At 44.8% G+C, this 1,153,433-nt stretch overlaps 12 protein-coding genes and 9 long non-coding RNA genes across 25 annotated transcripts; 12 read left to right on the plus strand and 9 right to left on the minus strand.

The window, feature by feature from the left end:
• Positions 1–2,756: 2,756 nt before the first annotated feature.
• On the plus strand, positions 2,757–26,960 carry LOC120999675 (gastrula zinc finger protein XlCGF57.1-like). The gene is made up of 5 exons (XM_040430689.1): positions 2,757–2,909; positions 3,344–3,480; positions 4,203–4,300; positions 23,047–23,104; positions 24,552–26,960. The coding sequence occupies exons 1-5, from the start codon at positions 2,899–2,901 to the stop codon at positions 26,024–26,026; spliced, it is 1,779 nt and encodes a 592-aa protein (XP_040286623.1). The 5' UTR covers positions 2,757–2,898; the 3' UTR covers positions 26,027–26,960.
• A 48,638-nt stretch (positions 26,961–75,598) lies between these two features.
• LOC120999667 (zinc finger protein 84-like) lies at positions 75,599–103,256 on the plus strand. Its single transcript, XM_040430675.1, has 5 exons — positions 75,599–75,694; positions 76,294–76,417; positions 77,516–77,613; positions 100,138–100,195; positions 101,363–103,256. Exons 2-5 carry the CDS (start codon positions 76,333–76,335, stop codon positions 103,063–103,065), a joined length of 1,944 nt encoding a protein of 647 aa, XP_040286609.1. The 5' UTR covers positions 75,599–75,694; positions 76,294–76,332; the 3' UTR covers positions 103,066–103,256.
• A 46,081-nt stretch (positions 103,257–149,337) lies between these two features.
• Positions 149,338–159,184, plus strand: LOC120999735. The gene is made up of 3 exons (XR_005778595.1): positions 149,338–149,379; positions 158,898–159,042; positions 159,155–159,184. It is a non-coding gene; the product is annotated as an uncharacterized LOC120999735 (long non-coding RNA).
• Positions 159,185–217,333: 58,149 nt separating this feature from the next.
• Positions 217,334–241,224, plus strand: LOC120999709 (oocyte zinc finger protein XlCOF6.1-like). 2 transcript variants are annotated; one of them, XM_040430730.1, is made up of 4 exons: positions 217,334–217,421; positions 218,568–218,665; positions 237,764–237,821; positions 239,262–241,224. In XM_040430730.1, exons 1-4 carry the CDS (start codon positions 217,337–217,339, stop codon positions 240,314–240,316), a joined length of 1,296 nt encoding a protein of 431 aa, XP_040286664.1. In that variant the 5' UTR covers positions 217,334–217,336; the 3' UTR covers positions 240,317–241,224. The 2 variants fall into 2 exon arrangements, with proteins under 2 accessions (XP_040286664.1, XP_040286665.1); XM_040430731.1 differs by lacking the exon at positions 217,334–217,421 and adding an exon at positions 218,289–218,444.
• A 42,318-nt stretch (positions 241,225–283,542) lies between these two features.
• On the plus strand, positions 283,543–304,074 carry LOC120999661 (oocyte zinc finger protein XlCOF6-like). The gene is made up of 5 exons (XM_040430662.1): positions 283,543–283,579; positions 284,179–284,302; positions 285,449–285,546; positions 300,739–300,796; positions 301,929–304,074. Exons 2-5 carry the CDS (start codon positions 284,218–284,220, stop codon positions 303,821–303,823), a joined length of 2,136 nt encoding a protein of 711 aa, XP_040286596.1. The 5' UTR covers positions 283,543–283,579; positions 284,179–284,217; the 3' UTR covers positions 303,824–304,074.
• Positions 304,075–330,272: 26,198 nt separating this feature from the next.
• Positions 330,273–352,612, plus strand: LOC120999382 (gastrula zinc finger protein XlCGF8.2DB-like). The gene is made up of 2 exons (XM_040430251.1): positions 330,273–331,251; positions 352,584–352,612. The coding sequence occupies exons 1-2, from the start codon at positions 330,273–330,275 to the stop codon at positions 352,610–352,612; spliced, it is 1,008 nt and encodes a 335-aa protein (XP_040286185.1).
• A 50,792-nt stretch (positions 352,613–403,404) lies between these two features.
• On the minus strand, positions 403,405–423,416 carry LOC120999686 (gastrula zinc finger protein XlCGF57.1-like). The gene is made up of 5 exons (XM_040430704.1): positions 423,332–423,416; positions 423,118–423,215; positions 422,468–422,525; positions 413,591–415,087; positions 403,405–403,415 (listed from the first exon to the last, which is right to left on the minus strand). Exons 1-4 carry the CDS (start codon positions 423,414–423,416, stop codon positions 413,670–413,672), a joined length of 1,659 nt encoding a protein of 552 aa, XP_040286638.1. The 3' UTR covers positions 403,405–403,415; positions 413,591–413,669.
• Positions 423,417–444,456: 21,040 nt separating this feature from the next.
• On the plus strand, positions 444,457–798,557 carry LOC120999677 (gastrula zinc finger protein XlCGF57.1-like). Its single transcript, XM_040430692.1, has 7 exons — positions 444,457–444,493; positions 444,568–444,720; positions 444,833–445,000; positions 446,092–446,215; positions 632,087–632,184; positions 796,555–796,612; positions 797,334–798,557. The coding sequence occupies exons 2-7, from the start codon at positions 444,607–444,609 to the stop codon at positions 798,542–798,544; spliced, it is 1,773 nt and encodes a 590-aa protein (XP_040286626.1). The 5' UTR covers positions 444,457–444,493; positions 444,568–444,606; the 3' UTR covers positions 798,545–798,557.
• On the plus strand, positions 506,559–514,481 carry LOC120999773. Of its 2 annotated transcripts, none has more exons than XR_005778638.1 (3): positions 506,559–506,611; positions 514,170–514,314; positions 514,427–514,481. It is a non-coding gene; the product is annotated as an uncharacterized LOC120999773 (long non-coding RNA). The 2 variants fall into 2 exon arrangements; XR_005778637.1 differs by having other exon boundaries at positions 506,574–506,611; positions 514,151–514,314.
• LOC120999674 (gastrula zinc finger protein XlCGF57.1-like) lies at positions 575,627–586,483 on the minus strand. The gene is made up of 3 exons (XM_040430688.1): positions 586,285–586,483; positions 584,895–585,011; positions 575,627–577,847 (listed from the first exon to the last, which is right to left on the minus strand). The coding sequence occupies exons 1-3, from the start codon at positions 586,430–586,432 to the stop codon at positions 576,292–576,294; spliced, it is 1,821 nt and encodes a 606-aa protein (XP_040286622.1). The 5' UTR covers positions 586,433–586,483; the 3' UTR covers positions 575,627–576,291.
• Positions 625,015–625,402, minus strand: LOC120999746. The gene is made up of 3 exons (XR_005778606.1): positions 625,371–625,402; positions 625,164–625,287; positions 625,015–625,053 (listed from the first exon to the last, which is right to left on the minus strand). It is a non-coding gene; the product is annotated as an uncharacterized LOC120999746 (long non-coding RNA).
• On the plus strand, positions 664,755–674,378 carry LOC120999774. The gene is made up of 3 exons (XR_005778639.1): positions 664,755–664,792; positions 674,102–674,214; positions 674,327–674,378. It is a non-coding gene; the product is annotated as an uncharacterized LOC120999774 (long non-coding RNA).
• LOC120999684 (gastrula zinc finger protein XlCGF57.1-like) lies at positions 674,634–753,550 on the plus strand. The gene is made up of 4 exons (XM_040430701.1): positions 674,634–674,704; positions 726,670–726,767; positions 727,691–727,745; positions 751,712–753,550. The coding sequence occupies exons 1-4, from the start codon at positions 674,671–674,673 to the stop codon at positions 753,193–753,195; spliced, it is 1,671 nt and encodes a 556-aa protein (XP_040286635.1). The 5' UTR covers positions 674,634–674,670; the 3' UTR covers positions 753,196–753,550.
• LOC120999749 lies at positions 699,512–704,670 on the minus strand. Of its 3 annotated transcripts, XR_005778611.1 has the most exons (4): positions 704,216–704,670; positions 700,342–700,469; positions 699,711–699,838; positions 699,512–699,615 (listed from the first exon to the last, which is right to left on the minus strand). It is a non-coding gene; the product is annotated as an uncharacterized LOC120999749 (long non-coding RNA). The 3 variants fall into 3 exon arrangements; XR_005778609.1 differs by lacking the exons at positions 700,342–700,469; positions 704,216–704,670 and adding an exon at positions 699,922–699,963; XR_005778610.1 differs by lacking the exons at positions 699,512–699,615; positions 699,711–699,838 and adding an exon at positions 700,153–700,259.
• LOC120999777 lies at positions 787,359–787,909 on the plus strand. Its single transcript, XR_005778642.1, has 3 exons — positions 787,359–787,483; positions 787,614–787,758; positions 787,871–787,909. It is a non-coding gene; the product is annotated as an uncharacterized LOC120999777 (long non-coding RNA).
• Positions 787,991–788,423, plus strand: LOC120999755. The gene is made up of 3 exons (XR_005778617.1): positions 787,991–788,038; positions 788,122–788,274; positions 788,387–788,423. It is a non-coding gene; the product is annotated as an uncharacterized LOC120999755 (long non-coding RNA).
• A 555-nt stretch (positions 798,558–799,112) lies between the features above and the next one.
• Positions 799,113–880,208, minus strand: LOC120999383 (oocyte zinc finger protein XlCOF8.4-like). The gene is made up of 8 exons (XM_040430252.1): positions 880,168–880,208; positions 866,763–866,919; positions 866,483–866,650; positions 866,276–866,399; positions 826,469–826,566; positions 826,168–826,225; positions 815,664–815,924; positions 799,113–799,165 (listed from the first exon to the last, which is right to left on the minus strand). The coding sequence occupies exons 2-8, from the start codon at positions 866,868–866,870 to the stop codon at positions 799,113–799,115; spliced, it is 870 nt and encodes a 289-aa protein (XP_040286186.1). The 5' UTR covers positions 866,871–866,919; positions 880,168–880,208.
• An 11,567-nt stretch (positions 880,209–891,775) lies between these two features.
• On the minus strand, positions 891,776–924,372 carry LOC120999384 (gastrula zinc finger protein XlCGF57.1-like). Its single transcript, XM_040430253.1, has 3 exons — positions 924,351–924,372; positions 903,772–903,895; positions 891,776–893,506 (listed from the first exon to the last, which is right to left on the minus strand). The coding sequence occupies exons 2-3, from the start codon at positions 903,854–903,856 to the stop codon at positions 891,948–891,950; spliced, it is 1,644 nt and encodes a 547-aa protein (XP_040286187.1). The 5' UTR covers positions 903,857–903,895; positions 924,351–924,372; the 3' UTR covers positions 891,776–891,947.
• A 94-nt stretch (positions 924,373–924,466) lies between these two features.
• On the minus strand, positions 924,467–951,102 carry LOC120999769. Its single transcript, XR_005778632.1, has 3 exons — positions 951,066–951,102; positions 924,631–924,775; positions 924,467–924,518 (listed from the first exon to the last, which is right to left on the minus strand). It is a non-coding gene; the product is annotated as an uncharacterized LOC120999769 (long non-coding RNA).
• Positions 951,103–1,025,064: 73,962 nt separating this feature from the next.
• Positions 1,025,065–1,025,947, minus strand: LOC120999783. The gene is made up of 2 exons (XR_005778648.1): positions 1,025,783–1,025,947; positions 1,025,065–1,025,409 (listed from the first exon to the last, which is right to left on the minus strand). It is a non-coding gene; the product is annotated as an uncharacterized LOC120999783 (long non-coding RNA).
• Positions 1,025,948–1,101,669: 75,722 nt separating this feature from the next.
• On the minus strand, positions 1,101,670–1,119,874 carry LOC120999385 (zinc finger protein OZF-like). Its single transcript, XM_040430254.1, has 6 exons — positions 1,119,839–1,119,874; positions 1,110,051–1,110,195; positions 1,109,771–1,109,938; positions 1,109,564–1,109,687; positions 1,102,042–1,103,219; positions 1,101,670–1,101,777 (listed from the first exon to the last, which is right to left on the minus strand). Exons 2-6 carry the CDS (start codon positions 1,110,126–1,110,128, stop codon positions 1,101,670–1,101,672), a joined length of 1,656 nt encoding a protein of 551 aa, XP_040286188.1. The 5' UTR covers positions 1,110,129–1,110,195; positions 1,119,839–1,119,874.
• Positions 1,119,875–1,153,433: the final 33,559 nt, after the last annotated feature.

Below are 1,153,433 nucleotides of genomic sequence, written 5' to 3' on the forward strand. Positions count from 1 at the left end.
CCCCCTCACAATAGTGCTGCCCTTTAGTGCCCCCTCACAATAGTGCTGCCCTTTAGTGCCCCCTCACAATAGTGCTGCCCTTTAGTGCCCCCTCACAATAGTGCTGTCCCCTTAGTGCCCCCTCACAATAGTGCTGTCCCCTTAGTGCCCCCTCACAATAGTGCTGTCCCCTTAGTGCCCCCTCACAATAGTGCTGTCCCCTTAGTAGTGCCCCTCACAATAGAGCTGTCCCCTTAGTAGTGCCCCTCACAATAGAGCTGTCCCCTTAGTAGTGCCCCCTCACAATAGAGCTGTCCCCTTAGTAGTGCCCCCTCACAATAGTGCTGTCCCCTTAGTGCCCCCTCACAATAGTGCTGTCCCCTTAGTGCCCCCTCACAATAGTGCTGTCCCCTTAGTGCCCCCTCACAATAGTGCTGCCCTTTAGTGCCCCCTCACAATAGTGCTGCCCTTTAGTGCCCCCTCACAATAGTGCTGTCCCCTTAGTGCCCCCTCACAATAGTGCTGTCCCCTTAGTGCCCCCTCACAATAGTGCTGTCCCCTTAGTGCCCCCTCACAATAGTGCTATCCCCTTAGTGCCCCCTCACAATAGTGCTGTCCCCTTAGTGCCCCCTCACAATAGTGCTGTCCCCTTAGTGCCCCCTCACAATAGTGCTGCCCTTTAGTGCCCCCTCACAATAGTGCTGCCCCTTAGTGCCCCCTCACAATGGTGCTGTCCCCTTAGTGCCGCCTCCTCTATAAACAGCTGATCAGCGGGGGTGCCAGGTGTCGGACCCCCACCGATCAGATGTTGAGGACCTATCCTGAGGATAGGTCATCAGTATATACTGCCTGCACAACTACTTTAACTTCAACTGTAAAATGACCAAGACTGATCCGGCACTAAAACCATTGTAAGGCATCCTTTTTCTTTTGTGTATGAGAAAACGGACACAGCACCATTGACTTACATTGTGTTTCATGCTGGATCCATCTTGATCGGTATCCCATGACCACACAAAAACTTGTGTCCGGCACGGGGATGCAACCAAAAGGAACGGAATGCACTCCATTCCGTTAAGTTCCATTTTTTCCCCATTGATAATGAATGGGGACAAAACTGAAGCGTTTTCCTCCGGTTTTGAGATCCTATGACGGATCTCAATACCGGAAAGGAAAATACTGATGTGAAAGTAGCCTTAGTTTAGTTCTACACATCAATTGAAACAAAGTTGCTTATAACGTTCATCAAAAAAATGTTGAGTTAAAAAAAAATTAAGCAACGGATTGTGATATTGACTGCAAGTGAATATTTTCAGATGTTGAGGTTTATGAGGAAAATTGCATGTCTCGTGTGTTTAAGGGGCACAAAAGATGGCAGCTTAGAGGATGGAGAACATGATGAACCACTAGGATTCTCCTCCATATCATAAACGACTCTAGAATCAATGTCCAAACAATGGCAAAAATAGTAAATATCGAATCAGAAATTTTGGACAATGATTTTCATATGAGAAAATTTTTCGCTGTGACCGTTCCAAGACTTCTCACTCCTCACCAGAAATGATTGCACATTTGTGCAGACATTGTGAAGCGAATAGAAACAGATCCAAATTTTTATTTCACATTACCCAATTTTAAAATAAGTTGCAGTCCACTTTCTGTTGTCAGACAAGATCCGTCCCTGGTAAAAACAGACCCAGAAGACGGATGAGAGGAAGTGGGGGGTGTCAGAGCCGGCTGAGATCCTGACCCTGATAAAATAACTGCTTCTACAAAACTTCTGAAGATCACAGGAGCCTCCTGCCTTTCTGTAAGTGTGATTTATCCCTCTTTATCAGCTTTCTGAGCTCCTTAGAAAAAAAACTGTGGGAAGTGAGGTCACTGCATACAGTATCTGTAGAAGGGAGACACCCCCTGCTTCTGAGTGACATGCATCTAGCTGTGCAGCTGAAATGAGATAATATGGCTGAAAGAGACTTTAGGTATGGCCAAACATAACAGTTCCTTTGCAGACTATACAAAGACGCACTGCCATTATCCAAACCTTTTTGAAAACTCAGGTACATTTTAAACACAATCATGAGAACAAATGCAAGTTATTACATTGGAAAACTTTCAGATTCTTAAAGGCTGCAGAAAGCATGTCAGATCAAGTGTCTGTGAACTTCCTATCAGTCATCAAATTAATAAAGACATTTACAGTCAAAAAAAGATGAGAAATGTCTGCTGTATGTGGTAGACTGCGATGTGTATCCTGTGTAACACTGTATTCACTGTATAGCAGGAGGCCGGCTGACTGATTTATTATGGTCACCAGTCTGGTATGTATAAGACACCTCAATAGAGAAGTTAATCTTAATTTGTGAGACACTTTACTTGATGTAAGATGTTCTTCCAGATGTGATTTTGCTCTCAGTCCTCCATGTTTCCTTCAGGTTTCTTAGGTTCAGGACTCTCTTCTTTTGAAAGACCATGGTCCTTTCCATCAATGACCCACCAAGGATGGACAAGGACCGAGACCGCATGGCTGCAAGGATATTAGACCTCACCCTGGAGATCATCTCCTTGATAACTGGAGAGGTGAGAGTCTCCCATAACATCACTCTTATCTCTAGTAATAAACCAGGGAAATGACTGGAAAGGTGAAGGATTCTTAGAATCTCTGTAGTGATCGGCGTCTCCCCATACACAGGATTACACAGTAGTGAAGAAGTCGTCTGGTGAGTGTGTGACACCCCGTGTGTCAGGAGGATGGAGCAGGACCCAGAGCCCCATCACCGAGCCTCCACCTCATTCCCTGATACATGAGCAGAAGATCCTAGAACTTACCACCAGGATCACTGAGCTGCTGAGCGGAGAGGTGAGCGCTGCTGGGAATGCTGGGACATTATACAATAACGCCAAGGGAGGGGTCTGGTAATGACTGTATCCTTGTGTTATGAACATGTTCTCTCAAGAAGGAGCAGAAAAACGAAAGCGCGCTGCTCTGCTATCTATAAAATTATTTATTAAAAACATACATAAAACACTATAAATAAAAGGCTAGCTATGCGTTTCACCTTGACACCACTGAAACGCGTAGCTAGCCTTTTATTTATAGTGTTGTATGTATGTTTTTAATAATTTTATAGATAGCAGAGCAGCGCGCTTTAGGTTTTCTTTCTCTGCTCCTTCTTGAGTGAACATGTTCCTATGCGTATTCCGGATTCCATCTGGAGGATCCTGGCGAACAAGCGGAGCAGCCTGACCTATCCTCTCTACAGGAGAGACCATGCCATTTCCTAATGTTGTGCCTGGATTTGCACAACATTATTCGGTAAGGTATTCTCACCTTGAGTCCCCCTATTGTTTTTGATTTTGTATCCTTGTGTTGTCAGGTTCCTATAAGGTGTCAGGATGTCGCTGTCTATTTCTCCATGGAGGAGTGGGAGTATTTAGAAGGACAAAAGGATCTGTACAAGGACGCCATGATGGAGAATCACCAGTCCTTCACATCACCGGGTAAGAGGAGACCTTCCATGACTGTAGAGGGGAGAACAGTTTTGAATTAGAGTGCGGATTTAGATCTACATACCACAGATTTGGCTGGGGCTACTGCTAAAGGAGCACTTGCCCTTTAATCCATATGGACGTCACTGCAGGGGAACCACCAGACCACTACCTTTGGAAGTAGTCTCTGTTCAGTGGCTGCTGACCAATTAGGATCAAGAGAAACCATTGAAAACCACAGGGATCAGTCAGAACTGTAGGTACGAGACAAGCAAAGGCAGGGAGCGTTTGCACAATGCAGTAAACGGTGCAAAGATCAAGGCAGGCAGCACAGGGTCAGTATTACGAACAGACAGAGGTGAGTAAATGTGCAACTGAACTTAAGAGTGCAGCTCCTTGGCCGGAAACTAGCAACTAGAACTATCCCAGGGAGGCTAGCCATAGAGTGGACAGATTAGGGCCACACATGCTGGCCCTTTAAAAACCAGAGGAAGCACATGCCCTACAGGAGGACAAAGCCACTGCAGCCAAAGAGCTGGCCACAGATGAGCACACAGTGGACAGAACATTGAAATGTCAACAACTATGGACTACAGGAGCGGAAAATCAGGTAAGCGCTCTAACGGCCGTCAAGGAACAAGGAGATGTCAGCAGCCACGGACCGGCCACCATCACAGATTCACTCATCACTGGACATAGACAATGTATTCAGTCGCTGTGTGTTTTTCCTACAGATGGATCCAGTCAGAGAAATCCACCAGAGAGATGTCCCAGTCCTCAGTATTCCCAGGACTGTCCAGAGGAGAAACCAAATATCCCACTGGATCATCAGGTAGGTGAAGCTGAGGTTTCTACAAATCCTCTATAGACTGATGTAATGGAGCTTTCTACTGCCCCCCCCCCCCCCCCAGCAGCAGTGGAGTATACTGTACTCTGTATTTCATGTTATTGTTGTTTGCAAATGGTTTCTGGTGTCATAAAAGATTGTATTAACCTCTTCCTGACCAGGGCTGCACTAGTACGGCGCTGGCCCGGTCTTTAAAGATGGAGCCCGCTCTTGAGCAAAGCGGGCGCCATAGTCGCGGGGTGCCTGCAGTTCCATACAGCAGACATACGGTCTAATGTCTGTGATCAGTGATAATGCCGTTCACAGACATTAATCCCCTCAGATGCTGTGTTCAAATGTGACCGCGGCGTCTGAGAGGTAAAAAACCCAGAAGCACGCGCTTTCTGGGCAGGAACACTTTTCCCTGGCTGAAATCAGGGAAGGCGTCCCATAGTAGTAATAGGCCAAAACGGCGGCTCGGATGCGGACCCAAACGGTTGTGTGCATGAGGCCTAAGACGCACGTTTTAGAGGAGGAAAATAAGAATAAAAATATTTTTCATCAGACCTCAGATCAGACCCCCATGTCACTAAGATCCCCATTCAGACCTCATATGAGACCCCAATGTTAATAAGGCAAAAAAAAATATATCAACTCACCTCTCCTGCTCTGGATGCCGCTACTGCTCCTATGATTCAGTGCTTTTCCTGCTGCACTGTGCTTTGACCCGACGTCGCACAGCGTTAGGTCACAGAGTATGTTGACGTCCTCACGCTGTGCGCAGGTCACAGCACAGCGCGCAGAGCCTTCAGGAGAAGACCAGGAAGCGGGGAGTACAGAGCAATTACAGGAAGAGCTGTATTCACCGCTCCCCGATCATCCTGTAGTAATCGGTGCATCTATAACTTTTCCAGCTTCCCACTACATCATATGCAATATTAAATAGTGCCACTAGAAAGTACAACTTGTTCCACAAAAAAAACAAGCCCTCATACGGCTCTGTGAACAAAAAATAAAGAAGTTATCGCTCCGGAAAGGCAGGGAGTGAAAAATGAAAACGGAAAATCTCTGTGTCCGAAAGGGGTTAAGCCGTTCAACACAGCACAGTGTGTTTGTTATGCAATCGGGTGTGGACCCACTGCGCCACTGACTGGCTGTACTCTGCAGGGACGTAACTACCTGGTCTTCACTAGAGCCTCTGATGGTGAGGATAGGCTTAAGCCGTTTGGATAGTTGTCAGGTGCCACTCCAGAGCAGTCCCCGAGTCAGTGGCAGCTGACCAGGAAGTCAGAGTACCCGGTGCGAGCACCGAGGGGACGTGCGTGGCCAGGAGGATCCGGGACTAGACAGACAGCGATCAAGAAAGATCAGTAAGCGAAGTCTGAGGTCAGAGGCAGGCGGCAAACAGGCAAAGTCCATAAACGAGATGCGAGGTCAGAAGCAGGCCGCAAACCGGCAAAATCCAGGAGTTCAAAAAACAGATTTTCGATACTGAGCTATTCATATCATCATATCTGTCTCCTTTATTTAATTAAAAATATACTAGTTTTACCCCTGCCTGTCCTTTCATTTTTTTAATAAAAATCGCTCTTATTTATCTGCTAATTACCTTCATAACGTGCCCAAGGGGCTGTCCCTCCGGCCGTTGGTGCCCAGCCGCTCTCCTTCTCTTGGATCCCAGCGCCGCCCCGCTGTTAATTATTCACTCCTCTCCTTGGCTTTTTTTTTTTTCGCTGTGCACTGTAATCTCGTGCATGCGCCGATGTTACACACGTCCTGGCAGCAACCACACGTCCTGGCAGCAACCACGTTGACAAGTCGTTTTTTTTTTTTACACAATAAAAGCACACAGAGCTATGGGGACTGGGTATTGTGGATGTGCTAGCGGCCATCTAGCAACCCATGTCCTCAGCTCTATACACAAAATCCCGTTGACAGGTTCCCTTTAACGCGTTGTACTGCATCAATATATAATATCAATTTACTCAATGCATTTTACTGCGTTGATATGCCATTGTATATTGTCAATACCAGTGTGCAGTGTTTTTGTAGAAGGTAAAGGATGTTTAATTGCACCTCTGTCAGTTAATAATGAGGCACATGGAAGTCTAAATTCATAAAACCATGTGCTTCACATTAGGGCTGCAGTAAACGATTATTTTAGAAAGCGAGTAGTCTATCGATTATTCTAGTAATCTAATAAGAAAAAATGAATTAATAGACTGTTTTCCTTAAAAACTCATCAGACCCCCTGCCATCAGTCCCCAACACCCTTACCCCCCCCGTGCGATCAGCCCAAGTGCATAAGCTCCGTTCCCCCAGTTCCCTTTGGCGCTGCCCCCCCAGTGCCATCAGCTTCCCCCCCCCCTGGTGCCATCAGCTTCCTCCCCCCCTTGGTGCCATCAGATTCCTCCCCCCCCCCTTCGGTGCCATCAGCTTCCTCCTCCCCCCCGGTGCCATCAGCTTCCTCCCCACCCGGTGCCACCAGCTTCCCCCCCCCCCATCCAGTGCCATCAGCTTCCTCCCCCCCCCCCCCCGGCGGTGCCACCAACTTCCTCCTCCCCCCCGGAGGTGCCTTCAGCTTCACCCCCCCCCCCCCAGCGGTGTCACCAGCTTCCTCCCCCCCCCCGGCGGTGCCAGCACCTTCCTCCCCCCCCCCCGCGGCGGTGCCAGCAGCTTTCCCCCCTTCCTGGCGGTGCCACCAGCTTCCTCCCCCCCCCCCCTTCTGGCAGCAGTCAGCCAATAGCAGGCCACAACGGGAATGAGCCTCCCTAGCCTTAGGGTAAGTATAACCTGTATGTGGTGCCCAGGCATTATGGGGGTCGGCTAAACCCCTTTAATAGTAAATGATCCCATCATGTACCTCGTCTACACCCTATGTTGTCCATTATGTAAATAGGTACAACGAGTTAATGTTAATGTGAGGTACATGGCGTTATTAATTTCAACGTCCATGTGCCTCATATTAATAGTAAGTAATCCCATCATGTACCTCACATTAACCCCATGTTGTCCATTATGTGAGTATGTTCATAGTAGGGTTACTAATAATGTGAGGCACGTGGCATTATTAATTTTGAACCTCCATGTAGCCCATTATATGAGGTACATGATGGGGCCACTGTTACTACAGTCCTGATCAAAAGTTTAAGACCACTTGAAAAATGGCAAAAAATCATATTTTACATTGTTAAATCTTAACAAGGTTCCAAGTAGAACTTCAACATGCAACAAGAAGAAATGGGAGTGAGACAAAACATTTTTTTTAACATTCAATTAATTGAAAATAACGATTAAACTGAAACAGGCTGTTTTTCAGCTGATCCAAATTTTTGGACGTCATGCCTTTAAAAGGCCAAATCTGTGCAAAGATGTGGATTCATTGTCATGTTCTGTCAGGTAGTCACACGTTGTGATGGCAAAGGCCAAAAAAACTCTCCCTTTTTGAACGTGGTCGGGTTGTTGAACTGCATAAGCAGGGTCTCTCACAGCGCGCCATCGCTGCCGAGGTGGGACGCAGTAAGACAGTCATTTGGAATTTCTTAAATGATCCTGAGGGTCATGGAACAAAAAAGTCAAGTGGAAGACCCAAAAAAATGTAATCAGCACTGAGCCGGAGGATCCAATTGGCTGTCCGTCAAGATACTGGACGATCCTCGACCCAAATTAAGGCCCTTACTGGTGCTGACTGCAGCCCCATAATCATCAGACGACATCTGAGACTGAAGGGCTTCAAAAACAAAAAACGTCTTCAAAGACCTCGTCTCCTTGAACGCCACAGAACTGCTCGTTTGGACTTTGCAAGAGAGCACCAAACATGGGACATTCAAAGGTGGAAGAAAGTTTTAATCTCTGATGATTTTTTTTTTAACCTTGATGGTCCTGATGGTTTCCAACATTACTGGCATGACAAGCAGATCCCACCTGAGATGTTTTCTATGCGCCACAGTGGAGGGGGCGCCATAATGGTCTGGGGTGCTTTTTCCTTCAGTGGAACAATGGAGCTTCAGGAAGTGCAGGGGCGTCAAACGGTCACTGGCTATGTCCAGATGTTGCAGAGAGCATTCCTCATGACTGAGGGCCCTTGTCTGTGTGGTAACGACTGGGTTTTTCAACAGGACAACGCTACAGTACACAATGCCCGCAGGACAAGGGACTTCTTTCAGGAGAAACACATCACTCTTTTGGCCCATCCTGCGTGTTCCCCTGATCTAAATCCAATTGAGAACCTTTGGGGATGGATGGCAAGGGAAGTTTACAAAAATGGACAACAGTTCCAGACAGTAGATGGCTTTTGTGCGGCCGTCTTCACCACTTGGAGAAATGTTCCCACTCGCCTCATGGAAATGCTTGCATCAAGCATGCCGAAACTAATTTTGGAAGTGATAAACAACGGCGGAGCTACTCATTACTGAGTTCATGTTTGGAAGTTGGATTTCTGTTTTGGGGGGGGTTTAGTTTTTTTTTTGAGGTGTGGTCCTAAACTTTTGATCAGCTGAAAAACAGCCTGTTTCAGTTTATTCGTTGTTTTCATTAAACTGAATGCTCAAAAATGTTTTGTCTCACTCCCATTTCTTCTTGTTGCATGTTGAAGCTCTACTTGGAACCTTGTTAAGATCCAGCCATGCTAAATAGGATTTTTTGCCATTTTTTCAAGTGGTCTTAAACTTTTGATCAGGACTGTATTAATGTGAGGCACATAGAAGTACTAAGGTAATAAGACCCTACTTACATTAATACGGGCACACAGCATGAGGCACTTACATGTAAAAACAGCAGGAAACTTCTCCTGCATAAAGATCCTCCTGGCTGTTTTAGGTTAAACGAGCTCTGATGATGTCATCACCCCATGAACAGTAACAAGTGGATGTTTCTCAGTCACATAGAGATGACGTCATCAAAGGTCCTTTAACTTATCAGCATTGAGGACCAAGGTGAGTTTATCTCTCTCCTGCCCTCCTATTCGTCCCCCTCCCTCTCTCCCTGGCTCTCCCCCATCGGGCCACCGAATCTCTTTATTGGTGGCTGTGGCTGACCGTGTCACAGTGAGGAGGGAGGGACGTTCTCCCTTCTTCTCCACTGTGCAGCTGCTTATGAGAACATGGTGTGCGCTGATTTTTGCGCGCACCATGTTCACTGATAGTGACAAATACTAAGCTGGACAATAGCGAAAAAATGCCAATCCCGGTATCGAATCAGGTACCAAACTATCGAAGAAGTATAGAGACTTCGATACTTGGTGCAACCCTGCTGGGGGCACTATAAGGGGGCGTGTGTCCTACTGGCACACATGAGGGCTTTACTACAACTAGGGCTTTATAGGCAGGCATTATTAGTTCTGTGGCACATAAGGGGGCACATTTACTACTGGAGCACACTGGGGGCTTTAATACTACTGGGGCATTATGGTGGGCTTTAAAACTACTGAAGGACACTATGGAGGGCTTTATCACTACTGGAGCACAATAGGGGGCATTAGTACTACTGGAGACTTTATAGGCGAGCATTTTGGTGTGCTTTATTACTACTTGGGGAACATGATTATTAGTATGGGCACTATGGGGGCATTATTACTTCTGGAGCACAATGTAGGACATTTAACTTTGGGGTACTATTACTACAAAGGGCAATGTGGGAGAGAATTATTATTATTGGTGGAACTTTTGGGTGCACTGTTACTGTGAGGGGCACCGTGGCACAGTATTGGCTTAGCACAATTATTTTTGGGAGACACTATGTTTACGGCACTATTATTGTCAGGGGAATTATCTGCTGGGTGCAATCATTTTTTAGGTCACTTTGTGTGGCAATAATTATTTAATGGGGCTCTCTCTGTGTGGTACTAGTATTTTCAGTGGGACTATCTGTTTCTGTAGTATAGTATTGGGGAGCATAGCAGGTAGTGAGGGTGGCAGAATAGGGTGTTGAGAAGGTGAGAGGATGATGGAAAAGTAGGAATCTAAGATTTCCGTGTGACAAACTATGAGAACGTCAGAGGAGACATCTGTGGATGTAAGAGGTATGTGGTGCTGTATTCTCCTGTAAGTTTGGTAGGGCGAAATGTAATTTAAAACGTAACGACCACCCATCATGGATCCTAATGTGGTGTCTGTCATTTTGACAGGAAGATTAGTGTTGCATGATGCACTATTCTTTCTGTCAAATCTGAAGGAATTGCTGACAGAGGCTCAGAACAGATCCTGCTTGAGAACAGCCTTATTTGGTTACCATTTATGACAATTCGCTTCCTTGGGGGCACTCGGCTCAAACTTCTTGACACTACAGGGTACTTGACAAGAAAAGGTTGAGAACCACTAATTTAAAGTGACCTTTCGGTCTACTAAAAGCTGTCACAGGCCGAACAAATGCAAATCCATGACTCACAGGTGACGTCCCCACTGATTTTAGTTGTTCACTTTCCTTTTCTTCTCCATTTGGTCCAGACCAACACGTGCAGACATCTTTGGCCAGGGGTGTGCAGCCTTCGCTTCCACATTAGAAGACACCAATATTAATAAATTGCACACGGTAGATGGTGGGCCTATTTCATATTCCGCATTAGATTCACGTTACACCTCTGACTGATTCATTCCATACCCACCCTCTATAGCAAACAAATCCCCTGTCCAGCTTCTCCTATAAAACTGCCATCCTGTAGCTTCTACCAATACTGTGCCTGCTGCTGCTTCATGTGCCCACATTATGTTTTCTTTTAAACTGCTTAGAATGTCATAAAATTGGTGCCAGGGCCAGATCTACTTCTGTTTTGATGAGCTCGGGAACTGGTGATGCCACTGAAAACAAGTTTGGCTGCCGCTAGCTCTGTGCGAGCAACTCATGTATGGCTGTTTTTCTCCACAAGGCCAACACACAAAACTGATCTGCAAGATTAGGGTTTTCCTCATGGCAGATGGCATTTTCACACCCAAGAAGGCAAAATTGTCCTACACAAGTTTACAAAACATTAGCTTTCTCAAAATAAATCGGGCACATGAATCACACATGTGGTGGTAAACTGCTGTATGGGCACACGGCAGGGCGCAGAAGAAAAAGAGCGCTGCATGGTTTTTGGAAGGCAGATTTTGCTGGACTGATTTTTAGACATGTCCCATTTGAAGCCCCCCTGATGCACCCCTACAGTAGAAACTTTTAAAAAGTGACCCCATTTTGGAAACTACAGGATAAGGGGACAGTTTATTGGTATTATTTTAGGATACATATGATTTTTAATTGCTCTATATATAATGTTTTTTGTGAGGCAAGGTAGCCAAAAAATGGCTGTTCTGGCACCGTTTTTATTTTTTGTTTTTTACAATGTTCATCTGAGAGGTTAGATCATGTGCTATTTTTATAGAGCAGGTTGTTACAGATGCAACAATATCAAATATGACTACTTTGTTTGTTTCAGTTTTACATAATAAAGCATTTTTGAAAAAATATATATTTTTAGTGTCTCAATATTCTGAGAGCAATAGTTTTATTTTGTGGGCGATTGTCTTATGTAGGGGATCATTTTTTCCAGGATGAGATGACTGTTTTATTGGTACTATTTTGGGTTGCATATAACTTTTTAATCGCTTGGTATTACTCTTTTTGTGATGTAAGGTGATAAAAAATAGCTTTTTTGGCTTTTCTTTTTTTTTTACGGTGTTCATCTGAGGGGTTAGGTTATGTGATATTTTTATAGAGCAGGTCGTTATGGATGTGGCAATAACTAATATGTATAAATTTTTTCATTTAAGTTTTGCACAACAGTGCTCGAGATGGCGACCAAAATGGTCACCAATGCGCCTTAAAATTTGCAGATGGCGACAAGACTTTTTAGTCTTGTTGCTATTTGCGACAGGGCTGCCACGCTGTAGCTGAATATTGCGGCAGGGCATGGGAGCCAATAATTCCTTGCCCCGCCGCCCCAGTGCAGGCGTTCGCTCAGCAGCACAGGTGAGAAGGAAGCAGTCTCTCCCTCTTATGCCACTGCCACCAATGAAAAGACAGGGGGGAAGAGGAGAGGAGGGGCTGTGGCCACTGCGCCACCAATGATGTTAACTCACCCATTAATTCAATACCGAAGGCGGGTGCTGGCTGCAGAATCACATAGCCGCAACCCGACCTCTATGACAGGTAGCAGCGATCCGCGGCAGTTAACCCCTCAGGGGTGCTGACTATGTGATTCTGCAACCAGCACCCGCCCCCCAACCCCAGTATTAAAAACATTGGTGGGGCAGTGCGCCCCCCCCCCCCCCCCCCAAGTAATAGTCATTAGTGGCAGTGGCCACAGGGTCCCCTCCCCTCCTCTTCATTGGTGGTGCAGTGGCAGTTGTGATCGGAGCCCCAGCAGTGTAATCCTGGGGCTCCGATCAGTTACCAGGATGCTACTAAAGCCCTGGCTGCCATGGTAATCTCCCTGCTGCTGTGTGCACAAAGCACAGGGCAGCAGGAAGAGTGGGAAGTCCTATTCACCCTAATAGATCTCTATTAGGGTGAATAGGACAAGGGTTGTAGCCCCTAAGGGGGCTAATAATTAGTAAATAAAAAGTGTAAAAAAAAAAAAAAAAGTTTCAAAAAACACAAACACCAAAATATTAAGTATAAATCGCCCCATTTCCCAATTTTACTTACATAATATATAAACCATAAATAAACATATTACATATCGCCACGTCCGAAAAGTCCAAACTATTAAAATATTAAAAATATCTCCTATGCTGTAAACGTCGTAAAAGAAAAAAAAAAATAACCGTGTCACCTTGTCCCCCCAAAACATAGGATAGGACTGTTCTATTATGGGCTGGACGTTCCATAAAATGCGGAATGGTGTTTCTTTTTTTTTTTTTTTCGAATAAAAATGTTGGTATCGTGACACCCCTAATATGTAGTGCCTGCTCATTACTGTCTTTTTTTTAAATTATAATTATAAATATTTTCAAATTTTTCAGTTTAGGAGCCTGTTTATTTTTTTTAGTCTGGAGCACTGCACAATAAAAGTATTTTTGAAACAAAAAAATGTTTTAGTGTCCCTACATTCTGAGAGAAATGTTTTTTGTTTTTTTTTGGGCGATTGTCTTATGTAAGGGCTCATTTTTTGTGGGATGAGGCGACTGTTTGTTACTATTTGGGGGGCATACACTTTTTTGATTGCTTGGTGTTGCACTTTTTGTGACGTAAGGTGACAAAAAAATTTTGGGACCGTTTTTATTTACTTATTTTTTTACGGTGTTTATCTGATGGGGTAGATTATGTGAAATATTTATAGAGCTGGTAGTTACGGATGCGGTGATACCTAATATGTATGTGTTTGTTTGTTTTTTTTCTATTTTTCATTATAAAATCAGGGGAAATATGCATTTTTTTTTTACTTAAAATTAAAAAAAATTATAATTATAAATAGGGATGAGCAAATCGACTTCAGATGCTTCATCCGAAGTCAAGTCGCATAAAACTTAGTTTTAATACTCTGGTTCCTTGGAACCAAACCCGACTTCTGTATCAAGGTAAAAATGAATTACCAAAGTTATTACACAAAGTCTCGCGAGACTTCGCAAAGTGCTAACTTCGGCTCATTAGAGCCAATATATTCTAATACTCCCGCTCCGTACAGTAATAAAGCGAAGTTTTATGCAAATTGACTTTGGATAAGGCATCCAAAGTCGATTCGCTCATCCCTTATTATAAACACTTTTTTTTTTTTTTACTTTATTTCTGTCTCACTCTGGGACTGCAACTTTTGGGGGTCTGAACCCCTCTGGAATGCATTACAACACATCTGTATTGTAATTGCATTGCCTGTTAGTGTATTACACTGTGTAATATAATAACATTTGCCTAGGAGACCCCGCCTGGGACTGAATCTCTTAGGCTTCCACAGAAGGCAGGTCCCGATGTCTCTGCAAGGCATCGGGCTGCCTTCTCACCCATAGGGTCCCCGTCACCACAGCATAGGGACCTGATGAGATCCCTCACCCGCCTCAAACACGATCTATGACCACTGCCTAGAAAGGGTTAGTTCGGCAGCATCAGCGTTTACAGCGATGCCGGTTGATACAGCAGGGGCCCAGCTGTCAGTGACTGCCGGGTTGCCGTCCTATCAGCATGACATAATAGTACGTCAAATGGTCACTTGCCGCTATGATGTATTATTACATCATATGTCAGGAAGGGGTTCAAAAGACTGTTTCTTAACACCATCAATAATGCATTTACCCATAGCTATATATACACTACTCACAAAAGGTTAGGGCTATTTGGCTTGTGAGAATGCACTCTAACCTTTACAGCTGAACTTAATATGACCTTCCCTACACTTCTGAATGCACATGTCCAACTGTTCAATGTTTCAGTGCTTTTTGCACAACTTGCTGTTCTCTAACAAGGAGCTTAACGGCAAAATTCACAGCAGGTGTTTGATCCATGAATAGCCCAATAAATTTCCTGCTTCAATTAGAATTGGTATGTAAACAGTCCTCCTCATCATGCTGTAAACATTTTGACATAATGAGACCAAGATTACACCTAACAATTCATCAACAGTACCTCGCCATTGCGAGGCTTCAAGCGGGATGTTCTGAGGTGGAAGTGGCCACTGAGCTTAGAGTGTCACAGAGTGTCATCAGAAGGCTGCAACAGAAATACAGAGAGAATGGAAGAGTCACAGAAAGTCATAGAAGTGGATGTCCTTTGGCCACATCCCACACTGATGACCACTTGATTGTGAACAATGCCTTGCGGAACCAGATGATGAATGCCACACAATTCCAGGCATAGTTAAGAGAGGTGAGAGATAATTAAGTGTCATGTCAGACCATTTAAAACTGTTTACATAAGCATGGTCTGCGTGCTGGGCGACCTGCAAGGGTACCTGACTACACCACCAGGCACAGGCGTCATCGTCTTGCATGGGCCAGGTAGCATCTACGCTGGACGAGGGACCAGTGGGCTTCAGTGCTGTTCACTGATGAAAGTCAATTCACGCTGAGCAGAAATGATTGCCACCAACGATGTTGGAGACGTCAAGGAGAGCGCCATGCATCAGCCACAGATGAGCCTTTGGTGATGGTGGTGTTACAGTGTGGGCAGGTGTGTCTAGTCAATATAGAACTGCCCTACACTTTGTGAATAGTAAAGTGACAAGCCCATACTACTTGAAGAACATCATTAATCCAGTCATTGTGCCTCTGCATGAACAACACAGGACCTCTGTCGCTGATCTATGCTGGATAAGGGACTAGTGGGACTTGGTGCTGTTCACTGATGAAAGTTGATTCACGCTGAGCAGAAATGATGTCCGCCAACGATGTTGAAGACGTCAAGGAGAGTGCTATGCATCAGCCACTGTTGTCACCAGGCGAGCCACTGGTGTTAGTGTGGGCAGGTGTGTCTAGTCAATACAGAACTGCCCTACACTTTGTCAATGGTCCAGTGACAAGCCCATACTACTTGAATAACATCATTAATCCAGTAATTGTGCCTCTGCATAAACAACACAGGCCTAATGTCATCTTCATGGAGGACAATGCACCAGCTCATCGAGGTTGTATCATTAGGGAACGGCTGCTGGAGACTGGGGGACCTCAAATGGAGTGGCCTGCACTTTCTCCAGACCTAAATCCCTTGAAAACCTATGGGATAAGCTGAGTTGCCGTGTAGAGGCTCGTAACTGTGTACCCCAGAACCTCAATGACCTAAGGGCCGTGCTTCATGAAGAGTGGGATGCCATGCCTCAGCAGACAAAAAGTCGCCGTGTGAACAGCATGAGACGTCGTTGTCAAGCTGTAATTGATGCTGAAGGCCACGTGATAAGTTTTTGAGACATTTGTAAGACATTTTTATATATAAATATATACTATATATAATACACCCTCTTATTGGGTCTGATTTGAAGGTTTGATGCAATAAATGAGACACAAGAGTGAGCGTATAAAAAAAAAAAGAAATATTGTATAGTGTGAAAAATGTATACTACAGTTGTTAATATTGATGAGTATATATGGAGTTACAGTGGAACAAAGACAAATAAATATTACATATAGAGAGATTACAACCAGCGAGGCTTATACACATAAGAATAACTACAGTTACAAATTCCGGGATACAATATAATATGCTACTTTAACTCAACATTAAAATTCCGTACAATGCAAATTCCTTAAAATATAATTTATAGTTACCACACATGGGCCTCCAATCCTCGTCTCTCCTCTGCCCTCTCCTGTCCTCTCTTCCTCCATCTTCCCCCTAGGCCCAAAGCATGGATCTTTTATCCCTTGAAAGCTGTTAACGCCCCATATCGGTTATCCAAGAATCTGTGGGCTTTCCCAGAAACAGAATCTTGGTTAACCAGTTAATTTACCATTTTATGACACTTCGTCCCTATTCACACATTTTGGGCACCTTTTGATCTTTACCAATCAGCATATGTAAAGATATGAGTATTACACTCACCGGTAATCCGGTTTCCTGGAAGTCTCCATGACAGCACAAACTGAGATTGCCTTCCTCTAATAGGACAGGAAAAGACCACACAGAGAGGTTAAAAACCCCACCCCACCCCTCATCGCCAGTGTATTATAACAGGACTAGGACAAGGGGTAGAACGTCGAAATAGTCTATTGACAAAGAAAAAACAAGGGCGGGACAAAGTTGTGCTGTCATGGAGACTTCCATGAAACCGGATTACCGGTGGGTGTAATACTCATTTCCCCAGTCGTCTCCATGACAGCACAAACTGAGAACTAACAAAGTAACTTAGGGGGGGACTACAGCACCTAGGACCTTACGTCCAAAGGCCAAGTCCTCGTCAGCAAACACATCCACCCTATAATGCTTGGTGAAGGTGTGGGCCCTCTTCCAGGTAGCTGCCCTGCAGATCTGTTCTAACGAAGCAGAGGCTCTCTCAGCCCAAGAAGTGGAGACCGATCTAACTGAGTGGGCTCTAAGGGATGGAGGAGACTCCTTTCTGGAGGCTTTATAGGCCTCGGAGATGGTGCATCTAATCCAGCGGGATATAGAGCTCTTAGCTGCCTTCTTACCCCTATTTGGACCTGCAAACTGGATAAATACATTTTTGTCGATACGCCACTCCTCTGTGGCGTGTAAATAATGAAGACCTGAACGCCTAACGTCTAAATTGTGGAATCTAGATTCCTGCTCGTCTTTAGGGTTAGGAAAGAAAGACGGGATAACTATATATTGCGACCTATGAAAGGAGGAGACCACTTTGGGGAGAAAACAGGGGTCTAATTTGAAAACTAGCTTGTCGTCTAGCACCTTGAGGAAGGATTCCTGTATGGACAGAGCCTGGAGCTCGCAAACCCTCCGTGCGGAGGATATGGCCACTAGGAAGATGGTTTTCAGAGTGAGCCACTTAATAGATAGGGAGAGAAGAGGCTCAAAGGGAACATCTGACAGTCCTAAAAGGACGGTGTTGAGGTTCCATGGTGCGACCATATTCCTGACTCTGGGATTTAGTCGATCTGCCGCTTTCAGGAATCTACCCAGGGGACCTCATAAAGGCTGGTATTATAGAGGGCCCCCAAGGCCGACACCTGAACTCGCAATGTGTTAGGAGCAAGACCCAAATCCAACCCATCCTGGAGGAATTCCAGGATAAGAGGGATATTAGGGGTGGACTGGTTGAACCTGACTCCGCCCCAGGAGGCTAACTTTCTCCAAACCTTGAGGTACGCTTTGGAGGTGTTGGACTTCCTACTGAGTAAGAGAGTCTTAACTACTCTTTCAGAGAGCCCTAGCCCTAGCAAGAGGGATTGCTCAGAATCCAGGCGGACAGCTTGAGGAGGTTGGTATTGGGGTGCGGTATGGGACCCTGGGTTAGAAGACCCTCCTACGGCAGGAAAAAGATGGGATCTTCCGGGCTGAGGGACCTGAGGAGCCCGAACCAGCTTCTCCTGGGCCAGAATGGGACCACCAGAATCAGTCTGCACCTTTCGGACTGAAACTTTTGGAGCACTCTTGGGATTACTGGTATCGGGGGAAAGGCGTAGACTAGGCCAGTCATCCAGCTCTGGGTAAAGGCGTCTATTGCCACACATGGGTCTCTTCGATTGAGGGAGAAGAAATCCTGAACCTTGCGATTCTTTGCTGATGCGAACAGGTCTAGGATGGGATTCCCCCAACGATCCCGAATCTGTTGGAAGGCGGTTTGGGACAAAGACCATTCGCCTGGATCCAGACTTTGCCGACTGAGGTAATCCGCCTGGAGATTCAGGGATCCCTTCAGATGTACTGCCGCAATGGATTGTAGATTCTTTTCTGCCCAAAGGAAGATTCGGTCTGAGAGCCTCTGGAGGTGACAGTGTCTTGTTCCTCCCTGGTGCTGGATAAACGCCACCACTGTAGAATTGGCGATTTTTGGCGTGTATTTGGATGGACCTGAGGCCTTCCCAAACCGCACGGAGTTCTCTGTAGTTGGAGGACATCCTTCTCTGGTCCTCGGACCAAATCCCCTGAAAAGTCTCTGAGGCCGTGAGGGCCCCCCAGCCCCAAGAGCTGGCGTCCGTTGTGAGGGAAAGCACATCCTCCTGCCTCCATGGGACTCTCGTTTCCAGGTTCTTGGTCTTGAGCCACTAGCCCAGTGAAGCCATTACCTCCCGGGACACTGACAACCCTTGGTCCAGGGAAGATCGATACCTGTTCCATTGTTTTAGAACCAGCTTCTGTAAGGGTCTCATATGGAATTGGGCCCAGGCCACCGCAGGGATACAGCAGGTGAGATGGCCCAGCATTTCCATGCCCTGCCTTATTGAGCAATGGGACTGCTTGGTAAAGTGGAGGACCCTTGACCTCAGCTTCTGTACCGTTAGCGGAGGGAGAAAGGATTTTTGAAGAGCTGAATCCAAGAGAATACCCAGGAATACCTTCCGATGGTCTGGGAACATGTCGGACTTCTCCCGGTTGACCAACCAGCCCAAGTTCTGGAGACGCAAGAGGACCACTTGGATGTGTCTGTGAAGGAGATCTGAGATTTCCGCTACTATTAGCAGGTCGTCTAGGTAAGGGACGATTATTAACCCCTCCTTGCTTAGGGAGGCTACGACATCCGCCATAACCTTGGTGAATATGTGGGGTGCCGATGATATGCCGAACGGGAGGCACTTGAACTGATAGTGGAGGACTGTCCCACCTTGCTCCACCGCGAACCTCAGATATCTTCTGGAACGAACCTGTATTGGGATATGGAAGTATGCATCGGAGAGGTCTATTGTAGCCATCATAGACCCCCTTTTGATGAGCTTCACCGCTGACTTGACGGTCTCCATCCTGAACTTGTGGTAGGTGATGTGTTTGTTCAGGGGTTTTAAATTTATGATCGTCCGAAAATTGCCATTCGATTTCCAGACCAGGAATAAGGGGGAATAGTGACCCCTCCCCAATTCTCCGTCAGGGACCCTTTCTACTGCCCCCAGGCGTAATAAGTTTCTTACGCCCTCGGATAAGGGAGACTCGAGGCCCCTGGTGAGCTTGGTCAGGACGAACCTCTGTGGAGGAAGGGAATCCAGTTCTATAGTGTAGCCATGTTCTACGATGCCTAATATATACGGATCCGTGATGGTTTGTTCCCAAACCCCTAGAAAGGAGCTGAGCCTTCCTCCGACCGGGATGATGTCATTGTTTTGATGAAGAGGGAGAGGGATCTCCCCTGTTGGGATTAAGGAAAAAAACTTTTCCTCTCCCGCCTCTCGTAAATCCGTGACCCTCGCGGCTCCTCATATCGGCCCTGGGATCCTGCTGGGGCCTCCGAAAAAACTGTCTCCTGGACTTGGATTTGTCCTCTGGAAAGCCCTTCTTACGGTCCGTGGCGTTCTCAAGGAGCTTGTCCAGGTCGGACCCGAACACGTATTGACCGTGAAAGGGTAGAGATATCAGCCTGTTTTTTGATACGGTGTCGCCCGACCAGGCCTTAAGCCACAGTACCCGTCTGGTTGTATTGGACAGGACCGCCGTGCGGGCAGATAGCCTAACCGATTCTGCAGCGGCATCTGCAAGGAAGAAAGTGGCCTTCTTCAGAAGGGGAATACTGTCCAGGATCTCCTCCCGAGGGGCCTTATTCACTATATGGTGCTCTAGTTGTTCAAGCCACACTGTGAGTGTACGAGCCACACACGTCGCTGCTACCCCCAGTTTTAGGAGAGCTGCTGTAGCTTCCCAGGTTCTCTTGAGCAGACTCTCGGCTTTCCTATCTAGAGGGTCCTTGAGCTGCGCTGCGTCCTCAAACGGAAGAACCGTTAATTTTGCAACTTTAGCAACGGGAGCGTCCACCCTGGGAATGGCCTCCCAGTCGGCACAGTCCGCTTTGTCGAAGGGGTATCTCCTTTTGAGGCCCCGTGGGATAAAGGAACCCTTCTCCGGCTTCTCCCATTCTGCCCGTATCATCTTCTGGACGTTGATCGGGAACACCAATTTGTGCCTAAACCCCCGAAAATCCCCTCCTGGACTGACTTGGATCTCTTAGGGACCTCCATCTTAATAGTGGCCCTGATGGTTCGGATCAATTCTTCGATATCCTCTGGGTTAAAGAGGAATCTCCTGTACTCACTACTTTCCTCCAATTCCTGAGATCTAGTAGAAGTCCCCACATCTGACAAAACAGAGTCGGCCGAGTCCAGAGTAGTCAAGGCTTCTGGAAGAGGGTGGTCTGTGGCCCTGACAGGGCTGGGGTATAGGGGAGGCAGGGGGGTCCCTAGCGGCCAACACTGATTGGACCTCCGTTCTGATCAGAGTCTTGATCTCCTCCATAAAACTAGAGGACTCCGCCTTCACCAAGGTAGAGGTGCAGTCTTTACACAGTAACTTGGACCCTGAGGAAGGAAGGCGCTTAGAACAGACCCCGCACTTCCTGGGTCTGGATTTAACAGAGGAGGTAGACTCCTTTTCTCCCTGCAACACGCAAGGGAGGAAAGGGTCAACCACTGCAGGGAAAATATGCAGACTACTCACACCGCCCAGAGTGGTAGGGGGCTCAGGACCCGAGCCAGTGGTGGTAGGGGCGCTCATCTTCTCAGCTCCTGTCCACTTGCATTGCTGTAAGCAGGTAAGGTGAACCGTGGAGGCCTCAGAGCGGTCCGAAACGGCGTCCCTTTTTGAATTTGGCGCCGGCCGCGGCCTACGTGTCGTCACAATGCTGGCCACGCCTCCTGGCTTCCGACATCATCACCTGGCGACTGGAGGGAAGCGCGTCATAGCGTCGCTCCAGCCGCCCTACCGCACTGCTTCTAGCCCTCCTGGGCCGCCGCAGAGGGAACTTCGCCGGGATCACCATGAATGAGGGTGACCCGGGCATAGACCGCACCTGGAAGAGGGAAGAGCCGGACCCCGGAACCGACCTCCGGTCTAACAGATGACACCCCACCGTAGCAGGGTGCAAAGAAAAAGGTGAAAAAAATTTTAAAAAAAGGACTAGGGAACCCAGAAGAGCTCCCAGCACCTCTCTGGCATTCCTTCTTTGACAGGACAGGAAAAACACTGGCGATGAGGGGGTGGGGGTGGGGTTTTCACCTCTCTGTGTGCTTTTTTTCCTGTCCTATCAGAAGTAGGTAATCTCAGTTTGTGCTGTCATAGAGACAACTGGGGAAATATAGGATATTTCAAGACCTTTATCTGTAAGAATCGGAGTAAGACAAAAGGATCTAGATACATACTAATGAAGAACAATACATACAATCACCTACCCTTCTCTGATTCACACAAATAAATCCCTCATAATCTATACAATATTAAGCCCCATTCTTATCAGCAGTGACGGAATGGGGTGCCTAGGGCCCACCAGTAAAATTTATTTTGGGGGCCCACCATACAGATACATTAAAATATTACCTGCTCACACAGCAGAAATACGCTACCAGATGATTGAATATGGGGGTCCCTGCAGGTAGGTCTTGGAGAGAAGAGGACACTGGTGGCTTTCCTCTATACCTAGAAGTCATCTCAGCTCTGATCGTGTCTATAATAATAAACTGGGGAGTTTCTTTAATAATCAAGTTTTTTTTATATGTGCCACTTGTGTAGTGGGTGGCAGACTAGGGGCCCACCGGGGGATTTGCCTTTACACCTGTGGGCCAGTCCAAGCCTGCTTATCAGTAAGATAAGAACTGAGCTATAATGAGTTTTTATAATGTCAGAGACCAGAGATAAGGAGTCCGTCAGCTCCCCAAATGACGGAAAAGACAGAAAATCCAAAGGATACTTCTAGAGCATGTCAGCCCTGTACAGAAGACCAATTTTTAAAATGTATTTTTAAAATGTATTTTTAGCTCAAAATGAGTACAATGCAAAAAGTAAAAAAATTGCCCCCAAGGGTGTACATGGCCTTTAAAGCACTACTTCATGATATAATATCACTGAAGTGTGAACTTTTTAAGTTTTCCATAAATTTCACCTGAAACCCAAATATCCCTAACTGTTTGTGACTAGTCACAATCAGTGTCACTCTGACATTATTTAATATTAACAGACTTAAAAGGCAGAGGAGAGAGAAAAAAGACTAAAAAAAGAAAAACAAGAGAAGGAGACCTTAGAGTGTGATATACCAGTTTTCAGGCCAGTTCAAATACTTTTAAATGAGGTAGAATCGATTCAGACCCAAATAGAATACTTGGAGTGATTTGTTCGAATTAGACCCTAAACGAATTTCAAGAAATTAGCTCATCTCTAATTCATGTCTGTAGAAGTGTTTGATTTTCGCCTGGACATAAGAAAAACTAGCAGCGGGGTATATTTTTCTCATGTCTTTCATCTTGCAGGAAAGTTCTGGTGAAACGACGAGTGGACTTGAAAAGCCCATCTCAGTGACTGTGAAAGGTAAGAGCCTTTCATCAATCTTTTCTGATTGTGAATGTCTTTATTAATGGGACAATTGATAGGAAGTTTAATCATTAATGATACAATTAATATTAATAATTAATGTAATGCCATAATATCCCTTGATCTTCATTGGCACTGGTAAAATGTGACACAATGTGGACAGATAAAATCACAAACACAAAAATGATTGGAAAGTAAATGACGCTTCAGAATGAACCTGTGGTATGTGCACCCATGGGATACATGTTGTGTAGGGGGTATTAGCACTGTTCTTGCTTTAGTGCGAACATAGGAATTGACATGGGAAACTGAAGGTGGCACATTGACTTCTATGGAAGAGTGATGTGGGCATGCTCTGTGACCTGTGCAGTGGGGGGCTGAAGGTGGTGAGCTGTCACATCACATGAAAAATGCAACAAAACATTAAAAGTCTCAGGACTCTTGAGTGTTTGCTGCTATAGGCACAACACTATTTCTTGCAACAAAAGTGCTCGAGTCAGAGTGCTCCAGCTGTTCATATGACCTTGCAGCCAGGTTCCCACCTCTCAGTGGAGATCAGAAGTACAGGATGTAAGCATTCAGTCAGATTAGGGCCTGGTCCTAAAGATGAACTGTAGATAGCCGTTGAAATAATAACTGGAAAAGTGAAGGCATGTAATGATAATAAGAGAAATAAGGGGAGAAGGAAACTTGCAAACTAGCTAGTAAAAACGGCCATAACCGAACCAAACCTGCTTGGATGAGAGTACTTGTAACTTTAAAAAATTGGTTTCCATATCACGAGACCATCAACAATAATGAACAGGTAGAACTTATCTAAAGACCGATCAAATGCAATTTAAAATGGGAGAACCTCTTAGACAAGAGGGAGGGTTGCAAAAAAAAAGTTAACTAGTCCTCGGTCAGTGCTAGCCAGAATCACAGGAGATGTTGCAGCAAGTTCAGCTGGTGAGGACAGTTTAGCAGATCTCAGGAGGCCAAAGGATTTCTAGAGTGATGAGATCCAGCTAAGAAGGAAATTGCCAACAAGGGCCAGGCAGCCAAGATCACAGGTAGATCTTGATCCTGAAGGAATCCTGGATCTGAGAATAGATGAGCCTCGCCTATTTCCGACAATAAGGGCAAGGGGAATCCTAAAACAAGTCAACAAGTAGTTTTAGAATGACCCGTTGCACCAATAGGTGGTGGGGAAAATGTTGTAGGACATGAAACTTTGCTCCATTATAGGGCGTTTTGCAGAATCTGTCCTTTGGTATAGAAATATATCTAGCACCTTGAACATCTGGTTTAGGAGGACAGAGGGCTCTGTTAGCTCAGTTTAGCTCAATGTGTTTATGCAAGCAATACCCCAATAGGTTATTTAAGATGGTAGTTATCACATTTCCTAGCTTGCAATTGTCTCAGTAAAGCTGGGAAAATAATATAATTTTGTTTCATTTTCCAGTGGAAGACTGGATGAGCGACTCCTATGGATATCTCCATTTATCTTCCTATCATGAAGTAGAAGATAACAATACCACACAATATGATTCAATAACTCCTAATGTACCCTCAGTCTTTCACAGCAGAGATCTATCCACCAATACCACTGGTCACAAGAAACCTTCATCTAAGAAATTACTGATTGGCAAAGCAAGAACTAAGCAGAAATGTGGGAAAAAGATTTCTTGTGAGAAACATTTTAAAAAGAAATCTAATCTTTTTTTGCATGAGAGAAATCGCAGAGATAACAGGTCATTTTCATGCTTGACATGTGGAAAATCTTTTAGCATGAAATCCATTCTAGTTAGACATCAGAGAACTCACACAGGGGAGAAGCCTTATTCGTGTCCTGAATGTGGGAAATGCTTTAATCAGCAATCATCTCTTCTTTATCATCGGAGAGCTCACGAAAGAGTGAAGCCATTTCCGTGTCCAGATTGTGGAAAATGTTTTAGACAGAAATCAGATCTTTGTAGACATAAGAAAACTCACACAGGGGAGAAGCCATTTTCATGTCCTGAATGTGGGAAGTCTTTTAGTCAGAAATCACATGTTGTGGAACATCAAAGAATCCACTTAGAGGAGAAGCCATTTTTATGTCCACAATGTGGGAAATGCTTTAACAGTCAATCAAGTTTTTTTCGGCATCAGAGAACTCATACAGGGGAGAAACCATTTTCATGTCTTGAATGTGGGAAGTGTTTTAGTGAGAAATCAAATCTTGTTGCACATCAGAGAGCTCACACAGGAGAGAAGCCATTTATGTGTCCTGAATGTGGGAAGTATTTTAGGGTGAGATCAATGCTTAACAAACATCTAAGAAGTCACACAGGAGAGAAACCATTTTCATGTCTTGAATGCGGGAAATGTTTTAGTCAGAAAACAAATCTTGTTAGACATCAGAGAACTCACACAGGGGAGAAGCCATTTATGTGTCCTGAATGTGGTAAGTATTTTGGTGTGAAATCAATGCTTCTAAAACATCTAAGAAGTCACACAGGAGAGAAGCCGTTTTCATGTTCAGAATGTGGGAAATGTTTTAGCCAGAAATCACATCTTGTGAAACATCTAAGAACCCACTTAGGAAAGAAGCCATTTTCATGTGTTGAATGTGGAAAGTTCTTTAGTCAGGAATCAAATCTTGTTACACATCAGAGAACTCACACAGGGGAGAAGCCATTTATGTGTCCTGAATGTGGGAAGTATTTTGATGTGAAGTCATTGCTTATACAACATCAAAGAATTCACACAGGAGAGAAGTCATTTTCATGTTCAGAATGTGGGAAATGTTTTACCTGTCAAGCAAGTGTTGTTCGACATCAGAGAACTCACACAGGTGAGAAGCCATATTTATGTGCAAAATGTGGAAAGTCTTTTAGTCAGAAATCAAGTCTAGCTAAACATGAGAGAATTCACGCAGAAGAGAAGCCATTGTAATGTTCAAATTGTAAGACATGTGAGAGATGTGGAGCTTCATTGTGGGACCTGCTGCCTACTCCTTTCTTCTGTAGTATAACTTAAAGTGGTTGTCCAGTTTTCCATATTGATCACCTATACGGATAGGTCATCAATATTAGATCAGCAGGGGTCTGACTCACGGAAACCTAGACGATAAGCTACAAGCACTGCGGTCCCTTCATTGTTTGCATGCCATTGACACTGCAGGGATTGCGCAGTGCAATAATAGCTGCTTCATTCCATTCACTTGAATGGAGCGGAGCAGTGGTAGTTACACTGCACTTAATGCTGCAGTGTCTATGGCATGCATGTAAGAGCGAAGGGTCTGCAGCACTCGTATGGGAGACTCGCCAGGAGTCGGACCCCCAATGATCATATATCAATGACCTACCCTGAGTATAGGTCATCAATAAGGTAAACCAGACAACTCCATGAGGATCTGTGTTGTATTTGTACAGTACAGAAGTGAACTTAGAAGACCTGCACCAAACTATTGTGATATTGCAATCGCATTGGCACTGGCATTGTGCTCTCAAGAACAGGACCACAGCTGTACTACTGCTTGAACAACAGAGATCACTGATCACTGTTTAACTCCCTGTGAGCTATGATTAAAGGTGATGAGGGAAAGCAGTGGATCATTCTGTTTGACTTCATTTACACATCATAATGGAAATACTGAAGCAAAACTGTCATCTTACAGGTCAAAAGGGCGGAACATATTGTTTTAGGTTGTGGTCAATTTCTCAGTATGATTTCATAAGGAGAAAAAGGTTTTATTAAATAAAAAATTGTGTCTTCCAAAACCACAATAAATCCTTTCCCTGCCATGGACGTAACACAGGCTTACTACAAATAGCAGGATTTCAGCCTGTGTAGGAGCTACAGATGTAAACCAAGAGATGTAAGCTTTTGCTTTAACCCCTTAAGGACTCAGCCCTATTTCACCTTAAGGACTTTTTGCAAATCTGACCAGTGTCACTTTAAGTGCTGATAACTTTAAAACGCTTTGACTTATCCAGGCCGTTCTGAGATTGGTTTTTCGTCACATATTGTACTTCATGACACTGCTAAAATTGGGTCAAAAAAGTTAATTTTTTTGCATAAAAAAATACCATATTTACCCAAAAATTTGAAAAATTAGCAAATTTCAAAGTTTCAGTTTCTCTATTTCTGTAATACATAGTAATACCCCCAAAAATTGTGATGACTTTACATTCCCCATATGTCTACTTCATGTTTGTAGCATTTTGGGAATTATATCTTATTTTTTAGGGATGTTACAAGGCTTAGAAGTTTAGAAGCAAATCTTGAAATTTTTCAGAAATTTACAAAAAACCCATTTTTAGGGACCACTACAGGTCTGAAGTCACTTTGCGAGGCTTACATAATAGAAACTGCCCAAAAATGACCCCATTCTATAAACTACACCCCTCAAGGTATTCAAAACTGATTTTACAAACTTCGTTAACCCTTTAGGTGTTGCACAAGAGTTATTGGCAAATGGGGATGAAATTTGAGAATTTCATTTTTTTGCCTAATTTTCCATTTTAACCAATTTTTTCCACTAACAAAGCAAGGGTTAACAGCCAAACAAGACTGTATCTTTATTGACCTGACTCTGCCGTTTACAGAAACACCCCATATGTGGCCGTAAACTACTGTACGGGCACACAGTAGGGCATAGAGGGAAAGGTGCGCCGTATGGTTTTTGGAAGCCAGATTTTGCTGGACTGGTTTTTTGACACCATGTCCCATTTGAAGCCCCCATGATGCACCCCTAGAGTAGAAACTCCATAAAAGTGACCCCATCTAAGAAAATACACCCCTCAAGGTATTCAAAACTGATTTTACAAACTTTGTTAGCCCTTTAAGTGTTGCACAAGATTTAATGGAAAATAGAGATACAATTTCAAAATTTCACTTTTTTGGCAGATTTTAAATTTTAATATTTTTTTTCCAGTTACAAAGCAAGGGTTAACAGCCAAACAAAACTCAATATTTATGGCCCTGATTCTGTAGTTTACAGAAACACCCCATATGTGGTCATAAACCGCTATACGGGCACATGGCAGGGCGCAGAAGGATAGGAATGCCATACGGTTTTTGGAAGGCAGATTTTGCTGGACTGTTTTTTTTGACACCATGTCCCATTTGAAGCCCCCCTGATGCACCCTAGAGTAGAAACTCCAAAAAAGTGATCCCATTTTAGAAACTACGGGATAGGGTGGCAGTTTTGTTGGTACTAGTTTAGGGTACATATGATTTTTGGTTGCTCTATATTACACTTTTTTGTGCGGCAAGGTAACAAGAAATAGATTTTTTGGCTTTTTTTTTTTATTTACAACATTCATCTGACAGGTTAAATCATGTGGTAATTTTATAGAGCAGGTTGTCACGAACGCGGCAATACCTAATATGTATACAATTTTTTTTATTTATGTAAGTTTTACACAATGATTTCATTTTTAAAACAAAAAAAATGTTTTAGTGTCTCCATAGTCTAAGAGCCATAGTTTTTTCAGTTTTTGGGCGATTATCTTGGGTAGGGTATGATTTTTGCGGGATGAGATGACGGTTTGATTGCTACTATTTTGGCGTACATGCGACTTTTTTGATCACTTTTATTACCTTTTTTGGGAAGTAAGGTGGGCAAAATTTCAATTTCCTAATAGTTTTTATTTTTTTATTTTTATGGCGTTCACTGTGCGGGGAAAGTAACATAAACGTTTTATAGATCGTTACGGACGCGACGATACCAAACATGTGTAGGGAATTTTATTTTTTTCATTTTTAATCAGTGATAAATGTGTTTTTTGATTTTTACTTTTTTTTCACTTTTTTTCACTTTTTTTTTTTTACCCAGACCCACTTGGTTCTTGAAGATCCAATGGGTCTGATGTCTGTATAATACAGTACAGTACACCGTATAGTGTTTTGTACTGTATTTTACTTACACTTTGTCTGAACAGATCTATGCCTTTAGCGCAGATCTGTTCAGCACCATGGACAGCAGGATGCCTGAGACGGCGTCCTGTTGCCATGGGAACCTTCCCCGTCTGCTCAGTAGTGGTCAGAACTTTGCAGATGGGGAATGGTAAGGACGGGGCTGTCTGGGGGCTCTCTCCCTCTCCATCGGGGGGCTGCAAAGGCACAGCAGCCCCCCGATGGGAGAGGGAGCTCCCTCTTACTGTTAATTTTTTCCATACAGCGGTCCGTACGGACCGCGGTATGGAAAGGGTTAAATGGCTGACATCTGCACAGATGTCAGCCGTTTATGCCAGGGTGTCAGAAATGTGCTGACACCCTGGTATACCCACTGTACACCAACGAATTTTCAAGAGGAGGCGGGCGGGGGATCGCGATCCCGCCTGCCGCACCGCCCCCACCGCCCACAACTCCCCCCCCCTCTGCACCACCCGCCGGCAAAAAATCATGCAGGGGTGCAAAATCTTTATTTTAGGGACACTAAAGTTTCTGATCGCGGGGATCAGAAACTGCAGAAAGCGCAGCAAACCGCAGGTCTGAATTGACCTGCGGTTTGCGGCGATCGCCGATACGGCGTTGTGACAGGATGCCGGCTGAATGATTTCAGCCGGCATCCCGTTCCAATTAACCCCCGCGCGCCGGAATAACGATTTAAAGTTAGGACGTACCAGTACGCCCTGAGTCCTTAAGGACTCGGGAAATAGGGCGTACAGGTACGCCCTGCGTCCTTAAGGGGTTAAAGCTGACAATCTAAGCTTAAAAAAGGCCGAGGTGCTAGCTACCATATATCTCAAGTTACAGCCCCTAGAAACAGGTCCCAGCTGTCACTCCCAGCCCAATTTTATATAGGGTATGTCTCCCAATGAAGAACAGCTAGCAATCATGGTTTTGATTTAAAGCTTAGATTGCTAACTTTTAAACAAGACATGGTTTACATCTCTATCTGCTACACAGTTCGAGATATTCCTGGATAAAATAGCCCTCCCTCTCTTCTTCAGCCAGCTGTGATCTCAACCAGTGTGGGGGAGGAGAGGGGGGCCAGTGGGGGACGTACTGACATACTGCAGAAGGAGAGACATTGCCACTCTCTCCCTGTGTAACTGTACATGGCTCCAGAGGGATGGTATCATGGACGTCTTCCACCATCAAAAGAGCATACTTGCAAAATGGTTAAAAGGAACTCTATGGACAATATTGAACCTATGAGGTCTGGACTAATGGAAATGCAGCCAGTGGGGATGCTGTATGTGGTCCTGAAGTGAACTGAGCATACACTATAAACCCTCCCAATGTGTTGATTTCTGCTAAATGTGGTGTCATCATGGTCATAACAGATGACCGTCACAAATTCTTGTACTGGATGTGACTTATCAGTGGCTACTTAAAATGTTGATATGATCTCTAGAGCTGAAGATGAAGAGAACCATCAGAATATAAATTATTTTCTGAGTAAACTGAAATAAGAAAACCTCTACTAAAGGGAGATATTACTGGTGTAATATGGATCACTTTTCACTTCTAATCTGTCAAAAAATATTCTTAAATTTTGCTAACTACTACCATGGAATGTACAAACTCTAGGATTCAGTTTGCCTATTAATGTGCCTTATAGTGTGGATTGTTCACTATTAATAATAGAGCTTCACTCTGCAATAATCATCCTGTTCTCTTCCTATGGCACAATAAGTTCAAAATATGTTATATCTTGAGGTCAGGTTTCTTAACCACCTCAGCCCCCAGTGCTTAAACACCCTTAATGACCAGACCACTTTTTACAATTCTGCACTACACTACTTTCACGGTTTATTGCTCGGTCATACAACTTACCACCCAAATGAATTTTACCTCCTTTTCTTCTCACTAATAGAGATTTTATTTGGTGGTATTTCATTGCTGCTGACATTTTTACTTTTTTTGTTCTTAATCGAAATTGACCGAAATTTTTGCAAAAAAATGAAATTTTTCACTTTTAGTTGTAAAATTTTTTAAATAAAACTACATTTCTATATAAATTTTTCTCTAAATTTATTGTTCAACATGTTTTTGATTAAAAAAATGCAATAAGTGTATATTTATTGGTTTGCGCAAAAGTTATAGCGTTTACAAACTATGGTACAAAAATGTGAATTTCCGCATTTTGAAGCAGCTCTGACTTTCTGAGCACCTGTCATGTTTCCTGAGGTTCTACAATGCCCAGACAGTAAAAACACCCCAAAAATGACCCTATTTCGGAAAGTAGACACCCTAAGGTATTCGCTGATGGGCATAGTGAGTTCATAGAAGTTTTTATTTTTTGTCACAAGTTAGCGGAAAATTATGATTTTTTTCTTACAAAGTCTCATATTCCACTAACTTGTGACTAAAAATAAAAACTTCCATGAACTCACTTTGTCTATCACGAAATACCTTGGGGTGTCTTCTTTCCAAAATGGGGTCACTTGTGGGGTATTTATACTGCCCTGGCATTTTAGGGGACCTAAAGTGTGAGAAGAAGTCTGGAATCGAAATGCCTAAAAAATGCCCTGTGAAATCCTAAAGGTGCTCTTTAGAATTTGGGCCTCTTTGGGCACCTAGGCTGCAAAAAAGTGTCACACATGTGGTATCGCCGTACTCAGAAGAAGTAGGGCAATGTGTTTTGGGGTGTATTTTTACATATACCCATGCTGGGTGAAAGAAATGTTTCTCTAAAAGTCAACTTTTCCCATTTTTTTTATACAAAGTTGTAATTTTAGAGAGATATTTCTCTCAACCAGCATGGGTATATGTAAAAATACACCCCAAAACCCATTGCCCTACTTCTCCTGAGTACAGCGATACCACATGTGTGACACTTTTTTGCAGCCTAGGTGCGCAAAGGGGCCCAAATTCCAATGAGTACCTTTTAGGAGGGCCTTTTTAGGCATTTGGATTCCAGACTTCTTCTCACGCTTTAGGGCCCCTAAAATGCCAGGGCAGTATAAATATCCCACAAGTGACCCCATTTTGGAAAGAAGACACCCCAAGGTATTCCGTGAGGGGCATGGCGAGTTCATCAAAGTTTTTTTTTTTTGGCACAAGTTAGCGGAAATTGATTTTTTATTTATTTTTCTCACAAAGTCTCCCTTTCCGCTAACTTGTGACAAAAAGTTCAATCTTTCATGGACTCAATATCCCCCTCAGCGAATACCTTGGGGTGTCTACTTTCCGAAATGGGGTCATTTGTGGGGTGTGTTTACTGTTCTGGCATTTTGGGGGGGTCTAAATTGTGAGCAACCCTGTAAAGCCTAAAGGTACTCGTTGGACTTTCGGGCCCTTTACGCACCTAGACTGCAAAAAAGTGTCACACATGTGGTATCGCCGTACTCAGGAGAAGTAGGGCAATGTGTTTTGGGGTGTATTTTTACATATACCCATGCTGGGTGATAGGAATATCTCTGTAAATTGTCAACTTTGTATAAAAAAAATTAAAAAGTTGTCATTTACAGAGATATTTCTCACACACAGTATGGGTATATGTAAAAATACACCCCAAAACACATTGCCATACTTCTCCTGAGTACAGCGATACCACATGTGTTACACTTTTTTTGCAGCCTAGGTGCGCAAAGGGGGCCAAATTCCAATGAGAATCTTTACGATTTCACAGGGCATGTTTTACGCATTTGGATTCCAAACTACTTCTCACGCTTTAGATCCCCTAAAATGCCAGGGCAGTATAAATACCCCACAAGTGACCCCATTTTGGAAAGAAGACACCCCAAGGTATTCCGTGAGGGGCATGGTGAGTTCCTAGAATTTTTTTTTTTTGCCACAAGTTAGGCTACTTTCACACTAGCGTTCGGGACTCCGCTTGTGAGCTCCGTTTAAAGGGTCTCACAAGCAGCCCCGAACGCATCCGTACTGCCCCAATGCATTCTGAGTGGATGCGGATCCGCTCAGAATGCATCAGTCTGGCAGCGTTCAGCCTCCGCTCCGCTCAGCAAGCGGACACCCGAACGCTGCTTGCAGCGTTCGGGTGTCCGCCTGGCCGTGCGGAGGCAAACGGATCCGTCCAGACTTACAATGTAAGTCAATGGGGACGGATCCGTTTGAAGTTGACACAATATGGCTTAATTTTCAAACGGATCCGTCCCCCATTGACTTTTAATGTAATGTCTGGACGGATCCGTCTGAACTACTTTCACACTTAGAATTTTTTTTAAACTATAATGCAGACGGATCCGTTCTGAACGGATCCAAACGTCTGCATTATAGGAGTGGATCCGTCTGTGCAGACACCAGATGAACCCGCTCTGAACGAAAGTGTGAAAGTAGCCTTAGCGGAAAATTATTATTATAATTTTTTTATTTTTCTCTTTCTCTTACAAAGTCTCATATTCCACTAACTTGTGACAAAAAATAAAATTTTACATGAACTCGCCATGCCCCTCACGAAATACCTTGGGGTGTCTTCTTTCCAAAATGGGGTCACATGTGGGGTATTTATACTGCCCTGGCATTTTAGGGGCCCTAAAGCGTGAGAAGAAGTCTGGAATATAAATGTCTAAAAATTTTTACGCATTTGGATTCCGTGAGGGGTATGGTGAGTTCATGTGAGATTTTATTTTTTGTCACAAGTTAGTGGAATATGAGACTTTGTAAGAAAAAAAAAAATAAAAAATCCATTTCCGCTAACTTGTGACAAAAAAAAATAAAAATCTTCTAAGAACTCACCATGCCCCTCAAAAGTGATCTTTTTATAGCGCCGCATTGATTTTACGGTGTTTTTGCAGTGATCAGAAAAAAAATTATTTCTGTCACTGCGGTGGGGCGGACTGAACGCAAGTGTGCGCACAAGATCAGGCCTGATCGGGCGAACACTGCGTTTTTTATAGAGCCTATAGAACATGTCCTATTCTTGTCCGCAATTGCGGACAAGAAAAGGCATTTTCTATATAATTCTGGCACTGTGCGAATCCGCAAAATGCGGAAAGCACATTGCCGATGTCCGTGTTTTGTCCGCGGTGTCCGTGTTTTGTCCGCGGTGTCCGTGTTTTGCGGATCCGTGCATCCGCAAAACACATACGGACGTCTGAATGGAGCCTTACAGGGGGGTGATCAATGACAGGGGGGTGATCAGGGAGTCTATATGGGGTGATCACCCCCTGTCATTGATCACCCCCCTGTAAGGCTCCATTCAGACGTCCGTATGTTTTGCGGATCCGCAAAACACATACGGACGTCTGAATGGAGCCTTACAGGAGGGTGATCAGGGAGTTTATATGGGGTGATCAGGGGTTAATAAGTGACAGGGGGGGGGTGTAGTGGTGTTTGGTGCTACTTTACAGAGCTGCCTGTGTCCTCTGGTGGTCGATCCAAGCAAGGGGTTAAAAAAATTACATCTACAGCCTGCCAGCGAATGATCGCCGCTGGCAGGCTGTAGATGTACTCGTTTACCTCCGGTTCCTGTGAACGCGCGCTCCTGTGTGCGCGCGTTCACAGGAAATCTCGCCTCTCGCGAGAGGACGCGCCGGCGCGTCCAGGAGGAATAACAGGGCCGCCGCCAGGACGGAATCCTTCGTACGGCGGTCCTGAGCTGGTTAAAGAAAATATTAAAATAAAATGCCCTTATAACTGTGGTGAAATTGTAGTAGTAATTGTGGTGAAGCATCAGATATAATATAGAACTGACCAGCCATATATGTCCATAGGAGTGTAACAATCAGTGGGTGTGGAACCACTATGTCCACTAACTGGTTTGTCTTTGGGCTAAGCCCATGATTGTTTTTCTCTTCATCCACGACAGCACCGCGAGATAGAGGATCCGCCCCCAAAAAAACGGAAAACTGTAGTACAAAAAGGCAGAGGCTCTCCTCCCACTTCAGTATGGTTTCCTGTCTCTGAGGAAAGCCTGTAGTGCTTGTGTGGCTTCTCCCCCGTGGGTGCCTTTCCTCTGGGTATGCGGCATGTATGGAGTGCACAGTGGTGGTCCTACAGAGACACGGCAGCCCTGAAGGAGGGCTTAAAGCGTTGGGGACATGGTGCTTGGTGGCGTTGGTTGGCACACTAGCGCGTTTTCTTAGCAGCCCGGGGGAAGGAGCAGTAACTAACTGAGCACCATTACAGGAAGCAGCGTGTCAGGCAAGGAGGCCTGAAACGCAGGGACATGAAGTATGTCAACAACGCTGTGCGTGTGACATCATGGGAATACGCATATGAGGATGCGATACCAGGAAATAACTGCAGACGGGTTACATGGGAACATTGGAAGAACTGGTAGCGTACTCCTACTACTGAAATGTGCCAGTCCGCGGGGGTAGAACGCGTGAGATTCACGGTGGGCCGAAGCGTACAAACAGTTCATCGGGTACTCACGGTTAGCAGATGCCTCCCTGGGCCAGCAGTGCAGTGAAGGGGAGAACAGCACAGCATTCTCCGGGGCACACTCTATTACAGGGGACACCTGCCAGGTGGTGATTGAGGTGCCCTTGATGGTGATTGGGTTTCTGAGTGCTTATGAAGCTGGCCCCTGACTTAGGTATTGTCGTCACGCCAGCACCTTGATGGTGCAAAATGTTGAGAGTGGTAGTAGTATGAAGTTAGAAGAATGAGGCAGGTTGAAATCCAACTGGGAACTTTACTATAACCAGGTTCTTGATAACAGTTTAAATCCAGCAATAAACCAGTCTTTGCTACACATGCAATATGCAAGTTGTATGTAAAGAATCCCAGTAACAGGCTGTACTTGTAGTAATGTGTCAGGCTAGGGTAGTTAGTTATGTACTCACTGATATTCAGCTCATAATCTGGTTCTCTTTCTCCAGCCTATTTATGGTGAGGCTGCCAGAAGCTAATAAGTCCTTCACCTTGAATCCAAAGGTCCTTAAAGCCCGGTAAAATGGCTGTTGTCCTTTGTGTCTTTATCCACTCTTTTTGGCAGTGCCCACATACGCTAGTAAGATGCTGCACTACAAGAATGCCAAACCTTCCCGGCAGAAAAAGACATGGAGGAGGAGAAAAGGCGGGACAATACTGAGGATCCTGCTTCCACTCTGACCCTGGTACCTGGCAAAGGGGGGATGAGTGCCTCTGGCCAAATCAAACATGAGATTATGTGTTCTGATATGTGTTGGTGTGTATATACACTGCGTGCAGAATTATTAGGTAAATGAGTATTTTGACCACATCATCCTCTTTATGCATGTTGTCTTACTCCAAGCTGTATAGGCTCGAAAGCCTACTACCAATTAAGCATATTAGGTGATGTGCATCTCTGTAATGAGAAGGGGTGTGGTCTAATGACATCAACACCCTATATTAGGTGTGCATAATTATTAGGCAACTTCCTTTCCTTTGGCAAAATGGGTCAAAAGAAGGACTTGACAGGCTCAGAAAAGTCAAAAATAGTGAGATATCTTGCAGAGGGATGCAGCACTCTTAAAATTGCAAAGCTTCTGAAGCGTGATCATTGAACAATCAAGCGTTTCATTCAAAATAGTCAACAGGGTCGCAAGAAGCGTGTGGAAAAACCAAGGCGCAAAATAACTGCCCATGAACTGAGAAAAGTCAAGCGTGCAGCTGCCAAGATGCCACTTGCCACCAGTTTGGCCATATTTCAGAGCTGCAACATCACTGGAGTGCCCAAAAGCACAAGGTGTGCAATACTCAGAGGCATGGCCAAGGTAAGAAAGGCTCAAAGATGACCACCACTGAACAAGACACACAATCTGAAACGTCAAGACTGGGCCAAGAAATATCTCAAGACTGATTTTTCTAAGGTTTTATGGACTGATGAAATGAGAGTGAGTCTTGATGGGCCAGATGGATGGGCCCGTGGCTGGATTGGTAAAGGGCAGAGAGCTCCAGTCCGACTCAGACGCCAGCAAGGTGGAGGTGGAGTACTGGTTTGGGCTGGTATCATCAAAGATGAGCATGTGGGGCCTTTTCGGGTTGAGGATGGAGTCAAGCTCAACTCCCAGTACTACTGCCAGTTTCTGGAAGACACCTTCTTCAAGCAGTGGTACAGGAAGAAGTCTGCATCCTTCAAGAAAAACATGATTTTCATGCAGGACAATGCTCCATCACACGCATCCAAGTACTCCACAGCGTGGCTGGCAAGAAAGGGTATAAAAGAAGAAAATCTAATGACATGGCCTCCTTGTTCACCTGATCTGAACCCCATTGAGAACCTGTGGTCCATCATCAAATGTGAGATTTACAAGGAGGGAAAACAGTACACCTCTCTGAACAGTGTCTGGGAGGCTGTGGTTGCTGCTGCACGCAATGTTGATGGTGAACAGATCAAAACACTGACAGAATCCATGGATGGCAGGCTTTTGAGTGTCCTTACAAAGAAAGGTGGCTATATTGGTCACTGATTTGTTTTTGTTTTGTTTTTTAATGTCAGAAATGTATATTTGTGAATGTTGAGATGTTATATTGGTTTCACTGGTAAAAATAAATAATTGAAATGGGTATATATTTGTTTTTTGTTAAGTTGCCTAATAATTATGCACAGTAATAGTCACCTGCACACACAGATATCCCCCTAAAATAGCTAAAACTAAAAACAAACTAAAAACTACTTCCAAAAATATTCAGCTTTGATATTAATGAGTTTTTTGGGTTCATTGAGAACATGGTTGTTGTTCAATAATAAAATTAATCCTCAAAAATACAACTTGCCTAATAATTCTGCACTCCCTGTATATATATATATATATATATATATATATATATATATATATATATATATAAAAAAAGGGAAAGTAGCGGCGGCACTGGAAACAAGCAATATGGGTGCTATGTCCAGGGATATTGCAGCTTACCCCAGATGTACAGGAACGAAGAAAGGACAGCACTCCAAGTACTTGGAGTGCTGTCCTTTCTTCGTTCCTATATATATATATATATATATATATATATATATATATATATATGTAAAGTGGATATAAAAAGTCTACACACCCCTGTTAAAATGTCAGGTTTCTGTGATGTAAAAAAATGAGACAAAGATAAATCATTTCAGAACTTTTTCCACCTTTTTAATGTGACCTATAAACTGTACAACTCAATTGAAAAACAAACTGAAATCTTTTAGGTGGAGGGAAGAAAACAAAAACAAAACTAAAATAATGTGGTTGAATAAGTGTGCACACCCTCTTATAACTGGGGATGTAGCTGTGCTCAGAATTAAGCAATCACATTCAAAATCCTGTTAGCTAGGAGTCAGCATACACCGGCCATCATTTAAAGTGCCTCTGATTAACCCCAAATAAAGTTCAGCTGCTCTAGTTGGTCTTTCCTGAAATTTTCTTAGTCGCATCCCACAGCAGAAGCCACGGTCCACAGAGAGCTTCCAAAGCATCAGAGGGATCTCATTGTTAAAAGGTATCAGTCAGGAGAAGGGTACAAAAGAATATCCAAGGCATTAGATATACCATGGAACACAGTGAAGACATCATCAAGTGGAGAAAATATGGCACAACAGTGACATTACCAAGAACTGGACGTCCCTCCAAAATTGATGAAAAGAGGAGAAGAAAACTAGTCTGGGAGGCTACCAAGAGGCCTACAGCAACATTAAAGGTGCTGCAGGAATATCTGGCAAGTACTGGCTGTGTGGTACATGTGACAACAATCTCCCATATTCTTCATATGTCTGGGCTATGGGGTAGAGTGGCAAGACGAAAGCCTTTATACATAACAAACAAATGTGAAACAACTGAAAATATGTCATATTCTAGGTTCTTTAAAGTAGCCACCTTTTGCTTTGATTACTGCTTTGCACACTCTTGGCATTCTCTTGATGAGCTTCAAGAGCTAGTCACCTGAAATGGTCTTCCAACAGTCTTGAAAGAGTTCCCAGAGATGCTTAGCACTTGTTGGCCCTTTTGCCTTCACTCTGCGGTCCAGCTCACCCCAAACCATCTCGATTGGGTTCAGGTCCGGTGACTGTGGAGGCCAGGTCATCTGGCGCAGCACCCCATCACTCTCCTTCATGGTCAAATAGCCCTTACTTTCAAAGTTTTCCCAATTTTTCGGCTGACTGACTGACCTTCATTTCTTAAAGTAATGATGGCCACTCGTTTTTCTTTACTTAGCTGATTTTTTCTTGCCATAATACAAATTCTAACAGTCTATTCAGTAGGACTATCAGCTGTGTATCCACCTGACTTCTCCTCAACGCAACTGATGGTCCCAACCTTATTTATAAGGCAAGAAATACCACTTATTAAACCTGACAGGGCACACCTGTGAAGTGAAAACCATTTCAGGGGACTACCTCTTGAAGCTCATCAAGAGAATGCCAAGAGTGTGCAAAGCAGTAATCAAAGCAAAAGGTGGCTACTTTGAAGAACCTAGAATATGACATATTTTCAGTTATTTCACACTTGTTTGTTATGTACATAATTCCACATGTGTTAATTCATAGTTTTGATGCCTTCATAGTCATGAAAATAAAGAAAACTCTTTGAATGAGAAGGTGTGTCCAAACTTTTGGTCTGTACTGTAGATATAGGGGGTCATTTATCATCTTAATTACGCCTATATTAGGCTTATTTCTGGCGCAGATTGCAGAGCAAAGGTTAGATGCACCACAATCTGCAACTTTTCCCCGCTCACGCCAGGTCTAAAAAAGTGGGCGTGGTGTGAGAAGGGGACAGGTCAGCAGGCCCATCTCATTCATCATTTTCTATGCTTGTTTTAGGCGTAGAAAATGGTCTAAATGTAAGACATCAAGGAAGGCGTCTTATATTTAGAATCAGCGGTGGATACGCCGAAGTTATGGAGAGGCCGGCGCTTCTACATAACTTTGGCGGATCCACCACCAGCGCAGAAGCTTATGAATGCCGGCATCTAAAACGCTGGTCTTAATAAATAACCCCCATAGACTTGTATGGAAATACATTATTTTATTTATTTTTAGTTTAAGGCCATCTTCTATTTATGACCAAATGGTCTGTGAAGATTTTATCCCATAAATCTATATGATGACCAGAAGGAATAGATAACTTTAACACATTTCCACAGGATTATCGCAGTGGCTTTCGGTTCAGTCCCGGGGTTAAGCCTTGTTCACACTTCAGTGTTTTGGTCAGTGATTTCCATGAGTGACTAAGAGCCAAAACCAGGTGCAGGTCAAAAACACAGAACAGGGGCAGATCTTTCCCTTATACCTTATGTCTGTGTAGGCTTCCATCACTGAAGTGTGAACTAAGTGGGATGTGAACCCACGCCTCCATTTTGAGACCAGAAGTAGTGAAGACTTACAAGCCCTGGATTTCAGTTTATTTTCTGAATAAACGCCAGGATTAGAATGACAGATGAGACAAGATCCACCATTCACACTGGGTGATTGTCAGAGCTTATCTATTCTTTCCCTGTACAATGACCTCTGCACAGGTCACAGAGCCCAGAAAACATTCTCATAGAAGTCAACGAGGTCCCCTCCTGACCATTGAGTCTATGGACCATGGGGCTGCCGTAAAGCAGTTTCCTTAATGCTTTCTAAATGCTGTTAAGAACATCTTAGGCAAGATGGCCACCGCATAATCATGTTCAAGATGGCCGCCCCATAATCATGTTCAGGAAATAGAATTAAAAAAATCTATAATCAGAAAAAAAACATTAAAAACAGAATATGTGTTGTTATCTAGTTTTAACTGGCAGATAGCATTTTGGTGACACCTTTCCTTTAATTTGACCAGAAACACCTTCCTGTGCTCTTAATGGCACCTCCAACGAGGTATCAGCATTTTGAGAGGCAATATAACCTGAGAAATGGAGGGTAAATGCTGAGGTCTAGGAGCAGAGTGTTCCACAGAGGCTCTCTGTCTATCTATGTAGATTCCTCCTCAGCACAATGTCCGCTTTCTCTCAGGGAAGATGACCTCAGAGTCCAGGGTAATCCATGAGATTCTGGAGCTCTCCATTCCCCAGCGGCTCCTGGTTTCTATAATAAGGATAACTTGCTCCTAGAATAGGGTGGCCACTGGTTTCACCCAAGAAAGCCAGAACTCCCCCGGTCATGCCCCCAAATGATAAGCCACGCCCCACCTCCACGAAGCCACGCCCCCATCGCCAGCCAGGGAAAGAAACTGGGGGAGGAGAGGGAAGACGTTTGAGGGGAAGGTGAGCTGGGGGCAGCCAGGGTGCCATGTTTGCGGCTATAGTGACTGGGACTGACTGGGGGTGAGAGAAGCCTCAGTCAGTTGCTGCATCTCACGCTCACAACACGCAGTGCTGCTGTCTGAGCGTGAGCTACTGAAAGGGTGGAAATCCCTGTGTCAGTCCAGGCCCTGCATCGGACGGAGGACAGGGAGCCAGAAAACCGGACTGTCCGGCCTAAAACCGGATGTCTGGCCACCCTATCCTAGAACAATATAGGGTTGCCACCTTTCCCAACAAAAAATACCGGCCAAGTTAAGCCACACCGACAGGGGGTGTGGTTGTGGGGGCGTGGCTTAACACGGGGTGGAAAGTCGCTGTCACACTGTGGCTCCCAATAATATTAATGACCCCATTAGTGCCCCCAGCATTAATAATGCCCCCATTACTGCACCCTAGCTTTAATAATGCCCCATTAGTGCCCCCAGTAAGAATAATTCCCCCATTAGTGTGCCCCAGAAGAAAAATTTCCCCATTCCTGCCCCCCAGTAGGAATAATGCCCCCATTAGTGCCACTCAGAATTAAGAATGCCCCCATTACTGCCTCCTAGCATTAATAATGCCCCCATTAGTGCCCCCCAGCATTAATAATGCCTCCATTAGTGCCACTCAGAATTAATAATGCCATTAGTGCCCCCTAGCATTAATAATGCCCCTATTAGTTTGCCCCAGAAGAATAATGCCCTCAGGAAGAATATGCCCCCCATTAGAGCAGCCTTTACCTCCCCCCACTTGTGTTAATAATAATAAATTTAAAAAAAAAACTCACCTCATTCGTTTGATCGCACCGCTGTCAGACATCCCAACCTGCAAAAACTCATTTCAGGGAGGTTTTGTTTTTTTTCTTTCACAAACTTTTTATTACATTTTCCAGACATCTGCAGTATCTGCACACTGTGCTCTATGGTGTGGAGGACGGGGCTCATTACCCTGCCCCAAATTATCCTATTTATGTATATGATGAAAGGGATTCTGTCACCACCTATAAGCCCTGTGAGCTAACCATCTGCTCATGTCCAGGGCAGCATTCTGATTTCTAAGGTGGCCTTATAAAAGCTTTTTGGGGCTTTATTCTGCGGAAAAACAGGTTTTACTAACCTGTCAATCATTGAATTAAGGTGCCCAAGCAGGGGAGGTCTGTGGATGCATGGTGCCCGGCCGCGCGCATCGCCGTTCGTGCCCAGCGCCGCCTTCTACTCCTCAGTGCCGCCTCTCCCTCCCTCCCCCTCCTCCCGCTTTGAGATCCCGCGCGTGCGCACAGGCTCAGCCTGATGCGCCGTTGCGGACTGCTGGCATCGGCTTCTTCTTGCACTGTGCGCACGCGCCGAGAAGGGGACACTGCTACAGGTTGCCGGAAAGGTTTACTGCGAGTAAACTAGAGATGGGAAGTTCGGATCTTTCACATTATTCGGTTGATTCGCTGAGCTGACAAGAAGCAAGTGAACCGGAGCTTAGGTTGCGTAATGCGCATGCGCGGATGCTTCGATTCTCTTGCTGACTCGCTGAGTCGGCTCTTGGTCTGAGTCAGGAAGTTTATTCTTTAAAACCCTGTGTGTAATTATCTGCCCCACTGTAGGAAAAAAACAAGCATCCGGGGGGGTGAATTTAACACTGGGGTAAATAATATAATTAAAATGGAGGGTTAAATGTGTAAATGTATTTTAAAAAAATACATCTCTCTCAATAGTTCTATAGCTACTGAATGAGACAGAAGAAGGGATGCCTTTAACATATATATCTCCTTGAGAAGCCAATTTGACCCTAAAGGGTTAATTCAAACCTTTCCGGGATATATTGTTTCACATGCGGGTGTCAGGGATCTAATAGCGGGAGACTCCCTGAACCTTCGGGAGACTTGAGATCCCTGCGCTGTGAACGCTCCCTACTGACTGGAGGCTCAGGACAAGATCTGTGTGATGACGTCTCGCAGGTCCTGTCCTCCAGTCAGCAGTGCGAGCAAATGGAGGAGAGGCTTTTTTTTCTTTTTATTAATTAAGTGTGTGAGTGTGAAGGGAGTAGGTAAAGGCTGCACTAATGAGCGCTCCGCAATGCAGTTATTATTGCCAGTAGAAAAAAGTTAACCAGCACCTGCAGGGCCACTAAAATAGCGGTCTTGCCAGTGAGATAGCGGTCGGGTGACAACCCTAGAACAATATGGTGAAGAGATATCTCCGCTGACGTGTCTGGGCCCTTTCATGTTATCTGTGGAGACGTCTCCATAGAAAATGGACGCTGATAACAAGCGAGTGCCTGCCTGAAATGGGAGGGAATAAAGGGAACGATGCTCCTAGTGCTTGCCAAGGACCATCAGCACCCCACTCGAAACCATAACCACCGCAAACCTCACGAACCGCCGTAGCTTGGTTTGGGGTTTCACTGTAATCCACCCACCCTGGACCCAAGGCCGGGCTCCAGCTTCCAGTGGGTGAACCTCTCCTTAGTCCAGAGAGCGAAACAGGAACACCTCTTACAAGAGCTATGGGATTATACTCTGGAGAGTATAATGATTATAACAATCCCCAGAGTGTAGTTCTACAATCCCCCAAACATGAGCCCAGACTTCATGAAGGGTAGAACAGGACACTTTAAATGGGCAACATGTCAGCCTTTTATGCAGGTCTTCCAGCAACTGACACTCCAATGGGGGACCTTGTGGAAGACTGAGACAGTTTCTTACATAAACCAATCACATGCAGTTACAGGCCGAAAACACACACATGTGATACAATTAACCAACACAATGGGATAACGTAATCACTCACAGGCAGAAGCTACACAAGTAACACCCCAGTTGTATTACTACACTCCTCTACCCCGCTACTATCTTCTAAGAGCCTTAAGGGTCCATTCACACATCCGCAATTCTGCTCCGCATTTTGCGGAACGGAATTGCGGACCCATTCATTTCCGGGTCTGCAATTCCGATCCCGAAAAAAATAGAAAACGTCCTATTCTTGTCCACAATAGCGGACAAGAATAGACATATTCTATTAGTGCCGGCGATGTGCGGTCCGCAAAATGCACATTGCCGGTTTCTGTGTTTTGCGGATCCGCAAAACACACACGGATGTGTGAATGAACCCTTATACTGTCATTAGATATGATTATGGGCAGCACGGTGGCTCAGTGGTTAGCACTGGTGTATTGCAGATAAGGCAACATCTGCATGGAGTTTGTATGTTCTCCCCGCGTTTGCGTGGGTTTCCTCCGGGTACTCCGGTTTCCTCCCACACTCCAAAGACAGACTGATAGGGACCTTAGATTGTGAGCCCCATTGGGGACAGTTGGATGCTAATGTCTGTAACGTGCTGCGGAATATAGTAGCGCTAATGTCTTCCACAAATGTGCATATAAATCTATGTTAAATGCAATTGTTCATGTAATTAGCCTGGTTACCAGTAGGTGGCAGCAACTCATTGGCAGGTACAAGTTACAGTTTAGTGTATCTGAGCTGGAATGGTTTATTCCAGCTTAGCTCCCCCTCTGTGGAGAGGTGGGCAGGACCCACATCCTGCAGTATGGGTGGAGAAGGAAGTTAGTGAAGAGTACCAGCCACCCCTGCTAGGGGAAGGCTGTGTGATAGTGTTCAGGAGAACCCCTTCTAAGGGAGGACAGCAAGCACATAGTCTCGGCTGAGACATGTCCATATATATCCCAGCTAGAGCACCTAGAGCTCTGCTGGATGAAGAGAGCAGAAGCTATATCAAACTCCAGAGATCCAGAAAGAAAGCATCCCCTGAGAATCCATCTGTGAGATAAGTCCAGAGTCCTAGGAGAAGCCATTCCTCCTCAGCTAGTCTGTTCCCACACAGCAGAAGTTACAGATAAGTGCAGAAGCTAATCCTGCCACAATTACAGAGCTACCAAGCAGACGTTTATTCTGCAAGCTCCACAATTAAAGCAGAAGTACTCATTCCTGCCAATCATTGCCAAAACCTGCTGGGACCAAGAGACCAAAGCTGTATACCGCTTGGATGCAAGTTATTTCAAGTAAAGCAACGTTTGAACTTCATCTAAAGGTCTGGACATCATTTATTCTGCAAAGTTCCTCTATTACTCCTACTATCACTACACTCAAATTTATTGCAAATGAGCCAGGAGCCAGGAGTCCGGCCGTATCCAGGTAGGAGACACCGTGACACAACTACCACAACACTACAGAGACATTATAGGCCATTAGACCACTCTGACATTCCTAATCTGGGACGGGCGTTATAACACCTTGGAAGGGCAGTGGAACAGTACCCTGCGCACGCTGCAATTGGGAGGGGCGTTGGTCGAACTAATAAAACATAACATGGCCTATAATACTCCACACATAAATCAGGGTTAATAGTTCCTTATCAGCCCAAGAGACTGAGGGGTGGGGGGATCTCCATAGTTCTGGGTCCATAGTCCGTAGGAAGGAGGCTAGCCCTCAGGCCTCTCCAGCAGCCCCAGTGACGGTTCAGTCCGTCACAGGGGACACCTCCCTGATCTGTCTGGGGCCCTTTTATGCGCCGCGGAGACGTCCTCAGAGGGAAAGGACGGCGCTACAATCCATTCATGTCTCCGCCAGAAAAACTCTGAGGGAAGAACTCGCTCTGTGAGACTTCCCAGAGATCTCGCTCTTTCCCGACGGCAGAGAGAGGCGGCCGCCTATACCCAACAGCTGGCGCTAGGCGACTGCACCCCGAAGAGCAAATACTAATTACTAAGAATAATCATTGGGGGAGGATTGTCAAATTGGAGTAAAGGAAAACTGGGTTAGTTGCCCCTAGCAACCAATCACATTCCACCTTTCAGATTGGAGAGCTCCTTTGGAAAATGAAAGGTGGAATCTGATTGGTTGCTTTGGTCAACTGAGCCAGTTTTCCTTTACATCCCATTTATCAAGTTGGTGCATTGTGTGTTACTGTGAGCTGCTTGGTGAGATTGGGATCGTGACCTCGTCTGAAGGTCCTTACAGCTCACAGAGTGTAGATACTACCGACATTATATCCTAGTGACTTCAGGACCTTTGATGATGTCATGATCATGTGATCAGTCACATGAGGGGAGGTCTTTCACTGTGCAGCACTTCCTGTCATGTGACCAGTGTGACGTCATCGCAGGTCCTGCAGCCCCAGGAGGTGAGATCTGCAGGTCAGTTATTGGTCTTGGTTCTGGGTTTATTAGAATGGAGCGGTTCTATAGGTGACATATAGCAGGTCCAGCCAGCAGGGGGCAGCACCGGCCATAGAGAGTCTCTGCTCACACAGTCTGGAGGTCAGGAGGGGAGTTCTCCTCAGACATGTCTGCTCTCCCCCTGGAATATTAGGAGACCCCCAGACCCCTGTAAGAGGGGCTGTTCTCCTGGATTAGAGGGGTCTTCCATCACACACTGTTCTGTGATGTCACTAGGATATGGAGTCAGTGTGTGGTCGGTGGGGACAACCTCTTCTAGATGAAGGGGCTGCAGCGCTGTGTCCTCTCCTCACTGTCCCTGCACAGCGGAGGCCGGAGCTCTAATGAGCAGGGACTGTGGAGGAGATTCAGCAGTAAAGCAGCTCTGCAGCCCCTCCACTCCCAGGATTAGTGGGGTCCTGATAGAGACGAGCCCCCACCTACCGCACACTGATGACCAGTAGGGTCGCCCCCCGGCCGGTAATTTACTGCCTCTGCCGCTGCCGGTGATATTTTCTACCAGCAATAATAATTACCGGTATTTTTCTATATGAACAAAAATCACAAAAAAATTTAAACCAAGATCAAAACATTCTGCGCGATGTAATAAATAAATGTGCGGATGTCGCTGGCATTATATATGGACTAAGCCCTCACTCTGATGTGGGCTGTTACTAATGAGCGCTGCCATTGTGGGGGGCTCAATAGCACAGCCTTTAACCCCCCCCCCCCACATTTGTGTTAAAGGGAACCTGTCACCTCAAAATCGCATATAAAACCGCCAGCATTACCTTATAGTGGCCCCCAGTCTGTTATTAATGATGTGTTTGATCCGGTAATCGGATGCTCCATACATGACAAAAACAATGTTTTAATCGCCATCAGCGCTATCTCGCCGGTCAGTCTGAAGTCAAGGGGGCAGCGCCCTAACCTAATTTTTGTCGGGGCAAGGTGACAAAAAAATTGCAAATTGAACGTTTTAAATTTTTTTGTTCTTTTACGGCATTCACCGCATAGGAGATATTTTTAAATATTTTAATAGTTCGCACTTTTTCGGGCGTGGCGATATGTAATTTTTTTTATTGTTTATATATTTTATATGTAAAATTGGGCAAGGGAGTGATTTAAACTTAATATTTTGGTGTTTTTTTTTTTTTTTACTTTTTATTTAATAACTATTTCCCCCCTTAGGGGCTAGAACCTTGGATCTTTCATCCCTTGTCCTATTCACCCTGATGGAGCTCTATCAGGGTGAATAGGACTTCACACTCTCCCTGCTGCTCTGTGCTTTGTGCACCCAGCAGCAGGGAGCCGACAATGGCAGCCAGGACTTCAGCAGCGTCCTGGCTGCCATGGTAACCGATCGGAGCCCCAGGCTTACACTGCTGGGGCTCCGATCGGAAATACCACTGCCACCAATGAGGGGGAGGGGAGAGGGCACCCTCTGGCCACTGCCACTAATGATTATAATATTTGCGGCACCTGAGGGGTTAATAGCGGCGGATCGCAGCGCGCAATCATAGAGGCTGGGTGCCGGCTATGGGATATGGCCGGCACCCACAGCGCAGCCTGCCTTTGTATTAAGCATAAACTATATTCATTGGTGGCGCAGTGGCCACAGCCCCTCCCCTCCTCCTCCCTGCTATCAGCCCATTGGTGGCAGCGGCACAGGGGGGAGGGACTGCCTCCTTCTCCCCTGTGCTGTTGAGAAGAACATGGCGCGCGCTGACAGCAGCGCGTCCCATGTCAGTTCCTCGCGCGTGAGAGGCAGAGCAGCGGAGGGTCTAGGCGCAAATGGCGACAAGACTACAAAGTTTTGTCGCCATTTAGCAATTCTAAGTCTCATTGGCGACCATTTTGTTTGCCATCTGGAGCCCTGCCCCTTAGTGCCCCCTCACAATACTGCTGTCCCCTTAGTAGTGCCCCCTCACAATAGTGCTGTCCCCTTAGTGCCCCCTCACAATAGTGCTGTCCCCTTAGTGCCCCCTCACAATAGTGCTGTCCCCTTAGTGCCCCCTCACAATTGTGCTGTCTCCTTAGTAGTGCCCCTGAAAATAGTGCTGTCCCCTTAGTAGTGCCCCCTCACAATAGTGCTGTCCCCTTAGTGCCCCCTCACAATAGTGCTGTCCCCTTAGTGCCCCCTCACAATAGCGCTGTCCCCTTAGTGCCACCTCACAATAGTGCTGTCCCCTTAGTAGTGCCCCCTCACAATAGTGCTGTCCCCTTAGTGCCCCCTCACAATAGTGCTGTCCCCTTAGTGCCCCCTCACAATAGTGCTGTCCCCTTAGTGCCACCTCACAATAGTGCTGTCCCCTTAGTAGTGCCCCCTCACAATAGCGCTGTCCCCTTAGTGCCCCCTCACAATAGTGCTGTCCCCTTAGTGCCCCCTCACAATAGTGCTGTCCCCTTAGTGCCCCCTCACAATAGTGCTGTCCCCTTAGTGCCCCCTCACAATTGTGCTGTCTCCTTAGTAGTGCCCCTGAAAATAGTGCTGTCCCCTTAGTAGTGCCCCCTCACAATAGCGCTGTCCCCTTAGTGCCCCCTCACAATAGTGCTGTCCCCTTAGTGCCCCCTCACAATAGCGCTGTCCCCTTAGTGCCACCTCACAATAGTGCTGTCCCCTTAGTAGTGCCCCCTCACAATAGTGCTGTCCCCTTAGTGCCCCCTCACAATAGTGCTGTCCCCTTAGTGCCCCCTCACAATAGTGCTGTCCCCTTAGTGCCCCCTCACAATAGTGCTGTCCCCTTAGTGCCCCCTCACAATAGTGCTGTCCCCTTAGTGCCCCCTCACAATTGTGCTGTCTCCTTAGTAGTGCCCCTGAAAATAGTGCTGTCCCCTTAGTAGTGCCCCCTCACAATAGCGCTGTCCCCTTAGTGCCCCCTCACAATAGTGCTGTCCCCTTAGTGCCACCTCACAATAGTGCTGTCCCCTTAGTAGTGCCCCCTCACAATAGTGCTGTCCCCTTAGTGCCCCCTCACAATAGTGCTGTCCCCTTAGTGCCCCCTCACAATAGTGCTGTCCCCTTAGTGCCACCTCACAATAGTGCTGTCCCCTTAGTAGTTCCCCCTCACAATAGCGCTGTCCCCTTAGTGCCCCCTCACAATAGTGCTGTCCCCTTAGTGCCCCCTCACAATAGTGCTGTCCCCTTAGTGCCCCCTCACAATAGTGTTGTCCCCTTAGTGCCCCCCCACAATAGGGCTGTCCCATTAGTTGCCCCTCACAATAGTGCTGTCCCCTTAGTGCCCCCTCACAATAGTGCTGTCCCCTTAGTGCCCCCTCACAATAGTGCTGTCCCCTTAGTGCCCCCTCACAATAGTGCTGTCTCCTTAGTAGTGCCCCTGAAAATAGTGCTGTCCCCTTAGTAGTGCCCCTCACAATAGTGCTGTCCCCTTAGTGCCCCCTCACAATAGTGCTGTCCCCTTAGTGCCCCCTCACAATAGTGCTGTCCCCTTAGTGCCCCCTCACAATAGTGCTGTCCCCTTAGTGCCCCCTCACAATAGTGCTGTCTCCTTAGTAGTGCCCTTGAAAATAGTGCTGTCCCCTTAGTAGTGCCCCTCACAATAGTGCTGTCCCCTTAGTGCCCCCTCACAATAGTGCTGTCCCCTTAGTGCCCCCTCACAATAGTGCTGTCCCCTTAGTGCCCCCTCACAATAGTGCTGTCCCCTTAGTAGTGCCCCCTCACAATAGTGCTGTCCCCTTAGTAGTGCCCCCTCACAATAGTGCTGTCCCCTTAGTAGTGCCCCCTCACAATAGTGCTGTCCCCTTAGTGCCCCCTCACAATAGTGCTGTCCCCTTAGTGCCCCCTCACGATAGTGCTGTCCCCTTAGTGCCCCTCACAATAGTGCTGTCCCCTTAGTGCCCCCTCACAATAGTGCTGTCCCCTTAGTGCCCCCTCACAATAGTGCTGTCCTGTTAGTTCCCCCTCACAATAGTGCTGTCCCCTTAGTTCCCCCTCACAATAGTGCTGCCCCCTTAGTGCCCCCTCACAATAGTGCTGCCCCCTTAGTGCCCCCTCACAATAGTGCTGCCCCCTTAGTGCCCCCTCACAATAGTTCTGTCCCCTTAGTGCCCCCTCACAATAGTGCTGTCCCCTTAGTGCCCCCTCACAATAGTGCTGTCCCCTTAGTAGTGCCCCCTCACAATAGTGCTGTCCCCTTAGTGTCCCCTCACAATAGCGCTGTTTCCTTAGTGCCCTCTCACAATAGTGCTGTCCCCTTAGTGCCCCCTCACAATAGTGCTGTCCCCTTAGTGCCCCCTCACAATAGTGCTGTCCCCTTAGTGCCCTCTCACAATAGTGCTGTCCCCTCAGTGCCCCCTCACAATAGTGCTGTCCCCTTAGTGCCCCCTTACAATAGTGCTGTCCCCTTAGTAGTGCCCCCTCACAATAGTGCTGTCCCCTTAGTGCCCCCACACAATAGTGCTGTCCCCTTAGTGCCCCCTCACAATAGTGCTGTCCCCTTAGTGCCCCCTCACAATAGTGCTGTCCCCTTAGTGCCCCCTCACAATAGTGCTGTCCCTTTAGTGCCCCCTCACAATAGTGCTGTCCCCTTAGTAGTGCCCCCTCACAATAGCGCTGTCCCCTTAGTGTCCCCTCACAATAGCGCTGTCCCCTTAGTGCCCTCTCACAATAGTGCTGTCCCCTTAGTGCCCCCTCACAATAGTGCTGTCCCCTTAGTGCCCCCTCACAATAGTGCTGTCCCCTTAGTGCCCCCTCACAATAGTGCTGTCCCCTTAGTGCCCCCTCACAATAGTGCTGTCCCCTCAGTGCCCCCTCACAATAGTGCTGTCCCCTTAGTGCCCCCTCACAATAGTGCTGTCCCCTTAGTAGTGCCCCCTCACAATAGTGCTGTCCCCTTAGTGCCCCCACACAATAGTGCTGTCCCCTTAGTGCCCCCTCACAATAGTGCTGTCCCCTTAGTGCCTCCTCACAATAGTGCTGTCCCCTTAGTGCCCCCTCACAATAGTGCTGTCCCCTTAGTGCCCCCTCACAATAGTGCTGTCCCCTTAGTGCCCCCTCACAATAGTGCTGTCCCCTTAGTGCCCCCTCACAATAGTGCTGTCCCCTTAGTGCCCCCTCACAATAGTGCTGTCCCCTTAGTGCCCCCTCACAATAGTGCTGTCCCTTTAGTGCCCCCTCACAATAGTGCTGTCCCCTTAGTAGTGCCCCCTCACAATAGTGCTGTCCCCTTAGTGTCCCCTCACAATAGCGCTGTCCCCTTAGTGCCCTCTCACAATAGTGCTGTCCCCTTAGTGCCCCCTCACAATAGTGCTGTCCCCTTAGTGCCCCCTCACAATAGTGCTGTCCCCTTAGTGCCCCCTCACAATAGTGCTGTCCCCTTAGTGCCCCCTCACAATAGTGCTGTCCCCTTAGTGCCGCCTCACAATAGTGCTGTCCCCTCAGTGCCCCCTCACAATAGTGCTGTCCCCTTAGTAGTGCCCCCTCACAATAGTGCTGTCCCCTTAGTAGTGCCCCCTCACAATAGTGCTGTCCCCTTAGTGCCCCCACACAATAGTGCTGTCCCCTTAGTGCCCCCTCACAATAGTGCTGTCCCCTTAGTGCCCCCTCACAATAGTGCTGTCTCCTTAGTGCCCCCTCACAATAGTGCTGTCCCCTTAGTGCCCCCTCACAATAGTGCTGTCCCCTTAGTGCCCCCTCACAATAGTGCTGTCCCCTTAGTGCCCCCTCACAATAGTGCTGTCCCCTTAGTGCCCCCTCACAATAGTGCTGTCCCCTTAGTGCCCCCTCACAATAGTGCTGTCCCCTTAGTGCCCCCTCACAATAGTGCTGTCCCCTTAGTGCCCCCTCACAATAGTGCTGTCCCCTTAGTGCCCCCTCACAATAGTGCTGTCCCCTTAGTGCCCCCTCACAATAGTGCTGTCCCCTTAGTGCCCCCTCACAATAGTGCTGTCCCCTTAGTGCCCCCTCACAATAGTGCTGTCCCCTTAGTGCCCCCTCACAATAGTGCTGTCCCCTTAGTGCCCCCTCACAATAGTGCTGTCCCCTTAAAATAATGTTGCCTTGTTGGGGTTTTTTGGGAGGATTATTGGATTACTTCATGAGAGGGAGAATAAAGCGTATGAGTTGCGGCTATTAAATAAGACCATCCTTCTGGAATAAAGAGAACGCCGCTGGAGTTGAATGATGACATTTCCATCTTAAAGGGGTTGTGCAGGGGTTTTATATGGATGACCGATCCTCGGGTAGTATAATCCCAAATGATGACAGCCCTCAGCAGTAGTCTGTGTTATTTGAGGGTGCTCGTCAAGGTTCTGTTCTGACTCCACCTCAGGATCCCCACTTGTAGTATTTGTACAATTAGACAGCACTCCAACCGGTAGATATGATAATTAGTGTATTTATTCAGCCGGACACGACGGTGCACAACAATACAACGTTTCGGGCTAGAGGAAAGCCCTTCATCAGGCTGGTGTACAAAAGAGAAAATAGGAGGCAAATCAGTCCACGATTTGGAGACATAACACATATATGAATATAGGTATCACGCCAGTAATTTCATATATAAACAATGGTGATACCAGGAATCAATACATAGACCATGATCATATCAACAATACGTGATGGTAAGTACTAGAACAAAAGATCATAATACATAGAGCGCACCAGTTCAAATCACTGTGCAAACACAAGGGGGCTGAATAGAGACAAAAAACAAAGAACAATAGTGGAGAGTGAGATGAACAAGAGTTGCATCCACAAACTGGGACAGCTAGTGTCGCATTGGATCGGGAAAATGAAGGTGCGGTGGGGAACGCAATACAGCCGTGCGCAGGCGCATTAAACCTGGAGGGACGCAAGAGAGCGGGGTAGGAGAGGCTTGAGTACAACAGGCGCACTGAGCCTGGGGGGGAGCCATTTTGGTTAGGGGCAAAGTTGCCAGGATAGAAAAATGCTGAATGACTAATTAGGGGACCTAAGAGCCAGTTTATATATGGGTGTGACAATGGGGAAAAAATCCCTGTTTTTTAGGGAACTGGCATGGTGATCTATAAACCCTCAAGTTACAGCACATGAGGGTAGCCCTGGACTAGGGTGACCACGTGTCCCGGTTTGCCCGGGATCGTCCCGTAATTTACGTTTTTGTCCCGTGTCCCGGGAGCCTTCAAACCGGGACAATAGAGAGTCCCGGAATCAACTGCCTGCCAGTCTGCAACATTCACTGCCGCTGCTGCCGCAGTGCTGTTGTAATTAATTCATCCTAAATCACTGGTTGCTACGGCTGCCCCGCTTGGCGTGTAGCAACCAGTGACGTCACCATGTCCCGCTCTCTCTGCGGCTCCGACTCCACCCCCACCTCCCAGTGCAGCCCCTACAGATGCAGGTAGCTGTGCAGATAGGGAGTTGCAGTATAACGGGGGAATTGCCATGTGAGCCGTTCCCTCCTCACCCAGGCCGGAGAGGTATTTCAGCAGTCCACAGACTACATGAGGCGTTTACAGGCTGTCTGCTCCCGGCCCAGCGTCAGGCAGCGGTTACCAGGCCGGGCTGCTCTCACTGGCGGCCCCGGGTGATTACTTTCGAAAAGAACTTTTACTATTCGCCGCCTCTGGAGTTTGAATGGAATGCGCATGCGCAGTGCCGCCACTCTCCACACTGACGTTACAAGCAGCCCGGTTCTGTCACCCGACTCTGTCATCCACACTGCACGGCAGAAAGACGCTGCGGCCCCGAGGTAAGGACCTTGTGTTCTGATACTGAGCCCACCGAGAAGACAGTGCTGCTCCAGTGTCCTAATACTACCGGAGAGAAACTTCTATCTATAGACTCCATGTGCAGTGCCAGCAATGATACATGGACTCCAGCTGTTGTGGAACTACAACGCCCAGCAGGATGCGGGCTGTATTGGGCACACTGGCATTTGATGGCGCACAGTAGCGACAATTTATGGGCACACTGGCATTTGATGGGGCACAATAGCGACAATTCATGGGCACACTGGCAGCATCTGATGGGGGCACAGTAGCGACAATTCATGGGCACACTGGCATTTGATGGGGGCACAGTAGCGACAATTCATGGGCACACTGGCATTTGATGGACTGTGCCCCATCAAATGCCAGTGTGCTAATGAATTGTCGCTACTGTGCCCCCATCAGATGCTGCCAGTGTTCCCATGAATTGTCGCTACTGTGCCTAGCAACAATTTATGGGCACACTGGCATTTGATGGGGCACAGTAGCGACAATTCATGGGAACACTGGCAGCATCTGATGGGGGCACAGTAGCGACAATTCATTAGCACACTGGCAGCATTTGATGGGGCACAGTAGTGACAATTAATTGACACACTAGCAGCATCTGATCTGATGGGCACAGTAGCGGCAATTGATAGGCACACTGGCAGCATCTGATGAGGCACAGTTTGCGACAATTCATGGGCACACTGGCAGCATCTGATGGGGGCACAGTAGCGACAATTCATGGGCACACTGGCATTTGATGGGGGCACAGTAGCGACAATTCATGGGCACACTGGCATTTGATGGACTGTGCCCCATCAAATGCCAGTGTGCTAATGAATTGTCGCTACTGTGCCCCCATCAGATGCTGCCAGTGTTCCCATGAATTGTCGCTACTGTGCCTAGCAACAATTTATGGGCACACTGGCATTTGATGGGGCACAGTAGTGACAATTTACGTGCACACTGGCATTTGATGGGGCACAGTAGCGACAATTCATGGGAACACTGGCAGCATCTGATGGGGGCACAGTAGCGACAATTCATTAGCACACTGGCAGCATTTGATGGGGCACAGTAGTGACAATTAATTGACACACTAGCAGCATCTGATCTGATGGGCACAGTAGCGGCAATTGATAGGCACACTGGCAGCATCTGATGAGGCACAGTTTGCGACAATTCATGGGCACACTGGCAGCATCTGATGGGGCACAGTAGCATCAATTGATCGGCACACTGGCAGCATCTGATGGGGCACAGTAGCATCAATTGATCTGTTTTAGGTAGCCAGTGACCTGTTTTAGGTAGCCAGTGATTGTGTGCAGGGCACAATCACAAATTACTGAACAATGCACAGGCAGTTATGTTTATAGCAATCTCAAGCATAACTTCGATGCAATGAACTTGCCAGCGTAAGTACAAAGTACGCCGCTGTCACTAAGTGACTTAATTTTTTTTAAAAAGTATCAAAAATCATATTTTTTGGGGAGTGGACATAGGTGCGGGGGGGCCGGGGCGGGTGTCCCTGAATGGCAGTTTGGAAATGTGGTCACCCTACCCTGGACGTGATAACAACCTGGTCGTGGGAAAATAACAGTGCCACCTAGGCCGAAATGCTAGAACAATTGGACCATGGGGGGTGCTTCACGAATGTCTCCACTCGCTATTGGACGACTCCGGCCCTACGGAGAGAAGGAGAATAAAACATTAGGACATGGTAGCTAAAAACTGTAACGTATAAGAACAAAAGCATAGGAACGTAATTAAAGGGATTCTGTCATGAGATTTTACCCCTATAACCTAAACATAGGCCCATGTCCGTACTAGTAAGAAGAATCCTAAGCTGGCCTTATTAAACCTCCCTGTGGCTCTATTAGCCCATAACCTGTCAATCACTTACTTAAGGTGCCCAAGGGGATGTCCGTTAATACAGGGTGCCCAGCCGCACCCCTCGCCGTCCGGTGCCCAGCGCCGCCTTCCCTGTCTTCAGCGCCGCCTCCGCAATCCTCCCGTCCCTCTGCCAGATCCCGTGCCTGCGCACTAGGCTCAGCCTGATGCGCCCGTGCGGACTCCTGGCAGAGGCTTCGTTGAGCGAAGTACGCATGCGCCGGCCTGATGCGCACTTCACTCAACCCTGCTATGACCTGCAGATTGGCGCCAACCTCTCACAGCCCGGGAAAAGCTGTCAGGAGCCGGATCACGCCCACAAACAGCTGGAGACAGAGGCTTCCTTCTGATCCCATTTCACTCAATAAGGTATACGCAGCAAGAAATAAGATTTATCAATAATAATAAGGCAGTGTATATATATATATACCATCAGGGGGACAATACTGCCAAAACAACAAATATATATATATTTACTCAACACCATGGGTACACTATTGATAGTGCCAGATAAAAATATTTGGGCAGAATATATATAAGCCACCATGGTGATACTATAGATAAGGCTGTATATATATGTATATTTTTTACATTTTTTTCCCATCATGGCCATAATAATTATAAGGCAGTATATATATATATATATACACACACCACCATGGTGATACTATTATTATATATATATAAAAAAAGAAAAAAAGATGGCAGCACCATCACAGATAAAAAATGGATGAAGGGTGCAAAAAGCCCAGTATGGATATAAGCCAATCCAGTAAAATGCAAGCGATGAAAAAAGGGCAGCACTCCAATAAATAAAAATGAAAAAAACTTTATTTACCCATAAGGCTGTAGCGACGTTTCGGCTCTTACACAGGAGCCTTCCTCAAGCAGTGTGTACAAACCAAGCTCTGAACATATGTAGTGTTACAGCTAACCATAGCCAATTACATGTCAAGTGAACATAATTAATAAAAAATCCAAATACATGATACATCATAAATGTAGAAACAGATAAAACCAACAATACAGCATAATCCAATCGTGATACACCTAATTGCATAAAAATTATTTCCGTGGGTATAAGGTATAGTAAAATATCTATACAGGTACATAATTGGTAATATTATCAGTGCCAACTGTAGGCAATTACATAAAGTGATAAGTGCTTACTCGTACAGGTGATGTGTGCAGAGAATGCAGGATGAAGGACGGTTGTGATCCATGCGGACATGTGCGATCCGGTCGTGCTAGACACCCATAAATATATTGCCGAAATCATGCGGCAATTGGGTGACAAAACCGTCTATAGTCACATTGATTTTGACCCAAGGTTCAAAATTGCTGAGTTGATTGATAATGTATTGACAGAGGCTCTACATGCGGGGGTCATTGACGAGGGGCTTGTGGATTTTCTTACTGTAACACATCCTGTCACTCTGGTGCTTTATGTGTTGCCTAAGGTCCACAAGTCCCTCGTCGATCCACCTGGCCGCCCCATCGTTTCGGGCTCTGATTCAATCTTCAGTCATGTTGCCATCTTCCTTGATAAGGTTTTGTGCAGTTTTGCTTGTGGAGGCAGCTCATATATCCGTGACACCAGTGATTTCTTGCTCAAACTGCAGGGGGTCGATCTTATTGATGTACCTGGTGTGATACTTGCATCATTTGATGTAACCTCACTTTATACATCAATAGATCATCAAAAGGGACTGGCTGCGGTTGGTTCAATGTTGGAGAAATCCACACTCACTGATGGCTCCCAACATTTTACATAGTAACATAGTACATAAGGCCGAAAAAAGACATTTGTCCATCCAGTTCGGTCTGTCATCCTGCAAGTTGATCCAGAGGAAGGCAAAAAACCCTGTGAGGTAGAAGCCAATTTTCTCCACTTTAGGGGGAAAAAAATTCCTTCCCGACTCCAATCAGAATAACTCCCTGGATGAACGACCCCTCTCTAGTAGCTATAGCCTGTAATATTATTACACTCCAGAAATACATCCAGGCCCCTCCTGAATTCCTTTATTGTACTCACCTTTATTTCTTTGTTGGAAATTGTGCTCAGGCACAATTAATTTTTATTCCAAGATTCATACTACGTACAGGAACAGGGTGTGGCGATGGGGTCCAATGTGGCCCCAACTTACGCCAATATCTTTATGCGTCGATTTGAGGAAGACGTTGTCTATGGAAGCCACCACTTCCAACATGTTAGGGCGTGGTGGCGGTACATAGACGACGTTTTCCTCATCTGGACAGGTGATGCCCAACAACTTTTTGATTTCCATGGATTCCTTAATGGAATCGATAGGGCATTGCAGTTTACTTTGGTGCACTCCTGTGTCGAAATGCAATTTCTGGACACTCGCGTGATCCTGTCGGCTGGTAAATTACAGACAGAACTGTTCACTAAGCCAACCGACGGGAACACGCTACTGACATACAGTAGTAACCACCCTAGGTCTATGGTAAAATCCCTTCCATACTCCCAGTTTTTGAGGGTTAAACGTATCGTTTCAGATCCTGTGGTATCTAATAATACGCTAGACACATTGTTACACAAATTTGAGAAACGGGGGTATCCAACCAAATTACTACAAGAACAAAAGAAACTGGTTAGTCAGCTTAATAGGGATGACACTCTAAAAAGAAAAGTACAACAAACACAGATGACTAGGATCCCCTTCATCTCTACTCATTGTGAACAAAGCGTTGATATAAGTAATATTATTCGACGTCACTGGGGCATACTGGGTGGTTGCCTTAATACAGTTAAGGAATTCCATTCTCCTCCAATCATGTCCTACCGTAGATCCAAGAGCCTCAAGGACCAACTGGTAAGGGCTGACGTGGGAACTCTGAAGACGGCAAGACAACTGACATTGACAGGTGCCAGTGTCGGCTGTTTTCCTTGTTTATCCTGCGTAAACTGTAAATACATTCTTAAGGGTAGGTCTTTCACACACCCACAAACTGGGGTTTCACATCAGATAAGGCATTATCTGACTTGTGATTCCAGCTATGTTGTGTATGTGATCGTTTGTCCATGTAATCTGCTGTACGTTGGAGAAACAACAACTGATTTCAAGACACGATTCAATAACCATCGACTTAGTGTCAGGAAAAAACGACTGGATTTACCAGTCTCTAAACACTTTGCCAACCAGAAGCACACTGAGAAAGATCTGAGGTGTTGCATTATTGATTATGTACCAATGCCCAGGAGAGGTGGCAACAGGATTGGCCTTCTAAAAAAGAGAGAGCTAAAATGGATTTACACGCTAGACTCCCTTCAACCGCATGGTCTAAATGTGGACTACAAGGTTGGGGTCGGTTAGATGCGTGTCTTGCCCTCTGTTCATGCAGTTTAATGTCGATTGCCCCAGTGTAAATTATGTGACTTGTGTGTATAAAACATAAATCTCCGTTTACTCTAAAAGTCCCTTTTTTTAAAAAATTTTTGTTTTGGATTCACTTTTGTGTATTTATGTTCTCATTTTATTGTTCTTACAGATGGTATGCTGCCGAGTCTGGGGTGAGGATAAGCGGTGTGGCATTCATGTGGGCTGTGCGATCGCGGTATTTGGATACCATTGTCCATGCAGAATACGGCCTATGTACTTCTGTGTTCTCTCAAAAAAATTGCCTTTGTTCTTTTTATTGTCCGTTACATGTGCGGCGGGGTGTTATGAGGAGAACCCTCTGAGTGGGGTGGTGATAGGTGGGTTTTGATCATTGTGGCGGTGCGACCCTGTATTCACATGCAGATGCGCAGCCGCGCTTTGGTCACGGCTGGCGGTTCCACTTCCATCTGTAGGTGTAGCCCTCACCCGAGCCCACTTGGCCACTGTGACACTCTGGCATTTCTCTATGCCAGTGTCATCCTGATTCTACACTGTACCGGACGTAATTGTCGTTATGAGTGTCAGCGCAACATAATGGGCTGTTTGCCCTTATCCAAAATGGCCGTTTCAGTGCTGCGTCATGTGATGAGGTTAGTACTGGCCGGGAACACGCATTATACGTCATAGGGACATGCGCAGTGGTGATCCAGGCACGCCGGATCGCACATGTCCGCATGGATCACAGCCGTCCTTCATCCTGCATTCTTTGCACACATCACCTGTACGAGTAAGCACTTATCACTTTATGTAATTGTCTACAGTTGGCACTGATAATATTACCAATTATGTACCTGTATAGATATTTTACTATACCTTATACCCACGGAAATAATTTTTATGCAATTAGGTGTATCACGATTGGATTATGCTGTATTGTTGGTTTTATCTGTTTCTACATTTATGATGTATCATGTATTTGGATTTTTTATTAATTATGTTCACTTGACATGTAATTGGTTATGGTTAGCTGTAACACTACATATGTTCAGAGCTTGGTTTGTACACACTGCTTGAGGAAGGCTCCTGTGTAAGAGCCGAAACGTCGCTACAGCCTTATGGGTAAATAAAGTTTTTTTCATTAGTATCTATTGGAGTGCTGCCCTTTTTTCATCGCTTATATATATATATATGACCCTGTGGACATGCATCCCCGCGTTATTGTAAAAGTCACATGGACTCAGTGGTCACGCGGACATGCATCCCCGCGTTATGGTAAAAGTCACAGGCACTCTTGGTTCACGCGGACATGCATACCCGCATTTTGGTAAAAGTCACATGCACTCTTGATTCATGCGGACATGCATACCCACGTTATGGTAAAAGTCACATGCACTCTTGGTTCACGCGGACATGCATACCCACGTTTTGGTAAAAGTCACATGCACTCTTAGTTCACGCGGACATGCATACCCACGTTATGGTAAAAGTCACATGCACTCTTGGTTCACGCGGACATGCATACCCACGTTTTGGTAAAAGTCACAGGCACTCTTGGTTCACGCGGACATGCATACCCACGTTTTGGTAAAAGTCACAGGCACTCTTGGTTCACGCGGACATACATCCCCGCATTTTTGTAAAAGTCACAGGCACTCTTGGTTCACACGGACATGCATACCCACGTTTTGGTAAAAGCCACATGCACTCTTGGTTCACGCGGACATGCATACCCACGTTTTGGTAAAAGTCACATGCACTCTTGGTTCACGCGGACATGCATACCCACGTTTTGGTAAAAGTCACATGCACTCTTGGTTCACGCGGACATGCATACCCACGTTTTGGTAAAAGTCACATGCACTCTTGGTTCACGCGGACATGCATACCCACGTTTTGGTAAAAGTCACATGCACTCTTGGTTCACGCGGACATGCATACCCGCGTTTTGGTAAAAGTCACATGCACTCTTGGTTCACGCGGAAAGTGTCACAAAGACATGTTCAAGTGTTGAATTAATATAACAAAATATAATGTAATTGGCTCAAATAATTTTGTACAAAATGATTTGCTAAGTATCTCTAACTTATTAGTTCAGCATTTGCTATTAGGATGCAATTTTGATTTGCAGTGAGCTGTTGCATTGCTTATTTTGTTTAACAAAATTGTAATGTATACAGTGATATATTGTTCATAATTTTAATCAATCTCTGGTTTTATTTAGTATTCAGGTTGGCATTAGTGCACTTTTGCGTTGGATTTTACGGAGACTACAACATTACAAAGAACTAAATTTTTATTCAAGAGTTGTCTGCATTGAGTTTGGCCAGGTAAGCTAAAAAAGACGGTTCCAGCCATACTCTCTGCGTAATCAGACATTCATTTTTAGTAATTTGTACTTTTTAATTTTTTAAATCTTTTCTTTTATTTAGATTGAAAATGCCAACTTGCCTTATGAATCATTGTCTGAGCAAAACTGGAAAAAAGGGCCAGGATGAGGACATACAACTCCACCGTTTTCCGAAAGACCTTTCCAGGATTACATTGTGGTTGGAGAATATGAATCAGTCTTTTGACAATATTCACAGTTTGGCTGAAAGAATTTTGGAAGGAACACTTAAAAACAAATATAGAATTTGCTCATTGCATTTTTCGGATGATTCATATATTATAGATGCAAGAGGCAGAACTCTGAGAGCAGATGCTGTTCCTACAATATTCCCACTGACCAATGACGGGGAAAAAGTAATACAGGAAAATTTACAGAAGCTCCGCCCAACGACACGAAAACGAACACGAAAGTTTGAAAAAACGACACGAAAGTTCGAAAAAATGAACCCTGAGTTTGTCGTAGAAGAAAATCTCTCCAGTGCAGCAGATTTTGAAAAAATTACCCCTCAGTTTGTCGTAGAAGAAAATCTCTCCAGTGCAGCAGAGGACATATCTGAAGACCCAACCGTTGTAAAATTCTGCGAAATCGGAACACAAACTGACTTGTCACTTTTAAATATGCTTATTACAATTAAAAATGGTGAGGTTATCTGTCAGGATCTTCACACCGAAAATCAAACCCCTGGAAAGTACATAATCATTGACTAATAATTTAAATTTTTTGTTTGAACATGGGTGCAAGAAATTATCGCGCGACAAATGTCATCGTGTAGGACTAACCTAATGCTGAAATAATAGAAGGACTTACAGAATCAGGTGGTGCCGCGGTGGCTGCTTCCATCCCCTCAAAGTCAGACATGGTTTGGATATTAATCCCTGAGAAATCCTAGGTTGTACAAAGTTGAGAGTTACCCAAAAAAATTAAAATTTCAATATACATTTTGAGAAATCCAGATTTAAATTAATCGTTTTTAAATTTTAACAAAATAGGCAATTCTAATCAAATCTTTTTTTTGTGTGCTTCATCTTAGTATGTCGACATAAATTTTTTTTTGTTCAATATCCACGACCAACCATAGAACCAAACAATTTATATTCACCGTGGATATAGATGCATGTCTGTGTGAACCAAGAGTGCATGTGACGTTTACCAAAACGTGGGTATGCATGTCCACGTGAACCAAGAGTGCATGTGACTTTTACCTTAACGTGGGTATGCATGTCCACGTGAACCAAGAGTGCATGTGACTTTTACCAAAATGTGGGGATGCATGTCCACGTGAACCAAGAGTGCATGTGACTTTTACCAAAACGTGGGTATGCATGTCCGCGTGAACCAAGAGTGCATGTGACTTTTACCATAACGTGGGTATACATGTCCGCGTGAACCATGAGTGCATGTGACTTTTACCATAACGTGGGTATGCATGTCCGCGTGAACCATGAGTGCATGTGACTTTTAGCAAAACGTGGGTATGCATGTCCGTGTGAACCAAGAGTGCATGTGACTTTTAGAAAAACGCGGGGAGGCATGTCCGCGTGAACCAAGAGTGCATGTGACTTTTACCAAAACGTCGGGATGCATGTCCGCGTGAACCAAGAGTGCATGTGACTTTTACCAAAACGTCGGGATGCATGTCCGCGTGAACCAAGAGTGCATGTGACTTTTACCAAAACGTCGGGATGCATGTCCGCGTGAACCAAGAGTGCATGTGACTTTTACCAAAACGCGGGGAGGCATGTCCGCATGAACCAAGAGTGCATGTGACTTTTACCAAAACGCGGGGAGGCATGTCCACAGGGTGATATATGTGTATATATATATATATATATATATATATATAATAGTGTCCCCCATGGTGGTGTGTGTGTACATATATATATATATATATATATATATATAATACAAAGAAAGGGCAGCAGCACTACTTGCAGATGAAGCCGGGTGCAAAATCCTCTGACCTTAGGCTGTTCGGTCAAAATGGTTGTAGGTATCTCAAAGAAGAGGCAGCACTCCAGGATAAAGTAAAAAAAACGACCTGCTTTATTTCCCCTGTGCAACGTTTCAACTGCTCATTACAGTCTTTCTCAAGCATCCAAACTTTTGGTCTGTACTGTATATATATATATATATATATATATATATACAGTACAGACCAAAAGTTTGGACACACCTTCTCATTCAAAGAGTTTTCTTTATTTTCATGACTATGAAAATTGTAGATTCACACTGAAGGCATCAAAACTATGAATTAACACATGTGGAATTATATACATAACAAACAAGTGTGAAACAACTGAAAATATGTCATATTCTAAGTTCTTCAAAGTAGCCACCTTTTGCTTTGATTACTGCTTTGCACACTCTTGGCATTCTCTTGATGAGCTTCAAGAGGTAGTCCCCTGAAATGGTCTTCACTTCACAGGTGTGCCCTGTCAGGTTTAATAAGTGGGATTTCTTGCCTTATAAATGAGGTTGGGACCATCAGTTGCGTTGAGGAGAAGTCAGGTGGATACACAGCTGATAGTCCTACTGAATAGACTGTTAGAATTTGTATTATGGCAAGAAAAAAGCAGCTAACAGTCTATTCAGTAGGACTATCAGCTGTGTATCCACCTGACTTCTCCTCAACGCAACTGATGGTCCCAACCTCATTTATAAGGCAAGAAATCCCACTTATTAAACCTGACAGGGCACACCTGTGAAGTGAAAACCATTTCAGGGGACTACCTCTTGAAGCTCATCAAGAGAATGCCAAGAGTGTGCAAAGCAGTAATCAAAGCAAAAGGTGGCTACTTTGAAGAACTTAGAATATGACATATTTTCAGTTGTTTCACACTTGTTTGTTATGTATATAATTCCACATGTGTTACTTCATAGTTTTGATGCCTTCAGTGTGAATCTACAATTTTCATAGTCATGAAAATAAAGAAAACTCTTTGAATGAGAAGGTGTGTCCAAACTTTTGGTCTGTACTGTATACAGTGGGATGCGAAAGTTTGGGCAACCTTGTTAATCGTCATGATTTTCCTGTATAAATCGTTGGTTGTTACGATAAAAAAAAGTCAGTTAAATATATCATATAGGAGACACACACAGTGATATTTGAGAAGTGAAATGAAGTTTATTGGATTTACAGAAAGTGTGCTATAATTGTTTATACAGAATTAGGCAGGTGCATAAATTTGGGCACCACAAAAAAGAAATGAAATCAATATTTAGTAGATCCTCCTTTTGCAGAAATTACAGCCTCTAAACGCTTCCTGTAGGTTCCAATGAGAGTCTGGATTCTGGTTGAAGGTATTTTGGACCATTCCTCTTTACAAAACATCTTTAGTTCATTCAGGTTTGATGGCTTCCGAGCATGGACAGCTCTCTTTAAGTCACACCACAGATTTTCTATTATATTCAGGTCTGGGGACTGAGATGGCCATTCCAGAACGTTGTACTTGTTCCTCTGCATAAATGCCTTAGTGGATTTTGAGCAGAGTTTAGGGTCGTTGTCTTGTTGAAAGATCCAGCCCCGGCGCAGCTTCAGCTTTGTCACTGATTCTTGGACATTGGTCTCCAGAATCTGCTGATACTGAGTGGAATCCATGCGTCCCTCAACTTTGACAAGATTCCCAGTCCCTGCACTGGCCACACAGCCCCACAGCATGATGGAACCACCACTATATTTTACTGTAGGTAGCAGGTGTTTTTCTTGGAATGCTGTGTTCTTTTTCCTCCATGCATAACGCCCCTTGTTATGGCCAAATAACTCCATTTTAGTTTCATCAGTCCACAGCACCTTATTCCAAAATGAAGCTGGCTTGTCCAAATGTGCTTTAGCCCACCTCAAGCGGCACTTTTTGTGCTGTGGGGGGAGAAAAGGCTTCCTCTGCATCCCTCTCGCATACAGCATCTCCTTGTATAAAGTGCCCCGAATGGTTGAACAATGCACAGTGAATCCATCTGCAGCAAGACGATGTTGTAGGTCTTTGGTGCTGGTCTGTGGGTTGACTCTGACTGTTCTCACCATTCGTCGCTTCTGTCTATCCGAGATTTTTCTTGGTCTGCCACTTCGAGCCTTAACTTTAACTGAGCCTGTGGTCTTCCATTTCCTCAATATGTTCCTAACTGTGGAACCAGACAGCTGAAATCTCTGAGACAGCTTTCTGTATCCTTCCCCTAAACCATGATGGTGAACAATCATTGCCTTCAGGTGTAATGACCGGCGTCACGCACAGGGAGGGAAAAGGGAAAGCCCTGATCAAGGGAGAGGGAAAGGTGGTGACCCCTGACTCACCTTGCGGCTGGCACCTGACGTCCCTAGACGGGTTCCTCACCCGTGCGGCGATCACGTGCCTAAACCCTGGCTTTCCCTAAAATGAGCCCTAGATAGTGAACGGGCCGGTAGGATCGCTAGTCCGCACCACTGACACTAAGAGGGAAACACCAGGGAGAGGACAGACAATACAGACAAACACATACACCCAGGTGGGTGACCACAGCAGACCACAAAGGTCCAACAGGGATCAGGAGGGTAGCGTTCTGGACCAACAACCAAAGAACGCAGCAACACAGCTCCAGAGGGTCAGAATAGGAGTCCAGGCAGGAAGCTCTATATCTGGCAACCAGAGAAGTGTGAGAGGGGAATATAAGGAGGTTGGGAGTGCTGGACAAGGAACAGCTGAGGAGAAAGAGCTACGGATCCCTGAGTGATCCAAAAGGGTTGCAAAGCAAACCCAGAAAGCTACCATAAGGAAACAGCCCTATCTTACATAGAGCGCGCAGACTTCCTGACCCCGGGTATAACGGAGTCAGGCGTGGTTCTTGACACCCTCGTGACATCAGGTCATTTGAGAGTTGTTTTGAGACCCCCATCTTGCTACTCTTCAGAGAAAATTAAAAGAGGAGGGAAACTTACAATTGACCCCCTTAAATACTCTTTCTCATAATTGGATTCACCTGTGTATGTAGGTTAGGGGTCACTGAGCTTACCAAGCCAATTTGAGTTCCAATAATTAGTTCTAAAGGTTTTGACAACAGTGCCCAAATTTATGCACCTGCCTAATTTTGTTTAAACAATTATAGCACACTTTCTGTAAATCCAATAAACTATATTTCACTTCTCAGATATCACTGTGTGTGTCTCCTATATGATATATTTAACTGACATTTTTTATCGTAACAACCAACGATTTATACAGGAAAATCATGACGATTAACAAGGTTGCCCAAACTTTCGCATCCCACTGTATATATATAAATAGTGTCCCCATGGTGTTGAGTATATATATATATATATTTGTTGTCTTGGCAGTATTGTCCCCCTGATGGTATGTATATATACACTCACCTAAAGAATTATTAGGAACACCATACTAATACGGTGTTGGACCCCCTTTAGCCTTCAGAACTGCCTTAATTCTACGTGGCATTGATTCCACAAGGTGCTGATAGCATTCTTTAGAAATGTTGGCCCATATTGATAGGATAGCATCTTGCAGTTGATGGAGATTTGAGGGATGCACATCCAGGGCACGAAGCTCCCGTTCCCCCACATCCCAAAGATGCTCTATTGGGTTGAGATCTGGTGACTGTGGGGGCCATTTTAGTACAGTGAACTTATTGTCATGTTCAAGAAACCAATTTGAGATGATTCGAGCTTTGTGACATGGTGCATTATCCTGCTGGAAGTAGCCATCAGAGGATGGATACATGTTCTCATTCTGTTTACGCCAAATTGGACTCTACCATTTGAATGTCTCAACAGAAATCGAGACTCATCAGACCAGGCAACATTTTTCCAGTCTTCAACAGTTCAATTTTGGTGAGCTCGTGCAAATTGTAGCCTCTTTTTCCTATTTGTAGCGGAGATGAGTGGTACCGGTTGGGGTCTTCTGCTGTTGTAGCCCATCCGCCTCAAGGTTGTGCGTGTTGTGGCTTCACAAATGCTTTGCTGCATACCTCACACCATTCTTTGTAAACCCTAGAAATGGTTGTGCGTGAAAATCCCAGTAACTGAGCAGATTGTGAAATACTCAGACCGGCCCGTCTGGCACAAACAACCATGCCACGCTCAAAATTGCTTAAATCACCTTTCTTTCCCATTCTGACATTCAGTTTGGAGTTCAGGAGATTGTCTTGACGAGGACCACCCCCCTAAATGCATTGAAGCAACTGCCATGTGATTGGTTGACTAGATAATTGCATTAATGAGAAATAGAACAGGTGTTCCTAATAATTATTTAGGTGAGTGTATACACTGCCTTATTCTTATTGATAAATCTTATTTCTTGCTGCGTATACCTTATTGAGTGAAACAGGATCAGAAGGAAGCCTCTGTCTCCAGCTGTCTGTGGGCGTGATCCGGCTCCTGACAGCTTTTCCTGGGCTGTAAGAGGTTGGCGCCAATCTGCAGGTCATAGCAGGGTTGAGTGAAGTGCGCATCAGGCCGGCGCATGCGCACTTCGCTCAATGAAGCCTCTGCCAGGAGTCCGCACGGGCGCATCAGGCTGAGCCTAGTGCGCTGGCGCGTGATCTGGCAGAGGGACTGGAGGATTGCGGAGGCTGCGCTGAGCTGAAGAAGGCGGCGCTGAAGACAGGGAGGGCGGCACTCGGGACCGGGCGGCGTGGGGTGCAGCCGGGGACCCTGTATTAACGGACGTCCCCTTGGACACCTTAAGTAAGTGATTGACAGGTTATAAAAAACAGTTTTTTTGGGCTAATAGAGCCACAGGGAGGTTTAATAAGGCTAGCTTAGGATTCTTATTATTAGTACGGACATGAGCATATGTTTAGGTTATAGGGGTAAAATCTCATGACAGAATCCCTTTATTCCCAACAATATTCTCTGTTGAGTTTAGACGGTTGTAATGTGTTCAAGCGGCGGATCTACGCCATCTCTCTCTCTCCTCAAGCAGCATTTCACGGTTGCCCCCTCTCCGCAGAGGGGGGATCCAGTCAATAACCTGAAAACGCAATTGACTAACAGACTGTTTGTACGTAGTTTAGTGTTCCACTAAAGGGGCATCCATCTTTTTCGTACATATGTTAGATTTGTGTTGGCAAATCCGTTCTTTAATTTTTTGGATAGTTTCGCCGACATACCCCAAACCGAACGTGCATTTTAAGAGGTATATAACTCGTGAGGCAAGAGAAATGTCCCCGAATGTTAAATATTTGTGACATTACCACATTGGGCACATGTCAAGCATGGGTATGTGCCCTAATGGGAGTACCCGCAATGGTGGTTTGTATACTGTTCACTCTATTAGAGCCAAGGTCAGATCTCACTAGAATGTCTCTAATATTCCTCGCCCTTTTATAGGACATCAGAGGTTTCTTGGCATACGGTAGATGTTAGGAAAATTCCTTATCAGGATATGCCAATGTTTGTTGATGATTCTCTTGATGTCATTGCTCAAATGAGAGAATGTCGTTACACATGGTATACGTTTGTTCTGAGAATCAGGGGTAGGTGGCCTAGAGGACAACAAATTGGTTCTAGGGAGGTCCCATACTTCATGTATACGATTCTGAAGTATGTTCCTGGGGAAGCCTCTCCTGAGGAATTTATTTGACATTTCGGAGAATCTGGAGTCCATAGTGGTAGTGTTGGACACAATACGTTTAACCCTCATAAGTTGTGACCGGGGTAGGGACCGAATCAAACCTGGGTGATGGTAACTGTTAAATCTGAGTAGGCTATTTTTATCCGTAGGTTTTGTGTACAAATCAGTCACTAGGGTACCATCTCTTACCTCAAGATGGACGTTTAGGAAAGGAATCTCTCTTTTGCTGAAGTTAAGGGAGAGAGAGATGGAGTCCACACTTGAATTAATAATCTCATAAAAGTTAATTAAATCTTCTTCTGGTCCCTGCCAAACACAGAAAACATCATTAATATACCTAACCCAACATCGGACATGCTTTTGAAACAAATAATGTGTGTATACCACTTTTTCTTCAAAGTGGTTCATATAAAGGACGGCAAAGGTGGGCACAACGTTAAAACCCATCGCTGTCCCAGATACCTGTAGGTAGAAAAAAGAAAATAGTTGTGCTTGAGTACAAAAGACAATAAAGACAGAATAAAGTGTTGTTCACTGGATGAGAACTCATCTTCTTGGTGTAAAGATTCTTGGACGCATTCAATACCTTCTAGTGCCGGGATATTGGTATATAAACTGGTCACATCCATCGTGACTAGGAGACAATCTTTCCAGTCTAGATGGATGTTGTGAATTTGATTTACGAAGTCTGTGGTGTCCTGAATAAAGGATTTACCTTTCTGAGCATAGGGTCTTAGTAGTAATCTAACATCTTAGCAGCTGGTTGGAATATGGAATCACAACCGGAAACTATAGGTCTCCCTGGGGGATGTTCCCTATTTTTATGAACTTTGGGTAATGTGTATATTACCGGAACACATGGGTGTTTTGAGGTGAGGTAATCGGCTACTTTTTTATTGATTACACCATCATTGAGAGCTTCATTGATAATTACTGACAGTTCATTTGAAAACTCCTTGGTAGGGTCATAGTCTATGGGTAAATAGGTATTGTGGTCCATCAATTGGCATAGGATCTCTTCCCTGTAGTGAGTTCTGTTCATTACTGCTATACCCGAGCCCTTGTCCACTGGCTTTATGACTATACCTCTATCCTTACTTAAATTTGCCAGAGCACATGATAGTTCATTGGACTTATTGTGTTCTACCTTCTTGGTGAGTGTCTTTTTTTCTAAGATCTTGAGGTCATGTTGTACTCGAGAGATGTAAGACTCCACAACGTCATATTTTTTCGGAGGTTTAAAGTTACTTTGGGGTTTGCAGCTTTTGTTGCGATCCTGGAAGGAAGATGGAGTATTGTTGTTCCCGGTGGTCCAGGTGGGTTTTTCAATTTCGATATATGCTCGTAGTCTAATTGATCTGAAGAATCTAGACATTTCCTTGTCTAGTAGATACGGGTTGGTGAAGTTGGTTGGTACGAATCCTAAACCTAAATTCAATGCGGACATTTTTCGTCATTCGTCAGGGATTTATCGAATAGATTGGTTACAAGAGTGTTGGTGTCTTCTTGGTTTTCGTTAGTATTCATATCTGATCTCTGTTGGTGGATCTGGTCCTGATGGGTTCTCTCGATTGTTGATAGTAGCTTTGTCCGCTTCCTCTTGTATTTCTTCCCCGCCCTCCTTGGCGGCCTCTTCATCTGGTTCTCACAGAATCTCTGTCTAAAAAATCTACTTCACCACTGGCGCTAAAGGAGCCTGATGATCTGGTGGTGGCTGGTGTTGGGTAGTTCTGAGATACAGTACAGTACACTTGATTGTTTGCGTACTCTTGTACGTCTCTTTGGAACTTAGATCTGTTGCGATCCTCAAGGTTACGTCTGAAAAAATTGTTTTTTTGTGAGATGTAATGTCTGATAGATGTAGCTTCTCTGCAGATAATTCGTGCAAAAAGCTCTGTTCTAGGGTATTAATTTCTTTGGTTTTCTTCATTTCTATACTGGCACATACAAGAATGAGTAGGATAATGTCAAATGATGCTTTATTCAGTATCCTTTCGAACTGAAGACAGAACTCTGGATCTTCAGAAAATAATGTCGGTCGTAAGTTAGACCGTAGGCCTCTAGGTATAATTTTCCTTTTATAATATTCCGCCAGAGTAACCATATGTAATTCCAATGATAAGCCCTTCATCAGGCTGGTGTACAAAAGAGAAAATAGGAGGCAAATCAGTCCATGATTTGGAGACATAATACATATATGAATATAGGTATCACGCCAGTAATTTCATATATAAATAATCAAACAATGGTGATACCAGGAATCAATACATAGACCATGATCATATTAATAATACATGATGGTAAGTACTAAAACAAAAGTTTATAATACATTGAGCATAGGATAGGTCATCAGTATCAGATCTGTGAAGGTCCGACACCCGGCACCCCCGCCGATCAGCTGTTTGAAGAGGAGGCAGCGCTCCATGTGAGTGTTACTTCCTCTTCATTAGACTGCCCGCTGTCTCGGAGGAGCAGTATAATTACTAGAACTCGCTCCATAGACTTGAATGAAGCAAGTAATTGTAATCGCACTACACCGCCGCTACAGGGGGGAGGATGGGCAGTGTAATACAGAGGAAGCAGGGCTCGCATGGGGCACAGCCCCCTCTATAAACAGCTGATCAGCGGGGGGCCAGGTGTCGGACCCCCACCGGTCAGATATTGATGTCAATAAAAAAAATATGTAAAAGAAAATAAGAGTTTAGTATAATACTCTGAGGGTGAAACTCAGAGAGGGGGAGGGGAGAAGGGCGCCAACAGGATAGAATAAGGTACCTGGAGGAGGATGGATGTGGAAACTTTAAGCAATCTCTTATAGATGTAAAATAATTACAAAAGATATAATAATAATGTAAATATTAAAAAAAAAAGTAAAAAAAAAGAGGAGGCAACGGCAGCAAAAATTCTGGTGGTTTAAATAAAACTAAATAAAGGAGGTGAACAGTAAGTATCAAGAAAAAAAATCTATAATAAAACAATAATTTGGGGGAAGGCGCCTGAACTCTCCCTAATCACACACAGGGAATGTACATAGAACGGATATACCAGGACATTTTGCACAGGTGCTTGATGGGGACCCAACACTTCTTTGTCTGACTCCAGTTGAGTGGGGGCCACAATCTTATCAGCGCCTCTGTAGAAAAGAGATGGATTGGATCTTCCGGTTTATCTCCCTGACACCGCAGGGTCTGAATGAATCTCTGAAATATACTAGTTATTAGGGGTTGTCTCACTTCAGTAAGTAGCATTTATCATGTAGAGAAAGTTAATACAAGCCACTTACTAATGTATTGTTATTATCCATATTGCCTCCTTTGCTGGCTGGATTCATTTTTCCATCACATTATATACTGCTCATTTCCATAGTTACAGACCACCCTGCAATCCATTAATGGTGGTCGTGCTTCCAGAATATAGGATATAGCACTAGCCTATGTGCGCTCCCATGGTCCCGGCCACCAGAGAGGCTGACGCTTTTTCTTATAGTGTGCAAGCACGACCACCACTGATGGATTGCAGGGTGGGCTGTAACCATGGAAATGAGCAGTGTATAATGTGATGGAAAAATGAATCCAGCCAGCAAAGGAGGCAATATGGATAATAACAATATATTAGTAAGTGGCTTGTATTCATTTTGTCTACATGATAAATGCCACTTGCTGAAGTGAGACAACCTGTAGCCGCTGTGCTCCGCTGTTCCCCTGCTTACCACCATGGTCCCGGGCGCCGTGATCAGCGGTGATCGCTGGCCAGAGCTTCCCAGTCACCACTGCAGTCCTGGGCTCTGTCTGTGTAGGTGCTGTTGCTCTGGGATCTGCTCCACAGCTTCCTCTCAGCCCTGGACACAGCATGCTTGCTGTTTGTTCTTGCTACACTCCCCTAGGGGTGGCGCTTCCTGGGCTGTATGGATTGGGTTATGTGACCTCGCTGACCAACCCTGGCCCTCCTACACATATGAAAGTGACTCAGCCCTCTTCCCAGATGCCTCAGTGTCAAGGTCCTTGTGTTTGCTAAGTTCCTGATACTCATGTGTGTTCCTGACTTCTACTTCATTCCTGGACTCCACTAACCGTCTGATCCCTGCCTGCTTGCCTTGACTCTCCTGTTGCCGTTCCGGATTGCCTGACCTGTGCCGCCTGCCCTGACCTTTTGCCTGTCTGACTACGCCTCTGCCTCATCTTTCCGTCCTGCACTGTTGCTCCTTGTAACGACTCCACCTGCCTGACTGCACTTGTACTTGTAGTCTGCCTGGACCAGCTGCCTCGTGTGCCTGCCCTCCTCAAGAGGTAGCGACCTGGTGTTCCCCTCGGGAAAGTCTGTCCCCACCATCAGGGGTACTGTAAAGAACAAGGGGTTCACTTAGACAACACCCTTAGAGGTGGTAGGACACGTGGCACAGTGGGTTCACACTCGCTGGTTTGTGACACAACCCCTTTAATCCAATTACTTTACATTAAATCCCAGTGATCGAGATACAATCAAAGAAATTAGGAGTCATCATACAGAAACATTACCCAGACCCAGAAGACGGATGAGAGGAAGTGGGGGGTGTCAGAGCCGGCTGAGGGACTGACCCGGATAAAATAACTGCTTCTACAAAGCTTCTGAAGATCACAGGAGCCTCCTGTCTTTCTGTAAGTGTGATTTATCCCTCTTTATCAGCTTTCTGAGCTCCTTAGAAAAAAACATAGTGGAAAGTAAGGGAAGTGAGGTCACTGCGTACAGTACCTGTAGAAGGGAGACACCCCCTGCTTCTGAGTGAAATGCATCTAGCTGTGCAGCTGAAACTAAATAATAATATGGCTGAAATAAACTTAAGGTAAGCCAAAACATAACAGTTCCTTCACAGACTGTACAAAGAAGCACTGCCATTATGCAAACCTTTTTTGAAGACTCAGGTACACTTTAAACACAGTCCTGAGACCAAATGTGAGTCATTACACTGGAAAACATTCAAATTCTCAAAGGCTGCAGAAAGCATGTCAGATCAAGTGTCTGTGAACTTCCTATCAGTCGTCCCATTAATAAAGACATTTACAGTAAAAATAAGATGAGAACCGTCTGCTGTATGTGGTAGACTGCGATGTGTATCCTGTGTAACACTGTATTCACTGTATAGCAGGAGGCCGACTGACTGATTTATTATGATCACCAGTCTGGTATGTATAAGACACCTGTGGCAATGTGAACATTGAGGTGTGCAGTAAAGTCACAGGGAAGCAGGATAAAAGGGGTGTTGTGTGCACCGGGAGCGTGTCACCAAGGGGCCCAGCCTTGGTGGAGTAAAAGCCCTAGTTTAGGTGTCCACTAAAGTAGTTGGGGGACACCATATAGATAGTGTAGCTGATTCAGCTATTTCAGGGCGGGCTTTTACTGGGAACTGGCAATGTGTTGGGTGGGAGCCTGTTCCCCATGCTCCAGTCCTGGACTTAGGGCATGCTCATGTCCAGGGATCCTATTTAATCGTGCTACTGGATCTTGGGTGTGGCTCACTCTGGAGTGTTTGGTGAAGCAGAGTCCTGGTGAGGCTCTGTGTGAGTGGTCTCAGCCGTGTGGGCTGAGGGTCCACGAGGCTAGGGACTAGCCTGAACTTTGGGGGAGTGTGTTGCCTGTGGACAGAGGCCTGGAGGCTCTGTGTGGTCCAAGCCCGGAGGGCTGAGAGACCACTATTCCCCAAGAGACACTGGACTGGAGACAGTGGGCGTACTGTGCTCTGTACAGCCAGGAGGCTGTGGGACATTGGCTGAGAAAGCTGCATGTGTTCACAGGGTGTGAACAGGGACTTAGGTGAGTCAGGAATATTATGTTTAGTTAGAGCCTGGACGGGCGAGTGTTTATTATTTTTGTCATTTTGCTTGTGCTGGTGTATCATAATAAATGCACTGTTTGGACCTGAAACCTGGTGTCCTGAAGCCGTATCAGTGTGAATGATCCCCTAAAAGAAAGATACCCCTCACAACCCAAATAGCTAAGTCATCTCCATTGTACAATATTGGTAGACTTTTGTCATTCTTAATTTTTGAGACACTTTAGTTCATGTAAGATGTAATTTTGCTCACAATCCTCCTTGTTTCCCTCAGGTTCCTTAGGTGCAGGACTCTCTTCTTTTTAGAGCCAATGGTCCATTCCATCAAGGCCCCACCAAGGATGGAGAAGGACAGAGACCACAGGGCTGCGAGGATATTAGACCTCACCCTGGAGATCATCTCCTTGATAACTGGAGAGGTGAGAGTCTCACGTGACATCACTCTTATCTCTAGCAATAAAACAGGGAAATGTCTGGAAAGGTGAAGGATTCTTAGAATCTCTGTAGTGAACGGTGTCTCCCCATACACAGGATTACACAGTAGTGAAGAGGTCGTCTGGTGAGTGTGTGACACCCCGTGTGTCAGGAGGATGGAGCAGGACCCAGAGCCCCATCACCGAGCCTCCACCTCATTCCCTGATACCTGAGCAGAAGATCCAAGAACTTACCACCAGGATCACTGAGCTGCTGAGCGGAGAGGTGAGCGCTGCTGGGAATGCTGGGACATTATACAATAACGCCAAGGGAGGGGTCTGGTAATGACTGTGTCCTTGTGTTGTCAGGTTCCTCTAAGGTGTCAGGATGTCGCTGTCTATTTCACCATGGAAGAGTGGGAATATTTAGAAGAACACAAGGATCTGTACAAGGACAGAAACCACATGGCTGCAAGGATATTAGACCTCACCCTGGAGATCATCTCCTTGATAACTGGAGAGGTGAGCGTTTCACATGACATCACTGTTATCTCTAGTAATAAACCAGGGAAATGACTGGAAAGGTAAAGGATTCTTAGACTATCTGTAGTGATCGGCGTCTCCCCATACACAGGATTACACAGTAGTGAAGAAGTTGTCTGGTGAGTGTGTGACACCCCGTGTGTCAGGAGGATGGAGCAGGACCCAGAGCCCCATCACCGAGCCTCCACCTCATTCCCTGATACATGAGCAGAAGATCCTAGAACTTACCACCAGGATCACTGAGCTGCTGAGCGGAGAGGTGAGCGCTGCTGGGAATGCTGGGACATTATACAATAACGCCAAGGGAGGGGTCTGGTAATGACTGTGTCCTTGTGTTGTCAGGTTCCTATAAGGTGTCAGGATGTCGCTGTCTATTTCTCTATGGAGGAGTGGGAGTATTTAGAAGAACACAAGGATCTGTACAAGGACGTCATGATGGAGAATCACCAGCCCCTCACATCACTGGGTAAGAGGAGACCTTCCATGACTGTAGAGGAGAGAACAGTTTTGAATCAGAGTGCGGATGTAGATTTGCTGTGCCACAGATTTGGCTGGGGCTACTGCTAAAGGAGCAGCTAGATTACCCCCGCCCCCCCAGTCCTTACCCTTTAATCCATATGGACATCACTGCAGGGGAACCACCAGGCCACTACCTTTGGAAGTAGTCTCTGTTCAGTGGCTGCTGACCCACTGGGATCAAGAGATACCAATGAAAAGCACCAAGGGATCAGTCAGAACTGTAGCCACAAGACAAGCAAAGACAGGGAGCGTTTGTGTAATGCAGTAAACAGTGCAAAGATCAGAGTAGGCAGCACAGGGTCAATACTAGAAACAGGCAGAGGTCAGGTCAGGCAGCAATAAGTTAAATCCCGTTAACAGGCAGAGGTGAATCTGGCCACTTTCAGACAAGCAAGTGTCACACTCTGGACTCGCAGCTCAGCACCCGTCCTGACCTCCCAGCACTGCCGGGGTCACATTATACTGATTTATGACGCTATGTAACGCTTACAGTTCTGGAACGTATTGGATAACACTTACAGCATTATGTCAGTGTTATCCAATACATTCCAGACATCTAAGGGTTACATAGCATCATAAATCCATATAATGCTATGCGACCCAGAAATCACACTCGCTCATCTGAAAGCAGTGTAAATGTGCAACTGAACTCAAGAGTGGATCTCCTTGGTAGGAAACTAGCAACTAGAACCTCTTACTCAGGCTCCATTCCACAGGGGAGGGTGCCTTAAGTATCGCAGGGAGGCTAGACATAGAATGGACAGATTAGGGCCACACATGCTGGCCCTTTAAAAACCAGAAGAAGCACATGCCCTACAGGTGGACAAAGCCACTGCAGGCCAAGAGCTGGCCACAGATCAGCACGCTGTGGACAGAACAATGAAATGTCAACAGGTATGGACCACCGGAGCAGGGAATTGGGTAAGAGCTCCAAAGGCCTTCAAGGAACAAGGAGATGTCAGCAGCCACGGACCGGCCGGCATCACAGATTCACTCATCATTGGATATAGACAATGTATTCAGTTACTGTGTGTTTTTCCTACAGATGGATCCAGTCAGAGAAATCCACCAGAGAGATGTCCCAGTCCTCAGTATTCCCAGGACTGCCCAGAGGAGAAACTAAATATCCCACTGGATCATCAGGTAGGTGAAGCTGAGGTTTCTACAAATCCTCCACAGACTGATGTAAAGGAGCTTTCTACTGACCTCCCCCAGCAGCAGTGGAGTATACTGTACTCTGTATTTCATGTTATTGTTGTTTGCAACTGGTTTCTGGTGTCATAAAAGATTGTATTAATTGTAATTAAATGGAACTTGTCAGCAACAAAATGGCCCCTAAACTGCCCCCTTTAACCTTTTCCTGACATCCGCCATACATGTACGGCGGATGTCGGGTCTCTAAAGATGGTGTCTGCTCCGAGACAAGTGTCTTAGCCGCCGGGTGCTTGCAGTTCCATACAGCAGACATACGGGGCTAATGTCTGCGATCAGTGATAATGCCGTTCACAGACATTAATCCCCTCAGATGCTGTGTTCAAATGTGACTGCGGCATCTGAGAGGTAAAAACCCCCAGAAGCACGCGCTTTCTGGGCAGGAACACTATTTCCTGGCTGAAATCAGGGAAGGCGTCCCATAGTAGTAATAGGCCAGAAGCTGTAGAAGGCTTTTAGGACTATTACATGTATAATCCAATGCAGGTGGCAGCATGTATTGTAATATACTGATCTTTGTATTCTGTAATGGCTAAAATTCCAATACTTAATATAAAAGGCAATCTAATGATTGCATGTTGGGAGCCAAAAAAAAAAAGTCAAAAAAAGTTTTTTTAAATTGCAAAAATTCTAATTGCCCCCCTTTACCCCAAATTAAAATAAAAGTAAATAATAAAAAATATAGACATCATTGCATCCGATAACACCTCTACTATTTAAAACTATTTAAATATTGATCCCTTACGGCAAATGGTGTAATGGAAAAAAACATACCACAAAATGGTCTCAATAAAAACTACAGATCGTCCCGCAAAACATTAGCTCTTACACAGCTCTGTAGACATAACTGAAAATGTTATGGGGGTCAGAATATGGAGATGAAAAGAAAGTTATTTTTTAACTTCATTTTTTTTTTTCAGTATTAAAAAAAATTGAAAAACTGAATACAGTATTATTCGACCTATAAGACGCACCTGCCCATGAGACGCACCTAGGTTGTAGTGTCACGGATGGTGTACAGGAAACAAGATGATACAAATACAAACGATGACTCACTGGATCCACAACTAAGGAACAAAAAGGGAGACCCCTGCAATCGACCTGCCGCTCTCCCTTATTGCTCAGCCTATGCGACCATTCCAAAGGTGAATGGGCGCATATCCACGTACCTCGGCTATCTTAACCTGAAGGCCCTACAATAGTGAGGGGACACGACCACCGGCTCCCTACACAGACACGGAGGGAGTCAGGGTCACCTGGATCCAGACAACAGAAAATAATACATACATAAACAGAACTTATCTGCAGACGACTGTGGAGAGGGAACTGGTAGCTGGGAGCTGAGAACAGCATGCACACACATTCCAGGAAGTTGTATTAGCCGCACCCTACTACCTTATGGGGAGGAATTTAAAGGAAGGTAATGAGTCTGACTGCATGACAGCTGAGATAGCCTAACGAGGTGAGGAACAGAAACCAAAACAAAGAAACTCAAGGAGGAGGAGGATCTGGACGGCTCCTGTCAGAGCTTCTCAGCTGTCTGGTTGTGACAGTACCCCTCCCTCTAGGAGTGGACTCCGGACACTCAGGGCCCACCTTCTCAGGATGGGACCTATGGAAAGCCCTGATGAGACGAGAGGCCTTAATGTCCGTCACTGGGACCCACATCCTCTCCTCAGGACCATAACCCTCCCAATGAACGAGGTACTGGAGGGAACCGCGGACAAGACGAGAATCCACAATCCTAGATACCTGAAATTCAAGATTTCCATCAACAACAATCGGAGGAGGAGGCAAAGGCGAGGGTACAATCGGTTGAACATAAGGTTTCAATAAGGACTTATGGAAAACGTTATGGATCTTCCAAGTCTGAGGAAGATCAAGACGGTAGGCAACAGGATTGATGACAGACAGGATCTTGTAAGGCCCAATAAACCTAGGACCCAACTTCCAGGAGGGAACTTTCAATTTGATATTCTTGGTAGACAGCCACACCAAATCATCAACATTCAGGTCCGGACCAGGCACACGTCTCTTATCCGCCACACGCTTATATCTCTCACTCATGTTCTTTAGATTATCCTGAATCTTTTGCCAAATAGATGACAAAGAGGAGGAGAATCTGTCCTCATCAGGCAAACCAGAAGAGCCCTCTCCAGAGAAAGTCCCAAACTGCGGATGAAACCCATATGCACCAAAAAATGGTGACTTATCAGAGGACTCCTGACGACGGTTATTTAAAGCAAACTCAGCAAGGGACAAAAAAGAACACCAATCCTCCTGATTCTCCGCCACAAAACAGCGCAGATATGTCTCCAGATTCTGATTGACACGCTCTGTCTGGCCATTCGACTGCGGATGGAAAGCAGAAGAGAATGACAAGCGAACCCCCAAGCGAGAACAGAAAGCCTTCCAGAATCTGGAAACAAACTGCGTGCCCCTATCAGAGACTATGTCTGAAGGAATCCCATGCAATTTGACAATGTGGTCAACAAATGCCTGCGCCAGCGTCTTAGCATTGGGCAAACCAGGAAAAGGGATAAAATGCACCATTTTGCTAAAACGGTCCACCACCACCAGAATCACAGACTTCCCCGAGGAACGAGGCAAGTCCGTTATGAAGTCCATGGACAGATGTGTCCAAGGACGGGAAGGAATGGGCAAAGGAAGGAGAGGACCTGATGGCCGTGAATGAGGGACCTTGGCACGAGCGCAAGTCTCGCAAGCTGCCACAAAACCCTCAACCGACTTACGAAGCGCAGGCCACCAGAATCTCCGAGCAATGAGATCCAGTGTGGCTCTTGTCCCCGGGTGCCCAGCAAGGACCGTATCGTGGTGTTCCTTAAAAATCTTGTGTCTCAAAGCGAGAGGCACAAACAACCTCCCAGGAGGACAAAGATCAGGAGCTTCTGACTGGGATGCCTGTACCTCTGCCTCCAATTCAGGAAAAAGGGCAGAGACCACCACACCTTCAGCCAAAATGGGACCCGGGTCTTCAAAATTCCCACCTCCCGGGAAACAGCGTGATAGGGCATCTGCCTTCACATTCTTAACCCCAGGGCGGAACGTAACAACAAAATTAAACCTTGAAAAGAACAAAGACCATCTGGCCTGTCTCGGGTTCAGACGCTTGGCTGACTCCAAGTAGGCCAGATTTTTATGATCAGTAAACACGGTAATAGGGTGTCTGGCTCCCTCTAGCCAATGGCGCCATTCCTCAAAAGCCAACTTGATGGCCAACAATTCCCTATCTCCCACATCATAATTTCTCTCTGCGGAGGAGAGCTTCTTTGAGAAAAAGGCACACGGTTGCCATTTGGCAGGAGAGGAACCCTGAGACAAGACCGCACCCACCCCTACCTCAGAAGCATCAACCTCAACTATGAAGGGTAACGAAACATCAGGTTGTACTAGGATGGGAGCGGAAGCAAAACTCTCCTTGATATTAGAAAAGGCCTTACGCGCCTCGACCGACCAGGAAGAAAAATCTACCCCCTTTCTGGTCATATCAGTGAGTGGTTTAACAACAGAGGAATAATTCAAAATAAATTTCCTGTAATAATTAGCAAAGCCCAAAAAACGCATCAGCGCCTTCTGATTCTCAGGAAGCTCCCACTCAAGCACAGCGCGAACCTTCTCGGGGTCCATGCGAAAACCAGAAGCGGAAACAAGAAACCCCAGAAATTGGATCTCTGGAACCGCAAACACACATTTTTCCAGTTTCGCGTATAATTTATTCTCCCGCAGGATGAGTAAGACCTGACATAAGTGTTCCTTATGAGTCTTGAAATCAGGAGAAAAAATCAAAATGTCATCCAAATACACTAATACAAATTTTCCCATTAAATGATAAAAAATGCTGTTGACGAAATGCTGAAAAACGGCTGGGGCATTCATCAAACCAAAAGGCATAACTAAATTCTCAAAATGGCCCTCAGGGGTATTGAAAGCCGTCTTCCATTCGTCTCCTTCTCTGACCCTAACCAGGTTGTATGCCCCTCTTAGGTCTAATTTGGAAAAGACTTTCGCCCCAACAACCTGGTTAAACAAATCCGGAATTAGAGGAAGCGGATAAGGATCACGAATAGTGATACTGTTCAGCTCCCTGAAATCCAGACAAGGTCTTAAAGAACCATCTTTTTTCTTAACAAAGAAAAAACCAGCGGCAACAGGTGACTTCGAGGGTCGTATGTGTCCTTTTCTCAGACTCTCAGAGATATAAGCACGCATAGCGACCCTCTCAGGTTGGGAAAGATTGTATAAACGAGATTTAGGCAGCTTGGCACCTGGGATGAGATCAATAGGGCAATCATACTCCCTGTGCGGAGGTAAACCCTGAACTCCACTCTCAGAGAAAACATCCAAAAATTCAGAGAGGAAAGGTGGTACAGTCTTAGTAGAAACCTCAGAAATAGATGTTATGAGGCAATTCTCTCTGCAAAAGTTACTCCAACCATTTATTTGCCTCGCTTGCCAATCAATGGTGGGGTTATGTTTAGTGAGCCAGGGTAGCCCCAACACTAGAGGAGTAGGCAAACCGCTAAGGACGAAACATGACACATCCTCAACATGAGCATCATTCACAATTAAACGGATATTGTGAACTATGCCCTTTAATGATTTCTGAGAAAGTGGAGCTGAATCAATAGAAAAAACAGGAATATGTTTTCCCAAAGTGCATACCTGGAAACCATGAGTTATTGCAAATTGGTTATCAATGAGGTTGACAGCTGCTCCACTATCCACAAAAATCTCACAAAAAATGCTCTTGCTCTCTAGCGCCACCCTAGCAGGCAGGACAAAACGGGAACTACAAGCAAAAGGAAAACCTTCAATTTCCGCCTCAACCCTGCCAATAGTAACAGACGGAACATTCTTAAAAGATTTCTTCCTTTTTGTCTCTTTATTACTCCCAGAAAACTGCCTGAATCTCCTAGAGGGACAAACATTTGCCAGATGATTTATACCTCCACAACAAAAACAAACCCTCCCCTGCGGGCTGAATCCTCTATTGTCAGAGGCAATCAACCCCAGCTGCATGGGCTCCTGCTCAGAAGGGGCTGACAGCGACTGAGACCCCTGTGCACAGAATGAGACCGCTGCACTGTCCCGGGACTGAGTATGACAGGAAGGAGAGATCTCTCCTCTCTCTCTAAGACGCCTGTCAATACGAACAGCCTGAGACATAGCAGAATTCAAGGAGGTAGGTCTTTCATGAAAGGCAAATGCATCTCTCAATCCCTCTGAAAGACCATAGCAAAATTGACTTCGGAGTGCAGCATCATTCCAACCCGTATCTGCTGCCCATCTCCGAAATTCTGAGCAGTATATCTCTGCGGATTGTTTACCCTGGCATAACAGACGTAGTCTAGACTCAGCCAGAGCAATACGATCCGGATCATCATATATCTGACCCAGGGCTAAAAAGAATTCATCCACTGAACGGAGGGGCCGTGCCCCCTCCGGCAGCGAAAAGGCCCAGGACTGAGCATTACCCCTGAGCAGCGATATAATGATGCCCACCCTTCGTTCTTCATCACCGGAAGAATGGGGAAGAAGGCGAAAATGGAGTTTGCAAGCCTCTCTAAAACGTACAAAATTCTCACTACCCCCGGAAAACGTATCCGGGAGCGAAATCTTAGGCTCAGCACAAACTCCATGAACGCAAGCTGAACCGGTCACTTGAAACTGAGAAAAAGTCTTACGGAGATCAGCTACCTCCAAAGCAAGACCCTGAAAGCGTTCAGCCAAAAGTGTAACCGGATCCATGCTTGAGACGGTTTTGGCGGCTAATAATGTCACGGATGGTGTACAGGAAACAAGATGATACAAATACAAACGATGACTCACTGGATCCACAACTAAGGAACAAAAAGGGAGACCCCTGCAATCGACCTGCCGCTCTCCCTTATTGCTCAGCCTATGCGACCATTCCAAAGGTGAATGGGCGCATATCCACGTACCTCGGCTATCTTAACCTGAAGGCCCTACAATAGTGAGGGGACACGACCACCGGCTCCCTACACAGACACGGAGGGAGTCAGGGTCACCTGGATCCAGACAACAGAAAATAATACATACATAAACAGAACTTATCTGCAGACGACTGTGGAGAGGGAACTGGTAGCTGGGAGCTGAGAACAGCATGCACACACATTCCAGGAAGTTGTATTAGCCGCACCCTACTACCTTATGGGGAGGAATTTAAAGGAAGGTAATGAGTCTGACTGCATGACAGCTGAGATAGCCTAACGAGGTGAGGAACAGAAACCAAAACAAAGAAACTCAAGGAGGAGGAGGATCTGGACGGCTCCTGTCAGAGCTTCTCAGCTGTCTGGTTGTGACATGTAGAGGGGGAAAACAAGAGTAATAATATTTTCTATCAGACCTCAGCTCAGACCCCCAATGTTTATAAGACCTCCCCCAATCAGGCATCAGATCAGACACCATGTTACTAACACACCCATTCAGACCTCAAAAAGACCGCCATGTTAATAAAACCTCCAAGTTAATCAGTCCTCAGATCAGACCAAAAAAAATAAAAAATCAACTCTCCTGTTCCGGACGCCCCTCCTGAGATTCAGTGCTCTTCCTGCTGTGCTGTGACCCGACGTTGCACAGCGCGCCGAGCCTGCAGAAGAAGACCAAGGAGCGGGGAGTACAGAGCTAGCACGGGGAGAGCTGTATTCACCGCTCCCTGGTCCTCCTGTACTAATTAGCGCTTCCATAATTTTTTTTCTAGCTTTCCACTACATCGTATGCAATATTAAATAGTGCCACTAGAAAGTACAACTTGTTCCCCAAAAGACAAGCCCTCATGTGGCTCTGTGAGCAAAACATAAAGAAGTTATGGCTCCAGGAAGGCAGGGAGGGAAAAATAAAAAATCTGTCAGAAAGGGGTTAAGCCGTTCAGCACATTTTACCAGTGTGTTTATAGCAGGGCACGTTTATATGTACCTCTGTTAATTGCCAAATAGTTTCAGTTTAACTACTGATTGTAATTCTGCATTTTAGCTTATTTGAGGGCCTCAGTATAAAAGTTTAATATAATGCATTGTATAGCATCATTATACCGTGCAGTTTAATATAATGCATTGTACTACTGCATCAATATACCAGTTATTTAACGTGTTGTACTGCATCAATCTACGCATTTATTCTACACGTTTTCCTGCATTGATATGTACAGTATATTGTCAATACCAGTGTGCAGTGTTTTTGTAGAAGGGGAGGGATGTATAATTGCAGCTTTGTCAGTTATTACCAAAATATATGTGAGTATATATAAGGGGAATTTTTTTTTTCTACTAGCAGAACTTTAAGGTGACAATTAGTACTACTGCAAACTAGAGTTTGATACCAAGTAAAAGTATTGCAATACTCTATACCAGGCATGCTCATCCTGTGGCCCACCAGCTGTTGCAAAACTACAACTCCCATCATTCCCTGACAGCCTATAGCTATCATCCTACAGAAGGGCATCGCGGGAGTTGTAGTTTTACAACAGCTGGAGGGCCGCAGGTTGAGCATCCCTGCTCTATACCATTCGATGCAACACAAAAAATACACAACATGAGGTTAATGTGTATTTTTTGTGGGGTTTTTTGTGCAAAATATCGATTGCCCATTATGTGAGGAACATGATTAGCACATAGAAGTTTAAGTTCATAAACCATATGCCTCACATTAGTAGTAACCTCATCAACTTACTCTTCACATACTGGGCAACATGGTGGGGTACATGTGAGGTACATGAAGAGGTTAATCACTATTAATGTGAAGCACACAGGGGTTCATTTACTAACAGATATACACCACTTTTTGGCCCGTCTCATGTGTCATTTTCTATGCCTGTTTTAGGTGTAGAAAATTGTCTAAGTCTATATCAGCAAGGGAGCTGGCATATATTTAGACAGGCGGTGGATCCTACGAAGTTATGTAGAGTCCGGCTGTGAGGAATATGCGGAGTGATGATTCAATGCCTGCCATCTGCTGAGGGTGAGGGGTAGTTGGGCAGAGGAAATCGGGCTCCACAGTTGGACCTACTTCAAAACAGGGGGAGGGATGGTGTGACTGACTAAGGGGTTAAAATGCCCGCGCAGGGCACAGGCCTTGGTCCTTTTCTGAAGGGGGTCACGTGGTATAACGTGTTTGGGGGAACCTTGGAAAAACTTGATTTTTGTATTCACCGTAAAATCAGTTTCTCTTCCGTTCATTGGGGGTCACAGGTTTGACCATGGGTATAGCTGTTGGTACTAGGAGGCGGACACTAAGCAAAAAAAGTGTGAGCTCCTCCCCTTCAGCTATATCCTTCCTACAGGGACTAAGCTAAATCAGTTAGTGCAAAAGCAGTAGGAGAAGCAAGACAATGAAAAAAAAACACATTATGTACAAACCCAAAACCACACAGGCACCCCCCATGAACGGAAGAGAAACAGATTTTACAGTTAGTACAAAAATCTAGTTTTCTCATCCGTATCATTGGGGGACACAGGCTTGACCATGGGACGTCACAGAGCAGTCCCCAAGGGTGGGCATAACTAGAACCCCCCTATCAATCAGAGAACCGCCGTCTGCAAAACTCTACGCCCCAAAGAAGCGTCAGACGACGCAAAGGTGTGTACCTTGTAAAACGTAGAAAAGGTGTGTAAAGTCGACCAAGTCGCCGTCTTACACACCTGAAGGGCCGAAGCCCAGTGATGCACTGCCCGAGCAGAATGAGCAGTCAAGGGAACCAACTCGCTACCCGAGTTGGTTCTTGACCCGATATAATCCCGTTAACGGAGCGGGCTTATATCTAACGAGAAACTGGTGACAGTCTACTGGGCTGGCAGTGCTCTGTTTTACTGGGGCAGTGAAAAGGCTCTCTCAGCTTGTCAGGGTTTTGAGCGATAATTGTAACACAGTGAAGGTAGCGTGGATCACCCTCTGTCACTCCCCGTGCCTTCCTGTGCCCATGCGTGCAGGAGGTATCTGTGAAAACTGTGACCTTATGTACTCCCAGGGAGGGTGTAACATCACATTTTGGTAACCAGTGACAAAACTGTATCGCGTGATCCTAGAGACGCCATACGGGGCTGCGAGGTCTTTTGCAGGACAGGTTGCATTTTCTAATTCCACCATTTATTAATGCATAGGATGTAGTGCGGAGCTGGAATTTTTTTTTCAGATGGGGTGAAATTGGAAAAATAACACAATTCCGCAACAGTTTTATGGGTTTTGTTTTTACGGCGTTCCCCATACCGTATAACTGACCTGTTACTTTCATTCTCTAAGTCAGTAAGATTACGGTGATACCACATGTGTATAGTTTTTCTTGCATTTAAAAAAAAACGGATCCTATTCCTTATCCAATTACATTAGATAGTTATTTAGCTCATATGTGTGTATATAATGCAGATAGTTAGTGGGAGATAGTCAGTGTAGGTTAGATCGTGATATAGTGTAGCTGATAGGTTCCAGTGCAGGGTGTTAGGTAGTGTGATAGGGATTACTGTTTCTCTGCTGTCCATACATACGGTTGTAGCAGGGTTAACACACATGCTTTTTGAGACATGTTATCTAAACTAAATGCAACTAAATGCGTTAAGCAATTGCTTTTCAATGGCTTTTGTTTCAAGATAACGCGATGAGTTAAGAAACTTGAGTTAAATGTGTGTGTGTTTCCCCTGCTACATCTGTACATGCTACAGACATAGTGCTGTAATGTCACAACAATACTTAGTGCACCAATCAGTAATATCTACTCAGACCTAATAAAATGTAAAGTTGCACGTATTGCGCATCATTGGTGCTAATTTGCGCAATCGCGAAAATAATGACTGGAGTTCGCGAATTTATTGTGAATATTATGCGAAAAATTTGCTAAATATCGTGAAAACGTATATTGCCTATGCCGCTCATCACTATTCATACCTATAGGCATGAGTGCTACAGGGCGATTGTCATTCAGGCGCATTGGTGATGAGTGTTTCGGCACTGGCACAATAGAGGTGGTCTTGAAGCATGCTGGTTCTACTGCCTGGGCAAGCGACAGGTTGAATATGTCAGTAAAAACCCTTGCAAGCTGCTCAGCACATGCTCGAAGCACATGTCCAGCAATGCCGTCAGGGTCAGCAGCCTTGTGAGCGTTGATGCTACTCAGTGCGTTATGGACATCTGTAATAGTGAGAGTGAAGGTATGGCAGTCATCAGAGGGTAGGGTTTAGGCAGACTTTTCCTTATTGTCCTTGTCAAAACGAGCGTAAAAGTCATTTAGCTTATTGAGGGAGGACACATTCATGGCTGTCTGTGTGGAATTACTGGGCTTATAGTCAGAGATGGCCTGAATGCCCAGCCACATGCAGCTTGGGTCGGAGTTGACAAAGTGTCAACTTGTAGCTGTGCTTGGCCTTCTTGATGCCCCTCTTCAGGTCTGCCCTCGACGTACTATAGGCCTGAGCTTCCCCTTTAGTAGAAGCCACACTTCCTTGTTCATCCATATTTTCTGATTTGGGTACATTGTGATCTGCTTTTCTGTGGTAACATTGTCAATTGTGGTGTTAATGTATTCCAGTACTGAGTACGTGTAAGAGTCGATGTTAGTGTGAGAGTCACAGGTGGCCTGAGAAGCAAACATGCTCCAGTCCGTGTCTTTAAACCTGTCATGGAGTACAGAATCTACCCCCGCTGGCCACACTTTAATTGTTTTCACAGATGATTTCACACGGTTGATAAGCGGTGTGGCAGGCGCAGCACTATGAAGTGCCTTTTGCGCTGTGGCGTTCTATGGAAACAGTAGGTTTAAAGAGCACACTAAATGCTTGAAATAACTTCTTTATTAACTTCAACTTTTCTTCATATATAACACTGCGGCCTCCGCAGCAGATAGTCCATGTACAAAATACGTGTTGAATAAAGTATCACAAAATGGTGGTTCAACTGTTTAATCTTGTCATTCAACATATAAAATGGTGGATATATTTCTCTATTCAGTATCTGTACTCTCCCTTTAAGTTTATGATCTCTCTGAGAGGTATATCTGAGGTTTAACCAGTTTGGTCTATACAATTGTTTTGAGCAGTTTGGTGGAACTGTAAGTAAACAGATATAACTGGTTCAGTATACAGTTCTAATCACTACATTATCAATAGGAACATTATATAACTGTTCTAAATACCTATTTTGGCCTCTTTGCTTCCATAAAACTCAGCTCTGACTGGAACTGTGTGTCTGTTTAGCTCCTCGCTCTGATGAATAATGATTTTAGCAGGGGATATCCCACACAGGCTGAGTGTGATGCTGGCTGTGATTGGTCAAGACTCCTGCTCAGTGTGAGGCTGGCTATGATTGTTCAAGACTCCTGCTCAGTGTGAGGCTGGCTGTGATTGGTCAAGACTCCTGCTCAGTAACTACAGTTTAAGGCCCCTTGCAGACGAGCGTGTCAAGATTAGGTCCGGATGCGTTGCGATCAGGGATCATGCGAGTACGTACGCAATTTCAGTCAGTTTTGACTGCAATTGCAGATTGCACCACGTGGTAAGCGCGATTACGTCATCAAAGGTCCTTTAGCAGGTTCTGAAAGAAGAAGATGCCGGCTGCGCGAACAAGTGGATGAGGTGAGTTAATTTTTATTTATTAACCCCTGATGCCACATTTTAGAAAGCATTCTGTATTAAGAATGCCATTTTTCCTTATAACCATGTTATAAGGGAAAATATTACAGTAAATTGACTTGAATCAATTTACTAACATCATCTCCTAGCAACCATGCGTGAAAATCGCATTGCATCCGCACTTACTTGCAGATGCTTGCGATTTTCACACATCCCCATTCATTTCTATGGGGCCTGCGTTGCATGAAAACCACAGAATATAGAACATGCTGCAATTTTTCACGCAAAGCACAAGTGATGCGGGAAAATCACCGCTCATCTGCACAGCCCCATTGAAGTGAATGGGTCCGGATTCAGTGCGGTGCAATGCGTTCACGTCACGCATTGCACTCGCGCGGAATTCGAATATTCGTTATATTCTACGATTTTTTTTTACTCAAATAAATCGGCAAGGTAATGATCGTGTAATATGCAAATTTTCGTATTCGAATTTTCTTTTTTTTTTGGGCGAATTTTTCAACTTTTAGACAAAGAATAATATAGCACTATATTAGCTAAATTGCTCTATATTCGTTTTTTTTCTCGAATATTCGCTATATTGCTATAACTTCGTTTTTTCGTATATTCGTAATATTCTAAAACAAGAATATTTAGCAATATAGCGAATATTCGAAAAAAACTAATATAGCGCAATTTAGCTAATATAGTGCTATAATCTTCTTTGTCTAGGGTTATTTGTAGTGATGTGCGGCAGGAGCTATATTCGAATTTGCGATATTTCACAAATATTTTGTAGAATATTCATCATATATTTGCGAATTTCGAGAATTAGAGATTATTTTATTGAATGCGAAAAATAGGCAATATAAAAATCGCGTAATGCGAATTCGCAACGTGAAATACTGGCGTGGGTTACTTTGGCTATATTTTTCAAGTTTCCTGAGACTGGAGAAAATGGTTGGCACGGCAGAACATTAGAATAGCTTTATATGCAGATAGAGTCAAGTGCTCCAATATATTCGCAATTGCGCTAATCGGCAGTGATTAGAATATTTTATAGCACTATGTGCAACTTCATATTTTTGCAGGTCTGACTACAGATTACTGATTGGTGCACTAAGTATTGTTGTGAACTTGACATTGCTTCCTTCTCATTGGCCCACAAGCAAGAAGCAGAGAGGAATCATGTATAACGAATATATAGCACTGTATTCTAAATATTTGCAAATTCTTGAAATGGCGATATTCGCGATAAAAATTCGCTATTAGAATATTCGTGCTCAACACTAGTTATTTGGCAGACGAGGTGGTTCTCTAAAAGGTAAGGGAATTTCAAGATGACCTTGTTGATTCTGCTGAATACTTTCTTCTAGAGTGTGTACGAACTTTATGTCTTCTTGGGATACACTCTTTTCTTTAGAACTTATGTCTGCAAAGTCGGATTCAAGGAACTTTTGCTGGACTTACAGTTGGTAATTCTTGGACAGATATTTGATGACGCAATCCTGTCACCTGTCTTGAGATTGCAATCTGCTGTTTTCCTCAAACAACACCCCATCTTAGATTAGTTTGAAAAGCGTAGGGTTCACCTTTTCCTCCTGTGATTACCTTTCATGGTACCAAGGCTTCGGGACAATCGAAACCTATCAACAGTCCAACACCAAACTCCTTCAGCGGGGACATTTCATGAGATATGACAGATAGGTGCTCCCATTTATTGGCTGTTTCACTGGTAGGTATGCGATCTCGATCTAGTAGTTTATCGTCTTTTGTATAAGCTAGAGGTAGATCTAATGTGCAGTTTGAATGAAGTCCTCTAACTCTCAGTCCTTTGACCCTTTGACTGTTCACTAATGTGTCTCTCCCAGTCATTGTGGTGAGTTTGAGCTTCACTGGTTCTGTAGCCACTTGTAATTTCTTGCAGATTTCTTGATCAATGAAGGTGACGTCACTCTGGGCATCCAGTAGCGCTTAGGGGCATACCTTCTTGTTCCTTCTTTTACGATTTGTAATGCACACTGGTACAACCATTGATGTGCCATTGCTTTCTCCTTCCCTCACTCTGCAAGAGAATACAGATACTTTATTTTCTTCCTCAGTATCTTTAGGTATTGAGGATTTATCTTTCTTTGGACGTTCTTCATGTAGTGGTGTTGGATGGCGTCCTTTACAAATGCTGCATGTGGCCTTTTTCTTACACTCCTTAGTAACATGGCCTTTTCTTTGACGACCGAAACAATTGGTTCTCAAGTACAAACCTTTTCTTTTCATCTGGGGATTTCTCCTTCAATTGTTGGCACTTGTGTATGGAGTGGTTTTCTCCACAGAACATACATTTGAAGGTAGTCTGAAGATTTCTGTCTCTCTACTGATTCCAGTAGTGACTTTAAACTTGCTCTCGTAGGTATATGGACCTTTAGCTGCTGCGTTGTTTGCAAAGCTAGTTGCTCTTGCGTATCTTATCTCTCTTGCAGGCCTTTCTTCTAAGGATTTTAAGACGTACGATGCTGTTACTGTATTACATGCTATCCGTGCTTCCTTATTGAGGAACTCAGAGAACTCTTTAAAACTTGGTAAGTCCTTGCCTAGATCTAGCTGTTCAGTCACATAGCGATTCCATCTAGAAGCCACTTTCTCAGGTAGCTTAGATAGTCGTTCAGTACTTCCAGTCCTTGAACATGTGGGATGGCATTGCTGCATGCTTGCAGGGAGTCACAATACTTTTGGAGTCTGAAGTGTTCTTTAGGACCTATTTTAGGCCAGTTATTCAGTTTCTCTCTAAAGGCTCTTTGTACTAAGAAAGGATGACCATATCTTGCATTCACTTTTTCCCAGGTTTGCTTGTAGGCTTATTCGTCTTTTCTATAGAAGTTACCTTCAAGAACTTCCTTTGCTTCCCCTCCAACATATCTTTGGAGGTAGAATAACTTGTCGTCTGGACTGAAGCAATGATGCTCAATGATCATTTCAAAACTTCCACTCTATGAACAGCAGTACGTCTCCTGAAAATACAGTAGGTTCCGGAACGGGACGTCTAGCGAAGACTGATCTCTATTGTCTTGCTGGAACAATGGTTGTAACACTCTCCTGAGCATTGCCGTGACATCTAGGAATAGAATCATCCGGTAAATTCACACATCCTTTTCCTAACACTGGACTAGGCCTCTCTTTGTCTTTCTGAGCAGGGATGGAAGGATAATGACTTATTTATTAACTACAAGCTGGAGATTTCCTTCCATTCTCCTGGGCGTATGAAGGAAAGTAGGAGTCTGCTTCTTCACTTGGTATAGATTTGAACCTATGACTGCTATGATTCATATCCTCTTCGTGTACTCTGAGTCTGGCTTCTATGATCTTAACTTCTTTCTGCCTTTCCAGACTTTTCATCTGTTGGCGCTGCACCTCGATGGCAGCTTCCATCTCAATTTAGGTACTTGAGGACTCTGATATGTGGCTGGCACTTCTGTTAGGGAAGGAAGTCCCACGCGAGATTGTGGTTCCACCTAAGGATTTAGCATATTCTCTCATAAAAAGCTTGTTCATTCTACTTCTTGCTTTAACTTCATCATAGTTAGCTACTGATGATAGTTCTCTCATGAGCTTTACTAAATCTTTAGTGACTGCAGTACATGTGTCCATGTTCCTTACAATATCCTGGGAAGGTGTCGTAGATGACCGCAGGTTGATATATGCTGCCATAAGCTCTGATTCAGATTCTTATACCGTCTCTACCATATCACTCAAGTTCCTTTTTATACTTTCTTGCTTTAGCTTTCTACGAATGTCTTTAATGTATAATTTCCACCTCTCATACATTCGGGCGAACCTTTTCTCTTTTAATGCTGCTTCTTGCTCCAAATTTTCCAGCATCTTTGAGGTCGATTTTCTGGCACGTGATAAACATCTTAGTTCATCTGTTTTGGCTATATTTGTTTGAGGCAAGACTAGTGCTGCATTAGACTCTTCTAACTCAGAAAGGTTCTTTTGCTTTTCTCCTTCTATCCTATCTATCTTTGTACCCTCTAACAGTGGCATGGTAATACTAGGCTCAGACATTTTACTTTAAATACTATAACAATTAACATGAATAATAAGATGTCTTTCACTTTAAATGCTATATTGACAAATGCAGAAAAATAAAGTTTTATTCCTGAATACGAAAATGTCTCTTTATGCCAAAACCTATGTGCATTGATAAGTAATATAAGGAAAGCTCTGACCTTATTCTGAAGAGAAGGAACAAATGTCAGTCTTAAAGGAGACGTGTCTTTTCTTGATGTGTTGCGATGCTTGTGCTGACTTGCGATGCTCTGTGCTGATTTGCGATGCTCTGTGCTGACTTGCGATACTCTGTGATGGCGATGATTGTGATGCGCTGGCTTGAATACGCTGCTTGCAGGCTTTGGGTTTAGTGGCGGGAAACTAGTTGGCTGCAGTACGTGGCCTCTTCGTGGGTAGCGGTGAGGGCACTCTAGCTCTGGACTCTGGCCTCCCACCATGCGTCTCTTTCTCTCTCTAGGGATCGCAGGAGGGTTGGCGCTCTTTCTCTGACTATCTCGCCTTTGCCGTTTTGCCACTTTAAGAGTAGGCTGCAGTTTGACTAATGCACACATTCTATGGCCTCTATGTTGGGTCCACTGAGATGTCTTTGCTTGCTCACTCAGGGAACAGTTGCTGCGCGGCGGTATATGCTGGCGCTCCGCTGCTCTAATGCGCTCTTTACTGTGCAAGTTGAGGAGTGCTATCGCTTTGCCCTCTGAGGGTAATAGTTCCACTGTGGCAGGTGCAGCACTATGAAGTGCCTTTTGTGCTGTGGCATTAGAATTTTGATATCTCTTACTTTTTAGTCCAACCAGACTGTCTGTTACTCTGTAATTCTTCTAGCGCCGTTCTATGGAAACAGTAGGTTTAAAGAGCACACCAAATGCTTGAAATAACTTCTTTATTAACTTCAACTTTTCTTCATATAAAACACTGCCGCCTCCGCAGCAGATAGTCCATGAACAAAACACGTGTTGAAAAAGTATAACAAAATGGCGGTATGCATAAGAGGGTGGTTCAACTGTTCAATCTTGTCATTCAACATAAAATGGTGGATATATTTCTCTCTTCAGTATCTGTATTCTCACTTTAAGTTATTTAAGCACTTTATGATCTCTCTGAGAGGTATATCTGAGGTTTAACCAATAGTTCTACTTGATCTACTTGGTTTGCAGTTTGGTCTATACAGTTGTTTTGAGCAGTTTGGTGGAACTATAACTAAACACATATAACTAGTTCAGTATGCAGTTCTAATCACTATATTAACAATAGGAACATTATATAACTGTTCTAAATACCTATTTTGGCCTCTTTGCTTCCATAAAACTCAGCTCTGACTGGAACTCTGTGTCTGTTCAGCTCCTCTCTTTGGTGAATAATGATTTTAGCAGAGGATTTCCCACACAGGTTGAGTGTGAGGCTGGCTGTGATTGGTCAAAACTCCTGCTCAGTGTGAGGCTGGCTGTGATTGGTCAAGACTCCTGTTCAGTACCAACAGTTTAACTCTATGCTTTCTGTTGTGTCTGCTGTGTCATTGAGCTTACCTTACATTCATATAATGAATCTTAAAGGCATATTATCTTTTCTGCTTCTGTAAACACAATATACACTGCTCAAAAAAATAAAGGGAACACTTAAACAACACAATGTAACTCCAAGTCAATCACACTTCTGTGAAATCAAACTGTCCACTTAGGAAGCAACACTGAGTGACAATCAATTTCACATGCTGTTGTGCAAATGGGATAGACAACAGATGGAAATTATAGGCAATTAGCAAGACACCCCTAATAAAGGAGTGGTTCTGCAGGTGGTGACCACAGACCACTTCTCAGTTCCTATGCTTCCTGGCTGATGTTTTGGTCACTTTTGAATGCTGGCGGTGCTTTCACTCTAGTGGTAGCATGAGACGGAGTCTACAACCCACACAAGTGGCTCAGGTAGTGCAGCTTATCCAGGATGGCACATCAATGCGAGCTGTGGCAAGAAGGTTTGCTGTGTCTGTCAGCGTAGTGTCCAGAGCATGGAGGCGCTACCATGAGACAGGCCAGTACATCAGGAGACATGAAGGAGGCCGTAGGAGGGCAAAAACCCAGCAGCAGGACCGCTACCTTCGCCTTTGTGCAAGGAGGAACAGGAGGAGCACTGCCAGAGCCCTGCAAAATGACCTCTAGCAGGCCACAAATGTGCATGTGTCTGCTCAAACGGTCAGAAACAGACTCCATGAGGGTGATATCAGGGCCCGACGTCCACAGGTGGAGGTTGTGCTTACAGCCCAACACCGTGCAGGACGTTTGGCATTTGCCAGAGAACACCAAGATTGGCAAATTCGCCACTGGCGCCCTGTGCTCTTCACAGATGAAAGCAGGTTCACACTGAGCACATGTGACAGACGTGACAGAGTCTGGAGACGCCGTGGAGAACGTTCTGCTGCCTGCAACATCCTCCAGCATGACCGGTTTGGCATTGGGTCAGTAATGGTGTGGGGTGGCATTTCTTTGGCTCGCCAGAGGTAGCCTGACTGCCATTAGGTACCGAGATGAGATCCTCAGACCCCTTGTGAGACCATATGCTGGTGTGGTTGGCCCTGGGTTCCTCCTAATGCAAGACAATGCTAGACCTCATGTGGCTGGAGTGTGTCAGCAGTTCCTGCAAGACGAAGGCATTGATGCTATGGACTGGCCCGCCCGTTCCCCAGACCTGAATCCAATTGAGCACATCTGGGACATCATGTCTCGCTCTATCCACCAACGTCACATTGCACCACATACTGTCCAGGAGTTGGCAGATGCTTTAGTCCAGGTCTGGGAGGAGATCCCTCAGGAGACCGTCCACCACCTCATCAGGAGCATGCACAGGCGTTGTAGGGAGGTCATACAGGCACGTGGAGGCCACACACACTACTGAGCCTCATTTTGACTTGTTTTAAGGACATTACATCAAAGTTGGATCAGCCTGTAGTGTGTTTTTCCACTTTAATTTTGAGTGTGACTCCAAATCCAGACCTCCATGGGTTGAAAAATTTGATTTCCATTTTTAAATTTTTGTGTGATTTTGTTGTCAGCACATTCAACTATGTAAAGAACAAAGTATTTCAGAAGAATATTTAATTAACTCAGATCTAGGATGTGTTATTTTTGTGTTCCCTTTATTTTTTTGAGCAGTGTATAACTGTTACATGACATTCAAAAACATGAAGTCACAGTAAATAACTCTGCTTTTGTCTTTAACATATAAACATAGGAACTGTATTAAGGTTATTGGCAGGTCTAGCTGTATTAGCAACCTAGGACAGGTCTTAGTTGCTTTGTAGGATAAAATAATGTTTGTATAGACGTGGTCCAAGGTTTTATCCCATCTGGTATGGCAGGAGACATGTTAATTAAATTTTAGTAGCACTGACCTTAAGTTGGAGTGGTTAAAGTCACCCACTATAATAAATGCAGATTGTTGTTTGCTGATGACCGCATGGCGTTCGTTCATAGCAAGCTTGGAATTAGCATCCGGTAGGATATATGCAGCTGTTATTATAGTGGAGGTGAACTCCCTCGGCAGATAGAACGGTCTACACTTAACCATGAGATACTCTAGGTCAGCTGAGCAGTATTTTCCAACAATGACAGAGTTCGTACACCAAGCCTTATTAACATAAATGCACAGTCCTCCGCCTCTTGTCTTACCGAAATCGTCTGCTATTCTGTCTGCCCGGAGAGTGTGGCGTTCGACTAGCTCGATAGCATTTTCAAATATTCTGCTGTGTAGCCATGTTTCCGTGAGTATCATGACATTACAATCCATACGTATCCTGTTGTCAGTGATCGAAAGTCGTAACTCATCTATTTTCTTCACCAGGGACCGCACATTAGCAAGGAAGCTGGGTAAAGAAAATAGTGTGGTGTTAGCCTTAGCTTAGCTGTTGGCTTGCTGCGTTTCTCCCGCCTTTGTTTGCGGTTCCTGCGCCGTCTTCAAGCACTTCCGGTTGGCCAAGTAGCCTGCGAAGCGTCGGGTGTTCTTCTTATTTCAGGGATGAGTCGAAGGTTGCTGATAAAACAGTCGGAGTTGTATAGTCCTATATCTAAAAGCTCTTGTTGGGTGTAAAATATAAAAGCGAAGCTGTTCTGAACGAACAGACCCGAAATGAGCAGAAATAACACTGCTAACATGGAAAATCTGAGGAGACACTGGGCCTTGCGTGGTGCACGCGCCGCCGTCTTAATCGATCAATCAGTCAATGAATCAATCAATACAGTGACCTTATCATCATCATCAGTTTCTTCTTCTCCTGCCCATATTCCTCCTCCTCCTTGTCTTCTGTTCCATCATGAGATATCGATAACTGAATGTGCACGCATGTGAAATATATTCGCAACCAGCAATTAGCTTGTGTGCAAAGTGAACTCCCACGTGGCCAAGTTGCTGGCAGTGCAGTTGCTGCCGTACCACTTAGTTGTGGTAATTGCAGTGCAGTTCCATTCCTTAACCAAAATGTAAGTCACCACTCTTCCGCTGTCTCTGCTACAACAAGTAGCAGAAGCTGCTGCCCTATCCTGGTGCAGTAAACGGACATGCACTGTCTGAACAGCTAGGTTCAGTTGTACTTAGACTATGCCCTTTCTCTGGCACACACCCTGTTCCTTGACCCTATGGATTTCTGGGAATGCAGATTGGAACAGTGGCTGGGAGTAGCCAAGTTTGATATCACAGTACTATGTTTTATAGCCTCTTGTGTCATCTTAGGGAGGGTTTTCCTCATGGCAAGTGGCATTTTTCCACCCAAGCAGGCAAAATTGTCCTACGTGTTTGCAAAACATTAGCTTTGTCAAAATAATTCAGGCACATGGATCCTTGAGGATTTTCACACATTTCCAGCAGATGACAATGAATAGATCTGCCATTACTAGCTATTTATGATCAGCCCAGTGATGCGACTGCCTGCCTGTTCATGGTGTTCCATACTGTACTGCAGCTGCTGCTCTGCCTGGTGCCATTACTACTACCCCTAAATGGCTTCACATTGCCTGCCTTTTTTTGTGAGGTTTCTCATTGCACTGCTGCTCCCAAAAAGCATCTGCCTCCAATACGGGCAATTATTGTAATGTTTTTAATTTTAAAAAGCATAACACATGTGACGTCACAGTGTCATTTTAAACAGGCTGCTTCTTAACACTGTCAATAATGCGTTTCCCCAGAGCTATACATATCAGTGTCATTCTGACATTATTTATTGTTAAAGGGCTTTAAAAGGGGAGAGGAGAGAAGAAAATAAAAAAGAAACACAAGAGAAATATTAGGCCTAATGCCCGTGTGACGGCTGTCTAAGTAACAGCCGTCACACGGCCATTTTTAGCACCAATAAAAGTCTATGGGGCTATTCACATGGCCCTTTTTTTAACGGCCAGTGAATAGCGTCCGTCCAAAAATAGGACATGTCCTATTTTTGGCCGTTTTCTTGGTCAGATGGACCCATTGAAATCAATGGGACCGTTTTTAATGGCCGATTGACAGGAGTGCACCTGTCTAACGGCCGTTAAAAACTGGTACACTTTACCCAGGCCATTTAAGGGTTAAAAAAAACTCACCTCATCCACTTGCTTGTGGTGCGGCAGTCTCTTTTCTCTTCATTGAGCAGGACCTGCCGAAGGACCTGCAATATATGTGGTGACGTAACCACGTGGGAGCGCGCAGTGACGTCATTGCGCACCTTTGGCAGGTCCCGTTCTTTGAAGAGAGAAGAGACTGCTGCAGCGCGAGCAAGTGGATAAGGTGAGGGGTTTAAAAAAAAAATAAACAGTGGTGGGTCACTATGGGGGCATTATTTGAACGATGGGGGAAATTATTTAAGATGGTGCCCTACATTGGGGGAATTATTAAAGCTGGGGACATAAAAAAAAAATTCCTACACTGTGGGGGACATTATTTAAGAGGGGGGCCTACATTGGGGGCATTATTAAAGCTGGGGACATTAAAAAAAAATCCTACACTATTGGGGACATGTTTTTAGCTGTGGGCCTACAATCCTGTGGGTGTTCTCAGAGGGGTGGGTCTAGAAATAACTGCCAATCAAAGTCATCCATTTTTCATGTCAGTTTTTAACAGACATGAAAAACTGATGCAAAAAAAGACATTAAAAACGGACACACAGCCAGAAAATGGATGCACACACTGGTGCAAAATGGCCATGAAAAACTGACAGTCTGTCGTGTGCATGTAGCCTTAGAGTGGGATATACCAGTTCTCAGGTCAATTGAAGCACTTGTATTTGAGGTAGAATCTAATTCTTGGAGGGATTCGTTCAAATTGGACCCAAAACAAATTTCAAGAAATTCACTCATTTCTATGGTTACTTTCACTTCTGCGCTTTCCCTTTCTGCTATTGAGATCCGTCATAGGATCTCAATAGTGGGGGAAAACGCTTCTGTTTTGTCCCTATTCATTATCAATGGGGACAAAACTGAACGAAACGGAATGCACCAGAATGCAAGCAGCGTTTTTCTGCCCGCAATGTGGTGCGGAGCAAGACGGATCCGTCATGGCTCACACTGTAAGTCACTAGGGACGGATCAGTTTTCTTGGACACAATAGAAAATGGTTCCGTCCCCCATTAACTTTCAATAGTGTTCATGATAGATCCGTCATGGATATTTTAAAGATGATAAAACCGGATCCAGATGCAGACAGTTGTATTATCATGATATGATGGATGCAAAAACGCTGGTGTGAAAGTAGCCTAATTCATGTCTTGTAGAAGTGTTTCATTTTCGCCTGGACATAAGAAAAACTAGCAGTGGAGTATATTTTTCTCATGTCTTTCATCTTGCAGGAAAGTTCTGGTGAAACGACGAGTGGACTTGAAAAACCCATCTCAGTGTCTGTGAATGGTAAGAGCCTTTCATCAATCTTTTTTGATTGTAAATGTCTTTATGAATGGGACAATTGATAGGAAGTTCAGAGAAACCTCCTCTTCATCATCATCATTAATGATACAATTAATATTAATAATTAATTTAATGCCATAATATCCCTTGATCTTCATTGGCATCGGTAAAATGTGACACAATGTAAATAGATTCAATCACAAACACAAAAATTATTGGAGGGTAAATGACGATTCAGAATAAAGGTCACATGATACGATAGGCCAAAGAAGCTGTAGTATGTGGACCCATGGGGTCCTTCTCGAGTCAGAGTGCTCCAGTTGTCCATATGCCCTCTCAGACAGGTTCCCACCTTGCACGGGAGATCAGTAGTACAGGATGTAAGCATTCAGTCAGATTAGGGCCTGGTCCTAAAGATGAAGGGTAAATTGCCTAGAAATAATAACTGTAAAAGTGAAGGCATCTAATGATGATAAGAGAAATAAGGGAAGGAGGACACTTGCAAATTAGCTGGCAAAAACTGATAAAACCAAACCTGCTGAGATTAGAGCACTTGTAATTTAAAAAAACTGGTTTCCATATCACAAGACCATCAATGATAAGGACAAGGTAGCAGTTATCTAAAGACAATTTAAAATAGGTGAACCTTTTAGACAAGAGGGAGGCTCTGCAAAAAAAATAAGTAAATGTGTAAAGTACTTTTACCAAACTAGTCTTCAGTCAGTACAGCCCAGCATCACAGGAGATGTTGCAGGAAGCCCAGCAGGGTAGCAGGGGAAGGTGGGGGAGGGCAGTTTTGCAGATCCGAGGAGACCGAAGGATTTCTATACTGATGGGATCCAGCTAAGAAGGAATTTGCCAAGGGGGGCCAGGCAGCCAAGATCATAGGAGGTAGATCTTGATCCTGAAGGAATCCTGGGTCTGAGAATAGATGAGCCTCACCTTTTTCTGACAAAAAGGGCAAAGGGAACTGCCAGTGATAGGAGATCCCTCAATCCTGAAACAAGTCAACCAGTGGTTTTACACCAATATGTGGTGGGGGAAAGTTTATATCAGCGTGTTTATGCAGGGGATTCTACAAGTTATTGAAGATGGTAGTGATCACATTCCCTGGCTTGCAATTCTCTCAATAAAGCTGCAAAAATAATATAATTTTGTTTCATTTTCCAGTGGAAGACTGGATGAGCGACTCCTATGGACATCTCCATTTATTTTCCTATCATGAAGTAGAAGATAACAATACAACACAAGATGATTCAATAACTCCTAATGTAACCTCAGTCCTTCACAGCAGAGATCTATCCACTAATACCGCTAGTCACAAGAAACCTTCATCTAAGCAATTACTGATTGGCAAAACAAGAACTAAACAGAAATGTGGCAACATTTTTTCTAGAGAGAGCAACTGCAGAGATAATGGGTCATTTTCATGCTTGACATGTGGAAAATCTTTTAGCATGAAATCCATTCTAGTTAGACATCAGAGAACTCACATAGGGGAGAAACCGTATTCATGTCCTGAATGTAGGAAAGTCTTTAACAATCAATCAAGTTTTATTCGGCATCAGAGAACTCATACAGGGGAGAAGCCATTTTCATGTCTTGAATGTGGAAAGTGCTTTAGTCAGAAATCCATTCTAGTTACACATCAGAGAACTCACACAGGGGAGAATCCATATTCATGTCCTGAATGTGGGAAAGGCTTTAACGATCAATCAAATTTTATTCGGCATCAGAGAACTCATACAGGGGAGAAGTCATTTTCATGTCTTGAATGTGGAAAATCTTTTAGCATGAAAGCCATTCTAATTAGACATCAGAGAACTCACACAGGGGAGAAGCCATATTCATGCCCAGAATGTGGGAAGTCTTTTAGTGTGAAAATGTGTCTTATTAGACATCAGAGAACTCACACAGGGGAGAAGCCATATTCATGCTCAGAATGTGGGAAATCTTTTAGTCTGAAAACGGGTCTTGTTAGACATCAGAGAACTCACACGGGGGAGAATTCGTATTTGTGTCCTGAATGTGGGAAAGGCTTTAACAATCAATCAAGTTGTATTCGGCATCAAAGAACTCATACAGGGGAGAAGCCATTTTCATGTCTTGAATGTGGAAAGTGCTTTAGTCAGAAATCCATTCTAGTTACACATCAGAGAACTCACACAGGGGAGAATCCATATTCATGTCCTGAATGTGGGAAAGGCTTTAACAGTCAATCAAGTTGTATTCGGCATCAGAGAACTCATACAGGGGAGAAGCCATTTTCATGTCTTGAATGTGGAAAGTGCTTTAGTCAGAAATCCATTCTAGTTACACATCAGAGAACTCACACAGGGGAGAATCCATATTCATGTCCTGAATGTGGGAAAGGCTTTAATAAACAATCAAATTTTATTCGGCATCAGAGAACTCACACAGGCGAGAAGCCATGTATGTGTCTTGAATGCGGTAAGTATTTTGGTGCGAAATCAATGCTTATAAAACATGTAATAAGTCACATAGGAGAGAAGCCATTTTCATCTTCAGAATGTGTGAAACCTTTTAGCCAGAAATCACATGTTGAGGAACATGAAAAACTCCACTTAGAGGAGAACCCTCTCCTTTCATGTTCACAATGTGGGAAATGCTTTAAGACTCAAACAAATTTTATTCGGCATCAGAGAACTCACACAGGAGAGAAGCCATTTGTGTGTCCTGAATGTGGGAAGTGCTTTGATGTGAAGTCATTTCTTATACAACATCAAAGAATTCACATAGGAGAGAAGCCATTTTCATGTTCAGAATGTGGGAAATGTTTTAGTAAGAAATCAAATCTTGTTAGACATCAGAGAACTCACACAGGGGTGAAGCCGTTTTCATGTTCAGAATGAGGGAAATGATTTAATAGTCAATCAAATTTTTCTAAGCCATTTGTGTGTCCTGAATGTGGGAAGTGTTTTGATATGAAGTCATTTCTTATACGACATCAAAGAATTCACATAGGAGAGAAGCCATTTTCATGTTCAGAATGTGGGAAATGTTTTAGTAAGAAATCAAATCTTGTTAGACATTAGAGATCTCATACAGGAGAGAAGCCATTTTCATGTCTTCAATGTGGAAAATGCTTTAGTTCAAAATTAAATCTTGTTACACATCAGAGAACTCACACAGGAGAAAAGCCATTTGTGTGTCCTGAATGTGGGAAGTGTTTTGATGTGAAGTCATTTCTTATACGACATCAAAAAATTCACACAGGGGAGAAGCCATTTTCTTGTTCTGAATGTGGGAAATATTTTATTCAGAAATCAAATCTTTTTCGGCATGAGAGAACTCATACAGGGGAGAAGCCATTCATGTGTCTTAATTGTGGTAAGTATTTTGGTGTGAAATGTGTGAAACCTTTTTTTATCCAGAAATCACATATTGTGGAACATGAAAGACTCCACTTAGAGGAGAAGCTATTTTTTATGTTCACAATGTGGGAAATGCTTTAAGACTCAAACAAGTTTTTTTCGGCATCAGAGAACTCACACGGGAGAAGCCATTTTCATGTCTTGAATGTGGTAAGTGCTTTAGTCAGAAATCACATCTTGTTACATATCAGAGAACTGAAATAGAAGAGAAGCTATTTATGTGTCCTGAATGTGGGAAGTATTTTACAGTGAGATCAAGGTTTAACTATCATCTAATAAGTCACACAGGGGAAAAGCCATTTCCACGTCTTGAATGCAGGAAATGTTTTAGTCAGAAATTACATCTTGTTAGACATCAGAGAAGTCACACAGGGGAGAAGCCATTTATGTGTTCTGAATGTGGGAAGTGTTTTGTTGTGAAATCAGTTCTTATAAAACATCTAAGAAGTCGCACAAGATGGAATCCATTTTAATGCTCAGAATGTGTGAAACGTTTTAGCCAGAAATCAAATATTGTGAAACATCTAAGAACCCACTTAGGAGAGAAGCCATTTTCATGTTCACAATGTGGGAAATGCTTTAAGACTCAAACAAGTTTTTTTTTGGCATAAGAGAACTCACACGGGAGAAGCCATTTTCATGTCTTGAATGTGGAAAGTACTTTAGTCAGAAATCACATCTTGTTACATATCAGAGAACTGAAATAGAAGAGAAGCCATTTATGTGTCCTGAATGTGGGAAGTATTTTACAGTGAGATGAAGGCTTAACTATCATCTAAGAAGTCACACAGGGGAAAAGCCATTTCTACATCTTGAATGCAGGAAATGTTTTGGTCAGAAATTACATCTTGTTAGACATCAGAGAAGTCGCACAGGGGAGAAACCATTTATGTGTCCTGAATGTTGGAAATGCACCTGTCAAGCAAACGTTGTTCGACATTACAGAACTCACACATATGAGAAGCCATATTTATGTGGGAAGTCTTTTATTCAGAAATGAAGTCTTGCTAAACATGAGAGAATTCATTTAGAAGAGAAGCCATTGTAATGTTCAGATTGCAAGACATGTGAGAGATATGGAGCTTCATTGTGGGACCTGCTGCCTAATCAAGGGCCAAATGAAGGAAGAGGGCCAAATGAAGGAATGGCGATGAAAAGAGGTCCTCGGAATATCCGAGTGAGGGATCACTTGTTTGCCCAGACTCTCCAGGGTGGGAGGAAGGAGGATCAGGGTGAGGATTGTGTTGAACAGACTCTTCGCTACTGAGACTGGACTTGGTGGAAGACAGGGTGGTGCTTAACCGACTGGAAGCATTATCTACTGCAATTCAACCGACCACCTGGTCGCACTGGTCTGACTTCAAGAGTGGTGTCCTGCGCCGCCCTGCAAACTGGGACATGAAGCTAGGTATCGTGAATTATAGTTTTTCTTGTGCTTTGGCAGCAGGCACAGTTTCAACGCGCCCAGGGCCACGGCCTCTGTGTGCACCATCAGCATCACGGCCACTTCCCTGTCCCTTACTGCTCGCTTCATATTAAATGTTATATAGGCTTGAAAGTATGTCACACATACAGTAGCGTAGCATTTGGAAGTGTATGCGCAAAAAAATTTAAGAAGGTATTTGGGATGTGGAAACGTCACCCAGGAGATATCCCGCACATAATGCCAATGCTGTCACCAGTGGCTAATAAAAATTACAGGGAATGTAACAGGTATTTGGGATGAGGAAAACGTTATACAGGAGAGGTACCACCGGTAATGTTACTGTCCGCAGCATCTACGGAAAAAGTACACTATATGTCACAGATAAAAATTTTATTCGCACACGTTACACTGGAGACGTGGCACTGGTAATGTCACTGTCAGAAGCGGACACCGTCTATTGACAAAGTACACTGTATGTCACAGATACATTTTTTCAGCGCACATGTTACACTGCAGATGTGGCCCTGGTAATGTCACTGTCTGCAGCAGACACCGTCTACAGAAAAAGTACACTGGATGTCACAGATATTTTTTGGATGTGCACACTTTACACAGGAGATGTGGCGCGGCTAATGTCACTGTCCGCAGCGGACACGGTCTACAGAAAAAGTACACTGGATGTCACAGATATTTTTTGGATGTGCACACTTTACACTGGAGATGTGGCGCAGCTAATGTCACTGTCTGCCGCAGCCTAACTATTGCACGCTATTTAGCGCAGGATGTGCTAAAAATAGATATTGCTGCCACACACAATAGTCCTTGAAATGACTTTTTGGGTCTGTGAAGTTTTTGCAATTTAGCGCAGGTTGCGCGAAAAATATAGATTGCTGCTGCCACACATAATAGTCATTAAAAGGACTTTCGGGTCTCTGAAGTGTTTGTAATAAAAATATTCTCCCTCCCTACACTGTCTGACCCTTCCTCAGCACAGCTCTCCCTGACTAAGACTGAGCCGAACATGCATCATCAGGTGCTATATATAGCACCCGATGACGCATTCCGGCCAGCCAATCACTGTAATGCCAGCAACCAACATGGCTACTGCATTACAGTGAGCGCAGTACCCACCTGCCGTTTATTGGCTGCGCAGCAGCCAAGAAACGTGCGGGGAGGAGACTCGAGCACATGCGATATTTGGCCGCATACCACCATGTGCCGAGCATCAAGATGCTCGAGTTGAACTGGTGTTTGACCGAGCATGCTCTATCAACACTAGTGCCCAGTACTGACAGACTGCAGAAGGAGAGACATTGCTACTCTCTCTCTCTGTGTTAACTGTGCATGGCTTCAGAGGGAGGGTATCATGGACATCTTTGCATGTGATCATACCCCCTTCCACCATCAGTCAGGCAGCATACTTGCAAAACAGTAAAAAGGAACTTTATGGGCAATATTGAACCTATGAGGTTTGGACTAAAGGAAATGCAGCTGGTGGGGATGCTGTATGTGGTCCAGAAGTGAACTGAGCCAGGCTCAGACTAACCTACAGGGGTACAGGTAAATCCACCGGTGGGCCCCTGAGCAAGGTGGGCCCCTAGTCTCCCACCCCTTGCACAAGTGGCACATAACACAGTAGACTTGCTGCACTACATACATACAGTCCTGATCAAAAGTTTAAGAACACTTGAAAAATGGTAAACAATCATATTTAGCATGGCTGGATCTTAACAAGGTTCCAAGTAGAGCTTCAACATGCAACAAGAAGAAATGGGAAACATGTTTTGATCATTGAATTTAATGAAAACAATGAATAAACGGAAACAGGCTGTTTTTCAGCTGATCAAAAGTTTAGGACCACACCTTAAAAAAAAAAATAACCCCCCCAAAACAGAAATCCAACTTCCAAACATGAACTCAGTAATTAGTAGCTCCGCCGTTATTGTTTATCACTTCAAAAATTCATTTCGGCATGCTTGATGCAAGCGTTTCCATGAGGTGAGTGGGAACATTTCTCCAAGTGGTGAAGACTGTCGCACGAAGGCCATCTACTGTCTGGAACTGTTGTCCATTTTTGTAAACTTCCCTTGTCATCCATCCCCAAAGGTTCTCAATTGGATTTAGATCAGGGGAACACGCAGGATGGGCCAAAAGAGTGATGTTATTCTCCTGGAAGAAGTCCCTTGTCCTGCGGGCATTGTGTACTGTAGCGTTGTCCTGTTGAAAAACCCAGTCGTTACCACACAGACGAGGGCCCTCAGTCATGAGGAATGCTCTCTGCAACATCTGGACATAGCCAGCGGCCGTTTGACGCCCCTGCACTTCCTGAAGCTCCATTGTTCCACTGAAGGAAAAAGCACCCCAGACCATTATGGCGCCCCCTTCACTGTGGCACGTAGAAAACATCTCAGGTGGGATCTGCTTGTCATGCCAGTAACGTTGGAAATAAAACTTTCTTCCACCTTTGAATGTCCCATGTTTGGTGCTCTCTTGCAAAGTCCAAACGAGCAGTTCTATGGCATTCAAGGAGATGAGGTCTTTGAAGACCTTTTTTGTTTTTGAAGCCCTTCAGTCTCAGATGCCGTCTGATGGTTATGGGGCTGCAGTCAGCACCAGTAAGGGCCTTAATTTGGGTCGAGGATCGTCCAGTGTCTTGACAGACAGCCAATTGGATCCTCCGGCTCAGTGCTGATGAATTTTTTTGGGGTCTTTCACTTGACTTTTTTGTTCCATAACCCTCAGGATCATTTAAGAAATTCCAAATCACTGTCTTACTGCGTCCCACCTCAGCAGCGATGGCGCGCTGTGAGAGACCCTGCTTATGCAGTTCAACAACCCGACCACGTTCAAAAAGGGAGAGTTTTTTTGCCTTTGCCATCACAACGTGTGACTACCTGACAGAAAATGACAATGAATCCACATCTTTGCACAGATTTGGCCTTTTAAAGGCATGTGGTCCTAAAATTTGGATCAGCTGAAAAACAGCCTGTTTCATTTTAATCGTTATTTTCAATTAATTGAATGTTAAAAAAATGTTTTGTCTCACTCATTTCTTCTTGTTTCATGTTGAAGCTCTACTTGGAACCTTGTTAAGATCCAGCCATGATAAATATGATTTTTTGCCATTTTTCAACTAGACAAACTATTGATCAGGACTGTATATTCACTGCACAGCACTTTAACCAGCCTATGTTCATATAACAAACTTCATAGATAATTAAAGAAACTCCCTAGTTTATTATTCTAGAAAGGATCAGATAGCTGAGATGTCTTCTAGGTTTAAAGGAAAGCTAGCCAGTATCCTCTTTTCCCCAGGATTTACAGTCAGGTCCATAAATATTGGGACATCAACACAATTCTAACATTTTTGGCTCTATACACCACCACAATGGATTTGAAATGAACAAGGTGTGCTTTATCTGCAGACTGTCCGCTTTAATTTGAGGTTATTTACATCCAAATCAGGTGAACGGTGTAGGAATTACAACAGTTTGCATATGTGCCTCCCACTTGTAAAGGGACCAAAAGTAATGGGACAATTGGCTTCTCAGCTGTTCCATGGCCAGGTGTGCATTATTCCCTCATTATCCCAATTACAATGAGCAGATAAAAGGTCCAGAGTTCATTTCCAGTGTGCTATTTGCATTTGGAATCTGTTGCTGTCAACTCTCAAGATGAGATCCAAAGAGCTGTCGCTATCAGTGAAGCAAGCCATCATTAGGCTGAAAAAAACAAAACAAACCCATCAGAGAGATAGCAAAAACATTAGGCGTGGCCAAAACAACTGTTTGGAACATTCTTAAAAAGAAGGAAAGCACCGATGAGCTCAGCAACACCAAAAGACCCGGAAGACCACGGAAAACAACTGTGGTGGATGAGCGAAGAATTCTTTCCCTGGTGAAGAAAACACCCTTCACAACAGTTGGCTAGAACAAGAACACTCTCCAGGAGGTAGGTGTATGTGTTTCAAAGTCAACAATCAAGAGAAGACTTTACTAGAGTAAATACAGAGGGTTCACCACAAGATGTAAACCATTGGTGAGCCTCAAAAACAGGAAGGCCAGATTAGAGTTTGCCAAACGACATCTAAAAAAAGCCTTCACAGTTCTCGAACAACATCCTATGGACAGATGAGACCAAGATCAACTTGTACCAGAGTGATGGGAAGAGAAGAGTATGGAGAAGGAAAGGAACTGCTCATGATCCTAAGCATACCACCTTATCAGTGAAGCATGGTGGTGGTAGTGTCATGGCGTGGGCATGTATGGCTGCCAATGGAACTGATATACAAGAAGTACTAAGCAGGTGGCTCATTCTGATTTGACACGACAGGTGCACAGGTTCAAAGAAACACCCCCTTGATTCTAATAGGTATAGTATAGATTGGATAGAACCGGCACTCAAACCATTCGGAATACACGTGGAAATTGAATAAAAATATTTATTAAACAATAAACACTATATCCTGTGTACACCAGGGTAAACTTCATAAAAAAGACATAAAAAGCATATATAACATATGTGTAAACCAGAGAAATATATATCTCTAAGGCCAAAAGATCTGACTGCTAGGCACAGCAGGCTGCATCCGTGTCCCCCCGTTTGGGTAAGGCTGTTGGATCACAGTCGTCTGCGACAAAGCAAATCAGAGCTAGTGGATATTATACTTCAAATATATTTGATAGCATGTATCCTCATGCAATAGTAATTGACATGCTTCAGGTGTGTTCAACAATACATATTCTCATACAAAATCTCACATAGTCCTAAATGCGTACAATTAAGATCTTATGCCACCGTATAGGATGTGAGATAAAGAATAGTCAAGGATAATCTGTATTTTAGACCATGATTAGATTGTCCATCATCTATAGTGGTCTCAGGGTCTGAATACGCTGTATATACAGAGTCAATTGTCCAGCACGTCTGTTATCACAGTGCTAATGCCGCTTCTCGTGCAGCAATTCGGTATATTTTCACTTAAATTTGTATTACTCACTGCGTCCTGTGTAGGCTCACTCGGTTAGGTCTGCGGAAGGACTTCTGCCGTGGCGTCTCACGCTTCAGCCTTTCTCCGCTGCGCTTGTGTCGGGTCCGGTCTTTGCTTGGATCCCGTCTCTACGCTCGTGAGAGACCTGAGTTAGGCTATACCCACTGAGGAAGAGATAAGATATCTCGAAACGCGTCTGGGCGTATTACCTGTGAAAGAATCATCTCAGCGGTACATGGCCATGTACTAAAGGACGGAGAATATATCCACTTACTCACGAAAGATAACGAAGTGTTGTAAGACTCACGCAAGCGAAATAGCCAACTCAGGTCTCTCACGAGAGTAGAGACGGGATCCAAGCAAAGACCGGACCCGACACAAGCAGTGAGTAATACAAATTTAAGTGGAAATATACCAAATTGCTGCACGAGAAGCGGCATTAGCACTGTGATAACAGACGTGCTGTGATAACAGCGTATTCAGACCCTGAGACCGCTATAGATGATGGACAATCTAATCATGGTCTAAAATACAGATTATCCTTGACTATTCTTTATCTCACATCCTATACGGTGGCATAAGATCTTAATTGTACGCATTTAGGACTATGTGAGATTTTGTATGAGAATATGTATTGTTGAACACACCTGAAGCATGTCAATTACTATTGCATGAGGATACATGCTATCGAATATATTTGAAGTATAATATCCACTAGCTCTGATTTGCTTTGTCGCAGACGACTGTGATCCAACAGCCTTACCCAACCGGGGGGACACGGATGCAGCCTGCTGTGCCTAGCAGTCAGATCTTTTGGCCTTAGAGATATATATTTCTCTGGTTTACACATATGTTATATATGCTTTTTATGTCTTTTTTATGAAGTTTACCCTGGTGTACACAGGATATAGTGTTTATTGTTTAATAAATATTTTTATTCAATTTTCACGTGTATTCCGAATGGTTTGAGTGCCGGTTCTATCCAATCTATACTATGCCAATGGAACTGGTTCTCTTGTATTTATTGATGATGTGACTGCTGACAAAAGCAGCAGGATGAATTGTGAAGTGTTTCGGGCAATATTATCTGCCCATATTCAGCCAAATGCTTCAGAACTCATTGGACGGAGCTTCACAGTGCAGATGGACAATGACCCAAAGCATACTGCAAAAGCAACCAAAGAGTTTTTTAAGGGAAAGAAGTGGAATGTTATGCAATGGCCAAGTCAATCACCGGACCTGAATCCGATTGAGCATGCATTTCACTTGCTGAAGACAAAACTGAAGGGAAAATGCCCCAAGAACAAGCAGGAACTGAAGACAGTTTCCGTAGAGGCCTGGCAGAGCATTACCAGGGATGAAACCCAGCGTCTGGTGATGTCTATGCGTTCCAGACTTCAGGCTGTAATTGACTGCAAAGGATTTGCAACCAAGTATTAAAAAGTGAAAGTTTGATTTATGATTATTATTCTGTCCCATTACTTTTGGTTCCTTAACAAGTGGGAGGCACATATGCAAACTGTTGTAATTCCTACACCGTTCACCTGATTTGGATGTAAATCCCCTCAAATTACAGCTGACAGTCTGCAGGTAAAGCACATCTTGTTCTTTTCATTTCAAATCCATTGTGGTGGTGTATAGAGCCAAAAATGTTAGAATTGTGTCCGTGTCCCAATATTTATGGACCTGACTGTACCTTCTCAAAGTTGCAGCAGGGACTCCCATATTCAAGCATCTGGTAGCATCTTGCTGCTGTGTGAGAAGGTAATATTTGAATGTATCCGTACGGTGGACCTCAGGCACCCCAGCCCGACATTGAACTGTGCGTACACTATAAACCCTCCCAATGTGTTGATTGCTGGTAAATGCGGTGTCATCATGGCCATAACAGATGACAGTCACAAATACTTGTGCTGGATGTGATTTATCAGTTGCTACTTGAAATGTGGATATGATCCTTAGAGCTAAAGATGAGGAGAAGATAGCCCAAGAGTGTTGTTAAAGGGGGATATTACTGCTGTAATATGGGTCACTTTTCACTTTTAATCTTTCATAAAATATACTTACATTTACAAACCTAATATGGAAATTAATTTGCTGAGTTGCAAACTATTTCCATGGAATGGACAAACTCTAGGATTCAGTTTGCCTATTAATCTGCCTTAGGCCTCTTTCACACTACCGTTTTTCCTTTCCGTTTTGCGGGCCGTTTTTGGCATTCCATATACGGTCCTTATAAGGAACCATTCATTTCAATGGTTCTGCAAAAAAAACGGAATGTACTCAGTATGCATTCCGTTTCAGTTTTTCCGTTCCGTTGAAAGATAGACCATGTCCTATTATTGCCCGCAAATCACGTTCCGTGGCTCCATTCAAGTCAATGGGTCAGCAAAAAAAATGGAACACATACGCAAATGCATCCGTATGTCTTCCGTATTCGTTCCGTTTTTGCGGAACCATCTATTGAAAATGTTATGCCCAGCCCAATTTTTTCTATGTAATTACTGTATACTGTATATGCCATATGGAAAAACGGAACGGAAGCGGAAACACAACGGAAACAAAAAAATGGAACAACGGATCCGTGAAAAACGGACCGCAAAACACTGAAATAGCCATACGGTCGTGTGAAAGAGGCCTTATAGTGTGGATTGTTCGCTATTAATAACAGAGCTTCACTCTGCATTAATCATCCTGTTCTCTTCCTATGGCATATCATAATGGGCAGCACGGTGGCTCAGTGGTTAGCACTGGTGCCTTGCAGAGCTGGGGTCCTAGGTTCAAATTTGACCACGGACAACATCTGCATGGAGTTTGTACATTCTCCCCGCGTTTGCGTGGGTTTCCTCCAGGTAAAGTGGGATGATAATGTCTGTAAAGCGCTGCGGAATACACTGCGTGCAGAATTATTAGGCAAATGAGTATTTTGACCACATCATCCTCTTTATGCATGTTGTCTTACTCCAAGCTGTATAGGCTCGAAAGCCTACTACCAATTAAGCATATTAGGTGATGTGCATCTCTGTAATGAGAAGGGGTGTGGTCTAATGACATCAACACCCTATATTAGGTGTGCATAATTATTAGGCAACTTTCTTTCCTTTGGCAAAATGGGTCAAAAGAAGGACTTGATAGGCTCAGAAAAGTCAAAAATAGTGAGATATCTTGCAGAGGGATGCAGCACTCTTAAAATTGCAAAGCTTCTGAAGCGTGATCATCGAACAATGAAGCGTTTCATTCAAAATAGTCAACAGGGTCGCAAGAAGCGTGTGGAAAAACCAAGGCGCAAAATAACTGCCCATGAACTGAGAAAAATCAAGCGTGCAGCTGCCAAGATGCCACTTGCCACCAGTTTGGCCATATTTCAGAGCTGCAACATCACTGGAGTGCCCAAAATCACAAGGTGTGCAATACTCGGAGACATGGCCAAGGTAAGAAAGGCTGAAAGACGACCACCACTGAACAAGACACACAAGCTGAAACGTCAAGACTAGGCCAAGAAATATCTCAAGACTGATTTTTCTAAGGTTTTATGGACTGATGAAATGAGAGTGAGTCTTGATGGGCCAGATGGATGGGCCCGTGGCTGGATTGGTAAAGGGCAGAGAGCTCCAGTCCGACTCAGACGCCAGCAAGGTGGAGGTGGAGTACTGGTTTGGGCTAGTATCATCAAAGATGAGCTTGTGGGGCCTTTTCGGGTTGAGGATGGAGTCAAGCTCAACTCCCAGTCCTACTGCCAGTTTCTGGAAGACACCTTCTTCAAGCAGTGGTACAGGAAGAAGTCTGCATCCTTCAAGAAAAACATGATTTTCATGCAGGACAATGCTCCATCACACGCGTCCAAGTACTCCACAGCGTGGCTGGCAAGAAAGGGTATAAAAGAAGAAAATCTAATGACATGGCCTCCTTGTTCACCTGATCTGAACCCCATTGAGAACCTGTGGTCCATCATCAAATGTGAGATTTACAAGGAGGGAAAACAGTACACCTCTCTGAACAGTGTCTGGGAGGCTGTGGTTGCTGCTGCACGCAATGTTGATGGTGAACAGACAGAATCCATGGATGGCAGGCTTTTGAGTGTCCTTGCAAAGAAAGGTGGCTATATTGGTCACTGATTTGTTTTTGTTTTGTTTTTGAATGTCAGAAATGTATATTTGTGAATTTTGAGATGTTATATTGGTTTCACTGGTAAAAATAAATAATTGAAATGGGTATATATTTGTTTTTTGTTAAGTTGCCTAATAATTATGCACAGTAATAGTCACCTGCACACACAGATATCCCCCTAAAATAGCTAAAACTAAAAACAAACTAAAAACTACTTCCAAAAATATTCAGCTTTGATATTAATGAGTTTTTTGGGTTCATTGAGAACATGGTTGTTGTTCAATAATAAAATTAATCCTCAAAAATACAACTTGCCTAATAATTCTGCACTCCCTGTATAGTAGCGCTATATAAGTGCATAAAATAAATAAATAATTATGTATACATAATGTATATCTTATAGTCAGGTTTCTTAAAGAAAATATTTTTTAAAAAATGTCCTTGAAACTTCAAAAATAATATAGAACTGACCAGCCAGATCTGTCCATAGCAGTGCAACAATCAGTGGGTGTGGATCTACTGTGTCCACCAAACGGTTTGTCTTTGGGCTAAGCCTACAATTGTTATCCTGGCAGTCCCCTGGTATTCACACTTTAACCCTTATATAGGGATCTGGAATTCACTATAGGGGTGCCACCAGGCTGCTATCTCCTGAAGTAGTCCTGTTTGGTAGACAGCTGACCCACAGGAGTCAGAAACACCGGTGCGTGGCAGTGAGGGATCAGGCAAAACTTTTAACAGGCCAAGGTCAGGGCAGCAGAGTTTGTGAAAATCTGAGAAACAAGTCCAAAAGTTAGGCAGGCCACTCAGAGTCGATATGTTGATTAGGCATAGATCGGGCGTCAGAGGGTCAGAATCCGGGAATCAAGTAAAGTTTGAACCTGGACAGACAAGCAGATTATAGCACAGACACTGGGAAACCCTCTGTCCGCTCAAAGTAACAAGAAAGCAGCAGACATAACAAGAAGGAAAGATCCATAGAGGCGCATGGACCTACAGTTTGTCTTGATACTTGCTCAGAGAAGTTTGAACCCCAAAATTAATAGAGATATTAGTTTTACAAATTAGCATGTATAAGAGTAGGTTTAGGTAAAGTCTAGGAGGCACATAGGCCTCATGAAATGGCAGTAGGCTGTGAGACAAGCTTTAGCTGATGCCAGCAGTGGACTGTCCCAGTCCACGACGTAGTCTTGGATTGGCAGTGGTCGCTCTAAAACATGTGTCAAACACAAGGCCCGCAGCCTTGTTTTTTGTGGCCCACCAGTGATATGAGCGGCTGTCGAGAAATAAGACCCGTAATATGTGTAAGTAGTGCTGCAACAGTGGGACTACTGTGAGCAGCACGCTGTTGCAGTGTAGTCACTATGCTCACGTATATGTACACTCACCAATCCTATCTCGGCCGCTTAACAATTACATCGACTCAGCGCTCCGCGGCTCCACCTCCATATTTAGTGGTGCCAGAGCCGGTCGACATGATTGCTGAGTGGCCGGGACAGGGTCGATGAGCAGATATCATTGCCAGGCGCTATTTTCTTTTTGTGCCCGCATTGAGCAGGAATGGAGAAGGTAAATACAACTGGTAGCAGCTAGCTCTCTGGGGGCAAAATGGCAGCAGGCTATTTGGGGCCGGTGTGGTAGCAGGATCTTTGTGTGTGTGTGGGGGGGTCCGATGACAACCTCCATGCTGTTTTATGGATTGCTACAATCTTCTTGCTTAATCTTCGCCAGTCAATGGCTGGCTAACGTGGGGTTCTTAAGGCACCTTCCCCTGAGGGAAAATACCTAAGCATTAGGAACTGCAAAGTCAGCAGGTCAACTGTAAACTTACCTACAAAGGAATCAACATTATGGAGTGGATACCTGAGGAGGAATCCACATTCCAGACCTTCAAGCAGACCTCCTCAGCCTCGATTTTGCATTGCCTGTATATCTGTCAGCAGATCTTCTTAAAGGAACACAACCCAAATGAGGTGCAAGCTTATGACAATCAAAATGAGTATACGCTCATATATATCTGCAGCACGCCAGACCTGCAGGGTATTGCGATAGTGAGGTCACGGTTATGGGCAATCGAGGGTTACTCACTTTTTAGAGGAGAACCCTGGGCAGGCATGCGGCAGTGAAGGAGAGGTAGACACAAGTTCCTCTGGGGCACACTCTGGATGTAGGGACCAGACCTGATGGTGTGTGAGGTGCCCTAGATGTTGCAGGTATTTTGAGTGCCTGAGGCAAGGTCCCTTTAAGGATCGTGACGCCAGTGCCTGTAACGGTGGCACACTGATTTATAGGAGCAGTAATGGAGGTACACAGATGGTATGGTGAACCAAACGTTGCTTTACTTGGAAAACAGTCCAAACTTTATACAGACAGTAGATAATGATGATGCAGTCCCTTATAACAATATTCCACAAGCAGGCTTACTTCTTAATATGGCAGGTATAATCTTGCAAGATACTTGTGGGCTGCTGCACTGGCCTGAGTACCGCCGCTGCAAGCGGTTCTGTAGGTTCAGGGATGACCGACTCTACGCGGCGGGATACGGTATAAGAGGGCCTCCTTGGGGGCCTTAATCCGGCTGCAGACACTATAGGTGGCCGAACGGCAGGGACAGGTACCCTTACCTCAGACCCCGCGATGTCCGAGTACTGGAGCCGAACCTCTTATTTTCTAGGTGGATTCCGGATCCTAGCAGCCGCAATCTGGCGCAGTCCACGCAGCTGTTCCTCCAGACGGACAATTTGATCATCCAGGCTCTCTGATTCGGGATCGCTGTCTTCTGGGGTTACCGCTGGTACAGGTAGGGAAGTTGCATCATGCGCAGCCGCTGCCGATTCAGGTGCCGCGTCGGGTCTTTTACCCTTTCGGATGTTATCCAGGGTGGCATGGAATCGCTCCAAGTTTTCTAATTTCTTTATGGTCTTTTCCCGGCGGGGCAGCTCAGGGGACGGATACGGGCTCACCCACTTTTCTACCACTGTTGGTTGCCAAAAGACGTTCGAGCCAATGAAGGAGCCCCGCTCTTGAAAGGCATGATGGGCCGGTTCTGGAGAGCGCGCTGGTTCACGCTCGCAGCCAGTGTAGTGCTCATCAGTTTCCCAGTCCTCCGATTTTTTCCTTGGATGGGTCACAGCAGTGGCGTAGGGGCCTCGCAGGCCCTCGGCAGGGGTGAACTCCACTTCCTCTCCCTCGCGGAGGTTATGCAGGTGCTCCGGGAGGTAGCTCCGCTTGAGGGACCTCCGGTTAACATACAAGTCTCTGCCGGTAATGTAGTTTTGAATAAAACCGAAGCCTCAGTCCTTGTCGAATGCCACCACCAACCCCATTCTCCTTTCCAGGCGGGGTTGGGTATCAGTGTGGCGCTCATGAACGGTCTTTGCCAGTTCCTCATAGTAGATTTTAGTCTTGGTTGTTTTCTTTATTGCGGCCTCCCGTATCTCCGCCATCAGCGCCAACCATTTAAATGAGGGTTGTAAAAAGTCTCTCCAGGAGCCATAATAGGTCTCCAGTTGCGTCCTCGGTGGCGGGCAGATGGGTCTCTCCGGTCCCGGAAAGTAGGCCGGTGGAGCGTCCTCTTGCTCCATAGTATTAGGATCCATTTGTAATCCAACAGGTGCCGACATAATATCAGAGCAGTCCTCACTCTTCAACATGCTCGATCCTTCTCTGGAGAGCGACAGGGCGGCACCAATAATTGTAGTCAGATCCTCCCATTGCTCTGGGAGGCCGCCCCCCAGGTACTCCAGCATAGGGGAGGCGGAGTCCATTAGAGCAGACATGCTAATTTGTAGACAGGGCGGTGGCGCGGACATACAGCCTTTTCCGCACTTTCAGCAGAAGGCGCCAATTTTTCCCGCCAGCAAAGTGTGAAGATGACGCAGCAAGAAATCCAGTCAAGCTAAGCGGCCATCTTTGAGCAAAAAAACGCTGTCTATTCACTGACAGCAAGCGGTGGCTTTACAACAGCAAAACAGTCCATAAAATGCACAGTTTCACACCGCAAATTGGTACAGTTCTCTGGCCCAGCAATTTTCAATAAACAGTAGGGCTTAGTCACTTTTTAGGTGGATAATGGCACACAGTTTTGTAATCCAACAATGGCGCGGATATGATCGTATCCTGTTCGTGACGCCAATTTATGCAGCATGCCAGACCTGCAGGGTATTGCGATAGTGAGGTCACGGTTATGGGCAATCGAGGGTTACTCACTTTTTAGAGGAGAACCCTGGGCAGGCATGCGGCAGTGAAGGAGAGGTAGACACAAGTTCCTCTGGGGCACACTCTGTATGTAGGGACCAGACCTGATGGTGTGTGAGGTGCCCTGGATGTTGCAGGTGTTTTGAGTGCCTGAGGCAAGGTCCCTTTAAGGATCGTTACGCCAGTGCCTGTAACGGTGGTACACCGATTTATAGGAGCAGTAATGGAGGTACACAGATGGTATGGTGAACCAAACGTTGCTTTACTTGGAAAACAGTCCAAACTTTATACAGACAGTAGATAATGATGATGCAGTCCCTTATAACAATATTCCACAAGCAGGCTTACTTCTTAATATGGCAGGTATAATTCTGCAAGATACTTGGAGGGTATACAATTAATGCTTTGCAGAACTATGCTGCACTATCCCCTTCAGCTATTCTAGCTGGCTGGATCCCAAGGCCCGGATGCCTAAATGCTGGCTTTAATCCTTGGTAGAAATTCTTCCTCCAGTATTGACCCTTGCTTTTATCTTATAGTACCTCTGCCCATCAGGTTACTTATCTGAGCTGGTTGTATGGTTCCTGTTGTGAGGGAAGCTGCAGGTTTCCCCCAGGAGGTTCATTCCTACTACTGAGGTAATCTTCTGAGCTAACTGAGGCTCACTTTATCAACAGGCAGGCTAGAGTTCTTCACTAGCCTCCTGGTAGCAACTAGCAGCCTGGACTATCCAGCTGCATGCCAGGAGGAGGCCCTGAGCAGATCACTGGCTAAGATGCCTTCTCACTTCTGTGTCCACAGACTCCTGACTACAGACTAACTCCTCCCTGTCTGGGCCTGAACATTTATACTAGGGGCTCCCTATCTCCCTCTAGTGTCTAGGATGCCTAACTACACCCTCATAGGCCTGCTATGCATGACACAGGGGAAACATTGCATGTAAAAGCACACAGAAAATACATTAAAGTACATAGTTAAATATAATATTACTGTCCCTTAGGAGTAGAAGTAACACGTGAACCAATTGACCCTTGTGTAGTGCCCACCCCTACCTAGTGGGACACTACATATGTCTATGGTAGAACACATTACAAGTCCCTATAAAGAACTACCAGACTGCATAGAGTTATTGGTCAATTTTAGGCCTCATGCACACGACTGTATTTTTTTGCGGTCCGCAAAACGGGGTTCCGTTTTTCCGTGATCCGTGACCGTTTTTTCGTCCGTGGGTCTTCCTTGATTTTTGGAGGATCCACGGACATGAAAAAAAAGTTGTTTTGGTGTCCGCCTGGCCGTGCGGAGCCAAACGGATCCGTCCTGAATTACAATGCAAGTCAATGGGGACGGATCCGTTTGACGTTGACACAATATGGTGCAATTTCAAACGGATCCGTCCCCCATTGACTTTCAATGTAAAGTCAGGAGTTAATATACCATCGGATCAGAGTTTTCTCCAATCCGATGGTATATTTTAACTTGAAGCGTCCCCATCACCATGGGAACGCCTCTATGTTAGAATATACTGTCGGATTTGAGTTACATCGTGAAACTCAAATCCGACAGTATATTCTAACACAGAGGCGTTCCCATGGTGATGGGGACGCTTCAGGTTAGAATATACTAAAAGAACTGTGTACATGACTGCCCCCTGCTGTCTGGCAGGTGCTGCCAGGCAGCAGGGGGCAGCCCCCCCTGTAGTTAACACATTGGTGGCCAGTGTGGCCGCCCCCCCCTCCCTCCCCTGTAGTTAACTCATTGGTGGCCAGTGCGGCCGCCCCCCCCCCCCTCCCCTGTAGTTAACTCATTGGTGGCCAGTGTGGCCCCCCCCCCCTCCCCTGTAGTTAACTCATTGGTGGCCAGTGCGGCCGGCCCCCCTCCCTCCCCTGTAGTTAACTCGTTGGTGGCCAGTGGCCCCCGCTCCCTCCCCTGTAGTTAACTCGTTGGTGGCCAGTGGGCCTTCTCCCCTCCCTCCCCCTCCTAATTAAAATCTCCCCCCTATCATTGGTGGCAGTGGAGTGTACCGATCGGAGTCCCAGTTTAATCGCTGGGGCTCCGATCGGTAACCATGGCAACCAGGACGCTACTGCAGTCCCGGTTGCCATGGTTACTTAGCAATTTGTAGAACCATTATACTTACCTGCGAGCTGCGATCTCTGCATCCTGCCGGGAGCTCCTCCTACTGGTAAGTGACAGGTCCGGCCGGGAGCTCCTCCTACTGGTAAGTGACATGACCTGTCACTTACCAGTAGGAGGAGCTCCCAGCCGGACGCAGAGATCGCAGCTCGCAGGTAAGTATAATGGTTCTACAAATTGCTAAGTTGCCATGGCAACCGGGACTGCAGTAGAGTCCTGGTTGCCATGGTTACCGATCGGAGCCCCAGCAATTAAACTGGGACTCCGATCGGTACACTCCGCTGCCACCAATGATAGGGGGGAGATTTTAATTAGGAGGGGGAGGGAGGGGAGAAGGCCCACTGGCCACCAACGAGTTAACTACAGGGGAGGGAGGGGGGGGGCCCACTGGCCACCAACGAGTTAACTACAGGGGAGGGAGGGGGGGCCCACTGGCCACCAACGAGTTAACTACAGGGGAGGGAGGGGGGCCGGCCGCACTGGCCACCAATGAGTTAACTACAGGGGAGGGGGGGGCCCACTGGCCACCAATGAGTTAACTATAGGGGAGGGGGGGGCCCACTGGCCACCAATGAGTTAACTACAGGGGGGGGGGGGCCGGCCGCACTGGCCACCAATGAGTTAACTACAGGGGAGGGAGCGGCCACACTGGCCACCAATGTGTTAACTACAGGGGGGGGGGCTGCCCCCTGCTGCCTGGCAGCACCTTCCAGGCAGCAGGGGGCAGTCATGTACACAGTTTTGTTAGTATATTCTAACCTGAAGCGTCCCCATCACCATGGGAACGCCTCTGTGTTAGAATATACTGTCGGTTCTGAGTTTTCACGAAGTGAAAACTCAGCTATGAAAAAGCTTTTATGCAGACGGATCTTCGGATCCGTCTGTATAAAAACTAACCTACGGCCACGGATCACGGACACGGATGCCAATCTTGTGTGCATCCGTGTTCTTTCACGGACCCATTGACTTGAATGGGTCCGTGAACCGTTGGCCGTGAAAAAAATAGGACAGGTCCTATTTTTTTCACGGCCAGGAAACACGGATCACGGATGCGGCTGCAAAACGGTGCATTTTCGGATTTTTCCACGGACCCATTGAAAGTCAATGGGTCCGCGAAAAAAAAAGGAAAACGGCACAACGGCCACGGGTGCACACAACGGTCGTGTGCATGAGACCTTATTAGCAAAATTCATAAAGGAACAATCCATATATTAAAACCAAGTACAGGGAAAAGGCGGGATCCACCGGAGAAAGGGTGATGATTCAAAGAATATACCACAAGTAAATACTCATCAAAGTTACAGTGCAAAAAAAATATTATGAATACATATGCAGATCCGCAAAAAACGGATGCCACCCGTGTGCCTTCCGCAATTTGCGGAACGGAACAGGAGGCCCATTATAGAGATGCCTATTCTTGTCTGCAAAACGGACAAGAATAGGACATGTCTCATAATTTTTGCGGGGTCACGGAACGGAGCAACGGATGTGGACAGCACACAGAGTGCTATCCGCATCTTTTGCGGACCCATTGAAATGAATGGTTCCGTATATACGCACCGTATACGGAATCAAAACAGAACGCAAAATACTGTCGTGTGCATGAGCCCTTACTCATGACTATCATACATGGGAAACAGCACGGTCTATGTAGGGGCTATACCCCCACCCCCCATCATCATCAGGTGCAGATGAATTAATACATAGATGCAAGTGGTAACATTGTATTCCACAAAGAACAACTGATCCATACAAACAGAAGTAAATGAAAACCAATGCAATAAAAATATATGTGGGACATGATGTCGATAGTATGACATACCAAATTATAACCAATTCCAGTGGAATGGTATTTAGTTTGCATAGAATGTCACCATATTTTATGTAACCCAGATTCAATAATAATAAAGTAACATCAGTAATGTAGCATCATTTCTCGTTTTAAATTGAAATCATGGGGTACGCGGGAGCCGCAGTGGAAGATCCAGTTCACCTCACGGTTCTGCAGCAGCTGCTGTCTGTCACCACCTCGGGGGGGTTTGAAGACCCTCTCTGTGCCCATAACTCTGAACACTTTAGTTGATCTGCCATGTGCCTGAACAAAACGGCGAGATATATTAGATATATTCCTTTTTGGGTTATTCTGATTAGAAATGTCATTTAAATGTTCCAGGATACAGTTTTTTTTATTTTCTGGGGGTGGACCCTGTGTAGCATTTCTGACAGTCCACACACATAATTACAAAAAACAAAATGGCTGCACACCGTTATATAAAAAAAATAGAGCTAAGAAATGGGGGTCATTCTAGATAAAAGTGGTACAATACCGACTATAAATGAGTAATGGAAGCTCTTAGCGCACATACGTGTCGGGCCCATCTACCAGGCGTCAAGGTGGCTTCCGCAGATGGGTCCCTATCACTAAATATACTGCCTCACTTTGGACTTACTTAAGCCTACAATATTCAGGGCAGTGTAGGAACCAGCTACAAACGTACTCTGCTCAGAAGTCCCAGGTAGATGGGCGTGTTCAGTCTAAAAGAGGCGCTACCCTCAATATATTGCAAGAAAATTTAGACTAGAACCTTCAGAATCACAGGTGCATATCCATGAAGCAAACATAATTACAAAAAACAAAATGGCTGCACACCGTTATATATACAAACAATAGAGCTAAGAAGTGGGGGTCATTCTAGATAAAAGTGGTACAATACCGACTGTAAAGGAATAATGGAAGCTCTCAGCGCACATACGTGTCGGGCCCATCTACCACCTCTTTTAGACTGAACACGCCCATCTACCTGGGACTTCTGAGCAGAGTACGTTTGTAGCTGGTTCCTACACTGCCCTGAATATTGTAGGCTTAACCCCTTAAGGACTCAGCCCTATTTCACCTTAAGGACTTGGCCATTTTTTGCAAATCTGACCAGTGTCACTTTAAGTGCTGATAACTTTAAAACGCTTTGACTTATCCAGGCCGTTCTGAGATTGTTTTTTCGTCACATATTGTACTTCATGACACTGCTAAAATTGGGTCAAAAAAGTTAATTTTTTTGCATAAAAAAATACCATATTTACCAAAAATTTTGAAAAATTTGCAAATTTCAAAGTTTCAGTTTCTCTACTTCTGTAATACATAGTGATACCCCCAAAAATTTTGATGACTTTACATTCCCCATATGTCTACTTCATGTTTGTAGCATTTTGGGATTGATATTTTATTTTTTGGGGAAGGCTTAGAAGTTTAGAAGCAAATCTTGAAATTTTTCAGAAATTTACAAAAACCAAATTTTTAGGGACCACTACAGGTCTGAAGTCACTTTGCGAGGCTTACATAATAGAAACCGCCCAAAAATGACCCCATTCTATAAACTACACCCCTCAAGGTATTCAAAACTGATTTTACAAGCTTTGTTAACCCTTTAGGTATTGCACAAGAGTTATTGGCAAATGGGGATGAAATTTGAGAATTTCATTTTTTTGCCTAATTTTCCATTTTAACCCATTTTTTCCACTAACAAAGCAAGGGTTAACAGCTAAACAAGACTGTATCTTTATTGCCCTGACTCTGCCGTTTACAGAAACACCCCATATGTGGCCGTAAACTACTGTACGGGCACACAGTAGGGCGTAGAGTGAAAGGTGCGCCGTTTGGTTTTTGGAGGGCTGATTTTGCTGGACTGTTTTTTTGACACCATGTCCCATTTGAAGCCCCCTGATGCACCCCTAGAGTAGAAACTCCATAAAAGTGACCCCATCTAAGAAACTACACCCCTCAAGGTATTCAAAACTGATTTTACAAACTTTGTTAACCCTTTAGGTGTTGCACAAGATTTAATGGAAAATAGAGATACAATTTCAAAATTTCACTTTTTTGGCAGATTTTCCATTTTAATATTTTTTTTCCAGTAACAAAGCAAGGGTTAACAGCCAAACAAAACTCATTATTTATGGCCCTTATTCTGTAGTTTACAGAAACACCCCATATGTGGTCGTAAACCGCACACGGCAGGGCGCAGAAGGAAAGGAATGCCATACGGTTTTTGGAAGGCAGGTTTTGCTGGACTGGTTTTTTTGACACCATGTCCCATTTGAAGCCCCCCTGATGCACCCCTAGAGTAGAAACTCCAAAAAAGTGACCCCATTTTAGAAAGTACGGAATAAGGTGGCAGCTTTGTTGGTACTAGTTTAGGGTACATATGATTTTTGGTTGCTCTATATTACACTTTTTGTGCGGCAAGGTAACAAGAAATAGCTTTTTTGGCACGTTTTTTTTTTTTTTGTTATTTACAACATTCATCTGACAGGTTAGATCATGTGGTAATTTTATAGAGCAGGTTGTCACGGACGCGGTGATACCTAATATGTATACCTTTTTTTTTATTTATGTAAGTTTTATACAATAACTTCATTTTTAAAACCAAAAAAAGTTTTAGTGTCTCCATAGTCTAAGAGCCATAGTTTTTTCAGTTTTTGGGCGATTATCTTGAGTAGGGTCTCATTTTTTGCGGGATGAGATGACGGTTTAATTGGCACTATTTTGGGGTGCATATGACTTTTTGATCGCTTGTTATTACACTTTTTGTGACGTAAGATGACAAAAAATGGCTTTTTTTACACCGTTTTTATTTTTTATTTTTTACGGTGGTCACCTGAGGGGTTAGATCATGTGATATTCTTATAGAGCCGGTCGATACGGACGCGGCGATACCTAATATGTATACTTTATTTTTATTTATGTAAGTTTTACACAATGATTTCATTTTTGAAACAAAAAAAATCATGTTTTAGTGTTTCTTTAGTCTGAGAGCCATAGTTTTTTCAGTTTTTGGGCGATTATCTTGGGTAAGGTATGATTTTTGCGGGATGAGATGACGGTTTGATTGGTACTATTTTGGCGTACATGTGACTTTTTTGATCACTTTTATTACCTTTTTTGGGAAGTAAGGTGGGCAAAATTTCAATTTTCTCATAGTTTTTATTTTTTTATTTCTATGGTGTTCACCGTGCGGGGAAAGTAACATGACCGTTTTATAGATCAGGTCGTTACGGACGCGGCGATACCTAATATGTGTAGTGTATTTTAATTTTTTTTTTTTTTTATTCAGTGATGAATGTTTTTTTTTTATCTTAACTTTTTTCACTTTTTTTAACTTTTTTTTTGACCCAGACCCACTTGGTTCTGGAAGATCCAGTGGGTCTGATGTCTGTATAATACAGTACAGTACAATATATATTGTTCTATACTGTATTTTACTTACACTGAACAGATCTATGCTTTCAGCATAGATCTGTTCAGCACCATGGACAGCAGGACGCCTGAGCAGGCGTCCTGTTGCCATGGGAACCCTCCCCGTCTGCTCAGAACTTCGCAGACGGGGAAGGGTAAGCACAGGGCTGAGGGGGGCTCTCTGGGGGCTCTCTCCCTCTCCATCGGGGGGCTGCAAAGGCACAGCAGCCCCCCGATGGAGAGGGAGGGAGCTCCCTGACCGACGACAGTTAACTTTTTCCATACAGCGGTCCGTACGGACCGCGGTATGGAAAGGGTTAAACGGCTGACATCTGCACAGATGTCAGCCGTTTATACCAGGGTGCCAGCAATGTGCTGGCACCCTGGTACAACCACTAGAAGCCAACGATCGTTCATGGGGAGGCGGGCGGGGGATCGCGATCCCGCCTGCCGCACCGCCCGCCTCCCGCACCGCCCCCACCGCATGCGACACCCCCCCCCCCGCACCACCCGCCGGCATAAAATCGTGCAGGGGTGCAGGGGGGGGGTGAAAAATATTGATTATAGGCACTCAAAAGTTTCTGATCCCCGCGGTCAGGGACCGCGGGCATCAGAAACTGCAAAAAGCGCAGCAAACCGCAGGTCTGAATTGACCTGCGGTTTGCTGCGATCGCCGACACGGGGGGGTCACATGACCCCCCCTGGCGTTGTCACAGGATGCCGGCTGAAGGATTTCAGCCGAAATCCCGTTCCGTTTAACCCCTCGGGCGCCGGAATACTGAGTTCAAGCTAGGACGTACCGGTACGCCCTGAGTCCTTAAGGACTCGGGAAATAGGGCGTACCGATACGCCCTGCGTCCTTAAGGGGTTAAGTAAGTCCAAAGTAAGGCAGTATATTTAGTGATAGGGACCCATCTGCGAAAGCCACCTTGACGCCTGGTAGATGGGCCCGACACGTATGTGCTCTAAGAGCTTCCATTATTCATTTACAGTCGGTATTGTACCACTTTTATCTAGAATGACCCCCATTTCTTAGCTCTATTTTTTGTATATATAACGGTGTGCAGCCATTTTGTTTTTTGTAATTATGTTTGCTTCATGGATATGCACCTGTGATTCTGAAGGTTCTAGTCTAAATTTTCTTGCAGTCCACACACATAATCATATATATCACATATTCAGAATTGCAATTGATATATGACTTTATAGGAAAAGTAACCGATGTTTGTAAACAGGCAGACTCTGAATGGGTGTAAACCACACCTAAAAAAAAAAACACTTTTTGCTTCAACCACATGGCAGATCTATTGCGACTTTTATTGGGAGGGAAGGTCATTGTCACTACCTGATAAATAATTAGTGCCGAAATCTGTGACTTTTCCCCTCTAATGTCAGGTCTAAAAAAGTGAGCGGGTAAGTGGATGGGCCGCAGCCGTTAGCGTAGAAAATGGTCTAAATGTAAGCCAGCAGTGATGGTCAGTTCGCATTGTTCGCCCGCGGGCTGCTATCTTTTTTCACAAGTCTGGCGAGGCACAGGTAAGCCCTTACCTGTGCCTGTGCGCGAGCCGGTCTGAACAGCCACCGGGGGCCTTCATCGGGCTGTTCTCAGAACTGCCTGCTCCCGCTGACCGCACTTGTTTTCAGACCGGCTCGGGCACAGGCACAGGTAAGGGCTTTTAAGGGGGATTTAAAGGGATGCAATCAGTGCAACTAGATGACAGCTGAGAGAGGGAAACGAGATGACAAAACGAAAGCAAAACAAAAGAACCTCAAGCAGGAGGTTCTGAAAAACGTCTGTCAGAGCTTCTCAGATGTCTGGCGGTGACATTCATGAGGTCAGATCACTGGTCCACATATAATACAACATTCAACACATAATGGAACAAACATGAAGGGCCCATGTTACACAAGCATCTGAGTTATTTGACATCATAAATCCCTTGGAGCTCCAATAAAACAAAACACCCATGCACATTACACACAAAACATCATACATTGACATTCCCTTGCTGCAGCTGTCATATTCACATCTGTTCATAGCCACACAGAATTGCAAGAAAGAGAGAGAGATATTACAGTCCTGATCAAAAGTTTAAGACCACTTGAAAAATGGCAAAAAATCATATTTTACATTGTTGGATCTTAACAAGGTTCCAAGTAGAGCTTCAACATGCAACAAGAAGAAATGGGAGTGAGACAAAACATTTTTTAAGCATTCAATTAATTGAAAATAACGATTAAACTGAAACAGGCTGTTTTTCAGCTGATCCTAATTTTAGGACCACATGCCTTTAAAAGGCCAAATCTGTGCAAAGATGTGGATTCATTGTCATTTTCTGTCAGGTAGTCACACGTTGTGATGGCAAAGGCAAAAAAAAACTCTCCCTTTTTGAACGTGGTTGGGTTGTTGAACTGCATAAGCAGGGTCTCTCACAGCGCGCCATCGCTGCTGAGGTGGGACGCAGTAAGACAGTGATTTGGAATTTCTTAAATGATCCTGAGGGTTATGGAACAAAAAAGTCAAGTGGAAGACCAAAAAAAATTTTCATCAGCACTGAGCCGGAGGATCCAATTGGCTGTCCGTCAAGACACTGGACGATCCTCGACCCAAATTAAGGCCCTTACTGGTGCTGACTGCAGCCCCATAACCATCAGACGGCATCTGAGACTGAAGGGCTTCAAAAACAAAAAACGTCTTCAAAGACCTCGTCTCCTTGAACGCCACAGAACTGCTCGTTTGGACTTTGCAAGAGAGCACCAAACATGGGACATTCAAAGGTGGAAGAAAGTTTTATTTCAAACGTTACTGGCATGACAAGCAGATCCCACCTGAGATGTTTTCTACGTGCCACAGTGAAGGGGGCGCCATAATGGTCTGGGGTGCTTTTTCCTTCAGTGGAACAATGGAGCTTCAGGAAGTGCAGGGGCGTCAAACGGCCGCTGGCTATGTCCAGATGTTGCAGAGAGCATTCCTCATGACTGAGGGCCCTCGTCTGTGTGGTAACGACTGGGTTTTTCAACAGGACAACGCTACAGTACACAATGCCCGCAGGACAAGGGACTTCTTCCAGGAGAATAACATCACTCTTTTGGCCCATCCTGCGTGTTCCCCTGATCTAAATCCAATTGAGAACCTTTGGGGATGGATGGCAAAGGAAGTTTACAAAAATGGACAACAGTTCCAGACAGTAGATGGCCTTCGTGCAGCCGTCTTCACCACTTGGAGAAAAGTTCCCACTCACCTCATGGAAACGCTTGCATCAAGCATGCCGAAACAAATTTTTGAAGTGATAAACAATAACGGCGGAGCTACTCATTACTGAGTTCATGTTTGGAAGTTGAATTTCTGTTTTGGGGGTTTAGTTTTTTTTGGGAGGTGTGGTCCTAAACTTTTGATCAGCTGAAAAACAGCCTGTTTCAGTTTATTCGTTGTTTTCATCAAATTGAATGCTCCAAAAATGTTTTGTCTCACTCCCATTTCTTCTTGTTGCATGTTGAAGCTCTACTTGGAACCTTATTAAGATCCAGCCATGCTAAATATGATTTTTTGCCATTTTTCAAGTGGTCTTAAACTTTTGATCAGGACTGTATAAACTCAGTTACTCATTTCTAGAGAATAATGCACATTCTTCTTCTCTCCTGCAAACTGAAACTTATACAAACAGATGCAAACCCAATTATTTAAGACAGAACGTAAAAAGTGCATATAACAGAATAACAAAATCAATACAATGCCACATGAATGAAATCATTATATAAGGGATATCTCGTATCATATATAATCATCCTTAAAACACTTATTATGTAAGTACAAGGGTAATACACATCTAAGAACAGTTCTGCTTCTCTCTTCTGCTCAGTTACGCTGCACATCCTCCCGAAAAGATAAAAATTTAGCTCTTGCCATTGAAATAGAGGAAACTAAATGACTGATTAAACTATAGGTAGATCAAGAAATATGACGGCACTACTCCGGCACTCCTCAACAAACATAAAGGGAACATTCCATATGGCGGTGACTCCGCGGCTTGCAACAGACTTCAGCTCAGTCTCAGTACAGTCCAAAGAGTATGAAATATGAAGATAAGAGACGGCACTCACTAATGTAGTTCAAATCTTACTTTATTGCTCCACATCAGTGTAAAAACAGGTAAGAAAGCGGTAGGGGCGCAGGACACCACGCAGGCACCATAAGGCGATGGTCGTTTCACGTGGATCACGCTTGTTAAGCAAATTAAGCAGGGAGGAATCATGACTTCAGATGGAAAAAATGACGAATATTCTAAAAAAACGAATATATAGCACTATATTAAAAATATTTGCGAATTCTCGAAGTGCCAATATTCGCGATTAAAATTTGTAATTCTAATATTCGCGCTCAACACTACTGCTAACAGCTCAATGGCTATAGCAAAGAGTAGAGGCGATAGCGGACAGCCTTGTCTAGTTCCCCTAGCCAATTCTAATTAACATGGTAACACTTAATTATTTGTGTATTATTAGTTTAAGCAGACTGTGATTGTCTATTGTTGTAACTTAGGTGTAGATCAGATCACATTTTATGACCAATTTGTGCAGAAATCCTTCTCATTCCAAAGGGTTCACATACTTTTTCTTGTAACTGTAGTTAGACACTCCCCCATTAGCCTGAATCCGCGCCTTCGGTTTAGAGTATAGGTGTCACCGCCAGTTCTGTGAGAAGCTCTGGCAGACGTTCTTCTCTACCTCTTGTATGATGTTCTTTGTTTTGGTTTAACTTTCTCATCTCCTTTCCTTCTGCCAGGTGTCACTTACATAATCGTCTTCCTTTATATTCCCTCCCATACTGCCTCACTTTGCGGTTTATACTACTTCCTGGATGAAGTGTTCACTGCTGGAGGCTGCGTCTGCTGTTTGCTCAGATAAGTCCTTTACTTTATTGTGTTTGCTTGCTGGCTTGATTCTAGGGGACCCTGACTCCCTCCGTATTAAGTGCAGGGAGCCGGTGGTCGTATCCCCTCACTATTATAGGGTTTTCAGGTGTCACACAGGCTTAGGTACGTGGGCATGCAATCGTCTACCATCGAGACCCTTGTATGTGCATAACAGTCAGGAAGAGCTCTTAGGGTTTTATAGGGCTCACCTATAAGCTCCTTAGTTTGGGATCAAGCCAGTCGCTTGTTTATTTATTAGTTCCAGCTATCTGTAAATCTCATCCATGACATTATAAACCGCCATAACCGTCTTAAGCATGGATCCGGTTTCAGCCTTGATTGACCGCATGCAAGGTCTTTCGCTGGAGGTAGCAGATCTCCGTAAAACTGTGTCTTAGTTTCAGGTAACCGATTCTGTTGGAGTTCATGGAGTTTGTTCCGAGCCTAAGATCTCGCTTCCGGATATGTTCTCCGGGGGTAGTGAGAATTTTGTTCGCTTTAGAGAGGCTTGCAAACTCCATTTTCACCTACTTCCCCATTCCTCTGGTGATGAGGAGCAGAGGGTGGGGATCATCATCTCGCTGCTCAGGGATAATTCTCAGTCTTGGGGCTTTTCGCTGCCAGTGGGGGCTCGGCCCCTCCGGTTGGTGGATTAATTTTTTGTAGCCCTGGGGCTGATATATGATGACCCGGATCGTATTGCTCTGGCTGAATCTAAACTGCGTATTTTATGCCAGGGTAAACAGTCCGCAGAGATATATTGTTCTGAATTTCGGAGATAGGCAGCTGATACTGGTTGGAATGATGCTGCACTCCGAAGTCATTTTTGCCATGGTCTTTCGGAAAGATTGAAAGATGCATTCGCTTTTCATGAGAGACCAGCGTCCTTAGAGTCAGCCACGGCGTCTTAGAGAGAGAGAGGAGACTACTCTTTCCTGTCATATTCAGCCCAAGGACAGTGGGGCTGTCTCATTCAGTGCGCAGGGGTCTCACTCTGTCTCAATCCCCTCTGAGGAGGAGGCCATGCAGCTGGGTTTGCTTGCCTTTGATAGTAGAGGATTCAGCTCTCAGAGCATGGTTTGTTTCTGCTGTGGGGGTATAAATCATTTAGCTAATGTTTGCCCCTCTAGGAGATTCATGAAGTTTTCTGAGGGTAATAAAAAAAAAAAAAAAAACTCAAAACACTTTCCATTTGCTACTATTGGCAAGGTTGATGCGGAAATTGAAGGTTTGCCGTTTGCTTGTAGTTCCCCTTTTCTCCTACCTGCCAGGGTGGCGCTAGACAGCAAGAACATTGTTTGTGAGATTTTTGTAGATAGTGGAGCAGCTGTCAATCTCATTGATAATCAATTTGCAACAAAGCATGGTTTCCAGGTATGCACTTTGGAAAAGGATATACCTGTTTTTGCTATCGATTCCGCTCCACTTTCCCAAAGATCGTTAAAGGGCATAGTTCACAATATCCGTTTGACTGTGGGTGACGCTCATGTTGAGGATATGTCATTTTTCGTCTTAAAGGGAATCTGTCACTAGCATATTAGCAAATTTTCTTTTTAATGAATCCATGTGTAATAAAGTACCTTATATCCATATGTCTTGTTCTTTTTATTCTGTGTCTTGTCATTTCTTCAAAAAAACGCTTCTTATGATATGCAAATGAAGCTGTAAGGAGCCCAGAGGGGCGCTATTCTTTCTCCACGGTGCCCAGGAACGCCCCTCTGAAGTGCCGTGCCCGCCTAAATTTGAAAACTAATAACTCCTCCAAGTTCAGCTAAATCGCCTCCCAGAGGCGAGGCTAATGCTCCCCCCCTCCACGCTCAGCGGCAAACACCCCGATCCTCCTCTCGCCCGCATCCGAAATCCCGCGCAGGCGCAGTGCCGGCGATTTCCTGCGCTATGATAAGACGACTGAGGGCAACAGCTTCAACAGCGTCACTGGGCATGCGCGGGATTTCGGATGCGGGTGAGAGGAGGATCGGGGTGTTTGCCGCTGAGCGCGGCGCTGGGGGGGGGAGCACTTAACCTCGTCTCTGGGAGGCGATTTAGCTGAACTTGGAGGAGTTATTAGTTTTCAAATTTAGGCGGGCACGGCACTTCAGAGGGGCGTTCCTGGGCACCGTGGAGAAAGATAACGCCCCTCTGGGCTCCTTACAGCTTCATTTGCATATCATAAGAAGCGTTTTTTTGAAGAAATGACAAGACTCACAATAAAAAGAACAAGACATATGGATATAAGGTACTTTATTACACATGGATTCATAAAACAAAAAAATTGCTAATATGCTAGTGACAGATTCCCTTTAAGCGAATTACCTACTCCTCTAGTGTTGGGGCTACCCTGGCTCACTAAACATAATCCCACCATTGATTGGCAAGCAAGGCAAATAAATGGTTGGAGTGAGTTTTGCAGAGAGAATTGCCTCACGGCATCTCTTTCAGAGGTTTATACCAAGACTGTACCATCTTTTCTCTCTGAATTTTTGGATGTGTTTTCCGAGAGTCGTGTCCAGGATTTGGCCCCTCACCGGAAGTACTACTGCCCTATTAATCTCATCCCAGGCGCCAAACTGCCAAAATCACGTCTATACAATCTCTCCCAACCTGAAAGGGTCGCTATGCTTACTTATATCTCTGAGAGCCTGAGAAAGGGACACATCCGACCCTCGAAGTCACCTGTTGCCGCTGGGTTTTTGTTAAGAAAAAATATGCTTCTTTAAGACCTTGTCTGGATTTCAGGGAGCTGAACCGTATCACGATTCGTGACCCATATCCGCTTCCTCTGATCCCGGACCTGTTTAACCAGATTGTTGGAGCTAAAGTTTTTTCTAAGTTGAATTTAAGAGGGGCATACAACCTAGTCAGGGTCATGCAAGGGGACGAATGGAAGACGGCCTTCAATACCCCTGAGGGTCACTTCGAAAATTTGGTTATGCCCTTTGGTTTGATGAATGCTCCGGCCGTCTTCCAACATTTTGTGAACAGCATTTTTTATCATTTAATGGGGAAATTTGTACTGGTGTATCTAGATGACATATAGATTTTTTCTCCTGATTTCAAGACTCATCAAGACCACCTATGTCAGGTCTTGCTGATTCTGTGGGAGAATAAATTGTACGCTAAACTGGAAAAATGTGTGTTTGGGGTACCGGAGATTCAATTTCTTGGTTTTCTTCTCTCTGCTTCTGGTTTTCGGATGGACCCTGAGAAGGTCCACGCTGTGCTTGATTGGGAGCTTCCTGAGAATCAGAAAGTTTTATTACAGAAAGTTCATTTTGAATTATTCCTCTGTTGTTAAGCCACTCACTGATATGACTAAAAAGGGGGTGGATTTTTCCTCGTGGTCGGTAGATGCGCTTAAAGCCTTTTCTAGTATTAAAGAGAGTTTTGCTTCCGCTCCCATTTTGGTACAACCTGATGTCTCTCTACCTTTTATTGTTGAGGTGGATGCTTCTGAGGTGGGTGTGGGTGCGGTCTTGTCTCAGGGTCCCTCTCCTGCCAAATGGCGACTGTGTGCCTTTTTCTCAAGGAAACTATCATCTGCAGAGAGAAATTACGATGTGGGAGATAGGGAGTTGTTGGCCATCAAATTAGCTTTTGAGGAATGGCGACATTGGTTAGAGGAAGCCAGACACCCTATTACCGTGTTTACCGACCATAAGAATCTGGCCTACTTGGAATCGGCCAAGCGTCTGACCCAGAGACAGGCCAGATGGTCTTTGTTCTTTTCTAGGTTTAATTTTGTTGTCACGTTCCGCCCTGGGGTTAAAAATGTTAAGGCGGATGCCCTGTCATGTTGTTTTCCGGGAGGGGGGAACTTTGAAGACCCGGGTCCCATTTTGGCTGAAGGGGTGGTCGTCTCTGCTCTTTATCCTGATTTGGAGGCAGAGGTTCAGGCAGCCCAGGCAGAGGCTTCTGATCTTTGTACTCCTGGGAGGTTGTTTGTGCCTCTCGCTTTACGACACAAGGTTTTTAAGGAGCACCACAATACTGTCCTTGCTGGGCACCCAGTAGAGCCACAGTGGATCTCATTGCTCTGAGATTCTGGTGGCCGGCTCTTCGTAAGACGGTTGAGGGTTTTGTGGCAGCCTGCGAGACCTGCCAAGGTCCCTCATTCACGGCCATCGGATTCTCTCCTCCCGTTACCCATTCCTTCCCGTCCTTGGACGCATCTGTCCATGGACTTCATTACGGACCTGCCTCGTTCCTCGGGGAAGACTGATTCTGGTGGTAGTGGACCGTTTTAGCAAAATGGCACATTTCATTCCTTTCCTGGGTTACCCAATGCTAAGACGCTGGCGCAAGCGTTTGTTGATCATATTGTTAAATTGCATGGCATCCCTTCAGACATCATTTCTGATAGGGGCATGCAATTTGTTTCCAGATTCTGGAAGGCCTTCTGTTCTCGCTTGGGGGTTCGGTTGTCGTTCTCTTCTGCTTTTCACCCGCAGTCGAATGGTCAGACCGAACGTGTCAATCAGAATCTGGAGACATATCTGCGCTGTTTTGTGGCGGAGAATCAGGAGGATTGGTATTCTTTTTTGTCCCTTGCTGAGTTTGCTTTAAATAACCGTCGCCAGGAGTCCTCTGATAAGTCACCATTTTTTGGTGCATATGGGTTTCATCCGCAGTTTGGGACATTCTCTGGAAAGGGGTCTTCTGGTTTACCTGATGAGGAGAGATTTTCCTTGTCTTTGTCATTTATTTGGCAAAAGATTCAGGGTAAACTGAAGAGGATGAGTGAGAGATATAGGTCACCTCCTAGCAAATCCCTAACAGCTTTCCCTATTCTGCTTTGCCCACATTGAGACCCTGAAGGTGGGAATAATGTGTCCTCGTGCCTGGGCTGAAAATACCCTAGAATCCCTGAGATGGTGAAAGGGGAAAAGGGGCAGCCTGCTCCCTCAGAACCTGGAGGGGACAGACGTCACTCAAACACCCAAGACAGCAAACCAAAGAAATCAGAAACCAACTTATTTTTATCTGAGCAGGAACAGCCAATTCCTCCTTGCTTGCTTCCACAGTCTGACAGAAGCTATAGCCTGCACGGTACACTGGGAGTGAGAGTAATTTAAACCCACGACCCCACCGTGCACCTGAAGGGAGGCAGATCCAGCACGACTCCAAAACAAAACAAATGACTAGACACGTGCTGCTAATCTGGCAGACCTCCGCACATAGTCTGAGCAGGGCATGACAGAGACGTGTGCCTGGTCCGGACCTGAATGTGGGTGATCTGGTGTGGTTGTCTACAAAGAATATCAATCCGAAGGTTCCCTCCTGGAAGTTGGGTCCTGTTTATTGGACCTTACAAGATCTTGTCCGACATCAATCCCGTTGCCTTCCCTCTTGATCTTCCTCAGACTTGGAAGATCCATAATGTTTTTCACAAGTCCCTATTAAAACCTTATGTCCAACCCACTGTACCCTCCTCTTTGCCTCCTCCTCCGATTATTGTTGATGGTAATCTTGAATTTCAGGTCACTAGGATTGTGGATTCTCGCATTATCAGCGGTTCTCTTCAGTACCTCGTTCATTGGGAGGGTTATGGTCCTGAGGAGTGGATGTGGGTCCCAGTGGCGGACATTAAGGCCACTCGTCTCATCAGGGCTTTCCATAGGTTTCATCCTGAGAAGGTGGGCTCTGGTGTTCGGAGTCCACCCGTAGAGGGAGGGGTACTGTCACCGCCAGTTCTGTGAGAAGCTCTGGCAGACATTCTTCTCTACCTCTTGCATGATGTTCTTTGTTTTGGTTTCACTTTCTCATCTCCTTTCCTTCTGCCAGGTGTCACTTATTTAGACATAATCGTCTTCCTTTATATTCCCTCCCATACTGCCTCACTTTGTTGTTTATACTACTTCCTGGATGAAGTGTTCACTGCTGGAGGCTGTGTCTGCTGTTTGCTCAGATAAGTCCTTTACTTTATTGTGCTTGCTTGCTGGCTTGATTCTAGGTGACCCTGACTCCCTCCGTATTAAGTGCAGGGAGCCGGTGGTCGTGTCCCCTCACTATTATAGGGTTTTCAGGTGTCACACAGGCTTAGGTACATGGGCATGCAATCGTCTACCATCGAGACCCCTGTATGTGCATAGCAGTCAGGGAGAGCTCTTAGGGTTTTATAGGGCTCACCTATAAGCTCCTTAGTTTGGGATCAAGCCAGTCGCTCGTTTATTTATTGGTTCCAGCTATCTGCAAATCTCATCCATGACAATAGGACCTTAACCCATTTAATAAATCGCTGTCCAAATCACATACATTTCAACTTACCCCAAAGATATCCCCACTCCACACTATCAAAGGCCTTGGCAGCATCAAGTCACAGAATTGCCCTATCTCCATAGTTATCTGCCGCGATCTGTATACTGGTATATACTCTACGAATATTAATAGCCGTAGATTTCTGGGGCATTAAGCCTGTCTGATCTGGATAAATAATATTCAAAATCACTTTAGACAGACATTTGCCAAGACCTTTGACAATATTTTAACATCTGCCGTTAGGGATATCTGCTTGTCCGAGTCGGTATATCTCGGTTCCTTTTCTGGCTTTGGAATCACTACTATTAGGGCCTCCTGCATAGAAGACGGGAGAGAGCCTACCTCCAACGAGTAATTGAAAACCCTTAACAGTTCTAGGAACATCACTCCCTTAAAGCTCTTGTATATTTCTACTGGGATACTATCCGAACCCGGGGCTTTGTCATTAGCCATATTTTTAAGGGCCTCCTCCAACTCCTCCAGAGCAATAGGCTCCTCTAACATTTTATTTATCTTCTACCGTCAGTGAAGATGGGTCTGCCTCCTCAAGAAATCTTAATAACTCTTCCTCCAATTCAGAGGCTCTAGAGGTATAGAGTGAGGAATAGAATCCCTCAAGCACTCCCAAGATATCTCCCGAATCTATGCATGACTTCCTTGGGGGATCCAACAATTCGGTTATACATGATGACCCTTTCTGAGCCCTAGAAATACCAGATAGCATATGTCCCACTTTTTCGCCTTCAGCAAACAAGCGTTGCTTATAAAAGCTTTGTTTCCTGTCTGCAACCTTTAATAGATGACATCTCAGTTGTTCCTGTGCCATTCTCAATGCCTCACTATAGGCCTGGGAGGGTGTAACCCCAAATGCCTCTTCCGCCACCGTTTTATGCGCCCTATCAACCGCTTCCCTAGATCTGGTTTTATGTGCGCTAATAGACTTGATCAATAGCCCCCTTAGATATGCTTTCATAGCATCCCATATAGCATGCGGGGACGCCGTACCCACATTAAACGTAAGGTATTCTTTAATGGAGTCAGCCATACCTGAAAGGTCACCTAAGATTTGTAGCCAAAATGCATTACACTTCCATAATGTCTCCTCCGGTCTGGTCCCCCCAAGCTTTAGCTCCACTTTCACTTCATCCAATTGTAATGTGGATACCCTCAAATGAAAGCTAAAAGACTTTATGTTCATATCCATTATATAACTATAACTTGAATATGTTTTAGTAAACAAATAATAAAAACTAAATTTGTGTCAGTGTCCAAATATATATGGACCTAACTGTATATTGGGAGGTTATGAAAAAGATAAGGAAGCCGTGGAAGTTCCACCATTTTAACTAAATTGGCTACTACTAAGTATGATAGAGTCAAATCTTTCCATTTACCTAATGTGGATTCCAGGTTATTAATATAGAGATTGATGATGAATCTATATAATTTAGCCGGGTGTCTCGTTATGAATGTTCCCAGGTACTTTAAAGAGTCAGTTTTCCACTGACAGGGAAAGGCTAAGGACCATAGTGATTTGGAAGGGCCGCGGAGTAGCAGTACCTCTGTCTTGTCCCAATTAATAGTGGAGCCCGACAGACTCCCTGTGATTTCCAGTTCTCGTATGAGGCCATGCTTGACTTGTTTGGGGTTGGTGACTACAAGCAAGATATCATCAGCAAATGCCGCTACCTTCAGTTCTCTAGCACCCACCCAGAGTCCCTCAAAAGCCGGAGTTCACAATAAGTGACGCAGAAGGGGGTCTATGGAGAGATTAAACAATAGGGGCGACAAAGGACAACCTTGACTGGTGCCTCTAAATAGATCTATCATTGGTGATTTACACCCATTGACCTCCACACAGGTCGTTGCATTCATATGAAGGTATTCAATATACCGTAAGTATTGATAGTTATGTCTGGCAACACAATAAAGAAGCAGATTAAAGACTCAGGGGGAGATTTATTAAATTGGTGTAAAGTAGAACTGGCTTAGTTCCCCCTAACAACCAATACTATTCCACCTTTCAGTTTGCAAAGGAGCTGTGAAAAATGATTGGTTGCTATGGGGAACTAAGCCGGTTCTACTTTACTGCAGTTTGATAAATCTCCCCCTTATTGTCCCACCGCTGGCCTCCCTATAAGGCTGTCTGTGGTCGTCAGATACACACTTTCTATGGTCGGAGGGTGTTCTGCAGATGTCATTACTTTGAACCATTTTACTGTGATGACCATAAAGGTGGATTTTGTTCTATCCAAAGGGAACCAGTGGCGAATCCAGGGGGGGCAACGGGGCAATTTCCCCCCCCGAGCTGGCGGCGGCGGGGCACAGGGAGATGAGCGCTTCCATTGTGGAAGCGCTCACCTCCATAGTCATCTGTATCGCCGTCCTCAGGACAGCGATATAGATGGCTGTGCTGAGACAGGGGAGGGAGAGGCGTGTCCCTTTCCCTTCCTCGGATAGGCTGCAGGCATGAGGCCGGCAGCCTATCAGAGGCTGGTGCAGGCGGCGCGATGACGTCATCGCGCCGCCGCCTGAGCCGTACAGCGTGGGACACAGGCCGGAAGAGGCCTGCATCGCATCGCTGACATGGAGGTCAGTATGTGTTTTTTTTTATTTTTATATATACAATACTTTTACCGGCACAGGAGGGCTGTTGTTACTGGCACAGGGGGGCTGTTATTACTGGCACAGGGGGGGCTGTTATTACTGGCACAGGGGGGGCTGTTATTACTGGCACAGGGGGGGCTGTTATTACTGGCACAGGGGGGCTGTTATTACTGGCACAGGGGGGCTGTTATTACTGGCACTGGGGGGCTGTTATTAATACTGGCACATCGGGGGGCTGTTATTAATACTGGCACATGGGGGGCTGTTAATACTGGCACATGGGGGGGTGTTATTAATACTGGCACATGGGGGGGCTGTTATTAATACTGGCACATGGGGGGGGCTGTTATTAATACTGGCACATGGGGGGCTGTTAATACTGGCACATGAGGGGGCTGTTAATACTGGCACATAATTGGGGGCACTATAGGGGCATATACTGAGGCCACAAAGAAGGGGTGTTTTATATGGGGGGCTCTGTACAGTACAATTTTATACTGGGACACATTATGGTGGGTACTATAGGGAAGGGGGGAGAGGGGTACTATGGGGTCATCTATGGGGGGCACTAAGAAGGGGTATTTTATACTTTGGGGGACAATTTTATAATTATGGGGGACACTGAGGGCATCTACTGGAGCATTTTATACTGGTACATTATTGGGGGCACTAGGAGGAAGGAGGGTGTGGAGCACTATGGGGGCATTTACTGGGGGCACTATATAGGGGTATTTTATACTGGCACATTATGGGGACATTAGCTCACCTGGGGGCATTACAAGGGGGTATTTTTTGCACTGTCACATTATAAGGAGAATTATTTCTACTGGGGGGGGGCATTATGGTGGGCTTTATTACTCCCCCATGGTATGACCCCCTAGTAGCAGCACCAGCTTCTCCCTGCTCTGCTATCCCTCTGCCCCTTCTCCAAATCCTTATTATGAAATCTTTCTCATTAGGATAAAACACAACATCAGCTCCACCGAGCCCCCGGCCAAAGTGGTGAAGTGGTGTCCGAGATCCCCAAGGGCCAAGTCAAGTAATTGTACGTTTTCATGTGAAATATGTTTGTTATACACATATAGCCTACACTGTGCCACGCAATATACAGTATACCGCTACACTGTGCCACACAATATACAGTATACCTCTACACTGTGCCACACAATATACAGTATACCTCTACACTCTGCCCCACAATATACAGTATACCGCTACACTGTGCCACACAATATACAGTATACCTCTACACTGTGCCACACAATATACAGTATACCGCTACACTGTGCCACACAATATACAGTATACCTCTACACTGTGCCACACAATATACAGTATACCTCTACACTGTGCCACACAATATACAGTATACCTCTACACTGTGCCACACAATATACAGTATACCTCTACACTGTGCCACACAATATACAGTATACCTCTACACTGTGCCACACAATATACAGTATACCTCTACACTGTGCCACACAATATACAGTATACCTCTACACTGTGCCACACAATATACAGTATACCTCTACACTGTGCCACACAATATACAGTATACCTCTACACTGTGCCCCACAATATACAGTATACCTCTACACTGTGCCACGCAATGTACAGTATACCTCTACACTGTGCCACACAATATACAGTATACCTCTACACTGTGCCCCACAATATACAGTATACCTCTACACTGTGCCCCACAATATACAGTATACCTCTACACTGTGCCCCACAATATACAGTATACCTCTACACTGTGCCACGCAATGTACAGTATACCTCTACACTGTGTCACACAATATACAGTATACCTCTACACTGTGCCACACAATATACAGTATACCTCTACACTGTGTAGTCTGTTCTATAAGCACCATTGTTTTGTGGCGGCGGACAGAAAATAATCTGAAAGTGCCCCTCCCGAGACCAGGCTCTGGATCCGCCACTGAAGGGAACCTTAGAAATGTTCGGCCCGTTGTAGGGACAAGTATAAATTTTGTTCTGGTTATAACATTTCTGCTTCCGCAAAGATTAGAATTTCCCTTTGATTTAGGGCTGATACACATGAAAGTGTGCCGGCTGTGCCCATATTGGGGACTGCAAACAGCAGGTCAGCAATGTACGGACACCGGCCGTGTGTGCCACATATCATGGATGCGGACCCAATAACTCGAATGGGTCTGCAATCTGGAAATATGGAGCAGAAGGCCACGGAAGCACTACTGAGTGCTTCTGTGGCATTTCAGTCCGTGTCTTTGCACCTAAAAACAATAGAACATGCTCTGTTTTTTTCCGGTGCGGGTGGATCACGAGCTATTTAAGTTGGATGGGTCTGCATCTGACAACGCCGGCCACTAGGATGGTGCCCATGCATTGGGGATCGCAATTTGTGGTCCCCAGTGCATGGCGCGGGTGGCACATGTTCATGTGCATGAGGCCTTAAAGGGATTCTGTCAACTGTTTTTACCCTATAGAGATGCGGACATGCACGGCTAGATCGCCGCTAGCATGTCCGCAATATACCTGTCCCATATCTCTGAGTGATTTTATTTAGGGGGGAAAATGATTTTATATATATGTAAATCAGCCTGGTAAGGAGCCCAAGGGGCTGCACTAACCGTTCTGGAGCCCAGCATCGGCTGTAACCAGCAATCTCCTCAGATCGCTGTCATCTCACGGTGCGCGAGCTCGCACATGTGCAGTTCGTTCCCTTAGGCTGATGCCAGCACAGGGAAGGAACACTATGCCGACACAGCGCATGCGCGAGCTCGAGCATCGCAAGATTGCGGCGATCTGACTTCGTAAGCAAGGAAGAGATTGCTGGTTACAGCCGATGCTGGGCTCCTTAACAGGGGGGCTGTCACGACCATGGTCATGGTCGTGACTCTTAACTGCATGCTGTTGCCTGCAGTCTCGTCTGGTTGTTTCAACCACAGGTGAGGGCCGCTTGTATGTTGCCTCACTTGTGATTGCCGTTGGCAACATGCTCTATTTATGTACTTGGCAGCATAGCAGCCTGAGCTGTTGCTTGGCAGCTTGCTGCAATCTGCATGCGGTTGCACCTGGCAACCTGTCTTTGTAGGTGTGCCTTTTTATAGGTTTGGTGTGCACGAGGTTTGTGTGTGTGCACTGACACTTCCCTTCGCCTGTGGCTGCCCGTGGCAACGTGTTGTATTGTTTACATGTGCTGGTAGTGTCTCGGCCTTCTGGCCGACTCCCAGGACACGGTTGCCACGCATGTCGTTGCCTGCGGTAACAGCTGCAGGGTAATTGTGTGCGTATTTCCCTTTAAGTTGTGGTCTTCCCTTCCCTGGTGTGAGAAGGGTTAATTCCCTTCTTTCTGTGTGAACACTGGGTGTGTCTGAGTATGGGTGTGGCTACTTTGGGCTATAAAGCCTTTCTGGAGACCAGAAGCTGAGGGGTACTCCAGCCTTGTTTGTAAGCTGGAGGCACCCTCCTGGTCCCTTATATCATCTGCCAGTGAGGGCCACCCTTGTGGTCATAAACCTATGTTAGACATTTATTGTTCTTTTTATATTATAGGTCTAGTGGTGTCTCTATCGTTATTGCAGCGTATGGTCCTGGGTTCCTGTCTGATGTGTGGTGTGTGCTGTGTCCGTCTATGTTGTTGTGGACTGCAGCATTTTTGCACGGGTTCCAGTCTGTGTGTCTGTGGCAGGTAGGTGTGATACTAGTTTCAACTACCTGCCATTGCCATATGTCTGTATATGTTTCCCTTCTCCTTTATAGCTTGGCCAGTGAGACTCCTGTTGCTCCGTGTCTAGGAGGAACAGGTCGTCTTACCCTGCATCTAGTCCAGGGTCACCCTGAGGGCTAGTAGGAATTACAGGTTCCAGTGTATGAGCCCTCCCACCATCAGGGTTGGCTCATACGGCTAGGAGACAGGGTCAGAAGTAGGGATGTGATAGGAGGTGACCGGCTCCCTGATTCCTGTCCTGGCCTAACAGCTATACTTCTTATGGACATCGCACGGCTGAGGGTTTCCCCCATCCTCAGCCATGACAGGGGCATGGCTGGGCTCCAGAACGGTTAGTACAGCCCCTTGGGCTCCTTACCAGGCTGATATAAATATATATAAAATCTTTTTTTCCCCTAAATAAAACCACTCAGAGATATAGGACAGGTATATTGCGGACATGCTAGCGGCGATCTAGCCGTGCATGTCCGCATCTCTATAGGCTAAAAAGAGGTGACAGAATCACTTTAATAGGACTAGCATGACCCCAAGAAAGACTAGGAGACCGCCTGCATATACCATGAGTGTTATTCCAGATATTCTCAACATAGAGATTATAACCTTCATTACATGTGTGAATGTGTAAGGTAACCGGAGACGGCAAACACCGCGCCATTCCAATAAAAATCTCTCCTCTGCATTTGGACTGCAGCAAACATTTGTGTTCTAAGCTTTGTATATAACCTACCAAGACAGCCAGACCTTAATACCGGCTGACCGATCCATTCGGTTTAGGACTAAAACATTTAGATTCGTCTATCCTTACTTGTTTAGTCTGGTTTTGGATAAATTGACCTGAATATAGACATAGGGGGTCATTTATTATCTTAATTATGCCTATATTAGGCGTATTTCTGGCGCAGATTGCAGAGCAAAGGTTAGATGCACCACAATCTGCAACTTTTCCCCGCTCACACCAGGTCTAAAAAAGTGGGCATGGTGTGGGAAGGGGACAGGTCGGCAGGCCCATCTCATTCATCATTTTCTATGCCTGTTTTAGGCGTTTGGGATCATGACCTCATCTGAAGGTCCCGACAGCTCACAGAGTTTAGATACTACCGATATTCGTTAATTTCTAACGATAATTTGTTTTGCCTTAGTCCTAACAGTGGCACAGATGGGTATTCTGCCCCTGTGGACTGGTTAGGACAGGTGGAAGTTTTAATGAAATAAAAGAACTGAACATATACATGCCCTCCCTGCCCCCAATAAAGAGGGGCGTGACCCTCAGGACATCGTGTAATTACAAGTAGACAAAAATAACCACAATTACGATAAAACTAAAAAGGGGGGGAAATTTGTGTGCCACTGTTAGGACTAAGGGAAAACAAATTATCGTTAGAAATTAATGATTCCCTTACGTTCTAACCAGTGGCACAGATGGGGATTTAGCAAGTAGAAACCCCCATGGGAGGGTCCTCATGCCTGGCGGAAGATAACACTGTCCGGCCAAATGAGGAATAACTATGTATTCTAGCATCCACTCTATAGTGTGAGATAAAAGTGGAGTGAGAACTCCAAGAAGCTGACTTACAGATCACGTCCAATGGGATCAAGCTTCTCTCGGCAAAAGAAGTGGCCACTGCTCGAGTAGAGTGGGCCCTTACAAATTCAGAGGGCTCCGAGCCCTGAGACATATAAGACTCCCGAATTGCCTCTTTAATCCAACGACTGATGGAGGGCTTAGAGGCTTTCCTCCCCTTATGGGTACCGGAAAAAAGGATAAGAAGGTTTTCATCCTTCCTAAATACCTTGGAGCGTTCCAGGTAAATCCTAAGACATCTCGAAATGTAGAGGGTATGGAGCCCTCTTTCCTCAGAGGAGGGGGGTGGAGCCAAAGTTGGCAGGGAGATCACCTGGTTGATATTGTCAAAGGAAGGAACCTTTGGAATGAAAGTAGGCCAAAATTTGAGAAGTACCCGATCCTGCAGGAACTTTGTATAAGGCTCAAAGGCAGAAAAAGCCTGGAGTTCCCCAACTCGCTTTGCAGAGGTAACAGCCAACAAGAAGGTGATCTTCCAGGTCAGGAACTTGAATCTCGCCTCCTCTAGGGGCTCAAAGGGGGGAGATGATAACCCCCTGAGCACGACCGATAAATCCCAAACAGGGATAGGTCTGATTACTGTAGGCTTTAATCTTGAGGCTCCCTTCAGGAATCTCTTGATAAGGGGGTCTTGAGAAACAGCTCTGTTGAGACAAGCAGAGATTGCTGAAATCTGCACTTTAAGGGTAGCGGGTGATAGCCCCTTGTCCAGACCGTCTTGTAGAAATTGGAGATTATCAGGATGGAAGCTTCAGTGGATGTTTCCTGATGCCTAGTACACCAGGATGAAAAAATCTTCCAGATTCTGAAGTAGGCCTTATTGGTAGCTTCTGATCTGGAGTGCTCTAAGGTTCTCAAGACAGACCCTGATAGCCCTTCTATCCTTGGAAAGGGACTGATCAACCTCCAGGCCGTCAGGTTGAACATTTGAAGATTTGAGGAGATCTGGGTGTCCCCCGACACCAGTACTCTCTCTGGGGAAAGCCTCAGAAATTGACCCAGACTCATCTGTAAGAGTTGGGTAAACCAAGCTCTTTTCGGCCAGTATGGGATAATGGCAATGACTGACGCTTGGTCCTGCCTGATTTTCATCAAGACCCTTGGTGTCAAGGAAATTGGAGGGAAGATGTAGGCCAGCCTGAACCTCCATGGGATTGACAGAGCATCTATAGCCACCGGGTTGTCCTCCCTGTAAAGGGAGCAATACCTCTCCACCGTTATCTCCTTGAAGACCTCTGGATGAAGTGACCATTCTCCGGTTGGAAGACCTCGGCTCAGGCGGTCCGCGATCACATTGTGAACTCCGCAGATGTGAACGGCTGACAAGTGGGTGAGGTTCATTTCTGCCCAATCCAGTATCACCCCTATCTCTCTCAGGAGACTTTGTGACCTCGTGCCTCCCTGCTTGTTGATATATAGTACAGCGGTGATGCTGTCTGATTGTATCTTCACGGCCTTCCCTCGAATGGAGGGAGCAAAAGAAAAAGAGCTAGTCTGATCGCTCTGATCTCCAGGAGATTCGATGACAATAACATTAGACATTAGTCCCAACATCTTCATCCATGTTCGAATCGTTACCTGTTTTGGTACCTGTTCGTTGCACGGATTGCCTTCTTTCGTGAGTGAGAAGAATCGTCATCCTGACTGAATCCACCATGAACCCCAGGAACCTTACCAAGGTGGCCGGTTGAAGTTGGGATTTGTCCCAATTGATTATCCATCCCAACTGATGCAGGAATGTAACAGCCTGTTGGATGTGTTGGGACAGGATCGCTTGGGAAGGAGCTCTGAGGAGCCAGTCGTCCAGGTATGGAACTATACTCAGGCCCTGAAGCCTTAGAGCGGCCACCACAGAGACCACCACCTTGGTGAAAGCATGTGGGGCTGAAGAAATCCCAAACGGGAGGGCTACAAACTGAAAATGTCTTAGGGCCCCCCCGATGTTTACCGCGATCCTTAAGAATCTTCTGGACCCAGGATGGATGGGAATATGGAGATAAGCATCCTTGAGGTCTAAGGTTGCCAAGAAATCTCCCGGCAAAAGAAGATTGGTCACCGACTGGATAGTTTCCATACGGAACTTCTTTTGTTTTATGAAACGGTTGAAGAACCTCAAATCTATAATCATCCTCCAACCTCCGGTATTCTTGGGTACCAGAAAAACTGGGGAGTAGATACCTGTTCCCCTCTCTTGGAGAGGAACCTCTTCTAAGGCCCCCTTCTGAAAGTATTCTAGCACGTAATTCTCTAGAATCTCTTGCTTGTTGCTGGGAAGAAGCCTTGTTTGGACGAACTTGTCCGGAGGTAGCCCTGAGAAATTATGCACAGGACCCAACTGTCCTGGATATGATCCTGCCAACAAGGTAGAAAATGCTGTAGGCGACCGCTTACGGGAATGTGGGGAGAAGGGAGCCTGGGATTTCCAGTCAGACCGGCTAAATACCAAGAGCCTCGGGGAGGCCCGTAATCAGAGCACCGAGGACTTCTTGGGGGGTCTAGAACCCCGAGAGGATTTTCCTCCTCTACGGGAGCCCCAATCCCACTGGGCTCTGGGTTGAGGTTCCGACCTGGAACCAAACCTTTTGCCCCGACCACGAAAGGACTGCTGGGGAAAGGACTTGCCCTTCTTGTCCGACAGCCCTTCCATTATTTGGTCAAGCTCTGCACCAAAGAGTTTGCCGGGTTCGTATGCCATGGCACAAAGATTGTGCTTCGAGGTCGTATCAGCCTTCCATGGTTTCATCCAAAGCGGACACCTGCCCGCGGTTGAGAGAGCCATGGACTTAGATGCCAGCTTAAACTGTTGTGGAGCTGCATCACACAGGAAGTCTATGGCAACGCTGGCCGTTTTACATGAGGCCAGAATGTCGTCCCTAGAGACCCCCTGGTCTAGGTCAGATTGAATCTGGGCGAATCTTGTCTTTAGGAAATTCGCCACTTCAGAAGAAGAAATCGCGACTGAGGCTGAGGAATAAGCGCGTCTAAGGGCGCAATCCGCAATCCGCCTTTTGGGACAGGCCCCCAGGAAGATACCTGATCCTCTTTGACCGGAAATACTGCCTTAAATCTTTTGGTCAACACTGGACCTTTCTCCGGATTTCTCCATTCCGTCTTCATCAGAGACAGGAGAGAACTATCTGCTTTAAAGGCCCTAGGCCCCTTAGAGGCAGAAGATGAGGCTTCCCCCGGATCAACGTCCTGGTCCCCCGACCGGATGGATCTTAGTAGCCGCTGGGCTTTTTCCGGCGGAAAAAAATACGAAAAACCGTCCTCCTCCTCAGAGGAGGAAGAGGCTGAACTGTCTCTCGCATCCTGAAGGGGAGAGGAGGGACGACGGCGTTTAGAAACCAGGGCATATTTCAACTCTTCTATGGAAGCGTTCACTTGGTTCATATTGGTCTCCATATAGCCCCTTACCCAATCGACAACGTCGTGGACCGTCGGCTCCTGCTGGGGGAGTGTCTTGGCCCTACAGGGTGGGCACCGGGAAAAGGCGTAGGTGTCCTCCAGCACGATCTGGCAGTCATGGCACTGCAGGTGGCATCTCTTGCCAGTGGTCTTCCTGCTGGGCTCTGGCTCACCGTCCCCGGTAGAAGACATGGCTGAAAATAGAAGAGATATGAATTAAGCATAAATTCAAAGAAAAAAAGACCTTTAACAGCAAGCTTCAGGATCTTTACCCAGAAGATCCTAGCAAGGTCAAAGAAAAAAGGCTTATTAGCAATAACAGAGGATTGCAAGTAAACAGCACTAGCAAACCAGCACACACGGACAATCTCAAGGTTGACAGAAATCTGCGCTCCAGGAGACTGAACCTGGAGCCTCACCACGTTTAAATAGAGTGTTTGGGCGCCAAAACAGAAGCTTCGCCCACTAAAGGGGCGGGGTAAACCTTTAAAGCCTACTTCCTTAGACTTATATAAAAACATCCTCTGGGACCCCAGAGAGGGCCCCCCAAATCTGGCAAAGGCGCAAAAAAGCCCTACAACCACCCAAAACACAGAAACTACTCCCCGGCCGAAGCTGCTGCAATCGGCCGGAGAAAACCGGAAGTGACGTCACCTGACGTCACTTCAGCAAGATGGCGGCGCCCAGCAGAACATGCGGGACGCCGTTACCGCCGCTTCAGTCCTCGGAACGAGGTAGGGCTGAACGCTTCAGAGACTAAGGGAGCCTTAGACCTCAGGCGGCATGGAAGGAGCGGAAAAAGCGCTCCCAAAGGGAAATAAAAACACTCTCTCCACCGCTAGGAATGGAGGAGTAGACCACCCGTCCTGTCTTGTCCGCAGGACAGAAAAAAACACGATGTCCTGAGGGTCACGCCCCTCTTTATTGGGAGCAGGGAGGGCGTGTATATGTTCAGTTCTTTTATTTCATTAAAACTTCCACTTGTCCTAACCAGTCCACAGGGGCAGAATACCCATCTGTGCCACTGGTTAGGACGTAAGGGAATATATCATTATATCCTAGTGACTTCAGGACCTTTGATGATGTCATGGTCATGTGATCGGTCACATGAGAGGTGGAGTAAAGCAGTGGAGGTTTTTCACTGTGCAGCACTTCCTGTCATGTGACCAGTGTGACGTCATCGCAGGTCCTGCAGCCCCAGGAGGAGAGATCTGCAGGTCAGTTATTGGACTTGGTTCTGGGTTTATTAGAATGGAGCGGTTCTATAGGTGACATATAGCAGGTCCAGCCAGCAGGGGGCAGCACCGGCCATAGAGAGTCTCTGCTCACACGGTCAGGAGGGGAGTTCTCCTCAGACATGTCTGCTCTCCCCCTGGAATATTAGGAGACCCCCAGACCCCTGTAAGAGGGGCTGTTCTCCTGGATTAGAGGGGTCTTCCATCACACACTGTCCTGTGATGTCACTAGGATATGGAGTCAGTGTGTGGTCGGTGGGGACAACCTCTTCTAGATGAAGGGGCTGCAGCGCTGTGTCCTCTCCTCACTGTCCCTGCACAGCGGAGGCCGGAGCTCTAATGAGCAGGGACTGTGGAGGAGATTCAGCAGTAAAGCAGCTCTGCAGCCCCTCCATTCTCAGGATTAGTGGGGTCCTGATAGAGGCGAGCCCCCACCTACCGCACACTGATGACCAGTAGGGTCGCCCCCCGGCCGGTAATTTACTGCCTCTGCCGGTGATATTTTCTACCAGCAATAATAATTTCCGGTATTTTTCTATATGGGCTGTTACTAATGAGCGCTGCCATTGTGGGGGCCAATAGCACAGCCTTTAAACCCCCCACCAACTTGTGTTAAGAACAGAACTCCCCTCCTCCATTTGATGGCGCTGCTGGGAACACTCGCTGCTCACTGGTAGCTCAGGACAGGACCGGCCGGACGCCATCATGCTGGAGGAGCACATAGAAGAGAAGGGAGCATTAGTAATTCTGGGGGCACTAATGGGGGCATTAATGTTACTGGGGGACTCTTATGGGGACATTATTAATTCTGGTGGGCAATAATGGATTAATATTATTGGGGCACTTTTATTAATGAGACATTAGTGTATCTGGAGGCACTAATGAGGACACTTAATTTGGACGGGCACTAATGGGGGCATTAATAATTCTGGGGGCCACTAATGGGGGCACTATTAATACTGGGAACCACATTATGACGATGTGGCTCTACTTGGCCGGTATGTTTTGTTGGGAAAGGTGGCAACCGTAATGTTACAGTGCGACACCATAGACTAGAAGTACAAACTATGTTCGGCAACAAAGGTCGTCATGTAGACGGAATGGGGCTTTTTGTTTTTTCTCAACATTCATGTTGATTAATGATGGATGAAAACATGTGTGCCCCCTCACAATAGTGCTGACCCCTTAGTGCCCCCTCACAATAGTGCTGTCCCCTTAGTGCCCCCTCACAATAGTGCTGTCCCCTTAGTGCCCCCTCACAATAGTTCTGTCCCCTTAGTGCCCCCTCACAATAGTGCTGTCCCCTTAGTGCCCCCTGACAATAGTGCTGTCCCCTTAGTGCCTCCTCACAATAGTGCTGCCCCCTTAGTGCCCCCTCACAATAGTGCTGTCCCCTTAGTGCCCCCTCACAATAGTGCTGTCCCCTTAGTGCCCCCTGACAATAGTGCTGTCCCCTTAGTGCCTCCTCACAATAGTGCTGCCCCCTTAGTGCCCCCTCACAATAGTGCTGTCCCCTTAGTGCCCCCTCACAATAGTGCTGTCCCCTTAGTGCCCCCTCACATTAGTGCTGTCCCCTTAGCTGTCCCCTGTCTCGGAGGAGCAGTATAATTACTAGAACTCGCTCCATAAACTTGAATGAAGCAAGTAATTGTAATCGCACTACACCGCCGCTACAGGGGGGACGATGGGCAGTGTAATACAGAGGAAGCAGGGCTCGCAGGGGGCACAGCCTCCTCTATAAACAGCTGATCAGCGGGGGGGCCAAGCAGTGATGGCCAGTTCGCAGTGTTCGCCCGCGAACACATGCGATCTTCCATCTTAACTGACAATTCCGGCGAGGCACAGGTAAGTCCTTACAGGTAAGTCCTTACCTGTGCCTGTGCGCGAGCCGGTCTGAATTGAAATGCGGTCTCTGGGAGCAGGCAGTTCCGAGAACGGCCGCCGGAGGCCATTCTCGGAACTGCCTGCTTCCGGAGACCGCATTTCATCTCAGATCGGCTCGCGCACAGGCACAGGTAAGGACTTACCTGTGCCTCGCTGGACTTGTCAGTTAAGATGGCAGATCGCATGTGTTCGCGGGCGAACACTGCGAACCGGCCATCTCTAGTGCCAAGTGTCGGACCTCCACCGATTAGATATTAATGTCAATAAAAAAAATATAAAAAAGATATTAGGAGTTTAGTAGGATACCCTGTGGGTAAAACTCAGAGAGTGGGGGGAGGGGAGAAGGGCGCCAACAAGATAGAATAAGGTACCTGGAGGAGGATGGATGTGGAAACTGTAAGCAATCGCTTATAGATGTAAAATAATTACAAAAGATATAATAATAATATAAATATCTAAAAAAAATAAAAATAGAGAGGAGGCAACGGCAGCACTTACCCAAAAACTCTGGCGGTTTTAAAAAAAACTAAATAAAGGAGGTGAACAGTAAGTATCAAGATTTTTTTTATAATAAAACAATAATTTGGGGGAAGGCGCCTGAACTCTCCCTAATCACACACAGGGAATGTACATAGAACGGATATACCAGGACATTTTGCACAGGTGCTTGATGGGGACCCAACACTTCTTTGTCTGACTCCAGTTGAGTGGGGGCCACAATCTTATCAGCGCCTCTGTAGAAAAGAGATGGATTGGATCTTCCAGTTTATCTCCCTGACACCGCAGGGTCTGAATGAATCCCTGGAATATACTAGTTATTAGGGGTTGTCTCACTTCAGTAAGTGGCATTTATCATGTAGAGAAAGTTAATACAAGGCACTTACTAATGTATTGTTATTATCCATATTGCCTCCTTTGCTGTCTGCTATCAGTTTTCCATCACATTATACAGCACACTTATTGTTTCCATGGTTACAGACCACCCTGCAATCCATCAGTGGTGGTCGTGCTTCCACAATATAGGAAATAGCACTAGCCTTTGTGTGTATAATGTGATGGAAAAATGAATCCAGCCAGCAAAGGAGGCAATATGGAGAATAACAATACATTAGTAAGTGCCTTGTATTAATTTTGTCTACATGATAAATGCAACTTACTGAAGTGAGACAACCTGTAACTGCTGTGCTCCGCTGTTTCCCTGCTTACCACCATTGTCCCGGTTGCCGTGCTCAGTGGTGATCGCTGGCCAGTGCTTCCCAGTCACCACTGCAGTCCTGGGCTCTGTCTGTGTAGGTGCTGTTGCTCTGGGATCTGTTCCACAGCTTCCTCACAGGCCTTGCCACATGCTTGCTGTTTGTTCTTGCTACACTCCCCTAGGGGTGGCGCGTGTCCCTTCCTGGGCTGTATGGGTTGGAGTCATGTGACCTCGCTCACCAACCCTGGCCCTCCTGCACATATTTAAGTGTCTCAGCCCTCTTCCCAGATACCTCAGTGTCAAGGTCCTTGTGTTTGCTAAGTTCCTGATACTCACATGTGTTCCTGACTTATACCTCGTTCCTGGGTTCTGCTAACCGTCTGATCCCTGCCTGCTTGCCTTGACTCTCCTGTTGCCGACCCGAATTGCCTGACCTGTACCTGTGCCGCCTGCTCTGACGTTTTGCCTGTCTGACTACGCCTCTGTCTCATCCTTCAGTCCTGCACTGTTGCTCCTGGTAACGACTTCACCTGCCTGACTATGCTTGTACTTCTAGTCCACCTGGACCAGCTGCCTCGTGTGCCTGCCCTCCTCAAGAGGTAGTAACCTGGTTTTCCCCTCGGGAAAGTCTATCCCCACCATCAGGGGTACTGTGAAGAACGAGGGGTTCACTTAGACAACACCCTTAGAGGAGGTAGGACATGTGGCACAGTGGGCTCACACCCGCTGATTCGTGACAGTATACTGACGCCATGGACTCCACTGGTCATCCCAAGTCTGTCGTTCATGGACTGTTACATGAAGTAAAGCGCCAGAGCGAACGTCAGGATGTCTTGATGCAGTTCATGCAAAATGTTGCTGCTCGTCTGGATGACATTTCTTCTCCAGCTACTGCAGGGTCGCCAGTCGCTGCTACCCCTGCAATGTCCACACTGGTGATTCCGGATCTGCGTGTCGCTGGTGTGGAACTCCCTCTGCAGAAACCTGTCATGGATTCCTGAACCAGTGCCTGATCCACCTCGAGTTGCAAGGGCAGAAGTTTCCCACTTTCTGGTCTAAGGTTGCCATCATTGTGTCCCTGCTGTCTGATGAGGCCCTTGCTTGGGAAAATCCTATTTGTCAACATGGAGGTCCAGAAACCACTAATCTGCAGTTTTTTTCTGGCTACCTTCTAGCTGGTCTTTGAAGAGCCCAGACCTCAGCTGCATCAGCTCTGCTGCATCTATGACAAGGTTCCTCATCTGTGGGTCAGTACGCCATCCAGTTTGGTACCCTGGCTGCCGAACTTGCATGGAACTATGAGGCTCAACTGGCGGTGTTCTGGGAGGGTATTTCTGACCGGATTAAGGATGAATTAGCTAGTCGTGACCATCTGTCTACTCTGAATGACCTGATCACCTTGGCCACAATGATTGATATGCGTTTCATGGAACGTTTTAAGCAGGTCACATGCACCAGAAGACCACCTCGTTTGGCTCCATACTTCCCGAGGCCGGTCCTTCCTCTAGTGCCCACCCCACTTGAAGAGCCCATGCAAATAGAGCACCTTCAACTGTCTGACCAGGAACGCTTATGTCGCAAAGCAGAGAACCTGTGTCTGTATTGTGAAAGCAAAGCCCACTTTGTGTATAATTGTCCACAGAAGCCGGGAAACGCCAATGTCTAGGATCAGTTGGAGAGGTGGTCCTTCAGAAGGAGAAGTCCTCTCAGAAACGTTCAGTTCCGGTGACTCTCCCTCACAAGGGAGTCACACTGTCTATGCCTGCATTCTTGGACTCTGGGTCAGTCGGTAACTTCATTCAGCAAGCTCTGGTCCATTAGTACCGGCTTCCCACCATCCGTCTAGAAAAGCCATTGTCAGTGGCTTCCGTAAATAGACTACCGCACCATGAACCAGTACTCTCTATTACTATGCCCCATAAGTTACAAATTGGGGATCTACATTCAGAGTTGATCTCATTCTATGTGCTGCCAGCCTCCATGAATCCGGTGATCCTTGATCTACCTTAGCTGCGTCAGCACACTCCAGTTGTGGACTGGCACTCTGGTCAGATTCTGCGTTGGGGATCATCTTGTCACTCCACCCGCTTAGCGGCAGTCCAACCTGCTTCCTCGCCTACTGTATCTGTAGACCTGCCTGGACTTCCACAGCAGTATGCCAGTTTTGTGGACATCTTTAGTAAGAAAGAGGCCGAGACCCTGCCTCCTCATGGTCCATATGATTATCCGATTGACCTTTTGCCTGGTGCCACTCCTCCTTGTGGTCGAGTCTACCCAGTCTCACTTCCAGAGACTCAAGCGATGTCTGACTACATCAAGGAGAATCTCGAGAGGGGGTTTATCTGGAAATCCACTTCACCTGCCGGTGCCGGGTTCCTCTTTGTGCAGAAAAAAGATGGATCCTTACGGCCCTGTATTGACTATCGAGGTCTGAATAAGGACACAGTCAAAAATCAATACCCTCTTCCACTAATCTCCGAACTCTTTGACAGGATCCGGGGAGCTAAGATCTTCACCAAATTCGACCTGCCCGGCGCATGTAACCTTATCCGCATTTGAAAGGGCGATGAGTGGAAGACAGCTTTCAACACTCGTGATGGACACTACCAGTATCTCGTCATGCCCTTCGGTCTGTGCAATGCTCCCGTGGTATTCCGGGAGTTGGTTGACGATATCTTCTGGAACCTGCTCTATGTCAGCGTAATAGTGTACCTGGATGATATACTGATCTATTCTCCAGATTTGACCACTCACCGGAAGCATGTACGTTTAGTGTTACAGCAGTTGAGAGAAAATCGACTTCATGCCAAACTCGAGAAATGCACCTTTGAAAAATCTACCGTACCGTTCCTCGGATACATCATCTCGGATGCTGAGTTGCAGATGGATTCTGAAAAATTGAATACAGTAATGGACTGGCCCCGCCCACAGGATCTTCTTGCTATACAGCGCTTCCTTGGAATCGCCAATTTCTATCGCAAGTTCATCCCAAAGTTTTCATCCCTTATGTCTCCAATCTCCGCACCTACTAAGAAAGGAGTGAATGCCAAAGACTGGACTCCTGAAGAAGAGGCCGCTTTTGTCCAATTAAAGAGGTCCTTTGCTTCTGCACCTGTTCTGCGTCATCCCGATGTCTCCCGCCAATTCGTTTTGGAAGTGGACGCCTCCTCTGTAGGAGCTGGTGCTGTTTTACTACAGAAAGGGTCCAAGGACAAGATGTTTACATGTGGATTCTTCTCCAAACTCTTTTCTCCTGCTGAGAGGAATTACTGTATAGGAGATCGGGAGCTTCTGGCCATAAAACTTGCCTTGGAAGAGTGGTGTTATCTATTGGAGGAGTCTCAGCATCCAGTATTCTTCACTGATCACAAGAACCTCATATATCTGCAGACCCCTCACCAAGCAAGATGGGCTCTCTTCTTCTCCCGTTTTGATTTTGAGCTGCGCTTTCGACTGGCTGAGAAGAACATCAAGGCAAATGCTGTCTAGATCATTTGACTTCTCCGACCAGCCGGAGGAGCTCCAGTACATTGTTGATTCTGCTCGCTTGATCACAATGGCTCCTGTCCTAGTAAAATACATTCCTCCCGGGAGAACATTCGTGCCATCTGCCAAAAGGAGAAGTATTTTAGCTTGGGGGCACAACTCCAAACTGGCCGGTCACCCAGGGATCCACAAGACCACAAAACCTTTGTCTCGCCACTACTGGTAGCCCACACTGTCCAAGGATGTGCGTGATTATCTCTCTGCCTGTACTGTCTGTGCTAAAAAAAAAGTCTCCAGGACCAAACCACCCGGGCTGTTGTTACGCCTTCTTGTTCCTGACGCCCAATGGCAACACATTGCCATGGACTTTGTTACTGATCTGCCCTCTTCTGCCAGATGTACAGCTATATGGGTGGTCGTAGACCACTTCTCCAAAATGGGACACTTCGTTCCTTTGGCTGGTCTGCCCTCGGCTGCTGAACTTGCTAACCTGTTCGTGAGACACATATTCTGCTTGCATGGTCTACCTGGGCATATTGTTTCCGATCGCGGAATCCAGTTTACCTCTAAGCTCTGGAGAGATCTTTGCCGGCTGCTCAAAATTGAGTTGATCTTCTCTTCCGGTTACCATCCCCAGACCAGCGGGCAAGTAGAGAGGGTCATTCAAATATTAGAGAACTATCTCTGACATTTTGTTTCTGCCCAACATGACAACTTGGTACAATTGCTACCTTGGGCTGAATTCTCCTATAACAACTACTCTAGTGAGTCTACTGGATCCTCTCCTTTCTTTGTCGTTTATGGACAACACCCTCGTACTCCTCTTCCTGTTCCTACATCTTCTGCGGTACCAGCTGCGGATTCTTCTTTTAGGGATTTTTTTTAAAGATTTGGTGTGTCACTAAGGACTGCAGATAAGATATGGCTCTCCTCTAGAAACATTAGCTTAAAGGTTCCCAGTTTCAAGTTTGCTCCTAGGTTCCTTGGACCTTGGAAGTTTTGAGGAGGATCAACGAGGTGACATATAATTTACGTTTGCCTCCCTCTCTGCGTATTCCCAATGCCTTACACGTGTCCTTACTGAAACCAGTGGTCCTTAATCACTTCTCGATGGCTCCTCCTACTCCCACTCTGGTATCAGAGAATGCTGACGAGGTATTTGAGGTCAAGGACATCTTGGACATCAAGAAACCTGGCAAGAAGACCTACTATCTTGTGGACTGGAAGGGCTTTGGTCCTGAGGAGGGCTATTGGGAGCTGCAAGATAATATTCATGCTCCCGATCTGATAAAAAGCTTTATGTCTTGTCGTAGACTCAAGAAGAGGGGGCGTAAGGTGGGGGGTACTGTAACAGCAACTGCTGTGCGCAGTTGTTTCCCTGCTTACCTCCAGGGTGCCGTGCTCAGCGGTGATCGCTGGCCAGTGATTCCCAGTCACTGTATAGGTGCTGTTGCTCTGGGATCTGCTCCACAGCTTCCTCTCAGCCCTGGCCACAGCATGATTGCTGTTTGTTCTTGCTACACTCTGCTAAGGGTGGCGCGTGTCCCTTCCTGGGCTGTATGGGTTGGGTCATGTGACCTCACTGACCAACCCTGGCCCTCCTGCACATATTTCAGTAGTTCTGCCCTCCTCCCAGATGCCTCAGTGTCAAGGTCCGTGTGTTTGCTAGTTCCTGATACTCGCGTTTATTCCTGACTTCTACTTCGTTCCTGGACTCATCTGATTCCTGTCTGCTTGCCTTGACTCTTCTGTTGCTGACCCAGATTGCCTGCCCTGTACCTGTGCCGCCTGCCCTGACATTTTGCCTGTCTGACTACGCCTCTGCCTCATCCTTCGGTCCTGCACTGTTGCTCCTGTTAACGACTCTGCCTGCCTGACTAAGCTTGTACTTCTAGTCTGCCTGGACCAGCTGCCTCGTCTGCCTGCCATCCTCGAGAGGTAGTGACCTGTTGTTCCCCTCGGGAAAGTCTATCCCCACCATCAGGGGTACTGTGAAGAACGAGTGGTTCACTTAGACAACGCCCTAAAGAGGCAGTAGGACACATGGCACAGTGGGTTCACACCAGCTGGTTCATGACACAACTCCTTTAATCCAATTACTTCACATTAAATACCAGTGACCGAAATACAATCAAAGAAATTAGGAGTCATTATACAGAAACATTACCCAGACCCAGAAGACAGATGAGAGGAAGTGGGGGGGGGGGGGGGGTGTCAGAGCTAGCTGAGATCCTGACCCTGGTAAAATAACTGCTTATACAAAGCTTCTGAAGATCACAGGAGCCTCCTGTCTTTCTGTAAGTGTGATTTATCCCTCTTTATCAGCTTTCTGAGCTCCTTAGAAAAAAACATAGTGGAAAGTAAGGGAAAAAAGGTTACTGCGTACAATACCTGTAGAAGGGAGACACCCCCTGCTTGTGATTGAAATGCATCTAGCTGTGCAGCTTAAAAGAGATAATATGGCTAAAATAAATGTAAGGTAAGCCCAAACATAACAGTTCCTTCACAGACTGTACAAAGATGCACTGCCATTATGCAGTTTTTTGAAAACTAAGGTACACTTTAAACACAGTCCTGAGACCAAATGTGAGTCATTACATTGGAAAACGTTCAAATTCTCAAAGGCTGCAGAAAGCATATCAAATCAAGTTTCTGTGAACTTCCTATCAGTCATCCCATTAATGAAGACATTTATAGTTTAAAAAAAGATAAGCTCTGGCTGCTGTATGTGCGGTGTGCATCCTGTGTAACACTGTATTCACTATATAGCAGGAGGCCGGCTGACTGATTTATTATGGTCACCAGTCTGGTATGTATAAGACACCTCAATAGCTAAGTCACCTCCGTTGTACAATATTGGTACATTCTTAATTTTTTAGACACTTTAGTTCATGTAAAATGTGATTTTTTTCACAATCCTCCTTCTTTCCCTCAGATTTCTTAGGTGCAGGACTCTCTTCTTTTTAGAGCCAATGGTCCTTTCCATCAAGGACCCACCAAGGATGGAGAAGGACAGAGACCACATGGCTGCAAGGATATTAGACCTCACCCTGGAGATCATCTCCTTGATAACGGGAGAGGTGAGAGTCTTGCGTAACATCACTCTTATCTCTAGTAATAAAACACGGAAATGTCTGGAAAGGTGAAGGATTCTTAGAATCTCTGTAGTGATCGACGTCTCCCCATACACAGGATTACACAGTAGTGAAGAAGTCGTCTGTTGAGTGTGTGACACCCCGTGTGTCAGGAGGATGGAGCAGGACCCAGAGCCCTATCACCGAGCCTCCACCTCATTCCCTGATACATGAGCAGAAGATCCTAGAACTTACCACCAGGATCATTGAGCTGCTGAGCGGAGAGGTGAGCGCTGCTGGGACATTATACAATAACGCCAAGGTAGTGGTCTGGTAATGACTATCCTTGTGTTGTCAGGTTCCTATAAGGTGTCAGGATGTGGCTGTCTATTTCTCCATGGAGGAGTGGGAGTATTTAGAAGGACAAAAGGATCTGTACAAGGAATTCTTGATGGAGAATCACCAGTCCCTCACATCACTGGGTAAGAGGAGCCTTTCCATGACCGTAGAGGAGAGAATAGTTTTGAATTACAGTGCGGATGTAGATGTGCTGTGCCACAGATTTGGCTTGGGCTATTTCTAAAGGAGCAGCTAGATTACCCCCTCCCCCCCAGTACTTGCCCTTTAATCCATATGGACATCACTGCAGGGGAACCACCAGGCCACTACCTTTGGCAGCAGTCTCTGTTCAGTGGCTGCTGACCCTCAGGGATCAAGAAATACCAAAGAAAAGCACCAAGGGATCAGTCAGAACTGTAGAAAAAAGACAGGGAGCGTTTGCGCAATGCAGTAAACAGTGCAAAGATCAGAGTAGGCAGCACAGGGTCAATACTAGAAACAGGCACAGGTCAGGTAGCAATACGTTAAATCCAGTTAACAGGCAGAGGTGAATAAGGCCGCTTTCAGATGAGCAAGTGTCACGCTTCAGACTCGCAGCGGAGCACCCGTCCTGACCTCCCAGCACTGCCGGGGTCACATTATACTGATTTATGACGCTATGTAACGCTTACAGTTTTGGAACGTATTGAATAACACTGACATCATTATGTCATTCTTATCCAATACATTCCAGACCTCTAATGGTTACATGGCATCATAAATCAATATAATGCTATGTGACCCTAGCAGTGCTGGAAGTTCAGGACGGGTACTGCGCTGTGAGTCCGCAGTGTAAATGTGCAACTGAACTCAAGAGTGGATCTCCTTGTCAGGAAACTAGCAACTAGAACCTTTTACTCAGGCACCATTCCACAGGGGAGGGTGCCTTAAATATCCCAGGGAGGCTAGCCATAGAGTGGACAGATAAGGGCCACACATGCTGGCCCTTTAAGAACCAGAAGAAGCACATGCCCTACAGGCGGACAAAGCCACTGCAGGCCAAGAGCTGGCCACAGATCAGCACGCTGTGGACAGAACAATGAAATGTCAACAGGTATGGACCACCGGAGCAGAGAATTGGGTAGACGCTCCAACGGCCTTCAAGGAACAAGGAGATGTCAGCAGCCACGGACCGGCCGGCATCACAGATTCACTCATCATTGGATATAGACAATGTATTCAGTCACCGTGTGTTTTCCTACAGATGGATCCAGTCAGAGAAATCCACCAGAGAGATGCCCCAGTCCTCTACATTCCCAGGACTGTCCAGAGGAGAAACCGAATATCCCACTGGATCATCAGGTAGGTGAAGCTGAGGTTTCTACAAATCCTCTACAGACTGATGTAATGGAGCTTTCTACTGACCTCCCCCAGCAGCAGTGGAGTATACTGTACTCTGTATTTCATGTTATTGTTGTTTGCAAATTGTTTCTGGTGTCATAAAAGATTGTATTAATTGTAATTAAATGGAACTTGTCAGCAGCAAAATGGCCCCTAAACTGTCCCCTTTAACCCTTTCCAGACATCCGCCATACATGTACGGCGGATGTTGGGTCTCTAAAGATGGTGTCTTCTCCGGAACAAGTGCCTGAGCCGTCGGTTGCTTGCAGTTCCATGCAGCAGACATACAGTCTAATGTCTGTGATCAGTGATAATGCCGTTCACAGACATTAATCCCCTCAGATTCTGTGTTCAAATGTGACCGCGGCGTCTGAAAGGTAAAAAAAAAAACAGAAGCACGCGCTTTCTGGGCAGGAACACTTTTCCCTGGCTGAAATCAGGGAAGGCGTCCCATAGTAGTAGAAGGCTTTTAGGACTATTACTTGTATATTCCAATGCAGGTGGCAGCATGTATTGTAATATACTGTTCTTTATATTCTGTAATTCCTTAAATTCCAATACTTAATATAAAAGGCAATCTATTGATTGCATGTTGGGAGCCAAAATTATTATTTTTTAAATACAAAAATTCTAATTGCCCCATTTAGCCAAAATTAAAATAAAAGTAAATAATCAAAAATAAAGACATCATTGCATCCGATAACACCTCTAGTATTTAAAGCTAAAAATATTGATCCCTTACTACAAATGTTGTAAAGGAAAAAAAACATACCACAAAATGGTTTCAATAAAAACTACAGGTCGTCCCGCAATAAATGAGCTCTTACACAGTTTTATAGACATAACTGAAAATGTTATGGGGGTCAGAATATGGAGATGAAAAGAAAGTTACGTTTTAACTTAAAAATTTTTTTTGCAGTATTAAAAAAAATAGAAAAACTGTATACAGTATTATTCGACCTATAAGACGCACCTAGGTTGTAGAGGAGGAAAACAAGAGTAATAATATTTTTTATCAGACCTCAGCTCAGACCCCCAATGTTTATAAGACTCCCCCCCAATCAGGCATCAGATCAGACACCATGTTAATAAAACCTCCAAGTTAATCAGTCCTCAGATCAGACAAAAAGAAATAGAAAATCAACTCGCCTCTCCTGTTCCGGACGCCCCTCCTGAGATTCAGTGCTCTTCCTGCTGTGCTGTGACCCGACGTTGCACAGTGCGAGATCACAAAGTACGCCGACATCCTCACGCTGTGCGCAGAACACAGCACAGCGCGCAGAGCCTGCAGAAGAAGACCAAGCAGCGGGGAGTACAGAGCTAGCGCGGGGAGAGCTGTATTCACCGCTCCCTAGTCCTCCTGTGCTTCCATAATTTTTTTTTTCTAGCTTCTCACTACATCATATACAATATTAAATAGTGCAACTAGAAGGTACAACTTGTTCCACAAAAAAACAAGCCCTCATGTGGCTCTGTGAACAAAAAATAAATAAGTTATGGCTCCAGGAAGGCAGGGAGTGAAAAAGGAAAATGGTAAATTTGTGTCAGAAAGGGGTTAAGCCGTTCAGCGCATTTTACCAGTGTGTTCATAGCAGGGCACGTTTATATGTACCTCGGTTAATTGCCAAATAGTTTCAGTTTAACTAACGATTGTAATTCGCATTTTAGCTTATTTGAGGGCCTCAGTATAAAGGTTTAATATAATGTATTGTATAGCATCATTATACCGTGCAGTTTAATATAAAGCATTGTACAACTGCATCAATATACCAGTTATTTAACGTGTTGTACTGCATTGATTTGCCATTGTATATTGTCAATACCAGTGTGTGGTGTTTTTGTAGAAGGGGAGGGATGTTTAATTGCAGCTTTGTCACTTAATTACCAAAATATATGTGAGTATATATAAGGGAACACTTTTTTTCTACTGGCACAAATAAGGGGACATTTTTTTTTTCTACTAGCAGAACTATAAGGGGGCAATTAGTACTACTGCAGACTAGAGTTTGATACCAAGTAAAAGTATTGCAATACTCTATACCATTTGATGCAACACAAAACACAAAAAATACACAACATGAGGTTAAGGTTTTTTGTGGGTGTTTTTTTAGTTTTTTTTGTGTGTGTGCAAAATATCGATTGCCCATTATGTGAGGAACATGATTAGCACATGGAAGTTTAAGTTCATAAACCATATGCCTCACATTTGTAGTAACCTCATCAACTTACTCTTCACATACTGGGCAATTTGGTGGGGTACATGTGAGGTACGTGAAGGGGTTAATTACTATTAATGTGAAGCACACAGCGGTTCATTTACTAACAGATATACGCCACTTTTTGGCCCGTCTCATGTGTCATTTTCTATGCCTAAGTCTATATCAGCAAGGGAGGTGACATAGATTTAGACAGGCGGTGAATCCGCCAAAGTTATGTAGAGGCCGGCTGTAAGGAATATGTGGAGTGATGATTTAATGCCTGCCATCTGCTCAGGGTGAGGGGTAGTTGGGCAGAGGAAATCAGGCTCCACAGGTGGCCCTGCTTCAAAACAGGGGGAGGGAGGGCGTGACTAAGGGTTAAAATGCCCGCACAGGGCACAGAAATCTATTCACAACGAGCAATTAGCTTGTGTGCAAACTGAACTCACACGTGGCCAGGTTGCGGTTAGTGCATTTGCTGCTGTACCACTTAGTTATGGTAATTGCAGTGCAGTTTCATTCCTTCACCAAAATTTAAGTCACCACTCTCCCGGTGTCTCTGCTACAACACCTAGCAGAAGCTGCTGCCCCATCCTGATGCAGTAAACGGACATGCACTGAACAGCTGTTGTACCTGGACTATGAAAAAAACTAGAGGGCCGAGCGTGCAAATAAAAGGGCTCGGCCAATTACTCCCAAAATGAAAATACAAAAGTACTGATCCCCTAGGAGACAGAGGGGGTAAAACTTAACATTTAATAATAAAGATAATAAAATGTCCGTGCTGAAACACGGGTAGAACCTACAAAATCAATTAATAGAACAGCCCAAGGTGGGCCTATACAAACATACACTGAATGGTTGCAGTATGTGTAAAAAAAGGAACGCTCTCACCCATCAATGGCTGGTGGTCAGATCTCTTCTAATGTGATGGGCTTCAAGGAGACGGATATCCTTAATTTGATGGAGATAAAAAAATCACATAGATGGTAGTACCATTCATGAAAAATGCCAATGATGAACTTCAGCGTAGATAGGAAACGGGAGAATACATCCCTGATACACCCTGTCCAGAAGGAAGGGGCTAGTATCACCCTGCCTATCTATATGAAGTACTTGCCCCGCAAAGAGCGACCCCGTCCGGATACCTTTCCCTATTCCCGGGCAGTATCCCTAGTACACCCTACTGGAGGTGAACTCCTGACGTGTCACGTTTCGTTCCACATGAACTCTTCAGGGAAGATGTACAACAATAGTAGCAAACACAAACAGAGCTTGCTAAAAAAAAAAAAAGGGGGAAAACATAGATAATATATTGGCAGTTGTTGGAGCTTACACCAAAAAGCGGGAAACTAAAAAACTCATAGGGAAGAGCCACGCCAGTGGGACCCAGGCCACCCAAAATACCACTAATCGCCAGTATGCCGGTACACCAGGGGGTGATGACGGCTTAGGCAATTATAAGTTGCGGACCAAAGTCAGAATGGTAAGGCTGTCAGCACGAGGCATCTACCCACCAGCGCTTTTAAAGGCATTCAAAATCGCACCGCTAGTCCAGGACCGCCCTATCCCGGTCACGTGATGCAAAGTGATGCAAATCACGTGAGAGGTGGAACGCAGGCGGCGGACGCAACACACGTCGGCGCAGAGCTCCACAGGCCCGAACAAGGGGGGGGGGACATGGAGGAGCCACGGACCACGTGACAAGGCCGTGGAGTCGCAGTGCTGAATGACTCCGCACCCGAACAGCCCACAAAGAGGGCCGGCAGGTATACAATCTGGAGGCAGACGAGGTGCCTAGCAACCAGGACGCCTTAGGAGACTATCTGGGCATCCTGAAAAATAAGGAGACTCACAGTGGCGTGAGCCTCTAGTAACCAATACAATACTATTTATACAGAGACAGAGCTATAAGTTAAGCTAAAATTAAGCTGCTCATTCAAACCTAATGGGGCCATGGTTTTGAGATAATAAATCCAGCGGGTCTCACGCTGGAGAATGGCCCGATCCCAATTCCCCCCATGCCGTGGGGGAAGGACTCTGTCTATGCCCAATACAGAAATACGAGCTCTGCCATTATGGTGATATGAATATGGTTGGCCACTGGTGTATCTTTGGCCTTGGAAATGTCATTTAAATGTTCACCAATTCTTCTGCGGAACTCGCGGATGGTCTTACCCACATATTCCTTGCCACATTCGCAAGTCAAGAGATAGCTCACCCCACGCATACGGCAGTTGATATAATGATGAATGGCATATTCTTTACCAGTGATGTTACTTGACCCTTGACATTTGTTTTTAACCAAGAGCAGCCAGGATGGGAAGGGGGTATGTACTCGCTGGAAACTAATCTGTCACAGAGACTACGTCCACGGCGATAGGTGAGGTGTGGGTATTCACTTACAACTTCCTTCAGATCAGGGTCCATCAAAAAAGTACCCCAGTTCCTGTGAATAACCTCACGGATCTCAGGCGCTGCCCTATCAAATGTGGTGATAAGGCAGATTAGCTTCTGGGTCGGTGTGTGAGGGAATCTTGGAGTAAGGAGATTAATTCTGTTTTCGTGTAACGCTGACCTAAAAGCTCTCCGCAGGACCTTGTCTGGGTATTCTCAATGCCGAAACCTAATACGTAGGTCATCAGCCTGCCTTCTAAATTCACGTTGAGTAGAGCAATTCCTCCTTAAACTGAGGTATTTCCCCTTGGGAATACCTCTCAAGTGGGAGAGGATGACTTCTCTCTCACCAAAGTAGGGTGTTGGTGGATGTGGGGTTTCTGTAAGCTCACCTCCTTGAGTTTTTGAGATAAGGACATCGAGGAAAGGCAGGCGTTCGCTATCAGACTCACACGTGAATCTTACCCGAATTGTATTATCATTAAGCGTCTCCACCAAGGATCGAAATGAAGCATCACTACCATTCCAAATAATGAAAATGTCGTCAATGTAACGCACCCACAGTCCCACATGGTCCTTTAGCACAGATCGTTCCTCCGTGAAAACCAGGGTCGCCTCCTACCAGCCCAGGAACAAGTTGGCATATAATGGGGCACAGGAACTCCCCATCGCAGTGCCCCTGAGCTGGTGGTAGACCCTACCACTAAAGTAGAATACGATTCGGGTCAACGTGAATTCTAATAAACGGAGGACGAAGAGACTGTGGGCGCGGTACTGACAACCACGAATACTCAGAAAATACTCGACCGTCTTGATGCTCAGGGAGTGAGGAATGCTAGAGTACGGCGCCTCAACATCAATGCTGGCCAGCAGACTACCTTCCTCAATGTGAATCCCCTCTAGCTGTTTTAACAAATCTGTGGTGTCACGGGTATAAGAGAGAAGTGCCTGGACTATGCCCTTTCTCTGACACACACCCTGTTCCTTGACCCTATGGACTTCTCGGAACGCAGAATGGACCAGTGGCTGGAAATGGCCAAGTTTGCTATCACAGTACTATGTTTTCCAGCCTCTTGTGTCATCTCAGGGAGGGGTTTCCTCATCATAGGTGGCATTTTCCCACCCAAGCAGGCAAAATTGTCCTATGCGTTTGCATAACATTAGCTTTGTCAAAATAATTCAGGCACATGGATCCTTGAAGATTTTCACACATTTCCAGCATTTGACAATAAATAGATCTGCCATTGCTGGCTATTGATAATCAGCCCAGTGATGTGACTGCCTGCCTGTTCATGGTGTTCCATACTGTACTGCAGCTGCTGCTCCGCCTGGTGCCATTACTACTACCCCTAAATGGCTGCACATTGCCTGCCTTTTTTGTGAGGTTTCTCATTGCACTGCTGCTCCCAAAAAAGGGAGAATTTTTGGGCAAGCACCTGCCTCTAATACGGGACAATTATTGTAATGTTTTTAATTTTAAAAAGCATAACACATGCGACGGCACAGTGTCTTTTTAAACAGGCTGCTTCTTAACACTGTCAATAATGCATCCAATTGTGTGAAAGGGTTAAAAAGACACTGTCCATCGCATGTGTTGTGCTTTTTAAAATTAAAAACATTCCAATAATTGTCCCATATTGGAGGCAGATGCCTGCCCATATACATAGAGCTAAGAAAGAAGAAAATAAAAAAGAAACACAAGAGAAATATTATGAGTCCTAGGAGATCTTAGAGTGTGATATACCAGTTCTCAGGCCAATTGGAGCACTTGTAATTGAGGTAGAATCGATTCAGATCCAAATCGAATTCTTGGAGTGATTCGTTCGAATTGGACCCAAAACAAATTTCAAGAAATTCGCTCAACTCTAAGGCTACTTTCACTTCTCCCCATCCGTCATAGGATCTCAATAGCGGGGGAAAACGCTTCCGTTTTGTCCCCATTCATTGTCAATGGGGACAAAACTGAACGAAACGGAGAGCACCAGAATGCATTCCGTTCCGTTTGGTTGCATCCCCATTGCGGACAGAATAACACTGCAAGCAGCGCTTTTCTGTCCGCGATGTGGTGCGAAGCAAGACAGATCCGTCATGGACACAATAGACAAGGGATCCATCCCCCATTGACTTTTAATGAAGTTTATGACGGATCAGTCATGGCTATTTTAAAGATAATACAACCGGATCCAGATGCAGACGGTTGTATTATCATGACGGAAGTGTTTTGCTGATCCATGACGGATGCAGCAAAACCGCTGGTGTGAAAGTAGCCAAATTCATGTCTTGTAGAAGTGTTTCATTTTCGCCTAGACATAAGAAAAACTAGCAGCGGGGTATATTTTTCTCATGTCTTTCATCTTGCAGAAAAGTTCTGGTGAAACGACGAGTGGACTTGAAAAACCCATCTCAGTGTCTGTGATAGGTAAGAGCCTTTCATCAATCTTTTCTGATTGTAAATGTCTTTATTAATGGGACAATTGATAGGAAGTTCAGAGAAACCTCCTCTTCATCATCATTAATGATACAATTCATATTAATAATTGATTTAATGCCATAATATTCCTTGATCTTCATTGGCACCGGTAAAATGTGACACAATGTGAATAGATTCAATCACAAACACTAAAATTATTGGAGGGTAAATGTCGATAGGCCAAAGAACCTGTAGTATGTGGACCCATGGGGTCCTTCTCGAGTCAGAGTGCTCCGTTTGTCCATATGCCCTCTCAAACAGGTTCCCACCTTGCAGGAGAGATCAGTATTATAGGATGTAAGCATTCAGTCAGATTAGTAAATGTGTAAAGTACTTTTACTAAACTAGTCTTCGTTCAGTACATGCCAGCATCACAGGAGATGTTTCACGAAGCCCAGCAGGGTAGCAGGGGAAGGTGGTGGTAGAGGGCAGTTTTGCAGATCCGAGGAGACCAAAGGATTTCTAGACTAATGGGATCCAGCTAAGAAGGAAATTGCCAAGGAGGGCCAGGCAGCTAAGATCACAGGAGGTAGATCTTGATCCTGAAGAAATCCTGGGTCTGAGAATAGATGAGCCTCACCTATTTCTGACAAAAAGGGCAAAGGGAATCGCCAGTGAAACAAGTCAACCAGTGGTTTTAGAATGACACGTTGCACCAATATGTGGTGGGGAAAAGTTTATATCAGTGTGTTCATGAAGGGGATTCTACAGATTATTGAAGATGGTAGTGATCACATTTCCTGGCTTGCAATTCTCTCAATAAAGCTGCGAAAATAATTAATTTAGTTTCATTTTCCAGTGGAAGACGGGATAAGCGACTCCTATGGACATCTCCACTTATCTTCCCATCATGAAGCAGAAGATAACAATACCACACAAGATGATTCAATAACTCCTAATGTACCCTCAGTCCTTCACAGCAGAGATCTATCCACTGATACCGCTGGTCACAAGAAATCTTCATCCAAGCAATTACTGATTGGTAAAACAAGAACTAAACATAAATGTGGGAACATTTTTTCTAGTGAGAAAAGTTTTAAAAATAAATCTAATCTTTTTTTGTATGAGAGAAATTGCAAAGATAGCGGGTCATTTTCATGCTTGACATGTGGAAAATCTTTTAGCATGAAATCCATGCTAGTTAGACATCAGAGAACTCATACAGGGGAGAAGCCATATTCATGTCCTGAATGTGGAAAGTGCTTTAGTCAGAGATCCATTCTAGTTACACATAAGAGAACTCACACAGGGGAGAAGCCATTTTCTTGTCTTGAATGTGGAAAGTTCTTTAGTCAGAAATCAAATCTTGTTGCACATCAGAGAACTCACACAGGGGAGAAGTCATTTTCATGTCTTGAATGTGGAAAGTGCTTTAGTCGGAAATCAAGTCTTGTTGCCCATCAGAGAAATCACACAGGAGAGAAGAAGCCATTTTCATGTTCAGAATGTGGGAAGTGTTTTGAAGTGAAATCATTGCTTATAAAACATCTAAGAAGTCACACAAGAGGGAATCCATTTTAATGCACAGAATGTGGGAAACGTTTTAGCCAGAAATCAAATCTTGTGAAACATCTAAGAACCTACTTAGGAAAGAAGACATTATTATGTCTTGAAAGCGGTAAATCTTTTGGTATAAAGCAAATATTGTTAGACATCAGAGAACTCACACAAGGGAGAAGCCATTTTCATGTTCAGAATGTGGGAAATGTTTCACCTCTCAAGCAAGTGTTTATCGACATCACAGAACTCACACAGATGAGAAAGCCATATTTATGTGGAAAATGTGGGAAGTCTTTTATTCAGAAATCAAGTCTTGCTAAACATGAGAGAATTCACTTAGAAGAGAACCCATTGTAATGTTCAGATTGTAAGACATGTGAGAGATATGGAGCTTCATTGTGAGACCTGCTGCCTAATCATGTATTTTGTGTAACTCAAAACAGTTGTCCAGTTTCCCATATTAATGACCTATCCTCAAGAAAGTGAGTCGATCAGTATGCACCGACATTGAGAACGTGTAGAAGAGATCTGGGAACAGATTTCAGTCGAGACATGCTTGAATTTGATGAATAATGTACCCAGTACTGACAGACTGCAGAAGAAGAGACATTGCTTCTCTCTCCCTGTTAACTGTACATGGCTCCAGAGGGAGAGTATCATGGACATCTTTGCATGTGTTCAAACCCCCTTCTACCATCAATCGGACAGCATACTGTCACGATCAGTGGGGGGGGGGAATCTCCACACTGAACACAGGAGGGAAGTGGAACAGTAACTGGGCCTGGAAACTAGGCAAGGAACAGGTCACCTCCTAAACAACCGTAATCCGGGCCCTAACTACCCATCAATATGAATAGACCTTGATGGTAGGAATATTCATAAACTGTATACCTAGGCCCTTATATCCCTATAAGGCCCTGGAATGAGGTTAGGACCAGAAACAACCCATTCCTCCCCAGATGGACGAATGGAAGTCTCTCTCTCAGGCCCAGATACAGACAACAGGGAATATAACAAACACAATACAATAAGAAAATACAAGACTTATCTGAAAGTAGAAAACTGGCAACTCCAGAAACACCACAGAGTACAACCGACCAGCTAGTTAGAAGACAGTGATAAGCGGCTACTTATGGGAAAGGTAAATTACCAACAAGCAGCACCTGAAGCAAGGGGTGTGGCATTCACCAAAACACAGACACAATAAGATCCACAGGGAACTTGTCAATTTAACCCACGAGCTGCCAGTCTCTCAGATTTCCTGGTACCTGCCACTGGAACGTCCGTGACACATACTTGCAAAACGGTAAAAAGGAACTCTGGTGGCAATATTGAATCTATGAGGTCTGGACTAAAGGAAATGCAGCCAGTGGGGATGCTGTATGTGGTCCTGAAGTGAACTGAGCCAGGCTAGGACTGGCCCACAGGGGTACAGGTGAATCCACCTGTGGGCCCCTGAGCAAGGTGGACCCCTAGTCTCCCACCCCTTGCATAAGTGGCACATAACACAGTAGACTTGCTGCATTATATATATATATATATATACAGTACAGACCAAAAGTTTGGACACACCTTCTCATTCAAAGAGTTTTCTTTATTTTCATTACTATGAAAATTGTAGATTCACACTGAAGGCATCAAAACTATGAATTAACACATGTGGAATTATATACATAACAAACAAGTGTGAAACAACTAAAAATATGTCATATTCTAGGTTCTTCAAAGTAGCCACCTTTTGCTTTGATTACTGCTTTGCACACTCTTGGCATTCTCTTGATGAGCTTCAAGAGGTAGTCCCCTGAAATGGTTTTCACTTCACAGGTGTGCCCTGTCAGGTTTAATAAGTGGGATTTCTTCCCTTATAAATGGGGTTGGGACCATCAGTGGCGTTGAGGAGAAGTCAGGTGGATACACAGCTGATAGTCCTACTGAATAGACTGTTAGAATTTGTATTATGGCAAGAAAAAAGCAGTAAAGAAAAACGAGTGGCCATCATTACTTTAAAAAAATGAAGGTCAGTCAGTCAGCCGAAAAATTGGGAAAACTTTGAAAGTAAGGGCTATTTGACCATAAAGGAGAGTGATGGGGTGCTGCGCCAGATGACCTGGCCTCCACAGTCACCGGACCTGAACCCAATCGAGATGGTTTGGGGTGAGCTGGACCGCAGAGTGAAGGCAAAAGGGCCAACAAGTGCTAAGCATCTCTGGGAACTCCTTCAAGACTGTTGGAAGACCATTTCAGGTGACTACCTCTTGAAGCTCATCAAAAGAATGCCAAGAGTGTGCAAAGCAGTAATCAAAGCAAAAGGTGGCTACTTTGAAGAACCTAGAATATGACATTTTCAGTTGTTTCACACTTGTTTGTTATGTATATAATTCCACATGTGTTAATTCATAGTTTTGATGCCTTCATAGTCATAAAAATAAAGAAAACTCTTTGAATGAGAAGGTGTGTCCAAACTTTTGGTCTGTACTGTATATATATATATATATATACACACTCACCTAAAGAATTATTAGGAACACCTGTTCTATTTCTCATTAATGCAATTATCTAGTCAACCAATCACATGGCAGTTGCTTCAATGCATTTAGGGGTGTGGTCCTGGTCAAGACAATCTCCTGAACTCCAAATTGAATGTCAGAATGGGAAAGAAAGGTGATTTAAGCAATTTTGAGCGTGGCATGGTTGTTGGTGCCAGACGGGCCGGTCTGAGTATTTCACAATCTGCTCAGTTACTGGGATTTTCACGCACAACCATTTCTAGGGTTTACAAAGAATGGTGTGAAAAGGGAAAAACATCCAGTATGCAGCAGTCCTGTGGGCAAAAATGCCTTGTGGATGCTAGAGGTCAGAGGAGAATAAGCCGACTGATTCAAGCTGATAGAAGAGCAACATTGACTGAAATAACCACTCGTTACAACCGAGGTATGCAGCAAAGCATTTGTGAAGCCACAACACGCACAACCTTGAGGCGGATGGGCTACAACAGCAGAAGACCCCACCGGGTACCACTCATCTCCACTACAAATAGGAAAAAGAGGCTACAATTTGCACGAGCTCACCAAAATTGGACTGTTGAAGACTGGAAAAATGTTGCCTGGTCTGATGAGTCTCGATTTCTGTTGAGACATTTAAATGGTAGAGTCCGAATTTGGCGTAAACAGAATGAGAACCATCCTCTGATGGCTACTTCCAGCAGGATAATGCACCATGTCACAAAGCTCGAATCATTTCAAATTGGTTTCTTGAACATGACAATGAGATCACTGTACTAAAATGGCCCCCACAGTCACCAGATCTCAACCCAATAGAGCATCTTTGGGATGTGGTGGAACGGGAGCTTCGTGCCCTGGATGTGCATCCCTCAAATCTCCATCAACTGCAAGATGCTATCCTATCAATATGGGCCAACATTTCTAAAGAATGCTATCAGCACCTTGTTGAATCAATGCCACGTAGAAATAAGGCAGTTCTGAAGGCAAAAGGGGGTCCAACACCGTATTAGTATGGTGTTCCTAATAATTCTTTAGGTGAGTGTATATATATATATATATACAGTTAGATCCATATATATTTTGACAGAGACAACATTTTTCTAATTTTTGTTCTGTACATTACCACAATGGATTTTGAACAAAACAATATAGATGCAGTTGAAGTTTAGACTTTCAGCTTTAATTCAGTGGGTTAGATTGCATAAAAATGTGAGGATCTAAAGCATTTTTTTAAACTCAATCCCTTCATTTCCGGGACTCAAAAGTAATTGGACAAATTAAATCATTGTTAATAAAATGTTAATTTCTAATACTGAGGGTAGAAATGGTTAAAAACCCTTTGTTGGCAATGACTGCCTGAAGTCTTGAACTCATGGATATCACCAGACGCTCTGTTTCTCCTTTTTAATGCTTGGCCCGGCCTTTACTGCAGCGGTTTTCAGTTGCTGTTTGTTTGTGGGCCTTTCTGTCTGAAGTTTAGTCTTTAACAAGTGAAATGCTCTATTGGGTTTAGATCCGGTGACTGACTCGGCCATTCAAGAATATATTCCACTTCTTTGCTTTAATAAACTCCTGGGTTGCTTTGGCTTTATGTTTTGGGTCATTGTCCATCTGTATTATGAAACACCGACCAATCAGTTTGGCTGGATTTGAGCGCACAGTATGTCTCTGAAAACCCCAGAATTCATCTGGCTGCTTCTGTCCTGTGTCACATTATCAATAAACACTAGGGACCCAGTGCCACTGGCAGCCATGCATGCCCAAGCCATCACACTGCCTCCACCGTGTTTTACAGATGATGTGGTATGCTTTGGATCATGAGCTGTACCTTGCCTTCGCCATATTTTCTTCTTTCCATCATTCTGGTAGAGGTTGATCTTGGTTTCATCTGTTCAAAGAATGTTCTTCCAGAAGTGTGCTGTCTTTTTAAGATGCTTTTTTTTTTTTTAGCAAAGTCCAATCTAGCCTTCTTTGTCTTGAGGCTTATGAGTGGCTTCCACCGTACAGTGAACCCTCTGTATTTACTTTCATGCAGGCTTCTCTTTATGGTAGATTTGGATATTGATACGCCTATATCCTGGAGAGTGTTGTTCAGTTGGTTGGATGTTGTGAAGGGGTTTCTCTTCACCATAGTAATTATTCTGCGATCATCCACCACTGTTGTCTTCCGTGGGCGTCCAGGTCTTTTTGCATTGTTGAGGTCACCAGTGCTTTCTTTATTTCTCAGGATGTACCAAACTGTAGATTTTCTCACTCCTAATAATGTAGCAATTTCTCGGATGGGTTTTTTCTGTTTTTGCATGGAGAGCTCCTTTGACTGCATGTTTACTTTTCAGCAAAATCTTCAAAATGCAAGCACCACACCTCAAATCAACTCCAGGCCTTTTATGTGCTTAATTGAGAATAAAATAATGAAGGAATTGCCCACACCTCCCACAAAACAGCCTTTGAATCAATTGTCCAATTACTTTTGGTCCCTTTAAAAACAGGGTGCCACATGTAAAGCAGCTGAAACTCCTAAACCCTTCATCCAATTATTTTTTTAATCAAATCTTTTTTATTAGTATTAACAAAGATATTTTACCTGTATACAAAATGTACAATATAACCTATCAAGAAAAATAAAGCTCTTGTTACATTCTATTTGCATTGTCAGCTTCTTTTTTCACTAGGATATTTGAAATATAATTATCTCTCACAGCCCTCCCGCCCCATCTAACACCTCCTCCCCTCCCCACTCACTCCGGCATGTATCTCCACTCCTACTCTGTAATATGCCTCCAAATATAAAATATTTATGTATGAAAAATGTATCAACCTGATTTGGTAATCCTCTCCAAATCTAGTGTATGCTTATTTGGAGTAAAGAACACCTGGAGGACTCATCACTAGGATTCAACAAGAGTTATATAAAAAAAAATAATAATGTGATTTATTTTCAGTCCTCATAAGAGTTGATTACTTACAGAAATAGGTTAGGAAAAGTCTTAGTCTAATTGTCCTTCAGTGAATGTTGGTAGTCCTTGAGGTATCATTGTTGAAGGTCAGGAATCCTCTTCTCAAGACTCCATGTGTCTTCTCTTCTAGCCATCGTAAAACAACCCCCAACAGAGTGTAAGAGTGAGTGAAAGAAGACCACCTCTTGTCTGTCCCTTTCAGTCATTTATACCATAGATACAGGCGTGTCTTTACTAATGTATGGGCTTATACATTGTCATATATGGTAGACTTCAAATATAGTTCTTGACGTCCTCATACAGACCTCCCATTGCCAAGTGTATTACTATAAATGGTGTGTAATGTGTAATGTAATACATACTTTATATTAAATATCAATTAATATTCTATCACATATTATTTAACATTTTCCCCTCTTGAGGGTGACCTAATCTTTTCGAACCCACAACATCAAATTTTACATTTACCTTGTACTCTTCATTCTTCTTTTCTTTTTTATAAATTAATTAATTGTCCATCAATTATTTATTTGACAATAAAACAATACTATTTGCTGAACATATGGTAAACTGTGATTGAACACCAATGAAATAAATTTAGAAACTAATCTAATCTGATTAGGCATCTTTTTCTCTTCATCATCTTCCTCTGGTCTCGTCATGATCTTGATTCTGTAATTTCACTTATTCTTCTTAAATTTGAATCACATAAAGTCTATGATAGGATTGATAGAATTGTATGTAGATGATGTGCAGTCCTTAAATTGAATTGTATCATATTTTCCAATGATGATCGTGTACAAGATTTATCACCTTTTGCTATTTGTGGTAACACAGCTTTCCTGGACACAGATTTTATATTGCATACCAAGAATTCCTTGGTCTTCAGAAGCATCTGTGAACAGCTGTGAATTCTTTGTCATTCCCCTTTCTTTCTTACCAGGTTTAACATGGTAGAACATTATAAGGAATTTAGAGTAACTGTCCATTCAGTCTCATTTAACTTGATTGTCAACAATCATGCTGAGAGCGTGAAATTCTTCATATGAATGTAGTCCTTTAACAAAGCATTTAGCTTTAGCATCATAAGTAGCAGATTCCTAAGCTTCGCAGAGGTGTGTATGGAAATCCAATGGAACAGCTTTTTCAGAAAAAAACTAAGAACCTAAGCCGTACATAGGCGCTAAATAACTCACTTCTAAAAACCCAAGCTAAACTAACTCTAAATCACTTTCTGAAGCTCTTCAGCACTCGCTCAATTCTCCATTTTGGATGCTGTCCTTCTGTCACAGACCTCCTTTCTGTGTGGAACTTTACCTCTGGAGTTGTCTATGGACAGGTGTGCTTCAGGTCTTGGGTTACTCTCCAGTGCCCTCTATCTTCACCCCTTTATTCCTGAATATATAACACAGATTTGTTACCTCCAAGTCTTTTCCTGGGACTATAGACTTCATGAATATCACAGTCTCTAGAAAACATTACATTTCCTGTTGACTTTAGTCTTGTTTGAAGATATTTTCTTCTTTCCTATTACTACACCAAAGTTGGTGATTATAGCTAACCAATATTATCACAGTGTACCATACCATTAATTTATTACCATATTATATTTCAACATAATATAGATGTTTATATATTATTGAAAATATTATCCTAATAAAAAATCCTTTATGTAAGTGTAGCCTTTTTATCTTTATTCCTTCAGTCATATATCTTTGTGTATTTTTGTGGAATATTTTATAAATAAAAATTATATTGATTAATTTAATTGACCATACAAAATATTTCTTTCTACAGTAAAACCAAATCTTTACCTTTTTAATAAAGTAATATTCTGCATGAGATATGATATATGATATTAAATATCATTGTATTCTTCTTTTTTAAAATATAACTGTAGTTATAAACCTTTGTTTAGAAAAGCAACAAATCTGTATTAACATAATCCCTATATCTGAAATGCTTTCCAATATACAGTAGTTGACCTTTCTATTTAAATGACCATTTATGAGATTCAACTCCTATCACTGATCCAGGATTAACTCCTTTTATATTTGGAACCTCTCTAGAATACAATATCCCAAATAACAATTACAATAACTCCATGATCACCATGTAGTTCATGTATGTCATACTCACATATCCTGATTAGATGATTCATACAATTGTGTAATAGATATCTACATAATATTTCAATATACCCTTGTATTTGCATATTTTCTTCCATATACCAATACTTATTGACTCAAATTAACTAAATTTGACTATTATCCTTAGACTTTAACTCTTGAGAGACACGAGTCTGCCTTGACCATCTGTTATAACAATATAACAAAAATAGTAGCAAAGACAGGTGCACTCTGCGGTCTTACTAAACCCTCAAACTGATTTTAAATTGAGAGATTAGTCGACATGTCCTACGGTGTAGGGCATGTCTAAGCCCGGGCACCACGCCAAGGTTTCTCAAGTAGCCCGGGACCTAACACTCTCCTAACTGAGCCGTATGGGCAATACCAGGAGCCAGTGGGCAAATTACAGGAGCATGAGGCCGACTCACAAACAACTCACCAGTTACCTCCAGCATGTAACCATGCTTGCAGTGGGAGGAGGGAGGAGTCTGCGAGTCCCACTCAAGACTGGCTGATATAGCCCAGGCCTCACAGGTGCACCTAAATGTGGCCTGTAGATGGAAAACAGGCACATTTAAATAGGAGTTTATACACCTCCAGGAATCTCTATATATACAAACTGAAAGGACTAGCGTGGCATTAGCAGGAGGTGCTCAAACCCACATGCAGTTGTGCATATATATAAGGGAGCAAATCCTGCACTTGTGGCCCGTTGCTAATGGCGATCCCCAGCAAAAATGCATACGGTGGAGGATGCCCGCAGCGAACCACAAGTACCACAATAGACATCCTGCACAAGGTAGCAATTGTGTGGATGTCATAATCAATATAACAAAAATAGTAGCAAAAACAGGTGCACTCTGCGGTCTTACTAAACCCTCAAACTGATTTTGAAATTGAGAGATTAGTCAACATGTCCTACGGTGTAGGGCATGTCTAAGCCCGGGCACCACGCCAAGGTTTCTCAAGTAGCCCGGGACCTAACACTCTCCTAACTGAGCCGTATGGGCAATACCAGGAGCCAGTGGGCAAATTACAGGAGCATGAGGCCGTCTCACAAACAACTCACCAGTTACCTCCAGCATGTAATCATGCTTGCAGTGGGAGGAGGGAGGAGTCTGCGGGCTACTTGAGAAACCTTGGCGTGGTGCCCGGGCTTAGAAATGCCCTACACCGTAGGACATGTTGACTAATCTCTCAATTTTAAAATCAGTTTGAGGGTTTAGTAAGACCGCAGAGTGCACCTGTCTTTGCTACTATTTTTGTTATATTGTTATATTGATTATGACATCCACACAATTGCTACCTTGTGCAGGATGTCTATTGTGGTACTTATGGTTCGCTGCGGGCATCCTCCACCGTATGCATTTTTGCTGGGGATCGCCATTAGCAACGGGCCACAAGTGCAGGATTTGCTCCCCTATATACACTCACCTAAAGAATTATTAGGAACACCTGTTCTATTTCTCATAAATGCAATTATCTAGTCAACCAGTCACATGGCAGTTGCTTCAATGCATTTAGGGGTGTGGTCCTGGTCAAGACAATCTCCTGAACTCCAAACTGAATGTCAGAATGGGAAAGAAAGGTGATTTAAGCAATTTTGAGCGTGGCATGGTTGTTGGTGCCAGACGGGCCGGTCTGAGTATTTCACAATCTGCTCAGTTACTGGGATTTTCACGCACAACCATTTCTAGGGTTTACAAAGAATGGTGTGAAAAGGGAAAAACATCCAGTATGCGGCAGTCCTGTGGGCAAAAATGCCTTGTGGATGCTAGAGGTCAGAGGAGAATGGGCCGACTGATTCAAGCTGATAGAAGAGCAACGTTGACTGAAAAAAGCACTCATTACAACCGAGGTATGCAGCAAAGCATTTGTGAAGCCACAACACGCACAACCTTGAGGCGGATGGGCTACAACAGCAGAAAACCCCACCGGGTACCACTCATCTCCACTACAAATAGGAAAAAGAGGCTACAATTTGCACGAGCTCACCAAAATTGGACTGTTGAAGACTGGAAAAATGTTGCCTGGTCTGATGAGTCTCGATTTCTGTTGAGACATTCAAATGGTAGAGTCCGAATTTGGCGTAAACAGAATGAGAACATGTATCCATCCTCTGATGGCTACTTCCAGCAGGATAATGCACCATGTCACAAAGCTCGAATCATTTCAAATTGGTTTCTTGAACATGACAATTAGTTCACTTTACTAAAATGGCCCAAACAGTCACCAGATCTCAACCCAATAGAGCATCATTGGGATGTGGTGTGTTGTGCCTTTTCATAATTGTAAACAGTTATATCTACTTATTTTAGTTATAATGGGTATTCATTGCCTTTAAGAGCAATGTTGATTTATATTCACTGTTTTGTATGGATTTTCATGTAGGCCAAAGTAAGTCCATGAGAAGATTACTGTGCTGTTCAAAAGCTAGTGTTATAGTAACAATAATTATACATTTAGAAAGTTAGAAGATACACCGCACCTGCAGATTCTAAGGCTTCATTGTTTTTCATATCTGAACATGAATTCCACAGTGTGAGAATTGTCTAGATGTTCCTCAAAGTATACATTCATGTATCCAAGTTTGTCCCTCGGCCCTGAGACAAGGCCTCTAGACGTCAGAGGTGTAGTAGTAAAAATATCAGGCATATATGAGTTAACCCTTAATGGTATGATGCCTATTGCTTACACAACAGTGCCACCTAGATATGAGCAGTTAATACTACATCAGTAGCAAAAGTGCATTCTGGGTAGTATTATGACGTCAGGCTCCTTATCAATGCACACACCCATCCAACAATGATTGGAAGTTCCAAACTCGGAGGGCGTGTTCATCTGATAAGTTTTGGGTTAAGAAACCAGTTACCAGAAAAAAAAAGGGAAAGAAAAAAAACAAACAAAGAAACATTGGGATTATAGATCTCTGGAGAATCATTTGGATTATCGGGAAAAACTCTCGAGAGCTGGCTGCCCCAAGATTCTGCACATCACTTGACCCTTGGGTAATGTATATTTTTGTTTTATGTAGTATTGATCTAAATTAATTGGCTTGATACTTAGTCAGATACCCGCTCATTTGCGGACGTGTAACGTTAGTTGCTACATCAGTATTGTCTCTGATTTCAGTTACGATGCATATAACTGAATAAAGGGGATAATATTGGAGAAACTCTCTGTTGGGAATCTTTATATTCCCTAGTTTTACATCAAGCCAATAATTTATAAGTTTTGTGCAATACTACCATACTACCCCATATCTGAGATTGGTCATAATTTTTTTGGGCGGAGCAAGGGCTCGTATCTGTCATCTTCTTGATTGAGTTTTCCGCATAATCCATTGATTGTATATCTCTCACAAATTTAAAGCTGTATTGCATAATATTGGTTGAGTATTGTTTTGTTCGCATCATATAGTGGTGAATTCTGGGTACTGCATATCATTGTATATTATTGAAATTTATGTTGATTCATTTTTGATTGTATATTAAACTATTGTATAATAAACCATTTATATTTTTGCATAGACGCTTGTACCCTGTTTTACTGATTGCACAAAATAATCAGGTTCTTGATCGAACTCGTGAGATGATTATGTCCATCTCCCGGATCAATATCGTTTGCATAATTTTTCTTTTGATCCGCTAAATTTTTTTCATCTTTATATAAAGCATTTGCTTTATATACCCGACAGGTGGAACGGGAGCTTCGTGCCCTGGATGTGCATCCCTCAAATCTCCATCAACTGCAAGATGCTATCCTATCAATATGGGCCAACATTTCTAAAGAATGCTATCAGCACCTTGTTGAATTAAGGCAGTTCTGAAGGCAAAAGGGGGTCCAACAACGTATTAGTATGGTGTTCCTAATAATTCTTTAGGTGAGTGTATATGCACGACTGCATGTGGGTTTGAGCACCTCCTGCTAATGCCACGGTAGTCTTTTCAGTTTGTGTATATATAGAGATTCCTGGAGGTGTATGAACTCCAATTTAAATGTGCCTGTTTTCAATATAACAATATAACAAAAATAGTAGCAAAGACAGGTGCACTCTGCGGTCTTACTAAACCCTCAAACTGATTTTAAAATTGAGAGATTAGTCAACATGTCCTACGGTGTAGGGCATGTCTAAGCCCGGGCACCACGCCAAGGTTTCTCAAGTAGCCCGCAGACTCCTCCCTCCTCCCACTGCAAGCATGATTACATATCAGGGATGATTTGAGGGATGATTATATATATGCACGACTGCATGTGGGTTTGAGCACCTCCTGCTAATGCCACGCTAGTCTTTTAAGTTTGACCATCTGTTACCATCACTTCTGTATAAACAAACTATGAGTGCTTTACCATAAAGTAGGAATCTTGAAAACCTTACAAATGTTCAGTTTGAGGATATATATATATATATATATATATATATATAGCATCAAAGAATGAGGCAGCACTCCAAATAAAGTGAAAGAATGGTGGATCTTTATTCCCCTTGCAACGTTTCAACCGCTCAATGCGGTCTTTCTCAAGCATACAACATAGTGTCATAACAAGGTATATATACCCACAATGCATAGCATAAAACAAAGTGATAATAATCCAATTACAAATAAAAAATCATATGTGGAATACAATAAACATTTCAAAATCGTGAAGATCATATTCATGGTGATTCGTATACTTCAATACAACATATGAAAAGACAATAACCATACTATAGGCAGAACAGTGCATCAATTAGTGATAATAGGACACATTACTATAATGTGATATCACCTGTGTATGAGTATAAAAGGTGATCATAATCAATAAAGTTTAAAAACAACTCACGCGGCAGTGCCAGGACCTAGGCGCCAGAAGTCCGCGTCCACACAATCAAACTGCGCATGCCCAGGATCCCAGCAACACCAACCCACACAGAAGTAGCCCAGCGACGTCAGCGGACATGTGAACAAGCACATGACCTGCCAGACCATCACGTGACCCATCCGGGGGAGGTGTCGGGCCGCATCATGCAGGCGGTGCAAGGCGAGCGTCGTCAAGGCAACGACGCCGGCATTACCGGCGTAGTTGCCCCAGCAACCGCCAGCCAAACAACGCCGGCAGCGACATGCTCATGCTAGAATGAATGGGCCCACGCAGCCAGATAAAAGGAGACAGGAGAGAACAAAAGGGGCATAGTAATCCTAAAATTGCAAAAAAGCAAACATAAGGGAGCATATACATCAGGGATGGCCAACCTGAGGCTCTCCAGCTGTTGCAAAACTACAACTCCCAGCATGCCCAGTCTGCCTACAGCTATCAACCTACAGCAGGGCATGGTGGGAGTTGTAGTTTTGCAACAGCTGGAGAGCCTCAGGTTGGCCATCCCTGATATACATACTCCCACATGGCGACTATTATACAGGTTTACATATCAGAGTGAACGTGGCATATATATATAACGGCACCAGGAAGGAGCGCCTTCAACTACTGTGCCATACTAGCATAAATAAGGTGGGGGGACAGGGGGCAGTGGTCCGGCCATTCTCATGGCACGACCACTGATCCATAGAGGGTGAAGGGTCAAGGACACGTCCATGCCCACAACCCCAAACCCAGAGACTGTCCCCTAAACCCCTAAATGAGGATAATTAGAGAAACCACCACTCATAAACAACCCTGTACAGTCAACCCACATGATATACAATGTATAGATTACTTCAGCGCCCCATTCTCCCCCATCACCAATATTTCAACCGAGGACCGTATAAAACTGTGCCCCCCATCCAAAAACAATGCCACTAGAGTGTAGATGACAAGAATCTAGAGAAAGAAAACAGAAAACGGAGGTATTAGTTAAAACAATAGATACAAAATTAGCTGTAAATCCAATCATCACAGTCAATTATATAATGAATGACACCAATCACGTTCACATACACCAGGGCCGGACAAGAAGAGGATCAAGCAGACATAATGAACGAGCCCTATCCTATATCACATTCCACACATTCCTATATGTATAAAATATATAACATTTTCCTGTATATGAGGATATAGTTCTGTATATGAAGATATAGTTGCATATGTGTGTGTGGAGTATCAATAATAAATCATCAGTATACATAAATAAAAGCACTTTTGAAAACCAAAATAAACAATCTTATAGAAAGTAAATCCCATAAAAATATTACCATAAAACATTTGTAAATTGAATTGAAAAATGTACCTATGAATCTTTATTATTCTATATACTGGATCATCAAATCTTTAACTTAATATAACTTATAATGTTATAGAACATTTAACACTAAGATCAAGTGTCTTCTTGGACATATGTGTCGCATTACTATTATAATGCCTCAAAATTATCCTTATTCTTAACAAAATTTAGACAAATTTCCTTTATCTCATTTCCTGTATAAATGTTAGATATATAATTGTCAACACAAATAATGGAATATGAATGATCTCCCAAAGTCAACCTATACACTCCACTTCCAATAATGATTGAAGAAGTGGAGTGTATAGGTTGACTATGGGAGATCATTCCTAGTACAGTTGTACTATACAGGACCACTGTACCATCACCGCATTGACAATTTCATCATCCTGTACTATTTATATATATTTTTATAAGATATATTAACCATTGTTGAACATATGATATCGTTTTATGATTTTACTAATTAATAATTCAATACCTGTATAATAAATCATCATTTTATATCCATTCTATATGATCCCTATATATTGAGTGTGCCTGGTTATACTTTTCCATTAGCCATTTACTCTGGGAGGAAGGGTGATTCCTCTTAAACCGTGTGCACCTCTATTTGGTTTGTGTGTCACTCCTGTGCGCCACATTATTCCTATTTTAAATAATGGAATATGTTGTATAATCCTACAATATATCTGACAAGTCATTATAAATAATATGACAATTTTTTAACTAATAATTGTTCATTCATTTCTAACTCATATTTTATGCTCAGTCTTAGAATAGCATTCATACATACTCACATAACACAGCAGCTGCTCACATCACTCTTACATCATCACATACTCATATAGCCAATTAACTTCAATTAATAAAATGATATAATAGAACCCATACGTATGTGTATTTTGTAATGTGCATTTTAAAATAACTTTTAGTTATAAACCTGAAATACTTCATTTGTGGACCACAAATAAACAATCCTTTGGTATTTTGCATAAACTTAATATCTTTGAATTTATAGAATTTGGGGTTTTCCATACCATTAACACATGATGACATTTGTGCTGTCTATCAACTGACCTCATGTTTTAATCACCATGGCTGCAAACAAGACCAACCATGCTTCATGCTTTTCCAAAAGTAAGTTACATCTTTTTAATATCTTACATTTAGTATTATTCTGTTAGTCAAACATTGTTACATAGATTAATAGTTTGGTTACTAGACATTCCATGCAATTATGAAACTTATTTAGTAATGTGGAGAAAATTGCTATGGAAGGAAGATTTTGCTCATTTCGGTCAAATGCTGCTTCTTAAGAAAATTTCTACTGGAGAAAATATAAAAATAGAAATATATTGAATACGACAGATTTCATCATATTTCCCAGCAATATTCTCTGTATAAAGAATATACAAAAATCTTATTCTTCTATTCTCTGACCTTCTATGGTTTAAAGAGAAATGTCTCTAGACTCAAGACATATGAGAATAGGATCCTGTTACTTTTACAACTATAGCTTCTGTCTCCTATACCAGGCATGCTCAAACTCTACATGTCCTTGTACAAAAATAGAAAAGAGAGGATGGAAACATAATCTAAGTACATGGTTTATCCTACAATATGCTGATCTTACAATAAGTATCACATTCCTCTGTATATACTTATGTATACCATATAATAATTATGTCATACATTGTCTCATAATTATTCAGAACTTTTACATAGCTAACTTTAATGGAAAAAACTAACTCTTATCCTTATCCATTACCAATATATCTGTCCTCAATAAACTTATTTCTAGCTAATACTTAACAGGATAGTCACATTTAAAACCCATCTGGTTCTGAATGTATATACCTTTGTCCTTTAGACTGGTATCTGCCTTAGAAATCTGATCTTTGTCCCTCTGTAGATCCTTCTCTGAAGTCGGTCTATTTATATCTACCTCAGAAATCTGTTCAATGACAATTGGTGTGTGTGGATTTGTGTGTGTGACTGATTTTATCATATGATAGGGTCTAAACATTACATGTAATTTTCTGCATTCCTCATAAAGGTTATCTTTGCTTCTTTTACATGTATATGATATTTTAGTCTTTTTAGGCCGGATTTTGTCTATTATTACATCTGCCTTTGTATGTGATGGAGATTGCTTAATATTTTTCCTCATAATGTCCAGAAACTTTGCAGGCTCAAATAATGTTTGTTTCTCTGATGCCAACACTAATATTGAAGGCTCTAAAAATGTGAACTTTCTTACAAACATGTGAATGATATGTGAAAGTTTGGCATTCTCAATAACCATTTTGTATGTCCCTTCAAACATGGACATAAATCCAAATGTGGATTCCTTTCTGCCAATTTTTAATTTCTTTAAGGCCTCTTTCACACTTGCGTTGTCCGGATCCGGCGTGTACTCCACTTGCCGGAATTACACTCCGGATCCGGAAAAACGCAAGTGTACTGAAAGCATTTGAAGACGGAACCGTCTTCCAAATGCTTTCAGTGTTACTATGGCACCCAGGACGCTATTAAAGTCCTGGTTGCCATAGTAGGAGCGGGGAGCGGGGGAGCGGTATACTTACAGTCCGTGCGGCTCCCGGGGCGCTCCAGAATGACGTCAGAGCGCCCCATGCGCATGGATGACGTGATCCATGCGATCACGTGATCCATGCGCTTGGGGCGCCCTGACGTCACTCTGGAGCGCCCGGGGAGCCGCACGGACGGTAAGTACACTGCTCCCCCGCTCCCCGCTACACTTACCATGGCTGTCAGGACTTTAGCGTCCCGGCAGCCATGGTAACCACTCTGAAAAAGCTAAATGTCGGCTCCGGTAATGCGCCGAAACGACGTTTAGCTTAAGGCCGGATCCGGATCAATGCCTTCCAATGGGCATTAATTCCGGATCCGGCCTTGCGGCAAGTGTTCCGGATTTTTGGCCGGAGCAAAAAGCGCAGCATGCTGCGGTATTTTCTCCGGCCAACAAACGTTCCGTACCGGAACTGAAGACATCCTGATGCATCCTGAACGGATTACTCTCCATTCAGAATGCATTAGGATAATCCTGATCAGGATTCTTCCGGCATAGAGCCCCGACGACGGAACTCTATGCCGGAAGACAATAACGCAGGTGTGAAAGAGCCCTAAAATGTAATATGTGGGCATGCTGTCACTTCTAGTGCACTAAATCAGCTCTTTTGATCTTTGTACATCATTATGAAAAATCTATTCTTTTGAATCATTATCATCAACCTGTTTAATTGCTAGACTCCGAAAAAAAATTCCCAGGAAGCCACAATCTGAATAATCTATTCCTTTGTTCATTTGATAATTCAAATCTGTCTGTGTGGTTCTCAAAAATCTCAGAATTCCTGCACACATGAAGGTTTGCATCATATGTGGGGATTTCTTTGCAAACAAGCGTTGCTTATAAAAGCTTCGTTTCCTGTCTGCAACCTGTAATAGATTATTATTATTATTATTCCTTATTAAAGCACCATTCATTCTATAGCGCTGTACATATGATAAGCGGTGCACATACATAATACAGAAGATTGCACTAAGCATAAACAAGACGAGTTACAAACTGGTACAGAAGGAGAGAGGGCCCTGCCCATGAGGGCTTACAATCTACATGGTATGGGAGAAGGACACAGTAGGTGCGGGTGAAGCTGGTCATGGAGGCAGCAGGGTCACTGGTTGGAGGCTTGTCTGAAGAGGTGGCTTTTCAGGTTTCTTTTGAAGGATTCCACTGTAGGTGAGAGTCTGATATGTTGGGGTAGCGAGTTCCAGAGTGTGAGGGATGCGCGGGAGCAGTGGCGACTCTAGGAACAATATATAGGGGGGGCACAAAGATACCACAGTCAAAAATGGGGGGACAAAAACAAATTAAGTATATATAAATAAGATTACAAAATATGAGAGAATTGCGGTATGCAGGGATACATTTATACTAAAACTATTTACTTACAAAAGAAGCTATTCAGTCGTCTGCTGTGCCGTCCTCTGCTTGCTTCTGCGGATTCTTTCCCCTTCTTTCTGTCTCTCGTCAGTGCGCAGGCGCACTGTTATGGTGGATCTGTGGAAGACGCACTGTTATGGGGGCATCTGTGGATGACACTGTTATTATGCCTCTTATTAGCCCCCATTATGCCTCTCATCACTCCCATATCAGCCCCCATGCCTCTCATTAGCCCCCATATCAGCCCTTATGCCTCATTAGCCCCCATATGCTGCCTCTCATCATTAGCCCCCATATGCTGCCTCTCATCATTAGCCCCATATGCTGCCTCTCATCATTAGCCCCCCATATGCCTCTCATCATTAGCCCCCATATGCCTCTCATCATTAGCCCCCATATGCTGCCTCTCATCATTAGCCCCCATATGCTGCCTCTTATCATTAGCCCCCATATGCCTCTCATCATTAGCCCCCATATGCCTCTCATCATTAGCCCCCATATGCTTCCTCTCATCATTAGCCCCATATGCCTCTCATCATTAGCCCCCATATGCTGCCTCTCATCATTAGCCCCCATATGCTGCCTCTCATCATTAGCCCCCTTATGCCTCTCATCATTAGCCCCCATATGCCTCTCATCATTAGCCCCCATATGCCTCTCATCATTAGCCCCCATATGCCTCTCATCATTAGCCCCCATATGCCTCTCATCATTAGCCCCCTTATGCCTCTCATCATTAGCCCCCCATATGCCTCTCATCATTAGCCCCCATATGCCTCTCATCATTAGCCCCCATATGCCTCTCATCATTAGCCCCCATATGCCTCTCATCATTAGCCCCCATATGCCTCTCATCATTAGCCCCCATATGCCTCTCATCATTAGCCCCCATATGCCTCTCATCATTAGCCCCCTTATGCCCCCAGCAGCCACATATTTTATAAAATAAAAAAACACTTACCTCTCCTGCTCCTGGACGCCGCCTGCCTCTCCTCAGTCGACTGTGCTCTGAACTGGCGCGCACAGCGTGAGGTAACAGAGCGCCCTCACGCTGTGCGCAGCCCTGCACAGCCGACAGCCGAGGGCCAGGAAGTGGTAAGTACAGAGCGTTCACCACTTCCTGGTCTCTCGGTTCTAATGAGCGCTTCCATAATGGAAGCGCTCATTAGTATTCACCTGGGGGAATCAGCGGGGGGGCAAAGGACAACATAGGGGGGGCGATTGCCCCCCCTCAACCCCCCCTAGCGACGCCACTGCACAGGAGAAATCTTGGAGGTGATTATGGGAATAGGTGATAAGAGAAGAGGAGAGAAGGAGGTCTTGTAAGGATTGGAGATTGCATGTGGGGATGTATCGGGAAAGTAGCTCAGAGATGTAGGGAGGGGATAGGTTGTGGATGGCCTTGTATGTATTTGTTAGTATTTTTAACTGAATTTGCTGGGCAATGGGGAGCCAGTGAAGGGATTGGCAGAGGGGAGAGGCCGAGGAGTAACGGGTGAGAGGTGGATTAGTCGGGCAGCAGAGTTGAGGATAGATTGGCTGAGTGCCAGAGTGCTAGAAGTAAGGCCACAGAAGAGAATGTTGCAGTAGTCTAGTTGGGAGATGATGAGGGCATGTACAAGCATTTTTGCAGATTCAAAGTTAAGGAAAGTGCGCATGCGGGAGATGTTTTTGAGTTGGAGGTGGCAGGTGGTGGAAAGGGCTTGGATGTGCGGTCGGAAGGAGAGGGCAGAATCCAAGGTCACTCCAAGGCAGCAGACTTGGTTGACCGGGGAGAGTGTGCAGCCATTGATCATGATAGATAGGTCTGTTGGGGGGGTTAAGCAAGATGGGGGAAAGATGATGAATTCTGTTTTATCCATGTTGAGTTTAGGAAAGCGAGAGGAGAAGAAGGATGATATAGAACATAGACATTGTGGGATTCTGGATAATAAGGTGGTGATGTCTAAACCAGAGAGGTAGAGTTGTGTGTCGTCAGCATAAGAGTGATACTGAAAGTCATGGGACTCTATGAGGATGTCCCAGGCCAAAAGTGTAAATAGAGAAGAGCAGGGGTCCTAGGACAGAGCCTTGCGGGATACCGACAGAGAGGGAATGAGATGAGGAGATGGTGTGAGAGTGGGAGGTGCTAAACGTCCGGTCTGTGAGGTATGATGTGATCCAGGAGAGGGCCAGGTCAGTGATGCCAAGAAATGAGAGAGTTTGCAACAGAAGGGAGGGGTCAACAGTGTCAAAGGCAGAGGACAGGTCAAGGAGAAGGAGGACAGAGTAATGTTTTTTGGTTTTGGCTGTTAGTAGATCATTGGTGACTTTGGTAAGGGCAGGCTTAGTCGAGCGGTGGGGTCAAAAGCCAGATTGTAGCCGGTCAAAGAGGGAGCAGGAGAAGAGGTGAGAGGACAGTTCCGAATGGACATGTTGTTCATGTAGCTTTGAGGCATATGGAAGAAGTGATATGGGGCGATAACTGGACAAAGAAGATGGGTCAAGTGAAGGCTTTTTGAGGATGGGTGTAATGGTAGCATGTTTAAAAGCAGAGGGGAATACACCAGAGGTTAGTGATAGGTTGAAGAGATGAGTTAGGGCTGGGATAAACACTGTGGTGAGGTTAGGGATGAGGTTGGATGGGATTGGGTCAAGTGCACAGGTGGTGAGATTCGATCTTGAGAGTAGAGTGGAGAGTTTTTCTTCTGTAATGGTGGAGAAGTGGGTTTGGGGAGAAGAGGACTGAGCAGTTGTGTAGAGGGTCTGTGGGGACTGTGTACTGAAGCTTTCTCTGATGTTGACTATCTTTTGTTTGAAGTATGTGGCAAAGTCCTCAGCTGAGATGAGAGGGTGGGGAGGATGGGAGACGGAGAAGGGAGTTAAAAGTGCTAAAAAGTTGTTTAGGGCTGTGGGCCAGGGAAGATATGAGAGATGAGAAGTAGGCCTGTTTTGCATCAGCGAGTGAGGATTTGAATATGAGGAGGGATTGCTTGTATGCGGTGAAGTGATCCTTAGAATGGGATTTCTTCCATTGCCGCTCAGCAGCCCTGGAAGCTTGTCTGAGTTTTTTGGTCAGGTTGGTGTGCCAGGGTTGTCTGATTTTTTGTGTTTTGTTGTGTGTGAGGCGGGCAACAGTGTCCAGAGCTGTACTTGTTGTGGTGTTATATAGGGTGGTGGCAGCATCTGGGTCTTGGAGGGAACAGATGGTAGAGAGTGGCAGAAGAGAGTCAGAAAGCAAGCGAAAGTCGAGATGTGGCTCCTGCGGGGGAGTGCTAGTGTGTGGGCTGGAGGAGCAGCAGAAGAGACCAATGAAGAGAAGGTGAGTAGGTTGTGGTCGGATAGGGGGAGAGGCGAATTAGAAAGGTTAGATAGGGAGCAGAGGCGGGTAAAGATCCAGCGTGTGACCATCTCTGTGGGTGGGAGCGGAAGACCACTGTGAGATGCCGAAGGAGGAAGAGAGTGATAGGAGTTTAGAGGCAGCTGAGTGGCAGGTGTCAATAGGAATGTTGAAGTCACCCATGATGATAGTGGGGATGTCGGCAGAAAGAAAGTGTAGTAGCCAGGTGTTAAAGTGGTCAAGAAAGATGGTGGCTGGGCCTGGGGGACGGTAAATGACAGCTACTTGAAGGTTGGAGGGAGAGTAGGTGCAAACAGAGTGTACTTCAAATTAGGTGAGCGTAATGGAGGGTGGCAGTGTAGTTGGGCTGTAGGAGCAGGTGTCTGATAGGAGAAGACCAACTCCTCCACTATGTTTGCAGCCAGGGCGGGGATGTGAGTGGAATGAAATCCACTATATGAAAGTGCAGCAGGGGAGGAGGTGTCAGAGGGGGTCAGACATATTTTTGTGAGACCCAGAAAGGAAAGTTTTTGAGAGTTAAAAAGATCATGAATGTAAAACAGTTTGCTACAGACAGAGCGTGCATTCTATAATGCTCCCGCAAGGTTGTGGAAAAGTGGGAAGAGTAAGATGAAAAAGTGAAACATTGTTTGCATTAACTATTTCTGTAATTACCTGTGGTTCCTTTCTGGTCCAATTCTGGTATAATTCGGTATGTGCACTTAAAGAGTTGAACTTGAAAGACGTTGCATTTGGAAAGACCAAGGTCTGAAAGACCTAAAGCCTTAGATTTATACTACTCAGTGTTCAATCAGGTGTGACCAAGAGGGGAGGGGGCTACATATGGCCTAATCAAGGAAGGACTAGATACAGGGTGAAATAGTCAATATAAACAAATACTTAATAAATCCAGCAGGAAAAGAAACATTAAAGTTCAGTGGAGACATACCAGGGATGAGAAGGAAAGATGAGAGGTGTGGAGAATATCAGACTGTGGAAAAGCTGGGTGCAGCAGTTAGCTTCAATGTAGACATACCAGGTATGAGAAGGAAAGATGAGAGGTGTGGACAATATCAGACTGTGGAAAAGCTGGGTGTGTAGCTGGCCAGCTAAGACCTGTCCTAGGTTGCTAGTATAGCCTTATATGTGTATACAGCTAAACCTGCCAATAGCCTTAATACAGTTCCTATGTTTATCTGTTAAAGACAAAAGCAGAGTTATTTACTGTGACATCATGTTTTGGGTGTCATAGAACTGTTATATTTTGTGTTCACAGAAGCAGAAAAAGATAATATGCCTTTAAGATTATTTGGTAATGTAAGGTAAGCTCAGTGACACAGCAGAAACAACAGAAAGTATAGTGTTAATCTGTTGTTACTGGGCAAAAGTCTAGACCAATCACAGCCAGCTTCTCACACAGCAAGAGTTTTCACCAATCACAGCCAGCCTCACACACAGCCTGTCTGAAAATTCCCCCAGCTCCTGCTACTAGAATCATTACTCACCAGAGAGAGGAGCTGAAGAAACATTCACTCCCCTGAGAGCTGAGTTTTATGGGAACAAGAGGCCAATATAGGTATTTAAAACAGTTATATAATGTTCATATTGTTAGTATTGTGTTTAGAACTGTATACTGAACTAGATATATATGTGTTTACTTACAGTTCCACCAAATACAAATTGCAAGCTGCAAATTGTAAGCATACAATTGCAAGCATTCAGATTTCATATTGCAATCCAAATTGCATACAACCATACCAGATCATACTCAACCAATCTGAAAATAGTCATTGCTAACTGCAAGCAGAACTATTAGTTAGACCTCAGATATACCTCTCAGATAGATCATAAAGTGCATAAATAACTTAAAGTGAGAGTACAGATACTCAAGAGAGAAATATATCCACCATTTTATGTTGAATGACAAGATTGAACAGTTGAACCAACATCTTATGCATATCACTGAAGGTTAGCCTACTTAAAAAGTAACTTTTATAATTCTCTTTCTAAAATAAGTCCCACAAAAAATGATAATTCATATGAATGACTGCATGGGTTATCTGGAAAAACATATAGAAGGAAAGAACCACATTGAATAAATAGCAAATGTAATTCTTTATGCTACATTCATAGCCACTCACGGTTTGGATGATGGTTGTATTCAGGATGAAGTGGTGGCTCTGGGCCTTGGAGAGAGAAGCGTCTTTGGTGGCGATTCCGTTACTAGTTTTTCCACCTTGTCTGTAACGCTTGATTGCTGGATCATCCACTGTAGAGAAGGTCCCAAAGATTTTTAATGTAAACAATAGTTCTTAGATATTAGGCTGGGTGATGGGAGATATGTCCCTACTTGGACTATTAAGCCCTGCCTAAAAGCGGAGGAATCTTATGCCTAATTGTGGAAGAGTCCCCCCCCCGAAAGGAGCGGCCCCACTTATCGGTGGCTGACCCTAACAATAGCTATCCCTGAATATATAGTACTCCCAGGCGATAACCATATTATTTTCCAGATATACCATCCCAATGCATTTCCTTTGTCAAAGTGGAAGACAGATTCATCAGGGGATAAAGATGATACACAAAACAATCTTAATAGATACAAAGCTTAGTAGCTACAATGATGTGCTGGCTGGATATAGGCAGTTCAGGTGAGTATCTGAAGACTGCTCCCTAATATACCCAATTTAATCGATAAAAGTTATTGCACCTGTTTCTTACGTGTTTCCATGGTGTGCGTTCCAGTTCGGTGCGCCTGCGCCAAGTGTCTTGTCAAGGCGCACGCGCCGGTATCCACTGTGGAACGCAAACGTCATGAGTATTAATGCATCACCGCGCAGATGCCAGAAAGATGTCAAGCGCCGGCGCAATGAGGCTAGATGGTGAACTCGGCGATCCCCAGGCGCAGGCACAGTAATCTCCCCACCTGTCAGCTTCCAAGCAAAATGCCAATGGGAAATTGTTGACCGGAGGGGAGTGATGTTATAGAGGCAATCGATCACCAAGTTTACAAGGCAAGCAACAATTTAAGACTGTCCCCTACATGTTCACAGAAGCAAAAATAAAAATAAATGTTATGACTATCCCCTATATGTAAAAGGTTTATTCACACATAGTAATAGAATATTTCCGTCATAATAAAGGAAGTGAAACTGATGATAAAAGAATCATAATAGATATGTATCCAATTGTAACACTTACTTTGGGTAATTTTCATTAGGGTCAAAAGGCAAAAAAAGGGGGAAGGGGGACAAACTGAGTAAAAGTTAGTTAGGGCTACTATATTCGTTCAAAAGAATGGACACATGCCCTATTTTGAATACATTTCCTCACCTAAATCTTGATAAATAGTAGTGTTCGACCTTTCTTGGTCTAAGACACTTATTCCTGACAGGTCTAAATATAAAAATATATGTTTGTCTGAGGCAGATAGCTAAGTATTATATATAACGCTTCAAATGAAGCAAGCAAAGGACAGCATCTCATTGAGGCCCAATGGATTCACCTGTGAGTCCATTCTGCCTCTTTTTGTAATATTTTTCTGTCTAGACCCCCCCCTTCCCCCGTGGTGAGGGGCGAACAACGTCAATCGCACAGAATTTTAGCGATTTTCTATCTCCTTCATGAAAGTCCTATATGTGCCTGGAGATTGTAGTGTCCCTTTTATGTCTGATGTCTCCTAAATGGTCCCCTATTCTCCTTCTAAGCTCTCTTTTAGTTTTGCCCACATATTGCAGTCGACAAATACATGTGCATAAATACACAACTCCAGTTGTTTTGCAATTTGCAAAGTCTCTAATGGTGTATATTTTTGGGGTCGTGTGGCTGGTAAAGGTCTTAGTTTGACAAATATATTAGCAAGCTATACAGAAACCACATCTAAAGGTCTCAACAGGTTTTCTGTCCAACCATGTACCTGGTTTCTTCGGTGATGTATAATGGCTATGGACAAACCTATCCCCCCAGGGATCTGCCTCTTCTGTATGTTATTGCAGGGTATAATGGGAGAATATCCTTAACATCTGGGTCTAACAGTAGCATTTTCCAGTATTTCTGCAGGATATTTCTCGCCTCCCTGTTACAATTGTCAAATGTTCCCACTATTCGGGCAATAGGACTATCTTCTGTGTGGTCTTGTTTGGTTCCTTTTCCGGACAGTAGGTCAGCCCTATCAATACTTAGGTTAGACCTAAATGCTGTTTGTAAGGTCCGGTTTGGGTACCCTCTCTGATTAAACCTCCTTTTCAGATTTCTGGCCTGGTTATAAAATTGGTACAATTTCTGCGGATGCAAAGGTACTGTCGCTTCGGGATCCCATGTTTTAAACTAAGTGGGTGATGACTTTCCCATCTTAACAAACTATTGGTTGCAGTTGGCTTCCTACAAGTCATAGTGGTAAGGAAACCATCAATCAAGGTGATATGCAGATCCAGAAAGGCCAAATTGTGATCACTGACCTCAGATCATACTCAACCAATCTGAAAATAGTCATTGCTAACTGCAAGTAGAACTATTAGTTAGACCTCAGATATACCTCTCAGAGAGATCATAAAGTGCATAAATAACTTAAAGTGACAGTACAGATACTCAAGAGAGAAATATATCCACCATTTTATGTTGAATGACAAGTTTGAACAGTTGAACCAACATCTTATGCATACCACCATTTTATGATACTTTATTCAACCCTCGTTTTGTACATGGACTATCTGCTGCGGAGGCGGCAGTGTTATATATGAAGAAAAGTTGAATTTAGTTATTTTCAAGCATTTGGTGTGCTCATTAAACCTGTTTCCATAGAGCGGCGCTAGAGGAATTACAGAGTCAGGTTAGACTAAAAGTCAGAGATATCAAAATTCTTCTAATGCCACACCGCAAAAGGCACTTCATAGTGCTGCGCCTGCCACAGTTGAACTATTGCCCTCAGAGGGAGAAGCAATGTCACTCCTCAACTTGCACAGGAAAGAGCGCATTAGAGCAGCGGAGCACCAGCATATACCGACGCGCAGCAACTGTTCCCTAAGTGAGCAAGCAAAGACATCTCAGCAGAGATACCATAAAGTCCATAGAACGTGTGCATTACTCAAACTGCAGCCAACTCTTAAAGTGGCAGAACGGCAAAGGCAAAATAGTCAGAGAAAGAGCGCCAACCCTCCTGCGGTCCCTAGAGAGAGAAAGAGACGCATGGTGGGAGGCCAAAGTTCAGAGCTAGAGTGCCTGCACCGCTATCCACGGAGAGACCATGTACTGCAGCCAGCTAGTTTCCCGCCACTAGGTCCATAGCCTGCAGCAGCATATCCAAGCCAGTGCATCACAAGTCAGTACAAAGCATCGCAAGTCATCACAGAGCATCGCAAGTCAGCGCAAGCATCGCATCATATCAAGAAAAGACATGTCTTCCTTAAGATTGACATTTGTTTCTGCTCTTCAGAATAAGGTCAGAGCTTTCCTTTTACTACCTATCATTGCATATAGGTTTTGGCATAAAGAGACATTTTTGTGTTCAGATAAAGACTTTAAATAAAAACAAAGGACAGTTTGTAGTACAAGGACTCTAAAGCATTTAAAGTGAAAGTCATTTATTGTCTGCATTTATCACTGTTGTATTTAAAGTGACAGTCATTTATTTCTGCATTTGTCAATATTGCATTTAAAGTGATTCCTAATATTTGTACTGATTGTTATAGCATTTAAAGTAAAATTCTGAACCTCTTATTACCATGCCACTGTTAGAGGATACAAGGATAGATAGAGTAGAGGGGGAAGAGCAAGGGAACCTGTCTGAGGTAGAAGAGTCTGATGCAGCATTAGTCTTGCCTCAAACAAATATAGCCCAAACAGATGAACTAAGACGTTCATCATGTGCCAGAAAACCGACCCCAAAGATACTGGAAAATTTGGAGCAAGAAGCAGCACTGCAAGGAAAAAAGTTCGCCAGAATGTATGATAAATGGAAATTATACATTAAAGACATTTGTAAAAACCTAAAGCAAGAAAGTATAAAAGGGAACTTGAGTGATATGGTAGAGACGGTAGAAGAATCTGAATCAGAGCTTATGGCAGCATATGTCAACCTGCGGTCGCTTTCGACACCTTCCCAGGATATTGTAAGGAACATGGACACATGTACTGCGGTCACTAAAGATTCGGTAAAGCTGATGAGAGAACTATCATCTGCAGAAAACTATGATGAAGTTAAAGCAAGAAGTAGAATGAATGAGCTTTTTATGAGAGACTATGCTAGGTCCTTAGGTGGCACCACAATCTCAAGTGTGACTTCCTTCGCTAGCAGAAGTGCCACCCATATATCAGAGTTCTCAAATACTTCAGCCAAAAGAAAGGAATTAGCTGAACAACTTGCTGTCAAGAGAGCAGAAATTGAAATTGAAGCTGCCATCGAGGCTCAGCGCCAACTGATGGCTGAAAAGAAAGCTGAAAAGGATGTACAACGCCATCAAATGGAAGCTGAAAAGAAAAGTCTGGAAAGGCAAAAAGAAGTTAAGATCATAGAAGCCAGACTCATAGTACACGAGGAGGATATGAATCAGAATGGTCATAGGTTCAAATCTGTACTAAGTGAAGAGGCAGACTCCTACTTTCCTACATACTCCCAGGAGAATGGAAGGAAATCTCCAGCACTTAGTGAGGAAATAAGTCATTATTCTTCCATCCCTGCTCAGAAAGACAAAAAGAGACCTAGTCCAGGTGTGTGGATTTACCCTCTATCTCTACCGGAAAAGATGAAGAAAAGGACTCACCTAATTCAGAAGTAAGTGAGAAAATAGAACCGAATGATTCTATTCCTAGATGCCATGGCAATGCTCAGGAGAATGTTACAACCATTGTCCCAGCAAGACCACAGAGAACAGTCATATTTAGACTTCCCTTTTCCGGAACCTACTGTATTTTCAGGGGACGTACTGAAGTTCATAGAGTAGAAGGCAAGTTTTGAGATGATCATTGAGCATCATTGCTTCAGTCCAGTTGACAAGTTATTCTACCTTCAGAGATATGTTGGTGGAGAAGCCAAGGAAGTTCTTGAAGCTAACTTCTATAGAAAAGATGAAGAAGCCTACAAACAAGCTTGGAAAAAATTGAATGCAAGATATGATCATCCTTTCTTAGTACAAAGAGCCTTTAGAGAGAAACTGAAAAACTGGCACAAAATAGGTCCAAAAGAACACTTCAAACTTCAAAAGTATGGTGACTTCCTGCAAGCATGCAGCAATGCCACCCCACATGTACGAGGACTAGAAGTACTGAACGATTATCTAGAAAACCACAGGATGCTAACTAAGCTACCTGAAGAAGTAGCTTCTAGATGGAATCGCTATGTGACTGAAAAGTTAGATCTAGGTAAGGACTTCCGAAGTTTTAAAGAGTTCTCTGAGTTAATCAATAAGGAAGCACGGATAGCATGTAATCCAGTAACAGCATCTTACATCTTAAAATCCTTAGAAGAAAGGCCTGTGAGAGATATAAGACATGCAAGAGCAACTAGCTTTGCAACCAACACAGCAGCTAAAGGTCCAGATACCTGCGAGAGCAAGTTCAAAGTCACTACTGGGATCAGTAGAGAGATAGAACTGACAAATCTTCAGACTACCTTCAAACGTATATTCTGTGGAGAGAACCACTACATACACAAGTGCCAACAATTGAAAGAGAAGTCCCCAGATAAAAAGATTAAATTTGTACCAGTGTGCATATTAAATCCTAAAAGGAGGAACAAGAAGATATACGCCTATGCGCTACTGGATGCCCAGAGTGATGTCACCTTCATTGATCAAGAAATCTGCAAGAAATTACAAGAAGCTACAGAACCAATGAAGCTCAAACTCGCCACAATGACGGGGAGAGACACATTAAAAAACAGTCAAAGGGTCAAAGGACTGAGAGTTAGAGGACTTCATTCAAACTGCACATTAGATCTACCTCCAGCTTATACAAAAGAAGATATACCTCTAGATCAAGATCGCATACCTACCTGGGAAACAGCCAATGAATGGGAGCACCTATCTGTCATATCTCATGAAATGTCACCGCTGAAGAAGTTTGGTGTTGGACTGTTGATAGGCTACAATTGTCCCGAAGCTTTGGTACCATGAAAGGTAATCACCAGGGGCGTACATAAAAATCACTGGGCCCCATAGCAGGAATCTAAATTGGGCCCCCATTCCCCTTTTATAGCCCCTCCTTTTGTTCCATGAACTATTCTTGCTGCTGCGTTTTATAATTTATGCCATCAGGGCCAGATTGGGATTACAAAACAGCCCTGGCACACAAAAGAGGTATAATAGATGCAGTGTGTACAGGTATATAGTATATTCCCTAGTGTTCTGATATGTGAGGTACAGGGTATAATATATGCAGTGTGTACAGGTATATAGTATATACAGCAGTGTACTGATATGTGAGGTACGGGGTATAATATATGCAGTGTATACAGGTATACAGTATATACAGTAGTGTAATATGTGAGGAACGAGGTATAATAGATGCAGTGTGTACAGGTATATAGTAAATACAGCAGTGTATTGACACCTCATACCTCACATATCAGTACACTGCTGTATATACTATATATCTGTACACACTGCATCTATTATACCTCGTACCTCACATATCAGTACACTGCTGTATATACTATATATCTGTACACACTGCATCTATTATACCTTGTACCTCACATATCAGTGCACTGCGGTATATACTATATATCTGTACATATTGCATGTATAATACTGTGTAATATATGCAGTGTGTGTGTATGTGTATATATATATATATATATATATATATATATATATACACACACACACACACACACACACACACACACAGAGCAGTGTATTGATGTGAGACAGAGAAGGTATAATACTGTAGATGCAGTGTTTACAGAAATATGTGGTCAGTTATACATTATAGTCACTGTGTGTGTGAAGTACATGAGGTAGTGGTCACTGTAACTGTCTGAAGTATTATACATGAGTGAGCAATGAGTAATAACAGGGCATGGAGGGGAAAAAATGATGAAAAGTGGAGGACCTCCTCTTACCACTCCATTCCAGTCTGTATGGATCAATGCAGAGCTGCTTGTGAACTTCTAATACTTGCTGTTAGGGGTTGAAGGACCTGTGATGATGTCATCACAGGTCCTGACAGATATACCTTTGAAACCTAGGAACTACACCATTTTTGGTGCAGTTCCTTTGCTAGATTCTGCAGGACCTGTGATGTTGAAGATGATGTCACCACAGGTCCTGGCAGATGCACTGTTCTAACCTGGGAACTACACTTTACACTGTGCAGTTCCCTTACAGGACCTCTGATGACATCATCAAAGGTCCTTTAGCTTTAGAAAGATAAACAGGAGCAATTAGGGGGCGGGGCCTCTCCTCCACTTCGGGCCCCTCTTTCTCACGAGCCCCATAGCAGCTGCTTGGTCTGCCTATATGGTAGGTACGCCACTGGTAATCACAGGAGGAAAGGGTGAACCTTACGCTGTTCAAACTGATCTAGGATGGGGTGTTGGAGGAAAAACAGCAGATCGCAAACTCAAGACAGGTGACAGGATTGTGTCATCGAATATCTGTCCAAGAGATACCAACTGTAAGTCCAGCAAAAGTAATCAAGATCCTTGAATCCGACTTTGCAGACATAAGTTCTAAAGAAAAGAGTGTGTCCCAAAAAGACATAAAGTTCGTACACACTCTAAAAGAAAGTATTCAGCAGAATCAACAAGGTCATCTTGAAATGCCCTTACCTTTTAGAGAACGACCTCATCTGCTAAATAACAGAAATATTGCCCTAGCAAGATTGAAATGTTTGAAGAAGAAGAAGATGGGAAGAGATCCCAAATTCAAGCAGGATTATTTGAAATTCATGGAAGGCATCTTCGAAGAAGGACATGCAGAGAAAGTTAATAACCAACCTAAAGAAGACGTGTGGTACATCCCACATCAAAAAGACAATGTATATAGCAATGAAAGATAAATACTGGTGCTCCCACTGGCAGTTTTGAAAATAACAGAAGTAATGAGGGAGCTTAAACTATAACTTTTACTAATATAGTTAAAACATAGCGCCACACACAAATAAATGGTGATAATGATAAATATGGCTTAAGAGATATGGAAAAGTCTTACCATTCCGACGCAACTCTGGTTAGGATCAACCGAGCGTGGTAAAGAGGATGCACCACGTCCAGGCTGGTATTTAGGTATGGTCATTGGTAATTGTTAGGTGTAGACAGTGCAGGGAACCGATGTCCCTAGAAATCCCTGGTTGGGGATGAGGCCATTGCTAATGCGGCCCTGCCTGTCTATACAGAGTTCCTACCCCCGCAAGGGGCAGCCCTGTCTGGATACCTTACCCTAAGGTAGGGAGGTGTCCCTATTAAGCCCTATAGGATAGTTCCCAGGGATTCAGAAAGTATCCCGTAGCGGTCATGTGTGACGTTGAAAAGATGTTCCACCAGTTTCATGTGAAGAATGAAGATAGAGACTTGTTTAGAGCAGCATCATCTCCAGGTTGCGCCAATTATGGTATGAAGTACCTGGCTAATCAGAATGAAAAGGATTGCCCATCAGCAGCACATTTTCTGAAGAAAAACTTTTATGTAGATGATGGTCTCATAAGTCTAGAGTCTACAGAATCTGCAATCAAACTAGTGAAAGAAAGCCAAGAGTTATGCGCAAGAGGAAATCTGCGCCTTCACAAATTCATCTCAAACAACAGCGAGGTACTGGAATCCATCAGTGACTCTAAACATGCAGCAACAATGAAGAATGTAGATCTCAATTATGATAATCTTCCAGTTCAGAACCGACTTGGATTGGGATGGAATGTAGAGAACGACAAGTTCTTCGTTGAAGTATCTATTGAAGAGAAAGTTGCAACTAGACAAACCATTCTTTCCACAGTGGCTTCTATAATTGATCCATTGGGATTCTTGGCCCCAGTAATCCTCAGAGCAAAATAAATACTTAAAGAATTATGCAGACAGTAGTTGGGATGGGATGAGCCCATACCAGAAAATTCAAGGCCAAGGTGGGATAGTTGGATAAGAGACTTGTAAGCAAGTTTCTGAGAGAAGAATTGGAATTGAATTTGAAGAATTTTTTTGGACAGACTCACAAGTTGTCCTAGGATACATAAACAACGAAGCTTGAAGATTCCATATCTTTGTCGCCAACAGAGTTGAGAAAATTCGAGAAATAACAAATCCAGAACATTGGCATCACATTGACACAAAGCATAACACAGCAGATCATGTTTCAAGAGGCCTGAATGTAAAAGAATTGAAAAATTCAAACTGTTTCACAGAGTTCCTTTGGGGGAAAAAAATCACGCCCAGTAAAGGTTACACAGAATTGTCTATGGGTGATCCAGAAGTAAAAGTTGTACAAACATTGAGCACTGCTGCCAAGTGTCAAGATGACATACTTGAAAGACTAGCCAGATGTTTAAAATGGAATACAGTCATAAATGTAGTAGCTCAAATTCATCGTTTGGAAAAGGGAATCAGAAAGAAGGAATTGTTGAATGTAGAAGAAAAAATGAAAGCTGAAGAAACAGTCATAAGACTCATTTAACATAGATTCTACAGTGAAGAGTTGAAGAGACTTAGTCAAGAACCTAAAAGGCTTCCAAACAACCACCCATTGTACAAGCCTAATCTTGTTCTGCAGGATAGTATACTGAAGGTGGGAGGGAGACTGGAAAATGCATCGTTACCTACCAGAGTGAAGCATCCAGAAATTCTACACAAAAACTCTACCTTCACAAGATTGATTATTGATCACAACCACAACATATCCTTGCATCAAGGAAAAAGCTTTACCCAAAGCTGCTTGAGAGAAGGTGGTTACTGGATTGTGAAAGGAAGCAAAGTTATAGCAAAGTATATAAGTAAATGTGTAGTCTGCAGAATGGCACGTAGACCTACAGAAGAACAAAGAATGGCAGATTTACCGGCAGATCGTGTAAACCCATCACCACCGTTTCTTTATAACGTAATGGATTGTTTTGGCCCATTCATCACTAAACAGAGACGCAAGGAGTACAAAAGATATGGACTAATATTAACATGTCTGAGCTCCAGAGCGATTCACCTGGAAATGTTAGAGGATATGTCAACTGACGCATTCATCAACGCCTTGAGATGTTTTATAGCCATTAGAGGTACCGTCAGAGAGCTTAGATCTGACCAAGGATCTAATTTAGTTGGAGCAAAGAAATAATTTAAGAAAGCTCTAAAAGAGATTAAGAAAGAAAAAGTAACAGAGTATTTGTTAGAGAAACAGTGTAATTTTCATATGAATGCTCCACATGCAAGCCATACAGGAGGAGATTGGGAAAGACAAATCAGAACTGTGAGAAATGTGTTAAGTTCAGTGTTGAAAAAGAACACCGGAAAAATAGATGATGCTTCACTTAGGACCCTATTCTATGAAGTAATGTCTATGTTAACAGTCGTCCACTTACAGTTGATAACATCAACGATCCAGCAAGTTTGGACCCTTTAACTCCCAACCATCTACTTCACCTTAAGTCGGATTACATACAGCCACCGCCTGGCAAGTTCACCAAAGAGGATTTATATGCTAAAAGGAGATGGCAAAGAGTTCAATATCTATCAGAACAGTTTTGGAATAGATGGAGGAAAGAGTACTTATCCAATCTGATGCTAATAAGTAAATGGCAAACACCCAGAAGAAATGTCCGAGTTGGTGACATAGTGTTAGTAAAATAAGAAGATTTACCTAGAAGTCAAAAGAAATTGGCCAAAGTTCAAGAAGTTCAAAAGGATGAAGACAAACTAGTAAGAAGAGTGTTGTTACAAATAGGAGACTCAAACCTTGACAAAAAAGTAAAACGTCTGACTACTCCACTCAAGTTGGAACGTCCTATACAGAAGTTAGTTGTTCTACTTGAGAGTGATAAAAGACACTTGGAAGTTGAGAACCTGATGGAAAATTCCTCAAATTCATGTTCAAGTCCTACCACTAAGAACATAGAATTATAGGTAATTTTGGTGGGAGTGCAGCTGGCCAGCTAAGACCTGTCCTAGGTTGCTAGTATAGCCTTATATGTGTATACAGCTAAACCTGCCAATAGCCTTAATACAGTTCCTATGTTTATGTGTTAAAGACAAAAGCAGAGTTATTTACTGTGACATCATGTTTTGGATGTCATATAACTGTTATATTTTGTGTTCACAGAAGCAGAAAAAGATAATATGCCTTTAAGATTCATTTGGTAATGTAAGGTAAGCTCAGTGACACAGCAGAAACAACAGAAAGTATAGTGTTAATCTGTTGTTACTGGGCAGAAGTCTAGACCAATCACAGCCAGCTTCTCACACAGCAAAAATTTTCATCAATCACAGCCAGCCTCACACACAGCCTGTCTGGGAATTCCCCCAGCTCCTGCTACTAGAATTATTACTCACCAGTGCAGACATACCAGGGGTTAGAAGGAAAGATGAGAGGTGTGGACAATATCAGACTGTGGAAAAGCTGGGTGCAGCAGTTAGCTTCAATGTAGACATACTGTACCTGGAGAGGAGAGAATTGGGTGATGGTCAGTAGGCAGTGATGACAAAGTGGATTCCATATCCACAATATTACATTCTGGTATAATTCGGTATGTGCTCTTAAAGAGTTGCACTTGAAAGATGTTGCATTTGGAAAGACATCTCAGTTGTTCCTGTGCCACTCTCAAAGCCTCACTATAGGCCTGGGAGGGTGTAACCCCAAATGCCTCCTCCACCACCGTTTTATGTGCCCTATCATCCGCTTCCCTAATTTTGGTTTTATGTGCGCGAATAGACTTGATCAATAGCCCCCTTAGATATGCTTTCATAGCATCCCATATAGCATGCGGGGATGCCGTGCCCACATTAAACTTAAGGTATTCTTTAATGGAGTCAGCCATACCTGAAAGGTCACCTAAGATTTGTAGCCAAAATGCATTACACTTCCATAATGTCACCTCCGGTCAGGTCCCTCCAAGCTTTATCTCCACTTTTCCTTCATCCAATTTTAATGTGGATACCCTCAAATGAAAGCTAAAAGTCTGGACTTTATGTCCATGTCCGTTATATAACTATAACTTGAATATGTTTTAGTAAACAAATAATAAAAACAAAATTAGTGTCCAAATATATATGGAACTAACTGTATATTAGGAGGGTATGAAAAACATAAAGAAGTCGTGGAAGTTCCACCATTTTAACTAAATTAACCACTACTAAGTATGATAGAGTGAAATCTTTCCACTTACCTAATGTGGATTCCAGGTTATTAATATAGAGATTGATGTTGAATCTATATAATTTAGCCGGGTGTCTCGTTACTAATATTCCCAGGTACTTTGAAGAGTCAGTTTTCCACTGACAGGGAAAGGCTAAGGACCATAGTGATTTTAAAGTGCCGCGGAGTAGAAGTACCTCTATCTTGCCCCAATTAATAATGGAGCCCGACAGACCCCCCGTGGTTTCCAGTTCTCCTATGAGGCCATGCATGACTTGTTTGGGGTTGGTGACTACAAGCAAGATATCATCAGCAAATGCCGCTACCTTCAGTTCTCTAGCGCCCACCCAGAGTCCCTCAAAAGCCGGAGTTCTCAATAAGTGACAGAGAAGACCCCCTATGGAGAGATTAAACAATAGGGGCAACAAAGGACAACCCTGACTGGTGCCTCCAAATAGATCTATCATTGGTGATTTACACCCATTGACCACCACACAGGTCGTTGCATTCATACGAAGGTATTCAATATGTCTGGCAACACAATAAAGAAGCAGATTGAAAACCCAGGGGGAGATTTATTAAACTGGTGTAAAGTAGAACTGGCTTAGTTCACCATAGCAACCAATCAGATTCCACCTTTCAATTTCCAAAGGAGCTGTGACAAATAAAATATGGAATCTGATTGGTTGCTAAGGGGAACTAAGCCGGTTCTACTTTACTGCAGTTTGATAAATCTCCCCCTTATTGTCCCACCTCTGGCCTCCCTATAAGGCTGTCTGTGGTCGTCAGATACACACTTTCTATGGTCGGAGGGTGTTCTGCAGATGTCATTACTTTGAACCATTTTACTGTGATGACCCTAAAGGTGGATTTTGTTCTATCCAAAGGGAACCTTAGAAATGTCCGGCCCTTTGTAGGGACAAGTATAAATTGTGTTCTGGTTATAACATTTCTGCTTCTGCAAAGATTAGAATTTTCCTCTGATTTAGGGCTGATACACACGAAAGTGTGCCGGCTGTGCCCATATTGTGGACTGCAAACAGCAGGTCAGCAATGTACGGACACCGGCCGTGTGCGCAACATATCACGGATGCGGACCCATTAACTTGAATGGGTCTGCAATCTGGCATTTCGGTACGTGACTTTGCACCTAAAAAAAATAGAACATGCTCTATTTTTTTCCGGTGCGGTTGGATCACGACCTGTTCAAGTTGGATGGGTCTGCATCTGACAGCGCCGGCCACGAGGATGGTGCCCATGCATTGGGGATCGCAATTGCGGTTCCTAGTGCACGGCATGGGCAGCACACGTTCATGTGCATGAGCCTTTTATAGGACTAGCATGACCCCAAGAAAGACTAGGAGACCGCCTGCATATACCATGAGTGTTATTCCAGATATTCTCAACATAGAGATTATAACCTGCATTACATGTGCAGGGATCTCAAGTCTCCCGGACGTTCAGGGAGTCTCCCTCTATTAGATAGCAGCTCCCTGACGCCCGCATGTGAGACTATATATCCCGGAAAGGTTTACTGATAGCAGAGCAGAGAGAAGAGAAGTGACAGGACACAGTTTAGATTACAGGTTGAATTAACCCTTTAGGGTCAAATTGGCTTCTCAAGGAGATCTATATGTTAAAGGCATCCCTCCATCTGTCTCATTCAGTAGCTATAGAACTATTGAGAGAAGCATCCGCGCATGCGCATTGCGCATTGCGCAACCCAAGCTTCAGTTCACTTGCTTCTTGTCAGCTCAGCGAATGAACCGATTCATGTAAAAGATCCGAACTTCCCATCTCTAGTTTACTCGCAGTAAACCTTTCCGGCGACCTGTAGCAGCGACCCCTTCTCGGCGCGTGCGCACAGTGCAAGAAGAGGCCGATGCCAGCAGTCTGCAACGGCGCATCAGGCTGAGCCTGTGCGCACGCGCAGGATCTCAAAGCGGGAGGAGGGGGAGGGAGGGAGAGGGAGAGGCGGCACTGAGGAGTAGAAGGCGGCGCTGGGCACGAACGGCGATGCGTGCGGCCGGGCACCAGGCATCCACAGACCTCCCCTGCTTGGGCACCTTAATTCAGTGATTGACAGGTTAGTAAAACCTGTTTTTCCGCAGAATAAAGCCACAAATAGCTTTTATAAGGCCACCTTAGAAATCAGAATGCCACCCTGGACATGAGCAGATGTTTAGCTCACAGGGCTTATAGGTGGTGACAGAATCCCTTTAATCATATACAGAAATATGATAATTTGGGTCAGGGTAATGAGCCCCGTCCTCCACACCATAGAGCACAGTGTGCAGATACTGCAGATGTCTGGAAAATGTAATAAAAAGTTTGTGAAAGAAAAAAAAAAAAAACTCCCTGAAATGAGTTTTTGCAGGTTCGGATGTTTGCATGTGTGAAAGTGTAAGGGAACCGGAGACGGCCAACACCGCGCCATTCCAATAAAAATCTCTCCTCTGCATTTGGACTGCAGCAAACATTTGTGTTCTAAGCTTTGTATATAACCTACCAAGACAGCCAGACCTTTATACCGGCTGACTGATCCATTCGGTTTAGGACTAAAACATTTAGACTTGTCTATCCTTACTTGTTTAGTCTGGTTTTAGATAAATTGACCTGAATATAGACATAGGGGGTCATTTATCATCTTAATTACGCCTATATTAGGTGTATTTCTGGCGCAGATTGCAGCGTAAAGGTTAGATGCACCACAATCTGCAACTTTTCCCCGTTTACACCAGGTCTAAAATAGTGGGCGCGGTGTGGGAAGGGGACAGGTCGGCAGGACCATCTCATTCATCATTTCCTATGCCTGTTTTAGGCATTTGGGATCGTGACCTCGTCTGAAGGTCCTTACAGCTCACAGAGTGTAGATACTACCGACATTATATCCTAGTGACTTCAGGACCTTTATGATGTCATGGTCATGTGATCAGTCACATGATAGGTGGAGCAAAGCAGTGGAGGTTTTCCACTGTGTGGTCCCTTCCTGTCATGTGACCAGTGTGACGTCATCGCAGGTCCTGCAGCCCCAGGAGGTGAGATCTGCAGGTCAGTTATTGGTCTTGGTTCTGGGTTTATTAGAATGGAGCGGTTCTATAGGTGACATATAGCAGGTCCAGCCAGCAGGGGGCAGCACCGGCCATAGAGAGTCTGCTCACACAGTCTGGAGGTCAGGAGGGGAGTTCTCCTCAGACATGTCTGCTCTCCCCCTGGAATATTAGGAGACCCCCAGACCCCTGTAAGAGGGGCTGTTCTCCTGGATTAGAGGGGTCTTCCATCACACACTGTTCTGTGATGTCACTAGGATATGGAGTCAGTGTGTGGTCGGTGGGGACAACCTCTTCTAGATGAAGGGGCTGCAGCGCTGTGTCCTCTCCTCACTGTCCCTGCACAGCGGAGGCCGGAGCTCTAATGAGCAGGGACTGTGGAGGAGATTCAGCAGTAAAGCAGCTCTGCAGCCCCTCCATTCTCAGGATTAGTGGGGTCCTGATAGAGACGAGCCCCCACCTACCGCACACTGATGACCAGTAGGGTTGCCCCCCGGCCGGTAATTTCCTGCCTCTGCTGGGAACACTCGCTGCTCACTGGTAGCTCAGGACAGGACCGGCCGGACGCCGGAGGAGCACATAGAAGAGAAGGGAGCATTAGTAATTCTGGTGGGTACAAATGGTGGCGTTAATATTACTGGGGGCTATTATGAAGACATTATTAATTCTGGTGGGCAATAATGCAGGTATTACTGTTTCTGGTGGCACTAATAGATTAATATTATTGGGGGCACTTTTATTAATGGGGCATTACTGTTACTGGAGGCACTAATGAGGACACTTAATTCGGATGGGCACTAATGGGGGCACTGTTAATACTGGGAGCCACATTATGACATAGCGACTTAACACCTTGTGGGATGTGGCTTAACTTGGCCGGTATGTTTTGTTGGGAAAGGTGGCAACCGTAATGTCACAGTGCGACACCATAGACTAGAAGTACAAACTATGTTCCGCCACATAGGTCGTCGTGTAGACGGAATGGGCCCTTTCGTTTTTTCTCAACATTCATGTTGATTAATAATGGATACAAACATGTGTGCCCCCTCACAATAGTGCTGTCCCCTTAGTGCCCCCTCACAATAGTGCTGTCCCCTTAGTGCCCCCTCACAATAGTGCTGTCCCCTTAGTGCCCCCTCACAATAGTGCTGTCCCCTTAGTGCCCTCTCACTATAGTGCTGTCCCCTTAGTGCCCCCTCACAATAGTGCTGTCCCCTTAGTGCCTCCTCACAATAGTGCTGTCCCCTTAGTGCCCCCTCACAATAGTGCTGTCCCCTTAGTGCCCCCTCACTATAGAGCTGTCCCCTTAGTGCCTCCTCACAACAGTGCTGTCCCCTTAGTGCCCCCTCACAATAGTGCTGTCCCCTTAGTGCCCCCTCCCAATAGTGCTGTCCCCTTAGTGCCCCCTCACAATAGTGCTGTCCTCTTAGTGCCCCCTCACAATAGTGCTGTCCCCTTAGTGCCCCCTCACAATAGTGCTGTCCCCTTTAAGTTCCCCGTCATGATAGTGCTGTCCCATTAAAATAACGTTGCCTGTTTTTGGGAGGGCGCCAGCAAGATAGAATAAGGTACCTGGAGGAGGATGGATGTGGAAAACTTTAAGCAATCGCTTATAGATGTAAAATAATTACAAAACATTTTATAATAATATAAATATTCAAAAAAAATAGAAAAAGAGGGGAGGCAACGGCAGAACTCACCCAAAAACTCAGCTGTTTCCCTGCTTACCACCACAGTCCTGGGAGCCGTGCTCAGCGTTGATCGCTGGTCAGTGCTTCCCAGGTACCGTTGCAGTCCTGGGCTCTGTCTGTGTAGATGCTGTTGCTCTGGGATCTGTTCCACAGCTTCCTCTCAGCCCTGGCCACATGCTTGCTGTTTGTTCTTGCTACACTCCCCTAGGGGCGTGTCACTTCCTGGGCTGTATGGGTTGGGTCATGTGACCTCGCTAACCAACCCTGGCCCTCCTGCACATATTTAAGTGGGTCAGCCCTCTTCCCAGATACCTCAGTGTCAAGTTCCTTGTGTTTGCTAAGTTCCTGATACTCACGTGTGTTCCTGACTTATACCTCGTTCCAGGATTCTTCTAACCGTCTGATGCCTGCCTGCTTTCCTTGACTCTCCTGTTGCCGACTCTGATTACGTGGCCTGTGCCTGACCTTTTGCCTGTCTAACTACGCCTCTGCCTCATCCTTCGGTCCTACACTGTTGCTCCTGGTAACGACTCTGTCTGCCTGACTATGCTTGTACTTCTAGTCCGCCTGGACCAGCTGCCTCGTTTGCCTGTCCTCCTCAAGAGGTAGTGACCTGGTGTTCCCCTCGGGAAAGTCTATCCCCACCATCGGGGTACTGTGAAGAACGAGGGGTTTACTTAGACAACGCCCTTAGAGGAGGTAGGACATGTGGCACAGTGGGTTCACACCCGCTGATTTGTGACAGTACACTGAGGCCATGGACCCCGCTGGTCATCCCAAGCCTGTCGTTCATGAACTGTTACATGAAGGAAAGCAATAGAGCGAACGTCAGGATGTCTTGATGCAGTTCATGCAAAATGTTGCTGCTCGTCTGGATGCCATCTCTTCTCCAGCTACTGCAGGGTTGTCAGTCGCTGCTACCCCAGCAATGTCCACACCAGTGAATCTGGATCTGCGTGTCGCTGATGTGGAATCCCTCTGCCATCCCGCTATGGTGGTGATCCAAAAACCTGTCATGGATTACTGAAACAGTGCCTGATCCACTTTGAGTTGCATGGGCAGAAGTTTCCCACTGAGCAGTCGAAGGTTGCCTTCATTGTGTCCTTGCTGATGAGGCCCTTGCTTGGGAAAATCCTATTTGGGAACATGGAGGTCCAGAAACTGCTAATCTGCAGTCTTTCCTGGCTACCTTCCGACTGGTCTTTGAAGAGCCCCGCTGCATCAGCTCTGCTGGATCTATGACAAGGTTCCTCATCTGTGGGTCAGTACGCCATCCAGTTTCCAGGATAAATTAGCTGGTCGTGACCGTCTGTCTACTCTGAATGACCTGGTCATTTTGGCCTCAAGGACTGATATGCTTTTCAGGGAACGTTTTAAGCAGGTCGCATGCACCAGAAGACCACCTCGTTTTGCTCCATCCTTCCAGAGGCCGGTCCTTCCTGTAGTGTCCACCCCACCTGAGGAGCCCATGCAAATAGAGCGCCTTCGACTGTCTGACCAGGAACGCTTATGTCGCAAAGCAGAGAACCTGTGTCTGTATTGTGAAAGCAAGGCCCACTTTGTAATTGTAATTGTCCACAGAAGCCGGGAAATGCCAATGTCTAGGATCAGTTGGAGAGGTGGTCCTACACAAGGAGAAGTCCTCTCAGAAACTTTCAGTTCCGGTGACTCTCTCACAAGAGAGTCACACTGTCTGTGCCTGCATTCTTGGACTCTGGGTCAGTCGGTAACTTCATTCAGCAAGCTGTCGTCCATCAGTATTGGCTTACCACCATCCATCTAGAAAAGCCTTTGTCAGTGGCTTCCGTAAATAGACTACCACTCCCTGAACCAGTACTCTCTGTTACTATGCCCCTTAAGTTACAAATTGGGGTTCTACATTCAGAGTTGATCTCCTTCTATGTGCTGCCAGCCTCCATGAATCCGGTGATCCTTGATCTACCTTGGCTGCGTCAGCACACTCCAGTTGTGGACTGGCACTCTAGTTAGATTCTGCGTTGGGGATCATCTTGTCACTCCACCTGCTTAGCGGCGGTCCAACATGCTTCCTCGCCTACTGTTCCTTTAGACCTGCCTGGACTTCCACAGCCGTATGCCAGTTTTGTGGACGTCTTTTGTAAGAAAGAGGCCGAGACCCTGCCTCCTCATCGTCCATATGATTGTCTAATTGACCTTTTGCCTGGTGTCACTCCTCCTCATGGTCGAGTCTACCCACTCTCACTTCCAGAGACTCAAGAGATGTCTGACTACTTCAAGGAGAATCTCGAGAGAGGGTTAATCCGGAAATCCACTTTACCTGCCGGTGCCGGGTTCTTCTTTGTGCAGAAAAAAGATGGATCTTTACGGCCCTGTATTGACTATCGAGGTTTGAATAAGGCACAGTCAAAAATCAATACCCTCTTCGGCTGAACTCCGAACTATTTGACAGGATCCGGGGAGCTAAGGTCTTCACCAAATTCGACCTGCTCGGCGCATGTAACCTTATCTGCATTTGAAAGGGCGATGAGTGGAAGACTGCTTTCAACTATCGTTATGGACACTACCAGCATCTCGTCATGTACTTCGGTCTGTGCAATGCTCCCACGGTATTCCAGGAGTTGGTTGACGATATATTCCGGGACATGCTCTATGTCTGCGTAATAGTGTACCTGGATGATCTACTGATCTATTCTCCAGATTTGACTACTCACCGGAAGCATGTACGTTTAGTGTCACAGCGGTTCAGAGAAAATGTATTTTATGCCAAACTCGAGAAATGCACCTTTGGAAAATCTACTGTACCATTTCTCGGATACATCATCTCGGATGCCGGGTTGCAGATGGATCCTGAAAATTTTTATGCAGTAATGGACTGGTCTCGCCCACAGGGTCTTCTTGATATACAGTGCTTTCTTGGATTCACGAATTTCTATTGTCAGTTCATCCTGAATTTTTTATCCCTTACGTCTCCAATTATCGCTCCTACTAAGAAAGGGGTGAATGGCAAAGACTGGACTCCTGAGGCAGAGGCCGCTTTCATCCAATTATAGAGGTCCTTTGCTTCTGCACCTGTTCTGCATCATTCTGATGTCTCCCGCCAGTTCGTTTTGGAAGTGGATGCCTCCTCTGTAGGAGTCGGTGCTGTTTTACTACAGAAAGGGTCCAAGGACAAGATGTTTACATGTGGATTCTTCTTCAAACTCTTCTCTCCTGCTGAGAGGAATTACTGTATAGGAGATCGGGAGCTTCTGGCCATAAAACTTGCCTTGGAAGAGTGGCATTATCTATTGGAGGAGGCTCAGCATCCAGTGATAATATTCACTGATCACAAGAACCTCATATCTGCAGACCGCCCAGTGTCTGAACCCTCGCCAAGCCAGGTGGGCTCTCTTCTTCTCCCGTTTTTAATTTGAGCTGAACTTTTGCCCGGCTGAGAAGAACATCAAGGCGAATGCTTTGTCTAGATCATTTCACTTCTCAGACCAGCCGGCGGAGCCCCAGTACATTGTAGATCCTGCTCGCTTCATCACAGTGGCTCCTGTCCTAGTAAAACACATTCCTACCGGGAGGACATTCATGCCATCTGCCAAAAGGGAGAAGTATTTTAGCTTGGGGGCACAACTCCAAACTGGCTGGTCACCCAGGGATCCACAAGACCGCAGAACTTTTGTCTCGCCACTACTAGTGGCCCACACTGTCCAATGATGTGCGTGCCTGCACTGTCTGTGCTCAAAATAAAGTCTCCAGGACCAAACCACCCGGGCTGTTGTTACCCCTTCCTGTTACTGACACCCAATAGCAACACATTGCCATGGACTTTGTTACAGTTCTGCCCTCTTCTGCCGGATGTACAGCTATAGTGGTGGTCAAGCACCGCTTCTCCAAGATGCCGCACTTCGTTCCTTTGGCTGGTCTGCCCTCGGCTGCTGAACTTGCTAAACTGTTTGTGAGACACATATTCTGCTTGCATGGTCTACCTGGGCATATTGTTTCTGATTGTGGAATCCAGTTTACCTCTAAGCTCTGGAGAGCTCTTTGCCAGCTGCTCGAAATTGAGTTGGACTTCTCTTTCGGTTACCATCCCCAGACCAGCGGGCAAGTAGAGAGGGTCAATCAAATATTAGAGAACTATCTCTGGCCTTTTGTTTCTGCCCAACACGACAACTGGGTACAATTGCTACCTTGGGCTGAATTCTCCTATAACAACCACTCTAGTGAGTCTACTGGATCCTCTCCTTTCTTTGTCGTTTATGGACAACACCCTCGAAATCCTCTTCCTGTACCTACATCTTCTGTGGTACCAGCTGCGCATTCTTCTTTTAGGGATTTTTTGAAGATTTGGTTTGACACTAAGGACTGCAGATAAGATATGGCTCTCCTCTAAAAACATTTGCTTAAAGGTTCCCAGTTTCAAGTTTGCTCCTCGGTTCCCTGGACCCTTTGGTGTTTTGAGGAGGATCAACGAGGTGACATATAATTTACGTCTGCCTCCCTTTCTGCGTATTCCCAATGCCTTCCACGTGTCCTTACTAATACCAGTGGTCCTTAATCGCTTCTCGACGGCTCCTTCTACTCCAACTCCGGTATCAGAGAATCCTGATGAGGTATTTGAGGTCAAGGACATCTTGGATATCAAGAAACGTGGCAAGAAAACCTACTATCTTGTGGACTGAAAGGGTTTTGGTCCTGAGGAGAGGTCTTGGAAGCCGCAATATAACATTCATGCTCCGGATCTGATAAAAAGCTTTCTGTCTTGTCGTGGACTTAAGAAGAGGGGGTGTAACAGCGACCGCTGTGCATAGTTGTTCCCCTGCTTACCACCATGGTCCCGGGTGGTGATTGCTGGCCAGTGCTTCCCAGTCACCACTGCAGTCCTGGGCTCTGTCTGTGTAGGTGCTGTTGCTCTGGGATCTGCTCCACAGCTTCCTCTCAGCCCTGGCCACAGCATGCTTGCTGTTTGTTCTTGCTACATTCTTCTATGGGTGGCGCTTGTCCCTTCCGGGGCTGCATGGGTTGGGTCATGTGACCTCACTGACCAACCCTGGCCCTCCTGCACATATTTAAGTGGCTCTGTCCTCTTTCCCGATGCCTCAGTGTCAAGGTCCTTGTGTTTGCTAGTTCCTGATACTCACGTGTATTCCTGACTTCTACTTCGTTCCTGGACTCTGCTAACCGTCTGATCTGATCCCTGCCTGCTTGCCTTGACTCTCCTGTTGCTGATCTGGATTGCCTGACCTGTACCTGTGCCACCTGCCCTGACATTTTGTCACGCTGGACAGGATACAAGATACACAGAATACAACCAAGCAAGTGTCTAGGCAAGAAGCTGGGGATAAAGGTCACCTCCTGACAAATCCCTACCAGCTCTCCCTAGACTTCTATGCCCACGTTCAGACCCTGAAGGTGGGAATGAACGTGTCCCCGTGCCTAGGCTGAAGATACCCTAAAATCCCTAAGATAGTGAAAGGGGGAAAGAGGCAGCCTGCTCCCTCAGGACCTGGAGGGGGCAGGTGTCTCTCTAACAGCCTAGACAGACAATCACAAGTAAAACAAAACCAACTTATCTTGTTAGTGAGCAGGAACAGCAAATCCTTCCTTCCTTCCTCTCAGCAAGACAGAAGCTATAACCCGCACAGGACACTGGGAGTGGGCATAATTTAAACTCATACCAACGACCCCACCCAGTGCACCTGAAGGGAGGCGGATACAGCTCAACTCCAAAACAAAAACAAAAGGCTACACACGTGCTGCTAGCCTGGCAGACCTCCGCACATAACCTGAACAGGACATGACACCTTTTGCCTGTCTGACTATGCCTCTGCCTCAACCTTCGGTCCTGCACTGTTGCTCCTGGCTGCACATGTCTGACTTTTCTGTTTTGGTTTAGGTTTGAGCTGGATCCACCTTCCCTCAGGTTTACTGGGTTTGATTGTTAGTGAGGCTATTTATCCCTCTTTCCCCCAGTGGCCTGTGTGGGTTATAGTTCTTTCCTGTGAGCTCTGGATGTGTGGTGGATCATCTGCTCCAGCTCTGCTCTAGATAAGTCCTCTCTGTTATTTCCCATTGTGTCTTATATCTAGGCCTCTAGGGAGACGCTTGCTTCCTCCGGGTTTGAAGAAGCAGGTTGCCTCTTCCCTTTTCCCTACAGCTTAGGGTTTGCCCAGGGTTTATAGGTTTAGGCACGAGGGCATGTGCATATCCACCATTAGGGTATGCACATGGGCACAGCAGTTTAGGGAAAACTTTTAGGGATCGCTAGGAGGTAACCCTTTTCTCCCTAGCTTTTGGGCCTAGTCATTTGTTCTGTTTGTTTTCCTGTGTTTGGTTATTTCCCCGCTTACCTACCTATCGTGACAGTAACGACTCCGCCTCCCTGACTAAGCTTGTACTTCTCGTCTGCCTGCCATCCTCAAGAGGTAGCGACCTGGTGTTCCCCTCGGGAAAGTCTATCCCCACCATCAGGGGTACTGTGAAGGACGAGGGGTTTACTTAGACAACGCCCTAAAGAGGAGATAGGACACGTGGCACAGTGGGTTCACACCTGCTGGTTTGTGACACAACCCCTTTAATCCAATTACTTCACATTAAATACCAGTGACCGAAATACAGTCAAAGAAATTAGGAGTCATCATACAGAAACATTACCCAGACCCAGAATACAGATGAGAGGAAGTGTGGGAGGGGGGAAGGGGTCAGAGCCGGCTGAGATCCTGACCCAGATAAAATAACTGCTTCTACAAAGCATCTGAAGATCACAGGAGCCTCCTGTCTTTCTATAAGTGTGATTTATCCCTCTTTATCAGCTTTCTGAGCGCCTTAGAAAAAAACATAGTGGAAAGTAAGGGAAGTGAGGTCACTGCGTACAGTACCTGTAGAAGGGAGACACCCCCTGCTTCTGAGTGAACTGCATCTAGCTGTGTAGCTGAAATTAGATAAAATGACTGAGATAAACGTAGGGTAAGCCCAAACATAACAGTTCCTTCACAGACTGTACAAAGAAGCACTGCCATTATGCAAACTTAAAAAAAAAAATATAAGGTACACTTTAAACACAGTACTGAGACCAAATATGAGTCATTACATTGGAAAACGTTTAAATTCTCAAAGGCTGCAGAAAGCATGTCAGATCAAGTGTCTGTGAACTTCCTATCCATCATCACATTAGTAAAGACATTTACAGTAAAAATAAGATGAGAACCGTCTGCTGTATGTGGTAGACTGCGATGTGTATCCTGTGTAACACTGTATTCACTGTATAGCAGGAGGCCGGCTGACTGATTTATTATGGTCACCAGTCTGGTATGTATAAGACACCTCAATAGCTAAGTCACCTCCATTGTACAATATTGGTAGACTTTTGTTATTCTTAGTTTGTGAGACACTTTAGTTCATGTAAGATGTGATTTTGCTCACAATCCTCCTTGTTTCCCTCAGGTTACTTAGGTTCAGGACTCTCTTGTTTTTAGAGCCAATGGTCCTTTCCATCAAGGACCCACCAGGGATGGAGAAGGACAGAGACCACATGGCTGCAAGGATATTAGACCTCACCCTGGAGATCATCTCCTTGATAACTGGAGAGGTGAGAGTCTCACGTGACATCACTCTTATCTCTAGTAATAAACCAGGGAAATGTCTGGAAAGATGAAGGACTCTTAGAATCTCTGTAGTGATCAGCGTCTCCCCATACACAGGATTACACAGTAGTGAAGAAGTCATCTGGTGAGTGTGTGACACCCCGTGTGTCAGGAGGACGGAGCAGGACCCAGATCCCCATCACCGAGCCTCCACCTCATTCCCTGATGCATGAGCAGATCCTAGAACTTACCACCAGGATCACTGAGCTGCTGTGCGGAGAGGTGAGTGCTGCTGGGAATGCTGGGACATTATACAATAACGCCAAGGGAGGGGTCTGGTAATGTCCTTGTGTTGTCAGGTTCCTATAAGGTGTCAGGATGTTGCTGTCTATTTCTCCATGGAGGAGTGGGAGTATTTAGAAGGACAAAAGGATCTGTACAAGGAATTCTTGAAGGAGAATCACCAGTCCCTCACATCACCGGGTAAGAGGAGACCTTCCATGACTGTAGAGGGGAGAACAGTTTTGAATTAGAGTGCGGATGTAGATGTGCTGTGCCACAGATTTGGCTGGGGCTACTTCTAAAGGAGCAGCTAGATTACCCCCCCCCCCCCAGTCCCCCCAGTCCTTACTCTTTAATCCATATGGACATCACTGCAGGGGAACCACCAGGCCACTACCTTTGGAAGTAGTCTCTGTTCAGTGGCTGCTGACCCACTGGGATCAAGAGATACTAATGAAAAGCACCAAGAGATCAGTCAGAACTGTAGCCACAAGACAAGCAAAGACAGGGAGCGTTTGTGCAATGCAGTAAACAGTGCAAAGATCAGAGTAGGCAGCACAGGGTTAATACTAGAAACAGGCAGAGGTCAGATCAGACAGCAATAAGTGAAATACAGTTAACAGGCAGAGGTGAGGCCGCTTTCAGATGAGCAAGTGTCACCCTTCGGACTCGCAGCACAGCACCCGTCCTGACTTCCCAGCACTGCCGAGGTCATATTATACTTATTTCTGATGCTATGTAACGCTTACAGTTCTGGAACGTATTGGATAACACTGACAGCATTATGTCAGTCTTATCCAATACATTCCAGACCTCTAAGGGTTACATAGCATCGTAAATCAATATAATGCTATGCGACCCTGGCAGTGCTGGAGGTTCAGGACGGGTGCTGCGATGTGAGTCCGCAGCATCACGCTCGCTCGTCTGAAAGCAGTCTAAATGTGTAACTGAATTCAAGAGTGGATCTCTTTGGTAGGAAACTAGCAACTAGAACCTCTTACTCAGGCACCATTCTACAGGGAATGGTGCCTTAAATATCCCAGGGAGGCTAGCCATAGAGTGGACAGATTAGGGCCACACATGCTGGGCCTTTAAGAACCAGAAGAAGCACATGTCCTACAGGCGGACAAAGCCACTGCAGGCCAAGAGCTGGCCACAGATCAGCACGCTGTGGACAGAACAATGAAATGTCAACAGGTATGGACCACCGGAGCAGGGAATTGGGTAAACGCTCCAACGGCCTTCAAGGAACAAGGAGATGTCAGCAGCCACGGACCGGCCGGCATCACAGATTCACTTATCATTGGATATAGACAATGTATTCAGTCGCTGTGTGTTTTCCTACAGATGGATCCAGTCAGAGAAATCCACCAGAGAGATGTCCCAGTCCTCAGTATTCCCAGGACTGTCCAGAGGAGAAACCAAATATCCCACTGGATCATCAGGTAGGTGAAGCTGAGGTTTCTACAAATCCTCTATAGACTGATGTAATGGAGCTTTCTACTGACCTCCCCCAGCAGCAGTGGAGTATACTGTACTCTGTATTTCATGTTATTATTGTTTGCAAATGGTAATTAAATGGAACTTGTCAGCAACAAAATGGCCCCTAAACTGTCCCATTTAACTCTTTCCGGACATCCGCCATACAAGTACGGCGGATGTCTGGTCTCTAAAGATGGTGTCTGCTCCGGACAAGCGCCTGAGCCACCGGGTGCTTACAGTTCTATACAGCAGACATACGGGGCTAATGTCTGTGATCAGTGATAATGCCGTTCACAGACATTAATCCCCTCAGATGCTGTGTTCAAATGTGACCGCGGCGTCTAAGAGTTAAAAAAAAAACAGAAGCACGCGCTTTCTGGGCAGGAACACTTTTCCCTGGCTGAAATCAGGAAAGGCGTCCCATAGTAGTAATAGGCCAGAAGCTGTAGAAGGCTTTTAGGACTATTACTTGTATATTCCAATGCAGGTGGCAGCATGTATTGTAATGTACTGATCTTTATATTCTGTAATGGCTAAAATTCCAATACTTAATATAAAAGGCAATCTAATGATTGCATGTTAGGAGCCAAAATTTTTTTTTTTAAATTACAAAAATTCTAATCACCCTATTTACCCCATATAGACATCACTGCATCCGATAACACCTCTAGTATTTAAATCTAAAAATATTGATCCCTTACTGCGAATGTTGTAATGGAAAAAAACCATACCACTAAATTGTATCCATAAAAGCTACAGATTGTAACGCAAAAAATTAGCTCTTACACAGCTTCGTAGACATAACTGAAATTGTTATGGGGTCAGGACATGGAGATGAAAAGAAAGTAACTTTTTAACTTTAAAAAAAATAATTCTGTAGTAGTTTATCTATTTGATAAACTGTATGCAGTATTATTCGACTTACAAGACGCATCTGCCCATGAGACGCATCTAGGTTGTAGAGGAGGAAAAGAAGAGTAATAATATTTTTTTATCAGACCTCAGCTCAGACCCCCAATGTTTATAAGACCCCCAATCAGGCATCAGATCAGACACCATGTTACTAACACACCCATTCAGACCTCAAATCAGACCGCCATGTTAATAAAACCTCCAAGTTAATCAGTCCTCAGATCAGACAATAAATAATAAAAAATCAACTCGCCTCTCCTGTTCCGGACCCCCTCCTGAGATTCAGTGCTCTTCCTGCTTTGCTGTGACCCGACTTTGCACAGTGCGAGGTCACAAAGTACGCCGACATCCTCACGCTGTGCGCAGGTCACAGCACAGCGCACCGAGCCTGCAGAAGACCAAGAAGCGGGGAGTTCAGAGCTAGCGCGGGGAGAGCTGTATTCACCGCTCCCTAGTCCTCCTGTACTAATTAATGCTTCCATAATTTTTTTTTTCTAGCTTCTCACTACATCGTATACAATATTAAATAGTGCCACTAGAAAGTACAACTTGTTCCACAAAAAACAAGCCCTCATGTGGCTCTGTGAACAAAAAATAAAGAAGTTATGGCCCCAGGAAGGCAGGGAGTGAAAAATGAAAAATCTCTGTGTCAGAAAGGGGTTAAGCTGCTCAGCACATTTTACCAGTGTGTTCATAGCAGGGCAGGTTTATATGTACCTCTGTTAATTGCCAAATAGTTTCAGTTTAACTACTGATTGTAATTCCACATTTTAGCTTATTTGAGGGCTTCAGTATAAGTTTAATATAATGTATTGTATAGCATCATTATACCGTGCAGTTTAATATAGTGTATTGTACTACTGCATCAATATACCAGTTATTTAATGTGTTATACTGCATCTATCTACACGTTTATTCAACGCGCTTTACTGCATTGATTTGCTATTGTATATTGTCAATACCAGTGTGCAGTGTTTTTGTAGAAGGGGAGGGATGTTTAATTGCAGCTTTGTCAGTTATTTACCAAAATATATGTGAGTATATATAAGAGGACACTTTTTTCTACTGGCAGAAATAAGGCAACATTATTTTTTTCTCTACTAGCAGAACTATAAGGAGGCAATTAGTACTACTGCAGACTAGAGTTTGATATCAAGTAAAAGTATTGCAATACTCTATACCATTCGATGCAACAGAAAACACAAAAAATACACAATATCAAGTTAATGTGTATTTTTCGTGTTTTTTTTGTGTGCAAAATATTGATTGCCCATTATATGAGGAACATGATTGGCACATGGAAGTTTAGGTTCATAAACCATATGCCTCACATTTGTAGTAACCTCATCAACTTACTGTTCACATACTGGGCAACATGGTGGGGTACATGTGAGGTACATGAAGGGGTTAATTACTATTAATGTGAAGCACACAGGGGTTCATTTACTAACAGATATACGCCACTTTTTGGCGCGTCTCATGTGTCATTTTCTATGCCTAAGTCTATATCAGCAAGGGAGGTGACATAGATTTAGACAGGCGGTGGATCCGCTGAAGTTAAGTAAAGGCCGGCTGTGAGGAATATGCGGAGTGATGATTTAATGCCTGCCATCTGCTCAGAGTGAGGGGTAGTTGGGCAGAGGAAATCGGGCTTCACAGGTGGCCCTGCTTCAAAACAGGGGGAGGGAGGGTGTGACTGACTAAGGGTTAAAATGCCTGTGCAGATCACAGGCCTTGGTCCTTCTCTGAAGGGGGTCATGTCGTGTAACGTGTTTGGAGGAACCTTGGAAAACCTGCTTATGTCACTGCCCCCGTGTGGCTACAGCATTCACCATCACAGCTAAAGTATTACGCCTTTATCCGGGAACTGACTTTCATTTGCTAATTGATAGTACCATCTGTATTTGCACATCTGACCATTGTATATATCTGTGTGTACAGTCGTGGCCAAAAGTTTTGAGAATGACACAAATATTAGTTTTCATAAAGTTTGCTGCTAAACTGCTTTTAGATCTTTGTTTCAGTTGTTTCTGTGATGTAGTGAAATATAATTACACGCACTTCATACGTTTCAAAGGCTTTTATCGACAATTAGATGACATTTATGCAAAGAGTCAGTATTTGCAGTGTTGGCCCTTCTTTTTCAGGACCTCTGCAATTCGACTGGGCATGCTCTCAATCAACTTCTGGGCCAATTCCTGACTGATAGCAACCCATTCTTTCATAATCACTTCTTGGAGTTTGTCAGAATTAGTGGTTTTTTGTTTGTCTACCCGCCTCTTGAGGATTGACCACAAGTTCTCAATGGGATTAAGATCTGGGGAGTTTCCAGGCCATGGACCCAAAATGTCAACGTTTTGGTCCCCGAGCCACTTAGTTATCACTTTTGCCTTATGGCCCGGTGCTCCATCGTGCTGGAAAATGCATTGTTCTTCACCAAACTGTTGTTGGATTGTTGGAAGAAGTTGCTGTTGGAGGGTGTTTTGGTACCATTCTTTATTCATGGCTGTGTTTTTGGGCAAAATTGTGAGTGAGCCCACTCCCTTGGATGAGAAGCAACCCCACACATGAATGGTCTCAGGATGCTCACCTTTTCTTCTCCGGACCAGCCTTTTTCCAGATGTCCCAAACAATCGGAAAGAGGCTTCATCGGAGAATAGGACTTTGCCCCAGTCCTCAGCAGTCCATTCACCATACTTTCTGCAGAAGATCAATCTGTCCCTGATGTTTTTTTTGGAGAGAAGTGGCTTCTTTGCTGCCCTTCTTGACACCAGGCCATCTTCCAAAAGTCTTCGCCTCTCTGTGCATGCAGATGCGCTCACACCTGCCTGCTGCCATTCCTGAGCAAGCTCTGCACTGGTGACACTCCGATCCCGCAGCTGAATCCTCTTTAGGAGACGATCCTGGCGCTTGCTGGACTTTCTTGGACGCCCTGAAGCCTTCTTACCAAGAATTGAACCTCTTTCCTTGAAGTTCTTGATGATCCTATAAATTGTTGATTGAGGTGCAATCTTAGTAGCCACAATATCCTTGCCTGTGAAGCCATTTTTATGCAACGCAATGATGGCTGCACGCGTTTCTTTGCAGGTCACCATGGTTAACAATGGAAGAGCAATGATTTCAAGCAACACCCTCCTTTTAACATGTCAAGTCTGCCATTTTAACCCATTCAGCCTGACATAATGATCTCCAGCCTTGTGCTCGTCAACATTCTCACCTGAGTTAACAAGACGATTACTGAAATGATCTCAGCAGGTCCTTTAATGACAGCAATCAAATGCAGTGGAAAGTTTTTCTGGGGATTAAGTTAATTTTCATGGCAAAGAAGGACTATGCAATTCATATGATCACTCTTCATAACATTCTGGAGTATATGCAAATTGCTATTATAAAAACTTAAGCAGCAACTTTTCCAATTTCCAATATTTATGTAATTCTCAAAACTTTTGGCAACGACTGTATATAGTGTTGTGTCTAGTGTGCCCTTAAGGCAATTAAATATATAAATTAATCTTGCACTGTTCTGCATCTCGATCCACAAATCCCTATGTCTGTGTTTCTGCATTATGTCAGGGTTGGTTCCTGACCCGATATAATCCCGTTAAAGGACCAAGCTTATATCTAACGAAGAACTGGTGACAGTCTTCCGGGCTGGCAGTGATCTGTTTCACTGGGGCAATGAAAAGGCTCTCTCAGCTTGTCAGGGTTGTGAGCGAGTGTTATATCATGCTGAAGGTAACGTGAATCACCCTCTCTCACTCCGCGTGCCTTCCTGTGCCCATGCGGACAAGAGGTATCTGTGTAAACTGTGCCAGGCTGACCTTACGTACTGCCAGGGAGGGCATAACATCACGTTTTGGCAACCAGTTACGAAACCGTATCGTGTAATCTCGATATACAGTGATGCCATGACAGGTTGCATTTTCTAATTCCACTCTTTATGCATAGGATGTAGTGCGGAGCTTGTAAAAAAATTAAATGGGGTGAAATTTGAAAAATAACACAATTCCGGAACAGTTTTATGGGTTTTGTTTTTACGGCGTTCCCCATACCGTATAACTGACCTGTTACTTTCATTCTCAAAGTCAGAAAGATTACGGTGATACGATGTGTATTGTTTTTTCTGCATTGTAATGCTGAATTTTTTAAAATTATTATTATTATTATTATTATTTTTATCTCCATATACTTTACTGAGCCCTATAACTTTTTTGTAGTTATAGTGCCTTGCAACAGTAGTCGCCCCCTTGACTTTTTTCATACTTTGTTGCCTCACAACCTGGAATTAACATGGATTGTTTGAGGATTCGCATCATGTTTTTTTTTTCTCTCTGCTTAATTAAGGCGAGTGCCCGGGGCAACCAGGTGCTATAAATTGACCCACTTACACTCTTCAGAGCCTGCTCTTTCTGAGGCTTGCTCTACTAAGTGGCTTCTTATTAAGTGGAGTTAAAAAACAAGGAGTTTAAGAAAAGGAGTTTGGAAACTAAGGTTGGATATAATTTCCTTGTGTGTTGTTGGCTTAATTTTTTGGTCCTTCTATTACAGCAGACAGGGTCTAAATCTAAATCATTTATACTGTTTAACTTTTTTACTGTTGTAATCCCCATTTAGTATGTGTTGCACAATTTACAACGCAGCCCAGTGCACATCTTGCATGATGTATGCAGTCCTGGAACAGGAGTTCAAGGGTGTATATCTTTGTTCTAGATGTGAGCAAATTACCCGTTTGGAATCGCAGATCGAGTCTCTAAATGGGCAAGTTGCAACACTGAGAGGCATTGATAATTTGCAAAAGAGTTTGCTTCTCACCGAGCAAGCACTCTTTGGGGTAGATGAGGGGGAGGGTGACAGAGAGGAGGCTGAGGAAAGTGAGGTAGCTAGCTGGGTAAAAGTTAGAAAGCGGGGTAGAGGGAAGAGTGCCAGGGAGGCTAGCCCTGATCTGACACACCCCAACAAGTTTGCACGTTTGGCAGATGAGGGGGATGTCAGTCCGGGGACGGCACTGCTGCAGCCAGACACTTCCTCTGCCAGTCAGGGGAATGTCAGCTCCAGTAAGCAGGGAACCAGGAGAGCAGGGCAGGCCAGACAGGTGCTGGTAGTGGGAGACTCCATTATTAGGGGAACAGATAGGGAAATCTGTCACAAAGACCGTGATCGCCGAACAGTGTGCTGTCTTCCTGGCGCTAGAGTTCGACACATCGTGGATCGGGTTGACAGATTACTGGGAGGGGCTGGAGACGATCCAGCGGTCATGGTCCATATCGGAATGACAAAGTTAGAGGTAGGTGGAGAGTCCTTAAAAATGATTTCAGGGATTTAGGTCAAAAGCTGAGGGCAAGGACCTCAAAGGTAGTATTTTCCGAAATACTGCCTGTACCACGAGCCACACAAGAAAGGCAATGGGAGATTAGGGAGATTAACAAGTGGCTCAAGAACTGGTGTAGGAAGGAGGGGTTTGGGTTCCTGGAGAACTGGGCCGATTTTTCTATCGGCTACAGGCTCTATCGTAGGGACGGGTTGCACCTCAATGAAGAAGGGGCAGCTGTGCTGGGGAGAAAGATGGCTAGAAGGTTGGAGGAGTGTTTAAACTAGGGACTGGGGGGGAGGGTAATTACGTTATAGGAGGGGAAGATAGTGCAGATAGAGACGGGGGGCAAGGTAATAAGAATGGGGGAGGAATGGAAGGAGGGACTAGAACATTTCAGAAGGAAAGGTGTAGGGTAAAAAATATACATAAACCTCTCAAATGTATGTATACTAATGCCAGAAGTCTGACTAATAAAACTGGTGAACTGGAATTAGTGATGTGTGAGGAGGACTATGACATAGTGGGAATAACTGAGACATGGCTGGATGATAGCTATGACTGGGCAGTTAATGTACAAGGTTACAGTCTGTTTAGAAAGGATCGTCAAAACCGGAGAGGGGGAGGGGTCTGCCTTTATATAAAGTCCTGTCTAAAGCCCACAGTCCGAGAAGATATAAGTGAGGGACATGAACATGTGGAGTCACTGTGGGTAGAGATACATGGAGCTAAAAACAACAATAAATTACTAATAGGAGTTTACTATAAACCACCTAATATACCAGAGTCCACAGAAAATCTACTACTAAACGAGATAGACGAGGCGGCAAATCATAATGAGGTGGTTATTATGGGGGACTTTAACTACCCAGATATAGACTGGGAAACTGAAACTTGTATATCTCATAAGGGAAACAGGTTCGTGGCAATAACCAAAGACAATTACCTCTCCCAACTGGTTCAGGACCCGACTAGAGGGACGGCCATACTAGACTTAGTATTAACCAATAGACCTGACAGAACAACAGACGTGCAGGTTGGGGGACACCTGGGAAATAGTGACCATAAAGTAATAACCTTTCAATTATCATTGAAAAGAGCGTTTCTACAGGGAGGAACAAAAATACCAAACTTCAAAAAAGCTAAATTTAGCCAACTAAGAGAGGCCATAGGCCAAACTAACTGGGACAAAGTACTCACAAATACAGACACAAAATGGGATATCTTTAAAAACATCCTAAAAACTCATTGTGAGAGGTACATACCGTATGGTAATAAAAGGTTAAGGAACAAAAAGAAACCAATGTGGATAAATAGAACTGTAAAGAAAGCAATAAATGACAAAAAGAAAGCATATAAAACACTAAAACAGGAGGGTAGCACGGAAGCACTGAAAAACTATAAGGAAAAAAATAGAACATGTAAAAAACAAATAAAAGCGGCCAAACTAGAGACCGAGAGATTAATTGCCAAAGAGAGTAAAACTAACCCTAAAATGTTCTTCAATTATATAAATGTTAAAAAGTATAAATCTGAAGGTGTTGGCCCTTTAAAGAGTAATGAGGGGGGAGTCGCAGAGAGCGACGAGGAGAAAGCAAAGCTGTTAAATATTTTTTTCTCCAATGTATTCACTGAGGAAAATAAATTGTCAGATGACATGCAGAATGCAAAAATAAATTCCCCATTAAAAGTGTCCTGTCTGACCCAGGAAGAAGTACATCAGCGACTTAAAAAGATTAAAATAGACAAATCACCAGGACCAGATGGCATACACCCCCGTATCCTAAAGGAATTAAGTAATGTCATAGCCAGACCCTTATTTCTGATATTTGCAGACTCTATACTGACAGGGAATGTCCCACAGGATTGGCGCGTGGCATATGTGGTGCCAATATTCAGAAAGGGGCCAAAAACAGAGCCTGGAAACTATAGGCCGGTAAGTTTAACATCTGTTGTGGGTAAACTGTTTAAAGGTTTTCTGAGAGATGCTATATTAGAGCATCTCAACGGAAATAAGAAAATAACGCCATATCAGCATGGCTTCGTGAGGGATCGGTCATGTCAGACTAATTTAATCAGTTTCTATGAGGAGGTAAGTTCTAGACTTGACAGCGGCGAATCAATGGATGTCGTATATCTGGACTTCTCCAAAGCATTTGACACTGTACCACATAAAAGGTTAGTATATAAAATGAGAATGCTCGGACTGGGAGAAAACATCTGTATGTGGGTAAGTAACTGGCTGAGTGATAGAAAACAGAGGGTGGTTATTAACGGTACACACTCAGATTGGGTCACTGTCACTAGTGGAGTACCTCAGGGGTCAGTATTGGGCCCTATTCTCTTCAATATATTTATTAATGATCTTGTAGAAGGCTTGCATAGTAAAGTATCAATTTTCGCAGATGACACTAAACTGTGTAAAGTAATTTACACTGATGAGGACAGTATACTACTACAGAGGGATCTGGATAGATTGGAGGCTTGGGCAGATAAGTGGCAGATGAGGTTTAACACTGATAAATGTAAAGTTATGCACATGGGAAGGAAAAATGCAAATCACCCGTACATACTAAATGGTAAAACACTCGGTAACACTGACATGGAAAAGGATCTAGGAATTTTAATAAACAGCAAACTAAGCAGCAAAAACCAGTGTCAGGCAGCTGCTGCCAAGGCCAATAAGATAATGGTTTGCATCAGAAGGGGCATAGATTCCCCAGATATGAACATAGTCCTACCACTTTACAAATCGCTAGTCAGACCACACATGGAGTACTGTGTATAGTTCTGGGCTCCTGTAAACAAGGCAGACATAGCAGAGCTGGAGAGGGTTCAGAGGAGGGCAACTAAAGTAATAACTGGAATGTGGCAACTACAGTACCCTGAAAGATTATCAAAATTAGGGTTATTCACTTTAGAAAAAAGACGACTGAGGGGAGATCTAATTAATATGTATTAATATATCAGGGGTCAGTACAGAGATCTATCCCATCAGCTATTTATCCCCAGGACTGTGACGAGGGGACATCCTCTGCGTCTGGAGGAAAGAAGGTTTGTACACAAACATAGAGGAGGATTCTTTACGGTAAGAGCAGTGAGACTATGGAGCTCTCTGCCTGAGGAGGTGGTGATGGTGAGTACAATACAGGAATTCAAGAGGGGCCTGGATGTGTTTCTGGAGCTTAATAATATTACAGGCTATAGCTACTAGAGCCAGGGAGTTATTCTGATGATCCAGGGAGTTATTCTGGTTGATCCAGGGAGTTATTCTGATGCCTGATTGGAGTCGGGAAGGAATTTTTTATTCCCCTAAAGTGGAGAAAATTGGCTTCTACCTCACAGGGTTTTTTGCCTTCCTCTGGATCAACTTGCAGGATAACAGGCCGAACTGGATGGACAAATGTCTTTTTTCGGCCTTATGTACTATGTTACTATGTTACTATGTAATTTACAGCACATGCCCACAACTATGAAGATTTTTTTATTTTTATTGTGAAGCAAACAACAAATAGGACAAAATAACAGAAAAAGTCAATGTGCATAACTATTCACCCCCCTAAAGTCAATACTTTGTAGAGCCACCTTTTGCGGCAATCACAGCTCCAAATCGCTTTGAATAAGTCTCTATGAGCTTGCCACATCTTACCACTGGGATTTTTGCCCATTCCTCCTTGCAAAACTGCTCCAGCTCCTTCACGTTGGATGGTTTGTGCTTGTGAACAGCAATCTTTAAGTCTGACCACAGATTTTCTATTGGATTGAGATCTGGACTGTGACTCGGCCATTCCAACACATTTACATGTTTCCCCTTAAACCACTCAAGTGTTGCTTTAGTTGTGTGTTTGGGGTCATTGTCCTGCTGGAAGGTGAACCTCCGTCCTAGCCTCAAATCACGCACAGAGTCGTACAGGTTTTGCTCAAGAATATCCCTGTATTTAGCACCATCCATCTTTTCCTCAACTCTGACCAGTTTCCCAGTCCCATCCCACCAGCATGATGCTGCCACCACTATGTTTCACTGTGGGGATGGTGTTCTTTGGGTGATGTGATGTGTTGGGTTTGCACCAGACATAGCATTTTCTTTAATGGCTGAAAATTTAAAAGTTTTAATTTTAAATTTTAGTCTCATCAGACCAGAGCACTTTCCTCCATACATTTTGGGAGTCTCCCACAGGCCTTTTTGCAAACTCACAACATGCTTTTTTGTTTTTATCTGAAAGTAATGGCTTTCTTCTGGCCACTCTGCGATAAAGCCCAACTCTATAGGGCTTATTCTTGAGATCTTCCCGCTTCTCTGGTGAAGTAGAATTTCGTCAGCTGCGGGTGCTTCATCACTCTTTTTTTTTCGCCCCGTCATGCTCAGATAGGGTTCCGTGACTGTTCCCTCCAGCTTTGGGTGGTTCACCGTGGAATTAGTCGCTGTATAAGTCGCTGGTTTGAAGTGCTATCTCCGGAGCTGCAGCACACTACATCCGCGCACCTCGGCAGACAGACCACGCCCCCCCCGGCGTACGGCTTATTGTCATCCTATGTACAGATCCTCCAGTCTCTGCTATGAACTCTGCAGCTCCTCCAGGGTTACCTTAGGTCTCTGTGCTGCCTCTCGGATTAATGCCCTCCTTGCCCGGTCCGTGAGTTTTGGTGGGCGGCCGTCTCTTTGCAGGTTTGCTGTTGTGCCATGTTCTTTCCATTTCGTTATGATAGATTTGATGGCGCTCCTGGGGATCATCAAAGATTTGGATATTTTTTTATAACCTAACCCTGACTTGCATTTTTCAACAACATTGTCCCTTACTTGTTTGGAGAGTTCATTGGTCTTTATGGGCGTGTTTGGTTAGTGATGCCTTCTTAGGTGTTGCAGCCTCTGGGGCCTTTCAAAATAGGTGTGTATATGTAATGACAGACCATGTGACACTTAAATTGCACACAGGTGACATCATTTCACTAATTATGTGACTTGTGAAGGCAATTGGTTGCACCAGAGCTTTTTATGGGCTTTCTAGCAAAGGGGGTGAATACATACGCACAGGGCAATTTTCTGCTTTCTATTTCTAAACAAAAGTTTTATTTATATATTTTTCTCATTTCACTTCACCAACTTAGACTATTGTGTTCTGATCCATCACATAAAATTCAGATTAACAAAACATTGAACTTAAGGCTGTAATGTAACAAAATATGAAAAAAGTCAAGGTGGGTGAATACTTTTGCAAGGCACTGTATGTGTACGGAGATGTTTGAGGGCTCATTTTTTGCGGGGCAATCTGTGCTTTTCATTGATACCATTCTGGGATGTGTAAGGCTTTTTTGATCAATTTATATTTAATTTTAATGGTACAGGCGTTTTCGCATGTGGCGATACCCATGATGTGTATTATATTTTTTTTATTGTTTACATTTTTATTTAAAGTACCTGGGGAAAGGGGGGGTGATTTGAATTTTTATACAAACCGGATTCCAAAAAAGTTGGGACACTATACAAATCGTGAATAAAAACTGAATGCAATGATGTGGAGGTGCCAACTTCTAATATTTTATTCAGAATAGAACATAAATCACGGAACAAAAGTTTAAACTGAGAAAATGTACCATTTTAAGGGAAAAATATGTTGAATGAGAATTTCATGGTGTCAACAAATCCCCAAAAAGTTGGGACAAGGCCATTTTCACCACTGTGTGGCATCTCCCCTTCTTCTTACAACACTCAACAGACGTCTGGGGACCAAGGAGACCAGTTTCTCAAGTTTAGAAATAGGAATGCTCTCCCATTCTTGTCTAATACAGGCCTCTAACTGTTCAATCGTCTTGGGCCTTCTTTGTTGCACCTTCCTCTTTATGATGCGCCAAATGTTCTCTATAGGTGAAAGATCTGGACTGCAGACTGGCCATTTCAGTACCCGGATCCTTCTCCTACGCAGCCATGATGTTGTGATTGATGCAGAATGTGGTCTGGCATTATCTTGTTGAAAAATGCAGGGTCTTCCCTGAAAGAGATGACGTCTGGATGGGAGCATATGTTGTTCTAGAACCTGAATATATTTTTCTGCATTGATGGTGCCTTTCCAGACATGCAAGCTGCCCATGCCACACACACTCATGCAACCCCATACCATCAGAGATGCAGGCTTCTGAACTGAGCGTTGATAACAACTTGGGTTGTCCTTGTCCTCTTTGGTCCGGATGACATGGCGTCCCAGATTTCCAAAAAGAACTTCGAATCGTGACTCGTCTGACCACTGAACAGTCTTCCATTTTGCCACACTCCATTTTAAATGATCCCTGGCCCAGTGAAAACGCCTGAGCTTGTGGATCTTGCTTAGAAATGGCTTCTTCTTTGCACTGTAGAGTTTCAGCTGGCAACGGCGGATGGCACGGTGGATTGTGTTCACTGACAATGGTTTCTGGAAGTATTCCTGAGCCCATTCTGTGATTTCCTTTACAGTAGCATTCCTGTTTGTGGTGCAGTGTCATTTAAGGGCCCGGAGATCACGGGCATCCAGTATGGTTTTACGGCCTTGACCCTTACGCACAGAGATTGTTCCAGATTCTCTGAATCTTCGGATGATGTTATGCACAGTTGATGATGATAGATGCAAAGTCTTTGCAATTTTTCGCTGGGTAACACCTTTCTGATATTGCTCCACTATCTTTCTGCGCAACATTGTGGGAATTGGTGATCCTCTACCCATCTTGGCTTCTGAGAGACACTGCCACTCTGAGAAGCTCTTTTTATACCCAATCATGTTGCCAATTGACCTAATTAGTGTTAATTGGTCTTCCAGCTCTTCGTTATGCTCAAATTTACTTTTTCCAGCCTCTTATTGCTACTTGTCCCAACTTTTTGGGGATTTGTTGACACCGTGAAAATTGGAATCAACGTATTTTTCCTTTAAAATGATACATTTACCCGGATTAAACGTTTGATCTGTCATCTACGTTCTATTACAAATAAAATATTGACATTTGCCATCTCCACATCATTGCATTCAGTTTTTATTCACAATTTGTTTAGTGTCCCAACTTTTTTGGAATCCGGTTTGTATTTAAAAAATATATATTTTTACTATTTTTCTTACACTATTTTATAGTTCCTATAACGGGAAGAACATCGTGTCAGCACTCTGTCAAGGAGGGCTAAGCCATGGGCCCTGCTTGGCACACGTGTTTAATCTGGTTATAAAGCAGTTCCCGAAGTCTTCCACCTATCTACAAGACATCCTGAAAATGGCCAGGAAACTGTGCATGCACTTCAGACACTCTTAACCTGCACAGAAGGGTGTTCTTCAACATCGGCTGATATGTGATGTTTCCACCCGTTGGAACTCCACCCTCCACATGTTGCACTGACTATATGAGCAGAGGAAGGCCGAAAATGATTTCCTAATGATGCAGGTGGATAGGAGTGCTCCACTATGTAACTTCAACATTAGCCAGTGGCAGCTCATGCATGACACCTGCTGTTTGCTTAGGCCCTTTGAAAAGGCCACTTTATTTGTCAGTCGCGAGGACTATGCGATGAACAACGTCATTCCACTGCTTCATGTCCTGGAGAAGATGCTGATAAATCGACGTGGCGCCACATTCATGCACAAGCAATGTATACATAAATGGGTGGTTTTTCTGCACAGGTGACAGGAGACCAGGCAGATGACCCCGAGACACAATGGCAGTATGCAGTGGAGATGGAGGCAGGGAGTCCCTCCGAGTCCCTTGCACAAATGGCCCGATGCATGCTCAGTTGCTTGTGTAGTGATAGCCGAAATGTCACAACTCAGCAGAGGGATAACTACTGGCTCTCCACCATGTTAGACCCTCGCTAACGGTCCAAAATGGGGGCCTTTTTTCCACCACTGAGAGGGAGGATAAACTAAACTACTATCGAGACATCCTATGTAGTAAGTTGGCCGCTGCCTATGTACGCCATCGCCCATCCTCACGAAGTTCTGACTGGGGGGCCCTCTGGTCATGTTCCACTACTATGGCTGCTGGAGGGGGTGGGCAGGAGCAGTACCAGCTCCATCAGCAGCAACTTAAGTCAAGAATCTCTGATGAGCAGTGTTCTTCACACACCTACTGAAGAAACCACCCACCCACCAGCAGCAGCAAGACATGGAGCAGAACCTGAACCAACAGCTAGTGGCTTACTTGGACTGCACCCTGCCACCCCACATCGACAAGCTTACCTGCCTGGCTAGTAGTGTAGCATCAGAGTGGCAGTTTAGTGTGGCTGAGGCCATAGTTACCCCAAGGAGAACTCGCCTTTTCACCCAAAATGTGGAGAGACAGACCTTTGTGAACATAAGTCAGGCATGGATCAGCCAGGATTTCCACACACCAGTGCCTGATGCATCAGGCTAAATTATTCTCGGTGCCACACCAAAACTTTGTCACCTGCTTCCCCTCTCCTCCTCCACTACCTGCTTCAGTCACTATTCTGATGCTGCCACCCGCCTGCTGCCATGCGCTCCTACTGCCACCCACCATCTTGTGCTGTTACCACCACTGCTTTTGCCCTCCACCTCCCCACTCTGTGACTGGGCCACAGTGTGGACCCCTCATGCTGTTGCCACCTCACCACTCTATGACGTGGCCTTTATTTTTCCTGTTTGGCCTTATTGACATCACCATTTATTTTACCCTTCTTCTGATCTGTCAGAATGATGGAAAAATGAGACACACAACGGATCCCGTCTTTGGAGCAGCTGTAAGGCTTGTATCACATGGTCCCTATTTTGCATCAGGATTGGTTCATGATTTCATATCACAAGACTATTAATGATAAGCAAAAGGTAGCAGTTATCTAAAGACCGATCAAAGGCCATTTAAAATAGGTGAACCTTTTAGACAAGAGGGAGGCTCTGCAAAAAAAAGTAAATGTGTAAAGTACTTTTACCAAACTAGTCTTTGGTCAGTACAGGCCAGCATCACAGGAGATGTTGCAGGAAGCCCAGCAGGGTAGCAGGGGAAGGTAGGCGGAGAGGGCAGTTTTGCAGATACGAGGAGATCAAAGGATTTCTAGACTGATGGGAGCAATACTGATGGATTACTGACCAAATGCTGACCGTGTGAAAGAGGATGCTTCACAGACAGGATCCGTTTTTTTGGGGTTGCTCTTATGACAGATCAGAAGAACGGCAAAATAACCAGTGACGTCAACACAAACTTACTGCTGACACCCGCTCGACTCTGTCGGGGGGGAGGGGAGGGGGGAGCAGGCTCTACTTGTATCGGTGTATAACAGAACAGGTTCTGTAGAAATCTGTGGAATCAGCTGATGACAGTGTAAAAGGAGTGCGCACTTTCACTCTATAGTAGAATCTTGGGCCACTGCACGGTTCTTCATACCAGGCGCCCAGGCGCTAACCTTGACCTGTAAGGCTGAGTTCACACTTGAGTTATTTGGTCAGTTTTGGCCCCGTAACTGACCAAATAAGTGAAATGTGAAGTGACGCCTGTCATCTGCGTGTCATCCTGACTCACAGTACTATTTCACTACCACAGCGGAGTCCCTATGCATCTTTCTGCAATGCACAGTGTCCTACACCAATATACAGGCTCTCTGCTGCCGGGAAATAGCAGTTTTTTAACGCGATTCGTCATGAATAAATTTGGATCTAATCATTTTTGGAAATTCGGCACCAGTCCGAATAATTTAAAAAAAAAAAGTGCTTATCTCTACTATCAACATTGAGGACCAAGGTGAGTTTATCTCTCTCCTGCCCTCCTATTCGTCTCTCTCTCCCTGGCACTCCCCCATCGGGCCACCCAGTTACTTTATTGGTGTCTGTGGCTGACCGCAGCATAGGGAGGGTGAGGGACGTTCTCCCTTCTTCTCCACTGTGCAGCTGCTTATGAGAAGTGACCGATACTAAGCTGCACAATAGCAAAATAATGCCAATCCCGGTATCGAATCAGGTACCAAACTATTGAAAAAGTATAAAGACTTCGGTACCTGGTGCAACCCTACAGGGTACACTATAAGAGGGCATTCTAATGTGGGTGGCTGTAGTAGTGCAAACAGTATTAGCAGCACCAGCCGCCCGGCTAGTAGTAGTAGTAGCAGACCACAGTTCTCCCTTGCTTCTAGTAGGCGCCAGAATATTATAGAGGACAAAGACGATGAGTTTGTGGATTGGATCTTTTACTCTCAGTCACATCAGGCTGATGTCAATTTTCACCTCTGAGTCTGACAATGTGCCATTGAGCCAGGAGTCACAGCATTCCTCCTGCTCTCCTCCTCGCGGCTCCAGAGAAGCTTTTCATTTGCATCATCTCTGTCTCTTAATTGCGCTCTTCTAATGAGGGACCTTCTTGTTTCCTAAGAAGCAACAAAACCCCATGTGCTGTGGAAGATAATCCAAATAGTCTTCCTGTTAATGACTTGTGTGAAAAGTGTCAGAGTTAGGACTGCCATAAGGAGGAGGTTCAGGCAGAGGCGGAGGACCCAATGCATAGCTGTTTTGGTGGTGATGGCAGTAGTAGTGACAGTAACAGCAATAGTATCTGTGGCAACAGTGTGACTTGGGTCAAATGGGCAAACCCAGAACAGGGAATCGGTGGGGGGGGGGGGAGGGGGGGGCAAGGATCCCATGATGACATATCACTTTCTAAAAAAAGTGATAGGAAGGGTTAGGACTATGAGGATAATGATTTTGTGGTGGACAGGACATGGGATCGGGATCTGTGTGCTGAGGAGGGGGCGGCATCAGAGGAGAAGGGTGATGGCGTGGCTGCAATAAAGAGTGGAGGCAATGTATGGCCAGAGCCAGATCTACTCCTATTTTGATGAGCTTGGGAACTGGTGATGCCACTGAAAACAAGTTTGGCTGCCGCTATATCTGTGCAAGCAACTCATGTATGGCTGTTTTTCTCCACAAGGCCAAGACACAAAACTGATCTGCAGGATTAAAATATGTCATTGACATTTAAACACAAGCATTGGCAACAGAGCTGTATTGCAGCACATGAGACGGCATCACCAAATCCAGTGGGAAAATAGAACTGGCCAGGATTCGATAAAGTCTGTCCTCTTTCTCCCAGTCTCCTTTGTGACAGCCAGGCCACATTCCCAAGCAGTACAGTGACCTTATCATCATCAGCTTCTTCTTCTCCTGCTCATACTCCTCCTTGTCTTTTGTTCCATCATGAGAAATCGATAACAGAATGTGCGGCCATGAGAAATCTATTCGCAACCAGCAATTAGCTTATGTGCAAACTGAACTCCCACTTGGCCAAGTTGCTGGCAGTGCAGTTGCTGCTGTACCACTTAGTTGTGGTAATTGCAGTGCAGTTCCATTCCTTCATCAAAATTTAAGTCATTACTCTCCCGCTGTCTCTGCTACAAAATGTAGCAGAAGCTGCTTCCCCAACCTGATGCAGTAAATGGACATGCATTGTCTGAACAGCTAGGTTCAGTTGTTCCTGGACTATGCCCTTTCTCTGGCACACACCCTGTTCCCTGACCCTATGGACTTCTGGAAATGCAGATTGGAACAGTGGCTGGAAATAGCCAAGTTTGCTATCACAGTACTATGTTTTCCAGCCTCTTGTGTCATTTCAGGGAAGGTTTTCCTCATGGCAGGTGGAATTTTCCCACCCAAACAGGCAAAATTGTCCTACGCGTTTGCAAAACATTAGCTTTGTCAAAATAATTCAGGCACATGGATCCTTGAGGATTTTCACACATTTCCAGCAGATGACAATGAATAGATCTGCCATTCCTGGCTATTTATGATCAGCCCAGTGATGTTACTGCCTGTTCATGGTGTTCCATACTGTACTGCAGTTGCTGCTCCGCCTGGTGCCATTACTACTACCCCTAAATGGCTGCACATTGCCTGCCATTTTTGTGAGGTTTCTCATTGCACTGCTGCTCCCAAAAAAGGGAGAATTTTTGGGCAGGCATCTGCCTCCAATACGGGACAACTATTGTAATGTTTTTACTTTTAAAAAGCATAACACATGCGACGGCACAGTGTCTTTTTAAACAGGCTGCTTCTTAACACTGTCAATAATGCATCCAATTGTGTGAAAGGGTTAAAAAGACACTGTGCCGTCGCATGTGTTATGCTTTTTAAAATGAAAAACATTCCAATAATTGTCCCATATTGGAGGCAGATGCCGGCCCATATACACAGAGCTAAGAAAGAAGAAAATAAAAAAGAAACACAAGAGAAATAATATGTGTCCTATGAGATCTTAGAGTGTGATATACCAGTTCTCAGGCCAATCGGAGCACTTGTAATTGAGGTAGAATCGATTCAGACCCAAATCAATTTCTTGGAGTGATTCGTTCGAATTGGACCCAAAACAAATTTAAAGAAATTCGCTCATCTCTAAGGCTACTTTCACTTCTGCCCTTTCCGCCTATTGAGATCCGTCATAGGATCTCAATAGCGGGGGTAAAATGCTTCCGTTTTGTCCCCATTCATTGTCAATGGGGACAAAACTGAACGAAACGGAGAGCACCAGAATGCATTCCGTTCCGTTTGGTTGCATCCCCATCGCGAACAGAATAACACTGCAAGCAGCACAATATAAGTCAATGGGGACGGATCAGTTTTCTTGGACATAATAGAAAACGGTTCTGTCCCCCATTGACTTTCAATGGAGTTCATGACGGATCCGTCATGGCTATTTTAAAGATAATACAACCGGATCTAGATGCAGACGGTTGTATTATCATGACGGAAGTGTTTTTGCTGATCCATGACGGATCCAGCAAAACCACTGGTGTGAAAGTAGCCGAATTCATGTCTTGTAGAAGTGTTTCATTTTTGCCTGGACATAAGAAGAACTAGCAGCGGGGTATATTTTTCTCATATCTTTCATCTTGCAGGAAAGTTCTGGTGAAACGACGAGTGGACTTGAAAAACCCATATCAGTGACTGTGAATGGTAAATCATAAATCTTTCATAAATCTTTTTGATTGTAAATGTCTTTATTAATGGGACAATTGATAGGAAGTTCAGAGAAAACTCCTCTTCATCATTATTAATGATACAATTAATATTAAGAATAAATGTAATGCCATAATACCCCTTGATCTTCATTGGCACCAGTAAAATGTGACAGTGTGAATAGATTCAGTCACAAATACAAAAATGATTGGAGGGTAAATGCTGATTCAGAATAAAGGTCACATGATACGATAGGCCAAAGAACCTGTAGTATGTGGACCCTACATACTGGGGTCCTTCTCCAGTCAGAGTGCTCCGGTTGTCCATATGCTCTCTCAGACAGGTTCCCACCTTGCAGGGAAGATCAGTAGTACAGGATGTAAGCTATCAGTCAGATTAATAAATGTGTAAAGTACTTTTACCAAACTAGTCTTCATTCAGTACAGGCCAGCATCACAGGAGATGTTGCAGGAAGCCCAGCAGGGTAGCAGGGGAAGTGTCACGGATGATGTTGCAGATAGCTGGAAGTTATGGATAAACATCCGACTGGCTTGATCCCAAACTAAGGAACATAAAGGTGACCCCTATAAAACCCTAAGAGCTCACCCTGACTGCTAAGCACATACAAGGGTCTCAGAGGTAGACGATTGCATGCCCTCTTACCTAGACTGTATGACACCTGAAAACCCTAAAATAGTGAGGGGACACGATCACCGGCTCCCTGCACTTAATACGGAGGGAGTCAGGGTCACCTAGAATCAAGCCAGCAAGTAAACACAATATATGAAAGGACTTATCTGAACAAGCAGCAACAGAAGTCTCCAGCAGTGAACACTTCAAATCCAGGAAGTAGTATAAACCGCAAAGTGAGGCAGTATGGGAGGGAATATAAAGGAAAGAGGATTAGTCTAAATAGGTGACACCTGGGCGAAGGAAATGAGATGACAAAGTGAAACCAAAACAAAGAACATCATGCAAGAGGTAGAAAAGGACGTCTGTCAGACCTTCTCACAGAAGTGGTGGTGACAGGAAGGTGCGGGGAGAGAGCAGTTTTGCAGATCCGAGGAGACCAAAGGATTTCTATACTGATGGGATCCAGTTAAGAAGGAAATTGCCAAGGAGGGCCAGGCAGCCAATATCAGAGGAGGTAGATCTTGATCGTTATGGAATCCTGAGTCTGAGAATAGAGCTTCACCTATTTCTGACAAAAAGGGCAAAGGGAATTGCCAGTGATAGGAGATCCCTCAATCCTGAAACAAGTCAACCAGTGGTTTTAGAATGACACATTGCACCAATATGTAGTGGGGAAAAGTTTATGGCAGTGTGTTTATGCAGGGGATGCTCCAGGTTATTGAAGATGGTAGTGATCACATTTTCCTGGCTTGCAATTGTCTCAATAAAGCTGTGAAAATAATATAATTTTGTTTCATTTTCCAGTGGAAGACGGGATGAGCGACTCCTATGAACATCTCCATTTATCTTCCCATCATGAAGCAGAAAATAACAATACCACACAGGATGATTCAATAACTCCTAATGTACCCTCAGTCCTTCACAGCAGAGATCTGTCTACTGATACTGCTGGTCACAAGAAACCTTTATCCAAGCAATTACTGATTAGAAAAACAAGAACTAAACAGAAAAGTGGGAATTTTTTTTCTAGTGAGAAACGTTTTAAAAAGAAATCTAATCTTTTTTTGGATGAGAGAAATTGCAGAGATAACAGGTCATTTTCATGCTTGACATGTGGAAAATCTTTTAGCATGAAATACATTCTAGTTAGACATCAGAGAACTCACACAGGGGAGAAGCGCTATTCATGTCCTGAATGTGGGAAAGGCTTTCACAAGCAATCAAATTTTATTCAGCATCAGAGAACTCACACAGGGGAGATCCCATATTCATGCCCAGAATGTGGGAAAGGCTTTAACGATCAATCAAATTTTATTCGTCATCAGAGAACTCATACAGGGGAGAAGTCATTTTCATGTCTTGAATGTGGAAAGTACTTTAGTCAGAAATCCATTCTAGTTACACATCAGAGAACTCACACAGGGGAGAAGCCATTTTCATGTCTTGAATGTGGAAAGTGCTTTAGTCAGAAATCAAATCTTGTTGCACATCAGAGAACTCATACAGGGGAGAAGTCATTTTCATGTCTTGAATGTGGAAAGTACTTTAGTCACAAATCCGTTCTAGTTACACATCAGAGAACTCACACAGGGGAGAAGTCATTTTCATGTCTTGAATGTGGAAAGTGCTTTAGTCACAAATCTGTTCTAGTTACACATCAGAGAACTCACACAGGGGAGAAGTCATTTTCATGTCTTGAATGTGGAAAGTGCTTTAGTCGGAAATCAAGTCTTGTTGCCCATCAGAGAACTCACACAGGGGAGAAGCCATTTCCATGTTCAGAATGTGGAAAGTGTTTTAGAGTGAAACCATTGCTTATACAACATCTAAGAAGTCACACAAGAGGGAATCCATTTTAATGCGCAGAATGTGGGAAACGTTTTAGCCAGAAATCAAATCTTGTGAAACATCTAAGAACCTACTTAGGAAAGAAGCCATTTTCATTTCTTGAATGCGATAAATCTTTTGGTATAAAGCAAATATTGTTAGACGTCAGAGAACTCACACAATAGAGAAGCTATTTTCATGTTCAGAATGTGTGAAATGTTTCACCTGTCAAGCAAGTGTTGCTCGATACTGCCGAACTCACTGCCATATTTATGTGGAAATGTGAGAAGTCGTTTATTCAGAAATCAAGTCTTGCTAAACATGAGAGAATTCACTTAGAAGAGAAGCCATTGTAATGTTCAGATTGTAAGACGTGAGAGATATGGAGTTTCATTGTGGAATCTGCTGCCTAATCATGTCTTCTTTATAACTTAAAATGGTTGTGCAGTTTCCCATATTAATAACCTATCCTCAAGAAAGTGAGTCGACCAGTATGCACCAACATTGAGAACGTGTGGAAGAGATCTGGGAACAGATTTCATTTGAGACATGCTTGAATTTGATCAATAGCTTGCCCAGTACTGACAGACTGCAGAAGGAGAGACATTGCTACTCTCTCCCTGTAAACTGTACATGGCTATCACGAGTAAGGAAGGTAGAGAGGAAGTGCACCCCCTTGACTGCCACCCTCAACCCTGTCCCTGCCTACTTGCACCACCCACCCTAGGTGATGGGGCGCCACTGGGCGATGGTCCCTTCCCTACGTAAGTGCAAAGTAGAGAGGATAGAGACAGAGAGGAACCGGAAAGCAAGGCAAAGAGCGGTATACGAGACGTAGGCGAACCGACAGACAGGGAAGGGGACAAGAGAAAGGTACCCAGTAATGGGAGAGGCAATGGCGGGTCAACTAGCCGAGGTCAGGTCCAGGAGGTCACGTCAATACAAGGGAGAAGGCAGGAGACAAATCCGAGAATGAGCAGAGGTTAAATCCTAGAGATAGCGTCAGTAACAAGGGAGCAGGCAGAAGGGAGGTCAGGAAACAATTAAGGTCAAATACCAGAGGTCAAGTAAGATGATACTATATAATACACACTGCCCAAGAGACTAAATCACAGGCAACCTGTGGCCAGCAGGTTGCCTGTTTAAATATTGGAGGAAAGGGGTCATGTGATGTGGCCAGTGTCACATGACCTTTCCTCCCTGACAGTAGCCGAGTGCCTAGCTCGGCGCTCAGCCCCACCTGGTTCCTATAGTGACGGGGAATGCCGGTCGCTCCTGCAGGAGGAGTGCGGCCGGATGTACCGCATCCCCCGTCACCATGACGACGGAGACGCCGTGAGCTGAGAAGAGCAGTCGGACGCAGCGAGCGTCCGGGCTGCCATGAGAACGGGGACCGCCGGCAGCGCAGGGGGACAGACGCCCGCTGCCTGAACCCAACAATCGCAGACAGGGCTTCTCAGGGTGTTCCCGGTGAAACGGAAGCATGCATCCTAGACAGCGGTACCCAGGACCTCTCCTCAGGTCCAAAACCTTTCCAGTGGACCAGGTATTGAAAGGAGTTTCTAACATCCATGATTCTAGAGATGACGAATTCCTCCTGACCTTCAACCTCCACAGTTGGGGGAGGTTTTTTAGAAGGAATGCACTGGTGACACATATCTCTTGAGTAAAGACTTATGAAACACATTATGTATACGAAGGGAGTCGGGTAGTTTTACTCTAAAAGACACCGGGTTAATAACCTCAATAATATCATATGGTCCTATGAAACGCGGAGAGAATTTCCTAGAACAATGTTTCAAAGAAAGATTCTTTGTCGACAACCTCACTTTATCGCTGAGTACAAAATTTACTCCCTTGGAACGTTTCTTATTGGCATGTTTACGCTGAATCTCCTGGGCCTTTTACAGGTTCGCTTGAACCTGTGCCCAGACTGTGCACAGTCTAGAGGTGAAAGAATCTGCCTGCGGGTTGAGTGAGAACGTGGATGAAAACCACTATTACAAAAAAAGGAGATACCCTCGTGGACAGATTAACCCGATAGTTGATGGCAAACTCTGCCAATGGGAGGTATCTCACCCATAAAAGCTGATTGTGCGATACATAACACCTCAGAAAAAGCTCCACTGCCTGATTTAACCGTTCCGTCTGCCCATTAGTCTCTGGATGGAAAGCAGACGAAAAGGATAAAGAGATGTCGCATCTTTGACAAAAAGCTCTCCAGAACCCAGAAACAAACTGAACGCCCCTATCAGAGACGATATTTTCAGGGACACCATGCAGGCGTACCACATGTTCAATAAACAAGGATGCTAAAGTTTTCGCATCAGGGAGCTTACTTAAGGGAACAAAATGCACCATCTTGCTAAAACGGTCAACCACTACCCACCCCACTGATTTCCACTCGGAGGGGGGCAGGACAGAAATAAAATCCATGGAAATGTGTGACCAAGGCTTGCAGGGAATGGGTAGTGGGTGTAGTTCACCGGCGGGATGTGTCCTCGGGGTTTTAGATCTGGCACATACCTCACAAGCCAAAACATAAGATCGTACATCTTTAGACAAAGTGGGCCACCAGAAAGACCTCAACAGCAATTCCTTAGTGGCAACGATGCCCGGATGACCACACAGAACGGAGTCATGGCACTCGCCCAATAATCGAAAACGAAAAAGCTCGGGAACGAACAACTTATGTAAAGGTGTTTGTGGAGGAGCAAGTTGCTGAGCCCGTTGAATCTTAGAGGAAAGATCCGAAGATATCGCTGCCACAAAGATGCTCGCCAGCAAGATAGGTTCAGGAGGGGTGTCAGGAGATTGGACGGCATTAAAACTCCGGGACAAGGAATCTGCTTTAATATTTTTACTTCCTGGTCTGAAAGTAACAGAGAAGTTAAAACGAGTAAAAAACAGGGCCCACCTGGCTTGCCTAGGATTAAGGCGTTTGGCCGCCTCAAGAAACACTAAATTCTTATGATCAGTGAGGAACGTAACACAGTGTTTAGCCCCTTCTAAAAAATGCCTCCATTCCTCAAATGCCCATTTTATGGCCAGCAACTCGCGGTTTCCAATATCGTAATTTCTCTCCGAAGGAGAGAACTTGCGAGAGAAGAAAGCACACTGTCTTAAATTTGTGAAGTTGGAAGACCCCTGGGAAAGGATGGCCCCCACGCCATCCTCCGAGGCATCTACCTCCACCACAAAAGGTTCCTCAGGATTAGGCTGAACCAAGACTGGGGCCATTTGAAAACAATTTTTCAGAGTCTCAAAGGCCTGACAGGCCTCCAATGACCAGTTGACAAGATCAAACCCTTTCTTAGTCAAATCAGTAAGAGGCTTGGCAATAACAGAATTTTTTTTTATGAATTTACGGTAAAAGTTGGCGAATCCTAAAAAAAGCGTTGAAACACCCCATATGTGGTCAAAAACTGCTGTATGGCCACACGGCAGGGCGCAGAAGGAACAGAACGCCATATGGTTTTTGGAGGGCAGATTTCACTGGGATAAGTTTAACTTGCCATGTCACATTTGAAGACCCTCTGATGCACCCCTAGAGTAGAAACTACAAAAAAGTGACCCCATTTTGGAAACTACGGGATAAGCTGGCAGTTTTGTTGGTACTATTTTAGTGTACAGATGATTTTTGGTTGCTCTATATTGTACTTTTTGTGAGGCAAGGTAACAAAAAAATAGCTGTTTTGCCACAGATTTAATTTTTTGTTATTTACAACGTTCATCTGACAGGTTAGATCATGAGCTATTTTTATAGAGCAGGTTGTTACGGACGCGACAATACCAAGTTCTCAAGGATTTTTTTGTGTCTCCATTTATTTATTTATTTTGGCGACTGTCATATGTAGGGGCTCATTTTTTTCAGTATGAGATGACGGTTTGATTGGTACAATTTCGGGGTGCATATGACTTTTTGATCGCTTGCTATTACACTTTTTGTGATGTAAGGTGACAAAATGGCTTTTTAATACTGTTTTTATTTTTTTTTAAAATTACGGTGTTCACCTGAGGGGTTTGATATTTTTCTAGAGAAGGTTGTTACGGATGCGGCGATACCTAATATGTATCATGATTTAGTGTCACCATAGTTTAACCCCTTCACGCAACATCACGTACATGTACGTGGGGGAATGTGGTGCCTCACCGCATCCCCACGTGCATGTACGTGATCGGCTTTCACTGTCAGTGCAGGGAGCGAAGCGCTGAAGCTTCAGTGAAGCCGGCGTGCTGGGGTTGCTAGGCAACCAGAGAAGCCGGCAGGAGCTGTATTGGAGCTCTGACCCGCCCGCGATCGCTGTGATTGGTCCATTACTGCAGAGGGACCAATCACAGCGCATCGGGGCAGGTAAGGGGGGGTTAGGGAGGGACTATGTGCTTCTCCTTCTCTGATCGCCCCAATTCCTGTCAGGGAAGCGATCAGAGAAGGAGAAAGTGTGAAAATCTTCCCCACCTATGACGAGTATACTCGTCATGGCGCACTGCTACTTAGCGCGCCATGATGAGTATACACGTCATGGCATAAACTGTCACCATGTCTGCAGACATGGTGACAGCGCTGAGATCCCGGCTGTCACACACAGCCGGGCACCTTAGGTCAATGCCGAGGGGGGTCCTGTGACCCTCCCATGTCGGCGATCGCTGCAAACCGCAGGTCAATTCAGACCTGCGGTTTGTAGCGCTTTCTGATCCGCGGGGATCAGAAACTTTAGTATGCCCAAAATAAAGATGTTTCACCCCCCCTGCACCCCTGAATGATGTTATGTGGGCGGGTGGTGCAGGGGGGGTGTCGCAGGCGGTGCCGGAGGTGCGGTAAGGTGCGGGAGGCGGGCGGTGAGGCAGGCGGGATCGCGATCCCCCGCCCGCCTCCCCTTCAATGATCGTTGGTGTCTAGTGGGTATACCAGGGTGCCAGCACATTGCTGGCACCCTGGTATAAACGGCTGACATCGGTGATGCGATGTCAGCCGTTTAACCCTTTCCATACAGCGGTCCGTACGGACCGCTGTATGGAAAAGGTTAACAGCGCAGGGAGCTCCCTCCCTCTCCCATCGGGGGGCTGCTGTGCCTTTGCAGCCCCCCGATGGGAGAGGGAGAGAGCCCCTCTCAGCCCTGTACTTACCCTTCCCCGTCTGCGCAGTTCTGACCAGTACTGAGCAGACGGGGAAGGTTCCCATGGCAACAGGACGCCTCTCAGCGTCCTGCTGTCCATGGTGCTGAACAGATCTGTGCTGAAGGCATAGATCTGTTCAGACAAGTGTAAAATACAGTACAGAACAATATATATTGTTCTGTACTGTATTATACAGACATCAGACCCACTGGATCTTCAAGAACCAAGTGGGTCTGGGTAAAAAAAAAAGTAAACAAAAAAAGTGAAAAAAGTAAAGTTTCAAAAAAACACATTTATCACTGGATAAAAAAAAAATAAAAAAAATACACCACACATATTAGGTATCGCCGCGTCCGTAACGACCTGATCTATAAAACGGTCATGTTACTTTCCCCGCACGGTGAACGCCATGAAAATCAAAAAATAAAAACTATGAGGAAATTGAAATTTTGCCCACCTTACTTCCCAAAAAAGGCAATAAAAGTGATCAAAAAAGTCGCATGTACGCCAAAAAAGTACCAATCAAACCGTCACCTCATCCCACAAAAAATGAGCCCTTACATGAGACAATGGCCCAAAAAATAAAAAAAACTATGGGTCTCAGACTATTGAGATACTAAAACATGATTTTTTTTTTGTTTCAAAAATATTATTGTGTAAAACCCTGATAAATTATAAAAAGGTAGACATATTAGGTATTGCCATGTCCGTAAGAACCTGATCTATAGAAATACCACATGACCTAACCCCTCAGGTGAACACTGTAAAAAAAATTAACTAAAAACGGTGTCAAAAAAGCTATTTTTTTGTTACCTTACATCACAAAAAGTGTAATAGCAAGCGATCAAAAAGTCATGTGCACCCCAAAATAGTACCAATCTAACCGTCATCTCATCCCGCAAAAATGATACCCAACCTGAGACAATCGCCAAAAAACTGAAAAAACTATGGCTCTCAGATTATGGAGACACTAAAACATGTTTTTTTTTGTGTCAAAAATGATATTATTGTGTAAAACCTAAATAAATAAAAAAGTATACATATTAGGTATCGTCACGTCCGTAAGAACCTGCTCTATAAAAATAGCACATGATCTAACCTGTCAGATGAACGTTGTAAATAATAAAAAATAAAATCAGTGCCAAAACAGCTATTTTTTGGCAAATTTTCCATTTTAATTCATTTTTTCCCATAACAAAGCAAGGGTTAACAGCCAAACAAAACTCAATATTTATTGCCCTGATTCTTTAGTTTATAGAAATGCCCCATATGTGGTCGTAAACTGCTGTATGGCCACACGGCAGGGCGCAGAAGGAAAGGAGCGCCATATGGTTTTTGGAAGGCAGTTTTTGCTGGACTGGTTTTTTGACACCATGTCCCATTTGAAGCCCCCCCGATGCACCCCTAGAGTATAAACTCCAAAAAATGACCCCATTTTGGTAACTACACCCCTCAAGGTATTCAAAACTGATTTTACAAACTTTGTTAACCCTTTAAGTGTTCCACAAGAGTTAATGGCAAATGGAGATGAAATTTCTGAATTTCTATTTTTTGTTACTTTGCCTCACAAAAAAGTGTAATATAGAGCAACCAAAAATCATATGTACCCTAAAATAGTACCAACAAAACTGCCACCTTATCCCGTAGTTTCCAAAATGGGGCCACTTTTTTGGAGTTTCTAACCTAGGGGTGCATCAGGGGGCTTTAAATGGGACATGGTGTCTAAAAACAATCCAGCAAAATCTGCCTTCCAGAAACCATATGGTGTTCCTTTCCTTTTGCGCCCTGCCGTGTGGCCATACAGCAGTTTACGACCACATATGGGGTGTTTCTGTAAACTACAGAATCAGGGCCATAAATAAAGAGTTTTGTTTGGCTGTTAACCCTTGCTTTGTTACTGGAAAAAAAATATTAAAATGGAAAATCTGCCGAAAAAGTGAAATTTTGAAATTTAATCTCTATTTTCCATTTATTCTTACGGAACACCTAAAGGGTTAACAACGTTTGTAAAATCAGTTTTGAATACCTTGAGGGGTGTAGTTTCTTAGATGGCGTCACTTTTATGGAATTTCTACTCTAGGGGTGCATCAGGGGGGCTTCAAATGGGACATGGTGTCAAAAAAAACAGTCCAGCAAAACCTGCCTTCCAAAAACCGTATGGCATTCCTTTCCTTCTGCGCCCTGCCGTGTGCCCGTACAGCGGTTTACGACCACATATGGGGTGCTTCTGTAAACTACAGAATCAGGGCCATAAATAATGAGTTTTGTTTGGCTGTTAACCCTTGCTTTGTAACTGGAAAAAAAATATTAAAATGGAAAATCTGCCAAAAATTGGAAATTTTGAAATTGTGTCTCTATTTTCCATTAAATCTACAGTCTTGTTTGGCTGTTAACCCTTGCTTTGTTAGTGGAAAAAATGGGTTAAAATGAAAAATTAGACAAAAAAATGAAATTCTCAAATTTCCTCCCCATTTGCCAATAACTCTTGTGCAACACCTAAAGGGTTAACAATGTATGCAAAATCAGTTTTGAATACCTTGAGGGGTGTAGTTTCTTAGATGGGGTCATTTTTGGGTGGTTTCTATTATGTAAGCCTCGCAAAGTGACTTCAGACCTGAACTGGTCCCTAAAAATTGAGTTTTTGTAAATTTCGGAAAAATTTCAAGATTTGCTTCTAAACTTCTAAGCCTTATAACATCCCCAAAAAATAAAATATCATTCCCAAAACAATTCAAGCATGAAGTAGACATATGGGGAATGTAAAGTCATCACAATTTTTTCTCCATAGTCAGAGCCATTTTTTTTAATTTTTTGGGCGATTGTCCTATGGAGGGGCTAATTTTTTGCGGGATGAGGTAACGGTTAGATTGGTACTATTTTATGGGGGATACGCTTTTTGATTGCTTGGTGTTGCACTTTTAGTGATGTAAGGCCTGGCCACCAATGAATGTAATACAGGGGAGGGAGGGGGGGCCGCACTGGCCACCAATGAATTTAAAACTGGGGAGGGAGGGGGGTCTGCCCCCTGCTGCCTGGCAGCACCTGATCTCTTACAGGGGGCTATGATACGCACAATTAACCCCTCAGGTGCGGCACCTGAGGGGTTAATTGTGCTGATCGAAGCCCCCTGTAAGAGATCGGGTGCTGCCAGGCAGCAGGGGGCAGTCATGTACACAGTTCTTAGTATATTCTAACTTGAAGCGTCCCCATCACTATGGGAACGCCTCTGTGTTAGAATATACTGCCTGCGGCTGGATCTCCTCGGCACCGGTAGAAGGCAGGTCCCGATGTCGTGCAAGGCATTGGGCAGCTTCTGCACGGCATCTGGCTACCTTGTCACGCATCAGGTACCCACCACAGCAGTGCGGGGACTCGACGCGCTGCTTCACCCACCGCAAACCACTTCTATGTCGCGGTCAGAGCGGACCGCGGCATAGAAGGGGTTAATCAGCCGGCATCGCTGTAAACAGTGATGCCAGCGGATACAGCAGGGGCCCGGTTACCAGGGACTGCTGGACCCCTGCAGTAATCGGGCGCACACCGCTCCGGTGCCCGCCCGATCATCCAGCCGTGCATGTACGGCGGAATGCATTCTGACAATGCATCCCCCGCCGTACATGCACGGCGTTCTGCGTTAAGCGGTTAAGGAATACGGCTTTTTCACAGATCAACATATTATTAACTTTTACCCTGAATTCCTCCAATGTTGGAGGATTTCCCTGTATCCAGTGTAGGGCTATCAGTTTTCGGGCTACGTATAACAGTCTACCCACCGCAACCTTTCTATAATCATCTGTCCCCACCTTAGAGACATATCCTAAAAGACATATTTTGGGATCCCTATCTACCCTCACTGACATTTTATCATGTATTATCTCCAATATACCTTTCCAATATCCGTCTAAGCTCTGACATTGCCACAGCATGTGGAATAAATCAGCTGGCTCAAAAGAGCACCACCTTGGGCATTTTGCATCTGTTCTGACGCCTATGTGCTTCAGAAGTATTGGAGTTTGGTACTCTCTATTGGCCAGATTTATTAATGGTCCTTTAATACTGTGATAAATGTGGTTTGACGGTAGCAGTTTATCCTTCAGTAAGCGGCTTTACAAAAGTCGCATGTCTTTACGAAAAATTTGCATGTTCTAATAAAAAGTCGCATAAGATAAGCATTTTTTTGCGACTTTTTAAATTGTCGCAATAGTAAATCTGTCTAGAGATTAATTAACGTAAAAAAATACGCCCACTTTCAGAAAACTGGCGAGCATAGGGCAGAGCCAATAAAATTCTCAAATTTTTGCGCAGTTTTAGCGATTGCGCAAAAATTTGCGACTTTTTCACTCATTATTTTGACTTGAGCTAATGATAAATCTGGCCCTATGGACAGTATGATAAAGAGTTGAGATAGTTTACCTTGTTCACTCAGTGAGGTCAGCGGGATCGCCTCTAAGATGTCTTCCCATTGATCTTGTCACAGCCCTCCCAGATCTCTCTCCCATTTTTTCATTCTACAGGGTGGGCCATTTATATGGATACACCTTAATAAAATGGGAATGGTTGGTGATATTAACTTCCTGTTTGTGGCACATTAGTATATGTGAGGGGGGAAACTTTTCAAGATGGGTGGTGACCATGGCGGCCATTTTGAAGTCGGCCATTTTGAATCCAACTTTTGTTTTTCAATAGGAAGAGGGTCATGTGAAACATCAAACTTATTGGGAATTTCACAAGAAAAACAATGGTGTGCTTGGTTTTGAAGTAACTTTATTCTTTCATGAGTTATTTACAAGTTTCTGACCACTTATAAAATGTGTTCAATGTGCTGCCCATTGTGTTGGATTGTCAATGCAACCCTCTTCTCCCACTCTTCACACACTGATAGCAACACCACAGGAGAAATGCTAGCACAGGCTTCCAGTATCCGTAGTTTCAGGTGCTGCACATCTCGTATCATCTGAAGGCAATCGTCTATGCTGTGAAGATACAAGATGTGCAGCACCTGAAACTACGGATACTGGAAGCCTGTGCTAGCATTTCTCCTGCGGTGTTGCTATGAGTGTGTGAAGAGTGGGAGAAGAGGGTTGCATTGACAATCCAACACAATGGGCAGCACATTGAACACATTTTATAAGTGGTCAGAAACTTGTAAATAACTCATGAAAGAATAAAGTTACGTTAAAACCAAGCACACCATTGTTTTTCTTGTGAAATTCCCAATAAGTTTGATGTGTCACATGACCCTCTTCCTATTGAAAAAACAAAAGTTGGATTCAAAATGGCCGACTTCAAAATGGCCGCCATGGTCACCACCCATCTTGAAAAGTTTCCCCCCTCACATATACTAATGTGCCACAAACAGGAAGTTAATATCACCAACCATTCCCATTTTATTAAGGTATATCCATATAAATGGTTAACGGATGAGAATCCAGGAACTTATCCAGTAATAAAGTATACAGCATAGATATCAGGCCTCTCCTTCCACCTCCTGTGAGAATTAGTTTTTGGCCTTTTTCTAATTTAATGATGCTAGTACCTTTTTTTTTAAAGTAGTATCATACGCGTGTCGCAATTAAAGATATTGATAAAAGCTAGTGCAAGAAATACAGAATCTCTCCTGTATATCCTTAAAGGACCTAAACACTCCATTGTCTAAAAGATCTCATATTCTAAGGGTCCCTTTGTTTTTCCATTCTTGAAGGCCAGACAGAGAGAGGAACTCTTGGAGTATGGGATTGTTCCATATGGGAAATATTTCACTAACGCCTTTGACCCCTCTCAGCTGCTTAACCTTATCTTAAACTTTTTTCATCATTTCAATTGAAGGCAACTTTTCCTCCAAGATATGAATTCCCATACCCTCCAAAATCCACACCAGGTCACTCTTACCTATTGTATGACGTAAAATCTGACTAGTCATATCTTTAAGCGTACACTCCATCCACCCCTTAAGATGCTGACTCTGCGCTGCTAAATAATAAATCCACGGATTTGGTACCGCCAATCCCCCCTCCGTTTTAGCATATTGCAAAATCTCCAGTTTAATGCTGGGCTGACCTCCTCTCCATATTAAGTCCCTAAATATTGCATTGATTTTATGAAATCTATCCAGTGGAAACCAGACCGGGGCATTATGGAGTATATATAACAGTTGTGGCATCATTATCATCTTCAGGAGGTTTACTCTGCCCACAATTGAGAGAAATAGTTTGCACCATGCTTTAACCAGCAGGGACAGATTTAGCTCTTAAAAGTCTCTAATCCTGGGTGAAATGTGGATACTTTAAGTATTTAATAATTTCCACACATGGAATATTATTAGCAATGGCCGTGGCAGATACATCCTGACCATCAATAGGCATCAGCGCTGATTTTTGCCAATTGATAGAAAGTCCTGACAGTCTACCAAACCGCTCTATAAGGAACATGGTGGCCGAAAGGGAGGTTGACGTGTCCCCCAAGAATAGGGGAGTATCGTCCGCATACAACACGATTTTATTGTGTATCTGTCCATATTGGAATCCCTTAATTTCTGTAGATTTCCTCACAGCTGTTGCTAATGGCTCAATGGCTATAGCAGAGTAGAGGCGATATTAGGCAGCCTTGTCTAGTTCCCCTAGCCAACTGAATATAGTTAGACGCTCCCCCATTAGCCCGAATCCGCACCTTCGGTTTAGAGTATAGGACCTGTACCCATATAATAAATCGCTGTCCAAATCTCATACATTTCAACGTACCCCAAAGATATCCCCACTCCACACTGTCAAAGGCCTTGGCAGCATCAAGTGACAGAATTGCCCTATCTCCATAGTTATCTGCCGCAATCTGTATACTGGTATATACTCTACGAATATTAAAAGCCTTAGATTTCTGGGGCATAAACAATAGTCGTTAACATCTGCCGTTAGAAGGGATATCGGCCTGGGCGAGTCGGGATATCTCGGGTCCTTTCCTTACTTTGGAATCACTACTATTAGGGCCTCCTGCATAGAAGACAGGAGAGAGCCTACCTCCAACGAGTAATTGAAAACCCTTAACAGTTCTGGTAACATCACTCCCTGAAAGCTCTTGTATACTTTTACTGTGATACCATCCGAACCCGGGGGCTTTGTCACTAGCCATATTTTTAATGGCCTCCTCCAACTCCTCCAGAGCAATAGGCTCCTCTAACATTTCTTTCTCTTCTACTGAAGATGGGTCTGCCTCCTCAAGAAATCTTAACTCTTCCTCCGATTCAAAGCCTCTAGAGGTATAGAGTGAGGAATAGAATCCCTCAAGCACTCCCAAGATATCCTACAAATCTATGCATGACTTCCCCTGGGGATCTAACAATTCAGTCATACATGATGACCCTTGCTGAGCCCTAGAAATAACAGATAGCATATGTCCCACTTTTTTGCCTTCAGCAAAAAAGTGTTGCTTATAAAAGTTTTGTTTGCTGTCTGCAACCTATAATAGATGACATCTCAGTTGTTCCTGTGTCATTCTCAATGCCTCACTATAGGCCTGGGATTTTATGCACCCTATCATCCGCTTCCCTAGATCTGGTTTTATGCACGCTAATAGACTTGGTCAATAGTCCCCTTAGATATGCTTTCATAGCATCCCATACAGCATGCGGGTGTCACCGCCAGTTCTGTGAGAAGGTCTGTTAGACGTTCTTCTCTACCTCTTGCATGACGTTCTTTGTTTTGGTTTCACTTTGTCATCTCCTTTCCTTCTCCCAGCTGTCACCTATTTACACTAATTGTCTCCCTTTATATTCCCTCCCATACTGCCTAACTTTGCGGTTTATACTTCTTCCTGGATAAGTTGTTCACTGCTGGAGCCTGCTACTGCTGATTCCTCAGATAAGTCTTTTTCCTTTATTTGTTTCTCCTTGCTGGCTTGATTCTAGGTGACCCTGACTCCGTCCGTATTAAGTGCATGGAGCCGGTGGTCGTGTCCCCTCACTATTATAGGGTTTTCAGGTGTCACACAGTATTAGGTACGAGGGCATGCAATCGTCTACCATAAAGACCTTTGCATGGGCATAGCAGTCAGGGAGAGCTCTAGGGGTTTTATAGGGCTCACCCATATGCTCCTTAGTTTGGGATCAAGCCAGTCGGATGTTTATTTATAAGTTCCAGCTTTCTGCAACACCATCCGTGACATTATAAACCGCCATAACCGTCTTATGCATGGATCCGGTTTCAGCCTTGATTGACCGCATGCAAGGTCTTTCGCTGGAGGTAGCAGATATCCATAAAACTGTGTCTCAGTTTCAGGTGACCGGTTCTGCTTGCGTTCATGGAGTATGTTCAGAGCCTAAGATCTCGCTTCCGGATACGTTCTCCAGGGGGTAGTGAGAATTTTGTTTGCTTTAGAGAGGCTTGCAAACTCAATTTTCGCCTACTTCCCCATTACTCTGGTGATGAGGAGCAGAGGGTGGGGATCATCATCTCGCTGCTCAGGGATAACGCTCAGTCTTGGGCCTTTTAACTGCCGATGGGGGCACGGCCCCTCCGATTGGTGGATGAATTTTTTGTAGCCCTGGGGCAGATATATGATGACCCGGATCATATTGCTCTGGCTGAATCTAAACTGCGTCTTTTATGCCAGGGTAAACAGTCCGCAGAGATATATTGTTCTGACTTTTGGAGATGGGCAGCTGATACTGGTTGGAATGATGCTGCACTCCAAAGTCAATTTTGCCATGGTCTTTCGGAAAGATTGAAGAATGCATTTGCTTTTCATGAGAGACCAGCCTCGTTAGAATCTGCCATGTCTCTAGCTGTTCATATTGACAGACGTCTTAGAGGGAGAGAGGAGACTACTCTTTCCTGTCATATTCAGATCAAGGACAGTGGGGCTGTTTCATTCAGTGCGCAGGGGTCTCAGTCTCTCCCAATCCCCTCTGAGGAGGAGGCCATGCAGCTGGGTTTGCTTGCCTCTGATAGTAGAGGATTCAGCTCTCAGAGGAGGGTTTGTTTCTGTTGTGGGGGTATAAATCATTTGGCTAATGTTTGCCCCTCTAGGAGATTCATGGAGTTTTCTGAGGGAAATAAAAGAAAAACAAAAAGAAAAAAAGCCTCTAAAAACTTTCCATTTGCTACTATTGGCAAGGTTGATGCGCAAATTGAAGGTTTGTCGTTTACTTGTAGTTCCCGTTTTCTCCTACCTGCCAGGGTGGCGCTAGACAGCAAGAACATTGTTTGTAAGATTTTTGTAGATAGTGGAGCAGCTGTCAATCTCATTGATAATCAATTTGCAACAACGCATGGTTTCCAGGTATGCACTTTGGAAAAGGATATACCTGTTTTTGCTATCGATTCCGCTCCACTTTCTCAAAGATCGTTAAAGGGCATAGTTCACAATATCCGTTTGACTGTGGGTGATGCTCATGTTGAGGATATGTGTTGGGGCTACTCTGGCTCACTAAACATAACCCGACTATTGATTGGCAAGCAAGGCAAATAAATGGTTGGAGTGAGTTTTGCAGAGAGAATTGCCTCACGGCGTCTTTTTCAGAGGTTTCTACCAAGACTGTGCCATATTTTCTCTCTGAATTTTCGGATGTGTTTTCCGAGAGTGGTGTCCAGGAGTTGCCCCCGCACCGGGAGTACGACTGCCCTATTAATCTCATCCCAGGCGCCAAACTGCCAAAATCACGTTTATACAATCTCTCCCAACCTGAAAGAGTCGCTATGCGTACTTATATCTCTGAGAGCCTGAGAAAGGGACACATCCAACCCTTGAAGTCACCTGTTGCCGCTGTTTTTTTTTTGGTTAAGAAAAAAGATGGTTCTTTAAGACCTTGTCTGGATTTCAGGGAGCTGAACTGTATCACGATTCGTGACCCATATCCGCTTCCTCTGATCCCGGACCTGTTTAACCAGATTGTTGGGGCTAAGGTTTTTTCTAAGTTGGATTTAATAGGGGCATACAACCTAGTCAGGGTCAGGGAAGGGGACGAATGGAAGACGGCCTTCAATACCCCTGAGGGTCATTTCGAGAATTTGGTTATGCCCTTTGGTTTGATGAATGCTCCGGCCGTCTACCAACATTTTGTGAACAGCATTTTTTTATCATTTAATTGTAGAAATTTGTACTGGTGTATCTAGATTACATTTTGATTTTTTCTCCTGATTTTAAGACTCATCGAGAACACCTACGTCAGGTCTCGCTGATTCTGCGGGATAATAAATTGTACGCTAAACTGGAAAAATGTGTGTTTGCGGTTCCGGAGATTTCTTGGTTTTCTTCTCTCCTCTTCTGGTTTTCGCATGGACCCTGAGAAGGTCAGCGCTGTGCTTGATTGGGAGCTTCCTGACATTCAGAAGGCGCTGATGCGGTTTTTGGGTTTTGCCAATTATTACAGAAAGTTCATTTTGAATTATTCCTCTGTTGTTAAGCCACTAACTGATATGACTAAAAAGGGGGTAGATTTTTCTTTGTGGTCGGTAGATGCGTTTAAAGCCTTTACTAGTATCAAAGAGAGTTTTGCTTCTCTCTACCTTTTATTGTTGAGGTGGACGCTTCTGAGGTGGGTGTTGGTGCGGTCTTATCTCAGGGTCCCTCTCCTGCCAAATGGCGACCGTGTGCCTTTTTCTCAAGGAAACTCTCCTCTGCAGAGAGAAATTCCGATGTGGGAGATAGGGAGCTGTTGGCCATCAAACTAGCTTTTGAGTAATGGCGCCATTGGTTAGAGGGAGCCAGACACCCTATTACCATGTTTACAGACCATAAGAATCTGGCCTACTTGGAATCGGCCAAGCGTCTGAACCCGAGACAGGCCAGATGGTCTTTGTTCTTTTCTAGGTTTAATTTTGTTGTTACATTCCGCCCTGGGGTTAAAAATGTGAAGGCGGATGCCCTGTCACGTTGTTTTCCGGGAGGGGGGATCTTTGAAGACCCGGGTCCCATTTTGGATGAAGGGGTGGTCGTCTCTGCTCTTTATCCTGATTTGGAGGCAGAGGTTCAGGCAGCCCAGGCAGAGGCTCCTGATCTTTGTCCCCCTGGGAGGTTGCTTGTGCCTCTCGCTTTACGACACAAAGTTTTTAAGGAGCACCACGATACTGTCCTTGCTGGGCACCCGGGGAGTAGAGCCACAGTGGATCTCATTGCTCGGAGATTCTGGTGGCCGGCTCTTTGTAAGACGGTTGAGGGTTTTGTGGCAGCCTGCGAGACCTGCTCTCGTGCCAAGGTCCCTCATTCACGGCCATCGGGTTCTCTCCTCCCGTTACCCATTGCTTCCCGTCCTTGGACGCATCTGTCCATGGACTTCATTACGAACCTGCCTCGTTCCTCGGGGAAGACTGTGATTCTGGTAGTAGTGGACCGTTTTAGCAAAATGGCGCATTTCATTCCCTTTCTGGCTTACCCAATGCTAAGACGCTGGCGCAAGCGTTTGTTGATCACATTGTTAAATTGCATGGCATTCCTTCAGACATCGTTTCTGATAGGGGCACGCAATTTGTTTCCAGATTCTGGAAGGCCTTCTGTTCTCGCTTGGGTGTTCGGTTGTCGTTCTCTTCTGCTTTTCACCCGCAGTCGAATGGTCAGACCGAACGCGTCAATCAGAATCTGGAGACATATTTGCGCTGTTTTGTGGCGGAGAATCAGGAGGATTGGTGTTCTTTTTTGTCCCTTGCCGAGTTTGCTTTAAATAACCGTCGACAGGAGTCCTATGATAAGTCACCATTTTTTGGTGCATATGGGTTTCATCCGCAGTTTGGGACATTCTCTGGAGAAGGGTCTTCTGGTTTACCTGATGAGGAGAGATTTTCCTTGTCTTTGTCATTTATTTGGCAAAAGATTCAGAGTAATCTGAAGAGGATGAGTGAGAGATATAAGCATGTGGTGGATAAGAGACGTGTGCCTGGTCCGGACCTGAATGTGGGTGATTTGGTGTGGATGTCTACAAAGAATATCAAACTGAAGGTTCCCTCCTGGAAGTTGGGTCCTAAGTTTATTGGGCCTTACAAGATCTTGTCTGTCATCAATTCCGTTCCTTCCGTCTTGATCTCCCTCAGACTTGGAAGATCCATAATGTTTTTCACAGGTCCCTATTAAAACCTTATGTCCAACTTCAGTACCTCGTTCATTGGGAGGGTTATGGTCCTGAGGAGAGGATGTGGGTCCCACTCGTGGACATTAAGGCCACTCGTCTCATCAGGGCTTTCCATAGGTCTCATCCTGAGAAGGTGGGCTGTGAGTGTCCGGAGTCCACCCGTAGAGGGAGGGGTACTGTCATCGCCAGTTCTGTGAGAAGGTCTGTTAGGCGTTCTTCTCTACCTCTTGCATGACGTTCTTTGTTTTGGTTTCACTTTGTCATCTCCTTTCATTTTCCCAGCTGTCACCTATTTACACTAATTGTCTCCCTTTATATTCCCTCCCATACTGCCTCACTTTGCGGTTTATACTTCTTCCTGGATGAGTTGTTCACTGCTGGAGCCTGCTACTGCTGATTCCTCAGATAAGTCTTTTTCCTTTATTTGTGTCTCCTTGCTGGCTTGATTCTAGGTGACCCTGACTCCGTCTATATTAAGTGCAGGGAGCCGGTGGTCGTGTCCCCTCACTATTATAAGGTTTTCAGGTGTCACACAGTATTAGGTACGAGGGCATGCAATCATCTACCATAAAGACCTTTGCATGGGCATAGCAGTTAGGGAGAGCTCTAGGGGTTTTATAGGGCTCACCCATATGCTCCTTAGTTTGGGATCAAGCCAGTCGGATGTTTATTTATAAGTTCCAGCTTTCTGCAACACCATCCGTGACAGCGGGGACGCCGTACCCACATTCATCTTGAAGTATTCTTTAATGGAGTCAGCCATATCTGAAAGGTCACCTAAGATTTGTAGCCAAAACGCATTACACTTCCATAATTTCACCGGTCTGGTCCCCCCAAGCTTTAGCTCCACTTTCCCTTCATCCAATTTTAATGTGGATACCCTCAAATGAAAGCTAAAAGACTTTATGTTCATGTCCATTATATAACTATAACTTGAATATGTTTTAGTAAACAAATAATAAAAAAAAAATTTGTGTCAGTATCCAAATATATATGGACCTAACTGTATATTGGGAGAGTATGAAAAAGATAAAGAAGCCGTGGAAGTTCCACTATTTTAACTAAATTGGCCACTACTAAGTATGATAGAGTGAAATCTTTCCATTTACCTAATGTGGATTCCAGGTTATTAATATAGAGATTGATGTTGAATCTATATAATTTAGCCGGGTGTCTCGTTACGAATATTCCCAGGTACTTTAAAGAGTCAGTTTTCCATTGACAGGGAAAGGCTAAGGACCATAGTGATTTGGAAGGGCCGCGGAGTAGCAGTACCTCTGTCTTGTCCCAATTAATAGTGGAGCCCGACAGACTCCCTGTGATTTCCAGTTCTCGTATGAGGCCATGCATGACTTGTTTGGGGTTGGTGACTACAAGCAAGATATCATCAGCAAATGCCGCTACCTTCAGTTCTCTAGCACCCACCCAGAGTCCCTCAAAAGCCGGAGTTCGCAATAAGTGACACAGAATGGGGTCTATGGAGAGATTAAACAATAGGGGCGACAAAGGACAACCCTGACTGGTGCCTCGAAATAGATCTATCATTGGTGATTTACACCCATTGACCACCACACAGGTCGTTGCATTCATATGAAGGTATTCCATATAGTATTGATAGTTATGTCTGGCAACACAATAAAGAAGCAGATTGAAGACTCAGGGGGAGATTTATTAAACTGCAGTAAAGTAGAACTGGCTTAGTTCCCCATAGCAACCAATACAATTTCACCTTTTAGTTTGCAAAGGAGCTGTGAAAAATGATTGGTTGCTATGGGGAACTAAGCCGGTTCTACTTTACTGCAGTTTGATAAATCTCCCCCTTATTGTCCCACCGCTGGCCTCCCTATAAGGCTGTCTGTGGTCAGGTCAGGTCCTGAACTGAAATAGTATATAGCCGGTTCACAGTGAATTGGCTAAATACGATACAGGTCCATAAGGAGAATAGGATTTAGCCAAGTCACTGGGAACCGGCTATATACTATTTCAGTTCAGGACCTGACCACTAGGGGGCAAAAAGGTCCTTCTCGGTGATAGGAAATAGCCAGCTCACACTAAGTTGCTATATACTATCACTGGTAAGGACCAGGTTCTTATGGAGTATAGTATTTAGTCACAACCCACAGTGAGTTGGCTAAATAATATACTCCGTAAGGAGTCCTACATATATACAGGACACTTGTTTACAAACCCCCAAATATATAGTATCACGGTCTCTACCTGTATATGTGGACGATCATTAAGTAGTTTAGTTCTAATGTTCCAAGTAGCGCTAACAGTTCGTCCAGAGCGCTTCTGGCTCTACTCACACTTCGCGCGCAGCTCCGGCCGGCAGCTAGCGCACGTGTGGAGGAGCCTGCAGGGATGAGTCCAGGAGCGTCTGGAAACATCAGCTGCAGAGAGAACAGCACGGCAGCGCAAGTGTCACTCACCACGTAAGTTTAGCTTATACTCCGTAAGGACCTGGTCCTCACCAGTGATAGGAAATAGCTGACTCTACAGGAGCTGTCTATTTCCCATCATTTGTAGGGACCTCTTCTTCTGCCTCGTTGATCCGGTTACTGAACTGTGTTAGGATTTAGTTGTTTCTCAATGACTTGGCTAAATCCCCTTGTCTATTAGGACCTGGTCATTACCTATGTCCAGTAACACAGCTTCAACATGGATACAGTGTTATAGTCTACAATAAAGGTATATAGGTGACTATTGTAGAATAAGCCTCTTTTATGTTTATTTCTGAAAAATTTACAATAAACAATAAAAAACTGTCATGTGACTTCTGAGCACTTGTATCTGAAGAACTCTCCGGTCCTGTGATATTCATGGTAAAGCACTTTACAGAAACATCTCTTCATGTGATCTCAGTACTTTCATAGAAGTTAAATGGGTAATCCGACACTGAAAATATCCCCGCCAATGCCCGGGCACCTTGTATGGATTATACTTACCTGCTCAGTGGCACCCGCATCGCTGCATCTCCCTGTCGCTCAGATCAAAACATCCAGTGCGGGGGGCATTTGGTGACGGGGGAGCAGCCAATAGCAGGCCGCAACGGTGACCAGACCCAAGGGGACTCGTCCCAGTCCCAGCCTGCTATTGCCTGCTCTTTCCGTCGCCAGATATTTTGATCCAAGTGACGGGGAGATGCAGCAGTGGCCATGCAGGGACCCGGAGTGACACCAGTGCCCTGAGCACGTATAATATATACAAGGGACCTGGGCATTGGCGGGGATACTTTCAAAATTAGAAATTTCCTATATTCTCAAAAGGACCTTTTCCATCTATTATATACTAGGAAGGATTCATACTGCTGAGGTCTTTTTCAGGGATAGGATTTAGAAGACTCACACTGAGGTGGCTATTTCCCGTACTCCAAAAGGACCCTTTCCCTCTATTATGGAGTATGGAGGATTCATATTCCTGAGCCTGAGGTCCTTTTTAGGGATAGGATTTGGCCGACTCACACTGAAGTGACTATGTTCCTTACCCCCAAAAGGACCTTTTCCATCTATTAACAAGGAAGTTGTTAAACAAACTTTATTCAGTGATCATGATCGTGGTTCAGAAATGAAGAAGCAGCTTTTTTTTAAATGGCCTTTCAAAATGCATCCCTTTAGGAGGGGCAGATCCTGGATGGAGCTGACACATTACTAGTGGACGGGGGCAGTGAAATGAGATGTCAGAATAGTAAGAAGAGGCAAAAAATGAGGGTGACGTCACTGTCAGAGGTAACATCATCCTGTTGTCAGATGATGTTGTTGATGGCTCAGTCGTCCTTTCCACATTTTCATCTCCTTTATCCATAATAACAGTCGCCCAACAGTTAGTGGAGTCACTGGTTAAGGCCTCATGCACATGACCGTTTTGGCGGCTCGGATGTGGACCCATTCACTTCAATGAAGCCGCAAAAGATGCGGACAGCCCTCCATGTGCTGTCCGCATCCGTGGCTCCGTTACACTGCCCCGTATGCTTGTTCACCCAAACATGTTTCGGAGCTTAAACTCGCTCCTTCCTCAGTGGTCCTCAGGAGCGAGTTTAAGCTCCGAAACATGTTTGGGTGAACAAGCATACGAATACTGAAATTACATCACTGGAGCGCTTCAGGAGGAATTGCATTTAAAGACACTCACGAATACCTTTAAAGCGGAACCCCGGCAGCTAAAAAAGTGATAAGGCGATCGGAACACTGAAGGGGCGTTGCAAACATTGAATAGAGACGCCGCCATACCATGTGGCACGCCGACTTTTGAAGTAAGCTATTACCGGAGGTCCCGAACTAGAAAGGTCAGTCTGTTCTCAGAACAAGAGCGGGACGCCGCTTCTATCCACAGCTGAACCGTGAGTAAAACATCCTAATGTGCACTATAAAAATGAGACTGCATCTTTTTGTATAAGAAGAGAAGAAAAAGACTAAAGAGTCACTCAGTGACTAATCACAGTTGCGCTCAAACAGCCAAAACTGAACACTGCTGCTATAATATATAGCCAATTGTTCATTGAACAAAAAGTGGATCACATTACATGGGGATTGCTATATTGAACTATATTCCACCAGTTTCATTTTAAAGGATAATCCTGCATTTTATATTTATATTTCTATTTATATAATACTAATGTTGCGTATATCTGCTATTATCCTTCAATCGTTATTTATCAATTGATTATACTGCTATTTATGAATTGTTATATATATTGATACTGCTACTGCTGCTAGAATATTTATATGAATTAATTGTATTCAATTGTGGCTATTTTGTGAGTTTTTATGCCTATTTTACTCCATTTTAATATTTAATAAAACTGCCTGCCATGAGCCCATAAATAGAGTGCCTGCTCATCTATACTTTATCTTAAATCTACTTTCAAAATTGACTAGGGTGAGTCAAATTGAGCAAGAGCACCTTCTCCAGAAAACCAGTGGAGAGCCGCCTCCTTCTGTTATATAATTTCTCTTCTGGCAACCTAGCTACCATGTTGTCGGAGTCCAACACAATACCTAAAAAGGTGATGACAGTGGAAGGGCCTTCGATTTTCTTAGGTGACAGGGGAACCCCAAGCTTGGAAAAGACTGCCAGCAAGGTGTCAAGGGCCTGCGGAGGTCTGTCAGGGGATTCGATCAATAAGAAGTCATCGAGGTAATGAATGAATGACGTGATCGCAGTGAAATTCTGTTTCTAAGATCCAGTGAAGGCTCTGTAAGAATTGGTCAAAAAGCCAGGGGCTACTCTTGGAACCAAAAGTAAGCTTGGTGGCAAAATAGTAAAGGTCCCGCCACTTGATGCCATGCCATGGCCACAGCGAAGGTATGATAGGGAGGAGTTTAAAAGCATCAGATATGTCGGCTTTAGACAAGTAGGTGCAGGGCCCACACTGCATTATGGTGGCTATAGCATGGTCAATGGTTGAGTATTTCATGCTCACTTCTTCGGAAGGGATTAGGGAATTGAGGCTGGGAATATGGGAACCGTGAGGGGCAGAGAGATCGTAAATTAATCTTTCTTCATTGCTGAACTTGCCCGTCACTACCCCTACCGGACTGACCCTCCAGCGATCGAACGGTAAGGTCACGAAAGGCCCTATAAGAAACCCTTTTCCGAGCTCGGTTTGAATCAATGTGTCTATAGCATTGGGTGCTTCAATGTGTCTATAGCATTGGGTGCTTTATTGGCCGACTGTAGGTTGCTGCATTTGTATGTCACCTCAGGAAGTGCGATCAAACCTGTATGGAAGCCCTTCTTGAACCCCGAGATGAGAAAAGTAACGAACTCAGTGTCGTGATGACCCTGCAGACAGTGCTGTAAATAATCAGTATCCACTACGCTCAGGTAGGATTTATCCGATTTTAATGTACACACCACCTTGGGGTGAGCCCGGAAACAATTGGTGCACACGTGGAGAAGGCGACATTGACCATAGTTACAGGCTGAGAAATTGTTATTTTTACATATTTGGGATCTACCTAGAAACTTGACAGGACGACCCAATTTGTCAACCGTGCCAAAGCCCTTGTTGGCCTCTGATGGGCTGGCAGCAGAGGTACTGGGTGTTATGTCCATACCTCCAGCTGCCAGGTGACACCAGTCGGTGGTGTGAAAAATAGATTGACACCGAGCACAAGATGGGCCTTTGAGGCCTGCAAAATGTCTATAGAAGAGCTTGGTTTCAATATTGGCCCAGTTAGTGGAGAACTGGAACTGACTAAGGGCTGCGGCGGCTTTTGCAGAAAAAGAGCAATGGTAATGTCACGGAAGGTGTACAGAAAACTAGAAGACACAAAATGAAGATCCGACTGACTGGATTCAAAACTAAGGAACCAAAGGGATAGCCCTGCAACAGACCTGGCTCTCTCCCTAACTGCTCAGCCTATGCAAAAATCTCAATGGTAGATGATCGCATATCCTCGTACCTCGACTGTATAACACCTGAACACCCTATAATAGTGAGGGGACACGACCACCGGCTCCCTACACTTGATACGGAGGGAGTCAGGGTCACCTGGGATCCAGCAAACAGGGAAATACAAATGAATGAACAAAACTTATCTGTAGAAGACTCAGTAGTAGCATCCAGCATGCATACACTCCAGGAAGTTGTATAAACCGCAAAGTGATGCAGTATGGGAAGGGATTTAAAGGGATGCAATCAGTTCAACTACATAACAGCTGAGAGAGGCTAACGAGATGAGAAAATGAAAGCAAAACAAAAGGAACCTCAAGGAGGAGGTTCTGAAGGACGTCTGTCAGAGCTTCTCAGATGTCTGGTGGTGACAGGTAATCATAAAATGCGGTACCGCCGTACTTATGCCCCAAGTCAATCACTCTGTAAAGATACAGATCCAGCTCTTCTCTTCTATCTGGGCGTACTGAGCAAATTAAATCTCGATACAGACTAAATGCCAGAACAAACTCAGGAATAGTGAGTTTCTTATTGAGCCTGTGGTTACGACTCCAGAGTACCACGGAAACGTCACCACAGGTGATGACCTTGTTGTCAGAAATATCCCTGGTGGCCATTAATAAAGATGCGAGATTCACATCTCTGCCCTCTAGAATGTCTTTCTTGATGTTAGCTGGGATGAAATGAGCCGGCATGATGACGGGCACAGAGGGTATAGTACTTGAGGAACCTGCGGCTGAGGTGGAGGCAACTGGAAGATACTGAGAGGGATTACTGGCGGGGACCTGCCGGGCCTCTCCAGTCTAACCGTGCTTGGATGTTATTAATCGTAGATGACAAGTTGTTGACCATTGCAATTGGGTAATAGAAGTCTGTAGAGTCGACATAGACTCCTCCTCTAGCTGTGGGCCTGTGGTACTGGCAACCATTAAGCGGTACAGTTCCGCCTTCCTAGCCGAAGCCGAGAAGGGGATACCCCTTTTCAATAACTCAGAAGTAAGCCTAGGAACAGTCCAACTCTGGAGTGACGGAATACTGCCTGCTTCAGAGATCCTTGTGACATTCTCATCCACCGAACCCTCCACGATATAAGACACATGCGACATTGCTGACTGTGGACAAACATCAGTATTTTAGAACGGTACAGCGTTAAGGTGCGCCGTCACCTGAGTGAACAACCATGCGCTGCCATCATGAGTGGGACGTGCATGCGCCAGCACGGAAGCAATTTGTAGAACCGTGATGTGAACCCACGCCCCTGACACAAGAACCACCTATATGACACTGAACTCGTGACGAGGCGAACACCGTGAAGCTGAAATCGAGGAAGCGTGGCAGAAGAAACTGACAGCAACCATGCCAACGTAGGTCATGGCGTGGACTTACCGAGACTTCAGAAAGAAAGAACTTATAACGAACATGATAACAGCAAAATGAAACAAAGAAGTAGTAACGACCCCTGCACCTGTACATGCATATATATATATATATATTCTCTTTTTTTTCTACCTGATCCAACGGAAAATGAAGCCACGGAAAAGGTGAAGCTGCAACCTAAAAGAAGATGATTGGCAATTACCTTGCGACACACGCTGCGAAACCTTAAATAGTCCCCTTGTATATGATATATCCTTTTTTTCTTTATTTTTTTTTTAACCCAAACTACCACTTTTTTTTTTAACAACCCAAACTCCCTTTTTTTTTTTTTAACCACTACCACCTGCTGCCTGGAGGCTCCAGCAGACCAGATGAATCAAGAGCCTACCAGAAGAAAAACAGCCTTGCATGCACCCCTGCCTCACTACGAGCACGGCGGCCCGTGCTATACATTACAATGTGTCGGGAGCGGAGTCGCGCTGACTCCTGCAACCTGAGAGTCTGCCGCATGGGGAGCCGATGCTGCCAGGCAGAAACGTTCTGGTGCGGTGGTGCTCCCTTAGCTAAAGGAGCCGACACACACCGCCGGCCGGAATGAGAGGACAAAAGACCGCCGTAAGTGACTTACCCAACCTGGATGCCGAGAGGCAAAAAGAAACACGTGAAGCAGAGCAGGTGAGCCTCCTCAAGCAGGACACACGTAGCACGCCGAATCCACACAGGACGAGGTAGCGTGGGTGCGCCTAGCTATATGAAGGCGTGGAGGAGGGGAGAGGCGCCCCTCCCACAAATACAGGCCAATAAATCAGCCTTAATACCTATCCCTAAATCTATCCAGCTAATATTTAAATAAATATTTGCTTGTATTCGCACACTAAATTGCTGACACTATCAACACTCACTTGGCTTGTGGGTGAAATATCAGGATGAACCTAAAATGCACTCTAACCTTTACTGGTGAACTTAATGCGATCTTCTCTAAACCTTTGAATGCACATGTCCAACTGTTTAGTGTTTTCAGGACTTTTTGCACAACTTGCTGTTCTCTAAGGCTACTTTCACACTAGCGTTTTTCTTTTCCGGAATAGAGTTCCATCACAGAGGATCTATACTGGAAAAGAACTGATCAGGCATATCCCCATGCATTCTGAATGGAGAGTAATCCGTTCTGGATGCATCAGGATGTCTTCAGTTCAGTCTTTTTGACTGATTAGGCAAAAGATAAAACCGTAGCATGCTACGGTTTTATCGCGGGCCAAAAAAAACTAAAGACATGCCTGAATGCCGGATCCGGCATTTTTTCCCATAGGAATGTATTAGTGCCAGATCCGGCATTCAAAATACCGGAATGCCGAATCCATCCTTCCCGCCTGCGCAGACCGGTAAAAATGTGAAAAAAGATACATGACAGATCCGTCTGTCCGCATGACAAGCGGAGAGACGGATCCGTCCTTGCAATGCATTTGTGAGACGGATCCGCCTCACAAATGCTTTCAGTCAGCGGCAGATCGGCGGACAGTTCCGATCATGCTGTTTAATTAGTATTTAAACAGTCCTCCTCATCATGCTGTTCACATTTTACCATCATGAGACCAAGACGAGACCTAGCCATTCATCAGCAGTACTTCGCCATTGTGAGGCTTCAAGCAGGATGTTCTCAGATGGAAGTGGCCACTGAGCTTAGTGTCACAGAGAGTCATCAGCAGGTTGTATCAGAGATACTGGAAGAGTCACAGAAAGGCAGAGAAGTGAACGTCCTTTGGCCACATCCCATACTGATGACCACTTTATTGTGAGCAATGCCCTGCGGAACCAGATGATGAATGCCATACAACTCCAGGCACAAGAGAGGTGAAAGGCAGCAAATTGTCACGTCATACCATTGGAAACTGTTTACATCAGCGTGGTTTGCGTGCTAGACGACCTGCAAGGGTACCTGACCACACCACCAGGCACAGGCATCATCGTCTTGCATGGGCCAGGGAGCATCTACGCTGGACGAAGGACCAGTGGGCCTCAGTGCTGTTCAATGATGAAAGTTGATTTACACTGAGCAGAAATGATGGCTACCAACGATGTTGCAGATATCAAGGAGAGCGCTAAGCTTTAGCCACTGTTGTCATCAGACGAGCCTTTGGTGGTGGTGGTGATACAGTGTGGGCAGATGTTTAGTCAATACAGAACCTCCCTAAACTTTTTGAATGGCCCATACTACTTGAACATCATTAATCCAGTCATTTTGCCTCAGCAGGAACAACACAGGCCTAATGTCATCTTCGTGGAGGACAATGCGCCAGTTCATCGAGGTCCATCATTAGGGAACGACTGCTGGAGACTGGGGGACCATGAAGAGGCTCGTACTCCAGAACCTCAATGTCCTGTGGGGCGCCCTTCAAGAAGAGTGGGATGCCATGCCTCAGAAGACAATAAGTCGACTTGTGAACAGCAGGAGACATCATTGTCAAGCTGTAATTGATGCTCAAGGTCACATGACAAGTTCTGGAGACATTGAAACAAACAATGGGACGGCACTGCGCTCTGTTAAGGTCTGGGTGCACGGTCAGTAGGTCGGATCCCTCTAGTAATATATTAGAAAGACCAGCACTCCGTTTTGCTGAGCTGAAAACTTCTTTATTCGTCACCCATGTGACGTACGTTTCGGCATAAAATTTGCCTTTCTCAAATACAGGTGATGATAGCTCAATACAACATATACAATGCACCATTTAAATACACCTTTTGAATAACCCGCCCCTCATCATGTGAGCGGTCATGTGGCTGTGATTGAAGGCATACGCCCCCAGCCACATGACCAGTCACCTGATCGCGGCGTCATGTTGCTATGTAACTCAGTATAAACAGAACTCAATCAATGGAAAAGAAACAAGATACGGCAGAGTATGTATCTACATTCATACATTACTACAGCGTCTGAGTTATCAATGATCCATTATAGAACCAAATACAAACAAACCTATTGTAATACATATATTTTTTTTTCACGTGAAACTGCTCAATGAATATTCTTTATTGAGGCCTTTGGGGGCAAGCATCTCGAGTCGATGGATCCAATATGCTTCACGCTGGTGGAGCATCTGGATACGATTTCCTCCACGTCGTGGTAGGGTCACTTCCTCTATAATTTGGAAACGTAATTGTGAGATGTGATGTTTTTTCTCAATGAAGTGTTGAGGGATAGGCAGCAAAATATTCTCTTTCCTGATTGTGGATTTGTGTTTTCCCACTCTATCTTTAATACGCATTGTTGTTTCTCCAACATAGCACAACCCACACGGACATTTTAGTAAGTAGATAACAAAGTAAAGTGACCCCGTACTGGAATTTATTGTCCTGTGTGTGGGTGTGATATGTTGGAGCCCTTAATGACATTGGAGCAGTGAACACAGTTCAGACAGGGAACTGTCTCTACTTTCTATTGTCCTACGACGTAACTACTTCTTATTTCAAGATACATTTTTCCAGCAGCGGTGTGGGACCGCGATGGGGTCCAATGCCGCACCGCCTTACGCAAATTGTTATATGGCATATTTTGAGAGAGAGTATATCTAACCAAATGTGCTATATCAAAACCATTGTATATTTTGGAAACGTTTTATCGACGATATTTTTTGCGTATGGCGGTGCGGCACTGAGACCCTTACGTCTTTTATAGATCACATCAACAGCATAAGACCTGAACTAAAATTTACACTGCATCAAGATCCACATCGTGTTTCTTTCCTTGATACATGGGTAATTAGGGGTATTAATAACAGGATTACAACTGATCTATATGTCAAAGAGACTGACAGAAATAGTCTGTTATTATTTCACAGCAATCATCCTGCAGCTGTAAAAAAATCACTACCCTTTTCGCAGTTTAAAAGAGTGGCCGACATTGTAACGGATCCTGATACACGTAGTTTGAGGATGCAGGAAATGACACAAAAATTTGTCAACAGAGGTTATCCATCTAAGCTGTTAGATGAACAAAGGTACAAGGAAGAAAATCCCACAATAACACAAAAAAAAGATGACAAAAACACAGAGAATACCACTCATTGTTAAATATCACCCCCGGATGGATCGAGTAAGAGCAATTGCCAATAAACACTGGCATATTTTACAAAGATCATACCCAACAATTCAGGAATATAGGGAGTTACCTATGATGTGTTATAAACGTAATCAAAATATTAGAGATAAGATCATCTGGGCGGACATAGGTAGTGACAGGACGTCATTGCGACAGCTCACTTTCTCCACAGTCAGAAAGGGAACATTTCCCTGTCTGAACTGTGTTCACTGCTCCAATGTCATTAAGGGCTCCAACATATCGCACCCACACACAGGACAATAAATTCCAGTACGGGGTCACTTTACTTTGTTATCTACTTACTAAAATGTCCGTGTGGGTTGTGCTATGTTGGAGAAACAACAATGCGTATTAAAGATAGAGTGGGAAAACACAAATCCACAATCAGGAAAGAGAATATTTTGCTGCCTATCCCTCAACATTTCATTGAGAAAAAACATCACATCTCACAATTACGTTTCCAAATTATAGAGGAAGTGACCCTACCACGACGTGGAGGAAATCGTATCCAGATGCTCCACCAGCGTGAAGCATATTGGATCCATCGGCTCGAGACGCTTGCCCCCAAAGGCCTCAATAAAGAATATTCACTGAGCAGCTTCACTTAAAAGAATATATATGTATTACAATAGGTTTGTTTGTATTTGGTTCTATAATGGATCATTGATAACTCAGACGCTGTAGTAATGTATGAATGTAGATACATACTCTGCCGTATCTTGTTTCTTTTCCATTGATTGAGTTCTGTTTATACTGAGTTACATAGCAACATGACGCCGCGATCAGGTGACTGGTCATGTGGCTGGGGGCGTATGCCTTCAATCACAGCCACATGACCGCTCACATGATGAGGGGCGGGTTATTCAAAAGGTGTATTTAAATGGTGCATTGTATATGTTGTATTGAGCTATCATCACCTGTATTTGAGAAAGGCAAATTTTATGCCGAAACGTACGTCACATGGGTGACGAATAAAGAAGTTTTCAGCTCAGCAAAACGGAGTGCTGGTCTTTCTAATATATAAAGTTCTGGAGACACTGACATTTTGTGGGGGTATACCCAGCACTGGTGTTGGCTTTTGTTTCAATAAATTGTTTGAGATGAGGAAATCGCCATTGATGCTTCTACTGCAATGCCCGACTTTCATGATATAATATCACTGGAGCCGGAGAGTTTACATTTTCTATAAATTTCACCTGAAAGCCAAATACCCCTAACTTTTTGTTAGTTGTGTATGTTTTTATTCTTTTTTTAGTACTTTGCTGGCAGATTAGCACATATATGATGCTGTCTAGTCTCTTTTTTCTTCCACACAAAATGGCACCGTTCTGGGCATCGTTGATCCTATCAGGAAACGCATTCAATGCTGCAACCAAACATGATTAAAGGGGTTATCCGAAAACAAAACAGCCCGGCACTAGTGGTAATGCTTACCTGGTCCTGGTTTGTATGACGTCACACATGACATAAGGGGAAGAGGTCACCGCCGAAGCCTGTGATTGGCGATGACACATGTTGATGCCGATGCAGAAGTGCCGGTCCAGGAGCCACACAGGCCGAATTCAGCAGCAGATGCCGGATGTAGGAGGGCTGTTTTTGTCTTGGATAACCCCTTTAACCCATTCAGGACAGGGCCATTTTCGTTTTTTAACTGCCATCGCCATATTCTGACCCCCATCATTTTTTTTTTTTTTATATGTACGGAGCTGTTTTTACTGATAACATATTCATTTTTTATAAAAAATTGTTGGGGAGGTGAAATAACAAAATAGTGACAAATCATTGATTTTGAAGGTTTTTTTCCCCATTACGCCATTCGCCGCATATGTTTTTATATTTTAATAGTACAGGCGGTTTCACATGCATCGATACCAATCATTAGACTGCGCCTCTCATAGACTCCAATGCACAGACAGGGTCTTCATAGGAACATAGCTGTGGCTTGGATCATTCAGGAGGATGAGGTTGCTGCACACACAATCCGCCTCCCCTGATCCTCGCTAGGGGGAGACAATGCTCAGGGCAGGGAGCAGGTTTTCATGGTTTTTCAGCTCCTAGATGCCATGGTCACACTTGCTGCTGTGTGAGATTGTATGGAGGGGGGCTGCTGTGTGAGATTGTATAGAGGGGGGAGGGGGGGCTGCCGTGTGAGATTGTATGGAGAGGGGGCTGCTGTGTGAGATTGTATGGAGGGGGGCTGCTGTGTGAGATTGTATGGAGGGGGGCTGCTGTGTGAGATTGTATGGAGGGGGGGCTGCCGTGTGAGATTGTATGGAGGGGGGGGGTGCTGTGTGAGATTGTATGGAGGGGGGGGGGTGCTGTGTGAGATTGTATGGAGGGGGGGGTGCTGTGTGAGATTGTATGAGGGGGGCCTGCTGTGTGAGATTGTATGATGGAGGGGGGGCTGCTGTGTGAGATTGTATGGAGGGGGGGCTGCTGTGTGAGATTGTATGGAGGGGGGGCTGCTGTGTGAGATTGTATGGAGGGGGGCTGCTGTGTGAGATTGTATGGAGGGGGGGCTGCCGTGTGAGATTGTATGGAGGGGGGAGGGGGGGCTGCTGTGTGAGATTTTATGATGGGGGCTGCTGTGTGAGATTGTATGGAGAGGGGGCTGCTGTGTGAGATTGTATGGAGGGGGGCTGCTGTGTGAGATTGTATGGAGGGGGGGCTGCTGTGTGAGAGTGTATGGAGGGGGGGCTGCCGTGTGAGATTGTATGGAGGGGGGGCTGCCGTGTGAGATTGTATGGAGGGGGGCTGCCGTGTGAGATTGTATGGAGGGGGGCTGCCGTGTGAGATTGTATGGAGGGGGGCTGCTGTGTGAGATTGTATGGAGGGGGGCTGCTGTGTGAGATTGTATGGAGGGGGGGCTGCTGTGTGAGATTGTATGGAGGGGGGCTGCCGTGTGAGATTGTATGGAGGGGGGGGCTGCTGTGTGAGATTGTATGGAGGGGGGCTGCTGTGTGAGATTGTATGGAGGGGGGGCTGCTGTGTGAGATTGTATGGAGGAGGGGGGCTGCTGTGTGAGATTGTATGGAGGGGGGGGCTGCTGTGTGAGATTGTATGGAGGGGGGGCTGCTGTGTGAGATTGTATGGAGGGGGGAGGGGGGCTGCTGTGTGAGATTGTATGGAGGGGGGGCTGCTGTGTGAGATTGTATGGAGGGGGGCTGCTGTGTGAGATTGTATGGAGGGGGGGCTGCTGTGTGAGATTGTATGGAGGGGGGGCTGCTGTGTGAGATTGTATGTATGGGGGGGCTGCTGTGTGAGATTGTATGGAGGGGGGCTGCTGTGTGAGATTGTATGTATGGGGGGGCTGCTGTGTGAGATTGTATGGAGGGGGGGGGGGGGTTGCTGTGTGAGATTGTATGGAGGGGGGGTTGCTGTGTGAGATTGCATGGAGGGGGGGTTGCTGTGTGAGATTGTATGGAGGGGGGGTTGCTGTGTGAGATTGTATGGAGGGGGGCTGCTGTGTGAGATTGTATGGAGGGGGGGCTGCTGTGTGAGATTGTATGGAGGGGGGGCTACTGTGTGAGATTGTATGGAGGAGGGGGGCTGCTGTGTGAGATTGTATGGAGGGGGGGGCTGCTGTGTGAGATTGTATGGAGGGGGGGCTGCTGTGTGAGATTGTATGGAGGGGGGAGGGGGGCTGCTGTGTGAGATTGTATGGAGGGGGGGCTGCTGTGTGAGATTGTATGGAGGGGGGCTGCTGTGTGAGATTGTATGGAGGGGGGGCTGCTGTGTGAGATTGTATGGAGGGGGGGCTGCTGTGTGAGATTGTATGGAGGGGGGGCTGCTGTGTGAGATTGTATGGAGGGGGGGTTGCTGTGTGAGATTGTATGGAGGAGGGGGGGCTGCTGTGTGAGATTGTATGGAGGAGGGGGGGCTGCTGTGTGAGATTGTATGGAGGGGGGGTTGCTGTGTGAGATTGTATGGAGGAGGGGGGGCTGCTGTGTGAGATTGTATGGAGGGGGGGTTGCTGTGTGAGATTGTATGGAGGGGGGGTTGCTGTGTGAGATTGTATGGAGGGGGGCTGCCGTGTGAGATTGTATGGAGGGGGGCTGCCGTGTGAGATTGTATGGAGGGGGGGCTGCCGTGTGAGATTGTATGGAGGAGGGGGGGCTGCTGTGTGAGATTGTATGGAGGGGGGGTTGCTGTGTGAGATTGTATGGAGAGGGGTGTCTTGTGGAAATCTGCTGAGACTCATATACATATTTATAAAATGCTGGATTTCTGTGCAGTTAGATTACTATGGGTATGAGGACATCCGCACAGCAGCCCCCACTGCATACAATTCCAATTCTCAACCCACCCCTCCCCCCATCTCTCCAGCGCTGTCACACTCTCTCCCCTCTCAGTGCTACAGACGCTGCTGAGCCGCCATCCCTGACCTTCCTACTCTACAAACAGTCGGTCTATTCTAGTGATAGAAGAGCGCTCCGGCTGCCGACCCACGTGACCTAAGGATGTCACGTCATATTGTGACGTCAGGAGGTCCTTACGGAGTATAGTATTTAGACATTACCGTTTAGAAAGATACTACCGATATTATATCCTAGTGACTTCAGGACCTTTGATGATGTCACAGTCATGTGATCAGTCACATGAGGGGAGGAGTAAAGCAGTGGAGGTCTTTCACTGTGCAGCACTTCCTGTCATGTGACCAGTGTGACGTCATCGCAGGTCCTGCAGCCCCAGGAGGTGAGATCTGCAGGTCAGTTATTGGTCTTGGTTCTGGGTTTATTAGAATGGAGCGGTTCTATAGGTGACATATAGCAGGTCCAGCCAGCAGGGGGCAGCACCGGCCATAGAGAGTCTCTGCTCACACAGTCTGGAGGTCAGGAGGGGAGTTCTCCTCAGACATGTCTGCTCTCCCCCTGGAATATTTGTAGAAAGTATACAAGTCCACCCGCGCTCCCAGATACACTCAAAACTACGTATCAGGCAGAGAATCGCTGCAGGTTCACTGCCACGGTCTGCTGCAGCGACCGTAATGTGAAAGTATTAACAAGGTCTGATTTGGACACAAATCAGAATCGGAACCTGCGCTGATTCAGATACGTTGCAGATTATTGGGTGGGTATGTAGAGGAGGGGGTATTCACAGTGTTAGGTGGGTGTGTAAGGGAAGAGATATTCACAGTGATCTTTGGTGCGGTTACCTTATTTTGCAGGTAGTCTATCCGTGGAGTGTCCGTCTTTCTGGATCCGGTGGGTAGGTTTCCCAGGTGCCTTCAGGTTCAACCTCTAGCGTAGGTGATGCTCCGGCCGGTAGCAGATCACTCACGCGAGGGAACCCCAGTTGAAGTCCGGGAACTTGGCGTGTGACGTCACCGCACTGAGTATGGAAGCCTTCAGGGGACAAATTCAATCCGACGCGTTTCTGACACGTCCTGTTTGAGCGTTTCTGAGTTTAGGCTCAGAAACGCGTCGGATTGAATTTGTCCCCTGAAGGCTTCCATACTCAGTGCGGTGACGTCACACGCCAAGTTCCCGGACTTCAACTGGGGTTCCCTCGCGTGAGTGATCTGCTACCGGCCGGAGCATCACCTACGCTAGAGGTTGAACCTGAAGGCACCTGGGAAACCTACCCACCGGATCCAGAAAGACGGACACTCCACGGATAGACTACCTGCAAAATAAGGTAACCGCACCAAAGATCACTGTGAATATCTCTTCCCTTACACACCCACCTAACACTGTGAATACCCCCTCCTCTACATACCCACCCAATAATCTGCAACGTATCTGAATCAGCGCAGGTTCCGATTCTGATTTGTGTCCAAATCAGACCTTGTTAATTCTCCCCCTGGAATATTAGGAGACCCCCAGACCCCTGTAAGAGGGGCTGTTCTCCTAGATTAGAGGGGTCTTCCATCACACACTGTTCTGTGATATCACTAGGATATGGAGTCAGTGTGTGGTCGGTGGGGACAACCTCTTCTGCTGTCCCCTTAGTGCCCCCTCACGATAGTGCTGCCCCCTCACGATAGTGCTGTCCCCTTAGTGCCCCCTCACGATAGTGCTGCCCCCTCACGATAGTGCTGTCCCCTTAGTGCCCCCTCACGAAAGTGCTGTCCCCTTAGTGCCCCCTCACGATAGTGCTGTCCCCTTAGTGCCCCCTCACGATAGGGCTGCCCCCTTAGTGCCCCCTCACGATAGGGCTGCCCCCTTAGTGCCCCCTTACGATAGGGCTGCCCCCTCACGATAGGGCTGCCCCCTTAGTGCCCCCTCACGATAGGGCTGCCCCCTCACGATAGGGCTGCCCCCTTAGTGCCCCCTCACGATAGGGCTGCCCCCTTAGTGCCCCCTCACGATAGGGCTGCCCCCTTAGTGCCCCCTCTTGATAGGGCTGCCCCCTTAGTGCCCCCTCACGATAGGGCTGCCCCCTTAGTGCCCCCTCACGATAGGGCTGCCCCCTTAGTGCCCCCTCACGATAGGGCTGCCCCCTCACGATAGGGCTGCCCCCTTAGTGCCCCCTCACGATAGGGCTGCCCCCTCACGATAGGGCTGCCCCCTTAGTGCCCCCTCACGATAGGGCTGCCCCCTTAGTGCCCCCTCACGATAGGGCTGCCCCCTTAGTGCCCCCTCACGATAGGGCTGCCCCCTTAGTGCCCCCTCACGATAGGGCTGCCCCCTTAGTGCCCCCTCACGATAGGGCTGCCCCCTTAGTGCCCCCTCACGATAGGGCTGCCCCCTTAGTGCCCCCTCACGATAGGGCTGCCCCCTTAGTGCCCCCTCACGATAGGGCTGCCCCCTTAGTGCCCCCTCACGATAGGGCTGCCCCCTTAGTGCCCCCTCACGATAGGGCTGCCCCCTTAGTGCCCCCTCACGATAGGGCTGCCCCCTTAGTGCCCCCTCACGATAGTGCTGCCCCCTTAGTGCCCCCTCACGATAGTGCTGTCCCCTTAGAGCCCCCTCACGATAGTGCTGTCCCCTTAGTGCCCCCTCACGATAGTGCTGTCCCCTTAGTGCCCCCTCACAATAGTGCTGTCCCCTTAGTGCCCCCTCACGATAGTGCTGTCCCCTTAGTGCCCCCTCACGATAGTGCTGTCCCCTTAGTGCCCCCTCACGATAGTGCTGTCCCCTTAGTGCCCCCTCACGATAGTGCTGTCCCCTTAGTGCCCCCTCACGATAGTGCTGTCCCCTTAGTGCTCCCTCACGATAGTGCTGTCCCCTTAGTGCCCCCTCACGATAGTGCTGTCCCCTTAGTGCCCCCTCACAATAGTGCTGTCCTCTTAGTGCCCTCTCACAATAGTGCTGTCCCCTTAGTGCCCCCTCACGATAGTGCTGTCCCCTTAGTGCTCCCTCACGATAGTGCTGTCCTCTTAGTGCCCCTGTAACGTTACATTACCCTACTTCGTGAGATTTCCCTACCTCCTAAGTTCCTGTCGCACCAGAAATTAAGTGTGGAGGCGTTCCTTAGTTTTGACGATCTGGTCATGCGCAAAAGGACAGTTTAGGGAAAATCTCACTGCGGAGTTCAGCAGCATATTGGGACACTGCGCATGCGGATAACTCCTGAAAAATTACGAGAGAAATTACATCTAAGTGCGCAAGCGCCGAGGGTAGTATAAATATCCATTTCGCAATCGCTGCTAACCCTTTGCTGGAGCTATTGATGGATTTTCACAAGTTATACGCGCTTGCGCAATGGGCCGTAATATTTCCCTACTTCGGCTCTCCTGCGCATGCACAGTGTCCCGGTGTGCTGCTGAACTCCGCAGTGAGATTTTCCCAAAACTGTCCTTTTGCGCATGCGCAGTTCGTCAAAACTAAGGAACGCCTCCACACATCATTTCCGGTGCGACAGGGAGTTAGGAGGTAGGAAAATCTCAGGAAGTAGGGTAATGTAACGTTACACCCCCTCACAATAGTACTTTCCCCTTAGTAGTGCCCCCTCACGATAGGGCTGCCCCCTTAGTGCCCCCTCACGATAGGGCTGCCCCCTTAGTGCCCCCTCACGATAGGGCTGCCCCCTTAGTGCCCCCTCACGATAGGGCTGCCCCCTTAGTGCCCCCTCACGATAGGGCTGCCCCCTTAGTGCCCCCTCACGATAGGGCTGCCCCCTTAGTGCCCCCTCACGATAGGGCTGCCCCCTTAGTGCCCCCTCATGATAGGGCTGCCCCCTTAGTGCCCCCTCACGAGTGCTGTCCCCTTAATAGTACCCCTCACAATAGTGCTGTCCGCTTTATAGTTGTAACAGTCCTACGGCTCACCTGAGTCAGAGGACAGCTGGCTGGAGGTAGGAGTGGAGCCCAGTGGCGAGGACCGCAGGCAGTTAGTAGGTGCAGGAAGTCTGGCAGAGGCGTAGTCGGTAGGCAGTAAGCGTGGTCAGACAATCCGGATGGCAACGGTGGTAGCAGTTCAGTAGGTAGGGACAAAGCAGAAGAGTAGTCGGTAGTCAATTCCTGGTCAGCAGTGGACTTCCAGTAGTAGCAAGAGCAGCAGATGAGGAGAAGCTTGATCAAGGCTCAGGAACTCAATAATCAGCAAACTGAAGTGCAAGGGGCTGGACTTATATAGGGAAGTAGCAGGTGTGGGGAATCAAGGGTGATGAGCAAGGCTTGGCAAGACTGAAGTTAACTAATAGGCTTCAGGGAGGAATGTCCAGAGAGGACGGTAGCCTAGTAAGGAGGGCTACCGCCTGGGATGTACTCCCCCCCCCTTCCAAGGTGACCTCCGGGCACCGCAGGGGCAGGCTTACCGGGGTGCCGTTGGTGGAACTCTTTTACCAGTCTGGGGGCATGGACATTGTCTTTTGGCTCCCAGGAGTTATCCTCGGGAGGGTAACCCTCCCACCCAATTAGGTATTGTAGTCTTCCCCGGTGGATCCTGGAGTCGAGGATCTTTGCGACAGCGTATTCTTCTTCACCCTGTACCCTCACGGGTGGTGGAGGGGGCGAGTGGCGGCCTGTGAAGGTGTTCTCCACGTATGGCTTGAGGAGTGAGCAATGGAAGACAGGGTGCACCCTAATGGAGTCCGGAAGGTCGAGCCGGAACGTGACCTCGTAGATTTGTGCGGTGATCCGGAACGGACCCATGTATCTTTGGGCCAACTTTTTGGAGGGGACCTTCAATCTGAGGTGCGAGCCTGTGTTAGCAAAGAAGGGGCTGTGCTTGGTTGAGCTGTGCTCAGCATTGTTGTAGGCGAACTCGGCCATGGGGAGATGATCAAGCCAGTCATCCTGCAGGTGGGAGCTGAAACAGCGTAGGTACTGCTCTAGGGTCTGATTAGTTCTCTCCGTCTGCCCGTTTGACTGAGGGTGGAAAGCGGAGGACAGGTTCACTTTAACCCCCGAGCTCCAGGCAGAAGTTCTTCCAGAACTTTGAGGCAAATTGTATGCCTCGGTCGGAGACCACGTCGTCCGGGATCCCATGCAGCCTGAAGACCTCTCTGAGAATAAGATCGGCCGTCTGTTTGGCGGTGGGTAGGCCTTTGTAGGGGATGAAATGGGCCATCTTGGTGAGACGGTCGACCACGACCAGGATGGTGTTCATCCCTTTTGAAGGAGGAAGGTCTACCACAAAGTCCATGGAGATCGAGCCCCAGGGGCGGGAGGGAATCGGGAGGGGTTGTAGCAGACCCACGGGAGAGGAACGAGGAGTCTTATTGCGGGCACAGACCGTGCACGAGGAGATGTACCTCTTGATGTCCTCCTTGTATGTTGGCCACCAGAAGGAGAGGGAGAGAAGCTCCTGGGTATTTCTTGTGCCAAAATGGCCGGCCACCTTGGAGTCATGGTTGAGTTTGAGCACTTCGAGCCGTGCGATTTCTGGTACATATAGTTGTAGGTCCTGATGAAACCAATGACCGTGCTTAAACGTAAGGCTGACATTCCCTGTGGGGTGGGCGAGGAAGGGGTCATTTTCATATCCTTCTTTGATTGTGCCCAGGAGTTCTTTAGAGTAGGTGGCCCCTACGACCCTTCTCTCGGGTAGGATGTTATTTTGGCCCTTGTTACTCTGTGAGGGCTCGGAAAACATTCTGGAGAGGGCATCAGCCTTGCCGTTTTTTGATCCGGGGCGATAGGTGATGAGAAAGTTGAAGCGGGAAAAGAATAGGCTCCATCTGGCCTGTCTGGCTGAGAGTCTCTTAGCGCTGCGGATGAACTCGAGGTTCTTGTGGTCAGTTATTACGATTATTGGGTTGGTGGCTCCCTCCAGCAGGTTCTCCACTCGGAGAAGGCATCCTTGATCACCAGTAGTTCTATGTTCCCGATGTCATAGTTCTTCTCGGAGGGGGACATCTGGCGGGAGAAATATGCGCACAGGTGTAATAGCATCCTCTCCCCTGTCCGTTGTGACAAAACTGCCCCCACCGCGGAGTCTGATGCATCTACTTCGACTGTAAATGGCAGCTCGGGGTTCAGGTGGATTAGGATTGGAGCAGAAGTGAAGAGGAGTTTCAACTTGGTGAAGGCCTCCTGGGCCTCGGGTGTCCAGGAGAAGGGGACTGCCTTCTTGGTGAGTTGGGTGATTGGTGCTATGACCTTGGAGAAGTTCCGGATAATATTTGTATCTCCTTCTCATTTCTCGGAACGGGCCAGTTCATCACAGCTTGGACCTTCCCCGGGTCCATACTTAGGCCCTCAGGGGAGATGATGTATCCGAGGAACTGAGTGGTGGTTCGCTCAAACTCGCATTTCTCTAGCTTGATATAGAGAGAGTTCTGTTGGAGTCTCTGCAGTACCCTGCGGACGTGTTCGCGGTGCTGCTCGAGGTCTTCAGAGAAGATCAAGATGTCGTCCAGGTAAACGACTACAAACAGATCCAGCATGTCCCTGAGGACGTCGTTAATGAAGTGCTGGAAGGTGGCGGGAGCATTGCAGAGTCCGAAAGGCATGACCAGGTACTCGAAATGACCATAACGTGTCCGGAAGGCGGTCTTCCATTCGTCCCCAGGGCGGATTCAGACGAGGTTGTAGGCCCCTCGAAGGTCGAGTTTAGTGAAGATCTTCGCTGCCCGGAGTCTCTCGAGGAGTTCTGAAATCAGTGGGAGCGGGTACAATAGCACTACCTACATTTAACCATGTTTGTCGTATAATGTGATTTACAATAAAGGATTTAATTCAGTACCAGCGGTCTGGCATCTTCTATGTAGGTGGTCTACCTACAATAGTGCTGTCCCCTTAGTGCCCCCTCACAATAGTGCTGTCCCCTTAGTGCCCCCTCACAATAGTGCTGTCCCCTTAGTGCCCCCTCACAATAGTGCTGTCCCATTAGTAGTGTCCCCTCACAAAAGGGCTGTCCCCTTAGTGCCCCCTCACAATAGTGGTATCCCCTTAGTGCTCCCTCACAATAATTAATTTTGTCTACATGATAAATGCCACTTGCTGAAGTGAGACAACCTGTAACAGCGACCGCTGTTTCCCTGCTTACCTCCACGGTCCCGGGCGCCGTGCTCAGCGGTGATCGCTGGCCAGTGCTTCCCAGTCACAGCTGCAGTCCTGGGCTCTGTCTGTGTAGGTGCTGTTGCTCTGGGATCCGCTCCACAGCTTCCTCTCAGCCCTGGCCACATGCTTGCTGTTTGTTCTTACTACACTCCCCTAGGGGCGGCGCGTGTCACTTCCTGGGCTGTATGGGTTGGGTCATGTGACCTCACTGACCAACCCTACCCCTCTTGCACATATTTTAGTGTCTCAGCCCTCTTCATAGATGCCTGTGTCAAGGTCCTTGTGTTTGCTAAGTTCCTGATACACACGTGTGTTCCTGACCAGTGATGGCCAGTTTGCAGTGTTCGACGGCGAACACATGCGAGCTGCCATCTTAAAGGGTTTCTACCACCTCATTTTGACCTAATTAGCTCTCAGACACTAGCGATCTGCTAGTGTCTGATCTACCTAACCATGCTATTCTCAGACCTGTGTGTGGATCCGTTTCACAAAAAAACAAACTTTTATTAATATGCTAATGAGCCTCTAGGTGCTATGGGGGCGTCTTTTCACCACCTAGAGGCTCGGTCTACTCACATTGTATGCCGCCCCGCTCGTCCGTTAAGCCCGCCCATCTCCTCTTGAATGCCATCCTCCATCTGAGCCAGCGGACGAATTCTCGCGCCTGCGCCGTGCGCGTCTGTATTCGGCGCAGGCGCAGTAAATGTCTGACCGCTGCCTGCACAGACATCTCGGTCATCGGCGCAGGCGCAGTGGAGATGTCTGTGCAGGGAGCGGTCAGACATTCACTGCGCCTGCACGGAATACAGACGCGCACGACGCAGGCGCGAGAGGCTCATTAGCATATTAATAAAAGTTTGGTATTTTTGTGAAACGGATACACACACAGGTCTGAGAATAGCATGGTTAGGTAGATCAGACACTAGCAGATCGCTAGTGTCTGAGAGCTAATTAGGTCAAAATGAGGTGGTAGAAACCCTTTAACTCACAAGTCCGGCGCTGCACAGTTAAGTCCTTACCTGTGTGCGAGCCGGTCTGAAACAAATGCGGTCACCGGGAGAAGGTATTTCCGTGAACAGCCGCCGGGGGGCCTTCATCTGGCTGTTCTCGGAACTGCCTGCTCCCGGTTACCTGTGCTTCGCCGGACTTGTGAGTTAAGATGGCAGCTCGCATGTGTTCGCTGGCGAACACTGCGAACTGGCCATCACTGTTCCTGACTTCTACTTCATTCCTGGACTCCGCTAACCGTCTGATCCCTGCCTGCTTGCCTTGACTCTCCTGTTGCTGATCCCGATTGCCTGACCTGTACCTTTGCTGCCTGCCCTGACCTTTTGCCTGTTTGTCTACGCCTCTGCCTCATCCTTCGGTCCTGCACTGTTGCTCGATGGTAACGACTCTGCCTGTCTGACTAAGATTGTACTTCTAGTCTGCCTGGACCAGGTGCTTCGTGTGCCTGCCCTCCTCAAGAGGTAGCGACCTGGTGTTCCCCTCGGGAAAGTCTATTCCCACCATCAGGGGTGCTGTGAAGAACGAGGGGTTCACTTAGACAACGCCCTGAAGAGGAGGTAAGACACGTGGCACATGGGTTTACAACCCCTTTAATCCAATTACTTCACATTAAATCCCAGTGACCGAAATACAATCAAAGAAATTAGGAGTCATTATACAGAAACATTACCCAGACCCAGAAGATGGACAAGAGGAAGTGGGGGATGTCAGAGCTGGCTGAGATCCTGACCCTGATAAAATAACTGCTTCTACAAAGCTTCTGAGCCTCCTGCCTTTCTGTAAGTGTGATTTATCCCTCTTTATCAGCTTTCTGAGCTTGTTAGAAAAAAACATAGTGGAAAGTAAGGGAAGTGAGATCACTGCATACAGTACCTGTAGAAGGGAAACACCCCCTGCTTGTGAGTGAAATGCATCTAGCTGTGCAGCTGAAATGAGATAATATGGCTGAAATAAACTTACGGTAAGCCCAAACATAACAGTTCCTTCACAGACTGTACAAAGACGCACTGCCATTATGCAAACCTTTTTTGAAAACTCAGGTACACTTTAAACACAGTCCTGAGACCAAATGTGGGTCATTACATTGGAAAACTTTCAAATTCTCAAAGGCTGCAGAAAGCATGTCAGATCAAGTGTCTGTGAACTTTCTATCAGTCGTCCCATTAATAAAGACATTTACAGTAAAAATAAAATGAGAACCGTCTGCTGTATGTGGTAGACTGCGATGTGTATCCTGTGTAACACTGTATTCACTGTATAGCAGGAGGCCGGCTGACTGATTTATTATGGTCACCAGTCTGGTATGTATAGGACACCTCAATAGCTAAGTCATCTCCGTTGTACAATATTGGTAGACTTTTGTCATTCCTAATTTTTGAGACACTTTACTTCATGTAAGATGTGATTTTGTTCACAATCCTCCTTCTTTCCCTCAGGTTTCTTAGGTACAGGACTCTCTTCTTTTTAAAGACAATGGTCCTTTCCATTAAGGACCCACCAAGGATGGAGAAGGACAGACACCACATGGCTGCAAGGATACTAGACCTCACCCTGGAGATCATCTCCTTGATAACCGGAGAGGTGAGAGTCTCACATGACACCACTCTTATCTCTAGTAATAAACCAGGGAAATGTCTGGAAAGGTGAAGGATTCTTAGAATCTCTGTAGTGATCGGCGTCTCCCCATACACAGGATTACACAGTAGTGAAGAAGTCGTCTGGTGAGTGTGTGACACCCCGTGTGTCAGGAAGATGGAGCAGGACCCAGAGCCCCATCACCGAGCCTCCACCTCATTCCCTGATACATGAGCAGAAGATCCTAGAACTTACCACCAGGATCACTGAGCTGCTGAGCGGAGAGGTGAGCGCTGCTGGGAATGCTGGGACATTATACTATAACGCCAAGGGAGGGGTCTGGTAATGACTGTGTCCTTGTGTTGTCAGGTTCCTATAAGGTGTCAGGATGTCGCTGTCTATTTCTCCATGGAAGAGTGGGAGTATTTAGAACAACACAAGGATCTGTACAAGGACATAAACCACATGTCTGCAAGGATATTAGACCTCACCCTGGAGCTCATCTCCTTGATAACTGGAGAGGTTAGAGTCTCACATGACATCACTTTTATCTCTAGTAATAAACCAGGGAAATGACTGGAAAGGTGAAGGATTCTTAGAATCTCTGTAGTGATCGGCGTCTCCCCATACACAGGATTACACAGTAGTGAAGAAGTCGTCTGGTGAGTGTGTGACACCCCGTGTGTCAGGAGGACGGAGCAGGACCCAGAGCCCCATCACCGAGCCTCCACCTCATTCCCTGATACATGAGCAGAAGATCCTAGAACTTACCACCAGGATCACTGAGCTGCTGAGCGGAGAGGTGAGCGCTGCTGGGAATGCTGGGACATTATACAATAACGCCAAGGGAGGGGTCTGGTAATGACTGTGTCCTTGTGTTGTCAGGTTCCTGTAAGGTGTCAGGATGTCGCTGTCTATTTCTCCATGGAGGAGTGGGAGTATTTAGAAGGACAAAAGGATCTGTACAAGGACCTCTTGATGGAGAATCACCAGTCCCTCACATCACCGGGTAAGAGGAGACCTTCCATGACTGTAGAGGAGAGAACAGTTTTGAATCAGAGTGCAGGTGTAGATGTGCTGTGCCACAGATTTGGCTGGGGCTACTGCTAAAGGAGCAGCTAGATTACCTTCCCCCCCATCCCCAGTCTTTACCCTTTAATCCATATGGACATCACTGCAGGGGAACCACTAGGCCACTACCTTTGGAAGTAGTCTCTGTTCAGTGGCTGCTGACCCTCTGGGATCAAGAGATACCAATGAAAAGCACCAAGGGATCAGTCAGAACTGTAGCCACAAGACAAGCAAAGACAAGGAGCGTTTGTGTAATGCAGTAAACAGTGCAAAGATCAGAGTAGGCAGCACAGGGTCAGTACTAGAAACAGGCAGAGGTCAGGTCAGGCAGCAATAAGTTAAATCCAGTTAACAGGCAGAGGTGAATAAGGCCGCTTTCAGATGAGCAAGTGTCACGCTCCAGACTCGCAGCACAGCACCCGTCCTGACCTCCCAGCACTGCCGGGGTCGCATTATACTGATTTATGGCGCTATGTAACGCTTACAGTTCTGGAACGTATTGGATAACACTGACATCATAATGTTTGTGTTATCCAATCCATTCCAGTCCTCTAAGGGTTACATAGCATCATAAATCAATATAATGCTATGCGACCCTAGCAGTGCTGGAAGTTCAGGACGGGTGCTGCGCTGCAAGTCTGCAGCGTCACACTCGCTCGTCTGAAAGCAGTGTAAATGTGCAACTGAACTCAAGAGTGGATCTCCTTGTCAGGAATCTAGCAACTAGAACCTCTTACTCAGGCTCCATTCCACAGGGGAGGGTGCCTTAAATATCCCAGGGAGGCTAGCCATAGAGTGGACAGATTAGGGCCACACATGCTGGCCCTTTAATAACCAGAGGAAGCACATGCCCTACAGGCGGTCAAAGCCACTGCAGGCCAAGAGCTGGCCACAGATCAGCACGCTGTGGACAGAACAATGAAATGTCAACAGGTATGGACCACCGGAGCAGGGAGTTGGGTAAGAGCTCCAACGACCTCCAAGGAACAAGGAGATGTCAGCAGCCACGGACCGGCCACCATCACAGATTCACTCATCACTGGATATAGACAATGTATTCAGTCACCGTGTGTTTTTCCTATAGATGGATCCAGTCAGAGAAATCCACCAGAGAGATGTCCCAGTCCTCAGTATTCCCAGGACTGTCCAGGGGAGAAACCAAATATCCCACTGGATCATCAGGTAGGTTTCTACAAAAGCCATTTTTTGTCATCTTACATCACAAAAAGTGTAATAGCAAGCGATCAAAAATTCATATGCACCCCAAAATAGTGCCAATCAAATCGTCATCTCATCCCGCAAAAAATGAGACCCTACCTAAGATAATCGCCTAAAAACTGAAAAAACTATGGCTCTCAGACTATGGAGACACAAAAATATGATTTATTTTTGTTTCAAAAATGAAATCATTGTGTAAAACTTTCATAAATATTTTTTTTTTATACATATTAGGTATTGCCGCGTCTGTGACAACCTGCTCTATAAAATTATCACATCATCTAACCTGTCAGATGAATGTTGTAAATAACAAAAAAAAAATAAAACTGTGCCAAAACAGCTATTTCTTGTTACCTTGCCTCACAAAAAGTGTAATATAGAGCAACCAAAAATCATATGTACCCTAAACTAGTACCAACAAAACTTCCACCCTATCCCGTAGTTTCTAAAATGGGGTCACTTTTTTGCAGTTTCTACTCTAGGGGTGCATCAGGGGAGCTTCAAATGGGACATGGTGTCAAAAAAACCAGTCCAGCAAAATTTGCCTTCCAAAAACCACACGCTCCTTTCCTTCTGCGCCCTGCCGTGTGCCCGTACAGCAGTTTACGACCACACATGGGCTGTTTCTGTAAACTACAGAATCAGGGCCATAAATATTGAGTTTTGTTTGGCTGTTAACCCTTGCTGTGTAACTGGAAAAAATATATTAAAATGGAAAATCTGCCAAAAAAGTGAAATTTTTAAATTGTATCTCTATTTTCCATTAATTCTTGTGGAACACCTAAAGGGTTAACGACTTTTGTAAACTCAGTTTTGAATACCTTTAGGGGTGTAGTTTTTTATATGGGGGTACTTTTATGGAGTTTCTACTCTAGGGGTGCATCAGGGGGGCTTCAAATGGGACATGGTGTCAAAAAAACCAGTCCAGCAAAATCTGCCTTCCAAAAACCGTATGGCATTCCTTTCCTTCTGCGCTCTGCCGTGTGCCCGTACAGCAGTTTACGACCACATATGGGGTGTGTCTGTAAACTACAGAATCAGGGCCATAAATATTGAGTTTTGTTTAGCTGTTAACCCTTGCTTTGTAACTGGAAAAAAAATATAAAAATGGAAAATCTGCCAAAAAAGTGAAATTTTGAAATTGTATCTCTATTTTCCATTCATTCTTGTGGAACACCTAAAGGGTTAACGACGTTTGTAAAATCAGTTTTGAATACCTTGAGGAGTGTAGTTTCTAGAATGGGGTAATTTTTGGGTGGTTTCTATTATGTAAGCCTCGCAAAGTGACTTCAGACCTGAACTGGTCCTTAAAAAGTTGGTTTTTGAAAAAAAAATATTTACTCCATTTTACCAGTGTCATGAAGTACAATATGTGACGAAAAAACAATCTCAGAACGGCCTGGATAAGTCAAAGCGTTTTAAAGTTATCACCACATAAAGTGACACTAGTCAGATTTGCAAAAAATGGCCAAGTCCTTAAGGTGCAATAGGGCTGTGTCCTTAAGGAGTTACTTACCGATTGTAATTCGCATTTTAGCTTATTTGAGGGCCTCAGTATAAAAGTTTAATATAATGTATTGTATAGCATCATTATACCGTGCAGTTTAATATAATGAATTGTACAACTGCATCAATATACCAGTTATTTCACGTGTTGTACTGCATCAATCTACGCTTTTATTCAACGCATTTTACTGCATTGATAGGACATTGTATATTGTCAATACCAGTGTGCAGTGTTTTTGTAGATGGGGAGGGATGTTTAATTGCAGCTTTGTCAGTTAATTACCAAAATATATGTGAGTATATATAGTGGAACACTTTTTTCTACTGGCACAAATAAGGGGACATTTTTTTTTCTACTAGCAGAACTATAAGGGGGCAATTGGAAAAGGATTTAGGAAAACTAGAGGAATGGTTAAAAATCTGGCAACTAAAATTTAATGTTGATAAGTGCAAGATAATGCACCTGGGGCGTAAAAACCCAAGAGCAGAATATACAATCAGTGATACAGTCCTAACCTCAGTATCTGAGGAAAGGGATTTAGGGGTCATTATTTCAGAAGACTTAAAGGTAGGCAGACAATGTCATAGAGCAGCAGGAAATGCTAGCAGAATGCTTGGGTGTATAGGGAGAGGCATTACCAGTAGAAAGAGGGAGGCGCTCATGCCGCTCTACAGAGCACTAGTGAGACCTCATCTGGAGTATTGTGCTCAGTACTGGAGACCATATCTCCAGAAGGATATTGATACTCTAGAGAGAGTTCAGAGAAGAGCTACTAAACTAGTACATGGATTGCAGGATAAAACTTACCAGGAAAGGTTAAAGGGCCTTAACATGTATAGCTTGGAAGAAAGACGAGACAGAGGGGATATGATGGAAACTTCTAGATACATAAAGGGAATCAACAAGGTAAAAGAGGAAAGAATATTTAAAAGAAGAAAAACTGCTACAAGAGGACATAGTTTTAAATTAGAGGGGCAAAGGTTTAAAAGTAATATCAGGAAGTATTACATTACTGAGAGAGTAGTGGATGCATGGAATAGCCTTCCTGCAGAAGTGGTAGCTGCAAATACAGTGAAGGAGTTTAAAGGGATTCTGTCATGAGATTTGAGCCCTATAAGCTAAACATATGGCCATCCCCGTACTAATAACATGAATCCTAAACTGCCCTTATTAAACCTGCTTGTGGCTCTATTAGCCCAAAAAATTGGTTTTTATAAGCTGTCACTCACCTACCTAAGGTGCCCAATGGGTTTTATGTTAACCCAGGGTGCCCGCCCCCGCACCCCTCGCCGTCTGGTGCTCAACGAAGCCGCTGCCAGGAGTCTGTGGTGCATCAGGCTGAGCCTAGTGCGCAGGCGCCGGATCTAGCAGAGGGACGGGAGGATTGCGGAGGCGGGGCTGAGGTGAGGAAGGCAGCGCTGGGCACCAGACGGTGAGGGGTGCGGGCGGGCACCCTGGGTTAACGTAAAACCCATTGGGCACCTTAGGTAGGTAAGTGACAGCTTATAAAAACCATTTTTTGGGGCTAATAGAGCCACAAGCAGGTTTAATAAGGGCAGTTTAGGATTCATGTTATTAGTATGGACCTGGCCATATGTTTAGCTTATAGGGCTCAAATCTCATGACAGAATCCCTTTAAGCATGCATGGGATAGGCATAAGGCCATCCTTCATATAAGATAGGGCCAGGGGCTATCCATAGTATTCAGTATATTGGGCAGACTAGATGGGCCAAATGGTTCTTATCTGCCGACACATTCTATGTTTCTATAAGTACTACTGCAGACTAGAGTTTGATACCAAGTAAAAGTATTGCAATACTCTATACCATTCGATGCAACACAAAACACAAAAAATACACAACATGAGGTTAATGTGTATTTTTTTATTTATTTTTATTTTTTGTGTGCAAAATATCGATTGCCCATTATGTGAGGAACTTGATTAGCACATGGAAGTTTAGGTTCATAAACCATATGCCTCACATTAGTAGTAACCTCATCAACTTACTCTTCACATACTGGGCAACATGGTGGGGTACATGTGAGGTACATGAAGGAGTTAATTACTATTGATGTGGTTCATTTAATAACATATATACGCCACTTTTTGACCCGTCTCATGTGTCATTTTCTATGCCTGTTTTAGGTGTAGAAAATGGTCTAAGTCTATATTATCAAGGGAGCTGGCATAGATTTAGACAGGCAGTGAATCCGCCAAAGTTATGTAGAGGCCGGCTGTGAGGAATATGCGGAGTGATGATTTAATGCCTGCCATCTGCTCAGGGTGAGGGGTAGTTGGGCAGAGGAAATCGGGCTCCACAGGTGGCCCTGCTTCAAAACAGGAGGGAGGGCGTCACTGACTGAGGGTTAAAATGACCGCGCAGGGCACAGGCCTTGGTCCTTCTCTGAAGGGGGTCACGTCGTGTAACGTGTTTGGAGGAACCTTGGAAAACCTGCTTATGTCACTGCCCCCCGTGTGGCTACAGCATTCACCATCTGTCACGACCATGGTTATGGTCGTGACTCAGGATCCGCATGCTGTTGCCTGCGGTTTGGTTTTATTTTCATCCACAGGTGAGGGCCGCTAGTTTGTTGCCTCACTTGTGGTTGCCGCTGGCAACATGTGGTTGTATTGCAGTTTGGCAGCCTGAGCTGGTGCTGGGCAGCTTGCTGCAATGTGCATGCGGTTGCACCTGGCAACCTGCCTTTATAGGTGTGCACAGGGTTTGAGTTGTGTGCACTTTCCCTTAAAGTTGCTGTCTTCCCTTCCCTGGTGTGTGAAGGGTTAATTCCCTTCCTAGTGTGTGTCCACTGGGTGTGTCTGATTGTGGGTGTGGCTACTTGGGCATATATAGCTTCTGTGGTGTTTCAGAAGCTGAGGGGTACTCCAGCCTTGTAGTGGGCTGGAGGCACCCTCCTGGTCTCAGATACCATCTGCCAGTAAGGGCCACCCTTGTGGTCATAGAATGTGATACCCGATGTTATGAAGATGTGTTTGTGTTATGCTTGATTATTACAGCGTATGGTTTCCTGGCTTCCTGTGTGGTGTGTGCTCTGTCTCTTGTGTTTGTGGACAGCAGCACTTATACTTGGGTTCCAGGCTCCTTTGTCTGTGGCAGGTAGGTGTGGTACTTGTTGCACTTACCTGCCATTGCCATATGTCTGTTTCTGTTCCCCTTTCTTTATAGCTTGGCCACTTTAGACTCCTGTTGCTCCGCGTCCAGGAGGAATGGGCTGTCTACCCAGCTCCTAGTTCAGGGTTCGGCGGAGGGTCAGTAGGGATCCGAGGTTCCTGAGCATGAGCCCTCCTACCTTCAAGGGCGGCTCATGCAGCTAGGAGTCAGGGTCAGATTAGGGAAGCTCTAGGAGGTGACCTGCTCCCTAATTCTGTGGTTCTGGCCAAGTAGCAACCTTTCCATCTTCTGGCATCGCACGGCTGAGGGTTTTCCCCATCCTCAGCCGTAACACCATCGCAGCTAAAGTATTACGCCTTTATCCGGGAACTGACTTTCATTTGCTAATTGATAGTACCATCTGTATTTGTACATCTGGCCATTGTATATATCTGTGTGTAGTAGGGCTGCACGATAAATCGAAAAAATTATCGAATCGCGATTATCGGCAAATGCGATATGGCAAATGCCGCGATTATATATTAAGGGGCTCCGCGCACATAACTGGCTTTGTGTGTAAAGTATTTTACTAGTGTGTGAAACAAGCTCTCTCCTATTGATAACATGGCAGCCTCTGTACTCACTGTCACTATGAACGCACGGCAGCGAGCGGGACCGGCGGCGTGTGACTGACGTCACTTAGTAACGCTCCTGCTTCCTGAAGTGGGAGGAGCGTTACCAAGTGACTCACACGCCGGCCGGCCCGCTCGCTGCAGTGCATTCATAGTGACAGTGAGTACAGAGGCTGGACCTGTTATCAATAGGAGAGAGATTTTTTCACACACTAGTAAAATACTTTACACACAAAGCCAGTTATGTGCGCAGTTTAGGACACATGAGGGGACACATAGGGCCATGAGCGGGGCCAGCATAAAACACACATATAGCATCTTATGCTGGCCCCCCTCATGGCCCTATGTGTCATAGCACACATCCCCCATAACAGCGTCCTCCACAGATCCCCCACAACAGCGTCCTCCACAGATCCCCCACAACAGCGTCCTCCACAGATCCCCCACAACAGCGTCCTCCACAGATCCCCCACAACAGCGTCCTCCACAGATCCCCCACAACAGCGTCCTCCACAGATCCCCCACAACAGCGTCCTCCACAGATCCCCCACAACAGCGTCCTCCACAGATCCCCCCACAACAGCGTCCTCCACTGATCCCCCACAACAGCGTCCTCCACTGATCCCCCCACAACAGCGTCCTCCACAGATCCCCCACAACAGCGTCCTCCACAGATCCCCCACAACAGCGTCCTCCACAGATCCCCCACAACAGCGTCCTCCACAGATCCCCCACAACAGCGTCCTCCACAGATCCCCCACAACAGCGTCCTCCACAGATCCCCCACAACAGCGTCCTCCACAGATCCCCCACAACAGCGTCCTCCACAGATCCCCCACAACAGCGTCCTCTACAGATCCCCCACAACAGCGTCCTCCACAGATCCCCCACAACAGCGTCCTCCACAGATCCCCCACAACAGCGTCCTCCACAGATCCCCCACAACAGCGTCCTCCACAGATCCCCCACAACAGCGTCCTCCACAGATCCCCCACAACAGCGTCCTCCACAGATCCCCCACAACAGCGTCCTCCACAGATCCCCCACAATAGCGTCCTCCACAGATCCCCCACAACAGCGTCCTCCACAGATCCCCCACAACAGCGTCCTCCACAGATCCCCCATAACTATGTCATACCCAGCCACGTCAGCGGCTCATATGGGAAAATCCAAGCAAATAGACCTCTAGCACAATTCCCTTAAAATATTGCATCGCACATCGTTATCGCAATTTTTAGGGCCCTAATCGCAATCGCACAAAATTCCCATATCGTGCAGCCCTAGTGTGTATAAAGTGTTGTGTCTAGTGCGCCCTTAAGGCAATTAAATATATAAATTAATCTTGCACTGTTCTGCATCTCGATCCACAAATCCCCATGTCCGTGTTTCCGCATTATGTCATACGCTACCCGGGTTGGTTCCAGACTCAATATAATCCCGTTAACGGACCGGGCTTATCTCTAACGAGGAACTGGTGACAGTCTACTGGGCTGGCAGTGCTCTGTTTCACTGGGGCAGTGGAAAGGCTCTCTCAGCTTGTCAGGGTTGTGAGCGAGTGTTGTATCATGCTGAAGGTAGCGTGGATCACCCTCTCTCACTCCCCGTGCCTTCCTGTGCCCATGCGGACAAGAGGTATCTGTGTAAACTGTGCCAGGCTGACCTTATGTACTCTCAGGGAGGGCGTAACATCACGTTTTTGGTAACCAGTGACAAAACCGTAACGTGTGACGCTATACGGGGCTGCGAGGTCTTTTGCAGGACAGTTGCATTTTCTAATTCCAACCTTTATTATGTGGAGCTGGAAAAAAAATTCTAATGGGGTGAAATTGGAAAAATTACACAATTCCGCAGCAGTTTTATGGGTTTTGTTTTTACAGCGTTCCCCATACCGTATAACGGTGATACCACATGTGTATAGTATTGCATTTTAATACTGAAAAAAATGTTTCCTCTTCATCTCCATATACTGATCCCTATAATGTTTTTGTAGTTATGTGTACGGAGATGCTCATTTTTTTGCGGGGCAATCTTTGCTTTTCATTGATACCAATCTGGGATGTGTAAGGCTTTTTGATCAATTTTATATATTTTTTTTTTTGTGGGACGTGAAGTTAAAAAAAACTGCGAATTGTCCATTTTTACTTTTTTCCATTTCGCCGTTTTCCATATGGGAAAAATATTTTTATATTTTAATGGTACAGGCGTTTTCGCATGTGGTGATACCCATGATGTGTATATTTTTTTTATTGTTTACATTTTTATTTAGAGTACATGGGGAAAGGGGGGTGATTTTGAATTTTTATATTTAAATTTTTTTATATTTTTTAGCATTTTTCTTACACTATTTTATAGTTCCCATAACGGGAAGAACATTGTGTCGGCACTGTGTCAAGAAGGGCTGAGCCATGCCCCCTGCTTGCCGCACGTGTTTAATCTGGTTATAAAGCAGTTCCTGAAGTCTTCCACCCATCTGCAAGACATCCTGAAAATGGCCAGGAAACTGTGCATGCACTTCAGCCACTCTTAAACTGCACAGCACACCCTTCTTGAGCTGCAAAGGCAGAATGGCATTCCCCAACATTGGCTGATATGCGATGTTTCCACCTGTTGGAACTCCACCCTCCACATGTTGCATCGACTATATGAGCAGAGGAAGGCCGAAAACGATTTCTTGATGATGCAGACAGATAGGAGTGCTGCACTGTGTAACTTTGACGTTAGCCAGTGGCAGCTCTTGCGTGACACCTGCTGTTTGCTCAGGCCCTTTGAGGAGGCCACTTTATTTGCCAGTCACGAGGACTATGGGATGAACAACGTCATTCCACTGCTTCATGTCCTGAAGAATATGCTGCTAAATCTGGCTGGCCAGGGGACAGGAGACGTGGCGCCTACATCTCACGGCCACATGAGCCCTGTGGGGGCTGTACTAGAGGAGGACATTCATGCACAAGCAATGGATACAGAAATGGGTGGTTTTTCTGCACAGGTGACAGGAGAGGAGGAGCAGGAGGAGCTACAGGGCAATGAGGGAGACCCGGCAGATGACCCCGAGACACTGTGGCAGTATGCAGTGGAGCAAGGGCGTACATAGAAATCATGGGGCCCCATAGCAAAACTTAGTATTAGGCCCCAACCCCCCCCCCCCCCTCCCCCGCCTCGCAGATATAAAGTACAACATTTGTAACTAATTTTATCTATCTATCTATATTCTGAATCCAACCCCCTCCCCCAGCTCTACTGTTAAAGACATGTGGATGGACATTACATACAGCACACATACCTCTTACATACAGTGATGTCTCATCTGATGTAGACGTTCTCATTTGTCATCTTCTACATTCAGACCAGACCTCCATGACAGATTATTTCAGCCGTGTCTCGTCTCTGCAGAGTTTGACAAAAACAACTTATATGCCTCACTATTCTAGCATCATCCTCCTTCTCCTGGTGCCCCAACATTGTCATCCTGCTGCTAACCCAATACTGTGCCCGCTGTCATCACCAGTGCTCCAAATGCTATACTGCAGAAATAATAGTGCCATTCAGATAGTTGACCCCATAGTAATAGTGCTCCCAGACTGCCCCCAGTAGTAACTGTGCCCCCTACAGTACCCTAAATAGCAACCCCGTTAGTAGTAATGCCCTCCATATTGTGGTCAATAATAATGCCCACAAAGTACCCACAATATAAAAAATTCCCCTATAGGGCCGGTAGTAGAAATATAGGCCCCTACAGTGCTCCAACAGTAGCAAGGTCCCTCTACAAGGCACCCCTATAGAGACCACAGTAGTCATAAAGCCCCCTATAGTGCCCCAGTATTTATAAAGCCCTGCTGCAGTGTCCACGGTAGTTATAATGAACCCCTGTATTATAATACCCCTGTAGTGCCACTACATATAATGCACCCCCTGTAGTGCCCATATGTATAATGTCCCCTGTAGGATAATGCCCCCTGTTGTGCTAGTATGTAAAATGCTGTCACAGACCCTCTCATAGTATAATGCAACTTCTGTATTCATAGTATATATAGAATGCCCCCCTCCCCCATAGTATATGCAATGGCCCCCTCTATAATATATATAATGCACCCCCCTCTACCCTTAGTATATACTATGGCGCCCTCTTTAGTATATATAATTCCCCCCTCCCCCTAGTATATTCAATGATCGCTTCTGCACTATATTTAATGCCCCCAATGTATTGTTATATATATATATATACACACTAGCAATACAGAGGGGTGCATCATATATATATATATATATATATATATATATATATATACAGTGGGGGAAATAATTATTTGACCCCTCACTGATTTTGTAAGTTTGTCCAATGACAAAGAAATGAAAAGTCTCAGAACAGTATCATTTCAATGGTAGGTTTATTGTAACAGTGGCAGATAGCACATCAAAAGGAAAATCGAAAAAATAACTTTAAATAAAAGATAGCAACTGATTTGCATTTCATTGAGTGAAATAAGTATTTGAACCCCTACCAACCATTAAGAGTTCTGGCTCCCACAGAGTGGTTAGACACTTCTACTCAATTAGTCACCCTCATTAAGGACACCTGTCTTAACTAGTCACCTGTATAAAAGACACCTGTCCACAGAATCAATCAATCAAGCAGACTCCAAACTCTCCAACATGGGAAAGACCAAAGAGCTGTCCAAGGATGTCAGAGACAAAATTGTAGACCTGCACAAGGCTGGAATGGGCTACAAAACCATTAGCAAGAAGCTGGGAGAGAAGGTGACAACTGTTGGTGCGATTGTTCGAAAATGGAAGGAGCACAAAATGACCATCAATCGACCTCGCTCTGGGGCTCCACGCAAGATCTCACCTCGTGGGGTGTCAATGGTTCTGAGAAAGGTGAAAAAGCATCCTAGAACTACACGGGAGGAGTTAGTTAATGACCTCAAATTAGCAGGGACCACAGTCACCAAGAAAACCATTGGAAACACATTACACCGCAATGGATTAAAATCCTGCAGGGCTCGCAAGGTCCCCCTGCTCAGGAAGGCACATGTGCAGGCCCGTCTGAAGTTTGCCAATGAACACCTGAATGATTCAGAGAGTGACTGGGAGAAGGTGCTGTGGTCTGATGAGACCAAAATAGAGCTCTTTGGCATTAACTCAACTCGCTGTGTTTGGAGGAAGAAAAATGCTGCCTATGACCCCCAAAACACCGTCCCCACCGTCAAGCATGGGGGTGGAAACATTTTGCTTTGGGGGTGTTTTTCTGCTAAGGGCACAGGACAACTTATTCGCATAAACGGGAAAATGGACGGAGCCATGTATCGTGAAATCCTGAGCGACAACCTCCTTCCCTCTGCCAGGAAACTGAAAATGGGTCGTGGATGGGTGTTCCAGCACGACAATGACCCAAAACATACAGCAAAGGCAACAAAGGAGTGGCTCAAGAAGAAGCACATTAAGGTCATGGAGTGGCCTAGTCAGTCTCCGGACCTTAATCCAATCGAAAACCTATGGAGGGAGCTCAAGCTCAGAGTTGCACAGAGACAGCCTCGAAACCTTAGGGATTTAGAGATGATCTGCAAAGAGGAGTGGACCAACATTCCTCCTAAAATGTGCGCAAACTTGGTCATCAATTACAAGAAACGTTTGACCTCTGTGCTTGCAAACAAGGGTTTTTCCACCAAGTATTAAGTCTTTTTTTGTTAGAGGGTTCAAATACTTATTTCACTCAATGAAATGCAAATCAGTTGCTATCTTTTATTTAAAGTTATTTTTTCGATTTTCCTTTTGATGTGCTATCTGCCACTGTTACAATAAACCTACCATTGAAATGATACTGTTCTGAGACTTTTCATTTCTTTGTCATTGGACAAACTTACAAAATCAGTGAGGGGTCAAATAATTATTTCCCCCACTGTATATATATACAGGGAGTGCAGAATTATTAGGCAAGTTGTATTTTTGAGGATTAATTTTATTATTGAACAACAACCATGTTCTCAATGAACCCAAAAAACTCATTAATATCAAAGCTGAATATTTTTGGAAGTAGTTTTTAGTTTGTTTTTAGTTTTAGCTATTTTAGGGGGATATCTGTGTGTGCAGGTGACTATTACTGTGCATAATTATTAGGCAACTTAACAAAAAACAAATATATACCCATTTCAATTATTTATTTTTACCAGTGAAACCAATATAACATCTCAACATTCACAAATATACATTTCTGACATTCAAAAACAAATCAGTGACCAATATAGCCACCTTTCTTTGCAAGGACACCACAGCCTCCCAGACACTGTTCAGAGAGGTGTACCGTTTTCCCTCCTTGTAAATCTCACATTTGATGATGGACCACAGGTTCTCAATGGGGTTCAGATCAGGTGAACAAGGAGGCCATGTCATTAGATTTTCTTCTTTTATACCCTTTCTTGCCAGCCACGCTGTGGAGTACTTGGACGCGTGTGATGGAGCATTGTCCTGCATGAAAATCATGTTTTTCTTGAAGGATGCAGACTTCTTCCTGTACCACTGCTTGAAGAAGGTGTCTTCCAGAAACTGGCAGTAGGACTGGGAGTTGAGCTTGACTCCATCCTCAACCCGAAAAGGCCCACAAGCTCATCTTTGATGATACCAGCCCAAACCAGTACTCCACCTCCACCTTGCTGGCGTCTGAGTCGGACTGGAGCTCTCTGCCCTTTACCAATCCAGCCACGGGCCCATCCATCTGGCCCATCAAGACTCACTCTCATTTCATCAGTCCATAAAACCTTAGAAAAATCAGTCTTGAGATATTTCTTGGCCCAGTCTTGACGTTTCAGCTTGTGTGTCTTGTTCAGTGGTGGTCGTCTTTCAGCCTTTCTTACCTTGGCCATGTCTCTGAGTATTGCACACCTTGTGCTTTTGGGCACTCCAGTGATGTTGCAGCTCTGAAATATGGCCAAACTGGTGGCAAGTGGTATCTTGGCAGCTGCACGCTTGACTTTTCTCAGTTCATGGGCAGTTATTTTGCGCCTTGGTTTTTCCACACGCTTCTTGCGACCCTGTTGACTATTTTGAATGAAACGCTTGATTGTTCGATGATCACGCTTCAGAAGCTTTGCAATTTTAAGAGTGCTGCATCCCTCTGCAAGATATCTCACTATTTTTGACTTTTCTGAGCCTGTCAAGTCCTTCTTTTGACCCATTTTGCCAAAGTAAAGGAAGTTGCCTAATAATTATGCACACCTCATATAGGGTGTTGATGTCATTAGACCACACCCCTTCTCATTACAGAGATGCACATCACCTAATATGCTTAATTGGTAGTAGGCTTTCGAGCCTATACAGCTTGGAGTAAGACAACATGCATAAAGAGGATGATGTGGTCAAAATACTCATTTGCCTAATAATTCTGCACGCACTGTATATATACTACATATATACGCTGCTGATGCTTTTATATAGGACATTGTGCGTCTCCCTAGCCTGCTGAGTCTGACAATGTGCCATTGAGCCAATAGTCACAGCATTCCTCCTGCTGCTCTCCTCCTTGCGGCTCCAGAGAAGCTTTTCATTTTCATCATCTCTGTCTCTTAATTGCGCTCTTCTAATGAGGGACCTTCTTGTTTCCTAAGAAGAGGCAACAAAACCCCATGTGCTGTGGAAGGTAATCCAAATAGTCTTCCTGTTAATGACTTGTGTGAGAAGTGTCAGAGTTAGGACTGACATAAGGAGGAGGTTCAGGCAGAGGCGGAGGACCCAATGCATAGCTGTGGTGGTGGTGGTAGTAGTGACGGTAACAGCAATAGTATCTGTGGCGACAGTGTGACTTGGGTCAAATGGGCAAACAAAGAACAGGGAATCGGTAGGGGGTGGGGTGGGGGCAAGGATCCCACTATGACATATCACTTACTAATAAAAGTGACGGGAAGGGTTAGGACTATGATGATGATTTTGTGGTGGACAGGACATGGGAGCGGGATCTGTGTGCTGAGGAGGAGGCGGCATCAGAGGAGAAGGGTGATGGCGTGGCTGCAATAAAGAGTGGAGGCAATGTATGGCCGGAGCCAGATCTACTTCTATTTTGATGAGCTCGGGAACTGGTGATGCCACTGAAAACAAGTTTGGCTGCCGCTAGCTCTGTGCGAGCGACTCATGTATGGCTGTTTTTCTCCACAAGGCCAACACACAAAACTGATCTGCAGGATTAAAATATGTCATTGACATTCAAACACAAGCATTGGCAACAGAGCTCTATTGCAGCACATGAGACAGCATCACCAAATCCAGTGGGAAAATAGAATTGGCCAGCATTCGATAAAGTCTGTCCTCTTTCTCCCAGTCTTCTTTGTGACAGCCAGGCCACATCCCCAAGCAGTACAGTGACTTTATCATCATCTGCTTCTTCTCCTGCTCATACTCCTTCTCCTTGTCTTCTGTTCCATTATGAGACATCGATAACAGAATGTGAGGCCATGGGAAATCTATTCGCAACCAGTAGTTAGCTTGTGTGCAAACTGAACTCCCACGTGGCCAAGTTGCTGGCAGTGCAGTTGCTGCTGTACCACTTAGTTGTGGTAATTGCAGTGCAGTTCCATTCCTTCACCAAAATTTAAGTCACCACTCTGAACAGCTAGGTTCAGTTGTACCTGGACTATGTCCTTCTCTGGCACACACCCTGTTCCCTGACCCTATGGACTTCTGGGAATGCAGATTGGAACAGTGGCTGGAAATGGCCAAGTTTGCTATCACAGTACTATGTTTTCCAGCTTCTTGTGTCATCTCAGGGAGGGTTTTCCTCATGGCAGGTGGCATTTTCCCACCCAAGCAGGCAAAATTGTCCTACGTGTTTGCAAAACATTAGCTTTGTCAAAATAATTCAGGCACATGGATCCTTGAGGATTTTCACTCATTTCCAGCAGATGACAATGAATAGATCTGCCATTGCTGGCTATTTATGATCAGCCAGTGATGCGACTGCCTGTTCATGGTGTTCCATACTGTACTGCAGCTGCTGCTCTGCCTGGTGCCATTACTAATACCAAATGTGTGAAAGGGTTAAAAAGACACCGTGCCGTCGCATGTGTTATGCTTTTTAAAATTAAAAACATTCCAAAAGTTGTCCCGTATTAGAGGCAGATGCCTGCCCAAATACCCAGAGCTATACATATCAGTGTCATTCTGACATTATTTAATGTTAAATGGCTTAAAAAGGGGGAGCGGAGAGAAGAAATGAAAAAGAGACACAAGAGAAATAATATGTGTCCTAGGAGATCTTAGAGTGTGATATACCAGATCTCAGGCCAATCGGAGCACTTGTAATTGAGGTAGAATCGATTCAGACCCAAATAGAATTCTTGAAGTGATTTGTTCGAATTGGACCCAAAGCAAATTTCAAGAAATTCGCTCATCTCTAAGTCTATTTTCACTTCTGCTCTTTCCCTTTCCGCTATTGAGATCCGGTTTGTCCCCATTCATTGTCAATGGGGACAAAACTGAACTGATGAAAATGGAGAGCACCAGAATGCATTCCATTCTATTTGGTTGCATCCCCATCGCGGACAGAATAACGCTGCAAGCAGCGTTTTTCTGTCCGCGATGTGGTGCGGAGCAAGACGGATCCGTCATGGCTCACAATATAAGTCAATGGGGACGGATCCATTTTCTTGGACACAATAGAAAACGGATCCTTCCCCCATTGACTTTCAATGGAGTTCTTGACGGATCCATCATGGCTATTTTAAAGATAATACAACCGGATCTAGATGCAGACGGTTGTATTATCATGACGGAACTGTTTTTGCTGATCCATGACGGATCCAGCAAAACCGCTGGTGTAAAAGTAGCCTAATTTATATCTTGTAGAAGTGTTTCATTTTTGCCTGGACATAAGAAAAACTAGCAGCAGGGTATATTTTTCTCATATCTTTCATATTGCAGGAAAGTTCTGGTGAAACGACGAGTGGACTTGAAAAACCCATATCAGTGACTGTGAATGGTAAATCATAAATCTTTCATGAATCTTTTTGATTGTAAATGTCTTTATCAATGGGACAATTGATAGGAAGTTCAGAGAAACCTCCTCTTCATCACCAGGAATGATGCAATTAATATTAAGAATTAATTTAATGCCATAATATTCCTTGATCTTCATTGGCACCAGTAAAATGTGACACAATGTGAATAGATTCAATCACAAACACGAAAATGATTGGAGGGTAAATGCCGATTCAGAATAAAGGTCACATGATATGATAGGCCAAAGAACCTGTAGTATGTGGAACCATGGGGTACATCTCGAGTCAGAGTGCTCCGGTTGTCCATATGCCCTCTCAAACAGGTTCCTACCTTGCAGGGGAGATCAGTACAGATTAGGGCCTGGTCCTAAGGATGAAGGGTAAATAGCTGTTGAAATAATAACTGGAAAAGTGAAGGCATCTAATGATAAGAGAAATAAGGGGAGGAGGACACCTGCAAATTAGCTAGTAAAAACTGATAAAACCAAACCTGCTGAGATGAAAGTACTTTTGATTTTCAAAAAACTGTTTTCCACATCACAAGACCATCAATGATAAGGACAAGATACCAGCTATATAAAGACCGATCAAAGACAGTTTAAAATAGGTGAACCTTTTAGACAAGACGGAGGCTCTGCAAAAAAAAGTTAATGTGTAAAGTACTTTTACCAAACTAGTCTCCGTTCAGTACAGGCCAGCATCACAGGAGATGTTGCAGGAAGCCCAGCAGGGGAAGGTGGGGGAGAGGGCAGTTTTGGAGATCCGAGGAAACCAAAGGATTTCTATACTGATAAGGTCCAGCCAAGAAGGAAGTAGCCAAGATCACAGGAGGTAGATCTTGATCCTGAAGGACTTGAATAGATGAGCCTCACCTATTTCTGACAAAAAGGGCAAAGGGAATCGCCAGTGATAGGAGATCCCTCAATCCTGAAACAAGTCAACCAGTGGTTTTAGAATGATACGTTGCACCAATATGTGGTAGGGAAAAGTTTATATCAGTGTGTTTATGCAGGGGATTCTACAGGTTACTGAAGATGGTAGTGATCACATTTCCTGGCTTGCAATTGTCTCAGTAAAGCTGCGAAAATAATATAATTTTGTTTCATTTTCCAGTGGAAGACTGGATGAGCGACTCCTATGGACATCTCCATTTATCTTCCCGTCATGAAGCTGAAGATAACAATACCACACAAGATGATTCAATAACTCCTAATGTACCCTCAGTCCTTCACAGCAGAGATCTATCCACTGATACTGCTGGTCACAAGAAACCTTCATCCAAGCAATTACTGATTGGTAAAACAAGAACTAAGCAGAAATGTGGGAACATTTTTTATAGTGAGAAACGTTTTAAAAAGAAATCTAATCTTTTTTTGCATGAGAGCAATTGCAGAGTTAATGGGTCATTTTCATGCTTGACATGTGGAAAATCTTTTAGCATGAAATCCATTCTAGTTAGACATCAGAGAACTCACATAGGGGAGAATCCGTATTCATGTCCTGAATGTGGGAAAGGCTTTAACGATCAATCAAATTTTATTCGGCATCAAAGAACTCATACAGGGGAGAAGCCATATTTATGTCCTGAATGTGGAAAGTGCTTTAGTCAGAAATCTATTTTAGTTACACATCAGAGAACTCACACTGGGGAGAATCCATATTCATGTCCTGAATGTGGGAAAGGCTTTAACAATCAATCAAATTTTATTCGGCATCAGAGAACTCATACAGGGGAGAAGCCATTTTCATGTCTTGAATGTGAAAAGTGCTTTAGTCAGAAATCCATTCTTGTTACACATCAGAGAACTCACACAGGGGAGAATCCATATTCATGTCCTGAATGTGGGAAACGCTTTAACAATCAATCAAATTTTATTCGGCATCAGAGAACTCATACAGGGGAGAAGTCATTTTTAGGTCTTCAATGTGGAAAATCTTTTAGCATGAAATCCATTCTAGTTAGACATCAGAGAACTCACTCAGAGGAAAAGCCATATTCATGCCCAGAATGTGGGAAATCTTTTAGTCTGAAAACGTGTCTTGTTAGACATCAGAGAACTCACATAAGGGAGAATCCATATTCATGTCCTGTATGTGGGAAAGGCTTTAACAATCAATCAAGTTTTACTAGGCATCAGAGAACTCATACAGGAGAGAAGCCATTTTCATGTCTTGAATGTGGAAAGTGCTTTAGTCAGAAATCCATTCTAGTTACACATCAGAGAACTCACACAGGGGAGAATCCATATTCATGTCCTAAATGTGGGAAAGGCTTTAACAATCAATCAAATTTTATTCGGCATCAGAGAGCTCACACAGGGGTGAAGCCATGTATGTGTCTTGAATGTGGTAAGTATTTTGATGCGAAATCAATGCTTATAAAACATGTAATAAGTCACACAGGAGAGAAGCCATTTTCATCTTCAAAATGTGTGAAACCTTTTAGCAAGAAATCACATGTTGAGGAACATGAAAAACTCCACTTAGAGGAGAAGCCATTTATATGTTCACAATGTGGGAAATGCTTTAAGACTCAAACAAGTTTTTTTCGGCATCAGAGAACTCACACAGGGGAGAAGCCCTTTTCATGTCTTGAATGTGGAAAGTGCTTTAGTCTGAAAACATGTCTTGTTAGACATAAGAGAACTCATACAGGGGAGAAGCTATTTTCATGTCTTGAATGTGGAAAGTGCTTTAGTCGGAAATCAAATCTTGTTGCACATCAGAGAACTCACACAGGGGAGAAGTCATTTTCATGTCTTGAATGTGGAAAGTGCTTTAGTCGGAAATCAAATCTTGTTGCCCATCAGAGAAGTCACACAGGGGAGAAGCCATTTTCATGTTCAGAATGTGGGAAATGTTTTGGTCAGAAATCAAATCTTGTTAAACATCAGAGAAGTCACACAGGGGAGAAGCCATTTATGTGTTCTGAATGTGGGAAGTGTTTTGGTGTGAAATCATTGCTTATACAACATCTAAGAAGTCACACAAGAGGGAATCCATTTTAATGCTCAGAATGTGGGAAACATTTTAGCCAGAAATCAAATCTTGTGAAACATCTAAGAACCCACTTAGGAGAGAAGCCATTTTCATGTCTTGAATGGGGTAAATCTTTTGGTATAAAGCAAATCTTGTCAGACATCAGAGAACTCACACAAATGAGAAGACATTTTCATGTTCAGAATGTGGGAAATGTTTCACCTGTCAAGCAACTGTTGGTCGACATCACAGAAGCCATATTTATGTGGAAAATGTGAGAAGTCTTTTATTCAGAAATCAAGTCTTGCTGAGACCTGCTGCCTAATCATGTCTTCTGTATAACTTAAAATGGTTGTCCAGTTTTCCATATTAATAACCTATCCTCAGGATAGTGAGTCGACCAGTATGCACCGACATTGAGAACGTGATTTCAGTTGAAACATGCTTGAATTTTATCAATAGCATGCCCAGTACTGACATTGCATGTGATCAAACCCTTTTCCACCATCAATCAGACAGCATACTTGCAAAACGGTAAAAAGGAACTCTGTGGGCAATATTGAACCTATGAGGTCTGGACTAAAGGAAATGCAGCCGGTTGGGATGCTGTATGTGGTCCTGAAGTGAACTGAGCCAAGCTCGGAGTGGCCCACAGGGGTACAGGTGAATCTACCGGTGGGCCCCTGAGCAAGGTGGACAACTAATCTCCCACCTCTTGCATAAGTGGCATATAACATTGTAGACTTGCTGCACTACATAAATATACAGTTAGGTCCATATATATTTGGACAGAGATGACATTTTTCTTATTTTTGTTCTGTACATTACCACAATGGATTTTGAACAAAACAATTCAGATGCAGTTGAAGTTCAGACTTTCAGCTTTAATTCAGTGGGTTAGATTTTAAACTCCATACCTTCATTTCAGGGGTTCAAAAGTAATTGGACAAATTAAATAATTGTCAATACAATTTAAAACCCTTTGTTGGCAATGACTGCCTGACGTCTTGAACTAATGGACATCACCAGACGCTGTGTTTCTTCCACTTTAATGCTCGGCCCGGCCTTTACTGCAGCGGTTTGTTAGTTGCTGTTTGTTTGTGGCCTTTCTGTCTGAAGTTTAGTCTTTAACAAGTGAACTGCTCTATTGGGTTCAGATCGGTGGCTCGGCCATTCAAGAATATTCCACTTCTTTGCTTTAATAAACTCCTGGGTTGCTTTGGCTTTATGTTTTCGGTCATTGTCCATCTTTATTATGAAAAACGCATACCAATCAGTTTGGCTGCATTTGAGCACACAGTGTGTCTCTGAAAACCCCAGAATTCATCCGGCTGCTTCTGTCCTGTGTCACATCATCAATAAACACGAGGGACCCAGTGCCACTGGCAGCCATGCATGCCCAAGCCATCACACTGCCTCCGCCGTGTTTTACAGATGATGTGGTATGCTTTGGATCATGAGCTGTACCGTGCCTTTGCCATACTTTTTTCTTTCCATCATTCTGGTAGAGGTTGATCTTGGTTTCATCTGTCCAAAGAATGTTCTTCCAGAAGTGTGCTGGTTTTTTAAGATGTTTTTTTTTATTTTTAGCAAAGTCCAATCTAGCCTTCTTATTCTTGAGGCTTATGAGTGGCTTTCACCGTGCAGTGGACCCTCTGTATTTACTTTCATGCAGTCTTCTCTTTATGGTAGATTTGGATATTGATACGCCTATATCCTGGAGAGTGTTGTTCACTTGGTTGGCTGTTGTGAAGGGGTTTCTCTTCACCATGGTAATTATTCTGCGTTCATCCACCCCTGTTGTCTTCCATGGGCGTCCAGGTCTTTTTGCATTGTTGAGGTCACCAATGGTTTCTTTCTTTCTCAGGATGTACCAAACTGTAGATTTTGCCCCTCCTAATAGTGTAGCAATTTCTCGGATGGGTTTTTTCTGTTTTCGCAGATAAAGGATGGCTTGTTTCATCTGCATGGAGAGCATCTTTGACCGCATGTTTACTTCTCAGTAAAATTTTCTAAATGCAAGCACCACACCTCAAATCAACTCCAGGCCTTTATGTGCTTAATTGAGAATAAAATAATAAAAGAATTGCCCACACCTGCCCATGAAACAGCATTTGAGTCAATTGTCCAATTACTTTTGGTCCCTTCAAACTCTTACGGACACAGGGCGTATCTGTACGCCCTGATGTCCCAGTCCTTAAGGATACAGGGCATAGAGGTACGGCCTGTGTATTTCCGATCACCGCAGCGTATCAGCGATCGCTGCAGTTTAACCCCTTCTATGCCGCTGTCTGCACTGACCACGACATAGAAGTTGTTTGTGGTTGAGGGAGCCCATTGAGTCCCCGCGCTGCTTTAGCGGGGACCTGATGGGTGAGAAGGCAGCCCGATTCGCTGTGTTCTACGGGAGCCAAGAAGATCCAGCCTCAGGCTGGGTCTCCTAGGCAACCTGTTAGTGTATGACTCAGTGTCATACACTAACGGGCAATGCATTACAATACAGACGTATTGTAATGCATTGCAGAGGGGATCAGACCCCCAAAAGTTGAAGTCCCAGAGTGGGACAGAAATAAGGTTTTAAAAAAAAAAAATGTGTTTTCAATAAAAAAATATAAAGTTTCAAGTTAAAAAAAGAAAAAACGCCCCTTTCCCTTAATTTTATAATAAAAAAATGAAGCACACATATTAGATATTGCCGCGTCCGTAACGGCCGGCTCTATAAATATATCACATGATCCACCCCTTCCAATAGACACCATAAAAAATTAAAAAAAAACAGTAAAAAAAATGCCATTTTTTTACCTTACATCACTAAAAGTGCAACACTAAGCGATCAAAAAGTGCAACACTAAGCGGTAAAATATTACTAATCTAACAGTCACCTCATCCCGCAAAAAATGAGCCCCTACATAGGACAATCGCCCAAAAAATTAAAAAAACTATGGCTCTCAGACTATTGAGACACAAAAACATGATTTTTTGGTTTGTTTCAAAAATATTAGTGTAAATAAAAAAAGTATACATATTTGGTATCGCCGCATCCGTAAAAACCTTCTCTATAAAAATATTACATGATCTAACCCCTCAGGTAAACACCATAAAATAAAACTGTCAAAAAAGCTAATTTTTTTGTTACCTTACATCACAAAATGTGTAAAACCAAGCGATCAAAAAGTCATATGCAACCTAAAATAGTACCAATCAAACCGTCATCTCATACCGAAAAAAATTACCCCCCCTTACATAAGACAGTCGCCCAAAAGCTAAAAAAAAACTATGGCTTTCAGAATATGGAGACACTAAAAAATTATTTTTTTCAAAAATACTTCATTATATAAAACTGAAACAAACAACAAAAAATGTTTTCATATTTGGTAATGTCGCGTCCGTAACAACCTGCTCTATAAAAATAGCTCATGATCTAACCTGTCAGATGAACGTTGTAAATAAAAAATAAAAACAGTGCCAAAACAGCTATTTTTTTGTTACCTTGCCTCACAAAAAGTGTAATATAGAGCAACCAAAAATCATCTGTACCCTAAAATAGTACCAACAAAACTGCCACCTTATCCCATAGTTTCCAAAATGAGGTTACTTTTTTGGAGTTTCTACTCTAGGGGTGCATCAGGGGGTCTTCAAATGTGACATGGCAAGTTAAAATTATCCCAGTGAAATCTGCCCTCCAAAAACCATATGGTGTTCCTTTCCTTTTGCGCCCTGCCAGGTGAAGTTTACGACCACAAATGGGGCATTTCTGTAAACTACAGAATCAGGGCAATAAATATTGAGTTCAGTTTGGCTGTTAATCCTTGATTTGTTAGCGGAAAAAAATTATTAAAATGGAAAATCTGCCAAAAAAGTAAAATTCTGAAATTTCATCTCCATTTTCCATTAATTCTTGTGGAACACCTAAAGGGTTAACAACGTTTGTAAAATCAGTTTTTAATACCTTGAGGGGTGTAGTTTCTAAAATGGGGTCATTTTTGGGTGGTTTCTATTATGTAAGCCTTATAAAGTGACTTCAGACCTGAACTGGTCCTTAAAAAGTGGGTTTTGGAAATTTTCTTAAAAATTTCAAGATTTGCTTCTAAACTTCTAAGCCTTGTAATGTCCCCAAAAAATTAAATGGCATTCCCAAAATGATCCAAACATGAACTAGACATATGGGGAATGTAAATTATTAACTATTTTTGGAGGTATTACTATGTATTATAGAAGTAGAGAAATTGAAACTTGGAAATTTGCTAATTTTTCCAAATTTTTGGTAAATTTTTTATTTATTTTTTTATAAATAAAAATTATTATTTTTTACTCCATTTTTCCAGTGTCATGAAGTACAATATGTGACGAAAAAACTATCTCAGAATGGCCTGGATAAGTAAAAGCGTTTTAAAGTTAAAGGGTCATATTTGCAAAAAAAATTGCCTGGTCCTTAAGGTGAAAATGAGCCCGGTCCTTAAGGGGTTAAAAACAGGGCGCCACATGTAAAGCAGCTGAAACTCCTAAACCCTTCATCCAATTTTAATGTGAATAATCTCAAATAAAAGCTAAACGTCTGGACTTTATGTCCATGTGCATTATATAACTATAACTTGAATATATTTTAGTAAACAGATAATAAAAACTAAATTTGTGTCCAAATATATATGGACCAAACTGTATTCAATGTACAGCACCTCAACCAGCCGATGTTCATATAACAAACTTCATAGATAATAAAGAAACTCCTCAGTTTATTATTATAGACAGGATCAGATAGCTGAGATGTCTTCTAGGTACAGAGGAAAGCTAGCCAGTATCCTCTTTTCCCCAGGACCTACCTTCTCAAAGTTGATGCAGGGACCTCCATATTCAAGCATCTGGTAGCATCTTGCTGCTGTGTGAGCAGGTAATATTTGAATGTATCCGTATGGTGGACCCCAGTCCGACATTGAACTGAGCGTACACTATAAACCCTCCCAATGTGTTGATTGCTGCTAAATGGGGGATATTACTGGTGTAATATGGGTCACTTTTCACTTCTAATCTTTCATAAAATATGCTTAAATTTTCAACCTAACGTGGAATTTAATTTGCTGAGTTGCAAACTATTACCGTGGAGTGGACAAACTCTAGGATTCAGTTTGCCTATTAATGTGCCTTAGGCCTTTTGCACACGAACGTGTGCGCCCCATTGCCGTATTGCGGAGCGCATTTGCGGATCCGCAATACACGGGTGCCGTTCCGTGGGCATTCCGCATCACGGATGCAGACCCATTCGTTTTAATGGGTCCGGAGATGCGGAATGGTGCAAAACCGAAGCATGGAACGGAAGCACTACGGAGTGCTTCCGTGGGGTTTTGTCCCGTACTTCCGTTCCGCAAAAAGATAGGACATGTTCTATCTTTTTGCGGAACGGCCGGATCGTGGACACATTAAAGGGAATGGGTCCACTGCGGCTGCCCCACGGACTGTGCTCGTGCATTGCGGCCAGGATTTTGCGGGCCGCAGCACGACCACGGGGCGCACACGTTCGTGTGCAAAAGGCCTTATAGTGTGGATTGTTCGCTATTAATAATAGATTATCCTGTTCTCTTCCTACTGCATAATATCATAATGGGCAGCACGGTGGCTCAGTGGTTAGAACTGGTGCCTTGCAGAGCTGGGTCCTAGGTTCGAATTTGACCAAGGACAGCATCTGCATGGAGTTTGTACGTTCTCCCTGCGTTTGCGTGGGTTTCCTCCAGGCAAAGCTTGATGATAATGTCTGTAAAGGGCTGCGGAATATAGTAGCGCTATATAAGGGCATAAAATAAATATGTATAATATATTGAGTGATCTTTTCATATTGTTCATTAAATTTCTTGTGTTTATACATAATGTATATCCTATAGTCAGGTTTCTTAAAATATAAAAAAATAAATGTCCTTGTAACTGTGTTGATATTGTAAGAGTAATTGTGGTGAAACATCAAAAATAATATAGACCTGACCAGCCACATCTGTCCATAAGAGTCGAACAATAAGTGGGCGTGGAACCACTGTGTCCACCAAACGGTTTGTCTTTGGGCTAAGCCTACGATTGTTATCCTGGCAGTCCCCTGGTATTCACATTTTAACACTTATACAGGGATCTGGAATTCACTATAGTGGTGCCACCAGGCTGCTATCTCCTGGAGTAGTCCTGTTTGGTAGACAGCTGACCCACAGGAGTCAGAAACACCGATGCGTGGCCGTGAGGGATCAGGTAAAACTTGTAACAGGCCAAGGTCAGGGCAGCAGAGTTTGTGTAAATCACATATTCAGAATTGCAATTGATATATGACTTTATAGGAAAAGTATGTTGTGGAAAATTATTGTTCGCCGTATAGTCGCCATCTATCCTATGGAGATGCGCAGATTTGTTTGCATTACGCAGAAACTTTCGCACGATAGTGTGGTCGTCCCGACCTGTAACTGATTTGTGCCCAGCCTGGTATTACTGCAGGATACCAGTGTCATGGCTGAGGCTGGAGGGATGGAGACCGTCGAACAAAAGTTTCTTCATCCGCGAGTATAAGCGCGGCAACGAAAAGGGCGCGAATAAGGGTGCGAACGCAAGTTTGCGCGATCATTCACATCTTCGCCAACCAATCACTTCACACCATAACCTGTCTCCCTATTGGTCATGATTGTAAGACCCCCTTCCAGCCAATCACCTGTCTCCCCATTGGTCATGATTGTAAGACCGCCTTCCATCTTCTGGTAAAAATAAACCTCGCCTAGCTGTTGGAAGCAGGCACATTATTGGATCCTACTTGAGAACGTCTCTGTGACGTTATTTTGGAGGAATTGCGCACACCTTGACGCACACTACACCAAGGATTTCCCGATTGTACTTCTGGCGGTCGTTTTCGGTTGTGAGAACGAGATAAAGGAGCAAACGGCGATCTCAGTTGGCGAGCACAGTTAGGGAGTTAATTTTTTCCCCCATTATCAGCAGAACTTAAAGGAGACACAGCTTCATTTTCAAAAAGCAAAAAAGGCCGGCATAAGGTGAGAAAATCCTTTTCCATACTCTCATTTTTGAGAAAGTTTTGCTCTTTGTGAATTGAAATCTGTGTACTCCAATCTGCTCATATCAGGAAAAAATCTACTGAAAGAACCTTTTGGTGTATGTGGTTGATGTTTTTCCAATAATCGCTGCCAAGATACTTGTTGTTGCTGTGGGGGTTTCTCAACTGTAAAGGGCTGTTCAGTGCCCTGCTGGGACAAGTGATCTATGGTGAGAGATCCAACAGAGGGCTTTGTGTGTAAGGTCAGGTGGTTAAAGTTTAACACCACAGCAGGCAGATATTGCCATCAGTATCCAAACAGGGGGTTTGTTATGTCTGTGATTAGTTTAGTTGTGCCCTAACTGTTGTATTGTTAAAAACTGTTCCGGAACATATTTTCCTCTCTCTCTCTCTCTCACCCTCTCTCTCTCTCTCTTTCCCTCTCTTTTTCCCCGCTCTTTTTCCCTCTCTTTCTTTTTCTCTCTCTTTCCCTCTCTTTTTCCCTCTCTTTCTTTCTCTCTCTCTTTCCCTCTCTTTTTCCCGCTCTTTTTCCCTCTCTCTCTCTTTCCCTCTCTTTTTCATGCTCTCTCTCTCTCTCTCTCTTTTTCCCTCTCTTTCTCCCTCTCTTTTTCTCTCTCTCTTTCCCTCTCTTTTTCCTGCTCTTTTTCTCTCTCTCTCTTCTCTGTAGATTTGGGGCTCTCGTGATATTGTGTGGGAACTACTGTCTGAATTCAAGGGTTGCTGCTGAGCGAGAGTTTTTTGATCAGTCACTGCAAAAAGGGCTTCGGCAAAGGAAAGTGAGTTGATGATTTTTTTTTTAAGGAGACAAGGTGGTATATATCACCCGGGCATACCAATAGCTGTGTGAGTAACCCCTTTCCCCACTGGAGTACTGTGTGTTTCCTGTATGCCCCTCGTCCCCACAGGGGTACTGTGTGTTCTCTGTGATGACTCCCCTTTTCCAACAGCTGGTATTGTGTGTTCTCTGTTGATCCTTCCCCCATGGGAGTACTGTGTGTTTCTTGTGTGCCCCTCATCCCCACAGAAGGTACTGTGTGTTCTCTGTGTGTACCCCGTCCCCACTGAGGGTACTGTGTGTTCTCTGTGCGCCACTTTTTCCACAGGAGTACTGTGTGTTTCCTGTGTGCACATTACACTCCAGGTCAATTGGAAGCCCTATCCTGTGGTCAGGTCACTATTTAGAGCCAAAACCGAGGCTGGTATATCTCATTAGGAGACTCTGAGGGCCGCTGTGTGTCAGCGAGAGCCCTTTTCCTCACGCTACTACTCCTTTTCCTGAGGTCTAACTAGGGTGAAAGGAGTCCGTGTGTCGGTGCCAGAAATCCTAGGGCAACTCAGAGGCAAACTAAGGGGAGTAGCAGGCGTGTGTCGCAGGACACTGTAGGTGGACGCACCTACTTTTAGAAGGCTCGAGCATGGGTGTAGGGAAATCTAGGGAACAGAAGGGTACCACTTCTGAGGATAGGACAGCCAAGCAGCACATAAAAATCCATCTATGGAGGAGAAGTTGTTAAGCCCCTCAAAGATTGGCACCAATGGACTGTAGGTTCAGAGTGGACCATCCCCAAAGAAGGGACCTTTGAGGTCTGGATTTGGGAAAAGTTCATCCATGAATTCCCCACTAGACTCCAATGCCATGGTTCCCTCCAGAAGGCAGAACTGTGGCTGCACGAATCCATCGAGCTCCAGCAACAGGGCATTCGAAAGTCCCAGACAGTGTGAACTAACACTGTCATGTACTCCCGTCCAACTAAAATCAGGGATGAGACCGAGCTGCAGGCAGGCTTAAACCTACTGGCTACTCAGGCCATACCAGCAGCCTCAGCCGCTCTGTCTCCATCACCAACTCAGGGAAACGGCAAACCAGTGTCAGCTCATGTCAATCTGTTTCTTGAGGAATTGCCATACCCTCTATCCTGCCTCATTGACACCAGTGCAGCCATAACTGTCCTAAAAACCCAAGACCTTAGAGGCAGGATTCCACTCTCTGGCAAGACTACCCCCACTGTTGGACTTACAGGTCAATCAGTGACTCTCAGAGAGACTAAACCATTGCACTGGAAGTTAGGCCAACACACAGAAGCAGTTAGATCTTTGTTGATCTCAGATGATGTCCCTATTAACCTTTTGGGGGCAGACATTCTGTTGGAAATTCAGGCCAAAATCTCCTATACCCCGGAGGATGTTGTGGTTACTAGTGCACTCACAGACGAGCTGCTGTGTGCAGTGGTGGCAGTTCCGTATACTGGAGAACCTGGCAACTTTGTGTCCCTGGACGTACTGGCCGAGGTAGATCCTAAACTTTGGGCTGTTGACAAGTATGACGTTGGCCTATTTCCAGTGCCTATTTCCAGTGCCTCCAGCCCCTGGTTGCGTATTACCAAGATTACCACAGTACCCAGATCGACAGGTATCTCCAAATCGGGGTCTTGACCCCAACTCAATCCCCATGTAACACTCCTCTATTCCCGGTGGCAAAGAAATCAGCCAAGGGCCAGGAAGTCACTTACCGACTGGTCCATGATCTCAGAGCCATTAAAAAAATCATTGTCTGTGATAGTGCCTAATCCTCACACATTACTTGCTTCCATCCCTCCTAAAGCTTTGTACTTTAGTGTCATCGACTTGTCCAATGCCTTTTTCTCTGTACCACTGGATCCCCAGTGTCAATATCGCTTTGCTTTATCATTCCAGGGTAAACAACTTACATGGACCCGGTTACCACAAGGGTCCATGACTAGCCCGTCGGAATACAGTTGAAAGCTAAAGGTGGTATTAGATCAGTGGGTGCCAGAGGATCTGGAGGTCGCCCTATTGCAATATGTGGACGATTTGTTGGTTTGTTGCCCGCATAAGGAGTCCTGCTATAGGCATACCATTTCGTTGCTTAACCATCTGGCATCCACTGGGAATAAGGCTAGCAAGGAGAAATTGCAGTTTTGTATGGAGAAGGTTACTTTTCTAGGTCACTGTATCTCAAAAGGAACCAGACATTTGACAATGCAACGGATGCAGACTCTCAAAGAATTTACTTGACCTCGTAATCCCTGACAGTTGAGAGTCCTTCTAGGTCTAATCAATTATAGCAGAGATTGGATCCCTTACATCTTATCCAAACTGGGTCCTCTCTATACTCTTCCGTCACAAACACCATTTCAATTAACTGATAAAAACTGGTCAACCCTCCAGGATCTGATCCAGGAACTTTCTAGAGCCTATTCCCAACCACAACCTACCCTTTTCCACGAAAGTAAAGGGCATGCCACTGGGGTACTGACCCAATTACACGGATCCAGGTATAGACCCATCATGTACATTTCAACTGAACTGGATCCGGGCATCAAAGGCTCACCTGGGTGCGCCCGAGCTGTAGCCGCCTGCGCTGTACTATTGCACAAAGTAGGTGATATAGTTTTAGATTCCTCTTTGACCCTTTTCACCTCACTCTCTGTCCAAGAGATCCTTAACTAGGTCCAAACCAAACATCTTTTGGCCACCCGTTTGACCAAATATAAAGTGGCTCTCCTCACCCCTATTAACCTTACACTAAGACAATGTAAAAATGAGATACACAAGGGGGGAGGTCAATTGAACGGAGTTCAACTGACCAAGGGAGATGGAGAAACGTACGAAAGCGCCAAACCATGGTGAGAGTGGGTGCAGAATGTAAGGGTATCATTCTTGCTCCTGATAAAGGGGAAACCTTGATCCCTGAAACGCGTTGAGCCATATATTATACAATAAAGGTGATTTGATCAGAAGCGCTATGCCTCGCTGCCATCATTCACTGAGATTCTACACACAATCCTGGCCAGGGGGGAACCGTCACAGGTGTCATGTGCTTCTCCTGCTGACGACCCCCCAGTGAAGTAAGGCCTCTTTCACACTTGCGTTGTCCGGATCCGGCGTGCACTCCATTTGCCGGAATTACACTCCGGATCCGGAAAAACGCAAGTGTACTGAAAGCATTTGAAGACGGAACCGTCTTCCAAATGCGTTCAGTGTTACTATGGCAGCCAGGACGCTATTAAAGTCCTGGCTGCCATAGTAGTAGTGGGGAGCGTTATACTTACAGTCCGTGCGGCTCCCCGGGCGCTCCAGAATGACGTCAGAGCGCCCCATGCGCATTGATGACGTGATCCATGCGATCACATGATCCATGCGCTTGGGGCGCCCTGACGTCACTCTGGAGCGCCCGGGGAGCCGCACGGACGGTAAGTATACTGCTCCCCCGCTCCCCGCTACACTTTACCATGGCTGCCAGGACTTTAGCGTCCCGGCAGCCATGGTAACCATTCAGAAAAAGCTAAATGTCGGGTCCGGCAATGCGCCGAAATGACGTTTAGCTTAAGGCCGGATCCGGATCAATGCCTTTCAATGGGCATTAATTCCGGATCCGGCCTTGCGGCAAGTGTTCCGGATTTTTGGCCGGAGCAAAAAGCGCAGCATGCTGCAGTATTTTCTCCGGCCAAAAAACGTTCTGTTCCGGAACTGAAGACATCCTGATGCATCCTGAACGGATTTCTCTCCATTCAGAATGCATTAGGATAATCCTGATCAGGATTCTTCCGGCATAGAGCCCCGACGACGGAACTCTATGCCGGAAGACAAGAACGCAAGTGTGAAAGAGCCCTAAGTGCCTAACTGGATGTTTCCCATCCATTTTATCTCATATTTCTTGTTTTAACCACTTGTTTTTAATCTCCTGCTGATACCGTTGCGGGAAGTGACCTTTGTCTGTCTGTCTGTTTTAATCTACCTTGTATTTTTTTATATATTATGTACTACTATACCACCAAGACATTACATTCTCCACCCACTCTCAGCTTGGTTTGGCGCTTTCGTACGTTTCTCCATCTCCCTTAGTCAGTTGAACTCCGTTCAATTGACACCCCCCCCCTTGTGTATGTAATTTTTACATAGAGTGCCTTCATTGGACACTTCTTCAGCTGCCTTCCTTGCGCTACTCGGACCTACTGTACCACCACTGTCGGCGCCTACTTTCACACACTCTGGGATTTTTCTAGATCCTTGAGTTGTTGAATAAACTTCCCTTTTTCTTCCTACTAAGACGATGTACCATCCTCAATCCTGCATCTCTTCTCCCGACCCAATCGGACTCGGAAGAAGAGAGGGGGGACGAAAGGATTGCGAGTGCGACCAATGCTAACACGACCATGACTGAAAACTCAGATGATCACAACTGTCTCGAGCTCATGGAGCTTGAGACAGAAGCAGTTAGCCCTGTGAAGGGAGCTCCCCTTTCTGGAAGCAATAGATATTTTTGTAGATGGTTCCAAGTATTTCACATTAGATAGTAAACCTCACACGGGCTACGCTGTAACAACAGTCGACAAAATAGTAGAAAAAGGCTCACTCAGCAGCCACATGTCGGGCCCAGAGGCCGAACTACGCGCATTGGCCAGAGCCTGTGAGAAACATGAAGGATTAAGTACGATCCTTTCTGAGGTTGTCTGTCGATGGGGAGTACCCGAAGCCATTAATCTGACCGGGGGACTCACTTTACGGGACAAGTTTTTAAGGAGATATATGAGGCTCTCCACATCAATCAGGGTCTCCATACTCCTTATCATCCCCAAAGCAGTGGTAAGGTGGAGAGACTAAACGGTACTATCAAGAACAAGATCTCTAAGCTCTCCGCCGACACGGGTAAACCGTGGCCCGAGTGTTTGTCCATTGCTCTCTACTCTGTGCGCAATGCACCAAGACGGCCCCATGGGCTGTCCCCATATGAGATTCTGTTCGGGAGTAGACCAAAGATAGGGTTGTACTTTCCCCAGCAACTGTCATCTTTACATTCTCAGCTGACGGGGTATGTGCAGTCTCTTCAACGGGAACTCCAAAAGATACACCAGAGAGTTTATGAATCTATTCCTGATCCAGAATCTATAACTGGTTTGCATTCCATACAACCAGGCGATTGGGTGGTCGATAAAAAACATCAGTACCAGGGACTGGAGGCGAGATATACCGGGCAGTACCAGGTTCTATTTACAACACCAACCTCCCTCAAGGTCGAGGAACGTGACAGGTGGATCCATGCCAGCTATTGCAAGAAGCTACTGGACCACAAAGCGCAATGATCAGGTACCTCGTATTCCTTTATTCTTTCTGTCTAATGCACTTTGGAAAATGTTATGAGGAGTCACATCCGAATTTGTTATTCAGAATGCATTTGCAGTTAGCAAAGACGGCAAATAGATCCAACTGCTGGGTGTGCTCCAAAGCACCTCCGGGTCAGAGCCTTCCGGCCACGGCGGCAGTTCATGCCCTTTATGACATCAGGGTGGGCATGAGGAAAATCAACCCTTTAGGTAAATCTGTTGAGTGTCACCTATCCATAGAGTTCAACCATACATTCTTAGATGGTAACGTCACTTATGGTCTTGATATCAGCCCTGAGACTTGTAGTAGGCTTAGTATGCCTTAGTACGTGTGGGTATCCGGTCAATTAGGGTGACCCCAGATTTGTTTTAATATCAGCTCTGGATTTGGAGCATGGGTCGGACTGAATGCCCCTCTGGGATCACTGTCCAGATCGACCATAGAATCCCTGACCATAACAACCTAACCACCAGACATGACTATATCTGCTGGGGGGGAGGGTGTGACATTCAGGACAGTGCAGCAATCCCTTTATCCATCCAGATGTTGCTCAACCGTAACCGGAACCCTAATGACCTTTGTGTCTCTCTAACCGGGCCCTATTCCTTCTTGTGTGGGCAGGCTGCTTACAGAGTCATTCCCACAAATGCTAGAGGGTCATGCTCTTTAGTCAAGTTAGTCCCCGCCTCCTATATTGCTGATGGTCACGAGGATCTGATGGTGCAGAGGAGGGTGAGTATGGGAAGAAGGACTAGGAGGGAGCTGTTCTCTGCAGGGGACCGTGCTTGGGCATGGTTTCCGGCATGGACCGGATGGGGTATAGAACTTATTAAGCGGCTGAACAAATTTTCTACCATAGTGGAGATGTTCAACGAGACAGTCGAAGCCATGAGAGAAGTCTCCTCCGAACAGTGACAGTTAAAAACTCTTCTCCTCCAGGAGAAGATAGCTCTCGACTATCTTTTAGCTGAAAAGGGGGGTTTCTGTGAATTCATTGGGGAGGATTGCTGCACCTGGGTGGAAGATACTGGTGACAAGGTTCAGGCCCATCTAGATGAGTTAAGGCGTTACAGGGGCAAGCACGTGTGATTGCAGATGAAGGTTGGAACCCCTTTTAAAGGTGATATGTTGTTTTCTATAGGATATTGGCTTAAGGAAATAGGAGTGTATGTCCTGTTACTGCTGTGCTTTCTATTTCTTTTCTATGTGGCGGTGAGAATGACCTGCTGCTTGATGAATCGAGTCGCGAGGAGCCATTCAGAGGACCACGTTATGATCACAGAGAACCATCGCCCGGAGCAACCAGATTCTTTCTTCAGGAGGACCGACCCAAGAAGAACCACCGCATTTTAAGGAACAGTCATGGAGAATAACTATTCCTTTTGAAGGCATTTCTTTAATAGAGACACTTTAGAGACTTTTCACTGTCACTACCCTTGCCGGACGTCGCTGTCAAGCAACCGAAGAGGCCCAAGAATGATAGGCCAGGTTCTTCTTGTTAGTTCATCTGTAGTGTAGCATGTTCCCCTTTACATGTTTATTCCCTTTAGAGGTCTGGTTTGAGTGATTGCAGTGTTAGGGAGCCGCTGAAATGACGACATATGGCGAAAAAGGGGGGAGCTGTTGTGGAAAAATTATTGTTCGCCGTATGGTCGCCATCCTATGGAAATGCGCAGATTCGTTCGCATCGCGCAGAAACTTTCGCATGATGGTCTGGTTGTCCCGACCTATAGCTGATTTGTGCCTGGCCTTGTATTACTGCAGGATACTAGTGTCATGGCGCTGGCTGAGGCGGGAGGGATGGGGAGTGTCGAACAAAGGTTTCTTCATCCACGAGGATAAGCGTGGCAACGAAAAGGGCGCAAATAAGTGTGCGCACGCGCGAACATAAGTTTGCGCTATCATTCATATCTTCGCCAGCCAATCACTTCATACCATAACCTGTCTCCCCATTGGTCATGATTGTAAGACCGCCTTCCAGCCAATCACCTGTCTCTCCATTGGTCATGATTATAAGACCGCCTTCCAGCCAATCACTTGTCTCCCCATTGGTCATGATTGTAAGACCGCCTTCCATCTTCTGGTATAAACCTCGCCTAGCTGTTGGAAGCAGGCACATTATTGGATCCTACTTGAGAACGTCTCTGTGACGTTATTTTGGAGGAATTGCGCACACATCGACACACACTATACCAAGGATTTCCCAATTGTACTTCCGGCGGTCGTTTTCGGTTGTGAGAACGAGACAAAGGAGCAAACGGTGTCAGTATAAATACGCAATAATGGCCACAAGATGAAGAGATTGTATCCTGCAATTGATTATTCTGATAACTGTAGGATTCATAGTTTCTTATTTTTTTTATATATATTTATAAATTCTTTAGGGAATATCCTTGCAGTTGGTGCAAATCCATAGCTATCAAAAAATATGTCCTTTTTTTCAGCACATAACACAATATATAATGGCTACCACTCTGACTTGAATTGTCATTGTGGTAAAATAAAATCACATGGGAACACATCTGCAAATATATGTCTAGTATAGGGATCTGATTTTAAAATATCTGTAATCTCAAGAGTATTTAGTAGTCAAATAAAAGTTCATGATGGTTCATGACGATATTTGTACATTTTCCATCCTGATAAAATGTGCAAATCAGCCAACAAATGAGTGATTCCTTGTTTATTGGCTGATCAGCACAATTTCAGCTGCCAGATATGAGCTTTCCTATGAAGACTTGTTCCCAGTAATTGTCTCAAATAATATGCTGCAGCATGGCCCCTGAAACCAAAGAGTTATACTTACCTGCTCCCCGCAGCTCCGATCCTCCGCACTGCCCCCACTGCCTCCATCTTTTGGTCCCTGTGCTGTTTACACCTGAGAGTGCATAGCCATGGTCACATGCACCTCTCCAGCCAATAGCGAGCTTCAGCGGTGATGTGGCCACAAGCAGCATGTCACTGCTGAAGCCAGCCATTAGCTGGAGAGATGCATGTGACCATGCACCAGTGCAGGGATCGGAAGATGGGGGCAGCGCAGAGGACCAGAGCGGCGGGAAGCAGGTGTCACTGTGGGGAGTGGGGGAAACTCCCCACCGTAATAACAAGATAGCAACTAGGCCAGTGACTGGGATAAGGTAGCTGGTCACCTCCTAAAGCATCCCTAATCTTCACCCTAACTCCTCACCGTATGAGCGGACCTAGATGGTAGGACAGCTCATACCCAGGAAACCTATGACCCTAAGTCACCCTGATAATCTTTCAAATAAAGAAAGGGCAGAGACGACCTGTTCATCCCAGACACGGATAAACAGGAGTCTGCAGCGGCTTAGCTGCAAGGAAAAAAAGGAGACTGTATACAGTAACTGGATCGGCAGGTAAGCACACCATACAACACACCTGTCGCAGCAACACCGACTGGAACCCGAGCATGAGTACTGATGCCCACACACCATACAGGACACAGTACAAACAAACACACCCAAGTATCCAGCACACCAGTTACTGCCTGGAAACCCCCATGCAAACAGGACGCATGGCGGCCCCAGGCAAAGCAGCATACAGACTTGTAGTTCCCCCTCCGGGGAACCCTGACACCCCCTTCTGGAGGCACACCACATAGGGAACATGTCTAGCAAACATGCTGGACTATAAACACCAACAGACCAGACATGTAACAACATCTAGACAATCCGCGCAAACATATGCAAGGGTAGTGAAGAGAAGGAGAACAATGGGAACATAGGAGAGAAATCATGGTGACCTTGATGTTCCACAAGGCGGCCCTCAAGCACTGGGCAGATAGTAGAGGCCTGGCAGGAGCACAGCTCCAGCACACAGCAAGGCTGGAGGAACACTGAACCCAGCCAACAGGCCACAGGCAATATAAACCTCGTATCCACACCCAGGACACACCTAAATCCCCACTAGCTAGATAATTAACCCCTCTGGCACCAGACAGGAACGGCCCCAGGAGAAAGGAGGAGGCATCTACATGCTGCAACCACAACACGTTGCCGCTGGCAACAGCATGCACGGCAACCGTGTCATGGCGCACACCAAAGGCCGTGACAGATGACAGCAGGTAAGTATGAATCTTTTGTTTCAGGGGCCATGCTGCAAGAACTTGTTAATAATCATTTTTACTGGAAAAGTGGCGACATTTCCTTCCATCCTGCCTCCTATTCATAAATCAGAGCTTTCCTTCACTGCAGAGGATGGCGTTCATTGGTTATTACCGCCTCCTGTCCCCCAGTTACAGGCACCATGCAATAATCAGTAATCACTTTACCTTACTAGCAGCGAAAGTGCTCATTGGTTAACACTTTAATTACCAGGTCTGAAAATGCCTTAATTACCACGTGGTGATTCAAACTGTTATAACTATCTTATTTGTTAAACTACCAAAATAATTTTTGCAGCAATTTTTTACGTGACACATAGGGCCTTATCATTTATTTTTTTAGTTTTATTTGGGGGAAATTGTACAAAACATTTATTTTTTTTTTTTAACTATAACTCCTTAGTCTTCAAATATGCAAATAAAATAGATTATAATAATATTTTGTGTTCTCTGTTTTGTTATATTATATGTATAGTTTCACATGAATGGGGTGATAATGGAGACGGTTTTGGTTGGTGTGGGTGCTTTTTCTTTTATGTATTTTATTTATTTTTATCTTTTTTTAACCTAATTTTTAATATATTTCTGCTACATATGTCCCTCAGAAGGTCATAAAAAGACCATTGGGGGACAATGACACATTAAAAAAAAAAAAAAAAATTGCACTTTTTTTTTCTTTCTTACTTTTATTTGTATTTAATTAATATTTTATTGTAATATTTTTTTTATAATTGGTTTATTTCTTATGTATTTCTATATTTTTGCCACATAATATGTCCCACAAGAGGTCATAAAAAGACTGCTGGAGGACAATGAACATTATTATTTTGCACTTTTTCCTTTTTAATTTTTAAATTTATTTATGGTATGAGATTCGGGGGTATAAACAGTTCTTTTTACTGGATCAAAACGTAGTTTGTAGATTTCGCTTGATATTTTCAAATTATCAATCCAATCGTTGATTTATTTTATAATATCACCAGCGCTCGAATAAAATCGTGACCTGATGTAATATTCTTTTATCTCCTCATCACGCTTTCCAATGAAAAAAAACTTTTTGGCTACCAACTGTGTACCAAGACCTCGGGTATGACATTTCTGTAAGACTGACCTCATAGGATCCATTAAGATAGACCGGTTTAGCTAATTTAGTGGTGTAGGTTGAAATTGTGTTTTCTGGGTACATTTTAGAAGATGCATTACTAGGCAGTGTTATATAGAATGAGCCCTCCTCCATAACTTAGATCTCAGTCAGCTGATCACCTTTAATCCAGCTATTAAATTTTTCAGGATATCCTAGCCACTTTACAAAATAAAAAGTTTGGCCGCCGCTATGTCTCTTTTTTAGTATGTTTTCTACCCTGTAGACACTGTTCTCATCAAGAGGTATCTTTTGTAACTCTTCGTTATAAAAGGATCCCTCTATAGGCTCTCCATCCAGATCACCAATTTTATACATTGGTTTCCTGAATCGTGTATTGACAGCTGAGATCACAAAAATTTCATCTGTGTAAGTTTGCTCGAGTCGTAACCTTTATCGAATGTCCCCTTATACTGAGAGATTCTCACATGGTTGCCGATTTTAAAAAAAGCCTTCATAGGTTTAGACAGATTTACTGCAAGTGATTCGCCATATTCTAACATAATAGCATAGAAACATAGTACATTAGGCCGAAAAAAGACATTTGTCCATCCAGTTCGGCCTGTTATCCTGCAAGTTGATCCAGAGGAAGGCAAAAAAACATCAACAGTGAGGTAGAAGCCAATTTTCCCCACTTTAGGGGAATAAAAAATTCCTTCCCGACTCCAATCAGGCAATCAGAATAACTCCCTGGATCAACGACCCCTCTCTAGTAACTATAGCCTGTAATATTATTACACTCCAGAAATACATCCAGGCCCCTCTTGAATTCCTTTATTGTACTCACCATCACCACCTCCTCAGGCAGAGAGTTCCATAGTCTCACTGCTCTTACCGTAAAGAATCCTCTTCTATGTTTGTGTACAAACCTTCTTTCCTCCAGACGCAGAGGATGTCCCCTCGTCACAGTCCTGGGGATAAATAGATGATGGGAGAGATCTCTGTACTGACCCCTGATATATTTATACATATTAATTAGATCTCCCCTCAGTCGTCTTTTTTCTAAAGTGAATAACCCTAATTTTGATAATCTTTCAGGGTACTGTAGTTGCCCCATTCCAGTTATTACTTTAGTTGCCCTCCTCTGGACCCTCTCCAGCTCTGCTATGTCTAACTTGTTTACAGGAGCCCAGAACTGTACACAGTCCTCCATGTGTGGTCTGACTAGCGATTTGTAAAGTGGTAGGACTATGTTCTTATCACGGGCATCTATGTCCCTTTTGATGCAACCCATTATCTTGTTGGCCTTGGCAGCAGCTGCCTGACACTGTTTTTTGCAGCTTAGTTTGCTGTTTATTAAAATTCCTTGATCTTTTTCCTTGTCAGTGTTACCGAGTGTTTTATCATTTAGTATGTACGGGTGACTTGCATTATTCCTTCCCATGTGCATAACTTTACATTTGTCAGTGTTAAACCTCATCTGCCACTTCTCTGCCCAAACCTCGAGTCTATCCAGATCCCTCTGTAGCAGTATACTGTCCTCTTCAGTGTTAATTACTTTACACAGTTTAGTGTCATCTGCGAAAATTGATACTTTACTATGCAAGCCTTCTACAAGATCATTAATAAATATATTGAAGAGAATAGGGCCCAATACTGACCCCTGAGGTACTCCACTAGTGACGGTGACCCAATCTGAGTGTGTACCGTTAATAACCACCCTCTGTTTTCTATCCCTCAGCCAGTTACTTACCCACATACAGACGTTTTCTCCCAGTCCGAGCATTCTCATTTTATATACTAACCTTTTATGTGGTACAGTGTCAAATGCTTTGGAGAAGTCCAGATATACGACATCCATTGATTCGCCGCTGTCAAGTCTAGAACTTACCTCCTCATAGAAACTGATTAAATTAGTCTGACATGACCGATCCCTCACGAAGCCATGCTGATATGGCGTTATTTGCTTATTTCCGTTGAGATGCTCTAAGATAGCATCTCTCAGAAAACCTTCAAACAGTTTACCCACAACAGATGTTAAACTTACCGGCCTATAGTTTCCAGGCTCTGTTTTTGGCACTTTTTGAATATTGGCACCACATTTGCCATGCGCCAATCCTGTGGGACATTCCCTGTCAGTAGAGAGTCCGCAAATTTCAGAAATAAGGGTCTGGCTATGACATTACTTAATTCCCTTAGGATACAGGGTTTATGCCATCCAGTCCTGGCGAATTGTCTATTTTAATCTTTTTAAGTCGCTGATGTACTTCTTCCTGGGTCAGACAGGACACTTTTAATGGGGAATTTATTTTTACATTCTGCATGTCATCTGACAGTTTATTTTCCTCAGTGAATACATTGGAGAAAAAAATATTTAACAGCTTTGCTTTCTCCTCGTCGCTCTCTGCGACTCCCCCCTCATTACTCTTTAAAGGGCTGACACCTTCAGATTTATACTTTTTAACATTTATATAATTGAAGAACATTTTAGGGTTAGTTTTACTCTCTTTGGCAATTAATCTCTCGGTCTCTAGTTTGGCCGCTTTTATTTGTTTTTTACATGTTCTATTTTTTCCTTATAGTTTTTCAGTGCTACCGTGCTACCCTCCTGTTTTAGTGATTTATATGCTTTCTTTTTGTCATTTATTGCTTTCTATACAGTTCTATTTATCTACATTGGTTTCTTTTTGTTCCTTAACCTTTTATTCCCATACGGAATTCTTAATGAGTTATGATTTGTTATTTCAGATGGCTTGCACTGAATTGTGGAGTGGTATGTATGATTATAGCTAGAGATGAGCAAATTTTTCAAAAATTCAATTTGACCGGTTCGCTGAATTTAAAAAAGATTCGGTTCGATACAAATTAATTTGCAGCGAATTGCGTTATAGTGGTATAGAGCCTTTATAGTGGTGTAGAACACTGTGCCTTGCAGTAACACACATAGGGAGTCTGCTGTTGTAGTGAAATAATACTGTGAGTCCGTATAGCATGCAGATGACAGGCATCGCTCTTAGAGTCACTGCACACTTCACTTATTTGGGCAGTCACGGGGTCAAAACTGACCAAATAAGTCACGTATGAACTCAGCCTTACTGGTCGATATTAGCGTCAAGAAGAAGCGCACTCCTTTTACACCGTCGTCAGCGGATTCCACATAGATGTCTACAGAACCTGTTCTATTAAACTCTTTTACAAGTAGAGTAGGTTGTGTTGACGTCACTGATTAATTTGCCCTTCCACTGATCCGTCAGAACAATAACCCCCAAAAAACGGATCCAGTCTGTGGAGCATACGCCTTCACTCGGTCAGTATTTGGTCAGTAATCCATCAGTATTGCTAATGCCAAAAAAAACAGGAGTGGATCCAAAACAGAGATGACACGTGAATGGAATATTTGTATGTCTTCTGTGTTTTATAACCACTCCTGCTTTTGGCTACCAAATCATAAGCCAATTCTGATGGGAACCATACAGGCCTTACAGCTGCTACACAGACAGGATCCATTGTGCGTCTCATTTTTCTTTCCTTCTGGCAGATCAGAAGAAGGATCAAATTAATGATGATGTCAGCCAGGCCAAAAGGCAAAATAGTGGCCCAGTCATGAAGTGGGGGTGGGGGGTGGGTACAGCATGAGAAGTCCACAGAGTGGCCCTATGACATAGTGGTGAGGTGGAAGCAGCATGAAGAGACCACAGAGTGGCCCAATGACAGAGTCTGGAGGTGGCATCAGAATCAGGAGGCAACAGAGTGGCACAATGACAGAGTATGGAGGTGGCGACCGCATAAGGAGACAAAAGAGCGCTACAATGACAGAGTGTGGAGGTGGTGGCAGCATCAGGAGGCCACAGGGTGGCACAATGACAGAGTCTGGAGGTGGCGTCAGCATCAGGAGGCCACAGAATGGCAAGGTGACATAGTGTGGAGGTGGCAGCAGCATCAGGAGACACAGAGTGGCAAGGTGACATAGTGTGGAGATGGCATCAGCATCAGGAGACCACAAAGTAGCAAGGTGACATAGTGTGGAGATGGCAGCAGCATCAGGAGACCACAGAGTGGCAAGGTGACATAGTGTGGAGGTGGTAGCAGCATGTGGAGACCACAGAATGGCAAGATGACATAGTGGGGAGATGGCACCAGCATCAGGAGACCATAGAGTGGCAAGGTGACAGTGTGGAGATGGCAGCAGCATCAGGAGACCTCAGAGTGGCAAGGTGACATGGTGTGGAGGTGGCAGCATCATGTGGAGACCACAGATTGGCAAAGTGACATAGTGTGAAGATGGTAGCAGCATCAGGAGACCACAGAGTGGCAAGGTGACATAGTATGGAGATGGCAGGAGCATGTGGAAACCACAGAGTGGCAAGGTGATATAGTGTGGAGATGGCAGCAGCATCAGGAGACCACAGAGTGGCAAGGTGACATAGTGGGGTGGTGGCCTCAGCATGTGGAGACCACAGAGTGACCCGGTGACAGAGTGAGGGGGTGGCACTACCAGTACCCGCTGATGAAGGTAGGTGTAAGAAGGAGCACTTGGCATCAGATGTGTGGCATCAGGCGGGTGGCAGCATCAGAGTAGTAGCTGAGGCAGGTAGCCAGAAGAAACCAGTCTCTTTTGTCAAGGTTTGGGTGAGTGTTAAAGGGAATATTAATTATGGATATTTTGGGTAATCTCAATAATTAATATTCATAAATAGGCGTGAGTCGTCTATTGATTACTCCACCTATTTATACCTTAAATAAATCTTCCTCTGTTGCCTCACTCTACACTGAACTATATGCGACTTACTACTGTGACGGCGGATACTGCTACTACAATAAATGACCACAAGCTGTACTTTGGATAATAAAAAGATTTTATTGAAACAATTACACGCTTACAGTCTAATTATTGCTATAAGTATACATATTTATATCAATGAACATATAAACATATATACCTTTAGTCGCACACAGTAATATATATTAACAACGCTACAATACAACCTAACTACACTACACACACAGTACAATATCTTACACAATTCCACCCCACACACTACCTAAATAGTATACAGAAGCACCCACCCAAACCGATCTACACACTGTCCCTATGGGGATTAACACAATCTGGCACTGCAAGGGTTGATTACAGAAAGGGTTAACACAGGGTAATGGCCAATGCAGGGATAGGGTACAGGGGAAGGCAGGGGTAAGCAGGGATATAGGCTATGGCAGGGGCAGTCCAGTCAGGGTAGGGGTTAATGGACAGCATGGGCTGTTTTATATTGGTGGTTCAGGGGTAGGGAAGGGTACTTAGCCATCAGCCTCTCCATGGTGCTGCTCCGTCCATCTTCTGAGTGCGCTTTCCTCCTGGGGCTGGGGGCTGTTTCCTGAGTGCTGCCTGCGCTCTCTTATGAGGGTGTCCAGACTTCTCTCCTGGAGCGCAGTGCCGCCAGGGAATTTAAACCCCGCGGCGCTCCCTCCCATCCTCCCGCACACGCCTGCAGCCAAGTCCACGTGGGCTAGCGCGGCGATATGACGTCACCACATAAGCCCGCGCGTCCTGGCGCGCGCTTTCAGGCGGGGGATGATTTGAATCTCCTGCCTGTGAAGCGCACGCATACCTCTGACATTGTAATTACAGCCCCGGAGGTATGTGACACACAGGGGCAGAGGAACTCCTTGTTCCCCTGTCCCTGTTATGCGAAGCATCTCCGCCCTTCCCGGAGATGCTATCAAAGGGCAGATGATCTGTATTGATTCTCTGTCCTTTAAAGTGGCCGAAACTGGATATAATTGTCCAGTTGTCGGCCTCCCCTCCTGCAGGGGCATTCTAGATGGTGGGGGGCACCCGCGCTGGGGGACATGTTGGCAATACAGGGGATATATTTCCCTATTGGCCATATAAGTGGTCAATATATATATATATATATATATATATATACTGTATATATATATATATATATATATATATATATATATACAGTTGTGTTCAAAATAATTGCAGTGTGTTTAAAAAAGTGAAACAAGCTCAAAATCCTTCTAATACCTTTTATTTAGATACACACATATGCATTGGGAACACTACACATTCTATTCCAAATCAAAACATGAAGAAAAATATATCACATTTATGTTGTTCCTCTAAATAAAAATGGAAAAAAAAGTGAATATTAGAGTGTTAAAAAAATAGCAGTGTTTGTATTCTTCTTTACAAACTCAAACATTCACTATATAAACTGAAGAATGTTTGAAGATTTTGCTTTCCTTTGAATCACTTCACTAATATTTAGTTGTATAACCACTGTTTACAAGAACTGCTGGACATCTGTGTTGCATGGAGTCAACCGACTTCTGGCCCCTGTGAACAGGTATTCCAGCCCAGGATGATTGGACTACATTTCACAGTTCTTCTCTATTTCTTGATTTTGCCTCAGAAACTGCATTTTTGATGTCACCCCACAAGTTTTCTATTGGATTAAGATCCGGGGATTGGGCTGACCACTCCATAACGTCAATCTTGTTGGTCTGGAACCAAGATGTTGCACGTTTACTGGTGTGTTTTGGGTCGTTGTCTTGTTGGAACACCCATTTCAAGGGCATTTCCTCTTCAGCATAAGGCAGCATGACCTCTTCAAGTATTCTGATGTATTCAGACTGATCCATGATCCCTGGTCTGCGATAAATAGGCCCAACACCGTAGTATGAGAAACATACCCATATCATGATGCTTGCGCCACCATGCTTCACGGTCTTCTCAGTGTACTGTGGCTTGAATTCAGTGTTTGGGGGCTGTCTGACAAACTGTCTCCAGCCACTAGACCCAAAAAGAACAATCTTACTTTCATCAGTCCACAAAATGTCTCTTTAGGCCGTCAATGTGCTCTTTGGCAAATTGTAACCTCTTCAGCACATGTCTTTTTTTCAACAGTGGGACTTTGCAGGGGCTTCTTGCAGATCGCTCGGCTTCACATAGGCGTCTTCTAATTGTAACAGTACTCACAGGTAACTTTAGACCTTCTTTGATCTTCCTGGAGCTGATTGTTGGCTGATTCCTTGCCATTTTGGCTATTCTTCTATCCATTTGAATGGTAGTTTTTCACTTTCTTCCACGTCTTTCAGGTTTTGGTTGCCATTTTAAAGCATTTACGATCAATTTAGCTGAGCAACATATCATTTTCTGCACTTCTTTATATGTTTTCCCCTCTCCAATCAACTTTTTAATCGAGGTACGCTGTTCTTCTGAACAATGTCTGGAACGACCCATTTTCCTCAGAATTTCAGAGAGAAATGCACTGTAACCAGCATGTACAACTTTTGCTGCCTTGCTTCCTTAAATAAGGGCAATTGCCACCTGTTTTTCAAAGAATGAATGACCTCACTAATTGAACTCCACGCTGCTATTATTTTGAACATGCCCCTTTCAATTAGTGATTCAATTACACAGAATCAGCAGCATGCATGTCATGACTGTTGGGTCTGTTGGATTTGTATTACTCTACTACACCTGCTAGTAAATTATTTGCCATGTAGAAATATAATTTCTACCAAAAACAGTGATTGATTAGGTTAGTGATGTCTGACTGCTATTATTTTGAACACAACTGTATATATTTTTTTTTATCCTTTTTTTTTTTTTTTTTTTTGGGCAATTAGTAGGACGCAGTACCAATTAATAAGCTTTATAAGTTTAGGTACACTTAAATTATATAGGTGACATACGCTATTGTAGAGCATATATTAGAGCCATACAGTGGGCGTATACACAGGTGGTGGGTAAATGTTCATGCTGAATTTGCTTCCACTCATTATAAGTATTATACATTTTTGGAAATCTTGTTTATTGACTTTGAACATATTATATTTTATGGTCTGGATAGAATTCCCTACAAGGGATTACATATATTCTGGGAGCTTTGCAGACAAGAAACTCATGAAAGCTATTATATTTTCTAAGATCTTTGTACATGTGATTTACTTATTGAAATTGTACACAGTCATTTTTTTCTTACATCTATTTACTTTGTTTCCAGGCTTGCTGTTGTCTCAATAAAGCTCGATTGGTTAATAGAAAAAAAAATATTGCTTTGGTAAAATAAGAAAATTTTGTTTCATTTTCCAGTGGAAGACTGGATGAGCAACTCCCATAAACATCTCCATTTATCTTCCCATCATGAAGCAGAAGATAACAATACCACACAAGCTAATTCAATAACTCCCAATGTATCCTCAGTCCTTCACAGCAGAGATCTATCCACCAATACTGCTGCTAACAAGAAGTCTTCATCTAGGCAATCACTGATTGTCAGAAAAAGAGCTAAACAGAAGCGTGGGAAACATTTTAAAAATAAATCTGATCTTTCTTTGCATGAAAGAAATCACAGAGACAAAAAGCCATTTTCATGCACAGAATGTGAAAAATCTTTTTCCAAGAAATGCCTTCTAGTTGAACATCAGAGAACTCACACAGGAGAGAAACCATATTCATGTTCAGAATGTGGGAAATGTTTTACTCGGAAATCCCTTCTCGGGAGCCATCTAAGAGTTCACACAGGGGAGAAGCCATTTTCATGTTCAGAATGTGGGAAATGTTTTACTCATAGGTCAAGTTTTATTCGGCATCAGACAACTCACACAGGGGAGAAGCCATTTTTATGTCCTGAATGTGGGAAATACTTTGCTAAGAAATCATTGCTCACAACCCATCTAAGAACTCACACAGGGGAGAAGTCATTTTCATGTTCAGAATGTGGGAAAAGTTTTACTCGGAAATCCCTTCTCGGGAGCCATCTAAGAGTTCACACAGGGGAGAAGCCATTTTCATGTTCAGAATGTGGGAAATGTTTTACTCATAGGTCAAGTTTTATTCGGCATCAGACAACTCACACAGGGGAGAAGCCATTTTTATGTCCTGAATGTGGGAAATATTTTTCTAAGAAATCATTGCTCACAACCCATCTAAGAACTCACCCAGGGGAGAAGCCATTTTCATGTTCCGAATGTGGGAAATGTTTTACTCAGAAAGTGGATCTTCATAGACATCAGAGAACTCACACAGGGGAGAAGCCATATTCATGTTCCAAATGTGGGAAATGTTTTGCTCTAAAATCAGGTCTTGATATACATCAGAAAAATCACACAGGAGAGAAGCCATTTTCATGTTCAGAATGTGGGAAATTTTTTACTGATAGGTCAAATTTTGTTCGGCATCAGACAACTCACACAGGGGAGAAGCCATTTGTATGTCCTGAATGTGGGAGATATTTTGCTAAGAAATCATTGCTCACAACCCATCTAAGAACTCACACAGGGAAGAATTCATTTTCATGTTCAGAATGTGGGAAATGTTTTACTCAGAAATCCCTTCTTGGGAGCCATCTAAGAGTTCACACAGGGGAGAACCCATTTCAATGTTAGAATGCGGGAAATGTTTTACTCAGAAAGTGGATCTTCATAGACATCAGAGAACTCACACAGGGGAGAAGACATTTTCATGTTCCGAATGTGGGAAATGTTTTGCTCTAAAATTAGGTCTTGTTATATATTAGAAAAATCAAACAGGAGAGAAGCCATTTTCATGTTCAGAATGTGGGAAATTTTTTACTCAGAAATCAAATCCTATGAGCCATTTAAGAACTCACACAGGGGAAAAGCCATTTTCATGCTCAGAATATGGGAAATGTTTTAGTCAGAAATCAGATCTTGTGTAGAATCTCAAAATCCATTTAAAGGAGAAGCCATTTTGATGTTCAGAATGTGGAAAAAGATTTACTTGTCAAGTAGGGCTTATTCAGCATCAGAGAACTCACACATTTCCTACAATTTTTAGATTGTAGGAAATGTGACAGATGTGGAGCCTTGTTGTAGGATATGCTGCCTAATGATGCCTTCTGATGTAGAACTTAACACCTTGAGAATTGGTGTTGTATTAGTACGGTATAGCCAAGAGTACTCATGCAGATCTATTATGATGTTCTGATCACATGGGCTCTGCCATTATGCCTGCAAGAGTGGGACCTTAGCTGCAATACATTTGCAGATAACACTAAACTGTGTAAAGTAATTAACACTGAAGAGGACACTATACTGCTACAGAGGGATCTGGATAGATTAGAGCAGTGGTGGCGAACCTATGGCCTGGGTGCCAGAGGCGGCACTCGGAGCCCTCTCTGTGGGCACCCGCTCCATGGAAAAGGTCTAAGGTGTACCAATATGCCATAGACTTTTCCTACCATTCATCAGCGCAGGGCGCACTATTAACAGCACAGGCAGCCAGGGCGCACTATGAACAGCACAGGCAGCGCACTGAATGTAGGCAGGATATTATACACTCACCTAAAGAATTATTAGGAACACCTGTTCTATTTCTCTTTAATGCAATTATCTAGTCAACCAATCACATGGCAGTTGCTTCAATGCATTTAGGGGTATTGTCCTGGTCAAGACAATCTCCTGAACTCCAAACTGAATTTTAGAATGGAAAAAAAAAGGTGATTTAAGCAATTTTGAGCGTGGCATGGTTGTTGGTGCCAGACGGGCCAGTCTGAGTATTTCACAATCTGCTCAGTTACTGGGATTTTCCACGCACAACCATTTCTAGGGTTTACAAAGAATGGTGTGAAAAGGGAAAAACATCCAGTATGCGGCAGTCCTGTTGGCGAAAATGCCTTGTGGATGCTAGAGGTCAGAGGAGAATGGGCCGACTGATTCAAGCTGATAGAAGAGCAACGTTGACTGAAATAACCACTCGTTACAACCAAGGTATGCAGCAAAGCATTTGTGAAGCCACAACACGCACAACCTTGAGGCGGATGGGCTACAACAGCAGAAGACCCCACCGGGTACCACTCATCTCCACTACAAATAGAAAAAAGAGGCTACAATTTGCACATGCTCACCAAAATTGGACTGTTGAAGACTAGAAAAATGTTGCCTGGTCTGATGAGTCTCGATTTCTGTTGAGACATTCAAATGGTAGAGTCCGAATTTGGCGTAAACAGAATGAGAACATGTATCCATCATGCCTTGTTACCACTGTGCAGGCTGGTTGTGGTGGTGTAATGGTGTGGGGGATGTTTTCTGGGCACACTTTAGGCCCCTTAGTGCCAATTGGGCATCGTTTAAATGCCACGGGCTACCTGAGCATTGTTTCTGACCATGTCCATCCCTTCATGACCACCATGTACCCATCCTCTGATGGCTACTTCCAGCACGATAATGCACCATGTCACAATGCTCGAATCATTTCAAATTGGTTTCTTGAACATGACAATGAGTTCACTGTACTAAAATGGCCCCCACAGTCACCAGATCTCAACCCAATAGAGCATCTTTGGGATGAGGTGGAACGGGAGCTTCGTGCCCTGGATGTGCATCCCTCAAATCTCCATCAACTGCAAGATGCTATCCTATCAATATGGGCCAACATTTCTAAAGAATGCTATCAGCACCTTGTGGAATCAATGCCACGTAGAATTAAGGCAGTTCTGAAGGCAAAAGGGGGTCCAACACCGTATTAGTATGGTGTTCCTAATAATTCTTTAGGTGAGTGTAGCTAAATGATAAAGTACATGGAAGATATACTATATTGGCATTCATATTGAATTGCAGTGTTGACACTTTGTGATAAAAAGTGGGTTTTGGGTTACAGTTTGGGCACTCGGTCTGTAAAAGGTTCACCACCACTGGATTAGAGGCTTGGGCAGAGAAGTGGCAGATGAGGTTTAACACTGACAAATGTAAGGTTATGCACATGGGAAGGAATAATGCAAATCACCTGTACATACTAAATGGTAAAACACTGGGTAACACTGACATGAAAAAGGACCTAGGAATTTTAATAAACAGAAAACTAAGCAGTTAAAACCAGTGTCAGGCAGCTGCTGCCAGGGCCAATAAGATAATGGGTTGCATCAAAAGGGGCACAGATGCCCGTGATGAGAACATAGTCCTACCACTTTACAAATTACTAGTCAGACCACACATGGAGTACTGTGTACAGTTCTGGGCTCCTGTAAACAAGGCAGACATAGCAGAGCTGGAGAGGGTCCAGAGGAGGGCAACTAAAGCAATAATTGGAATGGGGCAACTACAGTACCCTGAAAGATTATCAACATTAGGGTTATTCACTTTAGAAAAAAGACGACTGAGGGGAGATCTAATTACTATGTATAAATATATCAGGAGTCAGTACAGAGATCTATCCCATCATCTATTTATCCCCAGGACTGTGACGAGGGGACATCTTCTACGTCTGGAGGAAAGAAGGTTTGTACACAAACATAGAAGAGGATTCTTTACGGTAAGAGCAGTGAGACTATGGAGCTCTCTGCCTGAGGAGGTGGTGATGGTGAGTACAATAAAGGAATTCAGGAGGGGCCTGGATGTATTTCTGGAGCGTAATAATATTACAGGCTATAGCTACTAGAGAGGGGTCGTTGATCCAGGGAGTTATTCTGATGCCTGATTGGAGTCGGGAAGGAATTATTTTTTTCTACTTAAGTGGGGAAAATTGGCTTCTTTTTGTTTTTTTTTGCCTTCCTCTGGATCAACTTGCAGGATGACAGGCCGAACTGAATGGACAAATGTCTTTTTTCGGCCTTATATACTATGTTGTTACTATGTTACATAGCCATTATCCCGATTCACTGTTTAACTCTTTGTCTGCTGTGATTGAAGCTCATTGATGCATATGTACAGTAGGTGTTTGTGAGATTGTGTTTTCAGCACGACAGCGTCGCGCTGATACTCGGCGACGTGGTGCCGAGATCTCGCACTCACTGGGATAGCGACAGCACATCCCAGCAAGCGCGTCATAGAAGCGACGGGAGATCCGACTTGGATTCCCGCCAATTCTACACGTGTGCGGCGTTTGTTATGAATCCTGAGGGGGAAGTCCCCGCCGGATTTTAAATAAAAATCCGACCTGGGTCCCGCCCTCAGGAGCATACCGGGCCCTTAGGTCTGTTATGGGTTGTAAGGAGAGCCCCCCCTACGCCGAAAAAAACGGCGTAGGGGGTCCCCCTACAATCCATACCAGACCCGTATCCAAAGCACGCTACCCGGCCAGCCAGGAAGGGAGTGGGGACGAGCGAGCGCCCCCCCCCCCCCTCCTGAGCCGTACCAGGCTGCATGCCCTCAACATGGGGGGTTGGGTGCTCTGGGGCAGGGGGCGCACTGCGGCCCCCCCACCTCAGAGCACCCTGTCCCCATGTTGATGAGGACAGGGCCCCTTCCCGACAACCCTGGCCGTTGGTTGTCGGGGTATGCGGGCGGGAGGCTTATCGGAATCTGGGAGCCCCCTTTAATAAGGGGGCCCCCAGATACCGGCCCCCCACCCTAAGTGAATGAGTATGGGGTACATCGTACCCCTACCCATTCACCTGCAAGAAAAGTGGTAAAAACACAAATAAACCACACAGTGTATTAAAATATTTTATTTTTCTGCTCCGGAGGCCGCCCCCTGTCTTCTTTATTAGCTCTTTTACCAGGGGGGGTCTTCTCAACTCTCCGGGGTTCTCCTTCTGTCTTCTCCTTCTGTCTTCTGTCTCCGGGGGGGCTCTTCTTCTTCCGATATCCCGACGGGTCTTCTCCGCTATCCGGGGGGGTCTTCTCAACTCTCCGGGGTTCTCCTTCTGTCTTCTCCTTCTGTCTTCTCCTTCTGTCTTGTTGTCTCGGCGCACCCCGATTCTTCGTCTTCTCTTCTTGTTTTCGCCTCTCTCTGTTGTTGACTCACCGCACCCCGGTTCTTCGTCTCGCGAGACTCGGCGCACCCCGATTCTTCGTCTCGCGAGACTCGGCGCACCCCGATTCTTCGTCTCGCGAGACGAAGAACCGGGGTGCGCCGAGTCAACAACAGAGAGAGGCGAAAACAAGAAGAGAAGACGAAGAATCGGGGTGCGCCGAGACAACAAGACAGAAGGAGAAGACAGAAGGAGAAGACAGAAGGAGAACCCCGGAGAGTTGAGAAGACCCCCCCGGATAGCGGAGAAGACCCGTCGGGATATCGGAAGAAGAAGAGCCCCCCCCGGAGACAGAAGACAGAAGGAGACAACAAGACAGAAGGAGAAGACAGAAGGAGAACCCCGGAGAGTTGAGAAGACCCCCCTGGATAGCGGAGAAGACCCGTCGGGATATCGGAAGAAGAAGAGCCCCCCCCTGGTAAAAGAGCTAATAAAGAAGACAGGGGGCGGCCTCCGGAGCAGAAAAATAAAATATTTTAATACACTGTGTGGTTTATTTGTGTTTTTACCACTTTTCTTGCAGGTGAATGGGTAGGGGTACGATGTACCCCATACTCATTCACTTAGGGTGGGGGGCCGGTATCTGGGGGCCCCCTTATTAAAGGGGGCTCCCAGATTCCGATAAGCCTCCCGCCCGCATACCCCGACAACCAACGGCCAGGGTTGTCGGGAAGGGGCCCTGTCCTCATCAACATGGGGACAGGGTGCTCTGAGGTGGGGGGGCCGCAGTGCGCCCCCTGCCCCAGAGCACCCAACCCCCCATGTTGAGGGCATGCAGCCTGGTACGGCTCAGGAGGGGGGGGGGGGGGGGGCGCTCGCTCGTCCCCACTCCCTTCCTGGCTGGCCGGGTAGCGTGCTTTGGATACGGGTCTGGTATGGATTGTAGGGGGCCCCCCTACGCCGTTTTTTTCGGCGTAGGGGGGGCTCTCCTTACAACCCATAACAGACCTAAGGGCCCGGTATGCTCCTGAGGGCGGGACCCAGGCCGGATTTTTATTTAAAATCCGGCGGGGACTTCCCCCTCAGGATTCATAACAAACGCCGCACACGTGTAGAATTGGCGGGAATCCAAGTCGGATCTCCCGTCGCTTCTATGACGCGCTTGCTCTCCATCGCGGCAAGCCAGCTCGGCGCTGGCTCCCGCGATGGGGCTCGTATGTGCTCAATCTCGCCGAGAAATACAGCGAGATTGACACAAAATCGGGTTCACCTACTGTAGTGCCCTGAAGCAGGGAGTACTTCTATATTTGGACATTTGTGGACATTTGCCTATTTCCCCTATGCAAAGTTAAAACTTTTTACTTTATTTCACTTGAAAATGTTAACTTGCACTGTTTAAAACTGTGTAATTACATTTTATATGTGTGTTGTGATATACACTCACCTAAAGAATTATTAGGAACACCATACTAATACGGTATTGGACCCCCTTTTGCCTTCAGAACTGCCTTAATTCTATGTGGCATTGATTCAACAAGGTGCTGATAGCATTCTTTAGAAATGTTGGCCCATATTGATAGGATAGCATCTTGCAGTTGATGGAGATTTGAGGGATGCACATCCAGGGCACGAAGCTCCCTTTCCACCACATCCCAAAGATGCTCTATTGGGTTGAGATCTGGTGACTGTGGGGGCCGATTCGAGCTTTGTGACATGGTGCATTATCGTGCTGGAAGTAGCCATCAGAGGATGGATACATGTTCTCATTCTGTTTACGCCAAATTCGGACTCTACCATTTGAATTTCTCAACAGAAATCGAGACTCATCAGACCAGGCAACATTTTTCCAGTCTTCAACAGTCCAATTTTGGTGAGCTTGTGCAAATTGTAGCCTCTTTTTCCTATTTGTAGTGGAGATGAGTGGTACCCGGTGGGGTCTTCTGCTGTTGTAGCCCATCCGCCTCAAGGTTGTGCGTGTTGTGGCTTCACAAATGCTTTGCTGCATACCTCAGTTGTAACGAGTGGTTATTTCAGTCAACGTTGCTCTTCTATCAGCTTGAATCAGTCGGCCCATTCTCCTCTGACCTCTAGCATCCACAAGGCATTTTTGCCCACAGGACTGCCGCATAATGGATGTTTTCCCCTTTTCACACCATTCTTTATAAACCCTAGAAATGGTTGTGCGTGAAAATCCCAGTAACTGAGCAGATTGTGAAATACTCAGACTGGCCCTTCTGGCACCAACAACCATGCCACGCTCAAAATTGCTTAAATCACTGTCACGAGGGTATCAAGAGCCACGTCTGACTCCGTTATACCCGGGGTCAGGAAGTCGCAGCGGGTGGCTGCGCGCTCTATATCGAAAGATCACGTTGTTTCTTAGTGATTGTTTTCTGTGTTTGCCTTGCTATCCTTTTTGTCTCTCTCAGGGATCCGTAGCTTCTCCTCCTTAGCTGTTTCTTGTCTGCCACTCCCTACCTCCTTATATTCTCCCCTCACACTTCTCTAGTTGCCAGTTTTAGAGCTTCCTGCCTGGACATCTATACTGACCCACTGGAGTGGTTAATCCTGGTTGTCGTTCCTGAGTGCTACCCTCCGGATCCCTGTTGGGCTTATTGTTGTCTCCTATTGTCGCCCACCTGGGAATATATGTTGAGTCTGTGTTGTCTGTCCTCCCCTTGGTGTTTTCCCTTAGAGTTAGTGGTGCGGACTAGTGTTCCCATCACCCTGTTCACTACCTAGGGCTCAGCTCAGGGAAAGCCAGGGCTTTAGGCACGTGATCGGCGTACGGGTGAGGAACCCGTCTAGGGACGTCAGGGCAGCCAGGTGCCAGCCGCCAGGTGAGTCAGGGGTCACCATCTTCCCTCTCACTTGGGCAGGGCCTTCCTCGTTCCCTCCCTCTGTGTCACGTATGTGATAGCCACGCCGACCGTGATATTGGGTCACCATCTTCCCTCTCACTTGGGCAGGGCCTTCCTCGTTCCCTCCCTCTGTGTCACGTATGTGATAGCCACGCCGACCGTGATATTATAACTGGCCATACTTTTTGAGAAAAAATAAATAAATAAAAATTTATATAATTTTTTGTTTGTTGTTTTTTTTTTTCTCTCTCTACTTAGAATCCAATATGGATCCTATTGATGCCTTGGCAGAACAGCTTCAAAGCCTGTCTTTGGAGGTGGCAGGATTGAAGGCGTCTGTTCTCCAACAACAGCAGCAAATGCAGCAGACCGCACCCCCAGCGGTTGCTATGGGTAACCAGGTTGTCACTGAACCCAAGGTTGCTCTTCCCGACAGATTTTCTGGGGGAAGGGACAAATTTGCGACGTTCCGTGAGGCCTGCAAATTATATTTTAAGTTGCGCCCTTACTCCTCAGGTCATGAAGAACAGCGGGTAGGGATTGTCATTTCCCTGCTTCAGGGGGATCCGCAATCCTGGGCGTTCTCGTTACCCCCTGGTTCTCAGGCTCTTCGGTCAGTGGAGGGATTTTTTGGGGCTTTGGGTCTCATATATGATGACCCTGACCGAGTCGCCCTGGCTGAGTCGAAGTTACGGAGACTCCTACAGGGAGATCGGTCAGCAGAGGAATATTGCTCAGAGTTCCGTAGGTGGGCTACGGATACTCAGTGGAACGACCCGGCTCTCAGGAGTCAGTTCTGCTCTGGGTTATCTGAAAGGGTTAAGGATGCACTGGCGCTGTATGAGACCCCCCTTTCCCTTGATGCTGTTATGTCCCTCTCTATCAGAATAGATAGACGTCTTAGGGAGAGATCGAAAATTCCGGAGCAATTGGTTACCTCTCCCCAGCAACAGTCAGCCTGTACTGACTTAGATGAGCCTATGCAGCTAGGCGGAACTTCTCGTCAGGTCCGTCCTCCCGAGGTTCGCCGTAGGGGGGGGGCTTGTTTTTTCTGTGGGGGGAGGGGTCATTTCATTAATGTCTGTCCCTCCTTTCTCAAAAAAAAAAGACCGTCGGAAAACTACTAACCCCGGGCTGTGCGGAGGATGTCAGCTGGGGGGTATACGTTTCCTCCATACGAACATCTCAATTTGTGTTACCAGCGGTCATTGTTTTTGGTGTTAAGACGGAGTCTATTTCTGTTTTTCTAGACAGTGGAGCAGGGGTAAACTTGATTGATGCCCATTTTGCCCGCACTATGGGTTTGTCTCTCTGTACGCTGCAGAGACCTATTCCCGTATTCGCTATAGATTCTGCTCCTCTGTCTCAGAGAAACCTCACCCACATTGTTCGTAATTTACACCTTCGGGTAGGGGACCACCATAATGAGTGTCTTTCATGTTACGTTCTGGAGGGCCTTCCCTCTCCGGTGGTATTGGGTCTTCCCTGGTTGGTAGCGCACAATCCAGTGGTGGATTGGCAGGCCAGGGAGATATTGGAGTGGAGTGAGCATTGCAGAGAGAATTGCTTAAATAACAATTGCTTAATCGCCTCCATAGCTTCCCTACCTACATTTATTTCGGACTTTGAGGACGTTTTTTCTGAAAAGGGTTGTCAGAAACTACCACCTCATCGTCCTTATGATTGCCCGGTTAACCTGATTCCCGGGGCAAAATTACCCAAGTCCAGGTTGTATAATCTTTCGGGTCCCGAGAGACAAGCCATGAAAGATTATATCTCCGAGAGTCTGGCTAAGGGACACATCAGACCCTCTTCTTCACCCGTGGCTGCAGGGTTTTTCTTTGTTAAAAAGAAAGATGGGGGCCTGCGTCCTTGCTTAGATTTCCGTGAGTTAAACCAGATAACCATCCGTGACCCATACCCTCTTCCTCTCATTCCTGACCTTTTTAATCAGATTGCGGGTGCTAAGTGGTTCTCCAAACTTGATCTTAGGGGGGCCTACAATCTGATTCGTATCAGGGAAGGGGATGAGTGGAAGACAGCTTTTAACACCCCTGAGGGGCATTATGAAAATCTAGTTATGCCTTTCGGTCTGACCAATGCCGCTGCTGTCTTCCAACATTTCGTTAATGATATTTTTAGTCATCTCATCGGCAGGTTTGTAGTCATATACCTAGATGATATCTTAATTTATTCGGCTGATCTGAAAACACATGAGGTGCATGTCAGGCAAGTACTGCAGGTCCTACGGACGAATAAATTATATGCGAAAATTGAAAAATGTGTCTTCGCTGTTCAGGAATTACAGTTCCTGGGATATCTATTATCTGCTTCAGGTTTCCGCATGGATCCTGGGAAGGTCCAGGCAATTTTAGATTGGGATCTTCCTGATAACCTTAAAGCCCTACAACGGTTTTTGGGTTTCGCTAATTTCTATAGAAAGTTCATTAAAAATTATTCAGTGATCGTTAAACCCCTTACCGACATGACTAGGAAGGGGACGGATTTTTCCAAATGGTCTGACGCCGCTAAAGATGCATTTTCCTCTCTAAAGGAGAGGTTTACCTCGGCACCTGTTCTAATTCAACCTGATGTCTCCCAGCCTTTTATTGTCGAGGTAGATGCGTCAGAGGTGGGAGTGGGAGCTGTATTGTCTCAGGGTCCGTCTCCTGGCAAATGGCGTCCTTGCGCTTTCTTTTCCAAAAAATTATCTTCTGCGGAGAAGAATTATGATATTGGAAATAGGGAACTGTTGGCGATTAAACTGGCGCTTGAAGAGTGGCGTCACTTCTTAGAGGGAGCAATCCACCCCGTCACGGTGATTACGGATCACAAGAACCTTCTGTACCTAGAATCGGCTAAGCGTCTCACCCCTAGACAAGCTAGGTGGTCGCTATTCTTTACCAGATTTAACTTTGTAATCACCTATCGTCCTGGGGCAAAAAATACCAAGGCAGACGCATTATCTCGTAGTTTCCCTGGAGGGGGTAATGTTTGTGATCCGGTACCTATTTTACAAAGAGGAGTGGTTGTCTCTGCTGTACACTCTGTTCTAGAGGGAAAGGTGTTAGAGGCTCAGGGGGACGCCCCGGCCTCTTGCCCCTCAGAGAAATTGTTTGTACCGTTAAACCTGCGTCTTGAATTATTAAAAGAACATCATAATTCGGCACTTGCTGGACACCCGGGTAGTAAAGCAACCTTGGAGCTTTTATCTCGTCGTTTTTGGTGGCCAAGGTTGTGTCAGGATGTAATGGATTTCGTGTCTACTTGTTCTACTTGTGCACGCGCGAAAGTCTCTCATACACGTCCAGCAGGGTCTTTATTGCCACTTTTCATCCCCAATAGGCCATGGACACATCTGTCAATGGATTTCATCACTGACTTACCGTTGTCGGCGGGTAAAACTGTTATCTTGGTAGTAGTAGACAGGTTTAGCAAAATGGTACACTTTATTGCGCTACCCGCACTTCCTAATGCTAAAACTCTTGCTCAGGTGTTTATCAGTGAAATCGTGAAGCTTCACGGGGTCCCTTCCGATGTGGTTTCGGATCGGGGAACCCAGTTTATTTCTAAGTTTTGGAAAGCTTTTTGTTCCCGTTTGGGGGTTCACTTGTCCTTTTCCTCAGCTTTCCATCCTCAGTCGAATGGACAGACTGAGCGTACCAACCAAAACCTAGAAACATATTTAAGGTGTTTTGTGTCTGAAAACCAAGAGTTGTGGTCATCATATTTACCGTTAGCTGAGTTTGCCATAAATAATCATTATCAGGAGTCCACTGGCAAGTCACCATTCCTTGGTGCATACGGTTTTCATCCCCAATTTTGTACTTTCAAAGATGGGGGGTCTTCTGGGGTTCCCGAAGAGGAAAGGTTTTCTTCATCTCTTTCATCGGTATGGCAGAAGGTGCAAGTTAACTTGAAAAAGATGAGTGGTAAATATAAATGCATGGCCGATAAGAAACGGTCGCCAGGTCCGGACCTAGGAGTGAATGACTATGTGTGGTTGTCTACTAGGAATATTAAGTTGAAGGTTCCTTCTTGGAAACTGGGTCCTAGGTTCATTGGTCCCTATAAAATAGTAGCCGTCATTAACCCTGTGGCTTTTCGCCTGGAGCTACCTCAGACTTTTAAGATCCATAACGTCTTCCATAAATCGTTACTCAAGAAGTATGTTCCACCTCTAGAACCATCGCCGCTGCCACCTCCTCCTGTCATTGTGGCTGGTAATCTGGAGTTTCAAATAGCCAGAATTGTTGATTCTCGTCGGGTCCGCCGCTCTCTTCAGTATCTGGTGCATTGGAGGGGTTACGGTCCCGAGGAAAGAATGTGGGTTCCAGCGTCAGAGGTAAACGCCAACAGGTTAATTCAGACTATCCATCCCTCTCATCCGGAGAGACCTGGTCCTGAGTGTCCGGAGGCCCCTCGTGAAAGGGGGGGTACTGTCACGAGGGTATCAAGAGCCACGTCTGACTCCGTTATACCCAGGGTCAGGAAGTCGCAGCGGGTGGCTGCGCGCTCTATATCGAAAGATCACGCTGTTTCTTAGTGATTGTTTTCTGTGTTTGCCTTGCTATCCTTTTTGTCTCTCTCAGGGATCCGTAGCTTCTCCTCCTCAGCTGTTTCTTGTCTGCCACTCCCTACCTCCTTATATTCTATCCCTCACACTTCTCTAGTTGCCAGTTATAGAGCTTCCTGCCTGGACATCTATACTGACCCACTGGAGTGGTTAATCCTGGTTGTCGTTCCTGAGTGCTACCCTCCGGATCCCTGTTGGGCTTATTGTTGTCTCCTGTTGTCGCCCACCTGGGAATATATGTTGAGTCTGTGTTGTCTGTCCTCCCCTTGGTGTTTTCCCTTAGAGTTAGTGGTGCGGACTAGTGTTCCCATCGCCCTGTTCACTACCTAGGGCTCAGCTCAGGGAAAGCCAGGGCTTTAGGCACGTGATCGGCGTACGGGTGAGGAACCCATCTAGGGACGTCAGGGCAGCCAGGTGCCAGCCGCCAGGTGAGTCAGGGGTCACCATCTTCCCTCTCACTTGGGCAGGGCCTTCCTCGTTCCCTCCCTCTGTGTCACGTATGTGATAGCCACGCCGACCGTGATAATCACCTTTCTTTCCCATTCTGACATTCAGTTTGGAGTTCAGAAGATTGTCTTGACCAGGAACACACCCCTAAATGCATTGAAGCAACTGCCATGTGATTGGTTTACTAGATAATTGCATTAATCAGAAATAGAACATGTGTTCCTAATAATTCTTTAGGTGAGTGTATATCTTGTTCATTATCACTGTATTTACATGGCTATGTGGAAAGGGTTAATAAATACTGAGAGACTGCTAGGACTTTGAATGAGAAGCTGGTAATTTTCCACAGCTGCCATACAGTTTAAAGAAGACCATGTTTTGGAGGGTAAAAGCCAGACGTTGTTTACCACAAAACCCAGACTGACCTTTTGAATGTCTGGTTTAGCTATGTTGTTATGTCTGGAAACTTGTTTTTGTCTGGAAAGACTGCTATGTCATTAAGTGTCATTGAAGCTCTAATGTAAGTCTATGAGAGACAGAAAGTGTTACAATGTATCTGTGCTGGGCGTCTCCAACTCCACCCCTCCCAATAGAAGGTTCTGGTCTAGCTAAAACTGTATATAAGGAGAGCAGTCAGAGCCCCTAGTGTTCTGCAGTTAGGGACCAGTGCTTGGAGGGGAGTCTCTGCCAGACTACATGACTGACCAGATGAAGATGCTGAGATGGGGACACTGAGCCACAGACCATGGGTCACTAGCCCTGTGACCAAGGAGCAACCGGATTACTAAGCTACAGACAGTGGGCCCTTGACCAGGATGCCAGCCTTCTGAGAGAGAGAAGGACAGCTAGCTCGGGCCTTTCCTAAGCATCAAACCCTTCTTCTGCCAGGGAGGAGACTGGAGAAGCCAGCCCTATTCCTCGCTTGTATTGTTTTGCACCTGAATTCCTACAGTAAAGATGCACACTGGTTTACTGAAGACCCTGACTTTCTGGACTTATTTCCTGTTGGGGTGCACCACGCCTTACCATCCCTTCCGGAGAGCAGCAACAAGTGGTGACACCTCGATGGTGTGTGGGACCCGCCCCACACCGGCCACTGCAAGAACATAAAGGCTGGAAAATTGCAGCAGTGGCATGATGGACGCAGAAACAGCTGTATAGAACATGATGGTTGGCAGGCTGCAGCAGTGTCATGATTGTGGCAGTGCCGTGATGGAGGCGGCTGCAGCTGTACAGAGCTTGATGGTGGCGGTGGCATGATGGAGTGAGCAGCAGCTGTACAGAACATGACGGTTTGCAAGTCGCAGCAGTGACATGATGTTTGGCAGGCTACAGCAGTGGCATGATAGAGATAGCAGCAGCAGCCATACGGAACATGATGGTTGGCATATCACTTTTATCAGACTGTGAAATACCATGGTGGGCTCCGGGATCCCCCACCCCTGCGTTTTTCCCTAACTGCCACTGTCGCTGCCCCTACCGCCAATGTCGCGGATACAGATGCCACTATTACCACCTCCATTAACACATGGGGTCTCCAGCCTTCTCCCTTAGGGCAGCCTAAACGGTGACAGCTCGAACACAAGTCGTAAACTGGGAGACTCTCTTGACTATCTGCCGTAGGGCGTGGTGGGGTTTTCTTGCCACTTCTTAGGAAAAAGGGAGGTGCCCGTCTAGGAATGGGCATTGAAGACTGATAGGGCTCCACTAAATGCATTCTCTGGGGCTGCTCCACTGAACCGGGTCGGACTCCAAAGTCACATCCACGTCATCCTGCTGTGACTGAGAGGAGGAGTGAGCAATCCAATCCACAATCTTATCCTCTTTCTTCTCAACAATAATGTTGTGCCTTTCCAAAGCCAGCAGGAATAACGGTTGGAATACATGTTTTTTGGTATTGCTCAATTTAATGTGAAATGTTGAGTCAAGCCTGGCCCTCAATCATCCGTTTTTCATTTTGTTTTATATCCACACAGTTGGAACTTAGGGGCACATTTACTAAGACTGGCATGACACTATCATACGCCAGTCTTAATAACTCTATAGCTGGCGGTGGATCACAAAAGTTATGTAGATGCGATGTTCTCTACATGACTTCAACGGATCCACCGCTGCTTCTAAATGTAAGACAGCTTCCTAGCTATCTTACATTTGGACTATTTTCTACACCTAAACCAGGCGTGGAAAATGGTAAATCAGACGGTCCTACCAGCCCGTCCCCTTCTCCGCCAACTCCACACCCATTTTCTTAGACCTGGCATGAGCGGGGAAAAGTTGCAGATTCTGCTGCACCATGGTGTGCAACAGAATATGCGCCAGATGTATACCACAAAAGTGGCGTACATATGTTCGTAAACGACCATCTTAATTTTTTGGAGGATTGTTCTATTTAATTAAACCAGCATATATACGTTATTACTGCAATACACAGGGTAGCGCACAAAGTTATCTTTGAATGATAATGAATTCCATTTCCCTTTATTTCTGTCTTTACACGTTTCCATAAAAAAAATTGTGGGAAGTTGTTTATTATAGTCAAACCAGCATATATACAGTACATGATTACTGCATCAGTACACAGGGTAGTGCACACAGATGTCAGAGAGGGGGAACCATGGGGAGTGGTCTGTGTGAGAGAGGGGGAACAATGGGGAGCGGTCTGTGTGAGAGAGGGGGAACCATGGGGAGCAGTCTGTGTGAGAGAGGGGGAACCATGGGAAGCGGTCTGTGTGAGAGAGGGGGAACCATGGGGAGCGGTCTGTGTGAGAGAGGGGGAACAATGGGGAGCGGTCTGTGTGAGAGAGGGGGAACCATGGGGAGCAGTCTGTGTGAGAGAGGGGGAACAATGGGGAATGGTCTGTGTGAGAGAGGGGGAACAATGGGGAGCGGTCTGTGTGAGAGAGGGGGAACCATGGGGAGCAGTCTGTGTGAGAGAGAGGGGGAACCATGGGGAGCGGTCTGTGTGAGAGAGGGGGAACCATGGGGAGCAGTCTGTGTGAGAGAGGGGGAACCATGGGAAGCGGTCTGTGTGAGAGAGGGGGAACAATGGGGAGCGGTCTGTGTGAGAGAGGGGGAACCATGGGGAGCGGTCTGTGTGAGAGAGGGGGAACAATGGGGAATGGTCTGTGTGAGAGAGGGGGAACAATGGGGAGCGGTCTGTGGGAGAGAGGGGGAACCATGGGGAGCGGTCTGTGTGAGAGAGGGGGAACCATGGGGAGCGGTCTGTGTGAGAGAGGGGGAACCATGGGGAACGGTCTGTGTGAGAGAGGGGGAACCATGGGGAACAGTCTGTGTGAAAGAGGGGGAACAATGGGAAGCGGTCTGTGTGAGAGAGGGGGAACCATGGGGAACGGTCTGTGTGAGAGAGGGGGAACAATGGGGAGCGGTCTGTGTGAGAGAGGGGGAACCATGGGGAACGGTCTGTGTGAGAGAGGGGGAACCATGGGGAGCGGTCTGTGTGAGAGAGGGGGAACCATGGGGAGCGGTCTGTATAAGAGAGGGGGAACCATGGGAAGCAGTCTGTGTGAGAGGGGGGGAACCATGGGGAACGGTCTGTGTGAGAGAGGGAACCATGGGGAACGGTCTGTGTGAGAGAGGGGGAACGGTCTGTGTGAGAGAGGGAACCATGGGGAACGGTCTGTGTGAGAGAGGGGGAACCATGGGGAGCGGTCTGTGTGAGAGAGGGGGAACCATGGGGAGGGGTCTGTGTGAGAGAGGGGGAACGGTCTGTGTGAGAGAGGGGGAACCATGGGGAGCGGTCTGTGTGAGAGAGGGGGAACAATGGGGAGCGGTCTGTGTGAGAGAGGGGGAACCATGGGGAACGGTCTGTGTGAGAGAGGGGGAACCATGGGGAACGGTCTGTGTGAGAGAGGGGAAACCATGGGGAACGGTCTGTGTGAGAGAGGGGGAACCATGGGGAGCGGTCTGTGTGAGAGAGGGGAAACAATGGGGAGCGGTCTGTGTGAGAGAGGGGGAACCATGGGGAACGGTCTGTGTGAGAGAGGGGGAACAATGGGGAGCAGTCTGTGTGAGAGGGGGGGAACCATGGGGAACGGTCTGTGTGAGAGAGGGAACCATGGGGAACGGTCTGTGTGAGAGAGGGGGAACCATGGGGAACGGTCTGTGTGAGAGAGGGAACCATGGGGAACGGTCTGTGTGAGAGAGGGGGAACCATGGGGAGCGGTCTGTGTGAGAGAGGGGGAACCATGGGGAGGGGTCTGTGTGAGAGAGGGGGAACGGTCTGTGTGAGAGAGGGGGAACCATGGGGAGCGGTCTGTGTGAGAGAGGGGGAACAATGGGGAGCGGTCTGTGTGAGAGAGGGGGAACCATGGGGAACGGTCTGTGTGAGAGAGGGGGAACCATGGGGAACGGTCTGTGTGAGAGAGGGGAAACCATGGGGAACGGTCTGTGTGAGAGAGGGGGAACCATGGGGAGCGGTCTGTGTGAGAGAGGGGAAACAATGGGGAGCGGTCTGTGTGAGAGAGGGGGAACCATGGGGAACGGTCTGTGTGAGAGAGGGGGAACAATGGGGAGTGGTCTGTGTGAGAGAGGGGGAACCATGGGGAGCGGTCTGTGTGAGAGAGGGGGAACCATGGGGAACGGTCTGTGTGAGAGAGGGGGAACCATGGGGAGCGGTCTGTGTGAGAGAGGGGGAACCATGGGGAGCGGTCTGTGTGAGAGAGGGGAACCATGGGGAGCGGTCTGTGTGAGAGAGGGGGAACCATGGGGAGCGGTCTGTGTGAGAGAGGGGGAACAATGGGGAGCGGTCTGTGTGAGAGAGGGGGAACCATGGGGAACGGTCTGTGTGAGAGAGGGGGAACCATGGGGAACGGTCTGTGTGAGAGAGGAGGAACCATGGGGAGCGGTCTGTGTGAGAGAGGGGGAACCATGGGGAGCGGTCTGTGTGAGAGAGGGGAACCATGGGGAGCGGTCTGTGTGAGAGAGGGGAACCATGGGGAGCGGTCTGTGTGAGAGAGGGGGAACCATGGGGAGCGGTCTGTGTGAGAGAGGGGGAACCATGGGGAGCGGTCTGTGTGAGAGAGGGGGAACCATGGGGAGCGGTCTGTGTGAGAGAGGGGAAACCATGGGGAACGGTCTGTGTGAGAGAGGGGGAACCATGGGGAGCGGTCTGTGTGAGAGAGGGGGAACCATGGGGAGCGGTCTGTGTGAGAGAGGGGAACCATGGGGAGCGGTCTGTGTGAGAGAGGGGGAACCATGGGGAACGGTCTGTGTGAGAGAGGAGGAACCATGGGGAGCGGTCTGTGTGAGAGAGGGGGAACCATGGGGAGCGGTCTGTGTGAGAGAGGGGAAACCATGGGGAACGGTCTGTGTGAGAGAGGGGGAACCATGGGGAGCGGTCTGTGTGAGAGAGGAGGAACCATGGGGAGAGGTCTGTGTGAGAGAGGGGGAACCATGGGGAGCGGTCTGTGTGAGAGAGGGGGAACCATGGGGAGCGGTCTGTGTGAGAGAGGGGGAACAATGGGGAGCGGTCTGTGTGAGAGAGGGGGAACCATGGGGAACGGTCTGTGTGAGAGAGGGGGAACCATGGGGAACGGTCTGTGTGAGAGAGGAGGAACCATGGGGAGCGGTCTGTGTGAGAGAGGGGGAACCATGGGGAGCGGTCTGTGTGAGAGAGGAGGAACCATGGGGAGAGGTCTGTGTGAGAGAGGAGGAACCATGGGGAGAGGTCTGTGTGAGAGAGGGGGAACCATGGGGAGCGGTCTGTGTGAGAGAGGGGGAACCAAGGGGAGCGGTCTGTGTGAGAGAGGGGGAACCAAGGGGAGCGGTCTGTGTGAGAGAGGGGGAACCATGGGGAACGGTCTGTGTGAGAGAGGGGGAACCATGGGGAACGGTCTGTGTGAGAGAGGGGGAACAATGGGGAGCGGTCTGTGTGAGAGAGGGGGAACCATGGGGAACGGTCTGTGTGAGAGAGGGGGGACCATAGGGAGCGGTCTGTGTGAGAGAGGGGGAACCATGGGGAGCGGTCTGTGTGAGAGAGGGGGAACCATGGGGAACGGTCTGTGTGAGAGAGGGGGAACCATGGGGAACGGTCTGTGTGAGAGAGGAGGAACCATGGGGAGCGGTCTGTGTGAGAGAGGGGGAACAATGGGGAGCGGTCTGTGTGAGAGAGGGGGAACCATGGGGAACGGTCTGTGTGAGAGAGGGGGAACAATGGGGAGCGGTCTGTGTGAGAGAGGGGGAACCAAGGGGAGCGGTCTGTGTGAGAGAGGGGGAACCATGGGGAACGGTCTGTGTGAGAGAGGGGGAACCATGGGGAGCGGTCTGTGTGAGAGAGGGGGAACCATGGGGAGCGGTCTGTGTGAGAGAGGGGGAACCATGGAGAGTGGTCTGTGTGAGAGAGGGGGAACCATGGGGAGCGGTCTGTGTGAGAGAGGAGGAACCATGGGGAGCGGTCTGTGTGAGAGAGGGGGAACCATGGGGAGCGGTCTGTGTGAGAGAGGGGGAACCATGGGGAGCGGTCTGTGTGAGAGAGGGGGAACCATGGGGAGCGGTCTGTGTGAGAGAGGGGGAACCATGGGGAGCGGTCTGTGTGAGAGAGGGGGAACCATGGGGAGCGTTCTGTGTGAGAGAGGGGGAACCATGGGGAGTGGTCTGTGTGAGAGGGGGAACCATGGGGAGCGGTCTGTGTGAGAGAGGGGGAACAATGGGGAGCGGTCTGTGTGAGAGAGGGGGGACCATAGGGAGCGGTCTGTGTGAGAGAGGGGGAACCATGGGGAGCGGTCTGTGTGAGAGAGGGGGAACCATGGGGAACGGTCTGTGTGAGAGAGGAGGAACCATGGGGAGCGGTCTGTGTGAGAGAGGAGGAACCATGGGGAGCGGTCTGTGTGAGAGAGGGGGAACCATGGGGAGCGGTCTGTGTGAGAGAGGGGGAACCATGGGGAGTGGTCTGTGTGAGAGAGGGGGAACCATGGGGAGCGGTCTGTGTGAGAGAGGGGGAACCATGGGGAGTGGTCTGTGTGAGAGGGGGAACCATGGGGAGCGGTCTGTGTGAGAGAGGGGGAACAATGGGGAGCGGTCTGTGTGAGAGAGGGGGGACCATAGGGAGCGGTCTGTGTGAGAGAGGGGGAACCATGGGGAGCGGTCTGTGTGAGAGAGGGGGAACCATGGGGAACGGTCTGTGTGAGAGAGGAGGAACCATGGGGAGCGGTCTGTGTGAGAGAGGAGGAACCATGGGGAGTGGTCTGTGTGAGAGAGGGGGAACCATGGGGAACGGTCTGTGTGAGAGAGGGGGAACCATGGGGAGAGGTCTGTGTGAGAGGGGGAACCATGGGGAGAGGTTTTATCCATTGCTGTCTAGTTTCTGCAGCTTCACTAACTTATCTATAGAAGTTGTATCCTAGTGACTTCAGGACCTTTGATGATGTCATGGTCATGTGATCAGTCACATGAGGGGAGGAGTAAAGCAGTGGAGGTTTTTTTTCACTACTTAGCAATTCCTGTCAGGGGACTAATGTGATGTCATCAAAGGTCCTGCAGCTACTAATGCATCTATTTTAGAAAACTAATCACATGACTGTGACGTCATCGCAGGTCCTGCAGCCCCAGGAGGTGAGATCTGCAGGTCAGTTATTGGTCTTGGTTCTGGGTTTATTAGAATGGAGCGGTTCTATAGGTGACATATAGCAGGTCCAGCCAGCAGGGGGCAGCACCGGCCATAGAGAGTCTCTGCTCACACAGTCTGGAGGTCAGGAGGGGAGTTCTCCTCAGACATGTCTGCTCTCCCCCTGGAATATTAGGAGACCCCCAGACCCCTGTAAGAGGGGCTGTTCTCCTGGATTAGAGGGGTCTTCCATCACACACTGTCCTGTGATGTCACTAGGATATGGAGTCAGTGTGTGGTCGGTGGGGACAACCTCTTCTAGATGAAGGGGCTGCAGCGCTGTGTCCTCTCCTCACTGTCCCTGCACAGCGGAGGCCGGAGCTCTAATGAGCAGGGACTGTGGAGGAGATTCAGCAGTAAAGCAGCTCTGCAGCCCCTCCATTCCCAGGATTAGTGGGGTCCTGATACAGACGAGCCCCCACCTACCGAACACTGGTGACAACGTCCAAAGTGTTGTAAGATATTAATGTGATAAATGGAACTAATGAAAATGTCAAATAAAATATTAAAATAGGAAATATAAAAATTATTCCCATTAAAATCTGTTTGTGGTCTAAAAAACAAATAATTAAATAACATCACTGTGACCACTACAACCAAAACAATCAAATTATCGTGTTATTTAGGGGCTCATTCACATCATCGTTTTGTTTTCCATCAGAGGAAGGGAATAACAGAAAACTATCGGTTTTAATCCCCATTCGTTTGGATGAATTCTTTGCAAATCCTGTTGCTTTTGGTTCGTGTCACTTTCATCGGGTTTAAGATATTTTGGACGGAAGAAAAAGTCTTCTGCGCTTTATTCTGGAAAAATATCGGAAATAAGATTGAAAAATGTTTTATGTTTTTTTTTTTTTTAACATTGAAGTCAATTTCTGAATAGATACATAAGGCGTTCTGCTTGTGACCATCATTCAGTCGGTGAACGGATCATTTTATGTTTTGTTGTGTTTATGGAAAATACAAATCTGATGTGAACGGCATAAAATAAAAACCCAAAAGTAGTGCCAGGATTGCTGAGGGGTTTCTTTTCTCACTTTCCCTCCCAAAAATGGATAAAAGCAATACAAATGCTGCATGTACCCCATAGATGACTATTTACAGTACTCTGAGGGATAGTTGTCTGTGGTTATATGATACAGGTGTGTAGACCGCTATAGTGTAAGGGTCTATATACCTGTGTGTCTATAGAGGTGTAATGGGGCCGATTGCAGATGTTTTCTCAAATATGACTTTAATTCTCCTCGTTTCCCTCAGGTTCCCGGGTGCAAGATTGTCATACATGAAGTTTTCTGGGTCCTTTCCATCGATGACCCACCAAGGATGGAGAAGGACAGAGACCACATGGCTGCAAGGATATTAGACCTCACCCTGGAGATCATCTTCTTGATAACTGGAGAGGTGAGAGTCTCACATGACATCACTCTTATCTCTAGTAATAAAACAGGGAAATGTCTGGAAAGGTGAAGGATTCTTAGAATCTCTGTAGTGATCGGCGTCTCCCCATACACAGGATTACACAGTAGTGAAGAAGTCGCCTGGTGAGTGTGTGACACCCCGTGTGTCAGGAGGATGGAGCAGGACCCAGAGCCCCATCACCGAGCCTCCACCTCATTCCCTGATACATGAGCAGAAGATCCTAGAACTTACCACCAGGATCACTGAGCTGCTGAGCGGAGAGGTGAGCGCTGCTGGGAATGCTGGGACATTATACAATAACGCCAAGGGAGGCGTCTGGTAATGACTGTGTCCTTGTGTTGTCAGGTTCCTATAAGGTGTCAGGATGTCGCTGTCTATTTCTCCATGGAGGAGTGGGAGTATTTAGAAGAACATAAGGATCTGTACAAGGACGTCATGATGGAGAATCACCAGTCCCTCACATCACCGGGTAAGAGGAGACCTTCCATGATTGTAGAGAAGAGAACAGTCCTGAGAGTCAGATTCCCCCATCATCTGATCATCACATATAGACAATGTATTCAGTCACTGTGTGTATTTCTTATAGATGGATCCAGTCAGAGAAATCCACCAGAGAGATGTCCAAGTCCTCAGTATTCCCAGGACTGTCCAGAGGAGAAACCAAATATCCCACTGGATCATCAGGTAGGTGAAGCTGAGGTTTCTACAAATCCTCTATAGACTGATGTAATGAAGCTTTCCACTGACCTCCCCCAGCAGCAGTGGAGTATACTGTAGGCTCCATTACATCTTATTATTGTTGGCTGAAAATAGTTTCTAATGTCATAACACCAGAAATTCCGTTATGCATTCTGTCCTTGAATTGTGTTATAGTCCGTGGTCACGGGATCCATTACGCAATTCTGCGGTAAACTAAACTTCTAAAACAGAAGTTCGCTCACCCCTACTGATGAGTAGAATTCTTGGCTGAATGTGGATCCTGTCCGATCAACACTTTAGGAGTTCCTTGTCCTGTAGGACAGATTGGTTAATACCTTCTAGGGGTGTTTGATCTGTGCCTGGATATAAGATAAACTCGCAGTGGAGTATAGTTTTCTGTTTTCACCTGTCTTTAATGTTGGATCCTTGCAGGAAACTACTGGTGAAGTGAGGAGTGGACTCGAAAAACCCGGATCGGTGTCCGTGATTGGTAAGAACCTTTCACAAATCTCATTTTTACTGTAAATGTCTTTATTGATAGGAAAACTAATAGGAAGTTCAGAGAAACCTCCTCATTATTATTACTATCAGGGGCGGACACAGACAGCAGAGAGCCCCTGTGCAAAGAATGAGCCTGGACCCACCACCCACCCACCCTCCTTGCCAAATTCTCAACCTAACCTATTCCCTCCTAACATTACATAGAGCAATACAAAACATACAAGGTAAGGCTACTTTCACACCTGCGGCACTACAATCCGATCCGGAAGAGAATGCATGGAATCGGCCGGACACAAATTGCAGCATGCAACGGTTTGTGTTGATTCTCTGCATTTTTGCAAGATTGTGGTCGGATCTCTGCCGGACCCCATTATAGGTAATGGGACGGTGATTCCATCTGCATCCAGCAGTGCCAGATCCAGTGAGTTCCAGTAGGCTGTTCTCTGCAGATGTGACTTTTACATCCAGTGACGTCTCCTCTGATGTAGATGTTCTCTTTCCTCATCTTCTCCGTTAGGACCAGACCGCCATGATGATTTCTTTCAGCCATCTCTCGTCTCTGCAGAGTCTGACAAACAGACATCTTAGCTTCCTAGTATTCCATCCTCCTCCCCACCTTATGAACACCCCATCCTGCCTCCTCCAATACCGTGCCCGCTGTGCTCCCCAATACTATACTGCAGAAACAGTCCTCCTGAAAATACTGGTACCACACAGATAGTGCCCCTTCAATAATTATTGGCACACAGTGCCCTAAAAAATATGCACCCAGCAAATAGTGTCCCTGAAACTTATAGTGCCGTAAACAAGGTGTCCTCCAAAAATAATTGTGCTAAGCTGATACTGTGCCAGGGTGCCCACCACAGTAATAGTGCTCCCCAAAGTCCCACCAATAGTAATACTGTAGTTACCTGCCAGAGGGCACTTAGTAGTAATAGTGCTCCTACAGTAATAATGTCCCCACTATGTAATAAAGCTCACCATAATGCCCCAGGAGTAATAATTATTTTTAGAATATGCGCCAGTCAAGAAAATGCACCGTTGTGTGGCAGTAAAAAAAATACTGCCTCTTGGTGCCCCCAGTAGAGCCAATGTCCCTATAGTGCCCTCATAATGTGTGCCAATACCCCCTACTGTGTACAAAAAAAACTTTCTCAGTGCCCCTAGTTGAGCTAAGGTCCCCATAGTGCCCCCATAATTTGTGCCTTGATAAAATATTCCTATCTAGTGACCCCAGTAGATGCCCCCATAGTGCTCCTCCCCCTATCCCCATAGTGCCTCCCATAATGTGCCAGTATAAAATGCCCCTACAGAGTGCCCCAAGTAGATGCCCCCATAATGCTCCTCTTCCCGACAGTGGCCCAGACGTGTTTGCCAGTATAAAATGCCCCTATACATTAATTTTTCCTTATCGAATAGTTTATTAATCTCTGCAATGATTAACTCCTTCCCGACCGGCCAACGTAAATTTACGTAGGGAGTCGGGTAATTAGATATAGCGCCTGCTCGCGAGCGCAGCGGGAGCCATAGCCCCTGGGTGCCTGCTGTTTTAAACAGCAGACAACCGGAGTTAATGTATGCGATCGACGATAACGCGGATCACACACATTTAACTCCTCACAGCATCTGGGAGCTCAAAAACACTGGAGTGCGCAGGCTTGCAACGGGCGTACTACAGCCCCGCCCCAGCTGTGATTGGGGGAGCGGGATAGTGTGTGCGGCAGCCTCTGTCCTCCTGAATGATTCAAGGCTGCCGCAGGTAAGTTCCCGTGGACACCCTGTCATGCTTTGGGGTCAATGAGAGAAGCAATCAATTGATTGCCTATACAAGTTCCCTGGGGATCTGTTAAAAAGTGTAAACAAAATTTAAAAAAAGTTTTTAAAAATATATAAAAATTTAAATCACCCACTTTCCCCCCAAATTAAAATAAATAAAACATTAAAATAAACAAAATAAATGCCCAAACTATTAAAATATAAAAATTTTATCCCATATGGCAAAAATTTGCCATTTTTTTGTCACTTCACCTCCCCAAAATTTTTTAATAAAAAGTGATCAAAAAGTCATACGTACTCCAAAATTGTATCAATGAAATGAGCCATCACACAGCTCTGTAAACACTTAAAAAAATTTTTTATATGGCAATACAAAGAAATAATATTTATTTTTTTTCCAGATTTTTTTTCTTTTCAGTATTCAAAGGCAGAAAAAAAAACATATTGATGTGGTATCGTAACTGTACTGACCTGCAAAATGAAGGCCACAAGTCAGTTTTACCACATAGGAAACACTGTAAAAACAAAACCCGTAAAACTTTTCATAATTCCACCCTATTTAAAAAAAAAATTCCAGCTTCCCACTACATCATATGCAACAGTAAATGGTGCCATTAGAAAGTACAACTTGTCCCCCAAAAAGAAAGACCTCATCCGGCTGATATGAAGGAAAAAGTAAAATTATGGCTCTGGGAAGGCTGGGAGTAAAAAATAAAAACAAGAAAATGGCCCAGTCCTGAAGAGGTTAAAAGGGTTGTCCGCTTTATTTATATTAATCCTGATACTCAGGATAGGTCATCAATATCTGATCAGTGGGGGTCTGACTCCCAGCACCCCCGCCCCCGCAGATGAGCTGTTGGAAGAGAACAGGGCGCTGCCTTCTCGTCATTGTTCACTTGCTCGACGTCGACATCCCAGTGGTGAGCGGTGTAATTACAAGGAGCCGTCCCGTGCACTTCGATTGGATGGCTCCTTCCTGTCCAAGTGAATAGGATGGAGCCGTCCCATAGAAGTGAATGGGGCGGCTGAGATGCAATTACACCGCTCACCGTTGTGATGTCGACATTCAGCAAGGTAACAATGAAGAAAAGGCGGCGCTTGCACGAGCTTGTCCTCGGTGTATGCGCAGTGAAGCAGGGTGTATTTTTCTCAATCTAGAGCACATGCACAATACTCCACCGAAGCCATGGCAAATACATCCTGCTGCACCGGGCATGCGCGATGAATACGACCCAACGACATGTGAGATCTCCAAGGTCCGTCGATGACGTTCCCTTTTCTGTTAGGACGTCAATCAAGTCAATACTGATGGAGCAGGATTTGCGCGGAAAGAGCTTGGCTTCAGATCTCAACATCTCCACCTCCTTGACTCTAGGCCAATCATCTGTCTGCAGCATGAGCAGTGATTTCAGAGGATTTCTAGAAAAATGAAGTACTTTTTGTGGCAACTATGGATAGAACTGAGCACATGAGGAGCAGAGTGGTCAGGTACTACTGAGTGTACTCCAGCTGACAGGCGCCTGATTAATATATGGTCTAGTGTGAGGGAATCAGACCTGTTATGGGGTCAGTATTTCTTTAGGAGTCTGGTGGTATTTAGGGGGTTTGATCTGTACTTTTGTGGTATTTGTGAAGTGCATGTGATTACATTGTTTCTGGTTTTTCTACCACCTAGATTTTCTTCCTTGTGACAGCACATTACAACAGTCAGCAGAGTCTGAAGAGGAGAAGAGAGCAGTAACATGGACGGCGCCAGAGAGAGAGACAGAGTCCGATAATAGTGAGTATGTCTAGCTTCAGTATTGGCAGCAGGAAACCAATGGACACCCGCCATCCCTCCCCCTCCAAGTAAAATTTCTGGCTGCTCCTATGTGCAGGTCCCATTACTTGTGACATTATACACTATATGGACAACAGTAAACCTACAGGAACTTCTATGACATCCCATCCTAAATCCTTAAATTATTAATATGTAGTTGATCCCCCCTTTGGCCTTCTGGGAAGTCCTTCTACAAGATTTTGCAGGGTACGTGTGGGAATTTTTGCCCATTTATCTAAAAGAGCATTTGTGAGGTTAGACACTGATGTTGGAGGAGAGGCCCTGGCTGTCACGGATGAAGTTTGCAGATATCTGGAACTTATAAATAAACAAGTGACTCGCTTGATCCCAAACTAAGGAGCTTATAGGTGAGCCCTATAAAACCCTAAGAGCTCTCCCTGACTGCTATACACATGCAAGGGTCTCGATGGTAGACGATTGCATGCCCTCGTACCTAAGCCTGTGTGACACCTGAAAACCCTATAATAGTGAGGGGACACGACCACCGGCTCCCAGTACCCCTCCCTCTACGGGTGGACTCCGGAAACTCAGAGCCCACCTTCTCAGGATGAGACCTATGGAAAGCCCTGATTAGACGAGTGGCCTTAATGTCCGCCACTGGGACCCACATCCTCTCCTCAGGACCATAACCCTCCCAATGAACGAGGTACTGAAGAGAACTGCGGATAATGCGAGAATCCACAATCCTAGAGACCTGAAATTCAAGATTACCATCAACAATAATTGGAGGAGGAGGCAAAGAGGAGGGTACAGTGGGTTGGACATAAGGTTTTAATAGGGACATTATGGATCTTCCAAGTCTGAGGAAGATCAAGACGGAAGGCAACAGGATTGATGACGGACAAGATCTTGTAAGGCCCAATAAACTTAGGACCCAACTTCCAGGAGGGAACCTTCAGTTTGATATTCTTTGTAGACAACCACACCAGATCCCCCACATTCAGGTCCGGACCAGGCACACGTCTCTTATCCGCCACACGCTTATATCTCTCACTCAACCTCTTCAGATTACCCTGAATCTTTTGCCAAATAAATGACAAAGACGAGGAAAATCTCTCCTCATCAGGTAAACCAGAAGACCCCTCAGCAGAGAATGTCCCAAACTGCGGATGAAACCCATATGCACCAAAAAATTGTGACTTATCAGAGGACTCCTGGCGACGGTTATTTAAAGCAAACTCAGCAAGGGACAAAAAAGAATACCAATCCTCCTGATTCTCTGCCACAAAACAGCGCAGATATGTCTCCAGATTCTGATTGACGCGTTCGGTCTGACCATTCGACTGCGGGTGAAAAGCAGAAGAGAACGACAACCGAACCCCCAAGCGAGAACAGAAGGCCTTCCAGAATCTGGAAACAAATTGCGTGCCCCTATCAGAAACGATGTCTGAAGGAATGCCATGCAATTTAACAATATGATCAACAAACGCTTGCGCGAGCGTCTTTGCATTGGGTAACCCAGGAAAGAGAATGAAATGTGTCATTTTGCTAAAACGGTCCACTACCAACAGAATCACAGTCTTCCCTGAGGAACGAGGCAGGTCCATAATGAAGTCCATGGACAGATGCGTCCAAGGACGGGAAGGAATGGGTAACGGGAGGAGAGAACCCGATGGCCGTGAATGAGGGACCTTGGCACGAGCGCAGGTCTCGCAGGCTGCCACAAAACCCTAAACCGTCTTACGAAGAGCCGGCCACCAGAATCTCCGAGCAATGAGATCCACTGTGGCTCTACTCCCCAGGTGCCCAGCAAGGACAGTATCGTGGTGCTCCTTAAAAACCTTGTGTCGTAAAGGGAGAGGCACAAAAAACCTCCCAGGAGGACAAAGATCAGGAGCCTCTGCCTGGGCTGCCTGAACCTCTGCCTCCAAATCAGGATAAAGAGCAGAGACGACCACCCCTTCAGCCAAAATGGGACCCGGGTCTTCAAAGTTCCCCCCTCCCGGAAAACAACGTGACAGGGCATCCGCCTTCACATTTTTAACCCCAGGGCGGAACGTAACAACAAAATTAAACCTAGAAAAGAACAAAGACCATCTGGCCTGTCTCGGGTTCAGACGCTTGGCCGTTTCCAAGTAGGCCAGATTCTTATGGTCGGTAAACACAGTAATAGGGTGTCTGGCTCCCTCTAACCAATGGCGCCATTCCTCAAAAGCTAATTTCATGGCCAACAACTCCCTATCTCCCACATCGTAATTTCTCTCTGCAGAAGATAGTTTCCTTGAGAAAAAGGCACACGGTCGCCATTTGGCAAGAGAGGGACCCTGAGACAAGACCACACCCACACCCACCTCAGAAGCGTCCACCTCAACAATAAAAGGTAGAGAGACATCAGGTTGTACCAAAATGGGAGCGAAAGCAAAACTCTCTTTAATACTAGAAAAGGCTTTAAGCGCATCTACCGACCACGAGGAAAAATCCACCCCCTTTTTAGTCATATCAGTGAGTGGCTTAACAACAGAGGAATAATTCAAAACGAACTTTCTGTAATAATTGGCAAAACCCAAAAACCGCATCAGCGACTTCTGATTCTCTCAGGAAGCTCCCAATCAAGCACAGCGCGGACCTTCTCAGGGTCCATGCGAAAACCAGAAGCGCAGAGAAGAAAACAAGAAATTGAATCTCCGGAACCACAAACACACATTTTTCCAGTTTAGCGTACAATTTATTCTCCCGCAGAATCAGCAAGACCTGACATAGGTGGTCCCGATGAGTCTTGAAATCAGGAGAAAAAATCAAAATGTCATCTAGATACACCAGTACCAATTTCCCGATTAAAGGATAAAAAATGCTGTTCACAAAATGTTGGAAGACAGCCGGAGCATTCATCAAACCAAAGGGCATAACCAAATTCTCGAAATGACCCTCAGGGGTATTGAAGGCCGTCTCACAAACAATGTTCTTGCTGTCTAGCGCCACCCTGGCAGGTAGGAGAAAATGGGAACTACAAGGAAACGGCAAACCTTCAATTTCCGCATCAACCTTGCCAATAGTAGCAAATGGAAAGTTTTTAGAGGGTTTTTTTTTTGTTTTTGTTTTTATTACCCTCAGAAAACTTCATGAATCTCCTAGAGGGGCAAACATTAGCTAAAAAGCGAATGCATCTTTCAATCTTTCCGAGAGACCATGGCAAAATTTACTTCGGAGTGCAGCATCATTCCAACCAGTATCAGCTGCCCATCTCCGAAATTCAGAACAATATATCTCTGTGGACTGTTTACCCTGGCATAAAAAACGCAGTTTAGATTCAGCCAGAGCAATACGATCCGGGTCATCATATATCTGCCCCAGGGCTACAAAAAATTCATCCACCGATCGGAGGGGCCGTGCCCCCAACGGCAGCGAAAAGGCCCAAGACTGAGCGTTATCCCTGAGCAGCGAGATGATGATCCCCACCCTCTGCTCCTTAACACCAGAGGAATGGGGAAGTAGGCGAAAATTGAGTTTGCAAGCCTCTCTAAAGCGAACAAAATTCTCACTACCCCCGGAGAACGTATCCGGAAGCGAGATCTTAGGCTCGGAACAAACTCCATGAACGCCAGCAGAACCGGTCACCTAAAACTGAGACACAGTTTTACGGAGATCTGCTACCTCCAGCGAAAGACCTTGCATGCGGTCAATCAAGGCTGAAACCGGATCCATGCTTAAGACGGTTATGGCGGTTTATAATGTCATGGATGAAGTTTGCAGATAGCTGGAACTTATAAATAAATGAGTGACTGGCTTGATCCCAAACTAAGGAGCTTATAGGTGAGCCCTATAAAACCCTAAGAGCTCTCCCTGACTGCTATGCACATGCAAGGGTCTCGATGGTAGACGATTGCATGCCCTCGTACTTAAGCCTGTGTGACACCTGAAAACTCTATAATAATGAGGGGACACGACCACCGGCTCCCTGCACTTAATACGGACGGAGTCAGGGTCATCTAGAATCAAGCCAGCAAGGAATACACAATAAAGTAAAGGACTTATCTGAGCAAACAGCAGAATCAGCCTCCAGCAGTGAACACTTCATCCAGGAAGTAGTATAAACCGCAAAGTGAGGCAGTATGGGAGGAAATATAAAGGAAGACGATTAGTCTAAATAAGTGACACCTGGTAGAAGGAAAAGAGATGAGAAAGTGAAACCAAAACAAAGAACATCATACAAGAGGTAGAGAAGAATGTCTGCCAGACCTTCTCACAGAACTGGCGGTGACACTGTTCTCACAGTCTCCATTCTAGTTCATCCCAAAAGTGTTGGAGGAGGTTGAGGTCAGGGCTCTCTGTGGCTAGTCAAGTTCTTCCACAACAAACTCCTCCGGCTCCAACCATGCCTTTATGGAGCTTGCTTTGTGTACTGGGGCACAGCCATGCTGGAACATAAAAGTGCCTTCCCCAAACTGTTCGCACAAAGTTGGAAGCATTCCATTGTCCACAATGTCTTGGTTTGTTGAAGCATTAAGATTTTCCTTCACTGGAACTAAGGGGCTGAGGTCGACTTAATAGCATTATCCTTCCTCCACCAGGCTTTGAAGCTGGCACAATGCAGGTAACGTTCTTCTAGCATTCACAAGACTCATTCATCAGACTGCCAGATAGAGAAGTGTGATTGGTCGCCCCCCAGAAGACGTCTCCACAGCTCCAGAGTCCAATGGGGCAGTGTACTTTACATGACTCCATCTGACTCTTGGTAAGGCTTGCAAGCAGCTGCTTGGCCATTGAAACACAAGCCATGAAGCTTCCCGCAGAGCACAGTTTATGTTCTGATGTCAATGGTTCTGCAGTTATGGAGTCAGCAGAGCATTGGTGACTTTAACGCACTGTGCTCTTCATTACTCGGTGACCCCGCTTTGTATCTTGACGTGGTTTCCACTTCATGGCTGAGTTGCTTCTGCTTTACAATAGTGCCACTCACAGATAATGGTGGAATATCTAGGAGGGAGGAAAAGGATATTACAATGCCAGGCTTGAATTCAGTGAGCGCTTTAAAACAAGCAATTCTTTCACAAATGTTTGGAAAGGCGACTGCATGGCCGGGGGCTAGATTTTATACACCTGAATTCACTGATTAGGGGATGTGTCCCAATACTTTTTGTCCGTATAGGCAAAACCACACATGATGGATATGCAGATTTTTTTCCCCACAGCTTCTTACACTTTGATACAATGTACAGCAGTTGGTGTAACTTTGGTGTGTCCTCTAAATAACTCAACACACAGCCAATAATGTCTAGACCGCTGGCAACAAAAGTTGTTAAGTGAAAATGGCCAAATTGTGTCCAATTAGCCTTTTTCCCTCCCCGGTGTCATGTGACTCGTTAGTGTTACAAGGTCTCAGGTGTGATGGGGAGCAGGTGTGTTACATTTGGTGTTATCGCTCTCACACTATCTTATACTGCTCACTGGAAGTTCATCATGGCTCCTCATGGCAAAGAACTCTCTGAGGATCTGAAAAAAAGACTCGTTGCTGTACATAAATATGGCCGAGGCTATAAGAAGATTGCTAACACCCTAAAACTGAGCTGGAGCACGGTGGCCAAGACCATACAGCGATTTAACAAGACAGGTTCCACTCAGAACAGGCCGTGGTTGACCAAAGAAGTTGAGGGCACGTGCTAAGCGTCATATCCAGAGGTTGTAGGAGTGCTGCCAACATTGCTGCAAAGGTTACAAGGGTGGGGGGGTCAGCCTGTCAGTGCTCAGCGTCATATCAAAACAGTTAGCTGAAGACAAGCAGACTAAGGACGTGGATTACTGGAACCATGTCCTGGGGTCTGATGAGACCAAGAGAAACTTATTTGGTTCAGATGATGTCAAGTGTGTGTGTCGGCAACCAGGGAAGAAGTAGAAAGACAAGTGTGTCTTGCCTACAGTCAAGCATGGTGGTGCGAGTCTCATGGTTTGGGGCTGCATGAGTGCTGCCGGCTTATTGTGGAAACCATGAATGCCAATATGTACTGCAACGTATTGAAGCAGAGCAGGATCCCCCTCCTTTTGGATACTGGGCCGCATGGCAGTATTCCAACATAATAATGACCCCAAACACCTCCAAGACGACCACTGCCTTGCTAAAGAAATTGAGGGTAAACCTAAACCCTATTAAGCATCTGTGGGGAATCCTCAAACAGAAGGTCGAGGAGGACAAAGTCTCTAACATCCACCAGCTCCGTGATGTTGTCATGGAGGATGGAAGAGGATTCCAGTGGCAACCTGTGAAGCTCTAGTGACCTCCATGCCCAAGAGAGTGAAGGCAGTCTTGGAAAATAATGGTGTCTACACAAAATATTGACACTTTGGGCACGTGTATATATGAATAACCTTTTATAGGGTTATCTGAATATATATTATACATTTTTTGGGTTATCTGAATTTTGGAGCTTTTGTTGTCTGACATTGGGACAAATTATACTGTATGGTCTGGATAGAAACACCTGTCACTATCTCTACAAGGGATTATATTCTGAGAGCTTTGTAGACAAAAACTACAGACAACTGATATTTCTTATGAGTTTTTTATTTTATTTGCCTTTACACAAGCACATGTGATGTACTTACTAAAACTGTACATAATTCTGTTTTATCTTAATACATTATATTTCCTGGCTTGCTATTGTCTCAATAAAGTGGTTAATATAACTTAATTTTTTTGCTTTGGAAAAATAAGAAAATGTTTAATTTTCCAGGTGAAGACGAGATGAGAGACTCCCATCGACATCCTCATTTTTCTTCCCATGATGCAGAAGATAACAATGCCACACAAGCTAATTCAATAACTCTTAATGTACCCTCAGTCCTTCACAGAAAAGATCTATCCATCAATACCGCTGGTCACAAAAAAACTTCATTTAATCACTTCCTGCTGGACAGAACAAGAACTAAACAGAAATGTGGGAACATATTTACATGTGATGAACAGTTTAAAAACAAATGTAATCTTTCTTTCCATGAGAGAAATGACAGAGATAACAGGTCATTTTCCTGCTCTGAATGTGGAAAATGTTTTACGAGGAAGTTGAATCTGGTTAGACATCAGAGAAGTCACACAGAGGAGAAGCCGTATTCATGTTCAGAATGTGGGAAAAGTTTTATTCATAAATCAAATCTAGTAGACCATTTAGGAATTCACACAGGAGAGAAGCCATTCTCATGTCCTGAATGTGGAAAATGTTTTAGGTTGAAATCGTGTCTTGTTAGACATCAGAAAACTCACACAGGGGAGAAGCCGTACTCATGTTCTGAATGTGGGAAAGGTTTTATTCATAAATCAAATCTTGTGGAACATTTAAGAACTCACACAGGAAAGAAGACATTTTCATGTTCAGAATGTGGGAAATGTTTTACCCATCAATCAAGTTTTTTTCGGCATCAGAGAACTCACTCGGGGGAGAAACCAGTTTAATGTTTTTGTAGGAGATGTGACAGACATGTAGCGTTACTGTAGGACCTACTGCCAAATAATGCATTCAGATGTATAACTTAACGCCTTGCGAGTCGCGAGCCATATCTGTATGGTACAGGCAAGGTTACTCAAAAGACCTGCAGATCTATTGTGATGTTCTGATCACATGGACTGCCATTGTGCCCACAAGAGCAGGATTTCTGCTGTAATACTCAAGTAACATCCAGCTTGACCAACACCGATCACTGTTTAACTCCCTGTCTGCTGTGACCAAAGCTGATTGACGCCAAGACGGCATCTTGCTTGGCTTCATTCACACTTCATTGTGAAAACTCTGAAACAAAACAGTCATCTTACTGGTCAGAATTACATAATATTTTTTATTTTATTTAAAAAATTGCCCCTTCCACATAACTAAAAGGAAAATATGTGAACGACTAAGTCTGGACCAAAGAAAATGCAGCCAGTGGGAATGCTGTATGTGGTCCTGAAGTGAACTGAGCCTACACTATAAGGCCTCTTTCACACGACCGTATGGCTATTTCAGTGTTTTGCGGTCCATTTTTCACGGATCCTTTGTTCCGTTTTTTGTGTTTCCGTTCCCGTTCCGTTTTTCCGTATGGCATATACAGTATACAGTAATTACATAGAAAAAATTGGGCTGGGCATAACATTTTCAATTAATGGTTCCGCAAAAACGGAACGGATACGGAAGACATACGGATGCATTTCCGTATGTGTTCCGTTTTTTTTTGCGGACGCATTGACTTGAATGGAGCGATTTGCGGGCAATAATAGGACATGTTCTATCTTTCAATGGAACGGAAATACGGAAACGGAATGCATACGGAGTACATTCAGATTTTTTGCGGAACCATTGAAATGAATAGTTCCGTATACGGAACGCAAAAAACAGCCCGCAAAACGGAAAAAAAACGGTAGTGTGAAAGATGCCTAAACCCTCCCAATGTGTCGATTGCTGCTAAATGCGGTGTCATCATGGCCATAACAGATGACCAATGATAGAGAACTCCAGTAATGTGGTGCAAAAGGAATCATTTTTAATTGAAGATGCGGCATTTTTACACGGTAAACGTGTAAAATTGCCGCATCTTCAATAAAAAATGATTCCATTTGAACTGCATTACTGGAGTTCTCGATCATTGATACAACGGGGTGGGAACCCGACATCCAGTAGCGACATAACTAAGCAGGGCGCCACGACGCTATCTTGTAAATATACATAACAGATGACCGTCACAAATCCTTGTGCTGGATGTGATTTATCAGTGGCTACTGGAAGTGTGGATATGATCCCTAGAGCTGAAGATGAAGAGAACCCTACTATCTAATAGATAGTCCAAAAGGGTTGTCTTTGAGAAAACGGAAATAATAAAATCACTACTAAAGGGGGATATACCGTATATTACTGGGGTAGCAGCGATCAGTTTTCACCTATGATCTGTCATTGACTATCATTAAAATTTTCAACTTAACATGGAACTTCATTTATTGAGTTACACAGATCCAGAATGCCTATTAATGTGCCCAATTTTGTGGGTTTTTAACTATCAAAGGGCATCTATCAGCAGATTTGCACCTATGACACTGGCTGACCTATTGTTTTAATGATGTTTTAATATAGGCAACGGAGCCTCTAGGAGCAACGGGGGCGTTGCCATTACTCCTAGAGGCTCTGCCCTCTCTGTGCAACTGCCACTCCCTCTGCACTTTGATTTGACTGGGCCAGGCAGGCATGATGATGTTTACACTGCCAGGTCCTGTCCATCAAAGTGCAGCAGTTGCAGAGAGAGCAGAGCCTCTAGGTGTAATGGTAACGCCCCCGTTGCTCCTAGAGGCTCATTTGCATATATTAAAACCTCATTTTTCTCAGTAATGCGGACACACATGAACATGGGACCAACACAGATGCCTTCAGCTGCCAAGTGCACATGGAACAGGTCAGCCATTTTTTTTTATATGTCATGTTCCTCCTTACAACTTTTTCATTGATACCAAATTAAAATTACCCTACCGGGCCAGCACTGCACCCCTGATGTAATTAAGGCCCTTCCTGGGCCACATGCCATACAGGGATGCAGGTACCAACATGCATGCTGAGCCTACTCTTCTGTACCTCTCCTGGTGCCACATGGCTTCCAATAAATACAATGAGAGCAGCTACAGCTTTATACTTACTCTAATTAAAATCAGCCTATGGGGCAGACAGGATAGTCAGGGGTGCAAGACCAACTGGAGTCAGCTCCAGTACAACTGCAAAAAAGGGGGTCATCCCTGGATTTAATGGAGGCCGTTAAGGCACCAAAATGGTAAAAAGCAGAGTGGACCCAGCGTCCATGTGGAGCCTGCACTCCCTGAATTTTATGGCGGCCATTATGGCGCATAACAGGTAGGATTTAGTCTCAGGTTCCCGTCTTAGCCCTCTTTCACACGGGTGAGTTGAACGCATTGCACCCGCACTGAATCCCGACCCATTCATTTCTATGGGGCTGTTCACATGAGCGGTGATTTTCACGCATCACTTGTGCGTTGCGTGAAAATCGCAGCATGCTCCTCTTTGTGCGTTTTCCACGCAACGCAAGCCCCATAGAAGTGAATGGGGCCGCGTGAAAATCGCAAGCAAGTGCAGATGCAGTGTGATTATCACGCACGGTTGCTAGGAGACGATCGGGATGGGGACCCGATCATTATTATTTTGCCTTATAACATGGTTATAAGGGAAAATAATAGCATTCTTAATACAGAATGCATAGTACAGTAGCGCTGGAGGGGTTAAAAAAATAAAAATAAAATTAACTCACCTTAATCCACTTGATCGCGCAGCCGGCATCTCTTCTGTCTTCATCTTTGCTGTGCAGTAGGAAAAGGACCTGTGGTGACGTCACAACGCTCATCACATGGTCCGTCACATGATCCATTACCATGGTAAAAGAATATGTGATGAGCGCAGTGACGTCATCAAAAGGTCCTATTCCTCAAAGAAGAAGACAGAAGAGTGCAAAACATTGTAATGCGTTTTGCACGCGCTTGAGAAAAATCGGCTGGTTTGGTACCCAGACCCAAACCCGGTCTTCTTCACAGAAGTTCAGGTTTGGGTTCAGTGTTGTGTAGAGTGTATTAATTCCCCTTATAACATGGTTCTAAGGGAAAATAATAGTACAATAGGGCTGGAGGGGTTAAAAAAATTAAATAAAAATTGAACTCACCTTAATCCACTTGTTCGCTCAGCCGGCATCTCCTTCTGTCTTCTTCTTTGAGGAATAGGACCTTTGTGAAAATGCCTGAATAAAATGCCCGGAGCTCCAGAAAAAAAGTCCCATGGACTTTTAGCTAACATCTGAAGCTGTTGATTTTACTACAAAAAAAACACACCAAAAATTCAGGTGAGAAAAAAATAAAAAATAAAGTGCTCTCCAGGGCAGAATCCAAACTGATAAATGACTGCAGTTACCTCAGAGACCTGTTTGGAGCTTGATCCATAAGGGTAGGGCTACATGGTGACACTGGAGGCCAGGATCGCAGGGGCATTGCAGTGTAGCGGTGACCCCATAGAAATGTATGTAGTTGCACATGTGTCACAACTAGGGCTGCAGCTATCGACTATTTTTGTAATTTTGTATTCTATCAATTAATCCAGCGATTAATCGAGTAATCTAATAACAAGAAACTAATTAAAAGAACGTTTTCCTTTATAAAAACTTATCAGCTCCCCCCCAGTGCCATCAGCTGCCCCTTCAGGTGCTCCCCCCCAGTGCCATCAGGTGCTCCCCCCCAGTGCCATCAGGTGCTCCCCCCAGTGCCATCAGGTGCTCCCCCTCAGTGCCATCAGGTGCTCCCCCCCCCCCAGTGCCATCAGGTGCTCCCCCCCCCCCCAGTGCCATCAGCTGCCCCTTCAGGTGCTCCCCCCCCCCAGTGCCATCAGATGCTCTCCCCAGTGCCATCAGGTGCTCCCCCCCAGTGCCATCAGATGCTCCCCCCCAGTGCCATCAGGTGCTCCCCCCCAGTGCCATCAGCTGCCCCTTCAGGTGCTTCCCCCCAGTGCCATCAGATGCTATCCCCAGTGCCATCAGATGCTCTCCCCAGTGCCATCAGATGCTCTCCCCAGTGCCATCAGATGCTATCCCCAGTGCCATCAGCTTCCCCCCAGTGTGACCATCTCCCTCTCCTAGCCATGTTCCCAGCGCCAGTGATATAAAATACTTACCTTTCCTGTAGGGGCGCTGCCGACACTCAAGAAATCTTCCATCCTCTTCACGCGCTGCACTGGGACCTGACGTCACACAGCGTCAGGTCATAGTGCGCGCTTACGCTTACCATGGGGCGTTGAGTAATAGCAAGCACTTCACTCCAGTTCCGTCGTCACATGACACAAGCGAATCCTCGATGCAAACATTTTTAGATTTTTTTTGTGATTCAGGGGTCACAGTGGTGGCTGCGACCCCATTCATTTCTGCAGGATCACCTCGGCACTGCCATGCCTCTGCGATCCTGGCGGTGACAGCTGTGTTGTGCCACAAAGACCAATAGTTTCTACATGTTTTGCAATTTTAATGCTGTCAACAAGGGGACAGGACAAAGTCCCGATGGCCGGGGTCCCAACTGCCCATCCTGGCGAGTTCCCCCGTTGTAGGAAGGAGAGGGACAGATTGCTATTTACAAAGACACTGCAGAGACGAATCTGAGCCATTCTACAAGATTTATTACAATTATGAAACAAAAAACATATTCACCTTCTTCAGGAATAAAGGCTTTTTATCTGACGCCCGCAGCCTGCCTCCGCAAATAGAGGATTCCTACGTATCTGCTCCCCGCCGCTTCTGTCCTCTGCGCTGTCTCCCGCATGTCCATGTTCCGGTTCCCAGACTCTTTACATCTGGCGGTGTATGGTAGGGTTGCATGCTCGACTGCAGCCAAACTGGCTTCAGCAGTGATTTGCCGCTTATAACACCACCGTCTGCCCAGAAATTATAGACCTCCATATAACAGCTTTATTCTAGCCAGCTCAGTAGTCCCCAAGCTAGAATGGAGTTGCTGTATGGAGGACCTCCCAAGCTTGTCATAGCGGTCTGCCGGCAGAGCTTCACAGGCAGCCTGTCAGAGTCCCATAGACTGCTATATTGTATCGCCGTCTGTGGTACCAGTCCCCTAAGAGGACTAAAAATTACAGGGGAAAAATGTTTAAAAATACAATAAAAAATAAAAAAAATATTAAAACATTTAAATCAAACAATTTTACAAATAAAAATAAACCTAATGGGTTAATAATAAATCAGAATAATGGGTAAGGCTGTGTGAAAGGAAAAGTAAAAAAGTTATAGGGCCTGAAAAAAATGTTACGGGTTATTCCAGTTAAGACAAGTCCTGTGTATAGGGGATAATTAGCAGATTGGTGGGGCTCCTACTGCTGGGACCCAGTACCCTGTGAAGCCCCCTCATCTATCTCTGGCACGCATTTCCAACCAGCCACTCCGTCCATTTTCAGGTGGGCTCCACAGGGTATGGGGTCCCGTTCTCATGATGGGTGGGGGGTCCCCACCGATCTGATAGTTATCCCCTGTTCACCTTGTTAAAACCGGAATACCCGTTAAGTAACATGAAAATAAAAAAAAGTGTTAGATTTTTGATATTTCTATCACTATAAAATCAAGCCAAACCCCCAAAAAAGATAATAAACAGAAACAATAAAAAAAAAAACCTAAGAAAAAGACTGTGTGTGTGTGTGTGTGTACTCTATGGGTCTCATTTATCAAAACTGTGTAACAGGAAGACTTTTAGTTGCTCATAGCAACCAATCAGAGCTCACCTTTCATTTTTTCAGAACACTTTAAGAAATGAAAGGTGAGCGATGATAGGTTGCTATGGGCAACTAGAAGTTTTCCTGTTAAACAGTTTTGATAAATCTTTTACTATTAAAAAAAAAGTTGCAGGTAACTCTAATCTAGTCCTTTCTGCAGCGAGATGTCCAGACTGGAACTGCTCCTGGCAGTCTGGAAGAATTAGAGTGAGATGCTGTAGGAAGAACTTAGTGACTTAAGGACCTTTGATGATGTCATGGTCATGTGATCAGTCACATGAGGGGCGGAGTAAAGCAGTAGAGGATTATTGCCGTTTAACACTTCCTGTCATGTGATCAATGTGACGTCATGAAAGGTCATGCAGCCACAGTTACAAGGTCTCTCTCTAGTATGTAAGGGATCACATGACTATGATGTCATCAAAGGTCCTTCAGCCCCAGGAGGTGAGATCTGCAGGTCAGTTATTGGTCTTGGTTCTGGGTTTATTAGAATGGAGCGGTTCTATAGGTGACATATAGCAGGTCCAGCCAGCAGGGGGCAGCACCGGCCATAGAGAGTCTCTGCTCACACAGTCTGGAGGTCAGGAGGGGAGTTCTCCTCAGACATGTCTGCTCTCCCCCTGGAATATTAGGAGACCCCCAGACCCCTGTAAGAGGGGCTGTTCTCCTGGATTAGAGGGGTCTTCCATCACACACTGTCCTGTGATATCACTAGGATATGGAGTCAGTGTGTGGTCGGTGGGGACAACCTCTTCTAGATGAAGGGGCTGCAGCGCTGTGTCCTCTCCTCACTGTCCCTGCACAGCGGAGGCCGGAGCTCTAATGAGCAGGGACTGTGGAGGAGATTCAGCAGTAAAGCAGCTCTGCAGCCCCTCCATTCCCAGGATTAGTGGGGTCCTGATACAGACGAGCCCCCACCTACCGCACACTGATGACAACGACCAAAGTTGTAGGATTTTAACCCCTTAAGGACCGTGGGATTTTCCATTTTTGCGTTTTTCACTCCCCGCCTTCCCACTTTTTTTATTTTTCCATTCACATAGCCTTATGAGAGCTTATTTTTTGCGGGACAAGTTGTACTTTCTAATGGCTCCATTTACGGTTGCATACCATGTAGTAGGGAGAGGAAATAAAATTCCAAATGGGGCTTTTTCCGATTGTGATGTCTATATAGACACCATTGAACACTTCATTTGCACTATACCAATACAAGGCTGCCACCTAGTGGCTTATACTGGTATATTCCTGAAATAGGCACCGAAGCCTGCTTGAGGCTTCGAGCTATTTCAGTAATGCAACAGGTTCCCCGATCTCAGTCGGGAAACGCTGTTACTGGAGAGGAAGCGCGCGACCTCCGCTTCCGCGCTGATAAGATGCTGTGGTCACATTTGACCATGGCATCTGAAGGGTAAAATGTATGCGATCTGCCTTTTGGCTGATCGGATACATGTGCCGCGACTCTCTGCTATTTAAAATAGCAGAAACCAGGCGGCTTTGGCTCCTGCTGCACGTGCGAGCAGGCGCCATGTTTAGGAACCCGACTTGTACGGCGGAGGACCTTAAGGGGTTAAAGTGATAAATGGAACTAAAGAAGATGTCAGATAAAATATAAAAATATATATATATATATATATATATATATAATAATCAGCATTAAAAATTGTCTAAAAACAATAAAAAAAATTAAAATAACATCACTGTGACCACAACAACTCAAAGTATAAAATGATCGTGTTCGTTAATGGCTCGTTCACATCATCGTTGTGTTTTCCATTGGATGAATTATTCGGAGCACCAGTTTTGCTCGGTTTCTGTCACTTTCATTAGGTTTCAGTTATTTTTGATGGGAGAAAAAGTCTGCTGCGCTTTATTCTACAAAAAAACATGGAAACATGACTGAATGGAGCTTTCTGTTTTTGTGTTTTGTTTTTCTTTTAGTTTTTTTTATGTTGAAGTCAATGATGGATTCAAATGGAAAGTGTTCGGCTTGTAGCCATCAACCAGTCTGTTAACGGATGTATTTTTCTAATTTTTCTTCTGCTCATATATGTTCAACTAGAACGGAAATTTGGAAAAAATATGATGTGAAAAATAATGCCAGGATTGCTGTTGTTTGGTGGTCACCTCAATTGTTCAAACATAGTAAAAAAAAAAAAAAAACAGGCATAAATATGAATAAAAGAATAGAATAATCTAAGATTTCTTATGTAAATTGCAGATTCACATTTTTTTTTTTTGTCCTTCTTAAAAATAAAAATAAGATAAGCTAAGTTATATGAGGCCCAAAACTTGTCCTGCAAAAAACCAGACCCTTGAACAGCATCATACACCCAAAAAATAAATAAAAAGTTATGGCGAGTTCTGTGCTAGGATGAAAAAATTGACAGGTGTGTAACGTCCGAAATTGGTGTCCTTAGGGGGCAGGGTCGTGGTAGAAATTGGACTCGTATCCCGATTCTCGATACCAAATCAATACTTTGAAGAGCACAAAACAATTCCGACGCACTAACCCCATTATGTGAGGAGGTAGTTCATAGGTGACTAACCATTAATATGAGGCACGTGGAGGTCCAAATGGATAAAACTATGTTCTTCACAGTAATGGTAACTTACATAACGGACAACATGGGGTTGTGGCTTGTGAGGCACGTGGCTTCATCCATTTGGACCTCCATGTGTCTTATATTAATAGTAAACCTCATTGTGTACCTCACGTTAACCCCATGGTTGTGCTTTGTGTGTGGAGGTACTGGATGAGGTCACTTACTGTTACCGTGAGGCACAATGAGGTACTAAAGTCATAACGCCATATGCCTTCCATTAATAAGTGACCCCCATCCTTTAGCTCACAATGTTGGGGTTAATGTTAGTCACTCTCAGGGCTCATGCACACGACCGCGTGCTGGCCTTGCGCGCAAAGAGCGGGTCCGCAATCCAGAAGATACGGAGCTGAAGGCCGCGGAAGCACTACGGAGCGCTTCCGTGGGATTTTGTTTTGGTCAGTGCCTCTGCACTGCATACAAATAGAACATGCTCTATATGTTTGTGGTGAGGACAGATTGTGGACCCTTTCAAGTCGAACGGATCTCCAATCCGTCAGCAGCGGCCACGCAGACGTTGGCCGTGCTTTGGAGACCGCGGATGCACGGCACGGGCGGCACACATTCATGTGCATCAGCCCTAACCCCATAGTTCCTCTATGATTCTGGCTGGCTGTGGTGCAGGTCATCCGAAGCAAGTGGGACCTTCTGGTCACATGTGGAAGGTATATAGGCAGTGAACAGTCACTATATGTATGCAAAGTGATATATCGGTTAAATGACCTCGGGCGGATCGGTTTCTGTGTCGGGATTACTGTGCTATTCTCCATTTCTTCGCCTCCTGTTCTCATTGCTTACGTTAATCTTCATAGATCCCAGTACTCATTAGTTCACTCAGCGCGGACTTCTCTGGCCTCATCCCTCGTGTCGACTCCCCAGGTGTCATCCCTTATCTCTGCGCAGTGCTGTCTCTACCGGCTGTTCATCACAACATTCAGGTACTTTCTATGCAGAGTCTCGGACGTGGCCACCGTCCACCCATCCTGGTCACTAATCAGACAGGCCGGTGGACAGAGGATCTTCATGGGATCTCCTTCATTCTCCCCTGCCACAGACGTGCGGCCGCTGATAAGAACATGGTGTACGCCGCGTTGTGTGTGCGCTCCATGTTCTCCAATCAGAACTGCTGCTAATAAGCTACGCAATAGTGGAGACTAGTATCGTAAAACTGACAGAATCAGTGTGAAACTGAACCCGGTATCAAATTAATCGAAAAAGTACAGGTGTGTAGGCCGCTATACTGTAAGTATCTATATACCTGTGTGTCCATAGAGGCGTAATGGGGCTGATTGTTTGGAGATCTTCTTCGAAATGGGATTTTTCTCTCAGTCCTCCTTGTTTCCCCTCAGGTTCCTTAGGTCCAGGACTCTCTTCTTTTGAAAGACAATGGTCCTTTCCATTAATGACCCGCCAAGGATGGAGAAGGACAGAAAACACATGGCTGCAAGGATATTAGACCTCACCCTGGAGATCATCTCCTTGATAACTGGAGAGGTGAGAGTCTCACATGACATCTCTAGTAATAAACCAGGGAAATGTCTGGAAAGGTGAAGGATTCTTAGAATCCCTGTAGTGATCGGCGTCTCCCCATACACAGGATTACACAGTAGTGAAGAAGTCGTCTGGTGAGTGTGTGACACCCCATGTGTCTGGAGGATGGAGCAGGACCCAGAGCCCCATCACCGAGCCTCCACCTCATTCCCTGATACATGAGCAGAAGATCCTAGAACTTACCACCAGGATCACTGAGCTGCTGAGCGGAGAGGTGAGCGCTGCTGGGAATGCTGGGACATTATACAATAACGCCAAGGGAGGGGTCTGGTAATGACTGTGTCCTTGTGTTGTCAGGTTCCTATAAGGTGTCAGGATGTCGCTGTCTATTTCTCCATGGAGGAGTGGGAGTATTTAGAAGAACATAAGGATTTTTACAAGGACGTCATGATGGAGAATCACCAGTCCCTCACATCACCAGTTAAGAGGAGACCTTCCATGATTGTAGAGGAGAGAACAGGTTTGAGAGTCAGATTCTCCATCATCTGATCTTCACATATAGACAATGTATTCAGTCACTGTGTGTTTTTCCTATAGATGAATCCAGTCAGAGAAATCCACCAGAGAGATGTCCTAGTCCTCTATATTCCCAGGACTGTACAGAGGAAACACAGAATATCCCACTGGATCATCAGGTAGGTGAACCTGAGATTTCTACAAACGCTTTACAGACTGATGTAATGAAGCTTTCTACTGACCCCCCCACAGGAGTGGAATATACTGTAGGCTCTATTGCATCTTGTTGGCTACAGTTGGTTTCTGGTGTCATAAAAGATTGTAGTAAACGTCCTCCTGTTTTGACATTCATTTGGCAACTGAGATTCAATGTGAGTGAATGTAAAGTTTTGAGTTGCATTTTCAATTTTCTAAATTTGAATTTCATCACTTCTATGATACCTCATAAAATAGTTGTTAACATTCACCATATGTCTACTTTATGTTGGCCTCATTTTGTAACTGTTATTTCCCTGGCACCTCCACAGCTGCACTCTCAGGAGGATTCTCCCGCCTTTCAAGGGACATGACACAACATAGAAGCCACAGATAAAAAGCCTCTTCCCCTTTCACGATCAGTGTGGGGGGGAAACTCCACACTGAACACAGGGGGAAAGGGGAACAGTAACTGGGCCAGGAAACTAGGGAAGAAACAGGTCACCTCCTAAACAACCCTAATCCGGGCCCTAACTACTTATCAATATGAATAGACCTTGAAGGTAGGAATATTCATATGCAGAATACCTAGGCCCTTATTTCCCTATAAGGCCCTGGAATAAGGTTAGGACCAGAGACAACCCATTCCTCCACAGATGGACGAATGGAAGTCTCTGTCTCAGGCCCAGATACAAACAACAGGGAATATAACAAACACAAACAAACACGACACTTAACTTCTGTAGAGATGGATGAGCAGGAACACCAGAGATGACCTCACACCAGCTCAGCCAAACCCAAATGAGGCAATCTACCGCATAGTCAGAAGGGTGGGGTCAGACTATAAAGGGTAGAAGTGATGACCACTGAGCAACAGCTGAGAAAAAGGAAGGTGGTCATTAACCCTATCAACACTGAATCAAGAGAAATCAAGGAGGCTGTTAGATTCCTCCACACTCAGCCAGTCTCTTTGATCTCCTGACATCAGTCACCTGAGGGACCGTGACATCCCCATTATCTGCTTCAGTTTGTTTCCTGTTCCTTAGGGATGCATGGAAGCCTTCCTGCCAGGATTCTTTAGCAATAGTCGCTTAGCCTGTCTTCTTCCCCAGCTAGGCTGGGAGGGCTGAGTAGAGTACAGGGGCTTCGGGAGGAGTTTGCGCTCATCTTCCTTGTACTGGGCTTGATTCCTTCTAAGAAGGCAGCCCTGGGCTTTGATAGAAGGGATTGGCTGGTGTGTCTGCTGCCTTAGCAGATTGGGACTTCCTACAGGCAAGGGAATCCCATTTTCTTTTGGGGAAAATGTGGTCACATAATATTACACGCTGGAGCTACGCGAGTCCCGGAAATGGGGTGTTGCAGGGCGGATTGACTGCGTTTTTAACAGTTGGACTGTTGTTATCCACAGCTATGTCCGCACCAAGTGATTTCTCAGAACCTCCCTGCAAGATCCTTGCAGAGCTCTCAGCCTAGTAAATGTCCTCCCTATGGGGAAGTAAATGTTTTAGCTCATATGATGTTATGCTTGAAGAGGGTCTGTCTCCTCTGTTATTCTAGCAGTGCGAGTCACTTTTTATGGTGGTCTCCTTAAAGTAAGGACATAGGGTAACACCCCCCCCCCCCCACCCCCACCTCTGACCCTTAGTATAACAGTAGTGGGGCCCTCCTTCCAGATGGATTTTTGAGGAGTTTTTAATACGCTTCATTGCAATTTTCTCCAAAGCCTCTGGTAGTGAGAAGTAAAAAGTGTGCAAATTGCTAGAAGGCCTTATCTCCTCTGTGTACATATTGTGCGGAAAAAGTAGAGAAGGGAGAGTCTTTTTCCATTTTGGATAGCATGCGGACCCTCATTAGAGATGAAGTAAATTTGCAGTTGATCTTAGACTAACCTCTTCCTCCCCTCGCCCTTCTATGTGCAAATTCTGAACAGGACTAGATAAAGGGGAGCCGGCTATACAGTTGGAGCTAAATAACAGGGACTTCTTCTTGGAAGAGGACTCTGATTCATCTGAAGATGGCTTGGGTCAGACCACTATGAAGCTGGAAGAGATAAAGGAACCACAATCCATTCAGGAGCAGATGTTTCAGAAGAAGACTAAGAGAATCTTCCCTATCCATAGTAATGTTAAAAAACATATTTCTAAAGAATGGAAGCATCCAGATGGGAGATCCAGCATTTTCAGCGTACTCAAGAGGAAATACCAGTTTGCTGAAGAATACTCGGATGTAGGAAAAAATCCCCCAAAATTGACACCACGGTAGACTGTATCTCTTTGTAATTTATGGGCCTTTTAAGGGACCACATGAATAAAAAATTTGAGGGTCTCCTAAAGCAGGAATGCGAAACTAATACTGCTATGTTCCAGCCAGGGGTTGCTGCTACATGCACGGGCAGACCCCTTTCTCTTTGGATAAATCAACTGGTAAATGACTTAGTGACTGAAACCCTAAGAGAAGAGATCCTGTCTTCATTGCCGGTTTTGAAGCCAGCTTCAATTTTTTTGGCAGATGCCTTGGCGGACCTTGTAAGACTCTCAGCAAGGTCAGCAGTCTTATACAATGCCACATGTAGAGGAGTCTACTGGACGGGGGATGCAGGCTCTAAGAGCAAGTTGTGCTCCATAACCTGTGTGAGGGACAGGTTGTTTCAGCTCAGCACTAGATGACATCTTGGAAAAAGTGTCTGCAAAGAAGAAACGTTTTACTTCCGGGTCCAGTTTTTTTCCCTCGGCATCGTTCCTTTTGAAAACCTGCAAAGAATAGACAAGATCAAGAAAGGGAGGATGGGTTTGGGAAGTGGCAGTACTCCAAAGGAAAGGGTAAAGGATTTTTGTTTAATTCTGATAATGCCACCAAAAAAATGACGCCAGCTGTGAGATAGAGGGCAAGATTTTTTTTTATCAAGATTGGGAATGCAAGATAAGAGTCTGCCTCCCCTCCTCCCAAAAACATCTGGCGCTGAAGACAGAAAGTACTCACTCCAGTCCCTCTGTCTCAACAACAGGCCTCTACTTGCCAATCCTTCTGATTTAAAAAAAAGAATGACTGGCTCTGTCAGAACATTTTATCAGCTTAAGATCTCTAAACAGATATGTCCCCTACAAAAGATTCAAGATGGAGACTATAAAATCTACCAAGACTGATTTGTGGCGACCCTGAACCCAGCGGACGCCTATTATCATGTTACCATGCACAAGGGTTGCCAAAAGTTCCTGAGGATTGCGTTGTTCATAAAAGGGATCTTTGCCTCTTTCAATTTCAAGCTCTACCATGTGGACTATCAGCTGCGCCAAGAGTATTTGCGAACATCATGGCAGAGATCTCCAGTCATCTTCACCTAAAAACCCTTTTAATGTTTTACTCGACTTTCTGGTATTGCACATTTTGAGTTACTATATCTTACTGAAGAGGGTGTTGAACTTAACTCAACCTGATATGCCATCTCTTGCAATCGGCAGAGGTATGTTAGGCTAAAAAATCCACTAGAGGTCACTGTGTCTTTCAATAGTGCCGATTCAGTTCTCATCCATAGAGGAAGTCAGCAACAAGCAAAACACGTGGATTGTTTTTGGTGGAATTTTCAAAGGTAAGGATATTTTTTCAGTATATTATAGTTTCAGAGGTTTTGATGAACAGAATTATATAACTTTATACAACAAAAATAAGTCTAATAAGGGTAAAATAATTTTGGAAAAACATACGTTACCAAACGGTCTAATTGTCTCTTTAGGGTAAAGGTGGGTATGCTGCACTAATGTAATTAGAAATTACTTCTTGCTGTGAAATAAAAATCTCAATCTCAAAAATATCAGTGTGATTGTACTACTAAATACTGTAAATGTAGTAAATCTAGAATAAATATGTGTACTAGTAACAAACTGACATGTTGTACACTGCCTGTCCCAAAAAAAAGTCGCCACCTGAATTTAACTAAGCAAATAGTTATGAGCCTCCTATTGGATAATTATTGCATGGGCGATTATCTTTCAGCTGGCAACAAGTTATTTAACCCCAACTGGTGCAATGAGTTGCTTCTCATTTCTTAAACAACTATGTCGAAAGACACATCTCGTGGTCGTGGAAAAGATGTTAGTCTGTTTTGAGAAGGGTCAAATCATTGGCATGCATCAAGCAGAGAAAACATCTGAGGAGATTGCAGAAACTACTAAAATTGGGTTAAGAACTGTCCAACGCATTATTAAAAACTGGAAGGATAGTGGGGACCCATCGTATTCGAGGAAGAAATGTGGCGGGAAAAAAATCCTGAATGATCGTGATCGGCGATCACTTAAACGTTTAGTGAAATCAAATTGAAGAAAAACAACAGTAGAACTCAGGGCTATTTTTAATAGTGAAAGTAAGAGCATTTCCACACACACAATGCAAAGGGAACTCAAGGGATTGGGACTGAACAGCTGTGTAGCCGTAAGAAAACCACTAATCAGTGAGGCAAACCAGAAAAAAAAGGCTTCAATTTGCTAGGGAGCATAAAGATTGGATTCTGGAGCAATGGAAGAAGGTCATGTGGTCTGATGAGTCCAGATTTACCCTGCTCCAGAGTGATGGGCGCTTCAGGGTAAGAAGAGAGGCAGATGAAGTGATGCCCCCATCATGCCTAGTGCCTACTGTACAAGCCTGTGGGGGCAGTGCTATGATCTGGGGTTGCTGCAGTTGGTCAGGTCTAGGTTCAGCAGCAGTATGAGCTCCAAGAATGAGGTCAGCTGACTACCTGAACATACTGAATGACCAGGTTATTCCATCAATGGATTTTTTCTTCCATGATGGCACGGGCATATTCCAAGATGACAATGCCAGGATTCATCAGGCTCAAATTGTGACAGAGTGGTTCATGCAGCATGAGACATCATTTTCACACATGGATTGGCCACCACAGAGTCCAGACCTTAACCCCATTGAGAATCTTTGGGATGTGCTGGAGAAGGCTTTGCGCAGCAGTCAGACTCTACCATCATCAATGCAAGATCTTGGTGAAAAATGAATGCAACACTGGATGGAAATAAATCTTGTGACATTGCAAAAGCTTATCGAAACAATGCCACAGCGAATGTGTGCCGTAATCAAAGCTAAAGGCGGTCCAATGAAATATTTTTGGTGGCGACTTTTTTTTGGGACGGGCAGTGTATATTAAGTTATTACTAGACATGTTACAGATAACTAATAACACTTCAAGGTTTGTACATTTTTTGTGTTTGGTTTTACAAATAATAGATGGACACTAAAACATTTTATGGTACAAGACCACTGACTGTCCTGGCCCTCATACCAGAAAACCCTCAAGAATCTGATGTTGATTTGAGTGATGATGATGATGACCAAATAGAGGATCCTGATTTTCTGCCCACACAAGCAGAGGAATCTGGAGAAACATCTTGTGAATCCATGGATGATGAGAACATTGCCCCAACAAGTTAATCTTCTGAAGATGAAGACAAAATGGAAAAACTCCCTACAAACTGTTTCCGTAGAAGAGCCACAGGACACCAGTAACCTTACTTCACCCACAAGCCTAAACAAAAGAAGGAAGAAATCTGGAAACAAGAAGACATTGAGGCATTCCAGGTTCCTGATTCACGATTTGAGCCCCCTCATGGTGTAAATACACTCTTCCAGTACTTCAAAATACTCTTCACTGACAAGATGATTGAACATATTGCTCAACAGACCAATCTATACTCTGCCTAAGAGTTGGGGGATCTAATCAGGACTAGTCCACAAGAGATTGAAGATTTCTTGGCAATATTACTTTTCATGGGTGTTTTCAACTTCCCATCTATTGAAGACTAGTGGCACCTTGAGTCACGTTTCAGCATTATAGCTGATATCATGCCAAGGAGATGATTCAAGCTGTTCTGTCGGTTAACTCATTTCAACTATAATCAGCAGTGGAATGACAGTCCAGATCAAGCCTATCAATTGTCTTCTGTGACAACTGCTTCACAAGCTTCAAGTTGAACCTGAATGCAAACATGGGTGTCAAATGCATTGGCACTGTCCAATCAAGTGCAGAGGAACACCCTTGAAGACCAAAAGCTCAGAAAGAAAGGACATGGAGCTTTTGATAACAGGTCTTCCGATGGGGTGATTACAGTGAAATGGTTTGACAACAAATGTGTCAGCCTTTTGAGCAATGCCTGTGGGATCACCCTTCTTTCCACTGTCAAATGGTGGAACAAAGTTGACAAGACAAAGATTGTTGTCCCTTGCTCATCACTTATTTATGCCTACAATGAACATATGGGAGGCATTGATCTTTCGGACATGCTGGTGCACATGTACAAGACTCCTGCCAAGTCAAGGCGACTCAAACTCCTGGCTGGTCTACAAGAGAGACTGTAACCTACTGAATGAGAAACCAATGTGTCTGAAAAGTTTCTGCTTGTTAGTTGCCCATGCTTTGAAGCAAGTCAACAAGACGGCATCCAAGGTTGGCCGACCAGCATCCTCCTCTCCAACACCGATTTCTCAGAAGAAACCTCCCACGACCCTCGCAACCACAACCAGATGTGCGTTATGACAACTGTGGACACATGCCACTTCACAGTGTCAAGCGGGGGGTGGTGCAACTTCTGTCTAAAGGGTGTGTCAAGATGGAAATGTGAGAAATGCAAGTTAGCATGTCATGGCAATATTTTTTTGTATTTGTGGTTTATGTTCTGATTTTGCCACAAAGTGCCATCTCAACCGTTTGGTAGAGGTGTATATTTCAAAAACTGTGGGGGTCTTTAAAAAAATGTTTTTATTATTGCCCCAAACAAAAAATACAATAAAAAAATTTCCATAGCTTTTTTTCTTGCTGATGACATCCCATATATGGAAGATTTTTTGATGGCATCTGCCTCGATGGACTTGTTAACCACCCAGATACAGAATGTACTAAAAGTTCGATCTCCTTTAGGATAGCTGGTAGATCTAGGAAAGTCCAAACTTCTCCCGAGTCAATAAAATATATTTTTAGGAGATCTTATAGATTCTCATCTGCAATGAACAGGATTCCTTGGTCAGAAAAATGTATCTTTCCAGCATGCCAGGATGGCATCCATAATAGACATCATAGCAATCTGGGCCTGCAAACTTCCAGCATTCCCTCAGTCAAGTGGGCTCAGGCTCATTCAAGGGGACTTCAGACCTTCCTGTTGTCATCATGGGACAAAAATAGTCCTCCCTTGACAAGAAAGTAAAGGTTCCAAACCATGTGAAAATCTCTCTCTTAGCTGTTGGTTACTTAGGAAAAGCCTTCAGCATGGAATGCAGTGGCTTCAAGAGAAACAAATTGTAATTACCACTGATGCCAGAAGTTGGGGTTGGGAGAGTCACTCGGACCAGACTGGAGTCAGTAAATGAGTTTGGCCTCCTTAAATGTGCAAGAACTTACTGCAGTTTTTTAGATGCTAAAGATTTTAGAGTCCCTCATCAAGTTCAGACATGTAAAAATCTTGTCAGACAATGTGACTGTGGTATGTGTTACTTAAATAGCCAAGGGAGTACAAAAAGCAGAAAACTTGCATTAGTGGCAGCAAGAGAACAACTTAGACTCCTTATCTGCTGTTTATCTCAGGGGCAAGGAAAATTATCTGGCTGATTTTCTCATCAGGGAAACCCTGAGGGGGGGGGGGGGGTACTCTAACAAACCCCCCCTCCCCCCACCCCCCCACCCCCCCACCCCCAAAAAAAAAAATTCCCAAAATTTTGAGGAAATGGAGCACTCTTATACTCTATATACAAGTATATTGCTACAAGACAGAACCGGCAACTCCTAGCCTTTCACTCTCTGTCAGCACAGGACAGGTCGATGCAGGTGGATGCTCTTTCTCTCCCTTGTCCGAAGGGTCTACTCTATGGCCCCCTCCCCTTTTGCATCTGAGAGTACTAATGAAAGTGTGGCAATAAGGAGCACAAGTAATCCTGATAGCCACCTATTGGCACAAAAGAGCCTGGTTTCCTCTCCTCTTGAAACTGCCGGCATTGAAATTCTGGACTCTCCTGGCGACTGCCGACCTCCTAAGCCAGGGACCAGTTTTTCATCCCAATAGTCCTCAGTTGCAGCTGACAGCATGGTAGCTGAACTGGTTATATTGAAGGAAAGGGTGTTCTCAGATCAAGCAATTTTCACCTTGTTGCACGGCAGGAAAGAGTTAATATCAAAAATTTACCAAAGAGTATTGAAAAACGTCTTTTCCTTTGTCACTCGCAGATGAGATCCCTTTAAACCACCTGACTTGCTGGTAATCCTGGATTTCCTACAAGCAAGGTTGGATAAAGGTCTGAAAACCAGTACTCGTAAGGTGGAGATTGCCACCTTAAGTGCCTTCAAGGAGGTAAAACTACAGATTTTTGCGTAATTAAACGATTCATAAAAGGAGCTGGTAGACTATGTTCCTTCGTTCGATTGCTCCTTGGGATTTATATTTGGTTTTGTCAGTTCTCATCAATCTGCCATTTGAACCTATATCAGAAATCTCTCTCAGATTGCTCATTTACAGAACTACATTTTTATTGGCAATCACTATGGTCAGAAGGGTAGGGGAACCTCAAGCTTTTTCATGCAGACCACCATATCCCCGCAGGACTCAGAAATGAAGACGCCCCATATAGATTTAGGAGGACAGATTTCGCTAAAACGGTTTTCAGGTGCTATGTGGCATTTGAAAGGTCAGCCCTCCCATATGTATATTGTAGATCGGGATGCAGTCTGGCTTGGGGGTAGTGAGTACAGGGGCAGGGGAGCTGGTGTTACTGTGAACTTTGGTCAGTATAAGGACATCCATCTTATCCTTGTAATTAACCACTGATATGTTCTCATTCAGGAGAGCCCTGCTGTCGCCCATTATGAGTGGTTGTCCAAGCAGTGATCTAGGGAGGCCTCTCTAGGGACTTAAACAGGGTTACACTGTGTAATAGTTATCCACATAAAGGTAGTAACCCTGATCCTGCAGTGGGTGCACTAAGTGCCACACTGTTTTTCCTCTTACTCCTAGGACGGCGGCATTCTAAAGGTTCAGTCTGGCTGTCCTTTTCTTCATAAACCCGGAGCCATCTGGGTGCACCCAGAGGAACTTTTGCACAGCTTGTACGTTTTAATACCATACATTACCCTTTTGCTAAGCAGGTATTGGCAGAATCTTACCATCCCTTTAACAATTGTAAGTGACTTGTCTACATAGATGTTTTTTCGGGGATATACACCCCAGCAAACTTGATAAACGGTCAAATCTCGGGTCATCTTAGGGCGGGCATTGTGCATTATCATTGTAATGCTAAAATTTCAGAATCGATTCAAACTAATTCCGGATCAGGGCCATAATGTAAATAGGAGTCTGGTAAATAACATCTGCACTCCAAATCTGAATTATCCGTGACTCTTTTACAAGGCCGATATTTATCACAAGTCCCCAAAACGACATAAATTCAGCTGTGAGTAATAAATTGGTGGGCATATTTATTTATTACATTTACAAAGTCTTCAGAGAAAAAGATTTGGAAAAAAATACATTTCTGTGAAGTGCGCACCATGTCAACCAGGATTCCTGAGCTGCCCACAAAATCCGGAATCTGAGGCTGATCATCTTCAGGGGGTGGGATCCATATGGGATCACTCTGGGAGGTGGCCTCAGCAGCTGTCCTTCTGGATGATGAGGAGGAGGAGGAGTAGAGAAATTCGGGATCCTCTTCTCCCTTGCTGGCAGACTCTGTATCAGAGGTAATAATGGCTTATGCCTCCTCAGCGGAATGCAATCTTTGGGACGTTTTATATTTTCATTGGGTGGGTGTAATGTGCGCGATTTTATATATTGACAGGGGGGGTGTATGTAGTGATTTCACATGTGAAGGGGCTTGTAATAAATTTGAAAGAGAGAAAGAAAAAAATAAATAAAATTAAGCTAAAAATTTATTTTAAAGAGATCAGCGATCAGATTGGTACAACCTCTCAACCGGGACCCGTCACTGGGAGGGTAGCCATCTTAGCCGAGCCAACAGCTTTTTCGTAACTTCCCGTTACACTCTACATGTACAGCACCGGCTGCGAAGGGTTGTAACAGTCACTAATTCATTCATCAATACAGAATCTTACTACTTTTGCAAAACATTATTACCTCTTCATCTAGAATCAGATCACCACAAAGGACAAGAGCAAGTGGATATAAGGTTCAGTTTCCAGCAGCAATGACAGGCTCCTTACTAATTATAATAAATGTACCTATGTAAGAACTGGAGGTGATGAGCACAGAGTCTTCTCCAGGATAGGATCAGGTCATTTCATGCAGAAACCTTTCTGTTGATGTGTAAAATACTTGTCTGAATGTTGATCCTGTCTGATCACCACGTGAGGAGATCCTTCTCCTTTAGGACAGATTTTTGGGGTTTGATCTTCACCTGGATATAAGATAAACTAGCAGTGGAGTATAGTTTTCTTTTTTTTCTAACGTCTTTAATCTTGCAGGAATTTATTGATGGAACAACAAGTGAACTCGAAGAACCCATATCCGTGTCCATAATTGGTAAGAAACTGTCATAAATGCTATTTCAATGTAAATGTCGTCTATGGAAGAGTGATGTGTGCATGCTCTGTGACCTGTGCAGATATCACTGTGCAGGGAGGGAGAGGTGATGAGCTGTCATCACCATCACATGAAAATGCAACAAAATATCAGGAGGCTCAGCCTTGAGAGTTTTGCTGCTATAGGCACAACACTATTGTATACCAAAAAAAGTCCTTTTTGAGTCAGAGTGCTGCAATTGTCCATATTCCCAAATATATGATATAACTGTTTAGTCAGGTTGGGGCCGAGACCTAAAGATGAAGGGTAAATAGCCAGTTCCATGTAAATTCCCTATCATTTTAGGATGAGTGCTGAACTATGATAGTATTCTTCAGAGAGACTTGGATTTTCTTCTTGATGAGGAACTAGTCAGTAATCATTATCTAAAAGCTGCAGTAACTTTTTGATATTTTTTTTTACTTGGTCCAAGTTTGTTGCATTTGCTTTTTACAGTGTATGACAGTATTTTATGTAATATTTTATTTAAAGGAAACTTGTCTGATGGAAATTATCACCGAACTCAAAATAGAGAATGTTAGCGCCAGAACTTAATATGAAACCGTTCTTACATCCCAGCGGAAGCGATCCGGACTCTTCCTCCTCGAATGTCCACAATAAGTAATAGAGCCAGAATCCATCCATATTCAGGCCCCAGAATATCCTTTATTATGCCATAGCAGGTATACAGTAATCAGCGACGCTTCAACCCATAGTTACAGACTGGTCTTTATCAAGCTCACAGGTGAAATATACCCAGCGTTTATTTAAATCCACCTCCACCAATCACGTACAATAACCCATTATCCAATGATAATTGTCTACAACATGATGCATAATAATGCCCCCACATTACCCCCAGTAGTAATAATACCACCTCAGAGCTCCCTGTAGATATAAGCCCCTCCTTAATGCCCTCAGTAGTAATAAGGCCCCCTAAAGACACACAGTAGTTATATTGACACGTGCAGTTTCCACCGTATTTATAATGCCCCCGCAGACCCCCCTGTAGTAGTTATCCTTCCTTTATTGCCCCTAGAAATTATAATGACCCAGCCCCTCCAACATACAGTCCCATGTAAATAACATCACAACCCCTCCCTTCAGCCCCAACATACAGTTCCGTGTAAGAAACCATGCACTCCCTTCAGCCCCAACATACAGTCCTGTGTAAGAAACCATGCCCTCCCTTCAGCCCCAACATACAGTTCCGTGTAAGAAACCATGCCCTCCTTTCAGCCCCAACATACAGTCCTGTGTAAGAAACCATGCCCTCCCTTCAGCCCCAACATACAGTTCCGTGTAAGAAACCATACCCTCCCTTCAGCCCCAACATACAGTCCTGTGTAAGAAACCATGCCCTCCTTTCAGCCCCAACATAGAGTCCTGTGTAAGAAACCATGCCCTCCTTTCAGCCCCAACATAGAGTCCTGTGTAAGAAACCATGCCCTCCTTTCAGCCCCAACATACAGTCCTGTGTAAGAAACCATACCCTCCTTTCAGCCCCAACATACAGTCCTGTGTAAGAAACCATGCCCTCCTTTCAGTCCCAACATACAGTCCTGTGTAAGAAACCATGCCCTCCTTTCAGTCCCCTACAACGTACAGTCCCTTGTACTGTAAATAACATTGTTGTCCTCCCTCTAGCCCCTTTGAGAGTACAGTCCCATGTAAATATTCAAAAAAGAAAAAGTAGAATCTAGCTTCCCATAAATGAAAAAGCTTTATTTCCTTGTATAAAAATATCCAGACATCATGTACAAAACTTGTCTACGCGTTTCAGACCTTAGAAATAGTATGTCATGATGAAGGACCGCTATTTCTAAGGTCTGAAACGCGTGTTGATGTCTGGATATTTTTATACAAGGAAATAAAGCTTTTTCTTTTATGGGAAGCTGGATTCTACTTTTTCTTTTTGAATATTCACATGGTTGTGTCCGGGACTTCCTCCTTGCCTCCCAGAGAAAGCTCACAGGTGAGCGCTGCAGTTGGTGTTTTTGCATTGAGTCCCATGTAAATAACATCACTGACCTCCCTTCAACCCTTTCCAACATACATCCCATGTAAAGATCATCACTCCGTCCCTCAAACATACAGTGCCATGTAAATAACATCACTCCCTCCAGCCCCCTACAACGTACTGTGATGGTATACGCAAGTGGTGTGTACATGTTCATGATGAATTTTCTTCCACTCATGATATCTATTATATACATTTTTTTGGGATCTGTTGAATTTCTGGAGCTTTAGTTGTCTGTTCACATTGGAACGTATCATACTAAATGGTCTGGATAGAAACATCTGCCACCATTTCTATGGGAGTTTTGAAAAGAACTTATTTTCTATGATCTTTTTATGCTTTTGTACATGTGATTTACTTACTGAAATTGTACATTATCCTATTTTCTAACATCTCCTATTTACTTTATGTTTCCTGGCTTGCTATTGTCTCAACAAAGCTTGATTGATTAATAGAAAAAAATATATTTGCTTTGGGAAAATACAAAAATTTGGTTTAATTTTGCAGGTGAAGACGGGATGAGTGTCTCCCATGAATATCTCCGTATATCTTTATATGATGAAGCAGAAGATACCAATACCACAGAAGCTAATTCAGTATCTCCTAATGCACCCTCAGTCCATTACAGTGAAGATCTATTCACCGATACCGCTGGTCACGAGATTGTCAGAACAAGAATTAAACAGGAACATGAGGAAATATTTACATGTGAGAAACAGTTTAAAGAGGACTCTTATCTTTCTGTGCTTGATAGAAATCACGGAGATACGAGGTCATTGTGCTCTGAATGCGGGAAATATTTTATGCCGAATGTAATTCTAGTTGGAAATCAGAGAACTCACACAGGGGAGAAGCCATATTCATGTTCAGAATGTGGGAAATGTTTTATTCAGAAATCACATCTTGTGAGCCATCTAAAAATCCACACAGGGGACAAGCCACATTCATGTGTAGAATGTGGGAAATCTTTTCATCGTAAATCACATCTTGTGAGCCATCTAAGAACTCACACAGGGGAGAAGCCATATCCATGTTTAGAATGTGGAAGATCGTTTAGTCAGAAATTGTCCCTTGGTAGACATCAGAAAACTCACACAGGGGAGAAGCCATTTCCATGTACAGAATGCGAGAAATGTTTTAGTCATGAAACACAGCTCATTAGACATTTAAGAGTTCACACAGGGGAGAAGCCGTATTCATGTTCAGTATGTGGGAAATGTTTCACCTGTCAATCGAGTTTTATTCGGCATCGTAGAATTCACTCACGGCAGAAGTCATTTTAATGTTTAGATTGTAGTAAATGTGACAGATTGTGAGCATTATTGCAGGATTAGCGGCCTAATCATACTTACTGATGTATAACTTAACCCTTTGAGAATTAGTGTCAAAAGTACTCAAAAGACCAGCACTAAACTATTGCCATGTTCTTATCCCATGGGCACTGGCATTGGGCCGGCAAGAACAGGACTACAGCTGTAATACACAAGTATCATCCAGCTTAAACAGTAATTGTTGATCTGTTTTTTTCAACTCCCTGTCTGCTGTGATCGCAGCTGATTGATGCATAGAGGGGGGAATCAAAGGGGCATCTGGTTCGACTTCATTCACACTTCATTATGTAAATACTGAAGCAACGCTGTCATCCTTCTGATCAGGAGAACATTTACGATCAGTATATATTTCCTAATAAAGACAAAAAAGAAAAAGGCCCCATTCACACGACGGTATTTTTGATCTGCATCTGATCCGCATTTTTGGGGGATTAGATGTGGATCCTCTCATTTCAATGGGGCTGCAAAAAATGCGGAAGCTGTCCGCATCCATATATCTGTTCTGCAGTCCCCCCAAAAAAGAGAATATGTTCTAGTCTTTTCAATTTTGCTGACAAGAATAGGCATTGTGGCATTGTTACAATGGATCAGCAAAAAAAACAGATGCAACACAGACGTCATCCATATTTATAGCGGATTTGCATTTTTGCTGACCGTAAAATACATATGGCCATGTGAATGTACTCTTAAAAAAATTGCTCCTTCCATGTGATAATTTAACAGAACTCTGGACAATGTTGAATATTAGGTATGGACCTAAATATATATAACTGTCCCTATATATTGTAGAACCGCTCCTGACTGTCTCCCTGCCGTCTACGCTTACTGTCAGTAGTAAACGCTGACTGCCCGCTCTCCTGCATCTCCCAGTGGCTAGTTAGTTATCCACTGTGCCGGGAATACAGAAAATCATAGACTGTCAGAGTGGCACTTGCGGCTGAGATTGTAAAAATGGCAAGGAGACAACTCAGTTGGTCTTGATTAGAAATGTTTGGCCGTTTCTGAGATACAAGAGTTAACAAGTCAGTCTGTAAGCTGCCCTTTTGTGTTGTCTTTGAATCCCATCATCTGAAGGCTCATGTAGAGTCTATGATCTCTTTACTTCATAAACACTCATTATAGCTCAATTCTTATCAAACTGGTAAGAATGTGGCTTAAATAAGTATTTTTATGTCATTAGGTGAAAGATAAGTTCTACATAAGCCGTCAGCTGACGGGATTCAAAGAAAACACAAAGTGACAGCTTCCAAGCAGACTCATTTTTAACTTTTGTATCCCAGAAACTACTGAGTATTTTTAATAAAGACCAATTGGAAAAATTATTTGTAGTCCAAAATGACTATAATGCAATCGTAAAAAAATGCCTCCAAAAGGTGCACATAAGTAATAAGAGCCAGTTTTTTCATAGAAATGTACAAATTCACTTAATAAATTATATTACAAAAACATTCCTTGTCACTTCCCTTACACATTACAAAAAAAAATTCATGTGTAGAATGTGGGAAATCTTTTCATCGGAAATCACATCTTGTGAGCCATCTAAGAACTCACACAGGGGAGAAGCCATATCCATGTTTAGAATGTGGGAGATCGTTTAGTCAGAAATTGTCCCTTGGTAGACATCAGAAAACTCACACAGCCGGAGGTTAGCCATCACAGTTATAGGGCATGATCACACGGCATTGTGTGATTTACATGCAGCAAGTTCTTGTAGGGTAAAGCCACACGTGCCATAAATTCTGCAGATTTTCTCCACTGGAGTATAGTGCGCCAAATACTACATCATTTACAGTAGAAGTCAATGAGATTTCTCATCCTTGCACTGTCCACAGTAGAAACAGACTTTCACTGCACGTTTTCAATATGCAGTTTTGCCCTTTTTGGGAATTGTGCTTTGGATATTTTTGTTCAGGATGCTTTTATATTGATTTTAGCAAGAAAATGATTAGTTTGTATGTAGATAAGGTGCAGTTATATTCATCTCCTGGTACTGAATTGTGTTGTAGAAATAAAAATGTTGACATGCCAGTTCTTCGTGCGGTTTATGTGCGGGGGAACCACATGAGGATTAGTCCCACTGGTTGTGGATTATCTTCAGGCAAATTATGTGGTCGTACGAAATGTGACAGAAATCTGACGTTTAGCCTCGGATTTCTGGAGTTACACAGATAAAATGTTGTCGACATGGTTTGTATTTTTTTTTTTTGTGACATCGATTCACGTGTTAAAAATTTGTTCCATATGAACAGTGTCACAGATTCCTATTGATATCAATAGGTGGTGAATTATTCAAGGATTCCATGTTGATTTACAGGCCGTTCACAGAGTTTCCTGTATTTTTAGCTCCATAAAACGCACCAAGGATTTAGAGGAAGAAAAAAAAATATATATATATTATATATATATATATATATATATTTTTTTTTTTTTCATCAGAACTTAGATCAGACCCCCAATCTTTATCAGACCTCAGATCAGACCTCCAATCTTCATCAGACCCCCCCCAATCTTCATCAGACCTCAGATCAGACCCCCTAATCTTCATTAGTCCCCCAATCTTCATCAGACCTCAGATCAGACCCCCAATCTTCATCAGACCTCAGATCAGACCCCCAATCTTCATCAGACCCCCCAAACTTCATCAGACCTCAGATCAGACCTCAGATCAATCCCCCAAATGAGACCCTAATCCTCATCAGACCTTAGATTAAGCCCCTAATCTTCATCAGACCCCCCAATCCTCATCAGACTACAGATCGGAGCCTCATTCTTCATCAGACCCCAATTCCTCTTTAGATCTCAGATCGACCCCTATTCCTCACATCAGACCCCCATCGGACAGTAAATAAATGAACTTATCTCTCTTGCTCTGGACGGTATTGGCAGTCACATATCCAGCGGCTCTTTCTGCACTCGCTGCTTTCTGGTCTTCTCTGGGCACCTCACTGCACTATGTTCTGACACTTCAGAGTGAGGACAGTGCAGCACGGCTTCTATTATGTGTTTTCTATAAAACACATATAGCACTCACAGCATTAAAAACAAAAGTTAGACAGGGTGGTCCACAAAAAAGTGGCCCACCTCCAGCGATAATATGGCAAGATGAATGAGCAAGTGGATTGTTTTTTATTACCTGCAAGTCAGTAAAGATGCTGAAAGTGGTCCCCGTTCAGGTCTCTGCATCTTCGGGCACGTCGGATTATGTCGGCTGATACGGTTTGCAGCTCTTCAACAGTGATGCTGCAGTAGAAAAAATGTCCTGCTTTTGGGGCAACATGCCGCATCTCACAGAACTCACAGGACGGGTTCATGAACTGTTTACTGAGGAGCGAACTGTAAGCAAGGGGTTATGGCCACCACATTCCATAGACTTGTCCAAATTAGATTTTTATATGTGGGGATAATTAAAACAAAAAGTGTTCACTAACAATCCATATGGAGGAACTCAATACAGATGGAAGCGCTCATTGCTGGAGAGCCGGGATCTGCAGTCCTGTCACTCAGCTCCCCACCTTCTGTCTCTCCCGCACTGAATGATGAAGCAGGAAGACTTCTCCCTGTTCCACCATTCAGCCTGCAGGCACGGAACGCACTGCCGGCCTGTGTGGGAGGAGCCTGCACCCCGGGAATCTTCCTAAGCTCCGCCCACACAGTGCTGCAGAGTTATCTGTGTCTGCGGGGGAGAGAGGACTGTGAGCTTCAGGAACGGATAAGGTGAGTAGGTACTGTGTTTAGTTTTTTTTAACAGAGAGGGCATTTCTACTACAAAGGGGCACAGAGGGCATTACTACTACAAAGGGGGCACAGAGGGCATTACTACTACAAAGGGGGCACAGAGGGTATTACTACTACAAAGGGGGCACAGAGGGCATTACTACTAAAAAGGGGGCACAGGGCATTACTACTACAAAGGGGGCACAGAGGGCATTACTACTGTGGTGGTTGCACATGGGCATTATTACTATGGAGGGGGCACAGAGGGCAATACTATAAATAAATACTATAAGAGGGCATAACTACTGTGAGGGGGCATAACTTTTATGGCGGCACAAAGTGGGCTACTATGAAGGGGGCACAATGGGCATTTCTCCTGTGAAGGGGGTGGGCATAACTGTTATGGGGCACTGAGTCGGCTTTATTACTATGAAGGGGGGGGGGGGGGCACAATGGGATTTCAACTGTGAAGGGGCACAGATGTCATTATTACTGTTAGGGGGCACAGTGAGGGCATAACTACTCTAAAAGGGGCACAGAGAGGGCATTACAACTGTGAAGAGGGCACAGATAGAGCATAACTACTGTAAGGGGGACACAATGTGGGCATAACTACTGTTAAGGGGGCACAATGAAGGGATATGTACTTTAAGGGGGCACAATGTGTGAAAACTGTGAATGTTGTACAATGCAATGAGGGCAATACTACTGTGAGGAGGTACAATATTTTTTTTTAAGTATTGGGGGGGTGCCAGAGAAAGGACCCACCACAGGTGCCAAACACCCTAGGCACACCACTGCGCATGGGGTACACAGTTAAGTATTCCCTTGTGGTATATGTTTAACATATTTTACCACATATGTCAATGTTTGAAGTTAATCAGAATGCTAAAGAGCCACAAAAATTCACATCATTTCAAACAGTCCATAAACGATTGCGGACAAAGAACGCACCCTAAATGCTTGATTATGTGTGTGATGCCGTGTAGTCATACCCTAACAAAAAGCCTTGTGTGACATCACCCTCTGGGTGCATAATCCTCATTAAAATCAGCTGTAAAAAATTTTTAAAAAAAATTGACCATTTGTAAAGATGGCGTAAGCCTAGGCAGGCTGTCTAGACCTGCACCAGATTTATTATGGGGGCTCAGGCTGGATGATAATTGTGATGCAGGGATAAACCCTTTTCTCTGAGTCTATACCAATTTAAAAAATAAAAAATAACAGAAAACAAATAATAATGCACAATAGAGGCAAGCATTATATATGGACTAAGCCCTCATTCTGATATAATAAAATCTGAGATTTTTGCCACCCTAGGCAAAAGCTAATTTTGCCGCCCCCTTGACTCCGCCCATTGACCCGCCCCTTTTTGTCGGCCACGCAACATTTTACTTGACCAGCTGATTTTAGATATTCTACAGCAGTCCCGTTACAATCCCCCCAATCAGCCTTTCGACCAAATAATAAAAATAGTAAAATAGAACATTTAATTAAAACATTTTAATTGTAAACATTTTCTCATATGCGAAACATAAAATATCAGCATTGCACATATACAGCAGCACATACCTCTCACATCCAGGGCCTCCAGGTGACGTCTCCTCCAATGTAGATCTTCTCTGTCATCATCTCCATTCTGTCCGGACACGTCTCTCAGCCGCCTCGTCTCTGCAGAGTGTGACACACAGACATCTTAGTGTCCTCACTTTTCTATCATCATCCCCCAACCTGGAGTCCCCACAGTGTTATCCTGCTGCTCGCTGTGCTCCCCCAATACCTCCAAATACTGTCCTGAAGAAATAATAGTGCCCCCATATAAATAGTGCTCCTCATGATCCCACCAATAGTAATTCCCTTCTAGAATGCCCTAATTAGTAATTTGCCCCCCACACTGCTTCACATTTAGTAATTTGCCCCCCACACTGCCCCACATTAAGTAATTTGCCCCCACACTGCCCCACATTATGTAATTTGCCCCCCACACTGCCTCACATTAAGTAATGTGCCCCTACACTGCCCCACATTATGTAATTTGCCCCCACACTGCCTTACATTAATTTGCCCCCACACTGCCCCACATTATGTTGTTTGCCCCCCACACTGGCCTCCATTATGTAATTTGCCTCACACTAAGTAATTTTGCCCCCAGGTTGTCCTCCACTATGTAGTTTGATTCCCCCCCCCCCCCCCCCCCCATGCTTGTGTCGCTGATCCTGTACAGTCTGTACTTGCCGGCTGCGCGAGCATGAGTTCAGTTAAGTTCAGTGTCTTCAGCACGCAATCCCGTCCTGCGGCGCATTTTCCCGCGAGACCCACACTGAACTCATGCCCGCGCAGCCGGCAAGTACAGGATCAGATCAGCGACACAAATACAAGGGGGCGGGTGCTAGTGGTGTTGGAAACTCTTGGGTACGGCGGGTGACACCCATCAGACTGGTGTCACCCGGTGCGGCCCGCACCCGCCGCACCCACCTCGCAATGCCACTGGCGGCCATACTCCAGAGCGCCGGCGCCCTTAGCAAGAGTGCGCTCTACGCGATGGCCTACTCTGCTTATGGGTGGTCGCCGGCCCCGCTTAGCCAATATATTTTGAACAAAACACATTTGTGCCCGCCTACCCGCACAAAGGTGTTCTCAGTCAGGCAGGTCATACGCTAAACCTACCTATGCCGTTGGGCATCTATGTTCAGGAGAGCGGACTCTGCACATATAGTGTGCTGCTCCTAGTCACTTCAATGTTCATCCAGCAACCAATGAAAGGAAGAGCCCTCACACCTATATCTACCACTTAATCAAGGCAGCCTGTTAGATAGTAAAGGGCTACTCCCAGGATAAAATACGAGCACATTCACACTTGAAGGTGCCACTCCCTCAAGTAAAGATGACAAAAAAAAAGATAAAAAGCAAAGATCAAAACATCCTGCACTAAACGATAAATAAATATGTGGATGTCCATGGCTACATTTCTTTAAAAAAAACTAAAAAAAACGGTGATTTTAGGGTGGTACATACAGCTGTGCTTGCTCCTCCTCTCATCGGTTGCTGGATGCACATGGAGGTGACTAGGAGCAGCACACTATATGTGCAGGGTCTGCTCTCCTGAATATAAATGCCCATACGGCATAGGTAGGTTTACCTTGGCGTGGGTAGGTGGGCACGCAGGGGCAGACTGGGAACTTAAAGTGGCCCTGGAAAAAATACTAAAAGTGGCCCCGTTTTGTAGTTGGGTCCAAATTGATGGAAGGCGGGGCCAGCAATTCCATAATGTAGCACATTATACCGCCCCAACAGAGCCAAATACAGTCCATCACAAAATACTACCAGAAGCACAAAATACATCCCCAAAAACTTCCACTGGCCGGCCGTGAGGAGGGTTTAGTTGGCCCCCTGGGCATCAGCCCATCGGGAAATTTCCCTGTAAGGTCTATGGCAAATCCGCCCCTGCGGGCACAGATGTGTTTTGATCAAAATATATTGGCTAAGAGTCTCAGATTTTATCATATCAGAATGAGGGCTTAGTCCATATAATATGTTTGCATCTATTGTGTCAGTACATTATTATTTGTTTTCTGTGATTTATTTTTTCATAAATGTAGCCATGGACATCCGCATATTTAGTTATCGTATCGTGCAGGATGTTTTTATCTTTGCTTTTTATCTTTTTACTGTGATTTTTGTTTAGTTTATACCAATTACTTGTTGGCTTACTGTGACATAGATATTAATGGCACATCTTACTGGTCTTCACTTTCAATGTGTGTTATTTTCTGCCGGATTTTATATGTGGTGTTATGATCTATATTCCTAATAAAGCTTTGTGCATTTTCATAGTGTTTTGTACTTTGTTTTTGTTTTTTTACATGTGATAATTTACATGTTGCCAATAGATTCTGTGTAGCAAGGCATTTTAGTGGTTGTTTTCCCGTTAATTCCTTGTAATGTAGTTGGTTAGTGGTGCCATGTATCTGGCATTCTTGAAGTCTGAAGTAACGAGGAACCTTAAGGAGGGGCCAGGAGGCTAGAAAACATCTAGCTATGCAACAAACAGTTTAGCCCCATTGAGGACACCATCAGGGTAAGATGTGTCTTGCTACCACTACCTCTCTTTGTATCATATAGGCATCGGCCGGGTGCCATGTTGGGAACTGGCCGATTGTTCGTGGCTTTGGTGACTTACTTAACTCTGTATGTTATCTCTCTTGTATATATCTTTTATCATAGTCAAGTTGTGTTCTCTATTTTTTTCGCGAATCTCAAATTCACACGACCGTATGGCCGTAGTGCCTGTATTGAGGAGCGCAAATTGCGGTCTGCAATACACGGGCACAGGCCATGTGAACTCTGCTGTGGTGACTTGAATCGTGCTGCCGGCCTGTGTGGGAGGAGCCTGTAACCCCGGAATCTGCCTAAGCTGCAGAGCGGTCTGTGCCTGCAGGGAAAAGAGGACTGTGAGCTTCAGGAATGGGACAAGGTGAGTAGTTATTGTGTTTACTACTACAAAGGAGGCACAGAGTAGAGGGAATTACTACCACAAAGGGGGCACAGTGGGCATTACTACCATAAGGGGGCAGAGAGGGCATTACTACTACAAAGAGGGCACAGAGGGCATTACTACCATAAAGGGGGACAGAGGGCAATACTACTACAAAGGGGGCACAGTGGGCATTACTACTATAAAGGGGGCATAAAGCTGGCACAGAGGGCATTGCTACTATAAAGGGGGCACAGAGGGCATTGCTACTATAAACGTGTACAGAGGGCATTAAATCTATAAAGTGGACACAGAGGGCAAATATAAAGGGGGCACAGAGGGCTTTACTACTGTGAAGGGGGAACAATAAGCATTATTATTATGAAGGGGACACAATGGGCAATACTACTGTGAAGGGGCACAGTGGTCATTACTACTATGAAGAAGGCACAATGGGCATTACTACTGTCAAGGAGGCCAAGAGTGCATTATTAATGTGAAGGGGGCACAAAAAGGGCATAACTACTGTGAGAAAGCATAACTTTTATGGGGGCACAGAGTGGGCATTACTACTGTGAAGGGGGCGCAATGGGCATTACTAATGTGAAGGGGGCACAAAAAGGGCACAACTACTGTGAGGGAGCATAACTTTTATGGGGGCACAGAGTGGGCATTACTACTCTGAAGGGCGCACAGATGTGTCTGTCCCTGTGTTCCTATGTCTTGACATAGCTGCATTAGGACGTTCTGTGCGAGGCAAGAAGAAGAAGGAAGAGGAGGCAGCACCACCAGCATGGAATTCCGTGGGAGAGGCACTGGGAGGCACACTAAGGACGTAGGTAACACTACCACATCTAGACCAGTGTTATCTGTGGTTTTACATAGGACTGCAGGTAACACTACCGTATGACCTGCACTAATGTTATCTGTGTTGTTACATAGGACTGCATTTAACACTACCACATGACCTGCACTAATGTTATCTGTGTTCTTACATAGGACTGCATTTAACATTACCAGATGATCTGCAGTAATGTTATCTGTGGTTTTAGATGGACTGCAGGTAACACTACTACATTTTCTGTACTCAGATAGCCATTAGTGTTTGTCGAGCACCAAAGTGCTTGTGTGCTCTGGTGCTCGATTAGAACACTTCTACAGAGCACCAGAGCACAATGGAAGTCAATGGGAGAACCCGAGCATTAAACAAGGCACCCCCTGCTCTGAAGAGGGGAGGGTGTCGGGACTCTAGTTTCGCTTAGGAGTCCCTGCTCTGACTCCATATATAGCTATGTTCATATATGGAGTCAGTGCTTGGGGACACACTACTGTATTTAAATCTAATTTAACCTCTATTTTTGAAAAGTTTCTGATAGGAGTTGAACTCACAACCTTCTACATTACAGCCAAGAATCTTAACCACTACACTATAGAGCTGCATGGCCAGTTACTTAAAAAAAAAAAGAGACTTCTGCTTTATAGGAATACTTACTAGTAGTAAGTATTCCTATACAGCAGAAGTCTCATATTATTATTATTTTTTGTGACTGGCCATGCAGCACTATAGTTCAGTGGTTAAGATTTTGGGCTGTAATGTAGAAGGTTGTGAGTTTGAATCCCGTCAGAAACTTTTCAGAAATAGAGGCTAAATTTAATTTAAACATATATATAAGTTTTTAGCCATAATATATTTGCATATATTATTATATATTTAGAATATATAATATATTATAATATATGTAAATATAATATGCCTAAAACATCAGTAGTAGTTTCCCACGTTCTTATTATGCATTCATATACACTCACCTAAAGAATTATTAGGAACACCTGTTCTATTTCGAATTAATGCAATTATCTAGTCAACCAATCACATGACAGTTGCTTCAATGCATTTAGGGGTGTGGATCCGTTTGCAATTGCACCATATTGTGACAACGTCAAACGGATCCGTCCCCATTGACTTGCATTGTAAGTCAGGACGGATCCATAGTAAATGGGGGGGAATTTTAATTAGGAGGGGGGGAGACGGGAGGCCGCACTGGCCACCAATGAATGTAATACAGGTGAGGGAGGGGGGCCACACTGGCCACCAATGAATGAAATACAGGGGAGGGAGGGGGGCCGCACTAGCCACCAATGAATTTAAAACTGGGGAGGGAGGGGGGGGGGGGCGGCGCAGTTTTTATTTTTTGTTATTTACAGTGTTCATCTGACAGGTTAGATCATGTGCTATTTTTATAGAGCAGGTTGTTACAGACGCGAAAATACCAAATATGACAACTTTTTTGGGTTGTTTGTTTCAGTTTTACATAATAAAGCATTTTATTTTTTTGACTACTGTCTTATGTAGGGGCTTATATTTTGCGGGATGAGATGACGGTTTGATTAGTATTATTTTAGGGTGCATATGACTTTTTGATCGCTTGCTATTGCACTTTTTGTGATGTAAGGTGACAAAAAATGGCTTTTTTGACACAGTTTTTCTTTTCTTTACGGTGTTCACCTGAGGGGTTAGTACATGTGATATTATTTTACAGCAGGTTCTTACGGACACGGCGATACCTAATATGTATACTTTTATTTATTTATTTAGGTTTTACACAATAACAGCATTTTTGAATAAAAAAATAATGTTTCAGTGTCTCCATATTCTGAGAGCCATAGTTTTTTTTTTTTTGGGCGATTTTCTTAGGTATGGTCTAATTTTTTTAGACTTTTGGACCGCTTGCTATTACACTTTTTGTAATGTAAGGTGACCAAAAATGGCTTTTTTTACACTTTTTTTTTTTTTTTTACGGTGTTCATCTGAGGGGTTAGTTAATGTGAAATTTTTATAGAGAAGGTCGTTATGGACATGGAAATACCTAATATGTATACTTAAAAAAAAAAGTATTATGCAATGATATAATTTTTGAAACAAAAAAAAAATCATGTTTTAGTGTCTCCATAGTCTGAGAGTCATAGTTTTTTCCGTTTTTGGGCGATTGACTTAGGTAGGGTATAATTTTTGCAGGATGAGATAACGGTTTGATTGGCACTATTTTGGGGTGCATATGACTTTTTGATCACTTGGTATTACACTTTTTGTGATGTAAGGTGACAAAAAAAATAGCTTTTTTGACACAGTTTTAATTATTTTTTTTTACGGTGTTCACCTTAGGGGGTTAGGTCATGTGATATTTTTATAGAGAAGGTTGTTACGGACGCGGAGATACCTAATATGTCTACTTTTTCTTTTTTTTACATTTAACACTAAAAGCATTTTTTTAACAAAAAAAAAATCATGTTTTAGTGTCTCTATAGTCATAGACACTAGTTTTTTTATTTTTTGGGCGATTTTTTGCGGAATGAGGTGACGGTTAGATTGGTACTATTTTGGGGGGCATAAGCCTTTGTGATCGCTTGGTGTTGCACTTTTAGTGATGTAAGGTGACAATTTTTTTTTTTTTTTAGCACAGTTTTTATTTTATTTTTTTGACGGTAACCTGAGGGGTTAGGTCATGTCATATTTTTATAGAGCCGGTCGATACGGCTGCGGAGATACCTAATATGTCTACTTTTCTTTTTTTCCCTATTTTTTTTCAAAAAAAATGTAACTTTATTTCCTAAAAAGGACTCCTTTTTTCACTTTTTAACTTTTTTTTTCACTTTATTTTTTGTCCCACTCTGGGACTTCAACTTTTGTGGGTCTGATCCCCTTTACAATGCATTACAATACTTCTGTATTGTAATGCATTGGCTGTAAGTGTATTACTCACTGTAATACAGACCCCTGCCTCTGATCGGGCGGTCGCAGCTCATGATGCTAACATCGACCTGTAAGGCTGACTTTATACTTGAGTTATTTGGTCAGTGTTGGCCCCGTGACTGCCCAAAAAAGGACAGTTGTGCCGGGAAACGGTCCAGCAGGGCTCACCAGAGGCGTGGTGTAGGGACCGACAATTCGTGGTACCTTATCCGTTCAGGGCGGAGTTTTTGTGGATTGCGCACAAGATCCCGATGGCCAGATACCCAGGCGAGAGACGAAGCCACCCCTGGGGTGTCGGTCATCGAGTGTGTTGTGCGCTTCCAGGAAAAGGCGCAGGCCTTGTCACGGTTGGTGCCCGACAGTATGGGGCGGGCCCAGACCGTCCAGAAGCGGGGGTAGGACCAGATGGCTTGTGAGAGGACCCACCATGTGGGTCAGCAAGCCTGGATGCTGGTTACCTTATCTCAGGACAAGCTTCTGGCAGCCTGGGGGGGCCCGTACCTCAAGCACCAGCGACTCAATGCCAGGATGTACCTGGTCACCCTGGACCATGCCCGGGGAAGGCAGAAGGCCTTCCCCATGAAACTGATGCAGGCGCATTATGAGCAGGAGGCAGGTGCCCTCCCGGAATGCCGCCCCTTCCGGGAACTGTTCATCAAAACGCCAGGAAGGAAGGCGTCCACCGAGATGCCATTGGGCATGGAGTATGCCCCTGCCACTTCTAAGGGTATGAGGCCGCATACCTGGAGGTCATTGCCATCTTCAGTCCTACATGGGAGGATCCCCGAGAGCATCTGCCGCAGGCCTGCTCGGGCAGATCTGCCAGGCAGGCTTGACCCTTACACCAGGAAAGTGCCAGCTGGGCATAATCGAGGGGCACCGGGTAGGCGGGGAAGCTTTGGAACCAGAGCCTGGGAGAGTGGATGCCAGCGAATCCTGGCTCACCCTCCGGGACAAGCACCAGGTGATGTCCTTCCTGGGCACTGCTGGGTAATATAGAGGGTTTGCGCCCCACTATAATAGCCTGGCGAGGCCCCTGACAGACCACACCAGGAAGAAGCTGCCCTCCACAGTCGATTGGACAAATGACTGCGAGATGGCCTTCCAGTTTCCCGGTACTACAGGCAGCCAACTTCACGCGGCCGTTTATAGTACCGACTGATGCCAGTAATTGTGGCCTCAGTGTCGGGCTCAGTCCAGGTGACTCCACTAGTCAGGAACGAATGGGAGGTTGGTACGCGGGAGCCTGGCGCTCCAGCCGTACCACTTTGCCATTTGCCACCAGAGAGGGTGCAGATAAGTGCACGGGGAACCACAGGAGTGTGCTTCCCCTAGCGCCCTCTAAAGGGGGGAGGTGTCAGGAATATGGATTATCGTTTAATGGCAGCCATGATTTTCATTTAATTCACCTTGGTCAGTGTACATGCAAAATAAGTTCCCACACCAGCCATCAGCTGTCAGATAGCAGAGGTAGTGAACTCCACAGGAAGGGTCTGGCTTCAAAGCCCCAGCCATATGGCAGGGAACTTCTTGCAGGCCACCTTTGTTTACAATTCCACACCCCATTCAGACAGCATGGAACCTGCAGGATAACCTCCCTGCAGGGGGTTTAAGCCATTCCCCAGTTCAATCAAATCTAGCAGACAGCATGGAACCGGTGATTTATAAGGAATTATGAATCACCCGGCCATCGCAGGCGCAAATCGGATACCTATTTGTGTCCCGGTGGCCACGATGAACATGCCCATGGTCTTAGTTTGGTGGTGGGATGCCAGGGAAGGGAGATATACATCTTTCCCCCCAGAAACCCAATAACGGTACCATGCTTGGACTCTACTGGTAGCCGGAACCCAGGCGGATCCGTTGGTCCCACAACCATCTCCCTGTGACCTTCTGGCCTGGAGCTATGAACCCTTAAGGGTTTTGTGGGTCATTTGCTGCCAGCCCAGCAGAGGGGGGTGGACCCCTCCCAAAGGCCGGGAGGGGAGGGACCGGCTACAGGTTAAAAGGCTTGTGCCAGCAAGCGGGCGTGTCTTTTCTCTGAAGGAGGGTCACATTGTGCCATGTGTTTAGAGGGACCTGCAACCAGCTGACATCACTGCCCTCCATGTGAATACAGCAAAGGAACATTCATCTATCCGGTAACTGACTTGTGCTCTTTGTAATCCTGTTTGTACCATATTACCTGTATTTGTAACCTCAGACAACTGTATATATTCTTTGTGTATATTGTATTATCTGATGTCACATTTCATCCAACAGATGTCACGGTGCGAAAGCAAATGGATTTTTAGATTAAACAGCCTAGCCCCAAGGGGCTTAAATCAAGAATTGGAATTATTTGCTTTCTAAAATCATACACCTGACGGTCAATAAGACTGTAAACCTCTCTGTTAAACTTATGGACTATTGCACTATACCATCAATTCATCTAGGAATGCAGGCAGGATACATCACGAACGGAGGTGATAGCAGTAACCATGGGAACCGGTTACCTATTTATTTAACGGGACAGATTACAGCAGCCATCCCTGACAAAGAAGCCCGTAGGATGTTTTTTTGGTCCTTTGAAGTTTCTGTAGGACAGGTGTGACGTCACACTCCACGCTCCGGAATCCCTTACCAACACGCTCCTTCATGGGCACGACAGCTACCGGCCGGAGCGGCACGCGCTTTTTCGAAGTCGAGCAAGAAGCACTGCAACCTGCCCTGCATCATCGATGGTTTGAAGAATCTCCCTGCACTACAGCAGCATTGAGCAGCCATCCATCGGGACAGGTATTAACTATTATTTTCTGCGTTTCACTTTTCTCTATCCCAGCACTGGTACCGCAATTATCTTTATACATATATGCATGTTTATTTGGATCGGGGCAGCCATCATCCTTTAGGTATTTAGCAGCGGCTCTGTGCACTAATTGTTCACAGAGACAGGAAAGTGATTTATTGAGAGCGCAGGTACAATCACTTTATCTATTGTGTTATCTAGTGTGCCCTTAAGGCGATTAAATATATAATTTAATATTGTGCTGTCTTGTATCTCGATCGCGAATCCCCACGTCCGTGTTTCAGCCTAGTTATAAGCTACCGAGGGTTGGTTTCTCACCCTATATAATCCTGTTAGCGGACCGGGCTTATATCAAACGAAAAGCTAGTGGCAGATTACCCGGGCTGAGAAGGCGCTTTCACTGCAGCAGTGAAAAGGCTCTCTCAGCTTGTTGCGTCTCTGTGCCCGCGTGGACAGGAGGTGTCTGTGTAAACTGTATCAAGCTGACCTTACATGCTCCTCTGGGAGGGCGTAACATCACGCCTTGGTACCCAGGGTCCATACCGCGTCTCGTGAGCTCAACGTAGTTGACGTCAAGTGGGCACGAGGGGTTGGTATTCCTCACAGAAATAATCCCAACTAAAACTGGGCCCCCTCTTGCCCTGGGCCCCATAGCAGTCGCATAGTCTGCCGCTATGGTAGTTACGCCCCTGTTAAGGGCACAGGGCCTGCTCCCGGGCTATGCCAACTAAGGGTCATGTCTGACGAACCCACTGACTCTTGGCTGGGGGTGTCTGATGTCACTTGCGACGAAGTCGAAGATTGAGTCAACCACTCAAGAACCGCTGGGTTGCTGGTCACGACACAACCGCTAGCTGACACTGGGAGCTCAGGCCTCTTGAAGTGACCCTTGCTGCCACGGCCCCTTACTCTGCTGCGACCTTTGCCTGCGCCAAAAACATTTACGCCTCTGCCACTCCCCTGTGCAGAGCAAAGCACTTCTCTGTCTGACATACTGTTAGATCAAATACCCCCAAAAAAAGGAAATTAAAACACCCCAAAAAAGTCAGTAATTTTCTCACTTCACCACACAACGGCTAATAAGCCTTTTTTTCCCCCACTAATACACGCAAGACTTTAGAACAGATAACCACTGCTGAGCGGCAAATATATTTTTTCTTTTTCCGCTAATATTTTGGGTCAATATTAATAATTAATATTCATAAATAGGCGTAAAATCAAGCTATTGTTGACTCCGCCTATTTATTCCTTTATTCTACCTGTTGCTCTACCTTTTCCTGAACTACGTGCTTTTAATTACGACAGCGACAAAAGACTATAAACTGTATTAGAACAATAAAGTATTTATTAAACCAATAACACGTTTACAGTCAATTATTTACGCTATATCTACCGTATTTTCCGGCCTATAAGACAACCCCCAACTTTTCCAGTTAAAATATAGGGTTTGGGCTATACTCACCGTATAAGACTACCCCTCCAACGCTATTTACTTTGGCATCAAGATCTGCAGGTAATTGGTGTGCAATTTTCGTCTTTTGCCTCAGCACCATATTATGCCTTTCCAAGAATCTAGTACACCAGGATACAGTGGCCTTAAATCTGTTGCTGTGATCTGGGTTAGATTTGGCCACTGAAGTGCAAACAAATGTATTTTATTTAGTGTCACTACATAACCGTTTTGGCAATGCTCATTCACCATGTCTGCTACATGTTTTTCGAGTTCTGGCCAATGTGGGGTGCCTCTTTTTAATGCACACTTACCTCTTGGCATAATCTTTAATGCTTTTTCATTTGCTTTCCAGTCCCGAACCATCTTTTCTGTTACTCCATATTGTCTTGCAGCAGCGCAGTTATTATGTTTCATGGCAAAGTTTACAACTTTAAGTTTGAAACTGGTTTCATATTTCTTTCTTCTTGCTGGTAGAGCCATGATGGGGTCTTGACTGTTAGCCATTTGTATACTGTACTGTATGTACTGGTGCTGTACTGTATGTACTGGTGCTGTACTGTATTCACCACATGTATCTGCTCCACAGATAGACTCAGTTTTTTTACCACAGATAAGATGTACACCAAACTTCATTAGAGATCCGCCGTTCCAACATTAGAATTGGCTGAAGTGCAGATGCTCCTGCTTCCCCCTGCCTTCCCTCAGAATCGCCAATCCAACCCAGTATACAACAACCAGCCAATCACGGCAAGCGATGTACCAGTATTTTCTGTGCACACTGCATACAAAGCCTGCTTGGATTGGGTGGGTCATCTCTCCCTGCCTGCCCAGCCCTCCCTGTCTTCAAGACGATCTGAGCGGTAGTACGCAATGTTATACTGCCGGCATGAGAAAACCACTGAGAGCAGGGAGAGGGGGCTGCTTCAGGAGCTGCTGGCCGGGATGCAGTGCACGGTGGCTCAGCTAGAGGGCGCCTGTCCCTGAAGCTGGAGAAGGACAGCTTCTCCAGTCCGGCTAGGAAGTAAGTTTCAGCACGCCGTATACCGGCATATAAGACGACACCCGGCGTATAAGACGACCCCCGACTTTTGGGAAGATTTTCATGTGTTAAAAAGCAGTCTTATACGCAGGAAAATACAGGGTATATATATTTATATCAATGGTTATATAAATATATATACATATAGATGCACACGGTAATACACTAACAGCACTATAATAATACACACCTAACTATACTAACAACACAATCTACTATTCCACCCCACAATCTATCTACAGTCGTGGCCAAAAGTTTTGAGAATGACACAAATATTAGTTTTCACAAAGTTTGCTGCTAAACTGCTTTTAGATCTTTGCTTCAGTTGTTTCTGTGATGTAGTGAAATATAATTACACGCACTTCATACGTTTCAAAGGCTTTTATCGACAATTACATGACATTTATGCAAAGAGTCAGTATTTGCAGTGTTGGCCCTTCTTTTTCAGGACCTCTGCAATCCGACTGGGCATGCTCTCAATCAACTTCTGGGCCAATTCCTGACTGATAGCAACCCATTCTTTCATCATCACTTCTTGGAGTTTGTCAGAATTAGTGGGTTTTTGTTTGTCCACCCGCCTCTTGAGGATTGACCACAAGTTCTCAATGGGATTAAGATCTGGGGAGTTTCCAGGCCATGGACCCAAAATGTCAACGTTTTGGTCCCCGAGCCACTTAGTTATCACTTTTGCCTTATGGCACGGTGCTCCATCGTGCTGGAAAATGCATTGTTCTTCACCAAACTGTTGTTGGATTGTTGGAAGAAGTTGCTGTTGGAGGGTGTTTTGGTGCCATTCTTTATTCATGGCTGTGTTTTTGGGCAACATTGTGAGTGAGCCCACTCCCTTGGATGAGAAGCAACCCCACACATGAATGGTCTCAGGATGCTTTACTGTTGGCATGACACAGGACTGATGGGAGCGCTCACCTTTTCTTCTCCGGATAAGCCTTTTTCCAGATGCCCCAAACAATTGGAAAGAGGCTTCATCGGAGAATATGACTTTGCCCCAGTCCTCAGCAGTCCATTCACCATACTTTCTGCAGAAGATCAATCTGTCCCTGATGTTTTTTTTGGAGAGAAGTGGCTTCTTTGCTGCCCTTCTTGACACCAGGCCATCTTCCAAAAGTCTTTGCCTCACTGTGCGTGCAGATGCGCTCACACCTGCCTGCTGCCATTCCTGAGCAAGCTCGGCACTGGTGGCACTCCGATCCCGCAGCTGAATCCTCTTTAGGAGACGATCCTGGCGCTTGCTGGACTTTCTTGGACGCCCTGAAGCCTTCTTAACAAGAATTGAACCTCTTTCCTTTAAGTTCTTGATGATCCTATAAATTGTTGATTGAGGTGCAATCTTAGTAGCCACAATATCCTTGCCTGTGAAGCCATTTTTATGCAACGCAATGATGGCTGCACGCGTTTCTTTGCAGGCCACCATGGTTAACAATGGAAGAACAATGATTTCAAGCATCACCCTCCTTTTAACATGTCAAGTCTGCCATTTTAACCCAATCAGCCTGACATAATGATCTCCGGCCTTGTGCTCGTCAACATTCTCACCTGAGTTAACAAGACGATTACTGAAATGATCTCAGGAGGTCCTTTAACCCCTTAAGGACCGGGCTCATTTTCACCTTAAGGACCAGGCCATTTTTTGCAAATCTGACCAGTGTCACTTTAAGTGCTCATAACTTTAAAACGCTTTGACTTATCCAGGCCATTCTGAGATTGTTTTTTCGTCACATATTGTACTTCATGACACTGGTAAAATGAAGTCAAAAAAATTATTTTTTTTGCACAAAAAAATACCTAATTTACCAAAAATTTGAAAAAAATTAGCAAATTTCAAAGTTTCAGTTTCTCTACTTCTGTAATACATAGTAATACCCCAAAAAATTGTGATGACTTTACATTCCCCATATGTCTACTTCATGTTTGAATTGTTTTGGGAATGATATTTTATTTTTTGGGGATGTTATAAGGCTTAGAAGTTTAGAAGCAAATCTTGAAATTTTTCAGAAATTTACAAAAACTCAATTTTAGCGACCAGTTCAGGTCTGAAGTCACTTTGCGAGGCTTACATAATAGAAACCACCCAAAAATGACCCCATCTAAGAAACTACACCCCTCAAGGTATTCAAAACTGATTTTGCATACATTGTTAACCCTTTAGGTGTTGCACAAGAGTTATTGGCAAATGGGGAGGAAATTTGAGAATTTCATATTTTTGTCAAATTTTTCATTTTAACCCATTTTTTCCACTAACAAAGCAAGGGTTAACAGCCAAACAAGATTGTATCTTTATTGCCCTGACTCTGCCGTTTACAGAAACACCCAATATGTGACCGTAAACTGCTGTACGGCCACACAGCGGGGCGTAGAGTGAAAGGTGCGCCGTATGGTTTTTGGAAGGCAGATTTTTATGGACTGGTTTTTTGACACCATGTCCCATTTGAAGCCCCCTGATGCACCCCTAGAGGAGAAACTCCCTAAAAGTGACCCCATCTAAGAAACTACACCCCTCAAGGTATTCAAAACTGATTTTACATACGTCGTTAACCCTTTAGGTGTTGCACAAGAGTTATTGGCAAATGGGGATGAAATTTGAGAATTTCATTTTTTTGCCTAATTTTCAATTTTAACCCATTTTTTCCACTAACAAAGCAAGGGTTAACAGCCAAACAAGACTGTATCTTTATTGCCCTGACTCTGCCGTTTACAGAAACACCCCATATGTGGCCGTAAACTACTGTACGGGCACACAGTAGGGCGTAGAGTGAAAGGTGCGCGGTTTGGTTTTTGGAAGCCAGATTTTGCTGGACTGGTTTTTTGACACCATGTCCCATTTGAAGCCCCCCTGATGCACCCCTAGATTAGAAATTCCATAAAAGTGACCCCATCTAAGAAACTACACCCCTCAAGCTATTCAAAACTGATTTTACAAACGTTGTTAACCCTTTAGGTGTTGCACAAGATTTAATGGAAAATAGAGACACAATTTCAAAATTTCACATTTTTGGCAGATTTTCCATTTTAATATTTTTTTTCCAGTTACAAAGCAAGGGTTAACAGCCAAACAAAACTCAATATTTATGGCCCTTATTCTGTAGTTTACAGAAACACCCCATATGTGGTCGTAAACTGCTGTACGGGCACACGGCAGGGTGCAGAAGGAAAGGAATTCCATACGGTTTTTGGAAGGCAGGTTTTGCTGGACTGTTTTTTTTGACACCATGTCCCATTTGAAGCCCCCCTGATGCACCCCTAGAGTAAAAACTCCAAAAAAGTGACTCCATTTTAGAAACTACGGGATAGGGTGGCAGTTTTGTTGGTACTAGTTTAGGGTACATATGATTTTTGGTTGCTCTATATTACACTTTTTGTGCAGCAAGGTAACAAGAAATAGCTTTTTTGGCACGTTTTTTTTTTTTGTTATTTACAACATTCATCTGACAGGTTAGATCATGTGGTATTTTTATAGAGCAGGTTGTCGCGGACGCGGCGATACCTAATATGTATACATTTTTTTTTATTTATCTAAGTTTTATACAATAACTTCATTTTTAAAACCAAAAAAATGTTTTAGTGTCTCCATATTCTAAGAGCCATAGTTTTGTTCAGTTTTTGGGCGATTATCTTGAGTAGGGTCTCATTTTTTGCGGGATGAGATGACGGTTTGATTGGCACTATTTTGGGGTGCATATGACTTTTTGATCGCTTGCTATTACACTTTTTGTGACGTAAGATGGCAAAAAATGGCTTTTTTTACACTGTTTTTATTTTTATTTTTTTACGGTGGTCATCTGAGGGGTTAGGTCATGTGATATTTTTATAGAGCCGGTCGATACGGACGCGGCGATACCTAATATGTATACTTTTTTTTTATTTATGTAAGTTTTACAGAATGAGTTCATTTTAAAAAAAAAAAAAATCATGTTTTAGTGTCTCCATAGTCTAAGAGCCATAGTTTTTTCAGCTTTTGGGCGATTATCTTGAGTAGGGTCTCATTTTTTGCGGGATGAGATGACGGTTTGATTGGTACTATTTTGGCGTACATGCAACTTTTTTGATCACTTTTATTACCTTTTTTGGGAAGTAAGGTGGGCAAAATTTCAATTTTCTCATAGTTTTTATTTTTTTATTTTTATGGCGTTCACCGTGCGGGGAAAGTAACATGACCATTTTATAGATCAGGTCGTTACGGACGCGGCGATACCTAATATGTGTAGTTTATTTTATTTTTTTAATTTTTATTCAGTGATAAATGTTTTTTTTTTATCTTAACTTTTTTCACTTTTTTTTACATTTTTGTGACCCAGACCCACTTGGTTCTTGAAGATCCAGTGGGTCTGGTGTCTGTATAATACAGTACAGAACAATATATATTGTTCTGTACTGTATTTTACTTACACTGAACAGATCTGTGCTTTTAGCATAGATCTGTTCAGCACCATGGACAGCAGGACGCCTGAGCAGGCGTCCTGTTGCCATGGGAACCCTCCCCGTCTGCTCAGAACTTCGCAGACGGGGAAGGGTAAGCACGGGGCTGAGGGGGGTTCTCTGGGGGCTCTCTCCCTCTCCATCGGTGGGCTGCAAAGGCACAGCAGCCCCCCGATGGAGAGGGAGGGAGCTCCCTGACCGATGACAGTTAACTTTTTCCATACAGCGGTCCGTACGGACCGCGGTATGGAAAGGGTTAAACGGCTGACATCTTCACAGATGTCAGCCGTTTATACCAGGGTGCCAGCAATGTGCTGGCACCCTGGTACAACCACTAGAAGCCAACGATCGTTCATGGGGAGGCGGGCGGGGGATCGCGATTCCGCCTGCCGCACCGCCCGCCTCCCGCAACGCCCCCACCGCCTGCGCACCACCCTCCGGCATAAAATCGTGCAGGGGTGCAGGGGGGGGTGAAAAATATTTATTTTAGCCACTCTAAAGTTTCTGATCCCCGCGGTCAGGGACCGCGGCGATCAGAAACTGCAAAAAGCGCAGCAAACCGCAGGTCTGAATTGACCTGCGGTTTGCTGCGATCGCCGATACGGGGGGTCAAATGACCCCCCCCTGCATTGTTACGGGATGCCGGCTGAATGATTTCAGCCGAAATCCCGTTCCAATTAACCCCTGGGGCGCCGGAATACAGATTTTAAGTCAGGACGTACCGGTACGTCCTGGGTCCTTAAGGACTCGGGAAATAGGGCGTACCGGTACGTCCTAGGTCCTTAAGGGGTTAATGACAGCAATGAAATGCAGTGGAAAGTTTTTTTGGGGATTAAGTTAATTTTCATGGCAAAGAAGGACTATGCAATTCATCTGATCACTCTTCATAACATTCTGGAGTATATGCAAATTGCTATTATAAAAACTTAAGGGGCAACTTTTTCAATTTCCAATATTTATCTCATTCTCAAAACTTTTGGCCACGACTGTAGACATACACTTACATACACACACTATTAGTAGCGCCCACCCACCTGGCTTTACGCTGTCCCTATGGAGTATAAAGGGTTAATAGTGGCACTGCAAGGGTTAATATGCAGGCCAGGGATAAAGGCAGGGTAGATGTGGGATAGGGGTTAATGCAGGGGAGTTGTAGGCTACTTTCGGGGGAATGCAGGGGTGCAGTGGGATATTAAGGGGTTAATATTGCAGGGGTAAATATTGGTGGCAGTGGGATATTCTTGCAGGGGTAATTATTGGTGGCAGTGGGATTTTCAGGGTTTAATATTGTAGGGGTTAACTCATTGGTCTAGGGGGTAGGGAAAGGGTTACTCAGCCATATGCTCGTTTCCAGGGGTTAATGCCCGTCGTCCTGGGGCTGATCCTCCCTTCTATGCTCATCGTTCAGGGGTTAATCTTCATTTGGGGTTGCAGGGCTCAACTCATGTCCACTCTTCCATGTGTGAAGTCCTTCCTCTGTTTGTGGCGATGAGCCCAAGAGCGAGAGAGAGCCTTTGTCCTGGCGTGGGCTAATATAGGCCCATAGCAGCCCACCTCCCCCTCCTCAACCTAAGGCACAGGGATGTGACATCATTGTGTGTGTGACGGAATGCATGCACTCAGACTGTAAGGGTCTATTCACACGTCCATAATTTGGGTCCGTATTCGTTCCGCAATTCGCGGATGCATTCACTTTCAATGGGGCTGGAACGGATGCAAATCCACATTTCCTGGATCCGCATTTTCGGGATCCGCATCCGTTTTTTCAGGATCCGTTTTTTCGGGATCAGCAATTTCGTTCCTGGAAAAAGTAGAACATGTCCTATTCTTGTCCGCAATTGCGGACCAGAAAAGGCATTTTCTATTATAGTGTCTGTGATGTGCGGATCCGCAAATTGCGGATCGCACATTGCAGGTGTCCGTGTTTTACGGATCCGCAAAACACTTACGGACGTGTGAATGGACCCTAACAGATAACTGCCAATTGTCCCTCTGAGGCTCAGGATCTGTACAGACAAAGAAATCAAAGGAATTCCTGCCCAATGTGTAAATGAGAGCATCCCCCAGATACACCATGGCACCACACGCCCACCCATGTCATAAACAATCCCTAATCAGAAGGTGGGGGAGAGCATAATAACTAGGCTGATAATAACTAGGCTGCCATGCACCGTGATGCAGTACCTTTATAGCATGTGCTGATGTAGTCGTCTTTCCGCAGGGAAGTTGGGGGAAAATTTCTAAAGTATGTATTATGTGTTTTGGTATTTTATAAAAATCGATATAGCAATAATGACAAAATATGCAATATTTGTATTAAAGTAATACTTTATTATGCATTGACTCAGATATATGGATCAATGTACAAAAAATACTTTTTCTTTTTTCTCCAAAAAAAAATATACTTGATATATTTATATTTATATATTTTATATAAGTCATTAGGCAAAGGTCCTACAATGAAGCTCCACATCTGTCACATTTCCTACAATCTAAACATGAAAATGTCTTCCCCTGAGTAAGTTCTCTCATGTTTAGCAAGACTTGATTTCAGACTAAATGATTTCCCACATTCAAGATATATGGTTTCTCCCCTGTATGAGTGCTCTGATGCCGAATTAAACTTGACTGACGGGTAAAACATTTCTCACATTCTGAACACGAAAATGGCTTCTCTCCTGTGTGAGTTCTCTGATGTTTTCTAAGCAATGATTTCGAACCAAAGTGCTTCCCACATTCAGGACACATAAATGGCTTCTCTCCTGTGTGAATTCTTTGATGATCTATAAGCAATGATTTCACACCAAAATACTTCCCACATTCAGGACACATAAATGGCTTCTCTCCTGTGTGAGTTCTCAGATGTATATTAAGATTTGATTTCTGACTAAAACATTTCCCACATTCAAGACATGAAAATGGCTTTTTCCCTGTGTGACTTCTCTGATGCCGAATTAAACTTGATTGCCGACTAAAACATTTCCCACATTCTGAACACGAAAATGGCTTCTCCCCTGTGTGAGTTATCTGATGTTTTCTAAGCAATGATTTCGCACCAAAGTGCCTTCCACATTCAGAACACATATATGGCTTCTCTCCTGTGTGAATTCTTAGATGTTCTATAAGCGTTGATTTTGCACCAAAATACTTCCCACATTCAGGACACATAAATGGCTTCTCTCCTGTGTGAGTTCTCAGATGTATACCAAGATGTGATTTCAGACTAAAAAATTTCCCACATTCAAGACATGAAAATGGCTTCTTCCCTGTGTGATTTCTCTGATGCCGAGCAAAACTCGATTGCCGGTTAAAACATTTCCCACATTCTAAACATGAAAATGGTTTCTCTCCTGTGTGAATTCTTAGATGGTTCTCAAGATGAGATTTCTGACTAAAACATTTCCCACATTCGGGACATGAAAATGGCTTCTCTCTTGTGTGTGTTCTCAAATGTTTTCTAAGAAATGATTTAGCACCAAATTCCTTCCCACATTCAGGACAGATAAATGGCTTCTCCCCTGTGTGAGTTGTCTGATGCCGAATATAACTTGATTGACGGTTAAAACATTTCCCAGATTCCGAACATGAAAATGGCTTCTCCCCTGTGTGAGTTCTCTGATGTTCACCTAGACTGAATTGACTGGTACAAGATTTTCCACATTGAGAGCATGAAAATGACTTTTTATCTCTGTGATTTCTCTCATGCAAAGAACGATTGGATTCTTTTTTTAACTGTTTCTCACATGGAAATATTTTTCCACGTTTCTGTATAGTTCTTGTTCTGCCAACCAGTAATTGACTAGAAGAAGATTTCTTGTGATCAGCAGTATTGGTGGATAGATCTTCAATGTGAAGGACTGAGTCCACATTAGAAGCTATTAGATTAGCTTGTGTGGTATTGTTATCTTCTGCTTGATGATAGGAAGATAAATGGAGATGTCCATGGGAGTCACTCATCCCGTCTTCACCTGGAAAAAGAAACAAAAATTTCCTTATTTTCCCAAAGCTTTTTCATTTTTTATTAATGAATCAAGCTTTATTGAGACAACAGCAAGCCAGGAAACAAAGTAAATAGGAGATGCAAGAAAGCAGGATAATGTAAAATAAAGTAAATCACATGTACTTATATAACAGCAAAGAAAGATTATACTCTCAATACTGAACTTGCAGCACCAAGAAGGACAAGTTTTAAGTTAATGCAAATAGAGGAAGTAGCAGGTGTCGCTAAGATCTGCAAATGATCAAATGTTTAAGCACCTAACTTTAATCCGTGGTAGAGGCATAAAAGTCAGATTGAAAGCAAAGTTTCAAATCTTAAAAATCAGATCAAGTTGTGTGTGATAATTGTGCGATGCCTGGTGTTTGTCGACGTACCACTTATCAACACTTGTTTCAAGTTGAGAGGGACAGAACTGAGAGACCTTGGTTTATCACTCTGGCAGATCGTCACGCACCTAGCCCCAGATGTCAGCACTGTTCAACGTTCTGTTTCCCGGTGGTTGGGAGAACAATGACAAACTGGAATGACAACCTAAGGTGCACAGAGGGCAACCGAGATCTGCTTTTGTCTCAGACGAAATAATAGCCAAACATTGGTCTGGACCAAAAGCAACAATCCCTTTGCTTCGAGCATAGTTTTATATCTTACAAAATCTTTCCCACCATATATTGCTGCAACGTGCTAAAACCACTGCTAGACTGTTTTTTTGGATTGGGGGAGGAGGTGAGCTATCATCAGAACAACAGATCACTCATGATTCTTTCAAGATTAAGATCTATATCCTGTGATCTTAGCTAGATCTCATCACTCTAGATCTCCTTTGGCCCCCTCGGACCGTGTTTGAGGACTGGTAGTGTTCCTTCATCAGGATAAAAGAGGCAACGTGAAAAGGTACACACATCTGAAATAGTTGCTGACCACTGCTTTCAGTGCCCTTTCTTATTTCTAAACCCTTACATGAGTGTGCATTTTTTATGTTGTCTCTTGAAACCTTTTGGAGAGGCACTACTAGCCGAGAAACATGGTGTTTGATGGATAGATCCTCATGTGCTCTTCTGTGCCTGAAGGATGTCTGTCTGTGGAATGTGACTGAATGCTTATATCCTGTACTACTGATCTCCCCTGTGAGGTCATATGGACAATGGCGGCACTCTGACCCGAGAGAGACTTTTGTTGTATACAATAACCTTGTGCCTATAGCGCAATTCCTAAAGCTGAGCCTCTTGATTTTTCTGTTGCATTTTTGTGTATTGAACGTAATAACCCCTGTGGTGCATCTCTCCTGTTCTCCTGATAGCCCTGATTCTACTGCTAATAGAGAAGGGAAAATAGTCAAACCACTGTGAGCTGGCTGAATAGTACTTATACACTGCTCAAAAAAATAAAGGGAACACAAAAATAACACATTCTAGATCTGAGTTAATTAAATATTCTTCTGAAATACTTTGTTCTTTACATAGTTGAATGTGCTGACAACAAAATCACACAAAAATTTAAAAATGGAAATCAAATTTTTTAACCCATGGAGGTCTGGATTTGGAGTCACACTCAAAATTAAAGTGAAAAAACAAACTACAGGCTGATCCAACTTTCATGTAATGTCCTTAAAACAAGTCAAAATGAGGCTCAGTAGTGTGTGTGGCCTCCACGTGCCTGTATGACCTCCCTACAACGCCTGTGCATGCTCCTGATGAGGTGGCGGACGGTCTCCTGAGGGATCTCCTCCCAGACCTGGACTAAAGCATCTGCCAACTCCTGGACAGTCTGTGGTGCAACGCGACGTTGGTGGATAGAGCGAGACATGATGTCCCAGATGTGCTCAATTGGATTCAGGTCTGGGGAACGGACGGGCCAGTCCATAGCATCGATGCCTTCGTCTTGCAGGAACTGCTGACACACTCCAGCCACATGAGGTCTAGAATTGTCTTGCATTAGGAGGAACCCAGGGCCAACCGCACCAGCATATGGTCTCACAAGGGGTCTGAGGATCTCATCTCGGTACCTAATGGCAGTCAGGCTACCTCTGGCGAGCACATGGAGGGCTGCGTGGCCCTCCAAAGAAATGCCACCCCACACCATTACTGACCCAATGCCAAACCGGTCATGCTGGAGGATGTTGCAGGCAGCAGAACGTTCTCCACGGCGTCTCCAGACTCTGTCACGTCTGTCACATGTGCTCAGTGTGAACCTGCTTTCATCTGTGAAGAGCACAGGGCGCCAGTGGCGAATTTGCCAATCTTGGTGTTCTCTGGCAAATGCCAAACATCCTGCACGGTGTTGGGCTGTAAGCACAACCCCCACCTGTGGACGTCGGGCCCTCATATCACCCTCATGGAGTCTGTTTCTGACCGTTTGAGCAGACACATGCACATTTGTGGCCTGCTGGAGATCATTTTGCAGGGCTCTGGCAGTGCTCCTCCTGTTCCTCCATGCACAAAGGCGGAGGTAGCGGTCCTGCTGCTGGGTTGTTGCCCTCCTACGGCCTCCTCCACGTCTCCTGATGTACTGGCCTGTCTCCTGGTATCGCCTCCATGCTCTGGACACTACGCTGACAGACACAGCAAACCTTCTTGCCACAGCTTGCATTGATGTGCCATCCTGGATAAGCTGCACTACCTGAGCCACTTGTGTGGGTTGTAGACTCCGTCTCATGCTACCACTAGAGTGAAAGCACCACCAGCATTCAAAAGTGACTAAAACATCAGCCAGGAAGCATAGGAACTGAGAAGTGGTCTGTGGTCACCACCTGCAGAACCACTCCTTTATTGGGGGTGTCTTGCTAATTGCCTATAATTTCCACCTGTTGTCTATCCCATTTGCACAACAGCATGTGAAATTGATTGTCACTCAGTGTTGCTTCCTAAGTGGACAGTTTGATTTCACAGAAGTGTGACTGACTTGGAGTTACATTGTGTTGTTTAAGTGTTCCCTTTATTTTTTTGAGCAGTGTATTTAGGACTTAACAACTGAGGCTACTTTCACACTTGCGGTTGGAGCGGATCCGTCTGGTGTCTGCACAGACGGATCCGCTCCTATAATGCAAACACTTGCATCCGTTCAGAACGGATCCGTCTGCATAACTGGTTTTTACAGATCTGATTTTTCACTTTGTGAAAACTCAGATCCGACAGTATATTCTAACACAGAGGCGTTCCCATGGTGATGGGGACGCTTCAAGTTAGAATATACTAAAAGAACTGTGTACATGACTGCCCCCTGCTGCCTGGCAGCACCCGATCTCTTACAGGGGGCTGTGATCCGCACAATTATTGTGCGAATCATAGCCCCCTGTAAGAGATCAGGTGCTGCCAGGCAGGAGGGGGCAGACCCCCTCCCTCCCTAGTATTAATTGTGACCAGTGCGGCCCCCCTCCCTCTATATTCATTGGTGGCCAGTGCGGTCCCCCCTCCCTCTATATTCATTGGTGGCCAGTGCGGCCCCCCCCTCCCTCCCTCCCCAGTATTAAATGTGACCAGTGCGGCCCCCCTCCCTCTATATTCATTGGTGGCCAGTGCGGCCCCCCCCTCCCTCCCTCCCTCCCTCCCTCCCCAGTATTAAATGTGACCAGTGCGGCCCCCCTCCCTCTATATTCATTGGTGGCCAGTGCGGATTCCCAGTATTAAATGTGACCAGTGCGGCCTCCCCTCTCCCCCCCGTCCTAATTAAAATCACCCCCCCCCCCCAATCATTGGTGGCAGTGGAGAGTTCCGATCGGAGTCCCAATTTAATTGCTGGGGCTCCGATCGGTTACCATGGCAGCCAAGACGCTATTGCAGTCTTGGCTACCATGGTTACTTAGCAATAAATAGAAGCATTATACTTACCTGCGAGCTGCGATGTCTGCGACCGGCCGGGCGCTCCTCCTACTGGTAAGTGAAAGGTCTGTGCAGCGCATTGCCTATATTGCCATTTAATACTGGGGAGGGAGGGAGGGCGGGCCGCACTGGCCACCAATGAATATAGAGGGAGGGGGGCCGCACTGGCCACCAATAAATATAGAGGGAGGGAGGGGGGGCCGCACTGGTCACATTTAATACTGGGGAGGGAGGGAGGGGGGGCCGCACTGGCCACCAATGAGTTAAATACAGGGGGCAGTCATGTACACAGTTCTCAGTATATTCTAACTTGAAGCGTTCCCATCACCATGGGAACGCCTCTGTGTTAGAATATACTGTCGGATCTGAGTTTCACGATCTAACTCAAATCCGATGGTATATTCTAACATAGAGGCGTTCCCATGGTGATGGGGACGCTTCAAGTTAAAATATACCATCGGATTGGAGAAAACGCTGATCTGATGGTATATTAATAGGGACTCCTGACTTTACATTGAAAGTCAATGCGGGACGGATCCGTTTGAAATTGCACCATATTGTGTCAACGTCAAACCGATCCGTCCCCATTGACTTGCATTGTAAGTCTGGACGAATCCGTTTGGCTCCGCACGGCCAGGCGGACACAAAAACGCTGCAAGCTGCGTTCAGGTGTCCGCCTGCTGAGCGGAACGGAGGCCAAAAGGGGCCAAACTGATGCATTCTGAGCGGATCCGCATCCACTCAGAATACATTAGGGCAGTACGGATCTGTTCGGGGCCGCTTGTGAGAGCCTTCAAACGGAGCTCACAAACGGAACCCCGAACGCAAGTGTGAAAGTAGCCTGAGGAAGGGGACGATAAGTGCCTCCCAGTGATGAGAAATAAAATATCCAGCTGATGTACCGTTAGATGTTTCACTACCTGCCCCTTCCTGCACTGTATTCTCCGAACAGGTCACAGAGCATGCCCACAGCACTGTCCTATAGAAGTCAATGTGCCGTCATCTGTCTCCTATGTCCCAGTGGATGCTGAACTGTTCTTAACAAAACGGAGCAGCAGCGCAGGCAAGATGGCCGCCCCCAAAACCATCCCCAGAAAATATACAATCAAATATGGGGACAAGAAACTGCTACTTGTCACCATAGGGAATCACTGTTTCTGGGCAGCAGACCCATGTTTATTATACAGGACGATCTGCTGCCCAGAAATGATGATCTTTGGTACCACAGAAAGACACGATCACCCGGGGAACATTCATTTGCTCGTTCATCAGGTGGTCGCTGGCAGCTTTACATGGCCAATTATCGGGGATGAGAGTTCCTACTAACACTTGTCCCTGATAATTGTATTGTTGCTAACTGTCCCAAATTTGCTGGGACTGTGTCTGATTTTCAAGGGCAGTCCCGGCAAATTTTCACTGTCCCTGGCCGAAAATAGGAGAGGGCTAACATATACCCAAAAGTGGGTTTTTCTGTCTGTGCAGTGCATTGCTAATGTGCCACGGCGCACGTGAGTATAATGCTGCCATCGCAGCCAGGACTTTAGTAGCGTGACTCCTGGCTGCCATAGTAACCGATCGGAGCCCCAGCATTACACTGCTGGGACTCCGATTGGAACTGCCCACTGCCACTAATGATGGGGAGGAGGAGGGGGACCCTGTGGCCACTGCCACCAATGATTAATACTGGGGAGGGAGGGGGGGTGGGTTTGAGTTACCAGAGGGGGCTGATAAGAGGGAGAGGCTGGGGGGCTGATCAGAGGCTGGGGGGTGGATCAGGGGCTGGGGGGCACATGGGGGGCGGATCAGGGGCTGGGGGGCACATGAGAGGCTGGGGGGCGGATCAGGAGCTGGGGGCGGATCAGGGGCTGGGGGCACATGAGAGGCTGGGGGGCGGATCAGGAGCTGGGGGGCGGATCAGGGGCTTGGGGCACATGAGAGGCTGGGTGGCGGATCAGGGGCTGGGGGGCACATGAGAGGCTGGGGGGCGGATCAGGGGCTGGGGGGCACATGAGAGGCTGGGGGGCGGATTAGAGGCTGGGGGGCGGATCAGAGGCTGGGGGGTGGATCAGGGGCTGGGGGGCACATGGGGGGCGGATCAGGGGCTGGGGGGCACATGAGAGGCTGGGGGGCGGATCAGGAGCTGGGGGGCGGATCAGGGGCTGGGGGCACATGAGAGGCTGGGTGGCGGATCAGGGGCTGGGGGGCGGATCAGAGGCTGGGGGGCACATGAGAGGCTGGGGGGCGGATCAGGGGCTGGGGGGCACATGAGAGGCTGGGGGGCGGATTAGAGGCTGGGGGGTGGATCAGAGGCTGGGGGGCGGATCAGAGGCTGGGGGGCACATGAGAGGCTGGCTGCCACGGTCAGCTCCCTGCTGTTGTGTGCACTATGCACAGGGCAGCAGGGAGAGTGTAAAGTCCTATTCACCCTAATAGAGCTCTATTAGGGTGAATATGACAAGGGTTCTAGCCCTTAAGGAGGCTAATAGTTATTAAATAAAAAGTAAAAATAAAAAGTTTAAACACCCCCCCCCCCAAATATAGAAAACAATATATTGCATATCGCACATGCTTAAAATGATATTGCAATATAGATTTTAGGCCATATCGCCCACCCCTAGGTTCAGTCACACGTCCGTAGTGTATTGCGGATCTGCAATACACCCGGCCGGCACCCCCCATAGAACTGCCTATTCTTGTCCGCAATTGCGAACAAGAATAGGACATGTTCTATTTTTTTGCGGGGCCGGAAGTTCGGGGCCGCGCTCCGGAAATGCGGATGCGGAGAGCACATAGTGTGCTCTCCGCATCTCTTCCGGCCCCATAGAGAATGAATGGGTCCGCACCCATTCCCGATATTGCGGAACGAATGTGGACCCATTTGCGGACGTGTGAATGGACCCTAAGTATGTAATTAGCCCGATAATCAGTCCATATAAAAAGACCGTTTCTATCAGTGATGCCCAAAGGCTATTTGCTGACATGAGACAAGCATTTTAATGATATAACACAGGGATGCTCAACCTGCGGCCCTCCAGGTGTTGCAAAACTACAACTCCCAGCGTGCCTGGACAGCCTACAGCTATTAAGGCACGCTGGGAGTTGTAGTTTTGCAACAGCTGGAGGGCCGCAGGTTGAGCATCCCTGTGTTATATCATTAAAATGCTTGTCTCACTTCAGCAAATAGCCTTTATCATGTAGAGAAAATTTATACAAGCCACTTACTAATGTATTGTGATTGTCCATATTGCTTCCTTTGCTGGTTGGACTCATTTTTTCATCGCATTATACACTGCTCGTTTCCAGTGGTTACGACCACCCTGCAATCCATCAGTGATGGTCGTACCTACACTACAGCCTCTCTGTTGGCCAGAACTGTGAGAGTGCGCATAGTCCAGTACTTTTTCCAATATGTGCAAGCACGACCACCACCCTGGTATTAACTTTCTCTACATGATAATCGCCATTTGCTGAGGTTGGACAGCCCCTTTAATGAAGTAATTTACAGTCAAACAAGATTTATGAAAGGCTCTTACCATTCACGGACACTGGTATGGATTTTTCCAGTTCACTTGTTGTTCCATCGGACATTTCCTGCAAGATTAATGAAGATGGAACCTAGCTTATCTGAAGTCCAGGCGAAGATCAAAAACCTTTAGAACATATGAACCAATCTGCTCTGAAATGAGAAGGATCTCCTCAAGTGGTGATCAGACAGGATCCACGTTCTGCCATTTACTTTACACAATTCAAGTAAACGGGGCTGAGCTGCGCCTAGACCACGTGACCGATAGCCATGAAGTCAATGGTCTAGGGTATGTAGAAAACCAGATGTTAAGCCTTTTAAAACTACCCCAAAAGACTCTGGATCCATGTCAGTATTCTGCCTTAGATGAATTGTGCTGGTAATCTACAATTTACATCAATATACCACAACTTTCATTTATACACATTGACTATCTGTTGCTCAAGTGGACATACAAACTTTACAACAATCTTTTATGAAACCAGAAATCTTATGGATAACAATAATTAGATGTAATGGAGCCTACAGTATACTCCACTGCTGCTGGGGGAGGTCAGTAGACGGAGCGTACAGTATACTCCACTGCTGCTGGGGGAGGTCAGTAGAAAGCTCCATTACATCAGTCTGTAGAGGATTTGTAGAAACCTCAGCTTCACCTACCTGATGATCCAGTGGGATATTTGGTTTCTCCTCTGGACAGTCCTGGGAATACTGAGGACTGGGACATCTCTCTGGTGGATTTCTCTGACTGGATCCATCTGTAGGAAATACACACAGTGACTGAATACATTGTCTATATGTGATGATCAGATGATGGAGGATCTGACTCTCAGAACTGTTCTCTCCTCTACAGTCATGGAAGGTCTCCTCTTACCCGGTGATGTGAGGGACTGGTGATTCTCCATCATGACGTCCTTGTACAGATCCTTGTGTTCTTCTAAATACTCCCACTCCTCCATGGAGATATAGACAGCGACATCCTGACACCTTATAGGAACCTGACAACACAAGGACACAGTCATTACCAGACCCCTCCCTTGGCTTTATTGTATAATGTCCCAGCATTCCCAGCAGCGCTCACCTCTCCGCTCAGCAGCTCAGTGATCCTGGTGGTAAGTTCTAGGATCTTCTGCTCAGGTATCAGGGAATTAGGTGGAGGCTCGGTGATGGGGCTCTGGGTCCTGCTCCGTCCTCCTGACACACGGGGTGTCACACACTCACCAGACGACCTCTTCACTACAGTGTAATCCTGTGTATGGGGAGACGCCGATCACTACAGAGATTCTAAGAGTCCTTCACCTTTCCAGACATTTCCCTGAGTGATGTCATGTGAGACTCTCACCTCTCCAGTTATCAAGGAGACGATCTCCAGGGTGAGGTCTAATATCCTTGCAGCCATGTGGTCTCTGTCCTTGTCAATCCTTGGTGGGTCATCAATGGAAAAGTCCATCGTCTTTAAAAAGAAGAGAGTCCTGTTCATAGGAAAGCTGAGGTAAACAAGGAGGACTGAGAGAAAAATGACATCTGGAAGAACACCTTACATAAAAAAATGTGTCTCGGGAATTTAGAATTATAAAGTATTACCGATAGAGTACAAGGGAAGTCACTCAGCTATTGAAACATTGGAGTGACATTTTTATGACCAAAAGCTATTATCCAGAGTAACCACTGTTTGCAGCATGGACAGTAGCTAGATGGGCTGGGAAAGACTAAATAAGGTGCAGGTAGGTTGTCACAGGTATCTGGAGCCATGCTGACTGCAGTGCATCCCACAACTGCTGGAGAGGGAGCGAGGCAGGATTCACAAAGCGAACAAGACGATTGGAAGTCTTGGTCATGCTCTTCCAACCACTGTCGGACATTTCTAGAATGTGGCTAGTGTTGAGCGAACTTGTGTTTTAAGTTCGGCGTCTAAAGTTCTGGTTATCGAAGAATCGAGTTATGGATTCTAAATTCCGGTAGCGGAATCCATAACGCGATTCTTCGATAACCCGAACTTTAGACACCGAACTTAAAACACAAGTTCGCTCAACACTACCTGTGACATGTCGTATTGTCTTGCTAAAAAATGATCCCATTTGCTGCCCCAGAGAAGACAATCAGCATGTAGGGGTGGACATGATCTGCAAGGATGGATTGATACCCAAATTGGATGACAGTGCCTTCCAAATGGTTGGATGGGCCCAAAAAATGCCACAAAAACATCCCCCAGACCATAATGCAGCACGGTGGCACAGTGGTTAGCACTGGTGCCTTACCTTGCAGTACTGAGGTCCTGGGTTTGAAATATGACCAATGACAACTACTGCATTAAGTGTTCTCCCTGTGTTTGCATGGGTTTCCTCCGGGTTCTCCAGTGTTCTACGAACACTCCAAAGACATACTCATAGGAAACTTAGATTGTGAGCCCCATTGGGGACAGTGTGACGCTAATGTCTGTAAAGCGCTGCGGAATAGGTAACAACTATAAAAGTGCGCAAAATAAATAAATAATGCTGCCACCACCGGCTTGTGTTCTTCCACTAATGGTCGCAGGGTGTTTGTTCTCTGATGTTTCTCGCCTGACACGCCAACGTCCATCTGTTTGATGAAGCAGAAAGTTGCAACAGCAGTGAAAATGTAAGCCTTTTCTGCAGATGCAGCTTGGTTAGCGGAGGTGCAGTGACCATCCATTTTAGATACGCAGTAAGGTTCTGTAAACTGTCGTGTTAGCCCTGGTAGCCCCTGGTTCATTTTGTCGGTGAGCTGCTCCTCTGTAACGTGTCGGTCCACCCTCGTGCACCTTTGTAACCGACATTCCCCTCTGGCACGTGGTGCTCCGCAGTTTCCATGTCGCTTATTAATAATGGTGCCATTGTGTGTTCACTCACCCTACACTGTCACCACAGCAGAATAAATACAGTTCACACTGCGCAGTTTCAGAAATACAGCCACCCGGAACCAGAAAACCAATAATCATCCCTTCCTGCAATTTTGAAAAATCTCCCCTTTTTACCCATTACAGAATAGAGGGATATGTGTGCAGACAGCCTATCACACCTTATATACCCACCAAGGGTTATGTGAGCAGGCAGCCTATCAAACCCCTTATATACCCACTGAGGGATATGTGTGCAGACAGCCTATCAAACCCCTTATATACCCACCGAGGGATGTGTGTGCAGACAGCCTATCACAACTTATATACCCACCGAGGGATATGTGTGCAGACAGCCTATAACACCTTATATACCCACCGAGGGATATGTGTGCAGACAGCCTATAACACCTTATATACCCACCGAGGGATATGTGTGCAGACAGCCTATCACACACCTTATATACCCACCGAGGGATATGTGTGCAGACAGCCTATCACACACCTTATATACTCACCGAGGGATATGTGTGCAGACAGGCTATCACACCTTATATACCCACCGAGGGATATGTGAGCAGGCAGCCTATCAAACCCCTTATATACCCACCGAGGGATATGTGTGCAGACAGCCTATCAAACCCCTTATATACCCACCGAGGGATATGTGTGCAGACAGCCTATCACACCTTATATACCCACCGAGGGATATGTGAGCAGACAGCCTATCACACCCCTTATATACCCACCGAGGGATATGTGTGCAGACAGCCTATCACACCCCTTATATACCTACCGAGGGATATGTGTGCAGACAGCCTATCACACCCCTTATATACCTACCGAGGGATATGTGTGCAGACAGCCTATCACACACCTTATATACCCACCGAGGGCTATGTGTGCAGACAGCTTATCACACCTTATATACCCACCGAGGGATATGTGTGCAGACAGCCTATCACACACCTTATATACCCACCGAGGGATATGTGTGCAGACAGCCTATCACACCTTATATACCCGCCGAGGGCTATGTGTGCAGACAGCCTATCACACACCTTATATACCCACCGAGGGCTATGTGTGCAGACAGCCTATCACACCGTATATACCCACCGAGGGATATGTGTGCAGACAGCCTATCACACACCTTATATACCCATTAAGCCAGTTCAGGTGATGTCCTTCATGAGCTGGGCGATGCTGACCCTACAAATAGGAAGTGGTCAGAATAATGGGACCGGACTGTGTATATAGCAGATTGCTGATCACAGTATAATATATATATTCAAGTGAACGGGACGGAGCAGCTGTAATTACCCTGCAATGTCCACAGCGAGCAGCTAAACAGTGAGAAGAACCAACTAATATTCCAGAAATTACCATCCAGGGAGTCTGACCTCCAGACTGTGTGAGCAGAGACTCTCTATGGCCGGTGCTGCCCCCTGCTGGCTGGACCTGCTATATGTCACCTATAGAACCGCTCCATTCTAATAAACCCAGAACCAAGACCAATAACTGACCTGCAGATCTCACCTCCTGGGGCTGCAGGACCTGCGATGACATCACAGTCATGTGATCAGTTACATGAAATGGATGTAATGTTTAGTGGCTGTAGGACCTGTGATGATGTCACAGTCATGTGATCAGTTACATGAAATGGAGGTAATGTTTAGTGGCTGTAGGACCTTTGATGATGTCACAGTCATGTGATCCATTACATGAGATAGAGATAAACAGTGGCTACAGGACCTTCAATGATGTCACATTAGTCACATGACAGGAAGTGCTAAACTGTGGGGGGGGGGGGGGAACACTGCAGCGTTATGTTATTTCCCTTGTCATGTGACTACTCACATGAACGTGACCTCATCAAAGGTCCTTAAGTGATAAGTAGAGATTAGCAAATCAAGTTCGTATGGTACATCCGAAGTCAATTCGCTTAAAAACTTCTTCTAATACTCTATGGAGATCCTTCTCTGTACAGTATTAGAATGTATGGGCTCCGATGAACTGAAGTTATTTCTTTGCAATATCGCGTGAGACTTCGTAAAATAACTTTGGGAATTAATTATTACTGTAAAAAACCTTGGAACCAAACTCGGGTTCGTTACAAGGTTTTTTTTACAGTAATAATTAATTCCCAAAGTATTATACTAAGTCTCTTCGGAGCCCATACATTCTAATGCTGTATTGAGAAGAATCTCCGTACAGTATTAGAACAAATTTTTAAGTCTATCCCTAGTCAGAAGGATGGACTCCACTACCGGTTGCTCCTGGCAGCTGCTAATTGAAACTCCATTCTAGTCGACATCCGTATTTTCTGGATCCACATTTGCCGGCAAGAAGGATTCACTCTGACATGGAAGCTTCCACATATGTCCTAGGTCCTGACCATATAAATAAATATGCTTTATACTTAGACGCGTTTCGGAGCACCGGCTCCTTCCTCAGTGGCCATTCCCCGGTGAAGGAGTGGTAATTAATCAGTGGCCACTGAGGAAGAAGTGGGTGAAGGAGTGGCTAATTAATCAGTGGCCACTGAGGAAGGAGTCGGTGAAGGAGTGGCTAATTAATCAGTGGCCACTGAGGAAGGAGCGGGTGAAGGAGTGGTAATTAATCAGTGGCCACTGAGGAAGGAGTCGGTGAAGGAGTGGCTAATTAATCAGTGGCCACTGAGGAAGGAGCGGGTGAAGGAGTGGTAATTAATCAGTGGCCACTGAGGAAGGAGTCGGTGAAGGAGTGGCTAATTAATCAGCAGCCACTGAGGAAGGAGCATTTTAAGGAGTGGCTAATTAACCACTCCTTCACCGACTCCTTCCTCAGTGGCACTGATTAATTAGCCACTCCTTCACAGGCTCCTTCCTCAGTGTCAATGGGCTCCACCAGGGAAAGGCAGAAAGACAGTATCCGGCTATGCCAGACACGATTAGCTCCAGGAGGCTGTTACTTTAATGCTAGTGTGAAACTAGCCTTAATGAAGCATTAGCTAAAGCTTGTCTGATCACCTGCAGCAGTTTCATGGGGTTTTACGTCATTTCTCGACCCTACCTGGACCTACTCTTATACATGCTAAATTGCAAAACAAATTTCTTAGTTTTGAGAATCACACTTTGCTGTGCCAGTATCCCACTGTAACAAACTGCAGGTCCTTAAGCATCTCTATGGACTTGTTTCTTCAGCTGCCCCCAAGTCCACACACTAGCACATCTTGACTTCGTATGCTCTTTGACTCTCTTCTGCCACTCTGTACCATGTGTTCCCTCCATGATGCAAATGCCGCTGTCACTTAGTAGAACACCACAATAACTTCAGTTCTCGACTCTTCAATGTCTTAAAATCCCCAAAAAATATTTAACACTTAACTCTTCTCCATCTTCCAGTGCCCTCTCTCTCCTCTCACCAGGACGTTGCCCTATACTTAAACAAAAAATCGACAATATTAGAGAAAGCTTCTGCTAGCAGTCCCCACAGCCCCTCCACACAACTATTCAGTCCTCTTCCCCCAAAACCAGCATTTCCACCATTACAGAAGAAAAACTTTCCACCCTACTCCCGATCACATCTCACTACTTGTGCGCTTGAGACCTGTGCACTGTGCTATTGCCCCATATCAAGGCTCTCATACGGTTAAAAGTTACTTGAACAACATGTCTCCCTTGAACTGTCCTCCCACCTCTCTCCCTCTTCCCTATTTATACAATCTGGCTTCTGACCCCACCACTCCACTGAAACTGCTCTTACCAAAGTCACCAATGACCTGCCAACTGCCAAAGCCAAACAACATTACTGTGTCCTCCTCCTCCTTAAACTATCTTCTGCCTTCTACATTACTATGTCCTCCTCCTTGACTTATCCTCTGCCTGCCTTGACTTATCCATCCTTTGACACAGTTGACCTCTCCCTTCTGCTACAAACTCGCATCCCTTGGCATCAGGGAATTGGCCCTCTCCTGGATCATATCATACCTCACAGACTGGACATTTAGGGGTAAACTTATCAAAGTGGTGTAAACTAGAACTGGCTTAGTTGCCCATAGCAACCAGATTCCATCTTTCATTTTTCACAGCTCTTTTTGGAAAATGAAAGGGGCAATCTGATTGGTTGCTATGGGCAACTAAGCCAGTTCTACTTTATACCAGTTTGATAAATCTCCCCCATTATGTCTCCCACTCACACCACCTCCTCGCCACATCCTCTCTCTTTTGGTGTCCTTCAAGGCTCTGTCCTAGGACCCCTGCTCTTTTCAATCTACAGCTTCGACCTGGAATAGCTCATAGAGTCCCATGGCTTTCAGTATCACTTCTATGCTGATGACATGCATATTTACCTCTGTGCTCCAGATATCACCTCCTTACAGTATTCCACAATGTCTGTTTCTATATAATCCTTCTTGTCTCACTTTCTAAAATATAACACAGATGAAACAGAATTTATTATATCCCCCCATCTTATCACAGTCAATGGCTGCACACTCTCCCCGGGCAACCAAGTCCGCTGCCTTATGGTAACCTTCAATTCTTCTCTGTCCTTCTATTCACACATCCAAGCCCTTTCCACCTCCTGCTGCCCTCAACTTAAAAATATCTCTCGGATCTGCACATTCCTCAAACCAGAGTCTCTAAAAATAATTGTATATGCCCTCATCATTTCCCACCTAGACAACTGTAACATCCTCCGGTGTGACCTCCCATATAGCACTTTCACACTCCTTCAATCTATCATCAACTCTGCTGCCTCCCTAGTCCTCCTCTCGCCTCTGCCAATCCCTTCACTGGCTCCTCGTTACCCAGAGAATCCAGTACAAAACACTATCACATACAAGGCCATCCACGTGTCGCCTCCATACATCTGTGACCTGATGTCCTGAACCCTTGCCACACGCAATCTCTAATCCTCACAAGACCTTCTTCTCTACTTTCCTCTTATCTCCTCTTCCCACAATCGCCTCCCGTGCAGCCCCCGTACTTTCGAACTTTCTACAATATATCAGGCACTCCCCTCCCATGGAAACCTTCAAAAGAAACATGAAACCCTACCTTTTCAGACAAGCCTACAGTAACCTTGCTGCCACTACACCACCATTACCAGCTTTAACCTCAACCTATAGTATCCTTCTCCCATCCTTTGTAGATTGTAAGCCCTCGTGGGCAAGGTCCTCGTTCCTTCTGTACCAGTTTATAACTGGTCTTGCCTGTTATCCTTTTTTTTTTATTATTTATGTATACCTCCTTTTCCCTTTTTATATGTACAGTCGTGGGCAAAAGTTTTGAGAATTACATAAATATTGGAAATTGGAAAAGTTGCTGCTTAAGTTTTTATAATAGCAATTTGCATATACTCCAGAATGTTATGAAGAGTGATCAGATGAATTGCATAGTCCTTCTTTGCCATGCAAATTAACTTAATCCCCAAAAAACCTTTCCACTGCATTTCATTGCTGTCATTAAAGGACCTGCTGAGATCATTTCAGTAATCGTCTTGTTAACTCAGGTGAGAATGTTGACGAGCACAAGGCTGGAGATCATTATGTCAGGCTGATTGGGTTAAAATGGCAGACTTGACATGCTAAAAGGAGGGTGATGCTTGAAATCATTGTTCTTCCATTGTTAACCATGGTGACCTGCAAAGAAACGCGTGCAGCCATCATTGCGTTGCAAAAAAATGGCTTCACAGGCAAGGATATTGTGGCTACTAAGATTGCACCTCAATCAACAATTTATAGGATCATCAAGAACTTCTAGGAAATAGGTTCAATTCTTGTTAAGAAGGCTTCAGGGCGTCCAAGAAAGTCCAGCAAGCGCCAGGATCGTCTCCTAAAGAGGATTCAGCTGCAGGATCGGAGTGCCACCAGTGCAGAGCTTGCTCAGGAATGGCAGCAGGCAGGTGTGAGCGCATCTGCACGCACAGTGAGGCGAAGACTTTTGGAAGATGGCCTGGTGTCAAGAAGAGCAGCAAAGAAGCCACTTCTCTCCAAAAAAACCACCAGGGACAGATTGATCTTCTGCAGAAAGTTTGGTGAATGGACTGCTGAGGACTGGGGCAAAGTCATATTCTCCGATGAAGCCTCTTTCCGATTGTTTGGGGCATCTGGAAAAAGGCTTGTCCAGAGAAGAAAAGGTGAGCACTACCATCAGTCCTGTGTCATGCCAACAGTAAAGAGACCATTCATGTGTGGGGTTGCTTCTCATCCAAGGGAGTGGGCTCACTCACAATTTTGCCCAAAAACACAGCCATGAATAAAGAATGGTACCAAAACACCCTCCAACAACAACTTCTTCCAACAATCCAACAACAGTTTGGTGAAGAACAATGCATTTTCCAGCACGATGGAGCACCATGCCATAAGGCAAAAGTGATAACTAAGTGGCTCGGGGACCAAAACGTTGACATTTTGGGTCCATGGCCTGGAAACTTCCCAGATATTAATCCCATTGAGAACTTGTGGTCAATCCTCAAGAGGCGGGTGGACAAACAAAAACCCACTAATTCTGACAAACTCCAAGAAGTGATTATGAAAGAATGGGTTGCTATCAGTCAGGAATTGGCCCAGAAGTTGATTGAGAGCATGCCCAGTCGAATTGCAGAGGTCCTGAAAAAGAAGGGCCAACACTGCAAATACTGACTCTTTGCATAAATGTCATGTAATTGTCGATAAAAGCCTTTGAAACGTATGAAGTGCGTGTAATTATATTTCACTACATCACAGAAACAACTGAAACAAAGATCTAAAAGCAGTTTAGCAGCAAACTTTGTGAAAACTAATATTTGTGTCATTCTCAAAACTTTTGGCCACGACTGTAGATCAAATCTTGAAGCGCATCTTAAAACTCACTCATGGGAGAAGCCATTTTCATGTTCAGAATGTGGGAAATGTCAAGTTTATATCAGCATCGGAGAACTCACATAGAGGCGCAACGATGTCTTGAATGTGGGAAGTGTCTTAGACCAGTAAGCACAGACAGGGACGTTATATCTCCATGACAGCACACTGGGTAAATGCATTGGCGGCTGGGCCTGAGGCGGATAGCCGTTTGGCGCATGTCCTTCCACCACCGAGGAATGCAGGGTGCTTCAGTTTGCCTCCTGTTGCTTCCTCTTTCTACTCTGCTTCCTCATCCTCTACCGGCTCCTCATCCGATCAGCGTAACACCTTCACCACCAACTTCAGCACAGCCAGGGGTAAACGACAGCAGGCAGTTTTAAAACGTATCTGTTTGGGGGACAAACCCCACACCGCGCAGGAGCTGTGGACGGGCCTTGAACAACAGACTGATGAGTGGTTGGTGCCAGTGAGCCTCAAGCCCGGCCTGGTGGTGTGCGATAATGGGCGAAATCTCGTAGCAGTTCTGGGCCTGGCCGGTTTGACGCACATCTCTTGCCTGGCGCATGTGCTTAATTTGATGGTGCAGAGATTCCTTAAAAATTACCCCGACATGTCTGAGCTGCTGCAGAAAGTGCGGGCTGTCTGTGCGCGCTTTCGGTGTTCTCACCCTGCTGCTGTGCTCGCCTGTCAGTGCTGCAGCGTAACTTCGGCCTTCCCGCTCACCACCTCATATGCGACGTGCCCACAAGGTGAAACTCCACCTTGCACATGCGGGGACGTGCAACATGGTGGGGCAGTAAGTCTCCACACGCCTACAAGAACTGACTGACAGTGGTCAGCCCCTGCAACTTCTGGGTCTCCAAATTGGGCACATGGCCGGAGCTTGCCCTTTACGCCTTGGAGGTGCTGGCCTGCCCTGCAGCCGGTGTATTGTCTGAACGTGTATTTAGCACGGCAGGGGGCGTCATCACAGGTTATTTTTCCCAATGTTTTGGGGTGTACCCTAATTTTAAAAATAAAATTTAAAACCAAAAACCAGTGTAGGCTACCTCCTCCTCCTCATCCACCGCTTCCACCGCCTCCTCAACCTCCTACTCCATATGGACCTGGTCCTTCTAGACTAGAGCAAGATTATTATTTTTTATTTTTATGTATTTTATGTTATTTAAAGTCATTTCCCTATCCACATTTGTTTGCAGAGCACTTGCCATGCTCTTAACCACATTTTGCTGCCATTTGCAGCCCTCTAGCCCTTTCCTTTCCATGACATTTTTATAGCCATTTTAGTGCTCAAAAGTTCAGGTCCCCATTGACTTCAATGGGGTTCGGGGTCAAGTTCGGGTCCCGAACTCAAACTTTTTTCCGAAGTTCGGCCGAACCCGTCTAACCCGAACATCCAGGTGTCCGCTCAACTCTAGTTATGGGGGGTCAGAATATGGCGATGATAATAATTTATAAAAAATCAAGAAAAACAATATAAATCACTGTAATTGTACTGACCCGGAGAATGAAGGGAACAGGTCAGTTTTATCTCATAGGGAACAATGTAAAAACAAAACCCATAAAACTGTGGTGAAATTGACTTTTGTTTTACAATTCCACTCCATTTGTCATTTATTTTTCAGCTTCCCACATCATATGCAATATAAAATTACTAGAAAGTACAAATGTGAAAGAAAAAAAATAGTTAAACTAAAATGGAAAATGGCCCTGTACGGAATGGGTTAAAGGGGTTATCCAAGACAAAAACAGCCCTCCTAGATCTGGCATACCCGCACTGGAGATTATACTCACCTGGTCCCTGCTGCTGAATTCGGCGTATGTGGATCCATTCCCGACACGGCACTTCTGCATCGGCATCAACATGTGTCATCGGCAATCACAGGCTTCGGCGGTGACCTCTTTCCCTTTTTTATTTATTTATATTTTCAATATCGGATAACCCCTTTAACTTCTATGAAAGTACAGAGATCACATGACCAGATGTTCCTGCAAAGCGCTTTACCCTGAGTTGCACAGGACCGGAAAGTTCTGCTCAGAAGTCACATGATTTTTTTTTTATTGTTTATTGTAAAGATTTTTTAGAAATAAAAATAAACATAAAAGAGGCTTATTCTACAATAGTCACCTATATACCTTTATTGTATATTATAACACCGCATCCATGTGGAAGATGTGTTACTGGACATAGTTAATGACCAGGTCCTAATAGACAAGGGGATTTAGCCGAGTCATTGAGAAGCAACTAAATCCTAACACAGTTCAGTAACCAGATCAATGAGGCAGAAGAAGAGGTCCTTACAAATGATGGGAAATAGACAGTAGTAGAGTATTGTATTTAGCCTTTACCGTAGAGTCGGCTATTTCCTATCACTGGTGAGGACCAGGTCTTTATGGAGTGTAGGATTTAGCCAACTCCCTGTGAACTGGTTATATGCTATTTCAGTTCAGGACCTGACCACTAGGGGGCAAAAAGATCCTTACCAGTGATAGGAAATAGACAGATCACACTGAGTCCGCTATTTCCTATCATTGGTAAGGACCAGGTCTTTATGGAGTATATCCTAGTGACTTCAGGACCTTTGATGATGTCATGGTCATGTGATCAGTCACATGAGGGGAGGAGTGAAGCAGGGGAGGTTTTTCACTGTGTAGCACTTCCTGTCATGTGACCAGTGTGACGTCATCGCAGGTCCTGCAGCCCCAGGAGGTGAGATCTGCAGGTCAGTTATTGGTCTTGGTTCTGGGTTTATTAGAATGGAGCGGTTCTATAGGTGACATATAGCAGGTCCAGCCAGCAGGGGGCAGCACCGGCCATAGAGAGTCTCTGCTCACACAGTCTGGAGGTCAGGAGGGGAGTTCTCCTCAGACATGTCTGCTCTCCCCCTGGAATATTAGGAGACCCCCAGACCCCTGTAAGAGGGGCTGTTCTCCTGGATTAGAGGGGTCTTCCATCACACACTGTTCTGTGATGTCACTAGGATATGGAGTCAGTGTGTGGTCGGTGGGGACAACCTCTTCTAGATAAAGGGGCTGCAGCGCTGTGTCCTCTCCTCACTGTCCCTGCACAGCGGAGGCCGGAGCTCTAATGAGCAGGGACTGTGGAGGAGATTCAGCAGTAAAGCAGCTCTGCAGCCCCTCCATTCCCAGGATTAGTGGGGTCCTGATAGAGGCGAGCCCCCACCTACCGCACACTGGTGACCAGTCCTAGCGATAGAACATCTGGTTATTGCTTAAATGAAAGTATTTGTTCCTCGAAGTCCAAAGGCAGCACTGAATGGGTTAGCAGCTCTGGTTCTAATTAGGACAGAAGAAATAAATATCCATTAATCAATTAAAAACAGCCAATACTATAATAATGGGGGAAAAAAATTATTTGGAGGGGAAATCTAGTGCTGCTTTTGGCCTTCGATGAACAGATATTTTCAGGTTCGCAAAATCTAGATGTTCCTCTCGTCCTCCAGGCAGCACTGAAGACGGCAATGCCAAAGGCTGAGCCTGCAGAAGAGATGTCCAGCCTGAAGTGTTTAGAGTAGGGTTGTCACGATTCCAAAATTTTGATTCGATTTCGATACCATAAAATAGTATTTGAAGTCCAAACGAAAAGCAGAATCCAGCTCAGTCTCAGAGGTAAATTCGATACTTTATTGACGCGGTATAAAAATACATCCAGGAAAACCAGTCTTAGTCTCCATGTTTCAGGCTACTTAGAATGTGAGCCCTTACTCATGACATAAATAAAAAAGTATTGCAATACTCGATACCATTCGTTACCACGCAAATAAAATAAAAACACCAAAAAAGCTGCGTGCATTCCACATTTTATGCAACGTCTGGCTCATAATAGAACAGTCCTATCCTATTTTTTGGGGGGACAAGGTGATTAAAAAATGACGAATCGCACATTTTTTATTAATTCCAGTTTAATAGTTTGGAATTTTCGGAGGTGGCGATACGTAATATGTTTATTTATTGTTTATATATTTTATATGTTAAACTGGGAAAGGGGGTGATTTAAACTTAACCCCTTTAGGACATGGCCAAATTTCACCTTAACCTGTTCCGGTAACATTGTAGTTTTATTCGGTCTAAAACATAGCGGGTGCGGGTCACATAGCAGAAAGAAAGGCAACAGCCGTTTCGCGCTCCAACAGCGCTTTGTCGAGCCGCAGCGGCTCGTCAAAGCGCTGTTGGAGTGCGAAACGGCTGTTGCCTTTCTTTCTGCTATGTGACCCGCACCCGCTATGTTTTAGACCGAATAAAACTACAATGTTATGAAGATTCGGTGAGTGCCGCCTTGTTTTTCTTTTTTCCTCTACCATTGATGACATTCAGCTATTTATTGAGGCAGAGCAACACTTAAATTCTTGCATGGACGCTAAGAGATTATTCATACTTTACCGCAGAGTAGTGCCAACTGTGTTTCCTCTTTTTCCTTCATTCAATTATAAATTTAGTACTCCATGGAAGTGTGGTACTCCCTGAAGCAACCAATAATGCAGAGGCCCAGATAATCGGGGCACGTGTCACACTGAGTAGTGGTGTCCTTCCGTATCCCCCTCCTGTGACACACTCTGCACCTTTTTTGGGTCCGTCCCTTCTTTCCAGTATGGGGGACCACACCTGGAAAGTGTTGGCCAGGGACGATCTGGGCGCCTCCAGTTCCCGAGGTACTCCGGCCTGCTCTTTCCCGGTCAGAAAGGAGTCCTTGAGGACTGCCTCATAGAACTGGAGGAATGTCCCTGTGTTGCCAGCGCTCCGGGACATCACAAAAGAGTTGTACAAGGCAACCTGTACCAAGTAGACTGCAACTTTTTTGTACCATGCCCGGGTTTTGCGCATGGCGTTATATGGCATGAGGACTTGATCAGAGAGATCGACTCCTCCCATATACCGTTTGTAGTAGGGGTGCACCGAAATGAAAATTCTGGTCCGAAACCGAAAATTCAGGATGCCCTTGACCAAAAACCGAAACCGAAACTGCCTTTTTGCCCAAATACTTTAAAAAAAATTTTTTTTAATGATTTTATTAATAATTCTTTTTCATGAATTTAATAAATCATATTATATAACATGGTGCTTCCTCATACACAAGTGATTGTACAAAACTACAGTGCAAGAAACAGTTGTAAAACCAACCTCAAACTGTAAACAGACATAGCCTCAGGTCAAGAACAAATTTTTGCTGGGCTACACAATTTTTTTTAAATGTAAATAAAATAACTACACACAACTTGGACTGCTTTCTATTTAAGTAAAAGTGGCAGGTTTCTTTTCAAGAACAAAAGTTGCTCAGCTTTCTCGCATGTTATGGGGGGGGATCTGTGGATGACGGACACTGTTATGGGGGGGGATCTGTGGATGACGGACACTGTTATGGGGGGATCTGTGGATGACGGACACTGTTATGGGGGGATCTGTGGATGATGGACACTGTTATGGGGGGAATCTGTGGATGACGGACACTGTTATGGGGGATCTGTGGATGACGGACACTGTTATGGGGGGGATCTGTGGATGACGGTCACTGTTATGGGGGGGATCTGTGGATGACGGACACTGTTATGGGGGGATCTGTGGATGACGGACACTGTTATGGGGGGGATCTGTGGATGACGGACACTGTTATGGGGGATCTGTGGATGACGGACACTGTTATGGGGGGAATCTGTGGATGACGGACACTGTTATGGGGGGGATCTGTGGATGACGGACACTGTTACAGGGGGATCTGTGGCTGGCACTGTTACAGGAGGGGATCTGCGGATGGCACTGTTATGGGCTGGGGGGGTCTGTGGATGTCACTGTTATGGGCTGGGGGGGTCTGTGGATGGCACTGTTATGGGCTGGGGGGATCTGTGGGTGGCACTGTTATATATGTGCCATCCACAGACCCCCCCCCCAGCCCATAACAGTGCCATCCACAGACCCCCCCCAGCCCATAACAGTGCCACCCACAGACCCCCCCCCAGCCCATAACAGTGACATCCACAGACCCCCCCAGCCCATAACAGTGACATCCACAGACCCCCCCAGCCCAACCCTGTGCCATCCACAGATCGCCCCCCCCCCCCATACAAATATAAGATGTTATATTCATTTATTGGTTATTGAACATGCCCCCTCAGTCATATTACTACCTTACATCCTAATCGCTTCTGTAGAATTCAGGCAGCCCAAGCCGGGCGGCCGGCGCGTCTCTCACTGACGTCACTTGCCTGCGCCGCCGGCTTCATTCAGGCACATGACAAGAGTTACGCTGCCGCCCGCCTGGCTTGCCTGAATTCTACAGATGCGATTAGGATGTAAGGTAGTAATAGGACTGAGGGGGCATGTTCAATAACCAATAAATGAATATGACATCTTATATTAGTATACCGGAGCGGCGGGGCTATCATATTTTCTGCCTATATGTACCAATATCGGCCGAAATGGATTAGGCCTATTTTCGGCCGCCGGAATTTCGGTGCACCCCTAGTTTGTAGTCGACGATACAATCGGGCTTGAGGACCGTTGCCGCGGTACCTCGAACAGGGACAGGGGTGATGCTGTTACCGTGAATTGTGGACAGTACAAGGACATCCCTCTTGTCCTTATATCTGACCAGCAACAGGTTTCCACTGGTAAGGGCACGGGTCTCACCCCTGGGGATAGGTACCTGGAGAGGGTAGGTAGGGAGGCCGCGTTGATTTTTCCGCACGGTCCCACAAGCGGACGTGGATCTGGCGGCGAGGGACTGGAACAAGGGGATACTGGTATAAAAGTTATCCACGTACAGGTGGTAACCCTTATCTAGCAGTGGGTGCATAAGGTCCCACACAAGTTTCCCGCTAACACCCAGAGTGGGGGGACATTCTGGGGGTTCAATACGGGAATATCGCCCCTCGTACACACAAAACTTGTAAGTGTACCCTGAGGTACTCTCACAAAGTTTGTACAGCTTCACGCCATACCTCGCCCGCTTAGAGGGAACATACTGGCGGAAAATGAGTCTCCCCTTGAAAGCAATGAGAGACTCCTCAACCGCGACCTCCCTTCCAGGTACATAGGCCTCCAAAAATTTGGCCCCAAAGTGATCGATGACCGGCCTGATTTTGTACAGGCAGGCATAGGCAGGATCACCTTGGGGGGGACATGCTGCATTATCTGCATAATGTAGGCATTTCCGAATGGCCTCAAACCGGGTACGCGTCATGGCCGTACTGTAAAGTGGGGTCTGGTAGAGGACGTCCCCACTCAAGTAATGCCTGACACTAGGTTTTTTGACTAGGCCCATGTGCGGCACGAGGCCCCAAAACGTCCTCATCTCGGCTGCACTGACCGGAGTCCAGCCACCGGGCCTAGCTAAAAAGGAGCCCGGGTGTTGATCAATGAAGTGTTGGGCGAACAAGTTCGTTTGCCCCACCATCAGATTCACAAAGTTGTTGAAAAAAGACTAAATCAGTCATATTCAGTGAAGCCCACTGTGGAAATCTGGATTCCTGCTTGGCCAACAAAATCAGGAATCACAGGCTCAAAATCCTCTGGGGTACAATAGACAAGTTCACCGGTAGGAGGCTCAGGTGGACTTATCTGGTGGGCTAGAAAACTAGTACGAGCCCCAGAGATGCTCGTACTAGTGTGGGCCACAGGGTCTCTGTCATGGCGGTCCCCTTGCTCCGCCTGGCGGCGTCTTCGCCGCCTTGGGGGCTCATCATCATCGCTAGATGATGAGGAGGACGCGGATGACAAGAGGAAAGTGGGGTTATCCTCGTCCTCACTGGGGCTCTCTGAGTCGGAGGCAAGCTGGGCGTATGCCTCCTCGGCCAAAAACATCCAGCGGCCATAGGGGAGTGTATGTGTGCGTGCTTGTGTGTGTGCGTGGAAAACTTTATTTAGTGTGTGTGGGGGCACGGGTGTTTGCGGACTTTGCCCTAAACCTAACCGGAAAAAAAACGAAATAAAAAAAGTGAAAACCCCAAAAAAGGCCCCCAAAAAATAAAAGATTTAAACTGGCTGATCAGCCATCCGAAGTTGATCACCGGTGGGGTAGGCGATGCGCTAACAGTGGCCGGACGCTAAGAGTACCGGCCACAGTCAGCGTACGCAGAAAAAAACAAAAAACGCTTGCACCCAAAAAAAATTGTGTGGTGGGGGGAGGGGGGATCGGCGGTTGGGCAAGCTGCAGCACCCCTGGGGGGTCTAGGGTCACACAGCTGTGATGCAACAGTTAAAACTTCCCCCCCCCTAACCTTTCCCTGAATATTCCTGTCTAACCTAACCTTTCCTATGTACCTTTTAGTGCCAGATGGCACTGTGGACTTTCAGAAGGGGGGTGCTAGGCAGAGATGGGGGGTTGCTGGGCACAGATCCGACGCTGCTCCTCTCTCCACCGGCTCCGGACACAGAAAGGGAGAGGAGGCAGAGCCGCAGGAAGTTTAAGCCTCCCGCCCGCCCTGCAGCCAATCAGAAGCGATCCTGAGAGGTGATGTCACCATCACCTCTCAGGATCTAAGGATGGTGATTGGTGGTGTATTATCACACCACCGATCACCATCCTATTCCGGGATATCGGGTCACCAGAGACCCGAATAACCAGGAAACGCAGCAAACCGCAGGTCTGAATTGACCAACAGTTTACCGCGATCGCCGATACGGGGGGGTCACAGGACCCACCCCGCATTGTCCCAGGGTGACTGATGATTGATTTCAGCAGGCACCCAGTTCCGATCACCGCCTGCCGGATGGCAGTGATCGGAAATACACTTGACGTACCGGTATGTCATGTGTCCTTAATTACCTGGACACCGGTACATCATGTGTCCCCAACAGGTTAATATTTTTTTTTTTACTTCTTATTTAATAACTATTATCCCCCTTAGGGGCTAGAACCTGTGATCTTTTAATCCCTTGTCCTATTCACCCTGATATAGATCTGCCATGGTAACCGATCGGAGCCCCACAATTACACAGCTGAGGCTCCGATCAGAAGCTGCCACCAATGAGGAGGGGGGAGGAGACCCTGTGGCCACTGCCACCAATGTTTTTAATACTGGGAGGGGGACGCACTGCGCCACCAATGACAAAGCGCCTCCCCTTCTCTTCCCCTCTCACTTGTCATTGGTGGCAGCGGCAGCAGCGGCACAGGGGTGAGGAAGTGACTCCTTTCTTCTCCACTGTGCTGCTGAGGAGAACAAGGAGCGCGCTGGGAGTAGTGCAGTCTAGTGTCGGTAAAAGGCAAATCCCGGTATGGAATCGATCCGGGTACAAAAGTATCGATTGGTTTTCGATAATTCGATACCCGGTGCAACCCTAGTTTAGAGAAGGTATTGGATGATGTCCAAGAGGCTGCTTGACAGAGCTGATCCAGGGACATCAAGGCACTCTCTGCCCAGGAGGCAGCAGTAGATCCTGTGGAGTGCGGCTTTATTTGTGAAGGCCACAGCCGACCTGAGGCTTTGTAGGATGCTGAGATGACTGCCGGTTCATCCTGTGTCTAGATTTTTTTTTTACCCTGAGGAGTTTCGCCGGCCAACTGAAAACAGAAAAGAACATTACGGTTTGTCCAGAGAGGTGAGTATAGGGCCAGGAGAACAAGTTTACAATGCAAACGCATCTTAACTTCTGCAGGACTAAGCTACGCGGCAAGTGCAGGAGAGTCACTGAGCTAGGTACGTTTTAAATCGTCTGCCATGGAGCGAACCGCGCTGCGCCTGCACAGACCAGAATGTCAGGCGCCACCCCGCCCCAAAGTAGTTCAATCGGTGGCACCTACATGGCAGAGGGCGAAGCAGCTGAAGTCTTGCAATAGCTCCTCACACCTCACTCACTCCGGAAACTGAAGCTAAGGCAGGAATCACAACGCAGGCGCACTCCACCAGGAGCCTTGGGAGTGTACGGGGGATCAAACAGTAATATAACCAGTCAGGTAGTCGATACATCTAACACGATCAAACAGTGCTTCAACCTAAGCAGCATCTCTATCCAGACCGGAGGGAGCACAGACACATGGTAAAAACGGCAGCCATGCAGAAGACATAAAAACATGCCTCTTCCTTGTCTCTGGGGGGGGAGGTTTTTTTTATTGACACCTCCTGACGAGGGGGCTACCAAATTGTTACCGGACAGAAAAAATCGCAAAGAATTGCGGACCAACAAGGAGCCTTAACTATCACCAAAGAAATTGCACAAAAATCTTTGCATAGTAAATATAAATAAACTTTATTGACAATGTAAAATACATACATGAAGATAAAAAAAGGCAGCACAAAGGTGGAACACAAGGGAGAGGAATAGGACCCAAGGAGGGGCTGGGAGGTCAGCCCACCAGGAGTCAGGGAAAAATATATTAAGATAATCAGATGCTGGTCACCAAGACACCTCAAGACAATAAGCCCCAAGCAATGGCAAATGGAGACAAATGTGAGGATAAACAGACTTGGTGATTAAGAGAAAAGGATAAGCATACCCTGAGTGGTGTGACGATCTCTCAGCCACCTCCTGACCCAACGCCGTTTCGCCAGTCAATCTGGCTTCTTCTGGGGATGTGAAACAATGAACAAACACTCCCCTAATATACTGCCCACACAGGGACGAAGCCAGCAGATGAAATGCGCGTCGAGGTGGACTTTCCAGTCTAGCGGTGTGACGCCTCAATTCTATCCTGTTGCAGGGTATGTACCTTTTGGATTGATTTTGGTCCTGAGTTTTTTCTTTATTATATTTGGGGATATTGCTGATTTTCAAATTTCCAAAAATATTCTGTAAATTTTTGTGCATTTCTTGTATTGGGAGATGTGATATACTATTTATCTGCTGCTATTATACATCAGATTTTGGCAATATAGTCTTCCATTTATCACCTGATTTAGGTATATTTTTGCACATTTTTGACATTTTATTATTAGTTTTTCTTTATTTATATACATGCCCGTTGTGACATGATTTGTGGATCGCACCGCTGTGTGCACCCTGCATTATTGGGGTTGTCTTTAATAATATACAGCAACATATGTGATACTTTTATTTTTTGGCTCGCTCTCTTTTTCTTTGTTGTGGTTTATGTTAATTTGTAGAGCAAGGGTCTTTGTTAGATCAGTGTGGGCATATGTAGGTATTATTATTTCTTTACCACCAAAACCAGACAGTCTGACCTTTTTAGATCTGTTGTTATGTCTGGGAACTTGTTTATGTCTGGAAAAACTGCTGTGTCATTGCCATTGAGTATCATTGAAGCTCTAATGGAAGTCTATGAGAGACGGAATGTGTAACAATGTATCTGTTTGTGCTGAGCTTCTCCACCCCTCTTACTAGAAGGCTCCAGTCTAGCTAAAACTGGTATATAAGGAGATCAGTCAGGGCCCCTAGTGTGCTGCAGTTAGGGAACAGTGCCTGGAAGAGGAGACTACTGAGTGACCAGAAGAAGACGCTGAGACGGGGATACTCTGCCATGGACCCTGGATCACCAGCCTTTTGAAGAGATAGAGGGACAGCTAGCTCAGGCCTTTCCTCAGCTTCAAACCCTTCTTCTGCCAGGGAGAAGACTGGAGACGCCAGCCCTATGCCTCGCCTGTATTGTTTTGCACCTAAATCCCTCCAGTAAAGAACATAGTTTAGTAACATAGTTTATAAGGCTGAAAAAAGACATCTGTCCATCTAGTACAGCCTGAAAGAAGCACCCTGGTTTAGTGCAGACCCTGACTCTCTGGATTTATTTCCCATTGGGGTGCACCACACCTTACCATCCCTTCCAGACAGCAGCAACATGTTGTGACACCTTGATGGTGTCCAGGGGGCCCAGCATAGTGTTGGGGTCACCCCAAACCCGGCCACTGCAATAGGTCAATAGAAAAAGCCCGTACAACCTCTTTAATTGGTGTGACACTTTACTTTACGTCAGATGTTCTCACAAATATTATTTTGCTCTCAGTCCTCCATGTTTCCCTCAGGTTCCCTGTGTACAGGACACTCTTTTTATTAAAGACAATGGTCCTTTCCATCAAGGACTCACCAAGGATGGAGAAGGACAGAGACCACATGGCTGCAGAGATATTAGACCTCACCCTGGAGATCATCTACTTGATAACTGGAGAGGTGAGAGTTTCACATGACATCACTCTTATCTCTAGTAATAAAACGGAAATGTCTGGAAAGGTGAAGGATTCTTAGAATCTCTGTAGTGATCGGCGTCTCCCCATACACAGGATTACACATTAGTGAAGAAGTTGTCTGGTGAGTGTGTGACACCCCGTGTGTCAGGAGGACGGAGCAGGACCCAGAGCCCCATCACCGAGCCTCCACCTCCTTCCCTGATACATGAGCAGAAGATCCTAGAACTTACCATCAGGATCACTGAGCTGCTGAGCGGAGAGGTGAGCGCTGCTGGGAAATTATACAATAACGCCAAGGGAGGGGTCTGGTAATGACTGTGTCCTTGTGTTGTCAGGTTCCTATAAGGTGTCAGGATGTCGCTGTCTATTTCTCCATGGAGGAGTGGGAGTATTTAGAAGAACACAAGGATCTGTACAAGGACAGAGACCACATGGCTGTAAGGATATTGGACCTCACCCTGGAGATCATCTCCTTGATAACTGGAGAGGTGAGAGTCTCACATGACATCACTCTTATCTCTAGTAATAAAACAGGGAAATGACTGGAAAGGTGAAGGATTCTTAGAATCTCTGTAGTGATCGGCGTCTCCCCATACACAGGATTACACAGTAGTGAACAAGTCGTCTGGTAAGTATGTGACACCCCGTGTGTCAGGAGGGCGAAGCAGGATCCAGAGCCCCATCACCGAGCCTTTACTTCATTCCCTGATACATGAGCAGAAGATCCTAGAACTTACCACCAGGATCACTGAGCTGCTTATGGGAGAGGTAAGCGCTGCTGGGAATGCTGGGACATTATACAATAACGCCAACGGAGGGGTCTGGTAATGACTGTATCTATCACGGCGGGAAGTGGGGGAAACCCCCCACCGTGCGGTGTCAAAGGGAAAAGAGGATCAGCCTGGCCAAAAGGAGTAATAAGGGAGCAGGTCACCTCCTACAACATCCCTAATCCTCTCCCTGACTCACCGTATGAGCGGACCCCGATGGTGGGACGGCTCATACCCTGGATACCTAATATCCTGAGTCGCCCTGGAAATCCCTCACTTAGGAGCAGGGGAGAGACGACCTGTTCATGCCAGTCATGGAGGAACAGGAGTCTCTATCTGAGGCCAGGCTGCAAGGAGAGGGGAACACATACAGCTATTGAAATGGCAGGTTAGCAAAACCCATAACACACTTACCTGCCACAGACACACTGACTGGAACCCGTGCACAAGTGCTGGTGTCCACACGAACATTAGAGGACACAGCACACACCACAAACCACACTGGGACCCAGGACACCATAGCTGCAATAAACATGACAGGGGAATGTCTAGTAAACATGCACCCAACACCACCAGACATGTAACACCAAATAGACATACAAACACCCTGAACATAACCCACTCCATACAAATAAGGACAGGAAGAGAAGGAGACACTGGGATAACATTGAACATCTATGACCACAAGGGTGGCCCTCACTGGACAGATGGTAAAGCCAGGAGCAGTGAACCACCAGCACACACCAAGCCTGGAGGAACACAGAGCTTCAGGCATCCAGCAGAGGCTAAATAGCCCAAGCAGCCACACCCACACACACATAAACCCAGTGTTCACAAAACACTAGGAAGGGAGTTAACCCTTCCAACACCAGACAAGGGAAGGAAGCCACTTAAAGGGGAAGTGCAAACTAAGCCACACGTTACCACCGGCAACAGCATGCGAGGCAACCATGTGACGGCAATCACCCAGAAGGCCGAGACACTGCCACTGCATGCTCTAACAGCAACACGTTGCAGTGGGCAACCACAAGTGTGGCAACAGTGTCACAGCGTTCACCATAGGCCATGACAGTATCCTTGTGTTGTCAGGTTCCTATAAGGTGTCAGGATGTCGCTGTCTATTTCTCCATGGAGGAGTGGGAGTATTTAGAAGAACACAAGGATCTGTACAAGGACGTCATGATGGAGAATCACCAGTCCCTCACATCACTGGGTAAGAGGAGACCTTCCATGACTGTAGAGGAGAGAACAGTTCTGAGAGTCAGATTCCCATATCATCTGATCATCACATATAGACAATGTATTCAGTCACTGTGTGTATTTCCTATAGATGGATCCAGTCAGAGAAATCCACCAGAGAGATGTCCAAGTCCTCTGTATTCCCAGGACTGTCCAGAGGAAACGCAGAATGTCCCACTGGATCATCAGGTAGATGAAGCTGAGGTTTCTACAAATCCTCTATAGACTGATGTAATGAAGCTTTCTACTGACCTCCCCCAGCAGCAGTGGAATATACTGTACACTCTATTTCTTCTCGTTGTTGGCCACATATGATTTCTGGTTTCATAAAAGATTGTATTAAAGTATGGACATCCACTTAAGCTTCAATGTGGATAAATGAAACTTGTGCTGTAGAGATGTAAATCATAGACTAACAGCACAATGCCAGTCAGCTGCATCTAAGGAAGAATGATGACATGAATTCAGAGTCATTGGGGGTCATTTAAAAAGGCTTTACTTTTAGTTATCGGGTTGGAAAGAGTTGTAAAATTTGGCACAAAGGTTATTTTGTGCAAACATTTAACGACATTTTTAATTTCTTGCTTATATCACCCCTGTTCAATAAAGTCACCACAGTCCAACACACAACAGAAAACTGTACATTATATGTGAAATCTACTCCATCTCCGAGCTCGTGTAGACTTTAGTCTCTGGTGCACGGACAGCACTGATACAACAAATTTATTAAAGGGGTTATCCGACCATTTGTAACTGATGAGCTCTCCTCTGGATAGGGAATCAGCATTTGATTAGTGGGGGTCAAACACCTGGGACCCCACCTGATCAGTTGTTTGAGGAGGCCTGGTGCAGCTAGGTAGCTCAGCTCCATGTACTTGAATTGTGTAAAATACTTGGCTGAATGTGGATCCTTTCTGATCACCACTGGAGGAGATCCTTCTCTTTAGGGCCGAATGGCTCATGTTTTCTAGAGGTTTTTGCCCTACACCTGGAAATAAGATGAACTAGGTTCCCTCTTCTTTAATCTTACAGGAAAGTTCTGGTGGAATGACAAGTGGAACGGAAAAACCCGTATCAGCGTCCGTGAATGGTGAGAACCTTTCATAAATCTTGTTTGACTGTAAATTTCTTCATTAATGAGATAACTGATAGGAATGGTTTTATTATACGGACTGATTATCCATATATTGTTACAGCGGCCTGCTCTGCTCCCCAGCTCGTGGCTGCAGTCGCGCAGACTCACTGGCCGCTATCCCCTTCCACCCGGGGGGTCCAGCCACTGGAATAGCTCCCTGCACACAGTTTTCAGCCTGCTTCTTACCAGCCGGTCCCCTCTCTCTACTTGTAAGGCACATGCACACGCTCTCTTTAGCTCTTAAAGGGCCAGTGTGTGCACCCTGGTATTTACCAGGCAATGGCTGAGCCACTTAGATAACGCCCTTAGGAGTGGCCCCAAGACAAGTCTATTCAAGTGACAAAACAGGTTCACATCTGCTTTGTAACACCATTTCTGTGTATTGGATCCTAGTAGAGTCTTCTGTGCCTGAAGAATGTCTGTTTGTGGATTCTGACAAACTTTTCCTGTAACCATCATTATTAGGGCCTAGTCCTAGAGATGATGGGTAAATAACCAGTTCCCTGTAAATGTCCTATCATCTGAAGGACTATCTTGCCAGCAGGGCTGTGGAGTCGGAGTCGCAGCTAGTTTTGATTGGAGTTGGAGTCCGTAGAAATGTATAGACTCCGTCTTTAAGAAAATCTCTTATTAATATTATCATGTCTGATATGGCAGGTAACAGACGTGTGGCGCAAAGGGGAGGGAAGATGAGTACCCTTTCACTAGGGAGAGGGAGAAGTGGTTACCCCTATCTTACTTAGCACTGGCACCTGGCTGACCTGACGTCCCTAGACAGGCTGCTAACCCTTACGCCGATCACGTGCCTCGTCCCTGGCTTACCCTGAAATAAGCCCTAGGTAGTGAATAGGGCGGTGGGAGCACTAGTCCTCACCACTGACATCTAGGGTAACAACAGGGAAAGGACAAACAACACAAACAATCCCCAAAGGGAGACAACAACAGGAGTGAACCGGAGCTCCAGTTCCAGCAACTCTAACTCCACCAGAGGTCAGAATAGAAGATCTGGAAAGAAGGTCTATATCTGGCCACAAGGGAAGCAGAAAGGGAGAATATATAGTAGCTGGGAGTGGCTGACAGAGAACAGCTGAAAGGATAAGCTACAGATTCCTAAATGGGACAAAAAGGATAGCAAACCTAAGCAGAAAAACTTGGACCGGAATCCATTCCCACCACGCGCTGTGTTGTGCTGGAAATAAGAGACAGTCTGCAGGTAGGACATGCTGCTGCACTGAGGCAAGGTGAGAAAATTGGCCACTGCTGCTAGAACCCCTAAAGGTGACTCAATTTTGAGTAGACGTGCTGGAAAAGGGGCAATTATAGATCAAGCCACACGATGGGGCAGGACCTACTTAATGGTTCAACGCTTGGTTGACCTGAACCTCTTTCTTGTAGACATGGCTGACCCTCAATTGACACTAAATGAAAGTCAGTGGAAACAGGTGACTGAACTGGAAGAATTGCTACAGCACCCATTTACAGCGACTAAAAAATTACAAGCAGAGGACATAACTCCAGTTATTTTCTTGAAGGAGTGGAAGAACCTGATGTTTCACCTCTCCCAACGAGGAGGGTTAATTGCAAGTGGCATTGCTGCTTCAATGAAGAACGGAGAGAGGATCAACTGTTAGCAAAGAAGATTCTTTGGGCAGCTGCTTATGTAGACCCAGTGCATCGGATTCTTCTAGATGATCAACAGCTGGAGTGCCGAAAGATGCCTATACCTGTTCTGGATGATCAACCTCTGACTAAAGGAAAAGAAGCTCTGTTTGAAGTAGCATTTAGGATGAATGGGTTGCAGAACTGTGAGGAACAAGAAGAATTTGGTCTCGCTGCCACACCTTCACCCTCATAAACCGATGATCAATTTGATTTTGAAAAATATTTGGATCACAAGGACCTGTATAGAAAAAGAGTCATCCACATCGGAGAACACAGCGAGTAAATTTCAGCACAATTTTTCACGTCTACCAAAAGAATTGGAGCAATTTGACTGATCGTCAAAACTAACAGTGCAGCAAGCGATTGCTCTGTATCCTGAAATTGCCCAAGTCGTTACTGCTTTGCCACCAACCCAAGTTAGTGGAGAGAGGTTGTTCTCTGTCCTCAAAATAATTGGATCAGATTTTAGGGCATCCGTGAAAGAGGATCTGGCGGAGGCAATACTTTTTATGAGGATAAATTCGTAGACTTTCACACTCGCGTTTTGGCTTTCTGTTTTTGAGATCCGTTCAGGGCTCTCACAAAGGGTCCAAAACTGATCAGTTTGCATTCTGAATGGAAAAGGATCCGCTCAGAATACATCAGTTTGCATCAGTTCAGTCTCCATTCCGTCTGATGAAACTGAGCCAAACGGATCCGTCCTGGCACACAATGTAAGTCAATAAGGGCGGATCCATTTTCTCTGACACAATCTGGCACAATAGAAAACAGATCCGTCCTCCATTGACCTTCAATGGTGTTCAAGATGGATCCGTCTTGGCTATGTTAAAGATAATACAAATGGATCTGTTCTGAACGGATTCTGACGGATGTATTATCTGAACGGATCCGTCCATGACGGATCCGCACAAAACGCGAGTGTGGAAGTAGCCTAAGGGCTCGTTCACACGAACGTATTTTGCGTTCCGTATACGGAACCATTCATTTCAATGGGTCCGCAAAAGATGCGGACAGCACTCTGTGTGCTGTCCACATCCGTTGCTCCATTCCGTGGCCCCGCAAAAATTATGAGTCCTGTCCTATTCTTGTCCGTTTTGCGGACAAGAATAGGCATTTCTATGATAGGCCTGTCGTTCCGCAAATTGAAGAAGACACACGGGCGCCATCCATGCGGACCGCAAAAAATGGCACAGTCATGGGAACGAGCCCTAACAGTGTTTATTGTATATTTACTTACAATAGTTTAGAAAAGTTATTTGTTCAGAAATTGTATTCTAATAAATATGGTTTATGCTGTAAATGGTCTGATTACGTACACTACTCACAAAAAGTTAGGGATATTTGGCTTGTGGGTGAAATTTCAGGAGGAACCTAAAATACACTCTAAGGGTCCATTCACACGTCCGCAAGTGTTTTGCGGTCCGCAAATTGCGGATCCGAAAAACACGGACACCGGCCATGTGAGGACCGCACATGGCTGGCACTTTAAATAGAAATGGCTTTTCTTGTCCGTGTCTGCGGACAAGAATAGGACATGTTCTATTTTTTGCAGAAAGGAAGTGCACAATGTGTGCAACTTTGCAGAATGGATCCGGATCTATTTTGCGGACGTGTGAATGAACCCTAACCTTTACAGGTGAACTTAATGTGACCTTCTCTAAACTTTTGAATGCACATGTCCAACTCTTCAATGTTTCAGTACTTTTTGCGCAACTTGATGTTCTCTAACAAGGAGCTTAATGGCAAAATTCACAACAGGTGTTTGAGCCATGAATCGCCCAATACATTTCCTGGTTCAATTAGAATTGGTAGTTAAACGGTCCTCCTCATCATGCTGTTCACATTTTGACATCATGAAACAAAGACGACACCTAACAATTAAAGAACAGTACTTCGCTATTGCAAGGCTTCAAGCATGATCTTCAAGCATGATGGCCACTGAGCTTAGAGTGTCATCAGCAGGTTGCATCAGAGATACAGAGAGACTGGAAGAGTCACAGAAAAGCATAGAAGTGGATGTCCTTTGGCCACATCCCACGCTGATGACCGCTTCATTGTGAACAATGTCCTGCAGAACCGGGTGATAAATGCAACACAACTCCAGTCACATTTAAGGGAGGTGAGAGGCACCCAAATGTCACATCAGACCATTAGAAACCGTTTACATCAGCGTGGACTGCGTGCTAGATGACCTGCAAGGGTCCTTGACCACACCACCAGGCACTGGTGTCATCGTCTTTCATGGGCCAGTGAGCATCTAAGCTGGTCAAGGGACCAGTGGGTCTCAGTGCTGTTCACTGATGAAAGTTGATTCACGCTGATCAGAAATTATGGCCGCCAATAATGTTGGAGACGTCAAGGAGAGAGCTGTGCATCAGCCACTGTTGTCACCAGACGAGCCTTTGGTGGTGGTGGAGTTACAGTGTGGACAGGTGTGTCTAGTCAATACAAAACTGTCCTACACTTTGTGAATTGTACAGTGACAAGCCCATACTAAAATCATTAATTCAGTCATTGTGCCTCTGCACGAACAACACATCCATCTTAATGGAAGACAATGCGTCAGCTCTTTGAGGTTGCATCATTACAGACCGGTGTCCTCGAATGGAGTGGCCTGCACTTTCTCCAGAACTGAATCCCATTGAAAACCGTTAGGATCAGCTGAGTCACTCTGTAGAGGCTCATAACTCTGTAGCCCAGAACCTCAATGACCTGAGGGCCGCCCTTGAAGAAGAGTGGGATGCCATGCCTCAGCACACAGTAAGACAACTTGTGAACAGCATGAGACGTCATTGTCAAGCTGTAATTGATGCTCAAGACCACATGACAAGTTATTGAGACATTGACATTTTATGTGGGGGTATACCCAGCACTGGTGTTGGCTTTTGTTTCAATAAATTGTTTGAGATGAGGAAATCACCATTGCATGCTTCTACTTTAATTATATATTACTGTTGCATGAACTTTTTACATTTTCCATAAATTTCACCCGAAAGCCAAACTTCCCTAACTTTTGTGAGTAGTGTATATGATGGTGAGAAAAAGCCTGATGTTAATACTTTACTACAGTAAATATATTGTTACTAATTAGCCACTTATGAAAGAGTCGGAGTCTGATAAAATAGAGACTGTGGCTTACCGACTCCACAGCCCTGGTTGCCACTTGCCAGGTAGAAAAGTTGAATCTCCAATCCAGGAAACCCCCCAGGTGTACGTTCAGTGACAGTGGTGAAACCACACTTGGTGCAGCAACACAAACCAAAGGTAGACTTAAAACTGACACCAAAAACATAGAAAATGATAAATTCTCCCTTAATGTATAAAGAACTTTGACCAGACTAGTCCTCATGCAGTACAGGCCAGCATCACAACAAATGTTGCAGGATGCCCAGCAGGGCAACAAGAGGGGGAGACCATTTTGGAGATTGGAAGAGACCAAAGGAGATCTGGAGTGACAAGATCCAGCTAGGAAGGAAGCAGCTATCGAAGGCCACATAAATCCAGAAGGAATCGGGGGAGATTGTTCTCGGGATAGCTGAGCCTACCCCCCGCCCCCTATTTTTGACGAGAAGAGAAATCCCCCAGCGATATGAGATCCCTCAATCCTAAAACTAGTCTAGCAGTGGTTTTAGGAAGACATGATGAACAAGTATAGGGTTGGAAAGACCTTGTAGGATATGAAACTTGTACTCCCTTATGCTTTTTTTTGCAGAATAATGTTTTTATTGGTATCAAAATATATCCACCAGATTATAACTCTGAGTCATAAACCATCTAGGTTAGTAGTCTGGAGGGACCTGTTAGTTCAGTTTCTCTCAATGTGTTGATGCAGGGGATGCCCCATAAGATGGTGGTTATTAGGGATGAGTGAAGCAAGCTTCGAATCCTAGATCCATGTTCGCTTCACTCAAAACTTCATTTTAATGCATCTTATAAAGCCAATACTGTACCATTATGGAAGCAGGAGGTGTGGGGAGCAGTGAGTATAGTGCTGCGAGTGCTGGCTGTACTCACCCTTCCCTGGTCTTCTCCTGGCTCATGCAGATTGTCTTGTCTGCTTAATGCATCAGTTTGTAGTGCGTGCACTATGACCTGATGCTATGTGACGTCATGGCACAGTGCAGAGCGGGACCCAGGAAGACAAGAGATTGTTGAGTACAGCGCTCCCTCCGGAGAGGTAAGTCTATTTAGTTATTTTTCATGATGTTGGGGAGGTCTGATCTGATGTCTGATATCGGGTTCGATCAGAGGTCTGATATGGGTGTCTGATCTGAGGTCTGATGAAAAAAAAAAAAAAATTCTGATTTTTCTCCTCCAAAACCTAGGTGCGTCTTATAATCTCGTGTGTCTGATGCGAAAAATCCCCCAAGCTCACCACAAGCTCACATGAGTGCTTCATTCTCTTTATACAGAGGCTTAAGCAGAGAAGCCCTTTAGGGGGAGTGGTGAAGTGCAGGGTAGATGTGTGGTGAGGGTATGTATCTCACCCGGTTTTCCAGTTTATTTGGGTGAGGTAACCAAAATCCAGAGATGCACTTGCTTCAGCAAACATAGTTGCTGGAACTGTTTTGTTTAAATTTCATGGGCTGGATTTCTTTGGACTGGGAGACAGGTTGGTAGTGGGAGTCTCTCAATCCACACCCCTAGTTGACTACAGGTGTTCACCTGGCATGAGGTGAAGCCAACTGCGATAATCACTGAGGGATAAAGCAATCCTCTGTGTGTGTGGAATAAGGGAATTGAAAAGGAAGCCTGCAGAGGCTCCATGTGGTCCCAGCCAGGAGGGTTGGAGGGCCACAAGGCTGAGTAAAGCCTGTGTTTTGGGGGACCCAGTGACACATGAGGAAAAGAGGTGTCGCGCGGTCAGAGTTGGGAGGACTGCTGGACCATATCTCCCCAAGGTATTTTGTGGTCACCATCAGGAGGACTGGTGGTCCGGGACCCCAATGGGTTGCATTGGTCTCAGCTAGTAAGCTGTCTGACCGCATAGCTGAGTGAAGCCGAATACCACAGTGTGAACACTGAACAAGAGGTGAGTTAGAGAAAACCTCTGTATAGTGAGCGCCTAGACGGAAGTGGACTTATTGTTTTGGATTAATGTAACATGTTGTAATGTGAAGCTGCGACTTCTATGTGCCAAGTGATGCCAAACTTGGAAGTTTGATGTGCTGTGTGACAAATAAAGCATGGTTTGGACTTTAAAAAAACCCTATTTGTTGAGAAGACTGCCATTGCCAACCCCCTGTGAGAGAACAATCCCTTACACGGTATACAGGCTAAGAAGGAAAAAAGGATAGGTGTAGGTAAGAAATGAAAGACCTAGTCGTGCAATACGTAAAGCACAAAGAAAGAACAACTGCGTTGCAAACAGAAGAGATGTATCAAAACTTAATAAAAGGAAAATTAAGTTTTTGCCCATGACAACCAATGAAATCACTACTTTAGTATTCCAAAGGGTGCCTGAAAGATCATAGTTGGAATCAGATTGGTTGGTTGTCTGTTGACATTGGGATGTATTAAACTGGTCTGGATAGAAACGCCTTTCGCAATATCTACAAGGAATTATATTCTGAGAACCTTTGCAAAGAACTCGTGAAAACTACGATGTTTTCTACACTCCTCAATCTTGAAATTGCAACACCAAGGAAGGAGGAAGGAAAAGTTGTGGAATTGACAGATAATAAAAATCTTGATTTATTTGAGCGGCGCACGCAGAAATGCGTGCACATATACGCTTTGGCATGCTATCAGTGTGTTTATTATTGGCTGTCTGAGGATTGTTCTGCCACGCTAAATTACTTGGACACATCAGGACATGCTGTTGGCAGCTGCCTTCGCATTTGCCAACCAGCGAAGTCCCAGATGTGCTCAATGCAACGTTGCAGTTCATGCTAGCATGTTTAGGCAACGCAGGCTGCCCACAGTAGTAGGAACAATATGTGGCCCGAAAATGTCTTGTTGCGAAAGGTCTCCGGGGAAGCTTTGGAGAAATGGCTGTGCCACTGGTTCCATGACCAAATCAATGTAACGCCGAGCTGTTAGTGTACCTGAAATCAAGACTAGAGGGGTCCGGCTTCCATGCATTATGTCATCCCCACACCACAATCTCGGGAGTAGGACCAGTGTGCCATTCCTTTGTGATGGACTCTTCATAGCTTTGCTGTTGTAGTCTCCAGACAATCTTCAGCTATCATTGTGTCTGAGACAAAAGTGGAACTCGGTTGCCCTCTGTGCAACTCTTACTGGAACATGTACAATTTCAATAAGCACATCACATTAGCCTGTTTTCTTTCACCTCCTATTTACTTTAATAATAATAATGCAGCCAGCCAGTAGCGCAGGGGCAACACGTGAGGTGCACGGTGGACTGATGAGGGGCCAAATAACAACACAGTTCATCAGTTTACTCACGGTTAGCAGAAAGCCTCCCTGGGCTGGCAGCACAGTGTTGAGGTGGACAGCACGAAATCCTCCGGGGCACGCTCTGTGGTAGGGAAGCTTCAGCCAAGATGGTGGTTGAGGTGCTCTTGATGTTAGGGGTGCTTGTTGCGGCTGAGTCCCTTGATGGTATTTGTCGTGATGCCAGTACCGTTAATAGTGGTACAACCAATGGTAGTAATAATGAGGTAGACAATGGTAAGATACGACTCACAACTTTTACTGATGTTGGTTCCAGTTGCAGTAAGTACATCAATCAAAATGCAGTCCTTTGTTAGCAGTAGAGTTAATCTGTGAATCCACTGTTTATAGGCTTCCTTGGCTGGATTTAGCTTAGCCGGAAAATTCTGTATCAGTGTAATCTGATGAGGTTGCCGGAGGCTATGGTATCCTTCACCTGAATATCCAAAGGTCTTCAATGCCTGGTTGGTGGCTTTTATCCTTTGGCTGTTAATCCTTTCGTTCCTTTGTCCCTTTCTGGACTAGACTTTAACTGAGTAGAATTGCTAGATCTGCACTCTCTCACACTCAGCAGAATCACTTGAGATCAATGAACTATTCTGTCTGATCTCCACTGACTAACTAATCTGTCTGACTAGGTCTGACCTAAGTATTTATAGGACCTAAGTGTTATCCCCATCTAGGGGATACAACAAGTGTTTCAGTGCAAAATAACATACAATGTGAAAATGCATTTTTAAAGCTATTTTGCAGTTTCCATGTATTCCTGAGTGGGACGCTGCATACCCCCATGGTAAAACATGAGTCGACCTCGACACATTCTTGACTCGATGTTGTATCTTCCTGTAAGATATAAGAAAGAGAAAAACATGCATGCATAGAAAACATTACCATAACCTCATTCTTGTATTACTCGGACCTGCAAGTAAAATAGGTTAGACAAGCATATCTCAGGCAACAAAGAAATGTGACAAATGGGGTAGCAATTTTTCCTCTGAAGACTGATGATGTACCGGAAACCAAAATAGTCCACAATGATGATGAAAAATAAACATCTCAGGAGGCTCACAGGGTATGAGTCTGTTCCCTGGGCTTAGGGTAATATGAAAATAGTATATCACGGAGGCTTAGGTGCGTGAAAGTCTATCTCCGGGTGCAGGCTTGAACGTTGCAAAACGGATAAAAGGCAAATAGTCCCTTAAAAAGTCCTTTAAGGAAAATGGAACATGATAAACATAAGTCAGTCTTTTTCCTTGATCTCTGGAACTCCAGACACAGGTAAGGATATCCTCAACGTTGAATTGGCAGAGCTGGAAGTTATCATCTCGGCTGCTGGGGCAGAAAATCTCCATAACGGACAGGTGGTTGTCCTCTTGTAATCCTCCATCGGATTGAAGCGCGGTGGTGTTGGTCTTAACATGCACTAAGATATTGAGCCAGGGCGTTAAGAACCATTGCAACGGATCAGAGTTTAATAATGTTCTTCCAAAAGACTGTATTGGTTCTTCTGAATCAGACGATTTTTCAGGTTCTGGCTCTATGGATTGAGTTTCCTCTTGAACAGCCTCTTCTTGAAGAGTTTCTATTGGAGTATCTTCTTTGAGACACAATTTAAGGCGATTTCGATGCACTACCTGTAATTTGTCCTCCTGGGTAATCTCATACGTATCAGTCTCTGGATTGAGAATAGCGGAAATGGTGTAAAGTTCTCTCTCCCATTTGCTATCTAATTTGCTGGTCCGATGGTTGTTTTTTAACCACACACAATCACCAACTTTGAGAGGTTCTGCCTTGGCAGATTGATTGTAATCTTTCTGTTGTTTTTCATGAGCATGTCCCCTGCGTTGTTGAACAATTTCTTGTGCATCAATCAAACGTCTTTGGTGCTCACTCAGTTTTTTGGTAGAGGGTTGATTGCATCAGGCACTTGTACGCCCAAAGTGTGATCAGCAGGCAATGTACCTTGTCGTCCAAACATAAGGTAATAGGGTGTATACCCAGTAGAACAATGAATAGTGTTATTGTAGGTGTAAATCAATTGAGGCAATAGAGTAGGCCAATCATTTCTTGTAGCGGGTGGTACCGCTCTTAACATTTCAATTAGGGTTTGGTTCATCTTTTCACAAAGTCCATTCCCTTGGGGATGGTATGCTGTAGTCTTGATTTTCTGACAGTTGTGGAAGGTACACAGTTCTTTAAAGAGTTGTGATTCAAAGGCAGATCCTTGATCTGTAAGGATTCTTTCTGGGCATCCATATGGCAACAAGAAATGTTCCCAACAGCACAGGTGGAACATTCTCGACACCATTTTTCAATGTCTCCTCTCATCCCGATCCAATAGAATCTTCTACGGATGGTGGCTTCTGTTTTCTGCACGCCAAAGTGTCCTGATTGATCATGGTACATCTCCAGAACTATTCTTGCATCTCGGCGTGGTATTAGGATTTGATATAGACGATCCCAAGTAATTGGATCTAAGGTTCTTCTTAATAATAGGCCCTTCTGTAGAAAGAGGTGTTTTCTGTGTCTCCATAATTTTGACAATTCTGGATCAGCATAACTCCTGCGGATTCTTTCTGGTGTTCTTCCGCTGGTGAAGAAATCTTGCAGTTCACCTAACACTCTGCTTTCATTTTGCAGCTTGATCCATCTTTCTTTGTCTACTTGGGATTTTGGATCCACTTGTTGTTGAAGGTTAAGAATCTTTTTCCCTTTGACAGTGATGATGTCTTGGTGGTAGGGATCGACCGATATAGATTTTTTAGGGCCGATACCGATACCGATAATTTGTGAACTTTCAGGCCGATAGCCGATAATTTATACCGATATTCTGGGAATTTTCATTTTTGAGAAAAAAAAAATTTCCTACACAAATCTGCTGAAAATTAATATGTTTATTGTTAATGTGTATTTTTATTGTAAATCTTTTTCATTTATACTTAATATTTTTGTGTTTTTTTTTGTTTTACTAACTTTTAGCCCCCTTAGGGACTAGAACCCTTGTCCTATTCACCCTGATAGATCTCTATCAGGGTGAATAGGAGCTCACACTGTCCCTGCTGCTCTGTGCTTTGTACACACAGCAGCAGGGAGCTGAACATGGCAGCCAGGGCTTCAATAGCGTCCCGGCTGCCATTGTAACCGATCGGAGCCCCAGGCTTACACAGCTGGGGCTCCGATCGGAGGAGGAGGGGAGAGGGGATCCTGTGGCCACTGCCACCAATGATTAATACTGGGTGGGGGGGCGCACTGCGCCACCAATGTTTTTACTATTGGGATGGGGGTGGGGGGCGCACTGCGCCACCAATGATTAATACTGGGGGGCTTGGGGGGGGGGGGGGGGCGCACTGCGCCACCAATGAAGATAAGTCTCTCATTCATATACAGGAGGTGGGAGCTGGCTGCAGAATCATATAGCCGGCTCCCGACCTCTATGCAATCCGTGGCACCTAAGGGGTTAACTACCGCAGACCGCAGCTACCTTTCATAGAGGTCGGGAGTCGGCTATGTGATTCTGCAGCCAGCTCCCGCCTCCTGTAAATGAATTAATGAAAGACTCATCTTCATTGGTGCCGCAGCGGCCACAACCCCTCCCCTCCTCTTGTCTTCTCTCCTGTCATTGGCGGCAGCGGCAGCAGCACAGGGGGAGGGAGACACTGCTTCCTTCTCCCCTGTGCTGCTGAGGGAACACAGAGAGCGCTGAGAGCAGCGCGTTCTGTGTTCCCAATAGGTTATCGGTATATCGGCAAAATAGATGCCGATACCGATAACGTTCAAAATCCTGAATATCGGCCGATAATATCGGTAAAACCGATAATCGGTCGATCCTTACTTGGTGGGCAAGGTTTTTGTAGAAGGATGGCATCTCTACCTCTTCCCAAACATCTTCTTGTGAAGTAGGGTCTTTTTGGGTTGGCAGACGGCATAATGCATCCGCATTTTTATTTGCTTTTCCTGTTCTGTATTTCACAGTGAAGTTGTAGTTAGCAAGGCGTGAGGCCCATCTTTGTTCCAATGCTCCTAATTTGGCGGTGTTAAGATGCGCTAGTGGGTTGTTATCTGTGAAGGCCACAAAGGGTGTTGCAGCAAGGTAATCTTTAAATTTTCATGTAACAGCCCACAAGAGTGCGAGGAATTCCAATTTGAAAGAACTATAGTTTTGGTCGTTTCTTTCAGTACCTCTAAGGGATCTACTAGCGTAGGAAATGACCCTTTCTTTACCTTCTTGTATTTGTGACAAGACAGCTCCCAGGCCTTTCTTACTGGCATCTGTGTAAAGATGAAATGGTTGTTGGTAACCCGGATAGCCTAAGATTGGTGGCTCTGTTAACTTCTTTTTCAGTAGCTGGAAGGCAATTTCTCTTTCAGTGTTCCATTCAACTGGTATTGGAAATTTCACCTTTTAGGATGTCCTCTTAGAAGTTCTAATATTGGCTCTGCAATTTGGGCAAAATGAGGAATAAAGCGTCTGTAGTATCCTGCGAAACTGAGGAAACTTCTCACTTCTTTCACTGTAGTGGGAGTAGGCCAATTTCGGACCGTGGCTATCTTCTCTAGATCTGGTTTAACACCTTCAGAGCTGACAATATGCCCTAAGTATTTGACTTCTGGCTTCAGTAGATAACACTTAGATGGTTTGACTTTGAGTCCATGCTTAATGAGAACTTGAAAAACTTCGGCCAGATGTTTTAAATGGTCTTCTTAAGATTTGGATTAGATGATGACATCGTCTAAGTATAACAGGACAGTTTTTAAAATTTTTGTGGCCCAGACAATGCTCCATTAATCTCTGAAAAGTTCCAAGCGCATTGCAAAGTCCTAAAGGCATGCAGTTGAACTCAAATAGGCCCATAGGGGTGGTAAATGCAGTCTTCTCACGATCTTCAGGTGCCTTTGGTACTTGCCAGTTACCACTGGTTAAATCAAGAGTAGAGAAGTAGGCTGAAGATCCTAAAGCTGTCAAGGATTCCTCTATGCGTGGTAAAGGGTAAGCATCCTTGTGAGTAATTTGGTTGATTTTTCTGTAGTCCACACAGAATCTGATGTTGCCATCTTTTTTTCGGACAAGGACTAGTGGTGCAGCCCATGGACTGTGGCTGTCTTTGATGATGTTGGAGTCTTTCATCTCCTGGATCATTTGTTTGACGGATTGGTACATAGTTGGTGGTATAGGCCGATACCTTTCTTTGATCGGGGGGGGTGTGAACCTGTAGGGATGGAGTGTTTTATGATCTCTACTTCTCCATAATCTGTAGAATGCTTACTGAAGGCACGGTGATGCTCTTTCACGATTTTCAGTACTCCCTCCAATTGGTGTTCTGGTGTTGAAGCATCTCCGACATGAAGTTCTTTCCACCAGGGGGTGCTTAAATTTAGGGCCTGTGGGTGTTGTTTCTTAGTAAGTTGCTCTTTGGTATCTGTTGCCACACTGATGACATCTTGGAAGGTAACTTGGATCAGCTGTGCAATGGTACGATACTTTGTTAATGTTACACTCAAATTTAGGAGACGAATAGGCACTTTACCTTCAGAGACGGTTACTAGGCTTCTTGCGGCTCTAACCAGAGGATAGTCTTCCAAGGCAACTGGCTCTACCAAGGCTTGGTAATCTTGACCTTGAATTCCAACTACAGCTCGGCACCACAAGAGGGTTTCGGTGTTGGGTTTGAGAATCACAGGTGGATTATCTCGGATGCGGACACAGCATATTTCTCCTTTTTCATTGGCGAATCTCTGTTGTGCATTTAGTACGCGGATGGTTTGTTGGATCACCTTAGAAGCAGAAGAAGCAGTAGGCACTGACTGGTGCAAGGCTTCCAGCATTTCAACATAACGGTTCCTGAGGACGTTCATTCCTAGGACTATTGGATGGTTATTGTTATTTTCTTTGACTTGTACCACAATAATGCATTGTTGGGATAGTGTAGTTCTTCCTACTTGAATTGTAGGTTCCCAATAACCAAGTATTGGTACAGGTTTACCGTTACTGGCTATGAGACTCGGTCCCAGTTTTTTAAATGCTGTTTGTTGGATGGTAGTTACTTGGGATCCAGTGTCAACTAGGGCAACAAAAGAATCTCCATTTATCTGAAGTTTCACTTCTGGGCGGGATCCTACATATCTTGGCATCCAATAGGGATCCTCTGGACCTATTGATTTACCTCCCGAGGGGTGGTCCTTGGCCTCGGGGGTCGTCCGTTTAACTGCCAGCAGGTTGCTTCAGTATGACATGGCTTGTGACAGTATGTACAGATAGGCCGCTTAGGGGTACTAGTGCGGTCAGGTGGGCGTCCGCCTGAATTTCTGGAATAAGTCTCTTTATAGTCAGGGGAGAAGAGCCTTCTGGACACAAGTTTCTCATCCTCCAGCAATAATGTTTTTTCCCACTGTTCCAACTTTTTGTGAACTTTCTCCAGACTTTTAGTCAGGAGAGCAACTGCGTCAGGAATTGGGGCTTGGGTTGCCTGACTGACGACCAGGGCCGATCCTAGGGTCACAGGCGCCTGGGTGCAGAAATATTTCTGGCGCCCCCACATGGGCGTGGTTATCTTACTAACTCCTCCCCTTTACAATGTTTCTATGGCAACAACTTCAGCCCCCAACTTCAGCCCCACGAATCGGCGGCTCGGCTGCTCGGCTTAAAAAAAAAAAAAAGTAAAAAAAAAAAAAGTCCCGGCGGCTCGCTCGGCCAGGGCCGGACTGGGGATAAAAACCAGCCCTGGAAAAAGTTGCACACCAGCCCCACAGCATTGCGTCATTATTTACTTGTTTATAATAGGAGAAAGCATTCATTTTAAAACACGTGTGTAAACACGAATATGAACTTTGCCCCACGATAGCTCTTTTGTAGAACCCCCATAAAAACTTACAGTTACTTGACTTGGCCCTTGGGGATCTCGGACGCCACTTCAACACTTTGGCCGGGGGCTCGGCGGAGCTGATGTTGTGCTTTAACCTAATGAGAAAGATTTCATAATAAGGATTTGGAGAAAGGGCAGAGGGATAGCAGAGCAGGGAGAGGCTGGTGCTGCTACTAGGGGGTCATACCATGGGGGAGTAATAAAGCCCACCATAATGCCCCCCCAGTAGTAATAATTCTCCTTATAATATGCAAAACATTTGTAATGCCCCCAGTTGAGCTAATGTTCCCATAATGTGCCAATATAAAATACCCCTTCTCAGTGCCCCCGTAGATGACCCCCATAGTGCCCCCCCCTTCCCCATAGTACCCATCATAATGTGTCCCAGTATAAAATGCCCCTATACAGAGCCCCCATATAAAATATCTTCTTTTTTAGCCTCAGTAGATGCCCCTATAGTGCCCCCCAATAATCTGCAGTAAGATGTGCCCCCATAGATGCCCCCAATCATGTGCCAGTAATAAGAGCCCCCCCACCATCATGTGCCAGTAGCCAGAGCCCCCCCATATCATGTCAGTAGCCAGAGCCCCCCCATATCATGTGTCAGTAGCCAGAGCCCCCCATATCATGTGCCAGTAGCCAGAGTGCCCCCAATCATGTGCCAGAAATAAGAGCCCCCCCACCATCATGTGCCAGTAGCCAGAGCCCCCCATATCATATGCCAGTAGCCAGAGCCCCCCCATATCATGTGCCAGTAGCCCCCCTTATGTGCCAGTAGCCCCCCTATGTGCCAGTAGCCCTCCTTATCATGTGCCAGTAGCCCCCCTTATCATGTGCCAGTAGCCCCCTTATCATGTGCCAGTAGCCCCCCTTATCATGTGCCAGTAGCCCCCCATATCATGTGCCAGTAGCCAGAGCCCCCCCCCCATATCATGTGCCAGTAGCCAGATCCAACCCCATTATCATGTGCCAGTAGCCAGAGTGCCCCCATATCATGTGCCAGTAGCCAGAGTGCCCCCATATCATGTGCCAGTAGCCCCCCATATCATGTGCCAGTAGCCCCCCTTATCATGTGCCAGCCCAGTAGTCCCCCCTTATCATGTGCCAGCCCAGTAGTCCCCCCTTATCATGTGCCAGCCCAGTAGTCCCCCCTTATCATGTGCCAGCCCAGTAGCCCCCCTTATCATGTGCCAGCCCAGCCCAGTAGTCCCCCCTTATGTGCCAGCCCAGTAGCCCCCCTTATGTGCCAGCCCAGTAGCCCCCCTTATGTGCCAGCCCAGTAGCCCCCTTATCATGTGCCAGCTCAGTAGTCCCCCCTTATCATGTGCCAGCCCAGTAGCCCCCCTTATCATGTGCCAGCCCAGCCCAGTAGTCCCCCCTTATGTGCCAGCCCAGTAGCCCCCCTTATCATGTGCCAGCCCAGTATTGTACCTATATAAAAAAATAAAAAAAAATAATACACTTATACTTACCTCCAGCAATGCGATGCGATGCAGGCCGCCTCTTCCGTCTGTGTCCCTCGCTATACGGCTCAGGCGACGCGATGACGTCATCGCGCCATCACCGGCCTCTGATAGGCTGCCAGCACTAAGCCGGTAGCCTATCAGAGGAACAGGAGGGGACACACCTCTCCCTCCTCTGCCGCAGCACAGGCATCTGTATTGCCGTCCTGAGGACGGCAATACAGATGACTATGGAGATGAGCGCTTCCGCAATGGAGGCGCTCATCTCCTGCTCTGCCCTGCCGCCGGCCGCGGCCGCCCCCACTTGTCACCAGGGCCGCAGCGCTGGGGTGCGGGGCACCCACTGCACCCCGTGTAGGATCGGCCCTGCTGACGACAGGTAAAGGTTTTACAGGGGTGACCAGCTGTGTTGCTGGCACGCAGCGGATCCAACAGGTTCTGTTGGTGGACTCTTTCCCAGTATACTGATAGCTAATTCTTTAAAGTCTAAGAAGGCAGCACTTGGATGCTGAGCGGCTAACATTCTTAACTGGCTCTTCAAATTGTCTGTATTGACACCTTCAATAAATTGCTCTTTCAGTGTTTTTTCCTGATTCTCTGCCTCACGGCGGTCTTCTTGGACAACAGCTCTAAGGGCTTCCTGCAAAGATAATGCAAAGTCTCTGAGTGACTCACCCGATTGTTGTTTCTTGCTGAAGAACCTCATCTTGACCTCTGACACGGTCCTGGGTTCAAAGGTGGTGCAGAGACGTTCAAATATCTGCTCCAGTGTCGTCCTCTCTGAGCTTGGCCAGGATTTCACTTCCCTGAGAGCAGCTCCTTCCAATTACGCAAGGAGAATCTCCATCTGCTGTTCTGGGGATACAGGGTACAATCTAAACACAGCAAGAATTTTCTCTTTAAAGTCCCTTAAAGTATGAACCTCTCCAGAATACTGTGGGAACCAGGGGGCCCAAAAATAATAAGGCATGGTTAAAGGCATTAAACTTGGTGCTGCAGCAGTTGGTATTGCGCTGGGACCGGCTGCGGCTGCCGCAGGAGGTCCGCGAAGGTCAGACTGCGCGTTATCTTCTTGCACTTGTGAATTATAGTTAGGTAAGTTAATTGTGGCTGTAGACACTTTTTATGCAACGTTGCTATGGGTGACCGCTATTTTGCGGGTGTATGGCCCTTTAAGAAACTTGGTGCCGGCTGAATACAGTGTTTAAACATCACTGGTTTAAGTCTCTGACAGCGCTCCTGGCTATTGATGCTCCCTTAGGCTTAGTGCGGCAAATCGGTGTACTCACAGACTGTGTGCTCTATTTGGGGAACGGCAGGCAATGCGATCCTCTCCGTTAGCTCGCCTGTGAGAGATCTCGTGATATTTTGGGATATATACGCACGTCACACTCTCCTCCCGTGCACGGCGTCTCCCTTTGATGTGGCTACAGGCAGAGGAGGCGGCGCTGCATTTGCATACAGGGTTCGGCCTCTCAGAATTGACACAGCAAAGGTAGGATGGGCTTGACCAGTGATGGCGCAGTATTTTTTTTTTTCAAACAAGAACTCCGGCGGCCATCCTAAGTACATAGAAACAGTCTATTCAATGACAGCAAGCCGTTTTAGTGACACACAAATGTTTGCTTTTCTCACTTTTAACACTGCGATTCTTATGCTGGGGACTAGTATAGCACTTCCATGCAATTTTCAATCAGTTCAAACAGTTCTGTAGCGCAAAACAGCGCAGAATAAGCAAAAGTCTCTCAATAAAGCAAAGGGGCTTATTCACATGCGACAGTCTCTCAAATATGGCGCAAGGGTTAATATCCTGTTCGTGACGCCAAGAAAAGATATGCAGCCAGCCAGAACCGCAGGGGCGACACGTGAGGTGCACGGTGGACCGATGAGGGGCCAAATAATAACACACAGTTCATCGGTTTACTCACGGTTAGCAGAAAACCACCCTGGGCTGGCAGCACAGTGTTGAGGTGGACAGCACAAAATCCTCCGGGGCACGCTCTGTGGTAGGGAAGCATCAGCCAAGATGGTGGTTGAAGTGCCCTTGATGTCAGGGGTGCTTAGGGTGCTTGTTGCGGCTGAGTCCCTTGATGGTATTTGTCGTGACGCCAGTACCGTTAATGGTGGTACAACCAATGGTAGTAATAATGAGGTAGACAGTGGTAAGATACAACTCACAACTTTTACTGATGTTGGTTCCAGTTGCAGGAAGTGCAGTAATCAAAATGCAGTCCTTTGTTAGCAGTAGAGTTAATCTGTGAATCCACTGTTTATAGGCTTCCTTGGCTGGATTTAGCTTAGCCGGAAAATTCTGTATCAGTGTAATCTGGTGAGGTTGCCGGAGGCTATGGTATCCTTCACCTGAATATCCAAAGGTCTTCAATGCCTGGTTGGTGGCTTTTATCCCTTGGCTGTTAATCCTTTCCTTCCTTTGTCCCTTTCTGGACTAGACTTTAACTGAGTAGAATTGCTAGATCTGCACTCTCTCACACTCAGCAGAATCACTTGAGATCAATGAACTATTCTGTCTGCTCTCCACTGACTAGGCCTGACCTAAGTATTTATAGGACCTAAGTGTTATCCCCATCTAGTGGTGGGATATATAAATTACACCAGACCAGCCTATGAACGGGGATACAACAAGTGTTGCAGTGCAAAATAACATACAATGTGAAAATGCAGTTTTAAAGCTATTTTGCAGTTCCCACGTATTCTTGAGTGGGACGCTGCAATAACCTTTATTTATATAGCAACATATTCCGCAGCTCTTTACAATCATGGAGTTCATGTACAGTCCCTGACAAAAGTCTTGTCGCTTGTGTACAAATTGACCTGAAGTGCCGCTAAAATATATTTCTAATCAAGATTTTGTTACAAGAAATGGGGCATTTTAATCCCAACCGCTTTTGTAATAATGTTTCAGTGCAAAACGAAACTGACAAAAAGTATTCTAATATTCACAGCTTGGTAAAGCCCATTGAGTCCATTTTTGCCAAGACATAAATGTTGTCGCCTTGTCATATGAGCTTCACCTGTGACTAATAATGGATCAATTAGGTCTCAGGTGTGTATAAAAAGAACCCCAGTACACTAGACCTTCACATCAACTGCAACTAGACCTCTGCAAACATGCCTAAGATTCACCTGGAGACTAATGTGTTGATTATCAAGAGGCTGAAGACCAGATCCACTGCTGATGTGGCAGACACCTTCAATGTGTCTCAGCGTCAAGTTCAGAGGATAAAAAAAGATTTGAAGAGACTGGAGACGTTTTGGACAAGACCAGGTCAGGCCGACCCCGCAAGACAACTGCTCGAGAGGACCGTTTGTTGGCTCAGAAATCCAAGGCCAGCCCATTTTCCACTGCAACAGAGCTCCTCGAGACCTGGTCACCTGAAGTCCCTGTGTCAACCAGAACAGTTTGTCGGATTCTGTCTCGAAATGGCCTCCATGGTCGAATCAGTGCCATAAGCCAGCACTAAACAAAAGACAATTGAAAAACCGTGTGGCATTTTCCAAGGGCCACATCCTGCTAAAAGGTTGGACGCTGGAAAAGTGGCGGAAGGTGGATTTTTCAGATGAATCTTCTGTTGAATTACACCACAGTCGCCGCAAATATTGCAGGAGACCTACTGGAACCCGCATGGAGCAGAGATTTACCCAGAAAACAGTGAAGTTTGGTGGAGGCAAAATCATGGTCTGGGGTTACATCCAGTATGGGGGTGTGCGAGGAATCTGCAGGGTGGAAGGCAACATCAATAGTCTAAAATACCAAGAAATCTTAGCTACCTCTTATATTCCCAACCATAAAAAAGCACGGAGTAACTGCAGACTCGATCGTGCTTGAACACCAGTGGCTGAGAATTGCACAAAAGGAAAATCACTGGACATTCCAGAGACTTAGGGTGAATGAATAAGTGCATTCCCAGCATTATGCTCACCTAGGCAAACAAAGTAAAACTACTGCTGACAAAAGGAAAAAGTGGGACAAACGGATGCTATGGGGTTGATTATATGGGTGAAGTAACCCCTATCCCAGCCACTAGTGCCACTAGTGCCCTACCACACCTAGAATTTTAAACTATTCTTTGTTCTCCCGTTATGTTATGTTTCTAATAAATAAAATTGAATAAATGTTAAGTTTTATATCGACCAGAAACGGGAGTTTATTAGTCTAGGCAACTAGGCTATTTGAATTAAATTATAATTTGAGTATCCCGGGTCTAAAGGGTCTTTGAAAATTACCATCGCATACTTCCATCTCCACATCAAAGTTCCTTAAGGCGAATAAGATCAAGATGCTCCAGGATTGGCCAGCCCAGTCACCAGACATGAACATCATTGAGCATATGTGGTGTAGGATGAAAGAGGAAGCATGGAATACGAAACCAAAGAATATTGATGAACTCTGGGAGGCATGCAAGACTTTTTTCTTTGCTATTCCTGATGACTTCATCAATAAATTATATGAATCCTTGCCAAACCGCATGGATGCTGTCTTTCAAGCTCATGGAAGTCATACAAGATATAAAATTTGGATCTCACAGCACCTCTACTTAATTTGCTGACATATTTTTGGATTTGCAGTAAAGTTGTTCAATTTCTGTATAGGCGACAAAACTTTTATCTTGCCAAAATTTGACCTTTCTGTCTTGATTAAATGATAAATCTTTTTTCAGTCAAACTAATTTATTTCAGTGCATTAAACATCATTTGGGAGGGCTTTAGCTTTTCATATGAGCTATTTCTAACACCAATTGATTAATTAAAAGTCAGGTTATTAGCAGGACTTTCTACAAAATAGAGAAGCGACAAGACTTTTGTCAGGGACTTTACAAACAGTCATAATTAATATAGCAACAGACAAGTCAATAATTAGAACAAGAGGAATGTGGGCCCTGCTCGCAAGAGGTTACAATCTATTAGTGAAAAGGGGTGACACAAAAGGTAAATGTGCTTGTTTTGTGCAATGGTACAGCCATCTTGGTAAAATAGGGAAGTAGATATAAAGCTGCATGAGCCAGTCACCAGCTGATAAATGTGTTTTTAGGGAGCGCCTGAAACTGTGTATATTGTGATTTAACCTAATTTCTTGGAGTAGGGCATTCCAGAGAACTGGTACAGCTCGGGAGAAGTCTTGGGGCCAGGAGTAAGAGATTCGGATTATGGTGGATGTCAGTCGTAAATCGTTTGCAAAGCATAGAGCATGGGTAGGGTGGTAGACAGCGACGGGGGAAGAGATGTAGGGGGGTTCAGCACTGTGGAGAGCACATGAAGGGTGGTAGACAGAGATGAGGGAAGAGATGTGGGAGGGGGGGTTGCAGCACTGCAGAAAGCTTTGTCGGTGAGAACAAGCAGTTTAAATTGGATTCTATACTGTATGGACAACCAGCGCAATGACTAGAACATACTGGAGGCATCGGAGTAGCGGTTAGACAGTTGACCCTGGCTGCTGCACTATGATAGATTGGAGAGGTTAAGGTTTGGTGAGGGGGAGGCATAAAAATAGTGAGTTACAGTAATCGAGGCGGGAATGGATCAGGGCAACAATAAGAGTTTTTGTTGTTTCCATATTGAGAAATGCATGGATTCTAGAAATGTTTTTGAGGTGCAGGTGCAGGTAACAAGTGGGCAAGAGATTGAATATAGGGGGTGAAGGAAAGATCAGTGTCAAACATAACACCAAGACAGTGGGCGTGCTGCCTAGTTGTGATGGTGGTGCCACAAACTGAGAGGGAGATATCAGGTTTAGGTAGGTTAGTAGATGGAGAGAACACAAGAAGTTCAGTTTTTGATTCTATTTCAGATAGAGAGAGGAAATTATGTTATAGACGGCGGAAAGTCACTGATGTTCTGTAATACAGCAGGAGTGATGTTGGTGAAGTGTATAGTTGTGTGTCATCAGCATAGACATGGTATTGGAAACCAAATCTGCTAAAGGTCTGTCCAATTGGGGCTGTATAGAGAGAGAAGAGGAGAGGGCCTAGAACTGAACCCTGGGGAACACCAACAGCAAGAGGGAGCCAGCAAGAAGAAGTGGAGCCAGTGAATGATACACTGAAATAGCGGTTAGAGTGATATGAAGAAAACCAGGAGTGGGTAGTGTCCTTTAGGCCAATAGATTGGAGCATGGCGAGTAGGAGATGGTGGTCTACAGTATCAAAAGCTGCAGAGAGGTCAAGGAGAATGAGCAGAGAGTAGTCACCGTTGCATTTTGCTGTCAGGAGGTCATTTGTCACTTTGGTGAGGGGAGTTTCCGTAGAATGAAGGGTGTGGAAAACAGATTGTAATGGATCAAGGAGAGCGTGAGCAGAAAGATAGTGGATGAGGCGAGAGTACACCAGACACTCCAGGAGTTTAGAGATGAAGGAAAGATTAGAGACTGGTATGTAGTTAGTTGTGCAGGATGGGTCAAGAGAAGATTTTTTTTAAATAATGGAGTAATGATACAGTGTTTGAAAGAGGATGGGAAGATGCCAGAAGAGAGAAAGAGAGGTTGAAGATTTTTGTTAGGTGAAAGCCGGAGAGAGAGACTGGAGTAGTTGTGATGTAATGGGGTCATAAATGCATGTGGTAAGACGAGAAGCGCCTGGAAACTTCTTCCGTGACTGGGTCAAATGTGGACATTGAACCTGAGGAGATGCGAGGGGATTGTTTTCTATTTTCTCTGTGAAGTAGTTGCCTAGATCTTCAGCACAGAGGTCTGTGATAGGCGCCTGCACTTTAGGACTGAGGAGGGAGTAAAAGGTGTCAGAGGTTTTTTTGCATTGTTGGACAGTGAGGAGATTAGTGTGGTGCAATAGGTCTGTTTTGGCGAGGTAGAGGACAGAGTTACTTTGTTTCCTGGCTTGCTGTTGTCTCAATAAAGCTTAATTTGTTAATAAAAAAAATACTTTAGGAAAATAAGAAAATCTTTTTTAATTTTCCAGGTGAAGTCAGGATGATCAACTCCCATGAACATCACAATTTATATTCCAGTCAAGAAGCAGAAGATAGCAATACCACACAAGATAGTTCAACACCTCATAATGTATCCTCAGTCCTTCACAGTAGAGATCTATCCATCAATGCCGTTGCTCACAAGAAACCTTTATCTAATCAATCACTGATTGGCAGAAAAAGAGCTAAACAGAAATGTGGGAAAATCTTTCCTTGTGAGAAACAGTTAAAAAAGGATAGCAATCTGTCTTTGCATAAGAGAAATCGCAGAAAAAAAAGGCCATTTTCATGTTCTGAATGTGGAAAATCTTTTACCTATAAATTCTATCTAGTTGAACATCAGAGAACTCACACAGGAGAGAAGCCATTTTCATGTTCAGAATGTGGGAAATGTTTTTACCGTAAATCATGTCTTGTTATACATGAGAGAATACACACAGGAGAGAAGCAATTTTCATGTTCGGAATGTGGGAAATGTTTTGTCCAGAAATCATGTCTTATTAAACATCAGAGAACACACACAGGAGAGAAGCCATTTTTATGTTCAGAATGTGGGAGATGTTTTAGTCAGAAATCCTATCTTTTGAGCCATCTAAGAATCCACACAGGAGAAAAGCCATTTTCATGTTCAGAATGTGGAAAATGTTTTTCCCGTCAATCAAGTTTTATTTCGCATCAAAGAACTCACACAGGGGAGAAGCCATTTTCATGTTCAGAATGTGGAAAATGTTTTTCCCGTCAATCAAGTTTTATTTTGCATCAGAGAACTCACACAGGGGAGAAGCCATTTTCATGTTCAGAATGTGGAAAATGTTTTACCAGTCAATCAAGTTTATATCGGCATCGGAGAACTCACGTAGAGGAGCAACAATGTCTTGAATGTGGGAAGTGTTTTAGTCTGAAATCACATCTTGTTAGACATCAGACAACTCACACTGGGGAGAAAACATTTTCATGTTCAGAATGTGGAAAATGTTTTACCAGTCAATCAAGTTTTATTTTGCATCAGAGAACTCACACAGGGGAGAAGCCATTTTCATGTTCAGAATGTGGAAAATGTTTTACCAGTCAATCAAGTTTATATCGGCATCAGAGAACTCACATAGAGGAGCAACAATGTCTTGAATGTGGGAAGTGTTTTAGTCTGAAAACATATCTTGTTAGACATCAGAGAACTCACACTGGGGAGAAACCATTTATGTGTCCTGAATGTGGGAAGTGTTTTACCAATAAAACAAGTTTTATTCAGCATCAGATAATTCACACGGGGGAGAAGCTATTTACATGTTCAAAATGTGGGAAATCATTTAGTCTAAAAATATATCTTGGTAAACATCAGAGACGAGGCCATTGTAATGTTCAGATTGTAGGACATGTGACAGATATGGAGCTTCATTTTAAGACCTCTACCTAATGATTTGTGATGTATAACTTAACCCCTTGATCATTGTCATATTAATAAACTACAGACAGGAGTACTCAAAAGACATACACTAATCTGTTGTGTTATTATGATTGCACAGGCTTTGCCATGGTGCCTCGAGAGATCACCGACCACTGTTTAAAGGGAACCTTCCACCATGAAAATGCAATTTAAGCTACAGGCACCATACTGGAGCTGAGCAGATATATAGTTTTATGGGAAAAGATTCAGTAAAACCTGCAATTTAGTCATTTAAATTCCTGCTAATTTTGGGCTTTGATTTCAAGGAGGCCATCCTGTCAGTGATTGACAGTTATCTCTATATTCGGAGTCATAGAGGGAAGGCGGTCAAGCACTGATAGGACTGCCTCCTTAAAGTCAAAGCCCACAACGAGCAGAAACTTAAATGACTAAATTATAAGCTCAGACACCATGTTCAATGTGACAGGTGCCCTTTAACTCCCTGTCTGCTGTGATCAAAGCTGATTGATGCATAATGGGGGGCAGAACAAAGAGGCATCCCATTTGGCTTCATTCACACATCATTATGGAAATACTGAAGCAAAGCTGTTGTCTTACTGGTCAGGAGTACAGGACATTTCCCATCTGTAGGATTTCATAATAAAGATGACACAACGGACAATGGGGTTTTATTAACTTAGAAAAAATGGCCCCTTCCACACATGATAATGAAAAGGAAGAATTTGTGACCCTTTAGGTCTGGACTAAAGAAAATGCAGCCAGTGGAGATGCTATATGCAGCCGTAAACTGAACCTACACTATTGACTCTCCCAATGTGTCTTTTGCTGATAAATGTGGTGTCATCGAGACCATAACAAGCGACCATCTTATCAGCTGGAGTCAGAACCACTTGTGATTTATCAATGGCTACTGGAAATGTAGATATGATTCACAGAGCTGAGGATGAAGAGAACCCTACTATCAGAATATGACAGGTGTAGTAGGGGTCATTTTTCACCTCTGATCTCTCACTTCCAAATATGCTGGAAACAGACAGATTTGCATCGGATCCCATTATAATTAATGAGAAAACAAGGTTGCTACACAAACATAGAAGAAGATTATTTACGGTAAGAGCAGTAATACTATGGTACTCTGTGCCTTAGGAGAGTGGCTTTTACCTCAAAGTTTTTTTTGTGTCTTCCTCTGGATCAACTTGCAGGATAACAAACTGAACTGGATGGACGGATGTCTTTTGTTCTTCAGCCTTACAAACTATGTTACTATACATACAGTTAAAGGAAATATTCATTGTTAATATTTGGGATTAATATTCATAATTAATATTAATAAATAGGTGTAATCATCTATTGTTGACTCCGCCTATTTCCTAGCTTTGCTTGTTTCTCTACCCTTTCCTTAACTGCGTGCCCTGGACTATGGCGACAACAAAAGACTCTATGTTCTGTATTTTAACAATAAACTATGTTAAAACAAATACAAGTCTTACAATCTATTCCTTACAAGAATATACAAGTATATATGTAGTCGCACTCCACAGCACACTATACAAACACTACAACAAAGTGTATGTAAAATGAGGGGGCACACTCAAAAGGGAAACAGCTAGGTGGATGGTGAAATAGAATTTTATTACTCTAAAAACAAACCCCTAAAATATCACTAAAACATAAAAATTACATATAATAATGCAGCAATCCTATAGTACGTTACAAACAGTAATAGCACGATACTATATGATATCGCCCATGCAGCAGTCCTATAGTGCGTGACACGCTGATGACCCAATTGTATAGGTAAAGATGACAGTCCTATAGCAGTCTCGCAGACTGGCAAGATACAGGGGTATGATGTAGACCCTGCAGCGGTCCTATAGTGCGTGACACGCTGATAGCACAATTGTATAGGTAATGGTAACAGTCCTATAGCCGTCTCGCAGACTGTAACTATGTAACAGCACACCCGTGCAGCAGTGTCCCAATCAGATTTGGTGATGATAGTGCTATGCCCAAATCTTATTTGCACGGTGGTAATATAGCCTCACAGCCTATGTCCAATTCCAAAGGAGCAGTAGTGGTGCTTAAGTACCAATGTCCAATATTATGGATGTATAAAAGTGCATACACGTATTGAGTACTAGTCGCTATGAACTTACTGTATCACTGTATCATGCTGGTCTAGCAGCAAGAAGGGGAAGAGCGGAACACCACAAGCGGCGTGATACAGTAAGTTCATAGCGACTAGTACTCAATACGTGTATGCACTTTTATACATCCATAATATTGGACATTGGTACTTAAGCACCACTACTGCTCCTTTGGAATTGGACATAGGCTGTGAGGCTATATTACCACCGTGCAAATAAGATTTGGGCATAGCACTATCATCACCAAATCTGATTGGGACACTGCTGCACGGGTGTGCTGTTACATAGTTACAGTCTGCGAGACGGCTATAGGACTGTTACCATTACCTATACAATTGTGCTATCAGCGTGTCACGCACTATAGGACCGCTGCAGGGTCTACATCATACCCCTGTATCTTGCCAGTCTGCGAGACTGTTATAGGACTGTCATCTTTACCTATACAATTAGGTCATCAGCGTGTCACGCACTATAGGACCGCTGCAGGGTCTACATCATACCCCTGTATCTTGCCAGTCTGCGAGACTGCTATAGGACTGTCATCTTTACCTATACAATTAGGTCATCAGCGTGTCACGCACTATAGGACTGCTGCATGGGCGATATCATATAGTATCGTGCTATTACTGTTTGTAACGTACTATAGGATTGCTGCATTATTATATGTAATTTTTATGTATGTTTTAGTGATATTTTAGGGGTTTGTTTTTAGAGTAATAAAATTCTATTTCACCATCCACCTAGCTGTTTCCCTTTTGAGTGTGCCCCCTCATTTTACATACACTTTATTACCTCCTTTCAGTCCTGAGGGTAGGACTAGAGGGTGAGCACCTAATCCATACGAGACAGGGGTGAGCCGCTGGACCCTGTTCCAATTGGTTTTTTTCAAACACTACAACAACCCTCACTACACTACGCAAAATACACAATCCCTGCTAATTACTCCACCCCAAAATCTTGTTAAATTTACACATACACATAACAGTGCCCTCCCAACCTCTCTATTAGCTGTCCCTAAAGGGTAAAAAGGGTTAAATACAATGCCGGGGTCAGTGTGGCAATTCAGGGGTCACGGAGTGTATAGCAGGAAGATCACAGGGGTTAACGGCAGGGGATGGATTATGGATGGGGCAGTTTAGGGGTTAGAGGCAAGGGAATTTCATTGGTGGCAGTGGGATAGGTTATGGATGGCAATACAGGGGTATGGGGATATAAAGGGTTAATGCATAGATATGTGGTGGCAGTTCATGGGTTAATGCAGGGCAATTTCATTGGTGGCAGTGGGATAGGTTATGGCAATGCAGGGGTTATGGGGATATAATGGGTTAATGCAGGGGTATGTGGTGGCAGTTCAGGGGTTAATGCAGGGGTACTGGTCAATGCAGGGACACTGAAAGGGTTAATGATACTCAGCCAGCCAGATGAGGGGTTAGTGCTCGTCTCTAGGGGTTAATGCTCATTTTCAAGGGGATGATTCTTGCTTTGGCTGCATGGCTCAACATGGTGATATGACGTCACCGCACCAGCCTGCGCACCCTGACACTTCCAGGCGGAGGATTGCTGTAATTATAGCGCCGGTGGTACTCGGCACACAAGGACAGAGGATCTCTTTGTTCCCCTGTCCTTGTTATAACAAACATCTCCGGCCCTGCAGGAGGTGTTTAGCAAAAGGCGGAGGATCTCTTTGATTACTTATTGAAAGGAGCATGTTCAAAATAATAGCAGTGTGGAGTTCAAAGAGTGAGGTCATTTATTCTTTGAAAAACAGGTGGCAATTATTGCCCTTATTTAAGGAAAGAAGGCAGCAAATGTTGTACATGCTGGTTACAGTGCATTTCTATGGGTCGTTCCAGACATTGTTCAGAAGAACAGATAATCAAGTAATGATCAGCCGGCACTCTGTTCAAGAGGCGTGGTGCACGAGTCCGAGACAAAGATCCCACTAGTATAGACAAAAGAGACCGGCACTCACTTTTTCTTCTGCTGATTAAATCTCTTTATTCGTCACATATAGGATATTCTGTGACGCGCGTTTCGGCTCCAATACGAGCCTTTCTCAAACAGATGTAGCATACAAAATGACACAGTGTACACGGTTTAAATAGACTGCCTAAGCGGAAGTGACATCAAATAACCATAGTAATCAATCAAACAAAAGTGAAGCAACAGAAACACGTGAGAAGCGACCCAACTGCAGCAGCATCAATCGAAATAATAGTATTTGAAGATCATACGGAATTCTTTCAATGATTATGGCGACTTCTAATTCAGATGATGCGGTTGGGGGTTCCTCACGTTTTCTGAAAAAAATATACATAAAAAGACAAGTAAATACAATTTTTTTTATATATATACAATAAAATGGAGCTTGGAAAATTACAGGAAGCTATTCAGATCATACTCCCGTTTGTTCAGAAGAACAGCGTACCTTGATTAAAAAGTTGATTGGAGAGGGGAAAACATATAAAGAAGTGCAGACAATGATAGGCTGCTCAGCTAAAATGATTGCAAATGCTTTAAAATGGCAACCAAAACCTGAAAGATGTGGAAGAAAGCAAAAAACTACTATTAGAATGGGTAGAAGAATAGCCAAAATGGCAAGGACTCAGCCAACAATCAGCTCCAGGAAGATGAAAGAAGGTCTAAAGTTACCTGTGAGTACTGTTACAATTAGAAGACGCCTATGTGAAGCCAAGCTATCTGCCAGAAGCCCCCGCAAAGTCCCACTGTTGAAAGAAACGTGCTGAAGAGGTTACAAAGAGCACATTGACTGGCCTAAAGAGACATTTTGTGGACTGATGAAAGTAAGCTTGTTCTTTTTGGGTCTAGTAGCCGGAGACAGTTTTTCAGATGACCCCCAAACACTGAATTCAAGCCACAGTACACTGTGAAGACCGTGAAGCATGGTGGCGCAAGCATCATGATATGGGGATGTTTCTCATACTACGGTGTTGGGCCTATTTATCGCATACCAGGGATCATGGATCAGTCTGAATACATCAGAATACTTGAAGAGGTCATGCTGCCTTATGCTGAAGAGGAAATGCCCTTGAAATGGGTGTTCCAACAAGACAACGACCCCATACACACCAGTAAACATGCAACATCTTGGTTCCAGACCAACAAGATTGACGTTATGGAGTGGCCAGCCCAATCCCCGGATCTTAATCCAATAGAAAACTTGTGGGGTGACATCAAAAATGCAGTTTCTGAGGCAAAACCAAGAAATAGAGAAGGACTGTGGAATGTAGTCCAATCATCCTGGGCTGGAATACCTGTTCACAGGGGCCAGAAGTTGGTTGACTCCATACAACACAGATGTCCAGCAGTTCTCAGAAACAGCGGTCATACAACTAAATATTAGTTATTCAAAGGAAAGCAAAATCTTCAAACATTTTTCAGTTTATATAGTGAATGTTTGAGTTTGTAAAAAAGAATACAAACACTGCTATTTTTTTGAACAGTCTAATATTCACTTCTTAATTTTTTTTAGAGGAACAACACAAATTTGATATATTTTTCATGTTTTGATTTGGAATAGAATATGTAGTGTTCCCAATTAGAGTTGAGCGAACACCTGGATGTTCGGGTTCGAGAAGTTCGGCCGAACATCCGGGAAATGTTCGGGTTCGGGATCCGAACCCGACCCGAACTTCGTCCCGAACCCGAACCCCATTGAAGTCAATGGGGACCCGAACTTTTCGGCACTAAAAAGGCTGTAAAACAGCCCAGGAAAGAGCTAGAGGGCTGCAAAAGGCAGCAACATGTAGGTAAATCCCCTGCAAACAAATGTGGATAGGGAAATGAATTAAAATAAAAATAAAATAAATAAAAATTAACCAATATCAATTGGAGAGAGGTCCCATAGCAGAGAATCTGGCTTCATGTCAGCAGAGAATCAGTCTGCATGTCATAGCAGAGAATCAGGCTTCACGTCACCCACCATTGGAACAGTCCATTGTCAGATATTTAGGCCCAGGCACCCAGGCAGAGGAGAGAGGTCCCGTAACAGAGAATCTGGCTTCATGTCAGCAGAGAATCAGTCTGCATGTCATAGCAGAGAATCATGCTTTACGTCACCCAACACTGGAACAGTCCATTGTCAGATATTTAGGCCCAGGCACCCAGGCAGAGGAGAGAGGTCCCGTAACAGAGAATCTGGCTTCATGTCAGCAGAGAATCAGTCTGCATGTCATAGCAGAGAATCAGGCTTTACGTCACCCAACACTGGAACAGTCCATTGTCAGATATTTAGGCCCAGGCACCCAGGCAGAGGAGAGAGGTCCCGTAACAGAGAATCTGGCTTCATGTCAGCAGAGAATCAGTCTGCATGTCATAGCAGAGAATCAGGCTTTACGTCACCCAACACTGGAACAGTCCATTGTCAGATATTTAGGCCCAGGCACCCAGGCAGAGGAGAGAGGTCCCATAACAGAGATTCAGGCTTCATATCAGCAGAGAATCAGTCTTCATGTCATAGCAGAGAATCAGGCTTCACGTCACCCACCACTGGAACAGTCCATTGTCACATATTTAGGCCCAGGCAGAGGAGAGAGGTCCCATAACAGAGATTCAGGCTTCATGTCAGCAGAGAATCAGTCTTCATATCATAGCAGAGAATCAGGCTTCATGTCACCCACCACTGGAACAGGCCACTGTCACACATTTAGGCCCCGGCACCCAGACAGAGGAGAGGTTCATTTAACTTTGGGTTGCCCCGCAATATAATGGTAAAATGAAAATAAAAATAGGATTGAATGAGGAAGTGCCCTGGAGTACAATAATATATGGTTAAGGGGAGGTAGTTAATGTCTAATCTGCACAAGGGATGGACAGGTCCTGTGGGATCCATGCCTGGTTCATTTTTATGAACGTCAGCTTGTCCACATTGGCTGTAGACAGGCGGCTGCGTTTGTCTGTAATGACGCCCCCTGCCGTGCTGAATACACGTTCAGACAAAACGCTGGCCGCCGGGCAGGCCAGCACCTCCAAGGCATAAAAGGCTAGCTCTGGCCACGTGGACAATTTGGAGACCCAGAAGTTGAATGGCGCCGAACCATCAGTCAGTACGTGGAGGGGTGTGCACAGGTACTGTTCCACCATGTTATTGAAATGTTGCCTCCTGCTAACACGTTCCGTATCAGGTGGTGGTGCAGTTAGCTGTGGCGTGGTGACAAAACTTTTCCACATCTCTGCCATGCTAACCCTGCCCTCAGAGGAGCTGGCCGTGACACAGCTGCGTTGGCGACCTCTTGCTCCTCCTCTGCCTTCGCCTTGGGCTTCCACTGGTTCCCCTGTGACATTTGGGAATGCTCTCAGTAGCGCGTCTACCAACGTGCGCTTGTACTCGCGCATCTTACTATCACGCTCCAGTGCATGAAGTAAGGTGGGCACATTGTCTTTGTACCGTGGATCCAGCAGGGTGGCAACCCAGTAGTCCGCACACGTTAAAATGTGGGCAACTCTGCTGTCGTTGCGCAGGCACTGCAGCATGTAGTCGCTCATGTGTGCCAGGCTGCCCAGAGGTAAGGACAAGCTGTCCTCTGTGGGAGGCGTATCGTCACCGTCCTGCGTTTCCCCCCAGCCACGCACCAGTGATGGGCCCGAGCTGCGTTGGGTGCCAGCCCGCTGTGAACCTGCTTCATCCTCATCCTCCTCCACCTCCTCATCCTCGTCCTCCTCGTCCTCCAGTAGTGGACCCTGTCTGGCCACATTTGTACCTGGCCTCTGCTGTTGCAAAAAACCTCCCTCTGAGTCACTTCGAAGAGACTGGCCTGAAAGTGCTAAAAATGACCCCTCTTCCTCCTCCTCCTCCTGGGCCACCTCCTCTTCCATCATCGCCCTAAGTGTTTTCTCAAGGAGATATAGAAGTGGTATTGTAACGCTGATAACGGCGTCATCGCCACTGGCCATGTTGGTGGAGTACTCGAAACAGCGCAACAGGGCACACAGGTCTCGCATGGAGGCCCAGTCATTGGTGGTGAAGTGGGGCTGATCCGCAGTGCGACTGACCTGTGCGTGCTGCAGCTGAAACTCCACTATGGCCTGCTGCTGCTCGCACAGTCTGTCCAGCATGTGCAAGGTGGAGTTCCACCTGGTGGGCACGTCGCATATGAGGCGGTGAGCGGGAAGGCCGAAGTTACGCTGTAGCGCAGACAGGCGAGCAGCGGCAGGATGTGAACGCCGGAAGCGCGAACAGACGGGCCGCACTTTATGCAGCAGCTCTGACATGTCGGGGTAGTTGTGAATGAACTTCTGTACCACCAAATTCAGCACATGCGCCAGGCAAGGGATGTGCGTCAAACCGGCTAGTCCCAGAGCTGCAACGAGATTTCGCCCATTTTCGCACACCACCAGGCTAGGCTTGAGGCTTACCGGCAGCAACCACTCGTCGGTCTGTTGTTCTATACCCCCCACAACTCCTGTGCGGTGTGGGGCCTGTCCCTCAAACATGAGTTTCAGAACGGCCTGCTGACGTTTACCCCGGGCTGTGCTGAAGTTGGTGGTGAAGGTGTGTGGCTGACTGGATGAGCAGGTGGAAGAAGAGGAGGAGGAAGCTGAGTAGGAGGAGGAGGAGACAGGAGGCAAAGAATGTTGCCCTGCGATCCTTGGCGGCGGAAGAACGTGCGCCAAACAGCTCTCCGCCTGGGGCCCAGCCGCCACTACATTTACCCAGTGTGCAGTTAGGGAGATATAGCGTCCCTGGCCGTGCTTACTGGTCCACGTATCTGTGGTTAGGTGGACCTTGACACAGATGGCGTTGCGCAGTGCACACTTGATTGTGCAGGGAAGGCACGGCTCTCTTGGAGAAGTAGTGCCGGCTGGGAACAACATACTGTGGGACAGCAAGCGACATGAGCTGTTTGAAGCTGTCTGTGTCCACCAGCCTAAATGACAGCATTTCATAGGCCAGTAGTTTAGAAATGCTGGCATTTAGGGCCAGGGATCGAGGGTGGCTAGGTGGGAATTTACGCTTTCTCTCAAATGTTTGTGAGATGGAGAGCTGAACGCTGCCGTGTGACATGGTTGAGATGCTTGGTGACGCAGGTGGTGGTGTTGGTGGTACATCCCATGTTTGCTGGGCGGCAGGTGCCAACGTTCCTCCAGAGGCGGAGGAAGAGGCCGAGGCGGCGGCAGCAGCAGAAGAGGCGAGGCGGCAGCAGCAGAAGAGGTAGCAGGGGGAGCCTGAGTGACTTCCTTGTTTTTAAGGTGTTTACTCCACTGCAGTTCATGCTTTGCATGCAGGTGCCTGGTCATGCAGGTTGTGCTAAGGTTAAGAACGTTAATGCCTCGCTTCAGGCTCTGATGGCACAGCGTGCAAACCACTCGGGTCTTGTCGTCAGCACATTGTTTGAAGAAGTGCCATGCCAGGGAACTCCTTGAAGCTGCCTTTGCTGTGCTCGGTCCCAGATGGCGGCGGTCAGTAGCAGGCGGAGTGTCTTGGCGGCGGGTGTTCTGCTTTTGCCCACTGCTCCCTCTTTGTCTTTTGCTACGCTGTTGGCTCGGTCTCACCACTGCCTCTTCCTCCGAACTGTGAAAGTCAGTGGCACGACCTTCATTCCATGTGGGGTCTAGGACCTCATCGTCCCCTGAATCGTCTTCCACCCAGTCTTGATCCCTGACCTCCTGTTCAGTCTGCACACTACAGAAAGACCCAGCAGTTGGCACCTGTGTTTCGTCATCATCAGAGATGTGCTGAGGTGTTATTCCCATGTCCTCATCATCAGGAAACATAACTGGTTGTGCGTTAGTGCATTCTATCTCTTCCACCCCTGGGGAAGGGCTAGGTGGATGCCCTTGGGAAACCCTGCCAGCAGAGTCTTCAAACAGCAAAGGGACTGCTGCATAACTTGAGGCTCAGACAGTTTCCCTGATATGCATGGGGGGGATGTGACAGACTGATGGGCTTGGTTTTCATGCGCCATCTGTGCGCTTTCTGCAGAAGACTGGGTGGGAGATAATGTGAACGTGCTGGCTGCACTGTCGGCCACCCAGTTGACTAATGCCTGTACCTGCTCAGGCCTTACCATCCTTAGAACGGCATTGGGCCCCACCAAATATGGCTGTAAATTCTGGCGGCTACTGGGACCTGAGGTAGTTGGTACACTAGGACGTGTGGCTGTGGCAGAACGGCCACGTCCTCTCCCAGCACCAGAGGGTCCACTAACACCACCATGACCATGTCCGGGTCCCTTACTAGATGTTTTCCTCATTGTTACCGTTCACCACAATAAGAAAAATATTATTTGGGCCAATTTATTGAATTCAAATTCAGGCCTTTTTTTACAGACACCTAACACTGTCTGGCTATCTATTTAGGTACCGTATTACACTAATACAGGCACACCAGTAATGACAGATTTAGCTGAATACAAATTTGAGGCCTATTATTTAGGCGCTGGGTGACAGGTATACGTTTACGGACAGAATTAGACTTGGATCTGCACTGTAGCGTGTGTGTGAAGTTCTTGAGAATGACCCTATCAGCACCTTGAATCTAATCTACCCTTTTAGGGATAGATTTAAAGTAGGCCTGATACAGCAGAAACCACTAATTTTGAGAATTGCAAAATTGGGAATTGTTTTTCAACCCAGAACAAAAACTGTGCTTTGATGGACACTAAAAATAACTTGACCAGCTAAAACAGTAATGACAGATTTGGATGAATATAAGTGTGAGGCCTATTTTTTAGGCGCTGGGTGACAGGTATACGTTTAATCACAGAATTAGACTTGGATCTGCACTGTAGCGTGTGTGTGAAGTTCTTGAGAATTACCCTATCAGCACCTTGAATCTAATCTACCCTTTTAGGGATAGATTTAAAGTAGGCCTGATACAGCAGAAACCACTAATTTTGAGAATTGCAAAATTGGGAATTGTTTTTCAACCCAGAACAAAAACTGTGCTTTGATGGACACTAAATAACTTGACCAGCTAAAGCAGTAATGACAGATTTGGATGAAATATAAATGTGAGGCCTATTTTTTAGGCGCTGGATGACAGGCTCAACTTGCCCCTGATGTAGTATATGGCCAAAAAATAACCACACTATTGATGGTTAAATGCACTTTGTGACAGGCTCAACATCCCCTGATGTAGTATATGGCCAAAAAATAACCACACTATTGATGGTTAAATGCACTTGATGAAAGCTTGACCCTGATGTAGGATATGCAACCCTCTTCTCCCACTCTTCACACACTGATAGCAACACTGCAGGAGAAATGCTAGCACAGGCTTCCAGTATCCTAGTTTCAGGTGCTGCACATCTTGTATCATCTGAAGGCAATCGTCTATGCTGTGAAGATACGAGATGTGCAGCACCTGAAACTACGGATACTGGAAGCCTGTGCTAGCATTTCTCCTGCGATGTTGCTATCAGTTTGTGAAGAGTGGGAGAAGAGGGTTGCATTGACAATCCAACACAATGGGCAGCACATTGAACACATTTTATAAGTGGTCATAAACTTGTAAATAACTCATGAAAGAATAAAGTTACGTTAAAACCAAGCACACCATTGTTTTTCTTGTGAAATTCCCAATAGGTTTGATGTGTCACATGACCCTCTTCCTATTGAAAAAACAAAAGTTGGATTCAAAATGGCCGACTTCAAAATGGCCGCCATGGTCACCACCCATCTTGAAAAGTTTCCCCCCTCACATATACTAATGTGCCACAAACAGGAAGTTATTATCACCAACCATTCCCATTTTATTAAGGTGTATCCATATAAATGGCCCACCCTGTACATATATATGCACAAAATTCTGGCACTTCCCTCTACAATCCCCCTGGTGTCGAGAACACGACAATAAAATTTGAGGGAAGTGTTGTGTTAGGATGTATAAGGCTACTTTTACACTGGTGTTTTGGCTTTCCGTTTGTGAGATCCGTTCAGGGCTCTCACAAGTGCTTCAAAAAGGATAAGTTTTGCCCTAATGCATTCTGAATGGAAAAAGATCCGTTCAGAATGCATCAGTTTGCCTCCAATCAGTCACCAAAACGCTGCCTGCAGCCTTTTACTGTCCTGTTGACGAAACTAAGCCAAAGGCATCCGTCCTGTCACACAATGTAAGTCAATGGGGACGGATCCGTTTTCTCTGGTGCAATAGAAAACGGATCCATTGACTTTCAATAGAGTTCATGACGGATCCGTCTTTTGGCTATGTTACAGATAATACAAACTGATCCGTTCATGACGGATGCATACAGCTGTATTATTGTAACAGATCCGTTTTTGCGGATATGTCCAAAACACGAGTGTGAAAGTAGCCCTATTTGCCTCCTCAACCCCAATCATTATGGGTAATAGTGCAGGATGGACTGAAGTATAATCCTGGTCTTGGGTACCTAGACATCACCCCTCGTGGCTGTGACCTCTTCCCTTCCCATCACCAAACGTCTCCATCCACAGAATAAACCATTTTAGCCTTTCTTGACCCTTTCTCGTGTCAGGATTGAAGCTCTTTGCTCTTTTCTCTGCAGTCATTTCTACTTCCAATCAGAAAGTATCCACCTATCCCAAATCAAATTTTTTTTTCTGTTGAGACTCCGAAATGGTTTCTCCCTCACAGTTCATAGGTCAACCCACTCGGCACTTCAATCTTAGGGTACGGTATAGTGGGATGGCATCCTTTCAGCAGAGGCCTTCTTTCGCCAGATGCTTCTCTTTTCTCTTTGATTGAAGTGTGGATCGTCGACGAGGTTCCTCCATGGACAGAAATGTGGATCTTCACCAAGGCAGTTCAGAAGATGATATCATAGTACCTAAATTCTAACTACAGGAAAGAACATCGTCTGTCATAACTGACGTTCAGGCCATCCCTTATGAACTCCACCATTCTTAGGGTTGAGGTGGCAAATATCTTAGGGAATGAGGGGGCCTGTCCCTAGATTATCTTACTCTTGTCCCCATTCACACACAAAAAAAAAATCCAGTTTTCACCCCTCCCCGACCCAACACTCTTAAATACACGGAATAATACAAAGAAACAATATATACACAATACTATGGGGTTTCAGGACTGCACTGGAGTTAGGTCCTGAGCCTCCTTGGAGTCTTTTTCTAAAGCGGTAGCAATTGCAGTTATCTTTGTCATGAATAGTGGCCTGATTCTCAGTCTCTCGAAGATTCTTAAGTATCCCATCTTCTTTACTGAAATCTAGCAAGAGACACTTGAGTTTGATGTCAAAACTAAGGGGAATTTTCCAAAGTCTCACGGGAGTGTCAGGGCGGATGTTGATTCTCTTCTCCAGAGTGATCGGTGTTCTTCCCCGTTGTTCCGCAACGTCTAAACCTAGGACGGGACTAAGGGTGCAATATGCACATGGGAGGAGTTTTCCTCTTTCGGTGAAGTTAGTTCCATAAATTGCATATGACATATTTTGCCCTTGGTACCAACACCAATACCCCTGTCCTATGTATTTCAGATGGGAGGAGGGTATTGGGCTGGCCCTTATCTCACAGGACCCCTCGGTGTTCCAACACTGGTGTCTAAGCACCCGATCCTGACTACCTTGACAGAGTATAGCATCCTCTTTCCTCCAACATCACTCTGTGTCAAACAGATAAGGATGGCCTCCCTCATAGGTTAGAATGTCCGAGGGGAGCTGTGGATAAAGTACCGTCCGGTAATTCATAACTATTTCCAGGTTATTGGCACTGTATCCCTGTCTAAGATTGCCAGATACAGGTGCCACGCATGACGCAGTACAAGTAAGATTTAGACATCCATGCCACTGAATCACCCACCAGGTGGTGTGGTTTGCTGCAAAAGGGGATATCAGGGGACTTACCTATTGACGGAGGTTGAATGGGTAGTGGTCGTTGTACAAGGATGATACAATATGTTTAAGGTTGTTGGAGAGTTCACTTTGGACCTGCGTACACTCCAGGGCAAGCTGAGCTCTGTCCTGCTCCTCCAAGAGACCCACAACTAACCTTCTAAACTAGTGGTATTTATATGCAAATGCTGTAAACCCTCTAAGACGTGGTTTACATCAAGCTGGGATTTGAATCCTTCCCCGGCTTGTTGCGCAACATCCCCAAGTTTACTTCTCAGGACTTCCATATCCATAGTGTTCAAGGCGCCCACTCCCAATGCACCTCTGCCTAGACCCATGGCAACCAGATCTCTTCTCCCCCTGTATTTCCTGTGTCGAGGATCATCTTTCCTTACCTCTTGCACTGCCTCTGCCCAACCTTTTATCATATTAATTTGTTTTTTCAGAAACTCCTCCCATCTGTGATCCCAATGGTCTACTCTGAAGTCATCCACAGAAATTCTCCAGGTGTATAGGACCAATTTTGCTCCCATGATGATCTTCCATGGGCATGACAGTTTAAGAGTTAAAGGACCTGCCAATTGATGGATAGGGGCGTTGCAAGAGTCCAAATGCGGTTTCACAGGTTGGAAACCTTCTGATTCATAGGGGATCCTCACCACCGTTACACAGACTTGGCCTCTACCTCTGAACTGATATCATTGATCACTCTCTCCAGCCTGTAGAACTAGTTTTCCTACAAATTTGGATTTGGACAGATAGACCCACTGTGTAAATGTCCAGCACCCTTCATCCACTGCCTCGCAAAAAGGCCATTTAAACGAACCATCTATATTGATGTCAAAGTTAATATCCCTGCCTCTCGGGTCATTCCAATTGGAAGACACATATCTATTCCGGTATTTCTTGGCCATAGGGGTACCGTCCATCCATACATCAACTGTAGGGGTATCCAGCCCATTGCACACTAAATGTCACCTCCAGGGGTTAGTGCCCGACATCATCATCTGGGTATCCTGTTCCCAGTGGGCATAGATGACAGCAGTAAAGCATTCCATTGCCTTATTTTTTTGGGTGAAAAATGTCAAGTAAGTAATATTTTCATGGCTCTGTCATCTTTTGTAAAGTGCAAATATTTAATTAATAATTTATTTTTTATATATGCACATCTTCAAGTGATGCCGGGAGCTCTCTTCCTCGGCTAATAGAAAAGATCCAGAACCAAGGAAATGTAAAGCTTTGCGTTCCTTTATTACAGTGGTAAAATTAATGCAGCAAATCAACGACATCCAGTAATATCCATCTGTTAAGTCAACGCGTTTGAAACGCACATCACATTTAGTTTATCTGACACTGTTTAGCATATATGGATCCTGTTAAAACAGGAAGGATTCCTTCTTTTTTTTTTATAACTAAGCTGTTATTCTAAATAACCATACAAGATAGTGATATATATAATGCTGTACAGAAGTGTAGAGGTAAATAAAGTCCCTTTAGAGAAACTTGCAGCAAGACTTACTATTTCGCAGGTAGAGTTGAGCGAACCCGAACTGTAAAGTTCGGGGTTCGTACCGAACTTTAGGGTTTTCGGCACCTGGACCCGAACATTTACGTAAAAGTTTGGGTTCGTGTCGGCGATTTTTATGGTGCTTTTTGAAAGGCTGCAAAGCAGCCAATCAACAAGCGTCATACTACTTGCCCCAAAAGGCCATCACAGCCATGCCTACTATTGGCATGGCTGTGATTGGCCAACTGCAGCATGTGACCCAGCCTCTATTTAAGCTGGAGTCACTTAGCGCCACCCGTCACTCTGCTCGGATTAGTGTAGGGAGAGGCTGCAGCTGCTGTAAGGGAGAGATCAGGGAGCAATCTTATCAAGAACTGGTTTATGTACTCAACGATCTACAGAAAAAAAAATTGTGGGTGCAGTGCACAATTTTTTAAAGCCTGCCCTGAGCCAACTACTGCTGAAAACTAACTTTTTTTCTTCAGTTAGTGTGATGTTTGTGATAGATCACTGTGACCTTTACCCTCTTTCTCCTGATGCATGATGGGGGAGGAGGAGCTGTACCAGGAAGTCAGACAGTGTGTGAGGGGAACCAGAAGCAGACACATGAGGCTGAGAAGGGATTGCATCTGATAAGAACAGAAGCTGTTTGGAATAAGACTCCTCCATGTAAGAATGCCATAATGTTCTGGGTAATAAACCTTGCTCTGGTTAAGTAGTACATCGGCCTGTGTGTGTAACTTGCTGAGCAGATACTGGCAGCATTGCCAGCGGCACCTGAGAGACACAGAGTGTCCAGGGGACATAACAGTGGCGACGAGGATTGTGGATTTTAGCACACATGGCCTTCATAGGGTTTATTCAACCATTTGATCCTGCAGCCGAGTCATGGATCTCCTGGGTGGAGAGGCTGGAACAGTATATGGAAGCAAATAATGTGACTGTTGAAAAGAAAGTTGCAGTTTTTCTCACTGCATTGGGTCAAGCTGCATATGGAACCCTCAGAGACCTTGTTTCTCCAGACAAGCCAGCCTCTAAGTCCCTGCCTGAGTTAATTCAGACGCTACATACACACTACAACCCGAAGCCGTTAGAAATCGCAGAGCGGTTTAAATTCTACAGTAGAAGGCAGTAGGCCGGGGAGGATATAAAGACATATATCATTGCTTTACGTAAACTAGCTGCCACTTGTCAGTTTGGAGACTACCTACAGACGGCTCTCCGTGACATGTTCGTCATGGGACTCTGCGACCCAGCCATACAGAAACGTTTACTCACAGAACCCGACTTGACTCTGACGAAAGCCACTGACCTTGCTACGGTCATGGAGTTGGCAACACGGGACGCCACCCTACTGAAGGCACCACCTACAACTCCTGCAAGCCAGTGTGAGGAAATATTCCACACCGCTATCACTCAACGCTCGAGACGGCCGTCCCCTGCCACTCAGCTTAAACCTCGCCACCCTAATTCTTCTGTCTCTGGGACCCCGACTTGCTACCGTTGTGGTAACACTACTCACAGTGCGCCTGCTTGCAAGTTCAAGGATGTCGTTTGTTTTCGCTGTGGAAAGACTGGTCATATTGGGCGCGTTTGCCGCAGCTCTCGCTCCCCGAACACTACCACAAAAGATAGACGTAAACAGACATTCCGTGTGGATATGGACAATAACGGTTTTAGCTCTGATGAGGAGACATGTGTCCAGCATGTTGGACTGTTTCAAGTAGCTGGGAGTACTCCTGCGATTAAAGTGGATGTCACACTCAATGGCTGTCCTGTCTCCATGGATGTTGATACAGGGGCAGCTGTGTCTGTCATTTCATGGACTGATTTAAAGGCATCGGGTCTGTCCCTGCCGCTAAAACCTACAAAGCTCACACTACAAACCTACAGCAAGGAACTACTACAGCCCTTGGGTTATGTAAAACCCCTTGTTACATTAGGCAACCGCAGTCAAAGTCTACGCCTTTATGTTGTAAGGAATGGAGGTCCTCCGCTGTATGGAAGGGACTGGATCAAAGCCCTGGGCATGCCTCCTTTTACCATTGCCCAATGTACATTGCTTTCTAAAGTAGACCATTGGGTGGAATCCCTGAAGTCACGTTTTAAAGAGGTTTTTGAGGACTCTTTGGGCACCGTAAAAGGAAAGATGGCCCACCTCCTCTTGAAGCCTGGTGCTACACCTCGTTTTTGTAAGGCAAGATCAGTACCTTTTGCCTTGCGAAAAAAAGTGGAAGCAGAGCTGGACCACCTATTGGCTGAAAAGATCATAACGAAAGTGGATAGAAGTGAATGGGCATCACCAATTGTGCCTGTCAAGAAAAAGAATGGAGACATTAGGATTTGTGGTGATTTCAGGGTAGCTCTGAACAACCAACTTCTTGTGGATCAATACCCATTGCCTCGACTTGAAGATTTATTTGGCTCACTGGCTGGGGGGCAAAAGTTTACAAAAATAGACTTAAAGCAAGCTTACCTGCAACTGCAAGTACACCCAGATTCACGCCATCTGTTAACCATTAACACTCATAAAGGATTATTCCAGTATAACCGCATGGTTTTTGGCATAGCCCCAGCTCCAGCCATCTGGCAGCGGATCATGGATGAGGTACTGGCAGGAATACCTTTCACCCAATGTCTACTGGATGACATGCTCATCACTGGTCCCACTGATGAAGAACACAGAAAGAATGTTGAAGCTGTGCTAGAGAGACTCCAAAAGTATGGTTTGCATGTCAATCTTTCAAAATGCGAATTTCTCAAGTCTCAACTGGAGTTTTGTGCCCACACGGTGGACCGACATGGGTTACACACTACTGAAGAAAAGGTTAAAGCCCTTACCCATGCCCCTACCCCCCGGAATGTCACCCAGCTCAGGTCCTACCTTGGCCTCCTAAATTACTACCACCGTTTCTTGCCGAACCTAGCACACCAGCTCTACCCATTACATCGCTTACTGGATGCAAGAGCTAAATGGATATGGACAGACAAATGTTAAGAAGCTTTTCGGCTTTCTAAAGAACTCATTCTGTCTTCTCGAGTTCTGGTCCACTATGATTTAAAGAAACCCGTCATCCTGGCTTGTGATGCCTCGCCTTATGGACTGGGTGCCGTGCTTTCCCATGTCATGCCGGATGGCACGGAGCGCCCCATTTCTTTTGCCTCCAGGTCTTTAACCTCAGCAGAACAAAACTACTCCCAGATTGACAAGGAAGCTTTGGCCATTGTATGGGCCACAAAAAAAATTCACGCGTACATCTATGGTCGGGAGTTCACACTTATCACTGACCACAAACCTCTGTTGTCAATACTGAACCCTCAGAAAGGAATTTCTACAACAACCGCATCTCGCTTACAAAGGTACGCTTTATTTTTAGGAGCTTATGCTTATTCTATCAGATACCGCTCCCATGATACCCATGGAAATGCAGATGCATTTTCCAGATTGCCACTAAGAGATGACCACCCACTAAGAGAGGTATGTGTAGTGGAAGTACACAGGCCACAATCTTGCATGTCCACCTCCCTGATTGCCAGACATACAGCCACAGATCCTTTCCTGTCTCAGATATTCTCTTATGTTCAGACTGGATGGCCAGAGAGAGTTTCAGGTGAATTTCGTCCGTACTTTGCCAGAAAATGTGAGCTTGTGACTAATGCTGGTTGCCTACAATGGGGCAATAGAGTGATTGTACCCCAGTACTTGCAATCAACCATGCTAAGGATACTGCATGAAGGCCATCCTGGTGTGGTGCGCATGAAGCAGCGAGCCCGGAGCTATGTTTGGTGGCCACAAATGGATACAGCAATTGAAGATTATGTTGCTCAATGTCCTGGGTGCTGTCAAGCCCAGCGACCCCAAAAGAGAGGAACCCTGCAACCTTGGCCATGGCCAACAGAACCGTGGTCCAGACTCCATCTTGATTTTGCTGGCCCCATCCAGGGTAAAATGTATTTGATCGTGGTAGATGCGCATTCAAAATGGCCGGAGGTTTTTCAAATGCCTTCTATTACCTCAGCTGCTACCATTCTAGTCTTAAGGAAGCTCTTTGCTCAATATGGCTTGCCAACAGCCATAGTCTCCGACAATGGAACACAATTTACATCGCATGAGTTTCAATCCTTCCTTAGTGGCTTGGGCGTCCAACACTACAAAACAGCTCCTTATCATCCAGCTTCAAATGGGCTGGCAGAACGATTTGTGCAGACATTTAAGAAGCACTTACTGTCCACTCTGGACCAGGTTGGACTGTCAGAAGAGAAGCTGCTGGAATTCTTGATCATGTACCGTAACACGAAACACGCTACTACTGGGCTGTCACCGGCTTTTCTTATGTTTGGCAGGCATCTCCGCACCAAACTTGATTTAGTTCGTCCGCAGGAACAGTCACCAACACCTCCTCCGCCGGGCCGTCTGGGATTCCGTGCCGGTGATCTTGTATGGTCTCGGAATTACAGAGCTTTGCCTCCTTGGCTTCCTGGCGTTATTGATGGAACTCTTGGCAGAAGAATGTACCTTGTCCGCCTGGAGGAAGGCATTTGTGTTCGGCGACACCTTTCACAATTGAGGAAACGCATTTGCCGGCCACTAGTGACAAAACCGACCCCTCTTTCTAACCACCCACCAGAGTCTACTCTGAACTCTGCTGGTGACATATGGCATGGTGTCTGGCATGATCCCACAAGTTTACAACCAAACCCTAAACCGGTTGGTGACCATATTCCTGAGGAGCCCGGACATGTGCCTGGAGTTACAGAGACTGATTTGTCTGTGGGACGCCCACTGACCTCTCCAGAACCTTTGACTGACTCTATCCCTCCCGGTGCTGTGCCTCTGCGTAAGTCTACCCGTCAAAGACGTCAAACGCCGCGCTGGCAAAGTGCTGAAATCTTACGGGACACATTGGAGGTCAGGGAACAGAGACAAAGGGCTCATGAAGTGCTGCGGAAATCACAGAACTGAGTTGGAGATACTACTTGCTGAACTGATCTCGCTTGCCTTGTTATGTTATGTGTTCAACATTTGTTCTCTTGTTATGTTTTTGTTTTTTTTTTGGGAAGGAAAGGAGGTGTGATGTTTGTGATAGATCACTGTGACCTTTACCCTCTTTCTCCTGATGCATGATGGGGGAGGAGGAGCTGTACCAGGAAGTCAGACAGTGTGTGAGGGGAACCGGAAGCAGACACATGAGGCTGAGAAGGGATTGCATCTGATAAGGACAGAAGCTGTTTGGAATAAGACTCCTCCATGTAAGAATGCCATAATGTTCTGGGTAATAAACCTTGCTCTGGTTAAGTAGTACATCGGCCTGTGTGTGTAACTTGCTGAGCAGCTACTGGCAGCATTGCCAGCGGCACCTGAGAGACACAGAGTGTCCAGGGGACATAACAGTTAGTCAATATCAATACATAATCGGCAGCCATTTTATGCAACTGCACATATACAGTTGCAAGAAAAAGTATGTGAACCCTTTGGAATGATATAGATTTCTGCACAAATTGGTCATAAAATGTGATCTGATCTTCACCTAAGTCACAACAATAGACAATCACAGTCTGCTTAAACTAATAACACACAAAGAATTAAATGTTACCATGTTTTATTGAACACACCATGTAAACATTCACAGGGCAGGTAGAAAAAGTATGTGAACCCTTGGATTTAATAACAGGTTGAACCTCCTTTGGCAGCAATAACTTCAACCAAACATTTCCTGTAGTTGCAGATCAGACGTGCACAACGGTCAGGAGTAATTCTTGACCTTTCCTCTTTACAGAACTGTTTCAGTTCAGCAATATTCTTGGGATGTCTGGTGTGAATCGCTTTCTTAAGGTCATGCCACAGCATCTCAATCGGGTTGAGGTCAGGACTCTGACTGGGCCACTCCAGAAGGCGTATTTTCTTCTGTTTAAGCCATTTTGTTGTTGATTTACTTCTATGCTTTGGGTCGTTGTCCTGTTGCAACACCCATCTTCTGTTGAGCTTCAGCTGGTGGACAGATGGCCTTAAGTTATCCTGCAAAATGTCTTGATAAACTTGGGAATTCATTTTTCCTTCGATGATAGCAATCCATCCAGGCCCTGAGGCAACAAAGCAGCCCCAAACCATGATGCCCCCACCACCATACTTCACAGTTGGGATGAGGTTTTGATGTTGGTGTGCTGTGCCTCTTTTTCTCCAGACATAGTGTTGTGTGTTTCTTCCAAACAACTAAACTTTGGTTTCATCTGTCCACAGAATATTTTGCCAGTACTGCTGTGGAACATCCAGGTGCTCTTGTGCAAACTGTAAACGTGCAGCAATGTTTTTGTTTTTACAGCAGTGGCTTCCTCTGTGGTATCCTCCCATGAAATCCATTCTTGTTAAGTGTTTTACGTATCGTAGATTCGCTAACAGGGATGTTAGCAGATGCCAGAGACTTTTGTAAGTCTTTAGCTGACACTCTAGGATTCCCCTTCACCTCATTGAGCAGTCTGCGCTGTGCTCTTGCAGTCATCTTTACAGGACGGCCACTCCTAGGGAGAGTAGCAGCAGTACTGAACTTTCTCCATTTAGAGACATTTTTTCTTACCGTGGACTGATGAACAGCAAGGCTTTTGGAGATACTTTTACAACCCTTTCCAGCTTTATGCAAGTCAACAATTCTTAATCGTAGGTCTTCTTAGAGCTCTTTTGTGCGAGGCATCATTCACATCAGGCAATGCTTCTTGTGAAAAGCAAACCCAGAACTGGTGTGTGTTTTTTATAGGGCAGGGCAGTGGTAACCAACACCTCCAATCTCATCTCATTGATTGGACTCCAGTTGGCTGACACCTCACTCTAATTAGCTCTTGGAAATGTCATTAGTCTAGGGGTTCACATACTTTTTCCACCTGCACTGTGAATGTTTACATGGTGTGTTCAATAAAAACATGGTAACATTTAATTCTTTGTGTGTTATTAGTTTAAGCAGACTGTGATTGTCTATTGTTGTGACTTAGATGAAGATCAGTTCACATTTTATGACCAATTTGTGCAGAAATCCATATCATTCCAAAGGGTTCACATACTTTTTCTTGCAACTGTATACTGCACATCTGGGATTACACGTGCATAAGTGACTGTGACATTTAGGACAGATATACAGCTTTTTGGTTAGGGTGAAAAAGGCCTCTCATATACTGCACATCTGGGATTACACGTGCATAAGTCACTATCACATTTAGGCCATAAATATGGCTTTGGCATACTGGGGTGAAAAAAGCCTCTAATATACTGCACATCTGTGATTACACTTGCAAAAGTCACTGTCACATTTAGGACAGAAATACAGCTTTTTGGTTAGGGTGAAAAAACCCTCTAATATACTGCACATCTGTGATTACACGTGCATTGCCGTGAATGAACCCCTGCTGTGCATTGCTGACAGGGGCCTAAATCTCTCAAAATCCTCTGTTCTATTGCTGGGTGACATGATCCCTCTTTTGCCGTGAATGAACCCCTGCTGTGCCTGGGTGACAGGGGCCTAAATCTCTCAAAATCCTCTGTTGTATTGCTGGGTGACATGAACCCCCTTTTGCCGTGAATGAACCCCTGCTGTGCCTGGGTGACAGGGGCCTAAATCTCTCAAAATCCTCTGTTGTATTGCTGGGTGACATGAACCACCTTTTGCCGTGAATGAACCCCTGCTGTGCCTGGGTGACAGGGGCCTAAATCTCTCAAAATCCTCTGTTCTTTTGCTGGGTAACATGAACCCCCTTTTGCCGTGAATGAACCCCTGCTGTGCCTGGGTGACAGGGGCCTAAATCTCTCAAAATCCTCTGTTCTATTGCTGGGTGACCTGAACCCCCTTTTGCCGTGAATGAACCCCTGCTGTGCATTGCTGACAGGGGCCTAAATCTTTTAAAATCCTCTGTTGTATTGCTGGGTGACATGAACCCCCGTTTTGCCGTGAATGAACCCCTGCTGTGCCTGGGTGACAGGGGCCTAAATCTCTCAAAATCCTCTGTTCTATTGCTGGGTAACATAAACCCCCTTTTGCCGTGAATGAACCCCTGCTCTGCATTGCTGACAGGGAAGTAAATTTAGTGAAAACATCTGTTACTGATCGGAAGATGCGCGACTACAAGTGCACGCTGATCATAGCATTCCCACCTGAGAGCGGGGGCACAGTGGAAGCACAAGGCGAAGGCAGAGGAGGAGGAAGAGGTCGCCAACGCAGCTGGGGCACCGCCAGCACCTGAGAAGGCAGGGTTAGCATGGCCCAAATGTGGAAAAGCTTTGTCAGCCTTGGAGGTGCTGACCTGCCCTGCAGCCAGTGTATAGTGTGAACGTGTGTTTAGCACGGCAGGGAGCATTATCACAGGCCGCGGCCAATGTGGACAAGCTTACGTTTATTAAAATGAACCAGACATGGATCCCACAGGACTTGTCCGTACCTTGTGCAGAATAGACATTTATAACAGCCTCAACCATCCATTCTTGTACTCAAGTGCACTTATTCTTTGTTTTATTTTTTTTATATGTCCCAATATTTTGGGGATACCCCAATTTAAAAATAAAAAATAACACAAATCAGTGTTGGCTACCTATTCCTCCTTCACCGCCGCTTCCACCTACACCACCATGTGAACCTACACCGCCACGTCAACCTACACCGCCACATCCACCCATCCACCGCCTCCTCAACCTCCTACTCCTAGATCCAGATGGTTATTTTGAATTTTTCTGTATTTTATGTTATTTTAAGTAATTTTCCTATCCACATTTGTTTGCAGAACAGTTGCCATGCTCTTAAGCACATTTTGATGCCTTTTGCAGCCCTCTAGCCCTTTCCAGGACTATTTTAGAGCCATTTTAGTGCCTAAAAGTTCGGGTCCCCGTTGACTTCAATGGGGTTCGGGTTCGGGTCCCGAACCCAAACTTTTTTTTTCAAGTTCGGCCGAACCTGCTGAACCCAAACATCCAGGTGGCCGCTCAACTCTATTCGCAGGTATTATAAATACTTTACAAGTGATGTAAATGTAAAAGAACCTGGTTGGAGGTCATATGGAGGAAAGCAGAGAAGGAAGGGAAGGGGGGAGGAGAGGGAGGGGGAGGGGAAGAACAAGAACATTGAACAAAACAAAGTCACATGTGTTTTGTTATGACTAAAATTCTGTCTACGGGATTATCCTGTCACTCTAGATGTTTGTTTATTTTATCAGATGAAATGTAATCGTTCCATTTGGACAAAATCCTGAGGTACTTGTTATAATTCCCAAGAGACGACCATTTAATTTTTTCAAAGCTATTCGTTAGGTTAATGTCTGTTAACCAATGTTTAATGGACGGGGTTTCTTCAGTCATCCAGTACATTGGAATCAGAGCTTTGAAGGTGGTGATAAGAAAGGGAAAAAGTCTATCCCTTAGTATTAAACTGTTTGTATTGTATATTCCTAGTAGAATAAGGTCTTTATCAACCTTAATAGTGGAGCCATAGATTTCTGACAGTACCAAGTTAAACTTTTCCCACATAGGGGCAATTTTTACACAGTTAACCCATATGTGGGAATAGGTACCATCCGGTCCTCCGCACCTCCAGCAACTGGCAAAAATGTTCGCATTAATTCTAATAGGAGTTCTATACCATCTTGATACCAACTTAAAGTGTACCTCTTGGAGTCTCACTGAGGTAACCTTAGGTATTGACGAATGTAGTATTGTCTGTTTTTCTTTCTCGTTCAAAGATTTTTTGAGCTCTTTGGCACAGCTGTTGAGGTATGGAGGTGGGGGGGACCCCTCATTGGAAATCGCATAAATGAAGGAGATACCATGTGCAAGTGGGCGTCTGGATAAAGCTAATTTAATGAGTCCCTTATAGTTCAAGGGTTGGGTTATATAGCTTGAGAGAGACTGAATATGTTTCAGCAGTTGGGAATATTCTTTGTGCATAAAACTCACACAACGAGTGAGAGTTTTTAAAGGTCTCAAATTCTGGTAAAGTATCCCTTTCAAGGACATCTTTCAGAGTAATGTCGTTACCTGATTTGGTGTTGTTTATTTTTTGCCTAATTGACCTAAATTTCCTAGGAATAAGGACAAGTAAGGGGAGGTCTCTGAAACAAGGAGTTTGTGTGTTTTCTCTTCTTAGTGTCTTGTGCCATATTTTTAGAGTATAAATAGTGTAGGGATTATTTTTTAAAACTTTAAATAAGTCTTGATTAAATTTAGTTTTCCAAAGTACCAAATTGAGAAGAAAGGTGGCGCAGCCTTCTTCAAGGTCGACCCATAGTTTACGTTGAGGTCTTAGATTCCATTCTACCACTCTCGATATGATGGCTGCTTTTCCATACCTTTCAAAGTCTGTGAGGCCTATGCCACCTTTTCTCTTAGGTCTGGTTAGGACGTTATGGGCAATCCTGTATTGACCTCTGTTCCATATGAAGGAAAGAACAGTTTTCTTTGAAGTTTTGAAAAAACTACCCGGAATATGCATGGGAATACTTTGCAAGAAGTACAGAACTCTAGGGAGAGCGATCATTTTAATTAAGTTAACCCGACCGAACCAAGAGACATGCAAGTCGTTTCACTCCATTAGGTCAGCTTTAATATTCGCTTTGTAAAGGGAGAACATTTTAAGTGTATATTTCTTTTTGGGTGGAGGCAATTTTGACGCCTAAATATTTAAAATGGGTGGAGGATGGATTTAGGCAAGCCATTGTCTTTATATTATTCCAAATGTGGTCCTCAATGTTTACATAAATTTTTTTAGATTTTTTAAGATTTACTTTGAAGTAAGAGAGGTTATCGTATGACTCCAGTTCTTTCAATATATTAGGGATTGAAATAAGCAGATCCGTGACATAGAAAAGAATGTCGTCCGCGTAGGCAGCTGTCTTGTGGGACATGAGATGTTTCTAGTCCGTGGATATTTTTATTTTGTCAGATTTTGGCCAGGAAAGGTTTTAGTAAAATTATAAAAAGGGGGGGGGCGAAAATGGGCAGCCCTGTCTTGTGCCATTACGGATATAGAAGGGCTTTGAAGAAGTACCATTAACGATTACCGAAGCTGTGGGATTAGTATATAATGCCTTGACTTTTTGAATGAAGGCTTCAGGGAGACCAAACCTGGTCAGAGAGGCCATGAGAAAATTCCAATTTAGGCGATTGAACGCTTTTTCCGCGTCTGTTGAAACCAGAGCAGTTGGAATGCGATATTTTTTGCTGTATTCAATAGCGAATAAGGTTTTCATAATATTATCCTTGGCCTCTCTGCTGGGAGTAAATCCCACCTGCTCTAAGTTAATAATATCAGGCAAAACTTTCTGAAGTCTATTAGCAAGTACTTTTGTGAATATTTTTAAATCATTGTTTAACAAAGAGATCGGTCGGTAATTTGGGCACAATGTGGGATCCTTCTCTTCTTTAGGTATTACAGTGATGTTTGCCGATAGGGTCTCAGGTCTAAAGCCTAAGTCGTACCCAATGTGGTTGAAATATTTAGTTAAGTGGGGCGACAGAATCTTTTTATATTGCTTGTAATAAGTCAGACTGAAACCGTCCGGTCCGGGGCATTTTCCATTAGGTAGTGTATTTATGACTTCTTCTATTTCTTCTTGGTTTATGGGGGCAGAGAGTGAAGTCTTCTGTGAATTGTTAAGGCTAGGCAGTTTTATTTTATCAAGATAGTTGTTAATATCTTGGACTGAGACAGTATTAACTGAAAGGTTAGTTTCAAGGTTGTATAGTTTCTCATAATAGTTACGAAATGTGTCAGCTATCTTTCCTGGTGTAAGCTCTGTAAGTTTTCCTTTATCGTTTTAAATTTTGTGGACTAGTGTTTTATGTCTCTGCTTCTGCACGAATTTTCCTAGTTCTCTGCCACACTTTTTGGATTTAGGAAGGGTTTATACTTGTGATAAAAAAGATATCTTTCTGAGTCTTGGTTAAGGGTTTCCTTGAGATCATTTCTGAGCATTAACAGTTCTTTCTCTATATCCCTAGAGCACAAAATTTTATGTGACTTTTCTAATGTATGTATTTTGGCTGTTAAAGCCTCTATTTTGAGTCTTTTTTCCTTTTTCTTCCTAGAACCTAATTGCATAAGATTACTGTTTTGTGAGTTTCCCAAAGTGTTGACCACTTAACTTCATTAGGTTTATTTTTTTCGAAGAAATATTTTTTCTGGGAAGCAATATAGTTTATATCCACATCTAGTTTCAGTAAGTAGTCGTTCAGTCTCCAGATGAACCTCCTACATGAGTCCTGCGTTATGTTAAGTTTAACAATTAAAGGTGCATGGTCTGACTGTATGAATGAGTCATATTGCGCTTTTCGGACATATTCTAAGTTATTTTGTTGTATATAGATATGGTCTATTCTTGAGTATTGGTTGAGGGCGGAGGAGAAGTGGGAGTAGTCCCTCTCACCAGGGTTATCATATCTCCAGATATCTACGAGTTGTCTTTTATGGAGCATGTTTTTAATGGTTCTAATCCTTTAATGAGAATTCCTTCCTGGAATGTATCAATAATGTTGAAAACATGTTTCAGAAACCCTGTTTGGTTAGTGTTAGGTACATATAAGTTTACAATAGTGATAAGTTTGCCGTCCAGGCGGCCTTTGATGAGAATGTATCTCCCTTCTTCATCTTTGATTTTGTCTGTTTCAACAAAGTTTAGGTTTTTCTGGATCAAAATCGAAACTCCTTTTCTCCTTGTAAGGTGTGTGTTGGAGTTGTGCCAGTGTGTATAAAAGTTTTTATTTTATTTGGGGAGTATATATATTTTTTAAATGCGTTTCTTGAATGAGTGCGATTTCCACCTTTTCTTTCTTTAAGTAGCCCAGGATCTGAGTCCTTTGTTCAAACCGTTAACGTTGTAGGATACGATTATCAAATCCTGCATGGTAGTGAACATAGTGAAGGCATAGAGTTTAAGCATGTGACATAGATCAAAAAATCAACCGTTAAAACGAAACAAAGGAGAACATAACATAGTTTTGGTTGCTTAGGGCTGTACATCTCGCAAACAAGCCTAAGGTACAGCAGTGAAATGAACTAAGTCTACAGCAACTCGTGGGCTAGCCCTTACAGCCCAATGGGTGCTGGGTTGAATAAAGACTTGTAAAGAGGGGGTCCTCGGGAGGAAGAGGACAGGCCCCTGAAGTAGTAAGCAGAATGGTCTCTATGCCGTCGCCCAGGGTTAACTAGACGAGGGCAGAGGGGCCAGACGTAACTTTAGTGAATAAAAGAGCAAGCTAAGTAACAAGAGGACCTATAAGTCCCCGGCGCCTGCTATTTTAAGGCTGATGAGAAAATGTATTGGGCAAGTGCCTTAGAAAACTGACACTGGCAAAATTCTACACAACATTGCAATAACGCATAGATATATATAACCTGTCAAGCAATAACAAGGAGAGGATACTTATGAGTATGCATAATACAATCAGTCCCCGACCATCGTTCTCTGGTTCTTAGCTGGGGTCTTGGGGGATGCTTTCTCCACTGCTCTGTACCTTTTTGGTTGCATCGGTGTTACCGTGTTCCAAGAGTTACGAACTGGTAGAGCTGGAAATGGGAGATCACCTTCTTCCAAAAGAGTCCAGTCTTTTAGTTGAATGTGTGTAATATCTAGCTTATTGAAGACTGGCGTGAGGTCTTCTGGTGTCCTTATTGTGTAGGATCTGCCCTGATGAGTGATCAGTAGTGATGAGCGGGAGGTGCCATATCCGATTTCGACGAAATTTGCGAATATTCCCTTGAATATTCGTCTCATATTCGTCGAAATCGAATATTCGTCATTATTCTAGTTATCGCGATTAATATGCGATTTAAATAATCGCGTATTGCGATTTTAACTTAAGGTAACTTTCCTATTGGTTTGATATCTAGAATTAGCAAAGATGACGAATATGACGAATGTATTCGTCATATTCCTCAAAATGAAGATAGCAAAGTATTCTCCATCTTCGTTTGAGCTCCATATTCGTCAACTTCGCTAATTCTAGCAATCAAATAGGAAAGTTGACTATAGAGACAGCTGTGTTTAATTCGCTATGCGATTATATTACTTTGCTTTTTTAAATAAATAGAATAATTATAATAATTATCAAGTATTATAATTATTTTATTTATTTTAAAAAAAACTAAGTAATATTATCGCATAGCGAATTAAAAACTTAGCTGTCTCTAGTCAACTTTCCTATTTGATTGCTAGAATTAGCGAAGTTGACGAATATGGAGCTAAAACGAAGATGGAGAATACTTCGTTATCTTAGTTTTGAGGAATATGACGAATACATTCGTCATATTCGTTAACTTCGTTAATTCTAGCAAGCTGACCCATTACAAACACAGCTCTAAGTTGAAATCGCAATGCGATTACTTCAAGTTATATTAATCGAATTGCGATTTCAACTTAGAGCTGTGTTTCTAATGGGTCAGCTTGCTAGAATAAACAAAGTTAACGAATATGGAATATAGCAGTGCTAAGATGAAATCGCAATTCGATTACTTCAAGTTATATTAATCGCATTGCGATTTCAACTTAATTCTCACATCCGACAGTACATTCTAGTATGGAGGCGTTCCCATGGTAATGGGGACGCTCCATGAGCACGGAAGTCGGCAGAAGCGGCAACGGGCACTGACTGGAGCAGCCAGGAATCCTCAGGACAGGTAAGAACTACTTTTGGGAAGTGGGAAAGAAAAAAATATAACAATAAAAATAAAAAAAAACGAATATTCGAAATAGCGAATTTATAATGCTATATTCAAAATATTCGCAAATTAGCGAAGTGCCGATATTCGCGAAAAAAATTCGCTATTCGAATATTCGCACTCAACACTAGTGATCAGGAGGCCAACTGGAAATAGCCATCGATATTTAATACTTTTATTCCTCAGCTCTCTTTTCAGAGGTTGGAGTTGACTTCTGAACTGTAATGTGAACCGTGAGATGTCTTGGAATAGGGAAAGCTCGCTGTCTTCCCACACTATTTTTGTAGCTGTTGTAGCCTTTTGGAGGATGCTTTCCTTCGTTCTAAAGCTCTGAAGACAGCAGAGAGCGTCTCTAGGAGTATCTGTTTGAATATGCTTAAGTCTGTACAGTTTGTGGGCTCTTTCAATGTGTAGCTCCATGTTCTCGTCCTGTTGAAGCAGTTCATTAAAAAGTTGTGTCAACACAGCCCGAATATCTTTGTCAAGTACAGTTTCCTGGAGACCTTTAAGCCTAATGTTATCTACGTGACCTGTTTTCCAGGTCGTCCAGGTGTACTCTCATATTGTAAAGTTCTCTACGGTGGTTAAGAATGTTTTTTTCCACATTTTCCACGTGAACAATAAGCGCAGAGGTTGATTCTTCTATAGCGTTCGTTCTAGAAGAGATTTGACGGATGTCAGCTTTAATTTCAGAGAGTTCTTCCTTAATAGTAGAGGAAAAGTCTTTAAGTAGATCTTTGATGCATTCCTTGGAGGGAAGGGCTTTGATGTCATTTTTCACCTCCATTACGGTGTCATCCTCACTTTCTGAGCTGCTGGAGATAGCGTCAGTTGTTTTGATGACTATCTGTTTAGAAACCTCTGAAGATTTTTTAAGGGCTTTGAGGCCCTAGTGGCCTCCATTGTGACTTTACTTTTGCCCATTTTGATAGCTTACAGGCGGCGGGTACATAAAAGTCTTTGGATTTTCAGCTACATAACCGTGAGTGTTAAGCTAATTGAAGCACTGGGAGGTAGGTCTCACTGGTTATGCTATATAGAGTTACATCCCGCTGTTATCTTGATAAATGTCCGTTCTATGGGGGCACTATGTTTGGTTTTCCTGCTGTCATAAGCAGATTCAGATTCAAGTGCTGACTTTTCACTGTAACAGGCTCCGATCTCCGGAGAGCTCAGCAGCATCAACAATAAGTCTTTCAGACCAAGTCGTCCGTCTCCTGCAGCCTCGGGATAAACTGTAAGTCCCAGGCTATATGCCGGGCTCATCTGCTGCTGCGGTGCGACGGACCTTTGCCGGCCGGCTTCAGGCCCAGACCGGGAGTTCAGTGCCCTGCTCCTGCTAGTATATTAGGCCCCGATGCGATAGTTGCGCTTACCGGAGGTTCCTGTGTCACTTGTTGCGGGTCGCGGGTAGCGAATAGCAGATATCCGGCGGTTCAGGTGTCTGTCTTGTCACAGGTGGGCTCCGCTGCTGTAAAAATGCAGCACTCCTTTTCACTCCGGCGGCGGGATCTAGCCGGAAGTTCAGGTCCCGGCTCCCGACTCAATTTAGGCCGCGGTGTTAACGTGGCAATTACTGGCCCCACTTAGGTACCTTGTAAGGGGAGTCCTTATGGCTTTTGCCGGCCCGGGAATCTGCTTCAATCCCAGATAGCCTGCAGAGCCCTGCAGGTATAGTAGAGCGGCACTGTTTTCTTCTGGCCGTCACCGGCTCCCGGCCGGAACTATTTTCGCCGGTCTCAGCTTTAATTAAGGCTCCAGAGAGCGCAGCGATTGTACCCGCTGCAAAAATGTTAATATTTGGGTGCCTGGATGTCAGCACCTCTCTTCTCTGTCGAAAAAGCCCAAATTTTCTCAATAAATGCAGTCATGTATTTTTTTTTATTTTCTCACTGAGATAGGTTATTGTTTGTTCTTAAATTATTTATTTTTTTCCTTTTTAACCCCTTTAGGACACAGCCTTATTTCACCTTAAGGACCAGGCCATTTTTTGCAAATCTGACCAGTGTCACTTTAAGTGGTGATAACTTTAAAACGCTTTGACTTATCCAGGCCATTCTGAGATAGTTTTTTCGTCACATATTGTACTTCATGACACTGGTAAAATGAAGTAAAAAAAATATATTTTTATTTATAAAAAAAATACCAAATTTACCCCCAAAAAATTTTAAATTGCAAATTTCCAAGTTTCAATTTCTCTACTTCTATAATACATAGTAATACCTCCAAAAATAGTTATTACTTTACATTCCCCATATGTCTACTTTATGTTTGGATCATTTTGGGAATGATATTTTATTTTTTGGGGATGTTACAAGGCTTAGAAGTTTAGAAGCAAATCTTGAAATTTTTCAGAAATTTTCAAAAACCCAATTTTTAGGGACCAGTTCAGGACTGAAGTCACTTTGCGAGGCTTACATAATAGAAACCACCCAAAAAAGGCTTACATAATAGAAACTACACCCCTCAAGGTATTCAAAACTGATTTTACAAACTTTGTTAACCATTTAGGTGTTCCACAAGAATTAATGGTAAATAGACATACAATTTCAGAATTTCACTTTTTTGGCAGATTTTCCATTTTACTAATTTTTTTCCAGTTACAAAGCAAGGGTTAACAGCCAAACCAAACAAAATATTTATGGCTCTGATTCTGTAGTTTAAAGAAACACCCCATATGTGGCTGTAAACAGCTGTACGGGCACACGGCAGGGCGCAGAAGGAAAGGAATGCCATACGGTTTTTGGAAGGCAGGTTTTGCTGGACTGTTTGTTTTGACACCATGTCCCATTTGAAGCCTCCCTGATGCACCCCTAGAGTAGAAACTCCATAAAAATGACCCCATCTAAGAAACTGCACCCCTCAAGGAAAAGGGGGTGATTTGAACTTTTAGTTGTTTTTTTAAAATTATATTTGTAAAAACTTTTTTTTACTTTTTTTAAGTCAACTTGGGTGACTAACTGGCAATCATTGAAGACTTCATTTCCACTATATCAATACAAGGCTGCCACCTAGTGGCCTGTATTGATATATACATCTAATTGACTCTGAAGCTGGCTTGAGGCTTCGGTCAATTAGCGCAAGGTAACAGATTCCCCGATCTCAGCCGGGGAATGCTGTTTCCGGACCGGAAGCGCGTGACTTCCGGTTCCGGTCTGCGCAGATGCCGTGGTCACTTTTGCCCACGGCATTTGAAGGGTAAGATGTATGCGATCAGCCTTATGGCTGATTGCATACATGTGCCGCGGGTCTCTACTACACGTGCGAGCGGGCGCCATGTTTAGGGATCGGACCCATGACGTACAGCTACGTCATGGGTCCTTAAAGGGTTAAACGGGTTATCCAATATCTGAAATATCCCCCCCTATCTCCTCGGCATCAAAATATCTGGCGACGGGGAGAGCAGGCAATAGCAGGCCGCGACTGGCATGAGCTCCCGTTGGTTCCCCCCCCACACACACACACCAGAAGCCCCCGTCACTGGATGTTTTGATCCGAGCGATGGGGAGATGCAGCGGCAGCCATGCAGGGATCTGGAGCGACGTGGGTGCTGAGGAGCAGGTAAGTATAATCCGTACAAGGGGCCCGGGCATTGGCGGGCATATTTTCAATATCGGATAACCCCTTTAACTTCTATGAAAGTACAGAGATCACATGACCAGATGTTTCTGCAAAGCGCTTTACCCTGAGTAGCACAGGACCGGAAAGTTCTGCAGAGACAAGTGCTCAGAAGTCACATGATTTTTTTTAATTGTTTATTGTAAAGATTTTTTAGAATTAAAAATAAACATAAAAGAGGCTTATTCTACAATAGTCACCTATATAACTTTATTGTAGACTATAACACTGTATCCATGTGGAAGATGTGTTACTAGACATAGTTAATGACCAGGTCCTAATAGACAAGGGGATTTAGCCGAGTCATTGAGAAACAACTAAATCCTAACACAGTTCAGTAACCAGATCAACGAGGCAGAAGAAGAGGTCCCTACAAATGATGGGAAATAGACAGCTCCTGTAGAGTCGGCTATTTCCTATCACTGGTGAGGACCAGGTCTTTATGGAGTATAGGATTTAGCCAACTCCCTGTGAACCGGCTATATGCTATTTCAGTTCAGGACCTGACCACTAGGGGGCAAAAAGGTCCTTACCAGTGATAGGAAATAGACAGATCACACTGAGTCCGCTATTTCCTTTTACTGGTAAGGACCAGGTCCTTACCGAGTATATCCTAGTGATAGGACCTTTATGATGTCATGGTCATGTGATCAGTCATATGAGGGGAGGAGTAAAGTAGTGAAGGTTTTTCACTGTGCAGCACTTCCTGTCATGTGACCAGTGTGACGTCATCGCAGGTCCTGCAGCCCCAGGAGGTGAGATCTGCAGGTCAGTTATTGGTCTTGGTTCTGGGTTTATTAGAATAGAGCGGTCATATAGGTGACATATAGCAGGTCCAGCCAGCAGGGGGCAGCACCGGCCATAGAGAGTCTCTGCTCACACAGTCTGGAGGTCAGGAGGGGAGTTCTCCTCAGACATGTCTGCTCTCCCCCTGGAATATTAGGAGACCCCCAGACCCCTGTAAGAGGGGCTGTTCTCCTGGATTAGAGGGGTCTTCCATCACACACTGTTCTGTGATATCACTAGGATATGGAGTCAGTGTGTGGTCGGTGGGGACAACCTCTTCTAGATGAAGGGGCTGCAGCGCTGTGTCCTCTCCTCACTGTCCCTGCACAGCGGAGGCCGGAGCTCTAATGAGCAGGGACTGTGGAGGAGATTCAGCAGTAAAGCAGCTCTGCAGCCCCTCCATTCCCAGGATTAGTGGGGTCCTGATAGAGGCGAGCCCCCACCTACCGCACACTGGTGACCAGTCCTAGCGATAGAACATCTGGTTATTGCTTAAATGAAAGTATTTGTTCCTCGAAGTCCAAAGGCAGCACTGAATGGGTTAGCAGCTCTGGTTCTAATTAGGACAGAAGAAATAAATATCCATTAATCAATTAAAAACAGCCAATACTATAATAATGGGGGGAAATAATTATTTGGAGGGGAAATCTAGTGCTGCTTTTGGACTTCGAGGAGCAGATATTTTCAGGTTAGCAAAATCTAGATGTTTCTCTCGTCCTCCAGGCAGCACTGAAGACGGCAATGCCAAAGGCTGAGCCTGCAGAAGAGATGTCCAGCCTGTAGTGTTTAGAGTAGGGTTGTCACGATTCCAAAATTTTGATTCGTTTTCGATACCATAAAAAAGTATTTGAAGTCCAAACGAAAAGCAAAATCCAGCTCAGTCTCAGAGGTAAATTCGATACTTTATTGACGCGGTATAAAAATACATCCAGGAAAACCAGTCTTAGTCTCCATGTTTCAGGCTACTTAGAATGTGAGCCCTTACTCATGACATAAATAAAAAAGTATTGCAATACTCGATGCCATTCGATACCACGCAAAAAAATAAAAACACAAAAAAAGCCACGTGCATTCCACATTTTATGCAACGTCCGGCTCATAATAGAACAGTCCTATCCTATTTTTGGGCCCTCCCCTTTAACAGTGAGTTTCACAGCACCCAACTCCCTTGAGAGTGACCTCCATAGGGGCCCGCCCCCTTTAATGTGACCTTTACAGCACCCCGCCCCTTAACACTGACCTTTATAGGGGACCGTTCCCTTATGTCTGAACTCCACTGTTCCCTGCCCCCTTAACAGAGACCTCCACAGCACCCGTCCCTTTAACAGTGACTACCACAGTACCCCACTCCCTTAACAGTGACCTCCACAGCAGCTGCCCCATTAATAGTGGCCCTGACCCCTTTAACAGTGACCTCCACAGTGGCCTGCCCACTTAACAGTAACATCCACAGTGAACACCCCTTTAACAGTGACCTCCACAGTACCCGCCCCTTTAACAGATGACCTCCACAGCAGCTGTTCCTTTAATAGTAGCCCGTGCCCCCTTAACTGTGACCTTCACGGTGTCCTGCCCCTTTAAGGCTAGAGCTACATGACGACATGTGTAGCGCAACAATTTTTATAATAGAAACATAGAATGTGTCGGCAGATAAGAACCATTTGGCCCATCTAGTCTGCCCAATATACTGAGTACTATGGATAGCCCCCGGCCCTATCTTATATGAAGGATGGCCTTATGCCTATCCCATGCATGCTTAAACTCCTCCACTGTATTTGCAGCTACCACTTCTGCAGGAAGGCTATTCCATGCATCCACTACTCTCTCAGTAAAGTAATACTTCCTGATATTACTTTTAAACCTTTGCCCCTCTGATTTAAAACGATGTCCTCTTGTGGTAGTTTTTCTTCTTTTAAATCTTCTCTCCTCTTTTACCTTGTTGCTTCCCTTTATGTATTTAGCAGTTTCTATCATCTCCCCTCTGTCTCGTCTTTCTTCCAAGCTATACATGTTAAGGTCCTTTAATCTTTCCTGGTAAGTTTTACCCTGCAATCCATGTACCAGTTTAGTAGCTCTTCTCTGAACTCTCTCCAAAGTATCAATATCCTTCTGGAGATATGGTCTCCAGTACTGAGCACAATACTCCAAATGAGGTCTCACTAGTGCTCTGTAGAGCGGCATGAGCGCCCCCCTCTGTCTACTGGTAATGCCTCTCCCTATACACCCAAGCATTCTGCTAGCATCTCCTGCTGCTCTATGACATTGTCTGCCTACCTTTAAGTCTTCTGAAATAATGACCCCTAAATCCCTTTCCTTAGATACTGAGGTTAGGACTGTATCACTGATTTTATATTCTGCTCTTGGGTTTTTACGCCCCAGGTGCATTATCTTGCACTTATCAACATTGAATTTTAGTTGCCAGATTTTTGACCATTCCTCTAGTTTTCCTAAATCCTTTTCCATTTGGTGTATTCCTCCAGAAACATCAACCCTGTTACAAATCTTTGTGTCATCAGCAAAAAGACATGCCTTACCATCGAGGCCTTCTGCATTTTCACTGATGCAGATATTAAACAATATGGGTCCCAGAACAGATCCCTGAGGTACCCCACTGGTAAGAAGACCTTGGTCTGAATATACTCCATGGACTACAACCCTCTGTTGCCTGTCCCTCAGCCACTGCCTAATCCATTCAACAATATGGGAGTCCAAGCACAAAGACTGCAGTTTATTGATAAGCCTTCTATGTGGGACAGTATCAAAAGCCTTACTTAAGTCTAGATAAGCGATGTCTACTGCACCTCCGCCATCTATTATTTTAGTCACCCAATCAAAAAAATCAATAGGATTAGTTTGACATGATCTCCCTGAAGTAAACCCAAGCTGTTTTTCATCTTTCAATCCATGGGATTTTAGATGTTCCACAATCCTCTCCTTAAGTATGGTTTCCATTAATTTCCCCACTATTGATGTCAGGCTTACTGGCCTATAGTTGCCCGATTCCTCCCTACTACCTTTCTTGTGAATGGGCACAACATTTGCTCATTTCCAATCTTCTGGGATGACTCCTGTTGCCAGTGATTGGTTAAATAAATCTGTTAATGGTTTTGCTAGTTCATTGCTGAGCTCTTTTAATAGCTTTGGGTGTATCCCATCAGGCCCCTGTGACTTATTTGTATTAATTTTAGCAAGCTGACTTATAACCTCTTCCTCTGTAAAGACACATGCATCAAAAGATTCATTAGTCTTCTTTCCTAACTGAGTTCTTTTTGCTTCATTTTCCTTTGTAAAAACTGAACAGAAGTATTCATTGAGGCAGTCAGCTAGTTCTTTATCTTCTTCCATATACCTTCCTTCTTTTGTTTTTAATTTGGTAATTCCTTGTTTTAATTTCCTTTTTTCATTTATGTATCTGAAGAATGTCTTTTTTTCACTGACTGAGCTAATTTCTCTTCTGCCTGTGCTTTAGAAGCTCTTATAACTTGTTTGGTCTCTCTCTGCCTAATCTTATGAATTTGCCTGTCATCCTCGTTTTTTTTTGTTTTGTTTTTTTAATTACTAAATGCTATCTTTTTGTTTTTAATGATTTTGGCAATTTCTGCTGAGTACCACAGTGGTCTCTTCCTTTTTTTGCTTTTACTGACAAGTCTAATGCAATTATCTGTTGCCTTCAATAGTGCCACTTTTAAGTAGTCCCATTTCTCCTGGACTCCATTGAAACAGTTTCAATCTGATAGGGACTCGTGTACCACTAATCAAATTTTAGAAAAGTCAGTTTTTCTAAAATCTAAAACTTTTGTTTTTGTGTGATGTGACTCAGTCACTGTACTTATAGTAAACCACACTGACTGGTGATCACTAGATCCCAAGCTTTCACCTACAGTAATATCAGATACCAAATTCCCATTTGTAAAGACTAAATCTAAAATGGCCTCCTTCCGGGTTGGCTCCTCAACTACTTGCTGTAGAGATAATCCCAGTAGGGAATTTGGAATATCTGTACTCCTGGCAGAACTAGCTATTTTGGTTTTCCAGTTTACATCTGGAAGATTGAAGTCTCACATAATGATAACTTCCCCCTTCAATGTCATTTTAGCTATTTCCTCAACTAGTAGATCATCTAATTCTTTGACTTGGCTAGGTGGTCTATATATCACACCTACACGAGTTACCTTATGATTATCAAGCTGCAAGGTAACCCAATCTGACTCTAAATTGGTCTCGCTAACTTGTATTAGATTCGATTTTATGCTATCTTTCACATACAGAACCACCCCTCCCCCTTTCTTGCATTCTATATCTTTCATAATAGGCTATGGTGTCACACTGCTACATGCTGCGACTGCAACATGACAGTCGCAAAGAAAACATCCAAGATGGATGCATGTAGCAGTGTAGTTGTGCCCTATGTTTCATGCGACTTATTGTCGTCGTGTAGCCCTAGCCTAAAGCTGACCTACAGCAGTGGAGAAAAATGGCTGGGTTGTTATGGAAACCTGGAGTAAAGCTGTGTGTATGTGGAGACTAAGGGCCTGCGAGCTTCTATTGGCTGATAAGAGACATGTGACCGTGTGTATGGCAGTTAGGATATGAGTGAAAGACTTGCAGGCTTCTATTGGCTAATGCAGGAACGGTACGTCCTAGAGATATGAGACCCGGTCTAAAACCTTCCCGAACACCTGATGTACCTGCGTGCCAAAATTCTATTGGCTATCTCAGGAACGGTACGTCCTAGAGATATGAGACCCGGTCTAAAACCTTCCCGAACACCTGATGTACCTGTGTGCCAAATTTGGTGAAGGTCGGTCCAGTCGTTTGGTCGCATAAAGAACAGACAGACAGAAACTCCTTTTTATATACTGTATATAAGAGATATGTAAAATTGGGAAAGGGGGTGATTTAAACGTAATATTTTGGTGTTTTTTTTTTTTTACTTTTTTTTAAAACTTTTTATTTAATAACTATTAGCCCCCTTAGGGGCTAGAACCTGGGATCTTTTAACCACTTGTCCTATTCACCCTGATAGAGCTCTATTAGGGTGAATAGGATTTTACACTATCCTTGCTGCCCTGAGCTTTGTGCACTCAGTAGCAGGGAGCTTACCATGGCAGCCAGGGCTTCAGTAGCGTCCTGGCTGCCATGGTAACCGATCGGAGCCCCAGGATTACACTGCTGGGGCTGCGATCGGAAGCTCCCACTGCCAGTGCTCCACCAATGAACGGAGGGGACCCTGTGGCCACTGCCACCAATGACTTTAATACTGGGGGGTTGTTTATAATACTGCGGTTGGGAAATTTGAGGGGGGGGGCGCACTGCGCCACCAATGTTTTTAATACTAGTGGGGGGGGACGTACTGCGCCACCAATGAAGATAGCTAACCTTTTGATACAAATCTCCACTGTGCTGCTGAGGAGAACATGGAGCGCGCTGAAAGTAGTGCAGCCTAGTATCGGTATAAGGCAAATCCTGGTATCGAATCGATCCGGGAACAAAAGTATCGATTGGGTATTGATAATTTGATACCCGGTGCAACCCTAGTTTAGAGAAGGTATTGGATGATGTCCAAGAGGCTGCTTGACAGAGCTGATCCAGGGACAGCAAGGCACTCTCTGCCCAGGAGGCAGCAGTAGATCCTGTGGAGTGCGGCTTTATTTGTGAAGGCCACAGCCGACCTGAGGCTTTGTAGGATGCTGAGATGACTGCCGGTTCAACCTGTGTCTAGAATTTCTTTTTTACCCTGAGGAGAAACACCGGCCATCTGAAAGCAGAAAACATTACGGTTTGTACAGACATAGCATAACATTAGCGTAGGACCCGCCTTAACTGAGACCACCTTGTCGCTTGGTAGGTGGGCTTAGATGTGTTTTGATGAAAATGTATTGACCAAGTGTCTCAGATTTTATCAATATAGTGAGGGCTTAGTCCTTATGTTATGCTTGCATCTATTATTATTGTGCCATCAATCGATGGCACTTACATGGCAGAGGGCGAAGCAGAGGAAGTCTCGCTATAGCTCCTCACACCTCACTCACTCCAGAACTGAAGCTAAGGCAGGAATCACAACGCAGGCGCACTCCACCAGGAGCCTTGGGAGTGTGCGGGGGATCAGACAGTAATATAAAGAGTCAGGTAGTCGATACATCTCAGGCTAGTTTCACACTAGCGGCAGGGGACTACGGCAGGCTGTTTCGGCGGGTGAACAGCCTGTTGGATCCGTCCTGCCGCTAGTTCACGTGTGCCCCCGGACTGCCGCTCCGTCCCCATTGACTATAATGGGGGTGGGGGCAGAGTTCCGGCGGCAGCACACGCCGAGAGGCGACCGGACTAAAAGTACTGCATCCGGAACAGCCTGCCGGAGTCCCCTGCCGCTAGTTAGAAAGTACCCTTACATGATTAAACAGTGCTTCAACCTAGGTAGCATCTCTATCCAGACCGGAGGGAACACAGACACATGTTAAAAACGGCAGACAGCCAGGCTTCTAATTAGAGCAGAAGACATAAAAACATGCCTCTTCCTTGTTTCTGGGGGAGGGGTTTTTTATTGACACCTCCTGACGAAGCCAGCAGATGAAATGCGCGTCGAGGTGAACTATCCAGTCTAGCGGTGTGACGCCACAATTATATCCTGTTGCAGGGTATGTACCTTTTGGATTGATTTTGGTCCTGAGTTCTTTCTTTATTATATTAGGGGATATTGCTTATTTTCAAATTTCCAAAAATATTCTGTAAATTTTTGTGCATTTCTTGTATTGGGAGATGTGATATACTATTTATCTGCTGCTATTATACATCAGATTTTGGCAATATAGTCTTCCATTTATCACCTATTTTAGGTATATTTTTGCACATTTTTGACATATTATTAGTTTTTCTTTATTTATATACATGCCCGTTGTGACATGATTTGTGGATCGCACCGCTGTGTGCACCCTGCATTATTGGGGTTGTCTTCAATAATATACAGCAACATCAGATATTTAAATATATATGAGATTATGTACTAATAAAATATGTGATACTTTTATTTTTTGGCTCGCTCTTTTTTCCTATGTTGTGGTTTATGTTAATTTGTAGAGCAAGGGTCTTTGTTAGATCAGTGTGGGCATATGTAGGTATTATTATTTCTTTACCATCAAAACCAGACAGTCTGACCTTTTTAGCTCTGTTGTTATGTCTGGGAACTTGTTTATGTCTGGAAAAACTGCTGTGTCATTGCCATTGAGTATCATTGAAGCTCTAATGCTCTAGTACAGCCTGAAAGAAGCACCCTGGTTCCCTGCAGACCCTGACTCTCTGGCCTTATTTCCCATTGGGGTGCACCACATCTTGCCATCCCTTCCAGACAGCAACAACATGTGGTGACACCTTGACGGTGTCCAGGAGGCCCAGCATAGTTTTGGGGTCAACCCAAACCCGGCCACTGCAACAGGTCATCAATAGAAAAAGCCTGGACAACCTCTATAATTGGTGTGGCACTTTACTTTATGTCAGATGTTCTTACAAATATTATTTTGCTTTCAGTCCTCCATGTTTCCTTCAGGTTCCCTGGGTACAGGACTCTCTATTTATTAAAGACAATGGTCCTTTCCATCGATGACCCACCAAGAATTGAGAAGGACAGAAACTACATGGCTGCAAGGATACTAGACCTCACCCTGGAGATTATCTCCTTGATAACTGGAGAGGTGAGAGTCTCACATGACATCACTCTTATCTCTAGTAATAAACCAGGGAAATTACTGGAAAGGTGAAGGATTCTTAGAATCTCTGTAGTGATCGGCGTCTCCCCATACACAGGATTACACAGTAGTGAAGAAGTCGTCTGGTGAGTGTGTGACACCCCGTGTGTCAGGAGGATGGAGCAGGACCCAGAGCCCCATCACTGAGCCTCCACCTCATTCCCTGATACATGAGCAGAAGATCCTAGAACTTACCACCAGGATCACTGAGCTGCTGAGCGGAGAGGTGAGCGCTGCTGGGAATGCTGGGACATTATACAATAAAGCCAAGTGACGGGTCTGGTAATGACTGTGTCCTTGTGTTGTCAGGTTCCTATAAGGTGTCAGGATGTCGCTGTCTATTTCTCCATGGAGGAGTGGGAGTATTTAGAAGAACATAAGGATCTGTACAAGGATGTCATGATGGAGATTCATCAGTCCTTCACTTCACTAGGTAAGAGAAGTTCTTCCATAATTGTGGAGGAGAGAACAGTTTTAAGAGTCAGATTCCTCCTTCATCTTATCATCACATATAGACAATGTATTCAGTCACTGTGTGTATTTCCTATAGATGGATCCAGTCAGAGAAATCCACCAGAGAGATGTCCCAGTCCTCAGTATTCCCAGGACTGTCCAGAGGAAAAGCAGAATATCCCACTGGATCATCAGGTAGATGAAGCTGAGGTTTCTACAAATCCTTTATAGACTAATGTAATGGAGCTTTCTGCTGACCTCTCCCCACAGCAGTGGAATATACTGTACACTCTATTTCTTCTCGTTGTTGGCCACATATGATTTCTGGTTTTATAAAAGATTGTATTAAAGTATGGACATCCACTTAAGCTTCAATGTGGATAAATGAAACGTGTGCTGTAGAGATGTAAATCATAGACTAACAGCACAATGCCAGTCAGCTGCATCCAAGGAAAAATACTGACATGAATTCAGAGTCATTTGGGGTCATTTAAAAAGGCTTTACATTTAGTTATCGGGTTGGAAAGATTGTAAGATTTGGCACAAAGGTTATTTTGTGCAAACATTGGGCAACATTTTTTGTAATTTCTTGCTTCCATCACCCCTGTTCAACAGAGTCACCACTGTCTAACACACGACAAACATTTATGTTAGAAAATTGTACATTATATCTGAAATCTACTCCATCTCCGAGCTTGTGTAGACTTTAGTCTCTGGTGCACGGACAGCACAGATACAACAAATTTATTAAAGGGGTTATCCGACCATTTGTAACTGATGAGCTCTCCTCTGGATAGGGAATCAGCATTTTATTGGTGGGGGTCAAACACCTGGGACCTCACCTGATCAGTTGTTTGAGGAGGCCTGGTGCAGATAGGTAGCTCAGCTCCATGTACTTGAATTGTGTAAAATACTTGGCTGAATGTGGATCCTTTCTGATCACCACTGGAGGAGATCCTTCTCTTTAGGGCAGAATGGCTCATGTTTTCTAGAGGTTTTTGCCCTACACCTGGAAATAAGATGAACTAGGTTCCCTCTTCTTTAATCTTACAGGAAAGTTCTGGTGGAATGGAAGAACCCGTATCAGCGTCCGTGAATGGTGAGAACCTTTCATAAATCTTGTTTGACTCTAAATATTTTCATTAATAGGAATGGTCTTTTTATGTGGACTGATTATCCATATATTGTTACAGCGGCCTGCTCTCCTCCCCAGCTTGTGGCTGCAGTGGCGCAGACTCACTGGCCGCTCTCCCCTTCCACCCGGGGGGTCCAGCCACTGGAATAGCTCCCTGCACACAGTTTTCAGCCTGCTTCTTACCAGCCAGTCCCCTGTCTCTCCTTGTAAGGAACATGCACACGCTCTCTTTGGCTCTTAAAGGGCCAGTGTGTGCACCCTGGTATTCACCAGGCAATGGCTGAGCCACTTAGATAACGCCCTTAGGAGTGGCCCCAAGACAAGTCTATTCAAGTGACAAAACAGATTCACATCTGCTTTGTAACACCTTTGCTGTGTAAGTATTAGATCCTCGTGTAGTCTTCTGTGCCTGAAGAAAGTCTGTTTGTGGATTCTTACTAACTTTTCCTGTAAACTTTATTATTAGAGCCTAGTCCTAGAGATGATGGGTAAATAGCCAGTTCCATGTGAATTTCCCATCATCTGTAAGGACTATGTTGCCAGCAGGGTTGTGGAGTCAGAGTCAGAGTTTTTTTTGGTTGGAGTTGGAGTCTGTAGAAAGGTACCGACTCCAGATTTAAGAAAATCTCTTATTAATATTTCATAATTGAACTTATAAGAATTTTATAAATGTTACTCATAAATATATTTTATGTTCTATCAATCTAAGGCCCTTATCTATAAAAACCAGTGATCAGCAGGGTATTCTGCTGGTGGTAGAGACTCCTTTCTCACCTCTTGTGTGTTCTCCCCTATCCCCTGTATACTAGTTAACTTCATGCTGCCCCAAATCCCCTGCATACAATGTCTGAAACTGTGCTGCACATTGTAAGTAGTGAGCTCCTCCTGTAAAGACTAGAGGTTCACTAGGCGACTAGAAGAAGAACGTTCTGGGTTCAGAGAAAAATAAATGTTTGAAATGGAAGAACACAGTATGAATAGCAATGTAGCGGGGGCGCAGACCTAGCGGAATGCGTCTTGACTTGGGGGGGAGACTCCAGGCAAGGTAAGGGTTAAGTTTTGGGAGTATGGCAAGAGGGGGAGGTAGTTAAGGGGCGGAACTGGAGTATGGTTTTGGCGGGCTGTATAAAGGAAAGAGAGGGGAGGGGCTAGGGGCAGTTGAAGAGAGCGAGGAAGTTATGGCGGACCTGGAGGCTTTGATGGCGGCTTTGAGAGACGCGGCGCGGCAGCACGGGACGGCGTGGCTGCAGGATCACCTGTCTGGGGCTTTGAATGCGGTCCCGGTTACGAGTGGAGCGGTGGAAGTGAGGACCAGGACGCGCCGTTCGGTCCCCCCGGAGCGGCTCAGCCCTGAGGCGACTCCGCGTACCAGGAGGCGGGTGCGGAGTCCTTCCCGCGACCCACGGAGGAGAGAGGCGGTGTCGGCGACTCAAGCGGCACCTCGTCGCAGCGAGAGGTCAGTGGCGGCTCGGTCTGGGTCGGCGGGGGGGGCTCAAGCATCTGCTGGGTCTGCCCCCAGGTCCGTGAGGGAATCGCGAGGCGGTGTTAGGCCCCTGAGCGGAAGACAGAGGTCGGCGGACTCACCTGCTGATACGGGGGGAGTCCTGCAAGAGAGAGGTGATGCGGTCGGGCGGGAACCCGCTGCGGCCTTGCGCGGGGCAGTGCAGGAAGATGAAGCGCGACCGGAGGCCTCAGCCGGTAGGAGGGGACAGGCGCTGAGGGCTGCAGCAGGAAGCAATCGAGGCGGTGGCGCGTCGCGGCCTCTGGCTGAGGGCCGGCGACAGGACGATGGAGCTCTCTCTGGGGGTCCGGATGTGGTTCCGCCCCCGGGGCGGCGGTGTAGCAGGAGGAGAGCGGCAGAAAATGAAGGGGAGATGGCGATATGTGGGGCAGTGGGGAATGCGGTGGCCAGGGACAGGAGGTCCTTAGGCGCAGCGGTGCGGCAAGGAGGCAGGGACCAGGAATCAAGTTCCCACACCCTCGCTAGGAGCCATAGCGGTGGGTCATCATCTGGACGGAGCATGGAGGAAGGCGAGCTTGAAGCGGATCCTCCCCAGGCGGCAGGTGTCTTAGCAGAGGAAGAGGTGTCGGATGCTGTGCCATTAGCGTATGGAGGCCCGTCGGTGACATATGGTGGAGGAGCGACGGCTGCTGGGTCTTCTTCCCAGGGACGGCCAGGTGAGAGGACATCGGGGCCTGTTGTGGTGGGGGGGGGGAGTGGGGATGTTGTGCCTAGTCAGGTGGGGGGTGGGGGTCCTGCGTTGTTAGCACAGGAATTGTTGTCTGGAATGCTGACTTTGTTGAATAAATTGGGGCAGGGAGCAGCGGTGTCGCCGGCGACGGTTTGGGAGCCGTTGCAGGGTGCCAGTAGTACGGGAGTGGTGGCTGGGGCGGAGCGCTTGGGTTCTCAGCCTGGGTTGCCTGCGGGACCGGCAGCGGTGGAGTCAGGAAATCAGGGGAGTACGTTGGGTGATGGTGTGCGGTTGGCGGATGCGGCTAAGGGTGAAGTTTACGTTTGCTTTGAGGGTCCGTTGGGGGCGCATCTGAAGCAGGAGGTTAAGGAAAAAATATGGCGGGATGAATATGTGGAGATATTCTCCCTGCTTCCGTTAGAGAAGTTTAATCTGGATAGGGGAAAACCGGACGAAAGTAAGCGGGAGGAGGAAGAAAAACGGAGGTACAGGCTTATTCCGCGTACATTTCAGAATTGGCTTCAAGCGTTTGCCATTTTTGCTAGTGTGGTTGGGGAAAAGGCTCCGGAACATTGCTCGGCGTTGTTTGGTTATATGGGGGTGTGGCATGGCTCAGATATGATGAGCAGTTTAGGCAGAGGAAGGCGGTTAGACCAAGCATTAGATGGGATCATAAAGACATTAGTCTTTGGATGAAGTTGATGACGGCTCCGAAAGGGGGGTCTATGCCCTTTCGAGGGGGGGCCGGGGGATCCTCGGCCGGTGAGGGGCAAGGCGTGGGGAGGAAGGGCTGTTGCTGGCAGTACAATGAAGGCCACTGTCGGTTCATGGCCGAGTGCCGGTTCAGACATGAGTGCTCCGGTTGCGGAGGCTCCCATAGTCTGTCAAAATGCTTCAAGAGGGGGAGAGGCAAGGGATCCGAGGTTGGGCAAAAGAGGGGTGACACCGGTGAAGGTGGGAGAGATGGTGCCTTATTTAGAGAGGTACCCAAATAGAGAGGCGGCTGCATTGTTGTTGGCAGGTTTTCAGTGGGGTTTCAAAATTCCGTGTCAATTAGTTGGTGATGGTACCGTACCGCGGAACCTGGCATCGGCGTTGCGTTGTCCAGGGGTTGTGACGGAGAAGATTGGAAAAGAGGTTGCCGCGGGAAGGGTTGTTGGTCCTTTTGATTGTCAGCCGTTGCCAGATTTTTGGGTATCACCATTGGGGCTAGTGCCAAAAAAGGAGCACAATAAATTCCGTTTAATACATCACCTGTCCTTTCCGCCGGGTGGGGCGGTGAATGATGGGATAGCGGAGGAATTGTGTTCAGTTTCATACACTTCTTTTGACGCAGCAGTGCGGTGGGTCCGGCGTTTTGGGCAGGGGGCCTTGTTGGCCAAAACTGATATCGAGGCTGCATTTAGGTTATTGCCGATTCATCCAGAGAGTTTTCATTTGTTGGGTTTTCAGTGGGAGGGGAGTTTTTATGTAGATTGCTGTTTGCCGATGGGTTGTGCGATTTCCTGTTCGTTGTTTGAATGTTTTAGCACGTTTTTGGAGTGGGTAATTAAGATGGAATCTGGTTGGAATTCTGTGTTACACTATCTGGACGACTTTTTGTTCATCGGCCCCGCGGGATCACGGGTTTGCTCGGTTTTGTTGAGAACGATGGAACGGGTGGCGGCTCGGTTTGGAGTGCCATTGGCCCAGGAAAAGACGGAAGGCCCGGCAACGGTGCTTCGTTTTTTGGGGATTGAAATTGATAGTGTGGCCATGGAATGCCGGTTGCCGGTGGACAAGGTTAGGGATTTGTTGGAGGATTTGGCCTTTTTGGTGCGGGCCAGGCGAGTTCAGTTGCGGAAGGTCCAGTCGGTGCTGGGTAAGTTGAATTTCGCCTGCAGGATATTACCAATGGGTAGGGTGTTTTGTCGACGGCTGGCACAGGCCTCGGCGGGGGTAGTGGTTCCGTTTCACTATTTGCGTTTGTCCTCTGAGGTGAGGGAGGACTTACGGGTATGGCAAGCCTTTCTGGTGGGTTTCAACGGCCGGGCGATGTGGATGGAGGCGCCTGTCTCTAATGTGGACTTGGAGTTATTCTCGGATGCACCGGGTTCCGGTGGTTATGGAGTATATTGCGGTAGACAGTGGAGTGCGGGCCCCTGGCCAGTGGAATGGCAAGAAGCGGGTTTTCTTGGGAACTTGGTTTTGTTGGAACTGTTTCCGATAGTGTTGGCTACAATACTGTGGGGTGACAGGCTACGTAACAAACGAGTGCGTTTCTATTGTGACAACATGGGGGTGGTGCAGGTGATTAATAGTCAATCGGCTTCGTCTCCTCCGGTGTTGCGATTACTTAGGTTGTTAGTGTTACAGGGATTACGGTTGAATGCTTGTTTTGTTTCTGTTCATCTGCCGGGGGTTGAGAACGACATAGCTGATTCTCTTTCTCGTTTCCAGTGGGATCGTTTTCGAGGATTGGCACCGGAAGCAGAGGTTCAAGGGTTGTCCTGTCCCCAGTGGCTCTGGAGCGTGGCCTTGGGGTCTCGGCTGACTTGATTCGGCGGTCAGTGAGCAAAGGGACGTGGTCGTCCTACTCGGCAGTGTGGTCGCTTTGGGAAGGTTTGTTGGAAAGAGTGGGGGAGGCTGAGGTAGCGGATGAATGGCAGACCTTGTTGGTATATTGGTTGGGGGTGTCGTTTAGTGAGGGGTTGTCCTTCTCGGTTGCTTCCAAGAGGTTAGCTGCAGTGTCATTTTGGTTGCGTTTGCGTGGGATGGCGGACGTGACTAAGAGTTTTTTGGTGCGGCAGGCTCTAAAGGGCTATCGCCGTGGGGCAGTTAGCAGAGATTCGCGGCGCCCAGTGTCTTTTGATGTTTTGTTGCAGTTATGGGAGCAGGCTGGAGTGGTTTGTGCTTCGTTTTTTGAGATCGTGCTTTTTAGGGTGGCTTTTTCCTTAGCTTTCTTTGGGGCGTTCAGGATATCGGAGTTGGTGTCAGCTACTCAGAAAGTGTCCGGGGGTCTGTTGAGGGAAGATGTGAGTGTACAGGAGGGAATGCTGCGATGTAAGGTGCGCAGGTCCAAAACGGATCAGGTTGGTAAAGGGGCAGTGTTGTGGTTGCGGCCTTTGATAGGGTCCGTACTCTGTCCAGTGCGCTGTGTGGAAGAATTTTTGGCGGTGCGGCCACGTGGTTCTGGTTCGCTGCTGGTGCATCAAGACGGATCTAGTCTGTCGGTTTTTCAGTTTGTGGCTGTGTTTCGGTCTTGTTTGAAGGCGGCTGGGTTGCCGGCACAGGAATATGCGTCGCATTCGTTTCGGATTGGCGCTGCGACTGAAGCGGCGCGGTGGGGCCTGGGGGATAATGTCATTAAGAGGATTGGCAGGTGGGAGTCGTCATGTTTTCGGTCATACGTTCGGCCACAATTGTTGTAGGGCGGTCCTATGTAGGTTCGGCCTTAAGGAAAATTTTCTTTTGCTGGGGTTAATGTCAGTGGTTGTTGTTTTGTTTTGTTTTACAGAACCGGAGATTGGATTGGCGTGGATTTTCGGACACTCGTATGTCTACTGGGGTGCATTGCGGGCGGACGTACGGCGGAACGGTCGGCGTTTGGGTTTTTCTCCGGAGCAGTTGCAAGTACGGTGGATCGGGCTGCGTGGCCTCATGTGGGGTCGTGTGTTGCCGGAGTTTCAGACCTACGTAGCCTTGGATCGGGCTCCTGATATCGTGGTGTTGCATGTGGGGGGGAATGACCTGGGTGTCCGTAGGTCACGGGATGTTATTAGAGACATTAAGCTTGACATTCTTCGCTTGCTGTCACAATTCCCGGATCTGATCGTGGTATGGTCTGATGTAGTAGCCAGGAGATCTTGGCGATTCGCGCGGTCTGTCGACCGTATTAATAAGGCCCGGGCAAAATTAAATAAGGAGGTAGGGCGTTTTGTGCGTCGCCAGGGTGGGTTGGTGGTTCGGCATCAGGAGTTGGAGGCGGCTTCTCCTCAATTTCTGAGGTCGGATGGAGTACACCTGAATGATCTGGGTAGTGATATGTGGGCTTTGGGGATTCGAGATGGTTTAGAGATGGCTTTCAAGGTGTGGCGTGACTCACACAGGTGAGGTGTCACCGGTGATCGTTGGTGGCAGTTTCTGATTTGGGATCCTGGGGGGCAATTCATGGTTAAGAGATGCGCTAGATGGTGGAATGCGCGTCTATTGGAGTTAAATAAGTTGGTTAATGCGCTTCCTGTTCGGCCTAAGTTGGCCTAGGGGAGTTGTACACTTGGAATTGGTGGATTTGGTGTCCTTGGGTCGGTGAACGCGGCCAAGGGCAAGGAAAGTCAAAGAATAAAGGAGATCGGAAAAAGACGTGTTTTGGGGTTGCCTCCCAGGATCTCTTGGAGGGTTAACAGCGGATAATGTTAAGATAATGTGTGATATTATTGTAAAAGAATATACATGTTTGGAAAGTTGTAAGTTATATGTTAAATTAATAAAGGTGGCCTTGTACGGCCATATTTTACCAACAAAGATTGTGGTTGAGTATTATTAAAGGAGGAAGGGGATGTGGTAAGGGTATGGGGTAGCCGGAATGGTTCTTCCATCCCATTAAGTCAGAATAGCAATGTAGCGGGGGCGCAGACCTAGCGGAATGCGTCTTGACTTGGGGGGGAGACTCCAGGCAAGGTAAGGGTTAAGTTTTGGGAGTATGGCAAGAGGGGGAGGTAGTTAAGGGGCGGAACTGGAGTATGGTTTTGGCGGGCTGTATAAAGGAAAGAGAGGGGAGGGGCTAGGGGCAGTTGAAGAGAGCGAGGAAGTTCCCTCCCACCCTCCCTGGCTTAGGAAGTTTAGGTATTAGTGGGTTGATCAGGGGTGTGTGTCAAGGTAGGCGGGGCAGTTTCTGATTTGGGATCCTGGGGGGCAATTCATGGTTAAGAGATGCACTAGATGGTGGAATGCGCGTCTATTGGAGTTAAATAAGTTGGTTAATGCGCTTCCTGTTCGGCCTAAGTTGGCCTAGGGGAGTTGTACACTTGGAATTGGTGGATTTGGTGTCCTTGGGTCGGTGAACGCGGCCAAGGGCAAGGAAAGTCAAAGAATAAAGGAGATCGGAAAAAGACGTGTTTTGGGGTTGCCTCCCAGGATCTCTTGGAGGGTTAACAGCGGATAATGTTAAGATAATGTGTGATATTATTGTAAAAGAATATACATGTTTGGAAAGTTGTAAGTTATATGTTAAATTAATAAAGGTGGCCTTGTACGGCCATATTTTACCAACAAAGATTGTGGTTGAGTATTATTAAAGGAGGAAGGGGATGTGGTAAGGGTATGGGGTAGCCGGAATGGTTCTTCCATCCCATTAAGTCATGTGTTTGCGGAGCAAACTGAAGTTGCTTCAGAGCAACAGCAACATGATAGCTTAGATAATCTTGGTAAAGCTGTGTTTGTGTCAGTACGTTCTGACATTCATCATATACGCTGTGTTGTGCTGGGAATAAGAGACAGTCTGCAGGTAGGACATGCTGCTGCACTGAGGCAAGGTGAGAAAATTGGTCACTGCTGCAAGAACTCCTAAAGGTGACTCAATTTTAGGAGACGTGCTGGAAAAGGGGCAATTATAGATCAAGCCACACAATGGGGCAGGACCTACTTAATGATTCAACACTTGGTTGAACTGAACCCCTTTCTTGTAGACATGGCTGACCCTCAATTGACACTAAATGAAAGTCAGTGGAAACAGGTGACTGAACTGGAAGAATTGCTACAGCACCCATTTACAGCGACTTAAAAATTACAAGCAGAGGACATAACTCTAGTTATTTTCTTGAAGGAGTGGAAGAACCTGATGTTTCGCCTCTCCCAAAGAGGAGGGTTAATTGTAAGTGGCATTGCTGCTTCAATGAAGAACGGAGAGAAGAACAACTGTTAGCAAAGAAGATTCTTTGGGCAGCTGCTTATGTAGACCCAATGCATCAGATTCTTCCTAGATGATCAACATCTGACTAAAGGAAAAGAAGCTCTGTTTGAAGTAGCATTTAGGATGAATAAGTTGCAGAACTGTGAGGAACAAGAAGAATTTGTTCTTTCTGCCACATCGTCACCCTCATAAACCGATGATGAATTTGATTTTGAAAACTATTTGGATCACAAGGAGCTGTATAGAAAAAGAGTCATCCACATCGGAGAACACAGCACAATTTTTCACGTCTACCAAAAGAATTGGAGCAATTTGACGTCAAAACTAACAGTGCAGCAAGCGATTGCTCTGTATCCTGAAATTGCTCAAGTAGTTACTTCTTTTCCACCAACCCAAGTTAATGTAGAGAGGTTGTTCTCTGTCCTCAAAATAATTGGATAAGATTTTAGGGCATCTGTGAAAAAGGATCTGACGGAGGCAATATTTTTTCTGAGGACAAATTCATAGACTTCTTATTAAATGCATAACAATGTTTATTGTACAGTATATTTACTTACAAGAGTTTAGAAAAGTTATTTGTTAAGAAATTGTATTCTAATAAATATGGTTTATGCTCTAAATGGTCTGCAAAGCATAATTTGCTTTCCATCCTGGGACGGATCTGTTTTCTCTGACACAATAGAAAACGGATCTGTCCCCCATTGACTTTCAATGGAGTTAATGACGTATCCGTCTTGGCAATGTTAAAGATAATACAACCAGATCTGTTCATAACAGATACAGACGGTTATATTATCAGTAAAGGTAGCTCCGGATCTTGCTCCGGATCCAGCAAAAACGCTAGTGTGAAAGTAGCCTAAAATACATAGTAACATAGTACATAAGGCCGAAAAAAGACATTTGTCCATCCAGTTCGGCCTGTTATCCTGCAAGTTGATCCAGAGGAAGGCAAAAAAAAAACTGTGAGGTAGAAGCCAATTTTCCTCACTTTAGGGGAATAAAAAATTCCTTCCCGACTCCAATCAGGCAATCAGAATATCTCCCTGGATCAACGACCCCTCTCTAGTAGCTATAGCCTGTAGTATTATTACACTCCAGAAATACATCCAGGCCCCTCTTGAATTCCTTTATTGTACTCAGCATCACCACCTCCTCAGGCAGAGAGTTCCATAGTCTCACTGCTCTTACCGTAAAGTACATTCTAACTTTTACAGGTGAACTTAATGTGACCTCCTCTAAACTTGTGAATGCACATGTCCCATTGTTCAGTGTTTCAGTACTTTTTGCACAACTTTCTGTTCTCTAACAAGGAGCTTAATGGCAAAATTCACAGCAAGCGTTTGATCCATTAATAGCCCAATACATTTCCTAGTTCAATTAGAATTGGTAGTTAAACAGTCCTCCTCATCATGCTGTTCACATTTTGACATCATGAAACCAAGACGACACCTAACAATTGATGAACAGTACTTCGCTATTGCGAGGCTTCAAGCAGGATGTTCTCAGACTGAAGTGGCCACTGAGCTTAGAGTGTCACAGAGTGTCATCAGCAGGTTGAATCAGAGATACAGAGAGACTGGAAGAGTCACAGAAAAGCATTGAAGTGGATGTCTTTTGGCCACATCCCACACTAATGACCGATTTATTGTGAAGAATGCCCTGAGGAACCGGATGATGAATGCCACACAACTCCAGGCACATTTAAGGGAGGTTGGAGGCACCCAAGTGTCACGTCAGACTATTAGAAAAATTTACATTAGCGTGGTCTGCGTGCTAGACGATCTGCAAGGGTCCTTGACCACACCACCAGGCATCGGTGTCATCGTCTTGCATGGGCCAGTGAGCATCTACGCTGGTCGAGGGACAAGTGGGCCTCAGTGCTGTTCACTGATGAAAGTTGATTCACGCTGAGCAGAAAAAATAACCGCCAACAATGGAGACGTCAAGGAGAGAGCTATGCATCAGCCACTGTTGTCACTAGACAAGCCTTTGGTGGTGGTGGAGTTACAGTGTGGACAGGTGTGTTTAGTCAATACAAAACTGTCCTACACTTTGTGAATTGTACAGTACAAGCCCATACTACTTGAATAACACCATTAATCCAGTCATTGTGCCTCTGCACGAACAACACATCCATCTTCATGGAAGACAATGCGTCAGCTCTTTGAGGTCGCATCATTATGGAACGGGGACCTCAAATGGAGTGGCCTGCACTTTCTCCAGACCTGAATCCCATTTAAAACCTATGGGATCAGCGGAGTCACTCTGTAGAGGCTCGTAACTGTACCCCAGAACCTCAATGACCTGAGGGCCGCCCTTGAAGAAGAGTGGGATGCCATGCCTCAGCACACAGTAAGTCAACTTGTGAACAGCATGAGACGTCTTTGTCAAGCTGTAATTGATGCTCAAGACCACATTTTATTGAGACATTGACATTTTATGTGGGGGTATACCCAGCACTGGTGTTGGCTTTTGTTTCAATAGATTGTTTGAGATGAGGAAGTCACCATTGCATACTTCTACTTTGATTATATAATATCACTGTCGCATGAACTTTTTACGTTTTCCATAAATTTCAACCGAAAGCCAAACATCCCTAACCTTTTGTGAGTAGTGTATGTGATAGTGAGAAAAAGCCTGATGTTAATATTTTACTACGGTAAATATGTTGTTACTAATTGGCCATTTACGAAGGAGTCGGAGTCTGATAAAATAGAGGCTGTGGCTTACCGATTCCACAGCCCTAGTTGCCAGGTAAAAAAGTTGAATCTTCAATCCAGACAACCCCGCCGGTGTACGTTCAGTGACAGTGGTGAAACCACACTTGGTGTAGCAACACAAACCAAAGATAGACTTAAAACTGACACCAAAAACATAGTAAATTATAGATTTTCCCTTAATGTATAATGTACTTTGACCAGACTGGTCCTCAGGCAGTACAGGCCAGCATCACAGCAAATGTTGCAGGATGCCCAGCAGGCCAATGAGAGGGGGGAGTTCATTTTGGAGATTGGAAGAGAATAATGGAGATCTGGAATGACAAGATCCAGCTAGGAAGGAAGCAGCTATCGAAGGCCAGACAAATACTGATCCAGAAGGAATCGGGAGAAGATTGTTCTCAGGATAGCTGAGCCTACCCCCCCCCCCCCTATTTTTGACGAGAAGGGGAATCTCCCAGCGATAGGAGATCTCTCAATCCCAAAAGTAGTCTAGCAGTGGTTTTAGGATGACAAAATGTTGGAAACACCTTTTAGGATATGAAACTGTTCTCCCTTATGCTTTTTTTGCAGAATCATTTTTTAATGGTATCAAAATATATCCACCAGATTATGACTTTGAGTGTAAAACTATCAGAATACAAATAACATGAATAAGTATATAGCATAGCTAGCATGTACTGTAAAATTGGCATAACACAGAAGCACATGGTAAAATGGCTGCCTAACATAGGATTGCATACCTACCTAACAGTTATAACAACCTGAGTAACAATACAACTAACTGAACAGCTCTGCATAATGTCCCAGAAACAAAGATAGATCTCGCACCAGATATTATTTTACCAGGATGGTGGAGTTTAAGAAGGAGATATGCACCTCCTTTAAGAAGGAGATATGTGGGGTCACACTGTGTAACATTGTTACGACTAAGGGTCTAGTACCCGAAACGCGTCAACGCTTTGATTCCGTGTACCAAGTGGCTGTGTCTGCTGTCTATTCAATGCACTAATAAAGAAGAAGTTTTTAAAAAGGATCTCTATTTGTATCCGAGACCATTCCTTTCTAAGTTACTTTCTGGAGTCGGGATCATTTATTTGATCAGGAAGGTGAGCTGGATAAAGTGTCTTTGCAGGAGTACAGCTCAGAACTGTGTCCTGGAGACTTCTCTTTCCCAGGATGCTTTACACTCCACCCACAATGCAGCAGTCTTAGCAACAAGAAAAACAAGGTGCAATACAAACCCTGGCTGACATGATCTGTAATGATTTTCCCTAACTCTGCTAGGCAGAACACTGAGTCATAAACCATCCAGGTTAGTAGTCCAGAGGGCCCTGTTCAGTTTTTCTCAATGTGTTGATGCAGGGGATGCCCCATAAGATGGTGGTCATTAGGGATGAGTAAAGCAATCCTAGATCCATGTTCGCTTCGCTCATAACTTCATTTTAATGCCTCTTATAAAGCCAATACAGTACCATTATGGAAGCATTTACTAGTATGCAGGAGGTGTGGGGAGCAGTGAGTATAGTGCTGCGAGCGCTGGCTGTACTCAACATTCCCTGGTCTTCTCCGGGCTCATGCTGGATTGTCTTGTCTGCGTAAAGCATCAGGATGTAGTGCGTGCACTATGACCTGATGCTATGTGACGTCATGGACAAGTGCAGAGCGGGACCCAGGAAGACAAGAGATTGTTGAGTACAGTGCACCCGCCAGAGAGGTACGTCTATTTAGTTATTTTTCATGATGTTGGGGGGGGGGGGTCTGATCTGATGTCTTATATCTGGTTTGATCAGAGGTCTGATATGGGTGTCTGATCTGTGGTCTGATGAAAAATAATTTTCTGATTTTCCTCCTCCAAAACCTAGGTGCGTCTTATTATCTGGTGTGTCTGGTGCGAAGAATCCCCTAAGCTCACCACCAGCTCGCATGAGCGTTTCATTCTCTTTATACAGAGGCTTAAGCAGGGAACCCCTTTAGGGGGTGTAGTAAAGCGCACGGTAGATATGTGGTGGTGGGGGGGGGGGTGTATCTCAGACGGTTTTCCAGTTTATTTGGGTGAGGTAACCGAAATCCAGAGATGCACTTGCTTCAGCAAAAATACAGTTGCAAGAAAAAGTATGTGAACCCTTTGGAATTATATGGATTTCTGCACAAATTGGTCATAAAATGTGATCTGATCTTTATCTAAGTCACAACAGTAGACTGCTTAAACTAATAACACACAAAGAATTAAATGTTACCATGCTTTTATTGAACACACCATGTAAACATTCAAAGTGCAGGTGGAAAAAGTATGTTAACCCCTAGACTAATGACATCTCCAAGAGCTAATTGGAGTGAGGTGTCAGCCAACTGGAATCCAATCAATGAGATGAGATTGGAGGTGTTGGTTACAGCTTCCCTATAAAAAACACACACCAGTTCTGGGTTTGATTTTCACAAGAAGCATTGCCTGATGTGAATGATGCCTCACACAAAAGAGCTCTCAGAAGACCTACGATTAAGAATTGTTGACTTGCATAAAGCTGGAAAGGGTTATAAAAGTATCTCCAAAAGCCTTGCTGTTCATCAGTCCACAGTAAGACAAATTGTCTATAAATGGCGAAAGTTCAGCACTGCTGCTACTCTCCCTAGGAGTGTCCGTCCTGTAAAGATGACTGCAAGAGCACAGCGCAGACTGCTCAATGAGGTGAAGAAGAACCCTAGAGTGTCAGCTAAAGACTTACAAAAGTCTCTGGCATATGCTAACATCCCTGTTAGCGAATCTACGATACATAAAACACTAAACAAGAATGGATTTCATGGGAGGATACCACAGAGGAAGCCACTGCTGTCCAAAAAAACCATTGCTGCATGTTTACAGTTTGCACAAGAACACCTGGATGTTCCACAGCAGTATTGGCAAAATATTCTGTGGACAGATGAAACCAAAGTTGAGTTGTTTAGAAGAAACACACAACACTATGTGTGGAGAAAAAGAGGCACAGCACACCAACATCAAAACCTCATCCCAACTGTAAAGTATGGTGGTGGGGGCATCATGGTTTGGGGCTGCATTGCTGCGTCAGGGCCTGGACGGATTGCTATCATCGAAGGAAAAATGAAGTTTATCAAGACATTTTGCAGGAGAACTTAAGGCCATCTGTCCACCAGCTGAAGCTCAACAGAAGATGGGTTTTGCAACAGGACAACGACAGTAAATCAACAACAGAATGGCTTAAACAGAAGAAAATACGCCTTCTGGAGTGGCCCAGTCAGAGTCCTGACCTCAACCCGATTGAGATGCTGTGGGATGACCTCAAGAAAGCGATTTACACCAGACATCCCAAGAATATTGCTGAACTGAAACAGTTCTGTAAAGAGGAAGGGTCAAGAATTACTCCTGACCATTGGGCACGTCTGATCTGCAACTACAGGAAACGTTTGGTTGAAGTTATTGCTGCCAAAGGAGGTTTATCCAGTTATTAAATCCAAAGGTTCACATACTTTTTCCACCTGCACTGTGAATGTTTACATGGTGTGTTCAATAAAAACATGGTAACATTTAATTCTTTGTGTGTTATTATTTTAAGCAGACTGTGATTGTCTATTATGACTTAGATGAAGATCAGATCACATTTTATGACCAATTTGTGCAGAAATCCATATCATTCCAAAGGGTTCACATACTTTTTATTTCAACTGTAGTTGCTGGAACTGTTTTGTTTAAATTTCATGTAATCACAGAGTACCTTCACCAGTGTAAATGTCACGTCTGGTGTTGCAGAAAGCTGGAACTTATAAATAAACATCCGACTGGCTTGATCCCAAACTAAGGAGCATATGGGTGAGCCCTATAAAACCCCTAGCTCTCCCTGACTGCTATGCCCATGCAAAGATCTTTATGGTAGACGATTGCATGTTCACATACCTTATACTATCTGACACCTGAAAACCCTATAACAGTGAGGGGACACGACCATCGGCTCCCTGCACTTAATACGGACGGAGTCAGGGTCACCTACAATCAAGCCAGCAAGTAAACACAAATAAAGGAAACAGACTTATTTGAGGAATCAGAAGGAGCATCCAGCAGTGAACAACTCATCCAGGAAGAAGTATAAACCGCAAAGTGAGGCAGTATGGGAGGGAATATAAAGGGAGACAATCAGTGCAAATAGATGACAGCTGGGAGAAGGAAAGGAGATGACAAAGTGAAACCAAAACAAAGAACTTCATGCAAGAGGTAGAGAAGAACGTCTAACAGACCTTCTCACAGAGCTGGCGGTTACAGTAAAACGTAATCTTTACTGATGATCATTAAAACTCAACCAGATTGTGCCCATAAAAAGCAATTGACAATAAGACTGGGCGGGACAAGGAAAGGAAAATTATCTCACCCTCACACTTGCCCTATCAAACTTCAAGCCCTGCCTAGCAAAACGGAATGGCTGCCCCGATATGTCCCTGACAAGGGATAGATGCCGCCACCCGAGAAGAGACCTATTATGACTACAGTTGAACAGTAATGTCATTGGTCAATGCATATATCAGAAAATAATAAGGTTACAACATAAATAAATAGTCGCACATAATACACATAATACATATACTGTATGCTCCCAAATAACCCAGTGGCGTCTAAGTTCGATCACCAGTGAAAAAAAGGAGCACATACCATATGTCCCAGGAATGCAAACTTTGTCCCGACGCGTTTCTCTGAACCGTTCTCTGGGGTCAGTTCATCAGGGGACCACAAATAACTCAAAAAAACTCCAAAAAGCAAACAATACAAAAATGGAGGCAATGATATATGTGCGAATCAGATTAAACTATTGTAATAGTGCCCATATGATAATGGTTAATCTCATGGCCATAAAGAATAACAATTCCCACAAATTTGGGACCAAATATGATGCATCTGCTTCACACATCCAATGTCCACAAAGCTGGTACTAATAAGCCCCTTTTGAAAACATACCACTGACCAGTTAAATACTAAATAGTAATAATATGGCTTTATAAATAAAATTGGAAAAACAGCAGGAAAGGCTAATCAAAGTAATCAATCGATGTAACAGAAAGGGGGGAGAATATGGTCATACTTCCCTTAATCCCAATTGAAATGCCAAGCCTGGAGAGGGTAAGACAATTAGGTCATTCTGGGTCAGCACAGGAATATTGGTGGTGCAGTGGTGGCCATCTAGATGGAGAATCCGGTCTCTGCCCATACCTACATGCAGTCGGCGTCGCTCTAAATTTCCGTGCGCCGAAAACCGGAAGTCACGTGACCGGAAGTTGACGGTGGAATGCAAATACAGGAAGTGAATCACAGATTTACTGGTAATACAGGAGGACGGAAAGGATACCATTGGGCATAATATTTATGGTACATATGGCAAAGCCACTGTACCCTACTAACACAAGATGATTGTTTGACTATTGAAAAATCATTTTTTACCATTAACAAGTGTCACTTCATACCAGCTTATAGGACGGGGGATGGGGAGGTAAAATATGGGGAAGGTTACTATCCCACATCTTATAAGGTATATATATTGGGTTATAAGTAACACCTTACCTCACCCATGGATAAAAAATAACAAAAGACAGACTAGTCCAAAAAAATAATTATTTAAATGAAACACGCAAAATCAATATATTCATTAAGGCCACGAGGGGTGATAGTATATGTCCATCTGGCTTCTTTTTGTTTCAAAATGGTATCGAGATCTTCCCCTCTAATACCTGTCCTAATTGTCTCTAACACGCAAAATGTCAGAACTCTGGCATCACCATTATGTTTCAAGTCACATGTCTGGAGATAGGTTTTATCACGTTTATTTCTCACATCCCCCACGTGTTCCAAAATCCGTCTCTTAAATGCATGGCATGTTTTGCCTACATACATCAAATTGCACGTGCATTTACAGAGATATATCACACCCTCGGAGTTAGCAAAAGAGCGGGTATGGTATACCCTATGTCCACCAGAATCTGAAAACTGAGACCCTCTATCGATAAATTGGCAAGCTTTACAATGGCCGCAGCGAAAGGTACCAGTCTGTCTATTGGTCAGCCATGTCTCTTTTTTGTGAGTCTCAAAATGGCTGTGAACCAAGGTATCTCTTAAGTTGAGCCCACGTCTACACGTAATTGATGGAAAATCTGGGATGAATCCTGAGATGTCTGGATCAGTTTTCAGAAGTGACCAATATTTACCAAGGATATTTCTCACTTCCTATGCCAAGGAATCAAAAGTTCCAATAATACGTATAGTTTTCTCATCTTGTTTTCTGCTTTTGGGGGTTAATAGCTGTGTTCTGTTACATTTCCTTACAAATTCCCATGCCTGATTTAATGCTTTTCTCGGATATCCTTCTCTGATATAGAATGGTACCCTCTATCTCAAAATCCTCATCTCTCATGCAGTTCCTCCGTATTCTGATTAACTGTCCCTTTGGGATCCCCTCCTTTAGTGGCGTGGGATGAAAACTCCCCCATTGCAAAAAACTGTTAGTAGAGGTCTCTTTTCGATGTTAAGATGTCTGAATCATATTATCTTTTTTCCATAGCGAATATCTAGAAAAGCAATAGAATCTTTCTGTATCTCATGGGTAAAAAATAACCCAATATTGTTCTGATTCAGTGCCTCAAAATCTCGTTTCTCACCTGACCACAATATCAGAATGTCATCGATATATCTTACCCACAGTAAAATATGTGAGACCCAGTTATAAAATTGATCAAAAAAAGCTATTGTATCCTCCCACCAGCCCAGGAGAAAATTAGCATAAGTTGGGGCATAAGGGCTTCCCATAGCCGTGCCCCTGAGCTGGTGGTAATACTTAGAATCGAATACAAAATAGTTATGAGTCAAGATGTATTCCAACAAACGAAGAACAAAACTGTTGGTGGATGTATAGAGGGCCTCAACATCAATCAAGGCCAGCCACACATCCGCCTTAACCGCTATTCATTTGAGTTTTTTGAGTAGGTCCATCGTATCACGTATATACGAAGTAAGGGATAGAACAAAGGGACGTAGAATTCTATCAATATAAATACCAGCATTTTGATTCAAATTTCCAACCCCCGAAACTATTGGCCTCCCTTTTAGGGGGTGTAACCCCTTGTGGACTTTAGGAAGTCCATAGAAGGTAGCAATTTTTGAATGTTGGGGGAATAGGAATTCATACTCATTCCGATCAATCCAGTGATTATCTACAGCCTCCTTTAATAAAATCGAGAATGGCAATTGATACTGTGTGGTAGGATCCCGCACCAATATTTCATAGCTTTTTGTAACAGAGAGGAGGGAAAGGCAAATCTGTTTGTACTGTTTACAGTTTAATATCACAATATCCCCCCCCCCTTATCTGATGAGTTTAGAAATAGATCAATGTGATTCTCTGATCCTGTAGGTATCATCTTTCTACTTTTATTCCTCAAAGTGGTGAATGGTCCTTTGCCTCTCTCTCTATCATTTTCTTCAATCCAGTGGGCAAGATCCTCTACACCCTGAAGATCCTCTAGTTCTATTCCCAGTTCTAGACATTTTTTACAATTTGTTTGTGTGAACATTTTGTGCCAACCGATTTTTCTAATAAATACATGTAGATCTTTGATCCAATCATAAACATTAAACCTAGTAGTAGGTACAATCGATTGACCTTTAGATATCATTTTTAATTCAAAGTCTGTTAATGTAGTTCCCGACAGGTTCAAAATCAATGAGGGGTTATAAACCAAATTTGTATCTATTTGCGTTGGTCTTGTGTCCGTTTTCATAGGGTATATGAGTTCGGTTGTAAACTTTGCCCTAAAAAAGTAGAGGGTGACAACTAGAGATGAGCGAATCGAAGTTGACGAAGTGGAATTCGTTCCGTGCAGCAGCCATTTCCTAAAATGGCTGCTGCAAGTGTGAGGACATGTAGCAAGGAACTCTGGAAAGGCTGGATCGCCCATAATGCCATGCATGCAGCCAATCAACAGCCAGCCCTGTGATGTCACAGCCCTATAAATAGCCTCAGCCATCTTGGATTCTTCCATTTTCCAGTGTACTTAGTGCAGGCGCTAGGGACAGTGCTAGGAAAAACTTCATTGTGCTAAAAAAATGATTTACAAGTGCAGGGAAAGATTATTCAAGGTGTAGGAAAAGAATAGGGAGGAATCATTCCACAGCATTTATGTTGAACAGGGTTCAGTAGGGGAGGTTGCAGCCTGGGTAATAGGAACAATCCTATTACACCTTGCTGCACTGACTGCACTGAATTTGGGGACCCAAATTGCTATTATACAGCTCTGTAATTCCAGAAAACCGTTCTTGTTATTGGAGTGCAAGTGCTGTTTGATACCGCAATTAACAGGGTTTATTACAAGGAAATATTTTTACGTGTTATTTGCCCTTGTGCGGTGCAGTTATATGTTCTAAAGCATTTTTTGGCTTGTATTAGTGGGGAAAAAAGGGCTTATTAGCCATTGTTTGGTGAAGTGCGAAAATTACAACCTTTTTGTCGTGTATTAGTGGCAAAATAAAAATATATTTGCTGTTTAGTGGTGCAGTTATATGCTCTAAAGCAGGGGTGTCAAACTCAAATTCATCGGGGGCCGCATCAGCAGTTTGGTCCCCCTCAAAGGGCCGGTCCCGGCCTGACCTGCAAGCGCTGACTGGGGTCACATAGCATTATACTGATTCATGATGCTATGTGACCCTTACAGTTCTGGAACGTGTTGGATAACACTGACATAATGCTGTCAGTGTTATCCAACACATTCCAGAACTGTAAGGGTTACCGTATTTTTCGCCCTATAAGACGCACCGGCCCATAAGACGCACCTAGGTTTTTGAGGAGGAAAATAAGAAAAAAAAAATTTGAACCAAAAGGTGTGCTTTTGGTGGGTTTTGAACTAATTGTGGTCTGTGGGTGGCACTGTTATGGGGGATCTGTGGATGGCACTGTTATGGGGGATCTGTGGATAGCACTGTTATGGGGGATCTGTGGATGGCACTGTTATGGGGGATCTGTGGGTGACGCACTGTTATGGGGGATCTGTGGGTGACGCACTGTTATGGGGGATCTGTGGGTGACGCACTGGTATGGGGGATCTGTGGGTGACACACTGTTATGGGGGATCTGTGGGTGACACTTATGGGGGATCTGTGGTGACACTTATGGGGGATCTGTGGGTGACACTTATGGGGGATCTGTGGGTGACACTTATGGGGGATCTGTGGTGACACTTATGGGGGATCTGTGGTGACACTTATGGGGGATCTGTGGTGACACTTATGGGGGATCTGTGGTGACACTTATGGGGGATCTGTGGTGACACTTATGGGGGATCTGTGGTGACACTTATGGGGGATCTGTGGTGACACTTATGGAGGATCTGTGGTGACACTTATGGGGGATCTGTGGTGACACTTATGGGGGATCTGTGGTGACACTTATGGGGGATCTGTGGTGACACTAATGGGGGATCTGTGGTGACACTTATGGAGGATCTGTGGTGACACTTATGGAGGATCTGTGGTGACACTTATGGGGGATCTGTGGTGACACTTATGGGGGATCTGTGGTGACACTTATGGGGGATCTGAGGTGACACTTATGGGGGATCTGTGGGTGACACTTATGGGGGATCTGTGGGTGACACTTATGGGGGATCTGTGGGTGACACTTATGGGGGATCTGTGGGTGACACTTATGGGGGGGATCTGTGGGTGACACATATATAGCATCTTATGCTATGTGTCATCCACAGATCCCCTCCATAAGTGTCCCTGTAGTGTGAATGACCCCCAATACACGGGCTAGGGGCCGGCATCTGCTTTTATAATGACAGCGGGGCCCGTGCAGTGACTATTCTACTACACGGGCCCCGCTCACTGTATAATCCTATGTCTAATAGTTAATTGTAATTGTATGTAATCGCATAAGGAGCGCTGGGTATTACGGTACTTACAACTACAAGCGCTCGCCGCTCGGTAGGTAGCAGAGAGGAGGCAGGAGGCAGGCCAGGAGGAGAGGCGCTGGCAGCGTGAGTCATACGTCACGCGCCTGCTTCATTCATAAAGTGGGCGGCGCAGGCGCGTGACGTATGACTCACACTGCCAGCGCCCGTCCTCCCAGCCTGCCTCCTCTCGGCGAGCGCTTGTAGTTGTAAGTACCGGTAATACACAGCGCTCCTTATGCGATACACCCGATACAGGAGCCAGGAGGAGCGGGGGCCGCCTGCGGCTACGCGGGCCACATGACGAGGTCTGGCGGGCCGGATTCGGCCCGCGGGCCTTGTGTTTGACACCCGTGCTCTAAAGCCTTCTGTGGTGTATATAAGTGGAAAAAAATAAGGACCTATTTGCCGTTCAGCGGTGCAATTATATGTTCTAAAGCCCTTTTTGTCATGTATTATTGGGAAAATAAAATATACATATGCCGTTCAGCGGTGCAGTTATATGTTCTAAAGCTCTTTTTGTTGTGTATTAGTGGCAAAAGTAAAATATATTTGCCGTTTAGCGGTGCAGTTATATGTTCTAAAGCTCTTTTTTGTGTGTATTAGTGTGGGGGGGGGGCTTATTAGCTGTTGTGTGGTGAAGTGAGAAATTACAGCCTTTTTTGCTGTGTTTTAATTTCCTTTTTATTTATTTGATCTAACAGTATGTCAGACAGAGAAGTGCCAGGTCCTGCACAGGGGAGTGGCAGAGGCCTAAATGTTTCTGGCTCAGGCAGAGGTCGCAGCAGAGTAAGGGGCCGTGGCCTGAGCTCCCAGTGTCAGCTAGCAGTGGTGTCTTGACCAGCAACCCAGCGATTCTTGAATGGTTGACTCGATCTTTGACTTCATCGCAAGTGACATCAGACACCCCCAGCCAAGAGTCGGTGGGTTCGTCAGACACAACCCTTAGTTGGCATGTCCCGGGAACAGGCCGTGTGCCCTCACCTGTCCTCAACCTGCCTCTGTACTTTTCTATTTCCTCATCCAGAGAAGTATTGTATGGTGTGGGCTCGGCTCCACTATACAGTGAGGACGAGCTACTAGAAGACAGTCAGCAGCTACTGGCAAGCCAAGATGTGGAGGAGACATCCGCCGCTTCCTCAACTAGGCGGGCAAGTAGTGATGAGGAGAGTGGCGTGGGAGCTGGTGTTGTGAGCGGTCAGACCCAGAGACGGTTGAGGAGGACATCAGTGACGTGCAGACAGTACTCGATGATGATGATGTAGCTGATCGCACTTGGGAGCCGGGTGACGAAGGGGCTTCATCATCGGGAGAAGAGGGTGGCAGCTTGCCCGTGAGGCAGTGGCGGAGCCAGCAAATCGCAAGCGTGGCCGGGAGTCAGCAGGATGGCAGCAGTGGGAGGTCGTTAGCCAAATGTGTCCGGGGTAGACCACCAGCTTCGCAGGAGCCTACCTGCCCGAGAAGTAGCGGTGCACGGGTTCAATGAGGCAGCGGCGGTAGTAGTCAGTCAGTGCATAGTGTTGGGGGTAAAATCACCTACTCGGCGTTGTGACAGTTTTTTGTTAAGCCGGCGGAGGCTGTGAACATAGCCATTTGTAGAATCTGTGGGCAGAAGGTGTAGCGTGGCCAGGGTGCCAATGTTGGCACCACAGCCCTGTGTCAACATATGCAGGGTCACCATAAAGTGGCCTGGGAGAACCGTGGCTCCGATGTGGTGGTCCAGCCTGCCACAGCAACCGCTGCATCACCCAGTGGCACGCAGCCGATTTCAGGCAGTCAATGCTCCACCGCCTCAGCCGAAGAGAGCTGTCTGTCCTTCCCATCATCTACCGGTCCTGATGCTCCTGCTCTTCGTCCTCCTACTCCTTGTCACTCATTCCGTCAGCAATCGATCACCAAAGTGATTGCCAAGAGACAACAGTATGCGTGCACTCATCCAAGGGTGCAAAAGCTGAACGTGCTTCAGTCCAAGTTGCTGGTGCTGCAGTCCCTTCCTTTCCAAGTGGTGGACTCTGCACCTTTCAGAGAACTGATGGCTTGTGCCGAGGTGGAGAGTCCCAAGCTGGCAGTACCAGCCCTGCACACATATGTAGAACAGAAGATGGGCCAGTCCTTGAGCCTGTCGGTGTCTGCCAAAGTGCATGGCAGGGCCAACGTGTGGAGCTGTAACTACGGTCAGAGACGATACATGGCCCACTGGGTGAATGTGGTTCCTGCACAGCCACACCAGCAACTTGGCCAGGTGACGCCGCTTCCGCCTCCATGTTGTCACGCCGTTGGTCCTGCGACATGTCCGCTTCTGCCTCCTCATCCTCCACAGTGTCCTCAGCCTCCACTGCAGGGACAAATCACAGTGCCCCTCCAGCATACCATATGTGCAGGGCACGGCGGTGTCACGCTGTGCTGCACCTCGTTTGCCTGGGCTCCGCGTCCTTCATCAAGAAATCTAATCCTGGCTTTCTTCTCGACAACTTCTCGACAAGTTGTTGGCTGTGTGTCAGAATCTATGCCCCTGACCGTAATTGCTCATATGGCACAGGTAGGTTAGCGTTAGGTCCCGTGCCACTTTGGGAGACCTTGACGGGGTGCGCGGGCTCTGGTATGTTGTTGATATAAGAATATATTGGCGAAAGTCTCATTTTAATATCAGTCTGATGGTTTAGCCATATATTGTGAATTGCATTTTCCATTGTAGTGCACCATTTTTTCTTTGTAAATCTATGTAGAATCAGCTGACGACGGTGCTAACATTGACCTGTAAGGCTGAGTTCATACCTGAGTCATTTAGTTAGTTTTGGCCCCGGGACTACCAAAATTAGTGAAGTGTGCAGTGATTCTAAGAGCGACTCCTGTCATCTGCATGTCATAATTACTCACAGTATTATTTCACTACCACAGCAGACTCCTTATGCGTGTTACTGCAAGGCACAGTGTTCTACACTACTATAAAGGCTCTCTGCAGCCAGGAAATAGCCGTTTTTTAAAATAAATTTGTATCGAACCAAATTTTCAAAACATTCGGCGAACTGGCCGAATCAATTTTTTTTTAATTCACTCATCACTAGTGACAACAGATTTGAGGCATTATGAGAAGAAGAGGAGGTAGAGGAACATAAAGATAAATTGGAACCTCCTAATGGTGGACTCCCCTAATAAAGATAGTCAGGTGGTCTGTGGTGTATTGGTGTCTCTCCATGTCTCTTGGTTGGTAGAGTTTGATGCAGGGAAGATATTATTATTCCTTTTCCTATCTCCCTTTTGGTATCTCCTACCCCCTCTTACACGACCAAGTCCTCTATAACCGCCTCTTCCACCCCTGGTGTGTTCTAATTTAGGGGTGTCATGGTCTAAACTGCCTGCTTCAGATATAGTGGTTTCAATGTTGGACCCTATATTGGTCTGTTGAGGATTAATTTAGCCTGTCTTATGTCTAAATTCAACGAGATCTCTGACAAATTGTCTATATTTATGATCAACCAGAATAGATATATACCTGCCAATGTTTGTTTCTAGTTCTGACTCACGTTTACTAAATTCCGTATGATCCTTGAATGTCAAAGCACTTTGTGTTAACTGCTCAATCCATTTCTCAGAGAGGTGAATCTTTTGTTGTTCCTCTTCTACCAATAATTTCATAAATTGTATGGAACTCTCTGTGGCTATGGCTTCCCACTTGTTAACAAATTCAGGAGTGGACACCCTAGTAGCTGGACGAATATATGGAACAATGTTATTTTTAATATAGTTATTCAAAGATTGTATTTCCCACCAGGATTTAAGATATTCCTTGTGGATATTATAGAGGTCTTTAAAGGCCTCCTTGATAGTGGGAGCCTGAGTAATCTGTAAATTGACCTCACTCTCAGAAAACACCACACTGGCTTCCGTTAACTATTTTTCAGTATCATAATAAGTTTTCAGAAGACTAGCCATTCTATAAATGATACAAATAAGGAACTAAAAAATCAAAAATTTATCACAGTTCTGGTAGATATAGACATCAGATGTCAGGTAGTCACTAGTGTATTTTAATTATAATATAATCACTGAGTACCTTCACCAGTGTAAAACGTAACCTTTACTAATGATCATTAAAACTCACCCAGATTGTGCCCATAAAATGCAATTGACAATAAGGCTGGGTGGGACAAGGAAAGGAAAATTATCTCACCCTCACACTTGCCCTATCAAACTTCAAGCCCTGCCTAGCAAAACGGAATGGCCGCCCCGATAGTTGCGATCCCATGTCAGGAACCTCCTGATAGGCCTGGAGGGCTGGGGCTGGGAGACAGGTTGGTAGTGGGAGTCTCTTAGTCCCACCACTAGTCCACTACAATTGTTCACCTGGCATGAGGTGAGGCCAGCTGGGATAATCAGTGAGGGATTAAACAGTCTTCAGTGTGTGTGGAATAGCGGAATTGAAAAAGAAGCCTGCAGAGGCTCTGTGTAGTCCCAGCCAGGAGGGTTGGAGGGGCCACAAGACTAAGTAAAGCCTGAGTTTTGGGGACCCAGCGGCACGTGAGGAAAAGAGGTGTCACGCGGTCAGAGTCGGGAGGACTGCTGGACCATTTTCCACTAAGGTATTGCTTGATCACCGTCAGGAGGACTGGTGATCCGAGACCCCAATGGGTTGCATTGCTCTCAGCTAGTAAGCTGTCTGACCGCATGGCTGAGTGAAGCCAAATACCACAGTGTGAACACTGAGCTAGAGGCGAGTTAGTGAAAACTGTATAGTGACCGCCTAGCCGGGAAAGGATTTATTGTTTTGGATTGATGTAACACGTTGTGATGTAAAGCTGCAACTTCATTGTGCCAAGTGATGCCAAACTTCTGCACTGCAGAAAGGTTTGTCGGTGAGAAAAAGCAGTTTAAAGAGATTCTGTCATCAGAAATTAGCCCTATAAGTTAAACATATGGCGATGTCCCTTGTAAAACACTGAATCCTAAAGTGAGTTTATCAAATGCCCCTGTGGCTCTATATTCATAAAAAATTCATTCGATCCGCCTACCTCAGGTGACTAACCTTCCTTGTGCCCAGCCACGCCCGCCTGTGAAGGAGCCCAGCACCGCCTATGTCTCCTCCTTTCATCAACGATAGATGGCCGTAATCTCGCGATTGCGCAGTGCCGGTATAGTGTTCCTTCCCTGTGCTGGCATCAGCCTCAGGGAAAGAACTGCGCATGCGCGAGCTCGCGGCTATGTATCGTTGATGAAAGGAGGAGACATAGGCGGTGCTGGGCTCCTTCACAGGCGGCGTGGCTGGGCACAAGGAAGGTTAGTCACCTGAGGTAGGCGGATCGAATGAAAGGGAGGGCGGCGATTTCAGCTCAGAAGGAGGCGTTGTGCACCTAAACGAGATGGCTGCAGCCGGGCACCTTTCACCATGAGACGTCCCCTTGGACACATTTTGAAGTGATTGACAGGTGATATAAACCGCTTTTTTATGAATATAGAGCCACAGGGGCATTTTATAAACTCACTTTAGGATTCAGTGTTTTACAAGGGACATCGCCATATGTTTAGCTTATAGGGCTCATTTCTGATGACAGAATCCCCTTAAATTGGATTCTATACTGTATGGACAACCAGTGCAATGACTGGCACAGAGTGGAGGCATCGTAGTAGAGGTTAAACAGTTGACCCTGGCTGCTGCATTAGGATAGATTGGAGAGGTTAAGGTTTGGTGAGGGGGAGTCCAATTAATAGTGAGTTACAGTAATCAAGGCAACAATAAGAGTTTTTGTTGTTTCTATATATTGAGAAAGGGGTGGATTCTAGAGATGTTTTTGAGGTGCAGGTGACATAAGTAGGCGAGAGACTGAATATAGGGGCTGAAGGAAAGATCAGAAAGATCTGTGTCAAACATAACACCGAGACAGTGGGCGTGCTGCCTAGGTGTGATGGTGGTGCTACAAACTGAGAGGGAGATATCAGGTTTATGTAGGTTAGTAAATGAGCACACAAAAGAAGTTCAGTTTTTGAAATATTCCATTTCAGATAGAGAGAGGACATTATGTTAGAGACTGCGGAAAGACAGTCACTGATGTTCTGTAATACAGCAGGGGTGATGTCGGGGGATGAAGTGTATAGTTGTATGTCATCAGCATAGACATGGTATTAGAAACCAAATCTGCTGATGGTCTGAACCCTGAGGAACACCAACAGCAAGAGGGAGCCAGCAAGAACAAGTGGAGCCAGCGAATGATACACTGAAAGAGCCATCAGAGAGATATAAAGAAAACCAGAAGTGGGTAGTGTCCTTTAGGCCGATAGATTGGAGCATGTTGAGTAGGAGTTGGTGGTCTACAGTGCCAAGAGCTGTAGAGAGGTCAAGGAGAATGAGCAGAGAGTAGTCACTGTTGCATTTTGCTGTCAGGAGGTCATTTGTCACTTTGGTGAGGGGAGTTTCTATAGAATGAAGGGTGTGGAAACGAGATTGTAATGAATCAAGGAGAGAGTGAGCAGAAAGATAGTGGATGAGGCGAGAGTATACCAGACACTCCAGGAGTTTGGAGATGAAGGGAAGATTGGAGACTGGTATGTAGTTAGTTGTGCAGGACTTGTCAAGAGAAGTTTTTTTAAAATAATGTAGTAATGATACAGTGTTTGAAAGTGGAAGGGAAGATGTTAGAAGAGAGAGTGAGGTTGAAGATTTTTGTTAGGTGAAACCCGGAGAGAGAGACTGGAGTAGGTGTGAGGAAATAGGGTCAGAAGTGCATGTGATAAAACAAGAAGAGAGAAGCCTGGGGACTTCTTCTTCCGTGACTGGGTCAAACGTGGACATTGAACCTGAGGAGATGCGAGGGGAATGTTTTCTATTTTGTCTGTGAAGTAGGTGCCCAGATCTTCAGCACAGAGGTTTGTGATAGGCACCTGCACTTCAGGACTAAGGAAGGAGTAAAAAGTGTCAGAGTTTTTTTGCGTTGTTGGACAGTGAGGAGATTAGTGTGGTGCAATTCTGTTTGGTGAGGTGGAGGGCAGAGTTACTTTGTTTCCTGGCTTGCTGTTGTCTCAATAAAGCTTGATTTGTTAAGAAAGAAAATACTTTGGGAAAATCTGAAAATCTTGTTTAATTTTGCAGATGAAGTCAGGATGATCAACTCCCATGAACATCACCATTTATGTTCCAGTCATGAAGCAGATGATAACAATACCACACAAGATAATTCAACATCTCGTAATATATCCTCAGTCTTTCACAGTAGAGATCTATCCACCAATACCATTGCTCACAAGAAACCTTCAGCTAATCAATCACTGATTAGCAGAAAAAGAGCTAAACAGAAACGTGGGAAAATATTTCCTTGTGAGAAACAGTTAAAAAAGGATAGTAATCTGTCTTTGCATGAGAGAAATCACAGAGACAAAAGGTCATTTTCATGCTCTGAATGTGGAAAATCTTTTACCAAGAAATTCTTTCTAGTTGAACATCAAAGATCTCACACAGGAGAGAGACCATATTCATGTCCTGAATGTGGTAAATGTTTAAAATATAGATCAAATCTTGAAGTGCATCTTAAAACTCACTCATGGGAGAAGCCATTTTCATGTTCAGAATGTGGGAAATGTTTTAACCGTAAATCATGTCTTGTTATACATGAGAGAACACACACAGGAGAGAAGCCATTTTCATGTTCAGAATGTGGGAAATGTTTTGGCCAGAAATCATATCTTGTTGCACATCAGAGAACACACACAGGAGAGAAGCCATTTTCATGTTCAGAATGTGGGAGATGTTTTAGTCAGAAATCATGTCTTTTGAGCCATCTAAGAATCCACACAGGAGAGAAGCCATTTTCATGTTCAGAATGTGGAAAATGTTTTTCCCGTCAATCAAGTTTTATTCAGCATCAGAGAACTCACACAGGGGAGAAGCCATTTTCATGTTCAGAATGTGGAAAATGTTTTACCCGTCAATCAAGTTTATATCAGCATCAGAAAACTCACATAGAGGAGCAACGATGTCTTGAATGTGGGAAGTGTTTTAGTCTGAAATCACATCTTGTTAGACATCAGAGAACTCACACTGGGGAGAAGCCATTTATGTGTCCTGAATGTGGGAAGTGTTTTACTGAGAAATCATATCTTGTAAGCCATCTAACAATTCACAAAGGGGAGAAGCCATTTTTATGTTCAGAATGTGGGAAAAGTTTTACCAATAAATCAAGTTTTATTCATCATCAGAAAATTCACACGGGGGAGAAGCTATTTACATGTTCAAAATGTGGGAAATCATTTAGTCTAAAAATATATCTTGGTAGACATCAGAGACGAGGCCATTGTAATGTTCAGATTGTAGGACATGTGACCAATATGGAGCTTCATTTTAGGACCTCTACCTAATGACTTCTGATGCATAACTTAACCCCTTGATTATTGTCATATTAATAAACTATAGACAGAAGTACTCAAAAGACCTACACCAATCTATTGTGCCATTATGATTGCACAAGCTCTGCCATGGTGCCCCAAGAGTAGGACCTCAGCCGCTATAATACACGGCCATCATCCTAGCTGACCAACAGAGATCACCGACCATTGTTTAAAGGGAACCTGCCACCATGAAAATGCCGTTTAAGCTACAGGCACCATACTGGAGCTGAGCAGATACATAGTGTTATGGGAAAAGATTTAGTAAAACCTATAATTTAATCATTTAAATTCCTGCTCATTATGGGCTTTGACATCAAGGAGGCGGTTCTATCAGTGATTGACAGTTATCTCTATATTCACAGTCATAGAGGGAAGGCGGTCAAACACTGATAGGACCTCCTCCTTAAAGTCAAAGCCCACAACGAGCAGGAACGTAAATGACTAAATTATAAGCTCAGACGCCATGTTCAATGTGACAGGTGCCCTTTAACTCCCTGTCTGCTGTGATCAAAGCTGATTGATCCATAATGGGGGGCAGAACAAAGAGGCATCCCATTTGGCTTCATTCACACATCATTATGGAAATACTGAAGCAAAGCTGTTGTCTTACTGGTCAGGAGTACAGGACATTTCCCATCTGTATGATTTCATAATCAAGATGACACAACGGACAATGGGGTTTTATTAACTTAGAAAAAATGGCTTCTTCCACAAATGATAATGAAAAGGAAGAATTTGTGACCCTTTAGGTCTGGACTAAAGGAAATGCATGTCACGACTGTGACTGATCCAGACAGGTCTGGGAGGAGAAGGTCGCAGCGACTTGCTACTCGCGATAGCTTGTGAGTTTGCTCCGTGGTTCAGGGTATGTCATCTGGGTTTTGCCTTGTGAACCTTTTTGTCCTGACTGGGAGTTTGTAGGCATCCTTCTCAGGTGAGTCCTGTCTGCCACTCCCAGCTACTATATTAGTTTCAGTTTCACTTGCAGTCATTGCCAGATATAGTCCTTACTTCCAGTTCTATTCTGACCATTGAAGGAGATCGTTTGATGGTGTTGCTGTGGAGCTCTTGTCCGGCGTGGACTGTCGTGATTGGGATCGCCTTCTCTGCTCGTGACTGGATAAGTCTATCTCTGATATAGTTTGTTTGTTGCTATCTTCCCCTGCTGTTCTCCTAGACATGAGTGATGGTGACTAGTGCTCCCATCGGCCTTTCCCCACTCTAGGCTTTTTAGGGTGACGGAGGGTTTAGGCATCCAGCTCGCCGCACGGGTTCACACCCCGTCTAGGGTATCAGGGCAGACAGGTGCCAGCTTAGGGTTGGTCAGGGGTGGCCATTCTATTCCCATCCGTAGATAAGGGTCCCCCTTCCCCTCCGTCTGGTGCGACACGACTGCTGCTGGGATAGCAGTCGTGACAATGCAGCCAGTGGAGATGCTATATGCAGCCGTAAACTGAACCTACACTATTAACCCTCCCAATGTGTCTATTGCTGATAAACGTGGTGTCATTGAGACCATAACAAGCGACCATCTTATCAGCTGGAGTCAGAACCACTTGTGATTTATCAATGGCTACTGGAAATGTAGATATGATTCACAGAGCTGAGGATGAAGAGAACCCTACTATCAGAATATGACAGGTGTAGTAGGGGTCATTTTTCACCTCTGATCTCTCACTTCAAAATATGCTGGAAACAGCCAGATTCGCATCGGATCCCATTATAATTAATGGGGATCCGGTGGTGCACTCCCATGTCTGGCTCAGTAGTCTGTTCCTCTGTCGATTTCACAATGCAGCGGTGAAACTAGCCTAACTTGAAATATCATTTACTAAGTTACAAGCTACTACCATGGAATGGATAATTTCCAGGATCCTGAATGCCTAGTATTGTGCTTATTTTATGGATTGCTCACTACTAATTCTTAAGAAAAATCATATTTTCTAAAATTACTTAATTACCTGTATCCAATTCACATAACGGATTATATAAAGGATAGTATTTGGGTTTCATTGATGAATGTTCCTTTTTTTGGTTGGAGAGACTCCCAATGTTGACTTGAGTTGCCCCTTGCAAAGATCATCCTGTTCTCTTCTATGGAGCAATTATTTTGTAATATATTAAGAGCGATCATTCTATATTGTTCATTATATTTCTAGTTTTCATATATAATGTATATCTTGTGTTTAGGTTTAATAAACAAAATTAAAGAAATAAATGTCCTGTGGTGTAATTGTGATGAGAGGTCAGATATAATAGATAACTGATAAGTCAGATATGTCCATAGGAGGAAAGGTCCATAGAGGTGCTAAAGGACCTTCAGTTTGTTTTTGATAGGATTATTATTATTATTATTATTATTATTATTAAAGCACCATTCACCATGGTGCTGTACATATAAAAATGTGTATACTTTCCCAGGATCTATTTATACTGTGACCAAGGGACATCCTCTGAATCTAGAGGAAAGAAGATTTCTACACAAACATAGAAGAGGATTCTTTACGGTAAGAGCAGTGAGACTATGGAGCTCTCTGCCTGAGGAGGTGGTGATGGTGAATTCACTAAAAGGGTTCAAGAGGGGCCTGGATGTATTTCTGGAGTGTAATAATATTACAGGTTATAGTTACTAGATTTCTAGAGTAGGGTTGTTGAGCCAGGGAGTTATTCCGACTGCCTGATTAGAGTCAGGAAGGATTTTTTTCCCCCTAAAATGAGGAAAATTGGCTTCTACCTCAGGTTTTTTTTTTGTCTTCCTCTGCATCAACTTGCAGGATAACAGGCTGAACTGGATGGACGGATGTCTTTTTTCAGTCTTACAAACTATGTTACTATACATACTGGTAAAGGAAATATGAACTATTAATATTTGGGATTAATAATTAATATTAATAAATAGGCGTAATCATTTATTGTTGACTCCGCCTGTTTCTCTACCCTTTCCTGAACTGCGTGCCCTGGACTACGGAGACAGGAAGAGACTCTATGTACTGTATTTTAACAATAAACTATATTTATTAAAACACATACAAGTCTTACAGTCTATTCTTTACAACTCTATATATACATACAGTACAGACCTAAAGTTTGGACACACCTTCTCATTCAAAGAGTTTTCTTTATTTTCATGACTATGAAAATAGTAGATTCACACTGAAGGCATCAAAACTATGAATTAACACATGTGGAATTATATACATAACAAACAAGTGTGAAAAAACTGAAAATATGTAATATTCTAGGTTCTTCAAAGTAGCCACCTTTTGCTTTGATTACTGCTTTGCACACTCTTGGCATTCTCCTGATGAGCTTCAAGAGGTAGTCCCCTGAAAGGGTTTTCACTTCACAGGTGTGCCCTGTCAGGGTTAATAAGTGGGATTTCTTGCCTTATAAATAGGGTTGGGACCATCAGTTGCGTTGAGGAGAAGTCAGGTGGATACACAGCTGATAGTCCTACTGAATAGACTGTTAGAATTTGTATTATGGCAAGAAAAAAGCAGCTAAGAAAAACGAGTGGCCATCATTACTTTAAGAAATGAAGGTCAGTCAGTCAGCCGAAAAATTGGGAAAACTTTGAAAGTAAGGGCTATTTGACCATGAAGGAGAGTGATGGGGTGCTGCGCCAGATGACCTGGCCTCCACAGTCACCGGACCTGAACCCAATCGAGATGGTTTGGGATGAGCTGGACCGCAGAGTGAAGGCAAAAGGGCCAACAAGTGCTAAGCATCTCTGGGAACTCCTTCAAGACTGTTGGAAGACCATTTCAGCTGAGTACCTCTTGAAGCTCATCAAGAGAATGCCAAGAGTGTGCAAAGCAGTAATCAAAGCAAAAGGTGGCTACTTTGAAGAACCTAGAATATGACATATTTTCAGTTGTTTCACACTTGTTTGTTATGTATATAATTCCACATGTGTTAATTCATAGTTTTGATGCCTTCATAGTCATGAAAATAACGAAAACTCTTTGAATGAGAAGGTGTGTCCAAACTTTTGGTCTGTACTGTATATATCCAAAAGACTATAAAAAAAAATATATATATATATATATTCATGTAGTCGCACTCCACAGCACATTATACAAACACTATAACAACCCTCACTTCACCCCACTAATTACTCCACCCCAAAATATAGCTAAATATACACATACCGTACACACAATAACAGTGCCCTCCCAACCTCTCTATAAGCTGTCCCTAAAGGGTAAAAAGGGTTAAATACAATGCCGGGGTCAGTGTGGCAATACAGGGGTCACGGGGTGTATAGCAGTGGGATCACAGGGTTTAATGGCAGGGGATGGATTATGGATGGGGCAGTTCATGGGTTAGTGGAAGGGGAATTTTATTGGTGGCAGTGGAATAGGTTATGAATGGCAATACAGGGGTATTGGATATAAAGGGTTAATGCTTGGATATGTGGTGGCAGTTCAGGGGTTAATACACAGGTACTGTGCAATGCAGGGACACTGAAGGGGTTAATGATAGTCAGCCAGATGAGGGGTTAGTGCTCGTCTCCAGGGTTAAAGGAGTATTCCCATCTTAGACCATAAGGGCATATCGCTAGGATATGCCCCCATTGTCTGATAGGTGCAGCTACCACCACTGGGTAGCTGCACCTATATCGAGAACGGAGTGGGGAGCACTGTGGCTGGAGGACCCCACCCGTCCACCACCAAGCGCTAATCCTCGCCTCTCCCATAGAAATGAATGGGAGCGTGCCGCATGCGCGGCCCATGCTCTCATTAATTTCTAAGGGGCAGACGGCAATAGCCAAGCCAGCGCTCGGCTATTTTCGGCGGCCCCATAGAAATTAATGGAGGGCGGCTGCGCATGCACAGTGCGCTCTTCTTCCCTTTCGGGGCTCCGTTCTCAATATAGCGATAAGCCCCCCTCCTAGCGATATGCCCCCATTGTCTGAGATGAGAAAACCCCTTTAATGCTCATTTTCCAGGGGTTGATTCTTGCTTGGGCTGCACGTCTCAACTGCCGAGCTCTCCGCCGTCGGACTATTTAAATCCAGCCGGGCGTGTTTCTGGCGGGGCACTCTTCCGGTGGGGCTGGGGGGGGGGGGCGCGCTGCTGGCGCGATGATATGGCGTCACTGCACCAGCCCGCACACCCCCGGTACTTCCAGGCGGAGGATTGCTTTGATCCTCCTGCCTTTGAAGTGGCCGCGAACCTCCGATGCTGTAATTACAGCGCCGGAGGTACGCGGCACACAAGAACAGAGGATCTCTTTGTTCCCCTGTCCTTCTTCTCTGTGCCAGAGTGCATTTAGTAGTAATAGTGCTCCTACAGTGCCCCCAACAGTAATTGTGTCCCAGAAGTAATAATGCTCCCATAGTCCCCCAGTTGTAATAAAGCCCCCTTATAATGTGTGCCAGTCCAATAAATGCCCTGTTGTGTAGCAGTAAAAAAAAAAAAAAAAACTTCCTCTTAGTGCCCCGAGTAGAGCCAATGTCCCCACAGTGCCCTCATGTGATCAAATGACCCGTACTGTGTGCCACTACAAAAAACACTTAGTTCCCCGAGTTGATAGTGCCCCCTCATAATGCATGCCAGTATATAGGGCCCCCAGTAGATGCCCCATAGTGCTCCTTTCCCCTACACTTCCCCATAATGCCCCCCATAATCTGTGTCAGTATATAGGGCCGCCAGTAGAAGCCCCCATAATATTTGACAGTATTAAGGGCCCCCAGTAGATGCCCCCATTGTGATCCTTCCCTTCTCCATAGTGCCCCCCCAATAATGTGCCAGTAAAAAGTGCCCCCATAGTGCCCCCCAATAATATCCCAGTAAGAAGGGCCCCCATATAATGTGCAAGTAAGTGTCTCCATAGTGCCCCCCCAATAATGTACCAGTAAAAAGTGCCCCATAGATGCCCCCCAATCATGTGCCAGTAACAAATGCCTCTCCCCGCATCATGTGCCAGTAACAAGTGCCTCACCCCCCCCCCCCCCCGCAAATCATGTGCCAGTAACAAGTGCCTCTTCCCCCCCAATCCTGAGGCCTAAGTGGCGTAATGGAAGAGCCTCCTCTGTCTGGGTGCCTGTGGTCTCATCCAGCATGGCAAAACCCGTCACATATCTTCCATCCATATAGAATCGAGAGCCATCAACAAAGATGACCCTGTCTTCTGGATGTCTGTCGGTCCTGAACATTTGTGTCGCATTAATTTGCGCTGGTTGTCCACAGTTATGTTCGGTTCCAGTCATGTTCAGTAGCTGGGACAGAACATACTTAGCTTTGTGGTTCCCTTTCAGATTCCGCCCATTGAGACCCATAATCCACCTCCCGAATCTCTGTTGAGAAACGACGGGAAGTGTATCACTAAGCAAGAGGGCCAAAGGAGAATGTGGAGTCTGCAAAGTGAGGGGCCTGAACCTACAATATACTGAATGGTTTTGATGGCATAATGTATAGCTGCCAGTTGTTTGGCAGACTTATCGAACCCTGGTTTGACGGGCGCAAATAGCCTGGAGAAGTATCCTAGTGGTCTTGTCTTGTACCCTATCTGCTGTAGAAGGACCTCTGAGATAGACTCCGTCCATATATGCGCCTGTATGGCCATTTCACCTTCTAGAAGGGGAGTGGCCAATACAGGGGCCGAAGAGAGGTCCCTTTTTAAGGTAGAAAAGGCCTCTTCCTAAGCATCAGACCAACCTTTGAGTAAGGGCTCTTCTCCTCGGAGGAGTTCATAGAGAGGTTTCGCTTTGGCAGTGAAATCCTCTATGAACTCCCTCATGAAGTTGGCTACTCCCAGGAATTTTCTCAAATCCTGTAAAGTGCCAGGCCTAGGCAACTTTACCATGGCTTCCACTTGGGCCACCACGATTCCTTTGGCTCCAAAAGAAATCTGGACCCCAAGGAAAGTCACCTCTGCCTTGGCCAAATTTGCTTTGTGGGGACTCAACTTGAGTCTGGCCCTGGCCAGGAGTCCCAACAGCTCTCTCTACAGAACCAAGTGTTCTTCCATGGTTTCTGTATGTAATAGCAAGTTGTCTACATATTGCAGAAGACATTCCGGCTGTGAAAACATGTTCAGTACAGCCGCTTATGCCTGGTGAAAATATGTGGTACTGCTGTGGAACCCCTGGGGGAGTACACAAAACATGTACTGTTTATTCCCCACCATAAAGGCAAATTTGTACCTTCAGTTCTCTGTAAGTTCAATGGAAAGAACCCATTGTAAACATCTGTGGTTGAGAATACATGACTTTTGCCGCTTATTCTGGCCATAATGTCAGGAGTCTGAGCAACCACAGGAGCAGACATTGGGTTGTAGTTATTAAGGACCCAGAGGTCTATGGTGAGCCTCCATGCTTTGGTGTCCTTCTTCTTTACTGGCCAGAGTGCATTGTTGCACCTTGAATTACCCTCTATAACCACACCGCTAGTCTTCAACTCCTGAACGGTATCCATAATTGACTGGGTCGCTTTTGGCGGAAAGCAATATTGGCGTTGAGGTGGAGGGCCTGGCCCTTGTATGTCTACCTGAACTGCAATCAGTCTGCCACAGTCATTCTTACTCTGGGCCCACAGATCAGGATGCTCGTACACAATGGGCTTGAGGTCTGGATTGTGCGAGACCGGGGTAATACCACATTGGGATCCTGAGGGTCATGTATTTGGCAATCTGGACAGTCACTTCTTTAATTCTGTGGGCCTTCACCCCCCCCCCCCCCCCCTTGTTGGTGATCAAATCCGATTACCACACACTGAGGGCTGTTGGGTTGTTAATCATGTTTGACATTGGTAATGAAAATTTCCACACCAGTGTTAAGCATGATTTTAGTATCTTGATCTTTTTTCTGGTTTTGATGTGGGGTCTCCCTGAAGAATCCAGTATTATGGGACATACTGGCACCAGACCTTTAGGGATCCCTGATCTTCAATCGATTTCTACCAGACTCCCAGTAGGTACCTGTGAGGTATATACTGCCACCTATGGGTTAACACCTTTAAGACTTGGAGTGGATTCATTGGATTCCACACCCCCTGCTGCATCGGCTGGGGTACTTACAACGGCCACACGTTTTTGTGTCTGCCCTTGTAAATGCCCCAGATTTTTCTCAATCTGTTCCCCCACTGTTTTGGCATAATTAGGTTTCATCTTGAAACCATTATTATAGCAAGTTTTTTCAGGATTGGCATAATTATTTAGTGCCCATTGTGGACAATTCCTCCGTATTGTAAACACAGAAAGCATCAAATGTTTCCTGTCTTTTCCAAGACGGGGCCGTGGGGCAAACAGTTCAATTTGATTTAGTCTGCTATACACGTTCATCTTGAGATCTAACATGTACAGGCACACGCTCCCTCACTTTGATGGATTTTTTTATTGTGCAGTATATCTTGTCTACAGTCATGGCTAAAAGTTTTGAGAATGACACAAATATTAGTTTTCACAAAGTTTGCTGCTAAACTGCTTTTAGATCTTTGTTTCAGTTGTTTCTGTGATGTAGTGAAATATAATTACATGCACTTCATACGTTTCAAAGGCTTTTATCGACAATTACATGACATTTATGCAAAGAGTCAGTATTTGCAGTGTTGGCCCTTCTTTTTCAGGACCTCTGCAATTCGACTGGGCATGCTCTCAATCAACTTCTGGGCCAATTCCTGACTGATAGCAACCCATTCTTTCATAATCACTTCTTGGAGTTTGTCAGAATTAGTGGGTTTTTGTTTGTCCACCCGCCTCTTGAGGATTGACCACAAATTCTCAATGGGATTAAGATCTGGGGAGTTTCCAGGCCATGGACCCAAAATGTCAACGTTTTGGTCCCCGAGCCACTTAGTTATCACTTTTGCCTTATGGCATCGTGCTGGAAAATGCATTGTTCTTCACCAACCTGTTGTTGGATTGTTGGAAGAAGTTGCTGTTGGAGGGTGTTTTGGTACCATTCTTTATTCATGGCTGTGTTTTTGGGCAAAATTGTGAGTGAGCCCACTCTCTTGGATGAGAAGTAACCCCACACATGAATGGTCTCAGGATGCTTTACTGTTGGCATGACACAGGACTGATGGTAGCACTCACCTTTTCTTCTCTGGACAAGCCTTTTTCCAGATGCCCCAAATAATCGGAAAGAGACTTCATCGGAGAATATGACTTTGCCCCAGTCCTCAGCAGTCCATTCACCAAACTTTCTGCAGAAGATCAATCTGTCCCTGATGTTTTTTTTGGAGAGAAGTGGCTTCTTTGCTGGCCTTCTTGACACCAGGCCATCTTCCAAAAGTCTTCGCCTCACTGTGCGTGCAGATGCGCTCACACCTGCCTGCTGCCATTCCTGAGCAAGCTCTGCACTGGTGGCACTCCGATCCCGCAGCTGAATCCTCTTTAGGAGACGATCCTGGCGCTTGCTGGACTTTCTTGGACGCCCTAAAGCCTTCTTAACAAGAATTGAACCTTGAAATTCTTGATGGTCCTATAAATTGTTGATTGAGGTGCAATCTTAGTAGCCACAATATCCTTGCCTGTGAAGCCATTTTTATGCAACACAATGATGGCTGCACGCGTTTCTTTGCAGGTCACCATGGTTAACAATGGAAGAACAATGATTTCAAGCATCACCCTCCTTTTAACATGTCAAGTCTGCCATTTTAACCCAATCAGCCTGACATAATGATCTCCAGCCTTGTGCTCGTCAACATTCTGACCTGAGTTAACAAGACGATTACTGAAATGATCTCAGCAGGTCCTTTAATGACAGCAATGAAATGCAGTGGAAAGTTTTTTTTGGGATTAAGTTAATTTTCATGGCAAAGAAGGACTATACAACTCTTCATAACATTCTGGAGTATATGCAAATTGCTATTATAAAAACTTAAGCAGCAACTTTTCCAATTTCCAATATTTATGTTATTCTCAAAACTTTTGGCCACGACTGTACACTGCTCAATAATTATGGCCGCATCCATGAGAGATGGCTCCCTAGCTGCACTCAGCCGGATTGCAGTATCAAGGTATGGGAATTTTTCCATAAACATGCCGATCATACCCTGCGGAATTCTGATACCTTGATCCTTCGTAACTTTCCTGGGTTTCAATTTAGTAAGGATATTTGGAGTAACGTCCCTATGGCCCGTTGCCAGTCTCATGAGTATGGAAAGGCGTTGCTCCTTATCATGAAACTGTCCATTTCTGGGTTGCATTCTCCCCGTTACCTTATATCTTTGATTCAGGTGTGTAGGTAACCATAATTTGAATAACTCCATGCAATATTTGGGGGCCACAGAATATTTGTATGACTCTCGAAGATATCGCATGAAGTAAACGGATCTACATTGGGATCATATTTTGGGATCTCCTTGCAGATCCGTAAAAATAAATTTATCCTTTCCATACTGATGTGGTCAGGATAAAATTCCTCCCATCTTTCCGGATGAGTTGGTGGATTAGAAGTGGTATGTACTGTTTAGTATACATACAGAGTAATAACAATCCTGACCAAGTGGGAAACATGCAGAGAAACATTGATTAGTATACATACAGAGGGACAACAATTTTGACTAAGTGGGAATACATGCGCAGTGGATCTGAAAGAAATAAAATAGTCTAAGTTCTCCGACATGCGCTCTGACAACCTAGACGCGCAGACTGTGAAACTCTAAGTCCCGCACGCAAGCGCCGGAGCAAGGAGTAAATTGGCCAAATGGCACACCTATGAACTAGGTAAGTCATAGGTGTCTTCTTTGGGATTGACAATCCTACCACCAATAAGGATACACTGTCCCACCTTTTTAGATACGAGGCACGATTAGAATGGATCACTAGGAAGGAGGAGGGTTTAAACCCGCTATAAGTAGTTAGCATTTTAAGCACTCCGCTTGTTGCTCCTTACCCCTGATGAAGCCACATGTGTGGCGAAACATGTCGAGGGGGGCCAATAAGGACTCTGATTTTAATAACTGAGGCATAGGCAGGGATGTATGGGGGACGTACTGCAGACGTCTTCTCCCATCTAATAGCTAATAATACAGCAATAGCGCTGACAAACAGAGCGTGTGTAATAGGCAGATATCTCAGGGAGAAAGAAAGTAACTAACTAGAGTTTAGTGTTATTATCTCAGCTAAATTAGAAAAGGTGGATATCTGGCAATGAGTATAAGTCAAATAAGCCGGTGATGATAGTGGATATAGTGTGAAAATAACACATTTGCCTCTTTCCACCACAACACACTGCTCTCTCTGATACATAACATATAGCTATATCAGATAAATAATACCAATGGCTCAGTATGGCTTTAAATTCACATATGGCTTTAGGTAAAAAAAAAAAAAAAAAACATACATTTTAATGATCTAGAAATAAAAGTCATATTTTACTTTAAGTACATGGCCACAAACAGAATTTTGTAGCTACTGCTACTTTGTGTAAATAAACATATACACTGACTCCAGGTATGTTTTTAGCATAGCACATTATTATGGACCCATTTGGAAAAGTTTTGGAAACTTTGTTGGATCTTCAGGTAAACCAATAAAGAATGCAAAAATGATCTCCCAATTGTTCAGGGCTTTGCAGTTGTCCAAGAGGATACCTCTACGGAAGCCAGAGGAAAACGCAGGGCTGGTGAAGCAGCAAAAGATGCGATACTTCCTCTTCTTGTGAGGGCATTGTACCACTCCATAGCAGCAATAAGGAAGGTGAATATGTGAATATTGTTGGCACAAGTGCACAACCAGACATCTAATAAGGAAATTAGGGGATGGAAGGAAAAAGGGTCTGATAAGAGGCAAGATGAAATCTAGGCAGTAGAGAACAAACTTTGCCTGCCCCGAGTTGGGAGCCCTGTAGCCATGATGACCCCTTTGACACATGGACTCACACATTCTTCAAAGGAAGCAATGGTAAGTTTGGTACAAAATTTCTAAATCGCTTGAGATTTAGCAACATGGCTACATGCTTCGTTTAAGCCTGCCTGATCTGCGTTTGCCAAAATAGTGGAAAGATGATTAGGGTTCCTCCTAAGCACACCCTGAAGCCATCATACCCATTCAAGTGACTGCAGATAGATTTCATTTAACTACCAAAGGTGGTTCAGTATAAGTTTGTGCTTGTCTGTGTGGATATCTTCTTAGGGTGGCTGAAGGGAAGGCATGTCACCAAGCCAAATGCAAAAGACTGTAGCCAAGAAGTTCTGAAGTGGTATGTAGGTATGGGTTCTTGAGACTATAGAAAGTAATAGAGGTACGCACTTCACAGCAGCAGTATTACAGGAAATACTAGGAGCATTAGGGATAGAACTGGCTTTCCACACCACCTATCGCGCACAAAGTAGTGGTAGTGTGGAGAGATTGGATGGCACACTGAAGCTCAAGATCCAGAAGGCGATGGCAGAGACTAAAAAACCCTGAACTGAACATCTCCTATTGTTTCCTACTCAATCCACATTCTTTGCCTGAGTCCCATTGCCTGAAGCCAGGAGATTGGAGTTATAGTGAAAAGACATGTAAGTAAGGTGTTACACCTTAACTTTCTGTGTGTGAGTGAAGGTTTATAATTGCGGCACTGTACGGGTTAACTGCCTTATGCTCTGAGTGCAGGTACGAGGCTTTGTAATGCTGATTAGCCCGGCTATATATTGTGCTATGTGTCCAGCTCCTTGACTGTGCAATAGGTCTCTATAGATCTGTCAGGTCACTCTGCTCTGCTTGACTCTGTAAAATAGCTAGATCTGTTTTCTTTGCCTCTGTAACCTGACTGACCTGACTTGTGCCTCTGACACTTATCTGTTTGTCTGCCTGTTGCCTGGATTCTGACCTAGGTCTGTCTGCCCTAACCCTGGGTCTGTTCCTTACTGGTGTCTCTGACTTAAGTAGGTTAGCTGCCAACTACACTGGGACTATTCCAAGAGGCAGCGGCCTGTAAAGGGGTTAAAGCATGAAAACCAAGGGATTACCAGTACAGTGCCTTCAGGAATAGCCCAAAGTCAAACAGTTAGTTGGCACAGTGGTTCCACAACTCGTTGTCTTATTGATTTACTTATTTTATAGATGTGTTTTGTGTAAGGTCACCAAAATTACCTCAACTAATCATGTTCATGTCTTTCTCTCAAGGCCCATAAATAATTACACAGAAACAGGTGTGGAAGGGCTACAGCTCCTTCAACCTAGGCACAAGTTGATCATCCCCACTCCCTTCATTCAGAACAACAGCAGGAGATGCCCAGTGTGTATTGGATGGAACCCAAATATTATCGATATTTTTAGTATGTATTATGGAACCCTTTCATAATAATTGCCCTGCTAGTCGTAGGGAGAATTATTATTATTATTATTTATTATTAAAGCGCAATTCATTCCATAGCGCTGTACATATAAAAAGGGGTATTGTCATGGATGGTGTTGCAGGAAACAATGAGTAACAAATAAAGATCCGACTGACTTGATCCCAAACTAAGGAACAAAAGGATGAGACCTATTAAAGCCCTAGAGCTTTCCCTCACTGCTCAGTCCATGCAAAGATCTCAATGATAGAAAGTTGCATGTCCACGTACCTTAGACTGAGTGACACCTGCAAACCCTATAATAGTGAGGGGACACGACCACCGGCTCCCTGCACTTAATACGGAGGGAGTCAGGGTCACCTAGAATCAAGCCAACAGGAAAACACAAATACAGAAATAGACTTATCTTGAGGAACCAGCAGTAGCAACTTCAGGCAGTGAACCCAATCCAGGAAGTAGTATAAACCGCAAAGTGAGGCAGTATGGGAGGAGATATATAGGGAGGCAATCACTGCTAATAGATGACAGCTGGGAGAGGGAGAAGATATGTCAAAGCGAAAGCAAAACAAAAGAACATCATGCAGGAGGTACTGAAGAACGTCTGTCAGCACTTCACAGAGATCTGGTGGTGACAGTACCCCTCCCTCCACGAGTGGACTCCGGACACTCAGAGCCCACCTTCTCAGGATGGGACCTATGGAATTCCCTGAGAAGACGAGTGGCCTTAATGTCCGCCACTGGAACCCACATCCTCTCCTCAGGACCATAACCCTCCCAATGAACGAGGTACTGAAGAGAACCGCGGACAACACGAGAGTCCACAATCCTAGAGACCTGAAATTCAAGATTACCATCAACCACAATCGGAGGAGGAGGCAAAGAGGAGGGTACAGTGGGTTGGACATAAGGTTTTAATAGGGACTTGTGAAAAACATTATGGATCTTCCAAGTCTGAGGAAGATCAAGACGGTAGGCAACGGGATTGATGACGGACAAGATTTTGTAAGGCCCGATAAACTTAGGACCCAACTTCCAGGATGGAACCTTCAATTTTATATTCTTAGTAGACAACCACACCAGATCACCAACATTCAGGTCCGGACCAGGCATACGTCTCTTATCCGCCACACGCTTATATCTCTCACTCATGCTCTTTAGATTATCCTGAATCTTTTGCCAAATAGATGACAAAGACGAGGAGAATCTCTCCTTATCAGGTAAACCAGAAGCTCCCTCTCCAGAGAATGTCCCAAACTGCGGATGAAACCCATATGCACCAAAAAATGGTGACTTATCAGAGGACTCCTGACGACGGTTATTTAAAGCAAACTCAGCAAGGGAGAGAAAAGAACACCAATCCTCCTGATTCTCCGCCACAAAACAGAGCAGATATGTCTCCAGATTCTGATTGATGCGTTCTGTCTGGCCATTCGACTGCGGGTGGAAAGCAGAAGAGAATGACAACCGAACCCGCAAGCGAGAACAGAAAGCCTTCCAGAATCTGGAAACAAACTGCGTGCCCCTATCAGAGACTATGTCTGAAGGAATACCATGCAATCAATACTGTGATCAATAAATGCCTGCGCCAGCGTTTTAGCATTGGGCAACCCAGGAAAAGGAATAAAATGCGCCATTTTGCTAAAACGTGCACCACCACCAGAATCACAGTCTTGCCTGAGGAATGAGGCAGGTCCATAATGAAATCCATGGACAGATGTGTCCAAGGATGGGAAGGAATGGGTAACGGAAGGAGAGGACCTGATGTCCGTGAATGAGGGACTTTGGCACGAGTGCAGGTCTCGCAGGCTGCCACAAAACCCTCAACCGACTTACGAAGAGACGGCCACCAGAATCTCCGAGCAATGAGATCCACTGTGGCTCTACCCCCCGAGTGCCCAGCAAGGACAGTATCATGGTGCTTCTTAAAAACCTTCTGTCGTAAAGCGAGAGGCACAAACAACCTCCCAGGAGGACAAAGATCAGGAGCCTCTGCCTGGGCTGCCTTAACCTCTGCCTCCAATTCAGGATAAAGAGCAGACACTCCGCCTTCACATTCTTAACCCCAGGGCGGAACGTGACAACAAAATTAAACCTTGAAAAGAACAAAGACCATCTGGCCTATCTCGGGTTCAGACGCTTGGCTGACTCCAAGTAGGCCAGATTCTTATGGTCGGTAAACACGGTAATAGGATGTCTGGCTCCCTCTAGCCAATGGCGCCATTCCTCAAAAGCTAACTTGATGGCCAACAACTCCCTATCTCCCACATCGTAATTTCTCTCTGCGGAGGAGAGTTTCTTCGAGAAAAAGGCACATGGTCGCCATTTGGCAGGAGAGGGACCCTGAGACAAGACCGCATCCACACCCACCTCAGAAGCGTCCACCTCAACAATGAAGGGCAGAGAGATATCAGGTTGTACCAAGATGGGAGCGGAAGCAAAACTCTCTTTGATACTAGAAAAGGCCTTACGCGCCTCTACCGACCAGGAGGAAAAATCTACCCCCTTTCTAGTCATATCAGTCAGTGGCTTAACAACAGAGGAATAATTCAAAATGAACTTCCTGTAATAATTGGCAAAACCTAAAAAGCGCATCAGCGCCTTCTGATTCTCAGGAAGCTCCCAATCAAGCACAGCGCGGACCTTCTCAGGGTCCATGCGAAAACCAGAAACGGAGAGAAGAAAACCCAGAAATTGAATTTCTGGAACCGCAAACACACATTTCTCCAGTTTAGCGTACCATTTATTCTCCCACAGAATGAGTAAGACCTGACGTAGGTGGTCCCTATGAGTTTTGAAATCAGGAGAAAAAATCTAAATGTCATCTAGATACACTAGTACAAATTTCCCCATTAAATGATAAAAAATGCTGTTCACAAAATGTTGGAAGACGGCTGGAGCATTCATCAAACCAAAAGGCATAACCAAATTCTCAAAATGGCCCTCAGGGGTATTGAAGGCCGTCTTCCATTCGTCCCCTTCTCTGATCCTGACCAGGTTGTATGCCCCTCTTAAATCCAACCTGGAAAAAACTTTAGCCCCAACAATCTGGTTAAACAGGTCCGGGATCAGAGGAAGCGGATAAGGGTCACGAATTGTGATACTGTTCAGCTCCCTGAAATCCAGACATGGTCTTAAAAAAACATATTTTTTCTTTACAAAATAGAAACCTCCGGCAACAGGTGACTTCGAGGGTCGTATGTGTCCCTTTCTCAGGCTCTCAGAGATATAAGAGCTGAATACTATGTTGTTAGAGGCAAGCAAACCCAGCTGCATGGGCTCCTGCTCAAAGGGGATTGAGAGAGACTGAGACCCCTGCGCACTGAATGAGACCGCCCCACTGTCCTTAGACTGAGTATGACAGGAAGGAGTGATCTCTCCTCTCTCTCTAAGACGCCTGTCAATACGAACAGCCCGAGACATGGCGGACTCCAAGGAGGTAGGTCTCTCATGAAAGGCAAATCCATCCTTCAATCGCTCTGAAAGACCATGGCAAAATTGACTTCGGAGTGCAGCATCATTCCAACCAGTATCAGCTGCCCATCTCCGAAATTCTGAATAGTATAACTCTGCGGATTGTTTACCCTGGCATAAAAGACGCAGTTTAGATTCAGCCAGAGCAACACAATCCGGATCATCATATATCTGACCCAGGGCTACAAAAAAATTCATCCACCGATCGGAGGGGCCGTGCCCCCACCAGCAGCGAAAAGGCCCAAGACTGAGCGTTATCCCTGAGCAGTGAGATGATGATCCCCACCCTCTGCTCCTCATCACCAGAGGAACGGGGAAGTAGGCGAAAATGGAGTTTGCAAGCCTCTCTAAAACGAACAAAATTCTCACTACCCCCAGAGAAGGTATCTGGAAGCGAGATCTTAGGCTCAGAACAAACTGCATGAACGCAAGCAGAACCGGTCACCTGAAACTGAGATACAGTTTTACTGAGCTCTGCGACCTCCAGTGAAAGACCCCGCATGCGGTCCGTCAAGGCTAAAACCGGATCCATGCTTAAGACGGTTTTGGCGGTTTATAATGTTACGGATGGTGTTGCAGGAAACAATGAGTAACAAATAAAGATCCGACTGACTTGATCCCAAACTAAGGAACAAAAGGGTGAGCCCTATTAAAGCCCTAGAGCTCTCCCTCACTGCTCAGCCCATGCAAAGATCTCAATGATAGAAAGTTGCATGTCCACGTACCTTAGACTGAGTGACACCTGCAAACCCTATAATAGTGAGGGGACATGACCACTGGCTCCCTGCACTTAATACAGAGGGAGTCAGGGTCACCTAGAATCAAGCCAACAGGAAAACACAAATACAGAAATAGACTTATCTTGAGGAACCAGCAGTGAACTTCAAGCAGTGAACCCAATCCAGGAAGTAGTATAAACCGCAAACTGAGGCAGTATGGGAGGAGATATATAGGGAGGCAATCACTGCTAATAGATGACAGCTGGGAGAGGGAGAAGAGATGTCAAAGCTAAAGCAAAACAAAAGAACATCATGCAGGAGGTACTGAAGAACGTCTGTCAGCACTTCTCAGAGATCTGGCGGTGACAGGTATACATACATACATAATACAGACAATTGCACTAAGCATGAACAAGACGAGTTACAAATTGTTACAGAAGGAGACAGGGCCCTGCCTGTGAGGGCTTACAATCTACATGGTATGGGAGAAGGACACAGTAGGAGAGGGTAAAGCTGGTCATGGCGATATAGAGGCAGCAGGGTCACTGGTTGTAGGCTTGTCTGTAGAGGTGGGTTTTTAGGTTTCTTTTGAAGGATTCCACTGTAGGTCAGAGTCTGATATGTTGGGGTAGCGAGTTCCAGAGGCGATTGTGGGAAGAGGTGATAAAAGGAGAGGAGAGGAGAGAAGGAGGTCTTGTGAGGATCTGAGATTATGTGTGGGGATGTATCGGGAAAGTAGCTCAGAGATGTAGGAAGGGGACAGGTTGTGGACAGCCTTGTATGTATTTGTTAGTATTTTGAACTGAATTTGCTGGGCAATGGGGAGCCAGTGAAGGGATTGGCAGAGGGGAGAGACAGAGGAGAAACAGGATGAGGGGTGGATTAGTCGCGCAGCAGAGTTGAGGATAGATTGGAGGGGTGCAAGAGTGCTAGATGGAAGGCCACAGAGGAGAATGTTGCAGTAGTCTAGGTGTGAAATTATGAGGGCATATGCAAGCATTTTTGCAGACTCAAAGTGGGGGAAAGCGCGGATGTGGGAGATGTTTTTGAGTTGGAGGCGGCAGGTGGTGTAAAGGGCTTGGTCGGAAGGAGAGGGCAGAATCCAAGGTCACTCCAAGGCAGCAGACTTGGTTGATTGGGGAGAGTGTGCAGCCATTGATCGTGATAGATAGGTCTGTTAGGGAGGTTGAGCAAAATGGGGGAAAGATGATGAATTCTGTTTTATCCATGTTAAGTTTTTAGAAAGCAAGAGGAGAAGGAGGAGGATATGGAAGATAAGCATTGTGGGATTCTGGATAGTAAGATGATGTCTGGACCAGAGAGGTAGATTTGTGGTTGTCAGCATAAAAGTGATACTGAAAGCCATGGGACTCTATGAGCTGTCCCATGCCGAAAGTGTAGATAGAGAAGAGCAGGGGTCCTAAGACAGAACCTTGTGGGACTCCAACAGAGAGGGAATGAGACGAAGAGGTGGTGTGAGAGTGGGAGGCAATAAAAATGTCCACTCTGTGAGGTATGAAATGATCCAGGAGAGGGCCAAGTCAGTGATGCCAAGAGATGAGAGAGTTTGTAACAGAAGGGAGTGGTCGACAGTGTCAAAGGCAGAGGACAGGTCAAGGAGAAGGAGGACAAAGTAATGTTTTTTGGTTTTAACTGTTAGTAGGTCATTGGTGACTTTGGTAAGGGTGGAGGCTGTCAAAGAGGGAGCAGGAGGAGAGGTGAGAGGACAGTTCAGAATGGACATGTTGCTCAAGTAGCTTTGAGGCATATGGAAGAAGTCATATGGGGATATAACGACAAAGAAGTTGGGTCAAGTAAAGGCTTTAGATTTTTTTCGCTGTACTTCGGCTATAACGGTCCTGTTGGGACCCGTCTTACCTGATGTATTTTATGATATACTGATTAAAAGTTAATTTTTATGAAGTTGCCTTCAATGATATTTGCTTTTTGAGGATGGGTGTAATTGTAGCATGTTTAAAACCAGAGGGGAAGACACCAGAGATTAGTGATAAGTTGAAGAGATGCTGTCATTCTGTCTGGTGGAGATGGAGAGTTTTAAAAGCCTTATGGAGGTGGCTGTCCCACAGTACGTCGTACCCAGCTGCCATTTTTCCAGGCGAGCCATCCCTTCCCTGCACAACCAAGTGGGGGACAAAATCAGGTGTGCACTGCGCAATGCTATCTGTGGCAAGGTCCACCTAACTACGGATACGTGGACCAGTAAGCACGGTCAAGGACGTTATATCTCCCTAACAGCACACTGGGTAAATGCAGTGGCGGCTGGGCCTGAGGCAGATAGCAGTTTGGCGCATGTCCTTCCACCACCGAGGATTGCAAGGCGCTTCAGTTTGCCTCCTGTTGCTTTCTCCTCCTACTCCACTTCCTCATCCTCTACTGCCTCCTCATCCGGTCAGCGTAACACCTTCACCACCAACTTCAGCACAGCCAGGGGTAAACGACAGCAGGCAGTTTTAAAACTCATCTGATTAAAAGTAAATTTTTAGGAAGTTGCTCTCAGTGATATTTGCTTTTTAAGGATGGGTTGTAATGGTAGCATGTTTAAAACCAGAGGGGAAGACACCAGAGGTTAGTGATAAGTTGAAGAGATGAGTTAGGGCTGGGATAATCACTGTGGTGAGGTTAGGGATAAGGTGGAATGGTATTGGGTCAAGTGCACAGGTGAAATGTGATCTGGAGAGTAGCATGTAGAGAGTAGACTTTTTCTTCTGTAATGGTGGAGAAGCGGGTTTTGGGAAAAGAGGACTGAGCAGTTGTGTAGAGGGTCTGTGGGGACTGTGCACTGAAGCTTTCTCTGATGTTGACGATCTTTTGTTTGAAGTATGTGGCAAAGTCCTCATCTGAGATGAGAGGGTGGGGGCGCTGGGGGACGGAGAAGGGAGTTAAAAGTGTTAAAAAGTTGTTTTGGGCTGTGGGACAGGGAAGATATGAGAGATGATAAGTAGGCCTGTTTTGCATCAGCATGAAAATGAGGAGGGATTGCTTGTATGTGGTGAAGTGATCCTTAGAATGGGATTTATTCCATCGCTGCTCAGCAGCCCTGGAATCTTGTCTGAGTTTTTTAGTCAGGTTGGTGTGCCAGGGTTGTCTGTTGATTTTTCGAGTTTTGTTGTGTGTGAGGGGGGAAAGGGGAACAATGTCCAGAGCTGTACTTATTGTGGAGAAATACAGGGTGGTGGCAATATCTGGGTCTTGGAGGGAACAAATGGTAGAGAGTGGGAGAAGAGAGTCAGAAAGCAAGTGAAAGTCGAGATGTTTAAGGTTCCTGCAGGAGTGCGTTAGTGTGTGGACCGGGGGAGCAGCAGAAGAGACCAGTGAAGAGAAGGTAAGTAGGTTGTGGTCGGATAGGAGGAGAGGTGAATTAAAATGGTTATATAGGGAGCAGAGGCGGGTAAAGATAAGATCCAGAGTGTGACCATCTCTGTGGGTGGGAGCGGAAGACCACTGTGAGAGGCCAAAGGAGGAAGAGAGTGATAGGAGCTTAGAGGCGGCTGAGTGGCAGGTGTCAAAAGGGATGTTGAAGTCACCCATGATGATGGTGGAGATGTCGGCAGAAAGAAAGTGTAGGAGTCAGGTGTTAAAGTGGTCAAGAAAGATGGTGGATAGGGGTAGAGTAAAACAGATGCAGAGACAGGATAAGGGAGAGATAGAGTCTGTCAAAAAGTTTTTTTTACATAGTTAATATAGTTGAAAAAAGACAAAAGTCCATCAAGTTCAACCAAGGGATAGGTGGAGATTAGGGTTGAGCGAACCCGAACTGTAAAGTTCGGGTTCGTACCAAACTTTAGGATTTTTGGACCCCGGACCCGAACTCTTCAGTAAAAGTTCGGGTTCGGTGAGTTAATGGCGGTTTTTGAAAGGCTGCAGAGCAGCCAATCAACAAGCGTTTAACTCGTGTGCCCTTAGAAGCCGTCACAGCCATGCCTACCAATGGCATGGCTGTGATTGCCCAGTGAAGCATGTGACCCAGCCTCTATATAAGCTGGAGTCACGTAGCGCTGCACGTCACTCTGCTCTTATTAGTGTAGGGATAGGATGCTGCTGCTGTGAGGGAGAGAATAGGAAATAATCTTTATCAGAAGTGCTTGTTTAACTCAGCGATCTACAGTGATTTTGTTTTGTGGGTGTAGTTTATTCTGTGTTTACAAAAAACTCAAATTTTTGGCAATACCCTACATCTTGGGCCTTTCCTGCATTTGTCATTGTGAAATACAAGCTTGAAAGACTGCAATCATATTCTGTTATTAAAAAAAAACACCCATTTTGGTCAAAACACTAAATTTGCGGCCTTTGCTGCATCTGTCAGTATGAAATACTAGCGTTAGATACTGCTGTTATATTCTGTTTTTAAAAAACCACCCATTTTGGGCAAAATACTAAATTTGTGACATTTGCTGCATCTGTCAGTGTGAAATACAAGCTTGAAATACTGCAACAATATTCTGTTATTTTAAAAAAAAAACCCATTTTGGGCAAAATACTAAATTTGCGGCCTTTGCTGCATCTGTCAGTGTGAAATACAAGCTTGAAATACTGCAATAATATTCTGTGTTTAAAAAAACAACCATTTTTGGGCAAGATCCTAAATTTGCGGAGAATGAGGAGAGCGTCAAATAAGGGACGTAGCCCCGGTCGAGGTGCTGCTGGTGGAGCTCCTGTTGCAGGGAGAGGACGTGGTTGATCTGTGCCAGCTACACGCATAAGTGAAACACCTTCCTCAGGTGCGAGTAGGCGACAAAACCTTCAGCGTTATTTGGTCGGGCCTAATGCGCCTCTACGAGTGGTGAGGCCAGAACAAGTACAGGCGATGGTAGATTGGGTTGCTGACAGTGCCTCCAGTTCCTTCACATTGTCTCCCACCCAGTCTCCTGCTGAAAGATCAGAGTTGGCACCTTCAGCCAATGTCCATCAGTCTCTCACCTCACCCCCTTGAAAATCAGCCAAGCAGTCTGAGCCCCAAGTCATGCAGGAGTCTCTTCTGCTTTTTGATGACTCTGCTAGCAGGGTTTCTCAGGGCCATCCACATAGCCCTGCCCCAGAAGTGGAAGAGATTGAGTGCACCGATGCCCAACCACTTATGTTTCAAGATGAGAACATAGGAGGACCACCGCAGCACATGGGGTGAAGACTGGGTGGAAGATGATGTGGAGGACGATGAGGTCCTCAACCCCACATGGAATCAAGGTCATGCGAGTGACCTGTGTAGTTCGGAGGAAGAGGCGGTGGTCGCACAGAGCCACCAGCACAGCAGAAGAGGAAGCAGGGTGCAAAAGCGGAGCGGCCGTCCCCTAGACAGTACACCTGCTACTGCCCAACGCAGCAAGGGACCGAGCAGACCAAAGCCAGCTCCAAGGAGTTCCCTGGCGTGGCAGTTCTTCAGACAATGTGCTGACGACAAGACACGAGTGGTTTGCACGCTGTGCAATCAGAGCCTGAAGCACAACCTGCATGACCAGGCATCTAAGTGCAAAGCACAAGCTGCAGTGGAGTAGACACCTCAAAAACTAAGAAAGGTCTCTGGCTCCTCCTGCTTCCTCTTCTGCTGCAGTTTCGGCCTCTTCATCCACCTCTGGAGTGATAGTGCCACCTGCCACCCCGCAAACAAAGGATCTGCCAGCAACACCACCACCTGGGTCACCAAGCATCTCCACAATGTCCCATGGAAGCGTTCAGCTCTCTATCTCCCAAACACTGGACCCGAAAAAGAAGTACCCCCCTACCCACCCGCGATCCCTGGCCCTGAATGCCAGCATTTCAAAATGACTGGCCTTTGAAATGCTGTCATTCTGTCTGGTGGAGACAGGTACACAATTGTCCAGCCAGGGCACAGTTCTGGAGGAAGACGCGGTGGAGGATGAGATGGAGGAGGAGGAACCGTGTTCACAGCAGGGTGGCACCCAGACCAGCTCATGGCCATCACTGGTGCGTGGCTGGGGGGATACAGAGGACACAGACGATAAACCTACCACAGAGGACAGCTTTTTGTTGCCTCTGGGCAGCCTGGCACACAGGCGATTACATGCTGCAGTGTCTCCGTGACGACCGCCCAGTTGCCCACATTCTAACTTGTGCTGATTACTGGGTGGCCACGCTGCTGGATCCCCGTTACAAGGACGACGTACCGTCTTTAATTCCGTCACTGGAGCGCGATTGTAAGATGCGCGAGTACAAGTGCACGCTGGTAGACGCGCTGCTGGTGGCATTCCCACCTGACAGCGGGGGGCACAATGGATACACAGGGCGAAGGCAGAGGAGGAGGAAGAGGTTACCAATGCAGCTGGGGCACCACCAGCACCTCTGAAGGCAGGGTTAGCATGGCCGAAATGTGGAAAAGCTTTGTCAGCATGCCACAACAACCAGCACCACCAGCTGATATGGAACATCTTAGCAGGAGGCAGCATTTCAGCAACATGGTTGAGCAGTATATGTGCACACACCTACACGTACTGAATGACGGGTCTTCCCCCTTCAACTTCTGGGTCTCCAAATTGGGCACATGGCCTGAGCTTGCCCTTTACGCCTTGGAGGTGCTGGCCTGCCCTGCAGCCAGTGTATTGTCTGAACGTTTGTTTAGTACGGCTGGAGGGGGTTATCACAGGTTATATTTCCCAATGTTTTGGGGTCTACCCAAATTTTAACAAAAAATATAATAATAATAAAAATAAATAAAAAATTAAACAAAAAAACTGTGTTGGCTACCTCCTCCACCGCTGCTTCCACCTACACCGCCACATCCACCGCCTCCTCAAACTCCTACTCCATATGGACCTCGTCCTCCTAGATCAAGATAATTTTTTATTGTTGCGTATTTTATGTTATTTTAAGTCATACCCCTATCCACATTTGTTTGCAGAGCACTTGCCATGCTCTTAACCACATTTTGCTGCCATTTGCAGCCCTCTAGCCCTTTCCTTTCCATGACTTTTTTAGAGCCATTTTAGTGCTCAAAAGTTCGGGTCCCCATTGACTTCAATGAGGTTCGGGGTCAAGTTCGGGTCCCGAACTCGAACTTTTTTGTGAAGTTCGGCCAAACCCATCGAACCCGAACATCCAGGTGTCCGCTCAACTCTAGTGAATATGTCAAATTTTAGAAAAAGGGGAGTGAAACCTAGATTTCTACACATTTTCATAAGCATTATGTCATTTATTTTTAAGAATTTATCTAAGCCCTTTTCAAAAGTATCCACTCTGTGACCACATCCTGAGGTGACTATTCCACAGATTTACAGTTCTTACAGTAAAGAAGCCTTGATGCCTCAGGAGACTGAACTTTTTTTTTCTCCAGTCAGAGGAAGTGCCCCCTGTCTTTTGAGAGGATCTGACATTGAACGGCTTTTCATCATGTTTTTTGTACAGAAACTCTACTGTACACCAACTCTGTGTGTCCTTACAGATCCCTGGCCAGTGAATTGATTGATCCTCAACATTATTTTTATTAGAGGAAGCTACTTTAACAATGGCGTCTGGTACAGTACTGGAAGGGGTGTATATCTCGCCAAGAATGCTTAGTTTGCAAGGTAAAAATAATCCAGGAAAGCTGGGTTGTTTTAGCAAAGTGTAGTTTGCTGAGGCACTTTCTTTTAAAGTGTTTTACGGGATGGATTTTTACGTAATGGCAGGTAGACGAGGCAAACCCAGTTGTAGCTGCTGGCCTCATTACTAGGGAAATAAATACAAGCCTGAAAGGCTTATTTAATGTCAGTACCTAGAAGCTGCAAGACCTGCTTGCTGTGAATAGCCTGATCCCCCTGTTTGTATTGAAGTACCTAGGTGAGGTTGTATAATTAGCGCCCAGACGGGCAGGTGTTTTGTTCTATGTTTATGTTCCTGGGAACTTGTTCCAAAGTGACCAGATATCTTTGGCTGCTGTTATACTGTTTTGTACAAAATAAACTGTAATTTGGATTTATTAACCATTGGAGCCCGTGAAGTCTGTCATTGTCAACTCCCACGCCCAGATTGCAACATTTTCCATGAATTTATGGTGAGAAAACTGGTCTAAAGGAAAACTGGCTTAGCTGCCCACAGCAAGATTCCACCTTTCATTTTTCAAAGGCGTTCGTTTCAAATCTGTTTTTATTAAACAAAGAAACAAGAACAGATACAACAATGTACATAACCATGTACAAAAATTTATACAGAAGGACCGTGTTTACAAAGGAAGACATGAACAGGTCACACAGCGAGTCCAAATAAAAGACCCTTAACTGTATTGAGTTGTGATAGGCTTACAATAAGGCGAGATCTGAAAGTGACGCTTCACTGGGAATTGTTTCATCCAAACATTAGGCCAGCAACCCTTCTGGTATAGAGCAGAAGAGAAGAAGAACGGGGCCCAAGTCTCTTAGTTGAAGACCTCACAAGGGTCCAAAATAAGGCTGTGTTCATCATAACATGGGAGTAACAGGGAGATAAGCAAAAAAAAAAAAGTACTCCAAAAAACTGCCATCATAAGGAAAAATCTAGAGAACCATTGGGTTAGGGGGAGTTCCCAAACTGGCAGCGACACAAGTAATAAGATAAGTAAATGAGAAAAACAGCTTCAGAGAGGTAAATCCACAGGCGAGGATCTCTGAGGCATATAGGTAACATCACACAGTAACAACTTACAGCTCCGAGCCAGGAAGTCAAACCAAGGTGTCAGTATCTGGAGAAATTTAGCTCTATTATGACTCACCAGCTAGTTGCTCTAGTCTACAGGTCTGGTGAACTTTATTGATCCACATATCCAAAGCGGGGGGAGTGGATGAGCATCAGTGTTAGCTGCCGTAATGATCATTGTGGTTAGGTCACTCTTAGACGGTGTTAAAGACTGCGTTAGTAGCCATAACAGAATCAATTCTTTAGTTAACGAGGACCTTTTACCGCTCCTGACATGCCCGTTTTAATAGCTTCATGCATTCCCCATGTATTAACAATTCTGGAACATCTATTCTTATGGCTCTATGTTGTGCCATTCCTTTATTATTACTACCAGACGTTATGCATGAATAGCTTTTAGCCTTCAGTAAGGGTACAGAGAGGAGGTAACAAGTTGGGGGGGGGGGGGTGTACCTGCACAGTCTGAAAATAGCAGCACTGATTGGATAGAATGAGTCTGTGCAGGTACACCCCCCAACTTGTTACCTCCCCTCTGTACCCTTACTGAAGGCTAATAGCAATTCATTCATAACTTCTGGTTGAAATAATAAAGGAATGGCACAACATAGAGCCATAAGAATAGATGTTCCAGAATTGTTATTACATGGGAAATGCATGAAGCTATTAAAACAGACATGTCAGTAGTGGTGAAAGGACCTCTTTAAGGTGGTCGGGTTGGCAGGACAGACCTGGGAAATCGCATCTCCCACTTCTTCCCAGACATGCTGTATTAAGTGGCAGTGCCAAAATACGTGCGAGAGTACCCACTCCCATATTTCCAACAAGTGTTTACAGGGGAAATCCCTATCTTAGAGAGGAAATTTGGGGTTCTATACCAGCGAGTAACAGTTTTAAATGTATTTTCTTTTATCTTCACACATCTCGAAAATGCATGGGAGTGTGACAGGATCCGAGATATCTCTTTTTGAGTAAATGCACTGTTAAGTTAAGGGTTTGAGTAGTGTGTGGTTGCTTATTAGGACAGTACATTTTAGAGAGAAGCTTTGGGGGTGGTGTGGGTAGGAGAGTGTAATTTTCCAACCACTTCGGGTTTCTTGTCCGGACCTAGAACACCTGAAACCAGGATATACTGGTGAAAAAGTCCATTTATTTCAGTGATGCAACTTAAAAGGAATTGCATTAATGCTGCTTAAAATTAGAATTTTGTGAAAAGGTTCAATATTCTAGGCTCAAAGTGTCACACTCTAGTCAGCTAATTAATCCATACCCCCTGAGCAAAGGGGACTTCAAAATTGTGACTTTGGGGTTTCACAAGTTGTAAGCCATAGTCATCCAAATCTTAACAAATAAGTCTATCTCATATATTATTTTTAACTTTTAAGTTGCATTACTGAAATAAATGAACTTTGCACAATATTCAAATTTTTCTAGTTTCACCTGTATATGGGCAATAATTGTAGCATATAAAACTGCTGAAGAACATAGGTAGATAATATATTTTTCCTCCCGAACCATGATACGTATGGGATCTTCCGCTCTTAAAAGGGGTCTACCAACCTTCTGAAGTATGGGAGGGTAACTGAAATGGAAGAGGGATTTAATATTGGTTGGGATAAGGACTCCCAAATACTTTATAGCCTCTAGGGGCCAATGAAACGGAGAGGTAACTTTGACAAGGGCCAGCTGAGAGTCCTGGAGTAAAACATTTAAAGCCTCAGACTTATCAAAATGAATTTTACATTTTTATTATGAAATATCTGCACAATGTAATGAAAAGGGGTTTGTGATAAACAAAAGTAAATCATCCAGAAAAGCAGCAGTCTTTTGCGTAAATGTACCTAACTTAAGGTCTTGGATCTTAGTAGATTGTCTCAACTTCAGAAGGAGTGTCTTAATACATAAAACAAACAGAGATGGTGATAAGGGACAGCCTGATGCGTCCCATTTCAAATAGAAAAGGGCTCAGACTTTTTTTCAAAGGCGTTTGAAAAAATGATAGATGGAATCTGTTTGAGCTTTGAGACTTTTGCCCCTGATCTTTTAAGACCTTAGCAATACTCTGGTATACCACCATTTGAACTAAATCTACTAAATCTGAGTGTGTTACAATACTTCATTTGGGACCCTACTTAAAATTTTGCCCAGAGCCACATACTGTCTAAAACCAACCCTGCTCACTGCATGATCTCTACATTCCTTTACTGATAAATATTGTGTGTACGGGCGCACAAACCACAGCGCATTGTGTCTCACAGACAACAAGTTTAGTTCTCACAAGTTATGATAGCGCAAGCGCACACAGGAAAGCGTCCTGAGCACTTTGGCAACGCTCCAACTATCCGCACTTCTAAGCACCTATCTTCTACCAACTTTCAGCACTAATAAATGTGTTCATTTCATCTGCATTTTGCGGCTCTCTATTAGTTATATGTCTGACTTAAATAGACAGAGAGATTTAATGCATTTTGATTTGAGTATATTATATGATGACAATACAACACAGCATTCTGAAGCTCTGCCCCTTATGGGCAGACTTGGTGCCAGTTTTTGAGTTTTGTAATTATATACCATGCATCCATGTTCACCTACAGTGCCTTGCATAGTATTCACCCCCCTTGACTTTTTTTTTTTTTGGTGCCTCACAACCTGGAATTAACATGGATTGTTTGAGGATTTGCATCATGTAATTTACAGAACATGCCGACAACTATGAAGATGTTTGTTTGTTTTTATTGTGAAGCAAACAACAAATAGGACAAAATAACACAAAAAGTGAATGTGCAGAACTATTCACCCCCCTAGAGTCAATACTTTGTAGAGCCACCTTTTGCGGCAATCACAGCTCCAAGTCGCTTTGGATAAGTCTCTATGAGCTTGCCACATCTTACCTCTGGGATTTTTGCCCATTCCTCCTTGCAAAACTGCTCCAGCTCCTTCAAGTTGGATGGTTTGCGCTTGTGAACAGCAATCTTTAAGTCTGACCACAGATTTTCTATTGGATTGAGATGTGGGCTTTGACTAGGCCATTCCAACACATTTAGATGTTTCCCCTTAAACCACTCAAGTGTAGCTTTAGCCGTGTGTTTGGGGTCATTGTCCTGCTGGAAAGTGAACCTCCGTCCTAGCCTCAAATCACGCACAGAGTGGTACAGGTTTTGCTCAAGAATATCCCTGTATTTAGTACCATCCATCTTTCCCTCAACTCTGACCAGTTTCCCAGTCCCGGCTGCTGAAAAACATCCCCACAGCATGATGCTGCCACAACCATGTCTAACTGTGGGAATGGTGTTCTTTGGGTGATGTGATGTGTTGGGTTTGCGCCAGACATAGCTTTTTCTTTGATGGCCGAAAAGTTCAATCTTAGTCTCATCAGACCAGAGCCCCTTCCTCCATACATTTTTGTGAGTCTCCCACTTGCCTTTTTGCAAACTCACAATGTGCCTTTTTGTTTTTAGTTGAAAGTAATGGCTTTCTTCTGGCCACTCTGCCATAAAGCCCAACTGTATGGAGCGTACGGCTTATTGTCGTCCTATGTACAGGTACTCCAGTCTCTGCTGTGGAACTCTGCAGCTCCCCCAGGGTTAACTTAGGTCTCTGTGATGCCTCTCGGATTAATGCCCTCCTTGCCCGGTCCGTGAGTTTTGGTGGGCGGCCGTCTCTTAGCAGGTTTGCTGTTGTGCCATGTTCTTTCCATTTGGTTATGATAGATTTGATGGTGCTCCTGAGGATCATCAAAGACTTATTTTTTTATAACCGAACCCTGACTTTATAAACTTCTCAACAACATTGTACCTTACTTGTTTGGAGAGTTCCTTGGTCTTCATGGCAGTGTTTGGTTAGTGATGCCTCTTGCTTAGGTGTTGCAGCCTTTGAGGCCTTTCAAAAAAGGTGTGTATATGTAATGACAGATCATGTGACACTTAGATTGCACACAGGTGGACATCAGTTCACTAATTATGTGACTTCTGAAGGTAATTGGCTGTACCAGAGCTTTTTAGGGCTTCCTAACAAAGGGGTTGAATACATACACACATGGCAATTTTCTGTTTTCTATTTCTAAACAATAGTTTTATTTATATACTTTTCTCATTTCACTTCACCAACTTACTTGTGTTCTGATCCATCACATAAAATTCTGATTAACAAAACATGGAACTTAAAGGGAACCTGTCACCAGGATTTTGGGTATAGAGTTGAGGACATGGGTTGCTAGATGGCCGCTAGCACATCTGAAATACCCAGTCCCCATAGCTCTGTGTGCTTTTATTGTGTAAAAAAACCTATTTGATACATATGCAAATTAACCTGAGATGAGTCCTGTCCCTGACTCACCTCAGGGACAGTACTCATCTCAGGCTAATTTGCATATGTATCAAATTGTTTTTTCTCCACAATAAAAGCACACAGAGCTATGGGGACTGGGTATTGTGGATGTGCTAGCGGCCATCTAGCAACCCATGTCCTCAGCTCTATACCCAAAATCCCGGTGACAGGTTCCCTTTAAGGCTGTAATGTAACAAAATACGAAAAAAGTCAAGGGGGGGGGGGTGAATACTTTTGCAAGGCACTGTATATGTCCTAGATCTGAAAAAGGGGCGTCATCCCAAAACAAGTTATCTTGCCTTGATTTTATTGTTTTATCTTGTATGGATTTTATTTTCAATAAACTTGGATCATCTAAAGAAAGCGGTAGACGAAGGTCTATTTTTATCTCCTGTATTCCATCTCCTTTCCAGCTTTTGGACTTTCACCAGATCCGTCCTGAAGTGGATGACTGCGTCCAGCTGGCAAGCCTCTCACCTATATGCCTTCTGGTTGTTGTGACTACTCACAACACTAACAGATGAGGGATCTTATACTGTATACAATTATTTTGTTTGCTGGGTATCACCCTATGTCTGTGCTCTTTACTTCTTTCTAGTTCAATCACCTCAGCTTTGATCACAGCAGACAGGGAGTTAAACAGAGATTGGTGATCCCTTTTGTTCAAGCTGGATAGTGGCGGTGTATTACAGCTGTGAGATCAGAACGTTACAATTTTTTAGGCCAGGTCTTTTGAGTACTCCTGTCTGTACCCTACTAATATGACATCGATCCTCAAGGGGTTAAGTTATACGTCAAGCATGATTAGGGAGCAGGTCCTGCAATGAAGCTCCACATCTGTCACATTTCCTACACTCTAAACATTAAACTGGCTTCTGCTGTGAGTGAATTCTCTGATGCCGAATAAAACTTGACTGATGGGTAAAACATTTCCCACATTCTGAACATGAAAATGTCTTCTTTCCTGTGTGAATTCTTAAATGTTCTATAAGATTTGATTTATGAATAAATCTTTTCCCACATTCTGAACATGAATATGGCCTCTCCCCTGTGTGAATTCTTAGATGTTCTATAAGCATTGATTTCATACGAAAACACTTCCCACATTCAAGACATGAAAATGGCTTCTCCACTTTGTGAGTTCTCTGATGTTTAGCGAGACCTGATTTGTAGCTAAAACATTTCCCACATTCTGAACATGAAAAAGGCTTCTCTCCGGTGTGAATTCTTAAATGTTGCACAAGATGTGATTTTTCAATAAAACTTTTCCCACATTCTGAACATGAAAATGGCTTCTCCCCTGTGTGAGTTTTCTGATGTCTAACAAGACATGATTTCCACCTGAAACATTTTCCACATTCTGAGCATGAAAATGGGTTCTCTCCTGTGTGAATTCCTAAATGTTCCACAAGATTTGATTTATGAATAAAACTTTTCCCACATTCAGAACATGAAAATGGCCTCTCCCTTGTGTGAGTTCTTAGATGTTCCACAAGCATTGATTTCATGACAAAATACTTTCCACATTCAAGACATGAAAATGGTTTATCCCCTGCGTGAGCTCTCTGATGGACAATAAAACTAGACTTACGAGTAAAACATTTCCCACATTCTGTACATAAAAATGGCTTCTCTCCTGTGTGAGTTCTCTGATGTCTATCAAGACATGATTTCTGACTAAAACATTTCCCACATTCTGAACACGAATATGGCTTCTCCCCTGTGTGATTTCTTTGATGTATAATAAGACCTGCTTTTAGAGTAAAAGATTCCCCACATTCTGAGCATGAAAATGGCTTCTCTCCTGTGTGAATTCTTAGATGTTTCGCAAGATATGATTTCCGACTAAAACATTTCCCACATTCAGAACATGCAAATGGCTTCTCTCCTGTGTGAGTTCTCTGATGTTTATCACAATCCGATTTTTGAATAAAACATTTCCCACATTCTGAACATGAAAATGGCTTTTCCCCTAAGTGGATTCTCCGATGGGTTGCAAGATAGGACTTCTGACTAAAACATTTCCCACAGTCTGAACATGAATATGGCTTCTCCCCTGTGTGAATTCTCAGATGTGCAACTAGAATAAATTTCCTGGTAAAAGATTTTCCACATTCTGAGCATGAAAATGACCTTTTGTCTCTATGATTTCTCTCATGCAAAAAAAGGTAAGATTTCTTTTTTAACTGTTTTTCACATGGAAGTATTTTCCCACATTTCTGCTTAGCTCTTGTTTTGCCAATTAGTGGTTGACTAGATGAAGGTTTCTTGTAACCAGTGGCATTGGCGAAAAGATCTCTGTGAAGAACTGAGGGTACCTTAGGAGTTATTAAATTAGCTTGGTTGGTATAGTTATCTTCTGCTTCATGATAGGAAGATAAATGGAGATGCTCATAGGAGTCCCTCATCCCATCTTCACCTGGAGATTGAAACAAAAAAAAGTAAAGAAAGAAAATAAAACAGTTTATGTATAATTTCAGTAAGTAAATCACATGTACTTATATAACAGCAAAAAACAAATCACCGAAAATATCACTTTTAATTTTTTGTATACAAAGGTCCAAGAATATAAACATTTGTAGAGATGGCAACAAGTGTTTCAATCCAGACCATACAGTATAATACACCCCAATGTAAGACAACAAAATCTCCAAAAATTCAAGAGATACTGTTCACTGTATTGCCCTAACATATGCTGTACAATAAGGTATGTCACTCACATGCTTAATTAACGTTTCACATTAAAAAAACAAGCAGGTGGCAACCAATTTAATTCCAAATATAATCTTTCAGACACCCTAAATGGGCGTCTAACATGTGATTCGATTCTATACCTATATGTACCGGATGTATAACTGACTGCTTTACCTGTTGTTGAAGGCCTATTAGCCGAAAGGCGTCCTTGTATACACAATGTTTTTTGCGTGATACAATAAAAGTATAAACCTTGAAGCAAGCTTCGGTTGCCGGGATCTTTCTTAACTTGTAACTGCTGAGATAACGGGCAGTGTAATAAACAGGAAGCAGTGCTTGCATGGAGCGCCGCCTCCTCTTCAAACAGCTGATCAGCGGGGGTGCCAGGTGTTGGACCTCCGCTGATCAGATATTAATGACCTATCCTGACAATAGGTCATCAGTATAAATGGCAGGACAACAACTTTAAGGTCGCCTTCCTGGTTTTCCTCTTGTCCAGTGAAGGTTTAGCCTGGGTCACTCCATTGGGAACGAGATGCTCCCTTGACCTATAATTTACAAGACTTTCTGTCTACTTTCCGCAAGGTCAGTTTAGGAAGCGTCTCAGGGAAGACAGCATAGGAGAAAAAAACCTCTACATTGGTACCCATGTCTCAGAATCCCTTGCTTTCTCCTTCTTTGATTCTAGCCCAGGAGCCCATACAGCTGAACAGAATCACACTGTCAGAGGAGGACCGTCAGAGGAGCCCAGAGATTCAGCTTCTGCTGCTTCATCTTTGCAGGGCAATTTTACGGTGGGACAGTACGCTACACAATTCTGTACTCTTGGAGCGGTCCTGGAACAACAAGGCCATGGTAGCTGCCTTTTTCGGAGGAGCTGTCAGGGATGAATTGGCAGGTTGGGATTACCCAGCAACCCTGAGTAATATGAACTCTCTGACTACCCATACTGATCTCCAGTCTAGGAAGTGTCTCAGGGGGACAGCATGGGAGAAAAAAATCTCTACATTGGTACCCATGTCTCAGAACCCCTTGGTTTCTCCTTCTTTGATTCTAGCCCAGGAGCCCATACAGCTGAACATAATCACACTGTCAGAGGAGGACCATCAGCACAGGCACATTTACAATTTGTGCACATACTGCCGTGGCAATTGACACTATGGGGGAGATTTATCAAACTGGTGTAAAGTAGAACTGGCTTCCATAGCAACCAATCAGTTTCCACCTTTAATTTTTCACAGCTCCTTTGGAAACTGAAAGGTGGAGTCTGATTGGTTGCAATGGGCAACTAAGCCAGTTCTACTTTACACCAGTTTGATAAATCTCCCCCTCTGTTCGCCCGCTGTGGCCCCCGGTATTTTCAACATTCAGAGCAAGGAGGAGGAGACGCCAGTGTCTCCCCTTCTCCCTGACAGCAGCGCTGTCCAATCGCAGCTCAGAGCCAGGGAGGTTTTTTTTCTCCCTGGCTCTGAGCTCTGCGCTGTGATTGGACAGCGCTGCTGTCAGGGAGAAGGGGAGACACTGGCGTCTCCTCCTCCTTGCTCTGAATGTTGAAAATACCGGGGGCCACAGCGGGCGAACAAAGCGGCGCCCAGGAATAATAGTAAGTGCACTCAGATCCATGGGCGCTGCTCTATGCAGCCTGCTACTAAGTTCATATTCTTTGGACCCCTGAAAGGTCCTCTTTAATTACATTCATTGGTGGTGCAGTGCGCCCTCCCAAAGTCCCCACACCGCCCCCCCCCCCATTATCACTGGCCACAAGCCCCCGCCCCCTCATTGTTATATGGTGGCCACAGCGTCCTATCCCCTCCATTGGTGGCAGTGGCAGATTACACTGCTGGGGCTCAGATCGTTACCATGGCAGCCAGGACGCTACTGAAGTCCTGGCTGCCATGGTCAGCTCCCTGCTGCTGTGTGTACTATGCACAGGGCAGCAGGGAGAGTGTGAGATCCTATTCACCCTAATACAACTCTATCAGGGTGAATAAGACAAGGGATGAAAAGATCCAGGTTCTAGTCCCTAAGGGAAGAAATGTTTATTTTAAAAAAAGTTTAAAAAAAACAAAAAACACCAAAATACTAAAAGTTTAAATCGCCCCCTTTCCCAATTTTACATATAAAATTTACAAACAATAAAGAATAAACATATTACATATCGCCACGTCCGAAAAAGTGTGAGCTATTAAAATATTACAAAATATTTCCGCTCGGTGAACGCCGTAAAAATCAAAACGGCGCAATTCGCCATTTTTAGTCACCTTGTCCCCCAGAAGATGTCCCTGGATGTGAGAGGTATGTGGTGCTGTATTCTCCTATATGTAGTGCTGACTCACTACTGTGACCTGCGTCTCATCTTCTACAAGTCCTTTTTTTAATTATATGCATTTTAAATTTGGCGACAAAAAAAATGTATTTGCCTCCTAAATTTTTTAGTTTAGGAGCCAATGGCTCCTGGTTATTTTTTTTAGTCTGGAGCACTGAACTATATTCCCTCGAGAAACAAAACCCCAAGGGAATAATACCCAGTGTCTGTTACTTTTGTCACCTGAGACTGGGAGGAATTATTTTCCTTAGAGCTGATACTCCACCATATCTAAGTGGATAAAAGACCATATCTGGTTGCCCATCTAGGACAGTTGAGCGCTCATTGTTTGTAATCAATTTCTGTTTGCACCATCTTCTTGATTCTTGATACCAACACCGATCACTCTCGTCTGGGTTATTGAACATCAATTGACTTTTTCGATTTTTTGAGCTGCAGGATTATTCACGGTCTATTTGATTGTATGTTATTGGAATTTTAAGATTTTATGTCTTCTATTCTATTTCAGATAGGGCTTACTCATAGTTTTATATAATATATATCTTTTTAATAATATATTTATCTCCATCTTGCCCATGCTACACCAGTCAATAGAGTGCCATCCATCTTATCTATATCAAAACATAGTATACACTTTGTCTGTATATTAGGCAACTGATTAGCCATAGCCATATATATAGATTTATTCAAACAGACCATATTGTTCTTTGTAGGATCTAGATTTATTGGAGATCATTGTAACTGCAGCATCAATTGTGCCTTTTCAATCTAGGGAGATAAATCCATACAATTTATATAGCTACAATTGTGTGGTCTCCGAAGAACTAATTGTAGTTCTAGTCAGATGGTCTAATTGAATTGAAATATTGTCACGGCCATGGTCATGACCGTGACTCCTTAACCGCCTGCGGTTGCCTGCGGTTTGTTTTTGGTTGTTCAACCACAGGTGAGGGCTACTTGTGTGTTGCCTCACTTGTGGTTGCCGCGGACAACAAGTGGTTGGAGATTGTCGCAGATAGCAGCCTGAACTGGTGCTAGGCAGCTTGCGGCATCTTCATGCGGTTACACCTAGCTACCGCTTTGTTAGGTGTGTGTGTATGTATGTATGTATGGTGTGCACTGGGTTTTATGTTACGTGTGCACTGGGACCTTTCCCTTCACTGTGGCTGCTCGCAGCAACGTTTTGTATAGTGTGTACATGTGGTGGCAGTGTCCCGGCCTTCGGGCTGACTCTCAAGACATGGTAGCCACCCATGTCGTTGCCTGCGGCAACAGCCACAGTGTGACCTTCGTTTTGACACTTCCCCTTTAAGTTGTGTTTTCCCTTCTGTGGTATTGGAAGGGTTAACTCCCTTTCTGTGTGTCTGAGTCACGGGGTGTGTCTGATTGTTGGGTGTGGCCTCTTGGCCTATAAAGCCTCACTGTTTTCCCAGGTCTGAGGGTTGCTTCAGCCATGCTTAGCTGAAGCAGCCTCCTGTGTTTTCTACCTGCCAGTGAGAGCCACCCCTGTGGTCATAACCATAATGTCACATTTTAGTTTATGTCTAGTTATGTGTGATGTCTATTTGATGTTTCCTTGTGATTTTGTGCAGCTATGGATCTGGGTCCCTGTGTGGGGATGCGTTGTGATTTGCACCTTGCCAGCACAGGGATCCAGTCAGCAAGGCTGTGGCAGGTAAGTGGAACTCCTTGTTCACCTGCCATATCCATAGAGCTGTTTATGTTCCCCCTTTTCCAGCAGCTTGGCCATTGAGACTCCTGCTCCTCCGTGCCTAGGAGGAGTGGGTTGTCTTACCCTGCTCCTTAGCCCAGGGACCGGACGGAGGGTAAGTCAGGGCTCCTAGGTTCCTGCGCATGGGTCCTCCTACCTTTAAGGTCGGCCCATGCAGATAGGAGTTAGGGTCAGGTTAGGGACGCTGTAGGAGGTGACCTGCTCCCTAATACTGTTGTCCTAGCCGAGCAGCCATAACATCATCTGGCATCGAACGGCTGAGGATTTCCCCCATCCTCAGCCGTGACAGATATTAAATAACATGGTGGAAGCTTAATTTTTTTGGGATTGTAATCTAGAGTTATCACAAAACTCAGGCATGATGAGATGAAGTCATCATACACCGTATAATTTTAATTTGGAAAATCTGTTCGCTGGGAGAAATCAAGTGTCAATTTAGTCTTCTGTTATTACTAAGATACCAGTTTAATTATTGACTATATCTATATCCTATAGGTTATTTTGTCTTCTTGATTGCATATAATTGATTATTATTCTTAAATTGTCACCAATTTTATATCGTCTTATATATTTTTTTTTTTTATTGCACTGAAATATTAATAAATATATATGTATTTTGTGCACAACTGTCTTCCTTTTTGTCTTCAACTTAGCGCAGATAATGAACTCTCGTTAGCTCTTGTTTTTATAAGGCCTGAACGCATTGCACCCGCACTGAATCCGGACCCATTCATTTCTATGGGGCAGTGCACATGAGCGGTGATTTTCACGCATCACTTGTGCGTTGCGTGAAAATCGCAGCATGCTCTATATTGTGCGTTTTTCACGTTGAATGGGGCTGCGTGAGAATCGCAAGCAAGTGCAGATGCGGTGCAATTTTCACGCATGGTTGCTAGGATGGAAGTCGATTCACTGTATTATTTTCCCTTATAACATGGTTATAAGGGAAAATAGTAGCATTCTTTAATACAGAATGCTTAGTAGAAGGTCAATTGAGGGTTAAAAACTAAAAAAGAAATTAACTCACCTCCTCCAATTGATCGCGTAGCTGCCGGTCTCCTGTTCTTTCTTCAGGACCTGTCAAAGGACCTGTGGTGACGTCACCGAGCTCATCACATGATCCATCACCAGCGTGCCACTTATTGGCCAGCTTGCTTACCCTGACAACTGCATGCCGGCAGTGCTGACTACTGAGAAACGCACCTGCTGGCCCTGGAATGAACATGACAACCTCTTTCACACGGGCGTTGCAGTAAAATGTACGGGTGCGTTAAGGGAACACCCGCGATTTTTCCGCGCGAGTGCAAAACATTGTAATGCGTTTTGCACTCGCGTGAGAAAAATCGCGCATGTTTGGTACCCAAACCCGAACTTCTTCACAGAAGTTCAGTCTTGGGATCGGTGTTCTGTAGATTGTATTATTTTCCCTTATAACATGGTTATAAGGGAAAATAATAGCATTCTGAAAACAGAATGCATAGTAAAACAGCGCTGGAGGGGTTAAAAAATAAATAAAAAATGTAACTCACCTTAGTCCACTTGATCGCGCTGCCCGGCATCTCCTTCTGTCTCCTTTGCTGAACAGGACCTGTGGTGAGCATTCATTACAGGTCAAGGACCTGTGGTGACGTCACTGCGGTCATCACATGATCCATCACCATGGTGATGGATCATGTGATGACCGCAGTGACGTCACCACAGGTCCTTGACCTGTAATGAATGCTCACCACAGGTCCTGTTCAGCAAAGGAGACAGAAGGAGATGCCGGGCAGCGCGATCAAGTGGACTAAGGCAAGTTAAATTTATTTTTATTTTTTTTAACCCCTCCAGCGCTGTTTTACTATGCATTCTGTATTCAGAATGATATTATTTTCCCTTATAACCATGTTATAAGGGAAAATAATAATGATCGGGTCTCCATCCCGATCGTCTCCTAGCAACCGTGCGTGAAAATCGCACCACATCCGCACTTGCTTGCGGATGTTTGCGATTTTCACGCAACCCCATTCACTTCTATGGGGCCTGCGTTGCATGAAAAACGCTGAATATAGAGCATGCTGCGATTTTCACGCAACGCACAAGTGATGCGTGAAAATCACCGCTCATGTGAACAGCCCCATAGAAATGAATGGGTCGGTATTCAGTGCGGGTGCAATGTGTTCACCTCACGCCGTGTGAAAGAGGCCTAACAGTTTAACCTAGTGATGAGCGAACCGGGTTTCGTCCTGCTTTGAGGAACATAACTGATAATCATGTTAATCTCTAGCTCAGGATATGGCATAAAATGTATTGCTTCCAAGGAGGCTCTTTCAATATGGCCGCTGTTAATGTGAGACTGTAAGTAGCGGCGCATGAATTAATGTATTACATTACGAATCCGAACCTGGGTTGATGTTGCATGCAGCGATGATTAATGAACCTGGGTCGGATTTTGTAATGTAATATATTATATTACTTACAGTAACGGCGCATGCACAAGACTAGCAAAGTCTCGCCTTAACGGCTGCCATATTGAAAGAGCCTCATTGAAGGCAATATATTTTAAGCATGTACGGAGCTAGGGATTGAGAGTTATGAAGATGAACAAACCGGGTTCGTCACTAGTTTAACCCTTTACAAGCAACAAGGAGCACCCAGAAATTTTACTTGGAGGGGGAGGGGTGGCGGGTATCCCAGAGTTTCCTGCTGCCAACAATAAAGTCTGTCATACTCACTATTATCGGGCTCTGTTTTTCCTTGTGCTGCCATCAATACTACTGCGCTCTTTTCCTCTTCCAGCTGTACTGACTGTCTGCCGCTCTGCTTTGATGTGCTGCCCCCAGGAAGAAAATCTAGGTGGTCAAAAAAACAGAAACAATGGCATCACTTGTACTTCACGTCAACCACATGTGTAAGGATCAGACCCCCTAAATAACACCAGACTCCTAAAGAAATACGGACCCCATACCATACCTGATCCCTAAAAAAAAAATCAGACCTCACACCAGACCATATATTAATTAGACTAAACAGGCAAAATAATTTCACCCCAACCCCAAAATAAATCCCCAGAAACAGACATATGACGGTAAATATTACATGAAGTATTATTGAGGTTTAAACCACCCAACAAAAAATAAATTAAAGGGAGTCTGTCAGCTGGAGTACCACCAGTAGTACCTGACCATTCTGCCTGGTGGTTTCCATAATTGCCCCAGCAAACACTCCATTTTGCTAGAAATCCCCTGTAATCACTGCTCGTGCTGTGTGCAGATGAGTGGCCTAAGTCAAGAAGGTGGAGAACTTCAGATATGAAGCCCAAATCCTGCTCTCTAAGTGTTAACTGACGTCCCAACATAAGAGGGAACGTCATCAGTGGCCCCTCGGAGATCTCAAACGTCATTGTGCCCTATTCTTGCTGCATGCCCAGAGAAACAGGAGGCTTCAGGGGTGTACGGCGCATGCACTGTAGACTGGGCGAGTACAGCCTGCTTGACTGCGCACACAGCGCCACACGTCTGAGATCACGGAAGGGCTGCTGATGACAAGCAAGTTCGATGGGGTGAGATTTGGATGCTTGACTTTAGTTCTCAATGTCTCGGTGACTCCAGGCGGCTGAACTGCATTATGGGGAGAGCAATGATTCAAGTCTGTAATTACAATAAATGCCAGTGGCATGGAGGGAGAATATATCCACACCAACACTGGGATTTTATAATTCTTTCTGACACCTCATTTTAATTAGGCAATAATGCTTAAATCCTGTACTACTGACCTCCCCTGATGAGGACATATGGACAACGACCGCAATCTGACTGGGAAAGGACTTTTGTTGGACACGATAATGTTGTGCCTATAGCAGCGCAATTCCCAAAGCTGAAACTACAGATTTTTGCTGTTGTGTTGTCATGTGATGGTGACAGCTCATCACCTCCCCCTCCCTGCAGAGTGATCTCAGCACAGCTCACAGAGCATGCCCACATCTCTCTGGTGGATTTTCTCTGCCTGGATCCATCTATAGGAAATACACACAGTGACTGAATACATTGTCTATATGTGATGATCAGATGAATCTGACTCTCAAAACTGTTCTCTCCTCTACAATCATGGAAGGTCTCCTCTTACCCGGTGATGTGAGGGACTGGGGATTCTCCATCATGACGTCCTTGTACAGATCCTTGTGTTCTTCTAAATACTCCCACTCCTCCATGGAGAAATAGACAGCGACATCCTGACACCTTATAGGAACCTGACAACACAAGGACACAGTCATTACCAGACCCCTCCCTCGGCGTTATTGTACAATGTCCCAGCATTCCCAGCAGCGCTCACCTCTCCGCTCAGCAGCTCAGTGATCCTGGTGGTAAGTTCTAGGATCTTCTGCTCATGTATCAGGGAATGAGGCGGAGGCTCGGTGATGGGGCTCTGGGTCCTGCTCCATCCTCCTGACACACGGGGTGTCACACACTCACCAGACGACTTCTTCACTACTGTGTAATCCTGTGTATGGGGAGACGCCGATCACTACAGAGATTCTAAGAATCCTTCACCTTTCCAGTCATTTCCCTGGTTTATTACTAGAGATAAGAGTGATGTCACGTGAGACTCTCACCTCTCCAGTTATCAAGGAGATGATCTCCAGGGTGAGGTCTAGTATCCTTGCAGCCATGTGGTCTCTGTCCTTCTCCATCCTTGGTGGGTCATTGATGGAAAAGACCATTGTCTTTAAAAGAAGAGAGTCCTGAACCTAAGAAACCTGAGGGAAACAAGGAGGATTGAGAGCAAAATCACATCTGAAAGAAGATCTCCAAACAATCAGCCATATTCCACCTCTATAGACACACAGGTATATAGACCCTTACACTATAGCGGTCTACACACCTGTATTATATAACTCCAGATACACAGATAACTAGCGTCACCAGCGCAGTAAATAGTCATCTATGGGGGAAATGGGAGATGAAGTCCACTCTTTCGTGGAGAGATCACCCACCAGGCCGGCTGGGGTATTCCCATCACAATGATCACTGTTAAATCTGTTAATGATTTGACAGTGATCGTTTTTGTAAATCTTACCCGATTGTTGTCTTTCGTCTCCCCTGCTTACGGCCACCTCTCACCTGTTGAATCCTGTGGCCGCGCTTGCGCAGAAGACTGAATATTTTCTCCCGGCCGGTCAATGTCCTGAATGCGCACGCCGCCGCGCATGCGCCATGATGACTTCTTCCTGGCCAGTATAGTACAGAACCGCGAACGCGCACGCCAGCTCTGCACTATACAGGCCAGGAAGAAGTCACCATGGCGTGTGCGCGTTCAGGACATTGCGGGGCCCGGCCGGGAAAAAATCTACAGTCTTCTGCGCAAGCGCGGCCCGGCCGGGAGAAGACGTCAATCAAGCCCAGCCGAATCCAGGAAGTGAACGTCGCGCTCGCCGCAGGTAAGTATGAAAACTGCTGATGGGAATACCCCTTTAACCACCTCAACCCCCCTAGCTTAAACACCCTGAAAGACCAGGCCACTTTTTACACTTCTGACCTACACTACTTTCATCATTTATTGCTCGGTCATGCAACTTACCACCCAAATGAATTTTACCTCCATTTCTTCTCACTAATAGAGCTTTCATTTGGTGGTATTTCATTGCTGCTGACATTTTTACTTTTTTTGTTATTAATCAAAATTTATAAATTTTTTTGCAAAAAAATGACATTTTTCACTTTCAGTTGTAAAATTTTGCATAAAAAACGACATCCATATATAAATTTTTCTCTAAATTTATTGTTCTACATGTCTTTGATAAAAAAAAATGTTTGGGTAAAAAAAAAAATGGTTTGGGTAAAAGTTATAGCGTTTACAAATTATGGTACAAAAATGTGACTTTCCGCTTTTTGAAGCAGCTCAGACTTTCTGAGCACCTGTCATGTTTTCTGAGGTTCTACAATGGCCAGACAGTACAAACACCCCAGAAATGACCCCATTTCGGAAAGTAGACACCCTAAGGTATTCGCTGATGGGCATAGTGAGTTCATGGAAGTTTTTATTTTTTGTCACGAGTTAGCGGAAAATGATTTTTTTAATCTTTTTTTTTTTCTTACAAAGTCTCATATTCCACTAACTTGTGACAAAAAATAAAAACTTCCATGAACTCACTATGCCCATCACGAAATACCTTGGGGAGTCTTCTTTCCAAAGTGGGGTCACTTGTGGGGTAGTTATACTGCCCTGGCATTTTAGGGGCCCAAATGCGTGCGAAGTAGATTGAAATCAAAATCTGTAAAAAATGGCCGGTGAAATCCGAAAGGTGCTCTTTGGAATGTGGGACCCTTTGCCCACCTAGGCTGCAAAAAAGTGTCACACATCTGGTATTGCTGTACTCAGGAGAAGTTGGGCAATGTGTTTTGGGGTGTCATTTTACATATACCCATGCTGGGTGAGAGAAATATCTTGGCAAAAGACAACTTTTCCCATTTTTTTTATACAAAATTGGCATTTGACCAAGATATTTCTCTCACCCAGCATGGGTATATGTAAAATGACACCCCAAAACACATTGCCCAACTTATCCTGAGTACGGCAATACCACATGTGTGACACTTTTTTGCAGCCTAGGTGGGCAAAGGGGCCCACATTCCAAAGAGCACCTTTAGGATTTCACAGGTCATTTTTTACACATTTTGATTTCAAACTACTTACCACACATTAGGGCCCCTAGAATGCCAGGGCAGTATAACTACCCCACAAGTGACCCCATTTTGGAAAGAAGACACCCCAAGGTATTTCGTGATGGGCATAGTGAGTTCATAGAAGTTTTAATTTTTTGTCATTACAATCATTACATGTATGCCCAGCATTAGGAGTTTCTGCTATTCTCCTTATATTGAGCATACGGGTAATGAGATTTTTTTTTCCGTTCAGCCTCTGGGCTGAAAGAAAAAATGAATGGCACAGATTTCTTCATTCGCATCGATCAATGTGGATGAAAAAATCTCTGCCAAAAAAAAAAAAAGGAGGGGAAAGGCGTCTGCCAGGACATAGGAGCTCCGCCCAACATCCATACCCACTTAGCTCGTATGCCCTGGCAAACCAGATTTCTCCATTCACATAAATCGATGTGGATGAATAAATCATTGCCGGGATTTTTTTTTTTTTTATATATATATATATACAAAGTGTTTGCCAAAGTATATGAACACCGCCACCTCCTCAGCTCATATGCCTCGGCAAACGTATCTTTTACTGCAGAGGAGAAATCTCGTCTTGCAGCGCCGCATACACCGACTTGCGTGTAATCTGACAGCAGCGCAATGCTTCTGTCAGAATGCACATCAGTGCTGCAGCTGGTCGATCGGTTGGTCCACCTGGAAGGTAAAAAAAACAAAACAAAAAAGAAAAAACCAGGCCGCAACGCAATAAATTTATTAACGTTATAATAAAATTTGAACGGAACATATAAACTTCATTTAACTTTTTGAACTGAACGTTAACTTTTTTGCTTACCAGTGATTTTTTTTTTTAAATTTTTTATTGCTGTCAATTCCATTTTTTCGGAGGCAATACGAACAAAAGGCAGCGATCCTGGCCTTACCTTTTATGTTTTGTTTAAACACACTGAACGACGGTTACAAGCAGGACACCTTCCATCCATATTCATCATCAAAGAGGTTGTCTGCAGTTTTTTTTTATTTTTTAATGGTCCCCCTTCATGTGATTCACTGATAATGTTGAAAACACTCCTATTGGGAAGGCGCTGCGCTCGGCGCTCTCCTATCGGGCCAGTGCTGCGCTCTCCTATCGGGCCAGCGCTGCGTTCGGCGCTCTCCTATCGGGCCAGTGCTGCGCCCTCCTATCGGGCCAGCGCTGCGCTCGGCGCTCTCCTATCAGGCCAGTGCTGCGCTCGGCGCTCTCCTATCGGGCCAGTGCTGCGCTCTCCTATCGGGCCAGCGCTGCGCTCGGCGCTCTCCTATCGGGCCAGTGCTGCGCTCTCCTATCGGGCCAGCGCTGCGCTCGGTACTCTCCTATTGGGAAGGCGCTGCGCTCGGCGCTCTCCTATCGGGCCAGCGCTGCACTCTCCTATCGGGCCAGCGCTGCACTCTCCTATCGGGCCAGTGCTGCACTCTCCTATCGGGCCAGCGCTGCACTCGGTGCTCTCCTATCGGGCCAGTTCTGCGCTCTCCTATCGGGCCAGCGCTGCGCTCGGCGCTCTCCTATTGGGAAGGCGCTGCGCTCGGTGCTCTCCTATCGGGCCAGCGCTGCACTCTCCTATCGGGCCAGCGCTACACTATCCTATCGGGCCAGCGCTGCACTCGGTGCTCTCCTATCGGGCCAGCTCTGCGCTCTCCTATCGGGCCAGCGCTGCGCTCGGCGCTCTCCTATTGGGAAGGCGCTGCGCTCGGTGCTCTCCTATCGGGCCAGCGCTGTGCTCCGCGGTCTCCCTGGATCATGTGAGGTTATAACCCGCGATGTATGTGGATTGCGCCTGCACAGTCAGGCAGCCTAGGGTGCTGTGAGTAGCGAGTGCTCAAGGCTGCCTGACCACACAGGTGCAACCCGTACACATCGCACAAGATCCAGGAATTACACCAGAGCACAGCGCTGGCGGGGTAGGACCATTTTCAACATTATCACTGAATCACATGAAAGTGGGGGCATTACATTTTTTTTTTACTTGCAGATAACCCATTTAATTGACAGCAATGTTAGGCTACTTTCACACTGCCGTTTCTGGGTCCGTCTATGAGATCCGTTTCAAGGCTCTCACAAGCGGCCCCAAACGGATCAGTTCAGCCCCAATGCATTCTGAATGGATGCGGATCCGCTCAGAACGCATCAGTTTGGCTCCGTTCAGCCTCCATTCCGCTCTGGAGGCTGCTTGCAGCGTTTCGGTGTCCGCCTGGCGGTGCGGAGCCAAACTGATCCGTCCTGACTTACAATGTAAGTCAATGGGGACGGATCCGTTTTCACTGACACAATATTGGTGCAATTGTAAACGGATCCGTCCCCCATTGACTTTCAATGTAAAGTCAGGACGGATCTGTTTCACTTACACTTAGACTTAGACTTTTTTTGACTAAGTTATGCAGACGGATCCGCACCTAACACAGGAGTGAAAGTAGCCTTAAAAGAAAAAGCAGAGAGCGCCATTCAGCCGTTTCTGTTCTTTGCACAGAAGACTTTTTCTTCCATCAAAATAAAAATAACGGACACAAGAAAATGAGGCTGAAAACAACAATTTTCTCTGCTTTCTGGCCCTTTGTCAGAACAGAAATATGGAAAACACAACGTGGATGTGAAGGAGCCACGTGATTAGTTTGGGTCGGTGCGGTCACAGTGATATTATTTAGTATATTTATTTTTTTTCATTGTTTTTTTGACAATTTTAATGGGACATTTTTCATATTTATTTTTTCTATACTATCTGATATATTTTAACAGATATATTTTTATTTAGTTCAATTTATCACTTGAATAATATATTACCATACATGTGCGGTAGGTGGGGGATCGTCTGTATCAGGACCCCACTAATCCTGAGAATGGAGGGGCTGCAGAGCTGCTTTACTGCTGAATCTCCTCCACAGTCCCTGCTCATTAGAGCTCCGGCCTCCGCTGTGCAGGGACAGTGAGGAGAGGACACAGCGCTGCAGCCCCTTCATCTAGAAGAGGTTGTCCCCACCGACCACACACTGACTCCATATCCTAGTGACATCACAGAACAGTGTGTGATGGAAGACCCCTCTAATCCAGGAGAACAGCCCCTCTTACAGGGGTCTGGGGGTCTCCTAATATTCCAGGGGGAGAGCAGACATGTCTGAGGAGAACTCCCCTCCTGACCTCCAGACTGTGTGAGCAGAGACTCTCTATGGCCGGTGCTGCCCCCTGCTGGCTGGACCTGCTATATGTCACCTATAGAACCGCTCCATTCTAATAAACCCAGAACCAAGACCAATAACTGACCTGCAGATCTCACCTCCTGGGGCTGCAGGACCTGCGGTGACGTCACACTGGTCACATGACAGGAAGCGCTGCACAGTGAAAGACCTCCACTGCTTTACTCCTCCCCTCATGTGACTGATCACATGACTGTGACATCATCAAAGGTCCTGTAGTCACTAAGATCCCTGACGTTATATCCTGGTGACTACAGGACCTGTGATGACACACTGGTCACATGATAGGAAGTGCTAAATAGTGAAAAACTGCATTGCTTTACTCCTCCCCTCATGTGACTGATCACATGGCCATAATATCATCAAAGGTCCTGGAGTCAATAAGAATTCACCGATATATTATGGTAAATGCTAGAGTGGAGTTGTTAGAAGAAGGTCTGTGACGTCACTGGTCACATGCTCCTTTATGGTCACATGACCAAATGTGGGAAGTGCTGACAAACCCGGACTGCAGGAGGAGGAGGGGCTGTGCCTGCAAGCAGCCTAGTGAGGGGGGATGTGCTGGAGTACACAGAGCTTCATAGGGAGCAGGTGAGGGGCAGCATGTGGAGCTCATATATGAGGGGGCAGCGGGTTCAAGTGGAGTGGAATCTGGTGCAATTATGGGGGCGCATATCTGAGGTGGGGGGGCTTTATGGGGTGTAAATCTGTGAGGGGGGGCATGTGGTGTATTATGGGGGACATGAGGCACAGATCTTTGGTGAGGGTCTTCCTGGGAAGTAAGGTGTGATGTCAAAGGTCATGTGACTTCGATGCTACTCACACTTCAGGGAGAGCTATGGGTAGCGGGCACAGATGGCGACCTGTTGTTCGGGGATGGGGAGGCAGAGATGGTGACCTGTGTGCTGGGGGGGGGGGGGGCAGAGATGGCGACCTGTGTGCTGGAGGGGGGGTGGGCAGAGATGGCGACCTGTGTGCTGGAAGGGGAAGAGATGGCGACCTGTGTGCTGGGGGGTGGGCAGAGATGGCGACCTGTTCGGGGGAGCAGTACTGTCTGTACCTGGGGAACAATTCGCTGGAGAGGCACGAGCAGCAGTCGGTGGGTGTGGGGTGCAGACAATGGTGTATATCTTATGTCAGGTCTGTGTGAGAGAAGGGGCACATGGTGGGAATTGTGCGTTTTGTAGGACACCTGATCAGACAGTAGGACTTGGGGGAGCAGTCTAGCTAGATGGGGTGACCTGGATCCAGCGCCGGAGCATTCATCTCTATACTCATCTGTATCGCCGTCCTCAGGACAGCAATACAGATAGCTCTGCTCCGAGACAGGGGAGAGGTGTCTCCCTTCCCGTTCCTTTGATATCCTATCAGAAGACTGTGCAGACGGTGCGATGATGTCATCGCGCCGCCTGAGCCGTACAGAGCGGGACACAGTCCGGAAGAGGCCTGCATTGCAGCGCTGAAAGCGGCATGTAGGTAAGTATTAGTGTTTTTTTTTTTTTTTTATATGGCACATTATTGGGGGCATCTACTGAGGGCACAAAGAAGGGGTATTTTATTTGGGGGGCTCTGTATAGATGGATTTTATACTTTGACACATTCTGGGGGGTACTATAGGGAAGGGGGAAAGAGGTGGCATCTACGGGGGGCAATAAGAATTGGTATTTTCTAATGGCAAATTATGGGGGACACCGGGGCACTATATGGGGGCATTTTATATTGGTACATTATGGGGAAGGAGGAAGAGAAGCACTATGGCGGCATTGACGGGGGCATTATATAGGGGTATTTTATACTGGCACACATTATGGGGGCACTATGGGGACATAAGCTCAACTGGGCGCATTAAAAGGGGGTATTTTTTGCATTGGTACACATTATAAGGGGGCATTATTACTGGGGGATTATGGGGAACATGATTACTAGTATGGGGGCATTATTATGGACATGTTGGGGGCCCTGTATGAGCATTGTTACTACCCAGTGTGCTCTAGCAGAGAATTATTACTATTGGTGGGACTTGGGGAGAACTATTACTGTGGGGGGCACCTTGGCACAGAATCAGCTTAGCACAATTATTTTTGGGGGACATTACACTGTCAGGGACACTATTTGCTGGGCGCAGTTATTTTAGGACACTGCGTGCCAATAATTATTGAAGTACTGCATGGTACTAGTATTATCGGGGGTTTATCGGTTTCTGCAGTATAGTATTGGGGAGCACAGCGGCACAGTATTGGGGGCGGTAGGATGATTTGTTCAGAAGGTGGGAGGATGATGGAAAAGTAGGAAACTAAGATTTTTTTTTTGTCAAACTGCAGAGATGAAAGATGGCTGAAAAATCATCATGGCGGTCTGGTCTGAAAGGAGAAGATGAGAAAAGAGAACGTCTACATCAAAGGAGACGTCGCTGGATGTAAGAGGTATGGGGCGCTGTATTACCCTGTATGCTTTGTAGTTATATATGTAATGTTAGGGGGGAAGGGGTTAGGTTGAGAATTTGGTATGGGGGGAGGCGCAGTTTCAGTTTTCGCCTCAGGCAGCAGAAAGACTAGGTGCACCCCTAGGTTAGTCATATCAATCAGGTTTCAGGAGAAAAAGTACAGCGTGAAGAAGTTTTTCTTCATCAAAAATAACTGATCTCTAATGGATCTCACCCGTACTGATACAGACTAGTCACTGCCCAAAAAGATTTTTTATTTTTTTACAATTTTTTTAGGTCATAAACATGTAAAGCACAGAGATGTAATCTTAGCCTAACATACAAAAAATGGCATATTTTTTTCCTTACATGAAGCAGTCAGTTTTATTTTTTATATTTTTTATTGAACTTTAAAGCTTAGGGGTTAACACCTTATCATATGTGCCTTATGTTTCAGATTTTTAGGCTGAATGCTGCCCTCTACGTAACCTTTCCTATTATTGAAGAGACTCTTTTTCCTTAGGACTTTGCCGCCGCACATGACGCCTGTTTTGCAGAGATTCAATTCCGTACAGAACGCCATGCGAGCTGCTGCAGACTATGAGGAAAATACGATTTCAAACTTTGTCGCCTTGGGGGGAAAAAAAAACCATGCCGTTCTTTTGCATAGTTTTATTTGACTTGAACCCCTTAGTGACCACCAATACACATTTCTCCGGTGGTCAATAAGGGGCCACAGCCTTTTCACAGAGGCCCAGTCTAAGCGCTGAACGCACATGAGAGCTGTGTTCCTGCACTAACAGCCTGGACCAGCAGGAGCGCCTATCCTGGCTGTTTAACCTCTTACATGCCGCAAGCAATGGCACTTGTTACAGACGGAGCGGAGACCCTCTCTTTCCCATTGAACCCCGCAAATGAGTGCTGATGTGTGTACAGTATATGCAGGCCAGGACCTAGTATAGCCCCCAAGCCAACCTTGAGTGTTCCATAGCAGGCTCCTCCTCTCTGTATAGTACTGACATTTAATTTTCCAAATGAGCTTTAAAAAATGAAAGGTGGAATCTAATTGGTTGCTATGGGCAACTAAGCCAGTTCTACTTTACACTAGTTTGATAACTCCACGCAGAAAAGAGTGCCCCTAAGGGGGTGATTTGTCATTATAAGAACTGTAACAGATTGCATTTTGTGAAATCTGGGCATTTGTCATCATAAGGCTGCCATGTAATAAAATCTAGGTATATACACAAAATTAACATACAGGGGTGGACCTGGAAAAAAACGATGTGGCCCACGTTCGGGTCAGCGATACCACAATTCCGCACAAAATACCTCCAAGTAGGGCTGGGCTATATGGCCTAAAATCTATATCTCGATATAATTTGAAGCATGTGCTTCAAATTATATTCTTTTCTTCTGTATGTATAGAAATTACAAATCTTTTCAAGCCCCATCAGCCCCATGCTGCCATTGCTATTTGCAATCATCTATGTCCCCCAGCCAGCGCAATCAGCCCCATGCCATAGCCATCCACCGCCCACCCACCCCGCCGGTAGATTCGGGCCCCTGCTAAAATACTTACCTTTCCTGCAGGGTGCGCGGCTGGAGAATACAGCACTACTTACCTATTGCATCCTGTGCAGGCTATACTGGGAGTAGGGATGGAGAGCGATGTGAGTAAAGCTAGGGCTAGACAACGACATTTTGTCGCACCAATGCCGCGCGACTATTTTTATAATGATAGTCTATGGTGTCGCAATCCATTCAAAATGTATTTTTCTGCGACAGTCGCAGTCGCAGTGCGACACCATAGACTATCATTATAAAAGTTATTGCACGATATTGGTGCGACATCAATGTCGCGCAACACATGTTGCAGTGTAGTTGTGCCCTATGTGTCGCGGGACTTATTGTCACGCGATACATGGGGGGGCATTACATTTAAACCATCTGGAGTGTAGTGGCTTGCAAAGCATGGGAAACAGAGGGCTAATAGAGCAGGCATCAGACACCAGCAATCTGCAAACCAAGTTTTGAGTATCATGAATTTGTGACCTGATCGGTCAGGTTTCTTTTAGGATCATGACTAGTCTCTTCACCCCCTTGCCTTCAACACACTTTTCTGACAGTAAATAAATAGATACTGTATGTTGGGGCAACCACAGTGTCCACTAAGCAAGAAACAGGTTGTAAATCCTCAACAATGATTATGATCACTGCAGATAGTCCGGAATCACGCTGAACCAAAGTTTGGAGGGGGGGGGGGGCACTGGTTGCTAATTTCTCATTGTTGTGCCTCAGTGGGGGCCATATCAGCGGCCTTAAGATTGGTACAGTCTTTAGCAAAATGTCCCAGTTTCTGATAACTGTAGCACCTCTGGGCTTGAAGGCAAATTTCCCTTTTGGCTTAGCAGCATGCTGCTGAGCATCCACTGAAGAGGCAACTAATATTAGTTCTTCCCATTTCATGCTGTATGATTTAGGACATGCACGGAGGAGGATGTCATTTTCTGTATGTTCTGCAGACCATCAATGAATGCTCTTTCATCTGCTGCAGAAGTGGACGAGTACCCAAAGTCCACAAAAGTGATTTCCATTCTTTTCTGATTTAAGTCAACCACATCCTCATCTTTCTTCTGCACTAGGTTAGTTAGCTGGTAGGAAGCTGCTAGACTCCCATCTCCGCCTGCTGCTTTGCCCATTCTTTAATAGCCTGCTGTAAATTTACACCTAACGGGCCAGTTTTATCATGGGCATCTCCCCCTAGCTGGAATCCTGCAGGCATTTTTTTTGTAAAACTAAACCATGGTCATCTATAGCTTCCAGTAGGCTTGTTAGTCTGTAGCTTGTGGCCACATAAGTAGTTTGAATGGTGCGTATGTGCCTGTATAATCCCCACTGGATCTTTCCGAGAGTGTGGAAGGTCATTGATCCTGGCCACCTGCTCTGATGGCAAAAGAGTTTATACTGGTTCCAACTGTACACGACTTGCTGTTGGACATTAGCATCTGCAGTTGCATCTACCCCCTCTGTCTTGGAGGCGCTGATGCTACAGATGTTCCAAACACTCTCATATTAGTAAAAAGTGGAAAGAGTCCGTGTGGACCCGGGTAGCACACACTACACACCCATCAGCATTTAAGGGATTCTGCTGTCCACATTTGCAACACAGCCAACATTGGGGTCCGGTCCTTAATACAGTCATTGGTGCACTAGTATTTACTGGGTACGGTGGGGGCTTAGAACCAATTTCACCATAGCAAATGTACACATACTTCATGTTATCAAATGTTTCTTTGTAATCTGCTACTTTAACTTCCTGAGACACTTTTCGCCGCTCCTTAGCTTTGTCCATCAATCCTTCAACACTTAACCAAATCTTTTCTCTGTTAATAAATTCTGACCACTTCTCATTGTGCAAAAGGCTCAGATTATTACCGATAGCAACGTCTTATTCTGAAGGCCCAAGACCGATTAAGTACCCTGACTCAATGACTGGTGGTTTCACACTGTCCAGTTAGTCCCAAACTCTAACCGGTCAAGGTCTCTAACTCAATTATTATAATCTAACTCTCTAGATTATGTGAGTGGATGGCAGTCCTCCTCACATTTCTCACTAGTCGATATGCCAGGAAAGCGGCAAATAACAACATGGCAACAATGACCAGAGCAAACCTCTCTATACAATGCGCAGTAGCCCACATCCAGTCTGATGAAAAACCAGCAGTTATTTCCCCAGATAACACAAAGCCAAAAGGGGTGTCTTACCCATAAATCTGCACAGGGACGCACAATCCCGGAAACAGTATAAGACTCAAGACTGCAGTTTTTGTAAAGTGGTGGCCCCCCGATCACCAGCAGCAGATCCCAAAATAATCAATGTCCCCCATGCTCGAGGCACCAGGTTTGTTAGTGTAGGTCTCTATTAAATCTGTAGATGAACACTATAGCTCCCTCTCATCTGATGTTCCAAATTAATGAAAATATACAAATATCACTGCAGTGAGAGAAAAGGAACTTAATACAAACAGTTATGTTTTCAGTCCAAGTTCAGTATCTTCTCTACTCTAATAATTTGGAACCAGTTTATTTTATGAATCAGCGTGCAAACAATAGCCAATCATCATTATGCACTTCCCATTGAGACAAAACTTTACCAATCATCATGAAACAGATAATTTAATGTACATGTATTTGGAATACTATCATAAAATCATTCCCTGCTTTATGCTACTCGTAAAGTCTTAAACAAGTGAATAAATAATTTACTGAACAATAGCAGTGATATAAAGGACAGATACAGCAGCAGTTATATCATATAAAGCATATAAAGTAAATCTCCAGTGAAACGTTGGCAAGCTCTCATTGTGTGGCAACACCCAAGATGGTAAATAACAAAAAGACAGCAGCATGTTCAAAAGATGTTTTTAGAGATTCCGCTTTGTTAAATGCTGGAAGTATTTATATTATCGGTGCAGAATAGTGCATAACAGGTGTGTGTACGAGCATATCATTAGCACATGCATGATGCATCTGATATGTGGCCTTGAAGTTATGTCAGCTAAATGTTTAGAAGTGGTAGAAATAGAAAGTAGCAAAAATGTACTCTTTTATACATATTTCATCAGCCAATATGTGAATATTCTGTGTGTATATATATACACTGCGTGCAGAATTATTAGGCAAATGAGTATTTTGACCACATCATCCTCTTTATGCATGTTGTCTTACTCCAAGCTGTATAGGCTCGAAAGCCTACTACCAATTAAGCATATTAGGTGATGTGCATCTCTGTAATGAGAAGGGGTGTGGTCTAATGACATCAACACCATATATCAGGTGTGCATAATTATTAGGCAACTTCCTTTCCTTTGGCAAAATGGGTCAAAAGAAGGACTTGACAGGCTCAGAAAAGTCAAAAATAGTGAGATATCTTGCAGAGGGATGCAGCACTCTTAAAATTGCAAAGCTTCTGAAGCGTGATCTTCGAACAATCAAGCGTTTCATTCAAAATAGTCAACAGGGTCGCAAGAAGCGTGTGGAAAAACCAAGGCGCAAAATAACTGCCCATGAACTGAGAAAAGTCAAGCGTGCAGCTGCCAAGATGCCACTTGCCACCAGTTTGGCCATATTTCAGAGCTGCAACATCACTGGAGTGCCCAAAAGCACAAGGTGTGCAATACTCAGAGACATGGCCAAGGTAAGAAAGGCTGAAAGACGACCACCACTGAACAAGACACACAAGCTGAAACGTCAAGACTGGGCCAAGAAATATCTCAAGACTGATTTTTCTAAGGTTTTATGGACTGATGAAATGAGAGTGAGTCTTGATGGGCCAGATGGATGGGCCCGTGGCTGGATTGGTAAAGGGCAGAGAGCTCCAGTCCGACTCAGACGCCAGCAAGGTGGAGGTGGAGTACTGGTTTGGGCTGGTATCATCAAAGATGAGCTTGTGGGGCCTTTTCGGGTTGAGGATGGAGTCAAGCTCAACTCCCAGTCCTACTGCCAGTTTCTGGAAGACACCTTCTTCAAGCAGTGGTACAGGAAGAAGTCTGCATCCTTCAAGAAAAACATGATTTTCATGCAGGACAATGCTCCATCACACGCGTCCAAGTACTCCACAGCGTGGCTGGCAAGAAAGGGTATAAAAGAAGAAAATCTAATGACATGGCCTCCTTGTTCACCTGATCTGAACCCCATTGAGAACCTGTGGTCCATCATCAAATGTGAGATTTACAAGGAGGGAAAACAGTACACCTCTCTGAACAGTGTCTGGGAGGCTGTGGTTGCTGCTGCACGCAATGTTGATGGTGAACAGATCAAAACACTGACAGAATCCATGGATGGCAGGCTTTTGAGTGTCCTTGCAAAGAAAGGTGGCTATATTGGTCACTGATTTGTTTTTGTTTTGTTTTTGAATGTCAGAAATGTATATTTGTGAATGTTGAGTTTTTTGGGTTCATTGAGAACATGGTTGTTGTTCAATAATAAAATTAATCCTCAAAAATACAACTTGCCTAATAATTCTGCATTCCCTGTATATATATATATATATATATATATATATATATATATATATATAATGTGTTGATCGAGCACAATGGGAGAACCCGAGCATTAAACCAGACACCCCCTACTATGAAGAGGGGAGGGTGTATGGGTCATAGGAAAAGGTCAGAAATTGATGGAAACACCACCGAAATGGTTCGGGAACAGCATGGGGAGGATGTCTGGATGCATCTTGGACTCCCAGGTCGCTGCTAAGAACAATGTTGTCCGAGCAGTACGCCACTTTTACAGACTGACTGTAATACGCACAAAACCGAAGATAAAATCGATTTTAGAGGAAAAATAGTTAGGAAACATTTTTTCCTGTATATTTACTTGTATATAAAGTGCAAGTGCTGCCAAAAATGACAAGGAAGAGGCACTCCGATACAACCTGTATATCACATAAAGGAGGGCCTCATTCACATTGTGGTACAATTGTACAGGTAGTGGGACTCCTACACTCATAAAGCCTATGCACTAAGGGAAAGGACGGCCAAAGATTACAAGGAACCGGCATTCCAAAACACCCTTTGTTACACATAAAGGAGGGCATCATACACAGCCTTGAAAAATTATGATTGATGGCCTGCTGGTGACCGTCAAAAACATTTGGGGCAAGGGCCGGCTGATCTGACCATCTAAAACATTATGGACGAGGGCCTGCTGCCACTTTGGTGACTCTAGACAACCTGGGCCCGATCACACATCCCCGTGACGGCAACGATCCATTCGGATGTCTGCCCTATCAACTTTCGATGTTATTTTTATCGCCAACCACGGTGACCAAGGGTAACGGGGAATCAGGGTTTGATTCCGCAGAGGGAGCCTAAGAAACAGCTATGGCTACCACATCCAAGCAAGGCAGCATGCTTAGGTATAATTAGGTGAGGGCCTGCAGGTGAGCTGACCCTGTGAAAGATTGTAGGTGAGGCCCTGCTGGTGAGCTGACCCTCTAGAAGATTGTAGGTGAGGGCCTGCAGGTGAGCTGACCCTCTAAAACATTATATGCAAGGGCCTGCAGGTAATCTGACCCTCTAAAAAATTATATGCGAGGGCATGCTGCTGAGCTGACCCACTAAAACATTATGGTTGAGGGCCTGCTGCTTAGCTGACCATTGAAAAAATTTACAGTGTTCAAAGCAGGCCGAGTCGTCTGAATACTTCAGCTAGGAATAATGGAATAGGACTCCGATTCTATTTTGATGGTTTTCGGAACTGTGGCCATGATTAAGAGGGACGGCCGGGGGCATCCGTATTGCGCCGCTAGAGGTGAAATTCTTGGACTGGCGCAAGACGAACCAAAGCGAAAGCATTTGCCAAGAATGTTTTCATTAATCAAAAACAAAAGTCGGAGGTTCGAAGACGATTAGATACCGTCGTAGTTCCGACCATAAACGATGACGACCGGCGATCTGGCGGTGTTATTCCCATGACCCACCGAGCAGCTTCCGGGAAACCAAAGTCTTTGGGTTCCGGGGGAGTATGGTTGCAAGGCTGAAACTTAAAGGAATTGACAGAAGGGCACCACCAGGAGTGGAGCTTGCGGCTTAATTTGACTCAACACCGGAAACCTCAACCGGCCCGGACACGGAAAGGATTGACAGATTGATAGCTCTTTCTCGATTCTGTGGGGGTGGTGCATGGATGTTCTTAGTTGGTGGAGCGATTTGTCTGGTTAATTCCGATAACGAACGAAACTCCTCCGTGATAACTAGTTACGCGACCCCCCCGGCGGTGAGGATTGTGTTGACCAGACTCTTGGCTAGTGAGACTGGACTTGTAGGTGAGGACCTGCAGGTGAGCTGATCCTGTAAAACATTATATGCGTGGGCCTGCAGGTGAGCTGACCCTGTAAAACATTATATGCGTGGGCCTGCAGGTGAGCTGACCCTGAAAAACATTGTAGGTGAGGGCATACTGGTGAGCTGACCCTGAAAAACATTGTAGGTGAGGGCATACTGGTGAGCTGACCCTGTAAAAGATTTTAGGTGCGGGCCTGCTGGTGAGCTGACCCTGTAAAACATTATATGCGAGGGCCTGCTGATGAGCTGACCCTGTAAAACATTATATGTGATGGCCTGCTGGTGAGCTGACCCTGTAAAACATTATATGCGAGGGCCTGCTGGTGAGCTGACCATGTAAAACATTATATTCAAGGGTGCTGGTGAGCTGACCCTGTAAAAGATTTTAGGTGCGGGCCTACTGGTGAGCTGACCCTGTAAAACTTTATATGCGAGGGCCTGCTGGTGAGCTGACCATGTAAAACATTATATTCAAGGGTGCTGGTGAGCTGACCCTGTAAAAGATTTTAGGTGCGGGCCTACTGGTGAGCTGACCCTGTAAAACTTTATATGCGAGGGCCTGCTGGTGAGCTGACCCTCTAAAAAATTATATGCGAGGTCCTGCAGCTGAGCGGACCCTGAAAAACATTATATGCGAAGGGCAGTGGCGTGCCCAGGAGGGGGGGGGGGCGCTGTGCCCTGGGTGCCGGCTCTCAGGGGTGCCAGGGCCTAGAAGCAATGAGCGCTTCTATCAATATAGATGGAAGCGTTCATTGCAGGAGCACAGGGAGCTGTGGTCCTGTCACTCAGCTCCCTGCGCTCTGTCGCTCCCGCACTGAATAGTGAAGCAGGAAGACTTCTCCCCGCGCCACCATTCAGCCTGCAGGCACAGATCGCGCTGCTGGACTGTGTGGGCGGAGCCTGCAGCCCGGAGAACCTGCATAAGCTCCGCCCACATCGTGCTGCAACGCGATCTGTGTCTGTAAGGGAGAGAGGACTGTGAGCTTCAGGAACGGGACAAGGTGAGTAGGTACTGTGTTTTTTTTTATTTTTATTTAACAGAGGGCATTTCTACCATGGTGGGGGGACAGAGGGTATTTCTACCATGGAGGGGGCACAGAGGACAAAATTACTGCAAAGGGGACACAGAGGGCATTAATACTACTACAAAGGGGGCACAGAGGGCAATACTACTACAAAGGGCATTACTAGTATTAGGGGGGCACAATGGGCATTACTACTATAAATGGGATACAATGGGCATTATAACTATGAAGTGGGCACAATGGGCATTACTACTGTGAAGGAGAAACAGTGGGCATTATTACTATGAAGGGGCACAATGGGCATTACTACTATGAAGGTGCACAATGGGCATTACTACTATGAAGGGGCACAGAGCATTACTCTTGTAAAGTGGGTGGGCATAACTGTTATGGGGCACTGAGTGGGCATTATTACTATAAAGGGGCACAGAGGGCATTATTACTGTTATGGCTGCACAGTTAGGGCATAACTACTCTGAAGGGGCACAGAGAGGGCATTACAACTGTGAAGGGGGCACAGATAAGGCATTACTACTTTTAAATGGGCAGAGAGGGCATAACTACTGTGAGGGAGGCACAAAGAGGGCACCAACTGTGAAGGGGGCACAATAAAGGGATAAGTACTTTAAAGGGGCACAATGTGGGCATAACTACTGTGAAAGTTGTACAGTGAAGGCATAACTACCTTCAAGGGGCACAATATGGGCATAACTATCATGAGAGGGCACATATCTGGACAAAACTACTGTGAAGGTTGTACAATGAGGGCAATACTACTGCAAGGGGGTACCATTTTTTGAAAGTATTGGTGGGGGGTGCCAGAGAAAGGACCCTTCCCGGGTGCCAAACACCCTAGGCACGCCACTGGCGAAGGGCATGTATGCGAGGGCATTATATCCGATGAATAAGCATGTTGATATGATGGAAGAAGAGGAGGAGAAAATGAAGATTCAACCATATACCCTTTTTTGTGGTGGAAGGGGTGCATGGGAATACAGTGTATTCAATACACCATAAAAGCCACATTTAAAGTGCCTTTATGTTCAGCCACTTTCCTCTGGTGGAGTAGAGAAGTCAGGGGCAATCCAGGCCTTGTTCATTTTTATAAGAGTCAACCTATCAGCATTTTCAGTTGACAGGCGTATACGCTTATCTGTTATAATGCCACCAGCAGCACTAAATACCCGCTCAGACAAAACGCTGGCGGCAGGGCAGGCCAGCACCTCCAAGGTGTAGAGCGCCAGTTCGTGCCACGTGTCCAGCTTTGACACCCAGTAGTTGTAAGGCAGAGAGGGATCACTTTGGACGCTGACACGGTCTGCTACGTACTCCTTCACCATCTTCCAAAATTTTTCTCTCCTAGTGACAGTAGGCCGCGCATCAGGGTGAGGGTGCTGGCGGGGTGTCATGAAACTGTCCCAGGCTTTGGAGAGTGTTGCCCTGCCTCTGTTGGAAATGCTGTGTGTTCCTCTTGTCTCCCCTCCTTGGTTGGCCAAAGAACTACGGACTCTGCCACCAGCGTTGTCAGATAAAAAAATTTGGAGCAATTTTTCAACAAGGATCTTCTGGTATTGCATCGTTTTGCTCATCCTCTCCACCAGGAATGAGAGATGAGAAGTTCTTTGTAACGGGGGTCGAGAAGGGTGAACAACCAGTAATCTGTTTTGTCTAAAATGCGTATAACGTGTGGGTCGCTGGAAAGGCAGCCTAACATGAAGTCAGCCATGTTATCCAGAGTACCAAAAGGCAAGACTTCGCTGTTGTCATCAAGAGGATCACTCTCAATCTCCTCTTCGTCTCCTGCATCTCCTCTTCATCGTCCAATTCGTGCTGAGAAGACAAACTGAGGGTGGTCTGGCTATCGCCCTGTGTAATTCCCCCATTTCCACCTCTTCCACATGCAAAGCGTCGTCCTTAATTGTGAGTAGCGAGCGTTTGAGTAGACACAGAAGTGGGATGTTTACGCTGATAATAGCATTATCGCCGCTCACCATCTGTGTTGATTCCTCAAAGTTTCCTAAAACCTCACAGAGGTCAGACATCCATGCCCACTCCTGGCTTATGAATAGCTGAAGCTGACTGGAAAGGCGACGACCATGTTGCAGCTGGTATTCCACTACTGCCCTCTGCTGCTCACAAAGCCTGGCCAACATTTGGAACGTTGAGTTCCAGCGCGTGCTCACGTCGCACAACAGCTGGTGAGCTGCAATTTCAAGCGCTGCTGCAGCGTTGACAGACCGGCTGAAGCTGTCGATGACTTGCGGAAATGTGCACACACGCAGTGCACCTTCACCAGTAGCTCAGGAAAATGGGGTAGGTTTTGAGAAACCGCTGAACCACTAAGTTTAAGATGTGGGCTAGGCATGGGATGTGTGTGAGCTTGCCAAGCTCCAAATCCGCCACCAGGTTACGGCCATTATCAGACACGACCATGCCTGGTTGTAGGTTGAGTGGCGAGAGCCACAGCTCAGTCTGGTCTCTTATCCCCTGCCACAGCTCTGCAGCGGTGTGCATTTTGTCCCCAAGCATATCAGCTTCAGCAGGGCCTGTTGCCGCTTCCCCACTGCAGTGCTACACTGTTTCCAGCTATCGATTGATGACTGACTGGTGCTGCATGCGGATAATTTGGAGGTGGAAGTGGAGAAGTGGGGGTTGCGATGCCGCAATCCTTGGCATCCGTAGCACCTGTGCCATCCCAGGGTACGACTCACTCCCGTCCTCCACAACATTCACCCAGTGTGCCGTCAGGGAAATGTAGTGTCCCTGGCCGAATGCACTTGTCCATGTGTCCGTGGTTAAGTGGACCTTCCCAGTAACTGCGTTGGTCAGGGTACGTGTGATGTTATGGGACACATGTTGGTGTAAGGCGGGCACAGCACACCTTGAAAAATAGTGGCGGCTGGGGACTGCGTAACGTGGGACGGCCGCCGAGATCAGGCTACGGGAGGCCTCAGTGTCTACAAGCCTAAATGGCAACATTTCCAGGGCTAGTAATTTGGAAAGCTGCGCATTTAGTGCTATGGCCTGTGGGTGGGTGGCTGGTATTTGCGCTTGCGTTCAAATGCCTGGGGTAAGGACATTTGTATGCTGCGCTGGGACACGGAAGTGGATGTGGTCGCTGATGGTGCTTGCGAAGGTCCAGGTGCAGGGCGGGAGGCATCTGGGCCTGCATCTTGGACAGGGGATTGTCCAGCATGTAACACAGGGGAAGAGGAGGCAGTGGTGTGACCCACAGACACTGTTTGTGGACCCAGGCGTTCAGCCCACCTATTACAGTGCTTTGATGCCATGTGGCGGATCATGTTGGTGATGGTGAGGTTGCTAGTGTTTACACCCCTGCTCATTTTTGTATAGCACAGGTTGCAAATTAGAATTCTTTTGTCGTCTGCACTTTCCTCAAAAAAGCGCCAGACTGTGGAACACCTACCCCTTGGCAAGGGAAATTTCTGCAAGGGGGTGCTCCGTGGAACAGTTGCAGGCCTGTTAGGTGTGACCCGCTTTCTCCCTTTTGCCACCCCACTGCCTCTTCCAGCCTGTTGTGGTGCTGCAGATCCCTCCCCCTCTATACTGCTGTCCTCGCTTGGCTTTCCACCTTCCCAGGTTGAGTCAGTGACTTCATCGTCCATCACCTCCTCTTCCACTTCCTCACTCTGCTCATCCTCCTGACTTGTTGACCTAACCACAACCTCAGTGATTGACAACTGTGTCTCATCATCATCCACCTCATTAAACAGTAATTGCCGTTCCCCACCGTCATCTTCTTGTGACTGTGGATGCTCAAGAGTTTGGGAATCAGGGCACAAGATCTGTCCCTCTTCAAGCGTGCTTGGCGCGAGGGCCAAATCAAGGAATGGCGAGGAAAAGAGGTTCTTGGAATATCCAAGTGTGGGATCACTTGTCTGGCCAGACTCTCCATGGTGGGAGGAAGGAATATCAAGACTAGACATGGTGGAAGACAGGGTGGTGCTTAACCGACTGGAAGCATTATCTGCTGCAATCCAACCGACCACCTGGTCGCACTGGTCTGACTTAGGCAGTGGTGTCCTGTGCCGCCCTGTAAACTGGGACATGAAGCTAGGTATCTGGGATAACTGTTTTTCTTGGGCTCTGGCAGCAGGCACAGTTTCACCGCGCCCAGGGCCACCGCCACTTTCCCGTCCCTTACTGCTCACCTTCTTCATTTTAAATGTGATATATGCTTGAAAGTATGTCACATGTACAGCAGCGTAGGATTTGGAAGTGTATGCGCAAAAATTTTTAAAAAGGTATTTGGGATGTGGAAACGTCACACAGGAGATATCCCGCAGATAATGTCAATGCTGTCACCAGCGGCTAATAAAACATTACTGGAGATGTGGCGCAGCTAATGTCACTGTCCGCAGCGGACATGTCTATTGAAAAAGTACACTGGATGTCACAGATATTTTTGGGATGCGCAGACTTTACACTGGAGATGTGGCGCAGCTGTCACTGTCCGCAGCGGACACAGTCTATTGAAAAAGTACACTGGATGTCACAGTTATTTTAGGGATGCGCACACTTAAGACAGGAGATGTGGCACGGGTAGTTTAACTGTCTGTAGCGGACACCGTCTACAGAAAAAAGTACACTGGATGTCACTGATATTTTAGGGATGCGCACACTTAAGACAGGAGATGTGGTGCGGATAATTTAACTGTCCGCAGCGGCCTGTTAGACGCTATTTAGCACAGGATGCGCTAAAAATATATATTGCTGCTGTCACACACAATAGTCCTTAAAAGGACTTTTGGATCTCTGAAAAGTTTTTGTAATAAAAATCTTCCAATAACACTCCCTACACTCTGTCCCTTTCTATGCACAGCTCTCCCTAAGGGCTCATGCACACGACCGTATGCCCTCCGAGACCTACGATCCGTGAGTGGGCCATAAGTCCCGGAGCGGCATACATCGTGCGCACGGCAGTGGACAGCATCATAGGTTACTATGATACTGTACACATCGGGCCGCCTATAGAGTACGACCTATTCATAGAGGCAACCTTGGCGTGCTTCGCACGGGTATATTTCATCTATTTAATTTTATGTTTCCGTGTGTCGCAAAAAGATAGTCAGTTTCCCCCATAAAAATTACCTCTACAGTACCCGCCCCTTTAACAATGACCTCCACAGTGCCCGCCCCTTTTACATTGACCTCCACAGTGCCCGCCCCTTTAACAATGACCTCCATAGTGCCGACCCCTTTAACAGTGACCACCCCTTTAGCATTGACCACCCCTTTAACAGTGACCTTCACAGTGCCCGCCCCTTTAACAGAGACCTCCACAGTGCTCTCCCCTTTAACAGTGACTTTCACAGTGACCGCCCCTTTAACAGTGACTTTCACAGTGCCCGCCCCTTTAACAGAGACCTCCACAGTGCTCTCCCCTTTAACAGTGACTTTCACAGTGACTGCCCCTTTAACAGTGACTTTCACAGTGAACGCCCCTTTAACAGGGACCTTCATAGCGCCCACCCCTTTAATAATAGTGACCTCCACAGTGCCCGCCCCTTTAAGCAGTAAAGAAAAATGTCTGGGTTGTTATGGAAACCTGGAGTAAAACTGTGTTTATGGCAGTTGGGATTTGAAGAGAAAGACTTGCAGGCTTGTATTGGCTAATGTGGGTTATTTTTTGGGAATATCTCAGGAACGGTACATCCTAGAGAGGTGAGACCTAAAACCTTCCCAGACACCTGATGTACCTGTGTGCCAAATTTGGTGAAGATCGGTCCAGTCGTTTGGTCACGCATAAAGAACGTCCAGACAGACAGACAGAAATTCATTTTTATATATATAAGAGACTAGCAGAAGGACCTGGCTTCGCATGGGTATATTTCATCTATTTTATTTTATGTTTCCGTGTGTCGTAAAAAGATAGACAGTTTCCCCCATAACAGTGTCCTCTACAGTACACGCCCCTTTAACAATGACCTCCACAGTGCCTGCCCCTTTAACAATGACCTCCACAGTGCCCGCCTCTTTAACAGTGACTGCCCTTTTAACAGTGACCTTTACAGTGCCCACCCCTTTAACAGTAACTTTTACAGTGACCACCCCTTTAACAGTGGCCGCCCCTTCAACAGTGACTTTAACTGTGACTTTCACAGTGACCGCCCCTTTAACAATGAATTTCACAGTGACCGCCCCTTTAACCCCTTAAGGCCCTACGCCCTATTTCCCGAATCCTTAAGGACTCAGGGCGTACCGGTACGTCCTAAGTTTAAATCGCGATTGCGGCGCCGCGAAGGTTAATCCTGTCACAACGCCAGGGGGGTCATGTGACCCCCCGTATCAATTCAGACCTGCGGTTTGCTGCGCTTTCTGCAGTTTCTGATCCCCGCGGTCCCTGACCGCGGGGATAAGAAACTTTAACATGCCCAAAATGTATATTTTTCACCCCCCTGAATGATCTTATGGCGGCGGGTGGTGCAGGGGGGGGTTGCGGCAGGCAGGATCGCGATCCCCCGCCCGCCTCCTCTTGAAAATTCATTGTTGGCCAGTGGGTATACCAGAGTGTCAGCACATTGCTGACACTCTGGTATAAACGGCTGACATCTGTGCAGATGTCCACCGTTTAACCCTTTCCATACTGCGGTCCGTACGGACCGCTGTATGGAAAAGGTTAACAGTCAGGGTCGGGGAGCTCCCTCCCTCTCCCATCGGGGGGCTGCTGTGCCAGAGGGAGGGAGCCCCCCTCCTTACCCTTCCCCGTCTGCTCAGTTGTGGCTACAACCGAGCAGACGGGGAAGGTTCCCATGGCAACAGGACGCCTTCTCAGGCATCCTGCTGTCCATGGTGCTGAACAGATCTGTGCTAAAGGCATAGATCCGTTCAGACAAAGTGTAAGTAAAATACAGTACAATACACTATATAGTGTACTGTATTATACAGACATCAGACCCACTGGATCTTCAAGAACCAAGTGGGTCTGGGTAAAAAAAAAAAAAAGTGAAAAAAGTAACGATAAAAAAAAAAACATTTATCACTGAATAAAAATTCATAAAATACACTACACATATTAGGTATCGCCGCGTCCGTAACAACCTGATCTATAAAACGGTCATGTTACTTTCCCCGCGCGGTAAACGCCAAACAAATAAAAACTATGAGAAAATTGAAATTTTGCCCACCTTACTTCCCAAAAAAGGTAATAAAAGTGATCAAAAAAGTTGCATGTACGCCAAAATAGTACCAATCAAACCGTCATCTCATCCCGCAAAAGTCATACCCTACCCAAGATAATCGCCCAAAAACTGAAAAAAACTATGGCTCTTAGACTATGGAAACACCAAAACATGATTTTTTTTTTTGTTTCAAAAATTAAATCATTGTGTAAAACTTACATAAATAAAAAAAAGTATACATATTAGGTAACGCCGCGTCCGTATCGACCGGCTCTATAAAAATATCACATGACCTAACCCTTCAGGTGACCACCGTAATAAAATAAAAATAAAAACGGTGTAAAAAAAGCTATTTTTTATCATCTTACGTCACAAAAAGTGTAATAGCAAGCGATCAAAAAGTCATATGCACCCCAAAATAGTGCCAATCAAACCGTCATCTCATCCCACAAAAAATGAGACCCTACCTAAGATAATCGCCAAAAAACTGAAAAAACTATGGCTCTCAGACTATGGAGACACTAAAGCATTATTTTTTTTGTTTCAAAAATGAAATCATTGTGTAAAACTTACATAAATAAAAAAATTGTATACATATTAGGTATCGCCGCGTCCGTTACAACCTGCTCTATAAAAATACCATGATAACTAACCTGTCAGATGAATGTTGTAAATAACAACAAAAAAAACGGTGCCAAAAAAGCAATTTTTTGTTATCTTGCCTCACAAAAAGTGTAATATAGAGCAACCAAAAATCATAGGTACCCTAAACTAGTACCAACAAAACTGCCACCCTATCCCGTAGTTTCTAAAATGGGGTCCCTTTTTTGGAGTTTCTACTCTAGGGGTGCATCAGGGGGGCTTCAAATGGGACATGGTGTCAAAAAAAACAGTGCAGCAAAATCTGCCTTCCAAAAACCGTATGGCATTCCTTTCCTTCTGCGCCCTGCCGTATGCCCGTACAGCAGTTTACGACCACATATGGGGTGTTTCTGTAAACTACAGAATCAGGGCCATAAATAATGAGTTTTGTTTGGCTGTTAACCCTTGCTTTGTAACTGGAAAAAAAAATATTAAAATGGAAAATCTGCAAAAAAAGTGTATCTCTATTTTCCATTAAATCTTGTGCAATACCTAAAGGGTTAACAAAGTTCGCAAAATCAGTTTTGAATACCTTGAGGGGTGTAGTTTCTTAGATGGGGTCACTTTTATGGAGTTTCTACTCTAGGGGTGCATCAGGGGGTCTTTAAATGGGACATGGTGTCAAATAAACCAGTCCAGCAAAATCTGCCTTCTAAAAACCTTTCCCTCTACGCCCTGCCGTGTGCCCGTACGGTAGTTTACGGCCACATATGGGGTGTTTCTGCAAACTACAGGATCGGGGCAATAAATATAGCATTTTGTTTGGCTGTTAACCCTTGCTTTGTTACTGAAAAAAATTGATTAAAATTGAAAATATGCCAAATTTTAACACCATTTGCCATTAACTCTTGTGGAACACCTAAAGCACGGGTGTCAAACACAAGGCCCGCGGGCCGAATCCGGCAGCGAGCGAGCTGGTGGCGGCGGCTGGGCACAGGGAGATGAGCGCTTCCATTGTGGAAGCGCTCATCTCCAGTCATCTGTATCGCCGTCCTCAGGGCAGCGATACAGATGCCTGCCTGTGCTGCGGTAGGGGAGGGAGAGGCGTGTCCCTTTCCCTTCCTCTGATAGGCTGCCGGCCTAGTGCCTGCAGCCTATCAGAGGCCGGCGCAGGCGGCGCGATGACGTCATCGCGCTGCCTGAGCCATACAGTGTGGGACACAGGCCAGAAGAGGCCTGCATCACTGACATGGAGGTAAGTATGTGTTTTTATTTTTTTTATTTTTTTATTATGTACAATACTTTTACTGGCGGGGGCTGTTATTACTGGCAAAGGGGGGGCTGTTATTACTGGCGGGGGCTGTTATTACTGGCACAGAGGGGCTCTTATTACTGGGGGCTGTTATTACTGGCACAGAGGGGCTGTTATTACTGGGGGCTGTTATTACTGACACAGAGGGGCTCTTATTACTGGGGGCTGTTATTACTGACACAGAGGGGCTCTTATTACTGGGGGCTGTTATTACTGGCACAGAGGGGCTCTTATTACTGGGGGCTGTTATTACTGGCACAGAAGGGCTGTTATTAATGGGGGCTGTTATTACTGGCACAGAGGGGCTGCTATTACTGACACAGAGGGGCTCTTATTACTGGGTGCTGTTATTACTGACACAGAGGGGCTCTTATTACTGGGGGCTGTTATTACTGGCACAGAGGGGCTCTTATTACTGGGGGTTGTTATTACTGGCACAGAGGGGCTCTTATTACTGGGGGCTGTTATTACTGACACAGAGGGGCTCTTATTACTGGGGGCTGTTATTACTGACACAGAGGGGCTCTTATTACTGGGGGCTGTTATTACTGGCACAGAGGGGCTCTTATTACTGGGGGCTGTTATTACTGGCACAGAGGGGCTCTTATTACTGGGGGCTGTTATTACTGACACAGAGGGGCTCTTATTACTGGGGGCTGTTATTACTGACACAGAGGGGCTCTTATTACTGGGGGCTGTTATTACTGACACAGAGGGGCTCTTATTACTGGGGGCTGTTATTACTGACACAGAGGGGCTCTTATTACTGGGGGCTGTTATTACTGGCACAGAGGGGCTCTTATTACTGGGGGCTGTTATTACTGGCACAGAGGGGCTCTTATTACTGGGGGCTGTTATTACTGGCACAGAGGGGCTCTTATTACTGGGGGCTGTTATTACTGGCACAGAGGGGCTCTTATTACTGGGGGCTGTTATTACTGGCACAGAAGGGCTGTTATTACTGGGGGCTGCTATTACTGGCATAGGGGGCTATTACTGGCACGGGGGGGGGGGCTGTTAATACTGGCACATGATTGGGGGCACTATAGGGGCATCTACTGAGGCCACAAAGAAGGGGTATTTTATATGGGCTCTCTGTACAGTACAATTTTATACTGGGACACATGGGGAGTACTATGGGGAAGGGGGGAGAGGAGTACTATGGGGTCATCTACGGGGGACACTAAGAAGGGGTATTTTATACTTGCAAATTATGGGGGACACTGAGGGCATCTACTGGAGCATTTTATACTGTTACATTATGGGGGGCACTAGGAGGAAGGAGGGTGTGGAGCACTATGGGGTCATTTACTAGGGGCACTATATAGGGGTATTTTATACTGGCACATTATGGGGGCACTATGAGGACATTAGCTCAAATGGGGGCATTACAAGGGGGTATTTTTTGCACTGTCACATTATAAGGAGAATTATTACTACTGGGGGGGGGGGCATTATGGTGGGCTTTATTACTCCCCCATGGTATGACCCCCTAGTAGCAGCCCCATCCTCTCCCTGCTCTGCTATCCCTCTGCACCTTCTCCAAATACATTTTATGAAATCTTTCTCATTCGGATAAAACACCTCATCAGCTCCACCGAGCCCCCGGCCAAAGTGTGGAAGTGGCGTCCGAGATCCCCAAGGGCCAAGCCAAGTAACTGTAAGTTTTCCGGCCCTTTGAGGGTGACCAAACTGCTGATGCGGCCCCCGATGAATTTGAGTTTGACACCCCCGACCTAAAGGGTTAACGACGTTTGTAAAATCAGTTTTAAATACCTTGAGGGGTGTAGTTTCTAGAATGGGGTCATTTTTGGGTGGTTTCTATTATGTAAGCCTTGCAAAGTGACTTCAGACCTGAACTGGTTTTTGAAAATTTCTGAAAAATTTCCAGATTTGCTTCTAAACTTCTAAGCCTTGTAACATCCCCAAAAAATAAAATATCATTCCCAAAATGATCCAAACATAAAGTAGACAAATGGGGAATGTAAAGTAATAACTATTTTTGGAGGTATTACTATGTATTATAAAAGTAGAGAAATTGAAACTTGGAAATTTGCAATTTTTTACAAATTTTGGGTAAATGTGGTATTTTTTTATAAATAAAAATGAATTCTTTTGACTTTATTTTACCAGTGTCATGAAGTAAACTATGTGACAAAAAAAACAATCTCAGAACGGCCTGGATAAGTCAAAGCGTTTTAAAGTTATCAGCACTTAAAGTGACACTGGTCAGATTTGCAAAAAATGGCCAAGTCCTTAAGGTGAAATAGGGCTGAGTTCTTAAGGGGTTAACAGTGACTTTCACAGTGACCGCCCCTTTAACAGGGACCTTCATAGCGCCCGCCTCTTTATTAACAGTGACCTCCACAGTGCCCGCCCATTTAATAACCGTGACCTCCACAGTGCCCTCCCCTTTAATCACAGTGACTTCCACATTGCCCGCCCCTTTAACTGTGACTTTCATAGCGCCCGCCCCTTTAACAGGGACCTTCATAGCACCCGCCCCTTTAATAACAGTGACCTCCACAGTGCCCGCCCAGTTAATAACAGTGACCTCCACAGTGCCCGCCCCTTTAATAACAGTGACCTCCAAAAATGCAGTAAAGAAAAATGGCTGGGTTGTTATGGAAACCTGGAGTATAACTGTGTTTATAGCAGTTGGGATTTGAAGAGAAAGACTTGCAGGCTTGTATTGGGGGGTGTGTGTGTGTAATTTTTTTGGGAATATCTCAGGAACGATACGTCTTAGAGAGCTGAGACCCGGTCTAAAACCTTCCCAGACACCTGATGTACTTGTGTGCCAAATTTGGTGAAAATCGGTCAAGTCGTTTGGTCGCGCATAAAGAACGTCTAGACAGACAGACAGAAACTAATTTTTATATATCTCATATATATATATATATATATATATATATAAATAAATTCATTTCTGTCTGTCTGTCTAGACGTTCTTTATGCGCGACCAAACGACTGGACCGATCTACACCAAATTTGGCACACAGGTACATCAGGTGTCCAGGAAGGTTTTAGACCGGGTCTCAGCTCTCTAAGACGTACCGTTCCTGAGATATTCCCAAGAAATCCCAACTACCATAAACACAGTTATACTCCAGGTTTCCATAACAACCCAGCCATATTTCTTTACTGCTTAAAGGGGCGGTCACTGTGAAAGTCACAGTTAAAGGGGCGGTCACTGTGAAAGTCACAGTTAAAGGGGCGATCACTGTGAAAGTCACAGTTAAAGGGGCAGTCACTGTGAAAGTCACAGTTAAAGGGGCGGTCACTGTGAAAGTCACAGTTGAAGGGGCGGTCACTGTGACAGTCACAGTTAAAGGGGCGGTCACTGTGAAAGTCACAGTTAAAGTCACAGTTAAAGGGGCGGTCACAGTTTAACAGTGACTGCCCCTTCAACTGTGACCGCCCCTTTAACAGTGACTTTCACTGTGACTGCCCCTTTAACAGTGACTGCCCCTTCAAGGAGCGGTCACAGTGAAAGTCACGAAGCCGGGTCCTTCTGCTAGTATTTATATAACTATAGCAAAAGGACCCGGCTTCGCACGGGTATATTTAATTTAATGTTTCTGTGTGTCGTTAAAAGATATTGACAGTATCCCCAATAACAGTGAACTCCACAGCCCCTCACCCCTTAACACTGACCCCCCCCCCCTCCACAGTACCCTGATGACTTAATAGTGACCTCCACAGCAGCTTCCCCTTTAATAGTGGCCCCTGCCCCCTTAACAGTGACCTCCACAGCAGCTGCCAGTTTAATAGTGGTCCCAGCACCCTGCCCCTTTAAGGTAAGGGCTACATGTCGACATGTGACGCGTGACATTTTGTCGTACCAATGTCGCACAACAATTTTGATAATGATAGGCTATGGTGTCGCACTGCGACATGCTGCGAAACGACAGTCGCAAAAAATCCATCCAAATTGGATGCATGTAGCAGTGTAGTTGTACCCTATGTGTCGTGCGACCTATTGTCGTTGTGTAGCCCTTTAAGTATGGGATATACTTAAATATGTTTGATGCAGAAAAGCACAAGACACAAAAATAGGAAAATAAAAACCTGGTAGGGTAAAAAAAAAGGATAAAAATTTGAAAACCATGCCAGGACTTGATCAGGCTAACCTGTGACTAGGGATGAACGAATCGACTTCGAATGAAACATCCGAAGTCGATTTGCATAAAACTTTGGTCCAATACTCTACGGAGCTCCGTAAAGTATTAGAATGAATTGGCTCAGTTGAGCCACAGTTATTGCTTGGCGAAGTCTCACGTGACTTCGCATAATAACTTAATAGATTCATTTTTACTGTAAAAAAACATTTCCCGAACTCGGAACCTTGAAACTGAACCCGAGTTCGGGTAATGTTTTTTTACAGTAGAAATTAATCAATGACGTTATTACGCGAAGTCATGCGAGACTTCGTGAAGTAATAACTTCGGCTCATCGGAGCCAATACATTCTAATACTGTACAGAGCGCTCGCTCCGTACAGTATTGGACCGAAGTTTTATGCGAATCGACTTCGGATGTTTCATCCGAAGTCGATTCGCTCATCCCTACCTGTGACTTATTAAAAAGTTCAACTAAAGGCTCAAGCCAGTATTACATTGCAAAAGCTCATTACTGACAAGGTGTTGCTGGTCACCTGATGATCGAGCGAAACGCGTGTTCATCGGTTGATCCTGTCGTTCGTGCAGGCACATAAATGATCGTTTCTGGGCAGCAGATTACTGTTTAGATAGCACAATCTGCTGCCCAGAAATGAAGCTGCTGTATGAGGACGAGTGATCGCAACTCGCTCTCATACTGTGGAGGTAATCGCTGCATGTAAATGCTGCACTTCACCCCCCAGTGAATTAGCACTTCCTTCCCGGCATTTGGCTTCTCCACGACGCATGTAAATGCACCAGGGGGGTTGCCTACCCCTTACTATATAAGAACATCCCCAGCCGCCCTTGTATGCAGTATTTTGCAGATCTGAGAGAAAGCAGTGTTATTGCTGTGCTCTGTGCTTTCCTGTGTCCTTACATTAGTTAGTTTACATATATAATACAGATAGTTAGTGGGAGATAGTCAGTGTAGGTTAGATAGTGATATAGTGTAGCTGAGATTTGAAGAGAAAGACTTGCAGGCTTGTATTGGGGGGGGGGGGGTGGCCATACATACATACATATTGCTATGATGTCACAAGTTCACAACAATACTTAGTGCACCAATCACTAATAAGTAGTCAGACCTATTAAAATGTGAAGTTGCACGTAGTGTGCAAAAATATTTGCATCATTAGTGCCGATTTCGCAATCGGGAATATATTGGAGCACTCTATCTGCATATAAAGCTATTGTGATGTTCTGCCGTGCCAACCATTTTCTCCAGTCTCAGGAAACTTCTAGCAGCTTGAAAAATGTAGCTATAGTGACCCACGCCTGTATTTCGCGCGCATTACATTGCTGATTTTTCGCGATCAAGAAAATAATCTCGAATTCGCAAATATATGACGAATATTCTACCAAATATTCGCTAAATATTGCAAATTCTAATATTGCCCCTGCCGCTCATCACTATTCCGGACCACATTTAGCCTCTCTACTGCCTGCATTTCCTTTAGTCCAGACCTAATACTTCACATATTCTTCTGAGTTCCTTTTAATATTCATGGAAGGGGCCATTATTTTAAGTGAATAAAACTTCTTTCTCCTTTGTGTCTTCTTTATTACAAAATTATACGGATGGGATATGTTCTATATTCCTGACCAGTAAGATGACAGCTTTGCTTCAGTATTTCCATAATGAAGTGTGAATGAAGCCAACCAGGATGGGCATTTGCTCCCACCCCCCCGCCCACAATGCATCAGTCAGCTTTGATCACAGCAGACAGGGAGTTAAGGGCTCTTTCACACTTGCGTTATTCTTTTCCGGCATAGAGTTCCGTCAAAAGGGCTCTATTCCGGAAAAGAACTGATCAGGCATATCCCAATGCATTCTGAATGGATAGAAATCCGTTCAGTTTGCATCAGTATGCCTTCCATTCAGTCACTGTCAGGCGTTTTGGCCGGACATACTACCAAAGCATGCTGCGGTATTATGTCCATCCAAAATGCCTGATCAGTTGCCGGAATCGGCATTAATTCCTATTGACTTGCATTAGTGCCGGATCCGGCATTGCAAAACAACTGAAGACGGGAAAACTGTGAAAAAGACTGCAAGACGGATCCGTCCAGCCGCATGACAAGCGGAGAGACGGATCCGTTCTTGCAATGCATTTGTAGACGGATCCGCACCCGGATCCGTCCATAAATGCTGTCAGTTGTCACACTGATCGGCGGATCCGGTAGGCAGCCCTGACGACTGAACTGCCTGCCGGATCACACTAATGCTAGTGTGAAAGTACCCTAAACAGTGATCGATTTTGGTCAAGCAGGATGATACTTGTGGTCCTACTTTTTCGGGCACAATAGCAGAGTCCATGTGATCATAATGTTGAAACAGCTTAGTGCAGGTCTTCTGAGAACTCCAGTCTGTTCCATACTAATATGACACTGATCATCAAGGGGTTAGGTTATACATCAGAATGCATCATTAGGCAGCAGATCCACATATGTCACATTTCCTAGATCTAAACTTTAAACTGGTTTCTCTGCTTTGTGAGCTCTCTGATGCCGAATAAGACCTGATTGATAGGTAAAATATTTCCCACATTGTGAACATGAGAATGGCTTCTCTCCTGTGTGAGTTCTTAAATGTTGTAGAAGACTTGATTTATCAACATTTTTCCCACATTCACAACATGAAAATGTCCTCTCCATTGTGTGAGTTTTCTGATGTCTATAAAGACCTGATTGCCAACTAAAACACTTTCCACATTCTGAACATAAAAATGGCTTCTCCCCTGTGTGATGTCTTAGATGACTCACAAGATGCGATTTCCGAATAAAACTTTTCTCGCATTCTGAACATGAAAATGGCTTCTCCCCTGTGTGAGTTTTCTGATGTAGAAGAAGACTTGATTTAAGAGCAAAAAACTTCCCACATTCTGAACATGAAAATGGCTTTTCCCCTAAGTGGATTCTCTGATGGGTTGCAAAATAGGACTTCTGACTAAAACATTTCCCACAGTCTGAACATGAATATGGCTTCTCCCCTGTGTGACTTCTCAGATGTGCAACTAGAATAAATTTCCTGGTAAAAGATTTTCCACATTCTGAGCATGAAAATGACCTTTTGTCTCTATGATTTCTCTCATGCAAAAAAAGGTAAGATTTCTTTTTTAACTGTGTTTCACATGGAAGTATTTTCCCACATTTCTGCTTAGCTCTTGTTTTGCCAATTAGTGGTCGACTAGATGAAGGTTTCTTGTAACCAGTGGCATTGGCGAAAAGATCTCTGTGAAGAACTGAGGGTACCTTAGGAGTTATTAAATTAGCTTGGTTGGTATTGTTATCTTCTGCTTCATGATAGGAAGATAAATGGAGATGCTCATAGGAGTCCCTCATCCCATCTTCACCTGGAGATTGAAACAAAAAAACAGTAAAGTAAGAAAATAAAACATGTAATAAAACAGTTTATGTATATTTTCAGTAAGTAAATCACATGTACTTATATAACAGCAAAAACAAATGACAGAAAATATCACTTTTAATTTTTTTGTATACAAAGGTCCAAGAATATAAACATTTGTAGAGATGGCAACAAGTGTTTCAATCCAGACCATACAGTATAATACACCCCAATGTAAGACAACAAAAGCTCCAAAAATTCAAGAGATACTCCCTCCAAAATGTATATAATATATATCATGGGAAGCAAATTCAGCAAGAACATGTACACACCACCAGTGTATATGTTCACTGTATTGCCCTAACATATGCTGTACAATAGGGTATGTCACTCACATGCTTAATTAACTTTTCACATAAAAAAACGAGCAGGTGGCAACCAATTTGATTCCAAATATAATCTTTCAGACACCCTAAATGGGCGTCTAACATGTGATTCGATCCTATACCTATATGTACCGGATGTATACCTGACTGCTTTACCTGTTGTTGAAGGCTTATTAGCCGACACGCGTCCTTGTATACACAATGTTTTTTGATTGATACAATAAAGGTATAAACCTTGAAGCAAGCTTCGGTTGCCGGGATCTTTCTTCACTTGTAACTGCTGAGATAACGGGCAGTGTAATAAACAGGAAGCAGTGCTTGCATGGAGTGCCGCCGCCGCCTCTTCAAACAGCTGATCAGCGGGGGTGCCAAGTGTTGGACCTCCGCTGATCAGATATTAATGACCTATCCTGACAATAGGTCATCAGTATAAATGGCAGGACAACAACTTTAAGGTCGCCTTCCTGGTTTTCCTCTTGTCCAGTGAAGGTTTAGCCTGGGCCACTCCATTGGGAACGAGATGCCCCCTTGACCTATAATTTACAAGACTTTCTGTCTACTTTCCGCAAGGTCAGTTTAGGAAGCGTCTCAGGGAGACAGCATAGGAGAAAAAACCTCTACATTGGTACCCATGTCTCAGAAGCCCCCTTGGTTTCTCCTTCTTTGATTCTAGCCCAGGAGCCCATACAGCTGAACAGAATCACACTGTCAGAGGAGGACCATCAGAGGAGGACCATCAGCACAGGCACATTAACAATTTGTGCACATACTGCCGTGGCAATTGACACTATGGGGGAGATTTATCAAACTGGTGTAAAGTAGAACTGGCTTCCATAGCAACCAATCCGTTTCCACCTTTCATTTTTCACAGCTCCTTTGGAAACTGAAAGGTGGAGTCTGATTGGTTGCAATGGGCAACTAAGCCAGTTCTACTTTACACCAGTTTGATAAATCTCCCCCTCTGTTCGCCCGCTGTGGCCCCCGGTATTTTCAACATTCAGAGCAAGGAGGAGGAGACGCCAGTGTCTGTCCTTCTCCCTGACAGCAGCGCTGTCCAATCACAGCTCAGAGCCAGGGAGGTTTTTTTTCTCCCTGGCTCTGAGCTCTGCGCTGTGATTGGACAGCGCTGCTGTCAGGGAGAAGGGGAGACACTGGCGTCTCCTCCTCCTTGCTCTGAATGTTGAAAATACCGGGGGCCACAGCGGGCGAACGGAGCGGCGCCCAGGAATAATAGTAAGTGCACTTAGATCCCTGGGCGCCGCTCTATGCAGCCTGCTACTAAGTTCATATTCTTTGGACCCCTGAAAGGTCCTCTTTAACCACCTCCTGACCGCCTAACGCAGGGATGCGTCTTGCGGGCGGCCTGGTTATTCCTCCTGGACGCATATACGTGTCATCTCGCGTGAGCCGAGATTTCCTGTGAACGCGCGCTCACAGGACCGCACGTTCACAGGATCGTAAGGTAAACGAGTTGATCTACAGCCTGCCAGCGGCGATCGTTCGCTGGCAGGCTGTAGATGCGATTTTATTAACCCCAGAAAGGTATATTAGATGCTGTTTTGTTAACAGCGTCTGATATACCTGCTACCTGGTCCTCTGGTGGTCCCTTTTGCTTGGATCGACCACCAGAGGACACAGGCAGCTCTGTAAGTAGCACCAATCACCACACTACACTACACCCCCCCCTGTCCCTTATTAACCCCTGATCACCCCATATAGACTCCCTGATCACCCCCCTGTCATTGATCACCCCCCTGTAAGGCTCCATTCAGACGTCCGTATGTGTTTTGCAGATCCGCAAAACACGGAAACGGCAATGTGCTTTCCGCATTTTGCCTATCCGCACATTGCCAGAACTATATAGAAAATGACTTTTCTTGTCTGCAATTGCGGACAAGAATAGGACATGTTCTATAGGCTCTACAAAAAACACAGTGTTCGCCCAATTAGGCCTGATCTTGTGCGCACACTTGCGTTCAGTCCGCCCCACCGCAATGACAGAAATAGTTTTTTTTCTGATCACTGCAAAAACACCGTAAAATCGCTGTGGCGCTATAAAGATCACTTTTGAGGGGCATGGCGAGTTCATAGAAGATTTTTTTTTTTTGGCACAAGTTAGCAGAAATTGATATTTTTTTTGTTTTTTTGTTTTTTCTTACAAAGTCTCATATTCCACTAACTTGTGACAAAAAATAAAATCTTACATGAACTCACCATACCCCTCACGGAATCCAAATGCGTAAAAATGCCCTGTGAAATCCTAAAGGTACTCATTGGAATTTGGGCCCCTTTGCGCATCTTGGCTGCAAAAAAGTGTCACACATGTGGTATCTCCGTACTCAGGAGAAGTAGGGCAATGTGTTTTGGGGTGTATTTTTACATATACCCATGCTGGGTGAGAGAAATATCTCTGTAAATTGACAACTTTGTATAAAAAAAATGGAAAAATTTGTCATTTACTACTACTACTGTCATTTCTACTTCTCCTGAGTACAGCGATACCAAATGTGTGACACTTTTTTGCAGCCTAGGTGCGCAAAGGGGCCCAAATTCCAATGAGTACCTTTTAGGAGGGCATTTTTAGACATTTGGATTCCAGACTTCTTCTCACACTTTAGGGCCCCTAAAATGCCAGGCCGGTATAAATACCCCACATGTGACCCCATTTTGGAAAGAAGACACCCCAAGGTATTCCGTGAGGGGTATGGCGAGTTCATAGAAGATTTTATTTTTTGTCACAAGTTAGTGGAATATGAGACTTTGTAAGAAAAAAATAATAATCATTTTCCGCTAACTTGTGCCAAAAAAATAAAAATTCTAGGAACTCGCCATGCCCCTCACGGAATACCTTGGGGTGTCTTCTTTCCAAAATGGGGTCACTTGTGGGGTATTTATACTGCCCTGGCATTTAAGGGGACCTAAAGCGTGAGAAGTAGTTTGGAATCCAAATGCGTAAAAAATGCCCTGTGAAATCCTAAAGATACTCATTGGAATTTGGGCCCCTTTGCGCACCTAGGCTGCAAAAAAGTGTCACACATGTGGTATCGCCGTACTCAGGAGAAGTAGGGCAATGTGTTTTGGGGTGTCTTTTTACATATACCCATGCTGGGTGAGAGAAATATCTCTGTAAATTGAGAACTTTGTATAAAAAAATTGGAAAAGTTGTCATTTACAGAGATATTTTCACAGGGCATTTTTTACGTATTTGGATTCCAAATACTACAAGTGACCCCATTTTAGAAAGAAGACACCCCAAGGTATTTCGTGAGGGGCATGGTGAGTTCATGTAAAATTAAATTTTTTGTCACAAGTTAGTGGAATATGAGACTTTGTAAGAAAAAAAAGAAAAAATTCAATTTCCGCTAACTTGTGACAAAAAATAAAAACTTCCATGAACTCACTGTGCCCATCAGCGAATACCTTAGGGTGTCTACTTTCCGAAATGGGGTCATTTGTGGGGTGTTTCTACTGTCTGGGCATTGAAGAACCTCAGGAAACATGACAGGTGCTCAGAAAGTCAAAGTGCGTAAATTAATTTTTTTGCACCATAGTTTGTAAACGCTATAACTTTTACCCAAACCAATAAATATACAATTATTGCATTTTTTTTAAATCAAAGACATGTAGAACAATAAATTTAGAATTTTTTTTATATAGAAATGTAGTTTTATTTGAAACATTTTACAACAGAAAGTGAAAAAATTTCATTTTTTTTGCCAAAATTTCGGCCATTTTTGATTAATATCAAAAAAAGTAAGAATGTCAGCAACAATGAAATACCACCAAATGAAAGCTCTATTAGTGAGAAGAAAAGGAGGCAAAATTCATTTGGGTGGTAAGTTGCATGACCGAGCAATAAACCGTGAAAGTAGTGTAGTGCAGAATTGTAAAAAGTGGTCTGATCATTAAAGGGCTTCTGTCACCCCACTAAACAGCATTTCAAAAATCGCGCGCCTGTGTTGATTCGGCGCAGGCGCTCTGAGATTAGGAGGCTCGCCTCCTCAGCGCTCCCTCAGTGCGCCTGCGCCGATGACGTCACCGAAAGAGAAGACGTCATCGGCGCAGGCGCACTGAGGGAGCGCTGAGGAGGCGAGCCTCCTAATCTCAGAGCGCCTGCGCCGAATCAACACAGGCGCGCGATTTCTGAAATGCTGACAGGGCCAGTCGGAGGAGGAGAGCGCTTGCTGGCCCTGTCAATCAACAGGAGGAGGGGGCGGTTTTTTGCGGCTGCTACCAGCAAGTAGACGCCCTACTTGCTGGTAGACAGGTAATTAGCATATCATAAAAGTATATTTTTTGACATATCTACTGAACGAAAATGATTAATAACACAATGTATAGATATATTGCAGGATAGGGATTATAAGCACACACAAAAAAAAAAAAAAGAGTTTAGTGGGGTGACAGAAGCCCTTAAAGGGGGTTTAAGCTAGGGGGGCTGAGGTGGTTAATTACATTCATTGGTGGTGCAGTGCGCCCTTCCAAAGCCCCCACGCCGACCCCCCCCCCCCCATTATCACTGGCCACAAGCCCCTGCCCCTCATTGCTATATGGTGGCCACAGGGTCCTATCCCCTCCATTGGTGGCAGTGGCAGATTACACTGCTGGGGCTCAGATCGTTACCATGGCAGCCAGGACGCTACAGAAACTACAGATTTTTGTTGTTGTGTTGTCATGTGATGGTGACAGCTCATCACCTCCCCCTCCCTGCAGAGTGATCTCTGCACAGCTCACAGAGCATGTCCACATCTCTCTGGTGGATTTCTCTGACTGGATCCATCTATAGGAAATACACACAGTGACTGAATACATTGTCTACATGTGATGATCAGATGAATCTGACTCTCAAAACTGTTCTCCCCTCTACAGTCATGGAAGGTCTCCTCTTACCCGGTGATGTGAGGGACTGGCGATTCTCCATCATGACGTCCTTGTACAGATCCTTGTGTTCTTCTAAATACTCCCACTCCTCCATGGAGAAATAGACAGCGACATCCTGACACCTTATAGGAACCTGACAACACAAGGACACAGTCATTACCAGACCCCTCCCTTGGCGTTATTGTATAATGTCCCAGCATTCCCAGCAGCGCTCACCTCTCCGCTCAGCAGCTCAGTGATCCTGGTGGTAAGTTCTAGGATCTTCTGCTCATGTATCAGGGAATGAGGTGGAGGCTCGGTGATGGGGCTCTGGGTCCTGCTCCATCCTCCTGACACACGGGGTGTCACACACTCACCAGATGACTTCTTCACTACTGTGTAATCCTGTGTACGGGGAGACGCCGATCACTACAGAGATTCTAAGAATCTTTCACCATTCCAGACATTTCCCTGGTTTATTACTAGAGATAAGAGAGATGTCACGTGAGACTCTCACCTCTCCAGTTATCAAGGAGATGATCTCCAGGGTGAGGTCTAATATCCTTGCAGCCATGTGGTCTCTGTCCTTCTCCATCCTTGGTGGGTCATTGATGGAAAGGACCATGGTATTTAAAAGAAGAGAGTCCTGAACCTAAGAAACCTGAGGGAAAGAAGGAGGATTGGGAGCAAAATCACATCTGAAAGAAGATCTCCAAACAATCAGCCATATTCCACCTCTATAGACACACAGGTATATAGACCCTTACACTATAGCGGTCTACACACCTGTATTATATAACTACGGATACACAGATAACTAGCGTCACCAGCGCAGTAAATAGTCATCTATGGGGGAAATAACCTGTGGGGTCTTTGTTTTTTGTGGATGTCGCCTGTTTTTTGCAGGATAAGTTTTGCAGGATAAGTTTTATTTTTAATGGCACAGTTTGTATCCATTCTTATTTGGTCTCTTGATGCAGTTCCACTCTTTCGTGGAGAGATCACCCACCAGGCCGGCTGGGGTTATCCCATCACAATGATCACTGTTAATGATTTGACAGTGATCGTTTTTGTAAATTTTACCTGATTGTTGTCTTTCGTCTCCCCTGGTTACGGCCACCTCTCACCTGTTGAATCCTGTGGCCGCGCTTGCGCAGAAGACTGAAGATTTTCTCCCGGCCGGGCAATGTCCTGAACGTGCACGCCGCCATGATGACTTCTTCCTGGCCAGTATAGTACAGAACCGCGAACGCGCACGCCGGCTCTATACTATACAGGCCAGGAAGAAGTCACCATGGCGCATGGGCAGCAGCGTGCGCGTCCAGGACATTGCGCAGCCCGGCCGGCAGAAAATCTACAGTCTTCTGCGCAAGCGCTGCCTGGCCGGGAGAAGACGTCAATCAAGCCCAGCCAAATCCAGGAAGTGAACGTCGCGCTCGCCGCAGGTAAGTATGAAAACTGCTGATGGGAATACCCCTTTAAGGCCTCTTTCACACGGGCGTTGCGGGAACATGCGCGATTTTTCCGCGCAAGTGCAAAACATTGTAATGCGTTTTGCACTCGCGTGAGAAAAATTGCGCATGTTTGGTACCCAAACCCGAACTTCTTCACAGAAGTTCGGGCTTGGGATCAGTGTTCTGTAGATTGTATTATTTTCCCTTATAACATGGTTATAAGGGAAAATAATAGCATTCTGAATACATGTCACTCCGGTCGTCACTTGGTCCATCACATGATCCATCACTATGGTAAAAGATCATGTGACGGACCATGTGATGACTGGAGTGACGTCAGCAAAGAAGACAGAAGAGAAGCCGGGCTGCGCGATCAAGTGGATTAAGGTGAGTTTAATTTTTTTTTTAACCCCTCCAGCACTATTGTACTATGCAGTCTGTATTCAGAATGCTATTATTTTCCCTTTTATAACCATGTTATAAGGGAAAATAATAATGATCGGGTCTCCATCCCGATCGTCTCCTAGCAACCGTGCGTGAAAATCGCACCGCATCCGCACTTGCTTGCGGATGCTTGCGATTTTCACGCAACCCCATTCATTTCTATGGGGCCTGCGTTACGTGAAAAACGCACAAAGAGGAGCATGCTGCGATTTTCACGCAACGCACAAGTGATGCGTGAAAATCACCGCTCGTGTGCACAGCCCCATAGAAATTAATGGGTCCGGATTCAGTGCGGGTGCAATGCGTTCACCTCACGCATCGCATCCGCGCGGAAAACTCGCCCGTTTGAAAGGGGCCTAACAGTAAAACAGATCGGGCAGGCTGTTCCGGCTGGGAAGAGCCTGCCGGATCCATCCTTGCCGGGCGCAGCCGTATGCTGCTGGCAATCTGTCCGACCCCATTGACTATAATAGGGTCCAGCGGAGATCCAGCTCTAACCCAGCAGATATACATAGTAACGGCTGGACGAAAACTGCGGCATCCTCTGTAGATGTAACTAGCTTTTAGCAATTCTGCAATTTATATATTTTAAAGGGGTCGTGTCACTTCAGCAAATGGCATTTATCATGTAGAGAAAGTTAATACGAGGCACTTACTAATGTATTGAGATTCTCCATATTGCTTCCCTCGCTGGCTGGATTCATTTTCCCATCACGTTCTACACCGCTCGTTTCCACGGTCGCTCTGCAATCCAGCAGCAGTGGCCGTTCTTGCACAGCATTAAAAAAAAAAAAAGACTGTGTGAGCAGAGACTCTCTATGGCCGGTGCTGCCCCCTGCTGGCTGGACCTGCTATATGTCACCTATAGAACCGCTCCATTCTAATAAACCCAGAACCAAGACCAATAACTGACCTGCAGATCTCACCTCCTGGGGCTGCAGGACCTGCGATGACGTCACACTGGTCACATGACAGGAAGGGACCACACAGTGAAAAACCTCCCCTGCTTTACTCCTCCCCTCATGTGACTGATCACATGACTGTGACATCATCAAAGGTCCTGTAGTCACTAAGATCCCTGACGTTATATCCTGGTGACTTCAGGACCTGTGATGACACACTGGTCACATGATAGGAAGTGCTAAATAGTGAAAAACTGCATTGCTTTACTCCTCCCCTCATGTGACTGATCACATGGCCATAATATCATCAAAGGTCCTGGAGTCAATAAGAATTCACCGATATATTATGATAGATGCTAGAATGGATTTGTTAGAAGGAGGTCTGTGACGTCACTGGTCACATGCTCCTTCATGGTCACATGACCAAATGTGGGAAGTGCTGACAAACCCGGACTGCAGGAGGAGGAGGGGCTGTGCCTGTAAGCAGCCTAGTGAGGGGGGATGTGCTGGAGTACACAGAGCTTCATAGGGAGCAGGTGAGGGGCAGCATATGGAGCTCATATATGAGGGGGCAGCGGGTTCAAGTGGAGTGGAATCTGGTGCAATTACGCGGGCGCATATCTGAGGTGGGGGGCTTTATGGGGTGTAAATCTGTGAGGGGGGGGGGGGGCATGTGGTGTATTCTGGGGGACATGAGGCACAGATCTTTGGTGAGGGTCTTCCTGGGAAGTAAGGTGTGATGTCAATGGTCACGTGACTTCGATGCTACTCACACTTTGGGGAGAGCTATGGGTAGCGGGCACAGATGGCGACCTGTGTGCTGGGGGGGGGGGGCAGAGATGGCGACCTGTGTGCTGGAGGGGGCAGAGATGGCGACCTGTGTGCTGGGGGGGGGGGTGGGCAGAGATGGCGACCTGTGTGCTGGAAGGGGAAGAGATGGCGACCTGTGTGCTGGTGGGGGGTAGAGATGGCGACCTGTGTGCTGGTGGGGGGTAGAGATGGCGACCTGTGTGCTGGGGGGGGCAGAGATGGCGACCTGTGTGCTGGAGGGGGCAGAGATGGCGACCTGTGTGCTGGAGGGGGCAGAGATGGCGACCTGTGTGCTGGAGGGGGCAGAGATGGCGACCTGTGTGCTGGAGGGGGCAGAGATGGCGACCTGTGTGCTGGGGGGGGCAGAGATGGTGACCTGTGTGCTGGGGGGGGCAGAGATGGCGACCTGTGTGCTGGGGGGGCAGAGATGGCGACCTGTGTGCTGGGGGGGGCAGAGATGGCGACCTGTGTGCTGGGGGGGGCAGAGATGGTGACCTGTGTGCTGGGGGGGCAGAGATGGCGACCTGTGTGCTGGGGGGGGCAGAGATGGCGACCTGTGTGCTGGGGGGGGCAGAGATGGCGACCTGTGTGCTGGGGGGGGGGGCAGAGATGGCGACCTGTGTGCTGGGGGGGGGGGGCAGAGATGGCGACCTGTGTGCTGGGGGGGGGGGGGCAGAGATGGCGACCTGTGTGCTGGGGGGGGCAGAGATGGCGACCTGTGTGCTGGAGGGGCAGAGATACTGTCTGTACCTGGGGAGTAGATGCTAGAGTGGAGTTGTTAGAAGGAGGTCTGTGACGTCACTGGTCACCTGCTCCTTCATGGTCACACAGAGCTTTATAGGAGCAGGTGAGGGGCAGCATATGGAGCTCATATATGAGGGGGCAGCGGGTTGAAGTGGAGGAAACTGGTGCAATTACGGGGGTTTAGTACAGATCCGGATGTATTCTGGGGGATATGAGGGCACATATCTGAGGTGGGAGAGCCTTATGGGGTGTAAATCTGTGAGAAGGGGGCATGTGGTGTATTCTGGAGGACATGGGGTAGATTTGGGGAGGGGGGCTTTATGGGGTGTATTCTGGGGCCATGCGGATGCAGATCTGTGGGGAGGTGGCATGTGGTGTATTCTGGGGACATGAGGCACAGATCTTTTCTCCATATGCTGCCCCTCACCTGCTCCCTATGAAGCTCTGTGTACTCCAGCACATCCCCCCTCACTAGGCTGCTTGCAGGCACAGCCCCTCCTCCTCCTGCAGTCTGGGTTTGTCAGCACTTCCCACATTTGGTCATGTGACCATAAAGGAGCATGTGACCAGTGACGTCACAGACCTCCCTCTAACAACTCTGCAGGTCAGTTGTTGGTCGGGGGAAGTGGGACTTGGTTCTGGGTTTATTAGAATGGAGCGGTTCTATAGGTGACATATAGCAGGTCCAGCCAGCAGGGGGCAGCACCGGCCATAGAGAGTCTCTGCTCACACAGTCTGGAGGTCAGGAGGGGAGTTCTCCTCAGACATGTCTGCTCTCCCCCTGGAATATTAGGAGACCCCCAGACCCCTGTAAGAGGGGCTGTTCTCCTGGATTAGAGGGGTCTTCCATCACACACTGTTCTGTGATGTCACTAGGATATGGAGTCAGTGTGTGGTCGGTGGGGACAACCTCTTCTAGATAAAGGGGCTGCAGCGCTGTGTCCTCTCCTCACTGTCCCTGCACAGCGGAGGCCGGAGCTCTAATGAGCAGGGACTGTGGAGGAGATTCAGCAGTAAAGCAGCTCTGCAGCCCCTCCATTCCCAGGATTAGTGGGGTCCTGATACAGACGATATTAAAGCCATAAATGGAACTAATGAAAATGTTAAATAAATATTTCGAATGTTTTAAAAAAATAAACAAAGTTTTTTCATTAAAAAATTGTCAAAAAAAAAAAATATATATAAAATAATATCACCGTGACCTTAACAACCGAAAAAAAAATTTTTTAACAAGTTCCTGCAGTCTGGCCCCTCGCGGCCTCCATCTTCTAGTCCCTGCACTATGGGCGTGGTCACATGTTACACTCCAGCCAATGAACGGCTTTAGCAGTGACGTGCTGCTTGTGGCCACATTCCCCCAAAACAGCTCAGGATATGATGACAGAAAACCACAGAATTGTTAAATTGTTAAAAAAAAAAAAAATACCCCAGTGTAAATATGCTATTGCTGTAATTGTTCCAACCCGTAGAATACGTTAAATTGTCATTTACATTACAGAATTGCTGTTAGTTTTTTTTGGGGGGGAACACGGTTGTATTTTTATTTTTTTGCTTTACATCCTCAAAAAAAAAAGAAAAATAGTTAATCAAGTTATATGTACCCGAAAAGTGTGCTATTAAGTTGCCAGATCATTAAGGATTGAATCAGACCCCACAGGTTATTTCCCCCATAGATGACTATTTACTGCGCTGGTAACGCTAGTTATCTGTGTATCCGTTATATAATACAGGTGTGTAGACCGCTATAGTGTAAGGATCTATATACCTGTGTGTCTATAGAGGTGGAATATGGCTGATTGTTTGGAGATCTTCTTCCAGATTTAGCTCTCAGTCCTCCATGTTTCCCTCAGGTTTCTTACTTGCAGGACGCTCTGCTTTTTAAAGATGATGGTCCTTTCCATCAATGACCCACCAAGGATGGAGAAGGACAGAGACCACATGGCTGCGAGGATATTAGACCTCACCCTGGAGATCATCTCCTTGATAACTGGAGAGGTGAGAGTCTCACATGACATCACTCTTATCTCTAGTAATAAACCAGGGAAATTACTGGAAAGGTGAAGGACTCTTAGACTATCTGTAGTGATCGGCGTCTCCCCGTACACAGGATTACACAGTAGTGAAGAAGTCGTCTGGTGAGTGTGTGACACCCCGTGTGTCAGGAGGATGGAGCAGGAGCCAGAGCCCCATCACCGAGCCTCCACCTCATTCCCTGATACATGAGCAGAAGATCCTAGAACTTACCACCAGGATCACTGAGCTGCTGAGCAGAGAGGTGAGCGCTGCTGGGAATGCTGGGACATTATACAGTAACACCAAGGGAGGGGTCTGGTAATGACTGTGTCCTTGTGTTGTCAGGTTCCTATAAGGTGTCAGGATGTCGCTGTCTATTTCTCCATGGAGGAGTGGGAGTATTTAGAAGAACACAAGGATCTGTACAAGGACATCATGATGGAGAATCACCAGTCCTTCACATCACCGGGTAAGAGGAGACCTTCCATGATTGTAGAGGAGAGAACAGTTCTGAGTGTCAGATTCCTCCATCATCTGATCATCTCATATAGACAATGTATTCAGTCACTGTGTGTTTTTCCTACAGATGGATCCAGGCAGAGAAATCCACCAGAGAGATGTCCAAGTCCTCAGTATTCCCAGGACTGTCCAGAGGAGAAACCAAATATCTCACTGGATCATCAGGTAGGTGAAGCTGAGGTTTCTACAAATCCTCTATAGACTGATGTAATGAAGCTTTCCACTGACCTCCCCCAGCAGCAGTGGAGTATACTGTAGGCTCCATTACATCTTTTTGGCTAAAAAATAATTTCTGGTGTCATAAAATATTGTATTAAATGTCCTCCTGTTTGGACATCCAATGGCAATTGAGATTAAATGTTGGTAAATGTAAAGTCCTGCAGTGTAGATGTAAGTCATAGACCTAATGACAGCACAATGCCAGGCAGCTGCATCTACGGCAGATACTGTCCTGTATTAACAGTCAGTGACTGACTCATCAGGGACAGAATCTTCCTGCTTTTGCAAAACATTATTACATCCTTATCTAGAATCAGGTCACCACAAAGGACAAGAGCAAGTGGATATAAGGTTCAGTTTCTAGAAGCAATGAAAGGCTTTTTACTAGAAAATGAAATAATGTAAGAACTGGAGGTGGTGAGCACAGCGTCCTCTCCAGGATAGGATCAGGTCATTTCATGCAGAAACCTTTCTGTTGATGTGTAAAATACTTGGCTGAATGTTGATCCTGTCTGATCACCACTTGAGGAGATCCTTCTCCTTTAGGACAGATTGGTTCATGTCTTCTAGGGGTGTTTGATCTTCACCTGGATACAAGATAAATTTGGGTTCCTTTCTCTGTTTTCTTATTTCTTTAATGTTGGATCCTTGCAGGAAAGTTTTGGTGAAACGATGAGTGGACTTGAAAAACCTGGATCAGTGTCTGTGAAAGGTAAGAGCCTTACATGAATCTTGTTTGACTGTAAATGTTTTTTTAATGGAAAAACTGATAGGAAGTTCAGAGAAACGTCCTCCTCCTCATCAATATTATTACTATTACTGTTAATAATTCATTTACTGCCATCATCTTCCTTGGCACCGGTACAATGTGACCATAATATGGACAGATACAAACACAACCAGAAAAATGACTGAAGGATAAAGGCTGATTCAGAGTAAAGGTCACATGATACGATAGGCCTTAGTTATGAACCTGGGGTTATATGGACACATGGGGAACATGTTGTGCCTTTAGGGGCTATTTGCACTAGTGGGAACCATATTGTAGCTGATCAGACAAGAAGAGAAATGGCTAATGAGTGGAGTGTGATTGTCATGTTCATGATGCTTGGGAGAAATGAATTCATGAGCACTTTTTACATGACTTATAGGGATGAGTGAATCGACTTCGGATGAAACATCCGATTTCGATTGGCATAAAACTTTGTTCCAATACTTAACGGAGCAGGAGCTCCGTACAGTATTAGAATGTATTGGCTCCGATGAGCCAAAGTTATTGCTTTGCGAAGTCTCACGAGACTTTGAGTAATAACTACATAAATTAATTTGTACTGTAAAAAAAAACATTTCCCAAACTCGGATTGGTTGCCACTTGCTCCAGTTTTGATGTGAAAAGTTTAAGTGACATATGCTGTTGTAGAGTATATGTTGGGGGTATACTCCTGAAAACTGATATTTTCTGTGATCTTTCTTTGCTTTTATGTGATTTACTTTGTACATTATACTGTTTTCTTGCATCTCCTTTTTACTTTGTTTCCTGGCTTGCTATTGTCTCTGTAAAGCTTGATCGGTTAATAAAAAAATATATTTGCTTCAGGAAAACACAAACTTTTTTTTCTTTTTCTTTTTTTTCTTTTTCCAGGTGAAGATGGGATGAGCGACTCCCATGGACATCTACATTTATCTCCCTATCATGAAGCAGAAGAAAACAACACCACACAAGCTAATTCAATAAATTCTAATGTACCCTCAGTTCTTCACAGCGGAGATCTATCCATTGATACCATTGGTCACAAGAAATCTTCATCTAGTCAATCATTGATTAGCAAAACAAAAGCTAAACAGAAACATGGGAAAATATTTCCATGCGAGAAACAGTTGAAAAATAATTATTTTTTTTCTTTGCATGAGAGAAATCACAGAGATAAACAGTCATTTTCATGCTCAGAATGTGGAAAATCTTTTACCAGGAAATTAATTCTAGTTGGACATCAGAGAACTCACACAGGAGAGAAGCCATATTCATGTTCAGAATGTGGGAAATCTTTTGCTCGGAAATCATACCTTGTGACCCATCTAAGAATTCACCAAGGGGAGAATCCAATTTCATGCTCAGAATGTGGGAAATGTTTTAGTCAAAAATCGGATCTTATTATACATCAGAGAAATCACACAGGGGAGAAGCCATTTTCATGTTCAGAATGTGGGAAATGTTTTATTCGGAAATCGCGTCTTGTGAGTCATCTAAGAACTCACACAGGGGAGAAGCCATTTTTATGTTCAGAATGTGGGAAATGTTTTGCTGTTAAATCAAGTCTTCTTCTACATCAGAGAACTCACACAGAGGAAAATCCATATTCATGTTCAGAATGTGGGAAATTTTTTGCTCTTAAATCAAGTCTTTTTCTACATCAGAAAACTCACACAGGGGAGAAGCCATTTTCATGTTCAGAATGTGGGAAATGTTTTATTCGGAAATTGCATCTTGTGAGTCATCTAAGAACTCACACAGGGGAAAAGCCATTTTTATGTTCAGAATGTGGGAAATGTTTTGCTGTTAAATCAAGTCTTCTTCTACATCAAAAAACTCACACAGAGGAAAATCCATATTCATGTTCAGAATGTGGGAAATTTTTTGCTCTTAAATCAAGTCTTCTTCTACATCAGCAAACTCACACAGGGGATAAGCCATTTTCATGTTCAGAATGTGGGAAATGTTTTGCTCTTAAATCAAGTCTTCTTCTACATCAGAGAACTCACACAGGGGAGAAACCATTTTCATGTTCAGAATGTGGAAAGTGTTTTAGTTGGCAATCAGGTCTTTATAGACATCAGAAAACTCACACAATGGAGAGTGAATGTGGGAAAAATGTTGATAAATCAAGTCTTGTACAATATTTAAGAACTCACACAGGAGAGAAGCCATTCTCATGTTCACAATGTGGGAAATATTTTACCTATCAATCAGGTCTTATTCGGCATCAGAGAGCTCACAAAGCAGAGAAGCCAGTTTAAAGTTTAGATCTAGGAAATGTGACATGTGGATCTGCTGCCTAATGTTGCATTCTGATGTATAACTTAACCCCTTGATGATCAGTGTCATATTAGTATGGTACAGACTGGAGTTCTCAGAAGACCTGCACTAAGCTGTGGCAACATTATGATCACATGGACCACAAGTATCATCCTGCTTGACCAAAATCGATCACTGTTTAGGGTACTTTCACGCTAGCGTTAGTGTGATCCGGCAGGCAGTTCCGTCGTCAGAGCTGCCTGCCGGATCTGCCGATCAGTGTGACAACTGACAGCATTTGTGGACGGATCCGGGTGCGGATCCGTCTACAAATGCATTGCAAGAACGGAACGGATCTGTCTCTCCGCTTGTCATGCGGAAGGGCGGATCAGTCTTGCAGTCTTTTTCACAGTTTTCCCGTCCTTCAGTTTTGCAATGCCGGATCTAATGCAAGTCAATGGGAATTAATGCCTGCATTCCGGCGACTGATCAGGCATTTTGGACGGACATAATACCGGAAGGCATACTGATGCAAACTGAACGGATTTCTATCCATTCAGAATGCATGAATGCATGTGATTAAAGCTGACTGATGCATTGGGGGGGGGGGGGGGGGGCAAATGCCCATCCTGGTTGGCTTCATTCACACTTCATTATGGAAATACTGAAGCAAAGCTGTCATCTTACTGGTCAGGAATATAGAACATATCCCATCCGTATAATTTTGTAATAAAGAAGACACAAAGGAGAAAGAGGTTTTATTAACTTAAAATAATGGCCCCTTCCATGAATATTAAAAGGAACTCAGAAGAATATGTGAAGTATTAAGTCTGGACTAAAGGAAATGCAGGCAGTAGAGAGGCTAAATGTGGTCCGGAATAGTGATGAGCGGCAGGGGCAATATTGAAATTTGCAATATTTTGCGAATATTTGGTAGAATATTCGTCATATATTTGCGAATTCGAGATTATTTTCTTGATCGCGAAAAATCAGCAATGTAATGCGCGCGAAATACAGGCGTGGGTCACTATAGCTACATTTTTCAAGCTGCTAGAAGTTTCCTGAGAAAATGGTTGGCACGGCAGAACATTACAATAGCTTTATATGCGGATAGAGTGCTCCAATATATCTGCGATTGCGAAATCGGCACTAATGATGCGAATATTTTTGCGCACTACGTGCAACTTTACATTTTAATAGGTCTGACTACTTATTAGTGCACTAAGTATTGTTGTGAACATGTGACATCATAGCAATATGTATGTATGTATGGATAGCAGAACCTCAGCTACACTATATCCCTATCTAACCTACACTGACTATCTCCCACTAACTATCTGTATTATATATGTAAACTAACTAACTAATGTAATGACACAGGAAAGCACAGAGCACAGCAATAACACTGTTGTCTCTCAGATCTGCAAAATACTGCATACAAGGGCGGCTGGGGATGTTCTTATATAGTAAGGGGTAGGCAACCCCCCTGGTGCATTTACATGCGTCGTGGAGAAGCCGAATGTCGGGAAGGAAGTGCTCATTCACTGGGGGGTGAAGTGCAGCATTTACATGCAGCGATTACCTCCACAGTATGAGAGCGAGTTGCGATCACTCGTCCTCATACAGCAGCTTCATTTCTGGGCAGCAGATTGTGCTATCTAAACAGTAATCTGCTGCCCAGAAACGATCTTTTATGTGCCTGCACGAACGACAGGATCAACCGATGAACACGCGTTTCGCTCGATCATCAGGTGACCAGCAACACCTTGTCAGTAATGAGCTTTTGCAATGTAATACTGGCTTGAGCCTTTAGTTTAACTTTTTAATAAGTCACAGGTAGGGATGAGCGAATCGACTTCGGATGAAACATCCAAAGTCAATTCGCATAAAACTTCGGTCCAATACTGTACGGAGCGAGCGCTCCGTACAGTATTAGAATGTATTGGCTCCGATGAGTCGAAGTTATTACTTCAAGAAGTCTTGCATGACTTTGCGTAATCACGTCATAGATTAATTTTTACTGTAAAAAAACATTTCCCGAACTCGGGTTCAGTTTCAAGGTTCCGAATTCGGGAAATGTTTTTTTACAGTAAAAATGAATCTATTAAGTTATTATGCGAAGTCACGTGAGACTTCGCCAAGCAATAACTTTGGCTCAACTGAGCCAATTCATTCTAATACTTTACGGAGCTCCGTAGAGTATTGGACCAAAGTTTTATGCAAATCGACTTCGGATGTTTCATTCAAAGTCGATTCGTTCATCCCTAGTCATAGGTTAGCCTGATCAAGTCCTGGCATTGTTTTCAAATTTTTATCTTTTTTTACCCTACCAGGTTTTTATTTTCCTACTTTTGTGTCTTGTGCTTTTCTGCATCAAACATATGAGTTTAAGTATATCCCATACTTAAAGGGAAGCTTTTGTCAAAAATGGCTATTTTCTCAATATTTATTTTAAACACTTAATTTTTGGCTGTTCTTTTTTGTTTCGGCAGTACTATACCATTGAAAATAAAATACTAAGTATTGTACTTCTGTTGTAGTCAGCAAACAGAGATAAAACTCAAATACAGATAGTTAACCAATTAGTTACTGTTGCCGTGGGTGAAAATTCTGTTAGTATACTAGTAGATTAGTAGAAATAGGATGACGGTTACAGCTCTATGGTTCTTTTAATAGACCTAGATAAAGAATCCTCATGAGAGCATTGGACTTATCAGGATAATGTGTGATGCTCTAATTCATTCACTTATTCCCCTTTCTGGTCAGAGTGAATGGTCTGAGAAAGTGAAGTGAGGCTTTTGTCATGCTAAAAGTGTAAATAAAGGAGGAAGTGAAAAATTAGGACAGGAAGTAGAATACATGGAGAAAACCATCCATAAAATTTTTTTTATATATATATATATATATCTTTTATTATAAAAATGAGTTTCTGTCTGTTCTTAATGCTCGACCAAACGACTGGACCGATCTTCACCAAATTTGGCGCACAGGTACATCCGGTGTCCGGGAAGGTTTTAGACCGGGTCTCAGCTCTCTAAGACGTACCGTTCCTGAGATATTTTAAAAAATAACCTGCATTAGCCAATAGATGCCTGCAAGTGTTTCTCTTCATATCCCAACTGCCATACACACGGTCACATGTCCCTTATCAACAAATAGAAGCTCCCAGGCCCTTAGTCTCCACATACACACAGTTTTACTTCAGGTTTCCATAACAACCTAGCCATTTTTCTTCACCTTTAGGCTAGTGCACGACACATAGGGCACAACTACACTGCTACATGCATCCAATTTTGATGGATTTTTTGCGATTGTTGTGTCGCAGCATGTCGCAGTGCGACACCATAGCCTATCCTTATCAAAATTGTGCGACATTTGTACGACAAAATGTCACGCGACACATGTCGTCATGTAGCCCGTACCTTAAAGGGGCAGGGTGCTGTGGAGGTCATGGTTAAAGGGGCAGGGACCACTATTAAACTGGCAGCTGCTGTGGAGGTCACTGTTAAAGGGGTGGGCACTGTGGAGGTCACTGCTAAGGGGGCAGGGGCCACTATTAAAGGGGAAGCTGCTGTGGAGGTCACTGTTAAGTCATCGGTCAGTGTTAAGGGGTGTGGGGCTGTGGAGTTCACTGTTAAGGGGGTGGGGTACTGTAGAGGTCACTGTTATCGGGGATACTGTCAATATCTTTTTCCGTACGCCTCCCACAACGGCACTCAGCAGGAGGGTACCCCGCCCCTAGGGACAGGAAACAACGTAGAAAGCAGAAGTTTAAGTGCCTCCTCCCCATTACCTTCTCCAGTTGTTTCCTGTCCCTTGGGATGAGTGGAAAGCGGGCAGGCTCCCTCCTGCCGAAGTACCATGCGCCCAGCCTGCGGTGAGTATTCCCTGCTTGTCAGGAGGGCTGTGGCAGAGCGGCGGACGCTGGGGGTGAGATACGGCTCCCACCGCATGCTTGTGGTGTAAGTCCTGAGTTCAGGCAGCCCCCGGACGGTGCACTGGCTCAGGGGAAGCCAGTTGCAGGGCCAGAAGGCGCGCGGGATCTCTGGGCCGAGATCTCGCGAGATCCGGTCACGTGACCTCGGTCGGACCACGTGACGCGCAGGCAAGTCATGTGACCAGGAAGTGATTCAAATTTGGTGGCGGGAAGCTACAAAAACGCCGCACAGTGTCTCCAGCCGAGCAGAGTGGATGCATCATCATGTCTCTGCAGCCCCCAGTCCGGTAAGCCTCCTCCTCTGGAGTAGTTTATATATTCTATCACCTGTGGGTTTTTATTTTTTGTAATCCTGGTGACGGCTACCCCACTCCTTCCCCTGCACTAAAGAAGAGCCCCTACTCTCTTTTTGTACTTACAGAATAGAGAAACTGGAATGGGGAATCTGCACAGAAGAGAAAATGTGCTATTTGCAAAAAGCATCTGGCAGGACATAGCAAAAAACCTATCTGCAAAATAATGGCTGAAGATTTCCCTTCTCTAGTGGAAAATGTACGATCCATTATAAGAGAAGAAGTGAGTTCAGCAGTGGAAGAAAAAATGGTGTATTTTCCCCAAAAACCTTCTACTTCTAAAATGGTCAGGGAACCCCAGATAGAATGGGATATGGAGGACGACGATTTTAATGATTCAGCGGACTCAGGATCCTCCTCTGATGAGGAAGTCAGTGGTCCGTTATGCTCATTAGAAGACACTGACGGTCTCTTGAAAGCTATAAGATCAACTCAGAATATTGAGGAATCTAGACAGTCACTGTCTGTTCAGGTTCAGATCTTCAAAGGGCTGGGTGATAGGAAGAGGAGAGTGTTCCCCATCCATGACAGAATCCGAAAGCTTATACGAGTGGAAGAACCCAGAAAAAAGGGCCGGTACTTCAAAAAAACGTTAAAAGGAAGTATCCCTTTAGCGAGGAAGATTCGGCTCTTTGGGATAAAACACCAAAGGCTGCCTCCAAAAAGGCAGCCTTGACTTTTGAAGATGTCGGCTTATTAAAAGATGCTATGGATTAAAAATGTGAATCTGCACTTAAAAAAACTTGGGAATCCAATACCGCTATGTTGAGGCCTAGCATAGCTGCCACCTATACGGCTAGATCTCTGGCTCTCTCAGCTGGAGGAGCACCTGGTCTCTGACACCCCCAGAGAGGATATCCTAGCCTCCTTGCCGGTTTTGAAACAGGCCTCTAACTTCCTGGCAGACGCTTCTGCCGATCTTGTAAAGTTATCAGCTAGGTCAGCGGCTCTTTCTAATACGGCAAGGAGGTCAGTCTGGTTACGCTCTTGGTCAGGCGATACCGCTTCAAAAAATAAACTCTGCAGTATCCCTTGTGAAGGAGATCGTCTATTCGGTTCTGTCTTAGACGATATTCTTGAAATAGACCTCTGATAGAAGAAAGGGGTTTCCGCCAGAGTCCAGGTTCTTCCAACAGTGCCGTTCCTTTCGCCCCCAAAAAAAGGGACAGGACCGTAGAAAAAAGCATCCCTCTAGTTCTTGGCAGTCCTCAAAGGGGAGAGGTAGGAATTTCCTCTTTAGCCAGGATAAGTCTACAAAACAATCCTCCCAATGGGGCCGGTGGGGGGGAGATTGAAAGAGTTTGTCCCTTCCTGGGAAAAGATCTCAAACTCAGCCTGGGTCCTAGACGTAATCCGTCAGAGATACCAGCTGGAATTTTGCACTCTCCCTCCAGACAGATTTGTATTAAACAAAAAATTGAAGTCAGATCACAGTCTCCTAGAGTCTCAGATTTCCCTTTTGTTAGAAAAAAGAGCGGTGGTTCCAGTTCCAGCAGACCAGGAAGGAAGGGGATTCTACTCCCCAAAAAAACAAATGGCTTCTTCAGAGCAATAATCAATCTAAGGCTCCTCAACAAGTATATAAAATACAAAAAGTTCAAAATGGAGATCTACAGTGAACCTTTTAACACAAAACTGCTCCATGGTAACACCCGACCTGGCGGACGCATATTACCATGTTCCGATCCATCAGAAATATCTACGTTTCACCATTTTCAGGGGAGAGCGTCTTCTCCAGTTTCAGGTGTTACCTTTTGGCCTGGCCTCAGCACACAGAGTATTCACAAAGATTATTGCAGAAATCTCAGCTTTTTCCACCAGAAGGGGATAAACTTCATACCCTATTTGGACGATTTTATTATTACAGCAGCCTCCCCGACTCAGTTGCAGTTATAGGTGAAGTTTGTCCTGGAGATCTTAAGATCCCTAGATTGGAAACTAAATCTGGAAAAATCAAATCTATCACCCAGCCGAAAGATGACCTTTCTAGGTATTCTTCTGGATTCCAGCCAGATGACCTCTTCCAGAACAAAAGATTCGGGACATCAGATCAAAAATTTCCATCTTTTTACGCCAGAGAAAGGTCACGTTCCGAAGAATTATGAAAATTCTGGGACTCATGACTTCGACGATTCCTGCGGTGAGATGGGCCCAGGCTCACGGAAGACCACTACAGGAATTCATGCTAAAACAGTGGAACAAAAGCATCTTCTCCCAAACTCTCCTTGGGGTGGTGGCTGAACAAAAGAAACTTAGTCAAGGGGGTCCCTTGGAAGCTCTCCAATCAGATAGTGGTAACAACAGACGCAAGCGGGGCAGGCTGGGGAGCCCATTGTCAGAGACCCTTCCCCTTTCTTCAAACGCCAAAGAGCTTCTGACCGTGTATATGGCCCTAAAAGCCCTGGCTCCAGTCATCTGAAGACAAAACATAAAAATCCTCTCCGACAACTCCACCACGGTGGTATATCTCAACAAGCAAGGGGGCACAAGAAGCAGTTCCCTTTGTCAGATAGAATCTCGGATCTTTTCTTGGGCAGAGTCAAACATCCAGTCCATAACCTCTGTCCATCCAAAGGGGGACGAGAACACACTGGCGGACTTCCTGAGCAGGAAGAGAATTTAGCCAGGGGAGTGGAGCCTCAAAAAAGCGGTGTTCCAGAACATCTTCAGCAAATGGGAAGTCCCAATAATAGACCTTTTTGCTTCCCAAAAGAACAAACAGGTGGACCTTTTCTATTCCCTCTCGGCGAAGGACCATCCGGTGAGAGTGGATGCCTTAGCGGGTCCATGGCCGTTGGGTCTGCTCTATGCGTTCCCCCCCCTTTCCAGCTCATACCAAAGGTTCTGGCAAAGATAATAGAGGAACGAGCTCATGTCATCCTAGTGGCACCATACTGGCCCAAAAGGCCTTGGTTATCCCTCCTTCTGAACCTCTCCAAGGGGGACTTCTGGGCCCTTCCACAGTCTCCGGACCTCCTACATCAGGGCCCAGCTTGGCATCCGGCAATCTGACGACTAAAATTGACAGCGTGGAATTTGAGCGCTCCATTTTGAAGTCCAAGGGCTTCTCTGATGCGGTTATCTCCACCCTGCTCTCTAGCAGAAAGCAAGTAACTTCCAATATCTACTGGAGAACTTGGAAAACCCTTTCATTTGCCAAGGAATCCTGGAATCCCACTCTTCCCCCAGATATGAGGGTAATCCTAGACTTCCTTCAGAAGGGGCTAGATAAAGGTCTTCGTGTCAGTACCATCAAGGTCCAGATTTCAGCCCTTAGTGCCTTCTTGGATATGAGATTGGAGGATTTGGATGTGGTCAAGAGGTTCATAAAGGGAGCCAGCAGACTTCACCCAGTTATTAGATCTACGGTTCCGCCTTGGGACCTTAATTTGGTCCTTTCCGTCCTTATGGACCATCCCTTTGAACCTCTTGAGTCAATCCCCCTAAGGTTGCTGTCCTTTTAAATTCGCTTTTCTCATAGCTATCACTTCAGCTAGGAGAGTGGGAGAGATCCACGCTCTTTCATGCAGACCTCCATACCTATCCATCCTTGACGACAGAAATATATTGAGACATGAACCCTCCTTCTTACCAAAGGTATTCTGAAAATTCCACTGCAAACAGGAGATTTCCTTACCCACCTTCTGCGCACGGGCAAAAAGAAAGACGTTTCCACCATCTGGATGTACGCAGATGCATACTTGTCTATCTGGAAGCCACAAAAGGACTGCGAAAATCCGACCGTCTTCTGGTCCAGTATGCAGGCCAAAATAGGGGGCAGGCAGCATCAAAAATTACTATAGCCCGCTGGATAAAAATGACCATTGCAATGGCCTATACAGTTAAGGGTCTTACTCCTCCAGAGGGTTTAAAAAGCCCATTCAACCAGAGCGATTTCCACCTCTTGGGCAGAATCCGCCTCCTTGTCTCAGATCTGCCAAGGCGCTACATGGTCAAATCCTTCCACCTTTTTCAACCACTATAGGTTGGACGTTCAGTCCAATTCGGATTTGTCGTTCGGACGAAAAGTCCTGTCAGTGGCAGTCCCTCCCTAATGGATTCCTTTGTTATTCCTCCTGCTGAATGCCGTTGTGGGAGGCGTACGGAAAAGATGATAATTACTGTTACCGGTAATTGGATTTTGCGTATAGCCTCCACAACGGCACTGGGTTTTTCCCACCCATTGTTTGCTTGTATTCTTTTGTATATTATAACTTGATTCATATCTCCCTACAAATAAAAGGTTACTTCTTCAGCATCATCCTGGTTCCTTTGGTACTTACTGGAGAAGGTAATGGGGAGGAGGCATTTAAACTTCTGCTTTCTACGTTGTTTCCTGTACCTGGGGGCGGAGTACCCTCCTGCTGAGTGCCGTTGTGGAGGCTATACGGAAAATCCAATTACCGGTAACGGTAATTATCATCTTTAACGACACAAAGAAACATTAAATGAAATATACCCGTGCGAAGACAGGTCATTTTGCTATAGATATATAAATATATATAAAAATGAGTTTCTGTCTGTCTGTCTAGACGTTCTTTATGCGCTACCAAACGACTTGACCGATCTTCACTAAAGGTGTCCGGGAAGGTTTTAGACCGGGTCTCAGCTCTCTAGGAGATACCGTTCCTGAGATTTCCCAAAAAATTACCCCCCCCCCCAATACAAGCCTGCAAGTCTTTCTCTTCAAATTCCAACTGCTATAAACACAGTTATACTCCAGGTTTCCATAACAACCCAGCCATTTTTCTTTATTGCTTAAAGGGGCGGGCAATGTGGAGGTCACTGTTTTTAAATGGGCGGGAACTGTGGAGGTCACTATTATCAAAGGGACGGGCACTATGAAAGTAATTGTTAAAGGGGCGGTCACTGTAAAAGTCACAGTTAAAGGGGCGGTCACTGTAAAAGTCACAGTTAAAGGGGCAGTCACCGTGAAAGTCACAGTTAAAGGGGCGGTCACTGTGAATATCACTGTTAAAGGGAAGGGTACTGTGGAGGTCTCTGTTAAAGGGGCGGGCACTGTGAAGGTCACTGTTAAAGGGGTGGTCACTGTTAAAGGGGTCGGCACTATGGAGGTCACTGTTAAAGGGGCGGGCACTGTGAAGGTCACTGTTAAAGGGCTGGTCAATGCTAAAGGGGCGGTCACTGTTAAAGGGGTCGGCACTATGGAGGTCATTGTTAAAGCTGCGGGCACTGTGGAGGTCAATGTAAAAGGGGCGGTCACTGTGGAGGTCAATGTTAAAGGGCCGGGCACTGTGGAGGTCATTGTTAAAGGGGCGGGAACTGTAGAGATCATTGTTATGGGGGAAACTGACAATATCTTTTTGCGACACACGGAAACATAAAATGAAATAGATGACCTATACCCGTGCGAAGCACGCCATGGTTGCCTCTATGAATGGGTCCTATTCTAAAATTGGCACGGCGACCACCGACGCTGTGGCGCCAATCCGGCAGGCAGCGGGACCCAGCAGTCAAACAGCAACCCTGCTGCCCGACTATGCCAAACCTAGCACTGGGCCTCACCAACCCACAGGAACTCCAACTGCGAGCATTGTAGTTCATTTAAACTATGATGCTGTGCGCTGCCGTGCGCATGATGTATACCGCTCCGGGACATATGGCCCACTCACGGACCGTAGGTCTCTGAGGGCATACGGTCGTGTGCATGAGCCCTTAGGGAGAGCTGTGCATAGAAAGGGACAGAGTGTAGGGAGTGTTATTGGAAGATTTTTATTACAAAAACTTTTCAGAGATCCAAAAGTCCTTTTAAGGACTATTGTGTGTGACAGCAGCAATATATATTTTTAGCGCATCCTGTGCTTAATAGCGTCTAATAGGCCGCTGCGGACAGTTAAATTATCCGCACCACATCTCCTGTCTTAAGTGTGCGCATCCCTAAAATATCAGTGACACCCAGTGTACTTTTTTCCGTAAGACGGTGTCCGCTACAGACAGTTAAACTATCCGCGCCACATCTCCAGTGTAAAGTGTGCGCATCCCTAAAATATCTGACATCCAGTGCACTTTTTCAATAGACGGTGTCCGCTGCGGACAGTGACAGCTGCGCCATATCTCCAGTGTAAAGTGTGCGCATCCCAAAAATATCTGTGACATCCAGTGTACTTTATCAATAGACGTGTCCGCTGCGTACAGTGACATTAGCTGCGCCACATCTCCAGTAATTTTTTATTAGCCGCTGGTGACAGCATTGACATTATCTGTGGGATATCTCCTGTGTGACGTTTCCACATCCCAAATACCGTTTTACATTTTTTTTTGCACATACACTTCCAAATCCTACGCTGCTGTACGTGTGACATACTTCCAAGCATATATCACATTTAAAATGAAGAAGGTGAGCAGTAAGGGACGGGAAAGTGGCCGTGATGCTGATCGTGCACGCAGAGGCGGTGGCCCTGGGCGCGGTGAAACTGTGCCTGCTGCCAGAACCCAAGAAAAACTGTTATCCCAGTTTGCAGGGCGGCACAGGACACTACTCCCGAAGTCAGACCAGTGCGACCAGGTGGTCGGTTGGATTGCAGCAGATAATGCTTCCAGTCGGTTAAGCACCACCCTGTCTTCCACCATGTCCAGTCTTGATATTCCTTCCTCCCACCATGGAGAGTCTGGCCAAACAAGTGATCCCACACTTGGATATTTCAAGAACCTCTTTTCCTCACCATTCCTTGATTTGGCCCTCGCGCCAAGCACGCTTGAAGAGGGACAGATCTTGTGCCCTGATTCCCAAACTCTTGAGCATCCACAGTCACAAGAAGATGACGGTGGGGAACGGCAATTACTGTTTAATGAGGTGGATGATGATGAGACACAGTTGCCAATAACTCAACAGCAATTACTGTCTCAAGAGGTTGAGGAAGAGGATAAGACACAGTTGTCAATCACTGAGGTTGTGGTTAGGCCAACAAGTCATGAGGAGGAGCAGAGTGAGGAAGTGGAAGAGGAGGTGATGGACGATGAAGTCACTGACTCAACCTGGGAAGGTGGAAAGCCAAGCGAGGACAGCAGTATAGAGGGGGAGGGATCTGCAGCACCACAACAGGCTGGAAGAGGCAGTGGGGTGGCAAAAGGGAGAAAGCGGGCCACACCTAACAGGCCTGCAACTGATCCACGGAGCACCCCCTTGCGGAAATCTCCCTTGCCAAGGGGTAGGTGTTCCGCAGTCTGGCGCTTTTTTGAGGAAAGTGCAGACGACAAAAGAATTCTAATTTGCAACGTGTGCCATACAAAAATGAGCAGGGGCGTAAACACTAGCAACCTCACCACCACCAGCATGATCCACGACATGGCATCAAAGCACTGTAATAGGTGGGCTGAACGCCTGGGTCCGCAATCAGTGTCTGTGGGTCACACCACTGCCTCCTCTTCCCCTGTTACGTGCTGGACAATCCCCTGTCCAAGACGCAGGCCCAGATGCCTCCCGCCCTGCACCTGGACCTTCGCAAGCACCATCAGCGACCACATCCACTTCCGTGTCCCAGCGCAGCTTACAAATGTCCTTTCCCCAGGCATTTGAACGCAAGCGCAAATACCCAGCCACCCACCCACAGGCCATAGCACTAAATGCGCAGCTTTCCAAATTACTGGCCCTGGAAATGTTGCCATTTAGGCTTGTGGACACTGAAGCCTGATCTCGGCGGCCGTCCCACGTTACGCAGTCCCCAGCCGCCACTATTTTTCACGGTGTGCCGTGCCCACCTTACACCAACATGTGTCCTGTAACATCACACGTGCCCTGACCAACGCAGTTACTGGGAAGGTCCACTTAACCACAGACACATGGACAAGTGCATTCGGCCAGGGACACTACATTTCCCTGATGGCACACTGGGTGAATGTTGTGGAGGCCGGGAGCGAGTCGTACCCTGGGATGGCACAGGTGCTACCGATGCCAAGGATTGCGGCATCGCAACCCCCACTTCTCCTCCTCCACTTCCACCTCCAAATTATCTGCGTGCAGCACCAGTCAGTCATCAATCGATAGCTGGAAGCAGTGTAGCACTGCAGTAGGGAAGCGGCAACAGGCCGTGCTGAAGCTGATATGCTTGGGGACAAACAGCACACCGCCGCAGAGTTGTGGCAGGGAATAAGAGACCAGACTGAGCTGTGGCTCTCGCCACTCAACCTACAACCAGGCATGGTTGTGTCTGATAATGGCCGTAACTTGGTGGCGGATTTGGAGCTTAGCAAGCTCACACACATCCCATGCCTAGCCCACATCTTAAACTTAGTGGTTCAGCGGTTTCTCAAAACCTACCCCATTTTCTTGAGCTACTGGTAAAGGTGCACTGCGTGTGTGCACATTTCCGCAAGTCCTCGACAGCTTCAGCCGGTCTGTCAACGCTGCAGCAGCGCTTGAAATTGCCAGCTCACCAGCTGTTATGCGACGTGAGCACGCGCTGGAACTCAACGTTCCACATGTTGGCCAGGCTTTGTGAGCAGCAGAGGGCAGTAGTGAAATACCAGCTGCAACATGGTCGTCGCCTTTCCAGTCAGCTTCTGCTATTCACAAGCGAGGAGTGGGCATGGATGTCTGACCTCTGTGAGGTTTTAAGAAACTTTGAGGAATCAACACAGATGGTGAGCGGCGATAACGCTATTATCAGCGTAACCATCCCACTTCTGTGTCTACTCAAACGCTCGCTACTCACAATTAAGGACGATGCTTTGCATGTGGAAGAGGTGGAAATGGGGGAATTACACAGGGCGATAGCCAGACCACCCTCATTTTGTCTTCTCAGCGCGAATTGGACGATGAAGAGGAGGAGATGCAGGAGACGGTTGCCTTCGCTACAGAGGGTAGTACCCCTGGAAGTTTATTTCCATCTGTTCAGTGTGGATGGGCAGAAAAGGATGAGGAGATTGAGAGTGATCCTCCTGATGACAACAGCGAAGTCTTGCCTTTTGGTACTCTGGTACACATGGCTGACTTCATGTTAGGCTGCCTTTCCAGCAACCCGCACGTTATACGCATTTTAGACAACACAGATTACTGGTTGTTCACCCTTCTCGACCGCCGTTACAAAGAGAACTTCTCATCTCTTATTCCTGTGGTGGAGAGGATGAGCAAAACTGTGCAATACCAGAAGATCCTTGTTAAAAAATTGCTCCAAAAATTTCCGTCTGACAACGCTGGCTGCAGAGTACGTAGTTCCTTGACCAACCGAGGAGGGGAGACAAGGGGAACACACAGCAGTTCCAACAGAGGCAGGGCAACACTCTCCAAAGCCTGGGACAGTTTCATGACACCCGCCAGCACCCTCACCCTGATGCGCGGCCTACTGTCACTAGGAGAGAAAATTTTTGGAAGATGGTGAAGGAGTACGTAGCAGACCGTGTCAGCATTCTCAGTGATCCCTCTCTGCCTTACAACTACTGGGTGTCCAAGCTGGACACGTGGCACTAACTGGCGCTCTACACCTTGGAGGTGCTGGCCTGCCCTGCCGCCAGCGTTTTGTCTGAGCGGGTATTTAGTGCTGCTGGTGGCATTATAACAGATAAGCGTATCTGCCTGTCAACTGAAAATGCTGACAGGTTGACTCTTATAAAAATGATCAAGGCCTGGATTGCCCCTGACTTCTCTACTCCACCAGAGGAAAGCAGCTGAACATAAAGGCACTTTAAATGTGGCTTTTATGGTGTATTGAATACACTGTATTCCCATGCACCCCTTCCACCACAAAAAAGGGTATATGGTTGAATCTTCATTTTCTCATCCTCCTCCTCCTCTTCCATCATATCAACATGCTTATTTGTCGGATATAATGCCCTCGCATATATGCCCTTCACCAGTGGCGTGCCTAGAGTGTTTGGCACCCGGGGCGGGTCCTTTCTTTGGCAACCCCCACCAATACTTTCAAAAAATGGTACCCCCTTACAGTAGTATTGCCCTCATTGTACAACCTTCACAGTAGTTTTGTCCAGATATGTGCCCTCTCATGGTAGTTATGCCCATATTGTGCCCCTTCAAGGTAGTTATGCCTTCACTGTACAACTTTCACAGTAGTTATGCCCACATTGTGCCCCTTTAAAGTACTTATCCCTTCATTGTGCCCCCTTCACAGTTGTAGTGGCCTCTTTGTGCTTCCCTCACAGTAGTTATACCCTCTCTGTGCCCATTTCAAAGAAGTAATGCCTTATCTTTGCCCTCTTCACAGTTGTAATGCCCTCTCTGTGCCTCTTCAGAGTAGTTATGCCCTCTGTGCCCCTTTATAGTAATAATGCCCACTCAGTGCCCCATAACAGTTATGCCCACCCACTTTACAAGAGTAATGCTCTCTGTGCCCCCTTCACAGTAGTATTGCCATCTGTTCTCCCTTCATAGTAGTAATGCCCATTGTGCACCTTCATAGTAAAAATGCCCACTGTTTCTCCTTCACAGTAGTAATTCCCATTGTGCCCACTTCATAGTTATAATGCTCATTGTATCCCATTTATAGTAGTAATGCCCATTGTGCCCCACTAATACTAGTAATGCCCTCTGTAGTAGTATTGCCCTCTGTGCCCCCTTTGTAGTAGTAATGCCCTCTGTGCCCCCTTTGTAGTAGTAATGCCCTCTGTGCCCCCTTTGCAGTAATTTTGCCCCCTGTGCCCCCTCCATGGTAGAAATACCTTCTGTCCCTGTCCCCCCCCATGGTAGAGATGCCCTCTGTTAAATAAAAAAAAACACAGTACCTACTCACCTTGTCCCGTTCCTGAAGCTCACAGTCCTCTCTCCCTTACAGACACAGATCGCTTTGCAGCATGGTGTGGGCGAAGCTTATGCAGGTTTCCGGGCTGCAGGCTCCGCCCACACAGTCCGGCAGCGCGATCTGTGCCTGCAGGCTGAATGGTGGAGCGGGGAGAAGTCTTCCTGCTTCACTATTCAGTGTGGGAGAGACAGAGCGCAGGGAGCTGAGTGACAGGACCACAGCTCCCTGTGCTCCTGCAATGAACGCTTCCATCTATATTGATGGAAGCGCTCATTGCTTCTAGGCCCTGGCACCCCCTGAGAGTCGGCACGCCACTGCCCTTCGCATATAGTGTTTTTCAGGGTCCGCTCAGCTGCAGGACCTCGCATATAATTTTTTAGAGGGTCAGTTCACCAGCAGGCCCTCACCAAAATGTTTTACAGGGTCAGTTCACCAGCAGGCTCTGGCATATAATTATTTAGAGGGTCAGCTCACTAGCAGGCCCGCACCTAAAAAATTTTACAGGGTCAGCTCACCAGCAGGCCCGCACCTAAAATCTTTTACAGGGTCAGCTCACCGGCAGGCCCTCGCATATAAAGTTTTACAGGGTCAGCTCACCAGCAGGCCCTCACCTAAAATATTTTACAGGGTCAGCTCACCAGCAGGCCCACGCATATAATGTTTTACACGGTCAGCTCACCAGCAGGCCCACACCTAAAATCTTTTACAGGGTCAGCTCACCAGCAGGCCCGCACCTAAAATCTTTTACAGGGTCAGCTCATCAGCAGGCCCTCGCATATAATGTTTTACAGGGTCAGCTCACCACCAGGCCCACACCTAAAATCTTTTACAGGGTCAGCTCACCAGCATGCCCTCACCTACAAAGTTTTTCAGGGTCCGCTCACCTGCAGGCCCACGCATATAATGTTTTACAGGGTCAGCTCACCTGCAGGCCCTCACCTAATTATACCTAAGCATGCTGCCTTGCTTGGATGTGATAGCCGTAGCTGTTTCTCAGGCTCCCTCTGCGGAATCAAACCCTGATTCCCTGTTACCCATGGTCACTGTGGTTGGCTCTGAAAATAACATCGAAAGTTGATAGGGCAGACATTATTTACCATCTTGGGTGTTGCCACACAATGAGAGCTTGCCAACATTTCACTGGAGATTTACTTTATATGCTTTATATGATATAACTGCTGCTGTATCTGTCCTTTATATCACTGCTATTGTTCAGTAAATTATTTATTCACTTGTTTAAGACTTTACGAGTAGCATAAGGCAGGGAATGATTTTGTGATAGTATTCCAAATACATGTACATTAAATTATCTGTTTCATGATGATTGGTAAAGTTTTGTCTCAATGGGAAGTGCATAATGATGATTGGCTATTGTTTGCACGCTGATTCATAAAATAAACTGGTTCCAAATTATAGTAGAGAAGATACTGAAATTGGACTGAAAACATAACTGTTTGAATTAAGTTCCTTTTTGTATATTTTCATTAATTTGGAACATCAGATGAAAGGAAGCTACAGTTGCAAGAAAAAGTATGTGAACCCTTTGGAATTATATGGATTTCTGCACAAATTGGTCATAAAATGCGATCTGATCTTCATCTAAGTCACAACAATAGACAATCACAGTCTGCTTAAACTAATAACACACAAATAATTAAATGTTACCATGTTTTTATTGAACACACCATGTAAACATTCACAGTGCAGGTGGAAAAAGTATGTGAACCCTTGGATTTAATAACTGGTTGAACCTCCTTTGGCAGCAATAACTTCAACCAAACGTTTCCTGTAGTTGCAGATCAGACGTGCACAACGGTCAGGAGTAATTCTTGACCATTCCTCTTTACAGAACTGTTTCGGTTCAGCAATATTCTTGGGATGTCTGGTGTGAATCGCTTTCTTGAAGTCCTGCCACAGCATCTCAATCGGGTTGAGGTCAGGACTCTGACTGGGCCACTCCAGAAGGCGTATTTTCTTCTGTTTAAGCCATTCTGTTGTTGATTTACTTCTATGCTTTGAGTCGTTGTCCTGTTTCAACACCCATCTTCTGTTGAGCTTCAGCTGGTGGACAGATGGCCTTAAGTTCTCCTGCAAAATGTCTTGATAAACTTGGGAATTCATTTTTCCTTCGATGATAGCAATCCGTCCAGGCCCTGCCGCAGCAAAGCAGCCCCAAACAGTTGGGATGAGGTTTTGATATTGGTGTGCTGTGCCTCTTTTTCTCCACACATAGTGCTGTGTGTTTCTTCTAAACAACTCAACTTTGGTTTCATCTGTCCACAGAATATTTTGCCAGTACTGCTGTGGAACATCCAGGTGCTCTTGTGCAAACTGTAAACGTGCAGTGGCTTCCTCTGTGGTATCCTCCCATGAAATCCATTCTTATTTAGTGTTTTACGTATCGTAGATTCGCTAACAGGGATGTTAGCATATGCCAGAGACTTTTGTAAGTCTTTAGCTGACACTCTAGGATTCTTCTTCACCTCATTAAGCAGTCTGCGCTGTGCTCTTGCAGTCATCTTTACAGGACGGCCACTCCTAGGGAGAGTAGCAGCAGTGCTGAACTTTCTCCATTTAGAGACAATTTGTCTTACCGTGGACTGATGAACAGCAAGGCTTTTGGAGATACTTTTATAACCCTTTATGCAAGTCAACAATTCTTAATTGTAGGTCTTCTGAGAGCTCTTTTGTGCGAGGCATCGTTCACATCAGGAAATGCTTCTTGTGAAAAGCAAACCCAGAACTGGTGTGTGTTTTTTTATAGGGCAGCTGTAACCAACACCTCCAATCTCATCTCATTGATTGGACTCCAGTTGGCTGACACCTCACTCTAATTAGCTCTTGGAGATGTTATTAGTCTAGGGGTTCACATACTTTTTCCACCTGCACTGTGAATGTTTACATGGTTTGTTTAATAAAAACATGGTAACAATTAATTCTTTGTGTGTTATTAGTTTAAGCAGACTGTGATTGTCTATTGTTGTGACTTAGATGAAGATCAGATCACATTTTATGACCAATTTGTGCAGAAATCCATATAATTCCAAAGGGTTCACATGATTTTTCTTGCAACTGTATAGTGTTCATCTACAGATTTAATAGGGACCTACACTAATAAACCTGGTGCCTCGAGCCTGAGGGACATTGATTATTTTGGGATCTGCTGCTGGTGATCGGGGGGCCACCACTTTACAAAAACTGCAGTCTTGAGTCTTATACCGTTTCCGGGATTGTGCGTCCCTGTGCAGATTTATGGGTAAGACACCCCTTTTGGCTTTGTGTTATCTGGGGGAATAACTGCTGATTTTTCATCAGACTGGATGTGGGCTACTGCGCATTGTATAGAGAGGTTTGCTCTGGTCATTGTTGCCATGTTGTTATTTGCTGCTCTCCTGGCATATCGACTAGTGAGAAATGTGAGGAGGACTGCCATCCACTCACATAATCTAGAGAGTTAGATTATAATAATTGAGTTAGAGAACTTGACCGGTTAGAGTCTGGGACTAACTGGACAGTGTGAAACCACCAGTCATTGAGTCAGGGTACTTAATCGGTCTTGGGCCTTCAGAATAAGACGTTGCTATCGGTAATAATCGGAGCCTTTTGCACAATGAGAAGTGGTCAGAATTTATTAACAGAGAAAAGATATGGTTAAGTGTTGAAGGATTGATTGACAAAGCTAAGGAGCGGCGTAAAGTGTCTCAGGAAGTTAAAGTAGCAGATTACAAAGAAACATTTGATAACATGAAGTATGTGTACATTTGCTATGGTGAAATTGGTTCTAAGCCCCCATCGTACCCAGTAAATACTAGTGCACCAATGACTGTATTAAGGACAGGACCCCAATGTTGGCTGTGTTGCAACTGTGGACAGCAGAATCCCTTGATTGCTGATAGGTGTGTAGTGTGTGGTACCCGGGTCCACACGGACTCTTTCCACTTTTTACTAATATGAAAGTGTTTGGAACACCTGTAGCATCAGCGCCTCCAAGACAGAGGGGGTAGATGCAACTGAAGATGCTAATGTCCAACAGCAAGTCGTGTACAGTTGGAACCAGTATAAACTCTGTCGCCATCAGAGCAGGTGGCCAGGATCAATGACTTTCCACACTCTCAGAAAGATCCAGTGGGGATTATACAGGCACATACGCACCATTCAAACTACTTATGTGGCCACAAGCTACAGACTAACAAGCCTACTAGAAGCTATAGATGGCCATGGTTTAGTTTTACAAATAAATGCCAAAATAGCTGCAGGATTCCAGCTTGGAGCAGATGCCTATGATAAAACTGGCTCGTTAGGTGTAGATTTAGGCTAGGTCTACACGACGACAATAAGTCGCACGACAGATAGGGCACAACTACACTGCAGCATTTGTCGCACCAATGTCGCGCGACAATATTTCTAATGGCAGTCTATGGTGTCTCACTGCAACATGCGACATGCTGCAACTGCGACGCGGCAGTCGCAGAAAAATCCATCTCAAATGGATTTTTTGCGACTGCCGTGTCGCAGTCGCAGCATGTCGCAATGCGACAACATAGACTATCATTATAAAAATTGCCGCGCGACATTGGTGCGACAAAATGTCGTCGTCTAGCCCTAGCGTTACTCACATCGCTCTCCATCCCTACTCCCAGTATAGCCTGCACATTCCTTGATGAGAACCTTCAACAGGTGACTGATATTTTCTGGGCAGTGAGCAAATAGGATGTTGAAACTCTGCCAGTCCCACCAGTGAAAGTCATTGTGAAGCCGAGGACCACTCCTTCTTGTCTTAAACAGTACCCCTTGAGCTTTGCCCAACTGGATGGTTTATGGGAACAAGTACACCAGTACCTGGAGGCTGGTGTGATCCAGAAGTGTATTTTACCTATAACACTTTGTTGTACCCAATTTAGAAAAAGACTGAGAAGGACATACCTCTAGTTTACCGGATGGTGCATGAGTGGTAGCAGTTAAAGCTGTGACTGTGATTTTAACATTCATTGTGCCAAATCCATATACCCTCCTCTGACAGGTCTCTCCTTTAGCTCCATGTTGCACAGTGATCAATTTACCTAACACTTTCTTTTCTGTCCCACTTCCCTCGATAGTCAGCTTCTGTTCTATTTCGCATACGATGGCAACCATTATTGTTAGACTGTACTACCCCAGGGAGCAACAAACTCACTAACATAACACAGTACAGCCTTACACGCTGCTCCATTAGGTTGGCAGCTTGCCAGCCCGATACAGTTTTGCTCCAACCATTTGGTTGGCAGCTTGCCAGGACAAGTCATCCAACAAGTTCCGAGACATTAGTTTCTAGGACTTGTTAGCTACTGTAGAGATTGAATAACAGCAGCATCTAGTCTTCTGAAACCACTTTATGATGCCTTGGCCCCTGATCCTTTTCCACTTGATATTACAAAAAGTAACAGCATTCAGGGCTCTGAAGCAAGCAATTTCTACCGCTCCCACTCTTGGCCTACCTGATTATGAGAAATCCTTTACACTGTTTTTTCATGAATTTCCTCCCATGCCCATGGAGTTCTCATTCAATCTCATTGTGGTAAACAGCGCCCCCTAACGTACTACTGGCTGTGTCTTGACCTTGTCACTTGAGGTGCCCCTTCATGTATCTGTGCTGTTACAGCTGCTGCTCTTTTGAAGGACAAAGCTACAGATATCGTCCAGGATTACCCACTTGTTCTCATGGTCCCAAATTTAGTTCAGGAAATTCTCCTCAAGGTCCAAACATCTGCCTGCTGCATGCCTTACTAAATATGATGCTTCTTTTCTCTCTCCCACCCATGTTACCATCAAATTCTGTCATGTTCTGAATCCACTACATTGTGTTCACTGGCTTCATAGGGAAGTGAAGAGGGGGGTTCCAAGGAACCCATTAATGAGCATCGTGATTGTCTCTAGCTTTTGAAAGCAGAAACTAAGGGGCACATTTAGTAACACCGTTTTTTTACACGCCGGTCTTTAATAAGGCCCTGTGCTGGTGGTGGATCCGCCGAAGTTATGAATAAGCTCCGGCCTCTTCATAACTTCAGCGGATCCACCTCCGCTTCTAAATGTAAGCCAGCTTCCTAGCTGTCTTACATTTAGACCATTTTCTGTGCCTAAACCAGACGTAGAAAATGGTAAATGAGATGTGCCCCCGCCCAGCCAACTTTTTTTTTTTAGACCTGGTGTGTGAGGGCTGTAGTCACAGATTGCGGTGCTAAGGACCTTTGCGCCTAATATAGACGTATTTCTGGTTAATAAATGACCCCCCTAAGGGTGTTGAAATGTTTTTGAAAATCCAATTTCTAATGGAGATTTTGAGTTTTTGGTAGATAACTCCAGGTACCATCATGTAGGATCATACAGAACTGGTTATGCAGTAGCAAGGACCAAGTGGTCAACCAAAAACCACTACCTCCTAGCTGTTCAGCCCAGGAGGCTGAGTTGATGGCACTGATTGCAGTGTGTAAAATGGCTGAAGGTAACACAACACATGTGTACACTGAACTGAGATATGCTTTTGGATTGGCCCATAATTTTGGGCCCATTTGGCACAGTAGAAAGTTTGTGGGCTGCTCGGGCAAGCCAATCAGAAATGCAGAGGTTATTTCACGTGTATTAACAGCTCTCCCCAAACCAGAACAAGTAGCTGTAATAAAAGTACAGGCTCGCACCAAAAACAACACCCCTGAACAGAAAAGCAGATCAGGATGCTAAGGCAGCAGCCCTATTCTCGTTGGAAGGGACAGTGATGGTGGTAAGTGGTTTTGCCCCTGGTTCAGGGGTAGACATGGTCCTGTTGATTATCATTCAGAAAGAAGTGCAGGAAAAGGCAACTTGGGTTAGCAAAGGAGTGGAACAAGGTGAAGACATTACAGAGAAAAGGTAACCTGTCTTGTCTACCCAGAACCTTGTATTCAATGATGACTCACTTGGTGCATAGAAGAAGCTATCAGTCTAAAGAAAGAATGTGTAGTATCATCTCTTCCTATTGCTTGCACTTTTTCAGTCATGCTGCAACAAGGTTCGTGTAAGCTTGTATGATATGAATCTGTCATAACCCAGGTAAACCTGTCAAGGTACCCGCTAAGTATACACCCTCTCCACATTACCCATTTCAGAGACTGGAGACAGACTTCATACAGCTACCCAAGGTAGGTGTGTATCAGTATGTGCTAGCCTGTATTAATCTTTTCTCAGGATGGCCTGAAGCATCACCCTGCAAGACTGGCACTGCCAAAACTATTGCATAAAAAGTTCCCAGTGTGGTGGTCTGCAGGTATGTATTTCTAAAGATGATTGAAAGCGACCAAGGTATGCACTTCACTGAAGACCTGTGGAGAGCAATCCTTAAAAGTTTAGCTCACATAAGCATTCCACACACCATAACACCTCCAAAGCAGTGGGAAAGACTTAACAGGACTTTGAAGCTAAAAATCTAAGTGTCTCTCCATTGTTTTGTTTGCAGTGCACCCCTAACAAGAAAACTGGATTGACTCCCTATGGAAATGTCTCCCAGATGGGCCTTTTCTTAGCAATTGCAGGCTCAACACGGTTAAGGAAAGCACATACATGAAAAACAGGTAATGGGGGCATGAATATGCAGTACTAGGGGCGTTAGGAGCAAATGAAAATAATTTTGATTTTGGGACCAGAGAACCTCTGGGGTTTTCCAGGATTATCATGTTGATGACCTCTCCTCAGGGAACCCCATCAATCAGCCATCGATCAGCCTGGTGCTCACAGTAGCACAGCATCCTTCTCTTTGCTCATCAAGCACAACACTTGGGGCTGAGCTGGGTCTAGGCTATGTGATCAATAAATGTGATGTTACATGGCCTAGGGAAAGATGTGAGAAGGCCATGGCACTACTGTGAATGCCAGTGCTTTCTGAAACCGCTTATTGGTGGGGTCCCTTGCTTTTGACAGACTCCCACCAATACTTTAAAAATCTCAGAAAACCCTTTTAATGTTTTAAGCAAGTTCTTAAGATCTCTCTTCTGGACCAAAACCTGTCCAGTCCACCAAATTATAGGTTCTCCTTCTAACTTTCTTTAAATCCAAAATGTTCTTTACTTTAAACATACTCAAGACCAACAGGTACATGGTTAGTAACAGAGGATCTTGAGTATCAAGCACAAAAGGTTTGAGATGGGACATATGGATGGCTTTGGGGATGTAAAGAGATGGTTGTAGTCGCAACTTGCAGCAGTCAGGATTGATTTGTCCCAACACCTCAAATGGACCCAAGAAGTGAAGGGTGAATTTGCAGCAGGGTAACTTCAAGCAAATATTCTTAAACTATTGCCAGACCTTGTCCCCAAGAGAGACATGTGATGACCATATTCAATGTAAAATAGTGGTAACTCAGCCCAAGGAAGCAGGGATACCCAGTTGTCATGACTAGGAGAAACAAAGTGATTCGTTTGCTACAACTATCCATTAGACAGGGTATAGTAGACAGAGAAGAAGTCTAACTTAACATCCAACAAGCTGCATAGAGACTTCCAGAATCCTGACTTAAATTACACTCATCTATCAAAGACAATGTGTAGAAAGCATACCAGGCAAGTGGACAAAATCTGAAATCTTGGAAAAGTAACCCACTACCACCCATATAATTGTGCATCCCGAGGATGGTGGAAGATCCATGATAAAATCTATCCCAGTATGTTGCCACAGAGCATCAGGCATAGGTGTAATGATCAGTGGGTGGGAAACTACTGTGCCAACCAACCAGTTTGACTTTTGGGCTAAACCTAAGAGCATTATTTTGGCAGTCCCCTGGTATTTACCTTTTAACCCCTATACAGGGATCTGGACTTCTCTGCAGGAGAGCCATCAAGCTGCTACCTTGTAGAGCATTCCCTTTACATAGAATGTGTCGGCAGATAAGAACCATTTGGCCCATCTAGTCTGTGGTTGATAGCTGACCAGCTGGGGTCAGAGGCACCACGGGATCAGGCACAGCAGGCTGAGGTCAGGGCAGGCAGAGTTTGTGCGAATATGTGAAACAGGTCCAAGATCAGGGCAGACAGCAAAGGATCAATAGGGTAATCAGGCACAGGTCAATTCAGGCAGTGGTCGTTCAGAGTCAGAAATCTGGCAGAGGTCTGTGCACAACACCTTTGCAGGGACTAGCACGCTAGAACATTTATTGCTCAGGCCCCCTCCCCTAGGGGAAGGTGCTTTAAGTATCTAGAGGTGGGCAGACATAGGCTGGAGGAAGATTAGGGCCTGCGTGCTGGCCTTTTAAGACTTGGGGAGCACAAGACAGACAGAAAAGCCCTGAATGAGAAGCACCGACCACAGCTTGCAGTGAACACACAGGGGAGGGACAGAGGTTCTGGACCCCCATATCCATGACAGCAGCAGGATAAGAGACGCTCATGCCCACCTAAGGTAGTAGGGCAGTGGTGGGCATCAACAACAGACCAGGGTCAATTGCTTGAGCACCTCAAATGGACCTTTCAACCTTTACGAGGGTATCTTCATTCTGATGTCCTTAGCAGATATCCAGACCTTGTCTCCTGGAGAAAAATAAAGTTGGAGATCTACGCTTCCAATCAGCTAAATTCTTGACTTGCCAGTGGATTTAGTGGAATGGTCATTATAAAAGAATTCTGCCCATGGAAGCAAAGTAGCCTAATCATTCTGACGTGCAGAGGTGAAGTGGTGAAAATAATTGGTCAAGACTTGATTGATACATTCTTCTTGCTCATAGATCTGTGGATGGTAAGCTGATGAGAAGTCTATCTTGACGTCCAGAAGTTTACAGATCAATTTCAAGAATTTGGACGTAAACTCTACGCCATTGTCAGACACAATGTGCAACTGTAGCCCATTTTCGAGAACCATCATTTACAACCAAGATAACAGTATAGCCTGAGAATGAGGGCAACTGGTAATGAAGTCCATGGCAATATGCTTTAATGGAACTTCAGACACAGGCAAAATGAAGAGTCCTGCAAATCTTTGTTTTGATCTTGTTTTGGGCACAGGTAGTGCAGGCAGAAACAAACTCTGAGATATCTTTGGACCCAAACAAGCAAAATCTGTTAAATCCAAAAGCAGGGTCTGGTACACAGAAAAGCAGAAACTCCAAATACACATTCACACTAGGAACTAGAAAAGCTAGTGACCAAGATTGCTCATGCGCCTTCCTAGGGCAGGAAGCACCATTAAAATGGGCTCTGCTGAGTTTTGCGCATGCACTGTAAGTAGCGGTGCATGTAGAACTGTATTACAGAACAAATACAAACCAGGATTCCTTATGGAATACAGCACAAACCACAAATCTGGGTTCGGATTTGTTGTGTAATATAGTTCTGCATGCGCAGGTAATTATAGTAACAGCACATGCGCGAGACTCACATAGTCTCATGTTACTGTCAGCCATCTTCATGCGGCCACAGTGGAGCCCATACTGTGTAACAAAGGGGAATAAAAAATTCCTTCCCGACTCCAATCAGGCAATCAGAATAACTCCCTAGATCAACGACCCCTCTCTAGCAGCTATAGCCTGTAATATTATTACACTCCAGAAATACATCCAGGCCCCTCTTGAATTCCTTTATTGTACTCACCATCACCACCTCCTCAGGCAGAGAGCTCCATAGTCTCACTGCTCTTACCGTAAAGAATCCTCCTCTATGTTTGTGTACAAACCTTCTTTCCTCCAGACGCAGAGGATGTCCCCTCGTCACAGTCCTGGGGATAAATAGATGATGGGAGAGATCTCTGTACTGACCCCTGATATATTTATACATAGTAATTAGATCTCCCCTCAGTCGTCTTTTTTCTAAAGTGAATAACCCTAATTTTGATAATCTTACAGGGTACTGTAGTTGCCCCATTCCAGGTATTACTTTAGTTGCCCTCCTCTGGACCCTCTACAGCTCTGCTATGTCTGCCTTGTTCACAGGAGCCCAGAACTGTAATACATGTATAGTGATCGGGAACTCATACCATTTAGTGTAAGAATCAAAAAGATTCTGATTAGTTCAAAGCAGGATGAACCCAAATCTACCAATAGTAGTTCCCAAACAGAAATGCATTGTGTGACAAAATAAATTCCAAACCAGCGTAATCAACACCCCTATATATGCTGGTCAATACATGGCAAACAAACTGTATAACCTCGGATCCTGTGAGATTCTTGTATGCAGGGCCTCCATATCTATGGAGTCCAAGACATATCCTTCCTGCCACCTTTTCAATGCTTCAAAAAAATCATTGGTGTCCTTCAAATAGGACGGTATGCCTATGTATTGTGACAAAGGTTCAGTCACTGAACCTACGCCCCACACAATTGGACGACCGGGAGGTCGTTCGGTTGATTTATGCACTTTAGGTACAAAACACCAACTAGGTTTGGATAAATAAACCGGATAGTCTCTCCACCAAAATTAAAAAATATCCTGCATTTCATATTTCCTACAGGCTTCCAGGTAATATTTGGATCTGGAGTTTCTCCACCCAAAAAAAAAGCTAAATCGCCAGATGACTTTTAAGATGCTACTCTCCATCACCACCTGCTCCAGCCTTATGTGACTTCCTCATGGACTACACCTCCCAGGAGCCCACAAGATCACAGAACAGTAGGTGTTAGATACTATTTGGGTAATGGACTTTTGATGATGTCACCTGTCTAGGATGAGTCAGGTTGTGGTGTATCATTCAGTTCTGTCTAGAATAGATTATATGAGAATATACTCATGAGCAGGTTATAGAGATGTGTGCGTTACATGAGCCTTAGAGAAACACATCGTGCTGTGCTTCATACACAGCTCAGGCCTAATGTAAAGGGGATGGTCATGTGACTGATCAGGGAGGTGAGATTTCTCCTAATGCTGCTATATGTAGACAAAAGAAAATGCAGGAAGGCATGGCTGCAGTGAACTAACCCTGGTGGAAGGTTATGAGGAGTCCAAGAACATGAAGTCTGTGCTATAGAGGGGGAACCATGGGGAACGGTCTGTGTGAGAGAGGGGGAATCATGGGGAGCAGTCTGTGTGAGAGAGGGGGAACCATGGGGAGAGGTCTGTGTGAGAGAGGGGGAACCATGGGGAGCAGTCTGTGTGAGAGAGGGGGAACCATGGGGAGCGGTCTGTGTGAGAGAGGGGGAATCATGGGGAGCAGTCTGTGTGAGAGAGGGGGAACCATGGGGAGCAGTCTGTGTAAAAGAGGGGGAACCATGGGGAGCGGTCTGTGTGAGAGAGGGGGAACCATAGGAAGAGGTCTGTGTGAGAGGGGGAACCATGAAGAGCAGTCTGTGTGAAAGAGGGGGAACCATGGGGAGCGGTCTGTGTGAGAGGGGGAACCATGGGGAGCGGTCTGTGTGAGAGAGGGGGAACCATAGGAAGAGGTCTGTGTGAGAGGGGAAACCATGGGAAGTGGTCTGTGTGGGAGAGGGGGAACCATGGGGAGAGGTCTGTGTGAGAGAGGGGGGACCATGGGGAGAGGTCTGTGTGAGAGGGGGAACCATGGGGAGCGGTCTGTGTGAGAGAGGGGGAACCATGGGGAGCGGTCTGTGTGAAGGAAGAACCATGGGGCGCGGTCTGTGTGAGAGAGGGGGAACCATGGGGAGCGGTCTGTGTGAGAGAGGGGGAACCATGGGGAGCGGTCTGTGTGAGAGAGGGGGAACGATGGGGCGCGGTCTGTGTGAGAGAGTGGAACCATGGGGAGCGGTCTGTGTGAGATAGGGGGAACCATGGGGAGCGGTCTGTGTGAGGGAAGAACCATGGGGAGCGGTCTGTGTGAGAGAGGGGAAACCATGGGGAGCGGTCTGTGTGAGAGAGGGGGAACCATGGGGAGCGGTCTGTGTGAGAGAGAGAGAACTATGGGGAGCAGTCTGTGTGAGAGAGAGTGGAACCATGGGGAGCAGTCTGTGTGAGAGGGGGAACCATGGGGAGCAGCCTGTGTGAGAGAGGGGGAACCATGGGGAGCGGTCTGTGTGAGAGAGGGGGAACCATGGGGAGCGGTCTGTGTGAGAGAGGGGGAACCATGGAGAGCGGTCTGTGTGAGAGATGGGGAACCATGGGGAGCGGTCTGTGTGAGAGAGGGGGAACCATGGGGAGCGGTCTGTGTGAGAGAGGGGGAACCATAGGGAGCGGTCTGTGTGAGAGAGGGGGAACCATGGGGAACGGTCTGTGTGAGAGAGGGGGAACCATGGGGAGCGGTCTGTGTGAGAGAGAGGGGGAACCATGGGGAGCGGTCTGTGTGAGAGAGAAGGGAACCATGGGGAGCGGTCTGTGTGAGAGAGGGGGAACCATGGGGAGCGGTCTGTGTGAGAGAGGGGGAACCATGGGGAGCGGTCTGTGTGAGAGAGGGGGAACCATGGGGAGCGGACTGTGTGAGAGAGGGGGAACCATGGGGAGCGGTCTGTGTGAGAGAGGGGGAACCATGGAGAGCGGTCTGTGTGAGAGATGGGGAACCATGGGGAGCAGTCTGTGTGAGAGAGGGGGAACCATGGAGAGCGGTCTGTGTGAGAGAGGGGGAACCATGGGGAGCGGTCTGTGTGAGAGAGAGGGGGAACCATGGGGAGCGGTCTGTGAGAGAGAGGGGGAACCATGGGGCGCGGTCTGTGTGAGAGAGAAGGGAACCATGGGGAGCGGTCTGTGTGAGAGAGGGGGAACCATGGGGAGCGGTCTGTGTGAGAGAGGGGGAACCATGGGGAGCGGTCTGTGTGAGAGAGGGGGAACCATGGGGAGCGGACTGTGTGAGAGAGGGGGAACCATGGGGAGCGGTCTGTGTGAGAGAGGGGGAACCATGGGGAGCGGTCTGTGAGAGAGAGAGGGAACCATGGGGAGCGGTCTGTGTGAGAGAGGGGGAACCATGGGGAGCGGTCTGTGTGAGAGAGGGGGAACCATGGGGAGCGGTCTGTGTGAGAGAGGGGGAACCATGGGGAGCGGTCTGTGTGAGAGAGGGGGAACCATGGGGAGCGGTCTGTGTGAGAGAGGGGGAACCATGGGAGAAAACTTTAGATCAGAAACATTTGGCAATCCAGCTGTTGTGAAACTACAATTCCCAGCATGCTCCATTCATTTGTATGAGAGTTCTGAGAAGTTCAAAGCAAATATTCATGCTGCAGCTGCAGTAGCTGTAGTGCCAGATAGGGATGAGCGAATCCGAAGTCGATTTGCATAAAACTTCATTCCAATATGTATTGGCTCCGATGAGCCGAAGTTATTGCTTCGCAAAGTCCAGCGAGACTTTGCGTAATAACTTCATAAAACAATTTTTACTGTAAAAAAACATTTCCCAAACTCGAGTTCAGTTCTAAGGTGCCACACTAAGTTCTACGGTACAACTAAGTTTCATCCGAAGTCGATTTGCTCATCCCTAGTGCCAGAGGTTGCCTATCCCTGCTTTAGATGTTTATCTTGGTGACTTCAGGACCTTTGATGATGTCATGGTCATGTGATCAGTCACATGAGGGGAGGAGTAAAGCAGGGGAGGTTTTCACTGTGTAGCACTTCCTGTCATGTGACCAGTGTGACGTCATCGCAGGTCCTGCAGCCCCAGGAGGTGAGATCTGCAGGTCAGTTATTGGTCTTGGTTCTGGGTTTATTAGAATGGAGCGGTTCTATAGGTGACATATAGCAGGTCCAGCCAGCAGGGGGCAGCACCGGCCATAGAGAGTCTCTGCTCACACAGTCTGGAGGTCAGGAGGGGAGTTCTCTTCAGACATGTCTGCTCTCCCCCTGGAATATTAGGAGACCCCCAGACCCCTGTAAGAGGGGCTGTTCTCCTGGATTAGAGGGGTCTTCCATCACACACTATTCTGTGATATCACTAGGATATGGAATCGGTGTGTGACTGGGGGGTGTTTGTGCATAGCATATTACCAAGGTTTTGTAATGTTTTTTTGATAGCGGCTGTGCTTGGTATCGCAGCTCAGGACCTTTTTTTTTTTTCTTTCTTTTTTATTCCCCCCTTGTACCCGTCCACGTACACCACCCAACAAAGCGAGGGATATCGCGTACCTTGCCTTCTCCGCCTCTCAACCTCCTCATACAGCTTTATTTGGGACATAATCCGTCTCCACTCCTCAAATGCGGGAGATATGGGGGAACCCCATCTCTTAACTATCAGGACCTTTGCTATCAAGCAGCCCTTCAGCCAGATTAAATGATGTACAGAAGAATTTGGCTTTTTTGGTATATAGGAACCCAAAATCGCGGAAATCATATCCGGTACACAAGATTGGGGGAAATCCCCCTGAAGTGCTGTAAATACCCGCTCCCAAAACCGCTTTATCACGCGACATTCCCATAAAAGATGGATATATCCAGCGTCGGGGCTGCCGCACTTTCGACAATAGAATTCACGACCTCTGTTATTAGCAAACTTCGCCTGCATTTGCGGTGTATTTTGGAAGATCTGTGGCCATGGGAGGGGGGAAGTTTTCAGTTCCTGCTCCCATTTAGGTATACTTTTAAAGGAAATCACCGTGGACAGTGAAACTCGCATTTTCGAGTAGATCTGTGCCATTTTAATCTTTTTCCCTAAGTGAAAAAAACAATAATCAAAAAATGAGTGTTGTTGAATCATCATATATGTTTTATTAAGTGTAGCTCCGTATGCATGTTTTAAACGTGTGTACATAAATTGGTCTAAAAAAGAGATATTTGTGAAATTGAAGTCCCCTAAGACTTTAAAACGGTCTGCGACAAACAGATGTGCCGCTCTAGTGATTCCCCTACGACTCCAGTAAATGTGATCAGTTATTTTCAAAAATTCTGGTAAGTTCTGATTCTCCCATAACGGGGTAAAATGAAGCACGTGTGACATCTGCAGAGTCCTTTTCAATGTATCCCAGACTCTCTGCAGAGTTCTCGGGATTAAACAACTAGTGTCCAGATTTGCAAATTGTGCTGTTTCTAGATGCATAAAAATATTACCAAGTGACCTACCAGTTACCCTAGTTAAATATTGCCCAAGTGCATTCTCTCTAAAATTACAGCATCTTTGTAGCTGCACAGAAAATAAATACCCTTGAAAGAAAGGAAGTGATAGTCTCGGCCAGCCACAAATACCTCTGCTTTATACGGACCCTCTTCCTCCCCCATATTAGGTCGTTAATTAAAGCTTCCAGTCTATAAAAAAAGGAATCCTCTATCCATATGGGGGAGGCGCTGATCGGATACAAAACCAGAGGTAGTATAATCATTTTAACCAATGCCAGTCGATCGGATTGCGATATTAACATTTTTTGTTAGGCTCTGATTTTCCCCTTTACTTTATCCATTACCGGGGAAAGATTTAACTCGCAGAATCTACCTATAGGGACACCTATCTTTATCCCCAGATAGTTCAGAGAGTCGTCAACAGACAACATCCGGACCCGGGAACCCCCTTCGGGGGCATTTCGATTTAGCAGGCGGAGTGAGGACTTAGCCCAGTTAAAGGGGTATTCTCATCTTAATGATCACTGTTAAATCTGTTAATGATTTAACAGTGATCATTTTTCTAAATATATTTAATTAACAAATTCCCACCCCTTAGAAGTAAATAAACATATACTTACCTGACTGTTGTCTTCCGTCTCCCCTGGTTACGGCCACCGCTCTTCTCAGGAATCCCGGTGGCCGCGCGTGCGCAGACGACTTCTTCTCTTCTCCCGGCCGGCCGCGCGCTGTACTGAACGCGCACGCCGAGGCCGCGCATGCGCAATGGTGATTTCTTCCTGGCCAGTATAGTATACTTGCCAGGAAGAAGTCACCAGGGCGCATGCGCGGCCTCGGCGTGCGCGTTCAGTGCAGCACGCGGCCCGGCCGGGAGAAGACTCCAATCAAGATGGAGCCCGCCGAGTGCCGAAACCAGGAAGTGGACAGCGCGCCGGGAGCAGGTAAGTATCAAATAGCGTGTTGAGAATATCCCTTTAAGTAACCAGACAGTAGACTAAACTCCTCTATCACCTGCATAACATGGGGGACGGCTTTCCAGCCCTGATCCAGAAAGAGAATAACATCGTCTGCGTAGAGCCTAATTTTATCACTCTCTCCCGCTACCCCGAAGCCCCGAATCTGACCATTCAAACGAATCCTACAAGCCAACGGCTCCATAAATAGCGCAAATAAAAGGGGAGAGAGCGGGCAACCCTGTCTCGTACCGCGTTGAAGCTCAATAATAGAGGAATTAACCCCATCAATGTTAACTCAGGCTATTGGTTGAGTATATAACAGTTGAGTCATTGCGATAAACATAGTCCCTAATCGAAAATGTTCGCCACAGGAAGGACAACTCCACCCTGTCGAACGCTTTAGCAGCATCCAGAGACAGGATGGAGTGGTCCGGTCCCCCCCTACCGACAGGTTCAAATACACCCCATAGAGATTCGCCTGAATCTGTCTCCCAGGAATAAATCCTGTTTGATTAGAATGAACCAGGGCTGCAATTACCCATTTAAGACGGTTTGCTAAAGATTTTGCAAAAATCTTATAGTCTGTATTAAGGAGTGATATGGGCCTGTAAGACCCAACCTCACTGCCGTCCTTATCTTTTTTTTTTTATTAAAATGGAGGGAGAGATCCATATCTATATGATTTATTTAAAACCTGCAGCAGAATAGGGAGAAGTGCCTTAGCGTTGTACCTATAAAGTTCAAATGGCAAACCATCCGCCCCGGGGGAAGAGTTATATTTAACCGAGCGAAGGGCTTCCTCTAACTCTGCCTGTCGTATAGGATGATCGAGCATTCTGGTTTCCTGAGGCGAAAGAGAAGGCATTTCTAATTGGTCCAAATAGTCATAAGTTTTTGAGGGACTGCATACCGTTTCAGATCTGTATATATTAGAATAATGCTCGGCGAATTCCTGTCTGATCTGCTCTGGATCCTTGACTATCTGGCCCCGATTATTCCTGATATACCTAATTTTAGTCCCACCCCTTTGATTAGCGACCAGTGCAGATAACAATTTCCCTGTTTTTCCCTCCTCACTAAAACGTCTCTGTCCTTGAAAAAAGAGTTTATGTTGGGCCTTGTTCACCATAAAAGTCCTATATTGTTGGTTAGCATCTTTCAGTTCTATGCGTAGTGAATCCGTACCGTGTTTCGTCAAAGCCCCCTGTCTCCCTCATTGCATTTTCCTGCTTATGGAACTCCACTCGTTGTCTTTTTATTTTACCGCAATAGAGGCCTCTAATGTAGGCCTTCAAAGCGTCCCATACAAAATGGATATGGGTGGAGACCTCATTCCGATGCCAAATTCAAGAATCTCCGCATTGATTAGATCCCGCTCACCAATGACCTCCAACCAATAGGGGTTCAGTCTAAAGGTTCTATTGGGCCCCGTATTTACCCCCACTCCCCTGAGCAGAAGCAATACTGGAGAATGGTCAGAGATTCCATGCAATTCATATTTCATCTTCACCACTTGATCAGACATAGCCCCGTTTGCAAACGCTAAGTCGATTCTTGACATTGACCTGTACGTCCTGTCAAAGCATGAATAGGCTCTTTTTTCTCCATACAAATGACGCCAGACATCAACCCATGCAAGCTCCTGGGTAATTCTACACAGGAGAGACCGAGTATGCCTCTGCTCAGGGGAGAGAGATATCCTATCCTGTCTGGGATCCAATAACGAATTAAAGTCACCTACCAGTAACAACGGGCACGGGGGTTTACTGCAAATAAACGTAGACCGCAAAGATAGAGCAGTGGACGCAAAAGGGGGAGGCACATAGATAAAGGCTAAAATAGTCTCCTGTCCACTCCACTGACCATAAAGAAAGACAAATCGACCCTCCCTATCCACCTTAATATCCAACGGCTGAAAATCAACTCCATGATGAATATACACACTCACGCCCCTCGAATATGATGACAGGTATGAGTGGTATTCCAATTTCGCCCATCGCCTCTTTAATTGGGGGAGCTTATCAGCCGTTGCATGTGTCTCCAATAAGGCCACAATTGCCAGGAGGTGCCGAACCATAACATCAAACACCACTGTCCTTTTAACTCTATCCCCCAGCCCTCGCACATTCCAACACAGAACCCTACGCGTCATTCTAAGCTACCCGAAGCCAAAGCACTCCGCAGACCGGCATGAGGGGGAAGAGGGGCCTCCTAGGCCCAGCGACAGCAGCCGACCCCCCCGCCCATAACCGCTACCCCAACCCACCATTTGGCTCACAGAGAGTGTTATCCCCATCAACCTCTTCCACTTCGCCAACCCCACTCCCGATCAAGCCCCACTCCTCACTCCACACCGCCATATAACCAACGTATAAAAATGTAGACATGCTCAAAAATTGAGAAATCCCAACGGGGGCTACAAACCGGCCGAATCAAGCCACTGTGCAGCCTCCGTAGGTGTGGGGAAAAATTGCACAAAATGAACCACCCTGAGTTTAGCCGGATACAGCATCGCATACTTTGTGTGCGGAAATTAATCTTTTTTTAACGTCAAAGAAAGACCGCCTTTTATTTTGTGTCCCACGGCAAAAATCAGGGTATATTTGAATATAGTTCCCATCAAAACGAATTTTGTGGAGTTCTCTTTTACGTCTGAGTACCCAATCCCGATCTTTGGAGCAAACCAATCTAGCTAAAAAAGCTCTAGGGGGTGCACCTGGGGGGGGCTTCCTCAGAGGGATTCTATGGGCCCGCTCCACACAAAACGTAGAGAGATCATAATCCGCTCCCAATGTTTGCACCAGCCACTTTTGCACAAAGTCCGCTGGGTTCTCTTGTTCCACCCCCTCAGGGAACCCTACCAATCTTATATTGTTCCTCCGAGATCTATCCTTCAGATCTATCAATTTATTTTTCAACCCAAGACATTCCTGCTCCACACCCTCAAGACGTTTTTTGGCTAAACCCAACTCCTTTTTCACAGCCCCTGTCTCCAACTCCAAATCTTTCACTTTTACTCTTAGTTTTGTGATTTCATCCCTAATTATGGTAATATCCCCCTGTAACGCTGCCATTGTGGTTGTTAATTGAGATACGGTGCTATTAGTCTTATTCACTGCCCCCAAAATTTCAGCTAACTTATTATTAACACTATCCAAGCCTTCCCTATCAACCTCCCTAGCTTCCATAGAAACCAACATTGTAGCGGTAGGCTTATTTCCTCCGGATTCAAGGTGGGCTGCTGCTTTTTGGGATCCCCCCCCCTAGTTTTGGGCGTTGTGGACCCCAAAACTTTATCTAAGCGTGCTTGGGGCTGCTCCCGGGGCCTCCTTTCAAGGGGCTTAATACCACCCACCCGCCCCCCCTGATTTCCAAAACTTGTGGGGCATTATACCTGAATATGATATTGCACTATATAAAAAAAAAACGGCACAAAACCTGGAGAAAAAGAAAGGGAGTTCAACTCATTCAAGATAGATCAAAAACAAACAACTATAACCATAATTTCAAGGCATAGTGAAAAACCACATGTTACAGAGATATTGGAGGATGAACTGGGTTAGGAATTGAATATTATTATAGCAGAGATATAGACATTCCACTCAGACCAAGTTAATCAAGGTTAATCTCTGTTAATACATATGATGTATTTAAGATTAAATAGCTGAAAAACAAAACCAAAAAAAACCTCATAGATCTTATAACAGAAATATAAACACTCCACTCAGTTAATCGAAGTTAATCTTTGTTAGTGGATATAATATGTTCAAGGTTAGATAGCTGAAAAACTAGGGGTCATACATCCAACACTAAAACAGGGAGACCCCTGCAGATCTCACCAATCTTCAGCCCTTTTCTCCGGTTTTCAACGCAGGGAAGCATGGAAACTGCCAAATGGGCCTGAAAAGTTCGAACAATATATTCAGTAAAATTCAATGCGGTTCAAGATAACACAAGCAGGGGCAAATATGCGTGAGGGTTTCTCCCTCTCTCACAGGGATCCAATCTTCATCCCCATCTGGGGTAGTGCAGAGAACAAGTTGGTATATTAGTTACACAGCCGAGCCAGTACAGGGGGTAGATATGGGGTCAATATATGGCTGTGGCCGGGCTGGGGGGCACTCTTACTCTCACCAAGTGCGCCCTTCGGCCCAGCACACCAGCAACCTCAGGGCCAATAAAGACCCTTGCACCCCACACCTGCACCACACACCAATGGTGATAGAAACAGACCAAGTTGGCCCAATGTCTGTGTCCTCAAATCACCGACAGTTAGCGCCACCCGAGAGCATGGAAGAGTTGCATCGAAATCCAGCTATGTGCCCGCACCTGTATCCGGACCACTACAGGCTCTCAAATCAGATCAAACCGGCACACAGGCCCTATGAACCGGCCCCACATATCCCCTAGAGTGGTCCTCTAATCAGGCGCCTCGGAGTCCACCGGTGTCACGGCTCACATCCGCAGACCAAACTTCCCCCAGTCATCAGCCGGTCATCCAGCCATCCCTCAAAGAGGACTCACCGGCGGCAGAACTGCATATAACAGACAGCGGGACGTCACCTGATCACCAACGAGCTGCAACGGTGGTCGAGGCAGTCGGACAAACCCGCCTAGGAAAACGGAGAGCGGTGCAGCAGCTTCATCCTTTATCCGGCGTCCAGCGTGCGGCGTTCCACAGAAGCTCGCAGGGGAGCAGCAGAGCAAGGAGCGGAGGTACGGGGGCAGGGCGCAGCACGTCCTACGTCATGCCACTACGCTGCAGCTCAGGACCTTTCACTTGAATGGGGCTAGGCTGCGCTTAGATCATGTGACGGGTGAACATGACATCACTAGACTAGTAGGAGACCTAAGCGCTCATGGAGCGCTGCTGCCTCTTCATACAACTAATCTGCGGGGGTCTCCGGAGTTGTACCCCCACCGCTCACATTATCCTCAGGATGGGCTTTGACTATGTAAATCCTGGAAAACCCCTTTAACTGCAGGCTGTAGGTTAAACTATGGGTTCACATAAGCACTGGATATTTCCATTGTTACGCTCCATTAGAAGAGCAGAAAACAAAAATAATGGAAGTTCCGGACTCTGAAAATAACTGATACGAATGGAACCGAACAGACGCCATTGACTATAATGGGGTCCATTTGAGTGTCTGCTTTTTTAGCAGGAAAAAAGGTCCTGCATGTAGGACTTTTTTGTCCACTCATCTGTGATGAAATCCTAGGACGCAGCCTCCAACGCAGATGTGAACATGACCAAAGCCTGCTGGTCTGAGAGACAAGTAACTGGAGGAAACACAGGGCTAAACTGGGTTTGGCTCCTGTTTTGTGTCCAGGCTAGTCTAGTGCGAGCCTTGCTGAGGAAGTCCATGAAGTAATACATCTCCGATAAACTGTCAATCAGCATCAGCAAGCTTGATACCCCTGAGACTGAATGCAGCAAGGAACCCCTGAGGTTGACGAGCAGCTGAAGGAGGGAGTGCAAAGATTTAGCCTGTGAGAGTAACGCACGTCTACGGCTAATAGACCTCACAGCTATGCCCCTTTCCTACATGTGTGGCAGCTTGTAGTTCTGCTGCTTTTGGAGTCTGCACCTCACAGTTAGGAATTGCAGAAGAAATCGATGCACCTCTCAGCTGGAATGCTATGTAGAGAACTGCTAGGTAGGGAATTGTATCTCAGAGAATCTCTTGAGGTAACCCATGTTTGAGCCAGAACCTTTTGAAACTGTTTAGTAAGATTTGTGCTTCCATCGTGTGTGGAAGTCCATGTGCACTTCAGTAATGACTCTTGTTATTTTGGTCAGCTGCACCTCCTCTCTGGTCTCCTGACTTGTACTTGCTCTGCAATACTAAATGCAGCCCACCTTCCATCAGACTGCAGACTGACCAGGGTGTGCCCCAGGGGAAACCATTACTGTTATCTGCTGCCCCCTCATCACTGTGTTGGCCCTGGGAGTGAGGGAGAAGGATTCAACCGCTGTGAGGACTGACAACTTCCAATATTCATACCACTTCCATCCCTCTACTGCTCACACTCCCTTCTGGGTCACTGCACCAGCAAACATTAGATTTCACGACTGAATCGACACATAAATTGACATGCGGTGAAGATTTTAAATCTCTGCCATGGCAAATCCACTAAATCTGCATGCAACTTTTGTGGATTTTGCTGTGGATCAATGAAAATACGCAATGCAATGTGTGGTCACACCTTAAAGCATACCTCATTTTTGAAAAAAAAAATTAGATAATGGCTGTGCTTCATTGTAGAATCATAACTGTGAAGAAAATGGTCTTTTTGGGCTTCCCGTCAGTTTTTTTTTGCCATTTTATTCCCTGTTTCAGTTGCATAGCTAGATGCATTTCTCTCACAAGCAGAGGGCATCAACAGACAAGGAGGGTTAACTCACACAGTCACATAGCAGGCTCCTATAATTTTCAGAAGCTATGTAGAAAAGCTCTTTTATCAGGCTCACAATGTCAGCTGGCTCTGATACGCCCCCACGTCCTCTCAGCCGTCTTCTGTGTGTCTTTTACTGGGGACGGATCTTGCCTGACAACAGGCAGTGGACCACAGATTAGGTGAAAGTGAGACCCCTAGTGGCCATGACTTTACAGCTTATTTTACAGGTGGATGCAGGCAGATTTTTAAAATAAAGTGATAAGAAATTTGCTAGTTACACCATTCTCTATTACATGAAATGAAAGTACGGTGACTCTTTAAAAGGGTTGGCTAAGATTTTGATATTGATGGCCTATGCTCCGGATAAATCCTGGACATCCCCTTTCTGGTTTATATCATGGTTCAGACATGGCAGCAGCAATTGTGACTGAACTATAGTGTGTAGGTATTTGGAGTGCCCATGTCTGTGACAGTACAGACTTGAGTAGTATGAGAGTTATAGTGACCTGGAAGAGAAGAACTGGTTGATGTATGTGGTACACTGCAGTGTTTATCCTGTGTAACACTGTATTCTCTATATAGCAGGGGTGGCCGGCTGACCTTATATCACAATTAGGATGGAGAAGGACAGAGACCACATGGCTGTAAGGATATTAGACCTCACACTGGAGATCATCTACTTGGTAACTGGTGAGGTGAGAGTCTCACATGATGTCACTCCTATCTCTAGTAATAAAACAGGGAAATGACTGTAAAGGTGAAGGATTCTTAGAATCTCTGTAGTGATCGGCGTCTCCCCATACACAGGATTACACAGTAGTGAAGAAGTCGTGTGGTGAGTGTGTGACACCCCGTGTGTCAGGAGGATGGAGCAGGACCCAGAGCCCCATCACCGAGCCTCCACCTCATTCCCTGATACATGAGCAGAAGATCCTAGAACTTACCACCAGGATCACTGAGCTGCTGAGCGGAGAGGTGAGCGCTGCTGGGAATGCTGGGACATTATACAATAACGCCAAGGGATGGGGGGTCTGGTAATGACTGTATCCTTGTGTTGTCAGGTTCCTATAAGGTGTCAGGATGTCGCTGTCTATTTCTCCATGGAGGAGTGGGAGTATTTAGAAGAACATAAGAATCTGTACAAGGACGTCATGATGGAGAATCACCAGTCGCTCACATCACTGGGTAAGAGGAGACCTTCCATGACTGTAGAGGAGAGAACAGTTTTGAGAGTCAGATTCCCCCATCATCTGATCATTACATATATGAGCAAAAAATCACGGAAAATAACGCATCAATACAATATATGCAAACATATGGACTAAGCCCTCACTCTGACACGATAAAATCTGAGACTCTCAGCCAATGTACCTTGATCAAAACAAATCTGTGCCCGCCTACCCGCGCCAAGGTGGTCTCAGCCAGGCAGGTCCCACTGTAAACCTACCCATGCAGCTGGCCATCCACATTCAGGAGAGGAGACCCTGCACATATAGTGTGCTGCTCCTACCTCTGTGTGCATCAAACAACCAACGAGAGGAGGAGCACGCACAGCTTATATGTACCACCCAATCAAAGTCGTCTAGGGACAGGCTGGGCATAACTGCATAAAAATGCTGCTCCCAAGAAAATAGGAGTGCATTCACACTTGATCATCACATATAGACAATGTTTTCAGTCACTGTGTGTATTTCCTATAGATGGATCCAGTCAGAGAAATCCACCAGAGAGATGTCCCAGTCCTCTGTATTCCCAGGATTGTCCAGAGGAGAAACCAAATATCCCACTGGATCATCAGGTAGATGAAGCTGAGGTTTCTACAAATCCTCCATAGACTGATGTAATGAAGCTTTCTACTAACCTCCCCAGTGGAGTATAGTTGATCTTGTTATTGTTGGCTGCTGTAGGTCACTGCAACAATTGGTTTTCTAGTTCCAAAAAATATTGTTTAATAGATGTCCACCTGTTTGACATCCACTTGGTAAATGCTTTTCATTGTGAATAAATGTTAAGGTTCTGTAGAGTAGATGAAAATGATAGGGTAACAGCACAATGCCAGTGAGCTGCTTCTAAAGCAGAATACTGTCTTGTATTGAAATAGTAATTGATTTACTGGTTAGGTACATAGGAGGTCATTTACTTTTGTGATGCAAGGTACAGACCAAAAGTTTGGACACACCTTCTCATTCAAGTTTTCTTTATTTTAATGACTATGAAAATTGTAGATTCACACTGAAGGCATCAAAACTATGAATTAACACATGTGGAATTATATACATAACAAACAAGTGTGAAACAACTGAAAATAGGTCATATTCTAGGTTCTTCAAAGTAGCCACCTTTTGCTTTGATTACTGCTTTGCACACTCTTGGCATTCTCTTGATGAGCTTCAAGAGGTAGTCCCCTGAAATGGTTTTCACTTCACAGGTGTGCCTTGTCAGGTTTAATAAGTGGGATTTCTTGCCTTATAAATGGGGCTGGGACCATCAGTTGCGTTGAGGAGAAGTCAGGTGGATACACAGCTGATAGTCCTACTGAATAGACTGTTAGAATTTGTATTATGGCAAGAAAAAAGCAGCTAAGTAAAGAAAAACAAGTGGCCATCATTACTTTAAGAAATGAAGGTCAGTCAGTCAGCCGAAAAATTGGGAAAACTTTGAAAGTAAGGGCTATTTGACCATGAAGGAGAGTGATGGGGTGCTGCGCCAGATGACCTGGCCTCCACAGTCACCGGACCTGAACCCAATCGAGATGTTTTGGGGTGAGCTGGACCGCAGAGTGAAGGCAAAAGGGCCAACAAGTGCTAAGCATCTCTGGGAACTCCTTCAAGACTGTTGGAAGACCATTTCAGGGGACTACCTCTTGAAGCTCATCAAGAGAATGCCAAGAGTGTGCAAAGCAGTAATCAAAGCAAAAGGTGGCTACTTTGAAGAACCTAGAATATGACATATTTTCAGTTGTTTCACACTTGTTTGTTATGTATATAATTCCACATGTGTTAATTCATAGTTTTGATGCCTTCATAGTCATGAAAATAAAGAAAACTCTTTGAATGAGAAGGTGTGTCCAAACTTTTGGTCTGTACTGTATATCTGGCAACAATTCTGTCACACGCCATGTTGCGGCAGAATCTGCAACTTCTTCCCCACTCACTCCAGGTCTAAAAAAAAAGGGTGTGTGCCTTGGGTGGGCAAGAGGACTGATCATTTTCTACGCCTGGTTTAGGGGTAGAAAACGGTCTAAATATAAGACCGCAAGGAAGCTCCTAATAAAAGACCCCCATAATGTTTAAAGGGAACCTGTCACCAGGATTTTGTGCATAGAGCTGGGGACATGGGCTGCGAGATGGGCGCCAGCACATCTGCAATACCCAGTCCCCATAGCTCTCTGTGCTTTTATTGTGTTAAAAAACCGTTTTGATCCATATGCAAATGAACCTGATATGAGTCCTGTGTCCGGAGATGAGTCCAGCGGAAAGGAGCCCAGCACCGCCCCGCGTCCTCCGAATCTCCTCCTTGCTGGCTGACGTCACAGAGCTGGAGAGCCGAAATCTCGCGATGCGCGAGCTAGCGCATGCATAGTTCGTTCCCTGTGCTGATGCCAGCACAGGGAATGAACATGATGCCGACACTGCGCATGCGCTAGCTCGCGCATCGCAAGATTTCGGCGCTCCAGCTCTGTGACGTCAGCCAGCGAGGAGGAGATTCGGAGGACGCGGGGCGGTGCTGCACTCAGAAAATTTGACTCATCTCCGGACACAGGACACATATCAGGTTCATTTGCATATGGATCAAAACGGTTTTTTAACACAATAAAAGCACAGAGAGCTATGGGGACTGGGTATTGCAGATGTGCTAGCGGCCATCTAGCAACCCATGTCCTCAGCTCTATGCACAAAATCCTGGTGACAGGTTCCCTTTAATACTTCACAAATCATTAGTGCACCCTTTTCTAGAATATGTAGAAAAACAGGAAGTAATGAGGGGCCTGGAGAACGTCCGTTATGAAGAAAGACTAAAAGTCATGACCTTTATTTCGTCTTAAAGAACATATTTAAGGGGAGACCTGATACAATTGTACAAATATATAAATCTAAGGCTCTATTTCCATTTTTTCTCATGTCCTTAATCTTGCAGGAAAGTTCTGATGGAACAAGTGGACTCGAAAAACCCTTTTCAGTGTCCGTGAATGGTAAGAACCTTTCATAAATCTTGTTTGACTGCCTCATCATTAATATTACCTCCTCATCATTAGTTTTATTAACTTTATAGTTAATTCTTCGTATAATGCCATTATATTCCACCATCTTCATTGGCACTGGTCCAATGAAACACAATATGGACAGATACAATCACAAAAACGGGGGGGATGGGGGGGTAAATGCTGATTCAGAGGGAATATTGAATTACATAAATAGACTAGGTATTTAAGCAGTGGGATACGGGTTACATGGCATGTCTGTGTTGGAAACTTGTACTGTCCTCATGCTATGAATTTAAAGGGACACTACAGCCAGAAATTTTTTATCTTTACCTCTTTCCTCTTTGTACATCTTCACACTGCCACACAAAGCAGTTTTAGGAGATTTCCCGCAGTCAGACAAGTCCCTTATTCCTCCCTGCCTCTCCATCTTTGGCTGGAGACAGGCTGTTATCAGTTTATGTGCATTAGGGCTCATTCAGACGACTGGGCCATGTTTTGCGATCCGTGTGCATTCCACAACTTACAGAACGGGCGACCCATTATAGAAATGCCTATTCTTGTCCGTAAAATGGACAGGAAGGAGGGGGAGAAGACATGGCTACAGCCTGAGAGAACAATGTACTGCTGTTCTAGTTTACTTTATTCATCTGCAATCGTGATAGTGAATAAAACAAACAAATAACAAAGACACATAAGGAGATGATGTTACATTAGTTGTTTTTTTCTTTGGGTTTAGTGGCCCTTTATTCTGGGTTTAGTGGCCCTTTAAAGGGCAGCAGTTTTAGTAGAATCCAGAATTACAGCGGCCAAACAGGAAGTTAATTAGCTGGTGGGTTGAGGGTGTTTGCAGTGTGGATGAAGCTTGAGAGAAGGTAAGTATCTGCAGTAGGGGTATGGACAACTTTTCAGGTAACCTTAAAGCTGTTCTTTGGGACTGAACAGTTGATGATCCTTCATTATGATAGGTCATCAATATCAGATCGGCATTTCAGGAGTCAGCTTTTATAGAAGCTTTGGATGCTGGAAACAGCCACAGAAACATCACAGCTGTTTCCATTGTGCATTAGGCAGAGCTACAGTACTTACTTCAGTATTTAAAAGAATGGGACAGCACCACAGTACCTAGAGTCATCCACTGATATAGATTTTTTAACGCAATGCAGCTTGCCATTAGTTTTTTTTATTTAGGCCATGCAACCCCTATAAAGACCAACCACATTAGGCGTATTTCTGGCGCAGATTCTGTGACATTTCCCCGCTCAAAAAAACGGTGTAGTGTGGTTGGGGATGGGCCAGAAGGTCCATCTCATTCATCATTTTCTATGTCTGTTTGACCACGGCATCTGAGGGGTGAATTGTAGGCGATCACCTATGGCAGAATTTTATTTGTGGATTTCAGCTCTGCATTTAATACCATAATACCATCGCTGCTGCACAGCAAACTCTCCCACCTACGCATACCTGAATCCATCTGCAAATGGATAACCAATTTCTTAACCGACAGGAGACAGCAGGTTAGACTTGGGAAACACACCTCAAGCTCTTTGACAGTCAGTACTGGAGCTCCCCAGGGCTGTGTGCTTTCCCCACTGCTCTACTCACTGTACACCAATGACTGCATCTCCACAGACCCATCTGTGAAGGTTCTGAAGTTTGCAGATGACATAACAGTAGTTGGTCTCATACAAAATTGGGATGAGTCTGCATATAGGCATGAAGTGGGACAGCTTTCCTCCTGGTGCAGCAACAACTTGGAACTTAATGATCATGGAGATGATAATAGACTTTAGGAAATCCCCCGCCCCCCCCCCCCAGCACCTCCCCCTAATCATAAATGGATCTATAGTAACCCGAGTAGAGTCATTCAAGTTTCTAGGGACCACAATTTCCAACAACCTAAAATGGAACAACAATACTGTCTCTATCATCAAGAAAGAGCAACAGAGGATGCACCACCTACGGCAGCTGAAAAAGTTTGGCCTACCACAAAAATTAATGGTGCAGTTCTACACCACGATCATCCAATCCATCATGACATCATCTATGACTGTATGGTTCGGCTCCTGCTCAGTATTAGAAAAGGTGAGACTGCAGCGCATCATCCGAACAGCGGAAAGGATAATTGTCTGTAGCTTACCTTCACTGCAGGATGTTCACGCAGCAGGTGTAGAAAGAGAGAGGCTAAGATTGCCTCAGACCCCTCTCACCCTGCTCACTCCATCTTCCAGCCTATGCCTTCATGAGTGAGATACCGTTCAGTGGCTATTTAATTTATTTTTTGCACTTATATAGCTCTACTATATTCAGCAGCTCTTTACAGACATTAGCATCCAACTGTCCCCAATGGGGCTCACAATCTAAGGTCCCTATCAGTCTGTCTTTGGATTGTGGGAGGAAACCCACGCAAACTCGAGGAGAACATCCAAACTCCATGCAGATGTTGCCCTTGGTCAGGTACTAAAACTTGCAGGCACAGGAACAGCTTTTTCCCCTCAGGCAGTTGCCTTGCTTAATGCAGAACCACGCTAAAGCTGCTATGACTTAAAAACATTACAGCATAGAACTGAAAACAAACACTTCTCCCTGTTTATTGCCACTAAAACATACATACTGTCCTTGTCCTGCACTATCCATACTGTCTTACCTTGTACTGTTTTGTTTGTGTCTGTCAAGCAACTGCCAAGTCAAATTCCTTGTAAGTGCAAACTTATTTGGCCAAATAAATTGATTCTGATTCTGATTAGCCTTACCGCTGATTGCATATATGTGCTGCGAGTCTCTGCTGTTTGAAACAGCAGAAATCTGGTGCCTGCTGAACGCCCGAGCGGGTTCCATGTTTAAAGATGCAACTTCCCCGGTCTATACAGGGAGTGCAGAATTATTAGGCAAGTTGTATTTTTGAGGATTAATTGTATTATTGAACAACAACCATGTTCTCAATGAACCCAAAAAACTCATTAATATCAAAGCTGAATATTTTTGGAAGTAGTTTTTAGTTTGTTTTTAGTTTTAGCTATTTTAGGGGGATATCTGTGTGTGCAGGTGACTATTACTGTGCATAATTATTAGGCAACTTAACAAAAAACAAATATATACCCATTTCAATTATTTCTTTTTACCAGTGAAACCAATATAACATCTCAACATTCACAAATATACATTTCTGACATTCAAAAACAAAACAAAAACAAATCAGTGACCAATATAGCCACCTTTCTTTGCAAGGACACTCAAAAGCCTGCCATCCATGGATTCTGTCAGTGTTTTGATCTGTTCACCATCAACATTGCGTGCAGCAGCAACCACAGCCTCCCAGACACTGTTCAGAGAGGTGTACTGTTTTCCCTCCTTGTAAATCTGACATTTGATGATGGACCACAGGTTCTCAATGGGGTTCAGATCAGGTGAACAAGGAGGCCATGTCATTAGATTTTCTTCTTTTATACCCTTTCTTGCCAGCCACGCTGTGGAGTACTTGGACGCGTGTGATGGAGCATTGTCCTGCATGAAAATCATGTTTTTCTTGAAGGATGCAGACTTCTTCCTGTCCCACTGCTTGAAGAAGGTGTCTTCCAGAAACTGGCAGTAGGACTGGGAGTTGAGCTTGACTCCATCCTCAACCCGAAAAGGCCCCACAAGCTCATCTTTGATGATACCAGCCCAAACCAGTACTCCACCTCCACCTTCCTGGCGTCTGAGTCGGACTGGAGCTCTCTGCCCTTTACCAATCCAGCCACGGGCCCATCCATCTGGCCCATCAAGACCCACTCTCATTTCATCAGTCCATAAAACCTTAGAAAAATCAGTCTTGAGATATTTCTTGGCCCAGTCTTGACGTTTCAGCTTGTGTGTCTTGTTCAGTGGTGGTCGTCTTTCAGCCTTTCTTACCTTGGCCATGTCTCTGAGTATTGCACACCTTGTGCTTTTGGGCACTCCAGTGATGTTGCAGCTCTGAAATATGGCCAAACTGGTGGCAAGTGGCATCTTGGCAGCTGCACGCTTGACTTTTCTCAGTTCATGGGCAGTTATTTTGCGCCTTGGTTTTTCTACACGCTTATTGCGACCCTGTTGACTATTTTGAATGAAACGCTTGATTGTTCGATGATCACGCTTCAGAAGCTTTGCAATTTTAAGAGTGCTGCATCCCTCTGCAAGATATCTCACTATTTTTGACTTTTCTGAGCCTGTCAAGTCCTTCTTTTGACCCATTTTGCCAAAGGAAAGGAAGTTGCCTAATAATTATGCACACCTAATATAGGGTGTTGATGTCATTAGACCACACCCCTTCTCATTACAGAGATGCACATCACCTAATATGCTTAATTGGTAGTAGGCTTTCGAGCCTATACAGCTTGGAGTAAGACAACATGCATAAAGAGGATGATGTGGTCAAAATACTCATTTGCCTAATAATTCTGCACTCCCTGTATACTGCAGAGGTCACAAAGGGGTTAATCACAGCCTGAACATCTTGGTCATAAAGGACTTCGCTGTACATGGCTACAACATACATTCTACTTCTACTACTTCTAATGGGATTATAAATGGTATAACAAGTCTTTAAGAAGGGTTAAAAAAAAGTTATAAGAGTTGCAGAATTATAAAGGAAAACATGATTAAACTCTATTTATGTCCACTTGGTCTACTACCACTACTCACACTCCTGGTGTTTCCTCTCCTGTTTCCTTCCTTTCTCTCTTCTCTAGCGCAAATATCACCTTTATTTCTTTAAAATTTGCCTGGTTACATTTTCTGGCCATAATTTTTTAGATCAATTTGTTTGGGAAACTAAAAAAAAACATTTTGTTTAATTTTTCAGGTGAAGAGGAGAAGGAAGCCCCCCTTGAACATCTCCTTTTATCTTCCTATCATGAAGCAGAAGATAACACCACACAAGACAGTTCAATAACTCCTAATGTACCCTTAGTCCTTCACAGCGGAGATCTATTCACCGATACCGCAGGTCACAAGAAACCTTTAGCTAATCAATCACTGGTTGACAAACCAAGAACTGGACAAAGACAGGAGAAAATGTTTCCATTTGGAAAACATCTGAAAATGAATTCTAATCTTTCTTTGCATAAGAGAATTCATGGAGATGAAAAGTCATTTTCATGTCTGCAATGTGGAAAATGCTTTCAGTATAAAGCTTCTCTTGAGAGACATCAAAGAACTCACTCGGCAGAGAAGCCATTTTCATGTGATCAATGTGGGAAGTATTTTGGTCAGAAATCAAATCTTATTGAACATCTAAGAATTCACACAGGAGAGAAGCCATATTCATGTCTTGAATGTGGGAAATGTTTTAGCAAGAAATCAGTTCTTGTAAAACATCAGAAAACTCACAGCGGGGTGAAGCCATTTTCATGTCCTGAATGTGGGACATGTTTTAGTCAAAGATCAAATCTTGTGGAACATATAAGACTTCACACAGGAGCTAAGCCGTTTTCATGTTCAGATTGTGGGAAATGCTTTAGTAAGAAATCAAGCCTTACAGAACATTTAAGAAGCCACACAGGGGAGAAGCCATTTTCATGTACAGAATGTGAAAAGTGTTTTAGCCAGAAATCAAATCTTATGAAGCATCTAAGGGTTCACACAGGAGAGAAGCCATTTTCGTGCTCAGAATGTGGGAGATGTTTTAGACAAAAATCGGCTCTTGATAAACATCAGGAAACTCACTCAGGGGCAGAACCGTTTCTATGTCCTCAATGTGGGGAGGAATTTAGTCAGAAATCAAGTCTTGTGGAACATCTAAGAAGTCACAGAGAGGAGTTGCCGTTATCATGTTCAGAATGTGGCAAACATTTTAGCAGGTATTCAAATCTTATGGTGCATCTAAGAACTCACACAGGAGAGAAGCCATTTTCATGTTCAGAATGTGAAAAATGTTTCAGCCACAAATCAAGTCTTATAAAGCATCTAAGAACACACACACAGACAGAAGGCCAAGTACATGTACAGAATGTGGGAAATGTTTTACCTGCAAGTCAAGTTTTATTTAAAAGCACACGCTGAGAAGAAGCCATTTTTATGTTCATTCTGTGGGAAATGTTGTAATAAGAAATCAAACCTTGTGGAACATCTTAAAATACACACAAGAGAGAAGCGAAAATGTGGAAAGTGTTTTAGCTTGAAATAGGGTTTTCTTAAACATCAGAGAACTCATAGAGGAGAGAAGTAGAGATGAGCGAATCGACTTCGGATGCTTCATCTGAATTCGATTCACATAAAACTTTGTTAGAATACTGTACGGAGCGAGCACTCCGTACAGTATTAGAATATATTGGCTCCGATGAGCCGAAGTTATTACTTCACTAAGTCTCACGATACTTCGGGTAATAAATTTGTAAATTAATTTCTACTGTAAAAAAACTTTTACAGAACTCGGGTTCTGTTCCAAGGTACCACTGGCAGAGAGTAGCCTGCCAGATTCTGTAGTTCTCCGCCAGATCCCCATGGTCTGTAATGAGGTCTGGCAGTGATCTGACCTCTTTCCGGCATAATTGCCTCGTTTCGGCCAGACAAAAAACGTTGCGTGCAATGGTTTTTGGTCTGGCCGACAGCCAGCATTTGTGCCGGATCAGCTTTCCGCAGATGTGAACGTGGTATTACTATGCCTGATGTATGATTTAGCTCCTTGAGGACCTATGTTATAGTAGGGTGCAGACAGGAATACTCAGAGGACCTGTGCCAATCCAGTGTCTGATTAAGTGGCCATTGTGACTGTAACCATAACAGCGAGACCTTCAATGTAATACACAGCCAGAATCCTGGTTGAACGAAGGAGATCACAGACTGCTGTATGCCTTGATCAAAGCTCATTGCTGCAAAGAAGGGGAAAATAAATAGGAGGGATGATTCTTTGGCCTCATTTACACTTCAGGCTGGTGATACTGCAGCAAAACTGGTATTTCATTGGCTAGTATTACAAAAAAATGTTAAAGTAATGGTCTGTTTTCCATCATTGTGACACCACAATAAGAACACGTCGAGTCAAAACTGATTTCTGTGACATCAAAACTTAACTCCAATCTATGTCCACATAATTAAAAAACGCTTTTTGGCCAACATGCTGTAGGACCCATTAAGTCTGGATATAAGTAATGGAGATGCTGTAGTAGGACCTGTTGGTGGTGTCCTTGTGGCAATAACAAGTCACATCATTGGGGTCACAATCACTTGTGTTGGAAGTGACATCTGTGGCTATGCGAAATATAGATAGGATGAAACAAAAAATCATACATTTTTTCAGTTTTAGGGAGAATTATCTTTAATTATTCATTGAGTTGAACTCTACTATAGGTGCATTAGTATTTTAATATGTGGTCCAAGAGTGTTGTCTTGAGATACGGAACCCTAACTAGAGTGGGGCATTAGTGGTATAGTAGGAATTTATCTTCCATCTCTTGGACACCATTGACTCTAAGTATTTTGAAAGTGAGACTGACAGTAAATGTTCTTAAAGTTTTTTGGCCTCATTTACCTGTCAGGGGTTACAAGGCTGATCAACCTGTAAGAGGATTTGCCTACAAAGGAGGGTTTAAGGTTAGAGGTTCATGTACAAAACAAGGAATACAAGGCCTGCCCAAATCAGAATGATAAAAAAATTCGAACTTAATTACATGCATCTACTTTTCATCCGAGGCCTACAATAAAGGTGATTTCTTTTAACACGGTATATTAAAGCCCCCAAATGAGTCTGCCGAAAAAAGGAACATTTGGTTTGTGGGTGAAATTTCAGGATGCAGGGGTGGATTGGCCATAGACCTTACAGGGAAATTTCCCAGTGGGCCGGTGCAGGGGGCCGTCTTGGCCCTCCTCATGGGCGGCCAGTGGAAGTTTTTGGGGATGTATTTTGTGCCGTTGGCATTATTTTGTGATGGACTGTGATATTTAGCTCTGTTGGGGTGGTATAATGTGCCACAATATGGTATTGCTGGCCCTGCCTTCCATCAGTTTGGACCCGACTACAAAACGGGGCCACTTTTAATATTTTTTCAGGTGAACTCAATGTGACCATATCTAAACTTTTGAATGCACATGTCCAATTGTACAATGTTTCAGTACGTTTTGCACAACTTGCTGTTCTCTAACAAGGAGCTTAACTGTAAAATTCACAACAGGAATTTAATCCATTGAACGCCCAATAAATTTACTGCTTCAATTATAATTTGTATTTAAACAGTCCTCCTCACATTTTGACATCATGAGACCAAGACAACACCTAAAAATTGATCAACTGTACCTCGCCATTGCGAGGCTTCAAGCAGAATGTTCTCAGACGGAAGTGTCAACTGAGCTTAGAGAGTCACAGTGTAAGGGGAGGGGAGAAACTCCAGAATGACAACAGAAGGAAAATGATCAGGAACTAGGCCTCAAGTCTAGGGAAATAGTGACCACCTACGGAAACCCTAAACCTAGCCCTGACTCCTGTCAGTATGAATAAACCCTGAACTTCATATACCGAAAACCTAGGTCCTAGTAATCCTAAAAATCCCTTAGATTAGTGACAGGGTCTGAGACTACTGGTTCCTTCCCAGATGAACAAACCAGTTTCTCCCTGAGGCCTAGTAAAGAACGAGCAAATGGAAACAACAAAATACCAAGAGAAGTACACTTATAAAATGGATGAGCAGATGAGGACCAAATACCAGCTTTTCCAACTCCAGGCAGAGAATATCAACCGCATGGTATGAAGTGTGAGTCCAAACTAAATAGAGGAGCAGTAATGACCACAAGCTATACCTAAGACAAGAGGTGTGGTCATTACCAACAACACTGCAACAAGTGAAAAGGCTGTCAGATGACCTAACATGCAGCCAGTCTGATCTTCTAACCTCTGTCACTGGAGGGACCGTGACACTCAGCAGGTTGCATCAGAGAGACTGGAAGAGTCACAGAAAGGCATAGAAGTGGACGTCTTTTGGCCACATCCCACACTGATAACTGCTTCATTTTGAACAATTCCCTGCGGAACCAGATGATGAATGCCACACAACTCCAGGCACATTTAAGGGAGGTGAAAGGCACCCAAGTGTCACGTTAGATCACTCAAAACCCTTTACATCGTGGTCTGCATGCTAGACAACCTGCAAGGGTACCTTACCACATATGTCATCTTCTTGCAAGGGCCAGGGAGCATCTATGCTGGATGATGGAACAGTGGGCAGTTGTCACGGTGGGGAGTGGGGAAAACCACCCACTGTACAATGTCACCAATTACTAGGCCATAGGCAGGGAAAAGGGAGCTGGACACCTCCTAAAGCTTCCCCCAAACAGCCCTAGTCTACTGGTTGTATGAGCCGCCTTCAATGTTAAGGGGGCTCATACCAACGAATCTAGAAGTCTAGGAATCCCTACATCACCCTCAACATTGTGACAGGGCAGAGACCTGGAGTTCATCCATAACCACGGATGAAAGGCGTCTCCAGAGGCCCAGTAGCTGACAGGGATAAAAACAATGCAGCGACTGCACGGCAGGTAAGTACACAGTGTAACAACAGAACACTAGCAACAACCAACACTTACCTGCCGCAGCAGAGATGAAGAAATGGCACCAAACATCTACCCGGACCTCCATGTGAACACCAGATGCATGGATGCTCCAGGCAGCGCTGCATTCAGGCTTATGGTTCACCCCTCCAGGAAACCAGTCCCCTTTCGGAGGTAACACACATAAAGGGAAACGTCTTGCACACATGCAGGGACAAACCCCAACAGCATCCCAGACATGCAACAACAAACAAGACGTACAACAAACCTCCAACTCAAACCCACACCATAAACAACACACCAGGAGTGGAAGGAAGACAAGGAGGAAACACACAGTATGACATTGCAAAGAACATCGATGTCAAACTTGGATGGCCCTCAGATCCCATCCATGCACAGAGCAAGCATCTCACATGCAAGGCAGACAAACCAAAACTGATCTATACACTCACCTAAAGAATTATTAGGAACACCTGTTCTATTTCTCATTAATGCAATTATCTAGTCAACCAATCACATGGTAGTTGCTTCAATGCATTTTGGGGTGTGGTCCTGGTTAAGACAATCTCCTGAACTCCAAACTGAATGTCAGAATGGGAAAGAAAGGTGATTTAAGCAATTTTGAGCATGGCATGGTTGTTGGTGCCAGACGGGCCGGTCTGAGTATTTCACAATCTGCTCAGTTACTGGGATTTTCACGCACAACCATTTCTAGGGTTTACAAAGAATGGTGTGAAAAGGGAAAAACATCCAGTATGCGGCAGTCCTGTGGGCAAAAATGCCTTGTGGATGCTAGAGGTCAGAGGAGAATGGGCCGACTGATTCAAGCTGATAGAAGAGCAACGTTGACTGAAATAACCACTCGTTACAACCGAGGTATGCAGCAAAGCATTTGTGAAGCCATAACACGCACAACCTTGAGGCGGATGGGCTACAACAGCAGAAGACCCCACCGGGTACCACTCATCTCCACTACAAATAGGAAAAAGAGGCTACAATTTGCACAAGCTCACCAAAATTGGACTGTTGAAGACTGGAAAAATGTTGCCTGGTAGGATGAGTCTCGATTTCTGCTGAGACATTCAAATGGTAGAGTCCGAATTTGGCGTAAACAGAATAAGAACATGTATCCATCCTCTGATGGCTACTTCCAGCAGGATAATGCACCATGTCACAAAGCTCGAATCATTTCAAATTGGTTTCTTGAACACGACAATGAGTTCACTGTACTAAAATGGCCCCAACAGTCACCAGATCTCAACCCAATAGAGCATCTTTGGGATGTGGTGGAACAGGAGCTTCGTGCCCTGGATGTGCATCCCTCAAATCTCCATCAACTGCAAGATGCTATCCTATCAATATGGGCCAACATTTCTAAAGAATGCTATCAGCACCTTGTTGAATCAATGCCATGTAGAATTAAGGCAGTTCTGAAGGCAAAAGGGGGTCCAACACCATATTAGTATGGTGTTCCTAATAATTCTTTAGGTGAGTGTATATGATATATAATTATATAAGGAGACCTGAGACCACACCTAACTCACCACTTTGCTCCAGCTAGTGAATTAACCTCACGCACACCAGACAGGGAAGGGAAAAAACCAAAAGGGGAATTGCACACACAAGCAAAAGGCAACAGGTTGCCGCAGACAACAGCATGCATGACAAGCAAGTCACGGCGCACACAGCAAAACCCGTGACACTGCCACAACATGCCAAAACAGCAACACGTTGCCACCTGCAACAGCATGCGTGGCAACCATGTCACGGCGCACACAGCCAAAACTAAGACACTGCCACCACATGCCATAATAGCAACACGTTGCCACCGGCAACCGCAAGCATGGCACAAGTGTCACAGAGCACACAGCAAAGGCCGTGACACTCCCACCCCTCAAAGCCCCCCCAACTGAAACTAAACGGAACACCCAATAAACAACAGGGGGAGGGGAAGAAAAAAAAAGAAGTAGCAGATTCAGCGTCAGTGGAAGGGAGTCTCCCCAGAACTGCTGCCAGCCCCTGGAGCAACACACAGTAACCAGGGCACCAGCCACCAAACAGTTCGGAGAGACCACACTGAACGCTGTCTCCACCTCAGACCCAGTTAACACAAGGTCGCTGCCAGCACGCATTCCCCAACCAGCACACAGCCAGAACACCAAAGGAATGCAGCCAGCAACACAACACAAGCAACGAACCACTGAGACATGGACAAGGGGAGACACAAACACAAGTGCCAGTTCACACCAACTGCAACACCTGTCACAGAGAACCGCACTGTTAACAGCATCTCACACCATATACCCTCCCTCCGGAGTATAAGCATGCACACCAGAAAATGGCAGGCGACACATGCTGGGCCCTCTACCGAAGGCTCCAACAGAGGAGCCTTTGTAGGACATACTGTCACGGTGGGGAGTGGGGAAAACCCCCCACCATACAATGTAAAGGGATAAAGGGGAAGCAGCTAGGCCAGGACGCCGAGATCAGGGAGCAGGTCACCTCCTATTGCGTCCCTAATCCTCACCCTAACGCCTCACTGTATGAGTGGACCTGGATGGTAGGACGGCTCATACCAGGATACCTTTGGCCCTGAGTCGCCTTGATAATCCCTCACATAGGAGCAGGGGAGAGACGACCTGTTCTTCCCAGACACGGATGAACAGGAGTCTCAAATGGCCTAGCAGCAGGGAAAAGGGAAGCCCATACACAGCTAGAGGATCGGCAGGTAAGAACAACAAGACAACTCACTTACCTGCCGAACCCTCCACAACTGGAACCCGTGCATGAGTACAGGAGCCTGAACACACAGCAGGTCACAGTACAAACAACCCACACAGGAATTCAGCATACCAACTGTGCCAGAGCCCCCCATGCTCACACAGTGCATGGCAGCCCCAAGCAGCGCTGCATACAGACTTATGGTTCACCCCTCTGGGAAACCAGCCCCCTCACAGAGGCACAACACACACAAGGAAAACGTCTTGCACACATGCAGGGACAAACACCAACAACATCCCAGACATGCAACAACAAACAAGACGTACAACAAACCTCCAACTCAAACCCACACCATAAACAACACACCAGGAGGGGAAGGAAGACAAGGAGGAAACACACAGTATGACATCGCAGATGACATTGCAAAGAACATCAATGTCAAACTTGGATGGCCCTCAGATCTCATCCATGCACAGAGCAAGCATCTCACATGCAAGGCAGACAAACCAAAACTGATCTCAGTCTCCAAGCCAAAGACGTGAGACCACACCCAACTCACCACTTTGCTCCAGCTAGTGAATTAACCCCACGCACACCAGACAGGGAAGGGAAACAACCAAAAGGGGAATTGCACACACAAGCAAAAGGCAACAGGTACCACATGCCAAAACAGCAACACGTTGCCACCGGCAACAGAATGCGTGGCAACCATGTCACGGAGCACACAGCCAAAGCCGAGACACTGCCACCACATGCCATAACAGCAACACGTTGCCACCGGCAACCGCAAGCATGGCACAAGTGTCACGGCGCACAGAGCAAAGGCCGTGACAGCAGTTCACTGATGAAAGTCAATTAACGCTAAGCAGAAATTATGGCCGCCAACGATGTTGGAGACGTCAAGAAGAGCACTATGCATTAGCCACTGTTGTCACCTGATGAGCCTTTGGTGGTGGTGTTACATTGTGGGCAGGTGTGTCTAGTCAATACAGAACTACCCTACACTTTGTGAATGGTACAGTGACAAGCTGTCACAAGAGTGTCACGACCTATCGCTGACCCTGTTGTGCCTGGGGTCAAAAGCTTGCAGCGGGTGGCTACTCACTCAGTTTCTCAAGAGATCGCTTCATGACCTAGTAGGTGGGAAAGGATTCCGGTCCAGGTTTTCCTGCTTAGGTTTGCTATCCTTTTTGTGCCATTTAGGGATCTGTAGCTTTTCCTTTCAGCTGTTCTCTGTCAGACACTTCTAGCTACTATATAGTTTCCCTTTCTGCTTCCCTTGTTGCCAGATATAGATCTTCTTTCCAGATTTTCTATTTTGCCCTCTGGTGGAGTTGGAGTTGCTGTGGAGCTGTTGGAACTGGTGCTGTCAGATCTGTGGTTCTCTCCTGTTTGTTGTCTCACTTCGGGGATTGTTGATTGTGTTTGTGTTGTTTATCCTTTCCCTGTTGTTACCCTAGGTGTCAGTGGTGAGGACTAGTGCTCCCACTGCCCTTCTCACTACCTAGGGCTTATTTCAGGGTAAGCCAGGGACGAGGCACGTGATTGGCGTATATGGGTTAGCAGCCGTCTAGGGATGTCAGGGCAGCCAGGTGCCAGGTGAGCTAGGGGTCACCACTTCTCTCTTGCCCTAGTGGAACGGTACTCCTCTTCCCTCCTCTCTGCGCCGCACATCTGTTACCTGCCTAATCAGACGTGATATTATATCTGGCCCTTATTTTGAATTTATTTAAATTTTATTTATTTTTTTAAGATCCACTATGGATCCTATTGCTGCTATGGCAAAGCAGGTGCAAGGTCTGTCTCTTGAAGTGACAGAATTGAGGGCGTAAGTCCTTCAGCAATTGCAGCAGACCTCGAGCTCAGTGGTTGCTATGGGTAACCAGGTCAATCCGGAACCTAAGGTTGCTCTCCCTGACAGATTTTCTGGAGGGAGAGACAAATTTGTGGTGTTCCGAGAAGCCTGTAAATTATATTTCAAACTGCGCCCAAATTCCTATGGTAATGAGGAACAGTGCGTGGGGATTGTTATCTCCCTTCTTCAAGGGGATCCTCAATCCTGGGCTTTTTCGTTGCCAGCTGGTATCCAGGCCCTCTGGTCGGTAGATTAGTTTTTTGAGGTCCTGGGTCTCATATACAATGACCCTGACCGAGTCTCCCTAGCTGAGTCTAGATTACGGTGGCTTCAGCAGGGAGATCGGTCAGCAGAGGTTTATTGTTCAGAGTTTCAAAGGTGGGCCATGGATACTCGGTGGAATGACCCAGCTCTCAGGAGCCAGTTTTGCCAGGGGTTGTCAGAGAAATTAAAAGATGCGCTTGCGCTATATGAGACTCATATATCCCTTGAGGCCGCTATGTCGCTATAGATAGACACCTTAGGGATAGGCTGAGGAGTCTCAGGCAGGAGTCTGTTTATTCTGACTCAGACGAACCTATGCAACTAGGGGGAGCCACTCGTCAGGTTGGTCCTCCTGGGGCTTGCCGTAAGACAAGGGTTTGTTTTTTCTGTGGTCAGAGGGGTCATTTCATTGGAGCTTGTCCATCTGTACCCAAAAAGAAACAACCTTCAGAAAACTACTGACCCCAGGTTGTGCGGAGGATGACAACCTGGGTGTATGCATCTACTTCATACGAATGTCTCAGTTTGTTTTGCCAGCTATGGTAGTTTCGGGTAATAAAACTGAGACGATTTCTGTTTTCTTAGTGTTGAGGAACGGTTGAGACGTGTGCATATATATCCATGCATGCCTGCAAACACGTGCGGGCATGTATGGTATATATATGCATACATTAACCACCGCATCATGGGGTGATGCCCATGGTGATCCCCAGGGGCTCATGGTGGCCCCTGTGGGAAATATGTGGTCCCTGGAAGCTGTGCCCCCTTATAATCCCCCTTATATTAGTATATATATGTGCCCCCTTATATATGTCCCCTGTATGCCCCAGATATATGCGAGGGTGTGTGTATATATAGATATGTGTGTATGTATTTGCACACGTGTCTATGTATATACACTTATGTCAGCATGACAGTATGTATGTGGGCTTATTGCTGCCCATTCATACCCCCAGTTTTGTATGTGTTTATAGATGAGCCCCCAAGCATCTGTGGATATATATATGCATATATGCAATTCCAACTGTTATCTACAGAGTTGTTATAGCCTGTAGGATAACAGCTGATTAGCATCTAGTCCCCTTTTGTTCAGGCCCAAAGCAATCAGACGCTTTGGCACCGTTTGTGAGGGGACCTTCTAACCAGACATCAAGAACCTGAGAACCTGTTTTTCCACACCTCTGCCCATGGCTAAAACTCCATCCCACTACTCCCAGCATCTTTGGGACTAGGGGGGGGGGGGACTCTGGGGATTGTAGGCAGGCATACGTCACAGTGACACTATGATGTCACATCCCTGAGGAGGGGGTTGCTTTTGGGCTATAAAACCCCGAACCGGCCAGAGGTGAGCTCTCTTGCAACCAGACTAGATTCAGAGACGCATAGGAGAGAGGAGCTCCATGATGACCTCCTGGATAAGGCCTAAGTATCACCCCTGGTCCTGTAACCCCTATATTTGTGTCCTTGATGTGATGTGACCCTGGGCCCTGATTTACCCTTGCCGTGTTACTGGACACCCTGATCCCCCAAACCCTTGCCTTATTGTATTCCCCTGTTGTACCCCTGATCCTGTGGCCCTATTAGTACCCCTGATTACCCCCACTCCCTGCTGTGTCCCTGATCCCTGCTGTACCCCTGGTAAACCTCAGCACTCACTTGCAAGTAACCCTTGCAGTGCTGAATCTATAGTGTCTGTGGCCTGCACTCCCTTGCAGTGCCACCGTTAACCCCGTAGGGACAGTGAGTACAGACACCCCTGGTCTCCCCTGGTTACCCCTGGTCTCCCCTGGTTACCCCTGGTCTCCCCTGGTTACCCCTGGTTCCCTGTGTGCCTGCTCTCCCCTGGTTCACCCCCCATAGACCCCTGAACCCTGAATAACCCCTGTTTCCCTGCCTTGGTTCCTTTGTAGAGCATGCTTCTGCTCTGCAAACAAATCCTTATAACCCTTTGTCATACCCCGTAGGGACAGTGTACAGGACAGACGGGTGGGATTGTTATATACTTGTATGTGTGAATTGTCTAGTTAGTTTATGGGTGGAATATGGGAATGTGTTAGTGTAGTTAGTACCGTAATAGTGTATTGTTACTTATATTGTTGTGTGCTGCTATAAATATATATATCTATTCCATTGATATAGATATATATAATTATAAGCAAATATTAGACTGTGACATATAGTGTGTGAATAAATCCCTGCAGAGTCCTGACCATTAACCCCTTCAATGCCTTATCCCTGCTACCACTGCCCTGATAACTCATAACCCTGTGTCCCTTGGCCTGCAGGTATTAATCCCCTGCAGAGCCACCCTTGTGTTTAACTCCTTGTACCCCATAGGGACAGTGATTAGTCAGGCGGGTAGGTTATTGATATTTGTGTGTATAAATGTATTATTGTATTATATAGATAGCGTGTGGGGTGGAATTTGGGATTGTGCTGTGTAGTGTAGTTTAGGATTGTATATTTAGTGCTGTATTGTTAGTATTGCGTGCGTAGTGTATTGTTAGTAATAAATACTGTGTTTGGTTTATAACTATCTGTGTGGCGTGTGGTTATTGGCGATAGTTAGTTTAGTAAGGCGCATGCAGCTAGAATAGTGATCAGTGTAAAGTATAGCAAAGGTATTGTGTGTTGTTATTATATAAAGGCATAAATGGGCGGAGTAATCACTAGATGGCTCCTCCCATTTATGAATATTAATTATCGATATTTGCATAAATATTGATGATTATTATTCCCCCCTTACATTGGCGAGCCAGGCCCACTGCGTGGATTTTGCGCTTATTTTTGGTCTTAAGGTTGAGGGTCGCTAGTACTGTGAATTAGCGGGCAGGAGAGACGCGGTCAGCGGAGTGTCTGAGCGTCTAGGACCCGATAATTCGTACAGGAGAAGCGATACTTCCCTTAGAGTACCAGAAATAAAACAAAATCTTTTGCAGAGAATATATAATTGTTCTGTGAATTAATACTTTTGTATTTGCTTTACACGGTCACCGTTGCTGGGGTAAGAAGACACGGAAAAGTACAGCACCAACAAGCATCGCTCAAGTGATTGCAAGGGAGAAGAGCACACGTCACTGAAGGAGATCCATCTTCGTGGGAGCGGCGTACAAGTCGGGCTGGTCGGGAAGAGGCGATCCGGGAAAATGGACTTCTTCCAAGCAGCTGCGAAATACGGCGCCAAGGAGAAGATGGACACTCATCAAACGGTGAGTATGGACTTCCCCACACTGCAACACTTGAGCAGACACAGCACATTTAACCCCATCCTCCCCACTACATACAAGTCAGCAGAAATGCTGTGGTCCGATTTGTTAGCACAGGCTTGTAGTTACGACAAGCTTTGTGTTAACAAACGGACGGTTTTGAACAAGGCCACCAAACGGCTTCGGATGCTAGCCAAACTCGTTCATACGTTTGAGGCTAGCATCTGTAAGCCAAAGGAAGTTGCGCTGGTGTCTCGGTCAACGGAGACAATTCCTCCGGCCATTCACTGCCAGTGCTGTGCCAGTAATTCGGACCAGGTTTCGACATTGCAGGCGCAGCTGGCAGAGAATGTGCAGTCTACTGTTGACCGAGATGCGCAGGTGGCTAGGATAGAGTCACAGTTGGTAGAGCTGCAGAGGCAGAAGGAGGAAATTGAGGCTAAGTTGACTCAGTCTTATACTGAAGTCAAAGCCTTCAAGGAGCGGACTGCCTCTACTGACGTGACGGTAGCCAAATTGAAGGCTCAGGTTGCTGTAAGGTCCCAGCTAATGTCTGGCATGCAACAGGTTATCACCAAGTTGGTGCCTGCCCTTTCTTTTTCCGTAAAGCCAAGGTCGGAATCTCCCAAAATGTTGCCCTGTGCAGGGCCACAAGGGGGGAGAGTAGTCTGTGACCGGTCTGATCATCAGGTCAAGCCGGTCCAGACTAACAGAGATTTTTCCCTGACTTTGGGAAAAACAACTGTGGTGAAGAGTGCGTCCCTGAGGATGGAACAATTCAGGAGAAGGGAGCACGGATGCAGTGTAGATGGACCTGGGCCATGCAGAGCAAACATCAGATGTTTTGCATGTGGTGGCCTAGGTCACATAGCGAGACACTGCGAAACAGATGGGAACATAACACACAGGACAGGAAACCAAGTCACGTGTTTCAGGTGTGGGAACAAAGGACACATTGCAAGGAATTGCCCTTGTGCAGGTAATTGCAATGTGTCCAACAGTATCAGCCAGGTAACAAATTGTGCAGTAGGGTCTAGTCAGACTGGCCATAACGGGGTTACCTCTCGCAGCATCACCAGCTGCTGAGGGGTCAGAGTGGCCAGGCTAGGCTAGGCAACATTTGACACCCCTGTACGATTTGTTACACCGTTTGTTCCCTGTGTATGTCCATGTTGTGTGTTTTTGTTATCTGTTTGAGTTTTTCTTGATGTTGATGGTGGTAGTCCTTGTCTGCGGATGTGTTCTACCATGCTGATTTATGTAGTGGTGTAAGTCCCATCTGCTGTCTGTTTCATTCTGTGTCCCATTGCAGTGGAACAGTGTTATACTGTGGATCGAGAACGTATAGGCTTGCGAGCAGATAATTTCACACGGGAAATCCTACACAAAGGATGATGTGATATTATTCTGGGCAGCCAGGGTCTCAGATCGATACAGATAACACTGTTTTGCTCAAGGTTTTCGGTAGGACTGTGTTGCGCTGGGGACTGGGGCGGACAGACAACATTGGTGTAATGTTGTGCTGCGCACTTAATTCTAGTCCGGTCAGGTAGCACAGCTCTGATAGGGATTGGACGCAGAGTGTTGGGCAGCAGAGTGTGGACCGTGTTCTTGTGTTGTGGGGTCCTGGGGAACCAGGGCATGACTATGCCATTGGTTCTGCGGGCCTCCACAAGACGGGATCACAGGGGGAAATCAGCCTGGGTACACATGAGTGGACAGGGATGCGGTGCCATCAATAACAAGATGGTGCTTTGTCCACAGAACTCCAGTTATCCTAACCTAGTAGGGTGGCCATCCTTATCTGTTGGTGCAGAGGGATGTGCAGCAGAGGACTCAATCCTCTGAAGGTAGGGTGTTCAGACACCAGTGTTGGGATAACGAGGGGTCCTGTGAGATAAAGGGCAGCCCAATACCTTTCTCTACCCATGGGTCAAAGGTATTGGGGCTGGGAATTTTCACATTAATTGCACTGTTAGGGGAGAATCTCCCCTGGGAGCGCCTGGTATTTTCTTCTGCCATAGGTGTGATTTTTATATGGAGCGGAAGAAAAACCTAGGAGATGCCACAGAAGAGGCCAGCTATTCCCCCTGACACTGTTTTGAAGCTCCAGAGGATCCCACTGGATTTTGGCAACTAAGCGACCTCTGCCTAGAGGTGTTCTAGAGAAGACTGTGCCACAATCCAGCGGGAGCATTATTTAAGGCTCTGGAGGAAGACTTGGGAGACGTTCGGGTGGAAGAACTTATTCAATTGTTTCACCCAGTGAAACTTCTTCTGGTTCTGGTCATCGTAATCTGAGGGTCAAGGGACTTACTGACCAAATACACCAGAACCAGACAGAACTTTACAGAACTATCCGGAGGAGGAGGCTCAGGACATAACTCAAACATTGTTCCTGTAGCCAAATATTGTATAGACACACTTTGTTTCCTATGAGGGTTCGGGACGTATAACTTGTACTACCCTGAAACCCCATAGCACATTGTATTTATTGATTGATTATGTTGGTTGATTGTGTACCCATAGAAACTTTAGGTACAAATGTGTGACAGCCTATACCCAGGGAAACTCGCCCAACGCATTGCGGTGAGTTATTATTTGGCTGTACACATTTGCATCCTATAGTAGTTTCCCATTGACACAGGGGTCTGCGACCTACCTGTGTCTTTGGAGGTGTAGAGATATGCCAGGTTGCATTAGTCTCTATGGGTACACACATTTAATGGAATTTGGTGGTGTTGGGAGGGATGTGGCATGTATTTTGTGTGAATGGGGATAAGGTTAGGTCACGATAGGGACAGGCATCATTCATTTGCCACCTTGAACCCTGGAACGGTGAGGTTCTTAAGGGAAGGGCTGGAGGTGTAGTGTGACGGAGGTGTTCTCCGCAGTAGAATTTAGGTACCATGACATCACCGCTTAAGAGTTTGACCTGCCTTGTAAAGACCTATTAATCTGTCCACGGGAGAACCGCACACATCAAGATGGAAACAGACGTTGGATAGAAGAAAGTTGGGACAAAGACTGTAAGGGTGAACCCGCTCCAGAATTGGGGGGGGGGGGAAGATACCTGAAGATCGGCAGAATTACCGAGAGACTGTGGGGGTGTGGTCACTCCAAAGTGGGGGTGGCCGACACTAAGACTGTTAAAGAAAGACCAGCTAACCAAGAGACTGTGGGTGTGTGGTATCCTAAAGATGTCAAGAAGAAGACAGAAGGGCAGGTCGGAGGAAGCTGGATTGGGGATGTCTAAGTACCTAAAGATCAGTGTGCACTACAGTTCTTCCTGAACTTCCACCAAAGATGGGGTTGAAGGGGGGCAAACATATCTCAACCCGTTCCCCCATTATATTGTCGTATTATATTCCGACAACAGGGGGATTGTTGAGGAACGGTTGAGACGTGTGCATATATATCCATGCATGCCTGCAAACACGTGCGGGCATGTATGGTATATATATGCATACATTAACCACCGCATCATGGGGTGATGCCCATGGTGATCCCCAGGGGCTCATGGTGGCCCCTGTGGGAAATATGTGGTCCCTGGAAGCTGTGCCCCCTTATAATCCCCCTTATATTAGTGTATATATATGTGCCCCCTTATATATGTCCCCTGTATGCCCCAGATATATGCGAGGGTGTGTGTATATATAGATATGTGTGTATGTATTTGCACACGTGTCTATGTATATACACTTATGTCAGCATGACAGTATGTATGTGGGCTTATTGCTGCCCATTCATACCCCCAGTTTTGTATGTGTTTATAGATGAGCCCCCAAGCATCTGTGGATATATATATGCATATATGCAATTCCAACTGTTATCTACAGAGTTGTTATAGCCTGTAGGATAACAGCTGAATAGCATCTAGTCCCCTTTTGTTCAGGCCCAAAGCAATCAGACGCTTTGGCACCGTTTGTGAGGGGACCTTCTAACCAGACATCAAGAACCTGAGAACCTGTTTTTCCACACCTCTGCCCATGGCTAAAACTCCATCCCACTACTCCCAGCATCTTTGGGACTAGGGAGGGGGGGGGGACTCTGGGGATTGTAGGCAGGCATACAGTGGCGTAACTAGAGTTCTATGGGCCCCAGGGCAAACTTTAAATTGGGGCCCCCCCGCCAAGACTCCACCCCCGCCAAGACTCCACCCCCGCCAAGACTCCACCCCCTCCCGGTTTGAAAGTGTTGTAGTTGAATATTAAATAGAAGGAGATAGGGGTTTTAATTTTTTTTTTTAATGTTACCATATAAAATATAGAAAAAAATGTTAAAAGCGTTCCAGAACAAAGATTCTCCACATAAGGCATAAAGCTTCTTGACCCATATCTTGGTAAATCACCTACAATTAAAAAATATAATAATCACAGAATATTGGCTGTCAGTTTGGTGCCTAATTAGATAAGAATTTCAAATATAATAAATTTTTTTACTTACTGAAATTTGATTGTGAATAAGTACGAGTTGTGCTTCTTAACAAGAACAGAAATCCAAATAAAACATCAAAATTAACCAGCCAGGTCCAACGAGGAGGCATCAAGTAGAAAGGAACCAATTTGTTCTCACTGTAAGAAAGGAGATGGTAGCATTTATTAAGTGACATAATTAGATATGTTAAATATAAAATTATATACATTTTTTTACTTACCAAAATTTGAATGTGAAAAGGAACGAGTCATGCTTCTTAACCAGAAGAGAAATCCAAATGAAACATCAAAATTAACCAGCCAGGTCCAACGAGGAGGCATCAAGTAGAAAGGAACCAATTTGTTCTCACTGTAGGAAAGGAGATGGTAGCATTTATTAAGTTGCATAATTAGATATGTTAAATATAAAATTATATAAATTTTTTACTTACCAAAATTTGATCGTGAATAAGCACGAGTTGTGCTTCTTAACCAGAACAGAAATCCAGATGAAACATCAAAATTAACCAGCCAGGTCCAACGAGGAGGCATCAAGTAGAAAGGAACCAATTTGTTCTCACTGTAGGAAAGGAGATGGTAGCATTTATTAAGTTGCATAATTAGATATGTTAAATATAAAATTATATAAATTTTTTACTTACCAAAATTTGATTGTGAATAAGCACGAGTTGTGCTTCTCAACCAGAACAGAAATCCAAATGAAACATCAAAATTAACCAGCCAGGTCCAACGAGGAGGCATCAAGTAGAAAGGAACCAATTTGTTCTCACTGTAGGAAAGGAGATGGTAGCATTTAGTAATTATGTTAAGTATTTTTGATGTTGGTAACATCTGCCTTCTTTTTGATATTAAGCTTTTGTTGTGCAGAAACCAGTGCTGTATTCAAATAGTTCAAAGGCGGTCGTTGTGTTTTAGAGTCTAACAACATCAGAATTGTTTATTAATCTGCATCATTGTTACCAAAAAGAAGGCAGCTAAAATAGAACCAAACTAGTTAACTGTTTAGTACAACCAAAGTTGAATAAATTGAACTGGGTTAGTATGAACTTTGATAATATAACTCCCTGTACCCAACAAACTGCTCACTTACGCAAAATACATATTACTAGAAGTTGCGCCGTCTCGCTTTAGACTCAGCAAATTTGTCAACAATAGCTGGAATGTCCAGTTTTCTTGCTCTTTCATTCTCAATGCTTAGAAGGGCAAGGCCAGAAAGCCGTTGTTGTGACATGCTGTTTCTCAAGTAATTTTTAATCAGAGATAATTTGGAAAATGATCTTTCTGCAGATGCCACCGTCACTGGTAATGTGAGGAAAAGTATTAAAGCTGTACATACATCCGGTAGGGTAGATGACAAAGCAGCATTGTCAATTATAAGCAGGTGTGCCAAATCTTTAACTGTGTGGAGCTCAGAGATCTCATTTTGCAGTGCGCTCCGAAAACTAACCAATTGCCCTGCGAAATCGGAAGATATGTCATCTTGGTAATAATGCTGAAATTGCAGTGCAGCTTGAAACAAGTTATCCTCTGATTCAGTCACCAGCACACGTGGCTGAATGATCCGAAATCTTTCAACTACAGTGTTCATGCTACCAAATCTGCTTGATAACTGGGATGTTATTACATCTAAAGTAGCATAAAAAATAGTAGTTTTAAATCTCTTCTCTGGGTCTTGCAGTCTTTCGTCCAAACATAGCTCCCCACTATGGCGCTTTACTTTGGGCACTCTTTTAATTACAAACATTGCAGGAATTCCCCACTTCTCAGCAAGTTTGATAGCTGTTGTTTTAGCATCTTCAAATTGCTTCCTGTAGCTGCTAAGAGCTTCAATGGCATTATGAATTAAATGGGCTGCATTGCACAGATCCATATGTTCTGACTGCAGAACCTTTGATATTGCATTTATATGCTCCAGAACTTTACTCTGTAGAACAAGTAGGAAGACAAACTCAAAAGATTCAATTTTATTCCTAAGGACCCTGGCCTCTTCCCTCTCTTTACTTTTGGTCGAAGTCAATATTAATTTAGACAGTGCTTTAAGGACATCAACAAACCGAAAGCGTAGGGCAAGCAGCGAGTCATAACGGGATGACCATCGTGTTGGGCACAGTCTTTTTAGGGTCACAGAGGATTCAGTGGTTAGTGACTGAAGAACAGACCATCGGGTGATACTTTCTCCAAAAAAAACATACAAACTCTGTATCACCTCAAAAAATCTTGACACCTCAGGTACGTGGCTCACGGCATCTTGTAGAACTAAATTAAGGTTGTGGGCTGCACAGTGAATGTACAAGGCATTTCTTTCTTTCTTTTGAATGCGAGTTTGAACACCCGAGTATACTCCACTCATGGTGGCAGCACCATCATAACCCTGCCCCCGACATTTTGATAGCTGTAAACCTCTACTTTCTATACATTTTATAATGTCATTTTCAAGTCCTGCAGCACTAGGGTCTTCTACGACATGAAAACCTAAAAATGCTTCTTGTATAGCTATAGCAGTTGCCCTTTGGGTTTTGTCTCTGCTTACAGTCACATATCGGAATATTTGACTTAATTGGTCAACTTTAGAAACATCTTGTGTTGTGTCCATAATTATTGAATAAAAATTGGAGGCTTTAATTTCACTCACAATGCCGCCTTCTACTTTTTTTGAAAGGATATCTATTATTTCATTTTGTATTTTGGGGCTTAGGTATTTAGCTGTCCCCTGCGGTAACTGGAGTAGCTCCTTCAAAACATGGTCATATTCTGCGAGCAGCTCTACAATAGAGAGAAAGTTGCCATTATTACTCTCGCCTATTTTTTCGACATGACCACGGAAAGCTAGATTAGACATTGCCATGGTTAAGGTCACATTGGTTATTCGATGAAGGACTTGTCGCCAAAAGTTTTTCTCTTTTAAAATTTGTCTTTCAGTCTCTGCATCTATGTTTTTTTTTCTCCTCCATTGATCATACACAATACAAGCGTCCATGTGAGCTTGGGAAGCTTCATGAATCTGTATTTTTGCTGAGAGCCTTTGCCATTTTTTTATTCCTTTAGCCCATGCAGGTTCAAAGCCTAATCTTTTACGATCACCAAATAACCAGCATGGCTCGCAATAAGCAACGTTTAGCTTTGGAGAGTAGCATAACCACATGACAGGAATCTTATGGCCTGCTTTTGTAATTCTGTCATAGTACTTCTCAGAGAAACACCTGTTATCGTTATCTCTGGGAAATGGCCCGTTAGGTCTGCAGGGGCCATTAGAAAGAATACATTTTTTTATGTTGGGGTCTTTTATTGTAATGGGAAAATGTCCCCTATCTGTAACATACTTTTCTCCAAGTAAAGTACGTTCTATACAGACAGTGCCAGCATCTTCACTTTCTAAACTTTCTTGTACTTCAGATATACTGGCACTTGTATGCGGCTCCACTTCTTCAATGCTAGGACTGAAGCTACATGTTTCACTGTGGATACTATCCTCCTCCATCAACGATTGAGAGCTTTCAATAACTGTACTAGTAGAAGGTCTCTCAGTCTCACTTATGTCCTCACACTGACCAGTTATGGTCTCAGTAGTTGCAGAACCACCAGAAGCACCAGCAGCCTGTGAAAAATAGCTGCTTATTTTTGGGAGTTTCTGAGTTTTTTTCTCATCTTCCCTTTTTCTTTTGCGTTTTTGTGAGCCACTCATATGATGGTAAGACGACATTATGGTGGATTAGGTTAGTTGCTGCGACACAAATTTATTTAATCTGCAAATTAAATATGAAAATTGCCTGAGTTTTAAAGACTTTGAGATTGAAAAAACGGCAACAATGGCATAAAACAGTTCTTTTCCAACTGAAATACAGAACTCACTAGTGAGGCACACCCCAATTGTTGGGGAGACACTACTCCATTATTGGTACAGAAGAACGAAAAGGACAGATTTGTTACAAACCTGAGCCGAACTGAGCCTACAGACCCGTCACATGCCGGAGACCTAAGCGCACCTTTGTGACATCAGGCATAAAGAAAACAGGCGAAATGGATCAAGGGCCAGGGAATTTTAATACAAGGTAACAGACGTACAAGACAATAACAGGAGTGCCTCAGTTACTGTTACAGATCAGCGGGTGTGGACCCACTGCGCCACTGACTGGCTATACTCTGGAGGGGCGTGACTAAGCAACTACCTGGTCTTCACTAGAGCCTCTGATGGTGAGGATAGGCTTGGCTGCAGGTAGTTGCCAGGTGCCACTCCAGAGCAGTCCCCGAGTCAGTGGCACTTGGCAGCATTCATACAGTATAACGTGTCTCCTTGTGGCCTCAAGTGTCAAAATACCCATTTCTTTTAAATGGGTATTTTTCATGATATACAGTGGGTACGGATAATTATTACCGTCCACTGATGATCCATCCATCGGCCCCACTCCAGCCCTGATTTCAGACGATAATAATGTCTGAATTCAGGGGGTGTGGCGGATGGATGGATGATCAGGGGACAACATGGATGAATCATTGCATTACTAATACACTACCTACCAGTCTATAGACCAGTCCAGCAGGCAGTGAGGCAGGAGAAGATGGTCCTGGAGTGCAGTACTTCTGCTGCAATGCCCAGCGCTCGCCCTTGGTGTCTGTCTGTCGGTCGGTTGGTCGGTCGGTCGGTCCTCTTCTTTCTTCCTCGGAGAATCGCGCCCTGAGCCCTCTAATCTGTGCTGGCACAGGCACACACTGCTGGGGGGCGGGGCTCTGCCTCTTTTAAATCTGCTCTGGCGGGCTTTTGCTGCGCCTGTGCGCCTAGAGTCTACTCTCCTGAGTCCTGACGTCAGAGACTCTCATCTCGCGTGAGCGGAGGGACGGGTCACGCGGCCGTGGTCATGTGGGTGTATTGTGGGCGTATTGTGGGCGTGTGTAGCTTGAGGGAGGGCCCGGCGGAGGAGCGGCAGCAGCTGAGTGAGGGAGAACGGTGCACACAGGCAGCGCAGGTGAATCAAGCACAGATGAGTTTCGCAGGGCCCGCCTGCCGCCGCAAGCACTCTGCAGCGGGCCCCCCTCCCGCCGGGCCCGGTCGCAGTCGCACTCTCTGCGACCGCGATCGTTACGCCCCTGCAGGCATACGTCACAGTGACACTATGATGTCACATCCCTGAGGAGGGGGTTGCTTTTGGGCTATAAAACCCCGAACCGGCCAGAGGTGAGCTCTCTTGCAACCAGACTAGATTCAGAGACGCATAGGAGAGAGGAGCTCCATGATGACCTCCTGGATAAGGCCTAAGTATCACCCCTGGTCCTGTAACCCCTATATTTGTGTCCTTGATGTGATGTGACCCTGGGCCCTGATTTACCCTTGCCGTGTTACTGGACACCCTGATCCCCCAAACCCTTGCCTTATTGTATTCCCCTGTTGTACCCCTGATCCTGTGGCCCTATTAGTACCCCTGATTACCCCCACTTCCTGCTGTGTCCCTGATCCCTGCTGTACCCCTGGTAAACCTCAGCACTCACTTGCAAGTAACCCTTGCAGTGCTGAATCTATAGTGTCTGTGGCCTGCACTCCCTTGCAGTGCCACCGTTAACCCCGTAGGGACAGTGAGTACAGACACCCCTGGTCTCCCCTGGTTACCCCTGGTCTCCCCTGGTTACCCCTGGTCTCCCCTGGTTACCCCTGGTTCCCTGTGTGCCTGCTCTCCCCTGGTTCACCCCCCATAGACCCCTGAACCCTGAATAACCCCTGTTTCCCTGCCTTGGTTCCTTTGTAGAGCATGCTTCTGCTCTGCAAACAAATCCTTATAACCCTTTGTCATACCCCGTAGGGACAGTGTACAGGACAGACGGGTGGGATTGTTATATACTTGTATGTGTGAATTGTCTAGTTAGTTTATGGGTGGAATATGGGAATGTGTTAGTGTAGTTAGTATTGTTACTTATATTGTGGTGTGCTGCTATAAATATATATATCTATTCCATTGATATAGATATATATAATTATAAGCAAATATTAGACTGTGACATATAGTGTGTGAATAAATCCCTGCAGAGTCCTGACCATTAACCCCTTCAATGCCTTATCCCTGCTACCACTGCCCTGATAACTCATAACCCTGTGTCCCTTGGCCTGCAGGTATTAATCCCCTGCAGAGCCACCCTTGTGTTTAACTCCTTGTACCCCATAGGGACAGTGATTAGTCAGGCGGGTAGGTTATTGATATTTGTGTGTATAAATGTATTATTGTATTATATAGATAGCGTGTGGGGTGGAATTTGGGATTGTGCTGTGTAGTGTAGTTTAGGATTGTATATTTAGTGCTGTATTGTTAGTATTGCGTGCGTAGTGTATTGTTAGTAATAAATACTGTGTTTGGTTTATAACTATCTGTGTGGCGTGTGGTTATTGGCGATAGTTAGTTTAGTAAGGCGCATGCAGCTAGAATAGTGATCAGTGTAAAGTATAGCAAAGGTATTGTGTGTTGTTATTATATAAAGGCATAAATGGGCGGAGTAATCACTAGATGGCTCCTCCCATTTATGAATATCAATTATCGATATTTGCATAAATATTGATGATTAATATTCCCCCTTTACACTTAGACAGTGGGGCGGGGGTCAATTTGACTGGATTTTTCTTTTAGTCCTTTACCTAGATCTATCCCCATATTCGCTATCGACTCTGCTCCTTTTAATCAGGGAAACCTCACACACATTGTACATAACATACATCTTCTGGTGGGGGCCCTCCATAATGAGTTTATTTTTTGCCATGTCCTTGAAGGTCTTCCTATTTGTATGGTATTAGGTCTTCCCTGGTCGGTAGCGCACAATCTTGTTAATTGGCAGGCCAGGGAGATATTGGAGTGGAGTGAGCATTGTAGGGACAATTGCTTAAGTAGCAGTTGCTCAGCCACCTCCATTACACCCTTACCAGCATTTGTGTCCGACTTTGAAGATGTTTTCTATGAGAAGGGGTGGGGTCGTCGGTATGATTGCCTGGTTAACCTGCTCCCTGGAGCAAAGTTACCTAAGACCAGGTCATATAATCTTTCTGGCCCCGAAAGACAAGCCATGAAGAACTATATTTCCGAGAGTCTGGCTAAAGGACATATCAGACCCTCTTCTTCACCTGTGGCTGCAGGGTTCTATTTTGTGAAGAAGAAAGATGGGGGCCTGCGTCCTTGCCTAGATTTTCATTAACTAAATTGGATAACTGTCCGAGACCCCTATCCTCTTCCTCTCATTCCCAACCTTTTTAATCAGATTGCTGGTGCGAAATGGTTTTCCAAAATGGATTTAATGATTCGCATCAAAGAGGGGGATGAGTGGAATACAGCATTTAACACTCCTGGTAACATAGTTTATAAGGCCAAAAAAAGACATCTGTCCATCCAGTTCAGCCTGTTATCCTGCAAGTTGATAATACCGATTGAAAGGTGATGTTGTATGACACACATACGTGTCCATCACCATTAGCTTGTACCTTTGCTCTTATGGTTAAAATAAAAAAAAATAAAAAAAATAAAAAAAAACCTGTGAGGTAGAAGCCAATTTTCTTCACTTTAGGGGAAAAAATTCCTTCCCGACTCCAATCAGGCAATCAGAATAACTCCCTGGATCGACAACCCATCTCTAGCAGCTATAGCCTGTAATATTATTACACTCCAAAAATACATCCAGGCCCCTCTAGAACTTTTTTAGTGAACTCACCATCACCACCTCCCTGAGGCAGAGAGTTCCATAGTCTCACTGCTCTTACCGTAAAGAATCCTCTTCATTGTTTGTGTACAAACCTTCTTTACTCCAGACGCAGAGGATGTCCCCTCGTTACAGTCCTGGGGATAAATAGATGATGGGAGAGATCTCTGTACTGACCCCTGATATATTTATACATATTTATTAGATCTCACGTCAGTCGTCTTTTTTCTAAAGTGAATAACCCTAATTCTGATAATCTATCAGGGTACTGTAGTCCCCCCATTCCAGTTATTACTTTAGTTGCCCTCCTCTGAGCCCTCTCCAGCTCTGCTATGTCGGCCTTGTTCACAGGAGCCCAGAACTATACACAGTACTCCATGTGTGGTCTGACTAGTGATTTGCAAAGTGGCAGGACTATGTTCTCATCATGGGCATCTATGCCCCTTTTGATGCTACCCATTATCTTATTGGCCTTAGCAGCAGCTGCCTGACACTGGTTTCTATAGCTTAGTTTTCGGTTCACTAAAATTCCTAGGTCCTTTTCCATGTCAGTGTTTCCCAGTGTTTTACCATTTATTATGTACTGGTTACTTGCATTATTCCTTCCCATGGGCATAACCTTACATTTGTTAAACCTCATCTGCCACTTTTCTGCCGAAACCTCCAATCTATCCAGATCCATCTGTAGCAGTATACTGTCCTCTTCTGTGTTAATTACTTTACACAGTTTAGTGCAATCTTCAAAAATTTATATTTTACTGTGCAAGCCTTCTACAAGATCATTAATAAATATATTGAAGAGAATAGGGCCCAATACAGACCCCTGAGGTACTCCACTAGTGACAGTGACCCAATCTGAGTGTGTACCGTTAATAACCACCCTCTGTTCTCTATCACTGAGCCTGTTACCCACATACAGACATTTCCCCCCCAGTCCAAGCATTCTCATTTTATATACAAACCTTTCATGCGGTACAGTGTCAAATGCTTTGGAGAAGTCCAGATATACGACATCCATTGATTCACCGCAGTCTAGAACTTACCTCCTCATAGAAACTGATTAAATTAGTTTGACATGACAGATCCCTCAAGAAGCCATGCTGATATGGCGTTATTTACTTATTTTTATTGAGGTACTCCAAGATAGCATCTCGTAGAAAACCTTTAAAAAGTTTACCCACGACAGATGTTAAACTTAACGGCCTATAGTTTTTGGACCCTTTTTAAATATTGGCACTACATTTGTTATGCGCCAATCCTGTGGAACACTCCCTGTCATTATAGGGTCCTTAAATATCAGAAATAAGGGTCTGGCTATGACATTACTTAATTTTCTCAGGATAAGGGGGTGTATGCCATCTGGTTCCGGCGATTTGTCTATTTTAATCTTTTTAAGACGCTGCTGTACTTCTTCCTGGGTCAGACAGGGCACTTTTAATGGGGAATTTACTTTTACATTCTGCATTTCATCTGACAGTTTATTTTCTTCAGTGAATAGTGGAGAAAAAAATATTTTTTACCTTTGCTTTCTCCTCATCGCTCTCTGCAGCTCCCCCCTCATTACTCTGTAAAGGGCCGACACCTTCAGATTTATACTTTTTACCATTTATATAATTGAAAAACATTTTAGGGTTAGTTTTACTCTCTTTGGCAATTAATCTCTCGGTCTTTAGTTTGGCTGCTTTTATTTGCCTTTTACATATTCTATTTTTTTTTCTTATAGCTTTTCAGTGCTTCCTCGCTACCCTCCTGTTTTAGTGATTTAAATGCTTTATTTTTGTCATTTATTGCTTTCTTTACAATTCTATTTATCCACATTGTTTTTTTCTTGTTCCTTAACCCTTTAGGACCCTTTCACACGAGCATGACGTGAACGCATAGCACCCGCACTGAATCCTGACCTATTCATTAGAATGGGTCTGTGTACATGAGCGGTTTTATCAGTTCTGCGTTGCATGAAAAACACAGCATGTTCTATATTCTGCTTTTAACGCAGCCCTGGCCCCACAGAAGTGAATGGGGCTTCAGTGAAAAACACCTTGCATCTGCAAGCAAGTGCGGATACAATGCGTTTTTCACTGATGGTTGCTAAGAGATGTTGTTTGTAAACCTCCAGTTTTTTATCACGCGCGTGAAAAACGCATCAAAATGCATTGCACTCGTGTGGAAAAAACTGAACAACTGAACGCTATCGCAGACAAAACTGACTGAACTTGCTTGCAAAATGGTGCGAGTTTCACTGAATGCATCCAGAGCCAATCCGTCACGCTCGTGTGAAATAGGCCTTATTCCCATAAGGTATGTACCTCTCACAATTAGATTTTAGGATGGTTTTAAAAATATCCCATTTTGTGGCTGTATTTTTATTTTTGAGTAGAGATGAGCGAACTTCTGTTTTAAGTTCGGCGTCTAAAGTTCGGCTTCCGGTTAGCGGAGGATCCCGATATGGATTCCGAATTCCGTTGTGGTCCGTGGTAGCGGAATCAATAATGGTCATTATTGATTCCGCTACCACGGACCACAACGGAATTCGGAATCCATATCGGGATCTTCCGCTAACCGGAAGCCAAACTTTAGACGCCGAACTTAAAACAGAAGTTCGCTCATCTCTATTTTTGAGGACTTTGTCCCAGTTAGGTCTATGGCCTCTCTTAGTTGGCTAAATTTAGCTTTTTTGAAGTTTGGTATTTTTGTTCCTCCCAGAAGACACACTCTTTAGAATGACATTTGGAAGGTTATTATTTTATGGTCACTATTTCCCATTTGGCCTCACTAATGCTCCTGCTGTCTTTCAACACTTTGTCAACGATATCTTTTTTCATCTTGTTGGTAGATTTGTGGTGATATATCTTGACGATTTTTTGATCTATTCACCCGATCTGGAGACACACAAGGTACATGTCAGGCAGGAATTGCAGATTTCATGGACGAATAAGTTATATGCTAAATTGGAGAAATGTGTATTCACCGTACAGGAGGTACAATTCCTGGGGTATCTGCTATCAGCTTCGGGGTTCCGTATAGATCCAGAGAAGGTCCGCATGATCCTAGAATGGGATCTTCCTGAGAACCTAAAAGCTCTGCAGCATTTGTAAGCCGTGTACCGGGATGGGCTCCCCAGGATACAGTGAACTTACGAACAAGGAAAGCGACCCCAACACCAGCTTTTGCCAAAACGGAATTTTACTTAAACGTGGCAATGAACACAACCAGAAATGCTGGGAACATGCAATAAATTTACATACACCCAGCCAGAAGGCTGAGGCCCTCCGATGGATGCAGGAGGAAAGTGCTGTAATTTACCTACTGGCGGGCACAACCAAACTGCCACACCTTACCTGTTATTACCCTAAAAAAAAAGAACAATTGTTTGGGTGTGTGGTGCGGGCTAGCCTGCAGTGCAGCACAACAGCTTACAATCTTACAGTGCTCTACAGGATTCCCCCTCCCATAACTGGTCTTGTAGCACGTGCCTGAGTATTCCTCCTAAGCAAAATGCCATCCTTGCTTGAGTTTGTGGGAAGTTTATCAGCTCTCCAGTGTGAAATGTCACTTTAAGTTATGGAGTCTTTGCCATGAACAGTAGCAACACTTGTGGCCTGACACAAACAGAGACCCTAACTAACTACAAGCCTGGTCTCAGTCTCAAGTCGCCAACACTGTAATGAGGTGCGTGCACGATCTTACCGACCCGGGTCTGCTCTGCATCCGCTGGTGACTCTAAACAGAACAAATGCCTCTCCAACAAGCATGCGGTCCCACAGTGTATGTAGCTTTGCTCCTCAGCTCTTATCAGTGTTAGTGGAAGCAATCCTCATTCCTCTGGACAGGAGCAGAGTCTTGGACACGATCAGCTTCACTTAGCTGCATCTCTGGTCACTGAGGGATGCTCTCACACCTAGATGCCGTCAGATCTTCTGCACACACAGTTCCTCAATCTCAGCTTCCTCTATGATGGATGCTCCCTTTCTTCTCCAGGCTCTGTAACTCCACCTCTCATGAATATGGAAATATATGCAGTCTGTTAGCTGTGTTTAGGAAACAGCGGCATCTTGTGGCCAAACAGCAGAATGTCAGTCCAGAGCTGTTTCCCCATCTCACACGTTTTTTGGGTTTTGCCAATTTCTGTAGAAAATTCATTCAGAACTATTCTGCGATTGTCAAACTCCCTATGGACATGACAAAGACTGAAAGGGGACTGATTTTTCTAAATGGTCTGACTTTGAAGGAGAGTTTCACCTTGGCACCCATACTAATCCAGTCTGATGTTTCTCAACCTTTTTTTGTGGCGGTTGATGCATCAGAGGTGGGGATGGGGGCTGTACTGTCCCAGGGTCCTTCTCCAAGTAAATGGCCTCCTTGTGCTTTCTTTTCTAAGAAATTGTCGGCAGCTGAGAAGAATTATGATATAGGCAACAGGGAACTTTTAGCTATTAAATTAGTATTTGAGGAATGGTGTCACTTTTTGGAGGTGGCAGCTCCGGTGATTACGGATCATAAAAACCTGTTATACCTTGAGTCTGCTAAACGTCTCATCCCTAGACAAGCTAGATGGTCTTTGTTTTTTACCAGGTTTAATTTTGTTATCGCCTATCGTCCGGGGGCAAAAAATACCAAAGCTGATGTGTTATCCCAAAGTTTTCCTGGAGAGAGTGATGTTGATGATCTGGTGCCAATTTTATGCAATGTGCCAGTCCGCAGGGGAGAACACGTGAGGTTCACGGTGGGCCGACAGGTGCAACAGTTCATCGGGTACTCACGGTTAGCAGATGCCTCCCTGGGCCAGCAGTGCAGTGAAGGGGAGAACAGCTCTAGATTCTCCGGGGCACACTCTATTACAGGGGACACCTGCCAGGTGGTGATCGAGGTGCCCTTGATGGTGATTGGATTTCTGAGTGCTTGTGCGGCTGGGCCCCTGACTTATGTAATGTCGTGACGCCAGCACCTTGATGGTGCAAGATGATGAGAGTGGTGGTAGTATGGAGATAGAAGAACGAGGCAGGGTTTGAATCCAACTAAGAACTTTACTGTAACCAGGATCTTGACAGCAGTTTACATCCAGTTATAAAACAGTCTCTTATGAACATGCCGGTTGGATGTGGTAACTCCCAGTATCAGGCTGTACATGTAGTTATGTCTTAGGCTATGGTAGGAAGTTATGTACTCACTGATATTCAGCTCTTTATCTGGTTCTGTTGCTCCAGCTTATTAATGGTGAGGCTGCCTTCACCTTGAATCTAAAGGTCCTTAAAGTCTGGTAAAATGGCTGTTGTCCTTTGTGTCTTTATCCACTCTTTCTCACTTGAACTGACTTCCACTAAACACAGCTAGCAGCTGCACTCTCACTCCTTCAACTCCTACTCCTCCTCGCTCTACAACTAGACCTGAACTGAGGTATATATACTGTGGTACTACCCCCATCTAGTGGTGGAATGTGTGTAATGCACCTAACAGCCTGATAACAGGGATTCCACATAAGAATGAAATACAGCACGATATAACATATGACACAACAAGCTTTTGCAGTGCCCACGTACACTAGTGGGACGCTGCATACACCCCTGTTTAACAAGTGTCGGCCTCAAGACATTCAAACTAGTGGGACGCTGCATTTACAAAAGGGGGTGGTAGTCTCTGCGTTGAAGGCACCGGGCTCCTGTCTCCCAGGAAAGTTGTTTGGGCCTTTGAATTTGCGCCTTGAAATATTAAAAGAACACCATAACTCTGCACTCGCTGGGCACCTTGGTAGTAGGGCAACCTCTGAGCTATTCTCTCGTTGTTTTTGGTGGCCGAGGTTGCACCAGGATGTACGGTAATTGATTTTGTGTCTACCTGCACAACCTCTGCACGCGCTAAAGTCACTCAAACTCGTCCGACGGGGTCTCTGTTGCCACTGGTCATTCCCAACAGACCGTGGACACACCTGTCGATAGATTTTGTTACTTATCTACTTGTATTTGCGGGTAAAACTGTTATCCTGGTAGTAGTAGACAGGTTCAGTAAAATGGTGCATTTCATTGCCCTACCCGCGTTGCCAAATGCCAAAATCCTGGCTCAGGTTTTTATAAGTGAAATTGTAAAGCTTCACGGGGTCCTTTCCGATATTGTTTCGGATCAGGCAACCTAGTTTATTTCTAAATTTTGGAGCTTCAGCACAACCAGGGAGAAATGACAGCAGGCTGTTCTGAAACTCATATTTTTTGGGGAAAAACCACACAGTGGGCAGGAGCTGTGAACGGGCATGGAAGAACAGACCAATTGGGCGAAATCTCGTAGCAGCTCTGGGCCTAGCTGGTTTGATGCACAGCGCTTGCATCGCACATGTGCAGAATTTGGTGTTGCAGAGGTTCATGAAAAATTACGTTAGTATGGCTACGTCTACACGACGACATTTGTCGCGTGACAGATAGGGCACAACTACACTGCAACATTTGTAGAGCAACATTTTGTTGCACCAATGTCGTGCGACAATTTTTATAATGGCAGTCTATGGTGTCGCACTGCAACATGCTGCGACTGCGATGCGACAGTCGCAGAAAAATCCATCTCGAATGGATTTTCTGCGACTGTTGCGTCGCAGTCGCAGCATGTTGCATGTTGCATGTTGCAGTGCGACACCATAGACTGCCATTATAAAAATTCGCGCGACATTAGTGCAACAAAATGTTGCGCGACAAATGTCGTCGTGTAGACGTAGCCTATCCCACTTCTAGGTCTCCTTGCTCACAAGCACAAGACCTCGACGCGCGTTTCACCTTTACGGCTTCGTCAGGAGGTGATGAAGCCGTTAAGGTGAAACACGCGTCGAGGTCTTGCGCTTGGGGCTCCTTTACCTCCTTTTGGTCAGACCACGTCTTCAGGTACGTCCCTACTAGTATGAGTCCATGATCAAATCGTTATGCCACATTGTCCATATGAGGCCTATGTTACATATTGAGGCTGTGAGCTGAATAATTCTCACCCACTTGGTGTACATTGTTTTACATAGTTACTTGGGGCTTAAGCTGTGTGCCCTTATATTGAATGGTGATTACTGCTTGATTGGCAATAGTAGTCGTACAACACATTCCCCCATACGGGTGGGTGATATATATTATTACCACGGTTGTTATATATATATATCCTTCTATTTTAGGAGATTTATGACCATTTATTGTGAGACACAGCATATAACCTGGTATCCGGAGACTGTTAGTACAGTTCTGCGGAGGTACATGGCTGTCCAATGAGGTGTTGCCCCTCGCTTCTCTGTATATCCCTTTTCAGCTTGCCTTTTTTTCTTCCATATTTTATATACATTATTGAAATAAATTTGGTATATTTTTTGATAATTGGTCCCACTGGTTTTTTTGCTATGACATTGTGTGTTGCCCCAAGTGGAGTGTAGTGCTGTCATCGTTAGACAGAGAGGTTTTGTAGGTTTATATGCTGACAAAAGCAGCAGGATGAATTCTGAAGTGTTTCAGGCAATATTATCTGCTCATATTCAGCCAAATGCTTCAGAACTCATTGGACGGCGCTTCACAGTGCAGATGGACAATGACCCAAAGCATACTGCAAAAGCAACCAAAGAGTTTTTAAGGGAAAGAAGTAGAATGTTATGCAATGGCCAAGTCAATCACCGGACCTGAATCCGATTGAGCATGCATTTCACTTGCCGAAGACAAAACTAAAGACAGTTGCAGTAGAGGCCTGGCAGAACATCACAAGGGATGAAACCCAGCGTCTGGTGATGTCAATGAGTTCCAGACTTCAGGCTGTAATTGACTGCAAAGGATTTGCAACCAAGTATTAAAAAGTGAAAGTTTGATTTATGATTATTATTCTGTCCCATTACTTTTGGTCCCTTAACAAGTGGGAGGCACATATGCAAACTGTTGTAATTCCTGCACCGTTCACCTGAAGCTGACAGTCTGCAGTTAAAGCACATCTTGTTCGCTTCATTTCAAATCCATTGTGGTGGTGTATAGAGCCAAAAATGTTAGAATTGAGTCAATGTCCCAATATTTATGGACCTGACTATAGATGTCTCCAGAACCTGTTCTATTAAATGCTTATACAAGTAGAGCCACGCGACAGAGTGGAGAGGGTGTCAGCAGTAAGTTTGATTATTTTGCCCTTCCTCTGATCCGTCAGAACAATAACCCCCAAAAAACGGATCCTGTCTGTTGAGCATCAGCCTTCACTCAGTCAGTGTTTGGTCAGTAATCCATCAGTATTGCTAATGCCCACAAAATAGGAGTGGATCCAAAACAGAGATGACACGTGAATGGAATATTTGCATGTCTTCTGTGTTTTGTACCCACTCCTGCATTTGGCTACCAAATCATAAGCCAATTCTGATAGGACCATACAGGCCTTACAGCTGCTACACAGACAGGATCCGTTGTGCGTCTAATTTTTCCTTCCTTCTGACAGATCAGAAGAAGGGTGAAATAAATGATTATGTCAGCCAGACCAAAAGGCAAAATAGTGGCCCAGTCATAAAGTGGTGAGGGTAGGAACAGCATGAGAAGTCCACAGAGTGGCCCTATCACATAGTGGTGAGGTGGAAGCAGCATGAGGAGACCACAGAGTGGCCCAATAACAGAGTCTGGAAGTGGCCGCAGCATCAGGAGGAGGCCACATAGTGGCACAATGACAGTGTGGAGGTGGCGGCAGCATCAGGAGGCCACAGAATGGCACAGTGACAGAGTGTGGAAGTGGCGGCAGCATCAGGAGACCACAGAGTGGCACAATGACAGAGCGTGGAGGTGGCGGCAGCACCAGAATCAAGAGGAGGCCACAGAGTGGCACAATGACAGTATGAAGGTGGCTGCAGCAGCATCAGGAGACCACAGAGTGGGGAGGTGGCAGCAGCATCAGGAGACCACAGAGTGGCAAGGTGACATAGTGTGGAGGTGGCAGCAGCATCAGGAGACCACAGAGTGGCAAGGTGACATAGTGTGGAGGTGACAGCAGAATCAGGAGACCACAGAGAGATGATATAGTGTGGAGGTAATCAGGAAATGCGACAAGAAAACCGTTGTGTGGTGATGTGGTTACACCAGACCGAAGGTAAATGTCCACAACGTAGGGGATGATAAACGCCACTCCCTTAGTATTGGATATAGTGTATTCAGTAAGAGAGTTAGGGATGCAGTTACAAATGTCTCAGTGAAGGTAAAGTCTCCAGGTCCCAGTAGAGAAATACACAGGAAAAATATTTGACGCTAGCAGTTTAAAATATGCATGAGCATCAATGAATAGTAAAATGGATTAAAATAAAATAAAATCTGTATGCACTTACTTCGCTGGGGGCTAGTCAGCAGGATAAACGCAAAACACCTGAGACTTTGAACCCCCCTGGCCAGGATCGCATGCAGAGATGTTGAAGATTGATGGCAGCACACGTCTGGAGGCTTCTGATCAATCCTTTTATTTCAGTAAACAATATGTGACTCAACGCGTTTCTGGGACAATATTCCCCTTCCTCAGGAGCATACATCCAAGATTATTGAAAGCAATTTTAGCACATAACAACTATTTATGGCCATGTGGCTTGGTATTCAGGTCGAAAGGCGCGCTAAAGCACCGATACCGGAAGTGACACACTGGAAGTTGTCGGTGGAACGCATCCGGAGTGCAAGGAGTTCCACCGTGAAGCGCAATGTAACCGGAAGCGTGAGGAGCACAACTGGAAGTAAGCGCTGATGGAAGAATGCGGATATCTGATGCACTACACGATGGAGCGCAAAGGCAAGGGAGGGGAGGAGGACAATAGGTGGCACGCAGCAGGGAGTGGCTACATAGTAAATAGATGTAGATTTTGCGGGGATGTTCTAGACATAATAATACTACAAATTATAAATAAATTGGCATAAAATAGTGGATGGTTGTTATAAATTCATTAAAAGATAAGTGTGATTTAAAACGAATTACAGTAATAGGATATGGGTATGTGTATATATAAAAAATAATATATATAAATATGTATAAAATTTTAGGTGTGTATAAATAGGCTGACATATATATATATATATATATATATATATTCACACATACATATGTGTGTAGATATTGAGAACAATTATATTGCCGTATAGCATATGATACAAACGATATTGCCGTGCAGGCGAACCACTGTAGGGGGCCACTATAGATGTATATACAGTTCGTAACTAGTATGTATAAAACCTCAGGTCTGGATAGATAAATATATACACATATGTATGTAGATATTATAAAGCGGAAGACTGATATTGACATACGGCACATATATATGTATGTAGATATTATAAAACGGAAAAATGATGTTGCCATGCGGCCAGTCCAATAAAGTAGTGATTTAAAAGTGATCACTAGGGCATTAAGTATGTGTAGACATATATATAAAACCTACATAATATGGTATAAAATCTCAAATAGGTGATATAAGATAGAAAGATATTAGAGAATATAAAAAAATATAAAAATATATTAAAAAATAATAAATAATGATATACATAGGAATCTTAGATATATTAAAACTGTCCGAAGTAACTGTACAGGTTGGGCGTTCTTTTTGTGTCAATAATTCACGTGTTCCAACGATTAGTTTAATCCTAATGGAACCAATGTGTTAAGTCTATAAACCCAGTACATTTCTTTGCGGCAAAGTGTCTGATAGGAATGAGGGACCCATTCAAGAGGGGTCACCTTGAGGGGAGTGGGGTCACCGTTATGGTGTATTAAAAAGTGTCGAGACACACTGTGAGTGCTGACTTTCCGTTTTACGCTCACGTAGTGTTTGGGTGGTGCGGCCTACATAATACATGTTGCAGGAACATTGTAGTAAATAATTAACATTGGATGTGCTGCAGTTCATGGCATGTTGCAGCAGAATTGGATCCTCTAGAGTCGTTAGAGTCAGTTCCTTCTTGTTATCAGAAATCATGCTACAGCACTTACATCTCCTTGTACCACTCTTGTATGAGCCTACTTTGCAGTCAGTTTTGTTTTTCCATAGGGGCAGTTGTCCGTCATAGTGTTTTGTTAATTTTGGGCAGGAGGGTGCGAGGATGTCTTTAAGCAATTGCGCTCTCTGGAAAGTCAGGTTGGGTACTTTTGGAATGCTTTTCCCTATGATGGGGTCCTTCAGTAGAACTGTCCAGTGTTTGGTTAGGATTTTTCTGATCTCTGCAGGTTTAGTGTTATAGCGAGTGACCAGACTGAGTTAAGAGTGTCGAGGGCTAGGTTGAGAGTGTTGAGAGTGGTTTATCTTCTTTGTTTAATAGACTCTATTTTTGGTTTTCAAGTAAGGTCTTCCTTTTAGATTCATTAATTAAGTTGGTGTGGTAACCCTTGTCTTGGAATCTTTTTCCCACCATATTTAACTGTTCTTTTAGTGTGTTATCATCAGTGCGATTTCTCCTGATCCTTCTCATTTGGCTGTAGGAAATGTTGTTTTTCCATCTATTGTGATGGCAGCTTTTAAAGTCTAGGTAACTGTTGGTGTCAACTTTTATGAAGTGTGTTTTGATGACGATTTGGTTATGTTCAAGTGTAAGTCAAGAAAGACAGCCTCTTTCGGGTGATGTTCTAGGGTAAAAGTTAGATTCCACTCATTGTCATTGAGTCCCTTTACAAATGTTAAAAGGTCATCAGGTGTCCCATCCCAAACTAATATAATGTTGTCAATAAATCTTTTATAAAATTTAATTTTGGGGCATACCAGGAGGCCCATTTTAGCCTCAAAAGCGCCCATAAAAAAGTTTGTGTACGCTGGGGCGAATTTTGTCCCCATCGCCGTCCCCTTCTCTTTATGGTATATTGTGTCATGAAAGGAAAAATAGTTGTGGTTTAGGATAAATTCAATTGATCTCAAAATAAAGGATCTCTGTGTCTCAGGTACCAAAGGGTCTGAGAACAGGACTTCCTCTATTGCTTTCAGGTCGAGGGAGTAAAGTATGTTACTGTACAAAGATGAAACATCTAGTGTTGCCCAGTTAAAGCCATCTTCTCATTGAAGGGTTTCCAGGATGTTGAGTAAATGAGAAGTGTTCGTGAGGTAGGATGGTAGTTTTGAAACATAAATTTGTAGTATACCTTCAACATATTCAGAGAGGTTTGTGGTAAGACACCCAATGCCAGATATAATAGGTCTCACGGGGGGGTTGGTGAGTGGCTTATGGATTTTCGGTAGGAAATAGAATCTAGCTGTTGATGGGTGTTGGATTTTTAGAAAAGTTCTCGCTTTTTTATCAATGATTCCTGTGCTAAAGCCTTCATCTATAAGTTGATATAATTTTTTCTTATATTCGCGAGTGGGGTCATACGTAAGTGGTTTGTAATAGTCTTGATCAGATAAAATACGGAGGGACTCAGAAATGTAGTAACTGGAGTCCATGATGACTATACCTCCCCCTTTGTCAGCACTTTTTATGACAATATCCCTATTCTTGGCCAGGGTTTTAAGGGCCTGGGTAAGTTCTGGATTAAGATTCCTTTCCTGTTGGCTGATCCAGGCTGTGGATAAATTTTCTTTTAGGTCGGCTAAAACCATGTTATAGAAACTTTCAATGTGGGGACCTTTACTCTCTAGGGGATAGAATGTTAATTTTACCTTGATTTTTGAAGGAATGGGATTGTTGCTGGGAGAGGAATCAGAGGTTGTATCAAGAGTAAGGGGCATGAGAGGAGTAGTAAGAGCTGACATTAAATCGGATTGGGTGATTTTGATGGGCTCTTGAGTAGGGTCTAACCGGGTGAGATCTTTGATGGTGAAATGTCTATGGAGGGTGAGTTTCCTAATTAATTCATTCAGGTCTACAAATAATTTAAATAAGTCAGGTTTGTTGGAAGGACAAAATGAGAGTCCCTTCTGTAGGAGTTTTATTTCATTAGGTGTGAGTAGGTGTTTGGACAAGTTAAAGATGCCTTTTTCCTTCTCTTTTCTTGTGGGATCTACTGGTTCTCAAATTTTTTGGGTCTCTTGTTTTGGGGTGCGTCTCTTTCTGCCTCCCCGGCATCCTCTAGGTCTGTATTTAATTGCTTTTTCTTTTTGATGCTCGATACCGGAGTGTAAAAGTGGGTAATTTTTCAATGATCGGGCTGTTGACGGGGTGCTTAGATGGGGTGAGTCTGACGGTTCGATCATGGGGCTGAGGGATAACATACTGGTGAGGATCTTTCTGGCCGGCGGAGTGGGATTGGGTGTCCGTATTGTTGGGGAGACCTGGTCTAAAAAAGAATCTTCTGTTAAGTTGGACGGGAGAGCTAAAAAATGGTCGGAGTTGGATGGAGATAGAAAGTAGGTAGAAATATTCAAGATCTCTTCTTCTACTGGTGTAATCTGTGTATCGGGGCCCAAAGTAGAAGACGGCTGGACAGTGTGAGTCACTCCTTCTACAGATACCTCCCCAAAAGTGAATAATGCTTCAATAGCAGGGATGATAGTGGTGCTGGTTTTTTGAATAAATAAAGTATCTGTGGAAGTGGTTTCTGGGGGTGTGGAGTTCCTCATCAGTTTTGTCTTAGTTGTAAAGATGGAAGTGGATGAATGTTCTACAGTGGAGGTCCTGAATGAAGAAAATTTAGTGGTTATAGGAGGATGAATGTGGTGAATAGGGTGGTTCCCTATGTTGTTCGGGTGTTTAACATACTGTCCAGTGGAATTTAGAGTGACTGAAGAGGTCTTTTAAAAATTATTATTAAGAGTTTTCTTATGAATTTTGTGAGAAGTAAGTCCCCTTTGTGGTATCTTTATGACGTCAGCATAAGTGTGGCATTGTTACAAGCTGTCGTGGTGCTGGGGGACGGTTAGGGCGGAGTTGAAAACCAAAAATAGAGTCTATTAAACAAAGAAGATAAACCACCTAACCCTCGACTCTCTCAACTCAGTCTGATCACTCGCTATAACACTAAACATGCAGAGATCAGAAAAATCCCAACCAAACACTGGAGAGTGCTATTGAAGGACCCCATCATAGGGAAAAGCATTCCAAAAGTCCCCAATCTGAATTTCCGGAGAACGCAAACGCTTAAAGACATCCTCGCACCCTTCTGCCCAAAATTAATAAAACACCATGACGGACAACTGCTCCTATGGAAAAACAAAACTGACTGCCAAGTAGGCTCATACAAGTGTGGTACAAGGAGATGTAAGTGCTGTAGCATGATTACTGATAAGAAGGAACTAACTCTGACGACTCTAGAGGATCCCATTCCGCTGCAATAAGCCATGAACTGCAGCACATCCAATGTTATTTATTTGCTACAATTTTCCTGCAACATGTATTATGTAGGCCGCACCACCCAAACACTAAGTTAGCGTATGAACGCGCACAGGTCCAATATAAAACGGAAAGTCAGCACTCACAGTGTGTCTCGCCACTTTTCAATACACCATGACGGCGACCCCACTCCCCTCAAGGTGACCCCTCTTGAATGGGTCCCTCATTCCTATCAGACACTTTGCCGCAAAGAAATGTACTGGAATTATAGACTTAACACATTGGTTCCATTTGGATTAAACGAATTGTTGGAACACGTGAATTATTGACACAAAAAGAACGCCCAACCTGTACAGTTATCTTATATCACCTATTTGAGATTTTATACCATATTATGTAGGTTTTATATATACAGGGAGTGCAGAATTATTAGGCAAGTTGTATTTTTGAGGATTAATTTTATTATTGAACAACAACCATGTTCTCAATGAACCCAAAAAACTCATTAATATCAAAGCTGAATATTTTTGGAAGTAGTTTTTAGTTTGTTTTTAGTTTTAGCTATTTTAGGGGGATATCTGTGTGTGCAGGTGACTATTACTGTGCATAATTATTAGGCAACTTAACAAAAAACAAATATATACCCATTTCAATTATTTATTTTTACCAGTGAAACCAATATAACATCTCAACATTCACAAATATACATTTCTGACATTTAAAAACAAAACAAAGACAAATCAGTGACCAATATAGCCACCTTTCTTTGCAAGGACACTCAAAAGCCTGCCATCCATGGATTCTGTCAGTGTTTTGATCTGTTCACCATCAACATTGCGTGCAGCAGCAACCACAGCCTCCCAGACACTGTTCAGAGAGGTGTACTGTTTTCCCTCCTTGTAAATCTGACATTTGATGATGGACCACAGGTTCTCAATGGGGTTCAGATCAGGTGAACAAGGAGGCCATGTCATTAGATTTTCTTCTTTTATACCCTTTCTTGCCAGCCACGCTGTGGAGTACTTGGACGCGTGTGATGGAGCATTGTCCTGCATGAAAATCATGTTTTTCTTGAAGGATGCAGACTTCTTCCTGTACCACTGCTTGAAGAAGGTGTCTTCCAGAAACTGGCAGTAGGACTGGGAGTTGAGCTTGACTCCATCCTCAACCCGAAAAGGCCCCACAAGCTCATCTTGATGATACCAGCCCAAACCAGTACTCCACCTCCACCTTGCTGGCGTCTGAGTCGGACTGGAGCTCTCTGCCCTTTACCAATCCAGACACGGGCCCATCCATCTGGCCCATCAAGACTCACTCTCATTTCATCAGTCCATAAAACCTTAGAAAAATCAGTCTTGAGATATTTCTTGGCCCAGTCTTGACGTTTCAGCTTGTGTGTCTTGTTCAGTGGTGGTCGTCTTTCAGCCTTTCTTACCTTGGCCATGTCTCTGAGTATTGCACACCTTGTGCTTTTGGGCACTCCAGTGATGTTGCAGCTCTGAAATATGGCCAAACTGGTGGCAAGTGGCATCTTGGCAGCTGCACGCTTGACTTTTCTCAGTTCATGGGCAGTTATTTTGCGCCTTGGTTTTTCCACACGCTTCTTGCGACCCTGTTGACTATTTTGAATGAAACGCTTGATTGTTCGATGATCACGCTTCAGAAGCTTTGCAATTTTAAGAGTGCTGCATCCCTCTGCAAGATATCTCACTATTTTTGACTTTTCTGAGCCTGTCAAGTCCTTCTTTTGACCCATTTTGCCAAAGGAAAGGAAGTCGCCTAATAATTATGCACACCTAATATAGGGTGTTGATGTCATTAGACCACACCCCTTCTCATTACAGAGATGCACATCACCTAATATGCTTAATTGGTAGTAGGCTTTCGAGCCTATACAGCTTGGAGTAAGACAACATGCATAAAGAGGATGATGTGGTCAAAATACTCATTTGCCTAATAATTCTGCACGCAGTGTATGTCTACACATACTTAATGCCCTTGTGACCACTTTTAAATCACTACTATATTGGACTGGCCGCACGGCAACATCATTTTTCCGTTTTATAATATCTTATAATATCTACATACATATATATGTGCCGTATGTCAATATCAGTCTTCCGCTTTATGATATCTACATACATACAGTCAGGTCCATAAATATTGGGACATCGACACAATTCTAACATTTTTGGCTCTATACACCACCACAATGGAGTTGAAATGAAACAAACAAGATGTGCTTTAACTGCAGACTGTCAGCTTTAATTTAGGCGGGATTATATTAATCAAATCAGTTTAAACAGAACTGCACATTTACTGTGAAGACTGGACATATACAGTATCTATATGGAATTTCTCCTGGCCCCAATACTATCCCAGTATGAACAGTTTTTTTAAGTTTGCACCATCCTATGGACACAGCTTATGAACTCTAAATGACCCTACAATAAGGGAGACGAACGGGTATGTCTGAGATTTATTGTTAATGCAGAATATATCTTTTTCATGGGGTACGGTCTGTGTGAGAGAAGGTAAACCATGGGGAGAGGTCTGTGTGAGAGAAGGTAAACCATGGGGAGAGGTCTGTGTGAGAGAAGGTAAACCATGGGGAGAGGTCTGTGTGAGAGAAGGTAAACCATGGGCAGAGGTCTGTGTGAGAGAGGGGGAACCATGGGGAGCGGTCTGTGTGAGAGAGGGGAACCATGGGGAGCGGTCTGTGTGAGAGAGGAGGAACCATGGGGAGAGGTCTGTGTGAGAGAGGGGGAACCATGGGGAGCAGTCTGTGTGAGAGAGGAGGAACCATGGGGAGAGGTCTGTGTGAGAGAGGGGGAACCATGGGGAGCAGTCTGTGTGAGAGAGGGGGAACCATGGGGAGCGGTCTGTGTGAGAGAGGGGGAACCATGGGGAGAGGTCTGTGTGAGAGAGGGGGAACCATGGGGAGCGGTCTGTGTGAGAGAGGAGAAACCATGGGGAACGGTCTGTGTGAGAGAGGGGGGACCATGGGGAGCGATCTGTGTGAGAGAGGGGGAACCATGAGGAGCGGTCTGTGTGAGAGAGGGGGAACCATGGGGAGCGGTCTGTGTGAGAGAAGGGGAACCATGGGGAGCGGTCTGTGTGAGAGAGGGGGAACCATGGGGAGTAGTCTGTGTGAGAGAGGGGGAACCATGGGGAGCGGTCTGTGTGAGAGAGGGGGAACCATGGGGAGCGTTATCTGTGAGAGAGGGGAAAACCATAGGAAGTGGTCTGTGTGATGGAGGGGGAACCATGGGGAGCGGCCTATGTGAGAGAAGGGGAATCATGGGGAACGGTCTGTGTGAGAGGGGGAACCATGGGGATCGGTCTGTGTGAGAGAGGGGGAACCATGGGGAGCGGTCTGTGTGAGAGAGGGGGAACCATGGGGAGCGGTGCGTGTGAGAGAGGGGGAACCATGGGGAGCGGTCTGTGAGAGAGGGGGGGGGAACTATGGGGAGCGGTGCGTGTGAGAGAGGGGAACCATGGAGAGTAGTTTTAGCCATTTCCTTCTAGTCTCTGCTGTATATTGGAGGAGGCTACACTAACTTATCTTTAGATGTTATATTCTAGTGACTTCAGGACCTTTGATGATGTCATTGTCATGTGATCAGTCACATGAGGGGAGGAGTAAAGCAGTGATTTTTTATTTTTTTTTCAGTTTAAAACTTACTGTCATGTGACCAATGAGACATCATCACAGGTCCTGCAGCCGCAGGAGGTGAGATCTGCAGGTCAGTTATTGGTCGGGGAATGTATGACTTGGTTCTGTTTTTTTTAGAATGGAGCGGTTCTATAGGTGATATATAGCAGGTCCAGCCAGCAGGGGGCAGCACCGGCCATAGAGAGTCTCTGCTCACACAGTCTGGAGGTCAGTTCTCCTCAGACATGTCTGCTCTCCCCCTGGTATATTAGGAGACCCCCCAGACCCCTGTAAGAGGGGCTGTTCTCCTGGATTAGAGGGGTCTTCCATCACACAATGTTCTGTGATATCATTAGGATATGGAGTCAGTGTGTGATCGGTGGGGACAACCTCTTCTAGATGAAGGGGCTGCAGCGCTGTGTCTTCTCCTCACTTTCCCTGCAAAGTGGAGGCTGGGAGTGCCAAATTTAAGAAAAAATATTGAAGGGGATGCAGCACTAAACCAGACTCAATTCTCAGAATCAATGGGGTCTTAACAGCTGGACCCCCAATTATCACTCGAACTTATGGCTTATCCAATCAAAATAATTTTACTTTGTGATTTTCCTCTCAATCCACCTTGTTTCCCTCAGGTTCTTTATAATAGACAATGGACCACCACCTGTCACTCAAACCTATTCATGCAATCAAAATTTTTCCCTCGACCATTCTTGTTTCCCTCAGGTTCCTTAGGTTCAGGACTGTCTTATGATAGACAATGGTCCTTTCCATCAAGGACCCACCAAGGATGGAGAAGGACAGAGACCACATGGCTGCAAGGATATTAGACCTCACCCTAGAGATCATCTCCTTGATAACTGGAGAGGTGAGAGTCTCACATGACGTCACTCATCTCTAGTAATAAACCAGGGAAATGACTGGAAAGGTGAAGGATTCTTAGAATCTCTGTAGTGATCGGCGTCTCCCCATACACAGGATTACACAGTAGTGAAGAAGTCGTGTGGTGAGTGTGTGACACCCCGTGTGTCAGGAGGATGGAGCAGGACCCAGAGCCCCATCACCGAGCCTCCACCTCATTCCCTGATACATGAGCAGAAGATCCTAGAACTTACCACCAGGATCACTGAGCTGCTGAGCGGAGAGGTGAGCGCTGCTGGGAATGCTGGAACATTATACAATAACGCCAAGGGAGGCGTCTGGTAATGACTGTGTCCTTGTGTTGTCAGGTTCCTATAAGGTGTCAGAATGTCGCTGTCTATTTCTCCATGGAGGAGTTGGAGTATTTAGAAGAACACAAGGATCTGTACAAGGACATCATGATGGAGAATCACCAGCCCCTCACATCACCGGGTAAGAGGAGACCTTCCATGACTGTAGAGGAGAGAACAGTTTTGAGAGTCAGATTCATCTGATCATCATATATAGACAATGTATTCAGTCGCTGTGTGTATTTCCCATAGATGGATCCAGTCAGAGAAATCCACTAGAGAGATGTCCCAATTCTCTATATTCCCAGGACTGTCCAGAGGAAACGCAGAATGTCCCACTGGATCATCAGGTAGGTGAAGCTGAGGTTCTACAAATCCTCTATAGACTGATGTAATGACGTTTTCCATTGACCTCCCCCAACAGCAGTGGAGTATACTGTGTGTTCATTTTCTCTTGTTGTTTTTCGCAATGTAGGACATGGCCACAAATGGTTTTTGATGTCTTAAAAAAAGATTAGGTTAAACTTCCACATGTTTTGACATCTATTTGGCAATTGAGATTCAATGTTTTTCAGTGTAGATGTAAATCACAGATGAACAGCACAATGCCAGGCAGCTGCTTCTAAGACAGAATACTAGTATTATTGTCTGAAAAAGACATGGACTCACTGGTTAGGTACATTATCGTAATGCTTTACAGAACACTTGCACAGCCTCATCTAGAATGTGCAGAGGAATAACAAAGGTGATGTTGACTGGAGACCCTTAGCTATGAGTAGACATTTTAGGGCACAGTTATTAAGACTGGCGCTTTAGATGCCAGGTCTAAAAAAGTGGGCGTCAAAGGGGACGGGTCAGTAGGCCCATCTTATTCATCATTTTCTATGCCTGGTTTAGGTGTAGAAAATGGTCTAAATGTAAGACAAGCTGTCTTACATTTAGAACTGGCGCTGGATACGCCAAAGGTATGTAGAGATTGGCACTTCTACATAACTCGGGCAGCTCCACCAGCTATAGGGGATATTAAGACCAGTCTAAAAGACCACCATAATGTTTAATACTTCACAAATCATTAGTGCACCCTTTTCTAGAATATGTAGAGAAACAGAAAGTAATGAGGGGCCTGGAGAACGTCCGTTATGAGGAAAGATTAAAAGTAATGACCTTCATTTAGTCTTTAGAGGAGATATTTGAGAGGAGACCTGATACAACTGTACAAATATATAAATCTAAGGCTCCATTTCCTTTTTATCTCATGTCCTTAATCTTGCAGGAAAGTTCTGATGGAACGAGTGGAATCGAAAAAACCCTTTCAGTGTCCGTGAATGGTAAGAGCCTATCGTAAATCTTTTTTTGGCTGTAAATATCTTTATTAATGGGAAAACTGATAGGAAGTTCAGAGAAACCTCCTCATCATTAGTGTAAATTGCGAATATATCGGCATTTCGAGAATTCGCGAAGATCTAGAATATAGTGCTAGATCTTCGTAATTGCAAATATTCTAGATTCTTTTTCATCAGTACCCTCACTGCTTCTGCTTCTGCTTGTGGGTCAATGAAAAGGCTGCAATATCTATGTCAGAGCTTAGCAACATCCCTAGCAACCAATAGGAAAGTTGCCTACCCATTACTATATAAGAACCTCCCCAGCAGCCATTTTCTGCTGTTTTTTGCTGGTCTGAGAGCGGGAGAGCAGTGTCATTGCTGAGCTCTGTGATTTGCTGAGTTATCTGGATCCTTATTCAATTACATTAGATAGTTAGCTCATATGTTGGTAAGGCTGAAGTTCAGCCTGCATTTGTGGGAGGGGCTTGAGCTTTTATAAACCCCTCCTTCCCTCACCTTAGTAGGCGTTCCGGTCCATGGATTTTGCACTTGTGTTTGCTACGTGTGTCTCCTTGTTCCTCCGGCCGCCTCGCGCAGAGTTCTTCTCTTCTAGTGGGTAAGTATGAGGCACTTTCGCGGAGCAGAGGACAGCGGCAGTCCGGCTCCTTACCGCCGCTTCATTCAGCGGGTGAGTTCCAGCTTGGAACGCACACGCTTCCTGGTTCTGGTCACCGCCCGTCTCCCTGCCTTTCTGGCGGCTCGGCGGCGGGGGGCGCACCTAGGAGCCAGCACGGCTCTCTTCATACTCTGATGGGGGGCCTGGTTGGCCGGCTCGCTCCTTCGGCCGAGGCTGGCGCACGGAGGCGTGCGTTCCATGGTGGAACGCACGCGCTTCCTGGTTCCGATCACCGCCCGTTCCCCCTGCCTTCCGGTGGCTGGCGGGTCAGGCGGGGGGGGACGCACCTTGGAGCTGGCTCGGCTTTCTCCATCCTTGGGGGGGGGGGTTATTGGGGGAGACTGGTTGGCCAAATCGCTCCTTCTGCCAAAAGGACGGCGCCTCGCCTTCCGGCACAGGCATTGCTGTCACTCACCCCCTGGCCGGGCTCCTTGGCTGCTATGTCGGCTTGCGTTCCACGTGGAGCGCAGGCTCACAGGCAGCCAGGCCTGATAGGAAAGGGGGGAGAACAACTGGCATTTGTCGGGCTTCTCACCGCATGCTGGCCCTCTTGTTATCATTCCGCATAAGTCTTCATACCACCCATGGGTCCCTGTACAGTCCTTCGCTCGGACCACGCAAGCTGGTAGCCAGTCTGCTAGCAAACACCCAGGCATAAGGGTTTAGGATCTCCAGGTCGCTGCACGGTCCTGGCCCCGCTTGGGGTGGGCCCCTGGGCATGAGTCTCCCAGTCCGACCATCCCTGTCATGGTAAAAAAAAAACAAAAAAAAAAAAACCCATAGGCAAAACAAAACCGGCAATAATAAAAAAAAAAAAAAAAAAACATGGAAGTACAAACCCGCAATATCAGTAAAAAAACAACAACCCCATAGTCAAAACAAAACCCGCAATAATATAAAAAAAATAAAAAAAAACAGGGGCATCGCATTGGGGTGCACCATCTGTAACCTAGCAGGGTGGGTTTCCTGCGCAGGAATCGCTCAGCTTCCCTCGCGCTTCTGGCACCTGGTCACGCCCAGGATTGTCTCGTCTTCCTGGTTCGCCCAGGCCACTGTTGTCGTCATGTCATAGCCGCGTATTTGGTCTTCAGGGCACTGTCGGTGATCTTGTAACGGTTCTGGTTTTGTCACATTGTCTCCCCTGGTTCGCCCAGGGCACGGTACATTCCTGGTACGCCCAGGTCTTCATGTTTCCTCTCTAACACATGGGTTTCACGCACCTGTCCTTTGTCTTATCCGAGTCTTTCTAAGGGGCCATCCTTCGGCTGCTCCCCCGGTCGTTCTTTGCTTTCCATGGCTCCAAGGTTACCATGTCAGTCTGCCGCCCTCCGCGGGCTGCTGCTACGCGCAGCTTCTATCTCTGGCTACGCCCCTTCTCTTCTGTCAACCGCCTGGTGCGCTCAGGCGGCTCTCTCCGGTCAAGTATCCGGTCCGATGCGCTCAGATGGTTACTTGACCTAGGGGTGCGCCCCATCCTGGCCAGTTCGCCTGGTTCCAACAGGTTTGAGGTCACCCGTTTCCTCTGCACTTTCAAATTTTCGCCTGTTACTTTTATTTACAGGGGTTTTTCCTTTTTTCCGTTCCAATCGGTCCTATTCAGGTCAGGTTCTACTGAGCCATCCTATGGGTTCTTATTCCGGTACGTGTTTCTCTATCGTGCACCAATTCAAATACCATTCCGTCATCACCCTCTCGTTTTTTTTTTCCTCTTTATTTGTCATGCCTTGTGTTTTCTAGCAGCACTGCCATGTCTCGTGCTTCGGATATGGAGGACGGCCTGTCTGTCTCCGGCTCGATCATATCAGGCCAGGCGGGTCCATCATCCCTTCGGAGCTGGACCATACCAAAGCTATTGGCTGAGCTGAACCGAAGAGGCATTCCGCACCCGGCCACTGCAAGGAAGGCAGAGCTGTACAAGCTGCTCATGACCAGCCCCAGCACTTCGGCAGTGCAGCAGGAGGCGTCATCCATCCAGTTGTCACTGGTGCAGCTACAGTCGACCCTAAACTCCTTGGTCGACTCGGTAGCAGACGTTCGGGCAAGGGTTTCAGAGCTGGAATCCCGGCCACCCATGGCACCCCCGGCACCCGTCCCGCTGATGGCACCATCTACATCGGGTTGGCTGGCTACAGGTACGCCAAGGCCCATTCCCCAAGTGTCCCCCTCTCACTTTATTCCCGACAACCTCAAAAGAGACATTCTGGCAGGGAAAGATGTCAACCTGGCGTCAATCCTCATTGCCGCTCAAGACGTACCCGAGAACAGGGTCATCAACTGTGGCGATGTGTCGGTTGTCCTCCGGGCCAAGGACTCGCGGCTTAACCGCAAGTTGACAATCCCGGAGTTTGCCTTGGCTTTCAGCCTCTTCAGAGACATCATCTGCACCGCACAGCCGGAGAGGAGAGAAGAGCTGGACAGCTATTTGTACCTGGTCACTGACCTGGGGCACAAGTATGGTGGGTCGGCCTTCTACGACTACCATCGTTCCTTTTCGGCTAAGGCGGCGGCAGCGTTGGCGCAATTCCAGTATGTCACCAGCTGGTCTTTGATTGACACGGAGCTTTTTTGTCGTCAACCCAACTGTGCGACGTGTCAATCAATCTTCCACTCTTCTGAATGGTGCCCAAATAGCGCCCACCCGTCTCAGGACAGGGCCCTCCCGGGCACCTCCGGGTCTTTTCCGTCTAATCCCTCCACTGACAAACTGGGCAGACCCATTTTCTACTTGGGAAAAAGCCAGGTCTGCAACAATTTCAACTCAGGGGGGTGCTCTTATGCCAGCTGCAGATCCCTCCACGTCTGCTCCCTGTGCTTCAGGGCCCATCCACGGTCCGCCTGCCCCAAAAAGTCTGCTAAAGGGTCCTGACTAGCCGACATTAACGTGGACCTCTTGGCGGCGCTCCTTCAGGTTCATCATGATCAGGACTTTGTGGCGTTCCTGTTGGCAGGCTTCCGCCAGGGGTTCCACACAGGGCTCATCACGCTGCCACAGGTTCCCTGGGAAGGCAGGAATCTGCTGTCGGCCACCCTGGACCCTCCAGCAACTAGCAAGTTGCTCCAGTCGGAAGTGGCTAAAGGGTTTCTCATAGGCCCTTTCCCGCGCATCCCGTTTTCTTCATGGCGAATCAACCCCATCGGCTTAGTTTCAAAGAAAAATACCAATAAAAAAAGGTTGATTTATGACCTGTCCGCCCCTCATGTTTCCGGGATCCCTAGCCTTAAAGGGACACTGACAGGCCAAAACAGCATATATAGTTAGATATATCTCATTACAGGTCTTATACAGTCTTTTAAAAGCATATAAGTATCCCCCTGTCCACCTTATAAAGAGCGAAATATAAAGTTTTATAACCTGCTTCTCCTGTCAGCAATCTGCCCAAGGGGCGGCGTTTCATGTGAAAATGCGCCCAGCCAGCCTTCCCAACTGCCGTTCTTAAGCCCCGCCCAGCTCATCATTATTCACTTCGCTGGGCGGCGGCTAGAACTCTCCCCAGTCCCGATCCTGAGCCTCGAAGACGCAGGCTGGTGTGTGTACGCAGGCGCGATCTAACGGCACGGCGGGGCGCAGGCGCAGAAGATTGGGCATGAACGATGCCCGGAGGATTGAATTGCGCAGGCGCAGGATCAGGACTGGGGAGAGTTCTAGCCGACGCCCAGCGAAGTGAATAATGATGAGCTGGGCGGGGCTTAAGAACGGCAGTTGGGAAGGCTGGCTGGGCGCATTTTCACATGAAACGCCGCCCCTTGGGCAGATTGCTGACAGGAGAAGCAGGTTATAAAACTTTATATTTCGCTCTTTATAAGGTGGACAGGGGGGATAGTTATATGCTTTTAAAAGACTGTATAAGACCTGTAATGAGATATATCTAACTATATATGCTGTTTTGGCCTGTCAGTGTCCCTTTAATTCCCTGATTCCCTCTGAGGAATTTGCCATGCGTTACTCCTCAGTAGACAACGCAATTCAGGCCATCCTGTTGCATGGTAAGGGCGCTTGGTTGGCTAAGGTGGACATCGCCGATGCGTTTAAGCTCCTTCCCATCCAACCTCAGTTGTGGCAGTTCTACGGCATTGAGTGGGCCGGCCAGTATTTTTTTGCCAACAGACTCACTTTTGGATCCAAGAGTAGCCCCTGGTTATTCGACCAACTTGTCAAGGCGCTACATTGGATCTTGGTCCATCACGGGGGCCTCCGGTCAGTCATCCACTACCTCGATGACTTTCTATTCGTGGAGGACCCGCAGCGCGGGTCTGGCATTCTCACCGTCCTCCCGGAGATGTTCGCCAGTCTGGCTGTTCCGGTCGCGGAGTCAAAGACTGAGGGTCCCGCCACGGGGGTCTCGTTCCTGGGCATCATCCTGGATTCGGTTCTATTGCAGGCCAGCCTCCCGGAAGAGAAACTCGCTCAGTGTCGGGAGGTCATTTTCCCAGGCGGCTTCCACGGGGTGCCTCACTAGAGTCGAGTTGCAATCTCTTCTGGGGCGGCTCAATTTTGCCTCTAGGATCATGCCCCAGGGGAGGACTTTCGTATCAAGGCTGCTCCAGCTTCTTCCCTCAGCACCCGAGCAGGACAGCGTCATCCGGTTGGACGGCCAGGCCATGGCAGACCTGGCCATGTGGGAATTGTTCCTGTCCCAATGGAACGGCGTCTCCTTTTTTGTGTCTCCTTGGTCTCCCTCCTGCCCGACAATTTTTTCGGACACTGCTGCATCCTGCGGCTATGCGGCTATTTGGGGTCCCCGTTGGCTAGCGGACCGTTGGCCCACTTCTATCCTAGAGGAGGCTGAGTCCATCCGCACCTCCTCCCTGTTGGAGTTGTACCCCATCGTTGCAACAGCCCAGGCATGGGGTCACCTCTGGGCTAACTTGCCAGTGAATATAAAATCAGTGATACAGTCCTAACCTCAGTATCTGAGGAAAGGGATTTAGGGATCATTACATCGAGTGCAGAATTATTAGGCAAGTTGTATTTTTGAGGATTAATTTTATTATTGAACAGCAACCATGTTCTCAATGAACCCAAAAATCTCATTAATATCAAAGCTGAATATTTTTGGAAGTAGTTTTTAGTTTGTTTTTAGTTTTAGCTATTTTAGGGGGATATCTGTGTGTGCAGGTGACTATTACTGTGCATAATTATTAGGCAACTTAACAAAAAACAAATATATACCAGTTTCAATTATTTATTTTTACCAGTGAAACCAATATAACATCTCAACATTCACAAATATACATTTCTGACATTCAAAAACAAAACAAAAACAAATCAGTGACCAATATAGCCACCTTTCTTTGCAAGGACACTCAAAAGCCTGCCATCCATGGATTCTGTCAGTGTTTTGATCTGTTCACCATCAACATTGCGGGCAGCAGCAACCACAGCCTCCCAGACACTGTTCGGAGAGGTGTACTGTTTTCCCTCCTTGTAAATCTCACATTTGATGATGGACCACAGGTTCTCAATGGGGTTCAGATCAGGTGAACAAGGAGGCCATGTCATTAGATTTTCTTCTTTTATACCCTTTCTTGCCAGCCACGCTGTGGAGTACTTGGACGCGTGTGATGGAGCATTGTCCTGCATGAAAATCATGTTTTTCTTGAAGGATGCAGACTTCTTCCTGTACCACTGCTTGAAGAAGGTGTCTTCCAGAAACTGGCAGTAGGACTGGGAGTTGAGCTTGACTCCATCCTCAACCCGAAAAGGCCCCACAAGCTCATCTTTGATGATACCAGCCCAAACCAGTACTCCACCTCCACCTTGCTGGCGTCTGAGTCGGACTGGAGCTCTCTGCCCTTTACCAATCCAGCCACGGGCCCATCCATCTGGCCCATCAAGACTCACTCTCATTTCATCAGTCCATAAAACCTTAGAAAAATCAGTCTTGAGATATTGGCCCAGTCTTGACGTTTCAGCTTGTGTGTCTTGTTCAGTGGTGGTCGTCTTTCAGCCTTTCTTACCTTGGCCATGTCTCTGAGTATTGCACACCTTGTGCTTTTGGGCACTCCAGTGATGTTGCAGCTCTGAAATATGGCCAAACTGGTGGCAAGTGGCATCTTGGCAGCTGCACGCTTGACTTTTCTCAGTTCATGGGCAGTTATTTTGCGCCTTGGTTTTTCCACACACTTCTTGCGACCCTGTTGACTATTTTGAATGAAACGCTTGATTGTTCGATGATCACGCTTCAGAAGCTTTGCAATTTTAAGAGTGCTGCATCCCTCTGCAAGATATCTCACTATTTTTGACTTTTCTGAGCCTGTCAAGTCCTTCTTTTGACCCATTTTGCCAAAGGAAAGGAAGTTGCCTAATAATTATGCACACCTAATATAGGGTGTTGATGTCATTAGACCACACCCCTTCTCATTACAGAGATGCACATCACCTAATATGCTTAATTGGTAGTAGGCTTTAGAGCCTATACAGCTTGGAGTAAGACAACATGCATAAAGAGGATGATGTGGTCAAAATACTCATTTGCCTAATAATTCTGCACGCAGTGTATTTCAGAAGACTTAAAGGTAGGCAGACAATGTCACAGAGCAGCAGGAAATGCTAGCAGAATGCTTGGGTGTATAGGGAGAGGCATTACCAGTAGAAAGAGGGAGGTGCTCATGCCGCTCTACAGAGCACTAGTGAGACCTCATTTGGAGTATTGTGCTCAGTACTGGAGACCATATCTCCAGAAGGATATTGATACTTTGGAGAGAGTTCAGAGAAGAGCTACTAAACTGGTACATGGATTGCAGGATAAAACTTACCAAGAAAGATTAAAGGACCTTAACATGTATAGCTTGGAAGAAAGACGAGACAGAGGGGATATGATAGAAACTTTTAAATACATAAAGGGAATCAACAAGGTAAAAGAGGCCAGAATATTTAAAAGAAGAAAAACTGCTACAAGAGGACATAGTTTTAAATTAGAGGGGCAAAGGTTTAAAAGTAATATCAGGAAGTATTACTTTACTGAGAGAGTAGTGGATGCATGGAATAGCCTTCCTGCAGAAGTGGTAGCTGCAAATACAGTGAAGGAGGTTAAGCATGCATGGGATAGACATAAGGCCATCCTTCATATAAGATAGGGCCAGGGGCTATCCATAGTACTCAGTATATTGGGCAGACTAGATGGGCCAAATGGTTCTTATCTGCCGACACATTCTATGTTTCTATGTTTCTATATGTTCGTGACAGACAACCAGGCCTTGGTCGACATCTTAGCCAAGGGCAGGGCCAAGTCCCCCAAAATCATGGCACTATTGCGCCAGCTGGTTTGGCTGGCCCTGTCACACAACTTTCACGTGCATTGTAGCCACATTCTGGGTCAGCAAAATGTGGCAGCTGACACACTATCCCGGTTTAATTTCACACTTTTTTTTCAGGTCATGCCAGTGGCCGAGCCTCTCAGATATCCCACCCCGGCTTTCAGTTCCCTGACAATGGACTAGGCATGCTCGTCTCTTCGGCAAGAGACCTGGCGCAGCAGTCCCTCGCCCCCAGTACGGCCAGGAACTATCTTTCAGGCCTGAGAACCTTCCAGGAGTTTTCGCGTCTGCACCCGCAGGGTGGCCTGGCGGACATTCCTTTCATCATGGCCTTCATTGCCCATTGTCACCACCAGTTACACCTCTCCTACAATACCATTAAGTTGTACCTGGCGGGCGTCCAACACCACAACATGCTCCACAACCCGGAGGGCGGGTCCATTTTTTCTGCGCACGCGATTAAGGCCACCTTGCGAGCGGTCCAAAAGGGTAGGCCCAATCCCCTGTCCCGCAGACAGGGCGTCACTGGGGAGATGTTCCGGAGATTGTCTTCAGCCCTGGATGGGGCTCCTTTTGGGCCCTTCTCCAGCTTGGTCTTTAAAGCTGCCATGTATTTGTGCTTTTACGGCTTCCTTAGGCCAGGCGAGTTCACTTGCAGTACGGCAGGGCGGTGCAGTCTGCACAGAGAACAGCTGGTGCGGAATCTAGACCATTACACGCTGAAGTTAATTTCCACCAAGATTAGGCTACTTTCACACTAGCGTTCAGGTGTCCGCTCGTGCGCACTGTTTGAAGGGGCTCACGAGCGGCCCCGAACGCATCCGTCTGGCCCCAATGCATTCTCAGTGGAGGCGGATCCACTGAGAATGCATCCGCCTGCCAGCGTTCAGCCTCCGCTCCGCTCAGTGAGCGGACACCTGAACGCTGCTTGCAGCGTTCGGGTGTCCGCCTGGCCGTGCGGAGGCGAGCGGATCCGTCCAGACTTACAATGTAAGTCAATGGGGGCGGATCCGCTTGAAGATGACACCATATGGCTCAATCTTCAAGCGGATCCATTCCCCATTGACTTACAATGTAAAGTCTGAACGGATCCGCTCAGACAACTTTCACACTTAGAAAATTTTCTAAGTTTTAATGCAGACGCATCCGTTCTGAACGGATGCGAACGTCTGCATTATCGGAGCGGATCCGTCTGATGAAACATCAGACGGATCCGCTCGGAACGCTAGTGTGAAAGTAGCCATAGTCAAACAGGCCCCCTGGTGGAGGTTCAGTTTTTCCCGACTGATAATAAATGGTGCCCGGTACAGGTGTTTGGCCAGCTCATGCTCGCCCTCCAGGATGCTCCACCTCACAGCCCTCTACTACCACATCTCGATGGCGCTCTCACCACGGCGCAGTTCATCCGCACGGTTGCTGCTGGCTTGGGGTTTGACCCCGGCGCTATATCCGGCCATTCCTTCCGCATTGGAGCGGCTTCCGCGGCTTCCCGGCATGGGGTCCCCGCCCATGTCATCCGAAAGATGGGCAGATGGCATTCGTCTTGCTTCACTAGATACATACCTAACCCACAGGTGGAGATTTCGCAGGCGTTTCGGTCATTGGTATTATAAGGTAATAAAGTCTTGTACCTTAACTATGTGGATTTCCTTTTTGCCTCCTTTTAGGCTGCTCTCGTACCCGGCTCCAGGCACACACCAGCCTGTTTAGGTTCTAGGCAGGCGCGCTGCCCAAGTTCGTATTTTAGCCACGACCACAAGTTGGTAAGGCTGAAGTTCAGCCTGCATTTGTGGGAGGGGCTTGAGCCTTTATAAACCCCTCTTCCCTCACCTTAGTAGGCGTTCCGGTCCATAGACCCACCCACCCATTCCCTTCATTCCAAGGGTCCTCCTTAGGGCAGCCCCCTTTTAGGCTGCTCTCGTACCCGGCTCCAGGCACACACCAGCCGTTTTTGGTTCTAGGCAGGCGCGCTGCCCAAGTTCGTATTTTAGCCACGACCACAAATATATAATACAGATAGTTAGTGGGAGATAGTCAGTGTAGGTTAGATAGTGATATAGTGTAGCTGATAGGTTCCAGTGCAGGGTGTTAGGTAGTGTGATAGGAATTACTGTACTGTGATAGAGATTAGTGACTTTGTCTTTCGTCTTTGAAAAAAAAGTCATTTGCTGTCTGTTTTTCTGTGCTGTGATAGGGATTAGAGTGCTGTAATAGGGATTAGTGTGCTGTGATAGTAATTACTGTGTTGTGATAGGGATTAGTGTCTTTGTCTTTCGTCTTTAAAAAAAAAGTCATTTGCTGTCTGTTTTTCTGAATCCCAATTTTATTTGCTTTTTGCCCCATTGTCCCAAACCCAATAAAGTCATCCCAAAGTCCCTATTTATTTTCTTTGTATAGTTTTCTTGGCTGTAAATAAATTTTTTGCTGATCATGAGCGGCCGTGGGTGTGCCGGCATCTGTGGTCGTGGTAGGGGAGTTGGAACGCTGCCAGCACGGGGCTGCTCCTCTACCCACAGAGGGGTGGGCGCAGCTGGCAGTGGAGTCCACCTCACCCAGGATTTTTTTGGGCGTGGCAGCCGCCCCATTTAGTCTCAGGACTCCAAGGCAGTTGTGGCTTTCGTGACACAAGCCAGTGGCACGGAGTCCTCTGCCCCGCCTCTGAGCAGCAGCAGCTCTCCGCCTCCTGCAGGACCATCCCCCATTCCCCAAGACTCGTCCCTGCTGCTATTTGACAGCAATCATGGGGGAGGTAATGCAGGAGAGTGAGCTGCTGCTTGGTCTTGATGCTCAGGACCTTTTGGAAGGGATGTGTGTGTGTGTGTGGTATATAGTGTGTGGCAGGAAAATGGACATGCAATGTGCATATGAGTGATATTTCTCTGCTGTCCATACTGTACATGCTACAGACAGAGTGCTGTGATGTCACAACAATACTTAGTGCACCAATCAGTAATATCTACTCAGACCTGATAAAATGTGAAGTTGCATGTATTGCGACAAAAAATATGCGCATCATTAGTGCCCATTTGCACAATCGCGAATATATTGGAGCGCTCTATCAGCATATAAAGCTATTGTTCTGCCATGCATGCGAAATGTAATCTAAAACAGTGCTGTAATGTAAAATTACTTACAGTGATCAGGAGTTCTTCCTCACAGTCACGAAAGTTGCTGCCAACCATTTTCTCCAGTCTCAGGAAACTTCTAGCAGCTTGAAAAATGTAGCAAAAGTGAGCCACGTCTGTATTTTGCGCGCGCAATACATGCATATTACATTGCTGATTTTTGCAATCAAAAAAATAATGACTGGAGAACACGAATTCTAGAATATCGCGAAAACAAATATTGCCTATGCTGCTCATCACTACTCATCATTAGTATTGTTAACATTATAGTTAATTCTTTGTATAATGCCATAATATTCCATTATCTTCATTGGCCGGTCCAATGAGACACAATATGGACAGATACAATCACAAAAAAGACTGGAGGGTAAATGCTGATTCAGAGGGAATAATGAATTATACGATTAGACTAACCAGTGTGATATGGGTTAAATGGCATGTCTGTATTGAAAACTTGTACTGTCCTCAACCTGCTCGAAGTTGGCACCCCATGTTCTTACATTTCAAAAAGAAATACACCATTCGCTTGTGCTGCGTTTGTGCTGGTTTGTGCCGCAAAAATGAACGTTTGTGCCGGTTCGGTTCCTGAGATATTGCGCGTTAGATTTTTATGAAGCCCCGCCCACTTTCCACCCCATGTTCCTAAATGTCAAAAAGAAATACACCATTCGTTTGTGCTGCAAAAATGAACGTTTGGGCCGCTTTGGTTTCCGAGATATTGCGCGCTTGATTTGCTGAAACCCCGCCCACTTTCCACCCCATGTTTTTAAATTTCAAAAAGAAATACACCATTCGTTTGTGCTGCGTTTTTGCTGGTTTGTGCCGCAAAAATGAACGTTTGTGCCGGTTCGGTTCCCGAGATATTGCACGTTGGATTTTTATGAAGCCCCGCCCACTTCCCACCCCATGTTCTTAAATGTCAAAAAGAAATACACCATTCGTTTGTGCTGCGTTTGTGCTGGTTTGTGCTGCAAAAATGAACTTTTGTGCCGCTTTGGTTTCCGAGACTTTGCGCGCTTGTTTTGCTGAAACCCCGCCCATTTTTCACACCATGTTTTTAAATTTCAAAAAGAAATACACCATTAGTTTGTGCTGCGTTTGTGCTGGTTTGTGCCGCAAAAATAAACATTTGCGCCGCTTTCGTTTCCGAGATATTGCGCGCTTGATTTGCTGAAACCCCGCCCACTTTCCACCCCATGTTTTTACATTTCAAAAAGAAATACACCATTCATTTGTGCTGGTTTGTGCTGCAAAAATGAACGTTTGCGCCGCTTTGGTTTCCGAGATATTGCGCGCTTGATTTGATGAAACCCCGCCCACTCTCTACCCCATGTTCTTAAATTTCAAAAAGAAATACACCATGCGTTTGTGCTGGTTTGTGCCGCAAAAATTTACGTTTGCGCCGCTTTGGTTTCCGAGATATTGCGCGCTTGATTTGCTGAAACCCCGCACACTTTCCACCCCATGTTTTTAACCCTGACCCTAGACCCCTAGGTGTGCTGCAGCTTGCCCCCCCCCCCCCCCACAACTTTTTTTGGGGCGCAATCATTTTATTTTCTTTTCTTATGCGTACGCTGACTGTGGCCGGCACTCTTAGCATCCGGCCACTGTTAGCGCATCACACACCCCACACCCCACCGCTGATCAACTTCGGACGGTTGATCAGCGAGTTTGAATTTGAATTCTTTTTTCACATTTTTGGGCCATTTTTTATTTAGTTTTTTTTCTTTTTTGTCTGTTAGGTTTAGGGTAAGTTCGTGAACACCCGTCCCCCCACACACACGCACACCAAATAAAGTTTATCACGCACACACACACTCCCCTATGGCCCGCCGGATGTTCTCGGCTGAGGAGGCATACGCCCAGCTTGCCTCCGAGTCCGAGAGCCCCAGTGAGGACGAGGATGACCCCACTTTCCTTTTGTCATCCGCGTCCTCATCATCATCTAGCAATGATGATGATCCCCCAAGGTGGCGGAGACGCCGCCAGGCGGAGCAAGGGGACCGCCATGCTAGGGACCCTGTGGCCCACACTAGTATGAGCAGGTCTGGGGCTCGTACTAGTTTTCCGTCTCACCAGTTAAGTCCACCGGAGCCCCCTGCCGATGAACTTGTCTGGTATACCCCAGAGCGTTTTGAGCCCGTGATTCCTAATTTTGTAGGCCAACCAGGAATCCAGATTTCCACAGTGGGCTTCACTGAATATGACTACTTTAGTCTTTTTTTTTCAGTGACCACTTTGTGAATCTGATGGTGGAGCAAACAAACCTGTACGCCCAACAGTTAATTGCTCAACACCTGGGCTCCTTTTTGGCTAGGCCCGGTGGCTGGACTCCGGTCAGTGCAGCCGAGATGAGGACGTTTTGGGGCCTTGTGCTGCACATGGGCCTAGTCAAGAAACCTAGTTGTGGCGAAAATAACCTCGCCACTGGGTTTAGGAGGGGACTGTTTGCCAGCCTCTTGCCTCAGGATTATGGCCCATACTAACTTTAAAGGAGAAGACAGACCGGCCGCACAGCTTAAATCTGTGGAACTGTTTTGGGCAGGAAAGCCATGCTTGCGGCCGGCCAAATGTGACTTCCATGGAATTCGGGAACCCCTGCTCGGATCTGGGTGATTTTTGGATATGTTGTTTACCCAGATCAGAGCTATCCATGGATGTATACATTATGGGGATATGTAGGGTTTTGAGGTGTGTGACAGAACCATCTGTCTTTGGAATTGTATTGTAGGTTATGTGAGGGTACCCAGATAGCTAATTTTATTGTATTCGTGTAGTCTGAGTGCCATTCACCTAATAATATGCACTCAGACTTGAGCTATCTGGGGATATGTTAAATGTCTGTGTTTACTGTAAGGGTTGTGACATTGTATGTTTAAATGGTGATTTCTGTCCTGTTGTCCCCACATGTGTATTGGCGATTTGCCTTTGTCCTGAGAGATAATTTAATTACTCCTCGGGTGTCTCCAGGGCAGAGAGGAGGAAACCATGATGCATTGTGGGGATGTATTGTGTCTGTGTATCCTGAATTGCTGCATATCTGTCCTGTGTCACAGTCTTCCATCTGGTCCCCAAGGGGAGTGTCCACCAGATGGGGACCTGCATAAATATGGGCGGGTAGCCCTCAATAAAGAGTTCCTGTTTTACCCTTTATCATGTTGAGGCTGGTGTTTGGGTAACTGATCGACACTGGGGATTGCTATACGCTGAAGATTTGCTACACTCCCCTGGCTATAACTACTAGCTCTTGTAAGAGCTGTTCCTGCTCTCTGGATTTAGGAGAGGTTCACCCACTGGAGCCTGGAGCCTTGTCGTAGGTCCAGGGTGGGTAGGAGACGGTGAGACTTTAACCAAGCTTCGGCGGTTCGTGGGGTCTGCAGCGCTTACGGTGTCGAGTGGAGTGCTTGGAGACCTCAGGAAGCACTAGGAGCATCTATCAACGGAGGTACCCGGTCGGGGTTCTAGGAGATCCGTTACACTAGTGTCAGGCATTACTGGAGTGGGGACGTCCTCTACCAGACCCCACTATACTGTATGGCCATGACACGCTCCCGGTTTGAGGCCATCCGGAAATGCCTGCATTATGCAGATAATGCAGCATGTCCTCCCCAAGGTGATCCTGCCTATGACCGCCTGTACAAAATCAGGCCGTCATCGATCACTTTGGGGCCAAATTTGTGCAGGCCTATGTACCTGGAAGGGAGGTCGCGGTTGATGAGTCTCTCATTGCTTTTAAGGGCAGACTCATTTTCCGCCAGTATGTTCCCTCTAAGCGGGGGAGGTATGGCGTGAAGCTGTACAAACTTTGTGAGAGTACCTCACGGTACACTTACAAGTTTTGTGTGTACGAGGGGCGAGATTCCCGTATTCAACCCCCAGAATGTCCCCCCACTCTGGGTGTAAGCGGGAAACTTGTGTGGGACCTTATGCACCCACTGCTAGATAAGGATTACCACCTGTACGTGGATAACTTTTATACTAGTATCCCCTTGTTCCAGTCCCTCGCTGCCAGATCCACGTCCGCTTGTGGGACCGTGCGGAAAAATCAACGCAGCCTCCCTACCCACCCCCTTTAGGTACCTATCCCCAGGGGTGCGACCCGTGCCCTTACCAGTGGAAACCTGTTGCTGGTCAGATATAAGGACAAGAGGGATGTCCTTGTACTGTCCACAATTCACGGTAACGGCATCACCCCTGTCCCTGTGCGAGGTACCGCGGCAACGGTCCTCAAGCCCGATTGCATCGTCGACTACAATCGGTATATGGGAGGAGTTGATCTCCCTGATCAAGTCCTCAAGCCATACAATGCCATGCGCAAAACCTGGGCATGGTACAAAAAAGTTGCAGTCTGCTTGGTGCAGGTTGCCTTGTACAACTCTTTTGTGCTGTTCCGGAGCGCTGGCAACACAGGGACATTCCTTCAGTTCTATGAGACAGTCCTCAAGGACCTGATCTTTTCTGACCGGGAAAGAGCAGGCCGGAGTACCTCGGGAACTGGAGGTGCCCGGATCGTCCCTGGCCAACACTTTCCAGGTGTGGTCCCCCATACTGGAAAGAAGGGACAGTCCCAAAAAAGGTGCAGAGTGTGTCACAGGAGGGGGATACGGAAGGACACCACTACTCAGTGTGACACGTGCCCCGATCATCCGGGCTTCTGCATTATTGGTTGCTTCAGGGAGTACCACACTTCCATTGAGTACTAAATTTATGTTTCCCTTCCCCAATTTAGCCACTGACAATCGGATAAAAAACTATGGTTCTCAGACTTGAGACACTAAAACGAAAAAAAATAAAAATTCTAAAATATTTAGTAAAACAAAAAAAAATAAAAAAAAAGTAGACATATTAGGTATCGCCGCGTCCGTAAGAATCTGTTCTATAAAAATACCTCATGACCTAGCCCCTCAGATGAACACGGTCAAAAAATAAAATAAAAACCGTGCAACAAAAGTTTTTTTTGTCACCTTACATCACGAAAATTGTAATAGCAAGCGATCAAAAACTCATATGCCCCCCAAAATAGTGCCAATTAAACCGTCCTCTCATGCCGCAAAAAATGAGCCCCAACCTAAGATAATCGGCTAAGAACTAAAAAAAATAAAGACTCTTAGACTATGGAGATACTAAAATATTTTTTTTTTGTTTATAAAAAGATAATATAGTGTAAAACATGAATAAATAAAAAGTAGACATATTAGGTATCGCCGCGTCCGTAAGAATCTGCTCTATAAAAATACCCCATGAACTAAACCCTCAGATGAACACGGTCAAAAAAATTAAATAAAAACGGTGCCAAAACAGCAATTTTTTGCCAATTTTTCCATTTTAATCAATTTTTTCCAGTAACAAAGCAAGGGATAACAGCCAAACAAAATGCTATATTTATTGCCCCGATTCTGTAGTTTGCAGAAACACCCTATGTGTGGCCGTAAACTACTGTACGGGCACACAGTAGGGCGTAGAGGGAAAGGTGCGCCGTGTGGTTTTTGGAAGGCAGATTTTGCTGGACTGGTTTATTTACACCATGTCCCATTTGAAGCCCCCCTGATGCACCCCTAGAGTAGAAACTCCATAAAAGTGACCCCATTTTGGAAACTACGGGATAAGGTGGCAGTTTTGTTGGGACTATTTTTAGGGTACATATGATTTTTGGTTGCTCTATATTACATTTTTGTGAGACAAGGTTACCAAAAAAAGAAATTCTGAAATTTTATCTCTATTTGCCATAAACTGTTGAGGAACACCTAAAGGGTTAATAAAGTTTGTAAAATCAGTTTTGAATACCTTGAAGGGTGTAATTTCTTATATGGGGTCGCTTTTATGTAGTTTCTACTCTAGGGGTGCATCAGGGGGGCTTCAAATGGGACATGATGCAAAAAATTTGATGCCATCAAAATCTGCCTTCCAGAAACCATACGGCGTTACTTTCCTTTTGTGCCCTGCCGTTTGGTCATACAGCAGTTTATGACCACATATGGGGTGTTTCTGTAAACTGCAGAATCAGGGTAAGGCCCCCTGCACACGAACGTGTGCACCCCGTTGCCGTATTGCGGACCGCATTTGCAGATCCGCAATACACGGGTGCCGTTCCGTGGGCATTCCGCATCACGGATGCAGACCCATTCACTTGAATGGGTCCGCAAATCCGGAGATGCGGAATGGTGCGGAACGGAAGCACTACGGAGTGCTTCAGTGGGGTTTTGGCCCGTATTTCCGTTCCGCAAAAAGATAGAACATGTCCTATCTTTTTGCGGAATGGCCGGATTGCGGACCCATTCAAGTGAATGGGTCCGCGATCCGCTGTGGCTGCCCCACGGACTGTGTTCGTGCATTGCGGCCCGCATTTTGCGGGCTGCAGCACGACCACGGGGTGCACACGTTCGTGTGTAGGGGGCCTAATAAATATTAAGTTTTGTTTGGCTGTTAACCCTTGCTTTGTTACTGGAAAAAAACTGATTAAAATGGAAAATGTGCCCAAAAATTGCTGTTTTGGCACTGTTTTTATTTTATTTTTTTGACCGTGTTCATCTGAGGGGTTAGTTCATGGGGTATTTTTATAGAGCAGATTGTTACGGACGCGGCGATACCTAATATGTCAACTTTTTTATTTATTTATTTATGTTTTACACTATATTATCTTTTTATAAACCAAAAAAATAACATTTTAGTATCTCCATAGTCTGAGTATTTTTTATTTTTTATAATTCTTAGCTGATTATCTTAGGTAGGGGCTCATTTTTTGCGGGATAAGAGGACGGTTTTATTGGCACTATTTTGGGGTGCATATGAATTTTTGATCGCTTGCTATTACAATTTTTGTGATGTTAAGCGACAAAAAAAACTTTTTTTTGCAACGTTTTTATTTTATTTTTTGACCGTGTTCATCTGAGGGGTTAGGTCATGGGGTATTTTTATAGAGCAGATTCTTACGGACGCGGCGATACCTAATATGTCTACTTTTTTAATTTATTTTAGTTTTACTAAATATATATTTTTTTTGTTTTAATGTCTCAAGTCTGAGAACCATAGTTTTTTATCCGATTGTCAGTGGCTAAATTGGGGAAGGGGAACATAAATTTAGTACTCCCTGAAGCAACCAATAATGCAGAGGCCCGGATGGTCAGGGCACGTGTCACACTGAGTAGTGGTGTCCTTCCGTATCCCCTTCCTGTGACACACTCTGCACCTTTTTTGGGTCCGTCCCTTCTTTCCAGTATGGGGGACCACACCTGGAAAGTGCTGGCCAGGGACGATCCAGTTCCCGAGGTACTCCGGCCTTCTCTTTCCCTGTCAGAAAAGATTAGGTCCTTGAGGACTGCCTCATAGAACTGAAGGAATGTTCTTGTGTTGCCAGCGCTCCGGGACAGCACAAAAGAGTTGTACAAGGCAACCTGCACCAAGCAGACCACAACTTTTTTGTACCATGCCCGGGTTTTGCGCATGGCATTGTATGGCTTGAGGACTTGATCAGGGAGATCAACTCCTCCCATATACCGATTGTAGTCGACGATGCAATCAGGCTTGAGGACCATTGCCGCTGTACCTTGCACAGGGACAGGGGTGATGCCGTTACCGTGAATTGTGGACAGTACAAGGACATCCCTCTTGTCCTTATATCTAACCAGCAACAGGTTTCCACTGGTAAGGGCACGGGTCGCACCCCTGGGGATAGGTACCTGGAGGGGGTGGGTAGGGAGGCTGCATAGATTTTTCCGCACGGTCCCACAAGCGGACGTGGATCTGGCGGCGAGGGACCGGAACAAGGGGATACTAGTATAAAAGTTATCCACGTACAGGTGGTAACCCTTATCTAGCAGTGGGTGCATAAGGTCCCACACAAGTTTCCCACTAACACCCAGAGTGGGGGGACATTCTGGGGGTTGAATATGGGAATCTAGCCCCTTGTACACACGAAACTTGTAAGTTTACCCTGAGGTACTCTCACAAAGTTTGCACAGCTTCACGCAATACCTCCCCCGCTTAGAGGGAACATACTGGCGGAAAATGAGTCTCCCCTTAAAAGCAATGAGAGACTCATCAACCGTGACCTCCCTTCCAGGTACATAGGCCTGCACAAATTTGGCCCCAAACTGATTGATGACCGGCCTGATTTTGTACAGGCGGTCATAGGCAGGATCACCTCTTTTCCGGATTGCCTCAAACCGGGAGCGTGTCATGGCCATACAGTAGAGTGGGGTCTGGTAGAGGACGTCCCCACTCTAGTAATGCCTGACACTAGGTTTCTTGACTAGGCCCATGTGCAGCACAAGGCCCCAAAACGTCCTCATCTCGGCTGCACTGACCAGGGTCCAGCCACCGGGCCTAGCCAAAAAGGAGTCCGGGTGTTGAGCAATGAACTGTTGGGCGTACAGGTTTGTTTAATCCGCCACCAGATTCACAAAGTGGTCACTGAAAAAAAGACTAAAATAGTCATATTCAGTGAAGCCCACTGTGGAAATCTGGATTCCTGGTTGGCCTTCAAAATCAGGAATCACGGGCTCAAAACGCTCTGGGGTATACCAGACAAGTTCACCGCCAGGGGGCTCCGGTGGACTTAATTGGTGGGCCGGAAAACTAGTACGAGCCCCAGAGCTGCTCGTACTAGTGTCGGCCACAGGGTCCCTAGCATGGCGGTCCCCTTGCTCCGCCGCCTTGGGGGCTCATCATCATCGCTAGATGATGAGGAGGACGCGGATGACAAAAGGAAAGTGGGGTCATCCTCGTTCCCACTGAGGCTCTCGGACTCGGAGGCAAGCAGGGCGTATGCCTCCTCAGCCGAGAACATCTGGCGGGCCATAGGGGAGTGTGTGTGCGTGCGTGTGTAAATCTTTATTTGGTGTGCGTGTGTGTGGGGGCACGGGTGTTCGCGAACTTACCCTAAACCTAACAGACAAAAAAAAAACTAAAAATTTAAAAAAGGCCCAAAAAATGTGAATATTTTTTTCTTTTTTATTCAAACTTGCTGATCAACCGTCCGAAGTTGATCAGCGGTGGGGTGTGCGATGTGCTAACAGTGGCCGGATGCTAAGAGTGCCGGCCACAGTCAGCGTACGCAGAAAAAAAAATATATATATTTGCTTGCGCCCCAAAAAAAGTTGTGGGGGGGGAGGGGGGCAAGCTGCAGCACACCTGGGGGGTCTATGGTTAGGGTTAAAAACATGGGGTGGAAAGTGGGCGAAGTTTCAGCAAATCAAGCGCGCAATATCTCGGAAACCAAATCGGCGCAAACGTTCATTTTTGCAGCACAAACCAGCACAAACGAATGGTGTATTTCTTTTTGAAATTTAAGAACATGGGGTGGAAAGTGGGCGGGGTTTCATTAAATCAAGCGCGCAATATCTCGGAAACCAAATCGGCGCAAACGTTCATTTTTGCAGCACAAACCAGCACAAACGAATGGTGTATTTCTTTTTGAAAATTAAAAACATGGGTTGGAAAGTGGGCGGGGTTTCAGCAAATCAAGCGCGCAATATCTCGGAAACCAAAGCGGCGCAAACGTTTATTTTTGCGGCACAAACCAGCACAAATGCAGCACAAACGAATGGTGTATTTGTTATTGAAATTTAAAAACATGGTGTGGAAAATGGGTGGGGTGTCAGCAAATCAAGCGCGCAATATCTCGGAAACCAAAGCGGCGCAAACGTTCATTTTTGCAGCACAAACGAATGGTGTATTTCTTTTTGACATTTAAGAATATGGGGTGGAAAGTGAGCGGGGCTTCATAAAAATCTAACGCGCAATATCTCAGGAACTGAACCGGCACAAACGTTCATTTTTGCGGCACAAACCAGCACAAACGAATGGTGTATTTCTTTTTGAAATTTAAGAACATGGGGTGCCAACTTCACACAGGTCTGTCCTCATCCTATGAATTTAAAGGGACACTACAGCCAGAAAAAAGAAAAAAAATGCTAAGGAAAGTTTGTCTTTACTTTTTCCTTTTTTCTTGGACATCTTCACACTGCTACACAAAGCAGTTTTAAGAGATTTCTTGCAGTTAGACAAGTTCCTTATTCCTCCCTGTCTCTCCATCTTTGGCTGGAGACAGGCTGTTATCAGTTTATGTGCATTAGCCTTCAGGAAAATGGTGGGGCTTAACTCCAATACACCTCAGTAGACACCCAGAGCACTATGAAGGGGCTGGAAACTGCAAAACATAGCAGCTTACAAAACCTCCTCCTGTGTGTGCAGGGATACTAGACAGTACCAGTGCACTGACGCTACAGAACGTGCTACCGAGTTTTTCCAGGTCCCTAAATGTGAAGTTTGCCTATATACTGTAGGCAAGAAGGATTCCTCACTATTCGGCTGTATGATTTATAGCTGGTACTATGGCTGGTGCTGTTACCAAATCTACTTTGTACCAGTGATAAGCGGCAGGGGCAATATTCAAATTCGCGATATTTTGCAAATATTCGGGTGAATATTCGTCATATATTCGCGAATTTGAGATCTTGTCATTATTTTCTTGATTGTGAAAATCGCGATCAACACTACTCCTAAAGTCAAAGATATTACAGTCTTCTCATTGGCCCACAAGCAAGAAGCAGTGAGGGATCATGGGTACTGATGAAAAAAAAAATCTAGAATATTTGCAATTACGAAGATATAGCACTAAATTGTGGATATTTGCAAAGTCTCGAAGTGCCAATATTTGCAATAAAAATTCGCGATTAGAATATTCGCAATCAATACTACTTTGTACTAGTATTCCTTCTAATAAAATGTTCCTGGCTCACGTGCTCTAGCATCAGAGGGAGAGAGAAGGAGGGGAAGAAGACATGGCTACAGCCTGAGAGAACAATGTACTGCTGTTCTCGTTTATTTTAATGGTCTGCAATTGTGATATCTAATGAAACAAGCAAATAACAAAGACACATAAGGAGATGATGTCACGTTTAGTCGGTTGTTCTTTTTTCTTTGGGTTCTGGGTTTAGTGGCCCTTAAAAGGGAAGCCGTTTTAGTAGAATCCAGAATTACGGCGGCCAAACAGGAAGATAAATAGCTGGTGGGTTGGGTGTGATTGCAGTGTGGATGAAGCTTGAGAGAAGGAAAGAATCCGGAGGTATGGATAACCTTAAAGGGATTCTGTCACCTGCTTTTAGCATTTTAAGCTGGCACCATCGCTATGTTGACTAAAGTACCTTATTTCCAGCAGTCTTCTTGTTACTTATTTTCGTTTGGTAGTTTTGTTATAAAAGCGATTTTTATGTTATGCTAATTAGGGTCCAAGGTGCCCAGAGGGGCGTTTTTTTCAGTCTCCGGTGCCCAGTGACGCCCCCCTGCAGTGCCCAGTGACGCCTCCTGATCATCAAAACACCTCCCACAGCCCGGCAAACGGTTCCGCCCCCTCCCCACGTCATAGTCTACCTTATAGATATGCCCCGTCCTCCTTCCTGTCTGCGGCCAGAAAACTCGCGCAGGCGCAGTACCGTCTGCGGCCTGCGCGATCATCAACGTCCTGAGGGCAACAGCGCTCAGGTCACATCAATGGGCTCGGCGCATGCCCAGTGAGACTTTTGAGGCTGTTGCCCTCAGGAGGTTGATGATCGCGCAGGCGCAGGCCGCAAGCGGTACTGCGCCTGCGCGAGTTTTCTGGCCGCAGACAGGAAGGAGGACGGGGCATATCTATAAGGTAGATTATAACGTGGGGAGGGGGCGGAACCGTTTGCCGGGCTGTGGGAGGTGTTTTGATGATCAGGAGGCGTCACTGGGCACTGCAGGGGGGCGTCACTGGGCACCGGAGACTGAAAAAAACGCCCCTCTGGGCACCTTGGACCCTAATTAGCATAACATAAAAATCGCTTTTATAACAAAACTACCAAACGAAAATAAGTAACAAGAAGAGTCCTGGAAATAAGGTACTTTAGTCTACATAGCGATGGTGCCAGCTTAAAATGCTAAAAGCAGGTGACAGAATCTCTTTAAAGAGGTTCTCTGGGACTGAACAGTTGATGACCCATCATTAAGATAGGTCATCAATATCCGATCAGCATTTCAGGAGTTACCTTTTTCCAGAAGCTTTGAATGCTGGAAACAGCAACAGAAACTTAGACCAACCAAATTTTGGGGACAATGTTTTTATTTTTATTTTCTCGCTTTAAAAATTCGCAACTTTTTCCGTAGACATATCCATATCAGGGCTTATTTTTTGGGGGATGAGTTGTACTTTCTAATAGAAACATTTAATAGTTTACATGATGTGGGATGGAAATGGGGAAAAAAAAGCCTCTGCTTTTTGACTTTTGCTTTTCCAGTGTTCACTTTGCAGTAAAAATATACCAAAATTTATATAGTTTTTTATGCTATGGTACTTTCCAAAAATGAAAAAAAAAACCTTAGTAGGAAAAAAATTATAAATATATAAATTGCTTTGTGTATGTCAGAATCTGACACGCATAACTTTTTTATTTTTCTGCCAATGGAGCTGTGTGAGGGCAGGCAAGTTGCATTTTTTAATGATTCTATATTAGGGTACATACAACTTTTTTATTTAATTTTTTGGAAAGAAAGGTGACAAAAAATGTATAATTCTAGCAATGGGGAATTTTTTTCTCTACACTGTGATAACTAAGGGCTTAATTGCAGCCTGAATACCTTGCTCATAATAAACTTTGCTGTACATGGCTGCTACATACATTCTACTTCTTATACTACTTCTATTACCATTTATAATCCCATTAGCAGTCTTTGAGAAGGGTTGAAAAACATTAAGAGATGCATAAGTATACAGGAAGAGTTTAAAACATGATTTTACGCCCATTTGGTCTACTACCACTACTCACACTCCTGGTGTTTCCTCTCCTGTTTCCTTCCTCTCTCTCTTCTCTACCTCACGTAACATTTTTTTGCCCATAATTTTTTTAAGTCAATTTGTTTGGAAAAACAAAACATTTTGTTTCATTTTTCAGGTGAAGAGGAGATGGATGGCCCCCTTGAACATCTCTTTTTATCTCCCTTTCATGAAGCAGACAATAGCAATACCACACAAGACAATTCAATAACTCCTAATGTACCCTCAGTCCTTTACAGTGGAGATCTATTCACCGATACTGCAGGTCACAAGAAACCTTCAGCTAATCAACCACTGGTTGACAAACCAAGAACTGGACAAAGACAGGAGAAAATGTTTTCATTTAGAAAACCTCTGAAAAAGAATTCTAATCTTTCTTTGCATGAGAGAATTCATGGAGATGAAAAGTCATTTTCATGTCTGGGATGTGGAAAATGCTTTCAGTATAAAGCTTCTCTTGAGAGACATCAAAGAACTCACTCGGTAGAGAAGCCATTTTCATGTGATCAATGTGGGAAGTATTTTGGTCAAAAATCAAATCTTACTGAGCATCTAAGAATTCACACAGGAGAGAAGCCATATTCATGTTCGGAATGTGGAAAATGTTTTGCCCAGAAATCAGCTTTTGTTCATCATCTGGGAAATCACACAGGGGAGAATCCATTTTCATGTCTTGAATGTGGGAAATGTTTTAGCAAGAAATCAGTTCTTGTAAAACATCAGAAATCTCACAGCGGGGTGAAGCCATTTTCATGTCCCGAATGTGGGACATGTTTTAGTCAAAAATCAAACCTTGTGGAACATATAAGACTTCACACAGGAGAGAAGCCATTTTCATGTTCAGAATGTGGGAAATGCTTTAGTAAGAAATCAAGCCTTATGGAACATTTAAGAAGCCACACAGGGGAAAAGCCATTTTCATGTTCTGAATGTGAAAAGTGTTTTAGCCAGAAATCAAATCTTGTGAAGCATCTAAGGGTTCACACAGGAGAGAAGCCATTTTCGTGCTCAGAATGTGGAAAATGTTTTAGACAAAAATCTGCCCTTGAAAAACATCAGAAAACTCACTCAGGGGCAGAACCGTTTCTATGTCCTCAATGTGGGGAGGAATTTAGTCAGAAATCAAGTCTTGTGGAACATCTAAGAAGTCACAGAGAGGAGTTGCCGTTATCATGTTCAGAATGTGGGAAAAATTTTAGCAGGTATTCAAATCTTATGGTGCATCTAAGAACTCATACAGGAGAGAAGCCATTTTCATGTTCAGAATGTGGGAAATGTTTCAGCCACAAATCAAGTCTTATAAAGCATCTAAGAACTCACACAGACAGAAAGCCAAGTACATGTCCAGAATGTGGGAAATGTTTCACCCGCAAGTCAAGTTTTATTCACCATCTGAATGCACACACTGAGAAGAAGCCATTTTCATGTTCAGTCTGTGGAAAATGTTGTAGTAAGAAATCAAATCTTGTGGAACATCTTAGGATACACACAGGCGAGAAGCCATTTTCATGTTCAGAATGTGGAAAGTGTTTTAGCTGGAAATCGGGTTTTCTTAAACATCAGAGAACTCACAGAGGAGAGGAGCCATTGTACAAAATGTGACAGGACTGGAGCATCATTGTCAGACCTGCTGCCTAAGGCTTCACTCACATCTTGGCAGCAGATTTGGCAGGCTGTTCCAGCAGAGAGCAGTTACAGTTCTCTGCCGGATCCCCATTGACTGTAATGAGGTCTGGAGGTGATCTCACCACTTTCCGGCATAAATGCCAGGTCTTGGCTGGACAAAAAATATTGCATGGATTTGCAATCTGTTATTTTCTCTCTTTTGGATAAGTTATACTATATTATTTAATATATAGCAATCTGCTCAGCTCCATGCTGTCTGTGGATTACAGAACACTGCATGTTCAGTTGGTTGGCAGAGTGGTTCCAAAATTATTGCTCATAACATGTCACAGTTGCAAAGCTAAAATACAAAAAAAAAAAAGTCTTCTACATTTGTCATGGAAAGTGTCCATGTTCCCTCCCCTCCTCCCTAATGCTAGTGCACATGAGTCAGGGATTGTAGGCGGAGAGGTCATGACCATCTGATCTGTTAAATGTGTGGGAGGAGTCCGATTTTCAAGCTGTGATGAGCTAAAGGAAGTCTGATGATGTCATGGCCATGTGATCAGTCCATACTGCCAACTCTCCTGGAATGTCCGGGAGGATCCAGGAACAAAAAAGAGACCCCCCTGGACACAGCATGCACCTGGAATGCAGCATTCAGTTCTGTCTAGCTTATATGAACATCTTCTCATGAACAGGTTATAGAAATGTGTGCGCTTCATGAGCTTTAGAGAAACACATTAGTGCTGCACCAAACTGAAAGCTTCATACACAGTCCAGATGGTATGTAAGGAGTAGCGGATGGTCATGTGATCCGGGAGGTGAAGGGCTTACTTTGCATGAATAAAGGGGGACCATTTAGTGCTGCCTGTGCGAGAGAGGGGGAACCATGAGGCACGGTCTGTGCGAGACAGTGTGAGAGGTCTGTGTTAGAGAGGGAAACAATGGGGAAGAGTTTGTGTGAGCGAGGGGGAACCATGAGGAGTGGTCTGTGTGAAAAAGGGGGAACCATGGGGAGAGGTCTGTTTGAGAGAGGGGGAAACATGGGGAGCGGTCTGTGTGAGAGAGGGAGAACCATAGGGAGCGGTCTGTGTGACAGAGAGAGAAACATTGAGAGCGGTCTGTGTGAGAGAGGAGAAACCTTGGGGAGCGGTCTGTGTGAGAGAGGGGGAACCATGGGGAGCGGTCTGTGTGAGAGAGGGGGAACCATGGGGAGCGGTCTGTGTGAGAGAGGGGGAACCATGGGGAGCAGTCTGTGTGAGAGAGGGAGAACCATGGGGAGAGGTCTGTTTGAGAGAGGGGGAAACATGGGGAGCGGTCTGTGTGAGAGAGGGAGAACCATGGGGAGCGGTCTGTGTGACAGAGAGGGAAACATTGAGAGCGGTCTGTGTGAGAGAGGAGAAACCTTGGGGAGCGGTCTGTGTGAGAGAGGGGGAACCATGGGGAGCGGTCTGTGTGAGAGAGGGGGAACCATGGGGAGCGGTCTGTGTGAGAGAGGGGGAACCATGGGGAGCGGTCTGTGTGAGAGAGGGAACCATGGAGAACGGTCTGTGTGAGAGAGGGAGAACCATGGGGAGTGGTCTGTGTGAGAGAGGGAGAACCATGGGGAGAGGTCTGTGTGAGAGAGAGTGAACCATGGAGAACGGTCTGTGTGAGAGGCAGAACCATGGGGAGCGGTCTGTGTGAAAGAGAGGGAACTATGGGGAGCGATCTGTGTGAGAGAGAAGGAACCATGGGGAACGGTCTGTGTGAGAGAGGGGGAACCATAGGGACTGGTCTGTGTAAGAGAGAGGGAACCATGAGGAGTGGTCTGTGTGAAAAAGGGAAAACCATGGGGAGAGGTCTGTTTGAGAGAGGGAAAACCATGGGGAGCGGTCTGTGTGAGAGAGGGGGAACCATGGGGATCAGTCTGTGTGAGAGAGGGAGAACCATGGGGAGCGGTCTGTGTGACAAAGGGGGAAACATTGAAAGCGGTCTGACTGAGAGAGGATAAATCATGGGGAGCGCTATGTGTGAGAGAGGGGGAACCATGAGGAGCGGTCTGTGTGAGAGAGAGGGAACCATGGAGAACGGTCTGTGTGAGAGAGTGAGAACCATGGGGAGAGGTCTGTGTGAGAGAGGGGGAACCATGGGGAGAGGTCTGTGTGAGAGAGTGAGAACCATGGGGAGTGTCTGTGTGAGAGAGGGAGAACCATGGGGAGCGGTCTGTGTGAGAGAGGAGAAACCATGGGGAGCAGTCTGTGTGAGAAAGGGGGAACCATGGGGAGCGCTCTGTGTGAGAGAGGGGGAACCATGGGGAGCGGTCTGTGTGAGAGAGGGGGAACCATGGGGAGCGGTCTGTGTGAGAGAGGGGGAACCATGGGGAGCGGTCTGTGTGAGAGAGAGTGGGAACCGTGAGGAGCGGTGTTTGTGAGAGAGGGGGAACCGTGAGGCATGGTCTGTGTGAGACAGTGTGAGAGGTCTGTGTTAGAGAGGGAAACAATGGGGAAGAGTTTGTGTGAGTGAGGGGGAACCATGAGGAGTGGTCTGTGTGAAAAAGGGAAAACCATGGGGAGCGGTCTGTGTGAGAGAGGTGGAACCATGGAGAGCAGTCTGTGTGAGAGAGGGAGAACCATGAGGAGCGGTCTGTGTGACAGAGGGGGAAACATTGAGAGCGGTCTGAGTGAGAGGATAAATCATGGGGAGCGGTATGTGTGAGAGAGGGGGAACCATGGGGAGCGGTCTGTGTGAGAGAGGGGGAACCATGGGAGCGGTGTTTGTGAGAGAGGGGGAACCATGGGGAGTGGTCTGTGTGAGAGAGAGGGAACCATGGAGAACGGTCTGTGTGGGAGAGGGAGAACCATGGGGAGCGGTCTGTGTGAGAGAGGGAGAACCATGGGGAGCGGTCTGTGTGAGAGAGGGAGAACCATGGGGAGCGGTCTGTGTGAGAGAGGGAGAACCATGGGGAGCGGTCTGTGTGAGAGAGGGAGAACCATGGGGAGCGGTCTGTGTGAGAGAGGGGGAACCATGGGGAGCGGTCTGTGTGAGAGAGGGGGAACCATGGGGAGCGGTCTGTGTGAGAGAGGGGGAACCATGGGGAGCGGTCTGTGTGAGAGAGGGGGAACCATGGGGAGAAGTCTGTGTGAGAGAGAGGGAACCATGGAGAACGGTCTGTGTGAGAGAGGGGGAACCATGGGGAGCGGTCTGTGTGAGAGAGGGGGAACCATGGGGAGAAGTCTGTGTGAGAGAGAGGGAACCATGGAGAACGGTCTGTGTGAGAGAGAGGGAACCATGGAGAACGGTCTGTGTGAGAGGCAGAACCATGGGGAGCGGTCTGTGTGAGAGAGGGAACCATGGGGAGCAGTCTGTGTGAGAGAGAGGGGGAACCATGGGGAGCAGTCTGTGTGAGAGAGAGGGGGAACCATGGGGAGCGGTCTGTGTGAGAGAGAGAGGGAACCATGGGGAGCAGTCTGTGTGAGAGAGGGGGAACCATGGGGAACGGTCTGTGTGAGAGAGGGGGGACCATGGGGAGTGGTCTGTGTGAGAGAGGGGGGACCATGGGGAGTGGTCTGTGTGAGAGAGAGGGAACCATGGGGAGCAGTCTGTGTGAGAGAGAGGGGGAACCGTGAGGAGCGGTGTTTGTGAGAGAGGGAACCAAGGAGAGTACTCTGTCTGAGAAAGGGAATCATGAGTAACAGTCTGTGTGAGAGAGGGGTGTTATTGAAACCCTAATTTCACAGCTTATAAACCCTACAAAAGAGACGAAGGGGGATGGGTGAGATGTATTGTAAATGCAGAAATCATCTCTATCATTTTCCTCCCTTTTTCTCATTTACACTTATCAACAGCCAACTACTTTCCACTACCCTAGTGGCAGCAGGGGGGACTTTCCTAACTCTTCACCCAATCATTAAGTTGTGTTCTGTATGTAAAGAGCATCATACCTGGGAGGAGGACTAGTACCAGTAATCCCCAAATCCAGTATTCCCAAAATCCAGCCCCTCAAATTTATACATTTACTAGGACTAGATGATGCTTGAAAAACGTATTGGCCCAGTTGTCATTTGGAGGCTGAGTCTCTGGTGGCAGCATGGTCAGTCCTAGCAGTCACACTATCAGCAGGTGCATCCCGCTTGGTTTCAGGATCCTTTTGCAGTGAATCTCATGGATCCAATGTCTGTACAGAGGTGACTGTACTTGGGAAGGCTTACTATATCTTGGCTAGAAAGACTTCCTGATGTGTCTCTTTGCCATCACCCAGTCTCCAGGCTTTAAATCATGAGTTCCCTGCATACAGTTGAGATCTGGGATGGAAGAAAGAACACGGTTGTGAGTTTCAGTTAGATGCTTATGCAGTTCCTGGATGTCCAGGGACAGTGAGCCATGAGTGGCTTGCAGCCGCTTGAGAAAGTACAACCCTGTCTTGGGGATACTCCCAAAGAGTATCTCATGTGGGGAGAGTTTTTGTCTTACTCTTGGGTTGAACCTGACATGGCAAATGACTTTCCTCCATACACCTCTAAGTTTTCATTTTTAGGGTGCCGTTTAAGCATTCCGCCCTGCCACTGCTTTAGGTTGGTAAGTTGTGTTGAAGGCTTGTTCTATCTCTAGGGTTGCTGTGGTCTCCTTCATACTTTCACTAGTAAAATGGGTGACCCTATCATTCTCTATGGCCTCTGGCACATCAGATCTGCAGACTAGTTCACTCATTAGTTTCTTGGCAGTCGTCTTGGCTTTTGCTTTGTTTACAGGCCAGGCTTTGGGCCACCCCGATAATAAATTTACACAGACCAAAAACATATTCGGAAGCATGTGGCTGAATGTAGTCCACCCGCAATCTCTGAAATGGCTAATTTGGTTTCGGGGTACATCTCCTTGGAACTTAGGTAGGCCTGCCTGGGTTATGCCTTGCACATATAAGGCATCCCTGCACAAATTGAGCAGTTGCATTCAGAAACCCTGGGACAAGCCAGTTCTGCAAGACTATGGCACACATCGCTCCCTTGAAGTTGTAAACTATGGAGCGAGCCAGGTCAGCCATCATAGGGAACATACAACGTGGCAAGCAGAGTCTAGTGCCACAGCCCTCCTTTTCCTTGTATGGGACCTCCATCCATCCATACTTATTTTTCTTGAAGGGATATCTGGTTCTGGACGGTATGTACCAATTCTAATTCAACTGCAGTCTTAGCAGATGAGGCAGCGAGTAATACTGCCTTTTTGGCCACCTGTTCTGCCAGGGCACTCCCAATAACCACAGGGCTTTGCTCTTTGGTATGTGCTGACACCTTCAATAATAGCGTCTAACAGCATTCTTTCTAGGCTTAAAGGGAACCTGTCATCAACTTTATGCTGCCCATACTAACAGCAGTATAAGGCCTCCTGCACACGACCGTATGGCTTTTTCAGTGTTTTGCGGTCCGTTTTTCACGGATCCGTTGTTCCGTTTTTTGTTTCCGTTGTGTTTCCGGTTCTGTTCCGTTTTTCCGTATGGCATATACAGTAATTACATAGAAAAAATTGGGCTGAGCATAACATTTTCAATAGATGGTTCCGCAAAAAATGGAACGGATACGGAAGACATACGGATGCATTTCCGTATGTGTTCCGTTTTTTTACTTGAATGGAGCCACTGAACGTGATTTGCGGGCAATAATAGGACATGTTCTATCTTTCAATGGAACGGAAACGGAATGCTTACGGAGTACATTCCGTTTTTTTTGCGGAACCATTGAAATTAATGGTTCCGTATACGGAACGCAAAAAACGGCCCGTAAACAGGGAAAAAAAACGTTTGTGTGCAGGAGGCCTACAGTAGAGACAGGCGAGTTTTCAGCGGTCTGTCATCTATAAGTTAAAAGTAAGTGGTTGCCGAGAACCAACATCACAATCATTGCAGACTGGGCCTGGAAAAGAGTCCCGGCCACCGGAGAAGAGTCCTGGTTATTCATGACTTCCTGCTCTCCCTGCTGATGACTGACCGTCTTCTACCTAGTTTTCTCCCTTTCTCTCTAGGAGAGAACTGCCAATCATCAGCAGATGGGTGAGAGATCAGGAGATTAGGAATAACCAGGACTCTTCTCAAATAGATTTGACTCTTCTCAGGTCCTGGGCTGCAATGATTATGATGCTGGTTCTCAGCAACCACTTACTTTTAGCTCATGACTGACACACATTTCTGTCACTATTTTATGCTGCCCTCAGTGAGGTTAGCATAACGTTGATGACGGGTTCCCTTTAACTGCAGAGGTCCAGAAGATGCAGATTCGCCAAATGGCTCCAAAATGATGTGCTATACCAAACCCATACCTCTAGTCCATATAGATGTTCACCTCTTTTCCCTTACCCAGGTTACACGCTGCTGTGAATGCCTCCTGTGAAGAACAAATACAAGGGAGTGGTTTCTGTATCACTGCCTTACCATTTTGAGGAATCTTCCTTGGTCGTTGTCTCATGATCTGAAGCCATCTACAAAATACTCAGTGGTAGTACATTAGTAATATTTGGTAACCCTTTAGTTTCCAGCTGTCACGGCTGAGGATGGGGGAAATCCTCAGCCGTGCGATGCCAGATGCTGTTGGCCTACTCGGCCAGGAGAACAGGATAGGGAGCAGGTCACCTCCTAACAGCGTCCCTACCCTGGCCCTAACTCCTAACTGCATGGGCCGACCTTAAAGGTAGGAGGACCCATGCGCAGGAACCTTGGATCCCTAACTCACCCTCCGTCCAGTCCCTGCGCTAGGAGTCAGGGTAAGACGACCTACTCCTCCTAGGCACGGAGGAGCAGGAGTCTCACTGGCCAAGCTGTTGGGAAAAAGGGGAACCAAAACAGACTAACGGAAATGGCAGGTGAACTAAGTAGTTCAACCAACCTGCCACAGCCTTGCTGACTGGATCCCTGAGAACACACAGAATCTAGAACCATTAGCTGCACAAACCAAACGAAGGAAGGACCCAACAGAACATCAGATGGACATCTCACACAACATGACATAAAACATAAAGTGACATTTTCTTTATGACCACAGGGGTGGCTCTCACAGGCAGATAATAACACAGGAGGCTGCTCCAGCAAGCATGGCTGAAACAACCCCCTGAGCCATGCTAACAGCGAGGCTATATAGGGCCAAGAAGCCACACCCACAGTCAGACACACCCAGTGCGCACACGCACTAGGAAGGAGGTTAACCCTTCCAACACCAGGGAAGGGAAAACACCACTTAAAGGGGACGTGCACACAATAACATAAAACACAGTGCACACATACACACATCACACAAAACCGCATGCACAACATAGCAAGCTGCAATGGCACAGCTCAGACTGCTACGCTGCCACATACATACTGTTGCCAGCGGCAACCACAGGTGAGGCAAATACCACAGCCCTCACCTGTGATTGACAACCAAAGTAAACCGCTGACAACCGCATGCGGTTCAGGAGTCACGGTCATAGCCATGGCCGTGACACCAGCTCCGTCAATGTCTGCCAGTCATGCCTGTGTGTCAGGTCAAATTTGTATTCCTCACTGGCTGAAAAATGAGGGTCTGTTTTCCACTCTCTCTTCACCCCTTTTCTGAATCCACGGGCAGCAAGGTGGCTGATTCAGAACATTGCACTGCTTAATAACGAGATTGTAGGTGCGAGGAGCGAAACCTCGTATTTGGTGAGTCTGGCTGTAGAAAGGTGTCTGGTCTGGGCTTGCTGTAAGGCCTCAGACACCCAGTGGGGCACTTGTAATATGAGAGGACTCCTCTATCTTCTTAAAGGAAATGTGTCATCAGAAAATGACCTATTGTTTAAATCACATTTTTATGTTTTACATATTTTTGTTTTCGCACTGGCCACTAAGCCTAATAATAGGCGCCACTTCTTTGTACAGATTACTTTACAGCAGTTATCTGCTTATCTAGACACAAAGTTGATCTCATTACAGGCAGGATTAGAATGACAGATAATGCTTGTTTCACATACGGTATGTGTCAGGCCTAGTTCACACGACCGTATGGCTTTTATTGTTTTCTGCGGTCCGTTTTTCACGGATCCGTTGTTCCATTTTTGAGTTCCGTTGTGTTTCCGTTTTTCCGTTCCGTTTTTCCGTATGCCATGTACAGTATACAGTAATTACATAGAAAAAATTGGGCTGGCCATAACATTTTCAATAGATGGTTCAGAAAAAACGGAACGGAAACGGAAGACATACGGATGCATTTCCGTATGTGTTCCGTTTTTTTGCGGACCCATTGACTTGAATGGAGGCACGACCCGTGATTTACGGCCAAATATAGGACAAGCTCTATCTTTCCAAAAACGGAAATACGGAAACGGAATGCATACGGAACACATTCCGTTTTTTTGCGGAACCATTGAAATGAATGGTTCCGTATACGGAACACAAAAAAACGGCCCGTACACTCGCAAAAAAAACGTTCATGTGAACTAGGCCTCAAACAGATCTGGCTGAGAACGGCATGTCGGATCCGTCCCTGCGCTGCCTGAATTCCGCATATGTGAAACAAGCCTAAGACAGGACCAGGATCCTCCATTCACAATAGGTGATCGTCAAAGCTTATCTATTCTTTCCTTGTACAATGACGTCTGCACAGGACACAGAGCATGCCTAGAAGACTCTCCCATAGAAGTCAATGAGGTCCCCTCCTGACCATTGTGTCTATGGACCATGGGGCTGCCGTAAAGACATTTTTTAATGCTTTGTAAATGCTGTTAAGAACATCTTAGGCAAGATGGCCGCCCCCATAACCATGTTCAGGAAATGGAAATAGAAAATAAAAAGAGATTAATAAAAAAGGAGATATGCTACTATCTGGTTTTAACTGGCCGGTAAAATTTTTGGTGACACATTTCCTTTAATGAACTCAGCTACAACCGCTCGTACACGGGAAAGGGATCCCAGGATTATGGGTTCCAGAGTGGCACAGTACTGTCCAAGGGACTTCTCTTTACCCCATGTTCTTATATGAGAACCCCCGTGGCTTGCCCCGGTTAATTAGGTATTAGGGATCGCTACCATGGTGGCAGTGATCAATTTGGGTTTCAGAGTGTGAAAACCCTCAACTGTCTCCGGAGTGATGGTAAAGGGATCCGAAATAAGGCATGCAAACAAAGGGGCCGTTGTACCGGAGGCATCACGTATCCAGAAGCAACCATACTAAAATAGGCACGTAGATTTTGGTAGTGGGACTTTGTCTATGGCTTCACGACTACTAGGTCTCGGATGTTTAATGCCCAGAGACATACAGTGTCCCTTTAACAAAGCTGAAATTCCTCCTTTGAAGCCTTACACCCATTTGCAGCCCAAATAAAAAAAAGTGACTTTGAATCAACATGACTCTTCCACTGCGGCACAACAGAACAACAAATCATCCGCACACTACAATAGTACTGTAGTGGATTCACGTGGTTCCCCGGTGTCTAGTAGGCTTTTCAGAGTTCTTGAGAATGGGGAAGAGGAGTTAGTGGCTCCCTCCCCTCTATGTCATCTATGGTCACCCCTCTTGGTCGGGCTGTGTGACCTTCCTCTACAAGTTTTCTATTTGGCAACACATGAGGTCAGATCTCTGGTCCACATTTAATAAGGCTACCTTCACGCTCGAGTTTGGTGCGGATCAGTCATGGATCTGCACGAACGTTTCCGTTTAGATAATACAACCGCACGCATCCGTTCAGAACGGATCCGTCTGTATTATCTGTAACATAGCCAAAACGGATCCGTCTTGAACACCATTGAAAGTCAATGGAGGACGGATCCGTTTTTCTATTGTGCCATATTGTGTCAGTGAAAACGGATCCGTCCCCATTGACTTACATTGTGTGCCAGGACGGATCCGTCTTGCTCCGGACAGAAAAACGCTGCAGGTGGCCCCCAGAGCGGAACGGAGACGGAACGGAGGCAAACTGATGCGTTCTGAGCGGATCCTTTTCCATTTAGAATGTATTAGGGCAAAACTGATCCGTTTGGACCGCTGAGCCCTGAACGGATCTCACAAACGGAAAGCCAAAACGCCAGTGTGAAAGTAGCCTAAGTAACAAACATAACATTCAACTCATAATCAAACATAGTAACAGACATAAAGGGCCCATTTACTGCTCACATCTGAGCTCACTGAACTTACAGGTAAAACTTGAAAAATGAGAATATCGTGCAAAAGTTCACTTATTTCAGTAATGCAACTTAAAAGGAATTGCATGAATGCAGCTTAAAATTAGAATTTTGTGAAAAGGTTCAATATTCTAGGCTCAAAGTGTCAGACTCCAGTCAGCTAATTAATCCATACCCCCTGAGCAAAGGGGACCTGAGATTGTGACTTTGGGGTTTAATAAACTATAAGCCATAATCATCCAAATTATAACAAATAAAGGCTTGAGATATCTCGCTCTGCCTGTAATGAGTCTCATATGTTAGTTTCACCTTTTAAGTTGCATTACTGAAATAAATGAACTTTGCACGATATTCTACATTTTTGAGTTTCACCTGTATAACAAAAACTGTTTCCTTGCGCTCCATACACATTATATAAAACATGAAACGTTATAAACATGTAAGTGATTTCTCTCCACACCCTCAGTACCTCCGCTTTATGTATTTACCTTGCTGTTAATATGTCTTATAAGCTCTTAGGATGCACAGACACTTTACATGCTACAGCGCATTCCTCTGTAGTGACCCGTGCCGTCTGCCTTCATGCGACTCAGCAGCACCCTCACACATACAAGCACAGCTCGCTCCGAAAATCACCCCGTCCCAATACAAAGAAACATTATATGTTGCCCCAGTTCTGGCAGACAATGTCAACATTTAGAAGATGGCAGACAATGTCAACATCTTCTAAATATACATATACTAAAATAACAAAATCAATACAATGTCATGTGGTCTTAACCCTTTCAGCCCCTGTGGTTTTTCCCCGTTTTCGTTTTTTCACTCCCTGCCTTTCCAGGGCCATAACTTACGAACATATTTTCTCGTTCACGTAGCCGTATAAGGGCTTGTTTTTTTTTTTCACTTTATAATTCCACCATTTAAAATTGAATATGATGTAGTGGCATTCTGTTGAAAAAAAATCCAAATGGGGGGAAATTCGAAAAAAAAAATGCAACTCTGCAACAGTTTTATGGGTTTTGTTTTGCGGTAAAACTGACCTGTTACTTTCATACTGCAGGCCATTAGGATTATTTTTGTGTTTTAATACTGAAAAAAAAAAAAATTATATATTTTTTCTTTTCGTCACCATATTCTGACCAATATAACTTTTTTGTAGTTATGAGTACAGAGCTGTGTTAGGGCAAATTTTTGTGCCGGGCGATCTGTACTTTTCATTGATACCATTTTGGGGTGTGTAAGACTTTTTGATTACTTTCTATTTAATTTTTCTTTGGAAGGTGAAGTGACCAAAAAAAACAGCAAACGTTTGCCGTACGGGATAAATATTTTAATATTTTAATAGTACAGACATTTCAAATGCGGCGATGCCCATGATGCGTATATTTTTTTTTATAGTTTATGCATTTTCATTTTGGGGAAAGGCGGTGATTTTGTTTTATTTTTTTTTACTTTTTTTTTTTTACTTTTTTATACTTCGTATAGGGAACTATAACAAGCAATGATCAGATTGCTATTCTCATAGACTCCAATGCATTGAGGATTTTACTATATTCCTGACTGTGGCAGGGCTCCATAGGAACCAATGAGCGGCAGCCTCTTGTCATTCATGAGGACAGAGGCTGCCGCACACTGCACCAGATGCCGTGGTCACGCATATGAGGGGTTAAAAGTCCATGATCAGCATTACTGCCGGTTGCAGACAGGTGTCTGCTGTTTAACCATACATACTCATCCCGGACCATCATGGAGTACTAAAAAGGGTTACCCACCGCAGTTGTTGAATTTAAGTAGTCCCATGGGAGATCCTCCTGGTCGGGTAAAAAAAAACCTTGACCTTCCTGGGTTTCTAACACCATGGACGTAGATACAATGCTTCCAAGAATCTTTCTCTGGGAAACAATGCCCTGCAGAGTAATTTATTTTCAACAGACAGCAGTGTAAAGCAGAACTGCAAATTTACTGTGAAGACTGGACATGATGCAAATTACATAGAGCTACAGGAAGCATTATACATATATATCTAAATGGAAGTTCTCCTGGCCCCCAATACTATCCCAGTATGAACAGGTTTTTTTTCCCAGTTTGCACCATGTGTCACGGCCTCGGTGTGTGCCGCGACATTTTCGCCGTGCATGCTGGTTGCCGGTGGCAACTTGTTTTTATGCATGTGTGTGCGCTTTCCCTTTTAGGATGTTTCCTTTCCCTGCTTTGGTGTGCATGGGGTTAAGGTGTGCTTGGTAGGTGTGGCGGGTGTGACCTCAGTCCTCCTATATGTTGATGTGGTGGAGCCTGAGTGTCAGTTTGGTTTGTTTGTCAGCTTGTGTGGAGCTCTGCTCCTGGGCTGAATGATACTGTCTGTGTGAGCTATCCTTATTTGTTATTTTGTATTTCTTGCTTTGTCCGTTGTCCCCTCCGGTGTGTTTCTGTCATTCCTCCCCCCATCTGGTGTATGTAGTTATGGTGCGGGTTTTGCTTGGAGGTTTGATTGTTGTATGAGGCTCCAGAAGGGGTGGGCTTTCCCGGAGGGGTTTAAGCGAAGACTCGCCTGTGGGCTTTTCCAGCTTGGAGCCACTTTCCATCATGGCTACGGCAGGTAAGTGAGGATTGCATAGTTATGTTACTGTGTAACTTACCTGCCGTACTGTTTAGCCCATGGCCTTCTATCCTGCTTGCCACTGGGCTGTTTGAGACACCATTCATCCGTGGTGTTGGATGAATGGGTGGTCTCTGCCCTGTCATTAGGGCTTTGTAGGGATAGTAGGGTCAAAGGTTGGTGAGCATGAGCCCCCTTACCTTCTGAGGCGGCTCATGCGGTAGGAGTCTAAGGTGAGTTCAGGGTTGCGCTAGGTGGTGACCTGCTCCCTGTTCCTTCCTATCTGGCATTGCAGCCACTGGCATTGCACGGTGAAGGTTTTTCCCCACTCCCAGCCGTGACACCATGATGTGGACACAGCTTATGAACTCTAAATGATCCTACAATAAGTAAGACTAACAGGGATACGTGAGATTTATTGTTAATGCAGAATATATCTTTTTGAGGGGGAACCATGAAGAGCGGTCTGTGTGTGAGCGAGAAGGAACCATGGGGAGCGGTCTGTGTGAGAGAGGGGGAACCATAGGGAGAGGTCTGTGTAAGAGAGGGGGAACAATAGGAAGCGGTCTGTGTGAGAGAGAGGGGGAACCATGGGGAGCGGTCTGTGTGAGAGAGAGGGGGAACCATGGGGAGGGGTATGTGTGAAAGAGAGGGGGAACCATGGTGAGCGGTCTGTGTGACAGAGGGGGAACCATGGCGAGCGGTCTGTGTGAGAGAGGGGGAACCATGGGGAGCGGTCTGTGTGAGAGAGGGGGAACCATGGGGAGCGGTCTGTGTGAGAGAGGGGGAACCATGGGGAGCAGTCTGTGTGAGAGAGGGGGAACCATGGGGAGCAGTCTGTGTGAGAGAGGGGGAACCATGGGGAGCGGTCTGTGTGAGAGAGGGGGAACCATGGGGAGCGGTCTGTGTGAGAGAGGGGGAACAATAGGAAGCGGTCTGTGTGAGAGAGAGGGGGAACCATGGGGAGCGGTCTGTGTGAGAGAGAGGGGGAACCATGGGGAGGGGTATGTGTGAAAGAGAGGGGGAACCATGGGGAGCGGTCTGTGTGACAGAGGGGGAACCATGGCGAGCGGTCTGTGTGAGAGGGGGAACCTTGGGGAGAGGTATCTGTGAGAGAAGGGGGGAACCATGGGGAGCGGTCTGTGTGAGAGAGGGGGAACCATGGGGAGCAGTCTGTGTGAGAGAGGGGGAACCATGGGGAGCGGTCTGTGTGAGAGAGGGGGAACCATGGGGAGCGGTCTGTGTGAGAGAGGGGGAACAATAGGAAGCGGTCTGTGTGAGAGAGAGGGGGAACCATGGGGAGCGGTCTGTGTGAGAGAGAGGGGGAACCATGGGGAGCGGTCTGTGTGAGAGAGAGGGGGAACCATGGGGAGGGGTATGTGTGAAAGAGAGGGGGAACCATGGGGAGCGGTCTGTGTGAGAGAGGGGGAACCATGGGGAGCAGTCTGTGTGAGAGAGGGGGAACCATGGGGAGCAGTCTGTGTGAGAGAGGGAGAACCATGGGGAGCAGTCTGTGTAAGAGAGGGGGAACCATGGGGAGCGGTCTGTGTGAGAGAGGGGGAACCATGGGGAGTGGTCTGTGTGAGAGAGGGGGGACCATAGGGAGCGGTCTGTGTGAGAGAGGGGGAACCATTGGGATCATTTCCTTCTAGTCTCTGCTGTACATTGGAGGAGGCTACACTAATTTATCTATAGAAGTTATATCCTAGTGACTTCAGGACCTTTGATGTCATGGTCATGTGATCAGTCACATGAGGGGAGGAGAAAAGCAGTGGAGATTTTTTTTTTTTCAGTTTAAAACTTCCTGTCATGTAACCAATGTGACGTCATCGCAGGTCCTGCAGCCCCAGTAGGTGAGATCTGCAGATCAGTTATTGGTCGGGGGATGTGTAAGAGAGGGGGAACCATGGGAAGCATTTCCTTCTAGTCTCTGTTGCAGGGATCTCAAGTCTCCCGGAGGTTCAGGGAGTCTCCCGCTATTAGATAGCGGCTCCCTGACGCCCGCATGTGAAACAATATCTCCCGGAAAGGTTTACTGATAGCAGAGCAGAGAGAAGAGAAGTGACAGGACACAGAGTTTAGATTACAGGTTGAATTAACCCTTTAGGGTCAAATTGGCTTCTCAAGGAGAATTATATGTTAAAGGCATCCCTTCTTCTGTCTCATTCAGTAGCTATAGAACTATTGAGAGAGATGTATTTTTTTTAAATACATTTACACATTTAACCCTCCATTTTAATTATATTATTAACCCCAGTGTTAAATTCACCCCCCCCCCCCCCCCCCCCCGGATGCTTCTTTTTTTTTCCTACAGTGGGGTAGATAATTACACACAGGGTTTTAAAGAATAAACTTCCTGACTCAGACCAAGAGCCGACTCAGCGAGTCAGCAAGAGAATCGAAGCATCCGCGCATGCGCATTGCGCAACCTAAGCTTCGGTTCACTTGCTTCTTGTCAGCTCAGCGAATGAACCGAAGATTCGATTCATGAATCGGTTCATTTGAATGAACTGATTCAAATGAACCGATTCATGTAAAAGATCCGACCTTCCCATCTCTAGTTTACTCGCAGTAAACCTTTCCGGCAACCTGTAGCAGCGTCCCCTTCTTGGCGCGTGCGCACAGTGCAAGAAGAAGCCGATGCCAGCAGTCCGCAACGGCGCATCAGGCTGAGCCTGTGCGCATGCGCGGGATCTCAAAGCGGGAGGAGAGGCGGCACTGAGGAGTAGAAGGCGGCGCTGGGCACGAACGGCGATGCGTGCGGCCGGGCACCATGCATCCACAGACCTCCCCTGCTTGGGCACCTTAATTCAATGATTGACAGGTTAGTAAAACCTGTTTTTCCACAGAATAAAGCCACAAAAAGCTTTTATAAGGCCACCTTAGAAATCAGAATGCTGCCACCCTGGACATGAGCAGATGGTTAGCTCACAGGGCTTATAGGTGGTGACAGAATCCCTTTAATCATATACAGAAATATGATAATTTGGGGCAGGGTAATGAGCCCCGTCCTCCACACCATAGAGCACAGTGTGCAGATACTGCATATGTCTGGAAAATGTAATAAAAAGTTTGTGAAAGAAAAAAAAAGAAAACCTCCCTGAAATGAGTTTTTGCAGGTTGGGATGTCTGCTGTTGTATATTGGAGGAGGCTACACTAATTTATTCTAGTGACTTCAGGACCCTTGATGATGTCATGGTCATGTGATCAGTCACATGAGGGGAGGAGTAAAGCAGGGGAGGTTTTTCACTGTGCAGCACTTCCTGTCATGTGACCAGTGTGACGTCATCGCAGGTCCTGCAGCCCCAGGAGGTGAGATCTGCAGGTCAGTTATTGGTCTTGGTTCTGGGTTTATTAGAATGGAGCGGTTCTATAGGTGACATATAGCAGGTCCAGCCAGCAGGGGGCAGCACCGGCCATAGAGAGTCTTTGCTCACACAGTCTGGAGGTCAGGAGGGGAGTTCTCCTCAGACATGTCTGCTCTCCCCCTGGAATATTAGGAGACCCCCAGACCCCTGTAAGAGGGGCTGTTCTCCTGGATTAGAGGGGTCTTCCATCACACACTGTCCTGTGATATCACTAGGATATGGAGTCAGTGTGTGGTCGGTGGGGACAACCTCTTCTAGATGAAGGGGCTGCAGCGCTGTGTCCTCTCCTCACTGTCCCTGCACAGCGGAGGCCGGAGCTCTAATGAGCAGGGACTGTGGAGGAGATTCAGCAGTAAAGCAGCACTGTGGCCCATTCATTCTCCGATTCAATGGGGGTGTTAACAGCTGGACCCCCACCTATCACTCAAACTTATGGCTTATCCAATCAAAATAATTCCACTTTGTGATATTTCTCTCACTTGTCCTTGTTTACCTCAGGTTTCTTACTTGCAGGACTCTCTTCTTTTTAGAGCCAACGGTCCTTTCCATCAAGGACCCACCAAGGATAGAGAAGGACAGAGACCACATGGCTGCAGAGATACTAGACCTCACCCTGGAGATCATCTTCTTGATAACCGGAGAGGTGAGAGTCTCACATGACATCACTCTTATCTCTAGTAATAAACCAGGGAAATGTCTGGAAAGGTGAAGGATTCTTAGAATCTCTGTAGTGATCGGCGTCTCCCCATACACAGGATTACACAGTAGTGAAGAAGTCGTCTGGTGAGTGTGTGACACCCCGTGTGTCAGGAGGACGGAGCAGGACCCAGAGCCCCATCACCGAGCCTCCACCTCATTCCCTGATACATGAGCAGAAGATCCTAGAACTTACCACCAGGATCACTGAGCTGCTGAGCGGAGAGGTGAGCGCTGCTGGGAATGCTGGGACATTATACAATAACACCAAGGGAGGGGTCTGGTAATGACTGTGTCCTTGTGTTGTCAGGTTCCTATAAGATGTCAGGATGTCGCTGTCTATTTCTCCATGGAGGAGTGGGAGTATTTAGAAGGACACAAGGATCTGTACAAGGACGTCATGATGGAAAATCACCAGTCCCTCACATCACCGGGTAAGAGGAGACCTTCCATAACTGTAGAAGAGAGAACAGTTCTGAGAGTCAGATTCCCCCATCATCTGATCATCACATATAGACAATGTATTCAGTCACTGTGTGTATTTCCTACAGATGGATCCAGTCAGAGAAATCCACCAGAGAGATGTCCAAGTCCTCTGTATTCCCAGGACTGTCCAGAGGAAACGCAGAATGTCCCACTGGATCATCAGGTAGGTGAAGCTGAGGTTTCTACAAATCCTCTATAGACTGATGTAATGACATTTTCTATTGACCTCCCCCAGCAGCAGTGGAGTATACTGTGTGTTCATTTTCTCTTGTTGTTTTTCGCTATGTAGGACATGGCCACAAATGGTTTCTGATGTCTTAAAAATAGATTCTGTTAAACTTCCACCTGTATAGACCAAGAGCACAATGCCAGGCAGCTGCTTCTAAGACTGAATACTACTATTATTGTCTGAAAAAGTCATGGCCTCACTGGTTAGGTACATAATCGTAATGCTTTACAGAACACTTGCACAGCCTCATCTAGAATGTGCAGAGGAATAACAAAGGTGATGTTGACTGGAGACCCTTAGCTATGAGTAGACCTCTTAGGGCACAGTTATTAAGACTGGCGCTTTAGACGCCAGGTCTAAAAAAGTAGGCAGGGAAGGGGTCGGGTCAGTAGGCCCATCTTATTCATCATTTTCCACACCTGGTTTAGACGTAGAAAATTGTCTAAATGTAAGACAAGGAAGCTGTCTTACATTTAGACCGGCGGTGGATACGCTGAAGTTTTGTAGAGGTCGGCACCTCTACATAACTCCGGCGGATCCACCACCAGCTATAGGGGATATTAAGACCACCGTACTTAATAAAAGACCCCCATAATGTTTTAATACTTCACAAATCATTAGTGCACCCTTTTCTAGAATATGTAGAGAAACAGGAAGTAATGAGGGGCCTGGAGAACCTCAGTTATGAGGAAAGATTAAAAGTAATGACCTTAATTTAGTCTTAAGAGGAGATATTTAAGGGGAGACCTGATACAATTGTACAAATATATAAATCTAAGGCTCAATTTCCTTTTTATCTCATGTCCTTAATCTTGCAGGAAAGTTCTGATGGAACGAGTGGAATCGAAAAAAACCTTTTAGTGTCCGTGAATGGTAAGAGCCTATCGTCAATCTTTTTTGACTGTAAATTTCTTTATTAATAGGAAAACTGATAGGAAGTTCAGAGAAACCTCCTCATCATGAGTATTGTTAACATAGTTAATTCTTCGTATAACGCCATAATATTCCATCATCTTTATTTGCCCCGGTCCAATGAGACACAATATGGACAGATACAATCACAAAAAGACTGGAGGGTAAATGCTGATTCGGAGTGAATATTGAAATATACAATTAGACTAACCAGTGTGATATGGGGTAAATGACATGTCTGTATTGAAAACTTGTACTGTCCTCATCCTATGAATTTAAAGGGACACTCCAGCCAGAAAAAAAGAACCTGCTAAGGAAAGTTTGTCTTTACTTTTTCCTTTTTTGCTTGGACATCTTCACACTGCCACACAAAGCAGTTTTAAGAGATTTCTTGCAGTTAGACAAGTCCCTTATTCCTCCCTGCCTCTCCATCTTTGGCTGGAGACAGGCTGTTATCAGTTTATGTGCATTAGCCTTCAGGAAAATGGTGGGGCTTAACTCCAATACACTTCAGTAGACACCCAGAGCACTATGAAGGGGCTGGAAACTGCAAAACATAGCAGCTTACAAAACCTCCTCCTGTGTGTGCAGGGATACTAGACAGTACCAGTGCACTGACGCTACAGAACGTGCTACCGAGTTTTTCCAGGTCCTTAAATGTCAAGTTTGTCTATATACTGTAGGCAAGAAGGATTCCTCACTATTCAGCTGTATGATTTATAGCCGGTACTATGGCTGGTGCTGTTACCAAATCTATCTTGTGCTATTAGTAACTAGGATATTCCTTTTAACAGAATGGCCACTCAGATTGTGTAGACAAAAATTATCCAGACTTAAGCCAGCCGCCTCCTCCTAAACTTCCTGGCTCACGTGCACTAGCATCAGAGGGAGAGAGAAGGAGGGGAAGAAGACATGGCTACAGCCTGAGAGAACAATGTACTGCTTGCTGTTCTAGTTTATTTTAATACTCTGAAATTGTGATATCTAAAGAAACAAGCAATGATGTTACGTTTAGTCGGTTGTTCTTTTTTTCTTTGGATTCTGGGCTTAGTGGCCCTTTAAAGGGCGGCAGTTTTAGTAGAATTCAGAATTACAGCGGCCAATCAGGAAGTTAAATAGCTGGTGGGTTGAGGGTGTTTGCAGTGTGGATGAAGCTTGAGAGAAGGAAAGAATCTGCAGTAGGGGTATGGATAACTTTTCAGGTAACCTTAAAGATGTTCTCTGGGACTGAACAGTTGATGATCCATCATTATGATAGGTCATCAATATCAGATTTCAGCGTTTCGATTTTTGCAGAAGCTTTGGATGCTGGAAACAACCACAGAAACGTCAAAGCTGTCTCAATTGTGTAGAGGGTAAAGCCACCTACTTCAGTATTTAAGTGAGTGGGACGGCGCCGCAGTATTTAGAATCATCCACACGTGATATTGACATATGCAGTCTCAGGGAACCCCATAAACCCTTTAAAGGGGATATGCAGCCTAGTTTAAAAACAAAACAAAAACTAACGTCTGGCAGGCTTGACTTGCCAGTTTGGCACACGTGTGACAGGTGTGATTAGTCTTATGACCAGGAATGGGTTCCTGGACCCAACTATCACTTCCAGGCCAGAGTAGAATGCCAGAAGCCACAGCACTGGAAAGGAGGGTGTTTTAAAAAAGGCAACTGATGTTTTTGTAATGCAACGTTGCTTGCCATTAGGGATTATTTTTTTTGGTACAAGTTGTACTTTCTAACAGAACCATTTATTAGTTTATATGATGTATTGAAAAACTAACAAAAATAAAAACATTTGTGCGATGGAAATGGAAGAAACAAAAAGCCTCTGCTTTTTGACTTTTGCTTTTCCAATGTTCACTTTGCAGTAAAAGGATGTATATAGATTTTTTATGCTTTGCTGCTTTTCAAAAATGAAGAAAAAAAAAAAAACTTAGTAGGAAAAAAGAATAAATATATAAATTGCTTTGTGTATGTCAGAATCTGACACCCATAAGTTTTATTTTTTATTTTGCTGCCAGTGGAGCTGTGTGAGTGCAGGCGAGTTGTATTTTTTAATGGTTCCATATTAGGGTACATACAACTTTTTTATTAAATTTTTTGGAAGGCAAGGTGACCAAAAATGTCCAATTCTAGCATTGTTTCATTATGTTTACCTGAAGTAGGCTAATTGCATACATAAGCCGGGGTTTGAAACGGCGGAAACCCGGCAGCTATCCGCCTGCTGAACGCCTGAGCGGGTGCCATGTTTAAAGACATAACTTCCACCATACAAATATAGTGGAGGTCACAAGGGGCATAAAGGGAACCTGTCGCCTCCAAAAACCATCTGAAGCCGCTAGCAGTACCTGAGAGTAGCGAGCGGTGTGTTTCTGACGATAATTTTCTTTCTGATGTGGCAAAAGCTCTAAAAACATTCCTTTATTCCCTGCCGGTGCGCTTCTCTAGACATGCTTGAAGACAAGGGGGCAGCGGCCTCCTTGCTTCAAGTCAAGGTAACAAAGCCCCCTTCCCTGCCTCTTCGCTGTGACTGACAGCCGGCAGTTCGGCTGGCTTTGTCGAAATCCTTAGCATAAGCGCTGTCAGTCACAGCGAAGAGGCAGGGAAGGGGGCTTGGTTACCTTGACTTGAAGCACGGAGGCCGCTGCCCCCTTGTCTTCAAGCATGTCTAGAGAAGCGTGCCGGCAGGGAATAAAGGAAAGTTTTCAGAGCTTTTGCCGCAACGACCTTCAGTAAGAAAATGATCATCAGAACCACACTGCTCGCTACTCTCAGGTACTGCTAGCGGCTTCAGATAGTTTTTTGGAGGTGACAGGTTCCCTTTTGATCGCAGCCTGAATACCTTGGTCATAATTGACTTTACTGTACATGGCTGCTACATACATTCTACTACTTCTATCACCATTAATACTTCCATTGGAAGTCTTTAACGAGGGTTAATAAAGTGATGAGTCACATAAGTATACAGGAAGAGTTTAAAATATGATTTTCTGTCCACTTGGTCTACTACCACTACTCACACTCCTGGTGTTACCTCTCTTGTTTCCTTTCTTTTTCAGCTCACATAACACTTTTATTTGTAAAAAAATTTGCCTGGTTACATATTATATTTTTTTTTGCCATAATCAATTTGTTTGTGAAAATGTGTTTCAGGTGAAGATAACAGCACACAAGACAATTCAATAACTCCTAATGTACCCTCAGTCCTTCACAGCGGAGATCTATCCTCCGATACCGCTGGTCACTGGAAACCGTCAGCTAATCAATCACCGGTTGACAAACCAAGAACTGGACAAAGACAGGAGAAAATGTTTCCATTTGGAAAACACCTGAAAAAGAATTCAAATCTTTCTTTGCATGAGAGAATTCATGGAGATGAAAAGTCATTTTCATGTCTGCAATGTGGAAAATGCTTTCAGTGTAAAGCTTCTCTTGAGAGACATCAAAGAACTCACGCGGTAGAGAAGCCATTTTCATGTGAACAATGTGGGAGATATTTTGGTCAGAAATCAAATCTTATTGAGCATCTAAGAATTCACACAGGAGAGAAGCCATATTCATGTTCGGAATGGGAAAAATGTTTTGCTCAGAAATCAGCTTTTGTTCATAATCTGGGAAATCACACAGGGGAGAATCTATTTTCATGTCTTGAATGTGGGAAATGTTTTCGCATGAAATCGTTTCTTGTAAAACATCAGAAAACTCACAGCGGGGTGAAGCCATTTTCATGTCCCGAATGTGGGATGTGTTTTAGTCAAAAATCAAGTCTTGTTGAACATATAAGACTTCACACAGGAGAGAAGCCATTTTTATGTTCAGAATGTGGGAAATGTTTTAGGAAGAAATCAAACCTCGTGGAACATTTTAGGATACACACAGGTGAGAAGCCATTTTCATGTTCAGAATGTGGAAAGTGTTTTAGCTGGAAATCGGGTTTTCGTATACATCAAAAAACTCACAGATGAGAGGAGACCTTGTTCAAAATGTGACAGGACTGGAGCTTCATTGTCCGACCTGCTGCCTAAGTCTTCATTCACATCTCACCAGCAGATTTGGCAGGCTGTTCCAGCAGAGAGCAGTTATAGTTCTCCTTCGGATCCCCATTCACTGTAATGAGGTCTGGCAGTGATCAGACCGATTTCCGGCGCAAATCGCGGGTTTCGGCAGGACAAAAAAATGTTGCATTCAATGGTTTTTAGTCCTGCCGACAGCCAGAGTGCAGTAACAGTTCTCTGCCGCATCCCTATTGACTGTTCTCAGGTCTGGCAGTGATCCCACCACTTCCTTGCATAAATGCCAGGTTTCGGCCAAAAACGTTGTGTGGATGTGCAATTCATGTTTTCCTCTTTTTTTTATGAATAAGTTATACTATATTGTTTAATATATAGCAATCTGCTCAGCTCCATGCTGTCGGCGGATTACAGAACACTGCATGTTTAGTTGGTTGGCAGAGTTCTTCCCCAATTATTGCTCATAATCTGTCACAGTTGCAAACCTAAAATACAAAAAACAAAAGTCTTCTATGTTTGTCCTGGGAAGTGTTCATGTTCCCTCCCCTCCTCCCTAATGCTAGTGCACATGAGTCGGGGATTGTGCATGGAGGGATCATGACCATCTGATCTGTTACATGTGTGGGAGGAGTCCGATTTCAAACTGTGATGAGCTAAAGGAAGTGGGATCAGTCCATACTGCCAACTCTCCTGGAATGTCCGGGAGGATCCAGGAAAAAAAAGAGGCCGCCGCCCCCCCCCCCCCCCCCCCTTGACACAGCATGCACCATTCAGCTCTGTCTATCTTATATGAACATCTTCTCATGAACAGGTATAGAAATGTGTGCGCTTCATGAGCTTTAGAGAAATACATTGGTGCCGCACCAAACTGCAAGCTTCATACACAGTCCAGACTGTATGTAAGGAGCAGAGGATGGTCATGTGATCAGGGAGGTGAAGGGCTTACTCTGTATGAATAGAGGGACCATTAGTGCTGCCTGTGCGAGAGAGTGGGAACCATGAGGAATGATCTGTGTGAGGGAGTGCAAACAATGAGGAGAGGTCTGTGTGAGAGAGGGGGAACCATGGGGAGCAGTCTGTGAGAGAGAGGGAACCACGGGGAGCAGTCTGTGTGAGAGAGAGGGAACCATGGGGAGCGGTCTGTGTGAGAGAGGGGGAACCATGGGGAGCGGTCTGTGTGAGAGAGGGGGGAACCATGGGGAGCGGTCTGTGTGAGAGAGGGGAACCATGGGGAGCGGTCTGTGTGAGAGAGGGGGAACCATGGGGAGCGGTCTGTGTGAGAGAGGGGAACCATGGGGAGCAGTCAGTGTGAGAGAGGGGGAACCATGGGGAGCGGTCTGTGTGAGAGAGGGGAACCATGGGGAGCAGTCTGTGTGAGAGAGAGGGAACCATGGGGAGCGGTCTGTGTGAGAGAGGGGGAACCACGGAGAGCGGTCTGTGTGAGAGAGGGGAACCATGGGGAGCAGTCTGTGGGAGAGAGAGGGAACCACGGAGAGCGGTCTGTGTGAGAGAGAGGGGGAACCATGGGGCTAAATGCTCCATGGCAACTGACTTTCCTCCATACACCTCTGAGTTTTCATTTTTACGGTACCATTTAAGCATTCCACCCTGCCACTGCTTTGGGGGTGGTATGTTGTGTGGAAGACTTGTTCTATCCCTAGGGTTGCTGTGGTCTTCTTCGTAAGCTCACCAGTAAAATGTGTGCCCCTATGATTCTCTATGGCCTCTGACACCTCAGATCTGTAGACGATTATCACTCATTAGTTTCTTGGCTGTTGTCTTGGTGTTTGCTTTGGTCACAGACCAGGCTTTGGGCCATCCTGAAAATAAATTTATATAGACCCAAACTAATTTGTAAGCACCCAGGTTCGGTGGCTGAATGTAGTCCACCTGCAATATCTGAAATCATACTTTTGTTTCAGGGTACATCTCCTTGGAACTTAGGTAGGCCTGCCTGGGTTATGCCTTGCACATATAAGGTATCCCTACACAAATTGAGCAGCTGCATTCAGGAACCTTGGGGGGGCCGGCCAGTTCTGCAAGACTATGGCACACTGCTCCCTTGAAGTTGTGAACCATGGAGTGAGCCAGGGCAGCCATCATAGGGAACAAACAACGTGGCAAGCAGAGTCTGGTGCTACAGCCCTCCTTTTCCTTGTATGGGACCTCCCTCCATCCATACTTATTTTTCTTGAAGGGATATCTGGTTCTGGACGGTTTGTAACAAGTCAACTGCAGTCTTAGCAGATGAGGAAGCTACCATCAAGGCCAGTAATACTGTCTTTTTAGCTGGTCTGCCAGGGCACTCCCAATAGCCACAGGGCTCTGCTCTTTGGTATGTGCTGACACCTTCGATAATGGCGTCTAACAGCATTCTTTCTAGGCTTAGCTGCAGAGGTCCAGAAGATGCGGCTTCACCAAATGGCTCCAAACTGATGTGCTATACTAAATGCATACCTCTAGTCCATATAGCTGTTCACCTCTTTTCCCTTACCCAGGTTACACGCTGCTGTGAATGCTTCCTGTGCAGAACGAATACAAGGGAGTGGTTTCTGTATCACTGCCTTACCATTTTGAGGAATCTTCCTTGGTCGTTGTCCCATGATCTGAAGCCATCTACAAAATACTCAATGGTAGTACATTAGTAATATTTGGTAACCCTTTAGTTTTCAGCTCCATCAATGCCTGGCAGTCATGTTAAATTGGTATTCCTCACTGGCTGATTTTTCCACTCTCTCTTAGTCCCTTTTCTGAATCCACTGGCAGCAAGGTGGCTGAATTCAGAACATTGCAATGCTTAATAACTAGATTGTAGGTGTGAGGAGCGAAACCTCGTATTTGGTGAGTCTAGCCGTAGAAAGGTGTCTGGTCTGGGCTTGCTGTAAGGTTTCAGAAACCAAGTGGACGTTAAAGTAAGAACTTAGCATGACCCATCCCATGACAGCTGATCCTTCCTCAGATAGCTCTTGCATGTTGTGGCGCAGGTGAACTCGCCTGGTCTGAGGAAAACGTAGAAGGCTAGGTACATGGTTGTCTTGATCAATAAACTAGTGTGCTTACTGAAGGGGTTTTGCGTAATCTATCTGAAAGCAATCTGAACATTGACCCTGTAAATGGCTGTCATGTAGGGCGGGCCACAACGGACTCCTGGATACCCTTCAGTAGAATTCTAATTGGATGGGCTGAAAACAAGGAGGGTAGATTAGGATGCCATAGATACAAATGATGTTGAATCCCAGCCGGGTATAACTTAATAGTGCTAAATGACAGCTTGTGGTGAGAGTGGCAAAAAATGCGGCAAAGGCCAGTAGGTAAGAGATGTTGCCCACTCCTGCCAAAGAATGGGTTCTCTTAAAATTACAGAACGAGGTCCATGCCTTCTTATATATCCTCAGGGTGTTACAGGACAGGGCTTTAGTCATAAGGGACCTGGCGGTGGCGAGATGAACCGTTAGTCCATCACTAGCTGGTCGAGCTTGGGCACTGGTGATGGTACGCGGTCTGCTTGTGGAGAGACCTGCAAAAAGAGAAGAGCCAATAGCCCTGTATGAAAACCTGCGGAAAGACCATTGATAACATACTGTACCCAGTCTGCATGTGGATGGGACCCTAACAGGATAAGACAACATCCCTGTACAGACTAAAGGCTAAGACAAACTGTGCTCTATGCTGAGTTTCTATTCAACCTCACATCCTTAGATTTGAGGACCACCGAGACCTCCCCACAGACTATGGTCTTGTTGTCTGGCGCCTCTTTTTTATTTCTTCATTTTTTTTGGGCAACTGCTAACTTGCTGATGAAATGACTGAACGTAGCTGAGCATGTTAAAAACTGAGTATTAGCAACTGTACCAAGCCCCTAGTCCTAAATCTACTCCCGTGATGCACAATAGCTTACTTTGACCCTGATGCTAAATGTGTCTACTAAGAATAGCTGCGTCTGCTTGTACGAAGCCGTGCATCGGGTGGATAGAAGGAGCCACGAACCTATGGACGCATATATGAAAGAAAAACCTGTAGACAATTGACCCAATAATTGACCCAATAACGCACTGCTTGAGATGACCCCACTAGAGAAGATGATAGGCAATCAACTTGCGACACACGCTGCGGAACCTTAAAGAGACCCCTTGTATTTGATTATTTTTTATTTTTTTTCCTCAAACTGCCCCTTTTTTTTTTTTCTCAACCCAAACTCCCACTTTTTTTTTTTTTAACCACTATCACCTGCTGCCTGGAGGCTCCAGCAGACCAGATGAATCAAGAGCCTACCAGAAGCAAAACAGCCTTGCATGCATCCCTGCCTCACTACGAGCACGGCGGCGCGTGCTATACATTACAATGTGCCGAGAGCGGAGTCGCGCTGACTCCTGCAACCTGAGAGACTGCAGCGTGGGGAGCCGATGCTGCCAGGCAGAAACGTTCCGGTGCGGTGGTGCTCCCTTACCTAAAGGAGTCGACACACACCGCCGGCCGGACTGAGAGGACGAAAGACCGCCGTAAGTGACTTACATTCATGAATCAGGAAAAGCAATGCAACCAAGGTCTCTGTGCAGCCAGACATAAGCCTGATGGGACTGAGTATAGCCTATGTACTGCCCCGTCCTATGATGTAACAATACCGGATATACATATAACACACTCCTCATCATTTTTAACCCCTTTAATTTATTATTATTTTCTTTTTTCCTGTAACACACCTTCCCCCCCCCCCCTTTTTTTTTTTACCACTGTAATACTACACAACCATAACCAGAATGTATCAAGACATGACAGGCAAATGTAGGCTGTAATAACACCGCCGACCAGCAGATGGCATGCTGGGACAACCTAGCATGCCTATAACTTAAAATCCTGCAGTTTTCCCACTGGCCACTTAGCCTTATAATAGGCGCCACTTCTTGGTCTGTACAGATCACTTGACTGCAGTTATCTGCTTATCTGTACACAAAGGTGATATCACATATGTGTGAGAACAGCATGTTGGATCCCTTCCAGGCACAACCATGCGCTGCCTGAATTCTGCCCGGTCCCGTTCACTATAATCCAGACACAACATGGTATTTGTCCGGCCGCTCCTTGGCCCCCATTATACTGAATGGGACTGGACAGAATTCTTCCAGTGCGCACGGTTGCGCCTGGCACGAACAGATCCGACACACTGGTCCCGCCTGGAACAGCCTGCCGGATCTGTTTCAAGCAGCACTGTCCAAGGGACTTCTGTTTACCCCGTGTTCTTATATGAGAACCCCCGTGGCTTGCCCCGGCCCTTCCCGACATGTGACGTACTATTATGTCACATGTCGGATCTTTTAAGATCGCGGACATTTAACTCAGATGGCGTGGTTAAACCTGACCACGGCATCTGAGCGCGCTCAAAACTGGAAGCACGCGCTTCTGGTTATGCTCCGGCTCCCCTTTGCGGCGATCGGAGGAGCCGGAGCTTGTGTGCTGCAGCCCCTGTGATAGTCTATGACACAAGGCTGCTGCACAGTGTTCCCTATGGAACCCTTGCCTGTAATAGGGCTCCATAGGAAAATAACACAATCATGCTAGTGCATTGGAGTCTATGATAACAATAATCAAATAATTGATTGTTATAGTTCCCTATGGGAACTATAAAAAAAAGCGTAAAATTTTTTTTATAAAGTTTTTGCAAATACAAAAATATAAAAGTTCAAATCACCCCCTTTCACTAAAATGAGAATAAAAAATGTAAAAAAATATTGCCGCGTGCGTATATATGCCCGTACTATCAAAATATAAAAGTATTAATCCCATACGGAAAAAGGCAAAGCGAAAAAAGGGTCAAAATAGCCAATTTTCAATTTTTTGGTCACTTCTCCTTCCACTAACAAAATAAATAAAAAGTGATCAAAAAGCCTTACACGCCCCAGAATGGTATCAATGAAAAGTACACATCGCCCCACACATAACTGCAAAAAGGTTATAGGGGTCAGAATTTTATTTATTTTTTTCAGCATCAAAACGCAAGGAAAAGTAAAAATATGTGGTATCGTCAGATTTGTACTGACCTGGAGAATGAAGATCAGTAAGTTTAACCGCATAATGAACGTTGTAAGAAAAAAATTGTGAAATGCGCCAGCTTCGCTCGACCCGCTCCTGCTCCTCCGTCCTCCGCCAGCCCAGCAAGTCGCTCCACTCCGCTCTTTCCGGGTCGAGCGAAGCAATGAGTTCTGTGAGGCCGATGCCAGGACACCGCGGGCGCTGACATGTGTATCCAGGGCGCATGCGCGTGATTACGGGCGCTGCGCAAACATTATGTCGGCGAAGAGGAGTGAATAGTTTAGCAGTGGGGCGGTGCTGGGCTCCGAAGTAATGGGCGAGGCTGGGCTCCAACGGCCGGAGGGACAGCCCCTTGGACTCCTTATTGAGGTAATTAGCATATTAATAAAAGCGATTTTATAGACAAATTACAAGACACAGGGCAGTAACACTAGTATATTTTAATGTAAATTGTGGAGACTGATGTGGTGATGTTAATAGCTCAGTAAGTGAAATCCAGGTGACAGTGTCCCTTTAACAAAGCTGAAATTCCTCCTTTGAAGCCTTACACCCATTTGCAGCCAAAATAAAAGAAGTGACTTTGAATCAACATGACTCTTCCACTGCGGCACAACATAACCACAAATCATCCACACACTACAATAGTACTGTAGGGGATTCACGTGGTTCCCCGGTGTCTAGTAGGCTTTTCAGAGTTCTTGAGAATGGGGAAGAGGAGTTAGCTGCTCCCTCCCCTCTATGTCATCTATGGTCACCCCTCTTGGCCGGGCTGTGTGACCTTCCTCTACCAGTCCGTTTTCTATTTTTCAGCACATAAAGTCAGATCTCTGGTCCACATATAATAAGGAACAAACATAACATTTAACGCATAATCGCATACCTCACAACCATCCTGGATCCCGCGGGGCAGTCCTGGATTTCAGTGGCTGTCCCACGGTCCTGGAGTGGGGGCAGTATGTCCCGCTCTCTGGCAGCTGTCTCTGCTTCCTTAGGACGCAGAGACAATTGCCTGTAATGATGAAGTAGAGAGCTGTCCGCTCCCTGCTTCATCTTTCCTCGCCCCTATCTGCTCTTCACACTGCTGGTCTGTACAGTGGGCAGGGCCAACCAGGAGTCAGCTGTGCTCGTCCTCCTCCTACACAGACCAGCATCTCTGTGTGTATCCTGCTGCTGCTGCTGGGGAGATCATTGGAGGAACCAAGTGAGTATGTAGAGTTAGTTTTGTTTTGTTTTTTACTTCCTGTTAAGGAGGCATATACCTGGGCATATTAGTGTGAGGGGCACATAACTGGGCATATTACTGTGAGGGGTCACATATCATGGCAAAACGAGTGTGATTGGGCACATATCAGGGCAAAACTACTGTGATTGGGCACATATCAGGGTAAAACTACTGTGATGGGGCACATATCAGGGTACAACTACTGTAATAGGGCACATATCGGTAAAACTACTGTAATAGGACACATATCAGGGTAAAACTACTGTGATGGGGCACATATCAGGGTAAAACTACTGTAATAGGGCACATATCAGGGTAAAACTACTGTAATAGGACACATATCAGGGTAAAACTACTGTGATGGGGCACATATCAGGGTATAAATATTGTGATGGGGCACATATCAGGGTAAAACTACTGTGATGGGGCACATATCAGGGTAAAACTACTGTAATAGGGCACATATCAGGGTAAAACTACTGTAATAGGTCACATAGCAGGGTAAAACTACTGTGATGGGGCACATATCAGGGTAAAACTACTGTGATGGGGCACATATCTGCCATAACTATTGTGAGGGGGCACATAACTGGGCATCGCTACTGTGAGGGAGCATATATCTTTGCATAACTACTGTGAGGGGGCACATATCTGGACATAACTACTATGAAGGGGCACATATCTGGGCATCGCTACTGTGAGGGTGTCACCGCCAGTTCTGTGAGAAGGTCTGTTAGACGTTCTTCTCTACCTCTTGCATGAGGTTCTTTGTTTTGGTTTCACTTTGTCATCTCCTTTCCTTCTCCCAGCTGTCACCTATTTACACTAATTGTCTCCCTTTATATTCCCTCGCATACTGCCTCACTTTGCGGTTTATACTGGATGAGTTGTTCACTGCTGGAGGCTCCTACTGCTGATTCCTCAGATAAGTCATTTTCCTTTATTTGTGTTTCCTTACTGGCTTGATTCTAGGTGACCCTGACTGACTCCGTCCGTATTAAGTGCAGGGAGCCGGTGGTCGTGTCCCCTCACTATTATAGGGTTTTCAGGTGTCACACAGTATAAGGTACGTGGGCATGCAATCGTCTACCATAAAGACCTTTGCATGGGCATAGCAGTCAGGGAAAGCTCTAGGGGTTTTATAGGGCTCACCCATATGCTCCTTAGTTTGTAATCAAGCCAGTCGGATGTTTATTTATAAGTTCCAGTTTTCTGCATCACCATCCGTGACAGAGGGGCACATATCTGGGCATAACTACTGTGAAGGAGGCACATATCTGGTATAACTACTGTGAGGTGGCACATACAGTTGCAAGAAAAAGTATGTGAACCCTTTGGAATGATATGGATTTCTGCACAAATTGGTCATAAAATGTGATCTGATCTTCATCTAGATCACAACAATAGTCAATCACAGTCTGCTTAAACTAATAACACACAAAGAGTTAAATGTTACCATCTTTTTATTGAACACACCATGTAAACATTCACAGTGCAGGTGGAAAAAGTATGTGAACCCTTGGATTTAATAACTGGTTGAACCTCCTTTGGCAGCAATAACTTCAACCAAACGTTTCCTGTAGTTGCAGATCAGACGTGCACAACGGTCAGGAGTAATTCTTGACCATTCCTCTTTACAGAACTGTTTCAATTCAGCAATATTCTTGGGATGTCTGGGGTGAATCGCTTTCTTGAGGTCATGCCACAGCATCTCAATCGGGTTGAGGTCAGGACTCTGACTGGGCCACTCCAGAAGGTGTATTCTCTTCTGTTTAAGCAATTCTTTTGTTGATTTACTTCTATGCTTTGAGTCGTCCTGTTGCAACACCCATCTTCTGTTGAGCTTCAGCTGGTGGACAGATGGCCTTAAGTTCTCCTGCAAAATGTCTTGATAAACTTGGGAATTCATTTTTCCTTCGATGATAGCAATCCGCCATAGCAGCCCCAAACCATGATGCCCCCACCACCATACTTCACAGTTGGGATGAGGTTTTGATGTTGGTGTGCTGTGCCTCTTTTTCTCCACACAGTGTTGTGTGTTTCTTCAAAACAACTCAACTTTGGTTTCATCTGTCCACAGAATATTTTGCCAGTACTGCTGTGGAACATCCAGGTGCTCTTGTGCAAACTGTAAACGTGCAGCAATGTTTTTTTTGAACAGCAGTGGCCTCCTCTGTGGTATCCTCCCATGAAATCCATTCTTGTTTAGTGTTTTACATATTGTAGATTCGCTAACAGGAATGTTAGCATATGCCAGAGACTTTTTTGTAAGTCTTTAGCTGACACTCTAGGATTCTTCTTCACCTCATTGAGCAGTCTGCGCTGTGCTCTTGCAGTCATCTTTACAGGATGGCCACTCCTAGGGAGAGTAGCAGCAGTGCTGAACTTTCTCCATTTATAGACAATTTGTCTTACCGTGGACTGATGAACAGCAAGGCTTTTGGAGATACTTTTATAACCCTTTCCAGCTTTATGCAAGTCAACAATTCTTAATCGTAGGTCTTTTGAGAGCTCTTTTGTGTGAGGCATCATTCACATCAGGCAATGCTTCTTGTGAAAAGCAAACCCAGAACTGGTGTGAGTTTTTTATAGGGCAGGGCAGCTGTAACCAACACCTCCAATCTCATCTCATTGATTGGACTCCAGTTGGCTGACACCTAACTCCAATTAGCTCCTGGAGATGTCATTAGTCTAGGGGTTCACATACTTTTTTCCACCTGCACTGTGAATGTTTACATGGTGTGTCCAATAAAACATGGTAACATTTAATTCTTTGCGTGTTATTAGTTTAAGCAGACTGTGATTGTCTATTGTTGTGATTTAGATGAAGATCAGATCACATTTTATGACTAATTTGTGCAGAAATCCATATCATTCCAAAGGGTTCACATACTTTTTCTTGCAACTGTATCTGGGTATAACTACTCTGAAGGAGGCACATATCTGGTATTACTACTGTGATGGGGCACATATCTGGGCATAACTACTGTGAGGGGCACATATCTGGGCATAACTACTTTGAAGGGGGCACATATCTGGTATAACTACTGTGAGGGGCACATATCTGGACATAACTACTGTGAGGGGCACATATCTGGGCATAACTACTTTGAAGGGGGCACATATCTGGTATAACTACTGTGAGGGACACATATCTGGGCATATTACTGTGAGGGGGCACATAACTGGGCATCGCTACTGTGAGAGGGCACTTATCAGGGCAAAACTATTTTGAGGGGCACATATTACAGTGAGGGGGCATATCTCTTTGCATAACTACTGTGAGAGAGCACATATCTGGATATAATCACCCTATTACTCCTCTGCCTCTCTCCTCTGCCAATCCCTTCACTGGCTCCCCATTGCCCAGCGAATTCACTTCAAAGTACTAACAAATACGTACAAGGCCGTCCATAACCTGTCCCCTCCCTACATCTCTGAGCTACTTTCCAGATACATCACCACACGCACTCTCCGATCCTCACAAGACCTCCTTCTCTCCTCTCCTCTTATCCCCTCTTCCCACAATCGCCTCCAAGATTTCTCCCGTGCATCCCCAATACTCTAGAACTCGCTACCCCAACATATCAGACTCTCACCTACAGTGGAATCCTTCAAAAGAAACCTGAAAACCCACCTCTTCAGACAAGCCTCCAACCAGTGACCCTGCTGCCTCTATACTGCCACGACCAACTTCACCCGCACCTACTGTGTCCTTCTCCCATACCATGTAGATTGTAAGCCCTCATGGGCAGGGCCCTGTCTCCTTCTGTACCAGTTTGTAACTCGACTTGTTTATGATTAGTACAATTGTCTGTATTATGTATGTGCACCGCTTATCATATGTACAGCGCTATGGAATGAATGGCGCTTTAATAATAAATAATAATAATAATAGAGAGTGGTCTGTGTGTGAGAGGGGGAACTATAGGAAGAAGTCTTTGCGAGAATTGGGGAATCATGAGGAGGGGTCTGTGTGAGCGGGGGACCATGGTGAACAGTTTTAACCATTTCCTTCTAGTCGCCGTTCTATATTGGAGGAGGCTTCACTAACTTATCTATAGATGTTATATCCTAGTGACTTCAGGACCTTTGATGATGTCATAGTCATGTGATCAGTCACATGAGGGGAGGAGTGAAGCAGTGGAGATTTTTTTTCCAGTTTAAAACTTACTGTCATGTGACCAGTGTGACATCATCGCAGGTCCTGCAGCCACAGGAGGTGAGATCTGCAGGTCAGTTATTGGTCGGGGGATGTGGGACTTGGTTCTGGGTTTATTAGAATGGAGCGGTTCTATAGGTGACATATAGCAGGTCCAGCCAGCAGGGGGCAGCACCGGCCATAGAGAGTCTCTGCTCACACAGTCTGGAGGTCAGGAGGGGAGTTCTCCTCAGACATGTCTGCTCTCCCCCTGGAATATTTGGAGACCCCCAGACCCCTGTAAGAGGGGCTGTTCTCCTGGATTAGAGGGGTCTTCCATCGCACACTGTTCTGTGATATCACTAGGATATGGAGTCAGTGTGTGGTCGGTGGGGACAACCTCTTCTAGATGAAGGGGCTGCAGCGCTGTGTCCTCTCCTCAGTTTTTTCCTGAACAGTGGAGGCCAGTAGCACCAAAGTTAAGAAAAAATATTGAAGGTGATGCAGCACTAAACCAGCAGTGTGACCCATTTATTCTCAGAATCAATGGGGGTCTTAACAGCTGGACCCCCACCTATCACTTAAACCTATGACTCATTTTTCTCTCGACCATTCTTGTTTCTCTCAGGTTTCTTAGGTGCAGGACTCACTTCTTATGATAGACAATGGTCCTTTCCATCAAGGACCCATCAAGGATGGAGAAGGACAGACACCACATGGCTGCAAGGATATTAGACCTCACCCTGGAGATCATCTCCTTGATAACTGGAGAGGTGAGAGTCTCACATGACATCACTCTTATCTCTAGTAATAAAACAGGGAAATGTCTGGAAAGGTGAAGGATTCTTAGAATCTCTGTAGTGATCGGCGTCTCCCCATACACAGGATTACACAGTAGTGAAGAAGTCGTCTGGTGAGTGTGTGACACCCCGTGTGTCAGGAGGATGGAGCAGGACCCAGAGCCCCATCACCGAGCCTCCACCTCATTCCCGGATACATGAGCAGAAGATCCTAGAACTTACCACCAGGATCACTGAGCTGCTGAGCGGAGAGGTGAGCGCTGCTGGGAATGCTGGGACATTATACAATAACGCCAAGGGAGGGGTCTGGTAATGACTGTATCCTTGTGTTGTCAGGTTCCTATAAGGTGTCAGGATGTCGCTGTCTATTTCTCCATGGAAGAGTGGGAATATTTAGAAGAACACAAGGCTCTGTACAAGGATAGAGACCACATGGCTGCATGGATACTAGACCTCACCCTGGAGATCATCTCCTTGATAACTGGAGAGGTGAGAGTCTCACATGACATCACTCTTATCTCTAGTAATAAACCAGGGAAATGACTGGAAAGGGGAAGGATTCTTAGAATCTCTGTAGTGATCGGCGTCTCCCCATACACAGGATTACACAGTAGTGAAGAAGTTGTCTGGTGAGTGTGTGACACCCTGTGTGTCAGGAGGATGGAGCAGGACCCAGAGCCCCATCACCGAGCCTCCACCTCATTCCCTGATACATGAGCAGAAGATCCTAGAACTTACCACCAGGATCACTGAGCTGCTGAGCGGAGAGGTGAGCGCTGCTGGGAATGCTGGGACATTATACAATAACGCCAAGGGAGGGGTCTGGTAATGACTGTGTCCTTGTGTTGTCAGGTTCCTATAAGGTGTCAGGATGTCGCTGTCTATTTCTCCATGGAAGAGTGGGAATATTTGGAAGAACACAAGGATCTGTACAAGGACGTCATGAGTGAGAATCACCAGTCCCTCACATCACCGGGTAAGAGGAGACCTTCTATGACTGTAGAGGAGAGAACAGTTTTGAGAGTCAGATTCCCCCATCATCTGATCATCACATATAGACAATGTATTCAGTCACTGTGTGTTTACTTCCTATAGATGGATCCAGTCAGAGAAATCCACCAGAGAGGTGTCCAAGTCTTCTGTATTCCCAGGACTGTTTAGAGAAGAAACCAAATATCCAACTTGATCATCAGGTAGATGAAGCTGAGGTTTTTACTAATCCTCTATAGCAGGGATGGCCAACCTGAGGCTCTCCAGCTGTTGCTAAACTACAACTCCCAGCATGCCCACACTGCCTACAGCAGAGTTTTACAACAGCTGAAGAGCCGCAGGTTGGACATCCCTGCTTTATAGACTGATGTAATGAAGCTTTCTTCTGACCTCCCCCAGCAGCAGTGGAGTATACTGTGTGTTCATTTTCTCTTGTTATTTTTCACTGTGTAGGACATGGCCACAAATGGTTTCTGCTGTGTTAAAAAAAAAAGATTAGGTTAAACTTCCACATGTTTGAACATCTATTTGGCAATTCAAATTCAATGTTTTTCAGTGTAGACGTAAATCACAGATAAACAGCACAATGCCAGGCAGCTGCTTGTAAGACAGAATACTGCTATTATTGTCTGAAAAAGTCATGGACTCACTGGTTAGGTACATAATCGTAATGCTTTACAGAACACTAGCACAGCCTCATCTAGAATGTGCAGAGGAACAGCAAAACTGAGTTATGAGTAGACGTTTTATTTAGTCTACACATTTACGGGGAGACCTGATAAAATTGTAAAAATGTAAATTAAATCAAGAAATACTGTGAGCAGCTTTTTACAGTAAGATCATTACAAAGGACAAGTGCAAGCGCTGTCTGCCTAGGGGAGAGAAGGTTCATTCTCAGCAGTGGTACAGCGGCTTCTTTATTGTAACGTTGTTGACTAATGTAAGAACTGGAGGTGATGAGCACAGCATCCACTCCAGGATAGGATCAGATTATTTCATCAAAGTCAAGACTGGGAAAAAATGGTATGTGTGAAGGATGAAGAAGCCCCTAATGTTTCTGCCAGAAGTACAAAAGAGCCGACTCAAAAAGGTGAAAAACAATGAAACAATAATAAAAATGTAATGTTTACTAGAACCATATAAAAACAAAACAACCACATATAACTGCCAGTGCAGTCAAGCAAGCGTTGGTTTCTAACGTTAATCTGTTTTCCCTTTACCTAATAGAAGCACAATAATGGGGTACTTCTGCCCTGTGTAGTGGTAGGACAGATGTAACTTTTAATGACTGTCAATTAATTACTGCTAATTCTCATTACGTCCTCCTCCTCTCTAATAAAGGCACCTGATCCCAATACTCATTGTGTTATTTGCATAAGAAAATGGAGGGAAACTTGTGCTGCTGTTAGGACTAAGGGAAAACAGATTATCGTTAGAAATCAACGCTTCCTGTGGGGCGTGGCCTGGCTGCCAATGTAAGAGGACGTGTGCGCTAGAGCTCCCGGGCAGCGCCTGCTAAAATCCGTCTCCATCCTGTGGCTGTGGCGATCTGAACAGCCGAGCATCATCACACTATCGAGGGAGATCACCCTACTACCCCTGGCCAATATGACTCGTTCGGGCAGGAAGGATAAGGAGGCGGCGGGACCGACCCCAGCGAAGCAACATGGCGCGGCCGCTTCGCTTAAGGCGGCGGAGGTAGCGGTGCGCCTGGAACAGTATGCACATGTCCCACCCTCTAAAGAGACCCTCGCACCGGTGGATAATGTGCCCGGAGTCCTGGCAGAACAAGTGGTGACTTCGGCCGCTCATGTTGCAGACGGAGACTCCTGTTCTCAAGATGGCGGATCCCACGTGGAGGAGGTGAAGGCAAGTGACGGGGGGCCCCTCACCGAGCATAGTTCTCTTTGCAAAGCCCAAATGCAGCCCTCTATCCCCATGCTTCCACTGCTGCCTTATCCTACCACTAAGGACATTTATGCAGCCGTGCACCAATGTAGTGCAGCCTTGATGACCCTTAATACATCCATTGGGTCCCTCCAAGAGAATGTGTCCTTTATTGGACATCAGGAAAGTTAACGAAAGAATGGCAGAGGGACGCATATCCTGCCTGGAAGATCAGGTCCCCCCTATGAAACGTGATCTGGCTAAAGTAATCCACAACATCACCCTCCTAATAAATAAAACGGAGGACTTGGAAAATAGATGGCGCCGAAACAACCTTTGCATAGTGGGAGTTCCTAAAAAATTCGAAGGGTACCACACTGTCCATTTCTTTGAGGACTGGTTCAAAAAGATATTTGGAAAAGACTCTCTTTCTCCCTTCTTTGCTATAGAGAGGGTGCACAGAGTGCCGTCTCGCTCACCACCACCGGGAGGCCCTCCTAGACCAATGCTAATGAGGATTCTACACTTTCAAGATAGAGATGCCATTCTCCGCAAGGCAAGGGAACACCAGAATCTATTCATAGATGGACAAAGTCTCCATTTTTCTGGACTTCTCAGCGGAGGTGCAGAGACGGCGTGCACGATTCCTGGACGTCAAGAAACGACTACGCTCACAAAATATCCAATACTCACTGCTTTATCGCTCTAAGCTCCGGATAATGTTTAAAGGAAAGACCCATTTTTTCGAATCCCCCGGAGGAAGCCAGCCATTGGGTTGAACAAATGGAATCCCTGTCGTCTTAAAAATGGGACTTTTCCTGAGACACCATGGAAGACTATGGGGACAGGCGGATAAGTATAATGTTTAATGCTTGTTATGAGCCTGCTCTTACATGATCACTACCGTGTCCTGGAGTAGCAATCTGGTGCTATACAACAACACTGACTTTAGTATTCATACCTGTGTTATTGTTACTTGTCTTGTTGACATGTCAAGAGTTAAACATGCCATTATGCCACGTGATGCCCTCTTTTATTGCTGCCCGGATCTCTCTATCATAGAGATCTGGTCCGTAAATGCGGATGTGTTACCGCTTCCTATGTTGCGGGTTACAGGAACTTTTCCTTTGCCTCAGGTCCAGCTTGGGGACCACCAAAAGTTTGTTGACATGGATAGTGACAGGCCCCCAGGTGCCAATCGTGATGGTGGGTGACTTTAACAAATATCTGAACCCTTCTTTGGATAAGTTCCCGCAGCCTAACGACCTAACACATACGGGGGAAACCTCATTGGCAAAATTACTCAGAGAGCTGGACCTGCATGACCTGTTAGAGAATTAGATTCCCTCAGGAACGGCAGTACTCCTGCTTCTCTGCGTCCCATAATTCTTTGTCCAGAATAGATTTACCCATTGGATCCCTGGAAGTTTTGCCATATACCTCTGTTATTAAATATTTACTGCAATGCCTCTCGGATCATTCTCCTGTACATATAGAATTGAGATTTGAAAAAGACAGGGGGCGCTGCGGTTCAACGCTCTGGAAACTTAACCCTTTTTGGATACACTTGTTAGATAAGGAAGATCACCTGACAGAATATATAAGGGAATTCTTTAATTTTAACATAGGGTAAGCACCCATTCGGACAGTATGGGACGCCATGAAAGCATATGTGAGAGGTCTTTATATACAGAAAATTAACAGACGTAAAATTAAAACTAGGGAACTCACTAAAGCTATACAACAGGAAGTAATAAGGATCGAACAAGCATATATAAGTATACCCTCTCAGCAGTCTGAGGCAGTATGGAGAGAAGCGCAATCCAAACTCACTGATCATTTGTTACATATAGCGGACAATAAACGGTTCTTCACCAAACAAAAATACTTTGAGGCAGGGGAGAGTACAGGTAATCTGCTAGCTAGCTAGGGTGGTCCGGTCACAAGAATAGCAGCAATTAGAACATCTGATGGAGAACTTTCCGTGGAAAGTTCAGTAATCCTTGATACGTTTCATAACTTTTATAAGGAATTATATTCTTCTAAATTGTTCATGGCAAGAGATGATATTAAAAAATATCTTAGCCAAATATCTATCCCTAAATTATCCCTAGAATCGGCCGCGTATCTGGATGAACCCATTACATTGGAGGAACTTGAAATTGCTTTAAGCTCTCTCCCTAATGAAAAGGCCCCAGGGTCGGATGGATTACCGGGCGAATTCTTTAAACAATACTGAGACTGTCTCTTCCCACACCTTTTGGAGACCTTTAATGATGCGCTACGAATCGGAAAGCTACCTGCATCTATGAGAGAGTCGATAGTGGTAGTTATCCCAAAGCCCAATAAGGACCCATTTAGACCTGACTCATACAGACCTATTTCTCTCCTACCTAATGATGTGAAATTGTTAGCTAAGGTACTGGCCAATTGACTTAATAAGGTAATTACTCCTTTAATACATAGGGATCAGGCTGGATTTATGCCGGATAGGAGCACGGCCAATAATCTCTGTCGACTGTTTTTGAATCTCCAGAGATCGATAAATACTGAGGGATGCCGCGCAATAATATCCTTAGATGCTGCCAAGGCTTTTGTCGGCGTAGAATGGGAATACCTGTGGGAAGTCTTGGAATCAATGGGATTTGGGCCGGGTTTTATCTCATTGGTCAAATTACTGTATAATTCCCCGTTAGCAAGGATTAGAGCGAATGCACTACTTTCCAAATACTTTCCTTTACATAGAGGTACACGGCAAGGCCGTCCCTTGTCCCCCCTGCTATTTGCGATAGCAATTGAGCCACTAGCCTGTCTTCTACGCAACTCTCCACATTGGAGGGGATTTCCAATAGGCACCCGGGAAGAAAGAGTCTCGTTATATGCAGATGATCTATTGTTATATGTAGGAGACCTGCAGAAGTCCATAGATCCAATAATGGAGATTTTTGATTTTGGGACATTTTCTGGGCTAAAAATAAACTGGTACAAGTCCACAATTCTGCCATTAGATCCCACACCACCACAATTGGATCTCACCCGTATACCCCTGCAACTAACCACTCAATTCAAATATTTAGGTGTAACACCAGTACCAGCCGAATACATAAAACTGAATCTAGAGCCACTAATTGCTAAATTTCTAGTCAAAACTAATGTTTGGTGTAAGCTGCCCCTTACAGTAATTGGCCGCAGTAATCTAATTAAAATGATATTCATGCCACAGCTACTATATTTATTACATAACTCGATGGTATGAGTCCCACAGAGGATATTTTACAAAATTCAAGGGATTTTTAGATCACTGATATGGAAAAAAAGCAACCGAGAATTCGCATAGAGAAACTCCAAAAAAATAAGGAAAAAGGCGGCTTGTCCCTCCCGAACCCATGGTCCTACTTTATAGCTGCACAACTGCAGCATGTTAGGGGATGGATTAGAACAGGTGAATTAGATTCTTCGGCTGAGATAGCAGATCATAGTATGAAACAGAAAGCACCTATTGCTTCGGTTGAAGTGAGCGGGCAGCAACTTTTAGGTAGAAAACTTTCCACAATCTCCCTTATAACCAAAGTTTGGTAGAAATTTAAGGAACTGGCAAATCTAACAGGTTTTAGCGAGATTACACCATTATGGCGAAACCCCCAATTACCTGAGATGTTCAGACTAGAAGGCTTTTCCCCATGGGAGGAGAGGGGCATACTATTTTTGGGTCAAATTCAATCTCAAGGATTGTTCAAATCTTTTACCCAGCTCCAGGAAGAGTTTGGCCTACCCAAAAGCTGCATTTTTTCAATTCCTCCAATTAAGACATGCATGTCAAACACAATTTCCGAAGGGTATGGTGGTTGTCACCTCCCCTCCTGTGATGAAACGGCTTCTGGAGGGCAGGTCCACCAAAGGACTGATATCACGATTATATAAATTTATACTTGATGCCAATGCCTCCTTGGTGGTAAAAGGAAAGTGGGAAGAGGATATAGGGACAATATCTCAAGAACAATGGTCTGACGTTCTGGCTTTGACAACTAGTCTTACACTGAATGAATCTCAGAGATTGTCTCAGCTATATCTAATACACAGAGTGTATAGAACCCCAAAATTTCTATTCAAAATAGGCGCACGACCAGACTCCTCATGCCCCCGCTGTGGAGAAATAGAAGCAACACTGCTTTATATGGTTTGGAATTGACAAAAATTGGAGAAATTCTGGGAAGATATACGTGAAATCATAACCGTTACGACTCAGATAAGATTGCCTAATGACCCAAGAATCTGTGTATTGGGTATTCTGAACTCTACAGAAATAGACGATAAACTGTCTCTGTGCATTCATAGAATGCTGTTCCAGGCAAGGGTTCTAATTGCTAAATACTGGATACGAGGAACCCACCTAACAAACAGGAATATATAAATAGGCTGAATAAAGTTTTACGCCTTGAAAGAGGGCTCTATGTCAAGAGAAAATGCCCTAACAAATTCCTGTCGATATGGAGGGGTTGGGTGGGGACCGGGAGTTTGGCTTTTGCGGCTCTATCGAGAGATTGCATACGTGGGCAATTCTCTCTATTGGGCCAGTTATCTTAGCACACGCTGTCGAATGAGGTATGTCGACTGGTCACTCTAATTTCAATTATCACTGTAATGGCCTTCCTGAGATATAACTAATGGTGAAATTAAAGTAATGCAGCTGTCTCTCTGTTGGATCAAGGAAGGGGGGGAGGTTGGTTGGTTGTTATGTTATATAATTATATAACATTAACTTTGCAATGTCCTGTACTCTTATAACAACAAGTATCTGTCTTTATATCCTATATTACGCTGCTTTCATGATAATATGACGACAGACTCATAATATTGATAAGATTTTGATGTATGGACTGACAAGATCTTTGTTATTGTATAAAAATCTTTATTTTGTTAATACCTTTATTGATAATCAATAAAAAACTATTTTGATTAAAAAAAAAAGAAAATAAGAAATCACCGCTTCCATTAAGTCCTAGCAGCAGCACAATAATCGGGAATTACCAAGAAGTATCCCCATAGGAGGGTCCTATTGTAAAACGGAATTCAGGACAGAACGCCTGAAGGCATTCGGGCTGACTACCTATAGTAGTTAAATAATGTACAGAGCTAGGTAAAAAAGAGCCCAGCACACCAATATCTCCTTGTCCACACAGGACAGAAATAAAAGCAATGGGGGAGATTTACCAAAACTGGTGTAAAGGAAAACTGGTTTAGTTGCCCCTAGGAACCAATCAGATTCCACTTTTCATTTTGCAAAGGAGCTCTGAAAAATGAAAGGTGGAATCTAATTGGTTGTTATGGGCAACTAAAGCAGTTTTCCTTTACACCAGTTTAATAAATCTCCCCCAATGGGCATTGGAATCAGCAGGCTTCATTGAGGAGGGAACAAGGTTTAGAATTATAAATAATTAATTGATATTCCTTAAAAGTTCCAAATGTCCCACTAGTACACAAGGGCAGAAATACCCCATTTTTTTGCTGCTGGTAGGAAGTAAAGAAATCAATTTTAGGACATTAAGATCTATAGTCATCAAGACTGTGTAAAGGCCATCTTTAAAGCCAGGTCTATGAAACCAGCAAAGAACACCATGTACAGTACAATATAACTTGGTCATATAAAGTTTTTGGTGCAATAGATAGGAGCAGTCTTACCAGTTTCAGTCAGGAACATGACTGAAACCTTTCTGTTGATGTGTAAAGTACTTGGCTGAATGTTGATAATGTCTGATCTTCACTTGAGGAGATCCTTCTCCTTTAGGGAAGATTAATTTATGTCTTTTCAGGGTTTTTGACCTTCACTTGTATATAAGATCATCTAGGTTTTGTTTTTCTTCTTATCATGTCTTTAATGTTGGATCCTTGCAGGAAAGTTCTGGTGGAACGACGAGTGAACTTGAAAAACCTACATCAGTGTCTGTGAAGAGTAAGAGCCTTTCATAAATCTTCTATGACTGTAAATATCTTCATTAATGGTAAAAACTGATAGGAAGTTCAGAGAAACCTCTTCTTCATTATTAAATGAACAATTAATATTAATATTTCATTTAGTGCCATAGTATTCCATCTTCTTCCCTTGCATCGGTACAGTGGGACATAATATGGTCAGATACAAACACAAAAAAGGCAGGAGCCTCCATATTCACTTAATACCATTCTTTTTCCCAATAGATGCAATTAAAAAGGTAAAAAAAAATTATAAAAATCACATATATAATTAAGTATAGTGGAGGAGTTTAAACCGTGATCAACTTATCTTGGTCCACTCAATCTAATACCGCTACCCCCACCCCCTTGTTTGCTAGTTTAAAAGAGTTCTCCAGGAATTATTTTAAATGGCCGCCAGCAACCTGACCTAGAATGTGAACAGGACTGGCCGCCACCACTTGCAGAGCTGCCTGGGGGAGAAGATGGTTGAGGTGGGGCTCACTACACACTCAGCTCTGCAAGTGCTGACAGCCAGTCCTCACATTGCTGAAGGCCATTTTAAATCATTCTTACTGAACTCCTTTAACCATGATTTTATCTCCTCTAGCTCATATAATGTCTCTCTGCTATGATAAAATTTCCCAGAATGCATTTTTGGCCATTATTGTTTTTTACAAGTTATTATTAGTTTGTTTGTATTATTTTGTTTCATTTTCCAGGTGAAGACGGGATGAGCGACTCTAATGGACATCTCCATTTATCTTCCTATCATGAAGTAGATGATGATAACACCACACAAGCTCAGCCCTCAGTCCTTCACAGTGAAGATCTATCCACCGACACCGCTGGTCACAAGAAGCCTTTGTCTAATCAATCACTGGTCTGCAAAACAAGAACTGGACATAGACGAGGGAAAATATTTTCACGTGGAAAATATTTTAAAAAGAAGTCCAGTCCTTCTTTGCATGAGAGAAGTCACAGAGATAAAAGGTCATTTTCGTGTTCGGAATGTGGAAAAAGTTTTAGTGACAAATCAAACCTTAATGTGCATCTAAGAATTCACACAGGGGAGAGGCCGTTTGCATGTTCAGAATGTGGGAAGTGTTTTAGACAAAAATCAGCTCTTGTCAAACATCAAAGAACTCACACGGGGGAGGAACCGTTTTTATGTCCTGAATGTGGAAAATGTTTCAGACACAAATCTAATCTTGTGAGGCATCTAAGAATTCACACCAAGGAAAAGCCTTTTACATGCTCAGAATGTGGGAAATGTTTTATCATTAAAGCAAGTTTTATTCATCATCTGAAGACACACACTGACAAGAAACCATTTTCCTGTTCAGTATGTGGGAAATGTTGTACCAAGAAATCAAATCTTATGGATCACCTAAGAAGCCACACAGGGGAGAAGCCATTTTCATGTTCAGTATGTGGAAAATGTTTTAGCCAGAAATCAAATCTTGAGAAGCATCGAAGAATTCACACAGGGGAGAAACCATTTTCATGTTCAGAATGTGGGAAATGTTTTGGGCAAAAATCAGCTCTTATTAAACACCAGAGAATTCACGCAGAGGGGAAGCCATTTTTATGTCCTGAATGTGGGGAGGATTTTAAACATAAATCAAGTCTTAAGGAACATCTAAGAAGTCACATAGGGGAGTTGTCGTTTTCATGTTCAGAATGTGGGAAATGTTTTACTCAGAAATCGAATCTTATGGTGCATTTAAGAATTCACACAGGGGAGAAGCCGTTTTCATGTTCGGAATGTGGGAAAGGTTTCAGACACAAGTCAAGTTTTAATGATCATCTGAAAACACACGCTGAGAAGAAGCCATTTTTATGTTCAGAATGTGGGAAATGTTTTTGCTGGAAATCAGGTCTTCGTAGACATCAGAGAACTCACTCGGAGGAGAAACAATTTTCATATTAGTGTTTATAAAATGTGACAGGACTAGGGTTAAGCGAACCCGAACTTTGCGAGTTCGGGGACCCGAACCCGGACTTTTTCACTGAAGTTCGGTGTTCGGTTGATTTTATTATTTTACGTTATAACATGGTTATAACAACAAATCATAGCATTCTTAAGATAGAATGCTAAATAAAATGGCCATTGAGGGGTTAAAAATAATTTAAAAAAACTTACCTCATCCACTTGATCGCGTAGCCGGTATCCTCTTCTTTCTTCAGGACCTGCAAAAGAATCTGCGAGGACGTCACTGCGCTTACCACGTGGTGAGCGCGGTGATGTCATTGCAGGTCCTGAAGAAAGAAGAGGATACCGGCTGCGCTATCAAGTTGATGACGTAAGTTTTTTTAAATTATTTTTAACCCCTCAATGGCCATTTTATTTAGCATTCTATCTTAAGAATGCTATGATTTGCCGTTATAATGGAAAATAAAAAAGTGAAGTTCGGGTCCCTTTGACTGTAATGGGGTCTGGGTTCGGTGTTCGGGCCCCAAACCCGAACTTTGACCTGAAGTTTGGGCGAACCCGAACTTCACCGGGTTCGCTCATCGGAGCCTCTTATGATCTCATGATTCCATGCTGAAGCTAAAAATGAACATTTACTGTCTGTTAACATGTCAAAATATATAAAGTCCATGGTGTCCAATATTGGAGGTGGAAAAGTCTTACTGTACCACTAATCTCCAACTCAAGTATGGGTTTTATTTCATTTACTCGTAAAAAAAAAATCTGAATGAGACAACACTCTTTAACATTATGTTAAAATTTTAATGCACTTATGAGTTCAACAATGTGGATCAAAGATAATGCTACCAAAAACTGAAAATGCTGAGGCATTTTCTTATCTACATTTCACATAACCACTGATACAGTAAATCACTTCCAGTTGTGACCCCGCGAGATGTGAGTGTCAAATATTACTGCCATGATGACTTCTTTAGCAACCACAAACGGACATACTGGGAAGGTTTAGAGCAGGTGATTTCAGGTCCTACTACAGCATCTCTACTGGCTGCATTTCCTATAGCCCAGATGCAATGGGTCATATATGGTCCAAAAATGTCTTATATTTATTGTGAATTAGGCTAAGTCTACATTCACACGAACGGGAGAAACGGCTGTCAGGTGGCCATTTTCAGAACCAATAAAAGTCTATGGGGATATTCACATGACCAGATGGATCCCATTGAAAAAAATGGGCTTGTTTTTAACGGCCGTTTAGACAGGAGTGCATCCGTCTTACGACCATTATAAACGGGTGTTAAAGTAAAATTATTTTTTTTTAAATCCAGGGAACAGAACCTGGCGCTCCCCTCGTCGTGACGTTACATCATGTGATGTCACCACGCTTTGCGTGTCAGATCCTGCTGCCTCTAGTAAGGAGTGAATGTCCCTGCTTATGCAAGTGGATGAGGAATTTTATTTTAACCCCTGAATGTGTACCTGTTTTTAATGGTCATTAGAGGGGTGCACTCCTGTCTAAATGGGTCCATTGATTTCAGTGGAGTCTGTGTGGTTGTGAAAACAGCCAAAAAGTCCTATATCTAAATGGCTGCAAAAACGACCATGTGAAAATAGACTTTAATTGCCACTGAAATAGCTGTCTAGTGGGCGTTTTTCACTGCCATGTGAATGAGACTTAAGTCTATGAAATAAGCTATTGAAACGTATTTTTCTTCAGTGTCTTTCTTATCGCGGAGTGAAACTGATTGGAAACTGGCTGCTAAATAAAACATGTTCCGTATATGTTGTGTACAGACCAGTAAGACACCATGACACTCTAGGTGGGCTGGTACATACTAATGCATAGCTAAGGAGGCAAGGCCAAAATGGGTGAGCAGAAGACAGTCAACCCCTTAAATGGGTATTCCCATCTCAGACAATGGGGGGGCATATCACTAGGATATGCCCCTATTGTCTAATAGGTGTGGGTCTCAGAGGTGGGACCCGCACCTATCACTAAAACAAAGCCTAACAAGAGGCCGGCAAAGTGGTTGGGTCCGGCCACCACCAAGCCTTCCTATTGGCACACTCGGCTATTTTTGGAATCCCCATAGAAATGAGTGGGAGCACACCGCACTTGCGTGGCCACCGCTCCCATTTATTTCTATGGGGCCGCTCAGCTATTTTCAGCGGCTGCATAAAAATGAATGGAGGGCTGTCCCTCTGGGACTTTGCCAGCTCCGTTTACGAGATAGGTGTGGGACCCGTACCTATCAGATAATGGGGACATATCCTAGCATCAATAGTTCCGTTAGGAGTCTCCGACACAGATTTGGATAAAAATACTGGACAAAATAGTGCAGGATGTGATGGAAGTCCGCAAGTCTTTTTTATTTATTTATTTATTTATTATATATAGCGTTTAATGTGCGTTATAAATGACATACTACCTTTTTTCTGCCAGTCAATGTGATTATGGAGATATTTATATTGTCTTATTATGTTTTCTTACTTTTGCACAGTAAAAAAGGTTAAAAAAAAAGTTTTTGTGCCAGTTCATTCAAAGAATAAGCCTAAGATGGCAGTTTTTGGGGGTTCATTTTGTTAACCCACAATCCCCCAAGATGTGATAACAGGGATCCTTGGGAACCCCAAAAAGATGCTACAGTTGCTATTAACTGTGGTGTCTAGGGGGTTAAAATGCTGGGATCACAGTTTGGGCTTGTTCACACTAATGTTTTTTGCGTTCCGTGCTGTTCTTGCTGCAATCTCCTGCAGGTTATTTGACAGTAAACACAGGATATTAATCAGCTCTGGCATACCCACTTCTCCAACCCCAGCGCTCTCCTGCCCTACAGGTGGGAGCCCTTCTTCTGCCATCTGCTTTTCCTCCTTTCCTCCTTTTCCACATCATCTAATATCATCAATAACATCCAGCTCCTCCTCTCTCTGCATCTTGCTGACTTTTCTAGGACATGGAGATGTTGAAGGATGATTTGGAAGAAGTAAAGGCAGCCATTTTAGGAAACCGTGCTTCGTTACTACGAAGTGCGAGGAAATTCGGATTCGTTGCGAATCAAAGTTTTCCTAAACTTTGACCGAATTACGCTTCAAATGCTTAGCTTCACTCAACACTAGTAAAAATCTCTGCTCCAGAAGCCTGTCAAAGAGGCGTAGCCTGGGAGAACGGAGCCAATCAGTAAGATCAGTGTAATTAAAGGGAACCTGTCAACTAAAAAACGCCTCCAAAACCACCAGCATTACCTTAAAGTAGCCAGCAGTATGTTCCTAAAGATCCTTTTCTTCCTCCGGCCAGATGCACCAAAATCTTGAAAAATGAACTTTAATCCCCTGCACGCGCTATGTAACAGCAGAGTTTGAAGTCAAGGGGCAATGGCCTTCTCGAGTCAGGATAACCACACACCCCCTTTCCCTGCCCCTTCACCTCTGATTGACAGCCGCGCACGTGAACATCTGACGCACACTCACATCTGACGCACACTCGCACTCAGCCGGCTTTGCTGAACAGCCGAAAGCTATCGACTGTCAATCAAAAGTGAAGGGGGCGTGGTTATCTTGACTTGAAGCGAGGAGGCCACTGAACCCTTGACTTCAAACTCTGCTGTTACATAGCGCGTGCAGGGGATTAAAGTTTGTTTTTCAAGATTTTGGTGCATCTGACCAGAGGAAGAAAAGGATCTTTAGGAAGGGACTGCTGGCTGCTTTAAGGTAATGCTGTTGGTTTGGGAGGCGTTTTTTTGGTGACAGGTTCCCTTTAAATCCTGCTGTGGGATTGCTCTATGTCAGTTGCTGTAATTTTGAGCCCGGTTCCTGTTTGTGAAAGTTTGCTTTGTGCATTGTATAAATGTCACATGTTTTTGACCTGGCTCATTTATCCGGACCACTGCCCAGCCTTTTGTCACTGTGCTGTTTGTCTCTCCTGGTTTTGGCTCAGCTTGTCTCTGTTGTGGATTTTGGTTTCTCATTCATTTCTTCACCCCTGGAGACATTAGGAACCACCCATTTTGGGCCTTTCTAGGGTCAACAAGATCATGAGATTGGAGGACCTCCTCATCTAGAAGTACAGCTATCTCTAACAATTAGTATAATTAACAGGCCTTACAATTTACTACAGAATACTACACCTTCTTGGAGTAAGCCGTGTATCTGGGAGAGTGGTGGTCCCTTACTGCACCCACTTTTCATATTCTCCTCCTTCCTACCTTTTTTTTCTTCCTTCTCTTTCTCTCAGCTCTCTCTTTAGCGACTTCTCAGCCACTTTGGCTCTTCCTCTGTTTTATGTTGCCCCCAGACTGAGGATAGCTTATAAAAATATATTGCTTAGAGGCCCTGGAACAGTTATCTGGTGGTTCACTCACCTAGATAAGTCTACTTTTCTAATAGATGGTCTTTTTGGGTTCATGTATGTTGTGCAACAACATACACTCACCTAAAGAATTATTGGGAACACCTGTTCTATTTCTTATTAATGCAATTATCTAGTCAACCAATCACATGGCAGTTGCTTCAATGCATTTAGGGGGGTGGTCCTGGTCAAGACAATCTCCTGAACTCCAAACTGAATGTCAGAATGGGAAAGAAAGGTGATTTAAGCAATTTTGAGCGTGGCATGGCTGTTGGTGCCAGACGGGCCGGTCTGAATATTTCACAATCTGCTCAGTTACTGGGATTTTCACGCACAACCATTTCTAGGGTTTACAAAGAATGGTGTGAAAAGGGAAAAACATCCAGTATGCGGCAGTCCTGTGGGCAAAAATGCCTTGTGGATGCTAGAGGTCAGAGGAGAATGGGCCGACTGATTCAAGCTGATAGAAGAGCAACGTTGACTGAAATAACCACTCATTACAACCGAGGTATGCAGCAAAGCATTTGTGAAGCCACAACACGCACAACCTTGAGGCGGATGGGCTACAACAGCAGAAGACCCCACCGGGTACCACTCATCTCCACTACAAATAGGAAAAAGAGGCTACAATTTGCACGAGCTCACCAAAATTGGACTGTTGAAGACTGGAAAAATGTTGCCTGGTCTGATGAGTCTCGATTTCTGTTGAGACATTCAAATGGTCCGAATTTGGCGTAAACAGAATGAGGACATGTATCCATCCTCTGATGGCTACTTCCAGCAGGATAATGCACCATGTCACAAAGCTCGAATCATTTCAAATTGGTTTCTTGAACATGACAATGAGTTCACTGTACTAAAATGGCCCCCACAGTCACCAGATCTCAGCCCAATAGAGCATCTTTGGGATGTGGTGGAACAGGAGCTTCGTGCCCTGGGTGTGCATCCCTCAAATCTCCATCAACTGCAAGATGCTATCCTATCAATATGGGCCAACATTTCTAAAGAATGCTATGAGCACCTTGTTGAATCAATGCCACGTAGAATTAAGGCAGTTCTGAAGGCAAAAGGGGGTCCAACACCGTATTAGTATGGTGTTCCTAATAATTCTTTAGGTGAGTGTATATGTTGCACTGTTCTGGTGACTGCTTGTTTAATAAAGATTTTTTATTTTTGCAATAAAAAGTTGATTTAAACACTAAACCATCTTCTTATGACAGATTCCATTTATCATCTTCATAGGATTGTTTACAGAGTTGCTTGACTGGTCTTCTACAACTGCTTTTGTCATTTAGGATGTGTTTCGGATTGTTTGCCCCAAGTGTTTTACCCCTGTCATATTAGGTAAGTTATTTGTTGTCTACAAAGTCACAAGATATGTTATGGCCTACTAAATAAAGCTTGTCTGACCACCCACTGGAGATTAATGGGACATCTGTCACTACTGGACTTTACCTGGATGTACTATAATGATGTGATCCTATCTTAACAATCCTTGCCAGATTGCTAAACAAATTTTTCCAATTTTGTTGAAATTCACACTTTGCTCCACCAAAACCCTGTGCAAAGAAGGTGTGGGTCTTTCAGAACTCTGTGGAACTTTCCTCATTTGGACCTACTTGGCTGGTCAGTCTTGATCTGTAATATATCTGGCTTGCGACCCACTACATGACCTTGATACCACTGTATGTGGTCAAGACTAACAACTGAAGGGTCTTTCCTAAAGCTGATGCCACCTGACTTGACTTGCCCTACGTTCATTGTAATAAACACCCTCTGCCTCTCTCCACCTGTTCTCAAACATACTGCAATTTCACAACAGTTTTAGGGTCCATTCAAACGTCCGTAGGTGTGTGGACACCGGCAATGTGCGTTCCGCATTTCGCGGACCGCACATCACCGGCACTATAATAGAAAATGCCTTTTCTTGTCCACAGTTGCGGACAAGAATAGGACATGTTCTATTTTTTTGGGGAACGGAATTGCGGATCCGGAAATGAGGACAGCACATAGTGTGTTGTCCGCATTCGCTCCGGTCCCATTGAAAATGAATTAGGGTCCGCACCCGTTCCGCAAAATTGCGGACGTGCAAGTTGCGGACGTGTGAATGGACCCTATAGGAAACGTCGATTTTTTATATCTTATTGAAAGAACCTAAACATAAGATATATTTTACATTTATCTTGAAACATAAATATTGTGGAATGATGCTTCTAATATTGTATCAAAATATCTCATATGAAAAGAACAGATTGATAATTGTGGAGGAAAACTCAATATTGAAAGCTTCTTAACAACCGGCATCAGTTTCCACAAGTACAAGTGGTCCCTCAAGTAACAATATTAATTGGTTCCAGGATGACCATTGTATGTAGAAACCATTGTAACTTGAGTAATCCATTCCAAAGCCCCAAAATGTCATCCAAGATAAGAGAAAATGAAGATTTAAGAAAAATAAGCAGATAACTAAGACAGATAAAACAAGTCTTTACATATAAGTCAGGAATAGCCAAAAACTAGCAACTAATACAACTAGTTTACCAGAGAAGTGGCCGTTGATTGGTTGGATGTCTAAGACATTGTATGTAAAGACCATTGTATGCTGAAAATATTGTATCATGAAGCCATTGTATATTGAGGGATCACTGTTCTTTCTTACATATGATCTGTTCTGTAAATTGGATATGAGGGATTTTACAAACGAATTAGTCAGTTTTTAAGGGCTAGAATTTAAACACAGTTGATACAAATTCAATTAGCTCACCTCCATCCACTATGTTGGTACACGACTGGCTCCCAATTGATATATGGAAAATAGAAGTTTGTTCAGCGCTCAGATAAAATCCATCATACTTTATTTACAATAGTCTTGAAACATATTAGAATTTAAAAACCAAAATTTGGAATTTTCAGAAGGATTAATAGTGTTACGCTGCCCAATAACCAATAGAAGATAACACATTTATCTGTGCTTGTTTGCACCTGCCTGACTACACAAGCCAATTCATACTGAATGTGGGAGGAACGATTGCTGCCACAGTCATTCCTGACTGAGGCTGCAGCCATGCACTGTTCAGAGCAGCGCTTCAGAGCGCCGCTCACTCACATCATATAAGGGGTTAATTATAGTGCGTCCGACGGCACGGCGGGGCGCAGGCGCAGAAGATTGGGCATGAACGATGCCCGGAGGATTGAATTGCGCAGGCGCAGGATCGGGACTGGGGAGAGTTCTAGCCCCGCCCAGCGAAGTGAATAATGATGAGCTGGGCGGGGCTACAAACGGCGTTTGGGAAGGCTGGCTGGGCGCATTTTCACATGAAACGCCGCCCCTTGGGCAGATTGCTGACCGCAGAAGCAGGTTATAAAACTTTATATTTCGCTCTTTATAAGGTGGACAGGGGGGATAGTTATATGCTTTTAAAAGACTCTATAAGACCTGTAATGTGATATATCTAACTATATATGCTGATTTGGCCTGTCAGTGTCCCTTTAAGTTATGGAGTCCTTGAAATGAACAGTAGTAACACTTGTGGCCTGACACAAACAGAAACCCTAACAAACTAACTACAGGCTTAGTCTCAGTCTCTAGGCGCCAACACGGTGATGAGGTGTGTGCACGATCTTACCGACCTGGGTATGCTTTGCATCCGCTGGTGACTCTCAACAGAACAAATGTCTCTCCAACAAGCATTCCTTACCGCAGTGTGTGTTGCTTTGTTCCTCTGCTCTCATCAGCGTTCCTGGCAGAAATCCTTCTTACTCTGGACAGAATCAGGATCTTGGACATGATCAGCTTCACTTAGCTGCAGCTCTGGTCACTGAGGGAGGCTCTCACACCTGGATGCCGTCAGATTCTCTGCTCACACAGTTCCTTAGTTTCACCTCCCTCTAAAAAGGCTGCTCTCCCCTTCTCTCCCCTCCAGACTCTGTGTAAACCCCACCTCTCTCATGAATATGGAGATATATGTGCAGTCTGTAGCTGTGTTTAGGAAACAGCGGCATCTTGTGGCCAAACAGCAGAATATCAGTCCAGAACATTTAATTTAATTACACAAAACAGTGTTCAGACAAGGAGAGCTGTTTCCCCATCTCACAGCAGCACATCTCTGATTAAACAGGAAGATGTGCTGCAGTTAATCGGGTATTTTTCATCCTGATGAAAGGTGTCAGTCAGATGACGAATGTTTGCTCGTTTATCTGCTGTTCGATTATATGAGCTGATTTTCGTGTAATAGGGCCTTTAGGCACATTATTAGTACATACTTCTAGAATGTGTCCATTTAATGGCAGGAGCTTGTAATTCTGTTAATGAATGTCCATGTCAAGCCAAATACATTGAGGACATTTACAGCCCCTTAATCTTTTAAAACACTTAAGAAGGCCAAGGTATTCAAGGAACATGAACCATATCTGGAGCCATGCTGGAAGTATTCATAGAGTGAACACAATGATCAATTTAATTCCTGTCTGGGGAATTAGGGGGCCATGATAGTACTTGGAAGTCTTGGTCATGCTCCTCCAATCAATGGCAGACATTTCTAGCCGTGTGACATGTTGCATTGTCTTGCTCAAAGATCCCATCCACCCCAGACAAGACAATAGAAATGTATTTGCGTACAGCGTACATGATCTGCAACGATGGATTCATACCCAAATCGATGGAGAATGGCTTCCACATGGATGAGTGGGCCCAAAGAATGCCATGAAAGCCTTCTCCAGACCATAATGCTGCCACCACCAGCTTGTGTTTTTCCACCAATGATTGCAGGGTGTTTGTTCCTGATGTTTCTCGCACAACATGCTAACATCCATCTGTTCAATGAAGCAGAAAGCGTGACTCATCAGAGAAGACAACCCTTTGCCAGTCAGCGGAGGGCCAATTCCGATACATAAGTAAAAAATTAAAGCCTTTTCTGCTGATGCAACTTTTTTTTAGCAAAGGTGCAGTGACCATCTGTCTGCTTTGGAGTCTCATACGCAGTACAGTTAGCTGAACTGTTGTTTTAGACACTAGTCTGGTAGACCCCTGGTTCATTTTGGTGGTGAGATGCTCCACTATAGCATGTCAATCTGCCCTCCTGCACCTTCCTAGCTGAGTTTCACCTACCACATCCAAGGCGCATGGTGCTCCGCAGTTTCCATGTTGCTTATTCGCAATGGTTCTATTCAATTCACGATACACTTTTACCACAGCAGCAAGATAACAGTTCACAAACTCCACCCTTGGCCTGAAAGCCAGTGATTCCTTTTTGCAACTTTGATAAATCTCCTTCTTACCCATGATAGCAATTAGAGATTTATGTGCAGACAGCCTATCACACACCTTATATACCCACCAAGCTCACCACACACGACTTCCTTCATCAGCTACTCGCTGTCGACGTCAAATGTAGGAAGTGGTCATAATAATGGGACTCGACAGTTTAAATGAAAACTTCAGACTGAGACAACACTCTTGGACCCAATATTAAAAGATAAATACACTGATAGCAGAGTTCTGCTCATCTTCATCTCTCTAGATGAAAGATTATATAATTCTACCAAAATCTGAGAATTTTGAGACAATACATTTCTTTGATCATGTCTCCACCTCCTGTACAAGTTGTTGTAATCCTAACTACATGTCGTAGTTTTAGATAAACAAGCAAAATGACCCAGGGATGGGTAAGGGGCAGTGCCCAACCAATGCAACCACAGGGGAGACACCAAAAGTGTAACTCGGTACGAGCTCCCGAGTGAAACAGCAGAAACAAAGAGAAAAAGAGCTCATAGTACCAAAAATATATAAATTTTATTAGAACATGATTAAAAATAACAGAAATAAAGAGAGTTAATACATATGGTGCCGTTAAGCATGATAATGAGAGCGGAGAACAAAAAAGAGCGCCACCCCGGGAGGAAAAACACACGGATAGTTGAATGGAATAATAGAATATAGCATGGGAAAAGAAAGTGCTGGGTACAATGCCCAACCCATGTAATGAATAAATGATGGAACCATTAGGTGCCAGGTGAAGCAGGGTCAACACATGCACCCCCAATGGCATGAAAAATGCACAAGTGAAGATGGAAGCATGTTGCATAAAAAGACCAAGTGTGGATAAACAACAAGATCATATAGCCAGAGGGGGGCAGCAGGAGACCGAAGCTCACCTGAACAAACCATGGCGCTACCCCAACGCACGTTTCGGCGTGCCTTCGTCAGGGGGTAGCGCCATCACTGTGAATCAGGTATAAATGATCTCTCTCAGCCAATGAAAATAGATGCTTACTCGTCCCCAGGTGCGTATGTTGGAGAGGCGCGCGAAAAATCCAGGCCGACCGCATCCAACCGCTCCACGGCCGGCGTCCCGCCGGCACGCCCACACCATGTGACCAGTCACATGATCGGGCGGCACCGACGTGAGGACGCACGGGCGTGAGGCGTCGGAGGCGGCACCCGGATGACGCGCGCACGCATCGCAGAAGGGGAGGAGAATCAGGAAACCAGCGGATAACCATAGAAGAATAATCATTCATAAAAAAGGAAACAAGCTACCTCTCAATTCGGAAACAATAACCATAACATGTTAATGTATCGATGCGGCATGCCTGACTTTATGACAATATACATGTGATTGGACAATTCAGAACATAATATACATAAAGTTGGACAACAGATACAAATACAAAAAAGTGCATTTATATATATGTATACATATTGCACATAAAAATACATGCATAGACATAGCTAGAGAACAACAAACATAATCATAGTAGAGTGTAATATGAAAAGTGAGAGACAGTGATGTGATATGAATAAATAATTAATAACATGTTACAAAAAGTGGGGAAAAGGGAAAATTATACATATAGTATAAATGCATATGAGAAGTGGTGTGAACGGGAGAATATTAGAATCCATGATTGGTGGCTAAAAATTGAGAAAAATACATGATATATGAAGAATAAAAATAATAAGTGACAATGGTATACATGATGGTAAGACTAGAAAAAATAATGGAGTGGAAAAAATGAAAATGAGCAAATAAAGAATTATATACACTCACCTAAAGAATTATTAGGAACACCTGTTCTATTTCTCATTAATGCAATTATCTAGTCAACCAATCACATGGCAGTTGCTTCAATGCATTTAGGGGGGTGGTCCTGGTCAAGACAATCTCCTGAACTCCAAACTGAATGTCAGAATGGGAAAGAAAGGTGATTTAAGCAATTTTGAGCTTGGCATGGTTGTTGGTGCCAGACGGGCCGGTCTGAGTATTTCACAATCTGCTCAGTTACTGGGATTTTCACGCACAACCATTTCTAGGGTTTACAAAGAATGGTGTGAAAAGGGAAAAACATCCAGTATGCGGCAGTCCTGTGGGCAAAAATGCCTTGTGGATGCTAGAGGTCAGAGGAGAATGGGCCGACTGATTCAAGCTGATAGAAGAGCAACGTTGACTGAAATAACCACTCGTTACAACCGAGGTATGCAGCAAAGCATTTTTGAAGCCACAACACGCACAACCTTGAGGCGGATGGGCTACAACAGCAGAAGACCCCACCGGGTACAACTCATCTCCACTACAAATAGGAAAAAGAGGCTACAATTTGCACGAGCTCACCAAAATTGGACTGTTGAAGACTGGAAAAATGTTGCCTGGTCTGATGAGTCTCGATTTCTGTTGAGACATTCAAATGGTAGAGTCCGAATTTGGCGTAAACAGAATGAGAACATGTATCCATCCTCTGATGGCTACTTCCAGCAGGATAATGCACCATGTCACAAAGCTCGAATCATTTCAAATTGGTTTCTTGAACATGACAATGAGTTCACTGTACTAAAATGGCCCCCACAGTCACCAGATCTCAACCCAATAGAGCATCTTTGGGATGTGGTGGAACGGGAGCTTCGTGCCCTGGATGTGCATCCCTCAAATCTCTATCAACTGCAAGATGCTATCCTATCAATATGGGCCAACATTTCTAAAGAATGCTATCAGCACCTTGTGGAATCAATGCCACGTAGAATTAAGGCAGTTCTGAAGGCAAAAGGGGGTCCAACACCGTATTAGTATGGGGGCACTAATAATTCTTTAGGTGAGTGTATATATATATGAATGAAAATAAATATGATAATATATAATAATGGAGAAATTCATGAAATATATATATACAAAATTAAATATATAAAACCGAATTGAAGAGACATTGTATTGTTAGAATGACAAATGAATAGTAGAAGCCAATACGATTATATACCGGTATATAGGAAAAGCCAATTACATACCAGTATAATAGTACCCGATATATGTATAACGGCACAAAAAATATATTGATGAAGCACACCATGAAAAAAATGGGTGTGGGAATATGAATGTCGTGTGGGAAAATGAATGGGTGTGGGAAAATGGGTGTCGTAGTTTTATTCCGGCCGCCTCTCGGCATGTTTGCAGTGCTGCCGCCGGAACTCCGTCCCGGCCCCATTATAGTCAATGGGGCCGGAGTGGTAGTCCGGGGGCACACATGCACTAGTGGCAGCACGGATCCGACAGGCTGTTCACTCGCACATTTTTCTGCACTTATTATCGCATCTTAGGTCATGCTCTCTTTCCACTAAGCCATACCCTTTTGCCAGGTGAGTAAAAAAAAAAAAAGTGTCTAAAACAATGTGGTTCAAAGCATGTAGGCCAGCTGTTTGGCACAAATTGCACCAGCATTTTGAATAGTAAATCTCCCCCATTGACTTCTCTGTTAGAGTTTTCCAACCATTTTACAGAAGGGGGGGGGGTAGATAATAGGTCACTTCACGTATTGTGAATTGTGAATCTGAGGACGCTGGTATCTGTAGTGCCCTGGAGCCGGGGTACTGTGTAGCATGGACATTTGCCCCTGTTTCCCCAATGCAAAGTCATCAACTCCTTACTTTTTCACTTGAAAGGGTTAACTGTTTAATACTGTTTAACTGCATTTTATATGTATGTTGTGATATATCCTGTTATTTGCACTGTATTTACATGGCTTTGTGGAAAGGGCTAATGAATACTGAGAGACTTTTGGGGACTTTGAATGAGAAACTGGTAATTTTCCACAGCTACCATGAGGTTTAAGAAAGAGCATGTTTTGGATGGAAAAAGCCAGACTTGTTCACCACCAAAACCAGACAGATTGAGCTTTTAAATGTTTGGTTTTAGCTCTGTTTTTATGTCTGAAAACTTGTTTGTGTCTGGAAAAACTGCTGTGTCATTGTCATTGAGTGTCATTGAAGCTCTAATGTAAGTCTATGACAGACAGGAGTGGTAACTTTGTAATTGTTTGTGCTGAGCTTCTCCACTCCACCCCTCCCACTAGAAGGTTCCAGTCTATCTAGAAATGGTATATAAGGAGAGCAATCAGAGCCCCTAGTTTTCTGCAGTTAGGGAACAGTGCTTGGAAGAGGAGACTCTGCCAGACTACTGAGTGAACAGAAGAAGACACTGAGAAGGGGATACTCTGCCACAGACCCTGGATCACCAGCCTTTGACCAGGGTACCAGCCTTCTGAAGAGAGAGAGGGACAGCTAGCTTAGTCCTTTCCTCAGCATCAAACCCTTCTTTTGCCAGGGAGAAGACTGGAGAAGCCAGCCCTATACCTCGCCTGTATTGTTTTTCACCTGGGTTCGTCCAGTAAAGAAGCACCCTGGTTTACTGCAGACCCTGACTCTCTGGACGTATTTCCCATTGGGGTGCACAATGCCTTGCCATCCCTTCCAGAGATCAGCAAAACGTGGTGACACCTCAACAATGTCCGGGGGACCCAGAGTAGAGTTTGGGCCACCCCAAACCCTGCCCCTGTAATGTATTTTTCAGCTGTCTGTGTATTACTACCATTTTTATTAAGAATAAGGAGTGCACTTATATGTAGGGATGGATATGGAGTCCCTCATAGGGTCTTTACTATATACAATATTTTGACTTTGTTGTTTTGCTGGGGCTATAATAAAGATTGTCATATTTTATATCCTTGGGATGTAAGGCTGTTTAATATAGCACTTCTGTTCTATTCCATACTCTGATTGGATTCATGAGCTACTAGTATCCTAGTCTAATATTTCCAATGTGCTCCCCTCCTTTGTTTATATTGATAATCTGATTGCCTTTTGGACTGGATATGTTTCTCTATCATCTGATCTGACCTGACCTGTGCCTGTTACTCTGATCTGTTTGTCTGCCTATGCTCCGTCTTGTGCTTGTTGCCTGAATTCTAACTCTGTGCCACCAGCCCTGTCCTGGGACTGTTTCTCTGACTCATATGTACTCTGCCTGCCTGACCTCTGCCTGGTTCTATGTGTTTTGCTCAATCTTTCAGTTCCTCGTATGGTGTCTAAGACACCCATGGGTAAGCAGCCAGCCAAAATGGTTAGCACAGTGGTGTGGCACACTGAGCATGAGTGCTTGGCCTGTGTTCTGGGGACTCAGAGCTCCCCTTTATCCAAACAAATAACTGTCCCTTCTCTGACTCGGAGCTCCCCCTTATTCAAACAAATAACTGTCCCTTCTCTCCCTCTCCATCTTCCCCCACATCCAAAACCAGACCACCGCCATAAACTTCTTAGTCCCTGACCCAGAGTTGACAACGATCACTGGCCTCCACGACACTTTATATAAACATGCCTGTATAGTGGACAGCTTCAGAGGGGTTTATTACTTTATGATAGGGGCACGCTTCCAGAGGGTGGGGGCAAGCTGCTCTCCATGCCTCGCTGTCAGTGGGAGAACCCAAAAATCTTACTCCGGTCATAACTCGAAAATACAATTCAATAGAGACTATTGAGGTATGCAATTTTAACGACCAGGAGGTGACAGTGCCACACATACCAAAATCAAACCACTTATGTTAAATCCTGGCTCAGGAAATCAGTTCTTCTGATTGGGGTCACGTGGACACCCCGTGTTTGGTACCCCTGTGACCCCAATACTGAGAGCTGAAAAATGAGCCCACAATTATCAGGCGGGCATTCTCCTGTGTAGAGTTATGGGCAGAAATCCATTTTAGACCAGATTTCAGCATGACTGACCGGTCATAAAAGTCACAGCCAACCCATATGTCGCTCCCTAAAGGTGGGTTTACAGACTGCCTGGACCAATTCTTATAAATTGGACAGAGCAGATCGTACAGTGTTCCCCATTTTGAGGCCAATCTGATTGAATGAGGATCCGTGTCTTTCTGTCTTGCCTCAGGACCTGATTGCTGCAAGTCTCTGTGTGAGTAAAGTAGGCGTCAGTTTTATGTCATCCTTTTTATTTTAATAACTGTTCTGTGTATATTTGTATGCTTCTGTTTTTACATCTTTAAATTTTTATTAAAACCAATTATTTAACCTAGCACGGGCAATATTTTTTAAGGCAATTAGAGTTTCTAATTTTCAGCTACCTGTTTGCTTTAAAATGCAAATCTCAGAAGTTTATTAGTTAGAAGGAACCGGCAACAATTTGATCTCCCGTGCAATCTGGTAGATTGTAGGAAGCAAGGTGATCAAATTCCATAGTGTGTGTAGTGTCAGTACTTGTCCCGATTGATTGCTGGTACCTGATCCCGGTCTGATCAGGTACTGCGACCTGAGGAATCGGGCAAGATCCTGACAAGTGGTTCCACAACAATTGTCTGTAAATATTTATTACGATTAATACATGAAAATGGCTTCCTAGGATAAACACATGACACATTCCCTTTAACAAGAACTGATTTTGAAAATAAACTTGAAAATGTTTTCTCTTCTGTGTGAATTCTAAGATATTCTACAAGATTTGTGACTAAAACTTTTTCTACATTCAGAATATGCAAATGAGTTATCCTTTGAACTGATTTCTGACCAAAACATTTCCCACATTCTGAACATAAAAATAGTTTCTCGCCGTGTGAGTTCTTAGATGTTCCACAAGATGTGATTTGTGACTAAAACATTTTCTACATTAAGCGCATGAAATGACTTCTCCCCCGTATGAGTTCTCTGATGTTTAACAAGACTACTTTTCTTACCAAAACATTTACCACATTCTGAACATGAGAATGGCTTCTCTCCTGTGTGAGTTCTCTGATGCTCCATAAGACTAGATTTCTGAATAAAACATTTCCCACATTCAGAACATGAAAACGGCTTCTCTCCTGTGTGAATTCTTTGATGTTCCACAAGATTTGATTTCTGACTAAAGCACTTTCCACATTCTGAGCATAAAAATGGTTTATCTCCTCTGTGAATTCTTTGATGTTCCACAAGATTTGATTTCTGACTAAAGCACTTCCCACATTCAGGACATGAAAATGGCTTCTCCCCTCTGTGAATTCTGAGATGTTTAACAAGAACGGATTTCTGGCCAAAACATTTCCCACATTCTGAACATGAAAATGGCTTCTCCCCTGTGTGAGTTCTCTGATGTTGCACAAGATAAGATTTGTGACTAAAACATTTCCTACATTCAGGACATGAAACTAACTTCTCCCCTCTGTGAGTTCTCTGATGTTTAACAAGAGCCGATTTCTTGCCAAAACACTTCCCACATTCTAAACATGAAAACGGCTTCTCTCCTGTGTGAGTTCTTAGATGTTCCATAAGATATGACTTCTGAGCAAAACGCTTCCCACATTCTGGGCATGAAAATGGCTTTTCTCCTGTGTGAGTTCTCTGATGTTTAGCAAGAACTGATTTCTGGGCAAAACATTTCCCACATTCTGAACAGGAATATGGCTTCTCTCCTGTGTGAACTCTTAGATGTTCCACAAGATTAGATTTTTTGCTAAAACACTTCCCACATTCTGAGCATGAAAATGGCCTTTCATTACTGTGAATTGTTTGATTGAAAGAAAGATTGCAGTTCTTTTGAAATGATTTCTCAAATGGAAATATTGTCCCTTGTGATGATGGTTTCTTGTGACCAGCAGTATCAGTGGATAGATCTCCGCTGAGCAGGTATGAAGGTACATTGAAAGTTATTGAATTAGCTTGTGCATAATTGTCATTTCCTATTTCACTATATAAAAGATGTCCATGGGAGTCTCTTATCCAGTCTTTACCTAGAATGAAAACATTTTTTACTTTCCAAAATAAAATAATTTTCTTTAATAAAGGAACACTTACATCAATTTTTTAATCACATATTAAAATTCTTTTGTTTAACCAAATCTAGGCAGATTTTTATTTTGATATATATATTTTTTAAGTCACTCCACGTATTCTACTTTCTGTTCTGGCTGTTTAACTTCCTCTATGTTTGGAATTTTAGCAGAGCAGACAGTGTCGCCTAACTTTCTCAGTCAGACCATTACTCTGACCAGAGGTGAAAGAGGGGTGAGTGGCTGTGGATGAAATTGAAGCATCACTCTAATCAATGCAATGCTCTTTGGTATCTTTATCTAGGCCTCAATAGAATGTCATGCTGTTATCCAGTTTCTTTACCTACTATTATCACGAGTATTACCCTACTGAAAACATCTTCCCCTCACAGCCACAGAAAACTGACCATGGATTACCCATCTATACAGGAGTTTTATCTCTCTGTGCTGTGCTACAGAAGGACAAGATTACCGTATTTTTCGCTTTATAAGACGCAAAAGGGGGCAAAATGGCAGTGCGTCTTATAAAGCGAATGCTGCCATTTTTACTTTGCTGACACTGATACATCGCCGGCCGCTATGCTGCACAGGAGAGGAGGGGCTGGAGGCCGGCAACTCGCGGTGGGGCCCGATACAGTCACTGTAATGGTGAATGACACTGTTAGGGAGATCTGTGGATGACACTATTATGGGGGGATCTGTGGATGACACTGTTATGGGGGGGATCTGTGGATGACACATATATAGCATCTTATGCTATATATGTGTCATCCACAGATCCCCCCCATAAGTGTCCCTATGTAAATAGTGACCCCAATACACCGAGCCCTGCACAGCAATCTTCATATGTAAAGTGTAGTCATGTAATTCTAATTAAAGTAGCGCAATCCTCTGCAGTAGCACTTACTATCAAACTACCATAGGCAGGCCGGCAGCGTAACATCACTCCCTCCCTCACGCGCCTGCTCCTCCTGCTTCATTAATAAAGTGGGAGGAGCAGGCACGTGACGGAGTGAGTGATGTTACGCTGCCGGCCTGCCTGCTACAGTAGTTTTATAGTAAGTACTACTGCAGAGGATTGTGCTACTTTAATTAGGATTACATGACTACACTTTACATATGAAGATTGCTGTGCGGGGCCCGGTGTATTGGGGTCACTATTTACATAGGGACACTTATGGGGGGATCTGTGGATGACACATATATAGCATAAGATGCTATATATGTGTCATCCACAGATCCCCCCCATAATAGTGTCATCCACAGATCTCCCTAACAGTGTCTTTCACAGACCCCCCATAACAGTGCGTCATCCACAAATGCCCCCATACCAGTGCGTCATCCACAGATGCCCTCATAACAGTGCGTCATCCACAAATGCCCCCATAACAGTGCGTCATCCACAGATCCCCCATAATAGTGTCATCCACAGACCACCATTAGTTCAAAACCCACCAAAAGTACACCTTTTGGTTCAAAATATTTTTTTCTTATTTTCCTCCTCAAAAAACCTAGGTGCGTCTTATCATCAGGTGCGTCTTATAAAGCGGAAAATACGGTAAGTAGGTAATCGTCAATGACATAGTAATGCAGAAATGAAAAACCGCCAAAAATTCTAAAAAAATAATAATTTCTTTGTATATTTAGTTTTAAAACGGAACCTTTTCTGACTGAAGTGTCCCTTTTGTGAGACAACAGCAACAAGCAAGCCAAGTAAATAAGACAAGTAAGAAATTAAGGTAATGTAGACTTTCAGTTAGGCTACTTTCACATCTGCATTTGTGAATCCGGCAGACTGTTCCGGCAGAGCAACACCCTGCAGGATTTTACCATATCCAGCATAGCTGGATACTGTCCACTGACTATAATGGGATCTGTGCAGTTTCCGGCACGAGTGCTGGGTTTCGTAAGGACAAAAACCGGTGTATGCATGTTCTTTGTCTGGCCAAAACCTGGCACTAATGCCAGAAACTGGCCAGACGCCTGCCGGACCCCACTGACTGAACGAATGTGTCCGGCTATGGTGTAATCTAGCAGGCTGTTACTCTACCCTAACAGCCTGCCAGTTTTAAAAACGCAGATGTGAAATGAGTCCAACTAAGTCACGGCTGTGTGCTGAAGACATTGCTGCATGTGGTTGGTCAATTCTCACAGAAAGACATCCAACAAGCGTGAATATGGGGCTTTGATACCACTAGCCAAAGATGGCTGGGGAAGATCCAAGGGCGCAAGTTAGAGGTTGGTTGTCACTAGGACCCGCTGGGCCCTAGAAATTTTGTGATCTGAAATGAAAGGGAGCAAGCACCGTGCAGAAGGAACTGGTTTATATCACTGCACATGGAAAATACCTCTCCATTGAAAGAGAAGACATTACAACCACTTATGCCCTATTCATGTCCAACTGCTGGGGCCTCCATCTAATGAGCACGGAGGCCCTTGTTCACCTATTCACCCAACTCTATTGGGCTGCTGGAGATCGCTATCTCCAGCTGTCACATAGAGTTGAGAGGTGCTCGTCCCAGACAACGTCAGATACGTGTTTATCCCCAGAAACAGCCGGTGGGATCCCATGTGAGTAGCCATGTTGTGACAGTATCTGAAGTACCGTTACCGATGGTCTGGTATGATAACGGCATACGAATCCACTCCCCCTCCGCCGCGTCTGCCCGCCTTTGGTCTCTGCTCTAACCTCCCTCCTCCTGTCTGTAATCCCGCGCATGCGCCGATGACCGCGATATCGGCGCGTGCGCATTGAATGACCACAGTCTGGCCGGGGCATCACAGTTTACCGTGCGCATGCGCCGGCCCCGGCCTAACTTACGTTCTTGCCGTGATCACAGCATCAAGGGAGACCAAGGGCAGGCAGACGCGGCGGAGGGGGAGTGGATTCTTATGAAAATGACCCAGGGCCCTGGGCACCGGTCGTTGTAACGCCGCCCCTGGGCACCTTCACAGCCTAATTTGCATATGGATTAAAAGTGTTTTTCGGCAGAACGATGATAGCAAGCAACATACGGTAAGCACAGTTTTAATAGGGGGGATGCCGTGGACATAAGTCTGCTATTAGGTTAATACGGTGAATCGGCGTGAAAGACTCCCTTTAAAGGAGTTGTCTGAGATTTTCTTTTTTAATTGGAAGGGAAGGTATTATAAGGATTTTAAAAAATTGCACTTCTGAACCCGCTCTGCAGCGCTGCTGCGGCGATCACATGCCACACCTGACTGCTGCTAGCACTCAGTGGCCTCAATAGTATACAGCACAAGACCACTGAGGCCACTGATTGGCTGCAGCAGTCACAGGAGTTTTATGGGCACATAATCGCTACAGTCAGAGCAATAAAGTCCAGCAGAGCAGCAGCTCTTGACAGAAAATATATATTTTTTATCATTATGAAACTTACTGACGATCAAAAAAAAATCTCAAAGACAACCCCTTTGGGAGTTGTATGAAATGCTGACATATTCCACCTGAAGGAGACTAAGCAGACACTCTGTTGTCCTCTGTCTGACTAATGTAACCCTATGGACCTGTTTACGGTGTACAATGGGCAGCTTTCCCGGCGTACACACTAAACATACATGACAAACGTGTTATGAACCCAAACATATAACAGAATACATATTTACTCACACATTTAAATATACATAACGTATATACATTTAACTGACAAGCACCAATTACACACATTTAGACAGTCTCATATAAACAAAGACACATTTAGACAGTCTCATGTACACACATAGTCACATATAGACAGTCTCATGTGCACACGCAGGCACATATTGACAGTCTCAGGTTTCTTGCAGATCTTCCTTCCTCCATATGTGGACAGCAGACTCCATCCCCCCCCCCCCCCTTTTCCAACTAAGCAGCTGATCCTTCATGGATTTGTGGATCAGTAAGGGCAGAGAGATGGAATAGCAGTGGGACACAATTAGCCATGTCTACAGAAGGCCCCAAAGTCGTGGACAGGGCCTCCAGTCTGAAGGCAGAAAGTAGCTTCTTCCTGAAGCTGTTACAGGCAGATGCTAACTACAGCACTACTTAGCACACAGAGCAGCCCAGGCCCCCCGAGAACCTAGGCCCTCTAGCAGTTCGGTGGTAGTTATGCCTATTAGTGTTGCTTGGCCAAACACTAGTTCGGCTCGAGCATCGCGATGCTCGGCACATCGCGGTGTTCGGCCGAATACCGCGTGTGCACGAGCGCTATGCTCGAGTCTCCTCCCTGCACGTTTGTTGGCTGCTACGCAGCCAATAAATGTGCTAGTAAGTACTGCCACTCACTGTAATGCCGTAGCCATGTTGGCTGCTGGCATTACAGTGATTGGCTGGCCGGAAAGCATCATCGGGTGCTATATAGCACCCGATGACACGTGTTCGGCTCAGTATTAGGCTCTATTCAGACGTCCGCAAATGGGTCCGCATCCGTTCCGCAATATCGGGAACGGGTGCGGACCCATTTTTTCTTAATGGAGCAGAATGGGATGCGGAGAGCACACTATGTGCTCTCCGCATCCACATTTCCGGAGCGCGGCCCCGAACTTCTGGGCAATTGCGATTGCGGACAAGAATTAGCAGTTCTATGGGGGGTGCCGGCCGGGTGTATTGAGGATCCGCAATACACCACGGACGTGTGAATGGACCCTTAGTCAGGGAGAGCTGGAGAGAAGAAGGGAGAGATAGTGTAGGGATTGAAATAGCAATATTTTAGTTTTTATACTTGTTATAGACCCAAAAGTCCTTTTAAAGACTATTGTGTGTGGCAGCAATATATATTTTTAGTGGAACCTGCACTAAATAGCTTGCAATTGTTTGGCCACTGCAGACAGCGACATTATCTGCGCTACATCTCCAGTATAACGTTAGCGCATCCGAAATATCAGTTTTGAAATGTAATAGAAAACTGCGGCACTCCAATATCAGAATATTTTCTTCTTTTATTTCACCGAGACAGCGACGTTTTGACCTTTTAGGTCTTTATCAAGCTCAGGTATACATAACATTTGTGAACATAAATAGTCTCCAACTTACAGCAATTGGTTCAACTTAACTCCACCTATTTCAAATAGTGCCACCCCCTTCATTTTTAAATCTTATAACTTGTTTTCCACATATCTATATCCAAACATAACGTTAGATACTAATTCTTACCACCTTTCCCAGGCTGTGGGGTCCGTCCAGTGAGGAAGCACCACGTTTTTTTTCTGGGTTGTATCTGACGTCTTCATTTTCCTATTGCGCATGCGCCGTGACGTCATCTTTGACGTCTCTCATACTCCTACGTGATCATTTCCTTGTTCCACCCTCCCTAGTCACGTGTATAACATGATCGGAGATGACGTCATCACGTTGTAAGTAAATTTTAGTTCCGCCTACTCTGGTCACATGAACCACATCTCTCGGTCACATGACCGGAGGAGACGTCAGTGCGCTAGGATTTCTATAATACTATATTTGACTGCCAGCATATGTTAATGTTAATAAGGTGGTCGGTTGGATTGCAGCAGATAATGCTTCCAGTCGGTTAAGTACCACCCTGTCTTCCATAAAGTCCAGTCTCAATAGCCAAGAGTCTGGTCAACAGAATCCTCACCCTGATCCTCCTTCCTCCCACCATGGAGAGTCTTGGAAAACAACTGATCCCACACTCGGATATTCCGAGGAGCTCTTTTAATTGACATTCCTTAATTTGGACCTCTCGCCAAGCCCGCTTTAAGAGGGACATGAGGATATATTGCGCCCTGATTCCAAAACTCTGGAGCATCCACAGTCAGAAGAAGATGTCGGTGGGGAACGGCAATTAGTGTTTCACAAGGTAGATGATGATGATTAGACACAGTTGCCAATAAGTCAACCGCAATTAGTGTCTCAAGAGGTTCATGATGAGGATGAGACACAGTTGTCAATGACTGAGGTTGTTGTTAGGTCAACAAGTCAGAAGGATGACCAGAGTGAGGAAGTGGAAGAGGAGGTGGCGGACGATTAAGTCACTGACCCAACCTGGGAAGGTGGCAAGCCGAGAGAGGACAGCAGTACAGAGGGGGAGGGATCCGCAGCACCGCAACAAGCTGGAAGAGGCAGTGGGGTGGCAAAAGGGAGAATGTTGGCCACACCAAACAGGCCTGCAACTGTTCCCCGGAGCACCCCCTTGTGGCAATCCCCCTTGCCAAGGGGTAGGTGTTCCGCAGTCTGGCACTTTTTTGAAGAAAGTGCAGATGATAAAAGAATTGTCATTTGCAACCTGTGCCGTACCAAAATGAGCTGAGGCATGAACACTAGCAACCTCAAAACCATCAGCATGATCCGCCACATGGCATCAAAGTACCCTAATAGGTGGGCCGAACGCCTGGGTCCACAATCAGTGTCTGCGGGTCACACCACTGCCTCCTCTTCCCCTGTGTTACGTACTGGCCAATCCGCTGTCCAAGACGCAGGCCCGGATGCCTCCCGCCATGCACCTGGACCTTCGCAAGCACCATCAGCTAGCACATCCACTTCTGTGTCCCAGCGCAGCGTACAGATGTCTATACCCCAGGCCTTTGAACTAAAGCGCAAATACTCAGCCACCCACCCACAGACCATAGCACTAAATGCGCACCTTTCCAAATTGCTGGCCCTGGAAATGTTGCCATTTAGGCTTGTGGACACTGAGGCTTTCCGCAGCCTGATAGTACTCTGTCCCCAGCCGCCAATATTTTTCACGGTGTGCCGTCCTAGCCTTACACCAGCATGTGTCTCGTAACATCACCCGTGCCCTGACCAACGCAGTTATTGGGAAGGTCCACTTAACGACTGATACATGGACAAGTGCTTTTGGCCAGGGACGCTACATTTCCCTGATGGCACACAGGGTGAACGCTGTGGAGTCCGGAAGTGAGTCGTACCCTGGGATGGCACAAGTGCTACCGACGCCAAGGATTACGGGCCCTACTTCCATCAGGGTTTCCACCACCACCTACATTAGTGGCTGCAAACCCCCCCCTCTCCTCCTCCTCCTCCACTTCCACCTCTGAATTCTCATCTTGCAGCACCAGTCAGCCATCAGTCAGTAGCTGGAAACAGTGTAGCACTGCAAGGGGGAAGCGGCAACAGGCAAGGCTTAAACTGATCTGCCTAGATGACAAACATCACACCGCCGCAGAGCTTTGGCAGGGTATAAGGGACCAGACTGAGCTATGGCTCTCGCTACTCAACCTAGAACCAGTCATGGTTGTGTCTGATAATGGCCGTAACTTGGTGGCGGCTTTGGAGCTCGGCAAGCTCACACACATCCCATGCCTAGCCCACGTGTTCAACCTAGTGGTTCAGCAGTTTCTCAAAACCTACCCCAATTTGCCTGAGCTACTGGGGAAGGTGCGCCGTATGTGCCCATTTCTGCAAGTCATCGACAGCTTCCGCCGGTCTGGCAACGCTGCAGCAGCGCTTGCAATTGCCAGCTCACAGACTGTTGTGCGACATGAACATGCACTGGAACGCCACGTTTCACATGTTGGCCAAGCTTTGTGAGCAGCAGAGGGCAGTAGTGAAATACCAGCTGCAACATGGTCATCGCCTTTCCGGTCAGCTTCCGCTCTTTACAAGCAACGAGAGGGCATTGATGTCTGACCTCTGTGAGGTTTTACGCAACTTTGAGGAATCAACACAGATGGTGAGTGCCGATAACGCTATTTTCAGCGTAACCATCCCACTTCTATGTCTACTGAAACGCTTGCTGCTCGTAATTAAGGAGGACGCTTTGCATGTGGAAGAGGTGGAAATGGGGGAAGACATTACACAGGGTAATGGACACTCCACCCTCAGTTCGTCTTCTCAACGCAAATTGGATGATGAGGAGGAGGAGCAGGAGACGGTTGCCTCCGCTACAGAAGTTTAATTCCATCTGTTCAGCGTGGATGAGCAGAAGAGGAGGAAGAGGATGAGGAGATTGAGAGTCAGCCTTCTGATGAGGACAGCGAAGTCTTGTCTGTTTGGACTCTGGCACACATGGCTGACTTCATGTTATGTTGCCTTTCCCGTGACCCTCACGTTATATGCATTTTGGCCAACACCGATTACTGTTTTTTCACCCTTCTCGACCCCCGCTACAAAGAGAACTTCTCATCTCTCATTTCTATGGTGAAGAGGACGAGCAAAATGGTGCAATACCAGAAGGTCCTTGTGGAGGGGAGACGAGGGGAACACACAGCAGTTCCAACAGAGGCAGGGCAACACTCTCCAAGGCCTGGGACAGTTTCATGACACCCCGCCAGCACCCTCACCCTGATGCACGACTAGTGTCACAAGGAGGGAAACATTTTGGAAGATGGTGAAGGAGTATGTAGCAGACCGTGTCAGCGTCCTCAGTGATCCCTCTGTGCCTTACAACTATTAGGTGTCCAAGCTGGACACGTGGCACGAACTGGCGCTCTACGCCTTGAAGGTGCTGGCCTGCTCTGCCGCCAGCGTTTTGTCAGAGCGTGTATTTAGTGCTGCTGGGGGCATAATAACGGATAAGCGCATCCGCCTGTCATCTGAAAATGTTGACTCTTATCAAAATGAACAAGACCTGGAATGCCCCTGACTTCTCTACTCCACCATAGGAAAGCGGCTGAACATAAAGGTACTCTAAATATGGCTTTTATGGTGTATTAAATATACTGTATTCCCATGCACCCCTTCCACCACTAAAAAGGGCATATGCTTTTATATTGTTTTCCGAATAGCGCTATACTTCCCTCCTCATTGTGTAGCTGTGGTATCGCAGCAGAACCGCAACGTAACTGCCGCACTATAGTAAACAAAAGAACAAAAAATAACAATGATACTGCACTCTATATATATATATATATATATATATAGATAGATAGATAGATAGAGGGTGGTACCATTGTTATTTTTTGTTCTATTAAAAAGGGTATATGGGTTAATCTCCCTTTTCTCGTCCTTGTCCTCCTCCATCATATCAACAAGCTAATTAGGCTGCCCCCGCTCCTAATGTTTTAGATGTTCAGCTCAGCAGCGGGCCCTCACCCATAATGTTTTTGAGGGTCACCAGCAGGCCCTCAACCATAATGTTTTAGAGGGTCAGCTCAGCAGCAGACCCTCACCCCTAAATTTTTAGATGGTCAGCTCGGCAGTAGGCCCTCAACCATAATGTTTTAGATGGTCAGTGCAGCAGCAGGCCCTCGCCCACAAATTTTTTTTAGATGGTCAGCTCGGCAGCAGGCCCTCGCCCACAAAATTTTTTAGATGGTGAGCTCAGCAGCAGACCCTCACCCCTAATGTTTTAGATGGTCAGATCAGCAGCAGGCCCTCGCCCATAATGTTTTAGAGGGTCACCAGCAGGCCATCAATCATAATTTTTCAAGGGTGTGTATGATGCCCTCCTTTTTGTGTAATAAAGGGTGTATTGGATTTTTTGTAATTTTTGGCAGCACTTGCACTTTATATACAAGTAAATATACAGGAAAGAATGTCTCCTAACAATTTTTCCTCTAAAATCGATTTTATCTTCGGTTTTGTGTGTATTATTGTCAGTCTGTAAAACTGGCGTACTACTCGGACAACATCGTTCCCAGCAATGACCTGGGAGTCCAAGATGCATCCAGACATCCTCCCCATGCTGTTCCCGAATCATTTCAGTGGTGTTTCCATCAATTTCTGACCTTTTTCTGTGAACCAGGCACCCTCCCTCTTCAGAGCAGGGGGCGCCTGGTTTAATGCTCGGGTTCTCCAATTGACTTCCATTGTGCTCGGGTGCCCGAGCATCCCAAAGTGTTCTACTCGAGCACCCGAACACTTTGGTGCTCGACCAACACTAACGCCTATACATATATATATATATAATTTTTTTGTTTGTTTGAGGATTTGTTTTGGACAAATTTTTTTATTTAGCTGCAATGCAGTTTAAGTTACAAAACGTGGGTTTGCCACATTTTTACACCAGTTTCTGGTGTAGGGGGGCCAACCTATGTTTTGATAGAGAGGTTTTAGGCTCCGCCAACACAGACAAATCATGCAACCTTCACTCTGAACCATCATTTATCCTCCAGTGTTTTTTTGTGTTTCTGATTGTATCTGTTCGTATTATGTCACAAAATGAATTATTAACAACAGTAGTAATAACGATGTGGGGGAGGCGGAGGACTGCTTTCTGAACCTCTTATCAGTTATATCATACATAAAGACAATTACAACCAAACAAGATTGAGGAAAGGCTCTTACCATTCACAAACAATGATATAGGATTTTCAAGTCCATGCTTTGTTCCACCAGAACTTTCCTGCAAGAATCCCACATTAAAGACATGAGGATGCATTAAATATTTGAAAGGAGTAAAGATTAGTAACTAGTGAGTCAATAACTGTTTTGATACATGACAGTATTTTTCCATCAATGCAGCTGACTGACATTGTGCTGTTATTTAGAGCAAAACTATACTCCACTGCTGCTGCGGGAGGTCAGAAGAAAGCTCCATTACATCAGTCTATAAAGGATTTATTAAAAAAATCTCAGCTTCACCTACCTGATGATCCAGTGGGATATTTGGTTTCTCCTCTGGACAGTCCTGGGAATACAGAGGACTGGGACATCTCTCTGGTGGATTTCTCTGACTGGATCCATCTATAGGAAATACACACAGTGACTGAATACATTGTCTACATGTGATGATCAGATGACGGGGGAATCTGACTCTCAGAACTGTTCTCTCCTCTACAGTCATGGAAGGTCTCCTCTTACCTGGTGATGTGAGGGACTGGGGATTCTCCACCATGACGTCCTTGTACAGATCCTTGTGTTCTTCTAAATACTCCCACTCCTCCATGGAGAAATAGATAGCGACATCCTGACACCTTATAGGAACCTGACAACACAAGGACACAGTCATTACCAGACCCCTCCCTTGGCGTTATTGTATAATGTCCCAGCATTCCCAGCAGCGCTCACCTCTCCGCTCAGCAGCTCAGTGATCCTGGTGGTAAGTTCTAGGATCTTCTGCTCACGTATCAGGGAATGAGGTGGAGGCTCGGTGATGGGGCTCTGGGTCCTGCTCCATCCTCCTGACATACGGGGTGTCACACACTCACCAGACGACTTCTTCACTACTGTGTAATCCTGTGTATGGGGAGACGCCGATCACTACAGAGATTCTAAGAATCCTTCACCTTTCCAGACATTTCCCTGGTTTATTACTAGAGATAAGAGTGACGTCATGTGAGACTCTCACCTCTCCAGTTATCAAGGAAATGATCTCCAGGGTGAGGTCCAATATCCTCGCAGCCATGTGGTCTCTGTCCTTCTCCATCCTTAGTAGGTCATTGGTGGAAAGAGAGTCGTGTACCTAAGAAAGCTGTGGGAAAAGTGGAACTCTGAGAGCAAAATTACATCTGGAAAAACATCTCACATGAAATAAAGTGTCTCAGAAATTGGTAATTATAATGGACCAATGATAGAGTATGATGGAGGTGACTTAGCTATTGACGGGTCCTATATATAGCAGATTGCTGATCATAATATATCGGTTAGTGGCCACCCCGTCTATACAGTGAATAAAGTTACACAGGATACACACTGCAGCGTACCGCATACAGCAGCCAGATCTCATCTTCCAGCCAAATCTAAATCTCATATCCCACTAACCTCAAAGTAATGCCATAATCCTCCAAAGACATTAGGAGTAGCTGCACTTGTCCAAAACGACCGGTCTTATAGGGTCTTCCTTGTATCTAGTAGATAGTATCTACCAAAAGTGTTCCAAGGAAGAAGAATTGTGGACTGGGACAAAGATGCCCAAGACTCACTGATGCACATAGGGAGTGAAGGATAGCCTGACTGGTCCAATCCCACAGAAGAGATACCATAACACATCTATTTTTACAGTGATCTGTTGCTAATGACCTTTGATGATGTCACAGTCATGTGATCAGTTTCATAGGATGCATGTAAAGTTTAGTGGCTGTAGGACCTTTGATGGTTACATTGGTCACATGACAGGAAGTGTTAAACAGTGGAAAAACCTCCATAGCTTTGCTCCTCCCCTCATGTATATGATCACATGACTATGACATCATCAAAGGTCCTGTAGTCACAAGCATATACCCTCTATAGATAAGTTAGTGTAGTCTCCTCCAATATAGAGCAGAGACCAGAAGTAAATGGGTAACACTGTTCTCCATGGTTCCTCCTCTCTCACACAGACCTCTCCCCATGGTGTCCCCTTTCTTACACAGACCTCTCCCCATGGTTCCCCCTCTCTCACACAGACCGCTCCCCATGGTTCCCCCTCTCTCACACAGACCGCTCCCCATGGTTCCCCCTCTCTCACACAGACCGCTCCCCATGTTTCTCCCTCCCTCACACAGACCTCTTCCCATGGTTCCCCCTCTCTCACACAGACCGCTCCCCATGGTTCCCCCTCTCTCACACAGACTGCTCCCCATGGTTCCCCCTCTCTCACACAGACCGCTCCCCATGGTTCCCCCTCTCTCACACAGACCGATCCCCATGGTCCCCCCTCTCTCACAAAGACCGATCCCCATGGTCCCCCCTCTCTCACACAGACCGCTCCCCATGGTCCTCCCTCTCTCACACAGACCGCTCCCCATGGTTCTTCCTCTCTCACACAGACCGCTCCCCATGGTTCCCCCTCTCTCACACAGACCGCTCCCCATGGTTCCCCCTCTCTCACACAGACCGCTCCCCATGGTTCCCCCTCTCTCACACAGACCGCTCCCCATGGTCCCCCCCTCTCACACAGACCTCTCCCCATGGTTCCCCCTCTCTCACACAGACCACTCCCCATGTTTCTTCCTCCCTCACACAGACCTCTTCCCATGGTTGCCCCTCTCACACAGAACAGTCTCCATGGTTCTCTCTCTCTCACACAGACCGCTCCCCATGGTTCCCCCTCTCTCACACAGACCGCTCCCCATGTTTCTCCCTCCCTCACACAGACCGCTCCCCATGTTTCTCCCTCCCTCACACAGACCTCTTCCCATGGTTCCCCCTCTCACACAGACCAGTCCCCATGGTTCCCAAAACCCTTGAGAGAACCTTCACATCCGTATTCAACAAAGATATTGGCCTATACGACCCCATATCTAGAGGATCCTTGTCCTTCTTTAAAATTAGTGTTATCAAAGCTTCTGTCATTGCTGTGACTTAGCTATTGACGGGTCCTATATATAGCAGATTGCTGATCATAATATATCGGTTAGTGGCCACCCCGTCTATACAGTGAATACAGTTACACAGGATACACACTGCAGCGTACCGCATACAGCAGCCAGATCTCATCTTCCAGCCAAATCTAAATCTCATATCCCACTAACTTCAAAGTAATGCCATAATCATCCAAAGACATTAGGAGTAGCTGCACTTGTCCAAAACGACCGGTCTTATAGGGTCTTCCTTGTATCTAGTAGATAGTACCTACCAAAAGTGTTCCAAGGAAGAAGAATTGTGGACTGGGACAAAGATGCCCAAGACTCACTGATGCACATAAGGAGTGAAGGATAGCCTGACTGGTCCAATCCCACAGAAGAGATACCATAAAACATCTATTTTTACAGTGATCTGTTGCTAATAACCTTTGATGATGTCACAGTCATGTGATCAGTTGCATAGGATGCATGTAAAGTTTAGTGGCTGTAGGACCTTTGATGGTTACATTGGTCACATGACAGGAAGTGTTAAACAGTGAAAAACCTCCATAGCTTTGCTCCTCCCCTCATGTATATGATCACATGACTATGACATCATCAAAGGTCCTGTAGTCACAAGCATATACCCTCTATAGATAAGTTAGTGTAGTCTCCTCCAATATAGAGCAGAGACCAGAAGTAAATGGGTAACACTGTTCCCCATGGTTCCTGCATTCTCACACAGACCTCTCCCCATGGTCCCCCCTCTCTCACACAGAACGCTCCCCATGGTTCCCCATCTCTCACACAGACCGCTCCCCATGGTTCCCCCTCTCTCACACAGACCGATCCCCATGGTTCCCCCACTCTCACACAGAACGCTCCCCATGGTTCCCCATCTCTCACACAGTTTAGTGGCTGTAGGACCTTTGATGGTTACATTGGTCACATGAAAGGAAGTGTTAAACAGTGAAAAACCTCCATAGTTTTGCTCCTCCCCTCATGTTTATGATCACATGACTATGACATCATCAAAGGTCCTGTAGTCATAAGCATATACCATCTATAGATAAGTTAGTGTAGTCTCCTCCAATATACAGCAGAGACCAGAAGTAAATGGGTAACACTGTTCCCCATGGTTCCCCCTCTCTCTCTCACACAGACCGCTCCCCATGGTTCCCCCTCTCTCACACAGACCGCTCCCCATGGTTCCTCCTCTCTCACACAGACCTCTCCCCATGGTTCCCCCTCTCTCTCACACAGACTGTTCCCCATGGATCCCTCTCTCACACAGACCGCTCCCCATGGTTCCTCCTCTCTCACACAGACCTCTCCCCATGGTTCCCCCTCTCTCACACAGACCACTCCCCATGGTTCCCCCTCTCTCACACAGACCTCTCCCCATGGTTCCCCTTCTCTCACACAGACGGCTCCCCATGGTTCCCTCTCTCTTACACAAAATGCTCCCCATGGTTCCCCCTCTCTCTCACACAGACCGCTCTTCATGGTTTCCCCTCTCTCACACAGACCGCTTCCCATGGTTCCCCCACTCTCACATAGACCGCTCCCCATGGTCCCCCCTCTCTCACACAGACTGCTCCCCACGGTTCCCCCTCTCTCACACAGATCGCTCCCCATGGTTCCCCCTCTCTCACACAGACCGCTCCCCATGGTTCCCCCTCTCTCACACAGACCTCTCCCCATGGTTTCCCCTCTCTCACACAGACCGCTCCCCATGGTTCCCTCTCTCTCACACAGAATGCTCCCCATGGTTCCCCCTCTCTCTCACACAGACCGCTCCCCATGGTTCCCTCCCTCTCACACAGAATGCTCCCCATGGTTCCCCCTCTCTCTCACACAGACCGCTCTTCATGGTTCCCCCTCTCTCACACAGATCGCTCCTGTCACGACTGTGACTGATCCAGACAGGTCTGGGAGGAGAAGGTCGCAGCGACTTGCTACTCGTGATAGCTTGTGAGTTTGCTCTGTGGTTCAGGGTATGTCATCTGGGTTTTGCCTTGTGAACCTTTTTGTCCTGACTGGGAGTTTGTAAGCATCCTTCTCAGGTGAGTCCTGTCTGCCACTCCCAGCTACTATATTAGTTTCATTTTCACTTGCAGTCATTGCCAGATATAGTCCTTACTTCCAGTGCTACTCTGACCTTGGAAGGAGATCGTTTGATGGTGTTGCTGTGGAGCTCTTGTCCGGCGTGGACTGTCGTGATTGGGATCGCCTTCTCTGCTCGTGACTGGATAAGTCTATCTCTTATATAGTTTGTTTGTTGCTCTCTTCCCCTGCTGTTCTCCTAGACATGAGTGATGGTGACTAGTGCTCCCATCGGCCTTTCCCCACTCTAGGCTTTTGTTAGGGTGACGGAGGGTTTAGGCATCCTGCTCGCCGCACGGGTTCACACCCAGTCTAGGGTATCAGGGCAGACAGGTGCCAGCTTAGGGTTAATCAGGGGTGGCCATACTATTCCCATCCGTAGATAAGGGTCCCCCTTCCCCTCCGTCTGGTGCGACACGACTGCTGCTGGGGTAGCGGTCGTGACAGCTCCCCATGGTTCCCCCACTCTCACATAGACTGCTCCCCATGGTCCCCCCTCTCTCACACAGACTGCTCCCCATGGTTCCCCCTCTCTCGCACAGACCACTCCCCATGTTTCTCCCTCCCTCACACAGACTGCTCCCCATGGTTCCCTCTCTCTCACAAAGACCGCTCCCCATGGTTCCCCCTCTCTCTCACACAGACCACTCTTCATGGTTCCCCCTCTCTCACACAGAACGCTCCCCATGGTTTCCCCTCTCTCTCACACAGACCACTCCCCATGGTTCCCCCTATCTTACACAGACCGCTCCCCATGGTTCTCCCTCTCTCACACAGACCGCTCCCCATGGTTCCCCCTCTCTCACACAGACCACTCCCCATGGTTCCCCCTCTCTCACACAGACCACTCCCCATGTTTCTTCCTCCCTCACACAGACCGCTCTTCATGGTTCCCCCTCTCTTACACAGACCACTCTTCATGGTTCCCCCTCTCTTACACAGACCGCTCCCCATGGTTCTCCCTCTCTCACACAGACCGCTCCCCATGGTTCCCCCTCTCTCACACAGACCTCTTCCCATGGTTGCCCCTCTCACACAGACCAGTCTCCATGGTTCTCTCTCTCTCTCACACAGACCGCTCTTCATGGTTCCACCTTTCTCTCGCAGACTGCTCCCCATGGTTCCCCCTCTCTCACACAGACCGCTCCCCATGGTTCCCCCTATCTCATATGGGTACATAAGGTAAATATGTTGTCATATGGAGATCTACTAACCAAGGCATTACATAGTGGACTTTTCTTCCATTCGCAGTAGAGCCATAATGGTGCAGATATAAAATAGCCCTTAGAGCAGGGAGGGCTGAATCTTCCATATTTTATCGGCTTATAGAGATGTTGCACTTTGAGTCTTACACTCTTCCTGCCCCAGAATAGGTCATTAATAATTCTCTCCATTAGTTTTAAAAAAAAATCCTCAATCGATATTGGGGAATTACTAAGACTATAGAGGAGCTGGGGTAGAATCTCCATCTTGACTAGGGATATTCTATCGGCTTTGGATAAGGGAGTCTAAGCCATGTTGCAATTTTATACCTCAATTTACTTAACAATGGAACCAAGTTAAGGTGCAGATAATCAGATAATCTTCGCCCTTAGGAGATATCATCATACCCAAATATTCAAAAGAATCCGGAGTCTTTAAAGTATTTAAAGACCCCTCACTGGGGAGCTCAAATCTGTCTACAGGCATAAGTGTGGTTTTTGCCCAATTAATATCAATACCCGAAACTTCACCAAAAGAATTAACTATTTGAATAATTATTGGGAGTGTAATATTAGTATTATGTATATAAAATAACACATCATCTGCAAATAACGAGATGCGATCCTCTATTCCTGATATCCCAAACCCTTCAATCCTGGAATCTTGCCTTATCCTAGCCACAAGAGGCTCAATATAAATATCAAATAGTAGATGAGAAAGTGGGCACCCTTGACGGGTACCTCTATTCAGTATAACGCTATTTGTCAAGCTCCCATTAATATTTAAAGTCGCCTTAGGGGACTAATACAAAATCTTAAACATAGTTATGAACCTATCTCCAAATCCAATTTTTTCTAAAACCTTCATAGAAATCTCCACTTCACCCTATGCAAGGCCTTAGAAGCATCAAGAGACAGGATTGAGCGAGAACACTCCCCCCCCCCCCCCCCCCGGAGGATTGAATATTCGCAAACAAGCGATGCAGATTATAATGGGTACCTTAATTTGGAATAAAGCCATTCTGATCAGCATGTATAATCGATGTAATAACCTTGGCAAGCCTTGTAGCCAAAACCCTTGAGAGAACCTTCACATCCGTATTCAACAAAGATATCGGCCTATACGACCCCATATCTAGAGGATCCTTGTCCTTCTTTAAAATTAGTGTTATCACAGCTTCTGTCATCGATTCCGGAAGGTTACCATCCTCCAGTGATTCAGTTACACAGGATACACACTGCAGCGTACCGCATACAGCAGCCAGATCTCATCTTCCAGCCAAATCTAAATCTCATATCCCACTAACTTCAAAGTAATTCCATAATCCTCCAAAGACATTAGGAGTAGCTTCACTTGTCCAAAACGACCGGTCTTATAGGGTCTTCCTTGTTTCTAGTAGATAGTACCTACCAAAAGTGTTCCAAGGAAGAAGAATTGTGGACTGGGACAAAGATGCCCAAGACTCACTGATGCACATAGGGAGTGAAGGATAGCCTGACTGGTCCAATCCCACAGAAGAGATACCATAACACATCTATTTTTACAGTGATCTGTTGCTAATGACCTTTGATGATGTCACAGTCATGTGATCAGTTGCATAGGATGCATGTAAAGTTTAGTGGCTGTAGGACCTTTGATGGTTACATTGGTCACATGACAGGAAGTGTTAAACAGTGGAAAAACCTCCATAGCTTTGCTCCTCCCCTCATGTATATGATCACATGACTATGACATCATCAAAGGTCCTGTAGTCATAAGCATATACCATCTATAGATAAGTTAGTGTAGTCTCCTCCAATATACAGCAGAGACCAGAAGTAAATGGGTAACACTGTTCCCCATGGTTCCTCCTCTCTCACACAGACCGCTCCCCATGGTTCCTCCTCTCTCACACAGACCTCTCCCCATGGTTCCCCCTCTCTCACACAGACCTCTCCCCATGGTTCCCCCTCTCTCACACAGACGGCTCCCCATGGTTCCCTCTCTCTTACACAGAATGCTCCCCATGGTTCCCCCTCTCTCTCACACAGACCGCTCTTCATGGTTTCCCCTCTCTCACACAGACCGCTCTTCATGGTTTCCCCTCTCTCACACAGACCGCTCCCCATGGTTCCCCCTCTCTCACACAGATCGCTCCCCATGGTTCCCCCACTCTCACATAGACCGCTCCCCATGGTCCCCCCTCTCTCACATAGACTGCTCCCCACGGTTCCCCCTCTCTCACACAGATCGCTCCCCATGGTTCCCCCACTCTCACATAGACCGCTCCCCATGGTTCCCCCTCTCTCACACAGACCGCTCCCCATGGTTCCCCCTCTCTCACACAGACCTCTCCCCATGGTTCCCCCTCTCTCACACAGATCGCTCCCCATGGTTCCCCCACTCTCACATAGACCGCTCCCCATGGTCCCCCCTCTCTCACACAGACCGCTCCCCATGTTTCTCCCTCCCTCACACAGACCGCTCCCCATGGTTCCCTCTCTCTCTCACAAAGATCGCTCCCCATGGTTCCCCCTCTTTCTCACACAGACCACTCTTCATGGTTCCCCCTCTCTCACACAGACCGCTCCCCATGGTTCCCCCTCTCTCTCACACAGACCACTCTTCATAGTTCCCCCTCTCTCACACAGACCACTGTAACGGATCACCTGGCACCCCGACTGAGTACCTCCGTTGACTGATGCTCCTAGCGTTTCCTGAGGTTTCCAAGCACTCTGGCAGACACCACAATCACCGAACCGAAGCAGCATATAACTCCTCTTCAAGCATATGAATGCTGTAGACAGTTGAATAGGAAAACCATACGAATAGGTTTACACTCCTAGCAATCAAACTGGGACAGCATACAATAAATCCTCCCCCACGAATGAGACGACACTTCACCTTGAGGGTTAAAACAGGAACTCTTTTTATTTTAACACAAGCATTGATTTATACACATCTTCCAACAAGGTTACCACCCACAGGGCTCTGCAAAAACAGCCAATCATATGTATATACAGTATTTAAACCTTCCCAGCAATTGTACACAAAATCCCCTTCCCTCTGTCTGTAACGCAATAAACAAAACACAATGAGCATTGTCTGAGATGTAATTAAGCAACACAATAAGCATTGTCTGAGACGCAATCCACAAAATACAATTACCAAACGTAATGGACTAACTTGAACCCTGGCATACACATATACAATTTAACCGAACACATAATAACATACATAATATTTAAGACAGCTTGAATGCAATCTGCTACACAGTCTTAAAGGGGCATTGTTCCTAAAAGTCATAAAATGTCCACGGATGGCCATTAAAGGGCCAGTAGCAGCAATATAAAATACCACATGCCCAAATATTGCATTCAAACGTACCAATTTACCAGGGGCCATAGTCAGCAGGTAGGAGGCGGGCAGCCAGGCCTCTCCAATGCCCAGTGGCAAGGCGGGTTCCGCCACATTTCTCCCCTTTCCCATTGAGACTATCCAGACTCCAGACCTCCAGGCGGTCTGGGGCTCTGATAGTCAGCCGGCCTTTCTCAAAGGGTGTAGTTGTCCCTATGGCCCCCTGCCGCTTGTGCCCAGTTGTAGATCCATGGCTTGGGGGGAAGGTAACCAGGGTGCTCTCTCCCCTGGTTGAACAAAACTGTTGCTGGGGGGAAGGGGTAACAAACTCCTCTCCCTTACACACTTTCAGCCGCTGGGAAGAGGGTGTACAAGCTAGTCCTGTAACAAGGGGGTCGGTGGAGCAGAGGCTAGCGGCGCTCTGCACGGATGCCAGCTCTTCTGCTGGAGGGACTGGAGTACAGTCCTGCTGGGTAGTAAGGGGACAAGTAGGGCAGAGGCCAGCGGCGCTCTGCCCAGATGCCGAGCTCTTCTGCTGGGAGGGGGCCAGAGGGGGCTAACGACTCCTTTACTGACCCCAGTACCTGGTTTAGAGTTGGCTGTGGAGGGGAGGGGTTGCTTACCTCCTCCTCCTGGTACTGCTGCTGTTGGGGAGAGAGACCGACTGTCTCCCCTCCCTGTAAAGCACACTGCCGCTGTGGAGTGAGACCGGCTGTCTCCCCTCCCTGTAAAGCACACTGCCGCTGTGGAGTGAGACCGGCTGTCTCTACTCCCTGTAGTTCACACTGCCGCTGTGGAGTGAGACCGGCTGTCTCTACTCCCTGTAGTTCACACTGCCGCTGGGGAGTGAAACCGGCTGTCTCCACTTCCTGTAAAGCACTCTGCCACTGGGAAGGAAGGACGACACACTTCTCTCCCTGTATTACCCCCATCTGGAGTTGGAGATCTGGGCCAACTGCGCCGCATCCCTGTAGGGCCGGTAGAGAGATCGCAGTCCCATCTCCACCTGCCATCTGTGGGTCTTCCCAGGACCAGTCGATAAGGTCCCTCATTTCTGGGGCTGGTTGGGGAGTAGGAGGTACCGAATGCAGGTCTCCTGATGATGGGCTTAGTTGTTGGGGAGGAGGAACGAAACTCAACGCTCCCAATGGTGTACAGTCCATAAGCCCCATCAGGTTAGAGACAGGCGGTGTCACTTGATCATATAAGTCCGCATCATTCTGTTCGATCTCCCACTGCTCTGGTGGTACTTGCAGGGTATAGGGTGACTGACTGGAGCTGACCAGGTGCTGGTAATCCTTCTCCAGTTCCCATTCCTGGACAGCCAGTTCAATCAGGTCTGGCCTTAGGTCTTCGGCCATAGGGAGATCCAGCACGGCCTCTCTGTAGTCAAATATGTCCCAAAGCCGTGACTCTGCCGCACTCCCAAATTCCGGTTCTGCAAAGGCCCCCCATAATAAGCCAGGGCCATTATAATCCTTGCCCTCGGGTTTGTCAAATTTGGCCATTCCGGGAACCCGCTGAATCGCGTACCAACGTAGCGCTTGGTATGCATCATCGAGACCCAGTTCCCTCCATGCCAGTGAATTAAGTTGCATCACCAATTCCTCCTGGGCCTGTTCTCCCAGCATAGGTATCCGTAGGGCCACTCTGGCTTGTAACCGCTGCTCCTTGCTGGGAAGACGCTCACCTCGCCACGCTGGACACCTTCTAGGGTTTCTTCCCACATCTCTTGTCGTGCGCTCTCTCTACAGTCCAACCTGGTTGCCTCTCCTATTGGCTTGACCAGTGGTGCCAAGAGGTTCTGTAACCTCCGGTTACATTAATTTTCTACCTCGAGCATTGTCCAGGGACTCGCTGGTTCTATGCCGCTCCATAATAATTCCTGTGTCTCCAGGGTGTTGTTCCTCTCACACCAGGACGCCATCCCACTGCTTGCCACCAATGTAACGGATCACCTGGCACCTCAACTGAGTACCTCCGTTGACTGATGCTCCTAGCGTTTCCTGAGGTTTCCAAGCACTCTGGCAGACACCACAATCACCGAACCAAAGCAGCATATAACTCCTCTTCAAGCATATGAATGCTGTAGACAGTTGAATAGGAAAACCATACGAATAGGTTTACACTCCTAGCAGTCAAACTGGGACAGCATACAATAAATCCTCCCCCAAGAATGAGACGACACTTCACCTTGAGGGTTAAAACAGGAACTCTCTTTATTTTAACACAAGCATTGATTTATACACATCTTCCAACAAGGCTACCACCCACAGGGCTCTGCAAAAACAGCCAATCATATGTATCTACAGTATTTAAACCTTCCCAGCAATTGTACACAAAATCCCCTTCCCTCTGTCTGTAACGCAATAAACAAAACACAATGAGCATTGTCTGAGATGTAATTAATCAACACAATAAGCATTGTCTGAGACGCAATCCACAAAATACAATTACCAAACGTAATGGACTAACTTGAACCCTGGCATACACATATACAATTTAACCGAACACATAATAACATACATAATATTTAAGACAGCTTGAATGCAATCTGCTACACAGTCTTAAAGGGGCATTGTTCCTAAAAGTCATAAAATGTCCACGGATGGCCATTAAAGGGCCAGTAGCAGCAATATAAAATACCACATGCCCAAATATTGCATTCAAACGTACCAATTTACCAGGGGCCATAGTCAGCAGGTAGGAGGCAGGCAGCCAGGCCTCTCCAATGCCCAGTGGCAAGGCGGGTTCCGCCACAACCGCTCCCCATGGTTCCCCCTCTCTTACACAGACCACTCTTCATGGTTCCCCCTCTCTCACACAGACCGCTCCCCATGGTTCTCCCTCTCTCACACAGACCGCTCCCCATGGTTCCCCCTCTCTCACACAGACCGCTCCCCATGGTTCCCCCTCTCTCACACAGACCACTCCCCATGTTTCTTCCTCCCTCACACAGACCTCTTCCCATGGTTGCCCCTCTCACACAGACCAGTCTCCATGGTTCTCTCTCTCTCACACAGACCGCTCTTCATGGTTCCACCTTTCTCTCGCAGACTGCTCCCCATGGTTCCCCCTCTCTCACACAGACCGCTCCCCATGATTCCCACTATCTCATACGGGTACATAAGGTAAATATGTTGTCATATGGAGATCTACTAACCAAGGTATTACATAGTGGACTTTTCTTCCATTCGCAGTAGAGCCATAACTGTGCAGATATAAAATAGCACTTAGAGCAGGGAGGGCTGAATCTTCCATATTTTATCGGCTTATAGAGATGTTGCACTTTGAGTCTTACACGCTTCCTGCCCCAGAATAGGTCATTAATAATTCTCTCCATTCGTTTTAAAAAAAAATCCTCAATCGATATTGGGGAATTACTAAGACTATAGAGGAGCTGGGGTAGAATCACCATTTTGACTAGGGATATTCTATCGGCTTTGGATAAGGGAGTCTAAGCCATGTTGCAATTTTATACCTCAATTTACTTAACAATGGAACCAAGTTAAGGTGCAGATAATCAGATAATCTTCGCCCTTAGGAGATATCATCATACCCAAATATTCAAAAGAATCCGGAGTCTTTAAAGTATTTAAAGACCCCTCACTGGGGAGCTCAAATCTGTCTACAGGCATAAGTGTGGTTTTTGCCCAATTAATATCAATACCCGAATCTTCACCAAAAGAATTAACTATTTGAATAATTATTGGGAGTGTAATATTAGTATTATGTATATAAAATAACACATCATCTGCAAATAACGAGATGCGATCCTCTATTCCTGATATCCCAAACCCTTCAATCCTGGAATCTTGCCTTATCCTAGCCACAAGAGGCTCAATATAAATATCAAATAGTAGAGGAGAAAGTGGGCACCCTTGACCGGTACCTCTATTCAGTATAACGCTATTTGTCAAGCTCCCATTAATATTCAAAGTCGCCTTAGGGGACTAATACAAAAGCTTAAACATAGTTATGAACCTCCAAATCCCATTTTTTCTAAAACCTTCCATAGAAATCTCCACTTCACCCTATGCAAGCCCTTAGAAGCATCAAGAGACAGGATGGAGCGAGAACACCCCCCCCCCCTTACCCGGATGTCACAACCAGACAGCTGAGAAGCTCTGACAGGAGCCGTCCAGATCCTCCTCCTTGAGTTTCTTTGTTTTGGTTTCTGTTCCTCACCTCGTTAGTCTATCTCAGCTGTCATGCAGTCGGACTGATTACTTCCCTTTAAATTCCTACCCATAAGGCAGTAGTGTGCGGCTGATACACTTCCTGGAGTGTGTGTGCATGCTGTCCCAGTTCCCAGCTCCCAGCTCCCAGTTCCCTGTCCACAGTCGTCTGCAAGATAAGTTCTGTTTTTGTATTTATGATTTTCTGTTTTCTGGATCCAGGTGACCCTGACTCCCTCCGTGTCTGTGTAGGGAGCCGGTGGTCGTGTCCCCTCACTATTGTAGGGCCTTCAGGTCTAAGATAGCCGAGGTTCGTGGATATGCGCCCATCCACCTTTGGGGTGGTCGCATAGGCTGAGCAATAAGGGAGAGCGGCAGGTCGATTGCAGGGGTCTCCCTTTTGTTCCTTAGTTGTGGGTCCAGTGAGTCATTGTTTGTATTGTATTATCTTGTTTCCTGTACACCATCCGTGACACCGGAGGATTGAAAATTCGCAAAAAAGCGATGCAGATTATAATGGGTACCTTAATTTGGAATAAAGCCATTCTGATCAGCATGTATAATCAATGTAATAACCTTGGCAAGCCTTGTAGCCAAAACCCTTGAGAGAAACTTCACATCCGTATTCAACAAAGATATCGGCCTATACGACCCCATATCTAGAGGATCCTTGTCCTTCTTTAAAATTAGTGTTATCACAGCTTCTGTCATCGATTCCGGAAGGTTACCATCCTCCAGTGATTCAGTAAATACCCTTAATAAACATGGGAGGATAAGCTCACTATATGCTGTCTCCGATTGACAGTCTATATTATTTATGTGAATAAATTTGAATCTGTAATGAAGGAGATTCTAATCTATTATCATAAATACCAAGCTAAAACAAGCTCGTGATCTGCGTTGAATTGAAGACAAAACCCCATTATAAACAAAATATATATATAATTTTTTAATATAATTTTAGTGCAAAATAACATATAATATAATGTAAAGTGGGTAACAATCAAATACTTATCAATTGAAAATCAATAACAATAGATTAATAATAATCAAAATATGTCATTAGGAAAACTCAAGATAATTCCACTGATTTCAGAAGCTCCTGATGATCCCTCTCTGTAGTTCCATACCCTCTTTTATTCCATTTTAGAAAGGGCTTGGTCAAGTTTTATCATTAACTAGTGACATGATTTGATAACTAATAGGACCTCCCATAATGAATTTTACACTCTAAACCTTAATATTAACCTAACACTAGATGGCACTAGTACTCCATATAAAAGTCGAGGCACTTATCTCTCTCTTCTGTATATTCTCTTATTCCTTTAAACTGAGTTAAACTTTAACTAATGTTTTAGACAAAACCTTGAGGAGATCTGAAATAGACAATGACTTATATTTAGGCAAACATCTAGTTCTTCCTCTTAATCTTTTGACTAGACCTAATTAATTCAAGATACACATTACCACACTCAGGTCATTGTTCTGGCGAAGACTCAGTATTTGCTTTTAACACCGGAGTCTACATCTCTCCATTCAAGAAATCCTTAAGGAAAGAGATCATTAAGGCCTCTTTCACACGGGCGTTGCGGGAAAATGTGCGGGTGCATTGCGGGAACACCCGCGATTTTTCCGCACGAGTGCAAAACATTGTAATGCGTTTTGCACTCGCGTGAGAAAAATCGCGCGTGTTTGGTACCCAAACCCGAACTTCTTCACAGAAGTTCGGGCTTGGGATCAGTGTTCTGTAGATTGTATTATTTTCCCTTATAACATGGTTATAAGGGAAAATAATAGCATTCTGAATACAGAATGCATAGTAAAACATCGCTGGAGAGGTTAATAAAAATAAAAAAATAATTTAACTCACCTTAATCCACTTGTTCGCGATGCCGGCATCTCCTTCTGTCTTCATCTGATCTCTGTGCAGCAACAGGACCTTTGATCACGTCACTCCGGTCATCACATGGTACGTCACATGATCTTTTACCATGGTGATGGATCATGTGATGATCAGAATGACGTCACCAAAGGTCCTGTTGCTGCACAGAGATCAGATGAAGCCAGAAGGAGATGCCGGGCTACGCGAACAAGGGGATTAAGGTGAGTTAAATTTTTTAAATTTTTTTTTAACCCCTCCAGCGATGTTTTACTATGCATTCTGTATTCAGAATGCTATTATTTTCCCTTATAACCATGTTATAAGGGAAAATAATAATGATCGGGTCCCAATCCCGATCGTCTCCTAGCAACCGTGCGTGAAAATCGCACCGCATCCCTACTTGCTTGCGGATGCTTGCGATTTTCACGCAACCCCATTCATTTCTATGGGGCCTGCGTTACGTGAAAAACGCACAAAGAGGAGCATGCTGCGATTTTCACGCAACGCACAAGTGATGCGTGAAAATCACCGCTCGTGTGCACAGCCCCATAGAAATGAATGGGTCGGTATTCAGTGGAATACTCGCTCGTGTGAAAGGGGCCTAACTTGTGCTAGTTTTCAGTCAGGTATTTTGGAATTACATAGGAATAACTACTATAATTCTAACTTTAAAATTTAATATATCTATAAGGACCACACTCTTATACATATAAAGCACACATATTTAAATTTAAATCAATTATAGAAAATCTGAATTCATTAATATGGGTTAATCACCAATAATATTAATCTCTTTCTATTCCCTGCATCTAATTTGACTCAACAGATTTCTAGGTATCTGTAAAGGGAGGATATTAATCACCAATATTTATGCAAATATCGATAATTAATATTCATAAATGGGAGGAGCCATCTAGTGATAACTCCGCCCATTTATGCCTTTATATAATAATAACAATACCTTCGCTATACTTTACACTGATCACTATTCTAGCTGCATGCGCCTTACTAAACTAACTATCGCCAATAACCACACGCCACACAGATAGTTATAAACCAAACACAGTATTTATTACTAACAATACACTACGCACGCAATACTAACAATACAGCACTAAATATACAATCCTAAACTACACTACACAGCACAATCCCAAATTCCACCCCACACACTATCTATATAATACAATAATACATTTGCATACACACAAATATCAGCAACCCACCCGCCTGACTAATCACTGTCCCTAAGGGGTACAAGGAGTTAAACACAATGGTGGCTCTGCAGGGGTTATTACCTGCAGGCCAAGGGACACAGGGTTATGAGTTATCAGGACAGTGGTAGCAGGGATCAGGCATTGAAGAGGTTAATGGTCAGGACTCTGCAGGGACAGGGCAATGCAGAGGTTAATGTTCTGCAGGGATTTATTCACCCACTATATGTCACAGTCTAATATTTGCTTATAATTATATATATCTATATCAATGGAATAGATATATATATTTATAGCAGCACACCACAATATAAGTAACAATACTAACTACACTAACACATTCCCATATTCCACCCATAAACTAACTAAATCAGGGCCCAGGGTCACATCACATCAAGGACACAAATATAGGGGTTACAGGACCAGGGGTGATACTTAGGCCTTATCCAGGAGGTCATCATGGAGCTCCTCTCTCCTATGCGTCTCTGAATCTAGTCTGGTTGCAAGAGGCCGCACCTCTGGCCGGTTCGGGGTTTTATATCCCAAAAGCAACCCCCTCCTCCTTCCTCAGGCATGTGACATCATAGTGTGCCTTAGTCCCCCCCCTCCTAGTCCCAAGAATGCTGGGAGTAATGGGCATGGCCATGGGGCAGAGGTGTGGAAAAACAGGTTCTCTGATTAGAAGGTCCCCTCACAAATGGTGCCAAAGAGTCTGATTGCTTTGGGCCTGAACAAAAGGGGACTAGATGCTAATCAGCTGTTATCCTACAGGCTAAACAACTCTGTTGATAACAGTTGGAATTGCATATATGCATATATATATCCACAGATGCTTGGGGGCTCATCTATAAACACATACAAAACCGGGGGTATGAATGGGCAGAAATAAGCACACATACATACTGTCATGCTGACATAAGTGTATATACATAGACACGTGTGCAAATACATACACACATATCTATATATACACACACCCTCGCATATATCTGGGGCATACAGGGGACATATATAAGGGGGCACATATATATACTAATATAAGGGGGATTATAAGGGGGCACAGCTTCCAGGGACCACATATTTCCCACAGGGGCCACCATGAGCCCCTGGGGATCACCATGGGCATCACCCCATGATGCGGTGGTTAATGTATGCATATATATACCATACATGCCCGCACGTGTTTGCAGGCATGCATGGATATATATGCACACGTCTCAACCGTTCCTCAACAATCCCCCTGTTGTCGGAATATAATACGACAATATAATGGGGGAACGGGTTGAGATATGTTTGCCCCCCTTCAACCCCATCTTTGGTGGAAGTTCAGGAAGAACTGTAGTGCACACTGATCTTTAGGTACTTAGACATCCCTCATCCAGCTTCCTCCGACCTGCCCTTCACCGTAACCTCCTCCGTCCACCGGATACACCGTCTTCTTCTTGACATCTTTAGGATACCACACACCCACAGTCTCTCGGTTATTCTGCCGATCTTCAGGTATCTTCGCCCCCCCCCCAATTCTGGAGTGGGTTCACCCTTACAGTCTTTAACTGGCCTTTCTATAACAGTCTCTTGGTGTCGGCCACCCCCACTTTGGAGTGACCACACCCCCACAGTCTCTCGGTAATTCTGCCGATCTTCAGGTATCTTCGTCCCCCCCCAATTCTGGAGCGGGTTCACCCTTACAGTCTTTACCTTTCTATAACAGTCTCTTGGTGTTGGCCACCCCCACTTTGGAGTGGCCACACACCCACAGTCTCTCGGTAATTCTGCCGATCTTCAGGTATCTTCGCCCCCCCCAATTCTGGAGCGGGTTCACCCTTACAGTCTTTGTCCCAACTTTCTTCTATCCAACGTTTGTTTCCATCTTGATGGGTGCAGTTCTCCCGTGGACAGATTAATAGGTCTTTACAAGGCAGGTCAAACTCTTAAGCGGTGATGTCATGGTACCTAAATTCTACTGCGGAGAACACCTCCGTCACACTACACCTCCAGCCCTTCCCTTAAGAACCTCACCGTTCCAGGGTTCAAGGTGGCAAATGAATGATGCCTGTCCCTATCGTGACCTAACCTTATCCCCATTCACACAAAATACATGTCACATCCCTCCCAACACCACCAAAATCATTATATGTATGTGTACCCATAGAGACTCATGCAACCTGGCATATCTCTACACCTCCAAAGACACAGGTAGGTCGCAGACCCCTGTGTCAATGGGAAACGACTATAGGATGCAAATGTGTACAGCCGAATATAGGCTGTCACACATTTGTACCTAGAGTGTCCATGGGTACACCATCGAGCAACAAACACAATCAATACAATATTTGGCTACAGGAACAATGCTTGAGTTATGTCCTGAGCCTCCTCCTCCGGATAGTTCTGTAAAGTTCTGTCTGGTTCTGGTGTATTTGGTCAGTAAGTCCCTTGACCCTCAGATTACGATGACCAGAACCAGAAGAAGTTTCACTGGGTGAAACAATTGAATAAGTTCTTCCACCCGAACGTCTCCCAAGTCTTCCTCCAGAGCCTAAATAATGCTCCCGCTGGATTGTGGCAGTCTTCTATAACACCTCTAGGCAGAGGTCGCTTTGTTGCCAAAATCCAGTGGGATCCTCTGGAGCTTCACAACAGTGTCAGGGGGAATAGCTGGTCTCTTCTGTGGCATCTCCTGAGTTTTTCTTCCGCTCCATATAAAATCACACCTATGGCAGAAGAAAATACCAGGCGCTCCCAGGGGAATTTCTCCCCTAACAGTGCAATTAATGTGAAAATTTCCAGCACCAATACCTTTGACCCATGGGTAGAGAAAGGCATTGAGCTGCCCTTTATCTTACAGGACCCCTCGTTATCCCAACACTGGTGTCTTAACACCGTACCTTCAGAGGATTGCATCCTCTGCTGCACATCCCTCTGCACCAACAGATAAGGATGGCCACCCTACTAGGTTGGGATAACTGGAGCTCTGTGGACAAAGCACCATCTTGTTATTGATGGCACCGCATCCCTGTCCACTCACGTGTACCCAGGCTGATTTCCCCCTGTGATCCCATCTTGTGGAGGCCCGCAGAACCAATGGCATAGGCATGCCCTGGCTCCCCAGGACCCCACAACACAAGAACACAGTCCACACTCTGCTGCCAAACACTCTGCGTCCAATCCCTATCAGAGCTGTGCTACCTGACCGGACTAGAATTAAGTGCGCAGCACAACATTACACCAATGTTGTCTGTCCGCCCCAGTCCCCAGCGCAACACAGCCCTACCGAAAACCTGGAGCACAACAGTGCTATCTGTATCGATCTGAGACCCTGGTTGCCCAGAATAATATCACATCATCCTTTGTGTGCTGCATGGAGAAGGTCCTTATGCCTTCTCCCGACCAGCAGGATTTCCCGTGTGATATTATCTGCTCGCGAACCTATACGTTCTCGATCCACAGTATAACACTGTTCCACTCCAAGGGGACACAGAATGAAACAAAGACAGCAGACGGGACTTACAACACTACATAAATCAGCATGGTAGAACACATCCGTAGACAAGGACTACCACCATCAACATCAAGAAGAACGTACAAACAGATAACAAAAACACACAACATGGACATACACAGGGAACAAACTGTGTAACAAATAGTACAGGGGTGTCAAATGTTGCCTAGCCTAGCTTGGCCACTCTGACCTCTCAGCAGCTGGTGATGCTGCCGAGAGGTAACCCCGTTATGGCCAGGCTGACTAGACCCCACTGCACAACTTGTTACCTGGCTGATACTGTTGGACACATTGCAATTACTTGCACAAGGGCAATTCCTTGCAATGTGTCCTTTGTTCCTACACCTGAAACACGTGACTTGGTTTCCTGTCCTGTGTGTTATGTTCCCATCTGTTTCGCAGTGTCTCGCTATGTGACCTAGGCCACCACATGCAAAACATCTGATGTTTGCTCTGCATGGCCCAGGTCCATCTACACTGCATCCGTGCTCCCTTCTCCTGAATTGTTCCATCCTCAGGGACGCACTCTTCACCACAGTTGTTTTTCCCAAAGTCAGGGAAAAATCTCTGTTAGCCTGGACCGGCTTGACCTGATGATCAGACCGGTCACAGACTACTCTCCCCCCTTGTGGCCCTGCACAGGGCAACGTTTTGGGAGATTCCGACCATGGCTTTACGGAAAAAGAAAGGGCCGGCACCAACTTGGTGATAACCTGTTGCATGCCAGACATTAGCTGGGACCTTACAGCAACCTGAGCCTTCAATTTGGCTACCGTCACGTCAGTAGAGGCAGTCCGCTCCTTGAAGGCATTGACTTCAGTATAAGACTGAGTCAACTTAGCCTCAATTTCCTCCTTCTGCCTCTGCAGCTCTACCAACTGTGACTCTATCCCAGCCACCTGCGCATCCTGCTCAACAGTAGACTGCACATTCTCTGCCAGCTGTGCCTGCAATGTCGAAACCTGGTCCGAATTACTGGCACAGCACTGGCAGTGAATGGCCGGAGGAATTGTCTCCGTTGACCGAGACACCAGCGCAACTTCCTTTGGCTTACAGATGCTAGCCTCAAACGTATGAACGAGTTTGGCCAGCATCCGAAGCCGTTTGGTGGCCTTGTTCAAAACCGTCCGTTTGTTAACACAAAGCTTGTCGTAACTACAAGCCTGTGCTAACAAATCGGACCACAGCATTTCTGCTGACTTGTATGTAGTGGGGAGGATGGGGTTAAATGTGCTGTGTTTGCTCAAGTGTTGCAGTGTGGGGAAGTCCATACTCACCGTTTGATGAGTGTCCATCTTCTTCTTGGCGCCGTACCTCGCAGCTGCTTGGAAGAAGTCCATTTTCCCGGATCGCCTCTTCCCGACCAGCCTGACTTGTACGCCGCTCCCACGAAGATGGATCTCCTTCAGTGACGTGTCTTCTTCTCCCTTGCAATCACTTGAGCGATGCAGTGACCGTGTAAAGCAAACAGCAAAATATTAATACACAGATAGACAATAGATTCTCTGCTAAAGATTTTGATCCGTGTTTGGTGCTGTGAGGTAGAGTCGCGTTACCTGTCCGAATTATCAGGTCCTAGACGCTCAGACCACTGACCGCGTCTCTCTTGCCTGATAATTGACAGTATAACCGAACTATAGCCTCAAAACCAAACACAGATTTCAAAATCTAAGCAGTGGGCCTGACTCGCCAATGTAAAGGGGGCATATTAATCACCAATATTTATGCAAATATCGATAATTAATATTCATAAATGGGAGGAGCCATCTAGTGATAACTCCGCCCATTTATGCCTTTATATAATAATAACAATAATACCTTCGCTATACTTTACACTGATCACTATGCTAGCTGCATGCGCCTTACTAAACTAACTATCGCCAATAACCACATGCCACACAGATAGTTATAAACCAAACACAGTATTTATTACTAACAATACAATACGCACGCAATACTAACAATACAGCACTAAATATACAATCCTAAACTACACTACACAGCACAATCCCAAATTCCACCCCACACACTATCTATATAATACAATAATACATTTGCATACACACAAATATCAGCAACCCACCCGCCTGACTAATCACTGTCCCTAAGGGGTACAAGGAGTTAAACACAATGGTGGCTCTGCAGGGGTTATTACCTGCAGGCCAAGGGACACAGGGTTATGAGTTATCAGGACAGTGGTAGCAGGGATCAGGCATTCACAGTCTAATATTTGCTTATAATTATATATATCTATATCAATGGAATAGATATATATATTTATAGCAGCACACCACAATATAAGTAACAATACTAACTACACTAACACATTCCCATATTCCACCCATAAACTAACTAGACAATTCACACATACAAGTATATAACAATCCCACCCGTCTGTCCTGTACACTGTCCCTACGGGGTATGACAAAGGGTTATAAGGATTTGTTTGCAGAGCAGAAGCATGCTCTACAAAGGAACCAAGGCAGGGAAACAGGGGTTATTCAGGGTACAGGGGTCTATGGGGGGTGAACCAGGGGAGAGCAGGCACACAGGGAAACAGGGGTAACCAGGGGAGACCAGGGGTGTACAGCAGGGATCAGGGACACAGCAGGGAGTGGGGGTAAACAATCCCACCCGTCTGTCCTGTACACTGTCCCTACGGTGTTTGCAGAGCAGAAGCATGCTCTACAAAGGAACCAAGGCAGGGAAACAGGGGTTATTCAGGGTACAGGGGTCTATGGGGGGTGAACCAGGGGAGAGCAGGCACACAGGGAAACAGGGGTAACCAGGGGAGACCAGGGGTGTACAGCAGGGATCAGGGACACAGCAGGGAGTGGGGGTAATCAGGGGTACTAATAGGGCCACAGGATCAGGGGTACAACAGGGGAATACAATAAGGCAAGGGTTTGGGGATCAGGGTGTCCAGTAACACGGCAAGGGTAAATCAGGGCCCAGGGTCACATCACATCAAGGACACAAATATAGGGGTTACAGGACCAGGGGTGATACTTAGGCCTTATCCAGGAGGTCATCATGGAGCTCCTCTCTCCTATGCGTCTCTGAATCTAGTCTGGTTGCAAGAGACCGCACCTCTGGCCGGTTCGGGGTTTTATATCCCAAAAGCAACCCCTCCTCCTTCCTCAGGGATGTGACATCATAGTGTCACTGTGACGTATGCCTGCCTACAATCCCCAGAGTCCCCCCCCCCCCCCTAGTCCCAAAGATGCTGGGAGTAGTGGGATGGAGTTTTAGCCATGGGCAGAGGTGTGGAAAAACAGGTTCTCTGATTAGAAGGTCCCCTCACAAATGGTGCCAAAGCGTCTGATTGCTTTGGGCCTGAACAAAAGGGGACTAGATGCTAATCAGCTGTCATCCTACAGGCTAAACAACTCTGTTGATAACAGTTGGAATTGCATATATGCATATATATATCCACAGATGCTTGGGGGCTCATCTATAAACACATACAAAACCGGGGGTATGAATGGGCAGAAATAAGCCCACATACATACTGTCATGCTGACATAAGTGTATATACATAGACACGTGTGCAAATACATACACACATATCTATATATACACACATCCTCGCATATATCTGGGGCATCCAGGGGACATATATAAGGGGGCACATATATATAATAATATAAGGGGGATTATAAGGGGGCACAGCTTCCAGGGACCACATATTTCCCACAGGGGCCACCATGAGCCCCTGGGGATCACCATGGGCATCACCCCATGATGCGGTGGTTAATGTATGCATATATATACCATACATGCCCGCACGTGTTTGCAGGCATGCATGGATATATATGCACACGTCTCAACCGTTCCTCAACAGTATCATATCTGCGTCAATATCTTTATTGAATCTGTCTAAGCCTCTTCATATCTAAACTCTCCTAAGTTTCATAAACAAAAGCCTTCACATAAATCTAATCTTTGGTTAGTGATTCTAAGTCCAAAAGGTTTGAACTTAGAGTACCCTCTTGAAAAATATCACTTCAGACCAACATGGCTTCTCTTTTCAAAGTTCCTTTTCAGATACCTATGTTGGCCTTATTTGATGGACTCTCATTAACATCAAAAGTTCTGACAAAATTCATTTGGGACCAGGGGAGAAATTTCCCGAACAGGCCTTTATTGCAGCCTCTAGCTCCTGTAGGGAGAAATCAACATCCAGAAATTCTCTTTGAGTGTCCGTAAGGACTGGAAGAGAGATGGACTCCAAATATGAATCCATCACTTTATCTGGGATATTAGTATCTGATTTATATAAATCCGCAGAGTGCTCGACAAAAATTATTTTTATGCTATCTTGACCTTCAATAATTCTACCTTCGGATGAACGAATGCTTACTATCTCTTTTTTTGGATCTGGATTTAAACTCACCCTGGCCAAAAATTTCCCTGGACGGCCCGATTCAGCAAAATATTTTTGTCCCTTAAAAAAAAGCCTCTGCTGGGCCTTATCCAATAAGAAGTCGGAATACTCCTGGCTTGCATTCTGCATGGTTTTCCTATTTTCCTCTGTTTTATTCCTAGAACATTCCTTCATGGTGCCTGCCGCTGCTTCTTTTAATTCCCTCTCTTTCATACCATACCCCTTTCTTAAAGAGGACCTTTCATCGGTCCAAACATTGTGAACTAAGTATCATGACATATACAGCGGCGCCCAGGGATCTCACTCCACTTACTATTATCCCTTGGCGCCGCTCCGTTCTCCAGTTATGTCCTCCGGTATGTTCGGCGACTTGGTTATAGTAGGCGGAAACTTAGGGGACTTGGTTATAGTAGGCGGAGTCTGCCCTTGTTTTCCTGGGCGTCTCCTTCTCCTAGGTTGTAGCGCTGGCCAATCGCAGCGCAGAGCTCACAGCCTGGGAGGTTTTTTCTCCCAGGCTGTGAGCTCTGCGATGCGATTGGCCAGCGCTACAACCTAGGAGAAGGAGACGCCCAGCAGAACAAGGGCAGTCTCCTCCTACTATAACTAAGTACCTGAACATACCGGAGGACATAACGGTAGAACGGAGCGACGCCCAGGGATAATAGTAAGTGCAGTGAGATCCCTGGGCGCCGCTGTATATGTCATGATACTTAGTTCACAATGTTTGAACCGATGAAAGGTCCTCTTTAAGTTAGAAATGTTGCTAATAAATAGCCACCTCATAAAGACCTTGAATGTATCTCATACTAATAGAATTTTTACCGAGTTATAATTAGTATCCCAAAAATGGACAATCTCCTGTTCTATCATTTTGTGATTATCCATTATAGAAATCCAATGGGGACTTAATATAAATGGGGGTCTTACCCTATATGTATTATCTGTCATGGATACCTCCAGCGAGTACGGTACATGATCCGATAGAGCCCTGGCCTCATATTTCATGCGCTTTCTACATCTACGATGGTTTTTATTTATCAGAGCCAGATCTATCCTGGACATGGAATTTCCAGATTTACTTACACAAGAGAACGCTCTTTTCCCCTTCCCCAAACACCCCCATACATCAAGAAAACCTGATTCCTGACAAAATCTTGCCATGGGGGAACCTTGAACAGAAATATGGGTATCGCCCCCCCCCCCCCCCCCCCCCCCCGCCCCCCATTGAAATCCTATCTATCTCTGGATTAAAAACACAATTGAAATCCCCATTAACTAGCAAGAATTAACTTATCAGAAATTTAGCTGGATAGACAAATGAGTACTTAATGTCCCTTTCTTGCAGTCGTTTCTTAACCGCCATGAAGCTGCGTCTCTTTTCTTGAATCTCTTTAGAAAAATCAGGAAAAAAGGACAATTTACTCTGGTGAGACAAGGATCTTCACCAGAAGTGCCCATGGCTGCCTTCCACCCGATGTGCTCTTTCTACTAAAAACAATGGCGAAAAATGTTTATTTCAAAATTTTTCCAGAATTAAAGTCTATATCATATCCGCAGGACTTTTTTCTTTTGTACCTTCAGGTAGGCCTAGGATTCTCACATTACCTTGCCTCGACCTGTCCTCCAAGTCTACCACCTTTTTTTTTATTTTTATTTTTTAGAGATGTATAGTTGTAACTCTGTCCCGTATCTTTGATACATCATCCCTTATGAGGATCACATCAGTCTGGATTGCCCCAAGCTGCGTTGAAATATCTTGTATTAATTCTCCATTTTTTTTTAACCGCCACCAAGATTTCTTTTAGTGGGGAGGATTCAGCATTAGACAAGCTGTTTATGTCCTCTCTCTCTGCCCCCTAATCATGAATATAATCATCTACCACATCTTCCACTCTGGATCCAGCATTGGTTTTAACATTAGGATCATACATCACCTTTTGACCAGCTCCTACTCTTGTGATTACATTAGGGGATTTCAAAAACTGGTCAATTTTTGCTGATTCTGGAGGTTTCTGCCCCATTTTAGAGTAGTCCTCTGACCACTTATTTTGCTTAGGACCCTTTTTTTTCTCTCTCCTCTCCCCCTTTTTTAATTTTTTTCCCCCCCTTCTCTTCGATTCTATCTGATTCTACAGTGTCCTGCTCTTTGATATAAACCACGGCAAAAGGCAAAAAAAGAGAAAAAAAAAGAAATAGAAGAAAAACAAACCCAGAATGGGCAAATCTCACCGGTCTTCATACAGTAGAAGAAATGTAGCAGCAGTTCATATTCATTTAAGGTGGTACTATCATAAATCCACTGTCAGCCTCGGAGGAATCCACACCAAGAGGCCGCAAGAGTGTAAATTGTGAAAGAACCGGGAAGCCATTAATTCATGGATGTCAGCAGAAGGATTGGAGAGGCAAATATAAAGCAGTAATGCAAGGTGGCTTAAACATGGAGACCAAAGGTATGAGGCTAGGGGTTTTCAGACCTACTTAGATGCTGGCAGGAAGGAGAGACAGGGAGACCAGATCCAGAAGAAGCCAGGCGCACCATCCCCAGGGAGCCCCAAACAGGGATCGATGTTACAGCGCAGCACAACCGCAGAAAGTCATCAAGTCAGGCTGGCGTGTGGCGTCTCCAGCACTCAAAGGCATGTTTCACCCAGCAAGTAGAACAGACCACGGCGTGGCAAGGTGGAGAAGGAGGAATGTTGTGCATTTTTATATGTACACAGTATTATCTAATGATATTATAGCCAAAATGAATTCTCATTGCCTTTAAGAGCAAATCAGCTTGAACCAAAGTTCTGTTATATGGCTGAAAAGACCAAGATGAGTTCATGGCAAGTTCAGTTTATATAAGAGTTATAGTGAATATGAATGGACATTGTATTTTAAAAGTTATTGCTAAAAGATATGGGTTTATCTATGGGGAGTATACTGGCTTCTCCAGACATGTCTGTCTGAGGGGAATAATGTTTGTTTCATGGCTAAACCATGACAAGATAAGAAGTTATATCCTTAAGACACATCTGGTGTGTGGTGTCTATTCATATATTCATAAGTATTATGTATATTCATGTGTCCATTTATTTAGCTTTTTAGTATGAACATATCAATAATTCATGTATAATATGCAATATTGATATGTAGTATAACCAAATATTAAGGTATACTTTATGCCGTGTGTATCTCACTGAATGGATATAGTGTTAGAAGGTATAGAAAACACTAAGGTTTTCTACTAATGGAAGTTTCTCAGAAAAGCTAATGTTATTCTAGGCGTCATTATTCAATAGCTTGGACAGTTAGATATACAAACCCACAGTGCGGGTGTATTTCTTATCAAGCCCATAAATTCAAGAGAATCATAATGGTTCCACTAAATCTGGAAAGATTACTTTAAAGTGTCAAAGAAGCATCCCTCCACTTTGATATACGTTGAGAAAGGTCAAAGGTATGATATGTAGCAAAAATCTGAAGTCTGATGTTACAACAGTGCCATCTGGAGGCAGATGGACAATATTATATTATTTTACCATTTGTTTTATACCATGTCAAGGGTTAATATGACATCATTGTGTTATTACCTGATTGGAAATCACTAATCCAGAAGGGGATGATTATTAGATAAGGTGGGGAATAATTACTTGTGTGCAGAGCATCAACTCACTCAGACAAACTCACAAAGGAAACTGACCACAAGAAATATACCAAAAGAAACTTGGATTATTTTGGCTACTAGGAAAGTTTTTGAGAACTGGTCCCATCTGAAACTCTGTCTACCTCTCACCCGGTAACGTATACTGTGCTTACTGCTCGTGATATTAATAAGATATTTCTCTCGGTATATAGCCAAAAGATCTCATACTGTGGGAATATATAGTGTTAGGCGCCTCCATAATGCTGATTATTCTCTTAGCAAAGATGCATATTCCTAATAGAAAATCTGACATTATTTGAAAAGAGGACTAAACCCTTGGAAAGTTATTTATCATAGTCTGATTGCCAAGCTGGATATTTTGTCGTATTAATATGATATATTTTGATTGGTCATAGGGAAACAGAGTCAAGGGATAACATTTATTTTTCCTATATTAATCTGTGTTTTATTGTTATAGCCTGTTTGGTAAACAGAAGATCCTAAGTTTCTCCTGGTATATAAATCATTGGTCTGCTTGTTAAAAGTATAGCATTAATGTTTTGTGATACATAAATTTAAGTTGTACTGTGCTGGTGAGATAATGGTGTGTTAGCACCACCGTGTGGCGTATTTTGGGTGTTGTTTTACAGCTTCATTGTTTGTCTTTGCAATCGTATTGATTTTATATTCTTTGTTTTGTATTGTGTATAAATGTCACGGCGGACGGGATCTCAGATACACAGATAAACCAACAAACCAGTTTCTAGGCGAGAAGCAGGGGAAGGGTCAGCTCCTCGCAAATCCCTGACTTCTCTCCCTACACTGCTAAGCCCACATTCAGACTTTGATGGTAGGAATAATGTATCCTCGTGCCTGGGCTAAAATACCCTAGAATCCCTGAGATGGTGAAAAGGGGAATTGGAGCAGCCTGCTCCCTCAGAACCTGGAAGGGACAGATGACACACAAACAACCTAGACAGCAAACAACAAAAACAGAAACCAAACTTATCTTATCTGAGCTGGAACAGACAATCCTTCCTTCCTTGCTTCCAAGGCCAGACTGATTTCTATAACCCGCACAGAACACTGGGATTAAGTGAGATTTAAACCAATGACCCCACCCAGTGCACCTGAAGGGAGGCTGATCCAGCACGACTCCAAAACAAAACAAAAAACTAAACACGTGCTGCTATTCTGGCCGACCTCCGCACATAGTCAGAGCAGGACATGACAGTCCCCCCCCTTCTACGGGTGACCTCCGGACACCCCGGACCAACATTATCTGGATGGGATCTATGAAAAGCCCTCACTAGTCGGCTGGCATTGACATCCAGCGCTGGAACCCACATCCTCTCCTCAGGGCCGTATCCCCTCCAGTGTACCAGGTACTGAAGGGAACCCCGAAGAACTCTAGAGTCGATAACCCTGGAGATCTCGAACTCCAAATTTCCATCGACCAGAACAGGAGGAGGAGGCAATGGCGATGGTTCCACCGGTTTCACGTATTTTTTCAGTAAAGACCTGTGGAACACATCATGGATCATCCAAGTCTGCAGAAGATCCAGCCGAAACGCTACTGGATTGATCACCGCAGATATTTTGTACGGACCAATAAATCTTGGACCCAGTTTCCAAGATGGCACTCTCAATTTAGTATTTTTAGTGGACAACCACACCAGATCACCCACACACAGGTCCGGACCAGTCACACGTCTCTTGTCAGCCATTCGCTTATACCTCTCACTCATCTTCTCCAAATTCCCTTGGATCCTCCGCCAGATAGAAGACAAGGCAGAATAAAATCTCTCCTCCTCTGGCATCCCAGAGGAACCAGTCCCAGAAAAGGTACCAAACTGAGGATGAAAACCGTACGCGCCAAAAAATGGCGACTTACCCGTGGACTCCTGCCTACAGTTATTCAAAGCAAATTCTGCTAGGGACAAGAATGAGGACCAGTCCTCCTGATTCTCAGCCACAAAGCACCTCAAGTAGGTCTCCAGGTTTTGATTAGTACGCTCTGTCTGTCCATTCGACTGCGGATGAAAAGCCGAAGAGAACGAAAGTTGAATGCCAAGCCGAGAACAGAACGCCCTCCAAAACCTGGAGACAAACTGCGTGCCCCTATCAGAGACCACATCCGAAGGAATACCGTGCAATTTCACAATATAATCAACAAAAATCTGCGCAAGAGTCTTGGCGTTAGGCAGACTAGTTAATGATATAAAGTGAGTCATTTTACTGAAACAGTCAACTACCACCAAAATTACTGTTCTCCCGGAGGAACTCAGCAGATCCGTAATAAAGTCCATAGACAAGTGCGTCCAAGGACGAGACGGAATAGACAATGGAAGAAGTGAACCAGTCGGTCGAGTATGAGCAACCTTTGACCGAGCACAGGTTTCACAAGCTGCCACGTAATCCTCAATGCTCTTACGTAACCCTGGCCACCAGAACCTCCGGGACACCAGATCACAGGTGGACTTACCACCAGGATGTCCAGCAAGGACAGTATCGTGATGTTCCTTGAATACCTTGTATCGCAAACCTTCAGGAACAAACAACCTCCCTGGGGGACAAGAACCAGGAGCCCCCTCCTGGGCTCCCAACACCTCCATCTCCAATTCGGGGTACAGAGTCCACCACCCCATCAGCCAAAATCGGAGCAGGATCCTCTGAATCACCTCCCCCAGGAAAGCTGAGAGACAAGGCATCTGCCTTGACGTTCTTAACCCCTGGGCGAAAGGTAACCACAAAATTAAACCTGATAAAAAACAGTGACCATCTGGCCTGTCTAGGGTTCAGACACTTGGCAGATTGCAGGTAAGCCAAATTCTTATGATCTGTATATACTGTAATGGGGTGAGACGCCCCCCTCCAACCAGTGACGCCATTCCTCAAAGGCCAACTTGATAGCCAGCAACTCTCTATCTCCAACATCATAATTCTTCTCGGCGACCGAAAGCTTCTTGGAGAAAAAAGCACACGGGACCCATTTGCCAGGAGATGAACCCTGCGACAGCACCGCTCCAACCCCCACTTCTGATGCATCAACCTCCACCACGAATGGCTGAGACACATCGGGCTGCACCAGAATGGGAGCAGACGCAAAACACTCCTTAATAGCCGAAAAGGCCTGCAATGCCTCATCCGACCAGACAGAGACGTCGGCGCCCTTCTTAGTCATATCAGTGAGAGGTCTTACAATGGTAGAATAGTTCGAAATACATTTTCTATAATAATTAGTAAACCCCAAAAACCGCATCAAAGCTTTCTGATTCTCTGGTCGGTCCCATTCCAGAACCGCCCAGACCTTTTCGGGGTCCATACGAAAACCAGAGTCAGAAAGCAGATATCCCAAAAACGGAAGCTTCTGCACCGAAAACACACATTTCTCCAATTTGGCATATAATTTATTCTCCCGAAGGATCGTCAAAACCTGTCTCACATGATCCTGATGGGTCTTCAGATCAGGAGAGTAAATTAAAATGTCATCCAAGTAAACCACCACGAACCTCCCCACCAAATGATGGAAATTGTCATTGGTGAATCGCTGAAATACCGCTGGCGCGTTCGTCAACCCAAAAGGCATAACCAGATTCTCAAAATGACCCTCGTGCGTATTGAAGGCCGTTTTCCACTCATCCCCCTCCTTGATTCTGATCAGATTGTAGGCCCCTCTCAAATCCAACTTGGAGAACACCTTGGCTCCAACAATCTGATCAAAAAGGTCAGAGATCAAAGGCAGGGGATATGGATCCCGGACCGTAATACGGTTCAATTCCCGAAAATCCAAACAAGGTCTCAGCGATCCATCCTTTTTTTTTTTACAAAGAACAAACCTACTGCCACCGGAGACTTAGATGGCCTAATATGACCTTTTGCCAAACTCTCGGCGACATACTTTCGCATGACCTCTCTTTCGGGTTGAGAAAGATTGTAAAGCCGAGACTTTGGCAACTTAGCCCCTGGGATGAGATTAACTGGACAATCATAGTCACGATGAGGGGGCAATTCCTGAGCCCCACCCTCCGAAAAGACATCCGCAAAATCTGAGAGATACTGAGGTGAAGCCGTAGTGGACACACCAGAGATAGATGTGCCAAGACAATTATCCGAACAAAACTCACTCCAACCAATGATTTGTCTCGCTTGCCAATCTATAATTGGGTTATGTTTAGTCAACCATGGTAACCCCAAAACTATAGGAGCCGGCAAATCCTTCATGACAAAACAAGACATAATCTCAACATGTGAATCACCCACCCTTAAGTGAATACCATGAGCAATATGAGTGAGACTCCTTTGAGAAAGAGGGGAAGAATCAATTGCAAAAACCGGAATCTCTCTTTCTAAAGTACAAGTACTTAGACCCAGATTTTGAAGAAAAAGAAAGTCAATTAGGTTTACCCCAGCACCACAGTCAAGGAATAGCTGGAAGGAGAAAACGGGCATTACAGGGAGCTTGCATACCTGCCTGCTCCACCACACCATTCACGCTACCAAGAGTCAGGAATGTTTTTTTTTTTCTTTTTTTCTTCCACCTGACCTTTAACAAAAGGACAAGCAAAAATAAAATTACCACTTTTCCCACAGTAGTAACATAGTTTGTGCAATTTCCTAAAGTCTCTACTACCAGAACGGCAAGAAACCTGACCCAGCTGCATGGGTTCCTCCCCTATCCCAGAGTTACCTGTAACATCACCCTGGGAAGCAGTAGAGACGAAACCACTCACAGAAGGGATCCCTTGCGCGGAGGGAGCCCCACACCTTTTTCTAATACGTCTATCTAACCGTACTGCCAAAGACATTGCATTCTCCAAAGAATCTGGGTACTCATGAAAAGCAAGGGCATCTTTCAATCTCTCAGATAACCCCTGACAAAACTGACTACGTAACGTGGGATCATTCCACTCTGATTCGGTAGCCCATCTCCCAAACTCAACACAGTAAGCCTCTGCAGTATGTTCACCCTGTAATAAATTACGTAATCTCGATTCCGCCATCGAGACCTGCTCTGGGTCATCGTAGATTAATCCCAGGGCCTTAAAAAATTCCTCCAGCGACCGGAGGGCCCGAGAACCGGGCGGCAGAGAAAAGGCCCAGGATTGCGCGTCCCCTTTAAGCAGAGAAATGATTATACCTATCCTCTGACTTTCATCACCTGACGACGATGGACGCAGCCGAAAATACAATTTGCAAGACTCTCTAAAACGGATAAAGTCATCCGTACCCCCTGCAAATCTATCAGGATGAGCAACTTTAGGCTCCCCACAAATTTGACCTGCACCTGTGTGACCGAACCACGTAGCTCCGCAACCTCTAGGGATAGCCCCTGCATGCGGTCAACTAACACATCAATTGACGCCATCACAAAACCGCTGAGCAATGACAGTCAAAGTATTGGCGGGTTATAATGTCACGGCGGACGGGATCTCAGATACACAGATAAACCAACAAACCAGTTTCTAGACGAGAAGCAGGGGAAGAGTCACCTCCTAGCAAATCCCTGACTTCTCTCCCTACACTGCTAAGCCCACATTCAGACCTTGATGGTAGGAATAATGTGTCCTCGTGCCTGGGCTAAAATACCCTAGAATCCCTGAGATGGTGAAAAGGGGAATTGGAGCAGCCTGCTCCCTCAGAACCTGGAGGGGACAGATGACACACAAACAACCTAGACAGCAAACAACAAAAGCAGAAACCAAACTTATCTTATCTGAGCTGGAACAGACAATCCTTCCTTCCTTGCTTCCAAGGCCAGACTGATTTCTATAACCCGCACAGAACACTGGGATTGAGTGAGATTTAAACCAATGACCCCACCGAGTGCACCTGAAGGGAGGCGGATCCAGCACGACTCCAAAACAAAACAAAAAACTAAACACGTGCTGCTATTCTGGCCGACCTCCGCACATAGTCAGAGAAGGGCATGACAATAATAAACAACATATATATTTTTGCATAGACAATTGTCCCTTTATTCACTGCTTGCACAAATCAAATTAAGATACTTGATAAAAGAACTTAGAGGCGATTATGTCCGCCTGAAGAATCATATAATTTTGATATATATATATATTTTTTAATTATACTTTTTTTTTGGTCCTCTCTTTTATATTAAGATTCTTTTTATATAGAAGATATTCGACAGGAAGAGGGGGTGACGCAGCCACACCTACATCATCACGCCTATGGTGGAATATCTAGGAGGGAAGAAATTTAATGAACTGACTTGTCACAGCGGTGGCATCCTAATATAGTGCAATGAAGTAAAGGATCCCAGCAGACGTGACTTGATGCTCATAGGAAATCTATTTCAGAGTAACAATATGTCCCATATTCTAGGACGTCCTAGAATATGGGACATATTGTTACTCTGCAATAAATTTCCTATGAGCATCAAGTCACGTCTGCTGGGATCCTTTACTTCATTGCACTTTGAAATTGGTCCTGGTCCCGCGCGGCGTGCATCCAAGCGAGTGCTGACCTATTTATCTTCGCATCCTAATATAGGACCATGCTGGAATTCTGAAACCTCTTAGAACAAGCCATTCTTTCACAAATGTTCACAAAGACGACTGCATGTCTAGGTGCTTGATTTTATACAAGTGTGCAAGTACAACTGAATGAAACACCTGAATTAAATCAAAGGTTTTAATTGGTGGGGGTCTGAGTGCGAAACGCTCATTCATGGGGTGAAATGATCTTTGGTGCACACATCTCAATCATCGATTCTGGGCAACAGATTGTGCCGTTTAAACAGCACTCTGCTACCCAGAAACAATGAATTTGTATGAGCGCTGTATCTGTGTTTTAGTAACATGCAAATGAATTGGGGCGAGCACCAAGGGACCGGCCTTGGAGCACCTCTTTGGTAACACCAATCTGCTCTGGGCAATTCCCACTCCCCTTGTTTAATTATCTAGCCCTGTCAATCAAGGGCAAAAGCGGAGTTCCTAGATGCAGTACACCAAGGGCCAGATTTATCATTACTCTGACAGCTCACTCTACTTTCACATATGGCTAAAGTCAGTTTTAGCCAAGTCAGATTTATGATCGGCCCTTTAAGACTGTAATAAATGTGGTTTGACGGTAGCGGTTTATCCGTCAGTAAGCAGCTTTACAAAAGTCGCACATCTTTACGAAAAAGTCGCATGTTCTATTAAAAAGTCTCATAAGATAAGCATGGCCCTCACTGGAGTGAAATTGCGACTTTTTTGCGACTTTTTAAATAGTCCCAATAGTAAATCTGTCTAGAGATTCATTTACATAAGAAAACACGCCCACTTTCAGAAAACTGGCGAGCATAGTGCAGAGCAGAAAAAAGTCGCAAATTTGTGCGCAGTTTTAGCGTTTGGGACTTTTTTTGGGACTTTTTCACTCCATTATTCTGACCTGAGCTAATGATAAATCTGGCCCCAAGGGTTTTGGTGTACAAATGCAGTACACCAAGGGTTTTGGCTGGCCCCTTGGTGCTCGAACCATCTCATTTGCCTATTGCCAAAAACACAGATATCTCGGCAACATTTCAACCTACCGATATGACAAAGGTATCGTTTTTATCAGCATGATCAACCCTAACAGGAAGCATGCTCTGATGCTCTTTGAAAACAACTTTTATTTATACATATTAAAAAATATTCCTGACCTAAACATAGGTCACATAGGCTGTAACAGAGGTTAATATGCAGTAGGAGCTATAGAGAGTTGGTTATTGACCTCTGCACCATTGATAGTACTCACATATATACACACATACACCTGTCCCTGTGCTAAATAAAGTAATCAGATAGGCTGATTTGCCTAGCTGTCATTTCCTACATGTTTCTGCACATATAATTATAATTGAACATAATTAGGGGCAACCCAGGTGGAATAATACAACACTGTGGGGTGCGGAAAAGTTTGAAATCCTAATGTGCAGCGTTATTGCTAGCTTTGATACCAGCCTTTTAAATACCCTCTATCCCGCCTCGAAGTATAATGACAGTCCAGTATTTGGCCAATTGGAGGAGAGAACATCATAACAACGTAATTTGACTCACTGCTAGTCCAACTGCCCTAGAAGCTGGGGAGACAGCACTCTAATGGGTCAGTTATAAATGGTTATTTTTTAAATATATAAAAGCTGTTATCCATAGATTATTCAACGACAGTCCTCACTACCTACTTCTGTATCATCTATTTAACTATCATCCTCAATGTCTTTCTGACCACAAAATAACACAATATGTTTTGTACATCTGATCCCCCTTTTGAGCAATCAGTGATTTCTGTTCTTCAAGCAGGTTGATGGCTCTATATTCTGCTGTAGTCCTGATCAGAATGTTTCAACAGTTCAATGCAGGTCCTTTGACCCTAAGAAGGCATCATTACTAGGTAATGGTTCTACAATGAAGCTGCACATGTTTCAGATTTTCTACAATCTGAACATTAAGGTGGCTTCTCTCCTGTGTGAGTCCTCTGATGTTTAGAAAGACCTGATTTCTGTTTAAAACATTTGCCACATTCTGAACATGAAAATGGTTTCTCCCCTGTGTGAATTCTTAGATGTTCCATAAGATTTGATTTATGGGTAAAACATTTTCCACATTCTAAACACGAAAAAGGCTTCTCTCCTGTGTGACTTCTTAGATGTTGTATAACACTTGATTTTTTGCTGAAACATTTCCCACATTCTGGACATGAAAATGGCTTTTCCCCTGTGTGAATTCTTAGATGGTTCACAAGACTTGATTTCTGACCAAAATACGTCCCACATTCTGAACATAAAAACGGCTTCTCCCCTGTGTGACTTCTTAAATGTTCTATTAGATTTGATTTATGGGTAAAACATTTCCCACATTCTGAACATGAAAACGGCTTCTCTCCTGTGTGAGTTCTTAGATGTTGTATGAGACTTGATTTCTTGCTGAAACATTTTCCACATTCTAAACATGAAAGTGACTTCTTCTCTGTGTGACTTCTTAGATGATCCAAAAGATTTGATTTCTGACCAAAACATGTCCCATATTCAGAGAACAAATATGGATTATTGCCTGTGCAAATCCTCTGATGTTTCATAAGGTTTACTTTCTTGGAAAAAGATTTCCCACAATCTGAACATGACAATGGCCCTTCATTGTCAATTATCTCATGGAACGAATGATTAGATTCCTTTTTTAACTGTTTCTTACACGTTAATATTTTCCCGCATTTCAGTTTAGTTCTTGTTCTGCCAATTAGCGACTGATTTGGTGAAGGTTTTGTGTGACCAGTGGTGTTGGTGGATAGATCTCCGCTGTGAAGGACTGAGGATACATTAGGAGTTATTGAATTAGCTTCTGTAGTATTGTTGTCTTCTCCTTCATAATGGGAAGATAAATGGAGATGTCTGTGGGAGTCGCTCATAACATCTTCACCTGAAAAAAAGGCCACAATTTTCTTATCTTTCCAAAGTAAATAATTTGTAACCAATCACACATGTAAGAAAACAGAATAATATACAATTTCAGTAATCACATGCCTGAAAGCAAAGAAAGATCATAGAAAGCATAGATTTATGAGTTCACTATATATTCCCTTGTAGAGATAGCGACAGGTGTTTGAACCAGTGTAGTAGGACCCAATGTTGACAACAATAGGTAAAAAAAACTCAACAAATCCCTCAAAAAATGTTTAGAATATATATCATTAGTGGAAACTAATTCTTCAAGAACATGAACAGATTTAACAAGTGCCAGCACGAGTGGTGCAACGCATTAGGCCAACATGGTAACATACTACCGTTTCATAAGTTTTCATAGCATATTATAGGTTACACATTAAACTGCTAAACAAATGTGGTTACATGTATAATGTGTATGTAAAGGCTAATCAACTCCTCGATCCTTTACTTAGAGGGGAGATAAGCCGCTGCCAGAGGAGTGCATAACTACATATGCATGCTTGGAGTAGCATTCATATGTACGGGAGGATCAGAAGAGGTGCCTGTTGGGCGAACTATTGTTCCGTCAACAACTATCTCATGTGTATGGCTGGCTTTAGATTTCAACTGCCTAGCATGTTTATCACATCTCAACTAATTATCATTGGCAGGATTTAGGGCCATACCCATTAGAAGTGTATGGGTCCAACCTGAAAATTTTGGAGGGTTCAGTGACCATGTGCATGGTGGCCTCCTGACTCTATCCTGATGGCAAAGTCACAGTAATGCCATGATTCTAAAATATAACTTTTAATATTTATAAATAAAATAGTCAATGAAGCCCTCTAAGTAATAATTAATCAATAAACATAGAAAGAAAAAAAGGAAAAATAAATTTGAAAACTAGGGTCAGAGTGATTAAGTAGCAAGATGTTTGATGATGGTTAGTAGATGTTAATGAAACCTATTTAGGGAGGTAATAGCCCTATTTAGGACCCTAACGTAGTAGCCCTACCTAATACGGAATGGCCGCCCCGATAGGGGCGATCCCGTTTCTCGTGCCTCCTAGAGTCCCTAGTTGACCCTATAGGGGCGGATGCCTATATAGAGGGGACCCTATAAGGTGCCTGGGCTAATCTACACAAGAAAAAATAATAAATGTACACAAATAACATAACCCGGTGACAGACTACACCCAAATATGAAGATAAGATATATAGAAATTACAAAAGTGAGATGTCCCTACGCGTTTCGCCTGGTTGGTGTCAGGCTCATCAGGGGACATATTTAGCAAAGAATACCTATCACCATAGAATAATACAAATATTATTACATATATATGTATAAAGATTTTTATTTCCTTTTTATATTTTTCTCCTCCGTTTGAGGATACGTAGAAAGATATTAGAAATTAGAATAGAATAGGCCAGTGCTTAGATTAATATTGATCGATAAAGTCAATAGGATGATTAGATCAGTTGCCATCAGCAGGAGAAAATCAGTGAAAAGCTGAACAAGAGGAGGTAACGATATTAATGAAAACCCCCTGCTCATTCATCCATCTCGTGCTGAGGGCTGTGGCCAGACTGAGATACACAGAACCATATATTTAGGTGTATACTAGTCTGTCTGTTATATTGGGACTCTGCCTCTAAACTTTCAACATCACCACAAGTTATGCCAATAACAGATATCAGATATCAATCAAAAGATAGAGATAGTTCTCTTAATATTAGTTAACTATAAACAATGGCTAACACTTCAAACGGTATATGTATATGCCAACACCATTCAATATAATATAGAAGCTGTGGACTAGTAGCAGCTAATTTGTATCGATAATACTTGCGTGCCCATTTAGGGCTGGATGAATCGATGGTAATGTCCGCAGCTCCAGGTGTATATGGCAGTGGTAGCTTCAGGAAAGAACCTGTGGTGATGGCGTCCGGTGGGTGAGCAGCCTGATGGCTTCAGGCCCCTGGTATACATTACAATGGTAACATAAACTAATGTCCAATGACTATGACAGACAAATCAGATGACTCCTGATGTACTGTAAACACATCGGCCACTCATCACATACTTCCCATTTGGAGCACTGTTCTGTCCTACAGTATACCATTTAAAGTACATGCCTACATATACGACTAAAGTATGGGTCACTAGTATTTAATGTGACAGAATTCTTGTACAAGCCATTCAAAATGAGAATGTCAGTCAGATGACTAGCGAAAGTCTTCAAGAAAAAAATACAAGTCCAGTTGCTCTAAAGTAAAGGGGTTTTCCAGAATCAGGATGGCCTCTGGATAGGCCAGTAATATCATTTACAATCATGGAAGGTCTCCTCTTACCCGGTGATGTGAGGGACTGGTGATTCTCCATCATGACGTCCTTGTACAGATCCTTGTGTTCTTCTAAATACTCCCACTCCTCCATGGAGAAATAGACAGCGACATCCTGACACCTTACAGGAACCTGACAACACAAGGACACAGTCATTACCAGACCCCTCCCTTGGCGTTATTGTATAATGTCCCAGCATTCTCAGCAGAGCTCACCTCTCCGCTCAGCAGCTCAGTGATCCTGGTGGTAAGTTCTAGGATCTTCTGCTCATGTATCTGGGAATTAGGTGGAGGCTCAGTGATGGGGCTCTGGGTCCTGCTCCGTCCTCCTGACACACGGGGTGTCACACACTCACCAGACGACTTCTTCACTACTGTGTAATCCTGTGTATGGGGAGACGCCGATCACTACAGAGATTCTAAGAATCCTTCACCTTTCCAGTAATTTCCCTGTTTTATTACTAGAGATAAGAGAGATGTCATGTGAAACACTCACCTCTCCAGTTATCAAGGAGATGATCTCTAGGGTGAGGTCTAATATCCTTGCAGCCAAGTGGTTTCTGTCCTTCTCCATCCTTGGTGGGTCATTGATGGAAAGGAACATCGTCTTTCAAAAGAAAACTTTGGCCAAGACCTTCTTATACCTAAGGCACCTGAAGGAACACAAGCGGGATGTGGAAGAACATCTTATATGCAACAAATTGTTTCACAATTAGACAACCGATAACGTGTGATGGAGGTGACTTAGCTATTGAGATGTCTTATACGTGTTCTATGAAAAACAGAACCCTATATGCTTTTTGTGAAGTTTTTACGGGATAATTGAAGAATGACTATAAGAGATAATGGAAGTGGTTTCTCCAAATTTGTTCCCATCTTATGTTCAAGAATACCTTCTGCAACACCATAAGTTCCATATTCTGTCGCACACTATTAGGTCTGGTGCCTGTGGAGGCCACAAACCTTTGTTCACAGTATCTTTTTTTGTGAATGCCACATAAACTTAGCAAAGGGGTAAATACGATGTTTGGCAACTGGCCCTGAGTTGCTGAAAGAAACAATACTTTCCCTCATCCATGCACATGGCCTTGCTCACATTTTTATCAAAGTACATTGTATATCTGCATATCCATAGCTGTCCACCGAACACCAATTTTGGATCATAAAGTTGCTGTTTATGTAAATTATGTGAACAGAAAATGGTGACCTGGACTATTATATTCACGTATGATCCCACCGATACAGCAAACTGTAAGTAAGATGGAATGAGTGCATGTGTTGATCCTTTAGTGAGCTGACAGACATCTTGTCTCTCCAGAGAAACTTGAGACAGCCAACATAGAAGAAGTCAAGAGACTTACGATGGTCATTATCTCTGAAGGCTACTACATTGACAGCAAAAGTAAGAAACTGCTGTCATCAGGGAGTCCTGTTTGCAGGAAGTAATGACATTAGGGGATCGGAGTTTACTGCAACAGGAAAACCTTCTGCCAACTGGTGATTAGGTGGAACTTCTCTAGGTTGTCTCAACATACAATTGGAGCAGAAGTTCTGAGCCAGCTGAGATGAGGAAGTTGTCCAGATCTGGTATTATCAGAATTTTATGCTGATGTAATGTAAATAGCTAGAGACTGTCATGATCTTGGTGAAGATTTTGGCGCCATATAAAGTCTGAATGGGAGAGTCATGAAAAAAATCTTGATCTAGAAGACTGGTAATGAATTCGATAGTTTCCATTTTTAATTCAGGCTTTTTAAATTTATTATGAGCCTGAAGGTCCCATTTGTTTTTTTATACCATGAACACTATAGGAGTAGGATCCTGATCCTGTTTAGAAATTGGCACTGGTGTCTCACCTGCTCTTCGCAATTGCGATCGAGCCCCTTGGTTGTTCGATTGGTGAGACAAGGTAACATACTTCTCCATCTTTCGTTATGTTGGAGACCTTGCTACCTCTATTGATCCTTTTTTTTTTTTTTTAAAACAATTTTTATTTCGAAAAAAAATAGGCAGTATACAAATACATAGATTGCAGTAAATATTCATGCACGCAGGCATGTGTACATTATACATTTCGCCTTGCAAGATCATATACATGTTAGACAGCCGTCCAGCATTTAATTAGTATGTGCCTTTTCCGAATTTTTTATTTCCCCCCCCTCCCTCCCAACTGTTTCCCAACTTACAATGCCATGACAATATCTCATATTAAGACTTCCGGACCAAGTACTTCTTATTCGTACACAATAGGAATATCACATATTAATATTTTCTCCCTCTAGACCACCTCTAATCTATCTAATGTACCCTTCAATTTCCCTTCTAGATACCACCTAGTATGTATGAAAGGCATAACAACTTCCGATATTTCTGCTGGTGCCAATGAATGAACAATAAATCTTTCCCAAGTATGAAAAAACTGCTTTGCAGACTTCTCCTTGCTACGTTCTACATCTAGCCTATCCAGATACATGACATACTTCATCGCCCCCAATGCTTCTTGGAATGTAGGAACTGTGGGATATATCCAATGTCTGAGTATGGTCTTTACCACTGCTAAGAGGAACAAGTGTACCCCTTTAATATGAGTAGAATGGGATATTTCTCCCTTTTCATCCAGTGGTATATAATGAAAAATGCAGTGCAAAGGTGACAGTTGTGGTTTTATTCCCCATACTTGCTGGATATATTCGACAGATTCCTCCCACAAAGACTTCAAGTTAGGACAATGCCAAAGCCCATGCAGTAAGTTAGCCTTTTGCTGTAGACATTTGGGGCACCATCTCAAATAATGTGCAGGCGCGTCTCTATAGGATAAGTCAAAGGCGTACGTAGCTTTATGAAGGATCCTAAAATGCATCTCCCTCCATGTTTCACTTGTAATCGCCTGTCTCACTTTCTCCATCCCTTCCCTCAATTTAGGAGTGACTGTATCATCCCCTAGTTCTTCTTCCCACCTCTTATACACTTTATCTCCTAATGGGGTAGAAAGAATGTTCTGCATTCTCCTATAAAAGGTCAGATAATGAGTAATCCTGGGCTCCCACCAGGGCCCCAAACCAGTTCAATCTCTCAGGGTCTCCCAGTTTCACTGATTGAGACATGCAGTATGAGTGTAACTGCTTATATGACAGAAAATGGGAAGCTGGGATCTGATATTTGGACTGAACCTCAGCCCATGTTAAAAGCCCAGTACCTCCCTCACTCAGTAATTGTTGCAATATAAGAATCCCTTTACTCTTCCACATTCTGAGAAGACCAGATTGCCTACCCTCCGGAAATGCTGGGAGATTCCACAATGGCATATAGGGAGTAATGTACATGGGCAATTTATATAATTTGTGTATGCTCCGCCATGCAGCCAGAGAATCCCTCAGAACTACATATTCTTTGAACGGCTTAGGGAGATCTCGGACTCTTGTGTGTAATAAGGCTACTAGATCCCAAGGTGCGACCAGTTCACTTTCCAGAGGGGTATTTGAAAAGTACGAGGAACCTTTCAGCCAATCCCTAGCATGTCTAAATAGCGAGGCCAAGTTATATCTTCTAATGGACGGCATCTGAAGTCCTCCCTCCCACTTAGTGAGGCAAAGTTTGTCATATGCTATTCTAGGCCGTTTTCCTTGCCAAAGGAACCGTACAAACGCTCTTTGGATCCTATTGACATCAATATGTGTCAGCAGGAGGGGTATAGTCTGAATAGGATAGAGCAATCTCGCAAAACTTACCATTTTTAAGAGGTAAGCTCTCCCAAAAAGCGAAAGCGGTAGTTTAGCCCATTTGTCTAACTCCGTTTCTATTTTCCTGATTAGGGGATCATAATTTAATTTATACAGCGAGGATGGGTGACACCCTACTTTGATACCTAGATAGGTTAAATACTGTGGTACCACTTCGACATTGCAAAGGTCTCATTCCAGTTGGGCTTGAGACCCCCCTTTAGCCAAGAATAATAATTGGCTCTTAGTTACATTTATTTTATATCCCGTAGTTCCCCCAAAATATTCAAAAGTGTCTAGTATCTTTTTAAGGCAAAGGTGCGGGGAGTCTATAAATAGCAATATATCGTCTGCAAAGCAAACTAGTTTAAGTTATTTCTTACCTATCCGGATCCCTTTAAAAATATCCGACTGAATCAGGTGTTGTACCAGTGGTTCTAGAGCCAAATTGAACAGGAGGGGAGATAAAGGGCAGCCCTGCCTTGTACCTCTGCCGAGCCGGAAAGGGGCCGACAAGAAGCCGGGCAAACTAACCTGAGCTTGCAGGCTCTGATAGATGTTCTCAACTAATGATTTGAAAGATCCCTCTACTCCGAAAGCAGTCATGGATCTCCACAACCAGTTCCAGTTTACAGTGTCGAAAGCTTTCTCTGCATCGACAGACAACAAGGCAGGGCTCCTTCCCACACCTCCAGGACCATGATGAACATAGTCCTGCGCCACCAAAACCGATCTGATGTTAGTCACCGCCGCTCTATTTTTTATAAATCCCACCTGGTGCGACCCTATAAGGTACGGCATATGTTGTGCCAATCTATTAGTTAATAATTTGGTCAGTATTTTAAGGTCTTGGTTAATTAAAGAGATTGGTCGGTATGAGGCGGGCTGCTCCATATCTTTGCCTGGTTTGGGGATGAGTTTGATATGCGCCATGTTCCCAGATTGCATGATACCCTGACCCCCCAGGCAACTATTGAAAAGCAATGTTAAAAAAGGGGTGATTTCTTCTTTGAGACCTTTATAAAAGTCTGCTCCAAATCCGTCCGGGCCCGGAGCTTTCCCACTTACAAGGGATTTAATGGTAGATTTGACCTCATCTTCCGTGATCTGCTCATTAAGATGGGCGCACATTTCCTCTGTAAGCCGCGGTAGCGAGATCTTAGATATGAGCTCCTCTGCTAATTTAGCATCATATTCTGCTTGACCGTATAAAGCAGCATAGAATTGCCCAAAGCAGTCTACTATTCCTTTCGGGTCTGTAACCCTGTGCCCCGACGCATTTATTAAGCTTTTAATATTGGTGTTAGGCACATAAGGCCTGGCTAGATTAGACAGCATCCTCCCTGCCTTATTTCCATATTTGAATAGATGCGACTTTTTATAATCCCCAGTCAGTTTTGTATTTTGTTCAACATAGAAATCATAACTGTGTTTAGCCGTGACCCATTGGGTTTTACTAATATCTGTTAGATTATTTAGGAAAGTCGTATATGTACGTCTCACCTCCTCTGTTGCTGCATTCATTTTCTGGGCCAGTTTCTTATTTTTAGCTGCGGCGTACGAAATTATTCGCCCCCTAATGACTGCCTTAGCTGTGTCCCAGAATAGGGTATAATTATCTCGGTGCTCCCTGTTAGTATCTGTAAATTCCCACCACCACCCTTTCAGCTGTAGGAGAAATTCCTCATCTGTGGCCAAATAACTGGGCATGCGCCATATATAATCTGTACCTCTGGGTATATTTTCCAAGAGGGAAAGAGATACTGGGGCATGATCAGATATTAGAATATCTAGTATCTCTACTCCCTTCACCTTCCCCATCAGTCCTGGTGAGATAAGTGCATAGTCTATTCTGGACCATGACTGATGAGCGGGCGAGAAATGGGTAAACTCGCGCTCCGTCGGGTTTAGGTGCCTCCAAACATCTTTCAGGGCAGTAGATTGCAAAAAGGAGTCAAGTGTCATTCTCTGAACAGTTGTTCCTCGTCTCTGCATATCTATTGCCTCTACCCTCCTGCAGTCTTCCTGTGTGTTATGAACTACATTAAGGTCTCCCATCACTACCATACTATCACAACTCTCCTGCACAACCTTCAGCTCCAACTCTGGAAAAAAAACTAGCTTGCATAGCATTAGGCCCATATACATTAAACAATGTTAACCTGCCTGCATCGGTATCTAGATCAAGCTTCAGTAATCTGCCTTTATCATCCCCATCTGTCGATAAAACCTCACATCTAAGCTTCTTATGGATTAATATCATCACACCTGCTCTTCTTCCGTCTGAGGGAGAGCCGTATATTTGTCCCACCCACATGCGTCGCATCCGCCAAAAATCAGCCTCCCAGGTGCGTCTCCTGAATCAAGGCTATATCAGCCTGTAATCTCTTTAGGTGGCGTAGGACCATTATTCTTTTATGAGGAGACCTCAGCCCTCTAGCATTCCAGGATACCAATTTAATCATTTGGGCTGGATATATGGTATTAGTAAAGTATAAGCACCTTTGGGAGGCCGGTTCCCGGCGAACATCCTCCCATAAAGCCCGTCAGTGACATTGCAATTCAAGTTATTAGATGGCATAATAAACATAATCCCCCCTCCCAACATAACCCCGGTAAACATGTAGACACTCTCTCCCCTGAGAACCCTGAGAGCGCTCAAACAAAACAGCAAATCTTCTATAGACTCCTCTTTTTTCGCACCGACCTGGGCTAGACTGCTGCATACCTCTAGCCTAGAGTCCATTTCTTAAAACCACTTCTTCCATTTCTGACCTCCTCTCCCCGGACAAAATGCATACAATGATATTAAACTTGCCTACTAACCTCCCCTCCGCTAGACCTAATCAGCGCATGAAAAGAAAAAAACCCATACATTTCTTACTGAGTTCCTTACAAGCGTAGGCCGCCATCCACAGCATTGATTTGCGACTCCCCGCTAAGTAAATGATACTTAGTGCGGTTATCCCCAGTCCGGACTGGAAGCAGGATTTCTCTTTCGTCTCGGAGATACTCCAGGTAATGCAGTTGACCACGTATTTCTTGCATTACCAAAGCGACCCTCTCTTGGCGAATCGGCTCCACTATTAGGCGATCTTGTGGCTAGGTCCCTTGGTATGTTGCAGTCCTCCAGGGCATCTGCTGCATCCGAAAGTGTAAGGTAAGTGTCCACTCCACCATCCGTCCTGAACACTCTCAGTACCGCCGGGTAGATCAGGGCAAACTTTACTTTCTTGTTTACTAGCTGGGTACATATTTGAGAAAAGGCTCTCCTTTTCTTGGAGACCTCCATGGAATAGTCCCCAAAAATTAAAATCTGATGGCCGCGTAATTTGAGCGGCTGCTTGAGCCTTCTATACTTGAACAGGATGGCCTCCTTATCTGTGTACTTCAGGTACTTTACTATGGTCGTTCTGGGTCTCCTCTGCGGTTCGGTCTCACCGGTATCTTGCGGCGGGCCGATTCTGTGCGCCCTCTCGACCGTTGCTGGGGCCTGGAGTCCCAATGCTTGTGGTAACTCGTCTGAGCAGATCCGAGATAGCTGATGCACTGGGATGTTCTCCGGTAAACCGAGAATACGCAGATTGCTTCTGCGGGACCTGTTTTCCAAGTCCTCAACTTTATCTCGGAGCGCCTTGTTAGACTGTGTAACGTCCCTGAGCTGGGTGTGAACTCTCTCCAGCTCGTCCTCCACAATGCCCATTCTTTGCTCAAGTTCTTGCACTTGCTCCGAGTGTTGATTCACCGTCGCCTGCAGTTGCTTTAAGGAAGTTGAGATCGTTGCTTCCAAAGTGGCTTTTATATCTGGCGTCAATAATTTTGCTACCGCTATGGCCATTTCTCTGCAGGAAGATTCCAAATCGCCAGCCTGCTGAGCCCCTTCCAGCTGTGTGAGTATTAGCTCCTCCGCCTCTTGTGGCTGAGAAGTTTGTGAGGACGAGCGGGTCAACATCTTCCTAGGGTCCGCCATCTTGCCCTTCTGAAGTTCAGCTAGGTCGCGCGGCGGGAGAGGCGAGCTGGCGAGCTGGCTAGCGGGGTGCCATTGCGCACTATAAACTTCTCCATCTACCTCCCTCTGTGTCGGGGAGATGTATAGTCGGGGTGATGAAGCCCCGGGTCTCGGCAACACCCGCTGTTAGTGTCCGGGGAGACGGAGCTCTCTCTGCTCACCTCCTTACATGTGCGCGCCGGAACCGGAAGTCCCTATTGATCCTTTTTTAACTATTATAACAGACTTTGGACGCATTCAGTCCGGAATATCAACTGTGCTAAATCAGTAATTTTACCATACTAATCTGCTGGTTGTGAGAATCTTTAAATATTTGTGGGTGGAAATATTGGCAAGAGTGTCTGATTTCATAGAGGCTAACCTAACACTGTTAATGGTGAAGTTTACACAAAAAATGCCACTTTTGGACATAGGTCGTGAAAATTTGATAAAGACGGTTATGATGCTGCAGCTTTTGTATATTCTCCACAACTCACCGGTGTGTATTCATCTGTGGTCTTTTCACAAGATACATTTCGTACTTTGTTATGGAAGAAGCAATTTTGTAAAATTTGCTATGAGACTTTACAGAGGGACAAGTCATCTGGCAGTCTTGTGCTTCCCAATCCCCTATTGTACTCTTTGGCTGACAGATGCAGAATTTTAAAGGTTGGAACAGTAAGGATTGCTGGAAGATGAGTGGGTGATTAACATCTTCGGTTATGGGCTTGAGTCTCCCATTAGCTGCTCTTGAAGAGGGGCCAGGAGATGGTTTGGGATTTTTCCCTTCTTTGATGCTCATGAGGAAGGTCTGGGAAGGTCAAAAATATATTTAAAGCCCCTATTCAGAATTCATTGTCTTTCCCCCATGTCACTCCGCCCCCCTACATGACCTGTCCATTACATTTAATAGTACAACGCTTTCTCTAGTCTCACAGGTCTGCTGCCTGGGGGTAACATTAGATTCTGCCCTGACCTTTAACCCCTTTAGGACTCAGCCCTATTTTACCTTAAGGACTTGGCCATTTTTTGCAAATCTGACCAGTGTCACTTTAACTGCTGATAACTTTAAAACGCTTTTACTTACCCAGGCCGTTCTGAGATAGTTTTTTCGTCACATATTGTACTTCATGACACTGCTAAAATTATAGAGTAATACCTCCAAAAAAATGTATTACTTTACATTCCCCATATGTCTACTTCATGTTTGGATCATTTTGGGAATTATATTTAATTTTTTGGGGATGTTACAAGGCTTAGAAGTTTAGAAGCAAATCTTGAAATTTTTCAGAAATTTTCAAAAACCCAATTTTTAGGGACCAGTTCAGGTCTGAAGTCACTTTGCGAGGCTTACATAATAGAAACCACCCAAAAATGACCCCATTCTATAAACTACACCCCTCAAGGTATTCAAAACTGATTTTACAAACTTTGTTAACCCTTTAGGTGTTCCACAAGAATTAATGGAACATAGAGATACAATTTATGGTCCTGATTCTTTAGTTTACAGAAACGCCCCATATGTGGTCGTAAACCATTGTACGGGCACACGGCAGGGCGCAAAATGAAAGAAATGCCATACGGTTTTTGGAAGGCAGCTTTTGCTGGACTGTTTTTTTTGACACCATGTCCAATTTGAAGCCCCCCTGATGCAACCCTAGAGTAGAAACTCCATAAAAATGACCCCATGTAAATAATCTACACGCCTCAAGGTATTCAAAACAGATTTTACAAACGTCGTTAACCCTTTAGGTGTTCCACAAGAATTAATGGAAAATAGAGATACAATTTCAAAATTTCACTTTTTTGGCAGATTTTCCATTTTAATAATTTTTTTACGGTTACAAAGCAAGGGTTAACAGCCAAACCAAACTCAATATTTATGGCCCTGATTCTTTCGTTTACAGAAACACCCCATGTGTGGTCGTAAACCGCTGTACGGGCACACAGCAGGGCGCAGAAGGAAAGGAATGCCATACGGTTTTTGGAAGGCAGCTTTTGCTGGACTGTTTTTTTTGACACCATGTCCAATTTGAAGCCCCCCTGATGCAACCCTAGAGTAGAAACTCCATAAAAATGACCCCATGTAAATAATCTACACGCCTCAAGGTATTCAAAACAGATTTTACAAACGTCGTTAACCCTTTAGGTGTTCCACAAGAGTTATTGGCGAATGGAGATTAAATTTCAGAATTTAAATTTTTGGGCAAATTTTCCATTTTACTCCATTTTTCCCTGTAACAAAGCAAGGGTTAACAGCCAAACAAAACTCAATATTTATGGCTCTGATTCTGTAGTTTACAGAAACACCCCATATGTGGTCGTAAACAGCTGTACAGGCACACGGAAGGGTGCAGAAGGAAAGGAAGCCATACGGTTTTTGGAAGGCAGATTTTGCTGGACTGTTTTTTTTGACACCATGTCCCATTTGAAGCCCCCCCTGATGCACCCCTAGAGTAGAAACTCCAAAAAAATGGCCCCATTTTAGAAACTACAGGATAGGGTGGCAGTATTGTTGGTACTAGTTTAGGGTACATATGATTTTTGGTTGCTCTATATTACACTTTTTGTGAGGCAAGATAACAAGAAATAGCTGTTTTGGCACCGTTTTTATTTTTTGTTATTTACAACATTCATCTGACAGGTTAGATCATGTGATATTTTTATAGATCAGGTTGTCACGGATGCGGCGATACCTAATATGTATACTTTTTTTTATTTATGTAAGTTTTACACAATTATTTCATTTTTGAAGCAAAAAAAATCATGTTTTAGTGTTTCCATAGTCTGAGAGCCATCATTTTTTCAGTTTTTGGGCGATTACCTTGGGTAGGGTATTATTTGTGCGGGATGAGATGACGGTTTTATTGGCACTATTTTGGGGTGCGTGTGACTTTTTGATTGCTTGCTATTACACTTTTTGTGATGTAAGGTGACAAAAAATGGTTTATTTAACACACTTTTTATTTTTTGTTTTTTACGGTGTTCATCTGAGAGGTTAGGTCATGTGATATTTTCTTAGAGCCGGTCGATACGAACGCGGCGATACCTAATATGTATACTTTTTTTTATTTATGTAAGTTTTACACAATAACAGCTTTTCTCAAACAAAATAAATGATGTTTTAGTGTCTCCATATTCTGAGCCATAGTTTTTTTTATTTTTTGGGCGATTGTCTCAGGTAGGGGCTCATTTTTTGCGGGATGAGGCGACGGTTAGATTGGTACTATTTTGGTGGGCAAACGCCTTTTTGATCACTTGCTGTTGTACTTTTTGTGATGTAAGGTGACAAAAAAATGGTTTATTTAGCACAGTTTTTATTTTTTATCGGACGCGGCGATACCTAATATGTATACTTTTTTTTCCCGCCTATTTTTTAAACTTTATTTGGGGAAAATTACGTTTTTGTTTATTTTTACTTGAAACTTTAAATTTTTTTGGGGTAAAACTTAATTTTTTCAACTTTTTTTTTTCACATTTTTTTTGGTCCCACTTTGGGACTTGAACTTTTGGGGGTCTAATCCTTTACAATGCATTCCAATACTTCTGTATTTAAATGCATTGGCTGTATGAGTAATACTGTGTGTATTACTCATACAGCTTCCAGCCTGTGAGATCCAGGGGGCTGGATCTCACAGGCTCTTCACTGTAAGGCAGCGCGATGCCTCAGGAAGGTATCGCGCTGCCTTCCATGCCATCGGGTCCCCCCCCCACAGCCGCATGGGGACCTGATGGCACCGCCGCCGCAACCGCAGGTAAAGCCGCAAACCGCAGGTCTGAATTGACCTGCGGTTTGTGACGATCGCCGATACGGGGGGGTCACATGACCCCCCCTGGCGTTGTGACAGGATGCCCGCTGTGAGACTGCCTATCCACCTCTGGTACATGTGGTGCACCCTCTAGCACTGCCACACTTTCCACATTGGGTTCCCCCAGCTGTATTCTCTCAACATTTATCAACACTTGGGAACCTCCAGCCCTTGGTTCCGGGTCATCCGAACACACAGAGGCTCCTCAGTGCAGTCGTTGCCATTGGAAACACCTCGACTCCGGTCACTCCAGCCGCACCCACTGGCAGGTAATGCCAGAACTCTGGAGAGCCGCACTGCTTTCCATCTCACTCTCTTCCTGTCGGTTGCCCTTGGCAACGGCATATATTTTTTCCTCCGGCACTCCACTCTCAGCCAAGTTCAGAGCAGCCTCTCCAAGTGCAGCACTCGGCTTTCTCAACAAGGAATTAGTTTCCAGCACCAGCTGCTCCATTACTTCCTCTGTGGCCTTGGTTTTCCGCCAAACCGGGCCACTTCCCACAGATGACATCACCCTCGGTATGAGTGGTTTCCACCACACCGGACCATCTTTCACCCAGGTCGCCATTTTGACCAAAAAATTTCCACAGGTCAGTCTCTGTAAATTTGGGCTACTGGCTCTTTAAGCTCCACACAGCCTTACAGCAGCAGTCAGCAGCACCTGTTCGTTCTGTCTTGTCGCTGCTCCCAGCAACACTTTGCCTTTTACTTTTCAGCCCGGATGCTTGCCGCTAGCAACACTTTATATCACCGTACAGCAATTTCCGCAGCACTCCGCACAGACAATGCTTGCTGGTGCCCGCAGGTGCCCTGGTGCCCGCATCCTCCACCAATTGTGGGGATTCGCTCTGGTAGACCGGTCAGCGGACGCAGTATAGAGGCAAAGGACCAGGTTGTAAATCACTCTTCAGTGTTTTTTCACACTTATAACACAGCAGTCACTTTTCAGGCTCGGTGCTTGTTCACACACAGAAAAACAAAATAAAGTTCACCTGGTATCCTGGGTGTCAGTTCACACCCGGCTGAATGCTCAGCCTCAGACAGTCCACTTGCAAGCTTTAAGATGGCCTGCTCGCCTGACACACGGTCTTCAGACCTCAGCACAGAGATCTCCAGAGCTCCACTGTCAGAGAGAGGTAATCCACACCACCCGGCAGTGGAGCTCTGGAGATCTCTGTGCCGAGGTCTGAAGACCATGTGTCAGGCGAGCAGGCCATCTTAAAGCCTGCAAGTGGACTGTCTGAGGCTGAGCATTCAGCCGGGTGTAAACTGACACCCAGGATACCAGGTGAACTTTATTTTGTTTTTCTCTGTGTGAACAAGCACCAAGCCTGAAAAGTGACTGTTGTGTTATAAGTGTGAATAAACACTGAAGAGTGATTTACAACCTGGTCCTTTGCCTCTACACTGCGTCCGCTGAAGGGGGCACAGCTGGGCATATTACTGTGAGGGGGCACAAACCTGGGCATATTACTGTGAGGGGGCACAGCTGGACATATTACTGTGAGGGGGCACATTTATGGGCATCGCTACTGTGAGGGGCACATAGCTGAGGATAACTACTGTGAAGAAGGCACAATGCTGTGAGGGGCACATATATGGGCATCGCTGTGAGGGGGCACATATCTGTCATAACTACTGTGAGAGGGCACATATCTGGGCATAACTACTGTGAAGTAGGCACAATGCTGGCATAACTACTGTGTGGTGGCATAAAGGAGGAATAATTAATATGTTGTGGTATTTAGGGGACTAGGTGAGATTAGTTGTTTAGTTATGTTTTGGGGCATAATGCTGAAAACATTGGCGCCGCACATACTGTTCCTCTTTGAATGTTGGGAGGTATGCCGACACCCTGTACTCCCACAGATCAGCTGTTCCCTGCAGCCTCTGATACAAAGCCTAGAACAGGAAGCGCAGGTCCGTTCAAAGTGTAGTGTAGGTTACTGCAGCTCAGCACTCTATTCAGTGGTAGCTGAGCTGCAGTAACCCAGCACGGCCACTACACCTTGAACGGAGCCGTCTGCTTCCTGTTCCATTCATGAGCTAGGTTCTGTATGGAGGCTGCAGGGAACAGTCGACTGGTGGGGGTGCAGGAGTGTCAGACCTTCACCGATCAGATATTAATGACCTAACCTGAGGACAGGCCATCAATATCAGGAACCTGGAAGACCACCAAACACCAGAAGGTACAGGAGAACCTCACTACCCCTCTAACAGGCAGCCCACCTTCAAAAAACCCTCTCTCTCCCTTCAGACTCCTCCAACATGCATTCACATGTAAATAAAACTCCCCGCAGCCTCCTCCAAAATACAGGCCCATGTAAAAGAACATCCCCTCCAACAAGCAGTCCCAAGTGCAAAACTTTAACAATCTCTCTTTACCTGAATACAAAACAAGGACAGCCGTGTGGGGTGTAACTGATCACATGACTGTGACATCATCAAAGGTCCTGTAGCCAAAAACATTTACAGCCCTCCCATGTAACTGATCACATGACTGTGACATCATCAAAGGTCCTGTAGCCAAAAACATTTACAGCCCTCCCATGTAACTGATCACATGACTGTGACATCATCAAAGGTCCTGTAGCCAATAACATTTACAGCTCTCCCATGTAACTGATCACATGACTGTGACATCATCAGGTCCTACAGCCACTAACATTTAGGTTGCGTCTGGTGGAGTTGCTCCTGGCAGTTGAGTAGTGAGGAAGCTAGAATGGAGAAGACATCTTCCATAGTTTGCCAAAGACACATGAGGACGTTCCCACCACCTCTGCGTCTTATCATCTCAGGCATTAAGTCTCTCAAAGAGTGGCTCTCACTTTTCTTCAATACCCAGTATGTAGAATTCCAGGGTTTAAACTCGACAGTTGAGATATATTAACCTCTTCATGACCAAGTGATTTTCCATTTTTGTGTTTTTGTTTTTTACTCCCCGTCTTCTTGATGCCATAGCTTTTTTACTTTTCCGTTCACATAGCCGTATAAGGACAAGTTGTACATTCTAATGGCACCATTTAATATTGCATACTAGGATTACAAGTTATAGTGGCTCACTCCACTTGTCACCGTGGTAATGGTGCCCTGCTGCAAGTGATTCACCTACTCTCTTCATTTAAACAAATATAAAATAATCAGCAGGCACTCACCATCTGAATTTCACATATATAAACACATTTAAAAGAATGATTGATTAAATAAAATATTATGGATAATACTATAATATATCTTGAAACTTTACATACAATATATAAAATTATGACCATATAACTAATTACAAATGGATAAGTATCAGATGTTATAGAATCGTAAAATAGAAAATCAGATAAAAAAATCGGATAAAAATCACCTACCAAACTACCAAATAAATTATCCTGCAGGATCAAGAAGTACATACCCTAAAAATGCTGGAATTATTCAAGACAACCTCCACAACTTCGTCTTTTTCTTAATACGTATCTACCTACTACCACGTGGGACGCCGACAGCTGAACGCCATAACTACACTATACGAAAAGAAAAGACATAAGTTCTGGGTCTGGGTGAGTAGCTCAACTGTGAGAGGGACGCCTCTACAGTAAGCGCTATCGAATTTTATACGAACAATTGACTATCTGATCTTATGCAAGACAAATCGTATTATTAATTCGAAAGTTACCCATTGATATAACTGCACAGCCTTAGTGTCCTATTGAAAACAACAGACACTTCAGTGCATAAATTAAGGATATCTGCGATAAAAGACCGATTGAAACTTGGTCTATTATATATTGCAATTACGTACTTTCTGTAAGGAACTTTGTATTGGATTGTCAATAAGGACATATAGACAAGTACATTTTAGATATCTAAGGCCTCTTTCACACTTGCGTTGTCCGGATCCGGCGTGTACTCCACTTGCCGGAATTACACGTCGGATCCGGAAAAACACAAGTGAACTGAAAGCATTTGAAGACGCATCCGTCTTCAAAATGCGTTCAGTGTTACTATGGCAGCCAGGACGCTATTAAAGTCCTGGCTGCCATAGTAGTAGTGGGGAGCGGGGGAGCAGTATACTTACAGTCCGTGCGGCTCCCGGGGCGCTCCAGAATGACGTCAGGGCGCCCCATGCGCATGGATGACGTGATCCATGTGATCACATGATCCATGCACTTGGGGCGCCCTAACGTCACTCTGGAGTAAGTATACTGCTCCCCCGCTCCCCACTACACTTTACCATGGCTGCCAGGACTTTAGCGTCCCAGCAGCCATGGTAACCATTCAGAAAAAGCTAAACGTCGGATCCGGTAATGCGCCGAAACGACGTTTAGCTTAAGGCCGGATCCGGATCAATGCCTTTCAATGGGCATTCATTCCGGATCCGGCCTTGCGGCAAGTGTTCCGGATTTTTGGCCGGAGCAAAAAGCGCAGCATGCTGCGGTATTTTCTCCGGCCAAAAAACGTTCCGTTCCGGAACTGAAGACATCCTGATGCATCCTGAACGGATTTCTCTCCATTCAGAATGCATTAGGATAATCCTGATCGACGGAACTCTATGCCGGAAGAAAAGAACGCAAGTGTGAAAGAGCCCTAATGGATACTTGAAACTGTATTCGAATATCATTTGAAAAAATCCCATCAAAATAATTCTATGCGATACTCCATCCGATTTTTTTATCCGATTTTTTTTATCTGATTTTCTATTTTTCGATTCTATAACATCTGATACTTATCCATTTGTAATTAGTTATATGGTCATAATTTTATATATTGTATGTAAAGTTTTAAGATATATTATAGTATTATCCATAATATTTTATTTAATCAATAATTTTATTAAATGTGTTATATATGTGAAATTCAGATGGTGAGTGCCTGCTGATTATTTTATTTGTGCTCGGATCGGCTCATGCTGAGAGGGTACCCTACCTAAGCCTATACTCCACCCCCCCAACCTAGAAGCAGCAGAGTTATGCCGGAACTGCTTATCGAAGGGTAGCCTAAAGGGGGCTACCCCAATGATGAGACCTGAAAGAAGGGAGAGCTCCTGGGTGGGTTGAAATCGTTCGAACCGACAAGTGGGGGGAGGAGGGCCAGGTTTAAATAGTGAACGCCCCGCCTCCCCTTACACAAATGCGGCACTCTTAATTGCCTACCACTTGCGCTCGGATCGGCTCATGCTGAGAGGGTAACCTACCTAAGCCTATACTCCACCCCCCCAACCTAGAAGCAGCAGAGTTATGCCGGAACTGCTTATCGAAGGGTAGCCTAAAGGGGCCAAAAGAACCATGCATAGGATTTAGAAAACTAGATAACAGAAACTACAGACCAAAACTCGAAAGCCAATGATATTTCGTATAAGGATCCGGGATATTACGCATGGAACACGCGGAACTGCGATGACCCAACCGTTTGATGACATGTACTGGCACCTTATGCATGGACGCCGCCGCTGCCGCGCCAATGCGGAAGGAATGTCCTGTGATCCAGCGAGGACCGACCCCTGAACCTGTCAACTAACCTGAATGTACGTAAGAAAGGCTGCGGTGGTTAGCTGGGCATTGCCTAGTTCGAGTACGGGAGAACATGCCGCTTGGACTAAATACTACGCAGCCAAGCTTCCAAGGCCTGCACCGGACACCATCTGCTGTCCGTGGGAAAGTATCTGACCGCCACTGGTTGCCCCGGCCGTGACGTCTTGGACGAGGCCAAGGTGAGGACATAGATGGACCCGCGCCGGATGAGCTGACCTTTCCGCAGGCACCCAGCCAGCGTATTGGTGCCCATGAGCTCGCCTGACCTGAGGAATCCATGGAAGGCCAGGTACAAGGCTGTTTCTACCAGAGCGCTAACCTGTGGCCCGAACGGTTTGCCCCTGCAGTTTGCCTGTCACGGCCTGAACAAGCTACCGGTAAATGGCTGACGCACATGTCGTTTCACAACAGACATCTTGCGCAAACCCTTCAACGCCGCTTTGATCGGGTGGGCGGAGAAGAGTGACGGTAGGTCCGGATGTAGCCTGTACCAATGGTGCTGAATACCTGCCATGTATAGTTAACAATGCTATAGGACAGGTTTAATTGAGAGTGGCAAAAACCCAGACAAAGCCCAATAGGTGAGTGATAGGTCCCCGGCCAGCGGCCGGGTAGGTGTTCTCATATCTCTGAAACAGGTGCCAAGCTGTCTTGTAAGCCCTCAGAGTATTACTGGCCAAGGAATTGGCCATCAGTCTCTTAGCTATGGTGAGATGGGAGACTAGTCCCAGCGCAGCTGGGCCTGGTGAGGAAATTATTATTTTTTTTTAAATCTCCATGCGTGAGAGACTCTAATGGCGGAGTCCTGTGTGTAAACCTAAAGCGGAGAAGCCATGCGTGAGAGACTAATGGCGGAGCCATGCGTGAGAGACTAATGGCGGAGCCATGCGTGAGAGACTAATGGCGGAGTCATATGTGTAAAACTAAAACGGAGAAGCCATGCGTGAGAGACTACTCCTTCCCCTGATCCCTGCCTACCTAACGGCACGGCGGCCCGTGCCAGACTTTATTGAAGATGAGGAGCCTTACCCCCCAGCCACGTGGGGAGCTCACGCTTCTCCCTGGCAGAATGCACCAGTGCGGGGGAGCCCCCCTCCTCAGCTAGGGCCGACCCACCGCCGGCTGGACACTCGTACCGCGTGGAGAGCAGCGCCACTCCCTGGCAATGTGCACCGGATCAGAGGGAGCCCTTCCTTTACCGTGGGCCCCGGCCCCCGCTGGTTTGAACCGTGTGCCGCGTGAGGAGCCGCACAGCTCCCTGGCATTGTGCGCCGGTGCGGGAGTGCCCCCCCTCACCTAGGGGCTGGTTATTGTGACTGGAACCCGCTGGGAGACTGAAGCCTAACTGGACCTACCTGTGACCGTGAAGGCTGACCTCCCAGGCCGTGGCTGACCCACGTGCGTAGTCGTGACACAACTACCCGTAGATGCCCCCCCAGTGCCTGTAGTTAACGGGAGTGCGACCGAGTCTGTGGATGTGACCGACTAGCCCCTGTAGTCGTGAGGGGACCCTACATCGAGAGTAGCGGTAACGGACCATCGCCTGTAGACGTGGTAGTATTACCTCATGAGTCTGTTGACATGAGACTAATGCCTGCAGTCGTGGCCGGTCTTAATAATGAGTCTGTAGTCGTAACGGATTTGTGCCTGCAGTCGTGGCAGGGCTTTAGAGCGGGTCTGTAGTCGTGACAGACTGACGCCTGCAGTCGTGGCAGGGCTTTAGAGCGGGTCTGTAGTCGTGACAGACTGACGCCTGCAGTCGTGGCAGGACTTTATAACGAGTCTGTAGTCGTGACAGACTGATGCCTGCAGTCGTGGCAGGACTTTATAACGAGTCTGTAGTCGTGACAGACTGATGCGTGCAGTCGTGGCAGGACTTTATAACGAGTCTGTAGTCGTGACAGACTGTTGCCTGCAGTCGTGGCAGGACTTTATAACGAGTCTGTAGTCGTGACAGACTGATGCCTGCAGTCGTGGCAGGGCTTTATAACGGGTCTGTAGTCGTGACAGACTGATGCCTGCAGTCGTGGCAAGGCTTTATAACGGGTCTGTAGTCGTGACAGACTGTTGCCTGCAGTCGTGGCAGGGCTTTAGAGCGGGTCTGTAGTCGTGACAGACTGATGCCTGCAGTCGTGGCAGGGCTTTATAAGGAGTCTGTAGTCGTGACAGACCTGGCAAAGCAACATTCCTATCTATACCATTATTATTATTTTCTTTTCTTTTTTTTTTTTTTCTTTTCCCCCCCACCAAAGGCCACGATTGTAGGCGCCACCCTGTAAGAGATGCGCCAGAGGCCTGGACATAATAGTCCACCATCCCCCGTCCCCCAAGCCTATGCAGGAGAAAAGAGGGGGTTGGCCCCCGCATGCACCACCCCTGACTCACCTGGCGGCCATGACAGCCACGAACCCCACAGTATCGTAAGTTAGCCCACCACCTGTGGACCTGAATAACCAAGGACAGACGTGTGAGTGAGCGCACGCCACCGCTCCCTAGCTAACCACCGGATTATTGTGACTGCGCCCGAACCAACCCCCTGACTGACCGTATGGGCTTACGCGCGGCCCGGCTGCGTGCGCAAAGTGACGTGGCCAGCCCCCCTCCTTGAAGCCCTCTTTATATTTGATCCTTGAACATATTCCAAATTTTATTTAAATTTTTATTTTATTTTTTATACTCCTGCCTTAGTACCTAGCCACTGTGCCTGAGCAGAGGAGCCCTGCACCTGGACTGCAGTACCAGTATGGGCCTGTAGGTGTCGACCATCCCCCGCCCTCTCTCAAGCCAGGACCTGCTGGAGCGCAGCAAGCCAGTGATTCCCTTCTAGGTTAGAATTAACCATTGAAATCATAACTTGTTATACAGTGCACATGTCTGAGTATCTGCTTATCTTGTCTTGCCTGAGTTTGGCGCAGTAAAGAAGACGAGTTTATTCTGCAGCGGATTCCTAGACATGACTGAAAGTCACATAAGCATGTCCACCTTCACTGCCTCGCTAATTGTAATTACCAGGAGAACGTGCATCAGGATCGGCTGTGAGGGATTTGCGCTCCGCCATGTGGAACATTGCATCCCGTGCCCACCGCTATCGACTATTTGTACAGGGAAAGCCGCGGCGTATTAATCGCCTATAGGTTTCGGCTCCCGTCCCCTGATCCTGCAGCTGGACCTCCGCTTACTGATTGCAGCTAATGAATAGACCCCTGTGTGAGCGGACGGCGTTTTCCTCTACGGCGGAACGTTCTGATACGGGAGTGAGATATATAACGCTGCGTCGCGGAGCCGACGGCCGGCGTGACCGATGCTCAGGGTATGCGAGCGGACGTCGTGACCCGTCGCTGCTGAGCCACAGGTGAGGGGTGCCTGCCTGGGGGACGCTGCATGTGGGAGCGGGGGTGCTTAGCGCAGGGCCTGGAGCGGATCGGGGTGCCTGTCTCGGGGTGCCGGAAGCAATCGGGAGTGCGGGCAGTCTCCAGCGCAGCTGGGGATCGGCGGCACGCTCGGCAGCCCCACATGTTATACATAGCGAGACGGGTGTGCAAGCCACCCTGCCTACCTAATCACCGTAGCGACGACCTCGGCGCAGCCGATCCCCCGATCCTCCAGTGACGCATGCCCTTCTCTGGCACCAACCCACAAGCCGATTCGAAATCGTTCAAACCGACAAGTGGGGGGAGGAGGGCCAGGTTTAAATAGTGAACGCCCCGCCTCCCCTCACACAAATGCGGCACTCTTAATTGCCTACCACATAACCATTTAATATTGCATAGGATGTATTGGGAAGCTGGGAAAAAAATTCAATTCCTTCACAGTTTTATGGATTTTGTCTTTATGGGTTTCCCTATGAGATAAAACTGACCTGTTCCCTTCATTCTCCAGGTCACTGCGATTACAGCGATACCACGTTTGTTTTATCTTTCTGAATAAAACAAAAAAAAAACACTTTGGAAACAACTTAATTATTCTTTTCATCGCCATATTCTGACCCGCATAACTTTTTAATAGTTATGTCTACGAAGCAGTGTGAGGGCTCTATTTTTTGTGGGACGATCCGTAGTTTTTATTGATACCATTTTGGGATGTGTGTGACATTTTGATCACTTTTTATACTGGGGAGGTGAAGTGATGAAAAAAACGGCGAATTGGCCGTATTGATTTGTTTTCCTGTTACGCCGTTCACTGTATGGGATAACATGTTTAGTATTTTAATAGTACAGGCATTTTCAGATGTGGAGCTGTCTATGATGATTTTTTGATTGTTTATTTTTATTTTAGGGAAAAGGGGGTGATTTCAATTTTTTGATATTTGTTTACATTTTTTAAAACATTTTTAGGTCCCAAAGGGGACCATAACATGCAATCATTAGATTGCAATTCATATAAAGTAATGGCATTTTATCCATTACCCTATACAAAGATCAGTATATTTCAAATTCCTGAATTGGAATGTACCAGTAATAGCCTAGAAGCCCAGTACAGGCTCTGACTCATTACTGCAGTGGAACGCCTTCCCTGATCTCCAGGGGAGGCGTTCCTGCCTGGGAACCGCATGCTTCTGGGTTTTTTGCATTTCAGATGCCGTGGTCACATTTGACCACGGCATCTGAGAGGTTAAATGTATGCAATCGGCATTACCGCCAGTTGCAGACTTTATCCCCAGGTGTCTGGGGTGTGCTTCAGAGCAGATGCCATCTTTAAATACCTGACATGTGATGTACTATTACGTCACGTCGAGAAAGGGTTAAAAATGTTTCACTATTTTGTTTGGCTTAAGGATTTTTATTTTGTTCCATTTCTATTCATGTCTTCCCTATACACGAACCATGATTGTCATTCAGAATCATTGGATAGTCAGACACTGAATATGAGTATGGGGCACTTTACAATCAAAGCTGCTGGCTTGGCTGTTGCTAAGTTACCAGCACATCCCTTTGCCATGTAGTGATGTCATCACGTTATGACGCGGGAGCGCAAGCACATGTGCATTGGAGAGAGCTGAACACCGGGGGTGCTGACACTTTGAACAATGTTATTAGGATGGCCATTCCTGGTTCTATCTTTGCTCTTGTAAGTGACGCACTAGAGATGAGTGAACCTTTTTAAATTCAGTTCTGGTTCACCGAATTTTGGAAAAAAGTTCTGTTTGGACCTGATTGGATGCTACCTGAACTAAAGTGACTGGGTGGGGTGACTCCAATTGCCCTGAAAATTGGTTTATTTTTGCTTTTTCTCTCCCCCTCCCTAAGCTCTTGAATGCAATGACAATATATTGCAAATCATATCTGAGTGAAACTGACATATATAGCTATGGGTTAACACACATTTGACGGCATTAACGAACAGCTCATTTTAAAACACACTGCGCCAGCACATGTCTCGTGCTTTTTCATATTCCAAAGCTTTCAAAAATGTTCCCTTATCAGTGGCAGATGATGTTTAAACACACAGTGATATGGGATAAAGAAAACAGTGGCTTGTTGGAACCAAGCGTCCAAAAATTATGCCTTGTTGGGGTCATAATGCCTGTCCACACAACACGCACAAGTGTTAATTGTCAGATTAACAAAGTGTTCAGAACGTACAGGGTGGATGTGGAAAAGGTAGGGTATTAGCGGTATGTGGCCGCAATAGTAGTGGCAGCAGAAGCAGCATAGCATGGAACATACAAGGCAGTAGATTGGCTATGTATGGGTAGTAGTAGTAGTAGCGGTGAAAGCGTAGCCTTAAAGGCTATGTACACCTTTGGAGGCATTTTTTTTTTACTGATGGCATTTAACTTATTTTTGGCTAAAAATCATATTTTCAATTGGCCTTTATAAAAACTATGGAGCTGTTCTGTCACAAAGGGTTAACTGTTTTTCTAGTTGTGTGAATGGTACTTTCACTTTGTGCCCTATCTAAGAAGCCTTATCTCTAAACTATTAAGAGGTCATAAACACTTATTTAAGGAACATTCTTATTAGTAAGATAAGGATTGAGCTTTAATGAGTATTTATAATTAGTGTTGATCGCGAATATTCTAATCGTGAATTTTTATCGCGAATATCGGCACTTCATTTTCTGTCTGTTTTTTTGTGCTGTGATAGGGATTACTGTGCTGTGATAGGGATTTGTGTGCTGTGATTGGAATTACTCTGCTGTGTAAGGGATTAGTGTCTTTGTCTTTCGTCTTTGAAAAAAAAAAATTCTGTCTGTTTTTCTGAATCCCTATTTTATTGGATTTTTGCCCCATTGTCCCAAACCCAATAAAGTCATCTCAAAGTCCCTCTTTATCTTCTTTGTATAGTTTTTTTGGCTGTAATTTTTTGCCGATCATGAGCGGCCGTGGGTGTGCCGGCAGCCGTGGTCTTGGTAGAGGAATTGGTTCTAGTGCTGGACCGCTGCCAGCACGGGGCCGCTCCTCTAGCAAAGTGAGCCACGCCTGTTTTGCACATGCAATACGCGCATATTACATTGCCAATTTTCGCAATCAAGAAAATAATGACTGGAGATCACGAATTCTAGAATTTGCTAATTTATGGCGAATATTAGGCCAAAAATTTGTGAAATATTGCGAAAACGAATATTGCCTTTGTTGCTCATTACTATTTATAATGTGAGAAAGCAGAGATAAGAAGTCCTGCTGTTCCTCAGATGACGAAAAAGACAAAAAATCCATAGGCAGCTAGTAAAGCATGTCAGCTCTGTACACAAAAAAGATTCCTTATTGTTAATAAAGACCAGTTGAAATTATTTTTAGCTCAAAATAAGTATAATGCAATAATAAAAAAATATTGCCCCCAAAGCCTTTAATAGTGGTGGCAGTAGGGAAATGGCAATGAGCAGTAGCAGCTGCCGCAGTGCTGGCAGCAGCCCTATGGTACATGTTGGCAGGCAGACAACAGTAGTGGTATGATGGCGGTGGCAGCAGCTGTACAGAAGATGATGATAGGCAGACAACAACAGTGGCAAGATGGGGCACCATCACCGAGGCTAGATCTATTTATTGGCCTCTGTCAGAAGAGTGTGAAAATCCTTTCAAATCCAGACATGATTTATTTTGCAAAAGTGATGTTTTGGACACTGGAGGAGGACAACTTGGTCTGTTTGGGTAGCACCACATTGCCTGCAGCGCTAAAAACCCTCTCTAAGATGACACTGGAGGCTGGGCAAGAATGAAGACAGAGAACAGGTAGGCCTTAACCTGAACACTAAGGTAAGAGGTCTCCACTTGCTGATTTGCCTCAGCATGGTGCAGCACCTGAAAAAACTGTTCTATCATGTTGAGGAGAATGAACTGGCTGCTGCGGCGGCTACTGCTGTTTGTTGCGGCAGGAGATGGGTGACCCTGCAGGAGTCTCCCTGTCAGACACGCTAGTGGTAGGTATCTGCTTGCCGAAAGCGGCAGCAAGCTGTGTACACAGTGTTTCTGGGTAATAACGTAATTTGGCCTCCCTTTTGGGGGAGAAAAGCATTCCCTCATTTAGCTTTGATAGCGGGGGTCTAAAAGCATGGATATCGAGTAATCATTAGACTGTATGATGTGAATGATATGCATGTCGGTGCATAAGCAAGCAAGCATATAGGTCCCCATTCTGGCTAGCATGCCCGAGGAGCCAGTTCTTTCTGGCTCCACCCCCTACTAAGACGATCAGGTGTCGTGATTTTCATCCTTCACCTCATCATCCTCCACTGGCAGCTCCTCATCCTTCATTGGACTCTCTCCTTGTGGTTCCCCAATAACTACAGGGAGGAAAGCAAGATGTGCTAGCTGTTATTCTTCGCATGAGCATCAGAGTCTGTTCTAAGATAAATATGAGGGGGATTAGATTGTTAATGCCACATTTGTCCCTACTGACAAATTTTGTGGCCTCTTCATAGGACTTCTGCACCTGACACACATTTTTAATGAGCTGCCAGTGCCTGATCTCGAAACAACACATGCTTCCTGCTGAGGCCATTTGGTGCATGACAAAATCATTTGAATTCCAGCGAGTTGGAATATCGCAGATTAAGTGGTGTAATGGCAGACCATTCTGTCGCTGCAAGCCCAGGAGAGCATCCCTCGTCACGTAAGAATGTCTGAAATGCAAGGACAGTCTCCTGGACATTGCCAGCCTGCGTAGCTACTCTCGCCCAGGCCGATCAGCTCCAACACTACATGGCAACGCTTGACTTGACACATGTGATAGGAAGGAGGGGGAGTGGGAGCAACACTGTGCCATGCTGCTGTTGGGGACAGAAGGTTGTCCGTGGAGGAGGAGAGGAATAAATGCCTTGTGTGAGAAACAGGCCGAATACAAGGCAGGGATGGCTTTTTGGGAGAAATAATCATGACTAGATATCTTCCAGTGAGTTTGAGTACACACCATCAGCTCCCTAAAGGCAGCAAGCTCTACTAAATGGTATAGCAGTGACTGCACCGCCAGCAACTTGGCCAGCTAATATGTTCAACTAATTAACCACACTAAGGATTTGCAAAGAAAAGTGCTATTTATTATTGATATCCTAGCAATATGCCACCAATGTTCGAGGTAACACAAGCCCTTTAATGGTGACAGGGCACGTGACTTGTATTCTTTGCAATATATACATCAGAAGGCATTGTTAGGCAGCAGGTCCTACAATGAATTGCCACATCTGCCACATTTTTTTACAATCTGAACATTATAATGGTTTCTCCCTTGTGTGATTTTTCAGATGCCTAACAAGAACCCATTTCCAGTTAAAACGTTTCCCACATTCTGAACAAGAAAATGGTTCTTCCCCTGTGTGAGTTCTCTGATGTCTAACAAGAGCCCATTTCTGGCTGAAACATTTCCCACATTGTGAACATGAAAATGCCTTTTCTCGTTCATGAGTTCTCTGATGATTAATAAGAGTTGATTTATGGGTAAAACATTTTCCACATCCTGAGCATGAAAATGGCTTCTCTCCTGTGTGAGTTCTTAGATGTTCCACAAGAAATGATTTCTGACTAAAACACTTTCCACATTCAGAACATAAAAATGGCTTCTCCCCCGTGTGAGTTGTCTGATGTCTAATAAGACCCTCCATCTGGGTAAAACTTTTCCCACATTCTGAGCATGAAAATGGCTTCTCTCCTGTGTGAGTTCTTAGATGTCTCACAAGTTTTGATTCGTGGATAAAACACTTTCCACATTCTGAACAAGAAAACTGCTTTTTCCTTGAGTGACATTGTAGATGCTTCGCAAGATTCGAATTCTGGGTAAAACATTTCCCACATTCTGAGCATGAAAACGGCTTCTCCCCTGTGTGAATTCTTATATGTTCCACAAGAAATGATTTCTGACTAAAAGATTTCCCACATTCTGAGCATGAAAACGACTTCTCTCGTTTGTGAGTACTCTGGTGATGAAGAAGAGTTGATTTATGCGTAAAACATCTTCCACATTCTGAGCATGAAAACGGCTTCTCTCCTGTGTGAATTCTTAAATGTTCCACAAGAAATGATTTCTGCCTAAAAGATTTCCCACATTCAGAACATGAAAATGGCTTCTCTCCTGTGTGAGTTGTCTGATGTCTAACAAGACCTGTTTTCTGGCTAAAACATTTCCCACATTCTGAGCATGAAAATGGTTTCTCTCCTGTGTGACTTCTTAGATGTCTCACAAGTTTTGATTCATGGTTAAAACATTTTCCACATTCTGTACATGAAAATATCCTTTTCCTTGAGTGACGTCGTAGATGTCCCACAAGATCAGATTTCTGGGTAAAGCATCTCCCATCTTCTGAACATGAAAAAGACTTCTCCCCTCTGTGATTTCTCTGATGTTTTTCAAGAGAACCCTTCCACATAAAACAATTCCCACATTCTGAACATGTATATGGCTTCTCCGCTTTGTGAGTTCTTTGATGTCTAACTAAAAGTAATTTCCTGGTAAAATACTTTCCACATTCAGCGCATGAAAATGTCCCCTTCTCTATGTGATTTTTCTCATGCAAAGGAAGATTAGATTTCTTTTTAAAGTGTTTCCCACGTAAAAATATTTCCCCCCATCTATGTCCAGTTATTTGTTTGAAAATCAGTGATTGATTAGCTGAAGGTTTCTTGTGACCAGCGGTATCGGTGGATATATCTCCACTGTGAAGGACTGAGGGTACATTAGGAGTTATTGAATTAGCTTGTGTGATATTGCTATCTTCTTCTTCATGATAGGAAGATAAATGGAGATGTCCATGGGAGTCGATCATCCTATCTTTACCTGCAAAAAGATACAAAATTTTCATATTTTCACAGAGAAATTAACAGATTTTAAATTAATAAATCAATCTTTATTGAGACAATAGTAAGCAAGTAAACAAAGTAAATAGATGTAAGAAAACAGGACACAGAACAATTTCAGTACGTAAAGAATATTTACTTATAAAAAAAATCCCACTTTAGCAAAAAAAAATTGCAACTTTTCTCCCTTCCCAAAAATGTGGGTGAGGTCTACGCAGTCCGACACATGTAACAATACCAACACCAGAAACATCAGCATAACTATAGCCATAGCACTTGCTATAGGCCAAGAGGTTAGGGGGTTATATCAGGTGCTATAATGTGGGTTTTCTGATATACGCCATTATGTATGTATTATATGCTATTATACCTTTTTTTTATTATTGCTACATATGTTGCTGTTTTTATTTTGTTACACTAGGTGGTCTAATTTTGCTATGTGACCATGTGAATTATAGTTACGTCCCTGACCAGAAAACTGGTGTATGTTCTACCTAAAATATACAAATTCACTTTTTGGTGCATAGACATGTCACGGATGTAGTAGGGGAGAACCCCAAAAGACAATCAAGAAGAAAGGGGAAAGGCACTAGGCCTCACTGCTAGGGAAGGAAAAGGGTCACCACCTATAAAACCCTGCTCCTGGCCCTAACTCCTATCCATATGGGCACCTCTCGATGGTAGAGATACCCATACACAGGAACCTAAAAAACCCTGGTGACCCTCAGATGCCCTAAAGATAATGACAAGGCAGAGACCACCCGTTCCTTCCCTGGTGAAGGAACTAGCATCTCACTGAGGCCTAGTAAACAACCAGGGGAGGGGGGAATACAAAACACAACAAGCGGAACACTTAACTTCAGAGGATGATGGATGAACAGGACTTCAACACAAACCACACTCCAGCTCTTCCAAGACCAAATGAAGCTATCCCAAGTAAGGAGTGATGGGAAAAGTCAGACTAAATAGTCACATGATCCACACCTGAACAGGAGGTGTGGACACACCAGCAACACACAAAGTGAAACCGAAAGAGGCTGTCAGATCATTAATGCGTAGATAATCTTTCAGACCTTCTCAGACCTGTCACAGATGTGAAAAGACAGTGTACTAAGAGTGGCGTATAAAGACAGCATAAGTTGTACTTTCTAATGGGGTGGAATTGGAAAAAAAAAAATCACTGTTCCTCCACCATTTTACGGGTTTTGTTCCCACGGCGTTTCATTTGCGGCAACACTGACCCATGCCCTTCATTCTCTGGGTCAGTACGATTACAAGGATACCCCATATGTGTAGTTTTTTTTATGTCTAAATAGTGTAAAAAAAAACAATTTGTTTTGAAAAAATATATATTTTTATATCACCATATTCTGACCCCCATAACTTTTTTTATAGTTATATCTACTGAGCTGTGTGGGGTCTCATTTTTTGCAGGACAATCTGTAGTTTTTATTGATATCATTTTGGAGGGTGTCTGACTTTTTGATAATATTTTATTACATTTTTTGGGGGTAAGAAAAGCACCCTCTTCATTGATCAATAGGAAATACACACAGTGACTTAATACATTGGCCCTGATTTACCATACCTTCACTCCAGAATTCTGGAGTCAAAAATTAGCAAAATAGGCCTTCGCTACTTTATTTGCACTCGCTTGCACAAAAAATTGCAACTCTGCGTGCACTTGCGCTAAATTCTTTGACTTTTTGCATTTTTACACCACTCACTCCAGTTTTGTAATATGGGTGGAAAAGTGGGTGTCGTTATCTATGTTAACCACTTCACATCCGGGCCATTTGCCCCCTTCCTGACCAGGCCCAATTTTGCAAATCTGACATATCTCACTTTATGTGGTAATAACTTTGGAACGCTTTTACTTATCCAAGCCATTCAGAGATTGTTTTCTCATGACACATTGTACTTCATGACAGTCATAAATTTGAGTCAATATATTTCACCTTTATTTATGAAAATATCCCAAATTTACCAAAAATTTTAAAAAATTTCTACATTTCTATTTCTCTGCTTTTAAAACAGAAAGTGATACCTCATAAAATATTTTTTACTTAACATTCCCCATATGTCTACTTTATGTTGGCATCATTTTGGAAATGTCATTTTATTTTTTTAGGACGTTAGAAGGCTTAGAAGTTTAGAAGCAATTCTTTAAATTTTTAAGAAAATTGCCAAAACCCACTTTTTAAGGACCAGTTCAGGTCTGAAGTCACTTTGTGGGGCTTACATAGTGGATACCCCCCTAAATTTCACTTTTTTGGCAGATTTTCCATTTTAATCCAAATTTTTCTTTAACATATCAAGGGTTAACATCCAAACAAAACTCTATATTTATTACCCAGATTCTACGGTTTACAGAAACACCCCACATGTGGTCATAAACTGCTATATGGGGAGGCGCATGCGCGAGGCTTGCAGAGAAGACATGGCTTGGTGAGCTCCGCTCGCCGGAAAGATCCCACAATAGCGCCGTCTTCACGGCTCCACCAGCTCACAAAACCGAATGCAGGGGACACCGAAGATGACCCGCAACAAGGGGAGGAACAAAATTCCGAATACCCCTGCTCCGTTGCAGACATTACCGGAGATGTTCCGGCAGTCCAGAGAGACCATCATGGCGGACCCCTCCTCACCTCCGGCCAGTCCGGCGTCATCCTCAGAGGGAGGACAACCACCGATTGAAAACCTCACCGATTCAGGTCAGGCTACTTTATATAAGAACATAGCCTCCCTGTTCAAAGCAGAGCTTTCACAAGCGGTAGAAGAAATTACAGGACCTGGGGAACCGGGTCTCTGAGTTAGAGTCCCGCATTGATGATATAACAGATGCCATTAGCGCCGACCGGGAGGACATTAACTCGCATACAGCTCAATTAGCAGCCCTGGAACTTAAAGTAGAAGACCTGGAGAACAGATCCAGAAGGGGGAACCTGCGGGTCAGAGGCCTCCCTGAATCGTTCCAGGAGCTACAGGCCACCATGACTACGCTATTTGGGGCTCTTTTACCCCAGGCTGAACCGTCACAGCTGCGGATGGACAGGGTTCATAGGGCCCTGGGTAAACCCAGAACAGCAGACCTGCCAAGGGACATTGTTCTTAAGTTTCACTACACTGAAGTGAGAGATCAGGTGCTAGCGGCTGCACGCAACCGACCAGAACTGCCAGGTTTACCCTCGTCAGTCCACCTATACGCGGACTTAGCTCCATCCACTCTCCGCAAGCGCAGATAAATGCGTCCGATAACGGCTGCTTTGCAAAATGCTCAAATCCGCTACAGGTGGGGTTTCCCTTTTAATCTGACTTTCCAATTGAATTCCCGTTCACATACAGTTTTCACCCCAGAAGAGGGGCTAGATGTTCTGCAGTGGACAGGGATCTCGGTTGAACGTCCTGATACCTCAGCCGCCCCACCGAGACCACAAAGGCCAGCCAGAGTCTGGACCAAGGTGCCATCCTCTTCACCTAGAGCGACCAGATCGGCGGTTAGCTAAGACCGTGTGCTCAGGAAACGATTCCTTCACTACCAGGAAAATGGGCTAAAGTTCTGGACACAAGTTTCACCCTCCATCTAGTAATCACCTGAAGATTCTTTGGACCTGTACTTCACTACAGGGATTCGGCGTCTCGGACTTCCATGCTGCCCACTCCTCTTAGGCTGATTGGAATTGAGCCGTATGCCCCTCTAGGGCGCCGTCTTACTTCCACTTGCCTACCTCTATTTGCTGACCTAGTTAGGTTCAGCCATTTTGTTTACTATGTTGTGCTGATAAGCACTTTATTAAGGTTCTTTGAACCAATAGTTATCCATGGGGGCATTCACTGTTGCTTTTGTAATTCTCAGCGTTGTCGATGCGAATGTAATCAACCTTATATGATCTTTTTATGTGTAAGCTACTAACCCATAATGTGCGGGGATTCAATTCCCCCAGGAAACGTAAGACAGCCTTCATCACATATCTTAAACAATCACCAGATGTTATATGTCTACAGGAATCACATTTTACACCGACATCGCACCCAAAAATTTTTCACCGACACTATACTAGATATTTTTCTTCTACCTATCATACCAAAAGTAGGGGGGTGATTACCTTGCTTAAAAACTCCTTCCCATTTGTGCCGACCCAGACCATCACTGATCCTGATGGGAGATACGAAATATTAGTGGGCACATATAAAGGTGAAACCCTTTGTATAGTTAATGTGTATGCTCCAACAACAGACCCCATTGCCTTCTTTCAAGACATAGGACTTATTATTGAATCACTCTCCTATCATAAACTCCTATGGTGCGGAGACTTCAATTTTGTCAATAACCCCATACTAGACCGCTCCTCCCCACCTAACCAACCCCGCTCTCGTACCAACTCCACCAAGATTCAACAAGTTCTGGAATCTTTGTCAGTGGCTGATTCTTGGAGAGAGCTGATTCTCAGAGAAGCTATACTTATTACTCCCCTGCTCATAGAGTATATACCCGTATTGACATGATATTGGTGTCTACTAATTACCTTCCTCATATCTCCTATTCCAGGCACATTATTTCATCTTGGTCTGACCATGATATGGTATTAGTGGAAATTTTATCCTCAAACAAACTCAGTATTCCATATTCATGGAGACTGAATGAATCCTTACTAACACGACCGGCTGTACATGATCAGCTCCAAGATGATCTGAGACACTTCTTTATTGAAAATGCTACGCCTGATATTGACCCTATGATGTTGTGGCTAACGCACAAAGCTTACATGCGAGGAAGACTAATAGGGATTGCCTCTAAGCTGAAAAAGGAGAGGAACTCAACATTACTTGCTTTAGAGGCTAAATTGACGAGGTTGGTTCGAGCACATCAACAAAACCCCTCACTTTACCTTCTAAAAGCGATTAAAGATGTTAAGGCTCAAATGAATGTGCTGCTTTCCAATAACACAGAGAAGGCCCTACGCTGGACAGCCTCTTATTACTACAAGTACGCCAACAAACCGGAAAGGATGCTAGCCAGCCAGCTCAAGGCTAGACAGAGAATCAATCAGGTTTTCCAAATCCATACTAGCTCAGGTCAGACCACCTCAAACCCGGACCTTATTTACGATACATTTCACTCTTTCTACAAAAAACTTTATTCCAACTCTAGGGAGGCCAATGAATCCACAGGGGAAGACTTTTTGTCTTCAGTCCCACTCCCAAAACTCACTCCAGAAGCAGCGGCAGGGTTGGGGGTGGAAGTCTCAGGGGATGAAGTAGAATATACGATCAAGAATCTGAAAATAGGAAAGGCCCCGGGTCCTGACGGATTCTCTGCCCTATATTATAACAAGTTTGCGACTTCATTAATCCCTCATATCACTAAGTATTGTAATGGCCTACTACAGGGCTCTAGGCCTCCACCAGAGTTTTTATCGGCTAAAATTACAGTATTGCCCAAACCAAATAAATACCCTCTATCACCTTCCAATTACAGACCTATCTCCCTCCTAAATTTAGACAACAAAATATTTACCTCCATTCTAGCACGCCGGCTTAATAGGCTACTCCCCGACCTTATACATAAGGATCAGACGGGGTTTATACCTGGGAGGGAAGCCCCGGATAATATCAGGAAAGTCTTAAACTTAATACAGAAGGCCAACAGATCTAACACTCCCCTGGCGGTGCTGGCTCTAGATATAGAGAAGGCCTTCGACACTGTGACATGGCAATATCTTCATAAAGTGCTCTCCACTATGGGTTTCAGAGGCCCTTTTATAGCTGCTATACAGTCCTTTTATTCCTCACCTGAGGCCAGCCTCAAACTACCTGCCTCTAGTTACTCACCTATCCAAATCCATAGAGGTACCAGGCAAGGTTGCCCCTTATCCCCAGCATTATTTGCACTTGCTATGGAACCATTGGCCTCCCACATAAGGTCACATCCTGATATCACTGGTATCTCGGTTGGAGGGAAAGAATATAAATTGAGCCTCTTTGCAGATGATATATTGTTGACTATTACAAACCCGGTTATATCCCTCCCCTCACTGATGAAGATGCTGGATGCCTTTTCATTAGTGTCGGGACTTAAGATGAACCACACCAAATCAGAGCTCCTATTATGTAATATTAAACCCCACATGAAATCTCTTATTCTAGATAACTTCCTGTTCCAACACAAGCCTCACCATATCCTATCCCTTACCTAGGGATACAATTACCCACTTCAATTGAAATGGTCTATAAAACCAACTTTGTCCCACTATACCGTAAACTTAAAGCCGACCTTATGTCTTGGAATACTTTACCTGTGTCTTGGGTCGGTAGGATTAACATCATCAGAATGGTGGTCCTCCCCAGACTCCTTTATCTGTTTCGATCACTCCCAGTACCAGTTATTATCAGGGATCTAAGAGCTCTCCAGGCTGTCATTATGAAATTCATTTGGGCTAACAAACGCCCCCGAATTGCTAGGGCGACGATGTGCCGTCACAAATCCCAAGGAGGTCTCTCAGTACCAGATCTTATAAAATATTATAAGGCAGCCAGACTAGCACAATTGTTCTTAACTCACCTAGACCCTAAAACACATCCGCTGTGGATCCCATTGGAACAATCTTTGATAGCCCCATACACCTGGAGAGCTCTGACATGGTCCAACCTTCTATTACCGGGTATCATTTGCACTAATTCCATACTAACACACTATTCCCTCATATTATGGAGGTCAGTCAGATTTAAGTACTCACTACAATCCAAAACACCACCGCTAACATACTTGGTAGGTAACCTGCTTTCCTCCCAGGCATCCAAACACTCTCCATGGATTGGTGGGTTTCCAACAAGCTGTGCTCCCTCTACAGGTTTCTGACTAGGGGTAAACTGCTTTCTATGTCAGACTTGGAGGACAAATACTCCCCCCCTGTACGGGAAAGGTTTCTGACCAGGCAAATTTTCTCCTTCCTGCAATCACTTTGTACAAATAACCAGTCTATCGAATTTACCCAGTTCGAGCGATTTGTTACCTACTCAATGTGTAAACAAGGCCTATTATCTCAGATTTATGGAATACTTAACGCACCCCAAGAGGGAGCTAAGCTGCCTTACATGAGGGCCTGGGAGGAGGATTTGAATGAGAGTTACTCCATATCCAGATGGCATCAGCGTTCACAAACACTCACTAAAGGGTCTTGGCAAACAACATTAGCAGAAACCTCCATAAAAATTTTACACAGAACCTACCTGGTACCATCTAGACTACACCATATCTACCCTGAAGTTTCTCCTAGGTGTTTTAGGGGATGTGAAGATATTGGCACAATGCTCCACATATGGTGGACTTGTCCAGTAGTTAGGAGATTTTGGAGCAAGATTAGCAATCTTTTATCCTCCACTCTAGGATGTACCTATCCGACATCTCTACAGCTATGCCTACTAGGTGATAAACCTACTTGGCTTCGATACTCCAACTTTAAGCTATCTCAGTTTATATTATTAGCGGCTAGAATACATTAAGCTTATAAATGGAGGTCACCTGACCTAAGTTACCAAGCGGTATTAGATAGGGTCAACAGGATCTTATTAAATGAAAGATTATCGGCCATTCGGATGGATACTTTTTCCACCTTTGAAAAATTCTGGGAACCTTGGCTTTTATCCCCACACTCCTCAGATATACGTTACTGTATTACTTTATGATTGGTAGTGACATGTCGAGATGTATATCATTAACTCACTGTCTGGTTTTGTATCCTGTCTTTATTGCACCGACTGTGATAAATTGTATATCGCAATAGGAATGCCAACATGTACTGTTATTTCATTTGAAGTATATTCAAGTTTAATACCTGAATTGTTCTATATTGAAATGTCATACATTTTTACTATGCTTTCATCAATAAATACCCCATTGAAACATAAACTGCTATATGGGCACACGGCAGAGCACAGAAGAAAAGGAGCGCCACATGGTTTTTGGAAGGCAGATTTTGCTGAACTGGTTTTTAGATGCCATGTCCCATTTGCAGCCCCCCTGATGCACCCTTACAGTGGAAACTCCCAAAGTGACCCCATTTTGGAAACTAGGGGATAAGGTGCCAGTTTTATTGGTACTATTTTGGGGTACATATGATTTTTTGATCATTCATTATAACACTTTATGGGGCAAGGTGACCAAGAAATTGGTTGTTTTAGCACAGTTTATATTTTTTTTTTTACATCATTCACCTGAGGGGTTAGGTCATGTGACATTTTTATAGAGCAGATCATTACGGACGTGGCGATACCTAATATGTATACTTTCTCTTATTTATTTAAGTTTTACACAATAATAGCATTATTGAAAAAAAGAAAAAGACGTTTTAATGTGTCCATGTTCTGAGAGCTATATATATATATATTTTTTTATGATTTTCTTATGTAGGGGCTCATTTTTTGCGGGATGAGGTGACGGTTTTATTGGTACTATTTTGTGGGACATATGCCTTTTCGATCACTTGGTGTTGCACTTTTTGTGATGTGAGGTGACAAAAATTGCATTTTTTTACAAAGTTTTTATTTTTTATGGTGTTTATCAGACTGGGTAAATCATTTGATATATTTATGGAGCCGACCGTCACGGACGCGGCAATACCAAATATGTATATTTTTTATTTTTTTTTCTATTTTAAAGTTTTTTTTTTATTCCTTACTTGGGGAATTTATTTTTTTTTTTACATGTGAAACCTTTTTTTTATTTTACACTTTTCGTCCCCCATAAGGTTATACAAGACCTCTGGGGGACATTTAACTTCACTTTTTTTTTTTTTTTCACTATTGATTTATCCTGTAACTGGGACTGACATAGTAGCCCCAGTTACAGGGGAAATACACCCCCCAGAGAGGCTGTACAGCAGTATACTGCACTGTACAGCCTCAGTGCAGGGCTGATTGAGGTCTGTGAAAGACCCGACAGCTCCTGCACTCTCCCGGCCGTCAAATGACTGCCGGGCCGGAACAGGAAGCGCATAGCGCTTCCTGCTCTGTATACACAGCGCCCGGTGAGCGCTGTGTATACAGCGATCTAGAAGGCAGGGGAACCTGGGAACTGTTCCTGCCTTCTCGAAGGGTTGCCCTACTGTCACTGACAGCGGGCAACCCGATTTGCGTGCAGCTGCGATCTCTGAATGGACATTCAGAAACATCCCTTCAGAGATAGAGAACCACCTCCCGGACGTTTATAGTCAACGTGTGGACGGGAGGTGGTTAATAAGTTTCACTCCCAATTTATTTTTATTTTTTAAAGTCACAATCTAACTCCAGGAGAAGGGTGAAGTAGTAAAACTGGAGTAGCTTTTCTAGACAGAAGAGAATCCATGTGTTTTCTGGGGTTATACATTGATGTGATAGGACATATGACAGAGAGACAAAAAAATGTATCTTTAAATGCAGAATAAATTAGTTTAGTGTCAGGGAGAGCTTAGTGAGACAATATGAAGTTATATTTAATTAACTGACAGAGAGGTTTTAACTAGGGACAGGACACGAGTCAATGTCTTGTCACTTTGTAATTTAGTCAGGCTATCAACCATTTTCAGTGAGTGGTGCACCGATATTTAAAGCTATTCTACTTAATTTTTTTATTATGTGTATTACTCCAATGTAGATCCCTTAATTCACCTCCTGACATGTTTTTCTGTGTCAGAGTTGCTGTGTATTGTACTGTCCAATTAACCATTTAAAAAATATTGCAGTTTTTCCAAATAAAATTCAGTTTATCACAAGCCTTTTCTGCATCATAGTTACCATGTATTGGTAGAGAGCATTATGTATATATATTTTTTTATTTTCCTTTAAAAAATTCTAATCTGTTACTTTTCCCCAAGAATGGTTAGTTTTTGTACTGTTTAAAATTAAAGTATAATTAATCCGACAGTGAAACACATTTTTTAAACAGGCTTTGTTATGGCGGGCTACCATCCATTTACCCATAGGCATATATTTTGCTGTCACTTTGACATTACTAATGCTGTCTTCAAGTTAAAGAGTTTAAATGGGTTGGATACAGTACTAGGAGACCTCAGAGTGTCATATATAACTTTTCAGGGCACTTCCAATACAGACTGAATTTATTCATACCAGAATAGCATCTGAAGACCAATTAGTATGAATCAGTCCCTAAAGGAATTTCAGGAAATTCACGAATCTCAAATGATTAGTAAATCTAGGTGACTCTCAAAATTGTTCTCTCCTCTACAATCATGGAAGGTCTCCTCTTACCCGGTGATGTGAGGGACTGGTGAATCTCCATCATGACGTCCTTGTACAGATCCCTGTGTTCTTCTAAATACTCCCACTCCTCCATGGAGAAATAGACAGCGACATCCTGACACCTTAAAGGAACCTGACAACACAAGGATACAGTCATTACTAGACCCCTCCCTTGGCATTTTTGTATAATGTCCCAGCATTCCCAGCAGCGCTCACCACTCCGCTCAGCAGCTCAGTGATCCTGGTGGTAAGTTCTAGGATCTTCTGCTCATGTATCAGGAAATGAGGTGGAGGCTCGGTTATGGGGCTCTGGGTCCTGCTCCATCCTCCTGACACACGGGGTGTCACACACTCACCAGACGACTTCTTCACTACTGTGTAATCCTGTGTATGGGGAGACGCCGATCACTACAGAGATTCTAAGAATCCTTCACCATTCCAGACATTTCCCTGTTTTATTACTAGAGATAAGAGTGATGTCATGTGAGACTCTCACCTCTCCAGTTATCAAGGAGATGATCTCCAGGGTGAGGTCTAATATCCTTGCAGCCAAGTGGTTTCTGTCCTTTTCTATCCTTGGTGGGTCAATGGTGGAAAGGAACATCGTCTTTCAAAAGAAAACTTTGTACCTAAGGCACCTGAAGGAACACAAGCAGGATGTGGAAGAACATCTTATATGCAACAAAGTGTTTCACAATTCGACCACCGATAACGTATGATGGAGGTGACTTAGCTATTGAGATGTCTTATACGTGGGCTATATAAAACAGAACCCTATATTCTTTTTGTGAAGTTTTTACGGGATAATTGAAGAATGACCTACTTACCATTATAAGAGATAATGGAATTGGTTTCTCCAAATTTGTTCCCATCTTATGTTCAAGAATACCTTCTGCAACACCACAAGTTCCATATTCTGTCGCACACTATTAGGTCTGGTGCCTGTGGAGGCCACAACCCTTTGCTCACAGTATATTTTTTTGTGAATGCCACAAACTCAGCACAGGGGTAAATACGATGTTTGGCAACTGGCCCTGAGTTGCTGAAAGAAACAATATTAACCCTCATGATTAGTTAACTGTTCATACATGCATCCATCCATGCACATGGCCCTGCTCACATTTTTATTAAAGTACATTGTACATCTGCATATCCATAGCTGTCCACCGAACACCAATTTTGGATCATAAAGTTGCTGTTTATGTAAATTATGTGAACAGAAAATGGTGACCTGGACTATTATGTATGATCCCACCAATTCAGCAAACTGTAAGTAAGATGAAATGACTGCATGTGTTGATCCTTTAGTGAGCTGACAGACATATTGTCTCTCCAGAGAAACTTGAGACAGCCAACATAGAAGAAGTCAAGAGACTTACGATGGTCATTATCTCTGAAGGCTGCTACATTGACAGCAAAAGTAAGAGACTGATGTCATCAGGGAGTCCTGTTTGCAGGAAGTAATGACATTAGGGGATCGGAGTTTACTGCAACAGGAAAACCTTCTGCCAACTGGTGATTAGGTGGAACTTCTCTAGGTTTACCAGCCATTCCAGATTTGAAAATGTCTGCAGGACTGTCTCAAAATACAATTGTAGCAGATGTTCTGAGCCAGCTGAGATGAGAAAGTTGTCCAGATCTGGTATTATCAGAATTTTCTGCTGATGTAATGTAAATAGCTAGAGACTGTCATGATCTTGGTGAAGATTTTGGCGCCATATAAAGTCCGAATGGAAGAGTCATGGAAAAAATCTTGATCTAGAAGACTGGTAATGGATTTGATAGTTTCCATTTTTAATTCAGGCTTTTTAAATTTATTATGAGCCTGAAGGTCCCATTTGTTTTTTACACCATGAACACTATAGGAGTAGGATCCTGATCCTGTTTAGAAATTGGCACTGGTGTCTTACCTGCTCTTCGCAATTGCGATTGAGCCCCTTGGTTGTTTGATTGGTGAGACAAGGTAACATACTTCTCTATGTGCCATCTTTCGTTATGTTGGAGACCTTGCTACCGCTATTGATCCTTTTTTAACTATTATTTTTGGACGCATTCAGTCCTGAATATCCACTGGGGTAAATAAGTAATTTTACTATTAGACCCACTGCCTTTGGACCTGTGCTTAGTTGATACTAATCTGCTGGTTGTGAGAATCTTTAAATATTTGTGGGTGGAGATATTGGCAAGAGTGTCCGATTTTATAGAGGCTAACCTAACACTGTTAATGGTGAAGTTTACACAAAAAATTTCATCTGCCACTTTTGGTTATAGGTTGTGGAAATTTGATAAAGATGGTTATGATGCTGCAGCTTTTGTATATTCTCCACAACTCACTGGTGTGTATTCATCTGTGGTCTTTTCACAAGATACATTTCATACTTTGGTATGGAAGAAGCAATTATGTAAAATTTGCTATGAGACTTTACAGAGGGACAAGTCATCTAGCAGTCTTGTGCTTCCTAATCCCCTATTGTACTTTTTGGCTGACAGATGCAGCATTTTAAAGGCTGGAACAGTGAGGATTGCTGAAAAATGAGTGGTTGATTAACATCTTGGGTTATGGGCTTGAGTCCCCCTATAGCTGCTCTTGAAGAGGGGCCAGGAGACGGTTTGGCATGTTTCCCTAATTTGATGCTCATGAGGAAGGTCTGGGAAGGTCAAAAAATATATTTAAAGCCCCTATTCAGAATTCATTGTCTTTCCCCCATGTCACTCCGCCCCCCTACATGACCTGTCCATTACATTTAATAGCTCAACGCTTCCTCCAGTCTCGCAGGTCTGCAGCCCAGGGGTAACATTAGATTCTTCCCTGTCCTATAAACCACACATCCAAACCCTCACCTCCACCTGTTGATTTCAACTTAAGAACATTTGCGCTGTGACGGTAACGTACACTACACACAGGGGGGAGGATAGTGACCACTGTGCTCCACCCTCACCCCTGGCCCTGCCTACTTGCCTCGCAAGTCCTAATGACAGGGGACAACTAGACGGCAGTCCCTAACTTAGGATATGTGCTGGGAAGACAGACAAGACAAAACGGAACGTGAACGGACCGGGTCAATACCTAGAGAGCTACGCAGTACTAAGGAAGGAGCAGAGAATAGTCAGGAAAAGCCGAGGTCAAATACCAGGAGAGAAACGAAGTACAACAGGAGTCCGCAAAGAATCGTCAGGTGGAAGCCGGGGTCAGGATACCAGGAGAGATGTGCAGTACAGGAGGAGCAGGCAGAGAATCGTCAGGGAACACAGGATCAGGTAAGTATGCAGGAACAAAACAATCATCAGATACCTAAAATTAACAGGCAACCTGTGGCCAGCAGGCTGCCTGTATTTATAGTAGGGAGTGAGGGTCATGTGACGTGGCCAGCATCACATGACCAACAGACCGACCAGTCGAGCACCGAGTGATCAGCTCGGCGCTCAAGGCAGACCTAGGAGCAGGGAGCCTCCCAGCTAGCAAAGCTGCCCTGGGAACAAGGTCAAACACAGATCCTCGCTCCCGAAGCTAAGCAGCAGGTCTGCGGCTGATGGGAGACCGAGTGCGCCGTCGGCACCCCGTTACACGCGCCTTCCTCACCCGAGTCAACTAAAATACTAGTGCATGCTCTCGTCATCTCCCGCCTGGACTACTGCAACATCCTCCTGAGTGGCCTCCCATCCAGCCCTCTCACTCCCCTCCAATCTATTCTTAACTCTGCTGCCCGTTTAATCCACCTCTCACCCCCTTTCTCCTCTGCCTCCCCGTCACCCAGCAAGTTCAGTTTAAAATACTTATAACTACATAACAGCCGTCCACAACCCGTCCCTCTCCTTAGATCTCTGACCTGCTCCCCCAGTACATTCCCACACGTAATCTCAGATCCTCACAGGACCTCCTCTGTTCTCCTCTCATCTGTTCTTCACACATCGACTACAAGATTTCATGTGCCTCTCCCCTACTCTGGAACTCTCTCCCCCAACATGCAAACCTTCAAGAGTAACCAGAAAACCTACTTCTTCAGGAAATCCTACAATCTCCAATGAGCATGCTGCCACCACACAGCCAGATGAGCAGCCTATACCCTCACCTACTGGGTTCTCCCCTTTCCTTATAGACTGTAAGCTCCAGCGGGTAGGGTCCTCTACCCCTCTGTACCAGTTTGTTTATTGTGTTTTTATATTTGTGAAACCCCGTCTGGATGCACAGCGCCATCAAATTAACGGCGCTTTCAAATAATAATAATGAAATCCATATATCCCAGAGATCTAGGAAGAGAGACAGTTTTCTCTGGTAAGATATATTGCAAACTTTCTTACATTCACCTGTACTATTCAGGTATTCAAAGTTTGTTGAAAGTACATTGACCATTTACAGGGCCGGTGCAAGGATTTTTGCCGCCCTAGGCAAAGATCCATTTTGCCCCCCCCCTCATGTCACTCAGACACTGACAGACATACACCTACCCACTGAAACACACACACACGGAAACTCACTGACAGACACTCACTCACTGGCAGACAAACACACACATGTACTCACTGACAAACACACAGACACTTACTGACCGACAGACATCCACACTCACTGACAAACACACAGACACTTACTGACCGACAGACATCCACACTCACTGACAAACACACAGACACTTACTGACCGACAGACATCCACACTCACTGACAAACACACAGACACTTACTGACCGACAGACATCCACACTCACTGACAAACACACAGACACTTACTGACCGACAGACATCCACACTCACTGACATACACACACAGACACTCAATGACAGACACACATACATTTACTGACAGAAAGACAGACATACATACACTCACTCACTGACATAAATACACAGGCAGACACTCACTCAGTCAAACACTTAAGCACTCACCTCCCTGGGGTCCAGTGTGGTGCAGCTCCTCAGTCCTCCAGCGCGCCGTTTAGTATGCCGGGGCCGGAATGACGTCATATTCCGGCATCACAGAGGGCGGGCAAGGGAGGAGTGGGGAGCGGCTAAAACACCGCCCGCCTCCTCTCCTCCGGTAATTTACTGGCAGAGCAGGCACCTGCCATCAGGGTAAGCAGATGCCTGCTCTGCCATATTTAAGAAGGACCTCCACCTGCTGGCCCCCCTGTAACGGCGCTGGGGGCGGCTCAAGAGCCGCTCGCCCTGTCACCCAGGGCTGCAGCCCCAGTCAGGGGGAGCCCACCAGGGCGCCCACAGCAGGCCGATGCCCTAGGCGAATGCCTAGTTCGCCTATATGGTTGCGCCGGCCCGTATTTTGTGTCCATTTTTGCAGATTGCACCTGTTGGACCTATTCATTTCTATGGGTCTGCAAAAAGAACGGACATCCGTGTGCTGTCCGCATCCGTGTGTCCATTCCACAGATTATAGAACAAGCCTTATTCTTGTTCGTATTGCAGACAAAAATAGTAAATTCCAGTGATGGGCGTGAGAAACATGCGGATTGCAGATGGAAGGTGTCTGTATTTTCTGGATCCGTGAGCATAGGACATCAATATCGAAACCCTGGAATACCCCTTTAAGTGGAGTCTTGCCAGTCACTCCCTGCAATTTGCCTCTGCTGCCTGTACCAGTGTGTACCTCCACCTGCATCAACACTGTATGTGCAATTCATTACACTCAACTATGCAAACACCTACATGATAGGCGGGGATCTGCTGCTCAGCTGGTTTAGCACCGAGTCCCCCTTCAAAGCTCCCAGTCACCCACTGTGCAGCAAACACTGAGGGGACATGACCTAGTGCCTAGACCCTCATAATCACAAACAGATGGCATATGCTATTGATGCTCCCATTGTGAGACAGGAAAACCCCTTTAATCCAGAACAGCCTACCATTGGGCCTCGTTCACACTGCATGTGTAGTGGCCTCCTGAGATTTCTTGATATGCTGATATTCTATCCTCAGTATAGGTCAGGGATCAGCAACCTCCGGCATTCCAGCTGTTCAGAAACTACAACTCCCAGAATGCTTCATTCACTTCTATGGGAGTTAGAAGAGCAGCTGAGCATGTTTGCAAGCTGGGAGTTGTAGTTTCACAGCAGCTGGAGAGTCTAAGGTTGCTGCGGGACAGTCCCAGATTTCAGAGGCTGTCCCGCGGTCCCGATATGGGGGAGGTATGTCCCGCTTTCTGGCAGCTGTCCCTGTTTCCATAGGAAGCAGAGACAGTTGCCTGTAATGATGAAGCAGAAATCCGTCCGTCCGCTCTTTGCTCCATCATTCCTCCCCCTGTCTGCGCTCCACACTGCTGGTCTGGGCAGGGGGCGGCCGGGAGCTCTGTGCATCATCCTGCTGCTGAGGTTGGGGAACGAGGTGAGTATTGTGAGGGATAGCCTTCTTTACGCGGATCTTCCTCACAAATACCTTCGCAGACAACAGGTTTTCATTTCCCAACTCGTGCTTTATTGCGACACAAGCACAAACAAACGATACAAAACAAAATGAAAGCCTGCCCGGCTAGGCTCTACCTAAACACAGTATATCCCTGACTCACCTAAGTCACCGTTTACACACACGTGAACCCATGCGGCTCTCCCTGTCCTAATGTCCATCAGCCTCCTGGCTGTTACCACACCGGTGTATTTTGGGGGATTGTGGTCTAGTCGTCCACCCGATGCTGACCATGCGACCCTTATCCCTAGGCATCGCGGGACCCACCAAACCTCAGGCTAATCCCAGCCTCGTGGTCTCTCAGTGCTCCCAGCCTCAGACCACACACAGAACCACTCCAGGCTTCTGTACAACACAAGACAGACCCCTCTCACTTTGAGGACAGCTTTATGCTCCGTTAATTGTGACACCTGTTGCTGCCTGACCACTGATGGGAAAGAGATGGATAATCCTGCCATTCCTCTCTCCTAACAGCCATGAGGCCTGTCTCACATACCCCCACCCCTTTGTTCAAGCCCGTGAGGGTGAACACATGCATAACCACAAGAGGCTGGTGAGAGGGCATCCACCTGGCCTATAACCTTCCCTTTATTCCGCCAGACCCACGCCAGCAGAGCCCATCTTCTCACAAACACCAAGCTCACAGACTTGCCACTCATCCCATCAGATACCACAGACGTCTGGTTGCCACAAGCAACCACCTTGGTTTCACGGTACCTTGACATGGCGGCCTCACTCTCCGAGTTGCTATCGGTCACAGCACATACGTCACATACACCGCTCGTGTCATTATTAATCCTGACCTCTAGGGGCACCCATGAGTGAATCACCACCTGGGACATTTCCTTATTAACCATAGAAACCTGTGGAGACTGCCTATCCACCTCCGGTACATGTGGTGCACCCTCTAGCACTGCCACACTTTCCACATTGGGTTCCCCCAGCTGTATTCTCTCAACATTTATCAACACTTCTGCATCCTTTATAAAAAAAAAATCCCCAGGAAGTGCTATTCGCCTGACCACATCCTGCAACGGAAAAGGCATGCCACTGTCACCACATATTTCATATGACATCACATTATGCATTCCCGCACTCTTGGCACCACTTCAGACCTCAGCACAGAGATCTCCAGAGCTCCACTGTCAGAGGGAGGTAATCCACACCACCAGGCAGTGAAGCTCTGGAGATCTCTGTGCTGAGGTCTGAAGACCGTGTGTCAGGCGAGCAGGCCATCTTAAAGCCTGCAAGTGGACTGTCTGAGGCTGAGCATTCAGCCGGGTGTGAACCGACACCCAGGATACCAGGTGAACTTTATTTTGTTTTTCTGTGTGTGAACAAGCACCAAACCTGAAAAGTGACTGCTGTGTTATAAGTGTGAAAAAACACTGAAGAGTGATTTACAACCTGGTCCTTTGCCTCTATACTGCGTCTGCTGAAGGGGGCACAGCTGGGCATGTTACTTTACTGTGAGGGGGGCACAACTGGGCATATTACTGTGAGGGGGCACATATCTGGGCATAACTACTGTGAAGAAGGCACAATGCTGTGAGGGGCGCATATCTAGGCATCTCTACTGTGAAGGGGCACATATCTGGGCATAACTATAATGCTGGCATAACTACTGTTTGGTGGCATAAAGGAGAAATAATTAATATGTTGGGGCATTTAGGGGACTAGGTGAGATTAGTTGTTTAGTTATGTTTTGGGGCATAATGCTGAAAACATTGGCGCCGCACATACTGTTCCTCTTTGAATGTTGGGAGGTATGCCGACACCCTGTACTCCCACAGATCAGCTGTTCCCTGCAGCCTCCGGTACAGAACCTAGAACAGGAAGCACAGGTCCGTTCAAAGTGTAGTGTAGATTACTGCAGCTCAGCACTCTATTCAGTGGTAGCTGAGCTGCAGTAACCCAGCACGGCCACTACACCTTGAATGGAGCCGTCTACTTCCTGTTCCATTTATGAGCTAGGTTCTGTACTGGAGGCTGCAGGGAACAGTCGACTGGTGGGGGTGCAGGAGTGTCAGACCTCCACCGATCAGATATTAATGACCTAACCTGTGGACAGGCCATCAATATCAGGAACCTGGAAGACCACCAAACACCAGAAGGTACAGGAGAACCTCACTACCCCTCCAACAGGCAGCCCACCTTCAAAAACCCCTCTCTCTCCCTACAGACTCCTCCAACATGCATTCACATGTAAATAAAATTCCCTGCAGCCTCCTCCAAAATACAGTCCCATGTAAAAGAACAAACCCGATAACAAGCAGTCCAAAACTTTAACAATCTCTCTTTACCTGAACACAAAACAAGGACAGCCGTGTGGGGTGTAACTGATCACATGACTGTGACATCATCAAAGGTCCTGTAGCCAATAACATTTACAGCCCTCCCATGTAACTGATCACATGACTGTGACATCATCAAAGGTCCTGTAGCCAATAACATTTACATCCCTCCCATGTAACTGATCACATGACTGTGACATCATCAAAGGTCCTGTAGCCAATAATATTTACAGCCCTCCCATGTTACTGATCACATGACTGACATCATCAGGTCCTACAGCCACTAACATTTAGGTTGCGTCTGGTGGAGTTGCTCCTGGCAGTTGAGTAGTGAGGAAGCTAGAATGGAGAAGCCATCTTCCATAGTTTGCCAAAGACACATGAGGACGTTCCCACCACCTCTGCGTCTTATTATCTCAGGCATTAAGTCTCTCAAAGAGTGGCTCTCACTTTTCTTCAATACCCAGTATGTAGAATTCCAGGGTTTAAACTCGACAGTTGAGATATATTAACCTCTTCATGACCAAGTGATTTTCCATTTTTGTGTTTTTTACTCCCTGTCTTCTTGATGCCATAGCTTTTTTACTTTTCCGTTCACATAGCCGTATAAGGACAAGTTGTACATTTTAATATTGCATAGGATGTAGTGGTGGAATCGGGAAAAGAAATTCAATTCCTTCACAGTTTTATGGATTTTGTCTTTATGGGGTTCCCTATGAGATAAAACTGACCTGTTCCCTTCATTCTCCAGGTCACTGCGATTACAGAGATACCACGTTTGTATTGTCTCTCTTGTGTTTTAATACTGAACAAAAAATAAATAAAACGTTGGAAACAACTTAATTATTATTTTTTTCGCCATATTCTGACCCGCATAACTTTTTAATAGTTATGTCTACGAAGCAGTGTGAGGGCTCTATTTTTTTTTTGGACGATCCGTAGTTTTTATTGATACCATTTTGGGGTGTGTGTGACGTTTTGATGACTTTTTACTTGAAGTGATGAAAAAACGGTGAATTGGCCGTATTGATTTTTTTTCCTGTTAAGCCGTTCATTGTATGGGATAAGATGTTTAATATTTTAATAGTACAGGCATTTTCAGATACGGAGCTGTCTATGATGATTTTTTTATTGTTTATTTTTATTTTGGGGAAAAGGGGGTGATTTGAATTTTTTGACATTTGTTTATATTTTCTAAAACATTTTAAAACATTTTTTAGGTCCCAAAGGGGACCACAACATGCAATCATTAGATTGCAATTTGTATAAAGTAATGGCATTTTATCCATTACCCTATACAAAGATCAGTATATTTCAAAACAGTGCAGCCACCTGCAGGCCTGAATTGGAATGTACCAGTAATAGCCTAGAAGCCCAGTACAGGCTCCGACTGATTACTGCAATGGAACGCCTTCCCTGATCTCAGTCCGAGAGGGGTGTTCCTGCCTGGGAACCGCATGCTTCTGAGTTTTTTGCATTTCAGATGCCGTGGTCACATTTGACCACGGCATCTGAGAGGTTAAATGTCTGCAATCGGCATTACCGCCAGTTGCAGACTTTATCCCCAGGTGTCTGCTGTGTGAAACAGCAGGCACCTGGGCACTCTGCTTCAGAGCAGGTGCCATCTTTAAAGACCTGACATGTGATGTACTATTACGTCACGTCGAGAAAGGGTTAAAAATGTTTCACAATTTTGTTTGGCTTAAGAATTTTTATTTTGTTCCATTTCTATTCATGTCTTCCCCATACACTAACCATGACTGTCATTCAGTATCATTGGATAGTCAGACACTGAATATGAGGCACTTTACAATCAAAACTGCTGGCTTGGCTGTTGCTAAGTTACCAGCACATCCCTTTGCCATGTAGTGATGTCATCACGTTATGACGCGGGAGCGCAAGCACATGTGCATTGGAGAGAGCTGAACACCGGGGGTGCTGACACTTTGAACAATGTTATTAGGATGGCCATTCCTGGTTCTATCTTTGTTTTGTAAGTGACGCACTAGAGATGAGTGAACCTTTTTAAATTCAGTTCTGGTTCACCAAATTTTGGAAAAAGTTCTGTTTGGACCTGATTGGATGCTACCTGAACTAAAAGTGACTGGGTGGGGTGACTCCAATTGCCCTGAAAATTGGTTTATTTTTGCTTTTTCTCTCCCCCTCCCTAAGCTCTTGAATGCAATGACAATATATTGCAAACCATATCTGAGTGAAACGAACATGGGTTAACACACATTTGACGGCATTAACTAAACACACCGCGCCAGCACAGGTCTCGTGCTATTATCATATTCTAAAGCTTTTAAAAATGTTCCCTTATCAGTGGCAGATGATGTTTAAACACACAGTGATATGGGATAAAGAAAAAAGAAAAACAGTGGCTTGTTGGGACCAAGCGTACAAAAATTATGCCTTGATGGGGTCAGAATGCCTGTCCACACAACACGCACAAGTGTTAATTGTCAGATTAATAAGTGTTCAGAACGTACAGGGTGGATGTGGAAAAGGTAGGGTATTAGCGGCATGTGGCCGCAATAGTAGTGGCAGCAGAAGCAGCATAGCATGGAACATACAAGGCAGTAGATTGGCTATGTATGGGTAGTAGTAGTAGCGGTGGATGCGTAGCCTTAAAGGCTATGTACACCTTTGGAGGCATTTTTTTTAATGATGGCATTTAACTTATTTTTGGCTAAAAAGCATATTTTCTATTGGCCTTTATTAAAACTATGGAGCTGTTCTGTCACAAAGGGTTAACTGTTTTTCTAGTTGTGTGACTGGTACTTTCACTTTGTGCCCTATCTAAGAAGCCTTATCTCTAAACTATTAAAGGGCTTCTATCACCAGATTTGGTCCTATTTAGCTGACTGACACTAGCGATGTGTTAGTGTCAGCAGTCCATAACAGTGTTCTTACTTATCATCTGTCTGCTGCCGTTCATATTAAAAACGTACTTTTATAGATCTGCTAATGAGCCTCTAGGTGCTATGTGGGCGTCATTAGCACCTAGAGGGCTCTGTCCACTAACCATTTCAGCCGCCCATCGCGTTAACAGGAGCGCGGCGGGCTGGAGGGACGCGATGGGCGGCTGAAATGGTTAGTGGACGGAGCCCTCTAGGTGCTAATGACGCCCACATAGCACCTAGAGGCTCATTAGCAGATCTATAAAAGTACGTTTTTAATATGAACGGCAGCAGACAGATGATAAGTAAGAACACTGTTATGGACTGCTGACACTAGCACATCGCTAGTGTCAGTCAGCTAAATAGGACCAAAACACTTATTTAAGGCACATTCTTATTAGTAAGATAAGGATTGAGCTTTAAGGAGTATTTATAATTAGTGTTGATCTCAAATATTGGCACTTCATTTGCTGTCTGTTTTTCTGTGCTGTGATAGGGATTACTGTGCTGTGATAGGGATTTGTGTGCTGTGATAGGAATTACTGTGCTGTGAAAGCGATAAGTGTCTTTGTCTTTCGTCTTTGAAAAAAATAAAAATAATCATTTGTTGTCTGTTTTTCTGAATCCCTATTTTATTAGATTTTTGCCCCATTGTCCCAAACCCAATAAAGTCATCTCAAAGTCCCTCTTTATTTTCTTTGTATAGTTTTTTTGGCTGTAAATACATTTTTTGCTGATCATGAGCGGCCGTGGGTGTGCCGGCAGCCGTAGTCGTGGTAGGGGAGTTGGTTCCAGTGCTGGACCATTGCCAGCACGGAGCCGCTCCTCTAGCAAAGTGAGCCACGCCTGTTTTGCACATGCAATACGCGCATATTACATTGCCAATTTTCGCAATCAATAAAATAATGACTGGAGATCACGAATTCTAGAATTTGCTAATTTATGGCGAATTTTAGGCCAAAAATTAGTGAAATATTGCGAAAACGAATGTTGCCTTTGTTGCTCATCACTATTTATAATGAGAGCTAAGAAGTCCTGCTGTTCCTCAGATGACAAAAAAATCCATAGGCAGCTAGTAGAGCATGTCAGCTTTGTACACAAAAAGGATTCCTTATTGTTAATAAAGACCAGTTGAAATTATTTTTAGCTCAAAAAAAGTATAATGCAATAATAATAAAAAATTGCCCCAAAGCATTTAATAGTGGTGGCAGTAGGGGAATGGCAACGAGCAGTAGCAGCTGCCGCAGTGCTGGCAGAAGCCTCTATGGTACATGTTGGCAGGCATACAGCAGTAATGGTATGATGGCGATGGCAGCAGCTGTACAGAAGATGATGATAGGCAGACAGCAACAGTGGCAAGATGGGGCACCATCACCGAGGCTAGATCTATTTATTGGTCTCAGTCAGAAGAGTGTGAAAATCCTTTCAAATCCAGACATGGAGGAGACTGAACTGGCTGCTGCGGCGGCTACTGCTGCTTGTGGCGGCAGGAGATGGGTGACCCTGCAGGACCCGAAGAGGAGTCTCCCTGTCAGACACGCTAGTGGCAGGCATCTGCTTGCTGAAAGCGGCAGCAAGCTGTGTACACAGTGTTTCTGGGTAATAACGTAATTTGGCCTCCCTTTTGGGGAAGGAAAGCATTCCCTCATTTAGCTTTGATAGCGGGGGTCTAAAAGCATGGATATCGAGTAATCATTAGACTGTTTGATGTGAATGATATGCATGTCGGTGCATAAGCAAGCAAGCATATAGGTCCCCATTCTGGCTAGCATGCCCGAGGAGCCAGTTCTTTCTGGCTCCACCCCCTACTAAGACGATCAGGTGTCGTGATTATCATCCTTCACCTCCTCCTCCTCCACTGGCAGCTCCTCATCCTTCATTGGACTCTCTCCTTGTGGTTCCCCAATACCAAACAGGGAGGAAAGCAAGATGTGCTAGCTGTTATTCTTCGCATGAGCATCAGAGTCTGTTCTAAGATAAATATGAGGGAGATTAGATTGTTAATGCCGCAGTTGTCCCTACTGACAAATTGTGTGGCCTCTTCAAAGGACTTCTCCACCTGACACACATTTTTAATGAGCTGCCACTGCCTGATCTCGAAACAACACATGCTCCCTGCTGAGGGCATTTGGTGCATAACAAAATCATTAGAATTCCAGCAATTTGGAATATCGCGGATTAAGTGGTGTAATGGCAGACCATTCTGTCACTGCAAGCCATGGAGAGTGTACCTCGTCACATAAGAATGTCTGAAATGCAAGGACAGTCTCCTGGACATTGCCAGCCTGCGTAGCTACTCTCGCCCAGGCCGATCAGCTCCAACACTACATGGCAACGCTTGACTTGACACATGTGATAGGAAGGAGGGGGAGTGGGAGCAACACTGTGCCATGCTGCTGTTGGGGATAGAAGGTTGTCTGTGGAGGAGGAGGTGAATAAATGCCTTGTGTGAGAAACAGGCCGAATACAAGGCAGGGATGGCTTTTTGGGAGAAATAATCATGACTAGATATCTTCCAGTGAGTTTAAGTACATACCATCAGCTCCCTAAAGCTAGCAAGCTCTACTAAATGGTATAGCAGTGACTGCACCGCCAGCAACTTGACCAGCTAATATGTTCAGCTAATAAACCACACTAAGGATTTGCAAAGAAGAGTGCTATTTATTATTGATATCCTAGCAATATGCCACCAATGTTCGAGGTAACACAAGCCCTTTAATGGTGACAGGGCACGTGACTTGTATTCTTTGCAATATATACATCAGAAGGCATTGTTAGGCAGCAGGTCCTACAATGAATTGCCACATATGCCACATTCTTTTTACAATCTGAACATTATAATGATTTCTTTCTTGTGTGATTTTTAGATGCCTAACAAGAACCCATTTCCAGTTTCCCACCTTCTGAACAAGAAAATGGTTCTTCCTCTGTGTGATTTCTCTGATGTCTAACAAGAGCCCTTTTCTGGCTGAAACATTTCCCACATTGTGAACATGAAAATGCCTTTTCTCGTTCATGAGTTCTCTGATGATTAAGAAGAGTTGATTTATGGGTAAAACATTTTCCACATCCTGAGCATGAAAATGGCTTCTCTCCTGTGTGAGTTCTTAGATGTTCCAAAAGAAAGTATTTCTGACTAAAACACTTTCCACATTCAGAACATAAAAATGGCTTTTCCCCTGTGAGAGTTGTCTGATGTCTCATAAGACCCCCCATCTGGGTAAAACTTTTCCCACATTCTAAGCATGAAAATGGCTTCTCTCCTGTGTGAGTTCTTAGATGACTCACAAGTTTTGATTCGTGGATAAAACACTTTTCACATTCTGAACAAGAAAACGGCTTTTTCCTTGAGTGACATTGTAGATGTTTTGCAAGTTTCGAATTCTGGGTAAAACATTTCCCACATTCTGAGCATGAAAACTGCTTCTCTCCTGTGTGAATTCTTAAATGTTCCACAAGAAATGATTTCTGACTAAAAGATTTCCCACATTCTGAGCATGAAAATGACTTCTCTCGTTTGTGAGTACTCTGGTGATGAAGAAGAGTTGATTTATGCGTAAAACATCTTCCACATTCTGAGCATGAAAACGGCTTCTCTCCTGTGTGAATTCTTAAATGTTCCACAAGAAATGATTTCTGCCTAAAAGATTTCCCACATTCAGAACATGAAAATGGCTTCTCTCCTGTGTGAGTTGTCTGATGTCTAACAAGACCTGTTTTCTGGCTAAAACATTTCCCACATTCTGAGCATGAAAATGGTTTCTCTCCTGTGTGACTTCTTAGATGTCTCACAAGTTTTGATTCATGGTTAAAACATTTTCCACATTCTGTACATGAAAATACCCTTTTCCTTGAGTGACATCGTAGATGTCCCACAAGATCTGATTTCTGGGTAAAGCATCTCCCATCTTCTGAACATGAAAAAGACTTCTCCCCTGTGTGATTTTTCTGATGTTTTTCAAGAGAACCCTTCCACATAAAACATTTCCCACATTCTGAACATGTATATGGCTTCTCCGCTTTGTGAGTTCTTTGATGTCTAACTAAAAGTAATTTCCTGGTAAAAGACTTTCCACATTCAGCGCATGAAAATGTCCCCTTCTCTATGTGATTTTTCTCATGCAAAGGAAGATTAGATTTTTTTTAAAGTGTTTCCCACGTAAAAATATTTTCCCCCATCTATGTCCAGTTATTTGTTTGAAAATCAGTGATTGATTAGCTGAAGGTTTCTTGTGACCAGCGGTATCGGTGGATATATCTCCACTGTGAAGGACTGAGGGTACATTAGGAGTTATTGAATTAGCTAGTGTGATATTGCTATCTTCTTCTTCATGATAGGAAGATAAATGGAGATGTCCATGGGAGTCGATCATCCCATCTTTACCTGGAAAAAGATACAAAATTTTCAAATTTTCACAGAGAAATTAACAGATTTTTTTAAAATGAATAAATCAACCTTTATTGAGAAAATAGTAAGCAAGTAAACAAAGTAAATAAATATAAGAAAACAGGACACAGAACAATTTCAGTAAGTAAAGAATAATATTTAAAAAAATCCCACTTTAGCAAAAAAAAATTGCAACTTTTCTCCCTTCCCGAAAATGTGGGTGAGGTCTACGCAGTCCGACACATGTAACAATACCAACACCAGAAACATCAGCGTAACTATAGCCATAGCACTTGCTATAGGCCAAGAGGTTAGGGGTTTTATCAGGTGGTATAATGTGGGTTTTCTGATATACTCCATTATGTATGTATTATATGCTATTATACCTTTTTTGATTATTGCTACATATGCTGCTGTTTTTATTTTCTTACACTAGGTGGTCTAATTTTGCTATGGGACCATGTGAATTATAGTTACGCCCCTGACCAGAAAACTGGTGTATGTTCTACCTAAAATATACTAATTCACTTTTTGGTGCATAAACAGTGAACTAAGAGTGGCGTATGAAGACAGCATAAGACTACATCTCTCTGGTGTCTCTAATATGAAAGGAGAAATATGTATCTGCAGTTTCGGCACATTTGACAAATTTCTGATTGGAACGTTTCGTCCTTTTCTGTTCCGGTTACTTAACCCTTTCACTACCGGAGGTTTTTTTTGTTTAGTTTTTTTCGTATTTGTGTTTTAATTTTTCTTCCCTATCTTCCTTGAGCCATAACTTTTTATATTTCCATTCACATAGCTTTATGAGGGCTTATTTTTTGAGGGACAAGTTGTACTTTCTAATGCCACCATTTATTATGGCATACAATGTAGTGGGGTGGAATTGGGAAAAAAAATAAAAATCACTGTTCCTCCACCATTTTACAGGTTTTGTTCCCACGGCGTTTCATTTGCGGCAACACTAACCCATGCCCTTCATTCTCTGGGTCAGTACGAATATAAGGATACCCCATACGTATAGTTTTTTTATGTCTAAATAGTGTAAAAATACATTTCCATTTTGAATTTTTATTTTATTTTTATATCACCATATTCTGACCCCCATAACTTATTTATAGTTATATCTACTGAGCTCATTTTTTGCAGGACAATCTGTAGTTTTTATTGATACCATTTTGGAGGGTGTCTGACTTTTTGATAATATTTTATTACATTTTTTGGGGTAAGAAAAGCAATGAAAAAATCGCAAATTGGTCATTTTGACCCTTTTTTTCCATTCCGTCATTCACCATATTTTTTGGTATTTATTTTGTTATTATACGCAGGGGGGTGATTTAAACTTTTTATATATATATTTTTTATATATATTTTTTTGACAGTTTTTTTTTTTTTATGGTTTTGAAGCTCATATATAAGCCTATAAAATCACTATTTTTTTATTTTGAACGATCATGTAGAACTCTTTCTAATGAGACTAATTGATTCACTATTCCACTCATCCCTGATCATATTGCCTGAAGTTTTATTATGTTCTCCAGACGCCGGACCCTCTTCATTGATCAATAGGAAATACACACAGTGACTGAATACATTGGCCCTGATTTACCATACCTTCAATCCAGAATTCTGGAGTCAAAAAAACGCAAAATAGGCCTTTGCAACCTTTTTTGCACTTGCTTGCGCAGAAAAATTGCAACTTTTTGCGTGCACTTGCGCTAAATTTTGAGACTTTTTGCATTTTTACACCACTCACTCCAGTTTTGTAATATGGGTGGAAAAGTGGGTGTGGTCATCTATGTTAACCACTTCACATCCGGGCCATTTGCCCCCTTCCTGACCAGGCCTAATTTTGCAAATCTGACATATCTTACTTTATGTGGTAATAACTTTGGAACGCTTTTACTTATCCAAGCCATTAAGAGATTGTTTTCTCGTGACACATTGTACTTCATGACAGTCATAAATTTGAGTCAATATATTTCACCTTTATTTATGAAAATATCCCAAATTTACCAAAAATTTTGAAAAATTAGCAATTTTCTAAATTTCTATTTTTCTACTTTTAAAACAGAAAGTGATACCTCATAAAATATTTATTACTTAACATTCCCCATATGTCTACTTTATGTTGGCATAATTTTGGAAATGTCATTAAATTTTTTCAGGACGTTAGAAGGCTTAGAAGTTTAGAAGAAATTCTTAAAATTTTTAAGAAAATTGCCAAAACCCACTTTCTAAGGACCAGTTCAGGTCTGAAGTAACTTTGTGGGGCCTACATAGTGGATACCCCCATAAATTTCACTTTTTGGGCAGATTTTCCATTTTAATCCAATTTTTTCTTTAACATATTGAGGGTTAACAGCCAAACAAAACTCAATATTTATTACCCAGATTCTACGGTTTACAGAAACACCCCACATGTGGTCATAAACTGCTTTATGGGCACACGGCAGAGCGCAGAAGAAAAGGAACTCCACATGGTTTTTGGAAGGCAGATTTTGCTGAACTGGTTTTTAAATGCCATGTCCCATTTGCAGCCCCCCTGATGCATCCTTACAGTAGAAACTCCCAAAAAGTGACCCCATTTTGGAAACTACAGGATAAGGTGCCAGTTTTATTGGTACTATTTTTGGGTACATATGATTTTTTGATCATTCATTATAACACTTTATGGGGCAAGGTGACCCAAAAAATTGGTTGTTTTAGCAGTTTTTATTTATTTATTTTTATATCATTTACCTGAGGGGTTAGGTCATGTGAGATTTTTATAGAGCAGATCGTTACGGACATGGCGATACCTAAAATTTATACTTTTTCTTATTTATTTAAGTTTTACACAATAATAGCATTTTTGAAACAAAAAAAATTACGTTTTAATGTGTCCATGTTCTGAGAGCTATAGTTTTTTTAATTTTTTTAAATGATTTTCTTATGTAGGGGCTCATTTTTTGAGGGATGAGGTGACGGTTTTATTGGTACCATTTTGTAGGACATAAGCCTTTTTGATCACTTGGTATTGCACTTTTTGTGATGCGAGGTGACAAAAATGGCTTTTTTGACACAGTTTTTATTTTTTATGGTGTTTATCGGACTGGGTGGATCATTTGATATATTTATAGAGCTGACCGTCACGGACGCGGCAATACCAAATATATCATTTTTTTTATTCCTACTTGGGGAATTTTTTTAAAAATGTGAAACCTTTTTTTTATTTTAACACTTTATTTTTTATTTTACACTTTTCGTCCCCCATAAGGTTCTACAAGACCTCTGGGGGACATTTAGCTGCGATCTCTGAATCGACGTTCAGAAATGTCCATTCAGAGATAGAGAACCACCTCCCGGACGTTTATAGTCAATGTGCAGACGGGGGGTGGTTAATAAGTTTCACTCCCAATTTTATTTTATTTTTTTAAGTCACAATCTCACTCCAGGAGAAGGGTGAAGTAGTAAAACTGGAGTAGCTTTTCTAGACAGAAGAGAATCCATGTGTTTTCTGGGGTTATACATTGATGTGATAGGACATATGACAGAGAGACAAAAAAATTGTATCTTTAAATGCAGAATACAGTTTAGTGTCAGGGAGAGCTTAGTGAGACAATATGAAGTTAGTTATATTTAATTAACTGACAGAGAGGTTTTAACTAGGGACAGGACATGAGTCAATGTCTTGTCACTTTGTAATTTAGTCAGGCTATCAACCATTTTCAGTGAGTGGTGCACCGATATTTAAAGCTATTCTACTTAATTTTTTTTTTTTTATGTGTATTACCCCAATGTAGATCACTTAATTCACCTCCTGACATATTTTTCTATGTCAGAGTTGCTGTGTATTGTACTGTCCAATTATCCATTAACAAAATATTGCAGTTTCTCTAAAAAAATTCAGTTGATCACAGAAGCCTTTTCTGCATCATAGTTACCGTATATTGGTAGAGAGCATTATGTATATATATTTTTTCATTTTCCTTTAAAAAATTCTAATCTGTTACTTCTCCCCAAAAAATGGTTAGTTTGTACTGTTTAAAATTAAAGTATAAATAATCCGACAGTAGAACACAGGCTTTGTTATGGCGGGCTACCATCCATTTACCCATAGGCATATATTTTGCTGTCACTTTGACATTACTAATGCTGTCTTCAAGTTAAAGAGCTTCAAATGGGTTGGATACAGTACTAGGAGACCTCAGAGTGTCAAATATAACTTTTCAGGGCACTTCCAATACAGACTGAATTTATTCATAACAGAATAGCATCTGAAGACCAATTAATATGAATCAGTCCCTAAAGGAATTTCAGGAAATTCACAAATCTCTAATGATTAGTAAATCTAGGTGACTCTCAAAATTGTTCTCTCCTCTACAATCATGGAAGGTCTCCTCTTACCCGGTGATATGAGGGACTGGCGATTCTCCATCATGACGTCCTTGTACAGATCCCTGTGTTCTTCTAAATACTCCCACTCCTCCATGGAGAAATAGACAGCGACATCCTGACACCTTATAGGAACCTGAGAACACAAGGATATAGTCATTACCAGACCCCTCCCTTGGCGTTATTGTATAATGTCCCAGCATTCCCAGCAGCGCTCACCTCTCTGCTCAGCAGCTCAGTGATCCTGGTGGTAAGTTCTAGGATCTTCTGCTCATGTATCAGGGAATGAGGTGGAGGCTCGGTGATGGGGCTCTGGGTCCTGCTTCGTCCTCCTGACACACGGGGTGTCACGCACTCACCAGACGACTTCTTCACTACCTTGTAATCCTGTGTATAGGGAGACGCCGATCACTACAGAGATTCTAAGAATCCTTCACCTTTCCAGACATTTCCCTGGTTTATTACTAGAGATATGAGTGATGTCATGTGAGACTCTCACCTCTCCAGTTATCAAGGAGATGATCTCCAGGGTGAGGTCTAATATCCTCGCAGCCATGTGGTCTCTGTCCTTCTCCATCCTTGATGGGTCATTGATGGAAAGGGCTATTGTTTTTCAAATGAAAATAGTCCTGAACCTAAGAAACCTGAGGAAAACATGGAGGACTTAGTGCAAAATCACATTTTAAAGAACATTTTACATGAAGTATAGTGTTTCACGAATTGGTAATTATAAAGGACTACTGATCGTGTACAATGGAGGTGACTTCGTTATTGTGTTGTCTCATGTATTCCAGATTGCTGATAATAAAATGAGGTAAGCTGCCTGCACCTGCTATAATACAGTGAATACAGTGTTACATAGGATGTACACTGCTGTATATCACATCTTCCAGGTCACTATACTCTGATACCCCCTTTATCCTGACGTAATACTATATTTCTCCCAAGACATTAGCAGGGGTAACTGTTCCAATATTGATTTGCCTTTTAGGCGGGGCTCCTTTCCACTTTCTACCACTTCTCCAACCCTATAACACTCTAAATTAGAAGACAGCACTTCTGTAGTACAGACTCTTAAATACTCACTAACTTTTCACACAACTTTGTATATCTCAATAGAACAGGCAAATAGAAGAAACTTTGTAATATATTTTATTAGAGAAAATGACAATTTCTGCATCTTTCCTTGTTGTTCATTTCTTTAGTGCTTTGGGTTTCAAAAACTTACAAGGAAAGCTATACAAACATCCCTTAGAACTGTTTATATGGCGCTTCATGTTGCCACTGTTCCGTGCATTCTGGCCTTGGTCACTTGTGGGTGTAAATTAGTGCCAATGAGCTTGTATTTCTCCTCAGTTCTCCTATTGATCACGAGAACGGGGGCCCTGTAACCCTCTCTGCTCCCCTGAAATGACCTGAGCAGCGAGTCGCACATGCACACAGCTGCTCCATTCATTTTTACTGGAGTTCCGGAGATAGACAAGTTGAGCGCTCGGCTATCTCTGGAACTCCCATAGAAATGAATGGAGCGGCCGTGTACATGTATGACTGGCCACTCCAGTCATTTCAGGGAAGCAGCAGGCGGCCTGCAGGGGGTATGGGACACCTGTTCATATGATCGGTGGGGGTCCCAGTGGTAGGACCCCCACCGATCTGAGAGCTATCCCCTGTGATGTGGGTAGGGAATAACTTTTACCTACTGGAATACCCCTTTAATGTTCCTTGGTCTTGTTTGTGCATTTATTTGATTAATGAGACGGATCTCCATACAGTATTATTCCGAAGTTTTGAACGAAGCGACTTCGGATGAAGCATCTGAAGCTCGCTTCGCTCAACACTAGCTACAGCCACACAGAGTTTTTGGACAAGGTCTTGAAGCAGAATGGGAAATATAAAGGAAGAATTTATACTTTTCCTTCCTGGTGGATTCACTTCTTGCTTTGGCTGAAAATCCTGCAGGTAGATCTGCCTCAAAACCTCATCTAAAGAACTCTGTGTGGCTCTAACCTAAGAGGCAATCCAACCATAATCCTCCATTCCACTCACCACATGAGGACGCCAAACAAACACTGGCGCACTGATGTCATCATCGCAATGGTTGCCCTTCTGGTGGTGTGCACACATTGATTTCAGCATTATCCCACATAACCCAGCATCTGAGCTCTTAAGTGCATCGTAGACACACAGAACCATCTTACGTCAACACTCACACTGACAAGCAGAGAGAGAGAGAGAGAAGGAAATGAGCTTCTTGCCTAAGAAAACTCCTGGCCTGCAACTGCTCCACGGACCTGATCCTGCACCAGAACCTCCTGACAGTGGTATAGGAGCTGCCCTCATAGTGAAGGTCCTATGACTAAGAGCAGGACAGGAAAGCCTGCTGCAGCCTGGAGTTCCCACTCTCTGCACCAGGCCTCCCAGCAGTAAGCCGGGGAAGAGAACAGACTGGGTGAGATCTTCTTTTCTCCTGCCATGAGCTGACAGGAGAGTCTTCTGTGCACCCCAACAGACAGGAAACAACCGGAGCAGGTAAAGGGGAGGAGCCTTTTAACTCTGTCTTCCAAGTTGTTTCCTATCCCTGAGTGGCGGGGGGAACCCCTCTCTTACTGCCATTTTGGAGGTGTTAGGAAGAGAGACAGTTTTTTCTTGTAAGATATATTACAAACTTTCTTACATTCACCTGTACTATTCAGGCATTCAAAGTCTGTTGAAAGTACATTGACCATTGCAGGCCTTATGCACTCAACCATATTTTGCATCCATTTTTGCAGATTGCACGTTAGACCCATTCATTTGTATGAGTCTGCAAAAAGAACGGAAAAATGTGTGCTGCCCGCATCCATGTGTCCGTTCGGCAAATTTTTGAATATGTCCTATTCTCATCCGTATTGTGGTAAAAAAAAATCCGACTTTCTAGTGATAGGAGTGAGAAAAATGCAGATTGCACATGGAAAATGTTATTTTGTACATGTTTGTGTATAGGTCATCAAAGAAAAGCCTATTGTCACGATAGGTAGGTAAGCGGGGAAATAACCAAACACGGGAAAACAAACAGAACAAACGACTAGGCCCAAAAGCTAGGGAGAAAAGGGTCAACTCCTAGCGATTCCTTAAAGCTTTCCCTAAACTGCTGTGCCCATGTGCATACCCTAATGGTGGATATGCACATGCCCTCGTGCCCAAACCTAAACACCCTGGGCAAACCCTAAGCAGCAGGGAACAGGGAAGAGGCAACCTGCTTCTTCAAACCAGGAGGAAGCAAGCGTCTCCCTAGAGGCCTAGATAAAACACACAAAGGGAAATAAAGGGGAGGACTTATCTTGAGCAGAGCTGGAGCAGACGATCCACCACAAATCAAGAGCTTCCAGGAAAGAACTATAACCCGCACAGGCCACTAGGGAAAGGAAGGATAAATAGCCTCACTAACAATAAAACCCAGTACACCTGAGGAAAGGTGGATCCAGCTCAAACCCAAATCAAAACAAACAGAGAAGTCAGACATGTGCAGCCAGTCTGACAGACCTCCGCACATTCACAGGGCAAGGCGTGACAGTACCCCCCCCCCTTCTACAGGTGACCTCCGGACACCCCGGACCAACTTTATCCGGGTGTGCCCTGTGAAAGGCCCTCACCAGGCGGCTAGCACTGACATCAGCAGCCGGAACCCACATTCTTTCCTCGGGACCGTATCCCTTCCAGTGCACCAGGTACTGGAGGGAACCCCGAAGAACACGCGAGTCGAGAATCTTAGAGATTTCAAACTCCAAATTGCCATCCACCAGGACAGGGGGAGGTGGCAATGGAGATGGTTCCACAAGTTCCACATATTTCTTTAATAAAGACCTATGAAACACATTATGGATCTTCCAGGTCTGCGGAAGATCCAGACGAAACGCCACCGGGTTGACAATCGCAGAGATTTTGTAAGGGCCAATAAATTTTGGACCCAATTTCCAAAATGGTACCTTTGGACAACCACACCGAATCATCCACACACAGGTCCAGACCAGTCATATGTCTCCTGTCAGCCATCTGTTTATATATTTCACCCGTCTTTTCCAAATTAACTTGGATCTTCCGCCAGATAGATGACAAGGTGGAAGAGAATCTCTCCTCTTCTGGCATCCCAGAAGATCCAGTCCCAGAAAAAGTACCAAACTGTGGGTGAAAACCATATGCGCCAAAAAATGGCGACTTATCAGTGGACTCCTGTCTATGGTTATTCAAGGCAAATTCAGCTACAGACAAGAATGAGGACCAGTCATCCTGGTTCTCGGCAACAAAACACCTTAAATAGGTCTCCAGGTTTTGGTTAGTGCGCTCTGTCTGACCATTTGACTGGGGATGAAAAGCCGAAGAAAACCATATTACTTACCGGTAATTTCCTTTTCATGAATCCTCCATGACGGCATACCATGAGATGACCCGCCTCCAACCAGGTAGGGACAGGAAGTATAAAATAGACCCTCCCCCAGCATATCCTCAGTGTCTTCTGGACGGACAGCCTAGAGAATCTATTCTTCCAAGTCATATATATATAATTTTTTCTCTCTTTTTTTTTTTTGCATACACACATACCTAACACCTACTTTTTATAAAAGTTTTTGTTTATTTATATATATATATATTTTTTTTTTGGGGGGGGGGGGGAATCCCTGCCGTCATGGAGGATTCATGAAAAGGAAATTACCGGTAAGTAAAAGTGTTTTTTCCCTTTCATCCTCCATGACGGCATACCATGAGACATATCAGATCAATACTATCCTAGGGAGGGACAACGGCTTCTAAAACTCTCCTACCGAAGGAAAGCTCCTGCTTTGACAGAGTATCTACCCTATAATGCTTTATAAAGGTATGAGGGTTGGACCATGTTGCTGCCCTACAAATCTGTTCTATTGAAACATTAGCCTTTTCTGCCCACGAAGTGGAAATCGATCTTGTGGAATGGGCTTTGAAATTTTTTGGCGAAGAAACCCCCATAGAGTTGTAAGATTCTAATATTGCCGACTTAATCCACCTGGCTAAGGAGTCTTTTGTGGCTCTATGACCTTTAAATTTTCCCTGGAACTGGACAAACAAAAAGTCTGATTTCCTGAAATCTTTGGTGGCCTCTAAATAAACTAAGATGGCTCTGCACACATCAAGTTTGTGAAATTTTTCTTCACCTTCGGATTTTGGATTGGGAAAAAAGGAAGGAACCACAATCTCCTCCTAAAAACATACCCCTAAAATACAAATAAAATATAGACCATATACAAATCTATAAACATGCACACAAGGGAATGACACGGTTAAATACCCAAATAGCAGCTAATGAACTTGAGCGGCACACCAATATTGTCCACAGTCGCAAAATGTCCCGTAGGTGTCCAAATCTAGTGGATTAGTGTAACACAGTTCTTACTGGGTGACCCCCAATTTAAGCCTGTGGGGCCCAATAGTTTGCTGGGTATGGCCTATGATAAACGGCTCACTACCGCTGCCACAATACCTGCACGTACTGTCTCTGCTCAGACTCAGCTCGGTCTTACCGGTCTTCACTGGTAATCCTGCAGCGGTGGTATGGAAGGCCGCACACCCGCAGCGTCCCACGTGGTGTGCTTCCGCCTGCACGTATCGTCCCACGTGACCGGGTATCCAAGGAGACCGGATGCTTTGCTACTGTGACGTCAGTATTGTGCGACAGCTTTCACAGCGGCGCTGTTCAGTTCACTTTATCTTCTTTTCTTTGCCGGCTTTGTTTTCTTTGGTATGCGGTGGATCAACGCTCACTCTAACTACCGCCAGACGCGTTTCGGGGTCCCTCGCCCCTTCCTCAGTGGCCTACTGAGTGAACGGATCCTCACTCTTTATAAATGGTTAACTCCACCCCCATCTATAATTGACGGAGTGGATTCACCCTTGATATGGCTATACATCTGTGCATTACCATTTGTATATAATTCAGCAATTCATTACATAAAATATAAATATAAAACAATAAATATCATTATATATCCCATTAAAATATAGGTCATTGGAGAAGACTACTGAAACAAATGGAGAAAACTATTAGAGTACCACGCACACAAACCGCATTGAGCTGCATGCGTTTTCAATTGCGTAATTGTGGCTCAGTATGTCTAGGAGGTAATTCTGTTACTGTTATGGCTTATTGTAGATTAAGAGGAACCGTCCCGCAAGGAGGGGAGATCACAGTGTCGATAGACGACCAAACTGCGATGTCCCATCCCTACCGGACAGGCCCTCACAAAAACCCGAACACCTCCATCTCAGCATTAAGGCCCCTGGGGATGATGGTATCATATTCAAAAATCCTCCGGGATTCCTGACGTGACATATGTGCAATATGATTCCCACCTCTCCAGGGTTTTTTAACCTTTTCAATTGCCACAAACTTCAACCCAGTAGGATCACTATTGTGTACTACTCCAAAATGTCTGGATACGGAGTGCGTCTCCAGGCCTTTCTTAATATTTGCCACATGCTCCGCTACTCTTTTTTTCAATGTTCTTTTTGTTCTGCCGATATATTGTTTCTTGCATCCACATTGTAGCAGATATATCACATCTGTGGAATCGCAAGTAAGGCATTCCTGTATTTCCAAACTGAATGAGTTGACAGTCGACTCTACTTTTGTGGTCTTTTTTGGGAAGCTAGTAATTTTGCAATTGGCACACCTCCCACATCTGAAGAAACCATTCACTGCTAACCAATTATCTTTTTTCTGAGTTTCTTTCCTCAATTTCACTGTGGGAGCTATCTTGCCGGCCAAATTGTTTGCCCTAGTATATGTAATTTGGGGGGCTGCACTCAAGAGGGGACCAATGACTCTATCATTTAATAAGTGTCCCCAATGTTTGCGAATACTTTTTTCCATTGTTTTGTACTGAGAATTAAAAGGTAGTATAATTCTCAATACCTCATCTTGTGGTGGGGGATCTCTCGCAACAAAGAAATCTTTCCTCTCCATTCTTTTCACTTTTTCAAGTGACCTATCTATCACTTGGACCGGATAATCCCTTTCTAGGAATTGTTGCTTCAACACAGTTGCTTCCTCCTCAAATTGATTATCATCCGTACAATTTCGCCTAAGTCTCCGAAATTGACTGGTAGGCACATTTACCAACCAGCGAGGTAGGTGGCAGCTAGCATATCTGATAAAGCTGTTCTTAGCAACTGGTTTGAAGTAGGTGTTGCAAAATAGTTGTCCCCCCTTTATCTGTATTTCCAAATCTAGGAATTCTACTTTCAGCTGACTAACTGTGGGGCTGAACACCAGATTTTTATCATTCTTATTAATGTCCTGAAGGAAAATATCCAGGGATTCAGACGTATTCTGCCATATGAACAGGATCGGGAGTTCTATGTACAGCGCACTGGCACCGCCATGGGTACCAGGTTCGCCCCCAGCTATGCCAATCTTTTTTTGGCGCAATGGGAGGAGGAGGTCATCAAGCCCAGGCTGGGGACGGATCTGGTACTGTGGCGGCGCTACATAGATGACATCCTGTTCATATGGCAGAATACGTCTGAATCCCTGGATATTTTCCTTCAGGACATTAATAAGAATGATAAAAATCTGGTGTTCAGCCCCACAGTTAGTCAGCTGAAAGTAGAATTCCTAGATTTGGAAATACAGATAAAGGGGGGACAACTATTTTGCAACACCTACTTCAAACCAGTTGCTAAGAACAGCTTTATCAGATATGCTAGCTGCCACCTACCTCGCTGGTTGGTAAATGTGCCTACCAGTCAATTTCGGAGACTTAGGCGAAATTGTACGGATGATAATCAATTTGAGGAGGAAGCAACTGTGTTGAAGCAACAATTCCTAGAAAGGGATTATCCGGTCCAAGTGATAGATAGGTCACTTGAAAAAGTGAAAAGAATGGAGAGGAAAGATTTCTTTGTTGCGAGAGATCCCCCACCACAAGATGAGGTATTGAGAATTATACTACCTTTTAATTCTCAGTACAAAACAATGGAAAAAAGTATTCGCAAACATTGGGGACACTTATTAAATGATAGAGTCATTGGTCCCCTCTTGAGTGCAGCCCCCCAAATTACATATACTAGGGCAAACAATTTGGCCGGCAAGATAGCTCCCACAGTGAAATTGAGGAAAGAAACTCAGAAAAAAGATAATTGGTTAGCAGTGAATGGTTTCTTCAGATGTGGGAGGTGTGCCAATTGCAAAACTACTAGCTTCCCAAAAAAGACCACAAAAGTAGAGTCGACTGTCAACTCATTCAGTTTGGAAATACAGGAATGCCTTACTTGCGATTCCACAGATGTGATATATCTGCTACAATGTGGATGCAAGAAACAATATATCGGCAGAACAAAAAGAACATTGAAAAAAAGAGTAGCGGAGCATGTGGCAAATATTAAGAAAGGCCTGGAGACGCACTCCGTATCCAGACATTTTGGAGTAGTACACAATAGTGATCCTACTGGGTTGAAGTTTGTGGCAATTGAAAAGGTTAAAAAACCCTGGAGAGGTGGGAATCATATTGCACATATGTCACGTCAGGAATCCCGGAGGATTTTTGAATATGATACCATCATCCCCAGGGGCCTAATGCTGAGATGGAGGTGTTCGGGTTTTTGTGAGGGCCTGTCCGGTAGGGATGGGACATCGCAGTTTGGTCGTCTATCGACACTGTGATCTCCCCTCCTTGCGGGACGGTTCCTCTTAATCTACAATAAGCCATAACAGTAACAGAATTACCTCCTAGACATACTGAGCCACAATTACGCAATTGAAAACGCATGCAGCTCAATGCGGTTTGTGTGCGTGGTACTCTAATAGTTTTCTCCATTTGTTTCAGTAGTCTTCTCCAATGACCTATATTTTAATGGGATATATAATGATATTTATTGTTTTATATTTATATTTTATGTAATGAATTGCTGAATTATATACAAATGGTAATGCACAGATGTATAGCCATATCAAGGGTGAATCCACTCCGTCAATTATAGATGGGGGTGGAGTTAACCATTTATAAAGAGTGAGGATCCGTTCACTCAGTAGGCCACTGAGGAAGGGGCGAGGGACCCCGAAACGCGTCTGGCGGTAGTTAGAGTGAGCGTTGATCCACCGCATACCAAAGAAAACAAAGCCGGCAAAGAAAAGAAGATAAAGTGAACTGAACAGCGCCGCTGTGAAAGCTGTCGCACAATACTGACGTCACAGTAGCAAAGCATCCGGTCTCCTTGGATACCCGGTCACGTGGGACGATACGTGCAGGCGGAAGCACACCACGTGGGACGCTGCGGGTGTGCGGCCTTCCATACCACCGCTGCAGGATTAGCAGTGAAGACCGGTAAGACCGAGCTGAGTCTGAGCAGAGACAGTACGTGCAGGTATTGTGGCAGCGGTAGTGAGCCGTTTATCATAGGCCATACCCAGCAAACTATTGGGCCCCACAGGCTTAAATTGGGGGTCACCCAGTAAGAACTGTGTTACACTAATCCACTAGATTTGGACACCTACGGGACATTTTGCGACTGTGGACAATATTGGTGTGCCGCTCAAGTTCATTAGCTGCTATTTGGGTATTTAACCGTGTCATTCCCTTGTGTGCATGTTTATAGATTTGTATATGGTCTATATTTTATTTGTATTTTAGGGGTATGTTTTTAGGATTTTACCACAATTCAGTGGAATAAAGTGTACTATTAATTTGTTGTTTGGTGTTCCCTTTTGTAGTGTGCCCCCCCACACCTGTCTTTTTACATTCAATTTCTCTCTCGGTCCTGAGGGTGGGACCTGGGGGTGAGCACCTTTTCCATATACTGAGGAGGTGAGCCGCTGTACTTCTTCTATACAATCTCCTCCTGTCTATGAAAATTGGTGTTTAGGTTGGATGCTTCCTTCCTACCTAAGGTGGTTACCATTCTGTCTGGAAATATCATGAGAAACGGTTCCACTATCTCAGTGCCTGAATCTCACATATTCTGCGAGCTGATGTGATAGCCACTAAAAATAAGACCTTTAGTGTGATATATTTTAAAGACACATCTGACAACGGTTCAAAGGGGGCTACCGTTAACCCTGAAAGGACCAGCTTAAGGTCCCAAGGAGAAACATAAGGTTTAAAAAAGGGTTTCAATCTATCTGCTCCTTTTATAAACCTGATGATCCAAGGGTGGTCAGTGATTTTTATATCAAAAACTGAACTCAGTGCTGATACATGCACCCTTAAAGTATTAGGACGTAACCCTTTGTCAAAACCAGATTGTAAGAATCCTAATACCGTCTGAATAGAAAAAATGTGGCATGAATTTTTAGATTGAGAACACCAGGCACAAAATTTTGACCAGACTCTGGAATAAATCTTTGAGGTCACTACCTTTCTGCTAGCTGCCATTGTATTAATTATATCATCTGAAAGTCCCTTGGCTTTTAAAGTTAACCTTTCAGATTCCAGGCAGCCAGGTGTAGTTTCTCTACCCGGGGGTGACAGATTGGACCTTGGACTAGTAGGTTTTTTGTCCAGGGAAGAATCCATGGACTCTCTAATGACAGAAGTTTTAACAGAGGGAACCATGATATTTTTGGCCATAGTGGGGCTATCAGTATTACATGAGCCCTTTCTTATCGGATCTTTCTCAATACTCTGGGAATTAACGCTAGAGGAGGAAACGCATACACTAGGCGAAATTCCCACTTTTGTGCCAGCGCATCCACCCCTATGTTTCCGTCGAAGGGATTTAGAGAGAAGAACTTTTTGAGTTTTGTATTTTGTGCTGTAGCAAAAAGGTCTACTTGCGGAGTCCCCCACATTGAGGTTATTTGTGCAAAGACCCGCTTCTCCGGCTCCATTCTGTTGATTTTAGAGGTACTCGACTTAATAAGTCCGCTTTCACGTTTAAAGATCCTTTGAGATGTACTGCTGATAGGGAATTTACGTGACTTTCTGCCCACGAAAAAAATAATTCCGCCAATTGGCCCAGACTTTCGCTCCTTGTTCCTCCCTGATGATTTAGGTAGGCTACTACCGTTGTATTGTCGGATCTTATTTGTATATCTTTCCCTATTATATCCTGAGACAGAGCTTTTAATGCCTCCCAAACAGCCCAGAGTTCTCTCTGATTTGATGACTGACTCATCTGATCCATGGACCATCGTCCTTGGCAGGTATGGAGGGAGCAATAAGCTCCCCTCCCCCACAGACTTGCGTCAATGGTGATCGTTTGAATCTGATCGGGGAATCTACTACAATATCACAGCCTGATGAACGTTTAAAAAAAACAAAAAACCTTTATTAAAAGTCTGTTTAAAAGGGGGGGGGGCCCATATGTCACAGTCTGTGACCATCAGGCAACCAGTTTCAAAACCTATACAGAGAAGGGGAACAAATAACTCCTCTGCACAGTAGAGGGACTGGGCTAAAACCCGACTTGCTAGCTGGTAATTGCTATGGATACGCAAGTCAGAGTTAGGGACACGGTAACCAGTGTGAATGGATACAGGGTGTGTGTATAACCGGTGATCCTGTAAGGTATATATACAGGGAGTGCAGAATTATTAGGCAAGTTGTATTTTTGAGGATTAATTTTATTATTGAACAACAACCATGTTCTCAATGAACCCAAAAAACTCACTAATATCAAAGCTGAATATTTTTGGAAGTAGTTTTTAGTTTGTTTTTAGTTTTAGCTATTTTAGGGGGATATCTGTGTGTGCAGGTGACTATTACTGTGCATAATTATTAGGCAACTTAACAAAAAACAAATATATACCCATTTCAATTATTTATTTTTACCAGTGAAACCAATATAACATCTCAACATTCACAAATATACATTTCTGACATTCAAAAACAAAACAAAAACAAATCAGTGACCAATATAGCCACCTTTCTTTGCAAGGACACTCAAAAGCCTGCCATCCATAGATTCTGTCAGTGTTTTGATCTGTTCACCATCAACATTGCGTGCAGCAGCAACCACAGCCTCCCAGACACTGTTCAGAGAGGTGTACTGTTTTCCCTCCTTGTAAATCTCACATTTGATGATGGACCACAGGTTCTCAATGGGGTTCAGATCAGGTGAACAAGGAGGCCATGTCATTAGATTTTCTTCTTTTATACCCTTTCTTGCCAGCCACGCTGTGGAGTACTTGGACGCGTGTGATGGAGCATTGTCCTGCATGAAAATCATGTTTTTCTTGAAGAATGCAGACTTCTTCCTGTACCACTGCTTGAAGAAGGTGTCTTCCAGAAACTGGCAGTAGGACTGGGAGTTGAGCTTGACTCCATCCTCAACCCGAAAAGGCCCCACAAGCTCATCTTTGATGATACCAGCCCAAACCAGTACTCCACCTCCACCTTGCTGGCGTCTGAGTCGGACTGGAGCTCTCTGCCCTTTACCAATCCAGCCACAGGCCCATACATCTGGCCCATCAAGACTCACTCTCATTTCATCAGTCCATAAAACCTTAGAAAAATCAGTCTTGAGATATTTCTTGGCCCAGTCTTGACGTTTCAGCTTGTGTGTCTTGTTCAGTGGTGGTCGTCTTTCAGCCTTTCTTACCTTGGCCATGTCTCTGAGTATTGCACACCTTGTGCTTTTGGGCACTCCAGTGATGTTGCAGCTCTGAAATATGGCCAAACTGGTGGCAAGTGGCATCTTGGCAGCTGCACGCTTGACTTTTCACAGTTCATGGGCAGTTATTTTGCGCCTTGGTTTTTCACACACTTCTTGCGACCCTGTTGACTATTTTGAATGAAACGATTGATTGTTCGATGATCACGCTTCAGAAGCTTTGCAATTTTAAGAGTGCTGCATCCCTCTGCAAGATATCTCACTATTTTTGACTTTTCTGAGCCTGTCAAGTCCTTCTTTTGACTCATTTTGCCAAAGGAAAGGAAGTTGCCTAATAATTATGCACACCTAATATAGGGTGTTGATGTCATTAGACCACACCCCTTCTCATTACAGAGATGCACATCACCTAATATGCTTAATTGGTAGTAGGCTTTCGAGCCTATACAGCTTGGAGTAAGACAACATGCATAAAGAGGATGATGTGGTCAAAATACTCATTTGCCTAATAATTCTGCACGCAGTCTATACAGATATGGTTGTGCCACCTAGTACATAGATCCTGTAATGCTCAATACAATTGATCGCACTGCCTCTATCAGAGTGAAGTCTCAATGGACTTGGATACACTTAAATACGGTGCAGAGTTCAGACCAATATATATGTATAGCCTGTGGCCAATACCTAGGTCACAACCATATATCCGCAGCCAGTATTGGCTATATACAGTCACTCAGAGCCAGTATATTTTGGCTCCATTCACACAGCTGTAGCCAGTATATTTTGGCTCCATCCATTCATCACATACACACTCCAAGGCTGAATAGAGAATTATTGCATCTAGTGCAGTCCTGCCTAAAGAGCCGTGTCCTAATGATTTGCAGCAGCTCTACGCGTTTCCACGTGACTTGTGGTTGTCACGTATCTTCAGGAGCTAATTTTAATGCTTATGTCAAGACAGAACAAGCCGCACTGTGGTGTGCTATGGCTATTAGCACTGTAATGGCCGCGCGCGGCCGATAGAACGCCGAGTTCATATGGCCGAAGCCCCGCCTATCAGGAGGGGTGTGCCGGTAACATCTCTAATCAGAAGTGGGGGCGGGCTCAATGGCTCCGCCCTCTGACCAGCCGATGCCGTAATGATTCTAACCCCTCCTGACACATATAGCACTTATCGCGGTAACAGGGGGAATGAAAATCGCGGCCCAAATATTGTCGTTAGGTACAGAACATATCCGCTGGACGGAGTACCATCAGGATTCATAAACCGAAACAGCAAGTACCGCTCCCATCTAGGTCATGTATCACCAGTGGGGAGGGGCAAACTAGTACAAAAAAGACTCACAAGTGTCACTAAATATCGCAGCTAAGGCGCAGACACGATATATAAAGTGTATACCCAGTATGCATAAGTGTATATCAACATGTACCCGGGTATATCAAATAGAAAAAGTAGAGCAGATACAATTGCATCATATTGTGAGGCAGCATATAGGAGATAGATATACGTACAGCTCTAATGTAAGACGTACAGCTCTAATGCAAGTTAAAACATATCATCCCATACATACTGGGGCTAATGCATTAGATGAAACTGGCAAAAGATATGGCCTCATTTAGCCCTTGTGGTTGAACTGTCTGCAACTTATATGTCCACATTGCTTCTTTACGTAATAGGGGTATATCGATATCACCTCCACGGATTGACATCTTCACTTGTTCAATCCTCTGTACTTTCAACACATCAGGGTCACCGTCATGCATTTCACATACATGACGTGCCACTGATGTGTCCCGCTTATTCCGGATATCAGACATGTGTTCACCAAGTCTGCGTCTCAGTTCACGTCTTGTTTTGCCGACATATTGTGACCCACATTGGCAGCTGATTAAATATACAATACCCACAGAAGTACACCTGATGAACGAACGTATCTTATACCTCTTTCCTGTTGCATGGCTAGTAAAAAATTCCCCTCTCAGGATATTTTGCCAGTGTAGGAGATTGTTAGTCAAGGTTTTTTTCCTAAACAGGTTCGTGGTAATCTTTCCTTCAGTACCAATGGTGATCATCAAATCCAAGAACGCTATCTGTTGCTCTTGTACCTCAGATGTAAAAAATAGCCCCATCTGGTTCACATTTAATGCCGCCACAAATGCCGAAGTTACTTGACAACCACAAGTCACGTGGAAACGCGTAGAGCTGCTGCAAATCATTAGGACACGGCTCTTTAGGCAGGACTGCACTAGATGCAATAATTCTCTATTCAGCCTTGGAGTGTGTATGTGATGAATGGATGGAGCCAAAATATACTGGCTACAGCTGTGTAAATGGAGCTAAAATATACTGGCTCTGAGTGACTGTATATAGCCAATACTGGCTGCGGATATATGGTTGTGACCTAGGTATTGGCCACAGGCTATACATATATATTGGTCTGAACTCTGCACCGTATTTAAGTGTATCCAAGTCCATTGAGACTTCACTCTGATAGAGGCAGTGCGATCAATTGTATTGAGCATTACAGGATCTAAGTACTAGGTGGCACAACCATATCTGTATATATATACACCTTACAGGATCACCGGTTATACACACCCTGTATCCATTCACACTGGTTACCGTGTCCCTAACTCTGACTTGCGTATCCATAGCAATTACCAGCTAGCAAGTCGGGTTTTAGCCCAGTCCCTCTACTGTGCAGAGGAGTTATTTGTTCCCCTTCTCTGTATAGGTTTTGAGACTGGTTGCCTGATGGTCACAGACTGTGACATATGGGTCCCCCCCCCCCTCCCTTTTAAACAGACTTTTAATAAAGGTTTTGTCTTTTTATTTTTAAACATTCATCAGGCTGTGATATTATTAGTATTTAGGAACGTCTACCAACTCATCTGTTCAAAGTGTGAATTTGGTCCGGGTTCAACCACCACTGGAGTGAGTTTTTTACCCAAGGAGGAATTAGGATTATCTGATCTAAGGCCTCTTTCTGTTCCAACATCCTAGTAACCACTGTTGCAGGGTACGAGTGTGGAATTGTGCCCATTTTACTGCAGGAATGCACGATGTTAGGGAGCCCAACAGTTTCATGCTTTCCCTGACTGAACAACTTGCCATTTCTGTGAATCTTGATACTCTTTTTATCGTTTCTGATACGTTTTTGGCCGGAAGAAATGTTTTTTGAAGTATGCAAATCCATCAAGTAAAGATACAAGCTAATATAGGGTCAAATGGAGAAATACCTAAATCCAGCAGTAGTACTAACCCTCTAAAATGATATACTTTAATTATAATACTTAAACATATGACAAACAGAACACATATTACTAAAGTAAATCTACCAAGGGCATTGCTAATTACTGGTGGGTGGGGAAGCTATCCCTATAGTCTCACCCTAGTCTCATGCTCAGCCCAGGGATGGCCCCTGATGGTGGGGACTCCCTGTCCTCGAACCTAGACTAAAAACTCCTAATGCAACCCTACTACCGGGATGGTGAAGGAGGGTAGGACAATCGCCTAATGGTAGATGACAAGATATACACAATACATTACACATACATGACCCTATAAACATAGGGTAAATGGATGGACTTTGTATACAGCCCTATTGATGCAGGTGCTGGTCAACGGTACAAAGTACATCGAGGTATATGACACACCCCAAACATAAAATACAATAGAAACAAAGAAAACTCCAACGCGTTTCCCCCACGGTGTGGGATCATCAGGGGGTAGGTAAGGTCAAATAACGCGTTTCCCCCATGGTGTGGGATCATCACGGGGTAGGTAAAGTCAAATAGTTGATATCATGGATAGCGGATATCCATACTATAAAGCGATATCCGTAAACAGGGTGAAGACCACCAATATTTATGAATCGGTGTCAATTATGTATCCATTATAGTTGTGAAAGGACCATCACTTGATAAGAGAAGGAGGACAGAACCAGTTCAATTCAACGACCAAAACGGAGGGAGGTGGTTGCTCCATATAATCACATATTCAATGGCCACATCTGTGGGGGAGAGACACAATAACAATAGTAACAATAGTGAGCATGCTCAATAGTGACCTCCACCAATGGCCACCCAGATCACACAGATAACTCACAGTCTCAAAGAGATAGGAAGTATCCAGCCGAGTAGCAGATGGCAATAGCCAAAGTAGATATCCTAAACAGAGCAAGGGAGCTATGTCCCTACTTACAGTTGGTTGTCAAACTGTTTGGTCGCCCACATCGGTTCCTCCTGAGGTCCGATAGAGTAATGGTCCTTTCACCCCATTTAAAGGGTTTCTACCACCTCATTTGGACCTAATTAGCTGTCAGACACTAGCGATCTGCTAGTGTCTGCTCTACCTAACCATGCTATTCTAAGACCTTTGTGTGCAGCCGTTACACTAAGAAACCAACTTTTATTGGTATGCAAATGAGCCTCTAGGGGCTTCTTTTCAGCACCTAGAGGCTCCGTCCACTCACCCTGTATTCCGCCCCGCTCGTCCCTCCAGCCCGCCCATCTCTAGATTGACAGCCTCCATCTCATCCATCGGCCTTATTCTCGCGCCTGCGCCGTGTGCGTCTGTATTCGGCACAGGCGCAGTGAGGGGTATTTAAATGGAGTGAAAGGACCATTACTCTATCGGACCTCAGGAGGAACCGATGTGGGCGACCAAAAAGTTTGACAACCAACTGTAAGTAGGGACATACACTCACCTAAAGAATTATTAGGAACACCATACTAATACGGTGTTGGACCCCCTTTTGCCTTCAGAACTGCCTTAATTCTACGTGGCATTGATTCAACAAGGTGCTGATAGCATTCTTTAGAAATGTTGGCCCATATTGATAGGATAGCATCTTGCAGTTGATGGAGATTTGAGGGATGCACATCCAGGGCACGAAGCTCCCGTTCCACCACATCCCAAAGATGCTCTATTGGGTTGAGATCTGGTGACTGTGGGGGCCATTTTAGTACAGTGAACTCATTGTCATGTTCAAGAAACCAATTTGAAATGATTAGAGCTTTGTGACATGGTGCATTATCCTGCTGGAAGTAGCCATCAGAGGATGGATACATGTTCTCATTCTGTTTACGCCAAATTCGGACTCTACCATTTGAATGTCTCAACAGAAATCGAGACTCATCAGACCAGGCAACATTTTTCCAGTCTTCAACAGTCCAATTTTGGTCAGCTCGTGCAAATTGTAGCCTCTTTTTCCTATTTGTAGTGGAGATGAGTGGTACCCGGTGGGGTCTTCTGCTGTTGTAGCCCATCCGCCTCAAGGTTGTGCGTGTTGTGGCTTAACAAATTCTTTGCTGCATACCTCGGTTGTAACGAGTGGTTATTTCAGTCAACGTTGCTCTTCTATCAGCTTGAATCAGTCGGCCCATTCTCCTCTGACCTCTAGCATCCACAAGGCATTTTCGCCCACAGGACTGCCGCATACTGGATGTTTTTACCTTTTCACACCATTCTTTGTAAACCCTAGAAATGGTTGTGCGTGAAAATCCCAGTAACTGAGCAGATTTTGAAATACTCAGACCGGCCCGTCTGGCACCAACAACCATGCCACGCTCAAAATTGCTTAAATCACCTTTCTTTCCCATTCTGACATTCAGTTTGGAGTTCAGGAGATTGTCTTGACCAGGATCACCCCCCTAAATGCATTGAAGCAACTGCCATGTGATTGGTTGACTAGATAATTGCATTAATGAGAAATAGAACAGGTGTTCCTAATAATTCTTTAGGTGACTGTAGCTCCCTTGCTCTGTTTGTTATTTGGACTAGATTGCTGGCTATATTGAATGTGCCCTTTCTTGCGATATCTACTTTGGCTATTGCCATCTGCTACTCGGCTGGATACTTTCTATCTCTTTGAGACTGAGAGTTATCTGTGTGATCTGGGTGGCCATTGGTGGAGGTCACTATTGAGCATGCTCACTATTGTTATTGTGTCTCTCCCCCACAGATGTGGCCATTGAATATGTGATTATATGGAGCAACCACCTCCCTCCGTTTTGGTCGCTGAATTGAACTGGTTCTGTCCTCCTTCTCTTATCAAGTGATGGTCCTTTCACAACTATGATGGATACATAATTGGTGGTCTTCACCCTGTTTATGGATATCGCTTTATAGTGTGGATATCCGCTATCCATGATATCAACTATTTGACCTTACCTACCCCCTGATGATCCCACACCGTGGGGGAAACACGTTGGGGTTTTCTTTGTTTCTATTGTATTTTATGTTTGGGGTGTGTCATATACCTCGATGTACTTTGTACCGTTGACCAGCACCTGCGTCAATAGGGCTGTATACAAAGTCCATCCATTTACCCTATGTTTATAGGGTTGTGTATGTGTAATGTATTGTGTATATCTTGTCATCTACCATTAGGCGATTGTCCTACCCTCCTTCACTATCCCGGTAGTAGGGTTGCATTAGGAGTTTTTAGTCTAGGTTCGAGGACAGGGAGTCCCCACCATCAGGGGCCGTCCCTGGGCCGAGCATGAGACTAGGGTGAGACTATAGGGATAGTTTCCCCACCCACCAGTAATTAGCAATGCCCTTGGTAGATTTACTTTAGTAATATGTGTTCTGTTTGTCATATGTTTTTGAAGTATGGAATCCAGACATACGCCTAAAAAGATTAGTCTCTGTGAAGGGGTAAGTTTTGACTTTTCCCAGTTTACGATCCACCCTAATTGGGACAGAATCTGACATGTTTTTGATATATTTGTCTCTAGATTTTCCTCTGAGTTCCCTACCACAAGAAGGTCGTCTAAGTAGGGTATTAAGATATTTCGTCTTCTTAAATGTGCCATGACCTCTATCATCACCTTCGTGAACACTCTCGGCGCCGAGGTGATCCCGAAGGGAAGAACCTGGAATTGGAAATGATACAACCTTTTCCCCAGAAATACCGCGCACCGCAGATATCTCTGAGCTTCTTTGCATATTGGTACATGGTAATATGCATCTCTTAAATTTATAGATGCTAAGAAATCGACTTTTTTTAATAAGTTTATAGTTGACCTTAGGGATTCCATCTTGAACCTTTCGTATTTTATGAATTTGTCCAATTTCTTTAGATTTAGGATCAACCGGAACTTCCCACTGGGCTTTTTTCACCAAAAACGCTGTTGAGTAGTATCCTTTTTCTAATTGAGAATAGGGTACTGGAATAATGGCTCTTTGAGATAGAAGATTCCAGACACCTTCCTCGAGAGATTCCTGAAGGAGAGATGTCTTTTGAATGGGTATTACCCTGAAAAAAAATTTCGGGGGAGGAAGACGGGAGGTAATATCGAGACCTTCTGCTATGATGTTTAGCACCCATGCATTTTGGGTGATATTTTCCCAGTGTTTTCGGAAAGATTTTTGGGGGTGAACATGAAACCTCTGTTCCTTCCCACATTTAGATTTTTCCCTTTTGACCACTGTCCTCCTCTGTCTGTTCTTTTGGAATGAAATGGACCCCTTTTCTTAGCCTTAGAAAACTGAAATTTTCTTTTATTTGTTTCTTTTGGAAAGGATTTTTTAGAATCTGCTGCTTTTTCTAATATAGTTTCTAAATCCTGCCCGAATATCAAGCTGCCATGAAAGGGCAAATTACACAATTTTATTTTTGATGCAACATCCCCCGTCCAGGATTTTAACCATAGGGCCCTACTTGCTACTACCGATAGACTAGAGGTTCTGGCGGCTATTCTAACCGACTCCACAGTCGCATCAGATAAGAAGTCTACCCCTTTTAATAAAAGAGGGAAAGAATCTTCTAGGGTATCATAAGGTCTACCTTCCTTAAGCAGGACTTCTAACTGCTGTAACCATTTTTTCAAGGATCGAGATACTGAAGTTGCAGCTAAATTGGGCTTAAATATGGCCGTAGACGCTTTCCAGGCTTTTTTTTTGAGTGGAATCTACTTTTTTGTCCATAGGATCTATTAATGATCCCATATCTTCGAAGGGAAGAGAATTGGATTCCTTAACCAATTTTGAAAGGGAAACATCGACTTTGGGGCAAGAGGTTAACAGAGTCTCATCCTCATCATTAAAGGGAAATCTAAGCCTCATGGTTCTGGAAATAAATAATTTCCTATCTGGAGATTTCCATTCTCTTTTAATAATTTCTAACATATTTTTATGTACTGGAAAGACCCGTTTTTTTCTGTGCTCGAGACCCCCATACATTTCATCCTGAACAAACCTATGAATTTTTTCGTCAGAAAGATCCATAGTCGTCCGAATTGGTTTTATCAATTCATTTGCATCTTCTGAAGAAAATAGAAAGCTTCTAAATTCTGTGTCTGAGCCTGAAGAATCAACAGAATCATCACTATCTGAATCTGAATCCTGATCTGGGTTCAAAGAAAAGTATTCGTAATTTTTACCCCGCGACTTCGTTTTATGCATTGTCGGGTCATGCATCTCCTCCTAGTTCATCTCTAATGGATGGGACTAAGTCTTTGGCCATGTTAGCCGTGCCGTGGACCCTCTATCTGACAGTTTTGTCAAACTCACACACTTCTTAGTATTGAGAGAGGATTTTGGGAGAGAGAGAGAGAGAGAGAGAGGATTGAGAGAGGAGAGAGAGTGGAGAGAGAGAGAGAGGAGAGAGAGAGAGAGAGAGAGAGAGAGAGTGAGAGTGTGAGAGAGAGTGAGAGTGTGAGAGTGTGAGAGAGAGAGTGAGAGTTAGAGAGTGAGAGTCTTCCCCCACTGGATGTGACTTACTGCAGCTGCACCCCCAGAAGGCTTCATCTGTCCTGCCACAATATCAGACATATTGTCCGCTCTGTATGCCCTCTTAAATCTCTCCTTACCTGCAGACCTCAGATCAGCGGACGACTTCAGTCTTGATCTGCCGTGCCAAATTAAGCTACGCCCCCTTACGGCCGTCACTCAAACCGGAAGTCCCTCTGTTTTATACTTCCTGTCTCTACTTGGTTGGAGGCCTGTCATCTCATGGTATGCCGTCATGGAGGATGAAAGGGAAAAAAGACAGTTAAATTCCCAGACGAGAGCAGAACACCCTCCAAAACCTGGAAACAAATTGCGTCCCCCTATCAGACACCACATCAGAGGGAATGCCATGTAGTTTCACAATGTTATTGATAAAAACCTGAGTGAGAGTTTTGGCATTGAGCAAGCTAGGCAACGGTACAAAGTGGGCCATTTTTCTGAAGTGGTCCACTACCACCAAAATCACAGTTTTCCCACTGGAACTTAGTAAATCGGTAATAAAGTCCATGGACAAATGCGTCGAAGGACGAGACGGGATGGATAAAAGAAGAAGGGATCCTGAAGGCCGAGTGTGAGCCACCTTCGCGCGTGCACAGGTCTCACAAGCTGTCACATAACCCTCCACACCCTTGCACAACCCTGGTCACCAGAATCTCCGGGAAATAAGATTTATGGTGGATTTGCTTCCAGGATGTCCCGCAAGGACCGTATCATGATGTTCCTTGAACACCTTGTATCGCAGTTCAGCAGGAACAAACGACTTGTCTGAAAGACAAGAATCAGGAGCCTCCTCCTGGGCCCCCAACAACTCCATCTCCAACTCGGGGTACAGAGCGGAAACCACCACCCTATCAGCCAAAATCAGGGCGGGGTCCTCCGAATCACTCCCCCCCAGGAAAACTATGTGACAACGCATCTGCCTTGACGTTTTTAACCCCAGGGCGAAAGGTGACCACAAAATTGAACCTAGTAAAAAACAGTGACCCTCTAGCCTGTCTAGGATTCAGGCGCTTAGCAGACTGCAGGCAAGCCAAATTCTTGTGGTCAGTATTTACCGTAATAGGATAAGTAGCCCCCTTCAACCAATGACGCCACTTCTCAAAGGCCAATTTAAAGGCCAGCAACTCTATCTCCTACATCATAATTTCTTTCAGCGACCGAGAGTTTCTTGGAGAAAAAAAGCACACAGACGCAATTTGCTAGGGGATGGACCCTGTGACAGAACTGCTCCGACCCCCACTTCTGATGCATCAACCTCCAAGATGAACAGTTGAGACACATCAGGTTGCATCAGAATGGGAGCAGACGCAAAACATTTCTTAATAGCAGAAAAGGCCTGTAATGCCTCATTCGACCAGACAGAAAAGTCGGCGCGTTTTATAGTCATATCTGTCAAATGTTTTACAATGGTGGAATAATTCAAGATACATTTTCTGTAGTAAATTGTAAAACCCAAAAACCGCATCAGAGCTTTCTGATTCTCAGGCCGGTCCCATTCCAGTACCGCCCGGTCCTTTTCGGGGTCCATACGAAAACCAGAGTCAGAAAGCAGGTATCCTAAAAACGGTAGCTCCTGGACAGCAAATACACATTTTTCCAATTTTGCATACAATTTATTCTCCTGAAGGATCGACAACACCTGTCTCACATGATCCTAATGGTTCTCCAAATCAGGTGAGTAAATTAGTATATCATTAAGATAAATAACAATGAACCTTCCCACTAAATGATGGAAAATATCATTGATAAATCGCTGAAAGACCGCTGGCGCATTAGTTAAACCAAAGGGCATGACAAGATTCTCGAAATGACCTTCGGGTGTATTGAAGGCCGTTTTCCACTCATCTCCTACCTTAACTCTGATCAGATTATAAGCTCCTCTTAAATCCAACTTGGAGAACACCTTGGCTCCAACAATTTGATCAAATAGATCAGAAATCAAAAGAAGGGGATACGGATCACGGACCGTAATGAGATTCAATTCCCGGAAATCTAAACCCGGTCTAAGTGATCCGTCTTTCTTTTTTACGAAAAAGAAGCCGGCGGCCAAAGGGGACTTAGATGGCCTAATATGTCCCTTTGCCAAACTCTCTGCAATATACTTCCGCATAGCTTCTCTTTCGGGTTGGGAAAGGTTGTATAGTCGAGATTTTGGCAGTTTAGCTCCAGGGATGAGATTGACCGGACAATTATATTCTCGATGGGGAGGCAGCTCCTGAGCTCCACCCTCCGAGAATACGTCCGCAAAATCAGAGAGAAACTGAGGTAGGACCGTAGTTGACACCCCTGAGATAGAAGCACAAAGACAGTTGTCCGAACAAAATTCACTCCAGCTACTGATTTGTCTTGTTTGCCAGTCAATAGTAGGGTTATTCTTTATCAACCATGGTAAACCCAGAACCATCGGAGCAGGCAAGCCCTTCATAACAAAACAAGAAATGGACTCAACATGTGAATCACCCATCCTTAACTGAATTTTATGAACGATATGAGTAGGACTCTTTTGTGAGAGAGGGGAGGAATCAATAGCAAACACAGGTATCTCTTTATCTAAAGTGGTAGTTCTAAAACCAAGATTTTGGAGGAACTGAAAATCAATAAGGTTTACCCCTGCACCACTGTCAACAAATACCTCAAAATCTAAATTTCCTGAGTCTAGCGCCACCATGGCAGGCAGGGGGAAACGGGTATTGCAGGGAGAATGCATATTTGCTTCCTCAGACTCCCCATTCACTCTACCAAGAGTCAAGGAAGTCTTTTTTTTCTCTTTATGTGAATACCTCCGTAATTTTTCATTACCGCTTTGAGGTTTAACAAAAGGACACGCACAAACAAAATGGCCTTGTTTTCCACAGAAGTAACAGGGATTTTAGGAAGCTGAATAAGGGCTCTTTCACACCTGCGTTCTTGTCTTCCGGCATAGAGTTCCGTCGTCGGGGCTCTATTCCGGAAGAATCCTGATCAGGATTATCCCAATGCATTCTGAATGGAGTGAAATCCGTTCAGGATGCATCAGGATGTCTTCAGTTCCGGAACGGAACGTTTTTTGGCCAGAGAAAATACCGCAGCATGCTGCGCTTTTTGCTCCGGCCAAAAATCCGGAACACTTGCCGCAAGGCCGGATCCGGAATTAATGCCCATTGAAAGGCATTGATCCGGATCCGGCCTTAAGCTAAACGTCGTTTCGGCGCATTGCCGGAGCCGACATTTAGCTTTTTATGAATGGTTACCATGGCTGCCGGGACGCTAAAGTACTGGCAGCCATGGTAAAGTGTAGTGGGGAGCGGGGGAGCGGGGGAGCAGTGTACTTACCGTCCGTGCGGCTCCCCGGGCACTCCAGAGTGACGTCAGGGCGCCCCAAGCGCATGGATCATGTGATCGCATTGGACACGTCATCCATGCGCATGGGGCGCTCTGACGTCATTCTGGAGCGCCCCGGGAGCCGCACGGACTGTAAGTATACTGCTCCCCCGCTCCCCGCTCCTACTATGGCAACCAGGACTTTAATAGCGTCCTGGCTGCCATAGTAACACTGAAAACATTTTGAAGACGGTTCCGTCTTCAAATGCTTTCAGTACACTTGCGTTTTTCCGGATCCGGAGTGTAATTCCGGCAAGTGGAGTGCACGCCGGATCCGGACAACGCAAGTGTGAAAGAGGCCTAAACCATCACCTGAGCGAAAGGAAACCTGGCCCAACTGCATAGGCTCCTCTCCTGCCCCAGATTTAAAAGTCATATTACCCCGGGGACTATGTCGGACGGATCCAATTACAGACGGGACCCCCCGCTTGAGAGGAATCCTATACCTCTCTCTAAGACATCTATCAAGCCGCAATCGGGATACTCATGAAAAGCAAGGGCATCTTTTAACCTCTCAGATAGCCCCAGACAAAACTGACTCCGGAGTGCAGGATCATTCCACCCCGAGTTAGTTGCCCATCTTCTAAATTCTGCACAATACGACTCCGCAGTATGTTCTCCCTGTAACAAACTGCGCAACTTAGATTCAGCCATAGAGACCCGGTCTGGGTCATCATAAATCAAGCCCAAGGCTCTAAAAAAATTCATCCACCGACCGGAGGGATGGTGAACCGGTCGGCAGAGAAAAAGCCCAGGATTGCGCGTCCCCTTTGAGCAGAGATATAATGATCCCCACTCTTTGATTCTCGTCACCAGATGACATCGGGTATGTTGCGCTGTGTTACCCTGTATCTAGGGGTGGATGGAGGGGTTAGTAGTACAGTACTATCTGCAGATTGTAAAAAAAAACAAAAAAACAAAAACAAAGTCATCTGCAAAATACTATATATTTGTTTCAGAAGTTGTACTTTTTTAATTTTTAGAATAATGATACAGCCATTTTGTTTGATACTTTTGTGCTAATTCATTATTTTTTTTTTCTCTATATTAAAGGGACACTATAGTCACCAGAACCTCAACAGCTAAATGGTTCTGGTGACTATAGTGTCCCTTAATATATAGAAAGAAAAAAAAAGAATCAGCACAAAAGTATCAAATAAAATGGCTATATCATTATGCTAAAAATTAAAAAAGCACAACTTTTTAATAATTGATTAAAAAAATTGATCTCCCCCATATGTTTGCCATTGCTGCGTCCGTAATGACCCGCACTACATAAATATTATGTAAGTTATGCCTTACGGTGAACGCTATAAAAAAAAAAAAAAAGAATTGCTAATTTATTCTTAGTTGCCACCGAAAAAACTTAATAGCAGCCAATCAAAAGCAGAATTTACTCCAAAATGATACCAATAAAAACTAAGAGTCATCCTGCAAAAATCAAGCCCTCAAACAACTCCATAGAAAGAAAAATATAAAAGTTATGGGTCTTGGGAAGCGGTGGTGCAAAAAGATTTTCTTCCTTATATAAAAAAAGAGTTTTTATTGAACAAAAGAAGTAAAACGTTAAAAAAAACTATACGTATTTGGTATCGCTATAATCGTACTGACCCAGAGAATAAAGATATTATGATATTTATACCGCAAAAATGAACGCTGTAAAATTTACAATGTAAAAACTCAGTGGCAGTATTACTGGTTTTTCCCCCCATCTCCCTCCCAGAAAGAGTTAATAAGAAAGTTATGTGTACCCCAAAATGACGCCATTAAAAACTACAACTTGTCCCGTAAAAATAAGCCCTCATATAGCATTTGGAAGGCGACAATGAAAATAGGAAGAAAAACACTTGGTCAGTAAGGCCCAAAACAAGCTGGTCACTAAGGGGTTTAAGAGGTTTTTCAGGTTCTTTATTGATGACCTCAGTATAGGTCATTGATATTCGATCGGTGAGGGTCTGACACCCCGCACTCCCATCAATCAGTAGTTCCCTGCAACCTCTGGCACAGGCACCGGAGGCTGCAGCCAATCGGTGGGGGCGCCGGGTGTCAGACCTCCACCCATCAGATATGAATGATCTATCCTGAGGACAGGAGCCCGAAAAACCACCAAATACACCACAGGCAGCCCACCTGCAGAACATCACTCTCTCCCTTCAGACTCCTCCACATGTATTCCCATGTAAAATAAAACTCCTGCAGCCTCCCCCAGAATACAGTCCCATGTAAAAGAACATCCCCTGCAACACGCAGTCCCAAGTACAAAACCTCTCCTTTACCTGAATACAAAACAGGAACAGCCGTGTGTGATGTAACTGATCACATGACTGTGACATCTATATCTCTTCCTTATAGCTGATCACATGACTGTGACATCATCAAAGGTCCTACAGCCAGCAACATTTATATCTCTTCCTTATAGCTGATCACATGACAGTGACATCAAAGGTCCTACAGCCAGTAACAATTATATCTCTTCCTTATAGCTGATCACATGACAGTGACATTTATAGCTCTTCCTTATAGCTGATCACATGACAGTGACATCATCAAAGGTCCCACAGCCAGTAACATTTACATCCCTCCCATGTAACTGATCACATGACTGTGACATCATCAAAGGTCCTGCAGCCACTAACATTTAGGTTGTGTCTCGTGGAGTTGCTCCTGGCAGGTGCTCCCTACAGGAACTCCACTCCGAGGGCGCCTTCACACGCGGCAGATTTTGTCTCAGATTTCTGCAACTGAAAATCAGCTCCTTTCACCTGAATGAGGCTTGCAGAAATCCACGTGCCTACTCAATGTAGACAATCCAGTAAAGCAATTATTGTGTGGTATATAGCACGCCAACACCCACAACAAACTGAATGCCAGACTTGTTCAATAAATATGAATACATCTTTATTATAACATGATTAAAATGATAACACAGTTCATGTAAAGCCGTATCTACAGTAAGGGATAAGCCTGACATGTCAGAAAAAAAAGTTGCCCATAGCAACCAATCAGATTCCACCTTTCATTTTTGACAGCTCCTTTGGAAAATGAAAGGATCAATCTGATTGGTTGCTATGGGGGCAATGAAGCCAGTTCTACTTTACACCAGTTTGATAAATGACCCTAGATGTTAAATGTTTGCTGTATACCAAAATCCATATGCGAGCAATAAGGTACTACTTAATGCAACTAAAAAGCCCATCACTAATACAATATGCAAATTTTACAGGACAAGAGATCCTGGGGACCAGCAGACCCGAATTGATTGTACCCAAAATAAAGTGACTCCAATTGCCCTGGAAATTGGTATATAACACCCAATTTTTAGGAAAACATTTTGGCCCTGATTTATCATACCTTCACTCTAGAATTCTGGTGTGAAAAAGTTGCAAAAATAAGGCTTTTGTGACTTTTTGCACTTGCTTGCGCAAAATGTAACCAATTGCGCAAAATTTAGCATTTTTTTTTTTTGTAATTTAAATGACAAAATACGTGGTCTCTAAAGGCAGGAAATGCTCAACCCCCAATGCAGTTGTGCATTTATACTCGGGGGAGCAGATCCTGCGCTTGTGGTCTGTTGCTAAGGGCGATCCCCAGCAAAAAATGCATACAGTGGAGGAGGCCTACAGCAGACCACAAGTGCAACAGAGGCATCCTACACCAGATGGTAAAATGTGTGGATGTGGAATGATATATAGAATAAATAATATCAAGTATAGGTGCACTACTGTGGTGGATGCAAACAGTAACATCTGACTAAACCCTCACACTGATGTTAAAAATGAGACTTTAGCCGACATACCTGAGCCTGCACACCACGGCAAGGTTTCTAAAGTGGCACGGGACCTAACGCTAAACCTACCTGTACCGTATGGGTAGTACCAGGAGCCAGTGGGCAAATTACAGCAGCAATTATTCTTGTAATTATTTAATCTTTTTTTTTTTTTTGCAAAAGTGGGAAAGTGTTATGTTAAGGAGTTTCATTCCAGATTTATCATTGAGACTTTTCTAAAAAAAAAAAAAAAAAAATTGCAATCTCACTCCAGGAGGAGGGTGGAACAGGAAAACTGGAGGAGCTTCTCTAGACAAAGGTGTTAGGTTTTTTGTTTCCGTTTTGGTTTTTTTACGGATAGGATGTAGACCCATTCATTTCAATGAGTCCTCAAAAAATGCGGACAGCACACCGTTTGCTATCTGCATCCATATGTCCGTTCCGTAGCCCAGCAAAAAAAATAGAACATGTCATATTCTTGTCCGTTTTGCGGACAAGGATAGGCATTGTTACAATGGATCCGCAAAACAAACGAATGCCATGCGGACATCGTCTGTACTTTTGCGGCTCCGCAATTTGCAGACTTCAAAACACATACGGTTGTGTGAATGAGGCCTTAGAGAAATTTATCAAGTAATATGGAACATTTAATAAATGTGACATAAAGTACAAGCAACACAGACTCCAGCAAAACGGACTTCAGATATTCCCCTCATGATAAATTTCCCTCCTTTATCTTTTTTTCATAAATATTTTTAACTTAATTTTAGTTTTTTTTTCTCTCCCCCTCCCTAAACTCCTGAACGCAATGGCAATATATTGCAAATCATGTCTGAGTGACACTGACGTACATAGTTATGGGTAAACGCATGTTTGACAGAGTTAACGAAAAGCGCGTTTAAAGAAACACCGCGCGCGCCAGCACATGTGTTGTGCGTCTTCACATTCTAAAGCTTTCAAAAATTGTCCCTTATCGGGGGCAGATGGTGTATAAACGCACGCGGCGTTATGGGAAAAAGAAAAAAGAAAAACCGTGGCTTGTTGGGACCAAGTGTCCAAAAAGAATGTCTGCCTGTTAATTGTCAGAAGGAAAACAGCCTAGAAAAATTCTCCTTTTTAATTGGGAGCATCAGCAGTGCAGGGTGGATGCGGAAAGGGTACGGATATAGTGGCATGCGGCCGCAGCGGATGTGTAGTGTTGGCAGTAGAGGAATAGCAGCGAGGAGTAGCAACTGCGGCGGTGGTGGCAGCAGCCATATGGTACATGTTGGCAGGCACACAGCAGTAGTAGCATGATGGCAGCAGTAGCTGTACAGAACATGATGGTAGGCAGGCAGACAGCAACAGTGGCAAGATCTATTCATCTGCCTCAGCCGGAGGAGTGTGAAAATCCTCCAGAATCCAGGCTTGGTTCATTTTGACAAAAGGGATGTTTTGGACACTAGTGGAGGACAACTTGGTCTGTCTGGCTGTTACCATGACCCCCTGTGATGCTAAAAACCCTCTCCGAGATTACATTGGAGGTTGGGCATGAAAGAAGAAAGAGAGCGTACTGTGCCAGTTCGGGCAACTGTTTCAATCTGCCTGTCCAGATATCTATGTGATCAGGTACAGGGTATGTGCCGAAGATAGGCCAGAATGTAGGTAGGCCTGAACCTGGGCATTGATGCAGGAGGTCTCAGCTTGCTGATTGGCCTCAGTCTGGGATGGCACATGAAAAAACTGCTCCATCCTGTTGAGGAGACTGAAATGGCTTCTACTTTTGGCACGGAGGGTTGTTGACTCTGCAGGGGGAGGAGAGGGGCCCTCCTATCAGACATGCTGGTGGCAGGCATCTCCTCATCGAAAGCTGCAGCAAGCCGCGTACACAAAAGGGGAGATTTATCAAAACTGGTGCAAAGCGAAACTAGCTTAATTGCCCATAGCAACCAATCAGATTCCACCTTTCATTTTTCAGAGCTCCTTTGCAAAATCGTAGCATCAATCTGATCGGTTGCTATGGGCAACTAAGACAGTTTTGCTTTGCACCAGTTTTGATAAATCTTCCCCAGTGTTTCCAGGTAATAACGTAACTTGGCCTCCATTTCAGAGGGAGGAAAACATTCCCCTATTTTGCTTTCATAAAGAGGGTCTAAAAGCATGGCTATCCAATAATCATTAGACTGGTTGATGTCAATGATACACCTGTCAGTGCGTATCAGAGCATACAGCTCGCCATTCTGGCCTGCGTGCCCAAGGAGCCAATTCTTTCCAGATCCTCCCCCCATTGAGATGATTGGCTGCCATCGTCATCATCATCCTCTTGCAGTGGCAGTTCCTCATCCTCCTCCTCCATGGCAGTTTCTTTTAGTGGGTCCCCAACAGCTACAGGGGAGGCAAGATGCGTTCTTTTTCCCCCATCATCCTCTGCTGTGTGAGTGTCGTCTGTTCTCAGATAAATATAAGGGGGATGAGATCACTAATGTCGCAGTTGTCACTACTGACAAATTTTGTGGTCTCTTCGAAGGGTTTCTGCACCCAAGAGGTGTCTCAGATGAGCTACCACTGCCTGATCTTGAAACACATGCTCCCTGTAGAGGCTGTTTTATGAAGGTCAAAACCATTCGCACCTTTCCGTTGATTAATCGATGTAGCGGCAGGCTGTTCTGTCGCTGCGAGTCCAGGGGAGCATTTCTCACCATGTAAGAATGGATGAAATGTGAGAACAGTCTCCTGGACATTGCCAGCACCTTGCGCAAGCCAGTGCACTTTTTGTGTTGTTTGACTAGTTTGATGACATGTGCCATGCAGGGAGCATGTGTTATTTCGCCCAGGTTCAGGGCGGCCACGATGTTGCGCCTATTGTCGCTGACCACCTTGCCCAGTTGGAATTGGGGGGGGGGGGGGGGGGGTGACAGCCAGTGGGATGTTTGCTGCTTGAAGTCAGCACCAACACTGCATGACAACGTTTGACTTGACACATTCGATAGGAAGGAGGGGGAGTTGGAGCGACGCCATGCCCTGCTGCTGTTGGTGACGGGATGGTGTCCATGGAGGAGGTGAATAAGCACCTGCTGTGGGAGCTAGGCCAACACAATCATGGGAGGGTCAAAAGGACCTGGCCTTGTTGCCGGGGTGCTGCCTCGCCACTGACGCAAAACACGTTGACCAAGTGGGCCTGTTCTGCCCAGCAGGGTTAGGGAAAATGATTCCAGATCATGTCTGCCAGAGTCTTGGTATTTCTGTAGGGATTAGTGTGGTTATAGCACCATCTAGCGGTGTTAAATTGTATTACACTTTGTTTTTCTTGTTACAAAAAGACTGCTGCATTGTGGGTGGTGCAAAGCATCCTGGGAAAAAGAAGCCTCCAGTCTGCAGGGCACATCAGCAGAGCTGTCCTTCTGCATATCTCCTTCTTAAACTCCACCATCCTTGTAGAAGCATATCTGGTGAGAGATCTATCTTTGTTTCAGGGATATTCTGTTATGCAGAGCTGTTCAGTTAGTTATAATTGAAACTCAGGGAGTTTCTACTGTTAGCTAGACATGTGATCTTATGTATAGGCAGCCATTTTACCACGTGCTTCAGTGTTATGCAAATGTTATACTACATGCTATGCTTTATACTTATACATGTTATTTGTATTCTTGTAGTTTTACCAAACAATCCTGTTTTATAAATCAATCACACTTGTACAATCTCTCACTGACGCGCACTGCGCAGAGAGTACAACTTGTTGATCAATAAACAAGTTAGACTACAAAGAACAGTCACCAGTTCCCAAAGCAGATCTAGCCATATGTCGCCTCTGCTCTTTATTGCTGCCACCACCATCCTCCTCTGATGTTGCCTTGTCCTCAGCACCCCAATCCGGCTCCCAGGTCCTGTCCAACAATACAATCACCATCAGAGTCCTCACCCTCCCTGAAATTTATTGGGCTGTGATATATCATGGTAGGCTCCTTGGCCCCCTCCCGATTCCCTGATATGTATTTGCCCTGAATGCCCCTGTCGCTGCCCCCACCACCAGTATCGGGTGCCGCTATTACCACCAGCAACACCGCTATGATTGGATTCCCCCACATCCTCCTCAGAGCAATCTAAAAGCTGACAGCTCTCACACAAGTCCTCGACAGGGAGACTTTCTTGACTATCTGCCTTAGGGCGTGGTGGGGTTTTGTTGCCTCTTCTTTGGAAAGATAAAGGCTCCCCACTAGGAAGGAGAAAGGAAGGCAGAGAGTACAGCAGTGAAAGGCTTCTCTGGGGCAGCAAGGAGGAAGAGCAAGAGGAATGCAGTGACCCCCGGCTACAAGGTATGGTGTCAGACTCAAGTCACCTCCATGTCATCCTGCTGTGACTTAGGAGGAGAGAGCCATTCAATCCACAATCTCATTCTATTTCTCCTCAATGGTAATGTTGCATCTTTCCAAAGCCAGGGAGAACTGTGGCCTACTACTACTACTTCTGGTTGGATAGCTGGTGCTGCTACTACCCACACACTGGCCCTGTGAGGACACAGCCTCGTTTGGAACCCTTCTGTATTCCTGACATTAGGCTTAATGTGCACAGACACACAAAGTATGGAACAGTTTGCAAGTCTGTTTTCTGGAACTTAAACACAGAGAGGAGTTATAAAATGCCCTTCCTTGTGCAAACACACTGAAGACACTGATTTTGACAATTTACTGGAAATAATACAGTATCGGCACCACTAAGAAATAATACAGTATCGGCACCACTAACACATTTAGGCCTAATGTGTTATGTGCATACAAATACGCAAATTCAGGAAAAAAAGCTTCCTCTAGTGTAAAACAGAAGTTGTCAACCTACTATGTGATTATTCTCCCCCCCACCCCAAAAACAAAAACAAAAACTTGAACTGTCTGGAGATGCCCTAGTATTTTCGGTGTTTTCACTTAGGGAGACTTAAAATTCTACCCTCTGGATTGTAAAACACACATTGTACACTTGTATTGCCATTTCTGCAACGCAAAAAAAAACACCTGAACTGCCTGGAGATGCCCGGTAAAATAGTTTGGCCTACTATTCTTGGTGTTTTCACTCAGATTTAAAATGATACCCACGTGTTGTACAATTGTATTGAGCTTATTCCCCCCACAAAAAAACTTGAACTCAGATTTGGAAAAAGAAGCAGTGTTTTTGTTCAAATGGGAAAAAGGATAGCTGTTTTTGAGGTTCTCCTGCAGTTGTGTTATAAGGCATTAACTGCTGCTAGAAGGCACTGCCTAGAATACCCAGCCTTAGCTCCTTACTACGGACTCCGTGGCTAAAAGCTTTCCCTGCCTTCATGATCGCTCAGTGACCTCTGTCTGCCTGCTCTACTGAAACTAGCAGGCACTTGCCCCAAGCAATGATACGATTCATATAAGGGTATCAGGCTTCTGGCAATTATATCATCCATCTAAGGGGCGGGGCTTCTAGCGATGGTGCAATCCATCAAAGGAAGTGTGGCTTCTCGCTATGATGCAATCGATCTAAGGGGGTGGGGCTTCTGGGATGTCCAACGATACTGACTGAGCACTGCACCTGTTGTCTAAGGGAGCGTGGCTACAAGTGGAGGAAGTCACATGATCGGCAGACCCCCATGACTGGGGGTCAAAAAGGGGGGTTAGAGTCCAAACTGGAACTAATTTACTGTTAGTAAGCGAATTGCTTTAGGTAAACATAATTATCTCTAAGTAGTTTTATATGGCTGCACATACCCTTTAAGGAGCTTGGTATGGATTGGATACAGTACAAGGTGATCTCACAGTGTCATATAAGACTTTTGAGGGCAATCGGGGCACTTCCGATTCAAATGAATCAGACGCTAAAGTAATTTCAAGAAATTCACTTATATCTAATGATGAGTAAATCTAGGCGACTCTCAAAACTGTTCTCTCCTCTACAATCATGGAAGGTCTCCTCTTACCCGGTGATGTGAGGGACTGGTGATTCTCCATCATGACGTCCTTGTACAGATCCTTGTGTTCTTCCAAGTACTCCCACTCCTCCATGGACAAATAGACAGTGACATCTTGACACCTTATAGGAACCTGACAACACAAGGACACAGTCATTACCAGACCCCTCCCTCTGCGTTATTGTACAATGTCCCAGCATTCCCAGCAGCGCTCACCTCTCCGCTCAGCAGCCCAGTGATCCTGGTGGTAAGTTCTAGGATCTTCTGCTCATGTATCAGGGAATGAGGTGGAGGCTCGGTGATGGGGCTCTGGGTCCTGCTCCATCCTCCTGACACACGGGGTGTCACACACTCACCAGACAACTTCTTCACTACTGTGTAATCCTGTGTATGGGGAGACGCCGATCACTACAGAGATTCTAAGAATCCTTCACCTTTCCAGACATTTCCCTGGTTTATTACTAGAGATAAGAGTTATGTCATGTGAGACTCTCACCTCTCTAGTTATCAAGGAGATGATCTCCAGGGTGAGGTCTAGTATCTCTGCAGCCATGTGGTCTCTGTCCTTCTCCATCCTTAGTGGGTCATTGATGGAAAGGACCATTGTATTTAAAAGAAGAGCGTCCTGTACCTAAGAAACCTGAGGGAAACATGGAGGACTTAGTGCAAAATCACGTTTGATAGTATATTTTACATGAAGTAAAGTGTCTCATGAATTGGTAACTATAAAGGACTACTGATCGTGTACAATGGAGGTGACTTCATTATTGTGTTGTCTCATGTATACCAGATTGCTGATCATAAAATAAGGTAAGCTGCCCGCACCTGCTATACAGTAAATACAGATGTGTATCACATCTTCCAGGTCCTATAAGGGCTCATTCAGATGACGTATCTGTTTTGTGTATCCGCAAAACACTGATACCGGCTGTGTGCGTTCTGCATTTTGAGGAACGGCCAACCCTATGACAGAAATGCCTATTGTTGTCTGCAGCTGCGGACAAGAATAAGACATGTTCTATCTTTTTTGTGGGGCCACGGAACGGAACTATGGATGCGGAGAACAGACTGTGTGCTGTCATCATCTTCTGCAGCCCCATTGAAATTAATGGGTCCATTCTGCAAAATTGCAAAACGGATACGGACACAAATATAACTCTCATACCCCCTTCATCCTGACGTAATACTCTATTTCTCCCAAGACATTAGCAGGAGTAACTGTTCCAATATTGATCTGCTCTTTAGGGGGCTCCTTTCCACTATCTACCACTTACCTCAAACCTATATCATTCTAAATTACAAGCCAGCTCTCCTGTAGTACGCAGTCTTAAATACTCACTAACGTTTCACACAACTCTGCATATCTCAATAGAACAGGGAAATAGAATAAACTTTGTAATATATCTGATTAGAGAAAATGGCCATTTGAAAATGTCATTTTAACCACTTAACAGTTTTCTCAGAGATCAGCTGTTCTGGCCCAGCCCAGAAGCGGAAGGATGCGGGAGTCTGTTTTAGCTGCTCATATCTCCTGATTGGTAGCAACCATGGGCATTGTATGGTATTGTATTGTCTGGTACTTCAGGCTTTCATACAAAACCAAAATGACCTCATTAGCACAAATGAAGCAGGAGATATCACTGTTAGAAATCGAGTCTTGAATAAACACAGTAAAACCTACTTTCACTTTCAGCTGCATTAACTGCATCCTGGTTTCTAACACCGATATCTTCCCATGTAGTGAAGATAATGCTGTGAATACTTTGGTATTGTTTGAAAGCTTCAAATATCAGCTTTCAAAAAATACAAAGCCCATATCTGTAGCTGCTACCAAACCAGAGATATGAGCAGCTAAAGCAGCTGCCCCCTCCCCTTCAGTCTGGGGGAGGAGGGGCAGTTGGGGATCTGACAGCCTGCAGGAGAAAAGGAAAAATAATAAAAATGTATGGGAATTTGTCATCATCATCATTGCAGTGACCCACATAATAAATTTTTAATTTTTTTCACACAATGAATGTTGTAAATAAATTCCACAAAATAATGTTATAATTGCTGTTTTTTTTTATCTTTCCCCCTAAAAATAAAATAATTAAGTTATTTAATACACTATATACACACCCCAAAATGTTTCCTAAAAAACCTACAACTAATCCCGCAAAATAAAATAATTATTATGTAACTGAGGGGTTAAAAAGGCAGTTGTGTCCCCTGAGTTGTGCTCTCACAAGATTTACTCTAGACACATATTAAAAATCAACAATAAAAAAAGTGACATTTTTGGGAGGGTTTTTCCAATTTTAATAGGACTGCTAGGAGGTAAAGAAGGGGAGAAGCGGATAACTGGAGATCAAGGCATTTTACTCTGATTAGATATATTAGGTTCCTTATAGTCAAAGATTTACTCAAAAGTACTTGCAGGGCCGGTGCAAGGATTTTTGCCAACACAAGCGAAGCTACATTTTGGTGGGGGTGATGTAACATGGAGGGGGAGAAATGTGACATGGAGGGGGAGAAATGTGACATGGGGGGGAAGAAATGTGACACAAAGGGGGTGATGTAAAAAGGAGGGGGTGTTGTGAGATGGAGAGAGATAAATGTGTCATGGGGGGATGATGTGCCATGGGGGGAAGAAATGTGACATGGGGGATGATGCAAAAAGGAGATGGCGATGTGACATGGAGGGGGAGAAATGTGACATGGAGAGGGTAAATGTGACATAGGGGGGTGATGTGACATGGAGGGGAAGAAATATGACATGGAGGTGGAGAAATGTGACAAGGGGGGGGGGGGATGATGTGCCATGGGGGGGATGTGACACAAAGGGGGTGATGTGACATGGAGAGGGAGAAATGTGACATGGAGGGGGAGAAATATGACATTTCTTCCCCATGTCACATTTCCCCCCCTCCATGTCACATTTCTCCCCCTCAATGTCAAATTTCTCCCCTCAATGTGACATCACCCCCCCATGTCACCCCCCCTCTATTAATGTTGTGCAAAAAACATTATGCTCACCTGGCCCTGGTCCTGTCTGCAGCAGCTCCCCTTCTCCTCTGTGTGGTCCTGGTATCTTCTCTCTGGGCATCTATGGGGCACTTCTTACTGGCACATTATTGGGGGCATCTACTGAGGCCACAAAGAAGGGGTATTTTATATGGGGGAATGGGGGGAGAGGAACACTATGGGGGCTTCTACTAAGGTCACAAAGAAGGGGTATTTTATATGGGGGGCTCTGTATAGGGATATTTTATACTGTGGCACATTATGGTGAGTACTATGGGGAAGGGGAGAGAGGAGTACTATGGGCTCATTTAAGAAGGGGTATTTTATACTTGAAATTATGGGGGACACTGAGGGCATCTAGTGGGGCACTATATATGGGGCATTTTATACTGGTACATTATGGGGGGCACTAGGAAAAATGGGGGAGAGGAGCACTATGGGGCATTTACTGGGGGCACTATGTAGGGGTATTTTATACTGGCACATTATGGGGGCACTATAGGGACATTAGCTCAACTGGGGGCATTAAAAGGGGGTATTTTTTGCACTGGCACATTATAAGGAGAATTATTATTACTGGGGGCATTATGATGGGCATTAATACTTCTGGGGCACAGTGGGGACATGTTGGGGGCACTGTAGGAGCACTATTACTACCATGTGTGCACAAGCAGAGAATTATTCTTATTGGTGGGACTTTTGGGAGCACTATTACTGTGGGGGCACCTTGGCACAGTATCAGCTTACCACAATTATTTTTGGGGGACGTTATGTTTACACTATTAGTGTCAGGGGCACTATTTGCTGGGCGCAGTTATTTTAGGGCACTGTGTGCCAATAGGGCACTGTCTGCATGGTACTAGTATTATCGGGGGTTTATCTGTTTCTGCAGTATAGTATTGGGGAGCACAGCGGCACAGTATTGGGGGCGGTAGGATGATTTGTCCAGAAGATGGGAGGATGATGGAAAAGTAGTAACTAAGATTTTGTTTGTCAAACTGCAGAAACGAGAAATGGATGAAAAAAGGAGACGATGAGGAAAGAGAACATCTACATCAAAGAGACGTCACTGGATGTACGAGGTATGTGGTGTTGTGTTACCCTGTATGTAGGGGTGGATCGAGGGGTTAGTAGTACAGTACTATCTGCACATTGTAGAAAAAAAAAAAAAAGTAATCTGCAAAATACTATATATTTGTGTCAGAAGTTGTGCTTTTTTAATTTTTAGAATAATGATACAGCCATTTTATTTGATACTTTTATGCTGATTTTTTTTCCCCCTCTATATTAAGGGACACTATAGTCACCAGAACCACAACAGCTAAACGTAGTAGTTCTGGTGCCTATAGCATGTCTCTGCAAGCTTTTTATTGTAAACACTGCCAAGGCCACTCATCATTATTAAAGTTTACTACTCTACGAGGTGTGTGAATTTTTTTTGTGTGTGTGTGTTGTGGTGGAGGGCGTGATTGCATGCTAGGGTGTGGGAAGGCGGGATCCAGGGGGCCCAAGTAAATTCTTGCCCAGGGCCCAATCAATATTAAAGACGGCCCTGTCTGTGTACCAAAAAGACCTACTGATTCCAGCTCTCTGGAATGCCATACCCCAAGGAATTAGGTTAATCCATAACATCCACGGTTTGAGACACTCCCCAAAAACACATCTTTTTAGGCTAGCCTATTACACCCCCGAACCTGATCTATCAGTATCCACCACACCCGTGCACTCAGAACTCTACAGATATCGGCTGGTGACGGCTCATGCAGCTTTATATCTGCTCCCCCATTGTGTTAGACTGGTTTCACACGGGCGTTGCGGGAAAAAATGCGGGTGCGTTGCGGGAACATGCACAATTTTTCCCGCGCGAGTGCAAAACACTTCTTCACAGAAGTTCGGGTTTGGGTTAGGTGTTCTGTAGATTGTATTATTTTCCCTTATAACATGGTTATAAGGGAAAATAATAGAATTCTGAATACAGAATGCATAGTACAATAGTTCTGGAGGGGTTAAAAAAATAATAATTTAACTCACCTTAATCCACTTGTTCTCGCAGCCCGGCTTCTATTCTGTCTGCTTCTTTGAGGAATAGGACCTTTGATGACGTCACTGCGCTCATCACAAGGTCCATCACCATGATCTTTTACCATGGTGATGGATCATGTGACGGACCATGTGATGAGCGTAGTGAAGTCACCACAGGTCCTATTCCTGTGCACAGCAAAGATAAAGACAGAAGAGATGCCGGGCTGCGCGAACAAGTGGATTAAGGTGAGTTAAATTATTATTTATTTATTTTTTAACCTCTCCAGCCCTATTTTACTATGCATTCTGTATTAAGAATGCTATTATTTTCCCTTATAACCATGTAATAAGGGAAAATAATAATGATCGGGTCTCCATCCCGATCGTCTCCTAGCAACCGTGCGTTAAAATCGCACCGCATCCGCACTTGCTTGCGATTTTCACGCAGCCCCATTCACTTCTATGGGGCCCGCCTTGCGTGGAAAATGCAGAAAGAGGAGCATGCTGCTATTTTCACGCAACGCACAAGTGATGCGTGAAAATCACCGCTCATGTGCACAGCCCCATAGAAATGAATGGGTCCGGATTCAGTGCGGGTGCAATGCGTTCACCTCATGCATTGCACCCGCGCGGAAATCTCGCCCGTGTGAAAGGGGCCTTAGGATGGTCGGACCATTGTATAAAACAAGAACTTGTTACCTTCTGTGTCACACCATCTCCTCATAGATTGTAAGCTCTTGCGAGCCGGGCCCTCATTGCTCTTGTTATAATTGTTGACCTATTTGCTGTTATGTCATTTATGACTCTGTTTGTACATGAACCCCCTGACTGTAAAGCGCTGCAGAATATGTTGGCGCCATATAAGCAACAAAAGTAATAATAAAACCGTATACCCCATCGTATAAATATTTCACTGTATCGCACGGCATGGAATGGATGCTGCGCTATTCCATGAAGCAAAAAAATAAAATACAAACCCCAGCGGCTCCCTGCACAATGGACACCAAGTCAGCAGTCTCTTGGCCTCCCACAGTATAGTGGCCTGTGTGTCAATTTAACCCCTTAGTGGCCACCCATACGTCTTTTTACGGCAGTCACTAAGGGTGATTTTTCACAGTGGCCCAGTCTAAGCGCTGCACGGATCCCCAGGGCAGCGGAGAGCAGGGGCTCGGCTCTCACATGAGAGCCACAGTTCTGCCCTAACAGCCCGGACCGTCAGGAGAGACGATTCAAGCTGTTTAACCCTTTACATGCCGCGGAAAATGGCGCCTGTCGCATGTAAAGTGGTAACAGAGGGAGCGGACTCCCTATGTCTCTCATTGGCACCCCGCAAATGTGATTGCGGGGCATCGATGCCTCTCTGGCACAGCCTGCTGGTCAATGTCAGTATAGCACTGACATTAAAATGCAATGTACTATAGCAGGGATCAGCAACTATCGGCGCTCCAGCTGCTGTGAAACTACAACTCCCAGGATGCACACTTACTCGGCTGTTCTTGTATCTCCCATAGAAGCGAAAGGAGGATTCTGGGAGTTGTAGTTTCAGAATAGCTGGAGTGCTGGAGGTTGCTGATCCCTCACTATAGGGATAGTGCATTGTATTCTAAAGCAATCCGAATATTGTCTGTTATACAGTTAGGTCCATATATATTTGGACACTGACACCATTTTTTTTTTTTATTACCTGTTTACTAAAACATATTCAAGTTATAGTTATATAATGGACATAGACATAAAGTCCAGACTTTTAGATTTTATTTGAGGGTATCCACATTAAAATTGGATGAAGGGTTTAGGAGTTTCAGCTCCTTTACATGTGGCACCCTATTTTTAAAGGGACCAAAAGGCTGTTTCATGGGCAGGTGTGGGCAATTCTCTCATTATTTCATTCTTAATTAAGCACATAAAAGGCCTGGAGTTGATTTGAGGTGTGGTGCTTGCATTTTAAAGATTTTGCTGAGAAGTAAACATGCGGTCAAAGGAGCTCTCCATGAGGGTGAAACAAGCCATCCTTCATCTGCGAAAACAGAAAAAACCCATCCGAGAAATTGCTACACTATTAGGAGTGAGAAAATCTACAGTTTGGTTCATCCTGAGAAAGAAAGAAACCATTGGTGACCTCAACAATGCAAAAAGACCTGGACGCCCACGGAAGACAACAGTGGTGGATGAACGCAGAATAATTACCATGGTGAAGAGAAACCCCTTCACAACAGCCGACCAAGTGACAACACTCTCCAGGATATAGGCGTATCAATATCCAAATCTACCATAAAGAGAAGACTACATGAAAGTAAATACAGAGGGTCCACTGCACGGTGAAAGCCACTCATAAGCCTCAAGACAAAGAAGGCTAGATTGGACTTTGCTAAAAAAAAAAATAAACATCTTAAAAAAACAGCACACTTCTGGAAGAACAGTCTTTGGACAGATGAAACCAAGATCAACCTCTACCAGAATGAGGGAAAGAAAAAAGTATGGAGAAGGCACGGTACAGCTCATGATCCAAAGCATACCCCATCATCCGTAGAACACGGCGGAGGCAGTGTGATGGCTTGGGCATGCATGGCTGCCATTGGCCCCGGGGCCCTAGTGTTTATTGATGATGTGACACAGGACAGAAGCAGCCGGAGGAATTGTGAGGTTTTCAGAGACATACTGTGCGCTCAAATGCAGCCAAACTGATTGTCCATCTGTATTATGAAACGCCGACCAATGACCCAAAACATAAAGCCAAAGCGACCCAGGAGTTTATTAAAGCAAAGAAGTGGAATATTCTAGAACGGCTGAGTCAGTCACCGGATCTGAACCCAATAGAGCATTTCACTTGTTTTTTTTTTTTTATCAAATCTTTGTTTATTTGAGATTTCATCGTATGACAAGTACAAGTGGAAACCACAGAAACAATAATTGCTCCATAACAAACAAATCTGGTCACATGAATAATACAGTTATACAGTTATACATGCAAGGAATGATCATCACATCTAGATTTTGAAGTGAATAAAGTGCATAAATAAATCCTGTATGGAAAAATTGGAAAATTGGCACTTTTATAAAGGCACTTGAAAAATACGCCCACCTTTTCAAAATACAATGTGTACTGCGATATATACATTAATACAGTTTTTATATATCTAAATCCCCAATTAAGCCTTTATTCCACTGGGCCATAATCTTATACATTTCTATCTGATTCAGGTTTTTGGACCATTTCTTCTCTCACGGATCAGGTATCAAAGTAGAATTATACCATTCTTTCCAGTTACTCCAGTTCGCCAGGAACCTATCATGAGATAAGGATTCCCAGCTTGTCATTTCTTCTAACTGGCAAATCTCCTGAACCTTATACATCCATTCTCTTAAAGTCGGCACTTCCTCTGACAGCCAATATTTTGGTATTAATAATTTTGCGGCTGCTATTAGCTGTGCCACCAAAGAATGTGTTGTCAGTTTGTAGTTGCTGTCTGGTATATTTAGTAAGGCTACTAAGGAGGTGATAGGGAATTTGATCTTGCATATACTTTGCACCTTCGCTCTGATATATAAAAGGAAAAACGAACCTCCTATAGTGGATAGGTGGTGAAATACTGAATCACTATAGGGACGGGGGTAATATTGGGTAAGTCTGTGGAAGGTTGCTCTCCCTAGACGACCCTATGGAACTATGTCCTTAGCACAGGGATGTCCCCTAATGGTGAAGACACCCTGCCCCCGTACCTAGGCCTAGATATGGCCCTAGTGATGCCCTACTTAGAAAAGCTGGATCGGGAAATATTGATCCAGTGAAAAAAACAAAAAGAATAAGTCTAATATGAAAATATATAAAGACACAACCCCAACGCGTTTCGGCTGCATATAGCAGCTCATCAGGAGGTGATGACAATGTACTATACGTAGGGAATGGAGAAAGCAAGAAGATGGTGCTTCAAAAAAAAAGGTTGATACTTAGCTCCTTAGCATACTTGATGGCGATGTGTATACAGATATGTACCTCTTGTCCGTATGTATGATGAAGTCAGACAGAGGGGGGCCCTGTAGAAAGTACAGCTCGTATGCTAGGAGCCCTCCAGCCTCCTAGCATACGAGCTGTACTTTCTACAGGGCCCCCCTCTGTCTGACTTCATCATACATACGGACAAGAGGTACATATCTGTATACACATCGCCATCAAGTATGCTAAGGAGCTAAGTATCAACCTTTTTTTTTGAAGCACCATCTTCTTGCTTTCTCCATTCCCTACGTATAGTACATTGTCATCACCTCCTGATGAGCTGCTATATGCAGCCGAAACGCGTTGGGGTTGTGTCTTTATATATTTTCATATTAGACTTATTCTTTTTGTTTTTTTCACTGGATCAATATTTCCCGATCCAGCTTTTCTAAGTAGGGCATCACTAGGGCCATATCTAGGCCTAGGTACGGGGGCAGGGTGTCTCCACCATTAGGGGACATCCCTGTGCTAAGGACATAGTTCCATAGGGTCGTCTAGGGAGAGCAACCTTCCACAGACTTACCCAATATTACCCCCGTCCCTATAGTGATTCAGTATTTCACCACCTATCCACTATAGGAGGTTCGTTTTTCCTTTTATATATCAGAGCATCTGAGCATATCGACCACTCTTGCTCATACCCATTCATTAATAAAGGTATCAAGTTTTCTAATTGGGCACGTTAATTTTCAATTTTTTCTTCCAAACCTATTTTTCCTACGTGTAATTTATCAAATAGATATCCTTCCAAGTGTTTTCATACTTTGCACCTTCTCCGACACCATGTCCCAGAATTTTTTAATTTTTGGACATGTCCACCAAATATGGAACATGGTCCCTCTGTCCTCCCCACATCTCCAACAGTCAGCAGAATAAGTGGGCGAGATGATATGTAATTTATCCGGTGTTTTATACCATCTAGTGATAACTTTAAAAGCATTCTCTTGTATTTTTATACAGCGTGAATAGCCGTGCGAGTGTTTTAATATGTTCTTTAAAGTAGCATCACTAATCGTGATTTTCATCTCAGTAGCCCATTGGTCGATAAATCTAGGTCTAGCCCCAGAACCTATTTCCATAATTTTATTATAAATCCGGGAAATTGCCCCCCTCCTGCTGGTTGTCTGTGACCATATCCCATCATACCACGAAGGAACATAATTATTGGGTGTAGTGCATAAATATTGTCGACAAATGTTGTTAAATTGCGAGTATTGTGTCAAGGTCCAGGGGACCCGCCTAAAGGTGTCCTTCATAGATGACAGGTCTGGGATCTCACGCTTTACTAACAGATCTCCTATTGCTACATCCCCCAAAGCAGCCCACATTCCCATTTCATCACTGAAGTCCTCTTTAACCAGGTAAGGTAGAAATTTAATGGGCATCAAGGGGGAGATACAACCGGTGGTATGCAGAAATTCAGACATTTTATGCCAAGAGTCAGCTACCCCTTTAAGTATTGTAGGAACCTTAAGACCCCTCTGGTGTTTTTGGCCTAAAGCCCACAACATAGCTATCCCTTTGGATCCCAACAGCTTCCTCGCTATTTGACAGCCCATCTTATCTACTTTTAGATTTATGATCTCAGAATGCAACCTCATTTGAATTGCTCTATAGTAACTATTCCCATCTGGCAATCCAAACCCACCTTTATGTTTGGGAAGTATTAATTGCTTATAAGCAATCCTGGGTTTAGCCTGATTCCACACGAACGAGGTAAAGATTCTCCTCATTTGGCCTAGAAATTGACAGGGTAGAGCTATCGATAAGGTCTGCATTAAGTATAGTAATTTGGGCAAAATATAAGTTTTAATAACATTTTTTCTCCCTAACCATGTCAAAAAAGGAATTTTAAGTTCTTTTAGTTGCAACTTAATGCTCTCTAGTAATTTGGGATAATTCTGGGAGAAGAGTTTATCTGGATGCCTCGTTATTTGAACTCCAAGGTAATCTAAACTCTCCACTTTCCACTGGAAGGGGTAGTGTGCTTTAAGATGAGTCACAGTAGACTGTGGAGTGTTAACCCCCAATGCTACACATTTAGCTAAATTTATTTTAAAGTTAGACAAACTCCCAAATTTATCTAATTGCCTCAATAATGCAGGGAATGCGGCCTTAGGATCCGACAGCAACAGGAGCATATCGTCGGCAAACGCCGCAACTTTATGCATCTGTTGACCTACCTTAAGTCCCTGTATCTCATTATCCTGTCTTATCGCTTGCAGGAAGGTTTCTAAACAAAGGATTAACAAAGTTGGTGACAGTGGGCAGCCCTGACGTGTCCCATTCCTTATATCGAAATGGGCGGAAAGGGTCCCATTTACTCGGATTTTTGCCGTGGGGGAGGAGTACAGGGATAGCACCGCAGTCACAAATTAGGGAGGAAAACCAAACCTGTGTAGAGAGGCCGCCATAAACTGCCAGTCCACTCTGTCAAACGCTTTTTCAGCGTCAGTGCTTAACAGCGTGATACTATGTCCATGTGACAAAGCATATTGTTGTGCCATTATAACCCGAAAGGTGCTATCCCTGCACTCCCTTCCGCCCACAAAGCCTGACTGTTCGGGCGAGATCAAGTTCTTAAGCAGAGGTGATATTCTGTAGGCTAAGACCTTTGCCCATAACTTAACATCAGCGTTAAGCAATGAAATTGGCCTGTAACTAGCAGGCAGGTCAGGGTCCTTCCCCGGTTTTGGTAAAATTGTAATATGGGCTTCTAGTGCCTGTTTTGGTAGTGGGGTTCCATTTAACAATGAGTTAAAGAGAGATACAATATGAGGGCCTAATATTGGGAAAAACTTTTTATAATACGCTACCGTCAGTCCGTCAGGTCCCGGGCTTTTCCCTTTTGGTGTTGATTTTAGGACTTTCTCTACTTCTTGTAGCGTTATTGGGGAAATTAAGTTCTCACTTTCCTCTGCAGACAACGACGGCAAACCTAATTCCTGCAAAAAGATATCTATCCTTCCTTGCCTAACTAGCTGGTCTTCAATAGTCTCTCCCTTCCTCAGATTATACAGTTCATGATAATATTTAGTGAAAACATTGGAAATTTCTCCAGGGTCCACCGTGGTCTTCCCTGATTGAGTCACCATCTGCTTAATAAAGGTCTGCTCAGTTCGTTTTTTGATCATGGCGGACAAGACTTTACTGCCCCTGTTCCCATGTATATAGTGTTTGTGTTTCACCCTTAAATAGGCTTTTGCCACTTTAACATTTAACAGTGCCTTAAGTTCCTGTCTAAGCCTTATGAGTGTCTCAAGGTCTTTAATTGCCAAAGATCTTTTATGGGTTCTCTCCACTTGGGAGATATGGGACAGTAGTTCAGTCAGTTGCTTTGTCCTTTCCCTTTTTAGATATGCCCCTAAAGCTATAAATTCGCCTCCTATAACCGCCTTATGTGCTTCCCACGTAATAGCAGGTGTGGTTGCAGTGTTTACATTGAGATCAAAATACTCCTGCAGTTTCTTAGTGATAGTGTTTACCTCAGATTGGGTGTCAAGTAATGTATGGTTCAATCTCCATGACCATTCTTTCCCTCTTGTGTTAGGGACCTGTAAGGTACATTGTACCATTGCATGATCAGAAATCGCTATGCAATCTATATCCGCCGATTGCACCAATGACAAACTGGTGTCTTGGATCATAATATAATCCAGTCTCTGGTACGATTTATGTGGATTAGAATAAAAGGTATAGTCCTTTTTGTCCCCATGCACCGATCTCCAAACATCCACCACATGGATATCACGCAGGCGAGTCTGTAAAGACTTCAGTGCCCTAAATGATATAGCCGATTTTTTGGATGAGGAATCTAGTAACGGATTTAGGGTCAAATTAAAATCCCCTCCAATAATTAACCCACCAGAGGCAAACGCGGCTACTTTATCTAAAGTTTCAATAAGCCAGTGGACTGTTTTCGTGTTTGGCGCATATAGATTGCATATCGTATACTTAGCATGTCCTATCTCGCAATTTAGCAGTAGGTATCTGCCTCCAGGGTCTGCCAATTGTGAATGTAAAGTGAATGGAACATTTTTCCTGATCCCTATGCTCACTCCCTTGGTAGCGGCATTATCAGAGCAAGAATGGTACCAGTGAAGAAAGGAAGTGTTACTCAAGTTAGGAATATGTCGGGCCTTAAAATGAGTTTCTTGCAGCAATATAACATCAATTGCTGCTTTTTTAATACCTCGGAACACACGACTCCTTTTAATTGGGTTATTGCAGCCGTGCACATTGTATGTGGCGATATTTAAAACTAAAGGTGCCATTCATATGCCAGTAAAATGATGTAAAATTCCCTGCGAGCACAATTATGACCAGATGGTGGAGCACCAAACATTTGCTGAAAATAACTATTAACTGAACATAAAACTTGCAAATATAAACCAGGATAAGAAACCCTCAATGAGTTCCTAGTGGTAGAAGGGGGAAGGGAGACAAGTAACATCAGTAAACCCTGATCGGCCTAGACTCTCCTATTAGCCTAGTTGTAGGTAATAAAGGTGAGTTTTATCTACCCAATTATAATACTGCCATGTGGGCAATAACATTGCTCAGCATACTTTTTCAATTTTGAAGTATCAAATAATATCTTCATAAGCATATGCATACATATTAGGATGAAGAGCATATATATAGCATATATAGAGCAAAAACGAGCATAAGGGAGAAGAAGGGAGAAGAAGGGAGAAGGAGGGGGAGGGGGGGAAGGGAATTGCATTAATTAAGTATTTCAATCCTCACTGTCCCCTTATGCTCACTGGGACGCAAACGTCCTTGACGTCTTCTGCTTCAGGTGTCTATATCTCTGTTCGCCATCTTCCTGCTGCGGCCGGTTCTCTGTTGCTTCGGTTTCTGCCAGGAAGAAGCTTGAGGTAATGGTGGGAGCTCTTCCTCTGAGGGCACAGGTAACCAAGAAGGAATGTCTACCGGTGTCAGGTCTGACATCTTCCAAAATGGCGTCAAATCCGCAGGTGTCCTGACTGTGAACCGGCGGTTCCCTGCCGTGATCAGAATGCCAAATGGGAACAGCCACCTATAAGGCAATTTTGAGGACCGGAGAAGATCTGTTAGCGGTTTAAGCAACCTTCTCTTCTGGAGCGTGGAGGCCGCTAGATCTTGGTATATTTGAATACTTCTCCCTTGTAAGTGTATTTCTCCTTTGGCCCTTGCTTTTTGCAGGATATCTTCTGTGTCCCTGTAGCTCAGCAGACCGCAGATAATATCTCTAGGATTTTCAGCTGAGCCGGGTTTTGGCCGCAGGGCTCTATGCACTCTTTCTACTGTGACTCCTTCAGCCTTTTCAGGCCCCAGCAGTGAAGTGAAAAGTAGGCCCATAGTACTCATCAGATCTTCCTTCTCCTCAGCTTCAGGTAACCCTCTGATTCTTATGTTGCACCGTCGGCTCCTATTCTCTTGGTCCTCCATCTGTAGGAGCAAGCTGTTCATAGCTCTAGTGTGTGCCCCCAGGGTGTCTTTCACTGCCGTATCAAAGGTTAGCATAGCTTCTTGCACCTGCTCTAAGGCCTCCACTCTGTCTCCTATATGTCGTACATCCGCTTTGATGGTAGCGAGGTCAGCTGCAATCGGGGCTAGCGCTTTGTGCAGTGCTTCCTCCAGAAAATTTCTGGTAAGTAATGCTGACTCGTCTCCAGGGCATGCCCCACATACCTCTGCCATTTCAGTATGTTGACCCTCTTGGCTCAGGTCTCCGGACGTGTCGTCCTCCCCATGCCGCTTCTGCGCCATCTTGCCTGCGCGTGCTGATGTCTGGGGAGCCGATTTCTGGAAGTATTTTTCCATGTCGGGTTGCTGCGGAAGATCCCGCTTCTGATCTGTGGAGGTTCTAGCAGAATCCTTTGGCTGGATTTTCATTTCTGCTCTCGGGTAGTGCTGTTATAAAGGCTATAGGGAATCTAGTGGCGGGAGCTCCGCTCTTAAGCAGCCGCCATCAAGCTCGGTCAGGCCACGCCCCCCCGAGCATTTCACTTGTTAAAGACTAAACTTCAGACAGAAAGGCCACAGACAAACAGCAACTGAAAACTGCAACAGTAAAGGCCGGGCCGAGCATTAACCTCTTGCGGACACAGGGCGTACCTGTACGCCCTGATGTCCGAGTCCTTAAGGACACAGGGCGTACAGGTACGCCATGTGTATTTCCGATCACTGCCGCACGGCGGGCGGTGATCGGAACGGGGTGCCTGCTGAAATCATTCAGCAGGCACCCTGTGACAATACCGAGGGGGGTCCTATGACTTCCCCGTATCGGCGATCACTGTGGATTAACCCCTTCAGCACAGAAATTTCCAGAGCTCCACTGTCAGGTGGTGTGGATTACCTCCCTCTGACAGTGGAGCTCTGGAGATCTCTGTGCTGAGGTCTGAAGACCGCGTGTCAGGCGAACAGGCCGCCTTCAAGCCTGCAAGTGGACTGTCTGAGGCTGAGCATTCAGTCGGGTGTGAACCGACACCCAGGATACCAGGTGAACTTTATTTTGTTTTTCTCTGTATGAACGAGCCTGAAAAGTGAGATTTTTGTGTTATAAGTGTGAATAAACACTGAAGAGTCATTTACAACCTGGTCCTTTGCCTCTATACTGCATCCGCTAACCGGCCTACCAGAGCGAATCCCCACAGTATGTGGAGTTTATTTATATTTTTTTACTGCCTGTGAAGGGAGCACAGCTGGGCATATTACTGTGAGGGGGCACATAACTGGGCATATTACTGTGAGGGGCCACATATCTGGGAATCGCTACTGTGAGGGGCACATATCTGAGCATAACTACTGTGAAGAAGGCACAATGCTGTGAGGGGCACATATATGGGCATCGCTGTGAGGGGGCACATATCTGTCATAATTACTGTGAGGAGGCACATATCTTGGCATAACTACTGTGAGGAGGCACAATGCTGGCATAACTACTGTGTGGTGGCATAAAGAAGGAATAATTAATATGTTGGGGCATTTAGGGGACTAGATGAGATTAATTGTTTAGTTATGTTTTGGGGCGGATTTAGAGACGTGGCATAATGCTGAAAACATTGGCGCCGCACATACTGTTCCTCTTTGAATGTTGGGAGGTATGCCGACACCCTGTACTCCCACAGATCAGCTGTTCCCTGCAGCCTCCGGTACAGAACCTAGAACAGGAAGCACAGGTCCGTTCAAAGTGTAGTTTGGGTCAGTGGTCCTCAACTCCAGTCCTCAGGGGCCCACCTACCAGTCATGTTTTTAGGATTTCCTTAGTATTAGGCAGCAGATATAATTAGTGTCCCTGCATCAGGATTTACCACAGGTATTCATTCTGTGGGATACTCCTAAATCCCGACCGGCAAGTGGGCCCTGATGACTGGGGTTGGGGAACCCTGGTGTAGGTTACTGCAGCTCAGCACTCTATTCAGTGGTAGCTGAGCTGCAGTAACCCAGCACGGCCACTACACCTTGAACGGAGCCGTCTGCTTCCTGTTCCATTCATGAGCTAGGTTCTGTACTGGAGGCTGCAGGGAACAGTCGACTGGTGGGGGTGCAGGAGTGTCAGACCTCCACCGATCAGATATTAATGACCTAACCCGAGGACAGGCCATCAATATCAGGAACCTGGAAGACCACCAAACACCAGAAGGTAGAGGAAAACCTCACTACCCCTCCAACAGGCAGCCCACCTGCAAAAAAAAACTCTCTCTCCCTTCAGACTCCTCCAACATGCATTCACATGTAAATAAAACTCCCCGCAGCCTCCTCCAAAATACAGTCCCATGTAAAAGAACAAACCCGATAACAAGCAGTCCCAAGTGCAAAACTTTAACAATTTCTCTTTACCTGAATACAAAACAAAGGACAGCCGTGTGGGGTGTAACTGATCACATGACTGTGACATCATCAAAAGGTCCTGTAGCCAATAACATTTACAGCCCTCCCATGTTACTGATCACATGACTGTGACATCATCAAAGGTCCTACAGCCACTAATATTTAGGTTGCGTCTGGTGGAGTTGCTCCTGGCAGTTGAGTAGTGAGGAAGCTAGAATGGAGAAGCCATCTTCCATAGTTTGCCAAAGACACATGAGGACGTTCCCACCACCTCTGCGTCTTATCATCTCCGGCATTAAGTCTCTCAAAGAGTGGCTCTCACTTTTCTTTAATACCCAGTATGCAGAATTCCAGGGTTTTTACTTGACAGTTGAAATATATTAACCTCTTCATGACCGAGCGATTTTCCATTTTTGTGTTTTTGTTTTTTACTCCCTGTCTTCTTGATGCCATAGCTTTTATACTTTTCCGTTCACATAGCCGTATAAGGACAAGTTGTACATTCTAATGGCACCATTTAATATTGCATAGGATGTAGTGGTGGAATCGGGAAAATAAATTCAATTCCTTCACAGTTTTATGGGTTTTGTCTTTATGGGGTTCCCTATGAGATAAAACTGACCTGTTCCCTTCATTCTCCAGGTCACTGCGATTACAGCGATACCACGTTTGTATTGTCTCTCTTGTGTTTTAATACTAAACAAAAAAAAAAAAAAAAACTTTGGAAACAACTTAATTATAATTTTTATTGCCATATTCTAATCCGCATAACTTTTTAATAGTTATGTCTAGTGTGAGGGCTCTATTTTTTTGTGCGACGATCCGTAGTTTTTATTGATACCATTTTGGGGTGTGTGTGACGTTTTGATCACTTTTTATACTGGGGAGGTAAAGTGATGAAAAAAACGGTGAATTGGCCGTATTGATTTTTTTTCCTGTTACGCCCTTCACTGTATGGGATAACATGTTTAGTATTTTAATAGTACAGGCATTTTCAGATACGGAGCTGTCTATGATGATTTTTTGATTGTTTATTTTTATTTTGGGGAAAAGGGGGTGATTTGAATTTTTAAATATTTGTTTATTTTTTAAAACATTTTAAAACTTTTTTTAGGTCCCAAAGGGGAGAACAACATGCAATCATTAGATTGCAATTCGTATAAAGTAATGGCATTTGGAATGGCATTTGGAATGTACCAGTAATAGCCTAGAAGCCAGGTACAGGCTCCGACTCATTACTGCAGTGGAACGCCTTCACTGATCTCAGTCCGGGTAAGGCGTTCCTGCCTGGGAACCGCATGCTTCTGGGTTTTTTGCATTTCAGATGCCGTGGTCACATGGGCATTACCGCCAGTTGCAGACTTTATCCCCAGGTGTCTGCTGTGTGAAACAGCAGGCACCTGGGCACTCTGCTTCAGAGCAGGTGCCATCTTTAAAAGACCTGACATGTGATGTACTATTACGTCACGTGGAGAAAGGGTTAAAAATGTTTCACAATTTTGTTTGGCTTAAGGATTTTTATTTTGTTCCATTTAAATTTATGTCTTCCCCATACACTAACCATGACTGTCATTCAGTATAATTGGATATGCAGACATTGAATATGAGTATGAGGCACTTTACAATCAAAGCTGATGTTGCTAAGTTACCAGTACACGTGTCTACACGCAAGTGTACTGGCTGTGATCTCTTTGCCATGTAGTGACATCATCACGTTATGACGCGGGAGCGCAAGCACATGTGCATTGGAGAGAGCTGAACACCGGGGGTGCTGACACTTTGAACAATGTTATTAGGATGGCCATTCCTGGTTCTATCTTTGCTTTTGTAAGTGACGCACTAGAGATGAGTGAACCTTTTAAATTCAGTTCTGGTTCACCAAATTTTGGAAAAAGTTCTATTTGGACCTGATTGGATGCTACCTGAATTAAAGTGACTGGGTGGGGTGACTCCAATTGCCCTGAAAATTGATTTATTTTTGCTTTTTCTCTCCCCCTACCTAAGCTCTTGAATGCAATGACAATATATTGCAAATCATATCTGTTAAACACATCATATGATGTTTAAAAACACAGTGATATGGGATAAAGAAAAAAGAAAAACAGTGGCTTGTTGGGACCAAGCTTTCCAAAAATTATGCCTTGATGGGGTCAGAATGCCTGTCCACACAACACGCACAAGTGTTAATTGTCAGATTAAAAAGTGTTCAGAACGTACAGGGTGGATGTGGAAAAGGTAGGGTATTAGCGGTATGTGGCCGCAATAGTAGTGGCAGCAGAAGCAGCATAGCATGGAACATACAAGGCAGTAGATTGGCTATGTATGGGTAGTAGTAGTAGCGGTGGATGCGTAGCCTTAAAGGCTATGTACACCTTTGGAGGCATTTTTTTTATGATGGCATTTAACTTATTTTTGGCTAAAAATCATATTTTTAATTGGCCTTTATTAAAACTATGGAGCTGTTCTGTCACAAAGGGTTAACTGTTTTTCTAGTTGTGTGACTGGTACTTTCACTTTGTGCCCTATCTAAGAAGCCTTATCTCTAAACTATTAAGAGGTCATAAACACTTATTTAAGGCACATTCTTATTAGCAATATAAAGATTAAGCTTTAATGAGTATTTATAATTAGTGTTGATCGCAAATATCGGCACTTCATTTGCTGTCTGTTTTTCTGTGCTGTGATAGGGATTACTGTGGTGTGATAGGGATTTGTATGCTGTGATAGGAATTACTGTGCTGTGAAAGGGATTAGTGTCTTTGTCTTTCGTCTTTAAAAATAAAATAAAAAATTTGCTGTCTGTTTTTCTGAATCTCTATTTTATATGATTTTTGCCCCATTGTCACAAACCCAATAAAGTAATCTCAAAGTCCCTCTTTATTTTCTGTGTATAGTTTTTTTGCCTGTAAATAAATTTTTTGCTGATCATGAGCGGCCGTGGGTGTGCCGGCAGCCGTGGTCGTTGTCGGTTCCAGTGCTAGACCGTTGCCAGCACGGGGCCGCTCCTCTAGCAAAGTGAGCCACGCCTGTTTTGCACATGCAATACGCGCATATTACATTGACGATTTCCGCAATCAAGAAAATAATGACTAAAGATCACGAATTCTAGAATTTGCAAATTTATGGCGAATTTTAGGCCAAAAATTCGTGAAATATTGCGAAAACGAATATTGCCTTTGTTGCTCATCACTATTTATAATGAGAGCGCAGAGATAAGAAGTCCTGCTGTTCCTCAGATGACGAAAAAGACAAAAAAATCCATAGGCAGCTAGTAGAGCATGCCAGCTTTGTACACAAAAAACATTCCTTATTGTTAATAAAGACCAGTGGAAATTATTTTTAGCTCAAAAGAAGTATAATGCAATAATAATAAAAAATTGCCCCAAAGCATTTATTAGTGGTGGCAGTAGGGGAATGGCAACGAGCAGTAGCAGCTGCCGCAGTGCTGGCATCAGCCCTATGGTACATGTTGGCAGGCATACAACAGTAGTGGTATGATGGCGGTGGCAGCAGCTGCACAGAAGATGATGATAGGCAGACAACAGTGGCAAGATGGAGCACCATCACCGAGGCTAGATCTATTTATTGGCCTCTGTCAGAAGAGTGTGAAAATCCTTTCAAATCCAGACATGGTTTATTTTGCAAAAGTGATGTTTTGGACACTGGAGGAGGACAACTTGGTCTGTTTGGGTAGCACCACATTGCCTGCAGCGCTAAAAACCCTCTTTAAGATTACACTGGAGGCTGGGCAAGAATGAAGACAGAGAGCAGGTAGGCCTAACCTGGACACTGAGGTAAGAGGTCTCCACTTGCCTATTTGCCTCAGCCTGGTGCAGCACGTGAAAAAAACTGTTCTATCATGTTGAGGAGACCGAACTGGCTGCTGCGGCAGCAGATGGGTGACCCTGCAGGACCCGGAGAAGAGTCTCCCTGTCAGACGATCTAGTGGCAGGCATCTGCTTGCTGAAAGCGGCAGCAAGCTGTGTATACAGTGTTTCTGGGTAATAACGTAATTTGGCCTCCCTTTTGGGGGAGGAAAGCATTTCCTCATTTAGCTTTGATAGCGGGGATCTAAAAGCATGGATATCCAGTAATCATTGGACTGTTTGATGTGATTGATATGCATGTCGGTTCATAAGCAAGCAAGCAAGCATATAGGTCCCCATTCTGGCTAGCATGCCCGAGGAGCCAGTTCTTTCTGGCTCCACCCCCTACTAAGACGATCAGGTGTCGTGATTATCATCCTTCACCTCCTCCTCCTCCACTGGCAGCTCCTCATCCTTTATGGGACTCTCCTTGTGGTTCCCCAATAACTACAGGGAGGAAAGCAAAATGTGCTAGCTGTTATTCTTCGCATGAGCATCAGAGTCTGTTCTAAGATAAATATGAGGGGGATTAGATTGTTAATGCCGCAGTTGTCCCTACTGAAAAATTTTGTGGCCTCTTCAAAGGACTTCTGCACCTGACACACATTTCTTAATGAGCTGCCACTACCTGATCTCGAAACAACACATGCTCCCTGCTGAGGCCATTTGGTGCATGACAAAATCATTTGAATTCCAGCAAGTTGGAATATCGTGAATTAAGTGGTGTAATGGCAGACCATTCTGTCGCTGCAAGCCAAGGAGAGAGTCCCTCGTCACATAATAATGTCTGAAATGCAAGGACAGTCTACTGGACATTGCCAGCGTGCGTAGCTACTCTCGCCCAGGCCGATCAGCTCCAACACTACATGGCAACGCTGGACTTCACACATGTGATAGGAAGGAGGGGGAGTGGAAGCTACACTGTGCCATGCTGCTGTTGGGGACAGAAGGTTGTCCGAGGAGGAGGTGAATAAATGCCTTGTGTGAGAAAAAGGCTGAATACAAGGCAGGGATGGCTTTTTGGGAGAAATAATCATGACTAGATATCTTCCAGTGAGTTTGAGTACACACCATCAGCTCCCTAAAAGGCAGCAAGCTCTACTAAATGGTATAGCAGTGACTGCACCGCCAGCAACTTGGCCAGCTAATATGTTCAGCTAATAAACCACACTAAGGATTTGCAAAGAAGAGTGCTATTTATTTTTGATATCCTAGCAATATGCCACCAATGTTCGAGGTAACACAAGCCCTTTAATGGTGACAGGGCACGTGACTTGTATTCTTTGCAATATATACATCAGAAGACATTGTTAGGCAGCAAGTCCTACAAAGAATTGCCACATCTGCCACATTTTTTTTTACAATTTGAACATTATAATGGTTTCTCCCTTGTGCAATTTTTCAGACGCCTAACAAGAACCCATTTCCAGTTTCCCACATTCTGAACAAGAAAATGGTTATTTCCCTGTGTGAGTTCTCTGATGATGTTTAACAAGAGCCCTTTTCTGGCTGAAACATTTCCCACATTGTGAACATGAAAATGCCTTTTCTCTATCATGAGTTCTCTGATGATTAAGAAGAGTTGATTTATGGGTAAAACATTTTCCACATGCTGAGCATGAAAATGGCTTCTCTCCTGTGTGAGTTCTTAGATGTTCCAAAAGAAAGTATTTCTGACTAAAACACTTTCCACATTCAGAACATAAAAATGGCTTTTCCCCTGTGTGAGTTGTCTGATGTCTAACAAGACCCGCCATCTGGGTAAAACCTTTCCTACATTCTGAGCATGAAAATGGCTTCTCTCCTGTGTGAGTTCTTAGATGACTCACAAGTTTTGATTCGTGGATAAAACACTTTCCACACTCTGAACAAGAAAACGGCTTTTTACTTGAGTGACATTGTAGATGTTTTGCAAGTTTCGAATTCTGGGTAAAACATTTCCCACATTCTGAGCATGAAAACGGCTTCTCTCCTGTGTGAATTCTTAAATGTTCCACAAGAAATGATTTCTGACTAAAAGATTTCCCACATTCTAAACATGAAAATGACTTCTCTCGTTTGTGAGTACTCTGGTGATGAAGAAGAGTTGATTTATGCGTAAAACATCTTCCACATTCTGAGCATGAAAACGGCTTCTCTCCTGTGTGAATTCTTAAATGTTCAACAAGAAATGATTTCTGCCTAAAAGATTTCCCACATTCAGAACATGAAAATGGCTTCTCTCCTGTGTGAGTTGTCTGATGTCTAACAAGACCTGTTTTCTGGCTAAAACATTTCCCACATTCAGAACATGAAAATGGCTTCTCTCCTGTGTGAGTTGTCTGATGTCTAACAAGACCTGTTTTCCTGCTAAAACATTTTCCACATTCTGTACATGAAAATACACTTTTCCTTGAGTGACTTCGTAGATGTCCCACAAGATCTGATTTCTGGGTAAAGCATCTCCCATCTTCTGAACATGAAAAAGACTTCTCCCCTGTGTGATTTCTCTGATGTTTTTCAAGAGAACCCTTCCACATAAAACATTTCCCACATTCTGAACATGTATATGGCTTCTCCGCTTTGTGAGCTCTTTGATGTCTAACTAAAAGTAATTTCCTGGTAAAAGACTTTCCACATTCAGCGCATGAAAATGTCCCCTTCTCTATGTGATTTTTCTCATGCAAAGGAAGATTAGATTTCTTTTTAAAATGTTTCCCACGTAAAAATATTTTCCCCCATCTATGTCCAGTTATTTGTTTGAAAATCAGTGATTGATTAGCTGAAGGTTTCTTGTGACCAGTGGTATCGGTGGATATATCTCCACTGTGAAGGACTGATGGTACATTAGGAGTTATTGAATTAGCTTGTGTGATATTGCTATCTTCTTCTTCATGATAGGAAGATAAATGGAGATGTCCATGGGAGTCGATCATCCCATCTTTACCTGGAAAAAGATACAAAATTTTCATATTTTCACAGAGAAATTAACAGATTTTTTTAAATGAATAAATCAACCTTTATTGAGACAATAGTAAGCAAGTAAACAAAGTAAATAAATGTAAGAAAACAGGACACAGAACAATTTCAGTAAGTACAGAATTATATTAAAAAAATCCCACTTTAGCAAAAAAAAAATTGCAACTTTTCTCCCTTCCCAAAAATGTAAATGAGGTCTACGCAGTCCGACACATGTAACAATACCAACACCAGAAACATCAGCGTAACTATAGCCATAGCACTTGCTATAGGACAAGAGGTTAGGGGGTTCTATCAGGTGCTATAATGTGGGTTTTCTGATATACTCCATTATGTATGTATTATATGATATTATACCTTTTTTGATTATTGCTACATATGCTGCTGTTTTCATTTTCTTACACTAGGTGGTCTAATATTGCTATGGGACCATGTGAATTATAGTTAAGCCCCTGACCAAAAAACTGGTGTATGTTCTACCTAAAATATACAAATTCACTTTTTGGTGCATAGACAGTGAACTAAGAGTGGCGTATGAAGACAGCATAAGACTACATCTCTCTGGTGTCTCTAATATGAAAGGAGAAATATGTATTTGCAGTATCTGCACATTTGACAAATTTCTGATTGGAACGCTTCGTCCTTTTCTGTGCCGGTTACTTAACCCTTTCACTACCGGAGTTTTTTTTAGTTTTTCTTTTGTTTTTGTGTTTTAATTTTTCTTCCCTATCTTCCTTGAGCCATAATTTTTTAGATTTCCATTCACATAGCTTTATGAGGGCTTATTTTTTCCGGGACAAGTTGTACTTTCTAATGCCACCATTTATTATGACATACAATGTAGTGGGGTGGAATTGAAAAAAAATTGCAATTTTTTTTTATAATAAAATAAATCATAGTTCCTCCACCATTTTACAGATTTTGTTCCCACGGCGTTTCATTTGCGGCAAAACTGACCCATGCCCTTTATTCTCTGGGTCAGTACGATTACAAAGATACCCCATACGTGTATTTATTTTTAATGTCTAAATAGTGTAAAAATACATTTTAATTTTTAATATTTTTTATATCACCATATTCTGACCCCCATAACTTTTTTATAGTTATATCTACTGAGCTGTGTGGGGGCTAATTTTTTGCAGAACAATCTGTAGTTTTTATTGATAACATTTTGGAGGGTGTCTGACTTTTTGATAATATTTTATTCGATTTTTTGGGGTAAGAAAAGCAATGAAAAAATGGCAAATTGGTCATTTTGACCTTTTTTTCCATTCCGTCATGGACCATATTTTTTGGTATTTATTTTTTTATTATATGGAGGGGGGTGATTTAAACTTTTATATATTTTTTTAACTGTTTTTTTTATTTTTTGTAATGGTTTTGAAGCTCATATATGAGCCTGTAAAATCAGGGTTTTTTTATTTTTGATTTTGAACGATCAAGTAGAACTCTTTCTAATGAGACTAATTGATTCACTATTCCACTCATCCCTGATCGTATTGCCTGAAGTTTTATTATGTTCTCCAGACGCCGGACCCTCTTTATTGATCTATAGGAAATACACACAGTGACTGAATATATTGGCCCTGATTTACCATACCTTCACTCCAGAATTCTGGAGTCAAAAATGCGCAAAATAGGCCTTTGCGACTTCTTTTGCACTTGCTTGCACAAAAGATTGCAACTCTTTGCGTGCACTTGCGCTAAATTTTGAGACTTTTTGCATTTTTACACCACTCACTCCAGTTTTGTAATATGGGTTATCTATGTTAACCACTTCACATCCGGGCCATTTGACCCCTTCCTGACCAATTCTAATTTTGCAAATCTGACATATATCTCACTTTATGTGGTAATAACTTTGGAACGCTTTTACTTATCCAAGCCATTCAGAGATTGTTTTCTCGTGACACATTGTACTTCATGACAGTCATAAATTTGAGTCAATATATTTCACCTTTATTTATGAAAATATCCCAAATTTACCAAAAATGTAGAAAAATTATCAATTTTCTAAATTTCTATTTCTCTGCTTTTAAAACAGAAAGGGATACCTCATAAAATATTTATTACTTAACATTTCCCATATGTCTACTTTATGTTGGCATCATTTTGGAAATGTCATTTTATTTTTTTAGGACGTTAGAAGGCTTAGAAGTTTAGAAGCAATTCTTAAAATTAAAAAGAAAATTGCCAAAACCCACTTTTAAGGACCAGTTCAGGTCTGAAGTCACTTTGTGGGGCTTACATAGTGGATACTCCATAAATTTCACTGTTTTGGCAGATTTTCTATTTTAATCCAATTTTTTCTTTAACATATCAAGGGTTAACAGCCAAACAAAACTCAATATTTATTACCTAGATTCTGCGGTTTACAGAAACACCCCACATGTGGTCATAAACTGCTGTATGGGCACACGGCAGAGCGCAGAAGAAAAGGAGCGCCACATGGTTTCTAGAAGGCAGATTTTGCTGAACTGGTTTTTAGATGCCATGTCCCATTTGCAGCCCCCCTGATGCACCCTTACAGTAGAAACTCCCAAAAAGTGACCCCATTTTGGAAACTAGGGGATAAGGTGCCAGATTCATTGGTACTTTTTTTGAGTACATATGATTTTTTGATCATTCATTATAACACTTTATGGGGCAAGGTGACCGAAAAATTGGTTGTTTTAGCACAGTTTTTATTTATTTATTTTTACATCATTCACCTGAGGGGTTAGGTCATGTGACATTTTTATAGAGCAGATCGTTACGGACATGGCGATACCCAATATGTATACTTTTTCTTATTTATTTAAGTCTTACACAATAATAGCATTTTGGAAACAAAACAATTATGTTTTAATGTGTCCATGTTCTGAGAGCTATAGTTTATTTTTTAAATGATTTTCTTATGTAGGGGCTCATTTTTTGCGGGATGAGGTGACGGTTTATTGGTACCATTTTGTGGGACATACGCCTTTTTGATCACTTGGTGTTGCACTTTTTGTGATGTGAGGTGCCAAAAATGGCTTTTTTTTTTACACAGTTTTTATTTTTTATGGTGTTTATCAGACTGGGTGGATCATTTGATATATTTATAGAGCCGACCGTCACGGACTCACCAATACCAAATATGTACATTTTTTATTTTTTTTTCTATTTTTAACCTTTTTTTTACATGTGAAACCTTTTTTTTATTTAAACACTTTATTTTTTATTTTACACTTTTTGTCCCCCATAAGGTTATACAAGACCTCTGGGGGACATTTAACTTCACTTTTCTTTTTTCTTTTCACTATTGATTTCTCCTGTAACTGGGGCTGACATAGTAGCCCCAGTTACAGGGGAAATACACCCCCCAGAGAGGCTGTACAGCAGTATACTGCACTGTACAGCCTCAGTGCAGGGCTGATCGAGGTCTGTAAAAGACCCGACAGCTCCTGCACTCTCCCGGCCCGGCAGTCACATGACTGCTCTATATACACAGCGCTTCCTGCTCTATATACACAGCGCTCAGTCAGTGCTGTGTATACAGCGATCTAGAAGGCAGGGAAACCTGGGAACTGTCCCTGCCTTCTCGAAGAGTTGCCCTACTGTCACTGACAGCGGGCAACCCGATCAGCTGCGATCTCTGAATGGATGTTTAGAAACGTCCATTCAGAGATAGAGAACCACCTCCCGGACGTTTATAGTCAACGTGCGGACGGGAGGTGGTTAATAAATTTCACTCCCAATTTATTTATTTATTTTTTTAAAGTCACAATCTCACTCCAGAAGAAGGGTGAAGTAGTAAAACTGGAGTAGCTTTTCTAGACAGAAGAGAATCCAAGTGTTTTCTGGGGTTATACATTGATGTGATAGGACATACAGTCCTGATCAAAAGTTTAAGACCACTTGAAAAATTGCAAAAAATCATATTTAGCATGGCTGGATCTTAACAAGGTTCCAAGTAGAGCTTCAACATGCAACATGAAGAAATGGGAGTGAGACAAAACATTTTTTGAGCATTTAATTTAATGAAAACAACGAATAAACTGAAACAGGCTGTTTTTCAGCTGATCAAAAGTTTAGGACCACACCTCCCAAAAAAACGAAACCCCCCAAAACAGAAATCCAACTTCCAAACTTGAACTCAGTAATGAGTAGCTCCGCCGTTTTTGTTTATCACTTCAAAAAAATTTGTTTCGGCATGCTTGATGCAAGCGTTTCCATGAGGTGAGTAGGAACATTTCTCCAAGTGGTGAAGACGTCTGCACGAAGGCCATCTACTGTCTGGAACTGTTGTCCATTTTTGTAAACTTCCCTTGCCATCCATCCCCAAAGGTTCTCAATTGGATTTAGATCAGGGGAACACGCAGGATGGGTCAAAAGAGTGATGTTATTCTGCTGGAAGAAGTCCCTTGTCCTGCGGGCATTGTGTACTGTAGCGTTGTCCTGTTGAAAAACCCAGTCATTACCACACAGACGAGGGCCCTCAGTCATGAGGATTGCTCTCTGCAACATCTGGACATAGACAGTGGCCGTTTGACGCCCCTGTACTTCCTGAAGCTCCATTGTTCCACTGAAGGAAAAAGCACCCCAGACCATTATGGCGCCCCCTCCGCTGTGGCGCGTAGAAAACATCTCAGGTGGGATCTGCTTGTCATGCCAGTAACGTTGGAAACCATCAGGACCATCAAGGTTAAATATTTTCTCATCAGAGAATAAAACTTTCTTCCACCTTTGAATGTCCCATGTTTGGTGCTCTCTTGCAAAGTGTAAACGAGCAGTTCTGTGGCGTTCAAGGAGACGTTTTTTGTTTTTGAAGCCCTTCAGTCTCAGATGCTGTCTGATGGTTATGGAACTGCAGTCAGCACCAGTAAGGGCCTTAATTTGGGTCGAGGATCATCCAGTGTCTTGACTGACAGCCAATTGGATCCTCCGGCTCAGTGCTGATAAAAAAATTTTGGGTCTTCCACTTGACTTATTTGTTCCATAACCCTCAGGATCATTTAAGAAATTCCAAATGACTGTCTTACTGCGTCCCACCTCAGCAGCGATGGCGCGCTGTGAGAGACCCTGCTTATGCAGTTCAACAACCCGACCACGTTCAAAAAGGGAGAGTTTTTTTGCCTTTGCCATCACAACGTGTGACTACCTGACAGAAAATGACAATGAATCCACATCTTTGCACAGATTTGGCCTTTTAAAGGCATGTGGTCCTAAAATTTGGATCAGCTGAAAAAGAGCCTGTTTCAGTTTAATCGTTATTTTCAATTAATTGAATGCTCAAAAAATGTTTTGTCTCACTCTCATTTCTTCTTGTTGCATGTTGAAGCTCTACTTGGAACCTTGTTAAGATCCAACAATGTAAAATATGATTTTTTGCCATTTTTGAAGTGGTCTTAAACTTTTGATCAGGACTGTATGACAGAGAGACAAAAAAATAGTATCTTTAAATGCAGAATAAACTAGTTTAGTGTCAGGGAGAGCTTAGTGAGACAATATGAAGTTATATTTAATTAACTGACAGAGGTTTTAACTAGGGACAGGACATGAGTCAATGTCTTGTCACTTTGTAATTTAGTCAGGCTATCAACCATTTTCAGTGAGTGGTGCACCGATATTTAAAGCTATTCTACTTAATTTTTTTATTATGTGTATTACCCCAATGTAGATCCCTTAATTCACCTCCTGACATGTTTTTCTGTGTCAGAGTTGCTGTGTATTGTACTGTCCAATTAACCATTTAAAAAATATTGCAGTTTCTCTAAAAAAAATTCAGTTGATCACAGAAGCCTTTTCTGCATCATAGTTACCGTATATTGGTAGAGAGCATTATGTATATATATTTTTTAATTTACCTTTAAAAAATTCAAATCTGTTACTTCTCCCCAAGAATGGTTAGTTTTTATACTGTTTAAAATTAAAGTATAATTAATCCGACAGTGAAACACATTTTTTAAACAGGCTTTGTTATGGCGGGCTACCATCCATTTACCCATAGCCATATATTTTGCTGTCACTTTGACATTACTAATGCTGTCTTCAAGTTAAAGAGCTTCAAATGGGTTGGATACAGTACTAGGAGACCTCAGAGTGTCATATATAACTTTTCAGGGCACTTCCAATACAGACTGAATTTATTCATACCAAAATAACATCTGAAGACCAATTAGTATGAATCTGTCCCTAAAGGAATTTTAGGAAATCCACGAATCTCTAATGATAAGTAAATCTAGGTGACTCTCAAAATTGTTTTCTCCTCTACAATCATGGAAGGTCTCCTCTTACCCGGTGATGTGAGGGACTGGTGATTCTCCATCATGACGTCCTTGTACAGATCCCTGTGTTCTTCTAAATACTCCCACTCCTCCATGGAGAAATAGACAGCGACATCCTGACACCTTATAGGAACCTGACAACACAAGGATACAGTCATTACCAGACCCCTCCCTTGGCGTTATTGTATAATGTCCCAGCATTCCCAGCAGCGCTCACCTCTCCGCTCAGCAGCTCAGTGATCCTGGTGGTAAGTTCTAGGATCTTCTGCTCATGTATCAGGGAATGAGGTGGAGGCTCGGTGATGGGGCTCTGGGTCCTGCTCCATCCTCCTGACACACGGGGTGTCACACACTCACCAGACGACTTCTTCACTACTGTGTAATCCTGTGTATGGGGAGACGCCGATCACTACAGAGATTATAAGAATCCTTCACCTTTCCAGACATTTCCCTGGTTTATTACTAGAGATATGAGTGATGTTATGTGAGACTCTCACCTCTCCAGTTATCAAGGAGATGATCTCCAGGGTGAGGTCTAATATCCTCGCAGCCATGTGGTCTCTGTCCTTCTCCATCCTTGATGGGTCATTGATGGAAAGGGCTATTGTTTTTCAAATGAAAATAGTCCTGAACCTAAGAAACCTGAGGGAAACATGGAGGACTTAGTGCAAAATCACATTTGAAAGAACATTTTACATGAAGTATAATGTCTCACGAATTGGTAATTATAAAGGACTACTGATCGTGTACAATGGAGGTGACTTTGTTATTATGTTGTCTCATGTATTCCAGATTGCTGATAATAAAATGGAGGTAAGCTGCCTGCACCTGCTATAATACAGTGAATACAGTGTTACATAGGATGTACACTGCTGTATATCACATTTTCCAGGTCACTATACTCTGATACCCCCTTTATCCTGACGTAATACTATATTTCTCCCAAGACATTAGCAGGGGTAACTGTTCCAATATTGATTTGCCTTTTAGGCGGGGCTCCTTTCCACTTTCTACCACTTCTCCAACCCTATAACACTCTAAATTAGAAGACAGCACTTCTGTAGTACAGACTCTTAAATACTCGCTAACTTTTCACACAACTTTGCATATATCAATAGAACAGGCAAATAGAAAAAACTTTGTAATATATCTTATTAGAGAAAATGACCATTTTTGCATCTTTCCTTTTTGTTCAGGTCATTAGTGCTTTGGGTTTCAAAAACTTACAAGGAAAGCTATACAAACATCCCTTAGAACTGTTTATATGGCGCTTCATGTTGCTACTGTTCTGTGCATCCTGGCCTTGGTCACTTGTGGGTGTAAATTAGTGCCAATGAGCTTGTATTTCTCCTCAGTTCAGAATTGCATGAGTTAAAGGGGTATTCCAGTAGGTAAAAGTTAGCCCCTATCCACACACCCTATTGATCACGAGAACGGGGGCCCTGTAACCCTTGCTGCTCCCCTGAAATGACCTGAGTAGTGAGTCGAACATGCACACAGCTGCTCCATTCATTTCTACTGGAGTTCCGGAGATAGCCGAGCGCTCAACTTGTCTATCTCTGGAACTCCCATAGAAATGAATGGAGCGGCCGTGTACATGTATGACTGGCCTCTCCAGTCATTTCAGGGAAGCAGCAGGGGGCCTGCAGGGGGTATGGGACACCTGTTCATATGATCGGTGGGGGTCCCAGTGGTAGGACCCCCACCGATCTGAGAGTTATCCCCTGTGATGTGGGTAGGGAATAACTTTAACCTACTGGAATACCCCTTTTATGTTCCTTGGTCTTGTTTGTACATTTGTTTGATCAATGAGACTGATCTCCATACAGTATTATTCCGAAGTTTTGAATGAAGCGACTTCGGATGAAGCATCTGAAGCTCGCTTCGCTCAACACTATCTACAGCCACTTAGAGTTTTTGGACAAGGTCTTGAAGCAGATCTGCCTGCAGGATTTTGTGCCAAAGCCAGAAGTGTATTTGAAAGGAATGAGAAATACAGTCAGGTCCATAAATATTGGGACATCAACACAATTCTAACATTTTTGGCTCTATACACCACACAAATGGATTTGAAATGAAACGAACTAGATGTGCTTTAACTGCAGACTGTCAACTTTAATTTGAGGGTATTTACATCCAAATCAGGTGAACGTTGTAGGAATTACAACAGTTTGCATCTGTGCCTCCCACTTGTTACGTGACCAAAAGTAATGGGACATAATAATAATCATAAATCAAACTTTCACCTTTTAATACTTGGTTGCAAATCCTTTGCAGTCAATTACAGCCTGAAGTCTGGAACGCATAGACATCACCCAGACGCTGGGTTTCATCCCTGGTGATGCTCTGCCAGGCCTCTACTGCAACTGTCTTCAGTTCCTGCTTGTTCTTGGGGTATTTTCCCTTCAGCAAGTGAAATGCATGCTCAATCGGATTCAGGTCCGGTGATTGACTTGGCCATTGCAGAACATTCCACTTCTTTCCCTTATAAAACTCTTTGGTTGCTTTTGCAGTATGCTTTGGGTCATTGTCCATCTGCACTGTGAAGTGCCGCCCAATGAGTTCTGAAGCATTTGGCTGAATATGAGCAGATAATATTGCCCGAAACACTTCAGAATTCATCCTGCTGCTTTTGTCAGCAGTCACATCATCCATAAATACAAGAGAACCAGTTCCATTGGCAGCCATACATGCCAACGCCATGACACTACCACCACCATGCTTCACTGATGAGGTGGTATACTTAGGATCATGAGCAGTTCCTTTCCTTCTCCATATTCTTCTCTTCCCATCACTCTGGTACAAGTTGATCTTGGTCTCATCTGTCTATAGGATGTTGTTCCAGAACTGTGAAGGCTTTTTTAGATGACGTTTGGCAAACTCTAATCTGGCCTTCCTGTTTTTGAGGCTCACCAATGGTTTACATCTTGTGGTGAACCCTCTGTATTCACTCTGGTGAAGTTTTCTCTTGATTGTTGACTTTGACACACATACACCTACCTCCTGGAGAGTGTTCTTGATCTCGCCAACTGTTGTGAAGGGTGTTTTCTTTACCAGGAAAAAAATTCTTCGGTCATCCACCACAGTTGTTTTCCGTGGTCTTCCGGGTCTATTGGTGTTGCTGAGCTCACCGGTGCGTTCCTTCTTTATAAGAATGTTCCAAACAGTTGTTTTGGCCACGTCTAATGTTTTTGCTATCTCCCTGATGGGTTTGTTTGTTTTTTCAGCCTAATGATGGCTTGCTTCACTGATGGTGACAGCTCTTTGGATCTCATCTTGAGAGTTAACAGCAACAGATTCCAAATGTAAATAGCAAACTGGAAATGACCTCTGGACCTTTTATCTGCTCATTGTAATTGGGATAATGAGGGAATAACACACATCTGGCCATGGAACAGCTGAGAAGCCAATTGTCTCATTACTTTTGGTCACGTAACAAGTGGGAGACACATATGAAAACTGTTGTAATTCCTACACCATTCACCTAATTTGGATATAAATACCCTCAAACAAAAGCTGACAGTCTGCAGTTAAAGCACATCTTGTTTGTTTCATTTCAAATCCATTGTGGTGGTGTATAGAGCCAACAATTTTAGAATTGTGTTGATGTTCCAATATTTATGGACCTGACTGTATAAAGGAAGAATTTATACTTTTCCTTCCTGGTGGATTCACTTCTTGCTTTGGCTGAAAATCCTGCAGGTAGATCTGCCTCAAAAACGAATCTAAAGAACTCTGTGTGGCTGTACCCTAAGAGGCAATCCAACCATAATCCTCCATTCCACTCACCACATGAGGACGCCAAACATACACTGGCGCTCTGATGTCATCATCACAATGGTTGCCCGTCTGGTGGTGTGCACACATTGATTTCAGCAGCATCCCACATAACCCAGCATCTGAGATCTCAAGTGCATCGTAGACACACAGAACCATCTTACGGAGAGTGAGAGTGAAAGTGAGAGAGAGAAAAGGAAATGAGCTTCTTGCCTAAGATCACTCCTGGTCTGCAACTGCTCCACGGACCTGATCCTGCACCAGAACCTCCTGACAGTGGTATAGGAACTGCCCTCATAAGGTCCTATGACTAAGAGCAGGACAGGAAAGCCTGCTGCAGCCTGGGGTTCCTACTCTCTGCACCAGGCCTCCCGGCAGTAAGCCGGGGAAGAGAACAGACTGGGTGAGATCTTCTTTTCTCCTGCCATGAGCTGACAGGAGAGTCTTCTGTGCACCCCAACAGACAGGAAACAACCGGAGCAGGTAAAGGGGAGGAGCCTTTTAAATCTGTCTTCCAAGTTGTTTCCTATCCCTGAGTGGCGGAGGGAACCCCTCTTACTGCCATTTTGGAGGTGTTAGGAAGAGAGACAGTTTTCTCTTGTAAGATATATTACAATATTTCTTACATTCACCTGTACTATTAAGGCATTCAAAGTCTGTTGAAAGTACATTGACCATTGCAGGCCTTATACACTTAACCGTATTTTGCATCCATTTTTGCAGATTGCACATGTTGGACCCATTCATTTCTATGAGTCTGCAAAAAGAACAGAAAAATGTGTGCTGCCCGCATCCATGTGTCATTTCGGCAAATTTTTGAATATGTCCTATTCCCATCCGTATTGTGGTAAAAAAAAAAATCAGACTTTCTAGTGATGGGAGTGAGAAAAATGCGGATTGCACATGTAAAATGTTATTTTGCAGATGTGTGTGTATAGGTCATCAAAGAAAAGCCTATTGTCACGATAGGTAGATAAGCGGGGAAATCACCAAACACAGGAAAACAAACAGAACAAACGACTAGGCCGAAAAGCTAGGGAGAAAAGGGTCACCTCCTAGCGATCCCTAAAAGCTTTCCCAAAACTGCTGTGCCCATGTGCATACCCTAATGGTGGATATGCACATGCCCTCGTGCCTAAACATCCTGGGCAAACCCTAAGCAGCAGGGAAAAGGGAAGAGGCAACCTGCTTCTTCAAACCAGGAGGAAGCAAGCGTCTCCCTAGAGGCCTAGATAAAACACACAAAGGGAAATAAAGGGGAAGATTTATCTTGAGCAGAGCCAGAGCAGACGATCCACCACAAATCAATAGCATCCAGGAAAGAACTATAACCCGCACAGGCCACTGGGGAAAGGAGGGATAAGCAGCCTCACTAACAATGAAACCCAGTACACCTAAGGGAAGGTGGATCCAGCTCAAACCCAAATCAAAACAAACAGTGAAGTCAGACATGTGCAGCCAGTCTGACAGACCTCCGCACATTCACAGGGCAAGGCATGACAGTAACCCCCACCCCCCCCCTTTCTACAGGTGACCTCCGGACACCCCAGACCAACTTTATCCATGTGTGCCCTGTGAAAGGCCCTCACCAGGTGGCTAGCACTGACATCAGCAGCCGGAACCCACATTCTTTCCTCGGGACCGTATCCCTTCCAGTGCACCAGGTACTGGAGGGAACCCCGAAGAACACGCGAGTAGAGAATCTTAGAGATTTCAAACTCCAAATTGCCATCCACCAGGACAGGGGGAGGTGGCAATAGAGATGGTTCCACAGGTACCACATATTTCTTAATAAAGACCTGTGAAACACATTATGGATCTTCCAGGTCTGCGGAAGATCCAGACGAAACGCCACCGGGTTGACAATCGCAGAGATTTTGTAAGGGTTAATAAATCTTGGACCCAATTTCCAAGATGGTACCTTCAGCTTAATATTTCTAGGGGACAACCACACCGAATCACCCATACACCGGTCCAGACCAGTCATACGTCTCCTGTCAGCCATCCGTTTATACCCATCTTTTCCAAATTAACTTGGATCTTCCGCCAGATAGATGACAAGGCGGAAGAGAATCTCTCCTCTTCTGGCATCCCAAAAGATCCAGTCCCAGAAAAAGTACCAAACTGTGGGTTAAAACCATATGTGCCAAAAAATGGCGAATTATCAGTGGACTCCTGTCTACGGTTATTCAAGGCAAATTCGGCTAGAGACAAGAACGAGGACCAGTCATCCTGGTTCTCTGCAACAAAACACCTCAAATAGGTCTCCAGGTTTTGGTTAGTGCGCTCTGTCTACCATTTGACTGGGGATGAAAAGCCGAAGAAAAAGACGAGAGCAGAACGCCCTCCAAATCATGGAAACAAATTGCGTCCCCCTATCAGACACCACATCAGAGGGAATGCCATGTAGTTTCACAATGTTATTGATAAAAACCTGAGCGAGAGTTTTGATATTGGGCAAGCTAGGCAACGGTACAAAGTGGGCCATTTTACTGAAGCGGTCCACTACCACCAAAATCACAGTTTTCCCAGAGGAACTCTGTAAATCGGTGATAAAGTCCATGAACAAATGCATCCAAGGACGAGACGGGATGGATAAAGGAAGAAGGGATCCTGAAGGCCGAGTGTGAGCCACCTTCGCGCGTGCACAGGTCTCACAAGCTGTCACATAACCCTCCACACCCTTGCGCAACCCTGGCCAGAATCTCCGGGAAATAAGATCTATGGTGGATTTGCTTCCAGGATGTCCCGCAAGGACCGTATCATGATGTTCCTTGAACACCTTGTATCGCAGTTCAGCAGGGACAAACAACTTGTCTGGAGGACAAGAATCAGGAGCCTCCTCCTGGGCCCCCAACAACTCCATCTCCAACTCGGGGTACAGAGCGGAAACCACCACCCCATCAGCCAAAATCCTCCGAATCACCCCCCCCCCCCCCCAGGAAAACTACGTGACAACACATCTGCCTTGACGTTTTAAACCCCAGGGCGAAAGGTGACCACAAAATTGAACCTAGTAAAAAACAGTAACCCTCTAGCCTGTCTAGGATTCAGGCACTTAGCAGACTGCAGGTAAGCCAGATTCTTGTGGTCAGTATATACCGTAATAGGATAAGTAGCCCCCTTCAACTAATGACGCCATTCCTCAAAGGCCAATTTAATGGCCATCAACTGTATCTCCTACATCATAATTTCTTTCAGCGGCCGAAAGTTTCTTGGAGAAAAAAGCACACGGACGCCATTTGCTAGGGGATGGACCCTGTGACAGAACTGCTCTGACCCCCACTTATGATGCATCAACCTCCAAGATGAACGGTTGAGACACATCAGGTTGCATCAGAATGGGAACAGACGCAAAACATTTGTTAATAGCAGAAAAGGCCTGTAATGCCTCATCCGACCAGACAGAAAAGTCGGCGCCTTTTTTAGTCATATCTGTCAAATTTTCTGTAGTAATTGGCAAAACCCAAAAACCGCATCAGAGCTTTCTGATTCTCAGGCCGGTCCCATTCCAGTTCCGCCCGGACCTTTACGGGGTCCATACGAAAACCAGAGTCAGAAAGCAGGTATCCTAAAAATGGTAGCTCCTGGACAGCAAATACACATTTTTCCAATTTTGCATACAATTTATTCTCCCTAAGGATCGACAACACCTGTCTCACGTGATCCTGATGGGTCTCCAAATCGGGTGAGTAATTAGCATATGATCAAGGTAAATAACAATGAACCTTCCCACTAAATGATGGAAAATATCATTGATAAATCGCTGAAAGACCGCTGGCGCATTAGTTAAACCAAAGGGCATGACAAGATTCTCAAAATAACCTTCGGGTGTATTGAAGGCCGTTTTCCACTCATCTCCTTCCTGAATTCTGATCAGATTATAAACTCCTCTTAAATCCAACTTGGAGAACACCTTGGCTCCGACAATTTGATCAAATAGATCAGAAATCAAAGGGGATAGGGATCACGGACCGTAATGAGATTTAATTCCCGGAAATCTAAAACACGGTCTAAGTGATCCGTCTTTCTTTTTTACGAAAAAGAAGCCGGCGGCCACAGGGGACTTAGATGGCCTAATATGTCCCTTTGCCAAACTCTCCGCAATATACTTCCGCATAGCTTCGATTTCGGGTTGGGAAAGGTTGTATAGTCGAGATTTTGGCAGTTTAGCTCCAGGGATGAGATTGAGAGGACAATCATATTCTCGATGGGGAGGCAGCTCCTGAGCTCCACCCTCCGAGAATACGTCCGGAAAATCAGAGAGAAACTGAGGTAGGACCGTAGTTGACACCCCTGAGATAGAAGCACAAAGACAGTTGTCCAAACAAAATTCCCTCCAGCAACTGATTTGTCTTGTTTGCCAGTCAATAGTAGGGTTATGCTTTATCAACCACGGTAAACCCAGAACCATCGGAGCAGGCAAGCCCTTCATAACAAAACAAGAAATGGACTCAACATGTGAATCACCCACCCTTAACTGAATAGACTCTTTTGTGAGAGAGGGGAGGAATCAATAGCAAACACAGGTATCTCTTTATCTAAAGTGCTAGTTCTAAAACCAAGATTTTGGAGGAACTGAAAATCAATAAGGTTTACCCCCGCACCACTGTCAACAAATACCTCAAAATCTAAATTTCCCGAGTCTAGCGCCACCATGGCAGGCAGGAGGAAACGGGTATTGCAGGGAGAATGCATATTTGCTTGCTCAGACTCCCCATTCACACTACCAAGAGTCAGGGAAGTCTTTTTTTTCTCTTTATGTGAATACCTCCGTAGTTTTTCATTACCGCTTTGAGGTTTAACAAAAGGACACGCACAAACAAAATGGCCTTCTTTTCCACAGAAATAACATAGGGATTTTAGGAAGCTGAATAAACTATCACCTGAGTGAAAGGAAACCTGGCCCAACTGCATAGGCTCCTCTCCTGCCCCAGATTCAAAAGTCATATTACCCCGGGGACTAGGTGGTACGGATCCACTTACAGACGGGACCCCCCCGCTCGAGAGGAATCCTATACCTCTCTCAGACATCTATCAAGCGGCACTGCCAAAGACATGGCCGCCTCCAATGAATCAGGATACTCATGAAAAGCAAGGGCATCTTTTAACCTCTCAGATAGCCCCTGACAAAACAGACTCTGGAGTGCAGGATCATTCCACCCAGAGTCAGTTGCCCGTCTTCTAAATTCTGCACAATACGACTCCACAGTACGTTCTCCCTGTAACAAACTGCGCAACTTAGATTCAGCCATAGAGACCCGGTCTAGGTCATCATAAATCAAGCCCAAGGCTCTAAAAAATTCATCCACCGACCGGAGGGATGGTGAACCAGTCGTCAGAGAAAAAGCCCAGGATTGCGCGTCCCCTTTGAGCAGAGATATAATGATCCCCACTCTTTGATTCTCGTCACCAGATGACAATCAGGTATGTGGCGCTGTGTTACTCTGTATCTAGGGGTGAATGGAGGGGTTAGTAGGACAGTACTATCTGCACATTGTAAAAAAAAAAAAAAAAAAAAAGTAATCTGCAAAATACTATATATTTGTGTCAGAAGTTGTACTTTTTTAATTTTAGAATAATGATACAGCCGTTTTATTTGATACTTTTGTGCTGATTTTATTTTTTTTCTTTCTCTATATTAAGGGACACTATAGTCACCAGAACCACAACAGCTAAATGGTTAAAAAAAAAAAAAAGAATCAGCACAAAAGTATCAAATAAAATGTCTGTATAATTATTCTAAAAATTAAAAAAGCACAACTTTTTAATAATTGATAAAAAAAATAGATCTCCCCCATATGTTTGCCATTGCCGCGTCCGTAATGACCCGCACTACATAAATATCATGTAAGTTATTCCCTACGGTGAACGCCATAAAAAATAAATAAAAAAGACTTTCTAATTTATTCTTAGTTGCCACCGAAAAAACTTAATAGCAGGCAATCAAAAAGCAGAATTTACTCCAAAATGATACCAATAAGTACTAAGAGTCATCCTGCAAAAATCAAGCCCTCAAACAACTCCATAGAAAGAAAAATAAAAAAGTTATGGGTCTTGGGAAGCGGTGGTGCAAAAAGATTTTCTTCCTTATAAAAAAAAGAGTATTTATTGAACAAAAGTTGTAAAACGTTAAAAAAAACTATACGTATTTGGTATCGCTATAATCGTACTGACCCAGAGAATAAAGATATTATGTTATTTATACCGCAAAAATGAACGCTGTAAAATTTACAATGTAAAAACTCAGTGGCAGTATTACTGGTTTTTCCCCATCTCCCTCCCAGAAAGAGTTAATAAGAAAGTTATGTGTACCCCAAAATGACGCCATTAAAAACTACAACTTGTCCCGTAAAAATAAGCCCTCATATAGCATTTGGAAGGCGACTATGAAAATAGGAAGAAAAACACTTGGTCAGTAAGGCCAAAAGCAAGCTGGTCACTAAGGGGTTAAAGAGGTTTTCCAGGCTCTTTATTGATGACCTCAGTATAGGTCATTGATATTCGATCGGTGAGGGTCTGACACCCCGCACTCCCATCAATCAGTAGTTCCCTGCAACCTCTGGCACAGGCACCGGAGGCTGCAGCCAATCGGTGGGGGCGCCGGGTGTCAGACCTCCACCCATCAGATATGAATGATCTATCCTGAGGACAGGCCATCAATATCAGGAGCCCGAAAAACCACCAAATACACCACAGGCAGCCCACCTGCAAAACATCACTCTCTCCCTTCAGACTCCTCCACATGTATTCCCATGTAAAATAAAATTCCTGCAGCCTCCCCCAGAATACAGTCCCATGTAAAAGAACATCCCCTGCAACACGCAGTCCCAAGTACAAAACCTCTCCTTTACCTGAATACAAAACAGGAACAGCCGTGTGTGATGTAACTGATCACATGACTGTGACATCAAAAGGTCCTACAGCCAGTAACATTTACATCCCTCCCATGTAACTGATCACATGACTGTGACATCATCAAAGGTCCTGTAGCCAGTAACATTTAGGTTGTGTCTCGTGGAGTTGCTCCTGGCAGGTGCTCCCTACAGGAACTCCACTCCGGGGGCGCCTTTACACGCGGCAGATTTTGTCTCAGATTTCTACAACTGAAAATCAGCTCCATTCACCTGAATGAAGCTTGCAGAAATCCACGTGCCTACTCAATGTAGACAATCCAGTAAACCAATTATTGTGTGGTATATAGCACGCCAACACCCACAACAAACTGAATGCCAGACTTGCTCAATAAATATGAATACATCTTTATTATAACATGATTAAAATGATAACACAGTTCATGTAAAGCCGTATCTACAGTAAGGGATAAGCCTGAGATGTCCGGAAAAAAAAATGCCCATAGCAACCAATCAGATTCCACCTTTCATTTTTGACAGCTCCTTTGGAAAATGAAAGGATAAATCTGATTGGTTGCTATGGGGCAATGAAGCCAGTTCTACTTTACACCAGTTTGATAAATGACCCTAGATGTTAAATGTTTGCTGTATACCAAAATCCATATGCGAGCAATAAGGTTCTACTTAATGCAACTAAAAAGCCCATCACTAATACAATGAAATATGCAAAGGTAACAGGCCAAGAGATCCTGGGGACCAGCAGACCCGAATTGATTGAACCTAAAATAAAGTGGCTCCAATTGCCCTGGAAATTGGTATATAACACCCAATGTTTAGGAAACATTTTGGCCCTGATTTATCATACCTTCACTCTAGAATTCTGGTGTGAAAAAGTTGCAAAAATAAGGCTTTTGTGACTTTTTGCACTTGCTTGCGCAAAATGTAACCAATTGCGCAAAATTTTGCATCTTTTTTTTTTTTTTGTCATTTAAATGACAAAATACGTGGTCTCTAAAGGCAGGAAATGCTCAACCCCCAATGCAGTTGTGCATTTATACAGTTGTGGTCTGTTGCTAAGGGCGATCCCCAGCAAAAAATGCATATAGTGGAGGATGCCTACAGCAGACCAATAGTGCCACAGAGGCAAAAGTGTTAGGTTTTTCGTTTCCGTGTCCGTTTTTTTTTTTTTTTACGGATAGGATGCAGACCTATTCATTTCAATGGGTCCTCAAAAAATGCGGACAGCACACTGTTTGCTATCTGCATCCATATGTCCGTTCCGTAGCCCAGCAAAAAAAATAGAACATGCCATATTCTTGTCCGTTTTGCGGTCAAGGATAGGCATTGTTACAATGGATCCGCAAAACAAACGGATGCCATGCGGACATCATCTGTACTTTTTGCGGCTCCGCAATTTGCAGACTTCAAAACACATACGGTCGTGTGAATGTAGCCTTAGAGAAATTTATCAAGTAATATGGAACATTTAATAAATGTGGCATAAAGTACAAGCAACACAGACTCCAGCAAAACGGACTTCAGATATTCCCCTCATGATAAATTTCCCTCCTTTACCTTTTTTTCATAAATATTTTTAACTTAATTTTTGTTTTTTTTCTCTCCCCCTCCCTAAGCTCCTGAACGCAATGGCAATATATTGCAAATCATGTCTGAGTGACACTGACGTACATAGTTATGGGTAAACGCATGTTTGACAGAGTTAACGAAAAGAAACACCGCGCGCGCCAGCACATGTGTTATGCGTCTTCACTAGAGTTGTTGCGATACCAAATTTTTGATTCGGTTTCGATACCATGAAAAAGTATTGCGATACTCGATACCATTCGATACCACGCGAAAAAAATAAACAAAAAAAGCCACGTGCATTCCTCATTTTTAAAAATGGCGAATCGCGCAGTTTTTATTTTATTTTTTCTGTTCCGGCATTCACCACCTAGATTTTTTTTTTATATTTTAATAGTTTGGACTTTTCTGACGTGGCGATGTAATATGTTTATTTATATATTTTATATGTGAAATTGGGAAAAGGGGGGTGATTTATACTTCATATTTTAGTGTTTTTTTTTTTTCACTTTTTATTTAATAACTATTTCCCCCCTTAGGGTCTAGAACCTGGGATCTTTCATCCCTTTTCCTATTCACCCTGATAGATCTCTATCAGGGTGAATAGGACTCCACACTGTCCCTGCTGCTCTGTGCTTTGTGCACACAGCATCAGGGATGTTACCATGGCAACCAGGGCTTCTGTAGCGTCCTGGCTGCCATGGTAACCGATCGGAGCCCCAGGCTTACACAGCTGGGGCTCCGATCAGAAGCTGCCACTGCACCACCAATGAGGGGGAGTGGAGAGGTCCCTGTGGCCACTGCCACCAATGATTTTAATACTGGAGGGTTGAGAGGGGCCGGCGCACTGTGCCACCAATGATTTTAATGGGATGGGGGGATTGAGGGGGGGGGGCACACTGCACCACCAATGATTTTACCCCTTTATACAGGAGGCGGGTACTAGCAGATCAGCGGCAGTTAACTGCCGCTGATCGCAGCTCCCTGTCAGGGGCAGGGTGCCGGCAATGCGATTCTGCTGCCGGCACCCGCCTCCTGTATGTGTTAAAGACTGACTACTGTATATGAGTCCAGACTTTCACTATTAGGCCACACAGAGCGGCGCCCAGCGATGTCTCAGCACTCACCATTTAGTCCTGGGCGCCGCTCCGTTCGCCCGCAGTGCCCCATTACTGTCTCCTCTCCTGCTCCACATGCTGCTGATTACTATCGGAGCGATGGGAGGAGACATCAGCTTCACTAGTGGGCGTTCCTTCTCCCTGGCTGTAGCGCTGTCCAATCGCAGCGCAGGGAAAAGGAACGCCCACTAGTGAAGCTGATGTCTCCTCCCATCGCTCCGATAGTAATCCTATCATTGGTGGCGCAGTGCGCCCGCCCCTCCTCCGCCCCTCTCTTCTCATTGCCGCCCCTCCTCCACCCCCTCTCTTCTCATTGCCGCCCCTCCTCCGCCCCTCTCTTCTCATTGCCGCCCCTCCTCCGCCCCTCTCTTCTCATTGCCGCCCCTCCTCCACCCCCTCTCTTCTCATTGCCGCCCCTCCTCCGCCCCTCTCTTCTCATTGCCGCCCCTCCTCCGCCCCTCTCTTCTCATTGGTGGCAGCAGCAGCAGCACAGGGGGAGGGAGGACAGCTTCCTTCTCCCCGTGCTGCTGAGAGAGAACATGAGCGCGCCGATAGCAGCGCGCTCATGTTCAGAGATACTAGACTGCGCAGAAGCGCAGCCCAGTATCGAAAAAACGGAAATCCCGGTATCGTATCGATACCGGGACAAAAGTATCGATTGGGTATCGAAATTTCGATACCCGCAACAACCCTAGTCTTCACATTCTAAAGCTTTCAAAAATTGTCCCTTATCGGGGGAAGATGGTGTATAAACGCCCGCGGTGTTATGGGAAAAAGAAAAAAGAAAAAAACGTGGCTTGTTGGGACCAAGTGTCCAAAAAGAATGTCTGCCTGTTAATTGTCAGAAGGAAAACAGCCAAGAAAAATTCTCCTTTTTATTCGGGAGCATCAGCAGTGCAGGGTGGATGTGGAAAGGGTACGGATATAGTGGCATGCGGCCGCAGTGGATGTGTAGTGTTGGCAGTAGAGGAATAGCAGCGAGGAGTAGCACCTACGGCGGTGGTGGCAGCAGCCATATGGTACATGTTGGCAGGCACACAGCAGTAGTAGCATGATGGCAGCAGTAGCTGTACAGAACATGATGGTAGGCAGGCAGACAGCAACAGTGGCAAGATCTATTCATCAGAGGAGTGTAAAAATCCTCCAGAATCCAGGCTTCGTTCATTTTGACAAAAGGGATGTTTGACAAAAGGGATGTTTTGGTCTGTCTGGCTGTTACCATGACCCCCTGTGATGCTAAAAACCCTCTCCGAGATGAGACTGGAGGTTGGGCATGAAAGAAGAAAGAGAGCGTACTGTGCCGGTTCGGGCAACTGTTTCAATCTGCCTGTCCAGATATCAATGTGATCAGGTACAGGGTATGTGCCGAAGATAGGCCAGAATGTAGGTAGGCCTGAACCTGGGCATTGATGCAGGAGGTCTCAGCTTGCTGATTGGCCTCAGTCTGGGATGGCACATGAAAAAACTGCTCCATCATGTTGAGGAGACTGAAATTGCTGCTACTTTTGGCACGGAGGGTTGTTGACTCAGCAGGGGGAGGAGAGGGGCCCTCCTATCAGACATGCTGGTGGCAGGCATCTCCTCATCGAAAGCTGCAGCAAGCCGCGTACACAAAAGGGGAGATTTATCAAAACTGGTGCAAAGCAAAACTAGCTTAATTGCCCATAGCAACCAATCAGATTCCACCTTTTATTTTTCAGAGCTCCTTTGCAAAATCGTAGCATCAATCTGATCGGTTGCTATGGGCAACTAAGACAGTTTTGCTTTGCACCAGTTTTAATAAATCTTCCCCAGTGTTTCCAGGTAATATCGTAACTTGGCCTCCATTTCAGAGGGAGGAAAACATTCCCCTATTTTGCTTTGATAACAAGGGTCTAAAAGCATGGCTATCCAATAATCAATAGACTGGTTGATGTCAATGATACAACTGTCAGTGCGTATCAGAGCATACAGCTCGCCATTCTGGCCTGCGTGCCCAAGGAGCCAATTCTTTCCAGATCCTCCCCCCCTTGAGATGATTGGGTGCCATCGTCATCATCATCCTCTTGCAGTGGCAGTTCCTCATCATCATCCTCCATGGCAGTTTCTTTTTGTGGGTCCCCAACAGCTACAGGGGAGGCAAGATGCGTTCTTCTTCCCCCCTCATCCTCTGCTGTGTGAGTGTCGTCTGTTCTCAGATAAATATAAGGGGGATGAGATCACTAATGTCGCAGTTGTCACTACTGACAAATTATGTGGTCTCTTCGAAGGGTTTCTGCACCCAAGAGGTGTCTCGGATGAGCTGCCACTGCCTGATCTTGAAACAACACATGCTCCCTGTAGAGGCTGTTTCGTAAAGGACAAAACCATTCGCAACTTTTCAGTGGATTAATCACTGTAGCGGCAGTCTGTTCTGTCGCTGCGAGTCCAGGGGAGCATTTCTCACCATGTAAGAATGGATGAAATGTGAGAACAGTCTCCTGGACATTGCCAGCACCTTGCGCAAGCCAGTGCACTTTTTGTGTTGTATGACTAGTTTGATGACATGTGCCATGCAGGGAGCATGTGTTATTTCGCCCAGGTTCAGGGCAGCCACGATGTTGCGCCCATTGTCGCTGACCACCTTGCCCAGTTGGAATTGGGGGGGGAAGGGTGACAGCCAGTGGGATGTTTGCTGCTTGAAGTCAGCACCAACACTGCATGACAACGTTTGACTTGACACATTTGACGCAAAACACATTGACCCAGTGAAAATGATTCCAGATCATGTCTGCCAGAGTCTTGGTATTTCTGTAGTGATTAGTGTGGTTATAGCACTATCTAGCGGTGATAAATTGTATTACACTTTGTTTTTCTTGTTACAAAGACTGCTGCATTGTTTGTGGTGCAAAGCATCCTGGGAAAAAGAAGCCTCCAGTCTTCAGGGCACAACAGCAGAGCTGTCCTTCTGCATATCTCCTTCTTAAACTCCACCATCCTTGTAAAAGCATATCTGGTGAGAGATCTATCTTTGTTTCAGGGATATTCTGTTATGCAGAGCTGTTCAGTTAGTTATAATTGTTACTCAGGGAGTTTCTACTGTTAGCTAGACATGTGATCTTATGTATAGGCAGCCATTTTACCACGTGCTTCAGTGTTATGCAAATGTTATACTACATGCTATGCTTTATACTTATACATGTTATTTGTATTCTTGTAGTTTTACCAAACAATCCTGTTTTATAAATCAATCACACTTGTACAATCTCTCACTCACGCGCACCGCGCAGAGAGTACAACTTGTTGATCAATAAACAAGTTAGACTACAAAGAACAGTCACCAGTTCCCGAAGCAGATCTAGCCATATGTCGCCTCTGCTCTTTATTGCTGCCACCACCATCCTCCTCTGATGTTGCCTTGTCCTCAGCACCCCAATCCGGCTCCCAGGTCCTGTCCAACAATACAATCACCATCAGAGTCCTCACCCTCCCTGCAATTTATTGGGCTGTGATATATCATGGTAGGCTCCTTGGCCCCCTCCCGATTCCCTGATATGTATTTCCCCTGAATGCCACTGTCCCTGCCCCCACCACCAGTATCGGGTGCCGCTATTACCACCAGCAACACCGCTATAATTGGATTCCCCCACATCCTCCTCAGAGCAATCTAAAAGCTGACAGCTCTCACACAAGTCCTCGACAGGGAGACTTTCTTGACTATCTGCCTTAGGGCGTGGTGGGGTTTTGTTGCCTCTTCTTTGGAAAGATAAAGGCTCCCCACTAGGAAGGAGAAAGGAAGGCAGAGAGTACAGCAGTGAAAGGCTTCTCTGGGGCAGCAAGGAGCAAGAGCAAGAGGAATGCAGTGACCCCCGGCTACAAGGTATGGTGTCAGATTCAAGTCACCTCCATGTCATCCTGCTGTGACTTAGGAGGAGAGAGCCATTCAATCCACAATCTCATTCTATTTCTCCTCAATGGTAATGTTGCATCTTTCCAAAGCCAGGGAGAACTGTGGCCTACTACTACTACTTCTGGTTGGATAGCTGGTGCTGCTACTACCCACACACTGGCCCTGGGAGGACACAGCCTCGTTTGGAACCCTTCTGTATTCCTGAAATTAGGCTTAATGTGCACAGACACACAAAGTATGGAACAGTTTGCAAGTCTGTTTTCTGGAACTTAAACACAGAGAGGAGCTATAAAATGCCCTTCCTTGTGCAAACACACTGAAGACACTGATTTTGACAATTTACTGGAAATAATACAGTATCGGCACCACTAACACATTTAGGCCTAATGTGTTATGTGCATACAAATACGCAAATTCAGAAAAAAAAGCTTCCTCTAGTGTAAAACAGAAGTTGTCAACCTACTATGTGATTATTCTCCCCCCCCCCTCCCCCCCCCAAAACAAAAACTTGAACTGTCTGGAGATGCCCTAGTATTTTCGGTGTTTTCACTTAGGGAGATTTAAAATGCTACCCTCTGGATTGTAAAACACACATTATACACTTGTATTGCCATTTCTGCAACGCAAAAAAAAACACCTGAACTGCCTGGAGATGCCCGGTAAAATAGTTTGGCCTACTATTCTTGGTGTTTTCACTCAGATTTAAAATGATACCCACGTGTTGTACAATTGTATTGAGCTTATTCCCCCCACAAAAAAACTTGAACTCAGATTTGGAAAAAGAAGCAGTGTTTTTGTTCAAATGGGAAAAAGGGTAGGTGTTTTTGAAGTTCTCCTGCAGTTGTGTTATAAGGCATTAACTGCTGCTAGAAGGCACTGCCTAGAATACCCAGCCTTAGCTCCTTACTACGGACTCCGTGACTAAAAGCTTTCCCTGCCTTTCCCTATTCTACACAATTATTATTCTTTCTAGCCTTTCCCTAAAATGCCCCTGACACTAGAATAGAAGCTTGATTGTGACTGTATACCGTCCTAAGATTGCTTTCTGCTACAGATTTCTACATCCATCTACCCTCTGCCCATTCTGCAAGGGCACCTTCCTGCCTGCTGCCCCACCGACTGGCTCATCCAGGGCAAGCCCTGTCCCCCAACCTAAAAAAGCTTTGGATTTGTCTTGTGGGTGAATTTTTGGGAAGGTCGTAATGAAACCGGTTTGTTACGAACTGATTCGCTCATCTGTATAATGCAATCATTTTTGGTAACAAACCAAATTGGATATATTTATGATATGTATACAAGCCTAAGATGCTGAGGGGGTTGGCACTATGGCATATTTGCATACTGTATTGATCAGATGACTGGTGTGTAACACTCATTTGATTGCTGGATAAAGTCGAAAACGTCACTAAGTTCAGTTAATAAACCACATAAAGGATTTGCAAAGAAGAGTGCTGCGTTTTTTATTATTGTTATTCTAGCAATATGCCACCAATGTTCGAGGTAAGACAACCCCTTTAATGGTGTTTTCTGCTACAGATTTCTACACCCATCTACCCTCTGCCCGTTCTGCAAGGGCACCTTCCTGCCTTCTGCCCCACCGACTGGCTCATCCTCGCTCAGTGACCTCTGTGTGCCTGCTCTACTGAAACTAGCAGGCACTTGCCCCAAGCAATGATACGATTCATAAAAGGGTATCAGGCTTCTGGCAATTATATCATCCATCTAAGGGGACGGGGCTTCTAGCGATGATGCAATCCATCAAAGGGAGTGTGGCTTCTCGCTATGATGCAATCGATCTAAGGGGGTGGGGCTTCTGGGATGTCCAACGATACTGACTGAGCACTGCACCGGTTGTCTAAGGGAGCGTGGCTACAAGTGGAGGAAGTCACATGATCGGCAGACCCCCATGACTGGGGGTCAAAAAGGGGAGTTAGAGTCCAAACTGGAACTAATTTACTGTTAGTAAGCAAATTGCTTTAGGGAAACATAATTCTCTCAAAGTAGTTTTATATGGCTGCACAAACCCTTTAAGGAGCTTGGTATGGATTTGATACAGTACAAGGTGATCTCACAGTGTCATATAAGACTTTTGAGGGCAAAAGGGGCACTTCCGATTCAAATGAATCAGACGCTAAAGTAATTTCAAGAAATTCACTTATATCTAATGATGAGTAAATCTAGGCGACTCTCAAAACTGTTCTCTCCTCTACAGTCATGGAAGGTCTCCTCTTACCCGGTGATGTGAGGGACTGGTGATTCTCCATCATGACGTCCTTGTACAGATCCTTGTGTTCTTCCAAGTACTCCCACTCCTCCATGGACAAATAGACAGTGACATCTTGACACCTTATAGGAACCTGACAACACAAGGACACAGTCATTACCAGACCCCTCCCTCGGCGTTATTGTATAATCCGCTCAGCAGCTCAGTGATCCTGGTGGTAAGTTCTAGGATCTTCTGCTCCTGTATCAGGGAATGAGGTGGAGGCTCGGTGATGGGGCTCTGGGTCCTGCTCCATCCTCCTGACACACGGGGTGTCACACACTCACCAGACGACTTCTTCACTAATGTGTAATCCTGTGTATGGGGAGACGCCGATCACTACAGAGATTCTAAGAATCCTTCACCTTTCCAGACATTTCCCTGGTTTATTACTAGAGATAAGAGTTATGTCATGTGAGACTCTCACCTCTCCAGTTATCAAGGAGATGATCTCCAGGGTGAGGTCTAATATCCTCGCAGCCATGTGGTCTCTATCCTTCTCCATCCTTAGTGGGTCATTGATGGAAAGGACCATTGTATTTAAAAGAAGAGCGTCCTGTACCTAAGAAACCTGGGGGAAACATGGAGGACTTAGTGCAAAATCACATTTGATAGTATATTTTACATGAAGTAAAGTGTCTCATGAATTGGTAACTATAAAGGACTACTGATCGTGTACAATGGAGGTGACTTCATTATTGTGGTGTCTCATGTATACCAGATTGCTGATCATAAAATAAGGTAAGCTGCCTGCACCTGCTATACAGTGAATACAGATGTGTATCACATCTTCCAGGTCACTATAAGGGCTCATTCAGATGACGTATCTGTTTTGTGTATCCGCAAAACACTGATACCGGCTGTGTGCGTTCTGCATTTTGAGGAACGGCCAACCCTATGACAGAAATGCCTATTGTTGTCTGCAGCTGCGGACAAGAATAAGACATGTTCTATCTTTTTTGTGGGGCCACGGAACGGAACTATGGATGCGGAGAACAGACTGTGTGCTGTCATCATCTTCTGCAGCCCCATTGAAATTAATGGGTCCATTCTGCAAAATTGCAAAACGGATACGGACACAAATATAACTCTCATACCCCCTTCATCCTGACGTAATACTCTATTTCTCCCAAGACATTAGCAGGAGTAACTGTTCCAATATTGATCTGCTCTTTAGGGGGCTCCTTTCCACTATCTACCACTTACCTCAAACCTATATCATTCTAAATTACAAGCCAGCTCTCCTGTAGTACGCAGTCTTAAATACTCACTAACGTTTCACACAACTCTGCATATCTCAATAGAACAGGGAAATAGAATAAACTTTGTAATATATCTGATTAGAGAAAATGGCCATTTGAAAATGTCATTTTAACCACTTAATAGTTTTCTCAGAGATCAGCTGTTCTGGCCCAGCCCAGAAGGGGAAGGATGCGGGAGTCTGTTTTAGCTGCTCATATCTCCTGATTGGTAGCAACCATGGGCATTGTATGGTATTGTATTGTCTGGTACTTCAGGCTTTCATACAAAACCAAAATGACCTCATTAGCACAAATGAAGCAGGAGATATCACTGTTAGAAATCGAGTCTTGAATAAACACAGTAAAACCTACTTTCACTTTCAGCTGCATTAACTGCATCCCGGTTTCTAACACCGATATCTTCCCATGTAGTGAAGATAATGCTGTGAATACTTTGGTATTGTTTGAAAGCTTCAAATATCAGCTTTCAAAAAATACAAAGCCCATATCTGTAGCTGCTACCAAACCAGAGATATGAGCAGCTAAAGCAGCTGCCCCCTCCCCTTCAGTCTGGGGGAGGAGGGGCAGTTGGGGATCTGACAGCCTGCAGGAGAAAAGGAAAAATAATAAAAATGTATGGGAATTTGTCATCATCATCATTGCAGTGACCCACATAATAAATTTTTAATTTTTTTCACACAATGAACGTTGTAAATAAATTCCACAAAATAATGTTAAAATTGCTGTTTTTTTTTATCTTTCCCCCTAAAAATAAAATAATTAAGTTATTTAATACACTATATACACACCCCAAAATGTTTCCTAAAAAACCTACAACTAATCCCGCAAAATAAAATAATTATTATGTAACTGAGGGGTTAAAAAGGCAGTTGTGTCCCCTGAGTTGTGCTCTCACAAGATTTACTCTAGACACATATTAAAAATCAACAATAAAAAAAGTGACATTTTTGGGAGGGTTTTTCCAATTTTAATAGGACTGCTAGGAGGTAAAGAAGGGGAGAAGCGGATAACTGGAGATCAAGGCATTTTACTCTGATTAGATACAGTGGGGGAAATAATTATTTGACCCCTCACTGATTTTGTAAGTTTGTCCAATGACAAAGAAATGAAAAGTCTCAGAACAGTATCATTTCAATGGTAGGTTTATTGTAACAGTGGCAGATAGCACATCAAAAGGAAAATCGAAAAAATAACTTTAAATAAAAGATAGCAACTGATTTGCATTTCATTGAGTGAAATAAGTATTTGAACCCTCTAACAAAAAAAGACTTAATACTTGGTGGAAAAACCCTGGTTTGCAAGCACAGAGGTCAAACGTTTCTTGTAATTGATGACCAAGTTTGCGCACATTTTAGGAGGAATGTTGGTCCACTCCTCTTTGCAGATCATCTCTAAATCCCTAAGGTTTCGAGGCTGTCTCTGTGCAACTCTGAGCTTGAGCTCCCTCCATAGGTTTTCGATTGGATTAAGGTCCGGAGACTGACTAGGCCACTCCATGACCTTAATGTGCTTCTTCTTGAGCCACTCCTTTGTTGCCTTTGCTGTATGTTTTGGGTCATTGTCGTGCTGGAACACCCATCCACGACCCATTTTCAGTTTCCTGGCAGAGGGAAGGAGGTTGTCGCTCAGGATTTCACGATACATGGCTCCGTCCATTTTCCCGTTTATGCGAATAAGTTGTCCTGTGCCCTTAGCAGAAAAACACCCCCAAAGCAAAATGTTTCCACCCCCATGCTTGACGGTGGGGACGGTGTTTTGGGGGTCATAGGCAGCATTTTTCTTCCTCCAAACACAGCGAGTTGAGTTAATGCCAAAGAGCTCTATTTTGGTCTCATCAGACCACAGCACCTTCTCCCAGTCACTCTCTGAATCATTCAGGTGTTCATTGGCAAACTTCAGACGGGCCTGCACATGTGCCTTCCTGAGCAGGGGGACCTTGCGAGCCCTGCAGGATTTTAATCCATTGCGGTGTAATGTGTTTCCAATGGTTTTCTTGGTGACTGTGGTCCCTGCTAATTTGAGGTCATTAACTAACTCCTCCCGTGTAGTTCTAGGATGCTTTTTCACCTTTCTCAGAACCATTGACACCCCACGAGGTGAGATCTTGCGTGGAGCCCCAGAGCGAGGTCGATTGATGGTCATTTTGTGCTCCTTCCATTTTCGAACAATCGCACCAACAGTTGTCACCTTCTCTCCCAGCTTCTTGCTAATGGTTTTGTAGCCCATTCCAGCCTTGTGCAGGTCTACAATTTTGTCTCTGACATCCTTGGACAGCTCTTTGGTCTTTCCCATGTTGGAGAGTTTGGAGTCTGCTTGATTGATTGATTCTGTGGACAGGTGTCTTTTATACAGGTGACTAGTTAAGACAGGTGTCCTTAATGAGGGTGACTAATTGAGTAGAAGTGTCTAACCACTCTGTGGGAGCCAGAACTCTTAATGGTTGGTAGGGGTTCAAATACTTATTTCACTCAATGAAATGCAAATCAGTTGCTATCTTTTATTTAAAGTTATTTTTTCGATTTTCCTTTTGATGTGCTATCTGCCACTGTTACAATAAACCTACCATTGAAATGATACTGTTCTGAGACTTTTCATTTCTTTGTCATTGGACAAACTTACAAAATCAGTGAGGGGTCAAATAATTATTTCCCCCACTGTATATTAGGTTCCTTATAGTCAAAGATTTACTCAAAAGTACTTGCAGGGCCGGTGCAAGGATTTTTGCCAACACAAGCGAAGCTACATTTTGGTGGGGGTGATGTAACATGGAGGGGGAGAAATGTGACATGGAGGGGGAGAAATGTGACATGGGGGGGAAGAAATGTGACACAAAGGGGGTGATGTAAAAAGGAGGGGGTGTTGTGACATGGAGAGAGATAAATGTGTCATGGGGGGATGATGTGCCATGGGGGGAAGGGGGTGATGCAAAAAGGAGATGGCGATGTGACATGGAGGGGAAGAAATATGACATGGAGGTGGAGAAATGTGACAAGGGGGGGGGGATGATGTGCCATGGGGGGGATGTGACACAAAGGGGGTGATGTGACATGGAGAGGGAGAAATGTGACATGGAGGGGGAGAAATATGACATTTCTTCCCCATGTCACATTTCCCCCCCTCCATGTCACATTTCTCCCCCTCAATGTCAAATTTCTCCCCTCAATGTGACATCACCCCCCCCCCCCCATGTCACCCCCCCTCTATTAATGTTGTGCAAAAAACATTATGCTCACCTGGCCCTGGTCCTGTCTGCAGCAGCTCCCCTTCTCCTCTGTGTCGTCCTGGTATCTTCTCTCTGGGCATCTATGGGGCACTTCTTACTGGCACATTATTAGGGGCATCTACTGAGGCCACAAAGAAGGGGTATTTTATATGGGGGAATGGGGGGAGAGGAACACTATGGGGGCTTCTACTAAGGTCACAAAGAAGGGGTATTTTATATGGGGGCTCTGTATAGGGATATTTTATACTGTGGCACATTATGGTGAGTACTATGGGGAAGGGGAGAGAGGAGTACTATGGGCTCATTTAAGAAGGGGTATTTTATACTTGAAATTATGGGGGACACTGAGGGCATCTAGTGGGGCACTATATATGGGGCATTTTATACTGGTACATTATGGGGGGCACTAGGAAAAATGGGGGAGAGGAGCACTATGGGGCATTTACTGGGGGCACTATGTAGGGGTATTTTATACTGGCACATTATGGGGGCACTATGGGGACATTAGCTCAACTGGGGGCATTAAAAGGGGGTATTTTTTGCACTGGCACATTATAAGGAGAATTATTATTACTGGGGGCATTATGATGGGCATTAATACTTCTGGGGCACAGTGGGGACATGTTGGGGGCACTGTAGGAGCACTATTACTACCATGTGTGCACAAGCAGAGAATTATTCTTATTGGTGGGACTTTTGGGAGCACTATTACTGTGGGGGCACCTTGGCACAGTATCAGCTTACCACAATTATTTTTGGGGGACGTTATGTTTACACTATTAGTGTCAGGGGCACTATTTGCTGGGCGCAGTTATTTTAGGTCACTGTGTGCCAATAGGGCACTGTCTGCATGGTACTAGTATTATCGGGGGTTTATCTGTTTCTGCAGTATAGTATTGGGGAGCACAGCGGCACAGTATTGGGGGCGGTAGGATGATTTGTCCAGAAGATGGGAGGATGATGGAAAAGTAGTAACTAAGATTTTGTTTGTCAAACTGCAGAAACGAGAAATGGATGAAAAAAGGAGACGATGAGGAAAGAGAACATCTACATCAAAGAGACGTCACTGGATGTACGAGGTATGTGGTGTTGTGTTACCCTGTATCTAGGGGTGGATGGAGGGGTTAGTAGTACAGTACTATCTGCACATTGTAGAAAAAAAAAAAAAAGTAAATCGGCAAAATACTATATATTTGTGTCAGAAGTTGTGCTTTTTTAATTTTTAGAATAATGATACAGCCATTTTATTTGATACTTTTATGCTGATTTTTTTTCCCCCTCTATATTAAGGGACACTATAGTCACCAGAACCACAACAGCTAAACGTAGTAGTTCTGGTGCCTATAGCATGTCTCTGCAAGCTTTTTATTGTAAACACTGCCAAGGCCACTCATCATTATTAAAGTTTACTACTCTACGAGGTGTGTGAATTTTTTTTGTGTGTGTGTGTTGTGGTGGAGGGCGTGATTGCATGCTAGGGTGTGGGAAGGCGGGATCCAGGGGGCCCAAGTAAATTCTTGCCCAGGGCCCAATCAATATTAAAGACGGCCCTGTCTGTGTACCAAAAAGACCTACTGATTCCAGCTCTCTGGAATGCCCTACCCCAAGGAATTAGGTTAATCCATAACATCCACGGTTTGAGACACTCCCCAAAAACACATCTTTTTAGGCTAGCCTATTACACCCCCGAACCTGATCTATCAGTATCCACCACACCCGTGTACTCAGAACTCTACAGATATCGGCTGGTGACGGCTCATGCAGCTTTATATCTGCTCCCCCATTGTGTTAGACTGGTTTCACACGGGCGTTGCGGGAAAAGAGGCGGGTGCGTTACGGGAACATGCACAATTTTTCAGCGCGAGTGCAAAACATTGTAACGCGTTTTGCACATGCGTGAGAAAAATCTGCATGTTTGGTACCCAAACCCGAACTTCTTCACAGAAGCGAAAGGAGTATTCTGGGTGTTGTAGTTTCAGAATAGCTGGAGTGCTGGAGGTTGCTGATCCCTCACTATAGGGATAGTGCATTGTATTTTAAAGCAATCAGAATATTGTCTGTTATACAGTTAGGTCCATATATATTTGGACACTGACACCATTTTTTTTTTTTTACCTGTTTACTAAAACATATTCAAGTTATAGTTATACACTGCTCAAAAAAATAAAGGGAACACTTAAACAACACAATGTAACTCCAAGTCAATCACACTTCTGTGAAATCAAACTGTCCACTTAGGAAGCAACACTGAGTGACAATCAATTTCACATGCTGTTGTGCAAATGGGATAGACAACAGGTGGAAATTATAGGCAATTAGCAAGACACCCCCAATAAAGGAGTGGTTCTGCAGGTGGTAACCACAGACCACTTCTCAGTTCCTATGCTTCCTGGCTGATGTTTTGGTCACTTTTGAATGCTGGCGGTGCTTTCACTCTAGTGGTAGCATGAGACGGAGTCTACAACCCACACAAGTGGCTCAGGTAGTGCAGCTTATCCAGGATGACACATCAATGCGATCTGTGGCAAGAAGGTTTGCTGTGTCTGTCAGCGTAGTGTCCAGAGCATGGAGGCGCTACCAGGAGACAGGCCAGTACATCAGGAGACATGGAGGAGGCCGTAGGAGGGCAACAACCCAGCAGAAGGACCGCTACCTCCGCCTTTGTGCAAGGAGGAACAGGAGGAGCACTGCCAGAGGCCTGCAAAATGACCTCCAGCAGGCAACAAATGTGCATGTGTCTGCTCAAACGGTCAGAAACAGACTCCATGAGGGTGATATGAGGGCCCGACGTCCACAGGTGGGGGTTGTGCTCACAGCCAAACACCGTGCAGGACGTTTGCCATTTGCCAGAGAACACCAAGATTGGCAAATTCGCCACTGGCGCCCTGTGCTCTTCACAGATGAAAGCAGGTTCACACTGAGCACATGTGACAGAGTCTGGAGACGCCGTGGAGAACGTTCTGCTGCCTGCAACATCCTCCAGCATGACCGGTTTGGCATTGGGTCAGTAATGGTGTGGGGTGGCATTTCTTTGGAGGGCTGCACAGCCCTCCATGTGCTCGCCAGAGGTAGCCTGACTGCCATTAGGTACCGAGATGAGATCCTGAGACCCCTTGTGAGACCATATGCTGGTGCGGTTGGCCCTGGGTTCCTTCTAATGCAAGACAATGCTAGACCTCATGTGGCTGGAGTGTGTCAGCAGTTCCTGCAAGACAAAGGCATTTATGGTATGGACTGGCCCGCCCGTTCCCCAGACCTGAATCCAATTGAGCAAATCTGGGACATCATGTCTCGCTTTATCCACCAACAGACAGTCCAGGAGTTGGCAGATGCTTTAGTCCAGGTCTGGGAGGAGATCCCTCAGGAGACCGTCTGCCACCTCATCAGGAGCATACACAGGCGTTGTAGGGAGGTCATACAGGTACGTGGAGGTCACACACACTACTGAGCCTCATTTTGACTTGTTTTAAGGACATTACATCAAAGTTGGATCAGCCTGTAGTGTGTTTTTCCACTTCAATTTTGAATGTGACTCCAAATCCAGACCTCCATGGGTTAAAAAATTTGATTTCCATTTTTTTATTTTTGTGTAATTTTGTTGTCAGCTCATTCAACTATGTAAAGAACAAAGTATTTCAGAAGAATATTTAATTAACTCAGATCTAGGATGTTATTTTTGTGTTCCCTTTATTTTTTTTGAGCAGTGTATAATGGACATGGAGATAAAGTCCAGACTTTTAGCTTTTATTTGAGGGTATCCACATTAAAATTGGATAAAGGGTTTAGGAATTTCAGCTTTACATGTGGCACCCTATTTTTAAAGGGACCAAAAGGCTGTTTCATGGGCAGGTGTGGGCAATTCTCTCATTATTTCATTCTTAATTAAGCACATAAAAGGCCTGGAGTTGATTTAAGGTGTGGTGCTTGCATTTTAAAGATTTTGCTGAGAAGTAAACATGCGGTCAGAGGAGCTCTCCATGAAGGTGAAACAAGCCATCCTTCATCTGCGAAAACAGAAAAAACCCATCCGAGAAATTGCTACACTATTAGGAGTGAGAAAATCTACAGTTTGGTTCATCCTGAGAAAGAAAGAAATCACTGGTGACCTCAACAATGCAAAAAGACCTGGATGCCCACGGAAGACAACAGTGGTGGATGATCGCAGAATAATTACCATGGTAAAGAGAAACCCCTTCATAACAGCCGACCAAGTGACCAACGCTCTCCAGGATATAGGCGTATCAATATCCAAATCTACCATAAAGAGAAGACTACATGAAAGGAAATACAGAGGGTCCACTGCACGGTGCAAGCCACTTATAAGCCTCAAGAATAAGAAGGCTAGATTGGACTTTGCTAAAAAAAAAAATAAACATCTTAAAAAAACAGCACACTTCTGGAAAGAGCAGTCTTTGGGCAGATGAAACCAAGATCAACCTCTACCAGAATGAGGAAAAGAAAAAAGTATGGCGAAGGCACGGTACAGCTCATGATCCAAAGCATACCCCATCATCCGTAGAACACGGCGGAGGCAGTGTGATGGCTTGGGCATGCATGGCTGCCAGTGGCCCCGGGGCCCTAGTGTTTATTGATGATGTGACACAGGACAGAAGCAGCCGGATGAATTCTGGGGTTTTCAGAGACACACTGTGTGCTCAAATCCAGCCAAACTGATTGGTCGGCGTTTCATAATACAGATGGACAATGACCCAAAACATAAAGCCAAAGCAACCCAGGAGTTTATTAAAGCAAAGAAGTGGAATATTCCTGAATGGCCGAGTCAGTCACCGGATCTAAACCCAATAGAGCATTTCACTTGTTAAAGACTAAACTTCAGACAGAAAGGCCACAAACAAACAGCCACTGAAAACTGCAACAGTAAAGGCCGGGCCGAGCATTAACCTCTTGCGGACACAGGGCGTACCTGTACGCCCTGATGTCCGAGTCCTTAAGGACACAGGGCGTACAGGTACGCCATGTGTATTTCCGATCACTGCCGCGCGGCGGGCGGTGATCGGAACGGGGTGCCTGCTGAAATCATTCAGCAGGCACCCTGTGACAATACCGAGGGGGGTCCTGTGACTTCCCCGTATCGGCGATCACTGTGGATTAACCCCTTCAGCACAGAAATTTCCAGAGCTCCACTGTCAGGTGGTGTGGATTACCTCCCTCTGACAGTGGAGCTCTAGAGATCTCTGTGCTGAGGTCTGAAGACCGTGTGTCAGGCGAACAGGCCGCCTTAAAGCCTGCAAGTGGACTGTCTGAGGGTGAGCATTCAGCCGGGTGTGAACTGACACCCAGGATGCCAGGTGAACTTTATTTAGTTTTTCTGTGTGTGAACAAGCACCGAGCCTGAAAAGTGACTGTTGTGTTATAAGTGTGAATAAACACTGAAGAGTGATTTATAACCTGGTCCTTTGCCTCTACACTGCGTCCGCTAACCGGCCTACCAGAGCGAATCCCCACAGTATGTGGAGTTTATTTATATTTTTTTACTGCCTGTGAAGGGAGCACAGCTGGGCATATTACTGTGAGAGGACACATATCTGGGTATTGCTACTTTGAGGGGCCACATATCTGGGCATTTCTACTTTGAGGGGGACACATATCTGGGAATCGCTACTGTGAAGAAGATACAATGCTGTGAGGGGCACATATATGGGCATCGCTGTGAGGGGGCACATATCTGTCATAACTACTGTGAGGGGGCACATATATGGGCATCGCTGTGAGGGGGCACATATCTGTCATAATTACTGTGAGGAGGCACATATCTTGGCATAACTACTGTGAAGTAGGCACAATGCTGGCATAACTACTGTGTGGTGGCATAAAGGAGGAATAATTAATATGTTGGGGCATTTAGGGAACTAGGTGAGATTAGTTGTTTAGTTATGTTTTGGGGCGGAGTTAGAGAAGTGGCATATTGCTGAAAACATTTGCGCCGCACATACTGTTCCTCTTTGAATGTTGGGAGGTTTGCTGACACCCTGTACTCCCACAGATCAGCTGTTCCCTGCAGCCTCCGGTACAGAACCTAGAACAGGAAGCGCAGGTCCGTTCAAAGTGTAGTGTAGGTCAGTGGTCCTCAACTCCAGTCCTCAGGGGCCCACCTACAAGTCATGTTTTTAGGATTTCCTTAGTATTGGGCAGCAGATATAATTTGTGTCCCTGCATCAGGATTTACCACAGGTATTAATTCTGTGGGATACTCCTAAATCCCGACCGGCAAGTGGGCCCTGAGGACTGGGGTTGGGGAACCCTGGTGTAGGTTACTGCAGCTCAGCACTCTATTCAGTGGTAGCTGAGCTGCAGTAACCCAGCACGGCCACTACACCTTGAACGGAGCCGTCTGCTTCCTGTTCCATTCATGAGCTAGGTTCTGTACTAAAGGCTGCAGGGAACAGTCGACTGGTGGGGGTGCAGGAGTGTCAGACCTCCACCGATCAGATATTAATGACCTAACCCGAGGACAGGCCATCAATATCAGGAACCTGGAAGACCACCAAACACCAGAAGGTACAGGAGAACCTCACTATCCCTCCAACAGGCAGCTCTCACCTGCAAAAACATCCCTCTCTCTCCCTTCAGACTCCTCCAACATGCATTCACATGTAAATAAAACTCCCCGCAGCCTCCTCCAAAATACAGTCCCATGTAAAAGAACAAACCCGATAACAAGCAGTCCCAAGTGCAAAACTTTAACAATTTCTCTTTACCTGAATACAAAACAAAGGACAGCCGTGTGGGGTGTAACTGATCACATGACTGTGACATCATCAAAAGGTCCTGTAGCCAATAACATTTACAGCCCTCCCATGTTACTGATCACATGACTGTGACATCATCAAAGGTCCTGTAGCCACTAACATTTAGGTTGCGTCTGGTGGAGTTGCTCCTGGCAGTTGAGTAGTGAGGAAGCTAGAATGGAGAAGCCATCTTCCATAGTTTGCCAAAGACACATGCGGATGTTCCCACCACCTCTGCGTCTTATCATCTCTGGCATTAAGTCTCTCAAATAGTGGCTCTCACTTTTCTTTAATACCCAGTACTAAGAATTCCAGGGTTTTTACTCGACAGTTGAAATATATTAACCTCTTCATGACCGAGTGATTTTCTATTTTTGTGTTTTTTGCTTTGTACTCACGGTCTTCTTGATGCCATAGCTTTTTTACTTTTCCGTTCACATAGCCGTATAAGGACAAGTGGTACATTCTAATGGCACCATTTAATATTGCATAGGATGTAGTGGTGGAATCGGGAAAATAAATTTAATTCCTTCACAGTTTTATGGATTTTGTCTTTATGGGGTTCCCTATGAGATAAAACTGACCTGTTCCCTTCATTCCTCAGGTCACTGCGATTACAGCGATACCACGTTTGTATTGTCTCTCGTGTTTTAATACTAAAAAAAAAAAAAAAACTTTGGAAACAACTTAATTATAATTTTTATTGCCATATTCTGACCCGCATAACTTTTTAATAGTTATGTCTACGAAGCAGTGTGAGGGCTCTATTTTTTTGTGCGACGATCCGTAGTTTTTATTGATACAATTTTGGGGTGTGTGTGACGTTTTGATCACTTTTTATACTGGGGAGGTAAAGTGATGAAAAAAACGGTGAATTGGCCGTATTGATTTTTTTTCCTGTTACGCCCTTCACTGTATGGGATAAGATGTTTAGTATTTTAATAGTACAGGCATTTTCAGATACGGAGCTGTCTATGATGATTTTTTGATTGTTTATTTTTATTTTGGGGAAAAGGGGGTGATTTGAATTTTTAAATATTTGTTTATATTTTTTAAAACTTTTTTTTAGGTCCCAAAAGGGGACCACAACATGCAATCATTAGATTGCAATTCGTATAAAGTAATGGCATTTTATCCATTACCCTATACAAAGATCAGTATATTTCAAAACAGTGCAGCCACCTGCAGGCCTGAATTGGAATGTACCAGTAATAGCCTAGAAGCCCAGTACAGGCTCCGACTCATTACTGCAGTGGAACGCCTTCCCTGATCTCAGTCCGGGTAAGGCGTTCCATGCATTCTGGGTTTTTTGCATTTCAGATGCCGTGGTCACATCGGCATTACCGCCAGTTGCAGACTTTATCCCCAGGTGTCTGCTGTGTGAAACAGCAGGCACCTGGGCACTCTGCTTCAGAGCAGATGCCATCTTTAAAGACCTGACATGTGATGTACTATTACGTCACGTCGAGAAACGGTTAAAAATGTTTCACAATTTTGTTTGGCTTAAGGATTTTTATTTTGTTCCATTTATATTCATGTCTTCCCCATACACTAACCATGACTGTCATTCAGTATCATTGGATATTCAGACACTGAATATGAGTATGAGGCACTTTACAATCAAAGCTGCTGTTGCTAAGTTACCAGTACACGTGTCTACACGCAAGTGTACTGGCTGTGATCCCTTTGCCATGTAGTGATGTCATCACGTTATGACGCGGGAGCGCAAGCACATGTGCATTGGAGAGAGCTGAACACCGGGGGTGCTGACACTTTGAACAATGTTATTAGGATGGCCATTCCTTGTTCTATCTTTGCTTTTGTAAGTGACGCACTAGAGATGAGTGAACCTTTTTAAATTCAGTTCTGGTTCACCAAATTTTGGAAAAAGTTCTGTTTGGACCTGATTGGATGCTACCTGAATCAAAGTGACTAGGTGGGGTGACTCCAATTGCCCTGAAAATTGGTTTATTTTTGCTTTTTCTCTCCCCCTCCCTAAGCTCTTGAATGCAATGACAATATATTGCAAATCATATCTGAGTGAAACTGACATATATAGCTATGGGTTAACACACATTTGACGGCATTAACGAACAGCTCGTTTTAAAACACACTGCGCCAGCACATGTCTCGTGCTTTTTCATATTCCAAAGCTTTCAAAAATGTTCCCTTATCAGTGGCAGATGATGTTTAAACACACAGTGATATGGGATAAAGAAAAAAGAAAAACAGTGGCTTGTTGGGACCAAGCGTCCAAAAATTATGCCTTGATGGGGTCAGAATGCCTGTCCACACAACACGCACAAGTGTTAATTGTCAGATTAAAAAGTGCTCAGAACGTACAGGGTGGATGTGGAAAAGGTAGGGTATTAGCGGAATGTGGCCGCAATAGTAGTGGCAGCAGAAGCAGCATAGCATGGAACATACAAGGCAGTAGATTGGCTATGTATGGGTAGTAGTAGTAGCGGTGGATGCGTAGCCTTAAAGGCTATGTACACCTTTTTTTATGATGGCATTTAACTTATTTTTGGCTAAAAATCATATTTTCAATTGGCCTTTATTAAAACTATGGAGCTGTTCTGTCACAAAGGGTTAACTGTTTTTCTAGTTGTGTTACTGGTACTTTCACTTTGTGCCCTATCTAAGAAGCCTTATCTTTAAACTATTAAGAGGTCATAAACACTTATTTAAGGCACATTCTTATTAGTAATATAAAGATTAAGCTTTAAAGGGTTTCTGTCACCCCATTAAACCGTTTTTTGTTTTTTTTCTTTACTAATATTCCCTATACTGCGATCTCATGATACATAAGCAAATTAATCATTTTGGTTCAGTAGAATTTGCTAAAAATCGATTTTTAAAATATGCTAATTACCTTGCTACCAGCAAGTAGGGCGGCTACTTGCTGGTAGCAGCCGCATCCTCCGATGGTAATGACGCCCCCTCGGCATGCTGATTGACAGGGCAAGGGAAGGGAATCGTTCTCTGCCGGCGCTGTTAGAATTTGAAATCTCGCGCCTGCGCCGTACCTGTCTTCAATCGGCGCAGGCGCACTGAGAGGCGGCCGCTCTCTCGACCGCTCCATCCTCAATGCGCAGGCGCGAGATTTCAAATTCTAACAGCGCCAGCAGAGAACGATTCCCTTCCCTGGCCCTGTCAATCAGCATGCCGAGGGGGCGTCATTACCATCGGAGGATGCGGCTGCTACCAGCAAGTAGCCGCCCTACTTGCTGGTAGCAAGGTAATTAGCATATTTTAAAAATAGATTTTTAGCAAATTCTACTGAACCAAAATGATTAATTTGCTTATGTATCATGAGATCGCACTATAGGGATTATTAGAAAAAAAAAAAAAAACGGTTTAATGGGGTGACAGAAACCCTTTAATGAGTATTTATAATTCGTGTTGATCGCAAATATCGGCACTTCATTTGCTGTCTGTTTTTCTGTGCTGTGAAAGGGATTAGTGTCTTTGTCTTTCGTCTTTAAAAAAAAAAAAAATCATTTGCTGTCTGTTTTTTTGAATCCCTATTTTATATGATTTTTGCCCCATTGTCCCAAACCCAATAAAGTCATCTCAAAGTCCCTCTTTATTTTGGCTTTAAATAAATTTTTTGCTGATCATGAGCGGCCGTGGGTGTGCCGACAGTCGTGGTCGTTGTCGGGGAGTTAATTCCAGTGCTAGACCGCTGCCAGCAGGGGGCCGCTCCTCTAGCAAAGTGAGCCACGCCTGTTTTGCACATGCAATACGCGCATATTACATTGCCGATTTCCGCAATCAAGAAAATAATGACTAAAGATCACGAATTCTAGAATTTGCAAAATTATGGCGAATTTTAGGCCAAAAATTCGTGAAATATAGCGAAAACGAATATTGCCTTTGTTGCTCATCACTATTTATAATGAGAGCTCAGAGATAAGAAGTCCTACTGTTCCTCAGATGACGAAAAAGACCAAAAAATCCATAGGCAGCTAGTAGAGCATGTCAGCTTTGTACACAAAAAAACATTCCTTATTGTTAATAAAGACCAGTGGAAATTTTAGCTCAAAATAAGTATAATGCAATAATAATAAAAAATTGCCCCAAAGCATTTAATAGTGGTGGCAGTAGGGGAATGGCAACGAGCAGTAGCAGCTGCTGCAGTGCTGGCATCAGCCCTATGGTACATGTTGGCAGGCATACAACAGTAGTGGTATGATGGCGGTGGCACCAGCTGTACAGAAGATGATGATAGGCAGACAACAACAGTGGCAAGATGGGGCACCATCACCGAGGCTAGATCTATTTATTGGCCTCAGTCAGAAGAGTGTGAAAATCCTTTCAAATCCAGACATGGTTTATTTTTCAAAAGTGATGTTTTGGACACTAGAGGAGGAAAACTTGGTCTGTTTGGGTAGCACCACATTGCCTGCAGCGCTAAAAACCCTCTCTAAGATTACACTGGAGGCTGGGCAAGAATGAAGACAGAGAGCAGGTAGGCCTAACCTGGACACTGAGGTAAGAGGTCTCCACTTGCTGATTTGCCTCAGCCTGGTGCAGCACGTGAAAAAACTGTTCTATCATGTTGAGGAGACCGAACTGGCTGCTGCGGCGGCTACTGCTGCTTGTGGCGGCAGGAGATGGGTGACCCTGCAGGACCCGGAGAGGAGTCTCCCTGTCAGACACGCTAGTGGCAGGCATCTGCTTGCTGAAAGCGGCAGCAAGCTGTGTATACAGTGTTTCTGGGTAATAACGTAATTTGGCCTCCCTTTTGGGGGAGGAAAGCATTCCTTCATTTAGCTTTGATAGCGGGGGTCTAAAAGCATGGATATCCAGTAATCATTAGACTGTTTGATGTGATTGATATGCATGTCGGTTCATAAGCAAGCATATAGGTCCCCATTCTGGCTAGCATGCCCGAGGAGCCAGTTCTTTCTGGCTCCACCCCCTACTAAGACGATCAGGTGTCGTGATTATCATCCTTCACCTCCTCCTCCCTCCACTGGCAGCTCCTCATCCTTTATGGGACTCTCCTTGTGGTTCCCCAATAACTACAGGGAGGAAAGCAAGATGTGCTAGCTGTTATTCTTCACATGAGCATCAGAGTCTGTTCTAAGATAAATATGAGGGGGATTAGATTGTTAATGCCGCAGTTGTCCCTACTGACAAATTTTGTGGCCTCTTCAAAGGACTTCTGCACCTGACACACATTTCTTAATGAGCTGCCACTGCCTGATCTCGAAACAACACATGCTTCCTGCTGAGGCCATTTGGTGCATGACAAAATCATTTGAATTCCAGCAAGTTGGAATATCGCGGATTAAGTGGTGTAATTGCAGACCATTCTGTCGCTGCAAGCCAAGGAGAGCGCCCCTCGTCACATAATAATGTCTGAAATGCAAGGACAGTCTCCTGGACATTGCCAGCCTGCGTAGCTACTCTCACCCAGGCCGATCAGCTCCAACACTACATGGCAACGCTTGACTTCACACATGTGATAGGAAGGAGGGGAAGTGGGAGCTACACTGTGCCATGCTGCTGTTGGGGACAGAAGGTTGTCCGTGGAGGAGGAGGTGAATAAATGCCTTGTGTGAGAAACAGGCCGAATACAAGGCAGGGATGGCTTTTTGGGAGAAATAATCATGACTAGATATCTTCCAGTGAGTTTGAGTACACATCATCAGCTCCCTAAAGGCAGCAAGCTCTACTAAATGGTATAGCAGTGACTGCACCGCCAGCAACTTGGCCAGCTAATATGTTCAGCTAATAAACCACACTAAGGATTTGCAAAGAAGAGTGCTATTTATTATTGATATCCTAGCAATATGCCACCAATGTTTGAGGTAACACAAGCCCTTTAATGGTGACAGGGCACGTGACTTGTATTCTTTGCAATATATACATCAGAAGACATTGTTAGGCAGCAAGTCCTACAAAAAATTGCCACATCTGCCACATTTTTTTTTACAATTTGAACATTATAATGGTTTCTCCCTTGTGCGATTTTTCAGATGCCTAACAAGAACCCATTTCCAGTTTCCCACATTCTGAACAAGAAAATGGTTATTTCCCTGTGTGAGTTCTCTGATGATGTTTAACAAGAGCCCTTTTCTGGCTGAAACATTTCCCACATTGTGAACATGAAAATGCCTTTTCTCTATCATGAGTTCTCTGATGATTAAGAAGAGTTGATTTATGGGTAAAACATTTTCCACATGCTGAGCATGAAAATGGCTTCTCTCCTGTGTGAGTTCTTAGATGTTCCAAAAGAAAGTATTTCTGACTAAAACACTTTCCACATTCAGAACATAAAAATGGCTTTTCCCCTGTGTGAGTTGTCTGATGTCTAACAAGACCCGCCATCTGGGTAAAACCTTTCCCACATTCTGAGCATGAAAATGGCTTCTCTCCTGTGTGAGTTCTTAGATGACTCACAAGTTTTGATTCGTGGATAAAACACTTTCCACATTCTGAACATGAAAACGGCTTTTTACTTGAGTGACATTGTAGATGTTTCGCAAGTTTCGAATTCTGGGTAAAACATTTCCCACATTCTGAGCATGAAAACGGCTTCTCTCCTGTGTGAATTCTTAAATGTTCCACAAGAAATGATTTCTGACTAAAAGATTTCCCACATTCTAAACATGAAAATGACTTCTCTCGTTTGTGAGTACTCTGGTGATGAAGAAGAGTTGATTTATGCGTAAAACATCTTCCACATGCTGAGCATGAAAACGGCTTCTCTCCTGTGTGAATTCTTAAATGTTCCACAAGAAATGATTTCTGCCTAAAAGATTTCCCACATTCAGAACATGAAAATGGCTTCTCTCCTGTGTGAGTTGTCTGATGTCTAACAAGACCTGTTTTCTGGCTAAAACATTTCCCACATTCAGAACATGAAAATGGCTTCTCTCCTGTGTGAGTTGTCTGATGTCTAACAAGACCTGTTTTCCTGCTAAAACATTTTCCACATTCTGTACATGAAAATACATTTTTCCTTGAGTGACTTCGTAGATGTCCCACAAGATCTGATTTCTGGGTAAAGCATCTCCCATCTTCTGAACATGAAAAAGACTTCTCCCCTGTGTGATTTCTCTGATGTTTTTCAAGAGAACCCTTCCACATAAAACATTTCCCACATTCTGAACATGTATATGGCTTCTCCGCTTTGTGAGCTCTTTGATGTCTAACTAAAAGTAATTTCCTGGTAAAAGACTTTCCACATTCAGCGCATAAAAATGTCCCCTTCTCTATGTGATTTTTCTCATGCAAAGGAAGATTAGGTTTCTTTTTAAAATGTTTCCCACGTAAAAATATTTTCCCCCATCTATGTCCAGTTATTTGTTTGAAAATCAGTGATTGATTAGCTGAAGGTTTCTTGTGACCAGCGGTATCGGTGGATATATCTCCACTGTGAAGGACTGAGGGTACATTAGGAGTTATTGAATTAGCTTGTGTGATATTGCTATCTTCTTCTTCATGATAGGAAGATAAATGGAGATGTCCATGGGAGTCGATCATCCCATCTTTACCTGGAAAAAGATACAAAATTTTCATATTTTCACAGAGAAATTAACAGATTTTTTTAAATGAATAAATCAACCTTTATTGAGACAATAGTAAGCAAGTAAACAAAGTAAATAGTAACCAGGACACAGAACAATTTCAGTAAGTACAGAATTATATTTAAAAAATCCCACTTTAGCAAAAAAAAATTGCAACTTTTCTCCCTTCCCAAAAATGTAAATGAGGTCTACGCAGTCCGACACATGTAACAATACCAACACCAGCGTAACATCAGCGTAACTATAGCCATAGCACTTGCTATAGGCCAAGAGGTTAGGGGGTTCTATCAGGTGCTATAATGTGGGTTTTCTGATATACTCCATTATGTATGTATTATATGCTATTATACCTTTTTTGATTATTGCTACATATGCTGCTGTTTTCATTTTCTTACACTAGGTGGTCTAATATTGCTATGGGACCATGTGAATTATAGTTAAGCCCCTTACCAAAAAACTGGTGTATGTTCTACCTAAAATATACAAATTCACTTTTTGGTGCATAGACAGTGTACTAAGAGTGGCGTATGAAGACAGCATAAGACTACATCTCTCTGGTGTCTCTAATATGAAAGGAGAAATATGTATCTGCACATTTGACAAATTTCTGATTGGAACGCTTCGTCCTTTTCTGTGCCGGTTGCTTAACCCTTTCACTACCGGAGTTTTTTTTTGTTTTTCTTTCGTTTTTGTGTTTTAATTTTTCTTCCCTATCTTCCTTGAGCCATAATTTTTTATATTTCCATTCACATAGCTTTATGAGGGCTTATTTTTTCCGGGACAAGTTGTACTTTCTAATGCCACCATTTATTATGGCATACAATGTAGTGGGGTGGAATTGAAAAAAAATTGAATTTTTTTATAATAAAATAAATCATAGTTCCTCCACCATTTTACAGATTTTGTTCCCACGGCGTTCCCACTTTATTCTCTGGGTCAGTACGATTACAAAGATACCCCATACGTGTATTTTTTTTTAATGTCTAAATAGTGTAAAAATACATTTTCATTTTTAATTTTTTTTTTTTTTTATATCACCATATTCTGACCCCCATAACTTTTTTATAGTTATATCTACTGAGCTGTCTGGGGGCTCATTTTTTGCAGAACAATCTGTAGTTTTTATTGATAACATTTTGGAGGGTGTCTGACTTTTTGATAATATGTTATTACATTTTTTGGGGTAAGAAAAGCAATGAAAAAATGGCAAATTGGTCATTTTGACCTTTTTTTCCATTCCGTCATTGACCATATTTTTGGGTATTTATTTTTTTATTATATGGAGGGAGGTGATTTAAACTTTTATATATTTTTTTAACAGTTTTTTTTATTTTTTGTAATGGTTTTGAAGCTCATACAGGTCCTTCTAAAAAAATTAGCATATTGTGATAAAGTTCATTATTTTCTGTAATGTACTGATAAACATTAGACTTTCATATATTTTAGATTCATTACACACAACTGAAGTAGTTCAAGCCTTTTCTTGTTTTAATATTGATGATTTTGGCATACAGCTCATGAAAACCCAAAATTCCTATCTCAAAAAATTTGCATATTTCATCCGACCAATAAAAGAAAAGTGTTTTTAATACAAAAAAAGTCAACCTTCAAATAATTAAGTTCAGTTATGCACTTAATACTTGGTCGGGAATCCTTTTGCAGAAATGACTGCTTCAATGCGGCGTGGCATGGAGGCAATCAGCCTGTGGCACTGCTGAGGTGTTATGGAGGCCCAGGATGCTTCGATAGCGGCCTTAAGCTCATCCAGAGTGTTGGGTCTTGCATCTCTCAACTTTCTCTTCCCAATATCCCACAGATTCTCTATAGGGTTCAGGTCAGGAGAGTTGGCAGGCCAATTGAGCACAGTAATACCATGGTCAGTAAACCATTTACCAGTGGTTTTGGCACTGTGAGCAGGTGCCAGGTCGTGCTGAAAAATGAAATCTTCATCTCCATAAAGCTTTTCAGCAGATGGAAGCATGAAGTGCTCCAAAATCTCCTGATAGCTAGCTGCATTGACCCTGCCCTTGATAAAACACAGTGGACCAACACCAGCAGCTGACATGGCACCCCAGACCATCACTGACTGTGGGTACTTGACACTGGACTTCAGGCATTTTGGCATTTCCCTCTCCCCAGTCTTCCTCCAGACTCTGGCACCTTGATTTCCGAATGACATGCAAAATTTGCTTTCATCTGAAAAAAGTACTTTGGACCACTGAGCAACAGTCCAGTGCTGCTTCTCTGTAGCCCAGGTCAGTCGCTTCTGCCGCTGTTTCTGGTTCAAAAGTGGCTTGACCTGGGGAATGCGGCACCTGTAGCCCATTTCCTGCACACGCCTGTACACGGTGGCTCTGGATGTTTCTACTCCAAACTCAGTCCACTGCTTCCGCAGGTCCCCCAAGGTCTGGAATCGGTCCTTCTCCACAATCTTCCTCAGGGTCCGGTCACCTCTTCAGCGTTTTCTGCCACACTTTTTCCTTCCCACAGACTTCCCACTGAGGTGCCTTGATACAGCACTCTGGGAACAGCCTATTTGTTCAGAAATTTCTTTCTGTGTCTTACCCTCTTGCTTAAGGGTGTCAATGATGGCCTTCTGGACAGCAGTCAGGTCGGCAGTCTTACCCATGATTGCGGTTTTGAGTAATGAACCAGGCTGGGAGTTTTAAAAAGCCTCAGGAATCTTTTGCAGGTGTTTAGAGTTAATTAGTTGATTCAGATGATTAGGTTAATAGCTCGTTTAGAGAACCTTTTCATGATATGCTAATTTTTTGAGATAGGAATTTTGGGTTTTCATGAGCTGTATGCCAAAATCATCAATATTAAAACAAGAAAAGGCTTGAACTACTTCAGTTGTGTGTAATGAATCTAAAATATATGAAAGTCTAATGTTTATCAGTAAATTACAGAAAATAATGAACTTTATCACAATATGCTAATTTTTTGAGAAGGACCTGTATATGAGCCTATAAAATCAGGGTTTTTTTATTTTTCATTTTGAACGATCATGTAGAACTCTTTCTAATGAGACTAATTGATTCACTATTCCACTCATCCCTGATCGTATTGCCTGAAGTTTTATTATGTTCTCCAGGCGCCGGACCCTCTTCATTGATCAATAGGAAATACACACAGTGACTGAATATATTGGCCCTGATTTACCATACCTTCACTCCAGAATTTGCATTTTTACACCACTCACTCCAGTTTTGTAATATGGGTTATCTATGTTAACCACTTCACATCCGGGCCATTTGACCCCTTCCTGACCAGGCCTAATTTTGCAAATCTGACATATATCTCACTTTATGTGGTAATAACTTTGGAATGCTTTTACTTATCCAAGCCATTCAGAGATTGTTTTCTCGTGACACATTGTACTTCATGACAGTCATAAATTTGAGTCAAAATATTTCACCTTTATTTATGAAAATATCCCAAATTTACCAAAAATGTAGAAAAATTTGCAATTTTCTAAATTTCTATTTCTCTGCTTTTAAAACAGAAAGTGATACCTCATAAAATATTTATTACTTAACATTTCCCATATGTCTACTTTATGTTGGCATCATTTTGGAAATGTCATTTTATTTTTTTAGGACGTTAGAAGGCTTAGAAACAATTCTCAAAATTAAAAAGAAAATTGCCAAAACCCACTTTTAAGGACCAGTTCAGGTCTGAAGTCACTTTGTGGGGCTTACATAGTGGATACCCCATAAATTTCACTGTTTTGGCAGATTTTCTATTTTAATCCAATTTTTTCTTTAACATATCAAGGGTTAACAGCCAAACAAAACTCAATATTTATTACCTAGATTCTGCGGTTTACAGAAACACCCCACATGTGGTCATAAACTGCTGTATGGGCACACGGCAGAGCGCAGAAGAAAAGGAGCGCCACATGGTTTCTGGAAGGCAGATTTTGCTGAACTGGTTTTTACATGCCATGTCCCATTTGCAGCCCCCCTGATGCACCCTTACAGTAGAAACTCCCAAAAAGTGACCCCATTTTGGAAACTAGGGGATAAGGTGCCAGATTCATTGGTACTTTTTTTGAGTACATATGATTTTTTGATCATTCATTATAACACTTTATGGGGCAAGGTGACCGAAAAATTGGTTGTTTTAGCACAGTTTTTATTTATTTATTTTTACATCATTAACCTGAGGGGTTAGGTCATGTGACATTTTTATAGAGCAGATCGTTACGGACGTGGCGATACCCAATATGTATACTTTTTCTTATTTATTTAAGTTTTGCACAATAATAGCATTTTTGAAACAAAACAATTATGTTTTAATGTGTCCATGTTCTGAGAGCTATAGTTTATTTTTTAAATGATTTTCTTATGTAGGGGCTCATTTTTTGCGGAATGAGGTGACGGTTTCATTAGTACCATTTTGTGGGACACACGTCTTTTTGATCACTTGGTGTTGCACTTTTTGTGATGTGAGGTGACAAAAATGGCTTTTTTTTTTTACACAGTTTTTATTTTTATGGTGTTTATCAGACTGGCTGGATATATTTATAGAGCCGACCGTCACGGACTCGGCAATACCAAATATGTACATTTTATTTTATTTTTTCATTTAAACACTTTATTTTTTATTTTACACTTTTCGTCCCCTATAAGGTTATACAAGACCTCTGGGGAACATTTAACTTCACATTTTTTTTTTTTTTCACTATTAATTGTAAATCAACTGACAGAGAGGTTTTAACTAGGGACAGGACATGAGTCAATGTCTTGTCACTTTGTAATTTAGTCAGGCTATCAACCATTTTCAGTGAGTGGTGCACCGATATTTAAAGCTATTCTACTTAATTTTTTTAAAATGTGTATTACCCCAATGTAGATCCCTTAATTCACCTCCTGACATGTTTTTCTGTGTCAGAGTTGCTGTGTATTGTACTGTCCAATTAACCATTTAAAAAATATTAAAGTTTCTCTAAAAAAACTCAGTTGATCACAGAAGCCTTTTCTGCATCATAGTTACCGTATATTGGTAGAGAGCATTATGTATATATTTTTTTTTATTTTCCTTTAAAAAATTCAAGTCTGTTACTTCTCCCCAAGAAGGGTTAGTTTTTATACTGTTTAAAATTAAAGTATAAATAATCCGACAGTGAAACACATTTTTTAAACAGGCTTTGTTATGGCGGGCTACCATCCATTTACCCATAGGCATATATTTTGCTGTCACTTTGACATTACTAATGCTGTCTTCAAGTTAAAGAGCTTCAAATGGGTTGGATACAGTACTAGGAGACCTCCGAGTGTCATATATAACTTTTCAGGGCACTTCCAATACAGACTGAATTTATTCATACCAGAATAACATCTGAAGACCAATTAGTATGAATCTGTCCCTAAAGGAATTTTAGGAAATTCACGAATCTCTAATGATGAGTAAATCTAGGTGACTCAAAATTGTTCTCTCCTCTACAATCATGGAAGGTCTCCTCTTACCCGGTGATGTGAGGGACTGGTGATTCTCCACCATGACGTCCTTGTACAGATCCCGGTGTTCTTCTAAATACTCCCACTCCTCCATGGAGAAATAGACAGCGACATCCTGACACCTTATAGGAACCTGACAACACAAGGACACAGTCATTACCAGACCCCTCCCTTGTTGTTATTGTACAATGTCCCAGCATTCCCAGCAGCGCTCACCTCTCCGCTCAGCAGCTCAGTGATCCTGGTGGTAAGTTCTAGGATCTTCTGCTCATGTATCAGGGAATGAGGTGGAGGCTCGGTGATGGGGCTCTGGGTCCTGCTCCGTCCTCCTGACACACGGGGTGTCACACACTCACCAGACGACTTCTTCACTACCTTGTAATCCTGTGTATGGGGAGACGCGGATCACTACAGAGATTCTAAGAATCCTTCACCTTTCCAGACATTTCCCTGGTTTATTACTAGAGATAAGAGTGATGTTATGTGAGACTCTCACCTCTCCAGTTATCAAGGAGATGATCTCCAGGGTGAGGTCTAATATCCTCGCAGCCATATGGCCTCTGACCTTCTCCATCCTTGATGGGTCATTGATGGAAAGGGCTATTGTTTTTCAAATGAAAATAGTCCTGTACCTAAGAAACCTGAGGGAAACATGGAGGACTTAGTGCAAAATCACATTTGAAAGAACATTTTACATGAAGTATAGTGTCTCACGAATTGGTAATTATAAAGGACTACTGATCGTGTACAATGGAGGTGACTTTGTTATTGTGTTGTCTCATGTATACCAGATTGCTGATAATAAAATGAGGTAAGCTGCCTGCACCTGCTATAATACAGTGAATACATAGGATGTACACTGCTGTATATCACATCTTCCAGGTCACTATACTCTGATACCCCCTTTATCCTGACGTAATACTATATTTCTCCCAAGACATTAGCAGGGGTAACTGTTCCAATATTGATCTGCCTTTTAGGCGGGGCTCCTTTCCACTTTCTACCACTTCTCCAACCCTATAACACTCTAAATTAGAAGACAGCACTTCTGTAGTACAGACTCTTAAATACTCACTAACTTTTCACACAACTTTGCATATATCAATAGAACAGGCAAATAGAAGAAACTTTGTAATATATCTTATTAGAGAAAACCCTTGCTGCTCCCCTGAAATGACCTGAGTAGTGAGTCGCACATGCACACGGCATTCATTTCTACTGGAGTTCCGGAGATAGCCGAGCGGTCAACTTGTTTATCTCTGGAACTCCCATAGAAATGAATGGAGCGGCCGTGTACATGCATGACTGGCCACTCCAGTCATTTCAGGGAAGCAGCAGGGGGCCTGCAGGGGGTATGGGGCACCTGTTCACATGATCGGTGGGGGTCCCAGTGGTAGGACCCCCACCGATCTGAGAGTTATCCCCTGTGATGTGGGTAGGGAATAACTTTTACCTACTGGAATACCCCTTTAATGTTCCTTGGTCTTGTTTGTACATTTGTTTGATTAACCACTTTCCGTCCGCCCATAGGATATAAACGTCCTATGGGTGGATCTCTATTTCTGAATAGACGTTCCAGAACGTTCGTTCAGAAACTGCAGCTGCACGCTAATCGTGCAGCTGCTGATCGGGTTGCCCGCTGTCAGTGACAGCAGTGCAACACAGAGAGAAGGCAGGGACAGTGCCCAGGTGTCCCTGCCTTCTGGATCGCTGCATACACAGCGCTCACCGAGCGCTGTGTATGCAGAGCAGGAAGCGCTATGCGCTTCCTGTTCCGGCCCGGGGGTCATGTGACCTCCAGGACCGGAGAGTGCAGGAGCTGTGTGAGGTCTTTCAGAGACCTCGATCAGCCCTGCTCTGAGGCTGTACAGCGCTGGATTGCTGCTGTACAGCCTCTATAGGGGTGTATTTCTCCTGTAATTGGGGCTACTATGTCAGCCCCAGTTACAGGAGAAATCAACATTGGAAAAAAAAAATGAAAAAGTGAAGTAAATGTCCCCCAGAGGTCTTGTATGACCTTATGGGGGACGAAAAGTGCAAAAAATAAATAATAAAAATAAAGGGTTGAAAAAATAAAATAAAAAAAAGTTTCACATGTAAAAAAAAAAAAAGTCCCCAAGTAAGGAATAAAAAAAAATGTTAAAAATAGAAAAAATAAAATAAAATAGACATATTTGGTATTGCCGCGTCCATAAAAACCAGCTCTATAAAAATATCACATGACCTAACCCCTCGGGTGAACACCGTAAAAAAAAAAAAAAAACTGTCAAAACAAGCAATTTTTGTCACCTTACATCACAAAAGGTGCAACACCAAGTGATCAAAAACGCGTATGTCCCACAAAATGGTACTAATAAAACCGTAACCTCATCCCGCAAAAAATGAGCCCCTACATAAGAAAATCTCTCAAAAAATAAAAAAACTATAGCTCTCAGAACATGGACACATTAAAACATAATTTTTTTGTTTCAAAAATGCTATTATTGTGTAAAACTTTAATAAATGAGAAAAAGTATACATATTAGGTATCGCCACGTCCGTAACAATCTGCTCTATAAAAATGTCACTTGACTGAACCCCTCAGGTGAACGCTGTAAAAATAAATAAATAGAAACTGTGCTAAAACAACCAATTTTTTGGTCACCTTGCCCCATAAAGTGTTATAATGAATGATCAAAAAATCATATGTACCCAAAAATAGTACTAATAAAACTGGCACCTTATCCCCTAGTTTCCAAAATGGGGTCACTTCTTGGGAGTTTCTACTGTAAGGGTGCATCAGGGGGCTTCCAATGGGACATGGCATCTAAAAACCATGTGGAGTTCCTTTGCTTCTGCGCCCTGCCGTGTGCCCATACAGCAGTTTATGACCACATGTGGGGTGTTTCTGTAAACTGCAGAATCTGGGTAATAAATATTGAGTTTTGTTTGGCTGTTAACCATCGATGTGTTAAAGAAAAAATTTGATTAAAATGGAAAATCTGCCAAAAAAGTTAAATTTAAAAATTTGATCTCCATTTTCCTTTAATTCTTGTGGAACGCCTAAAGGGTTAACAAAGTTTGTAAAATCGGTTTTGAATACCTTGAGGGGTTTAGTTTCTACAATGGGGTCATTTATGGGGGTATCCACTATGTAGGCCCCACAAAGTGACTTCAGACCTGAACTGGTCGTTAACCACCTCAGCCCCCAGTGCTTAAACACCCTGAAAGACCAGGCCACTTTTTACACTTCTGACCTACACTACTTTCACCGTTTATTGCTCGGTCATGCAACTTACCACCCAAATGAATTTTACCTCCTTTTCTTCTCACTAATAGAGCTTTCATTTGGTGGTATTTCATTGCTGCTGACATTTTTACTTTTTTTTGTTATTAATCGAAATTTAACGATTTTTTTGCAAAAAAATGACATTTTTCACTTTCAGTTGTAAAATTTTGCAAAAAAAAACGAGATCCATATATAAATTTTGCTCTAAATTTATTGTTCTACATGTCTTTGATAAAAAAAAAATGTTTGGGTAAAAGTTATAGCGTTTACAAACTATGGTACAAAAATGTGAATTTCCGCTTTTTGAAGCAGCTCTGACTTTCTGAGCACCTGTCATGTTTCCTGAGGTTCTACAATGGCCAGACAGTACAAACACCCCACAAATGACCCCATTTCGGAAAGTAGACACCCTAAGGTATTCGCTGATGGGCATAGTGAGTTCATAGAACTTTTTATTTTTTGTCACAAGTTAGCGGAAAATGATGATGATTTTTTATTTTTTTTATTTTTTCTTACAAAGTCTCATATTCCACTAACTTGTGACAAAAAATAAAAACTTCCATGAACTCACTATGCCCATCAGCGAATACCTTGGGATGTCTTCTTTCCAAAATGGGGTCACTTGTGGGGTAGTTATACTGCCCTGGCATTCTAGGGGCCCAAATGTGTGGTAAGGAGTTTGAAATCAAATTCTGTAAAAAATGGCCAGTGAAATCCGAAAGGTGCTCTTTGGAATGTGGGCCCCTTTGCCCACCTAGGCTGCAAAAAAGTGTCACACATGTGGTATCTCCGTATTCAGGAGAAGTTGGGGAATGTGTTTTGGGGTGTCATTTTACATATACCCATGCTGGGTGAGATAAATATCTTGGTCAAATGCCAACTTTGTATAAAAAAATGGGAAAAGTTGTCTTTTGAAGATAATTCTCTCACCCAGCATGGGTATATGTAAAATGACACCCCAAAACACATTCCCCAACTTCTCCTGAATACGGGGATACCAGATGTGTGACACTTTTTTGCAGCCTAGGTTGGCAAAGGGGCCCATATTCCAAAGAGCACCTTTCGGATTTCACTGGTCATTTTTTACAGAATTTGATTTCAAACTCCTTACCACACATTTGGGCCCCTAGAATGCCAGGGCAGTATAACTACCCCACAAGTGACCCCATTTTGGAAAGAAGACACCCCAAGGTATTCGCTGATGGGCATAGTGAGTTCATGGAAGTTTTTATTTTTTCTCACAAGTTAGTGGAATATGAGACTTTGTAAGGGAAAAAAAAAAAAAAAAATCATCATTTTCCGCTAACTTGTGACAAAAAATAAAAAATTCTAGGAACTCGCCATGCCCCTCAAGGAATACCTTGGGGTGTCTTCTTTCCAAAATGGGGTCACTTGTGGGGTAGTTATACTGCCCTGGCATTTTCCAGGGGCCCTAATGTGTGGTAAGTAGGTAAATGACCTGTGAAATCCGAAAGGTGCTCTTTGGAATGTGGGCCCCTTTGCCCACCTAGGCTGCAAAAAAGTGTCACACATGTGGTATCGCCGTACTCAGGAGAAGTTGGGGAATGTGTTTTGGGGTGTCATTTTACATATTCCAATGCTGGGTGAGATAAATATCTTGGTCAAATGCCAACTTTGTATAAAAAAAAAAATGGGAAAAAGTTGTCTTTTGCCAATATATTTCTCTCACCCAGCATGGGTATATGTAAAATGACACCCCAAAACACATTGCCCAACTTCTCCTGAGTACGACGATACCACATGTGTGACACTTTTTTGCAGCCTAGATGCGCAAAGGGGCCCACATTCCTTTTATGAGGGCATTTTTTAGACATTTGGATCCCAGACTTCTTCTCACGCTTTAGGGCCCCTAAAATGCCAGGGCAGTATAAATACCCCACATGTGACCCCATTTTGGAAAGAAGACACCCCAAGGTATTCAATGAGGGGCATGGCGAGTTCATAGAATTTATTTTTTTTTGGCACAAGTTAGCGGAAATTGATTTTATTTATTTTTTTCTCACAAAGTCTCCCTTTCCGCTAACTTGGGACAAAAATTTCAATCTTTCATGGACTCAATATGCCCCTCACGGAATACCTTGGGGTGTCTTCTTTCCAAAATGGGGTCACATGTGGGGTTATTATACTGCCCTGGCATTCTAGGGGCCCTAAAGCGTGAGAAGAAGTCTGGAATATAAATGGCTAAAAATTTTTACGCATTTGGATTCCGTGAGGGGTATGGTGAGTTCATGTGAGATTTTATTTTTTGACACAAGTTAGTGGAATATGAGACTTTGTAAGAAAAAAAAAAAATTTCCGCTAACTTGGGCCAAAAAAATGTCTGAATGCAGCCTTACAGGGGGGTGATCAATGACAGGGGGGTGATCAATGACAGGGGGGTGATCAGGGACTCTATATGGGGTGATCACCCCCCTGTCATTGATCACCCCCCTATAAGGCTCCATTCAGACGTCCGTATGCGTTTTGCGGATCCGATCCATGTATCCGTGGATCCGTAAAAATCATGCAGACATCTGAATGGAGCTTTACAGGGGGGTGATCAATGACAGGGGGGTAATCAATGACAGGGGGGTAATCAATGACAGGGGGGTGATCAGGGAGTCTATATGGGGTGATCACCACAGTCATTGATCACGCCACTGTAAGGCTCCATTCAGACGTCCGTATGCGTTTTGCGGATCCGATCAGTCTATCAGTGGATCCGTAAAAATCATGCGGACATCTGACTGGAGCTTTACAGGGGGGTGATCAATGACAGGGGGGTAATCAATGACAGGGGGGTGATCAGGGAGTCTATATGGGGTGATCAGGGGTGATCAGGGGCGAATAAGGGGTTAATAAGTGACAGGGGGGGTGTAGTGTAGTGTGGTGCTTGGTGCTACATATTGCTGAGCTATCTGTGTCCTCTGGTGGTCGATCCAAACAAAGGGGACCACCAGAGGACCAGGTAGCAGGTATATTAGACGCTGTTATCAAAACAGCGTCTAATATACCTGTTAGGGGTTAAAAAAATCACATCTCCAGCCTGCCAGCGAACGATCGCCGCTGGCAGGCTGGAGATCCACTCGCTTACCTTCCGATCCTGTGAACGCGCGCGCGCCTGTGTTGAATGAAACAACCACCTCCAGGACGCGTCTGTGCGTACAGCGGTCCGGAGGTGGTTAAAAAGTGGGTTTTGGCAATTTTCTTAAAAATTTGAAGAATTGCTTCTAAACTTCTAAGCCTTCTAACGTCCTAAAAAAATAAAATGACATTTCCAAAAGGATGCCAACATAAAGTAGACATATGGGGAATGTTAAGTAATAAATATTTTATGAGGTATCACTTTCTGTTTTAAAATCAGAGAAATTTAAATTTAGAAAATTGCGAATTTTTCCATTTTTTTTGTAAATTTGGGATTTTTTCATAAATAAAGGTGAAATATTTTGACTCAAATTTATGACTATCATGAAGTACAATGTGTCACAAGAAAACAATCTCTGAATGACTTGGATAAATAAAGGCGTTCCAAAGTTATTACCACATAAAGTGAGATATGTCAGTTTTGCAAAATTAGGCCTGGTCAGGAAGGGGGCAAAGGGCCCAGATGTGAAGTGGTTAATGAGATGGATCTCCATACAGTATTATTCCGAAGTTTTGAATGAAGCAACTTCGGATGAAGCATCTGAAGCTCGCTTCGCTCAACACTAGCTACAGCCACACAGAGTTTTTGGACAAGGTCTTGAAGCAGATCTGCCTGCAGGATTTTGTGCCAAAGCCAGAAGTGTATTTGAAAGGAATGGGAAATACAGTCAGGTCCATAAATATTGGGACATCAACACAATTCTAAAATTTTTGGCTCTATACACCACACAAATCGATTTGAAATGAAACGAACAAGATGTGCTTTACCTGCAGACTGTCAACTTTAATTTGAGGGTATTTACATCCAAATCAGGTGAACGGTGCAGGAATTACAGCAGTTTGCATATGTGCCTCCCACTTGTTACGTGACCAAAAGTAATGGGACGGAATAATAATCATAAATCAAACTTTCACTTTTTAATACTTGGTTGCAAATCCTTTGCAGTCAATTACAGCCTGAAGTCTGGAACGCATAGACATCACCAGACGCTGGGTTTCGTCTTCAGTTCCTGCTTGTTCTTGGGGCATTTTCCCTTCAGTTTTGTCTTCAGCAAGTGAAATGCATGCTCAATCGGATTCAGGTCAGGGAGTCTATATGGGGGGGCCATTACATAACATTCCACTTCTTTCCCTCTTTGGTTGCTTTTGCAGTATGCTTTGGGTCATTGTCCATCTGCATTTCAAAGCGCAGTCCAATGAGTTCTGAAGCATTTGGCTGAATATGAGCAGATAATATTGCCCGAAACACTTCAGAATTTATCCTGCTGCTTTTGTCAGCAGTCACATCATCCATAAATACAAGAGAACCATTTCCATTGGCAGCCATACATGCCCACGCCATGACACTACCACCACCATGCTTCACTGATGAGTTGGTATGCTTAGGATCATGAGCAGTTCCTTTCCTTCTCCATACTCTTCTCTTCCCATCACTCTGGTACAAGTTGATCTTGGTCTCATCTGTCCATAAGATGTTGTTCCAGAACTGTGAAGGCTTTTTTAGATGATGTTTGGCAAACTCTAATCTGGCCTTCCTGTTTTTGAGGCTCACCAATGGTTTACATCTTGTGGTAAACCCTCTGTATTCACTCTGGTGAAGTCTTCTCTTGATTGTTGACTTGGACACACATACACCTACCTCCTGGAGAGTGTTCTTGATCTGGCCAACTGTTGTGAAGGGCGTTTTCTTTACCAGGGAAAGAATTCTTCGGTCATCCACCACAGTTGTTTTCCGTGGTCTTCCGGGTCTTTTGGTGTTGCTGAGCTCACCGGTGCGTTCCTTCTTTATAAGGATGTTCCAAACAGTTGTTTTGGCCACGTCTAATGTTTTTGCTATCTCTCTGATGGGTTTGTTTTGTTTTTTCAGCCTAATGATGGCTTGCTTCACTGATAGTGACAGCTCTTTGGATCTCATCTTGAGAGTTAACAGCAACAGATTCCAAATGCAAATAGCACACTGGAAATGAACTCTGGACCTTTTATCTGCTCATTGTAATTGGTCTAATGAGGGAATAACACACACCTGGCCATGGAACAGCTGAGAAGCCAATTGTCCCATTACTTTTGGTCACGTAACAAGTGGGAGACACATATGAAAACTGTTGTAATTCCTACACCATTCACCTGATTTGGATATAAATACCCTCAAACAAAAGCTGACAGTCTGCAGTTAAAGCACATCTTGTTTGTTTCATTTCAAATCCATTGTGGTGGTGTATAGAGCCAAAAATTTTAGAATTGTGTCGATGTCCCAATATTTATGGACCTGACTGTATAAAGGAAGAATTTATACTTTTCATTCCTGGTGGATTCACTTCTTGCTTTGGCTGAAAATCCTGCAGGTAGATCTGCCTCAAAAACTAATCTAAAGAACTCTGTGTGGCTGTACCCTAAGAGGCAATCCAACCATAATCCTCCATTCCACTCTCCACATGAGGACGCCAAACATACACTGGCACTCTGATGTCATCATCACAATGGTTGCCCTTCTGGTGGTGTGCACACATTGATTACAGCAGCATCCCACATAACCCAGCATCTGAGATCTCAAATGCATCGTAGACACACAGAACCATCTTACGGAGAGTGAGAGTAAAAGTGAGAGTGAGAAAAGGAAATGAGCTTCTTGCCTAAGATAACTCCTGGTCTGCAACTGCTCCACGGACCTGATCCTGCACCAGAACCTCCTGACAGTGGTATAGGAGCTGCCCTCATAGTGAAGGTCCTATGACTAAGAGCAGGACAGGAAAGCCTGCTGCAGCCTGGGGTTCCCACTCTCTGCACCAGGCCTCCTAGCAGTAAGCTGGGGAAGAGAACAGACTGGGTGAGATCTTCTTTTCTCCTGCCATGAGCTGACAGGAGAGTCTTCTATGCACCCCAACAGACAGGAAACAACCGGCACAGGTAAAGGGGAGGAGCCTTTTAAATCTGTCTTCCAAGTTGTTTCCTATCTCTGAGTGGCGGAGGGAACGCCTCTCTTACTGCCATTTTGGAGGTGTTAGGAAGAGAGACAGTTTTCTCTTGTAATATAAAATACAAACTTTCTTACATTCACCTGTACTATTCAGGCATTCAAAGTCTGTTGAAAGTACATTGACCATTGCAGGCCTTATGCACTCAACCGTATTTTGCATCCATTTTTGCAGATTGCACATGTTGGACCCATTCATTTCTAGGAGTCTGCAAAAAGAACGGAAAAATAAGTGCTGCCCGCATCCATGTGTCAGTTCGGCAAATTTTAGAATATGTCCTATTCCAATCCGTATTGTGGTAAAAAAAATCCGACTTTCTAGTGATGGGAGTGAGAAAAATGCGGATTGCACATGGAAAATGTTATTTTGTAGATGTGTGTGTATAGGTCATCAAAGAAAAGCCTATTGTCACGATAGGTAGATAAGCGGGGAAACAACCAAACACGGGAAAACAAACTGACTAAACCCAAAAGTTAGGGAGAAAAGGGTCACCTCCTAGCGATCCCTAAAAGCTTTCCCAAAACTGCTGTGCCCATGTGCATACCCTAATGGTGGATATGCACATGCCCTCGTGCCTAAACCTAAACATTCTGGGCAAACCCTAAGCAGCAGGGAAAAGGGAAGAGGCAACCTTCTTCTTCAAACCAGGAGGAAGCAAGCGTCTCCCTAGAGGCCTAGATAAAACACACAAAGGGAAATAAAGGGGAGGACTTATCTTGAGCAGAGCTGGAGCAGACGATCCACCACAAATCAAGAGCTCCCAGGAAAGAACTATAACCCGCACAGGCCACTGGGGAAAGGAGAGATAAGCAGCCTCACTAACAATGAAACCCAGTACACCTAAGGGAAGGTGGATCCAGCTCAAACCCAAATCAAAACAAACAGAGAAGTCAGACATGTGCAGCCAGTCTGACAGACCTCCGCACATTCACAGGGCAAGGCGTGACAGTAACCCCCCCCCCCCCTTCTACAGGTGACCTCCGGACACCCCGGACCAACTTTATCCGCATGTGCCCAGTGAAAGGCCCTCACCAGGCGGCTAGCACTGACATCAGCAGCCGGAACCCAGATTCTTTCCTCGGGACCGTATCCCTTCCAGTGCACCAGGTACTGGAGGGAACCCCGAAGAACACGCGAGTAGAGAATCATAGAGATTTCAAACTCCAAATTGCCTTCCACCAGGACAGGGGGAGGTGGCAATAGAGATGGTTCCACAGATTCCACATATTTCTTTAATAAAGACCTGTGAAACACATTATGGATCTTCCAGATCTGTGGAAGATCCAGACAAAACGCCACCGGGTTGACAATCGCAGAGATTTTGTAAGGGCCAATAAATCTTGGACCCAATTTCCAAGATGGTACCTTCAGCTTAATGTTTCTAGTGGACAACCACACCGAATCACCCACACACAGGTCCAGACCAGTCATACGTCTCCTGTCAGCTATCCGTTTATACCCATCTTTTCCAAATTAACTTGGATCTTCCGCAGATGGATGACAAGGCGGAAGAGAATCTCTCCTCTTCTGACATCCTAGTAAGATCCAGTCCCAGAAAAAGTGTGGGTTAAAACCATATGCGCCAAAAAATGGCGACTTATCAGTGGACTTCTATCTACGGTTATTTAAGGCAAATTCGGCTAGAGACAAGAACGAGGACCAGTCATCCTGGTTCTCAGCAACAAAACACCTCAAATAGGTCTCCAGGTTTTGGTTAGTGCGCTCTGTCTGACCATTTCACTTGGGATGAAAAGCAGAAGAAAAAGACAGTTGAATTCCCAGACGAGAGCAAAACGCCCTCCAAATCCTGGAAACAAATTGCGTCCCCCTATCAGACACCACATCAGAGGGAATGCCATGTAGTTTCACAATGTTATTGATAAAAACCTGAGCGAGAGTTTTGGCATTGGGCAAGCTAGGCAACGGTACAAAGTGGGCCATTTTACTGAAGCAGTCCACTACCACCAAAATCAGTTTTCCCAGAGGAACTCGGTAAATCGGTAATAAAGTCCATGGACAAATGCGACCAAGGACGAGACGGGATGGATGAAGGAAGAAGGGATCCTGAAGGCCGAGTGTGAGCCACCTTCGCGCGTGCACAGGTCTCACAAGCTGTCACATAACCCTCCACACCTTTGCGCAACCCTGGCCACCAGAATCTCCGGGAAATAAGATCTATGGTGGATTTGCTTCCAGGATGTCCCGCAAGGACCGTATCATGATGTTCCTTGAACACCTTGTATCGCAGTTCAGCAAGGACAAACAACTTGTCTGGAGGACAAGAGTCAGGAGCCTCCTCCTGGGCCCCCAACAACTCCATATCCAACTCCGGGTACAGAGCGGAAACCACCCCATCAGCCAAAATCGGAGCGGGATCCTCCGGATCACCCCCCCCCCCCCAGGAAAACTATGTGACAACGCATCTGCTTTGACGTTTTAAACCCCAGGGCGAAAGGTGACCACAAAATTGAACCTAGTAAAAAACAGTGACCCTCTAGCCTGTCTAGGATTCAGGCGCTTAGCAGACTGCAGGTAAGCCAAATTCTTGTGGTCAGTATATACCGTAATAGGATAAGTAGCCCCCTTCAACCAATGACGCCATTCCTCAAAGGCCAATTTAATGGCCAGCAACTGTATCTCCTACATCATTTCTTTCAGCAGCCGAGAGTTTCTTGGAGAAAAAAGCACAAGGACGCCATTTGCTAGGGGATGGACCCTGTGACAGAACTGCTCTGACCCCCACTTATGATGCATCAACCTACAAGATGAACGGTTGAGACACATCAGGTTGCATCAGAATGGGAGCAGACGCAAAACATTTCTTAATAGCAGAAAAGGCCTGTAATGCCTCATCCGATCAGACAGAAAAGTCAGCGCCTTTTTTAGTCATATCTGTCAAATTTTCTGTAGTAATTGGTAAAACCCAAAAACCGCATCAGAGCTTTCTGATTCTCAGGCCGGTCCCATTCCAGTTCCGACCGGACCTTTTCGGGGTCCATACGAAAACCAGAGTCAGAAAGCAGGTATCCAAAAAACGGTAGCTCCTGGACAGCAAATACACATTTTTCCAATTTTGCATACAATTTATTCTCTCGAAGGATCGACAACACCTGTCTCACGTGATCCTGATGGGTCTCCAAATCGGGTGAGTAAATTAGTATATCATCAAGGTAAATAACAATGAACCTTCCCACTAAATGATGGAAAAAATATCATTGATAAAATCGCTGAAAGACCGCTGGTGCATTAGTTAAACCAAAGGGCATGACAAGATTCTCAAAATGACCTTCGGGTGTATTGAAGGCCGTTTTCCACTCATCTCCTTCCTTAATTCTGATCAGATTATAAGCTCCTCTTAAATCCAACTTGGAGAACACCTTGGCTCCGACAATTTGATCAAATAGATCAGAAATCAAAGGAAGGGGATACGGATCACGGACCGTAATGAGATTTAATTCCCGGAAATCTAAAACACGGTCTAAGTGATCCGTCTTTCTTTTTTACGAAAAAGAAGCCGGCGGCCACAGGGGACTTAGATGGCCTAATATGTCCTTTGCCAAACTCTCTGCAATATACTTCCGCATAGCTTCGATTTCGGGTTGGGAAAGGTTGTATAGTCGAGATTTTGGCAGTTTAGCTCCAGGGATGAGATTGAGAGGACAATCATATTCTCGATGGGGAGGCAGCTCCTGAGCTCCACCCTCCGAGAATACGTCCGGAAAATCAGAGAGAAACTGAGGTAGGACCGTAGTTGACACCCCTGAGATAGAAGCAAAAAGACAGTTGTCCGAACAAAATTCCCTCCAGCTACTGATTTGTCTTGTTTGCCAGTCAATAGTAGGGTTATGCTTTATCAACCACGGTAAACCCAGAACCATCGGAGCAGGCAAGCCCTTCATAACAAAACAAGAAATGGACTCAACATGTGAATCACCCACCCTTAACTCAATGTCATGAACGATATCAGTAGGACTCTTTTGTGAGAGAGGGGAGGAATCAATAGCAAACACAGGTATCTCTTTATCTAAAGTGCTAGTTCTAAAACCAAGATTTTGGAGGAACTGAAAATCAATAAGGTTTACCCCCGCACCACTGTCAACAAATACCTCAAAATCTAAATTTCCCGAGTCTAGCGCCACCATGGCAGGCAGGAGGAAACGGGTATTGCAGGGAGAATGCATATTTGGTTGCTCAGACTTCCCATTCAGACTACCAAGAGTCAGGGAAGTCTTTTTTTTCTCTTTATGTGAATACCTCCGTAGTTTTTCATTACCGCTTTGAGGTTTAACAAAAGGACACGCACAAACAAAATGACCTTCTTTTCCACAGAAGTAACATAGGGATTTTAGGAAGCTGAATAAGCCATCACCTGAGTGAAAGGAAACCTGGCCCAACTGCATAGGCTCCTCTCCTGCCCCAGATTCAAAAGTCATATTACCCCGGGGACTAGGTGGGAAGGATCCACTTACAGACGGGACCCCCCGCTCGAGAGGAATCCTATACCTCTCTCAGACATCTATCAAGCCGCACTGCCAAAGACATGGCCGTCTCCAATAAATCGGGATACTCATGAAAAGCAAGGGCATCTTTCAACCTCTCAGATAGCCCCTGACAAAACTGACTCCGGAGTGCAGGATTATTCCACCCGAGTTAGTTGCCCATCTTCTAAATTCTGCACAATACGACTCCACAGAACGTTCTCCCTGTAACAAACTGCGCAACTTAGATTCAGCCATAGAGACCCGGTCTGGGTCATCATAAATCAAGCCCAAGGCTCTAAAGAATTCATCCACCGACCGGAGGGATGGTGAACCGGTCGGCAGAGAAAAAGCCCAGGACTGCGCGTCCCCTTTGAGCAGAGATATAATGATCCCAACTCTTTGATTCTCGTCACCAGATGACATTGGGTATGTGGCGCTGTGTTACCATGTATCTAGGGGTGGATGGAGGGGTTAGTAGGACAGTACTATCTGCATATGGTAAAAAAAAGTAATCTGCAAAATACTATATATTTGTGTCAGAAGTTGTACTAATTTTTAGAATAATGATACAGCCGTTTTATTTGATACTTTTGTGCTGATTCTTTTTTTTTTCCTTTCTCTATATTAAGGGACACTATAGTCACCAGAACCACAACAGCTAAATGGTTCTGGTGACTATAGTGTCCCTTAATATAGAGGGAAAAAAAAAAAAAAGAATCAGCACAAAAGTATCAAATAAAATGTCTGTATAATTATTCTAAAAATTAAAAAAGCACAACTTTTTAATAATTGATTAAAAAAATAGATCTCCCCCATATGTTTGCCATTACCGCGTCCGTAATGACCCGCACTACATAAATATCATGTAAGTTATGCCCTACGGTGAACGCCATAAAAAAATAATAAATAAAAAGAATTGCTAATGTATTCTTAGTTGCCACTGAAAAAACTTAATAGCAGGCAATCAAAAGCAGAATTTACTCCAAAATGATACCAATAAGAACTAAGAGTCATCCTGCAAAAATCAAGCCCTCAAACAACTCCATAGAAAGAAAAAGAAAAAAGTTATGGGTCTTGGGAAGCGGTGGTGCAAAAAGATTTTCTTCCTTATATAAAAAAAAATAATTATTGAACAAAAGTAGTAAAACGTAAAAAAAACTATACGTATTTGGTATCGCTATAATCGTACTGACCCAGAGAATAAAGATATTATGTTATTTATACCGCAAAAATGAACGCTGTAAAATTTACAATGTAAAAACTCAATGCCAGTATTACTGGTTTTTCCCCCCATCTCCCTCCCAGAAAGAGTTAATAAGAAAGTTATGTGTACCCCAAAATGACGCCATTAAAAATTACAACTTTTCCCGTAAAAATAAGCCCTCATATAGCATTTGGAAGGCGACGATGAAAATAGGAAGAAAAACACTTGGTCAGTAAGGCCAAAAGCAAGCTGGTCACTAAGGGGTTATAGAGGTTTTCCAGGTTCTTTTATTGATGACCTCAGTATAGGTCAGGCATCCTCAAACTGCGGCCCTCCAGCTGTTGCAAAACTACAACTCCCAGCATGCACAAACAGCCTACAGGTATCAGCCTGCAGCAGGGCATTGTGGGAGTTGTAGTTTTACAACAGCTGGAGGGCCGCAGTTTGAGGATGCCTGGTATAGGTCATTGATATTCGATCGGTGAGGGTCTGACACCCCGCACTCCCATCAATCAGTAGTTCCCTGCAACCTCTGGCACAGGCACCGGAGGCTGCAGCCAATCGGTGGGGGCGCCGGGTGTCAGACCTCCACCCATCAGATATGAATGATCTATCCTGAGGACAGGAGCCCGAAAAACCACCAAATACACCACAGGCAGCCCACCTGCAGAACATCACTCTCTCCCTTCAGACTCCTCCACATGTATTCCCATGTAAAATAAAACTCCTGCAGCCTCCCCCAGAATACAGTCCCATGTAAAAGAACATCCCCTGCAACACGCAGTCCCAAGTACAAAACCTCTCCTTTACCTGAATACAAAACAGGAACAGCCGTGTGTGATGTAACTGATCACATGACTGTGACATCATCAAAGGTCCTACAGCCAGTAACATTTACATCCCTCCCATGTAACTGATCACATGACTGTGACATCATCAAAGGTCCTACAGCCAGTAACATTTACATCCCTCCCATGTTACTGATCACATGACTGTGACATCATCAAAGGTCCTACAGCCAGTAACATTTACATCCCTCCCATGTTACTGATCACATGACTGTGACATCATCAAAGGTCCTACAGCCACTAACATTTACATCCCTCCCATGTTACTGATCACATGACTGTGACATGATAGGTTCTGCAGCCACTAACATTTAGGTTGTGTCTCGTGGACATGAGAAAAGTGTGAGGAAGTGAGTGCCCCCCTCCCCCACCCTCTGTGTCATGCAGGACAGCTGGGAGACACTGACATTACTCGCTATCCTGCAGGACACATGTGCAGAGACAGGAGTCTCTGGGAAAGCTGAGTGACACAACTCCCCCCTCCCCCCATATCTTCTCCTGCCTCTGCACTTGTGCCGTGCAGGACATCAGGAAAGCTGAGTCACATTACATAATGTAGTGACAACCGGCTTTCCTCCTGTTCTGAATGGCCTATGTGCAGAGGAATAGCCTGGGAAAGCGGAGTGACACACACACATCTGCACTAGTGATGTCCGGATCATGAACGAATCGTTCTTTTGAATGGATTCAGTTCACTGAACCGGAGGAGTCGGTTCCTCTGACTGAGCCGATCCGAGTGAAGCCGCTCAGTCAGATTATCATAGAGGCGGCAGCAGGCAGTGTGATAGGAGCCTACAGTGGAAGCTAGCCCCGCCCCTCCCCGCCCTCCAACCAATCAGAGGCAGCCAGCACTGACTCACAGCACAGGGGGAGTCGTGCAGGGACTCAGAGAATCGTCTGAGAGTTTATTAGTTATGAGTCTCAGACTGTGTCACCGAGTCCCTGCCAGGCTTCCTGCTCTGCGGCTCCCTGTCTCCTGACAAGTCCGGGGGGGGGGGGGGGGGGGGGGGGGGGGGGGTATAGTATTGCATGTAGCAGAGCTGTGTGCAGGGGCGTACATAGAAATCACTGGGCCCCATAGCAAAAATCTGAATTGGGCCCCTTAACCCGGCCCACTACCCACCATGGCCCCTCCAACTTCCTGACCTGGCTCCTCCCATGCCACACCCCCATTAAATACATTTATACATGACCTACAGAAACTGTTAGGGATCAACATTTTTATTTTATTATTAACCAACTTTGTTGCAGTAACGTATAAAATGTGCATGTATTTTCCAATAAGGATTTGTTCTGTGAAATTTTTTGTAATTATGTATACGGAACTATATGGGGGCTCAAATTTTGCGGGGCGATCTGAACTTTCCATTGATACCATTCTGGGGTGTTTGACTTTTTGATCACTTTTTATTAAATTTATTGTGGAAAAGGAAGTGACCAAAAACAGCTAATCCGCCTTTTGGACTTTTTTTCTGTTTTGCTGTTTGCCATATGGGGAATATTTTTTTATATTTTCATACAATGGGCGTGTCACTTGCCAGGCTTTAGCAGAGTGGGCACAGGACAGTGGACACAGGGCGCAATATGTATGCCACACAACTGAGCGAGTGCAGGGCAGGAGCACATACACATCACTCCTCCTGCCTCTGCCCACTGTGCTAAAGCCGGACGTAAGTCATCCCCCACATCTTAAACTAACTTGCTACCTGCACCATTTTGTCATCACTTCTCTTAGGGCTCTTTCACACCTGCGTTCTTGTCTTCCGGCATAGAGTTCCGTCGTCGGGGCTCTATGCCGGAAGAATCCTGATCAGGATTATCCTAATGCATTCTGAATGGAGAGAAATCCGTTCAGGATGCATCAGGATGTCTTCAGTTCCGGAACGGAACGTTTTTTGGCCGGAGAAAATACCGCAGCATGCTGCGCTTTTTGCTCTGGCCAAAAATCCTGAAGACTTGCCGCAAGGCCGGATCCGGAATTAATGTCTATTGAAAGGCATTGATCCGGATCCGGCCTTAAGCTAAACGTCGTTTCGGCGCATTACCGGATCCGACGTTTAGCTTTTTCTGAATGGTTACCATGGCTGCCGGGACGCTAAAGTCCTGTTTGCCATGGTAAAGTGTAGTGGGGAGCGGGGGAGCAGTATACTTACCGTCCGTGCGGCTCCCGGGGCGCTTCAGAGTGACGTCAGGGCGCCCCAAGCGCATGGATCACGTCATCCATGCGCATGGGGCGCTCTGACGTCATTCTGGAGCGCCCGGGGAGCCGCACGGACGGTAAGTATACTGCTCCCCCGCTCCCCACTACTACTATGGCAACCAGGACTTTAATAGCGTCCTGGCTGCCATAGTAACACTGAAAGCATTATGAAGACGGATCCGTCTTCAAATGCTTTCAGTTCACTTGCGCTGTTACGGATCCGGTGGGCACTTCCGGCAAATGGAGTACACGCCGGATCCGGACAACGCAAGTGTGAAAGAGGCCTTACCCCAAACCCCTTTAACTCCTTGGAGGAGGAAAGCACACTGTCCTCTATGAGCCCCCCCCCCCCCCCCCCCAACCCCTAATGCCCCCCAAAAAACTCTCAGGACACAGTGTGCTTTCTTCCTACTTCTCCCCCATGGGCATTTTGGGTCTCATAGAGGACAACAGGACTCACTGGAGTGGGATTGAAGCATGTCCCACCACCCTGTCCTGGCTGTCTCCCCCTCCTCTCTCTTGCTGCCTGGCAGTGGCCTGTCAGAGTGTCAGGTGGTCAAATCTGATTCTGACATTATCAAGAAGACAATAGACACACATCGACTCGAACTCGATCATACCTAGAGTCGACTCTCTGCAGTGCTGACTGTCAGTCTGCTCTCTCTCTCTGTGCGGCGTCTCGACTCTCAGGCAGCCAGAGCCAGGCAGTGACACGGCAGCCTCAGGAAGGAGTCAGTCAGGACAGGACTGGACGGATGGTTCTTCAGGCCAGCCAGGGACACACACTGGCGAGACGGCCGACGGGCCGGCGAACAAATTCTCCCGCCTCCCTTCCGCACACTGCCACTGGCCAATCAGCAGCTGCCTCAACTGAATTGCCTTGTGCTGATTGGCCAGGCTGGTTTCAGGCTGGTTTGATCCTGTCTGAGTCTTATTCCACAGCGCCAGCAGACAGGATCAGCAGGTCAGGAGGAGGTCAAACTTCGGCGCCTCAAAGGGGAGGGGCGGCGGCGCCGCGATTGCGGAAGAATAGTTAGGCAAGTTAGCAATAGCTCATATTTATAAGAGCAGCCGCACATAGCGCTATAGACCCCCGCAATGAGTGGGCGGGGCCAAATAGTGTGGGCGGGGCCTTCGCAGTGTGTGTATAGGGTGCTATGGGGGGTATAGTATTGCATGTAGTAGAGCTGTGTGTGTATAGGGTGCTTGCAGCAATGTAGCAGAGTAGGAAGCCTGGCAGGGACTCGGTGACAGGATTCTTTTAACTAATAAACTCTTAGACAATTATCTAAATCCCTGCAATAACTATACAGTGTAATTACATCAGTCTGCTCCACGGCATTCACTGCAGCAGAGCTGTGTTTGCCAGGAGCGAGTCCCTCCTGACCTTCGGTTCACTTGAGAGCCGACTCAGGAAGTGAACCGAAGATCCGATTCGTGAATCGGTTCTTTTGAATGAACTGATTCAAATGAATCGATTGATGAAAAAGATCCGAACTTCCCATCTCTAATCTGCACTGTCCTCACCTACAAGTCGTCACTTCATTACTGGTGGGGTTGTGGTAATCCAGAGGAATCAGTTCTGTCTAAACTCCATACACGGTACAGACCTCTCAGCCCCCTAGTGGACAGGTCCGGAACAGCGCTAGTGTTTAGCCAGCTCACATGGATTTTGCTAAACTCCATACACGGTGCGGACCTCTCGGCCCCCTGGTGGTCAGGTACGGAACTATGATGGGATTTAGCAGATTCACAGTGAATTGGATAAACTCCGAACTCCGTAAGGACCTTCTTAACCCTTTGTGGTATGTGATCAATTACAATTAATTTTGCCAAATAAAGTTGAACAGATGAGTGGTAGAAAATCTCTTTTTTTATTTTTAATCCTTATAAGGCCTCCTGCAGAAGACCGGATGGTTTTGCGGTCCGTTTTAAAAGGATCCGTTTTTACATTTTTTTTGTTTCAGTACTGTCTCAGTTTCCGTTCCGTTTTTCCGTTTGGTTTGCGTTTTTTGAGGAACTTAAACAAGGCATATACAGTAATTACATTCAAAAATTCGGCTGGGCATAACATTTTCAATAGACGGTTGCGCAAAAAGTGGAACAAATACGGAAAACATACGGATGCATTCTGTATCCGTTCATTTTACGGCCCTATTGACTTGAATGGAGCCACAGGACATGATTTGCGGGCAATAATATGACCTGTTCTATCTTTGAACTGAAAAACGGAAACTGAATGCATATGGAGTACATTCCGTTTTTTTGCGGACCCATTGAAATTAATGTTTCCATATATGGGATTGAAAAAGCGTTCTGCCAAACGGAAACAAAAAAACGTTTGTGTGCAGGAGGCCTAACTGTTTAATATCACCATCAAACATGAATCCGTATCATGGACGCACTTCACCCCGAGTCCTGTGAGAACAGGGTCTGAGCTCAGATGATGCTGCAGAGGAGCCTCTAATCACTGAGAAATGTCCGCCTTCCAGTGTCCGAGAAAACTAAAGTATCGGCTCAAATTTTCTATTCATCAAGAGTTATCTGTGAAATGTTCCCATCAAAGTATACATTCAGATTGCAGGACTTTGGCGGTAACCTGTGATTTCACCATCATCATGGTCAAAGGAAAGCTCAGCATGTGGCCCCATTATTTTTCCTTCAGGTAAGGTCCTCTTCAAACATGGAGTTTAGTCTGCTCACAGTGAACTGTCTATTTCCCATACCCCAGACGGACCTTTTCTATGTGTTACCTACAGAGAGGTTCTCCTGCTGGTGAGGTCCTCTTCTGACATGGAGTTTAACCTGCTCACAGTGTAATGTCTATTTCCCATACACCAGACGGACCTTTTCTATGTGTTATATACAGAGAGGTTCTCCTGCTGGTGAGGTCCTCTTCAGACATGGAGTTTAACCTGCTCACAGTGAACTGTCTATTTCCCATACACCAGACGGACCTTTTCTATGTGTTATATACAGAGAGGTTCTCCTGCTGGTGAGGTCCTCTTCAGACATGGAGTTTAGCCTGCTCACAGTGTACTGTCTATTTCCCATACACCAGACGGACCTTTTCTATGTGTTATATACAGAGAGGTTCTCCTGCTGGTGAGGTCCTCTTCAGACATGGAGTTTAGCCTGCTCACAGTGTACTGTCTATTTCCCATACACCAGACGGACCTTTTCTATGTGTTATATACAGAGAGGTTCTCCTGCTGGTGAGGTCCTCTTCAGGGGTACTAGCAGGCCCCAATTTTTCACTTACACAAGGGGTTAAAGGAGAAAATGCACCTCAGTATATGTTCCCCATTTTGCGAACACCCCATATGTGCTCGTAGCCTGCTGTATTGGCGCACAGCAGGCCTCTACAGGCAAAGTGCAAAATATGGTTTTTCAGGCCTGTAATGGCAGACATGGATTTTAGCTGCCATTCAAACCGCTTCCGGTTCATGGTCTGACTGTAAATTGGAGTCTGGTAGAAAATGTCAGAACTCCAATATTGTCTAATGTTTGGCTTCTTTACTACGCCCATATGCAGCACGAGTCCCCAAAACTTCATCATCTCTGCTGCATCTACTGGGGTCCAACCTAGGGGTCTAGCGTATGGCGAACTAGGGTTCTGAGCAATGAATTGTTGGGCGTATAAGTTGGTTTGGGCCACCATTAGATTTACAAAATCTTCAGAGAAGAAGATTTTGAAAAAATCTAGCTCAGTGAAGTCCGCACAATCTATCAGAATTCCTGAGTGGCCCACGAACTCCGGAATTTGGGGCTGATAATCGTCAGGGGGTGGGGTCCATGTGGGCTCACTCTGGGGGGGCTGCCTCCGCTGCTACCCTGTGGCACCTTCTAAAGCAGGCATGCTCAACCTGCGGCCCTCCAGCTGTTGAAAAACTACAACTCCCAGCAAGCCCGAACAGCCTACAGCAGGGCATTGTGGGAGTTGTAGTTTTACAACAGCTGGAGGGCCGCAGGTTGAGCATGCCTGCTCTAAAGGGTCCCTCATCAGCGGATGATGATGAGGGGGTAGAGGAAAGTGGCATCCTCTTCTTCCTCACTGGCAGACTCTGTATCGGAGGCAAGCATGGTGTATGCCTCTTCAGCTGAGTATAGTCATTGGGATAAATGGGACATTTTTATTTTATTGGGGTGTGACGTGTGAAACGTGTAAACCTTTATTTAGTGTGGGGAGTGTATGTAGTGTTTTCACACGTGAAGGGGCATGTAATAAATTTGAAATTTAAAATTAGAAGAAAAGTTCTAAAAAAAACAAAAACATTTTCTGCAAAAAAATAATTAAATACTTGTAGCGCAAACTGAGCAGACGCGATCAGTAATGGACACTACTGATCGGTGCTCAGTGGTTGCAAAATGCACGTACGCAGATGGTGCATTCGTGCTAAAATCTGATATATCTAACTACCACTAACTGCAGTTATTTTTTCACACACAAATGTGAAAAAAAAACCTCAAATGTGCAGATGCTACTGAGCACACTACTGATTGTGCGTGCTGCAGAGCACCACAGATCATATAAAACATTACTACATTGGCTAAAATTTTTACTTATATCTATATACACTCACCTAAAGAATTATTAGGAACACCATACTAATACGGTGTTGGACCCCCTTTTGCCTTCAGAACTGCCTTAATTCTACGTGGCATTGATTCCACAAGGTGCTGATAGCATTCTTTAGAAATGTTGGCCCATATTGATAGGATAGCATCTTGCAGTTGATGGAGATTTGAGGGATGCACATCCAGGGCACGAAGCTCCCGTTCCACCACATCCCAAAGATGCTCTATTGGGTTGAGATCTGGTGACTGTGGGGCTATTTTAGTACAGTGAACTCATTGTCATGTTCGAGAAACCAATTTGAAATGATTCGAGCTTTGTGACATGGTGCATTATCCTGCTGGAAGCAGCCATCAGAGGATGGATACATGTTCTCATTCTGTTTACGCCAAATTTGGACTCTACCATTTAAATGTCTCAACAAAAATTGAGACTCATCAGACCAGGCAACATTTTTCCAGTCTTCAACAGTCCAATTTTGGTGAGCTCATGCAAATTGTAGCCTCTTTTTCCTATTTGTAGTGGAGATGAGTGGTACCCGGTGGGGTCTTCTGCTGTTGTAGCCCATCCGCCTCAAGGTTGTGCGTGTTGTGGCTTCACAAATGCTTTGCTGCATACCTCGGTTGTAACGAGTGGTTATTTCAGTCAACGTTGCTCTTCTATCAGCTTGAATCAGTCGGCCCATTCTCCTCTGACCTCTAGCATCCACAAGGCATTTTTGCCCACAGGACTGCCGCATACTGGATGTTTTTCCCTTTTCACACCATTCTTTGTAAACCCTAGAAATGGTTGTGCGTGAAAATCCCAGTAACTGAGCAGATTGTGAAATACTCAGACCGGCCCGTCTGGCACCAACAACCATGCCACGCTCAAAATTGCTTAAATCACCTTTCTTTCCCATTCTGACATTCAGTTTGGAGTTCAGGAGATTGTCTTGACCAGGACCACCCCCCTAAATGCATTGAAGCAACTGCCATGTGATTGGTTGACTAGATAATTGCATTAATGAGAAATAGAACAGGTGTTCCTAATAATTCTTTAGGTGAGTGTATATATATATATAAATCCAGAAAATGGACGGCACTCCGGTCAGATGAAAAAATAATGATTCCTTTATTCAACCATCCGGTGCAACGTTTCGGCTCTTAAATGAGCCTTTTTCAAGCAGAGATACAATGTGAATGAAGACAATTTTATAGGTGAGTCAATTAGTGAACAAGTCATAAAGACACATCCCACACTGGGTGTGTTTACAAAAAAGGTCAGTGCAGCAATGACAAGTGAAAATAAAAACAGAACAATAAGTAATAAGGCAAAAGAAAGGAACACGTATGTCCCATAATTCATGTAGATTACATATTTCATATGGATATACGGACAGACCCATCGATCGTGTGTCCGGTCCATGTGTAAACAAAGGGCGGAGCAGGGAGACAATCGTGTGGACATACCAGACATCAGCTGGAGGCATATTCCATGCGGCTGTTCGGCGTTGTGTACGCATCAGTGCGCAGGCGCGGCGTTACACCAATCAGGGACTACCAGCATCCTCAGAACTTGCCAGCGTCATTACGTCATCAAGACATCCTTCAATGCAGCCTCGATGTGTTACAGCGCATGCCCAGTGTCCATCTTGTTTTCAAAACACCATCTTTGGTACTGGAGGAATGCCCTGTGCCCGTGTATCAGTATGTATAAGCATCAAACCTGTTTAAAGCTGGAGTATAGCGATCAAGACAAGTAGGGACAACCTGGTAAACCAGTGTGTCCACATACTGTACCCAAGTATCAACCCATAACACGCACGGAAAACCGCAGTGTAAGAACAGGTATATAACAGGGGTGTCATATCGCAACTATACTCAAGAGGGCTCTCCTCTTACAGGTACATAGATGCCACAGGGGGCAAATCCAACCAGCTGAAGTGGAAAATCTGGGTAGCACCACCAAAGGCTGATATAACGGAATATGTGTATAGGTCCCAAGGTGTTCGCCGGGTCCGGCAATACAAAATTTGCGAATAAATGAAATATAAAAAAATAATAATAATGACATAAGCGCATAGCCCATAGGAATAAAACTCCCGCATATGATGCTGCGTCCATTTCCTCCACATGCTCCTGCCCAGAAAGTGCTGAGTGTGAGTGAACAATAAAAAAGTAATCTGAGGATAAAAAGAAAAATATATGAATATATATTTTAAAAAAATCTTGAAATAGATAATTATACTCTCATAGTGTGTACACAAGACACAGAACAGTAACCCGACGATCAGTGGAGGCAAGCCACCCCTCATACCGCATCACCAAAATTAAATTCTATGTTTAGTCCTTTTGGTTTTAAGCTGTCTAATCTATGGATCCAGCTTAGTTCCCTGCGTTTAAGCATCTTCGATCTATCACCCCCACGTCTGGGCTGAGGTATATGGTCGAGGATCCAGCACTTCAGATCACTCTCTTTATGTCTGGCCTCAGAGAAATGCTTGGATACCGGTAGATCCAAACGTTTCTTCCGGATACTCAGACGGTGGTTGTTCAACCGGGTCTTAAGGTCGGTCGTCGTTTCACCCACGTACAGCAGGTTACACGGGCATGATAACACGTAAATAACATAGCTTGAGTTGCATGTAAGATGAAACAAGATGTTGTGGGGCTCACCTGTGCTGGGGTGCACAAATGTTTTCCCTTTTCAGATATATCTACAATTGACACACCCCAGGCAAGGAAAACACCCCAAGCCGGGTAGTGTCAGAGTAGTCTGTCTAGAGGACCCCTTTGGACCTATGTCGGCTCTAACCAACTGGTCTCGTAGATTTCTTGAGCGCCGATAGGAAAAAAGTGGTGGACATTGGAACTCCGGAATACCCTTAAAACAAGAGCCCAGGAGGTCCCAATGTCTCCTGAGTACCTTGTTGATCTGAGGGCTAAGTTCACTGTAAACAGACACAAATGGAATCCTGTCAGTTTTCTGAATTGTTTTACGCTGTGACAGTAATTCACCCCGATCTAAACCGCGAACCCTGTCCATGTGCTCATTTAATAGTCGTTTCGGGTATCCCCTTTTACGAAACCTATTGGCCATGGATTCAAGGGTCGCGTTAGACACATGTTCGTCGGACACAATACGTTTCACCCTGAGGAACTGGGAGAACGGCAGTGACTCAACCATTCTCCTAGGATGAGAACTATTGTAACACAGAAAGGTATTGGTGTCGGTGGGCTTGACATATAACTCTGTGTGTAACACACCTCCACTGAGTGTAACCTTGGTGTCCAAAAATTGAATATCTGTTTTTGAATGGACGAGAGTGAATTGTAGATTGGAGTCATAGCTGTTCAAAAAGCCATGAAAGTCAATCAACTCCTCTCCACTACCAGTCCATATGAGGAAGATGTCGTCAATGTATCGCAACCACCTCAGCACATGTCTGAAGTGGTGGGATAGAAAGACGACATCTTCCTCAAAACACAGCATGAAAATATTTGCATACGTGGGGGCCACGTGAGACCCCATGGCCACACCACACAACTGCAAATAAAATACATCTTGAAAAAGGAAATAGTTATGACGAAGAACAATGTCAAGTAAAGTGATTATGAACTCAGAAGCATGAGGGGTATATGATGATGTCAATAACATTTTCTTAACTGCCTGGATACCACTTTCATGTACTATGGATGTGTACAGTGAAGTTACATCAAATGATGCTAATGTCAAGGAGGACTCATGCGACACATCTGTGTCCCGTAGTTTGACGAGAAAATCTGATGTGTCTTGTATGTAGGAGGACCCCCCAATGGAAAACTCCCGCAATATTTTGTCGAGAAAGATGGCTACGTTACTGGAGATGGAATCCGACCCCGAGACGATGGGACGTCCCGGGGGATCGATGAGGGTCTTGTGAATCTTGGGCAGCACATAAATCACCGGAGTGACCGGATGTGCCACCTCAAGAAATTCACACAGACCCCCATCGATAATACCAGCAACCACAGCATCTCTCAAGCAATTGCGAATGGTACCAGCTATTTTGAATCTAGGGTCAGAATCCAAGACTCTGTACACCTGTGGATCCCCTAATTGCCGCATGATCTCCTTGACGTATTTGTGGGTATCCATAACAACGACCGCACCACCCTTGTCTGCTGGTTTCAGATCAAGGGTGGGGTCGGATCTAAGTGCATCAAGGGCCTCAATCTCAGCGCTAGTCAAATTGGGGCGTCTGAACTTCAGATCCCCCTGCACGGAAGACCTGAGCTCAGACAGCCCCCGTCGGACAGCACTGATGTAAGCTTCTACCGCAGGTTCATTGATATTGGGTGAAAAATTGCTCCTCTGGAATAAATTGAGAGAGCCCAGAGTAAACTCACTAGTCTGGGATCTCTCAACACCAATCCTGTTATGAAACCAAATTTTCAGTTTAATACGGCGGAAAAACGAAAATAAACTGGACTCCAATTCAAACCAGTTCACAGTGGAACTGGGACAAAATGAAAAACCTTTTGATAGGACACTCACTTGTATGGGGATCAAGTCCTGGGAAGACAGATTGACAACAGTCACTTTCTCTTCCCCACATTGGTTTTGGATATCGCAGGCCGAGCCTTGTTGCTGCGTAGCCTGCCTGTGCCTTCTGTGTCCACGACCGCCTCTCCTGATACGTCGCCGCGTCTCTCTGGTATCTGCGGGACCTTGTCTAAAAAAGAAGCCTGTTCACCATTAGGAGATGGCTGTGCTGTCTTCCTTACGTTCCTCTGTTGTGTATTATACTGTCTCTCTGACTGCCAGTTGTAGATATTACCCTTTTTATAATCTTTGGTATCTCTACACCACTTGATTCTTTTATTCTCCTCAGAATCTGCTTGAAACAGCTTCATTTGGATAGATATATCCTCCAGATATTTGGTAAAGTCCTCAGTAGACAAAAGGGATTGGAGATTAGCCTCAATATCACGTATATCAATGTTCAAATTGATAAGTTCATGCTGTAAAAACTCAATGTTAAGTAAAATAAAATCAAGGGAGTAACGGTTAGACAATGCCTGGAACTTCTTGCAAAATATAGGGTTACTGTGAAAAAGGTTAGGCCGTATATTGGACCGCATCCCTTATGGGATTTTTTGTGTCTTGTAATACTCCCCAAGTGTCATCATGTGTAGACGGGGAGACACCATACGCTTGGAAACATTTTCAAACTTGCGTTTTAACTCTTTGGTAGAAGGGGTGTTGAGGAAGGTGGCATCTCCTCCAATGTCGCGCAGGATGTGTTCAGTATCTTCTGCTGTGTACACACAACCGTTGGCTAAAATAGGTTCAGTGGTGGACATGGTAAAAAATGGTGAGAAGAAAACAAAATCCAAAAATAGCTGTAAGCCGTGCTCAGCCAATAAGCCAAAATTTATAGAAGAAAAATGGCAGCACTGGCTATAAACGAAAAAGTTGGGTGCACGTTATTAGGGAATCGACTTCTTACCCCACAAATAAATCCAGAAAATGGACGGCACTCCGGTCAGATGAAAAAATAATGATTCCTTTATTCAACCATCCGGTGCAACGTTTCGGCTCTAAACGCAGGGAACTAAGCTGGATCCATAGATTAGACAGCTTAAAACCAAAAGGACTAAACATAGAATTTAATTTTGGTGATGTGGTATGAGGGGTGGCTTGCCTCCACTGATCGTCGGGTTACTGTTCTGTGTCTTGTGTACACACTATGAGAGTATAATTATCTATTTCAAGATTTTTTTAAAATATATATTCATATATTTTTATTTTTATCCTCAGATTACTTTTTTATTGTTCACTCACACTCAGCACTTTCTGGGCAGGAGCATGTGGAGGAAATGGACGCAGCATCATATGCGGGAGTTTTATTCCTATGGGCTATGCGCTTATGTCATTATTATTATTTTTTTATATTTCATTTATTCGCAAATTTTGTATTGCCAGACCCGGCGAACACCTTGGGACCTATACACATATTCCGTTATATCAGCCTTTGGTGGTGCTACCCAGATTTTCCACTTCAGCTGGTTGGATTTTCCCCCTGTGGAATCTATGTACCTGTAAGAGGAGAGCCCTCTTGAGTATGGTTGCGATATGACACCCCTGTTATATACCTGTTCTTACACTGCGGTTTTCCGTGCGTGTTATGGGTTGATACTTGGGTACAGTATGTGGACACACTGGTTTACCAGGTTGTCCCTACTTGTCTTGATCGCTATACTCCAGCTTTAAACAGGTTTGATGCTTATAGATACTGATATACGGGCACAGGGCATTCCTCCAGTACCAAAGATGGTGTTTTGAAAACAAGATGGACACTGGGCATGCGCTGTAACACATCGAGGCTGCATTGAAGGATGTCTTGATGACGTAATGACGCTGGCAAGTTCTGAGGATGCTGGTAGTCCCTGATTGGTGTAACGCCGCGCCTGCGCACTGATGCGTACACAACGCCGAACAGCCGCATGGAATATGCCTCCAGCTGATGTCTGGTATGTCCACACGATTGTCTCCCTGCTCCGCCCTTTGTTTACACATGGACCGGACACACGATCGATGGGTCTGTCCGTATATCCATATGAAATATGTAATCTACATGAATTATGGGACATACGTGTTCCTTTCTTTTGCCTTATTACTTATTGTTCTGTTTTTATTTTCACTTGTCATTGCTGCACTGACATTTTTTGTAAACACACCCAGTGTGGGATGTGTCTTTATGACTTGTTCACTAATTGACTCACCTATAAAATTGTCTTCATTCACATTGTATCTCTGCTTGAAAAAGGCTCATTTAAGAGCCAAAACGTTGCACCGGATGGTTGAATAAAGGAATCATTATTTTTTCATCTGACCAGAGTGCCGTCCATTTTCTGGATTTATTTGTGGGGTAAGAAGTATATATATATAAATATATAACTCTATATATATTTATATAAAGCCCTAACTACCAGTTCTTTTTTAACCCAAAAAAGTTAAATATGAAAAACATTTGCAAAAAAATCAGCACAAATAATCCGCAGGTGCTAAAAAGCACTTGGCGGTCACAGCTCGCACACAGAAAAAGTGATGCAGAGCTGGAAGATGGTTAAAAAATAAAATAAAATACCAAAAAAAGTGCACAGACCAAATGGTGTCCGTAAAAAAAGGATGGGGGGGACGGGGGTGGGAAGGGACATGAACGGAGGGATCTGGAACAGCTGCAAATGAAAAAAAAAATTGTGCAGCTATTCCAGATGTTGTTGTTCTTTCTTCTTTTTAGCAGCAAAGGCGTTAAATTCGTAGTGGTGGTGCAGCACAAGTCCCAGCAAGCCACAGCAGCACAGAACCTCTCTGCAAGCAGTCACCAGCTAGAATGGCTGCATGCAGGGACGTTCTGCCTCTTCCTGTGCAGCTATAGCGCTGCCATTGGCTGGAGCGTTGTTTCAGATAATCGCAGCGCTGGCAGGAGACCCAAAACACTGGTGTCCCCTGCCTCACCTCGGTTGTGACCGGTGCTGACCAGTTCAGCACCGGCCACTGTCCCGACCTCCCCGCAGCTGCTGACAGCTTCCTGTGCTGCGATGTGACCGACACATTGATCATCCAATCGCAGCACTTGGAGCTGCAGGGGTGTGGATCGGCACCATGCTGCTCTTTCCCGGCATAGCTGCCTACCGGTAAGAGCAGCCATGGTGCAGCGATTGCACCCTGATCTTCCCCCAGACCTCATGAAGTACATGTACGTCATGGGTCTTTAAGTCTCATCAAGATATGACGTACATGTACGTCATGGGTCCTTAAGGGGTTAAAACAGCACCCAGCAGCTATGGTGCTCGCAAGCGGCTGCCATATTTAAATACCCACTCACCGAGGTACAGTCCTGATCAAAAGTTTAAGACCACTTGAAAAAATCCTATTTTACATGGCTGGATCTTAACCACCTCAGCCCCCAGTGCTTAAACACCCTGAAAGACCAGGCCACTTTTTACACTTCTGCACTACACTACTTTCACCGTTTATTGCTCGGTCATGCAACTTACCACCCAAATGAATTTTACCTCCTTTTCTTCTCACTAATAGAGCTTTCATTTGGTGGTATTTCATTGCTGCTGACATTTTTACTTTTTTTGTTATTAATCGAAATTTAACGATTTTTTTTGCAAAAAAATGACATTTTTCACTTTCAGTTGTAAAATTTTGAAAAAAAAACAAGATCCATATAGAAATTTTGCTCTAAATTTATAGTTCTACATGTCTTTGATAAAAAAAAAATGTTTGGGTAAAAAAAAAATGGTTTGGGTAAAAGTTATAGCGTTTACAAACTATGGTACAAAAATGTGAATTTCCGCTTTTTGAAGCAGCTCTGACTTTCTGAGCACCTGTCATGTTTCCTGAGGTTCTACAATGCCCAGACAGTACAAACACCCCACAAATGACCCCATTTCTGAAAGTACACACCCTAAGGTATTCGCTGATGGGCATAGTGAGTTCATAGAACTTTTTATTTTTTGTCACAAGTTAGCGGAAAATGATGATTTTTTTTTTTATTTTTTTTTCTTACAAAGTCTCATATTCCACTAACTTGTGACAAAAAATAAAAAGTTCTATGAACTCACTATGCCCATCAGCGAATACCTTGGGGTCTCTTCTTTCCAAAATGGGGTCACTTGTGGGGTAGTTATACTGCCCTGGCATTCTAGGGGCCCAAATGTGTGGTAAGGAGTTTGAAATCAAATTCTGTAAAAAATGACCTGTGAAATCCGAAAGGTGCTCTTTGGAATATGGGCCCCTTTGCCCACCTAGGCTGCAAAAAAGTGTCACACATCTGGTATCTCCGTACTCAGGAGAAGGTGGGGAATGTGTTTTGGGGTGTCATTTTATATATACCCATGCTGGGTGAGAGAAATATCTTGGCAAAAGACAACTTTTCCCATTTTTTTATACAAAGTTGTCATTTGACCAAGATATTTATCTCACCCAGCATGGGTATATGTAAAAAGACACCCCAAAACACATTCCTCAACTTCTCCTGAGTACGGGGATACCAGATGTGTGACACTTTTTTGCAGCCTAGGTGGGCAAAGGGGCCCATATTCCAAAGAGCACCTTTCGGATTTCACTCCTCATTTTTTCCTGAATTTGATTTCAAACTCCTTACCACACATTTGAGCCCCTAGAATACCAGGGCAGTATAACTACCCCACAAGTGACCCCATTTTGGAAAGAAGACACCCCAAGGTATTCCGTGAGGGGCATGGCGAGTTCCTAGAATTTTTTATTTTTTGTCACAAGTTAGTGGAAAATGATGATTTTTTTTTTTTTTTTTTTTTTTCATACAAAGTCTCATATTCCACAAACTTGTGACAAAAAATAAAAACTTCCATGAACTCACTATGCCCATCAGCGAATACCTTGGGGTCTCTTCTTTCCAAAATGGGGTCACTTGTGGGGTAGTTATACTGCCCTGGCATTCTAGGGGCCCAAATGTGTGGTAAGTAGGTAAATGACCTGTGAAATCCGAAAGGTGCTCTTTGGAATGTGGGCCCCTTTGCCCACCTAGGCTGCAAAAAAGTGTCACACATCTGGTATCTCTGTATTCAGGAGAAGTTGAGGAATGTGTTTTGGGGTGTCTTTTTACATATACCCATGCTGGGTGAGAGAAATATCTTGGTCAAATGCCAACTTTGTATAAAAAAATGGGAAAAGTTGTCTTTTGCCAATATATTTCTCTCACCCAGCATGGGTATATGTAAAATGACACCCCAAAACACATTCCCCAACTTCTCCCGATTACGGAGATACCAGATGTGTGACACTTTTTTGCAGCCGAGGTGGGCAAAGGGGCCCATATTCAAAAGAGCACCTTTCGGATTTCACAGGTCATTTTTTACAGAATTTGATTTCAAACTCCTTACCACACATTTGGGCCCCTAGAATGCCAGGGCAGTATAACTACCCCACAAGTGACCCCATTTTGGAAAGAAGAGACCCCAAGGTATTCGCTGATGGGCATAGTGAGTTCATGGAAGTTTTTATTTTTTGTCACAAGTTAGTGGAATATGAGACTTTGTATGAAAAAAAAAAAAAAAAAAAATAAGCATTTTCCACTAACTTGTGACAAAAAATAAAAAATTCTAGGAACTCGCCATGCCCCTCACGGAATACCTTGGGGTGTCTTCTTTCCAAAATTGGGTCACTTGTGGGGTAGTTATACTGCCCTGGCATTTTCCAGGGGCCCTAATGTGTGGTAAGTAGGTAAATGACCCGTGAAATCCTAAAGGTGCTCTTTGGAATATGGGCCCCTTTGCCCACCTAGGCTGCAAAAAAGTGTCACACATGTGGTATCGCCGTATTCAGGAGAAGTTGGGGAATGTGTTTTGGGGTGTCATTTTACATATACCCATGCTGGGTGAGAGAAATATCTTGGCAAAAGACAACTTTTCCCATTTTTTTTATACAAAGTTGGCATTTGACCAAGATATTTCTCTCACCCAGCATGGGTATATGTAAAATGACACCCCAAAACACATTCCCCAACTTCTCCTGAGTACGGCGATACCAGATGTGTGACACTTTTTTGCAGCCTAGATGCGCAAAGGTGCCCAAATTCCTTTTAGGAGGGCATTTTTAGACATTTGGATACCAGACTTCTTCTCACGCTTTGGGGCCCCTAGAATGCCAGGGCAGTATAAATACCCCACAAATGACCCCATTTTGGAAAGAAGACACCCCAAGGTATTCAATGAGGGGCATGGCGAGTTCATAGAAATTTTTTTTTTTTGGCACAAGTTAGCGGAAATTGATATTTTTAATTTTTTTCTCACAAAGTCTCCCGTTCCGCTAACTTGGGACAAAAATTTCAATCTTTCATGGACTCAATATGCCCCTCACGGAATACCTGGGGGTGTCTTCTTTCCGAAATGGGGTCACATGTGGGGTATTTATACTGCCCTGGCATTCTAGGGGCCCTAAAGCGTGAGAAGAAGTCTGGAATATAAATGTCTAAAAAATTTTACGCATTTGGATTCCGTGAGGGGTATGGTGAGTTCATGTGAGATTATATTTTTTGACACAAGTTAGTGGAATATGAGACTTTGTAAGAAAAATAAATAAAAATTCCGCTAACTTGGGCCAAATAAATATCTGAATGGAGCCTTACAGAGGGGTGATCAATGACAGGGGGGTGATCAATGACAGGGGGGGTGATCAATGACAGGGGGGGTGATCAATGACAGGGGGATGATCAATGACAGGGGGGTGATCAATGACAGGGGGGTGATCAATGACAGGGGGGTGATCAATGACAGGGGGGTGATCAATGACAGGGGGGTGATCAGGGAGTCTATATGGGGTGATAACCACAGTCATTGATCACGCCCGTGTAAGGCTTCATTCAGAAGTCCGGATGCGTTTTGCGGATCCGATCCATCTATCAGTGCATCCGTAAAAATCATGCGGACATCTGAATGGAGCTTTACAGGGGGGTAATCAATGACAGGGGGGTAATCAGGGAGTCTATATGGGGTGATCACCACAGTCATTGATCATGCCCCTGTAAGGCTTCATTCAGACGTCCGGATGCGTTTTGCGGATCCGATCCATCTATCAGTGCATCCGTAAAAATCATGCGGACATCTGAATGGAGCTTTACAGGGGGGTAATCAATGACAGGGGGGTAATCAATGACAGGGGGGTGATCAGGGAGTCTATATGGGGTGATCACCACAGTCATTGATCATGCCCCTGTAAGGCTTCATTCAGACGACCGGATGCGTTTTGCGGATCCGATCCATGTATCAGTGCATCCGTAAAAATCATGCGGACATCTGAATGGAGCTTTACAGGGGGGTGATCAGGGAGTCTATATGGGGTGATCACCACAGTCATTGATCACGCCCCTGTAAGGCTTCATTCAGACGTCCGGATGCGTTTTGCGGATCCGATCCATCTATCAGTGGATCCGTAAAAATCATGCGGACGTCTGAATGGAGCTTTACAGGGGGGTAATCAATGACAGGGGGGTAATCAATGACAGGGGGGTGATCAGGGAGTCTATATGGGGTGATCACCACAGTCATTGATCACGCCCCTGTAAGGCTTCATTCAGACGTCCGGATGCGTTTTGCGGATCCGATCCATCTATCAGTGCATCCGTAAAAATCATGCGGACATCTGAATGGAGCTTTACAGGGGGGTAATCAATGACAGGGGGGTAATCAATGACAGGGGGGTGATCAGGGAGTCTATATGGGGTGATCACCACAGTCATTGATCATGCCCCTGTAAGGCTTCATCCAGACGTCCGGATGCGTTTTGCGGATCCGATCCATCTATCAGTGCATCCGTAAAAATCATGCGGACATCTGAATGGAGCTTTACAGGGGGGTAATCAATGACAGGGGGGTGATCACCACAGTCATTGATCATGCCCCTGTAAGGCTTCATTCAGACGACCGGATGCGTTTTGCGGATCCGATCCATGTATCAGTGCATCCGTAAAAATCATGCGGACATCTGAATGGAGCTTTACAGGGGGGTGATCAGGGAGTCTATATGGGGTGATCACCACAGTCATTGATCACGCCCCTGTAAGGCTTCATTCAGACGTCCGGATGCGTTTTGCGGATCCGATCCATCTATCAGTGGATCCGTAAAAATCATGCGGACGTCTGAATGGAGCTTTACAGGGGGTTGATCAATGACAGGGGGGTAATCAATGACAGGGGGGTGATCAGGGAGTCTATATGGGGTGATCAGGGGTGATTAGGGGTGATCAGGGGCTAATAAGGGGTTAATAAGTGACGGGGGGGGGTGTAGTGTAGTGTAGTGGTGCTTGGTGCTACTTTACTGAGCTACCTGTGTCCTCTGGTGGTCGATCCAAACAAAGGGGACCACCAGAGGACCAGGTAGCAGGTATATTAGATGCTGTTATCAAAATAGCGTCTAATATACCTGTTAGGGGTTAAAAAAAACACATCTCCAGCCTGCCAGCGAACGATCGCCGCTGGCAGGCTGGAGATCAACTCTCTTACCTTCCGTTCCTGTGAGCGCGCGCGCCTGTGTGCGCGCGTTCACAGGAAGTCTCGCGTCTCGCGAGATGACGCGTATATGCGTGACTGTGCGCAGCGCTGCCACCTCCGGAACGCGATCCTGCGTTAGGCGGTCCGGAGGTGGTTAACAAGGTTCCAAGTAGAGCTTCAACATGCAACAAGAAGAAATGAGAGTGAGACAAAACATTTTTTGAGCATTCAATTTACTGAAAATAACGATTAAACTGAAACAGGCTGTTTTTCAGCTGATACAAATTTTAGGACCACATGCCTTTAAAAGGCCAAATCTGTGCAAAGATGTGGATTCATTGTCATTTTCTGTCAGGTAGTCACACGTTGTGATGGCAAAGGTCAAAAAACTCCCTTTTTGAACGCGGTCGGGTTGTTGAACTGCATAAGCCGGGTCTCTCACAGCGCGCCATCGCTGCCGAGGTGGGACGCAGTAAGACAGTCATTTGGAATTTCTTAAAGGGCTTCTACCACCAGAAATACTGTTATGTAGCTGACTGATATAGCGATGCGCTAATGTCAGCACTACATAACAGTATGTTTCTAACCTTAGTCCCTGCAGCCGTTTTTGTAAATAAAAGCACTTTTATTATATGCAATGAGCCTCTAGGTGCTATGTGGGCGTAAAATCAGCACCTAGAGGCTCCGTCCACTCACCCATTATAGAAACATAGAAACATAGAATGTGTCGGCAGATAAGAACCATTTGGCCCATCTAGTCTGCCCAATATACTAAATACTATGGATAGCCCCTGGCCCTATCTTATATGAAGGATAGCCTTATGCCTATCCCATGCATGCTTAAACCCCTTCACTGTATTTGCAGCTACCACTTCTGCAGGAAGGCTATTCCATGCATCCACTACTCTCTCAGTAAAGTAATACTTCCTTATATTACTTTTAAACCTTTGCCCCTCTAATTTAAAACTGTGTCCTCTTGTGGTAGTTTTTCTTCTTTTAAATATGCTCTCTTCCTTTACCGAGTTGATTCCCTTTATGTATTTAAAAGTTTCTATCATATCCCCTCTGTCTCGTCTTTCTTCCAAGCTATACATGTTAAGGTCCTTTAACCTTTCCTGGTAAGTTTTATCCTGCAATCCATGTACTAGTTTAGTAGCTCTTCTCTGAACTCTCTCTAGAGTATCTATATCCTTCTGGAGATATGGCCTCCAGTACTGCGCACAATACTCCAAGTGAGGTCTCACCAGTGTTCTGTACAGCGGCATAAGCACTTCACTCTTTCTACTGCTTATACCTCTCCCTATACATTCTGCTGGCATTTCGTGCTGCCCTATTACATTGTCTTCTCACCTTTATCCCGCACAGGTTCTCTGTTCTGCCCGCCCCGCTCCTCTTGATTGATGGCACGGTCCACCGCATCGTTGACGAAATCCCGCGCCTGCGCCGTTCACTTCTGTCTTCGGCGCAGTGAGTGAATGATGCGATCCTGGTGCCGGATTCCGCACTGCGCCTGATACGTCACAGTGAGTAAGCCGGCATCAGGAGAGCGGCCTTCACTTACTGCGCCGAAGCGAACGGCGCAGGCGCGGGATTTCGCCGACGATGCAGGGAACAGTGTCATCAATCAAGAGGAGCTGGGCGGGCAGAACACTGGACCTGGGCGGGATAAAGTGTGAGTGGACGGAGCCTCTAGGTGCTGATTTTACGCCAACATAGCACCTAGAGGCTCATTAGCATATAATAAAAGTGCTTTTTTTTTACAAAAACGGCAGCAGGGACTAATGTTAGAAACATACTGTTATGTAGTGCTGACATTAGCGCATCGCTATATCAGTCAGCTACATAACGGTATTTCTGGTGGTAGAAACCCTTTAAATGATCCTGAGGGTTATGGAACTAAAAAGTCAAGTGGAAGACCCAAAAAATTTCACCAGCCCTGAGCCGGAGGATTCCATTGGCTGTCCGTCAAGACACTGGACGATCCTCGACCCAAATTAAGGCCCTTACTGGTGCTGACTGCAGCCCCATAACCATCAGATGGCATCTGAGACTGAAGGGCTTCAAAAACAAAAAATGTCTTCAAAGACCTCGTCTCCTTGAAAGCCACAGAACTGCTCGTTTGGACTTTGCAAGAGAGCACCAAACATGGGACATTCAAAGGTGGAAGAAAGTTTTATTCTCTGATGAGAAAAAATGTACCCTTGATGGTCCTGATGGTTTCCAACGTTACTGGCATGACAAGCAAGAATCCACCTGAGATGTTTTCTACGCGCCACAGTGGAGGGGGCGCCACAATGGTCTGGGGTGCTTTTTCCTTCAGTGGAACAATGGAGCTTCAGGAAGTGCAGGGGCGTCAAACGGCCGCTGGCTATGTCCAGATGTTGCAGAGAGCATTCCTCATGACTGAGGGCCCTCGTCTGTGTGGTAACGACTGGGTTTTTCAACAGGACAACGCTACAGTACACAATGCCCGCAGGACAAGGGACTTCTTTCAGGAGAATAAAATCACTCTTTTGGCCCATCCTGCGTGTTCCCTTGATCTAAATCCAATTGAGAACCTTTGGGGATGGATGGCAAGGGAAGTTTACAAAAATGGACAACAGTTCCAGACAGTAGATGGCGTTCGTGCGGCCGTCTTCACCACTTGGAGAAATGTTCCCACTCACCTCATGGAAACACTTGCATCAAGCATGCCGAAACAAATTTTTGAAGTGATAAACAATAACGGCGGAGCTACGCATTACTGAGTTCATGTTTGGAAGTTGGATTTCTGTTTTGGGGGGGTTTAGTTTTTTTTTGGAGGTGTGGTCCTAAACTTTTGATCAGCTGAAAAACAGCCTGTTTCAGTTTATTCGTTGTTTTCATTAAATTGAATGCTCAAAAAATGTTTTGTCTCACTCCCATTTCTTCTTGTTGCATGTTTAAGCTCTACTTGGAACCTTGTTAAGAACCAGCCATGCTAAATAGGATTTTTTGCCATTTTTCAAGTGGTCCTAAACTTTTGATAAGGACTGTATATTTACGTTGGGTGGTCAGAAAGGGGTTAAAGCATTGTACAGGGAGTCCCCTTGTAGCAGTAAATGCTGCTCCTCACAGATCCGCGGGGCGGTGTAACGTGTGCGTCTGTTAGGCCATTGTTGGTGTCGAGGGCAGTGAGTGTTGGAGGCTTCATCCGAAGTCGCTTCGTTTAAAACTTCGGATTAATACTGTACAGTGATTAATCTACGTACAGTCTTAGAATGTATGGGCTCCGAGGAGCCGAAGTTAGTTATTCATGAAGTTGCGCGAGACACCACTTTAATAACTCAGGTAGTTGATTTTTTAAGTCGAAAAACACTTTAAAACTTGAAACCGAACTCGGCTTTTGTCCCGTCTAGAACCTCTGAACCAAAGCAGAGTTCTGATTAAAGTTTTAAAGTGTTTTTCCACTTTAAAAATCAACTACCTGAGTTATTCAATGGAGTCTCGTGCAACTTCGTTAATAACTTACTTCGGCTCCGAGGAGCCCATACATTCTAAGACTGTACAGAGACGAATCACTGTACAGTATTATTCCCAAGTTTTGAATGAAGCATCTGAAGCTTCACTCAACAATGACCATTATAGACGACTGCGCCCGTCTCTATGCACAGCTACAAGCACCGAGAATACAGAAGAACGGCAATAAAAAATAATTAATAAAAAAAATAGAAAAATGAACATAAAAATATAGAATACATTTTTTTTTGGTTCAACAATAAGTTTTATTAAAAACAGTAAGACCTGCAGGTTTCACTTCGACTTGTACAGTAGAAAATATATAAGAATAAGTATCGGGTGCGGAGAAGATGAAAACCCGTTCTATTTAGTAAAACATGTGACATACAACGTGGCCCCCCAGATAGCAGCCTGCAAACAAAATCACACTGCGCCCCCCCCACATACCAAATCACACTGCGCCCCCCCCCTGCATCCAATATTACTCGGCCCCCTCTCTGCACAATATTACAATGCCCCCCCGCATACAATATTATACGGGGCCCCCCCCGCATACAATATTATACGGCCCCCCCCCCCCGCATACAATATTATACGGGGCCCCCCCGCATACAATATTATACGGGGCCCCCCGCATACAATATTATACGGGGCCCCCCCGCATACAATATTATACGAGCCCCCCATCATACAATATCCCACACCGTAGCCCCCCCCATCATACAATATCCCACACCGTAGCCCCCCCATCATACAATATCCCACACCGTAGCCCCCCATCATACAATATCCCACACCGTAGCCCCCATCATACAATATCCCACACCGTAGCCCCCCCATCAGACAATATCCCACACCGTAGCCCCCCCATCATACAATATCCCACACCGTAGCCCCCCATCATGCAATATCCCACACCGTAGCCCCCCATTATACAATCTCACACCGTAGTCCCCCCCATCCCACATGGCAGCCCCCCCATCATACAATCCCACACCGTAGCCCCCCCATCATACAATCCGACACCGTAGCCCCCCCATCATACAATCCCACACGGCAGCCCCCCCATCATAAAATCCCACATGGCAGCCCCCCCATCATACAATCCCACACAGCAGCCCCCCCATCATACAATCCGACACCGTAGCCCCCCCATCATACAATCCCACACGGCAGCCCCCCCATCATAAAATCCCACATGGCAGCCCCCCCATCATACAATCCCACACAGCAGCCCCCCCATCATACAATCTCACACCGTAATCCCCCATCCCACATGACAGTCCCCCCTCACAGAATTGTCAGCCCCCAGGATTCACATGTACAGTACAGACCAAAAGTTTACACACACCTTCTCATTCAAAGAGTTTTCTTTATTTTCATGACTATGAAAATTGTAGATTCACACTGAAGGCATCAAAACTATGAATTAACACATGTGGAATTATATACATAACAAACAAGTGTGAAACAGCTGAAAATATGTCATATTCTAGGTTCTTCAAAGTAGCCACCTTTTGCTTTGATTACTGCTTTGCACACTCTTGGCATTCTCTTGATGAGCTTCAAGAGGTAGTCCCCTGAAATGTTTTTCACTTCACAGGTGTGCCCTGTCAGGTTTAATAAGTGGGATTTCTTGCCTTATAAATGGGGTTGGGACCATCAGTTGCGTTGAGGAGAAGTCAGGTGGATACACAGCTGATAGTCCTACTGAATAGACTGTTAGAATTTGTATTATGGCAAGAAAAAAGCAGCTAAGTAAAGAAAAACGAGTGGCCATCATTACTTTAAGAAATGAAGGTCAGTCAGTCAGCCGAAAAATTGGGAAAACTTTGAAAGTAAGGGCTATTTGACCATGAAGGAGAGTGATGGGGTGCTGCGCCAGATGACCTGGCCTCCACAGTCACCGGACCTGAACCCAATCGAGATGGTTTAGGGTGAGCTGGACCGCAGAGTGAAGCCAAAAGGGCCAACAAGTGCTAAGCATCTCTCGGAACTCCTTCAAGACTGTTGGAAGACCATTTCAGGGGACTACATCTTGAAGCTCATCAAGAGAATGCCAAGAGTGTGCAAAGCAGTAATCAAAGCAAAAGGTGGCTACTTTGAAGAACCTAGAATATGACATATTTTCAGTTGTTTCACACTTGTTTGTTATGTATATAATTCCACATGTGTTAATTCATAGTTTTGACGCCTTCATAGTCATGAAAATAAAGAAAACTCTTTAAATGAGAAGGTGTGTCCAAACTTTTGGTCTGTACTGTACCTCTCAGGCAGACACTCTCCCCTGTCAGTGCTGAAGACGCTGGTGCGCAGAGCAGCCATGCCTAAACTTCCTACTGTAATGGTAGCACAGCACTGACTGTAATAGAAGCGTGCGCTGGCTGCCGACCCACGTGACCTAGAAATGTCACGTGATAGTGTGACGTCAGAAGGTCAGTTTCGTGTCTGGAGTTTAGTCGCTACCCAGAGGAATCAGGCGGGAGGCGGAGCTAGCAGGTGGTAGGCGGGAGGCGGAGCTAGAAGGCGGGAGGCGGAGCTAGGAGGCAGGGCTAGCAGACAGGAGAGAGGAAGCTAGACGGGGGCGGGGACTCTCCTCCACTGTGGGCCCCCCTTCCTCATGGGCCCCATAGCAGCTGCGTGGTCTGCCTATATGGTAGGTACGCCACTGGTTGCTATGGGGCAATGAAGCCAGTTCTACTTTACACCAGTTTGATAAATGACCCTAGATGTTAAATGTTTGCTGTATACCAAAATTCATATGCAAGGTACTACTTAACCCCTTAAGGACTCAGGGCGTACCGGTACGTCCAAAGTTTAAATTGCGATTGCAGCAGGGGTTAATCGCAACAGGATGTCCGCTGAAATCATTCAGCGGGCATCCTGTCACAATGCCGGGGGCGTCCCGTGACCCCCCCGTGTCGGCGATCGCAGCAGACCTGCGGTTTTCGGCTGCTGGCGGCGGCGATCGGGCGTGCCATCGGGTCCCCAGGCGGCTGTAGGGGGGACCCGATGGCATGGAAGGCAGCGCGATGTCTAAGAAAGGCATCGCGCTGCCTTCCGGTGACGAGCCTGTGAGATCCAGCCCCCTGGATCTCACAGGCCGGAAGCTGTATGAGTAATACACACAGTATTACTCATACAGCCAATGCATTTCAATACAGAAGTATTGGAATGCATTGTAAAAGGGATTAGACCCCCAAAAATTGAAGTCCCAGAGTGGGACAAAAAATAAAGTAAAAAAAAAGTTGCAAAAATAAAGTTTTCCCCAAAAAAAATTAAAAGTTTCAAGTAAAAATAAACAAAAACGTAATTTTCCCCAAATAAAGTTAAAAAAAATTGATAAAAAAAATAAGGAAAAGAAAACTTATACATATTAGGTATCGCCGTGTCCGTATCGACTGGCTCTATAAACATATCACATGACCTAACCCCTCAGATGAACACCGTAAAAAAAAACTGTGCTAAATAAACAATTTTTTTGTCACCTTACATCCCAAAAAGTACAACAGCAAGCGATCAAAAAGGCGTTTGCCCACCAACATAGTACCAATCTAACCGTCACCTCATCCCACAAAAAATGAGCCCCTACCTGAGACAATCGCCCAAAAAATGTAAAAACTAAGGCTCAGAATATGGAGACACTAAAACATAATTTTTTTTGTTTAAAAAATTATATTATTGTGTAAAACTTACATAAATAAAAAAAAAGTATACATATTAGGTATCGCCGCGTCCGTATCGACCGGCTCTATAAAAATATCGCATGACCTAATCTCTCAGATAAACACCGTAAAAAATAAAAAATACAAACGGTGTAAAAAAGCCATTTTTTGTCACCTTACATCACAAAAAGTGTAATAGCAAGCGATCAAAAAGTCACACGCACCCCAAAATAGTGCCAATAAAACCGTCATCTCATCCCGCAAAAATCATACCATACCCAAGGTAATCGCCCAAAAACTGAAAAAATTATGGCTCTCAGACTATGGAAACACTAAAACATGATTTTTTTTGTTTCAAAAAAGAAATCATTGTGTAAAACTTACATAAATAAAAAAAAGTATACATATTAGGTATCGCCGCATCCGTGACAACCTGGTCTATAAAAATATCACATGATCTAACCTGTCAGATGAATGTTGTAAATAACAAAAAATAAAAACGGTGCCAAAACAGCTATTTCTTGTTACCTTGCCTCACAAAATGTGTAATATAGAGCAACCAAAAATCATATGTACCCTAAACTAGTACCAACAAAACTGCCACCCTATCCCGTAGTTTCTAAAATGGGGTCACTTTTTTGGAGTTTCTACTCTAGGGGTGCATCAGGGGGGCTTCAAATGGGACATGGTGTCAAAAAAAAAAAAACAGTCCAGCAAAATCTGCCTTCCAAAAACCGTATGGCATTCCTTTCCTTCTCCGCCCTGCCGTGTGCCTGTACATCAGTTTACGACCACATATGGGGTGTTTCTGTAAACTACAGAATCAGGGCCATAAATAATGAGTTTTGTTTGGCTGTTAACCCTTGCTTTGTTACTGGTAAAAATTTATTAAAATGGAAAATTTGCCAAAAAATTGAAATTCTGAAATTTCATCTCCATTTGCCAATAACTCTTGTGGAACACCTAAAGGGTTAATGATGTTTGTAAAATCAGTTTTGAATACCTTGAGGGGTGTAGTCTCTTAGATGGGGTCACTTTTATGGAGTTTCTACTCTAGGGGTGCATCAGGGGGGCTTCAAATGGGACATGGTGTCAAAAAAAACAGTCCAGCAAAACCTGCCTTCCAAAAACCGTATGGCATTCCTTTCCGTCTACGCCCTGCCGTGTGACCGTACAGCGGTTTACGACCACATATGGGGTGTTTCTGTAAACTACAGAATCAGGGCCATAAATATTGAGTTTGGTTTGGCTGTTAACCCTTGCTTTGTAACTGGAAAAAAATTATTAAAATGGAAAATCTGCCAAAAAAGTGAAATTTTGAAATTGTATCTCTATTTTCCATTAATTCTTGTGGAACACCTAAAGGGTTAACGACGTTTGTGAAAGCAGTTTTGAATACCTTTGAGGGTGTAGTTTCTAGAATGGGGTCATTTTGGGTGGTTTCTATTATGTAAGCCTCGCAAAGTGACTTCAGACCTGAACTGGTCCCTAAAAATTGGGTTTTTGAAAATTTCTGAAAGATTCCAAGATTTGCTTCTAAACTTCTAAGCCTTGTAACATCCCCAAAAAATAAAATATCATTTCCAAAATGATCCAAACATGAAGTAGACATATGGGGAATGTAAAGTAATAACTATTTTTGGAGGTATTACTATGTATTATAAAAGTAGAAAAATTGAAACTTGGAAATTTGCTATTTTTAAAAAATTTTTGGTAAATTTAGTACTTTTTATACATAAAAATGAATTTATTTTACTTCATTTTACTAGTGTCATGAAGTACAATATGTGACAAAAAAAAACAATCTCAGAATGGCCTGGATAAGTCAAAGCGTTTTAAAGTTATCACCACTTAAAGTGACACTGGTCAGATTTGCAAAAAATAGCCAAGTCCTTAAGGTGAAATAGGGCTGAGTCATTAAGGGGTTAATGCAACTAAAAAGCCCATCACTAATACAATGAAATATGCAAAGGCAACAGGCCAAGAGATCCTGGGGACCAGCAGACCCGAATTGATTGTACCCAAAATAAAGTGGCTCCAATTGCCCTGGAAATTGGTATATAACACTTTTCGGAAAACATTTTGGCCCTGATTTATCATACCTTCACTCTAGAATTCTGGTGTGAAAAAGTTGGAAAAATAAGGCTTTTGCGACTTTTTGCACTTGCTTGCGTAAAATGTAACCAATTGCACAAAATTTTGCATCTTTTTTTATTTAAATGACAAAATACCTGGTCTCTAAAGGCAGGAAATGCTCAACCCCCAATGCAGTTGTGCTTTTATACTCGGGGGAGCAGATCCTGCGCTTGTGGTCTGTTGCTACGGGCGATCCCCAGCAAAAAATGCATACAGTGGAGGATGCCTACAGCAGACCACAAGTGCCACAGAGGCATCCTACACCAGATGGTAAAATGTGTGGATGTGGAATGATATATAGAATAAATAATATCAAGTATAGGTGGATGCAAACAGTAACATCTGACTAAACCCTCACACTGATGTTAAAAATGAGACTTTAGCCGACATACCTGAGCCTGCACACCACGGCAAGGTTTCTAAAGTGGCACGGGACCTAACGCTAAACCTACCTGTACCGTATGGGTAGTACCAGGAGCCAGTGGGCAAATTACAGCAGCAATTATTCTTGTAATTATTTAATCTTTTTTTTTTTTTGCAAAAGTGGGAAAGTGTTATGTTAAGGAGTTTCATTCCAGATTTATCATTGAGACTTTTCTAAAAAAAAAAAAAAAAAAGTTGCAATCTCACTCCAGGAGGAGGGTGGAACAGGAAAACTGGAGGAGCTTCTCTAGACAAAGGTGTTAGGTTTTTTGTTTCCGTTTTGTTTTTTTTACGGATAGGATGTAGACCCATTCATTTCAATGAGTCCTCAAAAAATGCGGACAGCACACCGTTTGCTATCTGCATCCATATGTCCGTTCCGTAGCCCAGCAAAAAAAATAGAACATGTCATATTCTTGTCCGTTTTGCAGACAAGGATAGGCATTGTTACAATGGATCCGCAAAACAAACGGATGCCATGCGGACATCATCTGTACTTTTTGCGGCTCCGCAATTTGCCGACTGCAAAACACATACGGTCGTGTGCATGAGGCCTTAGAGAAATTTATCAAGTAATATGGAACATTTAATAAATGTGGCATAAAGTACAAGCAACACAGACTCCAGCAAAACTGACTTCAGATATTCCCCTCATGATAAATTTCCCTCCTTTATGTTTTTTTCATAAATATTTTATCCTTAATTTTAGTTTTTTTTCTCTCCCCCTCCCTAAGCTCCTGAACGCAATGGTAATATATTGCAAATCATGTCTGAGTGACACTGACGTACATAGTTATGGGTAAACGCATGTTTGACAGAGTTAACGAAAAGCGCGTTCAAAGAAACACCGCGCGCGCCAGCACATGTGTTATGCGTCTTCACATTCTAAAGCTTTCAAAAATTCTCCCTTATCGGGGGAAGATGGTGTATAAACGCCCGCGGTGTTATGGGAAAAATAAAAAATAAAAACGGTGGCTTGTTGGGACCAAGTGTCCAAAAAGAATGTCTGCCTGTTAATTGTCAGAAGGAAAACAGTCTAGAAAAATTCTCCTTTTTAATTGGGAGCATCAGCAGTGCAGGGTGGATGTGGAAAGGGTACGGATATAGTGGCATGCGGCCAGGGTCGGTGCAAGGATTTTTGCCGCCCTAGGCAAGATAAAAATTGCGCCCCCCCCCCCCCCCCCTTATCAGATCTGCCCATATCATGTTCCACCCCTTTCTCAGTATTTAAATTAAAAGAACTGCTATGTTTCCCTTAGGGTTAATCCAGCTTCTTGTAGCCGTCTCCCTGACAGCCGCTAGAGAGGCTTCCGCGATTCTCACTGTGAAAATTACAGTGGGAAGACGCGGAACATAGTTTTGAATGCGTGCGCATTCGCAGCTGAGAGGAGAATCGGGGAGAAGAGTTCCCAGTGCCGGTGCTGGAGAAAGGTAAGTGGCTGAAGGGGTTTTAACCCCTTCAGCCCAGTGGGAGGGGGACACGAGGGTGCCCCACTCTTAACAACTATATAGTGCCAGGAAAATGAGTTTGTTTCCCTGGCACTATAGTGCTCCTCTAACACCAGTACTGCACAGTGTCTGTTCTCTGCAGGAACAGGCTATAGACACCAGTACCACTACATTAAACTGTACTGGTTCTGGGACTATAGTGTCCTTTTAGGCTCCATTCACACGTCCGCAATTTCGTTCTGCATTTTGCGGAACGGAATTGCGGACCCATTCATTCCTATAGGGCAGCATGATGTGCTGCCCGGACACGGAATTGCGGATCCGCACTTCCGGGTCCCCACTTTCGTTCCGCAAAAAAATAGAACATGTCCTATTCTTGTCCGCAATTGCGGACAAGAACAGGCATATTCTATTAGTGTCGGCAATGTGCGGTCCGCAAAATGCGGAACGCACATTGCCGATTTCCGTGTTTTGCAGATCCGCGGCTCCGTGTATCCGCAAAACACGTTGCGGACGTGTGAATGGAGCCTTAATGTGAGGTAAATTCGTTTCCAATGTAGTATTAATAACTAAACAATTACATAATAAACATATTGCATTGTCTACTTACCACCAGGACAATAAGATGATCTGGTTTCTGGCTGCAGTCTGGCTCTGGGGACTCCCTTGTCACTCTCTTCTCTCCCCCCCCCCTTGTCACTCTCATTCCTCCCCTCCCTTGTCACTCTCATTCCCCCCCTCCCTTGTCACTCTCATTCCCCCCCTCCCTTGTCACTCTCATTCCCCCCATCCCTTGTCACTCTCATTCCCCCTCCTTTGTCACTCTCATCCCCCCTCCCTTGTCACTCTCATTCTTCCCCCACTCCCTTGTCACTCTCATCAATCCCCCCCTCACTCCCTTGTCACTCTCATCATTTCCTCCCCCCCTCCCTTGTCACTCTCATTCTTCCCCCCACTCCCTTGTCACTCTCATCATTTCCTCCCCCCGACTCCCTTGTCACTCTCACCCCCCCACTCCCTTGTCACTCTCATCATTCCCCCCCCCACTCCCTTGTCACTCTCATTCCATTTCCTCCCCCCCAACTCCCTTGTCACTCTCATCATTCCCCCCCCCCCACCTCCTTGTCACTCTCATTCCATTTCCCCCCCACCACTCCCTTGTCACTCTCATTCCATTCCCCCCCACTCCCTTGTCACTCTCATTCCATTCCCCCCCACTCCCTTGTCACTCTCATTCCATTTCCCCCCCCACTCCCTTGTCACTCTCATTCCATTTCCCCCCCCACTCCCTTGTCACTCTCATTCCATTTCCCCCCCACTCCCTTGTCACTCTCATTCCATCCCCCCCACTCCCTCGTCACTCTCATTCCATCCCCCCCCACTCCTCGTCACTCTCTTTCCCCCCCACTCCCTCGTCACTCTCTTTCCCCCCACTCCCTTGTCACTCTCTTCCCCCCCCCACTCCCTTGTCACTCTCATCATTTCCCCCCCCCCACTCCCTTGTCACTCTCATTCCATCCCCCCCACTCCCTTGTCACTCTCATTCCATTCCCCCCACTCCCTTGTTACTCTCATTCCATTCCCCCCCACTCCCTTGTCACTCTCATTCCATTCCCCCCCACTCCCTTGTCACTCTCATTCCACCCCCCCCCCCACACTCCCTTGTCACTCATTCCATTTCCCCCCCACTCCCTTGTCACTCTCATTCCATTCCCCCCCCCACTCCCTTGTCACTCTTATTCCATTTCCCCCCACTCCCTTGTCACTCTCATTCCATTCCCCCCCCCACACTCCCTTGTCACTCTCATTCCATTTCCCCCCCACACTCCCTTGTCACTCTCATTCCATTTCCCCCCACTTCTAGTGTAGCGTGGCCGAGCTCTGTTCGGTCCGCGGTATAGGGGGATTGGTTTCCTGTACCCGGCAGGACTGAAAGGAAGTGCACACTAAGTGAGCACTTCCTGTCAGTCCGGCCGGGTACAGAAAACAAATGCTCCTATACCGCGGACCGAACAGAGCTCGGCCACGCTACATTAGAGGCGCTTCTCTCCTGTCAGTCCCTCTCTCTGGGCAGTGCGGCAGCCGCCCGGTGCGGGGGAGGGCCCGCCGCCCGCGGTACTTAAAAAAAGAAAAAACTTGCGGCAACGCTTTTTTTTTAAACCGCACGGGGTCGGCGCCCCCTGCTAAATTGCGCCCTAGGTCGCCTTACAGGTGGCGCCGTCCCTGCATGCGGCCGCAGTGGATGTGTAGCAGTAGTAGCATGATGGCAGCAGCAGCTGTACAGAACATGATGGTAGGCAGGCAGACAGCAACAGTGGAAAGATCTATTCATCTGCCTCAGCCGGAGGAGTGTGAAAATCCTCAAGAATCAAGGCTTGGTTCATTTTGACAAAAGGAATGTTTTGGACACTAGTGGAGGACAACTTGGTCTGTCTGGCTGTTACCATGACCCCCTGTGATAATAAAAACCCTCTCCGAGATTACATTGGAGGTTGGGCATGAAAGAAGAAAGAGAGCGTACTGTGCCAGTTCGGGCAACTGTTCCAATCTGCCTGTCCAGATATCTATGTGATCAGGGACAGGGTATGTGCCGAAGATAGGCCAGAATGTAGGTAGTCCTGAACCTGGGCATTGATGCAGGAGGTCTCAGCTTGCTGATTGGCCTCAGTCTGGAATGGCACATGAAAAAACTGCTCCATCATGTTGAATAGACTGAAATTGCTGCTACTTTTGGCAGGGAGGGTGGTTGACTCTGCTTTGCACCAGTTTTAATAAATTTTCCCCAGTGTTTCCAGGTAATAACGTAACTGTCATGCCCTGCTCAGGCTATGTGCGGAGGTCTGCCAGATTGGCAGCACGTGTCTAGCCTTTTGTTTTGTTTGGAGTCAAGCTAGATCCGCCTCCCTTCAGGTGCAGTGGGTGGGGTCGTTTCAGTTTAAATCACACCCACTCCCAGTGTTCCGTGCGGGTTATAGCTTCTGTCTGGCTCAGTGTATGCAAGGAAGGAAGGATTGGCTGTTCCTGCTCAAAAGATAAGTTGGTTTTTGTTCTCTTGTGGTTTTGCTGTCTAGGCTGTTAGAGAGACACCTGCCCCTCCAGGTTCTGAGGGAGCAGACTGCCTCTATTCCCCTATCACCATCTTAGGGATATTAGGGTATTTTCAGCCCAGGCACGAGGACACGGTATTTCCACCTTAAGGGTCTGATCATGGGCATAGCAGTATAGGGAGAGCTGGTAGGATATGTTTGGAGGTAACCTTTATCCCGAGCTTCTCGCCTAGAAACTTGTTTGTTTATTTTTCTGTGTATCTTATATCCTGTCCGCCGTGACATTATAACCCGCCAATACTTTGACTGCCATTGCTCAGCGGTTTTTGAGATGGAGGGATAATCGCATGCAGGGATTATCCCTAGAGGTTGCGGATCTGCGTAATTCGGTCACACGGTGTCAGAATGCTCTGGCATCAGGTGCAAGTCAAATGTATGGGGAGCCTAAAGTCGCTCTCCCTGATAGATTTTCAGGGGGGGTAGATGACTTTATCCGCTTTAAAGAGTCATGCAAGTTATATTTTCGGCTCCGTCCATCTTCATCTGGTGATGAAAGTCAGAGGGTTGGTATAATCATTTCTCTGCTTAAAGGGGACGCGCAATCCTGGGCCTTTTCTCTGCCGCCCAGTTCTCTGGCCCTCCGATTGGTGGATTTTTTTTTTAAAGCCTTGGGATTAATATATGATGATCCAGATTGAGTCTTGATGGCAGAATCTAAATTGCGCATTTTATTACAAGGTGAACATACTGCAGAGGCTTACTTCGTTGAGTTTAGGAGATGGGCTACCGAGTCAGAGTGGAATGACCCCGCGTTACATAGTCAGTTTTGTCAGGGGTTATCTGAGAGATTGAAAGATGCCCTTGCCTTTCATGAGTACCCGGATACATTAGAGAATGCAATGTCTTTGGCAGTACGGTTAGATAGACATATTAGAGAGAGGTGTAAGGCTTCCTCCCCGCAAGGGATCCCTTCTGTGAGTGGTTTCGTCTCACCTGCTCCCCAGGGTGATATTACATGTAACTCTGGGGTAGGGGCGGAACCCATGCAGATGGGTCAGGTATCTTTCCGTTCTGGTAGTAGAGACTTTAGGAGGTTGCATAAACTTTGTTATTACTGTGGAAAAAGTGGTCATTTTATTTTTGCTTGTCCTTTTGTTAAACCCCATGTTGATGAGAAAGAATCACAAAGATGTTTACTGAAAGAGAAAAAAAAAACATCCCTGACTCTTGGTAGTGTGAATAGAGTGGTGGAGCAAGCAGGTATGCAAGCTCCCTGTAGTACTCGTTTTCTCCTTCCAGCTATGGTGGTGCTAGACTCTAGAAATTTTTTTGTTGAAGTATTTATTGACTGTGGTGCTGGGGTAAACCTTATTGATTTTCTTTTTCTTCAAAATCTGGGTCTAAGTGCTTGCACTTTAGAAAGAGAGATTCCGGTTTTCGCAATTGATTCTTCCCCTCTTTCTCAAAAGAGTCTCACTCATATTGCTCATGGTATTCTGTTAAGGGTGGGTGATTCACATGTTGAGATTATGTTTTGTTTTGTCATGAAGGACTTGCCCGCTCCTATAGTCTTAGGGTTACCGTGGTTGACAAAACATAACCCAATTATAGATTGGCAAGCAAGACAGATCATTGGTTGGAGTGAGTTTTGTTCAGATAATTGTCTTGGCACATCTATCTCTGGTGTGTCAACTACGGTTCTACCTCTGTATCTCTCAGATTTTGCAGATGTCTTTTCAGAGGGTGGGGCTCAGGAATTGCCCCCTCATCGCGACTATGATTGTCCAGTTAATTTCATCCCAGGGGCTAAGTTGCCAAAGTCTCGGCTTTAAAATCTTTCTCAACCTGAGAGAGAGGTCATGCGGAAGTATATTGCCGAGAGTTTGGCAAAAGGTCATATTAGGCCATCTAAGTCTCCAGTGGCAGTGGGTTTATTCTTTGTAAAGAAAAAGGATAGATCGCTGAGACCTTGTTTGGATTTCCGGGAATTAAACCGTATTACGGTCCGTGATCCGTATCCCCTTCCTTTGATCTCCGATCTTTTTGATCAGATTGTTGGAGCCAAGGTGTTCTCCAAGTTGGATTTAAGAGAGCAATAGAAGTAGGATTGGATTGGCTCACCCTCCAATTTTCTACGGAATGGGTGCTCCCCCTAAAAGAAAGATATCCCCAATCTTCTAGGTAGGTAAATAAACTATATGGAGGAGAGGGGCACACCTCATATGATGATCAAATGGAACTGCAGCCAATGCGTTTAAACTATTTATTAGTTACAATAAAATAATATACGGTACCTGAATAGCATAAAATACATTCACTAAAATACAATTATAGGGACAAGACGCACAAAAACCGCATCAGATTGAGAAACAAATAATATTAAATTTTTATTAAAAATATATGACGATTAAAGATCAACCACATGTTATATGCAAACCATCCAGTATTAATAAGTAATTTTAAACTAAACTTATATTCAATCTGACTATGATGTCTGTAGGACTTTGTTCACATGAAAAACCGCATTTAAACATCACACTATCAGCCAATGCGTTTAATTTCATTTATTTTTATTTTTATTGTATACATGTATACATACATATATATGTATTCTTATGGATTTTAGACATGTAGAGTACGTCTATAGATATATATTTATGTGCAAACAATAAAATAACTAAATGTCAAACAGCCGGGAATCCTAAATCCAGATTTTCTGTTCCACCCCATGAAAATGAAATAAATTATAATGAACAGATGGCTTCAGCCCTATATAAACCTTTGGATAACAGATGAGACTTGACCACTGAGGAAGGAGTCACTGCCAACTCCGAAACGCGTCTGGTGCACAAGTCTCAAGTAAAGCAAGAAAGAAACCGCAGCGTATTATCTGCGCAACATTTGAAGTTTTTTCTGGAGCGCTTTCTACATATCAATCAGGAAGAAATGCAAGTCCATCTGTGTCTAAACTAACAGACACCAAAGTAACGCCGATAATCAAGTGGGTCAAAACAATTATACCCCGGCGTCTAAAACGGACAGTTTCTTTGCCTGCTACAGTACCTTACTCACATATATCGAGAGCGGCCCGGAACTGAGGCTTCTTGTGCTGCAACACGTGGGACGCCACGCCAAGCACGAGTGACCGGACATTATACCGCTTCAAACAGTGAGTAGTGTGTTCATACACACCCAGCCATTATATCGCAATAATTGATATGCTGTAACAAACAGCAAGCAATATACGAGACTTTGTATCACATTGCAACACACTAGCCATAGCTGCTAGTTATTTCCCGACAATAGGAGAGATATAGCGCATATACCATTGCGCATTTGAACTTGAATACCATCAAATTTACCAATCTTATTGGATATCAGTGACACTTATACTGGCCTTCTCAATTTACACAGATAGTTATTTATGTATTAATTGTATTTTAGTGAATGTATTTTATGCTATTCAGGTACCGTATATTATTTTATTGTAACTAATAAATAGTTTAAACGCATTGGCTGCAGTTCCATTTGATCATCATATGAGGTGTGCCCCTCTCCTCCATATAGTGGATTTAAGAGAGGCCTACAATCTGATCAGAATCAAGGAAGGGGATGAGTGGAAAACGGCCTTCAACACGCATGAGGGTCATTTCGAGAATCTGGTTATGCCTTTTGGGTTAACGAACGCGCCAGCGGTATTTCAGCGATTTGTCAATGACATTTTCCATCATTTTCTGGGGAGGTTCGTGGTAGTTTACTTGGATGATATTTTAATTTACTCTCCTGATCTGAAGACCCATCAGGATCACGTGAGACAGATTTTGACGATCCTTCGGCAGAATAAATTATATGCCAAATTGGAGAAATGTGTGTTTTCTATGCAGGAGCTTCCGTTTCTGGGATATCTGCTTTCTGACTCTGGTTTTCGTATGGACCCCGAAAAGGTCCGGGCGGTTCTGGAATGGGACCCACCGGAGAATCAGAAAGCTTTGATGCCGTTTTTGGGGTTTACTAATTATCATAGAAAATTTATTTTGAACTATTCTACCATTGTAAAACCTCTGACCGATATGACTAAGAAGGGCGCCGACGTCTCTGTCTGGTCGGATGAGGCATTGCAGGCCTTTTCGACTATTAAGGAATGTTTTGCGTCTGCTCCCATTCTGGTGCAGCCCGATGTGTCTCAGCCATTCGTGGTGGAGGTTGATGCATCAGAGGTGGGGTTTGAAGCAGTGCTGTCGCAGGGTTCATCTCCTAGCAAATGGGTTCCGGGTGCTTTTTTTTCCAAGAAGCTCTCGGTCGCCGAGAGGAATTAGGATGTAGGAGATAGAGAATTGCTGGCCATCAAATTGGCCTTTGAGGAATGGCGTCACTGGTTGGAGGGGGGCGTCTCACCCTGTTACTGTATATACGGATCATAAGAATTTGGCTTACCTGCAATCTGCCAAGCGTCTGAACCCTAGACAGGCCAGATGGTCACTGTTCTTTACCAGGTTCAATTTTGTGGTTACTTTTCGCCCGGGGGTTAAAAACGTCAAGGCAGATGCAGTTTTCCTGGGGGATGTAATTCAGAGGATCCTGCTCTGATTTTGGCTGATGGGGTGGTGGTCTCCGCTCTGTCCCCCGAATTGGAGATGGAGGTGTTGGGAGCCCAGGAGGGGGCTCCTGGTTCTTGTCCCCCAGGGAGGTTGTTTGTTCCTGATGGACTGCGATACAGGGTATTCAAGGAACATCACGATACTGTCCTTGCTGGACATCCTGGTGGTAAGTCCACCTTTGATCTTGTGTCCCGGAGGTTCTGGTGGCCCGGATTACGTAAGAGAGTGTTGAGGATTACGTAGCAGCTTGTGAAACCTGTGCACGGTCAAAGGTTCCTCACACTCGACCTTCTGGTTCACTTCTTCCTTTGTCTATTCCGTCTCGTCCTTGGACGCACTTCTCTATGGACTTTATTACGGATCTGCCGAGTTCCTCCGGGAAAACAGTAATTTTGGTGGTTGTTGACCGTTTTAGTAAAATGTCTCACTTTGTATCGTTAGCTAGTCTGCCCAATGCCAAGACTCTTGCTCAGATTTTTGTTGATAATATCGTGAAATTACATGTCATTCCCTCGGATGGGGTTTCTGATAGGGGCACGCAGTTTGTCTCCATGTTTTGGAGGGCGTTCTGCTCTCGGCTTGGCATTCAACTTTCGTTCTCTTCGGCTTTTCATCCGCAGTCGAATGGGCAGACAGAGCGTACTAATCAAAACCTGGAGACCTACTTGTGGTGCTTTGTGGCTGAGAATCAGGAGGACTAGTCCTCATTCTTATCCCTAGCAGAGTTCGCTTTGAATAACCGTAGGCAGGAGTCCACGGGTAAGGCGCACCTTTTCTGGGACTAGTTCCTCTGGGAAGCCAGAGGAGGAGAGATTTTCTTCTGCCTTGTCTTCTATCTGGCGGAGGATCCAAGTGAATTTGGACAAGATGGGTGAGAGGTATAAGCGAATGGCTGACAAGAGACGTATGACTGGTCCGGACCTGTGTGTGCGTGATCTGGTGTGGTTATCTACTAAAAATATTAAACAGAGTACCATCTTGGAAACTGGGCCCAAGATTTATTGGACCTTATAAAATATCTGCGGTGGTCAATCCAGTAGCGTTTCGTCTGCATCTTCCGCAGACTTGGAGGATCCATGATGTGTTCCACAGGTCTTTACTGAAGAAATATGTGAAACCGGTGGAACTGTCGCCATTGCCTCCTCCCCCTGTTCTGGTTGATGGAAATTTAGAGTTCGAGATCTCTAGGGTTCTCGACTCAAGAGTTCTTCGGGGTTCCCTTCAGTACCTGGTACACTGGAGGGGATACGGCCCTGAGGAGAGGATGTGGGTTCCAGCTGTGGATGTTAGTGCCAGCCTACTGGTGAGGGCTTTTTACAGATCCTACCCGGATAAAGTTGGGCCGGGGTGTCCGGAGGTCACCCGTAGAAGGGGGGGGGGGGGTACTGTCATGCCCTGCTCAGGTTATGTGCGGAGGTCTGCCAGGTTAGCAGCACGTGTGTAGCCTTTTGTTTTTGTTTTGGAGTTGAGCTGTATCCGCCTCCCTTCAGGTGCACTGGGTGGGGTCGTTGGTTTGAGTTAAAATTACGCCCACTCCCAGTGTCCTGTGCGGGTTATAGCTTCTGTCTAGCTCAGAGGAAGGAAGGATTTGCTGTTCCTGCTCAGTAACAAGATAAGTTGGTTTTGTTTTCTTGTGGTTGTCTGTCTAGGCTGTTAGAGAGACGCTTGCCCCCTCCAGGTCCTGAGGGAGCAGGCTGCCTCTTTCCCCCTTTCACCATCTTAGGGATTTTAGGGAATCTTCAGCCTAGGCATAGGGACATGTTTATTCCCACCTTCAGGGTCTGAACGTGGGCATAGAAGTCTAGGGAGAGCTGGTAGGGATTTGTCAGGAGGTGACCTTTATCCCCAGCTTCTTGCCTAGACACTTGTTTGGTGGTATTCTGTGTATCTTGTATCCTGTCCACTGTGACATGCTGTTTATCAGTCCACGGTAAGACAAATTGTCTATAAATGGAGAAAGTACAGCACTGCTGCTACTCTCCCTAGGAGTGGCCGTCCTGTAAAGATGACTGCAAGAGCACAGCGCAGACTGCTCAATGAGGTGAAGAAGAATCCTAGAGTGTCAGCTAAAGACTTACAAAAGTCTCTGGCATATGCTAACATCCCTGTTAGCAAATCTACGATATGTAAAACAGTAAACAAGAATGGATTTCATCCAAAAAAAACATTGCTGCACGTTTACAGTTTGCACAAGAGCATCTGGATGTTCCACAGCAGTACTGGCAAAATATTCTGTGGACAGATGAAACCAAAGTTGAGTTGTTTGGAAGAAACACACAACACTATGTGTGGAGAAAAAGAGGCACAGCACACCAACATCAAAACCTCATCCCAACTGTGAAGTATGATGGTGGGGGCATCATGGTTTGGGAATGCTTTGCTACGTCAGGGCCTGGACGGATTGCTATCATCGAAGGAAAAATGAATTCCCAAGTTTATCAAGACATTTTGCAGGAGAACTTAAAGCCATCTGTCCACCAGCTGAAGCTCAACAGAAGCAGGACAAGGACCCAAAGCATAGAAGTAAATCAACAACAGAATGGCTTAAAGAGGACCTTTCACCTTGAAAAACATTGTGAACGAAGTATGCTGCCATGGAGAGCGTCGCCCGGGGATCTCACTGCACTTACTATTATCCCCGGGCGCCGCTCCGTTCTCCCGTTATCCCCTCCGGTATCTTCACTCACTAAGTTATAGTAGGCGGAGTCTGCCCTTGTCCTGTGGGCGTCTCCTTCTCCTAGGCTGTAGCGCTGGCCAATCACAGCGCACAGCTCACAGCCTGGGAGAAAAAAACCTCCCAGGCTGTGAGCTGTTTGCTGCGATTGGCCAGCGCTACAGCCTAGGAGGGGGAGACGCCCACAGGACAAGGGCAGACACCGCCTACTATAACTTAGTGAGTGAAGATACCGGAGGGGATAACGGGAGAACGGAGCGGCGCCCAAGGATAATAGTAAGTGCAGTGAGATCCCCGGGCGCCGCTCTCCATGGCAGCATACTTCGTTCACAATGTTTTTCAAGGTGAAAGGTCCTCTTTAAACAGAAGAAAATACGCCTTCTGGTGTGGCCCAAGCAGAGTCCTGACCTCAACCCGATTGAGATGCTGTGGCATGACCTCAAGAAATTGATTCACACCAGACATCCCAAGAATATTTCTAAAGTGTAAAGAGGAATGGTCAAGAATTACTCCTGACCGTTGTGCACGTCTGATCTGCAACTACGGGAAACATTTGGTTGAAGTTATTGCTGCCAAAGGAGGTTCAACTAGTTATTAAATCCAAGGGTTCGCATACTTTTTCCACCTGCACTGTGAATGTTTACATGGTGTGTTCAATAAAAACATGGTAACATTTAATTCTTTGTGTGTTATTAGTTTAAGCAGACTGTGATTGTCTATTGTTGTGACTTAGATGAAGATCAGATCACATTTTATGACCAATTTGTGCAGAAATCCATATCATTCCAAAGGGTTCACATACTTTTTCTTGCAACTGTATCTGGGCATAACTACAATGCTGGCATAACTACTGTGTGGTGGCATAAAGGAGGCATAATTAATATGTTGGGGCATTTAGGGAACTAGGTGAGATTAGTTGTTTAGTTATGTTTTGGGGCGGAGTTAGAGACGTGGCATAATGCTGAAAAAATTTGCGCCGCACATACTGTTCCTCTTTGAATGTTGGGAGGTATGCCGACACCCTGTACTCCCACAGATCAGCTGTTCCCTGCAGCCTCTGATACAAAGCCTAGAACAGGAAGCACAGGTCCGTTCAAAGTGTAGTATAGGTTACTGCAGCTCAGCACTCTATTCAGTACTCTACCCAGCACGGCCACTAAACCTTGAACTGAGCCGTCTGCTTCCTGTTCCATTCATGAGCTAGCTTCTGTACTGTAGGCTGCAGAGAACAGTCGACTGGTGGGGGTGCAGGAGTGTCAGACCTCTACCGATCAGATATTAATGACCTAACCTGTGGACAGGCCATCAATATCAGGAACCTGGAAGACCACCAAACACCAGAAGGTACAGGAGAACCTCACTACCCCTCCAACAGGCAGCCCACCTGCAAAAACCCCTATCTCTCCCTACAGACTCCTCCAACATGCATTCACATGTAAATGAAACTCCCTGCAGCCTCCTCCAAAATACAGTCCCATGTAAAAGAACATCCCATCCAACAAGCTGTCCCAAGTGCAAAACTAACAATCTCTCTCTCTCTGCCACTAACATTTAGGCTGCGTCTGGTGGAGTTGCTCCTGGCAGTTGAGTAGTGAGGAAGCTAGAATGGAGAAGCCATCTTCCATAGTTTGCCAAAGACACATGAGGACGTTCCCACCACCTCTGCGTCTTATCATCTCAGGCATTAAGTCTCTCAAAGAGTGGCTCTCACTTTTCTTCAATACCCAGTACTAAGAATTCCAGGGTTTTTACTCAACAGTTGAGATATATTAACCTCTTCATGACCGAGCAATTTTCCATTTTTGTGTTTTTGTTTTTTACTCCGTCTTCTTGATGCCATAGCTTTTTTACTTTACCATTCACATAGCCGTATAAGGACAAGTTGTACATTCTAATGGCACCATTTAATATTGCATAGGATGTAGTGGTGGAATCGGGAAAATAAATTCAATTCCTTCACAGTTTTATGGATTTTGTCTTTATGGGGTTCCCTATGAGATAAAACTGACCTGTTCCCTTCATTCTCCAGGTCACTGCGATTACAGCGATACCACGTTTGTATTGTCTCTCTTGTGTTTTAATACTGAAAAAAAGAAAAAAAACTAAAAACTTTGGAAACAATTAATTATTCTTTTTATCGCCATATTCTGACCCGCATAACTTTTTAATAGTTATGTCTATGAAGCAGTGTGAGGGCTCTTTTTTTTTTGTGGGATGATCCGTAAAAAAACGGTGAATTGGCCGTATTGATTTTTTTTTCCTGTTACGCCATTCATTGTATGGGATAAGATGTTTAGTATTTAAATAGTACAGGCATTTTCAGATACGGAGCTGTCTATGATGATTTTTTGATTGTTTTTTTTATTTTGGGGAAAAGGGGGTGATTTGAATTTTTAGATATATGTTTATATTTTTTAAAACATTTTAAAACTTTTTTTAGGCCCCAAAGGGGACCACAACATGCAATCATTAGATTGCAATTAGTATAAAGTAATGGCATTATATCCATTACCCTATACAAAGATCAGTATATTTCAAAACAGTGCAGCCACCTGCAGGCCTGAATTGGAATGTACCAGTAATAGCCTAGAAGCCCAGTACAGGCTCCGACTGATTACTGCAATGGAACGCCTTCCCTGATCTCAGTCCGAGAGGGGTGTTCCTGCCTGGGAACCGCATGCTTCTGAGTTTTTTGCATTTCAGATGCCGTGGTCACATTTGACCACGGCATCTGAGAGGTTAAATGTCTGCAATCGGCATTACCGCCAGTTGCAGACTTTATCCCCAGGTGTCTGCTGTGTGAAACAGCAGGCACCTGGGCACTCTGCTTCAGAGCAGGTACCATCTTTAAAGACCTGACATGTGATGTACTATTGCGTCACATCGAGAAAGGGTTAAAAATGTTTCACAATTTTGTTTGGCTTAAGGATTTTTATTTTGTTCCATTTATATGCATGTCTTCCCCATACACGAACCATGACTGTCATTCAGTATCATTGGATATTCAGACATTGAATATGAGTATGAGGCACTTGACAATCAAAGCTGCTGTTGCTAAGTTACCAGTACACGTGTCTACACGCAAGCGTACTGGCTGGGATCTCTTTGCCATGTAGTGACGTCATCACGTTATGACGCGGGAGCGCAAGCACATGTGCATTGGAGAGAGCTGAACACCGGGGGTGCTGACACTTTAAACAATGTTATTAGGATGGCCATTCCTGGTTCTATCTTTGCTTTTGTAAGCGACGCACTAGAGATGAGTGAACCTTTTTAAATTCAGTTCTGGTTCACCAAATTTTGGAAAAAGTTCTGTTTAGACCTGATTGAATGCTACCTGAATTAAAGTGACTGGGTGGGGTGACTCCAATTGCCCTGAAAATTGGTTTATTTTTGCTTTTTCTCTCCCCCTCTCTAAGCTCTTGAATACAATGACAATATATTGCAAATCATATCTGAGTGAAACTGACATATATAGCTATGGGTTAACACACATTTGACGGCATTAACGAAAAGCTTGTTTTAAAACACACTGCGCCAGCACATGTCTCGTGCTTTTTCATATTCCAAAGCTTTCAAAAATGTTCCCTTATCAGTGGCAGATGATGTTTAAACTCACAGTGATATGGGATAAAGAAAAAAGAAAAACAGTGGCTTGTTGGGACCAAGCGTCCAAAAATTATGCCTTGATGGGGTCAGAATGCCTGTTCACACAACACGCACAAGTGTTAATTGTCAGATTAAAAAGTGTTCAGAACGTACAGGGTGGATGTGGAAAAGGTAGGGTATTAGCGGAATGTGGCCGCAATAGTAGTGGCAGCAGAAGCAGCATAGCATGGAACGTACAAGGCAGTAGATTGGCTATGTATGGGTAGTAGTAGTAGCGGTGGATGCGTAGCCTTAAAGGCTATGTACACCTTTGGAGGCATTTTTTTTTTATGATGGCATTTAACTTATTTTTTGGCTAAAAATCATATTTTCAATTGGCCTTTATTAAAACTATGGAGCTGTTCTGTCACAAAGGGTTAACTGTTTTTCTAGTTGTGTGACTGGTAGAGTTGAGCGAACACCTGGATGTTCGGGTTCGAGAAGTTCCGCCGAACTTCCTGGAAATGTTTGGGTTCGGGATCCGAACTCGACCCGAACTTCGCCCCGAACCCGAACTCCATTGAAGTCAATGGGGACCCGAACTTTTCGGCACTAAAAAGGCTGTAAAACAGCCCAGGAAAGGGCTAGAGGGCTGCAAAAGGCAGCAAAATGTAGGTAAATCCCCTGCAAACAAATGTGGATAGGGAAATGAATTAAAATAAAAATTAAATAAATAAAAGTTAACCAATATCAATTGGACAGAGGTCCCATAGCAGAGAATCAGGCTTCATGTCATAGCAGAGAATCAGGCTTCACATCACCCAACACTGGAACAGGCCACTGTCAGATATTTTTAGGCCCCGGCACCCAGACAGAGGAGAGAGGTCCCATAGCAGAGATTCAGGCTTCATGTCATAGCAGAGAATCAGGCTTCACATCACCCAACACTGGAACAGGCCACTGTCAGATATGTTTAGGCCCCGACACCCAGACAGAGGAGAAAGGTCCCATAGCAGAGATTCAGGCTTCATGTCACCCACCACTGGAACAGGCCATTGTCAGATATTTTTAGGCCCCAGCACCCAGACAGAGGAGAGAGGTCCCATAGCAGAGATTCAGGCTTCATGTCACCCACCACTGTAACAGGCCACTGTCACATATTTAGGCCCCGGCACCCAGACAGAGGAGAGAGGTCCCATTGCAGAGAATCAGGCTTCATGTCACCCACCACTGGAACAGGCCACTGTCAGATATTTAGGCCCCGGCACCCAGACGGAGGAGAGGTTCATTCAACTTTGGGTTGCCCGGCAATATAATGGTAAAATTAAAAAAAGAGGATTGAATGAAGTGCCCTGGAGTACAATAATATATTGTTAAGGGGGTGTAGTTATAAATGTCTAATCTGCACAAGGGATGGACAGGTCCTGTGGGATCCATGCCTGGTTCATTTTTATGAACGTCAGCTTGTCCACATTGGCTGTGGACAGGCGGCTGCGTTTGTCTGTAATGACGCCCCCTGCCGTGCTGAATACACGTTCAGACAAAACGCTGGCCGCCGGGCAGGCCAGCACCTCCAAGGCATAAAAGGCTAGCTCTGGCCACGTGGACAATTTGGAGACCCAGAAGTTGAATGGGGCCGAACCATCAGTCAGTACGTGGAGGGGTGTGCACACGTACTGTTCCACCATGTTAGTGAAATGCTGCCTCCTGCTAACACGTTCCGTATCAGGTGGTGGTGCAGTTAGCTGTGGCGTGGTGACAAAACTTTTCCACATCTCTGCCATGCTAACCCTGCCCTCAGAGGAGCTGGCCATGACACAGCTGCGTTGGCGACCTCTTGCTCCTCCTCTGCCTTCGCCTTGGGCTTCCACTTGTTCCCCTGTGACATTTGGGAATGCTCTCAGAAGCGTGTCTACCAACGTGCGCTTGTACTCGCGGATCTTCCTATCACGCTCCAGTGCAGGAAGTAAGGTGGGCACATAGTCTTTGTACCGGGGATCCAGCAGGGTGGCAACCCAGTAGTCCGCACACGTTAAAATGTGGGCAACTCTGCTGTCGTTTCCCAGGCACTGCAGCATGTGTGCCAGGCTGCCCAGAAGCTGTCCTCTGTGGGAGGCGTATCGTCATCGTCCTGCGTTTCCCCCCAGCCACGCACCAGTGATGGGCCCGAGCTGCGTTGGGTGCCACCCCGCTGTGAACATGCTTCATCCTCATCCTTGTCCTTCAGTAGTGGGCCCTGTCTGGCCACATTTGTACCTGGCCTCTGCTGTTGCAAAAACCTCCCTCTGAGTCACTTCGAAGAGACTGGCCTGAAAGTGCTAAAAATGACCCCTCTTCCTCCTCCTCCTCCTGGGCCACCTCCTCTTCCATCATCGCCCTAAGTGTTTTCTCAAGGAGACATAGAAGTGGTATTGTAACGCTGATAACGGCGTCATCGCCACTGGCCATGTTGGTGGAGTACTCGAAACAGCGCAACAGGGCACACAGGTCTCGCATGGAGGCCCAGTCATTGGTGGTGAAGTGGTGCTGTTCCGCAGTGCGACTGACCCGTGCGTGCTGCAGCTGAAACTCCACTATGGCCTGCTGCTGCTCGCACAGTCTGTCCAGCATGTGCAAGGTGGAGTTCCACCTGGTGGGCACGTCGCATATGAGGCAGTGAGCGGGAAGGCCGAAGTTACGCTGTAGCGCAGACAGGCGAGCAGCGGCAGGATGTGAAAACCGGAAGCACGTACAGACGGACCGCACTTTATGCAGCAGCTCTGACATGTCAGGGTAGTTTTGAATGAACTTCTGCACCACCAAATTCAGCACATGCGCCAGGCAAGGGATGTGCGTCAAACCGGCTAGTCCCAGAGCTGCGACGAGATTTCGCCCATATCGCACACCACCAGGCCGGGCCTGAGGCTCACCGGCAGCAACCACTCGTCGGTCTGTTGTTCAATACCCCGCCACAACTCCTGCGCAGTGTGGGGCCTGTCCCCCAAACATATGAGTTTCAGAATGGCCTGCTGACGTTTACCCCGGGCTGTGCTAAAGTTGGTGGTAAAGGTGTGTGGCTGACTGGATGAGCAGGTGGAAGAAGAGGAGGAGGAGGCTACAGAAGGCAAAGAATGTTGCCCTGCGATCCTTGGCGGCGGAAGGACGTGCGCCAAACAGCTCTCCGCCTGGTCCACGTATCTGTGGTTAGGTGGACCTTGCCACAGATGGCGTTCCGCAGTGCACACTTGATTTTATCGGATACTTGGTTGTGCAGGGAAGGCACGGCTCTCTTGGAGAAGTAGTGGTGACTGGGAACAACATACTGTGGGACAGCAAGCGACATGAGCTGTTTGAAGCTGTCTGTGTCCACCAGCCTGAATGACAGCATTTCATAGGCCAGTAGTTTAGAAATGCTGGCATTCAGGGCCAGGGATCGAGGGTGGCTAGGTGGTAATTTACGCTTTCTCTCAAATGTTTGTGAGATGGAGAGCTGAACGCTGCCGTGTGACATGGTTGAGATGCTTGGTGACGGAGGTGGTGGTGTTGGTGGTACATCCTCTGTTTGCTGGGCGGCAGGTGCCAACGTTCCTCCAAAGGCGGAGGAAGAGGCCGAGGCAGCAGCAGAAGAGGTAGCAGGGGGAGCCTGAGTGAGTTCCTTGTTTTTAAGGTGTTTACTCCACTGCAGTTCATGCTTTGCATGCAGGTGCCTGGTCATGCAGGTTGTGCTAAGGTTCAGATTATTAATGCCTCGCTTCAGGCTCTGATGGCACAGCGTGCAAACCACTCGGGTCTTGTCGTCAGCACATTGTTTGAAGAACTGCCACGCCAGGGAACTCCTTGAAGCTGCCTTTGGGGTGCTCGGTCCCAGATGGTGGTGGCCAGTAGCAGGTGGACTCTCTTGGCGGCGGGTGTTCTGCTTTTGCCCACTGCTCCCTCTTTTGCTACGCTGTTGGCTCGGTCTCACCACTGCCTCTTCCTCCGAACTCTGAAAGTCAGTGGCACGACCTTCATTCCATGTGGGGTCTAGGACCTCATCGTCCCCTGCATCGTCTTCCACCCAGTCTTCCTCCCTGACCTCCTGTTCAGTCTGCACACTGCAGAAAGACGCAGCAGTTGGCACCTGTGTTTCGTCATCATCAGAGACGTGCTGAGGTGGTATTCCCATGTCCTCATCATCAGGAAACATAAGTGGTTGTGCATCAGTGCATTCTATGTCTTCCACCGCTGGGGAAGGGCTAGGTGGATGCCCTTGGGAAACCCTGCCAGCAGAGTCTTCAAACAGCATAAGAGACTGCTGCATAAGTTGAGGTTCAGACAGTTTCCCTGATATGCATGGGGGTGATGTGACAGACTGATGGGCTTGGTTTTCAGGCGCCATCTGTGCGCTTTCTGCAGAAGACTGGGTGGGAGATAATGTGAACGTGCTGGATCCACTGTCGGCCACCCAATTGACTATTGCCTGTACCTGCTCAGGCCTTACCATCCTTAGAACGGCATTGGGCCCCACCAAATATCGCTGTAAATTCTGGCGTCTACTGAGACCTGAGGTAGTTGGTACACTAGGACGTGTGGCTGTGGCAGAACGGCCACGTCCTCTCCCAGCACCAGAGGGTCCACTAACACCACTACGACCATGTCCGCGTCCCTTACTAGATGTTTTCCTCATTGTTACCGTTCACCACAATAAGAAAAAAATTATTTGGCCCAATGTATTGAATTCAAATTCAGGCCTTTTTTTACAGGCACCTAACACTATCTGGCTATCTACTTAGGTACCGTATTACACTAATACAGGCACAGCAGTAACCACAGATTTAGCTGAATATAAATTGTAGGCCTAGTATTTAGGCGGTGGATGACAGGTATACGTTTACGGACAGAATTAAGCTTGGAGATGCACGGTAGCGTTTGAAGTTATTGAGAATGACCCTATCCGCACCTTCAATCTAATATACCCTTTTATGGATAGATTTAAACTTGGCCTGATACAGCAGAAACCACTGATTTAGGGAATTGCTAAGTTGGGAATTGTATTTCAACCCAGAACAAAAACTGTGCTTTGGCGGACACTAAATAACTTTAGCAGCCACAGCAGTAAACACAGATTTAGCTGAGTATAAATTGTAGGCCTAGTATTTAGGCGCTGGATGACAGGCATACGTTTACGGACAGAATTAGACTTGGAGATGCACGGTAGCGTGTGAAGTTATTGAGGATGACCCTATCAGCACCTTCAATGTAATATACCCTTTAATGGATAGATTTAAACTTGGCCTGCTACAGCAGAAACCACTGATTTAGGGAATTGCTAATTTGGGAATTGTATTTCAACCCAGAAAAAAAATATATCCTTTGCCAGACAGCAGACAGTATTACAATTGGCTAGCCACAGCTGAAACACCAGATTTAGGGTACTGCTATTTTGGCAATTGTATTTCACCCCTCAATAAAATAGCAAGCACAGCCAAGCCCCTGATGTAGGATATAGCAAAAAAAAAAAACACACTATTGATGGTTAAATGTACTTGGTGACAGCTTGTGCTGGCGCACCACAAGACATAAAATGGCCGCCGATCACCCCAGAAAAAAGTGACAGAAAAACGCTCTGGGCAGCCTTAAAACAGTGAGCAATTAAATAGCAGAGGTTGAATGATACACAGCTGTACATCGATCACTTCAGTAATTGTTTTTGAAGACTAAATCACTGCCTAATCTGGCCCTAACAGCAGCAGCTGCATCCTATCCCTACACTGATCAGAGCAGAGTGACTTGCGGCTCTACGTGACTCCAGCTTAAATAGAGGCTGGGTCACATGCTGCATTGGCCAATCACAGCCATGCTAATAGTCGGCATGGCTCTGATGGCCTCTTGGGGCAAGTAGTATGACACTTGTTGATTGGCTGCTTTGCAGCCTTTCAAAAAGCGCCAAGAAAGCGCCGAACCCCAACCCGGACTTTTATGAAAATGTTCGGGTTCGGGTCCGTGTCACGAACACCCCAAAATATACAGTTCGGGTTCGCTCATCCCTAGTGACTGGTACTTTCACTTTGTGCCCTATCTAAGAAGTCTTATCTCTAAACTATTAAGAGGTCATAAACACTTATTTAAGGCACATTCTTATTAGTAAGATAAGGATTAAGCTTTAATGAGTATTTATAATTAGTGTTGATCGCAAATATCGGCACTTCATTTGCTGTCTGTTTTTCTGTGGTGTGATAGGGATTTGTGTGCTGTGATAGGAATTACTGTGCTGTGAAAGGGATTAGTGTCTTTGTCTTTCATCTTTGAAAAAAAATAAGTCATTTGCTGTCTGTTTTTCTGAATCCCTATTTTATTAGATTTTTGCCCCATTGTCCCAAACCCAATAAAGTCATCTCAAAGTCCCTCTTTATTTTCTTTGTATAGTTTTTTTGGCTGTAAATAAATTTTTTGCTGATCATGAGCGGCCGTGGGTGTGCCGGCAGCCGTGGTCGTGGTAGGGGAGTTGGTTCTGGTGCTAGACCGTTGCCAGCACGGGGCCGCTCCTCTAGCAAAGTGAGCCACGCCTGTTTTGCACATGCAATACGCGCATATTACATTGCCAATTTTCGCAATCAAGAAAATAATGACTGGAGATCACGAATTCTAGAATTTGCTAATTTATGGCCAAAATTTTTTGAAATATTGCGAAAACGAATGTTGCCTTTGTTGCTCATCACTATTTATAATAAGAGCGCAGAGATAAGAAGTCCTGCTGTTCCTCAGATGACGAAAAAGACAAAAAAAATCCATAGGCAGCTAGTAGAGCATGTCAGCTTTGTACACAAAAAGGATTCCTTATTGTTAAAAAAAAGACCAGTTGAAATTATTTTTAGCTCAAAATAAGTATAATGCAATAATAATAAAAAATTGCCCCAAAGCATTTAATAGTGGTGGCAGTAGGAGAATGGCAACGAGCAGTAGCAGCTGCCGCAGTGCTGGCATCAGCCCTATGGTACATGTTGGTAGGCATACAGCAGTAGTGGTATGATGGCGGTGGCAGCAACTGTACAGAAGATGATGATAGGCAGACAACAACAGTGGCAAGATGGGGCACCATAACCAAAGCTAGATCTATTTATTGGCCTCAGTCAGAAGAGAGTGAAAATCCTTTCAAATCCAGACATGGTTTATTTAGCAAAAGTGATGTTTTGGACACTGGAGGAGGACAACTTGGTCTGTTTGGGTAGCACCACATTGCCTGCAGCGCTAAAAACCCTCTTTAAGATGACACTGGAGGCTGGGCAAAAATGAAGACAGAGAGCAGGTAGGCCTAACCTGGACACTGAGGTAAGAGGTCTCCACTTGCTGATTTGCCTCAGCATGGTGCAGCACGTGAAAAATCTGTTCTATCATGTTGAGGAGACTGAACTCGCTGCTGCGGCGGCTACTGCTGCTTGTGGCGGGAGGAGATGGGTGACCCTGCCAGACCCAGAGAGGAGTCTCCCTGTCAGACACGCTAGTGGCAGGCATCTGCTTGCTGTAAGCGGCAGCAAGCGGTGTATACAGTGTTTCTGGGTAATAACGTAATTTGGCATCCCTTTTGGGGGAGGAAAGCATTCCTTCATTTAGCTTTGATAGCGGGGATCTAAAATATGGATATCGAGTAATCATTAGACTGTTTGATGTGAATGATATGCATGTCGGTGCATAAGCAAGCAAGCATATAGGTCCCCATTCTGGCTAGCATGCTCGAAGAGCCAGTTCTTTCTGGCTCCACCCCCTACTAAGACGATCAGGTGTCGTGATTATCATCCTTCACCTCCTCCTCCCTCCACTGGCAGCTCCTCATCATTTATGGGACTCTCCTTGTGGTTCCCTAATAACTACAGGGAGGAAAGCAAGATGTGCTAGCTGTTATTGTTCGCATGAACATCAGAGTCTGTTCTAAGATAAATATGAGGGGGATTAGATTGTTAATGCCGCAGTTATCCCTACTGACAAATTTTGTGACCTCTTCAAAGGACTTCTGCACCTGACACACATTTCTTAATGAGCTGCCACTGCCTGATCTCGAAACAACACATGCTCCCTGCTGAGGCCATTTGGTGCATGACAAAATCATTTGAATTCCAGCAAGTTGGAATATCGCGGATTAAGTGGTGTAATGGCAGACCATTCTGTCGCTGCAAGCCAAGGAGAGCGTCCCTCGTCACATAAGAATGTCTGAAATGCAAGGACAGTCTCCTGGACATTGCCAGCCTGCGTAGCTACTCTCGTCCAGGCCGATCAGCTCCAACACTACATGGCAACGCTTGACTTCACACATGTGATAGGAAGGAGGGGAAGTGGGAGCTACACTGTGCCATGCTGCTGTTGGGGATAGAAGGTTGTCCGTGGGGGAGGAGGTGAATAAATGCCTTGTTTGAGAAACAGGCCGAATACAAGGCAGGGATGGCTTTTTGGGAGAAATAATCATGACTAGATATCTTCCAGTGAGTTTGAGTACACACCATCAGCTCCCTAAAAGCCAGCAAGCTAGCTCTACTAAATGGTATAGCAGTGACTGCACCGTCAGCAACTTAGCCAGCTAATATGTTCAGCTATTAAACCACACTAAGGATTTGCAAAGAAGAGTGCTATTTATTTTTGATATCCTACCAATATGCCACCAATGTTCGAGGTAACACAAGCCCTTTAATGGTGACAGGGCACGTGACTTGTATTCTTTGCAATATATACATCAGAAGGCATTGTTAGGCAGCAGGTCCTACAATGAATTGCCACATCTGCTACATTCTTTTTACAATCTGAACATTATAATGGTTTCTCCCTTGTGCGATTTTTCAGATGCCTAACAAGGACCCATTTCCAGTTTCCCAAATTCTGAACAAGAAAATGGTTATTTCCCTGTGTGAGTTCTCTGATGATGTTTAACAAGAGCCCTTTTCTGGCTGAAACATTTCCCACATTGTGAACATGAAAATGCCTTTTCTCTATCATGAGTTCTCTGATGATTAAGAAGAGTTGATTTATGGGCAAAACATTTTCCACATCCTGAGCATGAAAATGGCTTCTCTCCTGTGTGAGTTCTTAGATGTTCCAAAAGAAAGTATTTCTGACTAAAACACTTTCCACATTCAGAACATAAAAATGGCTTTTCCCCTGTGTGAGTTGTCTGATGTCTAATAAGACCCGCCATCTGGGTAAAACTTTTCCCACATTCTGAGCATGAAAATGGCTTCTCTCCTGTGTGAGTTCTTAGATGACTCACAAGTTTCGAATTCTGGGTAAAACATTTCCCACATTCTGAGCATGACAACGGCTTCTCTCCTGTGTGAGTTCTTAGATGACTCACAAGTTTCGAATTCTGGGTAAAACATTTCCCACATTCTGAGCATGACAACGGCTTCTCTCCTGTGTGAATTCTTAAATGTTCCACAAGAAATGATTTCTGACTAAAAGATTTCCCACATTCTGAGCATGAAAATGGCTTCTCTGCTGTGTGAGTTGTCTGATGTCTAACAAGACCTGTTTTCTGCCTAAAACATTTCCCACATTCAGAACATGAAAATAACTTCTCTCGTTTGTGAGTACTCTGGTGATGAAGAAGAGTTGATTTATGCGTAAAACATCTTCCACATTCTGAGCATGAAAACGGCTTCTCTCCTGTGTGAATTCTTAAATGTTCCACAAGAAATGATTTCTGCCTAAAAGATTTCCCACATTCAGAACATGAAAATGGCTTCTCTCCTGTGTGAGTTGTCTGATGTCTAACAAGACCTGTTTTCTGGCTAAAACATTTCCCACATTCAGAACATGAAAATGGCTTCTCTCCTGTGTGAGTTGTCTGATGTCTAACAAGACCTGTTTTCCTGCTAAAACATTTTCCACATTCTGTACATGAAAATACCCTTTTCCTTGAGTGACATCGTAGATGTCCCACAAGATCTGATTTCTGGGTAAAGCATCTCCCATCTTCTGAACATGAAAAAGACTTCTCCCCTGTGTGATTTCTCTGATGTTTTTCAAGAGAACCCTTCCACATAAAACATTTCCCACATTCTGAACATGTATATGGCTTCTCCGCTTTGTGAGTTCTTTGATGTCTAACTAAAAGTAATTTCCTGGTAAAAGACTTTCCACATTCAGCGCATGAAAATGTCCTCTTCTCTATGTGATTTTTCTCATGCAAAGGAAGATTAGATTTCTTTTTAAAGTGTTTCCCACGTAAAAATATTTCCCCCCATCTATGTCCAGTTATTTGTTTGAAAATCAGTGATTGATTAGCTGAAGGTTTCTTGTGACCAGTGGTATCGGTGGATATATCTCCACTGTGAAGGACTGAGGGTACATTAGGAGTTATTGAATTAGCTTGTGTGATATTGCTATCTTCTTCATGATAGGAAGTTAAATAGAGATGTCCATGGGAGTCGATCAACCCATCTTTACCTGTAAAAAGATACAAAATTTTCATATTTTCACAGAGAAATTAACTGATTTTTTTAAATGAATAAATCAACCTTTATTGAGACAATAGTAAGCAAGTAAACAAAGTAAATAGATGTAAGAAAACAGGACACAGAACAATTTCAGTAAGTAAAGAATTATATTTAAAAAATCCCACTTAAGCAAAAAAAATTAGCAACTTTTCTCCCTTCCCAAAAATGTGGGTGAGGTCTACGCAGTCCGACACATGTAACAATACCAACACCAGAAACATCAGCGTAACTATAGCCATAGCACTTGCTATAGGCCAAGAGGTTAGGGGGTTCTATCAGGTGCTATAATGTGGGTTTTCTGATATACTCCATTATGTATGTATTATATGCTATTATACCTTTTTTAATTATTGCTACATATGCTGCTGTTTTTAATTTTCTTACACTAGGTGGTCTAATTCTGCTATGGGACCATGTGAATTATAGTTAAGCCCCTGACCAGAAAACTGGTGTATGTTCTACCTAAAATATACAAATTCACTTTTTGGTGCATAGACAGTGTACTAAGAGTGGCGTATGAAGACAGCATAAGACTACATCTCTCTGGTGTCTCTAATATGAAATATGTATCTGCACATTTGACAAATTTCTGATTGGAACGTTTCGTCCTTTTCTGTTCCGGTTACTTAACCCTTTCACTACCGGAGTTTTTTTTTTTTTTTTTCGTTTTTGTGTTTTAATTTTTCTTCCCTATCTTCCTTGAGCCATAACTTTTTATATTTCCATTCACATAGCTTTATGAGGGCTTATTTTTTGCGGGACAAGTTGTATTTTCTAATGCCACCATTTATTATGGCATAAAATGTAGTGGGGTGGAATTGAAAAAATAAATAAATCACAGTTCCTCCACCATTTGACGGGTTTTGTTCCCACGGTGTTTCATTTGCGGCAACACTGACCCATGCCCTTCATTCTCTGGGTCAGTACGATTACAAGTATACCCCATACGTGTAGTTTTTTTTTATGTCTAAATAGTGTAAAAATACATTTCCATTTTGATATCACCATATTCTGACCCCCATAACTTTTTTATAGTTATATCTAATGAGCTGTGTGGGGGCTCATTTTTTGCAGGACAATCTGTAGTTTTTATTGATACCATTTTGGAGGGTGTCTGACTTTTTGATAATATTTTATTACATTTTTTGGGTAAGAAAAGCAATGAAAAATGGCAAATAGATCATTTTGACCTTTTTTTCCATCTCGTCATTCACCATGTTTTTTGGTATTATTTTTTTTTATTATACGGAAAGGGGGGTGATTTAAACTTTTATATATTTTTTTAACAGTTTTTTTAATTTTTTGTAATGGTTTTGAAGCTCATATGAGCCTATAAAATCTTTTTTTTTTTTTTTTTTTGAACGATCATGTAGAACTCTTTCTAATGAGACTAATTGATTCACTATTCCACCCATCCCTGATCATATTGCCTGAAGTTTTATTATGTTCTCCAGACGCCGGACCCTCTTCATTGATCAATAGGAAATACACACAGTGATTGAATACATTGGCCCTGATTCACCATACCTTCACTCCAGAATTCTGGAGTAAAAAATGCGCAAAATAGGCCTTTGCGACTCTTTTTGCACTTGCTTGCACAAAAAAATTGCAACTCATTTGCGTGCACTTGCGCTAAATTTTGAGACTTTTTGCATTTTTACACCACTCACTCCAGTTTTGTAATATGGGTGGAAAAGTGGGTGTGGTTATTTATGTTAACCCCTTCACATCCGGGCCATTTGCCCCTTTCCTGACCAGGCCTAATTTTGCAGATCTGACATATCTCACTTTATGTGGTAATAACTTTGGAATGCTTTTACTTATCCAAGCCATTCAGAGACTGTTTTCTCGTGACACATTGTACTTCATGACAGTCATAAATTTGAGTCAATATATTTCACCTTTATTTATGAAAATATCCCAAATTTATAAAAAAAATTGAAAAATTAGCAATTTTCTAAATTTCTATTTCTCTGCTTTTAAAACAGAAAGTGATACCTCATAAAATATTTCTTACTTAACATTCCCCATATGTCTACTTTATGTTGGCATCATTTTGGAAATGTCATTTTATTTTTTTAGGATGTTAGAAGGCTTAGAAGTTTAGAAGCAAATCTTAAAATTTTTAAGAAAATTGCCCAAACCACACTTTTTAAGGACCAGTTCAGGTCTGAAGTCACTTTGTGGGGCTTACATAGTGGATAGATTTTCCATTTTAATCCAATTTTTTCTTTAACATATCGAGGGTTAACAGCCAAACAAAACTCAATATTTATTACCCAGATTCTGCGGTTTACAGAAACACCCCACATGTGGTCATAAACTGCTGTATGGGCACACGACAGAGTGCAGAAGAAATGGAGCGCCACATGGTTTCTGGAAGGCAGATTTTGCTGAACTGGTTTTTAGATGCCATGTCCCATTTGCAGCCCCCCTGATGCACCCTTACAGTAGACACTCCCAAAAAGTGACCCCATTTTGGAAACTAGGGGATAAGGTGCCAGTTTTATTGGTACTATTTTTGGGTACATATCATTTTTTGATCATTCATTATAACACTTTATGGGGCAAGGTGACCGAAAAATTGGTTGTTTTAGCACAGTTTTTATTTATTTATTTTTGCATCATTCACCTGAGGGGTTAGGTCATGTGACATTTTTATAGAGCAGATCGTTACGGACGTGGCGATACCCAATATGTATACTTTTTCTTATTTATTTAAGTTTTACACAATAATAGCATTTTTGAAACAAAACAATTATGTTTTAATGTGTTCATGTTCTGAGAGCTATAGTTTATTTTTTAAATGATTTTCTTATGTAGGGGCTCATTTTTTGCGGGATGAGGTGACGGTTTTATTGGTACCATTTTGTGGGACATACGCCTTTTTGATCACTTGGTGTTGCACTTTTTGTGATGTGAGGTGACAAAAATGGCTTAATTTGACACAGTTTGTATTTTTTATGGTGTTTATCAGACTGGGTGGATCATTTGATATATTTATAGAGCCGACCGTCACGGACTCGGCAATACCAAATATGTACATTTTATTTTTTTTTTTCTATTTTTAAATCACCATGGTAAAAGATCATGTGACGTACCATGTGATGACCGGAGTGACGTCATCACAGGTCCTTGAACTATAATTAATGCTCACCACAGGTCCTGTTCAGTAAAAGAGACAGACGGAGATGCCGGGCTACGCGATCAAGTGGATTAAGGTGAGTTAAATGATTTTATTTTTTAACCCCTCCAGCGCTGTTTTACTATGCATTCTGTATTCAGAATGCTATTATTTTCCCTTATAACCATGTTATAAGAGAAAATAATAATGATCGGGTCTCCATCCCGATCGTCTCCTAGCAACCGTGCGTGAAAATCGCACCGCATCCGCACTTGCTTGCGATTTTCACGCAACCCCATTCATTTCTATGGGGCTTGCGTTACGTGAAAAACGCACAAAGAGGAACATGCTGCGATTTTCACGCAACGCAAAAGTGATGCGTAAAAAATCACCGCTCGTGTGCACAGCCCCATAGAAATGAATGGGTCGGTATTCAGTGCGGGTGCAATGCGTTCACCTCCCGCATCGCATCCGCGCGGAATACTCGCTCGTGTGAAAGGGGCCTAAGAGTTGCCCTACTGTCACTGACAGCGGGCAACCCGATCTGCGTGCAGCTGCAATCTCTGAATGGACGTTCAGAAACATCCATTCAGAGATAGAGAACCACCTCCTGGACGTTTATAGTCAATGTGCAGACGGGAGGTGGTTAATAAGTTTCACTCCCAATTTATTTTATTTTTTTAAAGTCACAATCTCACTCCAGGAGAAGGGTGAAGTAGTAAAACTGGAGAATCCATGTGTTTTCTGGGGTTATACATTGATGTGATAGGACATACAGTCCTGATCAAAAGTTTAAGACCACTTGAAAAATAGCAAAAAATCATATTTAGCATGGCTGGATCTTAACAAGGTTCCAAGTAGAGCTTCAACATGCAACAAGAAGAAATGGGAGTGAGACAACACATTTTTTGAGCATTCAATTTAATGAAAACAAGGAATAAACTGAAACAGGCGGTTTTTCAGCTGATCAAAAGTTTAGAACCACACCTCCAAAAAAAAATAAACCCCCCCAAAACAGAAATCCAACTTCCAAACATGAACTCAGTAATGAGTGGCTCCGCCGTTATTGTTTATCACTTCAAAAATTTGTTTTGGCATGCTTGATGCAAGCGTTTCCATGAGGTGAGTGGGAACATTTCTCCAAGTGGTGAAGACGGCCGCACGAACGCCATCTACTGTCTGGAACTGTTGTCCATTTTTGTAAACTTCCCTTGCCATCCATCCCCAAAGGTTCTCAATTGGATTTAGATCAGAGGAACACGCAGGATGGGCCAAAAGAGTGATGTTGTCCTGCGGGCATTGTGTACTGTAGCGTTGTCCTGTTGAAAAACCCAGTCGTTACCACACAGACGAGGGCCCTCAGTCATGAGGAATGCTCTCTGCAACATCTGGACATAGCCAGTGGCCGTTTGACGCCCCTGCACTTCCTGAAGCTCTATTGTTCCACTGAAGGAAAAAGCACCCCAGATCATTATGGCGCTTCCTTCACTGTGGCGCGTAGAAAATAGTTGGGATCTGCTTGTCATGCCAGTAACGTTGGAAACCATCAGGACCATCAAGGTAAAAAAAAATCTCATCAGAGAATAAAACTTTCTTCCACCTTTGAATGTCCCATGTTTGGTGCTCTCTTGCAAAGTCCAAACGAGCAGTTCTGTGGCGTTCAAGGAGACGAGGTCTTTGAAGACGTTTTTTGTTTTTGAAGCCCTTCAGTCTCAGATGCCATCTGATGGTTATGGGGCTGCAGTCAGCACCAGTAAGGGCCTTAATTTGGGTCGAGGATCGTCCAGTGTCTTGACGGACAGCCAATTGAATCCTCCGGCTCAGTGCTGATAAAAATTTTTTGGGTCTTCCACTTGACTTTTTTGTTCCATAACCCTCAGGATCATTTAAGAAATTCCAAATCACTGTCTTACTGCGTCCCACCTCAGCAGCGATGGCGCGCTGTGAGAGACCCTGCTTATGCAGTTCAACAACCCGACCACGTTCAAAAAGGGAGAGTTTTTTTGCCTTTGCCATCACAACGTGTGACTACCTGACAGAAAATGACAATGAATCCACATCTTTGCACAGATTTGGCCTTTTAAAGGCATGTGGTCCTAAAATTTGTATCAGCTGAAAAACAGCCTGTTTCAGTTTAATCGTTATTTTCAATTAATTGAATGCTCAAAAAATATTTTGTCTCACTCTCATTTCTTCTTGTTGCATGTTGAAGCTCTACTTGGAACCTTGTTAAGATCAAACAATGTAAAATAAGATTTTTTGCCATTTTTCAAGTGGTCTTAAACTTTTGATCAGGACTGTATGACAGAGAGACAAAAAAATTGTATCTTTAAATGCAGAATAAACTAGTTTAGTGTCAGGGAGAGCTTAATGAGACAATATGAAGTTATATTTAATTAACTGACAGAGAGGTTTTAACTAGGGACAGGACATGAGTCAATGTCTTGTCACTTTGTAATTTAGTCAGGCTATCAACCATTTTCAGTGAGTGGTGCAACGATATTTAAAGCTATTCTACTTAATTTTTTTTAAATGTGTATTACCCCAATGTAGATCCCTTAATTCACCTCCTGACGTGTTTTTCTGTGTCAGAGTTGCTGTGTATTGTACTGTCCAATTAACCATTAAAAAAATATTGCAGTTTCTCTAAAAAAAAATTCAGTTGATCACAGAAGCCTTTTCTGCATCATAGTTACCGTATATTGGTAGAGAGCATTATATATATATTTTTTTTCTTTTCCTTTAAAAAATTCAAATCTGTTACTTCTCCCCAAGAATGGTTAGTTTTTGTACTGTTTAAAATTAAAGTATAAATAATCCGACAGTGAAGCACATTTTTTAAACAAGCTTTGTTATGGCGGGCTACCATACATTTACCCATAGGCATATATTTTGCTGTCACATTGACATTACTAATGCTGTCTTCAAGTTAAAGAGCTTCAAATGGGTTGGATACAGTACTAGGAGACCTCAGAGTGTCATATATAACTTTTCAGGGCACTTCCAATACAGACTGAATTTATTCATACCAGAATAACATCTGAAGACCAATTAGTATTAATCTGTCCCTAAAGGAATTTTAGGAAATTCACGAATCTCTAATGATAAGTAAATCTAGGTGACTCTCAAAATTGTTTTCTCCTCTACAATCATGGAAGGTCTCCTCTTACCTGGTGATGTGAGGGACTGGCGATTCTCCATCATGACGTTCTTGTACAGATCCCTGTGTTCTTCTAAATACTCCCACTCCTCCATGGAGAAATAGACAGCGACATCCTGACACCTTATAGGAACCTGACAACACAAGGACACAGTCATTACCAAACCCCTCCCTTGGCGTTATTGTATAATGTCCCAGCATTCCCAGCAGCGCTCACCTCTCCGCTCAGCAGCTCAGTGATCCTGGTGGTAAGTTCTAGGATCTTCTGCTCATGTATCAGGGAATGAGGTGGAGGCTCGGTGATGGGGCTCTGGGTCCTGCTCCATCCTCCTGACACACGGGGTGTCACACACTCACCAGACGACTTCTTCACTACTGTGTAATCCTGTGTATGGGGAGACGCCGATCACTACAGAGATTCTAAGAATCCTTCACCTTTCCAGTAATTTCCCTGGTTTATTACTAGAGATAAGAGTGATGTTATGTGAGACTCTCACCTCTCCAGTTATCAAGGAGATGATCTCCAGGGTGAGGTCTAATATCCTCGCAGCCATGTGGTCTCTGTCCTTCTCCATCCTTGATGGGTCATTGATGGAAAGGGCTATTGTTTTTCAAATGAAAATAGTCCTGTACATAAGAAACCTGAGGAAAACATGGAGGACTTAGTGCAAAATCACATTTGAAAGAACATTTTACATGAAGTATAGTGTCTCACGAATTGGTAATTATAAAGGACTACTGATCGTGTACAATGGAGGTGACTTTGTTATTGTGTTGTCTCATGTATTCCAGATTGCTGATAATAAAATGAGGTAAGCTGCCTGCACCTGCTATAATACAGTGAATACAGTGTTACATAGGATGTACACTGCTTTGTATCACATTTTCCAGGTCACTATAACTCTGATACCCCCTTTATTCTGACGTAATACTATATTTATCCCAAGACATTAGCAGGGGTAACTGTTCCAATATTGATCTGCCTTTTAGGCGGGGCTCCTTTCCACTTTCTACCACTTCTCCAACCCTATAACACTCTAAATTAGAAGACAGCACTTCTGTAGTACAGACTCTTAAATACTCACTAACTTTTCACACAACTGTACATATATCAATAGAACAGGCAAATAGAAGAAACTTTGTAATATATCTTATTAGAGAAAATGACTATTTCTGCATCTTTCCTTGTTGTTCATTTCTTTAGTGCTTTGGGTTTCAAAAACGTACAAGGAAAGCTATACAAACATCCCTTAGAACTGTTTATATGGCGCTTCATGTTGCCACTGTTCCGTGCATCCTGGCCTTGGTCACTTGTGGGTGTAAATTAGTGCCAAAGAGCTTGTATTTCTCCTCAGTTCAGTATTGCATGAGTTAAAGGGGTATTCCAGTAGGTAAAAGTTAGCCCCTATCCACACCCCCTATTGATCACGAGAACGGGGGCCCTGTAACCCTTGCTGCTCCCCTGAAATGACCTGAGTAGTGAGTCGCACATGCACACGGCATTCATTTCTACTGGAGTTCCGGAGATAGCTGAGCCGTCAACTTGTTTATCTCTGGAACTCCCATAAAAATGAATAGAGTGGACGTGTACATGTATGATTGGCCACTCCAGTCATTTCAGGGAAGCAGCAGGGGGCATGGGGCACCTGATCACATGATCGGTGGGGGTCCCAGTGGTAGGACCCCCACCGATCTGAGAGTTATCCCCTGTGATGTGGGTAGGGAATAACTTTTACCTACTGGAATACCCCTTTAATGTTCCTTGGTCTTGTTTGTACATTTGTTTGATTAATGAGACTGATCTCCATACAGTATTATTCCGAAGTTTTGAATGAAGCGACTTCGGATGAAGCATCTGAAGCTCGCTTCGCTCAACACTAGCTAGAGCCACACAGAGTTTTTGGACAAGGTCTTGAAGCAGATGTGCCTGCAGGATTTTGTGCCAAAGCCAGAAGTGTATTTGAAAGGAATGGGAAATACAGTCAGGTCCATAAATATTGGGACATCAACACAATTCTAACATTTTTGGCTCTATACACCACACAAATGGATTTGAAATGAAATGAACAAGATGTGCTTTACCTGCAGACTGTCAACTTTAATTTGAGGGTATTTACATCCAAATCGGGTGAACGGTGCAGGAATTACAGCAGTTTGCATATGTGCCTCCTACTTGTTACGTGACCAAAAGTAATGGGACATAATAATAATCATAAATCAAACTTTCACTTTTTAATACTTGGTTGCAAATCCTTTGCAGTCAATTACAGCCTGAAGTCTGGAACGCATAGACATCACCAGACGCTGGGTTTCATCCCTGGTGATGCTCTGCCAGGCATCTACTGCAACTGTCTTCAGTTCCTGCTTGTTCTTGGGGCATTTTCCCTTCAGTTTTGTCTTCAGCAAGTGAAATGCATGCTCAATCGGATTCAGGTCAGGTGATTGACTTGGCCATTGCATAACATTCCACTTCTTTCCCTTATAAAACTCTTTGGTTGCTTTTGCAGTATGCTTTGGGTCATTGTCCATCTGCACTGTGAAGCGCCGTCCAATAAGTTCTGAAGCATTTGGCTGAATATGAGCAGATAATATTGCCCGAAACACTTCAGAATTCATCCTGCTGCTTTTGTCAGCAGTCACATCATCCATAAATACAAGAGAACCAGTTCCATTGGCAGCCATACATGCCCACGCCATTACACCACCACCACCATGCTTCACTGATGAGGTGGTATGCTTAGGATCATGAGCAGTTCCTTTCCTTCTCCATACTCTTCTCTTCCCATCACTCTGGTACAAGTTGATCTTGGTCTCATCTGTCCATAGGATGTTGTTCCAGAACTGTGAAGGCTTTTTTAGATGACGTTTGGCAAACTCTAATCTGGCCTTCCTGTTTTTGAGGCTCACCAATGGTTTACATCTTGTGGTGAACCCTCTGTATTCACTCTGGTGAAGTTTTCTCTTGATTGTCGACTTTTGACACACATACACCTAATGAGGGAATAACACAGACCTGGCCATGGAACAGCTGAGAAGCCAATTGTCCCATTACTTTTGGTCACGTAATAAGTGGGAGACACATATGAAAACTGTTCTAATTCCTACCCCGTTTACCTGATTTGGATATAAATACCCTCAAACAAAAGCTGACAGTCTGTAGTTAAAGCATCTTGTTTGTTTCATTTCAAATCCATTGTGGTGGTGTATAGAGCCAACAATTTTAGAATTGTGTTGATGTTCCAATATTTATGGACCTGACTGTATAAAGGAAGAATTTATACTTTTCCTTCCTGGTGGATTCACTTCTTGCTTTGGCTGAAAATCCCGCAGGTAGATCTGCCTCAAAAACGAATCTAAAAACCTCTGTGTGGCTGTACCCTAAGAGGCAATCCAACCATAATCCTCCATTCCACTCACCACATGAGGACGCCAAACATACACTGGCGCTCTGATGTCATCATCGCAATGGTTGCCCTTCTGGTGGTGTACACACATTGATTTCAGCAGCATCCCACATAACCTAGCATCTGAGATCTCAAGTGCATCGTAGACACACAGAACCATCTTACGGAGAGTGAGAGTGAAAGTGAGAGAGAGAAAAGGAAACAAGCTTGTTGCCTAAGATAACTCCTGGTCTGCAACTGCTCCACGGACCTGATCCTGCACCAGAACCTCCTGACAATGGTATAGGAGCTGCCCTCATAGTGAAGGTCCTATGACTAAGAGCAGGACAGGAAAGCCTGCTGCAGCCTGGGGTTCCTACTCTCTGCACCAGGCCTCCTGGCAGTAAGCCGGGGAAGAGAACAGACTGGGTGAGATCTTCTTTTCTCCTGCCATGAGCTGACAGGAGAGTCTTCTGTGCACCCCAACAGACAGGAAACAACCGGAGCAGGTAAAGGGGAGGAGCCTTTTAACTCTGTCTTCCAAGTTGTTTCCTATCCCTGAGTGGCGGGCGGAACCCCTCTCTTACTGCCATTTTGGAGGTGTTAGGAAGAGAGACAGTTTTCTCTTGTAAGATATATTACAAACTTTCTTACATTCACCTGTACTATTCAGGCATTCAAAGTCTGTTGAAAGTACATTGACCATTGCAGGCCTTATACACTCAACCGTATTTTACATCCATGTTTGCAGATTGCACATGTTGGACCCATTCATTTCTATGAGTCTGCAAAAAGAACGGAAAAATGTGTGCTTCCCGCATCCATGTGTCATTTCGGCAAATTTTAGAATATGTCCTATTCCCATCCGTATTAAATGGTAAAAAAAATCTGACTTTCTAGTGATGGGAGTGAGAAAAATGCGGATTGCACATGGAAAATGTTATTTTGCAGATGTGTGTGTATAGGTCATCAAAGAAAAGCCTATTGTCACGATAGGTAGATAAGCGGGAAAATAACCAAACACAAGAAAACAAACAGAACAAACGACTAGGCCGAAAAGCTAGGGAGAAAAGGGTCACCTCCTAGTGATCCCTAAAAGCTTTCCTAAAACTGCTGTGCCCATGTGCATACCCTAATGGTGGATATGCACATGCCCTCGTGCCTAAACATCCTGGGCAAACCCTAAGCAGCAGGGAAAAGGGAAGAGGCAACCTGCTTCTTCAAACCAGGAGGAAGCAAGCGTCTCCCTAGAGGCCTAGATAAAACACACAAAGGGAAATAAAGGGGAGGACTTATCTTGAGCAGAGCCGGAGCAGACGATCAACCACAAATCAATAGCTCCCAGGAAAGAACTATAACCCGCACAGGCCACTGGGGAAAGGAGGGATAAGCAGCCTCACTAACAATTAAACCCAGTACACCTAAGGGAAGGTGGATCCAGCTCAAACCCAAATCAAAACAAACAGAGAAGTCAGACATGTGCAGCCAGTCTGACAGACCTCCGCACGTTCACAGGGCAAGGCGTGACAGTAACCCCCACCCCCTTCTACAGGTGACCTCCGGACACCCCGGACCAACTTTATCCATGTGTGCCCTGTGAAAGGCCCTCACCAGGTGGCTAGCACTGACATCAGCAGCCGGAACCCACATTCTTTCCTCGGGACCGTATCCCTTCCAGTGCACCAGGTACTGGAGGGAACCCCGAAGAACACGCGAGTAGAGAATCTTAGATATTTCAAACTCCAAATTGCCATCCACCAGGACAGGGGGAGGTGGCAATAGAGATGGTTCCACAGGTTCCACATATTTCTTAATAAAGACCTGTGAAACACATTATGGATCTTCCAGGTCTGCGGAAGATCCAGACGAAACCCCACCGGGTTGACAATCGCAGAGATTTTGTAAGGGTCAATAAATCTTGGACCCAATTTCCAAGATGGTACCTTCAGCTTAATATTTCTAGTGGACAACCACACCGAATCACCCATACACAGGTCCAGACCAGTCATACGTCTCCTGTCAGCCATCCGTTTATACCCATCTTTTTCAAATTAACTTAGATCTTCCGCCAGATAGATGACAAGGCGGAAGAGAATCTCTCCTCTTCTGGCATCCCAGAAGATCCAGTCCCAGAAAAAGTACCTAACTGTGGGTTAAAACCATATGCGCAACAAAATGGCGAATTATCAGTGGACTCCTGTCTACGGTTATTCAAGGCAAATTCGGCTAGAGACAAGAACGAGGACCAGTCATCCTGGTTCTCGGCAACAAAACACCTTAAATAGGTCTCCAGGTTTTGGTTAATGCGCTCTGTCTGACCATTTGACTGGGGATGAAAAGCCGAAGAAAAAGACAGTTGAATTCCCAGACGAGAGCAGAACGCCCTCCAAATCCTGGAAACAAATTGCGTCCCCCTATCAGACACCACATCAGAGGGAATGCCATGTAGTTTCACAATGTTATGGATAAAAACCTGAGCAAGAGTTTTAGCATTGGGCAAGCTAGGCAACGGTACAAAGTGGGCCATTTTACTGAAGCGGTCCACTACCACCAAAATCACAGTTTTCCCAGAGGAACTTGGTAAATCGGTAATAAAGTCCATGGACAAATGCGACCAAGGACGAGACGGGATGGATAAAGAAAGAAGGGATCCTGAAGGCCGAGTGTGAGCCACCTTCGCGCGTGCACAGGTCTCACAAGCTGTCACATAACCCTCCACACCCTTGCGCAACCCTGGCCACCAGAATCTCCGGGAAATAAGATCTATGGTGGATTTGCTTTCAGGATGTCCCGCAAGGACCGTATCATGATGTTCCTTGAACACCTTGTATCGCAGTTCAGCAGGGACAAACAACTTGTCTGGAGGACAAGAATCAGGAGCCTCCTCCTGGGCCCCTAACAACTCCATCTCCAACTCGGGGTACAGAGCGGAAACCACCACCCCATCAGCCAAAATCGGAGGTGGATCCTCCGAATCACCCCCCCCCCCCCCCCCCCCCAGGAAAACTACGTAACAACGCATCTGCCTTGATGTTTTAAACCCCAGGGCGAAAGGTGACCACAAAACTGAACCTAGTAAAAAACAGTGACCCTCTAGCCTGTCTACGATTCAGGCGCTTAGCAGACTGCAGGTAAGCCAGATTCTTGTGGTCAGTATATACTGTTATAGGATAAGTAGCCCCCTTCAACTAATGACGCCATTCCTCAAAGGCCAATTTAATGGCCAGCAACTGTATCTCCTACATCATAATTTCTTTCAGTGGCCGAGAGTTTCTTGGAGAAAAAAGCACACGGACGCCATTTGCTAGGGGATGGACCCTGTGACAGAACTGCTCTTACCCCCACTTATGATGCATCAACCTCCAAGATGAACGGTTGCGACACGTTCCCGATCAGAATGGGAACAGACGCAAAACATTTGTTAATAGCAGAAAAGGCCTGTAATGCCTCATCCGACCAGACAGAAAAGTCGGCACCTTTTTTAGTCATAGCTGTCAAATTTTCTGTAGTAATTGGTAAAACCCAAAAACCGCATCAGAGCTTTCTGATTCTCAGGCCGGTCCCATTCCAGTTCCGCCCGGACCTTTACGGGGTCCATACGAAAACCAGAGTCAGAAAGCAGGTATCCTAAAAATGGTAGCTCCTGGACAGCAAATACACATTTTTCCAATTTTATATACATACAATTTATTCTCCCTAAGGATCGACAACACCTGTCTCACGTGATCCTGATGGGTCTCCAAATCGAGTGAGTAATTAGTATATCATCAAGGTAAATAACAATGAACCTTCCCACTAAATGATGGAAAATATCATTGATAAATCGCTGAAAGACCGCTGGCGCATTAGTTAAACCAAAGGGCATGACAAGATGCTCAAAATGACCTTCGGGTGTATTGAAGGCCGTTTTCCACTCATCTCCTTCCTTAATTCTGATCAGATTATAAGCTCCTCTTAAATCCAACTTGGAGAACACCTTGGCTCCGACAATTTGAACAAATAGATCAGAAATCAAAGGAAGGGGATACGGATCACGGACCGTAATGAGATTTAATTCCCGGAAATCTAAACACGGTCTAAGTGATCCGTTTTTCTTTTTTACGAAAAAGAAGCCGGCGGCCACAGGGGACTTAGATGGCCTAATATGTCCCTTTGCCAAACTCTCTGCAATATACTTCCGCATAGCTTCTCTTTCTGGTTGGGAAAGGTTGTATAGTCGAGATTTTGTCAGTTTAGCTCCAGGGATGAGATTGACCAGACAATCATATTCTCGATGGGGAGGCAGCTCCTGAGCTCCACCCTCCGAGAATACGTCCGCAAAATCAGAGAGAAACTGAGGTAGGACCGTAGTTGACACCCCTGAGATAGAAGCACAAAGACAGTTGTCCGAACAAAATTCACTCCAGCTACTGATTTGTCTTGTTTGCCAGTCAATAGTAGGGTTATTCTTTATCAACCATGGTAAACCCAGAACCATCGGAGCAGGCAAGCCCCTCATAACAAAACAAGAAATGGACTCAACATGTGAATCACCCACCCTTACCTGAATGTCATGAACGATATGAGTAAGACTCTTTTGTGAGAGAGGGGAGGAATCAATAGCAAACACAGGTATCTCTTTATCTAAAGTGCTAGTTCTAAAACCAAGATTTTGGAGGAACTGAAAATCAATAAGGTTTACCCCCTCACCACTGTCAACAAATACCTCAAAATCTAGATTTCCTGAGTCTAGCGCCACCATGGCAGGCAGGGGGAAACGGGTATTGCAGGGAGAATGCATATTTGCTTGCTCAGACTCCCCATTCAGACTACCAAGGGTCAGGGAAGCCTTTTTTTTCTCTTTATGTGAATACCTCTGTAGTTTTTCATTACCGCTTTGAGGTTTAACAAAAGGACACGCACAATCAAAATGACCTTCTTTTCCACAGAAGTAACATAGCTTATTCAGCTTCCTAAAATCCCCATCACCTGAGTGAAAGGAAACCTGGCCCAACTGCATAGGCTCTTCTTCTGCCCCAGATTAAAAAGTCATATTACCCCGGGGACTAGGTGGTACGGATCCACTTACAGACGGGACCCCCCGCTCGAGAGGAATCCTATACCTCTCTCTAAGACATCTATCAAGCCGCACTGCCAAAGACATGGCCGTCTCCAATGAATCAGGATACTCATGAAAAACAAGGGCATCTTTCAACCTCTCAGATAGCCCCTGACAAAACTGACTCCGGAGTGCAGGATCATTCCACCCGAGTTAGTTGCCCATCTTCTAAATTCTGCACAATACGACTCCGCAGTACGTTCTCCCTGTAACAAACTGCGCAACTTAGATTCAGCCATAGAGACCCGGTCTGGGTCATCATAAATCAAGCCCAAGGCTCTAAAGAATTCATCCACCGACCGGAGGGATGGTGAACCGGTCGGCAGAGAAAAAGCCCAGGACTGCGCGTCCCCTTTGAGCAGAGATATAATGATCCCCACTCTTTGATTCTCGTCACCAGATGACATCGGGTATGTGGCGCTGTGTTACCCTGTATCTAGGGGTGGATGGAGGGGTAAGTAGTACAGTACTATCTGCACATTGTAAAAAAAAAAATATGAAGTAATCTGCAAAATACTATATATTTGTGTCAGAAGTTGTACTAATTTTTAGAATAATGATACAGCCGTTTTATTTGATACTTTTGTGCTGATTCTTTTTTTTTTTTTTTCTCTCTATATTAAGGGACACTATAGTCACCAGAACCTCAACAGCTAAATGGTTCTGGTGACTATAGTGTCCCTTAATATAGAAAAAAAAAAAAAAAAAATGAAGAATCAGCACAAAAGTATCAAATAAAATGGCTGTATCATTTTTCTTAAAATTAAAAAAGCACAACTTTTTAATAATTGATGAAAAAAAAATAGATCTCCCCCATATGTTTGCCATTGCCGCGTCCGTAATGACCCGCACTACATAAATATCATGTAAGTTATGCCCTACGGTGAACGCTATAAAAAAAAAATAATAATTGCTAATTTATTCTTAGTTGCCACCGAAAAAACTTAATAGCAGCCAATCAAAAAGCAGAATTTACTCCAAAATGATACCAATAAAAACTAAGAGTCATCCTGCAAAAATCAAGCCCTCAAACAACTCCATAGAAAGAAAAAGAAAAAAGTTATGGGTCTTGGGAAGCGGTGGTGCAAAAAGATTTTCTTTAATACTATACGTATTTGGTATCGCTATAATCGTACTGACCCAGAGAATAAAGATATTATGATATTTATACCGCAAAAATGAACGCTGTAAAATTTACAATGTAAAAACTCAGTGGCAGTATTACTGTTTTTCCCCCGATCTCCCTCCCAGAAAGAGTTAATAAGAAAGTTATGTGTACCCCAAAATGACGCCATTAAAAACTACAACTTGTCCCGTAAAAATAAGCCCTCATATAGCATTTGGAAGGCGACGATGAAAATAGGAAGAAAAACACTTGGTCAGTAAGGCCCAAAGCAAGCTGGTCACTAAGGGGTTAAAGAGGTTTTCCAGGCTCTTTATTGATGACCTCAGTATAGGTCATTGATATTCGATCGGTGAGGGTCTGACACTCCGCACTCCCATCAATCAGTAGTTCCCTGCAACCTCTGGCACAGGCACCGGAGGCTGCAGCCAATCGGTGGGGGCGCCGGGTGTCAGACCTCCACCCATCAGATATGAATGATCTATCCTGAGGACAGGAGCCCGAAAAACCACCAAATACACCACAGGCAGCCCACCTGCAGAACATCACTCTCTCCCTTCAGACTCCTCCACATGTATTCCCATGTAAAATAAAACTCCTGCAGCCTCCCCCAGAATACAGTCCCATGTAAAAGAACATCCCCTGCAACACGCAGTCCCAAGTACAAAACCTCTCCTTTACCTGAATACAAAACAGGAACAGCCGTGTGTGATGTAACTGATCACATGACGGTGACATCATCAAAGGTCCTACAGCCAGTAACATTTACATCCCTCCCATGTAACTGATCACATGACTGTGACATCATCAAAGGTCCTACAGCCAGTAACATTTACATCCCTCCCATGTAACTGATCACATGACTGTGACATCATCAAAGGTCCTACAGCCAGAAACATTTACATCCCTCCCATGTAACTGATCACATGACTGTGACATCATCAAAGGTCCTACAGCCAGTAACATTTACATCCCTCCCATGTAACTGATCACATGACTGTGACATCATCAAAGGTCCTACAGCCAGTAACATTTACATCCCTCCCATGTAACTGATCACATGACTGTGACATCATCAAAGGTCCTGCAGCCACTAACATTTAGGTTGTGTCTCGTGGACATGAGAAAAGTGTGAGGAAGTGAGTGCCCCCCTCCCCCATCCTCTGTGTCATGCAGGACAGCTGGGAGACACTGACATTACTCGCTATCCTGCAGGACACATGTGCAGAGACAGGAGTCTCTGGGAAAGCTGAGTGAACCCCTCCCCCCTGCCTTTCCATGTTCTTATTATCTGCATTTATGCCTTGCAGGATCCATGATGTAATAGCACCCAGCTTTTCTGCTGTCCTGCATGGCACATGAGAATAGTCTGAGAAAGCTGAGTAACACAACTCCCACCTCCCCCCATATCTTCTCATGCCTCTGCACTTGTGCCGTGCAGGACATCAGGAAAGCTGAGTCACATTACATAATGTAGTGACAACCAGCTTTCCTCCTGTTCTGAATGGCCGATGTGCAGAGGAATAGCCTGGGAAAGCTGAGTGACACACACACACCTCTGCACTGTCCTCACCTACAAGTCGTCACTTCATTACTGGTGGGGTTGTGGCAAGCCAGAGGAATCATGCGTGGTGGAGCTAGCAGGTGGGAGGCAGGGCTAGGAGATGGGAGGCGGAGCTAGCAGACGGGAGGCGGGGCTAGGGAGCGGAGCTAGCAGGCGGGAGACAGGAAGCTAGACGGGGCGGGGACTCTCCTCCACTGCGGGCCCCCCTTCCTCATGGGCCCCATAGCAGCTGCGTGGCCTGCCTCTATAGTAGTTGCGCCACTGGTTGCTATGGGGGCAATGAAGCCAGTTCTACTTTACACCAGTTTGATAAATGACCCTAGATGTTAAATGTTTGTTGTATACCAAAATCCATATGCAAGGTACTACTTAACCCCTTAAGGACACAGGGCGTACCGGTACGTCCAAAGTTTAAATTGCGATTGCGGCGGGGGTTAATCGCAACAGGATGTCCGCTGAAATCATTCAGCGGGCATCCTGTCACAATGCTGGGGGTGTCCCGTGGTTTGCGGCTTTACCTGCGGTTTGCGGCTGCGATCGGGCGTGCCATCGGGTCCCCATGCGGCTGTAGGGGGGACCCGATGGCATGGAAGGCAGCGCGATGTCTAAGGAAGGGATCGCGCTGCCTTCCGGTGACGAGCCTGTGAGATTCAGCCCCCTGGATCTCACAGGCCGGAAGCTGTATGAGTAATACACACAGTATTACTCATACAGCCAATGCATTCCAATACAGAAGTATTGGAATGCATTGTAAAGGATTAGACCCCCATAAGTTGAAGTCCCAAAGTGGGATAAAAAATAAAGTAAAATAAAATTTTCTCCCCAAAAAATTAAAAGTTTCAAGTAAAAATAAACAAAAACGTAATTTTCCCCAAATAAAGTTAAAAAAAATAGGGGGAAAAAAAAGTATACATATTAGGTATCGCCGCGTCCGTATCGACCGGCTCTATAAACATATCACATGACCTAACCCTCAGATGAACACCATAAAAAATAAGAACTGTGCTAAATAAACCATTTTTTTGTCACTTTACATCATAAAAAGTACAACAGCAAGCGATCAAAAAGGCGTATGCCCACCAAAATAGTACCAATCTAACCGTCACCTCATCCCGCAAAAAATGAGCCCCTACCTGAGACAATCGCCCAAAAACTGAAAAAAACTATGGCTCTCAGACTATGGAGACACTAAAACATGATATTTTTTTTGTTTCAAAAATGATATTATTGTGTAAAACTTACATAAATAAAAAAAAAGTATACATATTAGGTATCGCCGCGTCCGTATCGACCGGCTGTATAAAAATATCACTTGACCTAACCCCTCAGATGAACACCATAAAAAATAAAAACTGTGCTAAATAAACCATTTTTTGTCACCTTACATCACAAAAAGTGTAATAGCCAGCGATCAAAAAGTCACATGCACCCCAAAATAGTGCCAATCAAACCATCATCTCATCCCGCAAAAATCATACCTTACCTACATAAAAAAAAAGTATACATATTAGGTATCGCAGCGTCCGTAATAACTTGCTCTATAAAAATATCACATGACCTAAACCTTCAGGTGAATACCTTAAAAAAATAAAAATACAAACGGTGAAAAAAAAGCCATTTTTTGTCACCTTACATCACAAAAAGTGTAATAGCAAGCTATCAAAAAGTCACACGCACCCCAAAATAGTGCCAATAAAACTGTCATCTCATCCCGCAAAAATCATACCCTACCCAAGGTAATCGCCCAAAAACTGAAAAATTATGGCTCTCAGACTATGGAAACACTAAAACATGATTTTTTTTGTTTAAAAAAAGAAATAATTGTGTAAAACTTACATAAATAAATAAAAAGTATACATATTAGGTATCGCCGCGTCCGTGACAACCTGGTCTATAAAAATATCACATGATCTAACCTGTCAGATGAATGTTGTAAATAAAAAATAAAAACGGTGCCAAAACAGCTATTTCTTGTTACCTTGCCTCACAAAAAGTGTAATATAGAGCAACCAAAAATCATTGTACCCTAAACTAGTACCAACAAAACTGCCACCCTATCCCGTAGTTTCTAAAATGGGGTCACCTTTTTGGAGTTTCTACTCTAGGGTTGCATCAGGGGGGCTTCAAATGGGACATGGTGTCAAAAAAAACAGTCCAGCAAAATCTGCCTTCCAAAAACCGTATGGCATTCCTTTCCTTCTGCGCCCTGCCGTGTGCCCGTACAGCTGTTTACGACCACATATGGGGTGTTTCTGTAAACTACAGAATCAGGGCAATAAATATTGAGTTTTGTTTGGCTGTTAACCCTTGCTTTGTTACTGGGAAAAATTGATTAAAATGGAGAATTTGCCAAAAAATTTAAATTCTGAAATTTCATCTCCATTTGCCAATAACTCTTGTGGAACACCTAAAGGGTTAATGATGTTTGTAAAATCAGTTTTGAATACCTTGAGGGGTGTAGTTTCTTAGATGGGGTCACTTTTATGGAGTTTTTACTCTAGGGGTGCATCAGGGGGGCTTCAAATGGGACATGGTGTCAAAAAAAACAGTCCAGCAAAATCTGCCTTCCAAAAACCGTATGGCATTCCTTTCCTTCTGCACCCTGCCGTGTGCCCGTACAGCGGTTTACGACCACATAAGGGGTGTTTCTGTAAACTACAGAATCAGGGCCATAAATATTGAGTTTGGTTTGGCTGTTAACTTTTGCTTTGTAACTGGAAAAAAATTATTAAAATGGAAAATCTGCCAAAAAAGTGAAATTTTGAAATTGTATCTCTATTTTCCATTAATTCTTGTGGAACACCTAAAGAGTTAACGACATTTGTGAAAGCAGTTTTGAATACCTTGAGGGGTGTAGTTTCTAGAATGGGGTCATTTTTGGGTGGTTTCTATTATGTAAGCCTCGTAAAGTGACTTCAGACCTGAACTGGTCCCTAAAAATTGGGTTTTTGAAAATTTCAGAAAAATTTCAAGATTTGCTTCTAAACTTCCAAGCCTTGTAACATCCCCAAAAAATAAAATATCATTCCCAAAATGATCCAAACATGAAGTAGACATATGGGGAATGTAAAGTAATAACTATTTTTGGAGGTATTACTATGTATTATAAAAGTAGAGAAATTGAAACTTGGAAATGTGCAATTTTTTTACAAATTTTTGGTAAATTTGGTACTTTTTACAAATAAAAATGAATTTTGAATAGTGTCATTAAGTACAATATGTGACGAAAAAACAATCTCAGAATGGCCTGGATAGGTCAAAGCGTTTTAAAGTTATCAGCACTTAAAGTGACACTGGTCAGATTTGCAAAAAATGGCCAAGTCCTTAAGGTGAAATAGGGCTGAGTCCTTAAGGGGTTAATGCAACTAAAAAGCCCATCACTAATACAATGAAATATGCAAAGGTAACAGGCCAAGAGATCCTGGGGACCAGCAGACCCGAATTGATTGTACCCAAAATAAAGTGGCTCCAATTGCCCTGGAAATTGGTATATAACACTTTTCGGAAAACATTTTGGCCCTGATTTATCATACCTTCACTCTAGAATTCTGGTGTGAAAAAGTTGCAAAAATAAGGCTTTTGCGACTTTTTGCACTTGCTTGCGCAAAATGTAACCAATTGCGCAAAATTTTGCATCTTTTTTTATTTTTTATTTAAATGACAAAATACCTGGTCTCTAAAGGCAGGAAATGCTCAACCCCCAATGCAGTTGTGCATTTATACTCGGGGGAGCAGATCCTGCGCTTGTGGTCTGTTGCTAAGGGCGATCCCCAGCAAAAAATGCATACAGTGGAGGAGGCCTACAGCAGACCACAAGTGCCACAGAGGCATCCTACACCAGATGGTAAAATGTGTGGATGTGGAATGATATATAGAATAAATAATATCAAGTATAGGTGCACTACTGTGGTGGATGCAAACAGTAACATCTGACTAAACCCTCACACTGATGTTAAAAATGAGACTTTAGCCGACATACCTGAGCCTGCACACCACGGCAAGGTTTCTAAAGTGGCACGGGACCTAACGCTAAACCTACCTGTACCGTATGGGTAGTACCAGGAGCCAGTGGGCAAATTACAGCAGCAATTACTCTTGTAATTATTTAATCTTTTTATTTCTTTTTGCAAAAGTGGGAAAATGGGTGTGGTTTCATTCCAGATTTATCATTAAGACTTTTCTAAAAAAAAAAAAAAAAAAAAAAAAAAAAAGTTGCAATCTCACTCCAGGAGGAGGGTGGAACAGGAAAACTGGAGGAGCTTCTCTAGACAAAGGTGTTAGGTTTTTCGTTTCCGTTTTGGTTTTTTTACGGATAGGATGTAGACCCATTCATTTCAATGGGTCCTCAAAAAATGCGGACAGCACACCGTTTGCTATCTGCATCCATATGTCCGTTCCGTAGCCCAGCAAAAAAAATAGAACATGTCATATTCTTGTCCGTTTTGCGGACAAGGATAGGCATTGTTACAATGGATCCGCAAAACAAACGGATGCCATGCGGACATCGTCTGTATTTTTTGCGGCTCCGCAATTTGCAGACTGCAAAACACATACGGTCGTGTAAATGAGGCCTTGGACAAATTTATCAAGTAATATGGAACATTTAATAAATGTGGCATAAAGTACAAGCAACACAGACTCCAGCAAATCTGACTTCAGATATTCCCCTCATGATAAATTTCCCTCCTTTATCTTTTTTTCATAAATATTTTTAACCTAATTTTAGTTTTTTTTTTCTCCCCCTCCCTAAGCTCTTGAACGCAATGGCAATATATTGCAAATCATGTCTGAGTGACACTGACGTACATAGTTATGGGTAAACGCATGTTTGACAGAGTTAACGAAAAGCGCGTTTAAAGAAACACCGCGCGCGCCAGCACATGTGTTATGCGTCTTCACATTCTAAAGCTTTCAAAAATTGTCCCTTATCGGGGGCAGATGGTGTATAAACGCCCGCGGTGTTATGGGAAAAAGAAAAAAGAGTGGCTTGTTGGGACCAAGTGTCCAAAAAGAATGTCTGCCTGTTAATTGTCAGAGGGAAAACAGTCTAGAAAAATTCTCCTTTCTAATTGGGAGCATCAGCAGTGCAGGGTGGATGTGGAAAGGGTACGGATATAGTGGCATGCGGCCGCAGTGGATGTGTAGTGTTGGCAGTAGAGGAATAGCAGCGAGGAGTAGCAGCTGCGGCGCTGGTGGCAGCAGCCATATGGTACATGTTGGCAGGCACACAGCAGTAGTAGCATGATGGCAGCAGTAGCTGTACAGAACATGATGGTAGGCCGGCAGACAGCAACAGTGGCAAGATCTATTCATCTGCTTCAGCCGGAGGAGTGTGAAAATCCTCCAGAATCCAGGCTTGGTTCATTTTGACAAAAGGGATGTTTTGGACACTAGTCGAGGACAACTTGGTCTGTCTGGCTGTTACCATGACCCCCTGTGATGCTACTGCCTGACCTTGAAACAACACATGCGCCCTGTTGAGGCTGTTTCGTAAAGGACAAAACCATTCGCAACTTTTCCGTGGATTAATCGATGTAGCTGCAGGCTGTTCTGTTGCTGCGAGTCCAGAGGAGCATTTCTCACATGTAAGAATGGATGAAATGTGAGAACAGTCTCCTGGACATTGCCAGCACCTTGCGCAAGCCTGTGCACTTTTTGTGTTGTATGACTAGTTTGATGACATGTGCCATGCAGGGAGCATGTGTTATTTCGCCCAGGTTCAGGGCGGCCACGATGTTGCACCAATTGTCGCTGACCACCTTGCCCAGTTGGAATTGGGGGGGGTGACAATGAGTGGGATGTTTGCTGCTTGAAGTCAGCACCAACACTGCATGACAACGCTTGACTTGACACATTTAATAGGAAGGAGGGGGTGTTGGAGCAACGCCATGCCCTGCTGCTGTTGGTGATGGAGGAGGTGAATAAGCACCTGGCCTTGTTGCTGGGGTGCTGCCTCGCCACTGCCGCAAAACACATTGACCCAGTGGGCCTGTTCTGCCCAACAGGGTTAGGGAAAATGATTCCAGGTCACGTCTGCCAAAGTCTTGGTATTTCTGTAGTGATTAGTGTAGTTATAGCACCATCTAGCGGTGTTAAATTGTATTACACTTTGTTTTTCTTGTTACAAAGACTGCTGCATTGTGGGTGGTGCAAAGCATCCTGGGAAAAAGAAGCCTCTAGTCTTTAGGGCACATCAGCAGAGCTGTCCTTCTGCATATCTCCTTCTTAAACTCCACCATCTTTGTAAAAGCATATCTGTTGAGAGATCTATCTTTGTTTCAGGGATATTCTGTTATGCAGAGCTGTTCAGTTAGTTATAATTGTTACTCGTAGGGAGTTTCTACTGTTAGCTACACATGTAATCTTATGTATAGGCAGCCATTTTACCATGTGCTTCAGTGTTATGCAAATGTTATAGCACATGCTATGCTTTATACTTATACATGTTATTTGTATTCTTGTAGTTTTACCAAACAATCCTGTTTTATAAATCAATCGCACTTGTACAATCTCTCACTCACACGCACCGCACAGAGAGTACAACCTGTTGATCAATAAACAAGTTAGACTACAAAGAACAGTCCTCTTACTTGGAAGACAGGAATGGTTTATGCTGAATGTCAGACTGCACACTGTGTGAACGTGTATGAAGACAGAACAGGGCCATGAAAGACATGTCCTGTCCCTGCCTATAACAGCTTCCACAGGTTTCCACTGTGGTGTGCACCTTGCCAAACAGTGACACTCACAAGGAGAGGCCCACATAGCAGGGCAGGGATAGCTTTTTGGTACAAAATGCCGGCTAGGTATTATTTTCAGTTATGCTGAACGCACTCCATCAGCTCCCTAGAGTCAGCCGACACTACTAAATGGTACGGCAGGGACTGCGCCACCAGCAACTTGGCCAAGTGGGAATTAAGCTTGCGCACCATTGATTGCTGGATGTGTAAAGTTGTTTTGCGAGAGGCAGAAAGTGTTGATGGCAATGTGTAAGACACCGCACTGCTGATGGATGTGGCCTGACTGCCATAACTGAGACCCAAAGAAGGAGGAAACTCTTTTAGCAGTAGCTGGATGCCACCTCTGTTTTCCTATGGGATAGGGTGATGCTGCTTCAATAGACATGTGGTGCCTATGTTTGTGTTTGACTGCCCATGGTTTATTTTACTCTTTTACAGCTTGCAAAGGGCAACGTGTAGAAAAACTGACAGCATAAGATACTCACGCAGAGCTAGAAACAGTCGATCTTGGCTTAACTCTGGCACATTTTGGACCTAATGCACTCACAGTGTTAGTGGCATCACCAGTTCCCGAAGCAGATCTAGCCATATGTCGCCTCTGCTCTTTATTGCTGCCACCACCATCCTTCTCTGATGTTGCCTTGTCCTAAGCACCCCAATCCGACTCTCAGGTCCTGTCCAACAATACAATCACCATCAGAGTCCTCACCTTCCCTGCAATTTTTAACAGACTGTGATATATCATGGTGGGCTTCTTGGCCCCCTCCCGATTCCCTGATATGTATTTGCCCTGAATGCCACTGTCACTGCCCCCACCACCAGTGTCGGGTGCCACTATTACCACCAGCAACACCGCTATGATTGGATTCCCCCACCTCCTCCTCAGAGCAATCTAAAAGCTGACAGCTCTCGCACAAGTCCTCGACAGGGAGACTTTCTTGACTATCTGCCTTAGGGCGTGGTGGGGTTTTGTTGCCTCTTCTTTGGAAAGAAAAAGGCTCCCCACTAGGAAGGAGAAAGGAAGGCAGAGAGTACAGCAGTGAAAGGCTTCTCTGGGGCAGCAAGGAGGAAGAGCAAGAGGAATGCAGTGACCCCCGGCTACAAGGTATGGTGTCAGACTCAAGTCACCTCCATGTCATCCTGCTGTGACTGAGGAGGAGAGAGACATCCAATCCACAATCTCATTCTATTTCTCCTCAATGGTAATGTTGCATCTTTCCAAAGCCAGGGAGAACTGTGGCCTACTACTACTACTTCTGGTTGGATAGCTGGTGCTGCTACTACCCACACACTGGCCCTGGGAGGACACGGCCTGGCCCTGGGTCTTTCGTTTGGAACCCTTCTGTATTCCTGACATTTGGCTTAATGTGCACAGTCACACAAAGTATGGAACAGTTTGCAAGTCTGTTTTCTGGAACTTAAACACAGAGAGGAGCTATAAAATGCCCTTCCTTGTGCAAACACACTGAAGACACTATTATTGACAATTTACTTTGGAAATAATACAGTATCGGCACCACTAAGAAATAATACAGTATCGGCACCACTAACACATTTGGGCCTAATGTGTTATGTGCATACAAATACGCAAATTAAAAAAAAAAAAGCTTCCTCTAGTGTAAAACAGAAGTTGTCAACCTACTATGTGATTATTCTCCCCGCCTTTCACCCCCCCTTCCCCTCCAACACAAACACTTGAACTGTCTGGAGATGCCCTAGTATTTTCGGTGTTTTCACTTAGGGAGATTTAAAATGCTACCCTCTGGATTGTAAAACACACATTGTACACTTGTATTGCCATTTCTGCAAAGCCACCTGAACTGCCTGGAGATGCCCGGTAAAATAGTTTGGCCTACTATTCTTGGTGTTTTCACTCAGATTTAAAATGATACCCACGTGTTGTACAATTGTATTGAGCTTATTCCCCCCACAAAAAACTTGAACTCAGATTTGGAAAAAGAAGCAGTGTTTTTGTTCAAATGGGAAAAAGGGTAGCTGTTTTTGAGGTTCTCCTGCAGTTGTGTTATAAGGCATTAACTGCTGCTAGAAGGCACTGCCTAGAATACTAAGCCTTAGCTCCTTACTACGGACTCCGTGGCTAAAGCTTTCCCTGCCTTTCCCTATTCTACACAATTATTATTCTTTCTAGCCTTTCCCTAAAATGCCCCTGACACTAGAATAGAAGCTTGATTGTGACTGTATACCGTCCTAAGATTGTCTTCTGCTACAGATTTCTACACCCATCTACCCTCTGTCCATTCTGCAAGGGCACCTTCCTGCCTGCTGCCCCACCGACTGGCTCATCCAGGGCAAGCCCTGTCCCCCAACCTAAAAAAGCTTTGGATTTGTCCGTTTGTAATGAAACCGGTTTGTTACGAACTGATTCGCTCATCTGTATAATGCATCCATTTTTGGTAACAAACCAAATTGGATATATTTATTATACAGTTGCAAGAAAAAGTATGTAAACCCTTTGGAATTATATGGATTTTTGCAAAAATTGTTCATACAATGTGATCTGATCTTTATCTAAATCACAACAATAGACAATCACAGTCTGCTTAAACTAATAACACACAAAGAATTAAATGTTACCATGTTTTTATTGAACACACCATGTAAACATTCACAGTGCAGGTGGAAAAAGTACGTGAACCCCTAGAGTCTAGGGCCTAGACTAATGACATATCCAAGAGCTAATTGGAGTGAGGTGTCAGCCAACTGGAGTCCAATCAATGAGATGAGATTGGAGGTGTTGGTTACAGCTGCCCTGCCCTATAAAAAACACACACCAGTTCTGGGTTTGCTTTTCACAAGAAGCATTGCCTGATGTGAATGATGCCTCGCACAAAAGAGCTCTCAGAAGACCTACGATTAAGAATTGTTGACTTGCATAAAGCTGGAAAGGGTTATAAAAGTATCTCCAAAAGCCTTGCTGTCCATCAGTCCACTGTAAGACAAATTGTCTATAAATGGAGAAAGTTCAGCACTGCTGCTGCTCTCCCTAGGAGTGGCCGTCCTGTAAAGATGACTGCAAAAGCACAGCGCAGACTGCTCAATGAGGTGAAGAAGAATCCTAGAGTGTCAGTTAAAGACTTACAAAAGTCTCTGGCATATGCTAACATCCCTTTTAGCGAATCTACGATACGTACAACACTAAACAAGAATGGACTTCATTGGATGATACCACAGAGGAAGCCACTGCTGTCCCAAAAAAACATTGCTGCACGTTTACAGTTTGCACAAGAGCACGTGGATGTTCCACAGCAGTACTGGCAAAATATTCTGTGGACAGATGAAACCAAAGTTGAGTTGTTTGGAAGAAACACACAACACTATGTGTGGAGAAAAAGAGGCACAGCACACCAACATCAAAACCTCATCCCAACTGTGAAGTATGATGGTGGGGGCATCATGGTTTGGGGCTGCTTTGCTGCGTCAGGGCCTGGACGGATTGCTATCATCAAAGGAAAAATTTATTCCAAAGTTTATCAAGACATTTTGCAGGAGAACTTAAGGCCATCTGTCCACCAGCTGATGCTCAAAAAATGATGGGTGTTGCAACAGGACAACGACCCAAAGCATGGAAGTAAACAACAGAATGACTTAAACAGAAGAAAATACAGCTTCTGGAGTGGCCCAGTCAGAGTCCTGACCTCAACCCGATTGAGATGCTGTGGCATGACCTCAAGAAAGCAATTCACACCAGACATCCCAAGAATATTGCTGAACTGAAACAGTTCTGTAAAGAGGAATGGTCAAGAATTACTCCTGACCGTTGTGCACGTCTGATCTGCAACTACAGGAAACGTTTGGTTCACATACTTTTTCCACCTCCACTGTGAATGTTTACATGGGGTGTTCAATAGAAACATGGTAACATTTAATTATTTGTGTGTTATTAGATTAAGCAGACTGTGATTGTCTATTGTTGTGACTTAGATCAAGATCAGATCACATTTTATGACCAATTTGTGCAGAAATCCATATCATTCCAAAGGGTTCACATACTTTTTCTTGCAACTGTATGTCTACAAGCCTAAGATGCTGAGGGGGTTGGCACTATGGCATATTTGCATACCTTATTGATCAGATGATTGGTGTGTAACACTCATTTGATTGCTGGATAAAGTCGAAACGTCACTAAGTTCAGTTAATAAACCACATAAAGGATTTGCAAAGAAGAGTGCTGCGTTTTTTATTATTGTTATCCTAGCAATATGCCACCAATGTTCGACGTAAGACAACCCCTTTAATGGTCCTAGGGCATGTGACTTGTATTCTTTGTAATATATACATCAGAAGGCACTGTTAGGCAGCAGGTCTTACATTGATGCTCCGAATCTGCCACATTTCCTACAATCTGAACATTATATTGGTTTCTCCCTTGTGAGCTTTTTTAGATGCCTAACAAGAACCCATTTCCAGTTAAAATGTTTTCCACCTTCTGAACATCAAAATGGTTCTTCCCCTGTGTGAGTCATCTGATGTCTAACAAGAGCCCATTTCTGGCTAAAACATTTCCCACATTGTGAACATGAAAATGACTTTTCCCCTGTGTGAGTTGTCTGATGTCTAATAAGACCCTCCATCTGGGTAAAACTTTTCCCACATTCTGAGCATGAAAATGGCTTCTCTCCTGTGTGAGTTCTTAAATGTCTCACAAGTTTTGATTCGTGGCTAAAACACTTTCCACATTCTGAACAAGAAAACGGCTTTTTCCTTGAGTGACATTGTAGATGTTTTGCAAGATTTGATTTCTGGGTAAAACATTTCCCACATTCTGAGCATGAAAACGACTTCTCTCGTTTGTGAGTACTCTGGTGATGAAGAAGAGTTGATTTATGGGCAAAATGTGTTCCACATTCTGAGCATGAAAACGGCTTCTCTCCTGTGTGAGTTCTTAGATGTTCCTCAAGAAATGATTTCTGACTAAAACACTTCTCACATTCAGAACATGAAAATGGTTTCTCTCCTGTGTGAGTTCTCTGATGTCTAACAAGACCTGTTTTCTGGCTGAAACATTTCCCACATTCTGAGCATGAAAATGGTTTCTCTCCTGTGTGACTTCTTAGATGTCTCACAAGTTTTGATTCATGGTTAAAACATTTTCCACATTCTTTACATGAAAACACCTTTTTGCTTGTGTGATCTGATTTCTGGGTAAAGCATCTCTCATCCTCTGAACATGAAAGATACTTCTCCCCTGTGTGGTTTCTCTGATGTTTTATGAGAGAACCCTTCCACATGAAACGTTTCCCACATTCTGAACATGAATATGGCTTCTCCGCTTTGTGAGTTCTTTGATGTCTAACTAAAAGTAATTTCCTGGTAAAAAATGTTCCACATTCTGTGCATGAAAATGTCCCTTTATCTTTGTGATTAGATTTCTTTTTAAAATGTTTCCCACTTAAAAATATTTTCCCCCAATTATGTCCAGTTATGTGTTTGAAATTCAATGACTGATTAGCTGAAGGTTTCTTGTGACCAGCGGTATCGGTGGATAGCTCTCCGCTGTGAAGGACTGAGGGTACATTAGGAGTTATTGAATTATCTTGTGTGGTATTGTTATCTTCTGCTTCATGACAGGAAGATAAATGGAGATGTCCATGGGAGTCGCTCATTCCGTCTTCACCTGGAAAAGGATACAAAATGTAAGTTTTTTTCTCAGAGAAATTAATAGATTTTTTTAAAATAATCAATCAACCTTTATTGAGACAAAGGTAAGAAAGGAAACAAAGTAAATAAGAGATGTAAGAAAACAGGACATACAACAATTTCAGTAAGAAAGTAAAGAAAGGCCATAGAAAATACCACAGGGGGCAATTTATACATAGTTCTACACCAGTTTTCTGGCATAGAACAGTACCATATTTTTATGGAAGCCCACTTTAGCATAAAAATTTGCAACTCCCTTCTTTAAAATATGGGTGAGGTCTACGCGGTCCGAGAAATGTAACAATAACAACAACCGAAACATTAGCGTAACTATAGCCATAGTACTTGCTATAGGCCAAGAGGGTAGGGGTTCTGTCAGGTGCTATAATGTGGGTTTTGTTATATACGCTATTATGTATTATTATATATGCTATAATATGCTGTAGTTTTCATTTTCTTACACTAGGTTACGCCCCTGACCAGAAAACTAGTGTATGTTCTACCTAATTATATAAAAATTCACTTTTTGGGGCACAGACCTTGTACTAAGAGTGGCGTATTAAGATGACATAAGACAACATCTCTCTGGTGTCTCTAATATGAAAGGATAAATATGTATCTGCAGTATCTGCATATTTTACATAAATTTCTGATGGGAACATTTCGTCCTTTCCTGTTCCGAGTAAACCCCTCGTCATGCCAAGTGGACTATAGATGAAAATTACTTAAAGGGGTTGTCTGGTCTCACAGCTGAACCCGGATATAAGCTCCCTTTTGACTCCTTTACCATGTAGGAGTGGAGCATTGGAGCAAGAAAATGCACGATGCACTGCATCGTGGTAGGGCAAGGTCTGTTTGTTGTAAGAAGGTAACATACCGGGCTTCACATCAGTATGCTAGGTGGAGACTAGTTAGACAGAATTATGTTTCCCTAAAGAAATGTACTTACTAATAGTAAAGTAATTTCAGTTTGGGCTCCAACTCCCCTTTTTGACCTCCAGTCACATGACCACAACGACCCAGAGTACACACATCCGATAATGTGACTTCCTCCACTTGTAGCCACACCCCCTTAGACGGGAGCATGCCTATCCTATGAGGTCAGTAACGTTGGGCATCCTAGAAGCCTGAGATGGATCGTATCATTGCTTGGGGCAAGTGCCTTCTAGTTTCAGTAGAGCAGGTGCACAGAGGTCACTGTCATGGTCTTACCTTCTTGCTGTTCTCCTTCGTTTGACATGTGCTGGCGGCCATCTTGGTTTCTGGGTTTCTTGTAGCCTTCCACCCTGCGGCTCCTCCTTCCCACTGGGAGGAGCTGGATGCCTAGCTCATATATATAGGAGGTCTGTGGCTTCAGTTCCTTGCTTGGTCCTCCTGTGTTCACATGCTTCTAAGACTGCTGCTGCTTCTGGTTCCTGATCCTGGCTTCGTCTGACTACCCTGCTGGTTCCTGATCCTGGCTTCGTCTGACTACCCTGCTGGTTCCTGATCCTGGCTTCGTCTGACTACCCTGCTGGTTCCTGATCCTGGCTTCGTCTGACTACCCTGCTGGTTCCTGATCCTGGCTTCGTCTGACTACCCTTCTGGTTCCTGATCTCTGGCCTCTCAAAGACTCTGCTTCGGTTTCACCATTCGTTTGGACTTTTGCTTTACAGCTTTATTTTCAATAAAGCCTTCTTATTTTCACTTATCTCTTGTTGTACGTCTGGTTCATGGTTTCGTGACATTAGGACCAAGCCATGAGTTCTGACGGTACAGGGCCATCCTCGCTACCCATGCTGGTTGCCAGACTTGATCAGCAGGATCACCTGTTGGGTCGGTTCGCTGTGGCGTTGCAAACCCTGCTTGAACGCACGGCTCATTTCGCTCCCGTTGCCGATGGGTCGGTTGTCGCTCCTACTGCCGCTCCGGTTGTTGCGCCAGAGTCTACCCCGACACCTGTTGTTGCGCCTGCGGTGTTTCGGGGTATGACCGGTTCTGCCCCTCTTCCACAGCGCTTTGGGGGAGAGCCAACTCAGTGCCGAGGTTTCCTTAACCAGGTGGGCATTTATTTCGAGTTGCTGCCACATGCCTTTCCTACTGAGAGATCAAAGGTGGGCTTCTTGATCTCGCTGCTCTCGGACAAGGCCTTGGCCTGGGCCAGCCCTTTATGGGAGAACAACAATCCGGTGGTTGCCCAGTTTTCCGGTTTTGTTGCTTCTCTTCGGAAGGTATTCGATGTGCCGGCTCGTGATGCCTCTGCTGCGAAGCTCCTTATGTCCATCAGACAGGGTTCACGATCCGTAGCTGAATACGCCATTGAGTTTCGTACCCTGGCAGCAGAGGTGGGCTGGAATAATGAGGCTCTGGTCGCTGCTTTCTCTCATGGTCTCTCGGATGCCTTGAAGGATGAGGTTGCAGCTAAGGACCTACCAGTGGAGCTCGAGTCTCTTATTTCTTTCCTGATTTTGATTGACACCAGACTCAGGGAGAGACCTTCCTTTAAGGAGAGCCTGCGGAGGTCTTCTAACAGATTGGCGCCTACGTTTGCTGTCCCACCCGTGCCTCCCTCTCCTCCCACGCCTCCTGGGGATGACTTGTCTGGGGGTGAACCCATGCAGCTGGGGTTTGCTCGCCTGTCCGAGGGGGAGAGGGTACTCCGGAGACGCGAGGGTCGATGCATGTACTGTGGTCTCGGTGGGCATTTTCGGTTGGCATGTCCGAACCGTCCGGGAAACGCTCGTACCTGAGATCCTGTCGGGGGCAGATCTTGGGTGGAGTCTCCTCGTCCCCGGTTTCCCGTGTTGACAAACCACTGATCACTGTTGTCCTCTCCTGGGTCGGGGGCTCGGTGACGACCCAGGCGTTGGTGGACTCTGGTGCTGGTGGTTTGTTCATTGATAGTGTGTTCGCTGCCGCCAATTCCATTCCTCTGCAGGCTCGAGGTTCCCCACTGGCTCTTGAGGCGATAGACGGCAGACCCCTTCTGTCGTCACACGTGACTCATGAGACCCTTCCAGTGGGGATAGCCATTGGTGCCGTTCATAGAGAGTCGGTCTGCCTCCAGGTTATTTCGTCTCCACACTACTCGGTGGTCTTGGGCTACCCCTGGCTCCAGAAGCATAATCCGACTTTCGATTGGAGATCGGCCGAGATCCTCTCGTGGTCACCGCAGTGTGGGGCTAGTTGCATCCATGGGTCTGTCAAGTTGCTGTGTACTTCCTCGGACTCTCTGTTGCCTCCTGAATACGAGGAGTACCGGGATGTATTCGATAAGGTGCGCGCGGTTGCCCTACCTCCGCACCGCCCATACGATTGTGCCATAGAGTTACAACCTGGTGCCGTTCCTCCTCGTGGCAAAGTCTATCCACTGTCGGTAGCGGAGAATGAGGCCATGGAGGAGTACGTGAGGGAGGCGCTTTCACGCGGACACATTCGCAAATCCTCGTCCCCGGCAGGGGCTGGATTTTTCTTTGTGAAAAAGAAGGGCGGTGAGTTGAGGCCTTGCATCGATTACAGGGGTCTCAATCGCATCACGATCAAGAACGCTTACCCGATACCCTTGATTTCCGAGCTGTTCGATCGCCTTAAAGGGGCCTCGACCTGAAGGCGGCATATAACCTGGTAAGGATCAAGGCGGGCGATGAGTGGAAGACCGCGTTTAACACCAGGACCGGTCATTATGAATCCTTGGTTATGCCCTTTGGGTTGTGCAATGCGCCCGCAGTCTTTCAGGAATTCATCAACGATGTTTTCCGTGACCTGTTGCAGCAGTGTGTGGTGGTCTATTTGGATGACATCTTGGTATATTCTGAATCCATGGAGGCCCACATTCTGGATGTCAGACGAGTGTTGCAACGGTTACGAGAGAACAAGCTGTTCGGTAAGCTTGAGAAATGCGAATTTCACCGATCCCAGGTAACCTTCTTAGGTTACATCATTTCCGCTGAGGGGTTCTCCATGGATCCTGAGAAGGTTTCGGCTGTCTTACAGTGGCCCCAGCCCAGTGGTCTTCGTTCCCTGCAGCGCTTTTTGGGCTTCGCCAATTATTATCGGAAGTTCATCAGGGACTTTTCCATGCTGGCCAAGCCTCTCACGGATCTGACCAGGAAGGGCAGTAATTCCCAGGTCTGGCCGCTCGAGGCCATCCGAGCTTTTGAGGCCCTAAAGTCCGCTTTTGTGTCGGCTCCGATTCTGTCGCATCCCAACCCTGGGTTGCCCTTTGTCCTCGAGGTGGACGCGTCTGAGACGGGAGTAGGCGCCCTTCTGTCTCAGCGTAGAACACCAGAGGGTCCTCTGCTTCCTTGTGGGTTTTACTCCCGGAAACTGTCTTCCGCGGAGTGCAACTATCAGATTGGTGACAGGGAGTTATTGGCCATCGTGCAGGCCCTTAAAGAATGGAGGCACTTGCTCGAGGGTTCGGTGGTTCCGGTTCTCATCCTGATGGACCATAAGAATCTGACCTACCTTTCTGAGGCCAAGAGATTGACACCACGTCAGGCCAGATGGGCTCTGTTCTTGTCACGTTTTAATTACGTGGTCTCCTACCTACCCGGTTCCAAGAACATCAGGGCGGATGCCCTATCACGGCAGTACTCCGAGCTGTCCAGGGAGGAGTCGATTCCGACTTCGGTCATACCTCCGAATCAGATCCTGGCCGCCATTCGCACCAGCCTGACCTCTCCCCTGGGTGAGCAGATTTTGGCGGCTCAATCTGGTGCTCCCTCTGGGAGACCCAACGGCAGATGTTTTGTGCCTGAGGAGTTGCGCACTCGGTTGTTGCGAACCTACCATAACTCCAAGACCGCGGGGCATCCTGGAAAGAATCAGCTGTCCTGGGCTGTTTCACGTCTGTTCTGGTGGCCTTCCCTACGTTCCGACATCGCCGCATATGTAGCGGCATGCTCCGTTTGTGCCCAGAGTAAGTCCCCTCGGCACCTTCCGTTGGGCCTTCTGCAACCCATAGCCACCGGGGAGCGCCCATGGTCACACCTGGGGATGGATTTCATTGTGGACCTCCCTGCATCCCGAGGCCATACGGTCATTCTCATGATTGTGGATCGGTTTTCCAAAATGTGCCACTGTGTTCCTCTCAAGAAGTTACCCTCTGCACAAGAGTTGGCCACGATTTTTGCCAGGGAGGTCTTCCGGTTGCACGGTTTGCCCAAGGAGATTGTGTCGGATCGGGGGAGTCAGTTTGTGTCCAGGTTCTGGCGCGCCTTTTGCTCCCAGTTGGGGATTCATCTCTCCTTCTCCTCGGCCTACCACCCTCAGTCCAATGGGGCCGCAGAACGATCCAATCAGGCCTTGGAGCAATTCCTTCGTTGCTATGTCTCCGATCACCAAGACAATTGGGTTGACCTTCTGCCTTGGGCTGAGTTTGCCAGGAACACGGCGGTGAACTCTTCCTCTGGGACGTCTCCCTTCATGGCCAATTATGGGTTCCAACCTGCCGTGTTACCGGAGGTATTCTCTCCCCAGGATATTCCGGCTGTGGAGGATCACCTTTCCGTCCTACGTGCTTCTTGGGTACAGATCCAGAAGTCCCTTGAGGCCTCTGCGCAGCGCCAGAGACTCCAGGCTGATCGCAGACGAGCGCCTGCTCCTTCCTACCAGGTCGGAGACCGTGTATGGTTGTCCACCCGCAACCTCAACCTTCGAGTGCCCACTCCCAAGCTGGCGCCTCGCTTTGTTGGTCCCTTCCGAGTGCTTCGCAGGGTAAACCCGGTAGCCTATGCCCTTGCGCTTCCTCCTGGCATGCGGATCTCTAACGTGTTTCATGTCTCCCTGTTGAAGCCACTGGTGTGTAATCGTTTCACTTCCTCGGTTCCTCGGCCTCGTCCGGTCCGAGTGGGCAATCATGAGGAGTATGAGGTGAGCAATATCCTGGACTCACGCCTGGTCCGCGGTCGGGTGCAGTTTTTGGTCCATTGGCGTGGTTATGGTCCAGAGGAGCGTTCCTGGGTTCCCTCCGCAGATGTCCATGCTCCTGCCTTGCTCCGAGCCTTCCACGCACGCTTCCCTCAGAAACCGTTTTTTGCTCCGCGGAGGAGGGGCCCTTGAGGGGGAGGTACTGTCATGGTCTTACCTTCTTGCTGTTCTCCTTCGTTTGACATGTGCTGGCGGCCATCTTGGTTTCTGGGTTTCTTGTAGCCTTCCACCCTGCGGCTCCTCCTTCCCACTGGGAGGAGCTGGATGCCTAGCTCATATATATAGGAGGTCTGTGGCTTCAGTTCCTTGCTTGGTCCTCCTGTGTTCACATGCTTCTAAGACTGCTGCTGCTTCTGGTTCCTGATCCTGGCTTCGTCTGACTACCCTGCTGGTTCCTGATCCTGGCTTCGTCTGACTACCCTGCTGGTTCCTGATCCTGGCTTCGTCTGACTACCCTGCTGGTTCCTGATCCTGGCTTCGTCTGACTACCCTGCTGGTTCCTGATCCTGGCTTCGTCTGACTACCCTTCTGGTTCCTGATCTCTGGCCTCTCAAAGACTCTGCTTCGGTTTCACCATTCGTTTGGACTTTTGCTTTACAGCTTTATTTTCAATAAAGCCTTCTTATTTTCACTTATCTCTTGTTGTACGTCTGGTTCATGGTTCCGTGACAGTCACGGAGCACTACTGTCAATGTATCTCAAGTGGTTTTTTGTCTCAATCACTTGAGACATGCTGATAGTAGTGTAGCAGCGCTCAGTGACCTCTATGTGCCTGCTCTACTGAAACTAGCAGGCACTTGCTTCAAGTGATGATACAATTCATATAAGGGGACCAGGCTTCTGGCAATTATATGATCCATCTAAGGGGGTGGGGCTTCTCGCTATGATGCAATCGATCTAAGGGGGTGGGGGCTTCTGGGATGTCCAACGATACTGACTGAGTATTGCACTGGTTGTCTAAGGGAGCGTGGCTACAAGTGGAGGAAGTCACATGATCGGCAGACCCCCGTGACTGGGGGTCAAAAAGGGGAGTTAGAGTCCAAACTGGAACTACTTTACTGTTAGTAAGCGAATTGCTTTAGGAAAACATAATTATCTCTAGGTAGCTTTATATGGCTGCCCAAACCCTTTAAGGAGCTTGGTATGGATTTGATACAGTACAAGGTGATCTCACAATGTCATATAAGACTTTTGAGGGCAATCGGGGCACTTCCGATTCAGATGACTCAAACGCTAAAGTAATTTCAAGAAATTCACTTATATCTAATGATAAGTAAATCTAGGTGACTCTCAAAACTGTTCTCCCGTCTACAGTCATGGAAGGTCTCCTCTTACCCGGTGGTGTGAGGGACTGGTGATTCTCCATCATGATGTCCTTGTACAGATCCTTGTGTTCTTCTAAATACTCCCACTCCTCCATGGAGAAATAGACAGCGACATCCTGACACCTTATAGGAACCTGACAACACAAGGATACAGTCATTACCAGACCCCTCCCTTGTCGTTATTGTATAATGTCCCAGCATTCCCAGCAGCGCTCACCTCTCCGCTCAGCAGCTCAGTGATCCTGGTGGTAAGTTCTAGGATCTTCTGCTCATGTATCAAGGAAGGAGGTGGAGGCTCGGTGATGGGGCTCTGGGTCCTGCCCCATCCTCCTGACACACGGGGTGTCACACACTCACCAGACGATTTCTTCACTACTGTGTAATCCTGTGTATGGGGAGACGCCGATCACTACAGAGATTCTAAGAATCCTTCACCTTTCCAGAGATTTCCCTGGTTTATTACTAGAGATAAGAGTGATGTCATGTGAGACTCTCACCTTTCCAGTTATCAAGGAGATGATCTCTAGGGTGAGGTCCAATATCCTTGCAGCCATTAGGTTTCTGTCCTTCTCCATCCTTGATGGGTCATTGATGGAAAGGACCATTGTCTTTAAAAGAAGAGCGTCCTGTACCTAAGAAACCTGAGGGAAATATGGAAGACTTAGTGCAAAAACACGTTTGATAGTATATTTTACATGAAGTAAAGTGTCTCATGAATTGGTAACTATAAAGGACTACTGATCGTGTACAATGGAGGTGTCTTCATTATTGTGGTGTCTCATGTATACCAGATTGCTGATCATAAAATGAGGTAAGCTGCCCGCGCCTGCTATACAGTGAATACAGATGTGTATCACATCTTCCAGGTCACTATAAGGGTTCATTCAGACGACGTATCTGTTTTGTGTATCCGCAAAACACTGATACCGGCTGCGTGCATTCTGCATTTTGAGGGACGGCCAGCCCTATGACAGAAATGCCTATTGTTGTCCGCAATGGTGATATCAGCTTTCAAAAAAATACAAATCCCATATTTGTAGCTACTACCAAACCAGAGATATGAGCAGCTAAAGCAGCTGCCCCCTCCCCTTAAGTCTGGGGGAGGAGGGGCAGTTGGGGAGCTGACAGCCTGCAGGAGAAAAGGAAAAAGAATACAAATTTATGGAAATTTGTCATCATCATCATTACAGTGACCCACATAATAAAGTTATGTTATTTTTTTTCCACACAATGAACGTCGTAAATAAATTCCACAAAATAATGTTAAAATTGCTGTTTTTTTAAATCTTTCCCCCTAAAAATAAAAGAATTACGTTTTTTTAATACACTTTATATACACACCCCAAAATGGTTCCTAAAAAACCTACAACTAATCCCGCAAAATAAAAATAAAATATTATGTCACTAAGGGGTTAAAAAGGCAGTTGTGTCCCCTGAGTTGTGCGCCCACAAGATTTACTGCAGACACATATTAAAAATGTACAATAAAAAAGTGACATTTTTGGGAGGGTTTTTCCAATTTTAATAGGACTGCTAGGAGGTAAAGAAGGGGAGAAGCTGATAACTGGAGATCAAGGCATTTTACTGTGATTAGATATATTAGGTTCCTTATAGTCAAAGATTTACTCAAAAGTACGTGAAATGGCAATGAACATTTAAGTATTCATATATTGCAGCCATAAATGCACAGAATAGCATCAAAGGTGAGGTTTTGTCCTGTAATATAGGCTTTCTTAAAGTTCATGTGCAAATGTCAGCTTATATGCATATACAGTGTAAACATTATATACTGTACATGGATCAGCCGCAACATCGAAACCATTGAAAGGTGAAGTGAACAGCACTGGTAATCCGGTGGCAATGGCTCCTCTCAGGAGATGGGAAACATTAGGCAGCAAGTGAAGTCAGTTCTTTATTTTCAAAAAGTTTTATTGTTTTTCAATAAGGCAAATACAATTATCCTTCAGTCTCTTATTGTTAAATCACAAGAGTAGGCCAGATCACATATTTGGTACATTACACAGTGAATTCACCTTTGTAACTTTGATCCAGAATCTAACATTGATGTATGGAACCAAAATTGAAATGTTAGATAAATAAAGACCCATATTGTGGGTTCATCTAGGTGTATGAACAGAAACAAGAAACATAAACCTAATTAGAAGCAAAAGTTGACCAAGTGATTGATGCTAGCTCTCGCGGATGTAGTGTCTTAACAGGTGAGGTCTTGCTATCACTCATTGTAGAGGGCCTCCCGTGGACTATTTTTACATTAGTGGGTTGGTTAGGACACATACCAACGACTAGACATCCATGCCATCCATATAGCTTGGAATTTTGTCATAGAAGGTTGCTGTGTATGAAACATTTTCTCATACATACAGGTGGAATTCACCAAGGCGATCACCTCAGAGGAGGAGTGTGAGAACTTTTCCAATGTCGGGTGATGGTCAGTTTAGTCGACATAAGTATGTGAGCAACCACTAGCCTGTACGGGGGCGCTATACTATTAATGCCAATGAAGATAAGTGCCATCTCTGGAGTTAGTGCTGGGTTGAGGAAGGTGAAATCAGCTATCAGGTTCTTAACGTTATCCCATAACGGGGAGATCTTAGGGCATGACCATAGTATATGAAAGAGAGACCCTCTGCTTCCGCAATTCCTCCAACAGTTGGGAGTTGAGGTGGGGAACATTATATGGAGTCTAGTGGGTGTGTAATACCATCTTAGACTGGTTTTGAATATCGCTTCTTGGTGTGTTACACAATGGAAAGCAGTGGTGACGGTGCGGAAGGCAGTATTCCATTGGTCCAATGAGAAATGCTGTTGTAGGTCTGTTTCCCACTTTATCAGGGAGTGCGGTTTGTTCCATCCATTATCCTGAACAAGGAGATTATAGAAAAGAGATATGCCACCTCTTTTGGGGAACCCCTCGTGGAGATATCTTAATGCTACTCTGGGAACGTATAGTGCGGTTCTCTCCATCTTGCCTATTAGGGATCTGATTTGCAGGAATTTATAGAATTCCTTGTGAGGGATTTAGTAGGTTTCATGTAAATGTGAGAACGACAATATATTGTCCACCCCCATTATATCCTGTACTTTTCCTAGTCCAGGTCTGGAGATCCAGTCCAGGAATGTGATCCATTAAACAGGCTGTAGATACAACAGAGGCAGGGATAGTCCCCTCATCATTTGGTATTCCTAAATATTTTTTCCAGGCTGTTATAGATACTTGCACTGCAGATAAGGGGGATGTATATGGGCCTAGTCTCCAAGCCGTTCCTATCAGCGGGGAGCGGAAGGTAGAGAGGTTATGTGAGGGCCTCTCCATCGAAACCCAATGTTTGTCTGTGGAGTCTTTCCACCAGTGGACTAGTTGGTCCAGTAGGCATGCTGTGTAATAATGTCTCAGGTTTGGTATTCCCTATCCTCCCTTATTTTTATCCATTGTTAGTATTGAGTATGCTATTTTAGGATGCTTGGAATTCCAAATGAAGTTCATCATTTGTTTTTTGGCTTTCCCAAAAAAGGATTCTGGAATCTGAATGGGAAGTGTTCTAAAAAGATAAAGAAGCTTGGGCAGGAGCAGAATTTTTTATGCCGCCACTCTGCCAAACCAAGAAATTAAGCAGGACTTCATGTCTTTGATATCTTTCTGTAGACCATCTAGTAGGGGTTGGAAGTTGGTGTGGAACATCCTTGAAGTGGGATAGGTTACCGTAGTTGGATATCCAGATATGCTATGCTCTCCTGTTGCCAATCTAGAGGGAACAAGTGTTTAAGCTGCAGTAATTGGGCAGGAGGAATATTTATAGGTGGGCTTTGGGATTTTTCTATGTTCAGTTTATATTATGAGACTTTGCCAAAATTATCCAGTAGAGGAAAAAGTCTCTGGAGAGAGTCTCTGGCATTGGCGCAGACGACAATAATGTTGTCCGCAAATAGTGCAAGCTTGTGTTCTTTGGCTCCTACTGTGAAGCCTGATATGTCCAGATCTTGGCGAATCAGCTCCGCTAGGGGTTCAATAGATAGTACAAAGAACAAGGGGGGCAAAGGGCACCCCTGTCTAGTGCCATTGGTTAGGAGGAAGGGAGTAGATAGAGCTCCGTTGGTGAAAACTTTGGCACAAGGGTTAGAGTATAGTGCCGAGTATATTGGGCCAGAAAAGCCAAATTTTCTTAGCACTGAGAAAGCAAAAGGCCAGTTAATGCAATCAAATGCCTTCTCGGCGTCCAGTGTCAAGAATGTGGTCACAGTATCTGAGGATTCTGCTGTTTGCAGAAGGGATAGAAGTCTCCTGGTGTTGTCCGGGGCTTGCCGTCCCGATACAAAGCCAGTCTGATATATTGACACAAGTAGGGGATAATTGATAAGAGCCTATTCGCTAGAATTTTTGCATAGATCTTTACATCGCAGTTCAGCAAAGAGATTGGTCGATAGCTGGTGGTTTGTAAGGGTGATTTACCTGATTTTGGAATAGTCACTATGAGTGACTCCAGCATTTCTGGCAGGAAGGCACCAGTTTCCATGGCTTTGGAGTACGCCGGTAAGAGATGTTTGGTGAGGAGGTGTCCATATTTTTTGTAATATAGGGAGGAGAATCCATTGGGACCCGGGGCCTTATTAAGGGGGAGTGAGCGGGTCACCGCTGTTATTTCTTCAGGGGATATTGGTTTGTTAAGGGCTTCTAGTTGGCTCGGGAGCAGTTTTGGGAGGCTAATTTTTTTGCAAGAAGGAATTTATATAATGTTGGGTGGGTTGGGCAGTGTTTGTATCTTCACCTAAGTTGTATAGGCGAGAGTAGTAGTCTCGAAAGGCATGAGCTATATCTCTAGTGGCGTAGACTGGACTCCCAGTTGTGGGGTGGTGGAGACATTGTATTCTCAATTTTAATGTTATGGACTGGAGTTGTCTCACTAGGAGCGCTCCCTCTTTGTTATCTTGTGCATAGTATTGGAACTTAAGGCGCCGGAGAGATTTTTCATAGGCGTACATGAGGAGGCTCCTCAGGTGCAGTCTAGCTCTGGAGAGCTCAGAGAGGGTTTGCTTGTTCAATGTCTCAAGTTTTTGGATTGTGTGCATGGTATTTTTAATATCTCTGTCCCTTTGTTTGCACCATATACCACTCTGCTTAATGAGAACCCCCTGCATGTACGCCTTGTGACGCTGACAGATGGCACGGACAGAAGGTAAGTATTAAGTTTCCATACATAATCCGAGATTTTGGAGGGAGATTCCGATAGTGACTACAGTATTGGAGCATGATCCGACCATTGAATAGATCCGATCTCTTATCTATAAGGAATCTGCTTATCCAGAACATGTCTATGCGAGAGTAAGCTTTATGAGCTCCAGAGTAGTAGGTGTAATCTTTTTAATTAACATGCAGGAGACGCCATATATCATACAAATCATGGGTCCACGCCAATTTTGCAATCAGGGTTTTGCAGGACAAGGGGTCTGCGGTGAAGTCTAGTGAGGCATTGCAAATGGCGTTAAAATCTCCACAGATCACCACATTGCCCTTTTGTACTTTTTGCAATTTACACAGTAGGCGCCTAAGGAAACGTTTCGTATGTGAATTTGGCGCATAGATATTTACTATAGTGTATTCTACATTATTGATTATGTATCGGCTGTGTGGGTCAATCCATGTTTGATGTACCTGGACTGCCACCGATGCTTTAAAAGCTATGAGCACTCCTATCTTTTTTTCCGGAAAGGATGAGTGAATGATGAGAGGATAGTCTTTGTGATGAATTTTAGGTGGATTAGAGGATGAGATATGCGTCTCCTGCAAGCAGGCCATATCACATTTTAGAAATTTTAGTTCTCGCCACATTACAGACCTTTTAAATGGGCTGTAAATTGGTACTAGGTCTCGCAAACTGTAGGGACTGACCTTCTGCATGTATCATTTCAACATGGTAAAGACAATCACCTGGACATCTATTTGTACAAAGAACAATCAGAATAAAATAACACAGGTAAACGTGGAGCAAACGACTGTAGAACAGTAACGATACCCAAACCGTAAACTTACATACGGTTTCGTAAGTACTTGTTAGATTGGGGTGAAAAACATTAGACATCTCAAATTAGCTCAGGAAGTACTCCACCATCTCCCTCCCCAAAGTAGAGGACAGCAGAGGATGAGAAGAAGAAGGATAGTAAGATATAATAGAAAATTTTAGTTCAGGATATTGGCACCTCATGCCATTCTGCATCCATTTTCGCAGGGGGGATGTTCTTGGTCAGTCTTTCTCCATAGGGATGCGCCATCTGGTCAGGAGGGCTTTGCCTTCTTCTACCGATGCAGCTGCGTGGAATGTTCCTTTGCGGTTGATAAGGATCTTTGTAGGGAATCCCCAACGGTATGGTATAGAGTGTTGTCTCAGGATAGATGTGAGTGGTGCTAGGTGTATGCGGGCCTGCAAAGTGGCAGCCGATAAATCTGTAAATAGCTTTAGGGAAGCATATAGTTAGGTAGTGGTTGTTGTTTTCTTGTAGTGTCCATCAATTACTTCTTCACATGGTAGAAAGAATATCTGGCCAATACGTCCCTAGGCACAGAGTCTGGTAGGTTAGGTGGTTTGGGGACTCTGTGTGCTTCGTCTATGCTAAGTTCATATTCAGCGCAGGTGTGGAGTAATGCTCTGATGAACTGTTGCAATTATGCTCACAGTGCATGCGCCCGGGATTGATTCCGGGATATTGCGAAACTTGATGTTATTTCTGCGACTACGATCTTCATACTCCGCTAGTTTAGCTTGTAGCGTATCTACCTTGTCATCTAAGGCGTCATGAGAGTCTACCAACTCGTTATGTGCTCCCCCTCGAAAGATGCCATCTTGGATTCTATGTGGGAGACTCTGCCCCCTAGGTCAGTGAGTACTGAGTGCAGAGGGAGTAGAAGTTTTGAAAAGTCCTTGTGTAGGGAGAAACGTAAGGTCAGCAGCATGTCTTTCAGTGTATTCTCAGAGGCTGCTTTGTCTGAGGTCTAAAACTGAGAGAAAATATCAGAGCCCTCTGTGGAGGTATTAAAAGGTGATGAGGCAGCGTTTTGGCTTATTTCTTGTTGACGTTGTCGCTGCTTCTGAGGACTCACAAGTGCTGTGTCCTGTTCTACTATGGGAGTGGAGGTATGGGCGCCCTTTCCTCCAGGTGCCGAGGGTTGTCGAGACCTCTGTGAGGCTACTGGTTTGAGCTTTGTGTTGTCTTCTCCCTCAGTTCCAGAGGAGACAGGCGAGTCCCAATCGCCATTTAATGAAAACTGTCGGGCAGCAGAGAGAGTCAGGGCTGGGTCTGCTGCAAGATTTGTTGGCTGCAGCGAATTGTCTGCTAGTGCGGTTCTGAGCGTCCGCGATTTTTCAGTTGCGCCATCTTTGTTCTCCATGAAAGAAGTGTTCCCGAGGCATCGTACCTTTAGATTTCGGTGCCTTCCTCCTCCCCATCTGTTTCGCCGCCATTCCCGCTCCATTGGATGAGCTGTGGGTCGCTTTCCAGGTCGCTAGGCGAGGGAGATGAGCTGCGTGATCCGGAGCTCTCACACTATGCGGCCATCTTAGGTGCCGGCCAGGCCACGCCCCCTAAACAGTCAGTTCTTAAAGGTGATGGGTGGAAGCAGGAAAAATAGGCAAGTGTAAGGATCTGAGCGACTATGATAACATCCAAATTGTTGATGGCTACACAATTAGGTCAGAGCATATCCAAAATGGCAGGTTTTTAGAGGTGTTCCTGGTATGAACTGGTTCTTACATAGCAAAATCATCCCAAACAATGACAACCAGTGAACTGGTGCAGGATCATGGGTGCCCAAGGCTCACTGATGTGTGTGGGAAGTGAAGGTTAGCCCATCTGGTCCAATCCCCCAGAATAGCTACATGTGGGCCGGTGCAGCCAGGTAGTGCACAAGTGGTTTTGTTATACTTTTTGTACAGATACTGTATCATCCATATTACATCTCTATCGATACACAGCCATATACAATGAATGCAAGTTTACTAGAGCCACCCATCTAGTAGCACATTGGACAGCCTTTGGCCTTCAGAACTGAAGTAATGTGTTGATTCCACCAGGTGTTGAAATCATTCTGTGGGAACATGGTCCGATGCGGACAGGATAGCTTCCTACAGTTGACGCAAATTAGACAGAGGTACTGACAAACTCTCAACTGTCTGATTAAGATCTGGGGATTGTGAAGGCCATGGAAGCAAAGACATCTTGCTGTCATGTTTCTGGAACCAATCCTTGACTATACCACCCTTGTGACATGGTGCATTGGCCTTTAGATGTTGTCCTTCTGCCACGGGGGGTAGACAGGTGCCATGAAGAGATGAACCTGGCCACAATGCTTAGGTAAGCCCTACTGTCTAAAAGTCCATTTACAAGTATCATTCCAACACCATTACTCCACATCCACCAACCTCACAGAGAGGGATCATCTATTTGTACTGCTTGCACCAAATCCTGACCTTCCGATCAACATGGTGCAGCAAAAATCTGGATTCATCTTGTCAAGAGATGTTTTTCCACTGCTCGGTGATCCAATCTTGCACTCTTTTGTCTACTGGAGTCTTGCCTGTTTTCCTTAGACATCAAAGGTACTGGTTGTTTGCTGTCATAAGTCATCTGTGCTAAGGAATGATGAACCGTGCATTCGGACATAATGGAGCACCGGTGTTGTCTTCAGTTGCAATCTGCTTGACCACCTATTGACATCCTCTGACCACTTTCATCCACGAGTTGATTACGTCCATGGGATCCCCTTTCTCTGGATGTTTTTCCCTCAGTCACACCATTCTCCATATACTCTCCACACCATTGCATGAGTAAAACCCCAGGGTTGACAGGTTTTGAGATACTGGTCCAGCACTGATGGTCAAAGTCGCTCAGATCCCTCAGTTTTCCCTTTCTAATATGGATTCACATCAAACTGATTCAGGGGAAACTTGCTCACTTGATTTCATGCTGCACTCCTCACATCTCGCTTAACAAGAATAAAAGAAGAGTCGCTGTTGCTGCCTCTATTGGTCACGTAACTGGTCACATGACTTACAGGAGGCAGCGCCCCAATCTACGAACACCCAACACAATAATCACAGCAACTCGGCTGATTTCCACCGTAACTTGGGGCTGGGTAAAGTATGTAAAAAAAAACTAAAAAAATGAAGACCCCAATGAACTTTAACTCTTTGAGGGACTGACCTATAAAATAAAAACATAAGTAAAAAAAAATAAACAGATTATGTAAAAAAAAAACACCCACAGGATATTCCCTTCCCCAGGATCAGTGAACCAATTACCCTAACAGGCTTGAAGTATATCAAAATGAATGGAATATGATAACAAAATGTAACACTTTATGATTACCAGAAAAATAACTAGAATTCTTTAAAGCAAACTATAGACCTAAAGATTCCTAAATAAAAAATACAAAATGATGTTTAGTAAAATTCTAAAAAAAAGAAACCAACATCCGTCACAAAAAAAAAGAAGTTAAAACCACATCATTAGCCGAACGAACGATGTTACACTAAAGTGCACTAAAAGTGGGTAAACTGTATCTGATCCCAGAGACCACAAATACCCCGGACCTGACCCGGCTGATCCAGGAGAATAGACTATGGCACCTTTGCATGCATCGCTGCCAACTCACCCGAATTTGCCGGGACTATCCCTGATTTTCAGAGACAGCGCTGGCATATTCGCGCTGTCCTGGGACAAAACTGGGTGGGGCTAATGCAAACCCCACCCATGAATAGGTGTTTCTGGTCGGGTCTGGGGTGTTCCTGGGGGGAGGGGCTTCTGTTCTCCAGTTGCTGTGAAACTACAATTCCCAGCATGCACATTTGCTCGGCTGTTTTTGCAACGCCCATAGAAGTGAAAAGAGGATTTGCAGGGTTGTAGTTTCAGAAAAGCTATGAGGGCCAGAGGCTGCTGATCCCTGATGTAGACAGACAGCACCGACACACAAACACACATAACACACAGACTAAACACAATACACACATAATACACAGACTAAACACACATAACACACAGACTAAACACAAATAACACACAGACTAAACACACATAAACACAATACACACATAAACACAATACACACATACACAAATAACACAAACACAAGTAAGGCTACTTTCACACTAGCAGCACGGACCTCCGGCAGGCTGTTCCATCGGGTGAACAGCCTGTCAGATCCGTCCTCCCGCTAGTGACCGCGTGCACCCGGAACTGCCGCTCTGTCCCCATTGACTATAATAAGGGCGGAGCGGAGTTCCGGCAAAAGGCACGGCAAGAAGCTGTCTGAATAAATGTCGGACATGTCGTAGTTTTATTCCGGCAGCCTCTTGCCGTGCACCGTGCCTCCGCCCCCCTGCCCCCATTATAGTTACGGTCACTAGCGGGAGGACAGATCCGACAGGCTGTTCACCCGACGGAACAGCCTGCTGGAGGTCTGTGCTGCTAGTGTGAAAGTAGCCTAACACAATACACACAAACACAAATAACACACAGACTAAACACTCACAATACACATAATACACACCGTACACTGGGGGGGGGGACTATCTAGTATTAAATAAATAGATGTTTGGGAGCGGGAAACATAGAAACATAGAATGTGTCGGCAGATAAGAACCATTCGGCCCATCTAGTCTGCCCAATATACTGAATACTATGGATAGCCCCCGGCCCTATCTTATATGAAGGGTGGCCTTATGCCTATCCCATGCATGCTTAAACTCCTTCACTGTATTTGCAGCTACCACTTCTGCAGGAAGGCTATTCCATGCATCCACTACTCTCTCAGTAAAGTAATACTTCCTGATATTACTTTTAAACCTTTGCCCCTCTAATTTAAAACTATGTCCTCTTGAAGAAGTATTTCTTCTTTTAAATATTCTCTCCTCTTTTACCTTGTTGATTCCCTTTATGTATTTAGCAGTTTCTCTCATATCCCCTCTGTCTCGTCTTTCTTCCAAGCTATACATGTTAAGGTCCTTTAATCTTTCCTGGTAAGTTTTATCCTGCAATCCATGTACTAGTTTAGTAGCTCTTCTCTGAACTCTCTCCAAAGTATCAATATCCTTCTGGAGATATGGTCTCCAGTACTGAGCACAATACTCCAGATGAGGTCTCACTAGTGCTCTGTAGAGCGGCATGAGCGCCTCCCTCTGTCTACTAGTAATGCCTCTCCCTATACACCCAAGCATTCTGCTGGCATCTCCTGCTGCTCTGTGACATTGTCTGCCTACCTTTAAGTCTTCTGAAATAATGACCCCTAAGTCGGATCTTGTTGCTGAGATGAATCTAATCATCCGACTCACTAACTACAGCTGGAATTCCCATCACTGACTCTGCAGTCTAGGAGATCTCAAAGCCTCACCCCTCCAACATACAGTCCCATGTAAAACATCCCTGCAGCCCCCTCCAACATACAGTCCCATGTAAAACATCCCTACAGCCCCCTCCAACATACAGTCCCGTGTAAAACACGTTCCTCCATCCCTTCTACATACAGTCCCATGTGTAAACCCTCAGTCTTCACCTGAATATAAACGTAAACCATCGTCCTATATATGTAGCCGATCACATGACTGTGACATCATCAAAGGTCCTACAGCCACTAAGCTTTCTATCCCGCCTCTGCAACTAATCACATGACTGTGACATCATCAAAGGTCCTACAGCCGCTAACCTTTCTATCCCGCCCATGCAATTGATCACATGACTGTGACATCATCAAAGGTCCTACAGCCACTAACATTTATAACTCTCCCATGTAACCGGTCACGTGACTGAGTGCCGCCTTTCTTCTTCATTTGACTATGTATATTGTTCTGTGGCTGTGACATCATCAAAGGTCCTAGAGCCACTAGGAATCATGTTTTGGGTATTTGTGACTTGCAGTGAGGGCGTGTGATAAAAGGGGCGGGTCTACAGGGGAAATGGGGCGGGACCTCAAAAGGGAAATGTTTATAAAAACAGCTACTGAAAGTTGGCAAGTATGTTTAACCCCTTCCTGATGCAGCAGCTTATTTTTTTTATTTATAGTTTTTTTGTACCCCCCTGCTTTCCAGGAGCCGTAACTTTTTTATTTTTCGATTCTTTGTGGGGAAAAGTTTTACTTTCTAATGGACCTATTTAATATTACATATAATGTAGTGGAACGCTGACAAAAATTCTAAATGGGTTGGAATTGGAAAAAAAATGCAATTCCATCACAGTTTTATGGGTTTTCTTTTTATATTGTTTCCTAAATGGTAAAAATGACCTGTTCTCTTCATTCCCCAGGTCAATACAATTACAGTGATACCATCATTTTTTAATAGTTTTTCTTGTGTTTTAATACAAAAAAAACAAAAAACTTTGAAATACACATTTTCTTCTTTGCATCGCCATATTCTGACCCCCATAATGTATTATATTTACGTCTACGGAGCTGTGTTAGGGCTCATTTCTTGCGGAGCGATCGGTATTTGTCATTAATACGCTGGCGTGTGTATAACTTTTTTATAACATTATTTGGGAGTGAAGCAAATGGTGAATTGACCATTTAGATATTTTTTTTTCATCGTATGGGATAAATACTTTTATATTTTAATAGTTTGGGCATCTCTAGAGATGAATGGAGCAGCAGTGCGTATGCTCGACCTGCTGTTCAGTTCATTTCACCGCACTCCGAGAGGTATGGGGTACACGTTCTCATGATCAGTGGGGGTCCCAGCAGTAGAACCCCCACTAATCTAATAGTTATATATTATATTTTTAACTTTTAGGGCTCACGCCCACAACCGTTTATGTTTTGCAGCCTGCAAATTGTGGATCTGCAAAACACGGATATTGGCCGCATGCATTCCACATTTTGTTGAATGGAACAGCCTCCCCCTAATAGAACAGTCCTGTCGCATCCATAATGCAGACAATAATAGGACATGTTATTTTTATTTTTTTGCGGAACGGCCATAAGGACACGGAATACACACGGAGTCATTTTGTGGCTCCATTGAAGTGAATGGTTCCACACACGGGCTGCCTGCAAAAAAAAAAAAACTGAACGGACACGAAAA

The sequence above is a fragment of the Bufo bufo genome, chromosome 4 (assembly GCF_905171765.1).
Source record: "Bufo bufo chromosome 4, aBufBuf1.1, whole genome shotgun sequence".
Classification (NCBI taxonomy): Eukaryota; Metazoa; Chordata; class Amphibia; order Anura; family Bufonidae; genus Bufo; species Bufo bufo.

Bases quoted from the DNA above. Each gene is read 5' to 3' on its own strand.
- LOC120999675 (XM_040430689.1), top strand. The intron at 4,301-23,046 runs GTAGGTGAAGCT...TTCATCTTGCAG, and splicing joins ATATCCCACTGGATCATCAG to GAAAGTTCTGGTGAAACGAC. The intron at 23,105-24,551 runs GTAAGAGCCTTT...TTCATTTTCCAG, and splicing joins CATCTCAGTGACTGTGAAAG to TGGAAGACTGGATGAGCGAC.
- LOC120999667 (XM_040430675.1), top strand. From the start codon at position 76,333: ATGGAGGAGTGGGAGTATTTAGAAGAACACAAGGATCTGTACAAGGAC. The intron at 77,614-100,137 runs GTAGGTGAAGCT...TTCATCTTGCAG, and splicing joins ATATCCCACTGGATCATCAG to GAAAGTTCTGGTGAAACGAC. The intron at 100,196-101,362 runs GTAAGAGCCTTT...TTCATTTTCCAG, and splicing joins CATCTCAGTGTCTGTGAATG to TGGAAGACTGGATGAGCGAC.
- LOC120999709 (XM_040430730.1), top strand. From the start codon at position 217,337: ATGGAGGAGTGGGAGTATTTAGAAGGACAAAAGGATCTGTACAAGGAA. The intron at 217,422-218,567 runs GTAAGAGGAGAC...GTTTTCCTACAG, and splicing joins CCAGTCCCTCACATCACCGG to ATGGATCCAGTCAGAGAAAT. The intron at 237,822-239,261 runs GTAAATCATAAA...TTCATTTTCCAG, and splicing joins CATATCAGTGACTGTGAATG to TGGAAGACGGGATGAGCGAC.
- LOC120999661 (XM_040430662.1), top strand. From the start codon at position 284,218: ATGGAGGAGTGGGAGTATTTAGAAGGACAAAAGGATCTGTACAAGGAC. The intron at 284,303-285,448 runs GTAAGAGGAGAC...TTTTTCCTATAG, and splicing joins CCAGTCCCTCACATCACCGG to ATGGATCCAGTCAGAGAAAT. The intron at 285,547-300,738 runs GTAGGTTTCTAC...TTCATATTGCAG, and splicing joins ATATCCCACTGGATCATCAG to GAAAGTTCTGGTGAAACGAC.
- LOC120999382 (XM_040430251.1), top strand. From the start codon at position 330,273: ATGAGCAACTCCCATAAACATCTCCATTTATCTTCCCATCATGAAGCA. The intron at 331,252-352,583 runs GTCTTGATATAC...CGTTTCCCTCAG, and splicing joins ATGTTTTGCTCTAAAATCAG to GTTCCCGGGTGCAAGATTGT.
- LOC120999686 (XM_040430704.1), bottom strand. From the start codon at position 423,416: ATGGAGGAGTGGGAGTATTTAGAAGAACACAAGGATCTGTACAAGGAC. The intron at 423,216-423,331 runs GTAAGAGGAGAC...TATTTCCTACAG, and splicing joins CCAGTCCCTCACATCACCGG to ATGGATCCAGTCAGAGAAAT. The intron at 422,526-423,117 runs GTAGGTGAAGCT...TTAATCTTGCAG, and splicing joins ATATCCCACTGGATCATCAG to GAAATGTCCGATGGAACAAC.
- LOC120999677 (XM_040430692.1), top strand. From the start codon at position 444,607: ATGGAGGAGTGGGAGTATTTAGAAGAACACAAGGATCTGTACAAGGAC. The intron at 445,001-446,091 runs GTAAGCGCTGCT...TTGTGTTGTCAG, and splicing joins CTGAGCTGCTTATGGGAGAG to GTTCCTATAAGGTGTCAGGA. The intron at 446,216-632,086 runs GTAAGAGGAGAC...TTTTTCCTACAG, and splicing joins CCAGTCCCTCACATCACTGG to ATGGATCCAGGCAGAGAAAT.
- LOC120999674 (XM_040430688.1), bottom strand. From the start codon at position 586,432: ATGACTGTGTCCTTGTGTTGTCAGGTTCCTATAAGGTGTCAGGATGTC. The intron at 585,012-586,284 runs GTAAGAGGAGAC...TTGACCACCTAG, and splicing joins CCAGTCCCTCACATCACCGG to ATTTTCTTCCTGGGGGCAGC. The intron at 577,848-584,894 runs GTGAGTATGACA...TTCAATCTCCAG, and splicing joins AAAAACAGAGCCCGATAATA to GTGAAGATGGGATGAGGGAC.
- LOC120999684 (XM_040430701.1), top strand. From the start codon at position 674,671: ATGATGGAGAATCACCAGTCGCTCACATCACTGG. The intron at 674,705-726,669 runs GTAAGAGGAGAC...TATTTCCCATAG, and splicing joins CCAGTCGCTCACATCACTGG to ATGGATCCAGTCAGAGAAAT. The intron at 727,746-751,711 runs GTAAGAGCCTAT...TTCATTTTTCAG, and splicing joins CCTTTCAGTGTCCGTGAATG to GTGAAGAGGAGATGGATGGC.
- LOC120999383 (XM_040430252.1), bottom strand. From the start codon at position 866,870: ATGTTCCTTTCCATCAATGACCCACCAAGGATGGAGAAGGACAGAAAC. The intron at 866,651-866,762 runs GTGAGTGTTTCA...CCCCATACACAG, and splicing joins TCTCCTTGATAACTGGAGAG to GATTACACAGTAGTGAAGAA. The intron at 826,567-866,275 runs GTAAGAGGAGAC...TATTTCCTATAG, and splicing joins CCAGTCCCTCACATCACCGG to ATGGATCCAGTCAGAGAAAT.
- LOC120999384 (XM_040430253.1), bottom strand. From the start codon at position 903,856: ATGGAGGAGTGGGAGTATTTAGAAGAACACAGGGATCTGTACAAGGAC. The intron at 893,507-903,771 runs GTAAGAGGAGAC...ATCTTTTTGCAG, and splicing joins CCAGTCCCTCACATCACCGG to GTAAAGATAGGATGATCGAC.
- LOC120999385 (XM_040430254.1), bottom strand. From the start codon at position 1,110,128: ATGGAGAAGGACAGAGACCACATGGCTGCGAGGATATTAGACCTCACC. The intron at 1,109,688-1,109,770 runs GTGAGCGCTGCT...TTGTGTTGTCAG, and splicing joins CTGAGCTGCTGAGCGGAGAG to GTTCCTATAAGGTGTCAGGA. The intron at 1,101,778-1,102,041 runs GTGAGTCATCTA...CTTAATCATCAG, and splicing joins TTACCCAGAATTCGAAACTT to AGAACTCATGATAGAGAAAA.